Here is a 1150207-nt window from a genome sequence, read left to right on the forward strand (position 1 = left end):
AAGACGTATCGGCATGTTTAGGGTTGCAGCCCTTTAGGTATCATAGAAGCATAGGATAGTGGGTTGGAAGGGGCCTACAAGGCCATCGAGTCCAGCCCCTCTCAGTGCAGGAATCCAAGCCAGAGCATCCCTGACAGGTGGCTGTCCAGCCTCGTCTTGGATGCCTCCAGTGGGGGAGAGCCCACCACCTCCCTGGGTCATCAGATCCATTGTATTGCTCTAACAGTCAGGAAGTTTCTCCTGATGTTCAGCCGGAATCTGGCTTCCTGTCACTTGAGCCCATTCTTCCGTGTCCTGCACTCTGGGATGATGGAGAAGAGATCCTGGCCCTCCTCTCTGTGACAACCTTGCAAGGAGTTGAAGAGCGCTATCCTATCTCCTCTCCGTCTTCTCTTCTCAAGGCGAAACATGCCCAGTTCTTTCAGTCTCTCCTCATAGGGCTTTGTTTCCAGTCCCCTGATCATCTTCGTTGCCCACCTCTGAACCCTCTCCAGCTTGTCTGTGTCCTTAAAATGTGGTGCCCAGAACTGGACATAGTACTCCAGATGAGGCCTAACCCATGCTGAGTAGAGGGGGACCAGTACTTCCCAGGATTTGGAAGCTATGCTTCTATTAATGCAGCCCAAATTAGCATTTGCGTTTTTTGCAGCCACATCACATTGTTGGCTCATCTTCAGCTTGTGATCGACAACCATTCCAAGATCTTTCTCGCTTGTAGTGTTTCTGAGCCATGTATCCCCCATCTTGTAACTGTGCATCTGGTTTCTTTTTCCTAGGTGCAGAGCTTGGCATTTATCCCTATTAAATGTCATTCTGTTGTTTTCTGCCCAGGGCTCCAGTCTATCCAGATCACTTTGAATTCTGTTTCTGTCTTCCAGAGTATTAGCTATCCTGCCCAATTTTGTGTCATCTGCAAATTTGATCAGCATTCCCTGCACCTCCTCCTCCAAGTCCTTAATACAAATGTTGAAGAGCACTGGGCCCAGGACTGAGCCCTGCGGTACCCCACTCGTTACCTCTCCCTAGTTTGAGAAGATCCCATTGATAAGCACTCTTTGAGTCCGATTCTGTAGCCAACTGTGGATCCACCAGATTGTTGTTTCATCTAGCCCACTTTGAGCTAGTTTGCTAGCCCAGGATATCATGGGGCACTTTGTCGAAAGCTTTGGTGAAGTCGAGGTATATGATGTCTACAGCATTCCCACGGTCCAAAAGGGAGGTGACTTGATCCAAAAATGAGATCAGATTTGTCTGGCAGGACTTGTTTTTGACAAGTCCTTGTTGGCTTCAAGTAATCACGGCATTGTTTTCAAGGTGCTTCCAGATGGATTGCTTTATGATCTGCTCCAAAATTTTCCCAGGGATTGATGTCAGACTGACGGGTCTGTAGTTCCCAGGTTCCTCCTTTTTACCCTTTTTGAAGATAGGGACAACGTTAGCCCTCCTCCTGTCATCTGGTACTTCCCCCGTCCTCCATGATTTCTCAAAGAGAATAGACAGCGGTTCTGAGAGTTCTTCTGCCAGTTCCTAGGATGCAGTTCATCTGGCCCTGGAGATTTGAACTCATTCAAAGTAATTAGGTGTTCCTTGACCATATGCCTGTCGATCTCAAGCTGCAAACCTGCCCCTTCAGCCTGTACTTCGCCTTTGCCAAGGGGGTCATAGACCCTCTTTTGGGAGAAGACTGAGCCAAAGAAGGAATTGAGCACCTCTGCCTTTTCTTTGTCATCTGGTATCGTTTTCCATCCTTATTTAATAGCTGAACAACCATTTCTTTCCTCTGCCTTTTACTATGCACGTAGCTAAAGAAAGCCTTTTTGTTGTTTTTAGCATCCCTCACTAACCTCAGCTCATTCTCAGCTTTAGCCTTCCTGACGCCATCCCTGCCATTCTGTGCTACCTGCCTGTACTCTTCCTTTGTTGCTTGGCCTTCCTTCCACTTCCTGTATGTGTCCTTTTTTGTTTTCAGGTCATCCCTAAGCTTTTTGTGAAGCCACATTGGCTTCTTCTGTTGTCTTCCACCTTTTCTTCTTGTTGGAAGTGTTTGTAATTGTGCCTTGAGAATTTCCTTTTTTAAAAGCTCCCACCCATCTTGGACCCCTTTTCTCGTTAGAGTTGCTCGCCATGGGACCTCACTTATCATTGTTCTGAGTTTATTAAAATCAGCTTTCCTAAAATCCAGGGTACGCGTTTGGCTACACTCAGCTTTTGCTTGTGTAACATGGTCACTTTCCCCCAGAGTTCCTGTAACTGCTACTTTATGCACAAAGTCATCTCTGTTGGTAGGATCAAGTCAAGAATAGCCAATCCCCTTGCTCCACTTTCTGTAGGAGGAAGTTATCCGCCACACAAGTCAGGAATTTCCTGGAGGGGCCCTGTTTTGCAGAATTTGTCTCCCAACAAATATCGGGGAAATGGAAGTCCCCCATTACTACTACATCATGCTTCCTTGAAACATTGGCTATTTGCTTTTCAAAAGTTTCATCCTCGTCTTCTCCTGGATTGAGTGGCTGGTAGTTAGGGATGGCGAAGAATTCCGCCACAGACTGCAATGAGGCCGGATTCTAAGAAGTCCATTCTCCTGGAGTCCGTGGCAGAACGGACCACCCACCCCACGAAGTCCAGCCCAGCTGGAACCTACCTGGCAGGCTGGCACTTCCGGCTCTGGCCGGGTCATCCGCTGCCCCGTACGGATGCAAAATGGTGTCCGGCATAGCGGACACCATTTGCGTGCCTCCCTTTGGCCGTGATACGTTACGTAAAGATTTATGTAGCCTGTCACGGCCAAAGGGAGGCACGCAAATGGCGTCCGCTATGCCGGATACCATGTGTCTGTAGACCAGCCGTGGCTGGAAGTCCAGCAGTGGCCGGCCCTGGCCGGCGTCTCCGTGGACTTGCTGTGGAGCAGAGCTGGCTGGGGAGGATTCTGGGGGGGAGGACCGGATCACCTCCCCCCCACGAACCCAGGTAGGTGGGATCTGTACACCCCTACCGGTAGTAGACTCAGACCACCAGGTTCCTTTTATTCTTTGCTCCATTTATTTTTATCCAGCTGCTCTCAGTGGGGCTACAAACCCATCCTCCGTATTTCTGTGCAGGGATATGTATTTTTCACATACAGTGCAACCCCACCTCCCTTTCTGTTCCTCCTGTTCTTTCTGAACAAGTTATATCCTTCAATTGCTGTATTCCAGTCATGAGAGTCATCCCACCAAGTCTCAGTTACACCTATCAAGTCATAATTTCCCTCCTGTATTAAGAGTTCAAGTTCGTTCAGTTTGTTTCCCATACTCTGGGCATTAGTATATAGACACCGAAGACCGTGTGATTCATAGTCTGGCTTTCTTCCTACATGTTTCTGAAGACTATTATTGGGCGCTATTAGAGCTGTTCTCTTCGTTGTGGTGTATGAGCCTTCGTCCATTGTTACCCCCCAACTTTATATCTCCCTTCCCTGTAGGATTCAGTTTAAAGCCCTCCTGATGAAGTTCTTCATGCTGTGGCCAAACACATTCTTCCCAGCCTTTGTGAGGTGCAACCCGTCCCTTGCCAACAGCCCATCTTCCAGGAAGTATAGCCCGTGGTCCCAGAATCCAAATCTCTCGTGCTGGCACCACCTTCATAGCCAGTCATTCACCTGGAGTATTTTTCTTTCCCTTTCTGTCCCTCTTCTAACTACTGGAAGGATGGATGAGAAAACTATCTGGGCCCCAAAGTTCTGGAGTTTCCTTCCCAGAACTTCAAAGTCTGACGTGATTTCTTCGTAGCTCCGCTTTGCAGTATGGAAAGAAGGAAAATATTTTTAAAATAATCATGGGGTGAGGTAAACCCTGCTTGTTTTGTCATTTATTATCATTATTTAGTAGTAGTTATCATTTAGTGCCTTTAGTACACAGGGCAAGTTGTAATCACCTAAAAAGCAAACAGATTTTCCCCAAGGAACTCACAATATCAACAGTGGAGAAGATGGCTGAAGGAGGGGAAGAGCTGGACATGCACAGCTGGTTACCTGTACTTAGGTTTGAGGGTGGGCTCCTAACATGCAACTATGTTATAAGAAATGTCTAGTAAATGTTACAGTAGATAATATTGTGCATATGAGCCAAGAGCCTGCAGCACAAACTGCCAAGACCATTTTGTATTGTATTAACTAACAGGAGCAGTTTTTAATTAATACAATTTGAAATAAAAGTGTTGTGACCCTGTGGTAAGAAGTGCTGTGTTCACTTCTATCACAGTTCAAAAAAGGGAGTGGGAGAGAGCATTGCCCCCAATTTCATTTTTAGGAACATCAGTGTGGAGGATGGTGGCATGCCCTCCAACATTGCATGAATGTAGACAACCTTGTAACAGCCCAAACCTAATGCCAAGGATCACTGTCCGAGCCCCACTCACAGTATGAGACATTGCTGAAGATTCTACTCCCAAGGGCCAAATTCAGTTTCAGAGAAGCTCTGGGGTGGAGGCACAGTCCAAAAATGCCCGCATGTTTTAGCTTAAAGCTCTTACTGCCAGAATTCAGCCTTAGGAGAGGCATTTCAACCTTTTAGAAGGGGCAGGGGCTCACATGGAAGCTGAGAAACCACCAAAGGGGGAAAGAGGTGTGGCCAGGAAAGGGGGGTGCGGCCATCTGGGGAACCCTTGAGGGCTAGATTGGGTCCCCAGGAGGGCTGGATTTGGCCTGCAGTTTGATACACACTTCCCTGGGGCTTCTTCAGGTAAGTCCATGGGGCTGACCTCTTAGGCAGATGGACTGGTCTGCACTACAAATGAGTTTTGAGAACAGCAGTTGCACATCTGTAGATGACCAGCTCTCAAAAGAGAGTTAAGAAAATTAATAAAAGCTCTAGAAGGAGAAGCCATTGCAGGAAACTTTGAAAGAGTCCAACAAAAAAAGTACTTGGGAGGCACAGGTAATGCTAACAGAGTTCTCTGCTTTTAATCCCCCCCCCCCACACACAGACACACTAATTTTAATGTGAAAACAAACCATGTCAAAGATTTAAGACTACAAGAGAGATGGAGAATTAGTTTAAACCTTAGGAAAACCTTCCCAACAAGAAGAACAGTTTGCCAGTGCTTAGGAAGATTGTGCAATAATTGGCCATTGAGCATCTGAGAAAGTGCTGGAAAAGTATCTGCAGACGGTCTTGCCTTTGTGTGCCAACGAAGGGTCCCTGAGGATGGGGTGCAGCAGGCAGGAGCAGAAGGCTTCCAGCATTCAGACCAAGCTACCGTGCCAGCTCCAGGTTTCGGAGGATCCTTGGGCGAGGGACCCTTAATGGCTTCCTTCCATCATTGGCTGGGGCTGGTGGGAGGTAAAGTCCAAACCATCTGAAGAGCACCAGGTGGGGGAAGACTGGCTCACTGCAGAGTAGAGTGGGGAGTGGGGCAGTTCTGGTGCACCCAGCTGGAAGGTGTTTTGAGACCGGGAACAGCAGGGATGCAAAGAGCGGAAGCCGCTCATGGGGAAGGAATCAGGTAGATGGCTGTGCTACGGGAAGGAGGGATGAGGCGTGGGGTGTAAAGCCTCATCGTTCAGCCACATGATCATATTCAGTGCACAGTTCGCAAGGCAAAGCACTCCGCCTCAAGCCTAAATATACGAATTAGTGCAAACCAGCCTGGAATCCATTTTGATCAGGGGCAGCATAAAAATAATTTAAAGAAAGATGCTTTTGGGCCTGAGCTGGAAAGTTCCAACCGCAGCTCCCTCATCCTAACTAGTTAACCTGGGACTGGGACACAATCCACCGGAATGCCCTCCTCTGCAACTGAAAGCTCCATTGGCTTGAAGAGTCACAACTTGAACTCTGGAGGCTGCGTCCACCCCCTTTTTGCCACCCTTAATCCTGCCCCAAACCTGCCACCTCGTGGTGGAGATCCCTGTGCTGCACGCGCAGGAGCTCCTTCACACCGGGCCTTTATCCTGCGATTGAGATGGCTCCTTCATGGAAGTTGGCGGGCTCTTTACATAAAGCTGTAAAGCTGACCCTCCAGGGCATCTCGTAACACACACTTTCACACCAGTGGGACTCTGCTTTTAACCTCTACTGAGTAGCGGAGCAGGCACAGGCTAGTCGCGAACAATCACAAAGCTAGACACAAAAAGGGAAAAGAGGCTATGGAAGGACAAGACTCTCCAGTGGTGGTGACCTGCAAGGTGTGTGCAATGTTTGTTTTCTTGCCTGACAACAACATGGCCCACACCTGCAACAAGTGCAAGTTGATCATGCTGCTGGAGGAAAAAGTAAGTGGACTGGAGTGGCGACTGTCGACCCTCCGGGGAATAAGAGAACATGAAGAGTTCTTGGACAGAATGGGGGAACTACAGCAGCAAAGGGAAGAACAGAAGCTTGAAGAGCAACAGCAAGATGAGGCAGTGGGAAATGCTGAGGTGAAGAAAAATGGAGTGGAGGATACTCCTTGGAAAAGGGTGACAGGAGAAGAACTAGATGCCACTCTGCACCAGTGGAAGCAGTGGAGCTGTGGAACCAATTCCAGGTACTTGCGGATGAGACTGGAGGACAGCCTGCAGAGGAAGAATCACAGGGGAACCTGCATGAGAGTGAGCAAGAGGCTGAAGGTCAGTCAAACAGAGGCGATGAAACCCAGGCCTACAAGAAGAAGAAGAGAAGAGTGGTAGTAGTGGGAGACTCCTTGCTGCGTGGGATCGAGACCCAAGTATGTCACGAAGACCCGTGGACTCGCCAGGTAAGTTGTCTCCCAGGAGGACGGATTAGAGATGTGACTGAAAGGTTGCCTGCACTCATAAAGCCCACTGACAGGTATCCCTTTCTTCTCATCCATGTGGGAACAAATGATACCGCCAAGCGGAGCTATGAAGAGATCACGTCAGACTTTGAAGCTTTGGGAAGGAAACTCCAGAACTTTGGGGCCCAGATAGTTTTCTCATCCATCCTTCCAGTAGTTAGAAGAGGGATAGAAAGGGAACGAAAAATACTCCGGGTGAATGACTGGCTACGAAGGTGGTGCCGACGAGAGAGATTTGGATTCTGGGACCACGGGCTATACTTCCTGGAAGATGGGCTGTTGGCTAGGGACGGGTTGCACCTCACAAAGGCTGGGAAGAATGTGTTTGGCCACAGCATGAAGAACTTCATCAGGAGGACTTTAAATTGAATCCTACGGGGAAGGGAGATGTAATGTTGGGGGGTAACAATGGACGTAGGCGCATGCACTGCAACAGAGAGAACAGCTCTGATAGCGCCCAATAACAGTCTTCAGACACATGTAGGAAGAAAGCCAGACTATGAATCACATGGTCTTCGATGTCTATATACTAATGCCCAGAGTATGGGAAACAAACAGAACGAACTTGAACTCTTAATACAAGAGGGAAATTATGACCTGATAGGTATAACTGAGACTTGGTGGGATGACTCTCATGACTGGAATACAGCAATTGAAGGATATAACTTGTTCAAAAAGAACAGGAGGAACAGAAAGGGAGGTGGGGTTGCACTGTATGTGAAAAATACATATCTCTGCACAGAAATACAGGAGGAGGAGCTTGGTAGCCCCATCGAGAGCATCTGGGTTGAAATAAATGGAGCAAAGAATAAAAGGAACCTGGTGGTCGGAGTCTACTACCGGCCACCCAATCAAGGAGAAGACAAGGATGAAACTTTTGAAAAGCAAATAGCCAATGTTTTAAGGAAGCATGATGTAGTAGTAATGGGGGACTTCAATTTCTCCGATATTTGTTGGGAGACAAATTCTGCAAAACATGGCCCCTCCAGGAAATTCCTGACTTGGGTGGTGGATAGCTTCCTCCTACAGAAAGTAGAGGAAGGAACTAGAGGATCGGCTATCCTTGACTTGATCCTAACCAACAGAGATGACTTAGTGGATAAAGTAGCAGTTACAGGAACTCTAACTTAAAGAGTTGGAGTTAAAGCGACCAAGTTATACTTGAGTTCTTGGTTCTAAGGGAAGCAAAAGCTGAGTGTAGTCAAATGCGTACCCTGGATTTTAGGAAAGCTGATTTTAATAAACTCAGAACAATGATCAGTAAGGTCCCATGGCAAGCGACACTAAAGAGAAAAGGAGTCCAAGATGGGTGGGAGCTTTTAAAAAAGGAAATTCTCAAGGCAAAATCACAAACAATTCCAACAAGAAGAAAAGGTGGAAGACAACAGAAGAAGCCAATGTGGCTTCACAAAAAGCGTAGGGATGACCTGAAAACAAAAAAGGACACATATAGGAAGTGGAAAGAAGGCCAAGTAACAAAGGAAGAGTACAGGCAGATAGCACAGAATTGCAGGGATGGCGTCAGGAAGGCTAAAGCTGAGAATGAGCTGAGGTTAGCAAGGGATGCTAAAAACAACAAAAAGGCTTTCTTCAGCTACGTGCATAGTAAAAGGCAGAGGAAAGAAATGGTTGTTCAGCTATTAAATAAGGATGGCAAAACGATACCAGATGACAAAGAAAAGGCAGAGGTGCTCAATTCCTACTTTGGCTCAGTCTTCTCCCAAAAGAGGGTCTATGACCCCCCTGGCAAAGGCGAAGTACAGGCTGAAGGGGCAGGATTGCAGCTTGAGATCGACAGGCATATGGTCAAGGAACACCTCATTACTTTGAATGAGTTCAAATCTCCAGGGCCAGATGAGCTGCATCCTAGAGTAATAAAGGAACTGGCAGAAGAACTCTCAGAACTGCTGTCTATTCTCTTTGAGAAATCATGGAGGACGGGGGAAGTGCCAGATGATTGGAGGGGGGCTAATGTTGTCCCTATCTTCAAAAAGGGTAAAAAGGAGGAACCTGGGAACCACAGACCAGTCAGTCTGACATCAGTCCCTGGGAAAATTCTGGAGCAGATGATAAAGGAATCCATCTGGAAGCACCTTGACAACAATTCCGTGATTACTTGAAACCAACATGGATTTGTCAAAAACAAGTCCTGCCAGACAAATCTGATCTCATTTTTTGATCAAGTCACCTCCCTTGTAGACCGTGGGAATGCTGTCGACATCATATACCTCGACTTCAGCAAAGCTTTCAACAAAGTGCCCCATGATATCCTGATGAGCAAACTAGCTCAAAGTGGGCTAGATGAAACAACGATCTGGTGGATCCACAGTTGGCTACAGAATCGGACTCAAAGAGTGCTTATCAATGGGACCTTCTCAAGCTGGGGAGAGGTAATGAGTGGGGTACTGCAGGGCTCAGTCTTGGGCCCAGTGCTCTCCCATATTTGTATTAATGACTTGGAGGAGGAGGTGCAGGGAATGCTGATCAAATTTGCAGATGACACAAAATTGGGCGGGATAGCTAATACTTTGGAAGACAGAAACAAAATTCAAAGTGATCTGGATAGACTGGAGCACTGGGCAGAAAACAACAGAATGACATTTAATAGGGATAAATGCCAAGTTCTGCACCTAGGAAAAAGAAACCAGATGCACAGTTACAAGATGGGGGATACATGACTCAACAACACTACAAGCAAGAAGGATCTTGGAATTGTTGTCAATCACAAGCTGAAGATGAGCCAACAATGTGATGTGGCTGCAAAAAAGGCAATTGCTCTTTTGGGCTGCATTAATAGAAGCGTAGCTTCCAAATCCCGGGAAGTACTAGTTCCCCTCTACTCAGCACTGGTTAGGCCTCATCTGGAGTACTGTGTCCAGTTCTGGGCACCACACTTTAAGAAGGATGCAGACAAAGTGGAGAGGGTTCAGAGGGGGGCAACAAAGTTGATCAGGGGACTGGAAACAAAGCCCTATGAAGGGAGACTGAGAGAACTGGGCATGTTTCGCCTTGAGAAGAGAAGACTGAGGGAAGATATGATAGCACTCTTCAAGTACTTGAAAGGTTGTCACAGAGAGGAAGGCCCGGATCTCTTCTTGACCATCCCAGAGTGCAGGATACGGAAGAATGGGCTCAAGTGACAGGAAGCCAGATTCGGCTGAACATCAGGAAAAATTTCCTGACTGTAAGAGCAATACAACAATGGAACCAATTACCTGGGGAGGTGGTGGGCTCTCCCACACTGGAGGCCTTCAAGACAAGGCTGGACAGCCATTTGTCAGGGATGCTCTGACTTGGATTCCTGCATTGAGCAGGGGGTTGGACTCAATGGCCTTGTAGGCCCCTTCCAACCCTACTATTCTATGATTCTATGATTCTAAATGCCCTTTGTTCTGTTTTTAAATAGATTGCAGATAATGAGCTATCAAGTCACCCTGTTGTGTTCCTTTTGAGTTTCCTTGGTGAAAAGAGGAAAAGCGCCAAGAATAGGAGCAAGATCAATGAAAGATATGGAAGACTCGGATATGGGGAGAAGAAGGGGGAAAGGGGAGGGGGGAAAGGAAGTGGGTGAAAAAGGGAGTCAGTTGTGATCCTGCATTTCAAACGGAAGCAGAAAGCCCCATTTTAAATGTAGGATTTTAGGCTGGTGTAGAGATGCCCCTGACCATGGCTGGGACAGAGTGCTGGCTTCTTAGACAAGGCCAGCCATCCCAAAGGGAATGGAGGTGCAAGGTTGCATCGGACCCCCCCGCCCCACAGATTTGCCACTCTGGGAAATACAGCCACCTTTCAAAAGAGGCAGGATGGAATACACCTGGCCAGCTGACAGCAGGACTTTGGATTTGGAAGGACATATGCAATGCCCTTGTGAGCTACAGCAGTTTGCCATAATGTGTGTGAGTGTCTGGGGGCAGGGAGGGAGAGAAAGAAAACAGACCTGGAAGGTAAGCAGGGTCAGACCTGGTTAGTACTTGGATGGGAGACTGCCTGGGAATCAGGCTTCCTGCATTGAGCTGGGGGTTGGACTTGATGGCCTTGTAGGTCCCTTCCAGCCCTATGATTCTCTGTTGATCATTTGCTACTTTGCCAGGCCCTAGGGAAGGTCTACACAGGTGATTTAGTGTGGAGTGAGAGCTCATCAAGATCATTTATGGCACATGACGTTGTCACCACCCCACAGCAACCATGCAGCTTCCCTCTCAAAAAGGTGCATTTTCACAAAGTCCTCTTGCTGTGTCTTTTCTCCTTAAACATGGTTCCCACACGGTTCTGCTGCAATGTGCCCTGTTGCCCCCAAATTAAATCCTGTATACTGGGCAGGCCTAGGGGTGTGTCTGTGATCTAGTCAAGGGGTGGGCCATCCTTCCCCCCCCATTCCTCCCTCCCCCTTTTGGCAGTAGCCACTTTGAACACAGGCTTCTCTTCCCACTTAGCACAATTACACAGTAGCGCTATTTAGCTGCTGGCCTTTCCTGTCTATCTTTACTTTGCAGTACAGTATTGCTACTTCACTCACTGGAAAAGACCCTGATGCTGGGAAAATTGAAGGCAAAAGGAGAAGGGGATGGCAGAGGATGAGATGGCTAGATAGCATCACCGATGCAATGAATATGAACTTGAGCACACTCCGGGAGAGAGCGGAGGACAGGAGGGCCTGTTGTGCTATGGTCCATGGGGTCACGAAGAGTCGGACAACAACTGAACAACTGAACAACAACAACAAATTGCTACTTCACAGTCCTGCAATCATGCAATTGTGGAACTGTATAATGCTGCATCAGTGCACTAATTGCACAATTGTGCAATGTCGCATTAGTGCACTATAGTAACTAATGCAGGGAGCAGGGCTTCAATATTGCTGCTTCACAGTCCTGGTGGATGTGAGGGGAGAGGTGAGAGATAAACAAAGGGATGTAATCCATCTCTTCCATTAAACTTCCCTGAGCAGGTGAGCATTGAAACTGGTGGGGAGCAAGCCTCTCTCATTCGCTGAGCAACACCTATGCAGCTGATGAGGTATACCTCTGCTTGCTGGACTCCTCCCACCCTACTCCAAAGTATGGCGGCTTCAAGTGCTGTTTGACCTGTGAAAGTGGGTTTTTAGGTAGTGTATACGCCACTTTTCTTGCTCTGTGTGCTGCTGACAAACCAAAGCAATTTCATGAAAATCCACATATAACCAGAAGATGCTTCTGAATCTGTTTCCATGTAGATTGGGCCTGATTATTGATGGGAGCTGGGTATCGGGGCCATTGATTTCCTTGCTGAAACAACTCTATTGGCTTTCAGTTCAATTCTGGGCCCAATTTAGAATGTTGACTTGGGACTGGGATAGCTGAAGGATGCCTTGCCTTCTCGCACATAAGACTACCCATTAATTAAGATTATGAATGGAGGCTCTGTTGTGTTGCCCACTGCTGTTTGAAGCATGCCTGGCTGGGACCAGGTGGACAGCCTTGCCTGCGGTGGCACCCAAGCTTTGGAACAGGGATGGACAAGTTGTGGTCCTCCAGATTTTTGGCCTACAACTCACATGATCCCACATCATGGGCTATGCTGGCTAGGGCTGATGGGATTTGTAGGCCAAAACATCTGGACAGCCACAAGCTGCCAACCCCTGCTTTAGAACTCTCTGCCTAAGGAGGCCTTGTCTTGCTCCCTCTCTGATGGCCTTCTGCTGCAGGGTTCAGGCCATGGATAGGGAACATGTGGCCCTCCAGATGTTGCTCCACTACAGCTCCCATCATCCCTGACCGTTGGCTAGGTTGGCTAGGGCTGCTGGGAACTGCAGTCCAACAACATCTGGAGAGCCTCACACTCCCCATCCCCGATTTAGACCTACCTTTTTAGGAAGGCATTTGGTCTACAGGTAGTGTTTTATTGGCCGATATGTCTGACTGACTTCCCTCATTCTGCCTGTGCTGCCCCGGCCGTGGGCACTGAACTCTTAGGTTAGAGGTGCCAAGATAGTGATGAATCAGACCCAAAGGTCTGCTTACAAGGAGTACTTTACTGGGCAACTTACAACACACAGGCGTGCCCAAGGGTTGGATCAGACAGCTTCTCTGAACCCCGAGCCACTGGGCACAATGGGTCTTATACGCGACAGGTGAGCAATAAGCAGCGTTTCAGCAGCACGTGCCCCCAGCGCTCATTACCTGCATTGGCTAGAAGTGTTTGGTTCTCAGGCACGGCCTCCTGTAAACAGACTTCGCTTCCCAGGCACATCAGAGATAAGGACCCTCCTCATCAGTAAGGAATGCGCTGAGAAGGCTGTTATTGGCCCTTGACTCATCTGCACATGCTCAGAGGCTTACTAGCATGGGAACTGCACCAATAATGAACTTAGGCTAGCATTATGGATCTCTAAGCCACTTTAACAGTATAAATGACTTTGCTGCCCTCCTGGGACCAATACACTGCCCCAGTACTATTAATTCGTAGCCGCTGCAGAGGTTGTTGTTTAAATATTATTTTTAGTCTTCAAGCTGCTGGTCATGTGGATTGTCTCTGTTGTTCTTTGATAGTGTTCTCAGATAGAATTGTTAATACTTTTTTAAAAACTGGTTTTAATTAATGTTAGCCACCTTTATGGGGAAGGGGGTGGGGGGTAGAAACGTTTTAAATAAAATTAAAGACAATGACTAAAAGTAGATCTCCTGAGGGCCAGCCAGTAAACCTCCCTGAGGCAGGATTGCAACTCATAAGTAGGGCTCCCAGCTTACAAGCTAGTTCAAAGAGAAGGCTGGACCCTGCCCCCCTCCCTGCCGTAGCTCTTTTCGTAAGTAGGGACTTCTCCCACCCCCAGTTTGCCAGTTCAGGGTGTAGGACGTGGTCAGCTGATCTGCAAATGGAGTGACATTTCCTACCTGCACCTTGGAACAGCACCTGCAGTCTTCCTCTGAAGGAAATGGTCAATATTCCATGTGGTTTCATTTGCAGACCTTGCACGGAGCACTTGCATGCTCTTTATTGAGAGAATCACTTCCAACAACAAACCAGAAAATGGAGCACTAAGCATCTGGGATTCAGTGTGAACTACAGCAGCTTTTCCTGGGACATATCCCAGGAGAACAGACGACAGTCACTGACCATTTGTAGCTGTAAGAGTGCCACGTGTTATTTTAGGTTATCTCTTAATTGAAGCTTCATCAGAACACCCTCTTCAGGCCCAGGCGCAGCCATGGGAGTTTACACTACATTAAGAGTGTAAGCTTGTAGCAATTTCTGTGAAGCACTTTCCTGCCCAAAACAAATTTTGGTCCAGAGATTAAATTGTACACATGCCAAACAAGAATAGTTCATGTGATAGCTTTATATCTTTTAAACAGAACAAGTGCAAACATAAGAAGAAACAGAAAGCCCCATTAGACAAGCGGACTCAAAGTACTCAGTCTTGAAGAGACATTCCTGCATCCATCCATGACAGGGGCTCTGAAAGACAACACAGACGTTATTATGTTTATTAAATTCATATGGCCTCACATCAGCAAGTTTTCTCTGGGCAGCTTACAGGGGAAAATCAAAACAAGGTACAATGTTAAAAAATACAATATACAGTAAGAAAACAAAAATATGGCATAAAAGTTATTCTAGTGGAGACAAAATAAATCAATTAGCAGCTCTGGCCAGCTGAAAGGGAAAGAAAATGCTCCTTGGACTGTTGGTTCAAGTACCTTAAATGGGGGTGGGGGTGTCCCCTTAACACCACCCTCTCAGGTTAGTTTTTAAATATTTCCATCAGAAAGATTCCTGAAGAAAGTTGATCCTCCTCTACCAGAAGTTAGAATATAAAGGGACAGCTTGATTTTTTTTATTTTTTGCCAACCTAGCAGGAGTGAGAGAACAACCAACATTTTGCAAAGGATTCTAGGGTACACTCTCAGTATACCAGGAATGCCAGCCACACTGGAAGCAGCATGACTGCCCATGCATGACTTCTGGCACAACAGACACTTTGTGAAGCGTGCCAAGCCATCTCCAAGACCAGAGAGTAGAATTCCTCATTTAAAACAATTAGAACCAAGTTACTAGCCCTCACTGTCATATATTTAACAGCTTCTGAGGCAGTATGCCAGTCGATAGGGAAGGTACATCAGCCATGGGGTAAAATGTGAAGTGTATGCAAAGACTGGAGAAAACCTTACCAGTTATCCACTTTTGTGAAGTTCTACGATCCCCATGTAGGTAGGTAGAATAGTTTCCCCACACGTACATGCAGGGGTCTCCACCATCTGATTTGTCCAAACCATCTCCACGCCATGCTCCGTCTTAATGTAACAGCTAGATCTTTGGGATGTGGTGTTTCCTGGTAAGCACTTCTCTAGGGGTCCTGGTGCTGAAACAGACCCAGAAGGATTGCCTTCTGAGTCCTCCACCTTGTAGAAGCAGAAAAGAAAACTGGCCATTTATAAATAGTTTAGATGGCCACACTCAGCCCCAAAATAACAAAGACAGGGGAACTTATGAAAAGGAGCTGGCATGACAACATGGGCATTTTTCTCCTCACGGTAGGGCTTGATTTACACATGGGAGCTCTCAGTACAACCACCACCTCTCCTACAGTCTGAAGCTGCGTATTCAACCACCTCGTTCCCACCTCTTTTTCCTGCATTCCCAAGTTATGCAGAATGAGGTGGCAGAATTCCGGATGGTACCACTTCTGATTGTGAGTAGAACGTGTATGTGTCATGTTTTCAAGGGCTCCACCATGCAAAAATCTCCTTGTATGCAGTCAATTTGCCTAGCCCAGTCCCTGATGCACTCAACCTTTTTTCCTGATGTGCTACATGCAAGGATATTTTTTTCAAAAAGCCTATCTCACCTGTAGTCTGGCACACTCCAGAATTCCACCACTTCATTTTGCCTAACTCTTATAATTTGGTATTGTCCTGGAACACCCGAGTCCAAAGACTTGTTTAATCCTGAACAGCCAGTTCACACACATACAGGCCTGTCCCCCGGCCTTCAGTTCTTCAGCACACCAGATCCCTCCCATGAGCAAGACTGCATGGAGAAACCTCGGTGTGAATCAGGTTGTGGACAACCATTTCTGCACTGCCTGTAGGCTGTGTCTCTGTGCAGACTGGTTCACACACTGAAGTTCGCTTTCTCCTGTAATTCTGTATTCAGGATTGGTCACAAGCAGGAAAAACAAATGAACACGCACATTTCTTTTTGCTCATCTCTGTGTCTTAAAAGAACCAGAACCAGCAATGAAGTTCTTGCTGGACACTTGCAAATATGAAGTGATTGAAGTGATAGGCAATTATTTTGCATCCCAGAATTGTCACACACTGCATAGAGTATAAAAATATTCTAAAGCAGTCGTTTTCAAACTGCATTCCAGGGCATCCTGGAAGCTTATCAGAAACTCCTCAGTGAGAAGATCAGGGATGGTGGACAAGTTCTGCTGAAGGATGGCTCTTCTGCCATTACTGATGTTCCCCTGCAATACATAGGCGCCTTTGTTGTGCTGGTCAGATGAAGTGTGCTTCCACACTAGACATTTAGTGTGGAATTGCTACGCTTAATTTGTTCACTTTTTATGAGGCATCTATGAAATGCCACCCTCAAATCTTTGTCCTCGTGTTTCCCCTGTACATCTTCCATCTTTTTTCAGACTGCAGTAAATCCATACTTGTGAAATGAAAGGCGCAATAGCGCAATCTTCGCAGGTGTAGTTTGCCTTAGTGCTACTCTCCCTTAAAAAAAAAAAAAAGCATGGTCGTGCTGTGTGCATCACATATCAAGCAGGTGACCCTATTGCCACTTTGGCACACTTCCACGATTATCTTTCCGTTTGACACCATGTTGTTAGCATGTTTATTTCAGGTTTTTAATTAGTGCTAAAATGCTCTTTGGGCTATATTTTTAAAAGTTAAAAGACTGATTTGCACAGAAGTGCTTAAATGAAAAAATGACAATGCTAATTTAAAAAATGATTAACTCCCCCATGCTGTTTTTCTGATCACTTCCATTTAAGCCATATTCACTTATTTAATCTGATCTGCAGATTTGTCCTAAAACACTTTCAGGACTTATTAAAAATGTTTTTAAAAGGACAATTGTCCTTAAGTAATAAGTGGTTTAGTGAAAATTAAATTTTTAAATTTTTAAAAGACCGATCAGAAAAAAGTTACCTTCCCCATCGGCAAGTATAGATGGAGCATGGTGGGGCGTACGCACCGAGAAGCATTATGCCCCCACAAGGTTGCTATTCTGTTTGTCGCTGGCATTGCAAGAACAAGGATTGGGTACCTGCCCACCTGAAGGCAGCCTTGGTTCAAGTGAAGCAATGGTCCTAACAGGCCACCTGGCCAGCATTCCATCTGAACTATCTGTGCATCCTTGAAGATGCCCCAGAATCTACAAAACCTGGGCAAGCACATGGGCAGCCCTCAGCAAACCACTTAGCGCAGAAAGGGCTCCTTGATGGAAGAAAGTTTTAGTTCTTTAGGGGGAAATGTATGGAGACAAGCCAAGCTGAAATATCAGTTTTGTTCCTACCTTAATCCCTCCAGTTTCATCCAAAATCAAGCGCAACAGGCGAATGTATTCAGCTGCTGCTTTAAGCATATCAACCTTACTAGGCTTACGATCCTTTGGAAGCAGTGGCACAATAGATTTGAGCTTGGAAAAGCCAGTGTTCAAGTTCTTTATCTGTTTAGGAAAGAAAGAGGGTTATTACTGCCCAGGAACTCCGCTTTCAGGAGAGCTTCAGGATGCTTCCAGGTGATGCTCTTATTGTGCAATCGCCTCGCCCACAGAATTTTACCAGTGGTCCAGATAACGTTTTTATTTGTAACCCTCCTGTGTTTTCCCATTGCTTTTTCCATCTTTCCCTTACCAGAAAAGATCCATTAGGAAGGAAGAGACAGAAGAGCTGCACAAGGGCTTTGGACTGGTGGCGTTAGGAGCCGGGCCCACAGCCAGCCCCCTAAATATTTTTTACAAACATAATTAAAAAACAGTTTACAATTTTGTCTTTAAAAGGCCTGCAAACCAAATGAACCGCCCCCTACCTCCCCCTGCCCCAAACTTTTAGGCTGGCTACGGGCCGGCTAGGAGCCCTCAGAAGCACGCTCAGTCTGGCAGAACCTTCCCCTCCTGCTCACTCTTCCCTGTGTGCAGAAGTTGGGAAGAGCTTCCCCTTCTTAATCCAGGACCACCTGTTGCATTGTTCTTATTAACCTATTACTGAAACTGATGGCTTCTCCACATCAGTGGGAAATCCCGCTGCCTTACAAGGGCTTTCTGCTTCCGGATCCTTTGCCGGATTACAGTCAGCTCTGTGACATGGGCGACCACATGGTTTGAATTGAAACCTTCCATTTTGGCACTTTCCCTATATTTTCCTTTAGACAGCACCATCTAATGGCTGAAATATAGCTCTACAGTGGCATTACACACTACCGATTCTGCACGTTTTAAAAAAAATACCTGATTTAGTCCAGTCTTTTTTACAGCAGGATAAACCTGAAAAGGCGTGGGAGGGGCCCTGGATGATGATGGTGTCATGTAATGGACCCGCAAACTTCTGTGAGTGGCCAATCATGAGCGTGCAATAAATTGCTCCAAATTGCTCACCTTGTTCACTGCTGCTATCTGTTAATGGCACACTAATCTGGCAAAGGAGGGCTTACATGTAAGATTTTGCCTCAGGATAGAGGGCTGGAAGGCCAGATCTTCAGGGGTGCTTCTGCAGCTGTGAGTACTTTGAGGTGCAGACTTCATGTCAATAGGATGTATGTGACTGCCTTGGGAAAAGCTCCAAGGTCCTAGCACAGCCTGTTTATTTGAGGCTTGTGTAGGAGGAATCCCTGGTATACTGTGCCCCTCTGCAGTCTGTCTCTCACTCTGCCACACTTCAGGGCTGCCCAAACCTGCAGCCTGAGCTGGGGCCTCCCCTCCTTCAAGGGCTGCTCTCGGGCATAAGGCCTGTCGGGGGGCTGCACCTGCAGAAGCTGCCTCCTGCTTCCCCAAAGGAGGGGCGGCTCAAGGGAGCACCAGCTGGGGCGTTAAAGGTCCAACCCAGAAGTCTGGCAGAGGCCCCAAATCCTGTTTTGCAATAATCTTACTGACACTGAAGCACAGTGTTGATTTTGTGCCAGGAGAGTGTTTGGAAGTGCAGTGCCAAGGAAAGTCGGAGGCAGAGGAGTTTAAGAGAGCTTAAAATGGCCTGGGAGAAGGAGAAGGTCCCCAGCATCGCCAGGGAGGGCTAGGAAAGAATCCTGCCTGAAATCCGAGAGAGCAGCTGCCAGTCAGCACCAACAATCCTTGGCGAGCCAGCCTGACCTCTGCATTCCCAGCTTCCTGCGTTCCTGCGCTTGACTTGCGTGGTGCAGGTACACATATGCACAGCCGGAGCCTGATGCAGCTTCCAGCCAATCTCAGAATAGGCAGCTGACGCATTTTCAACATTTAACCATTTCAAAGTTGATCCAAGCTATCTAAAGTCAACATTTAATAAACTCAGTCCTCTGATAAGAACTCTGTTCAAGAGCAATAGAGCTGTATTATTGCTATATCCTGACATCTTTCCCGGGTGAATTGGCACAAGCAAACCTTCCACTGATTCCAGAAAAAGTGGCTGATGGCCAGTGGGATACACAAAGAGCCTCCAGAAACAGCCCTGGAGAGTAGGAAGAATTTTAGAAATGATTAACAAGTACCTTTGCTGATGTGCATCATTAGCCGGCATTTCTAGCATGACTGTCTTGAATGAGCCTTCCACTGTGGAGCGAGCCCCTCCCCTCCCCAGGCCAGCTCTCTGCCTGGTCAGTCCAGAAAGCCCCTGTGAAACTGGTAAATGTGTTTTATTTGTATGTAGGGGTCCAGAAACTCTCATGCGGCCTCACCCTATGCACATTTACTTGGAATGTGTTCAAGAAGGCGCACGCCCAGGTGAGTGTGCCGGGGGGGGGGGGGGCTGCAGCCTACGAGTCTTTGCCTGCTCACCCTCTCCCTCTCCTTGGCGTTAGCAGCACGTCTCCGGCCCAGGACCTGCTCTCGGTTCTCGGTGGGAAAGTAGTGGCCAGAGGGCTTCCTCTTCATTCGTGTGATGGGAGCCATGAGAGGCAGGGGGCCAAACTGCTCGCTCAGGATCTCGCCCAGAACCTCAGGCGGAGGGGACAGCAGCAGCAGGGGTGCCTGCGGCGCTTCCACATCAGGCGCTTGGTCAGCCATCCTGTCACAAAGCAGAACCACTGATAACACGGGAGAAGACCACGAGTGGCGGAGAAGTCAGCAGCTGCAGGCAGAATCTGTCCTGCAGCTTTTGTGGGGCGGGAGCCAGCTATACTGCAAACTCTAGAAAATGCATTTATCCTATGCATTTATCCTACCGTAGCATTTATCTCACAGCTCTACAGAGTGCAGACTTAAAGGCTGGCTCACCCACTCCAGCATTGATAATTTCATCACCGAGGCATCTAACCAATGCTGTTAACAATTAAGATGAGCTGTGGGAAATGAGGGACCTCAGTTCCCCCCTGCCTTCATTAAAATAAACTTTGCTCAACTGAAGCTGCTGAAGAACAGCAGGCTTCTTTGCCAGACATTAGCTTCTTTGCTAATGAGCTCAACAAGTGTTCAGCTGCAAGCCAATTAGAACGGACAAATGGTGCAGAGTGATGAAGATAAGCCTACGGTGTAACTTTGAAACACGTAGCCTTTTAATAGTGCCCCTCCCCATGTTTTGTAGATATTGAACACCCTCACCCCTGCCATATATACTTCTTTAATCTAAGAGGGACCAAAAAAAAAAAAAAAGGCAAGGCAGAGTCAAAAACACGCCTGTGAGGCTGTTAGCTGGGAATGGGCATTATGACCCTCTCACACAGGGGCTTTGCCAACTGCACCAGTTCCCATTTCATTTCCAGGCTCAATGCAAAGTGCTGCTTTCAACCTTTGAAGCCCTTCACGGTTTAGACCAGGGCGCCTGTCTCCTAATGCCCATTCACCAAGATCTCCCGTGAAGGGCATTCTTCAGGCACCCCCATCCTGAGGCATAGGGGGTGGCCCCCCAGCTGTGAAATGCTCCCCCAGGAAGCATTACCTGGCACCTATATATCATTCCAGTGCCAGGGGAAGCTCATTTGGTTTTCCCAGGCTTTAAAATCCAAGTTGTGTTCGCTCTGCTCTTTGGGTTTGTGTGGCTCTTTTATGTTGTGTTGCTTTTAGTGTTTTTGTTTCAAGTAGTTTTATGTTTATTTTGAGTCTTTGTAAGAACTCCTTGAAGGGCAGGATAGAAGTCCCCCAAATAAATACATCCCTGGGATAGATAGAGCACTTCTTCCACCTACGGAGCCGGTCTCTCCAAGCTCCCAGTGCTAGAGACAAACACCCACTGCCCTGCTTCTAGGAGACCTTCACCCGGCTGCTTTGGGGGGCTCTCTTGGCCTGGTGGGTGAGAGAGAGGGTGGGGCATCGTGAGCCCAGGGGGAGCAGCTTGCACACCACTCTCCTCAGGATTCTCCAAGCTGACAGGAATGCTGCCAGCTGCCGTGGGGGAGCTGGAACATGGGCTGCTGAGGAGGGACTTCCCCCTCAGCTGACAAAAGGAAAGGTTCAAGCAGCTCACCTGGGACGTGGGAAGCTTTCCGAGGAGCCCCTGACCTACACCCAGAGATGAAGAGGCCGGACTGGTGAGCGGCCTCTGGCCCGCGGCTGCAGAGTGGCCCAGCTGCCCCCGGTCTGCCCTGATGAGCCCCACCCAAGCACTGCAGGTGGTCCTGGGAAGAAGCACACCTGGGGTCTTGCAGGTTAAAGGCCCAGGAGCCTCCCGGGGGGGGGGGGGACCCGATTCCACCCCAGGCAACAGTCCTGCTCCTCTGTCCGGAGACATTCACCACAGAGCATGCCAGCCCGTGCTGTCCAGTGCTGGGCAGTCTCTGGATGACAAAGCACCAGAGCCCTGGCTGGACTGCAGAGATGCTGCTGACTGCCAGGGGAGGGACTCGCCACGCCAGCTCCAGCATGCCGCTTGCCTTCTTCCCACAGGGTGACTTGCTGCTTCTTTCTTTGGGCTGTGTGCCTGTAATGCCAGCCGGACGCAGAACAATGCAGTGGCAGAAGCATCTCCTAGCAGTCACCTCCTTGCCAGGAAAAAACAACAGTCCTGTTGCACCTTGAGGAATGCAGGGCGGCATAAGCTTTCATGCAGCAGAGCCCATCAGATCCACAAAGGTTATCTCATGGTATAGGGGAGCGGGGGCGGGGGAGATAAACTGTGGGGCCAAAACCTTCTATAATAGTGAGAATGTTGGCAGCTGCTACTTATCGACCTGGTTCTCAAGACACTCCGGCCCCCTGCGGGTTAGCTCACCCTCAAGGAGCCACAGTGTGTGCCAACCGCCAGTATGAATATGTAACCCTCGACTGGGCTTGTCCTGCCATGTGAACCCAGCTGGCAGGGGTTATTTGAGGGTTAAACAACCCTCACATAAGCCATGGCCTGTTTTAGGGTTATGCAAGGGTTGTCTAACCCTCAAATAAACCCCACTGGCCAGGTTTGCATGGCAGAACAAGCTACAGCAAACCCCCCTGTTGGGGGTTGCATATTCATAATGGCAGCCAGCATGGGCCATGGCTTCTCGAGGTAAATTAACCCACGATGGGCTGTCTTGTCATGTGAACTGGATGATTATGTCACAGTGTGGTCCTGGAATGATCAAAATGTGGCCATTAATGTGAGGCTAGACGTAGGCCCAGGTTCAACCCTCGCCCCCCTCAGTATGACGTTCACTGGGTAACCGTTGGCTACTCACTATCAGCCTATCCTACTTCACAGGGTTGTTGTGAGAATAAAGGTGAGAGACTTTATGTGCTGCTGTGAGCTCCGGGGAGACAGGGCAGGCTAGAACATAATTAATGTTTAATTAACTATGAATGAATTAAAGTCCCCTTCTCTCAACTGAGTTCATATTTAGCTATTTGGATCAGTTTTTTTTTTATATCTTGACACTTCTAGGTCCTGAAAAATGTTTTCTCTCTCTCTCTCTCTCTCTCTCTCTCTCTCTCTCTCTCACACTCACTCACTCACTCACACGCAGCTCCATCAGTTGGATTATTGTCTGGTTTGGGGTAGGGTCTCCCTTGACTATCCAAGGATGTACGCACTGTTGTATTGTATCAGACCAAAGTTGAATATTCTTTTTCCAAAATAGCCAGCCAGACCTGCTCACAGGCAGAGCAACAAGGGCATGGCCTTCTCTTGCTCTTTTTCCCTAACCTCCATGGAGGTTCTATTTAGGAATGCCTATATACCCTTTTTAAAGCCATCTAAGCTGTAAAACAGTTTAAGCTCACCATGTCTTGCATCCTGTTGCAACAAAATTAATTCGGAATTACTTAAACAAATTTGCAATGTAACCAAAATTAGTATTTGTTAATGATTTGTGGCATCGAATTGAAGATAATCTGTGAGATACTTTTGTGCTTAAAATTTCTAAGGAGCAGACTCATCGGCGCTCCGTGAGGTTGGATGCAGCCGGAATATGAGCCTTCCCAAAGAGCTCCCCACACACGAGCGCTCTCGCAGCCCGCTCCTTGCCACGCTTCCTCCAACGGCCACGCTTCCTCTGAATCAAATTCAGCAGGATGGGCTTCCAAGGCAAGTAGGCTGAGTGCAGCACTAGTCCCTTCCAGGATGCGCATGTGCCACTAGCAGATGTAGCAGGAGTGAACATGCAGCCCACATCATATTACTGCAGCAGCAGTAGCACAGAGGTTTAGATGGTTCAGGCAAGTCAGCATCAGGAGAACGGGGGAAAACTCACACCATGGCTGGATTCGCACATCACTATAAGCCATGATGGTTTATAAGCTACTCACAGTGGCTCATAAACTACTGTATCCCCAACATGATCGGGCTGAGTACGTAGTGCATCCCCCACACTGTATGTAGCTTATCTTCCTTGCCCTCCCACCATCTACGGTCCTCCCACTCAGCATCCCAGCTTCCTTTGTGTTGGAAACCAAATCCTGGGGTCCACTGAGCCACGACCGCTATGTCACCTGTGTCTCTCTGATTGTCCTTTCTTGCGCTGGGGGCATAGTCTCCTGTCTTGGCCGGATCCCTGCCATTATCAGCATGTTGCTGATGGTTAGCCGCCTTTCCGCTCCTCTGCCGCCCCACCCAACCAACAGCACCCTGATCCTTCCTGCTCCCTCCTCCCGCTGCTGCTGCCTGTTTCCCAGCTGGTTTTCAATGCCATTCCCTGATCCCCTCCTGTGTGCCCCAAAAGGGGGTGAGGGCTCTCACTCCTTGACAGTTTGATGGAATAGGGCAAAATTGTATATGTGGGATCTCCTCATGGGGAGCCTCCAAATGCTGTACTGGATAACTGCATGACTTTCCTTTTTCATGGAAAAGTGGCCAGAAACCAACCACTTGCTGCCCTTTCATCCCCCCCCCCCCTTCACCTTCCCTCAGAGACAGAGATCTGCTGGTTGGAGCAGAGTGGTGGCAGTGGTTTTGACTGCTCTTGCCAAGCAACTCTATAGGCAATCTTTACACCACTCTTTAAGCCACTGTGGTGTGCCAGATGACACAATAAGCCATGATAGTTTAAATAAACCTCTGGATGGCTTATCTAGATGGCATATTTTGACTTAATAAGCTACCGTGGTTGGGGAAAACCACTCACAGACACACGATAAACCACCATGGCTTAAAGTGATGTGCGAACCCAGCCCACATTTCCTGTGCTGTATCAGGAACTCTCTCCGTGGCATCATTAACATGGGCAGAGTGGAGCTGTGAGACTGGCCAGCAGCAAAGTCACACACTGCATGGCAGCTGTGAAACACTAGAGGTCACTTTATACCAGCAATTGCATTGCTGAGATCCTCCTCCTCCTCCTCCTTCTACATGTGCTGTTGCTGTTCAGTCGTTAAGTTGTGTCTGACTCTTCGTGACCCCATGGACCACAGCACGCCAGGCCTTCCTGCCCTCCACTCTCTCCCAGAGTGTGCTCAAGTCCATATTCATATTGCATCGGTGATGCTATCTAGCCATCTCATCCTCTGCCGTCCCCTTCTCCTTTTGCCTTCAGTCTGTCTTTCCCAGCATCAGGGTCTTTTCCAGGGAGTTTTCTCTTCGTATTTGGTGGCCAAAATATTTGAGCTTCAGCTTCAGGATCTGTCCTTCCAATGAGCAGTCAGGGTTGATTTCCTTGAGGATTGACTGATTTGACCTCCTTGCAGTCCAGGGGACTCGTAAGAGTCTTCTCCAGCACCACAGTTCGAAAGCATCGATTCTTCGGCGCTCAGCCTTCCTTATAGTCCAGCTCTCACAGCCATACGTTGCTACTGGGAAAACCATAGCTTTGATTAGATGGACCTTTGTCGGCAAGGTGATGTCTCTGCTTCTGACTATGCTGTCTAGGCTTGCCATAGCTTTCCTCCCAAGGAGCAAGCGTCTTTTAATTTCATGGCTACAGTCACCGTCTGCGGTGATCTTGGAGCCCAAGAAAATAAAATCTGTCACTGCTTCCATTTCTTCCCCTTCTCTATGCCAGGAAGTGATGCAGCCAGATGCCATGATCTTAGTTTTTTTAATGTTGCGATTCAAACCAGCTTTTGCACTCTCCACTTTCACCCTCAACAAGAGGCTCTTTAGATCCTCTTCGCTTTCTGCCATTAGGGTGGTATCATCTGCGTATCTCAGGTTGTTGATAATTCTCCTGGAAATCTTAATTCCAACCTGTGATTCATCCAACCCGGCGTTTCTCATGATGTACTCTGCATATAAATTAAATAAGCAGGGTGACAATATACAGCCTTGTCGTACTCCTTTCCCAATTTTGAACCAATCGGTTGTTCCATGTCCAGTTCTTACTGTTGCTTCTTGGCCCTCGTACAGGTTTCTCAGGAGACAGGTAAGGTGGTCTGGTACTCCCGTCTCTTTAAGAATTTGCCAGAGTTTGTTGTGATCCACACAATCAAAGGCTTTAGCGTAGTCAATGAAGCAGAAATAGACGTTTTTCTGGAATTCTCTTGCTTTCTCCATGATCCAGCAAATGTTGGCGATTTGATCTCTAGTTCCTCTGCCTCTTCGAAACCCAGCTTGTAGTTCCAGTAGTTCTCGGTTCACATACTGCTGAAGCCTAGCTTGTAGGATTTTGAGCATCACCTTGCTGGCATGTGAAATGAGCGCAATTGTACGGTAGTTTGAACATTCTTTGGCATTGCCCTTCTTTGGAACTGGAACGTAAACTGACTTTTTCCAGTCTTGTGGCCACTGTTGAGTGTTCCAAATTTGTTGGCGTCTTGAGTGCAGCACTTTAACAGCATCATCTTTTAGGATCTTAAATAGCTCAGCTGGAATACTGTCATCTCTGCTAGCTTTGTTGTTACTAATGCTTCCTAAGGCCCACTTGACTTCACCCTCTAGGATGTCTGGCTCAAGTTCAGTGACCACACTATCATGGCTATCAGGGACATTAAGATCTTTCCTGTATAGTTCTTCTGTGTATTCTTTCCACCTCTTCTTAACTTCATCTGCTTCTGTTAGGTCCCTGCCTTCTTTGTCCTTTATCATGCCCGTCTTTGCACAAAACGTTCCCATGATATCTCCTATTTTCATCATATCTTTTAGCCTTGTGATACGTTCCATAGGGTTTTCTTGGCAAGAATACTGGAGTGGGTTGCCATTTCCTTCTCCAGTGGACCACATTTTGTCAGAACTCTCCGCCATGACCTGTCTGTCTTGGGTGGCCCTGCACGGCATAGCTCATGGCTTCACTGAGTTACGCAAGCCCCTTCGCCACGACAAGGCAGAGATCCATGAAGGGGTCTCCTACTGTTTTACAGTAGAGTAAATGGCCACCTCTGCATGTGGTGTAGCTGGCCCAGTTTCCGTAGGGCTCTTCCGCTGCATTTTTGGTCTCCACAGATTATACCTTAGGGTAGCAGCAGTTCATTACAAAACGGACGGGTGGTGTTTCGCTATTCCTCATGCTTATGTAACTGCCTTTGTTTCGGCTGCTGCAGGATGCCCCTGGAGGAACGCGTCTCTTCCATACTCTCAGCTGGTTGCATTTTCCTGGCATGCAGGTCAGCACATGCTTCTTCCTCATGGGAGGGGCAGCTGATGCTGACGTGGCCCTCTCAGCATAGACTTTTACCTTTCAGGGTTGTGCATGTCCCTAACTGGGGTTTTCTTAAGTGTCTCCTGTAAGAAATGAGAAAGCTGTTTCGAGACAGTTCAGTTACATACATAACTGCTATGTGTGGCCAAGGATACAGATAAAAAGGACTGGCCTGCTCCTGTGCCTTTAACAGCAGAAAGCAGCAGGTGGGTTTTTCACAGGATGGAGAGAACACTATCCTAATGTAGGCATCCCATTCACATGATGACAATCATGTGGAGCAGGAAAGCAAGCCCCCCCCCCCCGGTCGTCCATGCATTGGGGGGACACATCTGTAGAGGGGAACCTGCTGTGCAGCTCCTCCCATCACAGTCCCCCTTACAATCATGTGAATTCTTATGAACATGTGAACTGAACACCCGAATAGGGCTACTCTCTCTTGCTAATGTCTGTGAATCAAGTTGCAGTTCTAGGCACAGGAGCAGGGCCTGTCTAATAAGCTAGCAACCTACTGTTTAGCTCATCCTTCCATGGCAGGCTGTCTCTTACTGCTCAGCAAGATGGTCATGCCTATGGAGGAGAATATTGACAGAGAAGTAGCCGCGCAGTTTCTGGCTCACCTCTTGTACGCCCACATTCCGTTCTGTGAGCCTTTGCTTCCAAGCATGGCAGCCTTGGCTTCTTTGTTGCTCAGCGTGCCAATGACTCTGGGAGGAGGTATAGGGAATTAGTGGGCTGCTGAGGTCTCAGGTGACTTCCTATGCAGGGGAAAGCAGGGTGGTGCACCTTCAAGGGGGAAGGTGCACTGTGGGGGCTGTAACCAACAGCAAAGAGTTGCAGCCTCAGGTAGTGATGAAAATAATGTGTCTCTAAAATCTCCCTCAAAGCACTCTTTGGTGTCAAGGGCTCCTTGGAGGTCTCTCTCAGTCTAATCCAGTAGCCAAGTCCAGACACAGACAAAGGGATTCTTTTCAAAGCTTTATTCCTCTTTTACAACTTAACAACTCTACTGTTAGCAACTAGATATGAGCAGCATAGTACCTATGCCCTAAGTTGGAACAGTTGGTCCCCGTTTGAAAGGGAATCACTGGCAGACCCCTGAACTTAAGGGCTAGGGAGAGTCCCTCCCCTTTTCCCTTGGATCCTCTGGGCGCAGCCGTTGTTTGCACGCCAACCGGGCACTACGCCTCCTTTCTGCGCCCTCCATTTGGTGCTGTTCTCTGCGTCGGCGTCGCGTGTCCATCAAGTCTGCTTCCCGCGCTCTGTCACTTGCAGGACTGCTATCTAAGCTAGGAATGCCGGTGGGGGGAATCTTCATCAGCTGTTGGCCCTGGGAAAGAGGAGCGCGCTCCTCTTCCTCAGAATCAGAACTACTCTGGGATTCTATGGGCTCAGTGTCCACCCTGACATCAGCCCCGCTCCCATGAGCCCCCCCCCTCGTGCTCCTCCCCTGGGGGCCCGGGTTTGTGGGGGTACAGCTGGTGGAAGCACCTCAGCAGCAACGGAGCATGCACATTTTCCACGGGTTCCCAGGATCGCTCATCAGGCCTGTACCCCTTCCAGTCCACCAGATATTGCAAGCGGCCACGAGAAAGGCAGGAGTCCAGAATCTCCGCAACCTCAAACTCCTCCTCCCCCTCCACCAGCACTGGCGGCGGGGGGGAGCCGACTAAGCGATGAGGGTCACCAGAAACCAGGGGGGACAGCAAGGACCAATGAAAAACAGGATGGATCTTCATGGAGGGGGGGAGAGCCAGGCGAAAAGGAACAGGGTTAATCTGGGCCATAATCTGGAAAGGCCCAGTGCAGCGAGGCACGACCTTCCTTGCGGGTGAGTGAGAGGGGAGGTATTGGGTGGACAACCAAACCCAGTCCCCCGGTTGCAGAGACGGACCCGGCTGGCGCTGCCTGTCGGCAGAGGCCTTGTAGGCTGTCTTGGCTTGCTCGAGGGAGTCCCGTAAGAGGTGGTGTACCGCTCGCAACTCCTCTAAAAAGTCATGGGCCGCAGGCACCGAAGAGGGAGCTAGGGTGGACGGGAAAGCCTTGGGGTGGTAACCAAAATTGGCAAAAAGTGGAGTTTGGCAGGTGGAAGCATGGCAGGCATTGTTATAAGCAAATTCTGTGAGAGGCAGCAAGAAAAACCAGTCATCCTGCTGGTAACTGACATAACAACGCAGATATTACTCCAGAGTCGCATTGGTGTGCTCGGTCTGACCGTCCGTCTGTGGGTGGTGGGTGGAGGAAAGATGGAATGTCACATGGAGCAACGTAAGTCGCTCCCTCCAGAAATGGGCAGTGAATTGGGCCCCCCTATCCAAAATGAGACCCTCAGGCCATCCGTGGAGGCAGAAAACATGCGCCACGAACAGCTCTGCCGTCTCCCTGGCTGTGGGCAACCCAGAGCAGGGGATGAAATGGGCCATCTTAGAAAACAAATCCTCCACCACCAGAATGGCGGTCTTACCGTGTGAGCGAGGCAAGTCAGTGATGAAGTCAAGGGAGAGCAGTTTCCAAGGACCTGAGGGGGTAGGCAGGGGGTGAAGCAAGCCTGTGAACTTGCCTGAGGGGGCCTTCGCCCGCTGGCAGGTTGGGCAGGAGGTGACATAGGACTTGACGTCCTGACACACACAAGGCCACCAAAAATCCCTCGTCACTCTATGCAGGGTCTTGGTGACGCCAAAATGCCCAGCTGTGGGGGAGTCGTGGCACTGATGGAGGACCTTCTTGTGGAGAGGTCTAGAAGGCACATAGACCCGGCCGGAATGGTAAAGCAGGCCACCTCGCAAAGAGAAGGGGGTAGAGTGGGGGGGGCAGAGGCTAGCCCCAATTCCTCCACCTTTGTGCAAACAAAAGCATCCTGAGCCTGTGCAGAGAGAAGGAGCTCCTCCCAAGAATGAGGCACTGCAGCTGCCGCCAGGCCTTGGTGGGGGGAAGAATCAGAGGGGGGGATTTTCCCCACTCCCTGGCTGGAGGTCAGGCTTATGAGAAAGAGTATCCCTTGTAGGTTGTCTGAGGCTTTCACATGGCAAATCTTAAGGTGGAACCGAGAAAAAAAAAGCGACCACCTAATCTGCCGCTGGTTTAAGGCACGGGCTGTCTGAAGATGTTCGAAGTTGTGATGGTTGGTTCTAACTTCGACTGGGTGCTGCGCCCCCTCCAGGAGATGACGCCAGATCTCCAAAGCGGACTTGATGGCCAACAGTTCCTTCTCCCAGATGGTATAATTCCTCTCAGACATGGTCAGCTTCCTGGAGTGGTAGGTGCAGGGTTGCAGCCCACCGCCCGCCCGATCTGGCTGAAAGAGCACCGCCCCCACCGCGAAGTCAGAGGCATCGGTCTGTACTACAAAAGGCTTCCTCGGGTCGGGATGTAACAGGATCGGCTCAGAACTGAAAAGCTTCTTAAGTTCCTTGAAAGCCTGTTGGGCAGATGCCGTCCAATGAAAAGGAGATTTCTTGCCCTTAAGGAGGTCCGTGAGAGGAGAAGTCAGCCGAGCAAAACTGGGCAGGAACGTTTTGTAAAAATTAGCAAAACCCAGAAAATGTTGCAAGTCCTTCTTGGTGGATGGAGCCTGCCAGGAGAGGACAGCCTGGACCTTGCAGGATCCATCCTGATACCATCAGGCGAAATAATGTAGCCAAGAAAGTCCAAAGAGGTTAGGTCAAACGCACATTTCTCCAGCTTGGCATAAAGATGGTTCTTGCAGAGGTGCTGGAGGATGGCGGAGAAATGATGCTGATGGGCGTGGGGATCCTCAGAAAATATAAGTAAATCATCGAGATATACAATGAGGAAAGTGTCCAAATAGTCCCAGAAGATGGCATTCATAAAACGCGAAAAAGTGTGTGGGGGGGTGCAGGCGAGCCCAAAAGGCATTACTAGGTATTCATACGCTCTGTACCTGGTCCTGAAAGAGGTCTTCCACTCATCCCCCTCCCGGATGCGAATGAGATTGTATGCGCTACGCAGGTCCAACTTTGTGAAAATCTTGGCTCGCCCCAGGCACTCCAGCATCTCAGGTATGAGGGGGAGGGGGTACTTGTCAGGGATGGAGACCGAATTTAGATTTCTGAAATGGTGCACCGGGTGGAGCTCTCCAGATCGTTTGGCCACAAAGAAAGTAGGAGCGCAGGCGGGGGAGGAAGACGGGCGAATGAAGCCGCCTTTGAGATTCTTGCTCCCGCAGAGCTCGAAGTTCTGGCTCCGACATCGAATACAGCTGGCCAGCGGGGATGGTCGCCCCCGGAATGAGGTTAATGGCACAGTCAAAAGGGCGGTGGGGGGGGAAGCCGGTCAGCCTCCTTCTTGTCAAACACATCCCGAAAAGCTGCATACTTATCTGGGAGGATGACGGTAGCTGAAGGACTGCCAGAAGCAGACAAGGAGGGGGAGGAAAGGGTTAAGGCCTGGGCTGGGACTGGCGCCTCCTCCGGGAGGCAATGCTCCCGGCAGTAGGGAGACGCAAACTCCACTTGCTGAAGCCCCCAAGAAATCTGAGGGTTGTGCTTAGAGAGCCAGGAAACACCCAGCACGATTGGGTTTAAGGGAACCTTGGCCAAGTGAAACTGAATCTGCTCAACGTGGGACTGGGTGTGCAGAGTGAGCGGAACTGTAATACAGGTCACCGCGCCCGAAGAGAGAGGACGCCCATCAATGGTCTCCACTGCCAAGGGGTTAGGAAGGGGCAGGGTAGGAATCTTGTGGAAGAGGGCAAAGGTCTCATCCATGAAACTGGTCGTAGCCCCCGAGTCCACTAAAGCTAGGTCCTCCACCCCACCCCACTGGGAGGAGCGGAGGTGAACATGCAACAGCAGATGGGAGGGTGGGGGGGTTGGGGAAGGCACCCACCCGGTGGGGAACTGACCCCCACACTGGAGGCCCCCAACAAGCTTGGGGGGCAGTCTAGTCAGGCCTGGGGATGAGGAGGAGGAGGAGGGGGAAGGAGAGGAGGAGGAGGCAGCGGAGCTGTGGATTTAACTCGGCAGGTCTTGGCGAAATGCCCCAGCTTTCCACATCGAAAACATCGGCACTCAGCACGCCGGCGCTCAAGCTCCTCTGGCGGCAGTGAGGCTCGGGTAGCTCCCAGCTGCATCGGGGTCTCCTCCACCCCCAGCGCCGGAGTGGGGGGTGGGGGAGGAGGCAGTAAACATGGGGGAATGGGAGGAGGGAAATCCCGGCCCCCAGTGCCCCGCTGGGTCTGCCGGCGCCCCTCCAGCCAACTATCTATCTGAAGGCAGGTCTGGATGACCTCCTCCAAAGTAGGCGGGCTGGGCATGTGTGCCAACTCATCTAAGATCTCGTCGTTCAAACCATCCAAAAACTGAGCCACTAGCGCAGCATCATTCCACTGTAAATCCTGCATCAGCAAGCAAAAGGTTGTCGCATAGCTGGAAACTGAGTCCTTGCCCTGCCGGAGGCGGCGAATCTCCCAAGAAGCCATCTGCATGTGCAGGGGGTCACCGAAAAAACGGGCCATGGCTGTCATGAAACCTTGATAGTCCCCGAGCAGGGGGTCATTAGCGAGCAGGAGCCCCGAAGCCCATCTAGCTGCCATGCCTGACAGTAGGTTAATGATGAAACCCACACGAACCTGTTCCGTCTGGAAATCCTCAGGCCTAAGACGCATGTACAGCTCTGATTGGGCCCTGAAAATCTGAAAAAGTCCTTTCTCACCAGAAAACTTATCTGGCAAGGCCACCGGGCACTTACGGCAGGGGGGATCAGAGGTGGATGGGGTTGAACTGCAGCCTGTAGATTCTGCATGGCAGCCGTCAGTTGAGCCATCTGATCACGGAGCATCTGGTTCTCTTGCGCCAGAGCTTGCACCACTGGGTTCCCGGCACCCTCCATAAGGCAATAGGAGAAGACAGAGAGAGAGGAGAGGGGAAAAAAAGAGGAATGGGGACCAAGCTGTCAAGGGCTCCTTGGAGGCCTCTCTCAGTCTAATCCAGTAGCCAAGTCCAGACACAGACAAAGGGATTCTTTTTAAAGCTTTATTCCTCTTTTACAACTTAACAACTCTACTGTTAGCAACTAGATATGAGCAGCATAGTACCTATGCCCTAAGTTGGAACAGTTGGTCCCCGTTTGAAAGGGAATCACTGGCAGACCCCTGAACTTATGGGCTAGGGAGAGTCCCTCCCCTTTTCCCTTGGATCCTCTGGGCGCAGCCGTTGTTTGCGCGCCAACCAGGCACTACGCCTCCTTTCCGCACCCTCCATTTGGCGCCGCTCTCTGCGTCGGCGTCGCGCGTCCATCAAGTCTGCTTCCTGAGCTCTGTCACTCGCAGGACTGCTATCTAAGCTAGGAATGCCGGTGGGAGGAATCTCCGTCAGCTGTTGGCCCTGGGAAAGAGGAGCGCGCTCCTCTCCCAGGAGCGACTCCTCTTCTTCAGAATCAGAACTACTCTGGGATTCTATGGGCTCAGTGTCCACCCTGACATTTGGTGAGTGTTTGATATCTCCATTTGACATTCTGTGATATTTGATTTCAGCATTTGATATTTGACAGTGTTGACACATAAGGGCATTTAGCACCTGGCTGTGTTTGGTGTTCAGCATCCATCAGCATTTGGCATTCCAAATGTAGGACAGCTCTATTTTGACATTCCAGATGTAGGACAGCTCCAGGCACTGTTGAATGAAACGAGTTATCTTGATCCATTTCAGTCGGGCTGCAGGCCTGGTGTTGGAACGGAAACTGCCTTGGTCGCACTGTGGGATGACCTCTGCTGGGAAAGGGACAAGGGGAGTGCGACCCTGTTGATTCTCCTGGACCTCTCAGCAGCTTTCGATACCGTCGACCATGGTATCCTTCTGGATAGGTTGTCTGGGTTGGGAGTTGGAGGCACTGCGCTGCAGTGGTTCCACTCCTACTTGGATGGCTGATTCCAGAAGGTGGTGCTGGGGGATTATTGCTCTGTGCCTTGGCAATTATGCCACAGGGTTCCACAGGGCTGCATTTTATCCCCCATGCTGTTTAACATCTGTATGAAACCACTGGAGGAGGTTATCCGGAGGTGTGGGCTGAGGTGCCATCAATATGCGGATGACACCCAGCTCTACCTCCCTTTCTCATCAAACCCAGGTGAGGCAGTGGCTGTTCTGAATCAGTGCCTGGGCACGGTAATGGACTGGATGATGGCCAATAAACTGTTAGTGGGTGGTTCATCTGCCCAGCTAGATGATATTCAACCTGTTCTGGAGGGGTTTCACTCCCCCTAAAGGATCACATTCATAGTTTGGGGGTGCTCTTGGATCCAGAACTGTCACTTGAGGCACAGGTAACCTCAGTGGCATGGAGCACTTTTTATCAGCTTAGGCTGGTATACCAACTATGCCCTTATCTGGACAGAGATAGCCTAGCCACAGTTATCCATGCTCTGATAACTTCTTGTCTGGATTACTGCAATGCGTTATACGTGGGGGTATGGTCCGGAAACTTCAGCTGGTCCAAAATAGGGCAGCAAGATTGTTAACAGGGACTGGCCAGCGAGCTCATATTATGCCAGTACTTTTTCAGCTGCACTGGCTGCCAGTCCATTTCTGGGCCTGATTCAAAGTGCTGGTATTAACATTTAATGGCTTGGGGCCAGGTTATCTGAAGGATTGCTTCCTTCCATATGTGCCTGCCCAGACCTTAAGATCATCCTCAGCAGCTCTTCTCCGTGAGCCCCTGCCAAAGGAAGTGAGGCAGGTGGTTACTAGGAAGAGGGCCTTTTCTGCTGTGGCACCCCGGCTGTGGAATGAGCTCCCTAGTGAGGTTCACCTGGCGCCTACATTGTACTCCTTCCGGCGCCAGGTGAAGACCTTTTTATTTTCCCAGGCATTTTAGCATTGTAGCTTTCTAGACTTTAGCTTTGCTGCTTTAAATCTGTATTTTAAATTACTGCACTGCTGCTAGGTTTGATTCTGGTTTTAGTCTGGTTGTATTGTTATACTGTGGTTTTAATGTTTTATATATTTTATATTGTTTTATTGTGTGCTCCTTGGTTTTAATTTTTGTGAACCGCCCAGAGAGCTTCGGCTATTGGGCGGTATAGAAATGAAATGAATAAATAAATTCCACAGTCTTTAACTCCTGCCAAGCAATTCCGCTTAGGATGGGATGCCTTACTTGATGCCTGCCAAAATAGTCCAGTCTAAAGCACTTGTGATTCAACCTTTGAGGTAAAATTGCATACTCTAAACCAGGGGTGGGCTTAGATGTGGTTGTACAGCGGCCCCCAGCAGCCCTTGTCAGCAGCGGTGTGGCATTCTGGGAGTTGCAGCTCAACACCCTTTGGGGGGCTGCAAGGACCTCCACCCCTCTCCTGAATGCAAATGCTGCTGTTGCCATTGGGACGGGGACTGCTGGTGAAGTTCAGATATTTGCAGGTATTTGCTTCAGCTTCTCCAGACACAGGCTAACACCTTCCTCACCCTCTCAGCTTTCTGTGACCCCTCTCTTGCTTGCGGGGACAGAGCAATTCAGGGGGAAAAGGTGGGCAGACTAACTCATCAATATGTAGGACATTGTGGTAGACAATTCAGCATCTCTGCTGGAGGCAAACCTCTGCTGTCTTTGAGCCTCCTCTTAAAAGAGGTTTTCAAGGTATATTTGTGGCAAGTGCCAGACATTGCAACACAACTTGAGTTTTCTCTATCTTTCTGATAAGAATAAAGCAAAGGGCAAAGATTACGAGATATTCAGCTTCCTCTGCTGGTAGCAAAAGTGGTTATATAAGCCAACAACATGATCCAAGGGCTTTTACTTTCGGTTCAGAAGGTCATAGAGTTTCCTCCTTACCTGTCGTTTTAACAAAAGGAAAAAAATAAAAAAGTGGGGGAGGAATCATGTGTGCGCCAATGAGAAGAGGTTCGGCTCTGAGTAGCTAAGGTTGCCAACTGGCCAGGAAGAAACCCCAGGCGGGCCTGCTCCTGTGCCTTTAACAGCGACTTCATCTATGCAGAACTCAGCTGAAGCTTTTCATGGTGGCATCACCTGTTCATGGCAGCAAATCAAGCCCCTTTAAAGATACAGGGAAAATGTGTGTAAAAAGTGTGGCAATCTAATTTTAGACCTGCTCTCCATTTCCATCTCAGCCTTACACTCACCAAGTGGCAAATTCCACAGGACCCCCACCACACACACACACACACACACACACACACATCACTACCCAGTAATATTTGGGATAGGGTGGCCAGAGGCAACAGAGGATAGACAGCAGGATTCCTGCACCTTTAATCGTTGTGTAGGAGGAGGAATTTCACAAGCTACACTATTCCTCTGTGGGAAGCAGACCTATCCCAGACCTATCCGCCTCTTGTTTTGCAGGCTTAGTTAGTGGTTCTTCTCAAGGGACCTCTTCCTGGAAATAGTTTCTTGGTTACTGCCGTTAATTAAGGGAGGGAGATAATGAGGCTTGGGGGCTCAGTTCACAACATGCTGGTTTACTACTACAAACATACAGTGGGGCCGTTTCGACGCAAGGCATTTATTGTGCACTCATGATTCCTTTCTCGTGGTTGTTTATGGGTTCTTTAGACAACATTGTGATCCTCCAGTTTCACTTCCGTTTTTTAAGAGCAGGGTACCGCAGGGCTCAGTTCCCGGCCCAGTGCTCTTCAACATTTTTATTAATTTTATTTATTTATTTATTTCATTTCTATACCGCCCAATAGCCGAAGCTCTCTTGTGGCAAGTGCCTTAGAATCATAGAACAGCAGGGTTGGAAGGGGCCTACAAGGCCATCGAGTCCAGCCCCCTGCTCAGTGCAGGAATCCAAGTCAGAGCATCCCTGACAGATGGCTGTCCAGCCTTGTCTTGAAGGCCTCCAGTGTGGGAGAGCCCACCACCTCCCCAGGTAATTGGTTCCATTGCCGTATTGCTCTGACACTCAGGAAGTTTTTCCTGATGTTCAGCCAGAATCTGGCTTCCTGTAACATGAGCCCATTATTCTGTGTCCTGCACTCTGGGATGATCAAGAAGAGATCCTGGCCTTCTTCTCTGTGACAACATTTCAAGTACTTGAAGAGTGCTATCCTATCTCCCCTCAGTCTTCTCTTCTCAAGGCTCAACATGCCCAGTTCTTTCAGTCTCTCTTCATAGGGCTTTGTTTCCAGTCCCCTGATCATCTTTGTTGCCCTCCTCTGAACCCTCTCCAATTTGTCTGCATCCTTCTTAAAGTGTGGTGCCCAGAACTGGACACAGAACTCCAGATGAGGCCTAACCAGTGCTGAGTAGAGGGGAACTAGTACTTCCCGGGATTTGGAAGCGATGCTTCTATGAATGCAGCCCAAAATAGCATTTGCCTTTTTTGCAGCCATATCACATTGTTGGCTCATATTCAGCTTGTGATCGACAACAATTCCAAGATCCTTCTCGCTTGTAGTGTGGTTGAGCCACGTATCCCCCATCTTGTCACTGTGCATTTGGTTTCTTTTTCCTAGGTGCAGAACTTGGCATTTGTCCCTTTTAAATGCCATTCTGTTGTTTTCTGCCCAGCGCTCCAGTCTATCCAGATCACTTTGAATTTTGTTTCTGTCTGCCAAAGTATTAGCTATCCCTCCCAATTTTGTGTCATCTGCAAATTTGATCAGCATTCCCTGCACCTCCTCCTCCAAGTCATTAATAAAAATGTTGAAGAGCACTGGGCCCAGGACTGAGCCCTGCGGTACCCCACTCGTTACCTCTCCCCAGCTTGAGAAGGTCCCATTGATAAGCACTCTTTGAGTCCGATTCTGTAGCCAACTGTGGATCCACCAGATCGTTGTTTCCTCTAGCCCACTTTGAGCTAGTTTGCTCATCAGGATATCATGGGGCACTTTGTCGAAAGCTTTGCTGAAGGCGAGGTATATGATGTCGACAGCATTCCCACGGTCTACAAGGGAGGTGACTTGATCAAAAAATGAGATCAGATTTGCCTGGCAGGACTTGTTTTTGACAAATCCATGTTGGCTTCGAGTAATCACGGCATTGTTGTCAAGGTGCTTCCAGATGGATTGCTTTATGACCTGCTCCAGAATTTCCCCAGGGATTGATTTCAGACTGACTGGTCTGTAGTTTCCAGGTTCCTCCTTTTTACCCTTTTTGAAGATAGGGACAACGTTAGCCCTCCTCCAGTCATCTGGCACTTCCCCGGTCCTCCATGATTTCTCAAAGAGAATAGACAGCGGTTCTGAGAGTTCTTCTGCCAGTTCCTTTATGACTCTAGGATGCAGTTAATCTGGCCCTGGAGATTTGAACTCATTCAAAGTAATTAGGTGTTCCTTGACCATATGCCTGTCGATCTCAAGCTGCAATCCTGCCCCTTCAGCCTGTACTTCGCCTTTGCCAGGGGGGTCATAGACCCTCTTTTGGGAGAAGACTGAGCCAAAGTAGGAATTGAGCACCTCTGCCTTTTCTTTGTCATCTGTTATCATTTTTCCATCCTTATTTAATAGCTGAACAACCATTTCTTTCCTCTGCCTTTTACTATGCACGTAGCTGAAGAAAGCCTTTTTGTTGTTTTTAACATCCCTTGCTAACCTCAGCTCATTCTCAGCTTTAGCCTTCCTGACGCCATCCCTGCAATTCTGTGCTATCTGCCTGTACTCTTCCTTTGTTACTTGGCCTTCTTTCCACTTCCTATATGTGTCCTTTTTTGTTTTCAGGTCATCCCTACGCTTTTTGTGAAGCCACATTGGCTTCTTCTGTTGTCTTCCACCTTTTCTTCTTGTTGGAATTGTTTGTGATTGTGCCTTGAGAATTTCCTTTTTTAAAAGCTCCCACCCATCTTGGACTCCTTTTCTCGCTAGCATCGCTTGCCATGGGACCTTACTGATCATTGTTCTGAGTTTATTAAAATCAGCTTTCCTAAAATCCAGGGTACGCATTTGACTACACTCGGCTTTTGCTTCCCTTAGAACCAAGAACTCAAGTGCAACATGGTCGCTTTCCCCCAGAGTTCCTGTAACTGCTACTTTATCCACTAAGTCATCTCTGTTGGTTAGGATCAAGTCAAGGATAGCCGATCCTCTAGTTCCTTCCTCTACTTTCTGTAGGAGGAAGTTATCCGCCACACAAGTCAGGAATTTCCTGGAGGGGCCATGTTTTGCAGAATTTGTCTCCCAACAAATATCGGGGAAATTGAAGTCCCCCATTACTACTACATCATGCTTCCTTAAAACATTGGCTATTTGCTTTTCAAAAGTTTCATCCTTGTCTTCTCTTTGATTGGGTGGCCGGTAGTAGACTCCGACCACCAGGTTCCTTTTATTCTTTGCTCCATTTATTTCAACCCAGATGCTCTCGATGGGGCTACCAAGCTCCTCCTCCTGTATTTCTGTGCAGAGATATGTATTTTTTACATACAGTGCAACCCCACCTCCCTTTCTGTTCCTCCTGTTCTTTTTGAACAAGTTATATCCTTCAATTGCTGTATTCCAGTCATGAGAGTCATCCCACCAAGTCTCAGTTACACCTATCAGGTCATAATTTCCCTCTTGTATTAAGAGTTCAAGTTCGTTCTGTTTGTTTCCCGTACTCTGGGCATTAGTATATAGACATCGAAGACCATGTGCTTCATAGTCTGGCTTTCTTCCTACATGTGTCTGAAGACTATTATTGGGCGCTATCAGAGCTGTTCTCTCCATTGCAGTGCATGCACCTATGTCCATTGTTACCCCCAACATTACATCTCCCTTCCCCGTAGGATTCAGTTTAAAGCCCTCCTGATGAAGTTCTTCATGCTGTGGCCAAACACATTCTTCCCAGCCTTTGTGAGGTGCAACCCATCCCTAGCCAACAGCCCATCTTCCAGGAAGTATAGCCCGTGGTCCCAGAATCCAAATCTCTCTCGTCGGCACCACCTTCGTAGCCAGTCATTCACCCGGAGTATTTTTCGTTCCCTTTCTATTCCTCTTCTAACTACTGGAAGGATGGATGAGAAAACTATCTGGGCCCCAAAGTTCTGGAGTTTCCTTCCCAAAGCTTCAAAGTCTGACGTGATCTCTTCGTAGCTCCGCTTGGCGGTATCATTTGTTCCCACATGGATGAGAAGAAAGGGATACCTGTCAGTGGGCTTTATGAGTGCAGGCAACCTTTCAGTCACGTCTCTAATCTGTCCTCCCGGGAGACAACATACCTGGCGAGTCCATGGGTCTTCGCGACATACTTGGGTCTCGATCCCATGCAGCAAGGAGTCTCCCACTACTACCACTCTTCTCTTCTTCTTCTTGTAGGCCTGGGTTTCATCGCCTCTGTTTGACTGACCTTTAGCCTCTTGCTCACTCTCATGCAGGTTCCCCTGTGATTCTTCCTCTGCAGGCTGTCCTCCAGTCTCATCTGCAAGTACCTGGAATCGGTTCCACAGCTCCACTGCTTTCACTGGTGCAGAGTGGCGTCTAGTTCTTCTTCTCCTAACTGTCACCGTTTTCCAAGGAGTATCCTGTATTCCATTTTTCTTCATCTCAGCATTTCCCACTGCCTCATCTTGCTGTTGCTCTTCAAGCTTCTGGTCTGCCCTTTGCTGCTGTAGTTCCCCCATTCTGTCCAAGATTAAAAAGCTAAGCAACGAATAAAGTGTCCCTGATTAATTGGCAACAATTTTTTCCAGAAGAATATTTCTAATGCCAGCCTTATACAAACTGTGGGTGGCTAGAGCATCATCCTAAAAGACACATTCTCTCTTCTGTCACACATCGGAAGAACGTCTCTTCTCCAGGGACAGCCGGGTTAGTCTGTTGCAGCAAAACCAACAAAAAGTCTTGTGTCAGCTTAAAGATGAACACATCCACCAAAACTTATGCCATAATAAATGTGTTAGTCTTTAAGGCACCGCAAGACACGTTGTTGTTTTTTCTACCATGATGCCTCTTCTCTAACAAATGTGCGCATCAGCTAAACACAAATAAAGTCTGCTTCTTCCTTCAGAAATATTGTGTTTATACACATGCAACTTTATCCAAATTTAATCGATAGATTCCTCAACTCTCATATTATTGACTAGCAAACTGACCCAGCTTTGCATGGGTTGGGAAGAGCCCTTAGTTTGATACAACAAACCCTTACCCACCTGTCAGGGTTGCAGGCATTGTGCCTGCCCCGTCTGAGTGGAGCACACCTACTGGAACCCCTCAGCGTGGCCTCTGCCGTGAAGCTACCCGTGTGTTGTATTTATATTACTTTCCAGCCAGTTTCAGTTTTTGTTAACTAATTGTTATTAATTTTACAGTGCTTTTTGTATGGTTAAAATTTGCTCACTGCAGTGCTGAATCACCATGCCAAGTTTGGTTGAAATCAATCAAATGGTACTGAAGCAGTAAATCTGAAAAAGAATTTGATTGAAAGCCATCTTGTTTCAAGATGGTGGATAAAACTTTAACTATGCCTAAAACCTTCCCAAATAGAGGTAGAACAAATCCTAAAGGTTTCATAACAATTGGATGTATGGGTTTTGGGTCCATCGAGGACATACCAGCAAACACTTCCTATATAGATATAGAGATATAGATACGAAGATTAGCATTCCTTTAACTGGATTGCAGCACTAATTATAAGAGTATTTCTTGTAGTTATTTCATAATAACTTGATATTAAAGAATCTGGTCTGACAACACTTCCCTAAATGGCGAAACTGCTAGTTTCCAGGAAAAACAAGGTTTCTGTTTGCTAATGCAAGAACACCAGACCAAGGCAGGTCCCTCAAGTCCAGCATCCTGTTTCCACCAGTGGCTGGCCAGATGTTTCTAGGAAGCCCTCCAATCAGAGCTTGAAGACAGTTGCTCTCTTCTGCCATTAGGCCCTGGCAGCGGAATTCAGAGGTAGACTTCCTCTGTACATAGTGGATCCACTTAGCTGGCATGGCTAATAGCCTTGAGCTAGTCAGCTTCTTCATGAATGTGCCCACTCCTTTTCAAGACTCCAAAATGGGTGGACTTTGCCATCCCTGGATCTTTCTCCAGCAGGTTCATTGAATGGATACCTTCAACTGGTTTCTGCAGGCAGCTCCAGTTGTTGTTCCCCTCTGCAACTGGACTCATGTTTCGCAGGGGGCTGCTGTGTTTCCCTTTGAACTCTGGAGGAAGCTGGAAATGTGGCTGTTGGTTTAATAGAGCAGGAAAGAGCAGGCAGCTCTTGGCTTCTTGGGACTGGTTGCTCTGGAAGTGTGAACAGAGGGAGTAAATCACATCCTATTGGAGGTGCCCCAAGGAACGTTTCTGGGGAGTGCCTGAAAAGGGAGCTGGGGGCTCCCAGATGAGTAGAGGGAATTTAGGCACACTTTCCTGAGAGTAAACCCCTTTGAACACAATGAGACTTACATCTGAGTAGATAAGCATAGGATCATACTGTCAATTGGTCGCTCCAGGACACACAGATGTTTTCAGGTTGTTGTTTGCAAAATGGGGCACTAAAAGTAGCCGTGGCTTGTTTCAGTCTAAGGCAGGAAGAGGAGAGAGAAAGAAAAACACCTGTTCAAAAATGTAGAAATAATGTCTGTAGCTGCCTTGGACACTAACTGTAGGAGGCAGGATAGAAATGCTGATTTAAACTCACTCACTCACTCACTCAGCGGTTCTGTCCAGTTTCCCAAAGTGAAGACCAGTTAGATTTTTGGTGTGATGAAATGATTGTGTTCTGCAACCCAGAACAGACTGCCACAAACCTGACAGTACTCTGTGTGGTGTTGCACCAGCAGGAAGAGGAAATTACCCTTAGTTTAAGGGGTGGAGGAAATCGTTATCACATGTGCTTTTGACACCAAACTGGGAGGGAGGGATAGCACACACCACAGAAGACACAAAAAACATTCAAAATGACCTTGATAGAATGGAAATCTGGGCTGAAACTAACAAAATGAAAATCAACAGAGACAACTGCAGAGTTCTGCGTTTAGGCCAGCTGCCCCCCGCCCCCAAACCCAAATACATAGGTACAGGATGGGGGGAAGTGTAGCTTGGCAGGAGTCCCAATGAAAAGGATCCTGGGACTGTAATGGATAAGAAGCGGAACGCGGTCAGCAGTGCAGTGCATCTGCCAAAAAACTAATGCAGTTTTAGGCTGCGTGGATAGAACTATAGTTTCGAAGCCTCTGGAAGTAATGGTTCAGTTCTATTCTGCACTACTGTGACCTCGCCTGGAGCAGTCTGTCCAGTTCTGGGTAATGCCATTTAGGAAGGATGTAGACCAGGGGTCGGCAGCACGTGGCCCATGGGTGCATGCAGCCCCTGCCCCCCCTGCCCCCTGAAATTGTGGCAGTGGCAGCAGCAAAAAAGCATGAGGGTTTTCTGCCAAAGTTCAGTGGCAAACTGCTACAGATGAGTAAAAAGGACACATTTAGCTTGGCAAGTTTAATCTGTCTTTTTACCCCTCTATAGTGGATTGCTGTCAAAATTAGGTGGCACTGGCAAATCGGCCATGTTTTAATTCTGTTTTTGCCACTGCTGAATTTGGGGGTGAGGCAGTGGCAGGGGTCAGACCCCAGTTGCCCGCCCCCGATGTCGACAAGGAGGAACACCCTCAGCGGAGGCTGCTGAAGACGTTCAGCAGTATAGAAAACATGTCCTAGGAGAAAAGAGTGAAGGAACTGGGTATGTTTCTCCCGGAGAAGAGAAGACTGAGGTGAGCATGAGAGTGCTCTTCAGATACCTGGAGGCCTGTCGCATAGGAGAGCACATACACTTGTTTTCTGCTGCTGTAGAGGGCAGGGCTACATTTAATGGCAGAATGTGACTGAACATTTCGAGAGACTGCTCAGTGGTAAAGGCGGTTTGTGAATGGGACCAATTACCAAGGAGCGGGTGGGCTCTCCCTCTCTGGAGGTCCTGAAGCTGACGCTGGATGGTGAGGTGCTGGGGTGCTCCAGCTCTGGATATCCGGCATGGAGCAGGGGGTTGGACTAGATGCCTCCAAGCCCCCTCCAGCTCTATGATTCCCTCCCCAGTTCACACTTCACACGGGCATGGATCTCATGGATTTCTTATATGTGATGGCTGAAGATTGGGACTGGCCCGTGTGAGAATGGGCCACCACAGACATGTTTTCAAATCAAATGCAATGCTTTTCTGTGGAGCTCATTCAGATGTTCAGCTGAAGGGCACAGTAACCAAGCAGGCTGTGTGGATGTGTGAGCTGGGCCAAGACGACGTTCAGCGGAATGTGTGAACAGACCTCGCCGGGTGGCGTTGCGCTTGATGCGGAGTGAAGTGGTAGGAACGTTCCTTCCGCGATGGCTCCTTCACCCATGCAAGTCTTCTGTGGTGCTGTATGCCACGTGTGTGTCCCAGCACATCTGTGGGAAAGCGAGGTCTGCTTGTGTGCAGTGGCATTCCGAACATGGGGTAGCAACTGCCTGCAGCCGTCAGCTGAGCCCAGGCAGGGAAGGGGCCACGTGTAGGAATTCCAGACAGCCGGTCTGGGCTGCATGTTTGTGCCCAGTGGCTCTTGCACGGCCAGACTGTCCTTTCCTGGCTTGTGGTGTCCCAGCATATTGGGCAGTTGGGGATCATCCGCATCACACGGCGATGGGAAAATATCACACCATCAGTCAGGCTGGAGCGGTGAGGGGCTGTCATTTCTGTGTGGAGCCTACTTCCTTTTGCTCTTCCTCCTTGCATAGTGGCCTATTAATTTTCCGTTCCTTTCTCAACTCTGCCAGATGCTGGGCTTGTCCGTCTTGTCCTTGTGTGTGTAAACAGACGCTCCTACTGGTGGCGGAGGAAAGTGGCAGCCATGACGTGTGAGCATGAAATGGAGCATCTCGGGCCCGGGTTTCGGCTGTGCCATTCCTTGTGCCAGCCTGGAACATCCTGCAGTCGTCAGCTGAGGCACGTGTCCTGGCATCCCCCATGAGGCAGCGGGCTGATGTGTCTGGCTTGCAATGCGGCGTTTGCAAGGGTTGCATTAGACTCATTTGCACAAGGCTGCATTTGTTTTTCTGTACCTTGAAGTTTCCATGACGCTGGATTGTCCAAATGTGCCTGCTTCAGGATGAGTGACCTTAAGTGTGTGGTGGCACTGAAGGCGTGAAGGTTATCAGAATGCTCCACCCTCAGTGTGGGAGAGTGTGGGTCACTGGGCCAATGGCTGGATCTGCAGGTTGTCCCCCTGCCTCATTTGCGGAATTTTACAGGTCTAGACGGCATGGTCTTCCGCGCGCACCCTCTCGTGTGCTTTTCTACCACTTCTTCCATCATTTTTCTTACACCAGAACATCTGTTAAGGAAGAAAAGAGAGGACAATGCCTTCTGATTAGTAGTGCTAGGAGCTCTCCGTCTGGAAGCAACCTCGGCTAAGCCACTCCTTCAGTTCCTCAGGGGTAAAATGGGAACATCAGAGCTCAGAATGGGAGATCTGTAATCCCCTGATGTCATTTCCTTTTGCTAAATGCTGCTGTCGGGGGAGGGGATTTGGATCAGGGCCATGGCACTGAGGGGGGGGGAGCTAATCCCAACCTAATTTCCCCAGTTTAACCCCCACACACACCAGCTACTATTAGCCAGAGAGAGAGAGAGAGAGAAAGAGAGAGAGTCCTATTGTACCTAATAGTAGCCAGAGAGGGAGGAGGAATTCAAGCTGAGAAATGTCATGGGGCGTTTTCCTCACAATGCCAGGCCCAAGAATACAACACGTTTGTCTTATAATCCGTCATGAAGTGAGAATACGCAGCCATCTGTACCTTACTGGTTGTGAAATATCACACCACTAACACAGTGTAGTGGTTAGAGTTTTGGACTGGGACTGGGGAGACCCAGGTTCAAATCTCCGCTCAGACATGAAGCTCATGGGGTGACCTTGGACTCCTCACTATCTCTCAGCCTAACCTACTTCACAGGACTGTTGTGAAGATAAAATGAGGGACCCCCTTGGAGCCTGTTCCGCTGCTTGGTGCTTGTGTGTGTGTGTGGCGGAGGGGGGGGGAATCATGTCCCTTTTCCTTTCTTTTGTTAAAACAAAGAAAAAGAGACCCATTTGTCTTTCTCCCCCCTGCACCTCTGCTTACCAGGTGGCAGGAAGAAACCAAGGCAGCACCGGGGGGTGGGGGGGGTACAGGGGCAGAGCATGAAGGAATCTGGCAAGCCTGAGGGGCCTGGAGGGATTTGGTGCGCCAGGGACAGAGATGGGGCAGAATCAGGTAGAACTAGATCCAGCAGGCCAGGTGCTCCTGCGATCTGGCTAGGAGTGGCTGTCCAGGAATTGGCACTGGTTATCTAGAACGCGGCTTCCCTGGCCAGCACGCGTGGGGTGAAATGGCCAGGGCGGCCCGGCAGAGCTGCTTCTGACACGAGGCCTGTAAGCCTTGGCGCTCACTGCAGCACCCCAGCCGTGGGGGGGGGGGAACTGTAGCATGCTCAGAACTGGGTGCTGTTTCTCCACTGTCCAGTGGGCATTAGTTAAAGCTGAGATGCAGCGGGGGGGGGGGGGCAGCGGTTGGTGTTCAGACGTTTGAGACAGCTGTGCTGCTTCCGAGCTGTTATCACTGTGCAGATGCACTTGAAAATGTCAAAACACGTATTAGCATGATAGCTTTGTTAGGTCAACCAAAAGATCATGAATTGTGCAGATTTTTGAGACCTCCAGATCTCTTCATCAGGGAAGAAGTTACAAAAAGCAGGATAACAAGAGTATAGGTTGTGGGGGGAAGGGGAACAGGGGAAGAAGAAAATCTCTTGAAAGCTTGCACCACTTTTGTGATCATTTGACTGACCTAATAAAGGTATTACACTAATACAGTTTTTGGATTTTTTTCTTACGGGTAGCACAGCTACCTTTGTTTTGTTTTTGCTTGAAAATGTGTAAGAGCTGGAGCAGGGTTCAGCGGCAGTGGAGGCTGGTGGTTCTGAAGTCAGTGGGGTGGTGAATTTGCTCTGGGTTTCAGTCAGAACTCTAAAGGAGCTGTCCAATAGCTCCTTTAAAGTTCTGACTGGTTCAGACTCTACCAGCCTCCGCTGTTCAGCAGCTAGGAATTGTGTGCAGCTCCTATTCATTTCAGTGAGGCCTGTTCAAGAGAACTCTCTCCTGGATACTGTCAACAGCCTTTTATGTGGTTAAGCAACTTATTCAAGAATTTGGAATTTATTCACTGATGTAAAGCAGCTTCTCTTGAAATAGGAACAGAAACCTTAAAAAAAGTTCAGTCCACTGTCACAAGTGTAGCAAACCTGAACCCAAAACCAACAACATACTTCCCTGTCCATGGCATTCCTTGTGCTTTTTCTTCTTCATTTCTATATAATGTTTCCCACATTTTGAAATGTGCACCCATCAAGTATTGTAGGTGCATTATTGACCTGCTTAACCTCATTATCTCAATAAAACCACAGGCAATTAACATCCTGGCAGTATCTCTTACAAGGCTTTACTTTTGTGTCAACATTTCTCAAGGCTGTTCCAGGGGAGTTACCATGCTTTGTTTATGCACTGTTTTATGGGCGGTCTGAAAGAGATCAGTCTTTGCAATGGCAATAAGCAATAAACATTTTGTGCTGCAAGAGAGCAGTTATTAATTTGTTTTCCTGTGTTTTCACTGTACTCTTTCTGTCTTTTTTCAAGCAATAGAAAATTCAAAGCAAAGACCTCATAAGGTCTCAATTAATTTTATTGGAATATAGCAATTGAAGAGTAAAAAAAGGTAAAGGTAAAGGTGTCCCCAACCAGTCGTGTCCGACTCTAGGGTGTGGTGCTCATCTCCATTTCTAAGCCGAAGAGCCAGCGCTGTCCAAAGACGCTTCCGTGGTCATGTGGCCGGCATGACTGAACGCCGAGGTGCACGGAACGCTGTTACCTTTCCCGCCGAGGCGGTACCTATTTATCTACTTGCAATTTCTTGCTTTCGAACTGCTAGGTTGGCAGGAGCTGGGACTGAAGACAGGAGCTCACTCCGTCACGCAGCACTCGGGTCTCGAACTGCTGACCTGCCGACCTTCCAGTCTGCAGTTCAGTGTCTTAACCACTAACCCACCGCGGCCTCACAACAGAAAGGAAAGGGAAGCAGTATTATATGTAAAGTATGTATACACCTGCACAGAAATTCATGAATCTGAGGAAGTATCTGGGTAAAAACAGAGGGATTGTGAAATAAATGTGACATTGCTATGTTGTGGTGGTAGGATTCAACAGCCCACCAAGCCATCTGCCAAGACATGGCTGGTGCTTTCATGAAACATTCATTTATTATATTTCTGTACCGTCCCATAGCCAAAGCTGTCTGGGCAGTTCACAAGCAGATGATAAGACTTTCACAGAGATGAGCTATAGCAGTAATGGGGGATATTGACCATGCTGACATCTCCTGGAAGTCTAACTCTGCTAAAATTGGAACATCCAATAAAGTCTTTCTTGCCTTGTGGATCACTTCATCTCTCAAAAGGTGGAGGAAAGAACAAGGGAATCTGCTATCTTGAATGTATGAGTTGGTGGGTGTGGGGGATGCTAAAAATAACATAAAGGCCTTCTTTGGCTATGGTGGGAACAAGAAGAACAAGGAAGAGATAAGTCCACTGCTTGGAGAAGATGGTGTTAACAGGTGATAGACAGAAGGCAGAACTACTCCGCTCCTATTTTGCCTCAGGTCCAAAGAAGACATTAGGTTAAATAAGTAGCCAGCAGCTATGTCTTTTGTTCTTTTTTATTCTAGTGTAAGTGCAGGGAGTCCAATCTGGATCAGGACCCTAGCATGGAGGGGGTAGGAAGTTTTGACCTTTTCTTCTCAGCTGCAGTCCTGATCCGGATCACCCCTGTGCTGCGATTTATAGTGCCAAGGAGTGGTCCATTAAAGTAAATGGATCTGGATTGTGTCCAGATCCATTTTTACACTACTGTACTTACACTAGTGTAAAAATGCACAAAGACATAGCTGCTCACTATGTCTTTGAAGTAATGTCTACTTTGGCCCTCAGTCTTCTCTCACAAGGGGAGCTGGTTTGGCCTGGAAAAGTAGAACAAGTAATACGAGGCGCTTGCAAGCCAGGAGAGGCCAGGACACAGCCACAGAGCACCCCGCTACTTTAAATAAATTCATGTCTCCAGAGCCAAATTAATGGCACCCCAGAGTGCTGAAGGCACCTGTGAATGTAATTTCAGAGTCACTACTGTGTGTAATCTTTGAGAATTCTTGGAGAACAGCTGAAGTGACAGAAGACTGATGATGGGCAAATGTTGTCCCTATCTTGAAGGAGGAAAAAAAACTGATCAAGGTAACTACAAACTGGCCACCCTGATGTCAATACTGGGCAAAATTCTAGAACTGATTATTAAGATTCTATGATTCTAAGAGGTCAGTTTGTAAGCATCTAGAAAAAATGCATTGATTGCTAGGAGTCAGCATGGGTTTATCAAGAATAAATCATGCCAGACCAACTGTCTCCCTGCCCCCACAAGAGTGTTATTAGTTTTGTAGATCATGGGGATGCTGAGGACATAATATATCTTGATGTCAGCAACATAGCTGACAAAGTCTCCCACGATACCCTTGTAGACAGGATGGTAAAATGTGGGCTAGATGACACTACTCTTAGGGAGATCAACAGCTGGTTGAACAACCATACCCATTAATAGCTCTGTATCGACCTGGAGGGAGGCTTTGAGTGGAGTGTTGCAGGGCTCTGTCCTAAGCCCTGTGCTGCTCAACATTGTAATAAATGACACGAAGCTGGGAGGGATGGCTAATACTACCGAAGGCAAAATCAAGATTCAAAACAATCTTGGCAGGCTGGAATTCTGTGCCGAAATCAAGAATATGAAATTCCAAAAAGATAAATGAAAAGTCTTGCATTTAGGTACAACATATTCAAAGTCATGAGCACAGAATGGGAGACACCTGGCTTGGCAGCACATGCGCAAAGGATCTATTTGTCTTAGTAGTTCACAAGCTGAACATGAGCCAGTAGTGCAGTGTGGCAGCTAAAACAGCTAATGCAATCGTACGCTGCATTAACAGAAGGATAGTGTCCAGATCATGAGAAGAAATAGTTCTGCTCCATTCCACACTGGTCAGTCTGTGTCTGGAATACTGTGTCCAGTTCTAGGCACCAGAGTTTAAGACAGACATGGACAAGAAGGAGCGCATCCAGAGAAGAGCAACCAGGATGGTGAGGGGTCTGGAAACCCAAGTCCTATGAGGACCAGTCAGACGAGCTGGATATGTTTCGCCTGGAGAAGAGAAAATTAAGGGGAGATGTGAGGCTGGTGTTGAACTGTCTGAAGGGCTGCCCCACAGAAGACAGGGCAGCTGTTGCTCCAGAAGGCAGGACTAGAACCAATGCTCAGAAGCTGCAGGGAAGCAGATAGCAGCTAAGCATTAGGAGAAACATCCTGGTGGTAAGAGCGGTTTGACAGAGACTGCCAGCCCGACGGGATCTCCTTCGCTGGAGGTATTGAAGCAGAGGCTGGACAGTCTTTGATTCCATGATTTGGAAACTGAAGGATGATTACAGTTGGAGAAAAAGAACACCAGGCTTTTGCAGCACTGCTGCGGGACTGCACTCCTCCAGCTCACTCTCTTCAGGCCCCCAAATAAGGAGTTGTGTCTTAAAGCTACAGCGGCACTATTTTATAGGACTAGTAATACACCATGGACAATAATTGGCCTATTTCAGGAAGAACCTAGATGGGTAGGAAGGCAAAACCCGGTGGCAGAGTCCAACTTTCTTGGCTAGCTTGACTGACTTGTGATAGCAAATGCTCAATGATAGCAAATTGCTCAAGGGTCTTGATCAGATGTGGGGGAAGAAAACAGGAAAGGCTCTTATTACATCACCCCAAAATGCCCAATTTCCCCAGTTCAAGGCTAAGCAGAAGAGGGGAAGAGAAAGCTATTTAATATGGCAAGAACTGGTCCTTTCCTTCATTTCATTACCCAGTGATTGACACTCATTTGGCAAGAGAACAGATGTGGCTGTGTTACTGGTGTGGCAAGGGCAGGCTGGCTCTTGAATTGCTTTATCATGGCAATCATTTCCATTGGGTTTGTAGCCACCTTTATGGAGATGTTGTGATTTGTGTGAGTAGGTTGGAAAGACTGAATGGAAATAACTGGTGTGGCATCTTTCACGCACAAGGTTGTCACATGCCAGTTCTCAAAAACCGGGCAGCCTAATTTGCAGATTGTGCAAACTGTTTAATTATGCAAATCGTACTATACCTGTGTGTGTAAATGCACTTTGGTGAAGTTTTCAAACATTAAAAAATTCAGCGCATCTGAGGATTCTGCATGCAACCGAGCCCTGGACTGGGGCCGGGAGGGGGTAATATAAATGGATTGATCTGTGCTGCAAGCTGAGGGGTGTTAGGCTTTTGGGCTAGAAATGGAAATCCAAAGCAGCCATTGACAGGTGAGGTGGCAATGACAGTAACAACATCTACTGCAGTATATTAAAAACAAAACAAAACACCTTGACCTGAGGCTCAAACTACACATGTATTTTTGGGAACTGGGGAAATGCAGTTGTGGGGCTGTGAAACTGACTGTAGCAGTGGCAGTGCGGAAGGTGGGCCCTTTGGCTGGTCTTCCAATTGTGATCAAAATTCTCCCTACCCACCCACAAGACTTGCCCTATTCCCCCCCCATAGCTTTCCAGTAATTAATCCCCTCCTTCTCCCCAACACTGCTTCTGTGATCAGCATCACCATTGCCCTCAAAGCATTTCCCTTAAAACAAAACAGTGAACCGCACTGCAGGGTTGCCACGCACCACTCTGTCCAAGCCCCATGCGATGTATTTATGGCATGCAATAACTATTACAAACATGATTAAAAAGAGCCAGCATGGGTTTCTCAAGAAAATGTCATGTCCGACTAGCCTCACCTCCTTGTTTGATGGTGTTACTAGCTTGGAAGAGCAAGGCAATGCTGTGAATGACTGGCCCATCTCTACTGTCACATGTAAGATGAGACCCAGCCTGCTCCGCTCTGTGCTTTGGGCTCTCACCATCCTGACCTGGATCCTTACAACTCTCTCTCCTTCACCACAGAAAGGCTTGCATGCCATGCTAGATACAAGTTGTAGTGGCTCGCCATAATCTCCTGTCCCTGGTCCTGCGTTTCCCAAGAAGGATAAGCACTGCTTCACTGCCTGTCATTTAGCTTGAGAATCCAAACCTTCCCTAATATAAAGATTAATCTATTCTTATCTTGGTTTTAGCAAGGCTTTCAGCAAGGTGCCTTGATAACATGTGGGCTAGACGATGCTACTCTTAGGTGGGGTTATGGTTGTTGATGGACTGCACCCAAAGGAGGCTCATCAGTGGCTCCCGGTCCACCCGGAGAGAAGTGAACGAGTGGGGTGATGCAGGGTCCTTGGGCCCACGGTGTTCAATGTCTTCAGAAATTACTTGGACACAGCAGCAGAGTGAGTAGAGATTTGGCAACTGAAAATTATAGGAGGAGGAGACAGCGCGGTCCTTTTTGCATGCCCTGGTCTGCTACAGTGTATTCTCCACCTCCTGGTGCTTTCTTAATGCAAGTGGGAGAACATGAGAACGCTGTGCTGGATCAGCCCAAGCTTCCGTCTCATCCAGCATTCCAGCTGCCCAGTGGCCAACCAGCTGCCCGCGGGAAACCCACAAGTAGGACATGAGTGCAATAGCACCCTCCTGCTCATGTTCCCTAGCACATTGCCTCTGATACTGTACATAGCCATCAGAACTAGTAGCCACTGATAGCCTTATTCCCACATGAATATGTCCAATCTCCTTTTAAAGCCATCAGGTTGGTGGCCATCATGACATCTTGTGGTGTATAAACTGTGACTTTTTTGGTGTGACTTTGGTGTTACATACTGGCCACAGATTTCATGTTACCACATTTCTTGACTGTTTTCCTAACTCTCCAGACTGCTCCCCCTTTCCTTACCCTATGACTTGGTTCTTAATTTCTGAACAGACAGGTGCTGAGGCTCACAACTCCCTGGAATCTATTGTCTTACCTGCAAGCAATGACCCTTAAACCCAGATGTTTCCAGAGCTGCTGTGGTTACTTACTGACTAGAGAAACAGACTCTGCATATGTTCAGGTGTACTCTCCTATTATCTGCACGTTCCAGGATTAAACAAGGCAATTCAACACATTCCGGTGTAATGTTCTGCCTCAAATCAAGCCCTATCAGAGCTACCCTAACATGATTACATTTGCAAACAGTGCTTTGTGGACTGAGCCCATACCCTTTTTCTCTCCATCCCCACAAATACCGGTATATCACCTCCAAGATCACAGTTTGTACCAGAGGACTGAAACATTGCAGAATGAATATGGTGATCTGATCTATCTTATTGTTAACCATTTTTATTGTAAGCCACTGATAGCCTTATTTCCCCAAGAATATGGCCAATCCCCTTTTAAAATACACTTTGAAAATACACAAAACCCCCTTTGAAGTCTACCTGTTTTCTATAAGAGTTCTGTGACGATGAAAAGATTGTGTACATTTAGAAGCAGATCCACTGAAAAAAGATCATTCTTCCCCCATTTAATAGGGGTGGGGGAAAGGTATGAGAAAGGAGGGGGAGGCAGAAGGAGAGAGACAGGATTTCCTATTCTGTGGCTGATCATACTCCATTTTTAGAGCGTCTTGACACAGTGCGGTTTGAAATTTGCTTTATCAATGAAAGTGCCACCAACGTTTTGCGAGCCCCCAGTCTCCTCTAGCAGTTGTCGGCTGTGCTATTGGGGCGTGACTGCGTTTAGGACCACTCCAGTGCTTCTCTCCCTCCCTTTTTCCCTGGGGTCAACCTTGTCCTGAAATGACGGCTTTATCTTAGGATCAAGGGATGTGCTGCAGAGGAATGGATGCTTCTGCCTTGGAGCTGCAGGGTAAAATCTAGCATAAGTCCTACTTAGGGTAGACACATTGAAATGAATGGGTCTTAAGTTAGTCAATGGGTTTGCTCTAAGTAGGACTTAGGTTGGATTTTACCTGTAATTCCCAAACTGACTTTGGCTCAACATTTATTTTACTGTAAGTTTAACTTTTTGTAATCTACTCTGGGAACCCCTTAAAGGGTGAATATAGATCTTTTAAAGGTGCAATCATATGCATGTTTAAACAGAAAAAAGCCATACGGCTCCCAGCATTCCCCAGCCACCCATGCTGAATAGTAAATATTCAGCAGCTACTGTATTCAAAACATGTTGCACATGTCCCAAGGCATGGTCTGAAGGCACATGAGGCAGCTACCGTGCTGCAGCTAAGCAGGTCTGGGTCTGGCCAGTGCTTGGAGGGGAGAACACCTGGGAACCACATATAGCCACCTTGGTTCCATGATGGAAGAAAGGTGGGACAGAAATTAAATAAATGAATAAAGTAAATACATTGCACTTCATTTTATATCCATGAAGGGATATTGGACCTCTTTTAGGAGGACCACATGTACTCTATGAGTACAGGATGCTGGTGTTGAGCTATGCCTTCCCCACTTAAATTGCCATGCCATGCCCACTTCTTATAGAGCACCAGAGGACACAGTTTTCAGCTATTTGCAGTGGAGTATGTTCTGTATCGCCCTCCCATGTTTTTTCAGACCTATTTACTATGATTATTTGGGTCCATAAAATGCTATTGCAACACAAACCTGTCTAGTCTGGACAGGTAAAGGGCTAATGAGTCTTTTCGAGGCTCGTGCACTTTTAATTAAAAATGTCTTGCCTGTTTTATTTGTCGTTCAGTCGTTAAGTCGTGTCTGACTCTTCGTGACCCCACGGACCACAGCATGCCAGGCCCTCCTGTCCTCCGCTGTCTCCCGGAGCGTGCTCAAGTCCATATTCATTGCATCGGTGATGCTATCTAGCCATCTCATCCTCTGCCGTCCCCTTCTCCTTTTGCCTTCGATCTTTCCCAGCATCAGGGTCTTTTCCAGGGAGTTTTCTCTTCGCATTAGGTGGCCAAAATATTTGTGCTTCAGCTTCAGTATCTGTCCTTCCAATGAGCAGTCAGGGTTGATTTCCTTTAGGATGGACTGATTTGACCTCCTTGCAGTCCAGGGGACTCGTAAGAGTCTTCTCCAGCACCACAGTTCAAAGGCATCAATTCTTCGGCACTCAGCCTTCCTTATAGTCCAGTTCTCACTAGGGATGGGGGAGAATTTCTCCCCGAAACTTCGGGGGGCCGAGTGCCAACGTATTCGGCCCCCCGAAGTAGTTTCGGGGAGAAATTATCCGCCCCCCCGCCCCCCCCCCCGGGATGGGACTTACCTTTCCTGAATGTCCCTCCTGGCGGCGGGTCCCGGCGGCGGTTCGGCAGGTCTTCGTCAACGCTATTTGCGTTGCCCTTATTTTCACCGTAGTCTACGTAAAGATTTACGTAGACTACAGTGACCAAATAAGGAACGCTAATGGCGGCTCCCTATGGGGGCCGCCATTTGCATACGCGCTTTTTTTTTTTAAAGTCACCCGTAATAGGCTACGTGACGATTAACGTAGCCTATCACGGCTGACTTTGCAGATCTAGCCATGATAGGCTACGTAAATCGTCACGTAGCCTATCATGGGGGCGTTTTTTTTTTTTTAACTTTTTATTTCACGGCCGGGCGAGGTGAGGCGCCTCCTCCCCGGCCTGAATTTCGGCCAGGCGAGGTGGGAAGCCTCCCCCCTGGCCTGAATTTCGGCCGGGTGAGGAGGGAAGCCTCCCCCCCCAGCCTGAACTTCGGGGGGAACAGCGAAGCGCCTCCCCCCCACCGCGAAGCAAGCTGCGAGACCAGGTAAGTGGCTTTCGTGCACCCCTAGTTCTCACAGCCATACGTTGCTACTGGGAAAACCATAGCTTTGATTATACGAACCCTTGTCGGCAAGGTGATGTCTCTGCTTCTTACTGCGCTGTCTAGGTTTGCCATATCTTTCCTCCCAAGGAGCAAGCGTCTTACAATTTCATGGCTACAGTCACCGTCTGCGGTGATCTTGGAGCCCAAGAAAATAAAATCTGTCACTGCTTCCATTTCTTCCCCTTCTCTATGCCAGGAAGTGATGCAGCCAGATGCCATGATCTTAGTTTTTTTAATGTTGAGTTTCAAACCAGCTTTTGCACTCTCCACTTTCACCCTCAACAAGAGGCTCTTTAGGTCCTCTTCGCTTTTTGCCATTAGGGTGGTATCGTCTGCATATCTGAGGTTGTTGATAATTCTCCCGGCATTCTTAATTCCGACCTGTGATTCATCCAACCCAGCATTTCTCATGATGTACTCTGCAAATAAGTTAAATAAGCAGGGCGGCAATATGCAGCCTTGTCGTACCCCTTTCCCAATTTTGAACCACTCGGTTGTTCCATGTCTGGTTCTTACTGTTGCTTCTTGACCCTTGTACAGGTTTCTCAGGAGACAGGTAAGGTGGTCTGGTACTCCCATCTCTTTAAGAATTTGCCACAGTTTGTTGTGATCCACACAGTCAAAGGCTTTAGAGTAGTCAATGAAGCAGAAATAGACGTTTTTCTGGAATTCTCTTGCTTTCTCCATGATCTAGCAAATGTTGGCGATTTGACCTCTAGTTCCTCTGCCTCTTCGAAACCCAGCTTGTACTTTCGGTAGTTCTCGGTTAACATACTGCTGAAGCCTAGCTTGTAAGATTTTGAGCATCACCTTGCTGGCATGTGAAATGAGCGCAATTGTACAGTAGTTTGAACACTCTTTGGCGTTGCCCTTCTTTGGAATTGGAATGTAAACTGATATTTTTCCAGTCTTGTGGCCATTGTTGAATGTTCCAAATTTGTTGGCATATTGAGTGCAGCACTTTAACAGCATCATCTTTTAGGATCTTAAATAGCTCAGCTGGAATACTGTCATCTCTGCTAGCTTTGTTGTTAGTAATGCTTCCTAAGGCCCACTTGACTTCACTCTCTAGGATGTCTGGCTCAAGTTCAGTGACCACACTATCATGGCTATCAGGGACATTCAGATCTTTCCTGTATAGTTCTTCTGTGTATTCTTTCCACCTCTTCTTATTCTCATCTGCTTCTGTTAGGTCCCTGCCTTTTCTGTCCTTTATCATGCCCATCTTTGCACAAAATGTTCCCTTGGTATCTCTGATTTTCTTGAAAAGATCTCTAGTCTTTCCCATTCTGTTGTTTTCCTCAATTTCTTTACATTGTTCATTTAAGAAGGCCTTCTTGTCTCTCCTTGCTATTCTCTGGAACTCTGCATTCAGTTGGATATATCTTCCCCTTTCTCCCTTGCTTTTCACTTCCCTTCTTTCCTCAGCTACTTGTAAAGCCTCATCAGACAGCCACTTTGCTTTCTTGCATTTCCTTTTCTTTGGGATGGATTTAGTTGCTGCCTCCTGAACCATGTTACGGACCTCTGTCCATAGTTCCTCAGGCACTCTGTCTATCAGGTCTAATCTCTTAAGTCTATTCCTCACCTCCACTGTATATTCATAAGGGATATGATTTAGGTCATACCTGAATGGTTTAGTGGTTTTCCCTATGTTCTTCAATTTAAGCCGAAATTTTGCAACAAGAAGCTCATGATCTGAGCCACAGTCAGCTCCACATCTTGTTTTGACTGACTGTATAGAGCTTCTCCATCTTTGGCTGCGAAGTACATAATCAATCTGATTTCGATATTGACCATCTGGTGATGTCCATGTGTAGAGTCGCCTCTTGTGCTGTTGGAAAAGACTGTTTGCTATGATCAGCGTGTTCTCTTGGCAAAACTCTATTAGCCTTTGTCCTGCTTCATTTTGTACACCAAGGCCATGCTTGCCTGTTATCCCGGTGATTTCTTGACTTCCTACTTTAGCATTCCAATCCCCTATGATGAAGAAGACATCTTTTTTGGGTGTTAGTTCTAGAAGGTGTTGTAGGTCTTCACAGAACTGATCAACCTCAGCTTCTTCGGCCTCAGGGGTTGGGGCATAGACTTGAAGTACTGTGATGTGGAATGTTTTGGCTTGGATTCATACTGAGATCATTCTATCATTTTTGAGATTGTACCCCAGTACTGCTTTTCCCATAGGGGCCGCGGTGGCTTAGTGGTTAAGACGCTGAACTGCAGACCAGAAGGTCGGCAGGACAGCAGTTCGAGACCCGAGTGCTGCGTGACGGAGTGCGCTCCCGTCTTCAGTCCCAGCTTCTGCCAACCTAGCAGTTCGAAAGCAAGAAATTGGAAGTAGATAAATAGGTACCGCTTCAGCGGGAAAGGTAATAGCGTTCCGTGCACCTCGGTGTTCAGTCATGCCGGCCACATGACCATGGAAGCATCTTCGGACAGCACTGGCTCTTCGGCTTAGAAATGGAGATGAGCACCACACCCTAGAGTCAGACACGACTGGTTGGAGACACCTTTACCTTTTTACTGCTTTTCCCACCCTTTTGTTGACTATGAGTGCTACTCCATTTCTTCTAAAGGATTCTTGCCTTTATTTCTAGTAGATATAACGGTCACCTGAATTAAATTCACCCATGCTTGTCCATTTTAGTTTGCTGATTCCCAGGATGTTGATGTTCAATCTTGCCATCTCATGTTTGGCCACCTCCAGCTTGCCTTGATTCATTGATCTTACATTCCAGGTTCCTAAACAATATTGTTCTTTATAGCATAGGATTTTCTTTTCACCACCAGACACATCCACAGCTGAGTGTCCTTTCAGCTTTGGCCCAGCCGCTTCACTCTTTCTGGCGCTACTTGGAAATACCCTCTGCTCTTCCCCAGTAGCATATTGGACACCTTCCGACCTGAGGGGCTCATCTTCCGGCGTCATATCTTTTAGCCTTGTGATACGTTCCATGGGGTTTTCTTGGCAAGAATACTGGAGTGGGTTGCCATTTCCTTCTCCAGTGGACCACATTTTGTCAGAACTCTCTGCCATGACCTGTCCGTCTTGGGTGGCCCTGCACAGCATAGCTTATGGCTTCACTGAGTTACACATGCCCCTTCGCCACAACAAGGCACTGCTGATTAGATTAGAACTATGGCTTTCCAGTAATTATGAGATTATGATAAAGCTGGCTATTACAGAGCACACATAATGATTAATTACAATAAAAGGTTTAGTTAAGAGTTTGCCATGTCCAAATGTTCTTTTCAAAATGTTCTTAACTATTATGTAGTTTTAGAAGTGTGATACTAAAACTGTCCAAGGCTGGTGTTTAGGGAGGATGTGGGGAGGTGCGTGTGGGGGGAGAACTGCAGCCCCCAGTGTTTCAAATGGGGCGATTCCTCAGGAACATAGACATAGAATCATAGGGTTGGAAGGGGCCTACAAGACCATCGAGTCCAACCCCCTGCTCAGTGCAGGAAGCCTGATTCCCAGGCGGTCTCCCATCCAAGTACTAACCAGGGCTGACCCTGCTTAGCTTCCGAGACCAGACGAGATCAGGTGCACATCTCTCCCTTGGGCCAGCTCACTGGTTCTGCACATCTCCAGTGGGCTCCAATTTCAGGTCTAGGAGAGGTGGAGGCTGGCAGAGGGAGGCTTGGCCCTTTCCCCTTGAGCTGTCCTTCCTTTCAAAATTGCCCCCTTCCCACACTGCTTTTCTCCTATGGCTTAAGTACCCCCTCCCCCACCCCTTCTCCACAGAAAATTGTAGCCTCCCAAGGCTGCATTTCATTAAAAATGCAAAAAGCAGGGAGGTTTCTGCCTACAATGTGTGCGCTATTGCTATAAACAAATGAGCCGGGGACTTTACAGACACACCAAAGACGAGCACCTTTTGCCTTGTTTTTTTTTAAGGGGTAACCAACCTGCAACCAGTAAGCAGAGTACATCATGAGAAATGCCGGGTTGGATGAATCAGAGGTCAGAATTAAGATTGCTGGGAGAATTATCAACAACCTCCGATATGCAGACGATACCACCCTCATGGCAGAAAGTGAAGAGGATCTAAAGAGCCTCTTGTTGAGGGTGAAAGAGGAGAGTGCAAAAGCTGGTTTGAAACTCAACATTAAAAAAAACGAAGATCATGGCATCTGGCCCTATCACCTCCTGGCATATAGAAGGGGAAGAAATGGAAGCAGTGACAGACTTTACTTTCTTGGGCTCCAAGATCACCGCAGATGGTGACTGTAGCCATGAAATTCAAAGACGCTTGCTCCTTGGGAGGAAAGCTATGGCAAACCTAGACAGCATAGTCAGAAGCAGAGACATCACCTTGCCGACAAAGGTCCGTCTAATCAAAGCTATGGTTTTCCCAGTAGTAACGTATGGCTGTGAGAGCTGGACTATAAGGAAGGCTGAGCGCCGAAGAATTGATGCTTTCGAACTGTGGTGCTGGAGAAGACTCTTACGAGTCCCCTGGACTGCAAGGAGGTCAAATCAGTCAATCCTCAAGGAAATCAACCCTGAGTGCTCATTGGAAGGACAGATCCTGAAGCTGAAGCTCAAATATTTTGGCCACCTAATGCGAAGAGAAAACTCTCTGGAAAAGACCCTGATGCTGGGAAAGACAGACTGAAGGCAAAAGGAGAAGGGGACAGCAGAGGATGAAATGGCTAGATAGCATCACCGATGCAATGAATATGAACTTGAGCACGCTTCGGGAGAGAGCACAGGACAGGAAGGCCTGGCATGCTATGGTCCATGGGGTCACGAAGAGTCGAACACGACTGAACGACTGAACAACAACCAACCTGCGTTGATAACACTTTACTTATCGCAGGACTCTGCAGAGGTTACATGTGTGGCAGGGGAGCAGGATCGTGCCTGTGTGTATTTAAAACAACTTCTGAAAGGGCTGGTCCCGCTTCTCCCCTCACAGACATTCAGTCTACGTAGGAGTAATGTCTTTACAGCACTTTTGAGGAATATGAAAGAAAACAAACTTGGCTTCCTTTCCTCTCTGTGTGTCTGTGTCTCCTGCCTCTGCTCCCTTCTGTCTGTTGTCTTCTAAATGCCTTAAAATATGCTTCAGTTGGCACATATGTGTGTGGTACAAATGTGGCTGGACTGGTAGTCTGTTATTTGGATCTTTCTTGACTCATCTAATCTGCTGCATGTGTATTGCGTTCTCTGCTATGGATTTGGTGATTGTCCTTGGGGCTAGTTTCAGGCTCAGTGTAAAATGAGTAAATGTGCTACATACAGTACATGTCTGCTATATGTGCGTAATCGTGGCTGGGCTCGCTTGCTTGAGTAATCTGCTCTACATGCACTTTCAGTTCTTGCTTGGTGCTTATGACACAGTTGCAGTCTGGATTATGTTAGGCTGATTTGTGGTTGCCTGATATTTATTTTTTTATATGATCCCCGCTCCGCCTTTCTACTAAAAAATGGCACTCAAGGCAGCTATCATAAGTGGGTGCTATTTGTTGCTGGTAGGGGCTCGTAAGCACATTCGGTAGTTGCCTGCTAAATGAACAGAACATTTTCTGTCGGCTCTGCTTCATAACTCGCCACACTTGGACCCACAACCCTCCTTAGCAGGCAGGAATCCAGAGTGTACACACCCTGCAGCAACTGAGCCCGGTGCGCGGAAAAGCTCCCGCCACCTCTTCGCTGTCTGTAGGTGTCCAGAGGCCACACAGCTGCTCCAGCCGCTGCTCCTCTACGGGGTCGTTTCAGGGCAAGGGCATCTTTTCCGTGTAGCTGCTGCCGCTGGCAGTTGTGGCCATCTACAGAATATCAACTTGCTAGAATTAATGGTGCACCATCATCACTCCGCTTTAAACCTCTTTTCGTATCACTGCTCATTCCATCACACACAGAAAGGAAATCGCCTGGCGGGCGCCTGGCGGCTGTGCCTCCCATCACGTACTCAGCAGAGTGAATGAGCGGGAGAGGGGCTCGGCGCGGGTGTTGCCAGGGGACCAAGGCAGCCGCCGCCGCCCCGCCGCCTCTTCTCTCGCGGGCGCTGCCTCTCCCCCTCCCCCATCGCTCCCCCCATCTCGCTTCTGCTGCTGGGCCGGGCAGTTGCAGCAGAGAACTAAGCGGATGCCCTGCCTCGCACATGAGATCCAGACCGGGTTATCTGCTTTAGAGGAACCATGCACATGCACGCGCGCCCAGCGCGCACACGCGCGCTCCCCCCCCCCCCCCCCGGCCGCATGTCCGTGAGAAGATGTATGGACAGATCAAGGCTTGGTGAAGCGTGCGAGTGTGAATTGTGCAAGTGGGTGCATGTCGGCCAGAGCTGGAAGGAACGTGCAGCAAGCCAAAAAGTGTGAGAATGATATTCTGGTATTCCTTCCCCTAACTGGGGAGAAGGTAGATTGGGATGTACCGGGAAGTTGTTGGGTGATTTGCAGTAGATACCAAGGACTCCCAAATGTTCTAGCAATACTGATGTTTAGGTCTAAGCTAGACTGTTAGAAACCCTAATCTGTAGCAGGGCAGTTGTTGATCTGTATTTGTGCACGCAGGTCACCTCAGTGTCTGGTTCAAGGGGGTTCAGTAAGCAATTGGCTCTCCCCCACCCCAGTCCTGAGCCATCATTTTGCATCTGGCTCCAGATGGTGAACCTCAGGGTTCTAGGAAAAAACAGGAGTTTTAGTAAAAAGGAAAGAAAAACGGAGTCCTTGCAGGTCTGAAGTCTGCCCTCCCCTGCTCTAATTGGATCTCATTCTCAAAGGAAAAAAATGAACTACAAAATTACACAAGCAGATATAGGGGCAAAGTTGAAAAAGTAAGTTTCTAGCTTTCATTGTTGCAGAAATGTCTGATACATCTTCCCAAGAGCAAAGTTCATGGTCTTGTTTATGGTCTTGGTTTGGGATGTTTTCGACCCAATGGACTGGCCCAGCCATTAAAAAGTACGTTTTTCTTAAAAAAAAAAAAAAAAAAAGGAAAAAGAAGAAAAGTGCATTCTTTCCAGGTTGATCCTGACTTACCATAAGCAAACCTTAATGAGCATATATACCAGCCTTCCCCAATGTGGTGCCCTCCAGATGTGTTGGACTGGAACTCCCATCATTCAGCTGGGAATGATGGGAGTTGTAGCCCCTCATATCTGGAGGGCACCAGGTTGGGGAAGGCTGGTCTATATGGTGATGCTGAGTCAGATCATCCATCCCTCTAGCCTGGCTCTGTCCACCACTTGGGTTGCAGTGGCTCCCTGGGCTACCAGCCCGGTTACCTGAAAGCCAGAGGCTGAACCTGGGACTTTCTGCATGCATGGCTTCTCCAGTGAAAAGGCAGCCAGGCTGGGAATGGTGTCTCCCTGCCGGAGATGCTGCAGAGTCATGGCCAGGCGAGAGGGACGAATGGGCTGGTTCAAGAGAAGTGCTCTGCGCATGTTCTCTACCACTGAGTGATGGGAACAAAGGTACCCACTCCCAATGGCAATATGGAGATAGTGGTATTGGTCTTCCTGACACACTTGTGATAAGAATGACTGAGCTGAGGTTTGTGAAGCACTGTGCGGTGTTATATAGATATTAAATAGTTATTACTAACTTTGGGCCATCTTTGGTGATAAATAGCATGCACGCTTTAGCATTACACAGGGTCATTCATTAGGTTTCCATTTTCTTATGCCAACAGAAGCTGACACAGTAAAAGTGTTCTCCTTACTCTTATGTTATTTCTCTGGCCGTGGTCATGATTATAGAACTGAATTCATGGGAAATGAACACTAACAGCATCAATGCCACATAATGGACTTTGTGTTAATGGGCCATACGCACATAAAGACGGGCCTTGTAGGACCCGGTCAAAAGTCCATCTAGTTCAGTATCCTGTTTGCACTCCTGGGGAGTGCACAAGCAGTGCATGGAGGTGACAGGTGTCCCATGGGACGTGTTCCCAGCATCTACTGCTTGCTCAGAGGCAGAGTGCCTGCAGACAGGGAGGCTCCATTTAGCTGCTATGGCTAAATACCATAAGTAAATGCCACGAATCTGTCTAATTTGCATTATAACGGCATTAGCATCTGATTGCATTTATTAGCTGACCTGCAATGGTCTTTCACGTTTCAGAGTGTTTTACAGTAAGAACAGAGTCCTTGTCAAGGCAATCAATCCTTCAGATTTTCTGGCTAAATGCCTGCTTTGGTTTCAGGAGTAACTGAAGTTGTTCCGCTCAGTTCCGGTTCATATCAATAAAGGGAGTGGGAAATGTAAATACTAGTCATGTTGTGATGCTTACTTACCCAGAGAATTTCAGCTACTGGATGGTATAGAAATTAAGGCTGTGCATTGCTCTGGTGCTGAATCTGAATCCTGAAGCGAATCGGGCTGCTTTGGGGGTACCTCGGTGAGATCTGAAGCAGATCAGACCAGCACCAAGGCAGTCTGAAGCAAAGCGGGTCACTGCTGAAGTGCCTCGGTGATTCGGACCTATTCTGATGCCTTCTGAAGCCCAGACAGCCTGTCTCTAAATGTATCAACTTGTGAAAGATCAGGGAAGAGGCGAGGAGGAGGAAGGAGGCGGGGAGGACGACAAGGGGGTGAGCTTTGGCAAATGGCAACCCTAGTTGCCAAATTACAGCTGAACTTAACCCAGCAGTCTCCAATCAGTGATGGGGGGGGGGGAGGATACTGCATATATTGGAGATCAGGCTACGTTTGTTTCATTGTGCAAGACAGAGCTGGTTAGAGCTGGTTAGAGCTGGTTAGCTGGCTCAAAAATTAAGAAGTACTTCAGTTTCCTGCCTTTCCTTCTTTTTTGCCCCACCCCGCCCTTCTCAATTCAACTTTCTTTCTTTCTTTCTTTCTTTCTTTCTTTCTTTCTTTCTTGATCCTTTATTTTAAAAACTATATAAATAAATATATATAAAAACCCCAAGTGCTTTCCTTTCCTTGTTCTTGGCTCCCCACCCCTTCTCAATTCCTGCATTCTTTCCCTTGAACTCTATATCTTTTCCCTAAAAAAATAATAATTAAACACCCTTTTCTTTGCTTGTAGGTAGTTCTGTATTTGCTTTTCTTTTGCTCGTGTGTGTGTGCGTGCGCACACACGCTTGTGTTGTGGTCAAGCAAGCAGTGTGTGGTAAAGCACTACACAGAAGTCCACATTTCAAAATACAATGGGGAAAGCACTACACACATTAACAGATATTATTTAAATTTAATACTACACTGTGTGGCAAAGAAAGCCCAGTATGAGCACCTTCGGGTCTTGGCAGGGGCAGAGGTGGGTGAGGTGGTGCTGGGAGTCTTCTGTGCGACCAGTGAAAAGTTATACCTCTTTGCTTTAAGAGTTTTTGTTGAAAAATCAAATTTTACCTGCACCTATCACAAAAAGTACTGGGCCAAACTGTCTGAAATTTGGCAAGTGGAACCACCTCCACTGGGACTGCCAGGTCCCCAAATTTCATGTATTTAGCATAAAACTGAAAAAGTCATGGCAGTTTCTGCTTTCCAATGCAAGTCAATGGGGAAATGCCAAATCTGAATAATTTGGATATCCAAATCTTGCTTTGGATCCAAATCTGAAGCGAAGCGGATTGGGTCTGAATCAGTCCAAAGCAAAGCAGGGGTGCTTTGGAAGGTCTGAATCAGCACCTGAAGTGAAGTGGGGGTCCATGCACAGCCCTAAAAGAAATGCAATAAAAACATGTATAAATGAAGTATGTCAGCGATGAGGGGCATTTTTCGGCCTGAGGGCAGAATAGGTTCTGGGCAAACACACTGTGGGCCAGACCCCAAAGTGGACAGGTTCACTCCCCTGCTGGCCTGTAGCTCCAATGTGATTGCCCAGACCCCATGCATGCATACATACATGCATGCATGCTCTCTCTCTCTCTCGCACACACACACACTCATATTCTGTATGTTGATGTCCTGCATTGTTCTTGTTTCTCTGTTTCCCTGGTTGGCTCTTGCGCAATACATTGAACCGGACCGAACACTCACGTAACCACTCCTGCACCTACACATTCGCATCCCCCCTCACTCAGACTCACACATCACCCGTCCTGCACTGCAGTCAGACCTTTAAAAACCTTTGGTGGCAATGGAGGTTTTTAAAAACCCCGATTGCAGTGAGGGAGGGACAATGGGGAGGGTGGGTTAGCTGTCCCCTCCCCAGCAGTGCCTCCCTCACAAAAATGTTCCCCGCCCCATGCTGCAATGAGACTTTTTACAAGCCTCCATTGGCGGCAGCCTACATGCAGAGGGGGAGCGATTTGGGGGGGGCATGTTAGCCCTTCCCTCCCCACCCCAGCAGTGGCTGAATGGTTGAAGATAAAAAGTTGCCTTCTCCAGAGCCAGGCCCCCGGTCCATCCAATCCGGTGCGGTCTCCTCTGACAGGCAGCAGCTGGGCTGGGTCTCAAGTGCAGAGAGACCTTTTCCAACCCTTTTTAAAACTGGAGATGCCAGAGGCTAAACCTTCTAGAGTCAAAGCACGTGTGCCACAGCTGAGCTGTGGCACAGCCCCTCCCATATTTACAGCCCTGCAGCTGAACTACCCTTAAGCAACTTCACAAAGTCATAGTAGTAATTTTAGAAGTTGCAATGAAACTCACATGTCACTCTTGCATGCCAAAGACCATGTTCACAGTGGGGCAGGCCAGGAAGGACAGTCCTCTGTTTGGGACGCAGCCTCTGTTTGAACCACCATAGAATCATAGAATAGTAGGGTTGGAAGGGGCCTACAAGGCCTTTGAGTCCAACCCCCTGCTCAATGCAGGAATCCAAGTCTGAGCATCCCTGATAGGGATGTACGAAAGTCACTTACCTTTCGCGGATTATGTTGATGGTGGGGGGGGAGGCGTTCCATTCCTCCCCCCGGAATCCTTGATGGGGGGGAGGCGCTCCGTTCCTCCCCCCCAGAATCCTCCGCGGCCGGCTGTGCTCCGCAGCAGCTCTGCGGAGCAGCCGGCCAGGCCCAGACAGGCCAGAGCCATCCACAGCCGAATTTCCGGCTGCAGAGGGCTCTGGGGGAAAAAAAAACCGCGTACGCAAATGGCGGCGGCTACGGCCGCTGCAATTTGCGTTCCTTATTTTGCCATCTTAATCTACGTAAATATTTACGTAGACTAAGATGGTACAAAATAAGGAACGCAAATGGCGGTGGTTGTAGCCGCCGCCATTTGCGTATGCCTTTTTTTTTTTTTTTTACCCAGACGTTTTAGGCTACATAAAAACTTACGTAGCCTATTACGTCTCTGTAAAAAACAACAACAACCAACAACCTGCAAATGGCAGCGGCGGTAGCCGGTCAGAAGACCAGCCGCCGCAGCTGCCGCCGCCACCGCCACCACTACCGCCGCCGCCCGGAAGATCCACCCAAGGTAAGTCTCGTCCCGGGGGGGATCCGTGGGGGGGGCAAGCTGTTCCGCCACAGATTTCGGGGGGCCAAATGCACTGGCATTCAGCCTCACCGAGATCCGTGGCGGAATTCTCTGCCATCCCTAATCCCTGACAGATGGCTGTCCAGCCTCGTCTTGAACCCCTCCAGTGTGGGAGAGCCCACTACCTCCCCAGGTAATTGGTTCCATTGCCGTATTGCTCTAACAGTCAGGAAGTTTTTCCTAATGTTCAGCCGGAATCTGGCTTCCTGTCACGTGAGCCCATTCTTCTGTGTCCTGCACTCTGGGATGATCGAGAAGAGATCCTGGCCTTCCTCTCTGTGACAACCTTTCTTGAAGAGCACTATCCTGTCTTCCCTCAGTCTTCTCTTCTCAAGGCTAAACATGCCCAGTTCTTTCAGTCTCTCTTCATAGGGCTTTGTTTCCAGTCCCCTGATCATCTCTGTTGCCCACCTCTGAACTCTCTCCAGCTTGTCTGCATCCTTCTTAAATGTGGTGCCCAGAACTAGACACAGTACTCCAGATGAGGCCTAACCAGTGCTGAGTAGAGGGGAACTAGTACTTCCCGGGATTTGGAAGCTATGCTTCTATGAATGCAGCCCAAAGGAGCATTTGCCTTTTTTGCAGCCACATCACATTGTTGGCTCATCTTCAGCTTGTGATTGACACCAATTCCAAGATCCTTCTCGCTTCTGGTGTTGTTGAGCCACATATCCCCCATCTTGTCACTGTGCATTTGGTTTCTTTTTCCTAGGTGCAGAACTTGGCATTTATCCCTATTAAATGTCATTCTGTTGTTTTCTGCCCAGCGCTCCAGTCTATCCAGATCACTTTGAATTCTGTTTCTGTCTTCCAAAGTATTAGCTATCCCGCCCAATTTTGTGTCATCTGCAAATGTGATCAGCATTCCCTGCACCTCCTCCTCCAAGTCCTTAATACAAATGTTGAAGAGCACTGGGCCCAGGACTGAGTCCTGCGGTACCCCACTCGTTACCTCTCCCCAGTTTGAGAAGGTCCCATTGATAAGCACTCTTTGAGTCCGATTCTGTAGCCAACTGTGGATCCATCAGATCATTGTTTCATCTAGCCCACTTTGAGCTAATTTGCTCATCAGGATATCATGGGGCACTTTGTCAAAAGCTTTGGTGAAGTCGAGATATATGATGTCTACAGCATTTCCATGGTCCACAAGGGACGATCAAAAAATGAGATCAGATTTGCCTGGCAGGACTTGTTTTTGACAAATCCATGTTGGCTTTGAGTAATCATAGCATTGTTGTCAAGGTGCTTCCAGATGGATTGCTTTATGATCTGCTCCAGAATTTCCCCAGGGATTGATGTCAGACTGACTGGTCTGTAGTTCCCAGGTTCCTCCTTTTTACCCTTTTTGAAGATAGGGACAACATTAGCCCTCCTCCAGTCATCTGGCACTTCCCCCGTCCTCCATGATTTCTCAAAGAGAATAGACAGCGGTTCTGAGAGTTCTTCTGCCAGTTCCTTTATTACTCTAGGATGCAGCTCATCTGGCCCAGGAGATCTGAACTCATTCAAAGTAATTAGGTGTTCCTTGACCATATGCCTATCGATCTCAAGCTGCAATCCTGCCCCTTCAGCTTGTACTTTGCCTTCGCCAGGGGGGTCATAGAACCTCTTTTGGGAGAAGACTGGGCCAAAGTAAGAATTGAGCACCTCTGCCTTTTCTTTGTCATCAGTTATCATTTTGCCTTCCTTATTTAATAGCTGAACAACCATTTCTTTCCTCTGCCTTTTACTATGCACGTAGCTGAAGAAAGCCTTTTTGTTGCTTTTAGCATCCCTTGCTAACCTCAGCTCATTCTCAGCTTTAGCCTTCCTGACGCCATCCCTGCAATTCTGTGCTACCTGCCTGTACTCTTCCTTTGTTGCTTGGCCTTCTTTCCACTTCCTCTATGTGTCCCTTTTTGTTTTCAGGTCATCCCTACGCTTTTTGTGAAGCCACATTGGCTTCTTCTGTTGTCTTCCACCTTTTCTTCTTGTTGGAATTGTTTGTGATTGTGTCTTGAGAATTTCCTTTTTGAAAAGCTCCCACCCATCTTGGACTCCTTTTCTCGTTAGCGTCGCTTGCCATGGGACCTTACTGATCATTGTTCTGAGTTTATTAAAATCAGCTTTCCTAAAATCCAGGGTACACGTTTGACTACACTCGGCTTTTGCTTCCCTTAGAACGAAGAACTCAAGTACAACATGGTCGCTTTCCCCCAGAGTTCCTGTAACTGCTACTTTATCCACTAAATCATCTCTGTTGGTTAGGATCAAGTCAAGGATAGCCAGTCCTCTAGTTCCTTCCTCTACTTTCTGTAGGAGGAAGTTATCTGCCACACAAGTCAGGAATTTCCTGGAGGGGCCATGTTTTGCTGCATTTGTCTCCCAACAGATATCGGATAAATTGAAGTCCCCCATTACTACTACATCATGCTTCCTTAAAGCATTGGCTATTTGCTTTTCAAAAGTTTCATCCTTGTCTTCTCCTTGATTGGGTGGCCGGTAGTAGACTCCGACCACCAGGTCCCTTTTATTCTTTGCTCCATTTATTTTGATACAGATACTCTCGATGGGGCTACCAATTTCATCTTCCTGTATTTCTGTGCAGAGATATGTCTTTTGCACATACAGTGCAACCCCACCTCCCTTTCTGTTCCTCCTGTTCTTTTTGAACAAGTTATATCCTTCAATTGCTGTATTCCAGTCAAGAGAGTCATCCCACCAAGTCTCAGTTATACCATTCAAGTCATAATTTCCCTCTGGGCATTAGTATATAGACATCGAAGACCATGTGCTTCATAGTCTCGCTTTCTTCCTACATAGAATCATAGAATCATAGAATCATAGAATAGTAGGGTTGGAAGGGGCCTACAAGGCCATCGAGTCCAACCCCCTGCTCAATGCAGGAATCCAAGTCAGAGCATCCCTGACAAATGGCTGTCCAGCCTTGTCTTGAAGGCCTCCAGTGTGGGAGAGCCCACCACCTCCCCAGGTAATTGGTTCCATTGCCGTATTGCTCTGACACTCAGGAAGTTTTTCCTGATGTTCAGTCGGAATCTGGCTTCCTGTAACTTGAGCCCATTATTCCGTGTCCTGCACTCTGGGATGATCAAGAAGAGATCCTGGCCTTCTTCTCTGTGACAACCTTTCAAGTACTTGAAGAGCGCTATCATATCTCCCCTCAGTCTTCTCTTCTCAAGGCTAAACATGCCCAGTTCTTTCAGTCTCTCTTCATAGGGCTTTGTTTCCAGTCCCCTGATCATCTTTGTTGCCCTCCTTTGAACCCTCTCCAGCTTGTCTGCATCCTTCTTAAAGTGTGGTGCCCAGAACTGGACACAGTACTCCAGATGAGGCCTAACCAGTGCTGAGTAGAGGGGAACTAGTACTTCCCGGGATTTGGAAGCGATGCTTCTATGAATGCAGCCCAAAATAGCATTGGCCTTTTTTGCAGCCACATCACATTGTTGGCTCATATTCAGCTTGTGATCGACGACAATTCCAAGATCCTTCTCGCTCGTAGTGTGGTTGAGCCACGTATCCCCCATCTTGTAACTGTGCATTTGGTTTCTTTTTCCTAGGTGCAGAACTTGGCATTTGTCCCTATTAAATGCCATTCTGTTGTTTTCTGCCCAGCACTCCAGTCTATCCAGATCACTTTGAATTTTGTTTCTGTCTTCCAAAGTATTAGCTATCCCTCCCAATTTTGTGTCATCTGCAAATTTGATCAGCATTCCCTGCACCTCCTCCTCCAAGTCATTAATAAAAATGTTGAAGAGCACTGGGCCCAGGACTGAGCCCTGCGGTACCCCACTCGTTACCTCTCCCCAGCTTGAGAAGGTCCCATTGATAAGCACTCTTTGAGTCCGATTCTGTAGCCAACTGTGGATCCACTGGATCGTTGTTTCATCTAGCCCACTTCGAGCTAGTTTGCTCATCAGGATATCATGGGGCACTTTGTCGAAAGCTTTGCTGAAGTCGAGGTATATGATGTCTACAGCATTCCCACGGTCTACAAGGGAGGTGACTTGATCAAAAAATGAGATCAGATTTGTCTGGCAGGACTTGTTTTTGACAAATCCATGTTGGCTTCGAGTAATCACTGCATTGTTGTCAAGGTGCTTCCAGATGGATTGCTTTATGATCTGCTCCAGAATTTTCCCAGGGATTGATGTCAGACTGACTGGTCTGTAGTTCCCAGGTTCCTCCTTTTTACCCTTTTTGAAGATAGGGACAACGTTAGCCTTCCTCCAGTCATCTGGCACTTCCCCGGTCCTCCATGATTTCTCAAAGAGAATAGACAGCGGTTCTGAGAGCTCTTCTGCCAGTTCCTTTATGACTCTAGGATGCAGTTCATCTGGCCCTGGAGATTTGAACTCATTCAAAGTAATGAGGTGTTCCTTGACCATATGCCTGTCGATCTCAAGCTGCAATCCTGCCCCTTCAGCCTGTACTTCGCCTTTGCCAGGGGGGTCATAGACCCTCTTTTGGGAGAAGACTGAGCCAAAGTAGGAATTGAGCACCTCTGCCTTTTCTTTGTCATCTGTTATCATTTTGCCATCCTTATTTAATAGCTGAACAACCATTTCTTTCCTCTGCCTTTTACTATGCACGTAGCTGAAGAAAGCCTTTTTGTTGTTTTTAGCATCCCTCGCTAACCTCACCTCGTTCTCCGCTTTAGCCTTCCTGACGCCATCCCTGCAATTCTGTGCTACCTGCCTGTACTCTTCCTTTGTTACTTGGCCTTCTTTCCACTTCCTATATGTGTCCTTTTTTGTTTTCAGGTCATCCCTAAGCTTTTTGTGAAGCCACATTGGCTTCTTCTGTTGTCTTCCACCTTTTCTTCTTGTTGGAATTGTTTGTGATTGTGCCTTGAGAATTTCCTTTTTTAAAAGTTCCCACCCATCTTGGACTCCTTTTCTCGCTAGCATTGCTTGCCATGGGACCTTACTGATCATTGTTCTGAGTTTGTTAAAATCAGCTTTCCTAAAATCCAGGGTACGCGTTTGAGTACACTCGGCTTTTGCTTCCCTTAGAACCAAGAACTCAAGTACAACATGGTCGCTTTCCCCCAGAGTTCCTGTAACTGCTACTTTATCCACTAAGTCATCTCTGTTGGTTAGGATCAAGTCAAGGATAGCCGATCCTCTAGTTCCTTCCTCTACTTTCTGTAGGAGGAAGTTATCCGCCACACAAGTCAGGAATTTCCTGGAGGGGCCATGTTTTGCAGAATTTGTCTCCCAACAAATATCGGGGAAATTGAAGTCCCCCATTACTACTACATCATGCTTCCTTAAAACATTGGCTATTTGCTTTTCAAAAGTTTCATCCTTGGCTTCTCCTTGATTGGGTGGCCGGTAGTAGACTCCGACCACCAGGTTCCTTTTATTCTTTGCTCCATTTATTTCAACCCAGATGCTCTCGATGGGGCTACCAAGCTCCTCCTCCTGTATTTCTGTGCAGAGATATGTATTTTTCACATACAGTGCAACCCCGCCTCCCTTTCTGTTCCTCCTGTTCTTTTTGAACAAGTTATATCCTTCAACTGCTGTATTCCAGTCATGAGAGTCATCCCACCAAGTCTCAGTTATACCTATCAAGTCATAATTTCCCTCCTGTATTAAGAGTTCAAGTTCGTTCTGTTTGTTTCCCATACTCTGGGCATTAGTATATAGACATCGAAGACCATGTGCTTCATAGTCTGGCTTTCTTCCTACATGTGTCTGAAGACTATTATTGGGCGCTATCAGCGCTGTTCTCTCCATTGCAGTGCATGCGCCTACGTCCATTGTTACCCCCAACATTACATCTCCCTTCCCCGTAGGATTCAGTTTAAAGCCCTCCTGATGGTTGTTCATGCTGTGGCCAAACACATTCTTCCCATCCTTTGTGAGGTGCAACCCGTCCCTAGCCAACAGCCCATCTTCCAGGAAGTATAGCCCGTGGTCCCAGAATCCAAATCTCTCTCGTCGGCACCACCTTCGTAGCCAGTCATTCACCTGGAGTATTTTTCGTTCCCTTTCTATCCCTCTTCTAACTACTGGAAGGATGGATGAGAAAACTATCTGGGCCCCAAACTTCTTGAGTTTCCTTCCCAAAGCTTCAAAGTCTGACGTGATTTCTTCGTAGCTCTGCTTGGCAGTATCATTTGTTCCCACATGGATGAGAAGAAAGGGATACCTGTCAGTGAGCTTTATGAGTTCAGGCAACCTTTCAGTTACATCTCTAATCCGTCCTCTCGGGAGACAACATACCTGGCGAGTCCACGGGTCTTTGCAACATACTTGGGTCTCGATCCCATGCAGCAAGGAGTCTCCCACTACTACCACTCTTCTCTTCTTGTTGTTGTAGGCCTGGGTTTCTTCGCCTCTGTTTGACTGACCTTCAGCCTCTTGCTCACTCTCATGTAGGTTCCCCTGTGATTCTTCCTCTGCAGGCTGTCCTCCAGTCTCATCCACAAGTACCTGGAATCGGTTCCACAGCTCCACTGCTTCCACTGGTGCAGAGTGGCGTCTAGTTCTTCTTCTCCTAACTGTCGCCCTTATCCAAGGAGTATCCTCTACTCCATTTTTCTTCACCTCAGCATTTCCCACTGCCTCATCTTGCTGTTGCTCTTCAAGCTTCTGTTCTTCCCTTTGCTGCTGTAGTTCCCCCATTCTGACCAAGAACTCTTCATGTTCTCTTATTCCCCGGAGGGTCGACAGTCGCCGCTCCAGTCCACTTACTTTTTCTTCCAGCAGCGTGATCAACTTGCACTTGTTGCAGGTGTGGGCCATGTTGTTGTCAGGCAAGAAAACAAACATTGCACACACCTTGCAGGTCACCAGCACTGGAGAGTCTTGTCCTTCCATAGCCTCTTTTCCCTTTTTGTGTCTAGCTTTGTGATTGTTCTAGACTAGCCTGTGCCTGCTCCTCTACTCAGTAGAGGCTAAAAGCAGAATCCCACTGGTGTGGAAGTGTGTGTTACAAGACAAATAAATGAAAAAAGGTAGTTAAAAAATAAAATGAAAAAATGAAAAAAAAATGCTAGGGGCCTCCCCCTTGACCTCCCCTGGCCAACTCCTGTTTGCTCCCTCTGTCTGCTCGCTCTGGTCGCTCTCTCTCTGGGAGCTTGCTTGCTTCTGTAGACCCTGGACCAGCTGGAGCAGCTTGCTCTGCTCTGCTCAGCTTGGAGTTGGGAAACAGAAGGAAAAGCTGGAGGGCCTCAAAGTTGTTGCCCATCCACAGCACCGGGGCAGCGGACTGAGCAAGGCACACAGCTCACCTGATCGCAGCCATCCACAGTAGGTGAGATTTACTTTACTTCTGTTAAAATTGTAATAAGAATTTCTAAATGTGCATCTATGCATATAAATAGCATATGCAAATAGGTGCCCTCTTTTCTGGCAATTCACAAGTGCCCCCCCATTCTTGCTTGGGGTTTATTTTAAAATTCCAACCCTCCTTTTCTTAGCAGAGGAGTGCATTAACCACTGCTGCCATAATCCCACATTTCTCTCCCTCCCACACCCGCAGTGACCTCAGCCTTGAGGGCGCTGGTCCTCCCTCAGTGAGACTCCTAGATGCTGCTAGAGCTCTTTCAACACTCCCTCGCTTCTTCCTGAGCAGGCCTTTAAAGAGGAAACTCCAGAGCAGCCAGCACAGTGTTCTGAGTCGCTGCCCACAGGCTGGAAGTAATGGCTGAAAGGTGCATGGAAGCCAAGGACTGGGAAATCTTTAATCAGGTGAGGACCGCTTCTTTTCATTTCTGATAATTCTTCCACCTTTTCCAATAGGAGAGAAAAATCAGCCAGGCTCCAATTTGTACATCCGATTTGCAACGTAAGGTATCTGCAAAAGGAATGCACCTTGTTAAGGCATGCAATTTTCAATATCCTGGAGCAAACAGGTAGTTCACCTCTCAGCTGAACTGGGATATTTATATCCTTTTTCACAGCTTTGGGGAAATTCTTGCTATGGTATCGTTATTATTTTTTCAAAGAAACAAACAGCTGGCCATTGATGTAAAATGCTATATCATTCTAATCAGTGTTCTAGTCACTTGTTGCAATGTTTATAATTCTGAAAAGCTATGGAAAGCATAGTTAAGTTTTCTTTCATGGTGAATTCTCAGTTGATGTATTTATTTTACTTTCATGCCTCCTCAGCCTTGTAGAAAAACACTGGAAGAGAAATATAGAGATCAATGAAGGGAAATCATTGTACTTCCTGGCTTCCAAACCCCGGGAAGTACTAGTTCCCCTCTACTCAGCACTGGTTAGGCCTCATTCGGAGTACTGTGTCCAGTTCTGGGCACCACACTTTAAGAAGGAAGCAGACAAACTGGAGAGGGTTCAGAGGAAGGCAACAAAGATGATCAGGGGACTGGAAACAAAGCCCTATGAGGAGGGACTGAAAGAACTGGGTATGTTTAGCCTTGAGAATGAGGAGAGATAGGATAGGGCTCTTCAAGTACTTGAAAGGTTGTCACAGAGAGGACAGCCAGGATCAATTCTCGATCATCCCGGAGTGCAGGACACGGAACAATGGGCTCAAGTGACAGGAAGCCAGATTCTGGCTGAACATCAGGAAAACCTTCCTGACTGTTAGAGCAATACGACAATGGAACCCATGACCTAGGGAGGTGGTGGGCTCTCCCAAACTGGAGGCGTTCAAGACAAGACTGGATAGCCACCTGTCAGGGATGCTGTGACTTGGATTCCTGCATTGAGCAGGGGGTTGGACTCGATGGCCTTGTAGGCCCCTTCCATCCCTACTATTCTGATTCTATGAAATGTTTTGGTTTAACAACAGGAAAAAGAAAACCCAGATATACAATTCAAACTTATTTTTCTGCATTGCCTGGGTTGCATCAAGGTATATCAGCCTTCTCCAACGTGGTGCCCTCCAGACTGCAACTCCCAACATTTCTGACCATTGGCCATGCTGGCTGAGGTTGATGGGAACTGACATCCAAAACATCTGGAGGGCACTACATTGGGGAAGGCTGAGATACACTGTGTTGAAAAGGATGTCTAGTTATGTAGGATTCCATTGACTTGATAGACTAATATGAAATGATAAATGAGGACTGTATAGATAACCAGCTGAAAGCAGAGAGTAGTTTTTAACAGAACTTTTTTGAGAGAGGCATCGCTTCCCCCTGGGGTACACCATGCCTACAGTAACCTCTGCTCAGATGCTGCGGGCTTTTGAAACATACACACACACACCCTGTCAAAATTTAACCTGACATGAAAGTGTGGTCACGGACCACAACATAAGCAGAACTCCCCCTTTCAAACCACCTTCAGCTCTCTGAAAAGAACACCTGAATATGCTGAATATATTCCACCTGAGAAGTTTCTGCTCTGTGAGAACCTGCCCCCCCCCTCATACCAGTGGATCCAGGGCAGCCTCTGCCAGCCTTGTGCCTCCAGATGTGGTGGCTGCAATGCCTACCATTCCCAGCCACTATGGCCAATGGCCACACAGTCCAGCACATCTGGATGGTGCTAGGCTGGTAACGGCTGATCTAGGGATAAAGGAAGAAGGCGGAGTAAAGGCATCAGGTAGATGTGGAGCCTCTGGGAAGGGGGCACGGAGAGGCAGAAACTGGGTGTCAAATCCATTCTATTTTCTGGCTGGATTTTGGTTCAGGGGTAAATTAAGTTGTTGTGGCTTGGTTCTGGTTGAGGTTAGTTTGCTGTTAGTTTGGTTCTACAGACAGGCATCACTCTGGAAATCCTACCATTGCAGCTGAGCAGTCTGATGTTTCTGGCTTTAAAAAAAAAACCTCTCTGTGTGGTAGTAAGTTACGTAAGATTCAGAATTACAGTTTTGCCATAAGAACGGGTATTAAAAAAACGTAGTTGTGACAGTGGGAATGGGCACTCCTCTTTGTTATGCAACAGATGGAATTTTTATTAAATCTGACCCAAGTATACATTTGTCAGTTGCTGGGGATGTTTAAAAAAATGCTTGCCAAAAATAAGTTTGGAAGTACATGCAGAAAGGTGTTTTCATGGATCAGTGGCTTTAACTGAAAATTGAATTGATTCATGGAAGGACCAATCCTATGACCCCTAGACAGCATCTGGGGGGCTGTTGGATATTTTGGATTCCTGGATCTGAGGTCAGAGACAGTGCTCTGACCCTGAGCCCAGGAATCCAAGCTCCCCGCCCCTCCGCAGCTGGTGTGGAGAGAACCATGCCGGCTGCCTCTCTGAGCTCACAAAAGTGACCTCGGAGAGGAGGGAAAGGGGGCATGCTGGTGGGAGGGGAAGGAGTAGGGGTCTGGGCAGGCTAGTTTATGATGTATCTTCAGGCTTCTCCAGCCATCTTCTCTCCTGCTCCAATGTGCAAAGAAGCCCATCTAGCCAAAATTGCTGCTCCTCCCGCTCTGCATTGGATAGCTGTAAGCCTCCGAGTTTGGAGGCTTACAGCCATCCTGATAGGATTGTGCCCTAAATATGTATTTAAAAGGTGGCCTTTTTAATTGGAACTGTTTCCATGAAAGAGGGAACAAGGCTGATTGCATTATTGCAAATAATTCTTTCTGCTAAATGAGGTTTTCCGTGTGGGTGTGTTCTGATTACAAAGTTGGGATTGTTTCCATTTTTGCCACTTCCTCATCATGGGAATTTACTTCAGCTGCCTGCATCCTTATTACCTCATTATCAGCCCCACCTCCCCTGCCCCAAGGAAGGTAGCAAAGAGGATGACTTACCCGCACAGTGTTGCAGTATGTTCTAGAAAACTGATTGCAAAATGTTTTCTGCCCTATGATGAAACTGGTTGCATAAGAGGACGTCCTTTGATTATGAGGAGCCTCGTGTGGCGCAGAGTTGTAAGCCGCAGTATTGCAACCGAAACTCTCCCCACGACCTGAGTTCGATCCCAGTGGAAGCCAGGTCTTGGGTAGCTGGCTCAGGTCGACTCAGCCTTCCATCCTTCCGAGGATGGTAAAATGAGTACCCAGCTTGTGCCATGAAAACGCCAGCGCAAGCGGCGTCCCTCTAGGGGTCAGTAATGACCAGGTGCTTGCACAGGAAGAACCTTTCCTTTGATTATGAAGAACTTTCATCCAGAGCCATTTTACTCCTCTAGGCTGTATCAGGGTTTCGACCCTATGAATGTCAGTCATCATGTATCACAACGGATAAAAAAGATGCCGTCCTTGGGAGGAGTAGGAGGAGGAGGAGGAGAAAGCAATTCCTAGCAACATTTAAACAGAGTAATTATTCTGAATGGGATACTTGTCAGGCACAGTTGGGCTCAAAGCTTCTGGCACCATCAGGGCTCCTTGCAGGAGGAGGGAATGACAGAGACATTCACACCACAGCCCAATCTTCTCCTGAACTGGGAAGTCAGGTAACACCACAGGCCCAATCAGGTATCACTGGCTGGTATAAAGACCCCAGAATGGCAGCTTTCTCTCAATTTGGGCAGTTTGTTGCTGAAGGAGACCACCAGGCCCTTCGTCTGAGCCACCAGACTACCAGTCTTTGGCCTTCCTGCCTTCCTCTTTGCCTCCAGTTTAGGTTCCCACCTGCCTTCAAGTCTGTACACCTGACAATACTGTTAGAACTTCCAGAAACCAGGCTAGATGCAGTATATGCAGTAGAACAAAACGGTAAAGTGTTGTATTGAAATAGTTGTATTACAGCTATTACATTTAAGCTGAGTCAAAACAGCACCTGGTCCATACTCACAAGCAACTGTAGTGATTATCGTTTTCTTCTTGGAGTCAAAAGGATTTAGTGCTGGGCTAGTGGAAATAGAATGTTTAATTCCATGAAACCTCTTTTGCAATTATCCAAATCTAGTCCAACTGTAGTTCAGTTCCACATTGGTGTCCAAGGTGTTACACAAGCTGAAACTTCTTGTGTTATGCAAATATTGCAAACAATATGCAAATGTAACTGCAGTTGACAATAATTCTTACACACATGAACTCCCATGAATTTGAAGACCTCATACCAGGACTGTGGTCCATGTTTCTCCGTCTCACAGGGTGGAGACAGACAACAGTTTTTCAGAGCGCTGAAGGGGGCACGAAGGGGGCATCATTGCCTGTGGGATGTACACATATTTCCTTGGGCCTTTTCTTGTTTCTGAACAACCAGTTTTGCCGAGTTTCATAGCGCGTCAAAAAGCTGTGAGCTCTGAAAGCCGGAGACAGTAGCAGGATGAATGTGCCTGCCACAGGCATTAATGCATCTATTAAACCATCCTCGATGCTCGTAAAAACAGTAGGCTGCCTCTCAGCCTCTGCTGGCTACATGTTATGAATAATTTTCATACTCTTTAAGGCGCAATCCTAAGGGGATAGTTGGCTGCCTCCGAATTTGGAGGCGACCGACTATCCAATGCAGGGCAGGCAGAGCACGGAGAGGATCTTCTCCTCCATGCTCTGGCCACCCTGCATTCGCGGCTAGCTGGAGTGGCTTGGAGGTGGTGTGGGGGGGGGGGAGGCCGGACGGCACATAGGAAGTGTCGTACCAGCATTTCTGCTGTCCCTGCCCCTACCCCAGGAAAACCCCTTTTCCCCTGCTCCATGCTGCTCTTATAAGTGCAGAGCCGGGGATGAGCAGCACTGCCTACGAGGTGGCAGGGAGGTGGCTTTCTGGGAACTGACCTCAGAGCACTGGCTCTGAGGCTGGTTCCCTGGGAAAGAAAAATCCATTGGCTGTCTAGCTGCTGTCTAGCGGCCACAGGATTACACCCTTCATTATTTAAAACATTTTTATCCTCTTGGTTTGACCATAAGATCTCCTAGCAAAACATTAAAACCAACAGTAAAAAATAGTAGAAATCTACAGTTAAACAGAAACTGTTAAGCTACAATAACTTACGTACTTGTGTGCGTGTGCATGGGGGAGCAACGTTTTAACCTGGTGCCTAAATGCCAGTTGCATTGGTGCCTTCTGAATTGTTCTGGGGATGAAGTCACACAGCTGGGATACCACCACCAAAAAGGCCCCCCTTTGATCACCACCCCCAGCACAGGGCCTCCATAGACAATTGAGCAGGTTTCCAGGGAAGGAGGACCATCCTTCAGGTCCCCTGGAAGGTCTTGGAGTGTTACAGGAAAAGTTAGCACTTGGATTGTGCCTGGAAACAAACTGGTAGCCCAGCCTTCCCCAACCTGGTGCCCTCCAGGTATTTTTGGCTTCAATTCCCATCATCCCCAGCTAACATGGCCAATGGCCAGGAGTGCTTGGAGTTGTCATCTGGAGAGCACCAGGCTGGGAACGCCTGTGGTGGCCTGCACAGATCTTTCAGCACTGCTGAAATATACAGTGGAGGCTGGTGGCTCCTATTTCAGTGGGGCTGTGAATCCATTCTGGGTTTTAGTCAGAACTCTAAAGGACCTATCCAAGGTGCTGAACCTACTTTGGGGATAGGGTTCAGCACTTTAGATAGCTCCTTTAGAGTTCTGACTAAAACTCAGAATGGATTTACTGCCCCACCAAAATTGGGGCCACCAGCCACTACTGAAATATGTTTGGTTCTATTTGTCCAGATAAAAGTCAAGCTCAGGGGTCCTCAAACTTTTTGTGCTGGCAGGCACATTTGGAATTTTGAGGGAGTGTTGTGGGCACTCTCACACAATGGCTGCCATGGGGGCTTGCCCATCACAAAATGGCTGTCACGGTAGGCACGGCCAGCCACAAAACACTCACTTCCCAGAAGGCAAACTGGTGAGACTAACAGAAAATTGATTTGCTCAAGAACTTAAGGACAAGGCAGAAGTGGGGTCTGAGCTCCAAATCCCCAGACCACTCTTTTGAACCCAAATAAAGGTAGTGCTGAAGGGCAGCCCGTTGCTTTGCAACATGTCAGCCTTCTAGTTGAACATAGTTTTAAAATCATAAGAAATAAGATAAAAATCCAGAGGGGCAGGGAGCCTGGCGGATGCCAAGGGAGGAGCCTGTGGGCACACTGGTGCCCATGGGCACCACGGTGGAGACCCCAGGTCCAGCTGCTGCATCCGTTGAAGTACCCAAACAGTCTCCGTAAATACTCCTGGGTGTAAGCATTACAACAGTCCAGATTCCCAGTCTATCTGGGGTACTGTGTCCAGTTCTGGGCACTGCACTTTAAGAAGGATACAGACAAGCTGGAGACGGTACAGAGGAGGGCAACAGAGATGATCAGGGGACTGGAAACAAAGCCCTATGAAGAGAGACTGAAAGAACTGAGCATGTTTAGTCTTGAGAAGAGAAGACTGAGGGGAGACAGGATAGCGCTCCTCCAGACCTTGAAAGGCTGTCACAGAGAGGAAGGCCCGGATCTCTTCGCAATCATCCCAGAGTGCAGGACACGAATCATGGGCTCAAGTGACAGGAAGCCAGATTCCGGCTGAACTTCAGGAAAAACCTCCTGACTGTTAGAGCAATATGACAATGGAACCCATTGCCTGGGGAGGTGGGGGGCTCTCCCACTCTGGAGGCGTTCAAGACGAGGCTGGACAGCCACCTGTCAGGGATGCTCTGACTTGGATTCCTGCATTGAGCAGGGGGTTGGACTCGAAGGTCTTGTAGGCCCCTTCCAACCCTACTATTCTATGATTCTATGATTCCCCAAACTTGTGCCCTCCATCACATCTGGAAAGCACCCGGTTGGAGAAGGCTGCAATAGTCTCACCTGGGTGTTATTAGGGTCTGGATAACTGTGGCAAGATCCTGATTTTCCAGGATGAAGGGAAGCAGCTGGTCCGACAACTGAAGTTGGTGGGAGATGCTGTGAACCATGCACAGTGCGGGGTCTCCGTCTGCAAGCCTGGATCTACAAGCACTCCTAAGCTGTAGGCCTGGCTGTTTGGGTGGGAGGGCACACTGCAGCCCACCCAGAGTCCTTCTTCGGCATATGTTCATTCTCTCTGAGCAGCTTTGTTCATAGTTTGTCACCGATGCTGACATCACACCCTGAGATACTGTGTGACGATAGATGCGCAGACACTCACAATGCCCTAAAGTGAAAATGCGTGTCCTGGCTTGAAGGAAAATATAAATGCTGAAGTTTAATTATTCAACATTTCCTCCGCGGGGTGGCGGGTGCGCGTGTTGGGGATGTCGGAGAAATCTGCAGTGGATCCAAATGAGTTCGGATTTCTATGAATCTGACCTGCAGAGTCTGCAGTGGACCAGCGGATTCCGAGTTGCATGGATTCCACAGACCTGCAAACCATTCTTTTACTTTTTCAGGAGCATTTGTGCAATCTTGCGTTTGTGCAAATTTGCTCTTGTGCTAATATGCACTTGTGCAAGTGGAACGAAATTCTCGCACATCGCTAAAAAAATCCAATTTGGTCAATGAGCGGAGGATGGAACAAAAGATGCGAAACTGGAGGAGGGGGGAGTAGTAATGCTGCTGGTGAGAGGAGAGGGGGCTCCTTCTGTGCTGCAGTAGACAAAGACAGGGAAGAGCATGAGCCCAGCTGCAGCAGGTCTCCGAGGTGGCGGCGTCACCTTGTCCCTCGCCACACACCTTACCCTGACATGCCTCCTTGCAAGTTGCTGTGCCCCCCCCTTTGACAGGGACTGCCTGGCACCAGTTGCCCTCTCCCCACCAGAGCGCCTTACCTCCTTGTCCCAGTTTTGCTCTGGGAGGGGCAGCGGCCCTTCTGAAAGAGCCCCTGCCTCCCCCCCCCTCTGGCAATGCACTGTTGGTGCTGGTGGCAGACGGCCTTGGCTGGGCTTGGATGTTTTGGAATGAGCGGCACCTCCCCCCCCCCCACCTGATATTCTATCTTTGACATGTTATGCTGCCGCCATGGGTAACTTCAGCCGGATGTGCTGCTATTTCCCAGTGGAATATGTATTTGGCCTGGGGAATTTCCAAAAGGGCAACAGCAGGTTTGTGTGCTTAAACCTTCCCCAGCTGTGTTTCCCCCTGAAATTCCTCACCAAGCTGCTTTTCTGGAACCCCCAGCCGTGGTGGCGGCAGTGTGGGGCAGAACCGTTGGGGTGTGTGTAAGTTTCAGTGGGGAGGTGGCACATTAAGCCCTCCTCCTTCCTGCCTGCTGTTTCTCCCTTGCCCCTCCCGAGGATGTTTCACAGCCGCCACTGGGCTAAAGTTGTGCCTAGCTGTGTTGTAATGGGTCCTTCGGCTCCTGCGGCCTGCAGGGACAGGCTGGGCCACATCCTAGGCCAGCCTATAGATGCTGGAAATAAGTCTTGGCCTTGGTCTGGCCTTGCATGAAGGTGATGCAATGATCCCAACTGAATTAAAAGCAATGGGAGGGGGCCGGGGAGTTGCAGGAATTTTTGCACGCTGGGGCACGCTGGGGAGTTGCAGGAATTTTTCCTGTCTAAACATGCATAGGATTGCACCTAACTGTCCTGGCTTCTCTGAAGGAATTCTGGGTATTGTGGTTACGACCTTTTACTAAAAGACATCTCAATTTTTGGAACAACATTCCCACAGATCATCAGGTGGAAGCCATGATGGTGTAACTGCTTTAAATCACTGGTCCAGATTCAGGTGCTAACATCAGAAAGTTGAAGTCCTGTATCAAGAATTACTGTCGTTGCAAGCATCCCTCTAGCTTTGAAGGAAGCATCTTAAGCATTCAATCTAGCAATTTGGTCAAGCAGGTTTTGCTGGTCCAGTTAACAGTAACTCATAAATATCTGGGGAGAAAGGAGGAAACACCTGCTAGCTTCTCTCCCTGGAGAAGGCTAGATGTTCTTGGGACTTTTGGCCTGAGGTAGATGCCTCAGATGAACCAGAGGCAGTTGGCCCAGCCGAGAGGCAAGGAGAGGCAGCTTTCTTGGGGGGGGGGGGCAAATTTTGGCCGCCATTAAGGGAAACCCCATTCAGGACTTGAAGCACGGAGCACCGTCTACCAGAAAGTTCTCCTGTGCACGGCAACCCCCTTGAAATGAACTGGAGCTGTGCAAGCGTTGGGTTGAGCTAGAGAATCCTTGGATGGATTGCATCTCATCTGGAGGGGGCAGTGGGGGGCGGGGGGGAGGCCATTCCAGCTTTAATTACACAAACTTTGAGTACCAAGATCCCAGAGCAGAGTGGTTCAGTGTCTGCTATCCCTGGCATGTTTCCTATGTGAAATGAGACTTTAAAAAATAATTTACAAGCAAAGGACAGATGCTCTCTGTTCTATTTAGGCCGAGTCATGCATTCAGTTTGCCAGGGGTCTAGTATTTAGCTGGAACTTGAAGGAGGGAGGGAATGATGTGGTGTCACACTGAAAAGATTAAGCAGCATGATGCCAGCATCAACAGGGCGCTCTATGCTTAAGGGACCCCTCTCTAAATACTGAGAAGTAAAATAACTACACATGATACAGAAGAGTGGATCTCCTGAGGTCTTTTTAAATTTGGAGGTCAAATCTCCCCTCATGCCCTTTCCCCATGAAATCACACACACCTGGGCACATGCCCCAGAGCTGCCACTTAGACCCACTGGAGGAAAAGGGGTTGCTTGCTTTTTTTGCCGGGGGGGCGGCTCTGATTAGCTAGGTGTGTGTGATTTCATCACAGGGAAGGTGCTCCCCACCACTGGTCATGTTGGTTCTGCATTGCCAAGGGAAGATTGGGGATATGGGGGTGTGGAGAGCTGCCTGTCAGGAAAGTGGCAGGGGATGGGGAAGACGACAGAGGTGAATACAGATATCAACCCTGGACAGAAAGCATCCCTCTTTTTCTCTCATTCATCTAGTCAAGTTGGTTTGGGTGGCAGGAGGGTCAAATCAGAGCAAAGGAAATACCTCTTCACACCAGGCAAAGTACCTTACGGAACTCACCACCACAAGGAATGGGGAATGTGTTGATCACTAGTGTAGCTGGCTAGGGATTTGATCAAATTCTAATAATAGACAGTGATAAATACTAAGTGTCAAAAATGTACAGATTACCGTTGGGATATTACTGACAAACTGAACAAGTAAAAAAAAAAAAATCATTTGTTGAGCACAAGAACTCAGCCAATCTGTACATTGAGATTTGAGGAATTACATGCCTATACAGTGGTACTTTCTCACTTTGCCCTGCGAGGAGAACAGGGGTGGGGAATTTATAGCCTTCTAGATGTTAACTGCAGCTCCTATCATCCCTGACTATCGCTGTGTTGGCTAGGGCTGATGGGGCCTTGAGTCAAACATCTGGAGGACCACAGGTTCCCCATCTCTGCGTTAGAAGATAATGACCAGGTGCTGCATTATATCTAAAAATGATTCCAAATTACCAGCTGGACTGATCTCATATGCTGAAAGTGTAAGAACTAGACAGGAATATATTGCCATCTATGGTGGACTTGTCCAATTCCAAAGAAATATTGGTCCAATATATATCTAATATTAGAAATGCAATTTACAGAGTCACTGGGATGTATAATGGCACCTTAAAATCTATGGCATAAGCTTTTGTGGGTTAGAGTCAACTTTCTCAGTTGCGTGAAGGGTGGAGAGAGAAAAAAGTGGAAGCAGTCAGGCAGAAGGAAATGAAATGCAAAAAATACAGATTGCGACAAATGTGTTCTTTTACTAGTTACTGATCCGTAAGAGGACCTCTCCTGCAAACCACTAAGTTTGCTCAGGAGTCTTTGGTGAGGGACTTTATCAAAAGCCTTTTGGAAGTCCAAGTAGACAATGTCTACTGTCTGAATCACCCCTGTATACTTGTCTGTTGACACTCTCAAAAAAATCCAAAAGGTTAGTGAGACAGACAGGACTTACTTTGTGGAAGCCCTGTTGATTCTTTTTCAGCAGGGCTTTTCCTTCTATATGCTTACTAATTTTATCTTTAATAAGGCTTTCAATCAATTTACTTGGAACAGACGTTAAGCTAACCGGTCGGTAATTTCTCAGATCCCCCCTGGATCCCTTTTAAAAATTGGTGTTACATTGGCCATCTTCCAGTCCTCTGGTACAGAGGATGATCTTAGGGACATGTTGCATATTTTGGTTAGAAAATCAGCAATTTCATATTTGAGTTCTTTACAGACTCTAGGCCCATGATTTTTATTTACTTTCAATTTGTCAATAAGGTTGAGAACTTCATCTTTTGTCACCACTATTTGCCTCAGTTCCTCAAACTCCCTTCCTGAAAAGATCAGTTCAGGCACAGGTATCGGTCCTATTATCTTCTGCAGTGAAAACCGATGAGAAGAATTCATTCGGCTTCTCACCAATCTCCTTGTCCTCCTTTAACTCCATTGTCATCCAACGGTCCAACTGCCTCTCTAGCTGGTTTCCTGCTTCTGATATACTTAAAGAATTATTTATTGTTGGCCTTGATGTTGTTAGAGATGTGCTCTTTAAAATGCCTTTTTGCATCTCTTATTGTCTGCTTGCATCACCTTTGAACAAGCTTGTGCTCCATTTCATTTTCCTCATTTGGGCAAGACCTCTGTTTTCTGAAGGGAGCTCTCTTTCCCCTAATAGCTTCCTTGACACACTGCACTAACCATGCTGGTAACCTCTTGGACTTGGTGCCGCCTTTCTTAATCTGTGGTATACATTTTAGCTGAGCTTCTATTATTGTGATTTTGAGTAATCTTCAAACATTCTTGCAAGGCAAGATGGCTGTCTGCTGAGACACTGGAAGCAGCCCAAGAAAGAAGGAAAGCAAAAGGCAACAGTGATAGGGGGAGATATGCCCAATTAAATGCAAAAGTCCAGAGGTTAGCCAGAAGAGATAAGGAATTATTTTTAAACAAGCAATGCACAGAAGCGGAAGAAGATAATAGAATAGGAAGGACAAGAGACCTCTTCCAGAAAATTAGAAACATCGGAGGTAAATTCCAGGCAAAAATGGGTATGATCAAAAACAAAGATGGCAAGGACCTAACAGAAGCAGAAGAGATCAAGAAAAGGTGGCAAGAATATACGGAAGATCTGTATAGGAAGGATAATATCGGGGATAGATTTGATGGTGTGGTCAGTGAGCTACAGCCAGACATCCTGAAGAGTGAGGTTGAATGGGCCTTAAGAAGCATTGCTAATAACAAGGCAGCAGGAGACGACGGTATCCCAGCTGAACTGTTTAAAATCTTGCAAGATGATGTTGTCAAGGTGATGCATGCCATATGCCAGCAAATTTGGAAAACACAAGAATGGCCAACAGATTGGAAAAGATCAACCTATATCCCCATACCAAAAAAGGGAAGCACCAAAGAATGTTCAAACTATCGAACAGTGGCACTTATTTCACATGCCAGTAAGGTAATGCTCAAGATCTTGCAAGGTAGACTCCAGCAATTCATGGAACGAGAATTGCCAGATGTACAAGCTGGGTTTCGAAAAGGCAGAGGAACTAGAGACCAAATTGCCAATATCTGCTGGATAATGGAGAAATTCAGGGAGTTTCAGAAAAACATCCATTTCTGTTTTATTGACTATTCTAAAGCCTTTGACTGTGTGGATCATCACAAACTGTGGCAAGTTCTTGGTGGTATGGGGATACCAGGTCATCTTGTCTGCCTCCTGAGGAATCTGTATAACGACCAAGTAGCAACGGTAAGAACAGACCACGGAACAACGGACTGGTTTAAGATTGGGAAAGGAGTACGGCAAGGTTGTATACTCTCACCCTACCTATTCAACCTGTACGCAGAACACATCATGCGTCGTGGTGGGCTTGATGAAGCCAAGGCTGGAGTTAAAATCGCTGGAAGAAACATTAACATTAATGTTAAAGAAACATTAACAATCTCAGATATGCAGATGATACCACTTTGATGGCTGAAAGTGAGGAGGAGCTGAGGAACCTCATGACGAAGGTGAAAGAAGAAAGTGCAAAAGCTGGGTTGCAGTTCAACCTCAAAAAAACCAAGATTATGGCAACCAGCTTGATTGATAACTGGCAAATAGAGGGAGAAAACGTGGAGGCAGTGACAGACTTTGTCTTTCTAGGCGCAAAGATTACTGCAGACGCTGACTGCAGCCAGGAAATCAGAAGACGTTTACTTCTTGGGAGGACAGCAATGACAAATCTTGATAAGATAATGAAGAGGAGAGACATCACACTGACAACAAAGGTCCGCATAGTTCAAGCAATGGTATTCTCCATAGTAACCTATGGCTGTGAGAGCTGGACCATAAGGAAGGCTGAGCGAAGGAAGACAGATGCTTTTGAACTGTGGTGCTGGAGGAAAATTCTGAGAGTGCCTTGAACTGCAAGAAGATCAAACCAGTCCATCCTCCAGGAAATCAAGCCAGACTGCTCACTTGAGGGAATGATATTAAAGGCAAAACTGAAGTACTCTGGCCACATAATGAGAAGACGGGACACCCTGGAGAAGATGCTGATGCTAGGGAAAGTGGAAGGCAAAAGGAAGAGGGGCCGACCAAGGGCAAGATGGATGGATGATATTCTGGAGGCGACGGACTCGGCCTTGGGGGAGCTGGGGGTGGCGACGGCCGACAGGAAGCTCTGGCGTGGGCTGGTCCATGAAGCCACGAAGAGTTGGAAGCGACTGACCAAATAAACAACAACCAAGCATTCTGAAGGGATTTAACCCTCTTGACTCCCCCTTTCAACTTCCTTTTCACCAGCTCCCTTAGTTTAGAGTGGTTTCCTCTTCTGAAGTCAAATGTGACTGTGTTGGACTTCCTGGGCATATAGTAAATCTGATAGCACTGTGGTCACTGTTTCCAATTGGTTCAAGGAAGGAGGGTTGGCAGCAGTACAGTCAGTTTACAGTAAGTTGGCAGTTGTGCATTAAGAGTAAGGCACATCTCTCCTCAAATGTTTATCATGTATTTTTATGATAATTCTCACTATTATTTTAGGCACCTTGATTACCATGATAGAAATATTTCGTTTATTGCAATCAATAAAAGAAAAAAAAAGGATACGCTCGGGGGGGTGGTGGAAAGGAGCGTCATGTGAGGCTAAAGGGGGGGAAGGTGAGGAGGGAAGTTTTGCCTATACCTTTTTTTTTGGTGTTTGTGTGTTTTGCCTGGGTGTGTTTGTATTTCTGAGCCTCACCAGTTTGCCTTCTGAGAATGGGCATTGGAGCAGAACTCTATGGGTTCAGAAGAGCAGCTTTGTGCTTTGGTGCTCAGAGCCCACCTCTGCCTTGTGCTTAGTCTTAATTAATTGTCTTGGGCAAATTAATTTTCTGTTAGGCTCACCAGTTTGCCTTCTGGGAAATGGGTGTTTTCTGACTGCTCATGCCCACCAATGGTGGCCATTTTGTGAGAGTGGCCACAACACCCCCCCAAATTCCAAATGTGCCCACCAACCCAAAAGGGTTGGGGGGCCCCGCTCAGGAAAAAATCTCTTCCACTTCCTGCCATTAGCTCTCAGCGCCGCACATCCCCTTCGGCTGCTAGCCTGACAAAGGAAAACCCAGCCAGCAGCTCGGGTGTTGGATGTTCCTCCGACGGGGATCCTCCTGACAAGGATCACAGCCTTAACACGCAGCGCGAATCTTCCGTGGATTGCTGGTCCACCAAGGAGTCCACAGAATAACGGCGGCGGCCACACAAGGGCCGCAAAGCTCCTCTGCTCCCCCCATGCCGGTCATCTTGGCCGGAGGCCCCCCGCGCCTCTCAGCGCGCCGCTTGGCCTCCGCAGGGCTCCGCCCGGTTCGCTGGGCGGCGGAGCGGTCTGCCAGCTCTCGGGCAGAGGCGGCCTCACGTCCGGGCTCAGCCCCGCGTTGCGCCGCGCCCTCCTCTCTGCCCCGCGGCCAGCCAGGAGACGGAAAGGCCCGCGGGGCAGAGCCCTGCCGGTGGGGTCCCCGCTCCTGTGCAAGGCACCGAGGGCGCTACACAAATCACGCCGACGAAGCCCCGGCCCCCTTCGGCAGAGGAGCAGCAGCCACGCCACCGCCGGCACGCCGGCTGAACGACCCGGTCGCGCCGCAGGCAGCGCCTCGTCGGCGAGCACCGCCCGCTCCTGCCTCCCCTCGGCCAGCCCCGGAGCGCCGCGCCTGGCGAGCGGAAGGCACTCTGCACGCGCTCCGAGGCGCGGAGCTGCCCCTCTTCCGGCGGGCTGCGGGAGGCACCCCCCCCCCCCCGGGCGGCAAGACGAGGCTGCGCCGCCGCCGCCGGCCGAGGCGGGCTCGGGGGACGGGCAAGGCGGCGCGCCGGGCCCTCGGCTCAGCCCGCGCGGAGCGCCACGCGCGCCGCCCCTTCTCCCGGCGGCGGCCGCCTGGGGCCGGCCTCGGGCAGGCAGCCCGGGAGGCGCGCCCCAGCTGCGCCGTCCGAACATGGCCGGCGGGGCTGGGATGGATGCGCCCCGAGCGGCGGGGGGCAGCCCGGGAAACTGGCGCGAGGAGCGCCGCTTTCCGGCTCCTCCGTCCGTCGCGCTCGCGCAGCGCACCGCCGCCGGCCAGTCGGCCCCCGGGGGCGCCCCCCGCCCCGGGGGCCCGCGCGAGGCGCCCGCCCCAGGGAGCTTCCCCTGCGCGCCTCCCGCGCCAAGGGGCCGTTGGAAGGGCCTCTGGCCCCGAGGCTGGAGACCACCCCCCGCGCTGCGCTCCGCCGCAAGGAGCACAGCCGGCCCGCGGGGCGCCGTCCCCGGAGCTTCGCCAGGGCGCGGCGCCGCAGCCGAGGCGCGCGGTGCCCGTCGCTCCGCACGCGGCCAGAAGCCGCACGCCGCAGCCGCCGCCTTCGCGGGTCGCCGGCCGGCCCGGAGAAGCCGCCCCCCTCCGCCCCTCCCCCGGCGCACACACCCTCCGGCCGGGGCCAATGGGAGGCGCGGGCTGGGCGCGTCACGCGGGAGCCGGCCCGGGCGAGTGGCATCGGCGCCCCGGCCGGGGGAGGCGCTTTGTTCAGCTGCGTCGGCTCCCGCTCCGTCCCCTCGCCCCGCAGCGGGCTGCCCGCGGCCCCTCCGCCATCGCGCCATGATCGCCTCCCACTTGCTGGCGTACTTCTTCGCCGAGCTCAGGCACGACCAAGCCCAGCGGGTGAGTGTCGCGCCGGGGACGGGCGCGCCGGACTCCCGGCGGAGGGCCGCGGCGGAGCACGTGGCGCGGACCAGCCCGGAGGAACGAGCGGGCTCCGGGCGAGAAAGGCGCTCGCTTGCGGCGGGGGGACGCGCTCGGCGGGGCGTGATCTGGCCGGGGCGCGGGGGGCGGCGGCGGCGGCGGCAGGAGGAAGTGGGGGCTTTGCCTCGCGTTTGCCACGGCGCTGCTGATGCCGGGGGGGCGGCGTGGGACGCGGCGAGGCGAGGCGAGGCGCGCGCCCTGCGGGGGAGCCGGCACGGAGCGTCTCGGCTCTCGTCCTCCGCGCGCGCTGCGCTCGGGGCTTTTCCCCTTCCTCGTCCGGAGGAGAGGCGGAGAGCGCTCCCCGCCCGCTTTTCTCTCGCCCAGCCCCGTTTACGCGCGTGGCCCGGCCAGAGGGGGGAGCAGCACTCCGCCCGCCCGCCCCGCCTCGCCTCGCCTCGGGGAGTTTCGGCTTCTCCTGGTGGCGGAAGAAGGAAACAGTCCTGACGTGACATGACTGGTGGGATTCCCCCCGCGCCCTCCCCAGCTTGGGGCTTATTAGCTGGCGGCTTCCCTCGTCTTCTCTTCCCGGCCATTTCATGTCAGGAGGGGCGCGATGGAGCTGGAACAAAGAGTCCTGTGGCATCGCCAAGACGGACCATTTTGTCGTGCCGTATATGCGCTCGTGGGCCGGAGCCTCAGGGCAATAGCTTGGTCTTTCCCTTCCAGTGCAGATGAATCCTGCAATGCTTCTGCCGTTGGATCTGCTGCTTAAGAGCTTGCTTGCCGTTTAAAACTCTGCAGCTGTGAAAAAGCATCAGCTTTTTGTAAATGTAAAGACCTGGCAACTCTGTCGGCGCGAAGCTGAGAGCAAATACTACTTATTTCTAAAAATGTTTTGTACTTTGCTGAAGTCTGCAGTAACTTAAAAGAAAAGCACAACATGAAAACAGATGCAGACATGTGGGCCCCCGTGCAGCCTAAGCCGATCCGTGTTTTTGTGTCTAGTGGGACATCTCTTCCATGTTTTATTCTTTAATGATGTTGTAAGCTTTAATGATGTATTGCATTTATATTGGCATGATTACTTTCCTTAATGCCTTTAATGGCATTAAGTACACTGACTTGGAATCCATCTGGATGAAGGCTGGCCTGAAAATATTTTAAAGCGCTGTGTACAGGACCGTGTTCTGTGTTGAGCTGCAGTTTCCATTGCCTAGAGTCAGTCTTTGGATGGTTGTAAGTCATAAAAGAGCATGTGCAGAGTGAAGTTTAGTCATCACTTAGTAACTGCAGCCAGTTTACAACAGTTGGGGATTCCAGGCAAGGCTCTCCCAGGGTAGAGGGGATAAAGCTCTCAAACAGGGGTGGGTGCATGGGCAGGGGGAGGCAGATTTGACTTGGTGGCATGCGGGTGTGAGCCAAGGCCTCCTTCAGCCTGATCATGACCTTCTGGTCATGCAGACAGCTTTCTGACCGTGAGCACCAGGCTGTCTGCAGAAGGCAGCCTCCTTCTCCACAGCATGCTGCTGGCTGAGATGTGCTGAGCGCCGTTCCCAGGGGTGCTGCCTCAGTGTTCAGAGTGGTGCTCAGAGCCCTGGCACAGATGAAGCCTTTTGACATGGTTACGCAGTGCAGGCAGAACTGGCCTGTCTCGCTAACTGAAATGGGGTGCACACCACTGAGAGGCTTTCCTCCAGAAACTCCACTGCAACAACCGGGACTTGTGCGGAGAACTCCCCTGTGGGTTGTTCATCCTGGCTCAGCTGTGTCTGCCTCCCCTCAGGAACTCGGTTGCATAGCTGAGGAGGGCAGTGTGTGCAGGCCCCTCCCTGATGTAGACCGCTGTGTGTTGAATGCGAGCATCTGTAGAGAGGCCTCAGCGGAACATCTGTATTGGGGACATGGAGGGGCCTCTTCATGCAGTCCCGCTGCTGCCCTCTTCAGGCCTTCAGGCGGAACGCCCAAAGAGGGCTCCACTCCGACCTCCCAAATATGCCGCCTGAGGAAGCCGCCTTCCTCACCTTGTCTCCTGGAGAGGCCACATCTGGCTTGTGTGTAAAAGCCAGCGAGGCAGGCTGGGAGGGAGCGGCTGTGGCCTCCAGCAGAGGCTGACGCAAGCACAGCTGCTCTTGCTTTCTGGCTGGGCTGCCCTCCAGACGACTCCCAAGAGAGACAAACGCGCACACACACGCCACGTTCTCCTACTTTAGGGAGGCAGCAGATGAATAGAAAGCACCTCGCCCAAGGTCACCCAGGCGTCTTCTCAAGTTTTGCTCGTGGCCCAGGATGGCCTGGGTTAAGTTAGGAGAGGTGGGTGGGGTTGTCAGGGTTTATGGGGGGAAACTAGTGGTTTTTCCTTTCACGTGAAGAAGGGCTCACATGTCATTTGATACCAGCCTTAAGCGGGCATAGAGAAAGAATCTTGAATTTCAATTGGTTTTTAGCTTTGCTAACTGATTCTGTTTTTTCTGCCCTCATTTTTTTCATTGTTCGGCATAGTTCTAGTGGATGTGTGCGTGCGTGCGTGTGTATTCTGCCAAACACAAGTGTTACCCTGGTTTTAATTTCTGTCCAGGCAGGAATTTAATGGCAAATATGCCAGCTCTGCATTCTTAGTGTACACTTCATGCAAGCATATCTCAGTTTCTGTCCTTGGATGAAAAGTAGAAAATAACGCAAAGGGATCAGATGATCTTGGTCCATTCCTAAGAAAGTCACTGTAATCGTGGCAAACCACATGGATAGCCTCAAAGTTTGATAAGGGAGAGACTTAACATTTTTACAAGCCTGCAGGTCATGATAGGAGAGCCAGTGTGGAGTAATGGTTAGCATGTTGGACTGGGATTTGGGAGATCCAGGTTCTAGTCTAGTCCCTACTCAGCCACAAAGCTCGCTAGATGACTTTGGGCCAGTCACTGACACTCAGCCTAACTTACCTCACAGGGTTGTTGTGAGGATGAAATAGAGAGGAGGACAGCCGTGTAAGCTGCCTTGAGTTCTTTGCAAGAAGAAAAAAGCCAGAATATAAATGTAATAATAATACTTAAAATAGTCAAGTCTGAATTCTGCTTGGTCCCTTAACTCTTTTTCTGAAAGAACGCCCGGGGACAGGCACTGAGTCTTCCCCTGCAGCGGCACAGTTCAAGGGGGCTTGAAGTCCCACAAAGACTGGGATGGTAATGAAGTCTGAATTTTTCTTCTTATCAGTTCGGCTGGACAGACAGGCGGACTGCCTGTGCATCCGTCCATGCTGAGCGAGCGTCGTGTGCAGTGGCCCCACCCTTCCAGCCTCCACGCATTCGTCCCAGCCTGTGAACAGAGGCGCCGTGTGCCGAGGCTCTGATGAATGCCTGGAGGAGGCGGTGGGGCCGGGGCAGTGGGCACAGTCCTGGTCTCCTGCTCAGGATGTTCATTCTGCTCAGATGAGCCTGGAGTGGGGAAGGTGGCATCACGGCCATTCTTCCCTTTGGGGCCCGTCCTTGTCATAATCTCGGAACAGCCTGTGCACCACGGACTGGCCGTCCGTTTGATCTGTTAATTGCTCCTCCCTAGCAAGAGTGAAGCAGTCAACAGCATTTATCGCTGGCTTGTGGGGGATGGAAGGGTCGGAACCTTTTTAACCACTTTCTGTCAAAAAAAAAAAGTTGCTTTCAATGTGGCTCTTCCGTTTAAAGTGTACCATGTGTGCAACTGGACTTCACTTAGATGGGTGCTGTTTTGGGCCCATAAAAACGGGAGGTGGGGATGGTTGTTGGGGGAGGTGCCTCTTCTTTTTGTACTGGAAACTCCCCAACAAACCTGACTGCTTGAACCTCAGTAGCTTTGCATGGGGGTGGGGGGGTGGGGAATAACATTAGCAAAACATTGCATATGATTTGTACAGCCCATGGTATAATAAGGGGGCTGAAACTCCTAAGCCAGCATTCCCCAGCTTGGTGCCTTCCAGGTGTTTTGGACATTGACACCCATCACCTCCAGCCAGCATGGCCAATGGTCAGGAAACAATGGAATTGTATTCCAAAACATCTAGCGGGAACCAGGTTGGAGAATGCTGCCCTAGATAGCTTCCTTTTCTGAAAGCACCTGCATCCTCATTGGTGCATGAGAAAGGGTGGAGGTGGTCACCCATCACTTGATGGTTTAGGGAGAGTCAGTGCCTTCTGTGATCTGGGAAGGACAATCTATACTGCTATGAGGACGAGTTTCCCAAAAGACTGTATAAACCAGTGATCTTCACAATTTTTCGAGCAGGAGCTGCTTTGGGGCCTTTCCTGGAACATGGTGGGGGGCTCCTCTTGCCCCCTGCCCACTGGTCAAGTGCCAGTGCTGTGCAGGGGACTTGGCCGGAGGCCTCTTCAGGGCTCTCCTCCTGGTCCCCCTCTGTGTTGCCCAAGAGAGGCCTCCTCAGTGGGTCACCAAGTCACCAGGCAGGCAAATTCCGACAGGCTCACCTGGCCTTCGGACTGGGATGGAACTTTTTCTCGTCACCGAGAGCGTGCTCTGCTCCGTGCTGCAAGGCCTCCCAGGGCAGGCCCACCTTGCGCGCACACGCTCTTTCTCTCCTGTGTGTGCAGTTTCCCCTCTGCGGCTGTGCAGTGCACCACTGCTGCTAGGCGGTCATAATGCACTTTGCCACTTGGGCTCCTCTCCCATCACAGCTGATTGCTCCTGCATTCTCCCTCGCCCCCCCCCCGCACCTTATAGCTGATGAGTGGCAGATCTCCTAACTCCCCACCCCCAAAGCTTTTTTCCGGTAGCCCAGATCATAGCAGCCAGCCCACCGCCAAAGCAAATAAGGCAAAGCTAGTGAGCACCTTGCTGAGAGCGCACAGCTACTGTGGAGAGAGGAGAGAGAGGCCAAGAGCCACCCTTGGGGTGTGCCAGCGGCCCTCCGGCCTTGTAGTGAAGAACACTGGTATAAACTACAAGCATATGAATTGTTAAAGTTGACCATGTTGCACTGGGTCTTGTAATGGTTGTCTTGAAATGTAGGAAAATGTTTATCTGTTGGACGAATCTGTCAATGTCATCTCAGAAAGTGTCTGATTTGGGACCCCCCCCCCCGCAGATTTGGGCATTTTACTTCTTTGTTTCAAATCCTTGGCATTTTTTTTGCTAGCATGTTTTGCAACTTCTTTCAGTGCTCATGTGGACTAGCAACTTAACGCTTTAAAAAAATCTGGACTCTTAAGATTTTAATGTTGCATGTTTTTCAGACCTGACCTAGAAGCATCTTAGAACTGTTAGAAATAGGCAGGTTCTGAAAAGAACTGATCTCTGTTGTGGTCTTACTGTAGTTAATGGAAAGAGAGTAGAGATGTCAAATTTCCAGAAATCCCGAGGCTGTAGGAAAACCAAAAATCTTCCCCATCCTTGTGTTTTCTGTTTCTCCCCAGGGCATTCAGACCTCTAGTTTGGATAGAATCCGAGCTGCTCCTGAGCTGTCACCTTGGGATGCTGCTGTTGAGACCTGTTCCTCTGTTATATAGGCCCTTTGACCTTCCTGTCCTCTCTTGTTGAGCTATAAACTGGGTTTGTCTATAATCAAGGGACCACATAAGTTTTTTTTTAAAAAAAAAAACCTTCCCAGATTTTAGGAAAGGGAGCTCTGAGACTTTTCAGTTGACATGTGATCATGAGTCACAGGCATTTCTGCTGTCTCTGACGTTGGTAGGTGAGCTGAACACCATAAACAGATGTAATCTGAGGTGGAGGAGATACAAAGGAAAATCATTGGGAGAGCGGTTTCAGCTTATAAATCTAGCAATTGAGGGTATGAGCTTCGATTTACATTGCTGGGCTGTTCCCAGCCCAGGCGCTGCCTCGGCATAGGTGGGGAGAGTATTGTGAAGATGACTGAATTGACATTTCCCCTTTTGATGTCTGAGTTTTGATGCGTCTCCAGCCTTCCTTCTATGAGTCAACGTAGCGGTCATTGAGCAGTGGCTGAAGGTGGAATGGATTTTCCATCTGCAGGATAGTTTCCCGTGATGGCATGAATAGTCTCCTTAAAATAATAAGGCTGCAGTCTTAAGCACTTACTTGGTCACCCTTCCCCAACCATGTATTGAATGGCAACTTCCATCCTTCCCATCAATGATGGGGGTTGCAGCCCAGCCCATCTGGAGGGCACCAGGTTGGGGAAGGCTGAATGAGGGAGCACATCCTCTTAAACACGGTGAGACTTACTTGAGGGTAAACATGCATAGGCTTGTGCCGTAAAGCTGCAGTCTTGTGAACACTTACTTGGGAGTAAGCCCAGTAGCACTCAGAGAAGCTTACTTCAGAGGAAACATCCCTTGGGGCTAGATTGCCATAACTCTTGTGCTTGAACTCCTACCCAGTTCTCTCTGAAACCAGTGACATTCATGCAGTAGCGATTTTTCTGAGGAAACTGAGCAAGCCAGAGAGCTGAGCCAAGAATCGAGGCCTTCCAAATCTCAAATACTCTCTGGTGGAACCCAGCCCAAACCTACCAAGATCCTGAATCCTAAAATGAGGTGGTGTGTGATGCTTTTAGGCCTGCAATCTTCAACAGGTAGGTTAATTTGCTAGGGTAGATCTTAATTGTGGGGCCGTGAATGAAAGGTGCACATTATTTGAGGCTGTTTTAGTTCTGATGGGTTACTGCAAGATGGCATGAAAAGGGAACCCCTAGATTTTTGAGCCAGGAAATTTTGTTCATTAACTCCAGCTTGTAGATAGTCATTCTCCTGGTCAGTTAGGGTGGCATCTAGGTGAGCAAGCGGGCAGGAAAGAACTTAGAAAGTTGAAGCAAATTTGTCCTCTCTTTCTCGGTTTGAGGCAACTGATGTGCCACCGTTAATGAAGGAAGGGGCTGTAGCTTAGTGGTGGAGCACTGATTTGCATGCAGAAGTCCCAGGTTCGATCCCCAGCATCTTCTGCCGGAAGCCCTGGAGAGCTGCTGCCAGTCGGTGTCAACTGTACTGGCCTGACTTGGGATAAGGCAGTTTTCTGTTTTTATACAGGTGTATGGGCTAGTGTATATTTTTATGCACCGTAACCTTTGTGGCCTTATTTTCAAAACTGCATTGATTTGTAAGCTGTCTTTAAGGTGCCACAGGACTCCTTGCTCTTTAAGCTATATCAAAAAGGCATTATTATTATTATTATTACCCGCCTTTTCCCCAATACTGGGACTCAAGGCGGCTTTACAACATAAAACACTTATACAGTTAAAACGTATAAATAGAAATATACACAAGTTAAAATATAATTAAATCAGTCATATTAAAATTGTATAAAATATCAGAATTTAAAAAACAACAACAATATAAACCATAGTACCGCTCCATCCTATTCTCCCAGGTCTAGACTATCTGCACAGGCCTGCCGGAACAAAACAGTTTTTGCCTGCCTGCGGAAACATGCCAAGGAGGGCGCCACCCCCGCCTCCTGGGAAGGGAATTCCAGAGCCTTGGGGTACCTGTGTTGAGGTTTCAGTTAAGTGCAGATTTATGCAGATTCCCTTGACTGAGCCTTTGCAGTCAATCCATCAGCGAAGCACCCTTTACTAGGCTGAAAGTCTGAGATGCGGCAGGCATCAAGGCCCAGATGCTGCTGTTTGGAAAATGTTTGGATGGTTGTTTGGTGCACGGGTAAGATGGGCTGCAGAGAGCAGACCCTCGCATGTGTCTCCTCTCTGTGCTGGTCCTTTTGTGACCTGTGGCAGCCCTGGGGGCTGGTGGAGGCCAAATGCCCCTGGGCTGCATGTAGCGTGTGGGCACTGCCTGCGGTAGCATGGGATTTGTTTTGCAGGCTCTCCTCGTTGGCTGCCCCTCTGCGTTTCACTGAGATTTGTTCCATGGCCACCTTCCCTGTGAGAGGCCTGGAGGGATGTCGGCAGGCTCAAGCAGGCAGTACAGAGGCTTCTGCTTAGCAGTGAGTTCCTCACTCTCTCCGGTCTCAGGCTGCGTGGAGAATGAGGGCGTGTGTGAGCAATGGGCCCGAGGAACCAGCCAAACAGGAACATGACTCACCCTCTGCTACAGAAGGAGCTTGAGCCGAGCGTCAAGCTTCATTCTTGTGTTTGCAAGCAGCATAGCCCTACACGATACATAGCTTCTTCAGCACTTTGTGGAGAACGATGTGGTGTGAAGGCCCTTAATCCCTTCCTCAAGGCCCTCCGCAGTTCCCAGAATTAACCTACGTATTTGCTTGCACGCCTAAAACACAATGTATTGTCCACTTGTGACAGCTGTGGCGTGGCCTGCTGCAGCGAGGTAACTGGTATTGCTCCTATGTGTTTTAAGGACGGGGAGCTCTGGGTCAGGTGCTGAGTGTCGGCCTACCAGGCACTCAGGAGCTTTGGGGGTGACTTACCTTTTTGATCAGGTGTGGGTTTTTAAAATGGGGCTCTGAAGAGCTCAAGTTAGCCCAAAGTGGAGGACCTTTGTGGCTTTCCAAGAAATGCTCAGTTTTTACGAGTGAAGACAATACAACAGCAGTTCTCAAACTGGTCTTTAGATGACAGGTGCGCTAACCACACACTCACGGGGCCACCACTTTGAAGGTCAATTTATTTTTGGTATGGCCATAGCCAGGGAAACCAGTGCAGAAGATCCTAGGAAACCGCCCATTGGTCCATCTAACCCAGTACTGTCAACGCTGCTGGCAGCAAGGGCTGGGGCCCTTGTGTCCTGGGGGTGGGGTGGGGTGAACATAAGAAGACCCAGGGTCTGTCTAGTCCAGCATTCTGTTCACACAGTGGCCAACCAGCTGTCTGTGGAAACCCACAAGCAGGACATGATTGCAACAGTACCCTCCTGTCCAAGTTTCCTGCAACTGGTGCACATGGACATATTGCCTCTGATCCTGGGGGTGGCATAGAGCCATCGAGACAAGTAGCCATTGATAGCCTTCTCTAGGAATTTGTCTAACCCCCTTTTAAAGTCATCCAAAGCGGTGACCATTACTACATCTTGTGGAAGTGAATTCCATAGTGAATTAACTATGTGCTGTGTGAAGGAGGGCTTCCTTTGATTTGTCCTGAATCTCCCAGCTTTCAGCTTCTTGGGATGACCCCATTGGGATCTGGTATTCTGAGAGAGGGAGAAAAATGTCTTCCTCTCCACTTTCCCCACACTGCATAATTTTGTGCACCTCTTATCATGTCTCCCCTTACTTGCCTTTTTTTCCAAGCTAAACAATCCCAGCCTTTGTAACCCTCCCTCATAGGGGAGTTGCTCCAACCCCTTAATCATTTTAGTTGCCCTCCTCTGCACTTTTTCCAGCTCTACAATGTCCTTTTTAGGCGCGGTGACCAGAAGTGTACACCATATTCTAAGTGTAGTCACACCGTAGATCTGTGTAAGGCGAGTATGATCTTGGCAGTTTTATTTTCAACTTCTTTCTAATTATGCCTAACATGGAGTTTGCCTTTTTCCCAGCAGCCGCACACTGCATTGACATCTTCGTCGAGCTGTCCACCACAACCCCAAGATCTCTTTCCTGGTTTGTCACCGCTAGCTCGGATCCCATCAGGCTATACTTGAAGTTGGGATTTTTTGCCTCAGCATGCATCACTTTAAACTTGTTTACATTGAACTGCATTTGCCATTTAGATGCCCATTCTCCCAGTTTGGAGAGTCCCTTTAGGAGCTCCCTGCAATCCCTTTTTGTTTTAACTGCCCTGAATAATTTGGTGTCATCTGCAAACATGGCCACTTCACTGCTCACTCCTAGTTCCAGATTGTTTATGAACAAGTTGCAAAGCACACTCGTCCTGAGATCCTGTTGTGCCCAGGGTGCGTGGTTGCAAAGTGTGATTTTTCCCATTGTAGTGCCTCCTAGTACCCCATACAAGCCAGTGGAGTTGATGTACTCCACTGATTTCTCTGGGACCAGGGCTGTCTGGTCCTTCCAACGTCTCCTTTGAGAAATGACAGCAATGTTGTATGGGTTATTTTGTCATTTTCCTCCTTGCCTTTCCCACAAGCAGTTCCACTGCTTTCCAAACAGCTCTTCTCACATGAGGGTTTTTGGAGATTGCTCCACATTTCTTGAGATGCGTGTGAGGGGCAGTGGCACAAAAGTAACAACAAAGCTATTGTTCATCTTTGCAGTTTTGCAGCAGAGCAAAGCCCCTGAGCGTCACATGCCATTCCTGTGCATTTAACTTGGGCTAAATTTCCTAGATCTGCAGTGCCAGCAAAGGACTGTATGAGCCTAAGAAGAAGATACGCTGCGCTCCTTCTTCTTAATGGGGGGATTAGTGCCGCGGAAAATGATCCAGCTGGCAGGCAGTTTCACATTTACAGGAGATGGGCAATTCCCCATTCGTAGTATATTTGTCATGAAGAGGGAGGAGCGGAGCGCTTACAGGAAATTCTCTGACTTCCCCCAAGCATCCACTTCCCCTTTGAGTTCAGATTGCCACATGATTGTAAGAGCAAGCAGTGCTGAGCTGTCCAGTATAGCTGATCTTTCCATTTTGTGTTACCTTCCTTGCTCCTGTGCCTGAGGAGAAGCACAGGTTTGTTCTGTAAACATTTCCAGAACTGTGCAAGGGCCCGTTTGAGCACATAAGTTCCCACTTGATGTGACTGGTGGCCTCCAGGGAGCAGTTGGAGGGGGCCTTCCCGCTTGTTTGCATCAGCGCTGAGGCATGGAGCGCGGCAGGGGCGTAAGCGTGGCAGTGCTGCTGGAATACTTGTCCGTGGAGGAGATGGGGCACTCTTCTTTTTAACTTTTTGGAGGTAGGAAGAGGCCAGTGAGACAGGCTGCTCAGCTGGGCCTGCTGAAAGGGCCAGCCTTCTTGGAGGCTCTCGGGAGGTTTGTGGCATTACCTGGGCAGGGGCAGGAGGGCCTTTGGTTTTGAGCCAGACCTCCACTCCAGTCCCTGCTATGCTCTCTGTGCTTAGCCTACAGCCTGCTCAATGGCTCAGCAGACTAGAGGCAACGACAGCCCAAGACACGGGTGGTGTGGGAGGCTGCAGGCGTCCTTTTTATTAGGGGCCCATGGCTCAGCGGTGGGGCATCTAGGTCCCAGGTTCAATTCCTGGCATCTCCAGTTAAAAGGATTAGAAAACAAAGTGGAAAGAGTTTTGGCTGCAGGCGAAGTCAGATATTAGACTGTGTAGCTATAAAGCAGGGTGGGCTTTTTTTTCTGGGGAGGAAAACAACACTGGCCATCTCCCCATGGTCCACTGCGTTAAGCCATTTCCCTCCAATACTGGAAGGAACTGGCAGCAAAAAAGAGTCCTGAAACAGCAGAGTGCAGTGAGGTGAGGTGAGGTAAGGTGGCTGGGTTGGAAGGTTTTGCTCCCTTCCCTTGATTTCTCCATTGAGTTCAAGACTGTTCTTTGAGGCAAGGGCCACATTCCCTTTTCAACTTTCCAGGGGCTGCATGCCAGGGGAAGGTGGTCTGCAGCCCTTGGAAATAAGTCATGCACGCACACCCTTCCCTTGAAAATACCCCCCGTATCAGGCTTTTTCAAACGCTTCCTTTGGCACCAATGGAGGCATTTTAGAAGCCTACTTTCAGCACAGGGGACGGTGATTTGAGGGGAGGTTCACAGCACTTGGGGCGGCAAGGATTAGCCTTGCAGCAACCCCATGCCTTGCAGCAACCCCATGGCAGATGCCACACACACACATGGCAATTAGAGCTTTTTAAAGCTTCCATTGGCAGTAATGGAAGCTTTTAAAAAGACCAGTTGTGTGTGTGTGTGGGGCAGGGAGGCAGGTAGAGGGGAAGTCATAGTCCAAATGGGCCTCATGGGCCTGAGGTTCCCCACCTCTGATTTAATATAAAAAATTAACTTCCCACCCCTGCTTTCTAGCCAAATGGGCAAGTGTGCATTTAATGAACATCCACATGTCTCACCTGGTCCAGCAGTCTGCATCCAGCAGCTTCAAGCACCACTGTAGCGCACGCCGGTGTGGCACTGCCGCATGCTCTGTCCTTGATGCTTTTGACCTTCCCTTCTGGTGAACTTTCCAAGGGCTGCATGCCCACAGTCCTTGGGAATGCGTAACACGCCCATTCACCTAACACGCCTGTGCACACAGGCACACGCCGGCCAAAGGGCTTGGCTCCCGCTGCCTGGTATTGGGGGTGGTAATTACATGGACTGCGCCTACGGGAATTCCCTTCCAGTGCTGGGGAAGGGTGTGATGCCCTGGCCCTGGGCACATGTCGCCCTTCACGGGGCGCTCGGTCTTGCGGCTGGTCCTGGGCCTGCCTTGCGTTTGTGTCAGCTGGCAGACCCGGGGTGTGCCTGTGCTCAATCATTTCCCTGCAGGACGAGGAACTGGAAAGTTGCCCAGACACAGCCACAGCAACCTGAGAGCCTGGCTCCCTTTTTTCTGAAATTGTGGCTCTGGGGGGTTGCCACACACAGTGTTTGGAGTCTGGAGTGCTTCGAACTCCACTTTTACTCTTGGGGCCGTGTTTTCCTTTTCCTTTTTTAAAAAACGAAACATTGCTACCTGCCACGACTGGGAAATGGAAATGAAGCCGCAGAGGGAGTTTCTCCGCTACAAGCTTTTAGTGAGCTAATCGCCGCTGTTCCTGTGAAGGATTTGGAGCATAGCAAGCTGCCTTGTACAGAGACAAACGAGGTCCCTGCCACCTTTGTCAGTCTGGCAACCTCCCATTTTGATGCTGGCTCTTAGCTTTAGGGGATGTATTTTCCCCGCCTCCTGCAGTAAATCACCAAAGGTTTCTGACTCCCAGTTGTTTTAACAGCAGCAGCAAATAAAAGGATTTCCTCCCCTTCTGAGTTTGGCTGCTGAGATGGAAGAAAGTTTGTGGTGGGGGGAACCTGGAGTGGATTTTTGTGTGGCAGAACTATGAACTCAGTTCTAGTATTGAAAGCAAACTTCAGAGGCACTCTTCTTCCCTCATTCTAAGAGCCCTTCCCCACCCCCCTGCCCCCGGTCACTGTTTTGCACCTGGCTCCAGCTGGTGAGTCCTGGATTTTAGTAAAGAAACAAAGTAGACCCTGCAGGCGTGAAGCCTGCCGCCGCTGATCTTGAGACTGCAGGGCCATATAGACGGGGGGGGGGGGGGAGTTGGGGCCCTCTAGAGGTTTTGGCCCAGAACTCCCATCAGCCCCAGGCAGCACAGCCAACGGTGAGAAATCATGGGAGTCGTGGGTCAAAACAGTTGCAGGGCCACGAGTTGCCCGGCCCTGATATAGCCCCTTGGTCTGGTCTGCGTCGTGCTGCTTATGTTCTTGAGGACCTTGATCTGCCTCCCCCAGCTCCTGCTTGCTGGCCTCCCCTCCGCCCCTCAGCCCGGCCACCTCTCCCCGATCCTCCCCTTCTACTCGCTGAGTTGGCCCAGATTGCTTTGTTCTTGGAAAAGCAGGATCTGCAAAGCAGAATGAACCCTGCAAAAGTACGTAAATATTTGCCAGGTTGATTAATAAGCACGATTCTGACAATGAAATCAAGCACCCTGGCAAGCAGAAGCCGTTCCTATGCAAAGTGGGCGGGGGTGGCAGGGGGGACCACTGGCAGCTCGAAGCAGAGCTGGTCATTCGAGCAGACAGGCACGGGTGGCCCTGCTCTTGCCAGTTGCCCAGCTCTTTGGCAGCCTTTCATTTTTCTCAGTTGCATTTTAATTTAGCTGCAGATGCGTAATGAAACGAACGCCTCCTGCCGGCTGTGTGCTGGCGGGCTCGCTCCTTTGCAGTCAATGGGGTGGTCTCGGCTGCAGCAGACATTGGCTAAAATTCAGGAAGAGGTGATGAAAGGGAGGCTCTTCTTTACTGCCGCCTGCTCAGGAAGCAGCCCTGGGGGTCCTCTTCCCGACCCCTTGGCCCCATTGGAACATCTCCCTCGGGGGGCAGTTTTCTAACTGGTTCTCTTTCCCTCCATGCAGTCTGTGTGGCACTAAAGTCCACTGCGGTGATACTGTGTGATCTTCTAGAGTAGCGTCCTGGCTGGGGAGGAGAAGTCTTGTAGTCAACATATCTCAAAGGCACCAGGCTGGACAACGCTGTTCTAGACTAATGCCTGGGCGTGGGTTTGTCCTATCTCTCCCACAAGCTTGCATGGCCTTGGGCAACTCACTAGCTCTTAATCTCAGTTTCCTATTGACCTGGTTCAGACGATCACCGTGGCTTAAATAAGCCACAGTGGGTTGCGGTGTGTGCCAGCCAGCTTTTCAATATTGCAGCTATTTTATTTAGGGTTATGCAAGGGTGGCATAACCGTCACACACACACACACACCCCGGCCGGGTTTGGACAACACAACAAGCCACGATTGTGGCTTGAATATTCAAAATGACCTCCAGCCATGAACTGGCCTATTGTCTTTTTTGTTTGTTTGTTTGTTTAAGTTTCTGCTGTTCAATTTTGTAATTTGTGTGTGTTCTACATTGTAAGACTTTATAGTTCTTTGGGAAATCGACAGTCTGACTCATGCATGTAACACTAAACCAGAGTTAGTGTTGCTTCCAAACTCGGTTACTTCTAATATACATAGCAGAGGTGGGAACGTGTGGCCTTTCAGAAGTTGTCCCTGACGATGGGCAATGCTGGCTGTGGCTGATGGGAGCTGGAATCTGACAATATCTGAGGGGGGCACAAGTTCTACACCCTTGATAGATACAGCCTGTAACAGGATCCTAGGAAGCTGCCTTATGCAGAGTTAGATCGTTGACCTGTTGCCAGCACTGGCTGGCAGTGGCTGTCCAGGGCTTCTGACAGGGGTCTCTCCCAGTTGGACCTGGAGCCGTCAAGGGTCGAACCTTGGACCTTTTGCATGCCCACCTCCCTCTTCTGCATCTGAGGTTGTGGGTGGTCATTTGACCAGTCAAACAAGATTTGGCAAATTTGATGGGTCATCCATTGTCAGATAATGGCTAAATGCCGATAGGCTTGCTCCTGAGCAGGGGGCCGGCAGCCCTCTCGCCTGCTCCCGCCGGTGCAGGGTGCTGCAGGGAGATTAAGCAAAGGAAGCCGCCCCCCGCTCAAGTGGCGCTCTTGGTTCATGGCCTGTCTGGCGGTGGCGACCTGCATTCAGGTAATAGCTGGGCAACTGATTGGTCAGCTGACAACATTTGACCAGTCAGTGGATCAGTGTGCCAGTCCTGTCTGAGGACCTGCTGCTCTAGGGGTCCCACTGACTAAAGGGTGACACGGATCCATTAGGAGCATGCTCTCTCAGTAGTGGTGCCAGCTTTATGGAACCATTCCCAAGGGACCCCCCCCCCCGCCCCAATACAAAGTCCATCTGGATGCCAAGTAAAAACCTGGCTGTTAGGGAAGGCCTTTGGGATCCGTTGGCTTCCATCTTGGAGCCCTTCCTGATGCCAGAACAGAGATTATTTCCTCTCTTCTGCCGATTATTGGCGTCTTCCGTTCTTGCTGGGGTGGCAAGGTCCCACATACTTGGTTGTTTCTGTTCTGCTGCTGTGTAGTTTGGCTTATGGTCTCATACTTTGGTGTACTCTTTTTAATTATTTTGTTTTTAGCCACGCTGAATTTTTTGAAAGGTTAAAGGGATATACGTGTTTAACATGAAGTAGTTAAAAAGCGCAGGCAACCTAGTCTGGTATCTTTGGATGCATTTTACAGTGACTTATTCCTTAGTTTGGTTGTGTGCAATAAGAAAAATGTATTACAGTATGAGTTGGAAATTCACATCTTAAGTATAACTGTATAATTTTGGGGATATTCATTTTCTTCACATATAATTATCAGCATCGGCTTTACATGTTTTGCTGGTTCTCTACCATATTTGAAAAAAGATGGCTCCTTACATACACAGTTGTTGCTACAGCCCTGATTTTTTCTTTTAAGCGCTGCCACGGATGTAGGAAACTTCCGAAAGTGGTCCAGCTCCGATTCAGAATTCTCTTGGGCTTTCTTGGGTTTGATTATTCAATTCAGTTGAATTGTCTTATTCTTTTCTCCCTTTCCCCAGATTGACAAGTACCTCTATCACATGCGGCTTTCAGATGACACCCTCCAGGAGATCTCAAATCGGTTCCGGAAAGACATGGAAAAGGGCCTTGCGGCAGACACCAACCCTACAGCTGCTGTCAAGATGCTGCCGACGTTTGTGCGGTCCACCCCTGATGGAACAGGTACAGTGCTATGAAGAGAGAAGAAAAGGGCTCAGTCTGAGCTCCAGAACCAGCCTTCATTGCCAAAGCTCAGCTTGAGTTGATAGAAAATGAATGTGTGTCCAAGCATATGCCCAGTGTTTCTCCTCCACATAACTCAGACTGGTGGCCAAAATACTTCTCTTTCTAGGGAGAGGTGTCAGACCTTTGGACTTTGAAGCCTCCTCACCACAAGATAGGTATTTGAAGGTGGGGTAACTTCTTCCAAATCCTGTTTCTCTCCAGTCTCCATTGATGTCCACGTGAGGAATAGCTGCAAGTTGGAGACAGAAAATAGCTTTCAAGGGGTTAAAGTAATATAGGAGGTTTTTCTCCTAATGGTGTACACACGCATGCGCGTGCACATATTTCTACTTTTATTTTGTCAGTTGTTGCCTCTGGTCTAATAGGTTTTACAGGTTTTTCAAATGATAGAAAAACCTGCAAACCTACTGGCCGTGAAAGAGGGGCAGGAGTCCTCTTTCACATTCCCTTCAGTAATATGTGGGGGGGGGGGGGGGAATCCAGCTATCATCTACAGCCTTCTGTGCCCTGGAATAATAGCCCCTTTGTTTCTGTGGTGCTGAATCTGAACAATGCTGAGGCAACAAGAGGTCTAAATGCCTCGGTAAGCACCAAAGTGGGCTGATCATCATGGCTTTAATGAGAAAGTGTAAAGCGTTTGATCGTTAGCAGACAAAGTGACCCCCTGAGATGCAGGAAGTCATGGCTTGGAACCTCAGATTTCTCAGTCAATACTTTCCCTTGCTCTAAACTTCCTTTTTCTGCTGGTAGATAACGCAGTCTTATCTTCCCTGTGGCTTAGAGAGAGTTGACTGAAGTAACGCATACGTAGGAACACAGGAAGTGCCTTCTATTGAGTCAGACTCAACTTTTACTGCTGACTGACAGTGGCTCTCCAGGGTTTCAAGCAGGAGTTTTTCCAGCCCTAGCTGGAGATGCTGCCACGGATCGAGCCCAGGACCGTCTGCAGGCAAAGCAGGGCTCCACCACTGACCTCCTTCACTAAAGAGATAATTAGTGCTGTGTTGTTTCCTATCTCACAAGGATATTGTGAGGATAAATGAGATAAAGGCAAGCGCTCTGAATAATGAAATTGCTACATTAAAATAGAATAAAATATAAAAAGGGAGACAGCTGAATCCTTAGACCTATCTTTCTGGGTCTCAAAAGAATGGTTCCCAAGCCTGTGAGCAGGGTATAATTTTGATGTAGGACTCATCAGGCTGAGCCCTGGAATATATGAAGCTGTAATGAAAAGGATTGCCTCTGAGCGTGTGCAGAGTGCCTTTAAAACCAACAGCTGACCTGTTACAGTATAGCCACATTCCAACCCATATTTGGGATTTGGAGACAGAAACCAGGACTCCCAGACAAAACTTCATTTCCAGGACTGAGCACCTCAGTAGCTCCTTTGAATTCTACCGGCTGTTGAAACTTTTGGAGAAGTGTGCATGCATGTGTTTATGGTGATATGAGGGCTGTGCTTTTAAAGCCGTCTGTCTGGAAAGAAAAAATGGGGTAGAGGCACTTTTTGAAGCAGAACAGGTGATGTGGAGAGCATCCTGAAGGAGGAGGGAAGCTAGAAGGACTTGGCTAGATGAGCAGGGCAGGCTGGGTGCTCCTGCCTTGCAGAGTGGGCATTCGGTTCTCGTCTTCCTGAAAGAGGCTGGTGGCTGGTCAGAAGTGCACTGTGCGTTCCAGTGTTTGGAGCCGGCCGCTTCATCAGCACCACTGGGGTCCTGGCTGGCTGAGGCCCCGGGTTAAGACAGCTGTTTCCAATGGGAGGAGTGGCCACCTGGCAGGCCCTTTCAACATCTGGCTCTCTGCTTCCATGTGCTACTGCAGTATTGGAGTGTGGGCCTCCTTGAGTTGGCAGGAAATCAGGCCCCAGAAACAGAGAAGAGTCACTGTGAGAACGAACCGAGAAGAGCTGGGAGGCCTTGCCAAGGAATGCACAACTGGAAGGAGTGGAGGAGACCTTGTAGGATACAGTCATAGGATTGTTATGCTGGCTTGGAAATGGCAGAACCTCCCTGTGCCCGCCCCGAGGCCATTTTTAACATTCTGGGTCACATCAGAGAGAGAGAGAGATGTGGACAGATGGGCTTCTGTGTGCATATTTATTTTTTTATCATTACATTTATATTCTGCCTATATTCCCCTGGCAGGGAACCCACAGAGGCTTACATGGCCCTCCTCCTCTCCATTTTATTCTCACAACAACCCTGTGAGGTAGGTTAGGCTGAGTGTCAGTGACTGGCCCAAAGTCCCCCAGTGAGCTTCATGGCCGTGTGGGGACTCGAACCAGTCCCAGCCCAACACGCCAACCACTACGCCACACTGGCTCTTGTATTTGAAAGGTTGTTACTGTTCATCCTTCTGTGTGTTTTTCAAATATTTTATTATGACATTTATAAATGGGAAAGCAGTACACAAGATGTATAAACGATCATATTAATGTTGATACGTATTTGCCATATTCACTGATATTCACATAGCACCGAAAGCAGCATACCAAAAAGCGCGTCGCTTTCATGGCTCTGAAGAGTGGGGAGGAGCAGGATGCCCCAGTGGGTCTCTTAAATCAAGGGTTGCTGAAAACACGGGCTGAAGGGTCACGTTTTCGATTCAGTCAATATGCATTTAAGCGTAACGGAGTTACCAAGGGTGCGAGCCACTGGGAAGAGCGCCTGGGCAAGCCCCGTTTCAAGTGAGCGGAAGCTGTGCAGAGCTTGCAGACATACAGTGCTTGCATGTAAGCGAGGAATTGGGATTGTGGCAGCAGGCCCCGCCTCTGTCCCGTGCGTGCGCAGTTGACCGTCTGCAGGGAGCCCATGTGAGTGAAGCTGCCTGCGTGATCTGGAACCCTGGAAGAGCAGGGTTCGTGTGCAGAGCAATCACCTTCTCTACATGGGGAATTATATGCTGAGAGAGGGTAGTCAGTGGCCCCGTTTGCATGTAATGGTGGTAAATCATAGGGTAATCCATGATTTGTCGCAGCGCATGCCCAACACGTCGCCACCATTCCGAGTATGGTGTTGTCCCAATCAGAAGTTATCCTGTGACTATTGTCTCGATCAGAAGTTATTCCATGATGTGCGAACCCGGACACTGTGGGTTAATCATGGATTAAACAACCCACAGTTAACGTATAATTAGTTCTTAAGTTAACTGTGGGTTATTTAAACTACAGTTAACCGATAATGTCCAGGTTCGCATTAACCCATAACGTCCACAGTTAACGTATAATTAGTTCTTAGGTTAACTGTGGGTTATTTAAACCACACTTAACCCATAATGTCCAGGTTCTCACATCATGGAATAACCTCTGATTGGGCTGATCAGAGGTTGCATATTTGAAATGCTGGTGGCACACAATCCTAGCATATTGTGGGTTAATTAACCCATGATTTGCTGCTGTTACATGCAAACTGGGTCAGTGCATCTCTCTGCAGATGGTCAACCAAATGTAGTTCACTGTACTGTAGAGTGCTTTTCTCTTTTGTACTTTGAGTGTTACCTTTATGGATGAATGAAATGGGTCACTTTTGTTGTTGTTGTTCCCTTGCAGAGGAAGGAGACTTCTTGGCTTTGGATCTTGGTGGCACAAATTTCCGGGTGCTGAGAGTCAAGGTCGCCGATAATGGCAGCAAGAAAGTTGAAATGGAGAACCAGATCTACACTATTCCAGAGGATCTTATGAGGGGCAGTGGCGTGCAGGTGGGTTGAACAGTCTCTCTTCAACCCCCCCCATATTAATCTATATCCCATGAGTCTCAACATCACCTCCCTTGCTTGTTCAAGAAGGAAGCTAATAAAATTTAGTGCCTGTCATGCCAGAGGGCTTGTAAATTCCAAGTAGAGACTTCTGGAGGGATTAGCAATTGTTTGTATGCTTAACTTGCTGTGCTACTAAAGTAGACGTGTGAAGTATCTTGGCCTGATTACCCTTGGTAAGTGAGAGTTACCACAGGCGACCAGGCAGACAAGCTTGACAAAAGGTGGTTCTTGTTTTCTTTTAGGCCACAAAAAACTAACCTGTCTGGGCAGTGTGCCCAGGTTGGGGATTAATTTTGGAACAAAAAGGGTAGACTTTGACATGCTGAGTAGCCTCTCTTTGAAAACCAGACTCCATATTTAAAATGTCTCAGTTGGATTGGATTCAGTTGGATTTGTCTTCCAGTAAACTGACTGGAAGACAAAAACAGGGGTTGTGGAAACTGTTCCAGATTCTTCAGTTTAGGGTGGATTATTCAAACAACGACGGAAGCGGGGATGTACACGTGCGCACACTGCGGACTGCCCAGTTCCCCTTTCAATAGCTGTGGGACGTGATGTCTGTGCCGAAAGGGAGGCCAGGCCATCTGAGGGGGGCCTGCTGAGCGTCAGTGGTCTGGAGGAGGATCGAGGTGTTCCTGATTCCCCCGCCCTGCCCATGGGGAGCCTCCCTCACCGTGCCACTGCCTCTCCTCCTTCAGCTCTTCGACCACATTGCGGAATGCCTGGCCAACTTCATGGACCAGCTGCAGATGAAGGACAAGAAGCTGCCGCTGGGCTTCACCTTCTCCTTCCCTTGCTACCAGACCAAACTGGACGAGGTGAGTGAAATTCTTCCTCCTCTCGACTTGAGTTAGACGGCTCTTGCTGAGGGAGCCAGTGCAGCAGCATAAGAGCTGAAGGCTCTGGGGACTCTGGGGATTTCCCTGTTTTGAATCATGCCCCGTCAATAGCTGGCTTTGGACAGGCGGTGCTTCTCAGCTCCTGATGTGCAGCACATAGAGAATAACATTGCTGGCCCACCTCACAGGGGCATGGTGAGGACTCCTGTGATGATGTGCGCGAGTGCTCTGAGCCTCCCTGGCATTCAGAGTTGCTCCTGAAGCGCAGGGCCGGCCCCGTTGGAGCTCAGCTCAGTGAAGGAGACTGGCCAATTCTGGCGGTGCCGGAGTGCTCTGGATAAATGGTCAGGTCTTGCAATAGGTAGAAAGTGCTGTCAGCTCACGCTGAAACGCAGTGTTGGAACCTTCGAGGCCTTGGGGAATGAAGCCTCCACGCCGTGGTCTTGCGAGGACGTAATTCCTTACTGCTTTGCCTTCTCTTTCTCAAACAGAGCACCCTTCTTATGTGGACCAAAGGATTCAAGTCCAGTGGTGTGGAGGGGAGAGACGTGGTTTCGCTGTTACGGAAAGCCATTAAAAAACGAGGGGTAATGAAGCATGATTTTCCCCACCGCCACCAATTGGTTTCTGTGCCATTCTAGCTAGAGACGGGCGATCAGGCCCCTTTTCCCCAGAGTGTTGGAGGTGGGATGGCAGATGCCCATGGTGTCCCGCCTCTGCTAAGTAGGTTTGCATGGTTTCTTATTGTCTGAAAAACTTGCAAGGCCTGTTCAAACAGAGAGGCAAGCCAGACAAAAGTAGTTTCTGTGCACACCACAGAGAAAAAATGCATCCGTTGTATCACGTTCAAATGTGTTAGTGATTTCCGTCTCCTGGTTGAGTTTGAGACGGGAGCTCGGGCCTTCAGTGGGGGGCCTGAGTGGGACTGTCCCTGCCATGCAGCAAGGTGAAGCGGCAGTTTCAGGCAGTGGGATTCAGCGGGAGAGATGACGGCAGGAATCGGGGTCCGAGTGGCACAGTGAGGCGTTGTGTAATGCGCCGGCCCTTTCTGGGATAGGGGTGTAAAGGACATTTGGTGTTTTGCTGTCTTGGGCCAGCCCTGGGTCTGAGGGAAGCATATGAATGGCTCCTCCATATCCATCCCAAATGCAGCGAGTTGCAACCTTCGAAGCAGAGGCTACAGCAGGTCCTGCAGAGCCATGTGGACAGGCCGGGAGTGCCGCTGTCTCAGTCCCAAATGCTGGCTCCCCCAAGAAGGCTACCAGCTCGATAGCACTGTCATGCCACTGAACAGGGCTGTGAGGAAGGTTCCGTTGCCCTTCTCACATCACATGTGGCCACGCTGTTTGGGGAGGAGAACCTTGCTAGATGTTCACAGTGTCCGTGACTCCCTGGGACAAAAGTGCTGTGGGGATCAGGCGGGGCAGTGGGGTTGTGACGGCCAGTCCAGCCAGTCTGCGTTGTCCCCCGCTGGCTTGGGGTGCCGGTTCCCTGGGGCTGGACCCTGGAAAGGGCGAATTAAGGGGCAAGTGCTGCCAGGAACACTTTGTGGAGCCAGCGGGGCTCTTTCCCCACTTCCTGTGTCGTAGGACTTTGACATCGACGTCGTTGCCGTGGTGAATGACACTGTTGGGACAATGATGACCTGTGGCTACGATGATCACAACTGTGAAGTTGGACTCATTGTTGGTAAGATGTCTGGGGATGAGGAGGGCAAGGAGGGTTCCCCCCTTGGAACTTGCAGAGGCCTCTGAATTCTGTGCAGGCCAAAGATGGGTTCGGGCTTGTTTCGGGTGTGCTTGCAGATGGGCAGATTGCTCTCTTCCTCTCGCATGGGGTCTTAGCTGCCATAAATATGGTTTATGGTGTGACGGTGGCTTTTATTTGGTCTCTCCTGGTGCTGTTGTTCTTGCCCAGCACCTTGAGCGTCTCTGGGCAGAAAGGCCACGAATAAAGGATAGCACGGCCCAGAACAGTAAAGCATAGGAAAAGAGAGGGGAGCCCTGGAGCACCGACAGCTGCTCTCCTGAACTTCCCTGCTCTTCCCTCCCTCCCTCCCTGCTCCCAATCAGGCACTGGTTCCAACGCTTGTTACATGGAGGAGATGCGCCATATTGACTTAGTGGAGGGCGACGAGGGGCGCATGTGCATCAACATGGAGTGGGGAGCCTTTGGAGATGATGGGACCCTGAACGACATCCGGACGGAGTTTGACCGGGACATTGACATGGGCTCGCTGAACCCGGGCAAGCAACTGTAAGCAGAGCGCCTCAGCCTGGCTGGAGCTGTGGCTTTAAGATGACCTCTGGGTGTGGTGCCCGTCTTCTCTCTGGCATGGTGGGTGGGCTGCGTGGCTTAGAAAGGCCCCTTTCAGTGGAAGTGAGTGGCTCCGAGGTCAGTGGGGCGGTGAATCTGCTCCGGGTTTCAGTCAGAACTAGTCCTTTAGCTCCTTTAGAGTTCTGTCTGGTTCTGACTGAAACCCGGAGCGCATTCACCGCCCCACTGACCTCAGAGCCACCCGGCTCCACTGGCACCTTTAACACCTCCTGGAAGCGTCAAACTGTGCTTGAGAATTTGGGCTGAGCTCAGCCCCTCTCCTCGCTCATGGGACAACTATAGCAGCAGGTTTCTCTGTTAAATTTCCTCCAAGGCAGGAATCGTTCAGACCCTTTGCACCCAACTTTCTGTAGCACAAGACCTCAACTGTGCATTAGCAATTTATCTGTCATCCTGACCAACATGGGGCAGATGAGGGAAACAAATTCTGCAGGAACGCACCATCTGAATTTGGCCCATGTGTTCTGCTGGCGGACTACGCTTCGCCTTTCCACAGTCAGCCTTCATCTAAAGGCAGACTGTGTCACCTGCTGCCTGTACTGCAGGTGCAACTTGTAGAAAATGTGCTCCCTGGGTTAAAGCATGCCAGTTGGCAGGTGCAAAATAAGCCGTTAAGGATAAGTACATCTCTGTAGTGGGCTATGGAAGCTGGGGGGGGGGGGCAGGGGAGCGCTCTCCATCAAGCCCACTGCCCCATTTTTCTTGGGGCCTAGGAAGGAAGGAGGGAGGGAGTTCCTTGCCCAGGGTCTGCTTTCCCTGTTGCTTCAAATGGATAGTTTTATGGTTTGTGCATCTTACGAAAGAACATGGAAGGCAGAAGCCTTGCACATTCTTCCATAAAGTGCCCGGCCATCAAACTATCCACCCAGCAAGAGGCGTTTGGTGTGCTGGAGCTCCAGGTTACACCATGGGCCAAGTCCACCCTCGTTCTCTCTCGCACTGCAGATTTGAGAAGATGATTAGTGGCATGTATATGGGCGAGCTCGTCAGGCTCATCCTGGTGAAGATGGCCAAGGAGCAGCTCCTCTTCAAGGGGAGGCTCACCCTGGACCTGCTGGCAACGGGGCGCTTTGAGACCAGAGACGTGTCTGCTATTGAAAAGTGAGTGAGGGGGAGGGGGGCTGGGGGGCCACCGTGGCTCTGAAAGGAGCTGCTTCACACATGCGTGCACATCACTGGATGCCCCTTCACCTGGTGACTCCCAGCTTGTGTGAATGGGCTCCATCGCAAAGAGCGGGGAATGAGATGTGATGCAGCGACACGTGCCTAGCAGGACGAGGTGGCAGAGTGGACTTTGCATTGCAAGAAAGTAATCCCAATTTTGAATGTCCCCATTCAAACAAGGGAATCCGTGCATGTAGAAAGCTGGTCCAGCTCTTTCTCTGCTGCACGAGCTTTTTTTTTTCCTTGCAGGGAGTTTTCACATTTAAAAAATGTGTGTCCCCTGCCTGCAGCCTGGAGAGGTACAGTCTGCTCTGCCTCCTCATTCTGCTGCACATGTTGACTAGGCTGTGGAAGTTCCATCTGTGGCGTGAGATATGTGGTGGCCTGTTCACTTGGGCCCTTGGCGCTGCAGTCCTCGTCAAAGGACCGCGCCAGTGGGAACTGACCCTGGGCGTAGCGCTCGAGTTCTCCACGCGGAAGGCCGTCCGTAGGGAGGCGGCGACGCTGACGAGGGAGGTGCTGGCACGCCTCAGCCCTCTCCCAGTGTGCGTGGGGATCAGGTTGGGGGTGGGAATGGAAGGGCGAACCCCTGCAGCCCCTCCCAGTCCAGGCCAGTCTGACCACACAGGCAACGGACGTGCCCCGTAAAAACACGGGAGCAAAAGGGCATCCGCGGAGCAGCCTGCAGCCCGAGGGCTGTGCTGCAGGGTTCCCCAGCAGCGCCCCAGAGGATGCGTGGCTCAGAAGAGCATCAGAAGAGCCCTGCTGGATCAGACCCAGGGTCCGTCTAGTCCAGCATCCTGTTCACACAATGGCCAAGCAGCTGTTGTCCAGGAGCCCACAGGCAAGGCGTGAGCGCGGCAGCACCCTCCAGCCCACGTTCCCCAGCCACTGGTGCACAAATGCATCCTGCCTCTGGTACTGGAGGGAGCACACAGCCATCGAGACTAGTAGCCGTGGATGGCCCCCTCCAGGAATTTGTCCAGCCCCCTCCCTTTTAAACCCTCCAAATGGGTGGCCATCGCTATTTCTTGTGGTAGCGAATTCCACAGTTTAACTCTGTGCTGTGTGAAGAACTGCTGTCCTGAAGCTCCCCCCAGTCAGCTTCGTGGCATGGCCCCTGTGGGCGCTGGTGTTATGAGAGGGGGGGAAGAAGTCTCCCTGCCCACATTCTCCACGCCGTCCCTGATGGTGTCCTCCTGTAGCTCCCGAGGGCATGGTTGGCCGCGCAGCCTGGGCCGGTCTGCTTGCTGCCCTTGAAATGAGACCCGTGCTGCTGGGCAGGGAGTGCAGCCCCTCACGCCCCCTGCCTGCCCCCTCTGCCCCTGCAGGGAGAAGGGAGGCGTGCTGAAAGCCAGGGAGGTCCTGGCGAGGCTGGGGCTAGAGCCGTCCCACGAGGACTGCGTCGCCACCCAGCGCGTCTGCGAGATCATCTCCACCCGCTCGGCCAGCCTGTGTGGGGCCGCCCTGGCCGCTGTGCTGCGCCGCATCAAAGAGAACAAGAGCGTTGACCGGTTGCGCTCCACCGTCGGGGTGGACGGCACGGTGTACAAGAAGCACCCTCAGTGAGTGATGCAGGCGGGGCGGGGCGCGCGGGCCTTGCTGTGGGCGGTCCAGCATTCCCGGCGCTCTGGGACAGGCGAGGGTGGTCGGGAGAGGGGCACCCTGCGAGGGGATGTTGACAGCCTGGCGCCAGGGCTCAGAGGAGGGGGACGCCCTGTCCGGAGGGGCTTCCCCTGGGAAAGGCCGATGGGTGTGGGGGAGGTGCGCCCCGGGGGCTTTGCGGAAAAGCACTGAATGCTCCCCTCCAGCTGCTCTTTCCCAAGGGGTGGAGGAGCGGGGCCCTGTTGGGCGCTGCTTCCCAAACACTGTGGAGCCCCTTCTGGAGCTCCCTTGGGGGGGCGGGCGGGGCGGGGCAGGCGCACGTGTGCCTGGGCCTCTGCTTTGGGGAGGGGCACCGGCGCGTCGCCTGCTCCAGCGCAGGGAGGGGCAGCGCGTGGCAGGTGTGGTGTGGTGGCGAGATCATTGGGCTGGACTTGGGAGGTCCCGGTTCTGGTCCCCACTCAGGCCATGAAGCTCATCCGAGGACTTTGGCCCAGTCACTGTCTCTCGGCCTAACCAGCCTCACAGGGTTGCTGTGAGGATAAAATGGAGAGGAGGATCACATAAGCGGCCTTGCACTGCTTGCAAGAGGAAAAAGGCCGGGGTAGGAAATAAAGGCGGAACTGTGGGGAGGTGAGCCGCTCAGCTTGCTCACCAGGGGTGTGGGCACGAGGAGTAGCACGTGTGGCTGAGGCCGGCTGGGGACATAAGTGGGTCTGCGGACTCCGAGCGCCTGCAGCCTGGAGTGCTGAAGAACCTTCCCACCTGATTGCCCAGACTGGCCCCGGGGTCCCCGTGCCTGTCCGTGGGCGGGTGCTTGCAACATTCTCCTGTGACGCCCCGCAGCTTCGCCCGCCGCCTTCACAAGACGGTGCGCCGCCTCCTGCCCGACTGCGACATCCGGTTCGTCGGGTCAGAGGACGGGAGCGGCAAGGGCGCGGCCATGGTCACGGCGGTGGCCTACCGGCTGGCGGCCCAACAGGAGGCCCAGCGGAAGATCCTGGCCCCCCTGAGGCTCAGCCAGGAGCAGCTGCTGGAGGTCAAGAGGAGGATAAGGCAGACGATGGAGAGGGGGCTGTCCCGAGAGGCCCACGGCAAGGTCTCGCTGAAGATGCTGCCCACGTACGTGTGCGCCACCCCGGATGGAACAGGTACCGTGAGCGCCAGGAACGCCCGTGCGGCTGACGCTGTAGGCACGTCTGTGCGCGCCAGACGCCCGCAGCTGCAGTTCTGCACCAAGGGGGGGCTTGTTCTGCACAGTGTTGTTCGTGGAGGGCACCGGACGCCCTGGCCTCAGCAACTCTGGCTCCTGCGGTGATGCTCGTTGCCCTGATGCTTGCAACCATAAGGTCTAGAAACAGGCTCACCCACACACATGAAAGAAAGCTGATCGACGGAGGAAGCTGAATTGGGAGCCCTGCCCTGCCCTGCCCTGCCCTGCCCTGCCCTGCCCTGCCCTGCCCTGCCCTGCCACACAGAGTTGCAGCCAGCGTGTAGGTGTGCTCTGCTGGTGCCGGCGATTGCTCGCGGCGTAACGTGCTCTGGCCTCCGCAAATTATTGTTTAACGATGATATGAGAAATGTGGAGAGCTGTAAGAGTTTGGGTAGTCTCCAGGGTACAGCTGTGGGAGCAGAAGTACGATTATGGCTGGTATTTCCTGCGCCTTGCTGTGCTGAGCTCAGGAAGGTTTCTGTTCTGCTAGCCCCTCCCCACCAGTCCCTTTTCTGTGCAACTGTTGAAACTCGAGAGAGTTGTGCGTGTGGGGTGGCGTGGCGTGGCGTGAGGGGTGGGAGTCAAGCTGAACCCCAGCGCAGGTTCCTTTGGGGAGCTTCTTTTTGCTTCACGCTCCAGGTCTGCCGGCTCACCACACAGGGGCTCATGAAGGAATTGTCCCCCATATCGGCCTGAACGGAACATCGGATAGGGACCCTGTGTCTGGGCGGGGAGAGGGGAGCGGGGCCGACCCAAGATATCGGGTGCCAGTGGCAGAACAGCCAGATCTCTCAGCTCTCCTGTGAGCCTGTTGCTTTCGTCGAGGAGGCTTTCCTAGTGGAATGGGCCCTTGGGTGAGATCTGCCTTGCCCCCCTTGGTGGCTCTCAGCACCCCCCGTGGGGCTCACCTTGCCGTGCCTCCCACCAAGCCTCCCGCTGGGCTTCCCCCTCCTGCTGCTTGAACCCCTGGCCGTGAGGTCTGTGCCCCGCCTCGGTGGCTCCTGCTCTGCCTGCCTGTGGCTGCCTCCCGCCTGAAACGCACGGTTTGGCTTGCAGGATTTGAGGAGTGGGCGGCCTCGTCTTGGGAGGGTTCGGGGGGGCTTTGAATCTGCCCCCCGGGGGGGTGGAGAGTTCAGCTTCCGAGGCAGAGGGCGGTGCTGAGCCGCCCCCGGTCCCCAAGGGGCCACGCTGGGCTGGCGGCCAGGCAAAGGAGCGCTCGCGTCCGGAAGAGGACTCCTCGTGAGTCGGGCCCTCCCCCTGAGGAGGACATCTGACAAGCCTCCGGCAGGAAGCAGCACAGCACTGGGTGGGGCGCTAGGCGCTTTGGCCCTGTCAGCTCTCGCCGGTGCCTGGGGAGCGGCTGGGAGCGATGCCCCGCTAGCCCCAGCCTCTGCTGCCTTGTCCCCCACGCCTTGCGATGGGCACTCCGGGCTACTGACCCCGGACTGTCTCTTGACCCTCCTCTGTGCTGAGTAGCGTGCCTGAGTGATTTTGTCTGACCTCTTGCCTGTTCCCTTGACCGCTCCTGCTGTTGCCTGATCCTGCCTGCCTGCCTGGATTTTGACCCCTGCTGCCTCCTTGGACTGAAACCTGGATGCTTGACTACTGGCTTGGCAGCTTGACTATTCTGCTGCGTTGCTCCCTGTATTTGCTTGCAGGAGCCAGGCCTCAGTCTAGAGCAGGACACTGAGATAGATCCCCCTGGCATCCGCAGAAGTGGGCTGTGAAGCAGTGTGGGTGTTCGGGGGTCATCTGGGATGTGGCGGTGGGCAGGGGTTCTAAAGGCCATTGCGCTTTGGTTTCAGAGAAAGGGGATTTCCTGGCCTTGGATCTCGGGGGCACCAACTTCCGCGTGCTGCTCGTGCGCATACGTAACGGGATGCGGCGCGCCGTGGAGATGCACAACAAGATCTACTCAATCCCCCAGGACATCATGCAGGGGACGGGGGACGACGTGAGTGAGCCTCAAGAGAGATGGGGAGGGCGTGAGGCGCTGCCAGGGAAGCTGGCGCCCAGCAGCACAGCCCTCCCTTGGCGTGCAGAAGACTCCCAGCACCTCCGGCCTGGGAAGGGCCCTGGCGGACAGGCAGAAGGGAGGGTGCCCACAGTCTGCCTCAGTGGGCGGCTGCTTCTTGCGAGGAAGGCCAGGGGCCAGGGCGCCTCCTGCATGCAGAAGGTCCCGGCATCCATCCCTGGCACCTCCTGTTGAAGGGGGATCTCCGCTGGCAGCACTGGGGAAGAGCAGACAGACCAAAGTCTGGCTCTGACTAGAGTAACTTCCTGTGCATGTTTCTTTATGTGTTCCTTAGCAGCCTTTAAAGACTTGCCATCTTCCCAAGGCAGCTTAAAGTATAAAACATAAAATTCCAAGGGGATGGAACTCAGGCCTGCATGGAACATCCACTCCTAATTCTAGATGCCAGTGGGCCTGCATCAGAGAGCACTGTTTGCTCAATGAGGACTTAGAATCATAGCGTTTGAAGGGACCTCGGAGATCATGTAGTCTGACCCCCATTCTGCAATGCAGGATGCAGCTACAGCTACAGCATCCCATCAAGTCATCTGCTTGAACACCTCCACCAAAGAAGAGCCCACCACCTCCCACGACAGTCTCTGCCACTGTCATACAGCTGGTCCCTTTAGGAGCATTCTCCTGATGTTTCTCCGAAATCTGTTTCCCTGTATTTTAATCATTCACACCTGAGAGCTGAACCCTGCTGGCCACATATTCCTTTGCTGTGCCCATCTGGAATTTCAGCACAGTGAGCAGAAGGTCCCAGCAAAGGCTTACCATTCCAAGTGGCATCCAAAGAATTCGCTAATATCCTGCTCACTTTACTTTCAAAATAGAAGCTGTGTTAGCTCAGGATAACTTGAAACTTGACCTAATGCAAAAAGCAACAATCTTTGCACCTCTGTACAAGTACGATATTCAAAGTATAGATCTGTCGCTGTTTATTTATGCTTCCACCCCCACCCCCCTGGCCATCCTGAGAGTGCAGGAGGGGAAACAACAATGAAATTAGTAGTGTTTTAGTCTGATTAAAGTTACCCCCCACTTCCAGCTTGAACCATGCCAGAAAAGGACATCTTCTAGCACTTCAGCAAATCCTCCTGTGTCAGGTTTGGTGATGTCCTGCAGGGCTGACCCCGAGACCTTTTGCCACTCGAAGCAACTGCACCGTGTGACCTGAGAGCTGAATTTGGCCCTTGGGCTGAAAGATTCTGCAGCTTTGCTGCAGTCCAACATGTCTGGGGGGCACTAGGCCAGGGGAGGCTGGATCCAGGGAGGCTCCCCTTGGGCTGTGTGCGGTTTCACTGGTACTCCCCCCCCCCCCCCCGGTAAAGAAAAACAGTTCTGCCCAAAATGACAGCATGGCTGCCTTGAGCAGGGAGCCTGGTCCGGGGGCCCTGATGAAAAGGCCTTGCATGGGCCAGCGTAGCAGTTGCGTAAAATGCTGCCTGTGTTGTGGGGGGCCCCATGGCCACCTGCTGTACTGTAATGATGTGCATGCTCTTCAGTGTGGAGACTGGACGTGTCTTGCTCCCTCTGTCTCCTCCCTCAGAAGCGACACACACACACACACACACGGTTCAGAATGTGGTCCTTCTCACATGAGGAGGTTGCTGAGTCAGTTCCTAGTTGCAGGATAAGGGTGAAGGATGTTGGTAGTTTTGCTCCACTGGCTTTGTAATGCCGGCAAGCACCGAAGCATCAATTTGGCTGGCTCTTAGTCACGTTCAGCACATTCCATCAGGTGTTTCTGCCTTCCAGCTCTTCGATCACATTGTCCACTGCATTTCTGACTTCTTGGAGTACATGGGGATGAAAGGGGTGTCCCTTCCTCTTGGATTCACCTTCTCTTTCCCTTGTCAGCAGAACAGCCTGGATGAGGTAAGCTTTGGTCAGCTTCTCTCTCATATGTATCCAGTCATTCCAGCTGTCGCAAGGTGCCGAGTCCAAAATGTTTGCAGTTCTTTGAGGTGAAATCAGCCCCGACGCCGGGAACATCTGACGCCACTGCACAGCTTCCCATTCAGCAGTGTTTGCCATGCGTGATCCTGGATTGATACCATCTTGCCACATTAATTCTATGCCAAGGAATGGCTTAAAGGGTTCTGCAAACGGGTTGATGAAAAGTAGATGGTGGGGGCAGCGGCAGACTGGCTCTGAGTGTTTGTTTTCAGAGATAAAACGTCTCAGTTAACCTGGTTGTCAACAAGAGCTTGCTAAAACGTGAGTTGAGCATGTGCAGGAGACGCAAGATGGGCTTCTCAGCTGGGCACTTCCCCATAACCCAGAGCCAGTGTCCAGGAAGAGGCACAATTAGCTGAGCAGGAAGACCCCTCCAGGAGCGGGGTGCAGCCCCATGTTGTGTAGGGCAAAGCAGTGATGTGTGTGGCGAAGGTCTTCCTGCCGGGGCCTCCATTCCTCCTCTGGAGAATGCCAGCTCTGTAACAACATCCTCCCCCCGCCATGTCCTTCAGAGCTGTGCACCTGTATTTGCAGGCTGTGTTGGTGTTTTGCCTTCAGATGTTTATGCCTCTAAAGTTGTGCTTTATGACTGAGGAATGCCTTCTCTTGATCCCTTTTGGTTCTGAAATCCTGGGCCAAAATCTGCGGCTGAGCAGTAACAAAAGTCCCGTCAGAAATATGTCCCGGCTTAAAGAAGAGTAGCAACTGGTTGACGCATTTTATTTCCATGGACTGCACATAATCTTCCAGATGATTTTGCTGAACACGGTGGGAAGTGGCTGGGCGTAATCTAAATGCTTACTTTAAAATACCTAATCCATGAATTTGTCTTTACATTTTGTAAACCACTTTGGTTATCTTTGAATAGAAAAAACAGGATAAAAATGCCTAGGAAGAAGTGGCTTTGCTGAATTTGAGGTGTGTGTGTATTAAACTAGTTACCTGCGAATGGCTGGCACAGGTGTTTTGAGAAGAGTTGACCAAATAGGCCCAAGAGGTTTTGCTGGCTCAAAAAGGTTCCACGTAATCCCAGAGTTGTGTCCCTGGATCCTTTGTGACATTGCAGAGTTCCTGAGACGCGACTCGTGGATCACACTGCACTGTTTCCCTGGTGCCTCTGGAAATACCGACCCCACAAGTGACTGCGTGGGACTCAAATCTTCAGTGGGTTTTTTTTCATCTTGTGTTTGCATCATCTCTCTTTGTGTCTTCTTAAGGGTATTCTCCTGAGATGGACCAAAGGTTTCAGTGCTACTGGTTGTGAAGGAGAAGATGTGGTGAGCCTGCTGAAAGATGCCATACACAGGAGAGGGGTGAGTCCCTGCCAGACACTCGAGGTTATTAGTTCACAAAAATTATGTGATGAAAAGAAATACCTTACCGACAATTCCAGTAGATGCAAAACCCAAAACATAATTGTTAGGAGATGGCGGAACCAAAGATCTGATGTTAAAATTATGTTGTGATTGGAGGATTGATAAAGGTGTTCGCGGGGGGCAGGAGGGAATCGCCTGATTAACAAACCCAGGCTCTGCAATTGGAATTACTTTTGCAGAATGGCATACATTGGATTAATTCTGTAGACTTGATCCAGGTTTCCAAAATTGTTTTCATCTTGGTGGGTCATCCGCCCGCCCTGAATTTGGGAAAGACACTGGGATTGCTTAAGTATCGGAGGCCAACACTTTTTTCCTCCTTCCCAGGAGTTTGACCTGGATGTGGTGGCTTTAGTGAATGACACTGTAGGTACCATGATGACCTGTGGGTATGAAGATCCTTTTTGTGAAGTTGGGCTCATTGTTGGTAAGTTCTAAAACTCAGTTCTTAAAATATGTATTATTCAGCTTTGTGCATTCGACAGGAAACCCCCAAGCAAATTTGGTGAACTCAAATTGTGCATAGTGAATAAAGCCAAACTGCATGGTTCTGCTTATTTTTCTCAGTGTATCCACAACTGATTTTGGGGGTGTGTGCTGGGGGGCGGGGTGCTGGGCAGACTGCTAAGGCCTGATTCTGTCACCACTGGAAGTCCTGCTCAGCCCCACTTTGGCCTTTGGGACCACACCAGACATTGTCCACATGTTTTTGAGCTCATTTTCACAATCATTAAGGTACTTGCTTTATAGTTTTTAAATTATTTTTTTAAAGATGAAAGTCTAATGACCCAGAATTCTCTGCTTTGTTTGCATGGTAGGAAACTTGAGTTCCACTGTGCCGTGGTATTAATGACATCTCTTAGCAAAGTCTTTCCTCAAACACTGTAGTCCTGCCACCCTATGCTTCTGTGGGCTCTCTCTGACCTTGTTTTCACATTCCTGTCCGTCCACAACTTGTATGTTCTCTGGCAAGAGGATGGGGTATTTCTGTGTTTTGAGAGCACAGGGTGGTAACCAGAAATTGTACAAGCGTGTCTGTGCGTGGCACGTACATCAATGTAAAACAGCAAAAAACTAAACACAAATAGTGTTAAAGTTTTGAAACTTTATTAACTTTTAATGAAATATAACATGTAATGCAAACAAAAATTAAGTGGTCTTGTCCTTGGCAAACATTCCAGTAGCTTTGCATTCACTGGAGGGTGGGAGCAGCTTTGCTTCTTACTGACCTGCTTCACATGATCTCCGTGGCTCTACTAAGTGGGCTGCGGTGTCTGCCAGGCAGCCATTCTGAATATTTGAGCCACAACCGCAGCTTGTCATGTTGTCTGAACCTGGTGGGGATGGGTTGTGCAAGGGTTATTTAATCTTTGTATAACCAAAACAAGTCATAGGTTATGCAGAGGTTATTTAACCCTTGCACGACCCACCTCTGCTGGGTTTGGATTGACACGACAAGCCGCAGTCGTGGCTTGAATATTCAGAATGGCCACCTGCACCTGCTGAAGCCCGCTGGCCTTAAATAAGCCACGGGGGTCTGTCGTCTGTGTGATCATGCCAGCTGGCCCACGAAGACTTTTGTTTTTAAGGGAACGGTGCCTTTCGCTCACTCCTCCATTTTCATGCACGGCACTAAATGATGGTTCAGTAGCGGTGGTCCATTTTTCTTCCCGGGCCCCTCAAAGAACAGTGCTCTCCCTTCAGAGTTTTTGGCTAATTTCCTTTGTGAATCCCCAGGAACAGGCAGCAATGCCTGCTACATGGAGGAGATGAAGAATGTGGAGCTGGTGGAAGGGAACGAGGGCAGAATGTGCATCAACATGGAGTGGGGAGCCTTTGGCGACGAGGGCTGCTTGGACGATTTCTGGACTGAGTTTGATGCTGTGGTGGATGAGAACTCTCTCAACCCTGGGAAGCAAAAGTAGGTGCTAGTGCTGGAGAAGGTTTCATGTCCCTCCTCCTCCTCCTCCACGTTTCACACATGCGCCTGCATCAAGGACGCTCTCCAGGGCATGCTGAATGTCCACGACTGAGCATGTGGCCCCGAGCCCGTGGTCGGAGTTGTAGGCCTCAGCCCTGGCAATGGGATCCAGTCAGGGGCATCATGTGTACAGTTCCTGGCCCCTGTCAACACCTCCTGGGTGTGGATCACCCTTCCTGCAGTGGGGCAGTCATCTGTCCACTGGACTGTGCTCACAACACGCATGCCCCCCTCCACATCTGTGTCTCAGGTTCGAGAAAATGATCAGCGGAATGTATTTGGGTGAGATTGTCCGGAATATCCTGATCGATTTCACCAAGCGAGGGCTGCTCTTCCGCGGGCGGATCTCCGAACGGCTGAAGACAAGGGGGATCTTTGAGACAAAGTTCCTTTCCCAGATTGAGAGGTGAGGGTGGAACCGGAAAAGTAGGCTGGGGGAAGACGCCCTCCGTGGAGTCTTGCAGGAACCTCCCCGCGAAAGACCCAAAGGGTGTTCCTGGGCGACTCCTCATCTCTGGGCACAGCAGACCCTGACTGGCCACAGTGCATGTGGGGATGGCCACACCCTCATTCTAGAGCTCCCTGGTTGGTCCTGTTGTGGTGGCTGAAGGTGTTGGCCCGCCTCCTGGGGCGAGAGCTAAAACGGTGCAGGGGACGGGGCTGTGCATGATGACCCCCCTCCGTCCGCATGAAGGCACTCCCCCCACCCCCAGTCCCTGACCTTGCCGTGTTGAGTGGCAGGGTCTGAAGGGGTGGTCTACTCACAGTCGCTTGACCACGAGTAGCGCTCTTCATGTGATCAAGGACCCTGAGAGTGCAGCAGGCTGGGGAGCGGTGCGTCTGCGGACCGCGGGGGTGGGGGCCGGCGTGCACGGCTGGGCCTCCCTCGGCAGATTGCTTTCAGTTTAATCTCTGCTGACGTTCACCTTGCTTTCCACGACTAGTTGCTGCCACCTGGTGTCTCCTCAGTCTGCTGTAGAATGTTCCCCTTGCTGGCCGGTGAATCCCTGGGTGCCTCCAGGGGGGCGCTCCCTGCATTTCGGGGGTGGCTTGGTCTGGAAAGGGCAGGGGAGACCCACGAGCTTTGCAAGAGACCTGCTCCTGGCAGAGAGGAAAATCCCTTGAACTGGTTTGCTCGTGTGGATCGACCCAGCTGCCTGCGATTTTGGACTCTCCTTGGGGGTGTGGCTATGGGGACCATCATGATGAGAGCCTGCAACTCATTTACTGTTGCACCACTGGTGGTTTCGATTGCTGTTATATCCTTCTTCTTCTTTAAGCCAATTGGTCCACACTTGGGGAAAACATGGGGTAATTGCTGGGAAAACACAGGCTGATCACGCAAGGATGGTGAGGTCATTTGGACCCCCATAAAATGTGCAGGAATGAGGCACGACCATTCCAGAATAAACACCTTGCCTGGAAAAGCCCCTGGTGATATCAGATCTCGTTTGGGCAGAACAAGATGCAGCTCTGACCGCAGAGCTGCTGCTCCTCCCGTTCAGAAATCTCGTAACCCAGAGCTGAACGTCTTTCGCTGGGCCGGGCTCGCGTAGTCCTGGGAGCGTGCAACTTCAGATTTTTCAGATAGTGAAGCCCAGGTGCTTCCACACTCCAGTACTAGCCCAGGCTGCTCTAGGGAAAGGTCCCTCTTGCATGGTTTGCATCTTCTGTCCTTTGTTATTTCTGCACAGCACTTCCTGGTTTCTGGTGCCCAGAACAGGGAGTAGCGCTTGACCCTCCAGGCAAGTCGCGTGTTGGAGGTTCAGGCCATCTTACGTCCATTCATTTAGCGCACACGCGCGCGCTCCCTGTGCCGCCCCCCGGCCACCTTTCCTCAGGCCGTGTGCTTCCTCCCGCTCTTGCAGCGACCGCCTGGCCCTGCTTCAGGTCCGGTCCATCCTGCAGCACCTCGGCCTGGACAGCACGTGTGACGACAGCATCATCGTGAAGGAGGTGTGCACAGTGATTGCCAGGCGTGCTGCCCAGCTTTGCGGGGCAGGGGTGGCAGCCGTGGTGGATAAGATCCGAGAGAACCGTGGGCTGGACTCCCTCAAGGTCACCGTCGGTGTGGATGGCACCCTCTACAAACTCCACCCGCAGTAAGTCTCTCTGCCTGGGCCAGACTGTGTGCAGTGTTGCTCTGCCTTGCAGGGAGGGGGGTTGAGGACCCCACTGCTCCTCCTGCCCAGGACCGGAGAGAGGCGGGAAACAGGTCCGCTCTGTTTGGGGTATTGAGGTTTTATGTCTCCTGTATTGCCACAGAACTTTCTCCTATTTGGCCAGGGTTGTGTGTCTAAACTTTGCATTTTTGCAAAACAATTCCTGCACCAGAATGGCCTAAATGATGCCACAAGGGTATAGGAGCACCAGTCTGGATCGGTCCAAAAGCCCCTCTAGTGCAGTGTTCTGTTCCCACAGGGACAAGCCAGCTGCCCACAGGAAGCCCCCCGGCAGGACATGAGCGCAAGAGCAGCCCCTGGTCGTGTTCCCCAGCAACTGCTGCACATGGCGTGCTGCCTTTGATGCATCAGCCAGCAGGGCTACAGCCCTGGAGAGGCTTCTCCTCCATGAGTTTCTCTAATCCCCCTTTAAAGCCCTCCAATTTGGTGGCCATCACTACGACTTGTGGTAGCAAATTCCATAGTTTAACTGCGCTGTGTGAAGAAGTCTTCCCTTTTATCTGTAATGAATCTCCCACAATCAGCTTCATGGGATGACCCCACTGGGTTCTAGTACTATGCAAAATGCAGAAAGTCCTCTAGCTATCCACTTTCTCCGCACCATGCATAATTTTGCATGCACCCTTTTATATGTCCCCCCTAACGTTTGTTCCAACGAAACACCTCCAAATGTTGTAACCTTTCTTTATAGGGGAGTTGTTCCAGCCCCCCAATAATCCTGGTTGCCCTTTTCTGCACCTTTTCCAGCTCTGCTATATCCCCTCTGAGGTGTGGCAACCAGAACTGTACTCATTACACAAGCTCATATCCTGTGACCTAATTGCATGTAAATTTGCTCAGTTTCTGCTAGCCACAAGGACTGAAGCCCTGGCACTCCTTGATCCTGGGAAGGCCTTCTTGTTTTGTTTTCAAGCAAGTTTCTAGCCCTTATGGCTAGAATGATATAATTGAAAATGTATGGGGACTAAAGCTTTTGAGGCTTCACCCAGCATCATTCCCCACAATTTTTCCCCACATCGTTCCCCAACCATAGCACTAGAAACTCACTTCAGAACTAAATAGCTCTCCCTCTCAATATTCTCAAGATCTGGAATTTGTGCACCAGTCGGAGCAATTTCTCTGCTTGCAGCAGGTGATTGTGGAACACATGGTATTGCATGAAACAAAGTGCAAGTGTTGTTTTTTTTTAAAGCAGTAATTTTGGGGGTAGTAAAATGCAAACATCAGCAAAACTTCTTTATATCCCATCCTCAATCCCTGCTCACAAATACTTAAGATTAGAATTGTTTGCATTTTTATATTATTGTCAAGGCAAGAAATAGAAAAATTTTTAAAGCTATAAGCAGTTTAAAAAACAAAAGAATAAAAGGGAGGTGAAGAGGGGAACGAGGCAGTGAACTGGAAGCCCTGAGGCAGGCAGCGCCTCCGGTGGGACTGCTCTCACCTCTCTCCCTTGGTCTGCAGCTTCTCTACCGTCATGAGCGAAACAGTGAAGCAGCTTTCGCCGAAGTGCGAGGTGACCTTCCTCCAGTCCGAAGATGGCAGCGGCAAGGGCGCGGCCCTCATCACCGCCGTGGCTTGCCGGATCCGGGAGGCTGGCCAGCACTGAAGGCCTGGCCCCAAGACGCCCCACCCCGCTTGGGCCCTGGGGTCACCACTGGCGGACCTCGCGCTTTCCTTTTTCCCAGAGATGCCACTGCCAGACCCATAGTGCAGTGTCTCCGGTATCAACAGTATTCCTTTAACTCTTCCGCATGCCGTACACATACATGTCGAGGCAGTAGCATGAAAGTGCTTTCAGTGCTGCCTCTCCTTCCAGTTCAAAGCCAATCTCTCCTAGGCAGCATTGATGTCGGATGTAGCCCACCACCCTCCCAGCCTGGGTCTTCTGCAGAAATGGTGGACAATCCAGACACTACACTGTTGCTTTGCATCCAGTGGGATCTGCCTTTGTCTATGTCCAAACCATAGTATTAGCACAAGCAGAAAAATACAAATAAACCAAACCTCTTTGATGTCTGGGCTGAAAGATAATGGTGGCGTTCCTGGCGTGAAAAGCCATGGCCTCTCTTTTCAAAAAGCAGAGGGGAGGCTCATTTCAGGATTGGCATGTTCACAAGAAATACCTGGTTAAGGTGTTTTGTTAATTTGAGCGTGTACCTGGGAATATTTGGGGCTCGGGATGGTCCTGTCTTCCAGCTTGTCCTTCTCCTGTAGATTTAGATGTGTCTTACAGCTTTGTTTATGTAAGGTTGGCTGTCTGTCTGGCAGTAATAGTGCATTGCCCCTGGTTTTCACGGCTTCTGTAAACAGAACAGACCCCAAAGATTTCCTGTTCCCCTTTCCACAAAAGTTTGCAACACACTGTCTTTGTCATGTTTGAGGGATAACTTATTTTTTGTCTGAAATTGCACCTTTACCTCACCTCATCTCACCGCTGGCCTGACCTTTTATTTTTTCCAAATTGTGTGTCTATTTTCTTATATAGTCTTGGAAAGAAAAGCAGGGATTCTGTGTATATAATTCTGTTACTATTTGTGTGTGGGTGAAGAGCGGTTCAGAAAATAACACTTTTGCAACATGAAAATCTTTCTGAGGGTGGGGAGCAGAGATTGAAAATAGGACAAAAGTTTCCAAGGAGAAATAATCGGTATCAGTCATTATTATAGACTGCTGAGAGGAATGTGAAAATGTGAAAGCCGAGGATTATCAGAAGGCTAAACCTGGCTAATGGATGCCACTAAGTTCTCACCACCACGACTGGAATTTGCCACACACACACTGCCCCCAGGTGCAGTCCACAAACACGGCTCCTCCCCCAGTCCCCCCCCCCCCGCTGCATGCGCAAAGACTATTGCAATGGATGGCGCAGCTCTGGGACTTGGTCTGTCCCCTAACCCTAATTAACAATGAAAGCCCTCCTAACATCAGTGGAACAGGATAAGTCCCTAATATGTATTACACAAACATGTCCTGGAAGGGTGACTTTCTGGATTTTGTTTCCACTGCAAAATAAACCAGTTTCTGTATGGATATTCCTTCACCACCTCTAAATCTGTTTCACGCTTGGCCACATTTGTTTCTTGTTAAGTCAATTTTAGTTTCATTTTCTAGTTTCTGCTGGATCAAAGTTTGAGCCTAGTTGTTCTCTTCCCAGCCTCCAGCCCTACAAAAATTCATCGATAAACATAATCTCTAAGCCTGCCAAGGGTTCACAACAAAATGGGAAGCGAATCATATTGGTTGGCTGTAGATCATTTTAAACGTCTTCTTTTGAATCTTTCTTAAATGGCATCTTTAAAGACCATTGTTACACTATTCAGTTTGGCTTCTAATTGCTCACAAATCTGTGTGGTCATTACCATGAAGAGAAAACGGATGATGATTTTTCATCATGATTTTTCCTAATGGAAAATCGCTGCTATGGGGAGAAACTGTTGCTGCCAACTAGCAAGTTTGTATTAAAACAAAGAACAAATATTTTTGGTAACTATTTAACTCAAGGCAGTGCCTGCCTGTGACATATGCAATAAATCTTTGGCTGGGCAGTCAATTTAAAGAGAGAATTTCCCCTCTATTTTTTTATCTGTATATCTATATATTTATATGGCTTGAAATAACTGAAGAACCAAAAAAGTGTCTCCAGTAGTGAGATAGAGATTCAAATTTAAAGCATGTTACCTTTTCTCTTCTTTTAACATTTTCAGTGTTTGCATATTTTATAAAAGCTTCCAGGCTGCAATAAGGATGAATATTCTGAAAATAATGTGTATAGAAATAGCAAAACGGGAATCTGATCTTGTGACAAACATTAAGATGAATTCAAATATTTTTTAATAAAGGGAAAAAATGGCTAATCCAATACCATACAGTTCTGTGTATCTGTTTTACTGGAAATAAGAATACCTGCCAGTTGAAATCAGTGAAACACAGTCTTTGATTTACTGTACAATGACGAAAGCAAAACCATGAATTATAAGAGGTTGCCAAGATTGTACTTCCTCTGGAAATCATTGTATTACTAGTAGCAAACTTTAGCAAATAGCTAATTTTTATTTTACAGTGACTGTTTATTACAAGGGAAAAGAGCAGTAATAAAATATGTTTTTTGTGTGCCAGTTTGGATCCAGATTCATTGCCACAATTCATGAGATTAAACACAGGGTTCCTAAACCATTTGGCTGGACTTGGGAACATGGAAGAAGAGACGAGTCCTGCTGGATCATGATAAGGTGGATGCATCGAGTCTTGTGACTTGCTTCCAACAGAGGTCAGCTTCTGTGAAGCCCACAGCCAGGTCATCACGTGGCCCCCTTTGTCTCTATTACCTGGTATTCTAAGATTCCATTTAGCTCTTAGGACTAATAAGCGCCAGGAAGGATGCTCCTTTGGGAATTTGGCTAATCCTTTTTTTCTTTTTTTCCCCCAAGTTTTTTCAGCTTGAAGCTACAACTGCATCTTGTGTTAGTTAGTGCCCTAGTTTAAGGAGCCTTTGCAGGGTGCTTTTCCTTCCTTAGCTGTGCAAAGCGTCTTCTGTGTACATCATTTTTACACAAAGGCAATTGAACAAGTCGCACCAGCCGCGAAGGGCGGTCAGGCTGGGCTAGGCACGTGTGAGCAGGCTGCAGTGGCTCCTTCGATACACGGCAGCCCTTGGGTAGTTTTTCCATGGGAGTTTGGCAAGGAGGATGCCAAGCTGGGCATCAAGGAAATGCATTTTAGAGCCACTAAAATCTCAGTTTCTAAAAACGGGGGTGGAGGGTGGGTGGAAATGGATGTTGTCAGCCCATGTCTCTGGGCATATGCTTGGATGGCCCAAGTCCAAAGTGCTGGGCCATGTGAGCAGGTGACCAGCACGCTAATGTGCTAATAGTCCTGGGGTCATCCAGAGACTGCTCCTGTAGGGGCTGCAAGAGCCTTTCCTTCCTCAGTACCACCCAGAACAGAGGTGTGAAGACCCAGGCAAGTTAAAAGCGGGAAAACAGTACGGATTGGTATGGGAAAAACTGGAAATGGGGCAGGGAAAGAACAAGCACACAAATACTTTTAGAGTGATCATAGAATCATAGGGTTGGAAGGGGCCAGTGAAATCATGCTGATTACGTTGTCGGTATGATTGTTTCTGAGCTTGAACTCCCGTTTCTGCAGGAGGAGGAGGAGGAGGAGCTCGATACGCTGCTTTTAAGCTAAATAATTTAGCCTTCTTTGTTTACTCCAATATTGATGGCATCTGGATTTTAACATTTTCCCTGCTTGTCAACTGGCAAAGAGGAAGGAAATGTGCTTGGGTAGGTTAGGATGGAGCTGCTTGGCAGTTTAATCTTGAGCATTAGATAAATTTGTGTCCATTAGTTGAATAAAAACGGCTGTGTTGCACATTTGTTTTTCTTAAAGCAGTAGACGTGTATGTGTGTGTGTGTGTGTATTCACACACACACCTCTTCCCCCACCCCCAAAAGACCCTTTCTGGAGCTGCAGAATGTCTTGAGCTGTTCACGGTCTCATTTGGCCTTCCCTCACCTGGCCAGGCTGGCTGGAAATGGATCAGCGTTGCAGTCCAGCACACATGGAGGGCGCTGAGTCGATGAAGGCTGGTCTAGCCTATGTTTCAGCTCCAGGCAGCCGGAGCCATTGCAGCTTGGGAGGGAGCCATTACGCTGACCTGATGCTGACTGAAGCCCCCCTCCCTAACGTCTCAGGTCCCCCTGGCAGTTGCCATCCGAGTGGTGCACATGCGTTTGTGCAGCTACGTTCTCGTTTCCGGGGGAAGTATCGGCACTGAAAAAATTACACTCAAATTCTTCCGTCGCTCCCCTGGGACTGTGCCTCCCTGTGCATCCTCCAAGGAGGAGATGTGCTCCCTTGTTGTTGCAGGGCTCAACAATTCATGCTAAAGCAAGGTTTGGAGAGGCGTTATGACACATGCACACCTCCTCAGAGTGCCTACTGTGGGCGACACCAGGTAAACTCTGGAGAGGGTGCTGCAGAACAAATGGGATGCACCTGTCACCTGTGTCTACACTGCCCCCCAAGGAGCGGCACTAGTCTGCTAGAGATGACCCTTCAGAGGGAGGCAGGGGTCCTACAGGAGGTCTGCTACCTTTGGATCAGGCACCTCCTCCCCTAAAAGGGCCTGCAACAGGGAGAAAGACACTGGGGCTGTGCTGCAGGTGATGGTGCACAGGATGGCAGCAGCAGCCTGAGAGCGATGATCCCTTTCCTGTGAAAGATGAGTGACGAGTCTGGTGAAATCTAGAATCCCAGTGGCCTTGATCTCCCTGTGGGAGACCTATCCCAGAGATAACAAATTGATCAAAGCAAGAAACCTGAACTGCTATTGATTTTGTTTTCTTTTAAAAGCCAAAGATTGTTAAGCTGATGACAGGATTGGCTGTAATTTTCAGACATTTGTGTTTTTATTTTTGTGTCTTGCAATATTTTGTTTGTAATTTTACTGCTACCTGTGTGTGTGTGTGCACAGGATTCCTTATTTTTGTACCACTTTTTCTTAGCGTGTTGTTTGTACTTTTCTGCTTCCCTTTGGCACAATAATGACCGTCTCTAGGAAATATTCAAATAAAGATTTCCTAAAGCACAAACATGGGCTTCTGTTGTTTGCTTTTTTAATCATAGCACTTCATTGAAATTGTAGGCCCTAAAGAATGAGAGTGGGGAGGATATCCCTCAAAGCTGCTAGAAAACCACAAAAATGAGCAACCCAATGACAATACACTGTGAAGAAGTCAAAAGTCCACTGCTGGACAATACCTTTAATAGGACTAACAAAAATGCAACAAATATGTGAAAGCTCTGGCTTTTCCAGAACTCTATCAGGCTGCATGGTACAAAAAGCAGGGTATGAGGGACAAAACAGAAAAATCCAAAACTGTGGCCTGATGTTGTGGCCATGAAGTCTGCAGTTTGGATAGTTGTTGTTCAGTCGTTCAGTCGTGTCCGACTCTTCGTGACCCCATGGACCATAGCACGCCAGGCCTTCCTGTCCTGCGCTCTCTCCCGGAGTGTGCTCAAGTTCATATTCATTGCATAGTTTGGATAGACCCAGTCTTAAAACAGAGATTTGCAATCTAAATGAATCAGTCAGTGGCAGTACTGCAGGTATGTATCAGATTATACCCAGCATTCTCAGAAAAAAGATTTTTGTGGTGGGAAGCAACACACATTATTTGTATTTTTGCATGTCTTATTCTCAGGGAGCCACCTAATCATAACTGATCTTAAAAGGAATTAAAAGCAAGTCATGCAAAATTAATGTATACTTATGTAGAAGGTTTAAATCCCAACACATCACATGACCCCTCAAGGCAGTGTACAATAGATTGTAATACCCAGAGAAAGAGTGTGAAGGGGGGAAGGATTTACAGCCCTGGCCTCCTTGCCCTATTACTTAACTCACATGGGTGCTTAACTCGCACAGGTGCTGAACTTATTTCCTTGATGTTTTGTCCGCTGGGGCTCCCCTTGGTGCTTGTAAAGCTGGCTCTGTCACAAGCCTGTCCTACTTTTGTAGCCCTGGCTAGCTTCCCCAATTAATTGCTGTAGCCAATTAAATTAGAGGTGCCTCATTTAAAGGGCGTGTGTACTGTCCCAGATGCCGGTGACTTGGAAATCTAGGTCAGTTGAGCCCGCGGGAATGGGGATTATTGTCAGTGACTGGGGACCCTTCCGCTCATTCTGCTGTGTGGGGACCACTGCCCTGACAGCACACTGGTTCTCAGTCCCCTGGCAGATGGATGGGGCTAGAGGGTGCTTCCCTTCACCTCTGTGGGCACCTGAGAGTTGCAGCTGAGCATTCTTTCTGGCTGGGAGCGGGGAAGTGGCCCTGGGTGGAACAATTCAGCACAACAAACCGGAACATAAGTCCAGGTCCCTGGCCTGATGAGAACGGAAAAGGAGCCCTGCTGGGTCAGGCTAAATGTCCACCTGGGGCAGGGCCAGGTGACTTCCAGCCCTCCAGATGTTTTGGACAACAACTCCCATCATCCCTCACCATTGGCTAATGCTGACTAGGGCTGATGGCTGTAGCTGAGGGTCACCCCCCCTCCAGATCATGATCCTGTTTCCCATTTCCCTCCTACAGCAGCTCTCCAGGTGCAGGTAGGAGCTTACAACCTTCATTTGGAGAGGAAGGAGGAATATGGCATGAAGAGCAGTTACACCTGTCCTGAGGGCTTTTCCCAGTCTGTAATAAGGAGTAAAAGTGTGTGTGTGGGGGGGATCAGTAGGGCAGTCTACCAAGAGGCTGGTGGGCTGAGCTTCATTTTGATCTAGGGCTCGGCAAGGAGCCCCTTGCTCCAGATGGGTGACAAGTACCCAAAGGGATTGTCTTTCCAGAGGGGTGTGTGTGTGTGCACGGTGTTCCTGCCCCTTCCCTGTGAGAATTCCCCTTCTCTAAGGCTTTCTCACCCCAAGCAGGAAACACCTTCCCCACACACAATCATGCTGCCATCAGAACCTTTAAGGCTCAGGTCCGACCCACACTCAGTCTGCCATTTGCCAGGACACACTTGTTTATAACATCACCTATGTTGTTTCCTTTATTACCTTCCCCTTACGTAGCCAAGAGCAGAAGGTGCAGGATTTGGTTAAATAAATAAACTTTACTCGTTAAGCAAATAAGCTGTTGAACAGTAAATACACAATTCATCATGGTTCCTCATACATTAACTCATATTAATGTATGTTCTCTCATACCTTATGCACCAGCTCACACTGCACAATCACCGCAGACCTCTCGCTCTCGATTCTAAAATCATAGCACATCAATTCCTTATCTCTGATCCCTATCAAATCATATCCGTCTGACTCACACAGCACAGCACAGTTTATATAGCACACACACTTCATGCCCCATCATCCACCATTCTTCCTGTCCCTCATCCCATTCTCTAGAGACACTCACCATAAACACAGAGATATAACAGGAATACACATATACAGTCACAGGTTCACTATTTACATAACATGTGATGTCACAAGGTGTTGGTCTGTTGCAGCAAAAACAATAGCAAAACCCACCGGGCCAGAGGAAATTGAAATGCAAAAAGTTCAGGCAGTCAAGATTTATTTTAACAGTCAGTTGCCATTCGCAATTGTTGGGTAATAACACAGACATCATTGCAAAGGTGAGCCGATTGGCATATGTAGTGTGATTAAACACCTTTGTCTTTATTCAGCCCACAGGAAATAGAGTTGAATCTCTTCGTGAATTGTGCTCCAGCAATTTCACATTGATATTTGTCTATGAAATTCCTTTGTTCAAGAATGGCAGACCTTTGAGGTGATGCCTGTACTTTTGCATTTCAGTTCCCTCTGACAACACAGTTTACATTCCTGTTGCCCCCAGCATGTGTATCTTCTCAATTTGAGGTTAACACATCATACATCTGATGAAGTGGACAGCATCAGATGTCATGAACCTGATGAAGGGCCGATCTACATTGCGCCCGCCATCGCAATGAATTCGGTGTCCCATCAGGTTAAACGCTCTCACACTAAAACGTGATTATTCACACTCACCCATTTTCTCCATTGCAGTGCTTCATCGAATGCACGAGCTCGGTTCACACTCAAGCGCTGTGCTGTTTTCCTGATGTTTTCCTGCGCGTGCTTGGCTGATCTCGGATGCTAAGCAGGGTCGGCCCCGGTCAGTAGTTGGATGGGCGACCGCCTGGGAATCAGGCTTCCTGCACTGAGCAGGGGGTTGTTCTATCCTTTCAAATGACACTAAGTTTTACCCCCTCCTATCCCCCGCTCAGGATGTGTTTTTTTTAAATTAAGGCGTTACCCTTGCAGAATTGGGGCTTCTCCGCGATGTTTTTTTTTTTCTAATTCAGACATGATCTCTGAAGATTCGAAGCTTCACAGCTTCGAATCTTCAAATATGGAAGACACTGGAAGCAGCCCAAGAAAGAAGGAAAGCAAAAGGCAACAGTGATAGGGGGAGATATGCCCAATTAAATGCAAAATTCCAGAGGTTAGTCAGAAGAGATAAGGAATTATTTTTACACAAGCAATGCGCGGAAGCGGAAGAAGATAACAGAATAGGAAGGACCAGAGACCTCTTCCAGAAAATTATAAACATTGGAGGTAAATTCCAGGCAAAAATGGGTATGATCAAAAACAAAGATGGCAAGGACCTAACAGAACCAGAAGAGATCAAGAAAAGGTGGCAAGAATATATGGAAGATCTGTATAGGAAGGATAATAATATCAGGGATAGATTTGACGGTGTGGTCAGTGAGCTAGAGCCAGACATCCTGAAGAGTGAGGTTGAATGGGCCTTAAGAAGCATTGCTAATAACAAGGCAGCAGGAGATGACAGTATCCCAGCTGAACTGTTTAAAATCTTGCAAGATGATGCTGTCAAGGTGATGCATGCCATATGCCAGCAAATTTGGAAAACACAAGAATGGCCAACAGATTGGAAAAGATCAACCTATATCCCCATACCAAAAAAGGGAAGCACCAAAGAATGTTCAAACTACCCAACAGTGGCACTTCTTTCACATGTCAGTAAGGTAATGCTCAAGATCTTGCAAGGTAGACTCCAGCAATTCATGGAATGAGAATTGCCAGATGTACAAGCTGGGTTTCGAAAAGGCAGAGGAACTAGAGACCAAATTGCCAATATCTGCTGGATAATGGAGAAAGCCAGGGAGTTTCAGAAAAACATCCATTTCTGTTTTATTGACTATTCTAAAGCCTTTGACTGTGTGGATCATCACAAACTGTGGCAAGTTCTTGGTGGTATGGGGATACCAAGTCATCTTGTCTGCCTCCTGAGGAATCTGTATAACGACCAAGTAGCAACAGTAAGAACAGACCACGGAACAACGGACTGGTTTAAGATTGGGAAAGTAGTACGGCAAGGTTGTATACTCTCACCCTACCTATTCAACCTGTACGCAGAACACATCATGCGTCGTGGTGGGCTTGATGAAGCCAAGGCTGGAGTTAAAATCGCTGGAAGAAACATTAACATTAATGTTAAAGAAACATTAACAATCTCAGATATGCAGATGATACCACTTTGATGGCTGAAAGTGAGGAGGAGCTGAGGAACCTCATGACGAAGGTGAAAGAAGAAAGTGCAAAAGCTGGGTTGCAGTTCAACCTCAAAAAAACCAAGATTATGGCAACCAGCTTGATTGATAACTGGCAAATAGAGGGAGAAAACGTGGAGGCAGTGACAGACTTTGTCTATCTAGGCGCAAAGATTACTGCAGACTAGGAGTGTACGAAAGTCACTTACCTGGTCTCGCAGCTTGCTTCGCGGTGGGGGGGAGGCGCTTCGCTGCTCCCCCCAAAGTTCAGGCCGGGGGAGAGGCTTCCCGCCTCGCCCGGCCGAAATTCAGACCGGGGGGAGGCTTCCCGCCTTTGTTGTTGTTCAGTCGTTCAGTCGTGCCCGGCCGAAATTTTGGCTGGGGAGAAGCGCCCCGTCTCCCCAGCCGCGAACTTCAAAAGAAAAAAAAAACAACGCCCCTGTGATAGGCTACGTAACGATTAACGTAGCCTAGTACGGCTAGATCTGCAAAGTCAGCCGTGATAGGCTATGTTAATCGTCACGTAGTCTATCACGGGTGACTTTGAGAAAAAAAAAAAAGTGCATACGCAAATGGCGGCCCCCATAGGGAGCCGCCATTCGCGTTCCTTATTTGGTCCCTGTAGTCTACATAAAGATTTACGTAGACTACGGCGAAAATAAGGGCAACGCTATTTGCGTTGCCCTTATTTTCACCGTAGTCTATGTAAATCTTTACGTAGACTACAGGGACCAAATAAGGAACGCGAATGGCGGCTCCCTATGGGGGCCGCCATTAGCCGTATGCGCTTTTTTTTTTTAAGTCACCCGTGATAGGCTACGTGACGATTAACCTAGCCTATCACGGCTGACTTTGCAAATCTAGCCGTGATAGGCTACATTAATCGTTACGTAGCCTATCACAGGGGCGTTGTTTTTTTTTTTTACTTTTCTTGTAATGGTGGCGGCGGCAGCCGGTTGAAAGACCGGCTGCCGCCCCCGCCCCTGACAAAAACCTGCCGAACCGCCGCCGGGACCTGCCGCCGGGAGGGACATTCGTGAAAGGTAAGTCCCATCCCGGGGGGGGGGGGGGGCGGGGGGGCAGAGAATTTCTCCCCGAACAACCTTCGGAGGACCAAATGCGTTGGCACTCGGCCCCCCAAAGTTTCGGGGAGAAATTCTCCCCCATCCTTACTGTAGACGCTGACTGCAGCCAGGAAATCAGAAGACGTTTACTTCTTGGGAGGAGAGCGATGGCAAATCTTGATAAAATAGTGAAGAGCAGAGACATCACACTGACAACAAAGGTCCGCATAGTTCAAGCAATGGTATTCCCCGTAGTAACCTATGGCTGCGAGAGCTGGACCATAAGGAAGGCTGAGCGAAGAAAGATAGATGCTTTGGAACTGTGGTGCTGGAGGAAAATTCTGAGAGCGCTTTGGACTGCAAGAAGATCAAACCAGTCCATCCTCCAGGAAATCAAGTCAGACTGCTCACTTGAGGGAAGGATATTAAAGGCAAAACTGAAGTACTTTGGCCACATAATGAGAAGACAGGACACCCTGGAGAAGATGCTAATGCTAGGGAAAGGGGAAGGCAAAAGGAAGAGGGGCCGACCAAGGACAAGGCGGATGGATGATATTCTGGAGGTGACGGGCTTGACCTTGGGGGAGCTGGGGGTGGCGACGGCCAACAGGAAGCTCTGGCGTGGGCTGGTCCATGAAGTCACAAGGAGTCGGAAGCGACTGACCGAATAAACAACAACAAGAAGTATGAGGCCGCTTCAAAGCGAAAAAATTGAATCCCAAGTAGCCTCTTTAAGAGACTCTAACAAAAAGCTAAAAATTAAATTGAAAAAAAATCCGAAGTAAAATAACACCAAGCGTGCCTTTAATGACGTCCATGTATCCCTGTTTGACCTTTCAGTCCAGGAACCACCTCCTTACCCAATACAAAGGACAGGAGAGATAAGTGAAGGTGATAGTTCATAGGAGGAGGAAGCATTGCTTATAATGAGGGGGAAAAGAAAGAAATCAGAAGAGTCCGCTCAAGCGCCAGCAAGGGGCAGCAAAGACCAAAAGACGACATAACTGTCTCTATCTGTTGCTGTGTCTCCAACTCCGGTAGGAAAAGCAAAGCAAAGCAAAGCTTGCCCTCCCAAGGTAGATTGAGTGGCAATATAGACTTGTAAACAAAACTTAGGTGAAAAATGTGGGAGATTACAGAGCACGACTAACCCTAGTGTTTAAACAACACTCAGCTATGGAAGACCCAGACAATAATAGCCAAAGAATGCTGGCAGCCACTTTTGTCAACGGTCTCCTTCCACCCATTTCTAATTAGCAAAAAGGGATTGAAGTGGGATGGGAAACTGAAACTTTAACCAAGCTGCAGTCAGTTGCTGAACACTGTCAAAGAGCTCTTAAATCGAATACCGAAAAGCAGCAGACCAAGCTTTCAGCCCTGCAAATCCAACATTATGAAAATCCTCAGCCCCACAGAGGCCCAAGGAGAGAGCGGCGCGAGAGGAGGGCGTGGCGCACTCGCCCCTCCTGGTGCCCTGCGCCCTACGTGGACCTACTGCAGACAGCCTGGACGCTGGATGGATGCATGCCCCAACAGGCCGCAAAATACTCAAACCCAGCCAGGCCCACAACAGTTACCCCAGTCTCCACTTACTCAACAATAACAGGGCGAAGGAGAACTTGTGGTTCAGGCTCCACTTTTGATTCCGCCTAATAAATCAAGAGAATTAACTTTATCACTTACAAACCAAGAAGCCCTTTTTAGTTGATGCTGCTGCATCAATGTCTGTCCTACAGCCTTTTGTTTTTAACAGCCTGATTTCAATAACTAATAAAACTGTTCAAGCTGTAAGCTTTTTTAATCAGCCTATTTGATCGGCCTATTTAATCAGCCTATTTGAGCCGTTATGTGTTGAGCATTCTTTTCTGTTGTGCTCTACCGCTCCAAGGAATGCTGAAAATGTCTTTTTTTAAACTCTTAAGCAAGCGCTAGCAGCCGCCCCTGCTCTCAGGCTGCCCATTATCCCAAACCTTTCATTTTGTTTTGTCATGGACCAGACAGATATGCCCTTGGTGTTTTCACCCAAGAGCATGAGTCTAAGCAACATTCTATTGTTTATTTCAGTGTCTCTTTTCTCTCTCCCCGTTTTTGCATAATTAAAACTGCAGCTCAATTGGTTTGAGCAGTTTAAAAATGTTGTTCTTTATTCACCTTTAAAGCTCATGGTCCCTCACACTGTAGAATCTCTCCTTTTACAGTCTAAAACTCAGTATCTTTCTAGTGCCAAGTTGATGTGTTATGAAATCTTACTGCTTTTGTGCCTCATCTTTCTGTTTATCATTGTAGCTTTCTAAACCCCATTACTCTTCTCCCTCTTCAAGATGACGGTGAACCTCATGACTGTGTTGCCTTAATGTTTTTGTTCACATAATCTACACTGGATATTTTTGTCACTCCAATGTAAAATCCTAATCTGATTCTCTTTGTAGATGGCTCAAGTCAGTGAGCCACTGATGAGACTTTGGTTTCTGACTATACTGTTGTAACTCCCCCTGAGTGCCTTGAATCAGCTTCTTTCCCATATGTTTGCTCTGCTCAAGTAGCTGAGCTCATGGTTTTGCTCATGCCTGCTACATAACTGATGTCAAAACTGTCAATATCTGTGCTGACTTCCGTTATGTTTTTGGTGTTGTTCATAATTTTGTTTAACTGTGAGAACAATGTAGGTTTTTGAATTTTCCTAGTTCAGTTATAAAACAAAAACTAGTAGTTAGCTCTTTTGTATGCTTTGTTTTGTTGCCTGTTTGCCTTGCTATCAAAAAATGTGAAAGGTGTTCCAAAGCCTCCACCTTTAAAGCTAAAAGTAACTCGCTTGCTGACCTCCAGGCTCCATGCTAAACTTGTTGCCCTATCCGTTCCACAGCCTGAAGCGTTTTACATGCTTTAATTGTTGACGTGTCTTTTGATTTTTCTCAGTTAGCTATCCTTCAAGATTTGGCTCCAAAACATGAAAAGAAGAAATAGATCTCTACAGGTTGTATTTTGCACTTTGATTTGCCTTGGCGCTCCCGAGATGGCCGCTTGGTTGCTCCCAAAGCCCTCTCTCCCTCCCTTGCCACCATGCTCCGCCAGGTGGCACATGTTGGCAAAGAGGGGATGGGTAGGACAATTCGGAAGCATTGGTATGCTCAAAAATAAATACATACATAAATACATAAAATTGGCCGCAGCAGCCCACATCCGTACATGTTGCTCAACCTGTCAAACCTACAACATAGGGAAAGTTGTAAAGGTTGAACGAGGTTACAGAGGCCTCTCAGAAGGACCCTTCCTGCATTTGCAAATAGACTTTGTTCAGATGCCAAAGTAGGCATTTTAGTAATTGTTTGTTTGTTTTCTGGTTAAATAAAGTTTAAGAAATGTTACAAGAGTAAGTACAGTATTGAAAAACAGAAAAACAAAACTAGGTTCAGATGCGAGCCGAGGATAGATCAATATTCTTCCAGTAGCTTTAATGGCCACGAGAGCCACCCCAAGCAGAGAACATGGACTACGTCCTTATGACATCATTACAAGAAACCTAATAAGAACACTCACTGCACCACCCACTGTGCCTGGTTTAAAAACTAGCCCAAAGTGAAACAGTTCAAATATTGTCAGGTATTAACGTATGCTGTCAGTAATTTTCATTCGCAGGTTAAGAACGCACCCCCATCGGAACCAGGCAGCAAACAGCGTTACCCGTTTCAAGTCAGAGGCTGAGTCTACATAAAGAAGCACCAAAGAAAATCCGCTTTAGAACCATGGTGAGAAAGACCATCCCAGATGCTGCTGGTCTGCCACACTGCAGTCAAGCTAGCAAGAAGTGACTCCTGATACACGCTTCCCCGTGTAAACGTGCGCCTACGCCAACAGCCCCCGAAGAGATGACCGCAAGGGACAGAGACAGCGCTCTCAAGTGGAGCGACGCAAGGCTGTCCAGCCCAGAAGCAGACAAAATTGCTGACCCAACAAGAGATTTCGGAATCCAGATCCACAGGGCAGCTATTGGCAAACCTACCCCTGAAGCAGACGAAAGCAAGCCGCAGACAGCTAATCCCAGGACCATCAGATCCAGTAGAGACTCAGAAGACTTAGAAGATTTTATGCTTTTATGTGAACTGATGACTGAAGGTTAGACAACTGAAGAAATTTGCAATAACGTACTAACTGAACAAGCTAACAGTGGTCCAGATAACGTCTTCCCTCATCCTGCAATACCACAAGACTTTGTATGATGTACTCCCAAAAGGAGGGAGACAGTTTTGGTTGTTTTTTGTTTTGTCATCATGTCCCAGTATATGCTAGAAGAAGTTTGGGCTTCTCCTTGTTTGCACCCTAGTAGCTACTTTGTAGTTCACTAATGCCATCAATTAATGGCAGAAAGCGAAGAGGATCTGAAGAGCCTCTTGTTGAGGGTGAAAGAGGAGAGTGCAAACGCTGGTTTGAAACTCAGCATTAAAAAAACGAAGATCCTGGCATCTGGCCCCATTACTTCCTGGCATATGGAAGGGGAAGAAATGGAAGCAGTGACAGATTTTATTTTCTTGGGCTCCAAGGTCACTGCAGACGGTGACTGTAGCCATGAAATTAAAAGACGCTTCCTCCTTGGGAGGAAAGCTATGGCAAACCTAGACAGCATAGTCAGAAGCAGAGACATCACCTTGCCGACAAAGGTCCATCTAATCAAAGCTATGGTTTTCCCAGTAGTAATGTATGGCTGTGAGAGCTGGACTATAAGGAAGGCTGAGTGCCGAAGAATTGATGCCTTCGAACTGTGGGGCTGGAGAAGACTCTTACGAGTCCCCTGGACTGCAGGGACGTCAAATCAGTCCATCCTAAAGGAAAGCAACCCTGACGGCTCCTTGGAAGGACAGATACTGAAGCTGAAGCTCAAATACTTTGGCCACCTAATGCGAAGAGAAAACTCCCTGGAAAAGACCCTGATGCTGGGAAAGACTGAAGGCAAAAGGAGAAGGGGACGGCAGAGGATGAGACGGCTAGATAGCATTACCGATGCAATGAATATGGACTTGAGCACGCTCCGGGAGAGAGCGCAGGACAGGAAGGCCTGGCGTGCTGTGGTCCATGGGGTCACGAAGAGTCGGACACGACTGAACGACTGAACAACAACAATGCCATCAATAATAATGCCCTGCCACTCCAAAGAGACCAGCAAGGTTCCACCCTGCTGGCAAAGTAGGCAAAGTCCAGCAGCAAGCCTAGCACCAGCCAGCAGAAGACAAAGAAAAGTCGAAGATGTGGACCTAGTGGACCTAGTTAATTGTTATGGGCCACATAACAACCAGCCTAGTAGCATAAAAAATCTAATACCTATATATAAAAGACTCAAGCTATGGCAAATGCTTTGAAGATTCCTCATTTTTTAAAGAAAAGATTAATTAGTGTAAAATAATTTGAAGCCTTTTGTGACCAGCGAGAGACATTCAGAGGGTATGTGATCATTGTCTGATCAGTTCTGAACCTGGCCTGTTTAATAACGCTGGAAGACAAGACATGTGTACCTAAAAAAAGCTTTGAAAAACCAAACTCCAAAGGAAATTAAAAACAGAAGTCATTGCCTGTATGTAACCATTACACAAAAGGTCAGCTGGCAAGTTTTGATGTATAAAGAAACCCTCCCACCTTCATGCAAACATGTAGGGATGGGGGAGAATTTCTCCCTGAAACTTCGGGGGGCCGAGTGCCAACGCATTCGGTCCTCTGAAGGTTGTTCGAGGAGAACTTCAGCCAGAAGTCCAGGGGCGATCAACTCGGAGCCAGACAGTGCTCCTTCTCCCTTGCATCCTCTGCTTTCCAAACAGTAGGGCAATGCAGCGTCTGGGTTACATTCCCCACCGTGTCTCCCTGCTTCTTTCTTTTATTATGTCAGTGTCTTCAGGTCATGTTCTTCACAAGGGCTTTCCATCAGGAGGGCTTCCATTCTAGTCCCATATAATTAAAGGCAGCTTGAGAAGTGGGTCACCCCCCCCCCCACACACACACATCCATCAATTCTGTAACTGTGCGGCACACAACTGCAGAAACAGAGACTGCGTGCAGAATCCAGCATCCTGAGAAATGCTGGTTCCTCTCTGTCTCTGTCTCTGGCTTGCTTTTTCAAAGAGGTAATGTCTTGCCTTTCAGGCTGAAGAGGCCAGTTCAAATGTGTGCATGCAATGATTGGTGAAATCTCGACAGAACAGTCCTGCTGGACGATACCAGAGTGGTCCACCACCGCTTTCCCCAACAACCAGCCACGGTAGCAAAGCAACAAACTTGCCTTGTTTATCTGTTTGTTTGTTTGTGGAATGTATAGCACTCTCTTCAGCACTCCCATGGAGGCCACCAAAACTAAAACAGAATTTAACAATCGTAAAATCAGAATTAAAAAGCATAAGAACAGTGATAATGCAAGATATTCTAAAAAACAGGAGCAGGGTAAAATGCACAAAGCCAGCTAGAGATGAAAAGAAAGCCAAAGGGTCTTTGCCTGGGGCTGTAAAGACATCAAAAGCCTCCTTGGGAAGAGCATTCCTCAAGTTGCGACTCAGCCACCCAGGCCCTTTCCCTGCTCGCTGCCTGCCTCAGCTCCGGACGGCCACTTGGAGAAGGTCTTGGAGCAGAGATTTTAGCGTACAGGCCGCATAATGTGAGAGGGAACACACCACTTCAGGGGCCCAGAACCCACGCCGTCTAGGCTCCACCCCTTCTGCCTTCGGCCACATGGCCCCTGACAGCTTCTCCGAAATTGAATTTGGCCCTCAGGCTGGATCCCTTGCCCAGCCTTCGACTGGGCTCAGAAATGGACCAGCAACCAGATAAGCTGCTGCAAAACTGGTGTGCAGTGTCCCCGGCTAGCTATATTCTGGACTAAGTGAACTTTCTGAACAGTCTTCCAAGGCCTGCGGTAGTCCAATCCAGAGGTTTGAAGACAGGGACAACATTAGCCCTCCTCCAGGCATCTGGCACTTCCCCCGTCCTCCATGATTTCTCAAAGAGAATAGACAGCGGTTCTGAGAGTTCTTCTGCCAGTTCCTTTATTACTCTAGGATGAAGTTCATCTGGCCCTGAAGATTTGAACTCATTCAAAGTAATTAGGTGTTCCTTGATCATATGCCTATCGATCTCAAGCTGCAATCCTGCCCCTTCAGCCTGTACTTCGCCTTTGCCAGAGGGGTCATAGACCCTCTTTTGGGAGAAGACTGAGCCAAAGTAGGAATTGAGCACCTCTGCCTTTTCTTTGCCATCTGTTATCGTTTTGCCATCCTTATTTAATAGCTGAACCACCATTTCTTTCCTCTGCCTTTTACTATGCACGTAGCTGAAGAAAGCCTTTTTGTAGTTTTTAGCATCCCTTGCTAAGCTCAGCTCGTTCTCAGCTTTAGCCTTCCTGACACCATCCCTACAATTCTGTGCTACCTGCCTGTACTCTTCCTTTGTTACTTGGCCTTCTTTCCACTTCCTATATGTGTCCTTTTTTGTTTTCAGGTCATCTCTAAGCTTTTTGTGAGGCCACATTGGCTTCTTCTGTTGTCTTCCATCTTTTCTTCTTGTTGGAATTCTTTGTAATTGTGCCTTGAGAATTTCCTTTTTTAAAAGCTCCCACCCATCTTGGACTCCTTTTCTCGTTAGCATCGCTTGCCATGGGACCTTACTGATCATTGTTCTGAGTTTATTAAAATCAGCTTTCCTAAAATCCAGGGTACGCATTTGACTACACTCGGCTTTTGCTTCCCTTAGAACCAAGAACTCAAATGCAACATGGTCGCTTTCCCCCAGAGTTCCTATAACTGCTACTTTATCCACTAAATCATCTCTGTTGGTTAGGATCAAGTCAAGGACAGCTGATCCTCTAGTTCCTTCCTCTACTTTCTGTAGGAGGAAGTTATATCTGCCACACAAGTCAGGAATTTCCTGGAGGGGCCATGTTTTGCAGAATATGCCTCCCAACAAATATTGGGGAAATTGAGGTCCCCCATTACTACTACATCATGCTTCCTTTAAACATTGGCTGTTCGCTTTTGAAAAGTTTCATCCTCGTCTTCTCTTTGGTTGGGTGGCCGGTAGTAGACTCCGACCACCAGGTTCCTTTTATTCTTTGCTCCATTTAATTTGATCCAGATGCTCTCGATGGGACTACCAAGCTCATCCTCCTGTATTTCTGTGCAGAGATATGTATTTTTCACATACAGTGCAACCTCACCTCCCTTTCTGTTCCTCCTGTTCTTTTTGAACAAGTTATATCCTTCAATTGCTGTATTCCAGTCAAGAGAGTCATCCCACTAAGTCTCAGTTATACCTATCAAGTCATAATTTCCCTCCTGTATTAAGAGTTCAAGTTTGTTCTGTTTGTTTCCCATACTCTGGGCATTAGTATATAGACATCGAAGACCATGTGCTTCATAGTCTGGCTTTCTTCCTACATGTGTCTGAAGACTATTATTGGGCGCTATCAGAGCTGTTCTCTCCGTTGCAGTGCATGCGCCTACATCCATTGTTACCCCCAACATTACATCTCCCTTCCCCGTAGGATTCAGTTTAAAGCCCTCCTGATGAAGTTCTTCATGCTGTGGCCAAACACATTCTTCCCAGCCTTTGTGAGGTGCAACCCGTCTCTTGCCAACAGCCCATCTTCCAGGAAGTATAGCCCATGGTCCCAGAATCCAAATCTCTCTTGTCGGCACCACCTTCGTAGCCAGTCATTCACCCGGAGTATTTTTCGTTCCCTTTCTATCCCTCTTCTAACTACTGGAAGGATGGATGAGAAAACTATCTGGGCCCCAAAGTTCTTGAGTTTCCTTCCCAGAGCTTCAAAGTCTGACATGCTTTCTTCATAGCTCTGCTTGGCGGTATCATTTGTTCCCACATGGATGAGAAGAAAGGGATACCTGTCAGTGGGCTTTATGAGTGCAGGCAACCTTTCAGTCACGTCTCTAATCCGTCCTCCCGGGAGACAACATACCTGGCGAGTCCATGGGTCTTTGCAACATACTTGGGTCTCAATCCCACGCAGCAAGGAGTCTCTTACTACTACCACTCTTCTCTTCTTGTTGTTGTAGGCCTGGGTTTCATCGCCTCTGTTTGACTGACCTTCAGCCTCTTGCTCACTCTCATGTAGGTTCCCCTGTGATTCTTCCTCTGCAGGCTGTCCTCCAGTCTCATCCGCAAGTACCTGGAATTGGTTCCACAGCTCCACTGCTTCCACTGGTGCAGAGCGGCGTCTAGTTCTTCTTCTCCTAACTGTCACCCTTTTCCAAGGAGTATCCTCTGCTCCATTTTTCTTCACCTCAGCATTTCCCACTGCCTCATCTTGCTGTTGCTCTTCAAGCTTCTGGTCTGCCCTTTGCTGCTGTAGTTCCCCCATTCTGACCAAGAACTCTTCATGTTCTCTTATTCCCCGGAGGGTCGACAGTCGCCGCTCCAGTCCACTTACTTTTTCTTCCAGCAGCGTGATCAACTTGCACTTGTTGCAGGTGTGGGCCATGTTGTTGTCAGGCAAGAAAACAAACATTGCACACACCTTGCAGGTCACCAGCACTGGAGAGTCTTGTCCTTCCATAGCCTCTTTTCCCTTTTTGTGTCTAGCTTTGTGATTGTTCTAGACTAGCCTGTGCCTGCTCCTCTACTCAGTAGAGGTTAAAAGCAGAGTCCCACTGGTGTGAAAGTGTGTGTTACAAGACAAATAAATGGAAAAAGTTAGTTAAAAATAAAATAAAATCAAAAATGAAAAAAAAAAGTTAGGGGCCTCCCCCTTGACCTCCCCTGCCGAACTCCCCTGGCCAACTCCTGTTTGCTCCCCCTGTTTGCCCCCCCTGTTCGCTCTCTCTCTGGGAGCTTGCTTGCTTCTGTAGTCCCTGGACCAGCTGGAGCAGCTTGCTCTGCTCTGCTCTGCTGGGAGGCGGGAAACAGAATGAAGCTTCCTGCCCACTCAGCTGCTGGGAGTACTCAGGCCAGAATAATCCAGAATATTTACATCAGAATTACAAGTAGTTTGGAAGAGATACAGAAGAAGCCAGAGGGTTATTTTCAGCTGTCCACTATGAGAAACTTTTCATAACAACCTGAGAATCACAACAATGGATCCTGAGTCTGGGCTTTTAACTCATGTAAAAGCCATTGGGGCTGAGCTTCTCTGTAGCAGTTGATATTTCAGTGGGTATTTTAGACTTGCTCCTCTGCATTTACATACATATATTTGCACTTGACATACAGGCGCTCTTGAATAAAATAGATTATCTAGCTCCTTTCCAGTATGGGTTCAGGCCCGATTCTGGGATGGAATCAGCCTTGGTCGCCCTGATGGATGACCTTCTTCGGGAGAGGGACGGGGGAGCGTGACCCTGTTACTTCTTCTCAGTCTCTCGCTAGCTTTCAACACCATTGATCACGGTATCTTTCTGGACCGCCTCTGTCAGTTGGGATTTGAAGGAATTGTTTTACAGTCATTTGGCACTTACTTGCGGGGTTGGTTCCAGAGAAAAACACTGGGTGACTGTGCCTCGGCCCCCTGGCAATTGAACTGTGGGGTGCAACACAGCAAAACGTTGTCCTCAACATTATTTAATATCTATATGAAGCCACTGGTAAATTTGGGACAAGTTAATAAAAATAAAAGGTGTCACCAGCTATATTTCTCTGTAACATCTGAATCAGGAGAGGCCATGCACACTCTGAATTGGTGCCTGGATGCAGTTATGGGCTGGATGAGGGCTAATAAACTGAAGCTGAATCCTGATAAGTCAGAGACTGTATGGGTATGTGGTTCCCAGGTCTGGGAATTGGGGTGCTTGCCTGTTCTGGGTGGGATTGAACTCCCTCTGAAGGGGCAGGTATGTTGTCTGGGGGATGCTTCTGGGTCCATCCTTGTCCCCGAAGGCCCAGGTTACCTCAGTGGCCCGGAGCACCTCTTTACTCAGGCTTTCCCTGATGAGCAATTGCACTGCTCTGTTTTACTGTTTCTGTAATGTTTTTAATATATTTATTATGTCATATTGTTTTAATATTGGCTTTTATATTGTATTTTATGTATTTCTTATGTTCTTATGTAAACCACTTAGAGATCTTATTATATCAAGTAGTATGTAAGCAGTTTAAATAATAAACAAATAAATAATGAAATAATGCATTTTTAATTCAGAATATTGGTGTTCTAAATGCTGCTGACTTATTGCTTTTAGGCTTATTAAATTGGAAATGTTTATATTACGTATTCATTTTGTGATAATAATTTTAATTGTTATATTTCTGTATTCAAGAGAATTTGAATTGCGTGTTACTTTTGCATTAAATGATATTGTACTTTTGATATTATGGTGACATGGATATAGTGATAGAAACGTTATTTATGCAGTTGATGCTTTGTGGTTGTCCTGATCTGCTTTCAGCTCAGCTTTGTTGATGGAAAAGCACAAAGTAGCTTAAAATATTACACTGAAAATCTAGTCTAGCTGTGATCAGTAATCTCCTGTCAAGCTCTTCTGCCTTGTTGCAAAAGGAAGAAAGATAGAGAGTTATGAAAATCATTGGCATTCCACAGCTGTATTTTGAGACATGATGAGAGATAATGCAGCACTTCTATGAATCATCCGATAACATTTCAAATGTTTGCAACAAGGCAGACTTCCATGGAAGCCAGTCGAAACTAGATCGTGAGAGAGGCAACAGAGAAGGCGACCTGGTTGTTTAGTTCTAGCTACCAACTGTAAAAAAGAATTCTGCAGTCAGTTCTGGAAATACCTATATTATTAAGGCAAGTTCAAAGGTGATCCCAAGCTGTCTGCCTCCTAGATGGCCTCCCTTGATGGTTGGGCAGCAACCTCCCCAGCTCTGAACAGTCCTCAGCTTCAGCTGCCCCAAACAAAAGCTCCCCCATAGGAAGTGGCCGCCTGTTTTATGACTCCTGAACATTCTTCTGCTCTGGGAGGGAGGCAGGCAGGCTCAGGCATCCTCTAGTCCAAGTCTCAGTGTAATCGAGTGCAGCTCCAAGAGTAAAACATCACACATGCAAGCTACTGTCAGGCACTGAAGCATTGCCTTAATTTTCGGTTATATGGCAAGCATTAATATTTTACTCTTTTTCAACAATGTTTAATAGTTGGGGGAAACAAGGGTAGAATAGAAGGCATTGCAGTTTCCAGGGCAGGACAGATTCATTAGGTGTCGATATCGAGCAACGTTCTAGACGCTGTAATCTTTGCACTCTTGGGAGCGATTTGTCTGCAGCAGCCTTTGAATCTCCAGATTGCAACTTGGGCCACCTCTCCGAGGTTTTTTAAAAGAGGAGGTTGGGTTGCGGGGAGGGGGAGAGAGGACCCTCCATGGTCTTTTGGTCCGGTAGCTCAGCAGATCCTCCATGTAGAGAGAGGCAGCTTCTGTTCTCTGCTCACCTTTTCTGTTCTTATGTATAAGCTGCAGTGTCATAGTTGGTCTAACGAAGGAAGTCAAAGTACCATCTCTTGCCTTGCCTTGCCTTGCCTTGCCTTGCCTTGCCTTGCCTTGCCTTGCCTTGCCATTCCAATTCCATTCCATTCTGGTCCAGTTTTCACAAAACTGGACCCAAACAGCAAGGTTGCCACCTTTTTTCTGGCCCTGCTTCTGGGTCTTCAAATAGCAAGGGGAGCCTTCTCCCACCACTCACCTCCATGGGGTGGGGGTGGCATGTGTCCTACTTTACAGAGAAGAGTCCAGTCTTAGGAGGGTTGTCAGAGGGCAGTCCTCTCTTCAAAGAGGTGTCCACCAGTCCAATGACCAGGGACTGGTCCCTGGGAGAGCAGAACAGGGGCCTTGCAGTGGCCATGGATAGGTGTTAGCACCAGACTGAGTAGACACACTGGCCACCTGCTCACAGGCTTCCCCACAATCGTGAGTTGTATTATTTCTTATGTGCCTTTGCTTCTGCGCCTATACATTAGCATGTGCAGACGAGGACAACCTTTTGTCCTCTTGTTTGGCCTTGGCAATGTACGTGGTAAAGAAAGGAGCCGATAACAAGGTGGTACATACAAAACTGGAGGCCTCATGTGTTGGTTGCTGGATGCCAGAACTCAAATCCCCTGTCCCTGAGAGGTTCCACCTGTCTCCCCTCAGGTTCAAACTTAAGAGATGTGGCAACAGAATTTGCCTACGGGCAGACTTAGGAGAGGTGGGGGTTGAAGTGCCAACCCCCCATCTCCACATCTTTGTTCCAGGAAAACTAGTGACTATTTTTCGGAGGCTATGAGGAAGGGGCACGACTAAAATGGGAGGAGGGAGGGAGGTGGGGCTTATAGTTTTCATCACATGCCCCCCAGCTTTCGCCCCATAACATCGGGGCAGGGCAGTTGGAGAAGAGCCCAAAGAGCAACATGTAATAATAGGGTATGGGTGGGGGTGGGGGGTAGGCAGGAGACTTCGGCAGTCCTGCTTGGTGTAAGAATAGGGGTGTTGTCACAAGTACAAAAGCACATGCATTTGGATCTGTGAAGCGTAGGAAGGTATGCAACACCAGAGTAACAAACATATTCACTCCTACTATTGTGTGGCTGAAAGGCCTGCTTGAAAAGGCCTGTCAGGTATGGAGCTTCACCCTGAGAAGGTGGGAGGAGGTGCCCATCCTTGAGGCCAGCAGCACAGTCTCCAAGAGACCGGGCTGGCCAGGCCAGGCGGGGTGGGGCGGGGCGAGGCAGGGCAGGGCGGGCTTGCCCTTGCCCAGTGCCAAGGGCACTCTCACTTCCTCCGCCATGACCTGAAAAGCATTCTGCACTTTGACCGTGGCTCATCTCCTTTGGCTTGCATGGGACAGGCACATGCTACAGCAAGCATCACCCTTTAAGGTCAAGAGGATCTTTCAAGATCCAGCCACAAGTTACTAAGCCCAGAAGGAACTTTGCAGCCCAAATGACCAGTAAGAAACTGCTCGGATTCAGTTGCCTCAAAATAATTGCTCAGAACCAGATGTCTATTGCTAAGGATCCGCTGCTGCCTAGAACAATGCTCAGCATCCGTCCGTCCCCCGCCCCGCCATAGACCATGACCAGGGACATGAATGGAGCCACAGTAGAGCCACAAAACCTGCGTAGTCAGGTCACCATCAGAGGCCCCCCATCAGCAGGTGAGTATGGTTTGTTTTGTCATTTTGCTGCTGTGATTGTGATAGTTCTTTTGTTTCATTTCTTAGATTTTTTTCAAAGACATATTTTATGGTTTTGTGCTGCTTTGATTGCAGGTGTTAACCAAAATGGAGCGCTCTTCAGCAGCGATCCGTTAGCCACAACTCAGTCACTCTGCACTTACTCTCCAAAGTAACTGTGTGTGTTGGTGCTGTGCTGGAAATTTCTCCCACATGTTTTTCAACCATTCTCACTCAATTTGATAGAAAAGAAATTGCTTTGGAGAAGAAATTCAAAGGAGAAGAAATTTTGGAGAAATTCTCATGGGTTGCATTTGGGGTTCTTGTCCTTACTTTACTTATGAGGAGGCCGTGGAGGGTGTGTGATTGTCCTGTCTTTCATTGTACAATAATCTCTGTGGCAGCCCGTGGCCACCACAGCTTCCCACGCTTCAATTAAAGCTCTCATGAGGAAGACAGTAATTCCTCCCGTGGGGCTTTTCCAGTTCGAGAATGGCAGGTGGCCTGGGAGGCTGCAGAGCAATGGAAAGATGTGCATGAGGGAGAGAAAACACACACGGCACCCTCAGCCACCTCGCAGTGATTAGGGAAGCTCAAAAACACCACAGAAGAAGTTCAAGATTCTGCCTCAGAAAAGTGGAAGCCTCAACATAGTTGACGCTGTTGCCACTTGCAGGAGCAGAGCAATAAACCAAAAACCCTTAGGAAGAAAGAAGGCACCCGCGCTGCAACCCTGCCCATAGCGAGCCCTACCTGTGAGCAACTGCTGGAGAATTTCTCCTCCCCTAGGAGAAGTTTGGTGGAATTGCCCCGCAATTTCTCTGCCTGCAAATGGGCTGGAGAATTTTGAGAGGCCCTTTGCACACAGCTCTAGTGTGTGTGTGTGTGGGGGGGCTCCCAGGGAACTCCAGCAGGGTAGGGGGTGGCCACAACTAGCAGACCTAGGAGCGGTGGGTGGTGCTGATTCTCTGAACAGAGCAATGCAGGAAGGGGCACCCGCCCACCCTTCCCACCAGGGCACCTTTGAAAATGGTGCCCCCATGTCAGCTGCTTCACAGGGCACCCAGGTGCAGCTGGGTAGAAAGCTGCAGCATTGCAGACCACAGTCTCCTCGGAGCCACCCAGCTTTGGCACACTGGGCGACACATGATTTTGCTCTTTGGAAAGAGGCAGGGTGGCCACGTGTCCTCCTGTACAGGGGACAGTCCTCTGTTTTGAACATGTCCTCTCTTTGAAGTCCAAGTTCAGCCCAAGCCCATCAACATCCAGCCCCTGGAGAGCAGGCTGAGAAGCAGGCACGCAACTCAGCTGGCCACAGCCTTCCCCACTATGCTGCGAGATGCATTGTATTCCTATTTAAAGCATTGCCAGTTTTCCTAAATTTGCATCTTTCTAAATAAATTAGCACATGCAAATTTTATGCAGGTCTGTGTCCTCTTTTGTCTTCCTTTTTGGCGATGCATCAGTAGCCACCTGAGAAAGAGGGGGTGACAGCAGCTGCTCCCAGCACTACTCCCAGCTGCCCCCAAGCTGCAGATGCCTGGCAAAATGTGCCCCCAAGTGTGGGGAATTTTGCTTCTCCAGATTCCACTAGGAGCTGCCAGCCATACAGAAAGCCTTGAGGGGAGCGTGTGTGTCCTTGGCCCGAGAGTCTCCCCGCTCCCACCTTAGTCCTTTGACTGTCCTGGAGCGCTCTGTATCTCACTGACCTGGGCAGTGTCTCCACCAGTGATTTACTGTGAACTGGCTGTGCATGGAGGTCGTTCGGGATACATGACATTGTGGCCATCCCGCAGCCACCCTGGTGCTTCGCAGGGAACACCGGATTTCCTGAGACTGCTCAAAGTCCGATTCTTTTCCTCAAGTCGGGTTCTCCCTGGTATAGTTGCTGTGTGGCCCAGCCCCTGCATTGACCTCGGGGATGCTGGCCCTGCCCAGGGGTGCGCCTTTCACCGGGACCCCCATCAAGGGCTGTTTCCTCCCACTGTGCTGAATGAGGCTTGCCCTCTCAAGGACCACAGAACTTACAGAGAAGCCCCCAACTGACACGGCACAGCGCGATCTGGCGGCTCCAATTCTCCTTCTTTGGGTTATTGCCTTAGGAAGTAACTACTTCCACCCTTCATTACAGAGATCCTGCAGGTTAAAATGGGGGCTGGTTTCCATCTTTATGTTTACTGCTCTCCTTCCCACAGCAAACCCATTAGTGTCTCCTCAGAAGTAACTCCCATTGTGATCAATGAGATCCTGTGGGTTAAAATGGGGGCTGGTTCCCATCTTTATGTTCTCCCTCCCCTCTATTTCCCAGCACAAGCATATGTGTGTCTACTCGGAAGTAACTCCCATTGTGCTCAATGAGGCTTGCTCCTGAAATGCAGGTGCACCTGGAGTTTCAGGGGAAAGGAGAAACGGGGGGGGGGGAGCCTCTCTTATTGGTTGAACAGTCCCTGCCAGTCAGATGACGCTCACTCCATCCCCCAGCCTCACCAGGAAGTATGTTCTGTGAAGTGATTCTTACTGCTGCTGGAGCCCTGCTCGTGGCAAAGCCGTTTCCTTTTAAAGAATCCGGTACTCCTCCATTCGCTTCTCCTTCCGTTGTCATGGAAACATGGCCCTGGAGAGCTGGGGGCTGTGGGAGGTCCAGGGTTCAGATGCTGCCTTGGCTGCAAGCTCAGAAGGATGCCTTAGGCCGCTCTTTGCTGCTCTCAGCCCACCATCTGCTATATGGAAGGAATACTATGGTCTACTGTACAGGGTCATTGTGGGGATTACTGACAGAATGTACGTGAAGTGTTTTGAACAATAAAAAACGGTATATCAATGCAAAGTACTGTTATTCACAGAACAAGTTTATGAACATATTAACAGCCTTGTGGTTCGGACAATTCTGCTTCCAGAAGTGCTTGGTGCTTCAGGGAAGCCCCACAAGCAGGGCTGCACCCCCCAGCAACTGGTTTCAAAGCTAGACTGCCTCTCAGCCTGGAGGTTCAATTTAGCAGCCATCAGGTGAATTTCATTTGACAGCATCTGATCGGGTTTTTAATCAGGTTCTGGGATTTCTTATTGTTGACTGTTAAAATTGTAGTGTGTGTTGTCTATTTATAAGTTTGTATGTAAAAAAAGAAGTTTGTATTTTGTGCAATATTGTATTTTTAAGGTTTTTAGTCTTTGTAAACCTGAGAGCTTTGGCTATTGGGCAGTATAGAAACGGAATAAATGAAATGCAATGAAATCGCATTGACTGACCTCTCCCAATTAATTTGTGTCATCCTTTCAAACCACTGCCTCAGCCATCACGGCATCTTAGGGCAGTGGGGTTCACAAGTTAATTACGGAATACAGTCACCTTATTTTTGGAAGCTGGCTATCAATGTCAGGTGCTTTCAATCACTGGCCAGTATGTTCCCTGCCCCCCTGAAACATCTGCAATCCTTTATTTCCCTCACCCAAGGGAGTTCCGGTGATACATTCTCTGGCAGCTCACACAATCTGAGTCTTTTTATTGCTTTATTAGCATTATTGAACTTTTCAATCAATCAAAAGGACAACAGAGCTTATACCAGTGAAGTGATCTCCCAAAGTAACATTTGCAGAGTAATTTATTAGGTAGTCTGGCATGCTGTGCAAAAGGCACAATGGGGAGATGTAAATACACAAAAGATACCCAAGGAAGTGTTTATTTAAGAAGGACTGTTCCAAATATGCTGGATAATTTATCTTGAGCATTGCACAGAACATGACTCAAATGGCAAGAGCTGATTTAGCAAGGGAGGCTCATTATAAAGAACAATGAGAGTTTCACTGTAGTCACAGGTGCCAGCAACAACTCTGCATTAAGGAGCCAAGCAAGGGAGGGGCATGCAATCTATAATTCAACACAAGAGAGATAAAAGAGAAAGGGGGAAACAAGGCAAGAATAGGCATTCATTTCCATTACATGCACTTCGACTTAGTTACAGTAGGGCATGAGGACTAGGGGCTTGAGCCAAAGGTTTCATGGAAATGGTGGGGTTTGAGGAAGAAAGAAGTTGGCCATTCTGAGACCCCAGCACATTGTGCCCCGTAGGTCAAATTTGTCTCCTCCTCAGCCACCCTTAATGGCACCCAATCCTCGCCTGAGGTAACCACTTCACTTTGTGTCGTGGTTAAACGTTTGCTAGGTTCAAGCTGGTACTCTGGATTGGCTGATACCATGTGGTGTAGTGGTTAAAGCGCCAGATTAGGACTGCAGAGACCCAGGTTCAAATCCCCACTCAACCATAAAGCTCACTGTGTGACTTTGAGCCAGGCAATATCTCTCACTCTACGTTGCAGGGTTGCTGTGAGGATAAAATGCTCAGGAGAGGGGAGGGAAGAGAAACATGCACGCATCTTGAGCTCAATGAAGGAAAGGTGGAATAAAAATGTAATGCGTAAATAATACTAGCTGGAACTTGGGGCTGAAACATACTTAGCCACATAGCGGTGTGGGAGCTGCTTCCCCATGGTGACCTGTTCAGCCCCAAAGATCTGGGAAGCCTGGAAATTAGCATTATCCTCTTCCCATGTCCCTACAATGTGTAACCCACAGTCACAGCCGTTTCATACCAACTAATGGCAGTGAGTCCATGTTTGGGTCTGTGTTTTGGGTCTCCTCATAGGAGCTTTTCCTTCTGCTAGTGCAGCACTGGTGTAAACGCTTCAAAAGACACTGTAAGTGTAGCGCAGACTCTAGACATGGGTAGCCTTTGTGCTGAGCAAAAGTGATAACCTAGCCAGTCTTGATTGTACAGAACTCTAGACTCCGGGCTTCTCCACATGTGGCAAAAAAAAATCCCACAGATTTATCAGGGCTTTGTTTTCCAGAGTCTTTGCAGGTTTAACAATCAGCACAATCCACGCACTGCCCCCCACCCCGCCCATTTTTGCTGGTTTCCTTCCCATATGTTTCATTTATCCTGCCAGCAAATGGTGCTGTTTTATTGCGTGATTTCAATTTATCACAGCATTCGTAGGGTTTTATAACATGGCAGATTCCCACCCGTAAATAGTGGGAGAGGCATCAGAGGCTGACAACGTCATGAAAATGACCTGCGAACTTCCATGAGTGAACAATCACGAGCGCATGATAAATGCCTTGTGTAGAGACACTCTATTTTAGGCAATAATTCCATTGTAGAAACAAAGGTCACTGGAAAATGTCCCTCTGTTTTGCAGACAGCACCACCAAGTTCTGCATCATACGTTTAGAAACCTCTGCCACCTGCTTTTCGCCACCCCCCTCAGGGGGCAGCAAGAAGAGGCGCATGAAGGGCGCTGGCACCGAGAGGAGCAGTCACGCTTCCCAGCGCCAGCTGACTCTCTTGCCTCCCACAGCCCCACTGTTATCTCTGATCTCAGACTGGAGATAGCAGTGAGGATTTCCTCCAAGGGGGCCCCTGGAGGAACCCCAGGAGGCTCCATGTAGGACGCAGGAGAATTTTGCTTATGTTCACAAATCATGCAGACATGTCCCATTCACAATCCCAGATGCGGGCAGGAGTGCCTTTTGGGGGAAAACCTCACATTTTCCTGAAATTGTGTTTGTGTTTTGAAAACGCACACTTCAAAAAATGTGATTTTTTTTAAAATGGGCATTTTCATGTTTTACTCTGTGGGGGAAAAGTGCACGTTTGGGTGCCCTCTTTTAAAAATGCACATTTTCCCCATTTGAAATGTGCACTTTTCTGTTCAAACGAAATGAAAACAGAGCTCACTCGTAAACGGGAAGCGAGGCAAGCCGAGCTTCAAGGTGGTGTTTGGAGACTCACGAAAATGGCTTGTTCACTCTTCCCTAGCTCTGTGAACCAGATGGGGGAGCCCAGCAGGTGGGTTTAGGCCCAAATACTAGGGGTTCTGCATGCCCCTGCTGTACACACAGACCACACTATCTCTGTGTGCATGTGCCCAAGTGGATTCAGCGCCCCCCCCCCCCCCGGGGCCCCTGCTACTCTCCCAGGCTGAGGTGCTATGAGATTTTTTCTTCTTTGTTCTGCAATAGATGTCTGGCCAAGGTAGATGATTTAAGAAGTTCCTGTGCTTCATGCATCCTATTTTGGAAATAAAAGAAATAGCAGGGGAGACTCAGGATGGGGACAACAGCACATGGGAAGGGGGGTGTAAACCTTCTCCTGCCCCACATGCTGTGGGCCTGAGAAAACTCTCTCCCCATCCCCAGAAGCTGCTATTTGTCCTGGGAGAGACGCTGCCACAGCACTACCAGCAGCTTCCCTTGTGGGCAAATCCCGGCGTGGAAGGGCTCATGGTCCTAATCCTGGCAGGAACCAGGAACTTCCCACAAGGGATGGCTGAGTGCTGTCCTAATGACTACAATATCTCCCAGCAGCAGGTCAGCCACCAATTGTGGACATCAGGGAACCTCCAGCAGGGCTGTGGGGTCGAGATGTGGCAACAGGATGAGCACCTAGCTGGGACCCATTTCTCTTAATCCCCACCTTGACTGATCAGAGGCAGAGGCAGTCTTTGGTGCAGCTGCTCACCATGACCCATTATTGTCTGTCTCTCTGTCAGCAATGTAGCAGCCCTTCAACAGGTGCAGAAGCATGTAAGTTCCTCACTCCCAGGGCAAAGCAAAGTGCAAGAGCAGCATGACAGCGAACACTGTGAATTCTCTGGAGGTGGCCGCTCTTGCTCTTTCCAAGACACCTTTGCCACTCCAGATGGAATGACAGCCAGGTGCAAGCGCTGTCTGGCATGGGGGGGGGGGTGAGGGAGAGCACCAGGTGTTGCTCTCTTGTCTGCTCTGCAGCTCTCAGACTCACAGGGCTCTTGAACAGGAGGGCTGGCAAAGGGTGGGTCCCCATGCCGCTGCGGAACTGCCTTCACTGCAGATGTTCTTCAACAAAGCCTTACAGCTGTGCATCTGATGCCATGATAATCAGCAGGCGCAGCCCCTTGCTACTGATGCCAGCTGGCTTTAGGGTGGGGCAGGCACACTAGGAGAAAGGCAGGGTGTCACTTCACTCTCTGTTTTGCTGCTGGAATTGCATAAGATTGCCAATACATTATGCTGATGCTCTGTTACTGTTAGCAGCACAATCCATAGGATTGTGCTGCCCACCTTGGTTTTTTCTTCGTGTGGTTTTTTCTTCGTTTTTTATTATTCCTATATAAACTAGGCACTGTACATCAAGCAAAAGGCACAATTGGATCCTTTGGTACTTATCTTTTGATTGTATTACAGAACACACATGCATCTTCTCTAGTTTGATTCCTAGTAACTAAGGCATGTACTCAAAAATGCATCAGAAGGGAGACAAAGGGCTTCTCCACATGCGGCTTTTACCCTGCAAATGAGATTGGTTACTCACAGAAGTTTATGGGTCCTTTAGATGATATCATCAACCTCCAGTGCCTTTCTGACCATTTCCACAGCTGTATTTGAAATGGAAATAATGAGCTAATAAAAAGAAGCGGTTTGAATTTGCCCATGTAAAGAGGAAGTGGCACTATAACAGCACCATCCAGTGGTTGTATAATGAAACATATAGAACTTGCAGATAAAGGCCATTCTCTGCAGGGGGCGGGGGGACAGGAAGTGTTTGTGAAGGAGCCCATCTTAATCCCACAAAGAATCCAGAAGCAGAAGACCCGATACAGATGCAGAATAGAAAATCTGATGTGGAGAAGGCTGAGGACTCCTGTTTGGGAGCAGTTAGTGTTCACTGCTGAGCCCTTAGGTAGCCTGCTTTTAATCTTGAACATATCCCCCTCTCCTTCTGTGCATGTTTACTCAGAAGTAAGAAATAAATCTCGCTCCCCTGCAGTGAAAGGGTTAAAGGCTAACTTTAGTGACTTGCCCTAAAGTGCTCTTTCGCTTCTCCCTTGCTCTCTGAAATCACTGGATTGCCACCCAGGCAGAGCAATCTCATGAATCAAGGCAGGTAACTTTTTCCAGCCATCTTTCACATCTAGAGCAGTTCATTGTTTACCACTACAGCTGTAAAAAAAACAACAACTAAACCCACAGGAGAAATTTTTATCCTTCCTTAGGTGTGGCCTAAGGAGACATGAAAATCAATCATAGAATCACAGAATAGTAGGGTAGGAAGGAGCCTATAAGACCATCAAGTCCAACCTCCCGCTCAGTGCTGGAATCCAACTCAGAGCATCCCTGACAGATGGCTGCCAGCCTCGTCTTGAACGCCTCCAGTGTGGGAGAGCCCCCCGCCTCCCTAGGTAAGGGGTCCCATTGTCGTATTGCTCTAACAGTCAGAAAGTTTTTCCTGATGTCCAGCCGGAATCTGGCTTCCTGTAACTTGAGCCCATGATTCCGTGTCCTGCACTCTGGGATGATGGAGAAGAGATCCTGGCCTTCCTCTCTGTGACAACCTTTCAAGGACTTGAAGAGCACTATTATGTCTCCCCTCAGTCTTCTCTTCTCAAGGCTAAACGTGCCCAGTTCTTTCAGTCTCTCTTCATAGGGCTTTGTTTCCAGTCCTCTGATCATCTTTGTTGCCCTCCTCTGAGCCCTCTCCACTTTGTCTGCATCCTTCTTAAAGGGCGGTACCCAGAACTGGACACAGTACTCCAGATGAGGCATAACCAGTGCTGAGTGGAGGAGAACTAGTACTTCCCGGGATTTGGAAGCTATACTTCTATTAATGCAGCCCAAAACAGGATTTGCCTTTTTTGCAGCCACATCACATTGTTGGCTCATCTTCAGCTTGTGATTGACAACAATTCCAAGATCCTTCTCTCTTGTAGTGTTGCTGAGCCACGTATCCCCCGTCTTGTAACTGTGCATTTGGTTTCCTTTTCCTAGGTGCAGAACCTGGCATTTATCCCTATTAAATGTCATTCTGTTGTTTTCTGCCCAGCGCTCCAGCCTATCCAGATCACTTTGAATTTTGTTTCTGTCTTCCAAAGTATTAGCTATCCTGCCCAATTTTGTGTCATCTGCAAATTTGATCAGCATTCCCTGCACCTCCTCCTCCAAGTCATTAATACAAATGTTGAAGAGCACTGGGCCCAGGACTGAGCCCTGCGGTACCCCACTCGTTACCTCTCCCCAGTTTGAGAAGGTCCCATTGATAAGCACTCTTTGACTCTCATTCTGTAGCCAACTGTGGATCCACCTGATAGTTGTTTCATCTTTCTAATAATAAGAACTGCAAACAGAAGAGCCAGCAATAAAACATAGTAACAGCAATTTGCCCTCATGGTTTCTGATCACAGCAAGGGCATCAATGGCTTTTGCCTCATTAACTCCCAAGTCATAAAAGCAGTCTATCATGGGTAACTGTAGCATGTATTAATTTGAGGGAGGGGTGTTGAGGGCTAGAAGGGAAACTGTCACCTTGACCATCGCAACCCTAAAAGATGATCAAAAAGTGGCAACTGAGAGTCCACAAAGCCAGAAGCAGGAGATGTGGTCCAAAAAAGGAAGATGGTTGGCCAGGGAAGGGGAGAAGAGACTTTCCCCTGGCCCATTCTAGGGGCATCTCTACACCAGCCTAAAATCCTGCATTTAATACAGGGCTTTCTGCTTCTGTTTTAAAAGCAGGATCACAACTGACTCCCTTTACAGGCGCTTCCTTTCCCCCCTCCTTCTCCCTGTATCGGAGTCTCCCATTATCTTTCACTGGTCTCACTCTTCTTGCCACTTTTCTTCTTTTCATGGAGGGACTCAAGCGGGAAAAACAGGGTAATTTCATAGCTCATTATCTGGACTCTGGTTTTAAGGACTTAGCAATAAATAAAGAATGGTGCAAAGTATAAAATTGTTTTCTGTGAATGTTGTGGGCTCAATAATCCAGTTAAACGTGGGGAATAATGTTAAAATTATGCAAAGAGGGAGCTAATATTTTCTTACAAGAAACTCACATGAGACTGAAATATGAATATTTATTGCTCTTTAATAAATTAGGTGAGGGATATTTTGCATCCAACTCTTTCTCTAAAACTAAAGGGATCACAATATATATAAAATATTTAAATTTAGAGGTTGAAAGGATAGAACATAAGTTAGGGATACACTAAGGGTCTATGTATGTTTCTCAAAGTCACCATTGTCTTATTTGATCCACAATTTAATAAAAATTGGGTAATTGGTAATTATATAAAATAGCAGCAACATAGGGTTGTTAAATGTGTTGATTGGATTGATGGTCATCAGGTTAAGCCTTTAGACCAACTGGAGAAAAAAATGCTTAATACAAGACCAGTACTGTTTGCATACATTCAAATTACAGATTATTTAAATAGCTGGTTAAGAAATCAGGAGGGAGGATTAAGATCATTAAATACATTTGAGAAAAAAAACATGGGACAAACCAAAACAAGATGCTAACCAATCTACCAAATTATAATGTACTGAGGAAAATAGAAGAGCAGATTACATTCAAAGATGGGAGAAAATACTTGTGGAAAGAACATCAAATTAAATGTGGAAATACGTTTGGAATAACCTAGACATACAGCCTCTATGTCTTAAACAGAAAATTCAATTAAGTTTCCAACTCAGTTGTACATGCCCCTTTTACGGTTACCTAAGAAAATTATATGGATATTTGTTGGAAGAATGGAAAGGGAAGTGCAGACTTAATGCGTTGTTGGTGGAATTGCTCTGAGGCCAGGAGATTCTGGAAATAATTTTTTTAATATTTGTAATATTCTGCAATATACTATATCTTTTGATCGTAGAATTTGCTTATTCTGAAAGATGCAGTACCAAAGAACAATGGAAAACTACTCTAAAGAAAATACCTCAACTAAGGGTGCAATCCTATGGCTGCTAGACAGTGGCTAGGATTTTTCTTTTCCTGGGAACTTCCTATGCACTGTCTAGCCTCCACCCCTGCTCTGAGGCATTCTGGCTAGACAGCCAAAACGGGCCGTCTAGCCGCAAATGCAGGGCAGCTGGAGCACGGCGAAGATCCCCTTCGCGCTCCGCCCACCCTGCATTGTATAGTCGGTCCCCTCCGGGTTGGGGGGCAGCCGACTATCCCCATAGGATTGCACCCTAAAAGAACTGAATATTAAAGTGTGGGATCTGGCAACCCTAGCCAAAATTACATGGGTTCTTTGGGTTAAACAGGGAAGATACAGGATAAATCCATTTGAACAGGAATGGGAGCCATTTAGGAGGCTTTGGAATGATAAGCAAGGTGTGATCTGTGGCAAACCATTTCCTTTATTGCCGTGTCTCACTGTTCACAGGTTCTATATGTCTAGATGTTTTATTGTTATAAGGTATTTGATAGGTCTCACTGTTTTTTAGTGTTTGTAATAGATTCCAATGTTTTAAATGTCTAAGGAATAGCAATGTCTTAGTGTTCATAGTTATTTGTTTTGTAAAGTAATCTGTTAAAAATATAAATAAATAATTCAAACATAATAATTTTGTATTTATTTATATATTACAATTAACATGCCACCCCCAGAAAAGCCCAGCATAAACTCCCTATCCCCCGCCCCCTGTACTCTAGCCCCAAAGCCCTAATGATGAAAAAGCAGCTTGTGCGTTCTCATTTCTTTCCAGAACCTTCCCCTTTCTTGAAAAGGCTGCTATGTAATCTCATCCAGTAAAGCAATGAAATCCAGGGATTTGCACATGGATGATCTCCATGAGTCTGCTAGCTTTCCTACACCTGTGTACATCAAATTGTTCTTTGACTGCGGGCCCATTTCCATCCAAATATTTCCTTCTTCACTTAGGGGTAAAACGTTTCTCAAAAGAATGATCAACCTCTCTGTGTCATTGTGGTGTATGACAGTGGTACTTGGTGAGGTACAAGACATTGCAAGGTGGTCAAACAATTGCCTTTATTATGTGCGTTGCCCTGAGAGCTTGGCCTACGGGCAACTCATAAATGGAGTACATGAAATAAATTAATGGGTGTTGCAAGGGCTCCTGGGACTCACCTCTGCAAAAAATGTCTTGCCTGGAGTCAGGTGCCAATGTCCAACACAGGCAGCTGCATGCTTTGGCAAAGCCTTTGCTGTGGTATGCTCCTGCTCTTTTCTTTGGGTCAGTGGCAGGAGTGGAAATGTTATGTAGAGAAGCCAGGCGTTTGATTGTCCAGCCTAAGGGAACATTTCAATTGTTTGTAAATGCGTCTTTAAGCAACATACAATGACACAGATACCCCCCCCACACACACACACCAGTAATATCCTATTCATAACAGGAGAAGAACGTCAGTTATATGTTTGTATTGTATTGTATGTTTCTTTATTCCAGGAGTCAGCAGCCCTAGTGGCAGTCTGGGCACCAGCCCTGTTCAGGTGTTCATAAGGGCACTCAACTCAGGGTGTGAGAAGAAGGCGTGCTCCAACCTTGTCACCGTTGTTGCCCTCATGGAGAGTGACCGTCCAAAGAAAAGAGGCTGTCCATGTGAGCCAGAAGGCTGAGAAATCTGCATTCTGGCTGACCTGGAGAGCCTCCGTGGTTACAGGGTTCAGACTGTCACCATCTTCCGACTGTCACCATCTGCCTGTGCAGGTTGACAAGATGTGATGACGGAGGGGCTGGCGCTGGAGCACTCCTCTCCTTATGTGTCCATGCAACGTACACTTGCTCAGGCCCAGTCTACATGGAAACAGTTTTAGAAGCATTTTCAGATTTTCAGGAAATCCCTTTGGTCCATCAGGGCACATGAAGCAAGAAGAGTAGAGCATACCCTACCTAAACCCTCACTTTCACGGGACAAGCAGCACTTGAAGCCATCATACTTCAGGGTTGGGTAGGAGGAGTCCAGAGAGCAGAACTGTACCTCATCAGCTGCATAGGTGCTGCTCAGCGAATGAGAGAGCCTTGCTCCCCACCCCTTTCAATGCTGCTCTGCTCAGGCATGTTTAATGGAAGAGATGGATTATGTCCCGTAATGTACCCCACACCTCTCCCCTCGCATCCACCAGGACTGTGAAGCAGAAATATTGAAGCCCTGCTCCTGTGTGAGCTACTACAGTGCACTAATTCAGCATTGCATGATTGCAGAACTGTGAAGTAGCAATACCGTAGTGCAAAGTAAAAATAAACAGGAAAGGCCAGCAGCTAAATAGCACTACTGTGTAATGGTGCTAAGTGGGAAGAGAAGCCTGTGTCCAAAGTGGCTACTGCCAGGGGGGGGGGGAGAAATGGGGGGGAGGGACGGCCCCACCCCTTGACCAGGTCATAGCCAGGTCACAGACACATCCCTAGGCACACCCAGTATGCAGGGTTTAGTTTGGGGGAATGTGGCACATGGCAGCAGAACTGCATGGGAGCTGCATTTAAGGGGGAAAATCGTACCTTTTTGAGAGGGAAGCGATGTCATGTGTTGTGAATGACCCTGATGTGCTCTTGCTCTGCACAGAGCACATCAGGCAGTGGCAGTGAGAAGGAGAGACTTCCTTGCGCACAGGCAGGCAGTGGCCCGTGGGCAATTGCAGTGGTGGCAGGGAGGGAAGGAGCTGTGGTGCTGCCCTCCCTGCCACCACCCCACCACAGCTGTGCCCAAGCAGCCCAAGTTCTCCCACTTTTCCTGCTGGACACTGGCAAGGACAGCGGGAGAGCTGCCATGGTGGCAGCGATCTGCGAGGGTTGGCAGGGAGCCTGCGGCTTGGCTTGTAAGCACAAGGCAAGCCAGGGGCTCCGGCGAAGGCCTTCGAGCCCCAAGAAGGCCAGATCTCCCTGTGCCAGGCATCCCTACCTCTGACTGAGCTGCGAGAAACTCTTCTCACCTGGACCTTAGTCTGCTTCACCTGAAATCTCCAAGGAACCTGGGCCTCTGTCTATTTGAACGTTAAAGAACCTGCCATGGAAGGTATTGCTGCACTTTCATAGACCCTGGATTCTTGTTTGCTATGGATTGTGTATCTTTGTGTTTGATAGCCCAGAGCGCCTGCTGGCCTGGACTACTTGTGACTCTTGGATTTTTCTGTGCTTTGACACATGTAATATGGAGACACCAAAGAAGAACCTATGATCAAACTAAATCTCTGTGTGCATGGTTTTATCTTGGATGTTCTCTTGAACCCTCATTTTGACTCTTGGATTGTGTAGGCTTTGACACATTTGATATGGAGATGCCAATGAAAAATTTAAGGTTGAACTGAATCTCTGCATGTGTGGATATATCTAGGTTGTTCTCTAGAACTCTTGTCTTTGATTGCCTGGGATGGTATATGCCAGGAATCATTTGAGACCCTTGCCCTATATTCAGAACCATAGAGACTGCAATGGTGAAACCAATGTTGTATTGATTTCTGACACCATTATAGTTATTAGCCTTTGACAGTTCTTTGAACTAAGTAATGAGCCTATAGCTAATTTTTGTTGTTCAGTCGTTCAGTCGTGTCCGACTCTTCGTGACCCCATGGACCATAGCACGCCAGGCCTTCCTGTCCTGCGCTCTCTCCCGGAGCGTGCTCAGTCCATATTCATTGCATCGGTGATGCTATCTAGCCATCTCAGCCTCTGCTGTCCCCTTCTCCTTTTGCCTTCAATCCTTCCCAGCATCAGGGTCTTTTCCAGTGACTTTTCTGTTCGCATTTGGTGGCCAAAATATGACTTCTGGAGAGTTAAACTTTTGCCGTTAAGCTTTTGCCATGACAGCTAAGAAGCTCATCTGTGAAACCTGATTTTGCTACCAATAAAAGTGCTCACTGCTCCCAGTGTTTTGTGTTAGCTTGCCAGAATAATATGTTTGTGCCAAAAGATGGGCTCATGACAGCAGCTTTTTTTCCTCTGCACCCCCACCTCCTCTCTCCCCAGCCAATTTTGTTTAACATCTTTTAGAGCCACTTTCACACATGTAGGAATCAACATGTACCCATGGCTGAAAGGGAACTACTTACTGTTTTCACAAACACTTTGGGCGTATTTTGCAAAACCGTCTGTTTATATCAGGGGTGGGCAGACTTCAGGATTATGGGATTTGCTTTGTTTTTCACTTGATCTCCAAGGTCCATCAACCAGAGCCATGTGGAACAGCGTGGCTCAGGGAGACAGATGTAGAATTGCAGAAGTGCCCCTGAGCATGAGCTGTACCCATGAATTTGTTTTCAGCACCAGAACTGGGATGTGCACACAAATCCATTCGCACACAAATCTACTCCTGTTTCCCCCATGCTTTCTTGATTTCAGCAGCCTAGTTTAGGAGGGAAAAAAGGATATTGGTTGCTGCTATTTTTTATTTATTTATTTATTCATTCATTCATTCATTCCGTTTCTATACTGCCCAATAGCTGAAGCTCTCTAGGCAGGTCATATCAGTTAAAACCATAAAATACAACACAATAAAACATAATAGAGGAGAGCAATCCTATGGCTGCTAGACAGTGTCTAGATGGCCATAGTATTTTTCGGTTCCCAGAAATCTCACTCCCTGCCCTCTCACAGAATCTCTCTCTCACACACTCCAGGTTTCAGAGCGTGTCCTCAGAGAACTTATTTATCTGGCCAATTCATTGGTTCCATGCAGAGGTTTGAAAAAGCTGGAGTATTTTCCAGACAGCCACCATATGTGGGCTGGAAGGGATTGATGCAGAGCTGGTGCAGCCAGGAAGAGGTTGCCTTAGGGCTTGTGGCATGTGAGGGAGTCCATGACTATGAGGAAAGTAATGCATGTGCCTTTGAGATATTTGACACATTTTTCAAAAAGTTATGCTATGGAAACAAAATGAAGCATTTATCTCTAGCAAAAAAATGAAGCATTTCACACTGCAGGGCCGATTAAAATTCCCTGCACCTGAATTAGCCCCTGGCAATCACCTAGAGATGCACAAATGATCCACAGCAAGCACAACAAGTGACTAACTAGGGCACACAGACTACTTCACCCTCAAAAGGGAAAGCAAGGAGAAAGTTCTCTCCAGATGAGTTAATAAAGACAGCATCATCTGAGAGGCAGAGATGAAAATTACAAGCTTTGAGCTGCTCTGAAATTTGGGGAATAAGAAGTCACAAGAAGCACATAAATGGCTATTGATGATTCCAAAGCCCAAAAGCAAGGAGCTGACTTTAAAGATGCTGGAACTGGAATTTGATGTGTTAAGACTGATGAACAGGGACTCACAGTCAGGGGCATCCAAATGAGCAGACTGGGGACCTTGGCTGGATCTACACTTACTGCCTTTTTTCGCTTCCCATGAGGTTTCACTGCCCACCTTTCATACTACGCAGTAGCCGCCTCGAATTGGAACCGGAATTTCCCACTTCTGTGCCCCCGCTTTCAATACCCTAATATCCCGGTATTTCCCCTTAATGTGCTCTGATTTTCTGCCTTCGTTGCCATATCCAGTCGTAGTCCCCTCCCCCACCTGTCCATATGTGGCAGTGTTTGTATTTCCCTCCTGTCCAGTCACAGCTCTCGACGGCCCCATGTCTTCTTCCAGCTACGGATCACATAGCTTCCTCAGCAGCCCCCATTTCCTCAGCAACAAGCAAAGGGCTGGATGTGCGCGCTTGTCTGATCTCGGAAGCTAAGCGGGGTCGGTCCTGGTCAGTGCTTGGATGGGAGACCGCCTGGGAATCAGGCTTCCTGCACTGAGCAGGAGGTCGTTGTACCCCTTCAAATGAGATTAAGTTTTACCCCCTCCTATCCCCCACTCCGGTTGTTGTTGTTTTTAAAAAAAATTCAGGCGTTATCCTCACAGAATCAGGGCTTCTCCGTGATGTTTTTTTTTTCTAATTGAGGCATGATCTTCGAAGATTCAAAGCTGTGAAGCAAAATGAAACCTTAGAATCAGAGAATCAGAGAACAGTAGGGTTGGAAGGGGCCTACAAGGCCATCGAATCCAACCCCCTACTCAGAGCAGGAATCCAAGTCAGAGCATCCCTGACAGGTGGCTGTCCAGCCTCATCTTGAACGCCTCCAGTGTGGGAGAGCCCCCCACCTCCCTAGGGAATGGGTTCCATGGTCGTATTGCTCGAACAGTCATGACGTTTTTCCTGATGTTCAGCCGGAATCTGGCTTCCTGTAACTTGAGCCCATTATTCCGTGTCCTGCACTCTGGGATGATGGAGAAGAGATCTTGGCCTTCCTCTCTGTGACAACCTTGCAAGGAATTGAAGAGCGCTATCCTATCTCCCCTCAGTCTTCTCAAGGCTAAACATGCCCAGTTCTTTTAGTCTCTCCTCATAGGGCTTTGTTTCCAGTCCCCTGATCATCTTTGTTGCCCTCCTCTGAACCCTCTCCAGTTTGTCTGCATCCTTCTTAAAGGGCGGTGCCCAGAACTGGACACAGTACTCCAGATGAGGCCTAACCAAAGCTGAGTAGAGGGGAACTAGTACTTCCCAGGATTTGGAAGCTATGCTTCTATTAATGCAGCCCAAAAGAGCATTTGCCTTTTTTGCAGTCACATCACATTGTTGGCTCATATTCAGCTTGTGATCGACAACAATCCAAGATCCTTCTCACTTGTAGTGTTGTTGAGCCACGTATCCCCCATCTTGTAACTGCGCATTTGGTTTCTTTTTCCTAGGTGCAGAACTTGGCATTTATCCCTATTAAATGTCATTCTGTTGTTTTCTGCCCAGTGCTCCAGTCTCTCAAGATCACTTTGCATTTTTGGTATTAGAATCTTGGTATTAGAATCAAGACTCTGGCATTGGGAGTGGGGGTTTAACCCTCCCCCACCACTACCACATTTGGGGGAAATAACATCCCCCCAGATTTGGTACTAGCTGTAGGGAGAGAAAGAGGGAGGAATATTACAAGGAGACTGTTGAAGGGCAGAGCTGGGCATGGAGGTTGGAGCAGTACTACTTCTGGGGGACACCAGTTGCTGCTGATTTTTTTTTTAACCAGAACATTCTTTGTTCTAAAACAAGCTTGCATTCTGTGACATCATAAATAAAAAATACTGCTGTTTTTAAATTCCGGGGGGGGGGGGGGAGAGACACACCAGGGCTCCAGGCAAGGTGGTCCATCCACCAGCAATCAGCATGCAATTGCTTTGAGGGAACTGGACCTCCTTAAAGACTCACCTGCCCACCCCCTGGCTCAACATGGAAGTTAGCTGTTATGAAAACACCTTGAGTCTCCCCAGGTGCTTCCCGCTCACAAGGAAACTGACCCAGTAAAGTTGGAATGTCCTACAGCTCAGGGACATGGAAGCATGAAACACCATGTGAAGAGGTTTCTGGGACTCCTTGTGCATGCATGGGGGGGGGGGGGCTCGGCTGATTTCGCCCCTGCAGAAGTGCTGCTGGGATGGAGGCGGCTTATGTCTTTAACCTAGAGATGGGGGCGCGTTTAATGCAACCTACTTCAAACTTCCCGAACGAATACGCTAACTGAAACACAGTGATACTTCAGTAGTCACACTTTTCCAAATTTTGTCATGCATTTCTCCAGTAAAAAACGCACATGGGGAAGAGCACACAACAATATATGCGTGAAATAACTCACAAAAATGCATTTTATTAGAGAAAATTACTTGTAACATGGATATATTGGGAGAAATGTGAATGAATTGCATACAAATATTCATGTGGGCTTTTAAAAAAAATCACAAACTAATATGGAAACCAGATGAAACAAAGATTGGAAAAATGAGAAACTGAGTGAAACCAACATTGACAGATTCCTCTACCCCAACTTTCATCTCTCAGAGAGGGGCACTGCAACCTCACCACTGCCCCAGTGAGCTGTCTGCATCAGTGGTCAGTCTGCAACCAGAGGTAAGGACTGACATGCACGGCACTGAACTAGTCTTGGCTTGGCCAGGGTCTGGCGGGAGGAACCCAGACAGGCGGCTCTCCATTTCCCAAAGGAAGGAAGAGGGTAGTGTATTATATGATGGATGTCCATTGTAAATCTGGCGCTGGAAAGGGTTAAATAATGTTGCTCACAAGAGACTGAAGAGGCCATTTCAAACTGCAGGTGGCAGTTTTCTTGTCTTGGTGGCTCCCCACCCACCCCGTTTGTAGCTGTTGATTATTGTTATATTTGCAAATAATTTCTTTGTTAAAGATAGGTCTGCAGAGAGCCCCCAGGCAGACAGCCCTCAGGAAAGCTGGCACGGGAGTGACTGTGCCTGCACTTCGGATCTCCTTCAGATGATGTCTTCTTGCTTTTGATTTCCACCTCCTGTGTATAAAACATGCCACCTCAAATGCCAGGATAATTTGCTTTTGTTTTCCATTATCCTTTCAATCACCCTTTCCAGTTTCTTGAAATGCCTTTCATCTTCTTTTTGGCAATACATTACTCACAAACAAATTAAAACACGATCCCCTTTTGCATTCACTTGTTGTAAGGAATGTTGCTCAAAAATTTTAAAAGAGAAACTTTCTCGGTGTCAGAGAAGAAGCCCACCGTGCTCTCAACAATCTGACCCAAGAAATGTACCTTTATCAGTGTCTTTGTAGCCAGCCACATTTGCTCCAGGTCACTCAAAGAGCACAGCCAAAGCCAGGGAATAATTACGCCTGCCACTGGAAGCTTTGAAGTGGTGGTAATGGAAGGCACTGATGTCTTCACTGGCAAGCATTTCATTCAGGAAGGACCCTTTTCATTCAGGAGGACATCTGGGGATGTCAAATCCTGGTTGGGTCCTGAGGCTGTGTCCATCACCCCTTCCTACCTGCCGCAGCTCAAAGTCGCCCTGAACCCCTCACCCCCATGCCTTGTCCAAAGGCCGAGGCCAGGATCTAGCTGTTGTTCAGGCATCAGGAAGCATTTAGGGCCAGGCTGGCAAGAACCAAAGGTCCCCCAGGGGTGGCTCCAGGTTTGAGGGGGCCATAGCCATAGCAAAGTACCTTCTGGTGGGCTCTGTCCTACATCAGTAGGGTCCTTAGGGGAGTTACCTGGCAGAAAGAACAGCACTCCGACGGAGCCACCTTTTAACTGTTCTCACAGTGTACCTTTACTTATATACCTGAATATTTGTTTAATTCTCACATTGCTCCAAAAGGGCACTAGTTGAATTTCACAACATGCCCCAATATATGTTCTCTGTCATCCAGGGACACAAAATAACTGGCTTAAGTTACAGGAAGGCAGAGTTTGGTTGAACATCAGGAAAAATGTCCTCATGGTTAGAGCAGTCAGACAGTGGCACCAACTGCCTGGGGAGGTGGTGGGCTCTCCATTGGTGGAGGTCTTCAAGCAGAGGCTGGGCAGCCATCTGTCAGGGATGCTTTAACTGGATTCTTGCATGGAGCAGGGGGTTGGACGTCATGGCCTCAATGGCCCCTTCCAATTCTAGGGTTCCATGACAGAAGCTCTGCCAAAATCCATTAAATTCTACTGTTTGGCCCTCTTGCCTGGTCCTTGTCCGTCCATCCCTCCCTCTTTTGTTAGCAGAGATTCTTCCTGCTGATGTTGCACCAGGTCCCTGGGCGCCCCACTCTCCATGCACTGTGCCGCTTTCATTTGCCATCGCCAGCTGTAGTGGGTGTCAAGTGAGGCAGAGGTCAGAGCTCTGAGGCGGACTGGAAACCAACGGAGGAGGTTGCGGGAAGCTGGATTAATCCATTGAAGAAGGCCCCTCTCTCCTCCGCAGGCTTGACATGGCCCTCAGCCGGAAGACACCGCCATGAATTTGCTTAGTTATGTCCAGAACAAGAGGTGAGCTTCGAACTGTACCTGATGACTCCCATTAAAAACCCCCAGAAGGACGTGTAGAACAGCCATACGTAGGCTGGACTACTTTTCTTGAGGGGCAGCCCCTGGTTTTCCTTATATGTCCCTTTTACCGAATGCAGATGAGGTGCTTACTCTAACATATGGAGGCCATGCCAGCAACGCTGAGGACTATTTGCTCTCAGTTCCCAGGAGCATCAGCCTGGCATCTATCTTGGGAAAACGGCTCTCAGTTCCCAGGAGCACCTTCAGCCTCTCTTCAAAAATAAACTAATCTCTCTTCAGGCCCCAATCAGACCAGGGCTTATATTATATCCTTATGAAGATATAAAGACCTTCAGAGCCACTGAGCTGCTCTTCTGATGTGCAGTTATCTTTTTATCTTGTCTGTTCCCACACCATCCCTTTGAAGAAGGCTTTTATATATTATTTACCCTATTTAGCTAACAAAAGAACTGAGGCAGAGAGGCAGTGACTTCCTTGAATAAGACCATTCAGCAAAGCCCTGGCTGTAGGTTCCTCACAGAGTTTACAACAGCTACTCTTGGCTACACTTTGCACTCCTGCCCTGAGTGTTGGACAGTCTCTTAAGCCTGTGGTGGAGCAGAGCAGGAGGTGAAGTGTTTTACCTGAGCCGGGCTGCTAATCGTAGTCAGAACCAAGGAGTCTGCGCTGCAGCAGGAACCCATTACACTGAAAGGGCAAACTAAAACATGCACGTTAACTTCAAGATCGTGAGTTCAAATGAAAGGGTTGGGAAGGAGCAGTTGGTGGTATGTCTCTGACCCACACAGCAACAAAGAAGCACTCCTCTTAGCTCACAGTTGTCTGCTCTACCAGCAACCCACTGCACAGAAAGTAGGGATGGCGGAGAATTTCTCCCCGAAACTTCGGGGGGGCGAGCGCCAACGTGTTCGGCCCCCCAAACAAGTTTCGGGGAGAAATTCTCCGCCCCCCGCACCCCCCCCGGCACGGGACTTACCTTCGCTGAATGTCCCTCCCGGCGGCGGGTCCGGCCGGCGGTTCGGCGGGTGTTCATGCGGGGCGGGAGCGGCAGCCGGTCTTTCGACCGGCTGCCGCCGCCGCCATTCCAATCAAAGAAAAAGAAAAAAAAACGCCCCCGTGATAGGCTACGTGATGATTAACGTAGCCTATCACGGCTAGATTTGCAAAGTCAGCCGTGATAGGCTACGTCAATCGTCACGTAGCCTATCACGGGTGACTTAAAAAAAAAAAAAAAAAAGTGTGTACGGATAATGGCAGCCCCCATAGGGAGCCGCCATTCGCGTTCCTTATTTGGTCGCTGTAGTCTACGTAAATCTTTACGTAGACTATGGTGAAAATAAGGGCAACGCAAATAGCGTTGCCCTTATTTTCGCCATAGTCTACGTAATCTTTACGTAGACTACAGCAACCAAATAAGGAACGCAAATGGCGGCTCCCTATGGGGGCCGCCATTAGCGTACGTGCTTCCCCCCCCCCCAAAGTCACCCGTGATAGGCTACGTGACGATTAACGTAGCCTATCATGGCTGACTTTGCAGATCTAGCCGTGATAGGCTACGTTAATCGTCACGTAGCCTATCACGGGGGCATTTTTTTAAAAAAAAAAAACTTTTGAGTTCGCGGCCGGGCGAGGCGGGAAGCCTCCCCCCCACCAGCCTGAACTTCGCGGGGGGAGCAGCGAAGCGCCTCCCCCCCACCGCGAACAAGATTCGAGGACAGGTAAGGGACTTTCATCCACCCCTAACAGCAAGACAAATGGAGACCAAAAAAAAAACTTCAAAAGCACGAGTGCAAAGGGGTGGGGGAATAGGAAAAAGAGGAAAAAAGCAAGATTTGGAAGCTCTTATGACACAGACACACACACTCCACAATTGCTCCCACACCCCAGGATGCCATTTTTAAGAAAAAAGAAAATAAAGGGGGAGGGAAGACAATTTGAAAAAATGGCAAGGGGAATAGCAAGGGACTGAATACACTAGGGTAACCTCCAGACACTTTCATGATAATTTACATGCCCCCAGGCCTCCATTTCAAAAAGAGATGCAAAAAATATTTTTTAAGAATAAAACATAGCTAGAGAAACCAAGTCCCCAGTTCTTATACATGTCAGACTTCCCAGTCCCCCCACTGCACACACTCAGGCAATCTGACACTGGACTCTGGACTCACTGAAATCAGTGAGATTTCTTTATTGCAGGAAATCCCATGGCAAAAGCTTAATGGTTACACTCTTCAGAAATCATATAGCTGATGGTCAGCAGCTATAGACTCTATGTAATTCCATCAACATGGTTTCCCCGTTGTCATTCTCCATGGTTCTGAACGCAAGGGAAGGGATTGGATTCCTAGGTACCTAACCCAGGCAATCCTTTCCCGGAGTTCCAACCCTGGACATGGAAAGGGAATGATTCCTGGAATGAACCCATCAGGCAATCAAGGGATAACTTCTTGAGGGGCCTAAACAAACCACACCCATAAAGAGTCCAACTTTGAATCTTTTGTCGATAACTCCAGGCTACATGGTCAAGGCCCCTCTAGATCAAGGGAAGGGCACACCCACGCACGCAAGGAGTTCCAGGCCACCGGTTTCGCATTGGCAACTCCACGCTGCATGAGTTCTGGCAGAGGGAAGTCCAAAAGGCGTAGATCAAACCCAGCCTGCCGTACACTGAGCTGCCTACAAACACAGACACACAATCCACAGCAACGAGAGTTCAAGTCTATGGAAAGCCTCACAGTACTTTTCATGGCAAGTCCGTAACAATCCAAAGTTCCAGTCCATGTGCAGAGTGCCTCCAAAAGCCCAGACAGTGGTGGCTCCAAACAGAGAAGGCTTGGAGCAATGAAGACGAGATGGTCCTAGCAAAGGCTCTTCCCCTTTGCATCAGTTTAAAAGGGGACGGCATGACAGCAAGACACCTCCTCCGGATCCCTTGGCAGACGAGGGCTTTTGGCCTTTCAGCACGGCCCCTGCTTGAACCGGGTGTCAGTGATCAGCCCTCCAGCAGCGACGCTTCACCCTGGGCGACCCTTCTGCAAATCCCACCCCACCTCTGTCAGGTGCTCACAGTCACGGACCCCTTCCAGCCTCCTTGCTGCCAAGGCCAGACCAGCAGGCAGACAGGGAGTGGGGTGACTCCCCTGGCTCTGCTCTGAGGACACTGACAGAAATAAGCTCACACAGACTCTGACATTCCAGAGGCTGAACAGGCCCAGGCCCTTCCCGGCTACTTCTATCAAATCCTGGCTATAACCTACAAGGCCCTGACAATACACACAACTGAAATGCAGAAAGGATGTAATAAGAAATCTCCTCTGATTATGTGTGTGTACTATTTCTATTTCCCTATAGCCAAGAATGAGATACCCTGAGTTTGGAAACTTGCTTTTTGGGGTGGAGTTCTCTCCCCAACACACAGGCACTTTTTGCCTTCCATCTTTGAAGGAGATGCTTCCCCACCTTTCTTCCATCCCCTTTGTAGGGATTTGGGAGCACAAAGACTCACAGGTCAGTTGCCACCATCATGTTGGAGACCCTGAGCATGCTACGTATTTTACACGTTGCAAATAGTTTATGTATTTTAAATGGTATAGTGTGTGCATGTGCACTAAATGTTTCATGTGCTTTGCTATTTAAATGTTGTATGTGTCTTTTTATAACTTTTGATGGTTTGAATGCTTTGCAGTATAACCGTTGTATGCATATTAGACACTTCTGGTATGCATATTAACACTTCTGGTGTTAATATGTACACATGACTTCTTTAGTGAGGTGGGAAGCTCCAGGGTAGCCTTTAACAGAGTCGCCTTCCATTTCAGTGAGGGCACCCGGGAATACATGTGCAATTCACAACATCATGTTTGGTTTGGCCTGTAGCAATAATGAACGGTACATGCATAGGGTGAGCAGGCAGCAAACAAGCAGGCACAAAGACAGGCTGTGCGGTCCCCAAAGCAGCATCACAGTTTCCTCAAGACACCAAAAAGCTGCTGCCGCCACCTGCCAGAAGCCCCTTCACAAGTTTTTCGAGGCTTCTCCCAGCACAAATGCAGCCTCAAATTCAAACTGCACGAACTGTTCCTGGAATTGCTAGGAGGTTGTGGTATATATGCCAGGAGCTTGGACTGTCCAAGTATCTCCAGGGCCCATTCCTCTGGTTCCCAGTGTATTCCATCAAGAGCAGGATACAGAAAAGACTAGAGGGGCGGGGATTTGTCGGGAGTGTGCATCATAAAATGCCTATAACAATATGCTACATTAGGGAAATGCACTTTCTGCTCCTGGCTGCCCACACCAAGCCACGGATGTTGCTGTTGTCACGCAATCGGCTCCCGTTTCATTTTGGTATGTCAGGAAAGATGCCAAGCAGCACTCCAGATGAGCGCCAAGTGTCTTCAGTTTCTGTTTGGTTGATGATGACGAAGCTTCCCTGTAGTCATAGAATCATAGAACTATGGAATAGTAGGGCTAGAAGAGGCCTATGAGACCGTCGAGTCACCCCCTGCTCAATGCAGGAATCCAAGTCAGGGCATCCCTGACAGGCAGCTGTCCAGCTCGTCTTGTGAAGCAAAGCTGCTTGTCTCATCTTGGAACGTAGGAAGCTGCTCCCTTCGACTGAGCCAGACCCTGGACCCTTTTGTCCATCTCTTCTAGTATTGTTGACTGGCAGCTGCTGCCCAGGGTTTCGGACGGGATTCCTTTCTGAGCCCTACCTGAGGATGCCAAGGATTGAACCAGGGAACGTCTGCATGCAAAGCAGGGGCTCGACCCCTTGTACTTTATTTATTGATTGCTTTGCAGTATATACTGCAGTATATATACATTTATATCCCACCTTTCCTACAAGGAGCCCAGGGTGGCCTACATGGTTCTCGTCCTCCTCTCCATTTTTTCCTCACAACCCTGTGAGGTAGGTTAGGTTGAAAGTCAGCATCTAACCCAAAGTCCTCCAGTACGTCTCATGGCCAAATAAGGACTAGAACCCAGGTCTCCCCAACCCAACACCCAACAGGCCCCTCCTCTTGCATTCAGGCAAAGAAACAGAAGCTATTCAGATTTCATTTTTCTTATATTTGATCTTAAATGAATTTAGGACTGACTTCTTTTGACCCAAACATAATTTCAGTATTTGTATTAAAAGAGCTCTCCAAATGGGAAGAGTTGAGAGTCTGTTGTTATCAGGAAAGGACTTTCCCTTCAAAATTCTTGGTGTTTCCCCCGTTTAGCACCAGAGATTTGTAAAACTAAAGATCACTTTACACAACGCATAATTTGCTTACGGGACTCACTGACACAAGGTGTCTAGAAAAAGGTGAGACCAATTAACAGAGGACAGGTTTATCAATGGCTGGGAGCTGCACTGGGTAACTGGAACTAGGGGCATATATTCATTTCAGGATGACTTGCAAATGAAAACAAGCCCCTTTTGTTCCAGCTGTCATTGGTCATGAGCCAAACCGAAAGCTACAAAGGATTCCTGAAGTAGAAGCTGAACATTCGGTTTTGTGCCTCCTTTGTCCCCAGAACAGCCAAGTAACTATGGGTGCTTCCAGACAAGGCTTTTATTCTGCAATCGCCTGGCCTAATTCACGGAATTCTACTTTGTCTTCCATCCATAAACCTCCTATCTTTTCCCTTCTCTTCTGTTTCTTTTTCTTACCACAAGAAATCCATTAACAAGGGCAAGATGGAATAGCTGCACATGGCCTTTTGATTGGTAGCGCTTGGAGCTGCCATCTGGAAGCACCTCGGTCTGGTGGAGAGGGAGACAGAGAGCTTTTCTACACAAGGCTGTTAATCGGCTCTTAATTTGCGGTATCTACTTTCGGTTTTGTCACAGAATTGAGGTCGGAGCACTACACAAGAAATGTTTCCTTTCCTGATTTTCCACTACATAACCTCTAGGGGACACTGTGATATAGTGAAATAGCGCAAACATATAAGTCGAAACAGTGCTTTCTTTTGCTTTCACAATTAAATGTCCCATTTTCCATGTTCTAAAAAAACTCACCAAAAGTGCTGGTTAGACACAGAAGTGAAACTGAAGGGTCATAACTCGTCTAAAGAACCCAGAAACAACTGTGACTCAGGAATGATGAGCAGAGGATAAATGCCCAGAGAGCAGGGGAAACCGCTGGAGATACTGAACTCTTCCACCGTCAACTCAGACACAGTCTGCAGCTCAGTAAAGGATAGTCTGACCACCTGAGGATGAAGAATTTGTTCTAATCCTTAGAATTTTTGAAAAATCTCTGTTTAATTCCATATGCAGATGTTTTTAATCTTCCTTCTCACTTGTGATTTCTTCCACAATTAAATCTATTCCACTGTGAAGATGGCTTATTCTGATAATTGGCTACAACATGCAGAAAATGATATTCCAACCTTGGAGGGGAGTGGGAAAGAAAATCTTAAATTCTGAAGCATTAAATTAATTCTATTTTTTTCCTGAATGTTAACTTGGTCTCTGCAGAGCACACGAAGTCTATTCATGATTATGATGTTTAGCTGAAATGCACATTTCATTTTCTGACTACAAAGGACTGCCATGACCCACATTCTAATTAGCTTATTGATTTAGCTTTTATGATCTTTGGTTGCTATTATTTGTGCATACCATATTCCAGTAATCCCATTCTTTTTGTGGAAATATACTTTACAGGGAGATGTAGCATTGTGAAGCTCAGATAGAATTAAAGACAGACAAACAATGAACTTGCAGTTCTTTTGTGAGCAGGAGGGTGAGGCTATGTGTATCCTGGATGAATTTGATGATTGTCCCAGGCCAGTAGGAGACACTCACCAACCATCTGTTGGACACAACTCTAAAATGTTTCTAATTAACACTCAGTATTTATACAGCAGCATAGCTAAAATATGCAAAGCCCTCGTGTCCATTATCTCTGCATTTCATACAACAACCCTGTAAAGGTGAGGGTATCGAACCTCTTTCAGCCTGAGTTCAATTTTGAAGGAGATCTCAGGGGCTGCGTTCCAGTGCTGGGCAGGGCCGAAGGCAAAAAGGGCAAAGCCAAAACACAAAAAACCCAGCATGTTTTAGCTTAAAGCCTTTACTGCCAGCATCTACGCCTTACGAGAGGCTTTCAGCCTTATAGAGTGGGGGGGAGGGAAGTGTGAAAAACCAGTAAGCCACCAAATGATGGGCAGTCAGGGGAAAGGGGCTGGGGAAGGGGCGTGGCTGTCTGGGGATGCCAGGAGGGCCAGATCGTCACCAGATCACCAGATCTGGTGACGATCTGACCAGATGACCAGATCGTCATTTGTAATCTTGTTCTGTGGCGGTGATGGCAGTGACGAAGTCTTAGTTCTCCGCCACCACTTCATCTGCTCAGTGTTGTCCAGTGGAGCGATAAAGTCCTCTGGGGATGCAAGAACTCAAACCCTCAAAGGCCCACCGTGAGCAGTTTGACAGACATTTTGCAGATAAAGTTGCTCGCATTTGTTGACTCACTGGGTGACTTTGGGCGACTCTAACCACTAGATCATACTTCTGTTATATGAAGCTCATGAAGAAAAAGAGACAGTATAATGAAAAGTTCTTTCTGAAGCAGTCACACTTGTACAAATGCAGCATGAAGGGAAAGATCAGCAACCTTCTCTTTGTTTGAATAAAAAGCACACTCTGCACATGCTCAGGGAATGGACAAAATGAGGAGTAAACATACCAGGGAATATGAAGAACTATATTCTTCGTGTGTGTGTGTGTGTGTGTGTGTGTGTGTAATCTCCTTCCATCCAGCTGTTCCTTGGGAACCCCCCCCCCCATTCACCCAAGGGTCTTCTGAGATAACTAACAGGAGGTTTGCTAATGAGCTGGATGTGGAAATACAAAGCTGAGCTGGGGGCAAGTGGGGTGCTGACATGTGTAGGAGTAAGTTGCATTGAACTCACTAAGGCTTACTTCTGAGTAGACATGCACAGAGTTGGTTCTCCTCTCCGCTCAGCTTTGTATTTCCACATCCAGTTCATTATCAGACCTCCTGTTAGTTATCTCAGAAGACCCTTGGGTGAATGGGGGGGGGGGTTCCAGGGAACAGCTGGATTGAGGGAGATTCCCCCCCACATACACACACATAATGGAAGGATATAGTTCTTCATATTCCCTGGTATGTTTATTCCTCATTTTGTCCATTCCCTGAGCATGTGCAGAGTGTGCTTTCTATTCAAAGAGAAGGTTGCTGATCTTCCCCTTCACGCTGCATTTGTACAAGTGAAGTGTGATTGCTTCAGAAATAACTTTCCATTATACTGTCTCTTTTTCTTCATGAGTTTCATAACAGAAGTGTGGTGTAGTGGTGAGAGTCCAGCCCAAAGTCACCCAGTGAGATAATGAACAGGAGGTTTGCTAATGAGCTGGATGTGGAAATACAAAGCTGAGCTGGGACCAAGTGGGGTGCTGCTGACATGTGTAGGAGTAAGTCGCATTGAACTCAATAAGACTTCTGAGTAGACATGCACAGAGTTGGTTCTTCTCTCCATTTTAGCCTCAGAACGTCACCAACAAGGCTGGATGTGGAAATTGAAAGCCTAGCAGGGGGAATAATACTCGTGCAGGGCTCCAGACTGGCATGGTCATTTTAAAAGGTTCTTTCTTTCTTTCTTTCTTTCTTTCTTTAACAGCGTTACTTTAAACCAAGAGTGCATCGCTCAGGCACACCTAGGGCAGCCTTGTTTTGGGGAGCCCCGAGGAGGAGGAAGTCTTTTGGCTGAAAGTAAACGGACAGGAAGATTTCAATTGAAAAAGAACACCCAGAAACAAGGCAGTGAGCACAATTCATTTTTTTTAAAAAACAAACAAACAGGTATTTGTTATCGAAATATACTACCTTGTGTTTTTATTTACGAAAATTTCGCGACTCTGTGCGGGTGACAAAAAAAAAGCTGTGTGACTGCTGGCTCCGCAGGACCTTGTGGTGCCGTTCCGCAGAGCATTCCGTGTAGGGGTGGACGAAAGTCACTTACCTTTCGTCGAAGCTTGTTCGCGGTGGGGGGGAGGCACTTCGCTGCTCCCCCCGTGAAGTTCAGGCCGGGGGGGGGAGGCTTCCTGCCTCACCCCGGCTGAAATTCAGGCCGGGGGGGAGGCTTCCCGCCTCGCCCCGGCCGAAATTCAGGCTGGGGAGGAGGCTTCCCGCCTCGCCCGGCCGCGAACTCGAAAGTTTAAAAACAAAACAAAACAAAACAAAACAACGCCCCCGTGATAGGCTACATGACGATTAACGTAGCCTATCACGGCTAGATCTGCAAAGTCAGCCGTGATAGGCTACGTCAATCGTCACGTAGCCTATCACGGGTGACTTAAAAAAAAAAAAGCGCGTACGCTAATGGCGGCCCCCATAGGGAGCCGCCATTTGCATTCCTTATTTGGTCGCTGTAGTCTACGTAAAGCGGTAAATCTGCCGCTCCCGCCCCGCACGAACACCCGCCGAACCGCCGGCCAGACCCGCCGCCGGGAGGGACATTCGGCAAAGGTAAGTCCCGTCCCGAGGGGGGTGCGGGGTGCGGGGGGGGTGCGGAGGATTTCTCCCCGAAACTTGTTCGGGGGGCCGAACACGTTGGCGCTCAGCCCCCCGAAGTTTTGGGGAGACATTCTCTGCCATCCCTAATTCCGTGGCACAGACTGAAGGGAATTCGATCCCATTTCAGTCCGTGGCGGAATTCTCTGACATCCCTATTTCGAATAACTACCACTCTGTGTCGAATTTGCCCTCCTCGGGCAATGCACTGGGGTGTGTGGTGGCCTCTCAGCTCCAAGCAGTGTTAGCTGATATTGATTAACGGGATCCATGCCAAACATCTTTCAGGCCTGGTTATGGGTAGGGATGTTGTGAATGCCAGGTGGGTCCAGAAGCCCCGCAGACTGCCCTCCATCCACACTGACCAACTCGGGTGCCTGGGGCCCGGCAAGAGTCCGGGAGCAGCCCGCCCTCCTTGCTAGCTGCTGCCGCCTGCCCCAAGCCCTCACAAGCTCCTTGCGAGGAAGGAACCTGCAAAGGCTTGAGCAGAGATGCCTGCCCTGCCTCGGCTCAAGCCTTCATGGGTTCCTTTCTTGCAAGGAGCCCGTGAAGGCTTGGGGCAGGCGGCGGGGGCAGGGGTTGTCCACCGACTGCGCTCCTGCCCCTCCTTGCAAGGAGAGCGCAGTTCTATGACTGCTGCCCTTGCAGCCTGTCCAACCTGCATGGTCTCTTTCCGTGCAAGGAAGGAGGCTGTGCAGGCCTGCGAGGCGGCCGGCACCTCCTGCAATTGCCCGTTCTGCCCTCCTTGCAAGGAGGGCAGAGCGGGCAGCTGGCGGGTGGCAATGGGGATTCCAGCTGGCTCACAATAAAGGCGGCCGGCCTCACAGCTTTGTGGGGGGCTCGCTGTGTCACCTAGAAGCTCGCATGGCACCATGAGCAGGGCTGGGCAGTGGTTCAGCGAGCACCCGAGGAAGCCGAGCATGGGGGAGTTCATCCCTAGTTATGGGATGGAAACAGCCTTGGTCGCTCTGGCTGATGACCTATGCCAAGGAATGGATAGGGGGAGTGCAACCCTGTTAGTTCTTCTGGGCCTCTCAGTGGTTTTTGATACCATCGCCAATAGCATCTTTCTGGATTGTTTATCTGGACTGGGCTTGGGAGGCACAGTTTTGAAGTGGTTCCGGTCCTTCCTCGGATGTGTGGATGGAAACGAGAGGCAGAGCTGAGTATCATCCACATGGAGATGACACTTCAGCCCAAACCTCCTGATGACTTCCCCCCAGTGGTTTCATGTAGGTGTTAAAAAGCGGGGTGGGGGGAGGATGGAACCTTGTGGTACCCCACAGGCTAACGGCCATGGGGTGGAATGAAAATCCCACAGCACCACCTTCTGAGATTGCTCCACCAGGAAGGACTGGAACCACTTTAAAACTGTGTTAACTACTCTGGATGGAGGTTTACAGCTGGTCTTAGATGGGGTTGCCCTCCTCCTAAAAGACCAAGTGTGCAGTCTGGGAGTCCTCCTGGACTCTGCGCTAACTGGGGAAGCCCAGGTGGCTGTGGTGTCCAGGAGTGCGTTTTAGCAGCTTAGGCTGGTGTGCCAGCTGTGGCCCTATCTGTAGAGGACGGACCTTGCCTCAGTTATCCAGGCACTAGTCACATCCAGGCTGGACTACTGTAATGCACTGTACATAGGGCTGCCTTTGAAGATGGTGCACAAACTTCAGCTGGTGCAGAATGCGGCTGCCCAAGTACTGGTGGGGGCGAGGCAATTAGATCATACAATGCCGATACTGTACCACCTTCACTGGTTTCCAGGCCCAATTTAAAGTGCTGGTTTGGACCTTAGAGCCAGGGCCTGCAGGAGAGGCCACCACCACCACCGGGGAAGAGGTGGGCCTGCTGTTGCTGGGCCTGCTGCTGCTGCTGCTGCCGCCGCCGTCGTCGCTGCCGCTGCCACCACCACCAGGCCTTCCCTGGAGACTTCTGCCTGGCAGACCGCCAGTCCCTGCAGGACCAGGCCTCCAGGTACCGAGCCAGCTGTGCTGCTCCACCTGCCCTCCCTGGAGGGGCTACATAAGCTGGCTGGCTGAGGTGGCCTGGGAGAGCCAGGGCCTGCAGGAGAGGCTACCACCATCACTGGGGAAGAGGAACGCCTGCTGCTGCTGGGCCTGCGGCGGCAGCTGCTGCTGCCGCCGCCGCCACCACCACCTGGCCTTCCCTGTGGACTCCGGCCTGGCATTATTTTTAAGAGGATTTTTAATTGTTTTGTGTGTGTGTGTGTGTGTTTTCCTTTTCCTGGGGGATTTTGTTGTGGTTTTAGGGGTGGGTAGCCTGCCTGATAGGCGGGAGCGAGGGGGCATGTGTCCACCTGATGGAGGCAGTGGGGGGAGTGTTGGGGGCCAGAAGATACCGAGGCTGGGTGGCAGGCGCTACCAGAGCGCTAGGGGCAGGCCATGCCAGGTAAGGGGAACAAGGGAGAGATGTGTAGTATCTGTTCCCTGCTCCGGGCCTGTCCAGAGCCAAAGGATGGCTGGGGGAGGCGTGACCCCATCTTCTGGCCTTCGTTTGCTGCTCTGCAATGCCAGGTCTGTTACCCAGAAAACCTCCCTCATCCATGACATGATCCTGGATGAGGGTGCAGACCTGGCATGTATTACGGAGACCTGGCTGGCCGAGGCTGCTGCTCCAACCCTTGCAGCCATGTGTCCAGCTGGATTTTCGTATGCACAGCAGCCGAGGGCTGGGGATCGGGGAGGGGGAGTGGCTGTTATCTACCGAGAGTCCTTGGTCTTCACCAGACCCCCTCTCCGGGAGACCAAGGTTGCTGAGTGCATGTACTGGAGGTTGGGCCCGAAGGGCAGTCTGGGGATTCTGCTTGTGTACCGTCCACCCCGCTGCACGATTGACTCCCTGGCCGAGGTGCTTGAGGTGGTCTCTGATGTGCGTGTGCAGTCCCCTAACTTACTGGTGTTGGGGGTCTTCAACGTACATTCGGAGGCCATCCTCACAGGAGCACCTCGGGACTTCATGGAGACCATGGCCTCCTGGGAGCTGCACCATATTCTAACTGGGCCCACCCATATAGCCGGTCATGCACTAGACCTTGTGTTTGTTTCTGGAGAAGCGGGGAGTGATCTGGAAGTCGGGGGTATATCCACCACCCCCTTGTCATGGTCAGATCACTATCTGGTGATGTTGGACTTCTCGGTTCCACAACCCCTCCGCAGGGGTGGAGGACCCATTAAAATGGTCCGCCCCAGGTGTCTTATGGATCCAAATGGATTCCTGAACGCGCTCTGGGGCATGCCAACGGCCACTCGGTCGAGACCCTGGTGGGTGGCTGGAATGCCGCAATCACTGGGGCATTAGATCAGGTGGCTCCAAAACGCCCTCTCCCCCTGAACAGGGCTCGGACTGCACCATGGTTCAATCCGCGGTTATGAGCTCTGAAACAGGAGGTGAGACGGCTAGAGTGCCGGTGGTGGAAGTCTCGCTCCAAAGACGGTCAGACACGGGCTAGAGCTGTATCTTCAGCCTATCACGTGGCGGTGAAGGCAGTAGGGGTCTCAGAGAATTTCTCACCGAAACTTCGGGGGGCCGAGTGCCAATGTATTCGGCCCCCCTAAGTAGTTTCGGGGAGAAATTCTCCGCCCCCCGCACCCCCCCCCCCGGGATGGGACTTACCTTTCCCGAATGTCGCTCCCGGTGGCGGGTCGCAGCGGCGGTTTGGCAGGGCTTTGACAGGGGCGGGGGCGGCAGCCGGTCTTTCGACCGGCTGCTGCCGCCGCCGCCATTCCAAGAAAAGTAAAAAAACAAACAAACGCCCTCGTGATAGGCTACGTGACGATTAACGTAGCCTATCACGGCCAGATTTGCAAAGTCAGCCATGATAGGCTACGTAAATCGTCACGTAGCCTATCACGGGTGACTTAAAGAAACAAAAAAACAAAACGCGTACAGCTAATGGCGGCCCCCATAGGGAGCCGCCATTCGCGTTCCTTATTTGGTCGCTGTAGTCTACGTAAAGATTAGTCTACGTACAGCGACAAATAAGGTCCCTATGGGGGCCGCCATTTGTGTACGCGCTTTTTTTTTTCCTCAAAGTCACCCGTGATAGGCTACGTGACGATTAACATAGCCTATCACGGCTGACTTTGCAGATCTATCCATGATAGGCTACGTAAATCGTCACGTAGCCTATCACGGGGCGTTTTTTTTTTTTAACTTTTTATTTCGCAGCCGGACGAGGCGAGGCGCCTCCTCCCCGGCCTGAATTTCGGCCGGGCGAGGCGAGGCGCCTCCCCCCCAGCCTGAATTTCGGCCGGGTGAGGCTTGGCGCCTCCCCCCCCCCGGCCTGAATTTCGGGGGGAGAAGCGAAGCGCCTCCCCCCCACCGCGAAGCAAGTGCGAGACGAGGTAAGTGACTTTCGAGCACTCCTACAAGGCAGCAAAAAAGGAATATTATGCTGCCTCCATCGTGTCTGCAGAGTGCTGTCCCAGGAGGCTGTTCCAAGTGGTCCGGAGCCTGGTCGGTCCTGTGGCTCCGGAACCACTGGAGCATTCTAAGGCCTCCTGTGAGGCCTTGGCAAGGCACTTTGCAGATAAAATTGATCAGATTAGGTGTGTTACTCTGCACGCTGTGGATACAGTTAGTGAGCAAGAGGCGGCCTGTGGCAAACCGGTTTTGTGGGATCGGTTCCAGCTTCTTCCTCCTGATGAAGTGGACAAGGTGCTTTCATCGGTACGGCCGACCACCTGCTTACTTGATCCTTGCCCATCTTGGCTCATTATGAGCTGCAGAGAGAGGCTGGGTAAGGGGATCAAGGCGGTGGTGAACGCCTCCCTTGAGGAGGGAGTGATGCCATCAGCCCTCAAGGAGGCAGTGATAAGACCGCTCTTAAAGAAGCCCTCCTTGGATCCTCAAGTTTTGAACAACTTTCGCCCAGTCTCAAATCTGCCATTTTTGGGCAAGGTGATTGAGCGGGTGGTGGCGATGCAGTTGAAGGCACACTTGGAAGAAACTGATTATCTAGACCCATTTCAGTCGGGCTTCAGGCCTGGGCATGGGACAGAAACGGCCTTGGTTGCCTTGGTAGATGATATAAGGAGGGCTCTGGATAGGGGTGAATGCTCCTTCCTTGTTCTCCTTGACCTCTCAGCGGCTTTTGATACCGTTGACCACGGTATCCTCCTGGACCGCCTGGAGGGGTTGGGCATTGGGGACACCGTATTGCGGTGGTTCCGGTCCTTCCTCTCTGGCAGGTACCAGAGGGTAGCACTGGGAGAGGAGGTTTTGGACCCGTGGCCACTTACTTGTGGGGTGCCACAGGGTTCCATCCTCTCCCCGATGCTATTTAACATCTATGTGAAGCCGCTGGGGGCTATCATCAGGAGGTTTGGGGTGCAGTGTCATCAATATGCGGATGACACGCAGCTCTACCTCTCGTTTAAATCTTCACCAAGGTTGGCCGTAGAATCCCTGTCCAAATGTCTGGAGACGGTGAGTGGCTGGATGGGGAGGAATAGGCTGAAGCTGAACCCTGACAAGACCGAGATACTTTTGGTGGGAGACAAGAGGAGGCTGGGGGATGTTGACCTGGTGTTGAATGGGGTACGGCTACCCTTGAAAGACCAGGTCTGCAGCCTGGGGGTCATTTTGGACTCCCAGCTGTCCATGGAGGCTCAGGTGTCAGCTGTGAGCCGGACAGCGCTATATCAACTCCATCTAATACGGCGGCTGCGCCCCTTCCTTCCCGACCATCTGCTCTCATTGGTAGTACATGCCCTGGTCTCCTCTCGTTTAGACTACTGTAATGCGCTCTACGTGGGGTTACCCTTGAAGACGGTTCGGAAACTGCAGCTGGTACAGAACGCGGCGGCTCGCCTGATTAAAGGCAGCCGCCGGCGAGATCACATCACTCCAGTGCTGAAGGAGTTGCACTGGTTACCAGTTGTTTTCCGGGCCAAATTCAAGGTGTTGGTTTTGACCTTTAAAACCCTATATGGTTCCGGCCCAGCCTATCTTAAGGAGCGCCTCCAGCAGCACCAGACAGGCCGCTTAACAAGATCAGCCTCGGATGGCCTTCTCTCTGTCCCATCAGCCAGGACAGCTAGACTGGTGGGGACGAGGGAGAGGGCCTTTTCTGTGGTGGCCCCCACTCTGTGGAACTCCCTCCCTAGGGAACTCCGTCATGCCCCCTCTTTAATGAGCTTCCGTCGTGCATTAAAAACGTTATTGTTCAGGCAGGCATTTGGGGTGGGTTAGAGTATTTTAGAAAATGTTTTTATTGTAGAATTTTATTGTTTTAAACTGTTTTATTGTATGTTGTACATCACCCAGAGTGGCTTGGTGACCAATAAATTTAATAATAAATAAATAAATAAATACATAAATAAATAAATAAAAGCCTTCAATGGCCTGGGACCAAATTACTTGAATAATGGCCTTCACCCATATCAGCCTGCCGACACTGTAAGATCAGCAATGAGGGCCCTTCTCATTTGCCCACCTGTAAGAGCAGTTGGGTGGGCAACCACATGTGAGAGGGCCTTTTCTGCAATGGTCCCACATCTCTGGAATAAGTTGCCATCTGGGGTCCAGCAGGCTCCATCACTGAAGCCTTTTAAGAAGGCCCTGAAAATGTACTACTTTACCCTGATTGTGTTTTATCGGACTGGGTTGTGGCTGCGGTGGTCTGTTGTAAGTTTTATTTTAAGCTGGTGTATGTTGGTTTTCAGAGTGTTTGCTGCTGTTGCTGTTTTCATTGTGTTTTTTCCTGTTTATATTATCACATTGGTTTTTATTATGTGTTTTACTCTTGTATGCCATCTTGGGAGGGCTCCTGCCCTGAAAGGTGAACAAGAAATGTTTGGAAAGAAAGAAAGAAAGAAAGAAAGAAAGAAAGAAAGAAAGAAAGAAAGAAAAGAAAAGAAATTGCAGAGGGAAGTTGTGGGGCTGAGGGACACTGGCTTCCCCAGTGATGTGCAGGTGGCGCTAGCATTGAAGGAAGGACTTTTTTCACCACTGCCCGTTGTTCCACCTTCCTTCAGCCTCAGCAGCGATTTAGCCAGGGATGTCTGCAAAGCTCAGCAGCCAAGAAACAAGCTGCTCCAACTGATGAGCGAGGCCAGAGCCAGCAACTTTACAGGGCCAGAAGGTACCTGACTGGCAGCTTGCGCTACTCTTATGGGTAAGTAGAAATTGGGGGCGAATCCAGACCCTACTGCTGGAGCAGTAACTGGTCCTCTGGACCAAGCATAGAAAAACTGGACCGCTGGCGTTTTCAAACTTCATATGGCCGCATCCCCTGTCCATAGGCCACATATCATTTAGTTCTCCTCATTTGGGAAAAAATGAGCTGCTTGTGTCATTGGGTTTGAAGAAACTACAGAAGGTCTGGTCTTTGTGCGGAGAGAGGGCTTCATCACATCCCACTCTTCTTCCCCCCTGATGCACATACACAATTCATTTCAGTTTCACTCTAATTGGCACATGCAAATATCAGCAGCCCTTCGTCTGAGAGAGATCACACAGTGGCACTGATCTCCATGGGAGGGACGTCACATCAGAAGCATAAAGGCAACAAAGGCAGTTGCTGCATTATGCTGGTGAGGCCACTGGCTGTTAGCGCACATGGCAGAAAATGGCCATTACTGCGATCTATCCAGTTTTTGATATACAGATAATTTTACCACCTCCTGTCTGTCCCCTAAATTATATAAACAAAATTAGCAGTAGCACCAATAAGCCCATCCATACCAGTGAGATGTGTTAGTGGGTGAGAAGTGCTACTGCAAAACAAGAATGGAACCAAGGACAAATGTGGGGTTTAGAAAGGCCTGGGAAATATTTATTAGATTTAGATTAATGGTTTAGCAAAAATCACTGAGATGCTATCAATTTGTGATGGTGTTTTCCTCTCAATATATGAATTTGTTAGAATAAGCATTGAGTTTTCTTTGACCAATATTTTTATTTGTTTGAAGGCTTACTATTAATAGTACAACTATCTTAAGAAAATGGATGTGAGATAACCTTTTGCATAGCACTTCTCTGGCTTTCCCTCCTCCCAGCCCAGATCAAGGGTCCTTGTCCAATAGACAGCTGTGCAAAATTCAGAACAGTTCCTCCTGCAACTAGCGATGGCAAAGGATCACACCAAGGAAAAGGCGCACCGAAGGGTTAAATGGCTCGTAAGAGTTTTGAAGATATAATCGCTGGGGCCACCCAGGGTGCAGAGCTAGTTAACTGCCCTGGACACATGCAGAGCTCTGGGGGCAAACAGGAGCCCCAGGGGTGGGGAATGTTGCCCAACAGCCGGGCAGAGCCAAAGGAGTTTTTTGCTACTTTAGCCTGCATGGGTTTCTTCTTGTATATAAAAGTTCAGTTCTATTCAGCATGTTGTGTGCCCTTTAATGTTTGCTTTGCCAAACTTTTTTTTATTTGTTTATTTTTATTTCATTTCTATGCCTCCCAATAGCCGAACTTTTACTTTGTAGACTCCGTTATTCAGCCACAAACTTCAGCTGTGAATCCATTGCGTCTTCACAGATGTATTGTCTGCTAGGGATTTTTAAGCTGTTAATAAATGGCACATTGCCACCCACAGAGGACTCATAAGAGAAACGGCTCCCTGAAGGTTAATTTTCAAATCAGACCTACGAACTCTGTCCCCAGTAGAAGGTGATCCATATCCACTAAAATAATAATAGCAACTCTGCACAGGGTTCTGAAAGCAAAATGTGTTTCTAAGTGTGGGCATCTATCCAAAGGGTAATTAACAAGTTTGGGTAGATCAAAGCAGGTAGGACTTTTCTGGATGCAAAATTAATGAAGCAGCAGGTGGAGTCAGCTTCCCGGTCTGTGGTGAGCAATTGGCAATGGAGTTTCCTTCTGCGGGAATGAAAGAGAAGCTTGTGCTTGATAACAGGTGCTGGCCGCAGTCCTGGCATGGGGATGGATAGGGGTCTTTGCTTTCTGGTTGCGAGGTGTGCACAAAATTTCAAACACGTTCCTAAACTGGCCTTGTCAAGCTCTAGCTGAAGTTGGAGCTACTAATCCTAGACTCACTTACCTCAGAGTAAGTGCCTTGGGTTCAGTGTGACTTTCTTCTGAGTAGACATGTATAGGGTTGCACTAGTCTGTTAGTTTTGAAATTAATCTGGTAGGTTTGGGGGGGGGGCTGCTGCTCCTGGGACTCACTGTATCAACATCCTGATCACCACCTCTGAAGCACCTGCAAGCACCTCATCATCACTTTTTAACCATCTATTTTACACTCCTCTGCTGCTTTTGCAATGCTGAGCTCACCCGTTCTTATTCTTCTGCAAACATTTCCTTCTAAGGTCAAAGGCTCACCTGGTGTTCTTGGGCAAAGGATCCATTTAAAACAGTAGGGTTACTCCCCGCTTGCATCAGCAGAGGATCTCTCGCTGCTCTTTTGAGAGACTGATTTTTTATTACTTAGATATGAACTACCCAAGGCCTCTCAAGATACAACATCACTAAGGTTGTCATCCATCAAATATGATACAATTTGCACTTGAGTTGATCAGGTTGGAATCCCTTATTTAGGCTTGTCAACACTTTTTGAACAGTAACAGCACAGAGATATACTTCTAAAGTAACAGCGAAGTCACTTTTTTGTTTCACAGCAAGAGCTACAACTTTTGTCTATGACTACCTTGCTGCAAATTTAAATAACACCTAGGCACGAACAAAGTGGCCCAAATATTTGTACAATATGCACAAGAAGCTACACAGAGTGTCCGAAAAAAATCTTCTGGCCCCAAAAGACATCTTAGTTCTTAGGATTGGTTCATGCATGCAATTACATTACTCAATGACTCCACACAGCAGGTGTTTCACAGCAGAATAAAAAGCACTGGTGGAGGCAATATGAAGATTCTCAGTAGTGACTGATCTGCAATGGCCCATTCACACAAGCAGGCATCAGGTAGGCTTCCCGGAGGCATCTGATTAACCGCTGTGGGAAGCAGGATGCTGGAGTAGATGGACCTTTGGGTTTTCTTATGTTCACCCCTAAAGCAGTTTGAGCATCCCGAGGCCCACAGTTGGGCTACGGGCTCTCACACCATGCTCCTTTTTGCTCCACTGCCAGGGAGGTCCTTGGTCCTGATGTCACGGATAGTGTGGTGCATGGCACTGCCACTGCCATGCTTTGCAGCGTTTTGCCACCTGATGTGCTCTGCTTTTTGCCTTGGGCAGAACTGGGTTGTAATATTTTTCTGTACCAACAAACAATAATTCTTTCATTGCTGTGTTGGTGCAAAACATCATGCTACACAGGTGTCCCTTATGATGGCTGTGCACGTAGATCAGCTCACACAAATTTTAGGGTTAGGTGGCTCATCACTTTTTGTTTCTCGCTTCTTTAGAGGAGCTTTGCCATATTACCTAAGGAGATGGTCCAACCCACCTGTGGAGAGTTCGGTGTTGTAGAGCCCTGCTGCCCTCCCCACTTTCGCATCCGTGCACCACAGCACCTAGGCCAGCCCAGCATGAGAACTGGAGATCAGTGTGCACCTCGCGAATCCTTGCTCAGCATCCCCCTGGCACCTGGAGAGACTGCTTGCTCAGGAAGCTGGATCTGCGGTGACCAGCACTGCGCCAAGTTTTTCAGTCTATTTAGTTTCAACCATTCATTGGGGGAGGGGTGAAAAGAAATTGCAGCCAAAAGTTGTGGGAAGGGGTGAGAATTTTGGAGACATTTCTCAGTGTGCAGGGCTTCGGTGTTTTCCGTTCTGTGAGGAGGTGGCAGCAGTGTGTGCACTCTTCTCCCCTGTTCTTTCCGTTCTGTCCTTGCAGCCTCCTGGGCTGATTGAGAAAAGCCCCCTCAGTGACTTAGCCAGGACTTCCTCCCCTGGGGCTCTCCAGTGCTGCTGCCTGTTGAATGCCTGAAAGCTGAGTTGTTGTTGTTGTTGTTGTTAAAAGGACTTTCAACAACAAAACCAAACCAAAAATGCCCCACTCAGCCTTCAGGCACTCATCAGGGAGCAGCACTGGAGAGCCCCAAGGGAGGAAGTCCTGGCTAAGTCACTGAGGGGCTTTTCAAACAGCTCAAGCAGCCACAGTGGCTGCAAGGATAGAAGGGGATAAACATGGTAAAAAAGAGAGTGCGCAAAGCACCACCGCCCCTCAGCCTCCTCCTTTCAGTCAGGTAAGCACTGAAATTCTGCACACCGAGAAACATTGCTGAAATCCTGCAAATCCCCACGAAAGAGGCAGAAGAACGACTGCCCCTTTCATAGGGAAATGAATAGGTTGCAAAGGGGCAGGTGGGGTTTCGTCACAGTGCTGTTACTTCTTTGGGGATGTGTTATTCTTGCTGATACATGTGCACGCACATGTGTGCGTGCACACACACACACTTGTCCCTCCTACATTCCCAGCCATGTTGTTTGGGTTAGAGACACAATATATTCCATCCTGTTAAATTATCTTATTCCATTTTTATTTACAAGACTGCTTTCCTGAGACCTTCCTTGGTTTAATCTTATTAGAGGCAGCATCCTTCATCTCTGCCTTGTGCTGGTACTGGCAACTGCACATTCATTCTGGGGCCTTTGCCAATCGTGGCTCAACACAAGCAGGATTCGCTGCAAAAAGGACCATTAATGATGTCTATACAGCTGAAAGGAGATGTGTTCTTCTCCCACTTCCACAGTCTCTGTACATGGGAAAACTCCAAGGAAGACACAGACATGTCATGGCCAGTTTAGACAATCTGCAGGAGCAAGAGGTAAAGCTTTTCCTGGAAGGTCCCAGCTGATGCTTCTTGCAGGTTGCGTGTACATGTTTTAATGTTTCCCCATTGGGCTGCAGGAAGATGCTTCCTGCACATGGAAAAGACAAGGCAGCATTGAGAAGGCTGAACGTTTCTCCCCATCATGCTACTTTCCAACATGATGTCATTTCCAAATGAATCACTCAAGGGCCTGAGCAACAGAACAGTAATTTGTTCACGGCCAACGTGCTGCCCCCTGCTCTACGGCACATCTGCAGTCCTTGCCTGTTGAGGGCTTGGGATGTGGGAGGGCTGCAGAATAGCGAGAGACGGGACGGGAGTGGAAGGAAAGTCTGAAATGACACTTGGTTCTGGGGGAGAAGAAGGAAAGAGAGGGAGGAACGGTTGGGGAGGAAGCGGAGGAGGCAGCAGCAGAGTGAAGGGGTGCAGCTGAGAAGGAAGTTCAGGGGAGGGAGAGCAGACCTCCCCAGCGGACCCTGGTGGCACTGGCAACAGACCGAAGGAACTGGAGCAAACAACACTTGCTGGTCTCACAACAGTGACGCTGTGCTCTGTAGGGAACTGTGGTTCAGAGTTCGAGTTGTTCATATTTGTTATTTCACTAATATTGTTATTTACCCCAAATCCTAAAGTTTAGTAAGTATTGTTAGATAGGTAGTGGTTTGCCTCTGGATTGATTGTACCCTGCGCCTCCTAATTATAGAAACCTGAGCCATTATACATGCCCACACACGCGCACGCACACAGAACATGGTAAGCCATAGCTGGGTTCCAGTACACCATTTGGGATCTTCAAAAGAATTGGGTTCACCTCAATAAGAGGATATAGAGACATACACTGAGATGAGCAGCTGAGAGTTTTTCAGCTCTCAACAAACCCAATGTAAGTAAAGCTGATGTATAAAAGAGACACAATCTTGGAAGTACATCAGATACCCAAGAACAGAATTAGCCAGTTTGGAACACAGTGGTATCAGAACAGAAACTGTAAATTCAAATAGTTAGATCTGTATATGAAAATTCCTAATTTAGATTTTGAAGTTCAGATTTTCAGCTTTCAGACAAAAATTGATTTTTGAAACATGAACTTTTCCAAAATGTGATATATATTATACACATTTCATTTTCACCCCTCATCCATAGTTCAGAAACATTTTCATCCCATCTGCTCCTTCCACAATAACAGCGATACGCAGAGCAGCTGGAACAGAGGGACGATAACAAAACCTGCCCATGCAGGGGAAAGAAGGGGGCATGGTTTGGGGCCTGAGAACGAGGAAGAAGCCTGCACAAATGCACCTGTCACGGTGTGCAACTCAGGATCCAACACTGAAAATCCACTTGCAAATGATGATCAGCTTAATGGCCAAAGTCTGACAGGACATCATGGCAGATACCACAAAGGAAGGAGAGCTCTGTTCACATTCAAAGTCAGAAGGGATATGTGAGTCTGTCCACTGCTACAAAGAAAGAACAGTGTCTTTGTTTGGGAGATGGAAACTGAGTTGCATTTATGACTGAGACACGTTGCCTGGATGGACGGGTTGCTCAGGAAATTGTATTAGAATAGAAGCTCAAACTCTCCGACACTGTTTTAGAGTCACTGCGGGAGGAGCCGTCGGAGGTCAGATCCACAGAGAGACGCTTTGCTTTGCTGCTGTCATCCAGACCCTCCTCTGGGTTGCCAACAACGGAAGAGACCGTAGTCTCCATCCGGCTGACCTTGTACATGCTGCTCTGGGTCTGGAAGTACCTAGTGGACTTCATTTCCAGCCCTTCGTATTCACCAGCATTGATGAAAGGGCACCACCGGAAAGCGTGCTTGAAGCCAATCCGGAACCTGAGAAGACAGATGAGAGCAGCTGTGTGAAAACCAGGCCTGTGCCAAGCACAATCCCAGGGGCTGTAACTGCATCCGTTTAACTGGGGCAACCTCACAGATCTAGACCTCAGATTTCCAGTTTGCCATTTCAGTCCCATTTCCCCCCTCTTTATAATCTTTGCACTGAAATAGTTAAAATTCTTGGCCCAGGCAAACCAGATACTGTACCAAGAAATGCTGAAATCCCTGAACAGTACATCTGAATTTTCATGATTTTTTCCTGCAATTTCTGCTCTTTTGCATACTTTGTCCTGGTTCTGATAGCCATGGGGAGGGGCAAGGAATGATGAAATCCTGCCCTAGACTAAATCCTGCCCCAGTCCTACCTCTGGCTTCAAAGATTTTAGCAGATAAACCCTATACATTTATGGCCGCAGCTAGAAGGGCTGGGGGCTTATGATGATGGCAGCATTCCCATGAAATCTGAGGCTCTCAGGAAGCTGAATCCTGTGCTGCTGTGGAATTGCTTCCTACATGCAATCCTGCATAGGCCCGTTAAGGCTGTTCATGCTACTTTTATAGCTTTCTCCAGTTAGCAAACACCAGCTATTCTCTGTGCTGTCAACATTCTGTTATCTGCTTCCTCCTGTCTTGTGCCAAGCTTCTTTTTAATAGGGAGGCCCGCACAACTTGAGAACTGTCCTGAGCCCTTCAGCACCATTGTCTTCAGCGTCCTAGCAGCGCCCTCGATGGCACCCTCCAGATGGAGAGAGATGATCTGCACTGCTCACAGCCAGAGGCCAGTGTCTAAAAGATTCTGCAGAAATCTTAACTGAACACCAGAATTTAGAAACTGCAAGTTCAAATTTCAAATTTTGGAGGTTAAAGTTACTAAATTTGCAGGAGTGAACATGCTTGGTCACATCTGACATGAAGAAATCCGATTTAGCTTTTGTAACTTGCTGAACAACAATGGAACCCATTACCTAGGGAGGTGGTGGGCTCTCCCGCACTGGAGGCATTCAAGACGAGGCTGGACAGCCACCTGTCAGGGACACTTTAACTTGGATTCCTGCATTGAGCAGGGGGTTGGACTCGATGGCCTTGTAGGCCCCTTCCAACCCTACTATTCTATGAACCTGTCATGATATTCCGCAGGGAAGTAGCATCTTACCTGTCATTGAGACAGCAGTAAATAATTGGGTTGTACATGGTGGAGCTCATGGCCAGCCACAAGATGGCTAAGTAGACCTGCTGGATGTACTTTTCCCCATACCACTCCGCGTTAAAATGATGCAGGAGGAAATAGACATGGAAAGGCAGCCAACAGATCGCAAAGGTGCACACCACAATGATCATCATCTTGACGACCTGTCAGAGAAGGAGAGTCTCTTATGGTAACAACCACCAACTTGCACCTAGAAGCACGCAAGACAAAGAGGCAAAACCCTTGTTCATGTCGGCTAGCACTGCAGGGGCCTTGGCTGAGCATTATAGGGCCATGAAATACCCAAAATACCTGTGATTGTTCTGGGGCGTTAACCCTTTGCTCTCCTGCCCCCACCCACGTCTGCTATTTGCATTAGGAGGAAAGCTTCCAGTGGCACTAGCAGGAACTTTGCTCCCAATGCAAAGAGCATGTGCAAGGGGAAATGTGTTGAGGGTTAAACCCCATCCCCACCCAGTTTAGACAAAAAATATCCTGACGCCCAGTTGCCTTTTTTTTTTCAATATTTACAATTATGAAGTTATATTCAGGATATGACAAGAGGGATAAATATGAATAGGACGCTAGTCTGATTTTAAAATTTTGTGGTTAACAGGAAGGATTGGGGAGCACCTTCTTTAATATATAAGGCCGTATTAGAATCTATAGGTAGGAATGATCGTATAAAGCAAAATTGGGAGAGAGAACTTAATGTCACATTACATTAGTGGAATGGGCATTCTGATGTGGGCAGTCATGGCCATCTTTGGGAGACATTGCACCTAGGGAGAATCTTTATGAAATGCTGCATCCGTGGTATTATACCCCTGTACAGATCGCTAAAATGTGTCCAAATAGCAGCTGAGCTATGCTGGAGGTGTGGCAGAGGTACATTTGTTCATATTTAATGGGAACGTGTGAAAAAATACTGGCTGGACAGTATTCAAGGTATTACAGATATACAAGGTTATGAAATACAGTCAAACACTAAAAAATACTGTTGGGATCTGTTGGGTCAGGTCAGGAAGGAGCATGCTGTGATGGCAGAGTGAATGTTAATGGCAGCTCACACGCCGTTGGCAAAAACATAGAAATCACCGATGACACAAACTTTGGGTCAAACGAGAGGGAAGATCTGGAACATGATGCTGATGAATAAGGTCACAGCTTACAAACAACAATGGGAAGGAAGAAACATCTCAACGGAAACTTTCTAGAGTAATTGGACTCCATTTATCTAATTTAGAAATAAATATTTGTCAAATAATTAGTGCCTCTATGACATTGAACAATAGAACAATTTGACCACCATGAGAAAATTCTGTCCATGGTATGTATGATCACTTTCCACCTGGTCTTCTGACACACTGGCATCTTATTTGCAAAACTTAATGGTTCTAAAATACAGACGAGCTTTTACCTACGCAAGAATGAATATACTGCCATCAGCTGTACTTCAGGGCCGACTTAAAAGAATACTTACAATCCTGTGTGCCCATGTGGAGATGGCAGTATTGAAATGGTGGCTCATGTGTTGTTATTTTGTTCTTTTTCGAAAGATTTGAGGAGAGAGGTGATTACTCCAGTACTATTATCTATTCCAGGGCGGTCAGTTAATGCTTCTGTGTATTTTCTTCTCGCAGATTAAGATAAACTGGTGACAGCAAAGACTGAGAAATTTTTAGCAGGTGCTATGGAGAAAGCAAGAGAATTCCAGAAAAACGTCTATTTCTGCTTCATTGACTACGCTAAAGCCTTTGATTGTGTGGATCACAACAAAATGTGGCAGATTCTTAAAGTGATGGGAGTACCAGACCACCTTACCTGTCTCCTGAGAAACCTGTACGAGGGTCAAGAAGCAACCGTAAGAACCAGACATGGAACAACCGAGTGGTTCAAAATTGGGAAAGGAGTACGACAAGGCTACATATTGTCACCCTGCTTAGTTAACTTACATGCAGAGTATATCATGAGAAACGCCGGGTTGGATGAATCACAGGTCGGAATTAAGATTGCCGGGAGAATTATCAACAACCTCCAATATGCAGATGATACCACCCTAATGGCAGAAAGCAAAGAGGATCTAAAGAGCCTCTTGTTGAGGGTGAAAGTGGAGAATGCAAAAGCTGGTTTGAAACTCAACATTAAAAAAACGAAGATCATGGCATCTGGCCCCATCACTTCCTGGCATATAGAAGGGGAAGAAATGGAAGCAGTGACAGATTTTACATTCTTGGGCTCCAAGATCACCGCAGACAGTGACTGTAGCCATGAAATTAAAAGACGCTTGCTCCTTGGGAGGAAAGCTATGGCAAACCTAGACAGCATAGTAAGAAGCAGAGACATCACCTTGTCGACAAAGGTCCGTCTAATAAAAGCTATGGTTTTCCCAGTAGTAATGTATGGCTGTGAGAGCTGGACTATAAGGAAGGCTGAGCGCCGAAGAATTGATGCTTCGAACTGTGGTGCTGGAGAAGACTCTTACGAGTCCCCTGGACTGCAAGGAGGTCAAATCAGTCAATCCTAAAGGAAATCAACCCTGACTGCTCATTGGAAGGACAGATCCTGAAGCTGAAGCTCAAATATTTTGGCCACCTAATGCGAAGAGAAAACTCTCTGGAAAAGACCCTGATGCTGGGAAAGACTGAAGGCAAAAGGAGAAGGGGACGACAGAGGATGAGATGGCTAGATAGCATCACCGATGCAATGAATATGAACTTGAGCACACTCCGGGAGAGAGCGCAGGACAGGAAGGCCTGGCGTGCTATGGTCCATGGGGTCACGAAGAGTCGGACACGACTGAACGAGTGAACAACAACAAATTATTTCATCTGAGACTTAATTTCACACAGTCCTTTTGATTGATTGGGAGTTAATCTGTTTAATTCTTTTATGAGAAAAGGATTGTGTATTAATTTTGGTGCCTGTGTTTGATGTAAATTTTTAGAACCTAACCTGGGTAATTTTAGTCAGTTGTAATCTTGCTTTTATTCCTTGTACAATATATTTTAAATGCGAAGGCCTGTGGCTGTTGCAAATAAAGGAATCTTGTTCAAGTGATTTGGCATATTCACATAGTCAGACATTCTGACTATGTGAAAAGATGAATGCTGATGTGAAGGTAGCCTAAGCAATTTTATTTTACTGCACTGAACATAAAACAAATAAAAATTTGTACACAAACGAAAGGATTAAGCCACACCCCCCACCAGATCAGGCCACTTGCTAATAGCATGGATGGCATCATATTTAGTTTGGCCCTTAGTGGGAAAGGGTGGGTACTCCCTGCCATGAGACGGTGCGACGGCCACCAACTTCAGTGGCTTTAAAAGGTGATTAGACAAATCCGTGGAGGAGGAGGCGGCTACCAATGGCTACTAGTCACGATGGCTATAAATTACCTCCATATTGAGGGGCAGTCTACCTCTGAACAATGGTGCAGCTAGGTAATTTTAGAAACAGGACTTACGGGAGCCCTTTAGATGGCCATGAGTATGACTTCAGTGGAAGCACACAGCCCACATTTCTATTCTACTCGCCCCCCGCTGCCCCCGGCACTGCCATTCCATGCTTTTCAGCTGCTTCTACATTCCCGATATGTTAGAGCAAGAAACAAGCAAACAAAAAACAATCCTGCTTACCAACCCTAATGTAAAAATAAGATATAATCTGAGCATGTGCAGTTTCACATTTTAAACTCACTTAAATCATAGCACCACGATGACCATAAATGGAGTTTGCTTCTGTTGCCCTAATGCTGAACATGTTTACTTGGGAACAAACACCATTTTGTTGTAGAAAAGGATAGCCTACTGTATTGTTAAAGTGAAAACAATAAAATGAGCATCTGTATCCATGGACACATCCAGGCTGGCCGCCTCCTGACCTTTCAGATGCAAGGAAGGGTGCTGCAGCAACTGCTGTCGCCCAGGCCTGCTTGCTGCTGCCCCATCACTTGCTGCACTCTGGGTGGTCCTTCAGGGCCCCCAATGTCTGCCCTGAGGCCCCACCGTCCCTGCACCACTGCCTCTGGGCGCCAGCTGCTGGGAAACATGGGTGGGAGGCTGCTCTTGTGGGCTTCCCCTGGCCATCTGGTTGGCCACTGTGGGAACAGAGCGCTGGCCTTTGGTCAGATCCAGCACAATTCTCTTCTTCTGGGTTGCAAGGCTGGTTGGCTCCAGGATCCAAAAATTTGGGCAGTAGTGTTGATTCATATCAACAAATCCGTTTTCATCACCTCCAGGAGCAAGTATTTTGTAAACCTAATGGGTCTTAATTCCCAATTCAAGACCAAGCCACCCTAAAATACTTCACATTACAACAGTATAGTGTTGCTGGGAAAATTCACTTCCTCCAGCTACTCTGAAGCTAAGCTCAGAGAGAACAGACTTGGAAGGGACCTCAGAGATCATCTAGTCCAATCCCCTGCTCAATCCAGGGTACTGTTACGGCATCCCTGACAAATGGCCATCCAACCTCTGCTTAGATTTCTCCAGCAAAGGAGAACTCACCACCTCCCAAGGCAGTTTATTCTACTGCTGAACAGTTCTCACTGTCACGAAGTTTCTCCTAATGTTTAACTGAAATCTGCTTCCCTGCAATTTCTACCCATCAGTTCTAATCCTGCCCTCTGGAGCAACAGAGAAGAAGTCTGCTCCATCTTCTGCATCACAGCCTTTCAGACGTTTGAAGATTGCCATCATGTCTCCCCTTAATGTTCTCTTCTGCAGGCTAAACAGATCCTCGTGGGATGGTTTCCAGATCATGCTGGTTCCTCTTCTCTGGATGTGCACCACCTTGTCAATGCCCTTCAGGGGATGATGTCATCATCCCTGCTAATAAAGCAGCATCAGCGCTGGGTCCGCTACAGCGCTGCCAGTTTGGAACCTGATCTAGAGAGAGGAAGCTTTTGGTTGGGTCAGCTGGCCTTTTTCTTCCAGTTTTCTCTTCAGGCTCCTACTTAATTATTCAAAGCCACTTACCTTGCGCTTGGCAGACACCTGTTCATGGTAGCGGTCTGAAGAGTCCCCAGGTATCTCACTAGCCCACAGCGTGATTCCCACCACAGTATAGGCATAGCCAATCACCAGCAGTGGCAAGACGTAGCTTAGCATCATCACAGACAAGTGGTACCTGGAAGAAGTTGAAAAGGGGCAAGAATCTTACTACAAAACATGGGACTTTCTGGGGGGGCTGAGCATCCCTGGCCACCTTCTCTGTGGCCACAAGTGCATCCCGGCGTCTGCAAATCACGGCATTTCCATGGCACATCATGTCCAACCAGGCTTTGCACTTGCCTGCTGTGAGCCATCGTACTATATCCTTAGAGCACCAGCTTTAGACCCCTCTAGCATAGCAACCAAGAAAACACAGCACAGCTATTTTAACATTCGCATGTTTTCCAGTTATTTTATTTGCCTGTTTATTAAATTGATTCAACACACCATAAAGTTCTCTAGGTTTCTACAATAATGAAAAAATACAAATACAATCAACAACATAAAACTAATAAATGTGCCAACACAGCATTAAATACAATATCACATTGCAGGGACTAGGATAATAAAAAACACAAAACACTAAAATATCTTAAAAGAGTTTGAAATATGTCAGAAGCCTGGGAGAACGGGAAAGTCTCATTCTGGCTCCGCGCTGGAAAGAGAGCAGGGTGGGCACCACGTGATCTTCCCTTGGGAGAGCCTTGCAGAACTCATCTTAAAATGTGCGTGGGAAGCATCGGGTGCTTTTTAGGGCCAAGCTGGGATGCAGCGTTCCTCGCAGCAAGACCGGAGGGCCCCTGGCCGCTCCCAGCCGCCTCCACTGTAGCTCTCTGCTTCTCTTCCTCTCGTTCACTCTCTCTCACACTGTCTTTTCGCAGTAGCTGCCCATGCTTGGCAGGCCCCCCCCAGCAGTGCCTTCAGCCCTGGGGCCCCATCTGCATAGCGCTGCTCTCACCCCCCACCCCTGTCGCAACTGCACAGCACTGCAGCTTCGAAGGAGCTTCCGGTGGCATAAGCTTGTGGTTCACTGCGCACTTCCCTAACAGACTCCAGCGCACCTTCCCCCCCCCCATTATACGTAAATGCACAGCTGTGCAATTCCGTGAGCCTGGGGCGTGACACTGCAGTGGCTGTTTTGTATCTGAGGGGCTCTGCTGTGTCTTTCCATCCCTCGGTAGGTAAAAAGTGAGCGTACTGTGTGCCTTCATTTCTGCAGCATCAGTTTGTCAGTTCCCCAGCCTGAGACTCTCACTCACAAGCGTGAGCCTGCCCATCGCTCCGAAAGGGTGGCCGGAGCACTGTTGGTCTCCCCCAAAACCCCCTCCCCCAGGCCCTTCGGCGCTGAGTCCAAAAGCAAACGTTGCGAAGATACAAAGCTGCAAAAATGTGCAAAAGTGTGGTGAAATAAACGGAAACGCCCCTCTGTGCCTGTGTAACTTCGCAGCTGCGAAGGGATGGGGGGAGCAAAGGGGCATCACAGAGCGACGCAGGTACTACGCACGCCTACAACATGCCCACCGCAAATGCGAAGTCAGTTTGGGGAAGGGACAGATGGCTCACAAGCACGGGGAAACCTGCAGCAAACCAAAGACACTGCAGCAAAACGCCTCCTTGGAAATCTGCGTTTTCTGGGATAAAAGCACAGATGGCTGCGAAGTGGCGACTGTGTTGTCTAATCCAGAGGACCTCGACTCGCACCTGCCCCGGACTAACAGGCTCGTGCTGATGGCCCCTGGGTCAGCTCCTCTGATCTGGGCCACTGAAGGAGGCTTTGAGGCTCCTCTGCTGTAAGGTGGCAGGCGAGGGGGGGGGGAAATGCAGGAACTGTTTGCCTATGAGCTGTCGTGGGGGAGAGGCCCCCAAGGCAAAGCGCAGCATGACTGCCTAGCTGCAGTGGTGCACCACGCAAGTGCTGGAGAGGGAACGGAACGTGTGGGAGAGGAAGAGTGCAACGTGGATCAGCACTGCAAGATTTAGCTGCCCTGAGATGAGTAAAGACCCACCCCGATCCAAGGACCAAGTGAGCCTTTTGGAATTTGCCTTGGTGGCCAACTGAGGAGGGCTTGCTTGGACAACGTGGAGGGGAATGGGGGAGGAGAAGCCCCAAACATGACTTTGGTGCACAGTGTCACCACTTGACTGGGGTGAGGTAGAGAGGAAAGCCACTCCCACAGCCTGGAAAAGGCCCCCAAGTGCTGGAAGCAAAGTGGCTTCTAGCTGAAAAATAGTGAAGATCACTACTCAAAAACAACCCCTGGAGCTACTGAGCAGCTCAGGTTTAACAAAGTGTATCCTAATTCATTTGCAGAGATGCTGAAGTCATCCAAGAAACTGTTTTGACCTAGCTACTAAAGTTTTGAGGGGCATAGCTGAAATAGCTTGCAGAACTACTCTGCAAGATGCTTTGCTGTGGTTAGCACAGTGAGCTTTTTATAAAATTCCTCCAGAACCAAACACCACGCTCTCTCACACAATCTCTTTCACAGCACAAATTCATTCTCAAATCATAAATCCCAAATCTGTACACAGCCGTAATTCCTGGCTGCTGAAGACAAGCTTGATAAAGCTTGTTTTTCTTTTCATCCCAGGAAAGCCATTTGCTACATCAGCCTCTCCCCAAATCCTAGCGTCAGGCTTCTGATCTATGGTAACAATATGAAGCTACTTTAAATGCAGTCATCAGACCAAGTTCCAGCCAGCCAGCCCGCCCAGTGCCGTGTCTCTGGATCTTTCCCAGTCCTGCCAGCCGTGATCCTTCTAGTTAGAGATGGAACCTGGCCCGTGGGAGTGCGCGGAACGTGCCGTGCTGCTGCGAGGGGGCCTTTCCTTGGCTGGCCAGCCTACATAGGGATGGAAGAACCGTATAAGAGACAAAGGGCCTCACTGGAGGAAACCAATTTCTGTAGCCATCAATTCACTTTTAAACACCGGCAGAAGAGAACAGTGTCTTTAGGGCAAACTTGAGTCAATGGACCAAAGGTTCTGCTGCAACTATGATACACTATTAGGCAGTTATTGAAACTTTAGTTTTCAGGGTCTGAGCCCCAGAACATGTTCCTGCCTGTGCCAGCGCTCAGATGTGGGAAATGTGAATTAATACTAAGGGCTGGATCTAGGATCTGCCTTCCACGAGAAGAAGGGCTCCACTTGCACAAGGTCTCGCTACCTGATTTTTGGGGGTCCTACGCTCACCCCCTTCAGCAGGATCTCCTGATTCTCTGTGTGGCATTTTCAGGGGGCTGGAGGGGCTGCTGTGGGAAGAAAGTCCACTTCTGGCAGCCCAGTTGATCTAGCATAAATCTGGATCCAACTGTAAAAAGGAGAGTACCTCTGAGCATGGACTGAGTAACCAAAGCTAATCCCAAGGCTTCTAAACCAGAGGAGAAGACTTCTAGGAGGGCTTGTCCTTGTTGAGCCCACCAGTGCATGGCCCTACAAGGAACAGATGGGCCCCTCATGTTCACCTCCATGTAGGGATGTCAGAGAATTTCGCCACGAATCTCAGGGAGGCCGAATGCCAGCGCATTCGGCCCCCCGAAATCGGTGGCAGAACGGTCTGCCCCCCTGCCCCCCCGGGATGGGACTTACCTTGGGCGAATCTTCCTGGCGGTGGCGGCTCCGGCAGCGGTGTGGTGGCGGCGGCGGCTGGTCTTCCGACCGGCTGCCGCCACTGCCATTTCCAGTAAAAAAAACAAAAACAAAATGTGATAGGCTACGTAAAGATTTATGTAGACTAAGACGGCGAAAATAAGGGGAACGCAAATAGCATAGATGCTACGCTATTTGCGTTCCCCTTATTTTTGCCATCTTAGTCTATGTAAATGTTTACGTAGACTAAGACGTGTCAAAATAAGAAATGCAAATGGCGGCGCCCATGGGCGCCACCATCTGCATACGCGCGGGGTTTTTCCCCCCTTTAAATCACCTGTGATAGGCTACGTAAACATTTATGTAGCCTATCACGGCTGACTGCAGGGACGCAAACGGAGGCAGCTACGGCCGCCGCCATTTGCAAACCCAGCCGGCCAGGATTCGGGGGGGAGGGACGGAGCGCCTCCCCCCCCGGCCAGAATTTCGGGGGGAGGGATGGAGTGCCTCCCCCCCACCGCGAAGCAATTTGGTTAAAAGGCGAGTTACTTTCGTACATCCCTACCTCCATGCTAGCTATACCAGACATGTTCCCAGCCAGCTCCTTAAGGGCACAATCCTATCAAGATAGATGCCAGCCTCTGGACGCGGAGGCTGATGCCCATCCAATGCAGGGCAGACGGAGTACGGCGGGAATCCACTCCTCCATGATCCAGCCGCCCTGCACTTGTGGCTAGACACACGTCTAGGCGCAGCTTCGGGGACGGGGAGGGAAGGGGCCCAGAGACCAAATAGGAAGCTGTCTAAAGCAGTTGCCATGGTCTCCTCCCCTCCCTGCCCCCAGGACCACCCACTTTTCACCTCTCTGCGCTCTGTATGAGTGCAGAGACAGTGGTGGTTACATGGGGGCAGGGGAGGTCGGGCAACCTTGGTTTCCAGAAACCGAAAAATCCTATGGCTGTCTAGACAGTGTCTAGTGGCCATAGGATTGCTCTCCCCAGCTCTGTCGGATCACATTTATTTGGCAAGAGTATGTTCCAAATGGAGCAAAATGTTCCAACTTACAGTTTGGGAGGAGGGAAACATGGAAAGAATCATAGAATAGTAGGGTTGGAAGGGGCCGAAAAGGCCATCGAGTCCAACCCCCTGCTCAGAGCAGCAGGTAGGGAATCCGCCCATCCCTACCCACCCCACTCCCAGCCCCTAACCTCGCCATTTCTCGCCCCTCAACCCCTTTGCCTTGTGATTTCTCCCTCGCTCCCACCCAGCTTCTAGCCTTGCTATTTCTCTGCCCACAACCTCTTTACCTCACTGTTTCTCCCCCCGCCTAGCCTCAAGCTTTGCTCTTCCTCCCCCTCTCCCCCCTTTATCTCACTCGTTCCTCCTCCCCGCAGCCCTTTGCCCTTTTCCTCCCTTCCCAGGCCCTTCTCTCATTCTTCGCACACACAGAGCAGCTTCCCAGGCAGGGCTCTGATGGCAGCAGAGGAGATAGTGGGGAACGTGGGCTGAGCCTGGGGTCAAGGAAGGGAATTTTTTTTTTTTCTGGGGGGCATTTCCTTTGGAGCTGGGGCAAGCGATGTGTGTGTGAATAGGATGAACAGAGCACTCCTATGCAGGCCTGCCCAGAAGTAATTCCCACTGAGTTCCATGTGAGCATGCACAGGTTTGCAACCTTAAATGGGTATTTTGTTGTGCTTCTGTGGGGTCAAATGTATGGACTGGGTTTGGAGTTCAGATCCTTCTTCTTGGGTGAATTATTTGTCCTTTGAGTACCAGGCCCCCATGACAGCTGTTATGTGACCAGCCACATCCTCCGTGGGAGCCATTTTGTGGTGGTTCCCACAGCAGTTTCTCAAATGTGCCCATGGTGCAAAAAGGGTGGGGATCCCCTGCACTCTTTGTTGTTTTGGCTGCAAAATACTAACTTGGTTGCTCTTCTGGGAATTGTTTAGATCTTGTGATTGTACATGTGGCAAGAGCAATGGAAAAATGCTTGACTCTTTGTGTTACAGGAGGAAAATCCACCTTTGTCTGCAGGTGCTCAGAGAAGATGGAAACATGAACAATGCTAATTGTTGGATGTTGTGCAAATTAAGACTTGAGTGGGAATACTTTTGACTGATTGCTGTGGGTGAAGGGAAATGTAACTTTGTGCTGTGACTCGTTTTTAATTATGTATGTTTCCCAGTGCCTTGATTGTCCCGTTCATTTGTTTCTTACAGGAGAAGCAGTTATTTTGATGTGCTGGTTTGTTTCTTAGTGGTCTGGAGTCCAGACCTCTTCAGAATGGGGAGGGTGTAATGAGATTGGAGGTTAATTTGGATGATCTCCTGGAGGCTCCTTCCAGCCCTGTGATTCTGACAAATAAAAGGCTAACTGACAAAAGTCTATCAAACCTGCTGGACACGTCTGGCCTGGGCCACCCCAACTGTCAGGGAGATATTGGACCGAGAGTTGTGAGGCCTCTCAAGATGGTTTGCTCAGGCCCTGGGGAGGGGGGAAGAAGTGACACTCGATTGTGATGAGGTTTGAAGCTTGTTTCTATTCCCAGTTATGAGCTTCTTGTTGCTGTTCTTGAAAGGGGAAAGTGCACATTTGGGTGCACATATTTTCAAAGTGTGCAGCACTTTCCCCCATCAACTAAAGCATGAAAGTGCACATTATTCCCAACATGTACATTTTAGTATACATTTTTCTAAGGTACACATTTTCCAAATGTGAACGCAAGCTTGGGTATATGCAAGCATTTCCCGAAAACTGTACCTGTGTTCAGGAGTTGTGAAGGGAGCAAATTCTGGTCCAAAATGAATCAAAATGAAATTCTTGTAGATCCCTGGTGTTAAAGGCAGGAGGATAACTCAGCCCCTCCCTAAGGAGATGCGTGTTGGAGAAAAGCTTTCCCAGCTGCCATTTTATGCAACTTTATGCATTTTATGGACTTTGGCTGAGGACCAAATTAAAATTAAATTACCTATGATGCAATGTTGTGCAATTCTAAGAAATTTATTTTCTCCCCAAGGATGATCTTCCTTCCATGATATGAGTCTTTCCATGAGCAAAGCATAATGTAAAAACCCTGAGATAGGTAGCTAAGGACATAATTCTTTATATAAGATAAAGCTGAGTGGGGCGGCGGGGGGGGCAGGCTTTAGGATACATATGGCTGAAGCCCCACCATGTTAGTGAAACCCCAGATATGCCTCTGCCAGTGGAAATCCGCAGGTGTGCCAGTGCTACCATATGCCCGTGTATCTGCTGCTGCTGAGGAGATGTGGGGAGGATGTGGTTGGGACAAGGAAGAAGTGGACATCCATCACATCCTCTCCCCGCCCAGTCCCAGCCCCCAACACCAGTGCAAAGTTCTGTTAACTACAGAGGTGGTACACATTAAGGCATGACAGAGCAGAGCATCCAGACTAACTCTATGCCCCATCAAAGCACATCACCACCATTTCATGAATGTAGGCTGATCCAAATGTCTTCATATTTGGGGGAGTCATGGGTGGGGGGGGGGAGAAAACCCTCCTGAAAACTAGGAGGGACAGATGTTTGAGTGGGTGCCTTTTAGTACTTGCAATTGCATTATGATCCTAGGGCACCTCCCTTTGTCATTTTTTGTACTCTATCAAAGTGAGGCCATGGCTCAGCTAGGCCGTGGCTCCGCTAAGGGCCCGCCAGCATTGCAGCAACCCCACACTTTGGGGCTTTAGAAATGGCTGGACCAGGAATGCCCTTGGGAAGTTGCTACATGATGCTGTAACATCTTCCCAGGGGGTTGATGGCAGCCCCATTATGTAGTCTCTGCCCCATCAGACAGTGGTTGTGTTCCGTTGTCCACAACAAGGGAAAGAGAAGCAAATGGAAGAGTGCCAGATTTTTAAAAAGGAATCAGTTTTGCTGCACTTTGGTCCGTGCAGGGCTCCATGAAGGAGTGCACCGGACCAGTAAAAATCGCTTCACAGAACATACTTCCTGGTGGGGGTCGGAGTGAACGTCATCTGACTGGCAGGGGCTGCTCAACCAATAAGAGAGGCTTCCCCCCCCATCTTTCTCCTTTCCCCTGAAAGTCCAGATGCACCTGCATTTCAGGAGCAAGCCTCACTGAGCACAACAGGAGTTACTTCCGAGTAGACACAGTATGCTTGTGCTGTGGGAAGGAGAGCAGTAAACACAAAGATGGAAACCAGCCCCCATTTTAGCCCGCAGGATCTCTATAACGAAGGGTGGAAGTAGTTTTGTCCTAATGCAATAAACCAAACAAAGGAGAATCAGAGCCTTGAGATTGTGCTTCACTGCACTTAGGGCTTTAAACTGTGCCATGTCCATTGAGAGGGATCTCTGTAAGTTCTGATGTGGGCATTCAGAGGGCAAGTCTCATTGAGCACAATGGGAGTTCTGAGTAGACACTAATTGGTTTGTGCAGGGATGGGAAACACACAGGAAACAGCCCTTGACGGGGGTCCCAGTGAAAGGCGCACCTCTGGGCAGGGCCAGCATCCCCTAGGTCAATGCGGGGGTTGGGGCACGCAGCAACTATACTGGGGAGAACCTGACTTGAGGAAAAGAATCGGACTTTGAGCAGTCTCAGAAATTCCGGTTTTTCCGTGATAAGCTTTGGGGTGGCTGCCGGATGGCCACGACGTCATATATCCTGAACAACCTCCGCACGCAGCCAGTTTGCAGTAAATCACTGGTGGAAACAGGCCCAGTGTCTTCCTATACCCAGACATTTTCAAAGCACAAAGTGTATTTACAATTTCTAAGTGCTATTCTTCTCACCCCAGAGTCTAGAGAATGTTTCCCCCCACAACTAAAGTCTTCGAATTCTAGGGATGCACGAAAGTCACTTACCTGGTCTCGCAGCTTGCTTCGCGGTGGGGGGGAGGCGCTTCGCTGCTCCCCCCGAAGTTCAGGCCGGGGGGGGAGGCTTCCCTCCTCGCCCGGCTGAAATTCAGGCCGGGGGGGAGGCTTCCTGCCTCGCCCGGCCGAAATTCAGGCCGGGGAGAAGCGCCCCGTCTCCCCGGCCGCGAACTTCAAAAGAAAAGGAAAAAAAAAACACGCCCCTGTGATAGGCTACGTAACGATTAACGTAGCCTATCACGGCTAGATCTGCAAAGTCAGCCGTGATAGGCTACGTTAATCGTCACGTAGCCTATCACGGGTGACTTTGAAAAAAAAAAAAAAGCGCGTACGCAAATGGCGGCCCCCATAGGGAGCCGCCATTCGCGTTCCTTATTTGGTCCCTGTAGTCTACGTAAAGATTTACGTAGACTATGGCGAAAATTGTCCTTATTTTCGCCATAGTCTACGTAAATCTTTACGTAGACTACAGGGACCAAATAAGGAATGCGAATGGCAGCTCCCTATGGGGGCCGCCATTAGCTGTACGCGTTTTTTTTTTTTAAAGTCACCCGTGATAGGCTACGTGACGATTAACGTAGCCTATCACGGCTGACTTTGCAAATCTAGCTGTGATAGGCTACGTTAATCGTTACGTAGCCTATCACAGGGGCGTTTTTTTTTTTTTTACTTTTCTTGTAATGGCGGCGGCGGCAGCCGGTCGAAAGACCGGCTGCCGCACCCGCCCCTGACAAAGACCTGCCGAACCGCCGCCGGGACCTGCCGCCGGGAGGGACATTCGTGAAAGGTAAGTCCTATCCCGGGGGGGGGGGCGCGGGGGGGCGGAGAATTTCTCCCCGAACAACCTTCGGAGGACCGAATGCGTTGGCACTCGGCCCCCCAAAGTTTCGGGGAGAAATTCTCCCCCATCCCTATTGAATTCCCCCTTCATTTTGGAAGAAAGGTCCAGGGATGGTGGACCCACAAACAGCTCTACTCTAAGCCCCCTGACAGGGAGACCGTAGCTTGGATGACCAGACGTGCAGCATGAGGCGCTGCCCCTCCGGCCTCAAGTCTTTCACACTGCAAGCCCAAGGGGGGAATTCTGGAGATGGCAGCGATGGTCAAAGAGCACTTTGCTCACAAAGTGTGGCCACAGAACACATCTAAGAAGAGCATGTTGCTGTCATGTGTCTTCCTAGAGCCCATACAGGAACCGTGCCTCAGGACTTCAGACACAAACCTCCACGCCACTCCTACTTCTGTGGATACGAGGACACGGCACCTGACACAGCTAAGCAAGCGATGGGGGGCACCAGCTGGACTGCAAAACAGAACTGCTACAAATGCCTCCCATCTCGACCAGGCTCTATGAGAAAAATGTGTATTGCTAAATATTGCTAAAAAAAAAATTGTGAATCGCCCAGAGAGCTTCAGCTATTGGGCTGTATAGAAATGAAATCAATCAATCAATAAATAAAATAGATTAGGGCTGAGCAGACCCCCCCCACACACACACACACCACTTTGCTGGACCATTTGTTCCCTTAAAGGTGGGGAGTGGGAAAATATCAGGGACTTACAGGGGGGCAAGTGACAGTTGGAGGGCTTTCGAGTGGGGGAGGGGTGTACCTTTGATGAGGTGGCCCGTTTTTGTTCTTTCTTGAGCAAAACTCTGGCTGTAGCTTCATGCAGTGGTGCAGCTGCCCTGGCTGCCTTCCTGGCCAGAATGCCCCTGGGGGCAACCCCGGGCATTCTGGCCAGGAAGGTAGAGGGACCGGACAGGGCAAGGCTTCCTTTTAAAGAAAAATGAGGTGGTGGTGGTGGAGAAGAATATGTAACCTGAGTTATTGTCTCAAAAGTAAGTACTCCCCCCCACACACAAAAGTTTTGCCACTTCCACAGGCCTGGGGAGAATCCCCCCACTCCAGTCCTTCAGAAAAGTGCCACAGCAAGTCCAAATGTTTCAACTCAACACTGGAATGGCTCTGTAGCTCTGCCCCCTTGGCCCGCCAGGCCTGTAGAGACGCATGAGGCCTAGCCTGATCATACGTTGCAGTATTCATGGCTTTCCACAGGAGCAGCCTTGTTTGCCCATTGCAACAAAAACGACGAGGGGTCTTGTGGCACCCCAAGGACTTGCACATTCACTGTGGCGTGCGCTTTCATGGACAAGAGTTCGCTTGATCAGATGCATGAAGTGTTGTTCTCAGCTGGCAGGGTGCAGAGGAAAAGATGGTAAATAGTAGGATTAGAAGGGCAATGGAGTACAAAAAGTACCATCTGGGGACAGTTAAATTAAAGCTTAAATTAATGCAAAATTAGCAGAGCAACCATTCCTAACATTATTAATGAAACAATCCCTCCTCCACAACAGCGAGACAGGCAGCATTCTACATGCCGGAAAGTTCTGTGCAGATGAGGACCAGGCACTCCAAATATTGCTACTGCTGACCAAACACTCCTGAGGCCTTTTGCCTTAGAATAACATGGAGTTGGAAGGGGCCATTGAGACATCAAGCCCAACCCCCTGCTCAGTGCAGGACTCCAGTTTAAAGTATCCCTGATAGATTTGCTCTGTCGGAGATGCTCTACCTTGGATTCCTGCACTGAGCAGGGGGTTGGACTCGATGGTCTCATAGGCCCCTTCCAACTCTACGATTTAATGGTTCTATGGTTCTGTGATTAATTGATTCATTTCATTTCTATACTAAGAACCTAGTACTAGGTGCCATCCAGTCCACACTTAACTAGCTTGCTAGTCAGTATCACGGGACACTGTTCCAATGCCTTGCTGAAGTCACGATATATTATGGCCACAGCATCTCCATGATATGCTAGGGAAGTTACCTTATCCAAAATGAAATAAGATTAATCTGGCAGGATTTGTTCTTGACAGATCCATGCTGGTTTCTAGTGATCACTGCATTAGTGTCAAGGTGCCTACAGATCAAGCGCTTTATAATCTGCTCCAGAAACTTCCCAGATATTGATGTTTGACTGATTGGTGTGTAATTCCCCTCATATTCCTTTTGCCCTTTTTGAAGATATAGACATTTCCAGTCCTCCGGTACTTCACCTGTTCTCCAGGATTTTTCAAAGATAATAGATAGAGGTTCCAAGAGTCCATCTGCTAGGCCCTTCAACATCCTAGGGTGCAATTCATCTGGGCCTGGGGACTTGAACTCATGTAAGGTGCTTAGATATTCCCATACCAACCCTCTGTCAACCTCAAGCTGCACTCCTGCCCCTTCAATCTTGCAGGACCACAGCCTGTAGACATGGGACAGAACAGTGAGTCACTAGGGGAGAGGGGGGATGGTTCCACTCCTACCTCCAGATTGGGGGGGGGGGTGCTCAGCCCCATGACAATTGTGTTATGGGGTCCCATAGAGTTCTTAACTCCCATGATCTTTTTTTAAAAAATCTGTATGGTGGCATCTGCCCTGGTTCAGAGGTTCTTTCAAAATATGTCACCAGTATGTAGGCAACCCTGGGCTACCTGTTTAAACCCACATATTTAAATTCCCCACACAACTAGATGCCATCTTAGCATAAGATTAAATTCTTCATTCTAGATATAGGATATACAGAGTTTTCTCTATCCAGAAATCAGTCTCTCAAACAAGATCTGTATTTTGTTTACTATAAAAATATCAGCATATTAATACTAAATACAAAGCTTATATATGCATAGATTCAAACACATGATAATTCAGCATCTTAATGCAAAGCTTCTAAACGAGCAACAACAGTTGTTAGTTTCAATCTTACCAAGATGGTTTACAGACAACACTTTGGGGGTAGCTGATCCAAAAGGACAGCTTCCAATGTTCTGTGATCAAAATCTTAAATATGTCTAGCTTGTTTTCATTGCATTTATTTATGTCACATTCCTCATGATACATTTATATTCATAAACCACTTATGTCTAAACAATTTTGTTGAAATTTAACTTCTTAACAAGATCAATGGTGAGTAGGAATGGGGGGGGGATGGGCTGAGCTGCAGAAAGCTCGGAGGATTTCTCCCCCTGGACAGAAACCTCTGACATCCCTATTTGCCAGCTGTGGCTGTTTTGGGACAGGGTGTCAAGGGCTCCTTGGAGGCCTCTCTCAGTCTAATCCAGTAGCCAAGTCCAGACACAAACAAAGGGATTCTTTTCAAAGCTTTATTCCTCTTTTACAACTTAACAACTTTACCGTTAGCAACTAGATATGAGCAGCACAGTACCTACGCCCTGAGTTGGAACAGTTGGTCCCCGTTTGAAAGGGAATTACTGGCAGACCCCTTAACTTAAGGACTAGGGAGAGTCCCTCCCCTTTTCCCTTGGATCCTCTGGGTGCAGCCATTGTTTGCGCGCCAACCGGGCACTATGCCTCCTTTCTGCGCCCTCCATTTGGCGCCGCTCTCTGCGTCGGCGTCGCGTGTCTACCAAGTCTGCTACCCGCGCTCTGTCACTCCCTGGACTGCTATCTAAGCTAGGAATGCTGGTGGGAGGAATCTCCGTCAGCTGTTGGCCCTGGGAAAGAGGAGCGCGCTCCTCTCCCAGGAGTGACTGCTCTTCCTCAGAATCAGAACTACTCTGGGATTCTATGGGCTCAGTGTCCACCCTGACACAGGGATGGTCTGCCTGTGGCAATCCATGCTCTGGTAACTTCCCAGCTGGATTACTTTGTTTATTCATTCAGTCGCTTCCGACTCTTCGTGACTTCATGGACCAGCCCACGCCAGAGCTTCCTGTCGGCCGTCGCCACCCCCAGCTCCCACAAGGTCGAGTCCGTCACCTCCAGAATATCATCCATCCATCTTGCCCTTGGTCGGCCCCTCTTCCTTTTGCCTTCCACTTGCCCTAGCATCAGTATCTTCTCCAGGATGTCCTGTCTTCTCATTATGTGGCCAAAGTACTTCAGTTTTGCCTTTCATATCATTGCCTCAAGTGAGCAGTCTGGCTTGATTTCCTGGAGTATGGACTGATCTTCTTGCAGTCCAAGGCACTCTCAGAATTTTCCTCCAACACCACAGTTCCAAAGCATCTATCTTCCTTCGCTCAGGCTTCCTTCGCTCAGCTCTTGCAGCCATAGGTTACTACGGGGAATACCACTGCTTGAACTATGCAGACCTTTGTTGTCAGTGTGATGTCTCTGCTCTTCACTATTTTATCAAGATTTGTCATTACTGTCCTCCCAAGAAGTAAACGCCTTCTGATTTCCTGGCTGCAGTCAGCGTCTGCAGTAAACTTTGCGCCTAGAAAGACAAAGTCTGTCACTGCCTCCACGTTTTCTCCCTCTGTTTGCCAGTTATCAATCAAGCTGGTTGCCATAATCTTGGTTTTTTTGAGTTGAACTGCAACCCAGCTTTTGCACTTTCTTCTTTCTAGGGATGGCGGAGAATTTCTCCACGAATCTCAGACAGGCCGAATGCCAACGCATTCGGCCCCCCGAAATTGGCGGTGAAATTCTCCGCCCCCCCCGGGATGGGACTTACCTCCCTCGAATGTCCCTCTCGGTGGCAGGTCCCGGCGGCGGTTCGGCGGGGGCGGCGGCCGGTCTTCCGACTGGCTGCCGCCGCCGGCATTACAAAATAAAGTAAAAAAACCCCAACAACACGTGATAGGCTACGTAACGATTTACATAGCCTATCACGGCTAGATTTCCAAAGTCAGCTGTGATAGGCTATGTAAATCGTTACGTAGCCTATCACGGGTAACTCTGGAAAAAAAAAAGCGCGTACGCAAATGGCGGTGCCCATGGGCGCCGCCATTTGCGTTCCTTATTTGGGCCCAGGTAGTCTACGTAAAGATTTACATAGACTACGGCGAAAATAAGGGCAACGCTATTTGCGTTGCCCTTATTTTCGCTGTAGTCTACGTAAATCTTTACGTAGACTACCCAGGCCCAAATAAGGAACACAAATGGTGGCGCCCATGGTGCCGCCATTTGTGTACGCGCTTTTTTTTTTTCAAAGTCACCCGTGATAGGCTACGTAACGATTTACGTAGCCTATCATGGCTGACTTTGGAAATCTAGCCGTGATAGTCTACATAAATCGTTACGTAGCTTATCACGGGTGTGTGTGTGTGTGTGTTTTTTTACATTTTCTTTTTTATTTCGCGGCCGGGGAGATGGGCCGCTTCTCCCCGGCCTGAATTTCGTCCAGGCGAGGCAGGGCGCCTCCCCCCCCGGCCTGAATTTCGGCCGGGCAAGGCGGGGCGCCTCCCCGCCCGGCCTGAACTTCGGGGGGAGAACCGAAGCGATTCCCCCCCACTGCGAAGCAAGCTGCGGGACCAGGTAAATGACTTTCTTACATCCCTACTTCTTTCACCTTCGTCATGAGGTTCCTCAGCTCCTCCTCGCTTTCAGCCATTGAAGTAGTATCATCTGCATATCGGAGATTGTTAATGTTTCTTCCAGCGATTTTAACTCCAGCCTTGGCTTCATCAAGCCCACCACGTCGCATGATGTGTTCTGTGTACAGGTTGAATAGGTAGGGTAAGAGTATACAACCCTGCCATACTCCTTTCCCAATCTTAAACCAGTCCGTTGTTCCATGGTCTGTTCTTACTGTTGCTACTTGGTCGTTATACAGATTCCTCAGGAGGCAGACAAGATGACTTGGTATCCCCATACCACCAAGAACTTGCCACAATTTGTGATGATCCACACAGTCAAAGGCTTTAGAATAGTCAATAAAACAGAAATAGATGTTTTTCTGAAACTCCCTGGCTTTCTCTATTATCCAGCACATATTGGCAATTTGGTCTCTAGTTCCTCTGCCTTTTCGAAACCCAGCTTGTACAGCTGGCAATTCTCGTTCCATGAATTGCTGGAGTCTACCTTGCAAGATCTTGAGCATTACCTTACTGGCATGTGAAATAAGTGCCACTATTCGATAGTCTGAACATTCTTTAGTGTTTCCCTTTTTTGGTATGGGGATATAAGTTGATTTTTTTCCAATTTGGTGGCCATTCTTGTGCTTTCCAAATTTTCTGGCATATGGCATGCATCACCATGACAGCATCATCTTGCAAGATTTTAAACAGTTCAGCTGGGATACCGTCGTCTCCTGCTGCCTTGTTATTAGCAATGCTTCTTAAGGCCCATTCAACCTCACTCTTCAGGATGTTTGGCTCTAACTCACTGACCACAACGTCAAATCTATCCCCGATATTATTATCCTTCCTATACAGATCTTCCATATATTCTTGCCACCTTTTCTTGATCTCTTCTGCTTCTGTTAGGTCCTTGCCATCTTTGTTTTTGATCATACCCATTTTTGCCTGGAATTTACGTCCAATGTTACTAATTTTCTGGAAGAGGTCTCTTGTCCTTCCTATTCTATTATCTTCTTCCACTTCCGTGCATTGCTTGTTTAAAAATAATTCCTTATCTCTTCTGGCTAACCTCTGGAATTCTGCATTTAATTTGGCTTATCTCCCCCTTTCACTATTGCCTTTTGCTTTCCTTCTTCCTTGGGCTACTTCCAGTGTCTCAGCAGACAGCCATCTTGCCTTCTTGGTTTTCTTTTTCTTTGGGACGTTTTTTGTTGCCGCCTCCTGAACAATGTTGCGAACTTCTGTCCATAGTTCTTCCGGGTCCCTATCTACTAAATCTAGTCCCTTAAATCTATTCTTCACCTCCACTGCATATTCATTAGGAGTATTAGTGAGCTCATATCTAACTGATCTGTGGGTCTTCCCTATTCTCTTTAGTCTGATTCTAAATTGTGCAATAAGAAGTTCGTGATCTGAACTACAGTCAGCTCCAGGTCTTGTTTTTACCGACTGTATAGATGTCCGCCACCTTTGGCTACAAAGGATGTAGTCAATCTGATTTCAGTGTCGACTGTCTGGTGAAGTCCATGTATAAAGTCATCTTTTAGGTTGTTGGAAGAGAGTGTTTGTTATGCACAGTGAGTTGTCCTGACAAAATTCTACCAGCCTACGTCCACTTCATTTTGTTCTCTCAGACCATGCTTGCCTGTAATTCCAGGTGTCGTTTGACTACCCACCTTAGCATTCCAGTCTCCTGTAATGGAAATAACATCTCTTTTTGGCATATTATCCAGTAGGTGCTGCAGATCCCCATAGAACTGATCTACTTCTGCTTCTTCAGCATCTGTTGTTGGGGCGTATATTATTTATTTATTTATTTATTAAATTTATTAATCGCCCATCTGGCTGGTCACCCATTTGGATCACTGTGACGTTAAATGGCTTACCCTGAATCTGAATTGAGATCATTCTATCGTTTTTTGGATTGTATCCAAGCACTGCTTTTGCCACTTTATTATTAATTATGAAGGCTATTCCATTTCTTCTGTGGTCCTCTTGTCCACAGCAGTAGATCTGGTGGTCATCTGATGTGAAGTGGCCCATTCCAGTCCATTTCAGTTCACTGACACCCAAAATGTCTATATTTAATCTTGACATCTCCCCAGTAACCACACCCAATTTGCCCTGGCTCATAGATCTTACATTCCAGGTTCCTATGGTGTGTTGATCTTTAGAACATCGGATTCGTTGTTCACCACCAGCACCGTCGGCCGCTAGCCATCCTTTCGGCTTTGAGCTAGCTGCGTCATCACATCTGGGGCTAGTTGAACTTATCCTCTGTTCCTCCCCAGTAGCATTTTGACCATCTTCTGACCTGGGAGTCCCATGTTCCGATGGTATACCGACATATCTCTGGTTGTACTGATCCATTTAGTTTTCACGGCAAGAATACTGGGGTGGGTTGCTGTTTCCTTCCCCAGGGATCGTATTTAGTCTGACCACTCTTCCATGACCTTCCCGTCTTGGGTGTCCCTTCACGGTTTAGCTCATGGTGTCATTGAGGTGCTCAAGCTCCAGCACCACGACAAGGTAACGATCTCCTTTGCTGGAGAGCTAGATTACTAGAATGCATTATATTTTGGCCTGCCCTTGAAAATGATCTTCAACTGGTGCAGAATATGGCCACCAGAATTTTAATACGTACAGCCATGTTTATGCATGTTATCCCAATCTTAAAAGAACTGGACTGTTTACTGGTTTGCTTCCACGCCCAATTAAATACCTTTTAAAGTCCATAGGACCCAAATACCTAAGGAAGCCCCTCTTCCCATATCAACCTGCCATGTCCATTCAGGTCTTCAGCTGCTCCAGGTCCTCCCCTTATTAGAGGTATGCTACTTTGCATAAAACGGAAGGGCCTTCTTGGAATGGTGCTTCAGCTGTAGAATGCTCTCCCCAAAGGGGCCCACCTTGCAGCTGTATTCCACACAAGACAAAACCTTTTCGTTTACCCAGGCATCTTTACATGGTTGTGAACTTGCATTTCTAAAGATTTTATCTGTGTGTTTTTATTTATTATATTATGACTTAATTGGTTGAACACCACCTTGGCATAGAGATGTTTTAAATAAATAAAAATATTTTTAAAAGCAGGTTATAATAATTGCCCCCCCCCAAACACAGAACACTAACCCCCCCATAAAGCAGGACTTTTAAAATACTCTCAGCAGTGAATAAAGGCATTACCTGAACATTACCCTATTTTATGCAAAAACCAAAACATAAAACAACCCACCCACCCCCGCACCCTGCAACCCTGATAGTATAAGGACACCTTTGTTATTTTCCTGAAAGCCAGAAAGGTCACAAATATGATAGCTGAAAGCTTGTATTCTCCTTCAGATTGCTAACCTCAACTGGACATATACCATTTTACCTGCTTTGTAGTTGCTTCTGCACTAGAGACTTTTAGGGCTGCTGAGGCATCGGTTTTCTGCAATCAGCTGGCTGCAGAATTAAAGTGGTGCTGCCTCCAGAAAGCAATAGTGAGAAAGCACTGTCTATCTTCAGTGTTTATATCCCATCTTTCTATGATAAATCATACTCAAGGTAGCTTACAAAATAAAAATATAAATCACAACAAATTAAAACATATTTCGAAACATAAAAATAGACCAACAGCAGCAACAGAACTGCAAAATAAAAACATCAGCAAACAGCAAGATGAAACCTCTCATCAAAGAGTCTGATAAAAAAATCCCTGCTGAAACCAAACAGCCTTGTGATCTCTTTTAAAAGCAGGCAAAGAGGGCCCGTTGCACCTCTCTTGGGAGGCTATTCCATAGTTCAGGCACCATAATAACTGGAAAGGCACCCTCTCTCATCTCCCCCAGCCACACAGCTATTGGCAGAGAGACAGTGAGGAAGGCTGAACAACCAAGCAAAGTTCTCAGTCAGATTCATGTGGAGGGAGGCAATGACTGGATTCGGACAACACGAAAACCCACGATGGGTTAAAGAAGCCACCATGGCTTATCTAACCCATCATTGGTTATCGTGTAGTCTGTCGGAAATGTTTTAATCCATCATGGCTTCTTCGGCCAAAATAATCCACTCTGATAACCCATGGTCTGCAGCAAAGGTTATTTAACCCACCGTGGGATACTGTGTCACGTGGCCCTCAGTGTGGTTTATTTTAATTACCGACAGAGCTGCCTGGCAAGAGCAGCGAAAACTGTTGTGGCCACTCTGCTCCAGCCTGTGGAGCTCTTTTTCTGAGACCTGACAAGCAGCCCGGGGACAACCGCAGCCAAACAAGCACAGCCTCCCCTGATACTGCGCTACAGTTACAAAATGACAGCTTTCCCCAAGTACAATGACAGCCTCACTATCAATGACTGCTCACTTTTCCACGAGGAAGCGCAGTTTTGTAATAATCCACTACAGCATCTGGAGGCTCCCCATGAGGGCACCCCAGCTGTGCAATTTTGCCCCATTCCAGCTAACTGTGAGGGAGCAAAATGTCGGGGGGGAGATGCACAATTTCATTTTTGCACAATTTCGCTGTAGCGCTAAAGCACTAAACCTTTTGGGTGCATCTGGGATTTTCCCTCCTCTGGGGTAATTGTGCAGGGTTTTGATGGTGCATCCAGTCCCTCCTCACTAGGAGAGGTTGTGTGTGAAGTTTGGTCCCAATCCTGCAAAGCTCCAAGGTGTTGTAGCCAGTACCCCCTTTTTGGTACACCTGGGATTTTCTCTCCTCTGGGATAATTGTTCAAGGTTTTGATGGAGCGTCAGGTGCCTCCTGACTAGAAGAGGCTGTGTGTGAAATCTGGGCCCAATCCTTCAAACCTCCAAGGTTTTATAGCCACCACTCCCTTTTTGGTGCATACAAGATTTCTGCTCCTTTGTGAGTAATTGTGGTTTTTGATGTTGCATCGGGTGCCTCCCAACTAGGGGAGGCTGTGTATTATGTTTGGTCCCAATCCTACAAACTCCCAGTGCTTAGAGCTGCTACCCCCTTGCTGGGGTGATCCTGCACACGCTGAATTAAGCACCTGTATCTCACTCCACACCTGTCTCCTCTCATTGGGATATTGTGGAAGGCTAAAACAGGCTGCTGTGATGTTGTCGATGGGTGACACAGCGCCACTGCTCAGGAGGACGGACTGCAGCGGGACAGGGGGCCGAGGCATGAGTCAGATCACGCACAGCAGCTTATTAGCCCACTCATGTGGCAGGACATCATTGAATATTTCAAAAATAAGCTACTGTGAGTCGTTTATTAAGCCACCATGGCTTAAAATGACATCTGAACGTGGCCAATGTGTGAGATACCTTGCTGCTCACAGGCAGGGTTGATTTGATTTAAATCAAATTGATTTAAATCATGATTTAAATCGCTTCTCTGAAGAACTCAGTTTTAATGATTTAAATCACAGTTTAAATCACTAGTGAAGAAGATTCTATTTAATCATAATTTTTGTGTAGAAGTACATTATTGTTTAATATAACCTGAATACATATTCAGAAATGTGGGCTTCATTAGAAGGTAGGTACACAGTGGAGAATACAGGCAGCAGAATACAGCACCAGTTTCCTCCAGAGTCAGGACTGCATGACTATATTCATATGCAGAAGCATGTGATTATTGTGATAAATAAGCTGAAAGGGAGCCTGAGGCTCCACTATAGATAACCAGTGCTTGAGGAAGGCAATTGTTTATCGCCTCCTTGACCCAGTCTTTGCCTTTCCTCCTGGCAGATCCAAACAGTCATGAAGGGCAAGGGTCTTAAGCCACACAGGGTAGGCCTCAGCCAACCAAGAATCTTGTCCACATCCACAGTATCCATAGAAAACGGATGAGAAAGAGCTCCAATGACCACTGGAACAGATTCTGTTTAAACTATGTCAAAGTGGATGCATGCAGTTTTATCTGCAACGTGCTTAGCAAACTGGCCATAGCATACTTCTGAGGGTCTCAACCACCTTCACCCTGGCCAGATTGTATATGGCCTTGAGCCACCTGGAAATGCTCTGTGGATGGCACTGAACAGATGTGACAGTGGCTGAGAAGTGAGTTTTCAACTTGATCTTTGCTACATAGTAGTCCACTCTTTCATGGATCACTGCCTTGTTGTGGCGAAGGGGCTTGCGTAACTCAGTGAAGCCATAAGCTATGCCGTGCAGGGCCACCCAAGACGGACAGGTCATGGTGGAGAGTTCTGACAAAATGTGGTCCACTGGAGAAGGAAATGGCAACCCACTCCAGGATTCTTGCCAAGAAAACCCCATGGAACGTATCACAAGGCTAAAAGAGATGACGCCGGAAGATGAGCCCCTCAGGTCGGGAGGTGTCCAATATACTACTGGGGAAGAGCAGAGGGTATTTCCAAGTAGCAGCAGAAAGAGTGAAGCAGCTGGGCCAAAGCCAAAAGGACACTCAGCTGTGGATGTGTCTGGTGGTGAAAAGAAAATCCGATGCTGTAAAGAACAATATTGTTTAGGAACCTGGAATGTAAGATCAATGAATCAAGGTAAACTGGAGGTGGTCAGACATGAGATGGCAAGATTGAACATCGACATCTTGGGAATCAGCGAACTAAAATGGACAGGCATGGGCAAATTTAATTCAGGTGACCATCATATCTACTACTGTGAGCAAGAATCCCTTAGAAGAAATGGAGTAGCACTCATAGTCAACAAAAGGGTGGGAAAAACAGTACTGGGGTACAATCTCAAAAACGATAGAATGATCTCAGTATGAATCCAAGGCAAACCATTCAACATCACAGTAATTCAAGTCTATGCCCCAACCACTGAGGCCGAAGAAGCTGAGGTTGATCGGTTCTATGAAGACCTACACCACCTTCTAGAACTAACACCCAAAAAAGATGTCCTCTTCATCATAGGGGATTGAAATGCTAAAGTAGGAAGTCAAGAAATCACCGGGATAACAGGCAAGCATGGCCTTGGTGTACAAAATGAAGCAGGACAAAGGCTAATAGAGTTTTGCCAAGAGAACACGCTGATCATAGCAAACACTCTTTTCCAACAGCACAAGAGTCGACTCTATACATGGACATCACCAGATGGTCAATATCGAAACCAGATTGATTATGTCCTTTGCAGCCAAAGATGGAGACGCTCTATACATTCAGTAAAAACAAGACCTGGAGCTGACTGTGGCTCAGATCATGAGCTGCTTCTTGCAAAATTTCAGCTGAAATTGAAGAATGTAGGGAAAACCACTAAACCATTCAGGTATGACCTAAATCATATCCCTTATGAATATATAGTGGAGGTGAGGAATAGATTTAAGGGATTAGACCTGATAGACAGAGTGCCTGAGGAACTATGGACGGAGGTCCGTAACACTGTTCAGGAGGCAGCAACTCAATCCATCCCAAAGAAAAAGAAATGCAAGAAAGCAAAGTGGCTGACTGATGAGGCTTTACAAGTAGCTGATGAAAGAAGGGAAGCAAAAAGCAAGGGAGAAAGGGGAAGATATATCCAACTGAATGCAGAGTTCCAGAGAATAGCAAGGAGAGACAAGAAGGCCTTCTTAAATGAACAATGCAAAGAAATCGAGGAAAACAACAGAATGGGAAAGACTTGAGATCTCTTCAAGAAAATCGGAGATCTCAAGGGAACGTTTTGTGCAAAGACGGGCATGATAAAGGACAAAGAAGGCAGGGGCCTAACAGAAGCAGATGAGATTAAGAAGAGGTGGAAAGAATACACAGAAGAACTATACAGGAAAGATCTTAATGTCCCTGATAGCCATGATAGTGCGGTCACTGAACTTGAGCTGGACATCCTCGAGAGCGAAGTCAAGTGGGCCTTAAGAAGCATTACTAACAACAAAACTAGTGGAGATGACAGTATTCCAGCTGAGCTATTTAAAATTCTAAAAGATGATGCTGTTAAAGTGCTGCACTCAATATGCCAACAAATTTGGAACACTCAACAGTGGCCACAAGACTGGAAAAGGTCAGTTTACATTCCAATTCCAAAGAAGGGCAACGCCAAAGAGTGTTCAAACTACTGTACAATTGCGCTCATTTCACATGCCAGCAAGGTGATGCTCAAAATCCTACAAGTTAGGCTTCAGCAGCATGTGAACCGAGAACTACCAGAAGTACAAGCTGGGTTTCGAAGAGGCAGAGGAACTAGAGATCAAATCGCCAACATTCACTGGATCATGGAGAAAGCAAGAGAATTCCAGACAAACGTCTATTTCTACTTCATTGACTATGCTAAAGCCTTTGATTTGTCACAACAAACTGGCAAATTCTTAAAGAGATGGGAGTACCAGACCACCTTACCTGTCTCCTGAGAAACCTGTACGAGGGCCAAGAAGCAACAGTAAAAACCAGACATGGAACAACCGAGTGGTTCAAAATTGGGAAAGGAGTACGACAAGGCTGCATATTGCCACCCTGCTTATTTAACTTATATGCAGAGTACATCATGAGAAACGCCGGGTTGGATGAATCACAGGTTGGAATTAAGATTGCCGGGAGAATTATCAACAACCTCAGATATGCAGACGATACCACCCTAATGGCAGAAAGCGAAGAGGATCTCAAGAGCCTCTTGTTGAGGGTGAAAGAGGAGAGTGCAAAAGCTGGTTTGAAACTCAACATTAAAAAAACGAAGATCGTGGCATCTGGCCGCATCACTTCCTGGCATAGAGAAGGGGAAGAAATGGAAGCAGTGACAGATTTTCTTGGGCTCCAAGATCACCGCAGATGGTGACTGTAGCCATGAAATTAAGAGACACTTGCTCCTTGGGAGGAAAGCTATGGCAAACCTAGAGAGCATAGTAAGAAGCAGAGACATCACCTTGCTGACAAAGGTTCATATAATCAAAGCTATGGTTTTCCCAGTAGCAATGTACGGCTGTGAGAACTGGACTATAAGGAAGGCTGAGCGCCGAAGAATCGATGCTTTCAAACTATGGTGCTGGAGAAGACTCTTATGAGTCCCCTCTGGACTGCAAGGAAGTCAAATCAGTCAATCCTAAAGGAAATCAACCCCGACTGCTCATTGGAAGGACAGATACTGAAGCTGAAGCTCAAATATTTTGGCCACCTAATGCGAAGAGAAAACTCCCTGGAAAAGACCCTGATGCTGGGAAAGACAGACTGAAGGCAAAAGGAGAAGGGGACGGCAGAGGATGAGATGGCTAGATAGCATCACTGATGCAATGAATATGGACTTGAGCACGCTCCGGGAGAGAGCGCAGGACAGGAAGCCCTGGCGTGCTGTGGTCCATGGGGTCACGAAGAGTCGGACACGACTGAACGACTGAACAGCAACAACATAGTAGTCCATAAGATGCGCTCTTACTTCCGTTCTATTGGATTTGGCCAGATGTTTCTGACATTTGCACTGTAGTTGTCCTCAAGTACACTGCATTGAAACCATCTCCCTAGAAATCCAAGGAGATGGCCCTCCTCACCTCTACAAGATGAAAGAGGGCTTTTAGGTGTGATCATATCAATTGCCCACAGAACCTCCAATTTCAGAAGGCAACCTGGGTGATCACTGATCACATCAGCAGAAAAATCCCCTGGCAATATCAGGAAACCATCTGGAGCCATAGGTCTAGGGTGGCTGGATGTCCTTTTCCCTACAGGACAGCCCAGTATTTGAAGGACTGCCCATGAAAACATCTGGATTCAACATGCTTGGGGTGTGGATGGAGAGTATGGTGGCTGCTCATATTTTTAAAAATATAATTGGCAGCCAAAGGCAAGTCACCGCCTCTGCAGCAATTGAGCTGAGTTGCCTTGCTTACTGTGCAGTGCAAATGGAAACTCCAGATGTAAGGAGAGAAGGGAAATGGCAGTTTGCTTTTCCTTTACAGGGACAGCTGCATGGAAAAGGAAATGGCTGCTGCCCTATGGACAGGCTGTAGAGGCAGCCATTTCTTTTCTGGACAATTGCCCTGTGAAGGAAACACAAGCAATGTCATTTCCCTTCCTCCCCTATCCAGAGGCAGCTGATGGTCCCATTCTATTTATTTATTTATTTATTAAATTTCTTAATCACCCATCTGGCTGGTCACCCAGCCACTCTGGGTGATGTACAAAGTATATAATAAAACAGTTTAAAACAATAAAATTCTATAGTAAAAACATTTTTTAAAATACCCACCCCAAATGCCTGCCTGAACAACCACGTTTTTAATGCACAGCGGAAGCTCATTAAAGAGGGAGCATGGTGGAGTTCCCTAGGGAGGGAGTTCCACAGAGTGGGGGCCACCACAGAAAAGGCCCTCTCCCTCGTCCTCACCAGTCTAACTGTCCTGGCTGATGGGACAGAGAGAAGGCCATCCGAGGCTGATCTTGTTAAGCGGCCTGTCTGGTGCTGCTGGAGGCGCTCCTTGAGATTTGCACTTGGCTTTGGCTGCCTTAATTGTCTACATTTTTAACAGGCTGGTTGGCCACCCACTCAACCACTTCATGTCCGCATTTTATTTATTTATTTATTTATTTCATTTCTATATCGCCCAATAGCCGAAGCTCTCTGGGCGGTTCACAAAAATTAAAACCAAACAACACACAATAAAACAATTTAAAATATATAGAAATATATTTTATAGTAAGGATCCGAGAACCACCGCTAGAAGGGAATTGCAATGCAGACCCTATTTATCAGGAATGTAATGGGGGGGGGGGGATATTATGTGAATGACTGAACTGTATGGGGATTCTTTATTGAAGGGAAATTCAATCATTTTGGAGCAGGATCTGGGGATAATGAATTGCATAAGAGAACAGATTTGGGTGGGCTGCAAATTAATTAAAGAATCTGGGGAAGTGATGGTTGGAAAATTAGTTGGTTTGTCTTCTGTGAAATGTTATGTAATTAATTAATAATTTTAATAATTAATTACATAATTACTTTATGTAATTTAAATTAATTTAGTAATGAAGTCATTACTAACTCTAGTAATTATTTCCCAATGTGCATATATACACATAAATTAGCATATGCAAATTAGTGCCCTCTTTTTTCTTTTCTGTGGTGCAGCCCTTCTTTTTTGGCAGTGCATAATTAGCCACCCTACATAGACCTCTGAGGTCAAATCATTCTAACAGGTCTTCCAACCCTGTTGGTGTCCACCTAACCAGGTAGTGGTCTGTCCATGCCAACTGAATCACTTCTGGCATACCAACCCTTAGACCACTCAGAACAGGCAAACAAATGATGTGTGTGATTGGCTACATGAATTGGGCCAGATATGATCTGAGATAGGCCCATGGCTGCCATGAAATCCTGAGCTGCAGCTGACACAGTGGCCTTGGCACCGAGATCAAGGGCGGGGAACCTCAGGCCTGGGGACCAAATCCGGCCCTCCTCGGGTCCCCAGATGACCATGCTCCCTCCTCTGGCCCCAACCCATTTTCCCTGCTACTGATCATTCAGTGGTTTCCTGGCTTTTGTGCAGTTTTCCCCCCCACTCTAAAAGGTTGAAATGCCTCTCCAAAGGGCCAGTGACTGGCAGGAAGAGCTTTCCGCTGCAACAGGCTGCCATTTCTTTGAATTTTGGGCCCACCCCCTTTTGACTTTGGCCCTGCTCCTTTTGCCTTCAGTCCTGCCCACCCCTGGAATGAGGGCTCCCAAACTGAATCTGGCCCTTGGTGCAGAATTCACCCTGGCACAGATGTTGAAGGCCCTAAAGACTTACATAGCACTACCCTGTCCATCAGTGCTGGCTAAGATCCTTCTATAGCGCTTGGTTGGAAGTAAGTGCAATTCACCAAAGCTCCCCTACAGTTTTAATTAGAAAGTTCATCCTTGTAGCTTCTACCTGTAATTCCTTCCTGTTCAGTGCAGCCAGGGCATTTCTAATGAACTGTCTCTTAATCACCCATTGATTAATGCATGCCTATTTGCAGCAGGGAGGGCTTTAACTTCGGGTTTTCTCTCGCAAAAAAGAGGAAACTAGGAATGAAAGGCCCACTCCTCACCCACATGGAAGAGGAACTGACTAATGAAGATATAATTGCTGAACAAGAAGCAGTTAGAGGCAGAAGCTGCAAGAAGGAACTTTCTAAGTAACGCCACAGTAGACCTGAAATGTCCTTAAAGCACTTTGCTAGTCCACGCTGGACAATCCTAATCCCCAAACAGATCTGAAAAAAGATGGGAGGACAACAGAGAACACTCTGAAATGCAATGGGTTGGCAACTATATCATCTGTATTCTCCATTTAAAAAATCAGTGAACAAAGGATGGCAATCTAAGACTAAATAGCTAGTATGGGAGTGACCTGTCTATGTGTTCTGGGGCCAATTTGGCAACCCTTCCAATGTCATTGTTACTGATGGCAGCTTGTGCCAGGATGTGAGGATTGGCACTCTGGCTTATCACAGGGGGAGGACTAGGTGGTGTTTCAGTGACTTCCAACCACACAATTTGGTCACTCTGCAGGAGCTGGCACTGGTAATGATGCTGACGAGCAGGGCACCCAGTCTGCTTGCCCTGGGTGGTGTCATGCTTGCATGTGAAAAAGGCTCACGCACTTCCCGCAGCAGGGACTTGGGAACAGATCTTGTGAGAGATGCTGTACTCTTTATTAGGGATGTCAGAGAATTTTGCCACGGATCTCAGTGAGGCCGAATGCCAGTGCATTCGGCCCCCCAAAATCCGTGGTGGAACGAAGCCCCCCCGCCCCCCCACCCTGTGAAAGGCATGCGAAACGGAGCACTTACCTGGTGCCGTTCGCGCTGCTTTGCGAATGGCGGCCGCATCTGCAGCCACCATTCGCTTCCCCATTTAAGCTGTGATAGGCTACGTAAATATTTACGTAGCCTATCACGGCAAAAAAAGGGAACGCAAATGGCGGCCGCTGTAGCCGCCACCATTTGCATTCCTGTTTTTTTGCCGTTTGGGCCATTTGTGCAAAAAAACAGGGGCACAAATGGCATAGCAGCCACCATTTGCACCCGTCTTTCGTCGTGATAGGCTACGTAAATATTTATGTAGCCTATCACGGCCAAAAACATGAACGCAAATGGCGGCCACCGTAGCCACCACCATTTGCGTCCGCAGGCTCCACACGCCTGTGAATGCACCTGGCCGGCGGCTCTGTGGAGTTGCCGCGGAGTGGAGCTGGCCGGGTTAGGATTTCAGGGGGAGGTGTGGAGCGCCTCCCCCCCACCGTGAATCACCCCTGTGAAAAGGTAAGTGACTTTCGTACATCCCTACTCTTTATACAGATCACTGTCAAACTGGTCCAGATTCCTCTTGATGGGGGAATTCTGTAATTCCCCATCTTCCATAACTCTGCTAATTGTTCTCAAGGACAAATGATGTCCTGTATGTTTCTGTGATGGATAAGGGCATAATTGAACAAGTGATGGGGCAGAGGAAGAAATGAATAGCATTTCCAATAGTAGCATAAGTTTTGTATGCTGGATATAGTCCAACAATGTATCCTGTGCAACAGGCACTGAAATGAATGAGAGGGATGCAAGACCACTTTCATGCCAGCGCATACTTTCATTCATTTAAATATGGCTTGCCAAGAAGATGCTCCTGGTAGATAGTCACTCCTACACAGCTTCTTGATCAATGGGGCCAGCTGAAACATTGGGAATCAAGTACTGCTGGGAAGTGGAAAGCATGGCCAGCTAGGGACATTTGGCTAACGTGGAAATCCAAAACGGCAACCCCTGCCACTAATTGACATGGGCGTGTGTGCGTGCGCGCTACATCCCTGCTGGAAGTTGCCCCGCCTCCTTGAAAGGAATGGAAGCTCCACCATGACTAGTGCAGCCTTCTCCTCTCTGGCTTTCTGGTGTCACATCTGAAGCTAAGTCTAAGTAGGCGTAAACTGAAACACTGTTTACCACAACTTCCATTTCCCTCCGTTGTCTCCCCTTTGTCAAATTTGGAGTCCAAACTAGATGCTGGTCTCTTGGGTTTGGTACTATTTTTATTCTTTTATTGTTGTATTTTTTTAATTGTGTTTCTAAGATATTTGTTTTAATCCAACAAAAGGAGTTTACTGTAAATTCACGATAGAAAAAAACCCTTTTCCTCTCCGGCACAATTGAACTGTCATAGAAAAATTCCTTTTATTGGATTAACAATCTACAAGGCTTTGTACGACAATGCATATATCTTTGCTGAGTTACCAATGTTTTTGTTTTATGTTTATGTTTATTTTTAACTAAGTTTTTTATTTTGTTTTTAATTTTTGGCTTTTATCATTAACTGCCTTGAGCACCATTTCCTTGATGGAAAGGTGGGGTACAAATAAAATAAAATAAAAGTGTTCTTCCCGAGTCTGGCAAGTTCACATGTAAAGCAAGGAGAGTGGGGGGTCTAACTTTTACATCTAAAGATACGTGGGGCTAGGGTGGGCTGGAATCCTCCCCTACATCACTTCCGGCATTTCCTTCAAGCAGGGGGTGATCATGCAGGCAGGAGGGCTCATGTTCACATTTGGGCCCCCACCCTCCCTCTTAATACTTGAATGGGGCAGGTGGGGCCGCCCTGACCCATCCCATCTGGCCCTTAGACTGTGAGCTCCTCAGCGATGGCATCCAACTTTTTGTTTGTTAGTCTGTAAAGCAGTGTGCACATCGATGGCACTATATAAATGAATAGGTCCACGCATAAACAAATACATACGTTTTAAGTCGGAGAGCTATTAATAGCAGTAAACCAGCTTTTGCGAGAACTGACAGGAGAGAAGAGGTAGGTAATTTATCTTGCTCTATTCAAGAGACAGTTACATATTATTAGGCATGGATGAATCAGATCTGGGACAGTTTTGCGCACATTCAGTACTAAGCCCATTCCATCCAATTTCTGCATCAATTTCATTTTATTTTTTTTAAACCACATGAAAATAAACCCCAGGGATGAGCCAGGTTAGCATGGTGGACAGGATGTGCAGCCAGAACTGTTCCACTGAAGCTAGAGTGAGCAACTGATGTCGACACAAGAGGCAGAATCCAGTGTAAGTCCTACTTGACCTGACCCACTAAAATGAATGGGACTTCAGTTTGTCATGGGGAAAGACCGGGCTGGCTCTGGGGGTGCCTCAGTTGCTGCAGGATGCCCCCTCCCCCATGTCAGCGACACACTCCCTCCAGGCCTCGCTGTTATCTCTTCTGCACCAGTGAAGCCTTTTTAACTCTCCCAGGTTTTTTCTTGATTTGTTTTTATGCCCTTTTTAATGTGGTATTCCTGTCGTTTTATGATTGCATTTCATTTTATATGATTATGATTTATTATTTTATCTGTAAATTGCCTTGGAAACAGATGTTGAAGAGAAACATAGGCATTTATAAATAAATAAATATCAGCTCTTCAAAGACATCATTATTTATTTAGTGTATTTGCCTCCCTGCCTTCCTCTGAGGGGCTCTTGGAACACACAGGGATTCTCCCACTGTCTGTATCCATAAAACAAAATTAAGTCTCAAAAGAATCAAAGTGTGGGCCAAGAAGTATATTCAATATCCATTTGGCTAGAACTGATCCACCTGCTATGGGGCAATTCCTGAACACTACAGGGTTTTTCCCACAGCTAGGCATGTTTTACTCATTGTCTGGGATCTGCAGTTCCTTTAATAAGGCAAATACTGAAATGTGAGACTGACTGGCATCACATCATAAATAAATAAGTGGTGACATAGCACACAGCTCATGCTCTAACTCTCTGTGGTGATAAATGTGCCAAAAGCTACTTCAGGGGCAGCTTACAGTCACTCGCAGTGCCTCTTATTCTGGTCTTGGGAGCTCCCAGAGGCACGTGGCCAAGAATGGCCTCAGCTGAGCAGCAAGCAACAACGGCACGGCCCCACCAAACATCCAGCCCTGCCAGGGTTCAACCTGAGCTGCAGTTCCACATAGGGATGGCGGAGAATTTCTCCCCGAAACTTCGGGGGGCCGAGCGCCAACGTTTTCGGCCGCCCGAACAAGTTTCGGGGAGAAATCCTCCTAACCCCCCCGCCCCCCGCACCTGCCCCGGGACGGGACTTACCTTCGCCGAATGTCCCTCCCGGCGGCGGGTCCGGCCGGCGGTTCGGCGGGTGTTCGAGTGGGGCGGGAGCGGCAGCCGGTCTTTCTGGAATGGAATTTCCGGTGGAATGGGGGCCGCCATTCCAATCAAAGAAAAAAAAAAACACCCCCTGATAGGCTACGTGACGATTAACGTAGCCTATCACGGCTAGATCTGCAAAGTCAGCCGTGATAGGCTACGTAAATCGTCATGTAGCCTATCACGGGTGACTTAAAAAAAAAAAAAAGCACGTATGGCTAATGGCGGCCCCCATAGGGAGCCGCCATTCCCGTTCCTTATTTGGTCGCTGTAGTCTACGTAAATCTTTACGTAGACTACAGCGACCAAATAAGGAACGTGAATGGCGGCTCCCTATGGGGGCCGCCATTAGCCGTACGCGTTTTTTTAAAGTCACCCGTGATAGGCTACATGACGATTGACGTAGCCTATCACGGCTGACATTGCAGATCTAGCCGTGATAGGCTACGTTAATCGTCACGTAGCCTATCACGGGGGCGTTTTTGTTTTTTTAAAAAACTTTTTATTTCGCGGCCGGGCGAGGCGAGGCGCCTCCTCCCCGGCCTGAATTTCGGCCGGGCGAGGCAGGAAGCCTCCCCCCCGGCCTGAATTTCAGCCGGGCGAGGCGGGAAGCCTCCCCCCCCCGGCCTGAACTTCGGGGGGAGAGCAGCGAAGCGCCTCCCCCCCACCACGAAAAGCTGCGAGACCAGGTAAGTGGCTTTCGTGCACTCCTACTCTGTGCTACCTCCAGTACCAGAAGCAGTGAGCCTATGTACACCAGTTGCTGGGGGACACGGGCAGGAGGATGCTGTTGCACTCCTGTCCTGCTTGCGGGTTTCCTGTGGGCAGCTGGTCAGCCACTGTGGGAACAGAAAGCTGGACTAGATGGACCCTTGGTCTGATCGAGCACGGCTCTTCTTACGATTCCAGTACCAAGAGAGAGACCGTCCATGAGTATGTACCAAGTGCCACTTATTCCACTACTGAGAACGTCCTGTCTGGCTGGCACCTCACCTGTTTTGACCTTGAATGAAAATGACCATCCAACATACATGTCATATAGGGACAGAAAGGCCCCTATCTGGGCACACTTAATTGTGCAACGAAGCCCCACTGAGACTAATGGAAGAAACACGTCAGCTCATATTGAGCTGAAATGGACCCCTCAATTTCACCCTCCCATTCGCAAGTGGTGAAGTTGGGGAGGGTCATCTTTGCAAATTTCAAGGGTGGGAGGATGAATTTTTCAGAGGCAGGAGGCAAATTTACCTGTGCCAGCAGCCCACCCCTTGGCAATGGGCGGCTGCCCAAAGTCTCACAGGAGAACTTTTGGCTCAGCCCTATTCACCAATAAGTAAGCTACTTTCAGTGGGATTTAGTTGCAACTTCGTCACAACATCTGCTGGATCAGGGCCAAAGTGCTTTGCCCGCATGAGCCCCAGAACTGCTCACGGCTTGCCTTTTTGTTTGTTTTTTCCTTTGCGTTTTCCCATCACCTTTCCCTAAAAATGCACAAGGTGATTTCCATCCCCAAATTATAACAATGAAATTAACATATAATTGTTAAAAACAAATAAAATCAATACAAAGTAGTGATAAAACACCATTATTAAAATCCACAGTAATTTAAGAAACACTGATCAACTCAAACCATAACTGCTTTTGTGCTGAAGTGACAGAGCTTGGAGACCCCCCGCCCCGCCCCCTTCCACCGGCTGCTCCATAATGGGGAAGCTGCTAGCTGCACCATGCGCTGCTAGATTGCATATCTCTGAATATGCACACGAAGTCAGCTGGCCAGATGCCAAGAGGGCAGTAGGGCTCCTGCCCTGGCAGCAGTTGTGTAGCCAAGGGAATTTCCGCAGGTGTAGTTTGCATGGCAAACTACAGCCTTCAGCAATACATCCTAGTGGGGAGAGGGCTTCAGGCGGTGATCCTTTGTGCGATGATTTGTGTTACAAACAAGCACGCTCTGATTTTCATCTGTGGCAGCCACTGCTGTGAGCCTACACACGTTCTTTATAACTCGAGGTGCCCGCACAGCTCGCCAGTCTCAGGCCCAGATTCAAGTTCTGGAGACTCATAATGCTTGCCTCAAAAAGGACGTGAGCATCAGAAGCCGAGACGCTCTCCAGCCGGGATTAAAACCTGAGCCAAAGAAGAACTCCCAGTTTACCAAGTCCCTTATCCCCCAAACTCTTCCCTTTTAGCCCAGCCTAGCAGGCAGCTGCATGGATAGGGCTGAAGAGGCGGCCTCCCTGCAAACACTGGGTGCACGGGTGGGGAACCCCCAGGAGAGCGATCTGGGCGGGGCGGGGTTGCTTTCCCCCACACCAGCTCAAGGCTGTATTCAGCTTAACAGCAAACACCCACGCTTGCTATGGGTCTTAGAAGCTCCACAGGGCTGCATCCCCATCAGCTGATGTGAGTGGGCTAGAGAACACTTTTGATTGTCACTGGGAAGAAAATGCAGTGAGCACTTCCTTCTGTGCTGGGGATCGATGTTTATACCGGCATCATAGCAGACCTGGTGCTATTGGGAATCTCTCTCGCACCCCCACCCCAGCTTTCCTTCTCAGTCACAACGACTAACTTCCAATTAACTGCCTTTCTGTCAAGCTGCCTTTGGAGGTCTCCAGGATCAAAAGAAGTATTGGGGTTGCGTGAGGCATGACCACCGGGCACAGCTGCTGCAACGGCAATGGCAATCTCTTCTGAATGGTGTCAGAAGGCCATCAGGCACGTGTAGGAAGGAAGCTGCTGGCATTCAACAGTGAAATGTCACCAAAAAAAAGTACTCCCATAGGTAGCAAACTATTTGAGACATCTACTATGGATGAGATACCACTTCCATCAAAGGTGTCAGCTCCCTCTGCCTCTCGAACAAATCAGGCATTGGTCTGGACAAGTTTATTATTTGCACATAGTTAAAACTATGGAATGCACTACCACAGGATGTAGTGATGGCCACAAATTTGGATGGCTTTAAAAGGGGGTTTGACAAATTCCTGAAGGAGAAGGCTATCAATGGCTACTAGTCCTGATGGCTATGTGCTACATCCAGTACCAGAGGCAGTGAGCCTAGGAACACCACTTGCTGGGGAACATGGGCAGGAGGGTGCTGTTGCACTCATGCTCTGCTTGCGGGTTCCTGGTTGACAACTGGTGGGCCACTGTGTGAACAGAATGCTGGACTAGATGGACCCTTGGTCCACTCCAGTAGGGCTCTTCTTATGTTCTTCTTCTTAGGGATATGCTGAATATTCTCCAGTTTTGATTGGAGGATGGGGCAGAACACCACAAATATTCACCATATCTAAGTCTGTTCAGTGCCTTTGTTTCCTGGCAGCTGCTACTTCTCTCTCTTTCCTGGATTAGTCATTTCAGCTCAGTCCTATTTATTATCAACCGCATGCGTATCTTTGTGGGTGTCCTTTAGCAACTGGGTTGCCAACTGGCTGGAAATCACAGGTCCAGACACTTTGGGGGCTCCTTGTCCCTTCCCATGCTGGGTGGGAAAGGCAAAAGCTGCACAGTTTTAAAGTCCATTTTAAAATGCCACGCATGGATGCTGGCACAGGGGAGATACCGAAACAGCTCTAGCAGAAATTCAAATATCCGCCTGGCCCTCGTTTCCTCTTGAGTTGGCCTGGGTCTCCCTCTTCACTGCAAGCACAGCAAGGAGACTTGGATTATCACAGCATTGTGGGTGGCCAAGGAAGAGAATGGAGTGTGGGTGGGTGGTGGGGGGCCACGCTGGCCTGGGTGGTTCCCTCCCCTTGCCCAAGCCACTTGCCACTGCCATCGGCCCAGCTAGCAGCCCTGCCCAGGCCTCGAGCGACCAGATGGGGCCAGGCCTTGGCACAGTTTTCTAACTCAAACGAACGATGTAACAACGTCAAAACAGGAGCGGATCTTGATGTTAGGGTCTTGAAGCAGGTGGTGTCAAGTCAGCTCCCGGCAGTTTTGGATGACACTGATCATTTAGCTCCATTCCAGTCTGGCTTCTGGCCTGGGTTCAAGGCAGAAACTGCCTTGGTGACCCTGGTGAATGAGTTATGTCAAGGAATGGATGGGAGGTGGTGTGTGGACCCTATTGGTTCTCCTGGACCTCTCAGTGGTCCAGAGATCTCCTGGACCTCTCAGTGGTATCCTTCTGGACCATTTCTCTGGGATGGGACTTGGGGAGATGGTGTTGCAGTGGCTCCAGTTCTTCTTGAGGGACGAACCCAGAAGGTGGTGCAGCAGGACTTCTGTTTCCACCCTTGGCCACTGACATTTGGGGTGCCTCAAGGTTCCATTTTGTCCCCCATGCTTTTCAATATCTACATAAAACCACTGGAAGAACTCATCCAGGGGTTTGGGCTGAAGTGTCATCCATATGCAGGTGACCCACAGCTTTACCAGCTGCTTCAGCTGGTCCAGGGACTACAGAAGCAAGCAAGCTCCCAGAGAGAGAGTGACCAGAGTGAGCGGACAGGGGGAGCAAACAGGAGTTGGGCAGGGGAGTTGGGCAGGGGAAGTCAAGGGGGAGGCCCCTAGCATTTTTTTTAATTATTTGTCTTGTAACACACACTGCCACACCAGAGGGACTCTGCTTTTAACCTCTACTGAGTAGAGGAGCAGGCACAGGTTAGTCTAGAACAATCACAAAGCTAGACACAAAAAGGGAAAAGAGGCTATGGAAGGGCAAGACTCTCCAGTGGTGGTGACCTGCAAGGTGTGTGCAATGTTTGTTTTCTTGCCTAAGGACAACATGGCCTACACCTGCAACAAGTGCAAGTTGATCACGCTGCTGGAAGAAAAAGTAAGTGGACTGGAACGGCGACTGTCGACCCTCCGGGGAATAAGAGAACACGAAAAGTTCTTGGACAGAATGGGGGAACTACAGCAGCAAAGGGAAGACCAGAAGCTTGAAGAGCAACAGCAAGATGAGGCAGTGGGAAATGCTGAGGTGAAGAAAAATGGAGTAGAGGATACTCCTTGGAAAAGGGTGACAGTTAGGAGAAGAAGAACTAGACACCACTCTGCACAAGTGGAAGCAGTGGAACTGTGGAACTGATTCCAGGTACTTGCAGATGAGACTGGAGGACAGCCTGCAGAGGAAGAATCACAGGGGAACCTACATGAGAGTGAGCAAGAGGCTGAAGGTCAGTCAAACAGAGGCAATGAAACCACGGCCTACAACAACAAGAAGAGAAGAGTGGTAGTAGTGGGAGACTCCTTGCTGCATGGGATCGAGACCCAAGTATGTCGCGAAGACCCGTGGACTCGCCAGGTATGTTGTCTCCCAGGAGGACGGATTAGAGACGTGACTGAAAGGTTGCCTGCACTCATAAAGCCCACTGACAGGTATCCCTTTCTTCTCATCCATGTGGGAACAAATGATACCAAGTGGAGCTACGAAGAAATCACGTCAGACTTTGAAACTTTGGGAAGGAAACTCAAGAACTTTGGGGCCCAAATAGTTTTCTCATCCATCCTTCCAGTAGTTAGAAGAGGGATAAAAAGGGAAAGGAAAATACTCCAGATGAATGACTGGCTACGAAGGTGGTGCCGGCGCAAGAGATTTGGATTCTGGGACTACGGGCTATACTTCCTGGAAGATGGGCTGTTGGCAAGGGACGGGTTGTACCTCACAAGGGCTGGGAAGAATGTGTTTGGCCACAGCATGAAGAACTTCATCAGGAGGGCTTTAAACTGAATCCTACGGGGAAGGGAGATGTAAAGTTGGGGGTAACAATGGACGTAGGTGCATGCACTGCAACAGAGAGAACAGCTCTGATAGCGCCCAATAATAGTCTTCAGACACATGTAGGAAGCCAGACTATGAAGCACATGGTCTTCGATGTCTATATACTAATGCCCAGAGTATGGGAAACAAACAGAACGAACTTGAACTCTGAATACAGGAGGGAAATTATGACTTGATAGGTGTAACTGAGACTTGGTGGGATGACTCTCATGACTGGAATACAGCAATTGAAGGATATCACCTGTTCAAAAAGAACAGGAGGAACAGAAAGGGAGGTGGAGTTGCACTGTATGTGAAAAACATGTATCTCTGCACAGAAATACAGGAGGATGAGCTTGGTAGCCCCATTGAGAGCATCTGGATCAAAATAAATGGAGCAAAGAATAAAAGGAACCTGGTGGTCGGTGTCTACTACCAGCCACCCAATCAAGGAGAAGTCGAAGATGAAGCTTTTGAAAAGCAAACAGCCAATGTTTTAAGGAAGCATGATGTAGTAGTAATGGGGGACCTCAATTTCCCCAATATTTGTTGGGAGACAAATTCTGCAAAACATGGCCCCTCCAGGAAACTCCTGACTTGTGTGGTGGATAACTTCCTCCTACAGAAAGTAGAGGAAGGAGCTAGAGGACTGGCTATCCTTGACTTGATCCTAACCAACAGAGATGACTTAGTGGATGAAGTAGCAGTTACAGGAACTCTGGGGGAAAGTGACCATGTTGTACTTGAGTTCTTGATTCTAAGGGAAGCAAAAGCCGAGTGTGGTCAAACGCGTAACCTGAATTTTAGGAAAGCTGATTTTAATAAACTCAGAACAATGATCAGTAAGGTCCCATGGCAAGCGACTCTAACAAGAAAAGGAGTCCAAGATTGGTGGGGGCTTTTAAAAAAGGAAATTCTCAAGGCACAATAACAAACCATTCCAACAAGAAGAAAAGGCGAAAGACAACAGAAGAAGCCAATGTGGCTTCACAAAAAGCTTAGAGATGACCTGAAAACAAAAAAGGACACATATTGGAAAGAAGACCAAGCAACAAAGGAAGAGTACAGGCAGGTAGCACAGAATTGCAGGGATGGCGTCAGGAAGGCTAAAGCTGAGAAGGAGCTGAGGTTAGCGAGGGATGATAAAAGGAAAAAAAAAGGCTTTCTTCAGCTACGTGCATAGTAAAAGACAGAGGAAAGAAATGGTGGTTCATCTATTAAATAAGGATGGCAAAATGATAACAGATGACAAAGAAAAGGCAGAAGTACTCAATTCCTATTTTGGCTTAGTCTTCTCCAGAAAGAGGGTCTGTGAGCCCCCTGGCACAGGCGAAGTACAAGCTGAAGGGGCAGGATTGCAGCTTGAGATCGATAGGCATATGGTCAAGGAACACCTAATTACTTTGAATGAGTTCAAATCTCCAGGGCTAGATGAACTGCACCCTAGAGTAATAAAGGAACTGGCAGAAGAACTCTCAGAACCGCTGTCTATTCTCTTTCAGCAATCACGGAGGACGGGGGAAGTGCCAGATGACTGGAGGAGGACTAATGTTGTCTTCAAAGAGGGTAAAAAGGAGGAACCTGGGAACTACAGACCAGTCAGTCTGACATCAATCCCTGGGAAAATTCTGGAGCAGATGATAAAGCAATCCATCTGTAAGCACCTTGAAAACAATGCCGTGATTACTCGAAGCCAACATGGATTTGTCAAGAACAAATCCTGCCAGATGAATCTAGGGGTGTACGAAACCCCGCTTACCTGGCTCTGCTGGGTTCCGCAGGTGGGGGGAAGCGCTCCATCCCTCCCCCCGGAATCCTTGCCGGCCGCCCACAGCCAGACATCCGGCTGCTGGATAGCCCTGCAGGGACGCAAATGGTGGCTGTCGTAGCCGCTGTCATTTGCGTCCCTGTAGTGAGCCGTGATTACGTGATACGTAACTATTTATGTAGCCTATCACGGCAGGGGGAAAACCCCAGCGTACGCAAATGGTGGTAGCTGCTGCCATTTGCGTAGGCTGGGTTTTTTTTCCCCTTGCCGTGATAGGCTACGTAAATATTTACGTAGCCTATCACGGCAGGGGGGGAAAGTCCCCAGCGTATGCAAATGGCAGCGGCTACCGCCATTTGCATACGCTGGGGTTCCCCCTTCCCGCCTATCACGGCTGAAGGAGGAAGCGAATGGCAGCTGCAGGATGGCTGCCATTCGCACAGCAGCGCTGACGGGAGCAGGTAAGTGCCCCGTTTCATACGCCTTTTGTGGGGTGGGGGTGGCGGGCACTTCGTCCTGCGTGCCTTTCGTGGGTTGGAGGGGCAGGGGCTTCATTCTGCCATGGATTTCGTGGGGCCGAATGCACTGGCATTCGGCCTCACCGAGATCCGTCGCAGAATTCTCTGACATCCCTAGATGAATGAATCATGAATCTGAACTCATTTTTGGATCAAGTAACCTCCCTTGTGGACTGTGGGGATGCTGTAGACATCATATACCTCGACTTTAGCAAAGCTTTCGACAAAGTGCCCCATGATATCCTGATGAGCAAACTAGCTCAAAGTGGGCTAGATGAAACAATGATCCTGTGGATCCACAGGTGGCTACAGAATCGGACTCAAAGAGTGCTTATCAATGGGATATTCTCAAACTGGGGAGAGGTAACGAGTGGGTACCGCCGGGCTCAGTCCTGGGCCCAGTGCTCTTCAACATTTGTACTAATGACTTGGAGGAGGAGGAGGTGCAGGGAATGCTGATCAAATTTGCAGATGACACAAAATCAGGTGGGATAGCTAATACCTTGGAAGACAGAAACAAAATTCAAAGGGAGAGCCAGTGTGGTGTAGTGGCAAGAGTGTTGGACTGGGAGCTGGGAGATCTGGGTTCTAGTCCCCACTTGGCCATGGAAGCTCACTGGGTGACTTTGGGCCAGTCACAGACTCTCAGCCCAACCCACCTCACAGGGTTGTTGTTGTGAGGATAAAATGGAGAGGAGGAGGATAATGTAAGCCGCCTTGGGTTCCTTGCAAGAGGAAAAAAGGCGGGATAGAAGTGCAATAATAATAATAAAAAAATCTGGATAGACTGGAGCACTGGGCAGAAAACCACAGAATGACATTTAATAGGGATAAATGCCAAGTTCTTCACCTAGGAAAAAGAAACCAGATGCACAGTTACAAGATGGGGGATACGTGGCTCAACAACACTACAAGTGAGAAGGATCTTGGAACTGTTGTCAATCACAAGCGGAATATGAGCCAATAATGTGATGTGGCTGCAAAAAAGGCAAATGCTATTTGGGGCTGCATTAATAGAAGCATAGCTTCCAAATCCCGGGAAGTACTAGTTCCCCTCTACTCAGCACTGGTTAGACCTCACCTGGAGTACTGTGTCCAGTCTGGGCACAACATTTTAAGAAGGATGCTGACAAACTGGAGAAGGTTCAGAGGAGGGCAACAAAGATGATCAGGGGACTGGAAACAAAGCCCTGTGAAGAAAGACTGAAAGAACTGGGCATGTTTAGCCTTGAGAATAGAAGACTGAGGGGGGACATGATAGCGCTCTTCAAGTCCTTGAAAGGTTGTCACAGAGAAGAAGGCCAGGATCTCTTCTCGATCATCCCAGAGTGCAGGACACGGAATAACTGTTAGAGCAGGACGACAATGGAACCAATGACCTAGGGAGGTGGTGGGCTCTCCCCCACTGGAGGCATTCAAGACGAGGCTGGACAGCCATTTGTCAGGGATGCTCTGACTTGGATTCCTGCATTGAGCAGGGGGTTGGATTTGATGGCCTTATAGGCCCCTTACAACCCTACTATTCTATGATTCTACCTTTCTTTTCCACCATCTAATTTCAGGGATGCAGGTGAAACCGTGGACAGGTGTTTGGCAGCAGTATTGGAATGCATGAGGGCCAATAAGCTGACCAGGTAAGAAAGTACTGTGGGATGAGAAAACTGCCTATAGGGATGTTGGAGAAATTCACAGAAGAACCAAATGAGTTCAGATTTTTATGAATACAACCCACGGATTCTGTAGCGGCTTTTCCTGTTTGGTGGATTCTACGCACTTGCGGACCATTTTTCTAACCTTTGCAAATTTTCCACAAATTTTGTCGTAGAAAAATATGGAGAAATTTTAAAAAAACCCAGCTGAAAATCTGCATCTCCCCCATAGGTTAAAGCATGAAAATGCACATTTTGGGGAGATTTACACATTTTTACATGTGCAAATTCTCATTTGCACAAATCTGAATTTGCACAAATTCAGAAACTAAAAAAAAAATCCAATTCCATAGATGGGCGGACAATAGAATAAAAGCTGCCTGACAACCCACGAAACACAGATGGACTGGATGTTACACAATCCATACATCCCTACTCTGGATGGGGGTTTAGATCTGACTCTAGGTGTGGGCACATTCCCCCTGAAAGGCCAGGCAAGCAGCCTGGGAGTGCTCCTGGGCTCAGTGCTTTCTACAGAGGTGCAGGTGGTGCCAGCTATTTACCAGCTTAGTTTGGTTCAGCAGCTGTAGCCCTTACTAGAGAAAGCTGACTGAGCCACAGTGACACATACCTCGGCGGTGTCCAGAAAGGGATGGGTGAGCCTCCTGACGTCCAGTCCAGCCTGGGGCAGGGGGTCTGCTGTGCGGAAATCCAGGCCGCTTAAAACTTACTGGATTTCCCTGGAGCCTTGCTGCGTCTGCCGGATTTTGCGGGACAGTCTTCTGGGTTCAAAGAAGGGGATGATATGCTAATGGCACCTGCCATTAGCCTATTGTGGGAAAATGATGGTGATAATTTGCATATTTTATGGCATCTGTGGCCGTGAAGCACTTACTTCTACATAAATTGTGGCCATAAAGCGCTTATGTCCACAATTTATGCAGAAGTGCTTCGCAGCTGCAAATGTTGTAAAATATGCAAGTTATGGCCGTAATTTTCCCATAACGGCAGCCATCATTAGTGTATCATGCCTTTTTAAACCACAAAGACCGCCCTGTGCAAAATCCAGACACTGTGCGGGGGGGGGGGGGGGGGCGGTCCGCTGCAGACTCCGCAGGTCGGATTCTTGGGAATCTAATCTCATTGGAGTCCACAGCAGATTTCTCCAGCATCTCGATATTCAAAATAGATTACTGTAATGTGCTCTATGTGGGGCTGCCTTTGAAGATGATGATTCGAAAACTGCAGCTGGTACAGAGTGCCACTGCTTGAATGCATGTGGGAGCTAAGTGCTCAGATCATGCTACTTCTATTTTGTATCATTTACGGTTAGTTTCTGGGCACAATGCAAGGTTCTGGCTTTAGCTTTTAAAGCCCTAAAAGATTTGGGACCACATTATCTGAAGGATACACCTGTCTGAGCCTGCCCAAGCATTAATATCAGTGTCAGAGGCCCTACTTTTTGGCCCACCTGCAAGAGTCATCAGGCTGATGGATACTATGCATAGGACTTTCTCAGTGGTGGCTCCACACCTTTGGAATTCCCTCCCCTGGGCGATAGATCACCACTGCCTTTTAAAAAAAACCCAAAGAGAGATTTATTCCAGATGCAGTTGGTGCCTAAAAATCATTAGCTGCTGCTCCTGCGTGTTTGTGTGCGTGCAGGTACATGTGAAATTTATTTGTATGTTCATGTTTTTGTAATTGTAAGGACAGAGAGCCCATTAAAGGTGGGTTAAAAATCTCTTTAACAACAAGAACATTGGGGGCAATGATTTACAAGGGGCTAGCACCAGAAATTCTGGACTTCTCCTGGAAAGTGGGAACCACTGAAACAAAACTGGTGTGATGATGATGCCTATCCTGGGTGAGTTTCACTCCATTTATTGGCAGAACATCACAAAAAGTCTACTATAGAGAAAGCTGAAACGTGCTTGAAATTTCAAGCAACCTGTCATGTAATCACCCCATCCATTCCATGAAAACCTGGTTGTGCTTGAATCTACTTTAATATAAAACTCCATGAACTGCCCTGGTAATAAGCCAGGTTCTCCTCACTGAAACAGACCTAAATGAGGAGTCATCACGAACAGAAATCCATGGAATTACACTCTTGTAACTCAGTATACCAAGGAGATGTAGTTCAATGCTTTAGCATTACTAATTTTAAAGGATATATATTAAGCTTGCAAAGGCACAGAGAGAAAAATACCAAAGCATCATTTAATCATGTTGTTTGGCATTCACAAAATGGCAGACTAAAGATCAGTCTAGATGTGTTCTCTCAGTCTGCAAATGAAAAGGGAGGAATACAGCTTAATTGGAGCAAGATGCAAACCATGGAACTTGCTTTGCCCACTGAAACATCTGATCAGCTAATGAAATTGGAACAGATTAGACTTCAGTTTGAAAAGCAGGGACATAATCTTTAGAAGGCAGCAGTACTAAATAACAGAAAGCATCAGGGGTGCTGGAAGGGAGTTAATTTGTAGTGTCAGCCATAGGCATTTCACTGCAGGTGTGGATGGAATGAGTTTTGTCCTTTAAAGAGATTGAGAACACAACTCTGACAGTCAATCTAGCAGGGTGCGGGGGTGGGGTGTCCATCCAAGACGTTTTGGCCCCTGACCAGCATAGGAGAGGCTTTTATCAAACGCCCTGGCCTTTTGGATATACAAGCAGCGGCTGGTTTTTCTTTGCCTGTTTACTTAGTGAGAGCGCTCTCATCAAATGTCAAGGGGAATGTTAAATATCACACAGTCAAAGGCCATCACCAGAAAGACTGGTGCACCAAGCCATAGCTGCTGTTCTCAAATGTCTGTGCTTGAAAATTCTCACACTTTGAAATCTACACAATTCTTCCCTGTTGTACAATCCACATTAGCATGTCAGAGGTTGCAAGAGCACAGACACGAGGCAGCAGCTCCTTGTAGTGCCAGCCTAAGTCACCCCTCTCTTTGGGCGGAGAGAGGTGCTCCTCTGAACTTCATCCAAAGCCCCGAACCACTCCTCTGGCTGAGCCAGCACCCACCCCAAAGGAGCCCCAATACTTTGAGACCAGTCAGCCAAGCCATGCCTAAGGTCTACCCTATTTATTCATTTGCTTGCTTACTTTTTCACAGCATTTATACCCCATCTTTAACACCACCCCCAGCTCCTAGAATGGCTTTCAGAGACAGGAAGCATTACAGTCCCTGCCCTCAAGCTGACAGTCTAAATTTAAGACCTGACACACAAGGAATAGTGGATTGGCAGGGAGGAGATATAAAATTAAAAGTGGTTTGGAAAGCCAATTTGAAGAGATGGTGACAGTTTACTGCGTCTTCCTCTCCAGCTCACAGGGCAGTTGTATGGAACAGACCCTGGGAGGGGAGAAGGGTCCCGGTCCCTGCTTCACGATGCAGCCACAGCAGCTGGGGAAGGTGATCATGACTGCTCACCTGGCTGGCTGAATTAAGTATGGATGAAATATTCACCCAGTCATCAAACACGAATGATTGCCCAACCAAATCCCCAACGTCACCCATCTGGTAAAGCCAGACGCCCATTCTGAACCCCATAGCTCGGGATTCCCCCAGTCCACCCATCTGATTTTGCTGCCCTGACATGAGACATGCAGACAGTTGTCCAGATGAAAGGGTGTGACTTACGGCCGCTCTCAACCATCAGTCTGGCTCTCACTACCCACATCTATTTCTACTACTTCAGGGAAAGAAAACAGCGGGCCAGGTAAGCCTCTTTGGACAAGCCAGAGTGCCCAGGCAATAACATGGCCATGCGCAGATGAACAACATGCAACACAGCATTGAGCAGGGGGTTGGACTCGATGGCCTTGTAGGCCCCTTCCAACCCTATGATTCTATGTGTTAGAGCCTACGATCCCATGCACACTTGTTTGGGAGTAAGCACCAGTGAGCATAAGAGGACTTACTTTGGGGTAAATACACATAGGATTGGGCTGCATATGATACAGTGGCAGGTCTTGTGAAGGCAGAGGCAGCACCTTCTGAAATGGAGAGAAGGAAGAAGTGCTGCCAAGGAAAGAAAGATGAGCAGAGCAAAGTGGGAAGAGAAGGGAGTCCGGCTGCCTGGCTGTACACAGCCGCACCATTTGTGGATGGCAAATATATTGTTGTTGTGTTGCAGATTTCATGTGTTGTAATTTTCAAAAAGGGAATTTGATTGCTTGGATTTTGTGTATGCTACATTTTTAAAAATAATAATTATAATTTCATCATGATTTACAAAATATGTAGTGATAACATAATGCCCAATATGTAATAACACCAAATACTGCTCACAGGGGTCACATTTTAACATAAAAGATAAAAGCAGCATTAAGAAGTTAAACTAGCACTGTGCCAAATTTTTTGTTTGCTGGGGGGAGGGGCAAAAAGAAATTGCACCTGAAAATGTGTGGGAAGGGCTGAGAATTTCGGCAATGTTTCTCAGGGTGCAGGGCTCAAGTGCTTCCCTTACTGCAAGGGGAGTGGGGGTGCTCTTTTTTTTAACATGCTCCCCTCCCCGCTCTGTCCTTGCAGCCACTCTGGCTGCCTCAGCTTCTGGGAAGGCCCCTGCAGGACTTAGCCAGGACTCCCTCCTGGGGGGCTTCCCTGTGCTGCTGCCAGCAGAGTGCCTGAAAGCTGAGCAAGGCATTTTTGGGTTTGCTTTGTTGTTACTAAAAGTCATTTCAACAACAGCAAGAAGAAAAATAGTGAGAAAAATAGCAATAACTCCTCGCTCAGCTTTCAGGCACTCGACAGGCAGCTGCACCGGAAAGCCCACCGGGAGAGCTCGAGCAGCCGGAGAGGCTGCAAGGGCAGAACGGGGTGGGGGGTGGGGATGGTGAAAGACCGCACACATGCACACTGCCCTCGGCCACCTCCTCACAGTAAGGGAAGCACCCAAGCCCTGCATGCTGAGAAATGTCTCCGAAATTCTCAGCAACCCAACGAAAGAGGCAGAAAAATGACTGCCTCTTTTGCAGGGAAACACAGAGGCTGTGAGAGGACAGGTGAGATTTCGGCACAGCACTCATTTAAACACAACAAATTTTTATACCCAAACTGACATTAAATCACCCCCAGTAAAGAAAAGTGTCCTAATGATTTCTGAATGGTGGATACACCATTCCATTCCCCCTCCGGCTGGTTTCTTCCATTTGCTCTCCCAACTGACACTCCTCATTCTGTGGTTACGTGCTCGGTCATTGCTGGGCTGTTTTTTGCCCCTTAGAGCTTCAGAGACTTCACCACCACAATACAGATGGTCTGCACAGCCAGAAATAAAGAGGGACTCAAGAGATACAGAGAATCATTTTTTTTACATTTTAAAATCTCCGTCATTTATTTTTTGCACTTGATCCCACCTCTGCTCCCGATTGCAACGCACTCCCCTAGGGGAGAAAAGCGAGAGCCAAAAGGAAGCATTTGCTTTCAGAGACATGTTGCCGGCGACTTGCCGCATTCTAAAGCAGCAAGCTGCACGCTTTCATCAACCACCCTACTGGCATACTTGGCTCCCAGCTTTTTGCGTTATTCATGAGTGCATCCGGTAGCTTAATTAAGCCAATGGGTTTTCCAGAATTCAGCATGTTATTAGCCTAAGACTTCAGCCTCTGCTCAGAGGCAGAGTGCAATTTAACACTTGTTATCAAACTAGGGGCCTTAATCATCACATCAGCGAACGGATTATGGTTTGCATTCATAAATATGCAGCAAAAGGAACCTGTGATGACCTGAGCGGCCTCTGTGTTCCAGAGATGCTCTTAACCTCATCCTCTGATCAAACTAGGGACGTAATGAATGTCTACAGCCTGCAGCTGGGGTCATGCCCTGAAATCTTTTCCAGATTATCCTCTTCTTTGCCTTTTTAAAGGGCTCACAGATTGCACTGGCTCAACCCTTGTGACCTGCACCACAGACAGAACGCTCATACCACCTCACACCCCTTTCAAAGACAGCACTTTAACCGGAGTCCGTTCACACATTCAGCTTGGAGTCATCAAGTGATGAGAGATCAAATGAGTGTTGTACCTAGCAAGAGTAACATACCAGCTCTGTGTGTGTCACAACAGAATCTTGTTCTGGTTGTGAAAGGAGCTGTGCTGGTTAGCATCCATGGAAGGCTTCCTTGGAATGGATTATGAGCCTGGGGGGTCATAAACATTTAAATACTTGAAGGGCTTGAAGGGCACACTGAGGTATGGGTTCTCTATCACTAATATGGGAGAAGCTACACTGACTGAACTTCTGCCTGCCCTGTAAGACCACAAATTTCAGATGCGGGGAACTCTGCTGTCACCGTGTGTCCTTGCCCGCACGTATCATGTTCATGTATACAGGAGGGGCATGTGTCAATAGGGTCTTTGTGCAGTGGCAGGAATTGGGATACCCAGCTGAGGAAAAGCAATGGACCTTAAAACTGGGCCCTCTAAAGCAGGAAACTAGCAGTGAGACCAGAGCGCAATCAAGTATATTGTTCCTTACAAAAATAAAAAATGGATGTACATGAGTAGCATTCAAATAGAACTGGCAGCTCTCCTGACTGTCTGGAACAGTTTGGGGAGGTGTGTGTGTGGCTGCATGGGGTGGGGGGGGGGAAAGTGTCCCTAACATGTGATGCCAGTAAGTGGGAAGATATGCACTTCCCACACCCATCTGACAGGTTCACAGTGGGGATAGAGTTGTGGCCAGGCTGGGAAAGAGGGGGAAGCGGCATCTCTTCATGTGCATATGCATGTCGTCATGTTGATGCTGGCCAGGGCAGCGTCTAGGAGCTATAATGAAACCCACTCCACACTCGATCAGCCTTCTGTTGTTCCAGAAAGCAAAGCGGAACATCTGGTGTCAGACAGAGTTAGAGAAAGTAGCTCACTAGCTCTCCTAGATGCTGCCACATCCTCACTGCTGTGGGCTCCTGCTTTGGACCAGAACATGACAGCCTGCAAGTCATGCAGGAGCTGAGGGAGGACATACAGGTGTGGCAGGAATTCCTCAAGCATTACCACAGCATGTTATTTTGGCTTGAGGAGCTTAGGGGGCACATTCTGGTGCTCCAGGCGCTGTCTGTTCTCGAGTCTTGTTCTGCAACTGGTGCTGTGCAGAGCCATGGCCTGCGTCATGGCTGGAGGAGGGAATAACGAAGGATCTTATTTTCCTGGAGTTCTTCACCATGCCATGGCCATTGCCAATCTTGCCACCATCCACATCATCAACTCCCTTAACTCCAAATTGAGTTGGGTCATGCAGTTAGTTTGGGATTTCACCTTACAATGCCTACACTGCAGTATCTTCTTGCACTCCACGTATCCAGTCTGGACAGGCTCAGGGGACAGGCTCTGCGCTGGGATGTCAGCCACCTAAATGCCCCAGCATTTTAGTAGGAATGTGTACACTATGGCATGAAGTTTGTACCTCTCACTTTGAAGCAGTTCTATTTCATGCAGAGCTACTGACTACCTTCTTTGGGGCATTTGGAGTGAGGGGTTCATTGGGCTGGGTACTGGAGCTCAGGGGTGTGTAGTTTTTGCACCAGCATCTAGCTTTGTCTAAAACCAATCAGTTTGAGTTGCAGAGCAGTGGGTGTTCATACAAGGCTGGGCCTTGGCCACATTGCTGGACTCAGTTGTCTGGGCCACTGAGGCACTGGCTGAAGCTTCCTGCAGGTCTTGGTGATCCACCTAGGGGGGAAACTGTCTTGGACTTAAAAAAAAAAATTATTGTGCAGGTCTTGGCTAATTTTGCATCCCATGACACAATTAACCTGGGGTCCAGATTTGGTGGTCTGAGTTGCTACCCAAAAGGATTTGGAGGGGAGAAGGTGAACAGTGCTGCCTCCATAGGTTGCTCAGAAATTAGGTCATGCAGCTGGCTAGGGATTTCATCATGCAGCTGGCTAGGGATATCTGCACATCTTCTTGCACTCCATGTATGCTCAGAAAGGTAAACTGGAAAACCTGTAATGCATTAGTAGGAAACCAGGTAGCTATTTGTCCAATCCTCCTGAGATGAAATATTCATTGAGCGAGTTCTACAGGATTAATGGAATACTTATTTCCAATGCTGGGAATGGCATATTCCCCCAAGTACTGCAATGTGGCTGTGCAATTTCACTCTAAGCAAGTGAGGCAGAGGGCTGGCCCTTGATGTGTGTGGGAAAAAGGAGCAAAAGCGTAGGTGAGCACACAGAGGCACCTTTAAGGTGACTGGAGGTTCCGGAGACTATGGGACCTGATGGTGGAGTGCAGACCTCCTTTGGGACCAATCTGGATCAACCATGCAGAGTCATGGGAACTGGGGGGAGAAACTCAGGAAGGCCTCCCTCAACACCTGGACAGGTGTGGCCAAGGGGCAGGTGGTAGGAATCCAGCTACCACCAAGCCCAGGGCTGGGTTTGGCTTGCCCTAAATTAGCAGTCATAGTTGCCAGGTGGCTTCTGTATTTAAGCCAATTCCCACACAGTGTTAGGTTGTTGCAGATCTTGTTTGTAAGCTTATATTTAATCCCAGTTCACTCAGTGCACCATGTCTCATCTCTTTAAGAACGTAAGAGCATCAGAAGAGCCCGGCTGGATCAGACCAAGGGTCCATCTAGTCCAGCATTCTGCTCACACAGTGGTCAACCACCTGTCAACCAGGAACCCACAAGCAGGACACGAGCACAGCAGCATCCTCCCACTCATGTGCCCCAGCAACAGGTGCCGATAGGCTCACTGCCTCTGGTACTGGAGGTAGCACATAGCCATCAAGACCAGTAGCCATTGATAGCCTTTTCCTCCAGGAATTTGTCTAACCACCCTTTAAAGCCATCCAAATTGGTGGCCACCACTGCATATTGTGGAAGCAAATTCCATAGTTTAACTATGCGCTGTGTATAGAAGTACTTCCTTTGATCTGTCCTGAATCTCTCACAAATCAGCTTCATGGATGACCCCACTGGGTTCTAGTATTTTGAGAGAGGGAGAAAAATGTCTCCCTATCCACATTCTCCACACCATGCATAATTTTGTACACCTCTATCAGGTTTCCCCTTACCCTCCTTTTTTCCAAACACCCCCTTTTTTACCCTGCTTTCCCCCCTCCATTTTTCCTCCTTTCTTTCCTGTGTTTGGTCACAAGAAACTAGTCATGAACATAAAGAGACAGCAGCAAGCCCACCTGCTTTTTAAGACTCTCCCTGGTCAAAGATAATATGACTATATCATCTGCATACAAAAGAAAACCGACCTTCCTATTTCCTTTGACAGATGGACATGCACCCAGTTCCCCCAAGCTGTTGAACCAAATCACTAACATAAAGAAAGACTAAAGAGAAGGGATGCCAGAACATACCCCTGTTTAACTTCCTTCATAGTTGGAGTTTAGGTCTGACAGAAGACCACTCCTGCCTACCCCAGTTTTCGCAGCATATCTTGATACAGACTTCGGAGAAGCAGTAGCAACTTAGAATCTATATCAAAGGAAATAAAGAGGCCGGTTTTGCACATCCCTCAGCTGGGGAAGGCAATGGCAAACCACCCCGCTACAGTCTGCCATGAAAACGCCAGCGCAAGCGGCGTCCCTCTAGGGGTCAGTAATGACCCGGTGCTTGCACAGGAGGAACCTTTCCTTTCTTTTTTGCACATCCCTACTAAAGTTCTAATTATAAATCTTAGCATGGAAAATATAGTACCTGGCCTCAGTCTCTGAGTCCTCTGTGTGCTCTCTGAAGCACGCATGGAGCTCCTGTCCAAGTGGCTGTCAGGGGAGGAGAGCAGCACCAGGCACGCTCCTTTGCATGCACAGAGCCAAAAGAAGTAATGAGACGACTGCAGAACAAATGTGCCCAGAACTGGTCACTGAATCAGAGCAACAGACATCATTTAGCAATTCTCTCTTAGCATTCCCCTGTCCCCATTGGTTGGCTCATTTATATACATCAACTTTCACTACTGTATTCAGAAAAGAGAGCATTAGGAAGTATGCAATACACACAGTGACATCCAAAATCCAGTTGTAAACACCGCATCTAAAATGCCAGCCATGGACTCACTAAAATGCTTAAACTAACGCCGATAATCAGATTGGTTATGAGACCAATGTTTGCCAAGCACAGCAAGACGGATCATGAGCAAAATGAACTGGCTGCCCAGGAAAGGAGCCAATTTCTCTGAGATGAATTAAGATGTGATGTTTTAGAAGGAGGAGGGGGGGGGAAATCTGTTACTTTGGATGTCAAAGAAAACTGTCCTCTGGTAACAAAGACCAGAAGCTGGCTATGGATCCATGTCTAAACCACCACAGCCAGATCTCTTGGTCATGGGGGGCTCAGGGGACTCCCCTCCCAAGGGCCAGCCCAGAATGTTCTGCCACCCAACAGCTGCACCACGATGACTGGGAGGTGCAGCGTCCTTCCTCTGAGCCATTGCCAAGGGCCCCAAGCAGGCCTCTGGGATTCTCATTTCTTTCGCTGTTGTTCCCACAGTGCAGCGTTCCTTTTTCCAGTTTTATCTGCACAGTAACACAGTGAGGTGGGTCAGGCTGAGAGCCAGTGCCAGCCTGCCAGCCTGAGGTGGACTGGGGATTTGATGTCAGGTTTCTCCAGTCCTAGACCAAGGGCAGAGCCAGCCAACTCCCCCCTGCTTTTGTTGCTCCACTCACAAGTTTGAAGATGGGGAGGCATCTTGGTGGTCTTTCAGGAGCCTCCTCCCTCCTCCAGTGTCCCCAGAGCTGCTGGGATCACTGTTTTCCTGCCGCTGATGTCTGGTTGCCAGTAAAGGTGTGTGTGTACAGAGACAGGAGCCCTCCCCACACCCAGCCAACACGAGATGCAGCCCTCAGGGCCAAAAGGGTTATGCATCCCACGCTCAGGTGTACCATCTGAAAAAAGAAGAAAGAAATTGGAGGTATACAGTGATTTCCCTGTACAAGACCCCCTTGATGGATGCAGGAAAGACACATGGGCAAATAAGGCTGCAAAATACTCAACTTACTTCAAGCAAACTAACTACAACAGGAACTAGAAGACAGTAATCTAAACAGCCACATCACCTCTCAGCAAGGACATCAGAAGGTCTGCGGAACTGCATTATAGAACAGTGAGCTACAGATCGTGACAGCTCTCATTTTAGCAGGGTTTCTGGTCACCCAGCAGGAAGGCCTAGCATCCGCCTGAGCATGCTGGAATTACTGTGTTGAATAATGATGGCATCCAAGATGGCATCCTATCTGAAGGGTAGAAACTTTTCTGGTCCAGTTCAAAGTAGCTGTTCCTGTGGGCTGCAACGCTCCACTCTTCTGGTCAGCTGGAGTTTACAACACTGTTTTGGCCCTCGTGGTCAGTTTATGAAGATGTGCTTTTACCACCAGAAGGGTTGGAGAGGTGCAGCCTAGCAGCAACTACTTTGGAGTGGACCAGAAAAGATTTTCTCCCAAGGACTTAAAATCTACAGATATGAACTTGATAAAGGCAATTTGCTGAAACAGATTCTATGGTTATACTACATACACATTCATACGTATATTGTTTGACAGTATAGTTGTGAACTGTTGTAGTGGGTTACACCGGAAGATATGGCAAGGAACATGGCGAGTTTCCACAGTCACATCCTACACAGTTTGTTAAGTGTATAGAGACCTGTGTTAACATAGTATAAGAAGGCGGCTTCTCAGTGAGAGGCAGTCTCACACGGGAGTGCTGGTGCCAGACAAGGCCAATTCTGTATGTCAACAAACGTGAAGCTGTTTGATTCTTGCCAGGTCACTCTAATCCCTCCAGGATAAGAGTGCAGTGTAATGTCTCTGCGAAAAGCTGAGAAGCTGTTTCCCAGATTGCTGTGTTGGGGCATCTTTCTTTTTGGGGAAGGTAATTTATTGCTATGACTGTGATGCTTTATGCATCCACTAGGGCATGTAAGAAAAAAGTATATAAGCATTGTTTAGAGCATGCCAAGTTGGCCTTGCTGCAAGGGGAATTTGTGTGCGTACCAATTTGGAGAATTGATTATTGGTCCATGGAGAGATATCTTGTGTATCTTGATTGGGACCCAGTTACATGCGTGGCTGTGGGGGAAGTTGCCATCTTCAGTCAGCAGAAGGGATGTGTGAGGTTCTTTGCTTTGCTTTATTTCTGCATCCATTTACCATCACATGTATAATCAATAAACTGTTAAACTGATCCATTTGTGACTTTGTCTCACTTTGGCTTACCCTGAATCTATTTTGGTAAGGATCCTGACAAGGTCAGGACCCCAGATTAACACAACTGTATTATTGGGGGGTTTGGTGTTTGATCATATTTAATTTAAAGGGCATGTAAGAAAATGTGATGTATCTACAAATCCGCAATTGAGTCCGATATTACAACAGCAACCATAAAGAGCCAGAGTAATGTGACACAATTCACACAATTAGCAACTGTGCGAATGGTTTCAAAAAATAAACAGAAGGTGAAAGGACCCTGACCTAAAGTGGAAACTGGCAGGGGGCCAAGGGAGGTTTTAATACTTTACATCCCACTGTAGTCCCATTCTGGATTGGTCCCACCCCCTACATCTGCTATTTGCATAGGGAGTAGGGATGGACGAAAGTCACTTACCTGATCCCGAAGCTTGCTTCGCGGTGCGGGGGAGGCGCTCCGTTTCTCCCCCCGAAATTCTGGCCGGGGGGGAGGCGCCCCATCCCTCCCTGCCGAAATTCTGGCCGGGGGGGAGGCACCCCATCGCTCCCCGCCGAAATTCTGGCTGGGGGGGAGCACCCCGTCTCTCCGGCCGCGAATCCTGTTTTCCTGCTGGGACGCAAATGGCAGTGGCCGTAGCCGCCACCGTTTGCGTCCCTGGCCTGCAGTCAGCCGTGATAGGCTACGTAAATCCTTACGTAGCCTATCACGGCTGACTTTGGGGGGAAAAAAAAAAGCGCGTATGCAAATGGCGGCGCCCATGGGCTATTTGCGTTGCCCTTATTTTTGCCGTAGTCTACGTAAATATTTACGTATACTACCCGTGCCAAAATAAGGAACGCAAATGGCGGCGCCAATGGGCACCGCCATTTGTGTACGAGCTTTTTTTTTTTTTTTCCAAAGTCAGCCGTGATAAGCTACGTAAATCTTTACGTAGCCTATCAAGTTTGTTGTTGTTGTTTTTTTACAGTTGGAAGTGGCGGCGGGAGCAGCCAGTCGGAAGACTGGCCGCCGCTGCACCGCCGCCAGGAGCCACCGCCGTGAGGGACATTCGCCAAAGGTAAGTCCCATCCCGGGGGGTGGTGGACCGTTTCTCCACCAATTTCAGGGGGCCGAATGCGTTGGCATTCGGCCTCCTGGAGATTCGTGGAGAAATTCTCTGACATCCCTAATAGGGAGGAAAGCTCCAATTTCTGCCAATGCAAGCTTCCGAACTGTGGTGCTGGAGAAGACTCTTATGAGTCCCCTGGACTGCAAGGAGGTCAAATCAGTCAATCCTAAAGGAAATCAACCCTGACTGCTCAAAGGACAGATACTGAAGCTGAAGCTCAAATATTTTGGCCACCTAATGCAAAGAGAAAAGTCACTGGAAAAGACCCTGACGCTGGGAAAGATTGAAGGCAAAAGGAGAAGGGGACAGCAGAGGATGAGATGGCTAGATAGCATCACCGATGCAATGAATATGGACTTGAGCACACTTCGGGAGAGAGCGCAGGACAGGAAGGCCTGGCATGCTATGGTCCATGGGGTCACGAAGAGTCGGACACGACTGAACGACTGAACAACAACAAAAGCTTTCTGTCCAATGTGAACAGTACACACATGATCCCCCAATCTGGATTGGGACCACAGCAGAGCAAAGGATTAAAACCCCTCTACATCTTTCTCCCATGGTCCTGATCCAGTTCTGGTGGTGGGTGGGAAATGCCTACTATTTCCTTAAAAAAAAAAATTAACACATTTGCGGACTGTGCAATAGGCAACGTGTCTCCTTGGCTCCCAAGTCGGGTCACTTCAGCAGCCCTGGCATTGCTGGTGGTGTGGTTTCAAATGCTGGGCCACAGCTCGCCCGTTTGCCCAATCTGCCCTAGTCTGGGAGTTTCACCATATCACAATCTTTCACTACAAAGTCAAGCCCACGGCACAGCTGAATCGTCAAAACAGAAAAGAATAACAATGGCAAAAATTAAAGAAAATATATGGCAAGCCATTCTAGCATGGAGAAATACCACTCATTGCAGGCCTGAACATCAGCCTACCGCAGCAATGTGTCCAAAAGCACATTTTCCCTGGGGCCTCCTGGCCTTGCTTTATTGAAACCTGGAGTTGCAGAAAAAAATCACAGATCGCTGGAACAACTGCTACAAAGCTTAAGCCTACACTTTAGTTTTATAGGCACACTAAGTAATTACCAGAGCTGCGCCCTGGAGAAGCAGTACGTTTCCGATTACATGCCAGAGGATAAAGGGAACTTGCACAGGGTACATACCCGGTCCCTCACCCACACACGAGATTAATGGGCGCAATATGATCAGAACTGCAAATTCATCAAGCGACCCTAGGCTACCTAGAGTTGGCTGAAGATGGGATTGTTGCACCGCCAGCCACTCTGATGGAAATCCACAGTCTACCTCACATCCAGAAGGGGAAGATTCAACAGCGCAAGCAACCCGCACAGCCAACAAAGAACCACAGAAGGAAAGAGGCTGCTGAGCAAAACACAGAGGCCTGCCGTGACCCAGCGAAGGGGCCTGCGTGGTTCACGGGTGTTGCCCTGAAGCAGGCTGCTTTTATCAGCACTCCATGACCGCCACTTCACTAGTTCATAATCAGAAATATGAATTCTTCACCATTCTGTGTTTTGTTGTTTGAGCTTAATTTTTGTATTCAGTTTCATAATTCATAATCAGAAATATGAATTCTTCACCATTCTGTGTTTTGTTGTTTGAGCTTAATTTTTGTATTCAGTTTCTTCATGATTTTCATTACAAACAAAGAAAAAGAAATTTGCAGAAGCCCTGTACCGTCAAATACCCATTCTTTTGTTTTGTAGAAGTACACCAATCACGTAATTCTTTATTTTGTTCTTTGGGGTCATTTGATTGCATTCCCTACGGTGCATATGACACTGGGGATGTTACGACAGATCCTCCTCCCCCCATTCAACAACGGGAGCTGCAGCAAAGACCTCATTCGAGTGGTACAAGAAGGCGCTGGATGTGCAGCTCCTGGTTATAGACAGGCCAGAGAAGGGCAGTGAAAGAGAGGACAGAAACGACGAAAAGCAAAGGAGCAGCTCAGCAAACTGTGGCCTGCTCACCGAAATCCAAGTCACTGTAACAAGCGGTGCTTCCAGACAAGGTTTTTGTTATACAACTGTCTTCCTCCTTCACGGAATTTTACATGGAGTTGAGACGTTGCTGTCTTCAGTTTATAACCCTCCTGTATTTTCCCACAGGGAAAACTGAAAAGAAATCTGCTAAGGAGGAAGAGTGGGGAAGTTTGGATTGGTAGTACTAGGAGCCCTCCATCTGGAAGCACCCCAGCCCTCTGAATCAGGCCCTACTGGACTGGGATAACAGAATGAATGCTCTTCCCCCGCCCCTCTACCCCTGGTTTATTTTATTGTAAAGAAAGCCGAAACTCACGTTATTTCATAGGGCTGGGTTGTATTTTCTGGCCATTCCACTAGACAGACCACACGGCCAGGCAGATTTGCTGTCGTTGCATAGTAGCCTTGTGGGAATGATAGCAATAAAGCCAGTAACCATATGACACAGATGACAACTTTGGTGGCTGTAGCTGATAGCCTTGGTTGCAGTGGACGGATAATGGCCATGTATCTGTGTGCAAGAGAGAGAGAGAGAGAGAGAGAGAGAGAGAGAGAGAGATTTAAAATGTACCAGTAGAAAAAAACAAAGAGATGGAGTCTCCCCCCCCCCCCCGCAATATGTCCTGCTCCCCCATCTTTTGAGGTATGGTGATGGGGCTTCCTCCATCTCCCTCTGTTTACCGAGGGAGCATGGGAACATGGAGTGGAGCCTTTTCTGTGATGGCATCCACTATATTCATTAAATAAATGTATATGTAGCCTTTCCACTAGCAAGCTCGAGTAAGCTAGCTAACAAAACAAAAACAAAACTGAATAAAGCAACTGTACTACATGAAGAATAAGAACTGAAGACTCCTGCAATGAAGTTGCAACTGTGTCATCACAGTGCAACAGAAAATGGAGGTCCGGCATGTCCCATCCGCTGCTGTTCACCGACGCCAAGTGGCTGCAGCAGGGAGGGCGCGGGGAGAGCAATCCTGCCCCCTCCGCTCTGCTTCACTCCACGCACTGACACTGCTCATGTCCAGGCAGATCCCTCAAGCGACACTGTTGGCTTCTTTCCATAGGAAGGCGAATGGATCTTGTGTCTGGGTTTTGTGATTTATTAATCTCTGTGCTGCTTTTAAGGTTTTAGATTTTGGCCACAGTCTGACACAGAGTCAGGCATGCCAAAACCTGTTGTGTTCGGAGGGCTTCAAATCTTTAACTCTGTGCTGGATTCTGGTCTGTTGGTTTTAACTTCACCCATGCATTTTTCTTATCTTCTTGTGTCTCTGCAAGTCGCTTTAAGTATAGATGTCTTATAGAAGGGCAGGGCAGCCAAAGTAACCATCCACATTCAGTAAGCTGGTTGGAAGTTGGAGACCTCAATGGTTTTGTGTCTTGATCCAACCAGTAGGTCTGTGCTGTTGGGATGGAAAGGTTCCCTATTAGGTTGGTCACTTACAGATCACCCTAAAAGATGCAAATTATGCATATTTGCATAAAATTGCATATGCTAATATTTATGCATAGATACAAATTTAGACATAATGACTATAATGTAAATAGAAATACAGTACATCTCACCTGTGACCAGGTGAGCTGTGTGCCTGCTACTCCACCTGCTCTCCAGGTGCTGCTAACTGGATGGGCAACTTCAAGGCCCTGGCTGCGCTCCCTTCTTGGGATTCTTTCGCTTTAAAGATAAAGTCCGGACTTGGACTAGTGGACAACCCTTCAAATAAAGGACTGTCCTCTGTAAAAAGGGGCATGCGGCCACTCTGTTGCCTATATGGGAAGGTAATCTATATAGCTGAGTCTTCCAGTGTGGTGCAGTGGTTAGAGTGATGGACCAGGACTGGAGAGATTCAGGTTCAAATCCCTACTCAGCCACAAAGCTCCCTGGGCGACCTTGGGCCAGTCACGCTCCCTCAGCCAAATCTGCCTCATGGGGTATAAATGGGGTAGTGGGTAAGAACCATGTAGCTCCTTGGAGGAAAGATGGGGTGTAAGTGAAACGAATGGGTGGATCTTATGAAGAGACTTCTCCAAATGGGACTCTGCTCGACATCCCTCTAATAGGGACATCACCAGCCACCTCTCATACTTCCTTGACAAGAAAGCAAAGGGCACACACGAATTTCTTTTCACGAATAGCACGTGGTTCCTCCTGTACTTAGAACCCACGTGCAGTGGGTTCCCCCGTGACCATTCTGTGAGGTCTTAGCAACTCAGCCTTTGTCAGGGGGAGTGGAAGCTGTGCTGCCAATAGGCAGATTTCCAGCTACCTCCACTCCACCCCCTGCTCTTCTGGCCCAGTTCCCCCGGTCCAACCCCTGCCTTTTCCATCCCTCACCGGAGACCCTGAACCACGCCTATTTCCTCTTTTGCCAGTGGCTGTGGGGCAAGAAAAACCACACAGCCCTATGGCTAACTTGGATTATGTCCGTTGTTGGGATTCATGTAACCTGGGGGGGGGGGTAGGATTAAAAAAAAAAGTCAATCCCCCACCCCCAATGTGCATTGCTGGGAAATAATAAGGGCAGAAAAAATTAAGTGAGTTAGCCTGTGGAGAGATTGAATGGTAAAGACTTATACAACGCCATATACAGCAATGGTGCTACATAAATCACCAGCACCACCGTGATTCTGCTTCCCTCGACACAGAAAGAGATGGGAAGCCAGGCTGGGGGTTCAGAATGGGCATCACATGGTCTGAGCAACAAGAGATCATGTCTCTGATGATAAAATTGAAAGGACTGAGGTGTGACAAGGTCAAGGCAGGAGACTGGAAAGAACCACAAAGACTCTTGGGTTAAATTTCTCTAGTATGTTTATGGGAAGGTACAGGCATCCTGCTTCTCCCTCCTCTCTCTCTCTCTCTCTGTTATATTGTCAAAACATATCAGCATGCCAGCCGTAAGGAAGCACAATGGAAGCAGCTGGTTGCTAAGCCCAGCTAAAAACCTGGCCTCTGAAGGTATAATTATGTAGAGAAATATTTCACCTGAAGGCCTTTATTTCTTTCCCAGTGAAAACAGCAGTTTAATGTGTATTAAGTTAAAGCTTGGCGTATGCTTCTAGAATTGCCACCTTCTAAGAAGAGTGTCCTATATTATTCTGTCCTATTCCTGGGACATCCGTCTTGCAGAAAGTGGATGCTCAGCTTCCCACGTGGGTGCAGATGTGACGTGCAATTCTGTAAACTGCCAGCAGAAGCATCAGGGGCTCCAGTGTCTAGAATGCTCTTTCCAGAAAAGAAAGCACTTAGGGAAGAGTGGTTTCTGTCTATCCAGAGCCACCCAGGGGGTTTAGGGGCCTGGGGCAGGTGTGATGTTGGAGGCCTTGTTACAGCCTCCTTCAAGGACCCGTGCATGTGTGAGACTCTGGCGAATATGTGCCGCAAGCCAATGGTATGCATAAGAGCTGGGGGCAGGGGGGGCTGAGCAGCCCTGGATACAAGTAGGAGCTCAGTGAATCCACAGCCCCAGCAGGAGCTTAGTGCTTCCGCAAGCCTGCAACAGTTGCCTTGTAGCGTTATTCAGGGGTTGGAGAGGAGGAGAGAGAAGGACACTGTTTTTTCTTTCCCACCGTCCTGAAGCCTTCAAGCCCTGAAGCTGAGCACTTCATCGCTACCATACTGCAGGCTGCTCCAACACTTTGTACCACTCAAAAAAGTGTGTGGGGGGTGATTTAGATACATATATTACACACACAGAATGATGTGCTAGACATCTCAATCTCAGTGTTGCTGCAAGAAGAAGCCACTGGACAAGAGCTGAATACGCAAGCCGAACATGTGCTGCCAACCAGATTGTCCTTATCTACATGCCAACGCTCAGAATGCTCCAGACGTTTCAAGAGGCAAAACTTCCCTCTGCAGAAGCTATGCTGGTTCTTTTTCAGCAAGGCTTATTCTCTTTTCTATGTTTGACAATTCTAGCATCCCCTCTTTCAAAACTACAGCAACCAATTCTGGGCCACAATTAAGGCCTTCTGCCCTTCTATTAATAAATATAAAAGCATAAGAATAATTCTGATGCATCCATGTTGCAATGAGGGTGAAATAATTTTTCTTTTCTTTACTTTCCCCCAGAAAGAACGAAAGCGGTTTTTCTCATATCATGATAGACAGACACAACTCTTCTTCATTCCCATTAAGCTACCCAGGAGATACAGGGAAATTTAGCCCATTCTGTTCCAGGCTTCAGCAGCCATCCAGCACAGCTGCTCTTCTGGGTCACTCTAGGAGCCTTTGAGCTGCGTGTTTATTCCTTCGTATTGCTTTCCTTTGTTTTTTCTCAGGGAAAAGAAACCCAACCCTCCAGTAGCTTAAGGCTCAAGGTTTCTTCTTTTGCACTTCTGCATTTTCATCCCAGCTTCATCCGGCCTCTGCTACTAGTGGGTTACTTTTGCGGAAGATTGAACTCCCTTACCCTGCCTGCACATAGCTTCTGCACTCTCTCGCTCTCTTTGCACCTCTGCATTTTCATCCCAGTTTCATTCTGTGTGTGTGAGTGTGAGAGAGATTGAGATTGAGATTGAGAGAGAGAGAGAGAGAGAGAGAGAGAATGAACTATAACCCGCAGGGGCTTGGGACTGACTGAGAATGTTTAGCCATCATCCCTCCAAAGGATCAAGGAAAAGGGCTTTGATCTGACTTTAAAAGTTATCAGGGATGGAAAGGGCGGCAGCTTAAACACTTGATCATTTCCCTCATGGCAGCTTTTTGCAGTTTCTCCAAGGGACTGGCCATGTTGGAAGATTTAGGAGGGCCACAAAGGTCTGCCGCTAGGGACGGCTCAGAGATTGTGGCTTCAAGCGGGAGCAGGGCAGAGATGGGGCGGGGGGGCAACGCGCTTCTGCTTCCTAGCTGTGGTAAGTGGAAAACCTGTGCAGTGGAATCCAGGGGAGATGTGCTGAAAGGGACCCAGTCCCTACATCGTTCCGCCATAGTAAATGTGTTAGTCCTTTAAGGCGCAATGCGTCACCATCCTTTTGTATTGCGGCACTGGACTCACATGCACTTTGTCATCTACTGTAATCCTGAGAATCCTTCTTGGCAACGCGACAGCTTAGCCAATTATTCCTCTCCTCCCTCGCCGTGTCCTGATCACTGGTGGGGTGTGCAGCAACGAGCAAGGATCCTGTTCCCGTCAGCAAGACTGCTTTGTGTTGGAGCGCAAAAGCTAAAACTGTGACTGCTGCATCACAGCCATTAGGCGGCCTTCACTACAACACAGCAATTTGTAATTACAGCACAGCAATTGCCTGCAGCAATTCCAAAAGCTGGAGATGGGAAACATTTCTGAGGAAAATTGGCCAGCTTCATCGAAATGCTTGTTTCACATATGCTAAGAGAGCACATCATGACCCTTAATGTCTGATGGGCAGGAGCTGATGCTTTTCTCACAAAATTAAGGTATACAATGCATCAGGACTTTGCTTGTATGCCAAGTCAGCTTGTGACGCTGGAAGTAGTAGCTGAATGGCGAAACACACACACCAGTGCAAGAGGCATGATGTGCTTCTACCCCTTATCGGTGGCTCACAGCTAATCCGTCTGTTAATTATCCACTGCTTTCAGCATCTTGAACAAGTGGGCTTTGAAGTTATCCCAAGGACAACATTTGACAGTCTGATTGTGAAGGATGGCTGGGCCTGGACCCAACAACCGTGCAAGGTAGGACAGGCGAAACCTGGCCACAAATCCCCACAATAACCTAGTAGCCCTCCACCATGGCCAGTGAAATTAGCACTGAAGTTAGGCAGAACATACACACCAACTAAAAGTTGGGAAATGTTTATTAAGGGAAAGAACAATGGGGAAGGGAAGGGAAGAGGCGGTAGGTTGCACAGGAAATTACAAGCAAGGTTACAAGTGCAAAAATACTCAAGAATGCCGAGAGCCTTTCTACGCACCCCCAAGAACAAAACAATAAAGCTAGCTAGTCTGTCCTATACATACCAAAGCGTGGGCCTTCCAGGTTAGTCTCCAGGCTGCGACGCACCCCCAAAACCATCAGGGCAAAAGATCTCAGAGATCCTTCTGTATATTAGAAATGATCACAGATCACCATTTAATCTTCGTAATGAACTGTTGCAAACCCACTCCCTAACTGAAGGGACTCTGGGCAACCTGCCCCCCCTTCCATCAGACCTTAATGGAAGGTCATGGGGCATGTTGGGAGATGGTCTGCAATAGACAGCTGTAGCTCAGCAGCTCAGTGAGAACAGGGCCGGCCCAAGACGTGAGCACAGGACCCACGGCTGGCCAAGTTATCTTGGCACCTGAGGCAGAACATCTCAAAAGCGCATCTTTCTGGAAGTAAGCATACAATAACAATAAATTAAATAACTCACAATTTACTGCCCTCCTATGACACCCCACATCAGGTGCCTAAAGCAGCTTTTCTCTGTACTAAGGCCAGCCAGGGCCACACTTGATGAAAAATGGTAGTCCTTGATCAGCAAGTAGACTGAGCTATATTTATCTGCAGCTCCAAGATGAATGGGCCCGACACCAGGCACAAAGACCTACGATGCCAGATATTTCTCCCTAAAGGAAAAGGAATCACACAATACTCACACCACTTTTTCTCATTTAAATATTTTATCGTGGTTTTGCAAATTTCCATGACAACGAAGTATCCCTCAAGTGCGACGTACGTACAGCTGGCTCCTCATTCAATACAAAAGAAAACAACTGGAATCAATAAAGCGGTTTGTTCATTCCTTGCATCTAGAAGTCGATAGCGTGGCTGGATAGATGAAAGAAGACAGCTCCTCCCAACCCCTACAGAGGCAAGACGAATGCCTTACACATTTATGAGGCACCATCCATCCCAGAGGGCCCCGATATGTTTCTCAAACAAAAGGTAACATGTGGATAAAGAATAACAAAGATGGCCACCCCTTTTCACATTAGAATTCCCAGATCTTTGCTAGTCATGTAAAGAAATGACTGTTTCTCTTGTTGTCATTGCGCCATCAGTGTCTACTGCGCTTTAACAAAAATGGCAGCTTCCTGTCTTGAAGAGCTTAAAATCTAATTTCAACAGCTGAGAGGGACACGGAAGGAAGAGCTGGGATTGCTTGTGGAAATCGGTATTTAAGAATCTGAATATGAGCTGGCCAGCTCTGATTTGGAATGACATAGAAGGACAGCAAAATGTTAGTGATTTAATTTATTTTTATGGTACCTCCTGGACTCATCTGTGGATCAGAACTGATTTATTTCCTGGCTTTTACACACCCCAAATGTTCCGACGCAGCTAAAACCATATCAAAATATGCTTTTAAAATGTGCATAAAATATGCTTAGAAATCTTTTTTATCTGCACTTCAATGCTAATTTTTAGGGGATATTTTAAAAAATTATAGATTAATGCAGAAACAGAGTGGGATGGACTTAGGGGTGAATGCAAGCAAAAGTGATATGGACCAGAAATAAGACATTCACCCATCCCTAGCAAGATGCACAGATAGCGAGGAATAAATGAGGAACACATTCACTTGCAGTCCTGGTGCAGCCAAGATTGGAAGGGCTGCCTCAGCTGAAATCCCCTCTTCTGTAGAACGGTGTAAGCTGCAGCAATCGGAATGCTGGATTCCTGCCCATTTCACTGTCTCAAAGAATAGGCTATACTGATGCTAAGTAAATGATAAAGATGCGATATGCTGATAATGGAACAGTAACTGGTTAAAGAACAGAAAGCAGAGAGTAGTAATAAATAGGGATGTACAAATCCCTTACCTTGCCTTCCTTATCCTTTTCTCTCAATTTTCCTCCCTGTACCGTTTTCCCTTTCATATTTATATACTGAAAAATGAACAAATGAAACTTTCATCAACTTGCCAAGCTTCACAAATCACATCTTTCTCAAGCCCTGATGGAACTACATTTAAGCGCTAAAACACGTTACTTTAAAGACATAGGTGCTAGCTTCTTTTTTACTCTAGGGTAAGTGTAGGAGTTCAGATCTGGATTGGGGGTTGGACTTGATGGTCTTGTAGGCACCTTCCAACCCTACTATTCTATGATTCTATGATTGGGAACCTAGCATGGGGGGTAATGGGCTTTAATCACCCCCCCATGATCTCAATCTGGATTGGGACCCTGTGCCTGCCATATATATTGCCAAATACCAATCTCTTGGCTTTAATGGATCAGTATTTGGCAATATAAATTGCAGACATGCCCCCACTTTGCCAATCCATATTGGGGCTGCAGTGGAAGGCGAAGGGTTAAAGCTGCTTTATTCCCCCCCCCCACCCAAAATGCAGGATTGGGACCTGATCTGAATCAGGACCCCTGCACTTATTCTAGAGTAATGATGATGATGATGATGATGATGTAGCTGCTTGCTATGTTTTTAAAGTAGAGTGGGCTTTGCGTCTAAGCATGTGCAACTGAAATAACTGCGTATTACATTCTTATTTATCCCTGTATCCACTCCCCCCGCTCAATTTAGACTGTAAGCTCCTTGGGGCTCTGTAAATCTGAACCATCAGCAGCTCCTGTCTGCCCTTGCCAGCAGCACTGAGCATCCCAACCCTCTTGGATCTTCGTATCTTTAAAAATACTTATCACATTTAAACTAAACTGTGATAAAATTATAACAGCAGCCAGCATATAGGGCAAGGATTCTTGGATACTTGGTTTAAGGGCTGTCTCTAAGCGGAAAAAACTCAAGCTCCACCCAGGGCCTCTGGTGGACACCGGGGGGGGGGGGGACTCCAGTCAGTGCCTGCACAAGAAGACGTTTCCCTTTCTTGGAAATGTTTCCAATATCCATGCTGAGGGGCATGTCCGGATACGTTAGGCTGCTAATTGGGATGCTATTCCACCTGTCTTTAAAGACCTGTACTGGCTGCCAATTGTTTTGGGGGCTCAGTTCAAGGTGCTGGACATAACCTTTAAAGCCCTGAATGGCTTAGGACCTGGCCATCCAAGGGACTGCCTGTCTTGCCATGAACCTGCCCAGGTACGAAGATCTGCTGGAGAGGCCCTTTTCAGGGCACCATGACCCACAGAGGCCTGTTTGTTGGGCACACGTGAAAGGGCTTCCTCCTGTGCTGCCCCCAAACTATGGCATGCGCTCCCTCAAGAACTACCACTGCCCCCCCCCAGCCTTTAGAGAGGGCATGAAGCCTTTTAAAACATGTAGTTTTATTGTTTTTAATGTTCTTGTTTTTATTGTTTTAAATTGTTGCATGTTGCCTTGATGGCTTTTTAGCAGATGAAGTGGTATACAAATGTTAATAATAAATAGATAAATAATAGCTGTCAAAATGGCCATAATAATCATGACTAGCAGTGTGTGTCTGTGTGTGTGTTGCAAGGATCTGCAGTTGGGGAATGGAATGAATCTCAAAGCACTGTGCACATGGAGACAAGTTCCACTCCCCCAGGTCCTTGTTGGGGAGAATTGAGCCAAAATTGCCACCACATGCAGTGCATAAGTTCCCCCCCCCATAGAAGCAAATGGTAGCCATTCACTTCTATGGGAGCAAGTAAAAGGATTCCCCTGAGAACACCACACTAGGCTGGGGGCAAAATCAGCTTTGTGCCCCCTTTGAACACCATTTTTTGGCCATGCAAGAGTATGAAAGAAGTGGGGTTGTCAACCAACCAGAAAAAAACAATAGGCCGGACACAGGTAAATCACACCCTCCCCCCAGACACACACACTTAACTGTCTGAATTAGAGGCTACAACTACAAGTGCAGCACACCTGGGATGAGGGATGTAGCAACCAGGGTTAGTATCCCTAGACAGAACGGTACATGAACAAAGTCAGCTATTTGTCCAGTGGCAACTGACTATGGTGCACACGTAGCCCCTTGGTAAGTTGGCTGTCTGTATTGTCCTACTGTAGAAGCAGAAAAAAATAAGGTCTTTGACTCTTGGCCTAGACCGGATAATAAAACTTTGTACACAATATAAGAAAGAGTTCAGTTAGGTGTCAAAAAAATGTACGTTAAAGTAACACTGAATGGATTGGGGGTTGGACTCGATGGTCTTAAAGGCCCCTTCCAACCCTACTATTCCATGATTCTATGACTGTTTCAGTGCATTCCAAGAAAGAAAATAAGATAATGGCTGATTGTGCACATTTGATATCAAGAGTCAATATGTAACTTCCTCTTCAGCAAACGTTTGAGGCTTAATGAACATTATCTTTCTTAATGTAACTGTGTTGTTTGTAAGGTTTTTGTAAACAAGTAGAATTGTGACTGCAGCTTGTACTATAAATATATCTGCTTGAGGTTAGTTCAGAGAGGACGTCTGAACTGATGGGGAATCTCTGTCGGTCTGCACTCCTCCCAGCATGCTGAATAAAAGACTTTCCTACTTACTAAGCAAAGCTGAAAGTGAAGACTGGTTTTCTTCTGAGTGAGGAGAGCCTTACCACTTGCTTGCTGGTTCCTTGGATTTCTGATCAAGACCAGAAGTGTGGTTGGAATGTTTCTCCTTACTGTTTGGCACTGCAGTACAGACAGCTGGCTCACCAAGGAATACATGCAGACCATGGGAATTTACTACTTGGCAGATGATAGTCTGCGTTCCCAAAGGGCTCCCTTCCCCCATGTGGAGCTGCCTAGATGTTAAGCTCAACTCTGAGCCCCTGCTCTTAGCACCCCCCCCCCACCTAAAGGCAGGCAGATGGTGACCGAAGAGGGGTCCTGCTTGGCTGCAGCACCCTGCTGCAGAATGCCACCTCTGGGGGGCTTGCTGGTGCCGTAAACTCTTTTATATGCCCAGGTGGTTTAGCTTGGTGAGTTTTTTATTAGCCTGGGAAGTTATTGCTGCTCTTTTAAAAAAATGTGTTTTATTGTTAGGTATTTTATTGTATTTTACTGTCTAATTCTTGTAATTTAAGAGAACGATTTAAGAGAAGCGAATACATATTTTAAACAAACAGATCTACATTCACCCCCGGAGAACTGATTTCATACAGGCAGATGTCTGAGGGATGAGTCCTGAGGTTGCTGAGCTGGGCCCTGGGACAAACTAAGGCCGATGAGCCGCTGAAGTGCCCTGCGCCTTACAGCCACACACTGTTGACATTAAGAGACCAAACAGATGAGGCCCCAAGTCCTTAAAACAATAGGTGAGGGGGGCAGCCGCAGGGGAGCCTTGGGTTGTATCCAATATTAGTCTTACTTAGAGTACACTGGACAGCCATCTGTCAGGGATGCTCTGACTTGGATTCCTGCATTGAGCAGGGGGTTGGACTAGGGATGTCAGAGAATTTCTCCATGAATCTTGGGGAGGCCGAATGCCAACTTTGAAAATCTAGCCGTGATAGGCTACGTAAATTGTTACGTAGCCTATCACGTTTTGTTTTTTTCATAACTTTTTTCTTTCGTGGCCGGGGAGAAGGGGCGCTCCCCCCCCAGCCAGAATTTCAGTGGGGAGGGATGGGGTGCCTCCCCCCCGGCCTGAATTTCGGCCGGGAGGGGCAGGGCGCCTCCCCACCTGCCAAGAATTTCGGGGGGAGAAACGGAGCACCTCCCCCCCCCCCGAAAACAGCTGCGGGACCAGGTAAGGGACTTTCGTCCATCCTTAGACTTGATGGCCTTGTAGGCCCCTTCCAACCCTACTATTCTATGATTCTATGATTGGATACAACCCCTTGGCTTGATAATTCCAGGGGTATCATTGTGTCCTTACTGTTTCTCTTCCCGTAAGAATGCCCAGCATGACTTGCGTCCTTCCTTCTGCTTGATTCCTGTGGAAATATGCCAGGCATGTTGCCATGTTCTTCTCTGCTTCCATTGAATAGCACAGAGGAACAGTTCCAAATAAGTCTATTCCCTAATCCAGGATGAGCCAAACACCAAGGATGCCAGCCAGCTGGTCCATTCACTTTTGCAGCTGCCATGGCAAGACCAAACAGAACCAAGCCGGTTGGCACGTAGGATGTTTCCTATGTGGAAGACAGCTCTAAATGCCAAGACTTTTCCTCGCCTTTGTCTGCCTATTTCCCTGGAAAAGTGCAGTGATGATATATGGCATTTACAGAGCGCTTTAGACAGCTCATGAAGGTAGGTCAGTATTTCTGCCACTGAATGTCAGACAAGGGGGCTGAGGGAAGCTGCTTGCCTCAGTCCATCTACTGGTAGGGATGTTGGAGATTTTCGCCACGGATTCCAGGGAGGCTGAATGCCAGCGCATTCAGCCCCCCAGAATCCATGGCGGAACGAAGCCACCCACCCCACCACCCCGCGAAATGGGCCCAGAACAGAGTCTACCTCTGCTGGCCATTCCAGTGCTCTTTGAATGGCAGCCATGTCTGTGGCTGCCATTCACCTCCTTTTCAAATGGCCGTGGTAGGCTACGTAAATATATACGTAGCCTAACATGGCAATAGGCAGGAACGCAAATGGCGGCAGCTACAGCGGCCGTTTGCGTTCCTGCCTACTGCTGTGATAGGCTACGTATATATTTACGTAGCCTATCACGGCAAAAGACAGGGATGCATATGGCGGCAGCTACAGCGGCTGCCATTTCTGTTCCTATTGCCAAGATAGGCTACATATATATTTGTAGCCTATCACGGCAAAAGACAGGAATGCATATGGCGGCAGCTACGGCCGCCGCCATTTGCGTTCCTGCCTATTGCTGAAATAGGCTATGTATATATTTACGTAGCCTATCACGGCAAAAGACAGGGACGCAAATGGCGGCAGCTACAGCGGCCACCATTTGCGTTCCTGCCTATTGCTGTGATAGGCTACGTCTATATTTACGTAGCCTATCACGGCAAAAGACAGGGATGCAAATGGCAGCGGCTACGGCAGCCGCCATTTGCGTTCCTGCCTATTGCCGAGATAGGCTATGTATATATTTACGTAGCCTATCACGGCAAAAGACAGGGATGCATATGGTGGCAGCTATGGCGGCTGCCATTTGCGTTCCTGCCTATTGCCGAGATAGGCTATGTATATATTTACGTAGCCTATCACGGCAAAAGACAGGGATGCATATGGTGGCAGCTATGAAATCTGATCTCATTTTTTGATCAAGTAACCTCCCTTGTATACCGTGGGAATGCTGTAGACATCATATACCTCGACTTCAGCAAAGCTTTCGACAAAGTGCCCCATGATCTCCTGATGAGCAAACTAGCTCAAAGTGGGCTACAGGAAACAACGATCCGGTGGATCCACAGTTGGCTACAGACTCGGACTCAAAGAGTGCTTATCAATGGGACCTTCTCCAACTGGGGAGAGGTAATGAGTGGGGTACCGCAGGGCTCAGTCCTGGGCCCAGTGCTCTTCAACATTTTTATTAATGACTTGGAGGAGGAGGTGCAGGGAATGCTGATCAAATTTGCAGATGAAACAAAATTGGGCGGGATAGCTAATACTTTGGAAGACAGAAACAAAATTCTAAGTGATCTGGATAGACTGGAGCGCTGGGCAGAAAACAACAGAATGACATTTAATAGGGACAAATGCCAAGTTCTGCACCTAGGAAAAAGAAACCAAATGCACAGTTACAAGATGGGGGATACGTGGCTCAACCACACTACAAGCGAGAAGGATCTTGGAATTGTTGTCGATCACAAGCTGAAGATGAGTCAACAATGTGATGTGGCTGCAAAAAAGGCAATTGCTCTTTTGGGCTGCATTCATAGAAGCATCGCTTCCAAATCCCAGGAAGTACTAGTTCCCCTCTACTCAGCACTGGTTAGGCCTCATCTGGAGTACTGTGTCCAGTTCTGGGCACCACACTTTCAGAAGGATGCAGACAAACTGGAGAGGGTTCAGAGGAGGGCGACAAAGATGATCAGGGGACTGGAAACAAAGCCCTATGAAGAGAGACTGAAAGAACTGGGCATGTTTAGCCTTGAGAAGAGAAGACTGAGGGGAGATATGATAGCACTCTTCAAGTACTTGAAAGGTTGTCACAGAGAAGAAGGCCAGGATCTCTTCTTGATCATCCCAGAGTGCAGGACACGGAATAATGGGCTCAAGTTACAGGAAGCCAGATTCCGGCTGGACATCAGGAAAAACTTCCTGACTGTAAGAGCAATACGACAATGGAACCAATTACCTGGGGAGGTGGTGGGCTCTCCCACACTGGAGGCCTTCAAGATGAGGCTGGACAGCCATTTGTCAGGGATGTTCTGACTTGGATTCCTGCATTGAGCAGGGGGTTGGACTCGATGGCCTTGTAGGCCCCTTCCAACCCTATTATTCTATGATTCTATGTCTCCGATTTCGATAATAATTTTTTTTCACATTTTTGTGAACATTTTTTTTTTAGAGAGCTTCAGCTATTGGGCAGTATGGAAATGAAATAAATAAATAAATAATCAGTCAGCTGAGCTCTTGTAATGCATGGCGATTAGAAATTAATTAGCCAGCTGTTCAGTAATATTTGGGACCTTCTTTGATAGACAATGCATTACCAATCTTTCATCTGGATGCCCTGGAAAATTAGTCAGAAGAAGATGAATCATATGACATCTCAAATCAGTAGAAATTACAATATAAATTTAGATAGATGCATTAGCGTTTCAGGGACTCTGAACTTACACGGACACAATGTAATTTTGAAATGTAAGTCTCAAAAACCTGCCCCGGGTACTTCTGCTGGTAGAACATCTTGAAAGCATGACTGTTCTATGAGCTCATATATTCTTAAGAGAAATCAAATAAGAAAGCAAAGTACCATAACTGGGAAGAAATCACATGGGCTTTAGGGAACACATTCTGTTAAACAGAAAGTATAGATTTTGTCTTTCAATATCTTATAATCTTTGAGTAAGAACTTTGAAAGCGTGTTGCTGCTCAAGCAACAGAAGAGATTTGAATAAAATGCAGATTGAACTAATTTTAGGTAAAACTGTATGGTTCAATTTACTAGATATGACTCTGCTAACATGAGATGTACAAGGGTAGATTAAAAAAAAACACACACCCAGATTTTTAGTGTCTGGGCCACAGTCTGGTTTCTACCAATCCTACAGTAGTTTCCAAATTCTTTAACTTGTTCCAATATGTTCCACCTTAATGTCAAGTGAAAGCTTTTCCATGACTTAGAGAGAGACCCCCGCCACATAATTCTAGATTTTACATAGTTTATGATCACAATACTCTGGAAAGGCCCATCAAAGTTGCTTTAAATCCAGTTAAAAATATTATCATGGCATCATCTACATATAACAACAATGAGATTGTCTTAAACCATGTTTTGGTGGGTACACTTCCACCACCAGCAATGATGGAACCAAATAATTAAGAAATAAATTAAATGAAAAGCAGGGCAAAATACAACCATGTTTTACACCCCTATTTGTCATGATCTGATTTGACAATTGGCCTATCGACCGCAGCAGACTTGAAGACGTGTTTGAGTATACAAATTACAAATAAGAAACAACACATCTCTATCCATTTTTTTTTCTAATTTACCCAACAGTAATTTTCTTTAAATAGCATCAAAAGTTCAAATCAATTAGCACTGTAAACAATTTCCCTCAGCTTGGTTTAATGTGTTTCTCTGTTAAATGGGCCAACTAGGGATGGACGAAAGTCACTTACCTGGTCCCGCAGCTTGCTTCGTGGTGGGGGGGAGGCGCTCCGTTCCTCCCCGCCAAAATTCTGGCTGGGGGGGAGGCACCCCGTCCCTCCGGCCAAAATTCTGGCTGGGGGGGAGGCGCCCCGTCCCTCCGGCCGCAAATCCTCCTGGCCGGCTGGGACGCAAATGGCAGTGGCCATAGCCGCCGCCATTTGCGTCCCTGCAGTCAGCCGCGTGATAGGCTATGTAAATCCTTACGTAGCCTATCACGGCTGACTTTGGGGGGGGGAAGCGCGTACACAAATGGCGGTGCCCATGGGCGCCATTTGCGTTCCTTATTTGGGCACGTATAGTCTACGTAAATATTTCTGTAGACTACGGCGAAAATAAGGGCAATGCTATTATTTGCGTACGCACTTCCCCCCCTCCAAAGTCAGCCGTGATAGGCTACGTAAGGATTTACGTAGCCTATCATGGTGTTTTTTGAAAATTTAGCCATGATAGGCTACGTAAATCTTTACATAGCCTATCACGTTGGTTTGTTGTTTTTTTTTACTGGGAAATGGCGGTGGCGGCAGCCCGTCAGAAGACCGGCCGCCGCCGCACCGCCGCCAGGGACATTCGACAAAGGTAAGTCCCAATCCGGGGAGGGGCGGACCGTTTCTCCACCAATTTCGGGGGGCCGAATGCGTTGGCATTCGGCCTCCCGGAGATTCGTGGAGAAATTCTCTGCCATCCCTAGGGCCAACACAATACAATGATCCAATGTGGATTTATTATCATTCAATTTATTCTTGTCCCCAAGTGTCATAATCTGCCATCCAAGTTAACAATTTTTTAGACAAGTACCTTGTATATAGTTTCCCCATGATGGGAAAAAAAACCCTTATTGGACAGTAATTAACCAGAACCTGTGGATCTCCCTTTTTAAAAATAGGAATTATAATTGCCTGGCTGTTTAGGCCGGCATTTGGGGTGGGCTGGGGTTTTTTAGAGCAGTGTTGTTTTGTTATATTTTTGTTGTTGTTGTTCAGTTGATTATGTAAATTTGTTATTAGTATTGTATGCCGCCTAGAGTGGCTGGGTAGCCGGCCAGATGGGTGGCTAATAAATCTAATAAATAAACAATAAATAAGGAACTACCCAGTCTGATTAATAATTGTAAAAAGAGTCGCAAGATGAGATGTGCTTTCAGCATTTCAGGTGGTATAGAATCTGGGCCTGGAGATTTCCTCACTTGAAGGGCGCAGTCCTACTGACATAATCAGCAGCCTCCATCAGGGCAGATGGAGAACGGAGGAGATCTTCTCCTCCACGCCTCATCTGCCCTGCATTTGTAGCTAGACATTGATTTTCATGCATCTACCTGCGGCTTCAGGTGGCCTGGAGCCTGGATAGAAAGCTGTCTAAAACAGCTGCTGCGGTCACCTCCCTGGCCCTGGGAATGCCCTGTTTTCGCCCTCTCCACGCTTCATTTAAAAGTGCGGAGACGGCAGCATGGAAAGAACTACACTGGCTATGAGGGGGAGGGGCAGAGGGACACAGTTCTGGGAATTGAAGTTGGAACACCTCGGTTCTCAGAAACTGAAAAATCCTTTGGCCATCTAGACACTGTCTAGTGGCATATGATTGCTTTCTCTGTTGTTTAATAAGATTTTTAATCAGTTGGGGACAGTCAGGAGAATCCAAAGATAAATAGTTCTTACTTCATAAGACTAAATGAGGAAATGGAGGTATCATAAAAAATTCTAGAAAAATAGGTTTCCCACACTTTACCTGAACTCAAACCATCAACTTTTTTAAGCACCTGTAACTAAAACACCAAATGATGTATTATTATTTGTTAGTACAGCATTTAGCAATAGTTCCCATTTCTCTGTTTGTGACACACTTCTACTTTTAGCTATAACACTTCTATATTTCTTTTTATTTTATAATATTCTGTCAGAAGACTATTTCATTTATTTTTATGATGAAAATAATACAAAGAACAAATCTGATTTTTCAGATGTTGACAATCTCTTGTCATACCAAGGTTTTAATCTTTCATGCTTAACTGTACTAGTTTGTTTTTCCAGGGCTATTTGAATTATCCAAATAAGATTAGCATAAGATTGCAAAGTGTTGTCAATATGTTGAGCTTTGGTTATCTGTTCTTTTAACATATTAGAGATAGGAGAGTTAAGAATCTCTATTATCATTTCATCTACAACTTTTGTCCATCTAACTTATTTATAATAAGGAAAATTATCCAAATCCAAAATAGGATGAGAATGAAGGGAGCAGGATTTTAAAAATAATAATTCTGGTAATTAATGGGAAGTTATCATTATCTGTGCAATCTATGAAAACAATCACGAATTTGGAATTTCAGCTGGGAGAAAATAAAAACATAGTCAACAACACTGCTGCCTCTTATAGAAGCGAATGTATATTCACCAGAAATATCATGAGGTAAAGATCCATTGAGAATGATTTTATCAAAACAAATAGAAAATTTAATTAAACAAACCCCAGCCAGGTTTATCTGTAAAACTTTAGAGGACACTAGCTGATATACCCGGCGTTGCCCGGGCTGTAATTTTGTCATAGGCCCTATTTGTTAGAAACACATTAAGGTAGAAACACATTTGTTAGAAACACATTAAGGTTTTTCAGAAGACTTTCTTCCCTCACATTTTTTCCCTTTCTCCTTTAATTTTTATTTACATACCTTTATACACTTTTATATAATTTCTAGATTTACTCTATATAGGTTACTAGCTGATATACCCGGCATTGCCCGAGATGTAATTTTGTCATAGGCACTATTTGTTAGAAACACATTAAGGTAGGTTTACGCTTCTTGGAAAGGCCCCATAAGAAAGGTGACAAGTTGAATCCACCAGACTTGATTAAAAAAGCAAAACAATTATAATGAGCAGATTGAATTAAAAACACTACTAAAAATGCAAGAGACTGAATCTGTAAGCACTTCTACAATATAATCCACACTGAATCTCATACCACTATTAAAATGTTCAGCAGGGGCTTCCTTGCTGGATATATTGCAGGAAGAGGGGAGAGAAACTAAATGCTCCCCACAGTCAGAAAAGAAACCTTGAGTAAAGGGGAGGGAACAAACGGCAGCCAGCCAATCCAAGGTGAAGGAAGTCAGAGTGAATGGGAGAGAGACCAATAGAATGAAAGATGACCAATAGGATGACTGGTAGCTGAAATCAGAAACCTGGCCTGTGCCATGATTGAGAGGGTGCACTTGTTAGTAAGGGAAAGTATAAACAAAGTAATAATGTAACCCAGTGACTCCTGTCATACACTCCGGCAAGTGAGAATGTGAACTAAAAGCGGCAGCAACTCTAGGGCCCAAATGGCAGGCTCAGTGGCCCCTGCAATGTGATTAGGCCCAGGGCAGCTCCCCCTTATGCCCTGTCTTACAGACAGTCCTGCAGCCAGCCACAAACACACAAACCCACACACAATTTTTGACTTTTATATATATAGAAAATTGTATACGGAAGAAAACCTTCAACGGAATCATTAAAATTACATAGTTTGGATTGTGTCAGAGAAGAGTCACCCCTTCAATTTTTGCATTAAAATCTCAGCAACCCTACAGGGAAGATTTCTTTGCACTGTTCATTTAAGAAGGCCTTCTTGTCTCTCCTTGCTATTCCCTGGAACTCTGCATTCAGTTGGATATATCTTCCCCTTTCTCCCTTGCTTTTCGCTTCCCTTCTTTCCTCATCTACTTGTAAAGCCTCATCAGACAGCCACTTGGCTTTCTTGCATTTCTTTTTCTTTGGGATGGATTGAGTTGCTGCCTCCTGAACAATGTTACGGACCTCTGTCCATAGTTCCTCAGGCACTCTATCAGGTCTAATCCCTTAAATCTATTCGTCACCTCCACTGTATATTCAGTGAAGAAAGACCTGTCTCCTTTTTTGTTTTGTTTTGCTACATTGCTCTATAAGATGCAGTATGAATGACAATACTTCTGAGGTTTGTACATGGTGCCCCATTCTACACATCTAACCCTACTGGGCTTTCAAAACCTAGCTAAAATAAAAACAGGGTGAGACCCACAGGTTTGCACAAACAGGTTTGCACAAATTCGAGGAGGAGTCGGAGGAGTCTAGAAGTGCTGTATTTTTAGAAAATAACTGATTTAGTTTTATTGGAATTGCTGGGAAGACCACGGAGAACTTGTGAACTCGCCTCTCTCCAAATAATGTAGGATGCTTTGTTATGAAATTCGAGGTGAAGAGTAACTGAAAATACTTAATGATAAATAATTAACAGTTTGAAAATGTAAATAAGTAAAATGTAGGAATTGCATTAAAGGGAAGACACACAAAGACACAAGCAAGTTCACAATGAATTCTGGGTAACTTCTGAAAACAAACAGAATGCTGAGCTAAAGCCCATTGCTCAGGGCCAGGGAGTTATTTGAGGGATGAAGAATGGTAAGATTTGATAGCCAGGGCCACAGGTTAGCTAAGGTGAAGTGCAAAATCTTGTTGCTGTATTATCCAAGGATGAAAATATGTTTGAAGTTTTTGCTTATCAATTAATGAGTGAAATATATTGCATAAGACACAGACATAAAGAAACACCCTTTATATATAGATGTCTAGAGATATTTGTGTACTCAGGTTTAATTAGTAAATTCTGGGTAAGGAGTTGTTTCCTTAAAGATATCATTTAAAATTAATTTCATCTAGCCTGAAATATACATACTAAGCATTTTTTGTATGTTTTAATCTTGTAGGATTTTTTAAATTAATACAGAGAGCCTAAAAATATATGGGACAGTAGATTATATTAATAATGAAATAATATAGATGTGGTGGGCAGATTGGCTTCTTATCATCTAGAAGCTCACAGGGCCTAGGTATCCATTAGCTGAACAGATTATTCAGAGCTGAATAGGAATCTTCATTGTTATACAAGAGCTCTCCTTTTACACTATTAGAACTAGACATCTCTGATAACAAGAAATGTTTAGGAAATATTATTTCCTGTTAAGCTATTAAGATCTTAAAATCTTTATCAATGCTCTCCTTTGTAAGAAGGATAATTTTTTAAAATCTTATGCAATGTATTTTGATGCGATAATATATATGTAAATAAAAATTAATCCCATTTTTTCCACTTGCTAATTGTTGGTATAAAACCAAAAGTTGTACTTATCTAAAACAATTTTTGGTGTATGCTTTTTTTTTTTTTTTAAGTGTATTAATCAGCTATAGATAGTTAACTGGCAGCCAAAGGCTTCCTGAACATTGGAGCTGTAGTTTGATAATACTCAGCAAAGGCCAAACTCGTAACATATCCACGCCTCTTGGCCATGGTGGCTCTGCAGAAGGCCCGTGCTCAAGCAGCACATCCCTGAGTACCAGCTGCAGGGGAGGGCTATTGCCTCCACGCCCTGCTTGTGGGCATCTGAGTGGTGGAAGCAGGAGCCTGGACCAGACGGGCCTTTGGTCTGACTCAGCAGGGCTCTTCTTGTTCATCCCCCCGTGCACACTTGTGTTCCAGATATAAAGCCATTCTCTTCTCCTCAGACATAACTGAGGAAGACCTGGGTTTAAACAGATGGGTTTGCTGCCACCACATCATGTAGTTTGAGCCATTGGTACTGGATACATGTGAAATAATTACAACCAAGCCGTGTCCGGGCACGGGGTGAAAGTGTGGAAGGGGGGTCATGTGTATCCAACCTCCACACACTCGTGATAAGTCTGAGGGACAAACCAGATGTGACGTTAAATGTATATCCCCATTTAAAGTGCACATTTTTAACAATGCAAATAGCAGCCATGGGGAAGGCTGTGTTTGTGACCGTTATTGGGATCACAGCAGGCAGGGAGGGGCAGTTTAACTCTTTCCTCCTCTGGCAAAAATTGCCACTTCAAAGTTTCTGCGTGCATTGGGAGGACAGCTCCCATTGGCACCAGTGGGCTACAATGAAGGCATGGTGGTCAGCCACCCATGATCCCCCTCTCCAGTAGCATCGGAGGAAGGCTCCAGAGTTCCACAGAAGCAGAGTTTCCCCAGGCGCGTGCTGCACGGTTGGTAAGCCCACCCCAAAGAAATGCCTCCAGAGCAAAGGGAAATGCCCCTGGGTGCAAGGCAAGCAAAACAAGGGGAAGCAGGCACACCACTACCAAATGCATCATGCCCAGGGCCAAGCTACAGGAGGTGACTGTACTGCCACTATACAAAGACATTGCTGTCTTTGATGGGAAATCATCACTCTCTGCTTGACATTCAGGGGAGGTCTGTGATATATCTGGGTGATACATTGCAGCGGTTCACGGCAGACCAAATACCGTGTTGTGAGGTGATCCAGAAACTCCTTGGAATAGACAAGTGTAAACCCATGAAACATCATGAGGGAAAGGGGGATGGTGCACCACTTTCTGTCCTCCTCACCCCTTTCTCGCACACATCACGAACTGGTGGGTGCTGCCACTTCCGAGGGAGGGTGGTTTGAGGAACGTCCGTGCTCTGACTTGTTGCTGAGGAGCTGAGATTTGTCCCTGTGGCTCTTTGCTCTGCCAGTCCCAGGAATAGTCTTTTTCCCTTCCTTTCTCGGGAGTTGGGAAATACACCCCTGACTTATGCAGAGCAGGGAACCACCACAAGGACTGGGTGTTTGGAGCCTAGCCAGCCATCAGCATCTCTTTCCTCTGGGTATCTGTGTGCAAACACAAGAGCCTTCTGGGGTCTTTGTTCAATAGTTTCCACTTAGGGTTAACCCCCATGAACACCACATCTAGTAAAATGAGTCCCATGCATCCAGTTCTACCCAATATCAGAATAGGACAGGGGGAAATCCTCCTCACTGACATTTCAGAATGTCTGAGGTTTCCCTCGCTATGAACCCCTTCATCACTTTTTCTCACTAGGGACCCATTTTATCACAGGTAGATGTTACCATTAAGATCAGGGATTAAGCTTTAGTTTTGTTAATAAGGAATCGATTTGACTGTTGTTGGGTATTTTCTATAACAACACCAAACATGCCTATGAGTCTGTCTGTCAGTCGCCCTTTCTGTTCATATCCTCCTTCTGACCTGCATTGCCAGCATGGATGTGAAAAGGTACTGTTGGAAAGATGGAAGGGAGAGAACGGTAATACTAGTCTGCACTATTTATTGAGTGCCAGCACATGGCATCCTCAGGTAAATGCCAGGGCACTCTGGCCACTGGTGCTAGCCCTGGTCTCCCCCCCCCATTATTAGACATTATTATTAGAGGGAGCAATCCTATGGCCCCTAGACAGCATCTGGGGGACACTGGACATTTCAGATTCCTGGATCTGAGGCCAGAGACAGCGCTCCCACCTCGGACCCAGGAGTCTGAGCCTTCCCCCAGCTAGCACAGAGAGAACCATGCTGGCTGCCTCCACAAGTTCACTCCACAAGAGTGTGAAGAGGGGTGAGAGGGGGCGTGCCAGTGGGCAGGGACGGAAGGAGACTGGGGATGTAGGGCTATGAGCTCTCCCCAGTCGTCCCCAGCCTCTTTCCCTCCGCCTCCCTGAAGCCCCTGCTAGACTGGTGAAAACACCTGTCTAGCTAAAATACAGAGTGGGAGGCGTGTCGCGTCACGCCTCCCACTCTGCGTTGGATACTCGTAAGCCTCCAAGTTCAGAGGCTTACAAGAACCCAGGATTGCGCTTAAGACTCAGTCTTGCCATCTTTGTAATGGGACTGCAAAAACAAGCACCTGGAGGAGCCACAAAGAGGGAGATGGCACCCAAATATTCACAATCCCAACACATTCTGGGCTATACCGCCCCTTCTTCAAGGGAGTATTACTTACCCAGCGTGATGGTGAGAAAACATTCTACTGGCATCACTGCTTAGCTATTAAAAATAAGGATGGACGAAAGTCCCTTACCTGGTCCCGCAGCTGTTTTCAGTGGGGGGGAAGGTGCTCCGCTTCTCCCCCCGAAATTCTTGGTGGGTGGGGAGGCGCCCCACCTCTCCCGGCTGAAATTCAGGCCGGGAGGGAGGCGCCCCGCCCCTCCCCGCCAAAATTCTGGCCGGGGGGGAGTGCCCCGTCTCCCCGGCTGCGAAAGAAAAAAGTTATGGGAGGGGGAAAGTGATACGCTACGTAACGATTTACGTAGCCTATCACGGCCGACTTTGAAAATCTAGCCGTGATAGGCTACGTAAATCGTTAAGTGGCCTATCACTTTTTTTGTTTTTGTTTTAAACTTTACTGGGAAATGGCAGCGGCGGCAGCCGGTCGGAAGACTGGCCGCCGCCGCTGAAACGCCGCCGGGACCCACCGCCGAGAGGGACATTCGACAGAGGTAAGTCCCATCCCGGGGGGGGGGGCGGGGGTGTCAGAGAATTTCCCCACCAATTTCAGGGGGCTGAATGCGTTGGCATTTGGCCTCCCCGAGATTCGTGGAGAAATTCTCTGACATCCCTAAGTCCTGCTAAGGCAGTGTATCTCTGATCACCAGAGACTGGGGGCAAAGGACAGGAGTAGGGGTGGACGAAAGTCCCTTACCTGTCCTCGAAGGACGTTCGCGGTGGGGGGGAGGCGCTTCGCTGGTCCCCCCACAAAGTTCAGGCCGGGGGGGGAGGCTTCCCGCCTCGCCCCGGCCGAAATTCAGGCCGGGGGGGAGGCTTCCCACCTCGCCCCGGCCGAACTTCAGGCCGGGGAGGAGGCTTCCCGCCTCGCCCGGCCGCGAACGCGAAAGTTTTTTTTTTTTTAAAAACGCCCCCTGATAGGCTACGTGACGATTCACGTAGCCTATCACGGCTAGATCTGCAAAGTCAGCCATGATAGGCTACGTCAATCGTCACGTAGCCTATCACGGGTGACTTAAAAAAAAAAGCGCATACGCTAATGGCGGCCCCCATAGGGAGCCGCCATTCGCGTTCCTTATTTAGTCGCTGTAGTCTACGTAAATGTTTACGTAGACTACGGCGAAAATAAGGGCAACGCAAATAGCGTTGCCCTTATTTTCGCCGTAGTCTACGTAAATCTTTACGTAGACTACAGCGACCAAATAAGGAACGGGAATGGCGGCTCCCTATGGGGGCCGCCATTATCCGTACACACTTTTTTTTTTTTTTTAAGTCACCCGTGATAGGCTACGTGACGATTGACGTAGCCTATCACGGCTGACTTTGCAAATCTAGCCGTGATAGGCTACGTGAATCGTGACGTAGCCTATCAGGGGGCGTTTTTTTTTCTTCTTTGATTGCAATGGCGGCGGCGGCAGCCGGTCGAAAGACCGGCTGCCGCTCCCGCCCCGTTCGAACACCCGCCGAACCGCCAGCCGGACCCGTCGCCGGGAGGGACATTCGGCGAAGGTAAGTCCCGTCCCGGGGGGGTGCGGGGTGGTTCGGAGGATTTCTCCCCGAAACTTGTTCGGGGGGCCAAACACGTTGGCGCTCGGCCCCCCAAAGTTTCGGGGAGAAATTCTCCGCCAACCCTAGACAGCAGTGGAGTACTGCCTTCATCCCCTGCGTGTCACTCAAGAGACCCAGGACGGGCTGGGAATGCATGGCAATTCCTACATCCGAACATGGAAATGGGTTGGGAGTTCTCATGTAGCCAGCAAGCAGAAATAAGGTCACAGGGAACTAGGGCTCTTTCAAAGACCAGCTCTGCCTGCTCAATCTGTTCATTTTAAAACAACGATATTATCCCGCCCCCCCACCCCAGGGAGTCTCTCCTCACAGAGAGAACTGTTCCGCCCCTGTAACCTGTGTTGCAAGGAACAATTATGACTCCCTTGCTCTTCTCGTTGTAGGCTTAGAAGAGAATTTGGAAGCACACTAGGAGTGTTGCCCCCTGCAGCTGCTACACACTCGGCGCCTCACTGATCCAGAAATCCCCACTTGGCCATGAAGCTCACTGGGTGACTTTGAGCCAGTCACTGATTCTCTGATTGATGGATGGATTGATTGATTGCATTTATACCCCGCCTTTTTTCCTCTTGCAAGGAACCCAAGGCAGCTTACATTATTCTCCTCCTCTGCATTTTATCCTCACAACAACAACCCTGTGAGGTGGGTTGGGCTGAGAGCCTGTGACTGGCCCAAAGTCACCCAGTGAGCTTCCATGGCCGAGTGGGGACTAGAACCCGGATCTCCCAGCTCCTAGTCCAACACTCTCGCCACTACACCACACTGGCTCTCTGCCTAACCTACCGCCTCATAGCGTTGTTGTGAGGATAAAATGGAGAGGAGGATTGTGACTGCTGCAGGAGGCTCCTTGGAGGCATGTTAAATGTAACGTATACAGAAATAAATGTCCTAATGCAGTTACCCTTCTTGGGTATGCATCTGAGAGCATTGGTTGGAGAGATATTTCGAAAATGTTTGCTTATCAAAATGTTGGACTTCTCCTTTGAAAATGTTCGGACTTGTTCACTTCATCACTGTAATTATTTGGGACATAGAATCATAGAATAGTAGGGCTGGAAGGGGCCTACAAGGCCATCGAGTCCCACCCCCTGCTCAATGCAGGAATCCAAGTCAGAGCATCCCTGACAGATGGCTGTCCAGCCTCGTCTTGAACGACTCCAGTGTGGGAGAGCCCACCGCCGCCCTAGGGAATGGGTTCCATTGTTGTACTCTTCTAACAGTCAGCAATCTTTTCCTGATGTGCAGCCGGAATCTGGCTTCCTGTCACTTGAGCCCATTATTCCGTGTCCTGCACTCTGGGATGATCGAGAAGAGATCCTGGCCTTCCTCTCTGTGACAGCCTCTCAAGGACTTGAAGAGCACTATCCTATCTTCCCTCAGTCTTCTCTTCTCAAGGATAAACATGCCCAGTTCTTTCAGTCTCTCTGAATAAACTATGAATACATAAACTATAAGGAACCATCGAGAGAGGGCACATTTTCAAAGGAGAGAATTGTCCAGCTCCCTGCAATAGAATATTATTCTGGATTGTGGCTAAAACTCCAAGCAGCCTTCGGAATACAAATACAGACAGTATTGACAGAGACGAAGCACTTATACTAGGAGAGCATCAGCAATGTGATAGTCTGTGTTTTGCCATTTTCCCTGCTGAGGATGAGTCGCAAATGCAGTCGTCCTTGATGTTAGGTAGAGTTTTGATAGCAGCTTTTATGCAGCTGTTGTATGTCTGCCCATCGGAGGCACTGTGAGAGGTGTTAATCTTCTAGAAATTCAGGAACAGGCTTCTCCCTTTGATGCAAGAGCTAATTTCAGATTTGCAGTCTCGATTTCTCTATTTCAGTTTTCTGGAATGTGTCATCTGTGTTGTGAACTTTTGTGTTTGTTGTGCAGTACACTAAACGCTGCATATTGTGTGACTGTGGGAAAAGAAAGCTCCTAATTGGAGCAGTTAAATATTTCCTATGACCAGTGACTGAACCTGTAAGCATGACGCTAGAGCTTCTCCTGTTTAGGGCTGATAAAAATAAGAGACGCACAGGCTGGTCTGCAAGGGGCAGTCCTGCAGGCCGGCTGGCTACGAGAAGGGTCACAAAGTCTTCCTCTGCTCCAATCTTGCCTCCAACATGACGCAGGTCTCTGTTCTGTCAGCCTGCCCCTCCCTTCTTCAACATGGGGGTAATAATGGCCTAACGTATGGCGCTTTTGTAAAGATTATTAAGCTAATAAACACTGTAAAGCTCTATATACATGCTATGGCATCCAAAAACCATTTCTGGGATGCTTCGAGGGACTGGGCATTCCTAGTTTGTTTACAGTTTTAACAGTAGACACACACAAACTCCAATTCGAAATTGCAAGCTGATTGTGAAACTCCCCTCACAGCACAATCCTATGCATGTCAACCCAGAAGTAAGTCCCGCTGAGTTCAACGGAGTATATTCCCAGGGAAATGCAGCCTTAGTTTCAAAACGGTGTTCGTATCCAGCATAGAGAGCTGTTGCTTGAGAAACGCAGAGCTCATGTAGGCATGCGGAACTAGTTGCACATCAATTTAGCATTGGGCAGAGTTCCACCTTAAGCTCATTTGATCTTTTCCGATCCTGTGATTCTTCTATAAAAATTTGTCTCCTCCTATGGCATGAGAGGGCTGTGATTGTGACTTTTGCTTTCACTTTAAAGCAGCTACAAGGTGGAGTAGGCTCTGATTTTGATCACAGCAGTGGCTTTGGCAAAGGGGATGTTTAACCCTTCTCCGCTGTGCAATTTTCTTGATCTAAATCCCCCCCCCTGCACACACACCTGTTTTTAGCTTCAGTGGGGAAAAATACATGTACTTGTACCATGCCTTTATTTTTTTTCTGCAAGGCTAAAAGCAGCTTTGAGGCTGGGGGAGTGATTTAGATTGGGAAAATGGCAAGGGGAGGGAATGGGTTAACAGCCCCACCTCACACCACTACTCTGATCAGAACTGGAACCTTTCCTAAAGTGAGGACAAAAGCTGGGAGACCCCATCATGAATCTCCCCCGTTGTGTCTACCTAAGCCTTCAGCTACTACCACAGTTGTTTCGTGCCTTTCTTCCAGGGCAGTGTCTCCACAGTTGATTTGCTGCAAGCTGGCTCCATGTCATGATCATCTGGGGCACATGATGTCGTGACCTTTCCACAGCCACCCTGGAGATTTCCGCAGAAAACCGGATTTCCTGAGACTAGTTGTATAGTTGTTGTGTGTCCCAATCTCTGCATTTACCTCGGGTATGCTAGCCCTGCCTAGGGGTGTGCCTTTCACCGTGACCCTGGTCAACGGGTGTTTCCTGTCCCCGTGTTTCCCAGCACAAACCAATTAGTGTCTACTCAGAAGTAACTCCCATTGTGCTCAGTGAGGCTTGTCCCCTGAATGCACACTTCAGAATTTACAGAGATCCCCCTCAATTGAAATAGCACACTTTAAAGCACTAATTCCCTAAAGGCTGTAAAGCTCTCTCTCGAAGCTGCAATTCTCCATTGCTTGCTTTATTGCCGCTGAAAAGTAACTAATTTGCACCTTTGACCCTGTGCTGCATTGGGTTGGAAAGGGGGCTGGTTTCCCATCCCTGTCTTTCCTGTCCCTATCTTTCCCAGCACAAACATATGTGTGTCTATTCAGAAGTAACTCCCATTGTGCTCAATGAGGCTTGTTCCGGAAATGCGCACTCCAGAAGAGATTCCCATGCATCAAAATAATGATCAAAGCCGAGCGTCTTTGATGTTTGCTTCCTTGCTTTTCAGAAGTAATTAATTTGCAGCTTCGATCGTTTGCAGCATCAGGAGCTTCAGTGGAAAGGAGAAAGGGGATTAGAAAGGAGGCTGGTTGGAGCCACGGTGCTTCAAGTATTCAGAGGGTTAACTTTCCTGAAGGCTGTGAAGCGCTATGTTGAAGCTGCTTTCTCAGCTGTAAGGGAATAATTAATGCAAAGCTTCGATCGTTCACAGCATCAGGAGCTTCAGGGGAGAAAGAAGGCTGCACATGTGTTTCTTCAATGCTTGCTTTGGAGAAATTAATGTGAAGCATCGAAGCTTTGATCGTTCGCAGCTTTGTCAGCTGTAAAGAAGGACAGGGGAAGCCTCTCGCATGGTGGGGGGGGAGCCTCTCACACTGGTTGATCAGCCCCTGCCAGTCTGATGTTCACTCCAATCCCCCCACCCCACCCGGGAGTAAGTTCCTGTGAAGTGACTCAGAACGGTGCGCTGCACTCATTCGTGGAGCCCCGTGCAAACCAAAGCTGGCTCCTTGAAAAATCCAGGTAAGCCACCATTGGCTTTTCCTTCTGTTGTCATGGAGACACCCCCCAGGTCTACAAAGAAAGCCTTTGCCAACTGATGCTGCGAAATGCATTCGCTTCCCCAACAACACCTTCTGCTTGAATATGTATCCCCTACACATTGTTGCAGCATAAGCTCCTTTGCATCATTACCAGTTTTCCTTGAATTCTGCTTTCATATCTCCACAAATTCTTCATTTTATCAGCTCAGGTTTTTATGATTTTATGATTTCCTATGAAAATTCACAGGAAGGGAAACCTCCCATTTCCTTTCTTCTGCTCCCCCTTTCTCCCAGCACCTCCACACCCCAGTCCCCTCCACCCAGCACCCCTGCTTCTGCAAATGGCTCCTTGCTTTCCGTTCCATTGGTATTCTTGGAGTGTGGCAGTTCAGTGTGTGACAAAGACCAGGTTTGCACTTGCATGTTCATCACTTGATGACTTGATGTACAAATGGAGCATTACAAATATGATGTCACAAATAGGACTTCCATATCCTCCAAGGTCACCTCAAGTGCCAGGCTTTTCAATGGTGTCTGTGCACACATTCAGCTGCTAGGCGCCAATTGTAGAAAGAACAAAGGATGTACATGCATGTGTAATCCAGCCCATGGAGAAAGCATGTTTGGAACAACCTATTCTTCTTACGAAGAGAAATTTGATGGGTTATTTATAACCTGAGACCTGAAAATTATCTATTGTAAATATATCTTGCTGGGTGCAAATTAAAAATCTTTAGCTTCATGATTTCCCTTCACTCAGTTTACTTTGCAAATAACTCATTTTGCTCTGAAAGATAGCTAAGACAGAATTAAAACTAGGGACTAACCTGCTGTGCTGGAATGAAATGCTTTACAAAGCAATTCTAAACTTATTTACTCAGGAGTAAGTCCCACTGTGTTCACTGGGATTTACTCCCTTGTAGGTTGCCTTTGATTGCAGCCTTAATGACAGTTCCTACCACAATCCACATGGAAACAGGACTTCATAGATCATAGATCCAACTCCGCAGATGCTGTGAATGATTGTTTCCCTTTGTCTTTCTGACATTCTTTTAAGTATTTGAAAACTGTCAACACATCCCGCCTATCTTCTTTTCCTGGAGTTAGATGTATTTGGTTTTAATCTTTCCTCAAAAGGGGCACAATCTACCAAGAAGTCACCCCCCCAGGGGTCTTGTACAGGAGTTCCCAATGGACCGTGTGCATGATTTTGTCCTCTAAACCCAACACACAGGGGGCTTCCAGATGAGGCTTCTATCGCCCCATTGCCCTGCCTTATTCACAGAATTCTATGGAGGTCCAGACATCATCACTTTCCACTTGTAAGTCCTGTATTTCCCCACAACTTTTCTCATCTTTTTTTCTCACCACAGAAAATCCGTTGAGGAAAAAAATATGGAATGGTTGCACAATGCCTTCTCATTGGTGGTGCTAGGAACCCTCTGTCTGGAAGCACCCATAGTCTGGAAGCAGCTCCCGCACACCAATCCATTACCAGCTGCTTGCACTGTGATGTCCAGAAACTGACAAATCAAAGCCCTTAGGGCCTCTTCAGATATTCTGATTTTAGTTGAATGTCAGAATACAACTTAACATGTAATATGTGAATCTGTCAAACATGTTTTTGCAAACACGCGTTATCGAACAGGCACTCTATTCAGAGAAGCTGAGATTGGTTATTGGTTCTCCGTGGAGTGTATTCTCTCGAACAAACTCAGGTTTCTTGCTGTGTATTATGTGAAACAGCCTTTATGTTGATCCTGAAGTAGTTACATTATCACCGAACCTCAGCCACGTTTGGCAATCAGCACAAGAGATGGGGGTTAGGCAGGGGGGTGACATAAAAAAATTAAATTAAGGATGACATTTAATGTTTACTTTCTCCACCTCGACTCAACCCCACCTAATGCTCAAGAAGGCTTACTCTGGCGCAACCAGTATGGAACCTGTGGCTTATTATCTTCAACAGAATTTGAGCTGAAATAGTCAAGTCTTATTACATTGATGTAGTCCTCCCTTACAGCTTCTGGCTTTCAATTTGCTGAGTACAGTATTTTTCCTCCTTGGAGTACAACTGCCCTGCAGTCGATGGCTAGAAATGCTGATACTTTAATCAGATCTTTGCACGTATCTATCTGTTTTCGTGTGCATAGGATATCTTCTGCACCAAGGTAATCTGACTTCGGCAACAAGAAAAGCTGGATTCCATTATCTGTATCCTCAATGACACACATTCAGGATGCTTGCATGATTTCTCTTATTTTGCACGTTTTATGTTGCCATTCTTACTCTTGGGGTTCATCTGTCCTGCTAGACTAATGCTACTCAGGGAGAGAGGTTAGGCCCTGGCCACTGAAAATCAGCTGCTACCCTGCTCCTGAAAGGCTCCAGGCACAAATGGGAGATCCTTAGGAAGCAGGTTTCTGTAGCCAGTCTCCACATTCAGCATCTCTTCCGAGCCCCACAGATTTCTGGCACATACAGAATCCTTCTAAATACTTGTAGTTAGTGGCACACACTGATGACAGGCATACCACTTCTGCTTCCCATAAGCTCTACATATCAGGGCTAATTTTTGTTTGTTATTTGTTTCTGATGTCAGTACAGATAAGCTCATTTCAAAAATCATGCATACTTTTCAGTTAACTACAAGTGAAAACATTAACTTCCAGAGTGGAACAAGCAGCAATCTCGAAATGTATCTTTTTGGGTGATAAGGAGAATTCCTCACTTTTTACCTTGGGGATGTTTTAGGTTAGTCAAGGGGGAAGCACAACACTTTCCAGTTTAGCTTTGATGACTGTAAAGGGCAGAATGTGCTGTATGTGGAATGGTTTTCATTACATGAAATGATGGTGTGTTCAAAAACACACACACAGGCACACGCACAAGAAAGCATGACTCTCTTACATGAGAAGTGTCGAAAATAGCGCACTGAATCACTCTAACGCCACAAAGAGTCTCTCCATTTGGTAGAACACAATTCCAAAAGAGAAATGAACACGGATGCTTCGTGGAAAAGAGCGGGGTGGCAGGAGCTCCCTGGCCATCAGTGCTTTCATGACGGGAAAAAGAGGAGCTGGAGCTTCCCGGCGCCTGTCAACTCGGAAGCAAGCCCCGCTGGCCAGCGGGCTCAGTCCCGGCGGACAGGACGGCCGCCTGCGCGCGCGCCGCGCCCTGGCGGTCTCAGCCCTAAGCCCCGGGGCGGGATCGCGCGCGGGGCGACGAGAGCGGGCGCGAGGGGCTCCTGGCAGCGGCGAGAGGAATGCGCCCCGCGCCCGCCCGCGCAGCCGGGCCCCTGCTTGCCGCTCCGCTGCCGTCGGCGACGCGCTCCGAGCGGCCGGCCCGAAGCCCGCCGCCCCGCGCCCTCCTCGGCAGCCGCCGCCCGGCGCCCGCTCACCTGTCCACGGCGATGGCCGTCATGGAGTAGATGCTGGCGAAGAGCGAGGCCACCGGGAAGAAGTTCTGGAAGCGGCAGTAGAAGAGGCCGTAGTACCAGACGTTGTGCACGGCGTAGGTGAAGTTGACCAGCGTGTTGAAGGCGGCCATGGAGGCCTCGGAGAAGGCCAGGTTGACCAGGAAATAGTTGGTGACGGTGCGCATCCGCCGGTGCGCCAGGATGATCCACATCACCACCGCGTTGCCCGCCACCGCCACCGCCACCACCAGCGCGTACGCCGCGGCCCACAGCGCGACCTGCCACGCCGGCTGCACGAACGGGTTGCCGCCGCCGCCGCCGCCGCGCGAGCCGTTGGGCGCCGCCGCGGTCGCCTCCATCGCCTCCGCCGGCAGCCCAAGCCCAGCCGGCGCGGGGCGCGGGGCGCGGCGCGGCCGGGCTGGCTGGCCCCGCGGGGGCCGGTCGGGGGCGCGCCCGTCGGGGTCGGCCGGCACCGGCGTGTCCCCGGCACTCGCCGGAGCGCCTGCGGAGCGCGCCGCGCCTGGCCGACTTCGCCGCGCAGCCCTCTCCCCGGCTGCCCGCCGGGCACCGAAAAGCCCCTGCCGCCGCCGCCGCTCGCCTCGCCGCCGCCCGCCCCAGCGAAGCGCCCGGCGCGGCTGCGGCAGCGGAGCGGCTTTTTATAGTCCGGCGGCGGCGCGTCAGGGAAGGTGGGCGGCGGCGGGGCAGAGGCGGCGCGCAGGCAGCGCCCACGCAGGATGCCGGCGCCGGCCGCGGTGAGGCGCGTGCCCGCCGCGCACCTGGGCGAGGGCAGCCGGGGCCCTGGACCGCCCGCTCCGTCCGGCGGCGTCCTGCGTGCTCGCGGCGAGCGGGTCCTGGCACCCCCGGGGCCGGGCCGGCCGGGAGCCCGGCCAGCCCGGCCCCGCCCGGAGCCCCGCGCTCGCCGCGCGTGCCTTGGACCGGCTATCCCGAGGCAGCGGGAGGCGGACTCGGGCTTGGCGACGCCGCGAGCTCTGGCGGCCCGCAGCCACGGAGGCCGCCTCCCCATGAGCCCACCTCGGGGCCTCCTCGTCCCTCTGCAAAGCCGCCGAAGTGCTGCAGCCGGGGCCGGGGCCGGGGGGGCAACTCCAGTCCATGCCCGTAGTCAGGGTGGAGCTCTGATGTCAGCGAGCTTGCGGTGCGAAACTGCACATGCTCAGAGTTCTGTGCTTCAAATAAACAAATAAACAAGCCAGGGTCGACAAACGGTGCTGCTGCTGTTCGAACAGGCTGGGAATGTGGAAGCGGCGTTAAAGCGCGGGACGGCCGCTGAAGGGAGCAGCCGTGCTCTTCCCCGCCGGAGCGGGGCGTTGCGCGCGTCACCCCGACACAATCTGCCCGGAGCCCCGCGCGCCTCCGCAGCCACCGGCCTGAGCCGGGGGCCTGAGTCGCATCTCGGCGCCGCAGCGGCGCCCCTGCGCGAGCGAGACGCTGCGTGACGAGGCCCCCGCTCCGCCGAGAAGCCCCGCTGCACCGGCCTCCCCCTGCGCGCCCGCCGGGCCCCGGCCCCGGGGCGAATAGCCGTGCAGGCCCCCCGCCCGGGCACACGGGGGCCTGCCTCGGTCGCTCGCCTCCGGAGCCGCGCCCGGCGCTTCCGGGGCTCTGGACGGCGCGGCCGCGTGGCAGCTGCTGCTCCGCCGCCGGCGCTGCCGATGGGACCGGGCCAGCCTTGCGCCGGAGAAGCCCGACCCGGCTTCTGGGAGGCGTCCGACTCCGACCAGCCTCAGCTGGAAGGAAAGCCCAGCACTGGGGGCAGCCCCGGAGAAGGGCCCGCCAGGCCGGCTGCACTTGCCGCACGGAGGCCAGGCTGATGGGCAGTTGGCCAGTGTTGCGGGTGGCAAGGGGACTGGGCGAAGGGGGCGGGCGTCTGGGTGGACAGACCCGTAGGTACACGGGGCAGCGCCAGCTGCGGAGAAGGAGCGAGTGAGGTGGGGTTTAGGGGAGGAAACAGAGTTGTGAAATTTAGGGTGCTTCCAGGCAAAGGGTTCCCAGCGCTACCAGTCAAAAAGCGCTCTGCAGCTGTTCCATCTTTTCCGCCTTAGCAGATTGTGTTTTTTTTTTCTGTTAAGAAAAAAGATAGAACTGTGGGGGTGGGGGGGCTTGGATGATTGTCCCCAAAGCAGGGCCAGCTCAAGGCACGTTGATGCTCTCCTTGGGAAATCTAAAAGGCATGCTCTTGTTTTAGCTGTTCTGCATTTTGTACATCCTTAATAATTTTGTTGTAAGGTGCCTATGGACATTTTAAAGAGAAAGGCAAATAATAAATTCAATAAACAGCAACAACAGCATGTCTGGGGGACGAGTTACTGCTTTTCCCATTCATTCCAATGGGGTTTGTGGTACAAAAGAATTTCCTCACTGTGAGAGTCTCTGCGTCCCACTCAGATTCTAAATGGTACCCTCTTCCAACACTGAGGGCCAAAATCCTAGCCTGGATGCACTTTTCATTGCAGAATTTACACGGAGGTAGTTCTACAGATGATACCACTTCGATGGCTGAAAGCGAGGAGGAGCTGAGGAACCTCATGACGAAGGTGAAAGAAGAAAGTGCAAAAGCTGGGTTGCAGTTCAACCTCAAAAAAACCAAGATTATGGCAACCAGCTTGATTGATAACTGGCAGATAGAGGGAGAAAACGTGGCAGTGACAGACTTTGTCTTTCTAGGTGCAAAGATTACTGCAGACGCTGACTGCAGCCAGGAAATCAGAAGACGTTTACTCCTTGGGAGGAGAGCAATGTCAAATCTTGATAAAATAGTTAAGAGCAGAGACATCACACTGACAACAAAGGTCCGCATAGTTAAAGCTATGGTATTCCCCGTAGTAACCTATGGCTGCAAGAGCTGGACCATAAGGAAGGCTGAGCGAAGGAAGATAGATGCTTTGGAACTGTGGTGCTGGAGGGAAATTCTGAGAGTGCCTTGGACTGCAAGAAGATCAAACCAGTCCATACTCCAGGAAATAAAGCCAGACTGCTCACTTGAGGGAAGGATATGAAAGGCAAAACTGAAGTACTTTGGCCACATAATGAGAAGACGGGATACCCTGGAGAAGATGCTGATGCTAGGGAAAGGGGAAGGCAAAAGGAAGAGGGGCCGACCAAGGACAAGGTGGATGGATGATATTCTGGAGGTGACGGTCTCAACCTTGGGGGAGCTGGGGGTGGCGACGGCCGACAGGGAACTCTGGCGTGGGCTGGTCCATGAAGTCATGAAGAGTCGGAAGCGACTGACCGAATAAACAACAAGTCCTACAGTGTTGTCCTTCTAGAACACTGTTACCTGCACAATAGTAAGCATCCCCCCAAATTTTAGCCACTTCGAGTTTTGTTTCTGTAAACAAAAAAGTACCAGACATAAATAAAATATCCTAAGAACTGTGTTGCTTTTTGGCCAGTGGGGTGCTTTTTTAAAGCCAGTGCTTTAAAAAATGAACCTTGGTGGTTTTCAAGCAAAAACTGATTCTGCTGGCGCCGCACATGTGGATTTTGTGGGGACATTTTGTTACCCTGAGATACATTGGAATTTGGTTTGGGGCAGTAAGAGGTCCCCAAACCATTTGAGTATGGGTGTTTTCCAGTGCTGGATTACCAGTGGCCAAAACCTGCTGCTTGAAACAGCCACACTACGTTGCCTCATGATCAGGATGCCTGGGCCCCCAAATCATTTCCTTCTTAGTGCCCTCACATCCAGACACAGGCAAAGAGAGGTGTGATCTTTAAAAAGACATGGCAGCTTCTGTGGTCTGAGCCCACTTTCCTCTTGGCGCCAGAATGTACCTGACAGGTGGACATTCCTTCAAATCAAGCACTGATCACACTCCCCTTCTCTGTGTTTCTGTCAGATCTTCACCTTTTGTGGTCTCCACTGAGTCAGATATTTTGTGAATTAAAAACATAAGAAGAGCTATGTGACCAGAAGCCTGTCTAGTCCAGCATTCTGTTCACGCAGTGGCCAACCGGATGCCCACTGTTCATGTGTGTCCTCTCTAGATACCTGTTTAAGCCTGCACAGAATCCAAGATAAATGGGTCAAATGGGTCTTTTCAGCTTGGCAGTAGCAGCTCCTAACAGATTGTCCCCGTGACACACAGACACACAAGTTCTGTTTCTAAGGGGGCTGGTTTATTGGTTATACAAGAATCAAAATGCACACAATGTTCACTGTGGGAATTAGCAGCTTGTTTGCAATGCACATTTAGTCACTAATGTTACTATATGAACTCCATTAGGGAATTAGCTCATTCGCAACTGGCAATCCTATGCACACTGGACATGAGACACAAGAAAACTAGAGACGGTGCAGCTGCATCCATAGAATCATAGAATAGTAGGGTTGGAAGGGGCCTACAAGGCCATCAAGTCCAACCCCTTGCTCAATGCAGGAATCCAAGTCAGAGCATCTCTACCAGGTGGCTGTCCGGCCCCATCTTGAATGCCTCCAGCGTGGGGGAGCCCACCACCTCCCTAGATCATGGGTTCCATTGTATTGCTCTAACAGTCAGGAGGTTTTTCCTGATGTGCAGCCGGAATCTGGCTTCCTGTCACTTGAGTCCATTATTCCGTGTCCTGCACTCTGGGATAATTGAGAATAGATCCTGGCCTTCCTCTCTGTGACAATCTTTCAAGGACTTGAAGAGCGCTATCCTGTCTCTCCTCTGTCTTCTCAAGGCTAAACAGGCCCAGTTCTTTCAGTCTCTCCTCATAGGGCTTTTGTTTCCAGTCCCCTGATCATCTCCGTTGCCCTCCTCTGAACCCTCTCCAGCTTGTCTGCATCCTTAAAGTGTGGTGCCCAGAACTGGACACAGTAAAGTTGGCTTAAGAGCAGGCTTGATGTCTAAATCAAGAGTGGTTGTGATTAGAAAACTAGGCCACAGCCACAGCCATGTTTCTGTCCTGGGTGGGCTGGACTTTGGTTTCTGGAGTGCTGCCAGGGTTGGAGCGAAGCAGATCATCCAGGATTTGTACATGCTGAATTAGCTTTCCATACCACTCTTCCCACCCCTTTGTGACCTGGCATATGAGCTGTGCATGTGTCTTAAAGGGCTGCAGAACTCTCTTTTTTTCTCTTAATTATGTGATTATCTTCCTTACCCCAATCTGTCTGTCTGTCCCTCCCTCCCCCAGAAGTCCTAGGACACTGATTTGCTTAGCCTCTGAGAAGACAAACCAGAAGGACAAACCAAAAGGGAGCCTGGCCCAATTGGCACTCCAGGGAAGGGCTGAACTGATGTGGCCAGGCTTCCAACCAAACATTGGGCCCAAAGATAGAACAACTTATCTCCAAGCACAATCACACAAGAGGAAGGCAGGTAAGAAAGGCAGAGGCTACACCTCGTAGACAAAGGACCTCCAGACTACAGGACAGAATGCAAAGAATATCCAGGGATTCTGATGGATCATCCTGAAGATGAAGTTGTGGTGTGGAGATGTTCCTGTGGCTACCATGAGGAATGGACAGCTCAGGAGTCAGGAGGCAATCCCTTGCTGGCCCCAGCGATCACCCGTTTCAAGGAGAGCTGCAAGGCTCCCTGCTTGGCCTTCCAGGTGGGGCCAGGAGGAGCCTCTTTAAGCACCTTTACACAATACCAAGTAATGCTGGGGTGAAGGGTCTCCCTGGCTCTTCTGCCCAGCAGCCTGCCAGCACTATAGGAAGCCCACGAGCAGGACATAAATGCAAGAGTATCCTCCCGCTCCTGTTCCCTCAGTAACTGGCATACAGAGGCAGATTGCCTCTGATACTACTGGCAATATATAGCCATCATGACTAGTAGCCACTGATAGCTATACCCTCCATGAATTTGCCCTTTTAAAGCCATCCATGTTGGTGGCCATCACTACATCTTGTGGTAGCAAATTCCATAGCTTAGCTATGCACTGTGTGAAGAAGTCGTGCCTTTGATTTGTCCTGAATCTCCCACCATGACAGATGGAGAAAAACTTATCCTTACCCACTCTGTCCACACCATGAATAATTTTATACACCTCTATCATGAACCCACTTTACTTACCTTTTTGTAAGCTAAAAATCCCCAGACGTTGTCACCTTTCCTCACAGGGCAGGTGTGAGGACCTGAGGCCTTCTCGACCACCTCATGATCCTACTTCTAGTCACCAGGTCAGGCCTCTCCTCACACTGCCACCTTTAGGGTCTCACCCACAACCCTCTGTTGGTGTCTAGTGATGCTTCACCACTCCCTCAATTGCTGCCACCAATAACCCTTTTAGAGCTGCTTTCTTTCTTTTTGGTAGCACAGATCAAGCAGCCAGCACATGGGGGTTATTCCACAAAACCCTTCCTAATAACTAAAAAGGAAACTGTCTTTTAAATTTGAAAACGAAGAAGGTTTATTTGGTGCAGCATGGCTGGAAATAGGGACTGGGTTGGGATGAGGAAAGGATATCAGGGATGATGATTAAAATAAGGCAAAACTATAAACTGCACCATATAACCCTTGCTTTTAGTTCTATGTTCAAAGCCTCTCACACCATCTCTCACACTATCGGACACACTCTCTAGGCCACAGACTATCTCACCAGATGTTCTCGCTCTTATCTCCCAATCGCATCTCAGACTTCTCTGGCCGTACCCAAGCTACCTTCCTCCCAGACTTGCCTGACTGACGGACGCACTCCCCCCACCCTTTTCTGCACAAGCTCTCCTCCAGTCACACTGCGTCCCATTCTCACTCAGCCACGCCCCCTTTCGTCGGCTGGCCAGGCTGCCATTCTTGCCCACACGCTGCCAAACCCCGCCTCACACTCACTGGTCGATCATTCCAGATACATACCAGCCACCATGCTACAGGCCAACCTTTATGGTTTATGTGGTGTGCCTGTGGGATCGCTGCGGGAGGTGCTCCAGCCCCTTGCTGATTTTGGCTGCTGCACACCGCGTTCCAAGCGCAGTCCCACCCTCCATGTCCACAAAGACGCTATGATATGGGCCGTTTTATTTTCAGTCCCTTTCTACATGATTCCCAACATGGAATTTGCCTTTTTCACATCAACCCCGCATCTCCAAAACCCCTTTCCTTCAGACTGATCACTGAGCTTTGGATTTCATTTGCATTTGGTATGTTGTTGCTATTTATGTAATTGTTGTCCTTCTGCTGAAAACCTCTGTAAGTAGCGAGTGGGCTTTTCAGCTGAAGTCCTCAAAGGGGCTCATCAAATTAATGAAATGCAATGAACACATTAAAAGCAGTAAACCAAAGCAAAAAACATTCAAAGTGATACACTTAAAATAAAGGAAAAGGAGACAACCAAACCGGTGCAACTGGATCGGAGCTGGTGCCTAGCGCTGCCTTTGCTTGCTCCCTTCTCTCTCCTGCTGCTTTCCACGGGGCAGCTAGTGGAAGATGGCCCTCTGAGGGGGGAAGGCAGGCAGAGCCCGGCTGCAGCAGGTCACCGGCATCTGGCCGTCTTCAGCCACCACGCAAGGTAAGTTAGAGATGATGATGATGATGATGGCATAATCTTCATACATGGCGTTATACAAAGTGCAGGTGTGACGAGTCCCTCCCCCAAGGGCCTAACAATCTAAAACAGACAGGACAGCAAGAGTGGGGGGGGGGGCAAATGAAGGCCTGAGCAAGCATGTGAGATGATGGCAGTGATGACACATACTCTGGCTTAACTACGAGAGCTATGGGGGATGATCCAAAGGATTCCAGAAAAATGTGAACTTTGAGGAAGGGCTTCAAGGAAGCAGGGAAAGTCGTTGTACGAAAGCAGACTGGGAGGCGCTTCCAGGCAGGGCCAGTGTCACCAGTAGGCATGTTCGGGCCCACGCCCTCGGTAGGCCCCTCGCCTTCCCCAGGGCAACCTGCGGGTTCCCCTGACTCTCACGCTGGCCCAGATGACAGTGGTGGGAGTGAGGAGGGGCAGCAGCAGAGGCCCCTGCCTCCTCGCTCCCCGGCGCTCTGCCTGACCCGCCAGCCAGTGGCAGCCACGGTGAGGAAGAGCAGCTGGCAGCCATGGCAGTGAGAAGGCCGGCTTGCTGCGGGAGCAGTCCCATGGGGGTCTTGCCCAAGCGCCCTCAGAAATCCGGCTGGCTCTGCCACCTAAGCTGAGCTGGAGCTGGCGCTGACTGCAGGCATAAGGGTCAGCAGGGAGAATGGGTGGTGTCGCCTCAGCGAGATGGAGACCGTCCAGATGTGGAATATATACTGGCTGGGGCATGCTGCCCATCCCCCCCCCTGCTGGGGGCGACCATTTGGGGAGGGCTGGAGGGGGACAAACGCATGTGCTCATCCATCCTTCGGGACTCTCCAGCCAGGCTGCGATGGGCCCTCGCAGTTTGTGCAGCCTGAGGCCATGAAAACCCGCTTGGTGAACGGAGGCCACCCCTGGCTCTCAAGGCCCATCGGAGCCAGGCAGGGCTGGGCTCTCGGCCTAGACAGCAGAGAAGGCCTCTGGACAGGAGACAAGACCCGCCCCTCATGCCACACACACGGCGGTGCAACCCCTTCTCAAGGAGGCGAACTTGGGTCCCGCTGATCTCGGTGACTCTCGCTCAGGCTCAGTTCTCGCATTCTTGGGCCAGGGGCTGCAATGAGAGTTGGTGTCTCAGCTCGAAGCAGTTTGGGCTGATGCTGATTATCTGGATCCATTCCAGTTTGGTTTTCAACCTGGTTAGAGGGCAGAAACCATCTTGGTCACCCTAGTGCAGGGGTGGGCAACTTGCGACCCGTGGACTGCTTGTGGCCTCCCAGTGCCCCACTGCTGCTGTGTGGCACTGAAGCGTGGCTGTGCAAGGGCGATGCCTCCTTTCAAGAGCAAAAAGACGTGTTCTGGTGGTGCAGTGGCAGCAAAAGGAGCCATTTTAAGGCAAGAAAGGCCCCTTGTGCAGCCACCACACCACCAAAATTCCCTGGCAAATGGTGGCTCTTTACTTTTAAAGGGAGCCCTTTTTCCTGTTGCTGGCACTGCACCACCAAATTTTGGTGGAAAATTTGCGGCATGATGATGAGAATAGGGGTGCAGCCCCTGGTGGAGTCCAGGGGCAGTGTGCCCCCCAACCCATGGAAGTTGCCCTCCCTGCCCTAGTGGATTATCTACACCCGGAGATAGAAGGGGGAGTGCAGTACGGCCTGCTCTGTTGAACTCCTGTATGACAAGGCAGCTTGGTCATTTTGACACCAGCGTAGAGAGTTGCGCACACCCCTGCAGCAGTGCGCTGTTGTGCATTTCTAGCACCCCAGAAGGATAAAGGTCAAAATGGCAGACAGGACTCACCCAAATCCTTTCCAAAAGTCCCTTTGAAAAGCCAGACCCTGGAATAATAAGTTATGCTGAAAATTGGCTCTGTTTGCCTGATTTAATTATGGGGATGCAACCTGGGACATGTGACCTGCCAGTAGGCAATTGAGCCTGTAAATACATCTCTCCTTCAACAGGGTCATATGTGATTGCAGGTTGCAGTATCAGATGTTAACTTGACTTTCTGGTACAAACTGTTTCCCAGTCTTAAATATTATCTCAGCATGAGTCTGGTTTCACAGATATTATATATATAATATTAATTGGAAAGCTTTGTCCTCAGCTTCCTTGTCTCTCTCCACCACCTCACTGGCACACCTATTTATTTATTTGACATACTTACAAATCACACTCTACCCACTGGGTGCTCAAGGCAATATACAAAATTCAGATAAAAACAGCGATATCAGCAGAATACAATAATACTTCATAATACAATAACAAGCCAGAACATTCATCACAGTATCAAAAACTGTTAAAAGCTCGACTGAACAGTGTAGTCTTCACTACCCATCTAAAACATAACAAAGGAACAATTTATCCAGTATGGAAGTTCAAAGCTTTATTTGCTTCTACAGCAAACAGACAATAAACCATCACATACATACTTGAATAATGAAGCCTAATTTCTGTTTAACTTTCCTATTGAGCACTAGACAGATAGACAATATCTCACCAAATCTCCATTCCTTACTGGGGGACTGATCAAGTCTCCACAGTAAGTTGATAGTCTGAGAAGGGACAGACAGACAGGGTCTTGGCTCCCCTCTGGCTCAGGGCATTATCCAACGGGACTGCTGCACCCACACAATTGACATAGCACAAGCATAAGTGACCTCTAGCACAATGCCAGTAGCATACGCTGGAGCAACAGGTTTCCCCGTAAAACCCATAGCACCCGTTTATGCTGGTAATGCTGCACCGGAGGTCGCTCACACTAGTGCTAAGGCAATTGCGTCAGCGCAGCAGCCCCCTAGGATACCATCCTTGGTCTTCATCTGACTCTTCTTATGCCCAGAACCGAGGAAAGCATATGTCTTTAGTCCAGCTGTTGACCAGCCCACTCTAATTCTAACAATACCGGATGTTCCTGTCCAGGTACAATGAGGCTGCAGATGCAAGGTCACATTCTAACAGTCCAAATGCCATCTCCACATGTCTGGATGTTCCTCCACCCCTGAGAGGGTGAGACCATATCTGAGTCTGATGGTTCTGCCCAACTGTCCAGTGCAACTGTTAAGCTCATGTAATGTCTGTATATGCTTCTATCTGTATCTGCAACACACAGGGTTAATTAGGCTCACACTGGAATGTGCAGGCTTCGTTACAGATCCGCACGCCCAGAGAAACTGCACCAGCGCTCCGCCCCACCCCGCCCCGCCTGAATGAGTCCTTGTTTGTCCCATGTTCAATTGTGTATGAAGCTACCGACAGGCTATTCAGTTGTGCATGGCACACACAGAACAAACCAGCCCAGGAAGTCCAGTCCCTATTGCAAGGATCTCCCTATTCATCACAGTCCAAGGAGGGGCACAGGTTAAAGAAGGAATCTCCAAAGGCCACATTCTGGGAAGCAAGAATGGCCAGAGCTCTGCTGCTGCTGCTGCACCACTGAAGCTGCCAGCAATTTTGTGAACAAAAATTGTTCAAAAGAAAGAAAAAAGGGTAGGTTTAAAACAAAGGAAGAAAAATGGGGGAAGGTAATACCTTTCCTGCAACTGTTAGCCTCTCCTCCTGAAACGGTTTCAGGAAACTCCCCAAATGGAATTGCAACAGTCACCCCCAGTTCACCACCCCTGAAACTTTTCTCACACACCCTGCACCTCTCCCATCATTTCAAGGGTTCTCCTCAAATGCCTCCCGGTTTGGATGAACCCCTGAAATGAAAGGAGACCAGCTCTACTTGGAGAATGTCTCCCTGCTTCTTCACATCCTGTAGTATTACTCAGTTATGTTTCCAGACGATAGCCCAGCATCTCGTATCAGCAACATTTGCCTGGGATGTCACTCTGGTTCATTGGTTTGGATCCAGATAACCTCAGATAAAAGAACAGCAGTTAACTGACTGGATGACCTCAGACAATTTGCTGTCTCTCAGCCTCTGTTTCCTAGCCATAAAAGGAAAGTATTAGTGAGTTATTGCCCATGACTGGTGTTGTGAAGAATGAACAACTAAGTTCCAAGGCAGCAATCCTTAGCATATTTACTTGGAATTAGGATATGCTGAAATCAATGGAACATACTTCTACTTCCTCCTGTTTGTATATTCTTATCCATCCACTAGGAAACCCTACCCGCACAGCACTTTTGTAGGCCATGGGATTGCATCCCAAGTTTCAATGCATGCATTCTTGTAGGGACTTGGGGGAAGTCCTAATCAGCTGTGGGTCAGTGATGAGGCCAGGAAGGGGTCTTTTCTTTCCTTTGTTTCCTTGAACATCAGGAAGGGTGGTCTTCTAGCACTCAGCACATATCCAGTTCCAGTTTCCCAATTTGGAGAGGGCTCAACGGAAGGGGTTATATGTCATGCTCAGAGTCTAAGTGATCCTCATAATTCTGTCCAGGAGAGTTCTTCCAGGGGGTTACATTCTGCCTGTAGTGTGTGACTTGATTAATCTGCTGGAGTCTGGTTGAACTATTTGGCACTTCTGGTCTGGATCAGGTGGATAAGGTTCATCTCTCTGTAAGCTGCTGATGTCCACAGGAAATGGATTTGGTGATCTTCTATTCTAGCTCTCCCATCTTTCAGAGTCCTTTTCAGGGTCTCTACCAAGACACCCCCATTGCGCATTATTTAAACATTATTTAAATGAAGAAGGGAGGCGAACACTGTGAGAATTATAATGGATAAGGATGGCATATTATAGTATAATAAATGACACTTATTATGGCATATGCTTCCATGGACTAGAATGTAATTGAATGCAAGAACAACATATAATCACATTTAGGATGTAGTGTGCATGTGTGTAAAAATATGTGTGTAAATTGGCCAGGTTAATTAAAAAAGAAACAACTCACTCCAAATATCAGATCCACACACAAAATCAAGATGGCATGTACCTGTTGGCAGGCATGTACTGGAGGGTAAGATCTTAAATCGTGTAACTAGTTTTTATTTCTCTGGGCATCCAGCCCATTCAGTATTCTTCCAGTCCTCTCTTCACTACGAGCTTACTGGTGTCTAGTGGTGTTTTTCTTCTATGATAAACCTGCCATCCAGGGACTCCTTAGGTCAAATAATACTGCATCAAAGGAAGAAGAGAGCCAAACAGCTTGTGCAACCATTCCCAAGCAGAATGCATTCTGTGACTGAAAGGCATGTCAGCATAAGGCTGCAATCCCAGACACACTTCCCTGGAAGTAATTCCCAGTGAAATGTGTGTGTGTGTGTGTGTGCGCGCGCGCGCACGCACACGTGTGAAAGCATGCTTTGGTTCATGCTGTAGGCAAACAATAGGACAGGTCAAGTGAAAGGACATTTTGGGTGTTCACTGAAAGCATCTGTCTTAGATGCATGAAGACCATTATGGCTTGACATATTTTAGGCGGGCATTCCTGTCCTACACACACATCTGTCAAGCTTGTTGCTGTTTTGAAACTGTAGCATATCTCTGCCAGCTGGTGGCAGCACTGCAAGAAACAGAGAGGGAGGCCACAAGAGGTTGGAAGCACTGGGGAGAAGCCGTTGAGGCAATGAGTAAAAAGGGAACATGTGCTCTGAACAGCCTGTTCTTGGAAGGCTTGATTTCTGTTAGAGTTGTAGGTTCAAAACATGGGTGCACTCCTGCAAGTTGCACTAGTCCAGAGTCAAGATCCTGTGAAGTGTCCAGTTCACGAAGCTTCCCTGTAATTCTAGGATATTTTCCACACTTCCTGAGAGTTGTTTTGGAGATGATAATACAATGAGCATATTCACACCTGTTTGGGGTTTGTTTGTTTTTTACATTTCTTTCTTTCTTTTTAGTGATGGCTGCAGGAGTCCTCCATCAGAAGGTTGCCTGGCCCTTAGAAAAGATGTGTCTCACAGACTGAAGCCACCCCATCCCCATAAAGAAAACTTTGTTCCCACCAGCCCTAATCATAGGTGTGTTGCTTTCACACACGGGGGGCCTGTTCAGATGCACATGGGGGGAGGGTGGTTAGGGTAACTATGGGGGGGGGAATACTGTAACCACGATGCATGTATTACATGACCAGGAACCATGCAGCGGCATGTGGTTCCCATAACCACTACCCCTCCGTAGTTACCATAACCATACTCCAACCACTGCTGATGGTGACCCCAGCAGCCCTCATGCTGCAAAAACACGTGAGCCAGCCACTCCATCCATCACAGTGCGCCAGCAACCATAGAGAAAGTCAGTGTCGGCTAGAGCATTGCCAGAAGTGTGGGATGGTCTTGGCCTCCATCTCTGTGGTTACAGCCTGTACACCACCCAGAGCCTGTCTTAACCACCAGGGATCACGACACATGTAACAGTAAGCCACCCCAGGTCCCCTAAACCCTGCTGCAAGGGGGTGGTTAGCCAGGGTGGTTAGCCATGGTTAGTGGGGTTTTCTCCCCCCACATGACACACTAAGCCACCATGGTTTGTGCAAATTCCCTAACCGTCATGGCTTAGCGTGATGTCTGAACAGGCCCAGAGAATTAACTGTGCACTGTCCTGTTCAATACAGATCAGCACCCTCCTTCTCATCCCTTGGACTTGGAGAAATCCTGCTGCAGGCCTGTGTCAGGAACCCTGCCAAAGAGCTGCATATAACCCTGATAAATTAATCTGTTAGCTATCAACACCCATGCGGCTGTGGCACCTGAATACATTAAAGGTTCAACAGACCAGAGAACAGACAAAATACATTTGGTGAGGCTCATCCTTTATCTGTAATACTGAATTGTTTGAAGTTCTCAGATGTATAACAGACTGATGAGTCTATAGAGAAGATAGCTTCATACTCATTGGTGAATTATTTAATTCCTTAGCAACATAGGAAGCTGCCATATATCAGGTCACACCATTGGTCCATTAACTCAGCATTGTCTGCACAGATCAGCAGCCATTCTCCAGGGCTTTGGACAGGCGTCTTTCTCAGCCCTAACTGGAGATACTGGGGGTTGAACCTAGGACCTTTTGTATCCAAATGATGTGCCCTAGGGCTGAGTTGCAGCCCCTTTCGTTCATTTAGGGTGCAATCCTATTGCAATTGTAAGCCTCTGAACAAAGAGCCAATGGGTTGCTCAGTAGCTTTTGTGGCATTCAGCACCTTCTTGGAGGGGGCAGTCAAAGTCAAGGTTAGTCGCTGTCATGTCACACACTATTTGGATAACTTCCTATTCACGGGGTATGCAAACACAGGGGAGTACCTGTCAGGAGTGCCCTAGCTGCCTCTTGCAGTCCCCACCAGTAGCCAACTCAGGACACAGACGACGAGGATTCTTTCCAAGGCTTTATTCCTTTATTACTTTATGACTCGTACAGATACTAATCAGTAACGATAAAGCAAGGAACAGCACTGGGGAAAGATAGCAGAGTAGTCTAAGCTCCAGGTAAGGCAGTTGGTCCCCGTTTGAAGGAGAACCACGGGAAGACCCTGAACTTATGGGCTAGGAAGAGATCCTCCCTCTTTCCCTTGGGTCCTCGAGACGCGACCTTTGTTTGCGCGCCAAACGAGTGCTACGCCTCCTTTCTGCGCCCTCCATCTGTTATCGCTCCCTGCGTCTGTGCCGAGCATCCAGCAAGCCCCCCTCCAGCGCTCTCTCACTGCCAGGGTCACTATTTATCCCAGGAATGCTGGCAGGAGGAATCTCTGCCAGCTGCTGTGCTTCTGAGAGATAAGCAAGCTCCTCTCCCACGGATTGCTGTTCCTCCTCAGAATCAGAACTGCTCTGGGGCTCTATTGGCTCAGTTTCAACCCTGACATTATCCCCGCTCCCATGAGGCCCTCCCTCATTCTCCTCCCCTGGGGCCCCGGGTTTGTGGGGGTACAGCTGGTGGAAGCGCCTCAGCAGCAACGGAGCATGCACATTTTCTGCAGGTTCCCAGGATCACTCATCTGGCCCGTACCCCTTCCAGTCCACCAGATATTGCAGGTGGCCACGAGAAAGGCGGGAGTCCAGAATCTTCGTGACCTCAAACTCCTCGTCCCCCTCCACCAGCACTGCTGGCAGGGGGGGAGCCGGCCGAGTGATGAGGGTCGCCAGAAACCACAGGGGACAGCAAAGACCAATGAAAAACAAGATGAATCTTCATGGAGGGGGGGAGAGCCAGACGAAAAGCATAGGTATGTACAAAAGTCACTTACCTTTTCGTGGAATCGTTCGCGGTGGGGGGGGAGGCGCTCCGTCCCTCACCCCGGAATCCTTGACATGGGGGAAGGTGATCTGGTCCTTCCCCCCGGAATCCTTGACGGCCGGCTCCGGGTCGTCCACAGCCAGATTTCCAGCCACGGACGGGCTGCTGCGGATGCAAATGGCGGCCGCCGTAGCAGCCGCCATTTGCATCCAGCCAGGCAGCCGTGATAGGCTATGTAAGAATTTACGTAGCCTATCACGGCTAACCCCACCCCAAAACCGAGCGTACGCAAATGGTGGCAGCAATGGCGGCCACCATTTGCGTTCCCTATTTTTCACCGATTTATCTTACGTAAATATTTAAGTAAGATAAAACGGCGGAAAAAAGGGGAACGCAAATAGCATAGTGGGCGCCATTTGCGTTCCTTTATTTTTCGCTGTTCTAGCCTATGTAAATATCGCGCAGAGGTCTTGTAGGCTGTCTTGGCTTGCTCGAGGGAGTCCCGTAAGAGGTGGTGTACCGCTCGCAACTCCTTGAAGAAGTCATGGGCCGCCGGCACCGAAGAGGGAGCTAGGGTAGACAGGAAAGCCTTGGGGTGGTAACCAAAATTGGCAAAAAATGGAGTTTGGTGGGTGGAAGTATGGCAGGCATTGTTATAAGCAAATTCTGCGAGAGGCAGCAAGGAAAACCAGTCATCCTGCTGGTAATTGACATAACAATGCAAATATTGCCGCCAAAGAGCCGCCATTTGCATACGCACGTTTTTGTTTTTTGTTTTAAGTCAGACATGATTGGCTATGTAAAGATTTACGTAGCCTATCATGTCGTTCGTTGTTTTGTTTTTTTAAAACCTAGCCATGATAGGCTACGTAAATCTTTATGTAGCCTATCACATCTTTCCCCACCCCCCCAAGACTGGAAATGGCGGCGGCGGCAGCTGGTCGGAAGATCCGCCCCAGGTAAGTCTCATCCCGGGGGGAGGGATCCGGGGGGCGGGGGGGCAGGCCATTCCGCCACGGAGTTCGGGGGGCTGAATGCACTGGCATTCGGCCTCACCAAGATCCGTGGCAGAATTCTCTGCCATCCCTAGGAACTTTCTGTAGAAATTAGCAAACGCCAGAAAACGTTGCAAGTGGATGGATCCTGCCAGGAAAGGACAGCCTGGACCTTTGCAGGATCCATCCTGATACCATCAGCTGAGATAATGTAGCCAAGATAGTCCAAAGAGGTTAGGTCATATGCACATTTCTCCAGCTTGGCATAAAGATGGTGCTCGCGGAGGCGCTGGAGGACGGCGGAGACATGGTGCTGATGGGCATGGGGGTCCTCAGAAAATATAAGTAAATCATCGAGATACACAATGAGGAAAGTGTCCAAATAGTCCCGGAAGATGGCATTCATAAAATGCAAAAACATATGTGTGGGGGGTGCAGGCGAGCCCAAACGGCATCACTAGGTATTCATACAGCCGAAATAGGTCTTCCACTCATCCCCCTACCGGATGCAAATCAGATTGTAGTAGGGATGTCAGAGAATTTCTCCACGAATCTCGGGGAGGCTGAATGCCAACGTATTCGGCCCCCCGAAATTGGTGGAGAAACGGTCTGCCCCCCCGCCCCCCCAGGGACGGGACTTACTTTGCTCGAATGTCCGTGGCGGTGGCGGCTCCAGCAGCGGTTTGGCGGTGGGGTGGCGGCGGCAGTGGCGGCCGGTCTTCCGACCGGCTGCCGCCACCGCCATTTCCAAGTAAAAACAAAAACAAGCAAAAGTGATAGGCTACGTAAAGATTTACGTAGCCTATCACGGCTAGATTTTTAAAAAACACCGTGATAGGCTATGTAAATGTTTACGTAGCCTATCACGGCTGACTTAAAAAAAAAAAAAAGCGTGTACACAAATGGCAGCGCCCATGGGCGCCGCCATTTGCATTCCTTATTTTGGCACGTGTAGTCTACGTAAACATTTACGTAGACTACGGCGAAAATATGGGCAATGCAAATAGCGTTGCCCTTATTCTCGCCGTAGTCTACGTAAATGTTTACGTAGACTACACGTGCCAAAAAAAGGAACGCAAATGGCGGTGCCCATGGGTGCCGCCATTTGCGTACACGCTTTTTTTTTTTTAAGTCAGCCATGATAGGCTACGTAAACATTTACGTAGCCTATCATGGCTGACTGCAGGGACGCAAACGGCGGCGGCCATTTGCATCCCGGCAGGAGACAATGTTTCGTGGCCGGAGGGACAGGGCGCCTCCCCCCCGGCCAGAATTTCGCGGGGAGGGATGGAGCGCCTCCCCCCCACCCTGAAGCAAGCTTCGGGATCAGGTAAGTGACTTTCGTCCATCCCTAGATTGTAGGCGCCACGCAGGTCAAACTTTGTGAAAATCTTGGCTCGCCCCAGGCACTCCAGCATCTCCGGTATGAGGGGGAGGGGGTACTTGTCGGGGATCGAGACTGAATTCAATGCTCTGAAGTCATGCACCAGGTGGAATTCTCCCAATTTTTTGCACACAAACATGGTAGGGGCGCACGCAGGGGAGGAGGAGGGGCGAATGAAGCCACGTCTGAGGTTTGTGTCCAAAAACTCCTGCAGAGCTCGAAGTTCCAGCTCTGACATTGAATACAGCTGGCCAGCGGGGATGGTCGCCCCAGGAATGAGGTTAATGGCACAGTCAAATGGGCGGTGGGGGGAGAGCTGGTTGGCCTCCTTCTTGTTGAAAACATCCCGAAAAGCTGCATACTTCTCTGGGAGGATCACGGTAGCTGAAGAACTGCCAGAAACAGACAAGGAGGGGGAGGAAAGGGTTAAGGCGTGGACAGGGACTGGCACCTCAGTCGGGAGGCAATGCTCCCGGCAGTAGGGAGACACAAACTCCACTTGCTGAAGCCCCCAAGAAATCTGAGGATTATGCTTAGAGAGCCAGGAAACATCCAGCACAATTGGGTATTGGGGAACCTTGGCCAAGTGAAACTGAATCTGCTCAACGTGGGACTGGGCGCACAGAGTGAGCGGAGCTGTAATCCGGGTCACCGTGCCCGAAGAAAGAGGATGCCCATCGATGGTCTCCACTGCCAAGGGGGCAGGAAGAGGCAGGGTAGGAATCTTGTGGAAGAGAGTGAACGTTTCATCCATGAAACTGGTCGTAGCCCCAGAGTCCACTAAAGCTAGGGCCTCCACCCCACCCCACTGGGAGGAGCGGAGGTGAACCTGCAATAGCAGATGGGAGGGTGGGGGGGTTGCGGAAGGCACCCACCTGGTGGGGAACCAACCCCCACACTGGAGACCCCCGACAGGCTTGGGGGGCAGCCTAGTCAGGCCTGGGGACAAGGAGGAGGAGGAGGAGGAAGGAGAGGAGGGGGAGGCATTGGGGTGTGGGTCTAACGTGGCAGGCTTTGGCGAAATGTCCCAGCTTTCTACACCGAAAGCATCGCCACTCCGCGCGCTGCTGCTCTAGTTCCTCTGGTGGCAGCGGGGCTCGGGTAGCTCCCAGCTGCATCGGGGTCTCCTCTGCCCCCACCACAGAGGTGGGGGTGGGGGAGGGGGCAGGAAATGTGGGGGAATGGGAGGAGGGAAATCTCAGCCCCTGGCGCCCCGCCGGGTCTGCCGATGCCCCTCTAGCCGACTATCTATCTGGAGGCAGGTCTGGATGAGGTCCTCCAAAGTAGGCGGGCTAGGCATGCATGCCAACTCATCCAAGATCTCGTCGTTCAAACCATCCAAAAACTGAGCCACCAGCGCGGCATCATTCCACTGTAAATCCTGCATCAGCAAGTGAAAAGTTGTCGCGTAGCTGGAAACTGAGTCCTTGCCCTGCCTGAGGCGGCAAATCTCCTGAGAAGCTGTCTGCGTGCGCAGGCAGTCACCAAAAAAACTGGCCATCGCTGTCATGAAACCTTGATAGCCCCTGAGCAGGGGGTCACCGAAAAAACTGGCCATCGCTGTCATGAAACCTTGATAGTCCCCGAGCAGCGGGTCACCGAAAGAACTGGCCATCGCTGTCATGAAACCTTGATAGTCCCTGAGCAGGGGGTCATTAGTGAGAAGAAGTCCCGAAGCCCATTTAGCTGCCACACCTGAAAGTAGGTTAATGATGAAGCCCACATGAATCTGTTCTGTCAGGAAATCCTCAGGTCATAAGTGCATGTACAGCTCCAATTTGGCCCGGAAAATCTGAAAAAGTCCTTTCTCACCAGAAAACTTCTCTGGCAGAGCCACCGGGCACTTGCGGCGGGGGGGAATTGGAGGTGGTGGGGGTTGAAGCGCAGCTTGCAGACTCTGTACGGCAGTCATCAGTTGAGCCACTTGATCACGAAGAGCCTGGTTCTCTTGTGTGAGAGCTTGCACCACCGAGTCCATGGCAGCCTCCAGAGGCAGTAGGAGCAGAGAGAGAAAAAAAAAGAGGAACCAAGCTGTCAGGAGCGCCGTAGCTGCCTCTTGCAGTCCCCACCAATAGCCAACTCAGGACACAGACGACGAGGATTCTTTCCGAGACTTTATTCCTTTATTACTTTATGACTCTTTCAGATGCTAATCACTAGCAACAAAGCAAGGAACAGCACTGGGGAAAGATAGCAGAGTAGCCTAAGCTCCAGGTCCCTGTGTGAAGGAGAACCACGGGAAGACCCTGAACTTATAGGCTAGGAAAAGATCCTCCCTCTTTCCATTGGGTCCTCAGGATGCGACCCTTGTTTGCGTGCCAAACGAGCGCTACGCCTCCTTTCCGCGCCCTCCAGCTGTCATCGCTCCCTGCATCAGCGCCGAGCGTCCAGCAAGCCCCCCTCCAGTGCTCTCTCACTGCCAGGGTCACTATCTCTCCCAGGAATGCTGGCAGGAGGAATCTCTGCCAGCTGCTGTGCTTGTGAGAGATGAGCGAGCTCCTCTCCCACGGATTGCTGTTCCTCCTCAGAATCAGAACTGCTCTGGGGCTCTATTGGCTCAGTTTCAACCCTGACAGTACCAGGTTTTCTTAGAGAGCCTGGTATGCGAGCTAGGGGTTCCACTGCCGCAAGACAAGATGGAAGGACCACTACAAATCTGGTCTGCTTCAGTACAGCTAGACTCAAGATGTGGCACCTCATGCCTGCCACCAGACAAGAACCATCTCGGGGCACGTAAGGGCCCTGAGGTGAACAGCGCAGCCCAGGGAGACACCCAGGTGATGCAGCAGCATCTTCTTGTTGTCACAGTCATATGGCCCGAGCTACTAGGGAGACGGGTTTCCAGATGGGCCAAATACCCGGCCAAAGTGGATGTGGCCAGAAGGGAGACGAACGAGGCCCCGTGGCGTTCCTGCTGGGCCAGGGCAGGCAAGTTATTAGGCACCCCAACGTTGCATTTAGATGCGAAGAACTGACGGCATCAACCTGTCTGACAAAGGCAACAATATTTGGTTAGGGGACATACGAAAGAGTATCACAAATTGGTTACGGCCGGAATAGGTTTGGCGGGGAGGGCAAAGCACACACACACACGCCTCTTGTGCTGGGATTGGCATCAGGCCAGATCCATTTGTGAGGCGGGGAACAGGACTGAGCTGCCCCACGGTAGGGATCCCCATGAGCGATCTGAGGTGTGTGGCACCAAGACCAACTCAGCGGGGCTGGCGAGCTGGACACATCCTGACTGGTGGGAAAGCGGTTCACATTAGTGGTCTGCGCTGTAGTGAGCGCCTGACCCTGCCATCCACCACCAGGAAGGGGAATCAGGTGGCAGATGGGCTGTCCAGTGACAGGAGCTGCACCTCTGCCTCTGCCAATCCTATTCAGGCAGAAGACAAGAAAGTTGTGGCCAGTTTGTTATCCCATCGAAGCCTGTGTGTCTAAGTTGTTCCCTTCTCTTCACCGTCTGGACCCAGCTAGGTGCTGCGCAACACAAGTGAGATGCCTTGACGTTGACCTCTTGAGTAAATGAATGCCGGCTCAAGGCACCAAACTGTGGAGCCTATGCAGGAGAACAACCCTGTGGGGCCAGAACTGTCTGTCCGTCTCTTTCCCCTCTGCCACCCAACAGCACTCAGCATCCGTCACTTGAGGCAGCCACCTCGCCTTACTACATGGCTTGGTGCTTCTGCGGGTCAAGCTAGATGGAAGGCTGGTGTGCAAGCTGCTTAGAGATTTTGTTACATCAAGGGGTATACAAGTATTATTAATACAATCAATCAATACATACATCTGTGATCAGGAACTCCTGTGTTGGTTCATTGTTATTTAATTAAAAGTCAGATCAGATCCAGCTGAGGCCTTTCTGTAGCTGCTTTTAAGTAACATTTTAAAAATCAGGTGATCCTGATCATGCATCTTCTGCATCTCATCTAGCTGTGCCCTGGACCGGAGACGACCCCTTACAAAACACTCAAGGCCAAAGCCTTTGATGCGCGTTCGTTTTTTGAAGTCAGCAAATGAAATTTTCCCACATGCGTGTGAAGCTTTGAATGTTTACCATTCTTGTGGGCATTCTCCTTCAGTCTTTACCTAGAATGCCCAGCAATGACTCCAATCTTATTCCTGTGTCCTCATATTTTGGAAAAACACTAACATTACAATATGTAATATTTTCAATAACAGCAAATCAAAAACAATGTCAAGTTGGAAGTGTCTGAAGACAGGTTTCCTGAGATGTCCCTTGAGACGGGCATATTTATTTAATTCTATGGAGCATAAATCTAGGAGAGGAAGTTATCCAACAGGCAAATATTTGTGCAGTGGCAAAAGCACTGGGATCTGGTTCTAGGCTATATTTGGAGACCTCAGCAAGGTCAGATTTCCCAACAGGCAGACAAGGCTTACGTATATGGAGAGCCTCAAATATTCCAGGCTCAACATCTCTGAAGGGGAAAAATATTGTCCCTGTGCAACAAACAACCCTCCCCAAACTGCCAAGGCACCCACTGCCCCCATAATGCTAAATAATAATTCATAATAATAAAGTATAAGCTGATAGATGGGTTTTTTAAAGATTGCTGCCCTGGCGACTGCCAAATTGTAAACATTCAAATGTTGGATCTACACATGATTTTGGTCTGCTCGACACTATGCCTGGGCACGCTGGTAGGGCATGGTCAAGGGGGTAGGGAGGTCTACTTGCAAATCATCTAGGAGGGCCCCCGCAAGCCTAAATCTGAACCTGAATCTAGGGACGTGTGAAATCCTCCCAAGAAATGTCACAAATTGTAACTAAACATTTTTGGTTTCTCTCAAGATCATGCAGACACCTGGCTTGAGGAGAACTTGCAAAATCCGTGTTGAGCTTTGCTGCTTCAGTAAAATGTGAGAGGCAGCCAACATCCATCTGGGGGCAGAACTTTGCCTGGTTAATTCAAAAGCTACGGGTCTCCCCCTCCTTTGCCCCATCTTCTGAGGGCCCCAAACAGGAAGCCCGTCTTCTGCAGGCAGACTGCTTACAGCAGTGGAAGATCCATACCCTGCCATATCTCGAGCCAAGGCTCTTCCCCAGAACAGTCAAAACAAAGATGTCACAGTTAGATGCTAAGTTATCATTATCAGGCCTTTGTTGATTTAAGGAAGGAAGCAAAGGCAGTTCGCTGACTGTTTTCCCAATTCCCATCCATGTTTGGACCCTGGAGAGAGAAAGGGACATCTACTAAGGTTAGGCTGAAGTTTGAGGGAGGAAAAGCAGAGTTTCGTCAAGTACAGCAGCATTTGGAGAGGGGAGTACATATTGCTAGCTGGAATCCACAGACAGCACTCACACAGGTTTGTTAGTCAAGCTGTGCTGTGGGGTTGTTGTCTGCCTCTCATAGTTCTGAATGTCCAGTTGTGAGTCTGGGATTGGTGTAGAAATTCTCCAAGCCCTGGGTGATTCAATAGTATTCTCTGGCTTCCACTAAGTAGAGAGACAGTGTTGTAGGAATGAATGCACACTATTTATTTGAATAGAAAACAGGTAGAGGCCTAGGGAGCTTCCAGACATGAGCTTTCTTGTGGGTGCCTCTCATCCCCCCTCCCCCATTTTTGTTAACAACAGTTTTGGAACATATGATCCACACAGGGAAGAAATGTCCATAGTCCTTTTAAACGTTTTTTTCTTGTCGTCATTCCATTTTACCCCATCCACACCAGTGGGAGGTTATGATGGTTACCGCTATCAAATTTGGTTTCCTTGCCCCTTATCCCTCCCTCTTCCCACACACTTTTTTCAGTTTAAAAACACACACAAAGAAACAGGAAGTGTAATATCCAGAAAGACCTTCACATTGTGCTGCTAGGAACTGAGCATGCATTATCAGCCCTTCCTTTCTTAATAAAGTTGTGTTTTACCTTACACTATTTCATTCACATATGGACATGAGCATATATTTCCACAGAACAAGACACAAGAACTCATGAGAGCTAAAGAGAGCTGCAACAAGAGCCCTAGGCAGGCATTTGCCTGCATCACGCATAGGGCTAAAGTGGGGACGGGATGTGGGTGAGCATGGATGCCCCACCCCCAAACATCCCCATGCACCTGGCTACCTCAGAAACCTTTGCACATTGAGCGTGAAGGTCAACATAGGGGCTTATAAGTGCATTTGGCCAAATGTGCTTACACAGTTCCTGCAGTTGGGAACCCTGATAAGGCAGGTGAGGTGAGCCTGTGCCTTGGGCGATCCCCCAGAACACTCCTACGATGCCTGGCTCTGAGGAAGGACCCCCTCAGAGTCAGGCATTTGGTCCTGGCCAGCTCTTTGAAGAGCTGTGCAATGGCAGCCACTTTCTCCAGCCAGCATGGCTCTCCAGAGAGCCCATCCACCATCTGGCTCACTCTGAGGGGTCCTCAGAACAATTGAGGGGGCAGGCGGTAGTGGCAGTGATTGGGGGGTGGGGACAGCACATGTTCTCCCAGCTCAGATGGCAGGAGAGCTTGCGCCACCACCGAGTAGCATGGTTGGGCCAAAGAAATAAAATGGTAAAGGTGGAAGTGGGGTGGTGGTGAAAGACCGCTCCCCAGCAACACCACTGAACAGCCCCCATACCCCCCCTAAAAGTATGGAATGTTGCACCATGAAGTGTCCACACACCTGGACTTGGCATTATTCTTTCAGGCTGTCCCCTCACTTAGGTCACAATGCCCAGAAGCCTCTGAACTCAGAGGCAGTTATGGGCGTCCTATGCAGAGTGGGAGGAGCAGCAGAGGCGATCTTTGCCTCCGCGCTTCTGCTCTCCATTTTGGCTAGATGGGCTTTTTTGCCCATTTAGCTGGGGCACGTTGGAGTGGGAGGGAAGGTGGCTGGGGAAGTCTGGGGGTATGTCATTCCCCACTCTCCAAGGTCACCTTCGCAACCTCAGAGGGGCAGCCAGTGCGGTTCTCTTGGTGCCGCATGGATTCCTAGTCTGCAGCCAGAGCCCTGTCTCCAACCTCGGATCCAGGAATCCAGATTATCCTATGGCCGCCCAGACTCTGTCTAGGGGCCATGAGATCATTCCCTTAATGGATTTTCTGCATTAAGAGATAAAGCACAGAAAACAAAAATAAAGTGTGGTCTGAGACCAAAAGGGTGATAATGTCAGCGGGACAACCCATAAGACATGAGTGAATGACTCGTGTTGATCCTGCAAGAAACCCTTGTCTGGAAGTGCCCTGGAGCCTCTAACTACAGCCAGCCATCTTAACAGCTGCACCAAACAGCCAGGGGTTCCTTTTCCCACAGGGCCCCTGGAAGCAGAGAGCCCCGCTTACAAATATTAACTCTTCTATCATCACACTCTGTTCCATGCACATTAGCACAGGGAGAGACACCGTAGCGCTTGTGGGCACCGTGCCGTGGGCACCTTTCTTGGTGCCCAGCAAGTTGCCCCTCCCACTATTTTTTTAATCATCACATTTTCTTACCAGCAGTGGGGATGTCCCTGGAATAGGTTTCTGTTGGTGCTGAAAACTGTGAGTTCAAATGAGTCGTTTAGGGCGCAATCCTATGACTACTAGTCAGCGGCTAGATAACCAGAGGATTGGTCAGTTCCCAGGAACCGATCTCAGAGCTCCGCTCCAAGGCCAGCTCCTGGAGAACCAACCTCCACCCCTTCCTGCGCCACCTCATAGGCAGCACGGATCAGCCTCGCACTCAGAAGAGCAGCGCGGAGCAGGGGAAATGGGGCATTCCCGGGGGTGGGGCGGGGCAGACAGGTCGGAAGTGCCAGTACAACACTTCCTATGTGTCGTCCAGCCACCCCTTCCCATGCTCCGAGGTCCTGAGGCTAGACAGCTGAAATCGGCTGTTTAGCCACAAAAGCAGGACAGTGGGAGCTCAGAGGACATCCGCTCCTCACCACTCCCCCCCCTGCACTGGATAGGTGGTCGCCCCCAGGCTCGGAGGTGACTGTCAATCCAGATAGGATTGCTCCCTTAGTGTGATGGGGCTCAGACCTCTGCCTTATACTCAGTCTTTGGAGCAGGTTTCTTGTCCTTTACCATGATTCCCATGGCAGCCATTTTGTGGTGGTGCCCAGGACAGTTTCTCAAGCTGCCAAATGTGCCCATTGCCCAATGGCCCACGGTCTACTTCTGATATACCATATAGATAAAGATGATAAGAGAGAAACACAACTGCAACCAAATTTCACCTAAATTGAAAATTGAAAGTGAATCTGCAGACATTCCTGCTCAGGAGAAATATCTGAGAAATTTCAAGTAAAACAACCTTAGTTTTTCACTAAAAAATATAGTTTTGGGGGAAGTGTGGTATTTTGGAATTCCTTAATTTAAAAATATGGAGTGCTCAGCTCTCCTATGTCTGCTAATTTCCTGCTTGGTTTCCAAACAAACATGGCTGCTAGAAAGTGGGCCTACTGGCAGGGAGCTGAGCCTGAGAGCAGGCGGAGTAGATTCCCTCTCCCTGCTTTGTAAAACGCTAAAGCCTCAGTGCCCCAGCCCTCCCCCACCCCCATCACAAAGCTGTCTCACATTATCATCATCATCATCATCATCATCTTCATCATCATTACTTCTGAAGTACCACTAACATACATTTAAAAATGAAGACGCACCGAAGCAAACTACGAAGCCAAGCAGGGAATTTCAGTACTGGTGCTAAACACACTGTGTTCCAGAAGTAAAGTGGCAAAAGGAACTGCTAACGCTGCTTTGCAGAGCTCGAAGGCGCTGCAGGACAAGGCTCTACAAAGGAAGCACACAGGAAAGGGGGGGCATTTCCAGCTCGTCACCCACCTTCCCCAGGGACCACGTCTCCCACCCTGCTTCCATTTCGCATTTTTCTGTCCACACCATCAAAGAAAACGTGCAGCTGTTCTGATCTTGCCATCCTTAATGGAGTTTCTACATTAAACAAAAAGTTGGGAGGATTGCTGGGAAAACAGGCAGATTACACAAGGATGACAACATCATCTGGATCACCCTTGAAATGTGAGTGAATGGGCCATGGTGATTCTCAATAAATCCCTGTCTGGAAAAAAACCAAACCAAACCAATTCCTTGGTTTGATAAGACTAGTGAAATTTTACAGGCCCAGTCCTGATAATCAGAGAGACAACATCACTCACATTTCCAGTCACTTAGGGCACAATCCTATGGCCGTTAGACAGTGGCTAGACAGCCATGTGATTTTTCATTTGGGGGGGTCCAACCCCAGAGCCAGCGCTCCCAAGTTGGTTCCCAGAAAACCGCCTCCCTGTCCCCTTCCCTGCCACCTCATAGGTGGTACTGTTTGTTCCCGGTTCCATGCTCGGAGGACCAGAGCAGAGTGAGGGGAAAGGGGGTATTCCTGGGGACAGGGAGGGGAGGGGGTGGCAGACATGCCGGTGCAATGCTTCCTATGCACCATCCAGCCTCCCCCACACCCCGCTCCAAGCCACCCCAGCTAGGCAGCCAAAATCGGCAATCTAGCTGCAAATGCAGGGCGGCCAGAGAGCGGAGGAGAAGATCCCCTCTGTGCTCCGCCTGCCCTGCATTGGATAGTTGGTCACCTCCGAGTTCAGAGGTGGCCAACTATCCCCGTAGGATTGCACCCTCCAGGGGTTCAAGATACTGCTGTATTGTTCTTGGGTTAATGAAATGTTGCCTCTTTTATTACTTGCATGTTAGATGAGTTTTTAAAGGCATTAGACTGAGTGAGATTACTATGATGGGTGTTGTCACAGGAGCTTTGTTTGAATTACTATGTCTGAAATTTCTCTAACCACTTACTGTCTCATGGGACAGGAAAGTGCCATTTCACAACTTTGTCAAAGCCTGTCCCTTTGCAGCCTTAATTATGGAGTTTGTTGCTTTCTGTGAATTTAATTAAAGGCTGGTAGTCAGAGATGATGGGTGACATTTTAGGTACACAAGTGTTGTTGAAAAAAAATCCTGTTTTAAATATTGTTACATTATAAAGCCAGCTCAAATTACTAATGGAAAGAATTCCTTAAAGTAAGCAACACATTGCCACTAATGCTAGAATTGAACAGTTGGCATGCCACAAACGAATCTGATCTCATTTTTTGATCAAGTAACCTCCCTTGTGGACTGTGGGAATGCTGTAGACATCATATATCTCGACTTCAGCAAAGCTTTTGACAAAGTGCCCCATGATATCCTGATGAGCAAACTAGCTCAAAGTGGGCTAGAGGAAACAACGATCTGGTGGATCCACAGTTGGCTACAGAATCGGACTCAAAGAGTGCCTATCAATGGGACTTTCTCAAACTGGGGAGAGGTAACGAGTGGGGTACCGCAGGGCTCAGTCCTGGAGTGCTTGAAGTGCTCAGTCCTCAGTCCTCAGTCCTTGAAGTGCTCTTCAACACTTTTATTAAGGACTTGAAGGAGGTGGTGCAGGGAATGCTGATCAAACTTGCAGATGACACAAAATTGGGTGGGATAGCTAATACTTTGGAAGACAGTCAGAAACAAAATTCAAAGTGATTGGGATAGACTGGAGCGTGGCAGAAAACAACAGAATGACATTTAATAGGGATAAATGCCAAGTTCTGCACCTAGGAAAAAGAAACCAAATGCACAGTTACAAGATGGGGAATATGTGGCTCAACAACACTACAAGCGAGAAGGATCTTGGAATTGTTGTTGATCACAAGCTGAAGATGAGCCAACAACATGACGTGGCTGCAAAAAAGGCAAATGCTATTTTGGGCTGCATTAATAGAAGCATCGCTTCCAAATCCCGGGAAGTACTAGTTCCCCTCTACTCAGCACTGGTTAGAACAGGGTTACCCCCTCCCAACAGAAAACTCCAGGCCTCTAAGCCTGACCTTTCCCCCCTTTGCCTCTGTAGGTCTCGAACCTTCACATCCCCAATACTGAAGTCACACATGACATTTACACACACACACACACACACACACATGGTCAACAATGTACAAAAATAACACTATGAAGCACATGGTCTTCGATGTCTATATACTAATGCCCAGAGTATGGGAAACAAACAGAACGAACTGGAACTCTTAATACAGGAGGGAAATTATGACTTGATAGGTGTAACTGAGACTTGGTGGGATGACTCTCATGACTGGAATACAGCAATTGAAGGATATCATTTGTTCAAAAAGAACAGGAAGAACAGAAAGGGAGGTGGGGTTGCACTGCATGTGACAAATACATATCTCTGCACAGAAATACAGGAGGATGAGCTTGCTAGCCCCATCGAGAGCATCTGGATCAAAATAAATGGAGCAAAGAATAAAAGGAACCTGGTGGTCGGAGTCTACTACCGGCCACCCAACCAAGGAGAAGACGAGGATGAACTTTTCAAAAGCAAATAGCCAATGTTTTAAGGAAGCATGATGTAGTAGTAATGGGGGACTTCCATTTCCCCGATATTTGTTGGGAGATAAATTCTGCAAAACATGGCCCCTCCAGGAAATTCCTGACTTGTGTGGCGGATAACTTCCTCCTACAGAATGTAGAGGAAGGAACTAGAGGATCGGCTATCCTTGACTTGATCCTAACCAACAAAGATGACTTAGTGGATAAAGTAGCAGTTACAGGAACTCTGGGGGAAAGCGACCATGTTGTACTTGAGTTCTTGGTTCTAAGGGAAGCAAAAGCAGAGTGTAGTCAAACGCGTACCCTGGATTTTAGGAAAGCTGATTTTAATAAACTCAGAACAATGATCAGTAAGGTCCCATGGCAAGTGACGCTAACGAGAAAAGGAGTCCAAGATGGGTGGGAGCTTTTAAAAAGGGAAATTCTCATGGCACAATCACAAACAATTCCAACAAAAAGAAAAGGTGGAAGGCAACAGAAGAAGCCAATGTGGCTTCACAAAACGCTTAGGGATGACCTGAAAACAAAAAAGGACACATATAGGAAGTGGAAAGAAGGCCAAGTAACAAAGGAAGAGTACAGGCAGGTAGCACAGAATTGCAGGGATGGCGTCAGGAAGGCTAAAGCTGAGAACGAGCTGAGGTTAGCGAGGGATGCTAAAAACAACAAAACGGCTTTCTTCAGCTACTTGCATAGTAAAAGGCAGAGGAAAGAAATGGTGGTTCAGCTATTAAATAAGGATGGCAAAACTATAACAGATGACAAAGAAAAGGCAGAGGTGCTCAATTCCTACTCTGGCTCAGTCTTCTCCCAAAAGAGGGTCTATGACCCCACTGGCAAAGGCCAAGTACAGGAGGAAGGGGCAGGATTGCAGCTTGAGATCGACAGGCATATGGTCAAGGAACACCTAATGACTTTGAATGAGTTCAAATCTCCAGGGCCAGATGAACTGCATCCTAGAGTAATAAAGGAACTGGCAGAAGAACTCTCAGAACCGCTGTCTATTCTCTTTGAGCAATCATGGAGGACGGGGGAAGTGCCAGATGACTGGAGGAGGGCTAATGTTGTCCCTATCTTCAAAAAGGGTAAAAAGGAGGAACCTGGGAACTACAGACCAGTCAGTCTGACATCAATCCCTGGGAAAATTCTGGAGCAGATGATAAAGCAATCCATCTGGAAGCACCTTGAAAACAATGCCGTGATTACTCGAAGCCAACATGGATTTGTCAAAAACAAGTCCTGCCAGACAAATCTGATCTCATTTTTTGATCAAGTCACCTCCCTTGCAGACCGTGGGAATGCTGTAGACATCATATACCTCGACTTCACCAAAGCTTTCGACAAAGTGCCCCATGATATCCTGATGAGCAAACTAGCTCAAAGTGGGCTACAGGAAACAATGATCCGGTGGATCCACAGTTGGCTACAGAATCGGACTGAAAGAGTGCTTATCAATGGGACCTTCTCAAACTGGGAAGAGGTAACGAGTGGGGTACCGCAGGGCTCAGTCCTGGGCCCAGTGCTCTTCAACATTTTTATTAATGGCTTGGAGGAGGAGGTGCAGGGAATGCTGATCAAATTTACAGATGACACAAAATTGGGTGGGATAGCTAATACTTTGGAAGACAGAAACAGAATTCAAAGTGATCTGGATAGACTGGAGCGCTGGGCAGAAAACAACAGAATGACATTTAATAGGGATAAATGCCAAGTTCTGCACCTAGGAAAAAGAAACCAAATGCACAGTTACAAGATGGGGGATATGTGGCTCAACAACACTACAAGCGAGAAAGATCTTGGAATTGTTGTCGATCACAAGCTGAAGATGAGCCAACAATGTGATGTGGCCGCAAAAAAGCCAAATGCTCTTTTGTGCTGCATTAATAGAAGCATAGCTTCCAACTCCTGGGAAGCACTAGTTCCCCTCTACTCAGCACTGGTTAGGCCTCATCTGGAGTACTGTGTCCAGTTCTGGGCACCACACTTTAAGAAGGATGCAGACAAACTGGAGGGGGTTCAGAGGAGAGCAACAAAGATGATCAGGGGACTGGAAACAAAGCCCTGTGAAGAGAGACTGAAAGAACTGGGCATGTTTAGCCTTGAGAAGAGAAGACTGAGGGGAGATATGATAGCACTCTTCAAGTCCTTGCAAGGTTGTCAGAGAGAGGAAGGCCAGGATCTCTTCTTGATCATCCCAGAGTGCAGGACATGGAATAATGGGCTCAAGTTACAGGAAGCCAGATTCTGGCTGAACATCAGGAAAAACGTCCTGACTGTTAGAACAATACGACAATGGAACCCATTACCCAGGGAGGTGGTGGGCTCTCCCACACCGGAAGCATTCAAGACAAAGCTGGACAGCCATCTGTCAGGGATGCTCTGACTTGGATTCCTGCATTGAGCAGGGGGTTGGACTCGATGGCCTTATAGGCCCCTTCCAACCCTACTATTCTATGATTCTATGAACACAAACATATTTTTCACTACATGTTTTAGTGTGAATCAATCATCTTCCATACTTCCCTGGATGCAAAAGTCTAATATCTCTTCCATGATAAAGAACCCAAATACAAACACAAGCTTCCCCCGTTATAGCATACAGCACATAGACAGAAAATATAAACACACATCAAAGCCCCCCCACACACACACACTTAAAGAGATTCATAGACTGACTCATTCAGATACAACAGCCAGACAGGACACACACGCATGCATAATTCAGTAAGGTATGATGGATTGCCTGGTTAGCCACACACCTAAACATTTGGTTTCTCTCTGGACAGTCTACGTATTTATTTGCTTAATGCTTTCTCTCTCTCTCCCAGGCCATTTTGCTGCCTGAGGAGGACCAGCAAATGCCTCCCATTTCTCACTGGATGATCTGGGCCAGTCACTACCTCTCAGCCCACCCCACCCCACAGGATTGTTGTGATGGTAAAAATGGGGAGCTCTTTACTTCCTGGAGGAAAGGCAAAACACAAATATAATAAAATAAAGTAAAAAATTCTATACTAGAAAAACATAATTGTCTTATGTTTTTCTATACTAGAAAAACATAATATGTTCATCATAAGCCTCCCTAGCATGTAAAGTGGCCACCTGTGCCCTGCAGGACTGTGCGCTCGGTTACATGCATGTGCAGGAGAGACAAGATGCATCCAGAACCACACTTGGAAATGTATCTCCTAGAGGCCCTGGGGAGGGAGCCTGGAGCCTGGCGCCAACTCTTTTAACTCATATTAAACGTTCAAGATTTGAAAAACATCCTCTTGCTTCTCGTATGCCCCACCCTTGTGCCTCCATCTGCTTCCTGAAAATCAACTCAAAGAAACAACAAAGAGTCTTGTGCCACCTTGAAAACTAATACATTTATCCTGGCATCAGTCTCCATGGCCCACTTCATCAGAAGTATGTAGTCTTATGTGTTTTTTTTATACGCAGTACATATGTTAGAAGTGGGGGTTGTAAGAAGGATGGTCAGAAGAAAATTAAATGCAGACAGTATCGAAGGAAGGACATGAAGGAAAGTATCCTTCTCGTCATTAAATACTCCACAGCCCCCACCCCCACCAGTTACTCTTACACCAGGCTAAGAGCCAAAACAGACCTTACTTTAAATCTTTGTCTAGCAGCTACATTTCTTTTTTTCTTTTTTTACTCTAGAGTAGGTGCAGTTGGATCAGGACCCTGGCATGGGGGATAAGGGTTTTTTTTAGTCAGACTGGGCTCCCTGCACCTACTCTAGAGTAAAACTGGACAAAAGGTGTAGCTGCTAGACACAGCATGGGGATGCAGCCCCATCCCATTCTCCATCCCCTGACCCACCAACCCCACTCCCTTCTGCACCGCCCACGTGCCGCCACGGCCCTGCAGAGGCAGGCCCTGCATTGCATCGCTGGGTGTTTGTGCTGCCCAAAGCAACCTGAGTAGCCAGCTCCTGAAACACTAGATCCTGGGGCCAGAGCTCTGTGGAGACACATCAGCAGTGCTGGGGTGGGATTCAGTGTCTCCCCAGACAAGTCATTCTCGCACATACACGCAGTACTGGACTACAGCAACAGGCACTTTTTGCATGCAAATTATAACTGAATGATAAACTGGAAATTAAAATAAGGCTGCAAACTTAAACATGCTCACTTCAATGTTAACTTCATTGAAATGACTGAGATGTAATTCAGAGAAAATATATTTAGGATGGGACTATTAATTTGAAATGTACTGTTATTTCTTTTTCTGAAATCCAGCATGTGGGACAAGCATTGCTTCCCTCCTTTTCTCCTGCCTGCACTTTGTTCCTCTGCCTTTCCTTTTTTTTCTTGTCCTGCCATGTTGGAGATGGGGGATAAAGCCCACAGGTGTCAAGAAATCATTTTTTCCTTCTGTGTTTTAGCAGCCTGTATGGTTCCATTCTGTAAGGCCTGCACATTCTCGTCAGGCCACCTGAGTGTGTTATCTCGTGCAAGGCCAAAGGAAAACTTTCGCTAATTGGGATGAACAAATTCCGCTGAGGGTTGGTGAGAACTTTCTGCCCCCTTAGAAAGCCTGGGCAGATTGTTTCCAGCTAGCTCACGACTGGCTAATAGGGATTACCTCAGATTTGCTAAAGGCTTTTGGGTCTAACGCTGGGAGCGAGGGGAAAAGGTGCCTTGGTCTTTGCTTGCTTTTGTTTTGTCACGTCCAACGTTCGCTTTGGATAGCTCGCTTTCCGAGGCCCTGTTCTATCGAAGGCCCGTGCCGCTGGTGCATATAGGCAGGTTCAGTTTCGTTATGTTGCCCTGAAAGTATTGTTTCCAAACCTCGCTCTGGTTCTTTTGTATGTTAGTCCCTTTCCTCTCTCTCTTTCTCTCGTAACTGAATGTGTGTGCCTCGTTCCAACTGGTGTTGATACGAAGTCCGGAGCCTTCCTCTTGGGTATTGCTACTGTTAAAGGTTTCAGACCTGGGGCTCTGAGACAGAGGGTGCCAGCTTAGTTCCTTGGGGTGCCCCATAAGGTCTGAGAGTCCCCTGGCTCAGGCTGAGTAGAACACAAATGATGGTGGCAGCCTGCCTTGCTGGGCTAGTGTTCAATCCAAGCAACCATTCGTCCTGCCTAGACTGCTGGGAGTTAGGGTACCCACCCTTCCTCCCTTCATGACAGATTTTCAGCAGGTCCATAGGTGGATTTTCAGCAGGTCCATAGCACAAAAGCTCTCTATTCACCTAAGCTGTCCAGCTATAAAAACAAAAGCAGCGGGGGGGGAGCAATTCCCCCTTCCTCCCTTTTGGCTACTAGCCTGAAGCAAAAGCCCTGGCCAGGCTTTTCTTTTTGGTCAGTTGACACCCTGCTGAGTTGGGGCTAGCTGGGGCCAACTCCGCATCATAGGGCTCCAGGCTCCCCTCCCCTCTGCCTCACAGATACAGCAGCACCAGGCTTAAAATGCAACCATCTACATTTATTTATTAATTTAAAGTATTTTCACCCTGCTCCTCAGCCAGAAAGGCTACTGGAAAGGCTTACATGCAGTCCGTGAAGCAAGGCGGTCGGTGCCTGCAGGCTTACAGTCTGAGAAGACGTGACGTGCAAGGTGAAACAGAGGGGGAAGGAGGGGGAGCATGTGGGCATTCAGCAGGGCTGGTGGGGTGGTCCTGCTTCCCGCCCCACCTCCCTCTGCTGCAGCCTGCTGGAATGGCTGCTGGTAGTGACAACTGAGGGAGGACTCTAGACACATTCGTTGGCTTAGGTGTCAGGCGCCACAGCACTGGCTTCCACGGTTCAGTTCTCCTGGGGCCCTTGGGTCTCCTCCACTTCAGGGTTGATCCTTCCCACAGCCCATTCCCCCCCAGAGGGGGTGTCCCACTGGGATCTTCTTCCCAGCTCATCCAGCTCCTGGCCTGAGCCCACCATGCAGTCAGTTGCCTCTGCCGTCGTCCTCACAGCCCCACTCCCCAGCCTAAGAGCTGCCCCCTCACTCTCTCACTCGGTCACTCCTGCCCTTGTGCTACTTCTCTGCCGGGGATCATTTCCACACCAGGCTAAAATCCTGCAACTTCACTGGGGCTTTCTGCTTCTGTTTAACATGCAGGATCATGACGGGCCCCCTTTACCCATGCTTCCCTTCCCCCTCCCCTTTACCACCTTATCTGTGTTGTTCGATCTGTTTCATTATCTGTGTTGTTCTATCTGGAAACAAAGCCCTATGAAGAGAGACTGAAAGAACTGGGCATGTTTAGCCTTGAAAAGGGACGACTGAGGGGAGACATGATAGCGGTCTTCGAATATTTGAAAGGCTGTCACAGAGAGGAAGGCCAGGATCTCTTCTCGATCATCCCAGAGTGCAGGACACGGAATAATGGGCTCAAGTTACAGGAAGCCAGATTTCAGCTGAACATCAGGAAAAACTTCCTGTTAGAGCAATACGACAATGGAACCCATTACCTGGGGAGGCGGTGGGCTCTCCCACACTGGAGGCGTTCAAGACGAGGCTGGACAGCCATCTGTCAGGGATGCTCTGACTTGGATTCCTGCATTGAGCAGGGGGTTGGACTCGATGGCCTTGTAGGCCCCTTCCAACCCTACTATTCTATGATTCTATGATTCTAGAAGGCGCTGTGATCTAGTACCTCTTATTGCGGGATGTCCTCTTTTCCCAGGGAAACTCAACATGCTGTAATTTGACAGTTCATTCTCTCTGATCTTTCAAAAAATGGGATAAGGGTCATTTAGGCAGGAGACACCCTGGAAGTTGACAACGTCATCTAAAGGATCCAAAAACGTCCTTGAGTAACCAGTCTCAGTCGCAGGATAAAAGCCCCATGTGGGGAAGCCCTGGCTCTCCCTCTCCCAGCCAGCCAGCCATTTCCCCCTTGTGTCCTGAAGCCACAGACCTCACCCCTTCCATTACCCCCCCCCATTAATCCTTTTGTGGCCTGGCTGTTCTGGGCCCCCCAAAGGGTTTTGCCTCTTGCCAGAGGCTCCCTTGGCCCTAATTCAGACTCACCCTGACCGATGCGAGATCATCTCCTTGGGCCTCCTAATTAGGGCTGTAGATGTCCCCCCCCGCTTCACTTCAGATGTCACTTTGGACCTTCCAAAGCAGCCTCACTTCACTTTGGACCGATTCAGACCCCGTCCCCTTCACTTCAGATTCTGATCTGAAGCGAGATTTGGATAGCCAAATTATTTGGATTTGACGTTTTCCCATTGACTTGTACTGGGAAACAGAAACAGCTATAACCTTTTCAGTTTTCATGATAAATACATGAAATTTGGGGGTCTGGTATCCCCCATGGAGGGGATTCCACCTGCCAAATTTCAGTCAGTTTGGCCCAGTTGTTTATGTGCTAGGCACAGATAAAATGTGGTGTTCTCAGAAACTCAAACTAAAGGTCATAAAGGGATAGAGAAGTTAGGTGTTGAAGTGGTGATTAGGAGGAGGTCACTATCCCCAATTTCTGCTGTAGGTTTCTTTGAAGTGCAAAACAACCCCTTTCCCCTAGTACCACTTTCCTATTCAGAATCACAGCCAATAACCTCAGGCTCTCTTTGGCTGAATTGCCTGGGAAAACACTGGCTGGTAGGCAGGGAGCAAACACAGCAACCTTGCCAGGCGGGCACATGGACTTGAATGAAGAACAACATTGGTCTGCTGGGCTGACAGAGGCAGGAAGCAAACACCGAACAACAATGGCCGGGAGGGCACGTCCACACAGCAGACCCACGCCATGTGGGAATAAGTCTGTGGCATTGGAGGAAGACATAGAGATGCTACAGCATCCCCTTACATTCAGAGCTACTGTCTGTCCTGCACTGAGAGCACAGCCTGACATAGCTAAGGCTGCTGCTGCTGCTGATATATGCTCTGACTGGAGGACACACAGAGATACAGAGATGCTCGGAGCATCCCCTTGGGTTCAATCAGAATTGAGTTACTGTACGGAAAGCACAGCGAAATAATAATAGTCATCATCGTTGCTGTAATAACAACAACAATAAAATTAAATAATAATAATAAAATTTGCCTGACTCAAATAAAGACAAAAAAAAAGCCAGCCCAAAGCAGGAGAAACAGCAGAGTGAGTGACTGTGCCACTCTCTCGCCCAAGAGCTTGAGGGCGGGGCATCCCAGCAGCAGCAGGTTGACTTTGAGGAAGACCAGCTGCTCCACGAGCTCAGCATCCAAGCAGGAGTGGGGGGGGTGTCACCACGTTGCCCGCCATTGAGAACACCCTCTTGCTTAGGACGCTGGTTGGTGGGCAGCTGAGTCTTTCCCTGGCCACCCAAGCCAGGTCAGGCCAAACGTGGCTGCAGGATGACCAGTGGGCCATGGGGTCCATGGAGCAGTCCTCCATGGGCTCCACCAAGTAATGCTGCACAGACGTTGCAGCATCATCCCGGTGGGCAGCTTGGGTGCCTCTCCCCCAGCCACTGCCTGGACTGCCTTGGCCCAGAACCCCTAGCCTGTGGTCCTCCTGGGAGTGCTGCTGCTAGGAGGGATGGTATCCTGTCTCCCTCCTTCTCCTCCTCTGGCACCTGCCCTAGCCTTTTTGCCCATACCCCCCTCACTTGCCCCACCAATATTTCCAAGTCCGCTTGCTTCTCCCACAGCAGCCGACAGCCCTTGACGCTGTGGCGGAAGTGCCCAGCCACCTTCCTGCAGCTCTCCAACAGGTTACGGATGCCAGGCAGGGCGGGTGGGATACACCTTGGTGCTTCCCATTCCAAGGGCATCCCTCACAGTCAGGCTGAAGATGTGCGCAACGCAGCAGATGCCCTCAAATCCGCCCCTCACCATGTTGGCTCTAGGGGTGTCAGAGAATTTCTCGCCGAAACTTCGGGGGGCCGAGTGCCAACGTATTCGGCCCCCCGAAGTAGTTTTGGGGAGAAATTCTCCGCACCCCCCCGCAACCCGCACCCCCCCCCCCGGGGAAGGGACTTACCTTTCCTGAATGTCGCTCCCGGTGGCGGGTCGCAGCGGCGGTTCGGCAGGGCTTCGACAGGGGCGGGGGCGGCAGCCGGTCTTTCGACCAGCTGCCGCCGCCGCCATTCCAAGAAAAGTAAAAAAAAAACAACGCCCCTGTGATAGGCTACGTGACAATTAACGTAGCCTATCACGGCTAGATTTACAAAGTCAGCCGTGATAGGCTACGTAAATCGTCACGTAGCCTATCATGGGTGACTTAAAAAAAAAAAAGCACGTACGACTAATGGCGGCCCCCATAGGGAGCCGCCATTCGCGTTCCTTATTTGGTCACTGTAGTCTATGTAAAGATTACGTAGACTACGGCGAAAATAAGGGCAACGCTATTTGCGTTGCCCTTATTTTCGCCGTAGTCTACGTAAAGATTTACGTAGACTACAGCGACTAAATAAGGAACGCGAATGGCGGCTCCCTATGGGGGCCGCCATTTGCGTACGCACTTTTTTTTTTTTTAAGTCACCCGTGATAGGCTACGTGACGATTAACGTAGCCTATCACGGCTGACTTTGCAGATCTAGCCGTGATAGGCTACGTAAATCGTCACGTAGCATATCACGGGGACTTTTTAAAAAAAAACTTTTTACTTCGCGGCCGGGCGAGGCGAGGTGCCTCCTCCCCGGCCTGAATTTCGGCCAGGCGAGGCGAGGCGCCTCCCCCCCGGCCTGAATTTCGGCCGGGCGAGGTGAGGCGCCCCCCCCCGGCCTGAATTTCGGGGGGAGAAGCGAAGCGCCTCCCCCCCACCGCGAAACAAGCTGCAAGACGAGGTAAGTGACTTTCGAGCACTCCTAGTTGGCTCCCCCATCCATGACTGTGCAACCGCGGGTAAGCTGGTGCCCCGCCGGCCACCCCTCCACCATGCAGTTCGTGGCCTTCGTAATCTCTGCTGCCGTGTGGGACTGGTCCATGACTTGCGCGTGAAGGAGGGCCCAGCAATACCCATGCTTCCCACTAGTCCCAGAAGTGCTGGCTGCTACCATCCCTGTGGCTGCCCACCAATGAACCATCAGGGACAAGTGAGCGTGTGCTCCGCCCTCGCTGGACCAAACGTCTGAGGTGGAGTGCACCATCTGCGATTCTGCCTGGCACAGATAGTCCAGCACTTTCTCCCTGCATGCCTGGTACAGGGAGGGCAACCCTGCCTGCTAAGGGTGGCGCTACACAGCAGCTTGTCGTAGGGCACCACAATGGCCATCAACCTCTTGAGCCCCACATTTTCGACGAGGCTGAATGGCTGGTCATCCAACGCCACCATCTCACTGATGCAGTTGGTGATCTGGTCAGGTGTTGGAACCCTCCACCTGGTGGACCCGCACTTCCCCCACCCCATCTCCTCCATGGTGGCCTGCCTAAGCCTCTTGGGGGCGAGAGACAGAGAGCTTGCAGGAGTTCCGGCACTGCCAGCCTTCTGCTTGCCCCCGCTGCCAGCCTGCTGGGACGTGGGGACCTCCTCCCTGAGCAAGACCGATTGGTGCTGCCTCCTTAAGGGCAAGAGCCGGCTGCTGGTGGTGTCGTGCTCTGGCTGTTTCCCCCGGCTTGCAGTGATGGCAGGCAGCAGTGCTGAGATCCACCCCTACCTCAAAGTGGTCCCCCATGATGCTGCCCTGCCATTTCTGTGGAGACAGAGATGGCCTTCCTTGAGTCTCGGGGGTCACCACGTGAGCAGGGCAAACAATGGAAGAGGAGTTGGGTGCTGGAGCCTCTGCCTGCTGCTCATCCTCCCCCACACCCTGGTGGATCTCCTCCTCTTGATCCTCCACCACACTGAGGACATCGGACACCTCTGACGGGACGTCCATCAGCAGGCTCCCCTCTTCCACTGCAGAAGGAGATGCTGCTCCTTTGGCAAGAGTGCTGCTGCTGCTGCCTGCACCAGCCTCCTCGAACAGGGACCTCCAGGCACTGCCACTGGCCTCCGCACTCTGCTGCCCTGCTACACCAGGACGCGCTACCTGGACTGGGGGAGAGCCAGCTTGCCTACCAGTGCTGCTACTCCCAGCAGCACCTCACCCACCTCTGCACCTGCCAACAACACCCCGAAGAGGCCTCATATTGGGCTTGCTTGTTTTGCCACACAATGTAGTATAAAATTTAAATAATATATGTTGTGTAGTGCTTTGCCCGCTGTTTTTGGAAACGTGGCGTTTGTAGTGCTTTGCCACATACTGTTTGCTTGTCCACAACAGAAGCACATGCACGCGCGCGCACACACACACACACACACACACACAAGCAAAAGAAAAGCAAACACTGAACTACCTACAAGCAAAGGAGGAGGCGGGAGGACTATCTATAATCCTAATAGAAGATAAAGGGGTTTTTAATTTATTTTTTTTGGCTGGGGAAGAGATAAAAAATGGGGAGGGAAGGAATACAGGAATTGAGAAAGGCAGGGTGGTGGTGGAGGGGAACCAAGACAGAAAGTAAGGGAAAACTAATGATTGAGAACTGAGAAGAGGGGAAGCTAAAGAACAAGGCAAGGCAAGGCAAGCCCTAAAATGGCTTGGGGCCAGGTTATCTGAAGGATCACCTCCTCCCATATGTGCCTGCCCAGACCCTAAGATCATCCTTAGGGGTCCTTGTCTGGGAGCCCCCGTCAAAGGAAGTGAGGCGGGTGACTACCAGGAAGAGGGCCTTTTCTGCTGTGGCCCCCAGCTGTGGAATGGGCTCCCTAGAGAGGTTCACCTGGCGCCTACATTGTTCTCCTTCTGGTGCCAGGTGAAGACCTTTTTCTTTTCCCAGTATTATAGCATTTTAGCTTCCTAGTCTTTTAGCTCTGGTGTTTTAAATCTGTATTTCAAATCTCTGCATTGCTACTAGGTTTTATTATGGTTGTACTGTTATACTGTAGTTTTAAGCGTTCATATTTTATATTGTTTTATGCAGCACTCTGTGGTTTAAATTTTTGTGAACCACCCAGGGAGCTTTGGTTGTTGGGTGGTATCGAAATCATAGAATCATAGAATAGGAGGGTTGGAAGGGGCCTACAAGGCCATTGAGTCCAACCCCCTTCTCAATGCAGGAATCCAAGTCAGAGAATCAATCAATCAATGAAATCAATCAATAAAACTAAAGTACTTTTAAAAAAATTGTTTTTTTAAATAAACAAGAAAAGAGTGAAAGGTAAAACCTGTTAGACAATGGGAGGGGCGGAGACAAATAACCAGGCAAGGAAAGGAGGAAACTCAAACTAAGTACTTTTTCAATGCTTGGTTTTTTAAATAAAGAATCTACAAAAGAAAGAAAGGGAATAGCTGAATTTGGAAGGAAGAAGAAAAACAAAGCTGCAGTACAAACACACACACCACGGATCTAGCTGACTCTCTGTAACAACATGTAAACCACCACCTCCAACTCTAACCTCCGTGCTCTCTCACTCAATGCAACGAAAACAGGCTGATCTCTCCAATATATCTAGTACCCCCCCTTCCTCCACCACTGTCACTGATTGTGGACTGCTGGGTTAAGTTCAGCCCTAATTTGACAACTAGAGTTGCCATTCACCAAGGTTCACCATTTTCCCCTCCCTCCTCCCCTCCTCTCCCCTCCCCTGTTCTCCTCCTTGCCCCCTCCCTGATCTTTTGCAAGTTGATATGCTGAGAGACAGGCTGTCTGGGAACGGCTTCAGTACCTCTGAAGCCCTGAGGTGGATGAGGCGCCTTGGTGACAAGCTGCTTCGTTTTGGGGTGCCTCGTGTTAATCTGGTACTAAAAGGGTTAACAAAGAGTAAAGATGGCTGATTTGATCTGGGGGAGGCCTACAAGAAGAGCCCCTAGAAGATCCCAGATTCATAACCAGCTTTATATTCCAGACTCTTGACCCCTGGGCGAGAAGACTGTGAAGTTTGATTCTATGCTAAATGATGTTATTTCACTAACTGAGACTCTAACTGAGATTTTGCAGGACTGTCTTTAGAGAAGGGGGGGAAATGCACCTGTCTTTTAGGGGTGCACGAAAGCCACTTACCTGGTCTCGCAGCTTGCTTCGCGGTGTGGGGGAGGCGCTTCGCTGCTCCCCCCGAAGTTCAGGCCAGGGGGGGAGGCTTCCCTCCTCGCCCGGCCGAAATTCAGGCCGGGGAGGAAGCGCCTCGCCTCGCCCGACCGCGAAATAAAAAGTTAAAAAAAAAAAAACGCCCCCGTGATAGGCTACGTGACGATTTACATAGCCTATCACGGCTAGATCTGCAAAGTCAGCCGTGATAGGCTACGTTAATTGTCACGTAGCCTATCATGGGGGCGTGTTTTTTTTTTTACTTTTCTTGGAATGGCGGCGGCGGCAGCCGGTCGAAAGACTGGCTGCCGCCCCCGCCCCTGATGAAGACCTGCCGAACCGCCGCCGGGAGGGACATTCGGGAAAGTTAAGTCCCATCCCGGGGGGGGGGGCAGAGAATTTCTCCCCAAAACTACTTCGGGGGGCCAAATACGTTGGCACTCGGCCACCCGAAGTTTCGGGGAGAAATTCTCCCCCATCCCTACTGTCTTTACAAGCGGCTTCACAGAGCTTGCTCAAGGCCACGACGTGCTGGCAGAGTGTCTAAGTGAGATGAATAGCAGAATTGAGCATGCTCAGATGCCTACTGAGAGGAGGGAAAGTGCTTTTTTTGTCATCTCGTGGTGTGCACCTGCTGATAACAGAATGCCCTTTCTTGGGCGGGGAAGTATAGCCCTGAACACGAGTGACAGCTAGGAGGACGTGCTTCATAGACTCATAGAATCATAGAATAGTAGGGTTGGAAGGGGCCTACAAGGCCATTGAGTCCAACTCCCTGCTCAGTGCAGGAATCCAAGCCAGAGCATCCCTGACAGATGGCTGTCCAGCCTCGTCTTGAACGCCTCCAGGGTGGGAGAGCCCACCACCTCCCTAGGTCATGGGTTCCATTGTCGTATTGCTCTAACAGTCAGGATGTTTTTCCTGATGTTCAGCCGGAATCTGGCTTCCTGCAACTTGAGCCCATTATTCCGTGTCCTGCACTCTGGGATGATCAAGAAGAGATCCGGGCCTTCCTCTCTGTGACAACCTTGCAAGGAGTTGAAGAGCGCTATCATCTCTCCCCTCAGCCTTCTCTTCTCAAGGCTAAACATGCCCAGTTCTTTCAGTCTCTCCTCAGAGGGCTTTGTTTCCAGTCCCCTGATCATCTTCGTTGCCCTCCTCTGAACCCTCTCCAGTTTGTCTGCATCCTTCTTAAAGTGTGGTGCCCAGAAATGGACACAGCACTCCAGGTGAGGCCTAACCAGTGCTGAGTAGAGGGGAACTAGTATTTTATCTGCTTATAAACCTAAATTATATATATTATGTGCATATCTTCTCTATATTTAAAAGTCAAAAATTGTGTGTGGGTTTGTATGTTTGTGGCTGGCTGCAAGGCTGTCTGTAACACAGGGAATAAGGGGGAGCTGCCCTGGGTGTAATCACACTGCAGGGGCCACTGAGCCCGCCATTTGGGCCCTGCAATTGCTGCCCCTTTTACTTCACATTCTCACTTGCCGGAGTGTATGACAGGAGTCACTGGGCTACATTATTACTTCGTTTATACTTTCCCTTACTAACAAGTGCACCCTCTCAATCATGGCGCAGGCCAGGTTTCTGATTTCAGCTACCAGTCACCCTATTGGCCACCTTTCATTCTATTGGTCTCTCTCCCAATCACTCTGACTTCCTTCACCTTGGATTGGCTGGTCGCGTTTGTTCCCTCCCCTTTACTCATGGTTTCTTTTCTGACTGTGCAGAACATTTAGTTTCTCTCCCCTCTTCCTGCAATATCCAGCGAGCAAGCAAGCGTTAAATATCTTTACCCCTTTCAATGCCAGATGTATCTGTTAGTAGTGTGTGATTAACACTAATGTGAGATGTGGTGCGGCATGTGCTCGCCTGTCTGAGGGGCTGGGATGACACAGTGGAGTGGAGACTTAGGGCTTTATTCATAAAAGAGTGAACTGCGGGGAATTGAGAAGGCAATTGCGAAATGAAGGGCAAAATAGCGGAGTTTTACATGTAGCTGGATTGAAGATTTTGGCATTTGTGTGTGAAGTGGTGCACAGACCACCTCCTAACCCTCCTCCTCCAAAGCAGCCCCTGAGGATCTGACCCCCAGCCTGTCATCCACAGGCCCTTTCCAGATTCTCTGTTATTTTGTCTTTCTGAATGGCAGCTGTGGGGCTGAGAGAGACAAACCTCAGAGAAGGGGGCACGTGTCACTCCTTCCATTCTCACTGTTCTGGTTTGGAACTCAACCATCCATGGGTCGTGTTTGTGTTCACCTGCTAAGGGGGTGGGTCCATTTTACCAGATGGACTCTCCCCTTATTTATTATGATTATTATTTATTTGATTTATTAGCCACCCATCTGGCTGGCTACCTGGCCACTCTAGGCGGCGTACAATACTAGTAACAAATTTACATAATCAACTGAACAAAAAAACAAAAACAACAAAACAAAACAACACCTCTCTAAAAAAACCCTAACCCACCTCAAATGCCTGCCTGAACAGCCAGGGTTTTAAAGCCCTTCACTTGCTTTCATTCGTTTTTTTAAAAAATCTTACTTGGTACCCTGAAAAGATTACCTCATCCCCATCATGTTTAGACTGTTGACGAGCTCTTGGAGGTTCAGCAAAGCTGGGACTTCAGAACTGCTTTAAAAGGAACTGGAGGGCTTCTGCCCATTGAAATCCACCCCACCCCACCCCAACTCATGCTTAAGGAAGCCCACAAGCCCCACCCCCTGCCTGATGATGATCCCACCCCTTTTATCCCCTCCCACTGGTCCACATAAGCCACAACTCCAGCTCTGTTCCTATAGGGCAGCCTTCCCCAACCTGGTGCCCTCAAGATATGTTGGACTACACGCATGCTACAGCATGCTGGGGGATGTAGTCCAACACGTCTGAAGAGCACCAGGTTGGGGAAGGCTGCCTATAGGGCAGGGACAGGCAATGTGGTGCCCGCAGACACCTTCCTTAGTGCTTCATTAGTGCCCTACCCTTCCATGTTTGCGGGTTCTTAAAAATAACACATTTTACTGCCACCAGGGATAATTTCTCAGCAAACCAAGGGACTCCAGTGCCTTCTGCATTGCCCATGAGCGCCTCTGGGTCACACACGTGGGGCCCAGAGACATTCTTAGGAAATGAAGGTGGCAGGTGGCTGCAGACTAAGTTTTCCCTCCTCAGGGCACCCTAGGGATGGGGAACCAGGGCCGTTCAAGCATGCCAAAACTCTCTGAAGCTCACTCTGATGCTCAGTTCCCATTTTCATTTGTGGCCTGTTTTTTGGTTTATTCGAATTAGGGATGTACAAAACACCCACCTTCCATTCTGGGGGGGGGGGTCCGCGGGGGGGAGGTGATCCGTTCCTCCCCCCCGGAATCCATCCAGGCCGGCTCTGCTCCGCCTCAATCCTGTGGAGCCAGCCGCCAGCTCCACATCCCTGACGAATGTCAATACGGCCGGCAGCTGTAAGTGCTGTATCGCTGTAAGTCAGTCTCCGGACGCAAATGGCATAGTGGGCGCCATTTGCATCTGTAAAGCTGGTAGATTAGCCTAAATGCAGCCATTTGTGGCTGCATTTAGGTTAATCTACCAGCTTTATGGCCGCAAACAGCTTTACCAGCTTTACGGCCGCAAACAGCATCCACTACATCATTTGTGTCCCTGTTTTTTGACATGATACGCAAATATTTGCGTAGCCTATCACGTCAAAAAATTGGGACACAGGATTGAGGCGGATCGGAGCCAGCCTGGACGGATTCTGTGGGGAGGGGGAGGGGAGTGCTCCATTCCACCACAGGCCCCAATTCTTGGAATCCGGCCTAATTGGGGTCCGTGGCGGAATTCTCCCCCATCCCTAGTTCGAATGGGAAAAGTGCACATTTCTGTGCACATTTTCAAAAGTGTGCACTTTCCCTTATTTACTAAAGTGTGTAAATGCATATTTTTTGAAACATTTGCGTTTCAAAGTGCGCATTTTAAAAAATACACATTTCTGAATGTAATTGCAAGTTTGGGAATGCATGAGCATTTTTTGAAAAATGCGCTTCCATTCACATTTGCGTTTGCACATGGGGCACGTTTGGGTGATTTGCAAACTACAATGAAATTCTTGTACATGCTTAGCATGCCCATCTACCAAGGTGGCGGGGTGAGAACTGAGAAAAGGGGACTCCTATCACTTCTATCTGGTGAGCTGGGGTGGGGCTAGGGGGAGCAGAGCTGGAGGTAAAGGAAGCCAGCAGGGGCTGGGGGAGCCAGCTGGGAGGAAGGGGGCTTGGGGAGGGTTGTGTGCCTGGACATCTGAGTGGATGTCTGTGGGAGGGAGGGAGAGAGAGAGAGAAAGGATGGGGGAGGGGATTTTGGAGGGATCCTGGAAAAGAGTGAGTGCGGTTTTCCATGTGCCTGCAGTGAGGAGGAGAAGGGAGGGATGTGATGCAGGGCCCGCGATGTGGATCCTAGCATGGGCGGGGGGGTGGGTCTTGCTCTCTCGGGTCCCAGCTGTTGGAATAAGCAACAACCATTCATTCAAAGCCCCTGAATGGAGGGGGTTGCAAAGCCACTGCATGGGGAATGCTCGTAGGGCCCTGGGGTGCTGGCTTTGGTTTCACTTTTGCCTACTTACATTGCATGCCTTAGTTTTATGAAGATGCCTGTCGGTATTAAATGAAGGTCCTTTTTAAATCTTGCAGCTGAGACAGAAGACAAGTGTCGTCAGATAAAAGTTACACACGGCCTGGCTCCCCCCCGCCAGCTCACTGCTTCCTCCCGACCTGAGAAAAGATGCTTCCAGGGCAGGCACAGCGTATGCGGCATTCCCTGGCCTGGCCTGGCCTGGCCTGTGTGAGGCCTCAGCCTTGCTCCAGGTCTCTCTGCCCATCAGTCTGTCTGTTCTTCCGCTGCCTCCCCGCCCTGGCTGCCTGAGTGCCTGCTTCCTCCCTTGTTTTAACCCCTCTCCGCTCAGACCCCTAGCTTCCAGCTGATTCTGCTTCTGAGTCCATGGTGACCCTCCTGGGGATCTGCCCCAATGTTCCGTCCATCAGCAGTCTCAAACCCACATTGTCGTATTTTAAGATGTGATGTTGCCAGAATTCAGAATTGCTGGGTTCACGGTATGAATGTGCCCAGCTTATAATGCTCACGTGTATTCCGAATGAACACCATCTCCCTGAGTAGTCCTTCTCCAACAGACCAGAATGTAAAACAATATTCTGCAGTCTTCAGCCTCTTTTCTCTTTTTTTTTGGTACAAGTTCTATTCAAAACTGAGCTAAGCAAACACTCTGAAAGGGTGATTTTTAAGGCTTCATTAGATTAATTTACATGTAACACGAAGATGCTTCTGAGAGCAAAATCTCATTATAAACTAATAACACCAAGCAAATAGAGACAGGGAATGGGTGGAGGGAGCGACCAGCTTTTGCAGATGCTATAGGGCAGCTGTGTGGGTTTGGAAGCTTCCCCAAAGTTCGTCAGACAAGCTTAAGGACTGCGGAGATCTTGCATTCGCTCCCTAGTCTCAGGAGCCTTAAAAATCACACTTTGGGGGCTGTTTATTAAGCTCTCCTTGTGACGGGAGTATGTCCAAGACTCGGACAAAAATAGATGCCACTTTAATGTAATAAAGTCCATCCAACATTATGAGTCAATTTAGGGCTGTAGGGGAAAGTGAGTAATTCTCTTCTCTCCCAAGAGTTCTCCAAGGATACTTGGAATTGCTGACCCAATTCTGAACTAAGCTAAGCAGAGTTCGTCCATCACTACTTTTAATTCTAACTTAGAAGAACTCAAATTGAACAACTATTTTAAGTGGAAAAAATATGCCTTTGGGAGTGTATGCAAAGCCCAGGTATCTTTCTTCACATAAAGCCAAACTGATTAACAAACAAATTTGCTGAATCTCCAGCTAGCTTATGCATAGCAACTGGTGAAATTAATTTTAAAATTTGCATCCGGCCCCCAAGGCTCCTTCCTGAAATAAATTCTACTCATATTTTTAGAAACCTGTTCACATGAGCGCTCTGACTGTAATGGAGAGAACTCCAACCACAGCTTGCCTCAAACAACAACTGATGAAGAGAGAGGCGAGAAACAAAATAACCTTTGAATTTACCGTACGAAAGCTGAGGTGCAACTGCAGGGCAAAACAATAATGTTACATTTTTTCCTCTCTTTGAGAAAGAAAGAAAGAAAACTACATCAAGTGGAATTTTCCTTCTGCAGATGAAAATGAGCACTTGGAAAACGATTTCCTGGGGAGGCAAGAGCAGAAAACTGAGGTCGTGTTCATCAAAGAGGAGAGGAGGAGAAGATCTGAAGCAGTAAGTGGAGTATTAGGTAGATGACACACAGCTGACATGAAGGCTCCCGTGGCTTCGTTGTCAGAACTTGCATTTGGCTGCACTACTTAAAGAAGCAGGACAGCGCCCTCTTGATGCCGAATGGTTTGGCTGCCCCTTGTGGGGCTCACTGCAGCACCACGGCAGCTGCAAGAGGCGGGAGCTGCTGGGGTGGGGGGCTGCTGCTCTTCAGCACCACCACTGCAAACGGCCGAAGGGGTATTGCAGCTACTAGCTTAGCGGGCTCAGGTGACAGAAGACGCTCCCGCTTGGCCCTGCAAAGCTGCTGACTCTGCCCTGGCTTCTCAGCAGCCCATTGCGCAGCACAGCCCTCCCAGCTGCTTTCTGACTTGCTCCCAGACTGCCGGTCAGGAGTATATTTCGAGCAAGTTGTTTTTGGTGTCCCAGAATGAGGTCCACGAAGACCCGCTGCACCTGAGGAAGACCTAGGATCAAAATACATTGGGGATGCCTCATAGAATAAATTATTCCTTCCCCACACCCCCGAGACCTGCCTTTTCTTTTGCTGTCCCTGGTCTTTTGGTGCTTCCCCCTGCTCTCTCTTGGCTCCGGACAGGACACTTACATATCACTCTCCAAAAGTTGCACTGGGAGCGATGAGGAAGGGCTCAGGAAAGTAAGCAGTTGCTTATGGTGGCAATATTTCTAGGGCCACCAATTAAGCCTTTAGGGGCCTGATCCAAGAGCTGCTCATTATTGTGACATTGACATCATGTCTTGCACTGGCAGCCTTCTGCTTTGCATGTGGCGGCCCCATGTGAAGAGCCACTGAACTGCATGCTGCAGCATCCATCTTGGCCAGCTTTCCCCAGCCTGGTGCCCTCAAGATAGGGATGTACGAAATTCCCCTTAACTGGCTCCGCCAGGTTCCGCTGGGGGGGAGGCGCTCTGTCTCTTCCCCCCCGGGAATCCTCGCCGGGGGGAGAGGCGCTCCGCGCCTCCCACCCGGAATCCTGGTCAGCCAGCTCCGCTCCGCGAGGATTCTGCAGAGCCGCCGGCTGGCTCCACCAGCAGCCGGACATCCAGCCGCTGGCTAGCAGGGACGCAAATGGCAGACATTCGGCCTCACCGAGATCCGTGGCGGAATTCTCTGCCATCCCTACCTCATGATGTTCTGTACTTCAGCTCCAGTCAGCCCCAGCTGACATGGCCAATGGCCAGGACATCTGGAGGGCACCAGGTTGGGGAAGGTGGGTCTAGGCAGTTCAGTATTATCAGGCCCTGGACTGACCCTGCCCACCCAGGCTGACAGTTGGACCCTCCTGGACTGGAAGGATGAGAAGAGGGCTTCCTGTCCCAGCTGAGCCTTGCTCATGCAACAGGGGCTTCTGGAGCTCCGGCATGTCTCTGTATTCTTTGGTTGTCATTGGGTCCCAACTTCTGGCTTCGTCCTCAGGCCTGCCTCCTGGTTTGTCCTTCAGTCCAGTCTTGCTCTTTGGTCCTCTCTGGCAGTTTTGTCCATGGCTCCTGGTTCCTGGCTCACCACAGACTGCCACCCACAGCCTAGCTCTGGCACAGTGAAAGGGACCTTGTGGTCAGCTGCGTGGCCAAGCAGCGCTCTAAGGCCATTGCAATTGCTGGCTGGGATTGACTTGTCCTGTTAGAGCTAAACTGTGAGCCCTCTCACCACTAAGCAAGATCTGGAGCAAACTGACCTTCAGTATGGGGGGGGGGGGCTCAGTGAGCAGCAGAATCACTTAGTAGGCTCTGCATTGCATGTACTCACTATCAGTTTTCAGGCAGCAAGTTAAAGCCAAGTTCTTCAGGATGTGAGAGAGTTCCCAGGGAAGGCAGACATTGCTCTGTGTCCAAAAGACTATCAGTGCTCCCCATGATGACTGCCCATTCCTCAAGCAAAGTTGCAGACCATTTGGAGGCAATGCTTCAGCTTGCAGCCATGCCCTCTGGTGTTGTTGAATGACCTTGGATTATGCCTGATAGCTTTCCTAACAAGGAATCCCTAGGAAGGCCAGTAACAGGAAACAAACAAAACAAAAACAGCTATCGAGGACTTGATCCTGAATGAATGTGCTGACCTGGCCTGTATCATGGAGACCTGGTTGGATGAGACTGGTTGAGGAGTAAATCTCTCCAAGCTTTGCCCACCTGGGTTCTTTGTGCTGCAGCAGGCAAGACCTGGGGGGTGGAGATGCACAGTCACATTGGTCTATTGTGATTCTGTCCCCCTGTTCAGGTGCCCCATCTTGCAGTCTTCCAGTTTCAAGTGTGTGAATCTGAAGGTGGGTGCTTGGGACAGAATAAGGATTCTGGTGGTGTATCACACACCACACTGCTCAACAGTCTCCCTTTCTGAGCTAGCCAAGGTGGTCTCATGCTGGAGTCTCCTCGGCTTGTTGAGCTGGGGGACTTCATCGTACATCCTGAGGCCACCTTGTCAGGTGTGGCTCAGGACTTCATGGCCTCCATTGCAACCATTCAGCAGGACACACACTGGGATCTGGTTTTCTTTGTAGCATTGGGTAATGGTGATCTGGAGGTGGAGGGGCTGTCTATAGTTCTTCTGTCATGAACAGATCACTACCTGGTGGGGTTTAGACTTGCTGAGCCTCTTCAGGAGCATGGGACCAATTAAGATGGTCTGCCCCAGGAGACTGATGAATCCAGATGGTTGGGAATTTTCCTTAGGGATGGATGAACTCACCTGCACCTGGCTTCCCCGGGTGCTTGCTGAGCTGCTGCTGCATCCCCGGATGTATTCAATGAGCCTCTGCACTTGCCAGGACCTGCTCGCTGAGCAGCCCTGCACCCTGCAAGTGGGCCTGTGCTGCTCTTGAGAGCTGTCAAAAAACTGACAGCTGTCAAAAGCAAAGGAGAGAAGGGATCCCTGTCAGGAGCTGGGAAAGTGCCCCATTTCTTCTGAGGAAGCGAAGGTGCCAGGCAGGGGAGGGGTGGGAGGGGGCACCCCCTCCCCATGCCTGGCACTTTTGCTTCCTCAGAAGAAACGGGGTGCAGCAGTTTTTTTTAAATGTCTTCCTTCTGTTCTTGCACAAGAACAGAATGAAGACATTAAAAAAAAGGGTGCAGAGTGGAGTGGGATTGGGGGATACCCAAAGGGGTCCCTACTACTCAGGCATCCTCTCTTCCCCCCACCACACACGGACTGCTCCCCCAAAAGGCATTTCCCCCCAGCCAGGTGGGGGATCCTTCTTGCTGGTTGCCTTTTAAAAGGCAAGTGGAGAGAGGGAACTTTCAGCCTGACGGGGAAAATACCTTTTGCGGGTGGGGGCGGCAAAGTCCACCACTCCCCAGCCAAGGACTGGCTTGCCCCCACAGTCCTTAGTGGTGGTGGTGTGGATCCCCCCACACACATTTTCCCGAGAAGCACCTTGAAAATGTAATGTAAGTGAATTGCTCCTTCTACTTGCATTTTCAAAGTGCTCCTCTGAAAATCAGGGGTGGGGCTAAGGAATCCCACCACTGGGCCCTGGATCCTGTTGCCCCAGGGACCCATGGTGGGAGGTGGGATTCCCCCCCGCCATTTTTCACAAGGAGCACTTTGGCCTTTGCTGCTCTATGTGTGCAATGTTACATTTATGGAATTTCCCGAGGCGCCATTTTTTCCTACAAAATGGTGACCCCAGGAACGTTGGGTGCTCGATGATGGCTTGTGGAGATGACTCAGTGAGGATGGGGTAGCACGAGAGGGGGCAGTGGCTCGGTGGGCGCAGCCCAGAGATGCGAGGGGAGTCCACACCATCCCTCATTTTTCTGTCCTCTCAACAGGTGATTCTGTCAAAGCCCTGGCTGATCTCTGGAATGGAGAAATGGCCCAGGTGGCTGATTGCTCCTGAGTGTCCTCTCCCATGGAAGGAAGCCCAGTGAGCCTGCTGATTTCCCAGGGTGCTGTGGGCAACTACACAAGTGGGACATTGGCTAGAGGGACATTGGCGGAAAAAAAACTCGGAATGAGGTGGATTGAGCTAGAGCTCATTTTGAAGCCGCCTCTGTGGCAGCAAGGGTGGTGAAGTGACGGTACTTCTCCACCACCATTGTGTCTGCACAGAGTTGCTCAGCAGAGCTTTTTTGGATGTCCAAGACCTATTACACCCTGGCCTGCAAGAAGAAAAGGTGGACCATTCAGTGGCCTGTTGTGACCAACTGGTGTGACACTTCTCAAATAAAATTCATTGTGTCCGTGCCAGCTTGGATGCCATAGTTGATAGAGGTCTTTGGCCTTCCTTATCCAGTTACAATGGATACTTTTCAGTTTGTACAGCCCAAGGCTGTGGCCAGGATCCTTGGAGAGGTGTGGCCGATCACTTCTGTGCTGGACCCTTGCCCTTCCTGGATTATAAAAGCAGCTAGGGGAGACTGGCTGAGTGGGTAAGGGCAGTGGTGAACACCTTTTATGGCAAGGAAGGTCTGATTCTGTCTTGCCTAAATGAGGCTGTGGTAAGACTTTGGTTAAGAAAACAAACCAACCCTCCCCGAACCCCACAGAACTGGATAATCCCCATCCGGTCTCCAGCGTTCCATTCTTGGCTGTGGTGTGGGAGTGTGTGGTGGCTCCTCAGTGCCAGGGGTTTCTGGGTGCGATGGATTTTCTCGCTCCATCTCAATCTAGAATCAGGCCTGGTCATGGGAGAGAGACTGCTTTGGTCGCCTTGGTGGACAATCGATGCCAGGAACTGGACAGGGCAAGTGTGTCCCTGTTGGTTCTGCTGGACCTCACAGAGGCTTTCAGTCTCATCGACCATGTCATCCTTCTGGGGCATCTGTCTGAGGTGGGAGCAGGAGCCACTGTTATGCAGTGGCTTTGGTCCTTCTCTGAGGGGCCATTTCAGAAGGTGGTGCTGGGGGAATCCTGTTTGATGCCATGGCTGTTGGCCTGTGGTGTCCCTCAGGGTCCCATCTTATCCCCCATGTTGTTTGACATATATATGAAACCACTGGGAGATTGTCTGGAGTTTGGGGGCTCAGTGCTACCATTATGCTAATAACATCCCACTCTCTCTCTCTCTCCTTTCTATCCAAGTCCAAGGAAGTTGTTTTAGTTCTAATTCAGTGTCTTATGTTGGTAATGGACTGGATGAGGGAGAACAAATTGAAGCTTAATCCAGACAAAACAGAAGTGCTCCTGGTCACTGTTGTATGAGTGGAACACTCCCTTTGTTCATTGTCTAGCCAGACAATGGATTACACTAGACACGGGTAAGACTCCTGGATCAAAAAGCGCCTTATTGCATGGCCGGCAAGGCTCTCTGTCAGCAAAGGGGCAGAGAGCCCTGACTATTCAGTGGGGTACACATAACACATTAGGGGTGAGGTTAAAGGATTCTTTCCACAGTCACTTGAAAAGCAGATCAGGGAATAGGGATTCAACCTGTGTTGGACAGGGTTATGCTTCCCGTGAAGACTTAGCTTCACCATCGGGGTGCACTCCTGGATTTGGCCCTGAACCTGGATGCCCAGATATCAGCAGTGGTGTTGGAACAGCTGAGGCTAGTGTGCCAACTACATCCATTCCCACAGATGTCTGATTTGGCCACAGTCACCCAGCTCTTACTGACTTCCCATTTGGACTACTGTGACACATTCTGCATGAGGCTGCCTTTGAAAACTGTTCAGAATCTTCAGCTAGTCCGGAATGCTGCAGCCAGACCGTTGACCAGGACTGCTGCAGGGATCACGTGACTCCCTTGACACAACAGCTTCACTGGCTGCCCGTCTGTTTCCAGGCACAATTCAAAGTGCTGGCTGTGACCTATGAACAGCAGTGGGCAAAGGAGCCATGTCCGAGGCTGCCTGGGGTCTCTATTCTTCAACTTGCCGCTCTTCTCGTGCCCAATTCCCATTCGCAATCCATGCTTTGCGCAAATGGGGCACGGCACTTGCACAAATTGAGCAGTGGTTGAATGGGAGATTTGTGCAAATCCCCCCAAATTTGCATAAATTTTCTGCATAGACTAAAGCGGTGCTGATTCAGTCTACCAAGGAAATGAGAAACTGCATGAAAGACTGCCTTCTCCCATGCCAGCCTGCCCAGGTCTTGAGCCCTTTGCAGAGGTCCTTCTTTCCATACTGCTGTCTTCAGAGCTGCGCTTGGTGGTGGCCTTCCCAGTGGCTCCTCCCAGGCTGCGGAACTCCCTGCGGAGGGAGGGAGTTCGTTCCCTCTCTGCTGTCCTTCCTCCAGTACGCAAACGCTACACAAGCAGGCATTTCGCATGTAAGCAGGTCTGTGGGCTGCATGCTATTTGTGTTCTGTTATTGCTGTGTTTTTATTGTGTTTAACACATTGTTTTATTGTTTTAATCAAATTATATTTATGATTGTTAGTCACCTTGAGAGATACTTTTTGGTAGAAAGGCAGTGTACAAAGCAAATAAATGAATAATGCGAACAGCCTTGGCTGGAGGATGGGCTGTTCCAGGCATTTCCCAAGAGCTGCCGCTACTCCCAAGGCAGGGGTGAGATTGCCTTTCTCAGTCGGGCTAAGCAAAGGTCCTTCTCCCACTTCATTGGACCTTTTCTTCTCAATGAAGGTAGGGATAGGCAACCGGGACACCTTCAGAGGGCGGGGCAAAGATCAGCTAGCTTTTGGGACAGGAGGCAGTAGGACTTGCGCTTTTGATTAAAAGGTGGCCTGAGGGCTTCTTTCCCCCTTTTTTAATCCGGCCCCCCTTAAAAGTTGGTCAGCCAAAGCTTAATTGCTTATGGCCAAAGACTTTTGCAAGCCTTTAAAAGCAAAGCTGTGCCTCAGCAGAGCATCTTGTGACGTGGCTGCCAGGTGCTTTCCATTTGGAGTCACTCGTGACCCATCCTTTTTCTGTCCAGGGATCCTTGTAATGATGCCACACCATCACGTTGCATAGTTTCCAAGAGGCCTTTGGGGGCCCTGTTCAGAGGGCCTGGCAGCCGCACCGCTGCGCGCTCCGCCAAAGTGTGGCTTAACTTTTAAAGTGGGAAAGTGGTGGTTGCTTCTTTTTAAGAAAGAAGGAAAGAGAGCCTCAGAGAAAACTGGAAGTCATAACAAGCCCTCATAATGAAAAGTGCAAGTACTACTGCCCCCCAGGCCAACGACCCCCCCCCCCATGCACGCACCATGATCTTCAAGAAGATTTTCATACTCCTTATGATTCAGCCAAATGTGGGGAAATCCAGCTCAGCCCAGCCACTTCCATTTTGTTTTCTGGACTGTGTGTTCCATTCCCACCTCCTTTTTTTCTTTTTTTGCTGCAAACTGCTGTCCACCCTGTTGCCATAACTGGCTTGCGACACAGCCTACGTGAGTGCTGTCTAAGCAGCAAAAGGTATGTTTGGTCTAGGGAAGATAGAAAGGCATCCTTCTCTAACAAATCTCTTTGGTGTTTCTAGCAGAAAAAGCTCCATGGCAAGGTGCCACACCCCACCAGCTCCTGGTTAGGACCAGCCCAGAGCTGGAGGAGACCTCAGAGGAGGAGGACCCCATTGCTTGGATTTTCCAGCCCTAGCACCTTCAGCTGGAGCTTTCAAGGGGGGTTGGTGTATACAAACACCTTTCCTGGGGAAGATCTGCCATCTGAGATCTCCAAGATCACCATGAGGAGCAGAGGCCCAGCACCAATGCTGCAGTGCCCAACTTGGCAGCAGCACAAGGCGTCCTGTTCCTGAGCCATACTTATGAGGAGGAAGCCAGGCTCCTCATGTGCTGTGCTGACACTCCAGGAACAGATGGGGCAGCCAGGGGCACACTCTAAAGCTGCCCAGTTGGTGCCCAGCCTTTGCTGATGCGGTGCCCTCTCGTCTCCGCGGCTCCTTTGCTGGACAGCTCCCCTGCTTTGTAAGCTCCCCTTATGCTCCCCAGCTCCCTGGTCTCTCCCTTGGTAAGGCGGAAAATGAGCAGTGGCTGGAATGGGGGCGCTACAAACTGCTTCAATCATGAGTCTCATATTTTACTCTATTGGGAAACACAACTCAGTGGTTGAGCAGATAACAGAGCATTCTGCATGCGGAAGGTCCCAGGCTCAGTCAGTCCCAAGAATCTCCCATTTGAGAAAGGCGTCTTCTCCTGCTGGAGGTCTTGGAGAGCTGGTCCCAGTCAGAGGAGGCCTCACTGAGCCACTGGGCCAGTGCTTTGATGCAGCATCAGGCAGCTTCTGATGTTTCAGTTACTGAGGTAAAGGAACAGAGGCCATGTTCTCTGTGTGTAGGGAAAGTTTGGGATGTCCAATGCAGAAACCAATGTTGGGTAGAACTGCCAGGCAGTTAAATCACAGACTGGACTCCTCTGCACTGCAGACTACTTATCATAGAATCATAGAATAGTAGGGTTGGAAGTGGCCTGCAAGACCATCGAGTCCAACCCCCTGCTCAATGCAGGAATCCAAGTCAGAGCATCCCTGACAGATGGCTGCCCAGCCTCGTCTTGAACGCCTCCAGCGTGGGAGAGCCCACCACCTCCCTAGGCAATTGGTTCCATTGTCGTCTTGCTCTAACAGTCTTCATTGCCCTCCTCTGAACCCTCCCCAGTTTGTCTGCATCCCTCTTAAAGTGTTGTGCCCAGAACTGGACACAGTACTCCAGATGAGGCCTAACCAGTGCTGAGTAGAGGGGAACTAGTACTTCCCGGGATTTGGAAGCCATACTTCTATTAATGCAGCCCAAAATAGCATTTGCCTTTTTTTGCAGCCAGATCCCATTGTTGGCTCATATTCAGCTTGTGATTGACAACAATTCCAAGATCCTGTAGTGTTGTTGAGCCAAGTGTTCCCCATCTTGTAACTGTGCATTTGGTTTCTTTTTCCTAGGTCCAGAACTTGGCATTTATCCCTATTACACTTCATTCTGTTGTTTTCTGCCCAGTGCTCCAACCTATCAAGATCACTTTGAATTTGTTTCTGTCTTCCAAGGTATTAGCTATCCCGCCCAATTTTGTTTCATCTGCAAATTTGATCAGCATTCCCTGCACCTCCTCCTCCAAGTCATTAATAAAAATGTTGAAGAGCACTGGACCCAGGACTGAGCCCTGCAGTACCCCGCTCATTATCTCTCCCCAGTTTGAGAAATAAGCACTCTTTGAGTCTGATTCGGTGTGGATCCACCTGATTTTGTGTTTCATCTAGCCCACTTTGAGCTAGTTTGTTAATCAGGATATTGTGGGGCACTTTGTCAAAAGCTTTGCTGTAGTCAAGATATATTATGTCCACAGCATTCCCACAGTCCACAAGGGAGGTGACCTGATCCAAAAATGAGATCAGATTAGTCTGGCAGGATTTGTTCTTGACAAATCCATGTCGGCTTCGAGTAATCACTACATTGTTTTCAAGGTGCTTACAGATGGATTGCTTTATAACCTGCTCCAGAATTTTCCCAGGGATTGTTGTCAGACTGTAGTTGTTGGTCTGTAGTTCCCAAGTTCCTCCGTTTTGCCCTTTTTGAAGATAGGAACAATATTAGCCCTCCTCCAGTCATCTGGCACTTCCCCCGTCCTCCATATTTTCTCAAAAAGAATAGACAGTGGTTCTGAGAGTTCTTCTGCCAGTTCCTTTATTACTTTAGGATGCAGTTCACCTGGCCCTGGAGATTTGAACTCATTCAAATTAATGAGGTGTTCCTTGACCATATGCCTATCAATCTCAAGCTGCAATCCTGCCCCTTCAGCCTGTACTTCACCTGTGCCAGGGGGCTCATAGACCCTCTTTTGGGAGAAGACTGAGTCAAAGTAGGAATTGAGCACGTCTGCCTTTTCTTTGTCATCTGCTATCATTTTGCCATCCTTACTTAATAGCTAAACAACCATTTATTTCCTGTCTTTTACTATGCACGTAGCTGTATAAAACCTTTTTGTTGCTTTTAGCATCCCTCGCTAACCTCAGCTCGTTCTCAGCTTTAGCCTTCCTGACACCATCCCTGCAATTCTGGGCTACCTACCTGTACTCTTCCGTTGTTGCTTGGCCTTCCTTCCACTTCCTATATGTATGCTTTTTTGTTTTCAAGTCATCTCTAAGCTTTTTGTGAAGCCACCTTGGCTTCTTCTGTTGTCTTCCACCTTTTTTTCTTGTTGGAATTGTTGGTAATTGTGCCTTTCCTTTTCTCATTAGAGTCACTTGCCATGGGACCTTACTTATAATTGTTCTGAGTTCATTAAAATTGGCTTTCCTAAAATCCAGCGTACGCATTTGGCTACACTCAGCTTTTGCTTCCTTTAGAACCAAGAACTCAAGTATAACATGGTCACTTTCCCCCAGAGTTTCTGTAACTGCTACTTTATCCACTAAGTCATCTCTGTTGGTTAGGATCAACACAAGGATAGCCAATCCTCTAATTCCTTCCTCCACTTTCTGTTGGAGGAAGTTATTAGCAACACAAGTCAAGAATTTCTTGGAGGGGCCCTGTTTTGCAGAATTTGTATCTCAACATATATTGGGGAAATTGAAGTCCTCCATTACTACTACTGAAGGCAAAAGGAGAAGGGGACGGCAGAGGATGAGATGGCTAGATAGCATCACGGATGCAATGAATATGAACTTGAGCATGCTCCGGGAGAGAGCGCAGGACAGGAAGGCCTGGCGTGCTATGGTCCATGGGGTCACAAAGAGTCGGACACGACTGAACTCCTGATGAAGTTCTTCATGTTGTGGCCAAACACATTCTTCCCAGCCCTTGTGAGGTGCAACCCGTCCCTTGCCAACAGCCCATCTTCCAGGAAGTATAGCCCATGGTCCCAGAATCCAAATCTCTCACACCAACACCACCTTCATAGCCTGTCATTCACCCAGAGTATTTTTCTTTCCCTTTCTTTCTGCATTGAGCAGGGGGTTGGACTCGATGGCCTTGTAGGCCCCTTCCAACCCTACTATTCTATGATTCTATGATTCTACTGGAAGGATGGATGAGAAAACTATCTGGGCCCCAAAGTTTTTGAGTTTCCTTCCCAAAGCTTCAATGTGTGACGTGATTTTTTCATAGCTCCACTTGGAGGTATCATTTGTTCCCACATGAATGAGTAGAAAGGGATACCTGTCAGTGGGCTTTATGAGTGCAGGCAGCCTTTCAGTCACATCTCTAATCCATCCTCCCAGGAGACAACATACCTGGAAAGTCCACAGGTCTTTGTGACATACTTGGGTTTCAATCCCATGCAGCATGGAGTCTCCCACAACTACTACTCTTCTTGTTGTTGTAGGCTGTGGTTTCATTGCCTCTGCTTGACTAACCTTCAGCATCTTGCTCAGTCTCATGTGGGGTCCCCTGTAATGCTTCCTCTCAAGCTGTCCTCCAGTCTCATCCTCAAGTACCTGAAAATGGTTCCATAGTTCCACTGCTTCCACTGGTGCAGAGTGGCTTCTAGTTCTTCTGCTCCTGTCACCCTTTTCCAAGGAGTATTCTCTACTTCATTTTTCCTCACCACAGCATTTTCCTTTTCTGCCTCATCTTGCTGTTACTGTTCTAGCTTCTGCACTTCACTTTTCTGCTGTAGTTCCACCGTTCTGTCCAAGAACTCTTGGTGTTCTCTTATTCCCTGGAGGGTCGACACTTGCCGCTCCAGTCCTCTTACCTTTTCTTCCAACAGTGTAATCAACTTGCACTTGTTGCACATGTAGGCCATGTTGATCTCAGGCAAGAAAACAAGCACTGCACACACTTTGCAGGTTACCACCACTGGAGAGCCTTTTCCTTCCATATTCTCTATTCCCTTTATGTTTCTAGCTTTCTGATGATACAAGGTAGCCTTGTCCTCTATTCACTGGAGGTTAACAACAAAGTCCCACTAGTATGGAAGTGTGTGTTACAAGAAAAAAAACTGAAAACAAAAATTTGTTAGAGACCTCCCCCTTGACCTCCCCTGCCTGCCAAACTCCTGTTTGCTCTCCCTGTTTGCTCTCTCTGATCGCTCACTCTTTGGGAGCTTGCTTGCTTGTATAGCCCCTAAACCAGCTGGAGCAGCTTCCTCTGCTCTGCTCAGCTAGGAGGCGGGAAACAGACTGAAACTCCCCACCCACACAGCTGCTGGGAGTCCTCAGGCCACACCCCTTCAATTCAATTGGAGCTCTCAGGAGCACATGGTGAGCACACGGTGACTCAGAATGGAAAGGACAGTCCCTGGGGCTTACTCCAGCCCACTCACCACTTTACCTTTGTCTCCTCTTCCACAGCAACTCCTCTGCCAAACTCCTGTTTGCTCTCTCTGTTCGCTCATTCTGATCGCTCGCTCTCTGGGAGCTTGCTGCAGAACTTATGACCCACCGAGCCAAATGTTTTTGTTGTTCCATTTCTCCCGAGAAGCTCAAGATGGTGTGCATGCCCCCCCCCCACTTGTCCTCACAGCAAGCCTGAGAGACAGTGACAGGCCCAAGGTCACCCTGTTAGCATCATGGCTGGGTGGGGACTTGAGCCTGGGCCCCCCCAGTCCTCGGCCAGCAAGCTGACCACTGCATCATGCCGGTTCATGCAGCTTCCCGTCAGGATCTTGAGAAAGCTCCAGGTTTCACTCCCTTCCCACTGCTGTAAAAAAAGATGTGGGCAAACCCCAGCCTGCCGCAATACATCCTGGGCGGAATGCCATCCTCACGCTGGTTCATGTTGTCTGCAGCCCTGATTGCTCCAGCCCTGTCAGTTAGCTGGAACCTCTGACCTTGATATAAATGTAAGGCCTGAGCCAAGTCACTGATAGTCAGAAGATAAATGACTGCCAATGAAGAGACTGCAGAAATAGGCAGGAACGCTGGCTCAGGAGAACAAATGTTCATGAAATATGACACAGGCTAAAGTTCCTTGGCTGATGGGGTCCTTGGCTGGTGCTGACCTGCAAGATAATGAATACCCGAGGGGGTCCAGTTAGCAGCGCCATGTTGAACAGAGCCCCCGGGGCATGCGGGCATTTTGGCAAAAGATATCTTCTTGGAACATTCAAAGTTGCCCACTTGATCTGCTGCTGTTGTTGAAACTGTTCCACTCCATTACTGTGTTTCTATATAAACACAAATGTTGTGCATGTGTAAAGTATCCAGTACTGAGTGATGGAAAACCGGTAAAATCCAGACTCTGCCAAGCTCTATCCCTGGCTATGCCCCAGCTCCACCTGGAACCTGCCCAATTCTGCTCTGGCTCCACCCCCCAGTTGGGCTTGTATTTTTTAATTAAAAGGATGGCACCCCCAAGCATGACATCATTCCATTTTTCCTTATGGACAGTCTGTCTGGGAACTTTCTGTAAGCTCCAGTGAAACATATTTCCCCTTTTCACTGTGTTTACTCTCCCTGTACTGTTTGCCTCTAAATTTGGCCTCCATGTAGGCTTTGCTCTTTGATTTGTCACCTAATCTACTGGAGCTTTGGAAGTCTAATGGCCCCTTTTTTGTAATCAAATACCTTTTTCCAGGTTATGAACTGTTTTCACCTTGTATACCCGAAAACGGCACTGTTGGACAGCTACCTATTTGAGCTGGGGAAGAACAGGAAAAGCTGCATCATGCTTTAAATGCTCCGCTTTAGATTGGCAAACACTGCTAGTCTGCGGGATTCTTTCCCCCCATAGTTTTTTTTTTCTGAAATGCAGGGGTAGGCAACCTTTTTGTGTTGGAAAGTCTGGTGTGACCTACAGCAGAGTTGCCTTATATAAAGAAAGTGTGGTAATATAGCATTTAATATTAGAGGGAATAAAAGCAGGCTAGAGCCAGTTTAGAACTTCAAATCAACTTACTTTATTAGTGCTTTTATACACATCATTGAAGATGGCTATCTAACACTTTTCACGTACAAGCACCTCCTAAAGCTGGGTGCATCAGTGCAGGCAAGCAAAGGCGTGAGATGTTGCTACTTGTTTCCCTCAGGGAGAGAGCATGTGTTGCCTGTTGCAGAGGCAGAGAGGAAGACCAAGGGGAGGGAGCAGGAGAAAGGAACTGATCAAGTTACAGGACAATAAGGGGGATTAACAAGACAAGCAGCTGTTGATACAACATGTTCTCTATCGCCTGCCAGGGTCTGCGGAATTGTTCCTATTATCCAACGTTCCCCTTCTCAATTCTGAATGCTCCAGAGTCCACGAGACCTAGTTTTTCTCACAGGTGCTATCTTTGGTGAATGGCTTGATGAGTATATGCACAGTCATGTTTCCCATGGAACAACAGCATAACTCAACAAGTCCCTGTTGCAGTAGATCTTTTACTATATGATGACTAATGTCAATGTGTTTGGTGGGTGCACCGTTTTTCTCTGATACAGAGATTCTTATGCAACTTTGGTTGTCCTCATAAATCTGTACAAGGGTGGGTTCATCAACTCCCAAGTCTTCAAGTAGTAGCCTAAGCCATAAGACCTCTCTGCACACTTCTGTAGCTGATATTCAGCTTCAGTAGATGAGTGGCCATCCGTGGCCTGTTTGTGGCTTGCCCAAATCACAGCTCTGCCCCGATAGAAAAATATGTGTCCACTAGTGCATTTGCGGTCTGAAATGACTTCAGCCCAATCTGAATCTGTGTATCCCACTAGTTTAGGGGTACTGGTGGCTGGCAGTCTTAGGTTTAGGGGGGGCTTTCAGGTATCTTGCTACCTTTCTGACTGCAGTCCAATCTCTTTGGCCGGGTGAGCTGGTTTTCCTGCATCACATGCCTACCGCAGTGGCCATGACAGGCCTCGCAATTATGGCTGAGCACAGAAGCTTCCCTATAGCCTCTCTCAGCTGTTGTTTTCTGGTGGTGGCTTGCTAGGTTCCTTCTCTTTATGGAAACCTGTTTCCATCAGTGTAGGCATTGAATTAGCATATTGGAGTCCTAGGCTGTCTAGCAACTCTAGAATCTTGTAGTTTTGACCAAGAAGATAATGGCCATCTCCTTCCCCATCAATTTGTGTGCCTCGGTGGTAAGTGGCACCTCCTAGGTGTTTGACTTCTGCTTCTGTGATTAGATGGAGTGCAATTTCCACACTGTCCTTTTGATTTTCATAACATGGAATCAGGTCCTCAGTGTAAATCAGTATAAATGTCCGTCTGCCTTCCTATAACCCAGGGAGAGGTCTGCTTTTCCTTCCATAAAGCGTGGGCTGGCCAGCATTTTGTGCAATTTTGTGTTCCATGCTCTCGCTGCTTATTTTAAGGCATAGATTCCATTCTGCAGCTTGCACACAAGATATTTGTTTGTGTTACTTGTAAGTCCCAGGGGTTGTTCCATGTATAATTCTTCTATTTCTCCATGCAAAAATGCAGTCTTTACGTCAAGGTGTTCTATGTGCCTGTTTCTTGAAGCTGCTAGGCCCAAGAGCACTCTTATTGTTGTATGTTCCACAACCAGTGAAAAAGACTTGTCATAGTCTTCGCCATACTTTTGGGAATAGCCTTTGGCAATGAGCCTGGCCTTGGATCACTGCATCCCCCCTTCTGCACCCTGCTTGGCTTTAAAACTCCACTTGCAGCCTACGGCCTTTTTGCCAAACTGGCAGTTTTGTAAGAGTCTCTAATTCTTCTTGGGCTGCCCTTTTCCATTTGCTTGCTTCTGTTGTGGATATCTCCTCTACTTCTTTCCGTGATGTTTGTTCTTTTAGCAAGGATGACCTTGCAAAGTAGGTGAGTAGTTTGGCTGAAACCCCTTTGTTGGACTGCGATGAGCATCTGGGATTTGGTTCAGGGGTATTGTCTGCTTCCACAGCAACCTCTGGTTCTTCTGTTTCATCAGCTGGCTCTCTGGGAGCCTCCGCTTGCATTTCCTCATCTGGTTGTGTTTGGGTGATGGCTGCATCTCTGGGTGTCAGGCAATACTCCTCTAGGAGTATTGTAAAGTTTGCTGTCACTGTCCCCTTCGACCCCTTTGCAGTTGTCACCAGCATGGCTCTAGCCACTCCTTTCTCATTCATTGAAGTCCACCATCCTGCATACAGTTGTGTTGTCTGCCTTTGGGTCTAGGATCCTGTATCCCTTGCTTCCTGGACCATAGCCAACCATGATGCCTTCTTCCGCTCCGCAGTGCAGTTTGGATCTCCTTTCCTTTGGGATGTGCATTTAGCCCAGCTTCCAAATACTCTCAGGTGCTCTATGCTTGGCTTCCACTCATGTCGTAACTCATAGGGAGTTTTGTCAGTGGCCTTGGTTAGCCATCTATTTTGTATGTGGCCGTCAGTACCGCTTCTCCCCGATGTCTGTCTGTCGGGAAGTTCTGCGTCTAGCAGCATAAACCTCACCATGTTCATTATGGAGTGAGTCTTTCTTTCTGCAACTCCATTTTGTTCTGGGGTGCATGCAACTGTGAATCTAGGCTCTGTTCTCTGCTCTCCCAAATATGCTTGTGTGTTGCGACACGTACTCACCACCATTGTTGCTTTGGATAGCTTATGGCTTCCTGTTGAATTTGTTGGTTGAACTTCCAGCATGTGTGCAGTTTGGGACTTCTCTATCAGCATGTAGGCCACACAGGGCCTGAAAAAATCATCTATAAAAGAGAGTAAGTATCTGTTCCCTCCAGCTGAGGCTGGATGCATGGGACCACACAGATCAGTGTGAACCAGCTCAAGAGGCTTGCTTGAGCATCTCTGACTTTGCTTGGGGATTGGTGGCCTGGTGGCTTTCCCTTTCATGCCTGCCACGCATTTGTGATCTTAATGAATGCACTGCTTTATAGCAATGTTTCTTAACAAGTCTATCCTCTTCAGCTCCAGAGTGGCACTCAGGTCACAATGTGTAAACTGCCTGTGCCACAATGTAAAGCAATCCTCTGTTGCACATTGTTTGGCAGTGTTAGCCTCTTCTTCTTGGCAGTCTCCGTTCTTCTTGAGGCTCTGGCATATAGCTGACCTTCAAAAGAAACTGGACAGCCTTTTTTTGTTAAAGTGTACATCAAACCCGTGTCTTGTCAGTGAGAAAACATTCAGCAGATTTGTCTTTAGTTCAGGAATGAACTGTATTTCCTCTGCTCTGATATTATTGCACACATTCTTGGTCTTACAAGTTATTTGGCACCTCTTTCTTGCTTGATGGTGTTAGGATCTAGGTATATTAAAAAGAAAGGAATGGCTCCACTAACAATTTTAGCAGTGAGAGAGACTTGGCCTGTGTCTCCATGACAATAGATGGAGAAGCGAATGGAGGAGTCCCAGATTTTTAAAAGGGAATCAGCTTTGCTGCGCTTTGGTCCATGCAGGGCTCCACGAGCGAGTGCTCTGCACCAGTAAAATTTGCTTCACAGAATATACTTCCAGGTGGGGGTGGGGGTGAATGTCATCTGACTGGCAGGGGCTGCTCAGCCAATAAGAGAGGCTTCCTCCCTCTCCCCCCCCCTTTCTCCTTGCTCCTGAAACTCCAGATGCACCTGCATTTCAGGAGCAAGCTTCATTGAGCACAACAGGAGTTACTTCTGAGTAGGCACACATGTATGCTTGCATTGGGAAAGGGGGGATACAGGGATGGGAAACCAGCCCTCTTTCTAATCTCAGGACCTCTATAACGAAGGTGTGAAGTAGTTACTTCTTAAGGCAATAAACCAAGCAGGTTTGGTAAAGTGCTTTACAGGCTTCAGGGAATCAGTGCTTTAAACTCTGTAGTCAATTCAGGGGGATCTCTGTAAATTCTGATGTGGGCATTCAGAGGGCAAGCCTCATTCAGCATAATGGGAGTTACTTGTGAGGAGACACTAATGGTATTGTTGTGGGAAAGAGAGCAGTAAACACAAAGACAGGAAATCAGCCCCCATGATGCTGCGCAGGATCTCTATAACAAAGGTTCGAAGTAGTTACTTCCTAAGGCAATAAACCAAACAAGGGAGAATCGGAGCCTTGAAATTGTGCTTTACAGCACTTAGGGAACTGGGCTTTAAACTGTGCCATTTCAGTTAAGGGGGATCTCTGTATGTCTCTGTATTCAGGGGTTCTCTGTAAAGTCTCATTGACCACAATGGGAGTTACTTCTGAGTAGACACTAATTGGTTTGTGCAGGGATGGGAAACACACAGGAAACACCCCTTGACCTGGGTCACAGTGAAAGGCGCACCCCTGGGCAGGGCCAGCATCCCCGAGGTCAATGCGGGGGTTGGGGCACACAGTAACTATACTGAGGAGAACCCGACATAAGGAAAAGAATCGGATTTTAGCCAGTCTCAGGAAATCTGGTATTTCCTTGATAAGCTCCGGGGTGGCTGCTGGATGGCCACGACGTCGTGTATCCCTAACAACCTCCAAACTCAGCCAGCTCAGAGTAAATCGCTCATGGAGACATCCCCCTGGAGCAATGTCTCATTATCTGCAGTTTGATCCATATTCTCATGCTAAATTAACTTTAGGGGAAAATCCAGTTATGAAAATAGGCCTTTTATATGGAGGAGTTGGGATTAGTGGAATTTATACTTTAGATCAGTTAATAGGATTGGACAATGATTTTTTTTACCATTTTCAGTATTGTGGATTAGATATCACTTACTGTCTAGTGCTAGTTGGCAGTATATTGAGCTACAGCATTTGTTGGGGGTCTATATACAGGCCATCAGCAATGGGTGCTTCAGGGCTTCCTACACTGTTGGAGGAATTAATTGGTTATTTACAGAAAGCTAAGCCTACAATAGCTGTTTATAAAAATCTTGTGAAATGCAGTAAATTAGATGTTCAAAATGTCAGAGGAACGGAATAAGGAGTTGGACTGCTCTGTACAATCTAATCAATTGAAAGTTGTCTTAGTTTTTGTATGCACTGTTTCTGTAGATTTAAAACTGAGGCTGATTCAACAAAAAATGATGTTTCACACATATTGGACACCATGGAGGCTTGTTAAGAAGAAGCTGGCCAGCTTTGCCAGATGCTGGCAATGTAATGAGGATGAGGATGATGATGATGAACATTTCTATACCACCCCATAGCTGAAGCTCTCTGGGCAGTTTACAAAGTACTTTGCTATTGTGAATGCTTGGAACAGCACTACTGCGCTCTTATAAATGAGAAATACAGGCTACATACTGTGAATGGGGAAAGCAGCTACTGCGCTATTGTGAATGCTTGAAACAATATTCTTGCAATACTTCTATACTGTGAATGGGAAAAAGAGGCTGGATATTGTTAATGGGAAAGCAGCCAGTTCTTCTTTCTGAATGCCTATTGGAGAGCGAGAGGTCACATGGTCTCCTGGGAGTTCAGAAAGAACTGCTGGGCTAGACAAAAGTCCTGGGCTCCTACAAGTGCAGGGGGTGTTTTTTTAAAAAAGAAAGAAAGAAAGAAGACCCCTCAAGAATTGCCTATACTTAAAAAGGTATGTGAAAACCCTGTCCCCAAAGATAAAATTCTCAGAAATTCTCACCTCTCCAAGCCTCTTTCACCAGAGTTTTCATCCCCCCCCCCCACAAATGCCGAAAATGGAAGAATTGAAATTTTCAGCACAGCACTAATTATTGGTACTGTTGATATTATGTTTGTTGTTAGGCTTGTCGATATTTATAATGGGAAATGTTATATCAATGATGGAATTGCTTGATATATTGTTATCTTGGTAGAATGGGATTGTTGATACGTTTGGCATGTGCTTCAATGAATTTTTGTCTAGCTATTTTGTGTGGGAGTTTGCCTTGTGAGCTGCTTTCCCACAAAAATAGCTAATCTGCTCCTCCAGCAGTCTGCTTGCTCCACAGAAAGCCACAGTGCTACCTGCTTCTCCAACGTGAGGCCCTTGATGCTGTGTTGTTTTCCATCATCCCTTGTCCTGTAACCAAGTTGATGAGCTTTGTCAGTGATGAGTTCTGCTGTAACCATTTTACAAACGAGGGAGACAATGTCAAGTTTGTATTGAACAGACTATGGAAAAGAAAAGGGGAATCAATCAATGTGATGGACAGCCATCTGTCAGGGATGCTGTGACTTGGATTCCTGCATTGAGCAGGGGCTTGGACTCGATGGCCTTGTAGGCCCCTTCCAACCCTGCTATTCTATGATTCTATGATGTTTTTAAAAATCCAGCACAAGTGGCTGAGACAGGCTCCATATAATTATAACTGTATCCCCATCCATTCATCCTTGGCAGCTTCCAATCCATACCAAGCATTCCCTAAGGACCAACTGTGTGATTTAAGACAAAAGGATAAGGGTCTTAGGTACGTAGCTCACAAAGCATTTCTGCAAATTCCAAGACAAAAGTGGGTTTTGTACCTGGCTCTCAAAAAGACACAGTTTGAAAACCATATAATTTTGTTCCAAACATTCTTTTTTTCTGCTTTCTTCTGGCCTAGCACCAAGCAAAACCTGAGGAGCTTGTTTTAATATTACCTAAAACCTAAAGCTTAATCCAGCTTTTCCAGCTGCTTTGCTCTGGAACATGTTGAATGCTACCCATTCCCCTGCTTCCTATATACATGTAGCTAATTGCAAGTACTAATCAGAATATTACAGTGTAGTGTGTGGCTGAAGCCTTCCCTGGGGGAGCAAAAATGAACCATGAATTGGGGTGGGGTCCCTCTCTCTTGCTCAGAACTCTTTGACACAAGATCCAGTACTGATAGAGCTGAAAGGAAAGGAAAGAAAATTAAGTAATTTTGAACCAAATCATTGGCATTTTGTTGTTGTTCAGTCGTTAAGTCGTGTCCAACTCTTCGTGACCCCATGGACCCTAGCATGCCAGGCCTTCTTGTCCTCCGCTCTCTCCTGGCATTGGCATTTTATTCTACCTTTAATTAGAAAGAAGGAAATAACAACATTAGGAATGAAGCCCAGAGAGTTAAGAGAAGCCAACTACTCCAGTAAATTCACCTCTTTGTAAATTATCAGAAAATCAGGCAAAGCAAATCTTGGATAGAGTACTTTTTCCATAGAGCAAAAAAGACTGTATCCCTGCTTTCTCATTGAAACCTCACCTCTGTCTGGTGCATGCATGCGGGTTAACTTTGCTCACTGTAATAATGTAGTTTTTAGTCATTAGCAACGAGCTGGTACATGGTTGAGATGATTGCACCTTCCTGGCAGCCCAGGCCTACCCCAAGGAGATCCTACCACCACAGAGGAATGTGGCTGGGCAAGGACACGCTATGCATAGACCTCTGTGCTAAGCAAGACCGGATGGGATGTTCTGAAGCACTAAGCAGACTGGTTTGGAGCTGAGAAGCAAGAGGACAGGGTTTGGACTGCTGAGCCTGTTGCAGAACTCAGAGTCAGAGAGACCACGGAGTGAAGGAAAAAGAGTTTCTTTATTTAACGCGCGGGCTTAAGGCTGGAATAATTTCCAAAGAGCCAGAAGCCCCGATTTACATCAGCAAATTGTTTTTATAGATATTGTGACACATAGGAAACGGCTCCTCCTCTCCCTCCTGTGTGGGGTTGCAGTCCCAACATTTCTTCTCCTAGCACCATTGTTTATATCCCAGGAACTGGGTTATAGGCCATCCACTATTCTGACCTTAGCCTTGCTAACTAGATAAGACATTCTTGCGTCTTGTCAGCTTACAAACATATATTTTAGAGAGCAAGAGCTCAGCAAGAACATGAAGCATGAGACTGCATGAGGCTACTTAGTCTGACCCCCGATATGGCTGCTACAAGCCAACAGACAGCTGCCCAGCAAGAGGTCAGGGATAGGGCTCAGGAGAGCTGGGCTGGAGCAACAAGCAACCAGATCTAGGAAGAGGGATGCGTGAGGAGGCAAAACTCACACTTGTCAAGGTTCTCTGATTTCCACCTTGCAGCTCGTCTGACTCGTGACTGTCTCAGATTGTGAGCTTTGGTTTTTTGCATGGAAATTTGTTGTATTTTTGTGCACATGTTTGAAACGTTCACATTTTCTCCCATTGATTAAAATGTGTTTGTATGCACTTTTAAACTGTACACATTTTTACATGCAATTTTTTTCAACTGCATTTTTTGTCACATGAATCACAATCTCAGAAATGCACAGGCTTTGACTGCAGATTGCATTTGGGCTGCGTTCAGTTTTCAGAGTTGCAACTTGGCTGAATTCTGGCCCAAAATGAACAGAAACACATTTCTCATGCACCCCTAGCTCAGAGGCCTTGAGATGCTGCCCTAGCAATGAGCTCTTGCTGGCAGCTCAACAGTTGTCAGGTGACCCCTGAGAACCAATAGATTCCATCTGCCCTTTCAAGCCTCAGAATCTGGCCTAATTCCTTGGTCTGAGCAATTTGTCCCTGGCATGGAGCTGCCCTCATGCTGTCCAGGCCTTTTCACTTTGCCTCCAGACCAGACTGCCAATCTTGAGAAACACTGGGGCAACCGGAGCACTGAAACATGCACTGGAACAAATGAGAACAACAAGTCACCCAGGTGTGCTGTTAGCCAGTGACATCCCCCCATCCCCACGGCCACTGAAGTGCCTGGCCAGGGACAGGTTTCCCAAAGCCATGATGCAAAATCTGTTCGTCTCTGTGAAGTCACTCGGCAACCATTTCATCCTGATGGCTACATAATTAAGCATGAACCAGGGCCTCCAAGATGATGGCTTAAAAACGACAGGGAACAGAGGGCACGTGACTCTGGGCCTGCCTGCTCTTGCCAAAGCATCTGCCCAGCGCCATCCTGCAGAAATGTAACGACAGAGGAATGGCTAGATAAGTCCCAGCTGACTCTGCCCAAAATTCTGCACTGTGATTGTTATTTGGCATGACAAGCTTGGCACTGATTTGGAGGGAAAATAGTATGTTCTCCACATGTCACGCAGACCACTGCTCTGTTTGGAGGGTTGGCGCTTGCATTTTGGAAGGTGCAGAGGACAACTGGCTGGACCCCTTCCCAAGTAGCCAGATGATCTGGCTCATGCACCAGAGAATAGAAATCTGAATGTTTATAAGCACATTTGAATTCAAAGAATTAGCTTGAAAGACTCTTCTGGCTCAAACTTGTTTCAGCTGTACCAGCCCCAAGACGGGATGGTGAATATGCAGAGATGAGAGGAAGCCCTGTCCTCAAGAGTCACAAGTTATAGCTGGCCAGCACTTCTCCATACACTGATTCATGAACCAGAACAATCCAGCCACCTCTCGGATATTCAGGACCTAGAACAAAGCAATCTCCTGGTGGTAAGGCCTTCACACGGGTGGAGCACATGATGTGTTCAGATGGTACATGAGCATCACTTGGTGGACTGAAGAACAAATGTGCTTCCTGAAAGATCCCCTTCAGAGGCAGAGTGGCACAGAGCAGCCCTTTGCCTTTCTTGATCATGCAGGGGAGAGCAGTTTGTGAAAACATTTGGTCATGCCATGATTTCAACTGAGAAAGTCACTTCAGAGGTCTGATCATCTGACCAATATAGGCCAGCAGTCTGCTATCTCTCTTCTAAGCAAGAAGGTTAGGACCAAGGAGAAGGTGGGATACAGTTATTGAATTGTGACACTTGTGCCCTGTTTTGGCCCTTTTTTCAGTCACTCTCTTAAATTTTCATCAGTGTTGGTTTTAAAACTGGAGTGTGCAACTTGGCAGTGATTCATGTGACCTAAGTTAGTACCTGTGTGATCACATGGTGCCTCTGTGTTTCCTAATTTTGTGTCTCAGCCCTTGTGACTTGTTAACCACATATCAGTGACATAACTACACTATGCTTCAGCCGATTTACCACATGGAACTTCACTGGTGCATAATGCCATGAAGGACATTATTGAAGGACATTATTGCCAGGCTTGGAGAGCCCAGTGGTAACAGCTAGTCCAACAGCTCCTTGATGCTGAGTGTACACTCAATGTGTCATGCCACTTTATAGCATGCACTCAATGGCACTGAAGTGGGACACAATATACCTGTGCACCTTATGAGAGAGCACATTCTCAGCACTGTCAGGAGAACGTGCCACCATCCTGGTGCAGGACCTGGAGTGCTCTGCAAACTGCTCTGAGAACACCAAAACCAAGAGATGCGGCCATTTTGACAAGCACAAAACGCGTTTCGTTTTGGGTTTCAATTTTGATTTGTTTTGATTGCACCCCCCCAAATCCAACCCCTTCAAAAGACTTTAACATTTTTAAAAATCCAAACATTACATTCAGCGCACCACATAATGTCAAAAGTACACAGAACCAGACAGCTCCACAATATAAAGACAAGTGGAGACCAACAAAAATGTGTCCATTTTTTCCTAAGCCATATTTTTACTTATTCTCCCTCTCTTTATATTCCCAATTCCCCCCACTTATGCACACATGCACATGCATGCACACTCACAAAAGCATGCACGCACATCATCCCTCACCTGCTCAACAGTCTCCCTGGTATATCTGACTGGCTACTGCTGGAGATAAAAAGTGGGACGAGAGAGACCTCCTTGGTCTGATCCAAGACAGCCATAGCAGCACACACTCTTTTGCACACAGAGATACACAGAGGTAGGGAGGGAGCACAGAAATAGGGTAGGAATCAGAAATGATGCTCGCGTAGACCATCAACTAAGCTGGAAAGTGCTGCTCCAATAAGACTGTAAATGTCTCTAGGGTTGTAACTACAAATTGTTCCATCAATATCTTCCCAGGTATTTTCAGCTTGGTGCTAAAGATTTGTGCTGCTGCTGCTGTTTTTATCATCATCTAGCAGCGGGTGCAAACATATTTTCTCCAAAGTATTTCTAATGAATGTAGATGTTATCCAAGTCATGAAAACCCCCCACATAGATTCATTTTTTCATTGTGATTTATGTCGCACTAGGGAAATGCCTGCCAAAGTTGGCATGTGGGAACGAGAAATGGCAGCAAGTCCCAGATCCTTTCCCCCATGGAGCATTCCTGCTCCTCCACACTTCCAGTTCATCTCCTGGGGCTGATTTCCTATTGCATGCAGCCTGGGAAACCTGACATGCCCACTTGAGCCTAATCCTGCTGCTGAAGACCCTTCCCCCCTCCCTGCACAGCTACGCCCTCTTGCTTTCTTCCTCCCCTCTGCCTTATCCTTCTGCTCACGTCCTTCCTCTCTTTCTTTCCTCCTTCTCATCCTTGCTCTAGCCTCCCCCCCCCCGCTTGACACAGCCGTGCAGCCTCAGCTTGCTGCAACACGCCCACTTTTCTTCCCCCCTTGCTAGAATAGCCTTCCAGAACCTGACTGTTGTTGCCTTTTAATAAAAACACCCGTCTCTGGGTTGTCCTGAAGCCTTGGCTCCGTTTTCCCCCCTGGGAGCTTTGTGGGAATGCTCCACTGTCCAGACCCAAAGACCCCATGCTGTGCCCCTGTTGATTCAGCAAAGATGCTCTCCGAAAGCCCATCGCACCTTCTCCTCTCTTTCTCCTCTACTTTATTCCCCACCCAACCCAACACACACACACACACGTACTGGGCTATGTGATGTTCTTACTGAGGGGTTGCTGTTGTTGTTGTTCCCCGGGAAGTGTGCCACTCCAGAAGATCAGAGGCTCACTGCTGCAGCTCCTTTCACACTTCTTGGTTTACAGTTCATCTAGCCGAGGTTTGTCTTTTACTCCCACACTCACCTCATGCTTGCCCCTTGATTTGCTCCCGTAAATAAGGAGGGTTTGAAACAGGGCCGCAGTTGTTTAGAACAGCTGGGTCACGTGGTCGCTTTTGAAGAAGGGGTTCCACCACACCCGCATTCAGAAATCTCACCTTCCCCCAAGGAGGCATTCTTGTTTCCGTGACGCAGCTTCCCAACCCTGATCCAGATTAGACGAGCGAGGATCGAGAGCACATGTGGTGGATCTCACCTTTCTCAGAATCTTCTCCACACCCTCAAGTTAAACAAACTGAATAACTAATAAAAAATGATGAGATGGAGCCCCACAAGCATCCAGAACCAACGCTGGCCTGGCTATATGTCCAAGTCACAGTAGTCCTGAACTATTTTATTTACAAAGTGAACACAAATTGGTCAGAGTGTATTTCTAGGATACTTTATTTTATGTTTATTACTTATAATCTGTTTTTCTGTTAAAATAGTAACAAAAGTGACTTACAATAAAAAAGGAAATGCTATATGATAAACAGCAACAATAAAACAAGGCATAAGAAGATACAAAGAGCCCTGCTGGAGCAGACCAAGGTCCATCTAGTCCAGCATTCTGTTCACACAATGGCCAACCAGCTGCCTTTGAGAAACGCACGAGTAGGACATGAGTGCAAGAGCATCCTTCTGTTCATGTTCCCATGTACAGAGGCATTCTGACTCTGATATTGGAGGTAGTATATAGCCATCAGGACTGGTAGCCATCGATAGCCTTTTGCTCCATGGATTTGTCCAATCCCCCTTTAAAGCCAACCAAACTGGTGGCCATCACCACATCTTGCGTTAGTAAATTCCATAGTTTAACTCTGGGCTGTGTGAAGAAGTCCTTCCCTTTATCTGTCCTGAATCTCCCACCAATCAGCTTCATGGGATGACCCCATTGGGTTCTAGTATTATGAGAGAAGGAGAAAAAGGTCTCCCTATCCACATTCTCCACATTATGCATAATTTTGTATACTTGTATCATGTCTCCCCTTTACTCGCCTTTTTTCTAAACTAAACAGTCCAGATACTATAATCTTTCCTCAGAAGGGATTTGCTCCAACCCCTTGATCATTTTAAGCTGCAATCATGTAACTATTTACCTGGGAGTAAGTCCCATTGAACTCAGTGTAGCTTACTCCTGAGTAGACATGCATAGGATTGCACAGTTGCTCTTTTCTGCACTTTTTTTCCAACTCTTGAATATCCATCATCAAAATACATCATCAAAAAAGCCATAATAGTAAGACATGAACAATAAAACACCAGTACTAAACTATCAAGAGGCAGCAGTACTAAAATGTCAGTGAGGGCATTATAAAATTGGTTAAAACCTAAACTAAAAAATCAAAAGCCAGGGTCAGAGGAAATCTGGTGAATCTCCACCAAGCAGGGGTTTCACAGTCATGGTGCTACCACCAAGAAGGCCCCAGCTCTTGTCCCCATTCGGGAGGAATAGAATGCAGGGCCTCCTAGGCTAATCTCTACAGCCAGGCAGTTTCATAAAGGAGCAGACAGTTTCTGGGGTAACCATGAACCTGAGCCATTTAGGGCTTTAAGTGCCAATACAAGCACTTATTGCTGAGCCCAGAAACAAATAGGCAGCCAATGAAGATGAAATAAAATCAGAGAGAGATGCCCTGATCCCCCGACTTTCCTAAAAACAATCCAATGTAACTCACAATAATTAAAAAAACAATGAAATGCAAGTTAACAATTCAAAATCAATTGAAATAGCATATAGAAGGGTGATAAAAGTATACTGGATCACATAAAAACGGTAGAAAGGAACAATGATATAACAATGATATAACAGCCAGGCTGTAATTAACCTTCAGCTTAAAACCAGGCCAAGCACGTGGCCTATGATTCGAAAGCCTTTTTCAAAAGGACAATTTCTACCAGATGGCGGAAGGTCAGTGGAAGAGCAGGTGAGATCCAAGAGGATCTGGCCTATCAGGATAGATGGAACACTTAAGAGGGTCTCCCATGATGGCCCTGCCCAGCAGGCAGGTTACCCTGCACACCAGATTGTAAGAGGCTTCACAGCACTCGGTAAAGCTCGATGAGATGACACCAAGCAGATGCAATGAGGGCAGAGCATTAAGAGTGCTTTTCCACCATCACTACCACAGACTAAGCTCGAAGAGGAGCTCTTACTGATATGTGTCTGGATTCATCCTGAGTCTTCCATCATTTGACCTCCAGCCGCCAACCCACTTGCTTAATGACCCCCTGCTCCCCCCACCCACCCACCCACCCACTGGCCTGCCGGAAAAAACAAGGAGCCAACTTGGGCCCGTAAAATAGCAGAAAGCATCTATATGTGATCATGTCAAAGGACCAGATCATCTCTGAATCCCAAAGGTCAGGAAGGGCACTGACAGCATCACCAACCAGAGCTGCAGGAAAATCACCTAAAGATGACAGAAAACCATTTGCAGCTATATGCCTCTTAATAGGCATACAGAGCTTGAAGGCTGCCCCTAGTCTACACCTAACCAGGCCGTGATCTGTCCCTGACAAGGGAACCATGTCAGACTTTCAGACCTGAAGACCAAATCGAGGACAAAGCTCTGAGAAGGGTTTGTGAGCACATTTGGCTGAATATGCTTGCAAAGCTCCCATTGATCAGAAACTCTGATGAGGCCCAAGTCCCCCTCCCCAGTTTAATCTGTCGTGTGTTGGAGATGCATTCCTGCATAGGGGTTCTGCAGCCGGAGTGACCGAATAATCCAGTTACTCCTCTCCTGCTGCAGAGACATTGCCCACCCGCAGCAGAGGCAGATTGGCAGGAGGGGAGGCCTGAAAATTGCATCATGCAGCGATTCAGGCAGTCTCCTCCCCGAATATGTGCTTTGAGGTCACAGGACCCTTTAATTACTTGATTGATTGATTTATCATGGTGCACAATTTGGGAGCTACTCTTCTGTCTGCTTCCCTTCCTGCAGTTCTGGGTAGGGCTGAGCTGAAAGTTCTCTTTTGGACCAAGTGCTTTGGCCTCTTTTTTGCCACCAGAAGTTTCATGGTGGCAATAGCAGCAACAGCAGCCACCTTCTCAGTGGTTGCTCCCCCTCACCTCCGAATATCCCAGAACAACGCTAAACCATCACACTGTACTTACATAGTATCATTTCATGGCCTTTTCGGGGTGGGAAGGTAAGGGGAGATAGCCTCTGGGAGAAGCTCCATCACCAGTAACAACCCCCCCTTCTCCCCGCTGGAAAGTTGTCAAAAAATCACAAAATGGGATGGGCCGTTTTGGCACTGGGATAGAAGAGCTTTCTGTTTACTCAGGCCTTTCAAATGACCCGTGTAGTCAGGAGCCTCTCTGTTCTAAAAAATGTGTTTTAATTCTGCAGTTGCTGCAAGTTTTGTTTCTTGATGCTTTTTATTGTATGCTTATTTTGTATTTACATTGTTTTATGTTTCTTTATTTAAGCCACCCAGAGAACTTTATGTTATGGGGAGGCCTACAAATGTCACAAATGAAGGAATGGTTAATTCTGATTGAAAGGAGAGTGTAACGTGGTGAACGTAACATGAATTAATAAGTGTCAAGAACACTTGATGCATCTTTTGCATCAAGCTGGAGCTTGAGGGACTTTCAAGCTGTTACCAAGAATGGTTGAACTGGTAGTTTGCTGTCTATTAAATAAAAAACCCTAATGCTCCGAGACCTTTGCTACAGCATCTCAGCTGTAACGAGCAGCCTACAGCAGAGAAGGAGGCGGACCCAGCAAGAAAGGCTGCTGAAAGGGCATTCTGATGTCAAGCAGATTACATCCATGCCCTACTTTAAAAGGCTTTCTATGCCATGTGCACAAAACTAAAGCAAGTTCTTGTGGGCAGCCAATCCACAAGGGCAAAAGAACCACCTCTGTCTTGAATGACATCAGGCTGAGTCAAGGATAGTGGTGAGACATGCCTCCATTGTCTCATCCTAAGTGCTTGTGATACAAAACGGATTAATGAAGTTGGTAGACAGGTAATTCCTGACGGGCCTAAAGTGGAAGTAAAGTGCTGTGGAGAAATAGCTTGATACACCTCACTGAATTCAACTGTGCTATAATAATAACAATCCAAATGACTGTTGATCCAAGTGATCCAAATATACGCCCCAACCACAGATGCTGAAGAAGCAGAAGTAGATCAGTTCTATGAGGATCTGCAGCACCTACTGGATAGTACGCCAAAAAAAGATGTTATTTTCATTACAGGAGACTGGAATGCTAAGGTGGGTAGTCAAACGACACCTGGAATTACAGGCAAGCATGGTTTGGGAGAACAAAATGAAACGGAACATAGGCTGATAGAATTTTGCCAAGACAACTCACTGTGCATAACAAACACTCTCTTCCAACAACCTAAGAGACGACTTTATACATGGACTTCACCAGACGGTCAACACCAAAATCAGATTGACGACATCCTTTGTAGCCAAAGGTGGCGGACATCTATGCAGTCGGTAAAAACAAGACCTGGAGCTGATTGTAGTTCAGATTGCACAATTTAGAATCAGACTAAAGAGAATAGGGAAGACCCACAGATCAGCTAGATATGAGCTCACTAATATTCCTCATGAATATGCAGTGGAGGTGAAGAATAGATTTAAGGGACTAGATTTAGTAGATAGGGTCCCGGAAGAACTATGGACAGAAGTTCGCAACATTGTTCAGGAGGTGGCAACAAAAAACGTCCCAAAGAAAAAGAAAACCAAGAAGGCAAGATGGCTGTCTGCTGAGACACTGGAAGCAGCCCAAGAAGAAGGAAAGCAAAAGGCAACAGTGACAGGGGGAGATATGCCCAATTAAATGCAGAATTCCAGACGTTAGCCAGAAGAGATAAGGAATTATTTTTAGGGATGTACGAAAGTCACTTACCTTTCCATGGATTCTGTTAATGGGGGGGGGCAGGCGTTCCGTCCCTCCCCCCGGAATCCTTGATGGGGGTGAGGCGATCCGGTCCTCCCCCCCGGAATCCTCGACGGCTGGCTGTGCTCTGCGGTGGCTCCGCGTAGCAGCTGGCCAGGCCCAGGCAAAGGCCGTCCGCAGCCGGATTTCCAGCTGCGGAGGGCTCTAGGTAAAAACAAACAAATAAACGCGTAAGCAATTGGTGGCGGCTATGGCCGCCGCCATTTGCATTCCTTATTTTTTGCCATCTTAGTCTATGTAAATATTTACGTAGACTATGACGGCGAAAATAAAGGGGAATGCAAATAGCGTAGTGGGCGCTATTTGCGTCCCTTTTTGATTCGCCGTTTTAGCCTACGTAAATAAATATTTACATAGACTAAGATGGCGAAAAATAAGGTATGCAAATGGTGGTGGCCGTAGCCGCTGCCATTTGCGTACTTTTTTTTTTTTAACGGGGATGTGATAGGCTACGTAAGTCTTTACGTAGCCTATCACGTCTCTGTAAAAAAAACCCAAAACGACAAGACTGCAAATGGCGGTGGCGGCAGCCAGTCAGAAGACCCGCCAGAGCCGGAGCCGCCGCCTGGAACATCTGCCCCAGGTAAGTCTCATCCTGGGGGGGATCCGCAGGGGGACTGGGGGGCAGGCCGTTCCGCCACAGATTTCGGGGGGCCGAATGCACTGGCATTTGGCCTCACCGAGATCCGTGGTGGAATTCTCTGACATCCCTAATTATTTTTAAACAAGCAATGCGCGGAAGCGGAAGAAGATAATAGAATAGGAAGGACAAGAGACCTCTTCCAGAAAATTAGAAACATGGGAGGTAAATTCCAGGCAAAAAGAGCCAGTGTGGTGTAGTGGCAAGAGTGTTGGACTAGGAGCTGGGAGATCCGGGTTCTAGTCCCCACTCGGCCATGGAAGCTCACTGGGTGACTTTGGGCCAGTCACAGACTCTCAGCCCAACCCACCTCACAGGGTTGTTGTTGTGAGGATAAAATGGAGAGGAGGTAGATAATGTAAGCCGCCTTGGGTACCTTCCAAGAGGAAAAAAGGCGGGGTATAAATGCAATAAATAAATAAATAAATAAATGATCAAAAACAAAGATGGCAAGGACCTAACAGAAGCAGAAGAGATCAAGAAAAGGTGGCAAGAATATACGGATGTTCTGTATAGGAAGGATAATAATATCACGGATAGATTTGACGGTGTGGTCAGTGAGCTAGAGCCAGACATCCTGAAGAGTGAAGCTGAATGGGCCTTAAGAAGCATTGCTAATAACAAGGCAGCAGGAGATGACGGTATCCCAGCTGAACTGTTTAAAATCTTGCAAGATGATGCTGTCAAGGTGATGCATGCCATATGCCAGCAAATTTGGAAAACACAAGAATGGCCAACAGATTGGAAAAGATCAACCTATATCCCCATACCAAAAAAGGGAAGCACCGAGAGCCAGTGTAGTGTAGTGGTGAGAGTGACGGACTGGGACCCGGGAGATCCGGGTTCTAGTCCCCACTTGGCCATGGAAGCTCAATGGGTGACTTTGGGCCAGTCACAGACTCTCAGCCCAACCTACCTCACAGGGTTGTTGTTGTGAGGATACAACGGTGAGGAGGAGGATAATGTAAGCCGCCTTGAGTTCCTTGCGAGAGGGAGAAAGGCGGGGTATAAATGCAATAAATAAATAAAATAAATAAACTATTGAACAGTGGCACTTATTTCACATGCCAGTAAGGTAATGCTCAAGATCTTGCAAGGTAGACTCCAGCAATTCATGGAACGAGAATTGCCAGATGTACAAGCTGGGTTTCGAAAAGGCAGGGGAACTAGAGACCAAATTGCCAATATCCGCTGGATAATGGACAAAGCCAGGGAGTTTCAGAAAAACATCTATTTCTGTTTTATTGACTATTCTAAAGCCTTTGACTGTGTGGATCATAACAAATTGTGGCAAGTTCTTGGTGGAATGGGGATACCTAGTCATCTTGTCTGCCTCCTGAGGAATCTGTATAATGACCAAGTAGCAACGGTAAGAACAGACCACGGAACAACAGACTGGTTTAAGATTGGGAAAGGAGTACGGCAGGGTTGTATACTCTCACCCTACCTATTCAACCTGTACACAGAACACATCATGCGACGTGCTGGACTTGATGAATCCAAGGCTGGAGTTAAAATCCCTGGAGAAGATGCTGATGCTAGGGAAAGTGGAAGGCAAAAGGAAGAGGGGCTGACCAAGGGCAAGGTGGATGGATGATATTCTGGAGGTGACGGACTCGACCTTGGGGGAGCTGGGGGTGGCGATGGCTGACAGGAAGCTCTGGCGTGGGCTGGTCCATGAAGTCACGAAGAGTTGGAAACGACTGACCAAATAAACAGCAACAACAATAATAACATGATTCCAGACTATGTATGTAGCAATACATTTAGCCAATGGCACTAAAAGATGTAAAGTTACATTGGTAAGGTGTGTAAATGGGAACACAGCGGAAGCCAAGTGGAAAGAGGGTAGGGTACGAGAGGGCCTCTATGGATGGTAGAGAATCCCTTCCTTACTGGAAAGTATTGGGGGTCAAAAGGATTCCTTGCCTGCTCCCAAACCCTAAAACCAGCTCCAGTTCTGGGTGGTACAAACACCCTTCCTTCTCATGCATGGAATTTCTCTGGCAGCAAATAAAGGCTAGTGGGAGTTAATTGTGTTGGAGTGGTCAATCCTTCCTCCCAACAATTGTCTCCAGTGCAGGGGGCTAAGTGAGTCCTCCTCCCTTCCCCTCCAAAGCAACCATGTTGTGGGCGGGGGGAGGGCTACACCATTTGGTGTGTTGTCAATAAGTGCATATCCCCCTGCCCCACCCCAAAACCACTACGTGGGGAAGAGAAGCAGAGCCTTCCTCTCTCAAGTGAGCTCCAGGAGGAGGGCAAACACCAATCGTTCCCTCCCTGCCACACACACATACACTGGGATTTTCCCTCATGAAACATGCCACATGGTGCAGCTTTTCCCGAACTGTATCACATCAGACTGCATGTGGGAGATCTCAGGTTTGAATGTTCCCTCATAAAAGAAAAGCTCTCTACACATAGGAAATATAGCATCACAGCCACAGAGGTTCTCGGCTAGTCTTCTCCCTGACCTGCTAATTTTATACGTGCAGGATGGGCTATTTTTCTTTTCAAAGGAAGCATCCACACAAGGTACACATACACACACACACACTGAAGTGAAACAGTTCAGGAGAGGACCGTTGCTGCATGTATAGACTGACTCTGAGCCCTGACTCCAATAAGTCTACATCTATTCCAGTCTGGGTTTCAACCTGGTTACAGGACTGAATCAGCCTTGGTTACCCTGATGGATGACCTTTACTGGGAGAGGGACTGGTGTGTGTGTGTGTGCGCGCGCGCGCGCGCGCAATCCTGTTAATTCTGCTCAGTCTCTATTGGCTTTTGATACCAGCAACCATAGTAAGCTCCTGGATCCACTCCGTGGGCTCGACATTGGAGGCACTGCACTACAGTGGTTCTGGTCCTACCTGTAGGGTCATTTTCAGAGAGTAACATTGGGTGACCCTTCCTCAACCCCTTGGCAATTGAGCTATGGGGTTCTGCCAAGTACCATCTTGTCCCCAGTGTTGTTCAACATCTACATGAAGCTGCTGGGAGCGGTTATAAGGGGATTTGGAGCCAAGTGCCATCAGTATGCTGATGACACACAGCTCTATCTCCCTGTGACATCTGAATCAGGAGAGGCTGTGCAAGTCCTGAATCAGTGCCTAGACTCAGTGATGGGCTGGATGAGGGCCAATAAACTGAAGTTGAATCCTGGCAAGAGGGAAGCCCTGTGGTTCCTGAGTCCAGGAGATGGGCTCATTGCCTGTTCTGGATGGGGTTGCACTCCCTCTGAAAGATCAGGTGCGTAGTCTGGGGAAACTCCTAGATCTATCACTGTCGCTAGAGGCCCAAGTGGCTCAGAGTGCCTTTTACCATCTTCGGCTGGTTCGCCAGCTACGGCCTCTCCTGGACAGGGATAGCTTGGCCACGGTGGTGCAGGTGTTAGTAACCTCAAGACTGGTTTACTGCAATGTGCTCTATGTGGGGCTGCCCTTGAGGCTGGTCCAGAAGCTGGAATGAGTGCAGAACGCAGCAGCTCAGCTGTTGTCAGGAGCTGCCCCTTTCCAGCATGCAACTCCTTTGCTGAGGGAACTGCACCAGCTGCCTATTGGCTACTGGGCCTGGTTTAAGGTTCCAGTACTAGTGAACAAAGCCCTAAACAAGTTGGGACCAGGATACCTGAGATAGCGCCTTCTCCCTTACCAACCTGTCTGGTCACTGAGGTCATCAGTGGGCATGCTCCCAGTGGTTCCATGTGGACCTATGGCCTGATTTTCCACAATAGAATTCCTTTCTATGGAACTCCCTGCCACTGGAGGTCAGGCAGCTGCCAACATTGTGTTGTTTTCAGTGCCTCCTGAAAGCATCTTTATTTCAAGAAGCCTTCCTTGATTGACTAGGCACAGTTTTTATTGGTACTCTGTTTTTAAAAACAAAAATGTTAATATGGTTTTTATTATTTTTCTCTTTGATTGTTCACCACTCCGGAATCTGTTTAGATGTGGAGCGACCTATAAATGTTGTAAAAATAAATAAATAAATAAATAAAGGCTGTCACACCATTGGACTTGGAAGATCTGTCTCCAATTCAGGCTCAGCCCTGGTCTCCCTGTGTAGCTTCACTCAAGCTGGTATGTCCCTCACACCTCCATCTGTAAAATGGACATAACAGTGATCTGCCTCACAAAATAAATAAAAACTAAATCCTTTTTTTATGAAATCCATACCTTGTATATTTCTTTGTGCTCTAGCTGGTTTAGTCTTAACCTCTGATCCCCTCCTTCAATGTGTAAGCAAATCAGAAGTTTTCATCCCAGGATATGTGGTTGTGTGAATAGAAATTATGACACATGAAGCTTAGGGGAAAGGAAAGTCTACACTGACAACCTGGGTTGCCCAGGTGGGAAGCCCACCAAATACCTCAGCAACAACAAATATATTAGTTGAGTGTCAGAAGAAATTAGCACGATGTCATAGATCAGTAGATAATTTGGAACATCTGTTTCTGGGCCAAGATTAGAACAATGTTTAATACACCAAAAGGAAGAAACGAAGCTACAAAATCACACTGCAGTTAAGCATAATGAACCACTTTTGGTGAGATGCAGTATAGTGGTAATCAGGTCTCCTTGACTGCAAATGAGCAAACCACTTCAGATGAAGAACTGGCCTGAGCAGTCCCTAAATAAGTTCATGTGTATCTTGTTAATTGAATCGTGAGGATCTGTCTGCTCTGCACACTTCAGTTACATTAAGCCAGTCTGCACCATCCACATAATGCCCTGCAGCAAATTGGCATTGCCCCGAGGGGCCTCCTATGGGCTGAAAGGCCCTCCAAAATGACTCTCCCCCACCCTTGCCAGCAGTCAGGCACATCAGGAAGCCATGCAGAAAGCCCCTTGTCAGTCAAGGCAGGAAAAGGACAACTCAGCCCCTGGACCTTTCTGATGGCAGTCCCAAGCCTGAGAAACCCCAGAGCCCGAGCCCACCTGAAACAGCAGGCTCTCGGGAGGACCCCCCTGAAGAAGACTGAAGAAAGAGACAGGTTGTCTGCCCAGGTCCTGCAGGTCCTGCAGGCATGGGGCACGGAAGCCCAATGAGATCAGCCCACCACCAGCCACCACGGTTGCCGCTCCTGGAGGAGGCGCACCAGGAATCTTCCCAGCAACACCACTAAGTGCTGCTGCACACACCGGCACTGACACTCGCACACTCCGCATCCTCCGCAACAGGGCTCTAGATGTCATCAGTCCTGCTCCGAGCAGATGAGGCAGCCTTTCCCGACCTGAAGCCTTCCAGATGTGTCGGGCCACAACTCCCATCATTCCTAGCCAGCACAGTCCGTGGACGGGGCCATGTTGGAGAAGGCTGCCCTATGGGCGCATTTGTGCTGCGACACGTGGAGGTGCTGCCCAGGTGCTGGGTCCCTGCCTGTGCCCACATTCCTGTGGAACTTGGGTCCCTTTCCACTGTGTTATGCCCCTCCAGGGCGGCAGCGCCTTCTCTGTGCCTCCCGGCTCTGCCACCACAGCGCGCAATGTGAGGCCCTCTGTCCTGGAGCGACTGGTGTGTGACTAGAGAAAAGCAGTCCCTCCTCACAGCTCTTGTGTGGGAGGGGCACGGAGCGAGGGGTACGGTGAACCGGCAGCCTCCATGGGCTGGGGGAGTGATTCTTCTGGGATGCCAAGGCACGAGGAGAGCCTCTTTGCCCAATCCGATGTCTACCCTCCAGCCTCTGTAGAGGACCACATCTGCCGGCATCCTGTGAGGGATGCCTCTTTGCTCTCCTCCTCTGGTTGAGCCGTCATGCCCTCATCCCTTGTCCGGCCATATTTTCCTCTCCTCTAAGTGAGAAATGAATAAGGGAGGAACTATAACTAGGAGAAGAGCCATGAGTGCCCTTTCTGAAAATGAAAACCCATTGTGATAACAGCAGCCTGGAGAATGATACCTCTGATAAAAGACATAGTGAAAACTTAATGCAGCAAAATGCATCTGGAAAAAACAGCCCCCCAAACATAAAAGAACCGTCCTTAGCAGCCAAGGAAGAAAACACTTCCAGCTCGAAGGATGTGCTCACCCCAGAGACCCTGATGAAAGCGAAAGCGAACTCGCTTCTCGAAGCTTTAATAAAGACCACGGAGATGGGGAGGATGCACCTGCTTGCTCTGTCTCCATAACGATCTTGCACCCTCCACGCCCACGACATCTTGGAGCCATGCCGAGGCTGCTGCCGGGTGTCACTGGGGTGTACAACACACTGCCTGTGGGCTGCATGCCCCCCCATGTCCCCATTCCACCCCTCACCGACTGCCCCCTGTGCCACCAAATTTGTTCCTCTGGCAGTAGAAGCAACAACAAGGACAACAAGAACAACAACCAGTTTGCTGCCAAAATTGGCAGTTTGCTGCTGAATTTTGGTGGCTCAGTGGCTGCTGCTGCAAAAAAAGGGCCTGTTTAGCTTTGGTTTAAAGCCCAATATGCCTATTTTGTTGTTGTTGTTGCTGCTGCCAGGATTTGACATCACTGCCGGTTTTTCCCTGCTCCTGCTGCCGCAGAGCCAAACTTTGGTGGCAAATTCAGTTGCAGGGGGTGGGGGTAGCCCCTGGTGGACTCCAGGCAGGGGGCAAAACTGGACCCTGGACCCCTGGAGGTTGCCCACCCCTGAACTAGAGGGTGAAATAAGGCTGCAGAACTAAACAGGGGGACACCCACCATTCATAGCACCTTCCTCAGCTCCAAAATGGGGAAGCTCCCTTTCATAGAGCCAACAGTAGCCCAGACCAATGAGTTAGTGAGAATAGAGATGTTACAAGCACACAAGAGAAACTTTGTTTTCATCTCTGAAATGTTGGAGGGTAAGGGATCTCTCATCAGGATCTTGCCTGGCCTTTCCTTCCTTCCTTCCTTCCTTCCTTCCTTCCTTCCTTCCTTCCTTCCTTCCTTTCTTTCTTTCTTTCTTTCTTCCACACTTTTAGACTGCCCAGTAACCAAAGTGCTAAGCTAGCATTCTGTATTTCAGAAACACTAACTGGAATTCATTCTAGATCAACAGGCAACCATCACAGTATAATTCACATATTTTAGGTAGGGATGTCAGAGAATTTCACCAGAAATCTCGGGGAGGCCGAATGCCAGCGCATTCGGCCCCCCAAAATTGGTGGCGAAACGGTCTGCCCCCCCCGTCCCCCCCGGGACAGGACTTACCTTGGGCGGATCCTCCTGGCGGTGGCGGCTCCGGCGGCAGTTCGGCAGCGGCCGGTCTTCTGACCGGCTGCCGCCACCGCCATTTCCAGTAAAAAAAAACATAACAAAATCATGTGATAGGCTACGTAAAGATTTACGTAGCCTATCACAGCTAGATTTTTAAAAAATACCGTGATAGGCTACATAAATGTTTACTTAGCCTATCACGGCTGAGTAAAAAAAAAAGAAGAAAAGCAGCACGTACGCAAATGGCGGCGCCCATGGGCGCCGCCATTTGCGTTCCTTATTTTGGCACATCTAGTCTACGTAAACATTTATGTAGACTACGGCGAAAATAAGGGGAACGCAAATAGCGTGGCGTCTACGCTATTTGCGTTCCCCTTATTTTCGCCATAGTCTACGTAAATGTTTACGTAGACTAGACGTGCCAAAATAAGGAACGCAAATGGTGGCGCCCATGGGCGCTGCCATTTGCGTACGCGCGGTTTGTTTGTTTTTTACTCAGCCGTGATAGGCTACATAAACATTTACGTAGCCCATCACAGCTGACTGCAGGGACGCAAATGGCGGCGGCTACAGCCGCCACCATTTGCGGCCCGGCTGGCCAGGATTCGGGGGTGGAGGGACGGAGCGCCTCCCCCCCCCGGCCAGAATTTTTGGGGGGAGGGACGGAGCGCCTCCCCCCCCAGCCAGAATTTCGGGGGGAAGGGACGGAGCACCTCCCCCCCACCGCGAATCAAATTTCGTTAAAGATAAGTGACTTTCGTACATCCCTAATTTTAGATCACAGCAAATATTTGCTGGCATTTTTTTCTTAAGCAGATGATTAAAGCAACCTTCTACTGCCATCAAAGCAAAACCTACCTCACAGACACACTCACTCACCCTCTCTCTCTCACACACACACACACACATCCCTTTTGAGCTAATTGCATTGGAGCTAATTAAATTATGGTGATGACGCAGCAGACTGCAGACTCAGTGACTTAATTGTGGTGGAATCAAGAGTTTGGGATGAGCAACTGTGTATTAGGTGTTTCAAGACACTGCACCTGTGAGATTGTTCATGTCAGCAATTAGAAATCAGCTTTAAAGTTCTCTATAGGCCAAGGATAAGACGTAGGGCTGTGACCACCTTGGTAAGAAGCACGAATAACGAGTCGAAGCGGGCTGCTTCGGAGGAGCCTCTGTGTGATACAAGGCAGAGCAGAATAGCAATGAGGCACCCTGGAGCGAAGCAGCTTGTATACAAAGCACCTCGTCTGACTTGGTGATTCATTCTGAGCAACCCAGATAGCCCGTTGCCAAAAGCATCAACTTGAGAAAATTCAGCAAGGGGTTGAGGAAGAGGAGGAGGAGGAGGAGGGAGGGAGGGAGCTTTGGCAAATGGAAACTCTAGTTGCCAAATCAGGGCTGAACATAACCCAGCAATCTCCAATCAGTGACAGTGGTGGAGGAGGGGGGAAGACTGAATAACTGGAGAAAAGCAGGACTGTACCACCCATCGTGCTGCCCAGCAATCTCCCTTCCCAAGCTGATGAAGGTGGTCTTGGAGTTGCTCGTGGATCCTGAGCCTGATGGTCTTGACAACTTTAACATTCATGCTGAAGCTACCTTCTCTGGGGGCGGCTTGGGATTTCATGGCCACCATGACAACGATGGGCATGTCTCAAGATATTCTGGGATGGACATGGTCTTCTGTAACTTGGAACATGGTCTTCTGTGATGGAATAGGGGAGAAGGATCTGTGGGGGGGAGCAAGTTATGCCTCCATTGTTATGGATAAATCATAGGTTTGGCTGCCTGCAACATCTGCAATGGTGGGGGACCCCCAAGATGGGTGAATTCAAATGGTTTTCTGACCTCTCTGGGGAGGTTTCATGCAGTTCTAGCTGGTGGTCCTGCTGAGGGCATAGTCACTGCTCGGAATGAGGGGATAGCCTGGGCCACTGATATGAGCGCTCCCAAGTGCTCTTGGCCAAATTGTAGAGCCCAGTCAGCATCACGGTATTCTGAGGAGATGAAGGCAATGAAGTCATTGGGTGAATGAGTACAGCATAACCAGCCCCTTTCAGGCCTACACTGTGGTGGTGATGATGGCAGCAAAGAAATCTTTTTCTGCCACCATTTTCATCCAGCAGAGTGGTGAGAGGCCTACTAAATATAGATCCTGGGCCCCACGTTGCAGAACCCTCAAAGGCTCATTGTGACCCATTTTCACTGCACTTTGCAGATAAAATGGTTTGCAGCCGCAGCAACTTGGGACGCCACACTTTTTCTCAGCGTCAGATATAGACGCAGCTCTGACGCTGCCTGGGCCTCATGTTCTGGATACTTCCCAGCTTTGTAGCCTGAGGACATGGACAGGTGTCTTGGAAGATTGAGGCCTGCCCCTGGCTTCTACATCCTTGCTCATCTTGGCTTTTAAAATCTGCCTGGGAAGGACTGGAATTTGGACTTCAGAAACAATAAATGCTTCTTTGATGGAGAGAATGGTGCCCACCACTGTCAATGAGGTGATGGTTAGTCCCCTCCTGAAAGAAGCCAAACTTAGGTTCTGCAGTCTGTGATCATTACTACCCTGTGTCTACTCTTCCCTTTTCGAGCGAGTGGTGGCTTCACAAATCGAGGGAGACTTGGAGAATACTGACTATTTGGATCCATCCCAGTCTAGGTTCAGGCCTGGTTGGGGGCAGAAACAGCCCTGGTGCCCTTGGTACCCTACTTACACCAGGGGATGGACAGGGGAACTAAGGCCCCATTAGTTCTCCTGGACCTCTCAGCCGTTTTCGATACCATTGACTATGGTATCCTTCTGGATTGCTTGGCTAGGTTGAGTTTAGGGGGCATGGTGTTGCAGTGGCTCTACTCATACCTGGCAGATGGGTTTCAGAAGGTGGTGCTGGGGAGTTCTGTTCTGCCCTCATGGAATTTGGCCTGTCAGGTACCACAAAGTTCCATTCTATCCCATATGCTATTTAACACTTACATGTTCTGCTGGAAAGTTATCTAGAGGTTTGGGCAGCAGTATTTTTATTTTATTTATTTATAAATGTATGAGTTACCTTTCAGCACAAATAGGGCCCCAAAGTGACTTACAATAAAACTGAAAATAATTCAAAAACAATTAAAAACAATGTATTCTATCATAAATATGTAGATGACACACAGCTCTGCCTGTGTTCTCCACCTACAAATCCCAGGAGGCTGAGCAACTCCTGAATAGGTTCTTGGGGGCAGTTTTTGGATGTATGAGGATGAGAAAACTGAAGCTTAATCTGGAAAAGACAGAAATACTGTGGGTGGGGAAATCTCCCAATCTGAGTTGCACTTTCCCTGAAGTTTGTAGCTTGAAGGTGCTTCTGGGTTCGGTGCTGTTTGTGGGGGCACAGGTAGCAGCAGTAGTCAGAAGATAATAGCAGATGAAGCGTGTGGAGCTTCCCCATCCCTGGCTTGAACTAACTAGCGTTTCGCTAGTTCATATGAATGGGAAGCTCTGAATAACTTAAAAGTGGATGCAGACGTTTCCTATTTCTTCCATGCAACCATGCCATAGGAAGAGAAAGGAAAGGGAGGAGCACAAGCCAGCTCATTCACATATTGCTAAATTATGGCTTGGCACAGGGATGGGCAAGTTGTGGCCTTCCAGAAGCTGTTGGGCTGCGACTCCCATCAGCTCCAGCTGGCCTAGCTGATGGAGAGTGTTGATGGGAGCTGCAGTGCAACAGCATCTGGAGGGCCACAACCTGCCCTCCCCATTGGGCCATGATTATCACTGTGGGAAGAGCCCTCTGGATTTTTCTGTTCCAGGCACCTTGACCTGGGCCAACTCTGCCCTGCCATGGCCTCTGCAGGCACTAAAAAGTATCTCGGCCTTTTGTGTACTTGACAGTTTCATTACCTAGCAACAACAACGCAAGCTATTTGAAAATTCTAAGCTGCAGTCCTAAAAAGTAAGCTGCCTTCTTCTGTGTGCCACGTTGTTCTGTAGCTTTAGTTTCATTATCAGAGGAAACATGTTTGTGTTTTTGTTAACTATTTTGTAATTGGCAGATACTTTCCCTCTTTTGTGGAAGGGCAAAAGAGAATATAGAGGTCCCAGTTCTTGCTATCGAAGATCTCTTGGCAAGAGAGTTACTTAAACAGGATTTGGCTTTCTGGATCTTGCTACATACATCAGGCTTATCTGCTGACTTGCACTAAATGTTGGTCTTTCCCACTCAGATCTGATTTTCCACCTTGGTCAGTTTTGGAATCTTCCTGTCTGGAGCCTCTCTCCAAATGGAGGGCATTAGGTCCTCGCCATATTAAGGCAGACAGAGCTCCTCCCTCAAGATTGGCAGTTAGAGATGTGAGGTATATTTCATGTCAATTACAATTTGACCCATTTTCCATGCCAAATTGACTTTATGGGGAAATCCCGATCTAAGAATAGGAAAGAAAATATTTCTGTGGCAGACCTGGGCCATGTTTCCACGACAACGGAAGGAGAAGCTAATGGAGGAGGACCGGATTTTTTTAAAAGAATCAGCTTTGCTGCGAGCAGAGCTCCACGAGCAGGTTCTCCACAGCAGGAAAAATCGCTTCACGGAACATACTTCCTGGTGGGGGTGGGGGTTGGAGTGACTGTCATCTGAGTGGCAGGGGCTGCTCAACCAATAAGAGGCTCCCCCCCTTTGTCCTTGCCCCTGAAAGCCCAGATGCACCTGTATTGCAGAAGCAAGCCTCATTGAGCACAATGGGAGTTACTTCCGAGTAGACACACATATGCCTGTGCTGGGAAAGGGCGGGGAGAACACAAAGATGGAAACAAGCCCCCATTTTAACCCACGGGACCTCATTGACCACAATGGGAGTTACTGCTGAGGAGACACTAATGGGTCCGTTGTGGGAAAGAGAGGGAAACCAGCCCCCATTTTAACATGCAGGATCTCTATATGGGAGCTGTGACGTAGTTACTCCCTAAAGCAATGAATCGGAGCCTCAAGATCGCGCTTAATCGCACTTAGGGAACTGGGCTTTAACATGCGCCCTGTCAGTTGAGGGCTTCTCTGTTATTTCTGTGGTCCTTGACAGGGCAAGCCTCATTCAGCACAGTGGGAGGAAACAGCCCTTGATGGAGGTCCCGGTGAAAGGCGCACCCCTGGGCAGGGCCAGCATCCCCGAGGTCAATGCGAGGGTTGGGGCCCACAGCAACTATACCAGGGAGAACCCGACTTGAGGAAAAGAATCGGACTTTGAGCAGTCTCAGGAAATCCGGTGTTCCCTGATGAGCCCCGGGGTGGCTGTTGGATGGCCACGAGGTCATGTATCCCTAACTACCTCAACACGCAGCCGGTGCAGAGTAAATCGCTGGTGGAAACACCCCCCGGGACAGAGAAAATTAACTTTACCCTGTAGCAGTTATTGGGTGGTGATGATGAGTTTTTGCCATTTTCAACTTTGGAAGATAAATTTGATTTGCCTGTTACAGCTGAATGGCAGTATTTGCAACTGAAACATTTGTTAGAATTTAGATTCAGTCCTTCTGCTTTTACTGCCTCAGAGTCCCCTTTGCTATTGGAAACACTTATTGAAGCTGACCAGGTATATCGACCTACAATTCATGTTTATAAATATTTATCATCAGTGAATAAATATGGTACACAGGGCCTGCAGCAGGAATGGTACAGGGAACTGGAATGTCCTATTTTGTCTAATCAATGGACTGCCGTTTTGGCATCTGTATCTGATATGTCTAGGGACCTCTGGTTACATCTTTTTCAGCAAAAACTTTTGTTTTGGGTCTATTGGACACCACAACATCTCTTTAACAAAGGTTTGACAAACTCAGCTAATTGTTGGAGGTGTAATGCAGTTAATGCTTCTTTTATTTGTATGTTTTGGAAATGCCCAATAGTTGCCTCCTTTGGGGAGAAAGTTATCATACAGATGAACTTTGTATTGGAAAACTCTTTAATATTTACTGATGTACATGTTTTCTTAAACTATTTACCCACTTTTTGGAATGTAAAACACGGTCAGACTGATAACACAATACTGGAAGGATAAAAGCTCACAGCCTATAATGCAATGGACTGAAGACTTTAAAAAGCTAGCAACATTTGAAAGAGTGGTATATAGGTGTTACTTGCGAATGGACTTATATTTCGATATTTGGTCTGCTTTTACTGAAGTTTATGTGTAATCTGTTTTCCTTTTTTCCCCTAGAATGTTGTAATATTTGAAATGGAGGACTTTAGAGTATGTTGTTATACTTTCAATTTTTTGTTTTGATTTGTTTCTGTTTGTTTTGTTTTGTTGAAACTCACAATAAAATTGATTTTAAAAAAGACATTTACTTGTACAGTCCACGTATTTTCATCTTCTGTCCATGTGTAGTTTGAAGAGCACTGTTATACATCTCAGAGCAGGAACTATTGCCTAATTACGTTCCCTATCATGTTTTCTACAGTCTGCCAATATATCACTGCCTACTTTCTGAATCAGCTGTGTATTCATCGAACTCTGAAATATTTAATCTTCCTCATCTGAAAAACAGGATTTCTTTCCTGCAGAGAAATAAAGATCTTCTGGATTTTAGGGCTTGACTGAATTGTCATTCATTAACTTCTGGGGTGCAAGAGGAAGGTTGGGTGAGTTTCCCTTTGCATAGCTTTTGATGTGCTTCTTTGCAGCTGCCACTTCCCCTGATTTGCAGCTTTGGTGCCATATTTATTTATTTATTATGAACAGCAGCAGCAGCAGCCCGGCAATGCCAATTCACAAGGCAATCCAGCCAATCAGGGATCTTGAGGTCAGCTTGATGATGATATGTTGACATGAATTGCGTTGGAAGCACCTCTAGGTAGTGCAGTGATTAAAATTTCTCCCACATTTTTTCAACCATTCTCATTCAATTTGATAGAAAGGAAACTGGTTTTGAAAAGAAATTGAATGGTGAAGAACATTTGGAGAAATCCTCGTGGGTTGGGTTTGGGTTTCTTGTGCTTACTTGACTTAGGAGGTTGCTGAGGAGTGGGTGCAAGTGTCCTGTTTTTCATTATACAATCATCTCTATGGCAGCCTGTAGCCTCCTTGGCTTCCCACACTTCAGTTAAAGCCCAGAGGAAGACATTATGAGGTCATTCCTCCCAGAGGGCTTTTTTGAGATCAGGGAAGTGTAGGCAGCCTGGGAGGCTGCAGAGCAATGGAGAGATGTGTGATAGAAAGAAAAGACACACAGCACCCTCGGTCACCTCACAGTTATTAGGTATGCTCAAAAACACCACAAAAATTATAAAACCCTCTGAGAATGAGGCAGAACTATGGAATCCTGTTTCATGGGGGAAGAAAACTTTCAGGAAATTGGAGGCCAGATTTTGCCACAGCACTAGCTCCACTTCCTTCCTGGAGCTAGTCACAACACTGTCCCCCTCGCACCTGCATAGTGGTGGATGCAAAATAGGACCAGCCCACCAAAACAGTGGATGCCATTGCCAGTTGCAGCGGCAGTACGACCCCCCTGCCCTTAAGAATAAAGGAATAAAGACAAAAACGTTGTGCTACAACCCTTGCCAGTGGTGAGCCCCACCTGTGAAGAATTGTTGAGAATTTTGGTGAAATTGTCCCCCCAATTTCTCTGCCCATAAATAGGGTGGAAAATTTTGAGAGGCCATTTGCACACAGCTCTATCTCTTTGCCACAGTAGGCCATAAAATGGTCATCCTGATGAAGATTTTGTTGGAACACATTGAGTGACTCAATAAAAATAAAAGTTTAGTTATTGTACCTGCTTGAAGATCACCTCCTCTTTTCACTTCCTGATATTTTAGGATCACCCCATTTTTTTCTTTTGATATGTAGTAATCCGATTTAGCTAGGTGGTGATGTCATGAAGCCAAGTAAGTGTAAGGGAATTCTTCCTGAATTCACCTTGAATGAGCAAACGTTTCCGTCCTGTAACCTTTTGTTGGTTTGTTTGTTGCATTACCATAAAGCATTTGTATTCCATCTTCCTTCCTTTAAGAACTGCTTTACATGTTTTTTCTGCTGAAGGATCTCTGAACAATGGTTGCCAACTGACCAGAAAAACTGCCTTGCTTTGTTCTTGTGCCTTTAACCGCTTGTTATGTAGAAATCAACAGACAAAGCTTTTCACAGCATGGAAATTTGGATGGACAAACTCCCCCCAGCCCAATTCATAACGGGCTCAGGAGTAAAATAATATAATTATATGAATTTTTTATCAAAATTAAATAATTTTACTTGTGAATCTATTCTGAGACAGTGTCCATCATGCCCCTGATTCCAAATTCTCATTCCAGATCCACAGGACCTGGTTGAAGAGTTGGCAGCCCCCGTGGAACATCTGCCGTGCAGACTCGGTGCATGAGGACTCTGGAATAGGGTGCACAGTCAGCTGGTGTTGTATTGTGTGCTGGTTGCTGGCCTGTTGAGCCTTAGATTGCCTTCTCTGAACTGAACGTGCACCCAAGAAAACCCACTCTGGGTGCACGTTGTAGGGGGCAGACTGGTAGTGGGGGCCAAAGTGCTGGTCAGCAAAGCTCGCCTGCCTTTACTGACTGTTTCCTTGAAGAATACCTCCCAATGTGTTTCCATGTGTGCCCTGCTTTAAGTGGGCCTGCAAGAGTGACGTTCACTTTCTTCCTCAACAGCTGGGCAGGGCCTCTCTCTTTTAGTGCCGGCTTAGGCGCTGGGGCAGTGTGCAATGTCATTCTGTGGTGAGGTTTCTTATATTTGGAAGCCATGGAGAATCCACTTGCTCAAATTGCCAGAGTCTCTGGTGCGTGGCCTGCAGACCTGAGCTGAGGGGTGGACTGCAAGCTGGGCAGGTGAGCTCACCTCTAAGCTGTCGAGCATAGTTTAAGAAGAATATAAGAACATAGGAAGAGCCAAGCTGGATCAGACCAAGGGTCCATCTAGTCCAGCATTCTGTTCACACAGTAGTCAACTAGGTGTTGACCAGGAACCCACAAGCAGGACAGGAGTGCAACAGCACCCTCCCCGCCATGTTCCCCAGCAACTGGTATTTGAAAATCATGGCTTTGCTCTCAAGGGAACTTGTGCTACTCCAAGATCTTTCCAAAGGAGAAGGGCCAGCCAGGAAGAAGCTATCAAAAATGGTGGAAGAGGCAGGCTATATTTTCCTATCATGACTTTGTAAGTGGCAGAGAAACAGTAAGACAAATGCGTCCACAGCTCATTACTCTTCAACAATGAGCAGGATGATTAAACTGGAAATTTATTCTGCTGTCAGCAACAATTCCCAGATACAATTAATTTGTTAAAAGGAAACGTCGAGGTTCGTGTCCCACATTTCTGCCATAAAGCTCATTTGTGTCCCAAGCTACTGCAGTGATGTAATTAATGCATTAGAGTGAACAGGGTTTTATTAAGCAGAGCTGGCTTGGGCACAGGGCTGCCCAGGAGCAAGTGCGCCTGCGGGACGTGCTGGAGCAGGAGAGGGCAAGTCTGGGGCAGATGGAGCTGCTGCAAAGGACTGCGGAGTGGACTCAGAACACCCTGTCACTGGGAGGCCGCCCTCTCATCCCCTCTTCCGCCATAGGCAGCTTGTAAGTCGCACCAACGTACACAGAATATCAGTGGGTCGATACACATGACAACTATCACCTGCATAAAAGGGGGGGGTTACTGCTCTGTAATAAACCACAATGACATGATAGAAGTGTACAAAACTATGCATGGTGTGGAGAAAGTGGGCAGGGAGAGATTTCTCTCCCTCTGTCATAATGCTAGAACCCAGTGGGGTCATCCCATGAAGCTGATGGGTGGGATATTCAGGACAGACAAAAGGAAGTCCTTCTTCACATAGTGCAGAGTTAAACTATGGAATTCACTTCCGCAAGATGTTGTGATGGCCACCAGTTTGGATATGGCTTTAAAAGGAGATTGGACAAATTCATGACGGGTAAGGTACTGATGGCTACTAGTCCTGATGGCTGTGTGCTACCTCCACTATCAGAGGCAGTGTGTCTATGTACAGCAGCTGCTGGGGAACATGGGCAGGAGGGTGCTCTTGCACTCCTGTCCTCCTTGTGGGCATTCCATTGGGGCAGCTGGTTGGCCACTTTTTTATAATTAATTGTTATTGTAAATTTTCAACAATACAAAACTAAACTAAACTAAAAAAGGAGGAAAAGAAAAAATTGTAGCTGCATAAATTTAAATATATCAATTTCAATACATGCATATGAAATGTGTGTGTGTGTGTGTGAGAGAGAGAGAGAGAGAGAGAGAGAGGGAGAGAGAGAGAATATAGCTTTCTAAGAATTATACATAAACTTCAACAAAAGTGCACCAAATATCCAAATAATAATAAGTATCCATTTGCAGGTGGTGTCTGTACCAAATCACTTTCAACAAATGTTGAAAGTGTTATAAGGTCTTCAATCCTTTACATTAAAGGATGTCAGTGTTTATCCTTCCAATGTCATAATATCAGTCTAATTATCAAGTAGATAATTAAAAGGACATGTACATCAGTAAATATTAAAGAGAGTCCCAATACAAAGCTTATCCATATAATAACCTCCTCCCAGAAAGAGGCAACTATTGGGCATTGCCAAAACATATGCTTAAAAGAACCTGTATTACTGTTCCAGCAGTTAGTTGATTTAGGCAAACCCTTATTAAAGAGACATTGTGGCATCCAACAGACATGAAACAAGAGTTTTTGCTGAATAAGGTGTAACCTGAGATCCATGGATGCTTCAGATACAGACGCTCAGGCCGCAATCCTATGGAGATGTCAGCCTCCAGACTCGGAGGCTGATGCCTATCTAATGCAGCGCAGCCAGAACACGGAGGGGATCCTCTCCTCTGTGCTCTGGCCACCCTGCATTTTCGGCTAGATGCATGATTTCCGCTGTCTAGCTGGGGAGCTTCAGAGAGGGGGGGGGGCGTGCAGTGCATAGAAAGCCTCATAAAGAGACTTCTGTGGTCTGCTCCCCTCCCCACCCCAGGACCGCCCCTTTTCACCCTTTCCAATGCTCCGCCTCCAAGAGCAGAGACTGGCTAGAACCGTACCGCCGATGAGGCTGCAGGCGAGGGGGCGGGGAGCATGGTTTCTGGAAACTGAAATGGAAAAATCCTATGACCCCCTAGACAGTGTGTAGTGGCCATAGGATTGCTCTCTAAAGCAACAATCCATTGATTAGTCAAAACAGGACAATCCAGTTCTCTATTCCATTCCTGCTTAAGACTCTGTGTATCATACTTATTCACTGACCTGCCCTCCATGAGGTGGTCTGATCCAGCCTTCCCCAACCTGGTGCTCTCCAGGTTTTATTTGTTTGTTTGATTCATTTCTATACCGCCCAAGAGCCAAAGCTCTCAGATGACTTGGACTGCAACTCCCATCATTCCCAGCCAGCAGGGAATCCCCTTTTGTAAAGGTGCATAGAATGTTATGCACACACCCTGGTGGGGAGGAGGTGTCGGTTGCATTTATGTCCACCTTTGGGGCAGACGTGCCTCTGCCTCTTATTGCGCCGGGTATTTCTTGCACGGTGTTGCTGAGGGCAGCCCTCTTTGTGAGACACCAGAGGTGGCAAAAAGGTGGCTGGCCCTGATGGGAAATGGCTGGTACAAAAATCAAAGCACTTCGCCCTTTTTCTTGCCCTTTGCCATCCAAGGCTGCATTAAATCCATCCGAAAATCTTGCAAGTCAAGGCTGTCAGCTTATTGCACTATGTCAGCTTGGCTGGAGGCCGTCCCTGCGTGCCTGAAATATCAATTGGAAGCCCTGAGGTATTTCAAAAGCCATTTCAGCACTCCAATAATTCTAATAGGAAATGAGCAACGCCAAGCTCTTCATGTATTTAACACTTTTTATCTGCTTTCTTTAAAGATTTTAAATGTATTTTTTAGATCAGTTTCAGTTCCCAGCCCCTGTCAAGCCTGCTGAGGAGGGCAGCAAAACTGTTTATCTCTGTGTCGTGGCCTGGAGATGTATCCAGTGTGGTTTAGGTATCAAATCTTCAATATCCATCAGAAAGTGTCTCTGGCGTTTTCCACCCATGGCGACGTTCAGGCTTAGCTAGTCTGACAAGATAGGAGAAGACACACAAAAGCGGCAGAAATCTAAGGATAAACAGTATGCCCTTGGAGCTACAAATCCATGAAAAAGTCTTTGGAGAAAGTCTTTATTTATAAAGTGGCCTCCCCTCTGTTTTCTCCATCTCTCCTTCATCCAAACTACAGTGCAGTCCAATATATGTCTACTAAAAAAATAGGGACTTACTCCCAAGAAAGTGTATAGGGGATTGCAGCACTAGCATGGTTAATGCTTAAAATGCAACTTTGTGAAGGGCAACTTCACATGGGAAATTAACTATTGCTTTTATTTTAAACTGCTAATGTCACCAGCCAAAAAGCCTATGTGGTGGCCATCACAACATGAAAATTAAATAAAATATAACTTTAATTTAGATTTAAATGTCTGTGTCCCCACCACCACCTCACCCCAGATAACGGTGGGACCCAGAGCAGAGCTTTCCCTGCAGATCTCACCACCCAGGAAAAAAAATATGTCTTACGCTGAGCCAAAGATTCTCTCCACAGTACATTGCAACTGACCTATTTGGAATGCCTTTTCTATGGAGATATTTATATCAAGTTACTTGGTGGATAATTGTGCTCAAAGATGTGTGTACTAAATTAAGGAATGCCCATTTCATTGTCTGTCTTGATAACAGATGGGCAGTGTTAGTGATATTTGTCTGTGAATTCTGTTGAATGTGAATGAACACATGAATGAATCTGAGAATGAATTTATAAGAAGGTTATTTAAATGAATGATTTTAGTTGACTATAGAGTGGCGTATTAAAGATCGGGATTCTATTAAAAATTAATTCATTTAACCAACTGACAGGGCTTCTTGTTCCTGTGTCACTTTCATTTTATGCTCACTATTGTTAATCCTCAGTTACGGTGCAGCCCTATCCTTGAGTTTCGCCTGCTAGACAAGAATAAGATTGCCACTAAGTCACCTTAGGTTGGCAGAGCCCAACGCTGTTCATCTTACATGGCACATCACTGCCCTGTACATTTTACAACCAGCCCCAACATAAATGCAGACTCTGCCACAACATCCCCCAAATCTGACATTTTTCTGTATGCAAGTTTAATGAATGAATGAGAGCATTAAGTGCACAGCTGAATGAAAGAGCCTTTGGAGAGGCAATCATCCTGGTGTTATGAGATGGCTGCCTGCAGTTTTAGAGGCAAGCATTGATTAAAGTTCCAAATGTTCGCCTGCAATTGTGCAAATGATGGCACAGCTGGAGCCAACCAGTTTGCAAATACAGCGGCCATAAAGGGCAAGCGAGTGTGGGCGGGTGGAACAGGGCATTGCAGAAGGAGGTTGGCAATGAGTAGGGAGGTTCTGGAAAGCGGTAAGCAGGGATTAAAAGGGCTGGTGAGTAAAGGGAGCAAGTTTCAGATTTGAGGGCCACTCGGATTGCGCCCACAGGAGTCTTACATTCCAAAAACGGAATGTGGATTAATAGATGTGAGTCATCATGGCCACACTGAATTTCTTCTTTATTAATACATTGCAGGACACTGTTGCACAGGCTCAATTATGGGCTGAATACGTGGTGGACTACGTGCATGCTAGGCTGGGCTGGACATGGTCTCTATGGATGCTGCAGTCCCACAGAACTGCGAAATAATGCAGAATGAGACAGTGTGCGTAGGATCCGACTTCCTGAGAATCTCAGCTACCTTTCCTCCCTTTCTTTAAAATGAAGCCGCCCATATGGTGCAGCGATGTGCTTGACAGCATGTGGGCAAGTTGGAGCACACCCCAGGCAGGATTTTTGTTTTACTGGTGCAGAGATACAAGCAAACAAGAAAGAACAGTAACGGTTCATACATCAAAGTATCTCTTAACTAGTTCATTGTATTCCAGCTAAATGAAGGATGCCAGATAGGAATGCAAGCTGTGCACCACTATCCAGCTCTGGCCAAAGTGGTGGGAAAGCAGCCATGGAGGACAGACCTAGGGATGGGGGGGCAGTGTCATTCAGGTTGCATTTTAATGCAGATTCACCTAATTTTAAAGTTTTGAATCTATACGTGAGCCAAATTCACTTATCTTTTCAAATTTGCACTTCTCCAAATTTCACAACAGTTGTCCAGTCAAAAAATGCATACAGAATGCATATATTAGGGGAAAGTTGAGTACAAAAATGTGTATATTTTTGAAAATAACTTTTTAAAGCATTATATAAGGGAAATTGCTTGCAAAATGCATTTACTAGGCAAAAGTGCATTTACTAGGAGAAATGCACACAAAAATGCATATGAAGTTTGATGCAAACTTCTATATTAAAAAATTTCAAACTGATGTGGAAATGGGATGGACCAAATTTAAGGCTGGAAAAATGTGAAACTGAGAGAAACTGACAGATTCATCCATCCCTAGCCAGGAATGATCAGGTGACGCTCCCTGAGCCTCGGAAACCACCCAGAACTGGCTGACGTGCTGGCCTTGAGCTGGGCTCCCAGCAGTCAGCCCCCATGCCTTGCTTCCTGTCCCACCATCACCCTGTTTCTATGGAAGAGTACGTTCTGTGCTTGGGAGGTGCCATCTAGGTAGGGATGTACGAAAGTTCCGCCACGGATCTCGGGGAGGCCAAATGCCAGCGCATTCGGCCCCCCAAAATCGGTGGCGGAACGGCCCCCCCACGCCCCCCCCGGGACGGGACTTACCTTGGGCGGATCTTCCTGGCGGCGGCTCCGGCGGCAGCTCCGGCGGTGGGTGTGGCGGCGGCAGCGGCTGCAGTGGCTGGTCTTCCGACTGGCTGCCGCCACCGCCATTTCCAGTTAAAACAAACAAACAAAAAAAAAAAGTGATAGGCTACGTAAAGATTTACGTAGACTATCGCAGCTAGATTTAAAAAAAACACCGTGATAGGCTACGTAAATGTTTACGTAGCCTATCACGGCTGACTTAAAAAACAAAAACAAAAAAATGCACGTACGCAAATGGCGGCGGCCATGGCCACCGCCATTTGCATTCCTTATTTTGGCACATCTTAGTCTATGTAAACATTTATGTAGACTAAGACGGCGAAAATAAGGGGAACGCAAATAGCATAGACGGCCATGGCTGCTGCCATTTGCGTACGTGCGTTGTTGTTTTTAAATCAGCCGTGATAGGCTACGTAAACATTTATGTAGCCTATCACGGCTGACTGCAGGGACGCAAACGGCGGCGGCTATGGCCACCGCCATTTGCATCCCTGCTAGCCAGCAGCCGGATGTCCGGCTGCTGGCGGAGCCGGCCGGCGGCTCCGCAGAATCACTGCAGAGCACAGCCGGCTGGCCAGGATTCCAGGGGGGAGGAACGGCGCGCCTCCCCCCCCGGCCAGGATTCCGGGGGGAGGGACGGAACGCCTCCCCCCCACCATCAACATAATCCGCGGAAAGGTAAGTCACTTTCCTACATCCCTACATCTAGGCTGCAATGCCAGCCTGCCAGAGCATTCCAGCAGCAGACAGCCTGCCCTCCACCCCAGCACAGCAGTCCCCTGGAACCCTGGCCCCAAGGCTTGCTCCTCGGCCTGAACCAGCTTGCCCGTAGTGAGAGGACACTGCCTACGAACATCCGCTGCCTGTTCTTTGCTGGCTGCCCTGCGACTTGCCCCCTGCCTCTCTTGGACCACACTGCTGTTTCTAGCCCGGCCGAGAGCTGGTGAGGTCCGACGAGGTCTGCTTGTCGTGACTCCAGCTTCAGCTGTTGCTCTGACTGAGCTTCACTGAACCCACCACTTCACATGAGAAGAGGTCAGACAGGACAGCACAAGACTAGAGCATTTGGGGCTGCATTCATTTTCACGGCCACAGGAGCCCATAAAACCATCTGGGCCTCACGCAGAGTGGCAAATTTCCCACAGCGTATTGTTAAGCCTTTGCATGTAATCACCCACTTGCTTGGAAGCTTCTGTTATCTTAAAAAGCAATAATATCCCAAGATGGCCATTGATTTCTGGCAATTCAGCTACCATTCTTCAATCATATGGCATTGTAGTATATAAAATGCCTCTTGAAAACACACCTGGGCCATCTGTTACTTGCTCAAAAGGCACAAAATGAAGATATCACCCAAAGCTCCTGTCGTTTTCGAGGAATTGTTCATCTTTTGATGGAACATGATGTGCCTCATTGCATTAGAAGTTTAAAGGCAGACAGAAGCCACCAATCTGGTATTCTGTTATGAAAAAACTGGTTCGGCTTGTCTCCTGCACACAGTTTATCCTCCTTCTGTACTGTGCAGGAATGCAAGTGACCCCGCATCAAAGTAGATGGGACACAGGAGGGCCAGAAGCAGCCCCCTGGCCACTGTTTTTCTTTTGACCCGGAATCCTAATTTAGGATCCTCATTTGATGAGAGGGCAGCAGCAGTGGGGAGAAGAGGTGTGACCCTGATCCTCCAGCTTTTTTTCCTGATCAAATTCACTCCCCCAGTGGCTTTCCCACCCATGGCGGGGGGGGGGGGGGAAGAGGTGAGATCTTAATATCTTTAACTCTGCAGGGAGAAAGCAACTGGATGGTTGATCAGAAAAACTGCCTGTGTGGTAAGGGCTAAGCAACGCTCTCTTGTCACTTCTTCTCCTATCAAATATTCATCTCTCTGTGTCTGCATTTCAGTTTTTTAAAATCAGGAAACTGCGCATCTCCTGCAACTTGTCCTCACTGGGCTCTTTTGAGGTGTCCCCCTCCCTGCTTTAGGGATATTTTCTAAAGTTTCTTGTGCTTCTGCAAAAATTGGAGTTTCTCCAACCCTGCTAATACCTCCCCTTGTGCATGGATGGTGCCACTGAAGGACCCACACTCAGAGAATGAGTTTGCTGCTAATGTGTATGATATAGCACTGCTCAGAGGGCTTAGTGACAACACCCTAAAATGACTAAAGCTGCAGTCAGGGTTATCAGCTCCTGAAAGAGAAAATTCTGGTCCCTGGACTGGGCTACAAATGTCTGTCAGCAGGAAATCCAGCCCTTTGGGGGCTCACCAGGTTTCCTCAGTGCCCCCACTGTATTTGCAACCTGGGCTGTGGGTTTTTCCTAAAGTTCAGGAACCTTTTCTATTTTTAAATTTTATTTGTGTAAATAGAAATTTGTGCAAATTGTGACCAGAATTTGCATAATTTGTACAAAATGCAGCCACAATTTGTGCAAATTATGGCTGAAATTTGCACAAATTATGCAAATTGGAGCTGCAATTTGTGCACATGTCTATTTACACAGTTTTTTGAAAAAACAGGAAATCCATGAACTGGCCCAACTTGATGCAGATCAAGTCAGGCTAGCTCACAGGGAAATGATCTGAAGTCCAGGGGGCTGAGCTGAGGAAAGTTCAATGAACTCCACTCCTGGATGGATTCCTTCGACCTCCCTAGGCCAGGCCCTGGAGATGAACCCAAGTACTACAGCTCAGAACCCAATGATAAAAGGGCTGAGCTCACAGAAGATGTTCTCCTTAGCTAAGGTGCACAGTTATTCCATGAGCTTGTAAGTCCCCTGCCACTGAGCAATACATTCATACATGATGTCAGGCCTAGAGTTTACCCATTTTTCAGATAAGAAATACAGAAGCTGACTGTTTATAGGCCAAAGGATAATCAGCAAACCCATAGCAAAGAACTCTAAACCCATGCAAAAAGGACCACTCAAGAAGGCTTCACCAGCGTCTATACAGCATCTAGAAATAATTTGCTCCTTGCTGTGCAGGAACAGAGTCAGCCAGACTGCCCAGCGTGGAGTGGCTTCCCCTCAGTGTGGGCACCTTCACTGCCCATTGTGCTGTTTGTCACCACCCTCCTTCACCACCACCACCACCACCACTGCCACAGTCTAGAGACACTAAGTGAATGGGCATGTGAGCAAGGTAGCCAACCAACTAGGCTATCACTGCTGGGCTACATGATGACACACAACATGTAGTTTGCCCCTCTTAGTTGCCAATTTTCTTCCTTCATGCTCCAGCCCGGACATTGGCTGTGGTGGGTCTCTCTCTCTCTCTCTCTCTCTCAGTTGTATGGTTTTTCTGATTCTAGATGGCATGGTCCTGGTCTCCTTAGCTGGGCATGCAGCAGTAAAGAAGGCGAGATTACACATTCATTTATCTGTTTATGTTCGTAATAATTTACCTCCTGTCCTTCCCACAGCTAAGAGAACATTGTGAAACAACTGAAACAAGCAGAATAGTACAAATTATTTCAAATGCAGTTTGACCCAATTAAGTATAGCAAAGAATAAAATTCAATAAGTCTCAGTAATAAAATCATCCATTATAAAACATTGGCAGTGGTGGTATATTAGCCTCCCTCTAAAAGCAAGCTGGATTGCTTCGGCAAAGCCAGTAGAAAAGGCACGGATCCATCCCTCCAAAGCTTCTCCCCATTCCAGTGGGGGGAAAGACTCTCATCTCAAGTTGCTATCAAAATTTTACATTAAGTGGAATTCGAAGTGGATTTGGAATCCCATTTTCCTCAGGTGGACTGTCTGAGGAATTTCAACAGAAGCCAACCAAGTTCCAATAAAAATAACAGTATTTCTCGGGGAGGGGTTCAGCACACCCCTAATCTCATCCCACTCCTCTTCCTGATGGGATTTTCAAGAAGGCTTCTTCTCTAGTTGTAACATTCTTGCAGTGGTAATGCTTGCTGTGGGGAGAGGCTACATAAGGGAATAGATACTCAGAAATTCCTATCTGCCTGTTCAGTGGCAAAACAGTAACTGTCCTCAGTCTGAAACCTGCAACCAAGCCAAAGTTCTTGGCTTCACTTGGAGCAAACAGACAGCAGAAATTCATAGCCTCCTCCTTCCGATGGGGGCATCCAACCTTCTTACTCAACCCTATGATCGCTGAGTATTCTAAGGCTGGAACTAGATGTCACAAGAGACGTGGGACTCCACTGCCCTGACGTCGCCTCCCAAGTCTGCGTGCATGTAGCCAGCATCCTTCCTTGTTTTTGTTTGTTTGTGATGGTTTTCTACACCATCACAAGCAAACCTGTAGCTGCAACTTCAGATTGGCACTGTATCCCCATAGAGATGTCCCTACGTTACACTTCAGCAGAAGTCTTAAGTATTCACACACATGCTAAGCCTCAGAGAGAAAACTGAGCCCTGGTTCCCAGTCTGACATGCAAAAGCTGGTGGAGGTCCTAGATCTCTTCCATATTTATTTATTTATTTATTTATTGCATTTATACCCCGCCTTTCTCCCTCTCGCAAGGAACTCAAGGCGGCTTACATTATCCTCCTCCTCACCGTTGTATCCTCACAACAACAACCCTGTGAGGTAGGTTGGGCTGAGAGTCTGTGACTGGCCCAAAGTCACCCAGTGAGCTTCCATGGCCAAGTGGGGACTAGAACCCGGATCTCCCGGCTCCCAGTCCGTCACTCTCACCACTACACTACACTGGCTCTCAGACCATGCAGACCTCGGTGAGGAGATGGGAGTGCATTTTTCCTTACGGTACACAGCCACTGCTCAAGGCCCTGCAGAGTCCTGGGCAAGTCCTCCTGGCCCACAGGCAGCCTGGAAGGCTGGCAGGGTGAGCAGGAGCTGACGGACGTCCCTGGGGTCACCCAGTGGACAGAGGAACAAGAGCCAGGAAGAGCAGCAAGGAAGGCAGGGGCAGGGCTGGTGGGGGTCTAGGCAAAGCCCAAACTGAACGGGATGCTTTGGGGTCAGTGAGCTGTCTGGAGGGTCCGAGTTCCCCCAGAGCCTGGGAGCCTTCCAAGCTGCAGCCCTGCATGGCTCAGCCCAAGGGGCAGCAGAATGCAGACCCCAAAGTTCCCAGTTCTAGCCACAGACGTTCCTGACAGCAGGCCCTGGAGGGGACTGAGCCTGGCAGGAGTCGTCCAGCAACAGAAGCAGGCTCCAGAGGCAGCAGCCACAGAGCACAAGTCCCAGGAAGCAAAGTTAGTGGCAGTGGCAGGCATAGTTCAGCAGAACCCCCACCCACCCACCCAAGGAAGGCAGATGTTGCACCAACAAATCCATGGTGCAACTGAACTAAATTGCAGCAGCTTTAATGGGGGGGGGCACTGTGGCTTGGAGGCACGCAGAGTGGCTCCACGGGAAGACTGCAGCCCGTGCCCTCGACCTCCTCTCATGGCCACTTCTTCGGGCCACATGCAGCCTGGAGTGGGCTCTGCATCTGGCAGGGCGTGGGCTCTGCATCTGGGCTGCCACCCAGGGCCAGGGACTTGCCATCATTGTTCTACCCTTCAGAGAGAACTTTGGGGGTTCTTCCTCTCAAATTCGGGGGGGGGGGTGAACCTCCTGGACAAGATGGTCCTTATCGGAGGGGGCTGCGGCAGAGTCACAACAGATAGGCCAGCCAGGGGGGCTCATCCCTAGCGATGGTGTACCTTGGAGCAAGAGTAAGGCCAAATCAGGCTTGGTCATACATTCTGAAGCCATTCCAGAGAGAGATCTAATGCTGCCCTGGGCCTCAGTCATGGAAACTGCCCACTTTTCTGACAGTGTTGTTGTACTGTGGAAACCACTGTCCTGTCAATGTAGCACATCCCTGATCTAAAAAAATAGCTATTTTATACATCCTCCCTGTCCTTTGTCCTTTCCTTTTGTCGTTAATTTGCCCATGTTAATTACTTGTAGGTCATCAACTCTATCCAGTAATGAGATTGTTGGCTAACCTTACTTAATTGTTTTAGCTTAGAGATAGAGATACAAAGTTTTTCGTTTATCAAATCTATTTAGAAGGAAGCAATCAAGAATACTAACAACTATGCAGAGGAAGTGGAGAACGAACTAAAGGACAGAATGGATGAGGATGTTCTTTCACCCATACTTCCACTAGTTCATAAAAACACAGAGATCTTTATGTAAGTTCACCTCTGGAAGGTTTGGGAGGGTGTAGTGTCAGAGTAGGATGAACCTCAGAAGAAAAGAAATATAAATATTTCCAGATTTTGATTTCACTCTCCAGTTGTTCATGGGGCTTCTAGATGAGGTTCATCTGGCACCATCATGCCTCCCTGACTGGCTCGGTGGGTGTCTAGGTTGGCTCTGACTTCTTAGAGGGACAAGTGGTGTTCAGCCACCCAAGACTGAGCAATAACCATCCTGCCTCATTCATGGAAGTGCATGTGTGTGGGGGGGGGAGGGTGTCCACACAATGTCTTCTCTTCTGGTGACCCTGTTTTCTTTCTGCTTCTTCTGTCTTTTTCCTTAACACAGAATATCCATTAGGGAGAAAGGGAGAACCAGTTGCACAAAGCCTTCTGACTGCTAGCACTAGGCAGGAACGGCCCTCTTATGAGGTGGGGTGAATCCCCTGCCTCAGGCAGCAGAGCAGCGAATTGCGTGCTCCATCCCATCATTGCCACCACCTGCCTACTCTCTCTCCCTTTACGACCACCGTGTCTCCTTCTGTAATGGCCCCAGGCCTATAACCAAGTCACCTGTAGTTTTAGAGGGGCCTAGAGATCCATAATGCTTGGCTTAGGTTCATTATAAGTGCAATTTCCTTGCTAGAAGGGCTCTGAGCATGTCAGATGAGTCAAAGGTCGATAGCGCAGCCTCAGCACATTCCATGCTAATGAAGGCTAGTATCTCATCAGGGCCTAGGATGTGCCTGAGAACTGAGGCTATGTTTATGCTGAGGTACAGGTGGCTGTGCTGGGAAAGTTCTGATTGTTTTCCCTCTGAACAAGCACTGGTATCCTATGCTGAGAAAGTTGCAGATGAACACTAATTAATGCTTGCTGCTGTCATGCTGCCTCACTGCTAGCATGTATGGTATAAGACCCATTGTACCCCTTGGCTCTGGGTTTGGAGAAGCTGTCTGATCCAACCATTGGGTACGCCTGTGTGCTGTAAGTACTCAATAAATCCTCCTTGTAAGCAAACCTAGATCTGGCTTATCGTTATCTCAGCACCCCCAAACCTTAGCAGCCCATGGCCGGGGCATGCACCCTCCCTCCCTCCCTGCTACTGCTCGCCTCGCGCATCCTCTCAGGGTGAGCAGCAGCCAGCTGGCGTGGCTTTCCGGAGAGCTGGCCAGGCCCAGATGCCCAGCTCAAGGGGCCCTTCCTTGGAATCAGGCATTGAGGCAGCCCACGGGACAGGCTGGATGAGCAGGGAGAGAGGCAGCTGTGGCAGAGCGAGGGAGACAGATGCAGGGGAGTGGCGGGGGGATAAGGCAGAAAGTGTTTTGCTCGTGTACTCGTAGAGATGGAACAGTCTGGAAATGTGGAAGCCAGGGGCAGGGAGACACCTTTCTTAGTGGAAGGTATGGGAGAGAGATGTGGGACAAGGAGAGAGCAGAGGGTGGGTGTTTAGGGGAAAACTGGGATATATGTGCTACTCGTTGCAGAGGGAGAGCTGTGGTTCTCTGTTGCAGCAAAAGCAGGAAAGGACCTTGTGGCACCTTAACAATGAACACGGTCACTCTGATGTGCTGACCCGGAAGTCACCAGTATCAATCAGTGTGAGATGGATGATTTAGAATTTACCAGCAAAACTGATTGAATTTTATTTTGCTTAATTGTGACTGTCTTTCCCAGCAGTTAAATTGCCATAATATAACTAAATAGATTATCAGCTTTATTATCATCGTCTCTGACAGCTGTTGCAAATAAGTCACTCTGTCCTCATCTTGCACACATTTTGGCTTGTATAGTCTCGTGCTTACTGTACCCAGGGCTGGCCTTGGCCTGAGGCAGAGTGAGGTGGTTATCTCAGGTGGCAGCACCCCCCCACACTCCATCTGAACCCCATAAGTTAGCATAGTCTGCACTCTCTAGCCCACCTTGGCTGCCCTCAGGTACAGTGGAGGATATTGTCCCACTACCTGTGTATGATTCAACTGAAAATCCAGTCAGATTGGGTGTGGATTGTGGAATGGGGGTAGGTGGCAACTTGTCCTTCACCTTAGATGTCTTGGTTTGTTTCATGACATTTTCATGACATAATGTTTCATGACATTTGCCCTTGCTGTTGACAATTTCTCTCTCTATGTACCATGTCTGTCTGTCTGTCTATTACACACACACACACAGAGGAAAACACTTTTGCACCTTACAAGATGAGTTCTAATCCACCAAAGTTTATGCAATGATGAATAGGAGTCTTTGAAGTGCCACAGTACTGATTTTAACGCAATGCTCCCTTTATCACCTCTGCTTGGCGGATTCTCAGAATGCAATTCTGGAACAAATACCTAAGAAGCTACATATTCTAAAACATGTGAAAGTACTTTTCAAACACCAGGTCCTAAGAAAGTTCCTTGTATAGTAATGCAGACAAATGCAGTTGCAGGGCTAGCCATGACTTAACATGACTACTTTTGAATTTTGGACCTAAAAGATTTTCACTGGCAGCAACAACACCATTTTACAATACTGCTTTTAAAAGTATGTCATTAGGAGAGAACATCTTAAAGGATGATTTTTAATACTCCCCCCCCTCCCAATGTTTACAGTTCAGGCTTCAAAAACAACTCCAGGGTATCCTCCCCGCTCCCCCTGCATGCATGCACACATACACACACACTTCCTGCCCACTCACATCTCTGCAGTCACCTTTTCCCGGATTAGCAATGTGAAAATTCTCTTTCTGACCATTCTTTTCTCAGGGAATAAGACAGGGCTTTTAACTTGGGAGTTGGGGGACAAGATTTAATTTACTCTTGCTACACTTCCTGCAGTTTTGAATCTTTTTCTTAAATACATCAGAAAATTAATATTGATCGTATTAGGGGAGGGAAACGATGTTGGAAAGGACATCATGTTACGGCAAAATGGTTGTATTTGCTTATACAGTATCTAAGCTATATTGATTTATTTTACAAGAAGTAATAAGGGATTTTCAAGAAATCTCATACATATGTGTGCGTTTTGTTGCGGCGGGAGGGGGCATGGAAGTATACCATTTACCAGCAATGGGTATTTTTTATTGCAGTCAAGATGTTCCAAACATGACCTAATGATCCATTTTTACAGAACTGGCTGGATGTTTTGCATGGCTTATTTGTTTTAAAAGGGATGGGGCAAAGGGGGAGGTGTGTGGCTGGCCCCAAAGGGAGCCTATTCCTCATCTGCTGCCCATGGCCCACAGAACACCGGAGCTGGACTCTGAAGGCAAGTTCCTAAGACCTGGGTTTTCTTGATTTCCTAAGATTTCTTGTGGGGAGGGGGGCAGTCCACACATCCCTCGTTTTTTCCATGCAACTGGAACGCTGCCTGTGGTTGGATTCCCGATAACTAAGGGGAGGGGGCGGCGGGTCAGTGGCAACTGGATGCCATCTGGTGCTGGGAGGAGCCACAGCTCTGCCAGAGGAGTCACAGCGCGGTCTCAAGGGGGAGTGAGCGGAATGAGGCACACAGCCCCAGAGCCCAGGGGGGTGGGCGGGGTGGGTAAGAAGGTATGGAAGAGTGTCTAAGTCAACATCCAGGAATGGGATTCTGGTAGGGAGCAGAAGCGGCAAAAGGAGCCAGATGAGCAATGCTGCAGCACATCTTAAGGTTTCAGGAGTTAGGAAGTGCCAGAAGAAGGAGACAGGCTAGAAGGACGCGTCTGCCACCTCCCACACTGTGCTGCTTACTTTCAGCTCAGTCTCTGGGCACCGCGCCTGCTTCCCCGTGGTCTCTCAGCCCCGGTCCTCAGCCCCGGTATGTTGAGGGGCTCTCTGGACCCTCTGAGGGCGTAGCTGCATACTGACCCTCTGATCTCACAGGGCTTAGAGAGAAGTGCGTACAGGAGGAGTAAATGGGGGCAGGGAACAAGATTGAGAGATGGACGATCCAGAGAGGGCCACAAAATGCGGGGCGGGTGGGCCTTGAGACAGTTGCTTAGCGCCCTTCAGGCATTACCTGTGTGAAGGGCTCCAGGTGATTAACGGAGCCTTCCCCAAGCTTGTGCTCTCCAGATGTGTTGGACTACATTCCCCATCATTCCTGACCATTGGCCATGCTGGCTAGAGCTCGTGGGAGTTGCAGTCCAAAACATCTGGAGGACACCAGCTTGGGCAAAGTGAGGTTAAAGGGGACCACTCCGTGTGTTGCTGGCCCCGCCCTGGGGGTCCTGCCCCTCCTTCTGGCTCCGCCCTTCCAACCTTTGTGAATTGAGCAAAGGCTTGGAGGGACAATAGCCACACTCGGGGGGGGGGGAGCCTTCCCTGTGATTGGCCGGCTTCCCTTCTAGGTGTGGCGGTCGGAGAGGCAGAGCCAGGAGGACAGGTGTGATATCTTCTGTTAATCTCTCCTCCGCTAATCTCCTGGGGGGGCTTTGTCTGTGCCATTTCTGTGCCACCCAATAGCTGACGCTTTCTACCTTTACTCAGGTAATGTGTGGAGTGGCTCCTGTTTCAGCATGAGGGGACACACAAGCCCCATTCAGCTGTTTTGCTGTCTGTGCAGCGACCGCGGCGCAAGGTGGAGAGCAAGCCTGAGCCCGACGAGGCTACCTCCACCCACACACCCTGTGGCTGTTCCCGCAGCCTCCCCTGCGTTAGGGGTAGAGTGCCTGCAGCAGGAAGCCTCCTCCACTGGAGAAAGTTCCCCATCTGATTAAAATCTGTGGGACATCAGAGCTCTAGCTCACCTACTTGAGTCGAAAACGCTCACTGCTGCAGGTGTTCAGCCCGGCCCCTCAACATGTAGGGAGCTGCTGGGATGGTGATGGGGGAGGGAGGGACCACCAGAGCCTTGCCTTCTCTCCCCCTGTGCAATGGCAGTCATCCAGGGGCCTGAGTGACCCAATAGAACTACAGCCTGAAAAGGGGCGGAAAAGGAGTAAACATACATAGCTTGCCACACATCTGTGTTGAAAATGATTTAATTACATCTTTACAACTTTATAAACAGAGCAAATCTGCGAGTCTGATGTACTGATCATGCCTGAATGGCCTTTTACATTTGGCTATACAATAGCATAGAATTGTTCTCTGCAGCTCTGTCAGGGTGGACACTGAGCCTATAGAATCCCAGAGTAGTTCTGATTCTGAGGAAGAGCAGTCGCTCCTGGGAGGGGAGCGCGCTCCTCTTTCCCAGGGCCAACAGCTGACGGAGATTCCTCCCACCAACATTCCTAGCTTAGATAGCAGTCCAGGGAGTAACGGAGCGCGGATAGCAGACTTGGTGGACGCGCAACGCAGATGCAGAGAGCGGCGCCAGATGGAGGGCGCGGAAAGGGGGCGTAGTGCCCGGTTGGCGTGCAAACAACGGCTGCGCCCAGAGGATCCAAGGGAAAAGGGGAGGGACTCTCCCTAGCCCTTAAGTTCAGGGGTCTGCCAGTGATTCCCTTTCAAACGGGGACCAACTGTTCCAACTTAAGGCTTAGGTACTCTGCTGCTCAGATCTAGTTGCAAACGGTAGAGTTGTTAAGTTGTAAAAGAAGAATAAAGCTTTGAAAGGAATCCCTTTGTCTGTGTCTGGACTTGGCTACTGGATTAGACTGAGAGAGGCCTCCAAGGAGCCCTTGACAAGCTCAGGGCTTCTTGCTTCACACGGAGCTTTTATCCTGCTATTGAGAATGCTCACTCACGGAAGTTTGCGGGCACTTTAGGCGATGTCGTGAATCTCCAGATCATCTCCTGTGCTAAATGAGCTTTATTCAATTTCTAAATAGAGCGGAGATAATGGCTGCCTTTACATTAAAGAAAAAACCCGCAGTTCTCCTGTTCTGGCTTTCCGCATTTACAGCGGGCTCCCATACTGTGACCACATGACTGCTGTTTTTAACTTTCAAGGAAAGTTTTTAACTTTCAAGGTTCCATAGAACTCAATGAAACAATGCCATCTAGTGGCTCTTTTAATAGTGCAACAACCCGACGTATTTTAATTCTTCATTATTTCTGGATCTATTTAACATGGAATAAGCAGGAAGTGCCTCTGTATGTGCTCTGGAGGTTGATGATGGCATGAAAAGGACCCGCAAACTTCCATGAGTGAGCAATCTCAATAGCAGGATAAACCTCCATGTGAAAAAGCTCAATGGCATATCAAATTACCACACTTGTGTTCTGCTTGAGTTCCCTCAGTGAAAAAGGAAAAGCTGCAAGAAGAGGAGCAAGGTCAGTGATCGAGCCCAAGCTGAATATGAGCCAACAATGTGATATGGCTGCAAAAAGGGAAATGCTCTTTTGGGCGGCATTAATAGAAGCATAGCTTCCAAATCCCGGGGAGCACTAGTTCCCCTCCACTCAGCACTGGTTAAGCCTCATCTGGAGGACTGTGTCCAGTTCTGGGCACCACACTTTAAGAAGGGTGCAGACAAGCTGGGGAGGGTTCAGAGGAGGGCAACAAAGATGATCAGAGGACTAGGAACAAAGCCTTATGAAGAGAGACTGAAAGAACTGGGCTTGTTTAGCCTTGAGAAGAGAAGACTGAGGGGAGATATGATAGCACTCTTCAAGTACTTGAAAGGTTGTCACAGAGAAGAAGTCCAGGCTCTCTTCTCGATCATCCCAGAGTGCAGGACACGGAATAATGGGCTCAAGTGACAGGAAGCAAGATTCCGGCTGAACATCAGGAAAAACTTCCTGACTGTAAGAGCAATACGACAATGGAACCAATTACCTGGGGAGGTGGTGGGCTCTCCCACACTGGAGGCCTTCAAGACGAGGCTGGACAGCCAACTGTCAGGGGTGCTCTGACTTGGATTCCTGCATTGAGCAGGGAGTTGGACTCAACGGTCTTGTAGGCCCCTTCCAGCCCTACTATTCTATGATTCTATGACTCTAAGGAAGCTCCTTCCAGGCCTTCTTTCTCACCCCATTGCTTCCTTCATCTACCAATATGAACTAACAATATAATTTCACTCAACATTAATTGACCCCAAATCGATCACTCTCTCTCTCTCTCTCTCTCTCACATGCGTGTGCACACGCGTGCACACACACACACACACAGAGTTGCCCCCTGGCTTTCATTGCTGTTCAGACTGGTAGGAGCCATTATAATTCTGTGAAGAGATTCCAGTCAAAGAAGCCTCACTTTGCTAAACAGATACATGTTCTTAACTTACTCTTAATGAAATGATTGGTTAAAATGGGAGGCTTGAAACCTTTAATTTTAGGAATACACAACAGATTTTCACCAAACCAGTGAAGGACACATTCCTGCAATATCCTTGATTTTTTTTAATGGAAACTACACTGGCAAACTGGAAGTCTTTACTGGGGGCTGGGGGAATGCTCACAAACAGTAGGAGGCCTGCAACACAAAGCAAAATGTGAAACCGCTATAGCCCAACCATTCTTTATTAGATTTTCCTGAAACTTGGTCAGACTATACCACTCACCAAGTAGAGTCTCTGTGCCAGATTTCATTGTGATACGTCAACATGTTGATTTTATGATTAATAGAATCTCTAGGCATTATAATGGTAGAATGCTGAACAGGCAAGCTGTCTTAACTAAGCAGTTGTTCTTGTGGCTATATCATAAGGAGAATCTAAAGACTAATTAGACTAATTCCTTCTCTAGCCTAGATTTATCCATAGCTGCTTGCAGGTCCTTCTCTTTGGAAGGCTGACAACCCCCTGACAATTGGACACAAGGGTGTTATTTTAAGGCAGAATGATGTTGGTGCTCCCTTCACAATCATCTTGGCCAATGAAGCTGCTATATACAAAGTCAGGCCCAGTGGTGTCTACTCCAAGTGGCAACAACATCCCAGGGTCTTTCTTGGCCCTCCTCCCTAGGATCCTTTAACTGGAGGTGTCAGGATTGAACCTGGGACCCTCTGCATGTGTAACCCATGCACAACATGTGTTCTGCCCTTGAACTATGCCCCCCCTGCCCTCTAAAACTGATCATCTTACTTGTCAGTACTAGTAAATGATTAACAAGAACAGAGCACACAGAGATTCTGGCACATAAACTTTCTGTATCTAGGCCAAAATCTGACAAACTGGGCTCATGGTTAAATGACAAACCAATTTTGACAGGAACTACTGCTGAAAATGGCAACCCTGTTTTGGATTCCCCCTCCTGTCCCTTTAATGTGTAATGATGGGCACATGTGACATGACAACACCACATTGTGCATTCCTTCCTTCCCTCCCTCCTGTCCACACAGCAGCACTCTAGTATAATATGGAGCGGAGCCAAGCAAAGGCATGCTATGATGTCATGGGATACCTCACATATTTCCATAACTACACACTGTGGGAGAGGAGGGGGACCTAAACGCGGGCTTGCCATTTTCATCAGCAGCCCTTTGTGCATCACCACATGTTTCACCCGAGGAGCATTTCCTGAGCAGTTTGCACAATGGCGAGACACCACTTCGCTGTTCCAAGGAAAGCCCTGGATCCCTCCCAGCCCTTGTCTCGGCAGGAAGTGGGGTGGGGGGCTTCTTTGGCACGGACAGAATATGTCTCTGAGCAGCTGAGGTCTCCATTTCTGCTGCATTCTATTTGAAACTGGGCATAAATCAGCCTCCGGCACTTGCTAGAAATGACAAATGGCTAGTACAATGGGAGACATTTTTATATACCAAACGGCCAGTTCTATGGCTGCTTCCCTTATCACAATACCCTGACACAGCACTGTGGATTGGCAGGGCAGAAAGCCTTCGAAGGTGGATTTAGCGCCTCATGAAAACGGCAGCAAGTCACTTTAATGTGTTATTAAACCCTCTTAGTAAAATGAGCCATTTAATCCCATATGCTAACTTCAAAGTCCCAGTGCTGTCCTTCACGCGCAGCTAATGAAATGATCCAATAAATCAGACAGTGTTTTAAAACAGTTGAATTGAACGTTCCACCCCACCCCTCTGCTGCGGGTTCTGTTTTAATTTTATGAAGATGTCCAGAGCAGGTGTACAGTTATTGGTGGGTGAGACGTAAAAGCTTCACGTAGCCTGCTCCGCCAAGGAAATTTCCCAGGCCTCAGCAGATGCTGCTGTGCCTCCCTTGACTTTCTCTCGTGGACTCTGGGCATTCCCTCCAACTAGCCCACCACTGAGCTGCATGGGACTGTCTGTGCTCTTGCTGCAGAGCCCTCGTCGAGGCACAGGAGGACCTAATAAAGTCTGTGGCTGGCCAGCCCTGGGACAAATACTGGGGGCCAGTTTTGTTTGTTTGTTATTTCAAGCATTTTTACCCTGCTCTCTAGCCAAAAAGGATCCCGGAGCGGATTGCAAATATCAGCAGTAAGACCATTCCAGCCCGCAGGCTTGCAATCTAAGAGACACAAGACAGAAGGATCCCCAGAAATCCCGAGAAATACACATGGTCAGGACAAGGGAAAGGGCATTTTTGGTGGACATGCCTAGACTTTGGACCTCTCTTTCAAGGAAAGCCAGCTGCCCTCTCTTTAATGGCCTTCTGCAATGTGGTAAAAACTTTCCTTTTTAGGACAACATTTAAGTTGTGAATTTGGTTTTTAACTGACTCTAGTTTTAAAGTAATTTTACTGCTGTATTCTGTTACTTCCTGCTGCTCTTTTAATGTTTTAGGGCATAATCCTAGGCATGTTTAGACAGAAAACAGTCCTACAACTCCCAGCATCCCCCAGCTGGCATAGAAATACAAGATGGGATTCTTTCAGCATGGTTTGCACATCCATTCTTTGGGATGTTGAGCATGAAACAGGCTATGTTCAAGATACTGGAGATAAATATGCTTATAATGCAGGGGTGCACAACCTTTTTGGTCCTGAGGGCAGCAAATGATGTTGGCTTAGGGGTCGGGAACCACATATGCAGGCACCCAGCAATCCTGATCCAGATCTCTCTTTCTCAGATCTGCCTGAGGGTCAGGGGGTGGGGGTGAGAAAGCCTTCTCTCCTGCCCTTCCCCCAGCAATCCTGGTACAGACCACTGTCCACTCCCTCCCACAGAGATCCTTACAGAGCCGAGAGCCCACTTGTTCCTCTCTGGATCTGGATCGCTGGTAGCAACAGTACAGTTGGCGGGGGAATGGTTGTGGTGGGGAATTCAGCAGTGCACAATTAAGGGCCCCCTGGGCTGCAGGTTGTGCAGCCCTGATATAGCTCAACGGTGTACTCAGAAGTACATCCCAATGCATGCAATGGGGCTTCCTTACAGGTTAGTACATATAGGATTGCAGCCTTAGTTCACATTCTATTTCCTGTTCTTCAGGTTCAGTCCTGATATAGCCTAATCTGAAATTGCTTCATTGACTGAATTTGTGTTTGGCTGACATGTATCAGTGCAGTCCTGGGGTGTGCGGTGCTTCCAAATGGAGGGCTAAAAGTGCAACGAATCAAATGGCTATTCTGTCTTTGCCTCCTCAAGGGATTGTTTGTGGTAAAAAGGATGGAAGGAGCGGGAAAACATGGGAGGGCCTCAAGTGGAAGACACCACCATGAGGCGGTTGCCCTTGCCCTGCTGCTTCCTGAACCCTTCCTTGGGAAGAACCAGGGTGTGACATTTACACAATCAGTCCCCCATTTTTCATCTGTCTATGGGTTGGGCACACTGTGCAGTCTCTTCCAAGCCCCTGAATTACTGATATTAGGGCTTCCCTGAGCACAGTGTGAGGGGAAGCTCTCTTGAAGTGACTCATTCCAAATGTAACACATTCACTCAGAAATAAATCCAAGGAAAAATCTGTCCAATTCAGCTGGGGAACCATTTGGCCCAAGGGCTCTCCTCGTTTCTTCCTTCTTCCTAACCACTTCATTTAACTCAGCCACTGTCAGCAGATAGCAATGTGGCCTCATGCTGGGCCAAATCGATCTGTGGAAAAGAGAAACAAGGACTCTGAGGCTTGTTGGAAGGGTTTGTGTCTAGCGTTCAGAGCTTCTTATACAAGCTAGAGGATGGATGTAATTAGGCTGGCAGCATTTTTCACAGGGGACTGGCACTTTCTTCATCGATGCCTCTTCTTTTAGGAGAGGGCATAAGAACATAAGGAGAGCCCTGCTGGATCAGACCAAGGGTCCATCTAGTCCAGCATTCCATTCACACAGTGGCCACCAGCTGTCGACCAGGAACCCACAAGAAGGACACAAGTGCATCTGCATGCTCCCACCCATGTTCACCAGCAACTGGTATACACAGGCAGACTGCCTCTGGTACTGGAGGTACCACATAGCCATCAGGACTAGTAGCCACTGGTAGCCTTCTCCTCCAGGAATTTGTCTAACCGTCTTTTAAAGCCATCCAAATGGGTGGCCCTCACTACATCCTGTGGTAGCGAATTCCATAGTTCAGCTCTGCGCTGTGTGAAGAAGTCCTTCCTTTTATCTGTCCTGAATCTCCCACCAATCATCTTCATGGAATGACCCCACTGGGTTCTAGGGATGTACGAATCCCTTACCTTGTTTCATTCCAGGGATCCGCAGTGGGGGGGAGGTGATCCATCCCTCCCCCTGGAATCCTCCCCAGCCAGCTCTGCTCCACGGCAAGGCCGCAGAGCCGCCAGCCAGGGCCAGCTGCAGCTGGACTTCCGGCCGCTGCCGGGCTGCTGCGGCTGCAAATGGTGGCTGTCATAGCGGCCGCCATTTGTGTCCTTGCATTAGACCATGATAGGCTACGTAAGTATTTACGTAGCCTATCACAGCCTAATGCAGGCACACAAATGGCGGTGGCTACAACGGCCGCCATTTGTGGCCACAGCAGCCCGGCAGCGGCCGGAAGACGAGCCAGAGCCACCGCCGCTGCCGCATCCACCGCCGCAGCATCTGCTTCCGCCACTGCATCCACTGCCTCTGCCACCAGATAGGTCCATCCTGGGGGGGGATTTTGGGGGGTGGCAGGGCGGGGAGGCCGTTCTGCCACAGACTCCAGGGGGCCAGATTCTTTGGAATCTGGCCTCACTGGAGTCCGTGGCAGATTTCTCCAACGTCCTTACTGGGTTCTAGTATTATGAGACAGGGAAAAAAAAGTCTGTTTTCCAAGCTATACAAGCCCAGCTGCTGTAACCATAGGGGAGTTGCTCCAACACCTTGATCATTTTCATTGCCCTCCTCTGCACTTTTTCCAGCTCTACATTATCTTTTTTTAGGTGTGGTGACCAAATGTGGTTGCACCATATATTTGAATAAGGGCAGTATGGTGTTAGGGCTGCGGTGGATTAGTGGTTAAGACGCTGAACTGCAGACCGAAGGCCAGCAGGACAGCAGTTCGAGACCCGAGTGCCGCGTGACGGAGTGAGCTCCGGTCTTCAGTCCCAGCTCCTGCCAACCTAGCAGTTCGAAAGCAAGAAATTGCAAGTAGATAAATAGGTACCGCCTCGGCGGGAAAGGTAACAGCATTCCGTGCACCTCAGTGTTCAGTCATGCCGGCCACATGACCACGGAAGCATCTTCAGGCAGCGCTGGCTCTTCGGCTTAGAAACAGGGATGAGCACCGCACCCTAGAGTCGGACACGACTGGTTGGGGACACCTTTAGTATGGTGTTGGCAGTTTTATTCTCGATTCCTTTCCTAATTATGCATAACATGGAGTTTGCCTTTTTCACAACAGCCATGCACTGGCTCGACATCTTCATCGAGCTGTCCACCACAACCCCAAGATCTCTTTCTTGGTCGGTCACCGCTAGCTCGTATCCCATCAGCTTACACTTGAGGTTGGGATTGTTTTGCCCCCACATGCAGTGCTTTACACTTGTGCATCCTGAACCATGAATGGATATGCAGCAAGCTCTTGTGCCTCCCGCCTGCCAGGGTGGCTCAGCACGGCTGGAAGAGATCTCCCATACTTTGTTACAGAGGCCTCCTCTCTCTCCCCAGGAACAGCACCCACACAGACCTCTTGTGCCTCACATGCACCAGCCTGCTGCTCTCTGGCCCCTAGCCAGGGCCAGCATCTGTTCTGTCCAGCTTGGTTCAAGGAACCCAGAGGTGCCAAAACCAGCGATTCAGGGCTACGCGCATGAAAGCAGAGTCAAGGCAAATCTGTCAGGTCAGGTCACATCAAGTCGAATCTGGTCATGTCAAATCAGGTTAGGTCTTGTCTGGTCAAGCTGGGTCCAGTCGGATCAGGTCCAGTCAGGTTTGGTTTGCCGAGCAGCGAGGCAAATTTAGACCAGGCAGGGTTTTTCAGGACCTTGGACAGCCCCACATTAGCAGAGACTCCATCAAAGAAAGCTGTTGACTCAGCAACTGTCAATGGCTTTCTGACCCATTACAAAGACCAGGCTATGGTTAACTGCATAGACCAGGCTATGGTTAACTGCACCCCCTCAGATAAGTGGTTTGTTTCTTAAAAGGGCATTGTCCAATTTTGTAGCCACTGGCTCCTACAGGGTGGGGATATTGAATGCTGTAATGGGGGAGTGTCTGCTTCATCCAAGGAGTCATATAGAGCCACATCTTCTGGCCTGGAAGGCCCTGGCAGAGCAGGGGTTGGATTAATGGAGGAAGTCTCCTCTGCCTCTGAGTTCTCTTCAGAGCCAGAGGGGGAATTGAGGCTGGGGAACATGACAGTGTCATGAGTTGGCACCACTGGGCAGTTTCCAAAGCCCCAGAGCCTTGGGAGGGCCCACCAATACCAGCACCTGACCTTGCCACCAGTAGCAGTGAAAATCAGGCTGCCTGGCAGGCTTCAGAACTCTTCAGTGGATGGTCACCCTCTGCATGCCACACTGCCAGGTTATCCAGAGGGAAAGTGCCGAGGAGTGACTGGATTCTGTGTCTTGCCACGGTCATTCACCTGCTCCATAAAGGGGGAATATAGAGGAAGGAGATAAGGGTGGGCTTGGACTCTCAGGAGGAGATGGCCCCACCAAGGGCCTGGAAATGGCCTTCTCCCGGGTCCCGGCAAAGAAGCAGCTCAGATGTGTGTAGGAGGTGAGGGCCTCCGCTGGTTCCCTCATGCCTGAGAGTTGCTGGAGCATTCTTTCCTGAACTGAAATGGGGGTTGGGAGGGGAGCAGATGCCCCTCTTGCTGTTCCAAAGGTTTTCCTCTTTGTGTGAGTGATGCCTGTAAGATGAGATAATAATCTAATTTCCATTAGATTCCTGCACTTAGCAGGGGGTTGGACTCGATGGTCTAATAGGCCCCTTCCAACCCTACTATTCTATGATTCTATGAGCCATCCTCCTGTATCTCTGCATGATGAACCACTACTTTGGCTGTGTTCCCTGACTGGAAGGAGAGAACAGGTATCTCTGACAGTGGGCAATTCTGCTGCTGCATCTGGTGCTGTAATGGTAAATTTTGAAGTGCAGGAGCTCATCATGACAGCCCCCACAGCCACACACACACATCCATGGTCCTGCTCTTCTGCTCTTTATACTCAAAGGAGCTATCATTCTGGTTAAAGACTCCATCATAAAACACAGACATCCAAAACAAACAAACAACAAAAACCACTAATAAAATCATGGGCCATGATTGCAATCCTATGCTTTGTAACCTGGGAGTAATTTCCATTGATTCCAGTTCAACAGGAATTAAACACAGTCATGGTGTTTACTTCCGGCTGCTTGCAAAACACATGGAGCTTTAATAAAACTCTTCAACTAGATGAAATCCAACCTTTAGCTCTTAATTAGAAATGCAAGCAATCTTGCAAAGAAGCATTACCATTTAAATGGCTAGCCTGAAGCAGGATGTCACGGCTTTCTGACACTCTCTGGCAAATTGACACAGATCTCAGATAACAATGGAACTCTTTATTTCAGTAGATCAGGTTACACAGATCTGCTTTCCAGAGCTTATGGCAGAGCTCACAGTGTTTATAATCCTCAATAAATAGCCCATACAGAGGCGATTGGCACATTGCTTTGTTCAAGAGACAGTGCTGAGGCTAGAATTCATACCGAGCCAGAGTCCTAGCAAAATATTGCAAGTCCGTCTTAATGATACAAGTTTCAAGGCAGACAAGATTTCAAGATTCACAATAAGTCCAGGCAAGAAAGTTTTCAGAACAATTAAGATGATGTCCTAAGCAAAGGCTTTCCAGACTCTGCACTGGCTTAAATACAGAGAAGGAGCTGCTAAAGCTTCCCTTCTGATGATCTCTCCTGGCAGGGGAATCTGGCCCATAAATGATCACTGTGTCTGAAGGGGCATCTCTACTCCACCCTTTTCTATTGGTGTGTTAACCTGGGTGACACCCCTGAACCCCCCTCCCAACCTCCTGCACAGTTCTCACATTCCCAGGCCGTAAATCAGAGGCCTTATTGAAGCTGTGGCTGATAGGGAGCATTACCCTCTTTTGGCCTGCAGACAGATGGAAGCCAGGCAGAGCTGGGCTCCCAGGCCCCGAGCTTCCCATGATTGGGCTGGGTTCCCGGGCGTCCTGCTCTAAGTCTGAATCAGATGCTGGCTCTAAAGCTACAGCAGCACTGCGGTAAGACCTGACACAGGCACGCCATCAGAGGGAAGAGAAGATGTCTCCAGCCTCTGTTTGATCATTTCCTTCATTCTCTGGCATCTGCTCTGCTCATCTGTCCTCCCTGCGCACATCATGAAAGAGTATTACCACAATACAGTTTAGGCAAGATATGGCAAGGGGTGGGGGTGATGGAGTCATAGGAGACATTTGCAGCAGTTATGCTTTGTAGCATGGTTCCCTCCTTCCCTTGTTTACCTGTCTGTAGTGCCCTATACTCCCAGTTGTTAGATTGGAACCAGGGTTGCTGTTATGGGTTTGTGTCTGAAGTTGCAGGGTGAGGTAAGGGTTCTAGGAAGAGAAGTGTTAGCAATGTGCTCACGCCTCTGTGTGTGTTCTGGAGGCAGGCTGTTTCGTGCAAAGTGCCCTTTCTCCATAGTTCCCATCACCAGCATTCTTCCTGTGTGCATGATATCAGGCCATTGGGTAAAGCCCATGCCATGCATGCTGTCAGCTGAGTTATGGTCTCTCTGTGTGGGGTTTATATACCAGTGGTAGCATGCTGTGATTGGGCACTGATTTGCATCAGATCCTACTGTGGCATATGCCCTGGTTGAGAGGTTCTCTCAAACTGTATTGTCAGTACGTCGTGAGCATCAATAGGCTGTCTACTATTTATACAATCAGATTCCTCTTGCAACCAGATACCATCTAGAGCCAGTTCAATACTTTACTCAGATATAGATAATACAGAATTCTAGTTCTTAAGAAACACTCTCTCAGACAAGATTTTGTCTTTTTGTCTTTTACTCCAAAGTAGTAGCATAACAGTACTAAATACCAGAGCTTATGCATGCATAAATTCAAACACATAAATACACCTGACATCATTCTTAAACAAGGCTTGTAAGCAGAGTCAAGTACATTTGCTAATTCTCAACGATAATCAATATCATGCTTACCTGGTTGATTCTACAGACAACATGTTGGGGAAAGCTGATCCCAAAGGATAGCTTCCACTGTTGCGTGTTCTGAGTCTCTTTTACATACCTTTTGGATGCTATAAAGTATGTCTAAACTATTTTTACTACAGCTTATGTTTCTTACCCAAGAATTCTAAAGATAGCCTTTCTACTCTAATTTTTCATATGTCTAAATAAGAGTATTGAATTTTAAAGTTTCTTATCTAGATTAATATGCATACCAACATACTTATCTAAACATCTTAACTTTCCCTGACATACTATAGGTATGTTGCTGACACAAATCTATTCGCTTGATATCATCCTGTCTTGTGGACCTGTTTTCCTTACAGATTTACTGTCTCCAGTGAGGCGTCACTTATCTGATGGCCCATCTGACCTAATGACTTTATGAGACTCTGCTAATTGAAAGTTGTAAACCTAAATCTAACATTGACACCTCCTTATCTGGATTCCTTTTTAAGCAAGAAAGGGATCTATTTCTAATTGCCTGGTACATCTGGCAAACCTCAGAGCTAAGACATTTTTATTACTCTTGCGTCAGAAACCCATACTGGGTGATATTAGGCACTGGGATCCCATTTTTAATCCCAGAATTCTATTGGAGGCATTTAATTATAGAATTTCCTAATTGAGCAGCAGGGGGAAGATCATGCAGATGTGGACGATTTGCTTGATCTGCCACACTACACACTGCTGTGGTGAAGTGCGTGGGGCTGTCATTGTCAGGTGGGCTTTTACAAAATCTGTTTGCTCTTCTTCATTGAGTTCAGGATGGGGGAATTCCTTGCGTCTGCTCTGCGATTGGTGTGCAGTTGCACCATCAACCGAGGTGTGGTCCAACTGTGTCCTGTTCTGGCTGTGCTGCCAGCCCATATTTGCCGGCGTAGCAGATACACCAGTGTGAGTTGCGGCAGCGTATATTTCATGGTGGTCGTGTATCTGGCATTGTGTGCTGATGTAGTGGCACTTCTGCCATATTCTATAAATCTCCGTTGCATATCTTGAGTATAGAATTGCATCCTATGTGAATGAATACATGACATGTGTTTCTCAAGTCTCATTTTCATTGCAGGCTGTTCTGCTACAGTGGCACCGGGACAGAGCTCCAGGGATTTAGTCAGGTTCCAAAGGCAAGGTCAGTAGGCGCCCCCAGCTCTAAACACAGGGAGGTCCAGAGAAGAGCAAAGTTAGCAGGAGAAAGACAAGGCAGGCATCTAGGATGTATTTACACAGACATTGTTCCAGCACTCTGTACGTATATCTGAAAGTTTTTACACCTGAGCCTCACACAGCAGCAGCCCATCAGTGCCACCTGAGGAATGGTCTACTCGTGAGTAGAGCCTTGCTTACAAGTATACGTTGACTCATGAGAAGGCCTCCTTCCTCAGGCAGGCATCTCTTGTAGCCATCCAAGCCTGCACCTTTAGGTGTCTATACTCCCTGGGGCTAGGTGGCCACTCAGTGTCTACCTCCGAGTCCAAGAGAGGGCTAAGTGGGTGGTGAGAGGACAGGACAATGGCCCTCTCCCTTGAGGGCCCAGGACGCCCCTGATCTGCCTCGAGGTCCCTTGGCACAGGCAGCTCCTCCATTACATTTGGCTTGTGGGCTCCAGTTCATCCTCCGAAAAGAGTCCTCCAGAGGGGCCTCAGATAGAGTCACTTTTGGGGGCTGACATTCAAGCCTACGCAATTCCTGGTGATCCCAGCATTTAACAATGCTCTGCTCATACTGGTCTGCACTGCAGAAAGTAGAAAGACTTATAGCTTCAGATATATGTCAAAATGTTCATAGTCATCCCTGTTTATTGCCTTTAAACCTCAGGCGGCAGGAACAGCACCACTTTTGTGCTGAGTTTAGTAAAGTAATCTCCAGTCCAATGGTCTTTGTTTGATTTTTAAAAGAAAAATATATAGAGATAATAGGCATATTATTTAAATATTGCTGAAGTTTTAGCTTTATTGGCTGGCATGTTTTTGTTGGAGTAATATGAAGTTTTGATATAAAAATTTGAATATAATACTTCTGATCCATTTAAATGCAGTTTATTGTATTAAATTGTGAGACAGAGTAACCGTTGTCTGATTTGAATGGCGCATATTGAGTTTTCATGAGCTCTCTGGTGGAATACAAATGCAAACATTTAGAGAGGTGTAATTCTGTATGAGCCTCCTATTGCATTCATGCAGTAAATGCTGTTTCTTCCAGGCATCTTCTTTCAATATGCAAAAGGACCTCAAGGCTTTTGTATAGTGGGCTTGCTGAAGGTGTTGCTTAGTAAGTCGCATTGGATGGCTAATGGCTATTATATGTTTGTGTTTTGTTTTATTTGTTAAACCATTTTTACCCTGCCTTTCCTCAGGGTCTAAGGAGGAAATCAACAATGGAAAATGAAAATCAATATTATAATAAAAGATAAAAAATACAGAAACAACAAGAAAGCTAAAACCAGTAGAATAAAAATAAAAGCTTCCATGAAAAGCAATTTCCAGCAGTTAAAACATTTTCCCAGCTTGGCTTAAAAGAGAAAGGCCCAAACATCTTCCAGGTCTTTATTGCATGGTGAAAAGCCATTCATGAGGGAAGGGGCAAGGTGGGCCTCCCTTGGGAGTGCGATTTGGAGCCCAGGCACCGTCAGTGAGAACCACCTATCCAGGAAGGACTGGGCCCACCATGGCAGCCCCCCCCCCCCCCGATACTGCAATATGATGTGATTTGGTATTTAAAAAACCACAGAGCGATCCACAAGGAGACATTCCCCTGCCTAGTTCCAGGTGTAGAAGATCTGTCAGAGTAACCAAGGCTGTCTCCGTCCCATAACTGGACCTGAATCCAGACAAACCGATGTCAAATGTCCTTCTGCTAGCCCTGCTCTGACTGTGCCATCTAAGCAAATTGGCTACTGCGGGCCATGAAGCAGCCATCCTCTCCTCCTGAGGGCCAAGATGTAAAAGCCCTCTGATTACTTGGAACAGCTCTGCTGGACAACTCTGAGCAGATGCAGTGGGGCTGGAAAGGTAAGGCTTCTTTGTCAGTATTATTGCCACTGATTAGGTTCTAAGATGAGCCCAGCCTGTGTTCGACCGGACACCTACTTGAGTTCAGGCCGATGGGAACTGGAAGCAAAGTAGCCGGTGAAGGAGACAGAAGCCCGAGTGTTGCACCTGGCTGGTAAGAAGCTGATGGGGGGTGGGGGAGAGGGTTTTCTCAGGCACGGGTTTGCTTTGAAGTAAGTGGTGCAGCTTTGCATGGAAACCAGCAGTGTCTGGGTGCTTGTCTGGCCCCCCCACCAGCATATACCTTCTGTAGTGTAGGAGGGCACATGACACTTTCTGTGGGCCTACCTGGCCCAGCTGGCATATGCCCTCAGAGTCAGACCCGATCAATAGCCAGCCAGTGTTTATTGGAGGGAAGCAGAAAGAGATGCAGTGAGAGCAGAAATACATCCCGGATTTCCCAGGCAAGTTCTCTTTCCCTGTAGTCACCTTTCTGTTCCCCCATAATGTATCATGCTTTTTCTTTCGAATGTAAGCATGACAGCAGGGAGTGTGTAATTTCTAATTTTTGAACACCGTCTAGCAAATTTAGGTGTGTTATTTATTATAAGCGTCATTATTCGTGACAACGATAAAAACGTAGATATTGAATTCAAATGGGGCAGCTGCGTTAGTCTGCGGCATGAAGACAAAAAGAGTCCATGGTGCCTTAAGCTCATGCCTTAGTAATAAAACAGGGTCAGCCTAGATATCATCACCCCCACACCCCTGGAGGTTGCCAGTACTTTCTCCTCACAGCAGAAAATAAGGCCCTGAAGAAGCTGAGCCCGAGACGTTTCCGGAGGCGCGTGAAACATGGCATTCATACTGGTTAGAATTCCTTCCCTTAAGAGTAGCAGTGAAGGCAGGCGTTTTGTATGCAAATGGCCTCTTGAAATTTTCCATCCTGTCTGTGGGCAGAGAAATTGGGGGATCATTTCACTGAATTTCTCCAGGAGGGCAGCATTTATTTATTTTTACTCCCAATTAACTGTGGCAGTAGCACAACTTCTTTCTTTTTTCCTAAGATTCCTCCCCCCCCGGTGCTATGTTGGTTTCCTGGCCCCCATTTTGCATCAGTGCCTTAGACCTGGTGTTGTTCTGGTTTGTGGGGGGGGGATGGGGATGGTGGCTGCCATGAAAAATGTGGTGGAGAATATTCGGAGAAAATTCTGAGAACTAAGGAATGACAAAAATCCATTTCTTCTGAGAAATTTGGGCTCAACTCTACTAGGCTCCTGGAGTTAAGCAAAGAGGTATTTTGGATCTAGCCAGGAGCAGGCAGGTTTGACACTCTAATTAGCAAGCGTGCTGAGCTAAAAGCAGCGAATGCTGCCAGCTGTCATCAGGAAGTACTTATGAGTGGGAAATTGCAGATCCCTTTTTCGGAAAATGCGACCTAATGAGACCTAATGGCTCCTGCAACATGGAGTGTTGGTAACTAACCAGATGACACCCCCCCCCGCCGCAACCCAGTGTCAACATGGATCATGGCAGGGACTGGATTGTTACATGCACCCCAAGGTGACTGTCCTATTGGATTTCTTTGAACGGGACTCTCTCTGTGGGCCAGGGCAGTTTGGGAGGGGGACCGAGGGAGCCCTGCAAGCTCCGGGAAAGAGCTTTCGTGAGGTGCTGCCTCTCCCTGAAGCTCTGATACAGGAGGAGCAGTGGACTTTGGCAGTCTTTTGGAGTGTCTCAGCCAGCCTTCTCCAGCCGGGGACCCTTGAGAGATGTGTTGGACTGCAACTCCCAGCATCCCCCAGCCAGCACAGCTGGAGGGCACCAGGCTGGGGAAGGCGGTTGAAGCTGTCTGCCTCACCGCTCTTCAAACGGCATATTTGTTACTAAACAGTGGTAGGCGTTAGCCCCAGGGTGGTGATGGCCACCACATGCCTCCACGGTGGCTAGACGGGGTGTGACCAGCTGGGTGGTGGCAGGTATGCCCTGATGACATCATTCCCTGAGACAGCCCTGGAACGTGCCTGGCCCTGGCCGCAGCAGGAGGCCACTGCCTGCTCCATTCCAGAGGCCGCTGGGGTCCTCATCAGGGCTGCAGCCTGTGCCCCTGGCCCTGGTGGGGAGCCCACCTCCCCCAGTGCAGAGAGCTGAGCAGGGGTCTGGGCCAGGAGAGCCTTGCTTCTGGTAGAAGGTCGCAGGGCAGGGGCACTGCGAGCGCTGCACGGTGCCCAGCCATGAGCTGCCCACCCCTGCAATGCCATGCTCTGGGTCTGGAAAGAGGCAGGGAGGCGGGCAGGCGGGCAGGCATGGGTGGGTGAAGCAGCATGGGCCCCAGCTGTGCCATGGCTGAGCACCACTCATGGTCTTTCTCAACATTCTCCTCACAGCTGCAATTATATCTGCAGTTGCACAGCTCACAACTGTTGCACTGGGCAGGCACCGCTACTCAGCACACCGCCGCTGCCCGAAGAAAACTGCCCTCTCCTCACCCCACGCCCAGCACCCTCGACACTGGCGACTGGCAGCACCACTGAAGCAATGGCAAGCCAGGCCCCATCCCTGGCAGCAACACCTGCATGGGAAGGAGGCAGCCAGAAGGGAGAGCAGCCTGAGAAAGGGGCGCAGCTGCAGCAGCCCGCTGCCACCAGCCCCGGCACTGCTGACCCTCCCTGCCGCATGCCAGCCCCACCACCACGGATGCCTCCACCACTGCAGCAGCCACAGCTCCCTGCACTGAGGGGGCGCCGGGACCCCTTCCTGGGGCAGAGCGGGGGCCCAGTGCTCTGGGGCTGCTGAAAAATTGCGTCTTTGAGAGGGTGGTGCCATGGATTGCGGGGACACTGGAGTCAGCATAAGCACACCCCTCTCCTGTGCCACCCACATCCTGCCCTCAACTTCGTCCCATTTTGGACAATTTGCCAGCAAATATTTGCCAGCAGACCAGCGCTGCTGACAGAGTGCTGCACGGGCCCATCTGGGATGTTCTGCCGATGCATCCGCAGTGGCAGAGGAGCATCTGACATTCTGCTGGTGTAGCAAATCTCCCTCCAGTTCCTGTAGCCCAGCCTACCCCAGCCTGGGTGCCTCCCAGTGGTTTGGCCTGTAACTTCCATCAGCCCCAGCCAGCATGGCCAGTAGACAGGGATCATGGGAGCTATAGGCCAAAGCCTCTGGAGAGCCCCTGGCTGGGGATGGCTGATGTAGCCCCTCCACCGGCAGCTCTTCAGTCTAGGATCGTGCCCTAAATCACCGCAAATGGACCAGACCAGCTGCCTCCCTTGATCGGCCCCCTCACTGCAGCGCTGCTGGGTATGCGCCTGCACTGGGTGGCTCAGCCCATGCTGTGGAGAGCCCAAGGCCCTCCCGGCACCCACTCATGCACACTGCTGCCGGCCACAGCAATGGGCATTCCGCAAGAAATGGAACACTCAGCAGACAATGGACATCAAAAATAAAATCACAGAGGGGGATTTTAAGAAGGAGGATTTAAAGGAGGGCAGTTGCATGCCAGCTCCAGTTGAAAGCAGAAGCCTTGCGGTGAAACATCTCCAATTCTTTTTTGATGTGCACCACAGCACACTGCTTGGAAAGCTGAAGTCCTTTGTGAAACAGCAACTCTAGGCACTCGTGCTTGGCACATTTTGCGCCCATCAGTGCTGCATCTTTTGGCCGTCTTGGCCTGACTTTTCCTCGACCTGGAAGAGGCTCCAAGGGGCATCTGAAGCTTAAGCCAAAACCTGCCTAAAAATGGGATGGAGGGAGCCTGCTGGATCTCCACAGGGAGGGAGTTCCACAGCAGTGGCATCACTGCCAAGCAGGCCCTGTCCCTGTCCCTGGTCTGGGTAACGGCTAATCAAACATCCAGTAAAAACGTGCCAGAGAGCAGCAGGACCTCCAAAGCTGATCTGAAAGCCTGGGCAGGTTCATCTGAATGGAGATGGTTCTTCAGGTAACTTGGGCCCAGGCCATTAAAGGCTTGAGAGGCTAATACCAGCACTTGCCAGTGGTTCCCTCCTCCAGTCAGCAGAAATACAAACAAACTGGGCTGACCTGCAGGGCTCCTGGTCTGAGTCCTGTCTATGAGCCTGACAGGCAGCATATTAAAATGCTTGGCACTCAGCAGAAGGAGAGCAATGCCTGATGCCTACCAAGAGCTGCACACCCCATTGTGTCAAGACACCGTTTGATCAACAGCCATCTGCTACTGCCAGAATCAGAGTTGGCTGATCTGTGCTCCCTTTACCACAAAGGTAGCACTTGACCTCCCATCCGCTCCCGGTGTTCAGCGTAGTCTCTCCCTCATGCCGTTTCCAAGCAGCCTCACTGTGCAACAATGAGCTGTTGGCCCTGAATGTCCCCAGCAGCAGCCGCATCCCTGCAGCATATTCCTTCCCCGTGACCCAATGTTGTTTGCCCACGTGGTGAGTGGCCATCAAGAGCCCTCAGCCAAGGCTCCCAAGCATTCTCATTTAATTGCCCAAATCAGGACAGAGTAACAATACGACTGGAAAGCCATCAGCTACTGAAACAGGGTGCAATGGAGGGCTGTTTTTGTGGTTGCTGCCGCCGCCGGCCCCCTTTGTGTGGATTTTGATTCCACAGAGTTCACTGAACTTCTATTACAATTCTGGCACTTGATTGCTCTGTGGGAAGAGGTGGCGCTTGTTAGCACATGCCACAGAAACAGACAGTTTGCTGGTCATTTCAGCAGCGTGAGCAGCCTCCCAGATCTACCCCTCCCCTCTCCTTGGAGCTCACACCACGCAGCTGTCTTGATGCCCTAAATGATTGTGCCCTAGAACAGTTGGTCATGGAACCAATCAGAGGGGAGGGGACCCTGGATTTAATCCTAAATGGTGTTGCCCAGGACCTAGCTTGAGACAATTGGAAACAGTGATCACAGTGCTATCAGATTTTATATTTAAGTGGAAAATTGCCCAGGAAGTCCAACACAGTCACATTTGACTTCAAAAGAGGAAACTTGTCTAAAATGAGGGAACTGGTAAAAAGGAAGTTGAAAGGGGGAATCAAGTGGGTTAAACCCTTCAAAATGCTTGGAGGTCACTCAAAACCACAATAATAGAAGCTCAGCTAAAATGTATACCACAGATTAGGAAAGGTGGCACCAAGTCCAAGAGGTCACTGGCATGGTTAATGAGGTATGTCAAGGAAACTATTAGAAAAAAGAGGGCTTCCTTCAGAAAATGGAAGTCTTGCCCAAGTGAGGAAAACAAAAAGGAGCACAGGCTTGCACAACGGAGATGCAAGCAGACAAAATGCAAAAAAGCATTTTGAAGAGCATATCACTAACAACACCAAGGCCAACAATAAAGAATTCTTTAAATATATTAGAAGCAGGAAACCAGATAGGGAGGCAGTTGGACCGCTGGATGACAATGGAGTTAAAGGAGGACAAGGAGATTGCAGAGAAGCTGAACAAGCTCTTTGCATCGATTTTCACTGCAGAAGATATAGGACAGTTACCTGTGCCTGAACTGCTGTTTTCAGGAAGGCAGTCTGAGGAACTGACGCAAGTGGTAACAAAAGATGACGTTCTCAACCTTATTGACAAATTGAAAGTTAATAAAGCACCGGGACCAGATGGTATCCATCCTAGAGTTCCTAAAGAACTCAAATATGAAATTGCTGATCTTCTAACCAAAATATGCAACATGTCCCTAAGATCAGCCTCTGTACCAGAGGACTGGAAGATGGCCAATGTAACACCAATTTTTAAAAAGGGATCCGGGGGACCTGGGAAATTATAAGCCTTTTAGCTTAATATTTGTTCTGGGTAAATTGGTTGAAAGCATTATTCAAGATAAAATTAGTAAGCATATTGAAGGACAAGCCCTGATGAAAAAGAATCAGCATGGCTTTCACAAAGGTAAGTCCTGTCTTACTAATCTTTTAGAGTTCTTTGAGAATGTCAGTAAACATGTAGACAGGGGTGATCTGGTAGACATTGTTTACTTGGACTTCCAAAAGGCTTTTGAAAAAGTCCCTCACCAAAGACTCCTGAGCAAACTTAGCAGTCATGGGATAAGAGGAGAGGTCCTCTCAGGGATCAGTGAGTGGTTAAAGAAGAGAAAGCAGAGAATAGGGCTAAATGGTAAATTCTCCTAAAAAGAGAAGTAAATAGTGGGGTCCCACAGAGATCTGTACTAGTAGGGACCAATGCTTTTCAACTTGTTCATAAATGATCTGGAATAAGGAGTGAGCAGTGAAGTGGCCAATTTTGCCGATGACACCAAATTATTTAGAGTGGTTAAAATAAAAAGGGATTGTGAGGGGTTCCAAAAGGATCTCTCCAAGCCGAGAGAATGGGCATCCAAATGGCAAATGTGATTCAATGTAAGCAAGTGTAAAAGGATGCACGTTGGGGCAAAAAATCCCAACTTCAAGTATAACCTAGGTATGGACAGACTCACCTGTGCCCAGCTTTGTTGGGCACTCAACGAGCTGCCGCCACTGCCCAGCCCTGATCACAGCACCGCACGAGTGTTGTCACAGCCTGGAGACAGCGCCTGCCCATTCACACCTGTAATATTGCATAAATGGGCCCTTTGCAGATGCCAATTGTGCAACGGTGCCTACCCGGAAGTGCCCAAGCCACCACTGCTGTGCACAAGGGTGGCTCACTAAGGTGGAACACTGCTGGGCACCTGCCGAGCAGGTCCATGGGTACCCCCCGATTCAGTGAGCGGGATCCGGGAGGGCAGGGGAGGGGGGTCTGTCACATTCCACTCCCCCGTGGACACTTGAGACATCCCTAGTATAACCTGATGGGATCTGAGCTCCTGGTGACCAACCAATAGATCTTGGGGTTATGGTGGACAGCTTGATGAAAATGTTGACTCAGCATCTACAGCTGCTACGAAAAGGCAAAAGATGTAGTGCAGGCCACCAACTTGGATGGCTTTAGAAGGGAGTTGGACAAATTCCTGGAGAAGAACTCCTGGAGTATCAATGGCTGCTAGGCTTGGGGGCTATGTGTAGGGATGTCGTGAGCGCAATTCGGGGTTTGGGAATTCGTCGAGCAACCCCCGCCCACGACCCCCAAACTGCATCCGCTGAGACGCTGTCCTTGTTCACCCCCACTCGTGCCTGCTTGTGCTCCAAAGTACTCACTGCAAACCTGTTCGGTGAGCGCCGCCATTTTTGCGCCTTTTTTTTCCTAGGAAAAACAGGAAGTTTAAAAAATGTGCATATTCAAATATGCGCAGTTTGGAGCTGGGAAAGCTAAATAAGCACAATATTAGAGGTATAATCCCTCTAATATTGTGCTTATTTAGCTTCCCCAACTCCAAACTGCGCATATTTGAATATGCACATTTTTTAAAACTTCCTGTTTTTCCGAGAAAGCAAAGGCGTGAAAATGGCGGCACTCACTGAACAGGTTCACGGTGAGTGCTGGGGAATTCACCGAGCTTGTGGGTGGCTCGAGCGCAGGTTCAGGGGGGAAGCAAGCAGGGATGCTGCTTCAGTGAGTGCGCGGAGAACCGAACTAGGGTGAGTTTTTACATCCCTAACTATGTGCTACCTCCAGTACCTGAAGCAGTATACCTATGTGCACCAGTTGCTGGGGAACATGGGTGGGAGGGTGCTCACTCGTGTCCTGCTCGTGAGTTCCTGGTCGACAGCTGGCTGGCCACTGCGTGAGCAGAATGCTGAACTGGATGGACCCTTGGCCTGATCCAGCAGGGCTCTTCTGATGTTCGTATGATGCCTGCCGACTGCCCATTCCAGGCGTTGCCTTTGCCATGACTCAACATACATCTGGCTCCGTGAACACCAAGCCCACATCCATCATTCAGCCTGCACTCGCCATTGCTGCACTTCCACATGGGGCACAATTAGTCCTGTTGTGTTCCTCTTGTGTGGACCTAAAAAGCCAGGCACAGATTGCGAACCGCCAGTTTAAAGTTTCTGTTCAAAAGATCAGACTTGATGGTATTTAATGATCAAGTGTCTGAGATTTTGTCTGTGAATAGAAGTAACACAGTCTTGATTGAAAGCCACAATTACATTTGATTAAAGAAGAGCTACTTGGGCTCCCTCTCTCCACCCCCTCTCTATAAAAAGACACCATTTTAGTAAAAGAAATGTGCCCTAAATCAGCCTCACATTATTGCAATGATATGGACTTCTTCTGGTAGCAAGAGAAATAACTTATTACTTCCAGGGAATTATTCTACAGGGCTAACATTTCTTTCATATGCTCATCTAAGACAAATTAATGTTGATGGCAATTGCTTTTCCCCCTCAGGTGATGCCTCCTGGGCTCTGTGAAGAGGCAAACTCAGATAAAGAGCTAATGCTGACACCAGCCATTCTGCCTCTTGGAGAAGAGCTACATATCCGTTCCAGCATCTGTCTACAGGAAGGGTGGGAACCACCATGATTTTCAGGAGCAGAATTAGGGATGTCAGAGAATTTCGCCACGAATCTCGGGGAGGCCGAATGCCAGTGCATTCGGCCCCCTGAAATTGGTGGCAAAACGGACTGCCCCCCCACCCCCACCCCCGGGACGGGACTTACCTTGGGTGAATCCTCCTGGCGGCGGCGGCTCCAGCGGCGGTGGCTGCAGTGGCCGGTCTTCCGACCGGCTGCCGCCACCACCATTTCCAGTAAAACAACAACAACAACAACAACAAAAATGATAGGCTACGTAAAGATTTACGTAGCCTATCACGGCTAAATTTTTAAAAAATACCGTGATAGGCTACGTAAATGTTTACATAGCCTATCAAGACTGAGTAAAAAAAACACCAAAAAACCGTGCGTATGCAAATGGCGGCACCCATGGACGCCGCCATTTGCGTTCCTTATTTTGGCACGTCTAGTCTACGTAAACATTTACTTAGACTATGGCGAAAATAAGGGGAACGCAAATAGCGTAGACGCTACGCTATTTGCGTTCCCCTTATTTTCACCATAGTCTATGTAAATGTTTACGTAGACTAGACGTGCCAAAATAAGGAATGCAAATGGCGGCGCCCATGGGCGCCGCCATTTGCGTACGTGCGGTTTTTTTGTTTTGTTTTTACTCAGCCGTGATAGGCTATGTAAACATTTACGTAGCCTATCACTTTTTTTTTTAATTGGAAATGGTGGCAGCGGCAGCCAGTCGGAAGACCGGCCACCGCAGCTGCCGCCGAACCGCCGCCGCCGCCAGGAAGATTCGCCGAAGGTAAGTCCCGTCCCGGGGGGGGGGCAGACCGTTTCGCCACCGATTTCGGGGGGCTGAATGTGCTGGCATTTGGCCTCCCCAAGATTCGTGGCAAAATTCTCTGACATCCCTATAGCACATAGCCATCAAGTCTAGCAGCCATTGATAGCCTTTTCCTCCAGGAATTTGTCCAACCCTCTTTTAAAGCCATGCAAATTGGTGGCCACCTTTACATCCTGTGGTAGCAAATTCCATAGTTTAACTCTGTGCTGTGTGAAGAAGTCCTCCCTTTTATCTGTCCTGAATCTCCCACCAATCGGCTCCATGGGATGACCCCATTGTGTTCTAGTGTTATGAGAGAGGGAGAGAAGTGTCTCCCTATCCACATTCTCCACACCATGCATAATATTGTAGATTTCTGTCATGTCTCCCCTTACCCTCCTTTTTTCCAAGCTCAACTAGGGATGGTGGAGAATTCCGCCACGGAATTCAGTGAGGTTGAATGCACTGGCATTCGGCCCCCCGAAACCCGTGGTGGAACGGCCTCCCACCCCCCGCCACCTCACGGAATCCCCCCAGAATGAAACTTACCTGGGGCTCCGGCGGCGGCAGCAGCTGGTCTTTCAGCCGGCTGCTGCGGCCGCCATTTGTGTCCTGCCAAGCTGCCGTGATAGGCTACATAAGTATTTACGTAGCCTATCACGGCAAAGAGCAGGCATGCAAACAGCGGCCGCTACGCTGTTTGCGCCGCTGCTCTTTCCGTGATAGGCTACGTATTTACGTAGCCTATCACAGTAAAGGCAACCACGCAAATGGCGTAGCGGCCGCCGTTTGCGTTCCTGCTCTTTGCCATGATAGGCTACGTAAATACTTACGTAGCCTATCATGACAGCCTGGCAGGATGCAAATGGCAGCCACTATGGCGGCCGCCATTTGCGTCCGCAGCAGCCCGGCCGCAGCCGGAACTCCGGCTGTGGATGGCCTCTGCGGAGCCAGCCAGGGAGGATTCTGAGGGGAGGGACGGAGCACCTCCCCCCCCACCGCGAATCACATCTGCAAAAAGGTAAGTGACTTTTGTACATCCCTAAGCTCAACAAACCCAGCTTGTAACCCTCCCTCATAGAGGAGATGCTCCAGCCCCTCTTCTTGCCCCTCTTCTTCTGGCTTTTCCTTTTTCACGGAGGGAACTCAAGCGGGGTAATTTGATAGCTCATTATCTACGATCTATTTAAAAATGGAGCAAAAGTCATTTCGTGCAGGAGGCGCCCTGGAAGTTCACGGCATCATCTAAAGGGCCTGCAAACCTCCGTGAGCGAGCCGTCTCAGCAGCAGGATAAAAGCTCCGGTGAAGAAGCCCCTAGCCATGTTATTTGACAGGAGTACTTCTATGTCCTCTTTTTAATTATCCACTAGGTGGCAGTTGACACAGTCACTCCAGCTATTCATCTATTATTATACCAAGTACTGCAAAAGATGATGCTGTTTCCTCCTGGTAAGATCACTCCTTGAGGTTTAAAGGGAGAACCTCGAGGTGCAGGGCAGAAACCAGGCTAGGTGAGCTAATGTGGCCTCAGGGTCCTCTTCAGGCATGAAAGGAACAGGGGCAGCCCACACAACTGGCAGGCAGGCGCCTTTGGGTTGACCAGACCTGGCATGAAGTCTGGGAGTTTGCCTTGCTCCCTTTCCTGGTCAACAGAGCAGAGTAGTAACTTCTGTTGCTTGGGAAAGTTGAAATGCAGCTGACTTCAGGTACTCTTAAGATGGAGAGTGCACCATTCGGGTCTGAATTTTGGGCACAGGGCTCCTGCCCTCCCCCAGTGGAGCTCTGACACCGTGTTTCTTCCAGGAGAGGATCATACCTCAGTGGCAGAGCCCTGCATGGCGCGCAGAGGATTCCAGTCTCACAGTCCCTGGCATCTCCAGGTGGGACTGAGGAAGACCCTTCTGTGCCTGAGACCTGGAGAGCAGTCAGTGTGGACAATAGCGAGGTGGAGGGACCAAAGGTCTGACTGGGCATCAAGCAGCTTCCTGTGTAAGTATGACCTCAGAAAATATGCACTCACCTCCCAAACAGATTGAGAGAGACAAGAAAAAAAGCTACAGGAATGGAAATAAATGAAACACATCAGATTCAATTTATCAGAACAGCTAACTCTCATTTCAGAGCTAATGTCGCTGTGGGCTTAGCATCAAAGACGAATTTACGAACACGAAGACAGCACTGATCTCCGCATCTTAGCAGCCACCTTTAAATTCTGCACTATGCACTATATTCACATGCAATATGAAAATGTTTCTAAGGCCTTCTGGTGGCAAGACAGCCATTAAGAAAGGACACAGGCAGCACCATCCCTGGCAGCTTCTGACATGGCTCCCTGTTTCCCTGGAGAGGCATGAATATTCAGATGTTTTTCCCTGCTCATCCTTCATTGCTGGGTAATGAAGACAAAACGTCATAGTTCTCCACCTTCTAAAGCAACCTATGTAAAGATGTAACTGAAACAAATTATCTGAATAAATCTGGTTTTATATCTTAATTAAGTGTAGTGCTTGCTTTTTCCTGATATTTGCCTCCAGGTAAAATATATTGAATCCCCTCCTTCCTCCCACACACTGCCAGACGCACGTGCACGCACACACTGTTAAACATAAGAAACCCCTTGGTCTAGGGCTTCAGTCCGTCTTTGGGGTCCCAGGTTAAAAAAAATCTCACACAGGCCCAGGCACTGGAGAAGTGGGGAAGGGGGCAGTTAAAAGGGGCTGTTCAGGTAGCAGAGCTGGAAAAGGCTTGCTCCTGCTGGGTCTGCCTCCTCCAAGATATCCCAGGCCCCTTCCCCACATCAGCTTTCACTGGAAAGGGACTGGGAATAACAGACAGGCAATAAGCATGTTGCATTGCAACCCCTCCCAGGTTTTCCTTCTCTCATTTTGCACTGCATGCAGCCGCAGGAAGCAGTCCTCCTTGCAGGGTTTCCCAGCGTGCTGAAAGGAAGCGGCCCCGCCCCTTCAGCCCCCTTGCCACCCTCGCAATGCCACATGTCCTCCTGGGTTACAGAATGGCCTCTTATGAAAAAGCTCTCCGTCCCTGAGCCAAGCTCGTGTTCCTTGAGCACTGAGAGCCGCGCTCCCTGGGAGGACCCTCCAAGGCAAGTGTGTGTTGGAGCGAGGCCTAGTCCGAGCCTCCTAGGAGGTCGCAGAAGGCATCACAAGTGGCGGGAAAGGCTGAGAATGCTGGGAAGGAGGAAGGGGCGGGACGGGTGAGCTGGAGCGCTGTGGTGGTGTCTTGCCCTCCCTACGGCTGCGTGTGGCATCCGGCTGCATCCCATCACCATTCCTGCCACCGCTGCTGCGTGTGGTCTCCTCTTGCAACCACAGCCACTCCCGTTGATGGACCCCATCACGCTCCCTGTTGCTGTGGGTCGCCCATGGGCTTGTTGGAATCTGGCATTCCCTTGCATGTTTGTGTGTCTTGGGATGTGACGTGCTGCTGTATATATTGGTACGTAAGGCGCTGCTACATTTGCAGGTGTGCCTGAGTGGAGAGCGGCCATCATATCCTCGTTGAGACCTAAGTTAGCTCCAAAAGCAAGAGGTAAGTAGCTCTCAATCCGAACTGCTCTGAAGCGTCAAGGCTTTCTCTTGAGGGGCGTCTGACTGCTGGTGAGGGCTCGTGGGATCGAATCCTCCTCCATTCCCTTGAAAGGTCTTCTGCCCACACCTTGGGTGCTTCCGGATGGCAGCTCCTAGAGCTGCCAATCCAAAGGCCTTGTGCGGCCGTCCTGTCTTTTTCTCCTTAATGGATTTTGGGAGTTAAGAAAAAAGATGGAAGAAGTGGCGTGAAAACATGAGAGGCTTACAAGTGGAAAACGACAACACCGAAGTGCACACACACACACCCCTGGTGAAATTTTGTGAGTGGGGCAGAGCAATGGCATGATAAAAGCCTTGTCTGGAAGCACCTCTGGTTTTCTAGGTGCTAGCAGCGATCTTCTCTTTACAGAGGGTATGTCCTATAGCTGGGCCTATGGGCACCACTCTGCCCAAATGGACATGCTAAGGTGCCTACCGGGCTATTTTTTCTCTATGCAACTGAGTGGCGTGATTTCTCCATTCAACTGCATAGCAGAAAACAGCAAAACAAAAAACAAAAAACTGCTGGGAGTACGTATCCCATGAGAATCCCATCCCTGCCAAGGACCCCTTGGGACAACTTCCACTCCAACAGGTTTTCATTTCTTTTTTTTGGCAGGGTAGCTCTCTCCGCCCCCCCCCCCTCACAAGAATTGATCAGTTTCTCCATTCACTTGAATGAGGGTGGGGTGGAAGCTGCTCTGCCCCTATCTTTTTCTCTTCCCCATCTTCGTTTCTTCCTCCTTTTTCTCTTCCCGATCTCACTTCTTTTCTTCCCCCCTTTTTCTTCCCCTCTTTTAATTTCCTCCTCTCTTCCCCTCCCCCTTTTTCCTCTTTCCTGCTCTTTTTCTTCCCCCCTCTTTTTCTTTCTCCCCTTCTCTTTCTCTTCCCCTCTCTTTTTCTTTCTCCCCTTCTCTTTCTCTTCCCCTCTCTTTTTCTTTCTCCCCTTCTCTTTCTCTTCCCCTCTCTTTTTCTTTCTCCCCTTCTCTTTCTCTTCCCCTCTCTCTCTTCTTTCCCTCTTCTCTTTTCCCCTTCCCTGTTCTCTTTTTCTTTCCCCCTTCTCTGTTTCTTTCTCCCCCTATCTTTTTCTGTCCCTCTCTTTTTCCCTTTCCCTCCTCTTTGTCTCTCCCCCTCCTTTTCTCTTTCCCCACTTTTTCTCTTTCTCCCCTCTCTTTTTCTTTCTCCACCTCTGTTTCTCTTTCTCCTCTATCTTCTTTTCTTCACCTTTTCCTTGTTTTCCTCCACGTGTTTTACCTCTCTCTGTTTCCCTCCCTCTCACACACACAGTGTGTGTGTGTGTGTGTGTGTGTGTGTTGGGGGAGTACGTGTTCCCAACATTTTGTGACTAGCTATGCCCTCCCCCTACAGCAGTCCTATTGTGGTTGAGCCCAAGGCTAGGCATTTTTTAAAAATGCCAAATATACCCATAGGCCCAAAAATGTTGGGAGCCTCTCTCATGCTATGTTTCCTGCACTCTGTCAGGACCAGCTCCTTTGCCACTTTACAACTAGACACATTGTTAAAGAATCAGCACACTCTTTTATTACAGCAGAACATAAGCACAAGCACTTCACCAGAGCCCATAGATCAAAGTCTTTAGTGGGCCCAGGTTCAATAAATCCAGGTAATCTCAACAGAAGCCAGAGGCAGGTTCTGAAAGTCCAACGTTATAATCCAAAGCAGAGTCCCAAACACAGGATTCAAGCCATGGTATAGTCCAGGGGTCCATGCAAAGGAATGCCTGGGACCAGCAGTGTTGTACTCCCAAATCAGTTTTGCCGCTGCGCTAGTTTTTATGAAGCGGCAGAGCGAATAGAGATCCTCGCTTGTCAGTCTAGGTCTACTGGGAAACTTTGGCCTGAGACACACATTTTGTCAATTTGGATGCTTTTCCTCTTGCTTGTTCAACTGACACTGTTCCCTAGGAGATAACCTTGGGCATCTTAGCATTATATTTGTTTGGTAAGTTATAGCTCTGTAGTTTCAGTGTGTAACTGGTGCAAGGCAAGTGCTATAGAAACACACACGCTGCTACTTCAGAAGCAAACAGCATTGTATTGGGAGTTCATAGCTCCTGGGAAAACAACAGTTTCTGAAACAAACACTGAGTGCAGCCATTATGGTTGCATTGTTCAGACAAAGGAACACTTCCTACCAATGAAGGAGGAGGAAGGCAGTAAGAAAAGCCTGAGAGAGAGTTGCAATCTACATCAAGGAGTAGTTACAAGAAGAAACTAGTGGAGGAAGAAAACAAGTGCCCTTTTGTCTATCACCCTCACCCCCAGCTGTTTCGGACAACATATGACAAGCATTGTTACTTTACCCCCAACAGGACATGCCCCTTCATCAGCTGGATCTGTCTTCTGCCCGTTTATCAAGGAATGCTCCTCTGCCTGGGGCCCTTCAACTAGCTAGGCCTGGTGCTACTTGAGATGGAACAGGTTCCTCCTCATGCCTGTAACCTACTGCAACACCAGGCCAAGCCCCCCCTGCCAATCCGTACTCTGACTGGGCCTTAAAGCATCTCCTTCTATCTCTGAATCAGACTTTTCTTCTGAGACTGCCTGTGGCATTAGGGCAGGCATGACACGCTCATCTGTGGAGTTCCATGTCTAACTTTCCCTTCACGGTTCAGTTTCAAGGCCGGCAGAGTGGACAGTGGCAATGACAGTCATCCTGTCTCAACAGTAGGCCTGCTGATAAGTATTACTCCATTCAACTTGGGTTTGGACTGTACCATTTCAGACAGAGGTTCATTGCATGATTGTCTGGCTCGGCATACATAAGCCAAGGCTAGCGCTCTTATAATAAAATTAGTATAACTCAGAAACAGATCGACTAATTCAATGAGTTGTAGGCCTCAGCAGGTAGACCTGATAAGGTGATCTCCCTTTTCACTGGATCCTTGTCAGGCTTAGCTGAAGGAATCCCCCCAACCACCCACACCCACCCCATCCTCGACCTGAGAGTGTAGGATTATCTGGTTGTCTGAAGTGGAGCCAAGAAGGAATTTCCCCGTTGACCACAAATTGGCCCTGGAGTGGACGTCCGGGGACAAGTTTTTGCCGTCTCTGCACTGCCTTCTTCTTGGGCTGCTGCAGCCAGGTTGGCTTTTAACAACCCAAGACAAGTTCGAATGTGGGTTTTAGGGGCTATCCTTCTGAAGGGTCAAGCCTAAGGTCAATCAGGTGTTTGATGAACAGATCTGATCATCCTAGTTTAATAAAGTTGTGATGGTCTAAATGTATATGTTGCCTTTCTTCCTGGTTTTGTGGTCTTATCTGTATTCCTGGATTTGGGGGCAAGTTTCTTTCATGGTCCATGTTTAGGATTCCAGATTTAGTTGGGATGAAGTTTCATTGAAATGAATGGGACTAGGCTGCAATTTTAAAGCTGCAATTGCAAGTATATTTGCTTGGAATATGGAGGTAAGTTCAGTTGACTGGAGTGGGCCTTCTAAGTAAACATACATGGAAAGTGTTTACATGTCTCACTGAAATCTAATGGAACATACAGTGTGATCTTATATATGCTTACTCAGAAGTAAATCCCAGAAGTAAAAGGTTTCTATGGATTTTTATTTTTTATATAAAATAATAGAATTCAGTGGGACTTATTCCCAAGTAAGTGTGTTTAGAATTGTACCTTCATAGCTGTCATTGGTCAAATGTACATGGAGATGGGTTCTGAGGCAATTCCATTTAAATATGGATTTTCATGAAATCGAGTTAGCTCCTCCTACAGCAAATGGTGGCCAGTAATGCGGTGTATACTAGGGCTGTGCACTGCTACAGGCTGAGGCCCGAAGCCCGAGTCAAAGTGGGCTGCTTCAGGCCACTTTGGGCCCCTTCTGAGGCGAAACGGAGGGGGCACAAAGCGACCCAGAGTGGGTCGGGGGCTCTCCGAAGTGCTTCGGTACACTTTGCAGCTTCGGCACCCCCAGCCCAGCCACGCCGGCACCTCCAGGCCCTTACCTGAGCCACCCATCACTGCCACCGCCACCGCTGTCTCTGCCGCCACTATCGCTGCCACCGTCATCACCGCCGCCAGCTACTGACTCCTGGATGCGCACCGGCTCTTATTGCAGGGAGTCGCCATTTTAAAATTTGCTGGAAGTTGCCATTTTAAAAATGGTGACTCCCTGCAATAAGAGCTGGCACACGTCCAGGGGTCAGGAGGTGGCAGTGGCGGTGGCAGCCGAAGAGGAGGAAGCTGCGGCAGCAGTGGAAGCAGCGGTGATGGAGGCAGAGGCGGCAGAGACAGAGAAGGAGGAGGCAGAGGAGAAGGTGATAGAGGAGGAGGAGGCAGCCCAGGTAAGGAGCTGGGGGTTTGCACAGGAGTGTCAGGGGCCCCCCAAAGCGGGATTTGGCCATCCAAATCCTGCTTCAGGTTCAGGGCTGAGTCGGGTAGGGGGCCCTCCAAATCCACCTGAGCTGAATTGGGCCCGCTCCAAGTCAGAACGGGAGGCCCCTGCACAGCCCTAGTGTATACTTTTTTAAAAATCTGTTTGCGTGGGGCAAATAGCACCTGAAACCGTATTAGTCTGGGATTGGGTGGATGGAGTCCCGCAAGCAGAGCTGAACATTATCGCCTGCGTAGGTGTGGGGCAGCAAATGAGCGGAGGCTTGCTCCCCATACCTCTCCCCACCACACTCAGTGAGGTTCAATGGAGAACGAGTTACTTCCAAATAAGCATGTAGCAGAGACAGCTCTCCTCCGTGTCCAGCCCTTCACAGTGGAATTAGGGGTCATTTGGGGGCCATCAGCTCTTAAAATCAATAAAGCTCTGTGTACCTGCGCATCTCCACAAGGACATACCTTCGCACTTCCAGCGTAGTTTTAAAACAAAAGGCATGAAGCTTGCTGTCCACCACTCTCCCCCGCCCCGTGGTTGGTGGAGTACACTTGGAGAGCATTACTCCTGAGTAAGCATGTTTCTCCGGTGCACATTCACAACAGCACAGTTTCAAAGGAACTGGGCCGGCTGCCTGCCCCCTCCACACTCTCGAGGTCAGTGAATATTTAATACAGCAGGCAAAAGAATTCTCCCAACTCCTCCACTGTTCTCGGTAAAGTACAACTGAAGTTACTTCCAGGTAGATATATTTAGCCCTCTGCTCTCCCCACGCCCGCCCCCCACACACACCACACAACTTTCCCTTCCACTGTTCAGTGCTGCTCCCAGCAACCTGCACCAATGGCAGTTCATGTCACACAGACTCCTAAAGCACGCTGAAACTGCTGCGACAGGAAAATCTGTCAGAAAAGCAGTTTCAAAAACACCGGATTTTACAGAAACCACGTGCTGGCTATGGAGAAGGGCATACATCATCTGACACAATCAACTTGGGGATGAAGGAAAACCAGTGTAAAAGCCCTACGTAGATACCCCCATTGAGATCAAATACTGAATCATCTCACTTTGTCCACAAGCAAGAAGTTGGCTACCTTTAATGAGACTGGCAGCACCATCCTAAACACACGAAGTTGAGAGTGAACCCCGCAGAACATAGTGGGGTTTACTTTACGGAATGATTGATTTTAATCCATTAACCACCTTTCAAGACTGTAGACTTCTGAAGGTGGCTTCTAGCATAAAACATTGCAGCAATCATATTAATAAAAAATAAAATCATATTAAATACAAACCATTTTAAATAAAACCAGTTACAGTTAAAACAATTTCAAAATATCTATCTTCAGAGAATACCATAAACATTATCAGTTTTCACTTCTGAGTGCATTGGGGTATTAGTCACAATTACGCTCTAATTGACAAATTCTCTCAACAACAAAAATTCTCTCAACACTTCATTTACAGTAATAATATGTTAAGGGTATTTTCTTGTTGAAGAGAAGAAAGACTTTAGCCAGGTTCAGCTTCATATTTGATGGAGAAGGCATTGACAGTGACAACCAACGTGACTCAACAATAGGCTTGAAGTAAGTCTTGAAAAGTAGTGGCACAGCTTCTTTCTTTTTTCTAAAGGGCTTTTGGTTTTAGCATTACTAAAAAATAAGCAAGTGGTAAGAGCGGCAACTGTGTTGGCAGCCTGGTCCCCATTTTGCATCCTCCACAATGCCAAATACCTGTTTGGTGCTCTTTAGCTTCAGAACCTGCATCAATTGGGTTTGAAACACCCGTGTAGGTGACCAAATCAAATCCAAACAGGTAAATATCACCACAGATTCAAAAGTAAATTGGAACACATTGAAAGCTTTATTTAAGAAAATTACCACAAAAAAAGAAAAAGAAAAAACCAGAAAACTAGTGTGATTACATGAGCATAATTTCAAAGCTTCTTTGTGATTACATTATCAGCAGCAAAAGAGAATGTAACATAACTTTCAGATTAACTAAAGGCGCAATCCTATGTATGTTTAGACAGAAAAAGGTCCTACAACTACCAGCATGCCCCAGCCAGCATGAGGAATGCTTGGGAATTCTGGAAGTTGTAGGACTTTTTTCTGTGTGAACATGCATAGGACTGAATCCTCAAAGAATTGCAGTTGGCAAAGCTGGCACCACAAATGCAGCGAGCAAGATAGCAAATGAAGCTCATGGAATTGTTTATTCAGGTAATATGACTCCTTTGCAACTCCTGCACTCTACTCACGTTTCAAAGCTAAACTAATACATGCTAAAGTTTTGAATGTCCCCTGGATTTCTTCTTGCACACTACTTGAATATAAAAAGCTAAGTTAAAGTGTTACTAAGTTCCTTTAGGCATTTGAAAAATTAAACTACTGCAAAACAAAATGGTGGCAAATCTTTGGAGAAAATTCACCAAGTGGTCTTCTATTTCAGGGTGGGGGTGTGGGTTAAAAATAAGAAGAAACTTCTCAGAAATCTTCACAGAAATTGTGTCTGATGCAGATGCTAATAATGCCCTACCTTCCCTGAAAGCCTTGTAGCAGCTGGGGCGGTGGGAGCCTCTTCCCTCATGAAAGAACCTTCCGTTTCTCTGCCCCATTCTTAGGGCACTTCAGACTTCCTGTTGAATTCCTGTTGGTGGAATTTTTGTGCTTACCTTGTCATTATGAAGTGGCCAGGAGTGCTGTGTGCCTTTTGCCGTTGCGCTGCATCTCTCTCCATCACTCTGCCGCCCCTTCCCGTCCCCTGCTTCCTGCTCTGAAAAAGCCCCATGGGGGAGGGTTACCTCGTGATGTCTTTCCTTCCCCGGGACGGTAATTGAATTGCTGGAAGCTGGGGAGGCTACAGGCTGCCAGTGAGATAACTGTGCAGTAAAAGACATGGCATTCACAATCCTCTCAGTTTCTTCAGAAGTAAGAACCCCGGACACCATCCATGAGAATTTTTCTGAATTTTTCTTTTCCTTTCAATTTATTTTCAAAAGCAATTTCCTTTCTATCAAATTGAATAAGATTGGTCAAGAAATTGTGGAATAATTTTTTGGCACAGACCTAAAAATAGTAATAACTTTTTTCCCGCTCCCTAAAGGCTTTCCCCCCTCCTTTTCATTGTCCCCAGACACACACACCCCTCAAAGTATTCATGCCAGCTCTAGGAGCTCCACTGTCAGAGGGAGAAAAGGAGGAAGCTTGGGAGTATTGCATAGGCAGCCAGGGAAGCTTTGCATTCAAAGGACCCAGATCCTGCCCAGTCCCTCACCATGCCTCCAACATTGGGTAGCACTTCGACCAGCTCTGGGGCTGTCCTCAATTACTTCCCTCCCAATTTTATTATTTGTTATTTATTTGATTTGTACCCCCAACATACCAAGAAAATGAAGCTCAAGGTAGGTAACAATCATAAGAAGTAAAATAAAATTAAAATTACCGTAAAAACTTGGCTAAAACAATTATAAAACATTTAACAAACGCAGTTAAAAAACACAGCAGTAACAGAATAAAACAGCATCCAACCCAACAGAGCAGCTTACATGCCCAAGGCCTGCCTCAATAAAAACATATTTGCCTGCCAGGAGGAAGCCAGGGGGAAGGCTGGGGGTTCCATAGCCCAGGAGCACCCACCAAGAAAGCCCTCTTGCATTGCTACTAAATGTGCTTCTGATGCTGGTGGGACTGAGAGAAAGGCCTTCCCAGAACGCAAGAAGAGCCCTGCTGGATCAGACCAAGGGTCCATCTAGTCCAGCATTCCGTTCACACAGTGGCCAACCAGCTGTTGACCAGAAACCCACAAGCAGCACACGAGTGCAACAGTACCCTCCCGCTCACTTTCCCCAGCAACTGGAGTACATTGGCTCACTGCCTCTGATTTGTGGAGGTGGCACATAGCCATCAGGACTAGTAGCCATTGATAGCCTTCTCTTCCAGGAATTAGTCCAACCCCCTTTTAAAGCCATCCAAATGGGTGGCCATCACTACATCCTGTGGTAGTGAATTCCATTGTTTAACTATGAGCTTAAGAAGATCTTAAAACCCAGGCAGGCTGATATGGGAACAGGTGGTCTCTCAGATAGCCTGGTCCTAAGCCATATAGGGCTTTATAGGTCATGACCAGCACTTTGAATTGTCCCCATAAACAGACCAGTAGCCAGTGAATCTGTTGTAACAAGGGAGTCATGTGCTCCCGGAAACCAGCCCCAGTCAACAGTCTGGCCACTGCATTCTGGACCAGCTGAAGTTTCCAAACAGTTTTCAAAGGCAGCCCCATATAAAGCATCTTACAGTTGCTTTATAACACAATGTAACTAAGGCATGCGTGACCATGGCCAGAACAGACATCTCAAGTAACAGAGATGTCTGTTTTCAACAACCCCGTTGTCATGGTCAGATAATTTCCTTGTGAAGTTTGGTTTGGCAGTAGCAGATCCTCCCTACAGGGGCGGGGGACCGATTAAGATGGTCCACTCCCAGAGACTTATAGATTCCTGAATGCTCTGGGGGATTTTCCGGCTGATAGGGCTGGCAATTGGGTCGAGGCCTTGGTCTCACTATGGAATGGTGAGATGGGAAAGGCTATCGATACAGTCGCTCCCAAGCACCCACTCTGGTGCTGTGGAGCCCGTAATTCACCCTGATTTACAGAAGATCTAAGGGCAATGAAACAGGCCGGACGACGGCTAGAGTGCAGGTGGCACAGGTCTCCGAGCAAGTACAACTGAAGACTAGCAAAGAGTCTCCATTGTGCCTATTATGCAGCAGTGAGGATGGCAAAAACATCTTATTATACCTCTATTATCTCATCCTCGAAATGCAGAACTGTTCCGAGTGGAGAAGAGCCTGTTGGGATCTGGCTCAGGCTCAGAGAAATTGGGATTGGAACCGTCGGTCATTTGCTGTAATAAATTTGTTAGGCACTTTTGAGGAGAAAGTTACTCGTATTTACTCAGAACTTGACGCCACAGTTATCGCAGAGTTGTATGGGGGGGGTGTCCAGTGTTCCATCTGGTTGTGTTTCTTGGGATGAGTTTCACTTGTTGCAGCCTGATGATGTGGACAAGATGCTTGAATCAGTCCATCCCACCACATATACAAGCTTGACCCTTGCCCATCTTGGCTAATATGGCTTGAAGCCAGGTTATCTGAAGGATCGCCTCCTCGCATATATGGCTGCCCAGACCCTAAGATCATCCACAGCGGTCCTTCTCCATGAGCCCCTGCCAAAGGAAGTGAGGCGGGTGGCTACCAGGAAGAAAGCCTTTTCTGCTGTGGCACCCCGGCTGTGGAATGAGCTCCCTAGAGAGGTTCACCTGGCACCTACATAGTATTCCTTCTGGCACCAGGTGAAGACCTTTTTATTCTCCCAGGAATGTTAGCATTTTAGCTTCCTAGTCTTTTAGCTTTGGTGTTTTAAATCTGTATTTTAAATCTCTGCATTGCTGCTAGGTTTTATTATTTATTTATTTATTTCATTTCTATACCGCCCAATAGCCGAAGCTCTCTGGGCAGTTCACAAAAATTAAAACCAAACAACACACAATAAAACAATTTAAAATATATAGAACATTAAAACCACAATATAACAATACAACCACAATAAAACCTAGCAGCAGTGCAGGAGTTTAAAATACAGATTTAAAACAGCAAAGATAAAAATTTAGAAAGCTAAAATGCTAAAATGCCTGGGAAAATAAAAAGGTCTTCACCTGGCGCCGAAAGGAATACAATGTAGGCGCCAGGCGAACCTCACTAGGGAGCTCATTCCAGAGCCGGGGTGCCACAGCAGAAAAAGCCCTCCTCCTAGTAGCCACCCGCCTCACTTCCTTTGGCAGGGGCTCACGGAGAAGGGCCGCTGATGATGATCTTAAGGTCCGGGCAGGCACATATGGGAGGAGGCGATCCTTCAGGTAACCTGGCCCCAAGCCGTAAGGGCTTTGAATGTTAACACCAGCACTTTGAATCGGGCCTGAAAATGGACAGGCAGCCAGTGCAGCTGGAAAAGTACTGGCGTAATATGAGCTCACAGGCCAGTCCCTGTTAACAAACTTGCTGCCCTATTTTGGACCAGCTGAAGTTTCCGGACCGTTTTCAAAGGCAGCCCCACGTATAACGCATTGCAGTAATCCAGACGAGAAGTTATCAGAGCATGGATAACTGTAGCTAGGCTATCTCTGTCCAGATAAGGGCGTAGTTGGTATACCAGCCTAAGCTGATAAAAAGTGCTCCGTGCCACTGAGTTCACCTGTGCCTCAAGTGACAGTTCTGGATCAAAGAGCACCCCCAAACTACGAACCTGATCCTTTAGGGGGAGTGCAACCCCCTCCAGAACAGGTTGAATATCACCTAGCCAGGCAGACGAACCACCCACTAACAATGGGTGACGAACAACCCAATCCGTCTTATCTGGATTGAGTTTCAGTTTATTGGCCCTCATCCAGTCCATTACCGTGCCCAGGCACTGATTCAGAACAGCCACTGCCTCACCTGGTTTTGATGAGAAAGAGAAGTAGAGCTGGGTGTCATCTGCATATTGATGGCACCTCAGCCCACACCTCCGGATAACCTCCCCCAGCGGTTTCATGTAGATGTTATTCTGGTTGTATTGTTAAATTGTGGTTTTAATGCTTTTGTATTCTATATTGTTTTATTCTGCGCTTTTTGGTTTTAATTTTTGTGAACCGCCCAGACAGCTTCGGCTATTGGGTGGTACAGTAATGAAATAAATAAATAAAATGATCTAGCTGGGGTGGATTGATTGGGTGGGTCCTGGGGGTGGTGCCTGCCGCCTTAAAAGAGGCTGTAGTGTGCCCTCTCCTGAAGAGGACCTCCCTGGACCCAGAGGTGAGTGAGAGTTATCGCCCCATTGCTATTACTCCCTTTTCGGGCAAGGTGGTTGAGCATGTGGTTGAGCACCTTCAGACGTTCTTGGAGGAAACTGATTATCTGGACCCATTTCAGTCTGGTTTCAGGCCAGGGTATGGCACAGAAACGGCATTGATTGCTCTGACTGATGACCTACTCCGGGTGAAAGACAGGGGGAGTGCGACCCTGTTGATCTTCCTGGATCTCTCAGCAGCTTTTGATACCACTGATTACAGTATCTTACAGGATCGGCTCTGCAGGATGGGAGTTGGGGGCCCTGTGTTACAGTGGTTCCGCTCCTACCTGCAGGGCCGATTCCAGAGTGGTACTGGGGGATCCCTGTTCCACCCCATGGCTCTTAAGCTGTGGGGTGCCACAGGGTCCTATTCTATCCTCCCTGCTGTTCAATATTTATATGAAGCTGTTGGGTGAGGTCATTAGGAGTTTGGGGGTGGGGTGTCACCAGTACACTGATGATACTCAGCTCTATTTGTCCTTGTCGTTGGAGTCGGCTGAGGCGGTGAAGGAGCTGGACCAGGGCCTGGAGGCTAATGGGCTGGATGAGGACCAATAAACTGAAGCTAAATCCTGGCAAGACAGAAGCTCCGTGGACTGGTGGCTCCCAAGTCTGGGAACTGGGCAAGTGACCTGGCCTGGATGGGGTTATACTCCCCCTGAAGGAGCAGGTGCGTAGCTTGGGAGTATTCCTAGATCCATTCCTGTCATCCATTCCTGTCACATTCCTGTCACTACAGGTGGACTCCATGTCCCGGAGTACTTGCGACCAGCTTCAGTTGATCCGCTAGCTACGGCCTTTCCTGGACAAGGATAACCTAGCCACAGTAGTGCATGTGCTGGTAACTTCCCCACTGCAATGCACTTCACGTGGGGCTGCCCTTGAAGACGACTCGGAAGTTGCAGCTAGCTAGGGGTGTACGAAACCCCGCTTGCCTGGCACCGCCGGGTTCCGCAGGTAGGGGGAGGCGATCCATTCCTCCCCCCGGAATCCTCGACGGGAGGGGAGGCGATCCGTTCCTCCCGCCTGGAATCCTGCCCAGCGGGCTCCGCTCCGCTGCCAGGCCGCAGAGCCACCAGCTGGGTCAACCCGCAGCGGGGCCTCCAGCCGCTGCCAGGCTGCTGCGGACACAAATGGCGCCCTGTGTAGGGGACACCTTTTGCGTCCCTACGCCGGCCCATGATAGGCTATGTAAATATTTACGTAGCCTATCACAGTAAAAAAAAAAAAAAAAGGGAATGCAAATGGTGGCGGCTAGGGCAGCCGCCATTTGCATCCCCTTTTTTTGCCGTGATAGGCTACGTAAATATTTACGTAGCCTATCACAGCCTCCGCAGGGATGCAAATGGCGTCCCTGCATTAGCCATGATAGGCTACGTAAGTATTTACGTAGCCTATCACGGCCATTCGAAAGATGCGAATGGCGGCTGCAGACACGGCCGCCATTCGAGGAGCACTGGAACGGCCGACAAAGGTAGGCTCTGTTTCGGGCCCATTTAGCAGGGGGGGCGGGGGGCTTCGTTCCGCCACGTATTTCGGGGGGCCGAATGCGCTGGCATTCGGCCTCACCAAGATCCGTGGCGGAATTCTCCGCCATGCCTACAGCTAGCGCAAAATGCAGCAGCTAGACTGCCAACCAGAACTTCTAATAAAGATCACACAGCGCCAGTTTTAAAGGAATTGCTACCAATACTGGCTACCAATACGCTTCCAGTTGGAATGCAAGGTTCTGGTCATGACATTTAAAGCCCTAAGCGGCTTGCGACCTCAATATTTGAGGGAGCGCCTCTCCCTATATATGCCTGCCTGAGGACTGAGATCTGTTGGAGAGGCCCTCCTCTGCATTCCACCAGTGTGAGACATACACTATGGTAGGACATGGGAGAGGGCCTTCTCTGCTGTGGCACCCCGGTTGTCCTCCCCTTGGAGACCCGATTGGCATGTACATTGGTTTTATTTTTGCACCAAGTAAAAACATGGCTTTTTACCAAAGCCTTTGAGGGCTAAATGCATTCCCTAAAGTAACACACTGTTTTAACTGTTTTAGATTTTAATTGATATTAGCTTGTTTAATGGTTTAATATGCTTTTAGTTGTTTAAATTATTTATTGTTTTATACTGCTTAAATTGATTTTATCTGTATGCCGCCTTGAGAATGTAATGATATAGGGCATGATAAAATAAATAAATAAATAAATAAATAAATAAATAACAGGCATTGTTGTTGTTCAGTCGTTCAGTCGTGTCCGACTCTTCGTGACCCCATGGACCATAGCACGCCAGGCCTTCCTGTCCTGCGCTCTCTCCCGGAGCGTGCTCAAGTTCATATTCATTGCATCCGTGATGCTATCTAGCCATCTCATCCTCTGCCGTCCCCTTCTCCTTTTGCCTTCAGTCTTTCCCAGCATCAGGGTCTTTTCCAGGGAGTTTTCTCTTCGCATTAGGTGGCCAAAATATTGGAGCTTCAGCTTCATTATCTGTCCTTCCAATGAGCACTCAGGGTTGATTTCCTTTAGGATGGACTGATTTGACCTCCTTGCAGTCCAGGGGACTCGTAAGAGTCTTCTCCAGCACCACAGTTCGAAAGCATCAATTCTTCGGCGCTCAGCCTTCCTTATAGTCCAGCTCTCACAGCCATACATTACTACTGGGAAAACCATAGCTTTGATTAGACGGACCTTTGTCGGCAAGGTGATGTCTCTGCTTCTTACTATGCTGTCTAGGTTGGCCATAGTTTTCCTCCCAAGGAGCAAGCGTCTTTTAATTTCATGGCTACAGTCACCGTAACAGGCATAGTTGGCGCACTAATTTGAGTTGTACAAATACACTCCTGGCCACCGCCAAAACCTGGGCATCCAGGTTCAGGGTCAAGTCCAGGAGTACATCCAAATGCAAGCCTGAGTCTTCAGGGGAGTGTAACTCCATCTAGTACAGGCTCAGTCCCTATCCTCTTATCTCATTCATTAGGAAAGACAACAATGCTGCTCCTCCCTCACTTGGTAAACGCTAGAGTGCTCTACTAAGGAGCACCCCAACCAAAGAATAAGATTGCCCTTTTCTGGTATTTAAAAGATGTTTAATTGTTAATACAGTATCATCTGTATATATCTTTTTTCCCCTACCATACTATTTGTCTTTTCCCTAATTGCCAAAGGTTCTGAAGCAATTCTGAAACATAAAGGTGCAAAGATATCTTTACTTTATACCTTTTGATACATTTATTCATGCTCTTAGTTCTTAGCTTTAGGATGTAATCAATTGCATGTTCTAAAAATTGTGCCCAAATTAAAAGCATTTAAAACTTCAGATTTTAAAAAAGCCATTCAACTTGATGGTCTTGTAGGCTCCTTCCAACTCTACTATTCTATGAGATCATCAAAAGCTTTTTCAGCATCAAAAAGCATTAACATCCCTTCATTTCAACTGACTGCATAATCTAAAATATCTCGGACTTTATGCATTTTGTCCCACATTGTTCTCGGTGATTAAAAAAAACAGGTCATGATGAATAGACTTGTGTAAAATCCTGTTTAAATACTTTACTAACACACTGGTGAAAGTCTTATAATCAACATATAAAAGGGATGTAGGCGTATATGAAGACATTAGAGTTTGATCTTTTCCTTCTTTTGGGATTTCAGTAATGATTGCATCAGCCACAAACCCTGGTAGTTCATTATTAATCAAGAACTCATTAATTGTATCTCTTAAAGGAATTGCTATTTCAGATGCAAATATTTTATAATAACTTAATATTAGGCCATCTGGTCCTGGAGCTTTATTTGCCTCTAAAGGTTGTATAGTTTTTCATCAGTTCATATGTTGTAACAGATTCCTCTGAGGCATACTGATCTTTGGCAACTTAGGGATTTCGATTTCTAATAAGTACTGGGCAGAGCAATCCTATGGTCCCTGGGAGAGAGTCTCAAGGACCATAGGATACAGTGGCTTTGATTTTCCCTCCTGAGGCCAGACACTGCTACGACCTCAGGAGGAGAAATCAAAACAGAGATTTTCCCCACCCCCTGCTCCTCAACTCTCCCGCTCGATACCGTGAGTGAACTCCTCAAAACAATACATGCCAACATTAAAGAAAGACTAGTTCAGCCTGCCCCAACTTGATGCCCTCCAGATGTTTGAGATTTCTCATCCCACAAACCCCTGCCAGCATGGCCAATGGTCAGGAATCCTGGGAGTTGTGGTCCAAAACGTCTGGAGTGCACCAAATTGGGGATGTCTGGACTAAATGACAGGGATCCACCCTAGATTTAATACTTCCAAATTCGATCCGTTTGACTGAATAAGGCAAACCAATATTTAAGAGATCTAATTTAAGAGATTTTGATGTAGTAGTAATGGGGGACTTCAATTTCCCCGATATTTGTTGGGAGACAAATTCTGCAAAACATGGCCCCTCCAGGAAATTCCTGACTTGTGTGGCGGATAACTTCCTCCTACAGAAAGTAGAGGAAGGAACTAGAGGATCGGCTATCCTTGACTTGATCCTAACCAACAGAGATGACTTAGTGGATAAAGTAGCAGTTACAGGAACTCTGGGGGAAAGCGACCATGTTGTACTTGAGTTCTTGGTTCTAAGGGAAGCAAAAGCCGAGTGTACTCAAACGCGTACCCTGGATTTTAGGAAAGCTGATTTTAATAAACTCAGAACAATGATCAGTAAGGTCCCATGGCAAACAATGCTAGCGAGAAAAGGAGTCCAAGATGGGTGGGAACTTTTAAAAAAGGAAATTCTCAAGGCACAATCACAAACAATTCCAACAAGAAGAAAAGGTGGAAGACAACAGAAGAAGCCAATGTGGCTTCACAAAAAGCTTAGGGATGACCTGAAAACAAAAAAGGACACATATAAGAAGTGGAAAGAAGGCCAAGTAACAAAGGAAGAGTACAGGCAGGTAGCACAGAATTGCAGGGATGGCGTCAGGAAGGCTAAAGCGGAGAACGAGGTGAGGTTAGCGAGGGATGCTAAAAACAACAAAAAGGCTTTCTTCAGCTACGTGCATAGTAAAAGGCAGAGGAAAGAAATGGTTGTTCAGCTATTAAATAAGGATGGCAAAATGATAACAGATGACAAAGAAAAGGCAGAGGTGCTCAATTCCTACTTTGGCTCAGTCTTCTCCCAAAAGAGGGTCTATGACCCCCCTGGCAAAGGCGAAGTACAGGCTGAAGGGGCAGGATTGCAGCTTGAGATCGACAGGCATATGGTCAAGGAACACCTCATTACTTTGAATGAGTTCAAATCTCCAGGGCCAGATGAACTGCATCCTAGAGTAATAAAGGAACTGGCAGAAGAACTCTCAGAACCGCTGTCTATTCTCTTTGAGAAATCATGGAGGACCGGGGAAGTGCCAGATGACTGGAGGAGGGCTAACGTTGTCCCTATCTTCAAAAAGGGTAAAAAGGAGGAACCTGGGAACTACAGACCAGTCAGTCTGACATCAATCCCTGGGAAAATTCTGGAGCAGATCATAAAGCAATCCATCTGGAAGCACCTTGACAACAATGCCGTGATTACTCGAAGCCAACATGGATTTGTCAAAAACAAGTCCTGCCAGACAAATCTGATCTCATTTTTTGATCAAGTCACCTCCCTTGTAGACCGTGGGAATGCTGTAGACATCATATACCTCGACTTCAGCAAAGCTTTCGACAAAGTGCCCCATGATATCCTGATGAGCAAACTTGCTCGAAGTGGGCTAGATGAAACAACGATCATGTGGATCCACAGTTGGCTACAGAATCGGACTCAAAGAGTGCTTATCAATGGGACCTTCTCAAGCTGGGGAGAGGTAACGAGCGGGGTACCGCAGGGCTCAGTCCTGGGCCCAGTGCTCTTCAACATTTTTATTAATGACTTGGAGGAGGAGGTGCAGGGAATGCTGATCAAATTTGCAGATGACACAAAATTGGGAGGGATAGCTAATACTTTGGAAGACAGAAACAAAATTCAAAGTGATCTGGATAGACTGGAGTGCTGGGCAGAAAACAACAGAATGGCATTTAATAGGGACAAATGCCAAGTTCTGCACCTAGGAAAAAGAAACCAAATGCACAGTTACAAGATGGGGGATACGTGGCTCAACCACACTACGAGCGAGAAGGATCTTGGAATTGTCGTCGATCACAAGCTGAATATGAGCCAACAATGTGATGTGGCTGCAAAAAAGGCAAATGCTATTTTGGGCTGCATTCATAGAAGCATCGCTTCCAAATCCCGGGAAGTACTAGTTCCCCTCTACTCAGCACTGGTTAGGCCTCATCTGGAGTACTGTGTCCAGTTCTGGGCACCACACTTTAAGAAGGATGCAGACAAGCTGGAGAGGGTTCAAAGGAGGGCAACAAAGATGATCAGGGGACTGGAAACAAAGCCCTATGAAGAGAGACTGAAAGAACTGGGCATGTTTAGCCTTGAGAAGAGAAGACTGAGGGGAGATATGATAGCACTCTTCAAGTACTTGAAAGGTTGTCACAGAGAAGAAGGCCAGGATCTCTTCTTGATCATCCCAGAGTGCAGGACACGGAATAATGGGCTCAAGTTACAGGAAGCCAGATTCCGGCTGAACATCAGGAAAAACTTCCTGAGTGTCAGAGCAATACGGCAATGGAACCAATTACCTGGGGAGGTGGTGGGCTCTCCCACACTGGAGGCCTTTAAGACGAGGCTGGACAGCCATTTGTCAGGGATGCTCTGACTTGGATTCCTGCATTGAGCAGGGGGTTGGACTCGATGGCCTTGTAGGCCCCTTCCAACCCTACTATTCTATGATTCTATGATTCTAACAGAATATGAAAAAATATTTATGAAAGATGCTTTGCTATCAAAACCTTATAAATGATTTCTAAAAGTATGATACTGAGCATGAGCAGGTAAAAGATTACATGATCAACTGGGCACAGAATAAAGGCAAAAATATCCCGATGGAACTCTGAGGAAGTATTTGGAGGAAAAGTAGTAACTTCTCTTTGAACATGATACTGAAAGAAAGATATGACATGATGGGATTGAACATGAGACTGTTATAAAATTATGACATGATGGTATTTAACATCAGCTTTTATGAACAATATAAATACAATTGGTTCCCCTATTTGTTGGAAGTATAAAGACAAAATAAGAGATGACTTTCATTTTGGAGGAAATCTTCCTGAACTTGGGATCCTTGTAATTTTTCATTTGAACTTTATTGAGGGGCTCGTTCAAGAGCACAAGGAATTAGTGTATTTTATGTTTGTTGCTGCTACAATATTGTATGCGAAGAACTGGAGATCTCAAAAGCTTCCTTCTGTGAAAGACTGGAACAATAAAATGTGGGACGTGGCAGTGATAGCTAAATTAACTCATTATATTAGAACAAACGAGAACAGACAGAGATGGGATAGTTTTAAAGAAAAGTGGACACCCCTTTTTATTACTGTTAAAAGAATTGTAATCTGTCCTAATGTAAACTATTTTACTTTAAATTCCTGTTATAAGGTCTATGTTAACAAGATATTGTGTGTATGCATTGGCGTGAATTGGGATCTGTTATCCCACCCCCCTTCGTATCCCATTAAAGCGTATTCTTATATGAAGATTTATTTTGAGGATTGATTGCTAGAATAAGATGTGTCTTGTCTCCATAGTGAATAATACAACGACCCGACACTATTTTAGTGGGGGAGGGGGGAAGCAGGTGCCCGAGCACTGAGCTGCAGTGTGGGGCCCTTTCTAAACCCCCAGGCCTGTTGTTTCTCCTCTGCTCCACTGGTTAACTGAGATGAAGAGAATATTGTTCCCTGCTTAAACTTTGGCAAATAAATTATAGTCGTTATATATCCAAACTCCTGCTTCCTGCACCACTTTGGACCCACCCATCCCTCTGTGCATGACCCATGCTAATGGTAGATGGTTATGCCAGGAATGAACATGCCACGTTTATGCAAATACCAGAGAGCAATCAGCATAGTGGAGAGACAGAAAGAGAGAGATGCAGGAGACGGTCAATCTGACACCAAGAATATTCCCCATGTGCTTGGCTGGCACCAAGACATTTTTCTTCCTAGGTAGAGCAGCAAATGCACCCCCCCACACACACACACTCACTCACTCCTCCAAGCCAAGGTGCAAAGTGTTCAAAGATGCTCAAGATATTTTGGCACATGATGCTGAAAATCCCATAAGGGCATCTCCCCCTAGCAGTAAAAACACATTAAAAATGAATTAAATAACTTTTAATTTCAATTTGCTGTCCCTTCATGATTCCCAAAATCAGCCATCTCATTCTGCCTCCATGTGACACATTTCCACAAAGAGATCAGCAGACTTTGAAATATACAAAATGAAGCAACTGGAACTGTTCCAGCACAGTAAAAGAAAGAATCTGACTCTCTGAAAACTACTGGTGGGGGAACTTACCTAAGTTCACACTTTGGACCAACATGCAAACCAAAACTCAGTTATCCTTCAAAATTCACACATCTCCAAATTCTGCAATGGAATTCCCTAATCAAAAGTGCATACAAAAATGTATATATTAGGGGAAGTGCACACAAAACTGGGTATATTCGTGGAAATAACATTCAAAAATTCATCCTATCAGCAAAACGCCTTGCATTTTCCTAATGTGTATACTAGGAAATGTGTATATTAGGCAAAATCGTATACAAAAATGCAAGATTTGGGGAAAATGTGCTCAAAAATCCATACAAACTTTCACGCAAAACGTTTACTAAAAAAACCAAAAACAAACCTCAATTCGGGATGAACTAAATTTGGGATTGGGGAGACTGCGAAAATGAGAAACTAAAAGAAACCCAGCCCGCCAGACTCGCGCTTCTTGAGTGCGAACACAGGCCGGGGCAGGAGCCTTGGCGCATCATTTTGCGCCTGTGCTGCGGAGTGGCAAGACCTGCTACAGCAGCTCTGGCCGAGCTCCGCTACAGGTGAGGTTGGCAGCCAGCCCTGACGAGCCCCCCCCCCCCCCCGGCGCGCCTGCTGTGCCGCGAGGCTGCCCGGGGAATGACCCCGCTTGCCGCCGCCGCGAGCACGGCCGCTCCGCTGGATCGGGCCGGCGATTCGCTGTGGCCAGCCAGGTGCTCCTGGGAAGCCCGGGCGCAGGCCCCGAGGCCAGTCCTCTCCTCTGCAGCAGCTGGTCCGCGGAAGCGCGCTGCCTCTGCGGAGACTCGGCTCGGCTGTCGTGGCGCAGAGCCGATCGTTCGAAACGCTTCGCCTGTCATCGATTAATCCGTTCTGAAAGCCTCCCAGGCCGGCGGCCATCGCAAGTTCTGCGTGCGCATTACGCCGTGCTTACTCGCAGTTCACGGCGAGCCTGGCAGGCCTCCTGCCCACGTCGCTAGCCCCCTGGCCAAGGGAAGGGCTCCTACCAAGTCCTCCGGGGCTGGCAGAGCCCACGGGGCAACGGCGGACAAGATCCACCGCAGCACGCCCGCCGCCGCCGCCGGAACCCTGAAGCGACCGGGCACTGCGGAGGCCGCACAGGGCCTGGCGAGGAGGGGCGCGGGGCTCGATCGGAGTCCACGGGGGAGGTCAGAGTTTGGCGCAAACCCCCCCGTGGCACCCAGGTCTCCCCGCCCCGCTCTCGTTCTCCTCCCCCGGCCGCTTTCCCCTCGTACGTTGAAGTCGAGGCTCCCGGGCAGGAAGCAGGCGCGCGGAGGCGCCCGCAGGGCCACGGGGCCCTCCTCTGCGCCGCTTCCCGAGGGGACCCGTCGGGGGCTGTCAGTCACGGGGTGGGCACGGGGAGCCGCTGTCACCAGGCAGCGGCGGCAACGTGAAGGTGGCGAAGGATGGTGGCTTTGCCGGGTGCTGCAGGGTCCCCCGCCGCCTCCTTCCCTGGTGCGGAGGGATGCCCGGCGCTTTGGTGGGCTGGACGGCGGCTGAGACGGGCCTTCCTGAGGCGGGCGGGAAGACCCCCGGGCCCAGTCCGCTGCCAAGGGAGAAGCGGGCAGAGGCGGGCGCAGCTCCGGCGACCCTGGCAGGGAGGCCCCCGGGTCTTCGCATTTCACCGCGCAGCTGGGGACGGGGGCGCACGCGGCGGGAGGGGCGCTCCAGCGCCCTCCCACCTTGCGAACAGGGGCTTGCGGGCGCCCACCGAGCTCCACAGGCGCGGCAGCAACCAGCAGCCAAAACTACCCGGAGGGGAGCGCGGGCCCCTCTTTTCCCCTTCGTCTCCCGCCCCCGCGCCGCCCCCGGGAGGCCGGCGAGGCGAAGCGCGCGCCTGGCCCACGGCCTCCCGGCGCGGCCCGCTCTCCGGCCCAGCGCGCCAGCTCCGGCGGCGGGCGAGAGGCCCCGAGGCCGCCCGGGGCTGCTCCGCGCGCGCCCCCTCCGGCTGCCCTGGGCGCTTTCGCTTTCTGCGGGGCGGAAGTGGGACGCCGGACTCGGGGCGAGGGCGGCGGCCAGTAGGAGCCGGCGCCCTGCACTCGCCCGCCTCGGGGCCGCAGCCGAGCCGGAGCCATGAGCGGCGCGGGCGGGCCGGCCTGGAGAGACTCGCTCCTCTGCTACTACTGCCTCAAGTTCGCGCTCTCGGCGTACGCCACGCTCTTCTCGGTAGGTGCCGCCGCCGCCCCGGGCCGGGAGCCAGCCGAGCGCCGCCGCCGCCGCCTTTGTCCGCCCGCCCTCGCTGCAGGAGCGGCGGCGCCCGCGCGGGCTCGGCCTGGCCCGGGAGCGCCGCCGCTCGCGAAGAGCCGCCCGGCCGCTGCGCCGCCTTCCTCCTCCTCCTCGGGTCTCCTGGATGGGGGGGCCCAGGAACGCGCCCCATCGCAGCAGCCGCCCCGCGTCGGCTCGCCTCCCTCAGCGCTTCTCCGGAGCGGGGCTCGCCTGGCCGCGCGGGCGGCGGGGCCGACGGGCCGGACCGCGTCTGGCTCGTCCCGCTTGTGGGTGTCCGGCTAGGTCCGCTTGTGTTACGCACCCCTTCTCTCCCGCACCGTGACGCTTGAATGAGCCCCATCGGAAGAACGGGGCATGTGGGCCGCAGCCTTCCCGCTCCGAGGAGCCCTCCGCGCCCAGGCGGGTTTTCAGGCCGATGGGGCAGGAGACGGGGTGGGGGGGGGGCGAGGCCCTGCCATCAGGGAACAGGTTTGTTCTCTGGAAGCCAAGGCTGCAGACCTGGAGAAACAAAGGGGATCTCATTATCTGCCCACCCTGAAGCGGGGCAAGCCGTCAGAGCCGCGGACTGAGAGGCAGGCAGCCCGGGCATCCTGCAGCCTCAGGCGGGGCCCGCTTACCGTCGTTCTGGCCCTGCCTGGCAGCGTGCTGCTGCCTGCGAGAGATGCCACCTCCCGGGCTCGAACTCGGTGCCTGGCTGCCACAATGGGCTGGGTGAGGGCGAATGAACTGCAACGCAATCCAGACAAGACTGGGATGCTGTTCTCCTGACCAGGTGGAGGGTGCTCGACCTGTCCCAGATGGGTTGCACTCAGGGGCATTGCTAGGGTCTTAAAAGATCCCCGGCACAGTCCCATAACAAAAATGTGCATATATACACAAACACACATGTCCAAGCGCACATCTAATATGTGTGTGTGTGGTGCGTGCATGCAGTGTGCTTGCATGTGTGTATAGATTGTAGAGTTGTAGGCCTTTTCTCTGTCTAAACACACATAGGATTGCACCCTAGGTGGCCATCAAGCAAATCAAACATCTCGGCCTCAGTTCTTCATCCGTAACAAGGGGATAATAATACTGGCCTAACTTGCAGAATTGTTGTATGGATAACCATCTGAATTACACAAAGCACTTAGGAAAACCATTGTTGTAAGTACCTATAACACAAGTGTGATTCTGTCAGATATTTATGGAACTTGCATCTTTACGTTCCGCTTCCTTTCTCCCCTTTTCCTGATGTATGTAGCTGATCCACTTGTAGGCAGTTCGCCTGAATGGTGCAGGGAGCCAGATTATATTCCACCCAATATATGGGACACCTGTGCTTTGCTAATGGATTAAACACAGTTCTAAAATTGTAGTTGATATTTTGCTGCCTCTTGGCAGTGCTTAGTGTATTTTATTTTATTTCATTTCTTATATTTCTATACTGCCCCATAGCCAAAGCTCTCTGGGTGGTTCACAAAAATTTGAAAGGCACTTAGTGCATGCTCAGAGTTTCTCCATTACTGAGCCCTAGTTTTGAAAACAGACTCATTGGCTGAATCCTGGTGAAGTCTTGGCACAAATGAAGTTATGGGGAGGAAGATACAATGAAGGCTTGTGCATAGAGAGGAGTTGCACAAAACAAGACATCTGTTTTTATGAAGAGTTGCTGGAGGATGGTAGGATGAAGAGAGATGGTTGCATGGAGGGGAACAGAATTGGTGGGAGAATGTAAGTGCTCAGTGGTGAAAGAAAAACATTCTGCACATGCTCAGAGACACTCTCTATTTAAGAACATAAGAGCCATGCTTCATCAGACCAAGGGCCATCTAGTCCAGCATTCTGTTCACACAGTGGCCAACCAGATGCCCATTGGAAACCCACAAGCAGGACATGAGTGCAATAGCACCTTCCCACCCATGTTCCCCTACTGCTAACATTGGTGAAATATAAATAAATTATAGTCATTCTAAATTAGAATGCATGTATACCCTTCAGAAACTTTGCAGATTTCTTGCCTGGGGGACACCTCTAATGTCTTGTGCATTTTCACAGAAAATTTACCCAAAAAACTATTGGGGAAGGGGTGAATGGAAAGGAAAGCAAATCACTCCCTCCTCCAAACTGGAGAACTCCCCTTCCACATGAACTGCTGCACCTATCCTTCTAAAACTTTGCTGGTTTCTTACTTAGGGACACCTCTAGGCTGTCTGTAATTTTCAGAACAATGTTCCACAAGGAACATAGGGAGATAACTATGTCCTCTTTTGGAGACCTCAAAATGTCAACGCCACCCTTGCAAAAAAAAAACCCTTGTGGCTAGCATTCTGAAATTTGGCAGATAAGAGTTTTATTCAATTCTTCCAAGGAATTAAAACGTTATTGGCAGTTCCCTTTAAAAGAAAATCAAAATATAAACCCTGCACCTATTTTTCTGACATCGGGTAGGTGTAATCCCCTTCTAGGGGGCTACTATGCCTGAAGTTACTATCCAGTTCTGACTAAGAGAAAACAGTTACAGTTTTTTTTTCTAATGTCCCATGGTGGTCAACAGGAAGCATAAAGACTCATTTTTCCAAACCTTGACTCAGGTTTGATGCTGAGCTAAAGCGGTCCGACTACAAAATGGCCAGAGTGGAAGTGGGATGTTTTCCAAAATGCTGAATCGGGGTATGAGGTGAAGTGGGGTGGCAGGTCAGTGCACACTTCTTATGTATGTATGTATGTAATCTATACACATGCCGGGGCATGCTGGGAGTTGTAGGCCTTTTCTCTGTCTAAACATGCATAGGATTGCGCCGTTAGTGAGTTTATGGCTTCAACTGAATGGGCAAATGTACAGGCTCGTTCAAGAGACTTCCTGTCTAATATGGAGTTCATTGTATGACCTTAGAACTTTTCCCCACTTTGAACAAATGGGAGCCGATATTGTGTACCTACTCAGAATGTGAGCAGGATGTTCTTGCTTCAAATCTTGTGACTTCACCTACAAATTTACTAGGTAGTAAGTTACTATTTCTCGCACATACTCTGCCCAAGAAGACATAAAATTCTATAGTGATTTTGAGTGTTCTAGGAGTTGTTTCTACAGTGGTATCAAAGAACATGGCACTTAAGAGAATTCCATCAGCAAAGAGGCAGTTCCCTGCTGCAAGGTGATTACAAAGGAGATGTCAAGAACGGGGGGAGCTGTTACCGGTACTTTATTTCAATTGGGGATGGGAGGACCTCCCCTTTTTCCATTTTTTTGTAGTTCCTCTGTGTTCCATGCCTGCTGAATTCCAGATTAGCTAGAAGAATCTTAGTAACTAATTTTGAGTTTGGGGCACCTGCTCAGCTTCGAGTCTTTTATTCCCCTCTGTTACCAAAGCATTGACAAAACAGTGAAAAAAAGTGATTGTAATGTACGTATATGTGCATATATGTGCACTGTACATGTATGTATATGGTTGTATCAAGATACTGCTTGTGTAGTGATTTACCAAAGCGCAAGGGCGCATGTGCACATTGTATCATATAAAGAAAAAAAATGCATTGTTTTATCAATACTGATGTAATCCTGAATTCATCTTGTGTATTGTTTTTACGGATGCGCACTTGAGCTCCTGCGCACTGGCAAAACAGTTCACAAAGAGGCTCTGGGGATGGGATGCTTAATCTCATTGCTTCAGTCACTATTGCCTGCTGGGAGGCATCAGAACCATAGATTACCCAGTAGCCCCAAACATGATGCAACCCCACCCCGGACATATGGTGCTACGTGGCCTTGGTTGCTTGGTAGCTCACTTCCAGTGTGTGTTTGTGTGGCTATTTTGTGCGCCCCTTGCAGAACCTTTGAAGAGCAGCAGCTGGAGCACAGGACTTTTTTCAGTCACCTCTGTTTTACTATTTAGTTTTGTTGTTGTTCTTGTATGTTAATTTTCTTCTGTTCTAAACTGCCTAGGAGCCCTGCTGTCAGGCAGAAGGCAGGATATCAATATTTTAAATAATGTGCAGTTACATCTAGTCTTCTCGCAGCATTTTATCAATGTACACTGATCATGTAGAGAGAAGAGAAAGACACAAATGAACTGAAGGCCATGGCAGACTGTGTGAGAGCACAATGCTGTGTACACAATTCAGGCGAGGTGCGAGAGGAGAAGCAACAAAGAGAACAGTGGCAAATTCCTAATACATTGGTTTCCCTTGGAAACAAGACCAGGTAATTCAGAGTTTCACAATGTAGATTAGGAGAATTTCAGAGGCATCCTGACTTTCAGCTGGCAATGAGGATTAAGGGGTTATACCACAGGCTTCATGGAAAGGTTAGTGGAAGCCTTTGAAGAAAGAGAGATGTGGCATCATTCAGGTGTCCTGTGAGGAAATTCCCTTGCTCCCTTCCTCATGCTGTGGTGGTTATTATTTGTTGATGTTGCTTCCTTGGGTAAGACCACAGAGGAGAAAGATTTGCCTTTGTACAGATCTGTAGCATGAAGAGGAGGTGTTTCTGGCGAGGAAGTAGTGGAAAACACTCTTACTGGCAGCTTTATCTAACAGCATCTCCAGGGTGTGGAGACTGCTTACTCTCTGGTGAACCCTTAATTGCTGCTTCCTGAAGCAAGGGGAGGAACTGAAGAGTCTGTGAGTGGATAAAAGGAAGGGAAAGACCTCTAAACCCTTGAGATTGCCTGAGTGGAATGCTGAAGGGTGTGTTGGCTGGTATGTGTGCGTGTGCCTGCTCGCTTATACAAAAAGAAATACATCAGTTTGGAAAGCAAAGAATGAAGACAGCTTTCTCCTTGCTCCTTTATTGGCATAGAGCTCTGTGATCTTGGCTCGCATTGCCTTCATTCAGGCAGCAAAGCCGCTGTAGTGGCTGCATAGATGTACCTGCTGGCCTACAAACTGAACTATGAACCAGGGAATTACCTGGAATGGAAGAAAATGTGGAGGCTCAGATAAGCACTGAAGAATGTCGAGGTTCTGGTGAGGAGAGCATTGCACCTCTTTCTTCTCTTTGGCCCAGTAAGCTGCTTACGTTGTATCTCAGCAGCAATGGATGAGTTGCCGTAGCTGGACCCTCTGGGATTCTAGGATGCCTTTGCTGCAGGGGTGGGGGACCTTTCCCAACCCGAGGGCCTCATTGCCACCCTTAGGATTGCTCTTTAAGTTATGAAGCCAAAACATAGTTGGAAAAGCATTTGCCTTTGACCTGAATCCTGAAGGGCTTCCCTTCATTTTAAATTGTGTTTGTGGATGCTCTTGTGGTATTTAACTGGATTTTATTGTGTGTACGTCAGCCTGAGAATTTTGGCAACAGAGCAACTCATTCACAAGATGAATAGAATGAATGAATAGAAACCATGCCATTGGCCATGCTGGCTGGGGATCATGGAAATTGCAGTCAGCACATCTGGAGGGCACTGGGTTGGGGAGGGCTGGTCGAAGTTGTTTTCAGGCCCATCTTTGCCATTGGAGGGACTGTCAAGTTTGGATGGCTTCATGTTTGGTGGTTTTAACAGTGTTTTAAAAATGTTCAGATATTGCCAGGTATCCTGGGCTTTTAGACAGCTCTAGTGTGACAGGACTGAGAAATGGCTTTCCACACCATCTAGAATCTGGCTGGCAATCTTGATGAAACTAAACCTGTGGTAATTGCTGCTTCGCTGCAGGCCTGCATATTCTTACCAATGTGGCATGTTTGGTCTGTAGGAAAGTGGCCGCAGTTTCTGTTTGCAATATATAAAGGAGATCTTTATGCAGTTGCTGTGCAATTATGGAGGCTTTACTGGCAAACTCTATTATGTGTGGTATGGCATAATGGAGTGTGTGTGGGGAGGATGGGTGTCTTCAAACTTGTTCATCTGAGAGGTGGGCACTAATTAAATTCGCACAGCAAAGCTCCACCGACAGAAATCGAAGGCAGGGAGAAGGTTTGCAGGAGCAAAGCAAACAAGTCCTAGCCAACCTTTGCATTTCAGAACTACTTTATTGCTTTTTGCATTTTTTTATTCTGCCCTCTGAGACATTCTGAGTGGCTTACATGGCTTCTTAGATCTTTCATTTTATCCTCACAACAATCCTGGGAGGTGGGTTAGGCTGAGGGATAGTGGGACAGTTTGCACAACAAGACAGCCCTTGGTGGGCTATTTAACCCATGGTGAGGCTGCAGGGCATGTGGCTGCCATTTTGCATATCCAGCCCCCACTAAGGGGTTGTCATGTTATATGAGCTTGGCAAGGGGGGACTATGTGAGGGTTAAACGACCCTCACACAACCCTAGGACAGACCACGGGTTATGTGAGGATTGTTTAACCTCGCATAAGCTGTGCTCACTGGGTTCGCACAACATGACAAAACAACCCCCAGGCGGGGATCAGCTATGCGAAGTGGCATCCATGGGCACCGCAGCTCATCATGGGTTAAATGACCTACAACGACCCGCGCCATGTCATGTGAACCAGGTTCGGGACTGGCCTAAGACCACCCAGAGGTTTCATGGCTGGCTGGTTTACAGTGGCTTTCTGTTACGGTGCCTTTCTAAAAATAGCGCAGGTGGCTTACAAACATAAAATCACTTTGAAAAACTGGAAATAATAATCTAAAAGCAAAAAATTGGCAACATCAATAATTGTAAAAGCCACAACAGCAGATATATCCTTTTAAATGAATATTCTGGAAAAACTGGCTTTGTTGCTTGCCTAAAAGGGGGCACTATTGGGGTCAGAACTCTCTTGGGAGACTCTTCCAGATCTGGTGCACCTTGACTGGAAGGTGCCCACACACCACACGTGAGATGGCAGAGAGTCCCATGGAAGGTTCTCGGGCAGGCTCCTGTGGCATGGGTGGGCAACCTTTGGGAGTCGGGGGGCACTGCCCCTCCAGAACCCACTAGGGGCCACGGCCCACCTCTGCAGCCACTGAACATGCTGCCACCAGAGCCACCAAATTTTGGCAAAAATCAATGCGATTGGGCAGGGAGCGTGTGCTGTGTTTTCAAGCAGAATCACACTCCTGAAAGATTTCCAGGAGCACAGTTCCGTTTGCAGACAAGGGGCATGCTCTCCATCAGTGTGGTTTTTGCTTCTGCCACAATGGCAAATTCAGTGGCAAGGGAACATGGGGAAGGGTGCAAAGATGGCAATGGGGGCTGCATAGCGCCTGTCCACTCCTGTCCTATTGAGAGATGATTCCTCAGATAACTCCAGTCCCTGGTCGCGTAGGCCTTGAAAGGGCAAAAACAGCACCTTCGGGGATGGATTGGCATCATGTGATCTGCTCTGCTGGTTGCATGCAAGGCCCTGGCAACAGCACTCTGACTGGAAGCCTCCAGTCCCTCTTTAGGGGCAGCCCCACATAGAGTACATGTGAGTAATCCGATCTGGAAGTGAGGAGAGGATGAATGATGAAGCCAGGCGGGATATTCAAGAAAAGAGCACCGCTGCCATATAATACAAAGCTGCCAGAAGCCACTTCTGGCTGCCCCTGCCTGGAAACCCCAAAGCAGTGCCCGATCCAGGAGGAGCCTCAAGCTGTGTGCAGATCAAGTCTATCATTATTGTACCCCTATTGCTGGAGGTGGGGCTGTGGCTGCAAGACTGGGTTATACCCTCATTGCAAAATAGCCTGATGTTGTTATACTGACTTTGCTCAGTGGAAGGGGGTGTTGGTGGTGTACAGCAAACCTGGAGTGAAGTCCAGTGCTGTCATCGAGTCTCCTGGTGAGTTGGGCTTCTTGAAGGGAAGTTGATTATAGCAACAGTGCCATTTGCTAAGGCCTAGAGGGGATTAGGGATGTACGAATCCCTTACCTTGCTCCGCTGAGGGGCATCCGCGGTGGGGGGGAGGTGCTCCGTCCCTCCCCCCGGAATCCTGCCCAGCCGGCTCTGGCCGCCCGCAGCCGGACATCCGGCCGCCCGCAGCCAGACATCCAACTCCTGGGCAGCCCTGCAGCGACGCAAATGGCTCTGTCGCAGCTGCCGCCATTTGCGTCCCTGTATTGAGCCATGATAGGCTACGTAAATATTTACGTAGCCTATCACGGCAGGGGGGAAAACCCCAGCGTACGCAAATGGCGGCGGCTACCGCCATTTGCGTACGCTGGGGATCCCCCCCCCCCGCCGTGATAGGCTACGTAAATACGTAGCCTATCACGGCCTCCGCAGGGACGCAAATGGTGTTCCTGCGTTAGCCGTGATAGGCTATATAAGTATTTACGTAGCCTGTCACGGCTTGAAGAGGAGGAAGCGAATGGCGGCCGCAGGACGGCTGCCATTCGCAAAGCGGCACGGACGGGAGCAGGTAAGTGCTCCGTTTCACGCGCCTTTCGTAGGGTGGGGGCGGCGGGGACTTTGTCCCGCACGCCTTTCGTGGGTTGGGGGGGTAGGGGCTTTGTCCCGCGACGGATTTCGGGGGGCTGAATGCACTGGCATTCGGCCTCACCGAGATCCGTCGCGGAATTCTCTGACATCCCTAGAGGGGATTCCTCTTTCCTCCAGGAGGCCTCTCCCTCTGTCCTGGTGCAGGCCTTGGAGACGAAGCAGTGTGCCACACAGGTCCTCAGCCCTGAGTGCTTTCTCATTTCGTAAGAGAGAATCCTGTCAGGAGGAGAGCTCATTCCCTTGTGTGTGGTCTGGACTGGAGAGCAGAGCCCAGGGGTGGACTGCAAGCCGAGCAGGCAAGCTTTACCCAGCCCCCATGCGCACACATTCATCACAGCCAGGGGTGGAGGGAGCCAGGGTTTCAGCCACCAGTGGAAAGAGATTGTCCAGGCACCAGAGGCAGTATCCAGCGCAACACTCGCGGTAGCATAAACCTTACTGCACTAGCGTAAGCTACCTCCTGAAAACCCATCATGCTACACACGGTTGCTGCTGTGCTAGAAATAGCTCATGCTAACACAACATGATTTACGTTGGTGCTCCTGCCAAAGAGAATACTGCTGCAGATCAGCAGAGGGGTAGACCTGCTGTGCAACATTCTTGAGGATCAGACCTACCTGGTGCCCACGGCTTGTTGCTGGTAAGTCACTAGATCTACCAGAAATGGTGCGGCTGCTCTCTGACTCTGTTGGGGCATCTTCTTTTTGGAACCGCAACATAAAATGTTCCCAAAAGAACATTTGTGCAGCTCAACATTCAAGTAATGCAAAGTTGTATTATGTTAGCTGCTGTAAAAAGCAAGGTGGAAATTAAAGTGAGTGGTCCAGGTTCCTCTATAATCCTAAACTCTGATTAAGCGAATCCTCCCCCTGCCAAAGATACCCCTTGCAGACTCCACTGCTACTCTGTACAGAGTGTTCACCAGTATTTCTAAGCTGAAGGAAATCATTCTAGAATCTAAAATACAGCGACCCTTTTCCTGACAAATCCTGTGAAGTTGTGCATGTTATAAGAGTTGTGATGCTAGAAAATATCCAATACTTCTTAAGAGTGCTGTACTGTGTGTATCTGCCCCCCCCAGTTTTTTTTTTTTTTTAATATTCCTCGCTCCAAATAAAATTCTGTTGGAGTTCATGATGCCACTTGTATGAAGCTTGAATATGGCACTCTCCTGGGCTCCATCTACATGGAAACGGAATCACTTTCTGGTTATATCTGGATTTTCATGAAATCGCTTTGGTCCATCAGGAGTACACGAAGCAAGAAAAGTGGAGTATACACCACCTAAAACCCCACTTTCACGGGTCACACAGCACTTGAAACGCCCATACTTTGGGGTTGGGTGGGCGGAGTAGAACTGAATGCCATTGACCCCGTCGGTGCTGTTCAGCGAATGAGAGAGGCTTATTCCCTGCCCCTCTCCACACTCCCCTACTCAGGGAAGTTTACTGGAAGCACTGAATTAAGCCCCTGTAGTTTACCCCAAACCTCTTCCCTCTCATCCACCATTGGAATATTGTGGAAGATTAAAAGATACTGCGCTATTGTGAATGGGAAAAACAGGATACATAATTTGAATGGGTGAAGCAGCTACACCGCTATTGTGAATGCCTGAAACAGTGTAAATGTGATACTGTGAATGCGGGGAAAGAGGCTAGATATTGTGAATGGGAAAGCAGCTCTACTGCGAATGGGGAAAAAGAGAGAATTGAGGGGGGGCGGCCCCACCCCTTGACCAGGTTGCTGTCAGGTCACAGAATGCCCAGGATTCAACGTCGGGGGGGGGGGCACACTGCAGTGGAACCACGTGGGAGCCGTGTTTAAGGGGAAAAGTCACACTAAAAAGACTCCGAAAATGGGCCTTTTCCAGAGGGAAGCTGTGGAGTGGCTGCGGATTGGTGACAGTGTCATTTGTCGCGAACAACCCTGATGTCCTATTGCTCCGCACTAAATCAGCCGTGTAGATTGGGCCTTGCATTACTGCTGTCAAATTCCCAGGCTTTTCTGCAACTCGGTATATGTTATGGAATGTGACACTAAGCAGCAAAACACAATCACAGAAGGAAAATGCACAGGTGTGTTCTATGCAAAGTATGTGCCGCTGTGAATTAACAATCACATACCACCACCATGCAGCTTTGCCCTCTCCCCTGGGAAAGGTCCTGCAGAGATCCATACCCTCACTCACCCACCACACTGGACATCTGCTCTCTGCTCAGGATCAAAGGATGGAAGTGAAGGAGAAAAGGAACGCACAAATTCTATTTTGGTATACTTAGAAGTTTCAACTGACTTCATGGTATCAGCCAAAGCAGGCTGATAGTTTAACGCAAAGGAGCGCATACCGTGTAGAGCATGCAGGTGCCTGAGGCGCCAAATATTAGCAGCAGAAGATGTCCCTGGTCCTGCTACCTGAAATCCTTTGAACTGGAGACTGAACCTTGCAAAGCAGGCCCGGGGCTGAGTCCCATCCTTGAGATGTGGTTTGTGCCTCCCTTTTCTTCTCCTGTTTTGCGGTGACTTTTGGTTTTAAGCAAATTGAACTGAATTAGATAAAAAATGTTTTATGAACTAGGGATCTCCCTGTTACAGTTCTGTGAGCAGCTCAAGATTGGTTGACACATGCAGCAAAATGGGGTAGTAGGATCTACCAGTTCAGATCGAGAGGGAGGATCACATTTTTGAACATTCCTGTATGTATTTTTGAAACAATGCAAGTAGGAAACTAGGTTCTAATCCATCCTGTTCCATGCTGTGCTAGATTTCTACTTGCAGGTGGTTTATATCCAGTCCTTCCTATCTACCTATAGCAGGAGTATTCAAAAATGTGATATCCCTCCCCCACTCCACCCCCTGTGGTGTCTTTAAGCATGGCAGAGAATTCCGCCACGGATCTCGGTGAGGCCAAATGCCAGTGCATTCGGCCCCCCGAAATCCGTGGCGGAACGAAGCCCCCCACCCCCCCCCTGCGAAATGGGCCCGGAACGGAGCCTACCTTGCTTGGCCGTTCTGGTGCTCCTCGAATGGCAGCCGCATCTGCAGCCGCCATTTGCGCATCTTTCGAATGGCCGTGATAGGCTGCGTAAATACTTACGTAGCCTATCATGGCTAACGCAGGGACACCATTTGCGTCCCTGCGGAGGCTGTGATAAGCTACGTAAATATTTACGTAGCCTATCACGGCAAAAAACGGGAACGCAAATGGTGGCACCTATGGTGCCGCCATTTGCATTCCCTTTTTTACCATGATAGGCTACATAAATATTTATGTAGCCTATCACAGCTAAAAAAGGGAACGCAAATGGTGGCCACCATAGCCGCCGCCATTTGCGTTCCCTTTTTTTTTTTTTGCCATGATAGGCTATGTAAATATTTACGTAGCCTATCACGGACTGGTGTAGGGACGCAAATAGCATCCCCTACACAGGATGCCATTTGCGTCCACACCAGCCCAGCAGCGGCTGGAGGCCCCGCTGCGGGTTGGCCTGGCCGGCAGCTCCGCAGCCTGGCTGCAGAGCGGAGCCAGCCAGGCAGGATTCCGGGGGGAGGAATGGATCACCTCCCCCCACCTGCAGAACCCGGCGGAGCCAGGTAAATGGGGTTTCGTACACCCCTAGGTGTCTTTGAGGTGTGGTGAAAGGAGGGGATGCACACTCCAAGCCGCTCTAGAGCAAGCATTGTGAGAAATGCACAGCATCTAAGAGCTGTCTAGTAGCCAAAACTAAACTCAGTGTGTGCACTGCCCTTTTTAATAAGGCAGCTTCAGTTGTTTGCTGCTGCTTCGCTGAAATAACTGACCTTTAAAAATGGAATTAAACAAGCATCTGCTGGGCAAAGAAGTGTTTCATCCTTTCCTGTGATATATCATGCCAATAATGACATGACAGTAATAATATGATTGCTTTGCTGGTTTGCTGTATTTGTACTAAAAGGTGGCTGAGATGTGGAGTGTGGCAGAATAGTGCAAACCTCTCTTTAAATTGGGCCTCCCAAGGAGTGCTCTTGTGCTTCTGAGCCACCAAGATTAACCTTTGCATGGCTGACTGCATTCATTCTCATGATTGTGTTGCAATTTGGTTTTCAACACTTATATCCCTTAGATCCTTCTGGAGAACCCATGTGCTCACCATGTGCTCCTGCGAGCTCCAGTTGAAGGGGCATGTCCTGAGAGCTGTGACTGAAGGGATGTGGCCTGATTACTCTCAGCACCTGTGTGGGCGGGGAGTTTCATTCTGTTTCCTGACTCCGAACTGAGTAGAGCAGAGGAAGCTGCCCTAGGTGGTCTAGGGGCTATACAAGCAAGCAAGCTCCCAGAGAGCAAGGGATGAGAACGAGCGAACTGGGAGAGCAAATAGGAGTTCAGCAGGGGGTCTAGGGGGAGGTCCCTAACAATTTTTTTTAATGACTTTTTCTTGTAACACACACTTCTATACCAGTGTGACTCTGTTGTTAATCTCCACTGAATAGAGGACAAAGCACAGGCTATCCCAGTACAATCAGAAAGCTAGAAACAAAAAGGGAATAGAGACTATGGAAAGAAAAAAACTCTCCAGTGGTGGTGACGTGCAAGGTGTGTGCAATGCTTGTTTTCTTGCCTGAGATCAACATGCCCTACACATGCAACAAGTGCAAGTTAATTGCACTGTTAGAAGGAAAAGTAAGAGGACTGGAGCGGCGACTGTCGACCCTCAAGGGAATAAGAAGATGAAGAGTTAGACAGAATGGTGGAACTACAGCAGCAAGAGGCTGAAGGTTGGTCAAGCAGAGGCAATGAAACCAAGGCCTACAACAACAAGAAGAGAAGAGGAGTAGTAGTGGGAGACTCCTTGCTGCATGGGATTGGAACCCAAGTATGTCGAGAAGACCCATGGACTCGCCAGGTACTCTGTCTCCCAGGAGGACGGATTAGAGACGTGACTAAAGGGTTGCCTACACTCATAAAGACCACTGACAGGTATCCCTTCTCATCCGTGTGGGAACAAAAGATACCGCCAAGTGGAGCTACGAAGACAGTCATTAATAAAAACGTTGAAGAGCACTGGGCCCAGGACTGAGTCCTACAGTACCGTGCTCATTACCTCTCCCCAGTTTGAGAAGATCCTATTGATAAGCACTCTTTGAGTCCGATTCTGTAGCCAACTGTGAATCCACCTGGTAGTTGTTTCATCTAGCCCACTTTGAGCTAGTTTGCTCATCAGGATATCATGGGGTACTTTGTCGAAAGCTTTGCTGAAGTCGAGGTATATGATGTCCACAGCATTCCCACAGTCCACAAGGGAGGTGACCTGATCAAAAAATGAGATCAGATTAGTCTGGCAGGATTTGTTCTTGACAAATCCATGTTGGCTTCAAGTAATCACGGCATTGTTTTCAAGGTGCTTCCAGATGGATTGCTTTATCATCTGCTCCAGAATTTTCCCAGGGATTGATGTCAGACTGACTGGTCTGTAGTTCCCAGGTTCCTCCTTTTTACCCTTTTTGAAGACAGGGACCACATTAGCCCTCCTCCAGTCATCTGGCACTTCACCCGTCCTCCATGATTTCTCAAAGAGAATAGACAGTGGTTCTGAGAGTTCTTCTGCCAGTTCCTTTATGACTCTAGGATGCAGTTCATCTGGCCCTGGAGATTTGAACTCATTCAAAGTCATTAGGTGTTCCTTGACCATATGTCCATTGATCTCAAGCTGCTATCCTGCCCCTTCAGCATGTACTTCGTCTTTGCCTGGGGGTCATAAACCCTCATTTGGGAGAAGACTGAGCCAAAGTAGGAACTGAGCACCTCTGCCTTTTCTTTGTCATCTGTTATCATTTTGCCATCCTCACTGAGTAGCTGAACCACCATTTCTTTCCTTTGTCTTTTACTATGCACGTATCTGAAGAAAGCCTTTTGTTGCTTTTAGCCTCCCTCACTAACCTCAGCTCAACTTTAGCCTTCCTGACGCCATCCCTGCAAGTCCATAAAAGTTTTTTATGGACTTGGAGGAGGAGGTGCAGGGAATGCTGATCAGATTTGCAGATGACACAAAATTGTGTGGGGTAGCTAATACCCTGGAAGACAGAAACAAAATTCAAAGTGATCTTGATAGGCTGGAGTGCTGGGCTGAAAACAACAGAATGACATTTAATAGGGAAAAATGCCAAGTTCTGCACCTAGGAAAAAGAAACCAAATGCACAGTTACAAGATGGGAGATACTTGGCTCAACAACACCAGAAGTGAGAAGGATCTTGGAATTGTTGTCGATCACAAGCTGAATATGTGCCACCAGTGTGATGTGGCTGCAAAAAAAGGCCAATGGTGTTTTGGGCTGCATTAGTAGAAGCATAGCTTCCAAATCCCAGGAAGTACTGGTTCCCCTCTACTCAGCACTGGTTAGGCCTCATCTGGAGTACTGTGTCCAGTTCTGGGCACCGCATTTTAAGGAGGATGCAGACAAGCTAGAGAGGGTTCAGAGGAGGGCAACAAAGATGATCAGGGGACTGGAAACAAAGCCCTCTGAGGAGAGACTGAAAGAATTGGGTATGTTTAGCTTCGAGAAGAGGGGAGATAGGATAGCGCTCTTCAAGTCCTTGAAAGGTTGTCACAGAGAAGAAGGCCAGGATCTCTTCTCGATCATCCCAGAGTGCAGGACACGGAACAATGGCCTCAAGTGACAGGAAGCCAGATTCTGGCTGCAAATCAGGAAAAGATTCCTGACTGTTAGAGCAATATGTCAATGGAACCAATTCCCTAGGGAGGTGGTGGGCTCTCCCACACTGGAGGCATCAAGACGAGACTGGACAGCCATCTGTCAGGGATGCTCGGACTCCTGCATTGAGCAGGAAGTTGGACTCGGTGGTCTTATAGGCCCCTTCCAACCCTACTATTCTATGATTTTATGATTCTGTGGACCCCTGTTCCTTTTGTTGGTGGCTGGTTTTTTTAAGGCCATTTCTAACACAGATAAGGAAGGGATAAAGCAATGTGTTTGCATTATGTGCTCAGTGCTCCTGGCTGGAGGTTGGGATGTGTGGAAAGACTTGCAGTGGTCAGTAGGAGAGAGATTTTTTACTCCTCTTGGGAGCGAGGAGTGAGTCAAATCATATCCCATTTTCTCTTTCATACCGCATTATTCTGTCTGTCTGTCTGTCTGTCTGTCTGTCTCTCTCCCTCTCTTTTTCAGATGTCAGAACACTTAACCTGGGATGAGTGGCATTTGCTGCTGCAACATCCTCCATTCAGCAACATCTCTTCAGCTAATCCAGGATGTCCCTACTAGGGATGTCAGAGAAATCTGCAACCAATTCAAATGCATTCAGATTTCTATGAATCTGACCTGTGGATTCTGCAGCAGACCTGTGGGCTGGGTTTTTTTTTTTTACTTTTGAGGGGGATTTGCAAAAGTTTGCATCTGCCCAGGCCCACACTTCCAAATGCAAATGCAATTTTGGGAAGTTGCAGAAATTTCCTGAGACTTGCATTCCTACTCGTGTTCACGTACAGGGTTGGAACAGAACATGTTCGCATTATTTGTAAATGGAAATGAAATTCTCACACATTCCTAAAAAAAATCCGATTCCATCACTGAGCACATGATGGAATGAAACGCACCTGATGGAACAGATTTGTAAAATCCATACATCCCTAGTCCCCACTAATCCCTATGATCCTGTCACTCTTCTCCTCCCCTCTAAACATTTATTTTCACTCTCCATGCAAGTTCATCTGCTGTTGGGTCCTCTTTTTAAGGACATAAGAAGATTCCTGCTGAGTCAGACCAAGAGTCCAGGGGTCCATTCCGCTCACACTGTGGCCAGCCCAATGCGCTGGGAAGCCCACAAGCAGGACATGAGTGCAAACACCCACCCTCGCCTGTGTTCCCCAACAGCTGGCACACAGAGGCACGCTGTCTCTAATACTTTAGGCAAACCATAGCCATCATGTTTAGTAGCCATTGATAGCCTTATCTTCCATGCCTAATACCCCTTTTAAAGCGATTCCAATTGGTGGCCCTCATCACATATTATGGTAGCAAATTCCATGCAGTTTTATTTGTCATGAATCTCCCACCATTCAGGTTCATGGGATGACCCCAGGTTCGAGTATTATGAGAGGCCTATCCTCTTTCTCCAGACTAGGCATAATTTTATTCACTTCTATCATGTAGACTTCTTACTTGCCTTTTTTCTAAGCTAATCAGTCCCAGATATTGTAAGCTTTCCTTGTAGGAGAGTTGTTCCAGCCTTTTGATAGAAGTGCAGTGACAAGGAGGGTTTCTCTATGACAACGGAAGGAGACAGAAGGAGAAGCTGATTGTGGCTTACCCAAATTTTTCAAGGAGCCGACTTTGCTCTGCACAGGGCTCCACGAGGGAATGTATTGCACCAGTAAAAGTCACTTGACAGAACATACTTCCGGGGGGGGGGGGGGTAAGAGTGAACATCACCTGATGGACAGGGGCTGCTCAACCAATAAGTGAGGCTCCCCCCCTCCAGGCTCTCCCCCCTTTCACCTTCGATAAAATCCCACAAGTTTTCCTCCTGTGTCACTACATAAATCACTCTCCTTCTCTATCTTTCTGTCTCTCCCCCCTCCCATTATTTACTCCATTAAAGAACAATCACTAAAGGAACACAATGTGCTCCTTCCCCTGAAACTGACAATGCTGGGAACAATCTCCTTCTCTCCCCCCACCTCCACCCCTCAGCATTATTTGCTCCCTTAAAGAACAATCTCTAAAAGAACACAATGTTCTTTTTGCTTTGATCAGCCAATGATGTGATCAATTGACGCGTCAAAGCTTTGACAGTAAGGCTCCTAAATGCATTATTTCGATTCATGGGAATCTAGTAATTCCGGGAGTGCACATTTCAGGGACAAGCCTCAGTGACCACAATGGGAGTTACTTCTGAGTAGACACATGTATGTTTGTGCTGGAAAAGACAGAGGGGAAATAAAGGGATGGGAAACCAGCCCCCTTTCTAACCCGATGCTGCACAGGATCCAGTGATCACAGGTGGAAGTAGTTGCTTCCAAATGGCAATAAACCAAACAGAATTGCAGCTTCAGCAAAGCGCTTTACAGCCTTTAGGGAATTAGTGCTTTAAAATCTGCTATTTCAGTTGAGGGGGATCTCTGTAAATGCTGGTGTGCACATTCAGGAGACAAACCTCATTGAGCACAATGGGAGCTACTTCTGATTAAATACTAATTGGTTTGTGCAGGGATGGGAAACACACAGGAAACTCCCCTTGACTGGGGTCATGGTGAAAGGCACACCCCTGGGCAGGGCCAGCATACCTGTGGTCAATGTGGGGGTTGGGGCACACAGTAACTATATCACTGAGAACTGGACTTGAGAAAAAGAATCGGATTTTAAGCAGTCTCAGGAAATCCAGTTTTTCCCTGATGAGCTCCAGGGTGGCTGCTGGATGGCCACGACGTCGTCTATCCCCTATCACCTCTAAACGCAGCCAGCTCAGAGTAAATCGCTCATGGAGACACTCCCCAGAACTGTACACAGTATCCCAAGTGTTATCACACAATATATTTGTATATGGGCAGTATGATATTGGCAGTTCTGTTTTCTATTCCTTTCCTAATTGTGCCCAACATGGAATTTGCCTTTTTCACAGCATCCTCACACGGAGTCAACATTTTCTTTCTTGGTCAGTCACTGCCAGCTTCTATCCCATCAGTGTATATGTGATCTGCACTAACTTTGAAGTTAGATAAGTTTACACGTGGAATTCCCCTGTTGCTTTTGTAGTCTTAGTGACAGAGGAACATCTTTTCTGAGGAACAGATTTCTTTTTCTGCTAGCTGCAAAAATTACATGAGTATAACAGTCTTCGGTCTGCTGCCAAGTCCATTACTTATGTACCATTGATATTCCAGGGTTCATTGTTGTTCACCTTGTAATTAAAATGAAAGATTGTCTGATCAGTATCAGGCACGCATGCATGAGATACAGAGCATGTCTCACGTTCTCTCAGCTGGGTTTTTTTTTTCTCAGACTCCTCTTTTCAGGCATTTTCAATGAAGCCTCAAATAACATTTCTGCTATAGTGCCCGGTCTTCAACATTAGTTTCTTGAAATGGATTTTATTCTTAAACTTCTGGATGAATGTATAAAAAGACGTTTGGAGCCTATTGATTGCACTCCTCTTCATGGGGCATCAAATTGTTAAGGGACTTTCCCACAAGCTAGACATCTGGAATTTAGTTCATTGTTGCTGTTGTTCAGTCGTTAAGTTGTGTCCGACTCTTCATGACCCCATGGACCATAGCACACCTTCCTGTCCTATGCTCTCTCCTGGAGTGTGCTCAAGTCCATATTCATTGCATTGGTGATGCTACCTAGCCATCTCATCCTCTGCCGTCCCCTTCTCCTTTTGCCTGCAATCTTTCCCAGCATCAGGGTCTTTTCCAGGGAGTTTTCTCTTCGCATTAGGTGGCCAAAATATTTGAGCTTCAGCTTCAGGATCTGTCCTTCCAATGAGCACTCAGGGTTGATTTCCTTTAGGGTGGACTGATTTGACCTCCTTGCAGTCCAGGGGACTCATAAGAGTCTTCTCCAGCACCACAGTTCGAAAGCATCGATTCTTCGGCACTCAGCCTTCCTTATAGTCCAGCTCTCACAGTCATACGTTGCTACTGGGAAAACCATAGCTTTGATTATACAAACCTTTGTAGGCAAGGTGATGTCTCTGCTTCTTACTATGCTGTCTAGGTTGGCCATAGCTTTCCTCCCAAGGAGCAAGCGTCTTTTAATTTCATGGCTACAGTCACCATCTGCGGTGACCTTGGAGCCCAAGAAAATAGAATCTGTCACTGCTTCCATTTCTTCCCGTTCCATATGCCAGGAAGTGATGGGGCTAGATGCCATAATCTTTGTTTTTTTAATGTTGAGTTTCAAACCAGCTTCTGCACTCTCCACTTTCACCCTCAACAAGAGGTTCTTTAGATCCTCTTCGCTTTCTGCCATTAGGGTGGTATCGTCTGCGTCTCTGAGGTTGTTGATAATTCTCCCAACAATCTTAATTCCGATCTGTGATTCATCCAACCCAGCGTTTCTCATGATGTATTCTGCATATAAATTAAATAAGCAGGGCGACAATATGCAGCCTTGTCGTACTCCTTTCCCAATTTTGAACCAATCGGTTGTTCCATGTCCGGTTCTTACTGTTGCTTCTTGAGCCTTGTACAGGTTTCTCAGGAGACAGGTAAGGTGGTCTGGTACTCCCATCTCTTTAAGAATTTGCCACAGTTTGTTGTGATCCACACAATCAAAGGCTTTAGCGTAGTCAATGAAGCAGAAATAGACGTTTTTAGTATTTCTGAGGTGTTAGTTGTGTCTGTGCAGGGACATGCTTACATTTCAGGGTGTGTTTCCTATAAGTGAGAAGGAGAAAAGGTGGGTTGCCAGGTTCATTTTGGATTGCAACAGAAAGTACTGGAGACTTGAATAGGCACTTAAGAAGCAGGTCTGGTCTTTAAATCAGCAGCAGTTCCCCATGCTATTTTGAAGCATAGCTTCCAAATCCCGGGAAGTACTAGTTCCCCTCTACTTAGCACTGGTTAGGCCTCATCTGGAGTACTGTGTCCAGTTCTGGGCACCACACTTTAAGAAGGATGCAGACAAGCTGGAGAAGGTTCAGAGGAGGGCAACGGAGATGATCAGGGGACTGGAAACAAAGCCCTATGAGGAGAGACTGAAAGAACTGGGCATGTTTAGCCTTGAGAAGAGAAGACTGAGGGGAGATAGGATAGTGCTCTTCAAGTCCTTGAAAGGTTGTCCCAGAGAGGAAGGCCAGGCTGTCTTCTCGATCCTCCCAGAGTGCAGGACACGGAAGAGTGGGCTCAAGTGACAGGAAGCCAGATTCCGGCTGAACATCAGGAAAAACTTCCTGACTGTTAGAGCAATATGACAATGGAACCAATTACCTGGGGGGGCGGTGGGCTCTCCCACCCTGGAGGCGTTTAGGAGGAGGCTGGACAGCCATCTGTCGGGGATGCTCTGACCTGGATTCCTGCATCGAGCAGGGGGTTGGACTCGATGGTCTTATAGGCTCCTTCCAACCCTACTATGCTATGATTCATTCCCGTCCCCCCGCCACTGCCAAAAGACCAGCATGTTCTTGGAGCACACCACTCTGGCTGTTCCTTAGCAGCTTGCAAAAAGCCTCCTACTTTTTCTCTGGCTAAATCCCCATTGCCAAACTGTTTCTTCAAGTTGGATTTTGAGAGGCTGAACTGATACCTATGTGGACCCTATATTATCTGTTCAATCTGTCCATGTGTGCATAAACAGATTTTTACAAAGACAGCACTGGGTATGGTAGTGGTACTGTTCTTTTGCTTTAAACCAGGTGGCAATGATAACAGTACAATGTGCTGAAAAATTGCTGAATTTACTTTTGAAACTATTGCTCACAGTTCTTGTGGAACTGATAATGGCTGGTTCTCGAAGGCTGCATTGGTGTGTTTGCCTTTTGAACCATCTTGAACTGGCAGAGAAACAATCCGTTTGCTCTCCTTCCCTCTCAACCTCTGCATTACCATGATGGACGTAAAGTACATGGGCTTTTGACAGTATGTGGTACTTCAGAGCAAATTGCCAGTTTCAGTCAGATGTACGCAAGAGGGGAAATTTTCTGCAAAACATGGCCCCTCCAGGAAATTCCTGACTTGTGTGGCGGATAACTTCCTCCTACAGAAAGTAGAGGAAGGAACTAGAGGATCGGCTATCCTTGACTTGATCCTAACCAACAGAGATGACTTAGTGGATAAAGTAGCAGTTACAGGAACTCTGGGGGAAAGTGACCATGTTGTACTTGAGTTCTTGGTTCTAAGGGAAGCAAAAGCCGAGTGTACTCAAACGCGTACCCTGGATTTTAGGAAAGCTGATTTTAATAAACTCAGAACAATGATCAGTAAGGTCCCATGGCAAACAATGCTAGCGAGAAAAGGAGTCCAAGATGGGTGGGAACTTTTAAAAAAGGAAATTCTCAAGGCACAATCACAAACAATTCCAACAAGAAGAAAAGGTGGAAGACAACAGAAGAAGCCAATGTGGCTTCACAAAAAGCTTAGGGATGACCTGAAAACAAAAAAGGACACATATAGGAAGTGGAAAGAAGGCCAAGTAACAAAGGAAGAGTACAGGCAGGTAGCACAGAATTGCAGGGATGGCGTCAGGAAGGCTAAAGCGGAGAACGAGGTGAGGTTAGCGAGGGATGCTAAAAACAACAAAAAGGCTTTCTTCAGCTACGTGCATAGTAAAAGGCAGAGGAAAGAAATGGTTGTTCAGCTATTAAATAAGGATGGCAAAATGATAACAGATGACAAAGAAAAGGCAGAGGTGCTCAATTCCTACTTTGGCTCAGTCTTCTCCCAAAAGAGGGTCTATGACCCCCCTGGCAAAGGCGAAGTACAGGCTGAAGGGGCAGGATTGCAGCTTGAGATCGACAGGCATATGGTCAAGGAACACCTCATTACTTTGAATGAGTTCAAATCTCCAGGGCCAGATGAACTGCATCCTAGAGTCATAAAGGAACTGGCAGAAGAACTCTCAGAACCGCTGTCTATTCTCTTTGAGAAATCATGGAGGACCGGGGAAGTGCCAGATGACTGGAGGAGGGCTAACGTTGTCCCTATCTTCAAAAAGGGTAAAAAGGAGGAACCTGGGAACTACAGACCAGTCAGTCTGACATCAATCCCTGGGAAAATTCTGGAGCAGATCATAAAGCAATCCATCTGGAAGCACCTTGACAACAATGCCGTGATTACTCGAAGCCAACATGGATTTGTCAAAAACAAGTCCTGCCAGACAAATCTGATCTCATTTTTTGATCAAGTCACCTCCCTTGTAGACCGTGGGAATGCTGTAGACATCATATACCTCGACTTCAGCAAAGCTTTCGACAAAGTGCCCCATGATATCCTGATGCGCAAACTTGCTCGAAGTGGGCTAGATGAAACAACGATCATGTGGATCCACAGTTGGCTACAGAATCGGACTCAAAGAGTGCTTATCAATGGGACCTTCTCAAGCTGGGGAGAGGTAATGAGTGGGGTACCGCAGGGCTCAGTCCTGGGCCCAGTGCTCTTCAACATTTTTATTAATGACTTGGAGGAGGAGGTGCAGGGAATGCTGATCAAATTTGCAGATGACACAAAATTGGGAGGGATAGCTAATACTTTGGAAGACAGAAACAAAATTCAAAGTGATCTGGATAGACTGGAGTGCTGGGCAGAAAACAACAGAATGGCATTTAATAGGGACAAATGCCAAGTTCTGCACCTAGGAAAAAGAAACCAAATGCACAGTTACAAGATGGGGGATGCGTGGCTCAACCACACTACGAGCAAGAAGGATCTTGGAATTGTCGTCGATCACAAGCTGAATATGAGCCAACAATGTGATGTGGCTGCAAAAAAGGCAAATGCTATTTTGGGCTGCATTAATAGAAGCATCGCTTCCAAATCCCGGGAAGTACTAGTTCCCCTCTACTCAGCACTGGTTAGGCCTCATCTGGAGTACTGTGTCCAGTTCTGGGCACCACACTTTAAGAAGGATGCAGACAAGCTGGAGAGGGTTCAAAGGAGGGCAACAAAGATGATCAGGGGACTGGAAACAAAGCCCTATGAAGAGAGACTGAAAGAACTGGGCATGTTTAGCCTTGAGAAGAGAAGACTGAGGGGAGATATGATAGCACTCTTCAAGTACTTGAAAGGTTGTCACAGAGAAGAAGGCCAGGATCTCTTCTTGATCATCCCAGAGTGCAGGACACGGAATAATGGGCTCAAGTTACAGGAAGCCAGATTCCGGCTGAACATCAGGAAAAACTTCCTGACTGTAAGAGCAATACGACAATGGAACCAATTACCTGGGGAGGTGGTGGGCTCTCCCACACTGGAGGCCTTTAAGACGAGGCTGGACAGCCATTTGTCAGGGATGCTCTGACTTGGATTCCTGCATTGAGCAGGGGGTTGGACTCGATGGCCTTGTAGGCCCCTTCCAACCCTACTATTCTATGATTCTATGATTCTATGAAAGCCAATTGTCGTCCATCAACTTAATCACTATCAGGATAAGAGTCAAGAGCAACTGCTGTAGACCCGAAAATTGAAGAAGTCTTCTCTCGATGTGAAACTTGTGTGCTCTTTAAGAAATGTGAGGAAATGGGATGCTCTTCATCTTGTTGTTAATAATAATAATACTATTATTAATAGTAATAATACATGTATTTATAGGCACACAAAGGAAAGAGTGATACGACACATTAGACACATCCAAATGGTATTTGTTACTATGAGACAGCACATAAGCATTATAGATCTAATGTAGATTCTAAGGATTCCAGTAGATGAACAGCTCAGTCACCGAAAGCCTGCTACACAAACACACACTTGTGGAAAGCAGCCTGGAGGAGCTCTGTTAGGCCCTGTCTGAAAGCCTGTACTGTAGGGGCCAAGTGTAATTCATTCAAAAGGGAGCTCCATAACCACAGGGTCCCCACTGAGAAGGCCAGTGTCTTATGCCTGCCCATCTAACTGATCTTAGCAGTGACCTCTGAAGCTCATCTTAAAGTATGGGCAGGATCATACAGGTGAAGAATAACCTGGTTCCAAGCTGATTAGAGGTTAACTTGAATTGGGCCAATAAACACACAGGTGACCAGCACAACTGTATGCCAGTGAACTGAACCCCGCAACATCCAGGTAGTTGCATTTTCCACTGTTGAAGTTTCTGGACTCTTCAAGGAAACCCAATGTAAAGTGCACTACAGTAGTCCAGCTCGGAGGTAATTAGTGTAAGGGTAACCAAAGCCAAGTCGAACTGTTCTAGACAGGGTTGCAGCTGGTGTGCCAGCTTTAGCTGGTAAAGGGCTCTCCTGCCCACTGATCTTAGTTGTTCTTCCTCGGATGGTGATGACCCTGGGACCTGGCCCTTCAAGAGGAGTGCAATCCCTTTTAGGACCATTTCTCACCTCCATCTAGATCGCCTAATTTCCATACTAAGAGAACCTCCATTGTATCTGGATTAATATCTCAAAGAATAGCCACACCTTGGAAGCACTACCCTCCCATGGTTAGTGAGGCAGGAATTGGCCTGCCAACTGAGACATGGACATAGGTGTTGGCGGGGGCAGGGGGAGAGAGTACACACTGAGCAAGTCACCTACAAATGGAGTGCACATCTGTTTGGCTGCTGTTGAAAATAAAACATGAGACCACATGGATTCTTGATAGTGGCAGTGCCAGGCTTTAGAGCATCTTTAGGGTCATTCAGGTGAGGGTAAATGAGGAAGGCACAGAAGGGAGATGCTGATTTCTTCCACTGAAATGTCCTCAACATTGCTGGAGTTGGATACATCCAACTGGCACCTGCATACAGGGCCTGGGGTGGTGGTATATTAAGCAGACTTAACAGAAATGAAACCAAGATGTACAACTTTAACAGGTAGCTTCAACATGTGTCTTACTTGAATCAAGAGATCTGTTATTCTTGAAATGGGGACTATAGTAGTATAATTCCTGTAAAGAGCTGTTTCTCAAAGAATGGCTTGATGTACAGTATATGATCCCAGAAGATTTGAACCCAGACATTCCAAACTCTCACTGATCCTGCTTCTGTATTCTTATTTATAAACCCTTATAACACAGTGTATTTCATCTAAATGTGATAAGCGTTAGAGAGCACCTAATTCTGACCTCATAAGCAAACTCTCTCCAAGATGAGCCCAGACTGAGCTAGGTCTATCCACATTCTTTTTTTTTCCCCATGCTGCATGGACAAGTTAGAACACTACCTCAGGTTGTTAGCTCTCCACTAATGGTTCCCAAACAGAATTTAATTCAAGGGGGTTGTGCAAACCTCTCTCTTTGATATTAGATATCATCATGAGTGTTCCAAGACTACTTCTGAAACTATCATTATAGGCTCCAAACATCCCAAAAAAAATAGGATTTTCTACATGGTGGGCAGAATAAGCCAGAGACTGCTGGATGTGTTGAATCTACCTGAGGGAAATGGTTAAATAAAAATGTGCCACACATTGCTGACAAAGTTGTTGATGATGCCAAGAGCCAGTTGAAGAAGGAGACATTTTGCCATCTCTTCAAAGTGGGCTATTTGCTTTCCTTTTGAGAGCAAGTGGGGGGTGGGGGCCAAAGAGAACGCTATCAGCATGCCAGGGATGTGTGTAGCTGCTGTAGCCTTTCAAAAACTAATTAACTGTTCTTTGTTCTTCCCATTTTTAAAAATTTCACACCATTAACCTTCTGTTTCATCGTTCTGTATATTTTGTTTCCAACCTTGCTGGAACAATAAAAATCCTTTCTTGAGTTCAACGATTCCTCCTACTTCAATAAATCATTGAACAAAATCATGTAAACCATTGAACAATAGGCTAGAACTGATGCGGATCAAGGCAACTGGTTTATCTCCTCTCCCCCAGTCATTCAGGCAACTGGAGTGAGTGATGGACCTTATCAGGAGGGGTTCCAACTGTACCACCCAGTGGACTGAGCCCTGCAAACCAGATTGGGGGGGCTCCTACTCTGCTGCCCCCCATCCCTGCCACTATCAGACTGAGAGGGCCTAGAGACCTGCTTCTGGGCTAATGCCTTTGGAGAGGGATTTTCATCAGGACTGTGGTCAAGAGAGGGGTTAACATCCCCTTCCCTGACACACCATGGTCTCAGTCCTGATTGGGAACCCTGAAGCTGTTTAGAAGGGGGTCCGGACTAGACACAGTAAATGCAGCCATGACGTCTAGTTTGCCCTCATGATGGTTCCGTAGCTTGCCTCTCGCTAGATGTGCCCTTTGCCTCATCTGTGCCCAACCCAATATTTTTCTGTGGCCCCTGCTACAGAAATGGTGGACAGGAAAGCCAAGCGGGCCATATCTACATTCAGCATCTTAGGGGTGGGCAGACTTTACGCTCACAGGAATCGCCTTGTTTTTCACTAGAATGCTGAGGTCCGCCAGTCAGAGCCAGGCGCAAAACAGTGGTGCAGGAAGGTAGACACAGGAGCGTCAAACGAGGTCCCTCCACAAGCATATCTACACCGTCCTGTTTTCCCCGAGCTTCCTTGATTTGAGCAGCCTTACTTAGGAGGAGGGAAATCTTTTTGTTAGTGCTGTTGTTAAACTATTGGTAGTCAGAAACCCCTGCTGATCCAGTGCAAATCATCCTGAGAGCAACCAGTGGTTCTCAATCTACCTGCTTTCTGGCCTAGTCCTTCATGATCTTTGTTTGTTTGTTTATTTCTTATATTTATATCCCCCCTTTCCTCAAAAGAGCCCGGGATGGCATACATGTTCCTCTTCCTCTCCGTTTTTATCCTCACAGCAACCCTGTGAGGTAGGTTAGGCTGAAAGTCAGTGACTGGCTCAAAGTCACCCAGTGAGTTTCATGGCGGAGTGGGAACTAGAACCCGGGTCTCCTGGGTCCCAGTCCAACACTCTAACCTCTACACCACACTGGCTCTCTTTCTTAACCCCTCCTCATATCTCCGCTACCTTTTTCTGCTCTATTTGGTAGAGAGAAGGGTTGTGTATGATGGGCAAAATAACTGTTTTAAAGTGTTTAACAATGGTTATAAAATGCTTGCTTATCCATCACTTTTTAAATAGTATATTCCAGAGGTACAGCATTCTTTCCCAAAGTCCTGCACTTATTTGTGTGATGCACAATCCTGTAACGGATGTTTTCCTTCTTCCCCTTTGCAGATCATAGGCCTTGTGATACTGTGCATTGGCATTTATGCCAAAGTTGAAAGACAGACGCACCGGACCTTGGAGGGGCTGTTCCTCGCTCCAGCTGTGATTCTTCTTCTCCTGGGTATAACCATGTTCGTGGTTTCCTTTATTGGAATGGTTGGCTCCCTCCGAGACAACCGGATGCTGCTGAAAACGGTGAGGCTGGTTGCCGCTATCGTGTGCCCATCCTCCACACCTTGGTCCCTTCCAGCTCTATGACTTCACCATAAACATATCTCTGATTAGTGGCGGTTTAACTGTCATGGCTCCCCCACCCCACAGAATCTTGGGAACTATAGTTTTGAGATGCTGAGAATATGCTAGTGCTCCCTTCTACCAGAGAACTAGTGCTCCCCAGGCCTAGGGAGTGAATGGTTAACCAGTTTAACTCTGCAGTATAGATGCACCTTTAACAGTGCAACCCAAGAAGAGGCATCAGACTTGCAGCTATGCATTGGGATCACAATGAATTTCAGAATTGGTCCTGGAACAAAAACAGTTGTTTGGAAAACAACTCAGTTTTGCCAAATCCAGTTCCAGCTTGAGTGGAATGGAGTTCACCCATTACTAGCAAAATGTGGTGTTGAGAGGAGATCTCCACTTTCAGTGAAAGAAAAATGCTTCTTCCCCCTTTGTCCCAATGTCTGTAAAGATACACTTGAAAGGGGGTGAACAGCTCCAGGTGAAATCTGAGAAGCACAAGATTTCCTGTGTTTGTGGGATGGGCCTTCAGTGTTCTACAGAGCTTCTCAACCTGCCTAACCTTCACATCATTTATAGGGGTTGCAGTGTTCAGCTTCCCTTGGTGCAGAACATAGATTGCCTGGGTGCAGAACTTTATTCATATGCCAGTTTTCAACGAAAGGTTCTTAAAGTGCTTTATATAGTGAAGATGTCGCTTGCAAACATGTTTCCAGAAAGTTGTTGGCCCTCTCCGCAGGGGGAGGCCTCAGTGTGTAGATCATCCAACTTGCAACAAGGGAACCGCCTCCCCATATGCCTGATGTCTACCTAAATTCTGACTGTCTGGATGTTGGTTGACAGTGGGCAAAAAACAAGCCCTCCCTCCACCCCAGACCTGACCCCAGACCTGGTCCTGGAGTACAGCAGGTCTGGGTAAAGTAGTCAACGCTGCGTCTGCTACACGGCTCTTTCCACAGTTGCCTGGCTTCGTGGCACTTAGAATCCTCCTAGGAGGGGACTTGGTGAGAATGTCCTCCCTCCCTTGCCAGTGGCCATTCTGGCTGCCTTGGCTTTGGCAGTGGGGTCAAGTGCCCAGGGCTACTTCTGTCCCACCATTTAAACCGGGGATGGGAACATGTGGCCCTCCAAATTTTGTGGGACCAACTCCCATCAGCCCCAGCCAGCATGGCTAATGGTCAGGGATTATGCGAGTTGTAGTCAAACATCTAGAGGGCCACAGGTTCCCCACCCATGACTTAAATCCTAAGGATTTATATGTCTGCCTTTGGGAACAATCACAAACGATAGGGCTTTTTTGGTGGTGGCACCAGTTGCTTATAGAACTCCTTACCAGCTGGGGTGCATCAGGCCACATCTTTGCAGTCCTTCAGAAGAGCCCTAAAGATGCATTTGTTCTCAGTGGCCTCCTCATAAGTGTTTGACAGGGCTGCTTGATATATATATCATTTTGGTTCAGGGTTTATTTCAATGTTTGCACTTGGTTAGATTTAGTCTTATTGTTTGGCTTTTATCAGTTATTAAGAAGTTATTTGGATTGTAATTGCGTATTATTGCTGTCTTATAAATTTTCTAAGCCACCTTGGGAGGGCTTACTCTTGTCCTGTAGATGCTTATGAGCATCCATAAATAAAAAAATAAAATACATATTTTATTAGCATAATAGCATAAGTATGCACATCCCTGCTTATGATGGAGAAATCTAGGAATCTCATTTCTGCCTACAGTGTGATTTGGCTTGACTTGCTTTCAGCCGCCATCTGGAGTGATGAACTCTATATAAGCATTCCTTGAAGTACACCTGCTCCCTGTCCATTTCTGTTAATGCCGAGTGACTAGAGGGTACCTGGACCTGGACAAAGCTTCCAGAAACTGGAAATAGTCTTGGTGCCCCGCTGTCAGAAGCGACTCCCTTGTTTTCCCTCCAGCTTGTATTCATGTAAAGCATGCCCATCTGCCACGCCTGGTCTTCTAGTAATTTCCTTTCTGTAAACGGTTGCTTCAGAGACACAATGCCCAGACTCCTCGAGTCTGGTTCTCCAAGGGTCTTGTTCACGATGAAATCGGTATAAGGGCAAAGCGTTATATCTAACATCTGGTGAATCCCTAAGATCTTTCGAGCGCTGTGGAATATGTACGTTGTCATGTTCTGTTTGCTTTAAGAAAGTGTGTGTGTGTGTGTGTGTGTGTACATTGATATGAAACGGTTATTTGACAGCCCAAGATGCGCTGCTAAATTGCCTTGCAACAGAAGCACCTCTAAAAGATGGGAAGCTTCTTAAATGGCATGCTTCAGTGAACACACAGACATCATTTGATGTGCATCTTAGTTTATTTCCAATCCTCCAACTGCTTTTTTCTACAATTTTGATTTTTAGATAAACCTCTGTGGAGCTTCTTAAATGGCTTTTACTTCTGAAGTGCGGAGAAAATCTTCTTAATTTTAACAAGAATTTGACAGAATAATAACCACAGGATTTGGCCTTCCTTATAGACTACACAGCTATAAGTCAGAGGGCAGCTGAGAAGAAATTGTATATAAATAATTTTATCCTCTATTTCCCATCTTCTCTCGTTCCATCCTTCTGAATCATTTTCTGGCTCAGGAAGATGAGAACAGACTGAACTGGAGGAGAGGGAGATAAGAAGGGCCCGGTCCTCTCTGTCTCATCACTGTGCTGCGCTCTCCGTCTCTCTCCCTCCTTGTAATTCCTCAGCAGTTTCAAGAACCAAGACTGACAAAAATCCCTCTTTCAAAGTTGCTCTTTGCATTGGGAGCAATTCCCCCCTCGCCCCAGTGGAGAAGAGCCCCTCTCCTTGTGTTCTCCACTGAACATCTTTTAGCCACTCACATTTTTGTCTGGCTGCCATGACGTCTCTTAGAGTTAGCAAGTTGTGAATTAAAGTCGCTGCAAGTAGTTCCTGCATTCCCTTTGGCCCTATGCAGGTGTTCAATAATAGCCTTATGTATTCACGTGGGTGGGGATCAGGGCCACGGCATGTAGCCCCACCTCCCGAAGTTGCGTGCATTACGCAGCCCTTCCCTGCAATATAGGCCTCCCTTCTACAGTTGTTCATCATACGTGCGAATATTGCAGGGTGGGGGAGTATGTAATAAACATGATGTCAGAGGGGGAGACTGTACAGCACGACCCCACTCTTATAATTTGGTACAGCTATTCTTGAATGCCCAGATAGGGCTTTTATTTTCTGTAGAATCAAAGAGGTCATGGAATTTGTATGGTGTTGTTTCACTGGCAAAACCCAAAGAAAATCCCTGTCTTTGCCACAGACTGGTGAAGAGCTCATATTTCTACAAAGCTACCTCATGCCGTGCACACTGGGTTGTTCTTTTTTTAAGTATAGATTTTCCTGGGATTGCTTGAGGTGGCTGGCTACTTCAGAATGGGCCAACTATGGGAATTGGGAAATAATACATGGAAGTGTTGGCAGGGAGCCACCAGCCTAGAAGTGTGCGTTGCTGGGGGTTAGCTGTGGATGGCTGAGGTGCCAAGTCGGAGGTTTCGTGGGATGCTGTAAGGAGAGGCCTTGAAACATGCAGCCTTCCTGTGCATGCTGGCTTGGGAGTGGGCCCCACTAAACGTCAGTATTATTAGATAAGTAGATCCAGTTTATGACTTCATGCATCCTTAAAAAATCAGATTTTAAAATGTGGAACATTTCGGTATAAAATGCCAGCTTCGGTCGCGAATGAGAGTATTGTGCAGTACCACTTATAAAGTGAGCCTCAGCCAATCAGGAAAAGGCCAGACCTCAATGGGCTAACCATCAGCAACTGTGTTAAACAACCAGTCAAACAGGAACGGCCCCTGCTCTCCCCTGAGTGGTTACATTTAAAGCGGCAAGGTGGGGTGGGCAGGGAATAAAAGGTACATCATGGGGCAAAAAGGGCTATTTGTTGTTGTAGGAAAACAGACAATCACAAAGAATAAACTGTGATCTCAGCCGTTTCTTAACAGAACTGTCTGAAATTTGTCATGATTATGGGGCTCATCACCCAGGCACACCATGCTTAATTTCATACTGTTTGGACAAATTGTCTGGATTTTGTAAGGACAATTTAAGACAATTACAGTGGTAGAACTTTACGTGGAACTCCATTGTTAATTGCTTAGGTAAAGTGAAATTGAGATTCAGCACGTAAAATCGAAATATGTAGACTCCAATATTCAAAATTATTTCTACTTGAATGGCCTACAAACAAGAGAAATATACCTGTCTACATTGACTTCTCTGTAAACGTACAAAATATTTTGGTGTCATTAACCATTTTGGACTAGCAAAATCAAATGAGAGTCCAGAAAAAGCTTTATGTCGCTTCAGGCTATAGTTTGTGGGTGCCAGGGTCGGGGGGATTTGATCATTCTCCCATGCACAAAACTCCCCGAATTCAGAAACATAGCATGTAAGGGAGAAGGCTAATCTAAGCTATTGAAACTTTCTCCCTGATAGACTATTTTTCTGTATTTACAACTCTGTTAACTCCTGGCTTTCTGAGGACTTGCCCACATGGAGGGAGGAACCACACCTTCCCTTGGTAAATCTTCTTTTGCCAAAATAATGAACTACAGGACAGAAGGGTGAAATATGTAGGGGGGGATTGGTAGGTGAGCGGGAATTCAACCACTCCTGATTCTGCCCTTCAAAAATGTGGCAGGACCCACCTCTTAACATCAGTGACCTTACATCCAGTTTCAGAACCTACCTAGGGGGCAAAAAGCCCAGTAACGTGGGTGGGTGGGGACATCCGCAGCAGAGAATGAGCTGGTGGGGGAACAGTGAAATGCCTACTACCCCCACACTGCCTTTGTCAGGGCCTGGCTTCAGCACTGCAGTGGGCCTTGTAGGTTATAGCTAAGAATTGATTAGAAGTAGCCAGGAAGGGCCTGGGCCTATTCAGCCTCTGTGATGTCAGAGTCTGTGTGAGTTTATCTCTGTTGGTGTCTTCAGAGCAGAGCCAGGGGGAATCACCCCACTCCCTGTCTGCCTGCTGGTCTGGCCTTGGCAGCAGGGAGGCTGGAATGTGTCCACGAGAACCTGATGGAGGTGGGGAGGGGTTTGCAGAAGGGTCGCCCAGGGCGAGGCGTTGCTGCTGGAGGGCTGATCAGTGACGCCCGGTTCAGACAGGGGCCGTGCTGAAAGGCCAAAAGCCCTCGTCTGTCAAGGGATCCGGAGGAGGAGTCTTGCTGTCACGCCGTCCCCTTTTAAGCTGATGCAAAGGCGAAGAGCCTTTGCTAGGACCATCTCGTCTTCATTGCCCAAAGCCTTCTCTGTTTGGAACCATCATTGTCTGGGCTTCTGGAGGCACTTTAGCTTTTGACTCTCCCTTTATTGGACCTTTGGATCGCTAAAGACTTGCCATGAAAAGTACTGCCAGGCTTTTTGTAGGCTCGAACTCTCGTTTGCTGTGGACTGTGTGTCCTTGTTGTCAGCTCAGTGTACCAGCAGGCTGAGTTTGATCTATGATTTTTGGACCTTCCTCTGCCTGGACTCATGCAGCACAGAGCTACCAATGCGAAAGCAGTGGCACGGAGCTCCTTGTGTGTGTGGGTTTATCCTTCTCTTGGTCTTGATAGGCCTCGACCATGTAGCCTCTAGTTATCAACAAAAGATTCAAAGTTGGACTAACTCTGTGAGAGTGGTTTTGTTTAGGCCTTTCAAGAATTTACCACTTTGCTTGCCTGAGGGATCATTCTGGGAATCATTCCCAGTCCTTGTCTGGGGTTTGGAACCCCGTGTATGGATTGCCTGGGTTAGATACGCCAGGAATCCCGAGTCCCTTCCCTTGCGTTCAGAGCCGTAGAGATGGCAACAGGGAAACCACATTGATGAGGATCTCAGTCACTGTGGTAGTGTTTAGCTTTTGACTGTTCTGGAATTGCACGCGCCTATAGCTACTGACTGTCAGCTATATGATTTCTGAAGAATTTTTAAGCTTTTGCCGTGGGATTTTCTGCAATAAAGAAGTCTCACTGATTTGGGTGTCTGGTGTCAGATTGCCTGGGCATGTGTGCAGGGGGGATCACCTTACACAGAAAACATTGAGTTAACCTAGGTTTATCATTCGGTACTTTTCCCACGCAGAAACAAATGCTTTCCTATACTCACAGAAGGCCTGTAAATGGCCTTCTAATCTGTTCTGTATATGGAGAATTTGAAGGGGTATCTGGTGCTCCCAGGTTATTTATAAGGCCATTAAACTGTTCCAGCAAACAATCAGGATCTGGGAGTGGTTTTCTTATAGCCGTGGAGAGGGTGGTTAGCTAAGGCTGTTGAGTTATTGGTTTGTCAAATATTATTTGCAAAGTGACAGATAGTGGCACAGTACAAGGAATAAAAAAGCCTGGCTCCTCTTTTATTTTGAAATCCCTTTCACCGTTACGTTGGCAGTTCCATCTGAGCCTAGCGGGTGGCAGTCCCGTCCCTTTTACGCTGCAGAGCGCACAGCAGATGACCGTTGTGGTCAAACCCAGCAAGGAGTTGAGACACACCTAGCAAGTTAGGCTTCCTACCTGTCATTGTAAAGTGGGGGGGGAGATGTACACAAATCAGATCACCTTTTGGGATGATGTTGTTCATAATTTTGGGCTGTTTGTGTTTGCTTCCTCAAATAAATGCTTTGATAAGGGGTAGTTGACTCTCATTTGACAAAACTAGAGCTGGATGAGACGGTAGACTGATTTGACTTGCAACGAAAAGGCTTGGCTGGCTCCTGCCAGACGGTTTTAGGGTCATCCTGTGCTCAGGAAACCATGTTGCTTAAGCAAGGCTCACTTGGAGCGGGAAGCCCCTTTATACTCCTTCCTGTCTAGGAGGATCCGGTGGCCAGCCTGCATGGGCAGAGTCAGCCTAGGGTCCGAAGGTATTCCACTGAGAAGTTGCCACCTGCAGTTCAGTGGTTCACCACATGGGGCAGCCCCACATAGATCCAGCAGCTCCTGGGCTGGCACAGGATGAGCTCTGGACTGTTGGGCAACAGGGTGGACAGCAGACCAACACAATCCCTCTTCGGCCCCACCTTCAAGGGCACATACTCAAAATTATACCTCTGTAATCAGCAGTCAGGCAGGCTGCCATGTTTTCCCCACGATGGTTCACCTGACCAAAGACCAAAGAAGTCAGGGTAGACCATTGTGACGCCTTTATCAATAACCAAATGACCAGCAGGACCTGAAGAAATTAATGAAAGTATGCAACTTCCTTTAATTTGCATAATTCATACAGGACGCAGAACTAGCTTTTCACGATGCAGAATTTTAATTACTTTATTAACCAGGACTATAAGGAAGGCTGAGCGCCGAAGAACTGATGCTTTCGAACTGTGGTGCTGGAGAAGACTCTTACGAGTCCCCTGGACTGCAAGGAGGTCAAATCAGTCAATCCTAAAGGAAATCAACCCTGAGTGCTCATTGGAAGGACAGATGCTGAAGCTCAAATATTCTGGCCACCTAATGTGAAGAGAAAACTCCCTGGAAAAGACCCTGATGCTGGGAAAGATTGAAGGCAAAAGGAGAAGGGGACAGCATAGGGTGAGATGGCTAGATAGCATCACTGATGTGATGAATATGAAATTGATTATGCTCCGGGAGAGAGCGCAGGACAGGAAGGCCTGGCGTGCCATGGTCCATGGGATCACGAAGAGTCAGACACGACTGAACAACAAAATTCCCAGCCCTGAGAATATATGTACCCAAGTACAGAAAGTGTCAGCCAGTTCCACTCGCTGCATGGCCCCTACAGCTGCTGCATGGGAGAAATAACGCTGATCTGAAGATTTCTCTGGAAACTTTTCTGCCAAATTGTGCAAGGAATGGCAAAAGGAGAAAAGGAAAGGAATTTGTTTTTGAGAGGTGAAGTGGTATTTCCACCTCTTCTTTCTTTTAAAACAAAATTTTCCTGCCAATTCAAGCAGCTGCCATGTCCGTCCGTCCCCCCCCCCCCCCGGGGCTGTTCCTGAGCACACCCTGCCCCCAGCATTCCCTTCTGCTGGAGGACAGAAGTGTGCGCACCACACAACCTCTCTTGCACGCCCTAAGTGATCCTGCTGCCCACAGGTATGGTGGAGGACTCTGTCCTGCTGCCAGTGTGAAGTAAAATTCATTTCAGTATGGCGGTGGGGCACCATCTTTGCCATTTGCTCCAGGCAGCAAACTGTCTTGGGCTGGCCCTGCTCCCAGTTCTGCAGTCTTCAGATGGGGTTGCCAAGTGGGAGACCATGTTTTCTCAGCCCTAGAAATAAAGATCACCACACAATGGATCGTTCTCCCCTGCCTTTCTGTAGGAATAAGAAGCAGGACATGAGAAGACTGCAGCTGAAGGAAAGATGTGCCTTTCCCCCATGATGGATTCTTTGTTCAGCATTCGACATTTTTGAACACCTGGTAATCCCGCTTTGGTTTGGCTCCTGTCTGCTTTGCATAATAGGATGATGAACGATATAGAAGAACAGGTGAAAGAGCTGGCAGGTGGGCCTAGTTAAACAAAGGGGACAGCACCTTAGTCGGAAGAGTATGGGAAAAGAGGCAGCGCCAGGCATCACAAGCAGTGCTCCAGTGCTTGTGACATTACTCGGGGCTCTCATTACGGGAAGTGGCAGCAGAAAACACACAAGCAACTCATGCGCCCTCTTTTTGTGCTTTTTGCAGCAATATCCACAGAAGCTATTTGTGCATTTGTCTGAGATGCAAATGCAACATACTCCTTAATGGGACAGATGCAGACGTCTCCCCCACCCCAACCTCCACATATTACAGTAGATGGTGAAAAAAGGAGGTGCTTCCTTTTTGGTGATTTCCCATGTGATTAAACCAGCCATGTATATCTACATGGCTGGTTTAATCATGCGGGCCAGTCCTCCCGTGACATAGGGTGAATTCCCCACCTCAGGTGGCAGATTATGTCCCACCCCCCACTGGGAGAGCCCTTGCCCCCTGCTGCTACCTGCCGCAGGTGCTCTGGAGAGCCCTGCCAGCCGCTCTCCTGCTGCGGTGTTGCTCCTCAGGACTCCTCAGAGCAACACTTAGCCTGGCTGGTGCTCCAGAGAGCCATGCTGGCTGCTCTCCAGCTGCAGCCAGAGAGCTCCAGAGAGCCCACCAGACCCAAGTGGCAGCACAGGTGTCTCCATGGACACCATGCCTGCCGTGTTTCACTCTGAGGAAGAACCCTGCAGAGTGAGGCAGTGAGGGGGCAGAGGAGGAGGTGGCGACGGAGGGAGGGAGCATAGGAGGTGGGGTGGTGCGTGTCCTTCCACATCAGGCAGTGGGGCATTTTGCACCACCTGTGATAACGATTCTCTCTCCCCAGGGAACCGTGGGAACTGCCATTCTGTAATCTCTAACAGAATTCTCAGGATGCTTGGCAAACTACATTTCCCAGGATGCTTTGGGGAAAACCGGGATATTCATACTACTAGATAGGCTGTGTGTCTTCAGAAGAGAAATCTGATGAGGCAACAGTGCACAATACTCAACACTTGATGCATTTTCCTTGGCTTTGAACAAGTTTCTTGCCCTTTCTTCCGTTCTCAAGCCATGGCCCCCATTACGCAAGTCTGATTATTGCTCCCCTGAGCAGGATCCTTTTGCCCCCTGTGGAGACTCCCAAGTCTTGCCCCCAGTATGGTCCATCTGTGCCTCCTAATCGGAAGGCAGCAAGCCCAGAGCAGTGACTCATGCAGAGACGCAATAAAAAAAGGTAAAGGTGTCCCCAACCAGTCGTGTCCGACTCTAGGGACTCTTGGCCCCTCCAAGGACGCAATAGGCAGGCATAATTCTGCTGCTTCTCTATATTGGAGTGATTGACTAATTTCTTCACAGCCAATGCAGAGAGGAAGCTTGCTGGAAGGATGCAAGGCCCAGAACAGAACTCATGTAGGGATGCATCAAGGGACCTCCATTTCTTTCTGCTACACAGTAGTTTGGAGGAGGGCTTCCCCTTTGGAAGTTGCTATCCCCAATTGTTTGCTTTGGCTTCTCTGGTGAGTGGACTCAGCCAGTTATAAGAGCAGTGAATTCAGTGGTCTAACCTGAGTTTGAATTTGCACCTTTGCAAGCCAGTGACTGGGTTCACATGACATGAGGGTGGTTAAAAACCACAGTGGCTTGTTAACCACCCCCATGCGTGCTGCCCAGTTTACCTAATTACCCTCGCCAGGTGTGGCTAGTCATGACATCTGAACCCAGCGAGGGTTGGTGGCTGGGGTGGATAATAAGCCACCCAGAAGCCATGGCCTGTTCTAGGGTTACTGGGTGATTTGTTAACCACCTCAGCCACCCACCTTTGCCAGGTTCAGATGGGGGTAATTAGGTAAACCAGGCAGCACCCAAAATGGGGGAGGTAACAAGCCTCTGTAGCTTATTAACCACCCTCATGCTGTGCAAACTGGCCCAGTGAGCCAGTTCACACCATCAGCGTGCAGTTAACAAGCCACGGTGGCTTGCTAACTACACTGTGTGTGCTGGTCACATTTCCATAATCACCCTTGGCAGCATGGCTTGTTGTATCATGGGAACCTGGCCAGGGCAGCTTGTTGCCATGGGTAGCGAATCCTCCTCTCCGCCAGATTTTCACTCTGCCTGTTACCTACAATTTTCTCTCTGCCTTCTTCTAGTCATTTACGTTTCCCTCCTCTCTGGCTCATCTCTGGGAGGAAATGCAAATGAAACACAGGCAGATATGGGGGGCGGGGGTTTACATCTTGAGTGCTGCAATTTCGAGGGGAGGCGCGCAGGGTGTTTTTCAGCCATTCCCTGCCGGCTGTTTTTCGAACTCAAATCCCTGCTTGTATGCATCTAAAAATTTACAGAAGGCAAGCCGTGGAGGCAGGGGAGGGGGCTGAGCAGGGGAATAGGATAAGTATTGCCAGGCTTCCACCACCACTCCTCAGAATTGTAGCCTTCTGAGGCTGGTTTTCCTTTTTAAAAAATGGCCTTGGTCATGCACATTTTGCATGGAAAGCATAGCTGGCCCGTGCATCTTGCTTCTAGCTGGTAAATGGATGGTAATAAATCAGCAGAGTGTTACTCAGCGACGAGCAGAATGCAGGAGAGGGGAGCAGTGGCTGATAAGGCTGCTAGCTAAGTGTGAAGCTCCCCTTGTCTTTGTGGATCCTTTCTGCCTCCTCCCCACTACCACAGTGCTCCTCTTGCTGAGCTGAGTATGAATGATGCTGTCACAGCGATTGAAGGGAGCCCAAAGAAGACCCTGACATCACTAGCCACGCAATAGCTTGAAATGAGTAAGCTCTTGCTTGCTGACCTACCATTTTGTGTTTGGCTAAAATACAGGATGTGAAAGTGTTGAGTGGATGGGGTGACTTCCATGATAGAAGCGTGCATGAGTGGTAAGCAGAAGACTTGCTGGAAAAGTTTCAAACTTCTGCAAAACTGTGCTTGTAGAATGAATGCTGTCTCAGGGCAAGGTATACCTCTTTTTCTCTTGAGAAAGCCAGACACATTTGTGTGACCCTCTGCCGGTTCAAGCCAGCTGTCCTTTCCTGTTTCTGGGAATGTGTGTGTTCTCGTCCATCTGGAACTAGTTCTGAATGCTATTGATCTGGCATCTTTACTAATAGATTTTCAACAAATGTACCATCTTGCTTGTTAACTCTCTGTCCCAGTCCTTTCAAGGGCCTCACTAGGTGGGTGTCCCAGAATGCTACATGGCTGACCTACATGGCCTTCTTCTGTTTTCCAAATATAAGTCCCTTTAAAATGTCTCAAGCCACAGTTCTTGCTTTGCAGAAACAACCCCCCTCCCCAGCCTTGGCCAACGAGGGCGTATCAAACCAGCTTTTATGAGGGAGAATCGTAGAATCATAGAATAGTAGGGTCGGAAGGGGCCTACAAGGCCATCGAGTCCAACCCCCTGCTCAATGCAGGAATCCAAGTCAGAGCATCCCTGACAGATAGCTGTCCAGCCTCATCTTGAACACCTCCAGTGTGGGAGAGCCCACCACCTCCCTAGGTCATTGGTTCCACTGTTGTATTGCTCAAACAGTCAAGACGTTTTTCCTGATGTTCAGCCGGAATCTGGCTTCCTGTCACTTGAGGCCATTCTTCCGTGTCCTGCACTCTGGGATGATCGAGAAGAGATGTTGGCTTTCCTCTCTGCGACAACCTTTCAAGGACTTGAAGAGCACTATCATATCTCCCCTCAGTCTTCTCTTGTCAAGGCTAAACATGCCCAGTTCTTTCAGTTTCTCCTCACAGGGCTTTGTTTCCAGTCCCCTGATCATCTTTGTTGCCCTCCTCTGAACCCTCTCCAGTTTGTCTGCATCCTTCTTAAAAGTGCGGTGCCCAAAACTGGACACAGTACTCCAGATGAGGCCTAACCAGTGCTGAGTAGAGGGGAACTAGTACTTCCCGGGATTTGGAAGCTATGCTTCTATTAATGCAAATTGTGCTGCTTACTTGTGTACACATGGTGACAACTGCACATCAAGATGTGCATGTGTGTAGGGGCCTGGGGGTCCTTGATGCATGTTCTTATGAGTAGGTGTAGGTCGAGGGTGGGGGAGCCTGCTACCACAACGCTGCTCTTTCCCACCACCCCAGAAGTTCATTTAGCCTGGTATTAACGCCTGAAAAGGGCCACTGCTGATGCACATTGTACGTTCTGATATTTCTGACACAGCGAATGCTTAGGGTCTTCTCCCAAAGGATGGTGGCACAAGAGAGGGAAACCCCGCCGTGGCTGTGGACGTCTGAGGAGGAGACAGGACTGAAATAACCCTGCCTCCAGAAAGGCTGGGCCCTAATTCTTCTGAAATGGCCACTGGAGCAAACCTGTTTCTGGGTCGTACCACCTTCGGACCTGGAGGGAAGGGGATTGCAGAATGCATCTTCCCCAAGGCAGCTTGTGCTCTGTAAGACCATGCTGGGAGTTGGAGTTCAACACATCCAGGGGGAACCAAGCTGGAGGAGGCTGCTATGACCAATGCAGTTTTAAAAAATCCCTGCCCATAAAAAACAGGCATGTCAGGGAGAAGGCGAGGCCAGAACTCTTCTCCCTGTCATCCTATTCCTTTATATGGATCATGTGATCCCCCCCCCCCATCTGCACTCTGAAGTTGTCCAGTTGAGAAACTGGGTCATTTCTGACCTGCTGTTTCCAAGAACTGGGCCCAAGTCATTCATGGATGATCAGTGGTGTCCTCACTATTCAAATCAGGACCTGCACTTACATTCATGAGATGATTCTGTGCTGGTTCAGCATCCTTTGGGCTTCCCCAGCAGCCAATACGCATGCCAGTCACATTTCCTCATATAGAAAAAGAGCATTTATATATGACATCTTCCTGGTTTTCTCCCACCCCATTTTGAAACATGGCCACACAATAGAGGTGAGCAATCTGTTAGAAGTGGCTGAAGTGACAGCTGACATCCCCCAAGTGTTTGGTGGAGGCTAAATACACTCTCAGTTCAAGGCCTCATAAATGAAATGCTGGAATGTGGTTTTGCTGGAGACGCTTTCAGTTCCATTCAGTGTTTTCACAAGATCTCTCCTGACATTATTATATAAAATTGAACTTCCACACTGAATTTACTATAGCATCGCTGTTTCCCTTTTTGTCATTATTGGAACAGTTTGAGCAATGCTGTGGATGGCAGAAAGAAATTTGTCATGTTCCCTTTAATAATATATTCTTCACCCAACCAGGAGGCCCTAAATGCCTCATTTAGTATTTCAATTTATAGAACATTCTACTTTGGCTTTCCTTAGACCAGTATTATATAAAATGTACCTTATGTGTAAGATGAAGAAGAGAATGCCAATTTTTGCATGAATCGTTGTGCAATATGAATGGCAATTTATTGTAAGAATCCAGAGAAGAATCCAGTTCAGCCAGGAAGCCTTCTGTTTAGGAGTTCCTTTTGATTTTGTTCCGCCTAAAAGCCAAACAGATTTTGAATAAATACAGCTGCTTCGCAGGACTTCCTGGAAGTGTCATCCCAGTTGCAGTCATGTTCCCCAAAAGCAGGGGAAACCAATGTGATTGCCCTCTGCCATGCCTAGGGCAAAGGGGCTGTGCTGTTCAATGGTGGAGAGTGCGGGAACGGGAAGGTGATATTATAGAAGGTGGCCCAGTGAGGCTGGCATAAATTTCTTTTCTTTGATTACATGTTCCAGGTCTTCACTTAAATCAACAGAATATATGACAGGAGCCTTTCTTGCCTGCCATAAAAGCCAGTGTCTGAGGTTGCAGATGTCAACCTGTGTCAGAGAGAGAATTCATGGAGGGGTTTTCATTGCCTGTTGTTAAAGAGGCTGAATTGGCCCGTGCTGAGCACTCTGTCATATTCGCTCTACTCGTTTTTTCCAGGCTAGGTTTGGAAGAGCGCTTGCCACATAAATAAATCACACTGACTTATCTAAATAAAATATTGTTCTGGGAAACAACAGAAGACAGACAAGCCAATTAGCAGGCTGATGATAAAACAGGCAGCCCTCTGCAAAGGCACCAAGCCCCGCTCAGAACTGGCTATTTCATCCATGCGAAGGAGAGGTTCCTGTCAGGCAGTATTCTTCAAAGTACCTTTGAAGGCCCTTTGCTGGGTAAGAGTAAATATATTTTTCAAAGGAAGTGCTTGGTAAGATTATCTTTCAAGAATGAATCCTCCTGTATATAACTGCATCTCTGAAACAGAAATGAAATTTATAATCGTCTAAGGAGAAGTGATTATCCGGGGGCGGGGCAGGGGGGTTCTGAAAGTATTGTTTGTGAAACCTGACACCTGTCAGACAAGATGCTGCTCTTCCGTATTGGGCGGGGGGTGGGCGGTCTTCAGCTGACCTGTCATAGTGATGCATCCGAGCAATTCAGCCAAGTCAAGGCTGAATAGCTGATGAGGGGCTGTGGCACTGGGCGTAATACGGTGGGCCTTTCTCCTTGCCCCTGTGTTTTGCCTGGTTTTGCTAAGGGGTAGATGGGGGGCCTCTCTTCTGTTCTTTGATGGGTGGAAGGGGGAAACACACCAATATGCACTAGAAACATATTACTGCACATCCTTGTTCTCACATGTACATAAACTCGCATGTGTACACATGTCATGATGTGCATGGCAATGAAAGGATCTTTCCCAGAAGTGTGCCATGTGGACAGTAGATTATGTGCTTTGCTTCAACAAAATGGGGGAATAACTGCATCAGGCAGGGAAAATTAGCTCAAGAACAACTGTGAAGAGTTCACAAACTTTATTTTTTATCACATATATTTTGTAGATGAGAAGCATGCTTATTTAGAATAACAGCCTCCTAGCACATGGACCAGTACATTAGTTCTAATCATCCAAACAGAGATAGAGGCAGAGGGAAGTGGGGAATTAGCCCTTGCCAGATAAGGACTGGAGAGGGCACCATGGAAATGGCACAGCCGGGCTTGGGAGGCTACGCCTGGGGGAACTTGGGTTCTGGTGACATGGAGCAGAATACACAAGGGGCAGAATGGATAGATCAGAGGAATATCACAACAAACAGAAGGACCTGTTGTTGAAGGGGTTGTTTTTACCTTGTTTCAGAGTAAGGAAAATACAAAGAACCTCAATTTCTGGTTGGTCTGAAATATTTGGAAATTCACAGGGGCACAAGCTACCCTCTGGTCTCCCGGGTCTTGGCTTGCAAAAATAAAATTTGGAATGGGGAGCCTGAAAACAAGACCTCTCCTTAGACATGGACTACTCCAAGGAAAATAATAAACATGGATAGAGGCAAGGAAACGGGGGGAGACAAGAGAGGGAAACTGTCAAAGAAACATGTGGCTGAGCTTGACTCAAGACCCTCATAACACTCTCAGCACAACGCCCCAGGCTCCTCGCTTGTCCACTGCACTGCGTGGCTCTGAGTCAGCAGCTCATACTGAGGTAGGGATGTCAGAGAATTTCTCCACGAATCTCGGGGAGGCCGAATGCCAGCGCATTCGGCCCCCCGAAATTGGTGGAGAAATGGTGTGCCCCCCCCCCCCCCAGGACGGGACTTACCTTGTGCGAATGTCCCTGGCGGCGGGGCGGCGGCAGCGGTTCTGCGGTGGCAGCAGCTCCGGCTGCCACCGCCGCCATATCCAAGTTAAAACAAACAAACAAACATGATAGGCTACGTAAGGATTTACGTAGCCTATCACGGCTAGATTTTTAAAAAAACACCGTGATAGGCTACGTAAATGTTTACGTAGCCTATCACGGCTGAGTGGAAAAACAAAACTGTGCGTACGCAAATGGCAGCGCCCATGGGCGCCGCCATTTGCGTTCCTTATTTTGGCACATGCAGTCTACGTAAACATTTACGTAGACTATAGCAAAAATAAGGGGAACGCAAATAGCGTAGACGCTATGCTATTTGCGTTCCCCTTATTTTCGCTGTGGTCTACGTAAATGTTTACTTAGACTAGACGTGCCAAAATAAGGAACGCAAATGGCGGCGCCCATGGGCGCCGCCATTTGCGTACGTGCAGTTTGTTTGTTTTTCACTCAGCCATGATAAGCTACATAAACATTCACGTAGCCTATCATGGCTGACTGCAGGGACGCAAACGGCGGCGGCTACGGCCGCCACCATTTGCGTCCCAGCAGGACAGGAGGATTCGCAGCCGGAGGGACGGGGTGCCTCCCCGCCGGCCAGAATTTCGGGGGGAGGGACGGAGCACCTCCCCCCCACCGCGAATCAAGCTTCGGGATCAGGTAAGGGACTTTCGTACATCCCTGTTAACTGAGGGCACAGCTCCTGAGGCACAGAACAACTGAAGGGCAAAGTACTATGCTCCTGGGGTGGGCTGTGCGAAGTGTAGGAGCTGGCCAGAGAGATTCAGTGGTGCATCACCAGGGGGTAAAGCTCTAACTGGGCATCTAAGACTGAAAAGATCTAGGGGGTGTTTCCACCAGTGATTTACTCCGAGCTGCCTGCGGGTTGAGATAGTTAGGGATACACGACCTCGTGGCCATCCAGCAGCCACCCTGGGGCTCATCAGGGAACTAGGAGTGCACGAAAGTCACTTACCTGGTCTCGCAGCGTGTTCGCGGTGGGGGGGAGGCGCTTCGCTGCTCTCCCCCCGAAGTTCAGGCCGGGGGGGGAGGCTTCCCGCCTAGCCCGGCCGAAATTCAGGCCGGGGGGGAGGCTTCCTGCCTCGCCCGGCCGAAATTCAGGCCGGGGAGGAGGCGCCTCGCCCGGCCGCGAAATAAAAAGTTAAAAAAAAAAACGCCCCCGTGATAGGCTACATGACAATTAACGTAGCCTATCACGGCTAGATCTGCAAAGTCAGCCGTGATAGGCTACGTAAATCGTCACGTAGCCTATCACGGGGGCGTGTTGTTTTTTTACTTTTATTGGAATGGCGGCTGCCATTCCAATAAAAGACCGGCTTTAAAAGACTGCCATTCCAATAAAAGACATAAAGACCGGCTGCCGCCCCTGACGAAGACCTGCTGAACCTCCGCCGGGACCCGCCGCCGGGAGGGACATTCGGGAAAGGTAAGTCCTGTCCCGGGGGGGGTGCGGGGGCGGGGGGGCGGAGAATTTCTCCCCGAAACTTCTTCGGGGGGCTGAACACGTTGGCGCTCGGCCCCCCGAAGTTTCGGAGAGAAATTCTCCGCCATCCCTACAGGGAACAACCGGATTTCCTGAGACTGCTCAAAGTCCGATTCTTTTCCTCAAGTCGGGTTCTCCCCGGTATAGTTGCTGTGGGCCCCAACCCTCGCATTGACCTCGGGGATGCTGGCCCTGCCTAGGGGTGCGCCTTTCACCGGGACCTCCGTCAAGGGCTGTTTCCTTCCACTGTGCTGAATGAGGCTTGCCCTGTCAAGGACCACAGAAATAACAGAGAAGCCCTCAACTGACAGGGCGCATGTTAAAGCCCAGTTCCCTAAGTGCGATTAAGCGCGATCTTGAGGCTCCGATTCATTGCCTTAGGGAGTAACTACGTCACAGCTCCCATATAGAGATCCTGCATGTTAAAATGGGGGCTGGTTTCCCTCTCTTTCCCACAATGGACCCATTAGTGTCTCCTCAGCAGTAACTCCCATTGTGGTCAATGAGGTCCCGTGAGTTAAAATGGGGGCTGGTTTCCATCTTTGTGTTCTCCCCGCCCTTTCCCAGCACAGGCATATGTGTGTCTACTCGGAAGTAACTCCCATTGTGCTCAATGAGGCTTGCTTCTGAAATACAGGTGCATCTGGGGGAAGTAACTCCCATTGTGCTCAATGAGGCTTGCTTCTGAAATACAGGTGCATCTGGGCTTTCAGGGGCAAGGACAAAGGGGGGGAGCCTCTTATTGGTTGAGCAGCCCCTGCCACTCAGATGACAGTCACTCCAACCCCCACCCCCACCAGGAAGTATGTTCCGTGAAGCGATTTTTCCTGCTGCGGAGAACCTGCTCGTGGAGCTCTGCTCACAGCAAAGCTGATTCTTTTAAAAAAATCCGGTCCTCCTCCATTAGCTTCTCCTTCTGTTGTGGAAACACGGCCCTAGGCGACTGAAAGGAGAGAAGGACTCTGGCTCTGGAGATGTGGGCTAGGCACTATAGTAGGGTGGGGAGAGTGCTAGGAAAGGATCACAAGGAACCGGCTTGAGAGCCAAATGAACCCCCAGCTGGTCTTGGAGCTGTGCGACAGAGAGTCTGTCCATACTGAATCTTCTGACAGAGGAGCACAAAGAACCACCGGGTGAGAGAGACAGGCAGAGGCAAAGAGTAGGATTTTTTCTGTCTAAACATGCATAGGGTTGCACCCTTAGGGAGCAATTGTATGGCCTCTAGACATCGTCTGGGGGACATAGGGTATTTCAGTTTCCTGGATCCAACCTCCAAGACAGGAAACAACGCTCCCCGCCCCCTTGCAGCTAGCGTGGACGGAACCGTGCTGTCTGCTGCTACAAGCTTGCAAACACGAGTTCGTAAGGGGTGAAAGGGGGCGTTCCTGGGGGAAGGGAAGAGACTGGGGCGGCAGCCATATGACAAATCCTAGGGCCACCCCAGCCTCCTTCCCTCTCCCTCCCGTTAGCCTCCACTGGAAGGGCGAAAATGCCTGCCTCCGCCCACTCTGCACAGGATATTCGTCAGCCTCTGAGTTGGGAGGCTTACGAGTAGCCAGGGCACATCCCATAGGATGGTGCCCTTACAGACTTAAAAGCAAAGGCTACAAAAAGATCAATGGGTCCTGGATGTGGCAGAATAAAGGGATCAATCACTTGACTCTGGGGAATGAAGGAGAACCACAAGGAGGTTCCTGGCGACTTGACGGAGTCCCAGCTAGCTGAGTGAACATTGCAGAAGCCGGGCAACTGGGAGACGGTTAGGGAGAGGCAAAAAGAGTATCAGGGGAGCCCAGGTGATGCTTTAGCCAGCTGATCTATGGGGATGCTTCAGGACTGGCCCACGGTTCCCAAACAAGGCTTTGGATTGGCCAACCCAAAGGAAACCTCATGGGCTGTCTGGCTGGCGTGGTGACTTGATCGTCTTGTACCCAGAGTTCCCTGGGGGCAGTTCCTCTTAATTTAATCAGGAGAGGACAGACAGAGAGTTAGGTACTCGCCCTGCTGTTAGCGTCTGAGGCATGCTCATTCCTGGCAGCTTTCAAGCCTCTTGCTGCCTTTCTTAGAACTAAAGCAATCCATCAAAGTTTATTAAACAGTCACAGACCCATTCAGCAAACAAAACTGATTCTTTAGCCAAGGTGCCAGGGTCAGCATCAGAAGCGACTGTAGGGGAGGGGTCATTGCATGGGACTTCCCCAACCAGCCATTGCCTGGTCTGAAGGGAGGTGGGAAGAACCCAGAGGATGTGCCCTGCTGCCAGCGTAGTTCCTTCATTGAAGCACCCCATTGTCCAGCTGGCACTGCCCCACAGGGAATGGCTCTCATCCCATTGTGAGTGCATGCAAAGGGGGCCGTGGTTTCCCTGGGTCTGCTGATTTATGGTAGGGGTGCACAGCTTGTGCCCCCTGAGCCCTGCTGTGCTGCCCCCAACCCTCCCCAGCTGCCACCATGGAAACCTCCACTGCCCCAAACCCTGTGATGGCACAGTGCTAATGGCAATGGCAAAGCGGGTTTGGGATCGCAGGGCAGCAGCTGCCTTGTTCCTCCCCAGGACCCAGAAGCGGCCAGACTGCTGATGGCTCATAGTGGGGGCCAAGCAGTGATGGGGCCAGGGTGGCTGGGCAGGGGTTTGGCCTCCTCCCTCCTTCAGTGACCCCAGTGCAGCTGGATCGCAGTGATGGGGCCAGGGTGGCTGGGGCAGGTGTGAACATGTGTGTGTGTGCATATGTGACACCCAACTCAGCCCTCAGGGCCAAAAAGGTTATGCACCCCCAACTTATGGTGTAGAAACATAGAAGTTGGCTTATATCAGGTCAGACGTATTAGTCTGTCTAGCTTAGTATTATCTGTTCTGACTGACAGCAGGTTTCTCCCATCACCTGCTACCCCATCCTTTTCACTGGAGACTCTGGGGATTGAACCCCGGACCTTCTGCCTGCAAAGCAGGTGCTTAGCCACTGAGTGATGGTCCCTTACCTTTTATGGGAAAATGGCTGGGAAGGAAGCAACAGCCGGTATTGATCCCCAAGGCAGAATCAAGCCAAGCTCCAGAATCCGAGGGATTCACCGAAGACAGTTTGAAGGCTACCTTTCAGAGGCACCCACACCTGTGTTTATCGTGCATTCAGCCTGCCTTATTCATGGCATTTCACGCTGGGTCCGGAAGAGATTGCCTTCCACTTGTAGTCTTCCCACCATTTCTTCTGTCTTTTTTCTCCATCTTTCTCACACACACTGACAGTGAAAGGAAAAGATGGAATAGCTGCCCAGGCCACCTTCACACGTTGCCTTTGTAGTCCAATCGTTCTTCTTTACTCACAGGTTTTCCCGCGTGCGCGACACCGCTGCTCTCCTGCTGCTGCCTCACATCTTCCCCTCTGTCTTCCCATGGTATCCGAGAATGGGGAAAACCCGGCATTTTCTGTGCTTGCACTTGAAACCGCCATTTCCTCCCCGTGTATTTACGCCTTAGTGCTTTGTCCCACTTTGTGTGGGCAAGTCCTGGGGGGTGTTTCTGGGCAGTGTTGCATAGCATTGTCATGACAACACATTGGCGGGAGGGGGGGGCAGGTCACTGACCGCGAGTGACCATTTCTATTGAAAACTGTGTGGCTTGCTTCTGAGTAGACATGCATAGGAGTGCACAGTAACTCTACTTAGTTACAGTTAGAGTAACTAACTGTAAGTAACTGTAGTTATTACTTAGTTAGAGTAGCAGTCTTAAGGTCTCCCATCCTCTTCAGTGCATATACTTGGAACCTCCCCCTCCCACTGACTTCACGGGACTTTTTACCTATGAGAGGGAGACCATCCTCTGGAGCCCCCGACTGCTTCCTCTTCCTTTTGCTCGCCAGTGCAATGGGCTTTCCCCCACCCCGGGGTGCATGGGGGAGTCTCCCTTCTCAGCCACGCAGGAGCCAGGCTTGACAGTTAGGATTTCAATGGGTATTAAAGGTGCCTTTTCTCCTCCCCTGAATAAATTCATCATGCAGACCTTGGAATGGTCATTTTTAAGGGTTCCTTTTTTTTTACGGAGTTGTTTTAGACAAGGCAGTAATGCTGAGGTGGGAAAGGTGGTCTCTACCGCCTCCACTTCAGAAAGAAACCTCAAAGTCAATTTGCTTCCTAGAGCCCTCCCCTCCCTCCTTGAAAAGACGCAGGCACAGGCAAAGTAGAGCTCCTGGCTTTCCGAATGGAAATGTGGACTGGATTAAACGCAATCCAAATACCTCTGCAGACCACAGAACCAAAGATGCCAGACAAGGCACAGAAAAGAGAAGGACAAGAGAAGGGGCTTGGGTGGCTAATGCCTTGCCACTGTAAAGGGGTTGGCTGTAGCATCACAAGTACACTACCCTGAAGGCCCAGCATGGCCTGACTTTGTGGCAGTGGGATGGGATCACAAGATGGACTCCCGGGTGGCCAAACGGGCCTGCACATCTGCCTACCTTGCAGGGTTGTTGGGAAGCCAGAATAAGGGGGAAGAGCAACAGCAGCGCAGGGGCGGAGGAAGGCAGGCAAGAGGGATGAAGGAGCGGAGGGATGGGGCAGAGCCATCAATCATAGAATCATAGAATAGTAGGGTTGGAAGGGGCCTACAAGGCCATCGAGTCCAACCCCCTGCTCAGTGCAGGAATCCAAGTCAGAGCATCCCTGACAGGTGGCTGTCCAGCCTCGTCTTGAACGCCTCCAGTGTGGGAGAGCCCACCACCTCCCCAGGCAATGGGTTCCATTCTCATCTTGCTCTAACAGTCAGGAAGTTTCTCCTATGTTCAGTCGGAATCTGGCTTCCTGTAACTTGAGCCCATGATTCCATGTCCTGCACTCTGGGAGGATCGAGAAGAGATCCTGGCCTTCCTCTCTGTGATAACCTTCCAGGTACCTGAAGAGCGCTATCCTGTCTCCCCTCAGTCTGCTCTTCTCAAGGCTAAACATGCCCAGTTCTTTCAGTCTCTCCTCAGAGGGCTTTGTTTCCAGTCCCCTGATCATCCTTGTTGCCCTCCTCTGAACCCTCTCCAGCTTGTCTGCATCCTTCTTAAAGTGTGATGTCAGACCATTCATCCATCTCCTCCAGACCATTCATCCATCTCACTCAGCATTGTTTACACTGACTGGCAGGGTCTGTGCAGAGTTCTTGACGAGAGTCTTTCCAAGCCATACCTGGAGATGCCGGGGATTGAAGCTGGGACCGTTTTCTTGCAAAGCAGGTGCCTCAAACACGGAGCTCTGATGGGACCAGTGTGTCCTTCAGGTTAAATTAAACCTTCAGGTTAATCTCACAGTTATTAATAATTTATGAATATTCTCCAACACCACTTGCAGACGAAGTATACTGAACAATGTACAAAATTCCTTTCTCAAGTTGCTGATTTCTACATGTTCTCTAAGTTCCTTAGAGACCATACTTATATGGGCAAATTACAAAATTATGATCAGATGTACAAAAGTATGTGCATTCTCCAGTGTTCCTTGGAGACTATGCATATTGCCCAGAGAATGTGCAAAATGCAGTTGGAGATATGCTCACTTCCCAAGGTGTGTTGGGGATTATGCACAATGCCCAGGGAGTATGCAAAATGCACTCAAGATATGCACATTCCCCAAGGCCTGTTGGAGATTATGCATAATGGCCAGAGAATGTGCACAATTCCCTCTTCATGAAGAGATTATATGCACGTTCTCCATGAGGCATTGTGAATGTGCACAAAGCCGGTTGCTGTGCACATTAACTATTCACCTCAGATTAACCCCAACATATACAAAACAAGAAGTTGGAATAATGGAGAATGTACATCCAAGAATGGACAGGAATTCAGAACCTGATGAGCAAATTTCTGTTGTCCTTACTTAAGAGTCCCTCCATCCAGGCTACCCCTCCTGAGCTGCATGAAGAGGGTGAATCCTTAAAGGACCAGCTCCTGCTTGAAGGTGAGCGCTTCTCTTCCTTTCTGTAGCCCCCTGCCTGGCATGGCCTCTGTGCTATTGGGCAAGCCTGGTGGGCAGGTGAGCTTAACTATTCAGGTGAATTGGGCACAGGGTATCAAGAGGGTCCTGGCTCGCATTCCACAGCCTGAGCACCAGCCTGTGGCTCAGCATCAGGAACCAAGTCCGATCCCTCAGTAGGGCCATCCCCTTCTAATTCTGAACTCGAAGACGATTCTACATCACAGTCAGATTTTTATTTTTAAACCGCCCATTGAAACTTTTGTTGTCCTTAAGGAAGCTCATTTCCATGACCATTTTGGCCAAGCAGGAACTTCCAAATTCACCTCTGAACTTTGGGTTGAGTAACATTCTGTGGCAACTCTATATGCCTGCAAGTTTCTCCCTCATCTTGCAACAGCTTTTTTCACAATGGCAAGCCTGCACAGATTAAATGGAACTAAAGGCAGGTGGTTAAAGACTCTCTCTGGGTTACTGCGAAGTGATTAATTTTGGCCTTGGACTCAGAGCTTGAATGGTATCTAATTTATTGTTGAAGTTGGAACTGATGAACTTCTTAAGGATGGCTGATGGGGGTGAGTGTTTAAATGAATAAGGAATGAAGAATTTGTTCCTACTGTCCTGGTCCCAATGAGAATGCAATAAATTGGTAACTGAGCCCTTTATTACTATCTTGTCTATTTTGAACTTGAGGCAACTTTATTTTCCTTTCCTATAAAGTGATGTAATTGAGCTAAATTAATCTTCTGAGAAGCTCTGCTGAATCCTCTCTCCACCCCCCCCGCCCCAGCGGAAGATGATATCTGTTGTCTGAAGATAATGGGGGGTCCTGGGAGCGTGGCGCAGTGCAGAGGTCGTGCTACCTCTCTGCCACCCATGGCTGGCTAATGAAGCTCCGGCCTCATGAATGTTCACTTCCCTTCCTTCCCAGCATTAACCATTTTAGCCTGGTGTTGCATTGGTGGACATGCCCAGTTCCCTCATAACCTTGCTTTGCAGGGAGCCCCCAAGTCTGTGAGGCAGCTGGAGCCCAGATTGCGGGTCAGGCCTTCCCTGGACAGGAATGATTTCAGCTCTCCCTGGTTTAAACATGATAGCGCTTAGCCCTCAATTTCAACTGGTGATAAAGTAAAACCTTTTCTCAGATGGGGCCCTGAGCAAAGGCAGTGCTGTGTAAAATGGCCTTTAGTGCTTCAGTACCGCATTTCACAGTTTTATGTTACAAAAGTCTCTCTTCTTTTATTCCACAGCGAGTTAAATATGCAGTAGTGGGAGGGTCTAACCTGAAACCCCAAGATTAAACGTAGGCAACTTGGGAGTGCTGCCCTAAATGATGTGACTTGGCTTGTGTAGATGGTTGCATTGTCTTAGGAATGTCAGTGTGGTTGTCTCAAGACTGAGATGCAAACAGAAGAAAGATCTCTTACCGATTTCCATTTGTCTTGGTCTTTGGGCCTCACGCTTGCCCCTTTTCAGCCATGCCTGTTTAGAATCCCCCCTCCCATCATTGGCTGTGCACCTTTAAAGAATCAGAAAGCTTCACAGAATATAGCCTGCTGATACCAGAGATCCCATTCTTTGCCCAAACTACAGAGAAAGCAAGACCCATTGTGCCATGCAAGAATATCAGAAACTGGGGAGGCAGCAGTAGCAGCAGCAGCATATCTGGGATGGGATCCAAGGGAAGGAGTACAAATGACCAGTCCCTGACGTGGGAGTCCTACAGTGGTGGCACCAAGATCCTTCACCATTTCGCAGGTGAAAATGGGACACATTCAACATTTAACCCCAGTTGTCATACCAGGCATCATTGTCTGAGGCCAGCTCCCCACTGTTCCAGATAGATGTCGATGCCTTACTGTATACCTAGCTCCTATGCATACAAGCTATCCTGGGTGTGCACTTGTGCTTGGTCACTCGTAGCCCTGCCAAGAAGAACCATGCCAGTGTCTCTCCTGGTAAAGCAGTCAGCAATCATTAGCATTAGCAGGTCAGGGACCTCCACCTGAGGCAGGTCAGGGAATAGGAACTTGACTTGTGCCGGATGGGGTCACACTCATCCTGAAGACTCTGGGCTGCAGTTTGAGTGACCTCCTGGACTTGGCAGTTCTCCATCATTGCTGTTGTTTTGCCTTTGGTGTAGTTAGGTACCCACAGGAACCCACCCCTGCACATCCCTCTCCAGTCCTATACCCAAGGAAGCCTTGTAGTAGAGAATGCTCTGGGAATCTGCAGGTCTCCACTTGCCCCACGTTCTTCACTGCAGACCACTAAAGCAACCTCAGTGGCCTGGCACCACGGAAAGCTTTTCTTCATTTTCCTGGCATGCCAGCTAGATGCCAGCTTACTCTGCATGCAGTGCCCCAAGCCGCTGGCCACCATATCTTGAGTGTGCCTCCCGTGTGTCTGTCTAATTCCCTTGTATTCAGCATGCAGTGCCTCATCTCCTGCACCCCTCTTTGCTACTCTGTTTCATTTGGCGTCTCTGTCTCTGTCTCTGTCTCTCTCTCTCTCTCTCTCTCTCCTTCCTTTATACTGCTCATTGAATCTGTTGCTGATCCAAGCTGAGCTCTGCTTGTATAATCAACATCTCTAGTTTGTGCCAAAGTTGCATGTTTATCAGTCTTTCAATCTTGTATCATAAAATACATATTCTTTCAATCTGAGAATGTCTGGAGCTTTTTAGAAAATAATATGAGTAAGGGGACACAGAGGTGTATAAAATAACGCATGGTCTGGAGAAAACGGATAGGGAGATGTTTTTCTCCCTCTCTCATAACATTGGAACCCAGTTGGGTCATCCCATGAAGCTGGAAGGTGGGAGATTCAGGACAGATAAAAGGAAGTATAGGTTCATAGCTTGGGGGTTATCCATTGTCCCTTGAGGCTCAGTGGCACAGAGTGCCTTCTACCAGCTTTGACTGATGGCCCAGCTATGCCCGAATCTGGAGAGGGATAACCTGGCTTCTAGTAGTCTATGCTCTGGTAACCTCAGGATAGATTACTGCAATGTGCTGTATGTGGGCCTGCCCTTGAAGACTGTTCGAAAGCCGCAGCTTGTGCACAATGAGGTAGCCAGATTGATAGCAGAGACCAGAAGGTCTGAGCATATAACACAGATTCTGGCCCACTTGCACTGGCTGCCTGTATGTTTCTGAGCTCAATTCAAGATGCTAGTCTTAACCTACAAAGCCTTAGATGGCTTAGGACCACAATACCTGATGGAGGGCCTCTCATGATAGAACCTACCCATACACTGTGACCAACTTCTGAGACCATCCTCCAAATGCCTCCTTCAAGTGAGGTTCAGAGGACAGCAACAAGGGAGAGGGCTTTCTCAGTGGTAGCCCCCAACTGTGGAATGCTCTCCCAGTGAGGTCCACCTGGTGCCAGCATTGTCATATTTTTGGCACCAGGTTAAGACTTTACTGTCCTTCCAGTCATTTGACAGCATATGATGGGGTGTTTTCGTTTTTTTATCAGGTCATGGTAGTTTTACTGTCAATTGTTTTTAGCTTATTTTTAAGCTGTTTTACATTCTTGAATGTTAAAGGTAACATAATATGTGTTACAGCCTAGTTAAACTATGTACTTCACTACCAAAAGATATGGTGATGGCCACTAACTTGGATGGCTTTACAAGGGTATTAGGCAAATTCATGGAGGATAAAACTACCAATGGCTACTAGTCATGATGGCTATACCTCCAGTACTGGAGACAGTTTACCTCATATACCAGTTGCTGGGGAACATGAGCAGGAGGGTGCTGTTGCCCTCATGTCCTGCTTGTGGACTTCCCACTGGGGCATCTGGTGTTGACCACTGTGGGAACCATGGGAAAGACTAGATAGGCCTTTAGTTTGATCTAGCATGGCTCTTCTTGTGGTCTCAAGTCTTGGTTGGTGTTCTGTCATTAATCTTCCTGTTGTAAGTGTAAAGCATAGTCTCCCCATGGTGCAGTATGACTGTAGCTCCAAAATCTGAAAAACATTTGTCAGTCAGATACATGTGTTCACATGTGACTGAGGACACATATTAAGAGATGTCCTTGATGTGGGCTAGCAAACTGAGGGTTAATCCAGACTTTTCTGCACCTTTTCCAGCTCTACAGTATCTTCTCTGAGTGCAGTTCAGGTCTGGCCACTGCACCTCAAAAAGGATATTGTAGAGCTGGAAAAGGTGCAGAAAAGGGCAACTAAAGTTATCAAGGGGCTAGATCAAGTTCCCTATGAGGAAAGGATACATATCTGGGGCTGGTTGGCATACAAAAAAGGCACGCCAGGGGAGACGTGATGCAGGTGTATAGAATTATGCATGGTGTGAAGGGGGTGGATGGTGAGCTTTTTCTCCTTCCCTCATAAATACTAGAGCCCTGGGAGCCTCTGCGGGAGAGGACAACAGAAGCACTCCTGGAGACAGAGAATCAGCAGTTCTGAGAATAAGAGACAAATCACGTGGAGCTGCAAACTAAAGGTGGAAGTGTGGTGTGGGTGCCAGGCTGCTTCTCTCCTGAGATCTGTCGTAGGGCAGTAGATCTGCTGTCTTAAAAGTGCTTCAGCTGTTTCCCTGCACCTGTGTTCTTCTTGTATATTTGTAAACTAGTGAATGGACCAGCTCTGCGTGAGCTGGAATAGCCCTTGCTACAGTGACGCCTTCTAGCAAACGTACACAGCTGTCAGAGATGGCACGTCCACGGGCACGCCTCGGCTCAACTTGGTGCACTCCTGGTAGACTTCCATAGCCCCTTGAGGGAGGAGTCTGCCTGTCAGGGTGGAAACTGAGCCCATAGAGCCCCAGAGCAGTTCTGATTCTGAGGAGGAACAGCAATCCACGGGGGAGGAGCTCACTCATCTCTCACAGGCACAGCAGCTGGCAGAGATTCCTCCTGCCAGCATTCCTGGGAGAGATGGTGACCCTGGCAGCGAGAGAGCGCTGGAGGGGGGCTTGCTGGACGCTCGGCACAGATGCAGGGAGCGGCGCCAGATGGAGGGCGCCGAAAGGAGGTGCTCCGCTCGTTTGGCGCTAAAACAACGGTCGCGTCCCAAGGACCCAAGGGTAAGAGGGAGGATCTCTCCATAGTCCCTAAGTTCAGAGTCTTCCTGTGCTTCCCCTTCAAACAGGGACCAACTGCCTTACCTGGAGCTTAGGCTACTCTGCTGTCTACCCCAGTGCAGTTCCTTGCTTAGTCACTACTGATTAGCATCTGAAAGAGTCATAAAGGAATAAAGCCTTGGAAAGAATCCTCGTTGTCTGTGTCTTGAGTTGGGTATTGGAGGGGACTGTAAGAGGCAGCTAGGGCGCTCCTGACACTGCCCACTCCATTTGCCTGAGGAGGGGCTGCCCCACAGCCGGGGGGGGGAGGCAGGCGTGGAACTGTATCCCTCAGCCCACAGATCCCCCTGCTTCGAGCTGTGTGGACGGCAAGATATGTGCTGACTAGGGAAGTCTTCCCGTGGTGGCTGGAGATGTTACTGCAGGTTACTACATGAGCATTAAGGGTGCAATCCTAGGGATGTCAGAGAATTTCGCCACAAATCTCAGGGAGGCCGAATGCCAGCACATTTGGCCCCCCGAAATCAGTGGTGAAACGGTCTGCCCCCCCCCTCCCGGACAGGACTTACCTTGGGCGAATCTCCCTGGCGGCGGCTCCGGCAGCAGTTCGGCACCCATGGGCGCCGCCATTTGCATACGTGCGGGTTTTGTTTTTTTTTTACTCAGCCGTGATAGGCTACTTAAACATTTACGTAGCCTATCACGGCTGACTGCAGGGACGCAAACGGCGGCGGCTACGGCCGCCGCCATTTGCAGTCCCGGCAGGACAAGATTCACGGCGGGAGGGATGGGGCACCTCCCCCCCGGCCAAAATTTCGGGGGGGGAGGGACGGGGCACCTCCCCCCCGGCCAGAATTTCGGGGGGGAGGGACGGGATGCCTCCTCCCCGGCCAGAATTTCGGGGGGAGGGACGGAGCACCTCCCCCCCACCGCGAATCAACCTTCGTAAAAGGTAAGGGACTTTCGTACATCCCTATGCAATCCTATCTGGATAGGCGGCTGCCTCCGAACTCGGAGGCGACTGCCTATCCAATGCAGGGCAGGAGAAGCACGGAGGGCTCATCCCCTTTGTGCTTCAGCCGCCCTGCATTCGTGGCTAGACAGCCAGTTTCCGCTGTCTAGCTGTGGGAAGTCAGACGCTGGACACCGCATAGGAAGTGTCGGAATAGCACTTCCGCCCACCCCAGCCCGCCCCCAGGAACACCCCATTTTCTCCGCTCCGCACTCTTCATCCAAGCACGGAGTGTGGAGCCGTTCCACGCTGCCCACAAGGCAGTGTGGGATGGGGTGGAGGTCGATTCTCAGGGAACCAACCTATCCTGTGGCCATCTAGCCACTGACTAGCCGCCATAGGATTGTGCCCTAAATTAATTAAAATAAGTTATTGTGCTTTAAAAACAAAATAACCTTGAGGTGCACACCCCTAGGGTCCCTTTAGTATGCAAGCCAAGTTTCAGGTGTCTAGGTTTCATGCTCTTGGTGTAATAGTGCCGATGGATGGACAGACATCCTCATTTATTACTGTAGATAAAGTCAGATATTGCAAAACACCATCAGTCTCAGATGATATCTCCACCAAAGCCCAGGTAAGTGGAAGCCCCTGAAACTTCCCAGTCTAGGGATGGACGAAAGTCCCTTACCTGATCCCGACGCTTGCTTCGCGGTGGGGGGGAGGCACTCCGTCCCTCATCCCAAAATTCTGGCCGGGGGGGAGGCGCCCCGTCCCTCCGGCCGTGAAACCGCGTCTCCTGCCGGGACGCAAATGGCGGTGGCAATAGCCGCCGCCGTTTGCGTCCCTGTAGTCAGCCGTGATAGACTACGTAAATGTTTACGTAGCCTATCACAGCTGAGTAAAAAAAAAACAACGCTATTTGCATTGCCCTTATTTTCGCCGTAGTCTACGTAAATGTTTACGTAGACTACACGTGCCAAAATAAGGAATGCAAATGGCGGCGCCCATGGGCGCCACCATTTGTGTACATGCTTTTTTTTTTTTAAGTCAGCCATGATAGGCTACGTAAACATTTACGTAGCCTATCAAGGTGTTTTTTAGAAATCTAGCTGTGATAGGCTACGTAAATCTGTACGTAGCCTATCACGTTTGGTTTTTTTTTTTTTACTTGGAAATGGCGGCGGCGGCAGCTAGTCAGAAGACTGGCCGCCGCTGGAGCCGCCGCCGCCAGGAGGATTCGCCCAAGGTAAGTCCCATCCCGGGGGCGGGGGGGCAGACCGTTTCTCCACCAATTTCGGGGAGCTGAATGCACTGGCATTCGGCCTCCCCGAGATTCGTGGAGAAATTCTCTGACATCCCTACTTCCCACCGCTCAGGGAAGTGGGGAACACGTAACAGTATAGAGGAGGAGGGGGAGGAATGGCCAGGATCCAAAGCAGTAGTTCCACATGCCTTGGGAGGGGGGACTTCGGCTTGTGTTTCTCCAATAATAGCCCCATCCCAGAAAAGCTTCAGAAGCAGTTTGTCTAATGGCAAGTGGAGTACTGTTCAGAGAGGGAAAAGATCTTACCGGGCAGGTGCCCACGCGCTCTTGAGCTTGCCGAAATTAGTGCTTCGATCCTTGCCAGCAATAGTAGCAAAACTAGACGCAGCTTCCTGTCGGGGAATTTGGTCCCGTCCTACTTCTGTTGCGTCTCTTCCAGGTGGTATGATGGGAGAGAAAACGGTGGAGGCTGAGCTATCAGGGAAACAAAAAACCATTCTGCATCTCATTTGTATTTCAGGGAGATAATGTAAACATTGGTATAACATCTGAACAAAGCTAGAGAATAAGTAATGAGCGGCAAACTTATTTGTCCATATTTTATATCCTCTTGATGAAACACAGTGTCACCTCTCCCCCTCCCCCCCGCCCCCAATCTCTCTTTCTCCTGCGCAGTTCTTCTGGGTCCTGTTGGTGATCTTCGTTACTGAACTGCTGCTGCTGCTTATTGAAATAATCTTTGAAAAGCAGGTGAGCCCCACGCTGCTGATTACTGTGGTGCATTTTGGCCCCTTCCAGGGAGACCGGAGGTCGTCTTGTTCAGTGAACCGTGAATTTGAAAAGACTGGCAGGTTTGTTTTTGCCCAAATAATTTTTGATGTCATGCGTGACTTAAGACCTGGGCCAGCGCAATTTGGTGGATGACTGAATGTTGAACTGCGTTCTCCCCATATCCTCTTCTTTGAGCCTGAAATTGATCTCTGACCTATGAACTTGAGAAAGATAGGAGGAATCATTTCAGCTTCATTTGTAAAGCTCTGAAATGCTCAGGTTGGCCTCTGGATATAGGCAAGAACAACCATGGTTACCTGACCAGAAATATACTGAGATTCACAGTGCATGCCCTGTACTGGGGGTGGGCAACTTGTAGCCTTCCAGATGTTGGGCTGCAACTCCCATCACCCTCAGCCAGCGTAGCCAATGGTGAGGGAAGATGGGAGTTGCAGTCCAACATCTGGAGAGCCACAAGTTGCCCGCCCCTTTCATATAGCATGGTGTTTTACACACCTCGATAATTCCATCTTTGTTTTTGTTTTTTTAAAGAACAAGCTTCTAGACCTCATGGAAGCAGAGATGTGTCACAAAGACCACAAAATGCCTTTTTTCCTCTCTCTGGAAGCACTTAATGATTGACAAGTTACATTTATTGTTTCCCGTGTATTTGCTTAGGGACTAGGGATGTAAATTCATTTAATCTGGAAGAAAAAAGCAAAAATATATAAAAGACCCCATTTGTATTTAAATTGGAATAAATACAAATTGACATTAATCCAAATTAATTTATTCTGATTTAAAATGTTATTTCTTTGGGGGGGTTCCAGATTGTTTTTGTTTTCGCTTTGTTTTGCATTCAGAACTATTCTGCTTGAATTCTGTACTCACTGTCTCCATTGACATTCGGGGTGGGGAAGAAAGACCACATCCCCCAAATGGCTGGGATGGAGGGGAGGAAGCCTCCTCCTTCCTGCCCCACCACCAAGGACACTTGGGACTATGTAGCTGAAATCCAACAATGGATGAACTGAGTAACAATTAACAAAATATGAATATGAAATAAAGACATTACAAAAATAATGTTAAACCTGAAAAACAAAAGTGTTTTTTTCCCCCAGTGCACATTCACCATGAGTGCAGAGTAGCTGTTGCCCCAGGTTAGGATTACAATAAGGCCTCTTCCTCCAGGGTTTGTCCAGATTCTGGACATGCCACCTGGTGCCTGCTTTCCCCATTCATTCTGCTTTTATTTAAAGGACACGAGTAAATATGTAGCCTTTGCAGAACCAGAGGCACATGGTAGCATGTGCAAGGCAGTATCCTGTCCAGTTGTTCAGTGAGAAACGACTTGCTCCCACATGAACCCCATTATCTATGACCCTGATTTTAATCCTAATGATCAGTTGTAAGTTTCGGTAATGGCAAGAATGTGATCTATATAGATGAGACTGGCTCTGTACTGAAAATCAGCAAAATGGACATTTCAGCAATTTGGGGGAGGAGACCATTTCAGGGGTGGAATTATTTCAATCGTTTCAGTGGTGGGGCACGCTTACTTTGGCAGTGAAGTGAGCAGCAGTACCTCCCTCCCCACCCCTTGTCCATAGGGGAAAGCTTCTCTTGCTCCTACTGCTGCTGCCGCCACCACAGGCAGCTGCAAAATTGCTTTAGACAGACAACGGGCTGGTTTCTAAAACTGCAGTCCTGGGACCAAAACAGATACTCTGACAGAGAGTAGCAGCTGTGGGAGTGGTAGCGGAGGTCTGGGCTGGGCCACAACGGGCAACTCTAACCTTTTGCTCCCACCACAGTTCCAGTTCAGATCACACACACACTGCCGCTAAGGGGGAACTAATCCAGACTGGGACCATGATGAGGGCAAAAAAATTAAATCCCCCCCCCCCCAGTACAGACCCAATCAGATTGGGGGATTCCCGCTGCTGCTATATTTAAAAATAATAATCATCAGGTCTGTGTTACAAAACAGAATGCTGTCTCCCCATAGTATGTCTGATTTATTTCTGAATTACAACTTTCAGGAGCCGTATTTCCTTCATTTTTTAGGCATGCTAGTCAGGAGTTTCCACTTCAAAGAACATGTCAAAGCAAAACGGAGCAACACATTTCTGAAGAGTTTAATGCTCTCCACAAGTTCAGAACTGATAGCGTTCATTTGGAGGGGCAGCTTTCCCCTTTTAACTGAGGGAATTTGGATCTCCAGTAATTTAACCTCAAGACCCCAGCTCTGTGACTGGATTAAAAAATTCAAATCAGAGCAGCATTGCTTTTTAAAACTTAATGTGTAGTCGTGATTGCCAGATGAAGAGAAAAATGTATACGAGCAGCACTAATGTGTGTGTATTTTTTTCCTGGGGGTTTACAATAGTGCGGGTGAAAGAGGAATAAGATGTCCTAGTGTCCACCATTAATGGGGTTATAAATGGACTGGAATCTTTACAGACAGAGATGTGAGCAGGGACAGAGATGCGTGCAGAGAGGCTGTCCTGCAGTTTGGTCAAATAGAAACCTCAAGCGGTTGCTCCCAGCCCTGTAAGCCAAAGGTTTTGGGATCACAGAGCAGGGAAAGCCAAACAGACAAAGCCAGATTTGGAGAGCATCGAGGCAAATGAAGCAGATGAACAAGGTAGCGAATCTGATGCACAGCCAGTGAGCTTTAAGCAGGAGCTGTGGAGCAGCCTGCAACCTCTTTCGGCTCCCCTCTGTAGAGGCTGCTGGGAGGCTGGAACCAAAGCAAGGAGGCCAGGGAGTGATTCTTGGCAGTCACAGAAAGGGGCAGCAGCAGCAGGAGCACACCCCTCAGTCGCTCAGGGCCTTCTAAATGTCTTGTGGCTGGGAACCCCTTTGCCGCCCCTCTGCTGCAAGACAGCAGGGGGTGGAAAGCTTTGCCGGGAGGAGCAATGGCCGGGCAGTCCCAGTCTTTCCTCTGCACCCCCCCCCCCAGCTACTCTTCCCATGTCTGAAAACCACCATATATGGGAATACACATCTGGAAAAGCAGCTGGGTGGGTTATAGACAGGGGTGGGAGAAGGGCTAAGCACACACACACACACACACACACATTTCTCCCCTGCAAATCTCATCCCCCAAATTCCCAGCCACACACTTGCCATGGAGCCTCTTTTTTTGGCCCCCCGGCCACTGACCAGCAAGCGACTAGGTGATGGTCCTGCTCTACAAATGGGCCAATAAACCGTCATGAGGGAGAGAACCTCTTATGCAGGACACTCCTCTTTTCAAACAGGGGCCAGGCCGCCGGCTCTCAAAGGATTGCACCCGTTAGTGTAGGGTTTTCCTTTTACATTAGTGCTGGTGATTCAAGGGGAAAGTACTTGGCAGCCTGTTCTTCTGTATGGAGGATTCAGAACTGACATTTTAATCAACTTCTGCATCAGATAATTCTTGGTGTTCAGGATTTTTAATACCATCTACATCTTTTCTAGCTTGACATACCTTCACTTTTCTCTGAGTCTGTCTTCTCTGCTCTTTAAGATTTTGCTTTTTTATTCATTCTTCAGCTTACCCAACCGCTGTAATTTTCATGTCAGAATTAATTAGGCAAAACAGGTTTGTGAGTGTGTGTGTGCACGTGTGTGCTCAGACCAAAAATCTGAAACAGTTCCCTTCGTTAATATTTCTCTGTGTTTGTGCCTGATGGGACTTTGTCAGGAGTCAAAACTGCAAATGTTCTTTGGGAAGCCCTCTCAATCTGGCATTAGAGCCTCAGCTTTGAGGGTGCAGGACGCTTCTAAAGCATCTGTAAAATAAAATTTCGTTTCAATTTCTGCTTAACTTGAAGTCCCTGACATGTCAAAGTAACGCTGAGGGTATATGCTCTAGGAATTATGGGAAGAGTCTTTGATTGGACCCATCTTCCCCCCCCCATCTTTCTCACTAAATGTAACTATGTGCGTAATTGAATTAAATTATCAAAAGCAACTGCTTAAAAATTGAAAAGCAATGTTAATACCCCATACAGAGCGGCCTTTCTCTCCTGTAGCTCTGCTTCTTCATTTGTATATCTTTTTTTTATGCTGATCAGCTCTATGTTTGGCTTCAACACCCAGCATTGAACATGACATCTGCTGTGTGCCTGGGTGGGTGTTCATGCTTGTTTTGGAGGGGATGGAAAGCCCAGGATGGCTAGTTCCAAGAATGTGTTCAGGGTCTTCATTGTTTCGATACTTCTAAAAGCCATTACAAAAACAAAAGATTGGTGCTCCTCACATAGGAACTTTACATGTGCTCAGAGACACTCTGGTCTCTTATTTTATTTTAGTTATGTCCAAGAAATACACAAAAAATACAAATAGGTCCCCTTCAGGAAAGAAAGAGACTCGGCTCACCCTTGGGAAAAAACAGGTCCCTTCCATTTTTGAAAGAAAAAAAAGAGGAGAAGGAGAAACACCCTACACAACCTCAGGGATTCAGCCAAAGGTGCCAGAATATTTTAAAACAAAACATGTTAACCCAAGGAGCTCTGTTTGAGGGAGGATTTCTGGCCTGGGCAATAAATTCAGATGGCCACACTTTGACGGCCATACTCTGTTGTCCTTGCACCACTGACCTCTCATACACATGTCAATTTGACCTGGGTGTAAGTGAGCCCCTCACCATCCCCCAGGCTCTCAGCCTGGCTGGAACACAATAGGGCTACCTGAGACCTGCTCCTTGCAGCCACACTGAGCTCCTTGTTGTTGGTTGCCCTGTACGCCGGGCTGGATTTCCCTCAGACCTTGCTCAGCACTGCCAGCCCTCAGCCTGGCCAGAGCAGGACCTTTCATGGGGCTTACAACTCTAACACTGGCCCAGTGTGCCAACAGTTCCCCCCACTCCCGCCCACGCTCTCCGTGGCTTCAGAGCACCAAATGGCCACCTCAACTAGACTTCCAAGTCTCTCGCCTGTGTTTGATAATTTTGACAATATAGGTCTAAGAGAAATGGACCATGTTTATTTCAAAACATCATCTTTCCAAAGCAAGTACTGTCTTCCAAGGGTGGGAGTTGTTTAGCATCTGATGTTTCGACAGCACAAGATTTGTGGTGGTTGCAATAGTAAAGTCCCCTAACTAAGCCTGCCAAGTGGCACAAAAGCCTTGTTGAAGAGCCCTTTTTTCACATATTGGACTCTGTTCCTTTCCAGATGAATGCAGTATTTCATTCCAGCATTCAGGATGGAATAAAACACTATTATGATGACTTGGACTTCAAAAATATTATGGACTTCGTCCAACAGAAGGTAAGTTCTTATTTTTGAAAGTAGTATCTTCTCCAAATTGTGTCCCATTCTGTGGTCCCTTGAGGCTCTCAGGGGAAGCTGGGAGCAAGATCGAGGCAGGAAGAAAGCAGGACCCTGGATAGCTCCAAGTGCATCATGCTGGCTGAGACTCCTACTAGGACAACAGGAGGATGTTGTCTTAGAGGGTAGCTAAAGCCAACTGAAATCTTATGTAGGCTGACAACACCTGTAGTATGATCAGCTCCACTCCTCCTGAAGGAGCTGACTGGATTGTTAAAGTGCCCTTGCCTGAGGATGATGGCAGGGCTGTGTCCTCTGGCTGGGAGGGCCTGAATAAGGCACTGACTGTCCTACCCCTGAGGAAGTAGCCTGTGCCTCATCCTCATCAGAATCCTCATTTAAGAACATAAGAAGAGCCATACTGGATCAACCAAGGGTCCATCCAGTCCAGCATTCTGTTCACAGAGTGGCCAACCAGCTGTCGACCATGAACCCACAAGGAGGACACGAGTGGAACAGCACCTTCCTGCTCATGTTCCCCAGAAACTGGTATACCATAGGAATACTGCCTCTGATATTAGAGGTAGCACATAGCCATCAGGACTAGTAGCTATTGATAGCCTTTTCCTCCAGGAATTTATCTAACCCCCTTTTAAAGCCATCCAAATTGGAGGCCATCGCTACATCTTGTGGTAGCAAATTCCATAGTTTATGCACTGTGTGAAGAAGTCCTAAATCTCCCACCAATCAGCTTTGTGGGATAACCCCGGTTTCTAGTATTATATGAGAGGGAGAAAAAAATCTCCCTATCCACATTCTCCATACCACGCATAATTTTATACACCTCTATCATGTCTCCCCTTATCCTCCTTTTTTTCTGGAGGTAAACAATCCCAGCTGTTATAACCTTCCCTCATAGGGGAGTTGCTCCAGCCCCTCAATCATTTCAGTTGCTCTTTTCTGCACTTTTTCCAGCTCACACACTGGAAGGCTTAAAGGCTAGGGGTCATGACATATGGGCAGGGAACGTTGCTAGGGATAGGTTGGATGCTAGGCTGTGCTCCAAAACGTTTTGACTGATTCCACAACAAAAGGGTTTTGATCTGTCAAAGGCTCTGAAGTGGACTGTGCAATCTGGAATTGATTCTGCAATTCATTTTGGACTCTGAATGGCCTTCTGCACAAACACGAAGACTCCAGCACAGCAGGAGACAGATGATCTCATACTCCCCATAACAAAATAGAGTCCTTGGAGAAAGTCTGTTGGGGCCAGAGATGTCCCCAGGACTTGCAAGTTTCTCCAGAGGCCTTTGGCACAGGGCAGGATCAATGCAGTCAACAAAATATGCACCAGGGGCTTCAGAGCACGTTAGGTGAAGCCTAGCAAGGCCCAAGGACCTCTCTAGGCCCATGCTAGGCTTCATCCTGCATGCTACGTCCAAACTCGGCACCCCCAGGGAATTGGCAGGTCCTGGGCCCCATCTGAAAATTGGTCTGCTCCAACTAGTACTTGGGAATCTGGGAAGTTTAGCACCATCCCTAAAAGTTACCAAATCATGGACTCCTACAGAATTTCTTAAGGATGGGGCAATTAAGGCATCACCCAAAAAGAGGACAAGAGGATACAAGTCTGTATAAAATTTGCATGTGCTGATTTTATATGTATTGGTGCAGATTCGGACATAATTATGAAATGTTAAATACAAATAGAATTCCTCTCATGGGGCGGCGGGGGGGAGAGACTGTGACCAGGTGACCTGCGTGGCTCTTCAGTCTGCTTTCCAAGTGCTTACTCTTGATGGGCAATTTCAAGGTCCCTGTTTTCCTTCTTATGGTTATTGAAATGCCACAGTGGCCTTGTAAGGCAGGCCAGTTGTGCACACTTCTGTCTGACTGTCAGGATGCCATCACCACCCCTGTTTCCTCTAATCCTGGGTAGGGGGACCCCAGAGCTCCAAGCTAGTTATCTGCCAGAGATGAGGTAATAATGAGCTGAAACCTCCCAGCCGCAGGCAGACCACCGGTTTTCCCCTCACTTGCCCATAGGCATAAGTCATTAAACACTGGTAGGCAAACCAACTTGCTAGGGAGGTGAGGGGGAGAGAAGCCTCTCTTGAATCACCAGAAATTCACAGTCAGAACTCAGATCCAAATTGAAAGAAGCTACTTATTTAGAAAGTATAACAACAGACAAAAGGTGGGTACTTGAAGAGTGGGTACTTGAAAATAAAGTAAAAAAAACTTGCTAACCTACACAAACCTCTTTGAGTTAAAACTCTCACAATGCAGAGGTCACCTGGAGAGTTGCAACACATGCAGAATCTTTGAGTGATCACAGGAAGAGATTACCAGAGACCGGTGTAACAACCCAAGGAATAAAGAACCATATCCCTGTTTTATTAGGCTTTATATTGGGGTGGGGGGTAAGGAGGGGAGATTATGTTGGGGTGGGGGGCAAGGGTGACTGCCCAACAAGTTTCACCAATCAGAGGAGTGGCACGTAGGGGATGGGCTATCAAAGTATTAATTAAAAAGGAGATGGCTTTAACTATCTCTGGCAGCCTGGATATATGAAAAGGCTTCCTGTTTTGTGGCTCTGGAAACCCTGGAAAATATGTGTGGCGTTCCAAGTGGGCTATTGTTGCCAGCATCCTGCTCAATGATGGTTGCAGCTTTAGAGAAATAGACACTGAAGGGCAGCTCAGCATCACAGTTATCTTTAAACCAGACATGGACTGGACACCCGTTCAGATAAAGAAACCTCCTCTGTAAAGCAGGATGCAGGTCTGTCATAGATCTGCCTCAAAAGGCTGGTGATCTAGTCCTTAATGTGCTCAAAATGATTGCTGAAGAAAGTGACTATCTCCCCCTGCCCTGCCCCGCCCCTCAAAAGCAAAAATTGTCATGGAGCTGCAAGCCCCAGGCAGTTTAAGCATGCTGCATAAACAGTAATTAGCAATCCAGATAATTAAATAAATAACAGGGTAACTGGTACCAATAGGGGAAATGCAAAGTGAGTTCACAATGAATTTTAGGTAACTGTTATCAAAATGTAATTGGCAAAGCAGTTTGTATGATATCCAAAGAGAAAATGCTGAATTAAAGCTCATCACTAAAGGTGAAAGTGGTTATGTGACAGATGGAAACATCAAACTGTATTATTTAAGGTCAAAGTGTACTTAAATTTTCACTTACCATTTAATGAGCAAAAATATTGTGTAAAGTATAAATGTTAAAAAGCTTGATATATAGATGTCTAGAAAATTTGTGCACTTCGATTTAATTAGTAAACCTTGAGTAAGAAATCACTTTGTCAAAGGCATATATCAAAATTAATTGTATCTAACTTGAAACTTGCATGTTTAAGCTTTTCTGTTTGTGTTCTAATCATGTAGGATTCTTTTAGAAGTCTTTGTGAGGCCAGATTTATGAAATAGCAATTAATATTAATAGTGACGCAATATTTTAGAAACTGTATAAATATAGCCTGATTGGAGGGTCAGAGAGCTTCTTTGATATCAAAGCTCCTTGCCTGTGATAATGCCAGACAATTCCATAGTAATTGAAGGGTAAGCAAAATAGGCTTGGTAATGCTTCCTTTTGTAACAACAAGAAATGCTGAGAAAACTTTGGTTGTTTTTAAACACTTTAGCAGTTGAAAATGTCTATTTGTGTCAATAAAATAAAGAAATGGATTCAAGAATTCCTATACTGTAATTACTTTTAGTACAAAACCTGGGTTGCAACCCGCCAAGTGTAGGTGTACACTTTGTTTAGGAGCACTGTTACCTGCTGTGCGGAGTTAACAGCCAGCGAAAGACTTCCAGAGTATGGAACTATAAGTAGTTACCTCAAACGAAGTAAAACCATAACATGGCCACCCTACAAGCAACTCCATCTTATACTTTCCAGGCCACAAGAGATGCACATATATAAGCTGATCCATACATACACATGCTCAGGATATCTCCACACACTCCCATATGTGCATTGTTCACGTTCCATTTAAACAAAGGGGGAAGTCTGTACCCTGAAAACACCCAAGCGTACACCTCGTTAGCACTTGCGTCTCTCTGAATTGGAGCCTATGAATGGGCAGCAGCATTTCAATGGGGACGTATCCTGATAAACCACCTGGGCTTCATCAAAAAGAGGCCAAACCAGTACTCTGTTCTCTCTAGTTTGGGCCACTTCCATCACAGGGGCACATTTTGCCATTTTTTCTGGTGCAAGTCATGGGGAAGCCACTGAAGACAGTGCAGAAGCTTCAGCTGGCCTAGAATGCACCACCATGGCTTTCATCCAGGGTTAGCTGCATGGCACGTATCACACCCGAATTTCCTAGAGCTCTAACTGGTTAGCAGTAGCTCTCAGGCAAAGGTCAATCTGCTGGTGTTAACCCTTTATGGACCATTTAGGGTGGATCCAGAATATTTGATTTGTGAATCTTGTCCAATATGTGCCTTACCTTGATCTGCAACAGAGGCCCTTTTGTACATGTCAGCACCCGCTCACCTGAGATTAGTCACCACTGGTGTAATCAGGCTTTTATAGTGGCCGCATGGCTATGGAACTGCTCCCCCCCCCCCCAGATCTGCTGTGCTGGCCCATTTGGGTCGGCTGTGATAAGCTTCCTTTTCCAGTAGGCTTTTGAACTATAGGGTGTTAGAAGCTATGTTGCCTCTTCGTTTACAATGGTTCTATTCTTGATTGGTTTATTGTTTTTAAATTTTAGTATTTTAATATAGTTGTTGTATTCTATGTTGTGAGCCATTAGGGGAGTTTAGTTAAAAAGCAGGTTATAAACCTCCAAAATAAATTATAGTATGTTTAAACCAACAGTAATATAAGACATAATCAGTTATGGGGGGGGGGGGAGTGAATCCTCTCTCCAATATATGCTCCTTCCCTCTTTCATAAAGACTTCAGCCAATCAAGCTTTTTCTTTTCTTTTCTTTTTTGAAATCTTCCAAATTACCCTTTTTGCAGCTGCAAACTGCTGTTGTGTTCAAAACCAGCCTCTGAAGTTAAGTAAAGATTTTGCTTAGTCATGTTCATGAGTGTATCATTAAGTACCACTTGAGTACATTATAAGGTTTGTCTGGGGGTTTTCAGCAAATGTTCTAGAGAAGAAACTGTCTTGGATGCCAATACTAGATATTTTGTAATTTGGGGATCAGTTTGGATTAATATGAATAGGGTGACAGGATGCAAAGAGGGGCACAACCGGGGCTGCTGGACCTTTTTAAGGGCTGTTTAGAAGAGGTAAGGCCACCCAGCCCTCATTTCTCACCCCTGTCTCTCAGGCTGCCCCAAATGGAACTCCCTCTTCTATACAGCCATTGGGGGGGGGGGATGGCTTAGTGGTAGAGAACCTGCTTTGCATGCAGAAGGCCCCGGGCTCGCTGGGCTTGTGACTCACAGGGAAGTGGGAACAGTCACACAGTCTTCTAGGCAAGCTGAGCTAGGCAGAGTCAGGCCATGGCAGGTCAGGAACTCTCCTTAAGCAGAGGTCAGGACCATGAACACACCCCAGTGGGCACTGCTGGCTGAGCCATGGGGAGATGTTATTTCAGTAGAGAGCTGAGGCCATCTGAGGTCTCATGCGGGTCGGCAAAGCCGGTACTATAGTAGGCCCCATGACCTCGGAGGAGCTGGCTATGCAGTTCTGAAGGGCCCCTTGTCCAATTCCACAAGCACTGGCCGCTGCAGTGCAGAAGGGATGTGGGTGTTCCTGGGGGCTCAACCTTTGCACCTGAGGCAGGTGGAAGGGCCACATTCTCTGACAAAAGAGCCGGGAGATGGTGCTGGCAGTTCGGCCTCCCCTGAACGGAGCCGTCTGTATTTTCCCTCCTCTTCTGTATGTTCCTCAGGGTAGTGTGAGGAGCTGGGTCATGGCAGTGTTCTACCTAGTTGGTTATCTGGAACATTTTCTTACATTTTTGATATTGTGAGACCATCTCTTTATGGCAGCTCTTTTTATGTGAGAGTTACTTATGGCTAGAAAATGCTGTGGTTTGGATTTGTTTGGTATGCTTTTAAAAAGAATACCTCCTGTTGTTTAGCAGTGCTTATCTAGCACATCGAACTGGAACTGCAGAGATGCAGAGAACATTGGGAATGAATAACAGGGCACCAGATTGGCTTTGCTACCAGATGTGAGGGGATAAAAGGAACACTGTAGAAGTCCAAAAGCGGGTTGCTAACTGAAGTTTAGAAAATGAACTGTTGGGAGAATTAGAGATTTGTTGGAAATGTTTAACTGATCTCAAACGGTACCAGTTTGTGTTAAGTTGATATGGAACAGCTGAAGCTTTTAGCCTAATAGCCTAAGCCATTAGCTTTTTGTAAGAAGGCCAAAACCTTTACAATTCACAGTTCATGGTATTCAACTTGAATAGATCCTTTTGTTTATTGAACAGAGATCACTTTACAAGCAGACTTGTCAGACAAATCAAGGTGATTCTTCTTTTGTCAAAGAGAAAATGTGTACCCCGGTTCTACACACAAAACACTGGAATTAAGTCTCAGAATCACGCAATCATTGTTTACAGGAATGTGTACAAATAATAAGCCAAGATGATATTTTGCTGTAACAACCTTCTTGAAAAAATCTGAATTGATTGATCATATGTGCTCTTTAGTCAAGTAATTGCACAGGGATAAAACTAATTTGCATAGGTAGGCAGAGGTTGCAATTCACAAACCGATTAAATAAATACATACAAACAACGAGCTGGAGCAAAATGGGCGGGCTGGTCCTATACTCACAATTTGGCCTTGACTGGGTTCCGACATCAACCCATCCTCAGCACCAAAGCATTTGAACGGCTCCCCAGTGAGGGTGGGAAGATGAGAAACCCGAGGCAGCCGGGGGAAAGGAGCAGCACCATCCCAAGCAGCCCAGGACCTATGGCATCATTAACCCGTCCACACAGGCAGCCCAGGCAATGCCATAGCCCCCCCGCAGAAAGCGGCAGCCCACCAGTGCCCAGGAACCTGCACCCACACAAGCACGCGTGCTCTGTCATGCAGCCAGGCATATGGCCTCCCTCTTGCAAAGATACAGCCATTGCCATGGCCTCACAGCAGCCATACCCCTGGGCACAGACGAGGCGCCCCCAAGACCCATCCACAGCAGTGCACCACAGCCATGTGTCTCAGAGGGCCCGGCCCAGCCACACAGCCCCCGAAGCAGGCCTAGCCCATGAGCAGGCACGCCCACCGAGGCGCCACACAGCAGTACAAGAATGACGGGCATTTCTTGCTTGTGAGGCAGGTGGATGCCTGGGGGTGCCTCCCGACCATCGGGCAAGGCGGGGCACTCCCACACCGCCTCCCGCAGTGCCCGGGAACGCACACGGGGAAAGGCCGGCGGCAGCCTTGCCTTGCAGAGACAGGGTCATGGGGATCTCCCGATGAGGCAGGGCTGCCTGTTAAGCCTCTTGTGAGCTGAGGGCCGAATTCACTGCGAGAGCCGCTCTTGGGGGCCCCTTCCCAGCGCTGGGCAGGGCTGAAGGCCAAAGGAGCGAGGCCAAAGATGGCAGCACATTTTGGCTCACAGCTTCTACTGCCAGTAACTCAGCCAGTAACTCAGCCTCACAAGAGGCATTTCAGCCTTTGGGGGGAGGTACACAAAAGCTGGGGAATCACCAAGTGCTGGAGAGGGAGGGGCGGATTGTGCCCCCCCCCCCACGCCACATCTTGGCTGGTTTCTGGTGTCGCAGACCAGGGAGGAACACTGTCCTCAGCAGCAGCATGGCCAGCCCGCTCCACCTTTTGTGGCTGACGGGCAGTTTGGGAAGGGCCATGACTCCTACTGTGGCCGTGGCTCCCTGGGAAATCTCCCGCCTCACCTGTCAACTGCACTGGGGTGCAACTGGTCTCGCCAGTCTGCTCCTGCGTGGCCATCAGGAGCACCACGGAGCTCCTGCATTGTGGTTGAAAGGCCTGGCCAAGCCCTGCGACGCCGCTGTGGGCGGCAGCGAGGCTTTGCTCAGCTGTTGCACGGCTTCCCTCCACGCCCAAGCAAGCACATCCCGCCTTTGCCCACCCAGAAGCAGTGGTCGTGGGGAGAGGCCAAGCAGGCGGGGGTGGGCTTGCGTGGGGGCTAAAGTCAGCCTCACATGGCTGATCTGGGACCCCAGGCTGATCTCTCCGTGCCCCACAGACCTCCCCTCGAGCTCCTCCAAGCCTCAGCTGCAGGCACAAGTTGCCACCAGAGCTCCCTGGGGGGTTGCTGCAGGAGGAACACCGGACGCTGCCTTTTACCAGGTCCGCCCCTGGGTCCCTCTGGCCCAGTACTGTCGACAGCAGTGGCTCTCCGGGGATTCAGGGAGGTGTCTTTCCAGCCCCAAATGGAGATGCCGGGGATCGAACCTGGGCCTTCTGCATGCCAAGTAGCTGATCTAGCACAGAGCTACGGCACCTCCCACCCTCGGCGGGCTGCCTCTGCTGGCCCCTGGGCACATCTCCCCTCAGAGGGGCTGTCGGGGTTTCCACCAGCACCATCACAAGCTGAAGCCTCCAGCTCTAAGGCATATTCCTCCGCCGGAAAAGCAGGGGGTGGGCAGATACAGGGAGACTTGGCGAAGCAGCCCAGACCGGATGCCCCAGAACAGGCTGCCGCCTGCGGCCGTGTGCCAGGCCTTAGCTTTCCATCCTTGCAAGCGAGCCGCTTCTTCTGTTCTCTGGGGGCAGGTGGAGCGTCAGCCATCCAGCAGCTTTTGCTCCCTGGCCAGACAGCCCTGGGCAACCCCACCAGGGCCATGCTCACAGCACATCTGCATGCAACGGCCTGCATCTCCCCCGCACACACAGACACACACCCTCCCATCTACTCCGCTGCACGCACACATATAGACACACAACCGTCCCGCCTACTCACACTAAGACACAGGCACATAAATATGAAGCCCGATTTAAAAAGCAATGAATAGAACAAATCATAATGCAATGAGAGAGCGTTTGTCCGAGTCCATACATTGTCTTGGTTTCTGCTTATTTTATCCAGACAGCCTAATGGCTACAGGTCTGGGAGACTGGTCTCTTAATGATGGGCTTCTCATCTGCATATCGAACAGCCCTCACTGTGCATGCCAGCAGCAGGCCAGATGCGGTGTGGCCTGCCTCCTCAAGGTGCAGGCCACGTGGGCGTGCCGGGCGTGCCCCTCTATCTCTCCTGCGGCCCTTTGCGGATGCAGTAGCACCTCTTAAAAGCACTTTTGAAATGACTGCTAAGCCGCCCGGTGAGAGACGGGGGGGGGAGCGTGTTGCTGATCAGAATCCCCCCACTTCTATTTAAGAAGAGATCCCCAATGGCCAACTGGACCATTAATTAGCTAATGAATTAAAAACTATTAGCCAGTTTTCCAACACTCAGAGTGGTTTACAATCTTTAATAGTAAAAGGAGGTATCTGTCAGCGCCATAGTGACAAGATTGTGAAACTTGGCATGCACAGTAAGGGGACCCTAGGGGTGTGCTCCTTAGGGCTATTTGGTTTTTAAAACACATTAATTAATTTAAATTAATTTAAATGTGTCCATGCGTTTGGAGCCTGCAGTACCACCTTCAGTTACTGGGGGCAGGTTCCCTGGCCAGCGCACAGCTCTGCAGTCAATACAGTTTGACGTCGGGGAGGGGGGGAGTCTGAGGGACGAGCTGTACGCCGCCCCCCCGCTGTGAGGCAGCCCCTCCCTCAGGAGAATGGAGTGGACAGACCTCAGGGGCTACAGGGGAGCACCCTGGCAGCGGCACCCCGGACGATAGCCCCCCGAGGAATGGGTCTGGCCACTCCAGCAGGGCTGCCAAGAGATGCCAGCAGGTGTGGCTTCACTCCGATGTCCAGACGTCCCAGGCACAATGTGTCCCATTCTGACTGCCATGTAAGTTTCCTTGAAGTCTTCATTGTACCAAACTGATCCATGCAGTCAGGGCCACACCAGCACCTTGAACTGAACCGGGAGATGCGGGGTGGGCTGAAATGGTTGTCCTCCATTCACCACCCCAACCGCAGGGAGCAAATTGGGGACGCCCATTTTGGTCCTGTTCCAGCGGTTGCAATTTGACCCCTGGAACCATTTCAGAGAAGATGGGAGAAGCTGCCTAATGCATGGCAGTGTGGGCAGCAAAGAAGGTTTATTTTGCTGCCTCCATTGCATCCTCAAGTAGCCATCCAGTGGTGCTCTTCCAGGTGGTCTGGCAGTTGTTAACATCTTCCCAGTAAATGGGGCCCTGGCCCTGTCGAGGACCCGCTGTGACCTTTTTGCATCACCCTTTGAGGACAAAATCACTTGTCTCTGCAGCGAACATGATGCTGTTGTTAGTGCAGTACCAGTCGAGGTGGCTTGATGCCACCATCTATTGTTACGGCCTGATGATGTCGACAAGATGCTTGCAATAATGCAACCAACCACATGCCCTCTTGATCCTTGTCCCTCCTGGCTAATAAAAGCTAGCCGAGGGGGTATGATTGGGTGGGTCCAGGGAGTGATAAATGCTTCCCTACGGGAAGGGGTGGTCCCTGCTGTCCTTAAGGAGGCAGTAGTGCGGCCACTCCTGAAGAAGCCCACTCTGGACCCAACGGTATTAGACAACTACCACCCAGTCACAAATACCCCTTTTCTAGGGAAGGTACTTGACAGGGTCATGGCAGACCAACTGCAGGCACTCTTGGAGGATACTGATTATCTAGACCCATTTCAATATGGGTTTCATCCTGGTTATGGGACTGAATCAGCCCTGGTTGCCCTGATGGATGACCTTTTATCGAGAGGGACGGGGGAGTGCAACCCTGTTACTTCTGCTCGATCTCTCATCGGCTTTTGATACCATCGATCATGGTATCCTCCTGGATCGACTCCGTGGGATGGGTATTGGAGGCACTGTGTTACAGTGGTTCCGGTCCTACCTACGGGGCCGATTTCAGAGAGTAACATTGGGTGACTATTCCTCAGCCCCTTGGCAGTTGAGCTATGGGGTGCCGCAGGGCACCATCTTGTCCCCAGTGTTGTTCAACATCTATATGAAGCTGCTGGGAGCAGTCACTAGGGGATTTGGAGCTAAATGCCATCAGTATTCTGATGACATGCAGCTCTGTCTCCATGTGACATCTGAATCAGGAGAGGCTGTGCAAGTCCTGAATCAGTGCTTAGACTCGGTAATGGGCTGGATGAGGGCCAATAAACTGAAGCTGAATCCTGGCAAGACGGGAGCTCTGTGGGTGAGTGGTTCCCGGGTCCGGGAGATAGGCTCATTGCCTGTTCTGGATGGGATTGCACTCCCTCTGAAAGATCAAGTCCGTGGTCTGGGGGTACTCCTAGATCCATCATTGTCACTGGAGGCCCAAGTGGTCACGGTGGCTCGGAGTGCCTTTTACCAGCTTCGGCTGGCTCGCCAGCTATGGCCTCTCCTGGACAGGGATAGCTTGACCATGGTGGTGCAGGCATTAGTAACCTCAAGACTGGATTACTACAATGTGCTTTGTGGGGCTGCCCTTAAGGCTGGTCCAGAAGCTGGAGCTAGTGAAGAATGCAGCAGCTTGGCTGTTGTCGGGAGCTGCCCCTTTTCAGCATATAACTCCTCTGCTGAGGGAACTGCACTGGCTGCCTATTTGCCACCGGGTGTCAGGGTGGACACTGAGCCCATAGAATCCCAGAGTAGTTCTGATTCTGAGGAAGAGCAGTTGCTCCTGGGAGAGGAGCGCGCTCCTTTTTCCCAGGGCCAACAGCTGACGGAGATTCCTCCCACCAGCATTCCTAGCTTAGATAGCAGTCCTGGGAGTGACAGAGCGTGGAAAGCAGACTTGATGGACGCGCGACGCCGACGCAGAGAGCGGCGCCAAATGGAAGGCGCAGAAAGGAGGCGTAGTGCCCGGTTGGCGCGCAAACAACGGCTGCGCTCAGAGGATCCAAGGGAAAAGGGGAGGGACTCTCCCTAGTCCTTAAGTTCAGGGTCTGCCAGTAATTCCCTTTCAAACGGGGACCAACTGTTCCAACTTAGGGCTTAGGTACTCTGCTGGTCATATCTAGTTGCTAATGGTAGAGTTGTTAAGTTGTAAAAGAGGAATAAAGCTTTGAAAAGAATCCCTTTGTCTGTGTCTGGACTTGGCTACTGGATTAGACTGAGAGAGGCCTCCAAAGAGCCCTTGACAGCTTGGTCCCCGTTCCTCTTTTTTTTTTCTCTCCTCTCTCTCTTCTCCTTTTGCCTTATGGAGGGTGCCGGGAACCCAGCGGTGCAAGCTCTGGCACAAGAGAACCAGATGCTCCGTGATCAGATGTCTCAACTGACGGCTGCCGTGCAGAATCTACAGGCTGCGGTTCAACACCATCCACCTCCGATTCCCCCCCATCGTAAGTGCCCGGTAGCCTTGCCAGAGAAGTTTTCTGATGAGAAAGGACTTTTTCAGATTTTCAGGGCCCAATCAGAGCTGTACATGCGTCTTAGGCCTGAGGATTTCCAGACGGAACAGGTTCATGTGGGTTTGATCATTAACCTACTGTCAGGCATGGCAGCTAGATGGGCTTCGGGGCTCCTGCTCGCTAATGACCCCCTGCTCGGGGACTATCAAGGTTTCATGACAGCCATGGCCCGTTTTTTCGGCGACCCCCTGCGCACGCAGACGACTTCTCGGGAGATTCGCCGCCTCCGGCAGGGCAAGGACTCAGTTTCCAGCTACGCGACAACCTTTCACTTGCTGATGCAGGATTTACAGTGGAATGATGCCGCGCTAGTGGCTCAGTTTTTGGATGGTTTGAACGACGAGATCTTAGATGAGTTGGCGCGCACGCCCAGCCCGCCTACTTTGGAGGAGCTCATCCAGACCTGTCTTCAGATAGATAGTTGGCTGGAGGGACGCCGGCAGACCCGGCGGGGCGCCAGGGGACGGGATTTCCCTCCCATTCCCCATTTCCTGCCTCCTCCCCCACCCCCCCGCTCCGGCGCTGGGGGTGGAGGAGACCCCGATGCAGCTGGGAGCTACCCAAGCCTCACTGCCGCCAGAGGAACTTGAGCGCCGGCGTGCTGAGCGCCGATGTTTTCGATGTGGAAAGCTGGGGCATTTCACCAAGACCTGCCAAGTTAAATCCACAGCTCCACTGCCTCCTCCTCCTCTCCTTCCCCCTCCTCCTCCTCCTCGTCCCCAGGCCTGACTAGACTGCCCCCCAAGCTTGTTGGGGGCCTCCGGTGTGGGGGTCAGTTCCCCACCAGGTGGGTGCCTTTCCCAACCCCCCCACCCTCCCATCTGCTGTTGCATGTTCACCTCCACTCCTCCCAGTGGGGTGGGGTGGAGGCCCTAGCTTTATTGGACTCGGGGGCTACGACTAGTTTCATGGATAAGACCTTCACCCTCTTCCACAAGATTCCTACCCTGCCCCTTCCTAACCCCTTGGCAGTGGAGACCATTGATGGGCGTCCTCTCTCTTCGGGCGCGGTGACCCGTATTACAGTTCCACTCACTCTGCACACCCAGTCCAACGTTGAGCAGATTCAATTTCACTTGGCCAAGGTTCCCCAATACCCAGTCGTGCTGGGTGTTTCCTGGCTCTCTAAGCACAACTAGGGATGGCGGAGAATTTCTCCCCAAATCTTCGGGGGGCCGAGCGCCAACGCATTCGGCTGCCCGAAATCGGCGGTGAAATTCTCCGCCCCCCACCCCCCCCAGGACGGGACTTAGCTTTGGCGAATGTTCCTCCTGGCGGCAGGTCCCAGCGGTGGTTCAGTGGCGGTTCGTCGCGGGCGGGGGCGGCGGCCGGTCTCCCGACCCGCTGCCGCCGCCGCCATTGCAAAAAAAAAAACCTAAAGTAAAAAAAAACAACACACCCGTGCATAGGCTACGTAATGATTTACGTAGCCTATCACAGCTAGATTTCCAAAGTCAGCCGTGATAGGCTACGTAAATTGTCACATGGCCTATCACGGAGTCTTTTTTTTTTTTTACTTTTTGTTTCGTGGCCGGGGAGACGGGGCGCTTCTCCCCGGCCTGAATTTCGGCCGGGCAAGGCTGGAAGCCTCCCCCCCTTAGCATGAACTTCGGGGGGGAAAGCGAAGCGCCTCCCCCCCACCACGAAGGCAAGCTGCGAAAAGGTAAGTGACTTTCGTACATCCCTAAGCACAACCCTCAGATTTCTTGGGGGCTTCAGCAAGTGGGGTTTGCATCTCCCTACTGCCGGGAGCATTGCCTCCCTGAGGAGGCGCCACTCCCGGCCCAGGCCTTAACCCTTTCCTCCCCCTCCTTGTCTGCTTCTGGCAGTCCTTCAGCTACCGTCATCCTCCCAGAGAAGTATGCAGCTTTTTGGGATGTGTTTGACAAGAAGGAGGCTGACCGGCTTCCCCCCCACCGCCCTTTTGACTGTGCCATTAACCTCATTCCAGGGGCGACCATCCCCGCTGGCTGGCTGTATTCGATGTCGGAGCCGGAACTTCGAGCTCTGCGGGAGTTTTTGGACACAAATCTCAAACGTGGCTTCATTCCTCCCTCCTCCTCCCCCGCCTGTGCTCCTACCTTCTTTGTGGCCAAACGATCTGGAGAGCTCCGCCCGGTGCACGATTTCAGAAATCTAAATTCGGTCTCCATCCCTGACAAGTTCCCCCTCCCCCTCATACCTGAGAAGCTGGAGCGCCTGGGGCGAGCCAAGATTTTCACAAAGTTGAACCTGCGTAGCGCATACAATCTCATTCGCATCCGGGAGGGGGATGAGTGGAAGACCTGTTTCGGGACCCGGTACGGAGCGTATGAATACCTAGTAATGCCTTTTGGGCTCGCCTGCACCCCTCCCACTTTTTCGCATTTTATGAATGCCATCTTCTGGGACTATTTGGACACTTTCCTCATTGTTTATCTCGATGATTTACTTATATTTTCTGAGGACACCCACGCCCATCAGCTTCATGTCTCCACCGTCCTCCAGTGCCTCTGCGAGAACCATCTTTATGCCAAGCTGGAGAAACGTGCGTTTAACCTAACCTCTTTGGACTTTCTTGGCTACATTATTTCACCTGACGGTATCAGGATGGATCCTGCAAAGGTCCTCTCCTGGCAGGCTCCATCCACCAAGAAGGACTTGCAACGTTTTCTGGGCTTTGCTAATTTTTACAGAAAGTTCCTGCCCAGTTTTGCTCGGCTGACTTCTTCTATCACAGACCTCCTTAAGGGCAAGAAATCTCCTTTTCATTGGACGGCATCTGCCCAACAGGCTTTCGAGGAACTTAAGAGGCTTTTCAGTTCTGAGCCGATCCTGTTACATCCCGACCCGAGGAAGCCTTTTGTAGTACAGACCAATGCCTCTGACTTCGCGGTGGGGGCGGTGCTCTTTCAGCCAGATCAGGCGGGCGGCGGGCTGCAACCCTGCGCCTACCACTCCAGGAAGCTGACCACGTCTGAGAGGAATTATACCTTCTGGGAGAAGGAACTGTTGGCCATCAAGTCCACTTTGGAGACCTGGTGTCATCTCCTGGAGGGGGCGCAGCACCCAGTCGAAGTTAGAACCGACCATCGCAACCTCGAACATCTTCAGACAGCCCGTGCCTTAAACCAGCGGCAGATTAGGTGGTCGCTTTTTTTTTCTCGGTTCCACCTTAAGATTTGCCATGTGAAAGCCTCAGACAACCTACAAGCGGATGCTCTTTCTCGTAAGCCTGACCTCCAGCCAGGGAGTGAGGAAAATTCCCCCCCTCTGATTCTTCCCCCACAAGCCCTGGCGGCAGCTGCAGTGCCTCATTCTTGGGAAGAGCTCCTTCTCTCTGCACAGGCTCAGGATGCTTTTGTTTGCACAAAGGTGGAGGAATTGGGGCTAGCCTCTGCCCCCCCCACTCTACCCCCTTCTCTTTGCGAGGTGGCCTGCTTTACCATTCCGGCCGGGTCTATGTGCCTTCTAGACCCCTCCGCGAGAAGGTCCTCCATCAGTGCCACGACTCCCCCACAGCTGGGCATTTTGGCCTCGCCAAGACCCTGCATGGAGTGACGAGGGATTTTTGGTGGCCTCGTGTGTGTCAGGACGTCAAGTCCTATGTCGCCTCCTGCCCAACCTGCCAGCGGGCGAAGGCCCCCTCAGGCAAGCCCACAGGCTTGCTTCACCCCCTGTCTACCCCCTCAGGTCCTTGGAAACTGCTCTCCCTTGACTTCATCACTGACTTGCCTCACTCACACGGTAAGACTGCTGTTCTGGTGGTGGTGGATTTGTTTTCTAAGATGGCCCATTTCATCCCCTGCTCTGGGTTGCCCACAGCCAGGGAGATGGCAGAGCTGTTCGTGGCACATGTTTTCTGCCTCCATGGATGGCCTGAGGGTCTCATTTCGGATAGGGGGGCCCAATTCACTGCCCATTTCTGGAGGGAGCGACTTGTGTTGCTCCATGTGACGCTCCGTCTTTCCTCCGCCCACCATCCACAGACGGACGGTCAGACCGAGCGCACCAATGCGACTCTGGAGCAATATCTGCGCTGTTATGTCAATTACCAGCAGGATGACTGGTTTTCCTTGCTGCCTCTCGCAGAATTTGCTTATAACAATGCCTGCCATGCTTCCACCCGCCAAACTCCATTTTTTGCCAATTTTGGTTACCACCCCAAGGCCTTCCCATCCACCCTAGCTCCCTCTTTGGTGCCAGCAGCCCAGGACTTTTTAGAGGAGTTGCGAGCGGTACACCACCTCTTACGGGACTCCCTCGAGCAAGCCAAGACAGCCTACAAGGCCTCTGCAGACCAGCAGTGCCAGCCAGGTCCGTCTCTGCAACCGGGGGACTGGGTTTGGTTGTCCACCCAATACCTCCCCTCTCACTTGCCCGCAAGGAAGCTCACGCCTCGCCGCATGGGGCCTTTCCAGATTACGGCCCAGATTAACCCTGTTCCTTTTTGCCTGGCTGTCCCCCCCTCCATGAAGATCCATCCTGTTTTTCATCGGTCCTTGCTGTCCCCCCTGGTTTCTAGTGACCCTCATCGCTCAGTCGGCTCCCCCCCGCTGCCAGTGCTGGTGGAGGGGGAGGAGGAGTTTGAGGTCGCAGAGATTCTGGACTCCCGCCTTTCTCACGGCTGCTTGCAATATCTGGTGGACTGGAAGGGGTACGGGCCTGATGAGCGATCCTGGGAACCCGCGGAAAATGTGCATGCTCTGTTGCTGCTCAGGCGCTTCCACCAGCTGTACCCCCACAAACCTGGGGCCCCAGGGGAGGAGCACAAGGGGGGGCCTCATGGGAGCGGGGATGATGTCAGGGTGGACACTGAGCCCATAGAATCCCAGAGTAGTTCTGATTCTGAGGAAGAGGAGCACGCTCCTCTTTCCCAGGGCCAACAGCTGACGGAGATTCCTCCCACCGGCATTCCTAGTTTAGATAGCAGTCTTGGGAGTGACAGAGCGCGGGAAGCAGACTTGATGGACGCGTGACACCGACGCAGAGAGCGGCGCCAAATGGAGGGCGCAGAGAGGAGGCGTAGTGCCCGGTTGGCGCGCAAACAACGGCTGCGCCCAGAGGATCCAAGGGAAAAGGGGAGGGACTCTCCCTAGCCCTTAAGTTCAGGGTCTGCCAGTGATTCCCTTTCAAACGGGGACCAACTGTTCCAACTTAGGGCATAGGTCCTCTGCTGCTCATATCTAGTTGCTAATGGTAGAGTTGTTAAGTTGTAAAAGAGGAATAAAGCTTTGAAAAGAACCCCTTTGTCTGTGTCTGGACTTGGCTACTGGATTAGACTGAGAGAGGCCTCCAAGGAGCCCTTGACACCGGGCCAGGTTTAAGGTATTAGTACTAGTGAACAAAGCCCTAAACAACTTGGGACCGGGATACCTGAGAGAGCGCCTCCTTCCTTACCAACCTGCCCGCTCACTGAGGTCATCAGAGGGCACGTTCCTGGTGGTTCCACATGGATCCATGGCCTGGCTGGAGTCCACCAGGAAAAGAGCCTTCAGTGTGGTGGCCCCCTTCCTGTGGAATTCCCTGCCTTTAGAGGTCAGGCAGGCACCAACATTGTGTTCCTTCTGGCGCCTCCTGAAGATGTCATTCCAAGAGGCCTTCCTTGCATGACCAGCTGTGGTTTGTTAAATTCCACTTTGCTGGGGTTTGTCTTTTTAACAAATGTTTTAACTCTTTTAACCTGCTGTTTTATTCTTTTATCATGTTGTTCACTGCTCCGAAATCTTCTGATGTGGAGCGGTATATAAATATTGTAAGTAAGTAAGTAAGTAAATATACTAGAAAAATATAATTGTTGTACGCAACGTTCATAATAAAGTGGCCACCTGTGCCCTGCAGGACTGTGCGCTCGGTTACATGCATGTGCAGGAGAGACAAGATGCATCCAGAACCACACGTGGAAATGTATCTCATAGAGGCCCTGGGGAGGGAGCCTGGAGCCTGGCGCCAACTCTTTTAACTCATATTAAACATTGAAGATTTGAAAAACATCCCCTTGCTTTTCATTTGCCCCACCCTTGTGCCTCCATCTTCTGCCTGAAAATCAACTCAAAGAAACTGTTAACAGCAAAAACAACAAAGGGTGTTGTAGCTCTTGGGAAATCTTGATCTTCTGTGGTCATCACTATTCATGAAGGTAGACAAAAAGGTGGGTGGGTGGGGGCTCTAAATGAACCAGGAGATCCTTCTGCAGACAGGTCTTCACTCTGTACTTATCTCTATGGCCAAATACTGGTCATAGCTGTGACTTCACTCATTGGCTAAACATACTGAAAGGTGGTAGCAGGCTCATTTCTCACAAAATGATTGGACAAAACAGTTTTCCATTTTCCACAAAATAATTAGGATGTGCCTGAATGTTCTGCCTCATATCTCGGGTTCTACAACTGCTAGAGACGCTCTTTTTTATTTGCAAGCTGGGACTCTGGACTAGCTAGTGGGACCCCTGAGATCTTGGGCTGAGGGCTACAAACCCCTTAGCCCTATCGTTAATCCAGGTATGTTGCTCCCTGAAACATTTGAGGGGTCAAATCACATCCCCGAAAGGGAACTCGTGATGCGGTACTGCATCGGGTGCAACAGTTTCAGTTCATCCCTACATAAGTGCATGGATGTCCGCTGGCTTTTGTGAGTTTTTGTGAATTGAGCACGTGGTAGGATATACCTAAACCAGAAGGGTGTCTTGCGGGAGGGGGGAAAGTTAGATCATAATATGTGCTTTATTCATTTATTGTGATAGCTGATTTCCGTTGCATTCCCTTGTTAACTCTAGGTCAACAAATAGGCCCGATGGCATAAAGCAAGGTCCAGAAAGCCAATCCCACCTTTTAAAATTGGAAGTTGCATCCATTTCAGTGATATTTGTGGTGGAGAGGACCCTCCCCCCCCCCCAATTTACAAAACAAAGCATTGAGTATTTAGAAATATTTGTTAGGTATAGGTAGAGGAATCCCACGTATAACATAAACAATCTGAGGTATGATATTTATCTTTAATGTGTTAACTTTACCCCACAAACTCAGCTTTAACAATGCTCATCTATCTATATCTCATGCAGTCTCATGAATCAACTTATTCAAATTCAGTTTAATCAACTGGGATATATCTCTGGGAATAAGTATTCCCAAATAGGTAATAAAATCTGGGCACCATCGAAATTGCCCACTAGCCAACACACTAGAAGATGTATTATCTCCAATCGGCATCAATTCAGACTTTGACCAATTAACTGAATAACAAGACAGATCACCAAAAGTATTAATCGGTTTCATCAAAGCTGGAATAGATGACTGGAGTTTTGACATAAACCACAAAAAGGTTATCAGCATAAATAATAATTGTGCCTTGTAGTTGTGATAACCTCATCAAGATGGCCATCATTCCAAGAAGAAGAAACCTCATTATCTTGGTGGGAACTTCCAGCTGAGGCTATTATTTTGTAGTCACCCTGTCTCACCCATGGAATTTTACGAACATTGTCCAGACGTTGTCATTTTCCATTTGTAACCCTCCCATGTTTTCCCAGTGCTTCTTCCATCCTTTTTTCTTGCCACATAAAATGCATTAAGGAGGGAAAGATGAAATACCTGCTCAATTTCCTTTGATTGGTAGTGCTAGGAGCTGTTACTCTGGAAGTACCCAGTATCTATAACAGCACTTTTATTGTGTAAGCTCTCATCGGAAAGGTATTTAAGTTAAGTTGCAAAACATGCTCTTATGATTCATGATTTAAATTATTTTTTGCCTGAGAAAAGGAGGAAAACCCTGAAGAATTTGGTCACAACCATTTTTTTTCTGACATTATTATAAGATTTACTAGTTACTTATGACCCCTGTGGAAGTAATATATAGAATGTCTGTCACAGCTTTCTTTTTCCAGCAAGTCAAGAATCAATAAATTGGGCAAATAGTTTGGGAAGTATTTTGTGTGAAAGTATGTGGGAGGGAACAGGTGTAATTCTGCGGGTGCTCACAAAAAGGCAATGCATTAAAAACCTTCTGGAAATACAGCACAAGACAGCAATGTGAAACTGTGTTTTGTAAAAGCAGTAACTTAGTATAATAATGCTCCATTTACTTGCTGTATTTGTCATATATTCTGTTGTGTTTATCTACCTTGGGAGAGGAGCTACCTTGGGAGAGGAGGGGGTATATACCTAACTGATACACAGTGAAGAAATGTGCTTAATAAAATAAACAATGTGTATAGAAAAGTATGTCCTCCTAGCTAACGCAAACAATCTTTAGTTGTAAATCAGTATGTGTTAGTTAAATCATGCTGTAGGTATGAACTTCTTCTTTAGGACATATGTCTCAGTACAAATAGGAAACTGAGTCTTAAATCATTTAAATTGGCTTATTTTTTCTTGGTGATTTTAAATAAATTTTGATTATAAAAAGATTCATACTTGTCTCACTAACAGTTGTTTTATACTATATGTATCTCAGAGCTGGAACTTCTACTGATGTTTTCCAGTTCTCTAATCATGAATTAAATATCAAGGTTTGGATCCAAAGAACTGTGTGTAATATTCCACCCATACAGGACTTTTCTACACGAGGCATTTATCGTGCACTCATCGTTCCCTACTCATGGTTGTTTACAGGTTCTTTAGACAAAGTTGTGATCCTCCCATTTTTCTTCTGGTCTTAAACAGGACGTTCTGTGAGTTTTTTTAGAACAAGAAAGTGTGGTATTTAACTGTAGAAGTGAAACTCCTCCCCCCAATTTTTGTACTGGTGTATTTGCGCTATTCCACTACACCACAGTGCCACCTAGAGGATATATAGCGGAAAAGCAGGAAAGAAGTCACTCTTCGTGTAGTGCTTGGATCTCAGTTCTGCGACGAAACCAAAAGTAGATAGAGTGGATTAACAGCTGATTACAGCCTCGTGTAAAAAAGCTCACCATGAGGCTTTCCCACTTCCTTCTCACTGCAAACAGCCACTTCAGATGGTTGGGGGCCACCAACCAGCTGAAGAGTATGTGGTACAGTGAGGGGTAATAATGGTAGGTCATTGGCAAGGGGCTATTTGGACCCAAGCTTTTTAGAACTACTACTACTACTACTCCCAAACCTGAAGGTTCATTTAAAAAAAAAAAGGTTCTTGCTAGTCCTTTAAAAAAATATTAAGATTTTCTATTTAAAAAATGTTACAAGAACAAAACAAAACAGAGTAGATAATGAAGAATTTATTAGTCATGTAATAATTCATAAATGTCCTTATTAAGTATATCATGGAACAACCGAGTGGTTCAAAATTGGGAAAGGAGTACGACAAGGCTGCATATTGTCACACTGCTTATTCAACTTATATGCAGAGTACATCATGAGAAATGCCGGGTTGGATGAATCAGAGGTCAGAATTAAGATTGCTGGGAGAATGATCAACAACCTCCGATATGCAGATGATACCACCCTAATGGCAGAAAACAAAGAGGATCGAAAGAGCCTCTTGTTGAGGGTGAAAGAGGAGAGTGCAAAAGCTGGTTTGAAACTCAACATTAAAAAAACGAAGATCATGGCATCTTGCCCCATCACTTCCTGGCATATGGAAGGGGAAGAAATGGAAGCAGTGACAGATTTTACTTTCTTGGGCTCCAAGATCACTGCAGACGGTGACTGTAGCCATGAAATTAAAAGACGCTTGCTCCTTGGGAGGAAAGCTATGGCAAACCTAGACAGCATAGTCAGAAGCAGAGACGTCACCTTGCCGACAAAGGTCCGCATAATCAAAGCTATGGTTTTCCCAGTAGTAATGTATGGCTGTGAGAGCTGCACTATAAGGAAGGCTGAGCGCTGAAGAATTGATGCTTTTGAACTGTGGTGCGGAGAAGACTCTCACGAGTCCCCTGGACTGCAAGGAGGTCAAATCAGTCAATCCTAAAGGAAATCAACCCTGAGTGCTCATTGGAAGGACAGATATTGAAGCTGAAGCTCAAATATTTTGGCCACCTAATGCGAAGAGAAAACTCTCTGGAAAAGACCCTGATGCTGGGAAAGACTGAAGGAAAAAGGAGAAGGGGACGGCAGAGGATGAGATGGCTAGATAGCATCACCAATGCAATGAATATGGACTTAAGCACGCTCCGGGAGAGAGCGGAGGACAGGAAGGCCTGGCGTGCTATGGTCCATGGGTTCACGAAGAGTCGGACATGACTGAACGACTGAACAACAACAACAACAACAACAATGCCCTGAATGCTCCTTGCCAAAGTGATCCTTGTATAGTTGGAGGTTGCCTCTCAGTGCCTTTGTTTTGGATAAAATCAAAAAAGCATATCCATGTGCCAGTGAAGGAATCCAAATCCTGTTGACTTCTGATCATTCTTATTCGATTCGTAAATTTCTTGGCTAAAACTATAGCCGAGAGAGATTGATGCCATTGCTCAATTGATAGAGCTTTATTATTTTACAGTTCTGCTTTGCTGACACCATCATGAACCAAAATGGTCTCCTGGTACTGGCTGTGAGAATATTGGAAATGTGACTTTTTGTGAAAGCAAGCCTGTTTTCGCTTTGCAAGGTTGTTGGCTAAAACACACTCCTGTAGCACTCTGCCAGCTCACTTCTGTTCCATCTCTTTAACATTTTAAAATTGTATTACCATTTCCCTTTATTTCTGATATTCCAGTAAACGATCCTCTGCATGAAATTGTTGTGCTAGAGTCTGCGAAGCACAAAGCAGACCACTGCTAGTTCAGCAGTATTGCATGAAAATGGTGCGTGTGGTGGCGGTGGAGGTGGTGATTACTGGTTGGGCTTATTCTCTCTCCTGAAATGAGGCCGTGCATCTGGATACAGTAAAATCAGTAAGTGGGAAATACAATGTTTCTGTCTGTGCCAGTTGGATATAATTAATATTCAGCTCTTCGTCAGGTGTTCTTCATGTCTGGGGGAAGGGTGAGACATTAGAAATGTCTGCTCTTGTAGTTGCCAGTATAGAATAAACAAGCAGTGAAACATTTTTATTTGGCATCGTTTTAAAAATGAGCCCATAAGAGTACTCTTTGTATCTGCAGGTGTGTGTTAAGTGATAGACCTTTCTAATTTCAGGTGCATGGTAGAAACAGTAAGAGTAAGAGGTTTTTTATTTTTGCGTTCCACCTTTGCAAAAAGAGGGAGGGGGAAATTTAAATGACTTCGGGCTTTACTTCACTTTTGTTTTGAGACCAGTGGTTGTGTGTTCATGTAGGCTTTGAAAATAGCAAGCATTAGCATGTATACACCTTAATCTACCTGTTTCAGTTTTATAAGTTCATCATTTGAATGTAGTGACCCAGGGTGTGAAATCTCTGGACTTATGCTGAGTTTTGTCAGCCTGTTAAGGTGAGGAAAAGTACATTTCAAGGCCCACGGCAGACATGAATACAAAGTGCTGTGAATATGCATTGAGAATGGGCGGATTCCCTACCTCCTGGTCCGTGGGGGAATCCACCCGGGGGGGGGGAGGCAAGCCGTCCTGTCCCCCTCAGAATCCTCCGGAGCAGCTCCGCATCAGGAGGATTCTGCGGAGCCGCACACCGGCTCCATATCGCTGGTGATACGGTAATGGCGGCTGCCATTATCGTATCGCTAGCGGTCTGGAGCCGGCGTGCCATTCCGGAGGGAATCCTCGGGAGGCGGAGGTAAGTGATCTGTTCCGCCGCAGATTCCGGAGGCTGGATTCAAAAGAATCCGGCCTCATTTGGGTTCGCAGCAGAATTCTCCGCCATCTCAACTTGAGATCACTTTTTAATATATGTGGGACCGTGGCATAGCAGTGAACACCACCAACAGAGGAGTTGGGCTGGCTCCTCTGTTCCTGAGGCCCCTGGCTCCTTTCAGATAATGGAGCACCTTGAGGCTGCATCCCCGAGATGGGTGGCGCTCCTCCATTTGCTGCAGATCGGATAGCCTGGGCAGAGTACATGAGGGACTCTGTGAGGAGGCAGCTGGCTGGCCAGCCTGTCCTCTTCGGAGGCTGCCTCTTGCAAAGCAAACTGCCCTCTTTCCGTCTCAGGCAAATGCTACAATCACACGGACAATTAAAAACTTAGCTCCATGCACGTTCACAGCACTTTGAGCCTCTCTTTGATATCTCTGTATCTAACGTTATTTCTAGGCCACCTTAAGGGTGGAACCCTTTCGAAGCAACATACACAAGACAAAAGCGACACACAGTAGGTGCAATAAAAATCCATAAAAAAATATTCAATAAGAATCCATAAAAACAGAGGGAATCAATTAAGGTCAATAAAAACAAAGCAATAAAACCCAGCAACCCGGGCTTGCAGGAAGCCCAGTGAAGGAAGGTGGGTCTTTGGAGCTTTCCTGAGCACCTTCAAAGAAGGGGCTGAACAAACCCCCATCATTAAGAAGGCTGTCTCCCTTGGGCTCACCAGCTTAACCACCCTTGGCAGCGGCCATGTGAGAAGGGCCTCTGTTGATGACCTCTGCATGTGGGCAGGCTGACACGGGTACGATATAAGTCTATGTTGGCCCTAAAGCAAGCATTGTGATTGCAGAGTGGCTGCCTTCCATTGATGGATACTTTTGTGTGGATGGAAATTAGGGGAAAGCTGTTGTTGGGACAGGCCAGCACCATTCCCTACATTTTTTTTAAAGATCCTTCATGTCTGAGTATCTTCCTGTCTGGCACCCCGTGCTCCCTCGCGAGTCTGTTTTCACCAGCTGCTGTTGCTCCTCATCCTCTTGCTCATCACGGCTACCACTGGCTTGCTTGACAGGCAGGGAGCCAGGAGGCCACGGCATTTGCTGCTGCTGCTTCCCACCACTACCATTGTCTGGGCCAAAATAAGAGGCAGGAGAATGAGCAGGCTGCAGTGTTGAAGAGGATGAGCAGGTCCAAGGGGCTGTTGTCAGTGCGCCCATGCTGGGATGTGGGTTGTTGCCAGGTGCCCAACTATGCTTGCCAGCCCCGTTGCCAGCCCCGTTGGCACCCCTCACATTTATTAAGGTGGGAACACAATTGAATTGAAGTGGTTACCTTGCATTAGTTAACTAGAGCAGGACCTTCTAACTGAGTTAATTCAGAAATACTCTCCCAGAATCGCACAGTTGGGCAAAGGTCTATGAAGCTGCATTTGAAAGTTGTGGATTCCAGTTCATGTCCAGCTTCAAACAACGGTGAGTAGTCTTGGACCAGCCAACATCCCTGAGCCTTAGTCTCCTCATTTGTCTAATGTGTATCCTACCGTAACCTCTTTGATTTAATGAGGGATATGATAAAAGACTTACATTAAAAGTGGTATAGGACTCCCATGAAGTTGGACTCCCATGAAGCTGAAATTCAGAGTGATCTTGATAGGCTGGAGCACTGGGCAGAAAACAACAGAATGACATTTAATAGGTATAAATGCCAAGTTCTGCACCTAGGAAAAAGAAACCAAATGTACACTTACAAGATGGGGGATACGTGGCTCAACAACACTACAAGCGAGAAGGATCTTGGAATTGTTGTCGATCACAAGCTGAATATGAGCCAACAATGTGATGTGGCTGCAAAAAAGGCAAATGCTATTTGGGGCTGCATTAATAGAAGCATCGCTTCCAAATCCCAGGAAGTACTAGTTCCCCTCTACTCTGCATGGGTTAGGCCTCATCTGGAGTACTGTGTCCAGTTCTGGGCACCGCACTTTAAGAAGGATGCAGACAAACTGGAGAGGGTTCAGAGGAGGGCAAGAAAAATGATCAGGGGACTGGAAACAAAGCCCTATGAGGAGAGACTGAAAGAACTGGGCATGTTTAGCCTTGAGAAGAGAAGACTGAGGGGAGATAGGTTAGTGCTCTTCAAGGACTTGAAAGGTTGTCATAGAGAGGACGGCTAGGATCTCTTCTCGATCCTCCCAGAGTGCAGGACACGGAATAATGGGCTCAAGTTACAGGAAGCCAGATTCCAGCTGAACATCAGGAAAAACTTCCTGACTGTTAGAGCAATAAGACAATGGAACCAATTACCTAGGGAGGCAGTGGGCTCCCCCAAGCTGGAGGCATTCAAGACGAGGCTGGACAGCCATCTGTCAGGGATGCTCTGACTTGGATTCCTGCATTGAGCAGGGGTTGGACTTGACGGCCTTGTAGGCCCCTTCCAACCCTACTATTCTATGATTCTAACTCAGTTGCTGATATCTGCAGCCTGGTAGGTGAGCCACGAGGAAGAGGGCATATCCAAATGCTGGACAGGAGGACAAGCCTCGGTAACTGGTACTGAAATCTCTTGATTGCCTACAGAAATAATATATTCTTAAAGCAAATGAAGCAGAATGAATTACAGCCCTGTAAACTGGAAAATAAATGTAGTATGTATAATTATTTTGCATGTCATTAGCCTGCCTGGATTCATTCCCAGGCTGTTGAGTGAGACGGGAAAGGAGAAGGCAAACATTTTCCTTTCTGCAGCTGGCAAGGATCTAGTGATGGGTGTTGAGAGCAGGTTACAGTACAAATTGTAACCCCGTGCAGCACCCCTTCTTCCTCACTGCAAAGTTCTTGGATAGTGCAACGAAAGAAGGAGGCCAATTCAAGAGGCACGTCATACAAACATTGGGGGAGGAGAGACCCTCAACAGGGCCGGCATCAACGGTACGCATGGTTGGGCACCTGCAGATGGCCCACCCCCCTGCAGGGGCCCAGGGACAAGAGCCCCCTGGAGCGGCTCCTCTCCTCACCCATTGCCACCTGCTTGTTCCCCTGCCAGCTGTCGCTGTGGCCCGGACAAGGGTGGTGGGAGGGGGAGGAGCAGCAAACGCGTGGCCTCCGGGCTCCCTCCTGCCAAGCAAGCAAATGGGAACCATGGGCGGGGGGAGAGCAGCTGGTGACGGTGGTGGTGAGGAGGGAGGCTCGCTGAGGGGCAGCACAGAGGGTGCCTTGCTCAAGGCCCCCCAAATCCTGGAGCAAGCACCGACTGCCGGCATACTGTCCTGTAATCCACAAAAACCCAGCACACCGTGGACTGAACACTTCAGGAGAGCCGAGGCAAGGCGGGCTTCTTCTGGCTCCCGCCTGGCAGAACTAGTAACTGCCAACTGGCAGGAATAGGCCAGTGTTGTGGCCCTGTCCCTTGGCCTCCAGCCCCTTTGCCCACCCCTGGGATGCAGCTCCCAAGGGCTTCTCCAGAAGGGAATGTGGCTCGTGGGCTGAAAGAGGCTCCCCCCCCCCTTAACGCGGGGCTGTCCTTGAAGAGCGTCCAGGAGCTCCCATCAGCGCAAAATGTGGCTGCCTGGCTGCTAACTGGTAAATCACAGCGCCCCAGGATCGAAAGTTCCGCAGTAGTGACTAGCTGTTACTCAGCTCAATTGGAGCGTTAAGGTGTTGGTTTTAACCTTTAAGCAGCTTAGAGCCTGGCTGTCTGAGGGCTACTAAGATCTGCAGGAGAGGCCCTTTGGGGATGCCACCACTTGTGGAAGCCTTGTCCGGAATACGTGAGTGGCTTTCTCCTGCATCGCTCTGGCAATCCCCGCTCTCTCTGCTTTTAGAACAGGTGTCAAGACACATCTCTTTAGCTTGGCCTTTTAAATTGTTTCATTAGTAGTGCTGGGTTTTGTTTATAATGATGGCTTACTGTTTTTAATGTTTTTATGGTGTTGCTTTTATGGTGTTTTTTTTTTATTGTTGTACACTGCTTGGTAGCTCTGGCAGAAGGAGATGGAAAAATAATATAATTACAATTAACCACAACAAGGAGGAGGTTCTGTTGGTGACTGAGCACGGGGCTTATATGGCTCGGCACCCAGCTCCGTCTTGGAATGCCTGCTGCTGTATCAGTCTGCCTGGATCTGCTAAGCACTAGCAGGGCTCTTTTCCAGGTGTTGTGCCATGAGAGGTGAAGTGGCAACCCAACAGAGGCACGTTCAGCTGCAGCCCTGCTTAGGCAGTCAAGAGAACACGTTCAGGCTTAAAGTGTGTGCTGGGATGAGCCATGCACACTGTCCCACCTCGCTTATGTCTCCAGGTGCACCAGCGCTCCCCCCTCCCTCAATTCAGACTTGCCGTGTTAAACAGGAGTTGCACCCTGCTTTATTGTGACTATTAATTACAAATAGATTGTAATTAGATCAACAAGCATGGCATTTTATTCTTTGTTTCATTACATACATGACCGTAGAATGCAGATCCAGCTACATAACACAGCCACTGAGATTTACATCCTTTTTTAGGGATCAGTAGTTACCTGGTAGCAAATGGCTGGTGAACTACAAGCCCCATTGAATGCACAGGAGCTGTGCAAGAGCTTTCTTGCATGCCTCCTGCACATTTCGTTGAAGCTTGCTTCAAATAATTTCCCAGGTCATCCAGGTGCCATGTTAGTGGGAAAGGGGGTGACTTGGGGCTTTGTGCCTAAGGCACCAACATTCCTTACTCTGGCCCTAGAAGGGGCCTATCCAAAAACATTCTGATCTCTCTCTTGGTATCTCTGTTTCAAATTGACTTCCATTTCTGTCACTTTGTGTTTGAGCAGGAAATAATTTCAGCTCTTGTAACATCCTGTTTCATTAGTCCTTGATACCTGAGGAGCACCCAAGGGAGCCATGTGATTAGATGGAGTAAGTGCAGGTTGGTTGGAAGTGTTCTGTTCGGAAACAGAAAGGTCACTCACTTCCGTGTTCTGCTTTGCCACACAAGGCATGACCAGCCCACCGGAGTTGCCTGGGATTTTGCCGTCTGCCACCAACACTCCTTGGACTCTAATACTGAAATCTGCTTTTGGTTTGCAAGCCTGGGTTTTTGCAGAGTACATTGCAATCTGTTGTCTTATCATCCTTCTCAAACTCATGCTAAGAGACAGAAAACCTGCTTCATTCCCAGACTGTCTGCGTGGTCATAAAATGGGCAATGGCAGAATTAGCTCATCCTGGAGGCTTGAGGAAGTAGCTAGGAGAGAGTCCTGCTAATCCCCAGGGCATTCATTTGCTGCTCTCCACACTAGAAGAGGCAGCTCCAGAACTAGAGCAGGAGATGCTGCCCACCTCCATGGACAGGGTGCTGCTGGCTTTGAGGGATGAGCCACCACAGACATAAGAACAGATTAAGGGCCCTGAGCCTGGATCAGACCCAAGGGGGCCCATCTAGTCCAGCATCCTGTTGGCCAGCCAGTGGCCAACCAGATGCCCCTGCAGAGCCCACAAGAAAGACATGGGGGCAAAAACCCCCCGCTCTTGTTCCCCAGCAACTGGTATGCAGGGTGTGCTGTTTCTGGTCCTAGAGGAGCAGCCCTCCCTTCACTCCAAGCTTCTTGTTGGAGCCTCTTGCCTTTGAGATGCCAAACAAACCTGCATCTTCTGAATCAAGTGTTTCTCTTTGCTTTACACAGTTCTCCTGCTGTGGAGGTGATGAATTCAGAGACTGGCATGTCAACCCCTACCACTCATGCAACAGCAGTGGTCCTCTGGCCTGTGGAGTGCCCTACACTTGCTGTATCAAGAAGGTGAGATGGTGGAAGAAGCCTCTAAAAGAAAGAGAAGGTTGTTATGCGGGCATCCCTCAGAAACCACGGCTCTCTGCATTGGTGTAACTTTGGGCCAAATGTTGACAGGGAGCAAGCACTCCTTCTCCTGATGTGTCTCAGCGACCTGGTTCGCGCAACACCGTGCAGATCGTCCACAACGAGCAACAGCGTCTGCGGGCGCCACTTTACAAACCAACCCCCACTCGGGGGCTATGTCGTGCAAACCCAGTGAATGTAGGTTGTGAGGGTTGAACGATGGCCTTGTAGGCCCCTTCCAACCCTACTATTCTATGAACTCTTGGCCTGTTCTAGGATTGTTTAACCCTTGCATAACCCCACAACACGACAACCCCTGAGCAGGGGTTGGATATGCAAAATGGCAGCCGCATGCGCCCCGCATGCACCACAGCCTCACCGTGGGTTAAATAATCCACAGTGGGCTGTCGTTGCTTCACTTCAGGCTGAAATCTTGGGTTCAAATGCAGCATTCTCCCTAGCTGACAGCCAGTAGGGACCTGTACCTTTAAACTGCACCTATCTGCCACTGTGGGCTCAGTGGTTTGGTGAAGTGGCAGACCACAGTCTCATGAAGGCAACCTCTGCCCCAGCAGTAAGCGTGAACCATTACTACGTATCAATGAAGTCAGACGGGAGAGGCCACCATAGCAGCCACCAGCAACCTCTCTGACGAGCAACTTTAGTGTGTTTGGTGAATGTGGATTCCTGCCCATCCCCCTCAAATTAGCATGTAAGCATGAAGATAATTGGGCCGAAATTCTTGGCCTTTGGGGACAAAAATAATGCACATTAAGCCAATATATATATGAACTTTATGTGATCCACATATGCGTTTGATGGCATTTCATTGTTTTTTATGGTTTTGGTCTTTTCTCCTGAATTAATTTTGATCCTTGGCTATTTTTATTTGTTGTTTTAGTCATTTTTAGACTGCTTTACACACACACACACACACACACACTATTGTTAGACGACAAGGCAGGATATACATTCAGAAAGCAAATACTCACTGCAGAGTTTCTACCAAAGGAAGAAAGCTAAGAGTTAGTAGAGTCCCAAGCATCTTATCAAACATTTATTGGTATTTTTACCTTCCATGGTTGAGTTGTTGTTTGTTTTTTAAACTTCACTCTTACTACTTCTGGCCACAGAGAGTTCAGAGGTGTGCTTTTGTGTCAAGAGATATTTTCTGTTGCTTGTTTCTAGCCAGCTGAATATTAATCTTAATTGGTGCCCTCTAGCCTAGATATTACTTGCAAAGGTAAGCAATGGTTCCCCAGTGACTTTCTGCAATGCACTCATTATTTTATACACTTCTGGCACACATTGGTATAAATGGGACTGATTTATATATGATGTTGTTTGATTTTAGTGGAAGCATAAACTACCAGACTATGGGTGGTGCAGGATCCAGCCCACTGTTTTTACAGTCTTGATCATTGTCCTTCTCACATAGTTCAAGAATTAAATATTGGAAAGCTGCGATCCTAAGCATACTTACTAAATGCCATTGAACATGAGAGCAGACATCTTTAGAAATGCACTGCTAGTTGGTTCCTTAATTAGGATTTGCTTAACCACAATGAGCATCTTCAGCCAAAAATCAATACAGGGAGGAATGTGGTTTTCAGGGTGGAAGGTCATGCAGCATAGAACTGCAGAAATGTTAAGGTCAAAATTTTTAGTTACAAGTTGTTTCCGCTGATGTTACTATGCATAAACGAAGTAAGACTTCCCTGTTCACAATCTCAGAAGGGTGACAATTCACTGTGGAAAAATACTACTTTTAACTACGTATAAGGTTGTTTTCACTATAAGATTGAAATAATTTCTTAGGGTTGGTTGACTCATTCGTGCATGAAGATTTATAGCTCACCTCTTGGCCAAAGTTTCTGAGTCAATTAACAATAATAAAGCATAAAATACAATAATCAAAAGAAAATATCTGAAAATACAGTACAAACAGAGCAAGATTGGAGCATCAGTTGATACCTTGCCTGTGTTGTCAATCACAGTAAAAACCCTTTGATATGAACACAACCAAGCGACTTTTCAGTCAAGTCAATTGAATGGAAACAGCAATTCAGCTACCCATCATTTCAGTGTAAAGAAATCAAGTGATGTACATGGCTGGGTTTATATGGACAATAGAAGCTGTTTATGAGAATATAAGGTACACTCAAGGGCAAGCCTACACAGTTAGCTCCTTACCACTGCACACAGGTGGGGCAGATCCAACAAGGAAATAGGGGAGCACACAAACGGCCCCCCAAATACCATGGCCCCATTCACAGGCTGCAAATTTGGCCATTACTCTGATTTGCAGGGGTGGGATGTGCCGAGATCTCTCTCTCTCTCCCCTTTGAGCAACTTCTGTTTCTCTCCTGTTTTTAATTTTATTCTGCTGCTACCACAGGCAGCAGCAGCAGAGCTCTTTCCTTAGCAACCGTGATGCTGCATTGTTCAGGGATATTTGAGGGAGGGGAGGGGGAGCATGGCAGCTGCCAGCAGGGGTGACCAGATTTTGTGGTGACCATAATGTCCCTCCACAAGAAATACCCTGGAATGATGCCACCTACAAGGAATGTACAACTCTCTGTTGAAAGGGAAGATAAAATATTTTAAATAAATAAATGAATAATAAAAGATACCACATTTTTGCATAATCCACGGAAAGCAGGAGACCTCAATGTTCTATTGTCTGTTTATTAGCAGATACTTAGGAATAAAACCAGACATATAATTATGAATGCAATACATGAATACTATGGAGAAGCCACACCATTTATCTGAAAGTTATTGCAAAATCTCTTTGGCCGCAACAAGTCACGGGCTCTAGTCTGGTAAGAGACAATTTCTCAAATGTTGAGAAACATCCAGTCAAAACTGGAGATTCTTCCTACTGTTTGTAGTATGACTACAAGTAATTTGAAATCAAACTTTTGGGGAAATCTAGATTATATATCTTAATTCTGACTTCACCTGGAGGCACACTGCAAAATGCTCAGGCACATTCCTAACATTGGGCCTTTTGCTTCTCAGTTACTCATAAAGACTTGAAATGTTTCTTCTTTGTTTCATTCCCTCCCTGCAAGTTTTGAGACTTGGATCGTGCATTTACAGTGTGTGTTGTCAGTGCTAGTGCTAGGCAGACTTTTCTGGTAGCTTGATGTTGGCATAACAAGGATAAAATGAGGGAGAGAACCCCTTTGCGAGGAGCGTCTTGGTCCAGAAAAATAAGGGAAACCTTATTTATTTATTTTTATGTATTTATTTATTTCATTTCTATACTGCCCAATAGCCGAAGCTCTCTGGGCGGTTCACAAAAATTAAAACCAATTATGCACTTGCAGATGCTGCTGGAAAATTAATCCATCCAAGGCAAGATGCAAGAGAGTTTTAGCCATATTGGGTTGGATCCAAACTGTCAATTCCCATTGAAACCATGACTAACTTGTCCAGTGGTGGAGTGGTAAATGTTGAACTGCAGGCACTCATCATAACAGCCCCCATAGCCACACCCCCAAGGAGAGCCCCAAAATGCAAGCAGCTGTGTTGATCTCAGTATCAACACACCTACCAGTTTATTTCCACCAGGAAGAGGGTTTTTTTGTAAAGCTAATGGGTCTTACTTGCCCATGTCAGATCAAGCCACCCAAAGTTGTATTACAACAGGGAACAATATATTTTTCCTGGGGAAATGCATTCCCTCCCTCCACCACCACCACCCTGCCAGCTACTGTGAGGTTTGCAGCTGAGCTCAGAGGGAACAGCGAATTCGGGGTGGGGGGGAGATGTTGTCAACGTCCCTGCTAATCAAAAAGTGCCTATATTCCTGTGTGCCCTGGCTCCACTGCACCACTGAATGAGACCTGAGTTCAACTAATTTTGTTACTTTAAAATTTTTTACAGTGGGTCTTCAATTTGTATGTCATCGTCTTCAACTTGTAACCATCCTATGTTTTCCCACCACTTTTGTCTTTTCTCTTAATCTCAAAAAATCTGTGAAGGGGGAAAAGATGGAACAGCTGCGCACGATCAGTAGTGCTCAGAGCCCTCCATCTGGAAGCTCCCTGGATTGAACCCACTGTGTCTGTATATTTTCCCTCCACAGCTAATGGCAGCTTCAGGGGTGATTTGGATTGGGACAGACCTGTGGGCTCAATCCAAGTTCTGCCCCGCTCCCCTCCAGTATTGCAGATTTTAGCAAAGGAAAATGATTTGGACAGGTGTGTCGGGGAGAAGTGGCAAAGCTCTCCATTGAGGCAAGATTTAGAATGGGTGAGACCCTCTTTCCATTTATAAATCCATCTAATCCAAAAGTGGCATCAGAAATTTAAGATATTTACCTCCAAAAGCAGGTCTGCATTTTTTGCAAGGGTTGGATTTTTCCAGATGGTTAGTTTGCATGTTAGTCCACATCCTAGCTCACATGTGCATCATAATCCTGTTCTTGAAGCGCTAACCAGCTTTCTGTTGCTTCTTATCCAAGCGCTGAGCATCAGGAACATATGGGGCTGGATTGTTCCTCAGAACACAGGGCCATTGTACTTCATTCTGTGCGGTTGGCTTTTTCCTTTTGTAGACCCAGGATACCTGTTGGGAATCCTGCTTGTTTATTTGGGGCACTTGTACATGGCTGCAAATATCAATGTTTTTCTCCCAAATATGTAAACCTTCCTTACATCACAATTTAAAATCGATGTGGTGCTGCATATATCTGAGATTCAGTGCAACCTAGCTGAAGTGATCAGTGAACTGCTGTGACTCCAGGAGCCTCTATTATGGTGTTTTCAGTGTAGACTAAAACTCCACGGGCTTGTACTTAAGAACAAGTTCCAATGTGGAGGTTAGCAACAGCAACAACTTTGACAATACAGCATTTCAAAAGGTGCTGTTTGTCACCTCTCTGTGGGAGCCAGCATAACTCTGCCATTGCTTCTGAATTTCCTCGGGTTTTACTCTAAGGTTCAAAGTGCTGTGGGATGCCAAGCTGATGCGTGAAAGGCTTGCAAGGGGAGATATTTCTGAGGTTTTGAATCTCATTGTCAGTGCCCACCATGTCAGTGGCATAGTTGTTCTGCAGAGTTCAGTGAGACCCTTTTGTCCAAGGATCCAAGTGCATTATAAACACAGCGTAGTAGAGTGTGTGGCAGAGGTGTAATGGAAGGGGATGGGATGGGGCTAAGCCTCCATCTTCAAAGTTCGGGTGGGGGAGTTCTCCTTCCAAGTGGGCCCACGCCACTGCTGCTGGACCGGGCCACCCTCGTGGCCGGTGAACTGCACTCTTGCTGCTGCTGGTGCTGCTGCTGGTCTCTCATTCCACTCAGATCTCAGATTCCACGAAGAGACAGTGGGGAAAACATTTTGCAATATCCTTGTAGTTTGAAGAGAGGCTCCCCAATCACCTTGGGACTGATGACCAGGCATCTTGAGATTTACAGAAAGAATGGAATTATCAGAATAACTTTGGCAGGTTCATGAACGAAAATCTGCAAAGGTGCTGGACTCTGCCTATCTCAACAGAACTTTCTTGAAATGGAAGCAATTAAGGCTGCATTTAAGCCTGCTACCTGTCATGTTTGCAGTCAAACAAAGAATTCAATTTCTTAGTAAATAGCCTTTATTATGCGAATCAGACCAACACTGTTTCAGGTTACAGACTTCCTCAGCCTCCAGGAGCCTAGAGCTAAGATCTCTAACTAGCTTTGCACAATACTACACTACCCAAAGAACCCTTTGATGGATGCACTATTGCTATGAAAGTTGCAACAAAACTGGCACCAGCCCGCAATACCAAATTGAGTGGCTTTTCTTGTCCCACCCTTGGGGAGGGTCTTTCCCTCAGGACCTCTTTAGATGGGCCAACCTTGTAGAACACCTTACTTCCCAAAGTTGCTCCTCCCTCTTGACTGGACGTCTGATTCTGGCATTCATCACTCCCAGCTCCTCCCTTCCTGTAAGATCTTGTATTCTCACAGATCTCCCCATAAGATCTTGTATTCCCATGTATTGTCCTCCATGAATTTGTCCAATTCAAACTCAGCAAACACAAAGGGGAAGTTTACATAGGGACAGGGCAGTGACTAATCACAGTGGGATGGTCTGCAGGAAATCCAAGACCGGGTTACATTACTTGCAAGTGACTTGTGGTGTCTGAGAGAAGTGCAATGAGAGGAAGGCACCAGCCCCATTCCTGAAAGGCTGCTACTGTAACTGCTGGCTCTGCCCTGACTTAGGTGCCACCCCAGAAGCTCCAGAGTGTGCACATGTACCAGGGTTGCCCCATTCTCCCCTATGCACTGAGAATGTTCTGCACATACACGTGCAACTTGGAGAAACAAATGGGTCAGTTCCTGCAGGTTGGGCAATGTGAATGCTGCAGAGCCCTGCAGCACTTTGGAATATGCAGACTGACATTTATTAAGCTTAGAACTCACTCCTGAGAAATCCAACACAAAACTCTCCTGTGCTCTACAGGTTCCTAAGCCCCTCAGGAACACACAATCTTTGAAATTGGATCTGGTGCAGAAATGCCTCTTCCCAGCCTTGCTTCAAATCAGGACTAAGTGCACCACTCTTGTGAACTGGATGGGAAATCCTGCTGATTTCTTTGGAGAACTTGTTTACTGCTTCCTAAGCAGCAGGTGGCTGCTCTGAATCAGGCCGAGAGCTGAAAATGATGTGGTCGTAAAGAGTGTTTGTGCCTTCAAACTGTGCTTGATGGTTTATCCAAGAGAGAGAGAGAGAGTCATTTTAGCAAAGTTTTTAAAAAGATAACTTGTAGGTGTCCATACAGCTTCTGTCCTGTGCTGGGCTAGTTGCTGCACAAAGAGGCAACAAATCCTAACCCCAGCACTCGCAGTGATGGAACCTGAAGAAGCAGTGACCATCCAGGAGCGGGATCTCAGGGTGACCGTGGGTGGCTCGGTCTAAGTGTCAGCCCAGGACACTGCAGCAGTAAAGAGGCCAAATTCCATATTGGGAATTATTGCGGGAGGGACAGAAATTAAACCAGCCAGCATATGAATACCATTGTATAAACACATTGTGCGGCCACATCTAAGATATTCTGTGCATGTCTGGTCACCCCATCTCCAAAGGACATTATAAACTTAGAAAAGTGCAGGAAAAAGGCAAGTGATGGAGGACTTGGAAAATAAATAATTATTTATGAATGTTGCTCAACCAGCCAGGCTGACATACGCATCAAGTGAGTGATCACAACAATCTCCTTATCAACCATCGTCTGAAATGTTCTTGCTTGGTGATTATTTTTCTGTGTGTTGATAGTAGGGCGGTGCACGGAGCCCGGGCTTCACTTCAGATGCTGCTTCAGACCTTCCGAAGCAGCCCTGCTTCGCTTCGGATTGATTTAGACCCCATCCGCTTCCACTCGGATCTGAATCCAAAGCGAGATTTTTTGACATTTTCCCATTGACTTGCATAGGAAAAAACAAACAGCTTTAGGTTTCTTTGAAGTGCAAACAACCCTTTTCCCCTAGTACTTTCCTATTCAAAATCACAGTCACGACCTCAGGCTCTCAGTTGTCTTGTCTGACAGAGGCAGCAAAACTAGGGATGTCGGAGAATTTCTCCATGAATCTCCAGGAGGCCGAATGCCAACGCACTCGGTCCCCCGAAATTGGTGGAGAAACGGTCTGCCCCCCCCGGATGGGACTTACCTTCGGTGAATGTCCCTGGAGGCGGCAGCGGCTCCCGGCAGCGGTGTGGCGGTGACCGGCTGCCGCCACTGCCATTTCCAAGTGTAAAAAAACAACAACAACAACAAACGTGATAGACTACGTAAAGATTTATGTAGCCTATCACGGCTAGATTTTCAAAAAACACCGGGATAGGCTACGTAAATGTTTACGTAGCCTATCACGGCTGACTTTGGGGGGGGGAAGCGCGTATGCAAATAGACAAATCTCTGTCAGACACGTTTTTGGAAACGTGGACTGTGTAGTACTTTAACACACACTGTTTGCTTGTCCACACAGCACAAGCACACACAAACACAGACACACAAGAACAAAAGAAAAGCAAACTCTAAACTACAAGTGGGGGGCAGGGGGCAGGATGACTAACTATAATCCTAACATAAGAGAAAAGGGTGTTTTGTTTTGTTTTTAGGGGAAAGAGATCAAAAATGAGAAGGGAAGGAATCCAGGACTTGAGCGGGGGGGGGGGGGGAGGCAAAACAAGGACAAGGAAGTTTTTATTTATATTACACACACATATAGAGGGGGGAATCAAAGTAAGGGCAAACTAATGGTTGAGAGAGAATTGAAAAGTGGGGGAGGCTAAGCAACAAAAATATTCTGGTTTTAAAAATGAACAAACAAGAAGAATGAAAGGTAAAACCTATTACAGAAAGGTGGGGTGGGGTGAAACAAAGAACAGGGAGGAAACCCAAACTCAGAACTTAATGTTTGGGTTTTTAAATGAAGAATCTACACAAGAAAGAAAGAGAATAATTGAATTGAGATTGGGGGGGAAAGACACACAGAGCTGTGCACACAGGATCTCTCTAGTCTCCACAACAAAACCGCCACGTAACCAGCACGCACCCTTCGCACGGTGAAACGAAAGCAAGCAAGCAGGCTGATCTCTCCACGCCAGTGTTCCCTCTCCCCCTACACCACTGTCACTGATGGGAGACTGCTGAGTTACGTTCCACCCTAATTTGGCAACTAGAGTTGCCATGTGCCAAAGCTCCCTCCTCCTCTCCCCTCCCCGCCTCTGCCTCCCTGATCTCTCACAAGTTGATACATTTGGCACCAGACTGTCTGGGTTGCTCAGAACGCATTATAAGAGCTCCAAATCACTGAGGTGGATTGAGGTGCCTCGTATGGGAACCGCTTTGCTTCGGAGTGCCTCGGTGCTGTTCTGATCTGCCTCGTATCATGCCGAGGCACCTCCAAATCAGCCCACTTCGCCTCATTATTCGGGCTTTGGACCAAAGCAGTGCACAGCCCTAGATGATAGCACTTGTTGATATCTTTAATTCCCCACAGGGTGTTTTGAGGAGGGGTGCTTCTGCTGCCACTACATGACAGATTCATCCAATTGTCCAGAATTAACTTATGGAATTCATCTGCCTGTCTTTTCAAAAAGACTAAAAGGGGGGGGGTCCCCTCCCTGTTCAAGTGAATGGAGCAATTCCCTCATTCACTTGAATAAGGTGGCGGGAGCCTGCCCTGCCAAAAAAACAGCTGGAGGGAGATAGAAGCGCACCCCCACCAAGGACCCTTGGAACTACAGAGTCCTTGCCTGGGAATGGACTTCTCCTCCCTCCATGCAAATTACATGCAAGCCAAAAATCTGTGGAAGTTCAATTGACAGTCTTTATTAAACTCCTTTGTGACTTGGTTTGTCAACAGTCTGCTTTTGTAGTGTGGTGAAAAGTCTAAGGCCAAAATAGACATTACTTTATTCACAACTAGCAACTACATCTTTTTACTGTAAAATAGGTGCAGGGGCCCTAGTTTTGATTGGGACCCCAACATGGGGAGGGGGGTTTTTAAGATCTAGATTGGGAGTTCTGCACCTACTCTAGAGTAAAAATGAAAAAAGATGTAGCTGCTAGATGCTGATGGTTGTGAACCGCCCAGAGAGCTTCAGCTATTGGGCAGTATAGAAATGTAAGTAAGAAAGAAAGACATATGAAGTAATGGCCGGGTTTGTACAATCATGATGTGTAAATTCAGAACCTCTGGGCAGTTTAGGGGCTAAACAGCCAGAGTAAATAACCCAGAGTGGAAGCGTCCAATTCCTGCATTAAACAACCCAGAAATTGGCCACGACATGTGAATTGGATATGTGTCTGTTTGGGCTCTAAGAAATGAGCTAGAGAGTGCTATTCTTTTTTCTATCTTGTTGCTTAAAAAAACACCCAAACTCCTGCCCGCCTCCACCCCTGTACAAGTTTGAAACCATTCTTCTTCTTTTTTCTCTTAACAGGCCCCAGGAGAAGTCATGAACACACTGTGTGGATACCGGACTCTAAATAGAGAGGTAACAAACTTAAGTACGTTAGGGCTGAACTAGACATTAAGGGATTTCTACACAAGGCATTTATCGTGCACTTATCATTCCCTACGCACGGTTGTTTACGGGTTCTGTAGACAATATCATGACCCTCCAGGTTTGCTTCTGTGCCTAAACACTTTCAGTGATTTTTTTTAGAACAGGAAAAATGCGGCATTTAATTGTGAAAGTAAGTGCAATTTCTTCTTGTGTATTTGCACTATTCTGCTATATCACAGGGCCACTGAGAGGTTATGTAGCAGAAAAGGATATGCTCTTCGTGTTGTGCTCAGACCTCAGTTCTGCAATGAAACTGAGAACAGATACAGCGGATGAACAGCCAATTAACAGCTTCGTGTAGAAAAGCTGTAGGTGGCAAACGGATGAGAGGAGGGGATGCTTTGCCAGGCTGGTGAGGGAGGGCTGCTGAGGTATGTTGTGCGGGCTGCATTGCAATGAACAAGAACTGTACAGGGTTACTGCCATGGGACTTCTATAAGAAAACGTCCCAGTGAACTGTGCCCTGCAAGTCAGAACTGCCTTTTTTGCTCTCTGCTGCCCCAGTTGGAATCCAAAATGGCACCCTTAATGGCCTGGCAGCCACCTCAGTTTACTCATGTCCAAAGGATGGATTAGCCAGAACTTGTAGAGAAAACCACACCAATTAATTGTAGGGGGAAATTGTTCTATGTTTTTTTAAAGATGAGAATACAAGTTGGAAGTTTAAAGCAAAATGATACTGTAAATTCAAATTTTATTACCATAAAATACTTCTTGGCAGCTATTTTGATTAAGGAATCTGTTTTCTTTTGCTTTGGCTTGTTTTTCACCCACACCTCATTCATTTGGAGATAATTACGTTTAAAAGCTGCTGGGCAAGCTAAAAGCCAGAATCTTACTTGTCCCCTACTTTATAGGCGCCATATTTAATATATCAAATGTGAGCAATGTGTTATGCAGACCCTTTGAATGTAGAAACCAATGCCCTGCCCCATGCCGCGCATGAATGACAGTGTGGATATTCAGCGTTACACCATATTAAACCTGTGGCTGCTTGTTGTCCTTTGCTGATGTTCAGTGGAAGACGGGAAAGGGTGTCTGTTGAAAGAGCAAGCAGTGGCTACAGAGAAGTTGTTAATTATTATTATTAATTTGGATTTCTAGCTTGTCTCATCATAGAATCGTAGAATAGTAGGGTTGGAAGGGGCCTACAAGGCCATTGAGTACAACCCCCTGCTCAATGCAGGAATCTAAGTCAGAGCATCCCTGACAGATGGCTGTCCAGCCTCGTCTTGAACGCCTCCAGTGTGGGAGAGCCCACCGCCTCCCCAGATAATTGGTTCCATTGTCGTATTGCTCTTACAGTCAGGAAGTTTTTCCTGATGTTCAGCCGGAATCTGGCTTCCTGTAACTTGAGCCCATTATTCCGTGTCCTGCACTCTGGGATGATCGAGAAGAGATCCTGGCCTTCCTCTCTGTGACAACCTTTCAAGTACTTGAAGAGCACTATCATATCTCCCCTCAGTCTTCTCTTCTCAAGGCTAAACATGCCCAATTCTTTCAGTCTCTCTTCATAGGGCTTTGTTTCCAGTCCCCTGATCATCTTTGTTGCCCTCTTCTGAACCCTCTGCAGTTTGTCTGCATCTTTCTTAAAGTATGGTGCCCAGAACTGGGCACAGTACTCCAGATGAGGCCTAACCAGTGCTGAGTAGAGGGGAACTAGTACTTCCTGGGATTTGGAAGCGATGCTTCTATTAATGCAGCCCAAAATAGCATTTGCCTTTTTTGCAGCCACGTCACGTTGTTGGCTCATCTTCAGCTTGTGATCAGCAACAGTTCCAAGATCCTTCTCGCTTGTAGTGTTGTTGAGCCACGTATCCCCTATCTTGTAAGTGTGCATTTGGTTTCTTTTTCCTAGGTGCGGAACTTGGCATTGATCCCTATTAAATGTCATTCTGTTGTTTTCTGCCCAGCGCTCCAGCCTATCAAGATCACTTTGAATTTTGTTTCTGTCTTCCAAAGTATTAGCTATCCCGCCCAATTTTGTGTCATCTGCAAATCTGATCAGTATTCCCCGCACCTCCTCCTACAAGTCATTAATACAAATGTGGAAGAGCACTGGGCCCAGGACTGAGCCCTGTGGTACCCCACTCATTACCTCTCCCCAGTTTGAGAAGGTCCCATTGAGAAGCACTCTTTGACTCCGATTCTGTAACCAACTGTGGATCCACCGGATCGTTGTTTCATCTAGCCCACTTTGAGCTAGTTTGCTCATCAGGCTATTATGGGGCACTTTGTCGAAAGTTTTGCTGAAGTCGAGGTATATGATGTCTACAGCATTGCCACGGTCCACAAGGGAGGTGACTTGATCCAAAAATGAGATCAGATTCGTCTGGCAGGACTTGTTTTTGACAAATCCATGTTGGCTTCGAGTAATCACTGCATTGTTTTCAAGGTGCTTACAGATGGATTGCTTTATAATCTGCTCCAGAATTTCCCAGGGATTGATGTCAGACTGACTGATCTGTAGTTCCCAGGTTCCCCCTTTTTACCCTTTTTGAAGATAGGGACAACGTTAGCCCTCCTCCAGTCATCTGGCACTTCCCCCATCCTCCGTGATTTCTCAAAGAGAATAGACAGCGGTTCTGAGAGTTCTTCTGCCAGTTCCTTTATGACTCTAGGATGCAGTTCATCTGGCCCTGGAGATTTGAACTCATTCAAAGTAATTAGGTGTTCCTTGACCATACACCTATCGATCTCAAGCTGCAATCCTGCCCCTTCAGCCTGTACTTCGCCTTTGCCAGGGGGGTCATAGACCCTCTTTTGGGAGAAGACTGAGCCAAAGTAGGAATTGAGCACCTCTGCCTTTTCTTTGTCATCTGTTATCAATTTGCCATCCTTATTTAATAGCTGAACAACCATTTCTTTCTTCTGCCTTTTACTATGCACGTAGCTGAAGAAAGCCTTTTTGTAGTTTTTAGCATCCCTCTCTAACCTCTGCTCGTTCTCAGCTTTAGCCTTCCTGACGCCATCCCTGCAATTCTGTGCTACCTGCCTGTACTCTTCCTTTGTTACTTGGCCTTCTTTCCACTTCCTATATGTGTCCTTTTTTTGTTTTCAGGTCATCTCTAAGCTTTTTGTGAAGCCACCTTGGCTTCTTCTGTTGTCTTCCACCTTTTCTTCTTGTTGGAATTGTGCCTTGAGAATTTCCCTTTTTAAAAGCTCCCACCCATCTTGGACTCCTTTTCTCGTTAGAGTCGCTTGCCATGGGACCTTACTGATCATTGTTCTGAGTTTATTAAAATCAGCTTTCCTAAAATCCAGGGTACACGTTTGACTACACTTGGCTTTTGCTTCTCTTAGAACCAAGAACTCAAGTACAACATGGTCGCTTTCCCCCAGAGTTCCTGTAACTGCTACTTTATCCACTAAGTCATCTCTGTTGGTTAGGATCAAGTCAAGGATAGCCGATCCTCTAGTTCCTTCCTCTACTTTCTGTAGGAGGAAGTTATCCGCCACACAAGTCAGGAATTTCCTGGAGGGGCCATGTTTTGCAGAATTTGTCTCCCAACAAATATTGAGGAAATTGAAGTCCTTCCTTGAAACATTGGCTATTTGCTTTTCAAAAGTTTCATCGTCATCTTCTCCTGGATTGGGTGGCCGGTAGTAGACTCCGACCATCAGGTTCCTTTTATTCTTTGCTCCATTTATTTTGATCCAGATGCTCTTGATGGGGCTACCAAGCTCATCCTCCTGTGTTTCTGTGCAGAGATATGTATTTTTCACATACAGTGCAACCCCACCGCCCTTTCTGTTCCTCCTGTTCTATATTGAAGCCCATATAGATGGCTTTTTGAAAGGATTAGACACATGCATAGTTCTGCACATTGAGGATTGTTAGGAATGGGGGCAAAAATTAATTGCAGTCAGAGCAATTCCACAATTTGAATTGTGGTTTTAAATTGTTGTGAGCCGCTCTGAGTGGTGCATTGGAACTAGAAGGGTAGGATATGATGTCTTTTTCTTTCTATTTTTTAAATTAAGAGAATTGCACTTTGGCAACAATGGAATTAGGATATTGGTGGGTTTGTTTGTTTGTTTGTTTGTTTTAAAGACAAAACTCTGGTTAACAGGGATGGGATCATGTAGTAATTCCAGTGTGTGGAGGATTGGGTTCAAGGTAGCGAACTACAACTCCCCAACATATATTTTTTTAAAGAAACCCTTTACTTATAGCTGCCACAGTCTCGGTCATTTGAACAGGCCTCTGAGAGTGCTTGTATATGCCTAATAAAAGAACCAAATTCCAACCAAATTGTAAACTGCCCAGAGAGCTCTGGCTGTTAGGTGGTACAGAAATGTAATTCATCATCATCATCATCATGGGGTATCCCAAACTGCAGTCAAGCAGGCATGGGAGGAGGAATGTGAATGACTCTCAAGCACAGAATTAAAGCAATAAGCAATATTGTATTTAAGGAATTCAGAATCCATGCTTAACAAGCTGAAAAGAGGAAAGGGTAGGAAAGGTTTCTCACTGCTTGGTTCATGATGTTACCTCTATCAGTAGTTCTATAATTTTAGCCAGCATCCAAGAAAGAACTCTCAGCTCCCTTTTAAAACTCCCAACAACACCACTCCTCTTTGCTCCCCAGGCCGAGCTTAGGTACAAGGAAGTGGTTTAGCCCATTGTTTGAAACAAAGATTAGTCTTGCAGGCATCTTTCTGCGCCATAATCCAATTCCTGTAGCTCTTTTATAATCCGTCTCCCAATAGGCAAACAGAACCTACCTGAGGCTGGATTGCATCCAATAACTGTACTTTATCCTCTAAGTGGCTACTACCCAAGACAGTTTCTTCCCCCAAAAGCTTACACACGTCTTTAAAAAGATGGGAGGGAACAGGGAAAATCCTGGAATGGGGAAGTTTGGCAGTGACTTCATCTGCCTTCTCTGTAATAACTGGGTGAGTAATATCAATTCTGGAGATAGCAAGTATTATGGAAGCAATCTGTGTGGAATTTGGAAATGGACCCCTTTACCTGTGCAGCTGGGGTGCCATTTAGGAAAGTGTTTCAGATCCAATGTGATTATTCTTTGGGAGAGCCTATATACCTGGCCAGCATGAAAAATCACAAGACATACTCTTACTGGATTTTATTTTTATTTTTGCAGGTAACTGCTCCATTTTCTCCCTTGTTTGGTTTAACTGTTGCCTGTTCGTTAAACTTCTGCTTTTCCATGATAACTGGGCGCCAAGTCATAGTCGGAGAGCAACCGGTGGGGGTGGGGCAGGATGCTGTAGGCCTTTTTCTTGCACACTTGTTAGAGATCCTGGATCAGAGAAGGCTTTGCTGGGGTCCCCGTGGCACTAAAGGCCAAGCTGGCAGAGGCTGGAAAGAAGCTGGCTTGCTGTTTGGAGCAGAACGCCAGCAGGTTGTGGGGAGGCAAGAGGGAACCCAGGTGTGCTACTCTGGGTAGCAGCAGAGCTGGCTTGGACCTGGATATGGTAACAGGTGACTCCACGGGGGGGTGGGGGTGGAATCTTCACGACAACAGAATGAGAAGCGTGTTGGAGTATTACCCAGATTTTCATAGAATCGGCTTTGGTCCGTCAGGGACACACAAAGCAAGACAAGCCGAGTGTAGCATACCTTAAAAATCCACTTTTTTACAGTTCACACAGCACTTGAAAGGAACATACTTCTGGGTTTGGGGCGGGGAGTAGAACTGAATGTGATCAACCTAGCAGGGGCTGCTCAACCAATGAGAGAGGCTTGTTTCCCATCCCTGTCCAGGCTCCCCCCGGCTACTACATTATTATGAATGGAGAGTAACTAATTCACAATTCTGAAGGCTAGAAACAGCACTTAAAAGGCAGGCTAGATACTCGCTCCCCATGAGAGCCCCCCACCAGTGCAAAAAAGCCCCATTCCAGCAAACAGTCAGAAAGTTCTAGCTCCAGTCCCCCTTTCTCCTTCTCTGGCCACTTCTCCCTGCTCGCAATGACAGGTTTCTCTGCTCCCGTGATCCCAACACTGCAGTAGAACACTATTGCGACAAAGCCCTTATGCACATTGGTTTAATGCCAAAGGGACAGGGGTGAAAATACTCACTTTCCTGTGAAGAAGCCAAAATCCCCAATTATCCACTGAAGTGTCTGAATGCTCCCCATGAGAGCTCCCAACCACCCCAGTTTCACCCCATTCCAGCACAGAGTTGTTGCTCCCACCCCCTTTTCCCCAATGTGTTCAGTTTTCCATGAAGAAGCCAAAATCCCTAATTATCCAGGGCAGCATTTGAAGGCTCCTCATGAGAGCACCCCACCACCCCAATTTCACTCAATTCCAGCAAATTGTCACAGAGTTATAGCTTCCAAGCCTCCTTTCTCCTTCTCTGGCCACTTCTTCCTGCTCACAGTGACCGGTTTCTCTGCACCCGTGATCCCAAGACCACTGTAGATCGCTACTGAAATAAAGCCCTTATGCACATAAGGGCTTATGCCCTTAAGCCCTTACTACAAGCATCACAGAGAAGCAAAATTATGCGACATCAGAGAAGCAACTTAACACAACATCAGAGAAGCTAAGTAATGTATACATGAGAGAAATGCATAATCATGGAGGCTAGTTACTCCCACTGGCGAAAAGGAAGTGCAGCGCGATTCTGAAGGCTTGAAAGAGTTCTCTAGAGCTCTGATGTGTTGGAAAGGTAGCTAATTACTCTACATACCTAGGTCATGGTCATGGCCAGGTGAAGGACAGACTCCTAGGAATGCCCCGATCATACTGAATTTAAAGCAGAGGGATGGGCACACAGCAGCTGAACTGTGGAGGAGCTGAATTAAAGAAAAACAACAGAGTAAAAGTATTCTGCAAAAATGCTATTTCCCCACAGGTAAACTCTGGGGTGGCTGCAGACTGGCCACAGACCAGCGACAACATCATGTTCTGCAAAGGACCTCCAAATGGTCCCAGTCCCCAGCAAATCACCCCTGAAGACAGACCCCAGGACAAAAACTCCTGTTGTTTGTGTGCCCCACTAAACTTATCAATTGAATTGTTGAGAACCACCCAGAGAACCTCAGCTATTGACCGATATAGAAATTAAAGGAAGGAGAGAAGGAAGGTGATTTGGTAGATTTCCCCACTGCTTTTGTGATTTTCTGCGGTAAAATTACTACTTGGAAGTATACATCCATTTGTAAGGGTGTTTCTGCTTCTTTCCACGAGGATCCAGTTCCAGTGAAGTCATGAACGTGTTTGTCTTCTCCAGTTCTCTGCTTCCAACTGTGTTGACAGAACCGGATTTCTTGCCTTGGCTTCCGCTGGCATGCCTCCAAGACGGTGCGAGTGCATCTGAGCTGCTCAGGCCGAGCTGTCTGTGACAGGTTCTGCCGCTGTGTTCTTCCTTGGAGCTCATGCGAGGGGGTGCTCCAGCAGTTTAGCAACTGGCAGGTTGTAGGTCCTGCAGTGTTTGCCTTATTAGGCTTTAGATAATCTTGCTCTGGTGCACTTTGTAATCTTTTTTTTTTCATTTAAAAATATCTGGCGATCAATCATGTGCTTCAAAATGGAACCCTGTTGTCAAAATCCCTCCCACGCACATGCACATGCACACGTTCTTACGTTCTTAGTTGGTCGCCCTTTCCATGCCTTCACAGTGGGCTGCGAGGTGCTTCCTTGTAGTGCAGGAGGGGGCACCTTCTGGCCCTCCAGATGTCTTGAGCTACAACTCCCATCAGCCCTGGCTAGCTTAGCCAGTCTTGAGGGATGATGGGAGTTGTCGGCTGAAGCATCCGGATGGCCAGTTTCAGATCAAATGTGGTTATTTGGGAGGTTCTATATATCTGGCTAGCATGAAAAGTCTTAAAGTAGACTGGATTTTACTTTTATTTTTGCAGTTTAATCTTGGATGCAGTTTAATCCAAGAACAGGCGTTTGAACTTTGTTGTGAATTTTGCCCACACGAGGCAGGCTGTTTGCCCCAGCCCACTGCAATGTGAAATGGCACCCAGCAAGAAAGGGGAGGGGAGGGCTGATGAAATGGGTGTTTCAGAAGCTGCTGCCCCCCTATTCCCCATTAAGCTCTAGAGAGGGGAGGACACATTCTCCCCCGTTTTTTCAGCAAAATGGTAATTAGACTGATGGATGGACAGACAGACGGATGGACGGACAGATGGATGTTTTACATGAACAAATGTTGTCAAATTCATGGAATACAGGCAGGTTTATTGATGGCAATTAGCCATTAGAGCCTAAATGGAGCCTCCATGCTCACACAGGTTCTAGAAACAAATATAGGATGGCTTTAATGGATACCATTAAAACATGGATGATGATATTTATTTCTACAGTGCTTTTTGCAGTATTCTAAGTGCTTTGCTTACATTATCTCAGGAATTTATGAGCACGTTATATTGGAAACAGTCCCCTCATGCTTCAGTTCCTGTTGGATGTCTGTAGACTTATGAGGCCTCTGTCAATCTAATGTAATCTGCGAGAAGAGTTGGTAGAGTTCTAAACTCCAGTTATTTGTGCAGGATAATCTGATCCAAAATATTTTAACTAATGTTATTTCTTCTGTTTGTAGCGCCTGGAGCTGGTGGACACTATCCACGTACGTGGCTGTATCCATGCAGTTGGCTTCTGGCTTAAAGACAATTTTGAAGCCACTTTTGCGATTGTTTGCTCTTTGCTACTTCCTCAGGTAAGTAAACAGTTTTGCTCTCTGATGGTTATTCAGATGTATATGTTTTTTTCCTAAGACAATGGTGAGGAGGATGCTTCTTTTCTTTAAACAGCAAGCTTAGGTTGCTATAAAACTGCATTACAAATTTCTCAAAAAGATTGACATCCATTAATCAAATATTGACAACAAATAATTAGGATCCACAAGATTCCAACACCCCTTCCCGCATACAAGATACCCATTTCTGACCAAAATGTTTATATTTAGGTCTTCACTCTTGAACCTTTGCCAAATTATTCAGTATAACAATTTTCATTACCTGTCAGACACTGGTTGATTCTATACTAGTCCTTTCCTCTGAAATTACCAACCTTTCTACACTTTTCCTGAGAATCCAGATGTCAATATTGACGAAGTCTTGCAATCCAGAGTGTTCTGTGTTGTCCTGACATGTTTTTCAGACCTGATTTCTGGCAGGAGATATGAGTTGCAATCAAGCACAATTGCACACCAGCCTATTTGGTGTGGACAGGAAAAGCACTTTTGAAGTTTCTCAGGTCTCCTGTGTCTTTAATCAAAAACTTTCTGTTGCAGGTTCAACCTGTTTTATTGTTTCCTGTTGAGCATGGTTGGGGGGTTAATGATGAATAGTCTGTTAATTACCTCTTTAATAGTCTCTCACTACTGGTTCTTGTTCCCATTGGGGCAGCCTTTAATTACTTGACTTCTTCTACTTTTATTTTCATTTTTATATACTGAAATAGCACTGTTTTGCTGTATAACAATAAAAAAACCCTAGGGAACATAAGTTACTAAAGCTAGGGCTGTGCATGGACCCTCCAACCCAATTTGGAGACTGATTCGGAGCCTTGGATTGGGCCCTGATCTGCCTCAGGCTGATTCGAATCTTACCCGATTTGGACCCCAGATCTGAATCAAGATTTGGAAATCCAAATTATTGAAAATTTTACCATTGTTTTGCATTGGAAAACAGAAATGGCCATAACTTTTTTAGTTTTTATGATAAATGCATGATATTTGGAGGCCTGGCAGCACTTGTGGAGATGATTGAACCTGTCAAGTGTCATACAGATAGGTCCAGTAGTTTCTGTGGTAGCCACAGGTAAAATTTGCTTTTTTCAAGAAAACCTTTCAAAACAAAGCGCTATATATATTTTTTTTGTGCTTCCACATAAGTTTATAGAATCTGGGGACCTGGCAGCTCCTATGGAGATGACTAAACCTGCCAAATTTCAGACAGTTAGGTCCAGTGGCTTTTGTACTAGCCATGCATAAAGTTTCCTTTTCTCAAAAACTAAAACAAAAGGTAAAAAAAAAAAAACCTGTCAAGCCACACAGGGGATTAGAGATCCTAATCAGAAGGTGTTTAAGGTGACAGTTAGGAGGTCCCTGTAGGTTTTCTGGCATAGGTTTTTTTGAAGTGCAAAGTAACTCCTCTCCACTAGTACCTTCCTTTTGTCTGCCCTGAATCTGCCACTATTCAGCTTCACTGGATGACCTGAGGCTCTTCTCATTAAGGGAAGAAAAATGTTACATCTCTCTTTGGCTGCAATACACATTACCTGGGAGTAAGTCACACTGAACTTAGTGGAGCTTATTTATTGCACTGCTCCACTTTCTCTACTCTGTATAATTTTATAAACCTCCCCCCTTATTTGCCTTTCTTCTAAATTTAATGGCTGAAACACTGAAGCCTTTCATTGTAGAGGAGGAAGCCCCCTGATCATTTTGGCAGCTCTTTTCCCCATGTGTAAAAGGAAGGGTAAGGTGAAGCAATTTTTTTTTTTTTAATGCATATAGCCTACCCTGATCATATTCTTCTTATGGTCATTTGATGTCCCCAAAGGAAAGCAAGCAGCAGGCAAAGTGCCTTGGAAAAAGTGACTGGCAAAAGTGAGTAGGTGGAACTTCTTTATTTTTTAATATAAGGACATGAACTTCGGGAACGTGGCAGTAGCCCTTTCAGAGGTAGTTGGAGGCCCTGCCACGTTTCACAGGCAGGTCCAGCGGCTTTTGCCACAGTTCAAAGTTTCCCTGCGTTTTTTAAAAAAGAAGTGCCATCTTACAGGGAGCTCAGTCATGGCCACCAGCAGCACCAACCAGCCACCACTCAGGCGGGCACGTTCAAGGCTGGCACAGCTCCCTGGCAGTGGAGGAGCTGTGCAGCGCAGCAGGGGTGGCAAAAGCTGGCGCAGAAGGAGGGCAGCAGCAACAGCAAGGAGGGCACTGCGTGGGCATGGGGCGGGCAGAGGCAGAGAGAGAGGCACACACGCACCTGTTCAAGGCTGGCACAGCCCCCTGGCAGTGGAGGAACCGTGCAGGACAGGCTAAGAAGTGCGTCTCACCCATTCAGGGCTGATTTGCAGCACCGAGGGTGGTGTGCTCGGCAGGCATGGGTGACAGAGGCTGGCGGAGGAGAAGGAGAGCAGCAGCAGCAGTAAGGAGGGCCCCGGGCAGGGACCGGGCGGGCAGAGAGGAGGAGAGGCAGCTGTGGGCATGGGTGCAGCAGGGTGCAAGCGTGCCATAGTTCCCTAGGAGTGAAATCACCAAGACCAGCTACATCACCCTGGCACCAGGCGGGCAGGCAGGCAGGCAGAGCTGAGCAGCAGGCCCATGCCATGTGGGCATAAGTCTGTGGCAGTGGAGGAAGACTACAGCACCCTCTTATTCATTTCATTCAGAGCTACAGTCCTGCACTACGTAGGTTTGTATAAATGAGCAGTACTTATCTCCCCTCCACTTAACAAACCCCAAAGTCCTATTTTTATTACAGCTTTCTGTTCAGAGGAGCATAGGAAGCTGCCTTAGATTGAGTCAGACCCTGGGTCCATCTAGCCCAGTACTGGCGATGCTGACTGGCAGCAGCGGCTCTCCAGGGTTTCAGGCAGGATTCTTTCCTAGCCCTACCTGGAGATGCTGGGGATGGAACCTGCGACCTTCTGCATGCAAGGCAGGGGCTCTGCCACTGAGCCGCAGCCCTTCCTATTGCTGGATAATGGCGACTGACAAACAGAACAGCCCCCGATTTGTTTCTCTGCAACCACATGAACCCACTTTTCTCAAAGGCTTGAGTGAGAAGGAGAAAACCCAACCCTCTTGTCGTATAAAGTCAAATACAGTTCAGAACTTCTCTTGCCCGCCAAAGAGAATTCTCTTTAAGAATTCCCCAAGATAGGCTCTGGGTGGAAGAAAGAAGAGAAAGAAAGAACAGGATAGGGGAGGGAAGAAGAAAAGAATGGTGATTGGAAATGCGGGGGGGGGGGTGAGGCGAGAGAATTCCCTAAGCCACGTGGCTCCTTTGAGAGAGGTAGTACTTCAGAGGAATTTAGGAGGCTGTGGAGGGTTTGTAAAGATTGCACATACTTAAAGTAACATTATGAGGTGAGGTGGCTGAAGGCTTTTTCTAGCTTTTTTAAAACTGTAGGACCTATTTAAAAGCCCCAGCAGTTCCTCAATCATGATGGCACATAGTCCTAACCCTCCTTTTGGAATAATTTAGTCCTACACCTATTTAGGAGAAATTAAAGTGGCGGGGGAGAAAGAAGTTTGTGGAGGCTGATTGGATCCTTTGCTGCACTGAAGCTACTAAACTAATGCAGCAGCCAAAGGTTCCAGTTTGGGGTAGTAAAATCAGATGCTGTGTGAAATACCAGTATTTGGAGCTCTTTCTTCTCCCTCTTCAAAATTTCATTGAAAACGAGCTCCCAACAGTGGGCACGTAAGAGCAGAAAAGCAGGGGGAGAGGGAAAAAACAATGAGCAGACCGTGGAAGGAGAGGCGGCGGTCCCCCCTCTAGTTTAAAAGGCTGGTGCATTCACACTAGCATCCCTGTTGGTCTGCCAAAGGAGTGAGTCCAAAGCCTCCTAGTAACAGCAGGGCTACTGAGCTCAGAGGGAAGAAGCAGGTTTGTTTTAAGTTGGGCTGTGTGCTGCTTAGGATCCGAATTCCGAACCGAGGCAGGGTGATTCAGACCAAAGTGGTCCAGATCCGAAGCAGGCCCAGATTGGTCCGGATCACTTCAGACGATTCTGAAGCCCAGACAGCCTGTCTGGGAAAGGTAACCATTTCCTTATGACCAGGGCGGGGGAAGGGGGAGCTGGGAGGGGGGAACGGAGCGGTGGCAAGGGACCTCTAGCTGCCAGTAGGGCTGAACTTTTAACCCAGCAGTCTCCGATCACAGTGGGGTGACTGTGAGTGGGGTGCAATCACTCCTCTCTAAGGGAAGGTGTCCATGTTTGGGCTATTTAATTTAGAAGAGAGGCAAATAAGGGGGAGGTTTATAAAATGGTACAGAGTAGAGAAAGTGGAGCAGTGCTTTTGCTAGGAGTTGCTCTTCCGGAAGCCGCTTTGGCTGCAGGGCAGGCAGTTGCTGGATAATAAAGCACAATATTAAGTGTCATGTGGAACCTGGTTCTAGTTATTGCAGAAAAGCAACACCTCAGAACTCTTAAAGGGCCTGATAATCCAGTCATGCTCAGGAAGTACTTCTGGCAGCTTCCATTTTGAAGCAGGCTCCATTTCTGCAATTGCTGGGAGACAGATTGCCAATCCCAGAGCAGTGAGAGGCATATCATCCATTGAAAAGATGAATAATACTTTTAAGGGATTACAGGTATATGTCCAGCTATTTTATAGATACTTTGAAGCAGGGAAGCTGTTTTCTTTGGTGATAAAATGCCTCACATACTACAAAATCGTTATGGTCGTGTTCTCAAGGCAATCTTATACATCTGTTGTCCAAAATAATTTAGGGTTAATGTTGTTTAATGGGCATGACCGATGTGCTGAGGATTCAGCCCTGAGGGAGGAGAGAGGTATTCCTTTTGCCACCTCCACTATTTTTGCATAAGAGGAAACCTGAGCACCCAGGAACAAGAGGAAGGAGGAACCTCCTTCCCTTGCCATGAGGAGGCCCACGAGGAGGCCCTGAAGACTTCTTGGCTGCCATCCTGAAATATGCAGCTCTTTTATTCTATAAATGCCGGTTAATATTAATCCCCATGTAGTAGTATGTATTTGCAGGACAAATTGGTAGCAAAAATTCATGGGAGCTTACAGTTCAGAAGAAACATGGGGCAGGGGGCAATATTTCCATCTGGATGTCTGCAAAAGCTTTTCACAGCAGCTTTGGGGCAAAGAAGCCAATTTGTCTTCTACATGAGAAAATGAGCATAGATTTTCCCAGATTCAACGCTTCATATCTAGTAAAATGTATTGTAGAGGCATTTTCATTTACATAGATAATTGATCAACTAGTCATACCAGTGGTGCATATATAATAACATTATTCAATCATGTACCAAAGAACTTTTCTTATTACTATTCAATAGCCATTTACAATTAATTCTCCATTAGTAATAGTCATGTCATATTTCATAACATTCCAGTCCTGTCATCATTCATATTTCCAAATTGTTTCACATCTCAGAAACTGCTCTGCCCTTTTTCTCTCTGGGGAACCAGGATAAGTAAGGCATGCCAAGTGGATATAAATATCTTTCAATGAATTTACTTCTTCCACCAGTCTCTCCTTGGTCTTGAATTCACAAGGTTTTCACATTTTCAGAGTGCTGCCAAGTAACCTTTACAGACACAACTCTTGGGAGGCCTTACAGCACAAACTTATACATGTCTAATCAGAAGTATTTGCTACTGGGCCAGCTTTAAAGTTCTAATACTAGTGTACAAAGCCCTAAACAACTTGGGACCAGGATACCTCAGAGGGCTCCTTCTCCCTTACCCACCTGCCTGGTCACTGAGGTCATCAGAGGTCATGCTCCGGGTGGTTCCACATGGACCTATGGCCTGATTAGAGTCCACCAGGAGAAGGGCCTTCAGTGTGGTGGCCCCCTTCCTATGGAACTCCCTGCCTTTGGAGGGCAGGCAGGTGTCAACATTGTGTTGCTTCCGGCACCTCCTAAAAACACTGTTATTTCGGGAAGCCTTCCTTGAGTAACCAGCCATGGTTTTCTCAGAACTCAGTTCATCAGAACTCTGTTGCTTTTTAAAAATAGTAATTATTTTTACATTTTTTTTTCTTTTATTCTATCTGCTGTTCACTGCTCCGAAATCTGTGGATGTGGAGCGTTATACAAATATTGCAAATAGATAAATAAATGTCAGCTCCTTTGAGTTCACTGGGGCTTACTTCCAGGTAAGTGAGTTTAGGATTGCAGCCTAAATGTACTAGATAATTTCCCAAACACCCCCTGTACTTCATGCGTATGTCCCATGCATTATCACACAGTTGCTACATTCCAATCAAGGAGTGGCTTGTTCCAAAGCTGGTAACCATAATTTCCTGGTTCAGGTGCAATGGGAAATTAAGGATAATTAGAGATTTCCTGGGTCAGTCATGTCTTGCATGAAGGGAGGAGTGCAGGGGCTTCATGTACAGTGGAAAGACTCATGCATATCTCTGCTTAATAAACCAAGATATGAATGTCCAAACCAGGCCAATCACGTTGGTTAGTCAAAAAGCAAAGAGCACATTTCTCCGTTTACTTAGGATCTCCAGTTTTTAATCATGCCTCTTGTATTCCAATTAGAAGTCCCCTTTACTTCCAGCAGAGTATTCAGTGGAATTCCACTACTGTAGGAATTGCCAAGCGCCATCCATCCAAATTTGCCTCACTCTAGAGCTACAGTTAGCAGCTGTAGGATCTGCAGCCCAATGCCTTGTGAAAGTCCCATAAATTGCATTCGTCATGGATGTGCCAAGATGAAAGAGATAACCTTTCTAACTTAGACCACTGAAGTCGCTTCAGAGTTGTAAGTCAGATACATGGAGAGCCTTTGGGGCAGCAGCAACATGGTGCCTGTTCACACTGTTGTTTCCCACGTGGAAGTTAGATGGCAGCTGAGCTTAATGGCTGCCTCTACACTGCCAGTTTTATATGGCCTGAATTGCCATCTATCATTCACTCACTTTTTACAGAGGATCTAGATGATAATGTTGCTAACTCTTTGTATCCCGGTGTTTTCTGTGTTGTCTTCCCATCTTTTTTCAGACCTGGCTTGTGGCAATCCCCCACCCCAGCTTAAAATGCAGTCTAAGCACTAGTCTGTCCCGTGTGGACTAGCAAAATGCCGTTGAGCTTTTTTTAAATGAAAAGATAGCACTATCTCACAATAAAAAAGCAAAGAAAAAAAATAAGAGGTCAACTTCAAATAGAAAGCCTTTGCATTTTATTTGGTATACATTTGATTACCTGGAAGGGTACTATAATTTAGACTTTCTCAAACTTTATGAAATTGCATTTCCTTCTAACAAGCTGCCCCTACTATGCATGTGTGCTTGGAAGTAAAGACCGCTGAGTTCAGTGGGACCTACTTCCAAATAAGTGTGCATAGGATTGTAGTCTTAAAAACTCAACACCTCTCAAGCTAGAAACCTCATTAAATATAGCTGTTCAGCTCCCGCATGGGCACTTTCACACAGCAGGGCACAAACATGTCTCCCTTTGCTGCCTGCATATCCCCACATCCTACTTCACTGATCCTGAAGAAACTGGTCCTGATTTCAGCAATTATATAGTGTAATACTTTTGCTTCTGTGCAGCGCAACCCTTGCCTTGTTTACTCAGTACAGAGTCCTACAGTATTTGGGGGAAGGGGGTTACTCCCTCCTATGTTTGCTTACAATTACAGCTTGGACTAGTATCATACTGGATAAAGTGAAATGCTGCACTACTAATCAACAATGTGGGTCAGGCAGCCATTTTCCTTCTCTTCTCTTCTGTTTTCTCTTTTCTTTCTTTCTTTCTTTCTTTCTTTCTTTCTTTCTTTCTTTCTTTCAAGTTTCTTTCCCCCTTTGTCACTGATTCTCAAAGAAGAAAAGGGTTGCAGAGAAAATGAGCCAGTGCAAGGGGAAAAGAGAAATCTAAAATGGTTGCCCTTGGACAATTGTACATCAGCAGTTAGGGATGGTGCAGGCGTCCAGGAAGAGGTTGGAGGCCAAAAGACTCCCCATCCCCACCTCTCCAGACCCCGCTCAAAAGCCACCTCCTCTGCCCGCCCCTGCTCACTGCGATGTGTGAGCTGCTGGAGGGCTCAGCAAGCAGCCAACTAGCGTTGAAGGGCCGCTCGTCCCCATAGAGAGCCGCAATTATGAGTAAAATGGAGGCTGTTCCCCATTCTGCGCAAGACTTCTCAACTTCCCTGCTTCTCTGATGCTGTGACTTCACTGTATCAGTGCCATGCGATCAGGGAATCACAATCCTCTTCTGGTGCACATGTTCCTTTGGAGCTTCTCTGATGCATGTGTAACTTCACCGCTTCTCTGAAGCTTCTGTTACTTTGCAGTAACTGAAAAGTGGCTGGGAGCAATAACTCCCAAAGGAGCAGAAATCCTGCGTGCACCAAAAAGGGGATGGCAGCTATAAAAGCGTGGAGGTTTGTAGGATTGGGACCAAACTTCACACACAGCCTCTCCTAGGCAGGAGGCACCTAATCCACCATCAAAACCCTGTGCACTTACCCCAGAGGAGGGAAAATCCCAGGTGCAACAAAAAAAGGGGGTGCTACAAATAAACCCTTGGGGGCTTGCAAGATCAGGACAAAGCCTCAGTTGTGCATTTCCCCCCATAGCCACTGCTGGTATAAAGCCTATAGTGCTTTAACGCTATAGTAAATTTGTGCAAAAGCAGAACTGTGCTAAAGCAGAATTGCACAAAAGCAGAAGTTTACATTCCTGCCCTCTCCCCGTCGCCATTTTCCTTCTTGGAAAAGTGACCAGAGAAGAAAAAGGAGATGGGAGCTATAACTCCCTGACAGTTTGCTGGAATGGGGTAAAATTGCACTGATGGGTGCCCTCATGGGGAGCCTTCAGTTGCTGAAGTGGATAATTGTGCAATTTTGCTAATCCATGGAAAAGTTTGCAGAAAAGGAAAAAGGGGGCGGGAACGATTACTCCCTGACTGGTGGAATGTGGTGAAATTGCACTGGTGGGGTGCTCTCATAGGGAGCCTTCAGATGCTGTACCGGATAATTGCTGATTGTAGCGTCTTCTTTCAAAATGGAGCAGCTGTTCTCCTATTCCCCCACTTTCCCCTATTCCCTGCCATTTTACACACAATTGCAGCTCAGCTTGCTGTGGGGACAGGCACCCCTGTAGCACTTGTCGGCCGCTCACTTAGCCCTCCAGCAGCTCACATAGCACGACGAGCAGGGGAGGGTAGCGGAGGCGGCTTGGTGAGCAACGGCGAGCACGAACAGAGGTGAGCCCGTCCGTCCCTGTCAGCAGTTGGTGTGAAAGTCCTGGCTAGGCCACATGAGGAAGAAAAGAGTAGAAAGTCAGAGAAAGGAGAAAAAAAGGAAAGAGAGAGGTCAATCACATTTTTTAAAAAAGATCAAACGTTGAAGACTGAGGTTAAATTAAAAGTGTATCTTCTTCTGATCTAGCAATTAAAATGGGGCAGCCATGTCCATGGACTCTACCTGCTTTCAGAGAGCAAGCAAAAACGTTTCTGTCTTCTCAGGCTTTAAATGGCTTTTAACATTGTTTAAGGGCGCCATGTGTTTTATCAGCTTTAAGCTGCATCTGATTGCTGAAGCGTTTTAGTTTGTTTGTTTGTTGGTTTGTTTGTTTGTTTGTTTGTTTTAATGCTTCGCTCTATTTTTGTCCATCTGGCTCCACTGGTCAGGAAGCCTGTTACTTACAACTATCTTTATCATGGGGTAAAGGTGATGTTTTAAACTGTTTTTATTTTAGATGTGCTGCTGCTTATTATCTGCCATGTGCTGTTTCTGTCATATTTTAGATCATTATTATTTTTATCGCTGTAAACAGCCTTGGGTGCTAAGTGGAATGGTGGCCTAGAAATGTTAGACATAAACATGTTGTGAAGGCAGCCACCAGCGAAGATGGCCTTTGGAAGTGTGCACACGGAAGGTGCCATGTACCTGTCTTGGCTAATACCCATTGATAGACCCACCCGCTATGAATTCGTCTCAGAGGCAGTGTAGCTCTGGAAGACAGGTGCTGGGGAGAAGCAGCAACAAAGGAAGGCCCTGCTTGTGAGCCCCCAGAGGCATCTGACTGCACTGTTGGAATCACAATGCTCAACTTGATGGACCTAGTTTGGCCTGAACTTGCAGGGCTCTTGGGGCCACTCACTCATTCCCCTCCCAACATGTTCAGTTAAAGCATGACACGGAAGTGGGACTGTGCCCACAGGCCACCCCCCATACCCTGAATGTTGGCACACTGCTGGCCACACAGCAGATAGAGCTCCACACTCACTTACTTACTTACTTACTTACTTACTTACTTACAATATTTATATACCACTCCACATCAGAAGATTTTGGAGCAGTGAACAACATGATAAAAGAATAAAACAACAGGTTAAAAGAGTTAAAACATTTTTTTTAAAAGACAAACCCCAACAAGGTGGAATTTAACAAACCACAGCTGGTCATGCAAGGAAGGCCTCTTGAAATAACAACGTCTTCAGGAAGCGCCGGAGGTACACAATGTTGGTGCCTGCCTGACCTCTAAAGGCAGGGAATTCCACAGGAAGGGGGCCACCACACTGAAGGCTCTTTTCCTGGTAAACTCCAGCCGGGCCATGGATCCATGTGGAACCACCAGGAACATGCCCTCTGATGACCTCAGTCAGCGGGCAGGTTGGTAAGGAAGGAGGCGTTCTCTCAGGTATCCTGGTCCCAAGTTGTTTAGGGCTTTGTACACTAGTACTAATACCTTAAACCTGGCCCGGTGGCAGATAGGCAGCCAGTGCAGTTCCCTCAGCAGAGGAGTTACACGCTGAAAAGGGGCAGCTCCCGACAACAGCCTATCTCCCAGATCCGGGAACCACTTCCACAGGGCTCCCATCTTGCCAGGATTCAGCTTCAGTTTATTGGCCCTCATCCAGCCCATTACCGAGTCTAGGCACTGATTCAGGACTTGCACAGCCTCTCCTGATTCAGATGTCACAGGGAGACAGAGCTGCATGTCATCAGCATACTGATGGCATTTAGCTCCAAATCCCCTAGTGACTGCTCCCAGCAGCTTCATATAGATGTTGAACAACACTGGGGACAAGATGGTGCCCTGCGGCACCCCATAGCTCAACTGCCAAGGGGCCAAGGAATAGTCACCCAATGTTACTCTCTGAAATCGGCCCCGTAGGTAGGACCGGAACCACTGTAGCACAGTGCCTCCAATACCCATCCCACGGAGTCGATCCAGGAGGGTACCATGGTCGATGGTATCAAAAGCTGATGAGAGATCGAGCAGAAGTAACAGGGTTGCACTCCCCCGTCCCTCTCGATAAAAGGTCATCCATCAGGGCGACCAGGGCTGATTCAGTCCCATAACCAGGACAAAACCCAGATTGAAATGGGTCTAGATAATCAGTATCCTCCAAGAGTGCCTGCAGTTGGTCTGCCACAACCCTGTCAAGTACCTTCCCTAGAAAAGGGGTATTTGCGACTGGGCGGTAGCTGTCTAATACCGTTGGGTCCAGAGTGGGCTTCTTCAGGAGTGGCTGCACTACTGCCTCCTTAAGGACAGCAGGGACCACCCCTTCCCGTAGGGAAGCATTTATCACTCCCTGGACCCACCCAATCATACCCCCTCAGCTAACTTTTATTAGCCAGGAGGGACAGGGATCAAGAGGGCATGTGGTTGGTCGCATTATTGCAAGCATCTTGTCCACATCATCAGGTTGTAACAACTGGAACTGATCCCACAAAATCGGGCAAATGGTGGTATCAGACACCCCAACTGTACTGCACTAACAATAGCATCAAGGTCGCTGTGGAGACAAGCAATTTTGTCCTCAAAGGGCAATGCAAAAAGGTCACAGCAGGTCCTCGACGGGGCCAGGACCCCATTTACTGGGGAAGATGTTAACAACCAGTGGACCACCTGGAAGAGCTCTGCTGGATGGCTAATGCTAATTGCAGGGACATCTGGGGGCATGACAAGCAGGCCCAGGCCCTTCCCCCTCACACGTTCATTAAATGCATTGGGAGGAACAAGGGGAAGGGTCTCTTCTTACATTCCAAATAAACAAGCGAACAAAGTATGACTTTAAGGGGATGGGCCCCCACCATGAGCTTTTCTACAAGAGGCTCTTAATCGCTGTATCTACTTTCAGTTTTCTTGCAGATCCGAGTTCCGCAAAAAGAGCTTTTCTTTTCCTGCTTTTCTGCTACATAACCTCTAGGTAGCACTGTGCTATAGTGGAATAGTGCAAATACACAAGTAGAAAAAATTATTTTGCTTTTGGAAATAATATCCCAAGGAGAGAAAATGCTCTTAAAAATCAGAAGAAAAACTGGTAGGGATGTACGAAAATTCTGCCACGGATCTCGGGGAGGCCGAATGCCAGTGCATTTGGCCCCCCAAAATCGGTGGCGGAACTGCCTGCCCCCCCCCCCCCCCCGGGACGAGACTTACCTTGGACGGATCTTCCTGGCGGCGGCGGTGGCTCCGGCGGCCGGTCTTCTGACCGGCTGCCACCGCCACCATTTCTAGTTAAAAAACAAAACAAAACGTGAAAGGCTATGTAAAGATTTACGTAGCCTATCACTGCTAGGTTTAAAAAAAAAACCGTGATAGGCTATGTAAATGTTTACGTAGCCTATCATGGCTGACTTTTTTTAAAAAAACAAAACACGCGCATACGCAAATGGCGGCGGCCATGGCCGCCGCCATTTGCGTTCCTTATTTTGGCACGTTTTAGTCTACGTAAACATTTACGTAGACTAAGACAGCAAAAATAAGGGGAATGCAAATAGCGTAGACGCTATTTACGTAGCCTATCACGGCTAAGTAAACATTTACGTAGCCTATCACGGCTGCTAGCCAGCGGCTGGATGTCCGTGTGGAGCACAGCCAGCCGGCCAGGATTCCAGGGGGGGAGGAATGGAGTGCCTCCCCCCCTCGGCGAGGATTCCGGGGGGAGGGACGGAACGCCTCCCCCCCAACCATAAACATAATCCGTGAAAGGTAAGTGCCTTTCGTACATCTCTAAAAACTGGAGGATCGCGACATCACGAAATAACCATGAGTGTGGAATCAGAAGCACACAATAAATGCCTTGTGTAGAAAAGCTCTGCGATTGGGATTAGCAAAATCTTCTTAGCTTTCCTGTCATAATAGTAATAATAAAGTGGTAAAATCAAAACTCTCCCTTTGAAAGATGTCTACTCACAGCTTCATTTCCAGTCCATCCTTCTGTTGTAATTATGGTTTCCATCTCTTTATCTTGGCAGGGAAGGAGTCTGAGGCATTTTTTTAAAGACATTTCCTGGCAGTCTGCAAAATTGAGACTTTACTATCATGCATGTGACCCAGGCAGTCCACTGCCTCTTGAGATTAGTGATCTCCACTGTTTAATGTTCTACCTATTCCCTCCTTCTGACAAGTTCCAGACTTTCTTGCCTCTAGACTTTATGCAAGAGTTTCCCATGACTCCATGTCTGTCTTGATCCCTTGTGGGCCACATGCACCCCCTGCTGCCCCAACAGTACAGCCCCCTCCATCCTCTGCTGCCCCCCAACATTAAAAAAGGCATCTGTAGTGGCTATGGAGTACCAACACAGCCAAATTTAACTTGATTGCAAGCTGAAGTTGGCACTTTTAGCATTCCATAGCCGCTACAGAACACCAAAAGCTTTGGGAAGGAAACTCAAGAACTTTGGGGCCCAGATAGTTTTCACATCCATCCTTCCAGTAGTTACAAGAGGAATAGAAAGGGAAAGAAAAATACTCCAGGTGAATGACTGGCTACGAAGGTGGTGCTGACGAGAGAGATTTGGATTCTGGGACCACGGGCTATACTTCCTGGAAGATGGGCTGTTGGCAAGGGATGGGTTGCACCTCACAAAGGCTGGGAAGAATGTGTTTGGCCACAGCATGAAGAACATCAGGAGGGCTTTAAACTGAATCCTACGGGGAAGGGAGAGGTAAAGTTGGGGGTAGCAATAGACGTAGGCTCATGCACCGCAACGGAGAGAACAGCTCTAATAGCTCCCAATAATAGTCTTCAGACACAAGTAGGAAGAAAGCCAGACCATGAAGCACATGATCTTCGATGTCTATATACTAATGCCCAGAGTATGGGAAACAAACAGAACGAACTTGAACTCTTAATACAGGAGGGAAATTATGACTTGATAGGTGTAACTGAGACTTGGTGGGATGACTCTCATGACTGGAATACAGCAGTTGAAGGATGTAACTTGTTCAAAAAAAACAGGAAGAACAGAAAGGGAGGTGGGGTTGCACTGTATGTGAAAAATACACATCTCTGCACAGAAATACAGGAGGATGAGCTTGGTAGCCCCATCGAGAGCATCTGGATCAAAATAAATGGAGCAAAGAATAAAAGGAACCTGGTGGTCGGAGTCTACTACCGGCCACCCAATCCAGGAGAAGACGAGGATGAAACTTTTGAAAAGCAAATAGCCAGTGTTTCAAGGCAGCATGATGTAATAGAAATGGGGAGCTTCAATTTCCCCAATATTTGTTGGGAGACAAATTCTGCAAAACATGGCCCCTCCAGGAAATTCCTGACTTGTGTGGCGGATAACTTCCTCCTACAGGAAGTAGAGGAAGGAACTAGAGGATCGGCTATCCTTGACTTGATCCTAACCAACAGAGATGACTTAGCGGGTAAAGTAGCAGTTACAGGAACTCTGGGAGAAAGCGACCAAGTTATACTTGAGTTCTTGGTTCTAAGGGAAGCAAAAGCTGAGTGTAGCCAAATGTGTACCCTGAATTTTAGGAAAGCTGATTTTAATAAACTCAGAACAATGATCAGTAAGGTCCCATGGCAAGCGACTCTAACGAGAAAAGGAGTCCAAGATGGGTGGGAGCTTTTAAAAAGGGAAATTCTCAAGGCACAATTCCAACAAGAAGAAAAGGTGGAAGACAACAGAAGAAGCCAAGGTGGCTTCACAAAAAGCTTAGAGATGACCTGAAAACAAAAAAGGACACATATAGGAAGTGGAAGGAAGACCAAGCAACAAAGGAAGAGTACAGGCAGGTAGCACAGAATTGCAGGGATGGTGTCAGGGAGGCTAAAGCTGAGAACAAGCTGAGGTTAGCGAGGGATGCTAAAAACAACAAAAAGGCTTTCTTCAGCTACGTGCATAGTAAAAGGCAGAGGAAAGAAATGGTGGTTCAGCTATTAAATAAGGATGGCAAAATGATAACAGATGACAAAGAAAAGGCAGAGGTGCTCAATTCCTACTTAGACTCAGTCTTCTCCCAAAAGAGGGTCTATGACCCCCCTGGCAAAGGCAAAGTACAGGCTGAAGGGGCAGGATTGCAGCTTGAGATCGATAGGTGTATGGTCAAGGAACACCTAATTACTTTGAATGAGTTCAAATCTCCAGGGCCGGAGGAACTGCATCCTAGAGTCATAAAGGAACTGGCAGAAGAACTCTCAGAACTGCTGTCTATTCTCTTTGAGAAATCATGGAGGACGGGGGAAGTGCCAGATGACTGGAGGAGGGCTAATGGTCTTCCTGTCTTCAAAAAAGGTAAAAAGGAGGAACCTGGGAACTACAGATCAGTCAGTCTGATATCAATCCCTGGGAAATTCTGGAGCAGATTATAAAGCAATCCATCTGTAAGCACCTTGAAAACAATGCAGTGATTATTTGAAGCCAACATGGATTTGTCAAGAACAAATCCTGCCAGACGAATCTGATCTCATTTTTTGAGCAAGTAACCTCCCTTGTGGACCGTGGGAATGCTGTAGACATCATATACCTCGACTTCAGCAAAGTTTTCGACAAAGTGCCCCATGATATCCTGATGAGCAAACTAGCTCAAAGTGGGCTAGATGAAACAACGATCCAGTGGATCCACAGTTGGCTTCAGAATCAGACTCAAAGAGTGCTTCTCAATGGACCTTCTCAAACTGGGGAGAGGTAATATTAATACAATATTAATGTATTAATAATTTTGTAATTTATACAAAATAAATTTGTATTAATGACTTGTAGGAGGAGGTGCGGGGAATACTGATCAAATTTGCAGATGACACAAAATTGGGCGGGATAGCTAATACTTTGGAAGACAGAAACAAAATTCAGAGTGATCTTGATAGACTGGAGCGCTGGGCAGAAAACTACAGAATGACATTTAATAGGGATCATTAATACAAATAGGGATCTATGCCAAGTTCTGCACCTAGGAAAAATAAACCAAATGCACAGTTACAAGATGGGCGATACGTGGCTCAACAACACTACATGTGAGAAGGATCTTGTAACTGTTGTATATTCACAAGCTGAATATGAGCCAACAATGTGATGTGGCTGCAAAAAAGGCAAATGCTCTTTTGGGCTGCATTAATAGAAGCATAGCTTCCAAATCCCAGGAAATGCTCTTCAAGTACTTGCAAGGTTGTCACAGAGAGGAAGGCCAGGATCTCTTCTCGATCATCCTGGAGTGCAGGACACGGAATAATGGGCTCAAGTTACAGGAAGCCAGATTCCTGCTGAACATCAGGAAAAAATTCCTGACTGCTAGAGCAGTACGACCATGGACCCAATGACCCAGGGAGGTGGTGGGCTCTCCCATACTGGAGGCATTCAAGATGAGGCTGGACAGCCATCTGTCGGGGATGCTCTGACTTGGATTCCTGCATTGAGCAGGGGGTTGGACTTGATGACCTTGTCGGCCCCTTCCAACCCTACTATTCTATGATTCTATGAACAGGGTTAAATTCACCTTGAAAATAAGCTAAATGTAACAGCTGCAGTGCTCTCTAGTAATTCCCCCCCTTCTGTTCTCTTCATTGGGGGGGCACCCCACTGACTGTGCAACACCCCACGGAGTGTGGTCCGTGGAGGGGGGGGTCTGAGGTGTGAAAATGTCCTCCCGAAGTTGCCTGCCCCTGATTTAAAACATACCAAAGATGTACATGCACATAAGGTATACCAGTAGGTCAGCTAACAACATCCAATACCAATCATAAATATTATATCAGCAGGAGCCCCTACTTGGCCCTCAGAAGGTCCCAGGTTCAGTCCCCGGCATTTCCAAGTAGGGCAGGAAAACCTCCTACCTGAACCCCTGGAGAGCCATTGCTGCCCATCAGTGTGACGGTACTGGGCTAGAGGGACCCAGGGTCTGACTTGGTATAAGGCCGCTTCCTAGTTTGCGAGTTCGTAATAAGAGAGCTAACAATAAGATACTTTGCCCACATCAAATGCACAACACAAAAGGGAAAAGCAAAAGCAAAATAACACTTAGGAAGAAATCCAGTGGCCCCTGGACAGCGTCTGAGCAGCCATAGGAGTGTTCAGAGTCTCCCCTCTGAGGTCAGAGACAGTGCTCCGACCTCGGAAGGGGCAGTCAGAGATCTCCCCCTATTGCAGTTCTGAAAACTTTTTCATCCAAGGATTTCTTTGGGTGAGCCAGAAATGGGGTAGTCCTGAGCAGCACTTTAGGAAGGTTTAGAAGCAAGTGAAGTATTTCCCTTGATAAAGAGGCACATCTCAAAACACATCGGGTACAATGGTTCCCTTTAAAGCCATCACAGTTGGTGGCCATCACATTTGCAACTAAATACATCTGGATTTTACTTGGTCTCACCCCATCATTAATCAAAAGACCCATCATGTCCTGGAAGGAGCATTGAAATGGCATCTCCTGCCTGTTTTGCCTGAACGTCATGCATCACACCCCATAATCTAGCAGGATCACAGTATGCACGTAACTCCTTTTTAGTTAGCATAATGACAGGATTCATATTCCTGCATTAGGGCAACACCAACCAAAATATCACATCATAGTGAGAAAGCTGTTTGAGTGCTTCGAAATGCTTCATCAGGCTTGAAGCTAAGCAAAAAGGAGAGGAGCGGGGAGAAGACTGCCGCCATCACGTTAAAGCCACCAAGTCTGCAGCTCTAATTGTCTATGATGAAGTACTGGAAGAGACATGCAAACTTAATGGGATTAGCTTAGCTACTTACAAGTTTCAGGCTACACCAAGGTGTTGGGACAAAGAAACAGTTGTGGTAGACCCCTCATTTCCATTTTTGAAAATATAAAACCTAGCCATTCCTTGTTGGAGGAAAATTCAGAGAGTGCCTTGGACTGCAAGAAGATCCAACCAGTCCATACTCCAGGAAATAAAGCCAGACTGCTCACTTGAGGGAAGGATACGAAAGGCAAACTGAAGTACTTTGGCCACATAATGAGAAGACGGGGTACCCTGGAGAAGATGCTGATGCTAGGGAAAGGGGAAGGCAAAAGGAAGAGGGGCCGGCCAAGGACAAGGTGGATGGATGACATTCTGGAGGTGACGGGCTCGACCTTGGGGGAGCTGGGGGTGGCGACGGCCGACGGGAAGCTCTGGCGTGGGCTGTAGGGGTGCACGAAAGTCACTTACCTGGTCTCACAGCTTGCTTCGCGGTGGGGGGGAGGCACTTCGCTGCTCCCCCCGAAGTTCAGGCCGGGGGGGGAGGCTTCCCTCCTCGCCCGGCCGAAATTCAGGCCGGGGGGGAGGCTTCCCGCCTCGCCCGGCCGAAATTCAGGCCGGGGAGAAGTGCCCCGTCTCCCCGGCCGCGAACTTCAAAAGAAAAAGAAAAAAACGCCCCTGTGATAGGCTACGTAACGATTAACGTAGCCTATCACGGCTAGATCTGCAAAGTCAGCCGTGATAGGCTACGTTAATCGTCACGTAGCCTATCACGGGTGACTTTGGAAAAAGAAAAAGCGCGTACGCAAATGGCGGCCCCCATAGGGAGCCGCCATTCGCGTTCCTTATTTGGTCCCTGTAGTCTACGTAAAGATTTACGTAGACTACGGCGAAAATAAGGGCACGCTATTTGCGTTGCCCTTATTTTCGCCGTAGTCTACGTAAATCTTTACGTAGACTAGACGTGCCAAAATAAGGAACGCAAATGGCGGCGCCCCATGGGCGCCGCCATTTGCGTACGCGCTTTTTTTTTTCTAAAGTCACCCATGATAGGCTACGTGACGATTTACGTAGCCTATCACAGCTGACTTTGGAAATCTAGCCGTGATAGGCTATGTAAATCGTCATGTAGCCTATCACGGGGTCTTTATTTTTTTTTTTACTTTTTGTTTCGCGGCCGGGGAGATGGGGCGCTTCTCCTCAGCCTGAATTTCGGCCGGGCGAGGCGGGACGCCTCCCTCGCTCGCCTGAACTTCGGGGGGAAAAGCGAAGCGCCTCCCCCCCACCGCGAAGCCAAGCTGCAAAAAGGTAAGTGATTTTCGTACATCCCTATGGATAATAGACTGTTCCACTCCTTATTGACCCAGGAAAAGCCTATGGTAACAATGACCCCAGAAATAATAGCAATTTCAAACCTACTATTGTATAGCAGAATGGCTAAACCTGATATTGGAAATTCATCTGAGCTATGTATGCCACAGACTGCCATAATGGATGACGGGGAAGTGGAACTACAGATGGAGGCACTGATGGGGACAAGGGAGTTGACGCCAATAAGGCCACTCCCTGCAATGGAAAGGAAGAACTACAACTCCTATGTTATGTGTGAAATATCTTCAATAGACCTAGAAAGGACACTGGATGAGATCCAGACCCGGAGGCCTCAGACTTCTACTGAGAAACTTATAGAAGGATTACAAAATTCAACAAGCACTCAGCTTAGTACAGAGCCAGATGCTGCTACAGAAGCAGACTGCCAGGCCCCTCCGATACTCCAAGTCAGTGCTCCAGCCCTCAAGGGATGACTGGACACCATTTAAAATCAGGTGTGATATATCCCTAAGTTGATTCCCCATTGGGAGAGAATTGGATGGATTCACCTGTCCCCTCAGTTGGACTGGCCTCAGAGTTAACAACTGAGCTGTGTGAAGAAAAAAAGGGTGCCCAGGAGTTGGAAAGTACCACTCCTGAGTCCCAATGACATGCAAACAACCAGCATATCAATAAAATTGGCCTTACAACATGGAACATAAACGGCTGGGCTGGAATCCTGCAGGACCCTGAATCAAAAGACTATCTTTCTTCCAAGGATATTGTACTGCTACAAGAAACATGGGTTCAGGGGACTTTGCTGTTTAATGGTTTTCAATCATATTCTACTGGAGCAGTCCCTGGGGAGGGACACAGAAGATGTAAAGGAGGTTTAGGAATCTTAATTGCTACGTCTTTGTGCGTAAGCACAAGGATGCTGCCATCCTATAAACATGCAGTGGCTGTCCTTGCTCATTTTGATCGATGGGATCTGTTGATAATAAATGTTTATCTTCCCCCTCAAAAGAAGAAATTACAGACTGGGGAAATTTGGGCAGAATTTGAAACATAACGTAGCAGATCTGCTCCAATCCTATCCCAATACATATGCAGTTTTGGGAGGGGACTTTAACGCCAGGATGGGTCCAAGTGATCACGCCCTATATTCCCAGCAAAAAGCTTATCCCCCTACACCTAGTATAAATGGCCTTCCATTCACTCAACAATCTAAAGATATAAAATCTAACTATTCTGGGCTCTTACTACATCAATTCACTACAAAGCTCAACCTGCACACTCTTAATGGTGCATTCGGGAAAGACCATCCAGCGGAATTTACCTATCTGGCGGGAACCAGAATGAGTCAAATAGACTATCTTATTGTATCAACAAACTTGATTCCCTTTTTGAAGAACATGGAGGTCGTCCCAAAACTTCACAGTGATCGTCTCCTGGTCTTATTGACTTGGAAAGCCCCACACCCCTATCTACGAAGTGCCAATCGCTATATGCCTATGATGCTCCCTGAGTGTCAAGGGCTCCTTGGAGGCCTCTCTCAGTCTAATCCTGTAGCCAAGTCCAGACACAGACAAAGGGATTCCTTTCAAAGCTTTATTCTTCTTTTACAACTTAACACTCTACCGGTAGCAACTAGATCTGAGCAGCAGAGTACCTATGCCCTAAGTTGGAACAGTTGGTCACCGTTTGAAAGGGAATTACTGGCAGACCCCTGAACTTAAGGACTAGGGAGAGTCCCTCCCCTTTTCCCTTGGATCCTCTGGGCGCAGCCATTGTTTGCGCGCCAACCGGGCACTATGCCTCCTTTCTGCGCCCTCCATTTGGCGCCGCTCTCTGCGTCGGTGTCGCGCGTCCATCAAGTCTGCTTCCTGCGCTCTGTCACTCCCTGGACTGCTATCTAAGCTAGGAATGCTGGTGGGAGGAATCTCCGTCAGCTGTTGGCCCTGGGAAAGAGGAGCGCGCTCCTCTCCCAGGAGTGACTGCTCTTCCTCAGAATCAGAACTACTCTGGGATTCTATGGGCTCAGTGTCCACCCTGACACTGAGGGTGAAGCTTACTGTCGTGTCAAATGGACCCCAAGGATGGAAATGGAATTATGGGCCGTACTTGCATCAGACAACATGCAGAACATTAGGACATCTCTAATACTTAACACCCAAATAATGAGCCCGGTGGAATTATATCTGGAGTTAGCCCGAGAATTGAAACAAGCTTTCATTCAGAGAGCAAGGGTGCCTCAACAACGGCACCATCCACCCTCGAAGCCCTGGTTCGATAGGGAATGTGTTCAAGCAAAAAAAGAAGATAGGCCTTACAGAAGGCCTATCAAAAGTATAAATTTAGTTCTGATCTGAAGGCGGCTCAAGAACTTCTTGAACAGAAAAAATCCTACAAACAGCTACTGACACAAAAGAAAAAAAAGGCTTGGAAGGAGAACTCTGTGAAACTGATTCAAGCAGCCAAATCTAAGGATCCGACCATGTTCTGGCGGTTGATGAAGATCTCGCCAATTTGTGGACCAACATTGCCAGACTGTTATATTCATCCAAAGGCTTGGGAGAAGCATTTCCATCAATTATACAAGGATTCTGATGCTGCCCATGTGGCCTGGAATATTGCGCTTGAAGATGCTCCGCCTTGGCCCCCGGTCTTGGCTTCAGAAATTTATGATCTAGCTACGCAGATGAAAACGGGCAAAGCACCGGGTGAAGATCTGATCCCTCCAGAGGTGGTCAAAAATAACTTAGAATAGTGGGCCCCGGCTCTAGCGCCGCTATTCTCCTACATTGACATGACTGGGCAAATACCAGAAGATTGGGGCTCTGCCATTATTGTTCCTATATTCAAGAAGGGAAAGAGAGATGATCCTGCAAATTACAGGCCCATCAGTTTATTAAGTACTATTGGTAAATTATACGCTAGGCACTTATATAGGAAGCTTAAAGACTGGCTGGAACAGGATATGATATTGGCGGAGGAGCAGGCAGGCTTCAGGGAGGGTCGCTCTACCATAGATCTATGCTTGGTGCTACAGCATCTCATCAAGAAATACATCTCAGACAAGGTCACCTCGCTCTATGTAGCCTTTATAGACCTTAAGGCAGCTTTCGACTCTTATCTCGAGGGTCAAACTATGGAAGAAATTAGAGGCCTCTAACATTGATAGGTGCCTGCTCCTACTCATTCAGACTCTATATAGGGACATCTCCCTTAAGGTCAGATGAAGTGCTCATGGCCACCTTACAAAGGCTGTTCCAACACAAAAAGGGGTCAAGTAAGGCTGCATTCTCGCCCCACTTTTGTTCAACTTCTAAATCAATTCAATGGTAGACCAGCTAAACCATACCGATTTTCATCCCCCCAAAATTGCAGGGGGGCATATAACTACTTTACTATATGCAGATGATGCAGCTATTATCTCAAGGACTCCAATTGGGCTTACAAGAGCATTGTGGAAGTTGACTGAATACTGTGAGGAAGAAGATCTGATGATCAATTATCAAAAAACAAAAATCATGACTTTTGCAAAAAGACCAAAAATCAGATCATGGATGATAAACCAGCATAAGATTGAGCAGGTCTCCCAATTCAAATATTTAGGGGTAGTCCTTCAAGCAAACAGTTCCAGGAAGGCTCACGGTGAATATGTGGCGTTAAACGCAAAGAGAAGCTCATCAGCAATAGCACAATTTATGAGAACGAAAGGCGACCACTATATCCCTTTAGCCCTCCAATTATGCCGAGCAAAAGTACTAGCACAATTATTGTACGGCTTTCAATTGGGGCCTTTCTCGAATACCCAAATATTAGAACGTGTACAATCAAAATTTTTGAGGGCAATATTGGGTGTTCCTAGGGATGTCTCCAATGCAAAGATAAGATTAGAGACTGGCCAGATAAAAATTGAAGCTAGGGTTTGGGTGGCTATGTACCGGCTTAGACTGTCATATTTTCCTACTGGCCTTGCCCCACTAATTTTGCAAGACAATTTTAAATCCAATTGGATTCAGTCAACTGAACAGAAAATAGCTTTCTTGGGGCTTCCCTTGCGGACTTTATTAAATATGGGTTTTGAACAGGCAATGGAGACTATCAAGCAGCGCATTGCAGATATTGAGAGATAAAGTGACCTCAATAGTGCCCCAGAATTCTATCTCAGGGAGGACTACAGATACATCGTAACAGCTGCACCCTATCTTGAACACCTGGAACTGCATAAACCTAGAAGGGCATTTACCTTGGCCCATCTAAATGGACTCCCCTCGGCAGTTTTGGAGGGACGGTACAAAAACATCCCCTGGTCAGACCGCCTTTGCCCCTGTGGCATGGAACAGATAGAAACTACAGAGCACGTTTTGCTGTGGTGTATATTTTATAGAGATATTTGTGCCGCACTCATCTCCCCACTGATTAATTGCTTTCCAGGACGTACAGGACAACAATATGCCTACATATTGTTGTCTGACACTAATTCGACATTTACATATAGTGTCGCCAAATTTTTTGCGGCCGCGATAGGTGTTCGAAGAAGGATGCTGAAGGAGCTCGGACTTGCCTAGCTGGATGAAAGACAAAGTCTGGAGAGTAATGCCATCCGCCCAGTATGGCTGATATGCATTACATTAGTACTACACTGTGTTGAAGTGTCTATTAATTTGACTGGGGATATATGGCAGATAATTCTAGGGATGTCAGACAATTTCACCACGAATCTCGAGGAGGCCGAATGCCAGCGCATTTGGCCCCCCAAAATCGGTGGCGAAACGGTCTGCCATCCCCCGCCACCCCCCGGGACAGGACTTACCTTGGGCAAATCCTCCTGGCAGCAGCGGCGGCGGCTCCAGCGGCGGTTCGGCGGTTGCGGCTGGTCTTCCAACCGGCGGCTGCTGCCGCCATTTCCAATTTTTAAAAAACGTGATAATCTCTACGTAATCTCTACGTAAAGATTTACGTAGCCTATCATGGCTAAATTTTAAAAAACACCGTGATAGGCTACGTAAATGTTTACGTAGCCTATCACGGCTGAGTAAAAAACGAAACACCGCGCGTACGCAAATGGTGGCGCCCATGGGCGCCGCCATTTGCGTTCCTTATTTTGGCACGTGTAGTCTACGTAAACATTTACGTAGACTACGGCGAAAATAAGGGGAACGCAAATAGCGTAGCGTCTACACTATTTGCGTTCCCCTTATTTTCGCCGTAGGCTACGTAAATGTTTACGTAGACTACACATGCCAAAATAAGGAACGCAAATGGCGGCACCCATGGGTGCTGCCATTTGCGTACGTGCGGTTTTTTGTTTGTTTTTACTCAGCCGTGATAGGCTACGTAAACATTTACGTAGCCTATCACGGCTGAATGCAGGGACGCAAACGGCGGTGGCTACGGCCGCCGCCATTTGTGCACCCGTTCAGCAAGGATTCGGGGGGGGAGGGACAGAACGCCTCCCCCCCCGGCCAGAATTTCGGGGGGGAGGGATAGAGCGCCCCCCCGGCCAGAATTTCGGGGGGAGGGATGGAGCGCCTCCCCCCCACTGCAAATCAATTTCGTGAGAAGGTAAGTCACTTTCGTACATCCCTAGCATAATTTTAATGTAGTTCTTTTTTTGAGCTGGTCTTTGACCGTAATAAAGTTTTATTCTATTCTATGCACCAACCATCTTTTTATAATCTACTGCACCATTAATTGGAGGCACCTATTTAATCAGAATATTTTAAATCAATGTAGCCAATTAACTGAATAAATGTTGTGGAACTAGTATTCATACAACCCCCAGAACCCTGGTTGTGGAAGAATCTATAGCCCTTTCATGTAACAATAGTGTACACGATGACTGTGTACAGGGGATGGGATCACACCGGATCACGCCCTGGCCCCCATCCCTATGCATTCAGATCCGGGATCCTTCCTGTATGCATTGAGAAAGCCTGTCCAACTTGTACCCACTTGCACGAGCTCTATTCACGCCTTCAGCTGCACACTTGGAGGTCATGAGCTGAGACCATGGGCACAATTTATTTATATAGAGCATTTTTACCCCACTCTTCAGCCAAAAAAGGCTCCCAGAGTGGCTTACAAAGGCTAATATTAAGACAGTCCCTGCCCTCAGGCGCACAACCTAAAAGACACGACACAAAAGGAAAAGGGATTGGGAGGGAGGAGGGGAAAGAAAGCAAATGCATCACTGACTGATGTATGACATCCCAGTTCCCTCCCCCCTCTACCACATCCATGGAATGTGCGGAAAGGGTTTGTGTGTCAACATGTCAGTCAGACTAACTTCAGCCTTTTGTGCATTAGCGCATAATCCAGAGGCAAAGATTTCAAATAAAATTAGATCTCTAAACAAGGCTACAGAACTAAATCCAGTGAACTGAATCCATGTGCTGTAAACTCTACAGAAAAAGTAAGATGACGGGCAATTTTCCAGTCTGGAAAGCAGACTTGAAGCAAACCTTCTCTCCGTTTCATTGGTTTCAAAGGGCTCAGCCCCTCCAGCCCAGGCGACACATTGTGAAGAGACGATGGGTAGGTGCCCTGACCTAGCTCTCCCCAGTAACGTGTCCCCAGGAACCTTTTTGTTTTCCCAAGCCTTTTAAAATCACTTGACAATTATTTGCAGTAGCATCTCAATCTCTGCCATTCCCCGTGGGCTTCTGCTGTGCCTTCAGCTCCGCAGCATGCGTGGGCAGGTCTCAGCCAGCCCCCCGGTGCCCTGCAGCCCCCTGCCCAGCTCATTCCCCTGCTCCCCGCCCAGCTGACTGGCACTGGGGACAGCAGCTGGCGGCCCTGCTGGCACGCTCCTCTGCTGTGCCCAGAGCTGTGCCCTGACACGAAGTCGTGCTGCGATCCCACTGCGCGCCTCCCCCACCGCCCAGCCGACTGGCGCTTGCTGGTGAGCGGGAGTGCGGGGAAGGCGGGTCTGCGTGTGGGGGAGGCCCTGTGTCTCTATGTGCGCGAGAGTGAGTGTGGAGGAGGCGCACAAGGGGGGGCCATGAGGAGCCCAGGCCCCTCCCACCACTCCCCCGGTCCTGCGCATTGCCAGCGTGGGCCCCCGCCCGCCCGCCACCCCATGCCCACCACCCCACGCCCACCCCTTCTCCAGCAGGCTGGCTTTATTGCTCTTTGGCGGCGGCAGTGTTCGCTGATACAGATGTGGTTGCAATTATTTTAAACTCTGCTCTGATTTGTTTTTAGGGGGGAAAATTGTGCTGTTATTTGATTGGTTGTTTTATTGGATCTGCAAGTCTAATTTGTTTAATTGTTCATTGTCCAGAGAACTCTGCCTATGGGGTGACTAATAAATGTAATAAAGAAATTGTTGTTGTCATTGTTGTTGTGCAGCTAAATGAGTGTGATGTGGTGAACTCGTATGAGCATTGACCTGCCAAGCCACCCTCCCCAGGCATCCAGTGAAGGAGGGCAGTGGGAGAGGGACATGCTAATCCCATGATGTGACATGACATCTTTAACTACATCCTTGGGGAAACTGAGGCCTTCCAGCCACGTCCCCCTCCAGTAACACGGCACACACCAGAGCATGTTGCTCAGCATCTCCAATGAAGACCCACTTCCAATACTTCCTGAGGCCTGCAAGGGCCTTTTGCTGAAACGCTGTTCCTCAGACTTCTTTCTTGCCTTTCCTGGCTCAGGCCCTGGGTTTTGATGGGCCCATCACATGTGCCATGCTTTTACCAAGTGGACTATTAGCATGCAGCAGTTAACACACTCGGAGGACCAAATGTTTCCACTGGAGCATTTCCACAATCCCCACCCAGGATCGCAGGGAGCTCTATCAGAGAAGGAGTTTCCTCTTGTTGAGCTTCTATAATTGAGCAGCTTGGTCAGAGTTCTCCTGCCTCGGGGCAGTTGCAAACCTCAGCTAATGCTGTTTCCCAGGCCTCTTGTTAGCTGGCAATTGCAAAGTATGATTTAATCAGAACTGTGCTTTCCTTCCTCTAAAACGTTTCTGTGGTTAAAATAATTAGGTCCTACAGCAGCTAGACGCTCACGCCCCCCTCCTAGATAGGGTTCTGCTGCAAGGGGCAGAGGAGCAAGAGGCAGACAACCTGCCCAGAGGAGCAAGAGCCACTGGGAGCCCCTCCGGCCTCCCTCCCCAGATGTTTGAGTTCCAAATAAACTAGTACTGCTGACATATTAGAAATTCTCTGTTTGCCATCTTTTCTTTCTGAATTTTAGCAGAGCACTGTGCATATGCAGTTTGCCACAGCTCCCAGTTGCTCCAGTTAATTTGTACTGGAGATGTGGACTGATAAAACACTGTGAAGAAGCAATTTTGCTCTGACTATACGTATGGCTGCATTACAATCCCTTTTGCAAGGAGTTGTGCCAAAGTGCCTTAGCATAAAATGCCACACAGAGAGAATCTCTTGTGCTGTCTGTCGTGTGCACAAACGCATCCAAGTCTAGGTTGCTTCTCCGCAACGTTTCATCAACACACAGCAAATGGGCATCAGTAACACAGAAGCGTGGCGGCGCGGAGATGGTGGCAAAATGCAAGTGAACTGAAGAACAGAAAGCACAGGCAAACAGTTCCTGCAATAAGTTTAGAAATGCTCTGTTGAATCAGAATTCAGGAGGAGCGGGACACAGGCAGAGCAAGCCAGAGGAATAATAGAGGGATGGAGTAGGGCATATCTTCTCACCCCTACTCCAACCAGAGATGCTGGAGAAATTCAAGATGGATTAAAACGAGCTCAGATTTCTAAGAATTTGACCTGCAGAATCTGCTGAGGAGCACCCCACACAGGCCGCATGGAGTCTGTGGACTTTCAGATGATTTTTTGACTTTCCCAAAATTTACGCATATAAATCCGTAGAAAAATACGTAAGTTTCTGCTGAGGAAACATTGAATGGAATGGGGGAGCAATACACTAAATGTTACGTACTGAGGTAACTTATGTAAATACATAAATATTTATATAATTATTTCCGTATTTTTCTGCATGATGGAAAAAAAATTCACATCTGTCTGTGGGCAGATGATGAAATGAAAGGCACCTGACAATACGCAAAACACAGACAGAGTGGATTTTACACAGTCTGTACATCCCAAAGTCTCCAGCGCAGGCCATGCATAACCGCTCTTTGAGGCTGGAGATAAGTGGAAGTTTTCACAGGGGGCTTGAAGTCGTATGATGGGAGTATTGTTGCTCATGGTGTGTGTACATATTTTCTGCCCCGCTATTACCTCTAGCCAAACAGGTTTTACAGGTTTGTACAGGTTTTACAGGTTTCTGCATTATTTGAAAAACCTGCAAAAACTGTTTGACTAGAGTCAATAGTGGGACAAAAGAAATGAGGTTATACACCATGGGCACTCATGCCTCTGTCTTACTCTTTCACCTCTGTTAAAACTACGGTCGGTCTTCAGCATTCGCCATGGTCATGGTGCAGCAGGTATTTTGGTGATGCTCATGAAATATTTAAGAAAATACCATTTATTTGGAATTCTTACTTTTTTTGTAAAAATAAATAAGCCACGTTTTATCACTCTGTGCCTTAGAAATAGAACGGCGTATAAATCTAGTCAATAAATCCTTGAGCGTGTCCATCTTCTGCAGCAAGGGAGACAGACAACAGAAATGGCAAGGCAGCTGTAGTCAGTTTTAGGTTTGCGGAAAATAATTTCTGAAGAAGGGGGTGGTGATGGTGATGAAATTGATGGGTTTTGCACATGCAACCTCCAGCTGTTGCATTTCAGCCCTAAAGCAGTCGAGCGGAGGAACATGCCTCTTTCAAATATTTTTTAATTCCACAGCATGATGAACTGCCGGTGCCAAAACCCCTGAGATGTTGTTGAGCATCTGCAGCTGTGAATCGGCTAGATGCCAGGGCTTGGCCAGGTCCAGGCTTTGGCTCTGGCTTTGGGACATGGGTATGGGGAGGAATCTACCTGGCAGTAGTCCAGGCGGACGAGAAGCACTGAACACCATCCACCAGGCTCGTGCTGGGTGCAGAACAGTGATAGCACCAGCTTCAGTGTGAGATTGACACCTTGCACTGGATGGCATTTTGGGGGAACCCGAACAGCAAGGTCACTCTTGGCACACTGGGTAGTGTTGCCCAGTTGATGCCCCAGAGGCAAAGTCCCATCATTAAGCTGCAGGAGGTCACCTTCCTCCAGTTCTCTGCTCCTACACCTTTAGCAGCAGCCTGACGGTCATCAATTAAGTAGGTGACGCTTTCAGTTGCATGCAGAGACAATGGGGGGCATAGCTCCCAGGGCTGTGAAATGGTGTCCGTAAGCCAGGGGTGAGGAGCCTCAGGCCCATGGGCCACACCTGGCTTGCCTGAGGCCCCTGTCTGGCCCTCTGGGCTTCTCCAGGTGGTCCTGCCCCCTGGCCACCAATTGTATGGGGGCTTCCCGCCTTTTGCACACTTTCACCCCCCTCCTAAAAGGCTGGAATGCCCCTCCAGAGGCTTAGTGAGCGGCAGGGACAGCTCTGCTTCAAAAGATGCGGTGTTTGGGGCATTTTTGCCCCAGCCCCTTTGCCATCAGCCCCGCCTGTAGCTGGACGGCAGCCCCCAGGAGCTGCTTCAGGACAGAATCCAGCCCTCAGGCTGAAGGAGGTTCAGCAGCCCTGCCCTGAGCAATCCCAAGCCCTGGCCAGCTCACAGCCCTCCACCTTATTAAAATCCATTTCTAATCCTGAAAGATAACTTTCTGGCATCCAGTGAAAGATGCTAAGTGACAGTGAGGCACTTAGCCAGCGTATCCTTCTCAGGAATGAAGTGTTTTGCAAGAAGGAAATGAATGCTTTAAGGACCTCATAAATCTGAAAACTGCCCATTCAATAAACATAAGCACATCATTCACACTGAGTAAAAATGATAGTGATGCTTTTCCAGGATACACAAATCTGAACTTTCCTCCTTGAAATGTTAACATATTTGTGCTAAGTACAGCTTTGGAGCAAAGTATTTCCTTGTTGTTGTTCAGTCGTTAAGTCATGTCTGACTCTTCGTGACCCCATGGACCATAGCACGCCAGGCCTTCCTGTCCTCCGCTCTCTCCCGGAGTGTGCTCAAGTCCATATTCATTGCATCGGTGATGCTATCTAGCCATCTCATCCTCCGCTGTCCCCTTCTCCTTTTGCCTTCAATCTTTCCCAGCATCAGGGTCTTTTCCAGTGTGTTTTCTCTCTGCATTAAGTGGCCAAAATATTTGAGCTTCAGCTTCAGGATCTGTCCTTCCAATGAGCAGTCAGGGTTGATTTCCTTTAGGATTGACTGATTTGACCTCCTTGCAGTCCAGGGGACTCGTAAGAGTCTTCTCCAGCACCACAGTTCAAAGGCATCAATTCTTCGGCGCTCAGCCTTCCTTATAGTCCAGCTCTCACAGCCATACATTACTACTGGGAAAACCATAGCTTTGATTAGACGGACCTTTGTCGGCAAGGTGATGTCTCTGCTTCTTACTATGCTGTTTAGGTTTGCCATAGCTTTCCTCCCAAGGAGCAAGCGTCTTTTAATTTCATGGCTACAGTCACCGTCTGCGGTGATCCTGGAGCCCAAGAAAGTAAAGTCTGTCACTGCTTCCATTTCTTCCCCTTCTATATGCCAGGAAGTGATGGGGCCAGATGCCATGATCTTAGTTTTTTTTAATGTTGAGTTTCAAACCAGCTTTTGCACTCTCCTCTTTCATCCTCAACAAGAGGCTCTTTAGATCCTCTTCGCTTTCTGCCATTAGGGTGGTATCGAGGTTGTTGATAATTCTCCCGGCAATCTTAATTCTGACCTGTGATTCATCCAACCCAGCGTTTCTCATGATGTACTCTGCGTATAAGTTAAATAAGCAGGATGACAATATGCAGCCTTGTCGTACTCCTTTCCCAATTTTGTACCAATCGGTTGTTCCATGTCCGGTTCTTACTGTTGCTTCTTGACCCTCGTACAGGTTTCTCAGGAGACAGGTAAGGTGGTCTGGTACCCCCATTTCTTTAAGAATTTGCCACAGTTTGATGTGATCCACACAATCAAAGGCTTTAGTCTAGTCAATGAAACAGAAATAGATGTTTTTCCTAGGTGGTTTCTAAACATTAAATGATGATAAAAACAAATTCCAGCCTTTTGATCTTTACACATCACTGATATAGTTACAGGACATGGTGCACCTTGACTGTATAATGTTAACTAAACAGGGAAATCAGCAAAATATTTTAAAAGAAAGCTTTTCTCTATGTTTTTGCATGTCATAAAAATCAATCTCATATTGGCCTAAAAAGGGGGAAGGCGGGAGGAGAGACAACTGATTTTGCTGGGGAAAGTTCATACAGATCTAGGCATTCTCTATTGTCTACCAGCCATTCAGATAACCTCGCTGAGTAACTAACAGTGTAATCCTATTCAAGTTTCCTCAGAAGTAATTTCCATTGTTCCTAATGGGGCTTACTCCCTGCTAACTATGTTTAGGGTTGCAGCCTAAATCAATCTGCTGGGAAGTATTTCTTACATATGAAAAGATGTAATCATACAAATATTATTTCAATGAAATTGCAGTACAATCTTATTCATAAGTTATGCCTGTAAATAAGTTATACCTGTGGGGTGGGATAGGGTTGTTCCTAACCCCCTGTTGTGCACAACACTCTTCCGGTGGGGGGAAATTATGCCAGGGTGGGGGCACCCTTGTGCCAGCAGGAGAACACTGCCAGTGTGCCCCACCATCGCAAGGGGGGAAACTGGGCAGAGATGGGCATGGTGGGAGTGAGAGGAGCAGGCAACGTATGCTTGCTCATGAGTCGGCCCCACCTGAAACACTCCCACTGGAGCCAGTAGGGTCCCAGACGACTGCCTGCCACCATGGAGAACGGGATTCCCACTGCCTCTGCAGCCAGACACAGCACAGCACCAAGAGGACAAGGGCTTTCAAAAGCCACAGCAGGCAAGCAGTCGCCTCTTGTGGTCTTTCACGGGCAGGGGGGATGCCGCTTCCAAAGTGGCACCTGCTGCGTTGCATCACCTGCAAGCACAGAGCATTATGCCTTCTCCTCAGAGCCAGCGCTTTTATCCGTATGCAAATCTATGTAGATTTAAGCCGTTCATTAGGAGCCCCACCCCCGTCTTTATAGGACTTCACCGTCCATGGTCCTCCTTGTGGAGAAAGCATGTGGAAAGTGCCCCTGAGCATGATGAGTTTCTCGGTCGTACAGAAGCCAGGCACATCGCCCAACTGTCCGAAGGAGCCCCGGGCTTTCAATCCCTGGGAAAAATCTGGAGCAGATGATAAAGCAATCCATCTGGAAGCACCTTGACAACAATACCGTGATTACTCGAAGCCAACATGGATTTGTCAAGAACAAATAATGCCACACTAATCTGATCTCCCTTGTGGACCGTGGGAATGCTGTAGACATCATATACCTCAACTTCAGCAAAGCTTTCGACAAAGTGCCCCATGATCTCCTGATGAGCAAACTAGCTCAAAGTGGGCTAGATGAAACAATGATCCGGTGGATCCACAGTTGGCTACAGAATCGGACTCAAAGAGTGCTTCTCAATGGACCTTCTCAAACTGGGGAGAGGTAATGAGTGGGGTACCGCAGGGCTCAGTCCTGGGCCCGGTGCTCTTCAACATTTGTATTAAGGACTTGGAGGAGGAGGTGCAGGGAAGGCTGATCATGTTTGGAGATGACACAAATTGGGCGGGATAGCTAATACTTTGGAAGACAGAAACAAAATTCAAAGTGATCTGGACAGACTGGAGCACTGGGCAGAAAACAAGAGAATGACATTTAATTGGGATAAATGCCAAGTTCTGGACCTAGGAAAAAGAAACCAGATGCACAGTTACAAGATGGGGGATACATGGCTCAACAACACTACAAGCGAGAAGGATCTTGGAATTGTTGTCGATCACAAGCTGAATATGAGCCAACAATGTGATATGGCTGCAAAAAAAGGCAAATGCTCTTTTGGGCTGCATTAATAGAAGCGTAGCTTCCAAATCCCAGGAAGTACTAGTTCCCCTCTACTCAGCACTGGTTAGGCCTCATCTGGAGTACGGTGTCCAATTCTGGGCACCACACTTTAAGAAGGATGCAGACAAACTGGAGAGGGTTCAGAGGAGGGCAACAAAGATGATCAGGGGACTGGAAACAAAGCCCTATAAGGAGAGACTGAAAGAAAAGGGCATGTTTAGCCTTGAGAAGAGAAGACTGAGGGGACACATGATAGCGCTCTTCAAGTCCTTGAAAGATTGTCACAGAGAGGAAGGCCAGGATCTCTTCTCCATCATCCCAGAGTGCAGGACACGGAAGAGTGGGCTCAAGTGACAGGAAGCCAGATTCCGGCTGAACATCAGGAAAAACTTCCTGACTGTTAGAGCAATACGACAATGGAACCAATTCCATAGGGAGGCGGTGGACTCTCCCACACTGGAGGCGTTCAAGACGAGGCTGGACAGCCATCTGTCAGGGATGCTCTGACTTGGATTCCTGCATTGAGCAGGGGGTTGGACTCAATGGCCTTGTAGGCCCCTTCCAACCCTGCTATTCAATGATTCTATGATTATGATTCATGGATCCAGCCTCCTCAGAGAACCTCAGCCAGCATTACCAAGCACGCTCACTCGGAAGGGGCACGCTAAGGGATGGGACGGTTATTTCCAGCTCAGTGCTTAGAGGACCAGAGTGTTTCACCCAGCCGACAGAGGTTTCAGTGGAGAGAAAGCTGTGTGCCCTTCCCTCCGTTAGCGCTGGGAGCCGCTCCGTGTGCTTTATACTGCCTTCTCAGCCAATGGAATACTGTGGTGTGATCTCAGTTTTGGTTAAATGACACACAGACTTCCCAATGCAATAATAATTTCTCCTACAACTAGTATGTTTACCCACCTCAGTTCATATGTATTAAACTCACTCGGCCAAACCAAAGATATAAAGCTAGTCGCTCACTAATGGGCTAACGGAAAAATATCACATTCTTTGAGATGGCACAGATCAAAAGCAGGGAGTTTATCTTGTGCCTAGAGGAAAGAAAAGAGGCATTCTGTTTCAGCTTAGCAGGACAGTTTGAACTGCGTTATACCAAAATGGGCAAGGCTAGTTGGGGGCCGGGGCAGGACAGAGGAGGAAGAGTACCCCGAACAAATAAAAACTAGTCTAAGTGTCTTGCAATCCTGGATCAGAAAGCCCCGCTTCAGCTTCTAAGCCCACCGTGCTGAATATTCTGGCTAGCTAGCAGAAGTCATTTTATCCTGACTTTCTTTCAAATAAAATGGTTGAGATTGCTTTATCACACCAGTTCGTGGAGTGGGGTACACATTTTCTAATTCAGGAAATAAGAAAAGGGAAAGAGCTGAATCTTGTATAATGCAAGTTGTAAGAGAGTAGAACCTGAGATGAAAGGATTAGAGCATCTTGAGTCGTAAATGAGCAATTTCCACCTAGTTCTCAAATCTGTACACTGGTTCTTGCTGTACTTGGTAACTGGAAGAGGAAGGATAGTCCATTTATGAGCCATTCTACATTTCTTGCCACTTGTAAGAAATGTTCTTTTGTGCAATAGAAAATGTTCCTTCATACCGAGATGTAATAAAAGTGGAATTCATGTTAGGAGTCTTTTGCCCTAGAAATGCAATGCTCTTGGTCACTGGATTATTGAATTCATCTATATCTCTGACAGATTGTTATAGTTTTATTAAGGTATACATGGGAGGTGGCATGCAGAGGAGGACTGCCTGGATATGAAATTCTACAGACTGTTGGACTCAAAATCCACATGCCAAAATTCGCCTTTTATGTTAGAATTCAAATTGCAGAGGCACTGGACTGAAACCAGGTATTGCTAAAATTTAAACCATGGTTCTCATATCCAGCAACTAGAACCTAGAATTTGTGAATGAATTCCTGTATCACCCTAATGTTTGAATACCATCCCTATAACATTTACATACCTTGAAATGTTGAATTATAATTCAGTTGTACCAAGCAGCACAAGTGAAACACTTCAAAAACCTGTTTGGTAGCAGTAGGATGCGTGCTGATATCACTTCTGATTCTCCGACTGCGCAGGCACTGGCACCATTCTCAGCACCGATGCAGCAGCATCATAACTTGTGGCCTCGCATGTGCGGAGCAGCATTAGCATTCGCCTTCTGCACAGTTTCTACTGCGAGAGATGTGTAGTGTATAATGTCACCTCAATTACACTTTGATCCATTTTCTCATGCTAAATTGACTTTATGGGGCAATCCAGATCTAGAAATTAGTAAGGAAATGTTTTTGTGACGGACATCGACAGATAAGTTGATTTTTACTTTGAATCAACTTATGGGTGCCGATGATGAGTTCTTGCTGTTTTCTGTCCTGTGTGCCAAATACGATTGCCAGCTACGATTGGCAACACTTGCAACTTCAGCACTTGTTAGTGTCTAGGCTCAGCCCCGCTGCTTTTACAGTGTCAGAGTGTCCGTTGTTATTGGAAGTACTTATTGAAGCTGGTCAGGCAGAGTGACCTACAATCCAGTTACTGGTGAATTAATACAATATACAGGGTACTAAGCAGGAATGGAAGAGGGAACTGGATTGTCAAATTTTGCCTAATCAAAAGATCACCACTTTGGTGTCTATACCTGTCGTGTCTATGGATCTTAGGTTGTGTCTTATTCAGCAGAAACTTTTGTTTCATGTCTCTTGGATGCCACAGTGTCTCTTTAATAAGGGACTGTCTAACTCTGCTAATTGCTGGCAGTGCAACGCAGCTAATGCTTCTTTTAAACATACGTTTTGACAATGTCCAGTAGTTGCTTCTCTTTGGGAGGAGGTTATTACACAGAAAAATCTTGTACTGGAACAGTCTTTAATATTTGCTGATGTACATGCTCTTTTAAATTATCTATCTGCATCTTGGAAACTAGCAAATGGTCAGAATAAATGGATTTTCCACACTCTTTGACAGCTAAAAGATTGATATTACAACATTGGAAGGTAAATACTCACCTTCTATAATGCAGTGGATTGAAGACCTTACAATGCTTTCAATATTTGAACAGGTGGCATATAGACACCACCTTTGAATGGATATTTATTTGGATATCTGGTTGGCTTTTGTTGAAGCTTATGTATAATTACTAGAAATTTGGATTTTCATATATATACAGTATATATATATATATATATATACACACACACACACACACACACACACTTCATAGGTATTCATTGATATGGATATATACAAATCTATGTATGTATATAATTCTTTTTTCTTTTTTTCTTACCTATTTATATTTGGGGGGAGTTGAAATTTCACAATAAAAAACAAATTAAAAACAAACAAAAATCGACATTTGCCTTGCACAATGGGAACAGAGAACTGGGGCATAAGTTTAAGAACCCTTCTGTTGACACATCTCATCCTTTATTGTTTATTTTTCACTGGGCATTGTAAAATCAAATGCATTTTTGTCCACTAATAGCATCCAGTAATTGGATGAATATTTTTTTCAGCATTTATATAAATGTGACATTATGACAATGTATCCCAACTGTTCCCAAGTGTAAGTTGACTGAGACAGTGTAGATACTCCTCTGCTACTAGTTCATTGCTTGCCCATTTTCTGATTTCTCCCTCTCCGAAGTGTGCTCATTGCCAGCCCTGTTATCTGCTCATCATTCAGCCCAACTCTTGACTGCACTAAGCTCCTTTCCATGTAATAGAGGAAGTGCTGTCTAATTGACAGGGCATTCGAAAACATCCACATGAGCCCATACTTGTCTCTCCTCACATTCGCAGTTTACAAGGCTGCTTACTAGATTGATTAGCATCCTTTCTTCACAGCAAAGCCAACGTGAAACAGAAGTTGTTTAACTTTGCCTCAGTAAATATTGCTCCCACAACTTTAGTTATTTTCATTCGACACTAATCTCCATTTCACTCAATCTAATTTTCAAAAAAGTGTCAGTTCAGTAGTCCTCACAGAACAGCAGCAAGAGCTCTTTAGAAATCAAACGTGGCCAAATGAAGCCATAGGACTCCACAAAATGGCTCTGTCAGCAGGCTGTTGCTTGGAGAAGACATCCCGTGGGACTCTATCCTGATCTCGAGGCTAATGGCCCAGTGATAACTTAGGAGAACAGCAGGCATGCAAATGGCTGTGCGAGTATTGCCATGTCACAATCCAGGACACCACAGTGAAGATGTTGCAGGCAGATGTTTTCATGCAGATGACTGTTTATCAATTGATATCCCACCTTTCAGAATAACAATCCTGCCAAGCCAGCATACAGCAGAGTAAAAACAAATCCATACTAAAACCATACTGAGGATGAGTGGCAGTGCATCCCATGGAAGATTCATGTGTCCCCCATTAATGCAGCGTCTTGTTTTTATATTATCTTTATTCTGATTTTATTTTATTCTTACTGCCAGCTGCCTTGGGCACTTTGACTGAGAGGCAGATTATAAATCTGACAAATAATAATTTGAATTCTTGACTCTACCCTGGGCCTCCAGCTCACCTAGTTAAGAAGGACATGTCTGGTGGTTCAAAGCCATGCAGCCTCAACCTGTTCATGTTAACTGAGAAGTAAGTGCAAGTGAATACAGTGGGACTAACCCCCAAGTAATATACCCCCAAACCAGCAGCCTCACCATGCTTTCCCCAAATTTCCCCAGTGCTCACAGCGCTGAGGGGTGTAGGCCTCAGGCTCATGGCCTAGATGCTGCCACACATGTTTATAGCAGCATTGTGGGTTAATTAACCCAGAATTTGCCACAGTGCATACCGGGAGCATTCCGCAGCCTTCTTGAATATTCAGTTCCAGATCGGGCCAATCAGTGGTTGCTACATGACACCCTGACCCAGATACTATACATTAATTGTGGGTTAAACAACCCATAGTTAGCCTAGCTATTAACTGTATGTTAAGTAACTGTGTGTTTAACCCCCAATTAACCCACAGTGTCCGGGTTCGGACATCATATAGCAACCCCTGATGGGCCCGATCAGGGGTCAAATATTCAAAATGGCCATGGAACACACCCAGCATGTGCCACAGCAAAGCATTGGTTAATTAACCCATGACTTGCCGCCGTTACATGTCAACCAAGTCATAGTTTCATAGCTACCATTGAATTTGCTCGAAATGGTTTCCCTGGAAAGAAATCACCATTGGCATGATCAAGGAGTTAATGCAAAATAAGCAGCTTCCCTGATTTTGCCAGAATGCCTTCTGTTCCTAGTGAACACAGGATGGTGCTGATTAATACTGTTACAATTAGTATTTATCAGCAGCATCTGTTCTCTAGCTAACAACCTGTATCTGATTATTTTCAAAGAACAGAATGCATTCGCTGTTGCAGTATATTGCTCACAATTGCTGCATTGGGACCATTATCAAAGAAAATGTCAGGTGAAATCAGATGTTATAAATAAGCCCACTTTGCAAATGAAGAATTAGCAGTTGTGTGTGTGTGTGTGGGGGGGGTAGTTCTATATTCATTGGTGACAACATACAATATTCAGCTCTCTCTTGTTCTGGGATATTGTAGGCCCAATGTAGTTGGCAGTGTGGCTGTGGCTGTCATCCCAGACAGGATTGGTGCTTCTCTAGCCAGCTACCTACTTATCTCAATACTGGAAATCTGACCCCCTGGGAAACTGAAGCAGGATCTGCCTCTTTTGAAGTTTGCTTGTTTCCACTATGCTGTATTCACACTGGTTTCTTTAAAAAGCAAATATTACAAAGACACCATAAATCTCCAGTGCTCCTTCATCCAAAGGAAATGGAGGTTGCAGCCCTATGCCCAATTAAGACCCAACAAACAGAGTAGGACTTGTTTCTGAGTAAACATATGCAGGCATATGCTGTTACCCATCCTTCAATACTGGCCTGGACATCTCACCACTCAGAGAAATGAAGAGAGTGTACCATTATTTAAGAGACTGAATCATAAGCTAGGCTATTCTCGCTGGAGGCTTTAACAGGATTTTTCTTCTGAATCTAATTATATATTGTAAATTGAGCTTCTTTGTAATTTATGGGATGAAAATTATTAAATGAAATGAGCAAATCTTTTAAAAATGAGCTTCCCCTGCAACTAGAATTCTTAAACTGTGCAGAATCATTATTTGACTGAAATAAATTTGAAGTTGTTGCTGGGACTTCGCAGAAGTGGGGCGGCAGCGGGGGCAGGGGGTGCTGACTACAGGAGAAGAGTAATGGGGATGAATTGGTGTGTCCAGAACAAGCTCATTAAGGGAATGGAAAACAATAACATGGGAAGGGAATGAAAACAGCCTTTCTAGCACCAACGATGCAATGGATGTGGTAAACCCTAGAAGTCCCACCGGCGAGTGGAAGGAGAGTTCAATAGGGAGAGAGTCTTGGACTCTCGGGGCCACAGCCCAGATTCAGGGCCCCATTTAACCATGAAGCTCACTGGGCTCTCTCAGCCTACTCTCCCTCCCTAAATCATTCTGGTTGTATTCTCCCTCTCTGACACATAACCACTACCACTGTTCTTCTCTGCCCCCACCACCCTACCGCGCCATCATGTTTCTTCATGTAATTCATAGAATCATAGAACAGTAGGGTTGGAAGGGGCCTACAAGGCCATCGAGTCCAACCCCCTGCTCAGTGCAGGAATCCAAGTCAGAGCATCCCTGACAGGTGGCTGTCTGACTCCAGCCTCGTCTTGAACGCCTCCAGTGTGGGAGAGCCCACCACCTCCCTAGGCCATTGGTTCCATTATCGTATTGCTCTAACAGTCAGGAAGTTTTTCCTGATGTTCAGCCGGAATCTGGCTTCCTGTCACTTGAGCCCATTATTCTGTGTCCTGCACTCTGGGATGATCGAGAAGAGATCCTGGCCTTCCTCTCTGTGACAACCTTTCAAGGACTTGAAGAGCACTATCATGTCTCCCCTCAGTCTTCTCTTCTCAAGGCTAAACATGGCCAGTTCTTTCAGTCTCTTTTCATAGGGCTTTGTTTCCAGTCCCCTGATCATCTTCATTGCCCTCCTCTGAACCCTCTCCAGCTTGTCTGCATCCTTCTTAAAGTGTGGTGCCCAGAACTGGACACAGTACTCCAGATGAGGCCTAACCAGTGCTGAGTAGAGAGTAACTAGTACTTCCCAGGATTTGGAAGCTATGATTCTATTAATGAGCCCAAAATAGCATTTGCCTTTTTTGCAGCCACATCACATTGTTGGCTCTTATTCAGCTTGTGATCTACAACAATTCCAAGATCCTTCTCACTTGTAGTGTGGTTGAGCCATATATCCCCCATCTTGTAACTGTGCATTTGGTTTCTTTTTCCTAGGTGCAGAACTTGGCATTTATCCCTACGCATAAGCCTTCGTCCATTGTTACCCCCAACTTTACATCTCCCTCCCGTGGTAGGATTCAGTTTAAAGCCCTCCTCATGAAGTTCTTCATGCTATGGCCAAACGCATTCTTCCCAGCCTTTGTGAGTTGCAACCCATCCCTTGCCAACAGCCCATCTTCCAGGAAGTATAGCCCGTGGTCCCAGAATCCAGATCTCTCTTGTTGGCACCACCTTCGTAGCCAGTCATTCACCCGGAGTATTTTTCTTTCCTTTTCTTTCCCTCTTCTAACTACTGGAGGGATGGATAAGAAAATTATCTAGGCCCCAAAGTTCTTGAGTTTCCAAAGCTTCAAAATAATTGCACATGTGGAGTATTTAAAATGGCCACAGTAGGGAAACAAGTATGTCTGTATACATAATTGTATTAAAAATTAACAGCCAAAGCTAGAGATCCAAGCTGGCATGCATGCCACTGTGAGTGAGGAGGGACCCCACAGCAACAGAGCATGAAGTGCTATTGGCCTGATTACTGGGGGGTGGGGGGGTGATTCTGTGTAAAGTATTTCTTAGATATTGGCAGGTGTATCTCCATATTTCTTGCCACAGCTCTCATGGTACAATTATGGCTTTTCAGAATATACTTTAAGAGTTATTTGTCAAGCAGAAACTATTAGAATGTTACGGTAGGCCCGGTAAAACTAGCAAAAGAGGTATTTAATGGGTATTGGTGATAAGAAACTGAGCTTTGAAGGTTACTCAGAAATGGACCCACTGACTGCATATTTGTCCTCTGATGTGCTAGACCATTACGGATAGACTCAAAATGAAGAAGATATTTTTAATTGCTCTAGACTTTCTCTGCAGGTTCTTATTCCATCCTGATCGGGCTCAAAGGTGCTTTGCACAAAAATGATTGTCATCATTGTCATTTAAACATCCTCTTGAACAAGTTCATATATCTCTATGTTTTTCTTGCAGGTGATGGGCTTGGCAATGGCCTGGCTATACTGGCAGAAGCTCAACGAGATTCATTCCAGGCTGGACACTGTGGATTTCAAGCAACTGGGCATAAGCGATTTCAACCCTGCCTCTCTGGACCTCACGGGTGCTGGCTGGTGCTGGTGCTTGCCCCGAGAAGGTGGCTACGTTCCAGTTGGTAGCAAAGACGATGATGTGGGAGATGATGCCATCTACCAAAGTAAAGTGTAACATTCTGAACAATCAACGTCAGAGGGACTGCTCAAGGCCTTGGTGCAGCCACCGATGCAGGACAGCAAGGTGTGGAGTGGCGTTGTTTTTTACTTAGCAAAGCGATATGCATAACGGCTGCTTTATCTGCAACAGTTTTCAGAAGCACACGTGTGTGTGTGTGTGTGTGTGTGTGTGCACGTGTGTGCAATCGTGTGTCTGTACTGATGTTAAAAATTCAGGTAGCGTTTTTCTGATTTGAACTTCCACTGTTTTTTGTATTTTCTGAAATAAAATAAGGTTGTGTCTGTCTCATGTTTCAGTGAATGCATCCTAGAACTGTAGGAGCAGAAAGAACATGAATGTTGCAGCTTTTCTCAAACCACATAAAATGTAAAATGTCTCTTCTCTCACCCACATGCATCTAGTACTGTGCCAATTTTTTGTGCTCATTTTAAATTTATTCATCCCTTAGACTTCCAGTACAAAAGTCCCCCCAAATTCCTGCCCTGTGTGTCTTTTATGGGGTTTTCAGTCCCGATCACACTGTGCTTCAACACCATTTTAAAAATGGTTCTTCATTACATAGACCCAGTCAGCCAACCATCATGTAGTGACCGTGGTGATGCCAGAGCACCAAGCAGCAAATCAGATTCAGCTACACAACATCACTGAAGGCAAGCAAAGCCAATGCTCTGCCTCAGTTTAAGTCAGCGTGGGGAAGGGGAGGCACATGCTCATTGCCAAAGCAGCCACACTGCCTGAGCCACAAGGACATTTGCTGTCTGCAGCACTGTGGCAGTTTCACTTCACCGCGGCAAGACAGAGAGCATCAGAAGCAAGGCCGCCTTCCTGGCGGAAGGACCTTTGCTCATCCTTTTGAGCCAAAAAGCAGGCCTGCTTTGCGGAGGACGTACAAAATGGATGTAAAACTTAGCCCCCCGTTTCAGCTCAGCTCCACACCCACACTGCATAGCCTGCACCGCAAGCCAAACCTTCATCCAGCAATTGTCTGTTATAGATCCTATCTTGGCTTCATGTAAATATTGCCTAATAACACTGGAAGCAGTGCCAGGCCCAAAAGCGTTCCCAATCTGATCCTTCCAGGCAAGTGGGGCTTTGGCCAGGCCAGCCACTGCCATAGCTAACAGGTCCTCCGAGGAGTTCCCTACCATCAGCAACTGACTTGTCTGGATAGAACTTAAAATACCTTGCCGAGTCGCCAGCAACAATGTGAACAGCTTTGCTGTCCACGTTCAGCAGCGGGGTGGGTGCAGGTGGGTCCTGGCTGCGGGGCACACTTCCCCAAACTGGCCCACATACAGCCAGTGTGTTGGACTGCAGCTCTCATAACACCCCTGCCGGCCCCGGCTAGAGTTGCAGCCCAGCACAGCTGGAGGATGAGAGGCTGGGGAAGGCCGGTGTAGGGTCTACTTCAGGCTTGGCCAGGAATGAACCTGCCCACGTCGCAGGCGTCCGGTGCTTCCCCGTTCAGCAACATATGGCCAAAGAGGCCCATTCCTGGCCCTGCTGCTTCCTTGACATATTGGGTTGGATCCAGATGCATGTCATACTTCGGGTAGGGCCATTTAGCTCAATCGGACCCAAGTACATCATGACTAACTAAAGTCCCGTTGAGTATGACTTAATGTGGAACCAACCCTTTGTTTATAAAATTCTACAATAAAGCCGTCAGTGCCTATTGAAAGAAAAGGGTTTGAAGCACCTGGGAATAATGAGCAGCTTCTACAATTTGAGGCTGAAACATAATGTTGAAGGAGGAGAGGGGACAAAAGAGACAGGGTGCTTGCAGATGAGTCTGGAAGGCGCCCTCCCTCATTCATGGAATTTTATGCAAGGTGCGTGGGTCTGGAGGATACCTTCCATGTGTGACCTGTGTTTTTCCCACAGCTACTTCTGTCTTTTTACTTACCCCAGAAAATCCATTAAGGGAGGAAAGACCAAATAGCTGCACAAGGCCTTTTGATCGGGAGTGCTAGGAGCCCTCCATCTGGGAGCACAATGAGAGGGAGAAACCTTTCTTAGAAGGCAAATGAAATATTAACATTCAAACACCTGTCAAGGGAGCCCATATAATCCGGTGCTGAAATTCTAAGCCCGTCTTTCCCAGAGTAGTTGTTGCATACCATCTCTTTCAGAGCCAAGCCCAGAAGGCTCTGGCACAGGCAGGCCAGTTCAGGGAAGGAGCGGGTGCCCCTTTTGCAGCGGAACTCCGTATAAGCGGTGGGGTCTGCATGCTTTCCTCCAGGCCTAGGACAGGGGTGGGTAACCCTTTCCACCCTGAAGGGCTACATACGAGGCTGGGTGGGGGGTTCAGGGCTGCATGCATGCATCCACATAGACGTGCACATACAGAGGGGAGGGGAGAGCTGGGGGAGGGGGAGCAAAGTCCCACTGCTAACTGTGATCCTGGGTCCATTGGAATTGTGGGGGGTGTTAAAGCCCTTCCCCCTGCTCCAGCGTCCCTGATCAGAAGTGCTGTTTGCCCACCACCATTAGCAGACAGGAAACTGCAGTCCTGGCTGCACTGGGATCACTGCAAGAGGGGGAAGCTAAAACGTCTTGCGCCCCCGCCCCACCAGCCCTGATTGGGATGGCTGTGTGATGAGCAGTGCTGGAAAGCAGTTTTCCCTCCACAGATTAGCTGCTCAACTGGGCACATGCAGACAGTAATAGGGGAATGTGGGTGGGGCTCCCCAGAGCTCATGGGGTCCACGGAGAGGGGGAGGATGGGTTGCCCACCTCTGGCCTAGATGGACCTGGGGCAGTGCTCGGTTCAGTAGCACTTGGCTCCCCCCACTCACAATCTAAATTGTTTTCATACAATCATAGAATAGTAGGGTTGGAAGGGGCCTACAAGGCCAGCGAGTACAACCACCTGCTCAATGCAGGAATCCAAGTCAAAGCATCCCTGACAGGTGGCTGTCCAGCCTCGTCTTGAACGACTCCAGTGTGGGAGAGCCCACCGCCTCCTTGGGTAATGGGTTCCATTGTTGTCTTGCTCTAATGGTCAGGAAGTTTCTCCTGATGTTCAGCCGGAATCTGGCTTCCTGTCACTTGAGCCCATGATTCCGTGTCCTGCACTCTGGGATGATCGAGAAGAGATCCTGGCCGTCCTCTCTGTGACAACCTTTCAAGTACTTGAAGAGCGCTATCCTATCTCCCCTCAGTCTTCTCTTCTCAAGGCTAAACATGCCCAGTTCTTTCAGTCTCTCCTCATAGGGCTTTGTTTCTAGTCCCCTGATCATCTTCGTTGCTCTCCTCCGAACCCTCCCCAGCTTGTCTGCAACCTTCTTAAAGTGCGGTGCCCAGAACTGGACACAGTACTCCAGCTGAGGCCTAACCAGTGCTGAGTAGAGGGGAACTAGTACTTCCCAGGATTTGGAAGCTCTACTTCTATTAATGCAGCCCAAAAGAGCATTTGCCTTTTTTGCAGCCACATCACATTGTTGGCTCATATTCAGCTTGTAATCAACAACAATTCAAAGATCCTTCTCGCTTGTGGTGTTGTTGAGCCAGGTATCCCCCATCTTGTAACTGTGCATCTGGTTTCTTTTCCCTAGGTGCAGAACTTGGCATTTATCCCTATTAAATTTCATTCTCTTGTTTTCTGCCCAGCACTCCAGCCTATCCAGATCACTTTCAACTTTGTTTCTGTCTGTATTAGCTATCCCACCCAATTTTGTGTCATCTGCAAATTTGATCAGCATTCCCTGCACCTCCTCCTCCAAGTCCTTAATACAAATGTTGAAGAGCGCTGGGCCCAGGACTGAGCCCTGCGGTACCCCACTCGTTACCTCTCCCCAGTTTGAGAAGATCCCATTGATAAGCACCCTTTGACTCCGATTCTGTAGCCAACTGCGGATCCACCTGATAGCTGTTTCATCTAGCCCACTTTGAGCTAGTTTGCTCATCAGGATATCATGGGGCACTTTGTCGAAAGCTTTGCTGAAGTCGAGGTATATGATGTCCACAGCATTCCCACAGTGCACAAGGGAGGTGACCTGATCCAAAAATGAGATCAGATTCGTCTGGTAGGATTTGTTCTTGACAAATCCATGTTGGCTTCGAGTAATCACTGCATTGTTTTCAAGGTGCTTACAGATGGATTGCTTTATAATCTGCTCCAGAATTTTCCCAGGGATTGATGTCAAAGTGATTGGTCTGTAGTTCCCAGGTTCCTCCTTTTTATCCTTTTTGAAGACAGGGACAACATTAGCCCTCCTCCAGTCATCTGGCACTTCCCCTGTCCTCCATGATTTCTCAAAGAGAATAGACAGTGGTTCTGAGAGTTCTTCTGCCAGTTCCTTTATGACTCTAGGATGCAGTTCATCTGGCCCTGGAGATTTGAACTCATTCAAAGTCATTAGGTGTTCCTTGACCATATGTCTTGCCATGGGTCCTTACTGATCATTGTTCTGAATTTATTAAAATTGGCTTTCCTAAAATCCAGGGTACACATTTGGCTACACTCAGCTTTTGCTTCCCTTAGAACCAAGAACTCAAGTTTAACATGGTCACTTTCCCCCAGAGTTCCTGTAACTTTATCCACTAAGTCATCTCTGTTGGTTAGGATCAAGTCAAGGATAGCCGATCCTCTAGTTCCTTGCTCCACTTTCTGTAGGAGGAAGTTATCTACAACACAAGTCAGGAATTTCTTGGAGGGGCCATGTTTTGCAGAATTTATCTCCCAACAAATATTGGGGAAATTGAAGGCCCCCATTACTACTACCTCATGCTTCCTTGAAACATTGGCTATTTGCTTTTCAAAAGTTTCATCCTCGTCTTCTCCTGGATTGGGTGGCCGGTAGGGATGTCAGAGAATTCCGCCACGGATTCCAGTGAGGCTGGATTCTTTAGAATCTTTAGATGCTTTAGAATCCGCCCTCCCCCGGAATCCGTGGCGAAACAGCCTCCTGCCCCCTGCCCCCCCGCAAAATCCCCCTGCAGCGGAACTTACCTGGGGCGGATGTGGTGGCGGCGGCTCCGGCAGCAGCTCCGGCAGCAGCTGGTCTCCCGGCCGGACGCAGCCAGGCCGCTGCAGCCACCATTTGCGGCCTTGCAGCCATGACAGGCTACATAAGTATTTACGTAGCCTATCACGGCAAAGAGCAGGGACGCAAATGGCGCAGCAGCCGCCATTTGCGTCCCTGCTCTTTGCCGTGATAGGCTACACAAATACTTACGTAGCCTATCACAGCTGCTTGCAAGAACGCAAATGGTGGCCGCTACGACGGAACTCCAGCTGTGGACGGCCCTGGCCGGCGGCTCTGCGGAGCCACTGTGGAGCGCAGCCAGCCAGAGAGGATTCCGGGGGGAGGGACGGAGTGCCTCCCCCCCACCGCGGATGCCCCTGCGCAGAGCCAGGTAAGGGATTCGTACATCCCTAGTGGCTGGTAGTAGACTCCGACCACCATGTTCCTTTTATTTCTTGCTCCATTTATTTTAACCCAGATGCTCTCGATGGGGCTGCCAAGCTCATCCTCCTGTATTTCTGTGCAGAGATACGTATTTTTCATAGAATCATAGAATTTTTAACATATAGTGGAACCCCACCTCCTTTTCTGTTCCTCCTGTTCTTTTTGAACAAGTTATATCCTTCTGTTGCTGTATTCCAGTCATGGGAGTCATCTCACCAAGTTTCAGTTACACCTATCAAGTCATAATTTCCCTCCCATATTAAGAGTTCAAGTTCGTTCTGTTTGTTTCCCATACTCCGGGCATTAGTGTATAGACATTGAAGACCATGTGCTTCATAGTCTGGCTTTCTTCCTACATGTTTCTGAAGACAATTATTGGGTGCTGTTCTCTCCGTTGCAGTGCATGAGGCTTTGTCCACTGTTACCCCCAGCTTTACTTCTCCCTTCCCTGTAGGATTCAGTTTGAAGCCCTCCTGATGAAGTTCTCCATGCTGTGGCCGTCTGGCTGAACACATTCTTCCCAGCCTTTGAGAGGTGCAACTTCTCAACTTCCCTTGCCAGCAGCCCATCTTCCAGGAAGTATAGCCCGTGGTCCCAGAATCCAAATCTCTCACACCGGCACCACCTTCGTAGCCAGTCATTCACCCGGAGTATTTTTCGTTCCCTTTCCATCCCTCTTCTAACTACTGGAAGGATGGATGAGAAAACTATCTGGGCCCCAAAGTTCTTGGGTTTCCTGCCCAAAGCTTCAAAGTCTGACATGATTTCTTCGTGGCTCTGCTTGGCAGTATCATTTGTTCCTACATGGATGAGAAGAAAGGGATACCTGTCAGTGGGTTTTATGAGTGCAAGCAACCCTTCAGTCACATCTCTAATCTGTCTTCCCAGGAGACAGCATACCTGGTGAGTCCACAGGTCTTCGCAACATACTTGGGTTTTGATCCCACGCAGCAAGAAGTCTCCCACTACCACTCTTTTGCCCTGGGCTTTCCCAGTTAATTGTAATAATCAGTTGTGGTTTTGGAAGTACTCTGGGGTGTGCTGCTGTTCCCATATATACAATAGTATTAAGCAAAAGTCCCTGCTGACTTCAGGAAGAGTCACTGCATGATCAACACCAATGCTCATCCAACGACTAAGCAGCTGAACATGGACAAGAGCTCTGGGTTCATCCCAACTCTGTGGTGGCTTTCTTAACTGAGTTTTGGGGCCAATAGGACTAACAATTCCCATTATTACAGTAACGTATATCACAGGGCTGTTGTGAGGTCAAACACAAGACCATAAAGCACATGGCATACACACGCACACGCACACACATGTACAAAGAGAGAGAGAAATAGTTGTTAAAGGAATTTTAGATAGCAATCTTGATGTTCTATTATCTTCCATCTACCAGACTTGATTTAAATAAGCAAATAAAGGCTCTTTGAAAATATCTCCATTTTTATTTATATCTCCATTTGATTTTTCTGGAGGCTCTTTCTCTTTGGAACTTTCCACCTTGTTCTGTTGGACGGTTCTTCAGCAACGGTGGCTGTGTCGTGTCAAGACTGAAACAGCAGCATTCACAAAGCTTTGATGCCATTTGTTTTCATGCCGATGCCCCTTGATGTATGATGCATGGTTGCAGCGCAGCATGAATCACTTAGTCTGTGTTTCATACCTTGCCGGATGTGACTCTGTATAAGAGTGATTTCAAGGTGAAGCTTTTCAGAGAAGGCTGTAATATCCCCCAAATAGCACATTGAACAGAGAGCTGGTCTTAGACCCTGGGCCTGCATCCAACTCTTACAGCGGAGTAGAGGAGACAAGATTTTTGAGCAAATCACTTTGTACTTTGGGTTGAGAGCATCAAACTTGGCATGGACATGCAGTGATGATGCCTCAACATTGCCTGATATGGATCCACCTTCATATCTACTTCTGTTTTGAAATAAATAAGTTGTACTTTTGTACACTGTTCCTTATAAAGAACATTCCCAGTGGTGATTGCAAGGTCCCAATAGGATTAGATGACAAATATAATATGGGTGTACGTACACAATACTCACAAAACAAGAAATTTGCATGTACACAATGTAAGGTGAAGTCCTATAATGTATATTTAAATAATTATACATGCTAGAAAATGTATAATTGTCTAGAAAATGTTGCTAAATAATACAAGATGTTGTCTCTAAAACATAATTTTATATCCATCACTGACCTGATGTTAATACCAAATATGAAAAGCCCCAAATTAACTTGCAACTTTCCTGGTTAGTATGCAAATTGATACTGACATACACTGATTTATGGGACATAAATATGATCCAAACTATGTACCTATATTAGCATAAACGTCAGGTATGGACCTGACCTAGGTACTTGTTCTGTTGATAAGTTCACTTTGTGATGTCAGTACTGTTATTCAACTTAAATTATTCCTGAAAACAGTTTCCTTCACAATGGCCTCTGCATGCCTTCTCCAAACTATGCTATATGTGTCTGTAGCACTTTTCTGACTTGCCCAAGTGTTGTCTACTTTGTTTGCCGCTGAGAGCCACATTCTCTCCCAAGCCAGCCTGCAGGACTTGGTTACTTTGGATCTCTTTGAAATACCTTGAAAGGAACTTGGATTCCTGCATTGAGCAGGGGGTTGGACTCGATGGCCTTGTAGGCCCCTTCCAGCCCTACTATTCTATGATTCTATTCTATTCTATTCTATTCTATTCTACCTTTCCCAGGTATGCCCTCCCTGATGTGTTGCATGCATTGAATGTTTTCCAGAGCTACCTGTTGTGGGGGAATATTCTCTAGGGATTGTGATCGTCTCAAAACATGATGCTGCTTTGCCTCGTTGAATTTGCCCAATCCGCTGGTTTTATCCTGCAGATGTACTACAAACCTTTCAAGTGGCGCCATGGTATTGTCAGGAATAGGGGTTAATGGTCAGTATGACAATGGAGGGGAGGCTGGTGTATCTGATCCGAAAACAATAATACAAAATCACTATATGAATAATCAGTAAAAAGGAACTGTAGCAACAGAGAGAGCACAAGCTCACATAAAGCAGCAGTAAACTCAAGCACCAAATGCTTTGCCTGAATAAAACACTTCGGCCGCCTGCCTAAAACAGGGAGTGAGCCTGTCAGGTCTCACCAGGCAGGATGTTCTACAACTGCAGCACCACCGAGAAGCCCCCGTCCCTGGTGCCGACCAGCCAGATATGCTACGGAGACCTTTAGAGGGCAGGGCCTAAGCCCATCTTAGAGTTCAGGAAGGGCTGCATGAGCAAAGGCGGCCTGAAGATAAACTGGTCCCAGGACAACAGAGTGGTGATGGTGAACCTGGTGGGCCTCCACCACTGAAGGAGACCTGCTCACGAGCACATGGAACCATCAGCAGCGCCTCTCCAGCTCATCTGGGAGAAGGTGGAATGCTGGACCCTCATGCTTATTTCCTATGAAAAGAGGGGCTGGTGCTCAATTCTGCCTGGAAGCACACCTCTCTGATCTGGAACCCCTTCCCCCTGGCCTCTGTAGTTACTCAGTGGTGAGGGAGATGTACCCTGCACTTGTTCTAGATCACTTTATCCCCCCCCCCCGTGTGTGTGTGTATACACACATACAAGTTGGTTCCTCATGAACACAGTTCATAGAGAAAAATCAAATCTAACAAAAGGTTTAACAACTAAGGGTGTACAGAGACTTAAAAAAAAAAAAAAATTTAACAGCTGGAGACTTCCTTTCTGAGCAATAACTAAACTTTGACTGAGCTACTTTTAACTGTAGATTTCTCTTATTCCCTTCATGTTTTGTTTACAGGCCATATGTTACTGGCATATCATTGTATTTTGGCCTGCACCTGTGTTTATACAGGTGTACACAGACTTTTTTTCTGTTCATATTTAATTTGGCCCAATTTGCAATTAATTGTGTTTGTTTAATTATACTTGACATTTTTTGATATTAAAAATAAAACTTTATAGTACATTTTATAGAAGATAGCCTAATTCTTAAAAAAAAAAAAAAAGCTTTATGGACATAAATAAACTCCCGACTTTGAATTATAGTGAAAACCTTTGTTATTTGTAGAATCTGAGTGTAAACAGCTTTCCAATGAAGTATGTTTCATGAGAATTGGTCAAGGGGAAGGCAGTCCAGAAAGGATGACCAGCTGACTCCCGACTTTGAATTACAGTCAGGGCCAGAAATATTGGAACAAGGATAACTGTTTTGGCAGTTGGCCTCTGTACACCACCACATTGAAGTTGAAAGGAAACACACCCACATGGGAGCGAAGTCAGGACTTTCAGCAGTAATTCAAGGGGTCTGACAAAAGTGGGGCACTAACCATTCAGGAAGGACAGCCAGTGGCCTACACACACACCCATCGTTGGTGGCTCATAAGTAATGGAACAAATGGCTGACAAGCAGCGGCATGGCCAGGTGTGGCCTGTTTCCTAGGTGCCCCATGACCAATCAAGCAGATAAAAGGCCTGGAGGCGGTTCTGAGTGTTACGTTTGCATTTGGTAGCTGTTCACTGGAACTCCCAACGTGAGGTCCAAAGAGGTGTCCGTGCAAGCGAAGGAGGCCATCATTAGGCTGAGGAAACAACATAAACCCATCAGAGAGATAGCAAAAACAGTGGGAGTGGCCAATACAGCAATTTGGAACATCCTGAAAAAGAAGGAATTAACTGGCAAGCTCAGCAACAGCAAAAGGCCTGGCAGACCACGGAAGACAACTAAAGTGGATGGCCGCAGAATGCTGCTCAGGGTGAAGAGGAACCCTTTCACAACATCTAGCCAGGTCAAGAACACTCTTGGGGAGATAGGCATGTCATTGTCAACATCTACAGTCAAGAGACAGCTTTATGAATGTAAATACAGAGGCTTCACAACAAGGCGCAAACCACTGGTAACGCTCAAGAACTGAAAGGCCAGATTAGCCTTTGCCAGCAAACACCTAAAAAAAGCCTGCCCAGTTCTGGAATAAGATTCTTTGGACTGAAGAAACCAAGATTAACTTGTACCAGAATGATGGGAAGAGAAAAGTATGGAGAAGCAAAGGAACAGCTCATGATCCAAAGCATACCACATCATCTGCCAAACATGGTGGAGGCAGTGTTACGGCATGGGCATGTATGGCCGCCAATGGAACTGGGTCACTGGTGTTTCTTGATGATCTGACTGCTGATCAAAGCAGCAGGATGAATTTTGAAGTGTACAGGGCTATACTTTCTGCTCAGATTCAGCCGAATGCTGCCAAACTGATAGGACACCGCTTCATATTGCAGATGGATAATGACCCAAAACATACAGCAAAAGCTACCCAAGAGTTTCTCAAGGCAAAGAAGTGGGATGTTCTGCAATGGCCAAGTCAGTCACCTGATCTCAACCCAACAGAGCATGCTTTTCACTTACTGAAGACAAGACTGAAGGCAGAAAGTAGGGATGTATGAAAGTGACTTACCTTTCACGGATTATGTTGATGGGGGGAGGCATTCCGTTCCTCCCCCCCGGAATCCTCGATGGCAGGCTGTGCTCTGCGGCAGCTCTGCGTAGCAGCCGGCCAGGCCCAGCCCAGCCCAGAGCCGTCTGCAGCTGGATTTCCGGCCACGGAGGGCTCGGGGGGGGGGAACTGCGTATGCAAATGGCGGCGGCTACAGCCGCCACCATTTGCGTTCCTTATTTTTGGCTGTCTGAATCTACGTAAATATTTACGTAGACTATGACGGCGAAAATAAAGGGGAACGCAAATAGCGTAGTGGGCGCTATTTGCGTCCCTTTTTGATTCACTGTTTTAGCCTACATAAATCTTTACGTAGGCTAAAATGGCGAATCAAAAAGAGATGCAAATAGCGCCCACTACGCTATTTGTGTTCCCCTTTATTTTCACCGTCATAGTCTACGTAAATATTTACGTAGACTAAGACGGCCAAAAATAAGGAACGCAAATGGCGGCAGCCGTAGCCGCCACCATTTGCGTACGCGTTTGTTTGGGTTTTTTAACCCACCCAGCCATGATAGGCTACATAAAGATTTACGTAGCCTATCACGTCGTGTGTGTTTTTTTTAAACCCAGCTATGATAGGCTACGTAAATCTTTACGTAGCCTATCACGTCTTTTTTTTTTTTTTTAACAAGACTGCAAATGTCTTGTTAAAAAACCGAAGCCGCTGCCGGAGCCACCGCCACCTGGAAGATCCGCCCCAGGTAAGTCTCATCCCGGGGGGGATCCGTGGGGGGGCAGGGGGGGCAGGCCGTTCCACCACGGAGTTCGGTGGGCCAAATGCACTGGCATTCGGCCTCACCAAGATCCGTGGTGGAATTCTCTGACATCCCTAGCAGAAAGACCCACAAACAAGCAGCAGCTGAAGGCAGCTGCAGTAAAGGCCCGGCAAAGCATCTTGAGGGAGGAAACTCAGCATTTGGTCATGTCCATGGGTTCCAGACTTCAGGCAGTCATTGACTGCAAAGGATTTTCATCCAGGTAATAACGGCAATCCTTAAATTTGAAATGATGTTGGTTTGTTCCATTACTTATGAGCCACCAACAATGGGTGTGTGTGTAGGCCACTGGCTGTCCTTCCTGAGTGGTTAGTGCCCCACTTTTGTCAAGCCCCTTGAATTACAGCTGAAAGTCCTGACTTTGCTCCCAACTGGGTGTGTTTCGTTTCAACTTCAATGTGGTGGTGTACAGAGGCCAACTGCCAAATCAGTTATCCTTGCTCCAATACTTCTGGCCCTGGCTGTATATATTTAAGATAAGACCTCTCTCACTCTCGCTCTCTCTCTCTCTCTCTCTCTCTCACACACACACACACACACACACTTTGGAGTGGGGCCTTGATATAGAAAGCCAGAGCTGACCCCCAGTGACCCCAGAACAAATTAGGGTTTGCAGCTCCATGCAACTCACCTCCGCATCAAGCTGCACATTCCACATTCTCTGCTTTCACAGAGAGCCCCGTGTACTTCTGGCCATCCAGGCCAGAAGTAACCAATGCATGTATGTATGACGGTGGCCGGCCTGCCCCAACCATCAGCACCTCTGTCTTGCCTGGATTTCACGTCACCTTGTTTGCCCAGCCCATTCAGATCACATTTGGGAAGGAAGCTGGATGCATAAGTTTGTTGAGGAACAGTGCTGGTTCTTGGCTTAACACAGCAGCTTCCCCTCCATATAGGGGTGTACGAAACCCTGCTTACCTGGCTCCGCCGGGTTCCCCTGGGGGGGGAGGCGCTCCGTCCCTCCCTCCGGAATCCTCGCCGGGGGGGAGGTGCTCTGTGCCTCCCCCCGGAATCCTGGCCGGCCGGCTCCGCTCCGCGGCCAAGCTGTGGAGCCGCCGGCCAGCTCCAGCCACCCACAGCCAGACATCCGGCCGCTGGGCAGCTCTGCAGGGACACAAATGGCGGCTGTCCCTGTGTTAGCCGTGATAGGCTATGTAAGTATTTATGTAGCCTATCACGGCTGAAGAGGAAGACGCGAATGGCAGCTGCAGGACAGCCGCTATTCGCACATCAGCGTGGACGGGAGCAGGTAGGCGCTCTGTTTCGCGCGCCTTTCGTGGGGTGGGGGCAGCGGGCACTTCGTCCCGCACGCCTTTCGTGGGTTGGGGGGGCGGGGGCTTCGTTCCGCAACGGGTTTCGGGGGGCCGAATGCACTGGCATTTGGCCTCACCAAGATCCGTCGTGGAATTCTCTGACATCCCTACCTCCATATCAGGCAATTGATGGAAATCAAATGCCCAAACATTTAAAAGAAAGAAATGGGGCTTCGGGTGTCCCTGCACGAGCACTTTATTGCATGCTCGTGATTGGTCACTCAGAGAATTTTGCGGGTCCTTTACATGACATCGTCAACCTCCAAGATGCCTCGCGCACATTTTCCCCGTTATCGCACCTTTCAAAAAGATTGGAGATAAACTAGTAATAAAAGTTTATGGTGCCATATCAGCAGTGTGTAATACCAGCTTAACGCCTTGAACTTCCTGAGGAAGGACTTTCCTCAATTCAAACCACATGTCTCTCGATCGCAGATTGGAGGGAGAAGAGTAAAATGCCTCCCTGCAATGAAGGGAGACAGATCTGATCCCCCCACCCCACCAAGCTCAGACTCAACGTCCTCTGTTGATTCAGAGCGCCCCATTAAGTTCAGCAGGGCTTCCTCCCACGTAAGTGTGCCTAGGGCCGCAGGGAAACAGTACAGCACAAGTTAAGCAACAAAAGCAAAATACCCACACACCCCTGTGCTCCTTTGCACACATGCCAGGGAGGGAGGGGAGGGGGGCGCTTCCTCCTTATGTGCCCATCCTAATCCCACAAAGAAAGTGGAAGCACAAAACCCCAGCAAGGATGCGGTGGCGGGGGGGGGGGGTTTGGTTTGCTTAATGTAGAGACATCCATGGATTATTTTTCTCACTTCCCTGGTACAGAGAAAATTGTGTGGTTGTAGCACCATCTTGTGGTCCAAAAGAGGGTACTCGGGGGGGGGGGGAGGTGAGCTTTCTTGCTTGGAATGTTTGTTGTTTTGCAACATCACAGGGGACTGAGGCTGCTGGAGCATCACTTTCTTAAGAGATGATTTATCCTCCCACGCCAGTTGACATGAGCTGGTTGTGACTCCCAAGTCCAGCTGGCTCACACATTTTTCCCAGGACTTGATAAAAGTTTCAGGTTTTTGGAATCATACTAAGGTGGTTGGCAACTCTACCAGGATCATAAGATGGACTCAAACAATGAATGGCAGGAATTGGTGCCTGACTGAAGCGCCTGCCACTACAGCAGTGTTCCCCAACCTGGTGCCCACCAAACGTTTTGGACTATAACTCCCACCATTCCTTGCCATTGGCCATGTTGGCTGGGGCTGATGAGAGTTGTAGTCCAAAACATCTGGAGGGCACTGGGTTGGGAAAGGCTTCCCGGGTTGGGGAGGGAGAAATTAATCTTTTTCCCTCATTGCAGCGCCATTATGGGAAAAGTTGCACTAGTGGTTGTGGATTGGATTTCCATGACTTAGGGCAGGTGCGTCTTGCAAAAATACTTCACTTCCAGCTACCAGCTGCACATTGCAGGAAGAAGCTGTATGCAGTGGAAGCTTGCAGGTCAGCCAGAGGAAACGCCATCAGCCCATGCAGCTCCGGTGCAGCAGGGAAGTCCCCTTGAGCCAGTGTGGAGTAATGGCTAGAGTGTTGGACTGGGAGCCCAGAGATCCGGGTTCTTGTCCCAACTCAGCCATGGAAGCTCACTGGGTGACTTTGGGCCAGTCACAGACTCTCAGCCCAACCTACCTCACAGGGTTGTTGTTGTGAGGATAAAAGGGAGAGGAGGAGAATCATGTAAGCCGCCTTGGGTTCCTTGCAAGAGGAAAAAAGGCGGGATATAAATGCAATAAATAAATAAATAAATAAATAAATAAATAAAAAAAATTGATTAGATTCAGAGGATCCCAAAGCTTGAGGTTCTCATGAGCAGTGGATCGGGGCAGCGGGCACCTCTTGCTAAAGCTCCTCATCCAAAATCTGGTACTGTATTGACTCAGAAACAGCCTGCAGAGTGTGGTCCTGCCCTCTTCTCCCATTTGATATAACCCAGGCAGCTGAGTGCCTCCCCACGTATGCAAAATGGTGGTGGGAATCAATGGACCAATATCAACGCACGTTTTGCAGGACTGCTCGAGTCCCTGGAACTCCTGGGGATCGTAAAGCCTGCAGGGAAGCCAGGCTCCTTCCTTTTTCCCACGGTTACTTCCTCAACATGTATCTGAACCTGCCTTATACTGAGCCAGACCTCTGGTCCCTCCAGCCAGTACGGTGTACTCTGTGCAAAGACTGCTCATCTTCACTTGAAAAGCTGACAAGACTGGCTTGTACGGCCAGCACTGCAGCAAAGTTTTGTTTTCTGAAATGTATGGGAAAACTTACATCATCTAATATGACAAGGATTAATTATGCATGCAAATTGTGCACTAAAGTTGTGAAATGAGCTACAAACGCAATTTAAACCTGATTTATTGAAAAGTGGAAGAAATGGAAGGGGCTGCAAATGGAGCACCAGCGACCTCCATTGCTGCTGGTGTGCTAACACAGCCAAACAGGAAAGGCAGTGAATGCTGGACATTGACCAGTGAGCGCTGGCAATCAGCCCAAGGTGCTTCCAGCTGGAGAGGCCCTAGCACCAGCAGCCAGAAGGCCTCGTGCTGCTATTCCGGCTTTCTTTCCTTAACAGATGGAAGAAGCAGTGGGAAAACACAGGAGGGTCATGAGTGGAAGACAGCTTCTTCAGGCCCCCTTTAGAATTCCATGAAGAAAGCAGAACGACGGTGCAGTCAAAGGTTCATCTGGAAGGTGCTCAAATGAACAAGGAGGAGGCCTGGCTGGGCAGGGTGAATGGGGCTGAGCAAAGGAACAGGCATGTAAGAGTCAGCTGGTTACCTACACTTTGTCCTATATGAACCCACCCAGATTTTAAGATCTTTGCTTCTCTGCATCCCGCCAACTGGTGTGTTTGGCAAGGACACAAAACAGGGCCTTCTCGGTGGCTCTGCCAAGGCTTTGGAACCCCCTTTCCAGCGAGGCCCATTTCACTGCTTCTCTTATCAGCAGCTGAAAGGCTGACTTTCCTCCCGCTGAGGTGGTTTCTTCAGCTGCTGCTGTTTTTAATTTGCTTTGCTGTTAACTAGTTTTATTCATTTTATTTACTTTTAGTGTATTAATTAATTACGGTTTACTGTTAGCCACCTGGAGCATGTGGTTATGGATAGGACGGGCATAAATGTAAATAAGCATATAAATGCATGGACTGTGTCCCCCTCCCTTGCAAAATGCTTGTTGCCTCTCGCAGGCACAGACAACTGTAAAGTGTGCCCGAGTCCGCACAGGACGTGAGCCTGGCTCCTGGGACAGCCAGGGCTCTCACTCTGCATGGCTCCAACCTGCTGACCCATGAGCTCGCTGCCCATCGAGTGCCATTCTTCTGGGAAGAAAGTTGGGGTTCAAATCCAGTCGATCCTTCAGCAAACCCAATTGCAAAGGAGCGCCTGCCCCTGGCTGTCTGGCGGTGTCCGTGTGCCCGTCGAAAGGGCGGTTGCTTGCCGGCTGTTGCTGCTGCCCCTGTGCAGGCTGTCCGGGATTTAAACCCCTCTCCAAAGGGACACCTGGAGCTCGTGGGCGCAAGTGCTGCCTCCTGCTGCTGCCGCGGCCGCCGCCACCCTCGTCTCCACACTCCGTGAGGCCTGGTGCGCATGTGCGCATGTGTGGAGGGGATGTCTTCATGGCCCCCAGGATGTGCATCATCCGTGTGGAGGGTGCTGGCAAACGGGGCCTGCAGCTTGATGTGCAGATATCACTAGGGGGAAAGGTTTGTCTTCTCCTCTGAAAAACACCACCCACTGATTTCTGCGCATCAGGGGGCTGTTGTAGGCCCAGGCCCAGGCCAGAGCAGCAACTCAGTTCGATGCCAGTGGATGTGGGCCAGCGGATGTGCTCAGGATGAGGCCGTTCTCCCTCCCAAGGAAGTGCTGGAGGAGCCCCCTCACATTACTAGAGCTGCAATGCAGCCCCCCCCTGCTGCTCCTGATGTCTTCACCAATGTCCGGCAGAGAAGCAGTAGTGCTGTCGGCAGCTGCGATGGTGGGTTTTAAAAGGGCTCCTCAAGCAGAAGACTCCGCCAGAACACCAAAAAGGACAGAGGAGGGCCAACATGGCAGAGCGGCCGGCTGGGGTGCTGGGATTCTAGTCCAGAGGGCACTCAGGTGGGCAAGGCTGAGCTAGAGAGCCTGGCTGGGATGCAGATACGATAGCGCTGAAGTACCTGAAACGTTGTCCCAGAGAGGAAGGCCGGGATCTCTTCTCAATCACCCCAGGGTGCAGGACACGGAACCATGGGCTCAAGTGACAGGAAGCCAGATTCCAGCTGAACATCTGGAAAAACTTCCTGACTGTTAGAGCAATATGACAATGGAACCCATTACCTAGGGAGGTGGTGGGCTCTCCCACACTGGAGGCGTTCAAGGCAAGGCTGGACAGCCATCTGTCAGGGATGCTCTGACCTGGATTCCTGCATTGAGCAGGGGGAGAACTCCCCTTCCACATGAACTGCTGTACCTATCCTTCTGAAACTTTGCTGGTTTCTTACTTAGGGACAACTCTAAGCTGTCTGTAATTTTCAGAACAATGGTCCACATGGAAAATAAGGAGAGAAGAATGTCCCCTTTTGGAGACCTCAAAATGTCAAGGCCACCCTTGCACAAAACCCCTTGTGGCTATCTGAAATTTGGAGACATGATCTCCTCTGATGGGGCACTGAATCCTGAAACGTTTATCCAGTTCTTCCAAGGAATTAAAATGTTATTGGCAGTTCCCTTTAAAAGAAAATCAAAATATAAACCCTGCAACTATTTTTCTGACATTGGGTGGGTGTAATCCCCTTCTAGTTCTGACCAAGACAAAAAAGTTACAGGTGTTTTTTAAAAAAATTCCAAAGGTAGTCAACAGGAAGCATAAAGACTCATTTTTCCAAACCTTGACTCGGGTTTGGCACTGAGCTGAAGTGGTCCGACTACAAATTGGCCCGAGCAGAAGTGGGATGTTTTCCAAAATGTTGAATCAGGGTATGAGTTGCAGTGCACGCTTCTTATGTATGTATGTAATCTATACACACACGCAAGCACACCACATGCACACCACACAAACACACACACACACATATTAGAGGTGTGCTTAGACTCAGAGAGAGAGAGAGATGCAAATTTGTGTTATGGGCCTGTGCCCCAGATCTTTTAAGAACCTAGCAACACCCCTGCTGAATGGTATTTTTAATACACTGTTCAAAACTTTGCAACTTTAAAGAAGGAAAAAATAAAACAAACTTAAATATTTGCAAGCGTGCTGCTTTGAATGCTGGAGACAGACAACAGTTTTGGGTCAAACCAGTTTTGAAGGTTTTTAAAGCACTAGAAACCCTGCAAAACCTGGGAAACAGGAAAGGAGTGGCTAGAGACAGGGTGCTCCCAGACAGAAGGCTGCTAGTGCTACCAGTCAAAAGGCATTGTGCAGCTATTCTGTCTTTTCCTCCTTAATGGATTTTTTTAATGGAAAGAAAGAAAAGAAGGAACAAGTGGTGGGAAAACACAGGAGGGTTACAAGCAGAAAACAACATCATCTGGACCCCCTGTAAAACTCTGTGAAATGAGGCAGGACAATCGCATTAAAGCCTCATCTGGAAGTACCCAGGGCAGATCTACATTGCGCCCGCCATTGCAATGCATTCGGTGTCCTGTCGGGTTAAATGCTCTCGCATTAAAATGTGATTATCCACATTCACCCATTTTCCCCGTTGCGGTGCTTCATCAAATGTGTGAGCTTGGTTCACACTAGGGATGGGGGAGAATTTCTCCCCGAAACTTCGGGGGGCCGAGTGCCAACGTGTTCGGCCCCCCGAAGTAGTTTCGGGGAGAAATTCTCCGCACCCCCCCCGGGACGGGACTTACCTTTCCCGAATATCCCTCCTGGCGGCGGGTCCCGGCGGCGGTTTGTCAGGTCTTCGACAGGGGCAGAGGCAGCAGCCGGTCTTTCGACCGGCTGCCGCCACCGCCATTCCAACAAAAGTTAAAAAAAAAAAAACCATGCCCCCGTGATAGGCTACATGACGATTAACGTAGCCTATCACGGCTAGATCTGCAAAGTCAGCCGTGATAGGCTACGTTGATCGTCACGTAGCCTATCACGGGTGACTTAAAAAAAAAAAAAAGCGTGTACGGCTAATGGCGGCCCCCATAGGGAGCCGCCATTCACGTTCCTTATTTGGTCGCTGTAGTCTACGTAAAGATTACGTAGACTACGGCGAAAATAAGGGCAATGCTATTTGCGCAAATTGCTATTTGCGTTGCCCTTATTTTCGCCGTAGTCTACGTAAAGATTTACATAGACTACAGCGACCAAATAAGGAACGCGAATGGCGGCTCCCTATGGGGGCCGCCATTTGTGTACGCGCTTTTTTTTTTTTTAAGTCACCCGTGATAGGCTACGTGACGATCAACGTAGCCTATCACGGCTGACTTTGCAGATCTAGCCGTGATAGGCTACGTTAATCGTCACGTAGCCTATCACGGGGGCGTTTTTTTTTTTTTAACTTTTTATTTCGTGGCCGGGCGAGGCGAGGCGCCTCCCCCCCAGCCTGAATTTCAGCCGGGCAAGGCGGGAAGCCTCCCCCCCCGGCCTGAACTTCGGGGGGAGCAGCAAAGCGCCTCCCCCCCACTGCGAAGCAAGCTGCGAGACCAGGTAAGTGGCTTTCTTGCACTCCTAGTTCACACTTGATCGCTGTGCTGATTTCCTGCTCTTAAAGATGGAAGCTCTCATTGGAGGATCAGAAACTCTTCCTGTTTCTGCTGATTCCACACCTACCACGCTCACAGCTCTAGACGGCCCCATGTCATCTTCCAGCTACTGATTGCATAGCTTCCTCAGCACTCAATGTTTCCTCAGCAACAAGCAAAGGGCTGGATGTATGCACGCTTGTCTGATCTCAAAAGCTAAGCAGGGTCGGCCCCAGTCAGTAGTTGGATGGGCAACTGCCTGGGAATCAGGCTTCCTGCATTGAGCAGGAGGTTGTTCTATCCCTTCAAATGAAACTAAGTTTTACCCCCTCCTATTCCCCGCTTTGGATCTTTTTTTTTTTAATTAAAGCGTTATCTTCGAAGAATCGTGGCTTCTCTGCAATTTTTTTTTTTTCTAATTCAGGCATGATCTTCGAAGGTTTGAAAATTCGAAGATTTGAAGCTTCAAATGTACTCACATTTTTATATTTACTTAAAAGCAACTGTGAGAAAATGCTATGAATTTGATTGGAGCAGCAGCACTGAGGGTAGCCACACTTAACTGTTTCCCCCTTGGCATTTCCTGTAAGATAACACCACCACCCCTGCTGTTCCATGAAGCTCCTGTTAGTTTCACAACAGAACGATAGATGATTGATAGATAGATAGATAGATAGATAGATAGATAGATAGCTTGTATTATGATTTTTACCCACAGGCTCTATCAAACTTAGGTGGTCCAGTCCTGGGTCTCCTGCACAGCACACAGTTTGGCTTGCAGGCGACCATGGGCCAGGCCGGGGGTGGGCTGGAGGCAAGTCATGCAGCATATCTGCCCTATTTTTTCCCCATCCAAGAAAATAGGTGGAGCGAAGCAGGGCTGGGCCAGGTGACTGGGAGAGCACTTTGGAAGTTCATCATCCTGAACTTCCTGGGAGGAAGGTAGGATAGGGTTGTAAAAAAAGAAAGAAAATGAAGAACCAGTAAACAACCATAGATAGCAGTAGCCACAATGATCGGAGCATTTCTTTTTCAGCAGTCTGAAAAGTGCAGTTGCTTATTAGGAGACTTGCTCTTGACATCCTGAGGGTCTGTTCACTTTAAGGTGTCTTCTAGTCCTTATGGCTGTGGCGAGAAGCTTTACAAGTGCATGGGTTCTTTTGGATGCCTTCTTGTGGCTGAGCAAGGCTTCCAGTGGTCAACACTTCCTCACGTTGGCCTTCTATTCATGTCTTCTTGCCATCCCTTCCTTCAGTTCCCCCTGACCAGCTTCATTTAACCTGTGTGAGGGTCAGGCATGACGGCAAGGCTCAGTAGAGGTGGGATGAGGTGGCACTTTGGCCAGGAGGGGAGGGGCAGTGGGGAGAGGGGCCACGTAATGCCACTGCTGGTGCCTGCTTCCTAAACCCGAGTTTCAGCTGCAAGTCTGTGGGGCTTTAGGCATTGTCCTCACCAACAGGCTTGTCATGTTCCATTTTATTTGAGGGTTGGTGTCGTTCTAGTGCTAAGAGGCTGAGCTGTGAAGCAAGCAGCCCCTGGTTCAAAGCTCGTCTCTGCCATGAACTCGTGCGATGGTCTTAGGCAAACCCCTCTCTCTCAGCCTCAGTACCCCCAGCTGCAATATAATACTGACTTACCTACCTTAAAGGGTTGTTTTAAGGATAACAACTAGATAATGCACATGAAGCACTTTGAAAGCACAATACAAATGTTAAGTATTATTATTTCAATCAATACCCAAGCTAGAGAAAACTGTCATATCCTGATTCAGTCCAAAATGGGTCCACCTAGCCCAGCTTTCTGTTTCCAGTGGTGGTCAGCCAGATGCCCCAATGGGAAAGCTCACAAGCAGGGCATGAAGGTGGTGGCCATCCCCTGTTGCCTGAACTTGGCATCTAGTCCTGAGAGGTAGATTGCCTCTGTTCACGTCATTTTTACCCATCAAACTAATTCACCCGGAGCTGAAACTGGTCCATTGCGGCCTTTCTATCCCTTCACTCAAGAGTCCTAACTGGTCAGAGAACTAGAAGAAAATTCTGCTTGGCAATGGTATCCTGAAGACTGGTTGCATTTTATCTACATGCAATGGTCTTTGCTAGCACGTCCTCTTTTGAGAGCTATCTGTATCCTGTGACATGATATCTCTCTGTGCTCAGAAAAGGATCGATCCGCATGTCCCCAAGCACATTTCAGCTGGGAGGTTGCAGGGTTGGGACTTGGGAGTCAATACTGCCCTGGCATCAACAGTCCAGAACGCCTGCTTCCTCACTCTAAACCACCTGGGATTTGACAGGTCCCCTGAACTTAATCTTGAGGATCTGCTTGGAAGTTTCAAACGTAAGTACAATACTGATTAAACTTACAATTCTTTGTTATAGATCAGAGCTGCTCAAAAAGGGGAGGGGGTAGACAGTTTGTGTTAACAATAAGCAATGTAGGTTAAGTATGTTATGGATTTATCTAGCTTGGGTGTTTCTTTTGAAAAAGGAAAGTGGGGTATCTAAATAGCAGAGATGCAACAAGCTCTCCTCCTTCATCCATTAATCAACCCACAGCTCAGTCCTGTGCATGTTTAATCAAAAACAACCCCGGCCTCCTGAGTTCAGTGGGACTTACTTGTTAGCAAGCCTATGTGGAATACTGGATTCTGAAGCTTCAGTGGGGGGACCCTTTTAATTCAGGTGGGCTGGGAATTATGGGCCACATTCTCAGTTTAGGTCCTGGTGCATAACTGCAATAGCCCGATGGATTAAAAGGTAGGTGGTTAGTCAGCTAAAATTATGTTCATTGCTTGGCACCCCTAATAAATATTTAAACAGATATCTACACTCTTTAGCCAGCTAAACCAACAGAACAGCATTTTCTCTTAGATTTTGGTCAGAGTGTAATCAGCACAGTGATCAAAGGAGCAAGCAGCGCCTGCTGTTATTTGGGGGGGGGGGGGAGTGCCCAGCACTGGTGTTGGCTGTTGGTCCAGTCTCAAAGTGACTTTGGGGGGATTGATTTTCCTGCCATTAACAGTGACCGTATCTTCCTCAGTCGCCCACAAAGGGCAATCACTGCACAATAAATGGGAAACAAATATGCATTCATTATTTAAAAAAAAAAAAAAACACATAATAAAAATAGAGAAAAGTGCTCTATAATAAAAAGACCACTTTACAGCTCTCAGCTTAAACTGAGTGTCTGTGAAATAAACACCCCCTGCTTTGTGAGTAACATACTGCTACTCAGTCATTCTGCCGTAACAAATGGACTCTGGCTTAGATTTCAGAACCAGCTGCTCACACGCATGTACACAATTTTATCAATCAACAATAAGAAATCCTAGGATCTATTAAAAACCCTCTCATACACTGTCAAAAGCGATGATAAACTTGGGGGGAGGGCTGCTCCTTTAGACTGCAGGCAGAGGCTCAAGTAACATACTTCCGCTATGAACCCCCCCCCCTTCCACATGCAAAACTAGATGTCAGGAGGAAGGATTCTCCTGCTCTGCTAGTTTTCTGTGTGTCTGGCATTTTTTGTATGAAGGAGCATTCTACACCCTTGAGCCCCCATGGGCCTTCTGAAGTGGTACAGTCCAAGCCCAGGTTTACCTTCTCATTGGATGCTTGTGCTTGAATTTGATATATTTCATTTACCACTGTTTGGCATAATACAGTCTCTTTCCAGCGCAATCTTATACATGTCTGCTCAGATGTAAGCCCCATTGAGTTCAATGACACTCCCAGTTACACACTTACCTGGGAGTAGGCCCCATTGAACTCAATGAGACTTACTTCTGAGCAGACATGTAGAGGAGTGTGCTGTGGTAGTAACCAAAGAGTAGCGAGTGGCAATACTTTGCATTATATAGGTTTATAAAACCGATATATTTTATCCTTTTTATTAATTTTTAGAAGAAATACAACCATGTTGCACATGTTTTATGGATCTGCAATTACCAATCACCTTTGCATGCAATGAGTACGTTTGAAGATGCGTATAGATGAAATGCTCATGTTTTCAATGTGGGAGATGCTTTTTGTATTTGGTCTTTAGCTTTTTGCTATCTGGTTGTGTTGTTATTTTCCCTGATGAAGAGCCCTGAAAAAACTTGCTGGGGTTTCTGAGTTTTGTGAATAAATAATTAACAGCCCAACACTATGCACATTTACTCAGAAGTAAGCCCGTGAGTGCAGTGGAGCTTACTCCCAAGGAGTTGCACATGAGACAGCCATGTCAATCAGCAGCCGAAAGTGGATTTTACTCGGCAGGTTGGACTCGCACCGCTGGCGCTGCAGAACCCTTTTCCGCACCTTGACTGACATTTGCTGCAGCTGCAGGGCTGGGGCACCCACAGGACTGTTTCACAGGGCGCACTCAGCACTGAGTTGCCCATCCCTGGCCAACAAGCAGAAGGACCATGAAGCGTTTGGCACTGTCAGTCTGTGCATATTTTTTTAAAATGTCAGAAGGACAAACGACAACAGTTGCCTAGCAGAGGCTGCCGCCATGGGATCTCCATCGGTAAAAGTTTGGCGTGGGTTTCCCAGGGGTGTTTGGTTTTCCTCAGTTCAGGGGGCCTTAGAACTGGATTGGACAAGATCACCTCCATGGGGCCCTCCAGCAGTGTGCTTACAGATGACGTTCTTTGTGCCTTAGAACAAAACCTCTGAGCCACACTGAAAGCTATTCATTCCCCTGCAACACCTATGCATGAACTAGGCAGCGGGGTGCCTGTGTTGCTGTAGGGATGGCTGGAAAAGGAGGGGAGTTGGGCAGAGAAGTTAAGGGTCTCTACCAGCCACTGAAATGGACCCCCTGTTCCTCCACCCTCACCCCACAGTTCTCATCATCTCCCACCTGTGCAGTGTGGTGGGAAACAGGATGCTGGACTCAACAGGCCTTTGGTCGGACCCAGCAGCCAGGGTCTCCTTCCACGGTTTTGGTGGAGGAAGTTAGGATTTGCTATGTTAGGCTGACGGGAAGCTGGTGGTCTGCTGCCCATCTCCCCTCCTTGGTCCATGTGCCCAACTCCTCTAGGGAGTGGGGAGCCTGCCCGCCCCCATCTTTCCACTGCTGTTCATCCCCATGGAGATGGTTAACAGAGGGAGCCGTGCCACTTTTGCCGGAAGACCACACAACCCCCATCTGCATTGGAAATCCAGCAATGCTGGAACTTCTCAGTCAACTTTTACCATCTTCCTGTTAGGAAAGCAAAGTAGCACCACGTGAGTTAAGGAGATGGTGCAGCATTGAAGCAATTAAGTGCACTCAGCATCTTGTAAGTCATAAAGAGGGGAAACGTATACACACATTTGTTTTTCTCCTTCCTTCCTTCCTTCCTTCCTTCCTTCCTTGGTGTGAGGTAGGTATACTGAGGTTTATGGCACAGTAGCAGCTATACCATGTTGTGACACACTCTAGTCTTATTGTAAATACAAACCTTAGTCTGCAAGTCATACCAGCTTATTCAGAGGTACACAGCTATGATGGAGATGAATCTACATTGGTTGTGAGTGATTATTAACTAGTGCTGTGGCAAAAATGTTTCTCACATCATTTTTACCATTCTCATTCAATTTAATGGTCAAGAAATTGCTTTTGAAACGAAATTCAATGGAGAAGAACATTTCAGAGAAATTGTCATGGGTTGGGTTTGGGTTTCTTGTGCTTACCTGACTGAGAAGCATGTGCGAGCATCCTGTCTTTCATGCACAATCATCGCTCCAGCAGCCTGTAGCCTCCTCAGCTTCCTGCACTTCAGTTAAGGTCCAGGGGAAGACAGCATGAGGTAATTCCTCCCGTAGAGCTTTTTTGGATCAGGAAGCACAGGCAGCTTGGGAGGCTGCAAAGCAATGGAGAGATGTGTAACAGAAAGAAAACGCACACACTGCACCCTCAGCCACCTTGCAGTGATTAGGTCAAAATCAATTAGGTCAAAAAGCTCAAAAACATCACAAAAATACATTATATAACACCTTGAGAACAAGGCAGAAAAATGGAAGCCTCTTTCATGGGCGAAGAAAACAGAGGACAGATTTAGGCACAGCACTCGCTCGACCGCTTTCCTGGAGCGTGACACAACACTGCCCCCCTCACACCTGCATTGTGGTGGATGCAGAATGGGGGCCCAGCTGCCAAAACAGCTGGTGCCATTGCCACTTGCACCAGCAGCACAGAAAACCCCAAAACCCTTGCAAAAAAAGAAGCTGTGCTACCTTCCTGGAGAAATTTGGTGAAATTCCTCTGCCCACAAATAGGGTAGAGAATTTCAAAAGACACAGTACGTAGCTCTGTTATTAATATCCAGCTTGTTTGACCTGACTGATGCCATTTTAAAAAGCGCAAAACTCTACCATGGTGTCTGAGCTTCCACACCACTCACTCGATTCCCCTCAATTGAAATGGTGATGGCCGTATGGAGGAGGAGGTGTGGTTACCCACCTCTGGTGCTAGATGATGTTGACGAAGTACAGGACACTAATTGGCCAACTACACTGTGGCTATCAGAATCTGATCCAGATATACCTGGGTGGGCGGGTCACGGTTTTAAAGATATCACTTTCTTAGCCCAGGCTCAGCAGTCTGTTAATGACTCCCACCTCTATTTTCTTGGATGAGGAAAAACTAGGGCAGATATGCTCTTTCTTAAAAACTACAGACAACTTCAATGGTTCCTCCTCTTTGTACTCTTTAAGTGCCCCTTGCTTGGCCGTGATGGATGATGATGATGCAATGAGCGAGAGAGGCCTCAGCACCTCCCGAATGAGATATGATGAGGATGAAGGTAAGATGGCTTTCGGGTGCTTCTCCCTGGCTCCGACTGCACAGCTGTCATTAGCAAAGCTCTGCCAGTTCTTGCATGCCTTTGATGTGGTGCATCCTGTGTGCACAGAACACACTTTCTCAGTCTCACATGTGAATATTTGCCCCAAATCATGCACCTTATCCTGGCAAAAAGAAGGCTTGGTAAGATCTGTGCTATTTTTTTAATATCTAGGATGTCAAAAGGGTTGCCCAAATGTGTGTGTTTTTGCAAAAGATGTGGCCAGAGAATCCTTTGGTCAGGCACAGCTGGGCCCATATGAACTCTTCCTTGGAAAATTTGCCCCCTCACAGCCTGTGCAACCCAGGTATTTTTTTCCAAAGCAGTTGGCATCTCAAGGCCATGTCAAAGCCAAAGAATGGGGTCACCACAGCCATCCCTCAAACACACTAATTTTGTGTGAAGCAGCCTCCCACGTGGTTGCAGACACCTTGTTCGTGATGGTGCAATGCTGCCTTTTCTTTCAGAGAGGCTGACCTGCCATGGTTGAAATCACTTCAACTCCATGAGGAGTTGAAGCTTCCCATGTGGACTGGGGGCACAGCACACCTCTGTTTCGAGCACCTACTGTGTGCCTGTTGCAACACATGAGTCAGACCAAGCTGTACTTCATTACCTATGGCTTTGGTTCTATGCTCACCCCCACTGAGGTTTCACTGAATTCAGCATAACATAGCTCTAAGTGTGCATGATCAGGAGGAGGACAGCCGTGCCACAGAGAGTCCAGAAGAGTTTTCTTTTAATGAATTTGCCTTCACTATCTGTCTGTCTCTCTGTTGATTCGCTTTCTTTCCCTAGCAGACTACCATTCCGTCTACATTGGGGTGCCAGTGCCACATGGCTACAGGAGGAAGCGGCGCAAGAGGAGATCCTCATCCAGTTGGGACAAAAATGGCGAAAATGAGACACACTCTGAGCAACAGGATCGGTCGGACACAGATGAAGGAGGAAGGATTAGCTATGAGAATGGAACTGACAATGCCAGCAGGACTAGTGAGTAAGAGAGGAAGGAAGGGCTAAGAATTCATTAGGGCCACCGTCGTTATTTATATGTCACCATCAGTACACGCTGCACTCATTATAGTGCCATAAGCAAAACACAAGTCGCTGCCATAGGGAGCTTAGAGTCTAAGGGCTGAGTCTTGTGTGAGCAGGGAAAGTTCTTGCATCACGAGTGAAGGCGGAGCAGCAAATACATTTAACATTAGCAGTACAGAATGAGACGGGGGGAGTTTACTAAACAATAGGAGACTGTCTAAAAGAGACAGAAATGGAATTTCTCTCTCTTTTAGAAATTTATATCAGATGGACAATCCAAGCTGAAGATGTACATTATTTTTTAGAGAGGATATGGATCCCTCAGGTAACAGAGGAAGATAACTTGGAGTTCAATTCCTGTATATCTTATCAAGACGTTGTAGCTAAGAAATGTAAAACAACATAAGGCACTGGTGGGGTGGTCTCCACATGGAAACAGAACGAGAAGTGCTTCCGGTATTATCCAGGTTATCATGAAATCGTTTTTGGTCTGTCCCAGGCACAGAAGGAAAACAATGTGGAGTACCTTAAACCCCACTTTTCACAGGTCAAGCAGCACTTTAATCCGCCTGACTGCGGTTGGATGGGCGGAGCCGCCTCTTCCCCCCCATTCCATCTTTTCCCCAATTCGCAGTAGGGCTGCTTTCACAATAAGGAGCCTCCTTTTCCCACTCATAACAGCAGTAGCACTGTTTCATTCACTATAGTGGTGCAGCCCACTTATATGTAGCACACAATGAAGAATACACAGAGCTGAAGGAGAAAGGGTAGCCAGTAGCAGGAGCCTGCAGCAGCCGTGGTATTTCGCAGTCGCGTTACTGTGATATACCTGCAACTTCGTAGTTGTGAGATACACCTGCAGCTAAGGAATACCCAGAAGGGAAGGAGGAAGGGCAGGTAGCCTTGGTATTTTGCAGTAACGCTATACCTACAACTTTGCAGTCACATGATACCCCTCCAGCTAAGGAATACCCAGAAGGGGAGGAGGAAGGGCGGCCGCTACAGCAAGGGGGCATGGACAGGGCTGGGAACAAGCCTCCCCAATTGCAGGATCGCGCTGGGTCGCCCCTTCAGAGTAACGCAGCAGTTTGCTTTTTCCATTCAAAGGTAGCAGCCGCTGATTCATTCATGTCCTCCCTTCAAATAGGCCCCTCTGTGTGTGATTTTCCCGTGTGTTTGTGGGGAGGAGGAGGAGGAGGTTTAGTGCAGGTCGAGGAAGCGGAGGTACCAGCAGCAGAAGCTGCCACTGACCCCAGAGCACTAGCAGAGGAGGCAAATCCAGCCCTTTCCCTCCGCGCAGGGAAGCGGAGGTACCTTGGCTCCTCCTGTCTGCCCACCCGTCGCTCTGTCCCTGGGCTTCAAAGGGGCGGTTCACAGTAGGTGGAAGCGAGGAGGAGCGGTGTAGGGGGAGCTATCTGACATTACTCATCTCTTCCATTAAACCTCCCTGAGCGGTGGAGCGTGGAGAGGGGCGGGAGCAGGCCTCCCTCGCTGGCTGAGCAGCATCCATGGGGTGGATGACTTTCCCTTCTACTCGTGGGGCTCTGGCTCCGCCCATCCAACCGCAAAGTCAGGCGGATTAAAGTGCCGCTTGACCTGTGAAAAAAAGCAGGTTTTAAGGTACTCCACATTGTTTTGTTTCTATGCCTGGGACAGACCAAAAACGATTTCATGATAACCTGGATAATACCGGAAGCGCTTCTTGTTCCATTTCCGTATAGACTCCCCCCAGGACTTCTGAAAATGCTCATTTTCAGGATGGATGCTAAGGGATGGTGGTAGATTGGTAACAGTGTCATCTGTTGCAAACCACCCCAATGCACTCCACCACCACGTGAAATTGGTCATGTAGATTGGCCCCAGGACTTGATGGGTTGATGGCAGAATTCTGTAAGTATTATATGGATATTTTGGCTTTGAAACTTACCAATATATTATAAACCTATTCCTTGCAGCAACACATAACAGCACAGCACTGGAAGAAACCTATGGTCCCTACTGTAGACAAATGGGTGATGAAGGTTTTGGAAATTGCCAGATATAGTACATGGTTGATCTGATTATAGAAATTGAACTGGTGTTCCTGAAAAATGGCATCCATTCATTATATTTTGTAAAAATCAATATAAGATGGGAATGCTGGATACAGATGTATTTGGAAGATAATTGAAATGAATTGTGATTTAGTTTGTTGATTATTTTGCTTTTCTCTGAAATATATATATATATATATATATATATCCCCCAATCCCATAGTTGCTATTTGCCCCAATAGGAAAAGCATATTGGGGCAAATTTGCCCCAATAGGAAAAGCATAAGAACAAGAAGATCCATGCTGGATCAGGCCAAGGGTCCATCTAGTCCAGCATTTTGTTTACACGGTTGACCAGCTGTTGACCAGGAACCCACAAGCAGGACACGAGTGCAACAGCACCCTCCCGCTCATGTTCCCCAGCAAGTGGTGTTCCTAGGCTCACTGTCTCTGATATTGGAAGTAGCATAGAGCCATCAGGACTGGTAGCCATTGGTGGCCTTCTCCCCTATGAATGTGTCTAATCCCCTTTTAAAGCCGTCCATGTCGGTGGCCGTTACTACATTTTGTGGTAGTGAATTCCATAGTTCAAGGTCAAAAGCGCTCTTCAGCTGTTTTCTTACCAATCAGCTGAGGAGCATGGTGGGGGCAGAGATAACGGGGTGTGCGTGCAATCTTCTCCTACCACCTCCACCCCCACCATGGTCCCCAGCTGATCCCCCCCAAAGGGGACTCTCTTTCCCACTTTTTTGCTGCTCTTTGCCACTCCGCTGGAGGAGGGGGGCAGCCGCCCAGTGAAAAAAGCAGAGCTTCTCTCAACCCTCTGCTCCTCCATGCTCCCCAGACAAAGGCAAGAGAAGCCTTCAGGGACCATGAGCTCCAGACACTCTGAACTGGTGATTTCTGGTGGCTTGCTTCTCTCACCACCCCCTGATTCTCATTCTCCTGATGCACCAGAAGTGAGGGGGGGAGAGAACCAGGAGCCACCAGCTTCTCCCCCACCCCTTCTCTCTCCTGATGAACCAGGAAGGGTGAAGGGGCAGAGAACAAGGCCACTGGGAACCCCCAGCTCAAGGCCAGCCAGCTCCAGCTGGCAGCCAGCCAGCCCCTGCTTGCTAGGCACACAGCACAACAGCAGCTTCCTTCCGAAAGCCGAGGCCCCTCCCTCCAGCCCCCTCTTCTGCTCTGCGCAGATGCGCTACACCCTCTTCCAGCCCCGTCCAGTGTGGCTGCCCTGCCGTGGAGTAAAAGGCCAGGGCCAGGGCCAGAGCGGGAGAGTTGGATCCAGCCATCAAGAGGAATGTTCCTCACAGAATCATAGAATAGTAGGGTTGGAAGGGGCCTCTAAGACCATCGAGACCAACCCCCTGCTCAATGCAGGAATCCAAGTCAGAGCATCCCTGACAGATGGCCGTCCAGTCTCGTCTTGAATGCCTCCAGTGTGGGAGAGCCCACCACCTCCCTAGGTCATGGGTTCCATGGTCGTACTGCTCTAACAGTTAGGAGGTTTTTCCTGATGTTCAGCCGGAATCTGGCTTCCTGTCACTTGAGCCCATTTTTCTGTGTCCTGCACTCTGGGATGATGGAGAAGAGATCCTGGCCTTCCTCTCTGTGAAAGCCATTCACGTACTTGAAGAGCGCTATCCTATCTCCCCTCAGTCTTCTTTTCTCAAGGCCAAACATGCCCAGTTCTTTCAGTCTCTCTTTGTAGGGCTTTGTTTCCACTCCCCTGATCATCTTTGTTGCCCTCCTCTGAACCCTCCAGCTTGTCTGCATCCTTCTTAAAGTGCGGTGCCCAGAACTGGACACAGTACTCCAGAGTGCCCTTCCTGGCACACGTACCCAGTATGAGCCCAGGAAGCCACAGGGCTTCCAGGGCTGCCCAGCAACTCTGCCAATAGCCCAGGCAAGCCGGGGGTGGGGGGCAGGCGGGCTGTGCTTGCCAACACTGGGAGAGGCAGGGCGGTCATCGCCCCTTGCACATATTATAGACCTGCTAGTGTCACTCTTTCACTACAAAAAATAATAATGAGGAGGTCAAAAGCCTCATCCCTCCAGCTGGGCACAAGAACGGAATAATTATGGAAAGAAGTTTCTCAGAGCATCTCTACACCAGCCTAAAACCCCACATTTAAAAGGGGGCTTCCTGCTTCCGTTTTAAATGCAGGATCATGACAGACTCCCCTGATGCGCGCTTCATCCCCCCTCCCCTTTCCGCCTCCTTCTCCCCCTTATCTGAGTCCTCCATATGTCCCATTGGTCATGCTCCTCTTCTTGAGGCTTTGCCTTTTTCACTGAGGGAACTCAAGTGGAACACAAGCAGGGTAATTTGATCGCTCATTATCTCCGATCTATTTAAAAAAGGAATAGAGGTCATTTCGTGCAGGAGGCGTCGTCTAAGGGGCCCGCAAACCACCATGAGCAAAAGCAATCTCAACAGCAGGACAAAGGCTCCGTGTGCAGAAGCCCTCAGTAGAGGCACTGTAGCCTTGAAATGCCCCATTAGCACTTTGCCAGAAAATCTTTACAAACCAACTCTGAAAAAAGGCAGAGGGACAAGAAGAGAGAAAACACTGGAACGCAATGGATTGGCACCAGGGCCACTTGGGCTCTCTGCAAAAGTGAGTCAGCAAAGCGCGGCAATTCCAGAATGAACCGCTAGTGCGAAAGCAACCTCACGCAGCCATCTTCAGTCTGTGGGGATGCTATCTCTCCCCTTGGGGAGTTGTGGGTCACATGGAAGGGGGCATGCAGTTCCAGGGTGAAAGGAGTCTTGCACAGCCAAAATCTGGGTGGATTAAATGCCAGATGTATGGCAGGGAACCCTCACTGATCCACACTGGATCTATGGAGGGTAACAGCTCCTTTCCTGCCCTTTCAACCCCACGTGATTTAGGAAGGGCGGGGCTGCTGCTTTCTTCTTCCAATGTTTCCCTGTGTGTGTCTTTAGGAAAGAGTCAGAGGGATGGCCGGTCCTGCAGCAGGGGGTGACGTGGGGGATATATGTTTTGTGATGGGGGGGCTCCTGAAACATCTTTAGAAACACTGTAGAAAGGGACTTCTCAGTAAGGTGGAGATGTGCTTGGAAATCCAGACCGTGTTGTGCAACCAAAGACAGACAGACAGACAGACAAACGCAAGCAGCCTGCTCTCCTTGACTGAAAAGCCAGATCTCTATCACTGCTTGAAAAGTAAAATGTAGACATTACAGACCAAACATCCATTTCAGAAGGAAACAGAGAGGTGAAAAGAACAATCTCTGTAACAAAAATATATATTAAAAAATCTGGGTTACCATTTTCATACCACGCAGAAGTTCACACCACCAGCATTGGGAGTGACTGGGGAATGGCTGGGCTCACCTGCTCTGTTTTTGGGGCCAAAGCAAAACTGTTCCCTACAACCCCTTCCCTGCAGCCTGGTCCTTAAGCTCCTTAGTAAAGCTTAGCATTTTTCATACCAAAGCACTGATCTGCTTTCCATGGTTCTCTCAGTAAGGAAGTTTGCTTGGGTTTTACAGACTCGTTAGCACAGTGCCCGTCATCGGGACAGGTGGGGGCAGGCAGAGGCTGACTTTTGCAAGGACCCCTGGCGGGGGCAGCAGGTCTCTTTGTTCCTCACACAGAAACGCCGCCTATCCTTCTCTCCTTTGGGGTCCTTCTCAGTGCTAGTTGAGCCACCCAGTGTTATGGGCAAAGGGGACTTCAGTTCCCCCCCCCCAACAGGAGTGGATTGTAGCCATTCACTTGCACAGGAGAGAGTAATGGTGTGTGTTTAGGGACACTATTGGGTGAAGGCTAAATCTGCCACCTGCCCCTGGTGTCCTCCTACTGGATGGGGGGGGGGGTGGCTGTCGTGTACTTCCCCCAGTAGTCTGAGATAGAGATAGAAATATGTCATGATAAAGTCCTAGAATAAAAAGATAATCCACAAGTCATCCTTGGCAGATGTTGGTCCAAGCTCTTCTTGAAAGTCTCCAAGAAAGCCAATTGTACAACCCACAGCCAGATCCTACAGATTCCTGCACCACCAGCATATGACTTCCCTTGTCTCATATGGGCTGTCCCCTCTTTGCCTGGCACTGAAGATCAGAGGTCCAATATATTACTGTCAAAGTTTCTACTAATGACTGAGATCCAGACCTTACGTTTCTAAAATCTCAGGTCTTCACGGATACTCAGTGGCTAAAGCAAAACTAGCACTTCCTATTTTCTCTTCTTCTTTGCAAAGTCTGAAGTGGCACACAGGGACAGCTTGCACATCTCACTGCAAGGGGAGATGGGGAAGTTCCACTTTGGATGTTGCAGAGGAGAACAGAGCTTGAGATGCACAAGCTCTGTAAAATCTCCACCACCTAGTTAGATAATGTCCAAGCCACTCTGAGAGGATCTATTTCCTTACATATATGAAACAAACATGTAAGTCTTCATCTGAGCAGCCCCAGGTATATATGGGGCTGGTCCCTGCATCAATTTGGGTTGATTCAGCCAATGTTAACATTCCCTGAATTAAGAGGCATATCTGGATGAAATTCTTTGGGTTCCTTTGTCAGTTCATCTGTCTTCTGTGGTGTTGTCAAAGGCCCTTCATAAGCATGCTTTCAGTGTGTGTTGACATGTTTAACCTTTCTGGTTGTGGAGGGATTATATATACTTTTTATTTTGAAAAGGTTCTATTGTTTCTGTCTTCTCTGCCTATCTTTCTCCCCTCCTCCCCTCTCACTCTCTTTCTCACACACTCACAATCTCTCCCACATACACGCACAGAGTCACCAACGGGCCCACCTCTTACAGAGGAATCGTGTTGATTTGGTAACTTCATGTCATGAGAGCTGAGGGCAAAGGAAAGGGCTTCCTATGCCCTATAATCTGCTTATTAAGCTGTGGAGTTTAACCAGACAGGGTTTCATAAAATAAATGAGAGAGTATTCTTTTTTGTTGCTGTTGTTGTTTTGGTCGGGGTCTTTTGAGTGGAGGAAGAGGGTTGTGTTTGGTACCGTGAACATTTCTTCGGCCAGAAAAAAATGGGGGAAAAGCTCCAAACATTTCCAGGTAGGAAAACATTCCACATATTTTCAATGTCTCTGGGTTTGAAAAGGCCTTTATGGTTTCATCTGAGAGTTTCTTTCGTATACCTGGATTTAGCTGAAGGTTTTGTGAAGGTTAACATGCTGTGGAATCTGACTTGCCTTCATAACAAGGTACTTTTACAGTCTGTCTAAGGGAGGACCAGACTGATGTAGCTGACACTCCCAAATTAGTAAAAGTTAGACTGAAGTAACTGTGATGAAACCCATCTCTTCCCCCTTCTCCGATATTTAGACCCTGCCTAAAGGGCACAGGGAAATGATATGGGTGGATGGACCTAAAATGAAAGAACAAAGAGCATTCTGGAAACGTCTGAAAGGGCCATGCCCCAATCCAGAGACATTGCCCTTTCGGAAGAGGGGCAGCCAGCAGAAAACTAGCCGCTGCAGAGCCCCAAAGTGACCCTTCTAAGCCATTGTCACAAAGTGACAGGTCTTTGGAGGGTTAAGAAAGAAGCAGGGGACTTGACTGGAGAACATGACTGAAAACTACTTAATGCAGAGACATATTGAAGCACGACCGTCCACGTTTCGAATTGCATGGTGACCCAGTGTAGAACAGCATAGCGTTTCGGATCAATATTGAATCATTTTGCTATTTCAGAGGCGCACGCCTTACATTGTGCATTTGAATTTGAAGTTTGCTTTTCTCCCCCTCATCAGGTCCCCATAAATTCTCCTCTAAAACAGCCTAGAAATTATTATTTTCATTTTTAAAAAACTATATGTCTAGTTTGATTTGAAGCAAAGGAAAAAAGAGGAGTGTCTTCATGAATGAAGGACGTACTGCTGGTAGAACATGTGGTCAACTTTTACAGATGAGTGGAAAGAGACATGGAGAGATTTCTTTCCTATATACTGTCTTGCTGATTGTGTTGAGAAATGTAGATACATTGACTTAATCCACCAAACACTGCTACTGAGCGACCACCATCTTTGTTAAAATGCTGTTCATATCTCTTTATTTCTATGCAAAATAATGCAAAGATTTATGTGACAGATGAACCATTACAACTGAAAACCCTGTGGCACTATAAAGGGCTATCTAGTTCATTGGGCTCTAAGGCTTCATAGGCTGAAGCCCATTTTATCAAATGCATGAAGTAGGCAGAAGGGAACTCCGGTGCAGTGGTGGGAAAAACTAGTCAAGAGAACATGACCTGATAGCAGAGATATGAGACAAGGAGACAAGCTCCACATGTACTGGAGCTTCAAAGCACTTAAGAAGCCATTGTGATAACACCAAATGGAGGGCAATGACTTTAAGAACTATGCATAACCCACATTTGCATGGTGAGATTTAGGGTGCTTCCAGATGAGACTTTTATCATGCAATTACCCTGCCCCATTCACTGAATTTTACCGGGGGTCCAGATGACATCTTCCATTTGTAACCACCCTGCGTTTTGCCACTACTTCTTCCATCTTCTTGCTTACCATAGAAAATCCATTAAGGAGGAAAAGACAGAATATTTATTTATTTATTTATTTATTTATTACATTTTTATACCACCCAATAGCCAAAGCTCAATAGCCAAATAGCTACACAGTGACTTTCTATTGGTAGTGCTAGGAGCCATCTGTCTGGAAGCACCTTTACAGTACAATCCTATGAATATGTACTCAGACATAAGCCCCACTGAATTCACTGGACTTACTCCCAAGTATGGCTTTAGTGTCCAATATGTTACAGGATTTCTGTTCTGAAGCATCTAATTCCAACAGTTCCTTAAATCTATTTTGCTGAAGCATTAGAACGGCCTAGTCTAATAGTCATTAGTCCTCCTAGAGGATAAAATGCTGTTTCACTGGTTTCTTTGTGTTTCCATCACTTAAAAATTTAACTTCTTTTATGAATGAATGAACACAAGACACTAAACATGGAAACCTACCTGGAAAGTAGGTTTAAAAGCCTATTTCAAAAGCCTAGCTAAAGACAGCTGCTTTTATTATAGGATGGTAGTGAGTTTAACTGAATTGATCCATGGGGCTACCTTCCACTTCCAAGAACTAATTCACATGCTCTTCCATTAAAAGATCTCCCCATTTGCACAAGCAATGGTAACGCAATGGTAATGACTGGATCTCAGCTTCAGTAAGTCATCAAAGTGTACACCACAGATTGCCGAAGATTCTGCAATTGACAAAGAAGCACCTCTAGCTCACACTGGTGAGAAATTCTCCCAGTGTGTGGCTGGCCCCTAAGATACTCTGATTTTATGCTCCAGCAATACCCTTCTTGGCAGGGGTAGTAGTTCTGAAGTGTGAATGTCTGAGGCAGTTCATGCAACCCTTGCAGATCAGAGGCAGCCCTGTATGTAAGTACATATGTGTTTCATGATTGTTATTAAGCGCTTATATTAAATAAATTTCTAAGCGATACACAGAGGACAAGATTACTTTCCTGGCAACGCCTATTGGCAAAGGTATGTTTTCAGTAGGTGCTGATAACCCAGGAGGGTTGGTGAAAACATTTTGTATCCCCCCGCCCCCAGTAAATAATCTAGCCCTTACAGTTTGCTTTATTGGACCAAGGCTCCCAAAGACTTAACTTGTCCCTTCCTGAATCCTCCATTTAAGATGGGAGAGGGTTCCCATGGCTTGATTTCGGTAACCAAAAATTGACTTTCCCAGACCTTCTAGTTCCTTCAGTGATTGAATTTAAGTGATTCCGCTCCCCTCCAGGTGTGCCTTGAACCTGGCAAACAGCTTAGCTTCAGCTGCCTCGTTTCTTTGGCTGGAAGAAAGACGGTCCCATAGGTGAATAAATACCAAGGATTTGTTTCCTGCCCTCCACGACTCTGTGAAGCCCCGTCACGGCTGCTTCAGCAAATGCCTCTTTGTTTGCATTGGTGACCCCAGTCAGAGACCCAATACGGACAGGTTTCCAGAGAGGAAAGACCTGTAAAATGACCCTCAGATCATCCATTCACACAATATTGAATGATGAAGCTTCCTGTAGATAGAATGAAGACGGTGCCTCAAGGATCCCAGCAAAGCTGCCGGCAGCCAAGATTACATGTTGCGTGTAGACAGATCGGCTTAGGCCTTAAGCTGTGGAAAAGACAGGGAAAGAAAAACCCTTCTTTTCCTTTTAAATGTCTTCCTTTGTTTTTTGTTTGCTTCCATGGCCAGCAGTTTTGTTGGGTGTTTTTGTTTTTGCAAATACACAATCAGAATATAAGCAGGCAGCTAATATGCTAGTTAACAAGTTCAGCTTCTGGACCTGATGGCAAGTGAGGGGGCAGAGAAGTCCTTGCTGCTTATTTACTTTTATAAATAATTGCAGATCTAATAAACATGATCCCCATCTTCCTTTACTCCAAAGTCACACACCTTGATGTGAACTTGGGGATATTTTATCTGTTCTACTAACATGTTTGACACAGGGAGAGTAGTTCCCGTTAATGGAACAATAGGTGATTTGACAGTAACGTAAACTGACTGAAAGGCCTTTGGGACAATGGGAGGAATCTTTGTTGGCCCACAAGCGAATCCTGCACACGATCGGCTGCCACCCCCTCTGATTCTGACCAGTTGGGATCTCTTGAAGTCAGGGCCACCTCGGAGTGTGAGGATCTCCTCCTTCTGAGGATCAGGAAGAGGAACTCAGAAGCAGCATGGGTGCTTCACCCTGCCTCTCTCCGGCCCTTGCTGGATGAGGTCCCTTAGCAGAATCCCTGCTCTCCTTCCCTCAGTAGCATGAAAGAGTCAGGAAGGCACCATGAGGGAGTCCTGGGCTTCGGCTTTCCCAGTCCCCACGTCACAAGCCAGGGGGTCCAAATTCAAGGAAGTCGAGGTTGTGTTTACCAAGATATTTTGGTCAAGCAAAGAAGTGGCATAACAAATCAAACAAAAAGATAGTTTCCAACTAATCTAAGATTTAGGCTGCGATCCTGTGTTCCTGGGAGGGCATCTAGGATTTGTCAGACCTTCCTGGTGCTCCTTTGACGTCAGAGCTCCAGTGTCAGAGATAGCAAAAAGGATGCATGCTGGGGAGACTGTGGGTCTGCAGGATCCAAAGCCCTCCCATTCCCCTGGAATGGGGTGCGGGGACTATGCCAGCCCTGGAGCTGGTGCAGCTTATTTCCTTCCCACTGAGATCAGTGGGAGGGAGGAAAATGGTTAAAGAAAAAAAAACTTGCAACAGGAAGGAAACAAGGCACGACCATCCTTATCTTCTGCCCTGCAGGCACAAGCCCAGCAGGGCATAGGAACGAACAGGAGGTTCCTCTGCCAGGGAGCCCCCTCTCCCACACCATGATATTCTGAGCACCCCCTTGAGTGTCATCATATGGCAGGGATGGGAGGGTCAAGCTGGATGTCCAGAAAAAAGACACTTTTTCATTAGGAAAAAAAACCCATTTTGGACCCTCTGGAACCAGGGCAGGGGATTGATGGCGGGGGGGGGGGGAGAGTTAGGCCCACCTCCAAGGGCAGAGTTTTGACACATGGGACATGGCATGCCCAAAACACACCCAGAGAGAGAAAGAGCGAAAGCGCTGGGCCACTGGCACCTTTCAATAATCCAGGAAGGTGGAAATAAAATGTGAGAACTGGAGATTTTTTCCAGTCTAATCAGAGCCATCAGGGGAGAGTTGCAGCCTGTGGTGCATGGCGGCTGCTTGAAACATGACAGGGAGAGATTGCTAGGGAGCGGGAAAGCTGTGCTGGACTGATAAAGAGAGGGGCATTTTTTCCTCAGGCCTTTCTCTACTGGCATGTTCACAGGTGAGGCACAAATATGCTTCTGCTGCCCCTTGTTACCGCATGTGCTCTCTAGACACGTGTGCAAACTTGCACACATTCCAAGACATGCATCTGTTAAGGGATCTTTTAACTTTGGCAATGGCACATCTTGGCAGGAGGGGACCCAGCGATACACACAGAGAGAGGTTTCTTCAAAAATGGGGAATTTATTAAGCACAAAAGAATTTAAAATGTGCAGTCACTACTTGGGGAAAGGATCAGGTAGAGCATACATTACAGAAATCCCAAAATATCAGTGACTAATTCATAGCCTACAAGCAAAACAGGAGGAGCAAACTGCTACATACAATCAAGAGATGGCTGTTGTGATGCTCCATTCATTGTGTTAGAATGATGGGGACATTCACTTAAGAATCCTTTTGGCAGCTAAACTGAGGGTTGTGGTACATCAGGCCATGAATCATCCAGGTTGGACTGGGTCGTTCTTATGGTTCTAAGAGGAGCAGCAGAAGTATACTACCCCTCTTAGAATCATAGAATCTATGATTCTATGTTCCTATGAAGTTGGGGCTAGGCAAACTGTGGACCTAAAGCTACTGGGAAGTGAAAGATACAGGTTTAGGGAAGATTTTTCGAGAGTGGAGGGAGCGAAAGATTCTGCAGGGATTTGGCTGGGAAAGCAGGCTGTGCGTCAGGACTAATCCTGGCATGCAGTCCCTGTGACAAAGAGGGAGATCAGGATGGGGGTAACTTACAGCTAAAATACACACTCTCACTCCAGTTTCCAGTGCCTTCTGCCCAGTTCCTCTTGCTTCTTTTTCCGAATCTGTATTGTTAATGTGCTGACTCACTATTACATTGTGCATCAAGACAATTTGAAACAAGAGGTGCTCAAATTAGGGGGCTGCAATTCCTCCCACTTGATGACCAGGGGAAGGCTGTATGAGGTGGCTGGGCTTCCGACCAAATCATGTTTAAAGGACAGACTGAATTATATCACATTCACACAACATACGATAGAAACGAAGGTATAGAGTAGAAGGCTACACTTTGTATATGGAAGTCCTCTAGAAGATAGGATAGGGCTTCAAAGATACCTTTCTTTAGATTTCAATAAACCCTTTCCTGAAGCCGAAGACTGGGGTGTGCTGAAACTCCTATGGTCTCCATGAGGAAAAATAGGTCCATTTAAAAGAGAAGTTGCCATAGATTTTGCCGTGGCAAGGCAAAGGCCTAAGCAACCAGACACTGGGAAGCACGGGCAGAAAAGTGGTGGAGTGAGGTGGCAGAACAACAGTGTCCCGTGGCTTATGGATTTCTGTCTGGACTAATGAGGGCCAATGGAGGCAGCCAGGGCTAACTGGGCTTGTCCACAGCAAATGGAAGGAGATACCTGGCCCTGGTGGCCACAGAACTCTAAAGTTTGCCATGCTCCAAGGAACAAGTCTTTGGTATCCTGCCAAGAGTGGGGAGGCCAGGAGACCAAGTGATTTCAGTGACAGGTGCCTGCCTCGAAGGTCAGGACCTTCATGATTTCAGCAGAGTTGGGCCAGCTGGACTGGAACCAATTGTAACACACCCAAGTGGAACCGACTGGGAGAATCAGAACACTAGGGGCTTGAAGGTCAGGTTTCTTATGCCATCTAACAAAGGGTTCAAAGGGATGACGAGTGCTAGGTCCGACATAAGAACGACACAAAGGGGCCAAAGGAAAACACTCAGGTAGCCTCAACAGCCATTCTGGCTGAAAACAAGAAATTAGGGACAGCGCTCCGCAAGAGCCATCACCAGTGTCAAAGGGGTGACTTTGGATGGGGAAAGCCAATCAAGGGAGTGCTAAAGCTAATCAAAATCATGACCTTTTTCAAAAGTGGGGGAAATTCCAGGTCTTGCAACTGGACTGGTGATTAGATCATACCTGGGCTGGGGTATGCTTGCATCTTTCGAGGCTGGAATATGCATATTTGGTAACTCAATTATCGTTTGCCCAACTCGGGGCTCCTGACAACATGTCATTCCGATTTGATTGATACTGCTACATTTAGCCTTCCACAGGTGACTTTTAAAAGTGCTGGGCTTTGGGCAAGATTGTTGCGATGTCAGTTTTCCTGCTTTGCCTTGAGCTGCTCTGGCTGGGGTTTTTAAAGTGACTGTCCCCATGGTGGCCAAATATCACAGGTGCCCGCCCTGCGACCAAGCAGCCCGCTCACCACTTCTGTCTCAGCAATATTTGTGCTTAGGATTTGTGTTTAGGGTGTGAAAGAAATCAAATGTGTATTCTGCCCAGTGCAGGTTTTACAAGTTGCGTTGTGGACGCTCAAGCCAAAATTGTAGTTACCCGCATCCACATGGCTTTTAACCATGTCTGGAAAACCCGTCATTTTCTAGGGTTTTCCCAGGCGTTGTTCTAATGAGCCCAAACCATGTGGACAACTTCTTTGTGGAAGTGGCTGTGAGGAGAGGGGTGGCAGACACACTACCAGCCCGAGGCATGGGATCCAAAGATCCTGCGGGACAAATGGAAGGTGGCTCCGGGCATGTGGGATGGGTCAGATATTTCCCACCTGTCTCCAGCCCCAGTGCTCTGACCTTCCTGGCCCTCTGGAGCCTGTCCTTGGGGGGAATGGGGGACTGCAGATGGGGAGGGAAATCCCCCCATGTGGGCAGACGTATACAGAGGAATCTTTGAACTGAAGCCATAATAAGTATGGCTGCATTATAGAGAATGCCAAGTTCCTTGCCGTTTTGCATTTTGCCAGTTACTTGCAACATTGCTCATTAAGGTTTGGCCTAGCAGCTGTCTCCGGCTCCTGCCCAAGGGACCTAAGCTCCCTACGTGGAGAGAATCGTGCATGTGACCACTGACCCTTGGGACTGTAGGAGTCATTTCTTCATCCACATGTTTCACTGTACTGAGGTTGTCATGGCTATGGAAGGTATGGAAGTTGGCAGTTATTGGCTGGGTCCACATGCTCAGCAGGGAAAAAGAAGCCACTGTGGCTTCTTTCCCCGCCACTGCAAGTGCCATTTGCACACCTGCCTTTTGCGTAATTACCCACAGCGTGGGTTATCATGTCATCCCTGGCACCGTGCACACCTGGGCTGGCTTCTAAACCACCCCACAACCCATGGCTTGTTGTAGGGGTTATAGGGAGGTTTAAAAGCCACCCCCACCACGCAGCTCACTGGGTTTGGACAACACGATAACCCACACTGTGTCGTGGATAATAAGGCAAATGGCGGGAGCACGAGCAGCACGTGCAGCGGCAGGGGAAGAAGCTACAATGGCTTCTTTTCCCGCGCTGATCGTGCAAACCTGGCCATTATTTGGTGAGGGTTCTGATTTCTGGGCTTGCATTTTCAGGGCCAAATTAGATGTGGTGTGAATTGTGTGAGTGCAATTAGTATACACGGTTTTTGTTATGTAAATTGTAGCTGCAGACTCGGGGTGGGGGGAGCCTGAACAGCCTCCAGACCATGGAGAGGGAAGTTTCTTTCTTTCTCTCTCTCTCTCTCTCTCTCTCTCTCTCTCTCTGTTTCTCTGTCTCACTCTCTCCTTGCTGCCCTCCTGACAAAAATGCTCTTTGCATTCTAAGGGAAGCTCCCATTCTAACCCTATCCCTAACCCATTCTAAGGGAAGCTCCCATTGGCGTCACCAGGAAGATTCCTTAACATGCAAATGTTTAGCCAGAAGCCAGATTCCGGCTGAACATCAGGAAAAACTTCCTGAATGTTAGAGCAGTACGACAATGGAACCAATGACCTAGGGAGGTGGTGGGCTCTCCCACACTGGAGGCATTCAAGACGAGGCTGGACAGCCATCTGTCGGGGATGCTCTGACTTGGATTCCTGCATTGATCATGGGGTTGGACTCAATGGTCCTATAGGCCCCTTCCAACCCTATGATTCTATGAAATAGGCAGCTTCAAAGTGGCCATTTGGCAGGATGATGGCAGTGAGAGAAAGAGCTGAACCTCCCTTATTTTCATATTAACATGTGCATTCACACAATTAATGTCACCTCCAGCTTGTCCCTCAGTGAAGTACCCTGTGGATTAGATATTGTGTCAAGTCACTTTCTGTCTGGAGCAGAGTCCCTTCGGCTCAGAGCAGGCCTGGCGCCAGGAGTCAACATGGGCAGGCAGCTGCCAAGGGCCCAGAGGCTCAGCAGGGCCCGGCCCGGCCGCAGGTAGCTGCCATGGCTGCTGGCTGCAGCAGCTCTTCCTCCTCGCCCAGTCCCAGCAGGAAGCATCGCAGCAGCCAGCTGAGCAAGCCTGCAGGGCCCGGGCCGCTCCATTTGGAAGTTAAACTTTCTTGTAAAGTGATGTTTGAGTAGCAGTGATCTGAACCAATCAGATGCTGCCTTTGGAGGGGAAAAGGCCAATGAGGGCACAGGCGTGACCAAGTTAAAAAAAAGGGAGGGACAGAGGGCTGGTGGTGGCGGCGGCAGTGGCTGCCTGAAGGGGAGGGACGTTTTAACCTGGTGCCGTTCTTGTTATCTTATGTGGCTTACAGTGTTCTTATTGCTTTTACCAGTGTTTGTTTGTTTTTTTGTTTATTTGCCGCCCATCTGGCCAGCTACCTGGCCACTCTAGGTGGCGTATAATACAAACCTGAACAGCCAGGTTTTCAAAGCCCAGTGGAAGCTCATCAAAGAGGGGGCATGGCGGAGGTAAGTAGGGAGGATATCCCACAGAGTGGGGGCCACCACAGAAAAGGCCCTCTCCCTAGTCCTCACCAGCCTAGCTGTCCTGGCTGAAGGGACAGACAGAAGGCCTACCGAGGTCAATCTCGTGGAGCGGCATTCCTGGGGTTGTTGGAGGTGCTCTGTAAGATAGACTGGGCCAGAACCATATATGGGTTTTAAAGGTCAATGCCAACACCTTGAATTGGGCGTGAAAGCAACCGGTAACAAGTGCAACTCCTTCAGCACTTCAGTGATGTGATCTCGCTGATGGCTGCCTTTAATTAGGCGGGTTGCCGTGTTTTGCACCAGCTGCAACTTCCAAACCGTCTTCAAGGGTAGCTCCACGTAGAGCACATTACAGTAGTCTAGGCGAGAGGAGACCAGGGCATGAACTACTGATGGGAACAGATGGTTAGGGAGGTAGGGGCGCAGCCACCATATCAGATGGAGTTGGTACAGTGCCGCCCCACTCATGGCTGACACCTGAGCCTCCATGGACAGCTGGGAGTGTAAAATGATCCCCAGGCTGCGGACCTGATCCTTCAGGGGCAGCCGCACCCCATTCAACACCAGGTCAACACCCCCCAACCTCCCCTTCTCTCCCACCAAAAGTACTTCCGTTTTGTTGGGGTTCCGTTCCAGCTTATTCCTTCCCATCCAGCTACTCACAGACTCCAGACACTTGGACAGAGTTTCTACAGCCAACTTTGGCAAGGCTTTAAATGAGAGGTAGAATTGCATGTCATCCACATATTGGTGACTCTGCACCCCAAACTTCCTGATGATAGCCCCCAGCAGCTTCACATAGATGTTAAATAATATCAGGGAGAGAATAGAACCCTGTGGCACCTTGCAAGTGAGCAGCCAAGGGTCTGAAGTCTCCTCCCCCAGAGCTACCCTCTGGTACCTGCCAGAGAGGAAGGAACAGAACCACCGTAATACAGTGTCCCCTATGCCCAACCCCTCCAGGCAGTCCAAGAGGATACTATGGACGACGGTATCAAAAGCCGCTGAGAGATTGAGGAGAACAAGGAAGGAGCATTTGCCCCTATCCAGAGTAGGGATGTACGAAAGTCACTTACCTGTTCGCGGATTATGTTGATGGTGTGGGGGGGAGGCGCTCTGTCCCTCCCCCCGGAATCCTCGCGGGGGGGAGGCGCTCCATTCCTCCCCCCCAGAATCCTCCGCGACCGGCTGTGCTCTGCAGCAGCTCCGCGGAGCAGCTGGCCAGGCCCGGCCAGGCCAGAGCTGTCCGCAGCCGGATTTCCGGCCGTGGAGGGCTCTGGGTAAAAAAAAAAAAAAAACGCGTACGCAAATGGCGGCAGCTACAGCCACCGCCATTTGCGTTCCTTATTTTTGCCCTCTTAATCTACGTAAATATTTACGTAGACTATGATGGCGAAAATCATGGGGAACGCAAATAGCATAGTGGGCGCTATTTGCGTCCCTTTTTGATTCCCCGTTTTAGCCTACGTAAATATTTGTGTAGGCTAAAATGGGGAATCAAAAAGGGACGCAAATAGCGCCCGCTATGCTATTTGCGTTCCCCTTGATTTTCGCCGTCATAGTCTACGTAAATCTTTACGTAGATTAAGAGGGCAAAAATAAGGAACGCAAATGGCGGTGGCTGTAGCCGCTGCCATTTGCGTACGCGGTTTTTGTTGTTTTTTTTAACCCAGTCATGATAGGCTACGTAAAGATTTACATAGCCTATCACATAATTTTTTTAAAAAAACCTAGTCATGATAGGCTACGTAAATCTTTACGTAGCCTATCACGTCTTTCTTTTTCTTTCTTTTCTTTTCTTTTTACAAGAGTGGAAATGGCGGCAGTGGCAGCTGGTCGGAAGACCGGCTGCCGCAGCCGCCGCCACTGAAGCCGCCGCTGTAGCCGCCGCCGCCCAGAAGATCCACCCCAGGTCTCCTGGGATCTCCTGGGAGGGATCCGCGGGGGGGCAGGCCGTTCCACCACTGAGTTCGGGGGGCCGAATGCACTGGCATTCGGCCTCATGATGATCCGTGGCGGAATTCGCTGCCATCCCTAATCCAGAGCTCTCCCCATATCATCCACCAAGGCGACCAAGGCTGTTTCTCTCCCATGCCCAGGCCTGAAGCCCAACTGAAATGGATCCACATAATCGGCTTCTTCCAAGTATGCCTGCAACTGCAACGCCACCACCCGCTCAATCACCTTGCCCCAAAATGGCAGATTCGAGACTGGGTGAAAGTTGTTCAAGTCTTGGGGATCCAAGGAGGGCTTCTTTAACAGTGGTCTTATCACCGCCTCCTTGAGGGCTGATGGGATCACTCCCTCCTCAACGGAGGCATTCACCACCACGTGAGTCGTTGTGATTCTTGTGGCAGAAAACATCAGCATTTCCTAGGTGGGAAAGTAATTTGCATTGACAATGCATACAAGCTTAATATGGCTTCAGAGCTCTATTCCACTGTCAATATTTGGAGCTCGTACATTTTTGTTTGTTCAGAATTCATTTGTATGGCCATTTGTTGTTTATTCAGACAGTCGCTTCCGGCTCTTCGTGACTTAATGACCAGCCCACGCCAGAGCTTCCTGTCGGCCGTCGCCACCCCCAGCTCCCCCAAGGTCGAGTCCATCACCTCCAGAATGTCATCCATCCATCTTGCCCTTGATCAGCCCCTCTTCCTTTTGCCTTCCCCTTTCCCTAGCATCAGCATCTTCTCCAGGGTATCCCGTCTTCTCATTATGTGGCCAAAGTACTTCAGTTTTGCCTTCCATATCACTCCCTCAAGTGAGCAGTCTGGCTTTATTTCCTGGAGGATGGACTGGTTTGATCTTCTTGCAGTCCAAGGCACTCTCAGAATTTTCCTCCAGCACCACAGTTCAAAAGCATCTATCTTCCTTCGCTCAGCCTTCCTTATGGTCCAGCTCTCGCAGCCATAGGTTACTACGGGGAATACCATTGCTTGAACTATGCGGGCCTTTGTTGTCAGTCAGACTCCCATTTCATGGCCAGTTTTGAGGAAGAAGTCAGAGGGTTCTGAAAGACATGTTTATAAATAGATTTCTAACTTGCTAATGCCCAGTTCCATGAAAAACAGACAGTAGCAGGAAGCACAAACTGTGACTGTTTAAGCTGGAGGGGGGAACCTGTCGTCTGCAGGCCGCCTGCAGGCCGCCTGCAGCCCTCAGACTAATTTCATGTGGGGGTAGCGCAGCACAGCATGGCACAGAAAGAGAAAGAGGAGCGAGAGCTCAGTGATGCTGTAAGGGCCACCCACTTTGGCTCAGGTGATGCCCACTTTTGGCTCCTACTCTGACCACCATCACCTGTGCTCCCTCTTGACTTTTTCCATGGGTCAATGGCCCTTCATAGGAAAAAGGTTCCCCACCCTGGCTTCAGCTTTTGTTTTACTCTACTTGAAGGGTCTGTGTTGGAAGTCAGCCCATGTCTAGTGTCCAATCGGGTTTCCCTCACCTCAGATCCCACAAACAGTCCTACCTAGACTGAGAAGATTATGGTATTTATGCAACACCCCTGAAATGGCCTCAGCAGCAGCAACCACAATGTGTTGCAGAGGGAGAACTGGGACAAAGCTGTCCATCCTAAGGCTGCCAACGAACCAGGAAAGAAACCCACAGTCTGACCAAGATTTTTTGTTGCCAGAAAATCAAGGGGCCAGGACTGTTCCCTGCACTCCGCTCTGCCCCCCGCCCCCCTTTGTGTGAGTATACCAGAATTTTGTAGCTGTATACCTTAGTGAATAGACAGCTTTTGTGCTGTACTCCATCCTGGACTCCCCAAATACCATTGGACTTGCTCTGATCACACCCTCCACCCAAACCAGACCCAGAAGGCTCTGTCCAAGCCCCAGAATTGTTGTTTTCAAGAGCTGGCAACCCCACTCAAGCTTCTGACCCCTCCTTCTGTGGTACTCATGCACAACAGTAAGCACAGTAACAATGGGGGTCAAGCAACACAGTGAAGGACAATGCGCTGCTGACAAGTGTCCATCTGGATGCCTCCTTGCAAGTAGATTTGTATATATTTCATATGGACGCATAACACAGGAGGCTGGTGTGGCTACTCACAAGTAAATCGACCTAAGGGCAACAGATGCACTAGGCCTCCACTTTAAACAGTGATGACGTAAGAACTCATTCCTGTCTGCCCGACATCCATGTTCGGAGCGTCTTTGTTTCCTTCTCTTCGTTTTCAGAATCCATTCTTGTGCCCATGCACCTGTGCAAACTGTAAGCAGAGACAGACACAGACCCACGACTGGGATGCCTCTGCCTCATCTGCTGCCTGGCGTGCCGCCAAAGATCTAACCACCACCTGACTATGGAGAGTCAGAAGAGAGCCCTACGAGCTCTAAGCAAACGTGAGGGCAGCGGAACAGACAAGCACCGTCCTCCCTTTCCAGTTCTTCCATGGGGCTCCAGGAAGTGCATTTGAGCCACTCAAACTGAACTTGTGTGAAGGGGGGAATGAGCTTCGTCAGGCCCTGGAGAGCAGAATGCCCATAACTAGCCTATGAGCCACAAATCACAGGCAAAGGCAGCTCTCTTGGTCCAATGTGCAGACGGTCACACGTACTTCAACATCGGCTGCTGCCTGACAAAGAGGAAGAGCCCTCACGCCAGTCTCTGCAGCGCAGCTTCATAGGGCCCCCTGGTCTGCACTGGGCCGATTGGGTCCACATAGCTACCAGGCAGGGAGACAGGTGTGGAAAGTAAGGTGACATGGGCTGTGCATTGCACGCACCGCTGGCCTTGTCCACAGAAGAGGACAGGTGCCCTGGAGTGTGCAACTGGCTCTAAAAGCCAGCCCAACCACAGTCCTTACTCCTGCGTGAGTTGCTTGCACTCTCAGGCAGGCCCTGACCTCATCAAACAAATCTAGCATCCCCCCACCCCCAAAAAACAGTCTCCCACTAGCCAATACTATTGAAACAGTGACTATGTTTTTGCCAAATGTCTCATACTTCAAGCACTCTTTGTGAGAGGCGTTTGGCATCAATTGCTAATAGCCTTTGTTCCGATGGGTCCTGAATGGGCATATTGTTTTTCAGTGTGTTGCTACCTCCACCAGCTTATTTTTCTCCCAACTGTATTTGTATTTGAGATGCTGGAACAAGGGGTTCCTCTTTGCCACCTTCTGAAATTGTGAATGTGGAGGACACCTTATAAGTCAGATGTGTCCATCTTTTAGAGATCTTGATGTGTCAATGTGATTTCTGAGTTCTAAGAGAAATGCAGATTTTGAAATCACTATTCCCAACATTATATAGCAGGGAACTTGGATAAGCGCAAATGGTTTGGTGGACAGCCTCTGCACCCCCTCAGCATCTGACAGATTTCCAGAGTAGGGGCTGGGCTCGGGAAGGAATTTTCTCACAAATCAGATTGGCCGCAACTTTGGGGTGTGTTTCCAGGCTCTTATTTTCTGCCATATGATTTACAGGGTATGACTTGGCTCACTGACGTGGGTCACCCCAACCTATAGAGCTGGCATCAGGGTAGGCATGGCTGGGCACTCGCTGAGGGCCCACACCCCAGCAGGGCCCCACCGACAAGAATGCCCTGGACTTGCTCCTCCTCCTGACCACTGTGGTCTACTTGCTTATCTGCCCCTTGCTCTGGCCCAGGCAACGGTGGTGGTGAGGAGGAGGAGGAGGAGCAGGAGATGCCATGGGCCACGGGCACCCCGGCTCTCTGCCTGCCAAGACAGCCAGTGGTGGCAATGCGGAGAAAGCGGAGGAGAAGCAGCTGGTGACAACAGTGGCAGAAGGTAGCCTCGGGGAGGGGGGCATGAAGGGTCCCTTGCCAGAAGGCCCCCCAGAACCTGGAGCTGGCACTGCTATGCTCTTTGCTCTCTGCTCTCCATGTGTGGCACACTCTGGCCTGGACTGCAGAGACTGATCTGCACGGGCTGGAGACAGTGGGCTGTCTGGCCTTTGGGGCACCTCCAGTTTCACGGCCGAGTCTCTCTCTTTGCTGACTGGGCTTCATGCCCAAATTCCAGAAACCTCTCAGAGGCCCCTTCCCCTTTTTCAAATGCTAGATGAAAATGTTAGTGGGTGAGGCAGGTGAGCAAGGAGGAGGGCTGTAAGAAAGATGTGGCGGGGGGGACGAAGGGCATGTCTCCATGAAAAACTTAAAAGCATGATTTCAACCCAGTTAACTACCATGGATTCCTCACCAGGAAATCTGGGAACTGTAGTTTATTTCATGAGGGTACTGAGAACTTCACGAGGGTACCGTCTACTTTTAGCAATCACAAGCCCCATCCTACAATTGCATTTCCCAGTGTACCGGGGGAAAAGGTTTGACTGTTAATCCAATTTTAAAATTATTACGCAGACTTCAGGGTGTAAAAGTCCAGGGAAGCATGCAGCTACTTGGAATGCCAAGGCACCTCCTACAGGGCTCAAGGCCAGTCTATTCTGATACCCATATGCTCCTGGCTTCTGTAGTCCAAGGAACTTTTCTACACGAGGCATGTATTGTGCACTCGTGATTCCTTACAGTTGTTTATGGGTTCTTTAGATGGCAGCATGATCCTCCAGTTTCACTTCTGTTATTTAAGAGTAGTTTCCCAGAAGAAAAGGTATTTTCCTCATTGTGTATTTGTGCTATTCCACTCTAGCACAGCGCCATGTAGAGGTTATGTAATGGAAAAGCAGGAAAGGAAAAGCCCTTTGGGTAGAGCTTGGATCTCAATTCTGCGACAAAACCGAAAGTAGATACAGTGATTAACAGCCTCTTGCAGAAAGGCTCCAGGAGATGCTCTCCCACATCCCTTGGGACATTGCAAGAGATCCTGAGATGTGGCTGTTAGGGTGCTTCCAGATGAGGCTTTTACTGCACCATCACCCTGCCTCCTTCATGAAATTTTACAGGGGGTCCAGAAGAAATTATCTTCCACCTGTGACCCTCCTGTGTTTTCCCACCACTTCTTCTATCTTTTTTTCTTACCATGGAAAATCCATTAAGAGAAAAAGAGGCACAATGCCTTAGCGCTGGAACCCCTCCATTGAGAAGCACCCTTCAATTGCACATTGCGCTTCATTGGGACCCTAAAAATATTGCCACCAAAGGTAACCCTTTGGATTCCCTCAGCCCCAACAAAGTTCAGGGTGGGGTCTCCAAAGAAGAGAGCCTTAAGTAGATATGCCTTTCCCAATAACTGCACCCCTTGCTAGAAACCTTGAGCTTTTACAGGGTCTCTAAATGGTTTTCTAGAGCAAGTGAGCAGGACTGAAAAGGGAAACAATGAGTAGTACCTGCTGGTCCTTAACTCTCTTCCCATCTTGGTTCAGTGTCTCCAGCCGCTGAGCGTCTCCGGTACATCCTGGGTGAAGATGATGACCCCCCCAACCCCACACTGTTCACTGAGATGGACACTCTCCAGCATGATGGAGAAGAAATGGAGTGGAAGGAATCAGCCAGGTAGGAAAAAGGGGGAAGGTGGCAAGCAGCTAGTTCTCTTTGGTGATTTGCACATTTTCCCTTCAAAAGCCATGACCACTTAAAGGGGAAAGGCCCTTTTGATTCGACCCATCCAAGGCTGGATCTGCACAATAGTTTGTGAGAGAGCAGAAAGTGGTTTGAGAGAGGCATTGATTCACACACTCTTCTTTTGCCTCTCTGCCACCTCTGCTGAAGCAGTGAGCATCTCATGCAGTGATGATCCCTCTTCCAAACACTTCAGTTTTCAGGAGGGGGTGGGGAAGCAACTGAAACTCTCCACCCCATCCTGATTCATATGCTCATTGGTTTCTGTTTTGCACCTAGAATAGAATGTGCCAAAGGCTGGTTCAGACATACAGGCAAACCCTAGTTTTTCATTACGCGAATGAGCCTTCACCTTGCAAATTCTCCTCCCTCTCCCCTTGTGCAGCCACAAGGAGGAGATCCGAAGCTCTTGCTTCTGCTTTTAAAGAATCCATAGCTTCCCGTTGCATCTCAATGCAGGGAACTGTCCTGCTAAGACTGGGCCAAGACCAGCCTTAGCAGGACAGAGGGGCCAGAGTTCAGTGGCAGAGGCCCTACTCTGCACACAGAAGGACCCAGGTTCCACCCCCAGCATCTCCAGGCTGTCAGGGTGGACACTGAGCCCATAGAATCCCAGAGTAGTTCTGATTCTGAGGAAGAGGAGTCGCTCCTGGGAGAGGAGCACGCTCCTCTTTCCCAGGGCCAACAGCTGACAGAGATTCCTCCCACTGGCATTCCTAGCTTAGATAGCAGTCCTGGGAGTGACAGAGCACAGGAAGCAGACTTGATGGATGTGCATCGCCGACGCAGAGAGCAGCGCCAAATGGAGGGCGCGGAAAGGAGGCGTAGTGCCCGGTTGGCGCGCAAACAACGGTTGCGCCCAGGGGATCCAAGGGAAAAGGGGAGGGACTCTCCCTAGCCCTTAAGTTCAGGGTCTGCCAGTGATTCCCTTTCAAACGGGGACCAACTGTTCCAACTTAGGGCATAGGTACTCTGCTGCTTATATCTAGTTGCTAACAGTAGAGTTGTTAAGTTGTAAAAGAGGAATAAAGCTTTGAAAAGAATCCCTTTGTCTGTATCTGGACTTGGCTACTGGATTAGACTGAGAGAGACCTCCAAGGAGCCCTTGACACAGGCAGAGTGAGGAAAGGATCCTGTCTGAAACCCTGGGGAGCCGCTGCCAGTCATGGGCTGGATCTACACTTACCGCCTTTTTTCGCTTCCAATGAGGTTTCACCGCCGGCCTTTCACACTACGCAGTAGCCGCCTCGAATTGGAACCGGAATTTCCCACTTCCGTGCTCCCGCTTTCAATACTCTAATATCCCGGTATTTCCCCTAAATGTGCTCTAATTTTCCGCCTTCGCTGCCATATCCAGTCATAGTCCCCTCCCCCGCCTGTCCATATGTGGTGGTGTTTGTATTTCCCTCCTGTCCAGTCACAGCTCTCGACGGCCCCATGTCTTCTTCCAGCTACCGATCGCATAGCTTCCTCAGCAGCCCCCGTTTCCTCAACAACAAGCAAAGGGCTGCATGTGCGCGCGCTTGTCTGATCTCGGAAGCTAAGTGGGGTCGGCCCCAGTCAGTAGTAGGATGGGCGACCGCCTGGGAATCAGGCTTCCTGCACTGAGCAGGGGGTTGTTCTATCCCTTCAAATGAGACTAAGTTTACCCCCTCCTATGCCCCGCTCTGGATGTTTTTTTTTTAAATTAAGGCGTTATCCTCGCAGAATCGGGGCTTCTCTGCAATGTTTTTTTTCTAATTCAGGCATGATCTTCGAAGATTCGAAGCTGTGAAGCTTGTTCTGGGCTTGTTCTGAAACCACAATTCAAGCAAACCAGAGTTCCCTGACTTTGGACATAATGGGGAACTGTGTTTTGCTTAAAAGCAGAAGTGAAAGTTTCTGATCTTCTCCTTGCAGCCATGTAAAGGAAGAGGCAATGCACAAGCCCAAGGTACATGTGGGCTCATTCACATAATGGGAAACTATGGTTTCTCCCCAAATCTGGACTCGCTCTAAAACAATAAGTTGGTCATTAAATGGGAAAGAGCAAACCAAATTGCCAGTTTGGGAATAAGGAAGTAGGCCGAGACATTGCTGGCACAGTTCTTCAAGCACAGCATTGAGAGGTTCTGGGCTATTTGGAACCAAGGAATTGTAATTTAGTAGATAGCTTCTTTTTCACCTTAACTCAATGTAATATTATTGTTCCCTTGCTGGAGACTTTGCATTAATGCATAAAACAAAGATCTGGCTTTAGGTAGCCCATCAGTCATCTCTCATGAAATTATTAATGTTTATTATTTGTTTTATTTACACTATTTGTATATTGCTCCATGGTGGGGCCGTGGTGGCTTAGTGGTTAAGACGCTGAACTGCAGACCGGAAGGTCGGCAGGACAGCAGTTCGAGACCCGAGTGCCGCGTGACGGAGTGAGTCCCAGCTCCTGCCAACCTAGCAGTTCGAAAGCAAGAAATTGCAAGTAGATAAATAGGCACGGCTTCGGCGGGAAAGGTATCAGCGTTCCGTGCACCTCGGTGTTCAGTCATGCCGGCCACATGACCACGGAAGCGTCTTCGGACAGCACTGGCTCTTCGGCTAAGAAATGGAGATGAGCACCACCCCCTAGAGTTGGACACGACTGGTTGGGGACACCTTTACCTTTTTTATATTGCTCCATATCTAAAACAGATTTCAGAGCAGTGAACACAAAAGATACAACAGTAAAAGAATAAAGGGATTAAAACACCACCTTCATATCATGCTTTTTAAAAAAAACAGAATGCTAATAGATCCCATGACTGGTCAGTCAAGGAATGCCTCCTGGAATAGTGCTGTTTTCAAGAGGCGCCAGAAACAACACAGTGTTGCTGCTTGCTTTGACCTCCAGGGGCCGGGAGTTCCAAAGAAAGGGGGCCACCACACTGAAGGTTCTTCCCCCGGGGGGTGTCTCCACGAGTGCTTTACTGCAAGTTTGCTGCATTCAGAGGTCATTCGGGGCACATTTATTTATTTATTTATTCATTTCATTTCTATACCGCCCAATAGCCGAAGCTCTCTGGGCGGTTCACAAAAATTAAATCCAAGCAGCACACAATAAAACAATTTAAAATATACAGAACATTAAAACCACAATATAACAATACAACCACAATAAAACCTAGCAGCAGTGCAGGAGTTTAAAATACAGATTTAAAACAGCAAAGATAAAAATTTAGAAAGCTAAAATGCTAAAATGCCTGGGAAAATAAAAAGGTCTTCACCTGGCACCGAAAGGAATACAATGCAGGCGCCAGGCGAACCTCACTAGGGAGCTCATTCCAGAGCTGGGGTGCCACAGCAGAAAAAGCCCTCCTCCTAGTAGCCACCCGCCTCACTTCCTTTGGCAGGGGCTCATGGAGAAGGGCCGCTGATGATGATCTTAAGGTCCGGGCAGGCACATATGGGAGGAGGTGATCCTTCAGGTAACCTGGCCCCAAGCCGTTAAGGGCTTTGAATGTTAACACCAGCACTTTGAATCGGGCCCGGAAATGGACTGGCAGCCAGTGCAGCTGGAAAAGTACTGGCGTAATATGAGCTTGCAGGCCAGTCCCTGTTAACAATCTTGCTGCCCTATTTTGGACCAGCTGAAGTTTCCGGACCGTTTTCAAAGGCAGCCCCACGTATAACGCATTGCAGTAATCCAGACGAGAAGTTATCAGAGCATGGATAACTGTAGCAAGGCTATCTCTGTCCAGATAAGGGCGTAGTTGGTATACCAGCCTAAGCTGATAAAAAGTGCTCCGTGCCACTGAGTTCACCTGTGCCTCAAGTGACAGTTCTGGATCCAAGAGCACCCCCAAACTACGAACCTGATCCTTTAGGGGGAGTGCAACCCCCTCCAGAACAGGTTGAATATCACCTAGCCGGGCAGACGAACCACCCACTAACAGTACCTCCGTCTTGTCTGGATTGAGTTTCAGTTTATTAGCCCTCATCCAGTCCATTACCGTGCCCAGGCACTGATTCAGAACAGTCACTGCCTCACCTGGTTTTGATGTAAAAGAGAGGTAGAGCTGGGTGTCATCTGCATATTGATGGCACCTCAGCCCACACCTCCGGATAACCTCCCCCAGCGGTTTCATGTAGATGTTAAACAGCATGGGGGATAAAATAGAGCCCTGTGGAACCCCATGGCACAATTGCCATGGCACAGAGCAGTAATCCCCCAGCACCACCTTCTGGAATCGGCCATCCAAGTAGGAGCGGAACCACTGTAGTGCAGTTCCTCCTACTCCCAACCCAGACAACCTATCCAGAAGGATACCATGGTCGATGGTATTGAAAGCCGCTGAGAGGTCCAGGAGAATCAACAGGGTCGCACTCCCCCTGTCCCTCTCCCGGCAGAGGTCATCCCACAGGGCGACCAAGGCAGTTTCCGCTCCAAAACCAGGCCTGAAGCCCAATTGAAATGGATCTAGATAATCCATTTAATTCAACAGTGCCTGGAGCTGCCCTACAACCACCCGCTCAAGCACCTTGCCCAGGAAGGGGATGTTGGTCACTGGCCTATAATTGCTAACATCCTCTGGATCCAGGTTAACATCCTTTGGGTCCAGGTTATTAACATGACGTTGTGGCCATCTTGCAGCCACCCTGGAGTTTCACACTGAAAAAACAGTTCTTCTGAGACTACTTTTAGTCCAATTGTTTTCTTTAATTTCGCTTGTCCGCACTTCTGTTGTGGTGTGCACCACCCTCTGCATTTAGTCAGGCATGGTTTCCCTGCCCAGGGGTGTGTCTTTCACCTGGCCGTGACCTCACTGACCCAGTCAAAGGGTATTTCCCCAATATTTTCCCTGCCTGTGTTTTCCTGATGTTTCTGCCATTTCAGGGCTGGCCATCAGAGTTCTGAGCTGCTACCTCATGGCATTGACTTCACCTTGCCTACCACTACACTCTGGTAGCCATCCCTGCAAAGTATAGGTGTGCTCCAGGCAGCCTCTAACTTTTTTTTTTAAGTAATGCATTAAAATGATATAGCACTTTTGTCTGGCAATACCTACACCCCCATCTCACTATCTCACTATTGCGCATTTGCCAGCAAGTCCTATAGCCCCTATCTCACTATCTCACTATCATACAATTGTGCAATAGTGAGATAGGGGCTATAGGATTTGCTGGCAAATGTGCGATAGTGAGATAGGGGAGAGAAAGAAATAAAAACAAAATTGGAAGAATCGGGCATAGGTTGGGGAAGCAGGTGTCTCCTCAGAAGTAACTCCCATTGTGGTCAATGAGGTTTGTTCCCTAAATATTGATGCTGCATTTTTTTACTTAGTTGTTTTGTTTCTGTAAGGAAGTAATTAATGTGAAGCTTCGAACCTTCACATTACAGGAGCTTCAGGGGAAGGAGATGGGGGGGGCCTGGAGGGGGAGAGCCTCTCTAATTGGTTGATCAGCCCCTGCCAGTCTGATGACGTTCACTCCAACTCCCCACCCCCACCCCACCTGGAAGTATGTTCCTGTGAAGCAACCTAGAATGGTGCGGTGCGCTCCTTCATGGAGCCCTGTGCGGACCAAAGCCAGTTTCTTGAAAAATCCAGGTAAGCCACCATTTGCTTCTCCTTCCATTGTCTTGGAGACACCCCCCTGGTGGACTCCAATCAGGCCATAGGTCCATGTGGAACCACCAGGAGCAAGCCCTCCGCTGACCTCAGTGACCGAGCAGGTTGGCAAGGGAGAAGGCGCTCTCTCGGGTATCCTGGTCCTAAGTAGTTTAGGGCTTTGTACATTAGCGGCAAAACCTTAAACCTGGCCCAGTAGTGAATAGGCGACCAGTGCAGTTCCCTCAGCAGAGGAGTTGCATGCTGGAGGAACGGGGCAGCTGCCGACAATAGCCAAGCTGCTGCGTTCAGCGCTCGCTCCAGCTTCCGGAGCATCCTCAAGGGCAGCCCCACGTACAGAACATTGCAGTAATCCAGTCTTGAGGGTTGTGGCTGCTGTTTTAAGTTAGGGTGGTTACATTCTACTTCCCAAACCTTCTCCTTGAAGGAGATTTCTTGATTTGCCTTCATATAGGGAGGTTCACTTATGGTTTACAAGCAGCATGCCAGAGACCGTGGGTTATTTCTCTGCCTAGTTAGGGGGGAAGACTAGTCAGAGGTCCAGGTTCACACATCGCCAGTGGTGTAGTGGTAAATTCTGAAGTGCAGGCACTTGTCATGACGATCCTTCGGGGGTAGTCCAAGAATGCAGGCCGCTGTGTTGATGTGTGTGTGTGTGAGAGAGAGAGAGAGAATATGTCTTTTGTAGGTCTTTTGCAACACTAAAGGGTCTTAACTGCCCATTCAAGACCGAGCCAGCCCCAGATACTTTGCATTACAACAGGGATAGCTCCCAACAAATACTGTTGTTGGGAAAATCCATTTCCCCCAAGCCACTGTGAGGACTGCAGCTCAGCTCCAAGGGCACAGGGAGGCCTGAGGGGGGCTGGGGTGGCAGACAATGTCATTGTTCCTGCGAATCAGGATGTTCCACTGCTTGGACTCTGTGAGCCCTGGTTCCACCACACCGCCACACATCATGCTAACCAAACATGTACCTTTGTTCACACACACACCCCACTTGGAGCAGGAGTGATCAGGCAGCATGTGCAAGCACATTACTCATACAAAATAAGCCAGGGGCCCAGAAGAGCCTTGGCTTGTCATGACATGGGGACTGCATCATAGGCATGTGAACCGAGTTGTAGAATGTGTCCACATGATTTCAGAATATGTCCTGAAATAAAATTACAGAACAGTGCACAGAGTAAGATGAAGAAGGGGAGTAAGAGAGCCAACTAGCTCCATGGTGCTTCTTGTAATGAACACTCCACAGACTTCCTTCCAGAAATGAGAACAACATGCAGAGCTATTAATCCACTGTATCTACTTTCAGTCTCATCAAAGAATTGAGTTCTGAGCACTACATGAAAAGTGCTTCCTTCCTGCTTTTCTGCTACATAACCTCTAGGTGGCACTATGGTATAGTGGCATAGCACAAATGCACAAGTGAAAAAAGCATTTTCTTTCACTTTTATAAATAAATACTGCATTTTCCTAGCTCTAAAAATCGGTTGCTACAAGTGCTATTTAGACACAGAAGTGAAACTGGAGGGTCACGACATTGTCTAAAGAACCCATAAGCAACTGTGAGCGGGGAATGATGCACACACAATAAATGCCTCATGTAGAAAACCTCACAGTATGTTGCGAAAGGCACAAAGCAAGTGTAATATAAAGACAGCCCAACTACTTCCTAAGTGGTGAGAAGGGGTGCAGCGTTTATTTATTTATTACACTTCTGTACCGCCCAACAGCTGAAGCTCTCTGGGTGATTCACAACCATTAAAACCATACAATACAACATGATAAAATGCAATATAAAAGTTTAAAAGTCCAGTATAAAATAAAAGCAAAAGACAAAATAAAGCCTATCAGCAGTGAAAAGATGTAAAATACAGTAACAGATTTAAAACAACAGAAATTGTAACTTATCCAGATTTGGTTCTGTTTGGAAGGAAGTCACTGAAGGTGTGTTGGCATTTTGTAGTATTTGGTTTATTTAGAAATATATCAGTTGTGCCTAAGTGGAGACACATCTTAATCACTCAGCAGATAGTCCAAAATCCACTGCTCCTACATCAGATCCCCAGGGAGACAGCCAGCACCCTAAGAGTGCAATCCTGGCATGCTTAGACAGAAAAAAGGCCCTACAACTCCCAGCATTCCCTGGGAATGCTGGGAGTTGTAGGGCTTTTTTCTGCCTAAACGTGCATAGGATTGTGCCCTAAGATGCTTACAGGTCCCAAATTCAGCTCTCTGTGTCTGAGTCAAAACGTCAGGTCTATTGTTCTTTTCACATAGAGATGCCTAGATTACCTCGGCTGAGAGAATACAGAACATTCCAAAAATGATCCTGTATTAAGAAGCAACTATTTGTTCTAATCATAACATATCACCTGTTGTTTACCTGGCCAAGGATGGGCCCAGCCAGACCTGGCCCTGCTTGGCTACATCATATGCTCTCAGACAACCCTCTCTTCTTTTGTCCAACGCCCCAGGCAAATCACAACAATAGTAACCAACAAGCCATCCATCTCCCTCCCCCCCCCCCCAGGTTTTAAATGGCCATGTGTAGTTTATCTGCTCCGAAATTCTGGAGAGAGAGTTCTTGGTAACATCATGGGCACCAGCCTATCACCACCATCCAGAGAGCCCACTTCTTTCTCAACCCCGGAGAGGAAAAATACCATTAGCCTGAACACCGTGGGGGCACTTCTGGTTTGGTCCCATTGCTCTGAACAAGTTGCACCTGCCTTCCCCTTTTATCCGTTTATTGAACCTTCAGAGTTCATCATTTGAGCAGTAGCTGGCGAAGAAGAAGCCCCACCAGTGCTTGACTGCCCTTAGGCACCCCAACCCTGGAAAGCAAGGGAAGGGGGAATGTGGCTGACAGCAGGCTGAAGCCCACCCTGTGGCTGGCCGTGGGCCAAGGTAGCGCTTTAGGACTGGCAGGAGGCGTGGAGGAGGCACCTGCGATTCTGAGACAAGCATTCCTTGCACGTGAACTCCGGTGGTTTTCACACCTACCCTGGAAGGAGATTTGATGCAGATTTGAGTAGGGCTCAAAAGTGGAGGAGGTGGGAAGAAGATAGCGAGGACCACTGGAACTTGCTGTTTCTTCCCCAGTGTCAAAATTCTCCTCCAGGCCAACTGCTGCTGGGGAGGGATGAGACGTTGGGCCAGGAAATCCACTGGGTCAGGACGGCTTGGAGCCTTCACAGGTCAGATTTAAAGCAGGGGTGGGGAACATGTGGCCCTCCAGATGTTGCTGAACTGTAACTGCCATCATCCCTCACCATTGGCTATGCTGGCTGGGGCTGATGGGATTTGCAGTCCAACAACATCTAGAGGGCCGCCCGTTGCCCACCCCCGTTTTTAGGTTTCTTCTCTGCCTCCTGCTCTTTCATGGAAGTTGGAGCCAGCTTCAGTCCCAATCCCTGCCCTGCCCTGCCCCTGCTTCTTTCCAGTTTTCCCAGTTGGCCTTCTCCCCTCCTTAGAACTCGTAGGCAGCAGTCCCAAACACACTTGCCAGGGACTGAACACAGGGGGACGTCCTTCCAAGCAAACATGCCTAGGTTAGATACGAATCAAACATGATCTTGGCAGTGGGGAAGTCACTTTCCGTGGCCACCCCAACACTGCTTCCAGAACATAAACCAGAACTGTGTGGGTGGGCAGGGGGAAAAGGCCATGGAATATGCCCACCTGGATTCTGCCAGGAGATAAGTGGGCATTGGACCCGCATTTGCAGCCCACAGTTAAAGAGTTAATTCTGCTCTTTTAAAGCAAACCTATAAAAGAAATTCCTTAGAAACCCCAAAACTTTAATCAAAGTATTAGAGAAAATGTAGGACATCTTCACTCTATTGAATTATGAGCTTACATTTTTTTAAAAAACAATCAAATCCACATGGAATGTTCTCTTTCTGCCTGAGGCTCTGTAAGCATTAACCAGTAATGTTGTTGTTGTTGTTGTCATCCTCGTTGTTATATGCAGTGAATCGCACACTCTGACTTTGAGGGGGAGTTGGGAGGGGACGGGTCAGGGACTCAAATAGCATTTTTGACCCCAGCTGAGCTTCTCGGCTGCGAAGAACAGAGGGGTTTGTGGGTGTTCTGTACAATTGCGCTCATTTCACATGCCAGCAAGGTGATGCTCAAAATCCTACAAGCTAGACTTCAGCAGTATGTGAACTGAGAACTACCGGAAGTACAAGCGGGGTTTCAAAGAGGCAGAGGAACTAGAGATCAAATCGCCAACATTCGCTGGATCATGGAGAAAGCAAGAGAATTCCAGAAAAACGTCTATTTCTGCTTCATTGACTACGCTAAAGCCTTTGATTGTGTGGATCACAACAAACTCTGGCAAATTCTTAAAGAGATGGGGGTACCAGACCACCTTACCTGTCCCCTGAGAAACCTGTACGAGGGTCAAGAAGCAACAGTAAGAACCGGACATGGAACAACCGATTGGTTCAAAATTGGGAAAGGAGTACGACAAGGCTGCATATTGTCATCCTGCTTATTTAACTTATACGCAGAGTACATCATGAGAAACGCCGGGTTGGATGAATTACAGGTCAGAACTAGGGATGGATGAAAGTCACTTACCTGATCCCGAAACTTGCTTCGCGGTGGGGGGGAGGCGCTCCGTCCCTCCCCCTGAAATTCTGGCGGAGGGGGGAGGCGCCCCGTCCCTCCCAGCCGAAATTCTGGCCGGGGGGGAGGCGCCCCGTCCCTCCAGCCATGAATCTTCTAGTCCTGCCGGGACGCAAATGGCGGCGGCCGTAGCCGCCGCCGTTTGCGTCCCTGCAGTCAGCCGTGATAGGCTACGTAAATGTTTACGTAGCCTATCACGGCTGACTTTGGAAAATAAATAAATAAAAGCGCGTACGCAAATGGCGGCGCCCATTTGCGTTCCTTATTTTGGCACGTGTAGTCTACGTAAACATTTTCGCCGTAGTCTACGTAAATGTTTACGTAGACTACACGTGCCAAAATAAGGAACGCAAATGGCAGCGCCCATGTGCACCGCCATTTGCGTACGTGCTTTTTTTTTTTTTCAAAGTCAGCCGTGATAGGCTACGTAAAGATTTACATAGCCTATCACGGTGTTTTTTTAAAATCTAGCCGTGATAGGCTATGTAAATCTTTACGTAACCTATCACGTTTGCTTGTTGTTGTTGTTGTTTTTACTTGGAAATGGCGGCGGCGTCAGCCGGTTGGAAGAACCGCTGCCGCTGCCGCCGAACCGCCGCTGGAGCCGCCGCCGCCAGGGACATTCAACCAAGGTAAGTCCCGTCCCGGGGGGGCGGGGGGGGGCAGGCCGTTTCTCCACCAATTTCGGGGGGCCGAATGCGCTGGCATTCGGCCTCCCCAAGATTTGTGGAGAAATTCTCTGACATCCCTAGACTCAGAACTAAGATTGCCGGGAGAATTATCAACAACCTCAGATACGCAGACGATACCACCCTAGTGGCAGAAAGCGAAGAGGATCTAAAGAGCCTCTTGTTGAAGGTGAAAGTGGAGAGTGCAAAAGCTGGTTTGAAACTCAACATTAAAAAAACGAAGATCATGGCATCTGGCCCCATCACTTCCTGGCATATAGAAGGGGAAGAAATGGAAGCAGTGACAGATTTTATTTTCTTGGGCTCCAAGATCACCACAGACGGTGACTGTAGCCATGAAATTAAAAGACGCTTGCTCCTTGGGAGGAAAGCTATGGCAAACCTAGACAGCGTAGTAAGAAGCAGAGACATCACCTTGCCGACAAAGGTCCACATAATCAAAGCTATGGTTTTCCCAGTAGTAATGTATGGCTGTGAGAGCTGGACTATAAGGAAGGCTGAGCGCCGAAGAATTGATGCTTTCGAACTGTGGTGCTGGAGAAGACTCTCACGAGTCCCCTGGACTGCAAGGAGGTCAAATCAGTCCATCCTAAAGGAAATCAACCCTGACGGCTCATTGGAAGGACAGATACTGAAGCTGAAGCTCAAATATTTTGGCCACCAAATGTGAAGAGAAAAGTCACTGGAAAAGTCACTGATGCTGGGAAAGATTGAAGGCAAAAGGAGAAGGGGATGGCAGAGGATGAGATGGCTAGATAGCATCACCGATGCAATGAATATGGACTTGAGCACGCTCCGGGAGAGAGCGGAGGACAGGAAGGCCTGGCGTGCTATGGTCCAGGGGGTCATGAAGAGTCAGACACGACTTAACGACTGAACAACAACAACAATGCCATAAGGAGATCAATGTCATGAGGTCAGGCAGTTAATAAGATAGACCTTTCATTAACTCGTGTGTCTCTCTTTCCCATGTGCATCAGTGGTTTTCAGCTTGTGCCACACATCATGACCTTGTCTAATGTGCTCTCGCTGCTGGGAGGGAGGGGGAATGGCCCTCATTAAAGGAAGAATGGTTGTTCTTTGCATCTGTATTCACAATAGCCAATGCAGGTCTCCAGAAGCTGCACTGGGGGCAGAATGTGGGGATGCATTCTAGAACGCCCCCCCCCCCCCCGTAGCTTTACAACCATTGCTGATTCAGGGATGGGAGGGAGGCAAATGTAACACTTCTTTCTGGGCGTGCCTTGGAGAAAACCCTGCAATGCCAAGCTTCGTTTTAGGGTTAGCATTCTTTGTATAGTTGCTACATTCGGGGCTGGGCCAGTGCGAGGGGCAGGCGCAGCCGGGCTCTGGCCCAGGGTCCGCAGGGGCCCGCTGACAAGGCCCCCCTGGACTTGCTCCTCCTCTTTGCCGTGACAACCTGCTTGGTCCCCTGGCCTCTTCTCTGGCCCAGGCAACGCTGTGGTGAGAAGGGGAGCGGCAGATGGCCTGGCCCCGGGCCCCCACCTGCCGAGCCCACCCGCAGGAGAGGGCGAGGTACCAGAGCCGCGGGTGGCAATAGCGGGGGGAGGGTGCCTCACTGGGGGGGGGCAGGAGGGTGTCTTGCCCACAGGCCCTCAGAAACCTGGAGGTGGCCCCGATTCAGTGACATCTAGGCAGTGGATAGACTGAGCCTGTTTATAGCCAGACAGGTGGCTCAAGACCAGGGAGGGCAGCTGAAAGCACGGTGCGTGTGCACGTGCGTGTGTGCGCGCGCATGTGTGTGTGTGAAATAGTATGTGCTGCTCTTTAGCTGAAGCTCTCAGAGTGGGTCAAATGCCAAAATCGAAACAATAAAATATACTTGTAATCATAAATAGATTGCAACAGAACACAGAACAGCAAAAACCATGTTTAAATCAAGCAGGGGGTTGGACTCGATGGTCTTGTAGGCCCCTTCCAGCCCTACTATTCTGTGATTCTATGAAATGATAGATTAAAAGCAGGCAGCTGATATGCTGAAAGGTTCAGATGTAGCACCAAAAAAGGTATCGGGCCCTCTGGGTGCTTCTTCCACATGGCAGGGCGGCTCCTCGCCCCCCCAGTCAAAAGGCATTTGCACTTGTTCCATCTTTTCCTCCTTAACGGGTCTTTCTTGATAAGAAAAAAGGTGGAAGAAATGGTGGGAAAACACGAGAGGGGAACAAGCAGAAGGCTACGGCATATGGACCGCCTGTAAAATTCTGTGCTTGGGGCATGTGCATGAAAAGCCTCATCTGGGAAGCACCCCCACTGAGCCTCCCTGGGAGAAGTGTTCCAGGTTTCATATCACTTCTGGTGGCCCTACCAAGCTTAAGCTGACGTAAAATGCTTGTTCATACTTTCACTTACAAGAAAAAGCTGAGAAATGAGAGAGGCAATGGGGGAGTCCACACTTTCCTGTTCTATCTCCAGTTTGGAAATCCTGTACAACATCTCAGCTGTGCTAATAAGCTCATATGCTTCACAACTATGCAGTCTTTGCAGGTAGGTAGTGCTAACTTTGTTGTACAGCCTGATCAACTGGTGGAGGAGGACACTTCGTGTGGCAAAATGCTCTTCCAGCTCCTGGACTAGGAGAGACCAGAGGGGTCCAGATGGCACAAAACGTGTGGGTGAGCTAGGACATAATGACTGGATACGAGGGATCTCTGCTATGGCTATCAAGCAGCAGGAGCAAATTTAGGGAAAGGGTTAGTGTTTTCTCCATGATAACACCGTCAAGCACATGGGTGAACAATGGAGGTGCTGTATTGAGCAATACTGGGAAGCCATGGGAAAGGGGGTGTCCCTGCTGCTCCACAATGTGTGGAGCTCTGGGAGCTCTGCATTCCCTAGTTGCTAAGACACACCCTGTAGCTTACTTGACTCTTGCTACCAGGTCACTGTCGCTGCTGAAACAACCATTTCTATTTATTTTTATTTATTATTAAATTTATTAATCGCCCATCTGGCTCGTCACCCAGCCACTCTGGGCAATGTACAGCATACAATAAAACAGTTTAAAACAATTAAATTCTACAATAAAAACATTTTCTAAAATACCCTAACCCACCCCAAATGCCTGCCTGAACAACCACGTTTTTAATGCATGACGGAAGCTCATTAAAGAGGGGGCATGGCGGAGTTCCCTAGGGAGGGAGTTCCACAGAGTGGGGGCCACCACAGAAAAGGCCCTCTCCCTCGTCTCCACCAGTCTAGCTGTCCTGGCTGATGGGACAGACAGAAGGCCATCCGAGGCTGATCTTGTTAAGCGGCCTGTCTAGTGCTGCTGGAGGCGCTCCTTGAGATAGGCTGGGCCGGAACCATATAGGGTTTTAAAGGTCAAAACCAACACCTTGAATTTGGCCCGGAAAACAACTGGTAACCAGTGCAACTCCTTCAGCACTGGAGTGATATGAACTTGCCGGCGGCTGCCTTTAATCAGGCGAGCCGCCGCGTTCTGTACCAGCTGCAGCTTCCGAACCGTCTTCAAGGGTAACCCCACGTAGAGCGCATTACAGTAGTCTTAACGAGAGCAGACCAGGGCATGTACTACCGATGGGAGCAGATGGTCGGGAAGGAAGGGGCGCAGCCGCCTTATCAGATGGAGTTGATACAGCGCTGTCCGGCTCACAGCTGACACCTGAGCCTCCATGGACAGCTGGGAGTCCAAAATGACCCCCAGGCTGCAGACCTGGTCTTTCAAGGGTAGCCGTACCCCATTCAACACCAGGTCAACATCCCCCAGCCTCCTCTTGTCTCCCACCAAAAGTACCTCGGTCTTGTCAGGGTTCAGCTTCAGCTTATTCCTCCCCATCCAGCCACTCACCGGCTCCATACGTTTGGACAGGGATTCTACGGCCAACCTTGGTGAAGATTTGAACGAGAGGTAGAGCTGCGTGTCATCCGCATATTGATGACACCGCACCCCAAACCTCCTGATGATAGCCCCCAGCGGCTTCACATAGATATTAAATAGCATCGGGGAGAGGATGGAACCCTGTGGCACCCCACAAGTGAGTGGCCACGGGTCCAAAACCTCCTCTCCCTCTGGTACCTGCCGGAGAGGAAGGACCGGAACCACCACAATACGGTGTCTCCAATGCCCAACTTCTCCAGGCGGTCCAGGAGGATACCGTGGTCAATGGTATCACAAGCCGCTGAGAGGTCGAGGAGAACAAGGAAGGAGCATTCACCCCTATCCAGAGCCCTCCTCATATCATCTACCAAGGCGACCAAGGCCGTTTCTGTCCCATGCCCAAGCCTGAAGCCCGACTGAAATGGGTCTAGATAATCAGTTTCTTCCAAGTGTGCCTTCAACTGCATCGCCACCACCCGCTCAATCACCTTGCCCAAAAATGGCAGATTTGAGACTGGGCAAAAGTTGTTCAGAACTTGAGGATCCAAGGAGGGCTTCTTTAAGAGCGGTCTTATCACTGCCTCCTTGAGGGCTGATGGCATCACTCCCTCCTCAAGGGAGGCGTTCACCACCGCCTTGATCCCCTCACCCAGTCTCTCTCTGCAGCCCATAATGAGCCAAGATGGGCAAGGATCAAGTAAGCAGGTGGTCAGCCTTACAGATGAAAGCACCTTGTCCACTTCATCAGGAGGAAGAAGCTGGAACCAATCCCACAAAACCGGTTTGCCACAGGCCGCCTCTTGCTCACTAACTGTATCCACAGCGTGCAGAGTAACACACCTAATCTGATCAATTTTATCTGCAAAGTGCCTTGCCAAGGCCTCACAGAAGGCCTTAGAATGCTCCAGTGGTTCTGGAGCCACAGGACCGACCAGGCTCCGGACCACTTGGAACAGCCTCCTGGGACAGCACTCTGCAGACGCGATAGAGGCAGCATAATATTCCTTTTTTGCTGCCTTCACTGCCACGTGATAGGCTGAAGATATAGCTCTAGCCCGTGTCTGATCGTCTTTGGAGCGAGACTTCCGCCACCGGCGCTCTAGCCGTCTCACCTCCTGTTTCAGAGCTCATAACTGCGGATTGAACCATGGTGCAGTCCGAGCCCTGTTCAGGGGGAGAAGGCGTTTCGGAGCCACCTGATCTAATTCCCCAGTGATTGCGGCATTCCAGCCACCCACCAGGGTCTTGACCGAGTGGCCGTTGGCGTGCCCCAGAGAATCCCCAAGCGCATTCAGGAATCCATTTGGATCCATAAGACATCTGGGGCGGACCATTTTAATGGGTCCTCCACCCCTGAGGAGGAGTTGTGGAACCGAGAAGTCCAACGTCACCAGATAGTGATCTGACCATGACAAGGGGGTGGTGGATATACCCCCGACTTCCAGATCACTCCCCGCTTCTCCAGAAACAAACACAAGGTCTAGTGCATGACCGGCTACATGGGTGGGCCCAGTTAGAATATGGTGCAGCTCTCAGGAGGCCATGGTCTCCATGAAGTCCCGAGGTGCTCCTGTGAGGATGGCCTCCGAATGTACGTTGAAGTCCCCCAACACCAATAAGTTAGGGGACTGTACACGCACATCAGAGACCACCTCAAGCACCTCGGCCAGGGAGTCAGTCGTGCAGAGGGGTGGACGGTACACGAGCAGAATCCCCAGACTGCCCTTCGGGCCCAGCCTCCAGTACATGCACTCAGCAACCTTGGTCTCCCGGAGATGGGGTCTGGTGAAGACCAAGGACTCTCTAGTGCTTAATTTCAGCTGGAACTCAACAGTGTGGGCCACAGGAGCTTGGGCTAGGCCTAAGAACCTCAATTTCCCCATCACGGAATATCTGTCTTTTTCTTTGTATGTGTGGACTAACTAGAGAGGATGGTGCCCCTGAACTTGTGCAAAGTGCTGTTCCTTCACCAGTCAACCTAGCAAACATCCCCATATGCTAAAGCAGGGGTGAGCAGAAGCGAGATCTCCAGATGTTTTGGGCTTCATGACCTATCAGCCCCAGCCATCATGGCCCATGATCAGGAACTCTGAGAGTTGCAGTCCAAAACATCTGGAGATCTACTCTCTGCCCACCCTGTGCTATGGACTACAGGGCAGGGGCACCAGGACTTCCTCTTCTACACGGAAAATGACCATTCCTGCCATAGCTTCAGCTGCTGCATCTCTGCTGTAGCCCAAAGGACGATTCATTTGCCTCCTTTTGTCAGCATTTTCATAGCAGATTTCAAACTAGCTGAATTTGAAAGCATGGATTTCCCCATCCCTGAGCTGGCATTCAGGGCACGTTGAGCTGCTGGTTGTCAGCTCCTTTGCTCCCGGATTGGCACCTGCCAATGAACCCTTGGCAAGTTGAAGAATTAAGTGCCAGTCAAAAGGGCATGGAAATGGTTGGCTTTGGGATCCAAACAGAAAACCCCCACCCTCGACATCCTCATTGAGCTTATTTTTAATTAATTAATTAATTAATTAATTAATATAGTTATGTATAGCCCTTCGTCCAATTTGTTCCCAGGACGAATGGTAATAAAAACAATACAAATTCGGAGTGCAAACAAACCCTATTCATTTGTTCTAAAAAGTGATGAAAATCACTACATGAGCAGGAATGGGGCTGCACCAAGGAGCTCCGCCACTGACAGCCCATCAAACTGCAGCCCCGCCCATAGTGTCCACGCATACAGCGTGAACACCTGCGGCAGGAAGGCCTTTGCGCATGCAGCTGCTCGCAGGGAGGCTCCACACAAGTTGGAACCCTAAACGTGCAGAGTGTGCAGCTGCACGTGCAAAGGCCTTCCCACTGCAGGCGTTCACGCTGTGTGCACGGCTGCCCATGGGCAGGTCTATGATGCAATGTGACATCAGGGGCAGGGCTACTCAGCATGGCGAGTTTCACCACTTTTTATAATGTCTGAATAGGGCTCCGGATGATGAAAAAACAGTTAAACCAGCAACAAAAGAAACAAGCTCCACTTTATATTTGTAGTCATGATGATGCTATGATTTAAGTGAATTTAAAATGCAAAACAGCACATGCTCAGAGTATATTTTTTAAAACCAGGTGAGGAAACGGTGTTGTCATCATTCTAACATATCAGGAATCTAGAAGTAGCTGGGGAGGGGAGAAGAGAAAAGTTAGTGGTGTGTTTCACAAGTGAAGTAATACACATGGCTGAGTAAAGGGCACCCCCATAAGATTGTTCAGTCCAGGGTCTAAAATTACCTAGTGGCACCACTGACTTCACAGCATAGCAAGAGAAACATCCCCCACCCAAGCTTTGCCTGCCTCATTACCTCTAGTGTGAGAGTGAGTCAGTGCCACATAAATCCCAGCCCCAGTTTTACTGATGTATTTGTTTTTACTGTAATGGTTTATATTTGGTGTTTTAAGTTGTTGTACACTGCTGCGATATCTTTTGGCACGGAGTGGCTTATAAATCCTGTAATAAAATACGTACACATATATCAGCCACACAAGACATAGAAAACACGTGTACACATGGCTATTAGTATGTATCTGTTTACATTTAATGCTTTCACACTTTTGTGCTGGGATACATCTGTTCAAACAAAACTAACAATTAAAAGTAGGCTGTGTGGATATAAGAGTGTTGTTTTTTGTTCTTTCCTCACTATTTTGGCATATAACCAAGAAAGTTCCATGACTGGGCTGTAATGTTTACTGTTCGCAGAGATGCCATTTAGATAAAGCAGAGTGGGGGAGTCACTCTGTGTCCCCCACCCCACCCCCATGTTCCAGAGGACCCATACTTCATATGCAGCCAGCTCGCTGGCTCTACACACCGAATGACCGATGGGCCACAATACTAGATATGACCTATCTTGAGAATATTACTAATATTTATACTTCATAATGACTATAGCGAACAAAGTAACTGTCACAAATGCTCATAAAATATACGGCTGTTTTGCAATTTACTCCTGAACATATCAGAGTGCAGGTCCAACTAGGACCACGGGGACCCAGGCTTGGCCACGTCATTCACTTGGTCAAGTCACTCACCCTCTGCTTAATGTAGCTCATGGAGCTGTGACCATAAGTGGGAGTGGGGGGTGACACACCACGCATGCCGCCCTTCTTGGAATAAAGATGTAATAATAAAGCAAGGAGGTGATTTTGGCAACTGGCAACTGCAACTTGGCATGCTGGAACAAGAAAAGCTCTACTTGCTGAAATCTCCTATGCTACAGGCCTATTAAAAGGTCTGTTAGAAGGAGCTTCCTCAGGAAGCCGGTTGCTCTTCCCATGCCATTCCTCCATGCTGGACATGGAACTACCATTGAAGACTGCGCAGTTAGTTCAGAATAGAGCTGTCAGGCCACTAACTGGGATTGGGTGTTGGGATCGTATTGCACCAATGCTCACTCGTTGCTGGTCCATTTCCACACAGAATTCAAGGTGTCTGGTGCTGACTTTTAAACCCTTGCACCACGTGAGGTGTGGGCATCTGTTCCCACATCAACCTGCCTGTGTGTGTTGAGGCTGCCTTCTGGGCGCACCATCGCAGCTGAGGTGGGTGGGAACCAGGTAGAGATGATGCTGAAGTTGGTTCCAAGTTCCAAGTTCTTCATTAGTGCGAAGGTTTGAAAGAGCTGAAACATTAAAGTGATGTTGATGTGCATCCTGCACCCCAAAATAAGCTTAGGATTAACCCATACCCTATACCTCTATGATCAGAGGATGGTCCCCTTCAAGATAAACAGTAATTATCTCCAATCAAAACTGTCATTTTTGCACAACACACATTAATGTGTGATGAGCTCAGACAAAAATTACAAATGAGAAGGTGATATGACCCCACAGTAAGTTTTAGGCCACCCCAAATGATGCACCCACACAACCAGGAGAGTGTCCTCTACCACAGGGCATAGAATTGCATCCAGCACAAAGCTTTCTTTCCATGCAGAGTGCTATCAAGCATGATACCCCATGCAAATAATGGTCAAAATACATAGAAGAGAATAACTGGGCCATGCACCCTGCAATAAACTTTGGGCCACCCTAAATCATACAGCCACTCCTTCAGGAGAGTCTCCGCTATGCGGCAGCATCAAATCACATCCAGCATGATGTTTTATTTGGCACAGTCTCAGCTTCATATTCTTCTCTACATATTTCAGCTGTTATGGGCATGGGGGCCATGCTTGATTGTTCCCTGTATGTGAAGAAAGCTTACGGCCAGGTGCAGTTCAGTGCCATTTAGCAGAGGACACTCTCACAGATCAAGTCTCAAAGCTTCATACACGTCACCATGCCCTGCATCCAAATGAAGATTTGGGCTGAATGCTGTTCAATGTCAGCTAGTAGTGATGCTCTCCTGGATGTATGGGCATATTACGTGGGGTGGCCCACAGAGAACTGTGAGGTTCACAACCCCAGTTCCTTAGTCTTTTCTACATGTCTTGGCTATGGCTGACAGTTGGCAGTGCCCTGCGCCCAAAGACAGCTTTGGGCTGGATGCAATTCAGTGCTGTCACATCAAGGACTCTCCTGGATGAGTGAGTGTATAATTTGGGGTGCTTGAAAGCTTAATTTAGTGGATATAAGTGACAAGGGGGTGGTGGATATACCCCCGACTTCCAGATCATTCCCCGCTTCTCCAGAAACAAACACAAGGTCTAGTGCATGACCGGTTACATGGGTGGGCCCAGTTAGAATATGGTGCAGCTCCCAGGAGGCCATGGTCTCCATGAAGTTCCGAGGTGCTCCTGTGAGGATGGCCTCCGAATGTATGTTGAAGTCCCCCAACACCAGTAAGTTAGGGGACTGTACACGCACATCAGAGACCACCTCAAGCACCTCGGCCAGGGAGTCAGTCGTGCAGCGGGGTGGACAGTACATGAGCAGAATCCCCAGACTGCCCTTCGGGCCCAACCTCCAGTACATGCACTCAACAACCTTGGTCTCCCGGAGAGGGGGTCTGGTGAAGACCAAGGACTCTCGGTAGATAACAGCCACTCCCCCTCCCCCATCCCCAGCCCTCGGCTGCTGTGCATACGAAAATCCAGCTGGACACGGCTGCAAGGGTTGGAGCAGCAGCCTCGGCCAGCCAGGTCTCCGTAATACATGGCCTCCTGGGAGCTGCACCATATTCTAACTGGGCCCACCCATGTAGCCGGTCATGCACTAGACCTTGTGTTTGTTTCTGGAGAAGCGGGGAGTGATCTGGAAGTCGGGGGTATATCCACCACCCCCTTGTCATGGTCAGATCACTATCTGGTGATGTTGGACTTCTCGGTTCCACAACCCCTCCGCAGGGGTGGAGGACCCATTAAAATGGTCCGCCCCAGGCGTCTTATGGATCCAAATGGATTCCTGAACGCGCTTGGGGATTCTCTGAGGCATGCCAACGGCCACTCGGTCGAGACCCTGGTGGGTGGCTGGAATGCCGCAATTACTGGGGCATTAGATCGGGTGGCTCCGAAACGCCCTCTCCCCCTGAACAGGGCTCGGACTGCACCATGGTTCAATCCGCAGTTACGAGCTCTGAAACAGGAGGTGAGACGGCTAGAGCGCCGGTGGCGGAAGTCTCGCTCCAAAGACGATCAGACACGGGCTAGAGCTATATCTTCAGCCTATCACGTGGCGGTGAAGGCAGCAAAAAAGGAATATTATGCTGCCTCCATCGCGTCTGCAGAGTGCTGTCCCAGGAGGCTGTTCCAAGTGGTCCGGAGCCTGGTCGGTCCTGTGGCTCCGAAACCACTGGAGCATTCTAAGGCCTCCTGTGAGGCTCTGGCAAGGCACTTTGCAGATAAAATTGATCAGATTAGGTGTGTTACTCTGCACACTGTGGATACAGTTAGTGAGCAAGAGGCGGCCTGTGGCAAACCGGTTTTGTGGGATCGGTTCCAGCTTCTTCCTCCTGATGAAGTGGACAAGGTGCTTTCATCTGTAAGGCTGACCACATGCTTACTTGATCTTTGCCCATCTTGGCTCATTATGAGCTGCAGAGAGAGACTGGGTGAGGGGATCAAGGCGGTGGTGAACGCCTCCCTTGAGGAGGGAGTGATGCCATCAGCCCTCAAGGAGGCAGTGATAAGACTGCTCTTAAAGAAGCCCTCCTTGGATCCTCAAGTTCTGAACAACTTTTGCCCAGTCTCAAATCTGCCATTTTTGGGCAAGGTGATTGAGCGGGTGGTGGCGGTGCAGTTGAAGGCACACTTGGAAGAAACTGATTATCTAGACCCATTTCAGTCGGGCTTCAGGCCTGGGCATGGGACAGAAACGGCCTTGGTGGATGATATGAGGAGGGCTCTGGATAGGGGTGAATGCTCCTTCCTTGTTCTCCTCGACCTCTCAGCGGCTTCTGATACCGTTGACCACGGTATCCTCCTGGACCGCCTGGAGGGGTTGGGCATTGGAGACACTGTATTGCGGTGGTTCCGGTCCTTCCTCTCCGGCAGGTACCAGGGGGTAGCACTGGGAGAGGAGGTTTCAGACCCGTGGCCACTTACTTGTGGGGTGCCACAGGGTTCCATCCTCTCCCTGATGCTATTTAACATCTATGTGAAGCCGCTGGGGGCTATCATCAGGAGGTTTGGGGTGCAGTGTCATCAATATGCGGATGATACGCAGCTCTACCTCTCATTCAAATCTTCACCAAGGTTGGCCGTAGAATCCCTGTCCAAATGTCTGGAGACGGTGAGTGGCTGGATGGGGAGGAATAAGCTGAAGCTGAACCCTGACAAGACCGAGGTACTTTTGGTGGGAGACAAGAGGAGGCTGGGGGATGTTGACCTGGTGTTGAATGGGGTACGGCTACCCTTGAAAGACCAGGTCCGCAGCCTGGGGGTCATTTTGGACTCCCAGCTGTCCATGGAGGCTCAGGTGTCAGCTGTGAGCCGGACAGCGCTGTATCAACTCCATCTGATACGGCGGCTGCGCCCCTTCCTTCCCGACCATCTGCTCCCATCGGTATTACATGCCCTGGTCTCCTCTCGTTTAGACTACTGTAATGCGCTCTACGTGGGGTTACCCTTGAAGACGGTTCGGAAACTGCAGCTGGTACAGAACGCGGCGGCTCGCCTGATTAAAGGCAGCCGCCGGCGAGATCACATCACTCTAGTGCTAAAGGAGTTGCACTGGTTACCAGTTGTTTTCCGGGCCAAATTCAAGGTGTTGGTTTTGACCTTTAAAACCCTATATGGTTCCGGCCCAGCCTATCTTAAGGAGCGCCTCCAGCAGCACCAGACAGGCCGCTTAACAAGATCAGCCTCGGATGGCCTTCTCTCTGTCCCATCAGCCAGGACAGCTAGACTGGTGGGGACGAGGGAGAGGGCCTTCTCTGTGGTGGCCCCCACTCTGTGGAACTCCCTCCCTAGGGAACTCCATCATGCCCCCTCTTTAATGAGCTTCCGTCGTGCATTAAAAACGTGGTTGTTCAGGCAGGCATTTGGGGTGGGTTAGGGTATTTAAAAAAAAAAAATTATGGTAAAATTTTATTGTTTTAAATTGTTTTATGGTGGGTTGTACATCGCCCAGAGTGGCTGGGTGACCAGTCAGATGGGCGATTAATAAATTTAATAAATAAATAAATAAATAAATAAATAAAGCTTAATTTAGGCTGCACACCCTAGGTTCCTTATTTTTTGTGGCTATTCCTGGTATGGGGGCACCCTGCTTGACAGTGCCCTGCACCCAAAGAAAGCTTTGGGCCAGACACCATTTAATGTCATCTGGTAGAGGACACTCTCCTGAATGTGTGGCTGTGCCATTTGGGATGGCCCAAAACTTATTGTGGGGTGCACAGCCCCAGCTCTTTATTCTTGTCTACCTATTTGGATGCCAATAAAAATCCTCTATTTGGCATGGCACACCAAAGAAAGCACTGGGCCAAACATGACTCAATGCCAGTCATGTGGAGGACACTCTTGTGGAGGTCTGTTGGAGTCGTTGCAGCAGTCTATGATTTGGGGAGGTCCAAAGCTTATTGGGGAAGACTGAGCTAGTGTACGGAGCAGGGCCTCCTTTAATGTGGCACCCCATTTCATGGAATTATCTCCCCTGTAATGGCCACCTTGAGTCATCTGTACATGCCTTTTGTCAACCAGTAGAATCCCTTCTCTGGCTCCAAGTGTGTTCTAATTCCTCAACTCTGGAATTCCCTCCACAGGGAGGTTCATCTGGGTCTTACTCTAATGCCCTTCTGGTGCCAGCTGATCAATGGGGTTATAATAACTCGGTTGGCTGCTTGCAACGCCTCCATTATATGCCCTGCAACGCGGCCCTTCCTCCATGACTTTTCAATAGCCAGTGCTTGCCTTTTTCACAATGTTAAAAAAAGCGTTTACTCTTTCCACCAAAACCCGGTTTGAACCCTAGCTAACACAGGGCAGAGTCAGGCGTGGGATGCAGGTGGCACCAGGGGCAGGGGGCCACACTTACACCTTCAGTCCACAGCAATGCCCCGCAGCAATCGGCAGTGCACCTTTACCGGTCCTGGTGCAAGGAACTTCCCTGCCATTGACTTCAGCGGGCGGGTGGAGGGACGAAATAGCCACTGATGACCATCCTGCTCATGCCAGGGGTGCACAGCGGTGAGCATTCTCTTTTTTCTCTTGAGGGCTGCACTCCTTCAGGGGCAGTCCATCATGCTTGGCAATCACGTGGTCCCAGCCGGCACTGCGTGGGGCCGGAGCCCAAAGGGGGGAGGGCTCCCCTTTTCTCTCTCTTTCTGACACCCTCTGCCTGGCTAGTCAGCAGGCTTGAGTGGTGGGTGTCGGGGGGCACAGGAACAGGTGCACAGCCAGTGGTGCTATTAGGTAATTTTAGATCCTGGGGTTAATGGATTTATGCCCCCCCCCCCCCAGCCATGTGTATTAGAATCGTAGAATCAAAGAATAGTAGGGCTGGAAGGAAAGGAAAGGACGTCCTGTGCAAGCACCGGGTCATTGCTGACCCCTAGAGGGACGCCGCTTGCGCTGGCATTTTCATGGCAGACTGTAGCGGGGTGGTTTGCCATTGCCTTCCCCAGTCGTGACTACCTTTCCCCCAGCAAGCTGGGTACTCATTTTACCGACCTCGGAAGGATGGAAGGCTGAGTCGACCTGAGCCGGCTACCTGAGACCCGGCTTCCGCTGGGATCAAACTCAGGTCGTGGGGAGAGTTTTGGGTGCAATACTGCCACCTACCACTCTGCACCACATGAGGCTCTTGTAGGGTCGGAAGGGGCCTACAAGGCCATCGAGTCCAACCCCCTGCTCAATGCAGGTATCCAAGTCAGAGCATCCCTGACAGGTGGCTGTCCAGCCTCGTCTCGAATGCCTCCAGTGTGGGAGAGCCCACCACCTCCCCAGGTAATTGGTTCCATTGTCGTACTGCTCTAACAGTCAGAAAGTTTCTCCTGATGTTCCGCCGGAATCTGGCTTCCTGTAACTTGAGCCCAGGATTTGGAAGCTATACTTCTATTAATGCAGCCTAAAATAGCATTGGCCTTTTTTGCAGCCACATCACATTGTTGGCTCATATTCAGCTTGTGATCCACAACAGTTCCAAGAACCTTCTCACTTGTAGTGTTGTTGAGCCACGTATCCCCCATCTTGTAACTGTGCATATGGTTTCTTTTTCCTAGGTCCAGAACTTGGCATTTATCCCAATTAAATGTCATTTGTTTTCTGCCCAGCACTCCAGCCTATCCAGATCACTTTGAATTCTGTTTCTGTCTTCCAAAGTATTAGCTGTCCCACCCGATTTTGTGTCATCTGCAAATTTGATCAGCATTCCCTGCACCTCCTCCCCCAAGTCATTAATACAAATGTTGACGAGCACTGGGCCCAGGACTGAGCCCTGTCGTACCCCTCTTGTTACCTCTCCCCAGTTTGAGAAGATCCCATTGATAAGTCCGATAAGTCTTTGAGCTCGATTCCATAGCCAACTGTGGATCCACCTGATCGTTGCTTCATATAGCCCACATTGAGCTAGTTTGCTCATCAGGCTATCATGGGGCACTTTGTCGAAAGCTTTGCTGAAGTCGAGGTATATGATGTCCATAGCATTCCCATGGTCCACAAGGGAGGTTACTTCATCAAAAAATGAGATCAGATTAGTTGGGTGGCATTTGTGCTTGAAAAATCCATGTTGGCTTCAAGTAATCACTGCATTGTTTTCAAGGTGCTTACAGGTGGATTGCTTTATGATCTGCTCCAGAATTTTCCCAGGGATTGATGTCAGACTGACTGGTCTGTAGTTCCCAGGTTCCTCCTTTTTACCCTTTTTGAAGACAGGGGCAAAATTAGCCCTCCTCCAGTCATCTGGCACTTCCCCCGTCCTCCATGATTGCTCAAAGAGAATAGACAGCGGTTCTGAGAGTTCTTCTGCCAGTTCCTTTATTATTTTAGGATGCAGTTCATCTGGCCCTGGAGATTTGAACTCATTCAAAGTAATTAGGTTTCCTTGACCATATGCCTATCAATCTCAAGCTGCAATCCTGCCCCTTCAGCCTGTACTTCACCTTTGCCAGGGGGCTCATAGACCCTCTTTTGGCCGAAGACTGAGCCAAAGTAGGAATTGAGCACCTCTGCCTTTTCTTTGTCATCTGTTATCATTTTGCCATCCTTATTTAATAGCTGAACCACCATTTCTTTCCTCTGTCTTTTACTATGCACGTAGCTGAAGAAAGCCTTTTTGTTGCTTTTAGCCTCCCTCGCTAACCTCAGCTCGTTCTCAGCTTTAGCCTTCCTGACGCCATCCCTGCAATTCTGTGCTACCTGCCTGTGCTCTTCCTTTGTTGCTTGGCCTTCTTTCCAGTATGTGTCCTTTTTTTGTTTTCAGTCATCTCTAAGCTTTTTGTGAAGCCACATTGGCTTCTTCTGTTGTCTTCCACCTTTTGTTCTTGTTGGAATTGTTTGTAATTGTGCCTTGAGAATTTTCTTTTTTAAAAGCTCCCACCCATCTTGGACTCCTTTTCTCGTTAGCGTCACTTGCCATGGGACCTTACTGATCATTGTTCAGAGTTTATTAAAATCAGCTTTCCTAAAATCCAGGGTACACATTTGACTACACTTGACTTTTGCTTCCCTCAGAATCAAGAACTCAAGTATAACATGGTCGCTTTCCCCCAGAGTTCCTGTAACTGGCTGCTACTTTATCCACTAAGTCATCTCTGTTGGTTAGGATCAAGTCAAGGATAGCCAATCCTCTAGTTCCTTCCTCCCCAGTATGCGCCATGACTTGTTTTGATCATGCAAACCAGCCCAATGTGTATGGAGGCAGAATGCTCCCAACATTTTGTGGCTTCCCATGCCCCCAAACGTGACCATTTTGTGGTCGGGCCCACAACACTTTTTAAAAATTCCAAATATGTCCACAGGCTTAAATGTTTGGGACCCCTTAATTAGTCAGTGTGTTTCCCACCCTTCAATGTCAAAACATTCCCAGGGCATCTTACAGCATAAATCTAAAACAAAAAAACTGTGAAACTACAATAATAATATAACAATAAAATGAGACAGAACAGCAGCAATTAAAACACTTCCATCCCAGATTAAAAGATCTTCAAAAAGACAGCAAGGTAGGTGCCAGTCAAGCTTTCCTGGGGAAAGCAAGCCACAAACAGTGTGCTACAACCAAGAAGGTCCTCTCCCCAGTCACCCCCTGCCTCACCCCAGCTAATGGGGGCACCTGGAGATGTTGCCAAATGGGAAAATCTCCCTACCACCTACCCTACCTCTGAGCAGAACTTAAGCATCCTGTTCTGTCAGGTGGCATAGGCTGCAATCTTATACTCACTTACCTGGGAGTAAGTCCCATTGAATTCAGTAGAGCTTACTTCTGAGTAGACATGTATAGATTACACTGTGTGTGATTGTGCCATCTTTTCTACAGAGCACTGTTCATGGCTTCTTCTTTCTCTGTTTCAGATGGATTAAGTTTGAAGAGAAGGTGGAAGAAGGAGGGGAGAGATGGAGCAAACCTCACGTGTCAACATTATCTTTGCATAGCCTTTTCGAGCTACGCAGTTGCCTGCAGACAGGAACTGTGCTGCTGGACCTGGATGGCTACTCCTTGCCACAAATCATAGGTATGAACCTAAAAAACAACAGTAGATATCTGTTCCTATGGGCACAACCTACCACACAAATTAATGGGGCACACAAAAGTGATTTCAACAAGAAAAGAGATGTGATGGCAATAACCACCTTGTGGCAAGAGCATAGGAACCTGTCAGACTCTTGGTCCACCTAGTCCAGTATTGTCAACACTGACTGTCCTGCTTTGACTGAGTAAAGCTCAGTCTGGGGAAAATCTGTAAGTCTAGATCAAATCTGTAAGGCCAGGTCAAATTTGTAAGGCCAGGTCAAAAGGCAGGCAGAGATCAGAAGCACAGAGTTACCAGCTGCCATGACTCCCCTGGGGGATTCCTCATCAGAGGAAGAGCTTGAACCTTCGGAGCCAAGTGTCCCCAAGAAACAGGTTGCCTCAGAGAACCCCGGCACTACTCAAGACAGTCCTGAGCCATCAGGGGTGATGCCTCCTTGAGAGGCAGAGGGGGATGCTGAACCATCACCTAGTGCCCAAGTATGAGAATAAAAATGTAAAGGTGTCCCCATCCAGTTGTGTCCAACTCTAGGGTGTGGTGCTCATCTCCATTTCTAAGCCGAAGAGGCAGCGCTGTCCAAAGACGCTTCCGTCGTCATGTGGCCGGCATGACTGAACACTGAGGTGCACGGAACGCTGTTACCTTTCCCACCGAAGCGGTACCTATTTATCTACTTGCAATTTCTTGCTTTCGAACTGCTAGGTTGGCAGGAGCTGCGACTGAAGACGGGAGCTCACTCCGTCATGCGGCACTTGGGTCTCGAACTGCTGTCCTGCCGACCTTCCGGTCTGCAGTTCAGCGTCTTAACCACTAAGCCACCATGGCCCCCCAGTATGAGAATGCCAGCATGTTAAGATTCAGGCTAGGACAGTGGGCAGGTGAAGAACTGCCAGCGTGCTGAAGAGGGCTCCTCAAGAGTAAAGTCCTCCTTGTGAGCAAGGCCCTGCTCATGAGTAGGTTTCTGACAAAGAGCCTCTAATGTGCTGCAGCTGAGCCCTGGGTAGGGCTCCAGAAGCTCCAGTTTATAAGCTCTCAATTGAGACCTGTTAGCTACTAGAACATTTTACTTCAGTTCCTAGTACTGTGAAACCTGCCCCCAGGGGTCTTTCTGGAGAACAGGGTCCTAGGGAAGTTGGAAGCCTTTCTGCAGCTGAGTCTTCTCCCTGAACCATTAACTCTGGAGCTGCCTCTTCAGAGTACAAGGAGTTGGAATCCTCTGCGGATGAGGGTTCAGGGTCCTGGTCCATGACAGTCTGTGGTGGAGCCAAAAGTCAAGTGTGGGCAAGCGGTCAAATACAAGCACAATCCAAGGAGCGAGGCTTCAGCAGGTGTCCAGGGCTCAGCAGCACAGGAGATCTATCCAGAGAAGAAGCAAGGTCAGGAAAGCTAGGTTGCAAGGTACTAGGAGCTGAAAGAAAGGTGTTATTCCAGCAAGCAGCAGGTCTCAACTGAGAGCTTATATGGTCAGGACGGCTACCCACACCCAGGTACAGCTGCAAACAGTTCTGGCAGGAGGGTGGTTGGGGACTCTTTTACAGGTCTGTCCAGGTCCTCCTCTGTGGATGGGCCCAGTGTGGTCTCTTCAGCGTTGCTGGGGTTGGCTGGAGTAGTGCTGGAATCGGGGGGAAGGGGGCTCAGGCCTGCACCAGGGGGATGTCTGAGTCATCACTGGGGGAGGTCTCCCGCATCAGGACTGTGTCTTGTCAGACATGACTCTGACTGGCAGCAGGTCTCCAGTGCTTCTTTCCTAGGCCTGTCTGGAGATGCTGCCAGAGATCATGCTTGGGCCCTGCTGCGTGCAAAGCAGGTGTTCTGCCGCCGAGCTACAGCCCCTCCCAGACTGAAAGGTGTATTTCAGTAAATACATAGAATGTGAGTTAGAGAAAGAAGGACTGATGGAAACAAACTTAAAATCTAATGATGTGGTGTGGGAAGCATGTTAGGGGTTTCAGAATTTCAGACAGCTAAATGGCAGATACAGGTGGAGAAAAGCATTCACCGTAGCCATTGGGTGGTACCATCAATTTAAGCTGTACAAAGGTAAATTTTGTGCAAGGAAAGAAATTATGAGAGCACTTCACGGATCATCTGTAATCACAGAATAATAGAATAGTAGGGCTGGATGGGGCCTACAAGACCATTGAGTCCATCCCCCTGCTCAATGCAGGAATCCAAGTCAGAGCATCCTGTCCAGCCTCGTCTTGAATGCCTCCAGTGTGGGAGAGCCCACTACCTCCCTAGGGAATGGGTTCCATTGTCATATTGCTCTAACAGTCAGGATGTTTTTCCTGATATTCAGCCGGAATCTGGCTTCTTGTACCTTGAACCCATTATTCCGTGTCCTGCACTCTGGGCTGATCAAGAAGAGATGCTGGCCTTCCTCTCTGTGACAACCTTTCAAGGACTTGAACAGCGCTATCCTGTCTCCCCTCCCTCAGTCTTCTCTTCTCAAGGTTCAATATGCCCAGTTCTTTCAGTTTCTCCTCATAGGACTTTGTTACCAGTCCCCTGATCATCTTTGTTGCCCTCCTCTGAACCCTCCCAAGTTTGTCTGCATCCCTCTTAAAGTGTGGTGCCCAGAATTGGACACAGTATTCAAGATGAGGCCTAACCAGTGCTGAGTAGAGGGGGAACTAGTACTTCCCAGGATTTGGAAGCTATGCTTCTATTAATGCAGCCCAAAATAGCATTTGCCTTTTTTGCAGTCACATCACATTGTTGGCTCATATTCAGCTTGTGATCCACAACAGTTCCAAGATCCTTCTCGCATGTAGTGTTGTTGAGCCACATATCCCCCATCTTGTCACTGTGCATTTGGTTTCTTTTTCCTAGGTGCAGAACTTGGCATTTATCCCTATTAAATTTCATTCTATTATATTCTGCCCAACGCTCCAGCCTATCAAGATCCCTTTGAATTTTGTTTCTGTCTTCCAAGGTATTAGCTATCCTGCCCAATTTTGTGTTATCTGCAGATTTGATCAGCATTCCTTGCACCTCCTCCTCCAAGTCATTAATACAAATGTTGAAGAGCACTGGGCCCAGGACTGAGCCCTGCGGTACCCTGCTTGTTGAAGTCCAAATCAGCCCCCTGTCAGTAGCCACGGATGTAGACAAAACACACTCGAGTGGTGGGTTAAGGACAGACTTTACACTACTGCCTGCTTCTTACTAGCCCAACCGATAGCCCCGCCATTGTATGTGAACAGGTTTCCTGATGTGGACTTGCGGTCCGACTCATCGCCCACCCAGTCTGCATCCACAAACCCTATCAGCCCTGCGTGTGTGCTGCTGGGCAGTTTGAGCTTTGTGTGTGTGGTACCGTTCAAGTAGCGTTTCATTCTGTTGTAGTGGCGTTGAGATGGCTGGGCCACTTTCCTGCTCGGGATGCCCATGGCTGCAGCTGTCTGGCCTGGTAATTGTCGCGATGAATAGCAGCTTACCAAGGGCCCTCTGATACTGCTAGTTATCCGGCAGTGAGACGTCATCATCTCGCCCCTTCAGGTGATCTGTGGTCATGGGAGTCTTGGCCCCCTTCGCCTCCGCCATTCCGAACTCCAGCACCATCTCCTCGATCTTCTGTCTCTGACTACGGAGGAAGCTCCTGTCATCGCCCTTCTGGACCTGTATACTCAAATAGTGTACTATTGGGCCCAGGTCCTTGATTTCAAAGTTCTGCTTCAGTCTGAGCATAATTCCAATGCCATCGCTTTCCTGCTCATAGCACAGGACCAAATCGTCCACATGCACAAGTATGTATGCCTCCCTGCCCCCCTTCTGCCTGGTATAGAGGCAGGTGTCTGCTTTCCCTTTGGGGGAATTTACTAGGGAATTTACTACCCAGATTTACTAGGACTTCATTAATTTCTCGCTCCAGGCCCTGGCGGCCTGCTTGAGTCCGTAAATGCTTTTGTGCCCTGTCTGGATCTACAAACCCTGGCAGTTGCATCATGTACAGGTCTTCCTCCATTTCACCGTACAGGAATGCTGTTTTAACATCTAGATGCCTAACTTGCATCTCCCTGCTGGCTGCCACGCTCAGCATTGCTCTAATCGTGGTGTGCTTTAGCACCAGGGCAAATGTTTCATCGTAGTCCTCCCCACACTTTTGAGAGCACCCCTTTGCTACTCACCTGGCTGGCGGCACACCTTTGGTGGCCCTCTCCGACCTCCTGGGGTCCTGCTGCTCCGCTGCATTCAGCTTGGGCTCCCCGGTGTCGCTGGCCTCGCTGGTGGGATTGGGTGTGTCAGCTGCCCTCTCATCTTCCTCGGGTGCCGTGGGCTCCCCTTCTCTGCTCTCAGATGTGCTCAGGCTCACCTCTATCAGCTCCATAGTCCCAGGCAATGCAGGCTCATCAAACTGCACACTTTGGCTGACTATGATGCTGCAGTCTTGGGCAATAAGGATTCTGTAGCCTTTACCGTGGGGTTGTATCCTGCCAGGTCCCCTTCGATGGCTCTGTCAGCCAGCTTGGGCCTTTTCTGTTCTGGGATGTGAGCACAGGCCTTACACCCAAACTCTCAGATGGGCCACCTTCGGCTCGGCTCCATGCCACAATTCGAAAGGTGTTTTGCTAGTGGCCCTGGCTGGCAGCCTGTTCTGTATGTAGGCCACCGTAGACACCGCCTCTCCCCAGAGTTTGAGTGGTAGATTTGCATCTGACAGCATGCTTCTTACCATGTCTAGGAGTGATCTGTTTGCCTCTCAGCCACGCCATTCTGCTCCAGCAAGTAGCTGACCATCATTTAGTGCACGATGCCTTGGGCCTGAAGGTACACTTCCATCTCCTTTCTGAAGTACCCTCCTCCATTGTTGGTATGAATGGTGCCCAGTGTTTTGCAGAATTTGTTCTTGGTTGCTGCAGCAAACTCCTTCAGCTTGCTCAGTACTTGGTCCTTACGCTTGAGTATGTACACTGTTGTGAACCTGGAATAATCACCAATGAAGGTGGGGAAGTACTGACCCCCTCCAGGGGTTATCGCCTCCGTCAGTCCACAGAGGTCGGAGTGGAGGCGCTCCAGTGGTTCTTTAGCTCTGCTCCCGCTTGCCTTGGGCAGTGGGGCTCGCGTGGACTTGGTCTTGATGCAGCGCACACACCTCATCCTTGACCTGCATGCTGCGATCTGTAAGTCTGCAGTGAGTTCCTTGGTCACCAGCTCCTTCGCTGCCTCCATGCTTCTGTGCCCCATGTGTCTGTGCCAGAGGTGGATGCAACTGCTGTGGGGTGTGTGGTCTGCCCTCTTGGCCTCTTCTCTGCTGCCAGCAATCTCATACATAGAGTTCCTCACCCTGGCATTGCCCCACAACCTAACTTCTCTGGAGATTTGGCATTCATCGCCTTCGAAAAGTAGGACAAATCTGCCTGCAGTAAGCTTTCTTACTGACAGCAAGTTCCTTTCCAGGGCTGGTGCAATCAAGACATCTTTTAGCTTTGTTTTCCCACCATGTGGTGGTGCTATACAGTCTGTGGTGCCTTCTCCTAGGGGTGGGCAGATCACTTACCTGGTTCCGTTCCGGAGCATCCGCTGGGGGGGGAAGGCAATCCCTCCCTCCCCCCCCCTGGAATCCTCCCCGGCCAGCTCCGCTCCGCTGGGAGTCCATGGAGCCACCAGCCGGCTCCGGCCACTGCCGGATTTCTGGCTGCAGCCGGTCTGCGGACGCAACTGGTGTCCGGTGTAGGGGATGCCATTTGTGTCCCTGCCATTGGCTGTGATCTGCTATGTAAATATTTACGTAGCCAATCATGGCCAACGGCACGGACACAAATGGCATCCACTACGCCGGCCGCCATTTTGTTCCACAGCCCGGCAGCAGATGAAGACGGCGACCCGGACCAGCCACCACCAGGTAGGTTCTGTCCTGGGGGGGGGGGGTTGGGGGGGGGTTAGTCTGTTCCGCCACGGATTCCAGGGGGCCGGATTCCAAAGAATAAACATAACCCTGCTTTGGTGATCCAGTTCCTCAAAGAACTCCCTCTGGCTAGTGATGTGAGTGCGGCTCCCGAGTCCAGCACCCAAACTAGGTTGTGCCTCTGAGCTCCAGTTACTCTGAGGTAAACAGAACGGCAGGCATGGGCCCGTTGTGGCTCGCAGCTTACTCCGCCTTGCCCTTTGCTGCTCTTGCGGCCGTTTTCAGGACAGTCTCTCTTGAAATGTGTCCTGGCCCCACACCTGGAGCATTCCTTTGCCTTTGCCTTAAGGGCTTGTTCTGATTCCCTCGTGGCCTTTGTTTCTGGCCTCGCCTTTGTCCTCTTACATGAGGCGTTGGCCATGCTTCTGTCCTATGATTCCACTCCCTAATCAGCCTGGCCCAATCTTAGCTCTGCTTCAGGGTGCGTTTCGAAGGCTGTTACGGGGGGTTCATAGGAGTCAACTAGGCTGCACAAGATGATGGCCAGACATCCTCCTCTGGGGTCTCTGAGCCAATGGCCCGCAGCTCCTCACCAACTTGCAAGACTGCATTTACCTGGTCTGGCAAGCTGGCTCCTTTCTCAAGCCTCATTTTAGACAGCTTCCTCTTCAAAAAGAGCTTTGCATTTATGCTGGTAGGCTGGTGCACCATCCGCAGAGCCTCCCACATTTGCTTAGCTGTTTGCTCCTTTCTGATGTGGAGCAACTGGTCATTTTGGGCTGATAGAGCAATTGTTGCCCTTGCTTTTCTGTCCCTTTTGTCCCAGTCCTGGGGGTTTTCTGCAGGGTGAGCCGATTCCAGACCCTCCCGCAAGTCCACTTTCACCAGCACCACTTCCATCTTGGGTTTCCATATCTGGTAGTTTCCGGTGCCTAGTTTCTCCATGGCCGCATGTACATTTCCTTCAGCCATCATTCCACCCTCCAAGATTTTTCTCTCTTGTCTATCCGATGGGCAGTACTCACAGGTTTCTGGGTAATTCCTTGCAAAAGCCTTTTCCCCCTCCCATCTGACTCAGGTACATATTAACCCTTCAAGTTCAGGTTAAGTGGCCCAAGTCCCTCCAACATTGTATTGCCCCAGCCGTAGGTTTCGAACTCTTAATTTAGAGGTGCCAAGATAGAGTGATAAATCAGATCCCGATTTACTTACAAGGAGACTTTATTGAGTAACTTACAGCACATAGGCGTACCCAATGGTTGGATCAGACAGTTTCTCTGGGGTACAATGGGTTTTATGCCATATTTAGCAATGGGGCAGCATGACAGCAGCAAGTGCCACCTAGCGTTCATTCCCAGCATAGACTAAAAGTGTTTGGTTATCAGCACAGCCACCTGCAGCTTTAAGACAAACAAACTTCACTTCCCAGGCACATCTTGATATCAGCTTTTGTCTCATCTCAACATGTTCAGAGGCTTACTAGCAAGGGAACTGCACCAATAATGAACTTAAGCAAGCATTATGGATCTCTAGGCCCCTTTAACACTACAGATGACTTGTTACGCTCCTGGGGCCAATACATTCCACCCTCAGATGATCAAAGGATGATAGCCAGAGGGCTGGATCTTCTTTGCCTTGCTGTTTGATCACCAGGGGGTTGACATCTACTTGCATATATAATTTAAAATGCAACAGCCATATGAGCAAGCATACAAAGCTATAAAGCTGCCAATAACAGTCAGAATTATTGCAACCACTCACTTCCACCCCACCCCACTCCCAGTCCCTTGAAACTATTCTAAAATCGGGTTGAAGAGGGACTCCCCTTCTAGGTGACGTATTTTCTCAGTTTGCGCATACAGAGTCCTGACGCTGTGGTTTATCACACTCTGCTTGTCAGGGATGTATACGCAGCAGCATTCCTGCTGCAGCATGGCACAAATGCCACCCTGAGGTGCTGTAATCATGTCTGAGGTCAGGCGGTTCTGCAAAACAGCAGTTCTCATGCTCATCATCTCTATCCCTATGGCTTCTAGTGCCTCAGCAGTGTTGTTCAATACCATTTTCATGGCCCTTCCAAAGATATTCACTTTGTACATTATTGTGGCTACAGGTAATAGTAGGTGCCAGGTATTACCTGGTGTGGGTGCCAGGTAATAGGCTCCAGGCATAATCAGCTGCTTCTAGTTCACCCTGGGGGCAACCATGGCCACACTTTTTCTCCACAGATAGCTACCATTAGGGGTAGCCCAGTTAATGCTAGGGCACTCTTTATTTGTGCATACCCATCTTCACTGGGGCATGCATGTATGGTCTGGCACCCTCTCTTTTTCTTTCTCTTTATCCTCTTCTTTTCCCTTCACTTGTTCCTTCTCCTTGCCTTTTTCCTCCTCCCTTCTCCTCTCTTTGCCTTTCCCCCCTTCTTTCCTCTACCTTGTCTGCCACTTACTCTTTCTCTCTGTCTCTTTCATTGTCCCTGTCCTGATCTTTCTCTTTTCTCTATGGATTTATTTGCTTTCTGCGTGTTAACTTTGAAGGCTCCGTCCCAGGTGGCACTAACCTCAAACCATTGGGAACCACACTCAGTATCATTCAGAACTGCAACTGACAGTGAAGACGTTTGCAAATATCACATAATATTTAACAAATCATAAAACAGACACAACAAACTTTCATTAAAATCTAACATCATAAGTGGAAAACCTTCTGCATGGTGAGGCATGATGGAGCAGATGCAGCAATCACACTGCTCCTCCAGGATGCATGGTCAGGGCCCATAAAGATCAAGGGAGGGGCACACCCACACATGCAAAGAGTTTTAGGCCACTTTCACATCGACAACTCTACGCTGCATGAGTTCTGGCAGAGGGAAGTCCAAAAGACATAGATCAAACCCAGCCTGCTGTACACTGAGCTGACTACAAACACAGACACATAATCTACAGCAACGAGAGTTCAAGTCTATGGAAAGCCTCACAGTACTTTCCATAGCAAGTATTTAACAATCCAAAGTTCCAGTCCATATGCAGAGTGCCTCTCAAAAGCCCAGATGATGATGGATCCAAACAGAGAAGGCTTTGGGCAATGAAGACAAGATGTTCTCCAGCAAAGGCTCCCTGTCTCTGCATCAGCTCAAAAGGGGAAGGTGTGACCCCTTCTAAATCTCTCGACAGACAAGGGCCTTTAGCCTTTTTAGCAAGGCTTCTGTCTAAACAGAACGGCACTTCTCAGCTCTCCAGCAGTGACGCTTTAACCTGGGCAACCTTTCTGCAAATCCCACTCTGAAAGTCTCTCATAGACATCTTCCATCCTCCCTGCCCACCAAGGCTAAACCAGTGGAAGACAGGGAGTTGGGTGACTCCCACTGGCTCCGCTCTGAGAACACTGACAGAGATAAACTTACACAGACTCTGACATTCTAAAAACTGAATAGGCCTAAGCCCTTTCAGGCTACTTCTAACTGAATCTTGGCTATCACTTACAAGGCCTCACTGCATGACTGAAGCTCAGCCTTGTCATAGACATTATCTTTGCTCTCATGACGCTTCTTCACTCTAAAAATTTACTTCTCTCCCCTCACACTTTCTTGGCTTGGTTGCTCAGAGATTGCTGTGGGGAAGCGACTGTCTAACTAGGGAGCTTGTAAACACATTGTCAGAAATCTCAATCTAAGCTATTTCAAACACATTAAAAACAACAAAACCATCTCTTTTGCAAGGAGAAAAGGAGAGCTAATTGGCTATGATCCCCTCCTCTTCCCAAAAGTAACCTTTTAGTTATGGGGCAGTTTTGAACTGCACGGCTCTTAACAACAGAACAACAATTATACTTTTAAACGTTTTTCAAGAAAGGATTAAGGACACTGAGGCTTGACTGAGGAGAAAAACTTTTAGGGGTATCTATCACTAGGTAGGCTAGCTAGGGATTTAATACCATACGACAACGCCCTCTCTTCTCGTCTTCCGTAACCTGGCACACAAACAACGTGCTGAAACTTAGGACACTGTGGGGAGATGGGGGTCACCATATACTTGCATTCTTTATGCAGCCATCAATCTTCTTCGGGAGGTGGCGGGGTGATTTGCAGGACTTGAAAGTAGAGCTTCACAGTTTGTTTACATTTGTAAATCCCAAGTTCAACATAAGACATGATGAGGTAAATGGCAGCTAAATCTTTGCCTCGTCAGGGGCGACAAAATACTCAGGTTGGATTTTTCCGCTGGGGTCTCAAACAGGAAAACAGTCTTGGTTTGCAATTGTAACATCACTTACAGCGTCAGCCAGCCAGCTATGCAGGCCTCACTGTTTTTGAAGACAGTTACTATGACATCTTTTTCTTCTCCATCAGGTTGGGTCTCCCAGCTTACACAATTTGTTGCAGCTTGCAGGAACTTGGTAGTAACGGTTTGGCTTGGCCAGGAACATGCTGTCTGGTTTCTCGATCTCTTCAGCGCACATGCTCAGGCAGTCCAACACTGGACACCCAAATTAGTGAGATTTCTTTATCGCAAGGAATTTCACGGCAAAAGCTTAATGGTTACACTGTTCAGAAATCATATAGCTGATGGTCAGTAACTACAGGCTCAATGAAATTCTAACACAGTTCACAGTTAAACACCGTTACCTTGACAGAGATCTTCAACGTGGTCTCTCTGCTTCATTCTGCCTTGGGACCATCCTCTGGCTCATCTTCCGCTCTAGGAGGGGTCTAGCTCGTGCCCTGGGGGCACTGGGGGCACCTTATGCCAAACTAGACGTGATGGCAGCAGTTCCATGAGCGTGAACTTTCCCCTGATCTTTTCTCCCAGCTGAGGTTTCTTTGGCCCCAGGAGCATAACCAAGTCACCTGTAGTGTTAGAGGGGCCTAAAGATACATAATGCTTGCTTAACTTCATTATTGGTGCAATTCCCTTGCTATTAGGCCTCTGAGCATGTTGAGATGAGTCAAAAGGCCAATTACAGCCTTCTCAGTGCATTCCTTACTGATGAGTAGAAAGCCTTATCAAGCACTCTGCCTGGGAAGCAAAGTTTGTTTACAGGTGGCTGTGCTGAGCACCAAACACTTCTGGGAATGGGTGCCACGGCGCTTGCCAGCGTCGTGCTGCCTCATTGCTGACCTGTTGCATATAAGACCCATTGTGCCCAGTGGCTCAGGGTTCAGAGAAGCTGTCTGATCCAACCCTTGGGCACGCCTGTGTGCTGTAAGTTGCCCAGTAAAGTACTCCTTGTAAGCAAACCTTTGAGTCTGATTCATCACTGTCTTGGCACCTCTAACCTAAGAGTTCAGCGCCCAGTGCATGGGCGATAACTCATCTCAACATGCTCTGAGGCCTACTAGCAAGGGAATTGCACCAATAATGAAATTAAGCAAGCATTATGTATTTCTAGGTCCCTTTAACACTACAGGTGACTTGGTTACGCTCCTGGGGCCAATACAGACATTTGTTACCTCTCCCCAGTTTGAGAAGATCCCACTGATAAGCACTCTTTGAGTACGATTCTGTAGCCAACTGTGGATCCATCTGATAGCTGTTTCATCTAGCCCGCTTTGAGCTAGATTGCTAATCAGGCTATCATGGGGCACTTTGTCGAAAGCTTTGCTGAAGTCGAGGTATAATATGTCCACAGCATTCCCACAGTCCACAAGGGAGGTGGCCTGATCCAAAAATGAGATCAGATTTGTCTGGCAGGATTTGTTCTTGACAAATCTATGTTGGCTTCGAGTAATCACTGCATTGTTTTCAAGGTGCTTACAGATTGATTGCTTGGATTCCTGCATTGAGCAGGGGGTTGGACTTGATGGCCTTGTAGGCCCCTTCCAACCCTACTATTCTATGATTCTGTGATCATCTGCTCCAGACGTTTCCCAGGGATTGATGTCAGACTGACTGGTCTGTAGTTCCCAGGTTCCTCCTTTTTGCCCTTTTTGAAGACAGGGGCAACATTAGCCCTCCTCCAGCCATCTGGCACTTCCCCCGTCCTCCATGATTGCTCAAAGAGAATAGACAGCGGTTCTGAGAGTTCTTCTGCCAGTTCCTTTATTACTCTACGGTGCAGTTCATCTGGCCCTGGAGATTTGAACTCATTCAAAGTAATGAGGTGTTCCTTGACCATATGCCTATCGATCTCAAGCTGCAATCCTGCCCCTTCAGCCTGTACTTCGCCTTTGCCAGGGGGATCATAGACCCTCTTTTGGCCGAAGACTGAGCCAAAGTAGGAATTGAGCACCTCTGCCTTTTCTTTGTCATCTGTTATCGTTTTGCCATCCTTATTTAATAGCTGAACAACCATTTCTTTCCTCTGTCTTTTACTATGCACGTAGCTGAAGAAAGCCTGTTTGTTGCTTTTCGCATCCCTCGCTAACTTCAGCTCGTTCTCAGCTTTAGCCTTCCTGACGCCATCCCTGCAATTCTGTGCTACCTGCCTGTACTCTTCCTTTGTAGCTTGGCCTTCCTTCCACTTCCTATACGTGTGCTTTTTTGTTTTCAGGTCATTTCTAAGGTTTTTGTGAAGCCACATTGGCTTCTTCTGTTGTCTTCCACCTTTTGTTCTTGTTGGAATTGTTTGTAACTGTGCCTTGAGAATTTTCTTTTTTAAAAGCTCCCACCCATCTTGGGCTCCTTTTCTCGTTAGCATTGCTTGCCATGGGACCTTACTGATCATTGTTCTGAGTTTATTAAAATCAGCTTTCCTAAAATCCAGGGTACGCGCTTGACTACACTCAGCTTTTGCTTCCTTTAGAACCAAGAACGAACATGGTCACTTTCCCCCAGAGTTCCTGTAACTGCTACTTTATCCACTAAGTCATCTCTGTTGGTAAAGATCAAGTCAAGGACAGCCAATCTTCTAGTTCCTTCCTCCACTTTCTGTAGGAGGAAGTTTATCTGCAACACAAGTCAGGCATTTCTTGGAGGGGCCATTTTTTGCAGAATTTGTCTCCCAACAAATATCAGGGAAATTGAAGTCCCCCAATGCTTCCTTGAAACATTGGCTATTTGCTTTTCAAAAGTTTCATCTTCGTCTTCTCCTTGATTGGGTGGCCGGTAGTAGACTCCAACCACCAGGTTCCTTTTAGTCTTTGCTCCATTTGTTTTAACCCAGATGCTCTCAATGGGGCTACAAAGCTCATCCTCCTGTATTTCTGTGCAGATATATGTATTTTAACATATAGTGCAACTCCACCTCCCTTTCTGTTCCTTCTGTTCTTTCTGAACAAGTGATATCCTTCAATTGCTGTATTCTGGTCATGGGAGTCATCCCACCAAGTTTCAGTTACACCTATCAAGTCCTAATTTCCCTCCTGTATTAAGAGTTCCAGTTTGTTCTGTTTGTTTCCCATACTCTGGGCATTAGTATATAGACATCGAAGTCCATGTGCTTTATAGTCTGGCTTTCTTCCTACTTGTTTCTGAAGATTATTATTGGGCGCTATTAGAGCTGTTCTCTCTGTTGCAGTGCATGAGCCTTCGTCCATTGTTACCCCCAACTTTACGTCTCCCTTCCCCAGAGCATTCAGTTTAAAGCCCTCCTGATGAAGTTCTTCATGCTGTGGCCAAACACATTCTTCCCAGCCTTTGTGAGGTGCAACCCATTCCTTGCCAACAGTCCATTTTCCAGGAAGTATAGCCCGTGGTCCCAGAATCCAAATCTCTCACATCGGCACCACCTTTATAGCCTGTCATTCAGCCGGAGTATTTTTCTTTCCCTTTCGATCCCTCTTCTAACTACTGGAAGGATGGATGAGAAAACTCTCTGGGCCCCAAAGTTCTTGAGTTTCCTTCCCAAAGCTTCAAAGTCTGATGTGATTTCTTTGTCGCTCCACTTAGCGGTATCATTTGTTCCCACATGGATGAGAAGAAAGGGATACCTGTTATTGGGCTTTATGACTGTAGGCAACCCTTCAGTCACGTCTCTAATCCGTCCTGGGAGACAGCATACCTGGTGAGTCCATGGGTCTTTGCGACATACTTGGGTTTCAATTCCATGCAGCAAGGAGTCTCCCACTACTACCACTCTTCTATTCTTTTGTGGTAGGCCGTGGTTTCATTGCTTGACTGACCTTCCACCTCTTGCTTGCTTTCAGGCGGGGTCCCCTGTAAATCTTCTTCTGCAAGCTGCTCTCCGGTCTCATTCTCAAGTACCTGAAAATGGTTCCATAATTCCATGGGTGCGGAGTGGCTTCTAGTTCTTCTGCTCCTGTCACCCTTTTCCAAGGAGTATCCTCTACTTCATTTTGCCTTGCCTCTAGGGATGTACAAATCACTTACCTGTTCTGGTCGGGGCATCCGCTGGGGGGGGGAGGCGCTCCATCCCTCCCCCCGGAATCCTTGATGGGGGGGAGGCGCTCCGTCCCTCCCCCCAGGAATCCTCGACGGCCAGCTCTGCTCCACGGGGATTCCGCGGAGCCACCGGCCGGCTCTGCCAGCAGCCAGACATCCGGCCACTGGCTAGCAGGGATGCAAATGGCAGCTGCCATAGCCGCCACCGTTTGTGTCCCTGTATTCAGCCATGATAGGCTACGTAAAGACTTACGTAGCCTATCACATCTGGGTTTAAAAAAAAAACAAAAACCGCGTACACAAATGGTGGCGGCTACAGCCGCCGCCATTTGGGTTCCTTATTTTTGGCTGTCTTAGTCTACGTAAATATTTACGTAGACTAAGACAGCGAAAATAAGGGGGAACGCAAATAGCGTAGCGGGCGCTATTTGCGTTCCCCTTTATTTTCACCATCTTAGTCTACGTAAATATTTACGTAGACTAAGACGGCCCAAAATAAGGAACGCAAATGGCGGCGGCCATAGCCGCCGCCATTTGCGTACACGTTTTTTTTTTTAACCCAGACGTGATAGGCTATGTAAGTCTTTACATAGCCTATCACATCTATGTAAAAAAAACAACAACCCAGAAGCGACCAGACTGCAAATGGCAGCGGTGGCAGCCAGTTGGAAGACCAGCTGCCGCTGCCGAAGCCGCCGCTGGAACCGCCACCGTCTGGAACATCCGCCCCAGGTAAGTCTCATCCCGGGGGGATCCGCAGGGGGGGATGTGGCAGGCCATTCCGCCATGGATTTCAGGGGGCCAAATGCACTGGCATTCGGCCTCACCAAGATCCATGGCGGAATTCTCTGACATCCCTACTTGCCTCAGCATTTTCCTCTTCTGCCTCAACTTGCTGTTGCTCTTCTAGCTCCTGTACTTCACTTTGCTGCTGTAGTTTCACTGTTCTGTCTAAGAACTCTTTATCTTCTCTTATTCCCTGGAGGGTCAACACTTGCCACTGCAGTCCTCTTACTTTTTCTTCCAAAAGTGTAATCGACTTGCACTTGTTGCACGTGTAGGCCATGTTGATCTCAGGCAAGAAAACAAGCATTGCACACATCACATCTTTCCCTTCCATACTATCTATTCCCTTTATGTTTCAAACACCCCTTGACCGGGGTTGGTGAGATTATGGCCAGCTGAAAGACATACCCCTGTGCAGACAAATCATGCCAGAGTAAATGTGGGGGGTTGGTGCACACCACAACAGAAGTGCAGACAAGCCGAATTATGGAAAACAATCAGACTAAAAGTAGTCTCAGAAAAAACAGTTTTTCGGCACAAAACTCTGCGGTGGCTGCGGGATTGACATGTGCCCCGAACAACCTCTAAATGCAGCACGGCCTACAACAACAACAAGAGAAGAGTAGTCGTAGTGGGAGACTCTTTGCTGCATGGGATCGAAACCCAAGAATGTTGCGAAGACCCATGGGCTCGCCAGGTATGTTGTCTCCCGGGGGGACGGATTAGAGACGTGACTGAAAGGTTGCCTGCACTCATAAAGCCCACTGACAGGTATCCCTTTCTTCTCATCCATGTGGGAACAAATGATACCGCCAAGTGGAGCTACAAAGAAATCACATCAGACTTTGAAGCTTTGGGAAGGAAACTCAAGAACTTTTGGGCCCAGATAGTTTTCTCATCCATCCTTCCAGTAGTTAGAAGAGGGATAGAAAGGGAAAGAAAAATACTCCAGGTGAATGACAGGCTACGAAGGTGGTGCTGACGAGAGAGATTTGGATTCTGGGACCACAGGCTATACTTCCTGGAAGATGGACTTTTGGCAAGGGACGGGTTGCACCTCACAAAGGATGGGTAGAATGTGTTTGGCCACAGCATGAAGAACTTCATCAGGAGGGCTTTAAACTGAATCCTACGGGGAAGGGAGACGTAAAATTGGGGGTAACAACGGACGTAGGCTCATGCACTGCAACGGAGAGAACAGCTCTAATAGCGCCCAATAATAGTCTTCAGACACATGTAGGAAGAAAGCCAGTATGGCTCCGTGTCAGTACTGTGTATGGCTTCTCCATGCGGTGAGCCATCTGAAGTGCAGGTTGGATCCTCTTCCTGCCAGTGAAGAATGTTCAGGCTCTGAACTGGCCCCACCCTCTGTGGTTGGCCATGGGGCCAGCTGGACAGGAAAGGCTGCCTTCCTAACTTGCCTGAGCAGCAAGGTCTTCTGGGCTCTGGTATGTTCCTGTGCATCCTTATTCCTGAACTCTGACTCCCTTGGTTCACAGTTCCCAGCTCCTGCCTCACCTTGGAGAGCTGTGCAGTTCAGCTCTGACACTCCATCACTTCTGTTAAGTGCTGGGACATGGCTTTTCCAGAAGGCTGAGGTGGGGGGTTGGGGAGAGAATCTAAATGGATCCATGTAAGACTCTGGCATTATTTTCTGCTGCTGGGGTTTACTTGTTGCAACGTTTAATTTTGTATTTTTATTTGTGTTTTGTTTTATTGTGTCTTGTTAACTATTGTTAGCTGCCTTCGATCTCTCTTATAATAGAAAGGCAGGGTGCAAATATTTAAATAAATGTGCCAGAGGGAATGTGACATAATTATTTTTTTATTTTATTTTTTACAAAGGGGTATTAAAAATGGCTGGTTGCATTCATGAGAGATCTTGTATTTTTGTGCCTTATTTAATACTTGTAAGGTGAGGGAGGTAATTTCCCCCATCTTCTGGGGCATCAAGGATTATCCAGTAACAGGCAGGATGTCAGATGGGGTGGCCTTGTACACCAGTAACATGCATCATATCTCCCCCTCAGATGATGTCATAGAAAAACAGATAGAAGATGGCCTGCTCAAACCAGAGCTGCGGGAGAAAATAAGCTACATACTCCTGAGAAAGCACCGTCACCAGACCAAGAAACCCATCCACCGATCACTGGCAGATATTGGCAAATCTGTCTCAAATACAAGTGAGTGCAGATCACCATTTTGCAAAAAGCTGGGAGAAGGGGTGGCAGTGCCTTCAGTCACTCTGAGACTTCTAGCAAATATCTCATATAGAAGAAAACGAAGAGTAACACTTTCAAGTTGCCAAGGCCATTCCATCATAGATGTGTTCTGATCCATCCATAACCAGTACAAATTGTTAAGGAAGTACCCAAGTCAGGTTAGGTTGAACAGTCAGAAATTTATTAAAGCACATCACAGCTGAGGGAGAGACAGTCAACACTGTGTCTCACCAAAAAGAAAAGAAACAGGATGCATTTATGCAGACTGAAAGTTGGAGAACAAAGAAAACACACTACGCATGCTCAAGTGCTACTATAGCTCAGCAACAATTTTATCAGCACAGCTGCCTTCTTTTCTTTAGGGAAGAGTTACTTTAGTAGACAGGAATTTCCTGCTTATAATGAGCAAGTTACAATTACTTGCTGTCAGACACATGCACATTCTCAATCCCAGCAGGCACTTCACCTGAACCAAATTACTTACAAGGCCTCGTCAGGCCTACCTTCACAATCCCCCCTTTGAACCTATCAGGCTCACTATCTATACTTGTACTGTTATCAGTTGTTCAGTCTCTTCTTTTCACATTTATCTTTGCATTTTCCTGACCATCTGGTGCAGTTCAGCTTTATGTATAGTTTTAGTAAGGAATTTGATACATTTAATCAAAGCAATGATCACATGGAACAAACAACAATTATGCTTATTACATTGCACACTTTGCTAGGTGGCTGTTTCTGGTAGATCTAGGTAATGGGGTTTAATCATTTTAGTCTGATTTAGTGGGATTTGGATCATTGGTGTGCCTCTATGGGCATGGACTGGCAGTTGAATACATTCAAGTCCACTTGAATCTGATCCTCTACTTTCAGGAAAGTGTTCTTTTCTTTCATGCAACTGAAGATGTCGAGCAGGAGCAGGATGCAGGTGGGCCACATCTTGAGAGTGTGCCTCTGGTGGCGGCTGAGACAACTCTTTCTTCACGAACAGGAGCTGGGCTCACTGCTAGGCTTATGCTCACCTCGCTAGCAAGTGCTTGACTCACTACTGGTCCTTTAGAGGTGGCTCTTTTGTAATCCAGAGGAGGCCAAAGTGCCAAAAGTCTAAGAAGATCTCACACGATAGCAGGAAAAAGGGCAGCAAGCCAGTACCGCAATGGCAACTAGAGATGTCCTTCTCTTTGGGGTCCAAAATGACCCAAAAGGCTAATGAACTCTATGTCAGGGCACATCCAACAGGGGGCAACACTTTTTTGCAGTGGGATGCAGGGATCTGGGTAGGCTGTTTTTGCAGCTTCACAGCAGTGTGGATGGTCAACAGCACCTGGTGGGGTCTTTTCCAGTGAGGCTCAAGGGAAGACTTCTTCTGATGGACTGATGTAGACTCAGTCTCTAGGCTACAGGTTGTGCACTGTATCATAGGAACGTCTGGAAGTGCTTTTTAACCTGTGAATGGAAAGCCTTGACACACTTCATTAATGCCTGGCAATAGTTCAACACAGTCTCATCCCTTAAATGGAAGTTAATAAAATGTTCTTTAATAGGTGCTGAAGATGGGAGTCTCATGCGTCTTTTTATAAGGATCTCATGGGGACTGAGTCCGGCCTGTCGGTGTGAAGTGGCATGCATGCTCAGCAGGGCCAAAGTTAGAGCATCAGACCATTTAAGTCCAGTTTCAGCGCAGATTTTTGCTAATTTGTTCTTTAAGACTCCATTCTTTCTTTCTACCAGCCCTGCTGGCTGGGGATGGTAGGGGCCCAAGCAATGCTGTTGAATTTGCGGAGCTTTGTACACACAACTTCTAATACATATTTAAAAGAACATTTCGTCATCTGAATGAAATCTATTTGTATGTTAAAAGAAAGCTTACAGGTCTCTTAACTCTCGGTTCAGTCACTCTGGTTTCCAGGGGAGTGCCGGCCGCCGTACTTTGGGGCTGGTTATCTGAGCAGGTGGTGCACGTTCTCCCTTTTTCAGACGAGAACAGGTAACAGGCCAATTTACTCAGGATTTTATACAGCAAGTCTCACTAAGTTAGAAAACTGTCAGAACGTACACACAGCGCTGCCCCCTGCCCCCCTTTACAGCGCTGCCTTTCTCTTTGGGCAGCAAAGTAAGTTTCTCACAGCACAAAAAGAAGCATTCCTTATCAGTTAGAAGGTTCACAGTGTGAAGAGTGATTACTGTGCACTGTTTTAGCTTCTGTTAGTAGCAAAAAGCGTGGCTTTCACTGTATGTGAATACAGCTATGAAAACAAACTCTAAAATCATGAAAATTGTCAACTTTCTAGCATATCGGCGTACTTGTGCTATTTATTACTGCATATGATTCTGGGCAAATTCACATCTGACTGCTTGTCATTCTTCTGAAACTAAATCTAATACACTCTACTTCTTGAATTTTCACAGATTCTATATGCAGTTTTTCATTAAACAATTAAAACACATCATATATCATTAAGCTTGCTAGGCCACATACAAAGCAAAAAGACAAAGCAAGAAAATAACAGTAACTAAAATAACAATGGGATAAAGCACAACACACAGGATTTCAAATCCACTGTAACTTCAGTGTACAAATATATCTCATCAGTGACTTACAATAAAAGTTTACACTTGCTTAGACCACTTTAAAAACTCATTCTCATCTCAACAGTATCATTCCAGCACATGCAGCATCTCTCAGCAAAGATTCAGTTTAGCTTGCATTTTCTTCTTTGTGAAGTAACACTTATTGGTACACACAGAAGGTTGAGCCTAAGCTACAATGCATGTTCAAAAACAATAGCTAATACATGACCATGCAGATGGTCTTCAGCCAACACTCACTCTCTGTTGCCAGTCACACACAGTCATTAGTTTTCGGGTAGCATATAGGACAATCTGTCCAGCAGACCCAAAGGGCAGACATTTGGGGAGGAGTAAAAAAGCTCATACTCCCACATGGCAGGAACAATAGGCACAAATACAGATATAAAGACATTTTCTCTAAAAGCAAAAGTAAAAACGAAGTTACTGAGTACATTAAATACATTGTTCACATTTATGCAACTTCCTTGATCTAAATCATTGTGGCACATTCACCTCTTAGGGGAATGACTCAATCGATTCTACCCTTCTTATCTGCTGCTACTACTACTACTACAAGGTGAGGAAAGACCATGGGCACTACCAGGTGGCCATCCGGGGAGCACCACAAATGGTCAGTGTACTGAGAACAACTAGCCAGTCTCCACTTTTCTTTTTAACATTTGGGCCTGACTTTGGAGTTGTGCAACATCTAACATCTTCAGAAGTTACCATGGGAGACTGATTTATTGCTGAAAGGAATAAGGCAGTAGTCCTAGAGAGGGCAAAGAGTTCTTCTACTTGCACAGAAGTACAGTTAGGCAAAATATTTTGTTCTATTACAGTATGGGAAATGCAGACAACAAATATCTTTAGCATTTCTTTGACAAGACCCATCCCCAAAATATGCACAGTCCACATTAGTCCGTGGCTCATCTGACAAGTTTGGATGTGGCTTTGCTAGGTGCTCAACCACTTCTAAACAATTATAAGGGATACTTTCAGAAGGATCAGGTACCAAAGAAGCAGGGTTTAGAGTGGAACAACACTGCGCTGTAATATGACTGCTAGAGAGCAGCAAAACTTCATACCTGAAGAGGGGTGATTGAGATAGGTGATGAGCCTTTGCTTTAAGTAGAAGAGCTGCTACTGAGTGAGGTACACAAAGAGTTAAAGGAGAACGTAACAGTATTTTTGGAGGTTCTTATTTCCATGCTTTTAGGTAATCATGCTAAGAGCACAATAATTTTTTTTTCATAACAGAAGAGAGTGAACAGAATTAGGAAGCCCGAGTTGTTTTAGAGCAGTGCTTGTTTTGGAGCAGTGGAAGCAGATTCAGCTTCAGAAGACCAGGGAAGTGGCTCAGGAATATCTGAATATACTCTGTCAGGGAACAGAGATAGAGCAACCAAGTTTACACAAAAAGTCTCCTCTGGTCAATAGAAAGAAATGAGCATTGATGAAGTTATAAACCTTTCAGCTGTCTTAGAAGTTTTGAGGAAGAGGGAAAGGAGCTGGGATGTGTGAAGGGTTTCCATCAGCTGGCCAGGCCAGTGGAGACACTTATTTTAAAAAATGCTCAACTTGGCTACAAAAGTGGCAGCAATGCTAGAATGTTTCTCAAAAAAAAATGTCTTCAGATGATCTAAATAGTCTGCTGTAGCCTCACTTTTGTTTTGTTTACAGTTGATGATTTTTTAGCCTAATCAGTTTTCTGCAGACAAATTTCAGGGATTTTTCCTAGGAGTCTGATGCATGCTTGGTATCAAGATCAGCTAGTTTTTGATTTGGCCAGTTTGCTTGTTCCTTTAATCTAGTTTGCACTTCTTGGGACAAAATAACTCGCATGAGTTGGTTCATGCTAGCACAATTAGGATTTTAACAAGTGATCACTGTTTGCAATTCTTGTCTAAATTTCTGTGGCTTTTCTCTGAAGTTTCAAAATTTGACCTGGTCTTTCAGTTTTTCTTGGGAATTCTTAAGACTCTGCTCCCCGGGACTTAGGTGACCTCTCTGACGTCTCAGCATACCAATCAAAGAATGCATTCCCATTTACCCTGTGCCACCTTGGAACCCCAAAATTCCAAGGCTCCCTTTAAATGCACAGTTCTGTCCAAATCAAAGGTCCCAACCAAGGGAAATCATTTGGATGGGTCAAGTTCCATTTGTCCAAAACTTGCAAGTCTTAGGTCCGTAATTACTGTACATGTACATTGAAGGCATCCCTTTTGGAGCTGCAGAATTTCTTTGGAAGAATCCGACCCCATCCTCAATTCACACAGGAGCACACAGGAAAACAATCAGGAGGTCTCCATAGGTTGTGAGAAATGAAAGGCAGTGCCAAATTCCAAGGTACAGTCCAAGACTGACTCTCACTGAATTGGAGGCACAATCAGTCACTCGCGGTCAAGGGAGCTCATACCATGGCAGGGAGTGATGGAAAGGTTGGGTCACTCACTGCAATCTCCATTCATTCAAGAATGATTTATTCAGGAGATCTGTGCCCTGCCAGCCGGCTCATATCATGGAGAGAAGGAGGAAAACTCACTCACACAAGGTTCCAGCAACTATAATTTCCCCCAGTCCTTTTAACCTCAGTTCATGCCAGGCAACTCTCATTCAGTTCTTTTCCTCAGTTCACACATGGCAACTCTCATTCACCTGACACTATATCCCACAGACCTCTGTAACCCAAAAACAAACAATCCAAAAACTTACCAAGTGCTTAAATTACTGACTGTCTCCTTAAAGGCAGTATCCGGTCAGCCAAGGCAGAATCGTCCCACGGGCAGCCCCACACTGAGTCTCAGATGTAGAGATTTCAAAAGGTCTCTTACCTTGGTACACGCTTCTGGGATGTTCAGTGAATGGTGGTCCAAATTGGTTCCATTCTCCTCAGCATTTGGGATCCGAGTCATGGCACCAAATTGTTAGGGAAATATCCAAGGCAGGTTAGGTCAACAGTCGATGCTGTGTCTCACCAAAAAAAGGAAACAGGATGCATTTATACAGACTGAAAGTTGGAGAACAAAGCCACTACGCATGCTCAAGAGTTCATTTAGCTTAGCAACAGTCTTACCAGCACAGCTGTCTTCTTACCTTTAGGGATGAGCTTACCTTAGTGGATCGGAATGTCCTGCTTATAATGAGCAAGTTACGGTTACCTTCTCATGGCCAGTCACGCACACACTCTCCCAGTCCCATCAGGCACCTCACCTGAACCAAACTACTTACAAGGCCCAGGCAGGCCGACCTTCACAGCACGGGGAGCTCCGCATGAGCAATTTGCTCCAACAAGGGCTGGAGGTGAACTGAGGCCTCATGAGCTTCCATCTCCAGTCCACCTTTCTTAAGACCTGCCTTCTTGCTCAAAGGACGGTGACTCTTAAAGGGCCAGACTCTTGGCCTGGAGGCAGGTGCTCCTTCTCTGCTTGGCGGACTCCTGCCTGATGCACGCCTTGTGCCGTTGGGCATATGTGATGGTGGAAGAGGCACTTGCCTCCTCAGGAGCTTTTTCAAGAGAAGGGGCTGGTGGTGATCTGAGCTCCAGCTCTTGAGCCAGCTCATCCTCCTCCTTCAAGCCTGAGGTCTGGGGCCAGGACACCTTCACTTCAAATCTTTTCTTCCTCTTCACAGATCGTAGCCCCGTCCAGAGTCCAGCAGCAGGGCCCAGCTTTCATCGTTCTTCTGAAGATCTCAGAATGAGACAGAGTGCAAATTATGGACGATTACGTGAGTGTCATACCAGTCCTGCCATCACAGACCAAACAGCACAGGCAGGATTCACATGGCACCTCATACACTCTCTGACAAAGCTGGCTCAAACATTCAGCTGTTAGTAGATCATTTAATAATTGAGTGACAGGCATGTGTGTGAACCACCCTGCCACTGACAGCCAAGCTGCATGTTACTCTTAATGTGTAGCACGTAGCTACGTTTCCTTTACTTCTTTTATTAATTAAAGGCATGCTAATGAATGTTTGGATGCCTGCAAGATGCTATTCTCCCCAAAGCAGTGGTCCATCCCCATTTTACAGCTAGCATGTCAAGATGGGTAACTTCCACTCAAGAGGATCCAGGGCATCCTGTTTCCACTTGGCTCTGCTCCCAGCAAGGAAACCTCTCTCCAAAAGACTGAATCACTGCACATGATGCTCTTCGCTGAGGCCTCCTTTTCCCATGCTGCCTCTTTTTCTACAAGTCAGTCATCTGGAGCTGCTGGGAGCCAGGCTTTTTCCTGTGGTCTTGTGGGCTATTCCAGGAGTGGCGCCCACTTTCTGGAGCACTTTTCCTAGAGAAATCTGCTCAATCCCTTTCTTTGCCCAATTTTGTCACAATGGTAAGACATGCTTATTTAGGATGATATTTTCAGCAGGTAATTGTCTTAACAGCTGCGTTAAGTTTTTTGAAGATGGGTTTTTATGATGATCTCCTACTGATTAATGCTGTCTTATCTGTGCTTGCTATGACCTGTTAAACCTTGCTATAATGCATTTTACAGCTGGTTGTTTTACTGTAGTTTTATATTTATGTGATTTCTTGTAAGTCACTTTAAATCGTTCATTTTAAAATTGTATTCATTATAAACTTCCTAAAATTTTGATCTTTGTTCAGTACCTAGGAAAACAACAAAGTCTTTGCCTGCAGGCTTACAGTCTGTAAACATAATACAAAAGGGAAACAGGGTGAGGAAGGAACAGGAACACAAGCAAATCTGGGCACTAATTCTTCATCAAGGTCCATAAATGTATCATGACCAGGTGAATTGGCCACTGACGGAGGCAGTTCTGGGAGAGGCAGTGTCCAATGGCAGTTGCTCCCAGCTGAACCAGTGCAGTGGGTCCTGCTGTCTTGCCAAATGAAATGGCTGCTAATTGAAGACAGTTCTATTAATTAAATGATAACAAATAATAAATATGATTTCAGATTGCTGCAGTGCTGACTGGCCCCAAAGCTCATTTGACTGAGTAACCCAACCAGGAAGGGCTGCAATTGTCTCTCCAGGGAAGCCACCCTGAACTAAGTTGACCTCACCCATAGACTGGGGCTAAAGCCAGACCAAAATAGGGCTTAGCCAAATGGATAGGGACCCCAAAGGTGTTGCAGGAGCAGGTTAAATGGAACAGTAGAGGGAAGTCTTGATTTTTTCCCCCCTGTGAATCTTAAAGTTTCCCTACCTGTGAAGTAAACAAAAAAGCTTCTCACATTAGAAATATATACTTGTTTTTATATCTTTAGGCCATGCACAAAGCAGGAGCATGAATGACATCACGGATACACCAAGCACAGATCAGGTATGAAGTCCTTGAGAGTCAGTTCTTTTTGACAACCAAGTGTTGCTACAAAGTGTAATTGACTTCTCAACATTAGAGCATTTGAACTAGTTGTGAAATTGCCACATGTATGCTCTTTGTTACAACAGAACCAACTTTAAACTGTTTTCAAAATGTCTGTTAGACTCCAAGCGTCCTGCTGTGCATGCAATGTTTATTATGGCCTGTCAGGGCCTCCTGTGCATCTTAAGACATGTGCGTCCATTTGTCTCTTTCCAAAGTCAAGATGTGTCAACACTCCTCTCCCATCCCCAGGGGCAGCCCGCCACACAGTGGGGAGGAGCAACCTGCTTCAGGCAACACCAATTCCAGGTGGGAATTGAGGTCTGAGTAGTGCAGCAAGACATGTCGCAGTGTTGGCCCTCACAGAAGGAGGACTTTGCTTCAGGCAATGAAATGTCAGCACTCAGAGAATGAGTTTGCTATAAATATATACAAGTGGGACCATGCAACACAATGCTGCAGTGTGGAGTCCTTTCCATTTGCGGGGAGGGGACGACGGGGTGGGGAGGTAGACAGATACACTTGTGCCAAATCCTAGTTACATTCAAATCCTGGATTACTGTGGGCAGCTCTCGCCTCTGTCTCTGGGAACACTTAACGATAGCATCTCAGGATAAATCAGGAAATGACCCAGCCAGACAATGAGAGGGCTCTTCATATACTCCTTTTTTGTATCTATGTGTCTCTTCCTCCCTTCTCCCTTTCTAGCCCCTCCATTCCATCCCCCCGCCCCCTGCCTACTTGTTAGGGTTTTTTTTCACCTCTCTGTTGTTCAACATTCTGCACCACTGAGTCCTCATTGGGCAGTTTTGAGGAGTCCCCCCCTTAGGGTTTTTTCTTAGCATTGTTGCACCCCTGCAAATCTCAGGGTTACCCAAGTCTGCTGGTGCTCTATTCCATGGGTGGTGTAGTTTTAGCTACATCCATGTGAGCATGGGGAGACTTCAATCTGCAGTGATGATGAATGCACCTTCATCAGTGATGATGAATAGCACCTGAAAGAGCCAGACCTGTCTCAACTCTGCTAACACACTTGCAACTATGTGCATGGGATTTTATAGAGCCCCTGCTCCATGGAACTTAGTTCCAATCTACATTTAGATTGTGAAGGAGAAGGGGATGGCAGAGGATGAGACGGCTAGATAGCATCACCGATGCAATGAATATGAACTTGAGGCACACTCCGGGAGAGAGTGGAGGACAGGAAGGCCTGGCGTGCTGTGGTCCATGGGGCCACGAAGAGTCGGACACGACTTAACGACTGAACAACAAAAACAACAGAGAGACAATAGGGAGAGGGGAAGGAGGGGGTAGGGTGAGGAAGGGATGAATGCAAGCAATTGCACCTATGCTGGACTTTGGATTTGCTAAAAAAAAAAAATGCAAAAAAGAGAAAACAGTTCTCAGAGGTGCCAACAATGACAATGTATTGCAGCACATCATGTCTTGGACCAGTGAGATCCTTCAGTAGGGGCAATCTACAAAGTATCACAAAATTAAAAACAACTGTTTCTAAAAAGAGCTAGATAAACTTATTTAAATGACTAAGATTCATAAAATGTATAACTACTTTTAAAATATTATTGCCACGGGGTGTTCTCTGGCCTCAGAGGCAGCAAACCTTTGTGTGGAAAATTTTGAGGATGAATATATATTCAGTTCTGACAATCCTTACTCCTCTGAAATGGTGGTGTGGTGGAGATATAAAATGACATTTTTTTTCTTTGGGGAGGATCTGAGGCTTTATTGCAATCGATTTTTGAGTGGGGCAATTCCTGTAATACCCATATCCAATTTTAAATTCATTTTGGAGGCACAAAAGTAATTTTTTTGGATATCCAAGGCATGTACTCATCTTTGCACCTCTCTATTTGACAGATAAGAATTCCTATGTATTATTTGAAAGCCTTTCCCCTCAATATATCAGACACAATTTACCATACTGACAGTTCCTTCATATAGGTATTAGTTTATTTGTCACCTTCTGATTTTGAGCAAGAAGCTTCTGCTCTTTAGACCCAAGAGGGTCTAAGATGGCAACAGAGAGTAGCCATCAGCAGGTCCTTGAGATGGCAAAGAATTGGGCCTCTCTGAAGAGAAGACAAGATCTTCTGGTTCCCTGTGATCACCCTCAGGATGATAGGTTAGTCTGCAGTCTTACTTTTGACTATGTCAACAAAGTGTTTGTGTAAGAGTATCAGTAAATATTAGCACCTAACAGAAGATATTCTGGAGTATACACATAAACCTCTAATTACATTAACACACAAAGAATTTAAAAGATTGGGTTGTTCACAGTAATGCATGTTCCAGATCATCATTCCAATAGTCTTTCTGATGGGTGCAACAGTACTTGAGGGCATTACCCTTGTGGTCCCTGCATGTTTTGTAAATGCACTTGTAAATATGAGGCTTTTATTAACCCTGTAGATGAAAGGGTTTATTTTGTTTGCCACTTCTCAGCCTGCACTAGCTCTAATGTTGTGTATGCTACAGAATGCTCTTGTAAGAAACTTTATGCTGGCAAAATGAAAAGAACTCTCACAAAAGTATTTATTTATATTTTTAATCCACCCAATAACAAATGTTCTCTGGGCAAATTGCAAACAGTTAAAAGATGAAAATGCAATTCAATTGGGCAAAATACAAACAGTTAAAAGTTGATGTATTTTTAAAAAATGCATCAGCGAACACTTTATTCGTAATAATAGAGCAGATGCCCCTTTAGTGAGCCACTTTCAGGAATGTGCGCACAGAGCTAAGGATTTTGCTTTGGGGGCTATACAAAAGCTGAACACAATAAATAACAGGCTTCTGCTCCAGAGGGAGATGTTTGGGATATTTCAACTCAAAATGTTTGTCACCACTTGGGCTGAATGAGGATTTATGTTATTTACATCTGCTGCAACTAGTGTTTGATTGTACAGATAAAGTTTATAACACGTTTATTCAAATTTGTTGTCATATGTACAAATATATTTATTACTCATGAATAAATTATTCCTTGTGAGAGAATTTTCCAACAAACCAATGCATAGGCGATCCAATGTGCAAATCACAATAAACGACCAGCAATCTTTCAAAAGAAAAATTGTATAAACAGATTTTAAAATGTGAAATGTTTTGGCATAAAATGCCAGCTTCAGTCGCAAATGAGAGTATGCTGCAATATTACTTATAAACTGAGCCCAAACCAACCACTTTCCTAACATAACAGACATTGGGGTAGAGAGGGCTGGTAACTCTGGAGGGGTGTTACCTCAGGAATATTTATGGCTGCCTCATTTTTTCTTGACAGAGCCTTTAAGTTGTACTTATGTTTTGTTTTATGCCACTGAGTGCTCCAGACAGGTAGAAGAACAGGAATTGAGCTTTGAATTAAACCATTTAGACAGAAACTCAAGGGGCTTGGCCTGAGAAAGCTTTGCCAGAGAATTTCTGCCTGTCTGTCAAAAGCACTGGGGAGAAGCAAGGGGGGATGGAATTGTGGCAAGTATTGCCTTGGGGCAACTTCAGCAGTTCTCTGCAGTTAAGATTTGATTTGACACACTTCTTAATGCAAGTTTATGTCATATTTGAATCCAAATGTAACACTTTGAAAAATGGGTGTGGGGAGGGTTAACCCAATGGCATGCAAAGTATTTAGTTCCCAAAGAACACTAGGCTTTAATCAGCCTAGGAGGGCAACTACAAAGGGACTTTTACATGAAGTTTTACATGAAGCTTAGAGGTTGCTTTTAACTCTCTGCTTAGTCCAAACGCTTTATTGGCTTTTTCCAGTATGGATTTAAAAGATTAGGAGAAAGGGGGTGGCTTGTAGGAGGGGAGCTTTCTCCCTTCCTCACATGCCTGTCCTCATGCCAGCATATAGATTATAATAAACCTTAGCCTGGAGTTTATTGAACCCGTTTAGGCAAATAATAATGAAACAGCCACAGGGGACAGAAGACCCAACTGAAGCATGAATGTATTAAATGAGGCTTCCAGCCTCCATTCTATGTTGCTTCTGCTATAAAGAAGGTGGCCAGTTGCAAAAGAGGATTTCAGTGGCTGCACAAAAGAAGGCATTCCAGGAAGGGATTTTGTCCAAAGCAGCACCCACCCAAATTCCCTTTTCTACACAATTGATAAGATCAAAAGAGTCCAATCCTCATTTGCATCTCGCTACCCTAAATCTTATGTTTGTTTATAATACTTATTAGTCACATTTCCAGTGTGGTCAAGACAACAAACATATGAATAGATAGCATAGCATCGTGTTAAAAGCATGTTCTACAACCTGGTAGTTCCTGGTGCAAAGATCTGCTCAGCTGTGAACTCACTTGGTAGCTCTACGCAAACAATCATCTTTCAAACTCTCTTCACCCATCTCTGATGATGAGAGTAGAAAGGAACATCAGAAGCTGCCTTATACCAAGTCTGACCCTTGGTCCATCTAGCCCAGTATTGACTGGCAGCAGTGGCTCTCCAGGGTTTCAGGCAGGATTTTTTCTTAGCCTTACAAGGAGTTGCCAGAGATTCAACCTGGCACCTTCTGCATGCAGTGCATGTGCTCTACTACTGAGCTACAGGTGCTCAACAATAACACGGGCCTACCTTACAGAGTTGTTGTAAGGGTTTCTGAGACAAAGTATCTGAATCACTTAGGGGGAGTGCTTTATAAACATTCTACTGTAATGTTTTGCACTAGACATATGGGGAGGCTTCATCAAGGGAAGTGGTGAGTGCTTATACAATCAAATGCTGGTATTCTGTATTAATTTCATACTTTCCAGGCACAGCGCACTGGGTCTGGGATAATCTCATCCACAAGCCACCTTCAGTTGAATGACAGCTTCATAAAAGCACAGGAGAACTTCCCAGTGGATTGTACCCTCAACCACAAGAATCGATGTAGGGGCATCATTTCAAACGTTGGTTCATTTCAGTGCTGCTTTGTTACTTGCAATGACGCTATACAGAGCACACTCTTTAAAGCGACTAGGCTTCAGAAACAACAACAAAAGCCCAAACTTTCAATAACATTAAACAAGTATAAACCTAGGCTTATGAGTAGTAAGGCTACTAAGAAGATTAAAATGAAGTATATGGGTGTAATTAATAATAGACTCCCAGTAAGGGTCTACTGACCACATCACTTGGGATATGCACGCTTTTGGGGAGAATGCAGAATGCAAGCAACGAAAAGGCTTCATTGTCTGAAGAGGGCATTGGTTGTTGCCTCAGAATTTGGAGTGAAAAATTTGGAACAGGGCAGGGGGAGAATCTGTGAAGCAATATTTGTGGTGTAAAATCTGAGGATATGACATCTGCAGAGGTTGGCCCAACATGGGATTTGTAAGTGAAGTTTGCTAGAGGCAAATCTGATTTAAAAAAGGAATTGATTGCAGATCTAGCTAGCTAGAGCCTAGATCTCTAGATCTCTCAAGAGTTCCACCCGTTACTTTCAGGGGCTCCACGGATGGCATGGGAGCTGCTGCTGAGCCATAACAGTCCCCCAAATTGTGTCAACAAGAAGTGTGTTGTTGAGACAACTCAAAAAAGGAGAGGAATCTCTGAAGTGTTGAGAAATGCTTTATTTCCCCCCAGCTCAAAAATAAATTCATTAAGAAGATCCCCAAAGATGCTGAGGCCTCTAATGTGCTGGTGGGAGAAGTGGATTTCCTGGACAAGCCATTTGTGGCCTTCATCCGGCTCATTCAGTCAACCATGCTGGGCGGAGTGACGGAAGTGCCTGTCCCAACAAGGTAGGTGGATGATAAAAGAAAGGGTGTGTGTGTGTGTCTCCCCCACCCCAATTAACAGCAGAGGAAACAGGTGGGCTAAGTACAAGGCCCTCTTGCCCATCATATGTTTTCCATTTGGACATGATCCCATGGAAGTGCATGCATGGCGATGATACTTGGAAAGTGTATCTGTCCCCTGATGGCTCTATAGGCCTCATTTTGGCACTATGATAAATGATTACATGTTACACACAACAAATTCGCCCACGTAAACACATTAATGTTTTGTTAGAATTCACTTCAACAGCATTCTTAATGCTGTTTGATATCTTTGACTGTGAGCCCCCCAAATATCCCAAATCTGTGCTGAGCCAAGGGCAAGACCTACACTACTGCTTTAGAGTGGTATTGAAGTGCACTGAAAACTGCTGGGGCACATTAAACATTCGATATACCGTTTTTGTAGTGTTCTCTCCTGCTTTTATTCCACATTATCCAATATACCACAAGCAATGTCATTGTGTGTCCTATGAGGTATAAATGCACAAGAGGGATATAGCATTAATGTGGGTCATAATGATAAGATACAAGGTGTAGATCTGGCCAGGATGTTTAATTCCATGACTAATTGAAAGCCCACCAAATATGTACATTTAGCAGAGAAACTACCCATCAGGAATTGTTGCTTTTTCAGAACCACAGGAACTAGAAACTTTCTGTCTGTTGTAAAATTAAATCTCAGTCAGTTGGTGTATTGATTGAGGAGATCCTATATTACACACAATAGTCATTTCTGCATGGTAAGATCATTATACAGGCTGGCTTATTGTACTTATAAAACACTGAGATTATGATTCTAAGTACACTTACACAGCAGTATTGCATTGAATTTGGCAGAATTTAGATATATATAACGGTCACAATCTGACAAGTCAGATCATGAGATTTTCTACAAGAAGCTATTAATTGGCTTTTAATCTGCTGTATCTACTTTCGGTTTCATCACAAAAATTGAGATCCCAGCATTACATAAGGAGCGTTTCCTTTCCTGATTTTATAGTACATAACCTCTATGTGGCACTGTGGTATAGCAGAATAGCACAAATACACAAGTAGAAACAGTGGTTTCTCTTGCTTTCACAATTAAATGCTACATTTTCCCTGCCCTAAAAAAACTCACAAAAAGTGCTGATTAGACACAGAAGCAAAACTGGAAGGTCATGACATCGTCTAAAGAACCCATAAACAACTGTGAGTAGGGAATGGTGAGTGCACGATAAATGCCTCGGGTAGAAAAGTCCTGTGGCTATCTGCACAATATGATGTTGATGTTAGCTATGGAAACAGAAATTACCCCGAGGAGTTCATAGATTTTTCCTCCCCTAGGATTTCTAAGACAGAAACCTCAGAAAGAAGGAATACTCAGAAACACTTTTGATCTGGGAGAGCACAGTGAGACAGCTTCTAAATCACCTTCGATACTTTATGAGGTTGCTTTCTTTTACCAGGTTCCTCTTTATCCTCCTGGGTCCCACTGGAAAAGCAAAATCCTACAATGAAATTGGTAGATCCATCGCCACGCTCATGGTAGATGATGTAAGTGGATGTCACATGTCTGCCTAAATGCCTCCTTTAGTATTTTCTGGAGATGCCTCCGCAGGGCCAAAATTGTCCTTGCAATAACATAACCCAGCATAGAAAGGCATATTCTGTACCATATGCAGAAATGTTGAACCAAATGTTGCTTAAAATATTCTTTTGTATCCATTGGTATGATTGTATCCCCCTTCCCAAATACTTGCACCAGCTTCCTGTCACTCAGAGCTTCAGCATCAGCATTTCCTAGTCCCTTTTTTAAAGCCCTTGCTTTTAATGTGACAGTTATGTATTTGGAGTGGAGAGCCAGTTTAAATGAAAGAAATTGGCAACAAACTGGGCTAGAGTGTGGGAGACTGTTGTTTCCCAGCTAATGATTTGTCTGAATAATCCCTCTGTCTTTTTGTCTTTTTTACTTTCAGCTCTTCAGTGATGTTGCCTACAAAGCCAGAGACAGAGATGATCTGATAGCAGGAATAGATGAGTTTTTGGATGAAGTCATCGTTCTTCCACCTGGAGAGTGGGATCCAAACATTAGGATAGAGCCACCCAAGAAAGTGCCGTCTGCAGAGAAGAGGTACAGGCAAGCGCTTGGCCCTCTTTGGTCACCAAGTGGTTCAATGAAGGGCATACCTTTTTATGTTATTCTTGATGTTTTATGTTTTGTGTTTGTTTGTGTGTTTGTTTGTTTTTATATAAGCCATTCTGAAAGTTCTAAGACCGAAGAAAGAGTTAACAGATGTATGCATGTCGACATTATATATATATATATATATATATATATATAATAAAAATTAATAGATGAATTAGATAAATTACATTTTAATTCAGTCAACTTTACTAGATTTTTATCAAAAACAAATTCAAACAAAATTTGCTCAACAAATTGGTAAAAATACAAACAGACAATTCAAAAAATACAAACACCTACAAAACATATAGGCTGCAATCGTACGCACTTACTTCTGAGTAAACATGCATAGGACCATGCTAATAGAAACATTAAATTCAACAACAAACATAATGTGACCATTACAATCAATATATCTTTAGGTTGATAATTTATTATATACCAACAAAGGCTGTATCTGTTTTCAAACTATTTTCTCTTACATACATTGTCAATATTTCCAGTTTGTCTACATTCCATATTTTATTTAATCATTCCATCTTAGAATATAATTAATTAGTCTTCCATTAGTAAGTTATTAATCATTAGCATATGTTATGTATACATGTAAATCACCTAATAAACTCAGACTCCAGGTTCAATGATAAACAAGATCAAATAATTTCATTAATTTATCCAAAAAGCTTCAGTCATAATTACTTAACCAAGAAGCTTTATTAATTCAGCAATTTCAAGAAATACACTGAAAGTTATCAACCGCTCTCCCACATAACCATCATTAGAGGAATTCAAAGAATTGGGTCCAGATTTGTGCTGGATCAACTGCACTAAGAGAAGTGGACTTCTCTGCCCCCTTTTTCCCACGAAAGCCCCTCCAGCCCCCCCAAAATACTACACAAATAGGGTAGTTAGAATAACCATTGGAGTATAATGTCATTGGCCATCTTATACCTTTATTATTTATCATGTAATGTACCTTAATTGAAAATAACCGAAACCAAGGGCACCTCCTAACCACATATATCTCACAAAATATTATGATGTCTGTATTGCATATCATCCACTGGAGAAGGAAATGGCAACACACTCCAGTATTCTTGCCAAGAAAACCCCATGGAACGTCCCCTTCATGGATCACTGCCTTGTTGTGGCGAAGGGGCTTGCATAACTCAGTGAAGCCATAAGCTATGCCATGCAGGGCCACCCAAGACGGACAGGTCATGGCAGAGAGTTCTGACAAAATGTGGTCCACTGGAGAAGGAAATGGCAACCCACTCCAGGATTCTTGCCAAGAAAACCCCATGGAACGTAACACAAGGCTAAAAGAGATTACACCGGAAGATGAGCCCCTCAGGTCGGAAGGTGTCCAATATACTACTGGGGAAGAGCAGAGGGTATTTCCAAGTAGCGCCAGAAAGAGTGAAGCGGCTGGGCCAAAGCCGAAAGGACACTCAGCTGTGGATGTGTGTGGTGGTGAAAAGAAAATCCGATGCTGTAAAGAACAATTTTGTTTAGGAACCTGGAATGTCAGATCAATGAATCAAGGTAAGTTGGAGGTGGTCAAACATGAGATGGCAAGATTGAACATCGACATCTTGGGAATCAGCGAACTAAAATGGACAGGCATGGGCGAATTTAATTCAGGTGACCATCATATCTACTATTGTGGGCAAGAATCCCTTAGAAGAAATGGAGTAGCACTCATAGTCAACAAAAGGGTGGGAAAGCAGTACTGGGGTACAATCTCAAAAATGATAGAATGATCTCAGTACGAATCCAAGGCAAACCATTCAACATCACAGTAATTCAAGTCTATGCCCCAAACACTGAGGCTGAAGAAGCTGAGGTTGATCGGTTCTATGAAGACCTACAACACCTTCTAGAACTAACACCAAAAAAAGATGTCCTCTTCATCATAGGGGATTGGAATGCTAAAGTAGGAAGTCAAGAAATCACCGGGATAACAGGCAAGCATGGCCTTGGTGTACAAAATGAAGCAGGACAAAGTCTAATAGAGTTTTGCCAAGAGAACATGCTGATCATAGCAAACACTCTTTTCCAACAGCACTAGAGGCGACTCTACACATGGACATCACCAGGTGGTCAATATCGAAATCAGATTGATTATGTCCTTTGCAGCCAAAGATGGAGAAGCTCTATACAGTCAGTCAAAACAAGACCTGGAGCTAACTGTGGCTCAGATCATGAGCTTCTTGTTGCAAAATTTCGGCTTAAATTGAAGAATGTAGGGAAAACCACTAAACCATTCAGGTATGACCTAAATCATATCCCTTATGAATACACAGTGGAGGTGAGGAATAGATTTCAGGGATTAGACCTGATAGACAGAGTGCCTGAGGAACTATGGACGGAGGTCCGTAACATGGTTCAGGAGGCAGCAACGAAATCCATCCCAAAGAAAAAGAAATGCAAGAAAGCCAAGTGGCTGTCTGATGAGGCTTTACAAGTAGCTGAGGAAAGAAGGGAAGCGAAAAGCAAGGGAGAAAGGGGAAGATATATCCAACTGAATGCAGAGTTCCAGAGAATAGCAAGGAGAGACAAGAAGGCCTTCTTAAATGAACAATGCAAAGAAATCGAGGAAAACAACAGAATGGGAAAGACTAGAGATCTCTTCAAGAAAATCGGAGATCTCAAGGGAACGTTTTGTGCAAAGACGGGCATGATCAAGGACAAAGAATGCAGGGACCTAAAAGAACAGATGAGATTAAGAAGAGGTGGAAAGAATACACAGAAGAACTATACAGGAAAGATCTGAATGTCCCTGATAGCCATGATAGTGCGTTCACTGAACTTGAGCCGGACATCCTAGAAAGTGAAGTCAAGTGGGCCTTAGGAAGCATTACTAACAACAAAGCTAGCGGAGATGACAGTATTCCAGCTGAGCTATTTAAAATCCTAAAAGATGATGCTGTTAAAGTGCTGCATTCAATAAGCCAACAAATTTGGAACACTCAACAATGGCCGCAAGACTGGAAAAGGTCAGTTTACATTCCAATTCCAAAGAAGGGCAACGCCAAAGAGTGTTCAAACTACCGCACAATTGCGCTCATTTCACATGCCAGCAAGGTGATGCTCAAAATCCTACAAGCTAGGCTTCAGCAGTATGCGAACCGAGAACTACCGGAAGTACAACCTGGGTTTCGAAGAGGCAGAGGAGCTAGAGATCAAATCGCCAACATTCGCTGCATCATGGAGAAAGCAAGAGAATTCCAGAAAAACGTCTATTTCTGCTTCATTGACTATGCTAAAGCCTTTGATTGTGTGGATCACAACAAACTGTGGCAAATTCTTAAAGTGATGGGAGTACCAGACCACCTTACCTGTCTCCTGAGAAACCTGTACGAGGGTCAAGAAGCAACAATAAGAACCAGACATGGAACAACCGATTGGTTCAAAATTGGGAAAGGAGTACGACAAGGCTGCATATTGTCACCCTGCTTATTTAACTTATATGCAGAGTACATCATGAGAAATGCTGGGTTGGATGAATCAGAGGTCGGAATTAAGATTGCTGGGAGAATTATCAACAACCTCCGATATGCAGACGATACCACTCTAATGGCAGAAAGCGAAGAGGATCTCAAGAGCCTCTTGCTGTGAGGGTGAAAGAGGAGAGTGCAAAAGCTGGTTTGAAACTCAACATTAAAAAAACGAAGATCATGGCATCTGGCCCCATCACTTCCTGGCATAGAGAAGGGGAAGAAATGGAAGCAGTGACAGATTTTACTTTCTTGGGCTCCAAGATCACTGCAGACGGTGACTGTAGCCATGAAATTAAAAGACGCTTGCTCCTTGGGAGGAAAGCTATGGCCAACCTAGACAGCATAGTAAGAAGCAGAGACATCACCTTGCCGACAAAGGTCCACATAATCAAAGCTATGGTTTTCCCAGTAGTAATGTATGGCTGTAAGAGCTGGACTATAAGGAAGGCTGAGTGCAGAAGAATTGATGCTTTCGAACTGTGGTGCTGGAGAAGACTCTTACGAGTCCCCTGGACTGCAAGGAGGTCAAATCAGTCCATCCTAAAGGAAATCAACCCTGAGTGCTCAAGCTCAAATATTTTGGCCACCTAATGCGAAGAGAAAACTCTCTGGAAAAGACCCTGATGCTGGGAAAGACTGAAGGCAAAAGGAGAAGGGGACGGCAGAGGATGAGATGGTTAGATAGCATCTGAATATGAACTTGAGCACACTCCGGGAGAGAGCGCAGGACAGGAAGGCCTGGCGTGCTATGGTCCATGGGGTCACGAAGAGTCGGACACGACTGAACGACTGAACAACAACAACAATTGCATATCAACTGATTGTGCGAGCTACAATCATACTATTTCCATAATTACAGTAACCCTACTTAGAAACATTCTTCATTATATACAAATGCAAAGACAAACCTGAAATTCTCTGAGATAATTTCCTACATAATATATTCCATACTTTTATTACTGATTTAATACATGGATTTTTAATCTATGATTTAATTTTACCTCTATACTACCGTGTTCTTGTTGTTCAGTCGTTAAGTCGTGTCCAACTCTTCGTGACCCCATGGACCATAGCACTATACTACTGTGGGAGATATTAAAAGGGGAATCAAGATTCTACTTGTAAATAACTAAGATTTTCCATCATTTTCTGAAATCCACAATATACAACAAAGAATAACAATAAGTTGCACAATTTGTAAAAGATAATCCACCATCTTCACAGGGTTTGGGTGGGGGGGTAAAGTTTTCATTGAACACCAGATGCTTTTGTGTTTCATAAAACTCACTCAACATCCTTTGCCGTGTTAATGTTTTGGTCGATTATCTAAATGGGTACATACGTTGCATATGAAGGCTACAATCCTAAACGCACTTACTAGGGAGTAACACTCATTGAACAGAGTGGAACCTACTGCGATTGTATGGCGTGTGTGCAATGTGGATGGTTCATGTGGAATTCAGTTCATGATTAAGTTTTCTTGAGCCAATTCTTTTGGATGATTTGAATTATATGCTATCTTCTTTGTATAACGTGAATCTGATTCTCTGTTCATGTATAATATAATATATTAATTGCACTTTGGTATATTTATAATAAGCAAAGTTTATCTGAGAATGTCGCTTGTTTGAATTGCATTTATCTTTGCCCATGAGTAAGAGTGCATGGCTAAATTATCTTGGGATGCTCTGAAAATCCTCAGGCATCTATGATCATGTAAACAAAGGCCTGCAGAGTGGGCTATGCAATATTGCACTCAAAACACTAGGTTTACTAACCATCCCTGCCATTTGTTCCCTAGAAAATGTGGGTTTTCACTGAGTGAAGCAGGACAGATGAATGGCACAGCTGGTGGTGCAGGAGGAGGCAGTGGCAGCGGGGGAGGTGGGGGTGGCAGTGAAGATAAAGAGATGCCAGCTGTACATGAAATTGGGGAGGAGCTTGTCTGGACTGGAAGGTAAGCAAAATCTCTGTATACAGCAAGCAATATGGAAGAAAGGGAACCTGCTGTTGGGGTGGAGGGGAAGCATTAAATACAGTTATGCAACTGAAGTTTAAGAATGTCCATTCCTGGGAAATCCATTTCCTTTTTGGCTCAATGGAATTCCACGGCATGTACAACTTGCTTTGCATTTACGAACCAAGCTGTGGGCTGTTCCCTGAACTCTGGGAATTTTTTTGCAATTTGGGGTGTGGGGGGGAGATTCCTCAATTTGCACAACTTACGGCTGCATTTGTGCAAACTATGCAAATGTGGCTGTAATTTGTGCAAATGTGGCTGTGATTTGTACAAATTGCTCAGAAATTTGCACAAATTCCAGAACTTTAAAAAAATGCACAAAATTCCCAGAAAAAACACAAACTGGCCCAATGCATTGCAGATTAAGTTGGTCCTCACAGCAGGAACTGAAACAAAGTCTGGGGGCTGAGCTTAGGAAAACTCATCTAACTCTACCACCCCCCAAATGGACATCCATACTGAAGACAGATTCCCAAAATAAAAATGAATCTATGTTTTGGGGGCGGGGAATGTGGCACTATACTTCTAAGACTGTTGGCCAAACTAGATGTACGGCCACAGATCTGTGTGTTTAAGACCTGCTCCAATGTAAAAAGAAAAAGTAAATCTGATTTTAAAGAGCAACATGGCCATAGAGGAGGAGATGCTAAACCTTCCCCTGTCTGGTCTTACCCTTCTGCAATCTGTCATCTAAGCTAGGCTCCCAACTATTATTTTCTAGCCATGTTCTTTTCCAGAATAGGAGCCAGGCAAGAGGGGGGGAAATCACCTGACGGAATAGACTGTAGGGAAGCAATCCACACTCCTCACCCTTTTTGACCTCTGCCCTGTGCTTTCTACGTGACTGAGGCATCATGTCTAGTTTGGCCCTGTATTGCTTTAGACCTGGGGAACATATCTATGAAAGCTACCCAAATAAAATTAAAATAAAAAACGCCTAAGCCCAGGGAGAGTTAGCATGTCAGACCTTCTATCTGACGTGTTCTTTTCTATCTGCCTGTACTTGTTGACACGGGGGAAATTTCAAAAAGGCAGTCCCTCGCCTGGTGGTACAAGACCCAGGACGGCAAGATACGTTTGCAAATAAAGATGTGTGCAATGTCTGGGGAAATCGGAGAAGGCAGAAGGGGAGCAAAGTATGAATAGCTCTTTGTGCCACCCCATGGCCAGCAGAAGCAGAATACATGAAGGGAAACAGGAAATCTGTACAAAGTAATTTGTGTTGCATAATATGTTCACACCACAGAATTTGACCGTTCTGGACAGATAATGTGTATTCCTTTTTGCGCCAAGTGTTCACAGCGCTGCCTGTTACCTTTTCCAGGTTTTGCGGCGGCCTGTATTTGGACATCAAGCGGAAGCTGCCCTGGTTCCCCAGTGATTTCTATGAGGGATTTCATATCCAGTCAATCTCTGCCATCCTCTTCATCTACCTTGGCTGCATCACAAATGCCATCACATTTGGCGGGTTGCTGGGTGACGCTACAGAAAACTACCAGGCAAGTGTGAGCTAGAATGGAGGCGTGAGGAACAGACGGGGCTGCGGCATGGCAGGAGGCGGGCTCTGCCTGGAAGCTTTGGGCTCCCAAGATGTGTGGGAGGTGGGTTTTGATGGGCCTGCACACGGTTAGCAGCTACGCTGAGTTCCAAGCTGGGCGTCTGCTGCAGTTTGTCTGTAATTTTCCAGTCCAAAAAACCCACCCATCACCCATCCTACCTCGGTCTTTAGTGAAGGTGGAGACCAATATGATATAAATGGAGGGTTCCCTTCAGCCATGCTCCTCCCAGCTTCACAATCTGAATGATAGATGTACATACCTACAAATCAAATGGTACGTCAGCTGCCAGCCTCGTTTCTTTCTCCCTGCTTCCAGCAAGCTCTCTGCCTTTCTAAGATGATTCTTAAGGTGCCACATGTACATTTGGCTCCACGTGGACACACATAATTTCAGAAGCAAGCCTGCTTTGAAAGCACCCTCGCGACACCTCTGAGGCACCGCTCTCTGCTAACCTGGACGAGGCTCAGAGGGAATGCATCTTTCCTGTCTAAGCAGCAGCCAAACTTGTGCAATCATAAAGCATATTCTCTTTTGTCTCGGAGCAAGGCTGTGTACACCACTGATTGGCTGGCCTTTGTGTCAGCCACGAAGCCTCCCTCCCACCCCAAGGAGTTGTCAAAGTGTAAAATCACTGTGGGAAAAAGTTGGTGGAAATAACGATACAGCACTGAAGAAACATTTGAGCAGCTAGATATGCAGGTGCTTTCAGAAAAACAACAACCACCTGAAGCGTTGCAGGGTAGGGCTAAGGATAACCAGCTTTCATTCTGGAGCCAAGTGGAGGAGACCCTGCAGGGAGAAGCAGAATTTGCACCATAGCAAAACAATGGCAATAAAACCCCAATGCCTCTGTACCCTCTCCTGTTCTATGTATCTCTATGCAACTTTTATCCATTAAACTTACATTTGTCACCTTATCCTTGGTCGCCTTGGTGGATGATATGAGGAGGGCTCTGGATAGGGGTGAATGCTCCTTCCTTGTTCTCCTCGACCTCTCAGCGGCTTTTGATACCATTGACCACGGTATCCTCCTGGACCGCCTGGAGGGGTTGGGCATTGGAGACACTGTATTGCGGTGGTTCCGGTCCTTCCTCTCCGGCAGGTACCAGAGGGTAGCACTGGGAGAGGAGGTTTCGGACCCGTGGCCACTTACTTGTGGGGTGCCACAGGGTTCCATCCTCTCCCTGATGCTATTTAACATCTATGTGAAGCCACTGGGGGCTATCATCAGGAGGTTTGGGGTGCAGTGTCATCAATATGTGGATGACACGCAGCTCTACCTCTCGTTCAAATCTTCACCAAGGTTGGCCATAGAATCCCTGTCCAAATGTCTGGAGACGGTGAGTGGCTGGATGGGGAGGAATAAGCTGAAGCTGAACCCTGACAAGACCGAGGTACTTTTGGTGGGAGACAAGAGGAGGCTGGGGGATGTTGACCTGGTGTTGAATGGGGTACGGCTACCCTTGAAAGACCAGGTCCGCAGCCTGGGGGTCATTTTGGACTCCCAGCTGTCCATGGAGGCTCAGGTGTCAGCTGTGAGCCGGACAGCGCTGTATCAACTCCATCTGATACGGCGGCTGCGCCCCTTCCTTCCCGACCATCTGCTCCCATCGGTAGGACATGCCCAGGTCTCCTCTCGTTTAGACTACTGTAATGCGCTCTACGTGGGGTTACCCTTTAAGACGGTTCGGAAGCTGCAGCTGGTAAAGAACGCGGCAGCTCGCCTGATTAAAGGCAGCCACCGGCGAGATCACATCACTCCAGTGCTGAAGGAGTTGCACTGGTTACCAGTTGTTTTCCGGGCCAAATTCAAGGTGTTGGTTTTGACCTTTAAAACCCTATATGGTTCCGGCCCAGCCAATCTTAAGGAGCGCCTCCAGCAACACCAGACAGGCCGCTTAACAAGATCAGCCTCGGATGGCCTTCTCTCTGTCCCATCAGCCAGGACAGCTAGACTGGTGGGGACGAGGGAGAGGGCCTTCTCTGTGGTGGCCCCCACTCTGTGGAACTCCCTCCCTAGGGAACTCCGTCATGCCCCCTCTTTAATGAGCTTCCGTCGTGCATTAAAAACGTGGTTGTTCAGGCAGGCATTTGGGGTGGGTTAGGGTATTTTAAAAAAAATGTTTATGGTAAAATTTTATTGTTTTAAATTGTTTTATGGTGGGTTGTACATCGCCCAGAGTGGCTGGGTGACCAGTCAGATGGGCGATTAATAAATTTAATAAATAAATAAATAAATAATCAATTTTTAATAGGTAACATTTTTTAAAGGTAACAGTAAGTCTAGGGATGAGGGGGAGGGGTTTCTTTGTGACAACCAAGTGCTCCCCCCGCAACCAACACTACACAGACAGTTTCTGCAGAACATTTTTGGAACATTTTTTACAGAGTTCAAACCTAGAGAGGAAAATAACATTTGGACCAAACACCGTTGAAGGCATTTCCAGATCAGACTTTCGCTTTCAGCCATGGAACTGAGATCCGAGAACTATATGAAGAGCATTCCCTTTCCTGCTTTTGTGCTTCATAACCTCTAGGTGGCACTGTGGTATAGAGGACTAGCACAAAGTGAAAAAAGTGGTTTCTTTAGCTTTCACAATTAAATTCTGCATTTTCCCTGCTCTAAAAACACTCCCTGTAATTGCTGGTTAGATAAAGAAGCAAAATTGGAGCATCAGGACATCGTCAAAAGAACCCATAAACAACCGTGAGTAGGGAATGACGAGCACACGATAAATGCCTTATGTAGAAAAAGCCTAACACATTTATTCTGGCAGAAGCTTTCATGGACAATAGCCCACTTCATCAGAGAGAGAGAAATCCCCTTTAAGAATAAGGCAGGATAAGTTTTGCAGGCCTGAAAGCCTCTGTGTGTGTGCGTGACCACATGTGTGGGTATGGATGCATCTGTCTGTGCTCAGCTTGAGTGTCCAAATGTAGCAAATGGAACAAGGCAATGTGTGCAGATGAGGGCCCCCCAGGACAGACTGAGGCAATTGTGCTGCCCAAGTGGTCCCAGAGTTGTACCGTGGTATCTCCAGCAATACCCTGGCAGTCGTGATTGGGTGGTCTGTCTTGTGTTCTTTATCTGCATCTAAGTGGTGCCTTTTTGGACAGTGATTATAACATGAGGCCTAATGGCGTTTAGTAATGTGGGTTTTTCTCCCACCAGGGCGTCATGGAGAGCTTCCTTGGTACAGCAATGGCCGGCTCCATATTCTGTTTCTTTGCTGGGCAGCCCCTCATTATCCTGAGCAGTACAGGGCCCATCCTGGTCTTTGAAAAGCTGCTCTACGATTTCAGCAGGTAAGTGAGATAATTACTGCATGATTAACCACAGAAGCCAGGCGGGCAAGCTGACCTTTTATTGGTTGCTCGAACAGAAAATGTCACTGCGCTACTTCCATCCACCCTCTACCCCACCGCACCAAACACCTATCCAGGCATTAAATGGTGCTGAATATGTTATCACTGTTCTATATAAATACAACATTGTGAGTTTAAGCATTCCATTCAACTTTTCCATGTCATTTTTAAAGGAAACCCTTACGGTCAGAACATTAATAATGCACCACCTCAGAAGCCAGCATAGGATTAGGCAATTGTAGTCGAAATTAATACAGCAGGTACAGAAGAAGCTTCAGCCCATGTGTCACAATGCGGAAGTGGGTGGCTTCATCTGTGGTTTTGGGCGTGAGAGTAGAGATGGTACAAATGCACAGGTGTGCCTCTGGAGGGTTTGCACAACTACTATTTGACATCAACTATTATTTGATAGCTTAATGTTTTTAATTAAGAAAGTAGAAGAATATAAAGAAAAGAGGGAAACAATAAATCAGTAAAGGTGCAGCAAGAAAAACTTGTTTTTCTATAAGCTTATTCTGCAGTTCAGAGTGAGCCCTTTAATAATACAGTAAGTACAGCACAATTTATCTGTTTACTTTGAAGTAAGACCCACTGTGTTCAGTGGGGATTACTCCCAGCTAAGTGTGTCTAGGATTGCAGCCTTAGACATGGTAGCAATAATCCATATCTGGAGATACCACTGATATCAGTGGGGCAACAGTCTTTTCCCCATTGGCTGTGATACATATTTTTGCAGCTGTGAGCAAATTTGACACCATTTCCAGATCAGTTTCTTCCACTACAATACTATCCTAGAATCTTTTGAAATCACATAAGCTGTCATTTCATTAATCAAAATCAGAATTGTTCTTGTAAACTTTCGTAATAAAAGACACACCCCCAAAATGTTGAAAATCAGTTACAGTGCCAATAAACATCCTGTCCTTAGGCTGCGTTTATAATCAATCCATGAAGAGTCAAACATCACTGGATTTAAAAAATAAAAAATTAGATCCACAGATGTAAATCTGGGAACCATAGTCTCCCTATCCACAACCATTCTGGATGGCAACCTTTAGAGCTGTGGTTTTTCCCAGCACAGAGTTAGTATATGTAAAATTTGCTATAATTTGCTGTAGAATTTGATGTAAGAGCTAAAGAAAGCCCCTGTTTCTTGTATTTATTATGCAGTAAGTCATTTACTACATGCTAGCAAGCAGCACAATTATTTATTGCTCTAAGCAGAATATAAACTCAAGCATATTTATTATAACATTATTTTAAAAATTATACCGCCCTTCATCCTCATGGATGTTAGGGCAGTAGACAATAAACATGAATAAAACTAATCCTAACAGTGTAGTATAATAAAACAAGCTTCATAAAACAATTCAGAGACTAAAAAGAAGCAAAGCAGACTAAACAATATACCAGCATTGAACTGCCTGGGCAAATAAATAAGTTTTGACCTGATGCCAAAAAGATTATAACATCAGCACCAGTCATATGCCTATGGGGAGAGCATGCCAAAATCAAGGTACCACCACAGAAAATAGCCTTCAGACTGGTTCCCAGCTAAGCCTGAACAAGAAAAACCTCGTGGAAATGTTGTGATCATCAGGGGTAACCCTTTGACTAGCTGACCCTGGGGCAGTGGGTGGAGGGCAGCTTATCCATTCTATTAGATATCAGTTGTGACAGCATAATTCCCTCATATAAGGATGAAATGCATTTAAAAAAAAAATCACAACTTTTTTCTGTTCCCAACTTCAGAGGTAACAGCATAGACTATATGGAGTTCCGCCTCTGGATTGGCTTGCACTCTGCTCTCCAGTGCCTTATTCTGGTGGCTACAGATGCCAGCTTCATTATAAAATACATCACACGCTTCACTGAGGAGGGGTTCTCCACTCTTATTAGCTTCATCTTCATCTATGATGCCATCAAGAAGATGATCGGAGCCTTTAAGTATTACCCCATCAATGCAGACTTCAAACCAGACTACGTGACCATGTATAAGTGCGAATGCATTGCTCCAGACCCAGGTGAGTACAAGTCCTGTGTCCTGATGCAAATATGTTGTGTTGCCATCCATCTATTGCTCCAGCCACAGCACGGTGTTGCTGATGCTCTGCGCCTAAACGAAATTATTCTTGCAAAGATTTCTGATGGGTCTTTGCTAAGAGAGGCTCATTTGTGATAGAAGAGACTTCTCTTGCTGTATGTCTTCCTATGGGGCCTATTCACTGCATACCCGCTAGTGATAATTTATACTCCATCTGATGAGTTGGGGTATCAGGACCCCTTTTATGGAGAAAGCTCCAATGAGAGCCCACAAATACGTATCAAGCATCCACAGACACTTAAAGAGGAACCTCATTTAAAAGAAGGTTGGTAAAAAAAATCTCTTGGTAATGTAACGTTGTGGTAGCCTGGATAGAGTTTGAATGCAGAATGAATATGGATACAGCGATACAAGTAAAAATTAGTTTTATTTAAGGCAATCAGAGTTTGCCAGCTTTTAAAAGATGGGGGAAAGATCCAAACAAAAACATTTCTGTTTTGGGGGCCAGTCCTGCCATTCAGCAGGGTGAGAGAGAAATAGAGGTTGGCAGGAACTGGAATTTGAAGGCCATTTAAAGTGTTGGCCTTAGCAGGGGCAGGGAGAACACCATGTGGACTGCTTTTCATGCAGCAAAATCTCTTGGGCCAGCACTACACAGCACAAGTCTGAATGCACTTCTGAATTGAAATGAGACTTTGGGCCTTTCAAAATGGAGTTGTTTGACCAAATGTTTCAAGAAGCCCCAAGACCATTTAAGCCTCATGTGTAAAAAGGACCAAGGTTATTGCTGTGTCTGTGAAGGTCTTTTCTTTATGTGCCCCCTCCCCATGAGATACCAAGGCAGATGAGTCATAAAGTATCCTACATGTATCCTGAAATCTCATCACATGTACATGGTGTGCACAATTCAGCATCTTGAGCGTCTCAGCTGGGGGGGGGGGGCAATTAAAGCAAGTTTCTAGTCCTTATGGCTGTGAAATAATCTTGAAAACATGTGGGGCAATGCCTGGTGAAATTCCAGAAGCCTGAAAGGGAAAGAGCAGTGATATTTTACATAGCTACTTGTGCCTTCACCCCAAATAGAAAAATATAAGCTAATTTGCACAATTGATCAAACATCTGTTTTTCTTTGGTGCTGCCTTTGAAATATTTTCTCACCTAGTCTGGATTTATTAACACAGCTGTATCTGAAATACTTCCAAAGTTTGTTGTTGTTCAGTCGTTAAGTCGTGTCCGACTCTTCGTGACCCCCTGGACCATAGTACGCCAGGCCTTCCTGTCCTCCGCTCTCTCCCGGAGCGTGCTCAAGTCCATATTCATTGCATCGATGATACTATCTAGCCATCTCATCCCCTGCCGTCCCCTTCTCCTTTTGCCTTCAATCTTTCCCAGCATCAGGGTCTTTTCCAGGGAGTTTTCTCTTCGCATTAGGTGGCCAAAATATTCGAGCTTCAGCTTCAGTATCTGTCCTTCCAATGAGCACTCAGGGTTGATTTCCTTTAGGATTGGCTGATTTGACCTCCTTGTAGTCCAGGGGACTCGTAAGAGTCTTCTCCAGCACCACAGTTCGAAAGCATCAATTCTTCGGCGCTCAGCCTTCCTTATAGCCCAGCTCTCACAGCCATATGTTGCTACTGGGAAAACCATAGCTTTGATTATACGGACCTTTGTCGGCAAGGGGATGTCTCTGCTTCTTACTGCGCTGTCTAGGTTTGCCATAGCTTTTCTCCCAAGGAGCAAGCGTCTTTTAATTTCATGGCTACAGTCACCGTCTGCAGTGATCTGGGAACCCAAGAAAATAGAATCTGTCACTGCTTCCATTTCTTCCCCTTCTCTATGCCAGGAAGTGATGGGGCCAGATGCCATGATCTTCGTTTTTTTAATGTTGAGTTTCAAACCAGCTTTTGCACTCTCCACTTTCACCCTCAGCAAGAGGCTCTTTAGATCTTCTTCACTTTCTGCCATTAGAGTGGTATCGTCTGCATATCGGAGGTTGTTGATAATTCTCCCGGCAATCTTAATTCTGACCTGTGATTCATCCAACCCGGCGTTTCTCATGAGGTACTCTGCATATAAGTTAAATAAGCTGGGCGACAATATGCAGCCTTGTCGTACTCCTTTCCCAATTTTGAACCAATCGGTTGTTCCATGTCCCGTTCTTACTGTTGCTTCTTGGCCCTCGTACAGGTTTCTCAGGAGACAGGTAAGGTGGCCTGGTACTCTCATCTCTTTAAGAATTTGCCAGAGTTTGTTGTGATCCACACAATCAAAGGCTTTAGCGTAGTCAATGAAGCAGAAATAGACGTTTTTCTGGAATTCTCTTGCTTTCTCCATGATCCAGCGAATGTTGGTGATTTGATCTCTAGTTCCTCTGCCTCTTCGAACTTCCAAAGTTAAGAGCTCTTAATTTGCCATGGAACATTCAGCAAGGAAGACAAATGTATGAATTCATGTGACCCGACTCTTTTTCTCTGGTTTATGTGGGAAGTGAGTTTGTAGGAATTCAGAACTGTGGAGATTCGTCCTTTGGATCTTCTCAGATCCACGTAGCATAAGTTGAAGATACTCTGGAATTATCTTGCTCCAGGTACCACATTCTCCAGATTACAACCCAGAGTTCAGAAAGTTCATGCTCTTGAACAACTCCCATTCATTTTAACAGAGATTGTGCAGGAGAATTGTCTCTCAGGGATTTGATACCAGAATGGAGTTTTCAAATAATCACACCAAGTAGGGGTGGTGATGTCATTGGACAAAGGTGGCAGCCTAAGACATTACCTTACTTCTAACCAGCATCAAAACCAGTTTAAACCTCCAGAAACATAACCTGTTAGTAAACCACACTTGGTACATGCAGTAAGGTCCCCCAGAATTATAAGAGCAGGATCTAAGATCTTATTTCAGGGCCTGGGGCCAATCAGTCAATTTTGTTTGCCAGTTGATGATGAAGGCATTGCACATGAAATACAGTGCAATATAGAATCTTCGCAACGTAGAATCTCTCTGAAAACACTGGGACTGCTGGCAGCATTCTAGTTGCAAAATGAAACAAAGCATGCGTGACATAACTTTGCCAGCAGTTGTTGCCAGTAGGGATGTACGAAAATCACTTACCTGTTAGCGGATTATGTTTATGGGGGGGGGGGAGGCCCCATTCCTCCCCCCCCCCGGAATCCTCCGCGGCCGGCTGTGCTCTGTGGCAGCTCTGCGGAGCAGCCGGCCAGGCCCAGCCAGGCCAGAGCCGTCTGCAGCCGGATTTCCGGCCGCGGAGGGCTTTGGGGGAAAAAAAGAAAAAAAAAACCGCGTACGCAAATGGCGGTGGCTATGGCCGCCGCCATTTGTGTTCCTTATTTTTGACGTCTTAATCTACGTAAATATTTATGTAGACTAAGACGGCAAAAATAAGGGGAACGCAAATAGCGTAGTGGACGCTATTTGCGTTCCCCTTATTTTCGCTGTCTTAGTCTACGTAATTATTTACGTAGACTAAGACGGCCCAAAATAAGGAACGCAAATGGTGGCGGCCATAGCTGCTGCCATTTGCATACGCCTTTTTTTTTTTTTTTTTTTACCCAGACGTTTTAGGCTACGTAAAAACTTACGTAGCCTATTACGTGTGTGTTAAAAAAAAAAACACCTGCAAATGGCGGCGGCAGCAGCCGGTTGGAAGACCAGCCGCCACAGCCACCGCCGCTCAGAAGATCCGCCCCAGGTAAGTCTCGTCCCGGGGGGATCCGCGGGGGGTGGGGGGGTAGGCCGTTCCGCCACAGATTTCGGGGGGCCGAATGCACTGGCATTTGGCCTCCCCGAGATCCGTAGCGGAATTCTCTGCCATCCCTAGTTGCCAGAGGCTTTAATGTGGCAGGAAAACTTTTTGAACTGTTGCTCAGAATGTCACCAATTCCTACAACAGCCCATGGGTTCTGGGTGGCTTGTTAATCATGGCAACATGCCACCCTGTCCAGGTTCACACGACACGGCAAGCCACACTGGCAAGGACAATTGTGCAAATCGCCTTCCATGCAACCAGCATGCGTTGGGAGTGTGCAAACCCAGTTGCTGTGTTGGCAGAGAAGTTAACACAACTAGTGAAACAAGCCAGAGAGTAAATAGATTCAGATGCACTTAGCTCAACCTGGTACCACTATATTCTTTCCACAAAAAATAACCATGACATCAGAAAGCAGCCATTTGGATAAATGCCAAGGAGCACCTTGCAAGCTAAGAGCCAAAGTCCTCCTGAGTAGGACATTCCCATAATTCATAGAAAATGACCACATCTTTTGTTTAAGTATTTCTTGTTTATATTGGATTTCCACTTTGAAGAACATGAACAACAATGTGCAATGACAAATTGTAATTGATAAAACTTCATTAAAAAATTACATCAAGAAATGATGACAATTGAAAATGGGGATGTTGGAGAATTTTCCTCCTGTTTATTGGACTCTACAAGAGCTTTGTCCATTTTTCTGATCCTCAGCCAAAGCTCCAAGTTCTACAATCTAGATATGTTCCCAGTTACTATACTGGCATTTGGAAGAAGTTTTCTTTCAGCACCGTAAGCTATTTGGTAGTATTCCAAAGAGAGACCATATTAGTTGTAAGTCAATCAGACAATCAGTGTGTTATTAGGAATATGAAAACAAATTCTTTTTTCCAGAGCCATAATATACTCTTCTTTGACAATGGCTGTATTGTAATAGAAAGCTATTTATTTATATAGTCTGTTTGTTAGCTGCCCTTCAGCATAAACTTCCAAGGTGGCATGCAATTAAAACAATACAATACAATACCAAAATCAAAGCAATAAAAACACAATGGAACAATAAACAAGTCATTAACAGCCAGCCAAACTGAAAAACAACAATTAAAGCCAACTATACAGTAAGGTGTGTGTATATGTGTATATATATATATATATATATATATATATATATATATATAGTGTTCACTTAGTGCCAGAATGACAGAAGAGTTGGTTCTAGGGGTCTTTCCTGAGAAGGGCACTCCTGGGAAACAGCCCTCTCCCCACACGTGCCTATTATCCACATTTGTTGCCCAGTCCCACCTGGCAATTTATTTTATTTATGTATTAGGTATTATTTGTTACATTTATATCCTGACTTTCCTCCAAGGAGCCCAAGGCAGCTCACATCCTCCTCCTCCTCTCCATTTTATCCTCACAACAGCAATCCTGTGAGGAAGGTGAGGCTCTGTGGCTGGCCCAAAGTCCCCCAATGAGCTTCATGGCCAAGGGGGGAGTAGGACCCGGTCTCCTGTGTCCCAGTCCAACACTCTCACCACCAAAGGCTCTCAATTTACTGAACAAATGTGTACATTCCAGATTTCCCCAAACCTATCTACCTGCCTACATCATGTTGAAGGGCACCAGAGTTCTCTGCATACTGATGTATAAGCAGAGAATGATGACCCTCAGAAGATGTGGCATTTAGAAGCAAATGCATGGAAACTCAGCAATTAAAACTTATGAAGAGCTTGCTGGAAAGGAAGCTCACAAGGAAATGGAAGACAGAAACACTTGTTCCAGAGCTTGCTTTCCCCCAGATACAGGATATCATAGTTCCAATCTGGAAATATTTGTTGCTTGCTCCCAGCTTGAGCCTCTGAAATAAGCAGGAATAGGAGGGAAAGGAGAGCAGTTTGCAGGCTACACTATCCCTCTGCATGGTCAGAGGTCTTTAATACAATAAGGGCGCAATCCTGTGCATGTTTAGACAGAAAAAAAGTCCTGCAGCTCCCAGAATTCCCAAGCATTCCCCATGCTGGCTGGGGAATGCTGAGAGTTGTAGGACTTCTTTCTGTGTAAACATGCACAGGATTGTGCCCTACACTTGCTGTTATTACTCATGTACTGTAGGGATGCTGAGATCACCTCTCGAGGTAGCTCTTCTATCATGGGTGGATCTTATTTTCCCAGCATACAGACCACATTCTACACACACACTTGGGGAAATGGGATGGTTTCCCCTAAATAGTGCATTCAGTGATATTTTGAGTGCTGTGTGGAATGTAGCTCTGAGTCTTATTGCACCTGTGCCTCTGACATCACTGGAGACAGGCCACACAACTGTCCCCACCACCTGTGCTGTTTTATGAACTCCTCAGTTTATAATTTTGTCTGAAGTGCGTTATGGCTGTTACAGTGGCTATTAAATTTATAGTTGGCACTCCAGTGATCAGTAGTCGAAAGTTTACCCTAAGTGGTATTCTTTCCTAGAAAACTGTTATTAGTAATGATTGGGTGCATTTGTACCATTCAGACACTGAGCGCGTTTTTTCACCTCTCCTGCTTTCATTGTACATACACATGAGTGTTTTTAATGCAGGGGGCAGCTGTTTTTATTGTTTATCTAAAACACTCCTATCCTACCTTTCCTCAAAAAGACTTCAAAGTGGCTAACAACAGTCAGTTAAAGCAGTAAAGCAACGATACCAGAAAATGGAAAAGTTTAGAGAAGCAGAGGTGAAAACAGTAATCCCGAGGGTGTGCAGCCTGGATGTAGCCAGTGCGTGCATCACTAAGCCAAGGTCCATTTTCTCTAGTCAGAGTCACAGCTGGCAAATCAGCTGAAGTTGATCAGCTGGCCCCCAACATCACTGAAGCACTTAAGGTAAATGTACCTTATGCAGAATATACGTTCTCCTCAGTATTGGTCTTACTGATTCCAAGCATCACATATGAAATCAACCTGAGCTGTTTCTAATCTGTAGATTAAGTAGCACTTTATTATTCTTTCATACCACATTTTTTCTTTACCACATCCCCATGAAGTAGAGCAGTGAGTTGCCCATACTCACCCAGACAGCTTCATGGCTGAGAATGGCTAAGATTGGAATCTGCCTCTTCCAGAACTCTGTTCACAGCACCATGTTGACCAGTCTTCTTCCTGTGCATGACAGAAGGTGCCAGTTCCCCGTGAGATTGACAGTTTCCCATTTCAACTGCAGCCAAGTATTTATGTTCATTTATTTCTTATGTGTGTGAGGCTTCTGACGAATGCACGGATCTGCCCAACCTTTCAGTGGAGGAAGCAGATCTGAATGGATATTCTTCTGTAAGCATGGCTCTGATTTTCCCATTGAAATGAGTGTGACAATCCACACACCCAAGGGCTCTATGTGCACACTGGAGCTCGTGCAAGGCTCGGGATCAGAGCAAAGGTTTTCCACAGGTGCCTTGTCTGACCCAAAGCAAGCTGACGTGGACTACAGTACCACATACCAAACACTGGGATCATGTTTGTAGATAACTCCCATGAGCCAGCATTCTGCCCGCAAGGGCTAGGACAAACCCAGGTCCATTTCCAGATACCCCCAAAACATGGGTGGAATTTGGCTCTTGAGAGCGCAGTTAATTTGGCCTAAACAGTACAGTCAAGATCATGTTATCTACTGGATAACCAGAACTGGAACTTGAATCATGCTGAGATCTTTGCTGGCCATTCACTTTGACTTGCCTGCACAACAGGAGAATTTGGTACAATCTCTCTCTAGTATTATGAATGTTGATTATTATGATTATGTTTCCCCACTTCTCCTTGTCCTGGATTGAACCAGGCTGTCTGGGGAAGGACACCTTAATTTTGCTATTTTATGTTTCTACTCCAGGTGTCCAAAAATGGTATCAGATTTACTCTTATCTCTCCTCTTTATATTGAGAGTATATGTTATAATCTCCTTTTGGTCCTCTTAATTATTTTGTGTATGTGCTAGTTATGATTTTTTATTACTGTAACTGATTTGTACCATATTTGTCTTTGCTGCACACATCTATTTGGCTGCTTTCAATCTCAAGTGAGTATCACTTTATAAATATTAAAACTATTTAATATTTGATACTCATACCTTTTTTGCTTTTAGTTATTACTTGTATCTCTACTTCAGTATACACAGCTTACATAAAGCATTTACTGGGCCTTCTCATTCAAAACGCCTTTCAAACAAACAAACAAACATAAGAATACAGCCAATGCTACAGAATTCTGTAAGTTGGGTAATGAAATTATCACAAAATATGCCTGGTCCTGGAAAAACTGATGGGTGTGGAGAGAAACACAGCCAAAGAAGTCTGGAATTTGTAACAGCAAATGTCTTCGTTTGCTCAGTTCTGCTTTGTTTTCCTCAGCGGTGCAACGCTGATTCTGTAGCACCAAAAACAAACCAAAAAACACTGATTCTAACCCAGCAATAACTTCTCCTTCATTAATTCTTTTAATGTTGTCCACCGGAAAGATTCTTGAAGAAGTTTGTCCTCTTCAGAATAACTGACATGATAATGCAACAGCAGAGCTTGGCTCAGTGATGCCAGAATCAAATAGAAATTTCTGTATAAAATTCCTGTCATATTGGATCAGAATCAAACTGGTAAAAGTTATTTTCAGCCATAAATTTTCCTTTTGCCATCACTACTATTCTGTAATCCTGAGCACAGCTGGAGCAGACACAGAATCTATTGCAAATTAATCTGTTGTAGTCACTTAAAACTACCTCTGACCTCAAGCATTCTCTTGACCAAGCTGAAGCAGTCAGACGCCATCTGTGAAGTAAGGATAATGCTGACTTATTCAGGATCTTTGACTTAACTATGTGCAGAAGCACATTTTTTGAGATCCTCTGGAGTAACATTCTGGAGCAGAATTGTAAATACTGGATTTTTTAGCGATTATATTCAGTGCTGAAGTTTGGACTTTCTGTTCCTGTTTTCCCCTGAAAGGTAGCCTCCTTGCTTTCTCCAGCTATTTTCTTCTGGAAAAGGTGGGTTGGAAGGGAGAGACAGAACCCTCTTTCTTGCAGTGAGAATCCAAGATGGCAGATGAAGGACTACTTCTAAAGTGGATGCCATCCACTGAGCACAGATTTTGGAGGGTGTGTCTATGTCCTTTTTCCCACCCTGTAGTGTTTGGTCACTAACTCCCAAACCCAAAATACTCTTACCAAAGAAGGCAACCAAGTAAAACACACATGTTCATTTAAAAACCTGTATTGTGAGGGAGCATTGGGCCATTTCTTCTTCACTGGAAGGCAAATGTGGTGCTATCACCTCCTGCTGTCCCTTAAAAGCTCCTCTCACCAGGTGGGTGTCTTGCGTGTTTTGAACTGTGATCTTCCCAGCCTGAAATGTGATAGTTTTGAGGCGGGGTAAGTAAGCACAGAATAATCTTGCTACCAACAGAACCCCCACCTGCCATTGACCATAATGGAGGTATGAAGAATGTGTGTGTTGGGGGAGGGGGCTCTAAGGAACTTGGCAGCATTCATCCTTCTACTTTGTCCCCACAACAATCCTCTGAGGTAGGTTACTGAGATATCCTGACTGGCCCAAGATCATCTCGTGAGCTTCATAGTTGAATGGGGATTTCATTGTGGGTCTCCCTCGGCCTACTCCCACATTGTAAGCACTACATCACACTCGCTCTTAGCTGGAAGTGTCTTTATAACTTTGTATAGTCGCATGTTAATAGCTAAGCTTGGTTAGCAGCCAGGAAGTCTGGGTGGAAAGAAGAATGAGGAGATCTATGAAGGATCCATCACTGCCTCTCCCAAGATGAAAGGTCGTCTGCTACACAGGCTTAGATCTTATTCTGCACTGCGTTCTCTGAAAGCAGAATGGGAGTGTTGCCTGTCCAGCACCCTGATGCTCTCTACCTACAGGAGAAGGCACTGTTCTGTAATACTCCAGGCATACCTTGGGCTTCTGGCAAAGATCTAATGCAGCTTCTGGAAGCCCCCCGCCACCCCCTTGAAGGCCCAGCTGGAGGGCCACGCATGATTTTAATGAGGGAGACGTTTCTGCCGGAGTTAGAAACGGCATTGTACTCCAGCTTTCCAAACCTCATTTATGTGGGCAGATCTTGCTAACCTGCCACAGGGGGTTGTGATTCTCATATTATATTCCCAAATTTATTCAGAGTTTTTAAAATGTTCCAAGCTGCGAGCTTCATGATGATGAGAATGTGCTGTAAACTGAATGGGGATTCTGGCTCCCCTCTGGAATTTGTAACTAAATGTGGATCTGGGTTCCCCTTTGCTAATAAAATGGCAGTTTTTCAAAATGGTTCAAGCCAGGGGGTTAAGAAAGATTCCATGTCTGGAGAAAGACTTTTTCTTAATATATTTTGATATATTTTTAAAATCTTAACAAACTCCTTTCTGCAGTGAATACAACATTGTTCAATGCTTCAGTTCCACTGGCACCAAACAACACTAACATTTCTGTGGTAAGTAGCCAGGATTCTTTCTTTTCTTTCACCCGCTCGCCCCTCCCTGCCCAATAAATAAACAAACAAATGCCTTTATAGTAGATGTTTTACATAACCCATCCCAAGAGTACTTTAGGCAACATTAAACAGAGTCAGTGGATTGGGGCTGCTTCTGATGTTACAACACCTTGCTTGCATTATATTGTCTTTCTAACAAGACCGTGATGAGAGTTTTTTTCAGCCATGTCTTGACAAGTGTTTCTAAAGTGCAAGCAAGAAATTTAACATTGGGTACAGCCCTGACTTGCCAAATAAAACAGGAAGTTCTATATCTAAGTAAGTGCACCATCTTTATTTGTTTATCAATTGTATTGAATCCCCCACTTCTTCCAAGAGTATCAGCGTGACCTACAAGGAGTGTGTGTGTGCAGGTTAGGCTGAGAAATAGTGACTTGTGTAAGGCCAGCATCGTGGCTCAGAATGTGAGCTGTGAGTCAGGAACGAGCCCTTTCAAATTTCACACCATCCATAAACACACCTGGTAGCCTTAGACAAGTACTTACCCCAGGGAAACATGCAATATATATTTTTCTGGGAGTAAGCTCCATTGAACATAGCAGGACAGTTCCAGGTAAATATGCATAGGATTGTGCTGTGAAAGAATATAAATCTCAGATTTCCTAATTGAATGTTGACAACTCTTGCCACCTAGTGGGTGTTTTTGCATTGACTGTACAGATGCTTTGTTTTTGTCTGGCCTAGAATCCTGAAACTATTTTAATGATGGGAGTTAATTACAAATTGCAAATGGGTAGAATATGAAAACGCATTGTTAAATTACTCAGATAGATCACATTCTCTGAAATAATTCCAAATGGATCAAACTTGTTGAGGAGGATGTGAATATTAATTCTGATAAACTTCAAAGAAATGTGCACAAATTTGCAAAGCTGTATTAACATTTACTTCTGTTAATAATATCATTTTTAAATGTATAATGTACCCTTAGAATCATAGAATAGTAGGGTTGGAAGGGGCCTACAAGGCCATCGAGTCCAACCCCCTGCTCAATGCAGGAATCCAAGTCAGAGCATCCCTGACAGATGGCTGTCCAGCCTCGTCTTGAATGCCTCCAGGGTGGGAGAGCCCACTACCTCCCTTCTCCACTTGAAAACTTTTAAGAGTGGCCATTGATTAGCAAGCTTCTATTTGTTACATTTTAGAGTTTAGTGGCTTTTCAGTGTTATTCCTCAGTATCCTAATAATACTATGGTTTATTTTCTTCTACCCTTCAAGTACAATCCTATTAATGTAACAGCCTTGGACTGGACTCAGCTGAGCAAAAAGGAGTGTCTGAAGTATGGAGGAAGCTTGGTGGGGAAATCCTGTAAATTTGTTCCTGATTTGGCCCTCATGTCTTTCATTCTGTTCTTTGGGACTTATTCCATGACACTGACTCTGAAAAAGTTCAAATTCAGTCGCTACTTTCCAACAAAGGTAAGAAACCACAGATGCTCCAGATGTAGCAGTGCATTACTTAAACTAGCTCTCAAAAGTTGTAAAATTCTTCATAGAAGGACTCCCTTCCTGAGTGATCCCACATCCCAGAAAATGATGCTATTGATCCTGCTATATCACTCTACTGAACATGCTTTTTCCTTCCAACCTCGTGTAGGTCAGGGCCCTGATTGCTGATTTTTCCATTGTCTTCTCCATCCTATTCTTCTGTGGAATAGATGCCTGTTTTGGACTGGATACTCCCAAGTTGCATGTGCCCAGTATAATTAAGGTTTGGATGCCCTTGTGGGTTTTGACTTGCTCTTACCTTCTAATGTTCCTCTGCTCCATTCCTTTGCCTGCTTTTTCCAGTAGCTTACATCTTCTACAGCCTCAAGGGTTTATTACTACTATTTATTTTTTAATTACATTTATTACATTTCTATACCAACCAATAGCAGAAACTCTCTGGGCAGTTCACAAAACAAAACATACTACTTTGGAATCAGCACTGGCTGGCCCAATTATGAGAATAACAACCAACAGTCCAAATGGACTGGGGATAGATAGAAATAGATAGATGTTTGTGAACGGCCTTGGCAGTTCCCAGAAAAGCGGTATAGAAATTAAAAAAAAACAAATAACATGTACAAAAATGGGTTACAAATGGATCCATGCACAATTGCAGATGCGTGCCCACCTCAGGATTTCAGTGTGTAGAGGTTGCTGTAGTGCATGCTCTTTGGATCATGCAAAACGGATTGTGCTTGAAGAGTGTGTGTGTGGGGGGGGGGGAGACAGGACTGGCCCCAGGTTTAGTGGAGACATCAGTAGCAGCAAATCCTCTGGGATGGCAAGGGCAATGGCGCAGCCGGTGACGCCCCCTCCGTGGATGTCAGCAGCTCCACACAAGTCACCTTGCCTCCTCTCCACTCCCTTTTCCTAACATCATCACCATCACCATATACATTTTTATACCGCCCCATAGCCAAAGCTCTCTGGGCAGTTTACGGAAGTTAGGGTTCCTCACCTGTTACGGAACTTTGGGGGGGGCATGTCCGCTGCCATCATCTCCCCCACCCATTTTGCCTTTGTCCGTGCTGAGAGAGGCGGGGAGCTCTGTGCCCCACTCCGCACGGAGAACGAGGCTGAGCTGTTGCTGCGAGGCCCGGCCACTCCTCCCAGGGCTGCTTGAATCCCCAGCTTTGTGCAGTTTGCACCGTCCCCGTGGGGAAGGCGTCTGCCCTGCAAACAGGCTCGGCTGGCGCTGGGAAGAGCGGACAGCTGCATCCCTACTGTGATCACCAATCAGTGTTGGAGGAGAACAGTGGGATTCCTCCAAGGTTGGCCCCAAGCCCCGCCCCCTGGAGGGATACAAGGAGGCTCCGTGGGCCGGGTGGCCAACCTCTGTGGGCCTGGTGAGTCCTGTGGGCCGCCCCGTGCCTTTCTGTGAGGCAGGCGTGCCCCAGCCACAGGACAAAGGCCAGTGTCACACTGCTGCCGCTATCTGCCATTTTAATCCCCTGCGATGCCTCTGCAGATGGAAGAAGAAATGTGGCATTGGCCGCCAGCGGCTCATGCCGCCAATGAACCCCCAGCAGTGCTGGCCCCTGACCCTGGGCTCATGTGGATGGAGGACCGTCCTGCTTCTCTCCCAGTGGGATTAGATACTTCTCGTGTTTAAACCATGTTCTTAAGTGAACTGTTCTCTAGTTCGTGTTCTAACATGGCCACTTTCTGCTTTCTTTCTCTTTTGTGTGTGTTCTCTCTCCTTTCTAGCTCCGTAAACTTATTAGTGACTTCTCTATCTTCATGTCCATACTAATGTTTGTTGGTCTTGATGTTTTGTTTGGACTGAATACTCCAAAACTGCAAGTGCCTACAGATTTTAAGGTAAAATAAATGAATGATAGTATCGCAGAGCTCAATGGGTCCAAAGCACTGACTTGCTCAACACCTCTCATATACACACCATCAGGGGCATTGCTAGGGTCTTAAAAGATCTGGGGCACAGGCCCATAACACAAATTTGCATGCATATACACACACATACACACACACACAAGTCTAAGCGCACGTCTAATATGTGTGTGTGTGTGTGTGTGGTGCGTACATGCAGTGTGCTTGCATGTGTATAGATGGTTGTTGTTCAGTCGTTCAGTCGTGTCCGACTCTTTGTGACCCCATGGACCACAGCACGCCAGGCCTTCCTGTCCTGCGCTCTCTCCCGGAGTGTGCTCAAGTCCATATTCATTGCATCGGTGATGCTTTCTAGCCATCTCATCCTCTGCCGTCCCCTTCTCCTTTTGCCTTCATTCTTTCCCAGCATCAGGGTCTTTTCCAGGGAGTTTTCTCTTCGCATTAGGTGGCCAAAATATTTGAGCTTCAGCTTCAGTGTCTGTCCTTCCAATGAGCAGTCAGGGTTGATTCCCTTTAGGATTGGCTGATTTGACCACCTTGCAGTCCAGGGGACTCGTAAGAGTCTTCTCCAGCACCACAGTTCGAAAGCATCAATTCTTTGGCGCTCAGCCTTCCTTATAGCCCAGCTCTCACAGCCATATGTTGCTACTGGGAAAACCATAGCTTTGATTATACGAACCCTTGTCAGAACTCTCCACCATGACCTGTCCGTCTTGGGTGGCCCTGCACAGCATAGCTTATGGCTTCACTGAGTTACGCAAGCCCCTTTGCCACAACAAGGCAGTGATCCATGAAGGAGGTGTATAGATTACATACATACATACATACATACATACATACATAAGAAGTGTGCACTGACCCCCCACCCCACTTCAACTCAGACCCTGATTCAGCATTTTAGAAAACATCCCACTTTTGCTTTGGCCAATTTGTAGTTATAGAATCATAGAATCATAGAATAGTAGGGTTGGAAGGGGCCTACAAGGCCATCGAGTCCAACCCCCTGCTCAATGCAGGAATCCAAGTCAGAGCATCCCTGACAGATGGCTGTCCAACCTCGTCTTGAAGGCCTCCAGTGTGGAGGAGCCCACCACCTCCCCAGGTAATTGGTTCCATTGTCGTATTGCTCTGACACTCAGGAAGTTTTTCCTGATGTTCAGCCGGAATCTGGCTTCCTGTAACTTGAGCCCATTATTCCATGTCCTGCACTCTGGGATGATCAAGAAGAGATCCTGGCCTTCTTCTCTGTGACAACCTTTCAAGTATTTGAAGAGTGCTATCATATCTCCCCTCAGTCTTCTCTTCTCAAGGCTAAACATGCCCAGTTCTTTCAGTCTCTCTTCATAGGGCTTTGTTTCCAGTCCCCTGATCATCTTTGTTGCCCTCCTTTGAACCCTCTCCAGTTTGTCTGCATCCTTCTTAAAGTGTGGTGCCCAGAACTGGACACAGTACTCCAGATGAGGCCTAACCAGACCACTAGTTGGACCACTTCAGATGAGGCCTAACCAGACCACTAGTTGGACCACTTCAGCTCAGCACCAAACCTGAGTCAAGGTTTGGAAAAATGAGTCTTTATGCTTCCTGTTGACCACCATGGGAAATTAGAAAAAAAAACCTGTAACTGTTTTCTCTTGGTCAGAACTGGATAATTTCAGGCATAGTAGCCCCCTAGAAGGGGATTACACCTTCCCAATGTCTGAAAAATAGGTGTAGAGTTTATATTCTTATTTTCTTTTAAAGGGAACTGCCAATAACATTTTAATTCCTTGGAAGAATTGAATAAAAATTTCAGGATTCATTGCCCTGTCAGAGGAGATCATGTCTGTCAAATTTCAGAATGCTAGCCACAAGGGTTTTTGTGCACAGGTCGTCTTGACATTTTGAGGTCTCCAAAAGAGGACATACTTATCTCCCTATGTTCCTTGTGGAACATTGTTCTGAAAATTACAGGTAGCCTAAAGGTGTCCCTAAGTAAGAAACCAGCAAAGTTTTAGAAGGATAGGTGCAGCAGTTCATGTGGAAGGGGAGCTTTCCATTTTGGGGGGGGAGTGATTTGCTTTCCCTTCCATTCACCCCTTCCCCAATAGTTTTTGGGTAAATTTGTATGAAAATGCACAGGTCATTAGAGGTGTCCCCCAGGCAAGAAACCTGTAAAGTTTCTGAAGGATATACATGCATTCTAATTTAGAATGACTAGAACTTATTACATTTCACTAGGGGTGTACGAAACCCCGCTTACCTGGCTCCGCCGGGTTCCGCTGGGGGGGGAGGCACTCTGTCCCTCCCCCCGGAATCCTCGCCGGCTGGCTCCGCTCCGCGGGGATTCTGTGGAGCCGCCAGCCGGCTCCGCCAGCAGCCGGACATCCGGCCGCTGGCTAGCAGGGACGCAAATGGCAACGGCTGTAGCTGCCGCCGTTTGCATCCCTGAATTCAGCCGTGACAGGCTACGTAAACAGACTTACGTAGCCTATCATGTCTGGGCTACGGCCGCTGCCATTTGCGTTCCTTATTTTTGTCCGTCTTAGTCTACGTAAATATTTATGTAGACTAAAGGGGAACGCAAATAGTGTAGCAGATGCTATTTGTGTTCCCCTTTATTTTCACCGTCTTAGTCTATGTAAATATTTACGTAGACTAAGACGGCCAAAAATAAGGAACGCAAATGGCGGCGACCATAGCCGCCGCCATTTGCTTACGCGTTTTTTTTTTTACCCAGACATGATAGGCTACATAAGTCTTTACGTAGCCTGTCACGAATGGGGGGGGGAACAGACTGCAAATGGCAGTGGTGGCCGGTCGGAAGACCAGCCGCTGAAGCCGCCACTGGAGCTGCCGCCGTCTGGAACATCCGCCCCAGGTAAGTCTCGTCCCGGGGGGGGATCTGCAGGGGGGCGGGGGGGCAGGCCGTTCCGCCACGGAGTTCAGGGGGCCAAATGCACTGGCATTTGGCCTCACCGAGATCCGTGGCAGAATTCTCTGACATCCTTACATTTCACCAATGTTAGCAGCAGGGGAACATGGGTGGGAAGGTGCTATTGCACTCATGTCCTGCTTGTGGGTTTCCAATGGGCATCTGCTTGGCCACTGTGTGAACAGAATGCTGGACTAGATGGAGTTTGGTCTGATGCAGCACGGCTCTTCTTATGTTCTTAAATAGAGAGTGCCTCTGAGCATGTGCAGAACGTTTTTCTTTCACCACTGAGCACTTACATTTTCTCCCTACCTATTCTATTCCCCTCTATGCAACCATCCCTCCTCGTCCTACCATCCTCCAGCAACTCTTCATAAAAACAGTTGTCTTGTTTTGTGCAACTCCTCTCTATGCACAAGCTCTCATTGTATCTTCCTCCCCATAACTTCATTTGTGCCAAGACTTCACCAGGATTCAGCCAATGAGTCTGTTTTCAGAACTAGGGATCAGTTATGGAGAAACTCTGAGCATGCACTAAGTACCTTTTCCTCACCACTGAAGCTAGAGTTCATGCAAAAAAAAACCCAAACCCACAAATGACAAAACATGTATAGGACTGAGCTAAAAGGGTAGTCAATTCATTAGAAAAAATTGGGTAGGCACTGTATTAAGCCTGCAGTACCACGCTCACAACTCAGGACTTATTTCTGAATGAACATGCAAAACATCAGGGTGCAAACCTCCCTGCAAAAGTAACTTGTGCTGGAATCCTATGCACACTTTCCTGAGGGTAAGCCTCATTAAACGTAATGGCATACATAGGATTGCATAAATTAGCAATATTTATCTCCCTTCCACTTAAAAAACAAACCCCAAACTCCTATTTTTATTAAAGCTTTCTGATCAGAGGAACAAATACAGTTCAGAACTTCTCTTGCCCACTGAAGAGAATTCTCTTTAAGAATTCCCCAAGATAGGCTCTGGGTGGAATAAAGAGGAGAAAGAAAGAAAGAACAGGATAGGGGAGGGAAGAAGAAAAGAAGAATGGTGATTGGAAACGAGTGTGGGGATGGGAGGTAGAGAGAATTCCCTAAGCCAAGTGGCTCCTTTCAGAGAGGTAGTACGTCAGAGGAATTTTGGAAGCTGTGGAGGGTTTATAAGGATTGCATGTATTTAAATTAACTTTATGAGATGAGGTGGCTGAGGGCTTTTTCTAGCTTTTTTAAAACTGTAGAACCTATTTAAAAGCCCCAGCAGTTTCTCGATTACATAGTCCTAACCCTCCCTTTGGGATTATTTGAGTCCTACAGCTATTTAGGAGAAATTAAAATGGTGGGGGAGAAAGACATTTGTGGAGGCTGATTGGATCCTTTGCTGTACTGAAGCTACTAAACTTCTGCAGAAGCCAAAGGTTCCAGTTTGGGGCAGTAAAATCAGATGCAGTGTGAAATACCAGTATTTCACATGGAACTCTTTCTTCCCTTCCATCTCCATCTTCAAAATTTCATTTCAGGCAAGCTCCCAACAGTGGGCATGTAAGAGTAGAAAAGAAAACTAGGGGGAGAGAGGGTTTTTGCACCTCAAAAAACCCTACACCAGAGATTGGGGATAGTGACCTCCTAATGGTCACCTTAAACACCTTCTGATTAGGATCTCTAATCCCCTGGGTGACTTGACAGTTTTTCCTTTTTGTTTTAGACTTCGAGAAAAGGAAACTTTACACATGGCTAGTGCAAAAGCCACTGGACCAAACTGTCTGAAATTTGGTAGGTTCAGTCAGTTCCATAGGGGCTTCCAGTTCCTCAAATTCCATGCTCATATGTGGAAGCACAAAAAATATATAGTTCTTTGTTTTCTTGAAAATAGCAAACTTTACCTGTGGCTAGCACAAAAGCCACTAGGCTTAACTGTCTGAAATTTGGCAGGCTCAGACAGCTCTATGGGGGCTGGCAGGTCATAGAATCATAGAATAGTAGGGTTGGAAGGGGCCTACAAGTCCATCGAGTCCAGCCCCCTGCTCAATGCAGGAATCCAAGTCAGAGCATCCCTGACAAATAGCTGTCCAGCCTCGTCTTGAAGGCCTCCAGTGTGGGAGAGCCCACCACCTCCCCAGATAATTGGTTCCATTGTCGTATTGCTCTTACAGTCAGGAAATTTTTCCTGATGTTCAGCTGGAATCTGGCTTCCTGTAACTTGAGCCCATTATTCCATGTCCTGCACTCTGGGATGATCAAGAAGAGATCCTGGCCTTCTTCTATGTGACAACCTTTCAAGTACTTGAAGAGTGCTATCATATCTTCCCTCAGTCTTCTCAAGGCTAAACATGCCCAGTTCTTTCAGTCTCTCTTCATGGGGCTTTGTTTCCAGTCCCCTGATCATCTTTGTTGCCCTCCTCTGAACCCTCTCCAGTTTGTGCGCATCCTTCTTAAAGTGTGGTGCCCAGAACTGGACACAGTACTCCAGATGAGGCCTTAAATTCCATGTCCCCAAATTCCATGCATGTATGTGGAAGCACAAAAAAAATATAGCTCTTTGCTTTGACAGATTTTCTTGAAAATAGCAAATGTTTCCTGTGACTAGCACAAAAGCCACTGGACCTAACTGCCTGAAATTTAGCAGGTTCAATCAGTTCCATGGGGGCTACTGAGCCTCCAAATTTTATGTATTTATCATGCAAACTAAAAAAGTTATGGCTGTTTTTGTTTTCCAATGCAAGTCAATGGGAAAATGTTAAAAAAAATGGCAATTAGGACAGCTCAAATGATCCAGGGCACAGCTCAAAAAAGATCCGGGGCCCATGCCCAGGTGGACCTTCTATTAACAACAGCCCTGCACACGATCACCACTTATCAACTTCCACAACATAGGAATAGCTGAACAGTGTACTGATTGAAGTAATAGGCTCATTTCAGGTTTTCTCACTTATTTTATTTTAATACATCTTAGGATACACATCTGCCTGGGCCAGCTAGCCTCCATCCACTTGCACTACTAGCGCACTCAGGTGGCACGATCCCCTCTGCACCTGCACTCTGGCAGGGCTGCTTCTGGGTCCGGTACAGCCTGCGCCTCAGGAGAAGCACCACTAGCATGGGGAACCCGTCCATCCTTTTGAATGGCCTCCTTGTCCTACATTGGACTTTAGCACTCTTGCTGTCAACACTGGAAGCGAGAAATGACCTTGGAGTACAGGACAGGCACATGCTCTGAGCCAACACAGAAGGAATGTAGATCTCACTCTCCCTGAGCTTTGGGGGCTGTACTCATAACATGCCCATGGGTAATCTGTCCTTGAACTGTGTTTCCAGCCCACTCGCTTAGACCGAGGATGGTTTGTGTTCCCGTTTGGCAAGAATCCCTGGTGGATCTACTTGGCCAGCGCACTCCCAGCTCTCTTGGTCACCATCTTGATCTTCATGGACCAGCAAATTACAGCAGTCATAGTGAACAGAAAGGAACACAAGCTGAGGGTATGCATGGCTTCTTCTTTCTTCCAGTTTTGTATCCACTAATACTGAATCTATTGAGAGAGAAAGAACTGCCTGAAGATGCGGATGAAGGAGACCTAAGTGCAAAGCCCTCCTCAGCCATGGCTAGCCCGCTTTGGTGGAATCTGTATCTGAGGCACAGCACTTGTGTCCACATGCATATAGTGTACGTGCACATTGTGTGTTCATGAGCTATGGTTCCAACGTGGTCATCTTTTCTCCACCAAGTTTAAGACTTTCCTCAATTCCCAGGCATTTGACGGCATATGATGCGGTTACTTAATTGAGTTGCTTTATCAGGTTTTGCTATTTTTAATTGTTTTAGCTGTTTTAAATGGTTTTAAATGTTTGCATGTTTTTAATCCCTTTTGTAAGACACCTTGGGTCCTTCTTTTGAGAAAAGTGTCTAATGAATGGAATTACTATTGATAATAATAATGATAGCAAAAAACCTGATCACACTCCCCATATGTTAATTTTTGTCTTCTCCAGCTTTGCAATCAAATAAGGTGGCTTAGAGGCTTAGAATTACAGCTCCAGGGCTCTTTGCAAACACTATTTTTAATGTCCCTGGTACATTTTCACCTACTTTAGCCAAAAGGGCAGGATGCAGTTCCATCTAACAAAAGTGTGGCTTTTGTTTCAGAAAGCTGCAGGCTACCATCTGGACCTGTTTTGGGTGGGCATCCTCATGGCCGTGTGCTCATTCATGGGGCTGCCATGGTATGTAGCAGCCACTGTCATTTCCATCGCACACATTGACAGTTTGAAGATGGAGACTGAGACCAGCGCACCAGGAGAACAGCCCCAGTTTCTGGGAGTGAGGTGAGCGTTCCCTTTTACTCTACCTAGAGGGTTTCTCTTGTCCTGGTCTAGGATGCAACAATGCCAAGATGGTAGGGAAAGATCAGAGTGTGGGGTGGGCGTTTCTATCGAGGAAAAGGCAGGGCTGCTCTACATGAAGCTAAAATCCTGCAACTTTACTGGGGCCTCTGCTTCTGGATTCCTTGCAGGATTACAATCGGCTCCTTTCCACGAGGTATTTTTCCTTTTTTTTCTTCTTTCTGGGCAAATTCTATATGTTTCATTATAAAGCCACTAGATGATGCTGTGGTATTGCTGTGCTAAACTGCCATTTCATCAGTACACCATAGATTTACCATGGTTCATAGTGGGAAGAGGGAAAATACCTGACTTTTGTTGTCATTAAAAAGCTGCAATAAAGGTTGCAAAGAGCAAGAGGTACCCTGGAGGATGACAGTGTCATGTATAGGACCTGCGAACTTCTGTGAGTGTCCAACCACAAGTACATGACAAATGCCCCATGTACAAACAGCCACAGTTGCTAAAGGAAGCACAAATTCCTCCTTGACACCCCCCCACCACCATTTTTTCCCATTTCATGGTCTACACTATTTGCAAACCCACCAAGCCATGTATGGGCACAAGAGTTTTGCTGAACCTCCTCCTGTTTATCTTTGCTGACAACCAGTTCAGTCATACCATCATAAAAGCAATCAGTAGAGTTGGCATAACACCAGCATAATGTAATAAGGCTCCTGATGGCACTTCTACCATCAAAATCAGTAGCAAAAATATTCACTTAGGGCGCAATCCTATGGCCACTAGACAGCATCTAGATGGCCATAGGATTTTTCATTTTCTAGGAACCGAGCTCCGAGCCAGCACTCCAAGTTTGGTTCCCAGAAAACTGACTTCCCGCCGCCTCATTGATGGCGCAGTTCGTCCCCAGTTCCTCGCATGTAAGAGCAGCACGGAGTGGCCGAAAAGGGGGTATTCCTGGGGGCGGGGAGGGGACAGCAGAAGTGCCATTACGAGTCTCCCTATGCAACATCTGGCCTCTCCCCTCCCCCCGCCCCCGCTCTGAAGCTCCTTGGCTAGACAGCTGAAATCGGCCGTCTAGCCACAAATGCGGGGCAGTCGGAGTGTGGAGGAGAAGATCCCCTCTGTGCTTTGCCCATCCTGCATTGAATAGTTGGTTGTCCCCGAGTTCAGAGGCGGCCTACTATCCCCATAGGATTGCACCCTTAGTTGTTTCCTTTATTTATAGGCCTCTTTTCCACATGTACCAATCATAGTGCAGTGTACTGATTATGCCCATTCAGAAGGAGCCAATCCATGCTCAGTGATGGCAGAACATCTCTGTGATGTCCCCCCTGCCCTGCTCACATTCACAACCTGGCAGACATAAAGGCATCACAGAGTGTCACCATGTGCACCACTGTGGAACAGACAGCACAAGCCCAGCAACTGGAACATTCCAGTGGTCTCTATGGATGGAGCTCCAGTCCCTTAATACCACACATAAAAAAAGGTAAAGGTAAAGGTGTCCCCAACCAGTCGTGTCCGACTCTAAGGTGTGGTGCTCATCTCCATTTCTAAGCCGAAGAGCCAGCGCTGTCCGGAGACGCTTCCGTGTCATGTGGCTGGCATGACTGAACACCGAGGTGCACAGAACGCTGTTACCTTTCCCGCCGAAGCGGCACCTATTTATCTACTTGCAATGTCTTGCTTTCGAACTGCTAGGTTGGCAGGAGCTGGGACTGAAGACAGTCGGGAGGTCACTCCATCACGCAGCACTCGGGTCTCGAACTGCTGTCCTGCCGACCTTCCGGTCTGCAGTTCAGTGTCTTAACCACTAAGCCACCATGACCCCAATACCACACATACAAGCACACAAAACTTGGAAATGGCCATCTTTCTGACAGACGGATGGACAGACAGGGAAGAAAAAAATTGACATGCTAAGTTAACACCCTGCTCAGCAAGAAAAAAACATGCATAGGTATCTCAGCGAATCATAGAATCATAAAGTCGGAAGGGATCATTTAGGCCATCAGGTCCAACCCCCTACTCAGTGCAGGAATGCTCAGTACAGTATCCCTGACAGACGGCTGCCCAGTCTCCACTTGAACACCTCCAGTGACGGAGAGCCTGCCACCTCCCTAGGAAGTCAGTGCCATTGTCTGACTGCCCTGACCATTACGAAGTTTTTCCTGATGTTCAACTGAAATCTGAACCCATTATTTTGTGTACTACATTCTTGGATAGCAGAAAACAGGTTGCAGCCCTCTTCTGTGTGACTATCCTTTAGGGACTTGAACAGTGCTAACATATCCCCACTAATCTTCTGTTCTCAAGACTAAACATACCTGTTTCCTTTCATCTTTCCTTGCAGTTTCTAGTCCACTGATCATCTTTGTTGCCCTTCTCTGAACTCGTTCCAAATTCCAATTTATCTGAATCCTTCTTAACGTGTGCTGTCCAGAACTGGGCACAGTATTCAAGGTGAAGTCTGACCAGTGCAGAGTAGAGTGGAACTATTACTTCCTGTGATTAGAAACTATACCTCTAGTAATGCAGCCTAAAATTGTATTTGCCTTTTTTGCAGCCACATGACAGTGCTGACTCATATTCAGCTTGTGAACCACCACAGCTCCAGGATCCTTTTCACACATTCTGTTGTCAAACTAGATATCCACCATCTTATACTGGTGCATTTGATTTCTCTTTGAATTTTTGCACCTATATCTATTGAATTATGTTCTGCCCATTTTTCTAACCTATCAAGATTTCATTTCTGTCTTCTAAGGTATTAGCTATCCACCCAATTTTGTGTCCTCTACAAATGTGATAAACATTCCCCCTACTCCACCAGTTCCTCCAAGACATTAATAAAATTTTTGAAGAGTACAGGGCCCAGGACCAAGCCCTATAACACCCTTCTCAGTACCTCCCTCCAGTTTGATGAGGAACCAAGAAGAAAACAAAAGATGTTCCCTAACTTATTAGCAAATTGAAAACTAATAAATCACCAGGGTCAAACGGTATCCATCCTAGAATTCTTAAAGAACTGAAATGTGATATTGCTGATCTTCGAGCAAAAATATGGAACATGTCTCTAAGTTCAGCCTCTGTACCAGAGGACTGGAAAATGGGCAATGTAATGCCAATTTTTAAAAAGGGATCCAGAGGGATTCAGGAAATTACAGGCTGGTTAGCTTACTGCCTCTTCTGGGTAAATTAGTTGAAAGCATTATTAAAGATAAAATTAGTAAGCATGTAGAAGGACAAGCCCTGCTGAAAAAGCATCATCATAGCTTCAGCAAAGTAAAGTCGTATCTCACTAACCTTTTGGAGTTCTTTGAGAGTATCAATAAATATATGGACAGGGGTGATCTGGCATGCACTGTTTACTTGGACTTCCAAAAGGCTTTTGGCAAAGTCCCTCACCAAACCTAGCAGTCATCGAATAAGAGGATGAATAGATCGGTAACTGGTTAAAGAACAGAAAGCAGAGAATAGGAATAAATGGTACATTCAATGAGGTGGCCAAGGGAAATTATTTAGGGTGGCTAAAACAAAAAGGGATTGCGAAGAGCTCCGAAAGGACCTCTCCAAGCTAGGAGAATGGGCATCAAAAGGCAAATGCAGTTCAATGTAAGCAAATGTGATGCTTGTTGGGGCAAAAAAAAATCCCAGCTTCACATATAAGCTGATGGGATCTGAGCTAGCGGTTACTGACGAAGAAGGAGATCTTGGGGTTGTAGTGGACAGCATGATGAAAATTTCGACCCAGTGTGCAGCTGCTGTGAAAAAGGCAAATTCCATGTTGGTAGGAAAGGAATCGATAATAAAACTGCCAATATCATACTGCCCTTATACAAATCTATGGTGCATTTGGAATACCATGTAGAGTTCTGGTCACCCACGTAAAAAAGGATATTGTAGAGCTTGAAAAAGGCAACTAAAATTATCAAGGGGCTGAAGCAACACCTCTATGAAGAAAGCTTACATCTGGGACTGTTTAGCTTAGAGAAAAACTGAATCAGCAGAGACATGATAGAGGTGTACAAAATTATGCATGGTGTGGAGAAAGTGTATAGGGAGACATTTTTCTCCTTCTCTCATAATACTACAACCCAATGGGTTTCATCCCATGAAGCTGCTTGGAGATTCAGGGGGATTCAGGGCAGAATAAAAGGAAGGACATCTTCACACAGCGCATAGTTAAACTATGGAATTTGCTTCCACAATATGCAGTGGCGGCCACCAATTTGGATGGCTTTAAAAAGGGATCAGATAAATTCATGGAGGATAAGGTTATCAATGGCTACTAGTCCTGATGGCTATACTTTCAGTATCAGAGGCAGTATGCCAATATACACCAGTTGCTGGGGAACATGAGTGGGAGGGTGCTGTTGTACCCATATCCTACATGTGGATTTCCCAGAGGCAGTTGGTTTGTCCCTGTGTGAACAGAATTGTGGGAGGTGTCTCCATGAACGAATCACTCTGAGATGGCAGTGTTTGGAGGTCGTTAGGGATAAATGATGTTGTGGCCATCCCGTAGCCACCGCGAGGCTTATCATGGAAAAACTGGATTTCATGAGACTGCTTGAAGTCCAGTTCTTCTCCTCAAGTTGGGTTCTTGGTGGCATAGTTTTTGTGTGCCTCAACCCCCACATTGACCTCAGGGATGCTGGCCCTGCCCAGAGGCGTGCCTTTCACTGTGACCCCTGTCAAGGGTGTTTCCTGTCCCTGTGTTTCCCAGCACAAACCAATCAGTGTCTACTCAGAAGTAACTTCCATTGTGGTCAATGAGGCTTGTTTCTGAAATGCACAGTCCTGAAGTCCCATGAATCGAAATAACACATGTAGGAGCCTTAATGTCGAAGCTTCGATTGATCGCAACACAGCAGGGAGAACGCTGTGCTCTTTGTTGCATCAAGGAAGGAAGTAATGCAGGTGTGGGGCAGCGGGAGAGCAGGAGATTGTTCGAGCTTCGGCAGGTGCAAGGCAGAGAGCACACTCTAGTCTTGTGATGATTGTTGCTTTAAGGGAGTAAGTAATGCGGACGGGGGGAGAAAGAGAGTGATTTTATCGAAGGAGAAAGGGGGGGAGAGCCTGGATGGCAGGGAGCCTCTCTTATTGGGTGAGCAGCCCCTGCCAGTCAAATGATGTTCACTCCTTCCCCCACCCCACCCAGAAGTATGTTCTGTGAAGTGACTTATACTGATGCAGTGCACTCACTCATGGAGCTCTGCTGGGACCAAAGCACACCAAAGCTGATCCCTTGAAAAAATCCAGGTAATCCTCCATTCACTTCTTCCATTGCCATGGAGAAACCCCCCTGGGCTAGGTAGACCTTTGGTCTGATCCAGCATGGCTAATCTTATGTCCACTGATGACCACTCTTTGAGTATGCTTCTCCAGATAGCTGTGGATCCACCTAGTAGTATTGCCTTCCAGCCCACACTTAACTTAGCTGGCTAATTGGAATATCATGGGGCACTCTGTCAAGTGCCTGGCTGAAATTAAGATATATTATGTCCACAGCATTTCCATGATCTACTAGGGGTGTTACCTGATTGAAAAAAGAAATAAGATTAGTCTGGCAGGACTTGTTTTTGACAAATCCATGCTGGCTTCCAGTGATCACTGCATTTGTGTCAAGGTGCCTACAAATCAAGCACTTCCTAATCTGCCCTAGAATCTTCCAAAATATTGATGTCAGACTGTCTGATATATAATTCCCTGGATCTTCCTTTTTGCCCTTTTTGAAAATAGGGACATCATTTGCCCTCCTCCAGCCCTCAGTACTTCACTAGTTCTCCAGGATTTCTCAAAGAGAATAGATAGAGGTTCTGAGGGTCCATCTACTAGCTCCTTCAACACCTTGAGATGCAGTCCATCTGGACCTGGGGACTTAAACTCATTTAAGGTGCTTAGATATTCCCTGACCATCTCTCTGTCAACCTCAAACTGCATTGCTATCCCTTCAGGCTGTTTGTCACATATGCCAGATGGGGCACAGATCCTCTTTTGGAGAAGACTGAACCAAAACAGGAGTTGAGCAGTTCTGCCTTTTCTTTGTCACCTGTCAGCAATTTGCCATCTTCGCTGAGCAGCTAGTCTACCATTAATTTTGTTCTTCTTTTACTTTGAACATATCTGAAGAAGCCCTTTTTGTTATTCTTAGCATCCCTCACTAACCACAGCTCATTTTGAGCTTTATGGCTTCTCTACACCAGGCTTTGTATCCCACAGCTTTACTGGGACTTCTGCATCTGGATCCTTTGTGGGATCCTTTGTGCACCACCTTTGTAGCCAGTCGTTCACCCAGAGTGTGTTTCCTTCCCTTTCTATCCCTCTTGTAACTACTGGAAGGATGGATGAGAAAACTATCTGGGCCCCAAAGTTCTTGAGTTTCCTTCCCAAAGCTTCAAAGTCCGATGTGATTTCTTCGTAGCTCCGCTTGGTGGTATCATTTGTTCCCAAATGGTTGAGAAGAAAGGGATACCTGTCAGTGGGCTTTATGAGTGCAGGCAACCTTTCAGTCATGTCTCTAATCCGTCCGCCCAGGAGACAACATACCTGGAGAGTCCACGGGTCTTCGCAACATACTTGGGTCTCGATCCCACGCATCAAAGAGTCTCCCACAACTACTACTCTTCTCTTCTTGTTGTTGTAGGCCTGGGTTTCATCGCCTCTGCTTGACTGACCTTCAGCCCCTTGCTCACTCTCATGCAGGTTCCCCTGTGATTCTTCCTCTGCAGGCTGCCCTCCAGTCTCATCCGCAAGTACCTGGAATCGGTTCCATAGCTCCACTGCTTCCACTGGTGCAGGGTGGCGTCTAGTTCTTCTTCTCCTAACTGTCACCCTTTTCCACGGAGTATCCTCTACTCCATTTTTCTTCACCTCAGCATTTCCCACTGCCTCATCTTGCTGTTGCTCTTCAAGCTTCTGGTCTTCCCTTTGCTGCTGTAGTTCCCCCATTCTGTCCAAGAACTCTTTGTGTTCTCTTATTCCCTGGAGGGTCGACAGTCGCCGCTCCAGTCCACTTACTTTTTCTTCCAGCAGCGTGATCAACTTGCACTTGTTGCAGGTGTAGGCCATGTTGTCCTCAAGCAAGAAAACCAACATTGCACACACCTCGCAGGTCACCACCACTGGAGAGCCTCTTTTCTTCCATAGCCTCTTTTCCCTTTTTGTGTCTAGCTTTGTGATTGTTCTAGACTAGCCTGTGCCTGCTCCTCTACTCAGTAGAGGTTGAAAGCAGAGTCCCACTGGTGTGGAAGTGTGTGTCACAAGAAAAATATTTTTTTAAAGAAGTTAGGGGCCTCCCCCTTGACCTCCCCTGCCGAATTCCCCTGGCCAACGCCTGTTTGCTCCCTCTGATTGCTCGCTCTGGTCGCTCGCTCTCTGGGAGCTTGCTTGCTTCTGTAGTCCCTGGACCAGCTGGAGCAGCTTCCTCCACTCTGCTATGCTCAGCTGAGAGGCGGGAAACAGACTGAAGCTTCCTGCCCATTCAGCTGCTGGGAGTACTCAGGCCACACACCCTCAATTCAGTTGGAGCTCTCAGGAGCACCTGGTGAGTTCACAGCCACTCAGAAGGATAAAGGACAGTCCCCTGAGCTTCCTGCAGCCCACTTATCTCTTTGCCTCTGTCTCCTTTGTCTCCTTTGTCTCTTCTACCACCTGGTGAGCTCACAGCCACTCAGAAGGAAAAAGGACAGCCGGCTTCCTGCAAACTTACTTACCTAGGGAGGTGATGGGCTTTCCCACAATGGAGGTGCTCAAGATGAGGCTGGGCAGCCATCTGTTAGGGATGCTCTGACTTAGATTCCTGCATTGAGCAGGGGATTGGACTCGATGGCCTTGTAGGCCCCTTCCAACCCTACTATTCTATGATTCTATAATCCTTCCACAGCTCCTGGCCGAGTGGTGGGCTCTCTCACCCCTTTGCTTCCCTGAAGACACAGAGCAGGAGGTGAGGGCCTTGCACACATCCTGATTTTGCTAGGAGGCAGCCCAGCACGAAGGCTGGCTGAGCAACCTGGCAGCAGCCTCTCTCCCGTGCCTTAAATGGCTGTCTGAAGATGTTCCAGGTTGCGATGGTTGGTTCTAACTTCTACTGGGTGCTAGCCAGGGAGACGGCAGAGCGCTCCTGACAGCTTGATCCCCGTTTGAAAGAGAGTCACTTGAAGACCCAGAACTTATGGGCTAGGGAGAGATCCTCCCTCTTTCCCTTGGGTCCATGGGAGGTGGCCATTGCTTGCACGCCAAACGGGCGCTACGCCTCCTTTCCACGCCCTCCATCGCTCATCGCTCTCTGCGTCAAGCGTCTAAGAAACCCCCCTCCCGCATTCCCTCACTACCCAGGTCACTATCTATCTCTGGAATGCTGGCAGGAGGAATCTCTGCCAGGTGCTGAGCCTGTGAGGGATGAGCTGGCCCCTCTCCCACGGATAGCTGTTCCTCTTCAGAATCCAAACTGCTCTGAGGCTCTCTGGGCTCAGTTTCCACCCTGACACTTTGTTGCCCTCCACTGAACCTTCTCCAGTTTGTCTGCATCCTTCTTAAAATGCGGTGCCCAGAACTGGACACAGTACTCCAGATGAGGCCTAACCAGTGCTAAGTAGAGGGGAACTTGTACTTCCCGGGATTTGGAAGCCATGCTTCTATTAATGCACCCCAAAATAGCATTTGTCTTTTTTGCAGCCACATCTCATTGTTGGCTCATATTCAGCTTGTGATCGACAACAATTCCAAGATCCTTCTCACTTGTAGTGTTGTTGAGCCACGTATCCCCCATCTTGTAACTGTGCATTTGGTTTCTTTTTCCAAGGTGCAGAACTTGGCATTGATCCCTGTTAAATGTCATTCTGTTGTTTTCTGCCCAACGCTCCAGTCTATCAAGATCACTTTGAATTTTGTTTCTGTCTTCCAGGGTATTAGCTATCCCACCCAATTTTGTGTCATCTGCAAATTTTCTCAGCATTCCCTGCACCTCCTCCTCTGAGTCCTTAATACAAATGTTGAAGAGCACTGGTCCCAGGACTGAGCCCGGCGGTACCCACTCGTTACCTCTCCCCAGTTTGAGAAGATCCCATTGATAATCACTCTTTCAGTCTGATTCTGTAGCCAACTGTGGATCCACTGGATCGTTGTTTCATCTAGCCCACTTTGAGCTAGTTTGCTCTTCTTCCCCCCTCCATCCCAACCACGATCACATGCCATTCAATGCCAGTCCGTTGTTTTGATCCGTGGCATTAGTGTGCGGTGGCCCTTGCTGAAAACTGTAAAGCATCCCTGAGGAGTCCCTGGGGGTGTGCTCTCCCAGAATAAACTCTGCCCACCTATTTTGGCTTGGTTTTGTCTCAGGCTGGAGAGGAGCAATGGTCATGATGATGTACTACAAGCATTGCTGCCCACACTGTACCAATTAGTTTATTTTGCTCTACCAACATCGCTGATGAAGCAGGTCTTGCACTCTTTTGATGCAATGTAAAAAATGCTATGAAATCTATACAGCTCAGTTGTGACAGATCCTTCCGCAGAGAAAAGAACATCACTATACACAGAGCTTTGTAAGAATAGTATAAAATAGATGTTATTACAAATTGCTGGGATCATGGGATGAGATACAGATTGAGACTCAAAACCAAGATGCAAGTTCTGGAACACCTTTATTTAGATGAAATGCCGTTACATTTAATGCATTCACATTTTCGACATTGAGTCAAATAGTTACCAATGTTGGAGCAACAGAACCTGGTGACCAACCCAGGTTGTAAACTCAGGAGCGGGAGATATGCCAGCACTCTAGCTGCTTCTCTTTGGTGTTATGTTTTCCCTCAGAGCTCCATTGGTTTTGATGCATTTTATATACTTTTCCCAGTCCCTTTGCTCGATGTTGAAAGACACCACCTTTCCCTCAGAAGCCTGGACTATACAACTATCACTTTACCTGTAAGCAACATTTCTGAATTATATGACCATTGCCTCAGGTTGGGGGCTTATCTTATGTTCTTAAAATTTTCTCTGTTCAGTGTTTTTCCAGGATTCAGTTAATTAACTGCATTTCGTTGTTCATGTTCCAGAGTCAGCTTTGCATGTAAGCACACCTGTTTTTCCAATTCTTCAGCCTTTTTTTCCTTGGCAACTTTTTCCCGTTCAAACCCCAGGAACGCAACCCCAATGAAGGGCCATTATATGATTTTTCATAACAGTGGTAATTTAAACTTGCCTCCTGTACTTTTAAGCTGGATCCTATGGATCGTCTAACAAATTGCTGGGCCCTGGCAGTGTGCATCCTAGAGTTCTTAAAGAAGTCAAATGTGAAATAGCTGATCTTCTAGCAAAAATATCTAACTCCCTAAGATCAGCCTCTTTACCAGAGAACTGAAGAATGGCCAATGTAATGCCAGTTTTTAAAAAGGGATCCAAGGGAACCCAGGATATTACACACCACTTAGCTTAATGTCTGTTCAGGGTAAATTGGTTGAAAGCATTATTAAAGATAAAATTAGTAAGCATATAGAAGGACAAGCCCTGCTGAAAAAGGATCAACATGACTTCCACAAAGTAAAGTTCTATCTCACTAAGCTATTGCAATTCTTTGAGAGGGTCAATAAACATGTGGACAGAAATAATCTGATAGACATTGTTTTCTTGGAGTTCCAAAAGGCTTTTGACAAAGTCCCTCACCAAAGCCTCCTGAGCAAACTTAGCAGTCATGGAGTAAGAGGAGAGGTCGTTTTATAGATTGGTAACTGGTTAAAGAACAGAGAGCAGAGAGTAGGAATAAATGGTACATTCAGTGAGGTGGCCAAGTTTGCTGATGACACCAAATTATTTAGGGTGGCTAGAACAAAAAGCGATTACAAAGAGCTCCGAGAGGACCTCTCCAAACTAGGAGAATGGGCATCAAAATGGCAAATGCAGTTCAATGTAAGCAAGTGTGAGTGATGCATGTTGGGGCAAAAAAATCTCAACTTCATGTATAAGCTGATGGGATCTAAGCTAACAGTGACTGACCAAGGAAGAAATCTTGGGGTAGTGGTGGACAACTCAGTGAAAATATCAACCCAGTGTGTGGCTGCTATGAAAAAGGCAAATCCCATGTTGGTCATGATTAGGAAAGAATCAAAAATAAAACTGTCAATATCATATTGCCCTTATACAAATGTTGTGTGACCACGCTTGGAATACTGTCTACAGTTTAGGTGACTGCACCTAAAAAAAGGCTATTGTAGAATTGGAAAAGATTCTGAAAAGGGCAACCCGAAATATCAAAGAGCTGGTCCCAGATTCTGTTTACTTGGCTGGTCTGTCTGGCACTGTTTACTTTAGAAAAAAGGTAAATGAGGGGAGGCATGATTGTTGTTGTTCAGTCGTTAAGTCGTGTCCGACTCTTCGTGACCCCATGGACCATAGCACGCCAGGCCTTCCTGTCCTGCGCTCTCTCCCGGAATGTGCTCAAGTCCATATTCATTGCATCAATGATGCTATCTAGACATCTCATCCTCTGCCGTCCCCTTCTCCTTTTGCCTTCAATCTTTCCCAGCATCAGGGTCTTTTCCAGGGAGTTTTCTCTTCGCATTAGGTGGCCAAAATATTTGAGCTTCAGCTTCAGGATCTGTCCTTCCAATGAGCAGTCAGGGTTGATTTCCTTTAGGACTGACTGATTTGACCTCCTTGCAGTCCAGGGGACTCGTGAGAGTCTTCTCCGCACCACAGTTCGAAGGCATCGATTCTTCAGTGCTCAGCCTTCCTTATAGTCCAGCTCTCACAGCCATACGTTGCTACTGGGAAAACCATAGCTTTGATTATACGAACCTTTGTCGGCAAGGTGATGTCTCTGCTTCTTACTATGCTGTCTAGGTTTGCCATAGCTTTCCTCCCAAGGAGCAAGCGTCTTTTAATTTCATGGCTACAGTCACCGTCTGCGGTGACCTTGGAGCCCAAGAAAATAGAATCTGTCACTGCTTCCATTTCTTCCCCTTCTATACGCCAGGAAGTGATGGGGCCAGATGCCATGATCTTAGTTTTTTTAATGTTGAGTTTCAAACCAGCTTTTGCACTCTCCACTTTCACCCTCAACAAGAGGCCCTTTAGATCCTCTTCGCTTTCTGCAATTGTGTATGGTGTGGAGAAATTTGATAGGGAGATATTTTCCCTGCATGTGAAGAAAGTAGTCAGGGAGACATTTTTCTCCCTCTCTCCTAATACTAGAATCCAATGGGGTCATCCCATGGATCTGATTGGTGGGAGCTTCAGGAAAGATAAAAGGAAGTTCTTCTTCATACAGCACATAGGTATAACTATGGAATTCACTAACACAGGATGTGGTGATGGACACTAACTTGGAAGGGAATTAGACAAATTCATGGAGGATAAGGCTATCAATGGCTACTAGTCATGGTAGCTATATATTACAGTATTCCTTTGTACACCAGCTGCTGGGGAACATGGGTTGGAGGCTGCTACTTCATTCATGTCCTACTTGTGGGCTTCCCACAGGCAGCTGGTTGGCCATTGTGTGACCAGAATGCTGAACTGGATCAGGGCATCTTCAGGAGAGCTGGGTATGTCCCCACATTCCTCCTCCACAGGCTGCACTCCTGCCTCCGACGCTTTGCAGAAATCATCAGGGCAGTGACAGTAAAACAGTGGTTGATTTGCCACCAGTTTTGCAGGGGAAACCACTACAGAATGCCAAATTTAGCTTGAAAACAATTTTCAGTAGCAAACCAGACATTTTTTTGCTGACACTGCTTCGCATTGTGGTGGTGCGTTCGTGGTGGTGTTGGGTGGGCCGAGGACAGCCCCGGCACAAACTGTCCCCCTGCCTAAGGCGGGAAAGCCCACCTACCGCCATCGCTGCTTCTCCCTCCTCCCTCCCCATGCCTGCCTCCCTTCCCCCGTAGGCTGGGTCCATCTCTCTCCTCTCCTCCGCCCCACCACCCTACCTCCCTGCCACGTTGCCACTGCCACTGCCCGCTCTGCACGGCGGGCGAGTCCCCCAAGAGCCGTGTTGGCTGGAAAAGCAGCCAACCAGCTCTTCAAAGAGATAGCCATTCCCCAACGCCTTTCTCTGAGGGGTCCTTCTTTAGAGCCAGGCATTGTGGGAGGGGCTGCTGCTGGAGATCCCCTGTGCCACCGTCCTCCTGGTGGGGTGGGGGGAGCGCACGATGCATGGCTCCTCCTGCTCCTCCTCATGAGAGGGCAGCCCTGGCTGTGGAGGCCACACCAGCAGGCAGTGAGGCACCATGCAGCCCATGGGACCACCCCGGGTGAGCTGTGCCCTTGGTCGGATGCAGCATAGCTCTTCTTATGTTCTTATAAAGATGTTTGATTGGTACAGTGGGATTTACGGCTACATAAACATGCGCAGGATTTCAGTGTAAATCATGGGTGTCTTCAAAAAACAGAATGTGCTTTCAGGTGAAGGCTCCATTTCACTGCGTTTGTTCTTTGACAGGGAGCAGAGAATCACAGGAATTATTGTCTTTGTTCTGACTGGGATATCTGTCTTCCTGGCTCCTGTTCTCAAGGTAAAACACCCTGTTTCCAGAGGCCCTTATCACTCGTGTTAGTCAATGAAGGCTTTGCAAATGTTTCCCAGTTTTGATCCAGAAAGTCAAGTCACCATCTGGATATCTACACCAGATCAGTTCCAGTGCAATCCTGTGGCTGTTTACTTGGAAACAAAACCTACTGTGTTCAATGGGTCTTATTCCCAGTAAGCATGCCTAGGATTGCCACATTAATCGATTAATCCGTTCACCAACTAAAGATGCCTGAACTGGCTAGTAGCCCCACCAGAAAAAGAACGGTAGAAATGTTCTTCCCATCTGGTCAAGAGGAGCTGCTCACCTCCTTTCTCTCTCCACAGTATATCCCAATGCCAGTGTTGTACGGAGTCTTCCTCTACATGGGGGTGGCCTCACTCAATGGCATCCAGGTAGGAACATGACTTGCCATGGCAACTGTGCACTGATATTGTCAATCACTGTCTTTATGGCCAGGTTTCCATTTTTATTTGTTTGCCAGTTTAATCAGGCCCAGTAGAACTGTGTGAACAAGAACTGGAGTTCCCAGATCAAAGTGTAAAAAGACACTTTGGAGCCGTGGTACCTACTGGGGTGGGCGGGACAGATGTTTTTTAAGGAGGCAGACATATGTCCACAGCTGAGGTGGGTGGGTAGCTATTAAGAAGAGGGCCTTTTCTGTTGTGATACCGCAGTTGTGGAATGAATGAGGGTCCCAGAAAGGTTTGCCTGGTGCCTACACTGTGCTCTTTCCAGCACCAGGTGAAGAGCTTTTTATTTTCTCAGGCATTGTAGTTTTTCAGTTTCTGTTTTATATCTGGTATTGTATTTTAAATCTTTGCACTGCTGTTAGCTTCTATTTGGTTATTATTTTTATTTTTATAGTGTAGTTTTAAATTTTTAAACGTTTATATTGTATTTTATTGCCTTGTATTTTGTGATTTTCATCGTTGTGAACGGCCCAGAGAGCTTTGGCTATTGTGCGGTATAAAAATGTAATAAATAAATAAAAATACGGCCAGCTTTTTCATGTTAGGTATTTTCCCTGGTAAAAATACAAAATTTGGCTCACTGAAAGCTAATCCTTCACTCAGGTTGCATTGCAATGGAGCACTATCTAGCAAAACTCTAGATCAATTATGGGGACAAAGTTCAAACTGGGGGAGTTTAGAATGCGAATGTTTGAAAACCCTCACCCCAGTACATGGCATCTGGGTTTGATTGGCGCTGGTGACAGCCGCCATTGCGGCCAGCCAGTCCTTCCTTTCCCACTGCCCTGTCCCCTCTCCCAAATGTACCTGGCAGGAGGTAGGGGCAGCAGCAGCAGCAGCATGTCCCCATCTCTCCCTAGGGCTCTCTGTCTGTGTCTGTCTGTTCCTCTTTCCCCCCATCCCTCCATCTACAATGCCGCTGAATTGCTGGGAGGCTCTAGTAAAGGGGGGAGAAGGGCACCGTTTGGGCCTTCAGTCTCCAGAGCAAGAATGCCTGGTGTTTCTGAAAGGTATGCCCATGGGTTTCTGGCAGCACATGGGGGGAGAACTGCACTGCTCTGCTCCAGGCGCCGAAGTAAGACTGCAGCATTAACAGCAGGAGGGCGCCCCTCACCAGATCTGTGCTGCATCCATTAAAGCAGACAACTAGTTGTAAGCTGCCCAAATGCAAGCCCACTGGGAAAGGACTTGAACAGCTGTGTGGTTAACGGAGCCCCTCTGCACACTGTTGGCAGGAACAATGTCTTTAGGGACGGTTTCCACCTCTTTCCTGCGCCCTTCCCATGGAATTAGCATGAATGCCTTGCTTATTTCCCCCAATAGTTCTGGGATCGCTGCAAGCTGTTCTTGATGCCAGCCAAGCACCAGCCTGATCGCGTCTACCTCCGGCATGTGCCCCTGCGGCGGATCCACTTGTTCACTGTGGTTCAAATTGTCTGCCTGGCTGTACTCTGGATCCTGAAATCCACCGTGGCAGCAATCATCTTTCCCGTGATGGTAGGCAGCCAAGTACACCATCTGTTATCTCCTGTTCTGAGAGAAGACTCTGGCGTGTAAAGTTCCACCCACACACCCAGTGGCCAAACTTCAGAGTTGTTTTACTACTAAAGGTGTCTCTACATTAAGCACAACCCCACATACTTGCTGTGGCTTTCTGCTTTCGGTTTCTTTGTGCGGTTATGATGGGCTCCTTTACGTGGTAGACATGTGGTTTGAATCGAGGGAGTGCCTCCCTCCCTCCCTCCTTGGCATGGGGCTGGGGGAGAGTCTTGTTTTCATCGCTTAACTTGTGCTGTATTGTTTCCTCACAGCCCCCAGAAAAGCTATGACTTACTTCTGAGTAGACATAAGATTGTGCTGCAAGTCTGCACTCCCAGGCACACTTACTTGGGAGGAAGCCCCATTGTGCTTAATGGGGTGCTCTGAATCAACAGAGAACATTGATTCCGCGCTTGTGAGGGGGATCAGATCTGTCTCCCTTCATTGCAGGGAAGCATTTTACCCTCTTCTCCCTCTGATTGGCCTGCAAGCAAGACATGTGCGCAAGCATTTACATGGCAGACACCTGGTTTGAATTGAGGAAAGTCCTTCCTCAGCAAGTTCATAGCATTGCACCAGATTACACACTGCCGATATGGTGCCATTAGTTTTTATTACTAGCTTATCTCCAATCTTTTTGAAGGCAGGATAAAGGGGGAAATGTGCGGGAGATGTCCTGGAGGTGGACGACATTGTGTAAAGGACCCACAAAGGTCCGTGAGTGACCAATCACGAGCGTGCAATAAATCGCTCCTGTAGAGACACCCCCAATAACAAAAACCACCTTCTGGCCAGAGAGAGAGAACATGTTTCTGTAGGCACTATAAGACAGGAAGCCAAACGTCTGTAGAATATCTTCCAGTCCCAGAGCTCATAAGGAAAATGATTCCACCTAAGGGTTGGTAACTGCCAACCCCAAGTTCAGTCTTTCTGAGTGACTTCTACTTGTGAAGTTTCGAGCAAGGACTGAAGAGCCAATCTCCTTCCCCCTTCTATCCCAGCTTCTATCCCAGCTGCACTGCATATGGGAGTTGGGGTGGGGAGGGGGGTTGATCTATGTCCTCCCAGCAGAGTTCAGTCTTCCAACTCTCTTCCACTGCTGCTTCCACATCAGACCAGCCTCTGAGCATGTGGCTGTCCTATACAGCCAAAACAACCTCTCACTAGCTGCAAGTTGGCCCTCCTTCGTGGCAGCTTGGAGCTTTGTTCTAGACTAAACAGGCATTTTTTTTGAACACTTCTTCCAAAACTGAAGCTCAAAGTTTGCAGACTCTGGCCCAGTCTACTATGCTGCACAGCTAGTGGGGTGGGGCTGGGGGTGGGAAATGTTAGATGACATCTTGTTTTTTTTCCCTTTCAGATTCTAGCTTTGATTTTAGTCCGGAAGACGCTGGACTTTGTCTTTTCCCAACATGATCTAGCATGGATTGATAACATAATTCCTGAAAAGGATAAAAAGAAGGAGGATGACAAGAAGAGGAAGAGGAAGAAAGGCAGCAAAGGCGAGGGCAGCAGCAGCGGCAGCGACGAGGTGTGTCCGTGCTGCTTGGGGGGAACATCCAGCCCTATGACAGGGTTCGCAAGCTCACTAGCTTCAGCACTAATGACACCAGTGGACCCGGGGCCTCTCTCAGTCAGGGAGCTGTTGCTTTCTGAAAAGCACCCTTGGGACGTTCCTGTCTGTGGACTCCTTGGGATCCATTTCCACATAAGCAAATTTGGAACTAATGCAAATTCAAAGGTGTACAGCCAGTTATGCCGCAGTGCTGTTCTGGCTCCGTAAATGGCGGCAGGTGGGGGGTACTTTTAAAAAACAGTCACCCAATTACTGATGGGGTGGCTGTCTATTTTGTTTCTTAGTCAAACGTCAGAACAGGGGCCAGGGTCAAGCAGCACCTTATCCCTTTCCACACTTGTGCTGCAGAACTGAGGCTGCAATCCTTAGCACACTTGCAAGAAAGTAAACACCATTGAACCTGTCACTTTGAAGAAAGTTGCATAGAATTGCACTCCTAGACTGTAAGAACAATCCACAGGAAACCTCTTCCCTGCAGCCCAATGAAAGGCAAGACCAGATCACATTAGCAGCTCTGTCGAGAGTTGGATTTCCTATGTGGTGCTACTCCTCCTTATGACTTTTAAAACTAGGAATCTTCTCACATTGTTTTTTTTAGGTGTTATACACCTCAGATATTTTACAGTGTGCACTTAAAAACATAATGTGCCAATGAACTAAGCACCTATTTGGAAACTTGCGTCTCCAGCGCTCTGAGAAGTAGAATCCTCTCTCTGGCAATAGCTCCCTTTATGGGACTTTTTGGCCAGCTGATGAAAACATACTTGTGTTGCAAGATGCCACCGTTTCTTATTGGGCACTTCCTTACCTTTTTGAACTTTACACTAAAGAAATGGCCAATTTGTGAACCACAGTGCTAATTCCTAGTAACTGTGCACCACAGAAAAGCTAATTGCTAGTAACTGAAGAATGTATCTACCAAACCCATTGCTCTTGTGTGGAAAGCATGTTTGGACACTTGGTATCCTACAGGCTGAGAAGTCCACAGGATGTGCTGAACATGGTCAAGGTAGTGGACCGAAAGAAAGGACAGTGGGCTGGATGCAGAATGTTATGCAGAGATGGGATGTTTGCCATGAATTAATGTAATACCACCAATTATAATAAATCACCAACGCCTCTTGCTTCTTGGCCCAACCTGATTGACACCCTATTCCATGTTCCCATGTTTGCATCCTGCAATATATGTGACATTGTGCTGTGAGGAAATCCTATTTATTTGGTGGCCAAGCATTGCAGTTCGTATGTGTGTGCAGACACGCATGTTGAACTATTGGTAATCATTGCTTCTTTGGTTTTGTGCAATTTGAATTAGAATAATTTTCACTCAACCCAAGTTAAGTATTTCTTTTCTCTGTTAAACGTACTCCAATAAATTGTATATATGCATGAACATGGAGTACAGACACTGAACATACACAACAGGGATATACAATACATTATTGCGTACAATATGCAAATGCCCTCTAAAAGTAGTGGTTTGTTTATTTAAATAAACCAGTTGTTCATCAAGTGTAATGGCAATTCTGTACTCCAGCAATGAATTGCTTGCTAAGTGAATGCTTTAGCACTTTGGCCCAGTTTCTAATTTAATATGAGGTGTTTATTTTTAAGAGCCCCAAATATTCAAGATGAAAGTTCAGAAGTGCTTTAATTAATTATGGAGAGTGCTTTAGAGAGAGAGAAAAGTAACTGTAACCTGTCTTACTTTCAATCCAACATATTTATTATTTATTTATTAATATTTATATACCACTTCTCAATTAAATCAAATCCAGAAGCAGTTGACAAAAGAACAAAACAAACAAAAAATACCCCACACATGCGCACGCACACATACATGCACACACAATTGTAGTATCATGAGGCTGGTACACAGATAGCTCATGGCTGGGGGGACACCAGACAAATAGATATGAATAATATGAATCTGAAGCTACGTTTCCTGATGAGGTAGATTCATATTCCATACTGAGTTCTTATGTGTTTTCTGCCAGCCTGAGTGTTGCATCCACCATATTATGGTAAACTTGAATATATCTGTCCAAATGGAGTTGTTCACTGTCTCTTTTTCCACTTCTTTCCCCAGCCCAAGTTCCCAGCTCCCTCTGTTATAACAATCCCATTGGAACCTGTCCCACCAGAACCCCAAAACAGTACCCATTGTGTTTCCAGTAAGTAGCACACTCAGGTTCTATCAGAAGTTAAATTAACAGCTAACTTGACAATTTAAAGACTTTTGGGCATGATTGACGCAACACAAGAACCATTTTACTGAATTGGAACTGTGCAATTGTTCTTGTACCTATTTCCTGTTCCTTTCAGTTGGGCTTGCCTACATTTGTTTGCTACTAATCAAACTAACCATGGCTGATGCATAATCTGACTTCAAGTTGCAGCTTACAGTACATCATGTCTGATGAGGCAGGGTGGGTGGGATAAAGCCTTTGGGCACTTTTAGGATATTCCCCACCCGCAATACCAACCTTCAAAGAAAACCTTTTTTTCTCATTTTTCCATTTTGCCTTGTAATTCATAAGTTGTAGGTTCCTTTAGGCCACATTTGCACCTTGCTGTCCAACAGACACAGGCGTTACAAGCCCGTGCATGCCTCCTGATGGTATGGTGTGATATGACTTAGCAGTAGCACTGCTTTAAGCCCCCACACAGGCTCTATCTCTCCGAACACACCAGATGATGCTTCAGGTTGACATTTAGAGCTTGCAATTTGGAGCTATATCAGCATTTAGCTGACTCTTCCAAACAGGGATTTTCATTGTTAAAAAACAACCTGAGGCCCCTTTTGTTTTGCTGACATTGGACAAAATCTTGACATACAACCATCCTAACCCAGATTATAATGCAAGTGTGTTTCAGAGCCTTGACTGAGAGATTCACAGCAGTGGATACAGTTTGTACCACATTCTGGGCAATGGATGGTACTGATTAGCACTTGACTTCCAGTTGCAGGAAAGCAAGTTCTTCATTAGAAGAGGAAGACACTTCTCAGTGGCATTCCTCCTCCTCATTTTCCCAGGAGTTAATCCATTGGCTGGGCAGAGCTGTGTTTCCACTGAGGGGGCAAACATGGGTTTAGAAACCAGTGGGAGGAGGGGAATTTCAAAAGAGAAAGGGTTAATTGCCCCTGCCCACCACCATTTCCCCACTCCATCTCCTCATCTTGAGTGGCTTGTTCCCCACTTTTGCATGGAATATATAGTTAGGCTCCACATCCTTAGGAGAATTTGGGGGAGGTTTTTGAGAATTTGTCTGTAATCTCCCGCCGACACAACCTGTGAGCCTTTTGGAGAGGGTGTGACCAAAAAGATGTGCTGCCTCTGTGAGATGAGCTGAAGAGCACTCACATGAGCAAAGTCAACCGGGTAGGGGTTATCCAGGCATAAATGCCCGTCTCCCACATGCTGCCTATGTCTGACATGCACACTTCACCTTCTTCTGGCAAGAAGGCTCCAGTTCAGTGGCGTCAACAGAGGCGGCCCTGCCCTGAGCAAGCTGAGAGGCAGCAGATTGTGGACACTGTTACAGGTGGCAGCAGAGTGGGAGACAAATGGATCCGATCTTTGCAGCAAGCTCCACCAGGCAGTTCTCCTGGCACAAGCTCCACTGAGATGGAGAGGGACTGAGGAGGAGCATCATTCCCATTCATCTCAATGAGGCCTCCATGGCGAACTCGCTGGGGGATTGTGCCCAATGTGAATGACTGGAAGGGGGGAATGCCTGCTGGATTTTCCGTCTTGAGCACCAAAAGGTCTTGGGCTGGAGCCTGGAGATCATGCAGTGAGCTTCTAGAGATCTCATGTGTGTCAGTCCCCGCTGACCACACACTCTGCCCCAAAGATGTCGGAGTGCTCAAATTACCAGGGAGTGCGGGGGGGAGTCACCTTTTACGATGGCCTTCTAGACACTGTTTTTAGAGGGCTGTAGGGGCAGGGGCATGAGTGGGCTAAAATTGATGGAGGACTTGTGGATTTCACATCCTTTTCATTAAACAACTCCTTCCCAGAAAGAAAGTGATGGACAGAGGCACCTTGGCAAAGAGTGACGGCACTTTTACAAACAAGTGATTCCCTTTTGCAATCCTCTCTCTCTCTCTCTTTCTCTCTCTCTCCTTCCTTTGTTATTTTGTTCTTTCTTTATCTTGAATCAGTTTCATATACCTCTGTGTTTCCCTCCAGGAAAGAGGTCTTCCAGTTGGAGCTTTGCATTCTGATTCCTCTCCAAATGGTTCAGACCTGGATCACAGGTAAATGGCACATTTAATAGGACAATAATTCTACTTATCAGTTTTTAGACTTGGGCAGCTACATATACTTAAAATGACAGGGAGAGAAATTCCTTAAAACAGAAGGAGATGGTCTGAGTCTGAGTATACTGAGTCCCAGTATTGGGAAAAAGGCGGGATATAAATAATAATAATAATAATAATAATAATAATAATAATAATAATGATGTGGTATTAAGAACAGGAATGTTGCTAATACTATTATAATTGTTAATAATTAAAATAATAATTGCTAATCATTTGCAAAACACTTTGCAATCTCCATCTTGTTTGCCGTCACAATATTGTGGGCAGTCATGTCATTTCTGCCAGCATAGGACTTGATAGATAATATTGGAAGGGACCTTCATGACCAGAATAGGAGCATCCTTCCCCATCAGAAACTTGCATGAACACCAAAGGTTTGAACAATAAGAACATACGAAGAGCCATTGTCCTGCTGTAGCTGGGTCAGGCTCTCTGCTAGGCAAATACAAGGACGACTCCAATAGGCAAGTCAAGTGTGCTGGCAAAAGGTTAACCACAGACATTTCAGTCCAGTATGGGATCAGTCTACAAGAGGAGGAGTCAAGATACAGACAATGGTCAAAGCACAGTATTACCAGGCAAGTATTTTTATTTTATTATTAAATTTATTAATCGCCCATCTGGCTGGTCACCCAGCCACTCTGGGCGATGTACAACATACAATAAAACAGTTTAAAACAATTAAATTCTACAATAAAAACATTTTCTAAAATATCCTAACCCACCCCAAATGCCTGCCTGAACAACCACGTTTTTAATGCACGACGGAAGCTCATTAAAGAGGGGGCATGACGGAGTTCCCTAGGGAGGGAGTTCCACAGAGTGGGGGCCACCACAGAAAAGGCCCTCTCCCTCGTCCCCACCAGTCTAGCTGTCCTGGCTGATGGGACAGAGAGAAGGCCATCCGAGGCTGATCTTGTTAAGCGGCCTGTCTGGTGCTGCTGGAGGCGCTCCTTAAAATAGGCTGGGCCAGAACCATATAGGGTTTTAAAGGTCAAAACCAACACCTTGAATTTGGCCCGGAAAACAACTGGTAACCAGTGCAACTCCTTCAGCACTGGAGTGATGTGATCTCACCGGCGGCTGCCTTTAATCAGGCGAGCCGCCGCATTCTGTACCAGCTGCAGCTTCCGAACCGTCTTCAAGGGTAACCCCACGTAGAGCACATTACAGACATCTAAACGAGAGGAGACCAGGGCATGTACTACCGATGGGAGCAGATGGTCGGGAAGGAAGGGGCGCAGCCGCCGTATCAGATGGAGTTGATACAGCGCTGTCCGGCTCACAGCTGACACCAGATTATGTAGCCTGTTTCTCCCATTCACAATAGCACAGTATAATCTTTCACAGTATCCCAGTGGTGGATGAGAGGGGAGAGGTTAATCTAAATTTAGGTTAATCTAACAGCTTTATGGCTGCAAATGGCATCCACTACGCCATTTGCGTCTGGAGTTAGCCCTCACTCAATCAGCCAGTGATATGGCATGGCAATGGTGGGCGGCCATATCGCCAGTGATGCAGAGCCGGCAGTCGGCTGTGTGGGATCTTTGCGGAGCAGAGCCAGCTTACACCAGAGAAGTAGCTGGTTTCCAGAAGAGAGGCACTTAATAACAACCCACAATTCAACAAACCATGGTTAATTAAACCATGGTTTGTCATTACATCCAAACAAGGCCAACTAAAATTTAGTGTCTCTCCTTCAAGTTCCCCTATAAATACATGGTCAGCATTTAAGTTCAAGATAAGCAACAGGAAGGAAACTTTCCTTTGATCTCTTTGTGCTGAGTCCATTCTTTTTGTTGTTGCTGCTGCTTCTGCTGCTGCTGTTGTTCAGTAATGGTAGCAATTTTTATGCCACTTTTCAGCTCAAAGACCTCCAAAGTGGCACACAATAGATTAAAACAAAGAAATGGTAGGTCTGCTGCATGGGGGAGATGGAGAAAAATAAGTGGGTGGTAGAAGGCAAAACTGCTCAACCCCTACTTTACCTCAGTCTTCTCCCAGTAGGGAAACTGCTCAACCTGACAAAAACAGACCAAATGTTGGAGTTACAGCCCAGGAAGAGTGTTAAGGGAACACCTAAGAACATAAGAAGAGCCATGCTGGATCAGACAAAGGGTTCATCCAGTACAGCATTCTGTTCACACAATGGCCAACCACACAGCTGCCCACAGGAAGCCCCACTTACAGGACATGAGTGCAAGAGCAGCCTCCTGCTCATGTTCTCCAGCAACTGGAGAACACTGGCATACTGCCTCTGATAAGGGAGAGAATATATAGCCATGATGACCAGTAGCCATTGATAGCCTTCTCCTCCATGAATTTGTCCAATCTCCTTTTAAAGTCATCCAAGTTGGCAGTCATCGCTGCATCTAATGGTGGCGAGTTCCATAGTTTAATTCTGTGTTGTGTGAAGAAGTCCTTCCTTTGATCTGTCCTGAATCTCCCACCATTCAGCTTCATGGGATGACCCCTTTGGGTTCTAGTATTTGAGGAACATTTACTCTTACCCACTTCCTCTATACCATGCATAATTTTTTATATGTCTCCCCCAACTCACCCTTCTTCAAAGCTAAACGGTCCCAGATGTTGCAACCTTTCCTTGTAAGGGAGTTGCTCCGGCCCCTTGATTGTTTTGGTTGCACTTTTTTGAAACCTTTGCAACTCTACAATAGCCATTTTAAGGTGCAGTAACCAGAATGGTATTCCAAGTTGTGGTTGGACCATAGATTAGTGTAAGGGAAATATGATACTGGCAGTTTTATTTTCAGTGCCCAACTTGGAATGTGTCTTTTTCACTAGGTTGACATTTTCATTGAGCTGTCCACTCAACTCCCAGATCTCTTTCTTGGGCCCAATCTACATGTCCGATTTAGTGCAGAGCAACAGCACATCGGGGTCGTTCACAACAGATGATGCTGTTGCCAATCTGCAACAACCCCACTGCTTCCCTCTGGAAGAGGCTCATTTTCAGAAAGTCCTTTTAATGCATCTTTTTTCCTTAAATGCAACTCCTGCGTGGTTCCACTGCAGTGTGCCCGCCCCTGTGTTGAATCCTGGGTGTGCCTGTTTCTGTGACCTGGCAGTGACGTGGTCAAGGGATGAGGCCACCCCTTCCCCCCATTCCCTCTTTTTCCCCATTCGCTGTAGGGCACTTTTGGACACAGGCTTTATTTCCCACTTAGCACTACTTTGTGCTGTTTCATCCTTTCACTATATCGCAGTAGTGCTGTTTTCCCATTCACAATACGTAGCCTAGCGCAGTAGCTGCTTTACCCATTCACCTGTAGCTTGTTTTCCCCATTCACAATAGCACAGTAGCGCTGTTTCAAGCATTCACAATAGCCTAGTAGCTGCTTTACGCATTCAGATTATGTAGCCTGTTTCTCCCATTCACAATAGCACAGTATAATCTTTCACAGTATCCCAGTGGTGGATGAGAGGGGAGAGGTTAATCTAAATTTAGGTTAATCTAACAGCTTTACGGCTGCAAATGGCGTCCACTACGCCATTTGCATCCGGAGTTAGCCCTCACTCAATCAGCCAGTGATACGGCATGGCAATGGTGGCCGGCCATATCGCCAGCGATGCAGAGCTGGCAGCCGGCTGTGCGGGATCGTTGCGGAGCAGAGCTGGCTCCTTAGGATTCCAGGGGGAGGAAAGGTGGGATACAAATGTAACAAACAAACAAGAAGTATTCTGGGCACCACACTTTAAGAAGGATGCAGACAAAATGGCGAGGGTTCAGAGGAGGGCAACAAACATGATCAGGGGACTGGAAACAAAGCCCTATGAGGAGAGACTGAAGGAACTGGGCATGTTTAGCCTTGAGAAGAGAAGACTGAGGGGAGATAGGATAGCACTCTTCAAGTCCTTGAAAGGTTGTCACAGAGAGGAAGGCCAGGCTCTCTTCTCCATCATCCCAGAGTGCAGGACACGGAATCGTGGGCTCAAGTGACAGGAAGCCAGATTCCGGCTGAACATCAGGAAAAACTTCCTGACTGTTAGAGCAATATGACAATGGAACCAATGACCCAGGGAGGCGGTGGGCTCTCCCACACTGGAGGCATTCAAGATGAGGCTGGACAGCCATCTGTCAGGGATGCTCTGACTTGGATTCCTGCATTGAGCAGCGGGTGGGACTCGATGGCCTTGTAGGCCCCTTCCAACCCTACTATTCTATGATTCTAAGTGTGCATTGGTGGTATCAGGAGGAAAGGTCTGAGTTGTTAAGTACTGGGAAACATTTCTGGGCCTTGGAGAGATGGGCTTCACTTGCATTAAGGTAGATCCGAATAGTGAAGTAGTCAAGTCTACAGATGAACGGCACCAATCAGGATGAGGAAACCCCAGGCAGGGTTGGCTGTGTTTTGAACAACCAACGTTTCTGGGGGAACTGCCAGCTCAAGGGGCGGCTGTTTTGCAACATCAGCCAAACTTGGGCAACCCAGCCTCCCCAGAGCTTGCCACCCTTGGCAGAGCCAGCCCCAGGTTTGGGAGGGTCCTGGGGCAAGGCATTGGAGGGACTCAGGCCCTTGACCTGGACTTGAAGGGTGAATGTGTTCCTGAGTCAGGTGGGAGGGGTCTCTGGGAGATCGTATGGCCTTCTTCCTTGTCTCCTCCCCCTGCTCTCCTATTCCCCTCCCTACTTCCTCCTGCGAGGGATGCGACCGTGGGGCTGACCCCAGCCAGCTCACCCCGAGATGTAAGCCTGTTATATCTCAAGTAAAGTCTGTCCGCTCAAGTGTATTTTGTCTGCATCCATGGCTACTGACAGAGGGCTGGTTTGGACTTCCACAAGGGACCCTCCACGAGCTCTGCCTCCCTCTGTGAGTCTGCCTTCCCACCGCCATTGTCACTAGCTGCCATTGCTCCTTGTCGTCTTCCTTCTCCTCATGGCTCCTGCTCGCTCGCTTGCCAGGCAGAGAGCCAGGGAGTCAACAGGCTGCGGCATTTGCTGCCCCTCCTCTCCACCACCATTGTGGGCTGGAGTGAGAGGCAGAGGAAGAAGCAGGTTGCAGTGGGGAAGAGAGGGAGCGGGTCCAGAGGGCTCTGGCAGGGGGCCCCTGTGGGGGGGTGCGCTCTCAGCAGGGGCCCAACCAGGCCTGTCCTTGGTCCCGGGCCCCAGTATGGCACTGGGAATGCACTTCTGTGATTCCCATCATCTTCACCAAGACGAGAGGCAAAATGTGTGGTCTTCTGACTCTGCTCGGGCCTTTTTGTGGACTGGCAGCTCTGGTCATCATGAAGTGTTGGTGACACTACAAGGCGGGGCAACTTGAGTCCAGGGAATCCCAGCGGGCTTTAGTGGTTGTCTGCTTATTATCTCCCAGGGCCCTTCACAGAGGAGCCTCAGACATTTCTGTCTTCCCGTCTCAGTGCATAGTCAGAGTCCGGCCATGGTGGAGGATGAGTTAGACAAGACAGATGTTACAGTGGTTGGCAGGCTTTGAGATTTAGGGGTTGAGATTTTGGTGACTGGAATCTCATAGTGGATGGAGGCCAGCTTTGGGGGGGGGCGTGTAGGTTCACAGTGTCCTGGATTGAAGTGCAGGCTGTAGCAGTGGTCAAGGACAGTTTTAGTTAATTCCATTTGGTAACAAGACTAAACCCTGTTTTGCCAGAAGCAAATATAGACTGTATACATGGCTTTGTATCCTTAAAGCTAGATTACTGTAATGCAGTCTTGATGGAGCTTTAATTGATATTGGATATTTAATTGGTATTGGATATTCCAAGGGCGCTCAGCACTTGAAAGGTGTGCTTTAGATTCAAAAGGCCATGAGTCAGAATGAATCTATGAACCCAAGGCAGTTTTGCTTATTTGAATGTTCTTCTACATTTGACATCAGTGGAATATTTGAAGACAAGGAATATTTCGTCAGGGTTGTACAATGGGACCAAGCTATTCTCTTGGATTTATAAGAATGTTGCAAACCTTTTAATATTTGTATTGATTTTAAAACACAATTTAATTTTCACTCTTTTACATGCTTTCACTGAGGATGCATATAAACATGCAGTGTTTGAGCAACTGAGCTGCCATAGAAGCACACTCACTGTGCAGTCTGCAAACAACTTTTTGTCCTGGAAAATGGTTCAGTTTGCAGCAGAAGCTGACTGCACACAGCAGTGACTGGCTGGTGGCTGTGATGTCGCAAACATACCTTGCTGGAGCAGTTTTGACAATTTCTGGAAACTGGGTTTTTTAAAGCCACAAATGAATGTTTAAATGACAAAATGTTTTGTGCAGCACTTTAAAAACATAAAAAGATGGGCAGGACCAAGTGACTGGACCAAGACCTCCAGCCAGCTTCCTGGCTAGTCCCACACTCTGACCCTGGGGTCTCCAGGTTTTGCCAGTTTTGCCTGTTTGGGGGTGGGGGGTGGGGTTAGGTTTGTGGTGTGGTTGGGTTAGCCTCTGTTTTGCCTGCATGTGTGTATTGCTTGGAGCATCATCAGTTTGCCTTTGGTGAAAAGGTTATTTTTATGTGTTTTGTGGCGGCAAATGCATGGTCTGGCTTTGGGGGCTCAGGACCCACCTCTGCCTTGAACGTAGTTTCTCAGTCATCCTACTTCTCTCTGAGCCTCATCAGTTTGCCTTCTGAGAAATGGGTGTTGGAGCAGAAAGCTGTGGGTTCAGAAGTGCAGCTTTGTGTTTTGGAGCTCAGAGCCCGTCTCTGCCTTGTGCTTAGGTTCTTGGGCAAGTGACTTTGCCGTTTAGCCTTCTGGGAAATGAGTGTTTTGTGACTGGCCATACCCACCATGGCAGCCATTTTGTGAATGGGCAAGCCCTCCCCACCACTATGGCAGTCATTTTGAGAGAGAACCCATGGCACATTCGGAAAATCCTAAACGTGCCTTGTCCCAAAAGGCTGGGGACCCCTGCCTAACTGATGTGGCACACTAGTGTGTGGCACAGACTGGCTGACATAGTTTGATGGCACACATTATTCTTTGTGAGCATTTCCAAAAATGAAGGACATTTTCAGGACAATTTCAGCAAGGAAATGGAAAGGACACAAGTAGCTCTACTAGGTAGGCTGAGAACTGGAAAGCCGTCTTAGGAGGGAACAAGGGAGGGGCATCTCATGGACAAGAAGCCCATAGACAAGTTGGCTGAAGGAAAGGTGCAATGAACTGAGTAACAGGAACCTGAGGGAAGGAGAGGAGGAGACATGAGGAAAAGGGCAAAGGAGACAGGACATGAGGCACGGAAGACCCCCGCTACGCCGCTGCCATCACGGCCAGAACGGGCTCTATGCTGGAGCTGGGAGGTGTGGACCAGCCAAGTCACAGCATCACTAAATGCAGCGCAGAAGAGTGAGCAGCACCCAAGGAAATGCTTGAGAGCAGGGGCAAGGGGACAGCAGGGCTGGGCAAAACCTCACAGGCAGGGAAGGAGAGGAAATGGCAAGGGAGGCTTGGGAGCCAGCGGGGCATTGGCTCGCTGCCTCTAGACTGGGCTGGGAGAGGCCTTGGGCCTTCTAAGAGTTGTGGGGGTTTGGCCAGGTGCACTTTCCCAGTCACTGCAGCATTATGACCTGGCAAGCTGGAGGTCCCACAAGGCCCAGGAAGCGAGAGAAGGGGCAGCACTTCATATAGTGATCTGACTTCCTTGGCTGAAAGCGCCTGGGTCTCATATGAACTTCTAACCCCCTCTGACCTGCTTTTCTTCCAGTATTACCCTTCACTTGAAGATTTCCTGTCCATCTTCTCCTGCATTTAATTACTCTCGAAACCACAACTGTGTTGTGCCCCAGGTGAAGATCGAGATGGAGTCGGATGATGATGATACCGACACAGAAAAGCACCCTCGGGACATGGGCAGCGAGACCACACTGTAGTCCCAGTGGTGCTTCCTTCGCTATTATGTTTGCTCATACATACATACATACATACATATACATATACATATACATATATCTCATAACTGGGCTTTTTTCCCCAATGTGACAGACCAATGTGACAGACTGAGCCCTCTTCCTCTAGTAGAGAATTTAGCATGTGAAAACTAGATTTGTGAAATTCCATCCTGTTTCATCAGGAGCAATAATTAAACCCTAAATCTCCAGCCTAAGAGCTACCCAAACAACATGGAAATAGTACTTCAGGGCTTCAAAATCTGTGGGAACAAAGGAACATCAGACTGCAGGCAGCTTTAGCCCTTCGGCTGCAAGAACCGCCTCCTCTGTGGACCTGGGCTTCTTCAGGTGTGACTGGCGAAATGGTTCCCGCACTCTGTGCCAGTTCTTTCGAAGCTGGACCTTGTGGCTTTTGTGTGTGTGCAGAATTCCTGTGGATTTCAGTGGGATCTCTCTCAGTGTCTTTTTCCTTCAGTCAATAGCTAGGAATTTAAACCATTCCCATTCTGTAGAAAAGCTGCCCGTCATGCATAGAATTACAAAGCCAGAAGATGCGAGAAAACTCCTATTGCCATCTTCCAGTGGCAACAGGTATCCCTACACTGAATTGCTGCAAGCACTTCTTGACTAAAGCCGAGCAGCAACAGGATCCAGCTACAACAAAGCAGATTTAGTCTTCTGACGGGAAGGATGCCAGTTGAGGAAAATAGGAGCGATTGCCCCGGATTTCTTCATGAGAAATACTGGCTATGCAATGTCCCCCAACTTGGATCCCAGAGAAGGGCCAGTCTCCTTCTTTATATTTGAAGACTGATTACATTCCTCAATTCTTCTCTAAGCTAAACATACTCAGTTCTTCCACCTTTTGCTGCCATTGTCATCTTTCTTTACTCAGAATCCATGCTAGTTGTGTTGTGTGGACACTGAAAAGTGATCCTTTAGAACTGCAAGGTATTGCATTGGGCAGGAGGGGGTCAACGTATCATCCCTGCATGCCAAGCTGCATCTGCCAAAATTCCCTGTATGCCATTAGTAAAGGTGCTGGGGCCCTATTTGCTTTTGGACCCACTTAGTCTAGAATGTTGCTTGTACATTCAGACCTAGTGAATTCACCATGCCCCAGTTACAGTAATGCCCAAAGATCATTGTCATTACTTCAATCATCTATTGTTCCCTAAAAGGTTGGCAGTACAAGATGTCTTAATGTTTTTATTTGACGAATATAATCCCTTGCTATATTATGTAGGCCTCAACAGGGATCGCCTTCATCTCCCTCTGTTGGGTCTTTAAAGGTTGGCTTCTATAAAGTAGGGCTGGATGGATCTCTCCATCCTGGTCTCACCAAAATTGTCAGTTTTTGGAAGTCAAGCTCATTCGGTCCTATTTCTGCGTGAACTTGCAACTTAAAAAAAATCCATATGGAAATTCATATGCATATTTTGTGATGTATGCATTATTGTATGCATTTTTGTGCAGTTTTAAACATGCATTTTTGAACAAAAGCACCCATTCACTAAAACATGGTTGTGCACATTTTGGAAATGCACTTATTTTTCTTTGCGTATTTTTCAAATGTGCACATATTGTTGACTACATTTTTTTGTTTTGCAGACTGCATTGCAAGCTCAGAAAAATATGGATTTCCAACCACAAATTGCGTTCAGGTCCATGAGGTGCAAATTGGGTAAATCAGTAAATAAACAAGACATGTTTTCTTGCACATCCCTAAGTTAAAGTATTCAGTTTTGAATCAGGTGGTTTAAATTTCACTTAATCATTTAGCAGAAAAATTTTACCTTAACCCTTCTCTCTCATTACTGTGCTTGACGTCCACAAAAAATAGGCAAATGGCTTAATAATCACAGGCTTGTAGTTCTGGATGCTTTGGCCTGGCTTAAATGAAAATTATATTTGACAAGTACTATAAGAATAGTTCAGAACCCTTGGTTGTCTGCACGAGTACCCCGCTGCCCCAGAATCACCAAATGGTTGCATTTCAGTGTTTGTCTTGTCCCAAGATTTTTCAGATGTAATTTATGGTACTTTATAAAAGTTATCTCCTTGCAAGGTCTGCCAGTTTTATTGCTTCCTGTTCAAAGGATCTGAACAGTGATGAACTGCCCCCTTAATCAGCTTCTGTTCCAGTGTAGAGGGGGGACTTTATTTACTGGTTTCTTTGCATCATCATTTTCTTACATTTAGAGTCAAATCGTGCATTTTTACTGCAGAATAAAATACAAGCAAACCAGTACTTAAAGCCCTGCCTGAATAGAACAGTAATTCATCACTAATCTCCAGCCACTCTGAAGAGGAAGCCAGGAAATCCACAGAGCTTGCAAGGAGGAAACTTCATCATGCCCTGGCAGTTTCTGGACAGAAATGTCTTCATTCAGGCCCTTCATATGTCCAGTTTATTTTGTGCTTGGTGACTGCGCAGCTCATTTGTGGGGAAAGTGATTCTTGGGGCGCAATCTTATGGAGAGAGTCAGGGGCCTCTGAGGTCGGAGGCTGCCGAGTACCCAGTGCAGGGCCTCTGTTCTTGGGCTGCCCTGCATTTCCGCTAGATGGGTGATTTCACTAGACGGGTTTCAAGATCTCTGTAAAGTTCTGCTGGAGGATTGACTGAGATCTAGCTTTCTGTTTTTAGATTAAGTTGCTTCATCCATATTTTTGGAAAGTCCCGTATGAAACTCAGCTTACATTAAAATAAGAGGTGCATGGAAGGTGAAAACAAAATAATTGGTGAAGAACCCAGTGATATTTTTCTTCTGCTGGGTTGTGCAGCAGGATACATTTTAGATCTTCTCTGTGCTTTTAGGTACCCTTCTCCACCAACATGCTTGTAGACCCACCTGCCACCTGAGCCAGTCTTTTCTCACCCTCCTCAGTTCTTCACGTTCTCCATTCAAGTTCACAAAATTGGAGAAGCAGCTGAAGGCAGCACAGACACAGTAACCACTTCCTATATATAAAAGCTCTCTTGCTACTGTAGTATGGAAGATAGTACATTTGCTTAGTTCCTCAACAGGCACTGCTAGTAGGCATAGCAGGTGCCAACCTGGTCACAGATGGCCAACAATGAAGAGCCAGAAAAACTAGCTGGGCCTCCACATCCATTCTCTGGAGTCGAGGAGGAAATTGTGATGAAGGTAACAGGCAGAGTGACTGAGGCAGAGGCTTCCTAAGATGAGGTAGACCTACCCAGCTATGACCCATCACTAATCTGTTTCTAGTCATTGCACATAACTGACTCAGTCTGAACTGGCCTCGTACGATACGCTGAAACCCAATATGAAAGGTAGCATTTAAACAAATACTAGCCCATTTTGCTTAAGTCATGTTAAACCCCTAACTCACTCTGCTGCTTTTGGATGACCTGATCCTAGTTTACTTTGGCCCTAAAAGTCTCAGGTTTCCCACTACCTAGAAAATACTGTGGTTATTAGGATCATACCCCCTACCCTTTCAAAATTGCTTTGATTGTTCCCTAAACTGTAGAAGCTCACCATGGGTGACAGGATTGTTGCTTTAGGGTATGACTTGCACTGATAGGATTGTTGCTTAGGTGTATGTCATACACCTCTAGAGCATCCATTTGCTTGGATCTCTATATGAAGAAGTGAATCAGGAGCTATCACAGCTAACAGTGGAGGCTCCCCCTCCGCCCCCCTTAAGAATCAGTTTAGCTCTGGCATCATCAGCACTGGAGACTTGCAAACAGCAATGGATGGACACTATCAGCTTCCCTATGGCACCCAACTGACTGCTGTTGGAAAGAGAATGCTGGACAAATTGGACTTAGGTAGGGTAGAAACGGAAGAAGCCAACCCATGCGAACAAAATACTATTGGCCTTATTGGCTTAGGGGGGCATAGGATATTCTGGATTCCTGACTCTGACCTCAGAGCTCCAAACGCCCTCCCAGCCAGCACAAAATAACCGTGCTGGCTGCCTCTCTGGGGGTGGGAACACAACCTCAGAGGGGGCGGGGAGACTGGAGAAGCAGGATACCAGTTACCCTGGGGCCTCTCCAGCCTCCTGCCCTCCTCCTCCAAAACCCTTTCACTAAGCAGGCAAAACTCCAGTCTAGCAAAAATGCAGAGCAGGAAGATGGAGAGACAAAGATTGCTTCCGCTGCTCCTCCTCCTCCTCCTCTGCATTGGACCCTCGTAAGCCTCTGCATTTGGGGGCTCATGTGTCGAGGGCGGATGCCGTAGGATTACGCGCATAAAGCATTTTTCCTTCAAAAGAAAATATAGTTTCACAATACGTTAACTTCATTTGCAGTTTCTTTCTTGTCTGCAGTGTTAAAGAACACTTGAGTCTTGTTAAAATGCTCTAGCAAAACATATTTTACTTCTAAGCAGGGCTGTTATCTACAGAGGCTTCAGGCCTGCTAAATATTGCACCTGGTTTAAGTTTTAGTGTGAAACAGATACTGGTCCCTCTTAACTTTGTAAATATTCAAATGAAGTTAAACAAAAGAAAAACTTTTTCTGCTATTGGTCATGATTTTATTTGGGTCAAGTACTGATTAGCTGTTGAATGCAAAGAAATTAAATCCACCAGTGAGTGTTATGCCTGGGCAACAGCCACTTTTTGTTGTAATAACCATTTGAACATGGCCTTTGTATATTTTCCTCACTCGTTTTGTACCACTACCATCTGCAGCAGTAGCCCAGGCCTGCTATGGTTATAATGTTTCGTAACTGTTTTTACAATATTGTATGAGTAGGAAGCGCAACTCAAAAGGGTGTTTGTAGAAGTCAGGCCTTTCACATACCTGTACTTGTGCAATCTACAAATCCTAGTATCGTGCTACTTGGCACTACCATTCTCAATGCCATTTTTATATATAGATAATTGCAAAAATTCACACTACTGATTTCCACAGCACGAAATTTGCAGCCCTAGAGTGCTACTGGTTTGCTACTATAGTAACAATGTATATTCTAATAAATGGATGAAACTCTTCTGCTTGTGGCGTGCTCATTCACCTTCCAGCATTTTGCTGAAGGTACAAGAGACTCCAATTTACCCAACTTGGTATTACCCCAGTACTGTTAATAGCATAGCATTCTTTGATGTAGTCTTCTACTGGGACTGTCTGTCAAAATAAACATGGAACCCTACCAGACTGCAAGCTGAAGGCTTCAGGTTTCATACTTGCAGTTCACCCTTTTGTGCTTTGGTCTTCAAACTTGTAAGTCGTTTTGCAGTTTAAAGGGGGGGGGGGTTCCCCACCAAAACAAAATGTGTTTTCCCATTCTTCTACTAAAACAAACAAGAGTAGGTGAAACTGTAACATCTGCACCTCGGCAGCATGTTACCTACCACTAAAACATAGGAAGTTGCCTTATATCACCTGCTTGAAAATCTGCTTTGTCAGAGGACATGAGAGAACTCAAAGGCTTACAAGTGACATATGAATTGTTTTTATTCCAATACATCCTGCAGTATTCACTAACTGCCAACATAAAAACCAAGCAAGCTTCAATAGGCATGGAGAACCTCACCCAAGGTTTGTAACGTTATGTCTAAGTATTGTCCAGCTTTAAGACCATTCCATACTTTAGAACTGCACAGGATTTAAGTACTGAAACAAGCTATAAACTACTTTGTTAGAAGAGCTATTAAAATGTCCTATAAATAAGGCTTCGTAGAAAATAGTAACATCTGACTCCAGAATAGCTGCAGTATAATCCTAGCAGACAACATAGTATCTCTTGGGTTCAGCTGAGGTTGGTTAGTTGACATCGCATCAAATACGCACTAAAACGTTTTGTACTACGCACACACATTCTTGGCCCTTCGTTACACCTCCCTGCTGGGTTTTCAAGTTAGTATCCATCCTCTGTTCTACTCACATGCTGGGCTCCTGCACTTCAATAGAGCAGCTTAAATGGTAGGAAACATGCATAACGTGCTGCATTAGATACTCTGCCTTGGAACACAACTACTTTAAATAAATATTCCAGCCTGACTCTTCGATGAACTTTCCATCCAATAAATAAATATTGCATAGCTTTTGGCCTGTGTCTGGGAGGCGATTTGGAATGTTGCTGGTTGCCACTACAAGTCCAACATTAAATACTCAGTGCTTCGAGCTCCTGGGGCCTCAACATCTTCTTTGCAGCAATGATGGTGTTTTTCATGAGCATAGCAACTGTCATGGGGCCAACCCCGCCAGGAACTGGAGTGATGTAGCTGGCTTTCCGCTTTACTCCTAAAAAAAGGAAAGGAGAAATTGTAACACTGAGAGAAAAGGGTCAAAGGAATCAAAATGCCTAGTGCTTGCTGAGAATGGGCTGCCTGCAGCATACAAGGCTAGGTGACTTCTAGAATGAAACAGTGAGGAAGACCTGCCCAAAGGAAGTCACAGTTCCAAGTCTAAGTCATAAGTTACAGTTGCACATATTTAATGTTTCTCAGAATTTGCTTAGCCTCCACATTTCTGGTTTCCAGAAAAGTCTGGGACTTTTGTGGGAGCAGCTGTGGTAATATTACAGAATTAAGAAAATGACAAAATGAAATTTCACAGAGCTAGATGGGCAGGAGTGCAAAATAACTGCCAGGAAAGGTTATAAAGCTGTCCAGGGCACAATTCCCACTCTCCTGATCACTGGAAATCCAACCTACATTTTTTTTCTGGACTATGGTGGTAATATGCATGTTTCCGAGCTATTTACCAAAACTACAAAAGCTAGAATTTTTTTTAAATGAAAACTCATTGGTAAAGCCCTTGATACAGACATTCCAGACCCACCATCTGCATTATCATCCTGTAGATGTTCAAAATCCTAATTAACCTCTACGAATTCCAGAACTCAAACTGCTGCAATGGAGCACTGCAGTGCCACCAGTTTTGGCAAGGGTGCAAGCCAAGCCCTATGGCAGTCCCCAAGACAAGAAAAGGCAAACCCTCTAACAGGTTCTGTTTCCTGCCACACAAGCTTTGTCCCTAGAGCATCCTAGAAAGGGGGCTTCTATCGCAGGAATCATAGAGCTATTCTTTCCCCCTTTTTTCTGAAAAAGTTCCGGTCGCAGAGTGTATGGTGTCAGGATCTTTCAGCAAAAGAATGGATTAAAGGGAGATGGGCTAGGAGCCAGGATTCCTGGGTGGTTTGAGAACAGGTTTCTGGGAAGAGCGTTGGTTTTATCTGATCAAAGCAGGTGCTGGTCCTCTGAAATGCTCTTGGGCAGGAGTTGAATTTGAGTGGTGTAGGGACCTGGGCGTGAGTGGTATGTGAATGTGCATGCACATGCAAGCAGCCTCCTGCCACCCCAGCAGACATCCAGTGGGCCCCTTGAGACATCAGAAGGGTTGTGCACCCCTGTGCTACAGTTCGGGGGGGGGGGGAAGTAGTCCATCTGTAGGGCATCAGCAAAAGAGCCGGAAGCCAAATTACTGAGCAGTTTATGCTTTCTCTGGTAGCTCTGACATAGTGACCTACAACAGGGATTCTGGGCAGGTGCCCATCCCTAGGCTTCCCATCACAATGGCCAAACCTAAGTGCTGCTCACTCATGCAATATGCAACCTAGTTAAAGCTGGTTGAGCTGGGGTTTAGGTAACTCAATAGCAAGCTGTATGCAGCAGACCTTTGTGCTATAGCTTTTAATAATTTGAACTCTTGCCATAAATTACTGAAACAAGGTCATATCCAGGACTCCACTCTGTACTGACAACGGTACCCTGAAATCAAAATCCATAGCCCACCAGCTGCTTCATCCAACACAGAAGTCGCAGGATGAAGTTACAAGGAAGAATTACAATCCTTTTTTGGCAACATATTAAGTGACTAGATATATTCTGCATCAAGCTCTTTTACTGCCCTCTGGAAAAAGCTATGCAGCTTGTTCAAAGCTACAACCTTCCCAAGTACGGCTGAGGTACCATATTTGCCTAACTCAAGAAAACTGCAATCTATGTAGGGCATGGGGAGTCTGATTCTTCAGACCGTGCAAACACCAATCTCCTCCCATACCTTCAAAATCCACATCTCCGACAAGTTTTGGTTTTGCAGTAACAGGGTCTTGAACTCTGTTTATGCCAACATCAATAACTGCAGCTCCCTCTTTGATCATATCGGCTGTAATCAAGTTAGGAATACCTGCAATTTAATGAGACAGGAGTCAATATGAGGGACTGAAATTCACCGGTTGCAGCTACAAAACTCAAGGCCATTTCCAGTTCCTAGGTTTGAAACCTTACCCACTGCAAGACTATCCCTGCAAGCCTGTGGGGCAGCTGCTTGAAGCAGCATGTGGAAGTCCACAGGCAGAGGCTCTGGCATCAGAATCCCACCAGAACCCCTGCCAGAGTAATTCTTAGTATCACCACTTGCGGAATGGCAGGTATGTCCTTCCAGCACTTCTACTTTCAGCCTCCTTTTCTTGAACGAGCCATTCAGGATCTTACCTGCAGCTGCAACCACAATGTCAGCAAGAATTGTGTGCTGCTTGAGCTTTTCTTTTGGAGTGTACCGGTGAGATATTGTTACTGTTGCATCCCCTGAAAAGAACAGTTAACTGTGAGAATTATACTCTGGGGAGACGCAAGGTCTGAATCTACCGCTAGATCTCTGGGTGATTTGCAGCAGATTGACGAGGATTCCTGATGCACAACTGCTTAATAACGTGAAGTGGATGTGTGTATGAAAGGACTGTGAGCTCTGTTCAAAAAAATTCCTGAGCTCAGAATTCTTTAATTCCAGCATATCTTTTGTGCACTAGGTAATCTTGTGGGTTCTAGAAAAAAACAACCTAGACCCAAGTCTGCACATCCCTAACCTAAAGTAGTGTCCATGGGAAAGGTCATCAACACAACACCAAGTAGGGAGGTGGACTTATGGTTTATGGCTCAGTTACAAGGGGAGGCACCTGAACTGATGCTAAATGAAGCAGCATTCAGTCTGCAAATTTTCCACCTCCCCTTGTCACCACAGGTTTTCACTTCCCTAGTGGAACAGTTTGGTTTTCATTACTCTCCATATTATCGCCAAGAAGAGATAACCAACAGTTTAATGACTGAGTTAACTGCTTTTGCTGCCTGAAGGACAGAAGTGGGTCACATGCCATTTCCAAAAGTACCCATCAGTTTTTTCAAGGCCAAGCATGCACTCTGAGAGCAAATCAGAGTATCGAGGTGGACTTAGGTTTGTAGATACTGAAGAACACAATCACCCAATCCTCAGGAGCAGAATCACGGGACAAGGCACACATGTGCGATTTATCCTCAGCGCTTTCTGCAGCACGTGTCATACTATCAAATCAGGGAACACGTATCTTGGCTTTCTCAAGTTCCTACCCTTAGTGCAACTTATGACAGTTAGGCATGTCAGACATTGGCCAGCTAGATGAGTCTGGAGATAAAGTCTGATCTTACCTCCAGGACGTTCGTGCCTGCCATCGGTATGCAGAAGCATTGCAATGGGCATCCCAACATTCTTCGATCGACCAGCCACAACAACATTCTTGCCCAGGGTTGGGATTCCTGCAACACAGCACACACACCTACCAAGTGAGGCTCTGTACTCTTTCAAACGACCTTAGAAATCCGCAGTATTTGCATGCAACTCCTACCAGTTCTCTTGATGATCTCCCACACACCCCAAGGAGTTGCTGGCAGCATGGAATACTGGTCCAGGCACATCCGACCCACATTCACAACATGGAAGCCATCCACATCTTTTTCAGGGTTCACAGCATTGCAGACCTTTCGCTCATCAATATGCTCTGGGGGGGAAAGGAGATTTAGTGCTATGGATTCCATGACAGTGGAAGGGGAAATAAGATATTGGCATATGTGGATGTCAAGAGAGGTTAATCTCAAAGAATTCCACTAGATGACCCTGGCTGTTGGATATCTGCTATACAAACAAGACGCCTGGACATGTGGATATGGATTAATCAGCTGGTGGATTATTGTGTGCTGTGAAATACCCAGAAAGGCTAGAGATGGCCTACAAAAATAGAGAAGCACATGCCTGCCTCCTCTTTTCCAACCCTATAACTCAAGTCACACATCTCAAAGGCTCATAGGTCCTAGGGATACCTTGTGAAAAGCTCCTCCTAAAGTTACACGCTTACCAGGCAAAGGCAGCTGCACTAGCAGGCCATCGACACTGGCATCATGATTTAGTTTGATGATTAGGTCAAGCAACTCCTCTTCAGTGACAGAGGCTGGCTTCAGGATTGTTTCACTGCTGATTCCTACAAGAAACAAACATTAAAGAAGAGGCTCAAAAAGAGATTGAAGTTGGCAGCACAAGCTACCAGGAACGGCTCCTGTATACGCTCCAAGAAAGAGAGCTAATACAGGCCCCTGCCCCAAATCACTTGCAATTAAAAGGATAATGCATTCTTGAGAAAAGAGGGAGAAGAAACAACAGCAGCACACACAGACTTGAGATGGTAATCATTTCGAGTTGCAAATTATTTTTAGATAATTAAACTTAAAAAGCAGATTAGAAGAAAAGTCTTGAAACTTTTCTTGGAAGACTAGTCAGGCTTAGATGGAAGCTATAAAAATAGATGTAATGGCCAGTATCCCATATTGGTTTTTCAGGTGATCATTGTGGGATTTTGTATACCAAACTGAATTTTCCCCACCCATCTTTTGGGTTTGGTACTCTTTATTCTGATACTCTCCAGTCAGTGAAGTCAGAATATCTTTCTGAATATCTAGACACAGGACCTATCTATTGTATTTCTAATTAGCACTTTCCATCCTAGAGTCTGCAAGCTATGCAAGGGACTTGTTAGCATTGGCTAAATGAACCCATGAATGCTGGAGTTGCTGAACAGAGCAAGATTTTTGTGCATGTACTTTAGAATACATGAGGCCCACTGTCCACAAGTCAAGCTGCAGAAAGAGCTGATGGAGGTAGTGAAGATTCAGCAACTGCAGTCTGATCACTGACAGGAAAGCCTCATGCGCCTGCTAAGCATGCTGCCCCCTAGGGTCCTTCTAGCTTTAGATTTTCAACTCTGATGTTCCTGATTGCTGGCAAAGAGAACACTGAAAAACTGTTGCCTAGGTCAGAAGTGGCATCTTTTGGCAGCCCAACAGGTTTTGGTAGCAGTCCAGCAACCCGAGATTTCACTGTGAAACTTCACCCCTCTGCCGCTACTGTCGTAGCAGGATTTACTGGAGAGGCAAAATTTGTTGCATTTTTCAGCTTAGGATGTCAGGTCTTGCTTCAGCCTCCCATCTCACAGGCTGTGCAATAATTACTGAAGTAAAAGTGAAATGTATGGAATGGTCATAAAAAGCACTATACTACTACAAGCATTACTGTGAAAACGACAATGTATAAAACAGCAGCCACCAGCCGGTTAGTGAGAAACCTAAACAGGCAGGCAGGCAGGCTGGGGGAACAGGCTACAGCCGTTGCTCAGTCACCTTGGGCAAAGCCCTAGTGCAGCCTGTCATGTGGCTGAAGGGCGCTCAGCTCCTCTCTTTTTCCTAGGATTAAGGCATCATCCCCCTTCAAGGATCACTGCCTTGTCGTGGCAAAGGGGCTTGCGTAACTCAGTGAAGCCATAAGCTATGCCGTGCAGGGCCACCCAAGACAGACAGATCATGGTGGAGAGTTCTGACAAAATGTGGTCCACTGGAGAAGGAAATGGCAACCCACTCCAGTATTCTTGCCAAGAAAACCCCATGGAACGTATCACAAGGCTAAAAGAGATGAGGCAGGAAGATGAGCCCCTCAGGTCAGAAGGTGTCCAATATACTACTGGGGAAGAGCAGAGGGTATTTCAAAGTAGCAGCAGAAAGAGTGAAGCGGCTGGGCCAAAGCCAAAAGGACACTCAGTTGTGGATGTGTCTGGTGGTGAAAAGAAAGTCCGATGCTGTAAAGAACAATATTGTTTAGGAACCTGGAATGTCAGATCAATTAATCAAGGTAAGCTGGAGGTGGTCAAACATGAGATGGCAAGATTGAAAATCGACACCTGGGGAATCAGCGAACTAAAATGGACAAGCATGGGCGAATTTAATTCAGGTGACCATTATATCTACTACTGTGGGCAAGAATCCCTTAGAAGAAATGGAGTAGCACTCATAGTCAATAAAAGGGTGGAGAAAGCAGTACTGGGGTACAATCTCAAAAATGATAGAATGATCTCAGTACAAATCCCAGGCAAACCATCACAGTAATTCAAGTCTATGCCCCAACCACTGAGGCCGAAGAAGCTGAGGTTGATCGGTTCTATGAAGACCTACAACACCTTCTAGAACTAACACCAAAAAAAGATGCCCTCTTCATCATAGGGGATTGGAATGCTAAAGTAGGAAGTCAAGAAATCACCGGGATAGCAGGCAAGCATGGCCTTGGTGTACAAAATGAAGCAGGACAAAGGCTAATAGAGTTTTGCCAAGAGAACAAGCTGATCATAGCAAACACTCTTTTCCAGCACCACAAGAGGCGACTCTACACATGGACGTCACCAGATGGTCAATATCGAAATCAGATTGATTATGTCCTTTGCAGCCAAAGATGGAGAAGCTCCATACAGTCAGTCAAAACAAGACCTGGAGCTGACTGTGGCTCAGATCATGAGCTTCTTGTTGCAAAATTTCGGCTTAAATTGAAGAACGTAGGGAAAACCACTAAACCATTCAGGTATGACCTAAATCATATCCCTTATGAATATACAGTGGAGGTGAGGAATAGATTTCAGGGATTAGACCTGATAGACAGAGTGCCTGAGGAACTGTGGACGGAGGTCCATAACATGGTTCAGGAGGCAGCAACAAAATCCATCCCAAAGAAAAAGAAATGCAAGAAGAAAGCCAAGTGGCTGTCTGATGAGGCTTTACAGGTAGCTGAGGAAAGAAGGGAAGCGAAAAGCAAGGGAGAAAGGGGAAGATATATCCAACTGAATGCAGAGTTCCAGAGAATAGCAAGGAGAAGCAAGAAGGCCTTCTTAAATGAACAATGCAAAGAAATCGAGGAAAACAACAGAATGGGAAAGACTAGAGATCTCTTCAAGAAAATGGGAGATATCAAGGGAACGTTTTGTGCAAATACGGGCATGATAAAGGACAAAGAAGGCAGGGACCTAACAGAAGCAGATGAGATTAAGAAGAGGTGGAAAGAATACACAGAAGAACTATACAGGAAAGATCTGAATGTCCCTGACAGCCATGATAGTGCGGTCACTGAACTTGAGCCGGACATCTTAGAGAGAGAAGTCAAGTGGGCCTTAGGAAGCATTACTAACAACAAAGCTAGCGGAGATGACAGTATTCCAGCTGACCTATTTAAGATCCTAAAAGATGATGCTGTTAAAGTGCTGCACTCAATATGCCAACAAATTTGGAACACTCAACAGTGGCCACAAGACTGGAAAAGGTCAGTTTACATTCCAATTCCAAAGAAGAGCAACGCCAAAGAGTGTTCAAACTACCGCACAATTGCGCTCATTTCACATGCCAGCAAGGTGATGCTCAAAATCCTACAAGCTAGGCTTCAGCAGTATGCGAACCGAGAACTACCGGAAGTACAAGCTGGGTTTCGAAGAGGCAGAGGAACTAGAGATCAAATCGCCAACATTCGCTGCATCATGGAGAAAGCAAGAGAATTCCAGAAAAACGTCTATTTCTGCTTCATTGACTACGCTAAAGCCTTTGATTGTGTGGATCACAACAAACTGTGGCAAATTCTTAAAGAGATGGGAGTACCAGACCACCTTACCTGTCTCCTGAGAAACCTGTACGAGGGTCAAGAAGCAACGGTAAGAACCAGACATGGAACAACCGAGTGGTTCAAAATTGAGAAAGGAGTATGACAAGGCTGTATATTGTTGACCTGCTTATTTAATTTATATGCAGAGTACCTCATGAGAAACGCCGGGTTGGATGAATCACAGGTTGGAATTAAGATTGCTGGGAGAATTATCAACAACCTCAGAGGCAGAGACGATACCACCCTAATGGCAGAAAACGAAGAGGATCTAAAGAGCCTCTTGTTGAGGGTGAAAGTGGAGAGTGCAAAAGCTGGTTTGAAACTCAACATTAAAAAAACGAAGATCATGGCATCTGGCCCCATCACTTCCTGGCATATAGAAGGGGAAGAAATGGAAGCAGTGACAGATTCTACTTTCTTGGGCTCCAAGATCACCGCAGACGGTGACTGTAGCCATGAAATTAAAAGACGCTTGTTCCTTGGGAGGAAAGCTATGGCAAACCTAGACAGAATAGTAAGAAGCAGAGACATCACCTTGCCGACAAAGGTCCGTGGAATCAAAGCTATGGTTTTCCCAGTAGCGACGTATGGCTGTGAGAGCTGGACTATAAGGAAGGCTGAGTGCCAAAGAATCAATGCTTTCGAACATTGCCTCATCTGGAGTACTGTGTCCAGTTCTGGGCACCACACTTTAAGAAGGATGCAGACAAACTGGAGAGGGTTCAGAGGAGGGCAACAAAGATGATCAGGGGACTGGAAACAAAGCCCTATGAAGAGAGACTGAAAGAACTGGGCATGTTTAGCCTTGAGAAGAGAAGACTGAGGGGAGATAGGATAGCACTCTTCAAGTCCTTGAAAGGTTGCCACAGAGAAGAAGGCCAGGATCTCTTCTCGATCATCCCAGAGTGCAGGACACGGAATAATGGGCTCAAATTATAGGAAGCCAGATTCCGGCTGAACATCAGGAAAAACTTCCTGACTGTAAGAGCAATACGACAATGGAACCAATTACCTGGGGAGGTGGTGGGCTCTCCCACACTGGAGGCCTTCAAGACGAGGCTGGACAGCCATTTGTCAGGGATGCTCTGACTTGGATTCCTGCACTGAGCAGGGGGTTGGACTCGATGGTCTTGTAGGCCCCTTCCAACCCTACTATTCTATGATTCTATGAACTGTAGTGCTGGACTGAAGGAGGTCAAATCAGTCAATCCTAAAGGAAATCAACCCTGACTGCTCATTGGAAGGACAGATACTGAAGCTGAAGCTCAAATATTTTGGCCACCTAACGCAAAGAGAAAACTCCCTGGAAAAGACCCTGATGCTGGGAAAGATTGAAGGCAAAAGGAGAAGGGGACGGCAGAGGATGAGATGGCTAGATAGCATCACTGATGCAATGAATATGGACTTGAGCATGCTCCGGGAGAGAGCGGAGGACAGGAAGGCCTGGCGTGCTATGGTCCATGGGGTCACGAAGTCAGACACGACTGAACGACTAAACAACAAGGCATCATCACAATGTGCAAAGCAAAGAGCAGATGAGGAAGCAGCAGCCCGAACAGGCTTCAGCACCACTTTCCTGGAGTTGGTCAGGAGATAAAAGGCAGACCAAGCCACAGCTCCTTTAGACACCCAGGTACCAGATGCTCACCTGAGCCCCTTTTTCTTGCAGCAATACCACCAAAACTTCACCAGATAAAGCAGTGTAAGAACTTACCTACATCAGCAGCTGCTTTGGTTTTGTTCAGTACATAGGAGTGACTTGCAGGATTTTCACCAACTAGAACCACACTGAGGTGGGGCCTTTTGTTACCAGTGGCGACCCACTGCTCCACTTCATGACGGGCTTCTTGTCTAATCTGCCGTGCCAGCTTTCTCCCAGAAATGACAACAGCTTCATTCCTGCAAATAAGGTTTTATTTTATTTATTTATTTATTTATTTCATTTCTATACCGCCCAATAGCCGAAGCTCTCTTGTTTAAAGCTTCCTGCCCCGCTCCCAAATTCAAGTGATGACACATTGAAGCACTTCACATATTGTTCAGTCTTCCCAAGCATCAGTGACTCTTCAGTCATATTGCCAGGCCAGCCTGCCCAGGGATTAAGCCACGTGGGTAAGTTCCATAGCTCTCATAGGAAGCAAAGTCCCATCAAAAGGTGTGGACTTGACAGAGCAGTTCAAAGCATGTTCTTTGCTCAGTAGCCAAATAGTCAGAACAAGAATCTCAAGGATGCTAAAACAGTTTAGTCACCAAGATAATTGACTGCTATGTAGCATTATGTAACTGCTTGACAAGGCCACATGCCAGGCACTCTCTAAACAAAGGACAAGAAAATGAAGAGACATACCAGACTTTCTCTTGTGCTCAGAATGCAGCCACCACATCAGTGAGATTTCACACAGCATAAACACGACCAAAGTATTTACACCTACAAATGCATTTGGGCTTTCTTTGTACAAAATAAACACTGTATTCTTTCCTTTGAAATATATATACATTTAAATTAGCGTTAACTTCTTGCAAAATCTGGAGGATTTTTTGTGCAGAATTCAAACAGCTCCAGAAGTAAGCCATATGTTTCTACTGTGGCTCAACCAGGCTGGGGTTTGGGCCAACGTGTGAAGCGTATTCATGGGTCTAGAAACATGCAACCCAGAGCCCTAGGCAATCATGTTTCCAAAGTCCAGATTACTGTTTTCAGATGCAGCAATGCCCTTTAAACATTACAGAGGAGGCAGTGCCTGCCTGTGGCAGAAACATGTTGCACGTGAAGCAGCTCTATGAGCGCAACTCTTGTGGGCTAATAGATTATGTTTCACATGCTTCTTTTGTGAGCTCACCAGACCAAGAAGTTTAAGAAAGCATCACTCAGTGAAACACACACCAGTAAAATGACATGCAACTGAACTGGTACCATCAAAAAAACTGCTGCTGCTGCTAACACCTAGCAAGTCCTTTCCAACATCTCCAAAAGGCCTGGGAAACTGCTTTTGCCATTTTCTGCACAGTATGACCAAGGTTTTCAAGGCATTTCCTGGAAGGGGAGAATTGCAACTACGTTTCAAAATTGCAGAACGTTATCTACCATACCAGGTTTCCACAAGAGATAAGACCACCAGGGCAAAAAAAATATACGGGAGGGCCCTCTGCTTGGCCTGTGGGAGGCAAAGCTACGCAACATCAGAAGGTTCCTGTCAATACTGCTGCTTTATTCTTAACTAACGATCTTGAAAGTCTCGGACACCCAAATTCTTCTTCCAGAAGGGAAGTGTGTTCGTCTACTACTGCACAAACAACGAAGAGTCTTGCGGCACCTTCAAGGCTACCAATTTTTTTCTGGCATACACTGCTATGATGAAGTAGGCTGCAGTCCACGAAATAACTGTTCGTGTTTAAGGTGCCACAGGAGTCTTGGCTGGTCCGTTTCTACTCGCTTATGACCTCTTAAACCAGCTCTCCCCAGCCTGCGTTGGAGCACAACACCCATCATCCCCAGCCAGAATGCTTAAAGCCATTCGTTCTCCGCAGTTCCTCGGGCCGGGGCGAGCCGCTTCCTGCCCGGCTCGAGAGCCGCCCCGGGCGGGTCTTGCGCCGCCCCACGCAAGCGGCGCGGCAGATTTCATCAGCCTGCTGCCCTCCGAGCCGCCGCTGGGGGGAGCCGAGCCGAGCCGCCACCGAGGCACTTCGGCACCCGCGGAGAGGGCACGGCGCGGGCGGGCCTCCGCGGGCCCGTCCGGGCGGCTTTGTCCACCGCCCCCAGAGGCCGGCAGGCAGGCCGCCCCTCCCCGGTTGGGAGCCCAAGGGCGAGCCGAAGCCGCCGCCGCTTCCGCGCGCCCCAGGCCGCGGGGGGAGAGCCGCCGCCGCAGCAGGGGACGCCGGCGGGGCTCCGAGGGGCGAGCTGCCGCCGCGCGCCGGCCCGGGGGCCCCGCTCGCGGCGCCGCCGCTGCCAGGCCGGCTGCGCCCGGCGACGGAGGCGCCGCCACCCGAGCGCCGGACGCGCCCAGTCCCCTCGCGCCCTTCGCCATACCTGGGAGCGGTAAGATGGAGCCGCCGGGCGTCCCGCGGGAGCGGGAGGCGGCAGCCGCAGCAGCCGCGGGCGGCCCGGCCGACGGCGCGGAGCAGCGAGAGCGGCGCGCCGGAGGTTGCCATGGCGACGAGCGCAAGCGGCGCGGCGCTAGCGGAGGAGTGGCCAGGCAGCGGCTGAACGCGCCTTATAAAGCCTTCGCCGGGCCCCTCACGCCGGGCGCGGCGCTATTGGCTAGAGAGCACGCGCCGGGAATGACGCCAGCACGGCGCTAGGCCGCTTGCGATAGGCGGGCGGGAAGACGGGCGCGCGCGCGCGCAGAGGGGAGCGGGAAGTAAACGGCCCCCCGGCGCCTTGATTGGTACAGCAGGCAAGGAGGGGGCGCTGATTGGGCCGCGGGTTTTGACGTAGGCGGCGCTTTGCCTCGGGGGCTAGCCGCAGACCGGAGGGGGGAACCCGCGGAGGGGCCCGAGGCAGAGAACGGGGGGCCGCAAGGGGCCCACGAGGCCCTCGAGTCCAACCCCTGCTCAGTGCAGGAGTCCAGGTCAGAGCATCCCCGGCAGGTGGCTGTCCTGCCTCGTATGGATGCCTCCAGGGCGGGAGAACCCACCGCCTCCCTGGGGAATGGGTTCCATGGTCGTCTTGCTCTCACAGTCAGGAAGTTTCTCCTTATGTTCAGCCGGAATCTGGCTTCCTGTCACTTGAGCCCATTATTCCGTGTCCTGCACTCTGGGATGATCAAGAAGAGATCCTGGCCTTCTTCTCTGGGACAACCTTGCAAGGACTTGAAGAGCGCTATCATGTCTCCCCTCAGTCTTCTCTTCTCAAGGCTAAACATGCCCAGTTCTTTCAGTCTCTCCTCAGAGGGCTTTGTTTCCAGTCCCCTGATCATCTTTGTTGCCCTCCTCTGAACGCTCTCCAGTTTGTCTGCATCCTTCTTAAAGTGTGGTGCCCAGAACTGGACACAGTACTCCAGCTTAGGCCTAACCAGTGCTGAGTGGAGGGGAACTAGTACTTCCTGGGATTTGGAAGCCATGCTTCTATTAATGCAGCCCGAAAGAGCATTTGCCTTTTTTGCAGCCACATCCCATTGTTGGCTCATATTCAGCTTGTGATCAACAACAATTCCAAGATCTTTCTCGCTTGTAGTGTTGTTGAGCCACATATCCCCCATCTTGTCACTGTGCATTTGGTTTCTTTTTCCTAGGTGCAGAACTTGGCATTTACCCCTATTAAATTTCATTGTATTATATTCTGCCCAACGTTCCAGCCTATACAGATCACTTTGAATTTTGTTTCTGTTTTCCAGGGTATTAGCTATCCCACCCAATTTTGTGTCATCTGCAGAATTGATCAGCCTTCCCTGCTACTCCTCCTCCAAGTCATTAATACAAATGTTGACGAGCACTGGGCCCAGGACTGAGTCCTCTGGTACCCCGCTCGTTACCACTCCCCAGTTTGAGAAGGTCCCATTGATAAGCACTCTTTGGGTCCTATTCTGTAGCCAACTGTGGATCCACCGGATCGTTGTTTCATCTAGCCCACTTTGAGCTAGTTTGACCATCAGGCTAACATGGGGCATTTTGTTGAAAGCTTTCCTGAAGTCGAGGTCTATTACGTTCACAGCATTCCCGCAGTCCACAAGGGAGGTGACTTGATCAAAAAATGAGATCAGATTCGTGTGGCACGATTTGTTCTTGACAAATCCATGTTGGCTTTGAGTAATCACTGCATTGTTTTCAAGGTGCTTACAGACGGATTGCTTTATCATCTGCTCCAGAATTTTCCCAGGGATCGATGTCAGACTGATGGGTCTGTAGTTCCCAGGTTTCCCCTTTTTACCCTTTTTGAAGATAGGGACAACATTAGCCCTCCTCCAGTCATCTGGCCCTTCACCCGTCCTCCATGATTGCTCAAAGATAAGAGACAGCGGTTCTGAGAGTTCTTCTGCCAGTTTCTTTATTACTCTAAGGAGCAGTTCATCTGGCCCCTGAGATTTGAACTCATTCAGAGTCATTAGGTGTTCCTTTACCATATGCCTATTGATCCCAAGCTGCAATCCTGCCCCTTCAGCCTGTACTTCACATTTGCCAGGGGGTTCATAGACCCTCTTTTGGGAGAAGACTGAGCCAAAGTAGGAATTGAGTACTTCTGCCTTTTCTTTGCCATCTGTTATCATTTTGCCATCCTTATTTAATAGCTGAACCACCATTTCTTTCCTCTGTCTTTTACTATGCATGTAGCTGAAGAAAGCTTTTTTGTTGCTTTTAGCATCCCTCGCTAATCTCAGCTCGTTCTCAGCTTTAGCCTTCCTGACGCCATCCCTGCAATTCTGTGCTACCTGCCTGTACTCTTCCTTTGTTGCTTATCCTTCCTTCCTTCCTTCCTTCCTTCCTTCCTTCCTTCCTATATGTGTCCTTTTATGTTTTCAGGCCATCTCTTAAGGTTTTTGTAAAGCCACATTGCCGTCTTCTGTTGCTTTCCGCCTTTTTTCTTTTTGGAATTGTTTGTAGTTGTGCCTTGAGAATTTCCTTTTTTAAAAGCTCCCACCCATCTTGGACTCCTTTTCTTGTTAGAGTCGCTTGCCATGGGACCTTACTTATCATTGTTCTGAGTTCATTAAAATTGGCTTCCCTAAAATCCAGGGTACGCATTTGGCTACACTCGGCTTTTGCTTCCTTTAGAATGAACAACTCAAGTATAACATGGTTGCTTTCCCCCAGAGTTCCTGTAACTGCTACTTTATCCACTAAGTCATCTCTGTTGGTTAGGATCAAGTCAAGGATAGCCAATCCTCTAGTTCCTTCCTCTACTTTCTGTACGAGGAAGTTATCCGCGACACAAGTCAGGAATTTCCTGGAGGGGCCCCGTTTTGCAGAATTTATCTCCCAACGAATATCAGGGAAATTGAAGTCCCCCATTACTACTACATCATGCTTCCTTGAAACATTGGCTATTTGCTTTTCAAAAGTTTCATCCTCGTCTTCTCCTTGATTGGGTGGCTGGTAGTAGACTTCGACCACCATGTTCTTTTTATTCTTTGCTCCATTTATTTAACCCAAATGCTCTCGATGGGGCTACCAAGCTCATCCTCCTGTATTTCTGTGCAGAGATATGTATTTTTCACATACAGTGCAACCCCACCTCCCTTTCTGTTCCTCCTGTTCTTTTTGAACAAGTGATATCCTTCAATTGCTGTATTCCAGTCATGAGAGTCATCCCACCAAGTCTCAGTTACACCTATCAAGTCCTAATTTCCCTCTTGTATTAAGAGTTCCAGTTCGTTCTGTTTGTTTCCCATACTCTGGGCATTAGTATATAGACATCGAAGTCGATGTGCTTCATAGTCTGGCTTTCTTCTTACATGTTTGTGAATACTATTATTGGGCGCTATTAGAGCTGTTTTCTCCGTTGCAGTGCATGAGCGTTTGTTCATTGTAACCCCCAACTTTACATCTCCCTTCCCCGTAGGATTCAGTTTAAAGCCCTCCTGAAGTTGCTTTCAGCCACCATGCACATCTGATCCTTGCCTGCTTTTCACTTCATCCAGAATCCAGCTCACTTCCCATTCAGAACCCACAGCCTCAGCTAACGGTGCTAACATCTCCATCTCCCCCATTCAGGGAGTGTTGGTTGATTTTCTCTCCCCCACTTTTTTTTTAGGTGAGGGGAGAATTTCTTGCAAGGAAGCTTATTCTGATAGCTCCCCAAGTCCCTCAGGGCCAGGCTTGGTGCTGATGTAGAGGAGGAGGTGAAGCCCCCAACCTCTCTTGAAAGGATTGAGGTGCTGCCCTTTGCCTCAGTGGCCGTGTTTGCATGACATGACAACCCACCCTGCAAATAAGCTACACAAGGTGGGTTGTTTTCCCTCTCCTTCCCCCTTGGTCGTACAGTCAATGTCCTTCATGGCAGAACTGTCTTGAATGACCATCCTGTCCACCTCCCCGCTCCATGCAACCTTTCCATTCCCCGGCACTTTTTTTTCGGCCCAGAAATTTGTGTAAATGGGGCCATAATTATTATTTTGTTTGGGGCACAGAAATTTGTACAAATTCGGCTGTAATATTATTATTATTGTATCGGTCATACAGCTGTCCAATATGTATAGCCTTGCCTTGTCAATGCCCTTGTATGCTTCAGCTGTCAAAGGGAAGGCAGTGCAGTAGGAAACGTACAAAGACATTGACAAGGCAAGGTTGCTTATAGACTAATCTGCGCACTGTTGACAGTGACGGGTCAGAAAAAGCTGGAAAGATTGGGAGAAGTGCACCAAAATGGGAGGAGGGAATATTGCCTACTTACTAAGGTGATCCTCTGGGTTTTAAGTGTTGAACTGACACTTGTCAGTGTCCTGCTTCCACTCAGCACTTCCCGGAGCCTCCAGCACATCCAGAATGGGAAGATCTAGCTCACACACACACACACACACACACACACACACACACACACACACATTTTGCGGCTCCCATTCACAGTAACTGCTCCAAATAGGAGCTGCAAAAAGGGAGGGAGGGGGAAGCCCAGACCTTCCCTTCCGTGAGGAGCTGGAAAAAGCGCTCTGGGTTCGGATGACATGACAACCCACTGGGATTTGTTACCCATGATGGGTTGTCATGTTGTGCGAACCCAGTCACTGCCCTCCCAGTGTGAAGAAAGGGACAGCCCTGGAACTTATTTTGAGCAGTGGGGCTGTGGCTTGGGCACACCTCTGAACACATGTACCATTTCTAATGGCAGTCAGTCTCAGCAATGGAGAGATTGCAAGAATTGCAGATGAAAAAGATTTGCATTTTGAACCAACTCTGTAATTCTAGGGCTTCATTCTCAGAAATGGCAGACATGGAAGTAAACCTGTCTGTACTGTGCTTCTCCAGACTCTGTGTGTGCCCCCGCCAGCAGTCTGAAGTGATTCAGGTACAGAAACTAGCTTACCTCCTCTGCTCTTTGTGAGAACTGGGTTTGCAGGGGTACCTTAGGATTGTTCCATGTTATGGATTCAAAGCACATACATGTATGCTGGCACACGTGAAGCAGCTGCACACATCTGTTCTATGCCATATAAGCAACAGACCACCATCAAATACACTAAGTGGATTAAGCTTTATGTAGATGTTAAAAAAAAACACCCTATTTCTGGTGTACTGACTCTACAACTCCCACGTTCAACCAAGCCTGACTGTTGTGTTCAGGGTCTTCATAGACAATATTCAAGTGTTCTTAAATGAAGGAGAACCTATAAAGGCCTGCTAGGCAGTTGCACTTTAAGGGAATAGGGATATCTGGCCTCAGATGACCTTTTTTGATGAGAGCTGGAGCTGCTTCTAGTCTCCCAAGCCAGCAAGGCAGAGCTCTCAGGAGGACTTGGCAGAGAACCCAATTAAAACACAAGCATGCTTACACCATATATAATATGTAACATGATTCATCACAGCCACCACAAGGAAGCTGGGGTTAAATAAAGTCAGAGTTTGTGAGAGAGATATTTGTGCAGGGTTCTTCTTTCTTCAGTATGGTCCTTCATGCTTAATTGGAGAGCAAAGTTACTTTCAGCATAGTAAGAAGCAGAGACATCACCTTCATGACAAAGGTCCGTCTAATCAAAGCTATGGTTTTCCCAGTAGTAATGTATGGCTGTGAGAGCTGGACTATAAGGAAGGCTGAGCGCCGAAGAATTGATGCTTTCGAACTGTGGTGCTGGAGAAGACTCTTACGAGTCCCCTGGACTGCAAGGAGGTCAAATCAGTCCATCCTAAAGGAAATCAACCCTGAGTGCTCATTGGAAGGACAGATAATGAAGCTGAAGCTCCAATATTTTGGCCACCTAATGCGAAGAGAAAACTCCCTGGAAAAGACCCTGATGCTGGGAAAGACTGAAGGCAAAAGGAGAAGGGGACGGCAGAGGATGAGATGGCTAGACAGCATCACCGATGCAATGAATATGAACTTGAGCACGCTCCGGGAGAGAGCGCAGGACAGGAAGGCCTGGCGTGCTATGGTCCATGGGGTCATGAAGAGTCAGACACAACAACAACAACAAAGTTACTTTATTGATTTGACAAGACACACAACTGTTAACAAAATATAAAGAAAGATCATGTTCTTAAAGCAGTAACATTAGTTAAGCTCTGATATTTCTGAACTCTATCAATTCTTCTCCCTGCAAAACACCTAAAATGTTTTCTCGCAGGGCCTTAATTACAGAAAATTTACGTCTCTAGTTGTGAATCAAATACTGCCTGCTAAACCTGATCAGCATGTCTAACAGCAAGAATTTCACTCAAGTATTTTGCCAGAGGACCACTCGGAGGCAGAAGGGATCAGCTGGCCAATCTCGTTTGCCTCCTTCAGTAAGAGTCCTGCAGATTTCAAACTAGCCTAGAGGAGAAAAAGCCAGAAACGAAATACACGTAAGAGGCAGAGAGGAGACAAAATAAGCAGGTGGGCTATTCTTGCCCTCTCCTTTCTGGGCACAGTTCATACATCAACTTTTTCCTGCGCTCTCATTGCAAAGTACAGTAAAGATTTGAGTGCTGAATAAACCAGCTGCTCTGTTTGCAGCCCAGTCCTTTGAGTGCCCATAGTTCCATTGCTGGGGAAGTGATTAGGGCCCATCAGAATTGAACACTTTCAAGATTGGAGCTTGATTAGTCTAATAAAGGTATTGCTCCAATATAGACTTTGGAATATTTCTCATGATCAGCACAACTATCATTGTTTTTGTGTGGCCTGGAGAATACTAAATTTAGCCATTCAACAGTGGGATCCTACACTGTAGGAAGAGGATTTTATACCATGAGAAGATGGGACTTTATGCTCTATGGCAGCCTTCCCCAACCTGGTGCCCTCCAGATGTGTTGGGCTACAACTCCCATAATTTCCAGCCAGCATGGGAATTATGAGAGTTGTAGTCCAACATATATGAGGGGCACCAGGTTGGGGAAGGCTGCTCTAGGGTATATGTTCTCCAGCTACTAAGTAAAGCTACCAAATCTGGCTTCCATTGACAAAATTATCTCCAGTTTTGTTAATATACGAACTGTTTGGTTTCAATCTACTTTTGCTTTCCACCTACCAAGGAACCTGCATGTTTCACCTAAGGATGGAGGCAGATCCTAGTAACAGCTGGATTTTATATTTTTAGAAGCGGGAGCAACTATTGTTTGTTTCTTCCAAGAGCCTTAGAGACAGTCCCAGGTGCATCCTGAAACCCTCACAGCACCTAGTAGAGCCTAGGGATGTACATTTTGCAAAAACCCCTTCCGCCAGCATTTTGTGGATAGTCAGGTGCCTTTTGTTCTGTTGTCTGCTCATTGCTGGGATCAGATTTTTCCCAATTTCCCAAATTTGTACAACCCCCCGAAAATTTCATGCTTTAGCCTATGGGAGAAATGCACATTCTCAGCCAGTGTTTATTTTGCATATTTTTCTACAACTACATTTGTGTAAAGTTCCAGAAAGTAAAGAAAATGGTCCACAAATCCACAGAATCCATGCAACTCCTCAGGAAAAGCCGGTCCACTGCGGAATCCATGGGTTGGAGTCATAGAAATCCAAACTCATTTGATTTGGTGGAGGATTTCTCAGACATCCCTAGTAGAGCCTAACTGGAATGACTGCCGCCTTGTCGAATATTCCACCTTAAGACTGTCACTAAAGGCAGACTCCATAACTTCAGCACCAGCTACCTTCCTGCCCCCACTGCTTTCTTTACCATCTAGTCCAGGGTTGGCAACCTGTGGCCCTCCAGATGTTTTGGCCTACAACTCAGTCCTACCCAGCACAGCCAATGCTGAGGGCTAATGGTAGTTGTAGGCCAAAACCTTGGGAGGGCCACAAGTTGCTCACCACTTATCTAGCCTGATGATGACTGCTGGTGAAATCGAAAGCTTGCATGCTATTTTGTGACAGTTGGCTTAACAAAGGTACTGCCCTAAGATAGATGTAGCCATATGATAAATTCCAACATTTGCTTTTTCTGATCAAGCAGGGTATTCTTTACAAGTCTTTATACTTGGCAAGAAAGCAATGTTGTGTTTTAGTTGGAGGGGGTGCTCTTATTTTTCTCTGATAAAGGTTGCAACACAAGCTGTGCTTTAAGACCATACTCAAGGCTTTTATAGCATTAATACACAAGGTGGCAGCATTTGTTCCGTTAACATGATTGAAACTCCAGAAAACAGTTTTGCACAATTTCCTAAGCCCTATTATTGCATCTCACCTATTACCCTCAACAGCCATTCAGTAACACTGATCACTTAGCAGGTGGCAACCAGCATTGCTAACCTGTCCTTTGTCCTGCCCAGTTCAGTGTTCAGAACTGTTGAGAGTATTAGCGGGCAACTGGCCACAATCCCAGGCTGCCCCTAGGGGCTTCAACATTTTCACACTTTGGCTCTGCTTAATTATGGGAAACTATACTTGGGGAGCAATCCTATGGCCACTAGACAGTGGCTAGATGGCCATAGGATATCCTGTTTTCTGGGAACTGACCTGGGAGCCCATGCGCCGAGGTCGGTCCCTGGAGAACTGACCTCCCTGCAATTCCGCGCCGCCTCAGAGGCAGCGCGGAAGAGCCCTGTCCTCTGCGCTCGCAAGAGGAGCACAGAGCAGCTGAAAAGGGGCATGTCTGGGGGCGTTCCGGGGCGGGCGGACATACCTGTACAACACATCCAGTGTGTCATACAGTGGCCTCCTCCCCCGCTCAGCCCCCTGCAGTTGGCTGTCTAGTTGAAAATGCAGGGCAGGAGGAGTGCGGAGGGAACAATCCCCTCCACACTTCTCCTGCCCTGCTTTGGATAGGCGGTCGCCTCCAAGTTCGGAGGCGGCCGCCTATCTGGATAGGATTGTGCCCTTGATGAAGGAGAAAAATAAGTTTACATTACTGCATTTTATATGCTCAATATTAAAATGAGCATTACTCTTAAGAAAATATACAATGGACTTAGTATTCGTACCTTCCATTTCATAGAAATGTACAATAGTGACCCTCCTCCCAGGAGAACTAGAGAGAGTTGCAGTACACAGTGGTTTGCAATTAGACTGGAAGAAAGCTTTTAAGTTGCATTTTTATTTCTCACAGAGTTCAACACTTTGCTCATGCTACAATGACAACTCTTTACCGAAAGGTAAAATACCTTATTTGAAATTTCAGGAAACAAATTGTCATTTAAAAATAGATGACATATCACCTTCTCTACACAAGGAAAAGGCAGCCCTGCTCATCATAGCTAATAATTGCACTGATGGAACTGATTAACCTTAGAAAGCTAGAGTGTATATAATAAATAATTTAAAACAATCTTATTACAAGGAAGGGACTCTTGTGTGCTCTTAGGTACAATACATCTATATTCTCTTTCTGTACTTGTGGGCCTGCAAGTATCCCCAGTAATCATAAACTTCTAGCAACAAATCCAGCAGAAACATGCATTGCATTTCATCCATGATTTTCACCTGCCCTGTGATCTTTACATAAAAAGAGAAACAGGATAGCCCCATGAGTAGTTCTTCCTTTCTACAACATACTCCATTTTCTTCTTGCGTCTAGTGCTATTGGTATGGTTGATACCAGTGTTATTGGGGAAAAAAGGAGTTAACCAATGCAATTAAGACAGCAAACTTTTACATCTGAAAAAAATACTGCTGTTGAAGCCAGTCTTCGGTATCCTTGTTTTACTGTACACCAGCACAGTGATTTTATTTGTGGTATGACTGGGGAAGTGGGGGAAGCATGAGGTGTGTGTGGAAATACAAACTTCTCACTTCATCATGTGCCAAGAGGCATCTTCCTGAAAGTCACAAACCCTATGGGCTATTAGCCAGTCCTAGCTTCTGTGCTTGGGAACAGAAGTGAATATCCGTAGTCCGTGCATTGCTTTAATTTCTTCACTTAGGGCCTGGAAGAAGAAAGCACTGTAAACTACACAACAGAAAAAGCAGCCTGAAAGACCAGAAGGCCGATGCCCCAAGAAACCCCTTCCACACCATTAAAAAATTTTCTCAGAACATGCTAAAATAGGCTTCTCTTTCATTTTTGGTAACAATATTAATAGGCAGACTTTTAGGAGGGTGGGTGACACTCCTTACAAGGCGGGTGACATAACAATAGAATATCTGGTCTAATATATTTGGTTTCACATTGAGGAAGGGTGTTTTGGGCTATTGTGTGAGTTTGTAAAAACCAATCAATTTCAAGCCTGATGAAGTGGTTCAAAGCTAAAATAATATAAGATGAAGTTATTTATTTCTAGGCATGAATATTGTTTGCCCTGAGCAGGAGGCAAACTGTTAGTGAACAACATTACAGGGTATGGCATCTCCTTTATATTCGGAGCATCCAGGGAACTACTCATGAAGTCTGGGTATAGAGGAATTGATTTTAATTTTTACATTCTTCTCAGCTAAAGTTAGGAATTTTTGAATACATTTATTCCAAGAAAATGAAAGAGAGGGCTGGGGTAGCTTGGCCACCAAAGTGCAGATTACCCTAAAAAAATGCTTGAAATTCAGGGTGCTTCCAGATATGGCTTATTGTTCAATCACACTCTCATTCACAGAAATTAGGGTGTGTATGTGTTTCCATATGACATCCTCTTCTATGTGTTGCCCTCCTATGTTTTCCCATGCTTCTGCACCCCATAATGTGTCAGTCTGCTTACCTGATTGACCATTTGGTGCTGCTGTACTGTTCTCTTTTCCTTAAACTCTTCAGATTCTATATGGATTTCATACATTGCTCCACAGCCACCTTGACAAAATGGATTTGATTTTACCGCTGACTCATACATTTAGATATTAATTTGTTACAAGTGTGACACATTTTCAGTTTAACAAACCATTCATGCTAAGAGTCTTACAGTGCAATCCTATTCACATCTATTCGGGAGTAAGTCCCATAGAGTTCATTGGGACTTACCCTCATGTACGTGTGTATAGGACTACAGCCTTAATCAAAAGATGGGGCGGGATGTTCACATCAGGGCAGGGAATATATTTAATATTTGGACTTGGTAATCACAAGATTTGGAGAACAGACCTGGGCTTCTCATTGGGCTTTTTGTTATGCTTCTTTACTAGTACTGTCACTGCATATTTTTTTCAGAATCCCATTGCTAAAAGCGTTTTTAAAAAGAGGAAAGGAAGGAGATGATGCTCAGGAGTCTAATAAACACATTTAAGGCACACAAAAGGCCTCCAGGGGTACAACTGCCCTGTGGGGAAGAAGGAGGAGCGAGGGAGACAGGAGCAGGCCAAAGGAACACCAGGGCCTTGCTCCCTTTGGACTCCCCACCCACAGGGCTAACGGATATCAACTGCCCTGTGGGGAAGAAGAAGCAAGGGAGAGAGGAGCAGGCTGAGAGAACATCAGAGCCTGCTCAGTTGGACTGCCCACACCAGGAGATGAGAGGCAATGCAGGGCCATTCCACCAGCTCTGCTGAAAATCTTTTTTTTCCCCTTTTCCCTCCCATCCCCATTTCCTTGCGTGCCAAGTCTTTTTAGATAAGCCTGTGGTTAAGACGCTGAATTGCAGACCGGAAGGTCAGCAGGACAGCAGTTCGAGACCCAAGTGCTGCGTGACGGAGTGAGCTCCCGACCGTCTTCAGTCCCAGCTCCTGCCAACCTAGCAGTTCGAAAGCAAGAAACTGCAAGTAAATAAATAGGTACCGCTTCGGCGGGAAAGGTGACAGTGTTCTGTGCACCTCGGTGTTCAGTCACGCCGGCCACATGACCACGGAAGCATCTTCGGACAGCGCTGGCTCTTCGGCTTAGAAATGGAGATGAGCACCACACCCTAGACTTGGACACGACTGGTTGGGGACACCTTTACCTTTACCTTTGTGGGGAGGGACTATCTTTTTCCGACTGATTGTAAGCTGCTCTGGAAGTCTTTGGGGGGCTGAGGAGCGGCATAAAAATACTTTAAATAACATAATGTCAATCCTTAATCTTAACATAAAGTTAAGATTGCAATTGACCACTAACCAATGCCTTTCTCCAAATCTTATCTACTAAAGCTATAACTACTCCAAAGGGAAGAGAAGGTTTTAGAGTGAATCTTGCAGACCAAAATAAATTGAACTCCAAATGTATGTTCAAGTCTGTATCCATGGACTTCATCTATGGATTAACAGCAAGACTAAAAACAACACGGGAAAGCACCCGGGGTGAGAAGTGTTCCAGCAGAACTTTGGACCAAGCCCGATGCATCGCTAATTACCTGATATGTCTACTACTTTGATAGCAGCAGCCTGAGGGAACTTCTCTTTAAGGGCTTGCATCACCCTGACTTCCCCGTCTGTCTGTGAAGCGTAGGTTCGCACTGTATTGCGCAGGAGAAGAAGGATCTAATGGGAGATGGAAACCGCTCCCGTTAGCGTGGAATATCATCGGAATAAAGCCAGGAGTCATCACTATGACGCCTGCAGCTGCCCCTACGTGAAGCTGCCCGAGGCCGCGTCCGCCCTCCGGGCCGCCATCTCGCTCCGCAGCGTCCGCTCACGGGCCGGAGGCGGCTCTCCGGGGCTTCAGGCCGAGGCTTCCCCGTCCTGGGGAGCGACGCCAGGGGCTGAGCCGGGGCCGTCTGCGTGCAACGCGCGCCCGCCGCCGCGCCGTGGCTCGCGCGGAAGCGCCCGGCGGCCGTGCGGACGGCCGAGCAGCGCGAGGCGTCTCCCGGCGGCGGCGGACGCTGGGCCGCGCCGCATGCGACGAGCCCGCGGCGGGCGCCGCCGCCTCCGCGGGGCCGCGCGGCGCCCGGCCCGCCGCCCGCGGAGGAGGGCTCCCGCTGCCCCTTCCGGGCTTCGCGCCACCGCCCGCGGCAGCCGAGCCGAGCCCGCCCCGCCCGCGCGCGCCACCGACCTTCCCGCCGCCCGCGGGGGCCCTGGCGACGGCGGCGGCCATCGCGCCGCTCCGACAGAGGGGAGCGCCGCGGCGGCGCCGGGAGATGACGCCGCCCGGCCTGCGCCCCCTCCCCGAAGCAGCGCGGGGCGGGGTCGCGCCGGCCCTCGCCGGAAGGGGCCCGGGCGGCCTTCCCGCCGGGAAGCGAAGCGAGCCGGGCGGCCGGGCAGGGAGGCGCCGCGGCTCCAGCGCTGGCCCCGGCAGTTTTCCCTGAGTGGAGTGCGGGTTACTTGCATTTACCTTTGACTCTGTACGCACATCACGATCATACGTGTTGTCGCTGCTCGATACGTGACCCGAATCAAATTTCTTGCAGCGCGACGCTGGACAGGGCGACTCCGTGAGGGTGCGCCCAGGGTAGCCTGCCTTAGCCTGGGGCCGTCTGCGGGGCCCCGCTTTCGGCCTCCACTCCGTGCTTCTGCTGCGGAACACGCGGTTCACCGCGCCCCAATCCCGCGGAAGAACCCGCTGTGCCCTCGCACGTGGCCAGCGAAGCGAAGCAAACCGCGGCAGTCGCGCTGCCCCCTTTTTTGCCATCCCGTTTAAGTGCGCGGCACGTGAGGGCGGGGTTTGACACCTTGGGTTCTAGTGGCTTCTTTGTATTTTAGGGGCCTTTGGGGTCTGTCTGTTCCTCGTTAGGTGGAACGTGGGTGGCCTGCTCCTTCGTTACCATGCCAGCAGTTTGGCAGTTCTCCAGCCTGAGACTCTCGCGATGGTTCGCATACGCCAAGGCGCGTGCCCGTGAGGGGGGGTGTCTACCCGGCATTCCAAAATGGTGGCTGGAGCCCCCCGCCCGCCCTTGGCCACTGTCTCCAAAGCAGCCATCATGCAGATACGAAGCTGTGAAGGTGTGGTGGAAGAAATGAGCATGCTTCTCCATGACTCTGGAACTGTGCAGCCGCAAAGGAACGGGGAGGGGTGAAGGGGCATCACAGAGTGACACAAGCACTAGGCATGCCTACCACAAAATGTGAAGTTAGTTTGGGGAAGGGCCAGACAGCTCGCAACTGCAGGAAACCCACAGCAAACCAAAAACATGAACACCTCCTTGGAAATCCGCATTTTCTGGGTGAAAGGCATGGTTTGGCTGCGGAGCGGCAACTGCATTATATGTCCCCAAGGTCCTTGAATGACAGCAGCCCTAGAGTAAATGGCTCATGTAGATGGGGCCCTGGCACCTGCCAAACGTTTTGGACAACTCCCATAATCCCTTACCATTGCCCATGATGACTGGGGCTATAGTCTAAAACATGGAGGGCGCCTGGTTGGGGAAGACTGGTATATAGGAATAATCTTATGTACTATACAGTCAAAAAGACAAGTCACGCACATACACACCCGTGTCCTCAAAACTTGGAACATATCTTTCTACCTGTAATAGTCTCCATTCCTATTCTGACCAAAACTATCATAACCTAAATATTTCTGAACTTCATTGTTCCAGTATGTGACTGTGCTTAACATCAAAAAGATGGTAGAGCAGCTTTTAACCTGACCCCTGGGGAAAAGCCAACAGGAGTTGGGGAGCTTCCAGTCTGGGATGAATCCTCCTTAGGGGATGAGGAGGGTGAACATGTTTTCAATCGCCCAAAGGAGGATGGGGTAGAAATAGACCATGAACATACAGTAAAACATCATAGCCAGTCAAAGAGGACAAAGGACCACTGGAGAAAATGCACACGCCAGAGACCTTTTAAGAGGGACCCCATGTTCAGGTGTTTTTACTATGCTAGAAGCCTGAGTCAAGATGGGGGAGTTGGAGTACTTGGTTTGAAAGTAGGACATAGGCACAGTAGGCATAATGGGAACCTGACGGAATGGAGCAAATGGGTGGGATCAGGTCATTTCTCCTTACAATCTCTATAGGAAGGACATACTGGGAACAGTGTCATTCTGCACAGTAAAGAGGACATTGTGTCAAACAAACTAGAAACCTCAAAAGGGGGAAGCTCCTCCACAGGATGGAGGAACCCTAAAAGAAATTTAGTACTGGGGACATGCTATCACCTCCCTGACCAAAACTCTCAGGGTGAGTGACCTTGAGCTAATGTAATGAACCATGTTTGGTGCCTGTGTTTGGATGCGTGGACAAGATTGCGTGGGAGTATGGAATGCTAAGGCAAACCAGAGCAGGTTATTGGAGGGAACATGGGATGACAATTGCTGTGGTGGTGGTTATAAATTCAGTGGACAGCTGGAAGACAGGCAGGGTGGAGAATAGAGGGGCTAGGTGGGGAAAGCCCATCAGGGAGCCACAGCCAATGGTGGGTGGAGCTCAAAGGGGCAGTGTTTGCAGCGTTGCAGGGTGGCATCACTTTCTCACTGTCTTTGTGGCACCCACATGAAATCAGGCCAAGGGCTACATGCAGTTAGGCTGAGGGTTGCATGCAGCCCACGGGTCACAAGTTCCCCACCCCAGATTTAGGAGACGACTAATTCTAATAGCTGTCATTCCAGCCTTCAGTTTATTGTGAATTTGTTTCCACTGTACTTCAAATAAACACTGACCTGGTTCACAAGAATCAATATAAGCCACCGTGGCTTATTTAAATCGTGGCGCGTGATTCCCATAATCACCGTCCAGGCACAGCTTGTTGTGTCATCTGTATCTGGGCGGCAGAGCTGTTGGGGGGGGGGACTCTCCAGTACCCCATGGGCTGCTGTTGGGTTGTTTGAGGGTTGTTTCTCCCTCCAAGCTGCCCGAGTTTGCATGATGTGACGCGCTGCACCCAGGTAGTGAAATGGAAATCACGCCTCACACAGGCTGAGATTTAAATAAGCTACAGTAGCTGAAGCCATGGTGGCTTATTCTGATGGTGCAAACTGGCCTACTCTGTTGTTAACCCTGGGTAATCATCGGTGACATCCACACTTGAAAGGTTTGAGCAAGTCTCCTGATACCTACACAATGCTGTTAGCATAGCAAGACTGTGATACAATTTGTAACATAAAATTAGGAAGAGCAGCCTCTGCTGCTGATATTTATTGTGGGGAGAGAACAAACTGGTGCCCAGTCACAATGCCTGAATTTGCCCACTGTTCCCTACAGGCAACTCTCACTTTTACCCTGGCAGGGGAAGGGGGAGACTTAAAAAGCATATTGTCTGAAGGAACCTGAAAGCTGGGAAACCTGTGTGAATCAAATCTGTACAAACACAAGTAGTCTTGCGACACCTTAAAGAGTAACAGTGTTTTATTATGGCAGAAGCTTTTATTCAGTAAGGTGTGAACACACACACACACACACACGGGGAAATTTACACAGGTCAGATGGAAATGAAATGCAAAAAAATATAGTCTGTGACAATTACATAAAAGCTTAAATATATGCAAAATAACCACCATGACCATTCACAACAGCAGTAATGAATGACATAAACATCCTAGCATTGCTGACTTAAAATAATCAATTACTGTTGTGAATGGTCAGTGTTTATTTTGCATGTTTAACCTTTAATTGTCACAAAGTGTACATTCAACACACTTGAAAATGTGCCAATGAAAGTATGACTGGGGTTCTGGTAACCATAACTTTGGTACTAATTGACATATGAAGATGTTCTGGGACTTGTTAGAAAGGAGGTGTTATTACAAAAACTTTTATATCCAGCTCGTCCAAGCAGCAGAAAACTGCAGAGCTGAAAAAGCCCGAAATGGTAGCTGTAGTGGCAGCCGTATTTGAATTGGCAGCCGTTTAGGATTTCTGGGCCAAAACTGAAGTGGCTCCACATTTGATCAGTATGATAGTACCTGTGTGCATGCACATGCTTGCTCCGCTGAGTGCAGTTGCCTGCCTTACTGGCTTACGAGCCTAGAGCTACTTCTCCTCTCAAACAATTCCCCACAGCTCCAGGCTCATTGCCTGCACTGATGGACCAACATGGGAATGCAAATCCTGGGCACTGAGGGAGTTGGTTCCTCAGTGGGGAGTGCAGGCTCTGAGGGAAGCCTCTGCAGGTCCCTGGCTCAAGGACCCCCAATATGATGGGCTCCGGCTGAGGCCCACACCTCGATGCTAGAGCCTGGGTTGGTTTCCAGCACCTCCGCCTACGGTGCTCCTGGTCTGACAGATCTGGCTGACACCTCCTCACGTGAGTCAGAGTAAGTTTTTCAATGATTCCCCCCCCCCCAATCCGTAATGCTATTTTTAAAAACACACACGTTTTTTAAAGGCCTTTCTGGTCACTAAAATGGGAATGACTGGAAAGGTTTCTTCATATTTTAAAATGTATATATTGCATTATAGGTATATATACTATAACACTCTCATTGAAGTGGTAATTCACTTTTTAAAATAGCTGGAAAAATACCTCAGCATTACTTAATAGCAAAATGTCATTTTTTTAAAATGGGTGAAAAAATTGCACCCCATCACAAAGGTGAACTGAGCTATAATAGAGTCACTGTCCATGTCAAAACCATACCTCTTATAAACCAGAAACGTAGTGCTGATGACATCTACATGTGTGGAGATCGCATTACTCTTCTGTCATTCTCAAAAAAGTTGGACTTTTTCTGGTGAGAAAAAAGAGAGAAAAGGAAATGACAGAAGCAGCACTGGGAAAACTCAGTCCTGGGCTCAGTGCTCTTCAACATTTTTATTAATGACTTGGAGGAGGAGGTGCAGGGAATGCTGATCACGTTTTCAGATGACACAAAATTGGGTGGGATAGCTAATACCTTGGAAGACAGAAACAAAATTCAAAGTGATCTTAATAGACTGGAGTGCTGGGCAGAAAATAACAGAATGACATTTAATAGGGATAAATGCCAAGTTCTGCACCTAGGAAAAAGAACCCAAATGTAACAAGATGGGGGATACGTGGCTCAACAACACTACAAGTGACAAGGATCTTGGAATTGTTGTAGGTCACAAGCTGAATATGAGCCAACAATGGGATGTGGCTGCAAAAAAGGCCAATGCTCTTTTGGGCTGCATTAATAGAAGCATAGCTTCCAAATCGCATGAAGTACTAGTTCCCCTCTACTCAGCACTGGTTAGGCCTCATGTGGAGTAATGTGTCCAGTTCTGGGTACCACACTTTAAGAAGGATGCAGACAAGCTGGGGAGGGTTCAGAGGAGGGCAACAGAGATGATCAGGGAACTGGAAACAAAGCCCTATGAGGAGAGACTGGAGGAACTGGGCATGTTTAGCTTTGAGAAGACTGAGGGGAGATATGATAGTGCTCTTCAAGTCCTTGAAAGGCTGTCACAGAGAGGAAGGCCAGGCTCTCTTCTCCATCATCCCAGAGTGCAGGACACAGAATAATGGGCTCAAGTTCCAGGAAGCCAGATTCCAGCGGAACATCAGGAAAAAATTCCTGTTAGAGCAATACAATAGAACCCATGACCTAGGGAGGTGGTGGGCTCTCCCACACTGGAGGCATTCAAGACGAGGCTGGACAGCCATCTGTCAGGGATGCTCTGACTTGGATTTCTGCACTGAGCAGGGGATTGGACTTGATGGTCTTGTAGGCCCCTTCCAATCCTACTATTCTATGATTCTATTTGTGTAGAATTCCCATAAAATGTGAGTAAATGAGACATGGCGATTCTACAATAAATCTTTATCTGGAAGCAGTCTGGATGGCGAGGAAAAACCACACTGAATTTGAGTGCAAAAAATAAATATAAAATTTATTAAAACACCCACAATAGTTTAAAGATATCAGGAATAATACATTTCACAAACCATTTCAGTTGGTTGTGTAACATAATAAAATACAAATTAAAAAAGAAGGATCCATACACTTAGGCATCCTAAAAATAAATTTGCCAAGACACTGAAGGGGAAAAAATGTGAAAGAAAAAAGTACAGGGGGAAATTATACAAAATAAAATTATCAGCATAAATTTACTGTACTAAGGATATCTACAGTTTAATACACAAGTCCTATTGCCTTGAGACATTGTAAATCTACCATTTGTCAACCAACCCCAGAGAAAACTTCATTTCAAGTAGCCACAGTCACAAATCAACAAAGGAATCTTCAAGTGTGGTCCACAAGGTATCCTCCCCTGGAGGTCTCGTTTTCCAAATGTGAATTCAAGGAGACAAGAAATCAAATACACTGAGAAGTTATAGCCTTCGGTTAACTAAACTGAATTAGTCTGCCAAATCCAACCTGTTTTTTTCCTCATTTCTCTTAAATTAAAAAAGCATTTAAAAGACAGCTTTATACCTATAATTTGTTTTACACACAAAAATGCATAAAAATGCCAAAAGCCAGCTAGACGATACACATTTTCCAAAGATTGAACATCAGTGAGTAAAACCCAAATAATGGGTGCTTAAAAAATGAGAAAAAGGATGGCAAACAAAAAACACTTGTAAAAAAAAAAAAAAAGATCCCTGATATTGGAGCAGAAGAAGAATTTGGCCCATTTGCTTTACTATTCTTGGGGGGGGGGGAGAGGGGGGGGAGAGAGAGAGAGAGAGAAACAAAAATACAGGCCTTGACCATGCAATATTCTTTATGCAGGCAAAACTCTCATTGCATTCCAGAGGGTAATTACCTTCATAAGGGAACACAGGGATGTGTGCCCTTTGCTAATCACCACAACATTTATAATCTGCCATCTGGAAAACAAAATCCCAGATATGAAAAAGTATGAAGTGGTATAGCTGAAGGAACATATATGCTTGAGGATCTGACCCAATCAAGCACCAAATGTCATCTTTGCCCCTGGCAACTGGTTGTGCCCTAAGAAGCAGTTCAAGCCCACCCAGCACTGTTCTTGCCTGGGTTGTGGTAACTAGAAAGCATCTTTGAAAAGAAATGCACTTTTTGCTTGGGGTTTGATTACTAAAGCCTGGGTCCTCTCATTCCCAGATCAAAGCTCCCTGGGAAACATTTACAAGATTTGTAGTAAAAAGAATTTGAGAAACTTCCTGCTCAAATGCATCCGTTGTGGTAGATTTTTAATAAAACATGCCAAAACAATGATTGATTACTGATAATATAGCTGGTTAAAGGCTTATTTCTAAAACTGTTTTCTCATGTTCTACTCTGAGGTACTTCAGGAAGCCACTGCTTATTGAAATACACACAGCACTCCCAGCTCACCTCTTTAGAGATTCTGTATATTTATTCCTCAAAATGTTTCAGTATTTTGAAAGTGAGTTGTTGCCCAAGAATAGAATTAAAAAGGCCATACAGTTTCTAAGATGTTAAGTACAGTGTTATTTCTATTATTTGTATCCATTCCATTAGCTATAACTGAATCACAGGTTGCCACAATACTCTGTTTTTTGAGGTATTTTTTGTATGTATTGTGATAACAGCAAGCTTATTATATGATGAAACCCTGGCTTCTATACATATTTATAACAGGTCTTGTGAATCAGAGAAAGGGAGGGAAGGAGGGAGGGAGGGAGAGAGAGAGAGAGAGAGAGAAAATAAATAGCACCAAAGGAATATTTTGTAAAACTTTCAGACACATCTACTCACAAATAGCAATATACCAAAAAAAAAAGAAAAAGAAAAAAAAGCCATCATAAGTAGCAGGATGAAGCTGGCATATTAGATTAAAGGTTAGCAGATCCTTGTGTGGTCAGATCCTGGTTCCCCCTAAATCCCAACCTTCTGGCAGACTGGCCCATGTTCAGTATTGACATCTACAGAATAAATCTGTTCACACTGAGATGTAAATATGATTCAATAAGGACTTCTCCCTGCATAAGAAAAGCAGGACTCTGGTCTACAGGAATAAGTCATACGTTTTTTGCTGTTAATAATAAAAGCAAGCAAGAAAGCTGGAGATGACAACTACACTGCTTTTACAAATAGCTGCTCTGTCATGGAGTGACCTCAAAGCTTCATATTCAGCACCCATCATTTTTGCATAATAATTACCAATACACAGGGTTATGGGTTGTTGCACCATGCACACTTGCTAAACTGACACAAGTGTTAACTCTGAGTACAGTTCGTAGTACCTTATTTTCCACCTGCTTGAAGAAAGCATTTTCATTTTACTCATTCATATCAACATTTTCGTGGCTTGATTCAAAATGCTTTCCACGGATTATATATTTCCATTTACAAGCCTTACCCTTACCTCTAGGGAAGGGCTGGCAGGACTACTTGAATGAGTAAAAAGATAAATCTCAATGTCAAATCCTGAGCTATGGAGCTCTATTTATATAAGCTGAGGATATAAGCCCTAGGATGTGGACAGCTGTCACTGACACTAGAGTAACCTTAGCTGGATCTATACACATGTAAATGAGCTCAAAATTATGTAGTTGTACATTTTAGACCTAGAGCAGTCTTTAGAAACTACAAATATTTAAAATATTGAAACTTTCTATGTTCAGTTAATTGTACAGTTTTCTGGTTTTACATATACAGTAGCACCTTAGCAAGATGGAATCTGGCAAAAAAAATCCATTTTTGAAAAATACACCAAGATAGCACCATTTCATTAGAAGATTTCGGCTGATAAAAAAAGTATGTCATCTGGCCCACAATGCACACATTGGTATTATACATCATCAGTTGAAGCACCTCTGGGCTTCTTTGTTCCTTTCCGCGCTTTGCCTTTGCATGGGACACAGTCATGACGTGTGATAAAAAGGAGGAGGCTCTCTGAACCTACTGATATACTGTGATGACACTGTGTCCTGATTTTGAAGCTCCCTAACCATCTACTAATCACAGCAGAGCAGCGAAGAAGGCAACATGACACTTAAATGCAACAACAAAAAATGGCAGTGAGCCTTTTTTTGCTCTTGTGACTGATAAACTGTAATTGTTCCAAGAGCCTTTAGTTTCTTCACCCCCTACATTATTTGGCCCTTGAGCATTTCCTTCATAAATAATTATCCATCTTCTTCTTTTTCATTGACGCAAAAAACTGAAGTTCCAAAAGCAAAGACTTCTAAGCATATATTACTGTGTCCCATAGCCAAGCAAATACGGGCGAGGAGATTAACTATTTAAAGAGGTGACCTCAACTGACTCAAATCTTCTTCCACAGAAGTTAATGGGAGTTTGCAATTGCAGCACAATTGGACCATTTTGTCAAGACTTTTCCAAGGATTACAGATCTGTTTCTCATTTTAGCACCATGGGTTGTGTTTGATTGCTGTTGTTAACTTGCTTCAAATCACTGACTTCCCAAAGTAAATACATTTTAAGAAACTTATCACTACGGATTTACGAAAGTTTTATTTTTCTCTGATGTATCAGCTCAAAAGGCAAGGGCTGGAGCAGGGAATTCTTGCTTTCTGCAGAGCACAACATGATGCTCATGGCCCCAATTGCCTTTATCTCCTGCACCTCATTATAGGATGTTCAGTGGGCATTTAAACACCAGTCACAAGTGCAAAGTGGCAGCATCTCACCAGCCTTATTTTAGGAAACTCATAGCATCATCAAGCATACTGATGTTGCTCCAGGTTGAAGGAGACTGCAAAAGTAGTGTATTCAAATTCCCATGACTAAGAAGTGTAATTATTTTGGTGCACACTAGCACCACCCATTGGCTGGGACAACTTTGAGCCCATAGGATACCATTTACAAATACATTTGTAAATACATACACTTCTGCTTCATACAGGTTTCTGAATACCTTAACCACAACACAGTAACCATAATTGTCCAGGTATAAGCAGAAAAATGACAGTGCCAGTGAAGAACTTAAAACAGACTTCCAGCAACAAAGGTGGAGTCAATAACCTGTGCATAGTTCTATATTTCTTAAAGAAGTCTGAAGCATGCTATTTTTTCACAACTGAGATTTGAGGTAGGTTATATATGTAGTGCGAAACAACCTCAGACCACATCCTACTTGTTGTTATACACTAAAGAAATCAAATTACCAGGGATCAATCAGGACTCTTGTCTTTATTTTTAACAGCCTGATTTTAACTCAGGCATACATGTGTGCGTGCGTGCGTGCATGCGAGCGAGCGAGAGAGTGTATAATCCATGTGTTATGGAAACTGTGTGTCAAATTCTGATGGCATTCACATATTGTTGCTATAGATTTAATACTGACATTGCCAGGATCAGACAGTATGTGGATTGCTTCATACCTGCTACAAGGCAAATCAATTGTATTGGCAAATACCTGGCACAATCAAATGGAGAACCAGATTTTAAAATATGTATTCTTAGACCAGTTGCTCCAAGAGTTTTGGCCTAAGCTGAAATAAATGAGAACTTTGCGTTAGACACTCAGTTTCAATATGGACTAGCGATTCCAGTTTAAGTTACTTCGGACTCGCACCAGTATGAAGGGAGACTACAGTTTGGTCCTAAATGAAACAAAGCATTTGGCCTTTTGGTTAGTTTCTCTCCTCTTCTCTATTCCTCTTGTGGAGAGCAGTGTAAACACACAGAGGCCAAATATGGAAATATTCAAGGGTCCAATGGGGCTACCACCTCTTGATCCAAAGCTCCTGGTTCTTTAAGGGTCCTAAAACAGGAAATTTAAACTTGTCTCTACACTAAAACGGCTCTCTTCCCCAGAGTTCTTGAGGGCCCCATCTTCAGGTCAGAGAGTTATTACCCCAAGGCCATAATATGCCACAATCTACATAATTCCCTAAACAGAAGCTTAACACCCAACAGGATTTCAACAGGTCAGATAGATGTGCTGTCACGTTCCCCAAAATGCAGCCCCTCCCTTCCCACATATATAACAATTTCTTGCTTTCTAAAGTAATCTAAATGAAGTTTCCAAGGCACCCCTGCAACATCTATCAAATGAGTCACTAACAAAGAAATTACAAAAGCAAAAAAACCAAACTAAAATATTTTTGGGAACGGATTTGGGTCCAATGTTTTCCCATAAAACAGCTGGCTTTTGTACAGCTGGCTAAGGGATCTATTCCAGGTCTGTCAATCACAAGTAGGCATTACCTTGACCTAAAAAGGCCAAGAGGCTGGATCTTGTGGTGATTTAACTGAGGGCTGATCTATGCGTTCAGGTAGAGACCACCTAGGACTGTATCACTTCAGATTGCAACTGGGGAATCACTTCTCCAACTCTGAAAACCAGTCCCCAGCACTTTTTTTTTTTTTTTTTAACCCTTCCTCGGATGTAGAAAACTAGCCCAAGAGGGAGAGGGCTAAGCTATTACCTTCTTCCCTCATGCTGTACATTTCTACATTCAGGAACCTTTTAATTAAAAAAAGGAAAAGCTTAAGACGTTCTTACAAATGGCATTCCCACACCTCTGTTGTCTGAAGTGATACAGTTTAAGCAGGACCGTAACACATGATTTTGCTAAACATGTAACTTGGCCTTCAGTGCAACCCCACTTAAGTCAATAGCTGATTTACATCAGTAGAGGATTAGGCCCTGAGTGGCTGACACCAGCCTCTGACACTCAGAACATTTCTTATAAATCTGACTCGCAATCATTCTTAACAATGATATGCTCATGGGTATGTATACAATACGAAACCAATTATGATTCATTGCTTTTCCTTGCAAAATATAAGCAACTTTATACAGTAAACAAAACAAAAAATTTTAAGGACGGAAAAGCATGTTAAATATTTTGTCTCTATTTACATTTCTCCCACAATAATCTGTTTTAAAACATACTGCTCTTCAAGTTATTGGGTAATTTTTTTCTTTTAAATCTTGGTAAAAGTGCTTTTTTAAAAAAAATCTTTCTCTATTTACAGTTTAAAATCAGAACCACATAAAACACTCAGGATGCTGTATAGAGATCCTGTTTTCCTGTGCCAGTGCGCAAGGACTGAGAAGTTTCCCTAGTAAACAAATGCTATGTACAGGTTTTAATTTGCAAGCCGTCTTTTCTCAAAAGGCACCTGTTAAGTGCAGAAGGTGACCAAGGAATTGTAATCCATTCAGATCTCTAACAGGTTTGATCTTCTGGCCTTCTGCACCACTGAGAAATCACTCACACAGGCTTATTAAAGCCAGTGGGGATCTACTCTGCTGAAGAAGTCAGACCTCCATTTTTCTACAGAAAGACCCGTAGTAAAAGATGACAAAAGACTCTTACTATTGTCACAAGAGTTGCCACCAACCAATCTGAAGATGGCACCCATTTCAAAGTGTGGAGATGTTTCGAAGGTGCTGCCTCCAGGTTGGAAGATTCCATCCCTAAGGAAGTCGAGGGAGATTTTCCCAACAGTTTCAATGGGAGCATGTAAAGTCCAGCAGGAACTTAATTATTTAGGTCAGCATTTTCCCAGTAAAAGATGAAATTCATACAATGTAGAGAAGAACCATACACCCAAACTTCCTCTTGCCCATGCCAGGCAATAGAACACCTTACACTTCTGACATTCAGTCATGTTCCATTGATACAAGGCAAATGATATGCTAAAACTGGTTTTCATGTGGTTTAGGCAGCATGAGGATTCTCAGCTGAATTCCATCCTAATTTGGGAAGGACTTCCCCATGATCATTTAGCTTTCTAACACTTCGGTCAAAGGGAGATCTGTCTTCAGAGACATGTAGCCACTTACATGAATCAAGTGTTTTTGAGACAATTTGCATGATTGATTGGGAAAGGTAGGTTGTTTTTAAATGCTGTGATTCAAAGTTTTAAAAGCACTAGCTGTGCCATAGTAATTAGTCATCACATAATTTTGATTTCCCCCCTAAAAATTGGCAAGAGAAAAGTAAAATAAACTTACAATAAACTGATTTCATTTAAATGTCCATTTGTAAGGGATGGGAGTAGGCATTTCAGTTTGGTAAGTATGCACCAGTGGAAAGTGCAGTACAAAAGAGAACTACCAAGCCCTTCCTTTTTGTTGAACTATGCACCAGAGATGATAAAGAGAGGTCAGTAACTTGTAGACAAGAGGCTTAGTGTGGTGGTTTCTTAAAGATATAGTAGCTCAGTCTGGGATTCTTAATTTTAGCATTGGTTGTCTTTCATTGTTACAGAATAGAAGGGTACAACAGTGATGGGAATAGTTGTCCAAAATGTTCAGGCTGGACTTGTCTCTTCTCTACGTTAATTAGTGTGATTGGTTACATTGTATTGCAAGCTTATGGGAGCATAAACATAGTTAATGGCTAATCAAACTCAACACCTTTTAAACGTTTTTTATAGGGTTGCTTCTACCTGGATTTCTCCCCACCTCCAGTTCCACCTGTCTTCTTTTTTCTCCTTCTCTTTGAGGCCTTCTTTTTCTCAGTTCTTTCCCTACCTTCTTTATCTGCATGAATTTAACCAGATTCATTGAATACATTATTTAACATAAATACTGAAACTGGTGGTGGAGAAAGTTTAATTTTAAATGCACTGTGCATCTTTCCTTTTTCTCTTGCCTGGAGTTTGGCTCAAAAGCTTGCCTTTAAATAAAAATGTAACCACTTATGGTCTCATAAACAATACCATCTCTGTTCCTTCCTTTACTTTCCATCTACTTTGAAACTGCTTAAAGGTAGGCTATAGGCTCACAGCAAACCTGACTTTCAACAGTTTACAAGAGATAAAAACTGATGCTAACATTCAAAAGTTGGTGGAGGACTGGCACTGCTCTGAGGTGCCCTACTGAGGCTGGAGTTGTATTGTGAATTGAAATAGGCAGGCAAACGTCACCCTTTTAACTGCTTTTACCCTGAGTGGATCCATCTATTCTGCTGGGGGTTCCCCCAGATTTAAGAGGCACAAGAGTTAAGAACAGCATCAGATGCCATTTTAAACTCTATTCAAATCCACTGAGCAGGAAGCTGATGCTTACCTGCGGTCACTTGATTCTAGTACATACACATCTACCAACCTTCCTCTTTCCATAGAGATCTACAGAACCTGTGAGAAATCGGCAGGCAGAAAATTATGCACCCCATTTCATTCAAACAGTATCATTGCTTGAAAGTACATGTTTCTGGGAGGTCTCCAAGGTGAGATTCCTACCAGCCCTACCATGGTGTATGGTGCAGAATTTTAACTGGATTACAGTGGGGTGGGGTCGGTTTTTTTGTTTTGTTTTTGGTCATATCATCTGCTTCAGAGTTGTAATAATTTTTGTTAAAAATCCAATATACATATGTATTTGAAATGGAATTAAAAAGCCCTCGTTTGTGAAAGGACACTATAAATTTCTCTTGTCATTACTGTGATGTACAGATTAAAAATGCAGAGTTATAAATATTAGATTACTGCAAAATGTTAACAGCAATAAGTTTCTTTAGCTCAATTCCCCAGTGCAGATATTGAAATGTCACACTCAGCTTGGTTTTGTATTTCTCTTTGACACCCACTAGGAAAAAGCACCACAAACCAGCACTGCATTCCAGTGCTGCAGACTTTGAGGTAAGATGGCCACAGGTGAGCTGTTTTCTTCTCATATCCAGCGACTGTATGGTCCAGTTACCTTGGTATAGGCATAAGAGGACACAGTGATAGCAGAGTTTGTTGGAATGGCCAGGGCTTGCCGCGTCGGGACAGAATCCTTCTTCTCCTTGTGCTGGGGCTCCATGGCCAAGCTGCCTCCCCATTTCCGCTTCTTGCCGAAGGTTTTGATGTCCTGCTGAAGGCCAAGTCTGGCAGCCTCCTCCTGCCTTGCCCTTGCTCTCTCTGCCAGCTGCTTCATCTTGGCTTCCCAAAGGGCAAGTCCGTGATTGGGCTGGTTCAAATTCTTATGCTGGTAGAATACCAGAGAGATGCGTGTGGGGTGACACCGGTTGGGCTTCTTCAGTGGGGTGGTCGCATGCAACTCCCGCCTTGCACACTCTATGAGGATGGAGCCATGGGCTGGAGCCACTGCCACCCCACCAATATTTTCATCCAGAAAGTTGTGTTCACTGTCTGACCATACCTCCTCCTCCTCCTCCTCTTCCTCCTCCTCCTTGATGTTCTTCTCGGGTGTGTCTTCCATGCTATCATCCAGACTGAAGGAGTCCCATGGTCTCTCTTGGTGGCCAGCACCCAGCAGCATTGCACCACCCTCTTCTTTCAAGGAAGTGAATGGCTTCTCCCCACACACACCTGAGGCCATAGTGGGCAATGAGCCAAAGGAAGTCCATGGTCTGCTGTGTAATCCTGTGCCTGGCGTTGGAGTCCTCCTGTCATCCACTTTGACAGAACCCCAAAGCTCATCTTGAAGCCTGGGGCTTCCCTTGATGGAACTGAAGTTCAGCTGCCCAAAGCTCCAGGGGTTCTCCTGAATATCTGAACTGGCTGGAAAGGCTGAAGAGCTTTCGTTGACTTTGCAAGGGCTCCACGATTTCCCCAGCACATCAGGGCCAGGTGGCAGCGGCTGCCCTTCTCCAGGAAATACATTCCACTGTTTCTCCAGTAGGTAGGACTGTGGTAACCTGGTAGCATTGGAGTGGGAACCAAACAAACTAGGTTTCTTCTGTGTGTTTGCACTGAGCACACTGACACTGTCATTGGGTGTAAACATGTTCCATGGGCCCTCTGCATTACTAGTCCTGTCAGAAGGGGATTCATTTCTGTTGACTTTATGAGGGCTCCATTGCTGCTCTGGGCCTCTATTCTGAGACGACCTGGACAGATCAGTGGAGTTCAGGTTTGGATTTTGGCCATTGACAGCAGCTGCCCTCTGAATAGGCTCCATGTGCAACAAGCCAGAGTCCACTGGCTCTTGCTTGATTGTTCGGTGGTTGACACAGTTTGTGTTTTGTGAAAACGTCAGGGCTTCTGCAGGGACTGAGTTACACCTCTGGGACACAGCTGTGGTCTTACCTGCATGTCTATTGGCTCTCTCATAGGTGCGCCCGTGGTGATTTTTGTTTCGTACAGTGGGTGGGATTTCATCCACCAGTTCAGAATTCCTGTAAGCATGGTTTAAGTTATCTTGCAACATTTGAACATCGGGCTTCTTCTCATAGCTGTTGCTTATCCAGGGTGCACTCCTTGCATCACCGTAATTCAAAAATTGGGAGTGGAACATGTGATTGCTGGAAAATCCATAATACCCAAAGGATGGAAGAGAGAACTTTGAATGCAACCCATTAATGGAAGGCAGATTAGGCTGTGCATAGTAGGAATGGTAAGAGTAAACACTGTTCATGCTGTATGGGTCTGAGGGTCTGCAATTTCCAAGCACTGAATAGCTTTCCACCACAGCATTGCCACTGTATTTGAATGTGTTGTAATGATTCTGAGGTTCCACTTTGATGGAAGGCTTGACTGACTGCTGTGAGAGTCCACTTCTCAGGGCTGGGTCTGTGAGTGCAGAACAAGAACCAATGTTAGTTTACAGAAACAGTCTTGCTTCTTCAGTACAACCTCTGGAGATCAGGGCCGCTCCTTCCATCTGGGGTGAAGTGTACCATAGCAGGCTATCTCTCCTTTGCCCGAGTGCCAGGGTGAAAGGCCTCCATACATGAGGAAGCCACTGCCCATTGTGGCAGGCTTGTCATCTGTACTGTCCTCCTGAGAGGCAAACAGAATTTTGCCACCCTTCTGGACCTCATCAGAACTCTGAGGAGCCCTGGCCCCTCCCATGCATCTGACTTGTGCAAGATTTTGCATAGGGAGGCTTTACTAACTTGGGTTGCTCCACAGCATTACATCCTGGTTACATCTCTGGCCCCACAGACTTTGGGGGCAGCGTGTGTGTGTGTGTGTGTGTGTACGTACCACATGATCCTGCAAAGCACATTTCAATCACACTATTTTCCTTTACAGGAGACTCCTGACTAGTCCTGTAACAATGGCAGCAGTGCTACTATCCAGTTGCCTCAACATATACTGGGGGGCGGGGGGGGGGGACTGAAGTGGGGAGGAATAAGTTGTGATGCTCTGCAACTGTTTTTTTAAAAGGGCTAAATGGATATTCTGGTACTGGGGTGCCATTCAGTCCTTGCCCTGGGATCACAGTGCAGAGAACTAGCATCCTCCATTTGATTTGTGCTATGACAGCCAGGAAGTGAAATGGACAATGGTAATTCATAACACTGTTAATGATCTGTGCCAGTGGTTCTGCGGGGCACAAGAGAATCAGCAGGGGCATAAGCACCCTGTTGGATTCTGTCCCCTATCTTTCAGCCTGGCCTACCTCACATGGTTTTTATGATGATAAAATGGGTGAGGAAAGAACCATGTATTCTGCCCTGAATTTCCTGGAAGAACAGTGGGATAGAAATGGAATGAATGAATGAAGATCAGTCATGGATGAGAAGCTTCCATGTATTACTTGTATTACTTGGCTCACCATCACCAATCTACAACGTGGAGAGGGTGCGTTAGGTATGCTCCTGAGTAGTGCTTTTCAACCGATTGTACTTCAGAGTATGTCAGGTGGTATGAGTACTGCCACTTGAAAAGCTTTGCTTTAGAGCATGTGCTGATGGTCATGCAGGGCAATGATGAGGCCCCAAAGGTTTGCCTAGTGATCTGTCTGCCACCTGAGAAGATGACCCAGAATCCCTTGCAACGTGCAAGGTTTCCATGGCATGTGCACGGAGGTGCTCTCAGCAGACAGCAAGATGTAAAAAGCATTGAAGCAGGAAGTTTAAAAACCACTGATGAGCAGCTCCACCCAAGAAAGAATCCCTCCACATATTAACTGAGCTAGTTCAATATATTAGATATAAAGTGATAAATAAACCATGAAAAGAAACCAACAAATGAATCAATAGCATGGGACAGCCAGCCCTCAGCTTCTGAACTCCACAGTGCCCTCACCTGCGTTCTGCATTGGGAGTGCTGGGATCTCAAGAACTTCCTGCTTGATTTTCTCAGGTGTAATCAGCTTCTCCTTCTGCATTTTCTTTTTTTCAGCAGCTGCCTTCCTGGCTTCCAGTTGCCTCTGCCTGCAAGACTTAGCTGGTTCAGGAAGCTTCCTCACCTCCCTGGGAAAGGAGGTGAGCACCTGGATTGCGCCACTGCCCACCTTTGCAGCTTGATTCTCCTCACTGCCAAATTCGTCCGTGGTGGACATTTTATACAGTGGAAGGACATGCAGTTGTTCATCCTCAGGGATCTTCCCAGTGGTACGATTGTCTTCTTTTGTCAAGGTACACACCTGAAGAAGTGGGCAGACAAGTCATGGGGGTACCAGTTAGCTCATGCAATGCCTTCACAGGAGAGCAAGGCCAGAATCTTAACAGCTACTTCTGGGGATGGCCAAAGGCTCTGAGCACATTCCAGAGGGGTTTTGCCAACAATGCCCTTGCTGCCTCCTCTCAATTTCAAAGGTGATTTGGAATTCCAGCAGGGCAGGGGCTCCAAAAGGCCCCTTGAGAGTATGAACAGCCCACAAATGCTCCAGTTCAAGATGGAGTCGCTTGTTATAGAGACTAGTGGAACAAATGCTTTCATTTAACTTAAGCCGATGAAGTTCAATCATTGGTTATATTTAGGGCCAAACTGTTATGATGTGAGAGATCTGTGAATAGGATCTCCTGCATTTTAAAGTAATAATTTTACCTATGGGTGGGTGGATGATTTGGAATGGGACCCCAGTGCTGGCCAATGAGGGGCTTAAACCATTCTCCATGTTATTTTCCCAGTAAAACCCACCACCATTCCTGAAGCACTGGGGTTGGGGAAGGAGGTACTGGGAAAACCAACAAGGGGAAACATTCTGTTCCTCCCACCCAGTACCATAGCTCAATTTCTCACACACACACACACGGCTGCTATTAACACTTTAAAAAAACTTCTGGAGATCTTATTCATGTCTAGGATGCTTGAGGAACTTGATCTTTCATGGACTAGTGTCCACTTCATTAGATGCTTCAAGCATCATCAATAATTGGCATCTGATGAAGTGGACTGAAAGCTTCTGTCATTGTCTGTGTGTATATATCTCTATATCTCTATATCTGTAAGGTACTACAAGACTCTTGGTTGCTTTTGCTAAAACGGACTAAAATGGCTCCTTCTCTGGAACTTTTCACAGCAAGATTTCAAAAAGAAACAAAGCGAAACCACTCCTTACCACGGTGCACCCATTATAAAGGTTATGCTGATCCTTGTGAGCATGAGCACAGAAGTCCATACAGGCCGTCACCCCAGAGAAGGGCCTCCCCTCTTTCAGCCCAAGCCGACAGTCTATTGCTATATCCTCATTTGTAACCTTATTAAAAAGAACAGAAGCAGTTCAAGTTACAGCTGTACCTTGGGAACAACAAACTGTTTTGAGTTGTAACAAAAGAAAGAGCAATCTGAGAGCCTGGGACGGCCAAGACAAAAACTGACAGGCTCCCTCCTCATGCTCATAGACTGCTGCCAGCCAAGATTTCTGACTCCCAACAAAATCCCCCCCCACCCAGCCACAATTATGGAGTTTTGTGGAAGGACTGAAAACCAATTCCTGGACTCAAGGTTTTTTTCATTCAGAGTGTGTGTGTTTTGTACATGGTGGATCTTTGGTATAACACACTTAGGGCACAATCCTATGGAGGTAATCATCAACTTCTGAACTTGGAGTGTGATGACTATCTAATGCAGGGTGGCCAGAGCACGGAGGCTCTGCATTTTTGGCTAGACAGGTGATTTCACCTGTGTAGGCAGGGCAGGGGGGATGGGGTCGTGGAGCATAGGAAGCTGCATAATGCAGTTTCTGCTGTCTCCTCCCCTCCCCAGGATGGCCTGCTTTTCCCCATCTCTGTGTTCCGTTTCAGAGCGCGGAGACAGAGCCAGCATGGGGAGAACTGCACTGGCTACAAGGGGAGAGGGATGAGGGGAGAGGGAGGGCAGCACACTGTCTAGGGGACATAAGATTGCTCCCTCCTGATTCTTTCTGGTAGGGGCCAGTGAGTATGCCACTACATATCAGGGTGAGTTGTTGTTTTTAAAATCAAACCCTTGTTTTAAATTCATAGAATCATAGAACAGTAGGGTTGGAAGGGGCCTACAAGACCATTGAGTCCAACCCCCTGGTCAATGCAGGAATCCATGTCAGAGCATCCCTGACAGATGGCTGTCCAGCCTCGTCTTGAACGCCTCCAGTGTGGGAGAGCCCACCACCTCCCCAGGTAATTGGTTCCATTGTCGTATTGCTCTAACAGTCAGGACGTTTTTCCTGATGTTCAGCCGGAATCTGGCTTCCTGTCACTTGAGCCCATGATTCCGTGTCCTGCACTCTGGGATGATCGAGAAGAGATCCTGGCCTTCCTCTCTGTGACACCCTTTCAAGGACTTGAAGAGCGCTATCATATCTCCCCTCAGTCTTCTCTTCTCAAGGCTAAACATGCCCAGTTCTTTCAGTCCCTCTTCACAGGGCTTTGTTTCCAGTCCCCTAATCATCTTTGTTGTCCAACTCTGACCCCTCTCCAGTTTGTCTGCATCCTTCTTAAAGTGTGGTGCCCAGAACTGGACACAGTACTCCAGATGAGGCCTAACCAGTGCTGAGTAGAGGGGAACTAGTACTTCCTGGGATTGGAAGCTATGCTTCTATTGATGCAGCCCAAAAGAGCATTTGCCTTTTTTGCAGCCACATCACATTGTTGGCTCATATTCAGCTTGTGATGGACAACAATTCCAAGATCCTTCTCACGTGTAGTGTTGTTGAGCCACATATCCCCCAAATTGGTAATTTGAATTTGTTTTAGGGGTCTGTTCTGGTTCTGTTGTGGCAGAGACTTTCAAATAATTGTATCATTATTATTATTGTTGTTGTTATTACTTCTTAAATGTATACATTGCTTCCCACTGCAAAAAGCAGTCTCAAAGTGACTTACACACACAATACAGAAAACCATAATTAATATAATAGGGGTGGGGTGGAATCATAATCAGCACAATAATACAAATATAAATAAATACCACAAAAACTTAATCTAAAAACAATACAGTATGAAAAGTCTTCATCCACAAATACACAATCTCTACCCCTGCTCACAACGTAGAACGAATACCACAAATGCAGCCCACAACAACTGGGTCATAGCTAATGCACAGACGCTTGGGAAAATAAGTATGTCTTTGCCTGGTGCTGAAAAGATGACAGTGCTGCTGCCACATGAGCTTCCTTGGGGAGAGCGTACCATAAACACAGGGCTATCACAGAAAAGGCCCATTCCCGAACTGGCACACACACAAGGGCCTCAGGGACCTCAGGGACCAGGTAGTTTCATATGGGGAGAGGCAGTCCTTGAGGTCTTGGGATCCAGAGCCACATAGGGCTTTATAGGTTAAAATCAGCATTTTGAATTCGGCCCAGAAACAAACTGGCAACCAGTGCAGGAGAGCCAGAACTGGGCATGCATGTTCATATCACCTAGTCCCAGTCAACAACCTGGCTGCTGAATTCTGCACTAGCTGTAGTTTCCAGACCGTCTTCAAAGGTAGCCCAAAACCATAGACCACGGATGCTAGGCTATCCCCATTCAGATAGGGTTGCAACTGGGCTACCAAATGAAGCAGGCAGAATGTACTCTCCGCCACGGAGGCCACCTGGGGCTCCAGTGACAATGAAAGACCCAGGATTAAGGGTCCGTTTCTGTCCAGCTGAGGGGAAAATAAAGGGATGGTTCAGTTTCAGGCTGATTTTGACTCCCTGGCCTGGGTGGGGAGCCAATGCAACTGAATAAGCTTAGAACTGGTTTAAATGAGGAGTGTAAATGTATTCTTAGGGATGAGAGAGACATAGAGTGCTTCCAGATTAGTATTTTATTATGCAATCATCCTGCTTCATTCATGAAATTTTAAAGGAGGTTCAAATGATGTTGTCTTCCTCTTGCAACACTCCTGTGTTTTTCCACTGCTTCCTCCATTGTTTTTCTTTCCACAAAAAAATCAGCTGAAGAGGGAAAGGTGGAATAGCTGCACAATGCCTTTGGACTGGTAGCACTAGAAGCCCTCCATCTGGAAGTACCCATACATAAAAAAGAGGCTCCGTGCTGTGAACACATGTAGAGGCTGCTTTTAAATGTACATGTACCTGTGGCCAAGCAGCACCCTGAACACTGTTCTAGCAGCTGCCTGCTTCTGCCTCTCCCCTTTATTCCCACAGCTGTAGGGTTCTGCGGGAATAAAGCACCCCGCCGCTGCTTTCCCCAAGACAGGAGGAGGTTGTGGCAGCAGGGCACTCTCTTTCCCAGGAGGAGGGGGAGACAAGAAATCGTTGCCGCTCTTGGCAGCAGTACTGAAGAGGCAGGTGAGTGAGCCGCCTCCTTATGCAATCCCTGCTCCCGCCCAAGCCCCCCTGCAACAAGGCAGTTGTGGCTGCTCTGGGAGGAAGTGGTGGTAGCAAAACAGCAGCTGGCCAAGTGGTGGCAGCACAGCAGCTTTCAATCAGCTCTTCTGATCTACGATTTAATCTTCTAGATTAAAAGGTGATCACAGAGCAGGTTCACAGCACTTGGAGCCTCTTTTGGACACATACTTCTCTTGGCCCGAACAGGAACATGGTTGTGCAACTTAACATGGACATTAAATTCCTGGGGCTCTTTGCACGGAAAATTGGCTTTATAATGTACAAAATAAATCAAGAAATGACCAATCACACAAAGAAGAGAGTATGGGAGCAAAATATTGCCTCTGTCCCTCATTGAAAAGTTGGTATTTCTCAAATGAGGTCCCAGGATACAACCACTTACTGGCAATTAGGAATCCAGTCCCTAGAGTCACTGTGCTGGAGTCACCCCACCCAGTCCCTGGTTCAAAATTGCCCAAGCAGAGCACTGACTCTGCTTCTAGCAGCCCCATAATCTGACCTGAGGGCAGGACACGCAGACGGAGAGCTCAGACAGACAACGTAGGTGGGTGGGTGAGGTCCAAACCCCACCCTTGTTATCTAACAAGCGAGAGCTCAGCCATTTTGGCAGAAATGCCTGCAGTTCTTGTTCTGTTGCTGGGCCCCTGAAGGATGCTCTCCCAGGCACTCAGATTGTTTTTAAAGAAACCTCTCTCCCAGCTTGTCACAGACAACAAACACTTGTCCCTTTGCTGAACCCTATGAGAGGGTTCAGCAAAGTCCCATGCAGGGATGGGGTGGGAGGATGAACCACCTATTGGAAGCCCCCCCACACCTGCCACCACCGTGTCTTCACATGCTGCCAGAGGAGGGCCAATGCTGACCACACTGCAACAGTGCAGGGCTTTGCTTTCCCCATCAGAGCAAAAGCATTGCTCACTTCTATGGCGGAAAGTGAAAGGGGCAGCCCTGCAATGGAGCTGCTCTCTGCCCTAGAGGCACCCAGCACCTCTCTCCTGATTGCAGCCTGCACCACGCCTGGCTCTTGAACTGCAAAGCCCCTCCAGGGTTCCAGTTCCTCCTTGTGAAAGAGGGTCACAGATGCTTGGCATCTGTCCAGGGAGATATAGCTAATCATTATTACAGCAACAGCAAAATAACAGGAAGGTCATTCCTGGCACCTGATTCTGGTAGGCCTGGGGTGCCAGTCTCTTATAAAGTGGGCCGACCTCTGTGGCCAGGTCCTGGAAGCTTCTTCTGAGAACTTCTTCCTGTAACAAGAGAGAGTCAAAGTTTGCTCATTACTGAAGTAGACCATCCATCCCTCTAGCTAGCCCAATGCTGTTTACTGTGCCCAGCCGCAGCTCTCTCAGGACTCAGAGGAATTTCCTGCCCGGCCACCCAAGATCCCTTTGAACTGGAGATGCTGCCTAGGAATCCAGCTGGGACCTTCTGCTGTCACTTTGCCACAGAGTAACAGCCTTGTGCCTTCACAGAAAGCAGGCCAAGGCCAGCTCAGCCAAAGAGGAGCTGGGATCAGAACCCAGAGCTCTCCGGTCTGAGACCTGAATTATGTGCTGTACAGCTGCAACCCAAGGGCGGCCAGTCACTTTCACCTAGTAACTACCCAGCTCCTGCCCTGCTCAAACACCACCACAGGAAGGTTGAGCTCTGAACTAAGTCTTTGCTTTATATGCATAGCAGGCTTAATGAGTTGTTGCATTTTGCCTGCAGGAATAAAGATCTCTCCTTCATGACCAAGGCCACAGTCCTATGCACACTGATTGGAAGTAAGCTCCACTGAACACAGCGGGACTTACTTCCACGTAAACATACATTAGACTGTGCTGCAAATGTCTCATCTCTCCCTGGTTATGCAGATCCTGACCTCTTTCAAAAGTGAAATACCAATCCATGCTAGTCTGGCCGACCTATCTGAGAGAAAAGCTCCGCCAAAGCCTGCAGGAATGTCACTGTTACTTCTTTGCCTCTGAAATCAGGAGAAACTGATCAACGCAACAGCCCTAAATCTTCCTGGAAAATGGACAGGCAGCACCAAGGGACACGTATGTCTCACTAACCTCCTTGGGATTATCTCCCTGAAGTCTGAATTTCCTGGGCGTTTTGCTTCGTGCATATTTGCACCCATTGAAGTACATGCTCCAAGAGCAGCCAAAAGAGAAAGAGGCACCGCAGGTGTTGGGGTCCTTTCCTTGGCACGCACAGGTCCGGCTGCACGGAATACAGAGGAGGGATGTTTCAGTCACTGGCCACAGCCGTCTAACAGAACCACGGGCCTGTGTGAGAAGGAGCCCCAATACCCTCTAATTTAAGGGTGTCAACAGCAAATGAGTTGGGGGGCCAATGCCCCAGTCAGCAGATGCCCAGGGAGCACAGCCTTAGGTCAGCGATCGTGACCCACAAAAAGCAAAGTATAGTTTCCTTTTCTTATAATTTGTGATGGATGGGTAGCACTCATATGAATGTGATATAAAGTTTATCCCAGAAGCTGTTGCACCTGTGGAAACTTTTAGCTTCATTAATGAAAATTGGTTTTAATATGTTTGAAATGCGATTATAGTGCTTTAATGTGCTAATGCCAGTTGTTATGTATTCATGTCTTATCAGTGGTTATTACGTTTCAGTATTTTAATGTTCCTGATTCATGTTTTATGGCCCTAGACAATGGGCTTTTCCCTAAGTAAGTATTTGTAATAGTGAGAGCTTTCTAACATATATTGGTAAGATTTATTGTGAATTCCTATTGTCTAAGGGTCAGATCCAGACTTAGTCATGCTTATGGTAGACCCATGGAAATCAATGTGATGGTTTAGTCATGACTGACTTAAGTCCCATTGATTTCAGTAGGTATACTCTAAGCATGACTAAGTCTAGATCCAACCTTTTGTTTTTTTGGAATCCTTATAATTCAGATCAATCAAAATAAATTAATATATTAACAAACCAAATGCTTTGACTACCTAAGACCCTAGGGCTTCTGTTTTGACATCCACTGGTCTTCAGCTCATGAGTTGCACCTCATCCTTATGTGGATTACACACACAGCACTCTCTATTTTCTTTTAAGAGGAGAATGGAAGTCAAGGGGAGAGAGAGTAGGAGAAAGAAAGGGAAGGAAGGAATTATATGGTTAAAAATTAGGAGACTGCCCCCATGTTGCAGGTTGGGGTTAGAGGGGAGCGGGGAGCCTCCAGTCTGAAAAGGCTTGAGCCTACAGTCCAGCTGCCTCACCCAATGCAGGATCCCACATGCACCAACCCAAATCCACACCACCCACCAGGACCCTTGCAGATTAATGCATATCACCCAGATGTTAGACTGAAAAAGGCAGAAAGTAGCAAAGACAACAAAGACTAACCTTAAAGACTAACAGATGCATTGTGGCACAAGTAAAAGCTCTCGTCTCAATAAAACTGTTACTTTCTAAGGTGCCACAACTCTTCGTTATTTGTGCAGCAACAGACATAACACAAGTGTCCCTCTGGAGCGGAAAGCAGGAGTCGATAAGGAGCCTTCCCCGACTCCTGCCAATGGTGCCTCCCCAATCCTAGGAACACTTTAGTAAAACAATCCCACTGGCTCAGGAAAATGAGGCAAGCCTCATGCTACAGTGAAACGTATGCATAAATAAGGCCCCCACAAAAGCAAAGTAGGGTTGCTAGCTAATCGGAGTCAGATTACAGAAGGCAGGAACTGTAAGAAAATGCCTTGTCCCTCCAGCACAGCTCTTTTCCCACCAGCAACTCATCTCCAGCTGCCAGGGAAGGGCCAAAGGAACTTACTCATCGTTCAGCCCGCATCGCCGGGTGGTGGGGTTTCCATATCTCGTGAGCGTGTCAGTGAGCTCCTGGTACAAGGTGTCCCCCAGGGCTCGAGGGACCCCCTCCCAGGCCAGAATCAAGATGATGATGACAGCATTCTGGCAATGGTGGCCAGCACGATGCCGCACTAGGCACAACAGCTTCTCCTCTACGTTGTGCCTCCTGATGACCTGGAAGGTAGCCGAGGATGTGGGTTGGTTAAGGAAATGAAAGCTGCCCCCTCCCCCGAAGAGGCCGGAGTGGCCATTCTCCAGCATGGGCCAGCCTCCGACTTGGGGCTGCTTTAAGAAAACTCAACACTGATGAAGCAAAGCAATGCAACGAAGGCTCATTTTCCAAAAGGAGATAAGCAGAAGAGCCCTGCTGGATGATGAAACCTGCTCTGGCATGGCATTGCTCCACTCCTGAAAACTGCATATCATTAGGTTGGGCCGTGTGGAGAGTCTCCACACCAGTGCCAGAACATCAGCAGAGCCCTGCTGGATCAGACCCTAAAGGCCCATCTAGTTCAGCATCCCGTTTCCAACCAGATGCCTCCAAGAAGCCCACAAGCAAGGGCATGAAGGTCACAGCCATCTTCTGTGGTTGCTCCCCTGCAAATGGTCATCAGAGGTAGACAGCCTCTGAACATGGAGGTTCCACAGAGCCATCATGACTGACAGACACCCCCCCACACACACCTTGTTGCCCTCCACGATTTTGTATCTTCCAGAAACTCCCTCAAGCTGTTCCTGCAGAGAGTTTCTGGGCAGAATTTGAGAAGTTTCTGGTGTGATGGCAAAATGAGAAGTGCAGGAAGTGACTGTTAGAAAAAGGCTGTTAAGCCATGCTAAATGCCAGCAGAGAGGACAGCCACTTACCCACTTGGCAATGGGGCAGCCACGAGAGCTCTTTCCCTCCTTCCCTGTGTAGATCACCTTTTCAATTCTGATGGCTTTCCCCTTCTCACCATACCTGGTTGGAAAAGGCACAGTATCAGCATACGAAGGAAGACAACAGGAAGACAACTCTGTATATAATGCGGAGCTCCACTCTGGAGGGCCTATTCAAGTGAACAGGATTAAAATAACTTCCTGAAAGACTGGAGCAATGTTACAAGTGTTGGGTTTCCACTTGCCGCATTCATCTCCATCCTCCTAGACTTGCTTCCATCTCTTTACACAGCAGTGCTGACTTCTCTGAGCGATCTTTAACACATCAGTCTCTGGGTAGGCACACTGGGATGAATCCCTTTCTGTAAATAACAACAACTATGGCATTCTGCAAGACCTTTACCCATGGAAGCCAGCTCTTGTTCATCTCTTGTCTAGACTCACAGCTGAACATTTGGAAGGACTCTGTTGAACCCTGGGCCAGTCCCATTCTCTCAGCCTAACTCTAGCCACAAGGTTGCTTAGAAGATACAGTGGTGTAAGCCCATCTGGGTGTCCCACCCAGAGCTCCTTGCAGAAAGGGCAGTATACACAGTGACAGATAAATAATATAAATATAATCATAAGTCAATAAAGCACCATTAACACCAAGAGCAATAACAATTCCTATAATTTATGCAGTCCTTCCTGAGTGTCATCTCAGCCATCTTGACAACAGCAGTATTATGAGCTCACATGCAAATGGGGTGTGTTCAGCCGAGAGGGCCACCACATGAGTCCATGGCTGAGCAAAGCTCACACTCACACCAGCTCTCAAATAAACCCATGCAACAAGTTTCTCAGCACTGTAACACACATGGACCTTGGCCCTGCCTTGATAGTCCAAAGAGGCACACAACTTCCAGAAGCTACCTTAAGGGTGGATGTTGCACAGTGGCTAAGAAACCAAGGCCTGCACCAGGAAGTCCATGTTTTACATCTCCTCTCTGCCGTGAACTCAGTAAGTAGCTTTAGGCAAATCACTATCTCAGCTTAGCGCATGCGCGTGCACACACACACACACACACACACACACCTACAATAATACTGACCTACCATTAAGCGTTCTTGTAAACCTTACTGAGATAATGTATGTGAAATGCACTGAACACTCTAAAGACACTATATAAATGCTCAATATTATTATTGTTTTGCAGTCTCAATACTTTGGGACAACTATAAGTAACAGACTGACGAAGAAAAGCTAATTGTAGCTCATCCTTCCTAACCAGCAACAGGATGTTGGAGATCACACACCAGGGCTGCACCGTTCACTGGGAAAGGTGCAAACCAGAGACAGTTGCATTTCTTTGCATTAACTTCTCAAAAGGATCTGCTTTGTGTAGGAGCAGTTCTTAGCATTAATAATTGATGCCTGGAGGCTCTTTTTCAACCTCCATCTTGCCTGCATCTTGAGGATCTTCTCTGCTAACTTCCCAACCCTGACCTTGATGCATGCAAAGGTGATTCAGCAGCATTGTGTTCAAAGATGGCTCAGTGTGCTCAGGGGTATGAGTCAGCTGCAGGGGTATAACCCAATCAGTCTGAACATGTGCTTCCTACATGCTTACAATGTTAACCTGCATTGCCACCCAGGTAAAGTTCCCGCTTGGAAATACAAAAGCAGGTGCCTTTTTATATAACATATCTAACATTATATTGATCTTCTGGACAAGCTACGAAGACAACACTTGGAATATCAATCTACTGGTAGCAAAGAGAAAGATGATCTGAACCTCCTAATTCTGAGAGGAGGTAAGTCTCAGCCCAACTTTCCAATTTTGAAACTGTGGCACAATTCAGTCAATTCTTCTAACTACTGTTTGGAGAATGGAAAACGGGTTTCATGCGCCCCTCTTGTGCAGCTTCTGGAAACTCATGTGGGTTTTTGATTCTGGTTTAGTGAGCAAGAATTAACCATAATTCGCCAATTCTGATACCATGGTAAACTATGGTTAGTGCTAAAAAAGAAAGTGAGAGTGAAGCTTTCAGAGAGGGGGGAGGGGGTGCCCATGACCCTGCTGCTCACTCAGGATCCAGTTTGGAAGAGTGTCTGAACTGAGGTTATATTGTCTTTCCATGGATTTTCACCACATTTCACCTAACAATATTTAGCTGTTTATTTATTATTACAATCCCCAATGTAAACTGCTATTATTACTACCATGACAGCTAAATAATGCATTATTATTATTTCTAAAACGCTTCAAAAGCTAGGCATAATGGTTATTTTTCAACATTTTTTTTAAAAAAACTCCTACCAGAGGAAACCAAGATTGCTAGTATAATTAAAGATGGTTGACAAAGTTCAGGCAGAAAGACAAAGGCATCAATATCATAGCACATGAGATCAGTTTAACCAGGGTGGCTGGTTTCAGGCGATGTGCATGTTGTCAGAGAAGGACGATGTGTGGGCCTGTTGAGGGCCACAATATGGATCTCCACTTCCGAGACCTTTGTTCTTTGCTAGATGCCTGATTCAGCAAAGCTGTGCCTGGCTGGTCGGAACAGAAGACCATATGCACAGCACTGAGAGCCAGGGAAAGAGGATAGAGACACAGGGACTTCAGACTTCAGAGACACAGGGATTTCAACTAACTGGCTAGGGCTGAAGAAGCCAGGGCCAGATTAATCAAAGCAAGTACCTGGGCAATTGCAAAAGGACACACACACATGCACACCGGATTCCTTTAACCAGAGCTGCACTCATAAAGCCCACTGACAGGTATCCCTTTCTTCTCATCCGTGTGGGAACAAATGAAACCGCCAAGCGGAGCTACGAAGAAATCACGTCAGACTTTGAAGCTTTGGGAAGGAAACTCAAGAACTTTGGGGCCCAGAGAGTTTTCTCATCCATCCTTCCAGTAGTTACAAGAGGGACAGAAAGGGAACGAAAAATACTCCGGGTGAATGACTGGCTACGAAGGTGGTGCCGACAAGGGAGATTTGGATTCTGGGACCACAGGCTATACTTCCTGGAAGATGGACTGTTGGCAAGGGATGGGTTGCACCTCACAAAGGCTGCGAAGAAGGTGTTTGGCCATAGCATGTAGAACTTTATCAGGAGGGCTTTAAACTGAATCCTACAGGGAAGGGAGACGTAAAGTTGGGGGCAACAATGAACAAAGGCTCATGCACCGCAACAGAGAGAACAGCTATAATAGCGCCCAAAAATAGTCTTCAGAAACATGTAGGAAGAAAGCCAGACTATGAAGCACATGGTCTTCGATGTCTATATACTAATGCCCAGAGTATGGGAAACAAACAGAATAAACTGGAACTCTTAATACAGGAGGGAAATTATGACTTGGGAGGTGTAACTGAGACTTGGTGGGATGATTCTCATGACTGGAATACAGCAATTGAAGGATATCACTTGTTCAAAAAGAACAGGAGGAACAGAAAGGGAGGTGGGGTTGCACTGTATGTGAAAAATACATATCTCTGCACAGAAATACAGGAGGAGGAGCTTGGTAGCCCCATCGAGAGCATCTGGGTTAAAATAAATGGAGCAAAGAATAAAAGCAACATGGTGGTCGGAGTCTACTAACGGCCACCCAGTCAATGAGGATTAAACTTTTGAAAAGCAAATAGCCCATTTTTCAAGGAAGCATGATGTAGTAGTAATGGGGGACTTCAATTTCCCCGATATTTGTTGGGAGACAAATTCTGCAAAACATGGCCCGTCCAGGAAATTCCTGACTTGTGTCGCGGATAACTTCCTCCTACAGAAAGTAGAGGAAGGAACTAGAGGATCGGCTATCCTTGACTTGATCCTAACCAACAGAGATGACTTAGTGGGTAAAGTAGCAGTTACAGGAACTCTGGGGAAAGCGACTATGTTATACTTGACTTCTTGGTTCTAAAGGAAGCAAAAGCCAAGTGTAGCCAAATGCATACCCTGGATTTTAGGAAAGCCGATTTTAATAAACTCAGAACAATGATAACTAAGGTCCCATGGCAAGCGACTCTAACAAGAAAAGGAGTCCAAGATGGGTGGGAGTTTTTCAAAAAGGAAATTCTCAAGGCACAATTACAAACAATTGTAACAAGAAAAAAAGGTGCAAGACAACAGAAGAAGCCAATGTGGCTTCACAAAAAGCTTACAGATGACCTGAAAACAAAAAAGGACAAATATAGGAAGTGGAAGGAAGGCCAAGCAACAAAGGAAGAGTACAGGCAGGTAGCACAGAATTGCAGGGATGGCGTCAGGAAGGCTAAAGCTGAGAACGAGCTGAGGTTAGCGAGGGATGCTAAAAGCAACAAAAAGGCTTTCTTCAGCTACGTGCATAGTAAAAGGCAGAGGAAAGAAATGGTGGTTCAGCTATTAAATAAGGATGGCAAAACGATAACAGATGACAAAGAAAAAGCGGAGGTGCTCAATTCCTACTTTGGCTCAGTCTTCTCCCAAAAGAGGGTCTATGAAGTACAGGTGAAGTACAGGCTGAAGGGGCAGGATTGCAGCTTGAGATCAATAGGCATATGGTCAAGGAACACCTCATTACTTTGAATGAGTTCAAATCTCCAGGGCCAGATGAACTGCACCACAGAGTAGTAAAGGAACTGGCAGAAGAACTCTCAGAACCACTGTCTATTCTCTTTGAGCAATCATGGAGGACGGGTGAAGTGCCAGTTGATTGGAGGAGGGCTAATGTTGCCCCTGTCTTCAAAAAGGGTAAAAAGGGGGAACCTGGGAACTACAGATCAGTCAGTCTAACATCAATCCCTGGGAAAAGTCTGGAGCAGATGACAAAGCAATCCATCTGTAAGCACCTTGAAAACAATGCAGTGATTACTCGAAGCCAATATGGATTTGTCAAGAACAAATCCTGCCAGACAAATCTGATCTCATTTTTGGACCAGGTAACCTCCCTTGTGGACTGTGGGAATGCTGTGGACATCATATACCTCCACTTCAGCAAAGCTTCCGACATAGTGCCCCATGATAGCCTGATGAGCAAACTAGCTCAAAGTGGGCTAGATGAAACAACGATCAGGTGCACAGTTGGCTATAGAATTGGACTCAAAGAGTGCTTATCAATTTTTATTTATGTATTTATTTATTAAATTTATTAATCGCCCATCTGGCTCGTTACCCAGCCACTGTATATGATGTACAGCATATAATAAAACAGTTTAAAACAATAAAATTCTACAATAAAAATGTTTTCTAAAATACCCTAACCCATCCCAAATGCCTGCCTGAACAACCACGTTTTTAATGCACGGCGGAAACTCATTAAAGAGGGGGCATGGCGGAGTTCCCTAGGGAGGGAGTTCCACAGAGTGGAGGCCACCACAGAAAACGCCTTCTCCCTCATCCCCACCAGTCTAGCTGTCCTGGCTCATGGGACAGAGAGAAGGCCATCCGCGGCTGATCTTGTTAAGTGGCCTGTCTGGTGTTGCTGGAGGCGCTCCTTAAGATAGGCTGGGCTGGAACCATATAGGGTTTTAAAGGTCAAAACCAACACCTTGAATTTGGCCCGGAAAACAACTGGTAACCAGTGCAACTCCTTCAGCACTAGAGTGATGTGATCTCGCCGGTGGCTGCCTTTAATCAGGCGAGCTGCCACGTTCTGTACCAGCTGCAGCTTCCAAACCGTCTTCAAGGGTAACCCCACGTAGAGCACATTACAGTAGTCTAAATGAGAGGCGACCAGGGCATGTACTACCGATGGGAGCAGATGGTCGGGAAGGAAGGGGAGCAGCCGCCGTATCAGATGGAGTTGATACAGCGCTGTCTGGCTCACAGCTGACACCTGAGCCTCCATGGACAGCTGGGAGTCCAAAATGACCCCCAGGCTGTGGACCCGGTCTTAGCTGTACGCCATTCAATACCAGGTCAATATCCCCCAGCCTCCTCTTGCCTCCCACCAAAAGTACCTCAATCTTGTCAGGGTTCAGCTTCAGCTTATTCCTCCCCATCCAGCCACTCACCGGCTCCAGACATTTGGACAGGGATTCTACGGCCAACCTTGGTGAAGATTTGAACGAGAGGTAGAGCTGCGTGTCATCCACATATTGATGACACCGCACGCCAAACCTCCTGATGATAGCCCCCAGCGGCTTCACATAGATGTTAAATAGCATCGGGGAGAGGATGGAACCCTGTGGCACCCCACAAGTGAGTGGCCACGGGTCCGAAACCTCCTCTCCCAGTGCTACCCTATGGTACCTGCCGGAGAGGAAGGACCAGAACCACCGCAATAGGGTGTCTCCAATGCCCAACCCCTCCAGGCGGTTCAGGAGGATACCGTGGTCAACGGTATCAAAAGCTGCTGCAAGGTCGAGGAGAACAAGGAAGGAGCATTCACCCCTATCCAGAGCCCTCCTCATATCATCCACCAAGGCGACCATGGCTGTTTCTGTCCCATTCCCAAGCCTGAAGCCTGACTCAATGGGATCTTCTCAAACTGGGGAGAGGTAACGAGTGGGGTACCGCAGGGCTCAGTCCTGGGCCCAGTGCTCTTCAACATTTGTATTAATGACTTGGAAGAGGTGCAGGGAATGCTGATCAAATTTGCAGATGACACAAAATTGGGCAGGATAGGTAACGCTTTGGAAGTCAGAAACAAAATTCAAAGTGATCTTGATAGACTGGAGTGCTGGGCAGAAACTAATGGAATTAAATTTAATAGAGATAAATGCCAAGTTCTGCACCTAGGAAAAAGAAACCAAATGCACAGTGACAAGATGGAGGATACGTGGCTCAACAACACTACAAGTGAGAAGGATCTTGGAATTGTTGTCGATCACAAGCTGAATATGAGCCAACAATGTGATGTGGCTGCAAAAAAGGCAAATGCTCTTTTGGGCTGCATCAATAGAAGCATAGCTTCCAAATCCCGGGAAGTACTAGTTCCCCTCTACTCAGCACTGGTTAGGCCTCATCTGGAGTACTGTGTCCAGTTCTGGGCACCACACTTTAAGAAGGATGCAGACAAACTGGAGAGGGTTCAGAGGAGGGCAACAAAGATGATCAGGGGACTGGAAACAAAGCCCTACGAAGAGAGACTGAAAGAACTGGGCATGTTTAGCCTTGAGAAGAGAAGACTGAGGGGAGATAGGATAGCACTCTTCAATTCCTTGCAAGGTTGTCACAGAGAGGAAGGCCAGGATCTCTTCTCGATCATCCCAAAGTCCAGGACACGGAATCATGGGCTCAAGTGACAGGAAGCCAGATTCCGGCTGAACTTCAGGAAAAACGTCCTGACTGTTAGAGCAAGACGAGAATGGAACCCATTGCCTGGGGATGTGGTGGGCTCTCCCACACTGGAGACGTTCAAGACGAGGCTGGACAGCCACCTGTCAGGGATGCTCTGACTTGGATTCCCGCATTGAGCAGGGGGTTGGATTCGATGGTCTTGTAGGCCCCTTCCAACCCTACTATTCTAAGAAGAAATAGCCGAACATGGCACTTCAGTGGGCTTTAGTGCTATACAATGAACTATAGCACACTTTGAACAGGGTTATAGGGAACTGCCAGATGATGTATTAACATTTCTAAAGGAAGTATAAATAGCTGTCAATGGCTGTTACAGAAGAGTTTTCGTGTGGAAAGGATAGGGATGTACGAAAGTCACTTACCTTTTCGCGGGTTGTGTTTGTGGGGGGGGGACGCTCCGTCCCTCCTGCCGGAATCCTCGATGGTGGGGGAGGCGATCCGGTCCTCCCCGCCGGAATCCTGCCCGGCCGGCTCTGCTTCGCGGCGGCTCCGCGGAGCAGCCAGCCAGGGCCATCCACAGACGGATTTCCAGCCGCGGACTGGCTGGTGCGGACGCAAATGGTGGCTGCCATAGCAGCCGCCATTTGTGTCCAGCCAGGCAGCCACGATAGGCTACGTAAGTCTTTACGTAGCCTATCACGGCTGGGCAAAACAAAAAACAAACAAAAAAAGGCGTACGCAAATGGCGGTGGCTACGGTGGCCGCCATTTGCGTTCCCTATTTTTCGCCGTTCTAGCCTATGTAAATATTTACGTAGGATAAAATGGCAGGAAAAAAAAGAACACAAATAGCGCCCACTACACTATTTGCGGTTCCCTTTTTTTTTTTTGCCTTAATTGCCTACGTAAATATTTACGTAGGCTAGAACAACAAAAAATAGGGAACGCAAATGGCGTCCGCCGTAGCCGCTATTTGCATACGCCGTTTTGGGGGGGGGGGTTTACACAGCTGTGATAGGCTACGTAAAGACTTACATAGCCTATCACGGCTCGAAGGATGCCAATGGCGGCCACAGCAGCCCGGCCGCAGCTGGCCAGGAGACCAGCCGCCGCTGCAACCGCCGCCGCTGGACCCGCCACCGCATCCGCCGCATCCGCCCCAGGTAAGTTCCATCCCAAGGGATTCCGGGGGGGGGGGCAGGAGGCCGTTCTGCCACAGATTCCGGAGGGCCAGATTCTAAAGAATCCATGGCGGAATTCTCTGTCACCCTAGGAAAGGAAGCAAGAGGAGCCAAAATAGGATTCCTTCAAGCAGACTGAGTTGAGGCTGGCTCCCACAGACCTGAATGTGACTTGAGTTGAAAAACATGCTGATTCCATATAAGACCTCACCCAGAAGATGCATATTCTGACAAGGCCTTCCATAGGAAGCAGAGGTAGTGGTGGTGAGTGTTACCTTCTCCCTTTTTAAACTGCACGTGGCCTGTGACTTACCGCTCCTCCATGAGTTCCCTGATGGATGCCACAGTTGGTCCAGACCCCAGGTGGGTATAATACGGCCCCTCATCTTTCTCGACTATTTGTTCTGTTTAAAAAACAAAACCAGGCAGTTACTTCACTCAGCGTCTTTGCTTTTTATAGCTAAGTCCCTCTAACACACTTATGAACGAACTGCTGCAGGTGCCCAAGCTGCCAGATGTCCGTCCCCCCATCCCCACCCCATGCTGGCAACCACAAGAGGGCGTTGCGGGATGGCTCTCCTCACGTACCGTCTTCCCTGGCACATCACGCTCCCAGGCTGTCGAGAGCACAATTTAAATCATGCACGTCCCCCGCACAGCTGATTAGCACGCAGGAGGGGGGTGGAATCTCAATTTGCAGGGAAGGGAGTAGGAGTGTGGAATGTGGAGTGTGTGTTCATGTCTGCATGTGGCCCCAATCCACCGCTCACTGCCCTATGTGGCTCTCAGAGGCTAATAGGTTACCTACCTCTGCTCTAACACCAGACTCCACTAACTCAAGACTACCAACCAATCCACAGTATTTATTTACTGCATTTCTATACTGCCCAACAGCTGAAACTCTCTGGGTGGTTCACAAAATAAACATAAAAACCATAAAATACATAAATATAATCAAACAATGTAAAATGTAAAAAATATGAAAAGAGCCACAGAATAAAACCGAAGTAAAACCAACGTTAGAGGACAGAAGCTGTTCAAGGATTTAAAAAGCACCAATGGATTTTTTAAATGGGAAGAGTAAAAATTATGCAGGTTCTAATAAAATTGTTATTATGTCTTATATGAATGTTTTTGTACTTATTATGATGCATTATAACGTATTTTAATATTTCTTCGCAAACAGCTTAGACATATATTTTAGGTAAGGTAAGCGGTATATAACTTTATTTATTTGTTTAATAAAAACTGCTACAAGGAGCGAGGAGGAGCAAACATGAGGTCTACCCAGTGCCCTCTGCTCCCATTCACTTCATGTTCATGCAGAAGAACTTCCAGGTGGATTGTGTCCCATGGGCCACATCCATCTCCCAGTCTGCTGCCTATAACAGTGTCCCAAATGTGCCATCTGAGACAGCGTCTTTATGGTAGGACTACCTGTGAGGGATACGCTCAACAAGAGGGTTCATTAGACGAATCAAATCCACATGACTCAAGCAAGTGAGCCAAGCCCCATGCTAAATTGGAAGGAGCACACACACACACGCTTAGTCTTATGACGAGGCAGTTTGACCTGGGGAACTTCCTTCCTGGTCCGAATAAGACCATCAGGCCCTGGCTATGAACGAAGACCATCCACCAAGCTAAAGTGAAGTACACAGTGCTTTGGGTGAGGGATTTTGCTTTTATCCTTCATAATACATATTGCACATGGATATGAACAAAACAACTTCAAGAGTCTTAACCCCCAGTGACCAGGAGTGTAAGCAATGGCTGGACAGTCAAGCTGCTGAACATTTGCCAGGCACAGCTTGGAAACTGCATTTGGCAAGACTCACCACAGTGTGAGAAATACGTGATGGCCTCCAAAAGTTCTTTTCTGGCTTGGATGCTCACCTGAGCCACAGAGAAACTCAAGCCCTCCCTCCCTCCCTCCCTCCCTCCCTCCCTCCCTCCCTCCCTCATCCATTCACGCATACACACCATGCCTCCAAGCCCCCTCCCCACTCCCTCTCACCTTCCTTGCTGCTTCAGTGGTCCTGAAGTAACAGAGGAATGTGTCTCTCTTGCCTCCCTTCTCTGATGCTAGGCATACTGCTATGGCTGTGTGCCAGACCCACTAGGAATTATATCACTACTGACTCAGTACTGTGGGGAAAACTACCATTTGCAGTGCTCCTTGCACCTGGCTGGCATGCACACATAGCAGTGTGCCAAACATCAGAAAGGGGTGAGGGAAGATAAACCTTACTCTGTTCCCTCACTTGCACCAGAGCAGCAAGAAAGGTAAGTATGGAAGGGGGGGGCTTGGAGGGAAGCAGGCAGGTGGGCAAGGGGTACTGGACTTTCACATAAGGGTTTCAGGAGACACTGGACCTGTTGCGTGCCAATAACTTCACCAGGGTTTGATAGGGTCCAAAACAGGCCTGGGACTGGGGGGCAGGGGTACAGGGAAGAGCTATTTTTTTTAGTTGAAGGGGAATCATTTGGTTTTTTTGCAAGCCTGGTTCTGAGCATGAATGCGGGGGAGTTGCCCGCCTCAATCCCCCAGGAGGACAGGTGAGTCTGTATATGGCAGCTGCACAGGCTCATCTAAGGCCTGTCAGAAGGATCGGTCCTACAAGCTCAGCACAGGACATGCCCAAGTCACTGCCCAGAGTGAACATAGTTTTTGCACCCTCTGTGACACTGCACCTCTCAGAGATTCATCCAAACACCACCAGCAGTGTGTCAAGGGATCGGGGGGGGGGGGGGCTCTCAGCCACTTGGTGCAGTAAAAAGGGCTTGGGCTGAACCTGAGCCAAAAATGCAATTACATCTAGAGGCTCTAAGCAAGATCATGGCTTCAGTTTTATTAGAGTCCTCTTGGTCAAGATTTCAGATCTGCTGACCTGGAGATTATGCATGTTACAAGGCACAACTCTTCACTACTCAAATGGCTATCCTGTTGAGTTCAAAACTTGACTTTGTTCTCACTTTCCCAGCTGTAAAAACCAAGTGCCATTTTCTGTTTCTGCAGCGAACACCAAAAGTTTTGAGAATCTTCCATTCTCTTTTAGAAAGGCTCTAGCATGGCCCACATTCCCATTTGAATCTGCCCTTAAACCAATTAAACAATGACACTTAAATTTGCATATTAACAAAACCTCAATACAGCTGCCTTTTCAGACAGTGAAGGTCTCAAAGTATAAGGTAACTTAAAATTTAATAAAGAAAAACTACCATTCATTGTTGGGAAAGAAGGCTGTCAGATCGTATCTTCTCTTTCCTATTTACATAACATGCCAGAACCAAAATAGCAACAAACAAAATAGCAACAAACAAACAAAACAAACAAAATAGCAACAAACTGCTTTAATTCTCTCTGCTCTCAACTGAAATTTGTTCTCACCAGTTAATCAACTAGGGGTGCAATCCTACACAAGTTTAGACAGAAAAAATGTCCTACAACTCCCATCATGTCCCACCCAGCATGGGAACTGTAGGACTTTTTTCTGTCTAAACATGCATAGGATTGCGCCCCAAACTGTTAAGTGATTAATCTACCCATTAGGGACCACAGCCTTCACAGTTTGCTAAAACAGTCCATGAGCTGCCAGACAGATTACATCCATGCTTTTCACAAGACAACTGAAGAGCCAGTCTGCAGATCTCATATTCATTCAAGGGATTGTCCTGCACATCCCTTGCCAGAAGCTGAAAGGTAGCAACCCCCAGGCAGGGGAGGTGCTCTGTCTGACTGGCAAGTCACCTCTCCTACCTTGTGACCTCGTTGTGCCCATCAACTGTCTCTGGCTATCCCACACACAAGTCCTGCTCACGTCTGGGGTGAGAACAGAGTCACAGAGTGGTGTGGACAACGAGACAGCCAGGCCATGAACTCCTGAAGCCCACCCCAAGCTGGTTCTCAAAGACTGTGCTGGCAGGAAGGACTCGCAAGCGGCTGTTAAGGAATGAAAGATGCAGCTTTCACCAGCCCAGGGGGAATCCAGGCCTGCTTTACGCATGGCCCAGAATGAGGCTGAGGCTGTAGGATTTAGACTGAGTCACCTCAAGACTGCAGATGTGTGTGTGTGGGGGGGGGGGGATAAGGGGACTCCTGCAGGTGGGGACAGAGTTTTGATCACAAAAACTGCTGAGTGGGAAAGCGTTCATCACCCCCCTCACTGCAGCAACACACAGACCCTCCTCCATGCATCTGTAGCCCATCCCAAAACACACACAACGAACCCAAACCACCATGCTTTGAAATGCTGCAACAGAAGTTACCACCACCACCCTGCCCCTTCTGATCACTTTGTTTATTGGCAGTTTGGATACCACCAAAGCACACCTCAGGTCACAGCAAATGTCAGTCTAATTCAATTAACTGCTCAGAGCAAATCCAGCATTCAGTTGCATGCAAAAGCCTTGTACTCTTTGTTGCAGATGCGTTGTGCTTTAAATGTTTAAAAAGCAAAGTAGTACATTTTCTGCATAAAGCAACATGAGCCAACGATGTGCATAATACGCAAATTAAGCTGCCTGGATTTGGGCAACTAAAATATGACAGAACTAACCAAACTGGAAGGACGTTTGACAAAGTCAGAGGACAGAGTTCCCTCCAAGGCTGGCACCAGGCTGAAATGGACCCTGGGAGTGCTGCTACCGATCCGCCCCCGTTGCCACCAATCCTCTACCCCATCACTGCTACCCGGAGTGCTTCAGGGTATGGTGCTGTGGGCAATTTAAATGGCAGCTGTCCACAGCTGGGTGAGCCTGACTGGCGATACCTGCCATGATTCTCCCAGGTGGGGGAGGGGGGCATTGATGCCGGGGGCCCTACTGTGGCATGTGAGCCCCAGCAGTTGTCTGAGGATTGTAGTCCAGCACATCTGGAGAGCACCTAATTGCAGAAGGCTGATTTGGGCAGAGCTCAATAAGGCTGCCATGGTCAATCAACAGCAATCAGCCATGTTGGTTAAAAAGCGCCTCCATGTACAAAAGCACTCACCCCACCTTGCCAGTACAGATAACCATCAGGGGAAAGGCATCCCTTCCATGGCCTACTTCTGGGCTTCCCAGCGCCCCTGACAGGCCATTGCTGGAAAGGGAATGCTGAGCTAGACAGACACACTTTGCTCTGATCCAGCAAGGCATTTCTTATGCTCATGATGCAGCCTTTGCTAGGAAATGCCCCAGCCTTTCTCTCCCACACTGTCTTTGCATTTTCACCCACTGCTGAGAAGGAGGGAGGTCTTTTGAAGGCTTGATTAACTTATTTATTTATTACATTTATATACCACCCAATAGCCAAAGCTCTCTGGGAGGTTCACAAAAATTAAAACCACAAACTACAGAATAAAAACAGTTTAAAATATAAAAGCTTAAAGCTACAGTGGAAAAATACAACCAGAATAAAACCTAGCAGCAATGCAGAGATTTAATACAGTAACAGATTTAAAACAGCAAAGTTAAAAGACTATAACGCTAAAATACTAGGAAATAAAAAGGTCTTCACCTGGCGCCTGAAAGTGTACAACATAGGTGTCAGGTGAGCCTCTCTAGGGAGCTCATTCCACAACTGGGGTGCCACAGCAGAAAAGGCCCTCTTCCTGGTAGCCACCTGCCTCACTTCCTTTGGCAGAGACTCCTGGAGCAGGACCCCTGAAGTTGATCTTAGGGTCTGGGGAGATACATATGGGAGAAGACAATCCTTCAGATAACCTGGCTCCAAGCTGTTTAGGGCTCTGAATATTAATACCAGCAGTTTGAATCAGGCCCGGACATGGATTGGCAGCCAGCGCAGCTGGAAAAGTACTGGCATAATATGATCACATTGGCTAGTCCCATGTTTCAGATCAGCTGAAGTTTATGGACGATTTTCAAACACAGCCCCATATATAACACATTGCAGTAATCCAGACAAGAGGTTATTAGAGCATGGATAGCTGCAGCTAGGCTATCTCTGTCCAGATAAGGGCATAGTTGGTATATCGGCCTAAGCTGATAAAAGCTGCTCCATGCCACCAAGTCCACCTGTGCCTCAAGTGACAGTTCTGGGTCCAAAAGCACCCCCAAACTACGAACGTGATCCTTTAGGGGGAGTGCAACCCCCTCCAGAACAGGTTGAACATCACCTAGCCGGGCAGACAAACCACCTGCTAACAGGGCTTCCATCTTGTCTGGATTGAGTCTCAATTTATTGGCCCTTATCCAGTCCATTACTGTACCCAGGCACTGATTCAGAACAGCCATTGCCTCACCAAAGAGAGGTAGAGCTGGGTGTCATCTGCGTACTGATGACACCTCCGCCCACACCTCCAGCTAACCTCCACCAGCAGTTTCATGTAGATGTTGAACAACATGGGGGATAAAAATAGAGCACTGTGAAACCCCATAGCAGAGTTGCCAAAGCACAGAGCAATAATCCCCAGCACCACCTTCTGGAATCGGCCATCCAAGCAGGACTGGAACCACTGCAGTGCAGTTCCTCCAACTCGCAGCCCAGACAACCTATGCAGAAGGATACCATGGTCGATGGTATCGAAAGCCACTGAGGGGTCCAAGAGAATCAACAGGGTCACAGTCCCCCTGTCCCTCGCCTGGCAAAGGTCATCCCACAGGGCGACTAAGGCAGTTTCTATTCCATTACCAGGCCTGAAGCTCGATTAAAATGGATCTAGATAATCCGTTTCATTCAAGAGTGCCTGGGGTTGTCCTGCAACCACCTGCTTAAGCACCTTGCCTAGGAAAGGGAAGTTAGTACCCCAGCCTATAGTTGTTAATATCCTCTGGGTCCAGGTTAGGCTTTTCAAGAGAGGCCAAATTACCACCTCCTTAACATACTGCACAAGGATGCTTTCTGAAAGTAATGGTAATAATACAGCATGGATTTCCCATTTGGCTGGAATTTTCAAGAATGCCCTCATACAATGAACACACAATATCACTTAGAGATATTTTAAAATATGGTCAGCAGTATATAAATCTATCAAATAAATAATAAATAAAATAATAAGGGGGAGATAATTACTTAATTATTAATTGCTGCAGTAAAAGTAACCAGGAATGGGGGCCTTTAAAGATGTACAGAAAACACTGTTCAACCCCTCATGAAAAATGGGACTACGGGCTGAAAGCTCTTTGTGATCTAGATGCACAAAAGGGACAGCAGAGGAGCTGCCTTTCTTTGACTTACCCAGAGGGCAAATCCACACTGCTAATTTATAATGGCTTAATTCCAGTGTAAGTATCACAGCTTCCCCAAATGAGTCCTGGGTGGTGTCATGCCCTTGCTGGAGGAATGCTCTGGAAGCGCTGCAGTTTCTGACAGCAGCCCCAGATAATGCATTGCAGTAATCCAACCTAGATGTTACCAGGGCATGGAGAACTGTGGCCAGACGATCTCTTTCCAAGAGGGCTCACAGTCAGTATCTTAGGCTCAAGCAATAGAAGGCCCTTCAAGTGCCACTGAAGCTACTTGAGTGCTAAAGGTGAATCTAGTAGCTCTCCCAAACAGAGTCCCTCCAGAACTGGTCGAACAGTACCACCCTGGGCAGGAAAAACACCCAGCAGCATGCCTCTTCTTTGTCAGGTCTGAGTTTCATTGTACTGACCACTCCCAAACACTAGCTCTGCAGCTCAGTCTATGGATGGCTCCAGTGTACCACCTTGTCTTATTTAACTGGATGAGCTTTGGTTGTTGCTGCCTGAGGGTGTGAACAAGGCAACTGGTGGAGTGCGGTCAACTGCTGGTCTTCTTGATCCTTGCCCTTCTTGACTTATAATACCTAGAAGGCAGGGATTGACCAGGTGACTGAAGGTCAATCCAGATAAGACCAGAGGTGGTACTGGAGGGTCAAGTTCGTCCTGATTTGTATGGGATTACACTCTCCTTGAAGGACCAGGTTCTCAGTTTGGGGGTGCAGTTGGATCCAGCATCGTCACTAGAGGCCCTTGCGTTTCATGGCAGGCAGTGCCAGCAGCTTAGGATGGTGTGCCAGGTGCAGCCCCACCTGGACAAAGAAAACCTGGCCACAGTTATCCATGCCTTGGTAATTTCCAGATTAGACCACTGAAATGCACTGTACATGTGCCTACCTTTGAAGACAGTGCTGAAACTCAGTTAGTACAAATGCAAGTGCTAGGCTATCAACTGGAACAGGTTATAGGGTATCTCACCAAGTGTCAAACTGCACTAGCTGTCAGTTCATTTTGGGGCACAATTTGAACTGCTGCTGATTACTTCTAAAGCCCTAAACATCTTGGGATGCAGGGACATTCTGCCACATGAGTCTGCATAAATTCTGAGGTCTTCCTCCATGTCCCCCTGCCATGTGAAGTTAGGCGAGTGGTGACTGGGGAGAGACTGTGCTGCCCAGTGCTTTTCAGTTGTGCTGCCCAATGCCCTCCCCAGAGAGGCTCACCTGGCACTTCATTTCAGCACCAGGCACTGAAGGTGCTTTTTATTTGCCTGGGCATTTCAGGAGGTAACGTAAGTTAGCCTTGATTGTAGTCTGATGCATTCTGCTGAATTTTATAGGTTTGATTTTAATAGCTGCTTCTGCTGTTTTATTCTTGTCATATATTAGATAATTACTGTTTTATATTTTTTATTTCATGCTGCCCTTTAACTGAAGAGCAGCACACACATTTTCTAAAGGAAGAAAGGAAGGAGCCATCACGGTCCTCCTCCTGCTGGCAGGCAGGCAGGGAGAACCAACAGTGGGTGCTGGACGGGAGGGCTGATTGTTCAGGAACTAATCTCTCACTTGTAGCCTGCAGTCCAAAGTGAGGGCAGTGAGAAAGAATGAAAGAGTGAGGAAGCCCCATTCCAGAACCCAACCCTGGAGCTGCCTAGAGAGAGAAAGAGAAAAGATGCAGACAGACAGACTTGCGTTCCCCAAGGCAAGGAGAAACCCACACTGGAGTGTGAAGAAACTTCAAGGCACTCCCCAGCTTTTGGAGGCATTTCTCTTTTGTGTAGAGACTTTCTGATTCCTGAAATCCAGATAGGGCTCAGCATGAGTTAGCCACCGCTGAGTTATATAGAGGCTCATTCTGAGGCTCTTTTTGCACTCTATGGCCTGAGCCATGGCTGCCCTGTAACAGAGTGTGCAGTGCGCAGGTAACAAGTAAACAATTCAAGATGCACTGAGCAGACATTCATGAGCATCTGCTAGAATTCCTCTTGCCATTTCTAGGGGCAACTCCATGCAAAAATGCTAGCCACCACAAGGGAAGCCTCACCACACTCGCCTCCCTGTTGTGGCTCTGCCCACAGTTGTGTCTGGATACCTTGCATCAGGACCACCACCACCCCGGGCAGAATTTCACCCAAAATGCACGACACCATTCTGTTGGCAAAGCTGCATGGGTGAGCCTTGGGGCTACCATTTGCTGCCCTCTACACCCGCCACTTTGAGTGCGAAAGAAAGGACAGTTGACACAGAAGAACCTGGGTGAGTCACAACCACTTTTGGCTAATTATCACCAAAGGCTCCTGCAGCCCAGACTGACTTAATTAAGCAGCCGCTTCAGTTTTGCTGAAACCAATTCAGCGGAGCATGTCCTTCCAAGAAAGTTTTGCCAGGGCAGTGAAAGCAATTAACCTAGATGCAGCATGCTTTTCAGTTGGTGACCTCTATGGCCACTGTTGGATGCTCTGCCTGTGATGATGTCCTTCCAGAGAGGAGGTCAGAGCAGTGGATCATGAAGCATCTCTCTCTTACCAGATTTATGTTTGCAACAAAAAAGCAATCAAACCCCCAAGCAGGGCCAGAATTGCTGCCTGTTTCGCTTTCTTTCTAAGCTGCTGCTAATGTGATTTGCTCTTTTCATTTCTCTGTTTGAGTGCAAATGCAGCTGGCCCTTTCTTCAGAGCCTGATGGGCATTTCCTCTGGCCAGGCTATGCTCAGCTCAGATGCCAGGTTATTTAAATGACAAAAGAATATCCACACAGACCTTCAAAACACATTTAAATCTTGGCCAGTTCCATTTCTAGTGTGGAATGCAAAGGCATTGGCATGGTCTACTGGCCAGATGCCTGATCTCAGCTATCAATTAGGGATCAATTAATCAGTTGATATAACACCATGAAAGATGACCTTAGAAAACTTATAACTTATTAGCTTTGCAAATAAGTCCACAAAAGCTACTAGCCAGCCTGCCCGCCCAGACATTCCTATATTAGTAACTTGTGGCCTAAAAGAAGACAAATATCAACGTTGGTCAAGCCCCTCTGCCTGGTCACTTGCAAGAAATTTTTACTCGCCATAGGTAACTAGGCAAGTGGCTACTTACAAGTACAGTTCAACCTGTGTAGATCCTAATATCTAGTCACCAAGTGTCTAAGCCCTTCCCTGAGCAACTTTTACCTTGGAAAAGCATATCATGAGCATTCATTACTGTGCCAAATCCCAAATCCTGCACCAAGTCAAGTGGATTCAGAAAGATTTGGGAGGTGTCCAAATTGAAGCAAGACTTCTCCAAAGTAGACCAGATCTGAATCTAATCCCTTCTCAAGCTTCATCAGTGATTTCGAGATTCAGAAGGACACAAAGACCCAGACCCCCAGTATGTCTCCAGAAGCTGAGACATTTCTTTTCAAGCTCTCCCTATAAGGAAGATGCCTGGGTGAGGAGAAAGCGGAGGGAGAGGAAGGGGTGCAGCATTGTGACTGGCAGCTCTAGCTCCTGGTCATGATAAATGGCTTTAGCAGGGCTTTTCAACCTCAGCACTTTTGGGAAGGGACGGTGAAGTAGCATATCACAGGACTGATCTAGCATTCAGTGTTTGTTGCTAGTTCTCCCTTCCAAAAGCAGGGATGTTAAAAGAGCTTTGCTGGTGTCTGTGGGACCTCAGAGGTGTTGTATTGGGTGCTTGTTTGGAAAATGCTGGATGTTCAGGTCCTGCCTCTGATCAACATCCATCATCCACCCCTGACCTATTGCTCTTTCTGTGACTTTGGTGTCACTTGAGCAGGAAACAAAAAAGCTTTCAGCTGTTTTTCATTCTGCACCTATCCTTCTGACATTTTGCAGGTTTGTTGACAAGAGACACCTCTACAATGTATACCATTCTCATACAAATTGCCCCCCACACAAAAAAACCTCCGGGAAGGGGGGAAGAGAAACAAATCACCCCTACTCGAATGTGAAAATGCACCTTCCACAAAAATCTCTGCACCCATCCTTCTGATATTTTGCAGGTTTCTTAGCTAGGACCACCTCTGTATTATATAATATACAGCACAGAGGTGGTTCTAGCTAAGAAACCTGCAAAATAAACCGTGTATTTCCTTTTCATAACTTGCCCACAAAAAAGTAAGGGAATAAGCTTTTTGGAAGCCCCCCAAATTGTAAAGGCTGCTCTTGCCTGAAAACCCCTGCATCTATTCATCTGAGAATATAGTCCACAAAAGCTTATGCCAGAATAAATTTGTTAGTCTTTAAGGTGCCACAAGACTCTTAGTTGTTTTTTAGACTAATATGACTATTCCTCTGGAAATTCTAATTCTGAAAGCTTAAAAAGTTATTGCCAGTTCCCTTTTTTTAAAAAAATCAAAATTTAAAGGTACTTAGCACAAAAATCCCCACACCCATTTGTCTGAAATTTGGCAGGCTTCATCCCTTCATACAGGGCTACTATGCCTACAAATGTCATTCAATTTTGTCAAACAGCAAGAATGTTACAGTTGCCTGCTAATTTCCAAAGACAGTCAATGTGAGGCAAAACGCTTCAAATTTCTAAATCTGCATTCAGATCCGCCCCCCAAGTTGAATTGGGTAGTCTCCAAATTGGTCCAGGACTAATCAGGCTTTTTTCTGTATTGGGATCCAAACTGAATCTTGTTGTCAGTGCGTATTCCTACTCACTTCCTTCAAAAACACTGGGGTTTGGGAAAGAAAAGAGAACTATGCCTATTATTCAGATGGAAAAACTGAACCCTCTGCCTTGAAAAGCTAAGAACAGTCTTACAGTGGTACATAGAGCCTATGGTTGCAGGTCTAACCCCAAACATTTTGTTCTTTTAGGCAGCTTCGCCATCCAGTCTAAGGGTTGGATGCCATACAGATGATCATTTTCCCACATGTCAGCACCTGCTGTGTGGTAAAATCCCCCAAGAGACTTTGCAGGATGATACAGGTGATCTAGATGGGCTTCCTATAACCAGGCAGGGGTGTTTCATTAGCACTCCTGAAAATATTACTGCCTGAAAAGGCTGCTAAGGTTGCTTGCTAGAGAGAGCCCCCAGAGCCAGTAAGAAGACACACACCAGTGTATATTTATATTTATGAATATAAATAAGGGATCTTCACAGGAGGAGGAGGAGGCAGCAGCATGGGGGGTAGTAAGTCTGGAGACCTGTGTAGGCTGTAGGCGAAGCAAAAGTGAGCCTGGCTTCTTGTTGCATTTTGCTAAGAGGCTGTGGTTTTTAAATTTGAGAAAGACTAAAGGGATGACTGAAGGGAGGGGGTTGAGATGATAGAAGCTGGACAGAGACAGAGAGAGAGAGATTATGACAGCCGGGGCGGACTGAAGGAAAATGATGAGCCAAGGATAAAAATATAGGGCTGGCTGATGGGGTTTTAGTGTTGAGGGGATTTGCAGGATCTAGTGCTAAGGGAGGGATGGCTATGTTCATATTTTGCCTACACAGTACCAAGACCATTCCCCAAATCTGCACATTGTTAATGCTTTTGACCTGCAACTGGTGAAAATGGTCTTTAAAAAAGCTAATTTATTTCATTAAAAACTAAAAAGAAGTCTAAACAATGAAATCAGAGGTTCTCAAAAAACAGGAAGACTTCGGGCACTCACAACAGCAGGTGGCGGCGGCGGCAGCAACAGCCAGCTTCCTGCCTCTGCTGCCAGATCTCTGGGTGATGGAGTGTTATCACCCCGCACACATCCCTGTCCCTCGCTCATGGCTGCTGTCCCCTTTCCGGCCAGCTAACCAGCATCAGTGCACCACCCTCCAGGCTCTCTACCCCACCCCCACCCCATCCCAGCAGAACTTGGAAACAGACTGCTGAAGAATGCAGAGGAAGTGATGCCTATGCTCATTACCTGATTTGCATTACTTACTCTAAATGAAACATTTTGAAATGTTTGGTGCACTTGCATGTGTTTTATGTTTGCAGGTAGCCAACATAAAAGCTTTGGATTTGGGGTGGTATAGAAATGAAATGAACGAAAGAATGAAATGAAATGAAGTCTCGGTTTCCCATACACTTGGAAAGGGGAGGTTTATAGTGTCCTGCAGCACTTGAACTAATTGCAAAGCATGGAGGAGGCATCTCAAAATCGCACACACAAAATCCTTTTCATCGCAACAATATGTGCTGACGGTATGCTGTCACTGTAAAGAGCCCATTCAAGAAAAACCTCTTCACATATGCGCTCACCTCCATCCCCCTCTTTCCTCCGTTGCTGTGCTAATTTCCACAAGTCTCCTCGGCCACATCCTTACCAGTAAAGGCCTGCTGTGTTTGCAAGGGCTGGGTATTACCAAGGGAGAAATCAGGCTTACCGTGTGACTGAGCTGCTTCTGCTTCTCATCACCAAGCCTGAGGTTCATGGCAAAAACAACAAAGGCAATTTTGCTTCCCCATTGGCCACTGTATGCCACAGGTTTCACACACACAAGTGCCAATTCCCACTACTTTTTCAAAGTGCAAGAAGTGCCCTAATTTAAACTGCAAATTACACTTGCATGGCCGTCAAGTGTGTAGTACATGTGCACTTAAATAGCCAGACTTTGCTGCAATAAAACCAGAGGCCGCCGCTGAGAAATAAGTGGACCCAGTTTCTGTGTTTATTACAGGAAAAAACGGCCCCTTTTATTCATTTATTTTATTTTATTTTATTTACAGAATTTATAAACCAGTCTAAAAAGGTCTCTGCAGCAGTAAACAGGAAAGGAAAAACAATCAAAATACAAAAGAATAAAAATATTTAAAACCAAGTTATACCAATAAAGCCATGGCTGGTCATTTAGGAAAAACTCGTTTAAATAAAAATGTCTTTAGCAGATGCCAAAAACAAAGTTGGCACTTGCTTGACATCAACTGGCAGGGAATTTCACAGAATTCCACAGGGAACCAGTACAATACAAGATCTACTCCAAGTGGACTCCAAACGGACCAAACGGTCCATGTGGAAGTGCCAGGAGTGCCTTATCCGATGACCTCAGTGACCAGGCAGGCTGATAAGGGAAAAGGCACCGTCACAAATATCCTGGTCCCAAGCTGGTTAGGGCCTGATACACTAATAACAAACCTTAAATGCGGCCGGGAGCAAAGAGGCAACTGGTGAAGTTCCCTCCTCATAGGAGTTGCGTGCGTAAAAGGGGGAGTCCCCGGCAATAGTCGAGCTACTGCATTCTGCTCTAGCTTCCAGACCAACCTTAAGGGCGGCTGCACATTGCAGTGATCCAGTCCTGAGGTTACTAGCACCTGTACCACTGTGCCCAAGCAATCCCTGTCCAGGAGACTGTAGCTGGTGCACCAGCTGAAGCTCATAGAAGGCACTTTAAATGCACATGTGCATTTCACAGCTTATTCTTATGGTGCATTTGGCATTCATAGAATTGCTTTTTAAAATAGCCCCACCACTCTGCACAAAATGGAAACTTTACATGAGATTTATCACATACATTTTCTGGCATGGGTTTGCAAGCAGGTTCCTTGATTCCTGCTTGCAATTTCAACTTTGGAAAAACACAGTGTATTATCAGTTGCAGAATAACATTTCCATATGACATGATCAAGAGAGTTCTTCCAAAATATCCCCGCACTTTGGCCTTTTTATGTCTTTCAGGCCACAGTCCTCAATTCACTTACTCCAGGCTCCTGGAATTGACCCACTGATTACAGTAAGGTTGCTCCAAGTGTTCTGGTAACCCTTAGCCTAGATGAAGTTCCCAAACATACAGTGCAGCCATGGTTTAGTTTGGTAAGCAAAGCCTCAAACTCTAGGACCTAGGTAGACACTTCGCAAGCCAAGAGCCTGGAGAGGTGACCACAGTCTGCCTGGAGCAGATAAGCAGATATCATGCTTAACAATGATTAACACAAACTACATCTTACCTGTAAGACAGGGGAAGGAAGTGGGGGTTGAACCTGGGACTCTGGCAGCAGTAGCCAGGCCCCTCATTCCCTGTACTACCGGGGTAGCTCTCAGATGAGGGAGTTTCAGCCCAATCTCTGTGGTGATGCAGCGACGCCACCCCTGCAATGGTAAGAGATGGTGCTGCTGCCCTTCAGCCCAGCCAGACCAGGGAACCTGAGGAACAACAGGAGTCTGGCTGGCTCCATGTAGCTGTTGCTCAGTATAACCGACTCCTCCCACCAAGTACCTACACAGACTGCCTCGCCCTGCCTGGAACTTGGCAACTGTCCCTTCTGAGGCCATATCATTGCTTCTGACCTCACTGTGCCCCCGACAACTGCGAGGTTTCACCCTCTTGGTTTCCAGCCAATGTTTAGCCACATTTTATAGGCAACCAGACAAAACACTCAGCCATAGTTATGGAAAACGAATTATGGTTCAGAGTTATATCTAAATCGGGACAGTAAGCCGACTCAGGTCACTTTCAGAATTAGCCGTTACATGGACCTCAGGAGTTCACGGTGAACACGCCAACTCCGACTGGGACTGTCAGGCCTGTCCACCTCCCTCACACTTGTGGCTGCTGCAGCAGTGAGTTTGGAGAAATCAGAGAACATGGCCCCATACAGCACCTGGCACAAAGCTGGTGCTACAGAAACTTTACACAGTGGTTGCAGTGTCCTCAAACTTGGAAGTGGCTGACACTAAAGAAACTGGGAGGTTCTCTGCCCTGACAAAAGGGATTGCACTTATGCTTTCTCCCAGTTTCTCACCCAACCTTAAGTTTTATTCCAGACACATCATCGTGGCACAGTGCCAAGAGCAGCAGAAAACAGATATCAGCTGGACAGCAGCCACCCAGACAAAGATCAGTAACGACCATGTAGCGCCATCTGATTCTATTATGGCAACTGACGGCAGAATTGCCGAATACTCCTCACTGGTTGCCTTCTCTCTTCATACATTTTTCCTATGCAGAGGAAGCACGTGCACGATGGAAAAGGGAGGTGTTGCTTCCCTCCACCTCCACCATGGCCTGGAACCAGACTGTAAAGATGCATCAATGGATGATGTAGGAGAGGGCACAGCTGCCAACCATTAACCCAACAGGATCACCTGTGGGTTTTAAGGGCTGCTTGATAGGGAGAAATTCATATAAGTATGGGTTCCCGTTCTTTCCCCTCCCCAAGAGGGAGATAAGGAAAAGCCATAGCCATTAAAACTTCTCTCTCTTTTGTGCAACTCAAGAGCAGTGGAGCACTTTTCAAGGCTGGGCACTGTCAACCCTCTTCTGGGGCACAAAGAAGAATTGGCAGCTGCAGCCTGCCACAGGGACCTGGGAGCCTGAACTGGGCATCCCATGGCTTAAGGCTGGTGAGCTGCCTCAGGTGGTGTCTACTGAGACCTCAGAGCCCTTCTCATGAGCAGGGTAACATTGGCCCCTGCAGCTGCCAGGCATGATCAAGCCTCTGGATTGGCTGGCCCTGGTATACATATTTAGGAGCCTGGCCTCCTGGCCTGGACTTGTCAGCAGAGTAGGACCTTCTGCCCACTACATGATGGGCTCCAGTTCCAGCAACTGACAGCAGGGACCGCAGCTTGCAAAGCCCCTGTCCCAGTTCCAGATTCAAGTACAGCTGACCCCAGCCCCACAGCTGACACACACACAGGAGCTTATTTACAAGCAGGCAGGAGACACTGGTGAAAGCTCCTGCTTGGCAACCCTGGATTCTAAATGTGTTCCTTTACCAAGAAGTTACATTTCTCAGGTGTTGTTCTATCTACAGTTAGAATCCTGCCATTAGACACGTGCATCTCCATGGCAGGGTTCACTGCGTAGCAGACAAAGGGCAGGAAACCATGTTGGGAGGATCCACAGATCTAATTTCTCCTGCCCCCACCCCCAACAACACAGACCCTCTTTCACCTGTACTCTGAGGCAGACTCTCTTTCTCTCACACCTACAACCAGATGCAGTGTTGAGAAAATGGTCTTACATCATTCCTCATACCATGCAAACTGCTAGAATTCTACAATTTCCTCAAAGCTGCAGCCCGGAAGTTGGACAAGGGAAGAAGCAGCATGCTTGTGGAAAAGGCTAAAGGAAATTGTTCTTCACTCCACACATACATTACTTATGGAACTCTCTGCTACAAAATGTGGCAATGGCCACTGGCCAAGACAGCTTTTGAAAAGAGTGGATATATTTATGGAAGAGAGATCTCTTACTGGCTAATAACCACCGTACCTAAATGGGATCTCTGTATGGAAGAGCTCAAAATCCTGATGCAGAAAGAGTGAATTTCATGCAGCTGCACCTCCTACATACACACCTCCCCACCAAAGACAAAATTCCTTTATCTTTTAAAAAATAGAAGGTGGATCATGACTCACCCACGCAATCACAAGTTGGGAACTCTGCTTGAGCTCGTTTGGCAGGTGTGTCCAGTAAACTTTTGGTTGGGGTGTCCAGGTATTTCAAGGGAGATTCCAAAAATCCACTGAGAGTAGGCATGAGCGGCACTTTATCCTTGGTTGGGGTTCCTTCCATGGAAGCAGTGTCTGTGTTTTGGTTTTCATCAGAGTAAAAGCATGTGGTGGACACCACGGTAATAGCACCAGAAGATTCTATTTTTATCTGTTTCGGGGACCGAGCTGCAAAAGGGTTTTCAAAAGGCTGCCCGGCCCCTGGCAAGAGGGAAAATGTTTTGTGACCCGCATTGGGAGTGCCTGCCAGAGGCAATGTGCAATCCTTGCTCGCTGACGGCTGAAGAGCTGCATCCAAGCTCCCTGGAGGCTCAGGAGAGTGGCTCAGAGAAGACAAAGGCTGCAGAGAAGGTGGCTGGACTGACAGCGGCCCATCAGTGAGGAGCAGTGGAGCTGGAAGCTCGGAATTCTGAAAGCTGAAATTTTCTCCAAACTCTGCCTCAAACTGTTTGATCAGCTCCTCCAACTTGTCATCCACCGCGATGCGATTATGGGCAAACAGGGGGTGGTCTGCCGAATTTGTTGACTTGTGAAAGGCTTCCTCATGCCCATTGCTGCAAGCAACAGATGGGCATGGGGCAAAGCCAGACACAGGGGTGCTAAAGGAAGCAGAGTCACATGCAGAATTCTCTGGGTAGTAGCAATGGCTCTCCTCCTGGCTGGGGTGGCATGTTTCCTGAGTGTTGGGAGCCGGGCTTCTGTTTTCAAGTAGCTTCTGCAATGGAGACTGCTCTGCAGGGCTGGATGTGGATGGAGCAGGAGGCAAAAGCCTGGCCGGGGTGCTGGAGAGGAGCTGCTCAGGTTGCATCTCTCTGCTTGGGTGCTCAGGAGCGGCAGCTGAGCGAAGCCCTTCCAAGCTGATCTGCTTCACAGGCAGGAAGAGGGACTGAGTGTCCTTCTGCTTAGATTTTTTTATCTGGACCTGCTTGCGGAGTGGCTTGACTGGGCCATTTTTGTCAGGCTGGATCTTCTTCTTCCGTTCCTTGATGGGCTTCTCTGATGGTTTGGGAGGCTGCTGGGACTGTGCAGTGGGAACCCACCAGCTGGGCAGCTGCTCCTGGGGGCCTCCTCGAGGCATGTTCTGGTCAAGGAAGAGGCTGCGCTTGTGATGGAGGTGGTGCTGCAGAGCCTTCTGGGTCTTCTTGTGGAAGCTCGTCTCTTGCAGGAGTTGGGATAACTGTGGGCTGGAGGAGGCTGGTTTGCGGTAGCCAGCATTCTCATCCTTTTGGCCAAGCTGCTCCTGCTTTGGTTTCACGACTCTTCCTTTGCTAGGTATCACTCCAGGCCGTTTAAACACAGACTTGATGCCCAGCAGCTGCTCCAGCTCAGCCATGGGATCGCTGACCAAGGACGATGGTGGGCTGCTGGAATTCAGCCCCCACAGGTTGTTTTTCAGCTTACTTTCTTCACTCCACTGCTCAGGGAAATCAGCCTTTTGTGGGGTGGAGGTGGAGTTGGGAAAAAGGCCTGAAGGTTCCAGGTGCCCATTGCTGTGGTCAAGGCAACAGGGGGCCATATCCTGCTGCCAGGAGGACGGTGACGACGACACGGGAGACTGGAGCAGGTTGTGACTTGCATACAGTTTCGAGGCCTGGCTCTGGTACAGCTCTGCACTAGACACAGTTAGCACCGGATTGGGGTTGTGTGCTGGGAAGAGAGAAGGCTGGGGCAGCTGTTCCTTGGAGGTGAATGCCACGGCTTGCAAGGGGCTCCGGGAAGGGGGCGGAGCCTCTGGGACTGGCTCAGGAAGCACCGACGACAACTGAGTGAGGGCTTCAATAGCGATGGCTGTCTGGAGACTGATGTTCTTCTCCTTTGCAATATTCAGTGCACTTTGAGAAAAGGGGAGGGCCTCCAGTGGGCACAGAGGAGGCTTCTCATCTCCAGCAGGCACCTGTAGAGGATTAGCACCATTCTCTAAGGTGGGCTGGTGAGCTTGGCTGAGAGGCTGGGAGGTGCAACTCTGATCCTCACCAGTGGCCGATTTGATCTTCTTCTCCAGCCATTCCAGGTAGTCTGGGCACTCAGGTCCATCACAGTTGCAGTTTGGCGGCTTCATGCCGTGCTTGGCCCTAGTAAGAGCACTCTTGAGAGCATTCAGGTCCTCAGCAGAAGGAGGCACTGGCATGTCATCGCTCACCCCACCACGATTCATCTCGGCATTAAATTTCTCGTACAACTGCATGCTCAACAAGGAAGGGGATGCCAGAGGCACCATCCCATGTGAAGACATGGCTGCCTCTGCTGCTGCTGAGAAGGCCACCAAGTTTTGAGCATCCTCCAAGTTGGCATTGCTGGAGGAGTCTCCCTGGCTTGGGGCAGCTGGCGTGTTCTCCCAGTTGGACTTCCGCTCGGCGCGCGGGCTGCCGAGCCACATGCTCGTTTCCATTAGCATGGCCCCTCCTCCAGCAGCATGCTCCCCTCCCCCGTTGGCCAGGCCAGACGCATGGTCCTCATTCAGCCTTCTTTCTTCAACATGGCTAAATGGCCCTTCTTCCATTTGGCCTGTTTTGGGTCCATCAACTGAACTGCACTCCAAACCAGTCTGAAAACAGAGAAGAAAAACAGAAAGAATGAGTTCCAAAATGACAGCCACACTAGTCTCTTCTAGCAAATAAATAAAAAATAAAAAAGAGCCCAGCACCATTTTAAATACGGACACATTTTGTGGCATGAGCTTCAGGGGGCTGAGCATAAATGTACATTGGTACTAAGGTGCTCTCAGGAAGGGTGGCGTTGCTTGGAGGGGGACACCTTAGGAAGGAATGCTCATCATGTTGAAAATGGTGAAAGAGTTTCAGATGGACCAGCAATGCCAAAATTCCACTGCCTGAAACCATAAGCACAGGGATCTAAACCTGGATCTCTCAAAGGTTATCCAAAACAATTTAAAGGGCCTCCTCTTCCCTCCCCTTTTCCTTCCTTTACTTTTTCGTCCTCACCTCATGATCTTAGCCTTAGAGAACTATTAGCTGTACTTGTTGCCTTTTCCTTTTTCCTTTTCATGGCTCTGTCCATTTAGCTCTTCCTGTCTGTGTAACCCAGCTCTGGAAAATCTGATCAGCATATCACAAACGCTGATGACAGGGCAGCAACTTCATTTTACAGTGGTCACTGCAGGAGTATTAACACATGCAACAAGAGCTTGTCAACCAGGATGAATTGAAGGTGGTGCTGTAAACAAACAGCCAAAACATTAGAATTAGGTGGTCTATTCTGCGTGAGTCCATTGCTGTACATATGGCACCTCTTTTTATTTATGTATTTATTTGTTGTTTGTTTGTCTATTTTCTATACCACCCAATAGCCGAAGCTCTTTGGGTGGTTCACAAAAATTAAAAAATAATGCATTCATTTCCTTATATATTCTTGCTTTATGAAAATTATACCACATTAACTAATAGGACAGGGCCCTGTTAGTAATACTATTAAAATGTTCTGGACCAAAGGACATTTCAGGAACAATGGAAGCCAAACCCCGAAGTGGCCCCCTTAAACAGAGATACTTAGTCTCTGTATCATACATCGTCATGACCAGGACACTCCCCTTTGAGTTTCTGTCAAAAGTGTTGGCCCACAGCTTATTTTGGGGTAAAACATCCCTAGTTCCTTATTCATAAATGTGGCCCGGCATTACAGGCAATGTGCTTCATGCAAAAGCAACACTTTCGACCAGAGAGGATGCTTGTCCATCTCTAAGGGGAGAGGCTTCCAGTCAAGGAGATGTAATGATATGGTACCGTCTAATGTAGACTTTGGGCTGGGGGAGCATATGAACTTATTTGTTCTTTTCATTCCGCCCTCTGTCATATAAGAAATCTGGAACTAACTTCAGCCTCATCATCACATAGTGCATTTTTTGGTGTGGTGAAATTATCTCATACTATATGTAAGAATGTATAAAGCACTTTGCATACAGAGTTCCCAGTCACTTGTGCCTGGGAAGTTCCCAGTCACTTGTTCCCAGTCACCCATGAAGGCACATCAGTACTATCCCAAAAAGGGGCTGAGGCAGAGCGTGGCTTGGCTAAGGGCCTCTGGCAAGTTCAAGGCAGAGAGGGAATTTGAACTGGAGATTGTAGCTCAGGTGGTTCAAGGATGATTCTACCCTGAAGCAGAACAAGGGAGGGGGCCTCAGAGGACAGGCTGCAGAGTGCCATTAAAGGGCAACTAATGGTCAGTAATTTCCCTGTGTTTTATATTGTTACCGCTATCCCGCCACCACTGCCACAATTTGTATTGTCTTTCTCAGGCACCAACTTCAAGTGTCTTCAGGTGCTTCCAGAAGAACTACCAATCAGAAGACACTTTGCAGTGATACTATCTTTCCTCCTTAACAGATTTTTTGTGGAAATAAAGAAGACAGAAGCAGCAATGGGAAAAAATTGGAAGGTTACAAGTGGAAGGTAACAACATCTGGATGTCCGTCCCATCCCATCCCCCCCCCCCCGCCATTCTGTGAATGACACAGGGCAATGGCATGAAAAAAGCCTTTTTGGAAGCACCCCAGCTAGACTAGCTCACCCATAAGTGAGAACACTGAAAACCCAGAGAAGCCTATGACATCTATCAGGCTGGAGACATCTGTGGGGTTTGCAGGACAGACACAATTACTGTGGTCCACTAGAACTAGCCACACTTCTCATGTTTCTGCCTACGGACAAGCTGCACCAGTAGCAGAGACAGCCCTGCTTGTGCCAGGAATGCAGAGCAGCTTTTGGGAGGAGGCCCAGACAGCTGCTGTATCCATGGCCGACTTCAATGAGACATCAGCAGCTGCCAGACCTGCTTTAGCAGCACCCCCCGCCCCACCCCTCAGCAGGGCTCCACCTCGCCTTGGCAGGAGCTCACGTAGACAGAGGGATATGCATACACACCTGTGGGTGGGTATTTGTGCAGAGGAGTGAATAACTGCTTAACAAGCTGTGGAAAGGCAATGAAAAAGACAGCTCCTCCCAGGAGATACTGGTTGGGGCTTGTCCATTCAGCTAGCCTGTCAGCGCAAAGTGCAAGCCGCTTTAACAGACTACCAACTGCGAGGAAGAGAGAAAAGAGTAGGGAATCTCCCCTGGCACTCTTCTGAGGGCTCTCCCAGACTGAGGATTTCTCAGGCACACGGATTTGGCACACCGCAAGCCACGATACAGGGATCTTGTCAATGGCTACTACTCCAAACACGGCAGCGAGTGGGGAGAGAAAGTAAAGTCAGCTCAGGTGTCACAAGTCAAACAAGTGATGGGGGAGGGATTGCTAGACACAACTTTGTCTCCCAGAACCACCTTCTGGAATCACATTGTGAGGAAGGAGCAGTACCTCAGCAAAGCAGAGCCTGCTCCCAACCCACTCGAGCCCAATGTCATGGAGAGATCAACAGTGTTACCTTTCCCTTTTCAGGGCTGTCTCACACATGTCCAGATGAACACTAAATCACCAGTTGGCAATACAAGGCCACTACCAACCGGGTTGCTCCAAATTGCACGGAAGCAGATTTCAGCTAAACATTAGGAGAAATGTCCTAACAGCAATGGCTGTTCAGCAGTAGAATCAACTGCCCTGGGAGGTGGTGGATTCTCCTCCTTTGGAGGTATTTCAGCAGAGACTGGATGGCCATTGTCAGGGATGATGTAGCTCAGGGGTGCAGAACTTCAGGCTGGGGGGCCAAATCTGGCTCTCCACAGTTGCCCTGATGGCCCCTTCTCCTGGCCACCAATCCTTACATGGTTTCCCAGCATTTGGGCAGTGTTTCCCCATTCTAAAAGGTCAAAATGCCTCTCCTAAGACTTAGTTACTGGCAGTCAGAGCTTTAAGCTCAAAATATGCTGGGTTGGTTTTTTTTTGCATTTTCCCCCAGTCCTTTTTAATTCAGCCCTGTGCACTACTGGAATGTGACGTCCTATAATTTCTCTGAAATGGATTTTGGCGGCTGCTGTAGCTGCATCTGCAATGCAGAGCCTGAACTGAGCTGGGGGCTGGACTAGATGATCTCCAAGATCCTTTCAACTCTATGATTCTATGAAAACAAAATGTTATTTTGTCTGAGCACTGAGCTCCATTCCTTATCCATATGCTTCTCATCCCCAGTGCAGAAAAAATGCTTCTTTTATGTCTCACAGCCTGCCTCTTTGCAAAACTTTAAAACATCTTTTCATAAGGATCAAATGGAAATATTTTCATGAACCTACTGTCTTCCCAAGGAAACAAGGCTGGGCCAAGACATTTTGCTGTCCCCGAGGCAGCTGCTCTGGAAGAACTGAGCAGCTCACCCTGGGATCTCTGGTAAATGCAGGATTCTTGGCTGGTGCATGGTTGCATGTGATCTGATGTATATACGCCCTCTGTACTTGGGGGCACACAGCTCTGCTGTTTGTTGCTGCCTCAACTGCCACAGGAAGACTGCTACCAACTGTCCACAGAGGTGGTGGGCTCTCCGTAACTGGGGGTATTCAAGAAAAGACAGGACAGCCATCTGTCAGTGATGCTCTGCACTATGGATTCCTGCACTGAGCAGGGGGTGGACTTGATGGCCTAAATGGCCCCTTCCAATTCTATGATACCAAATGACTGCTTGAGCAACATATGTGGATAGGCCACCAACAAGGGGAAACTCCTGAGCAAATCCTAACACACAGCTTTGATCATGGAATTGCTTTTTCTTTTGCCTGGAAAAACTTGCTAGAGAAAAGATGCACTGCATGAGTGCCTACAGGGTAGAGAAGGGCACTGCTTCTCCCTTTGAATGTCATGCTATACACCAGTGCCAGACATACAAGTAGACTATTATGAGGAGACATCTGAAAGCAATCACATCAGAAAGGGGGTTGTTTGTCAGTAGAACGCAGAGGAGACTTTCCACTGCTGCCATAGCTTCGAAGGGCATGAGATACAGCACCTTTTCCCCAAAGGGCAGGGAAACCACCACCACCACCACCACCACCACCACCACAATTAAAACCATTGTGTTTTTCCAAGTTGTAGGGAAACCATCAAGGGCTGGAAAACTCTTTAGGATTCCAAGAAACTAACAGAAACATTTTATGAGTAGAATTCCTGCACCACCATGACAGCTTCTCTCTTTGTTTCACAAATCTAATCAAGTTTATCATGCCTTTCAACAGACTATGGCTGTGTCGCTGATAACACAAGTTTGGACTTTTGACAAGATCTCTCACCAAAACCTATTAATGAATCGAAATAGTCTACTAAAGCAGCAAGATGAGGGTTCTTTTGTGTGCAAGCAACCACGGAAGAGAAAGAAAGGGTTCATCTCCCCAGTTCAAAGGAACATACTTTTGAGGCGACATCAGAAGACAGAATTGCTCCCTTTGATTTGTCCCTTTAGTAGTTTAATTCTCAGTTAAAAAATTAAGGTTGTAAGGGAACTGATGTAGCATAGTGCCTGAGACTGAGTAGACAGGGGCCAGTGGAAAAGGCAGGATTATGACAACCACAACTTTTGGCTTCGCTACCAAGGCCAGTCAAAATATGTGGACCCCAGTCCATTTGCAATACGGGGTTAGTAATACAGACCTACCTCACAGACCTGAGGTAGATCTGTATTACTAACCCCATATTGCAGATGTTATCAGGATTGCACTGTTATCAGGATTGTATTATATTGTATGTTCAGTGCTTTGAACACTCAAATATGATACATAAATGCTGAATATTATTAATTCTGATAAATTCTACCTGAGCACAAACAGTCCATGGATCTTAGAGTGCTTTGAAATAGAAGAGATGTTTCCATGCACGACTGGCCCACTCTTTGGACATGCGGAGCAGCTAAGCAGATCTATGGGGAGGGCTGAGCCGTCAGCTTTGGGAAGCAAGAGAGATTGCACTGTGGTGGACAGAAGGTAGGCTGGGATCTACAGGTAGATCTCTGGGTGATTTGCAGTAGATCTGCAAAGAGTTTATGACTCCCAACAAAAAAGCTTTCTCCTCCCACATCTTCTACCTGCTGTGGCCCATCCCCCAAGCACGGGGTCCCCCACCAACTGAAGCCCCTGCTGCTGCCTGGCCCAGAGGTGGGGTGAGACTGAAAGCAGGCAGTGACAGCAAGGAGGACAAACCACTCTGTCACTCAGCCACTGACTCCCTCTGGCCCAATCCTTTCTGCCATGCACTGGGAGAGCAAGCAGCAACAGCTGATAATGCTGTGGTTTGTATTGGATGATACCAGAAAGAGAAAGTGAGAGGGTGGCAGCTCCACCTCTCTTACCATGTGTAGCTTGGCCCTACAGCCACCTCATGAGCTGAGGCAGAGTTCCCAGCTCACACTTGCAGCCATGCCAGCCCTCAGTATTGCTAGATCTTCCTTTTCCTGCATAACAGAGAGTGAGTAAGAATACTCTTGTAGGTGGAAGGGAAGAGAAAGAAAGCACACTGGAAAATGGGGTAGAAAGCCTCCACAAAGCTTTTCTGAAAAAAGGAAACAAACAGCAAAAGGTTCAGTTTATGCAGCATCAATGCATGTGAGCACACGGCTTGCACCGTGGAGCCAAAGGGAATCTGCATTAAAAATAGAACCAACCGTTTTTGTTTTCCTGAACTAAAACAAAACCTGAACCATTATTGGAACGTCTGTGTTAAACCTGAACTAGAACAGAACCCTCAACAAAAGATTTTGGTTACAGTTTAAAATAAAGGCTCAGCTGTCAAAAGCACTGGGTCAATGATTGTACACACCTTGGCCCCAACACACTGAACTGTGAGCATGGAACACAAACACCCAGGAAGGCTTTCAGTCATTTTAGGACGGTCCTGCTTCTGGGCAAGACAAAGAGATTCTGCTGCTTTAAGGGCTAAGAGGAATAATCCACTGTAATTAAACAGCAGAAATTAAAGAGGTGTTACACATGTAATACTGAATAGCCTACTTATTTTAACTTCACGTCAGTTCCATAACTTTTCTGGAAAATTAGTTTGAAAAGGTATACATTTCCCACACAGAAAACTAGCAGGACAGGCACAAGGCCTGACTTTACTCCCTTTTTCATTGATCTGCTAGATTTCTATGTGGAGGGGGGGGCAGGGAAATGGTATGAAGAAGCTTTCCATCAAGTGAGCTCCCTGGCCCCATCTCTGAAGTCATCCAACCCAGATGCAGGTTCACCACCTCAGGCAAATGAGGCCTTAGTTGCATCACATTAGACCCATTTACTTTCTCCAACCTACTTTGCAAATGAGCACTATCTGGAACGTGAATCATATTTAAGATTTCTCATCTCAACTGGAACTGAACTGGTTCTAGAGATGTGGTGAATCTGTTACCAGACCACTACAACCTTGGTCACCGATGACCCTAAATTGGAATAGAAGGGAAATGCTTAATGGTTTGACACCTTGCTGATTTTCACCATTGTTCATTGCCCCTCTGCTTAGGCGCAGCCACTAAAAGGATTTTAAAACTTCATCCTTTCCAAAAAAACACAAAATGATGCAGCCATTTGTGGGGGAGAGTTGTGGCACTTTCCAATAGGAATGTCAGAGGCACAAGTCGCTAGCGCTGGCTCATTACAAAGTAATCACACAGCTGAGAGGAGGCAGGGGGGTAGAATGCAGAGAGATGCATTTTCCCAGTGTCGAAGTACTATGGCTGAAAAGCTGGGGAAATGCAACAGCATCCCTGCAACAACATCCTTGAAACGGCATCTCTGAAACAGCTCTCTAGCCAGGGATAGAAGGTGCTGCTTGCTTGCTTGCTTGCTTGCTTATTTATTTATTTATTTATTGCTTTTATATCCCGCCTTTTTTCCTCTTGCAAGGAACCCAAGGCAGCTTACATGATCCTCCTTCTCTCCATTTTAGCCTAACAACAACAACCCTGTGAGGTAGGTTGGGCTGAGAGCCTGTGACTGGCCCAAAGTCACCCAGTGAGCTTCCATGGCCGAGTGGGGACTAGAACCCAGATCTCCCGGCTCCCAGTCCAACACTCTCACCATTACTAGCAAAATGTGAATTCAGATCCTTGCTAAATTCACTTGGTTGCCCTGGAACAAGCCAAAATTTCTCAACAATATGAGGAAGTATATGAAGAAGTGGGATGCCATGAACCAAAGCTTATGCTGTATTACAATTATTTAAGTTTGAAAAGACTTGATCCACACTTTAAGTAACTGCAGCCCTACCTACTCTCAATTACACTAGTATATTCCATTCTTGCATGACTTCTCACCTCAAGCCACCTACTACTTGTCCAAAATGGGAGGAGGGGGGAAGAGATTGGGATTGTTCATCATTTTCCAAAGAAGACTGGTCTGCCAACCTAGATACCGTGCCTATCATTATGGGGTGAGTTGGTGTAAGTAGGGCTTATACTTTTGCAAGGGCCTTTGCAGGAGAGACATCACCCCCCCCAATCTGTCAGCCAACCTGGCCAGCCAGTATCGGGGGGGTGGGGGTCTGTCTGAAACATGCTAAAAGTGTTTAGGAGAGGGGTTCAGCTCAGTGCTTTACATGCAAAATATCCCAAGTTCAATCCCTGGCATATCCAGGTAGGGCTGAGAAAGACCCCTGTCTAAAACCCTGGTAAGCTCCTGCCAATTAGTTTGATAAACAATATAGAACTAGATGGACCAATGGCCTGACTCTGTACAGGGCAGCTTCCTATGTCCCTCAGTGCTGCTTATATCAATAGGGGAGAGTTAACTTTTTTCCCATGGGAGTAAATGGAAGCCATTCACATATGTGGGAGAAACAAAAGGGATGCATTCTGGGACACCATCCTGGGATGAGTGGCTAATTCTGCTCCATATCACTGGTGACCCCAGCGTCCGGGTCAAGGGCAGCTGTGGCCTCTCCTCTCAACTGTGTCCCAGTCTGCATATCTTAGCAACACTGCAGCGTGCCAGAATGACGGAAACTAATGACAGGAAGTATGAGAGAATGTGTTCTCTTGAACAAGATTCTAGCCTGAGAGCTAGTGCTCTCTGGTGGATAGCAGCCTTGACTCTGAGTTAACCTGGGAGGCCTGAGTTCAAATCCCTGCTCAGACAAACTCAGTGAAGCAGCATTGGTCAAGGCACCATGACTTCTTAGGCTTCCATGTCCCAAATAAAAAATGGGAGCAGAACTATCATAGACCAGCAGACTTTGGAGGGGGGGTAATATCCACACTTTTGCTCGCCGAGCTCATCATGGTGGGCGCCCCTCTGGTAAGCCTGTGTGAACCTCAGCACTCCACATGCCTCCTGCCAAGCTTGGAATTTGGGGGAGGGGAGAGCTTGAGCTGGCCTTTGGAGGGAATCCAAGTGCCTCCAACTCTTGGCGTGAGGTCCTCTGTTTTGTTTCTGACCACAAATGTTACTTTCTATCAAGACCAGGCAACATTTGTGGGCCACTGCACAATTTGTGGGCCTCTACTCAATCCAAATTCTGTCTGTCTCTCTCTCTCTGTCTCCCTTTCTCTCATTTGTGTCCATGTCAGATATATCTGGTAGGCTACAGAGAGGGCAATGCCATCTTGAGAAAGAGCATAACGTGCTCTCAAATCTGAGAAAAGAAGCACCTTCCAAATCTGTTGTAAGGAGGCATGGCTGTGGGGGGTACGCAAAAGGATTTCAGTGTGAATGTGAATTTCCGTGTGCTCAGGGGATTCCATGGTGAGGAATCCGGTGTATACAAAACAGGGATGTCCCCACTAATCAAACAAAACATTCTTCCCCAGTGCACGTAGAAGACAGGGCAACTTCTGGGCAGAGAAAGCTCCACACGCGCATGAAAGCCTGGCAGAGTTTTGAACCACGCTCCTCCACGAGTTTAGGATTTTACTCTAAGGCCCTGTGCCTCAAAAGGGTGCAACTGCATCTGCAAAAATCCCAGGGCAGGAAAATGAAATTCTTCTTCAAGGAACAGGAGGGGAGGGGGAGGAAGAGGAAGGAGGAGAAGAATAAAGTGCTTTTAAAAAACAACAAGCATTGATGCATTCAGCCCGTAACAAAATTCCACTCCTGGCAACAAAGTAGGGTGATATATATTTTTTGTCCTAGAATTACAATCTAATTTGGGTTGGTGGCCAATTTCCAAAAAGTTAATTATAAATATAGCATTGTTTATGGGTCACTGCTGATTTTTGAAAAAGAATTTCCACAGAAAGCTTATCAAATTCGCCCATTTGCTTAACAAGTCCTGGACATTCATGTTTTTTTTTATCAGCTCCTTTGTTCCTTCCCAGCGCAGCGGTAGCAGCAGGGTCTACCAGAGTCTTTTGTGCATTCATCTCCCTCCCACCCCTACCCCTAGCCCCGCAAAAACTCCATGATCAGCACAAACCCTTTGGTTTCCTCTCCTCCTCTGCAGACAAAGATCTGGGGGGGGGGGGGATCCCAGAGCAAGGATCAATTATGCTGCCTGTTCTCTGTTGCCTCAATGATTCCAAAATATTCAATAACCCAAAGACAAAGTCCTCCTCCTGTTTTAAGATAAAAAAACTCCCTCCCCCACCATTGCTTCCTTCTGAAAAAGAATATAAGGGGAAAATAAGAATATAAGGAAAATAATATAAGGGGAAAATTAAAATGAAAAAAGCCACATATTTCACCTCCAACATTAAAACTTTGCATTCCTTAAAAAAAAAGGAAAGAAAAAAAGCTGTCAACATTAAAAGGAAAAAACCCTAGAGGATCTTGGCAAAGATTCCAAATTCAGCTAAGCTACTTCAAAAAGTTAGCAGCCATTTGTGGTTTAATGTAATTATGGGAAAGCTCCATTGCATAGCTGCAAGATTTAAAACACACACACACACACACACAGATGACAGGGTAACACTAACGAAATGCCTCCATCTTCCTTCTCTCCCCCTTTACTTAGTTTCAGCACAATCCACTCTCCGGGCTTAGAAATACTATCTGAAGACTTTCTTGCCTCAGCACCTCTTGCAGTGATACGGTGCCATATTTCAGAAACTGCAAGCAAAATGTTGACAGAAACATTAGAAGTTTCGCATTTCGCAGCACTTCCAAAGTGCACACAGCCTCCTCTAGCAGTGCCCCAATTTTCTCCTCCAGTTCAGACACAGTACTTCAAATCCTGCTTGTTAAAGATGGCATGTGTGGCTGCTGCTTTACACACCAGATTGTGAATTCGACTTACAGGAGAGCAACTTGTCCTGGGTGCACAAGAAAGCTGTGTTTGGCTAACCGCTCTGCTCTATGTAAAGAACAACCCAGTCAATAGCTTCTCCGGTAACACAAAGACAGAGACAGACGGACATCTTGGAAAACTGCAGGCAAGTGGGGGGTGGGGGGAAATGCTGCAAGGAAGCACTTACATTTGCAGAATTCGCCAAGAAAAAACCAAATACGGCGAAGCAGAAGGAAAGGGAAGCATGGAGGAATCCAGAGGAAAACGTGATACACCACAAACAACGAACCGGTCACAGAGGAGGCAACTCTGATCTAGTTATTCAACCCACACAGACCTCCCCCTCCCCTCTCCGAACAGCTGTGGGGGCCATTATCCCTCCTGCACATTGCACGTACATCGCCAGGATGGCTGCAGTACTGCATAGAGTCAGAGAGGACTGGATTGCTGCAGGAGACAGGAAGACAATTTCCCCCCTTGGAAAGGGGTGGGGGTGGGCAAGGCCACACCCCAGCAGGCTCAGTGGACAAGGGCCTTCGCCTTTTTAAATGTCTTCGAAAACAACAAATATAATCTACCTCCACACACACACACAAGAAACAACCCACCACCTAAAGCACTATGTTTTGCAAATACTGCGGGGGGGGGGGCCAAGGGGGGTTGTTCTGCTGCAGACATCTACAGAACTACCTCAGATAACCCCCCTGACTGTTCTGTTAAAGGAACCAGTTGCACTCAGTGCAACAGAAGCACGTTAACATGGCAGTGGCCAACGGTACCCTTCTTTCTCTCTCTCTTTTTCTCTAAGTACTGCCATTTTTGGCATCAGGACATCATCTCATAACGAAGCCCCCTTCCAAGATGAGCATAGCGCTGGACAAAGAGGCAACACAGAAATGTGAACAATCTGCCACCGATTCCCTCCCGCTCTGTCATTCTCCCTCTGATGCAACTTGGAAGCCCTCTTGTTGTGGAATCACAACACTCATATGTCTACACGGTCACACCTCCAATCACATTTCATGGGGCACACAGTCCTATCTCACGTGACTCCAGTCTCAGTTGCTGATGCTGCTGGCGGGAGAGTCAAAATAAGTTTAACTACAGCAAGGGGGAAGCATTAGTTGTCAGGGTGGAGGAACAACCCATTTCCCTACTGTATCCAATTAGAAGCCAATTAAAGTTTCCACTGTATTGAACAGCCAAGTTGTTACCCATCCAAAGACGTGTGTGTCATTATCCTTCAATGTCAAAGGCTATTTATGTTAGATACGTACTAGTAAATAAAGCTTGCAAGCACAGATGCACAGTCCTAACAGCTACTAGAAGTGCCCCCTCCCTTGAATTCAGACCTGGGGACCCCTACACCTCAGCCCATGCATGGCTTGCCTTGCTCTACATTAGAATGCTGGCCTCTGTTAGGAAGAAAATGTCATGCCCCAAGTTTCAACTGTTAGGTGCAAAAATGTAGCTGTCTTGAACTATGTATAAGTCACATTTCAGCTTATTGCCCAGTGTAGAAGCATCTCCTTAGCCATTTCAGGATATGCTTCCAGCCCCCATTTTGAAGGAGAGGAAAACACATGTCCCACTTTCAGATGGCTCTTTTGGTTGGGGTGGTGTTGGACAACAGAATGTACTGAGTTTTCACTTATCAGGAAGTACCCCGGCCACTGACCATTGGCCATAAGTCGAGAACTTATCCAGAGGCCATGTCCTTCAAAAGTTAACAGATGAAAACTGGAACCTGCTTATAACACCCCAGTTCTCGAACCAAGGATTACTGCTCGCTCTCGTGCTCTCTCTCTCTCTCTCTCTCTCTCTCACACACACACACACACACACACTAACTACTAAAGGCTTTGTTCTGCCCACTGTATTAATCTTTTTTTTTAAAGCAACAACATTTATATAACATCTGCTAAAAAGCCATCAAGGCAGCATATAACAATTCAAAACAATAAAACCCTGCAACAATAAAAACAGTAAAAACATTAAAATGTTAAAAACTAACATTTTAAAAGGCTTAGTTATAAAGGTGTCTTCACACCCTTTCTAAAGGCCAAGAATCACAGAACACTCATAGAATAGTAGGGTTGGAAGGGGCCTGTAAGACCATCGAGTCTACAAGAGTGGGGACCAGTAGTAGTGCTTGAGGGAGCGCATGCCATAGTTTGGGGGCAGCACAGGAGGAAGCCCTTTCACATGTGCCCAACAAACAGGCCTCTGTGGGTCATGGTGCCCTGAAAAGGGCCTCTCCTGAAGATCTTCGTACCTGGGCAGGTTCATGGCAAGACAGGCAGTCCCTTGGATGGCCGGGTCCTAAGCCGTTCAGGGCTTTAAAGGTTAAGTCCAGCACCTTGAACTGAGCCCCCAAAACAATTGGCAACCAGTACAGGTCCTTCGGAACAGATGTAACATGATCCATGCATTGGTTAGTAGCCTAGCTGCTGCATTTTGCACCAATGGAAACTTCCGGACACTCTTCAAGAGTACATGGTATACAGAGCACACAGCAATAATCAAAACATGATATAACCAAGGCATGGGGAACTGTTGCCAAATCAGACTGATTCAGGCCGCAGTGGTGCACCAGGCATAACTGTGCAAACACACTCCTTGCTACCATTGCCCCCTGAAGATCCAAGGACAGCAGAGGATCAAGGAGCACTCCCACGCTATGGACCTGATCCTTTGGGGGAGTGCCACCCTTTCCAGAAGAGGTTGAATTCCAGTCCCTGAGTCAGGCTTTCTACTGACTAAAAACACCTCTATCTTGTCTGGGTTTAATTTCAGCTTAATTTCACCCTCATCTAGCCTGTTGTGGAACCCAAGCAACATTCAAGGGTTTCAACTGCTCCTTTGGTGTTTGGTGACCAAGAGCAATACAGTTGGGTATCACCATCATATTGGTGGCACCTTACTCCAAAGTTCCAAATGACCTCTCCCAGCAGTTTCATATAAATATTAAACAACATGGGGGACAAGATAGAACCCTGTAGGAACCTGCAGGCCAATAGCCACTGAGTCAAAAAGTAAACTCCCAGCACCACATTCTGGACATAGCCTGACAGAAAGGACCAGAGCCACTGCAAAACAGCACTTCCACGGCCTAGCCCCACCAGGTAATCCAGAAGTTTGGCGTGGAATTAACAGGGTCACACTCCTCACAGCCAGCCCTTGGCATAAGTCATCCACCAAGACAACCAAAGGACGAGGATGAAACTTTCGAAAAGCAAATAGCCCATTTTTCAAGGAAGCATGATGTAGTAGTAATGGGGGACTTGAATTTCCCCGATATTTGTTGGGAGACAAATTCTGCAAAATGTGGCCCCTCCAGGAAATTCCTGACTTGTGTGGTGGATAACTTCCTCCTACAGAAAGTAGAGGAAGGAACTAGAGGATCGGCTATCCTTGACTTGATCCTAACCAACAGAGATGACTTAGAGGGTAAAGTAGCAGTTACAGGAACTCTGGGGGAAAGCGACTATGTTATACTTGCATTCTTGGTTCTAAAGGAAGCAAAAGCCAAGTGTAGCCAAATGTGTACCCTGGATTTTAGGAAAGCTTATTCTGATAAATTCAGAACAATGATAACTAAGGTCCCATGGCAAGCGACTCTAACGGGAAAAGGAGTCCAAGATGGGTGGGAGTTTTAAAAAAAGGAAATTCTCAAGGCACAATTACAAACAATTGCAACAAGAAAAAATGGTGCAAGACAACAGAAGAAGCCAATGTGGCTTCACAAAAAGCTTAGAGATGACCTGAAAACAAAAAAGGACACATACAGGAAGTGGAAGGAAGGCCAAGCAACAAAGGAAGAGTACAGGCAGGTAGCACAGAATTGCAGGGATGGCATCAGAAGGCTCAAGCTGAGAACAAGCTGAGGTTAGCGAGGTATGCTAAAAGCAACAAAAAGGCTTTCTTCAGCTTAGTAAAAGACAGAGGAAAGAAATGGTGGTTCAGCTATTAAATAAGGATGGCAAAATGATAACAGATGACAAGGAAAAGGCAGAAGTGCCCAATTCCTACTTTGGCTCAGTCTTCTCCCGAAAGAAGGTCTATGAAGTACAGGTGAAGTACAGGCTGAAGGGGCAGGATTGCAGCTTGAGATCGATAGGCATATGGTCAAGGAACACCTCATTACTTTGAATGAGTTCAAATCTCCAGGGCCAGATGAACTGCATCCTAGAGTCATAAAGGAACTGGCAGAAGAACTCTCAGAACCACTGTCTATTCTCTTTGAGCAATCATGGAGGACGGGTGAAGTGCCAGATGACTGGAGGAGGGCTAATGTTGCCCCTGTCTTCAAAAAGGGTAAAAAGGGGGAACCTGGGAACTACAGATCAGTCCGTCTAACATCAATCCCTGGGAAAAGTCTGGAGCAGATGACAAAGCAATCCATCTGTAAGCACCTTGAAAACAATGCAGTGATTACTCGAAGCCAACATGGATTTGTCAAGAACAAATGCCACCAAACGAATCTGATCTCATTTTTTGATCAAGTAACCTCCCTTGTGGACCATGGGAATGCTGTAGACATCATATACCTCAACTTCAGCAAAGCTTTCAACAAACTGCCCCATAATAACCTGATGAGCAAACTAGCTCAAAGTGGGCTAGATGAAACAACGATCCGGTGGATCCACAGTTGGCTACAGAATCGGACTCAAAGAGTGCTTCTCAATGGGACCTTCTCAAACTGGGGAGAGGTAACGAGTGGGGTACCGCAGGGCTCAGTCCTGGGCCCAGTGCTCTTCAACATTTGTATTAATGACTTGGAGGAAGAGGTGCAGGGAATGCTGATCATGTTTGGAGATGACACAAATTGGGCGGGGCAGCTAATACTTTGGAAGACAGAAACAAAATTCAAAGTGATCTTGATAGACTGGAGTGCTGGGCAGAAAACAACAGAATGACATTTAATTGGGATAAATGCCAAGTTCTGCACCTAGGAAAAAGAATCCAAATGCACAGTGACAAGATGGAGGATACGTGGCTCAACAACACTACAAGTGAGAAGCACCTTGGAATTGTTATCAGTCACAAGCTGAATATGACCCAACAATGGGATGTAGCTGCAAAAAGGGCAAATGCTCTTTGGGGCTGCATCAATAGAAGCATAGCTTCCAAATCCCAGGGAGCACTAGTTCCCCTCTACTCAGCACTGGTTAGGCCTCATCTGGAGTACTGTGTCCAGTTCTGGGAACCACACTTTAAGAAGGATGCAGACAAACTGGAAAGGGTTCAGAGGAGGGCAACAAAGATGATCAGGGGACTGAAAACAAAGTCCTATGAAGAGAGACTGAAAGAACTGGGCATGTTTAGCCTTCAGAAGAGAAGACTGAGGTTAGATAGGATAGCACTGTTCAAGTACCTGAAAGGTTGTCACAGAGAGGAAGGCCGGGATCTCTTCTCGATCATCCCAGAATGAAGGACACGGAATCATGGGCTCAAGTGACAGGAAGCCAGATTCCAGCTGAACATCAGGAAAAACATCCTGACTGTTAGAGCAGTACAAAAATGGAACCAATGACCCAGGGAGGCGGTGGGCTCTCCCACACTGGAGGCATTCAAGATGAGGCTGGACAGCCATCTGTCAGGGATGCTCTGACATGGATTCCTGCATTGAGCAGGGGGTTGGACTCAATGGTCTTATAGGCCCCTTCCAACACTACTATTCTATGATTCTATGAGTCTCAGTCCCATATCCTGGCCAAAAGCCTGATTGAAATGGGTCCAGATAATCAGTTTTATCCAGATGCATCTGGAGTTGGAGATTGAGTTCTTGATCACCTTAGCCAAGGAGATTTGAGATTGGCCTATAGTTAAACAGATCTCCTGGGTCAAGGGAAAGTTTTTTTTTTAATAAAGGCCTTATTACTGCCTCTTTTAAGCAAGAGGGAATGACTCCCTCCCACAAAGGGGCATTAATCACTTCCTTTATCCATGGTATCAGTCCCACTTTTGCTGATTTAATCAGCCAAGAAGGACAAGAGTCGCGTACACAGGTGGTGGCCCTCACCGCACCAGACACCTTGTCCACATCATTAAGATTCACAGGCTGAAAAGAATCCAAAACAAGTGGACAAGCAATTGCCGAGGTTACATTACTCTGACCTGCCCCAATATTGGAGTCCAAGTCAAGGCAAATCTGAGCAACTTTATCTGCAAAGAACGAAACCAATTGTTCACAGCAAGTCACCAACTTGTTACAGCATTAATTTATTCTGCAATTTATTGTCCTTCACTGTTTTAAAAGCCAAGAGGAATGTTTGCTCTTTAGGTTAGAGATACACTAAAAAAACAATTGTCCTGCAATCTGTTATAAATAGAGATGGGTAGATCTGTCAAATTTGATCTCCTTGAGGTTTTCAGTTTTCCACTATGAAGATTATTCCATATGAAGATTTCTTCCCTCCACACAGAAATCTGTATGCATTTTTGTGTACCTTTTAGAATTGTATGCAGTTTTCTTTCTGCAGTTTTCAAACTGTGCACATGTTGGTGAAAAAAATTCTTCTTTCATGAAACACAGCCCAAGCTGATAAATATGCATGATTTCCAACCACAAATTGTGGTTGGTTCCATGAGATGCAGAATGGGTAAATCTGTAAAACAAACAAACACCCCACCTCAACAAAGTGAATTTCTCACCCATCCCTAGTTATCGACAATTCATCATGAGCCTCCTTGACATGTGAAATGGCAAGATGCATGCTACATAGTATCTTAAAGTGCATGCCTGTGCATTTAGGAGGGATGACAACTTGTATTAATTAAATTTTAACGGGGCATCCCCAAATGCCAAAAAGAAAGACAGTGATTTACAGGGACCAGAAGAAAGGCACTGTCCTTGGTAAACTGGGAGAGTTGTGAGTGTATGCAAAGGTATACTGCCTTCGGATATGGAAGCTATGTTTAGCAATTATGGCTACTAGCTGCCAATGATCATGTAAGAAAAGTCAGTATTATTATCCCTCATATTGCAGATGGAGGCACTGAGGCTGAGAGAGAGCGGTTTGGCTAAGGGCACCTACTGTGTACATAGCAAAGGCAAGATTTGAACTGAAGACTTTCCAATTTGCAGCTCAGTCTCAACGCCACCATGCTACATATGATGGCACAGAAAAATTGAAAGAAAAGTCAGCAAGCTGCCCATATGACTTTATTTATTTAATATATACCCCTTACCCATCCCTCTTGCAGGCTAGATATGAGATATTCAAAGGTGCATTTTGCAAAATGAGCTTATATTCTCAGTATCCAAGAATTCAGGATAGAAAACAGAATACAGCCAACTGAAATGGTTCATTTATTAGCAAGTTCAGTGAAATGCACATGGATTCCAGGCGGCTCTGGAAACTGAGTGGGTTCTCTGGCCTGTGACTGACACATGAGCAAAGAAGGACAGAGAGTTGTGCTTTAGATATTCTGTTGTGGGAGGAAGTAAAAAGCTTCATGCCCAACTTTCAATCTAAAAATTTTCTGGGCTTGTTTCTATGGCCAAGGATATTTGAAGCTCTCAAAAGAATGCAACTGAAGCTACCACCCTTGCTTTATAGGAGTAGGGAATCCCATCACAGGTAGAGTTCCAGACAGCCTATCCCGGTACTGCCCAAGTTTTAGGCATGCCACCATTTAAGGCATTAGTTGGCATGGATTCTTAAACTTCCATTAAAACATACACACAAACTAATACACCAAACCAAAACTAACTCTCTAACCCTTATATTTCTAGAGATATTAGGGGAAACGTGCTGGCAGTATCCTGCCCAATTGTTTGGCAAGAACCAAGCCTGCTTCCACCTTCCTTCCAGAATTCTAGCTGATGACTGGAAGTAATTCTTTTGACTGGTGTGTAACTCACCAATGAGAAAGAAAAAAGTGATCCTTCAGCTAACAGGTTAGAGTCTGGTGGAAGGAAACTAGACTTCAGTACATGTCGTGGGAAAAGATTTCTTTCAACTGGCAATGTCTTCTCAGCTATGGTACTTTCTGGAGTCATCTGAAATATTTCCTCTGCAGGCATCTTGTTGCAGCACGCTTAGTGTTCACTTATAGCACATGCCATGATCTGGATGGCATGCCTTCATCTCAGGGAGGTGCTTTGTGGAATGCTGTACCTTGCAGCTGGAGAATGGAGTGGGTGGCCTTTTGTCCTTTCTAGTTTAAAAACTGGAACTGACTATATGATGTATGTCCCACCTGAGGAGATCCCAAACCTCAGGTCAGCAGAATTGTTGGACAGGGTTGAGCCAACCAGCCACTTCCACTCCCAGGATCAGCCTCTACGGCTCTGTTGGCTGGACTGGATGCTACACCAAACTGAGCTGGAAAGTCTCCCCACACCTGCACACTCCCTGGGTGGCCTTAGACAAGCCACCACGCCTTTCAGCCCCAGATCCCTCTCCCTTGTGCGATATGGGGGCAATAATAACACTGACGTACTTTACAGGCTTATTTGTAAGGATTCATGACAGTGTGTGTGTGTGTGTGTGTGTGTGAGAGAGAGAGAGAGAGAGAGAGAGAGAGAGAGAGAGAGAGATATTCGCTGAACACTTAAATTCCACTCTATTAATGCTATGGCCGTTACTATTCAAGTTTTTTTATGATAATGTTTATTATTATTATTATTCATGTTCAGTTTGTCATTCGCATATAACCATCTACATTCTTTTCCTATTGTGAAACCCATCATTGTAGTGATAGCCTTTCATATGCCACTAATTTTTCAACCTCACTCGCAATATGGGGAACATAAAACTCACCTACCTTTTGGGACATTAGAAAGATGACTGAGAGGATACATGTAGTTTGGACTCTTCAGATGTGCTGCATCATTAACAACAATGAACAGCAGCAGCTATTAATATTATTATTAATAATAATAGCACCATTCCCCAGTGAATATATCGCAAGATGGTGAAAAGCAGTTTTGGCCAGTCATTGGTATAAGGCTGGAGGCAGAGCACAGTTTTTAGGAAAATCAACAGTAGTGTGAGAAAAAGGCTTCACTTCCTATGGTATATACACACACACTGCTTTTGTCCCACTACTGCCTCTATATCACACACATGCAAAAACTGTTTAATAGAGGCAAAAGTGGGACTGATCCAAGATTCCTCTCTAAAATCTCCTGCAATTCTCTGGAAAAAAAATCTTGTTTCCAGCTCAAGTGTTAGTGTTGCAAAAAGATATTTTAAGGGATGGCCCATACATTTTCACACAAATCTCATCATGAGAACTTTAGAGGAACTTGGCTCGTGTAGTAAGCAAAAGGGCTTGGATTTGTAGCCTTGAAACAGTTCCTCCTTCTCCACATGGTTATAATCAGGCACAACCTTGGAACTGCAGCTCTGAGGCTGAACCAAGTCTGTTAATAGCTCACTTATTTATTTATTTTTTCATGGCAAATGCAAATACTGGATCATGAAGTACAGTCAGTGAGTGAGAGCTTGGAGCTGCTTCAGCAGGTTCTGAGTCTTTAAAGAGCCAAAGAGCATTCCTGCCACTCCCCAAAAGAAAACAAAGGGAAATTACACATTATAATGGGCCTGGACTGCACCAGCCAGTTCTGATATTACACTCCGACAAGCAGCAAGCAAGAGCCTGGGGAGGGAAGTGGAAAGAAGCCAGTGAGAGGATTGCAGACAGGACGCACGCTCAGTACTGTCATTCGGTTAACCATTTCGGGCACAATCCACGGGGAACTTCTCCTGTGCACAGCCCACTGAAATGAATAGCAGCTATGCAAAAGACGAGCCAAACACAACTGCAGGAAGACAATGGCAGGCTTTTGCATCTGTCTACACACAAGCCAGTCCTAATACTCCACACAGTTTGCATGAGCTATAACCAAAGATCACTCTTTTCAGCCACTTGTCCACCCAGAAAGATCCCCCTGTAGTCCAAAGCCAATACGATTCTTAAACAGAAGGAAACCCCCTACCCCTGGCTTATTCACACATGTGCGGACATCACCGGATTACTCTTCACCTGATGACACACAGCTGAACAGGGGAACTGACTCTATTGAAAAGCTTGGGGGGAGGGGGCACAAATCTTTACTATTTGCGATGACCAGTACACATGAAAATCATCAAATGATGGACCTACAGGCACTGGTCAGCCCCAGAGCAACACTAAACCTGGAATTCTGCCAACATCATCTTTGGGGGAGGGGGTTGTGGAAAAGAACTGCATTAATTTGCTCTGCCTTGTTTAACTAATTCTGTTATTGTTTTTGGAATGTAAACAGGTGATATTTTCACTTCTCCTGTGTTATGGTCAATACAAATACATGTTTATATCTGACAGGAGAGAAGCTAAACCCAGGAGGAAAAGTGTGCACATCACTTCCTGATGGCACTGGCTGACCAGCCACAGAGAACAAAGCAAAGTCCTGTTATGCACTACAACCCTGGCATGGGGGCATGGGGGGAGGCAGACAGGGAGGAAACTGTGTAACCACAAGAGGATACTCCGGAGGTCAGTGAAGGCCAAGGAACACACAAACCACACAAGCCACCAGGCACCTCAGCCTTCCAAAAAGAACAAGACCTTTTGAATCCATGCCTAGAGCTTCTGCACAAAAAATGGAGCCATTTCAAGCCAGGCCCCATGCTTGTGGTTTTTCTGGACTGGTACCCGGAGCATCATTTCATCCAAGTGCTGGCTATACAACTCCCACTCTGACAGAGTAGAAAAAGCTGTTAATGCTGCTGACAAGAAAAGCGAGGGCCAGTTTACCTAATGTATAAAGCCAAGTGGTAAAGCACTACTGTGCGGCTGAAGGTGGGAGGTTGTTCTTCATATGCTCCCGCCTTGCTTCCAAAATATCCCCTGCACACAGAACATGGACACGTCACAGAGAAAGGCTAGGCTCATCCATTCCCTCTAACGTCATGTGCACAGATCATTCAGATATTTCGCCTTCATGAAATGCTACATTCCAGGAAAACCTTCCCCGTTTAATTCTGCTGAATATATAAAAGGCCCTAAGCTAAATTTCCTTTAACACAGAACTGCAGCTGTTAGTAGTTAATCTCACAAACTGACACCCCCCCACACACAGAAATTTACCTCCAGAGGGGACAAACGAAGATACCTTATATATAGCCCCTGTATATGCTTCATTTACACATCTAGTATGATCTAGTAACTAGTATTAGTAATGATCTAGTAGCAACTTAGCACAAATGGCTCTACCATTTGGATGAGAGACAGAGGGCCCTATGACTACCCAGCATAGGGCCCAAGCTTCTGAGTGGCAAACCTGGATGTCAATCTCCCCCCGTCTCTCATCTAAACTCAGTCATTTGAGCCAACCACTATCTGACCACTACCATCACCCCCAATCTACAACTGGAGGATAATACTTCCTCCTTACCTTACAGGACTGATATAAGGCTTGGTCCGAAAGGTGGAAAATATAGCAGACCGTATGGATCCACCAACCCTGATAGCACAAGAAAGCTCCTTATGTAGGAGACAAAATCATGCTGAGAAGTTTAATATGATCTGGTTACGCTTTCTCGGGATTTATGAGTCATCCATTATTACAGTATGTGCCATACAGACAATAATGTTGCTGTGATGTGGGTATTACGATACTTCCAGATGAGGCTTGTCTCATGCAATGGCTTGCCTTATTCACAGAATTTCATGGGGGTGGGGGGTCCAGACTTGTAATTCTCCCATGTCTTCCCACCACTTCTTCCATCTTTTTTTGCCACAAAAAATCCAGTAAGGACATAATGGAGGAATAATCAAACAATGGCTCTTGATGGGTAGCATTTGGAGCCACCTGTCTGGAAGCATCCTTAGTTTATATGGAAGGGATAGGCCGTGTGTTCTGAGATGGGCATCTGTTTCTGTATTTGTAAAGAAATGTCAATGTATTATAAACAAGAAAAAAAAGACACACCCATTGGTAGAGTTTTGCCAGTTGCTTCGTGCACAGTCTTATAAATATCCACTTGCCTGGTTACTTGTGATGACTGAGAAGCACCTCAGGCAATCAGGCAGACAACTTTATTAGTTTTTATTACATTTTTGCCTCACCCGTCCTCCAAGGCAGCATATATGATTCTTCTCCCCTGCCCTGCATTTTATCTTCACAACAGCCCTGTGAAGTCGGTTGAACCGACAGACAGAGACTGGCCTGTGTTCATCCAGTAAATTTCATAGCTAGTGGGGATTCAAACCCTGATCTTTATGCAATTTTCTACATTTAGGCCACTGATGACTAGCACAGGTATGTGGCATATTATTTTGTCAGCTATTACATTTGTGGATTTATCTTGCTAAACAATTTGTATGCAGCACAAAACATAGATGATGCTGATGAAATTTATCAATGCCATGACCATCAGCCTGAGCCGTGCAGCGTCCCTGGACCCTCATCCTTCATCGCTTCCTTTTGCTTTCGTTTTTTGTTCCTAGCTTCTTCACTTTGTTCACAGAAGGCAGAAAGATGCCTGCACATGGCAAGCCTTTTTCTAAGCCTGATAAATGTCCCTAACTGTCCATTTCGCTTTGCAGGCCTTGTTGTGCAACTGTGTAATCTCAGCTACTGAAAAATCCCCCTTAAAACTTGGGCAAGGATGCAATCTAAGAACGCCACAAGCAACAAAAAGATAAAGTTCTGAGGATACCCAAAGAGACAGAGCACAATTGCTGGGAGTGCAGAGCCTTGATGGACTGTTCCCTTTGCCACCACCAAAGCATGGGGAGGATTTTTTTTAGAGCATCTGTTGCTAATCTTTTCTGAATGCTTTTCAAAGAAAGCTTGGAAAATTCAGAACACCATAAGCAACTGGCAAGTGCTTGAAGCAGCACAAACTGCAACAGTTGCTACTCTCAGTTCACACATGGTACCTTCTTTTGGCTGCATTTTCTGGAAGAGGGCTGCAGGTGAGCCCAGAGGAGGCCAGACAATATTGGAGGTTTCATGATGTCAATATGAAATAGGGTGAGAATCAAGGAGAACAACTGTTTAAGGGCTGTCTGCATCAGCAGGAAACACAGCTAAACTCAATGTTTCCTCCTTGTCCCAGGGCAGGGCACTAAACAAACTAAGATTCAGCACTCCCACAGCTCAAATTCTGCTCCAAGAAAAGTGAAATCCTGTAAAACTTGCGTGTTTTGTTTTTTACTTTGTATAATTTGTTTGGCATTTTTGCTAGTGGGCATAAAGGAGGAAATGCTTTTTAGAAAGAAAGAAAGAAAGAAAGAAAGAAAGAAAGAAAGAAAGACAGAAAACGACGGTGGCTCCTATGTACCATAGCAACCAGGAAACTATCTGTAAAAAGTGTTGCAGGAACAGCAGTGCCAGAACCCTGCATGTTTAATGTCACAGGTTCAGAGTCAAATTAGACAGTACATAGCAGATGTTTATGTCAGTTTAAAATAAAAGAAAATAGAAATTTATTTTTTAATGAAACAGCAGCCTCAACTGGGAGTGGAAAAGCAACCAAAAGGAGGGACTGCTTAGCCAGCCCCTTCCAGCTGTTTGTCCATTCAAAACCTTTTCCGGTCCTCAGCAGCTTTTACACTCATGGGGGGAGATATAAGCCCCTCGGCTGCTCTTCTTATCCCAAGTGTAACATTCCAAGGGTACCTTTCATTTATGTATTTGAAAAGCATAGCAGAGGGAAGGAGGCAAGCAACTGCACGTCACATCTAGCTTGGTCCCCAACATCTCCAGGTTTCAGCAACACAGGCTGAGTTACAGCCCCCCCAGAAACTGGAGGCCGTTGAAAAACACCCCCACATGGTGATGCTCCACCAAAGAACCATAACATTTGTAAGCTACCCACCATGTGCATCCAGCCAATTGCATGAAGTCTCTCCCTGTCAGCACCAACACGCTCCAGGCAACTAAATAAGACTCACATATTGCCCAGAGAAAGTGGACAGGGGAGTTTCTCTCTCTCTCAGAATAGCAGAACTCAAGGTTATCGAATGAAGATGACTGGCAAGTGATTCACAATAGCCAAAGAAAGCCCTTCTTCACGCAATGCATTATCAGCTTATGGAATTTTGTTATTACAAGATGTTATGATGGCCACTAGTTTAGATAACTTTAAAGGGGGATTAGGCAAATTCAGGGAGCAGAAGGAAGTTTATCAATGGCAGCTAGTCATGATGGCTATATATTATCTCCAGGACCAGATGCAGCATGCCTCTGAATGCCAGTTCCTGGGAAACAACAGTGTTCGAGAGCTATCGTCCTCATGTCCTGCTCATGGGCCTCCCGCAGGCATCTGGTTGGCCACTGAGAAGCAGTGGCCAACCAGCCCTTCATTGACGTTTGGTGTGATCCAGCAGTGCTCCAACACTGATGTGGAGCCTGTCCACAAAGTCAGCCCAACTGCATGAAAAGAGTAATGTCAAGGAGCAATGTCATGCCGAGTGAGATTTCGGTGGCCTCCAAGTAAAGCGCCTAATGCCCAAGAAAGCTCTCTGCTAAGAATTTGGAGAGCAGGCGGTGCTCAGATGCTACTAGGCTGAGGAAGCTGCTGATATATCTTACTGCAAATTGCCATCCAGAGGCCTGTGTGCACAATCCAAAGTAAAACCACAATGTCAAGAAAATCCAGAGCTGCTGGGGAACAGAGGGATCTTCTCAAAAACGCAGTCATTCATGCTGGTGCCCAAACTGTAACTCGAACCCCCCATCATAGTATCCACATAGTGCATAGTAGAAGCAAGTGTGTCCAGGAGAAAGCCAACTGGCAGGCAAGCCTCTGAGCCTTCCAAACTCCTTCCAGCAGCTGTTTGAGTCAGAACTTGATGGAGCAGGTTCCAAGGGAATAAAAAGACTTGGAAACAGTCCTCTTGCTCACATCTAACCCAGCTGTCTCCCACAGCAGAAGAACCGCCGGCTCCTGAACTAGCTTTTCAACACTACTTTGGGTTTTCTTTGTGTGGGGAGAGGAATGGCTAATAATAGATCATCAAGAAAAGGGCTTTCCGTGACTGTATCAACATTTGGAAGGGTGGCAATGCCAAGTTACCAGTTGCTTTTTAAAAATATCTTAAATGAAAAGGTATATGCTCTTGAACAACACAATCTTGATTTCCGACATCCCCAAAAGAACAGAAATGCCTCCATGTTTGATCAACTGGTTATTTCCTTATCTGATATCCTTACTCTTTATTAACATGCTGATCCAGCAGACATCTACACAGGCCCACTTCACATGCTCTGAGCAGCATAGGTGCAACACCTTGCAGAAGAGACTCCCCTGCTGTTGTAAGTCCATGCAAAGGTGACAATCATGCCCCAAACTTTCATTGGTCATTCCAACTCTCCTAGCAGCTGTGCAGTTTCCTATTTCATAGCCAACAACACTCCAGCAGCTGTTAAAAGATTCCATACAAGCCTGTGTTGCTCTAATACCTGGAATGACTAAAAGAAGAACCACTTTGTGGTATGTTTGTTGTTGGTCCTAATAACGGTATTGCTTAACTATGAATTTTGGATTTCTCCCCCTGCCCTTGGATTTTGGATGTTTTACCCATGGACCAGTGTGACTGTTCTTTATGTGTGTTGGAAAAATTCTGCAATTAGCCATTCGGGGCAGAATCTACCACCAAAGGGATATGATTTTGTACCACCTGAAGAAGGACGTTACATTCTGAGGGTTCCATACCTTCCATCCACTAGGTAATATTACTCAATTTGGTTTCAACTGACTTTTTTAACTAGCACACCACCTAAAATTATTCTCCAGCTTTGCCAATATAAAGACTGTCATGTTTCTCTTTATGTCTGCTCTCTGCTGGCTCAGGGACCTATGTGTCTCAGCCAGGGACTGAGACTGATCTGAGTTGCAGCCGGCCTTTCTGTTTTCAGAAAAGGAAGTCAGCCATTGCTTCTTTGTCCCAGAATGCCAGGTGTTATCTGGTACCTACCAGGGATTTATTCTGTCTGCAATAACCATTTTATCACCACTTTGGAACGGAGGCTATGCTGGAGACCCCGTGGCTGCAAGATCTGGCCTAACGTTGGAACCTTTCTGTTCCTTCTTTCACCCCCTGCCTCTTGTACCATGCAGCCTGATGAAGAATTCTGGAGAACTCGAAACCTTGCTCAACCTTTTGTGGGATTTTGGTTGGTCCTAATGAAAGTATTGCCTCACTGTGGATTTTGCATGTTTTATCCATGGCCCAGTGTGGCTATTATGTAAGCCACTTTGAGCAACTCCATTTTTGGAGGAGGGAAATAGATTTAAAATTCTTAAATAAAATAAAACAAACAATACCAAAATCTAAAGACAGCAACAAAAATACATAATATAAAAAAGGCAGAAGAGCAGCCAAAACCCAGTGCAAAACAACTTATAGAAGAAGATCCAACCTCAGGTAAAATATACATACTATCAAAAATTCCAGTGCGTCCAGGATATATTAAGGGGCATTTCCCTATCTCAAGCTTCTGGAATACAAAAGTCTTTATTATCTTCCATAAAGAACAGGTTTGACAACCTCCCTGGGGTGGAGTTCCACAGGATGGGGTGCCACTCCTGAGAACGCCCTGCCCCCTCTGTCTTCTAGTTGACAAGGCTGGAGCACACTGGAGCTCGTATTGGGGAGGTGAGAACACCCCTGTGATATTTTAGACCCAGGCCTGCTTTAAAAGGTCATCACCAGTACTTTGAATTGTGCTCAGAAACCTGCAGAAAGCTAATGCTGTATACATGTCCTACCTTTGGCTCATACCCATCAAAGGCAGGGTGAAACATTTTGAACTAAATTGGTAGTAATAGATTCCTATTGTAAAATCCAACCTAAGTCCTACTTAGAGTAGGTCCATTGAAATGAATGGGCCTACTAACTTAAGTCCCATTCGTTTCCATGGATCTACTCTACGTAGGACTTATGTTGGATTTTACCCCTAGGGTAAAATGTAGGACTTCCCTACAAGAGCCAGCATGTTGTTTTTCAGCTGTGGGATGAGCTTTGTTCCTCCTTCCCTGCATACCACACACACATTTCTGCTCCTGTAAGGGCACATACCTGGCTCCAAATCCAAGTAGGCTTTTGGAATATTTTTTGTCCATCCCGTCCCATCCCGTCCCGTCCCCACACACACACACACACACACACACACAATCAGTCTTCTTGGATTTTCATCCAGTTAAGCATATACTTGGCACATCCTCACCTGCACGTTTTGTTTATAATCAAACCATTTTTCCCTTCTTGAAAGACTGCTCCAGGAAGAGAAGAAGAGGGTAGAATTGTGACCAACACAAGGGCCAGCTCATCAGGATTTTACATACCCAGCTTCTGCTGGAAAAAGGAACATCAATTCTCAGAGGAAGGTTTTGCATAAGGGGAGAATGCTTGTGACCCACAGCAGGCTCCCCACTCAAGCAGTGTACACCTGTGCATGCCCCTAGCCATAAATGTTACCTCAGCCTCCAGAAGCAGAGCCCTAAAAGGTTTTTCAATCTTCTATAGGTGAGGAAGATGGGTTTTAAAAAAAGGATTGCTAGGACCTCCCAGCTCATGTACAAGTTTCAGAATTTGGTGCTGAGAGTTTTTGTAGTTTTTTCCTAGGCAAAGGAGTGGGAAGGCGCCAATTCTAGTGCAATATTAGGTTCCCTTTTAGTTTGATCAAAGTTGGTGTAGGCATGTGAAAAATACCTTTTAAATGGGCCACTGACACACAGCTTGCTTACAGTGTTCCTGCTTTCCAGGACTCCAGCTGTGGCTGCAGGGCCGGCCCTTCAATGAGGCAGGGTGAGACTGTCACCTCATCACATGGCCCACTGAGAGCGCCCGTGCTGCCATCTGCTGGCTTGGCCCAGTGCCTTGCTCTGAGGAAGGACTCCATGCTCCAGAGAGCCCCGCAGGCCACTCTCCTGCTGTGGCAAATGCTGCAGCAGGAAAGCACCCAGCACGGCTCTGCAAAGAGCCTGTCACGCCAAGACGCCTTGCTTGGAGTGGGTCCTTCCCCAGAGCGAAGCATAGTGGGCCCTGGAGCCTGTCTGTGTATGGGGATAGCTTGCACCGCTGCTGTGTGGATGACAGAACAAGATGTTTTTCTTGTGCAGCCACACTCCAGGGGCCACCCCGACCAACGGAAAGTGCCTTGGGGAGGTAAAAACACAAACAAGTGAGCGAGCTGTCGAGGGAAGTTGCTGTGATGTCAAGCACACTCCTTTGGTCAAATTCATGACCAGACTTTCCTCTCATGATGTCTTCAGGGAATCCACACGCAGGACCTGCATGAACTATTTTCTACCTTGCTACCACTTCTGCAACGCCCTTGGCTACTCACATTTCACCACAATCGTATCAGCCATCAGAAGCCTTGCCAGCAGGAGCTGCTCTTGCTCCTCCTGTGTCCCATTTAAGGAGAGAAAATGGGCCCTTTCTAGCCAAACATTTTAGGCACTGTCTAGGGCAGCACTTCATAGTGGTGGCATTTCTGCTGCAGCACCGAAAAGGAGGGACTGCTTAGAGCAAAGGACATGGGGCAAAGGGCCTATCATCCTCCCCTTCCTAAAATGGGGAAACTGGTGGCAACAAAGCCCTTGAGCAGCAGATAAACCAACTAAATGCAAGGCAGGATGCAGCCTCTGTACCTTTGACAGTTATGCAGAAGAGGGAGTTGGGAAGGTACAATGTGAGAAGCAGCACCTGCCAAAATCTAATTTGCCACATCAGTGACTATGAAGAAGGCAAAAGGAGCCTTGTCCTCTCTTGCCACCTTGGACTGGTTCACGGATGCATGAACATCCCTTCATTACTGTACCAAATCCTGCCAGACGAATCTGATCTCATTTTTTTATCAGGTAACCTCCCTTGTGGACTGTGGGAATGCTGTGGACATAATATACCTTGACCTCAGCAAAGCTTTTGACAAAGTGCCCCATGATAGCCTGATGAGCAAACTAGTTCAAAGTGGGCTAGATGAAACAACGATCAGGTGCATCCACAGTTGGTTACAGAATCGGACTCAAAGAGTGCTTATCAATGGGATCTTCTCAAACTGGGGAGAGGTAATGAGTGGGGTACCACAGGGCTCAATCCTGGGCCCAGTGCTCGTCAACATTTGTATTAATGACTTGGAGGAGGAGGTGCAGGGAAGGCTGATCAAATTTGCACAAAATTGGGCGGGAGAGCTAATACTTTGGAAGACAGAAACAAAATTCAAAGTGATCTGGATAGACTGGAGCGCTGGGCAGAAAACAACAGAATGACATTTAATAGGGATCAATGCCAAGTTCTGCACCTAGGAAAAAGAAACCAAATGCACAGCGACAAGATGGGGGATACATGGCTCAACAACACTACAAGTGAGAAGGATCTTGGAATTGTTGTCGATCACAAGCTGAATATGAGCCAACAATGGGATGTGGCTGCAAAAAAGGCAAGAGCTATTTGGGGCTGCATTAATGGAAGTATAGCTTCCAAATCTCGTAAAGTACTAGTTCCTCTCTACTCAGCACTGGTTAGGCCTCATCTGGAGTACTCTGTCCAGTTCTGGTCACCGCACTTTAAGAAGGATGCAGACATACTGCAGAGGGTTCAGAGGAGGACAACGAAGATGATCAGGGGATTGAAACAAAGCCCTATGAGGAGAGACTGAAAGAACTGGACATGTTTAGCCTTGAGAAGAGAAGACTGAGGGGAGATAGGACAGCGCTCTTCACGTCCTTGAAAGGTTGTCACAGAGAGGAAGGCCAGGATCTCTTCTTGATCAGCCCAGAGTGCAGGACACGGAATGGGCTCAAGTTACAGGAAGCCAGGTTCCAGCTGAACATCAGGAAAACCTTCCTGACCGTTAGAGCAATACGACAATGGAACCAGTGACCTAGGGAGGTGGTGGGCTCTCCCACACTGGAGGCATTCAAGATGAAGCTGGACAGCCATTTGTCAGGGATTTAGATTCATGCACTGAGCAGGGGGTTGGGCTCGACGGTCTTATAGGCCCCTTCCAACCCTACTATTCTATGATTCTATGACTAGCAGTTGAACGTGTGCACAGAAAAGCACTGTGACTGGGGTGATACAGATATTTAGCAGGGGCAGTAGATGTCCAAGGACCCATTGACACATGCAAGTCACCACTTGATACAGCAGCCACCAAGTGATGAACATACACCTGTGAACCAGTGCCCCAATCAACACACTGGTTGATTGGGGCACTGTTCAAGTCCCAGTTCCATAACCTAGTTCAAGTCCTGAGATAGTGGGTTATGAAGCAATTTGAACATTTGAAATGTGGTAGATAGAAGCTACATCTGACACCGTAATTAAACAAGCCAATTAAATTAGTCTCAAATTCTAGTCTTCTATGAAAGTCTTCATGCCTTGCAAGACGTTCCTGGGCCTCTGCAGATGCCTATTCCACATTTTAGTCGACAAGTGTTCAAAACACTTTGAATCTCTAATAAAGGGCAGGATCAGCCTAAAACATTTTGGCACACAAGCTGGGCGATCCAAATGGCATCTCCCCCCCACTCCCACTAATCAGCACAAGACACAACCCACCAGGGAGATCTCTTGTGCAATTGAGGTTACCACTGAAATTATCACTATCATGATCTTGCGCAGTTAATGCCAATTTCAACATAGCTAGATTGTGTCCCAAGAAGCAAATCGGCCCACCACACAGGAGCACCACTCACTATTGCCGCATGATAGAGCTGCTACCACCACCACAAAAGAGCACCACGAAGACCACCCCGAAGTATAAAAATGGCTATAAAATCGTGCGACCTGTACTCCGCTTGTTTTAAGGTTTAGTGTGGGTGAAGGGGCTCAAACAAATGTATGCAGGAGGAATTTCTATGCCTCTCTCAATTGTCATGCTGTTTCCATTGAAGTAGAAATATATTCTTCCAGCAAATCAGGGGTTTAACAGGCTAGAGCCACAAGGAAAACTGGTGAATTCTTGAAATGAGAAAAACAACTTCCAACTACACCCTGAATCTTGTTTTCCCAAGCCTCCTCCCGTCCCACCCCCACCCCACATGCCACAACAACAAATGTGAGCTGCAAGGGGAATCTTGCTCACGCACAAGACAGATGCCGTCACTCTTTTCGCCATTAGTGCCTGGAGATGGGAGGCTAAAAATAGCTCTTATGGAAAAGGCCCTCTTAGAATGCAGCCACTGCAGGGGAGGGGGGCCTGCTTGTTCTTGACGTGAATACAGCTTGGGGGAGGGGACTGTAAGTAAAATACAGCTTATAAGGCAACTGTCCCAACACTCAGGCCCCATCTTCTTTCAGGCAACACCCTCCATGTTAATTGTAGTGTCTAAATGGCCTGGCTCTAGGGTCACTTTCCCCAACATGGCAGTCATGGACAACACTGCATCCACAGACACCTCCTACAGACAAGTATCCCACCCCAACCCCTTCCAATTGTGTGTGTGTGTGTGGGGGGGTTAACATTTTATTTACTGCAAAGTGAGCAACTGGCCTCCAGTCACCTGTCCACTTAATTTCCCTACATGAGCCCAGGGGCATTCTAATGACATCAAGATGGTGGGTGGCTGAAGGCTGGGACCCCGCTTTACAAGTGCACACAGACCCCCCCCCAAACGTTGTTGTTTTAGTGTAAAAGAAAAAGGGATGCTAAATGCCTGATAAGTTTGGCACATGGGGAGGGCAGTGAAGTAATCAGAGTGGGGAGGAAGAGAAGGAAGGGACGTGAATACAGTGGATGAATCACTTAATGGCTGTGTGTAGAAGGAAATAGAGGGTTTGGGGGTGATTCTGAGAGAGAAAAGGTTTGTGGGGGTGATCTTGAGAGAGAATGACAGAGATGGTTTTGGGTGGATGATCCTAAGAAAGAGAAAGAGAGAGGGTGCAGCAGCCATTCTGTGAATGCCCATGCTCTACCCATACCAGTCAAATTCCAAATGTGTCCAAGGGCCTAAAAGAGCCAGTCAAATTCCAAACATGTTCTAGGGCAGCGGTCCCCAACCTTTTTGGCACCAGGGACCAGTCCAATTTTTCCACGGACCGGGGTGGGTGGGTTCCGCTGGCGGACTTGTGTCCCTATTCTTTGCAGTAATTGGCTACATAAAGATTTATGTAGCCTATTACTTGTAGAACAGGGACGCAAATGGCGTCCGCATAGCGGACGCCATTTGCATCCCAGCAGCCGGAGGTCCACCAGTGGCCAGAGCCGGCCGGCAGCTCCGTGGACTCGCCGTGGAGCAGAGCCAGCCGGGGCTGGCGAGGATTCTGGGGCAGGGAGGGACAGATCGCCTCCCCCCTCCACGGGCCCCCGTAGACACAAGGTGAGGGGGGTTCGAATACCTCTGTGGCCCGGTTGCTGACAGGCCACGGACCGGTACAGGCCTGCGGCCCAGGGGTTGGGGACCCCTGCTCTAGGGGACACAATTTATTACGTAGTTCTGCTCACACAACTGGCCAGGCTTTTTTCTGTATAAAACATTTCTCTTCCATCCGCCAACCTGTCATACTCCTTTTCCAGCAAAAACATTTTTTTAAGTAAATATACAAAGGAGTGGTGCTTAAGTAGTTTCCCCCTGCACGTGGCAGGGAGAACGGGCAGCTTCCACTGATCACCACTACTGAGCAAGAGAGTCACATTCATCACCCCACAAGAGAATCACTTGCACTGATGCCTTCCATCATCTCCAGAGAAACCAAGCTAATCAGGTAAAGAAGGCTACTGTGACCAAGGCAAGCTTTGGTAATATCATCATCCCAGGAAGTGGACCCAAGAAAAGGGAAAATGCCACTTCCCTTGCTTTAAAAGAGGAAAATGCTTCTCACCCACAATCTGCAAGCCCTAGGACTGTGGCAGGGCTCGCTGATTCACAGGAGGTGTACGCACAGCCTGCAATGTTTGTAAACCTAAAAAGCCATGTGCAGGCAGGCAGCAGGAACCAGTTGCAAGTCCTGGCTGCCAACCACATCAGAAGGCCCCATCTCCAGGCTAGCGGGAAGAGGAGGAGTGCTCCTCTAATGGCCCCAGCACTCTGAAATTGGGCACAGTCCTCTCCAGTGTGCTTCTGCAGATTTGACCAGATCTGTGAGCTTGGGAAGCCAGAATGAGAGGCAGTGCCAAGACAGGAGTGGAGAACTGTTCCTGACAGACCCAACACGGTCTTCTGTGGAGAAAGCATTTAAAGTGAACATTCTCCCCCTCTCTTTGCTTTTAAACTTCCAAAACTCCACTGGGTATTGCCCATTGGGTATTGCCCTTTGATAGCGCAACTATCAAAGTACATACATGAATCCATGTAACAAGCTGTGTGGATGTATCTTTTACACACACACACACAACACACACACACACACACCCCTTCTATTTGTCCTTGATGAAGAAATCTCATAGCTGGCTCTTCCTGTCCACAGATTACTACTTGTTTGCTGTAATGCACATGGCTTGCTTTGAGCTGAATTGCAAGATGGGAAGCTCCCTGAAGTGAAAAATTAATGGCTTTTTTGCAACTTAGGCAAGCCTTTGATCTTGAAGCACACACCCCCTCCTTCCGCTCCCCACGACATTACCTGGGCATACAAGAACCTTTTAGTTTTGCTTCCAATATTGTGGTTTCATCCTGCACTGGTTCCCTGTCTGTGTATAACAGAGGCCTATAGGTTCATACAGGAGCACCTGGTTTGTGTGCATAAGGTCCCAGGTCCAATTCCTGGCATCTCATCCAGTTAAAGGGGTCTCAAGGAGCAAAGACTAGGGAAGGCCCCTACAACTCCCACCTTCCCTCACCATTGGCTATACTGGTGAGGGCTGATGGGACTTAATAGGCCAAAACACCTGGAGGGCCACAAGTTGCCCATGCCTGGAGTAGACGATCTGGCCCAGATGGATTGATAGTCTGATTATATAAGGCAGCTTCATATATGGCCACTCCACTAAATCAATCTGAGCGTGTGTGTGTGTGTGTGTGTGTGTGTGAGAGAGAGAGACAGACAGACAGACAGAGAAAAGGGTGGGAAGGAAAGGCTACCTGTTTGATTCATAAGTGCCAAAATGAATGAGTAGGAAGACACTATTGTTGCTACTTCTCACATCCACATGGTAATCAAAGTCAATATGCCATTTCTCTGTTTCCCCCTCATTAAATTAACTTCCATGCCTCCCATGGGGGACTAGACATCCATGAATGGGAGAACCAAGCTCCCACCCCCACACCTTTTGAAATCCAGACTAGCTAGTTACAAACTTGCAACTTTTTCATCACAGCTGGTATAAAAAGCGTCGCAATCATGCCTTCTGTACATCTGTGCTTCCAGAGATGGAGCGGTATAGAGGGGCTGCAGGAGCCACCCTGACATTAGTTTATAAGTTGTTGTATACCAGCTGGAGCCACACAGATCCTGGAAGCAATTAGAACTAGTTTAACATCACACACACACACACACACACACTAACTAGAAAAGATGTACACATTTATTTTTATGCTGCTGTTATTTCACAGATATACCATCTCTCAGTTTGGTGATCTGGGAAAGAAGCTTAATTTAGCAACAATGAAGTCGCTGACACCTAAGAGGAGAACAGGACTGCTCTTGATGTAACAAAGAGGTATCTTCTAAGGATCCATTTTAAATACTTTAAAGAAAGGTGCCTGTTATCAACCAAAAGGAGGCAACAGGGCATCCAGTCTTCTTCCACACAAAATTTTAATCTATTGGACTCCCCACCCCACACCCCTCTATCAGACAAGAGAAGGATCTACTCCAGTTTGGAAAGATCCCTTCCCAAGAGAAGGATTCCCTGTGCATATAGTAGAGTTGTAGCAAAATGAGTTTATCTTGGAGGAGCAGCCTTAGAAAGTGCAAAAAGACATAGTAGGTACAATAAAGCACTTGTGGGCCATTTGTTGGTAAGAGCTGGTAGTATGTTACATACATATTGGAAAACATAATCTGTTACCTAGGCTGTGTGAAGTTCAACAAACTATGTTAGTAAATGAGTTGGCCTTTTACAAATGTCACTGGGAAGGAATAAATCAGACAGGACTGCTATTATTTGACCAAAGGAGACTGTTCAATGTATACTGGAATCATAACAAACCAACAGAAAAAGCGTGGCAAGTGATGGCATAATATGTATGTTAATTAATTTTGTTTTTAATCCAATTCTTAATATTTTCTAATATTTTTAAATACTTTTCAATTTGTATTTTTCTAAAAAATAGTTCCTAGTGCAGTGTGCCAGAATAATTTCCAGAATTAAAACCAGATTTTGAGGGATTCAGTACCACCCTTTGCGGACCCAATAGAACCAAATCTTCCCCATCTCCTTTGATCAGACAATTCAGTGGATTATCAATTCTCACAATACATTTTCCCCATGACTGCAGAAAGTTAAAATTTTAATCAGCCCCCAAGTTGAATATAAAATTAACACAAATTAACCTCGACACAAAATCACCTGCAATTCCTGACCATTGCACACCTGCTTCATTGCCCCCCCCCTTGACAACTCCTCTTTTCACTCATTCCTCTGGACAACTGCCCTATTTCAACCTTCCTTTCCTAGACACCACCACCACCACCACCCCTGCTTCTCTCCTAGGCTGCCCCCTTCTCAGGCACCTGCTTTTCCCACACATCCTTCCCATGAACTTCTTGAACATTTTCAGCCCCTCCTGCTGCAAAAAGGGGGGGGGGTGCTAAGATACAAGTCTCAGAATCCACTCCAGGGCCAGTAGGGACCTCTAGCACAGCACTAATAGTGTTAACTGGCATGACAGGATTCCCTGGAAAACCAGTTGCACCAGTTAATGCTGTTGGCATTGCACTAGGGTCCCTTAGCCCAACGCAAAATAATTTACAATAGTGCTCACATCACATTGGACGCTGTCCCAGGAAACAGTTGCATGAACAGAACAACACAAAAGCTGGTATAGCAAAAGGGGCACCAGTGGGAGCCGGGACCAACCTGTAATGTGGAGATAACAATCTATGTATGTGAAGCATGTTGGACTTTTGAAATGTACTATGTAAATGTTAAGTGTTGTTACTGTTAATAGGTTTCACCTAACCTTGAAAAACTACAGTCAGTCTTTTTGGACAAAAAGACAAGCTAAAAAAAGGAAAGCTCAGAAGAGGAAGTATATATAAAACTTGAGCCTTCCCCCCACATGTTCACTAATTTTACAAGGCCAGTGTCAGAATGCCCAAATGGGGTGTTCTGAGGTCCAGCCACATGCATTATACATAGGGGGATTTCCCCAATGCACCAAACAGGTACAGATCTGATTGCCAGCAAGAGATTTTTTAATATTCAAGATCTGCAGTAGGATAATACCTTTATTTGGACCAACTGGAATGTCCCAAAATGATGAGAAAGCTTTTGAATTCATAATTCTTCATAAGGCAGGATGTTTAAAAAGGAGGATGGGGCAGAGATCTGGGAATGGTATCATTGAGTCAGCCTTCCCTGCCCCGGTGCCCTCCAGGTGTTTTGGACTACATCTTCCAGCATTCCTGACCAGCCGTCAAGCTGGCTGGGATTGATGGGAGTTGAAACATCTGGAGGGCACCAGGTTGGGAAAGGCTGAGTTAAGCCATCCAGCAAAGGGATCCTGAAACCGAAATAAGATTATTTTCTGCCACCTGAAGGTGGGACGTTATTTTGGGTGGCTAGCTGTCCTCCTACCACTGGGTAATGGTCCCTAATTTCGCTCCTATTGACTTTTTAACTAGTGTACCACCTAACCATTATGCTAAGATAAAGACTGCCATGTTGCACGTCAGGTTTTGTTCCTCGCCTCCCAAGAGATCTTTGTGTTCCATGTAGGACTTGAGACAGAACCGAGTAAACACTACATATTATATACTCAAAAATGGGTGGGTGGGAAGCATCAACTTAGGTTTTTTGTCCCAATAGCCCTGGGTGCATCTTACAACCTGTCTTGCACCTCAACAGGCTGATCAGGTTATGTCTGCACAACTCCACCTGCATTCCACCTCAAGGTTTCTATAAAGCACAGACTTGGGGAGAAACCACCACTTCCAGCTTTTTCTCCTTGCCCCTATTTTGTTCAACAGCCTGCCTGATGAAGAGTTCTGAAGAACTTAAAAGAACTGAACCTTGCTCAGTGTTTTATTTGTTGAAATGCCTTACCATGTGTTTGGGGGGGGGGGTTCCCTGGCTAGTGGACCAACATGGCCGCCTATGCCTAAAGGAACGTTCAATTATTCCATGAATACCAATTTTCAACACCAAATGATTTGACCCTATGTCAAGCATAGGGAAGCATAACGACAGCCTGGCTCAAAGCCCTGGAAAACAGGCATAATTGGCCAGAGGACTCTCCCCATATGCCTTGTGCTGTTTGCAGGACTGCAGGTCTTGCCATCCTCAGTTTAAATTTCTGCATGGCATTCTTTCAAACTGACCACAGAAGTCAGCCTCTCCAGCCTGACTTCCCCTCCCCTCTCATCTATTAGCAAGAACACCCAACCGCCACAAGCTGCTATGCTGAGTCTGATATTTCATCATCGTCGTAACTGCCGACTCCTAGGGATTTTCCCACGGAGCTGCTCTCAGAACTCAAACAGCCCCTGAGACTGGACTCTGTTGGGTGCGCATGAAAAATAAGCCATTCTGTTGTCACATTACTCTCTGCACAGATCTATGTAACAAACTGGCAAATGGCCAGAGTGTGCAACCCTTTTGACATATCCCCAAAATTAGGGAACCCAAAGCTGCTGCTTTGTGCCACTACTAGCAAGCAGCCCTCCAGCCACATCATAGGAAGGTTAAGACAGTCACCATGGTTACGTCAGGATGATGTCACACCTGGTTCACAGAGCCTTGTCTCCTTTGCTAATTTTACGCACTGTACAGGGATCTGGGCAGAGGGGAGAAAGAGAGTGCAGATCACAGCTTGCCTGTCACGGGCCCAAGGTAAAGATCAACGTTTTGGATGTGCCTCAGAAGCAAAGAAACAGACTAACAAAACATACATGCAATTGCAGAGGACACAAAAGCCTCAGAAATTGGACAACCATGTTTTTTAAGACATTAAAAATGGGCACTAAATCTTCACTGTTCATACTGCCCCCTCCCAATTCTCTTCAGTGCATTTGTCTTTGAAAGGTATGACAAGGAAAAGTACCTCTACGGCTGACACTCGCCCCTGGGCACCGCTGCCTTTATTGTCCCTTATTTCCACCTGCAAAGAGGGAAATAAAACAAACAAACAAACAAACACTATCAAAACTAATCTTTAAAAGCAGCTGAAACCAAAAACCTATCCGGCATGATGCAAGTAGGAGCTTTGCTTAGCAAGGCCTGTGGTGGGTTATTTAAATGACCATCCCCCATTTAGAATAACCCCCTTGAAAGGAGGAGGAGGAGGAAGGGGGGCCTTGCATTTAAGAAAGGTCTCTGGGCATAAACACGAGGGAGGAATCAATCGGTTACCTTGCTGAGCCTGTCTTCCACACCGTCCCACTCTGCTGGCCGGCTGCCCTGGCTCCCCCCGGCCTGTTCCCCTCCCGCCTCAGGAAAGCTTCGCCCCAGCTCTCCTCAGCCCCAGCACGCCTGCCTGCATTGCTACCAAGCAGCCATCTTGCCTCATTCTCCTTGAAGCTGTGTCACAGACACCCTGGTGCAGTCGGGGGCTTTTCTCCTGCCAGACGCTCGAGTCATTATCATACTGCCGAGCTCCCGGCCCTCTTCCCCCTCCCCAAGAAACAAACAGGGTGGACGTGACATGCATGCCCAGCCTTCCGCCTGCCTGCCTGCCTGCCTGACGGAGGCGGAGGAGGAGGGAAAGCCAGCCCTCGCAGCTTGGAGGGAGGAGGAGGAGGAGGAGGAGGGCTGGGCTGGGCTTGGCAGCTGCCTCTCTCTCTCTCTCTCTCTCTTTCTCTCTCTCTGGAGCTCTCACCTGCCAGAGGCGGCAGCCAAAGATGGGGCAGAGCCGTCCTTGCTCTACTGACCCAGCACCGCCTCACTGGCAAAGGTCTTCACTGGGGCCGAGGATGGCACCTCGGAGCTTCTCCCGCATGCCAGCTTCAGGGAAGCCACTCTCCAAGGAGGTGGGATTTCAGGGGAAAGAGAAAATGCACGCAGCAGTGAGAGGGAACTTGTGTGGGCAGCAACTGCGTTGGCCAGGGCTGTGCTGGCGTAAAGTGAGAAAAGTGAGACACGCACCTTGAAGCATGGAGTGAGCACATGCCACAGTCAGCCCTGGCACCCCGATGCGTGTCCACCAAGTAAGACTTGGCATTTTTGAGTGTCTGGAGCAATTCAGCTTCCATGTGAGGTAGGTCGACATTATTCTCCCCATTAACTTTTTTCCATTTATTTGTCTTGTAACACACACTTCCATACCTGGGACTCTGTTTTTAACCTCCAGACCAGGCACAAGCTACTCTAGAATAATCAGAAAGCTAGACACAAAAAGGGAAAAGATGCTATGGAAGGGCAAGACTCTCCAGTGGTGGTGACCTGCAAGGTGTGTGAAATGTTGGTTTTCTTGCCTGACAACAACATGGCCCACACCTGCAACAAGTGCAAGTTGATCACGCTGCTGGAGGAAAAAGTAAGTGGACTGGAACGGCGACTGTCGACCCTCTGGGGAATAAGAGAACACGAAGAGTTCTTGGACAGAATGGGGGAACTACAGCAGCAAAGGGAAGACCAGAAGCTTGAAGAGCAACAGCAAGATGAGGCAGTGGGAAATGCTGAGGTGAAGAAAAATGGAGTAGAGGATACTCCTTGGAAAAGGGTGACAGTTAGGAGAAGAAGAACTAGACGCCACTCTGACCAGTGGAAGCAGTGGAGCTGTGAAACCGATTCCAGGTACTTGCGGATGAGACTGGAGAACAGCCTGCAGAGGAAGAATCACAGGGGAACCTACATGAGAGTGAGCAAGAGGCTGAAGGTCAGTCAAACAGAGGCGATGAAACCCAGGCCTACAACAACAAGAAGAGAAGAGTGGTAGTAGTAAAAGACTCCTTGCTGCGTGGGATTGAGACCCAAGTATGTCACGAAGACCCGTGGACTCGCCAGGTATACTGTCTCCCGGGAGGACGAATTAGAGACGTGACTGAAAGGTTGCCTGCACTCATAAAGCCCACTGACAGGTATCCCTTTCTTCTCATCCATGTGGGAACAAATGATACCACCAAGCGGAGCTATGAAGAAATCACGTCAGACTTTGAAGCTTTGGGAAGGAAACTCAAGAACTTTGGGGCCCAGAGAGTTTTCTCATCCATCCTTCCAGTAGTTACAAGAGCGATAGAAAGGGAACGAAAAATACTCCGGGTGAATGACTGGCTACCAAGGTGGTGCCGATGAGAGAGATTTGGATTCTGGGACCACGGGCTATACTTCCTGGAAGATGGGCTGTTGGCAAGGGACGGGTTGCACCTCACAAAGGATGGGAAGAATGTGTTTGGCCACAGCATGAAGAACTTCATCAGGAGGGCTTTAAACTGAATCCTAAGGGGAAGGGATATGTAATGTTGGGGGTAACAATGGATGTAGGCGCATGCACGGAGAGAACAGCTCTGATAGCGCCCAATAATAGTCTTCAGACACATGTAGGAAGAAAGCCAGTCTATGAAGCACATGGTCTTCGATGTCTATATACTAATGCCCAGAGTATGGGAAACAAACAGAACAAACTTGAACTCTTAATACAAGAGGGAAATTATGACTTGATAGGTATAACTGAGACTTGGTGGGATGACTCTCATGACTGGAATACAGCAATTGAAGGATATAACTTGTTCAAAAAGAACAGGAGGAACAGAAAGGGAGGTGGGATTGCACCGTATGTGAAAAATACATATCTCTGCACAGAAATACAGGAGGATGAGCTTGGTAGCCCCATCGAGAGCATCTCGGTTAAAATAAATGGAGCAAAGAATAAAAGGAACATGGTGGCTGGAGTCTACTACCGGCCACCCAACCAAGGAGAAGACGAGGATGAAACTTTTGAAAAGCAAATAGCCAATGTTTTAAGGAAGCATGATGTAGTAGTAATGGGGGACTTCAATTTCCCCGATATTTGTTGGGAGACAAATGCTGCAAAACATGGCCCCTCCAGGAAATTCAAGATTTGTAAATTCAAGATGGGGGATACGTGGCTCAACAACACTACAAGCGAGAAAAATCTTGGAATTGTTGTTGATCGCAAGCTGAATATGAGCCAACAATGGGATGTGGCTGCAAAAAAGGCAAATGCTATTTTGGGCTGCATTAATAGAAGCATAGCTTCCAAATCCTGGGAAGTACTAGTTCCCCTCTACTCAGCACTGGTTAGGCCTCATCTGGAGTACTGTGTCCAGTTCTGGGCACCACACTTTCAGAAGGATGCAGACAAACTGGAGAGGGTTCAGAGGAGGGAAACAAAGATGATCAGGGGACTGGAAACAAAGCCCTATGAAGAGAGACTGAAAGAACTGGGCATGTTTAGCCTTGAGAAGAGAAGACTGAGGGGAGATATGATAGCACTCTTCAAGTACTTGAAAGGTTGTCACAGAGAAGAAGGCCAGGATCTCTTCTTGATCATCCCAGGGTGCAGGATACGGAAGAATGGGCTCAAGTGACAGGAAGCCAGATTCCGGCTGAACATCAGGAAAAATTTCTTGACTGTTAGAGCAATATGACAGTGGAGCCAATTCCCTGGGGAGGTGGTGGGCTCTCCCACACTGGAGGCATTCAAGACGAGGCTGGACAGCCATCTGTCAGGGATGCTCTGACTTGGATTCCTGCATTGAGCATGGGGTTGGACTCGATGGCCTTGTAGGCCCCTTCCAACCCTACTGTTCTATGATTCTATGAATTCTCTCTCCACCACTGGGTGTGGGGGAGGTCCTTACACACAGAAAATGTCATGGGTGGGTTTGCACGATCGCAGAGGGAAAAGAAGCCACAGTGGCTTCTTTTCCTTCCCTGTGCAGGCTGGTCGGGAGCCACCTAATTAGCATAATGATCCTCACTGGGTGCGGGTTGTCATGACGTCCAGACCCAGCGAGGGTGGTGGCTGGGGTGGTTTGCAAATTACCCAGCAACCCTAGAACATCATTTTCAGGGTGGCTTATTTTCCCCCCACAATCCGCCCCATGTCAAGCAGAAGGCAAGACTGAACTCTTTTTCCTAACACTCTTTTTTCTTATCAGTAGGTTCAAAACAAACAGAGGTACTTCATACAATGGTAATTAAGTTAAGTTAGGGTGTCCACTACCATAAAATTATGGTTGTTGGGTTCTTTTGTGTATTATGCTTTTAACTGTTCTTGAGGTGTCCCCTAGGCAAGAAACCTGCAAAGTTTCAGAAGGATAAGAGTTGGGGCTAGGGAGTTATGATGCTTGAAATCCAGTTTCAGCCGTTTTCATAATGAAGTGTGCTGGCACTGGAAGAATGGCCATCTCATGGTCCCATCCTTGATGGGAGCCCATAGTAAAAATGGGCCCTAGGATTAGAAGGTGGACCTGTATGTCATTGAACCATACTCCCTCCCTCCTCCTGCAGCATTTAGTGAAACTAAACCAAAATATGTTATTTTGAGACAAAAAGACTGCCTGATTCTGCTTGGGCATCAAACTTGGTCTGAATTCAATGCACATGCATGCAAATTAGAATTATTGGAATTTATTTACATGGCACCAATGTTAGCAGTGGGGAACACAGGTGGGAGGGCACTTTTGCACACATGTCCTGCTTGTGGGTTTCCCATGGGCAGCTGGTTGGCCACTGTGTGAACAGAATGCTGGACTAGATGGACCTTGGTCTGATGCAGCATGGCTCTTATATTCTTAAATACAGAGTGCCTCAGAGCATATGCAGAATGCTTTTCTTTTACCACTGAGCATTTTTCTTTTACCTCCTACGCATTCTGTTCCCCTCCATGCAACCATCCCTCCTCAATCTTCCATGCTCTAGCACTCTTCATGAAAACAAATGTTTTGTTTTGTGCTTCTCTCCTCTACCTCCTCCTTGTTATGCACAAGCTCTCATTGTATCTTTCTCCCCATAACTTCATTTGTGCCAAGACTTCACCAGGATTCAACCAAGGAGCTTGTTTTAAAAACTAGGGCTAAGTTATGGAGAAACTCTGAGCATGTACTAAGTGCCTTTCCCTCACCACGGAAGCTAGAGTCCCCATAAAACGAACAACACAAAACACAAACATGCATAGGGCTGGGCTGAAAGAGTAGTCAGTTCATTGGACTGGAATCAGGTGGGCAGTGTACAACAAACTGTGGCAAATTCTTAAAGTGATGAGAGTAGCAGACCACCTTACCTGTCTCCTGAGAAACCTGTACGAGGGTCAAGAAGCAACAGTAAGAACCAGACATGGAACAACCGAGTGGTTCAAAATTGGGAAAGGAGTACGACAAGGCTGCATATTGTCACCCTGCTTATTTAACTTATATGCAGAGTACATCATGAGAAACGCCGGGTTGGGTGAATCACAGGTCGGAATTAACATTGCTGGGAGAATTATCAACAACCTCCGATATGCAGACGATACCACCCTAATGGCAGAAAGCGAAGAGGATCTCAAGAGCCTCTTGTTGAGGGTGAAAGAGGAGAGTGCAAAAGCTGGTTTGAAACTCAACATAAAAAAACTAAGATCATGGCATCTGGCCCCATCACTTCCTGGCATAGAGAAGGGGAAGAAATGGAAGCAGTGACAGATTGTTCTTGGACTCCAAGATCACCGCAGATGGTGACTGTAGCCATGAAATTAAAAGATGCTTGCTCCTTGGGAGGAAAGCTATGGCAAACCTAGACAGCATAGTAAGAAGCAGGGACATCACCTTGCCGACAAAGGTCCGTCTAATCAAAGCTATGGTTTTCCCAGTAGTAACATATGGCTGTGAGAGCTGGACTATAAGGAAGGCTGAGCGCCGAAGAATTGATGCTTTCGAACTGTGGTGCTGGAGAAGACTCTTACGAGTCCCCTGGACTGCAAGGAGGTCAAATCAGTCAGTCTTAAAGGAAATCAACCCTGAGTGCTCATTGGAAGGACAGATACTGAAGCTCAAACTCAAATATTTTGGCCACCTAATGTGAAGAGAAAACTCTCTGGAAAAGACCCTGATGCTGGGAAAGACTGAAGGCAAAAGGAGAAGGGGACGGCAGAGGATGAGATGGCTAGATAGCATCACCGATGCAATGAATATGAACTTGAGCATGCTCTGGGAGAGAGTGCAGGACAGGAAGGCCTGGCGTGCTATGGTCCATGGGGTCACGAAGAGTTGGACACAACTGAACGACTGAACAACAACAACAACCATGCTCACAGCTCAGGACTAATTTCTGAGTAAACATGCAGAAGATCAGACTGCAACACCGCCGCCCCTGAAAAGTCACTTGTGTTGGAATCCTATGTACACTTCCCTACTTACGTCTGAGTAGGCATACACAGGATTGTATAAGTGAGCAGTATTTATCTCCCCCCCCACTTCAAAAAAATCAATAATTAACCCCTGTTTTTATTGAAGTTTTCTGTTCATAGGAATATAGGAAGCTGCCTTATACCGAGTCAGATCTTTGGTCCATCTAGCTCACTATTGTTGACACTGACTGGCAGTGGCTCTCCAGGGTTGGAAGCAGGATTCTTTCCTGTCTCTACCTGGAGATACCAGGGATTGACCTTGGGACCTTCTGCATGCCAAGCAGGTGCCCTGCAACTAAGCTGCAGCCCTTCCTATTGCAGGATAATGGCAACTGACAAAACAGCCCCAGATTTGTTCCTCTGCAAGCACATGAACCCACTTTTCTCAAAGACCTGGGTGAGGAGGAGAATGAGAAAAACAAACCCTGTTGTCCATCAAATACATTTCAGAACTTCTCTTGCCCACCAAAGAGAATTCTCTTTAAAAATTCCCCAAGATATGCTCTGGGTGGAATAAAGAAAAGACCAGGATAGGGAAGGGGAAAAGAAGAAAGGTGATTGGAAATGGAGAGGCGGGGAGAGAATTCCCCAAGCCAAGTGGCTCTTTTCAGAAAGGTAGTACTTCAGAGGAATTTAGGAGGCTGTGGAGAGTTTGTAAGGACTGCACATACTTAAATGAACTTTATGATGTGAGGTGGCTGAGGGCTTTTCCTTGCTTTTTTAAAACTGCAAAACCTGTTGAAAAGCCCCAGCACTTCTTGAGCCATGATGCCACATAGTCCTAATCCTCCCTTTAGTCCTAATCCTCCCTTTGGTATAATATGAGGCCTGTAGCTATCTGGGAGAAATTAAAGTGCAGGGAGAGAAAGAAGTTTGTGGAAGCAAATTGAATCCTTTGCTCTGCTGAAGCTACTGAATTTCTGCAGAAGCCAAAGTTTCCAGTTTGGGGCAGCAATATCAGACAGTATGTGAAATACCACTATTTCACATGGAATTCTTCCTGCCCCTTCCTCTCCCTCTTCAAAATTTCATTGCAAGCAAGCTCCCAGCAGTTGGCATATAAGAGCAGAAAAGTAGGGGGAGAAAAAAACAACAGTGAGCAATCTGTGGAAGGAAAGGTGGTGGTCTCCCCTCTAGTTTAAAAGGCTGGCGGAATCATGCTGCACTCCCTATTGGTCTACTAAGGGAGCAAGTCCTAAGGTCTCCTAATAACTGCAAGGTTACTGAGCTCAGAGGGAAGAAGCAGGTTTGTATTAAGGCAGATGATAGCAAGGACAGCTCTAAAGAATTGGAGCACCGCTATGAAGATTGAGGGCCCATGCCCATGTGGGCTACTATCTAATAATGCCTCTGCCACAGAGGAAGTCCACCATCTCTGTGCCCTGCCTCTGAGCTTCAAGAGGTGTCTGGCTAGCCATTTTGGGGCTAGATGGACCTGTGGTCTGGTTAAGCAGCAGTGCTCTTCTTGGGTTACATATATACCATGAGTATTTTAAGATGGGGAAGCATCGTAATACACAGTGCCCCATCTACAGCCCAGAACTGAACAGTTTAAGAAAGTTTTGCCGCCAATTCAGGAAAAGTATATATAAACTGGCCCCAAATAACAGAGGTGAAAACTGCGCTGGGAAGGATTTGGCTCTTCCTCAGCAAGCGACCGCATTTCCTTAAAGACCCCTCATATGCAAACTGGCAGAGCACATTTTTAAGGCAGTGCCTGCAAGAGCAATGCCGTTCCTCCCAGAACTGGACCATTGCCTCGTTCAAAAGAGAAAAGGGCATGTCCCTCATTGCAACTGAGAGCCCTAGAGGAACACAGCAGACATGGGGGGTGGCACCTGTCTCCGAAACTCATTTGCACAGCCAACCTTCACAGGACAGCATATTCCGCACCCACAGGAACCTATCAGTCTGCCGAGCACACTCACGTAGACATGCAAAAAGGCATGGAAATTAGCTCGTAAAGAGAAAGCTCTGCACCTAGTCATATTCTTCCCTACAAGGTTTGCTTGGAGTTGTCCCATGTAGAAATCCCTCCCAAAGTGAAATCAGCTGCATGTACTGAAATAATTCACTGTCTTCCAACCTGGCACATTTCTGGGATCAGCAGGCACATGTCAGCTGGTTGCAGAACCCATTCGTGCATGCCAGAGTGTGAATGTGGCTAAGGCTACAGGTGACAAAGTGCTGCAGAAAACTCTAGAGCAGCCTTCCCCAAACTGCTGCCCTCTCAATATGTTGGACTACAACTCCAATCAGCACCAGCCAGCCCAACACATCTGGAGAACATCTGGCTGGAGAAGGCTGCTCTAGAGCAATGACCAATGACGAGGCTGGACAGCCACCTGTCAGGGATGCTCTGACTTGGATTCCTGCATTGAGCAGGGGGTTGGACTCGATGGCCTTGTAGGCCCCTTCCAGCCCTACTATTCTATGATTCTATGACCACCATTGCATAAGGCTGTCCAATGAAGTATCACATGCTTCCATATAACAACAAAAAATTCTAATGAAAGATATTATTCTACCTACTGGGGAGATCCCAAAAGAGCAGTTTAACTGCAATGTCTTTATCTCTGGGTCTGTGTGTATTCCAAAATTCTATGCAAGTGCTGTTGTACCAGATAATGCTATGCTGATGACCACTGAATTCAGCTTCTTGAGAATCTCAGCTTTCGATGAAGAGGTTCCTAGGCACAGTAGGATTTCCAGCTCTCAGGAGGTGAGTCAGTGTTTGATGCCCTGCACCTGTTGCCGCCCCCTGTCCTGCATGACCAGCAATATGCCAACTAAGAGCACGTGGGCAAACCTTTTTAATTTGCATGATGTGTATAGGTTGCAAAGTTGCACTTCTTTTTCTCCTTTATTTATTTAAGCACAAAACACTCCCACAGCCCTCAATATCCCCCTTATCTAATTAGAGCTGCCATACAACTATTGCAGATGCAGCCTTAGGGAGGACCACAGTCAGTAAAAAATTAAGAGTGGGCTCCACTTTGCAGGTGGTGGTTAAAGATGGGATCTGGGTCTGAGCAGTTGCAGATTACTGCTTTAGGGAAGCCACTAGCCTACTTTTTAAAACATTAACTATTTGATTATTATTGTATCACACCTTTATCCCACCCTTCCTCCAAGCAGCTCAGAACAGGGTCAGGGGTCTACAAATCTTGCCAGACTTGGCAGCCAAGCCAAAATGTTTGGCCTCCAGGCTCCTGCTCCTTCCTTTCAATGCAATCCTACATGTGTGTACTCAGAAGTAAGTCCCGCTGTGTTCAATTAAATTTACTCCCAGGAAACTGCAATACTTACTTCGGTCTTGCTTCCAAGCAGATATACACAAGATTGGACTGTGGTTCCCTGACTTCACTCTGCACCTCTGCATGAGGCCAGGGACAACCTCTCACTCCCTTCCCCAGTTCCATATTTGACCTGGAAAGCGAGTCAGGCAGGCAAGGTCCCCACAGCTGCACTAGGCAACAGAGGGACTTGGAAGCCCACTGCAACTGTGGGGACCTTGCCTCTTCCCCTTTCCTGCTCCAACTGGGAAGCTGGGAGAGGAAGGAGCTTGTCTTGCTGCTAGGGGGTCAAGGCACAGAGCACCTCCACCCAAACTGGCAAGCTCGACCCTTTCCCCCTGGAGCCGCACAGAAAGGTGAAGGCTCAGATGGAAGGAGGCAACAGCGGCCCACCTTGCAGGCTTTGCCACCCACCACTCAAACAGCCAGCTCCAGAGGTGGGCAAGGATCTTCCCTCTAGTTGGGCTGAACTTTGGAACCCTCTGAAGCCCAAGGCAACTGTGGGGGATGTCTCTGTCCACTCCTTCCCCACCTCTAAGCTGAAGAGGAAGGTGGGACTCCACTATGGTGGGTGGTGGGAGGGATTGAGGAAGGCTGGGCGGTGTGGTTCCCTCCATTTTATCCTGCAACTCCCCGGTGAGGAAGGCCTATGAGTACAGGCACGGGGTCACCCAGTGAGCTTCGTGGATGAATGGGGATGTGAACCCGGGTCTCCCCAGCCCTAGTCCGACACTTTCACCACCACACCATCGTGGATCTTTGCTAGTCATGTGTGACCTGAAAGGGGGAAAACAACGTATCTCCTCAGCCGACTTGCATGCAGTGAACAAGAACAGCCTCCAGGCACTCAGGTACGTGGCGCCAGAGCAATTATCCCCCAGTGAAACGTCCACACTCTTCCTCTGCCCTTAGCTAGCCTGATCAAAGTTTGCTCCCACTTACCGGCCATGCGGTCATGCAACCGGCATTTCCCTAATTACCCGTGCCACAGGTTGCCATGTTGTCTGAATGCGGAACGTGGCTCAGCGGGGGTGGCTTCTCACCCACCCCACAACACCTACTGCAAGCCATGGGTTGTAGGTTCAGTAAGAAGCCCAACCCGCTGCGCTGCGCGCCAGGTTCGGATGACAAAGCAACCCACAATGCAGCACAAGTACTTAGGGAATGGTGGTCACATGGCCACCATGCCCAGGGGCAAGGGAAATAATGTTGTTTCTCCCACGGAGTGTCTCAACCCCATCAATGAGTTAATGACCCAGCTCACATGGCACAGCAGCCCACAGTGGCTTAATTTACCTGGGGGGGGGCCACTGCATCGTGCCGGGCGCCATTTTTGCATGGCATTCAGCTTGCCGTGGCTTGTTGTGTCATGCTACAGAAGGTGGCAGGGGCTGTTTGAGGGTAAATTAAGCCATGGTGGGCTGTCATGACATGCAAACAGGCTCAATGTGAAGCATTTTGAACACTCCATGATGTGGTAAGTGTTAAGATGACTCTTATTCCAATAAAAACATTGACGTCACCAGTGGAAGTCGCCGATGCAGCAACAGCCCTGCCGTCTGATGGCAGCGCTGCTCCCGGCACGTCGGACTGGGGAAGTGCAGCCAGGCAGCGAACTCATCATGTAAAAACAGACGTAATTTTGTTGTGTATGAATCTAAGCGAAGAACGTTTTCCCCACAAGGCAGGTTCCCCCCACAACCCAAAACTGTGGTTACCTCATTCAGTAATTGGCTCCTAGCAGAACTGGTTACATCTTTTAAAAGAACACACACAGCCACACACTGGAGCAGCTGGGGCTGCCAAGGAACAATACAGATCCTCCATCGACCCCTATTCCAAAAGCCACCTTCCCCACTGACCCCACTGTGATCACCCAATAAATAATGAAGGCTCCTTCAGGCTGAGCAACCGATTTGCCATTAACCAGCTCCTCGATGTTGAGGGGCAGCTGACATTTACATGAGAAAGTCTCATGGCAATAGGAGTGAAAGGGGTGGGGTGGGGGAGACTGGTGTCCATGGGTCAGCAAGTTCTTGTGTCCCAGGTTGAAGATCCCCATGCCCTGGCCCTTTGGGGAAAATAAAGCAGTCTCATTCACCTTTTCCCCTCTCATCAATAGTGACCTCTAGAACAAAAAAACAAAACCACCCCCCTTTTCTATTGCAAAGGTTCCTGGCCTCTGCCTGCCTTCAAACACACCCACAGCTGAAAAACCCTTCCATTTGCCCCAGAAACACTTTGCATTTAACCATCTCCCCTCCCCTTGTATTTAAACAACAACCGTGGCAACCCCATTGAAAGAGCCATGTGATACAAAAATCAGTGCTGAAATCCCCCAGCCTTTATAGTCCTGTTGTCCAGCAGAACAAAAAGATACAGAGCAAGTGAAGTTCTAATGTTAAAATGTTAGAAGTGAGCTTTTGAGTTACACAGAACTCTTCTGCAGTCATCAGTGATTAAAGCGCGCACACACATGCATGCACACAAAATCACAGTATGTCACAAGGTTGACATTAACCCGGTAGAGTTAGAACCATAAGGATACACAATCATCCTGAAAAAACAGCAACAATATTTGAACAAAGTAGCCACAAAGTACAAAAGCTTCTTCTCTGTTACTATTTTGTTTTTATTACATTTTCATACTGCCCCCTTCCTCTAAGACAGGGTACATGGTTAACAAAAAGACCCTGCTGGATCACACCAAAGACCTATCAAGTCCAGCATCAACAGGACATGAGCGCAATAGCCCTCGCTCCTTCCCTGCTGTTTCCCTCCAGCAACTGACATTTAGAGGATTGCTGCCTCTGATACAAGCACATAGCCATCATGACTAGTAGCTGTTGAAAGCCTGATGCTCCCAGTATTTTGTCTAATCCTCTTTTCAGGCCATCTGAGTGGATGTCCATCACCATATCTTGAGGAAGTTAATTCCATAGTTTAACCACAGTGTTAACAATTGCTTCCTTTCTGAAACTCCCACCACCACTCATCTTCCCTGGATTGAGTTCCGCCTCCCCACACATTGCACCCTCACGACCACCATGTGATTAGCCAGAGAGATGGTACCTGGCCCATAGTAACTGGCCCTATGAGCTTCACAGGTGAGTGGGGATATGATCCAGGTCTCCCCAGCCCTAGTCCAGCACCACATTGGCTCTTTCATTGATGTGCAGTCTGGATCTCTTCAGCCCCTTCTAAGGCAGAGAACAGACCACACTTGAGAATTGTCACGATATTAGCAAAGCCAGGGATAAGTGAATTCTGGTCAATCCAAGCCACACAGTAGTCAGAGGGCCCACTCAGAGCAACAGTGAACAAGGGCTTATGGATGGGGTGGGAGCAAGATCAGCTGTGTTCATGCACATGTTATTACTATTTTTTAAAACCACACCCTAAACTTTATCATGTTTGCCAAATATTTCAGAGGTTTACAAAGCTATATACTGTATGTGACCCAGCCAGGGAGGTAGACTCTGTAGCAGCCTTCCCCACCCTGGTGCCCTCCAGATGTTTTGGACTTCAACTCCCATCAGTCCCAGCCAGCATGGCCCATGGCCAGGAATGCTGGAAGTTGTTGTCCAACACAAATGGAGGGCACCAGGGTGGGGAAGGCTGCTCCATAGCCCCATGCCAGGGAAAGAGCCCCAGCAGCAAGGGCTGCAAAGGGCACCAGCATTTTAAAGCAGAGCTAGAGCTTGCAAGATTGCACATACCGCCTGGGTAATCGGGGCTGCCCCTCCTAGATTTAAGGGACAGGACAGGCACGGGCTTGGGGAGGGGGAAAGAAGAAGAGCAGCTCTGGGCAGGCATACCTCACCTGGAGACAGGACTCATCTCATGCAATCATCTAATTGCTAAACTGAGAAGCCATGCTGAATGGAGAGCTACCAAAAGAAAGCCATTAGCCATCTAAATAAAGACAACATGCTAAATATCAGAATGAGATGTGCTTCACTTCCTTAATTGAAGACATGGTTTTAAAAGCCATTAATGTATCTTTCTTGATGAGAAAGTAGCAAACTGCAATCATATGCTGGACAATACTTCTGGCATAATTGCTTCACCTCCATAAACCTCACACAAACACAAAGAATAGCTCCAGAGAATAGCTTCAGAGAAGCAACATTTATTTGGCCAATCCAAAAATAATACTTTCACATCCATGGACAGATGCATAAATTGCCTTACATCAGGACACTACAGATGTTCCCCAAGATTAGACACAGAGATTGAAGACACATACACACAAACTGGAAGCCGCCACCACACCTCTCACATCTACTTTACTCTGATATTCCTTATGTGCCTCTTCACTCCTTACAGAAACTAAGCCAAAGTACATGTACACGAAATATGCATTTCTTCACATTCTTCCCTATTCCCCTTGCCTTGATTTTTCTTTCCTCCTTTCCCCTCCATTCTCTTCCCATATCAAAATTTAAATTGTGAGCTCCTTGGGAGATTACAAAGCGCATAAGGAATATGAGAACTTCCTTTACAAAAGTGTGAGGGGTGGCTACTGCAGTTCTGTGTGTGGTGCGTGTGTGTTCAATTTCTGTGTTTAATTGTCCCATTTTAACTCCCTGCTATGAAGTGACATAAGCAGGTGAAGCATAATTTGGATATGAACAGGGTGAAGGCAAAGTTTCATGGATCTTGAACAGACTTTCCATGCTCATGTTAATTCATAAGCCGGCAGGTACATGGATGGACCCCTTCATGGATTACTGCCTTGTTGTGGCGAAGGGGCTTGCGTAACTCAGTGAAGCCATAAGCTATGCCGTGCAGGGCCACCCAAGACGGACAGGTCATGGCAGAGAGTTCTGACAAAATGTGGTCCACTGGAGAAGGAAATGGCAACCCACTCCAGTATTCTTGCCAAGAAAACCCCATGGAACGTATCACAAGGCTAAGATCTGAATGTCCCTGATAGCCATGAGAGTGCGGTCACTGAACTTGAGCCGGACATCCTCGAGAGTGAAGTCAAGTGGGCCTTAGGAAGCATTAGTAACAACAAAGCTAGCGGAGATGACAGTATTCCAGCCGAGCTATTTAAAATCCTAAAAGATGATGCTGTTAAAGTGCTGCATTCAATATGCCAACAAATCTGGAACACTCAACAGTGGCCACAAGACTGGAAAAGGTCAGTTTACATTCCAATTCCAAAGAAGGGCAATACCAAAGAGTGTTCAAACTACCGCACAATTGCGCTCATTTCACATGCCAGCAAGGTGATGCTCAAAATCCTACAAGCTAGGCTTCAGCAATATGCGAACCGAGAACTACCGGAAGTACAAGCTGGGTTTCGAAGAGGCAGAGGAACTAGAGATCAAATCGCCAACATTCGCTGCATCATGGAGAAAGCAAGAGAATTCCAGAAAAATGTCTATTTCTGCTTCATTGACTACGCTAAAGCCTTTGATTGTGTGGATCACAACAAACTGTGGCAAATTCTTAAAGTGATGGGAGTACCAGACCACCTTACCTGTCTCCTGAGAAACCTGTACGAGGGTCAAGAAGCAACAGTCAGAACCAGACATGGAACAACCGATTGGTTCAAAATTGGGAAAGGAGTACGACAAGGCTGCACATTGTCACCCTGCTTATTTAACTTATATGCAGAGTACATCATGAGAAATGCCGGGTTGGATGAATCAGAGGTCGGAATTAAGATTGCTGGGAGAATTATCAACAACCTCCGATATGCAGACGATACCACCCTAATGGCAGAAAGCGAAGAGGATCTCAAGAGCCTCTTGCTGTGAGGGTGAAAGAGGAGAGTGCAAAAGCTGGTTTGAAACTCAACATTAAAAAAACGAAGATCATGGCATCTGGCCCTATCACTTCCTGGCATATAGAAGGGGAAGAAATGGAAGCAATGACAGATTTTACTTTCTTGGGCTCCAAGATCACCGCAGATGGTGACTGTAGCCATGAAATTAAAAGACGCTTGCTCCTTGGGAGGAAAGCTATGGCAAACCTAGACAGCATAGTAAGAAGCAGAGACATCACCTTGCCGACAAAGGTCCGTCTAATCAAAGCTATGGTTTTCCCAGTAGTAATGTATGGCTGTGAGAGCTGGACTATAAGGAAGGCTGAGCGCCGAAGAATTGATGCTTTCAAACTGTGGTGCTGGAGAAGACTCTTACGAGTCCCCTGGACTGCAAGGAGGTCAAATCGGTCCATCCTAAAGGAAATCAACCCTGAGTGCTCATTGGAAGGACAGATAATGAAGCTGAAGCTCCAATATTTTGGCCACCTAATGCGAAGAGAAAACTCCCTGGAAAAGACCCTGATGCTGGGAAAGACTGAAGGCAAAAGGAGAAAGGGACGACAGAGGATGAGATGGCTAGATAGCATCACGGATGCAATGAATATGAACTTGAGCACGCTCCGGGAGACAGCGCAGGACAGGAAGGCCTGGCGTGCTATGGTCCATGGGGTCACGAAGAGTCGGACACGACTGAACGACTGAACAACAACAACAACATGGATGGAACAATAAACAGTGAAATTTAAATCCTGCAAATTTTAATGAAAACACACCCACAGTGTCTTGTTGTCTCTCACTCCTGGTCCCTGTAAAATGACTGGGATGACTGATTTCACGGCACCACCCAACCTCCACACTAATGTGAATTTGCCAGAAAGCAATTTTAGTCTGCATCACTGTCGACATGGTAACAGTGCTCTCACTTTCCCAAGTGCAGCATCATTCTCCAATGGCCAGAGATGTCAGCCATACATCCGGAAGAGAAGTGGGTGGTGGGTCTCTGCAGGAATCTATTGGCTACAGGAAGAGATACAGGAAGCGTTCGGCAATCCATGACAACAAAGCTGCTGCAGATCAGCCGCAGCAGAGATGCTCTTTGAAATGAGGGTTTCTATGGATTGTTGAAGAAGTGCAAACAGCAACACTTTGACAAAGATGCTCAACGCTCTCCCCCAAAGGAGCAGAACATTTGTCTGCTGCAGAGAGCCACTGAATGCTCGAATTTGTAGTCTCAGAACCTCAGCGTTGTATGGACATACACTGTGCACGTTATAAAATTGTAATAACTACCTTTCTTGGTTTACCTGGTCCAGCATTCTGTTTCCATCAGTGACCAACCAGAAGCATGATGGAAAGCAGGACATGAAAGGCATACCCATCTTCCATTTTTTGTCCCCAGCACTGGATAAGAAATGGGTTTTGCAGGGCCCGGCTTGCCCTTTATACAAGAGCCCAAGAGATTCATACCACAGACCCAGGGGCATATTGTTACTTTTAAAGATGTAAACCATGAAATTTAATGTTAAATTTAAATTAACCCCTCTTTCCTCCCATGAAGCCAGCTTATATTTGGTCCCTGGACTTGTACATCCTAAATTTGCATACGTCTTTCCATTTTAATCTCCTTTTACTCTGAAATCCCAGCTTTAGAATACCAGATTGCTCAAGTAGCTCAACCCTCTGTGGAAAACTAAAGAACTAACCCCTGACTACTCAGTTTTTTTGGCATTTGGAATTTTACTTACCTGCTTTAAAATACCTCTGTTTGTTTGTTTGTTTTAGCCTGGGGGGGGGGGCTTTCCTCTTTCAGTGGAAGCACAAACTGTTCTGTGTACATTATTTTCATCCTCCTTTTCAGCCAAAAATTGATCCAACACAAAGGAATTAAAAATACAATTAAAAAAACTATATTAAAACCTTACAAGCCAATATAAAACCAGGCAGATACCCCACAGCAGACAGTTCCAAGAACTATTCACTACGGTCTGCATTAAGAAGGCTTTTAATATCTAGGCTAGCACTAAAAACACTTTAAACACTTCTTCCAGGAGCAAGATGGTCATACTCACCTCTCCCGGGAGGTCCACGGGGTGGGAGCACTACTACAGAAAATAACTTGGCTCTGCTACCCAATGGCCCAATTCCAGACAGGGAGGGAATCTCAGAAAGCTGCTCTACATGACCTCCAGGCACAAGGGGACGTTTCTAAGCATTTATATGGTGCATGGAAGTGCGCAAAGAGTTTTGTATCGGCAGAGGGCATCATCTCAATAGTTCTTGGAACAGCTCTGTAAGGTCGACTAAGGCTGACAAAATGGTGGCTTGCCCAACCCCCTCTGGTAAGTTCATGGCAGAGGTGAGATTTGAATTAAGGGTGTCTGTGTTCAGCACTCGGTCTCAAAGCCACTGGGATGTGCTAGTTTTCAAAGAGCTAAAACACAGGAGAGAGGGACCACAGGAAAGCACATGACAAGACCAAGGTACTTTTGGTGGGAAACAAGAGGCGGTTGGGGGAGGTTGACCTGGTGTTGAATGGGGTACGGCTACCCTTGAAAGACCAGGTCCGCAGCCTGGGGGTCATTTTGGACTCCCAGCTGTCCATGGAGGCTCAGGTGTCAGCTGTGAGCCAGACAGCGCTGTATCAACTCCATCTGATATGGCGGCTGCGCCCCTTCCTTCCCGACCATCTGCTCCCATCGGTAGTACATGCCCTGGTCTCCTCTCGTTTAGACTACTGTAATGCGCTCTACGTGGGCTTACCCTTGAAGACGGTTCGGAAACTGCAGCTGGTACAGAACGCAGCGGCTCGCCTGATTAAAGGCAGCCACCGGAGAGATCACATCACTCCAGTGCTGAAGGAGTTGCACTGGTTACCAGTTCTTTTCCGGGCCAAATTCAAGGTGTTGGTTTTGACCTTTAAAACCCTATATGGTTCCGGCCCAGCCAATCTTAAGGAGCGCCTCCAGCAGCACCAGACAGGCCGCTTAACAAGATCAGCCTCGGATGGCCTTCTCTCTGTCCCATCAGCCAGGACAGCTAGACTGGTGGGGACGAGGGAGAGGGCCTTTTCTGTGGTGGCCCCCACTCTGTGGAACTCCCTCCCTAGGGAACTCCGTCATGCCCCCTCTTTAATGAGCTTCCGTCATGCATTAAAAACGTGGTTGTTCAGGCAGGCATTTGGGGTGGGTTAGGGTATTTTAGAAAATGTTTTTATTGTAGAATTTTATTGTTTTAAACTGTTTTATTGTATGTTGTACATCGCCCAGAGTGGCTGGGTGACCAGCCAGATGGGCGATTAATAAATTTAATAATAATAATGATAATAATAATAATAATAACAACAACATACTTTGCATGCAGAAGGACCCAGGTTCAATCCCCAGCATCGCAATTTTAAAGGATTTGAAGTAGCAGGTGACAGGAAAGGCCACCTCCCTGCCTGAGACCCTGAAGAACTGCCTTCAGTCAGAGTACAGTGGTCAAAATCAGCAAAGGTGACTTGAGATTTCAGATGCATCATCATGTCCTGAAGCAGGGTTCACGCTTGAATTTTACAGCTGTAATGGCATATGGTTGGAGTACTTAAGACCTGATCATATCTACTAGTTTGTGCATATCAAAATGGTTAGAACAGTATCTGCAGTGTTTACACAAGCAAATAAACCAGGGGGTACTCAGTTACACTGCTACCAGAAGCAGAGATAAATTGGTCTTTTGGAACAACAATAAAAGGAAAAAATTTCAACAAGGAACCCTAATGCCTCTTCTCCTACACATCCTCCTAACCATTTCATGGGGGCTTTGCATGTAGCAGAACTTCCCAGATTATTCTGTCCTTAAAGACTAACAAATTTATCCTTGCATGAGCTAGGCAGGAGCCTTCGTGTAGGCAGGAGCCTACGTCACCCAGGAAGTTCTGCTATGCAAAGCACATGAAGTAGGGACCGTGGAGATGCTGGGAACTCTGGAGATGCATCACTTCCCCCCTGATACACACACACCATTTACATGCTACGAGTTATACAATACAAGAGATAAAAAAATAAAATTAAAGGATCTTATCATGAAAGCAGAGATCCCACATATGAATCAAAGTTAACAAGCACCAAACACCAGGCCTCAATAGGCACTGATAAGCTCAAACACACCCAATCTTTATAATTTGATCATGTCTACAAAATGTATGCATTTTGGGCAGGAACTATGTCACTTCTTTTTTTTGTCCAACAGTATGTGACCCACAACCAAGGTGCTTTCTTCAGTGATAATATACAGCCTCCTTGCAAGCTGAAGAAGCAGCTCATTACAAAAGCTTACTAAATAAAAAAATCCATTTGTAAATTCAAGGGCATCCCCCCCTGATCATATCTGCACAGATAAGGAAAAAAAAGTGGGAGTGGAAGTGCTGCCAAAGTAAGGATCATACCCACAGAATCACATTCTGGGAGGGAAAGGTGGGACGGACATCCTGCCAGGCATTGGCTGGTCAAAGAAACAGGGGAAGTCCCAACTTCCAGGGGAGCTGAGAAGAACAGGAGCAGCAGTCAACATTTGTTCAGGAAAGAGGCTTCTTTCCACCAACACTGACTGCCATAGAAGAACTATGGGGAAAGAGCAAACTGTTTAGAACATGGCATGCTGCCAAAGATGCTGCCTTTCAAAAGCAAGAAATCACCATTGCTGGCGTCCATTAGAAATCTCACTGGAGCTATTTTCAGTATGCACTTAGGGAAGTTTATGTATGGTAGAATAAACAGAAATGGAAATGGCAGATTGGCAGGAGTATTGTTAAGAGAAAGATAACACTGAAGATTCACCTACCAGAAGTATAAGGGGGGGAAAGGCCTCAGATGTGTGGGTGCTAAACACTTCCCTCCCAAGATAACAGACTCTTGGAAGTCAGTCCCATTGATTGTAGCACCACTTACATGCAAGGACAAGGGTGAGGGACTAAGCCAAACTCCTTTTAATGACGCAGACAACTTGGAGTGTCTATTCAAAAGTGCCTGTATCATTTGACTCTAACCTCACACATGTGTTTCAATTCTTGTCCAGTGATTGTTATTTAAATATAGCTACAATATATTATTAGACTGTAAGAGGTAAGACACACCATGAATAGGACCCCATAAGCATTAAGCTCCCTGGTCTTCTCAAACCACTTCTTTAAAAAATATGGGTTACCAGTGCTTCCAGATGAGAAGTGGTGAGGATCCTGAGCAAAAGAGTCTTGGGAGGCCTTGCTCAAGGTCTGGGATTTGTGAGACTTACAAATGTCAAGGTTCAAGTCCTCTTAGAGTAGATAGTGACACATAGGGCAAATCCCCATCTCCCATCCCTCAGTTCACCAGTTCAAGACCCACTGAAGGACGAAATCCTGACAAACGTATAAAACCCAAAGCCTTTGCAAAGCCAGATATCAGAGAAGGCCTCCAACTCCCTCTACCTGCTAGCCACTGTACTCCGCACCTGTGAGTTGCTGGGACAGCTCCTCCATCACCCTCAACACCTGAACTTTGACCCCAAGGCGCCAGGTGCTTGGGGAGAAAGTATACATGTCAGTCCAGAGCATGTGCCAGGATTGGGAACAGGGCCAACCACACCACCGTACAAGACAGGCTGAAGTGGCCTGCCTGAGGGGCTGATTTTGGAGGTACTATTAAGAGCAGCAAATGGACAACAATGGAGCTAGACACCTAGGAAGCCGCCTTCTTCAGAGTAAATCCCCTGGCTCACTGAGGTCAGTATTGCCCACAACTGACTGGCAGTGGCTCTCCAGAGTTTTTCCCAGCCTGACCTGGAGACGCCAGGGATGGCAAAGCACATGCTGTCCCACTGAGCTACAGCCTTTCCCAAATAATTAGTTTGTTTTGTGTTTTATCAGTGTGTGTGTGGTGGGGGGTGCCATTAGGGTGTTCTGCCTCAGGCACCAAATGTCTTTGGCTGCCTCTGGCTGGGGAGAAAGAAAAAAAGAAGTCAAAAGGAAAGTGAAAAGGGGGAAAAAAGAAAGGGAAATAGAGGCTTCTGGTGCCTTGTGTCGCAAGTGAGCTTTAAAGGCAAGTGCTGACCTGCTCAGAGCTGCTGCTGCTGTGTGGGTGGATTTGGTAACTGACAGTGTAGGTGGTGATCTAAGCGTATTTCTGGTGAGGGAACTGGTATGCTTAGTAAGTATGGGATGATGTGTTGGCAGCGCTCCGAAATCATGTGCATCATTTCACATACCCTGCTGAACAAACTGTGTTGACTCTTTCTCCTCCTCACTTCAAATCTAGAGTTGCTAAAAACAGAGCTGGAGGGTGAACGTGCTCCTGGGTGCCAGCAGAGTGATACTGACTCATGCTGAAACATGTGGGGGTGGGGGGAGATCCTCCAAGAGTGGGGGGCTCTTACCCTCTTGCGTGCTGAAAGCAACACTGCCCTGGGGTAAGAGCACAGCATGTCTCCAGCTTTGAGGCAGGGGAAATGTGCAATTCAGCTATCAGCTTTCTGCAGAATCACTGGCAAATCTGCTTCACAACATTACAACTTTACCGTGTACACCAGGAGCGGCCAACCTGCAAGCTGAGCGCCATGCAGCCCTGGCAGCAGGCGGGGCTGGGGGCCAGCAGGCCAGGCAATGGGCCCTGCCTCGCTTCTCCAAGCCACAGGCCTCAGGACAAAGCCACCCAGAGGGCTGCACATATGCTTTGGGGCACATCAGAGGGGCATTTGCCCAGAAAGGCAATGCAGCCCTCCAGCATGTGCCAGGTACAAGCGTAATGTGTGAAGCAGTCCTAAGAAATGATGCTCCCTCCTCCTACTCACTCAGGGGGTGAATGGTGTGATTCAAAGATTCCTGCTTGCAACTGCTTTACTTTGGCTACACAAGTGCAACATGCAGAAACTGGAAAATTAGTCACTAGCTGACAGGAAGGCCAGCAGCAGTGGCTCACAAGACAGAAACAACTAACAAGGGAGTTTCCTCTGTGAGAAGCTGGACTGCAAAATGCTGAACTGTGATGATGGGGTTTTTATTTGGTTCTAAGCCTTCTTTTCCCTGACATGTTTTCCCTCCCCACCGCCATTATAATTTCAGACCCTAACATTATACAGCCATCAAAATATATTACATTAAGTTGAGGCAGCATGTAAGATTCTCTGTCTAACCAAAGGATCTAGTACTTTTAGCATGAAAGGTTTATATTTCCACATTTCATAAGCTGTGCATTCATTCACTCACTCACTCACACTCACACACACACACACCCCTGCATGCCAAAAAGCCTTACTGGGTCCCAAAATAATCCCCAAAATAAACACACTGTTCTATACCTTTGCTCAACAATTAGTTTTCCTGGAGCGCCACTTTGAAAAGGGAATTGGGGCCAGTGCAACAGTGTCTGAACCCCCATCCCGATGTAGCCATCTGGGTCAGCACTTCCTCCACATCTCTTGTGTATCTAGCTTGGCAACTGGAGTTCAGACAGGATCCCTCACAGGGCTTCTAGTTGCTGACCCTGGACCAGGGGCAAAGACAGTCTACCAGGCCTTTACCATGTTCATAATGGGTGGTAATGGGACTCCACATTCCAGGAAATTCCTTTATCCTCTCTTGGCTTGAACCATTGGTTCTTGACCTGCCAGGTTTACATCTCCAGGCAAGCAAGCAGCCCCGTGCAGTATCCTAAGACTTGGAAAAGGGGCCAAATTATTCACAAATCTAGACCACTTAAGGGGCATTAGGACTGGTCACCCACCAGCCCCTAACTGACCAAACAGCCCCTGCCCACCCAGCAGGAGCAGCAGCAAAACTACAATACAAGAGGAGTCCTGATCCCAAATACAGCGATTGACAGGATGACCCCAAGATTGAGCAAGAATCCAACCAGATTCACCCACAGAACATGCACTGGCTCCGGGTCCATGCCACCAGGCAGCCTGTCTCTGACCTGACCAGTTCCAAAGTCCCAGAACAGTCGCCCTCAACCCGTGTGCCATGGCCTAGCAACAAACCACGAGGAACACATCAAATAATCAAAGGCAGCCCACTACTGGCTCTCTGTGCAATCCCCTGCTTCAGCCTTCCCTTCCTCCAATCAGCGTCTTTTACGTCTCTCCAACACGTGCTCGATCTGCAACTTATCTCAAGACTGCTACAGCCTGCAGACTTTGAGGCTTCACTATCAGGCCTAGCTTTTTCTCTCCCCTCCCCCACTCCCAGTCATTTGACTTAGCATCCAGCCTGAAGAAGAGCTCTGGAGAACTCAAAAGCTTGCTCACTTCTTTGTAATATTTAGTTGCTCCTAATAAATGGTGGCTCTGGGGCATCTCCTAGAGGGAGGGGTAATACTGTGCTGGATATGACTGGATCATTCGACCACTCCTGCTGCAATGACACAGCAGGCCTACCTGCCATCAGAGGCAGCTGCCTGCTGCTTGCCTCTCCCAAGTTCCCTGCTCTGCTTCCAATCAGGAGGCATTCCTCTGGGGGTTGGGTAGCAGCTCTTTGTGCTCACACGCCATGGAAGAGCACCTCCAGCTAGAGCACAGAAGGGAATACAACAACTGCCATGGTCTCAGCTTCCATCAGTCTGAGAAATGCTGCCCCCAGAAGGTGACCTCACAGAGGTCAACAGAAAACCTCGCAGAGTGTATGTAGGCAGAGGACCATCCTTCCTGACCCCTAATTCCCACAGGAGAAGCAATTATTGGCTGCAGGGAACAGCCATAACCTGCAGGCACTCTCTTGAAGAACAAGCAAAACAAAACACCTCACCACTTCCACACACTCAGCCCAAATCCTTGCCTTGGGTTTCCTGACCTCAGGGTTGGCATGCTGCCACCATGTCTGTAACTCCAGACATCCCCTCCAACTCCCTGCCATCCTGGCCTTCACAGATATGATGGGACCAGAAACATGTCGAGCTCCCCCGCCCTCAGTTCCCCCGAAGAGGCACAACCAGCAACCAATCAACAGTTTTTGTCATTAAGATGACCATTCAGTGACAGTATGAAACAATTTCACTGTGAAGTTGCTAAGAGATTGGATGCCTCGAGTTAAGGCACACATGTAAAGCAAGGAAGCATTCACACTGGCACAAGGTGACAAAGTTACCCAGATGGTTTAGCATAGCTTTGCCCAGACTGCAGCAGCTCCTGCACTTGACTCAATGAATCATTCTTTCTTTAATTCATACCCTGCTTTTTAACAAATAGTGATATACAACAAAGTAAACAATAACACTTACACAAATGATTAAAACAAGGTAACAGTAAAAACACAAATGCTACAACTAAAACTAGAATTTGCAGCGCTAACCAGCAGAGCATGGAACATTAAAAGCCTATCTAAAAAGGTTGTTTTTCCATGCCCGTCTGAAAGGAGGAAGAGAGGGAGCCCAACTGATCTCCCAGGAAGGCCATTCCAAAGTTTAGGCATCACCTCAGGAAAAGGCCATGCCTCACCACCCTGCCTTGCTATCACACTTCCAGCAGTGACAAAACAGAAAGTAGGAACTCACGGCTTGGATAACTTTTACATGGGAGGCAGTTGTCCCTAAGGTAACCTGGTCCCAGGTCATTATGGGCTTTAAAGATTAAAACTAGCACTTTAAATTGAGTCCACAAACAAAGAGGTAACCAATGTTGTAGATATAAGTTTGGCATTATATGGTCCAATTGATGGGCTCCAATTGACATTCTGACTCTGCCTTTTGGACCAACAGCCATTTCCAAACCGTCTTGAAAGGCAATCCATGGTGCCGCCTTTTCTTTGTGCAGGCACAAGCATCCTTCAATATTCACCACTCCTCTGTAAACTGCAACCACAGTACATTCTTCTTTTCCTCTACAGGATCAAAGAACTTGCCTTTCAGGCCATGAAAGAAACTAACTTGAGAAGTTGCCTTTCAGGCCATGAAAGACATTTGTTCACTCTCACTCCACCACGTCTGGGGGCCTCCAGCCCATCTACTGAGAATTCTCAATTCTGTTGCCGGTTCCTAAAAGATCTGAAGATACACTAAGCCTAAGACTTGCCCACATGAGCGTTTCTTCAGTACCAAAGGCAGTGGGAGAAGTCTAGATCAATGTGCAGTGTCAAGCAGGAGTCAGATGCTGCACCGGTGGAAGTGGCATTACTTTTTCACCTTCCACAAAGTGAAATGGTCAAGGAGGACACCTCTCTCCTCTTTTTGTGGTAAAGAACTTGAGAATGGAAAGAGGCTTATGCACTTAGTGGCACTGCCACCTCCTGTGCAGAGATGGAGCCTGTCTCTTTTTGAAGAAGCTTCTGGACAAAGAGACATCCCACAGCCACATCTCAGCACTGATTCACATGCAAACAGTCATGGAGCTATTAATACGATCAAGAGTTACCACACGGTTCAGTTAAATTAACCCTGAAGGTCCATTATCTTCAGCCAGGTCCAGTCTTCAGACGTGCAGCTTAGCAGTGGTTACTGCTGGTGTGGTGTGGTTACTGCTGGTCCTGCAGTTGCTCATATGCTGGTAATTGAAAACCGTCGACAGGCTTCCACCCACATGGGCTGCTCGCTATTATGTCATGGTTAGCAATCACGCACATGACACACCTCCCCATGGGATGGATGTTGCTTGTCTGATTGCTAACCATGATGCAACCCTCGTGGGCAGAATACTTTTACTGGCATGGCAGCAACCGTGGGACTAAAAGCTGCCGTGCTGGGGCAGTGCGAGGGGCGCTTATGACGACCTGACCCCTTAAGTGCACTCTGAGCAGTAATTTACACCAATGCACAAAGAAGTACAGTCAACTGCACACAACCCATAGGATACTGAATAGTCAGGCCTGGCAGTTGCAACCCAAAGGACTTTTGTTCATAACTGCCAAACTGCCTGCTGAGACGATGTTGGTAGTTTTGGCAATTACAAACAAAATTCCAGCTCTGGCTGCATATCACCCCGCATCACCTCAAACATAATGCTTTTCAACAGGATAAGTCCAGACATTCAGGGCTGATGTGTTCAGGAAAGACCCCCCCACACACACTTCTGAACGCTTGGAAACATCAACAACTCCTTGTCCATGGAAAAGCCAGGAGGAGCCATGGAGAAGGGTCAGCATAGCAGTCCCCATGAGATGCTAGTTCTCCAGGTGGAGGGGCCTTTCTTTCACAGAGGAACATACAATCCTGCGAGCCCCCAGCTGCAGTCTGAAGAGGTCAAGCCCCAGGAAGACGGCACTGCCTGACGCTTTGGAATAGGCAGATATTGTTTGGGAAACAACAAATTGTACTGGGAAACCTCAGGCCCAGGGGCCAAAGCTGGCCCTCCTAGGGCTCCAATCTGGCCCCCTGGGATTCTCCAGGTGGCCACGACCCATTTCCCCTGACTACTGAGTGTTTGGCGGTTTCCTGGCTGTTGTGCAGTATTTTTCCCATTCTAAAAGGTTGAGAAGCCTCTCCTAGTTCCTGGCAGGAAGCGCTTGAACCTACAATATGCCAGTATCTGTTGTATTTTAGGTCCCACCCCTTTTGCCCTCAGCCCCCCACCACCACTGGAATGTGGCCCCCAAGCTCTGAAAAGGAATCTGGCCCTCAGGCTGAAAGAGGTTCCCCACCCCTGATACCACAGAAACTCTTAAGAAACCTCTGGCTCGTCCGCGTTGTCCCCCACCTTCTTTATCATAGTCTCACAGACCATGTGAAAGTGCGCCAAAAGCCACAGGTGGTCCCTGAACCACAGATCTGCCTCTGTCACAGAGGAAGCTGGGCAACAACTCACGGGTCACGTGCAGCTGTGAACACTCCAGGAGCTGTGCCGGGTGTATCCTCTCTAACACTGCAGAGGGTCCTGGGCTCATCCCCCAGATTAAGCAATGCAACAAGAGAAAAACAACAGAAGGAGGCCATGTGCGTTCAGTAGCGGCAGTCAGGTTTAAGTTAACGGGGATTTCTACATACCACCATCTCGCGAAGCGAGGAACACTCACCTCCCTCCTACACCCCGATTTCCTTTTCTTCAGAGCTTCGCACTTCCTCATCTTGCAGACCTGGTGGCTGGTCCGTCGGTTCAGGCAGTGCCTGCAAGTCCCACAATTTTCCTTCCTCAGGCACGGGGCGCAGCGCCCGCAGCGCCTGCGCTTCTTCCGGGGTCGGGAGGCGGCATCGGCACCGCTGCCGCCGTCCCCCGGCACCGCTGCCGGGAAGCCGCCCGGGGCTCTGCTCAGCATCTCAAGGCAGTCGGCGCGGCGGCCGGCATCCCTCCGCACGGGGCTGAGCGAGGCCGGCAACTGGATCTTCTCCATGGCTTTGCGCCAGCAGCGGAGGATGCCCGGCCTGGCTCAGCAGGAGGCTTCGCTGCCTCTGTAGGCTGAAGAACTTCAGAAAGTCTGGGAAAGCAACTTTGGGCCGCCGAACGAGTCAACCTTGCTCCAAGGCACGGCGATGTCGTGCGCGGCGAGGCGAGCCCTGCCGCGCCTCATCTGCTTCTCGTCCCCAACGTTCTCTCTCTGCTCAGGCCGCTGGTCGCCGCCGTCGCGGGGCCTTTGGGGCCACAGAGCTCAGAGGGGTCCTGAGAGGGAAGCATCCTGGAGGCAAGCCGCTTCGGGCGGAATCAGTCCGGAGTAACCGCTGCCGCCCAGGTCTCCGCGCCAGGTGCTCCACGGTCACCCTCGCCCAGGCGCGGAGGGGCGTCTGGAGAGCGACGGGGCCCCGCCCGTCCCCTCCCGTCCCGGCTCCGGTTCCTGCGGCACGCGCCTGACCCGGCTGCTTCCACGCCGCGCGCGCCGCGGGCGACCGGCACGCTCGCAGAACAGCCCCGCCGCGGACGCGCCTGCCGAGCCCTGGCGTGAGCACGGCGCCTTCGCTGGCCTGCAGGCCCGGCTCGCTCCGAGCGCGGGCCCCTCGCGGGGGCGCCGGAGCAGGACCCCGCCCCGCCCCGCCCGCCGCGCCGCGTGCGAAGCTCGGGACCCGCGGACCGCCTGCCTTCCTCTTCCGCGCTCGCCTTTGTGCCGAGGAGGAGTCGCGCCCGGCGCCGGAGGAGGCGGCCCCACGGGCAGGGCGGGGGTCGGAGCAAGGCCGCGCGATCTGCCTGCCGGCCGAGCCCCGAGGGAGCGCCTCGGCGCCGCCCCCGCCCCCGGCACACAAAGAGCCCTTCACCAGCACCAGCGCGAGCCGTCCCCGGCGGCTCGGATCCCCCGGGCCGGGCCGCGGGGCCGGGGAGCCCGCGCCCGCCCCTTGCTCGGCCAGGGGCGGCGGCGGGAAGGGTCGCGGCGGCGGCGGCGCACGTTGCTGCTGCCGCTGCTTCTTTGTTCCGCAGGCGCCTCCTGGCCAGAGGCGCTCGCGCGCTCCCGGCCGGGCCGGGCCGGGCCGGGGGGCGCCCGCCCAAGCGCGGGGCTGGCCCGGCGCGCCCGGGATCCCGGCGGGAAGCGCCCGGGCCGCTGCAGTCCGGCCGGGCGCGCAGAGCGGGTGGCCGGGCAGGCGGCGCTGCTGCGGCCGCCAGCCGGGGTCCGCTGCACTTGCGCGCCGCTGCGCCTCGGCCTCTCGGCGCGCCTGCGAAGTTGGAGCTGATCGGGCCGCCGCCGCCCGGGCTGCCCCGGCCTCAACGAGGGCCCGAGATCGGGGCCCTGGCCGGCCCCCGCAGCCGCCGAGGCCCGCCTGCCTTGCGTCCAGGGCCGGCCCGATCCTCCGCGCGGAGGGGGGCGAGAGCGGGAAGCCCGCGCTGCCCCTCTCCGGGGGCGGGTGGTGGGCCGCCTCGCGGGCTCGGGCATGTCCCGCTGTTGGAGCGAGGCGGCGGGCTCGGACGAGAGGCGCCCGGAGAAGTCGCCCGCGCGGAGTTCCGGGGGGATCGCCGCCTGCGACGCGCGTGTCACAGGAGGATCCTCCCGTTGCACAGTTTGGCCCGCGTAGCTTTTGCACGCGCGCTCCAGGAATTGGCGCCCTGAGAAGCGCTTCGGCCTCTTGCGGGGAAACGGCCCTTCCTCTTCCATGCCCGCTTCCTCGCCTCCGGTCACGAGGCGCCCTTCGGGGAGCAGGGCACCCTTTGGCCCCACGGATGCGGTGGGCTTTGCTCTACCCTAAGCCGGCCTGCAAAGGGGGCAGCTCTGAGCTCTCAAGCGCCTCTTACGCAGGCAGGCTGGCAAGCTGGGCCAGGGAGGGGCTCTGGGTCGGTGGCAGAGCCCCTGTGTGGCCTGCGGAAGGTTCCAGGTTTGGTCCCATTCAGCTTCTCCTGGTAGGGCAGGAAAATTCCTGCCTAAAATCCTAGACAGCCGCTGCTGCCGGTCAGCGTCGACAGCATAGCAGCATGGTAGGGAACACCATTTTGGCCCGGCCTCCCAGGCATTCTGGTTTTTTATGGGCAGGGGAGGTTTCTGTATGTGGTTTTTTTGTCAGTGCAGCCCCCTCCAACCTGCAGTCTGAAGTGGCACAGCCCAGGTACAGGTTCACCGCCTCAGCGACAAGAGGGATTGGTGTCTGTCCACTGTGCAAACACTTGGGCTGCTACAGAAAGCAAGAGGAAGAACACTGAAGTGCCTTACGCCAGCGGCCTTATAGCATCTCTCTGTGATCCTTACATAATCTTTTGCATCCTAATTGTAAGTCAAAGGCGAAGCCTCTGCCATTCCTAGCATGGTCCTCAGATTGGGTTTTAGATTTCCAGCATCTGCAGTTCAAGGATTGGCCTTTTCAGGCAAGGTGACAGTGCACCTGCCACAATAAATGTGTGAATCATTAAGGCACCCTGGACTCTTGTGTTTCTCCCATGATCAGGCACAAGTTTTCCAAAACTCAAGCCACTAGCCTGTATTTCTGGGATTTGGGGATTGTGCCCCTAACAAATATACCCATTATATCTGTATCTTTTCACACATTATGTCTCTAAGGGAATGTAAAGCACAAATGTGATGTGTGTGTATCTTACCAGTACGGTTTTCAAGGATCTGGTGTTGACTGGCTCCCTATTGTGTTCACACATGACATGGTGGCAAAACTGTGTGCTTTGTGTAGTGTGTGAAACAGAAATAGTGACGGTGCCAAGCGTCTTTCTGTAAGCCTCACAAGCACCTGCTGGCTACTGCCTATACTGTCTGTAGGGACACAGTGGTCCCCTCTTCAGCCCATATGCCTGTGTTCTGAAAACATTTAACTCAAATGTTTATTTTTTATATTTTTAGTACCTTTTTTAGGCCACAACCTGTTCTCCAAGACTGTAGGACACAGAATAGCTGGCTTAAATTACAGGAAGGCAGATTTTGGTTGAACATCAAGAAAAGCTTCCTAGCGGCCAGAGCGGTCAGACAATGGCACCAACTGCCTGGGGAAGTGGTGGGCTGTCCCTTGCTGGAGGTAGAAGCAGAGACTGGACAGCTGTCTGTCAGGGATGCTTTAAACTGGATGCTCTCTGCACTGGGCCTAAATGGCCCCTTCCAACTGTATGATTCTACAAAAGGTTTGGGCCTCCCTGATGCACTTATAACGTGGAAAGGCTTTAGAAGAAACCTGGTAAACATCAGCAAGTCTATCTCGGGTTACTGCAATAGTTGCTAAACATCAGAGTCAAAATGGAAAGTCTGGTTAGCATGTTACTGTGGCAGCAGGCAAAAGCACAATCACATCAGCAACAATGGTGGAGGAAGGCATGAGTGGGTACCCGTACATCAGCCGAGATGCAAGGAGACATCTTGGCTGACAAGTGCTATCATGTTCTCTCTCCCCCTCAAATAACGAACTGGGGGGGGGGCTGCTTACTGGATTGGGATCTCTGAGGAACGAGCCTGATCAGAGGAACCCTGAGGTTTCCAAATGTACAATCTTTTTTGTCAAAAAAGCTACATGGGCAAAAAAGCCCCACACAGCCCAATGAGCATGATGGTGTCAACTTGAAAAGGGAAAACCAGGGAGGGGGCAGAATAGCCTGCTTGAACCTATAGGACACCTATTAAGGGGAGATGAGACACCAACGTTTTGTAGGTCCCATGGGTGTTCTATCCAACCAGGGCAATGTTGTCACACACATTGCACTAAGTCTTGCATTTGATTTATTAGTCCACCCTCCAAATAGCCCAGTGAAGGGATGTTTGCTGGCCCTTTATCTACAGGTACCAAGAACCTTCTACCTGCACTGCACAGCAGGACCAAAGGAGGCCTCTGTCCTTTCTTCTCATTACATAACTTAAGGCGGCCACCAGGCTACAGGAAACCGCAGCAGTTGTGAGAAGAGGATCAGGCTGGGAGTTTATACACCCAGGACTGCAAAGCCTCTCCTCTAAAGCAGTTGCATGGATCAGACTTTGATCAATAGATAGGGAGAGGGCATCCCTGTTAATTCCTTTGGATCTCTCGGCATTTGATACCATCAGCCATGGTATCCTTCTGGACTGCCATTGGGGGCACTGCTCTGCAGTGGTTCCTCTCCTTTCTCTCAGGACGATTCCAGAGGGTGTTGCTTGGGAATGGTTGTTCCTTGAAAAAGGAACTATTCTGTGGAGTCCCTCAGGGCTCCATCCTATCCCTGATGCTGTTTAATATCTACATGAAACCACTGGGAGAGATCATCAGGAGGTTTGGGGCTGAGTGTTATCTCTGCACTGGGCTGATAACACCCAAATCTATTTCTCCTTAACATCTTTATCCACAGAAAGCAGGACTCCTCTGAAGGACTGCCTGAAGTCAGTAATGGGCTGGATGAGGGAGAACAAGCTGAAGTTGAATCCAGGCAAGACTGAGGTGCACATCGCTAATTCAGGTGTTGAGGTATGTCAACCAGTTCTAGATGGGGTTGCACTCCCCCTGAAGGAGCAAGTTCGTAGCTGGGGGCGGTGCTTCTTGATCCAACCCTGCTCCTGGCACCCCAGGTGGAGGCAGTGGTGCGAAGTGCCTGTTATCAGCTTCGGCTGATACGCCAGCTACGCCCATTGCTGGAACATGTGGACCTGATAACGGTGGTGCATGCGCTGGTCACCTCTAGGCTTGATTTCTGTATTGCGCTGCACTTGGGGCTGCCTTTATATTTAGTTCAGAAACTTCACCTGGTACAAAATAGGGCAGCCAGGTTGGGCTCTGGGACATCCTGTGGAGACCACTTTGTTTATTTGGTCAGTTGCTTCCGACTCTTCGTGACTTCATGGACCAGCCCACGCCAGAGCTTCCTGTCGGCCGTCGCCACCCCCAGCTCCCACAAGGTCGAGTCCGTCACCTCCAGAATATCATCCATCCATCTTGCCCTTGGTCGGCCCCTCTTCCTTTTGCCTTCCACTTTCCCTAGCATCAACATCTTCTCCAGGGTACCTGTCTTCTCATGATGTGGCCAAAGTACTTCAGTTTTGCCTTTCATATTCCCTCAAGTGAGCAGTCTGGCTTTATTTCCTGGAGTATGGACTGGTTTGATCTTCTTGCGGTCCAAGGCACTCTCAGAATTTTCCTCCAGCACCACAGTTCAAACGCATCTCTCTTCCTTCGCTCAGCCTTCCTTATGGTCCAGCTCTCGCAGCCATAGGTTACTACGGGGAATACCATTGCTTTCATAGAATCATAGAATAGAATCATAGAATAGTAGGGTTGGAAGGGGCCTACAAGGCCATCGAGTCCAACCCCCTGCTCAATGCAGGAATCCAAGTCAGAGCATCCCTGACAAATGGCTGTCCAGCCTCGTCTTAAAGGCCTCCAGTGTGGGAGAGCCCACCACCTCCCCAGGTAATTGGTTCCATTGCCGTATTGCTCTGACACTCAGGAAGTTTTTCCTGATGTTCAGCCGGAATCTGGCTTCCTGTAACTTGAGCCCATTATTCCGTGTCCTGCACTCTGGGATGATCAAGAAGAGATCCTGGCCTTCGTCTCTGTGACAACCTTTCAAGTACTTGAAGAGTGCTATCATATCTCCCCTCAGTCTTCTCTTCTCCAGGCTAAACATGCCCAGTTCTTTCAGTCTCTCTTCATAGGGCTTTGTTTCCAGTCCCCTGATCATCTTTGTTGCCCTCCTTTGAACCCTCTCCAGCTTGTCTGCATCCTTCTTAAAGTGTGGTGCCCAGAACTGGACACAGTACTCCAGATGAGGCCTAACCAGTGCTGAGTAGAGGGGAACTAGTACTTCCCAGGAGTTGGAAGCGATGCTTCTATTAATGCAGCCCAAAATAGCATTTGCCTTTTTTGCAGCCACATCACATTGTTGGCTCATATTCAGCTTGTGATCGACGACAATTCCAAGATCCTTCTCGCTCGTAGTGTGGTTGAGCCACGTATCCCCCATCTTGTAACTGTGCATTTGGTTTCTTTTTCCTAGGTGCAGAACTTGGCATTTGTCCCTATTAAATGCCATTCTGTTGTTTTCTGCCCAGCACTCCAGTCTATCCAGATCACTTTGAATTTTGTTTCTGTCTTCCAAAGTATTAGCTATCCCACCCAATTTTGTGTCATCTGCAAATTTGATCAGCATTCCCTGCACCTCCTCCTCCAAGTCATTAATAAAAATGTTGAAGAGCACTGGGCCCAGGACTGAGCCCTGCGGTACCCCACTCGTTACCTCTCCCCAGCTTGAGAAGGTCCCATTGATAAGCACTCTTTGAGTCCGATTCTGTAGCCAACTGTGGATCCACATGATCGTTGTTTCATCTAGCCCACTTCGAGCAAGTTTGCTCATCAGGATATCATGGGGCACTTTGTCGAAAGCTTTGCTGAAGTCGAGGTATATGATGTCTACAGCATTCCCACGGTCTACAAGGGAGGTGACTTGATCAAAAAATGAGATCAGATTTGTCTGGCAGGACTTGTTTTTGACAAATCCATGTTGGCTTCGAGTAATCACGGCATTGTTGTCAAGGTGCTTCCAGATGGATTGCTTTATGATCTGCTCCAGAATTTTCCCAGGGATTGATGTCAGACTGACTGGTCTGTAGTTCCCAGGTTCCTCCTTTTTACCCTTTTTGAAGATAGGGACAACGTTAGCCCTCCTCCAGTCATCTGGCACTTCCCCGGTCCTCCATGATTTCTCAAAGAGAATAGACAGCGGTTCTGAGAGTTCTTCTGCCAGTTCCTTTATTACTCTAGGATGCAGTTCATCTGGCCCTGGAGATTTGAACTCATTCAAAGTAATGAGGTGTTCCTTGACCATATGCCTGTCGATCTCAAGCTGCAATCCTGCCCCTTCAGCCTGTACTTCGCCTTTGCCAGGGGGGTCATAGACCCTCTTTTGGGAGAAGACTGAGCCAAAGTAGGAATTGAGCACTTCTGCCTTTTCTTTGTCATCTGTTATCATTTTGCCATCCTTATTTAATAGCTGAACAACCATTTCTTTCCTCTGCCTTTTACTATGCACGTAGCTGAAGAAAGCCTTTTTGTTGTTTTTAGCATCCCTCGCTAACCTCACCTCGTTCTCCGCTTTAGCCTTCCTGACGCCATCCCTGCAATTCTGTGCTACCTGCCTGTACTCTTCCTTTGTTACTTGGCCTTCTTTCCACTTCTTATATGTGTCCTTTTTTGTTTTCAGGTCATCCCTAAGCTTTTTGTGAAGCCACATTGGCTTCTTCTGTTGCCTTCCACCTTTTCTTCTTGTTGGAATTGTTTGTGATTGTGCCTTGAGAATTTCCTTTTTTAAAAGTTCCCACCCATCTTGGACTCCTTTTCTCGCTAGCATTGTTTGCCATGGGACCTTACTGATCATTGTTCTGAGTTTATTAAAATCAGCTTTCCTAAAATCCAGGGTACGCGTTTGAGTACACTCGGCTTTTGCTTCCCTTAGAACCAAGAACTCAAGTACAACATGGTCGCTTTCCCCCAGAGTTCCTGTAACTGCTACTTTATCCACTAAGTCATCTCTGTTGGTTAGGATCAAGTCAAGGATAGCCGATCCTCTAGTTCCTTCCTCTACTTTCTGTAGGAGGAAGTTATCCGCCACACAAGTCAGGAATTTCCTGGAGGGGCCATGTTTTGCAGAATTTGTCTCCCAACAAATATCGGGGAAATTGAAGTCCCCCATTACTACTACATCATGCTTCCTTAAAACATTGGCTATTTGCTTTTCAAAAGTTTCATCCTTGGCTTCTCCTTGATTGGGTGGCCGGTAGTAGACTCCGACCACCAGGTTCCTTTTATTCTTTGCTCCATTTATTTCAACCCAGATGCTCTCGATGGGGCTACCAAGCTCCTCCTCCTGTATTTCTGTGCAGAGATATGTATTTTTCACATACAGTGCAACCCCGCCTCCCTTTCTGTTCCTCCTGTTCTTTTTGAACAAGTTATATCCTTCAACTGCTGTATTCCAGTCATGAGAGTCATCCCACCAAGTCTCAGTTATACCTATCAAGTCATAATTTCCCTCCTGTATTAAGAGTTCAAGTTCATTCTGTTTGTTTCCCATACTCTGGGCATTAGTATATAGACATCGAAGACCATGTGCTTCATAGTCTGGCTTTCTTCCTACATGTGTCTGAAGACTATTATTGGGCACTATCAGCGCTGTTCTCTCCATTGCAGTGCATGCGCCTACGTCCATTGTTACCCCCAACATTACATCTCCCTTCCCCGTAGGATTCTGTTTAAAGCCCTCCTGATGAAGTTCTTCATGCTGTGGCCAAACACATTCTTCCCAGCCTTTGTGAGGTGCAACCCATCCCTAGCCAACAGCCCATCTTCCAGGAAGTATAGCCCGTGGTCCCAGAATCCAAATCTCTCTCGTCGGCACCACCTTCGTAGCCAGTCATTCACCCGGAGTATTTTTCGTTCCCTTTCTATCCCTCTTCTAACTACTGGAAGGATGGATGAGAAAACTATCTGGGCCCCAAAGTTCTTGAGTTTCCTTCCCAAAGCTTCAAAGTCTGACGTGATCTCTTCGTAGCTCCGCTTGGCGGTATCATTTGTTCCCACATGGATGAGAAGAAAGGGATACCTGTCAGTGGGCTTTATGAGTGCAGGCAACCTTTCAGTCACGTCTCTAATCTGTCCTCCCGGGAGACAACATACCTGGCGAGTCCACGGGTCTTCGCGACATACTTGGGTCTCGATCCCACGCAGCAAGGAGTCTCCCACTACTACCACTCTTCTCTTCTTCTTCTTGTAGGCCTGGGTTTCATCGCCTCTGTTTGACTGACCTTTAGCCTCTTGCTCACTCTCATGCAGGTTCCCCTGTGATTCTTCCTCTGCAGGCTGTCCTCCAGTCTCATCTGCAAGTACCTGGAATCGGTTCCACAGCTCCACCGCTTCCACTGGTGCAGAGTGGCGTCTAGTTCTTCTTCTCCTAACTGTCACCGTTTTCCAAGGAGTATCCTCTACTCCATTTTTCTTCTCCTCAGCATTTCCCACTTCTGCCTCATCTTGCTGTTGCTCTTCAAGCTTCTGGTCTGCCCTTTGCTGCTGTAGTTCCCCCATTCTGTCCAAGAACTCTTCGTGTTCTCTTATTCCCCGGAGGGTTGACAGTCGCCGCTCCAGTCCACTTACTTTTTCCTCCAGCAGCGTGATCAACTTGCACTTGTTGCAGGTGTAGGCCATGTTGTTCTCAGGCAAGAAAACAAACATTGCACACACCTTGCAGGTCACCACCACTGGAGAGTCTTGTCCTTCCATAGCCCCTTTTCCCTTTTTGTGTCTAGCTTTGTGATTGTTCTAGACTAGCCTGTGCCTGCTCCTCTACTCAGTAGAGGTTAAAAGCAGAGTCCCACTGGTGTGGAAGTGTGTGTTACAAGACAAATAAATGGGAAAAAGTTAGTTAAAAAAAAAAAAATGTTAGGGGCCTCCCCCTTGACCTCCCCTGCCGAACTCCCCTGGCCAACTCCTGTTTGCTCCCCCTGTTTGCTCCCCCTGTTTGCTCGCTCTGTTCGCTCGCTCTCTGGGAGCTTGCCTGCTTCTGTAGTCCCTGGACCAGCTGGAGCAGCTTGCTCTGCTCTGCTCTGCTCAGCTGGGAGGCGGGAAACAGACTGAAGCTTCCCGCCCAGTCAGCTGCTGGGAGTACTCAGGCCACACCCCTCCAATTCAGTTGGAGCTCTCAGAAGCTCCTGGTGAGCTCACAGCCAGTCAGAAGGATAAAGGGCAGCGCCCTGGGCTTCCTGCAACCCACTTACCTCTTAGCCTCTGTCTCCTTTGTCTCCTTTGTCTCTTCAACCACTGCAACTCCCCTGGCCAACTCCTGTTTGCTCCCCCTGTTCGCTCGCTCTGTTCGCTCGCTCTCTGGGAGCTTGCCTGCTTCTGTAGTCCCTGGACCTTTGCGGACCTTTGTTGTCAGTGTGATGTCTCTGCTTTTAACTATTTTATCAAGATTTGTCATTGCTGTCCTCCCAAGAAGTAAATGTCTTCTGATTTCCTGGCTGCAGTCAGCGTCTGCAGTAATCTTTGCGCCTAGAAAGACAAAGTCTGTCACTGCCTCCACGTTTTCTCCCTCTATTTGCCAGTTATCAATCAAGCTGGTTGCCATAATCTTAGTTTTTTTGAGGTTTAACTGCAACCCAACTTTTGCACTTTCTTCTTTCACCTTCGTCATGAGGTTCCTCAGCTCCTCCTCGCTTTCAGCCATCCAAGTGGTATCATCTGCATATCTGAGATTGTTAATGTTTCTTCCAGCGATTTTAACTCCAGCCTTGGCTTCATCAAGCCCAGCGCGTTGCATGATGTGTTCTGCGTACAGGTTGAATAGGTAGGGTGAGAGTATACAACCCTGCCGTACTCCTTTCCCGGTCTTAAACCAGTCCGTTGTTCCGTGGTCTGTTCTTACTGTTGCTACTTGGTCGTTATACAGATTCCTCAGGAGACAGACAAGATGACTTGGTATCCCCATACCACCAAGAACTTGCCACAGTTTGTTATGATCCACACAGTCAAAGGCTTTAGAATAGTCAATAAAACAGAAATGGATGTTTTTCTGAAACTCCCTGGCTTTCTCCATTATCCAGCGGATATTGGTAATTTGGTCTGGCAATTCTCGTTCCATGAATTGCTGGAGTCTACCTTGCAAGATCTTGAGCATTACCTTACTGGCATGTGAAATAAGTGCCACTGTTCAATAGTTTGAACATTCTTTGGTGCTTCCCTTTTTTGGTATGGGGATATAAGCTGATCTTTTCCAATCTGTTGGCCATTCTTGTGTTTTCCAAATTTGCTGGCATATGACATGCATCACCTTGACAGCATCATCTTGCAAGATTTTAAACAGTTCAGCTGGGATACCATCATCTCCTGCTGCCTTGTTATTAGCAATGCTTCTTAAGGCCCATTCAGCTTCACTCTTCAGGATGTCTGGCTCTAGCTCACTGACCACACCACCAAATCTATCCGCGATATTATCATCCTTCCTATACAGATCTTCCGTATATTCTTGCCACCTTTTCTTGATCTCTTCTGCTTCTTTTAGGTCCTTGCCATCTTTGTTTTTGATCATACCCATTTTTGCCTGGAATTTACCTCTGATGTTTCTAATTTTCTGGAAGAGGTCTCTTGTCCTTCCTATTCTATTATCTTCTTCCGCTTCCGCGCATTGCTGGTTTAAAAATAATTCCTTATCTCTTCTGGCTAACCTCTGGAATTTTGCGTTTAATTGGGCATATCTCCCCCTATCACTGTTGCCTTTTGCTTTCCTTCTTTCTTGGGCTGCTTCCAGTGTCTCAGCAGACAGCCATCTTGCCTTCTTGGTTTTCTTTTTCTTTGAGATGGTTTTTGTTGCTGCCTCCTGAACAATGTAGCAAACTTCTGTCCATAGTTCTTCCGGGACCCTATCTACTAAATCTAGTCCCTTAAATCTATTCTTCACCTCCACTGCATATTCATGAGGAATATTAGTGAGCTCATATCTAGCTGATCTGTGGGTCTTCCCTATTCTCTTTAGTCTGATTCTAAATTGTGCAATAAGTTCGTGATCTGAACTACAATCAGCTTCACTGACACCCAAAATGTCTATATTTAATCTTGACATCTCCCCAATAACCACATCCAATTTGCCCTGGCTCATAGATCTTACATTCCAGGTTCCTATGGTGTGTTTAGAACATTGAATTCATCGTTCACCACCAGCACCATCGGCTGCTAGCCATCCTTTCGGCTTTGAGCTAGCTGCGTCATCACATCTGGGGCTAGTTGAACATTGTTTAGAACATTGGATTCATCGTTCACCACCAGCACCATCGGCTGCTAGCCATCCTTTCGGCTTTGAGCTAGCTGCGTCATCACATCTGGGGCTAGTTGAACTTATCCTCTGTTCCTCCCCAGTAGCATTTTGACCACCTTCCGACCTGGGAGTCCCATCTTCAGATGGTATACCGACATATCTCTGGTTGTACTGATCCATTTAGTTTTCATTGCAAGAATACTGGGGTGGGTTGCCATTTCCTTCTCCAGGGATCGTATTTAGTCTGACCTCTCTGCCATGACCTTCCCATCTTGGGTGTCCCTTCACGGTTTAGCTCATGAAGTCATTGGGGTGCTCAAGCTCCAGCACCACGACAAGGTAACGATCTCCTTTGCTGAAGGGAGACCACATTACACTGGTTTTAAAATCTTTACAGTGGCTGCCAGTTTGTTTCCGAGTAAACAAACTGGCACCCAGCACCCATATAAAGTGCTGGGTCTTACCTTTAAAGCCTTACATGGTCTAGGTCCAAGGTACCTTAGGGAGCACCTCCTGCCCTATGTCCCAGTCCGCCACCTAAGGTCCTCTGAGGGCTCTGTGCTGTGGCTGCGTAACATGAGACTGGCAGCCACACGGAAGAGGACCTTTTCCTTTGCTGTCCCTCCGTTGTGGAATGACCTGCCTGTTGAAGTGCGCCTGCTGACCTCATTGAAGGTTTTTCAGCAGGCATTAAAGTCTCCCTTATTCCCTTTTGAGAACTCTTGTTCCTTTCGCTGATTTTTGTATACTATTTGTAAGCAGTGTTGTTTTAAGCTGTGCTTTACTGCTGGATTATTTTAAAAAACTGTTTTTAGTTCAAAGTTGTTTTTAGTTATATGTTGTTTGTCCATATGTTTTTATGTAAATGGTTTTTAAACTTTGTATATTGTATTTTAATGTTTCAACTTTTGTAAATCACCCAGACAGCTTTGGCTATGGGGCGGTATAGAAATATTAATAATAATAACAGTAATAGCAATAATAATATAATAACTGGATGGGAAAGATGCGATAGACCTCCCCTCTTATAAAGGGATGTCTGAATCAGCAAAACTAGAGCTCGTCAGTGTTTTCTGATTTCCACCTTGAAGCTCATTCCAACTCATGTCAGTATCAGATTGAGAGGTGTGTGTGTGTGTGTGTGTTATTTGCACGAACAGTTGTGTGTATTTTTGTGTGCGCTTTTTGAGATGTATACATCCATTGTGGGCATTTTTGAAATGTATCCATTTTCCTCCTACATTTCAAATGCCCACATTTTTTCATGCACAATTTAGTCTCAAATGTATAGACTTTGACCAAAGATTGTGCTGAGGGCTGTACTCAGTTCCAGGAGGCATAAATGGGGTAAATTCTGGTCAAAAATGAACTGAAACTAATTCTTCCTACGTGCCTGTTCATATATACAGGGGCTTTCTTTGAGAGAGGGCACACAGAACCAGCCCAGGATCTGCCTTGCATTAACTCACAAAGCTAAATTGTTGCTGTGTGCTTTTCGGCTTTTCCTCCCATCCCTGAGTTCAAACACTAGCTGGAGTTTGAGAAAAGGCTTCATGGGCAAATGGCAGGATGAGCCCCAGAGCCTGCTGTTTTAGAAACAGCCCTGCTGCCTCTCGCTGGCCATCAGGGAGTAGCTGCAGCCTGTTCTTGCCCTACTCCTGGTCATTTCAAGGAGTTTTGAGCAGAATTGTGCTTTAGGCTAATTAATGGGAGGGAGGTGGTCAAAGTGCCAGTTAGATTACCAGGAAGTAATCTAACCAGGGTACGAGGAAGAGGGCCTTTTCTGCTGTGGCACCTGGGCATCAATGCAGAGATTTAAAATACAGATTTAACACACCAAAGCTGAAAGACTAGGAAGCTAAAATCCTGGGAGAATAAAAAGGCCTTCACCTGGCGCCAGAAGGAGAACAACGTAGGTGCCAGGTGAACCTCTGTAGGGAGCTCATTCTCATTCTAGAATGAGCTCCCTACAGAGGTTCGCCTGGCACCTACGTTTCACTCACTCCCAGAAGGCAACCCGGTGGGTCTGCTAGAAAAGTCACTAGCCCAAGAAGCCAAATATAAGGTGGAGCTGGTGTCTGAGCTCCAGGAAGAAAGACCCTCTTTTGAACGCAGACATGAGAGGTGCTGGAGAGCAGCCCTTTGCCTGGCAGCATGGCAGCCTCCCAGTTGGAAAAATAATTGACTGTAGTAATATCAAAATCCAGGGAGCCTGGCGGAGGCCAAGAGAGGTGTCCATGGACACGCTGAGGCCCATGGGCACCGGGCTGGGAACCCAGCGTTAGAGCCTCTGGATCAGCACATCCTTGCCGAAGAGGAGGCCGAGTCGTGACACTTCCAGAGCCACGGTCTGCACATAATCTGAGGAACGCTGAACCATGGAGCTCCCTGCTACAAGGAAATAGCTGTGGCAAAGGATTTAGCCATTTTCAAAGAGAGATTAGATACCAATAGAAAACGGTACGAGCCATTGCCAGCTGATTATGCCAAACTCCACCTCCCATCTGTCACCATCTTGTGACGGGTGGGCCTCAGCCATTCGCAGCTCTCTCAAGCGGCCCTTGGGGGGTGCAAACTGCTGGGAACCCCAACAGTTAAAAACCCTCGCTGTTCAAGAGCTGCTAGCAGCACCAGGCCTGGCGCCTTCCTTTTCCAGCTCATCACGTGGCGCCCACTCAAGCCCAGCGTGTTACTCATCCCCTCCATCCCAGCCTCCCCCGCACGAAGGAGCAGCGCAGGAGAGATGAGACGTTGCCCACCCCAGCAGCGCTTCACTCTGGTCCTGTCCTCTCAGAACGCTGGTCAGGCGCTGCCTGGAAGCATCTCCTCACAACAGTGTTGGGAAAGCCTTTGAAATGGAGCGCCATCTCGTGCAGCCATTGCTGCACGCTAAGTGTTCACCAGCCTGTACTGAAATACTTACTTCCCAAGAAAAAAGCATACTGCATGGCCAAAGCAAGAGGCAGAGCTAAACAACTATTTCCCACTCGCAAGCATGTCATTCCAGGGGGGCGTGACCCCGTTTTGCACTCTATAGAGTGTTTCACAGGGTCCTGCTGTCCGGCATCACCGGCAGCACATGTGACTAGATAGGGAGGGGACTGCAAATACTTTAGAACAGGGTAAGGCAACACGCCCCCCCCCCCCCCGAACTTGGTGCTGTGGCGGTTTGCGGCCAGATTTCCACAACAAACTAAGACAATGGCCTAAAAAGACCAAATGTAGCTTTAAACTAAGGATTTAAAAGCTAAAACTGGCTTTTGGGGCCACTGTTGGTGTTTCCCATGGAAACTGTTTTGATGCCACCACCAAGATTTGACAGGGGTGCAGCCCCCAGGGTGGTCGAATTTGCCCACCCCCCCGGCCGCTTTAAAGGAAAGGCTAAAAGAATTGCTGCGTCAGAAAGCAGCAAAATACAATTCAGCAAGAACCAGCATGTTATATTTATAGGAAAGAGCTGCTCGAGACACAAAATGCCGCTGGGGGTGGGGGAGGCAAAGGAGATAATTGGCTTCTTACCAGCCCTTCAGAGAAACACATGGAGGGCAAACAAACAATACAATAACCTAACCGTAAGGATACGATGGAGCGGCAGAAGTCAGTGCTGTGGTAGGCTGCCAAATGAGATGCCGCCTAGCTGCAAGAGCTAGGAAGTGATAGCGAAGTACCTCGGAGCGATGTGCGCCGTTGCCTCCAGCAAAGCTACGACTTGAGCCTGCCTCGGTCTTGCACGCCCCTACCCAGAAGTGCAAGGGGAGCACTCTGAACAGGGTTCGCTTCGGCACATATTCAGGATAAGATGCCGTTTGAGAGCATTCATTGGTACTCCTTTTCTGTACCTCCTCGTAACTGCAGCAATGGTGTCAACGCAGATCAGTCGCTGCCCATTTTTTATGAAGCGAAGGGGGTTGTGCCGGGCCATGCAGGGCCAGTCTGTGGGCTCATTTAGCCATCAATGCTATACCCACTCAACTGGGAGCAAGACCCAGCTTAGGGACACGTATGGTACTGTTGATTCTACAATTGTAGTACTATATAGAACCAGAGAGGGCCCAGAAATACAGGCAATCATGAGATAAAATCACTTGTGCTTTCTGAACAGCAGCACTGCCCAGAGCTCACCAAAAATAAATCAGCACCAAAGATACATGGTGCTTTTCAGTCCTACCCTCTTCCACCACCAATAAAACATGAATGAGATATTTTCAAGTGATTCGTTTTATTAATTTAAACACATCATTCTATAACTTAGGGGGATTTCACTACAAAAAAGAGTTTACCAGTGCAGTGAATCTTTAAAATACACACTAAAGTACAAAACCTGAAGCCGTCGACAGGAACACAAGTCGCTTTAGGACTGGATTACCATGACATTGTGCCTGCACGGCTGGCGCACTTCTGTGGTTGCTCTCGCAAGTGCTTTTGCCCACGTGCATGTTTATGTAAGAGCAGCCACACCATCCAGAGCAACACGTAAGGCCAATAAAATTAGCCTGGCATAATGACGGAAAATGCCACTTGCATGTAACACAACATTAAGTGGGAGAACCCCCTAGAAGTAGTTCCCTACAATTCCATCTGCAGCAGCAGTAGATACTAATGTCACCACTGAAACCAAGCTTAAGAAGCTTAGGGTACAGTCTAATGCATGTTTAGACAGGAAAAAGTCATATAATGCCCAGCATTCCTCAGCCAGCACGCACAGGACTGTGCCCTAAGAAACGCAACCAGATCAATCTGAAGCTCTCCCCCTCTGGCATTTTCTCAGCTATTTACCCCCTTTCCCAAACTGCAGGTTCCATTAATCTTATTGTATTTGCTTTTTGAAGGGGTAAATCCCTATATGGGCATGTTTTAACAAAGCCCTTGAAGTGCTGATCTAGCATGAAAACAAAGCAGAAGGAAGAAGCTATCAGAGCTATCCCACTTGTTACACATCCAGACTTGAGTTTTGCGAAGATCCCTATGAATGAGTCAGGAGCGCTGCTATCGACCCACAAAGTACACAGTCTTGCTTCTTCACCCCAACCCTAAAACATTTACCTAGTAGTAAGCTCCAGGCTTCCCATGTGCTCCTCATAGAGCCAGCCTAAAAGGGCAACACAACAGGAATGCCGATCAGGTGTTGCTGGGGGGTGGGAACGTGTGGTCCCCAGATGCCGTTGGACTGTAGCTCCCACCAGCCCCAGCCAGCAGAGCCAATGGCAAGAGGATGATGGGAACTGCAGCGCAGCAACATCTGGAGGGCCACGCATTCGCCGCCCCTGGTGTAGCCGAACAGCAGAAATGGGCTTGTGCAAAAGTTTCTAAGGATGCTACAGAGGTAAAAGAACAAGCAGCTCTATAAACAGATCCCAGGAGTCTCGACTGCTCCAAATGCTAGTTTGTGCTGCAAACTGTCAGGCACAGGTCAGACTGCATCCGCCTTCCCCAACCTGGTGCCTTCCAGATTTTTGGACTATGACCTCCAGCATTCCTGATCATTGCTCATGCTGGCTGGGGCTGATGGGAGCCAAAATCCAAAACATCTGGAGGGAACCAGGTTGGGGAAGGGTGATCTCCAGAATTCTGGCATGCACCTGGCTCATCAGACCCAACACGCACTGAGTGTCATCATGAAAGATGCTGTAGCCCAGGAGACCTCAATTATGTACAAAGAGCCGTGTCTTGGGGGAAGAGCAGCAGGAGGGAGAGCGGCTCCTTGAAGTGCCAGCTTGCATGTGTGTGAGCTTCTTCACAGCTTCTTTTTGCATTTCCCCTGGACATTTCCACTAGTGCAAAACAATGGCAAAGAGCGCTCACCAACTCTTCGACTTCTTACGCGCTGCGCGCATTCCAGATCCCTTGGTTGGTCCCAGAACTCTTTCAGTACGCGCATATCGTTATGTAAAGCGCATGAGATGCCTGTGCCACCACTCCATGCCACACTGGGCAGCAGGGATGGAGGGCACGTGGACTAAACCACGCAAGGCTCTTCCCCAGAGAAGATGGAGCAGCCAGAGTTGGTAGAGGACAGCGCAGGGCCAGTGCCAGGGCTCAGCGAAGTCGGGCAGATCTGCCAGGGCCCAGATCCAGGGAATGGGGGGGCACCCCTTCGGGACCCATGGGCTTCAGGCAGTGCTGGGACGGGGGCGAGGGGCAGGCACGGGGGGGCTGCCAGGCCCAGGGAGCCCAGCTGCTTCAGCACCACCACAGTAGCGCACAACAGGGACTCTGCTGCTTCAGAGCCACTTGGGGAGGGGGAGGCTAAAGCCTCCTCCCACCCACAGTGCCCCCAGCTAGGACTGCTGCTTCACTGGCACCATGAGCAGCTCAGAAGCAGCAGCTCCGAACGGGATCGCTGCTAACAGCAGTCTGTCCCCTGCTGTGCAGCAGATCAGCTGGGCTGTGGGGCACAGTGGGTGGGACATGCCGGATCACAGGCTGCTCACCCCTGCATTAAAGGAGCCACTAATCTCTCCCCTGGCACAGCACCCTGCCAGGTGGGAGCGAATGGAGGAACATGGGTGGACGTGGCGCCCTGGCCCAGCCCACGTGACGGCGCCCTCTGCCCTTCACCTGTGACATCTCCGCCTCCTACAGCTCCTGCTGGCACTGCAGACCGCTCTGGGATTGTGCTGGCGCAGAGGAGCTTTTCCTTGTGTCAGCACTGTGTAGAAAGGCCCTGAAGGGCGATGTCCTGGGAGTGTCTCTGACCTGCTTGAACTCTTAACTCCAGGTGGGTTTCACTTTCCAGGGCTGAAAGAGGCTGACTTGTTTCCACTGGGCCTCTTGGTGGCTGGCAGTGTCAGCTGCTCCTGGAACAAGATCCTCAGCTAGGAGGCAGAGGCGGAGGGCAAAGCCTCAGGGGAGAGGGTCTTTATAAAAGTTTTCACCTGTGAAAAGGGGAACAGTGCTTTTAAAAACATCCAGATAATTGTGTTTGATCAGCTGTTGCCATGGTAGATCCAACAAAAAAGAGATGCGAAATTAGGCAAATCAATAGCTTATTATGTCACCTTTAATCTGATGTAAGAATATTCAAGATTTCACATTATACTAAAGTTTTCCTATGTTACAGAATGCACAGTAGAAATACCTCACCTTGGGATAGTCTTACCTGGCTCATGAGCTTCCCTTGCTCATTTGGGTCATTCTCAAAATCCTTTGACACATCAAGCCATAAGACTGGAGCATCTCTTAACTTTTCAGAATGGACCCTGTGGGAGCAAAAGGTATTCTGTCTGTTTAGTTCATTGGCTATACAATCCACACTGGCTTCAGCTGTAGTATGCAGTTTGGCTCACTTGCTTGAGTGATCTCCTCTGCACATGTTTTCAGTGCTCTCGTAGATTTATTTCATTTCCATTCTATGATCACAGTGGACAACATTTGAGGTATCTTGTAAGCCACTCTCTCGGCTTTAGCCCCCCCACTCCACAACCCATATTATGGACATAACAATGGATTGCAATGCATGCTTAATACTCTTGAACTATTGGACAAATTGTGAAGAAATAAAAACCGTACAATAATAAAATGGCCTGCCTGGCAGCTTAATGTAAAGATTACTGAGATGATATATATGAACTGCTTTCAGTATCTTAAAGCATAGTACACAGGTTATTACACACCTATTGTGAAGTTATTTTTTGTTGCCTCGCCCCCATGACTCATATAATTCAGTCCTTTTCAAAAAACCAAGGACATTCTAGAGTTTTAAAAACCCTTGGTGTAAGTTGAGGTTCTTATCAATTCAATCATACATTAAAAACATAGGAATTGTAACTTAGGGAGCCCACCTTAATTTCTGCATCACATAAGCAGTAAACATGTTCTCCAGCACTTGCATGCAACGCAGCCTCCGTGCACCCACATGTTGCCTTGGGCCTTCAGCCCAGGCCTCTTCCTCCGCAGGGCAGGGTCAACGCTGAACTTGTGGTTAGTCTTATGTCAGTCTTTAATAAGATATATGCTTTTCATGTCTAAATCATTAGTTCTGAGAACCAATCTCTTTCAAAACTTAATGTAATTTGTAGAGTGCAACCAAAAGCAGCAAAGGAACTCTTCAACTTCAAGGATTATCAGAACATCAGATTTTCAGACGTCTTCTTCTCTGCTTGTAATTCTAATGATTTAATTCATTTAAAATTGAACCAAGGTAGTGTAGTGGTGAGAGTGATGGACTGGGAGCCGGGAGATCCGGGTTCTAGTCCCCACTCGGCCATGGAAGCTCACTGGGTGACTTTGGGCCAGTCACAGACTCTCAGCCCAACCCACCTCACAGGGTTGTTGTTGTGAGGATAAAACAGAGAGGAGGATAATGTAAGCCGCCTTGGGTTCCTTGCAAGAGGAAAAAAGGCGGGATATAAATGCAATCAATCAATCAATCCTATGTGTGTTTGCAGGACTTCCCTCCTCCTTTCTTTTCCTGCAGTGTCTCTTCTCATAGCAGTATGGACGCCTGCCCCAAACCTCATCTTCCTCAGGTGTCTCCCTCCCGCAGGCGAGTTGTTCCATCCTCCCTCTGCAGCCTGTCATTACTAAAATATGCTATTCTGTGGACCCACATGAAAGCATGCAAGGAGAGTAGGGGGTCAGTGTGCAGCTATGTGAGCATCATGAGCTTCAGCGTTACTCCCAACCTGCAGAGGAAAGTGAGGGTGCATGAAGGCTCAGTTGTAAGCAAGCGCACTAAGTGAGGCTGTAGAACTTGTGTACTGTTTACATGGCACGGAAGTTAAGGTAGTCACCTTAATTTATGATTTCCGTGCTTTTTAGTGCGTGAGTGAATTTTTATGAACCTTGACTGTTGACTTAAAAATAACTTTTATAAAATAGAGTAAGAGTTCTTTCCTGCCATCCAAATGGTTCAAAAACTCAAATACTGAGCTCAGAATAAAGCATGCAGAATGAGAACATACACTTGCTAGGTTTTGTTTCAGTGCAAGTATGACAATGGCTTAATCCCAGAGCAATGCCCATGAAAGGCAAGAGATAGCTTGTTAAGGATGCTGGTCTGACAGGGAGCAGAGGCATTCACACAGAGCAGGGATGAACAGCACACGACCCACATCCAGATGCTGCTTGCAAAGGCCATATTTTGAGGCCAAGTTTTGCATCGCACAGGGCCCACAACTGCTTGTGCACAGCAGCATTTCAAGCAGAAGCTACTTTGTAGTAAGCACCATCCACATCCTGCTGTCAGATTTCATGACAAACGTGGGCAGGACCTGTCATGTGAAGCGGACAGGACTAAGCCCGGGCCCACTATCAGCTCTGTAAGAGCAAGGGAAAGCTCTGCAAAGGTGTGCAAGACTTCCTTGCTTAGAGAATGAAGTAAGATTCTCTAAGCAAGAATCTTAGATTCACCAAGGACAGGACTGCCACAAGGCAAATTTTCACTGGCTTGGGATGACCATGTCAGTGGTTCCCAACCCCATCTGACCTGCACCGTCTCCTGGGGAAGGGAGCCCAGTAACAGATTCCTCCCCTGGCTGGCCAGCCTAGGGACAAAACCTTTTTGGCCCTTCAGAGCCATGCAGGCCTCTTCTAGGCCACCTCGCCTCTTCACGCCCTGCCCCCCGCTTTTTTCCCTTCTCCTCCTCTGTTCTCTCTCTCTCTCTCTGCTCCCTCCTCACAGTCTTGCTACTGCCTCTTTCCTCCCGCATCCCCTGGGATTTTGCTCCCAACCCTTCTGCCCGTCTTTTTTTCCCAGCGGGTTGCTGGCCCACCCCCCGCCTGCCCTGCCGCTTCTCCCGGGCACCTCTGGGACCTTGCAGCAGTACACCAGCACTGCTCAGGGACACCTTTTCCAGTTGACGGGGAGCACTGTGGCTGGGCCAGGTGTTCCTCCTCAGGGCAGGATTGAGCAGTGGCAGTGGCTCGCACCGGCCATGTGGCACCCCAAAAGCTGCCCGAGCCAGTCACCCTCCCCCGGTGGCTTCAGAATTGTGTTCAAAGCCCAGCAGCTCAGGTACAGGGAGCAGGCAACAGATGATGCCTGCAGGGCTGCGGCTGCAGTGCCCGCCCCAGCCACGCCTGGCCCATGTTCTTTTCTTCTGCTACTCACAGTGTGTTTTTCCTCACGAGCCAGTTTTCATGCTGAGCATGAAGCTGCTCCAGGTAGCACAGCTGGACCCCCTTCTCTTCAGGCCTTGCTCTTCGGCACAGCCTCTGCATGCAGACCTGAAAGGGGGGAAGGGCACTTCTTCACACGCTCGACGGGCACCGTAGCCCTGCGCTACCTGCATTTCCCACTTTGCCAGAGTTAAACTGGAGGCGTGCGGCACTCTCGTCTCAGCGAAGGTTTCCTGTCAGAGCGTATACAGGATAAAGCATCCTGTGCTCAAAGTAGCCTATGCTGCTGTTCCTACACATACATACACACACACACACACACACACACACATACACATACACACACAAATCACTGTCATGGACCTGCCTCCAGCTAAGTGGAAAGAGGTTCACCCAGAGCAGCAGCTTATGCAGAGACCTTACAGTTTGTCTCCTCCAAGGGAAGATACTGGAATGATCCAGTGATCACAGCTGACACAGTAAGACTGCAGAATGACTGGAAGAAAGGCCAGGCCGGAGCAACAACTCAGACAGACACAGCGGCCAGCCTCCTCCAGGAGTGGATCATTTGGGCTAACATGGAAATATTGATTTAATTATTTATTTCCCATGCAGTCCAGTTCTGGTACAAACTGAGCTTGATTGGCATCTCCAACAGCTCACTGAATGCAGCCATTTGACAAACAGGGCTTGCACCATTCAAACGTAGCTTTTCAGTTCAGGCACATATTCAGTGCTGTGCGCCACACTCTAGTCTAGGGAGAGGCAACCTTTTGGGACCACAGGCACATTTGGCACGTGGATAAACTCTCCTGGGCACCAGCACAAAATGGCTGCCATTGGAGGCTGGCCAAAGGAAAAGTAAACTGTCCAGCAGACTGAGCACAAAGCAGAGGTGGGGTCTGAGCCCCAACACACTGAACAACAGCACCAGCAGAAACCTATTTCACAGCAATCCAGGCTGCTGGTAAGAAAACATTTTGGGTTGTTTTTTTTTAAGTGAGAGGGTTTGGACACCTCGGCGGGCGTCAAGAAAGGTGTCCGGGGGCGCATTCGTGCCCATGGCCCCCATACTGCCTGCCATTCCTCTGGCCTTTTCCTTCACTTTATGGCCTCAACAGGAGCAGAACTGCAACCCGGTTGTCCCACAGGCCTCCCATTTCCATGTGGCTCTGAACCAGGGACATGGTAGCAGTACAAAGCACAATATTAGGAGGCAGGAGACTGGAAGAGGACAGGAAAAGGTTATGAGGCTCTGGGAGGGAAAGTGAATGTGAGAACAGCTTGAAGAGGAGACAGGCAAACTCTACCAGAAATAATTCAAGATTTTCCAAGGAATTGGAAGATCTGAACAGGCTAATCTAAGGCCTGGGAAAACGTCCCTTCTCTTCTTTACATTAAATAGATGAAGAATTAAACACTGCAGCAGCAAACCCTGGGGTGGGGAGAGCCCAACCCCCATGGGATTTCCACAAAGGGTGTGCTCCTGCAAAAATCAACGCTGCTTCGTTACATTTGATAGGGGAAAACTGAGAAGTTGGGGAAACCAGCATGTGTTCTCCAACTTAAATTTAAATTTGAGCAGGAGAAGAATCTGGGGGCTTGTAAGTTCACCTCCTTTGAGGCAGGTTTGACCAACCCCCCTCCCCGTTATTTTCCAAGCCCGCCCTTGGAGAACACTGCTGGCATCTCCAGCCTGCCAGCAGCTGGAATGGGGAAAAGAAAGCAAGGCGGGGACAGGGAACGGATGAAAGGAGACTGAAGATCAAACAGACATCCCTTAGGGGGAAAAAACAGCTTGGAATGCAGCAGATGCATGTACAGATCAATTACTAGCTGCATTTTCAGCTACCTCTGGAGGTGCCCGGAGATACAGGAAGCCATGGAGGTCAAGCTGGTCCCCAAATGCTTGCAGGAGGAAGGTGTGCCAGTCCTGGTAGATGACCCACTCAATCTCTGCCAGGTGGCCCATCTCAAAGAGATTTTTTGCAAAGACATACCTGGGGGAGGACAAGCCCATTAATCATCCCTGCAGCAACAGCCACTCCAGAAGAGCATTGGGCAAGTCACCAAACCGCGCACAGCCTTGAGTCCAGGGTGGGGAGAAGAACTGCAACCCCTCCCCCAATGGCAGGATTTTCTTGTGCACAATCAAGCCAGCATGGATTATATCCCCTTTCCTGGAGTGGTTGTATCCATTCAGTGCCTAAGAAAACAAACTCCTGAGTTCAGTATAGGCTAAGCTCTCCTTTGTTTCTGACTGCATACTGAGAAAACCCTTTTGAAAGCATGCGAGATTGTCTGCCGGCCCAAACTCATGGCAAACTGATCAGTTCCTTTAACAAGATACTAAAGCGAAGCTTTTCCTGTCTGGGAAACTGAACCTCCCACACCTTAGCTAGGTGAAGCTCTTGCCCCTGACAAATGCTGGCAACTTTCCACAGTAGGTCTGTGCAGGAGTTTGGGGGGCACCGAAACTCCCCCACAGCCAGGGACAAACTGCCCTTCAAGCAAATGTCTCCCCCATGACTTGATGGAAGCTTCCGAGGAGGACAGGGTGAAGGCTGTGGCCACAAGAACAGCCACCTGCATTGCAGAAGGAACCACGAGAGGAACGAGGAGCTTCATCTGCAGGGCTTGGGAACAATATCCCATTCCTCAGAACCAGGACTTAAGCTTTAGGTGCCAGTCCTGCACAGGATTGAGAGTTTTGCATTTCTTATGGCAAATTTCCTCCATAACCAGAGGCGTGGGACTTCTCGGTGGACTCCTCTTGCATAAGCACAAGGAGACCCAAAGGCCAGCATGCTGGTGAGGCCAACAGTAACAGAGGAGAGGGCACGGAACCGGAAACTTGGCCTTTGGCCTGCTGGCTGGGCTTGCCTCTGGCCCTTGCAAGAGGCTCCAAGGAGAGAAGCAGCACATGGCACCGTCACCCTCAGCTGCTCTGCTTAGAAGCTGAAAGCAACGGCAACAAAATGCTGATGTATGGCAATAAGCAAAGACTCCGCACATCGAGATGGGGCACCAAATACGTGAGAACAATTCCAGAGGGGCCATGTTATTTGTAAAGAGGGAAAATCCCCGCATTTCTCTTTACAGGTGGCCCTAATTCACTGCTGCCCCCACCAGGGCACAGTACAAAATTCTGGCTCTGTACCTATCACTGTAGACAGATCTCTCAAAAACCTGTACAGGCTCCAATGTCTTCAGGGGCTTCGCTGACAGAGGCTCCAGCTGGGCCTTGAGACGACTCAGGCACGAGTAGGTCTGGAAGGTATATGACCATCGGGAGGGCTCCTGATAGACCATTTGAAGCAAGTTCCCAAAGCTCTCAGGAGGATGGTCCTGCTGGGAAATGACAAAGGCACATCTTTAAAAGCAAAACGGAAGAGGGAAATGGGGGGGGCAGGGGGCTGTCTTGTTTATGGGTGGGTGTTTTGGAGGGAGTGGGAGGCAGCAGTAGCACGGCTTGTGTGCTCCTGGTCATCCAAGGATTCTGTGAGAGAAGTCCTATCCATGCCTCACTCTAGCTCATGATTTCAGACACGGCCCTCAATGCAGAACAAAACTTCCAGCCTCTCTTTGGCTTGGAGGGTTGCTATAACCCATGCAATGATATCTTATAAGCCATGCCAATGAGAAAGGACCAACGTTCTGCTCTAGGAGTGTCAAAGCCTGCAACCTGAGGTGCAGTGGTGGGGAGATAGCCAAAATGACTCCACCTATGTGCCTTTGCTGCCCCTTCCACCTGGGGTTTCCTGCCTGAACATCTGCATGACACCATCTCACTCGTTCCCTTCAAACCCCCAGCTTTCAAAACCAGCCTTATTCTTTTGGCTTAACAGCTTACAGTTGAGGCAATTCCTACCTGAACGGTAAGAAAACCCATGTAAGTGCAAACTGCTCTTGCTCACATCCCATCATGGTTACTCAGGCTCTTCTTGATCCTTCCCTCCCCCTGCCTTCATCCCCTCCACACCCTGCAATCCAGATTTCTACTGCAAATTTCTAGGGCACGGATCTGTCTTGTTTACTTACACTGTAAAGTGTTGTGCACAGGACACATGATGAAGTGCATTAACAGTGCTGTAAAAATAACAGCTTAGTTGTGACAAAATAGAGGACTAGGGACTAATAGAAATGCATTGCTGTCAACTGGGTACATGCTTTCAGGTCACTTTGTTGGCCCACAGCCCCACGCTAAAATCTTGGTAGCTCCATATTTAATTTTAACAAATGTCTTCATCTGTGGTTGCAATTATCACTTTGCAAATACAACCAGTACATGTATAAGTACCAGAAACAGGAGATGACAATGAAGCCAGATCCATTGCATCTTTAAACACTCCTCATTTCTAAGTCCCATGGGACTGAACAAAAGTTCTCTCACACATATGAGACTTAGTGCTTTGCAGAATGCATGCAGGTTGCTGCCAGGTGTGACTCAGGACCGGTGAATGCATGCAACTAGTAAGACCATTAGCTGCAGCCCTGTCACGATGGTCAATATGGAACAGATTACTTTTATTCAGCACAAGATTCATATAAGACCTCATGTTCCAAAATGGTTCTGCTCTGTTTTATTGGAACTATTGCGCTGGTAGGAGAACACTCAGAATTCTGGTACTGGTGGGACAGAAGAGTTCTGTTGAACTCACAAGCTAATTGACTGAATGCAAGCTACTGAACCACAATGGTTCAATTGTTTATAAGCTTTGAAAGTTTTACATCTGAACGCTTACCTGATGGGAGCAAGCAGCTTGAACCTTCTGCCATTTGGAGACTGGCTCCGAAGTCATGTGCCATTCTGGAAAGGATTTTTTGAGCAGCCTCACAAACGTGGACTTCCCCACAGCTGGAGGAGGAAGGAACACATATGCCCATTAGCCAACGTTCTTGGTTAGAGTTTTCAAAAGCCAGCAGATGAATCATGTCATAGCACTGCAATACATTATAGCAGTTTAAGAGAACGAGTTGTAAGGATGGGACACTAGTACTGGTTCAAATCTCACATCAGCCCAGCAAGCCCCTGTTCTCTCAGCCTCGCCCCCCCACATATGCTTCCACACGGGCCTAATAATGCTGGCCTACCTTAAAGAGTTGTTGTAACCATCACTGCAAATGTATTCGGTTCACTTTGAATACTCACGAAAGTGCGCAAGCAGCAGCAGCATCTCTTTCCCTGGAGACCGGCCAGAGCCCTAACCTGTGCATCTTCCTAAACTGGCTGTTAGTGGCCAGCGCTCAGGCGAAGGCAGAGTCAGTGACAAGCCGTTACCCACCCCGAGCCTTTGCAATGGGGCGGGCCATTGCTCCTAATAAAGAAAGCTTTGAACCGAAACAGCCGCAGTGCATCCAAAGCCATGAGTGTGCCCATAGGCACGTGCAGAGCGCCCTTTCCACAGCACGGTGGGAGCCCGCGCAGAAGGCTGCGGGCGAGAGGAGGAGCCCCGGAAGCGCTTCTTGACCCGCCCCGCCCCAGGCCCCATTACCGATGTTGCCCTCGACGGAGAGCCTCTTGCCGGCCGCCACGCACCGGCCCCGCGCGCCGGCCATGGAGCCCCGCGGCAGGCGGGCGAGCCACTGCCTGTGCGCCGCCTCCCGCCGAAGCCGCTCGCGTCCTTCCGGGCCTGCCGCGCCCGAAGGGCTCCAGTCCGCGAGCGCCGGCGCAGATACGGCGGCGCGCCCCTGTGCGGGGCAGGGGCAGGAGCGCGCGCGCGCGGGGGGCCGCGGCCGCGCAGCAGCACCCTGCGGCCGGGCGCGGAGCAGAGCAGAGCCCGTCGGGCCCTCGGCAGCCGCCTCTGCTGCGCCCGCCGGCGGACGGAGAGCCGCCGCCAGCGCCCGCTCCCTGGCCGGCTGGGCAGCCGCCTGGGGCCGAGTTCCTGCCCGCGCGGCAGGCCCTGGGCGAGCCGAGGCCGCCTCTGAGTAGCCCGCGCGGCAGGCCGGGCCGGGTCGGCTCCGCCTTCCTCCCCCGCGCGCAGAGTTCACGGCTGCGCCTCCTCGGGCGCCCCGCTCGCCGAGGCGTCGCAACGCCTGGGGGGCTCGCAGGCGTCCGTCTGTTTGTGCGCCGCCCGGAGACCGGCCCTCGGCGCGAGCCCTCCTGCGGTGGGCAGGAGCACGCAGGCCCCGCGGCGGGCGGGCGTGGAGTCCGCGTGCCAGCTTGCCCCCTGGCAAGTCGCCTGTGCCTTTTTCTGCAAGGGGCCGGAGGAAATTCAGCGCAGCGCCTGCATGCTGGGGAAAAACTTCACCAATCACCAGCTGAATTTAGCTGGAGGAAGCCGCTGGCGCAGTAAACGTTGAAGGGCAGGCGCTCATCATGACAGGCTCCATAGCCGCGACCCCAAGGAGAGTCCAAACATGCAGGAAGCTGTGTTGATGCATCAACAGACCGATTCTAGCAGGTTTCATCTCCTCTGGGTACAGTTTTTTGTGAAGCAAATGGGGTTAAATGGCCCATTCAAGGCCTAGACACTTCGAAATACTTTGCATTGCAGCAGGAAACAATATATTGTTGCTAGGCTAATTCGTCCCGCCGTGCTGCAGTCACCCCCGTGACTAAACTCGGAGGGAGCAGAGAATTCCAGGGAGCAGAGAATTCCGAGTGGGGTGGATGACAGATGGCGCCTGTGCCCCTGTTAACCAAAAAGTGCCGGTGCCGCATCCCTGCCAGCGTACTGCACCGCCGAGGGCAGGTGATTTATCCTTGACATTCTTGTGCAGCCCACTTGCAAACTGTGCATGCCAGCCATCGCACCTTGCAATGACACCCTTGGTGCTTGTGGTCCAGAGCCCCCTTCTCATCTGCTGGCAACGTTCCTGTGCAAAATGAGGGTATTCTTAGGGACTCCACACTTGAGAGTGTTTTCTCCCAAGTCAAAGCATCTCTCCGTGCTTGCCGCATGAATGGAGCAAGCCTGCCTGGAAGCTACACATGTGAGGGCCTGCTGTGCCTAGAACCACAAACCTTATTAATGCACAGTATGGGGAGCTTGTGTGCCCAGATCCAGCTGTTTGGTGCACACATGCATGGAGCCCCTTTTGCTGCAAGACCTCCCTGTTCATTCGAGAGAGGGAGTGTGCAGAGTCAGCCCCTCTGCTGCAGAGATGGACTGTGCCCACAATGAGCCAGATCTGCCTTGTCTTCCACTTCCTGTAATGGCACTGATATCTCTGCCAGGCCTTACTGGCTCCGCAGATGACAGCAGTAATGAATATGGAGCACTTTGAACACTAGCACCTAGGAAAGCCTTATCCAACTAAGTCTGCCATCTCTTCCAACACTCCCTCTTAAGACTGTGACCAATGCAAACTTTATGGTATTAACACCAAGCCAGCTTTCCTCCTGCCTTGGCACTTCTTTTTGCTTAACTTCTTGCTTGATGAAGAGTTCTGCAGAACTCAAAAGCTTGCTCAATACTTTGTGACATTTTGATTAGTTAAAATAAAGGTATTGCCCAACTGTGAATTTTTCTGATGGGCCAACATGGGTGTCTTTTGCTTTTTGAATTGCACTATATCAGTGTGAGTGAATCATAGAATAGTAGTAGGGTTGGAAGGGGTGTATAAGACCATCAAGTCCAATATTATTAAAATCAATAAAGAGTCCTTCTGGCACCTGAAATGCTAACATGTTTATTGTGGTATAAGCTTCTGTGGTAGAGCCTACAAGAGTTCATGTCACAATAAGGCTTTTAGTCTATAAGGTGCCACAAGGCTTCTTGTTGCTTTCCCTGAACAGCCTGGCACAGATCATCATCATCAATCAAAATAGTAAGTTTTCAGGAGATGGTATACCACCATTTGACGGATCTGCTCCCAGTTCTCGGAGCACTAATTTCACATTCCTCTCTGTGACACTTGGTAAAGGACAAAGAGATTCACCCAAAGCAGCCTGTCCTGGAGCTCAATAACATGAAAAGACAGGACAAAGTACCATAGACAGGGGCTGGCTTGAAAAAAAGTTTTAATGTTTATTAAAGGGTTAGAAAGAATTGCAAAAGAAGAAGAACAAGAAAGGAGTCTCCGTGCTCTGGAAGAATCTAGCCCTGGTCTTTAGAAGCACTTCCTGTGCACAATTGAGGGTCCAGCTTCGTCATATTCTGGTTTGCTGATCCACATCTGCTGGAAGGTGGAGAGGGAAGCCAGGATGGAGCCTCCAATCCAAACAGAATATTTGCGCTCAGGGGGAGCAATGATCTGTCAAGACATTTGCAAAGCAGGGTTAACAAGTGGAACAGAGATCATGCACGTCATTCATTCTACTTCTGGGCAGTTCACAAGAAAACTTCGCAAGGATGAGAAGCGCAGTGAAAACTTGGAGCCACAATCCAGTGTTGATCCAAAACAGCACAGCTGCCCTGGGAAATAGTGCCAGTGCTGTGATATCCTAAGTGATATGTGGCTCTCCGTGTGCGAGGCGGGCATTAACAGGGCAAAGCAAAAAGTTGCTAATGAAGAAGAGTTGCCAACTTTTGGACTGAGTCCTGCTCTTCTGTCTTTAACAGCAACTTGATTTGCAGACCTTTGCAGGACTAGAAAAGCGTCACCTGCTGATCTCTGTGCATCAAGCTACCATTAAAAGTACAAGAGCAGGTCAAGCCATTGTTTCCACTCAGCTCGCAACTCAATACGGAATACCCAGAATTAAGCAGGAAAAAAGTTCACTCTAACCTGAACAACTGTCAAGACCTACTGTTGTTTGATACATGCCAACTATTGAATATTTACCCATTTTGTGAGATTTTGGATTTTTTTAAATGTAGAATACCATTGTCGGCTATTTTAAGGGGAACAGTCCTACATACTCTTGGATAACCCCCTCCCATAGCTGGCATTGGGAGCCCCAGGTGTACATTGGGATCTTTACTCCCAAAGATTGTCGCCTTCCCAGGTTACAGGTTGGATTTGAGCAAATAGCAGTTAGGGAAAGATATGCTCAATCCCAAAAGAGAATTGGCCAGACTTGCCTTTATCTTCATTGTGCTGGGAGCCAAGGCTGTAATTTCCTTTTGCATTCTGTCTGCAATACCGGGGTACATGGTGGTGCCGCCTGAAAGAACGTTGTTGGCATAGAGGTCTTTGCGGATGTCAATGTCACACTTCATGATGGAATTGTATGTTGTCTCATGAATCCCAGCAGATTCCATGCCTGTGAGAAATGGTACTTGTTGAGTGGTGCATCTTTTCTGGTTCAGGTAGGAACTCGGTAAGACTGACTTACATCAGCATTCCCGAGGGAGTGTTTGCACAAGCAGTTTACTACTAGTTTACCACAAAGGCTGCACTGAATTATACTTTGGGAATAAGTTCCCTTTTGGGGGAACATCTTTGTGGCCTTTCTCTCCTTTCAGCGCTTCAGTGTCCAACTGGCAGTGAGGCGGGGGGGGGAGCAGCTGCCATTTGTCTTCAAGATCTGTTGCTGCTTAACGGAAGTTTCATTGCTAGCTTAATTTAAAATTTGCCCATATCATTTATTTTATGCTAATGCAGAATTATATGATGAACATGGAAAGAGTTTATTCTCTCCTCCATATTCCCATCAGAATTTACTGACATTTTCAGGTATAAATATCAAAATCAAAGACAACTGTATCAATTCACCTAATCAGAAAAGAAAGATCTAATCAGATGGAACGATCCTACTCAGGCACTTTGACCCCAGATCCCTGGACTCTGCCTTTCATACCAGACCTGGAGACTCACCAATAAAGGACGGCTGGAAGAGGGTTTCTGGGCAGCGGAATCGCTCGTTGCCAATGGTGATGACCTGCCCATCCGGCAGCTCATAGCTCTTTTCTAGCGAAGATGAGGACGCAGCTGTGGCCATTTCATTCTCAAAGTCGAGAGCAACATAGCACAGCTTCTCCTTGATGTCACGCACAATTTCCCGTTCAGCTGTGAAGGACAGAAGCAGTTTATACCGAAGGCAGCCTGACTATAGGTGGGACAAACTGAAGTGCCACCTCATATGGCAGAGTTGGGGTGGGGGAGAATTAAGGACAGCAGATTCAGACAGACAGACTCCTCTGCCTGGACGTTCTCCAGTATGAGCCCCTTTGACGTGAAGAGGGCCTACAGAAAAGCACTGTTCATTTCAATGAGGCCTGCATGGGAGAACTTCCCAGGAGATTGGACATCTCAGGCAGCAAACTATCTTGGGCCAACTGTACAGCTCAAGGGAGGAGAAACAGAGTGGTACTGGCTGAACCTCAAAGCTATTGCTGCTGCCTCATCACTTCCCCAGTCTTCCAGTTCCACTCCACCACCACCTTTTCCCTATCTCAGTTATTCATCAACATCACAAAAGCTATAGGAATCTCAACCAGCATTAGGACAACCTGCCTGATAGAACAAGCTCAGAGAAACTGCAGAGGCCTAGAGGCAGGGGGTGTCAGCTTGCATGGGACTGCTGCAGCCTGTGGCCATATGCACACTATCCTGCATCTTGACCCCTTGACTGTGACTTCATGCATACAAAGTCATACAAGGGGTTGCCCTCTCTCGTTCTTAGTTGCCCACAGGTTCCTTATGTACCTCTATGTTCCTTATGACATCTAGTGCTCTATAAAATTGACTGATCTCTGTAATAAAGATATGACCTAAGTTAGCGAGCTAATGACAGAAAGTAACACAAATACAAAATGATAGCCAAGATGCTTAACAATAAGCCCATCTATGCATATCCCTCAAAGAAAATGCCCCCAGCGCATGAAGCCTTCACATCTATATAGGAGATCAGTGCTTCCTCTGACCCCTCCTGTGATCTGGGAGTTGATCTCCACGGCAGAAAAGAATGCTGGAGCAGCCCTACATCAATCCATGAAAGTTGCTTGGGATCCTTTCCCTCCTTACCAGTGGTGACGAAAGAGTAACCCCTCTCTGTAAGAATCTTCATGAGGTAGTCCGTAAGGTCACGGCCAGCCAGGTCAAGACGCATGATTGCATGAGGCAGGGCATAACCTTCGTAAATGGGCACATTGTGAGTGACGCCATCACCGGAGTCCAGAACAATACCTAGAGACCAAAAAAGGGAAGAGTTTAAGAAGCCATGAATTCTGACCCTCCATATTTCTCTTTTTATGTCAAATGATTACTCTGGGACTATAATGAGTTGTTGGCACAGAGTTAGGTATAGTGATTCTTCTACACATGCAGGGGATAAGCATGGATTTGTGAACAGGGCCTAAAGCTGTCCTAGACAGTTCCCTGAAGAAAAGCCCCACTGACAATAGTAGAACATCTGAGAAAACATACATAGTTTCAGGCTTGCAAGACATGTAGGACTGACAAGACCAAATACCTTGATTTATTCTAGATTCAGCTTGAAACCTCCAGGGAGAGAGATTCTGCAGTTTTCTTCTGCAGCCTTCTAGAATTCCTGATTGTTCCTCTAGTTTGGAAACCCTAGTCATTAATATTTTTTCTACTCTACAGTTCTGACACTTCCAAGGACCTTCCCCCTCCATGGAAACACTATCCAGCAACTTTGCCCACCTGTGCATCAACAGGACAACTGCAGCCATATCAAGCATCTCCACCCTGAGAGAGACAACTCTGAATGGCTCATGCAATGCAGATACCATTGGCCAACAACCGGGGGCATGCCCCAAAAGTCATCCTTGCATTATATCCTCAGAAGAGCTGCAGTCTGATATCCACATCAACATCTCCCAAGAAATATGGCCTACTCCTAGTAGGGCTGCTGCCAAGGGCATATCTTCCTGACTTGGTGAGGCCATCTACACTGCTAACATGGATTACTCCTTTAACTGTCATGGCTTGTCCCAAAGAATGCCAGGAAGCACAATTTAGTGCAAATGTGAAGAGCCTGGCTACACGTGACATTCACCATGCTGAACCTGGCCACAAGCAAGCTGGACTGTGACTGAGAGGAGGGAATTCTGGAGCTTACTCAGAGACAGGCAGAGAAAGCTGAAGGGGATCAGAGGCCAATACACCGGGTAGGAGGATCTTTGCAGTTCAGCATCCCTCAGGGTTGAGGAGCAGGGAGAGAAGATCATGTAGAGATCTACAAGGGACAGAGGGCTCCACTCTGGGTCTGCCCCAAACCCCCGTCTGCATTCTCTGCCTGTCTTCATGGGAGGTTACATGGGTGAATATTGTGATGGGATTAATGTAATGTGTAGCCAGGCCCTTCAAGATCAGTTGCCCTCCCTCCTGCTCAGAGCCAGTTGCTAGGGAGCAATAATTAAGCTAGTTGCAGTGCAGACATGCCTGTGAACCAATCAATACAACTGCTTTTAGAAGGACAGGAATTGTCTCCCCAGGGAGGGTGGCAGTCTGCGCAGGGCGTGAATTTCTTCCCAATTTTGCTGTGGATTTCACTGACTTGCACAGAAATCATACTTCTAAATGCCAAACAATTGAAGCAAAGCACTCACCAGTGGTACGGCCAGATGCATAAAGGGACAACACAGCTTGGATTGCAACATACATGGCAGGGACGTTAAAGGTTTCAAACATAATCTAGGAGGGGAAAAGAGAATAAATGGTGGTGCAGGGACAGGATGGAAGAGTTTGTAGCCCTCTCCTGAACCATCTTCTGGGTCCGCATGGATCTCCTTTAGCAACACTCCTGCATGGGGCCAGCCCAATGAGGCAGAAAACTCAAACAGCACCCTTCTCCCAGGAATTGACATGGAGCACAATCCATGCGACGTTCTCCTGCACAAGCCTCATTGAAATGAGAAGGAGCTGCACAAGAGCACGGTGTCCTGGGCTCTTGCAGAAAACGTCCAAGCAGACAGCTTGCTCTGTCTCTGACTCTGCCTGCCACCTTAGCGGCCCCCAAAACCCACCACTGGCAGCTAGGGCGGCCTTCACAGGTCCCTTCTGCTCAAAACCCACGTCGGACGAATGCTGCAGGTGCATGGAGTGCAGGGCCGCCCTGGCTCCTTATGATGGGCCGGCAAAGTTCCCACTATGTTTTCTTCTGAGCTCACTCCAAGTGGAGTCAGGAGCTCATTGTGTGTGTCGCCCAGCACGCCCCGCAGCACTGCAAGAGCTCCTGGGGCACACCTCTCTGACTGCACATGGCTGCTGCGTCAGCGCCCCTCAAAGCATTGTTGCCCGAATGGAAACAGGTACTTGAGTTGATTGTACGGTTGGAAGGACACTCGGTAATACACAGGAGAACCCCCCTGCTCTAAAGGCAGATGGAAAAGACTCCCCCTTCCACGGCTTCTCACTCAGGAACGGCGGGACGGGAGGTTTTACCTGAGTCATCTTTTCCCGGTTTGCCTTGGGGTTCAGGGGAGCCTCTGTAAGAAGTGTGGGGTGTTCTTCGGGAGCCACTCGCAATTCGTTGTAAAAAGAATGGTGCCAGATCTAGACAAAGTGGACAAACAAGAGCTTCCTGTGGTGCTGCCAGGCTGTGTGACCTGCCGCCGTCCATTCCCCAAGGGTGGCAGGTTATCGCTGGTGGCGGCGGTCGGGCAGGTGGGCGGGCGTCTGCAGGGAAACACTCTGTGCGTGGATGTTGCATCTCCTTTGGGTTTTGCCTCTCAAGGGAAACTTTTAGGAAGTACATTCATTCCTCAGACTCCACCCTCCATTACCAGATGACACCGGAGCATGTGGGCTCCACAACTGTTACGCTCTGACAGCTGGATGGCCTCCATTTTATTATATTCACTAGCTAGGACGGTAACACAAGTCCCCAGCCTTGGACTGGTGTCTGGTGAATAATGTGGCCCTGAAAACTATAAAGGGCTCTAATTTAGCTGCTAAGATCAGATGGATTGCCCCATGGGGTACACAGAGGATCAGCGAATGCTGATTTTATACACATTTAATGGAAATGTATGAATACGTTGACTTTGGGGATGGATGCTTTTAAGTATTATAAAATGTATTAAATTTTATTGCATTTATTTATTACTTATTAAATTTTATTTGGCTATGTGATTGATTATCCACATCCCATTAAATATAAATTAGAAGCTACACTCCTTCTGGGATTTGCTCAAAAGAAAATGCAGTTAGAAAGTCACTGGGATCTAGTAAGTAATTTTTTAATTGCCACTCCTATTCTCATTGCAAAATATTGAAACATTGACAGCTGCCAGCAATGGAAAAAGGGAAAAGGAAGACTCGGCATACACAGCTGATGAACTAACACATTATAAAAGACTCTGGGAAATCCTTTAGCTTCCTACTGGGTTAGAATTAAATTTCAAGGAAATCTAAAGAGGTTTTGGCTATTATTGCATGCTTATTTACCTATGTGTTAATTTTTCTCTATTTTAATATAAAACCTCCAATAAAAAATTGAATAAAAGAACAAAAGAGGAGCGGAGTTCCTCACCACACCTTCTCCATATCGTCCCAGTTGGTGATGATGCCGTGCTCAATGGGGTATTTAAGGGTCAGGATTCCTCTCTTGCTTTGGGCCTCGTCCCCTACGTAGCTGTCTTTCTGGCCCATCCCCACCATCACGCCCTAGAAAACCAAAAGGGAAACAAACTCTGGTGTCCATCCCCAGGCAGAAGACTTTCAAGGAAAGAAAGCAACCTTTGCATAATCTGCTACACATCACCACCATCAACATTTTCTTCTTTGTTACTAGATGTAGCATTTTTTCCCTTATGCTTTGTAGTTCATCATCTTATGTTTCTTTGGATATGTTGTATTGTATGTTTCTACTTTGGATATTAATAAGTCCAGGATACAGCATGCATGGTTCCTATGCTTTGTTTTCTGGCAGGAGGGTGGCTAAGACGCCCCACCCATCAGTCCCACCAGATCTGGGCCCACACAAGGCCTTCTCTTGTGGCCTTCAGGGCTTTGGAGGGGGATACCAGTGGGCAGGCAGTATTTTGCACCAATCACCACTATGGAAAGCACCCAGAGGGGATTCCGTTCACAAACCTGGTGACGTGGGCGACCCACAATGGATGGGAATACAGCCCGAGGTGCGTCATCCCCAGCAAAGCCAGCCTTGCATAGCCCAGAGCCATTGTCGCACACCAAGGCGGTTGTCTCCTCTTCACACATGGCTGAGATAAGAGGTGGTGCTGGGACAGGGAGACCTGGAAGAAGAACATGATTGTTTGGCCATGCATGCAGAGCCCACAGCTGTGCAGACAAGTTCTTTGCTGGGGAATGACTGTCCAAAGCCAGTGTGGGCAGAAGGAGATTCAAAGCAAGCACCTGGCCAATGTTAGAAAGGAGCCAGTGAATATAACCCATTGCCCCTGACAGTTGGGACACTTCCGAAGGCATAGTTGCATTACAGACTTAAACTAGTTTAACAGTTATTCTTTCTCTGTAGGGAACTCTGCGAACTGTAGCTCTATGAGGACAGCTAGGGATCCCCAACTGCATTATTATCAGCACATTCACAAAACTTCAATTCCCAGGATTATTTGCTGGGAGCCATGGCAGTTTAACTGGTATAAAACTGTTACACGTTTGTGCTGTAGTTATTTTGCTTATATAGAATTTATCCTCTTGACTCTTTAGCATCTTTGTAACTGTCCTCTGACTCCTTTTCAACTTCTCAAGGTACAAACCAGGTGCACTGAGAGCTGCAAAACATTCATGGAGCCAAACCACAGGGGAACAAAATGCCACAAGGAGAGAAGGTTTAATGGTGCCAGTGAAAGCAGGAGGGCCGCAGCTAATACAGCTGTCCTTGCTTTGTGGTGACAAGCTAATGGGGGATGAGCTTTGACTTGGCTGGTCTTGAGCTATCCTGGACAGGTGGCTCTGATACAATGATGGCATGTCTTTTATTGTTTTACTTCATTAAGAAGTTGGGGGACCACTGCCATAGGACAAGCTGAAATACATGAACCAATCACTACTACAAGGTGGCTTCAAAAATGGAGTAGACCAATTCATGCAGGCCAGGGCTGTCAGTTACCATTAGCCGTGATACGTGTGGACCCTCCATGTTCATAGGCAATATACCTCTGGATGCCATATACTGGGGACAGACAAAAGGGGAAGGCCATCCCCTTCAGACCCTGCTTGTGCGCGTCCCAGAAGCACCTGGATGGCCTCTACTGGAAACAGAATGCTGGACTTGGTTGGCCAGACCGCTTTGGGCTGGTCCAGCAGGGCAGGTTTTATGTTCTTACTGCCTATCCAGTGAGATCTTCTTCTTAGAGCCAGTAGCTCCGAGTCCATCATCACATTTTCCACATTGGTTCCCTGGTCAAAAGTCATATTATGACCAGAGTGCAGTTTCCCCACTTTCTTTGGTGCCCCCATCGCTTGTTCCACTGGGTTACCTTGATTTGTGCCATTCATCTAGGCAAGCTCAGAATATGGACCAGATGAAGATGAACAGTTAACATCAGATTAAAACTTGGAACTTTAAATGTTTACGTTTATTTTTCATTGCCACTTCTAATAGGAAAGATTCAAGATTTAAATCTTAAGCTTTTACAGATGCCATAAACAAAAACATTTCCAAAGAGGCAGCAACAGCAAGATCGTCTCAGCATATTTGCAGACTCTAGGATGCTATGGGAAAGCTGTTGGCTTTAAGATACAGCTTCATTCGTCCCAGGGGTCACCAATGCTCAGTCCCAGCACCTTTCCCCAGTGCCAGGACTTAACCTTGAAATGAATAAAGCAGGATTAGATAAAGGTGCCCCAGACCAGCTGCACAGTGCATTTCCATTCATTAGGAGCCACTACAGAGAGTTTTCACACATCAGAAATTAAAGGAAGGACTTCCAGATGACATGGTGGTGTTTCCAGAAAAATAGATGCTGGGGCTCAAATCTCTAAAATTAAGTACTGTTTGAATGGAGTGGCACAGGTCTTGGAGGATCAGAATCCTGAAGTGTGGATCTTGAGATTATTCCCTGGTACCGCTTTAGTCCTGATTTTCTTCCCTGGAGGAGGCAACTTTATGGTGAACTTACATTTTCTTTCTATAACATGCAAGCACTGTGAACTGCCCTCTGGAAATTCCCTACATCTCCCTGCCAGTATGTGTGCAGCAGACTCTGATCTTCCTACTCCTCCAAAAAGCTACCCGCATGAATCAGAGAGTGAGTGTGACAGCAGACCTCACCAGGCTGGCTGAGAGTAAACAGAAACATGAGGCACCTCACAGGCTTTTCCCAAAAATGGAAATAATCTTTCCAGACCTTGGCTTCCAAAAAAGGGCCCTCCCCGCATTCTCCCTTCAGATATAGGCACAACAGATCTAGGCTTTTTCAATATTAAGAAAAGTGAAACTGTCAGATCTTAAGAACAGCTGATATTGAATTCAGCTGACACTGAAAACAACACAAATTAATGGAATCACAAACTTAGGAGGGGGGGGCTAAAAAAATAACGTGGCCAGTTCTATTCAAATTATGTGACGTCCACAGGAATGACAGCCCAAGAATGGCTTTCCCTAAACGTTTCCAAATGACCAAATTCCACATTTCATCTTGAAGTTGTACATTGGACCATAAACTGCAAGGCATGGTCTTTCCAATGTCTTCAAAATGCTCAATGCAGAGAAATGTGCACCCATGCCTTAGCAGTGGCATGACTGTGGGATTTCTCACACCTCTTGCAACTAACACACAAAGATACACACATGCACAAAACAAGAAGTAAGTTCTTCAATGAAATGACAGGGTGTAGGGTTCTATATCCCAAAGATTTCCTCTGGTGATCATTAGGTAAAACAAATCTAAAACAAATACAGATAATTAGCAATTCTTTCCTGATTAATTTCTCTAGCCCAGTTTCTCCAAAAGAGAGGGGCAGGGAGCAATTTTTAGGGGAAGTCCAAGTCTGGCTAAGCAGCAAAATGTTTCTAAACCTCTCAGTTGCTGAAATAGGACTCTTGACACCACCCTGAGATAGGACAGTTCCTTTCTCTCCCATAAGAGTGTTTGTGCTAGCAAAATTTCTCCCTGGTTACTCACCGAGTGCACTAGGAAGCTCCTTTCCTCGGGGACTCTTCTCTGACAAAGCCTTTGGTATAAATACTAGTGAGACTATAAAACCTCAGGGGCGGGTCCTCCCCAAACCAAGACCCTAAAAAGGCTAGCGGGTAGTATGTTAGCCATATAAGGTGTTTTATTTCATTATATTGACCTTGGGCTGATGGTAGAAGAGAGCCTGGTGAGTTATTATCATAAGAAAAATGTATGCAGGGAAGAAGTTGGAAAGCAACGCCTCATTTGTGAATCTGCTCCTTTTTTGCTACACTTCAATAAACAAGTGAGGGGCAAGTCCTTATAAGCCACGTTGGGAAAGGAAGTAGCAGCAGCTCCAGCCACAGAGGTGAGACAGTTACCAAGAATGGCCAGAGCCAGCCCAAGATGTGCTGGTACCGCAGGCAGGAAATCCAAACGGCTTCCCTCCTGGTGCTGATTAACACAGGGCCCAATCCACGGGGAGGCCCCTTTGCCCACATCTCAATGACATGACTGGGATATGTGCCAGAGCGACACAGTGCTCCTGTGCATCCCCCGTTGGCTTAGCGAGGCTGGTGCAGAGGAAGACCCCGCACAGTGTTTCTCAGGCTGTGGGTCAGGACCCCCAGTGGGTCTCAGCCAACCTTCAGGCAGGTCTCAGTGCTGCAGGCTGCCCACTGCCTCCTTGCTTGACTGCCCTTGCCATGGCTGCGCCGTGCACCCTGCACAGGCAGGCGCGGCAGCGGGAGTCGGTCAGAGAGCAAGGCAAGGATTGTTAACAACCATGTTAAAAAACGGAGTGAGGAGGAAGGGAGGGAAGCGGTCATGGAAGTGAAAGTAAAAGCAGCAGGAGGGAGGGATGAAAGAAACTGGCAGCTTGGGCACACAAGTTAGGGGAAGGGGAGAAGAAATGACAGGAGACGGGTAAGAAGACTTAGGGGCATGTGGGGGGTAGGGGAGAAAAACAGTACAAAATAGTTCTCTCCTTAGAGCAGGGGGTCCCTCACCTTTTTGGATCGGTGGGCACATTTGGAAGTTTGAGTGTGTCATGGACACTCTCACAAAATGGCTGCCACAGAGGGACTTCCCATTCATAAGATGGCGGCCCTGGCAGGTATGGCCAGGTACGATTCACTCACTCCCAGAAGGCAACCCGGTGGGTCTGCTAGAAAAGTCACTAGCCCAAGAAGCCAAGTATAAGGTAGAGCTGGTGCCTGAGCTCCAGGAAGAAAGACCCTCTTTTGACCGCAGACACGAGACGTGCTGGAGACCAGCCCTTTGCCTGGCAGCACGGCAGCCTCCTAGTCTGAAAAATAATTGACCGTAATAATATCAAAATCCAGACAGCCAGGGAGCCTGGTGGAGGCCAAGAGAGGTGTCCATGGACACGCTGAGGCCCATGGGCACCGGGCTGGGAACCCAGCGTTAGAGCCTCTGGATCAGCACATCCTTGCCGAAGAAGAGGCCGAGTTGTGACACTTCCAGAGCCACGGTCTGCACATAACCTGAGGAACGCTGAACCATGGAGCTCCCTGCTACAAGGAAATAGCTGTGGCAAAGGTTTTAGCCATTTTCAAAGAGAGATTAGATACCAATAGAAAACGGTATGAGCCATTGCCAGCTGATTATGCCAAACTCCACCTCCCATCTGTCACCATCTTGTGACGGGTGGGCCTCAGCCATTCGCAGCTCTCTCAAGCGGCCCTTGGGGGGTGCAAACTGCTGGGAACCCCTGACCTAGTGAATTTGGGCCCCATGGGTCATGTCTGTTTGTCTCCCACTCTATCTTGCCACCCATAATGGCACCCAAAACGGCTGCTTTGCCTTTAAAAAATGCCAACAATTGATCCACCATTAACCCAGTCCTTCTAACTGCCTGCCACTCTAGCCCACTCTACCCACAACATCCCAACTTATAAAAAGAGAAGGAAAGAGAAACCATTGGAAAGGGAGGCGGGCGAAGTTGGCAGAAGCTAGGCAAGTAGGGGGCACCTGCAGGGAGGGAGGCAAGTGCCACTCAGATAGGAAAAATACTGATTCAAGGTGCACTGAATTCAGTTCAATGAATTGTTGTCAAACAGAGTGTGTACAAGGTGTACAAGCTATGCTATCTTATCTTCGTTTCCGTACTGAACTATAATGTGTCTTCTACCCATAGTTTTGCTTTTGGGGCAAATATTAATTTCTGGTGTTGAAAACAATTCTTTAGGATCTAAGCAGCTCTTTGCACCCTGAAATCTTTGCGTGATCTAATGGTGCTAAAATATTTATTGATCAATAATCTAATTTAACCATTTCCAGGGTATCTTGCGTTACCAAAGCTGTGAAACATCAATAATGCAACACGATAACAACACAGCAGATGACTTGCAGCATTAAAACAACCTAAACGTGTTAGAGGTTTAAAAGACTGAGAAAACACAAAGGTCTTTGCCCGGCACCAAGGAACACGAGATTCTGCACCTGGAGAGAGTGAGTGTTGCACAAGTGGGCACCACCACCAAGGAGGCCCTCTCCGCAGTCCACCTCACCTCAGATGATGGGGTACCCGGAGGAGGACCTCCAAAGGGGACCTGGATGTATGGGCAGGCAGCCCCATGGTGGAGAAGGCAGCCTTCCCATTCTCATGGGCCCAAGCCCTGAAAGGCCTTCACGTAAGCAGCCCCACTTTGAGTTGTGCCTGGCAATAGACTGGGAGCCAGCGGAGCTGTTTCAGTACCAGCAAGATCTGTTCACATTATTCCAACATCAAGTTAAGAACATAAGATCATAAGAAGAGCCCTGCTGGATCAGACCAAGGGTCCATCTAGTCCAGCATTCTGTTCACGCAGTGGCCAACCAGCTGTCACAGGAAACCACAAGCAGGACATGAGTGCAACAGCACCCTCCTGCCCATGTTCCCCAGCAACTGGTGTACATAGGCTCACTGCCTCAGGTACTGGAGGTAGCACATAGCCCTCAAGCCTAGTAGCCATTGACAGACTTCTCCAGGAATTTGTCTAACCCACTTTTACAGCCATCCAAACTGGTGGCCACCAGTACATCTTGTGGTAGCAAATTCCATAGTTTAACTAAGCGCTGTGTGAAAAAGTCCTTTCTTTTATCTGTCCTGAATCTCCCACCAATCAGCTTCATGGGATGACCTCAGGTTCTAGTATTATGTGAGAAGGAGAAAAAATGTCTCCCTATTCACATCCTCCACACCTTGTATAATTTTGTACACCTCTATCATGTCTCCCCTTACCCACCCTTTTTCCCCAAAGTAAACAATCCCAGCTGTTGTAACCTTCCTCATAGGGGAGATGCTCCAGCCCCTTGATCATCTTAGTTGCCCTTTTCTGTACTTTTTACTGCTCTACAATATCCTTTTTTAGGTGTGGTGACCAGAACTGTACACAGTATTCCAGGTGTGGTCACACCATAGATTTGTATAAAGGCACTATGATATTGGCAGTTTTATACTCAATTCCTTTTCTAATTATGCCTAACAAGGAGTTTGCCTTTTTTACAGCGGCCACACACTGGGTTGACATTTTCATTGAGCTGTCCACCACACTCTCAAGATCTCTTTCTTGGTTGGTCACTGCTAGCTCAGATCCCATCAGATTATACTTGAAGTTGGGATTTTTTGCCCCAATGCGCATCACTTTACACTTGCTTACATTGAACCGCATTTGCCATTTGGATGCCCATTCTCCCAGTTTGGAGAGATCCTTTTGGAGCTCTTCACAATCCCTTTTTTGTTTTAACTACTCTAAATAATTTGGTGTCATCAGCAAAGTTGGCCACTTCACTGCTCACTCCTAATTCTAGATCATTTATGAACATGTTGAAAAGCATTGGTCCCAATACAGAAACCTGTGGGACCCCAATATTTACTTCCCTTTACTGGGAGAATTTACCATTTATTTCTACTCTCTGCTTTCTGTTTTTTAACCAGTTACTGATGCATAAGAGGACCTCTCCTCTTATCCCATGACTGCTAAGTTTGCTCAAAAGACTTTTGGAGGTCCAAGTAAACATTGTTTATCAGATCAACCCATACACATGTTTATTGACCCTCTCAAAGAACTGTAATACGTCAGTGAGATAGAACTTTACTTTGCGGAAGCCATGTTGATTCTTTTTCAGCCGGGCTTGTCCTTCTATATGCTTAGATGGGGTGGATGGGGTGGTGTAATCTCTCTTTAAGATCAACTGTTCCCCAGCACAGCTGTAGAAAATTTAACTAAGCAAGTGTTTTCCCTTAGCCTGTTCCTAGTGTAGAGGTTATGCTGGTGCTTGGTTTGTATTTGGATTGAAGAATAAATCTTTTGTCTGCTGTATGAGAGCCTTTGTTTATATGTGAGCCTATTCCACGGGACCCTTGAAGGACAAGTCATTACATGGTGTCAGAAGTTGGTGTGGATTTTGTTTTTTTCCTCTGCAATTGGGAGTTTGTTTTAATTGAAGATATGGACTTGTTCTGGCCTCCACCTTCACTTGCTTTGCAAGGTAATTTGGCTGAGAATTGGAAGTGCTGAGAACATGCTTTTAAATTATATTTTACTGCAGCAGGACTTACCATCTTTCCAAGAAATGGCAAGTGGCTATTCTGCTTCACTGTGTGGGAGAAGAACCGTATATAATGCTTTTGTTTTTCCTGAGGAAGGGCCAAAAGATCTAGCAGAAGTTCTTGAACAATTTAGAATATACTGCGCTCCTCATAAGACCTGGTGTTTGAACAATATTTCTTTTGGAGTTATTCACAGAGACAAGGAGAAACCATTGAACAATTTGTTACTGAACTTAAGCTTAAAGCTAGCAGCTCTGAATTTGGGAGTGCAGCTAATGATATGGTGAGAGATAAGATTGTGTTCAATGTGAAGGAGGAGAGATTAAAGGAAAAAAACTTTTTAAGGAAACTGATTTTACTCTCAAGAAAGCAGTTGAAATATGTCCAGTGGCTGAGATAACAAGAACTCAACTGCCGGCTATGGTGAACATCCAAGGAGCTGTATGATGTATATGGGACTGACGAGAATCATGAAGAGATTCCAGTTCTTGGAGCCAAAAAGTCACAATTTGAATGTAGATAAACCAAACTAGAGATAACAAGTTCCCCTATTGTGGTATAGTACACAAGCCTCAAAAGTGTCCAGCATTTGGAAAGACGTGTAATAAATGTGGCATGAAAAATCATGATGCCAGATTATGTAAAGCAACATCATTAACTCTTGATAAAGGACAACAAAGATATCAGACTCATGAGTTTGATATAAGCAGTTAGTTGACAGGGAAATTATCTCAAGAGACTAATGGTCTAGTTACAAACCAAAGTGTTGGATGGTATGTCGATATTATCATACAAGGATGTTCAGTAAAGTTTAAATTAGGTACAGAAACTGAGGCAAATGTTTTGCCATTCAATAAATTTTCTGGGTTACCAGGCAAGAAAGTACTAACCAAAAGTGATGTAACTCTTGTGGCTTATGGTAGGACACGCATGCAGCCCAACAGAACTTTTGTTCTTGAATGTCACACTCCAAAGGGAATAGCCAGATTTATTGTTCTACGGAACAGATTGCTCAGCAATTCAATCATTGGGCAGGTCAGCCTGTGAGATTTTGGATTTGGTCTGTAGGATTGATGTTGTACATACAGCTGAACCTTTGACACAGGAACAGCTGCTTGCTATGTACTCTGATGTTTTTGAAGGTTTGGATGAGTTTGAAGGTTCTTACCATATACATATTGATCCAACAGTTGTTCCTATTATTCATGGATGTCGTAAGGTGCCTTTTGCAATACTTGATAGTCTGAAGGATACTTTGTGCCAGATGGAGAGTGCAGGAGTGATATCTAAAGTTATAGGCCCCACAGATTGGGTGAGCAGCCTTGCTATCACAGAAAAAAAGAATGGGAAGCTGCATATATGTCTTGACCCTCATGATCTCAGGTTGAAGGCAGCATTATACTATCCCTACAGTTGAAGAAGTTTTGAGTCATCTAGCTGGAATGAAAATCTGTACTATTATAGATGAGAAAGATGGCTATTGGCAGGCCATGTTGGATAAATCTTCATCATCTGTATGTACATTTAATACACCCTGGAAAGGTATTGCTTTCATCATCTGCCATTTGGGCTTAAATCCTCTAGTGTTTCAGCAAAAAAAAACTAGGAGACTTTTGGCCACATAAAAGGGGTGTATATGACAGCTGATGAGATGATCATAGCAGCAGAGACAGTTGAGCAGCATGACCAGATTTTACATCAAGTTATGGAACAGCACGTGCTAAGAACATCACATTCAACAGAGAAAAGATTCAGTTTAAGGTTGACTCTGTGAAATATATGGGTCAGATAGCGACAGCTCAGGGGGTTCTCCCTGATGATGATAAAGTTAAGGCCATTTGAGAAATGACACCTCTGCAAGACAGACAAGGCGTGCTCAGATTTTTAGGGTCCATACAATATCTGTCAAAGTATATTCCAAGGGAGGCAGAATTGATGGCATCCTTAAGAAATTCGCTAAGAAACAATGCAGTGTTTCAGTGGATGTCAGAACATCAGAAATCTTTTGAAATTATTAAACAGCAGTTGTGTCAGGCACCTGTGCTCCAATATTTTGATATTACCAAATCAGTTGTTGTGCAAGCTGATGCATCAAAAGATGGCTTGGGAGCATGTTTGCTTCAGAAGAATAAACGTATGCGTCAAGGTCACTTAGCATCTCAGAGCAAAATTATGACTTGCTGTTTTGTATGCAGTAAGAAAATTCCATCAATATATGTTTGGCAAAGTTGTTTTAGTCCAGACTGATCACAAACATCTGGAAACAATTTTTTTAAGCCTGCAGGTGCTGCTCCCACTCGCTTGCAGCGGATGCTTTTACAGCCCCAGAAGTATCAACTTAATGTAGTATATACCCCAAGCGAGTGTATGTATCTTGCCGATACCTTGTCACAGGCTACCGTGGATCTTCCTGTAAGTGATGAAGGTTCTTTGAAAGGTGAGAGAGTAGTACGTGGACTGAATACATTAGCTATGCTTCCAGAGAGAGTGGTTACTATGCAAGAAGCGGCAAAGCAAGATCGTCAGCTTCAAGTGGTGGCAGCACTCATAGAGCAGGGGTGGCCAATGTTCTTGAGAGATGCATCCTTTGTCACAAAGTCTTTTTGGACAGTGACGGACCATTTACGGTGTCAGGATGGTGTTCTTTATATGGGAGGTAGGGTGGTTATTCCTGTGTCTCAAGGACAAAGTATGCTCTCCCATGAGAGTCTCTCATCAGGGTATTGAGAGAACTAAGGCTAGAGCAAGGGGATTAATGTCCTGGCCTGGTATGTCTAAAGAGATTGAAACAGTGATTGGAAATTGTTCTGTTTGTTCTAATTTTGCTCCATGTAATCAAAGGGAGCCACTTAAATCACATATCCCTGAAATGCCATGGGAAAAGTTGGGTGTAGATATTTTTGAATATGGATCTTCTCCTTTTCTTATTGTAGTTGATTGTTTTTCAAAATATCCAGAGGTACTGAATGTGCCTGATAAGACTGCAAGAACAGTGATTGCTAAGCTTAAAGTGGTATTTGCTCATCATGGAATTCTGAGAATAGTTGTGAGCAATAACACGCCCTTTGCTAGTCAAGAGTTTAAATTGTTCGCTGAGGAATGGGGGTTTGAACAACGTTTTAGCAACCCAAGGTATCCACAATCTAATGTAATGGTTGAAAGAGCAACCCAGTCCATAGAGCAGCTCCTAAAGAAGGTGGAAGAGGCACATGTGGATCTGTATCTGGCACTGCTGGAATATTGGAATACGCCAGTTACTGGAATGTTATAGTCGCCTGCACAAATGTTAGTGGGCAGAATGCTAAGGAGCAAACTTCCAGTAACAACTAATTTATTGTGCCCTAAGATTCTCATTGATGTACAGAAGAACCTTCAGAGAACCCAGAACAGACAAAAATATTTTTATGCCCCTTATGCCCCTGCAAGAAGGAGATTCAGTATGGATGGAGTCAAATGAAGGATGGCTCCCTAATGTTGTCACAGCAAAATGTGAGCAGCCTCGTTCACATCAAGTGAGGACTCCAGGAGGTTGTCTGTATTGTCGTAATAGACTCCACTTAAGGTTTCAAAGTTGGGCATCTGAAGGCCTTGGTCGTGCAGATTTAGAGCGGAGTGAATCTGTTCCCATAGAACAGGATGCTCACCTTGGTGAGCCTTTTGATGTTCCTATGGGTGATACAGAAGATGTTAATGAGGACAATAACATACTTTGTGAGACACATGTATTGCCAGCTGAAGAAAGGCATCCCATAGGTGTAACATCTTGTGGCAGACCTGGTTTTTTTTACCAGAAAGATATGTCCTTTGAGGAAGGATGGTGGTAAAGACCATCCTCAATGGTGGGTGGGCCAAGTACTGGTGACCTCTGGCCCCACTGAATAGCTGATTATAATGTCTTACTTTATAGTTGGTGGTATATTAGTTTTTATATGTATGTATGTGTGTTTTATTTTATCTATACTTCTTGTTTTAATATGAAAGGGAGATGTGGTGTAATCTCTCTCAACTGTTTCCCAGCACAGCTGTAGAGTATTTAACTAGCCAAGTGTTTTTGGTTAGCCTGTTCCTAGCATAGAGGTTATGCTGGTGCATGGTTCCTATTTGGATTAAAGAATAAACCTTTTGTCAGCTGTGTGGGAGCCTTTGTTTATATGTGAGCCTATTCCATGGGACCCTTGAAGGACAAGTAATTACAGATGGAAGGATCAGGGATGCTCAAGTATGTCAAAATTTCATTTCAAAGCTCCGCTTGCTCCCATTCTTGTGTCTGACCTATTATTTCCATTTGTTTGCTTGGGAAATGTGCACATTTTCCAAAAGTGTGCACTTTCCCCCCATCGGCTAAAGCATGAAAATGCTAATTTGTAAAAACTGTACATTTTTAAATTGTGCATTTAAAATAATGCACACTTTTTAAAATGCACACTTTAAATTGTGCATTTTTAAAATCATGTATTAAAAATGTGTATTTTTAAAGTGTGCATTTCTTAATGTGTGCATTTTTAAAAGTGCACGTCCCAAATTGACTAAAGCATGAAAATGTGAATTTTAAAAACTGTTTTTTTCAAAGTGTGCATTTTGTGAACGTGAATGCAAGTTCAAGAATTTGCAAACATTTTCAGAGAGTATGTGCTCCCATTCACATTTGGGATTACCAAGGGGACATTTCTGAGTGATTTGCAAACCGGAACAAAATTCTCTTACTTTCCTAGTCCCAGTTAGCAGCCTGATGGCATCATAACTAACTGCAGTTTCCAAGCAATCTTCAAAGGCAGCCCCACGTACAACACTTTAGAGCTGTCTAATCTGGAGGTCACCAAAGAATGGATAACTCTGGCTAGGGCAATATTGTGGCCAACCACTCATCATGCCAGGCTGCCACTGAGAACTGTCTTAGGTTCTGCACTGTCTTCTCTTTACTGCAGATGGAAGTGGGAGCTCAAGGCCACTTTATACAAGCAGAAGATTAAGTGCCGAAGTTGTTCCTTTCTGGACTGTAGCTTTTGAATGTTGCCCAATGGGCACCCCTTCTCTAGAACAAATGGGTCCAGAAAATCTCCCTTCTCTAGAGAGAAAAAGAATGGCACTAGGGCTAGGCTGAATCCTTCTCCCTGACACTGGTTTTCTGCCTGCAATGAATTTTTGTAATGAATAGCATTCAAGCGTGGTACAGTGCAAGAAAACTGTTACCAGTTCTGCTACATATATAAATTGAACCACAAAGAAAGATGTTTTAGATTTTTATTACTATCTAGGCTAGGTGTTTTATTGTTGGTGTTTGTGGATTTTACTGATTTTTGCTGTTTTAACTGTATGGAACTTTATTGTGTGAGCTGCCTTGGGAGGGTTTTTACCCTGAAAGGCCCCAGTTGGGGTTCAGGCTGGATTTTGGCATGGAAACAGCCTTGGTCACCCGGTATGATGACCTATGTCAAGAAGGAGACAGGGAGAGTGCGACCCTATTGATACTCCTGGATCTCTATACCATCAGCCATAGCACCTTTCTGTGGTGACTGTCTCAGCTGGAGTGGGGGGATACTGCATTGCAGTGGTTCCACTCCTGCTTGGATGGTCAGCTCCAGAAGATGGTTCTTCTGCCCCATGGATTCTCCAGCAGGGGCCCCTCAGGGGTCGTGTGTGTTCCCCACGCTATTTAACGTCTACATGAAACCACTGAGTGGGGCCATCCGGAGTGCTGGGGTGCGTTGCCATCAGTATATTGATGACACGCAGCTCTGCTACTCCTCTTCATCTTCATCAGGTGAGTCCGTGGACAGTGCCTGGCGGCAACAATGGACTGGATGAGGGTGAATAAACTGAAGCTCAATCCAGACAAGACTGAGGTGCTGCCAGAGGGGGGTTCTTCTGACTGGATGGAGCAGAGGCTACTCAACCTGTCCTGGATGAGGTTGCATTCCCCCTGAAGAAGCAGGTCCATAGCTTGGGGGTTCTCCTGGCGCCACCTCTGTCCCTTGAGGCTCAGGTGGCCTCAGTGGCATGGAGTGCCTTCTACCAGCTTTGCCTGGTGGCCCTGCTATGCCCCTATTTGGACAGGGATAACCTGGCTTCAGCAATCTATGCTCTGGTAACCTCCAGGTTAGATTACTGCAATGCACTCTTATGTGAGGCTGCCCTTGAAGGCAGTTCAGAAACTGCAGCTTGTGCAAAATCCAGCAGCCAAATTAATAACTGGGACCAGAAGGTCTGAGCATATAACACCAATTCTTGTCCACTTGCATTTGCTGCCTGTATGTTTCCAAGCCTGATTCAAGGTGCTGGTTTTAGCCTATAAAACTTTATGTGGCTCTGGACTGCAGTACATGGCAGAGTGCCTCCCCTGACAGGAACCTACCCAGACGCTACAGTCAACATCTGAGGCCTTCCTCTGAGTGCCTCCTCCAAGGGGCCTGAGAAGTTGGCAACATGGGAGAGGGCATTCTCAGTGGTGGCCTCCCGATTTTGAAATAATCTCCCCAGTGAGGTCCGCCTGGTGCCAACACTGTCATCTTTTTGGCGCCAGGTTAAGACTGTCCTGTACTCCCAGGCATCTGATGGGGTATTTATGTCAGCTGTCTTTATCAGGTCCAGTATTGTATTGAAATGGTTTTAGTTGTTTAATGGTGCAATCATATCTAATGCAGGGCAAGAGAAGCACAGAGGGTATCGTTCCCTCCCTCCGCGCTCTCCCTGCCCTGCATTTTCAGCTAGACAGCGGATGGCAGCTGTCTAGCTGCAGGAGGGCTGAGCGGGGAAGGAGGCTGCTGTATGACACTTTGGATGAGTTGTACAGGCATTTCCGCCCTCCCCACCCCAGAATGCCCCAGATACGCCCCTTTTCAGCCGCTCAGCATTCTTCTTGTGAATGTGGAGGATGGGGCTGTTCCGCACTGCCTCGAAGGCAGCGTGGAAGTGGGGAGAGGTCGGTTCTCCTCGGAGCACAGGCTCTGAGGTTGGTTCCCAGAAAATCAGATATCCTATGGCCTTCTAGCTGCTGTCTAGCGGCCATAGGATTGCTCCCTAAATGTTTTTAAATTTTGTATGTTAAAAATTTTATACTATGCTTTATTATCTTGTATTTGTGGTTTGTAATTTTTGTGAACTGCCCAGAAAGCTTCAGCTATTGGGCAGTATATAAATTATTATTATTATTAATAGAAATATTTTAAATACATAAAATAAGTAACTGAAAAGAAAAATGGCTATACTCTCTTTGCAGCTCTTGTGCCAAATGTATCCCATAGGTAGCTTCAGAAATTAGAACTTGTGGCGAATTGCACCACTAATCACTTTAAATCAGATGCAGGTCTTATTCTCAATCAACTTTAGGGCCAAAGAATACTTTGTGTTGCCAAAGTGTTTGCTATGCATATGCCATTGTCTGCAAGCAGTACACACCGAGGGTGAAATGTGTTTGTTTGCTATTGCAGATCCACTCGCTTTGGATCTGCACTCCCACTCGTGCACCATAGAATCATAGAATAGTAGGGTTGGAAGGGGCCTACAAGACCATCAAGTCCAACCCCCTGCTCAATGCAGGAATCCAAGTCAGAGCATCCCTGACAGATGGCTGTCCAGCCTAGTCTTGAAGGCCTCCAGTGTGGGAGAGCCCACCACCTCCCCAGGTAATTGGTTCCATTGTCGTATTGCTCTTACAGCCAGGAAGTTTTTCCTGATGTTCAGCCGGAATCTGGCTTCCTGTAACTTGAGCCCATTCCGTGTCCTGCACTCTGGGATGATCGAGAAGAGATCCTGGCCTTCTTCTCTGTGACAACCTTTCAAGTACTTGAAGAGTGCTATCATATCTCCCCTCAGTCTTCTCTTCTCAAGGCTAAACATGCCCAGTTCTTTCAGTCTCTCTTCATAGGGCTTTGTTTCCTGTCCCCTGATCATCTTGGTTGCCCTCCTCTGAACCCTCTCCAGTTTGTCTGCATCCTTCTTAAAGTGTGGTGCCCAGAACTGGACACAGTACTCCAGATGAGGCCTAACCAGTGCTGAGTAGAGGGGAACTAGTACTTCCCGGGATTTGGAAGCTATGCTTCTATTAATGCAGCCCAAAATAGCATTTGCCTTTTTTGCAGCCACATCACATTGTTGGCTCATATTCAGCTTGTGATCGACAACAATTCCAAGATCCTTCTCGCTTGTCGTGTTGTTGAGCCACATATCCCCCATCTTGTAACTGTGCATTTGGTTTCTTTTTCCTAGGTCCAGAACTTGGCATTTATCCCTATTAAATGTCATTCTGTTGTTTTCTGCCCAGTGCTCCAGTCTATTCAGATCACTTTGAATTTTGTTTCTGTCTTCCAAAGTATTAGCTCTCCCGCCCAATTTTGTGTCATCTGCAAATCTGATCAGCATTCCCTGCACCTCCTCCTCCAAGTCATTAATACAAATGTTGAAGAGCACTGGGCCCAGGACTGAGCCCTGCGGTACCCCACTCGTTACCTCTCCCCAGTTTGAGAAGGTCCCATTGATAAGCACTCTTTGAGTCCGATTCTGAAGCCAACTGTGGATCCACCGGATCGTTGTTTCATCTAGCCCACTTTGAGCTAGTTTGCTCATCAGGATATCATGGGGCACTTTGTCGAAATGCCTCTGTCACTTAATACTATTGCAAAGCCTGTGTTGCCATGAGTGCTAGTAGTCTGAGGATGAAACTGCTGCCAGCTGGAATTCTGGGTAGTGCTGGGAGATAAGAAAATCCCACCTGTTGGGAAGCCTGAGAGGGGTTGGACTGTTGAAGTCACTGCACCAGCAGATGATGCGGGTGATGCACTCCCGAATTGACAGAAGAAGCGTCTCGACTTAGTCCAGCCTGCTCCATGTGCCTTCCGAGTCCAGGCTGAAGCAGAGCCAAGAAGAGGTGGCACCTTCCCAGCCTGAGCACTTGCCTTCAGCAAGTTGTTGTTATCATTATTAAGATGATGATGATGAAGAAGAAGATTTAAAAAGTGTTCTAGGCTGGCTGGAAAGAAAGCACCATTGGAAATAGACACACTTGGGAAAGTGAGTTGAGGAAGCAGCAGCAATGGGTCGTGATGGGGGACCCAAGATCCCAACCCTAAAAGGGGCAAAGAGGGCTTCTCTTTTCTTGGGGTGTGGGGGCAGAAAAAGACCACTGGATGTGGGCACCAGGGTGCCATCTGGGAGAGAGTGGGGAAAGAGGAGGCCTCTTCTTGAGGGGACGGATCATTTAAAGATAAGAGGATGAGTTCAGGGAGATGGGGGGCCTTCCTATACATTCCAATGGGCATTGCCATTTCTTACTTGATCTGGGGAGGGGTGGGTGTTTGCTGGTGTTCTATTGATTAGTGAACCATATTCCCCCTCTCACATTCACTTGCAGGGGGGCAGAGGAGGGACTGGAGGGTTTGCAGGGCCTCTTTTCTCACCTTCACGAGGCCACATTCCCCCTTATCTGAGTAAGGTGATAGCCCCACTGTGTAATTCACTGACATTCACTTGCCGCTGCCTCCTCCTCCTCTTCTTCTTCCCCGTTTTATTTTTATATCAATAAAAATTTCCCTCATTAACTTCCAGTCCGGGGAAGCCTTTTCTACACACATCCAGGATTCAGAGTGCTTGAGAGGAGGATGGATAAATGTGGCAGCGGGTGCCATCTTTGTCTTTGGCAGGGAGGCTGTTCTTTTTGAAGGGGCGACAGCAGGTCACGCCATCTTTGCTTCTGGCCAGGATGGGCTTTTTGTTTTTAATGGGAGGGGGGAAGAGAAAATGACGCCAACTTTTTTTCCAGCACAGAGGCTTCACTTGTTAATGCAGCAACAGCAGGAAATGCCATTTTTGCTTCTGGCAGGGCGACTATTCTTGTTAACGTACTCTTCGCCTATTAAAGCTCAAGCTTTGAACTTCTTTGAAGTTTAAACATTTTCTGCATGTCTACACTGGCTAAGCTTCAGTTTAAAACAAATTTAGCAAAATCTGTCTGGTAGCTCTCTAGTAATCAGCCGTACACTACTGTATTCTTATATGATAGTTTCAAAGTAAGATGGCACATGCGGACATTCCAGGGCCCTGAATCGGGCAGGTGGGAGGAGGGCAGGAAGGAGAGGATCTTGATCAACAGTTAAGACTTGCTACATCATTCCAACCTCTACTATTTTTCTATTGATAAAGATCCCCTCCTATCTCCCCACACACACATATTTAGGCTCCACAAGACACCATCAGCTGCCATGGGTGAGGCCTAGTGCATGCACACTACACTCCTGCCACTTCACTCATGGAATATCCCTAGCAGGAGAGGGCAGTGAGCAGCCACTAGCCTCGAGTCCACAGGATAATTATTCTGGCTGAGAGAGACGCTCAAATCCTCCCTGTCCCCTAAAAATATATTTTTGGCAGGGAATAGAAACATGACCATGTCCCCTCCCCGCTTCGACCAAGTGGTTGGTGACCAGGAAGAGGCCTTCTTAGGTGCAGAGCCCCAGATATGCCATGACCTCCTTGAGAAGCTCATTCCACCCCTACCAGGGAACCATCTTTTACTTGCCTGGGCATTCCAGCATGTAATGCTTGCTTGTTTTATCTGCAACTTGTCTTGGCCGGTCTGACTGTTGTTTTGTAATTTTTAGGTTCTCATAGTGAGGTTTCTTATATTTGTTATTTTTACTGGGTTTTAGTATTTATGCTGCTATAGGACAGTATTGCTCTGAAGGCTAGTACAGAAATTATGAGGGGCGGGGGGAAACAGTGGGAAGTTCTCCCACACAAGCCTTTTAGAAATGTTTCCTGAAACAAACTACCGACCTGTTGCATAGCTCCTGTTCACTTCAGCGGGGTTTGTGGGGAACTGCCCAGTGGCACCTATCTGTCTCTCACTTTGTTGCCCTCAGTGGTGTCCAGTGTGTGCTGTCCAAGATGGCCCTCCCCTTGCCTCATGGCACAGCCAACGCCAAGGATGCTCATTTGCACAGCACAACTTCCCTTACTATGATGGCACTGCCTATTCCCGGTCAGCTTTGATTACAAGAATGCCTAGCAGAATAAGAATGAAGAGCCTTAAAAGATCCAACCAGCTGCTGAGAAACTCCCCGTTGCCTTTTTAAGGGAACTAAACATACACATTAACAAGGCAGACACTCCTATGAGGGAGCAAGGAAATTGGGAGGCTTGTGCTACAGACAGACTCTGATGAGCAAGAGTAGCAAAGCGAAATAGCCCACTGTGGTCTGGGAACAGGGTTTTAATGTGTTTAATTGCCCAGCTGCCCTGACTCTAGGACAGGGAATTGGGAGGGTGTTTGGTGCAGACAGAATTAACCCCCTGGACACAGTTCTGATCAAAATAGGCTCTTCCCTCCCAGCATCTAGACCACAACTCCAGTTCCCAGATTCTGCAAGCACCAGAATCAGAATGTCTGAATTCCAACTATCACCACCACATTAAACCCGCATCTGTTATAAAACTAGGCTTCGACAGAAAGGGGACAGTTCCCTCTCCTGTTCACCTTGACTTCCTTCCCACTGTGCGTACAAAGGTCCTTGTCTGACCTACAGTACTTGTGGACTTCCTTATTCTCACACAAAGTATTATTGACTACGGTTCTCTCCTCACCCACTCCAACTATTAGAATGGTCTGATTTTACTAATAAGACTAAGAAATATAATTGATTTATTAACTAATAAAACAAACACAATGTTACTAATTTTATTGTCTTTTTAAATTGTATGGCACTAGGAGAGTCCTGCTACTGAAGGGAGGCTAATAAATTGACAAAACAAAGCAATGGCCCAGTACTGAAGGAGCTTCTGCATCTCCTACTGTGTACTGTCATCCTTTGCTTTGCAATAGTCTATCATGCAGGGAGAGGGTGTTTGTCCTTTTGGTTCAAGATAAACTAGACAAGCATAATTGTTATAGAATATGTTAACAGCCCCAAATGTACCTCGCCAGCTGTAGCGCATGAAATGGCAACCCATGCATTGCATATTCATGCATTTACGTGCGTGTCCACTAGAAGCAAGAGGCCTGCGTGCATGCGTCCGTACACTCCATGCAAGAGCGCTCCCTTCTAGAGATGGAGAAGGAGGGGCCTAGAAACCCAAACAATGGTGGCTAACATTTCCCCCCACCCCAAAGGCAGCACCAAGCTCTCTCCAAAAAGCAGAACAGGGACAGTAATTGACAAGGGACAAGTATCAAAACCCCTTCATGGATCACTGCCTTGTTGTGGCGAAGGGGCTTGCGTAACTCAGTGAAGCCATAAGCTATGCTGTGCAGGGCCACCCAAGACGGACAGGTCATGGCAGAGAGTTCTGACAAAATGTGGTCCACTGGAGAAGGAAATGGCAACCCACTCCAGTATTCTTGCCAAGAAAACCCTATGGAACGTATCACAAGGCTAAAAGAGATGACGCCGGAAGATGAGCCCCTCAGGTCGGAAGGTGTCCAATACACTACTGGGGAAGAGCAGAGGGAATTTCCAAGTAGCGCCAGAAAGAGTGAAGCGGCTGGGCCAAACCCAAAAGGACACTCAGCTGTGGATGTGTCTGGTGGTGAAAAGAAAATCCGATGCTGTAAAGAACAATATTGTTTAGGAACCTGGAATGTCAGATCAATGAATCAAGGTAAGCTGGAGGTGGTCAAACATGAGATGGCAAGATTGAACATCGACATCTTGGGAATCAGCGAACTAAAATGGACAGGCATGGGCGAATTTAATTCAGGTGACCATCATATCTACTATTGTGGGCAAGAATCCCTTAGAAGAAATGGAGTAGCACTCATAGTCAACAAAAGGGTGGGAAAAGCAGTACTGGGGTACAATCTTAAAAATGATAGAATGATCTCAGTACGAATCCAAGGCAAACCATTCAACATCACAGTAATTCAAGTCTATGCCCCAATCACTGAGGCCGAAGAAGCTGAGGTTGATCGGTTCTATGAAGACCTACAACACCTTCTAGAACTAACACCAAAAAAAGATGTCCTCTTCATCATAGGGGATTGGAATGCTAAAGTAGGAAGTCAAGAAATCACCGGGATAACAGGCAGGCATGGCCTTGGTGTACAAAATGAAGCAGGACAAAAGCTAATAGAGTTTTGCCAAGAGAACATGCTGATCATAGCAAACACTCTTTTCCAACAGCACAAGAGGCGACTCTACACATGGACGTCACCAGATGGTCAATACTGAAATCAGATTGATTATGTCCTTTGCAGCCAAAGATGGAGAAGCTCCATACAGTCAGTCAAAACAAGCCCTGGAGCTGACTGTGGCTCAGATCATGAGCTGCTTCTTGCAAAATTTCGGCTGAAATTGAAGAACGTCGGGAAAACCACTAAACCGTTCAGGTATGACCTAAATCATATCCCTGATGAATATACAGTGGAGGTGAGGAATAGATTTCAGGGATTAGACCTGATAGACAGAGTGCCTGAGGAACTATGGACGGAGGTCCGTAACATTGTTCAGGAGGCAGCAACGAAATCCATCCCAAAGAAAAAGAAATGCAAGAAAGCTAAGTGGCTGTCTGATGAGGCTTTACAAGTAGCTCACGAAAGAAGGGAAGCGAAAAGCAAGGGAGAAAGGGGAAGATATACCCAACTGAATGCAGATTTCCAGAGAATAGCAAGGAGAGACAAGAAGGCCTTCTTAAATGAACAATGCAAAGAAATCGAAGAAAACAACAGAATGGGAAAGACTAGAGATCTCTTCAAGAAAATTGGAGATCTCAAGGGAACGTTTTGTGCAAAGACGGGCATGATAAAGGACAAAGAAGGCAGGGACCTAACAGAAGCAGATGAGATTAAGAAGAGGTGGCAAGAATACACAGAAGAACTATACAGGAAAGATCTGAATGTCCCTGATAGCCATGAGAGTGCGGTCACTGAACTTGAGCCGGACATCCTCGAGAGTGAAGTCAAGTGGGCCTTAGGAAGCATTAGTAACAACAAAGCTAGCGGAGATGACAGTATTCCAGCCGAGCTATTTAAAATCCTAAAAGATGATGCTGTTAAAGTGCTGCATTCAATATGCCAACAAATCTGGAACACTCAACAGTGGCCACAAGACTGGAAAAGGTCAGTTTACATTCCAATTCCAAAGAAGGGCAACGCCAAAGAGTGTTCAAACTACCGCACAATTGCGCTCATTTCACATGCCAGCAAGGTGATGCTCAAAATCCTACAAGCTAGGCTTCAGCAGTATGCGAACCGAGAACTACCGGAAGTACAAGCTGGGTTTCGAAGAGGCAGAGGAACTAGAGATCAAATCGCCAACATTCGCTGCATCATGGAGAAAGCAAGAGAATTCCAGAAAAACGTCCATTTCTGCTTCATTGACTACGCTAAAGCCTTTGATTGTGTGGATCACAACAAACTGTGGCAAATTCTTAAAGTGATGGGAGTACCAGACCACCTTACCTGTCTCCTGAGAAACCTGTACGAGGGTCAAGAAGCAACAGTCAGAACCAGACATGGAACAACCGATTGGTTCAAAATTGGGAAAGGAGTACGACAAGGCTGCATATTGTCACCCTGCTTAACTTATATGCAGAGTACATCATGAGAAATGCTGGGTTGGATGAATCAGAGGTCGGAATTAAGATTGCTGGGAGAATTATCAACAACCTCCGATATGCAGACGATACCACCCTAATGGCAGAAAGCGAAGAGGATCTCAAGAGCCTCTTGTTGAGGGTGAAAGAGGAGAGTGCAAAAGCTGGTTTGAAACTCAACATTAAAAAAACTAAGATCATGGCATCTGGCCCCATCACTTCCTGGCATAGAGAAGGGGAAGAAATGGAAGCAGTGACAGATTTTACTTTCTTGGGCTCCAAGATCACCGCAGACGGTGACTGTAGCCATGAAATTAAAAGACGCTTGCTCCTTGGGAGGAAAGCTATGGCAAACCTAGACAGCATAGTAAGAAGCAGAGACATCACCTTGCCGACAAAGGTCTGTCTAATCAAAGCTATCGTTTTCCCAGTAGTAATGTATGGCTGTGAGAGCTGGACTATAAGGAAGGCTGAGCGCCGAAGAATTGATGCTTTCGAACTGTGGTGCTGGAGAAGACTCTTACGAGTCCCCTGGACTGCAAGGAGGTCAAATCAGTCCATCCTAAAGGAAATCAACCCTGAGTGCTCATTGGAAGGACAGATCCTGAAGCTGAAGCTCAAATATTTTGGCCACCTAATGCGAAGAGAAAACTCTCTGGAAAAGACCCTGATGCTGGGAAAGACTGAAGGCAAAAGGAGAAGGGGACGGCAGAGGATGAGATGGCTAGATAGCATCACGGATGCAATGAATATGAACTTGAGCACGCTCCAGGAGAGAGCGCAGGACAGGAAGGCCTGGCGTGCTATGGTCCATGGGGTCACGAAGAGTCGGACACGACTGAACGACTGAACAACAACAACAAAGTATCAGAAAACAGGGGCTGTTCCAGGTAAATCAGGACCTGCAAAGCGCCTCCATACAGATACACCATTTAGCTTGCTTCCTTTTGCAAAGGATGACTCTGCCCCACTGATACATTCTATTCATGCATGCTAAAGAGAAAAACTATTCCCTCTGCCCATGGAGATGAGCCTGCAGGGATCACAGCAGTCCAACATTCTTCCCAAGTAGTGAAGACTTTCCCCTTGGCAGGAGCCAGAAAAAAATCCATCGTGAAGGGACAACCATGACCCAGCCTGCTGATGCCCAGATGAACTGCATCCAAGGATGAGGTCACCAAGGCAGAGAGTTGCCATATATGACAATGGAGGTGGAAGGAAGGAAGGGGCTTTAAACACAAGCTGTGTGGAAACAGAACACAGTTGGATCCTGCTTTCTACTGGAATATGAATAGATCTGAAAATGCAGCCTTTACAACAGAGCCGGTGGGTGGAGGAAGCATTCAGCTGTGGGGAGAGAAGTTGACTCCATGGGTCGGAGACAAAGGCAGTCACGAGGGCCACTAGGTGGTCCCCCCCCCCCTTGAGGAGCTTTCCGTGATATTTCAGGACAAGGAGTGGGAAGGGCCACTAGCCTAGATAGCTTTTACAAGGAGCTAAAACAAACCCGCAGCTACTTGGAGCCTCCATATGGAGAGGCAGTGTCCCTTGCGCTGCCAGATGCTGGGGGAGAATGAAGGCTCTTGCCTTTCAGCTCTGCTTGTGGGCTCCCTGTTGGGGCATCTGGTTGGCCACGCTGAGAAGCAAGATGCTGGATGAGAGGCCCCCTTTTCTGACCCAGCAGCCAGGCTCTTTCGAGGGTACTGAAATCCACGCTTGCTGTCACCAACAAGGCTTGTGGAAAACTAGGCCTGGGAGGCACAGGTCGCCGTTCTTGCAAAAAGGAAGGGTGTGTGGCAGGCCTGAGATTAAACCATTCTTAACATGTCTGCAGCAGTTCATAATCCTGTAAAACATCTTGGACTAGAAATGGATCAGGAGCTGGGGTGCTGCCGGGGATCTTTCATAAGAGTCTTGGCTGCTGGAGGCCTGCGATTTGAGAACTTTCGGTCACCTTGAGTTCAAGCCAGGAAGGAAGGGAGCACCCGCAGGGCTGAGCAAGGGAGACTGAAGAGAAGCTGGAGAGCCATCACACTCTTTCAGCTTAAAAGCCAGCTTTTGCACTTAAAGCCTCAAGCCCCGGGACAGCTTCTGAGGCCCATGCTGTGGTTGGACAGCCTAATAAGGAAGTATTTGGCCCAGGCAACCAATCGAGCTCCCAGGCCCACCAGCGCTCAGCATCCCTGTGCTGCCGCTGCCGGAGTGGAATGCAGCCCACTGACACAGAACAGGCTGTAGCACTGGATGGCGGGGGGGGGGAGGGGCGGCAGCGGGAGGAACAGCCTCTCAGGAATCCCAGGCATCTCACAGCACAGGGAGCCTTCCCTTCGGGGCTGGGCCTGCGGCTCTCCCAGCTCCGCAGCCTGCGGGACAAACAAGCAAACCACTTGGAGCAGGTATGCAGCTGTTGCAAGAAGCAGCCATGCCACCAGCTGATGCTTCCTGGCCCTCAGTGTCACCCTAGGCAGCCATTTTCCAAAAATCCCCCCCCCCCCCCCCGCGCACCAGCCCCATCATTAGCCTGCCCAAGAACTCTTGCTTTTCACTGTGGCATGAAGGATTCTGGGGCATGTTTAAGTTTCGTGGACCACACCAGAATTCCTATATGGCAGCGGCAGGCCTGCTGGACTGCACTTGAACAGAGCATGACCCAGAATGCACCCAGCACTTCCCTACAGCTGCACATTACAGGGGAAGCACAGTCGTGGCAGGACAGCCAGCCCGCTCCTGCTGCCCTTCTCATTCAGAACCCCCCGAGAAAGCTTCCCAGGGAATCCAGGCTTCCAGAGAAGGCCCTCTGAAAGCCACAGTCCTCCGTGAAATCATGCAAGCCCCCTCACCCCAAAGGGCCCATCCTAGAGCTCCCGGGCCTGGCAGCCTCCTTAGCCATTGCTCTCCTATGCCAGGTCTGCTGGACCACAGGCTCTCAGTGCCTGCTGCTGCCTTGGGTACACCCAGCTCCTACAATGAGACCATTTGTACATCGAGGAAAAAACACACCCGCCATCCTCTTGTCAAATCATCATGGGTATTTATTTGGACTTGCAGGGCTTTCCTGCATAAACTGTACTGCAACCTGGCCAGAAGTCTGGTGGTTCCTAGAATGATACATAATTATCTTCATTTAAAGGAGCAGGATATTAAAAAAATAGTCACTGGCCTCTAAAAAAAATAGTCCACTGGCTTGTGGTATCTTTTCATGTGACTCTTCACATTAAAATGTCTCACTTATACAAAATAGTGCAATGGTTAAAAGACCGTGAAAATCTAAGGCAGGCATCAGTGACCTGTATTCAACTGTATAACATTGGTTTTGCCAGCTATTATGTAGTGCGGGGAGGGACTTGCACCAAGGGTACACAGTCGCCTATCTGCAAGGACCAAAGCTACTTTACTCTCAGAGAAGAACTGAACTCGTAAGATCTCACATATATCTGAGAATACAAGTTTTAAATACAGTACCATACTTCTGAACCAGAGAATCAAAACCGATCACGTCCCAGAGACATACTCTAGAGTGTGTCGGAATTCCTGGCACACTGCTTTCCATCAGCAGTAATACACACAAATATGAGCAAACAAAGGGACCAGGCTAGGGAAAAAGGATGGGGACATTCGGCATCTGACAATATAAACAGCTACGTTTTATGTGCATGTCTTTTCAGGAGCTAGCTTTGGGGAGTGAACTCTCAAACAGGAGCGTTAGCTTCACTAGCAGGATTGTAAAACAGCCTGCATTCAAAACAAAAGGCTTGTCACAACCACTGAATTGCTCTGTGAGTCACAGTGCAGGATCAGCAGCAGAAGACAAAGGGGATCACAAAGAATGTGGCTTAGCAGCCATCTTCTGATGCCGTAAATCAACACGAGCATTTGTGTAAGTCCCGCCTGAACCTGACATGAATTTTTCATTTCAGATCTGGTGAATTTTTAATTTCAGATGTAATGCAACGCAGGGACAGGAAGCGCAAAGCACCAACATTGGTCACATTCAAAGCCCGATTTAAGGTAATGCAACATCTCAGCTTTTCCAAAATTCACAGAAAATCTGAGTCCAAGTTGTTGAACTATTCTTGATAGAGCAATGGCAAGCAGTAGCACACCCTCAGAACTACCTAATGTTATTCCCAGGTGCAGCTCTAGCATAATTCCCTACGCTGGCACGTGCAGAGTAATCCTTACAATGTTCCCTGGCAGGCCATCTTGCTGAAAAGGAAGGTATATTCTTAGATGATGCTTCTCATCCACTTCTTATTTCCAATTTACAGACTGGAAAAGGCACCTGCAATCAGAGAGGAACTAGGCAGATGGATGGAATCAACATACATCCCTTAGTGTCTGTTGACGTCACACCCCCCCCCCATTGTTTTTATACTATATTAGTTGACCCTTAGTGTACTTGTTGAAGTTGCTGGCCTAGACTTTTATTTAAAGCACAGCTTAAGGGAATGACCAACTTAGGATGCAATCCTATGCATGTTTAGATAGAATAACGCCCAGCGCTCCCCAGCCAGCATGGCATTGTAGGACTTTTTCTGTCTAAACATGCATAGAATTGCGCCCTTAAGTTTCTCAACTTGAGACAGATAATTCAGTGCACAGTCCATGGTAGCAGTTGGTAGGACTGAATATTTGTCGCACAAAGCATGAGCAACAGCATCCTGCAGTAGATCCCAGTAAGAATAGAATCAAGGAGCTATTTCACAAATCTCCGCTCTTTGGATTCTTTTCCAAAGCTCACACCTCCTCCTTAAAAAGAAAGCCTGAAGGACGGTCATTTTTGAAGGAATTTCTGATCGAATAAAATGACATAATCTTCTTCCAGCATACTCATTTCTTCCCAATGCAAACATTACTTTGAATTGTTGGCACAGCATTGTTGAGCCTGAAACTCCAAAACTCCAGGGCATTCACTGAAGACTCCCATCAATATTGAAGAAAATCCCAAGAGATAAGGTTTTATGAGCCTGGAGTCTTACAGACAGCCTTTTAAAGGTTGTTTTATTTGTTTGATCTTGCCTTCATGCTTGGGAGCATGGTTTGGTGGAGCAAAGCCTGAAGAGCAGCAAAACATGAGTTGAATCAAGTTTAGTGTTAATATCAGTTATATATGTAATTTCCCCTGAACTCAGTTGTCCTCACCCCCACCCCTACATTTAACAGCTACAGGAGATCAAAGAGAATGTAAAACTCTTGTGGTGTTCTAAGTAGAACCTTGGGAATCACTCCATAAAGGGGCCATAGTTTGCTACGCTAAATTAGCTTAAAGGAGGACAGTTAACAGCTGACATAGGCATGAAGGCATCTGCTTTATCGAAGGTCCAATACCACCACTTCTTGCTCCTTGATGGTCACGTGGTTGCAGGTCTGGAAGGAAGAGAAATGAGCTGAAGATCACAACAGTCAAGAGCGATGGATGCCGCTACACCCAGCCTCAGAAAGCAGGTTGCTTACCTGCAACAGTAGTTCTTTATGTGGCCATCTGTGCATTCACACATATGGGTTCAACAGCTGTGCAGAGCTTTGTTCAGAACATTCTAGCGCTGAGCAAAGCTCTGGTGGGGAGCCTGCCCCAAGTGCGCCTGTGCCTGCCTCGGTGCTCAGTTCCCACAGACCACACAGCACCAAGGGTGTGACACAAAAGAGGCTTTAGCAGAGCAAGCAGCACCTGCAGCGAGGTCAGAGGATGGGTTGTCGGAACACACACATGGCCACTCGAAGAACTCCAGTCACAGGTAAGCATCCCGTCTTTCTTTTCCAGGGTCTCTGTGCATCACACACGTGGCCGAGCAGCAGGCTCACTTGCCAGAGGCAGGGAGAGGTGCCTCGGGGTGCCAGTGAGGACAGCATCGTTCATCCAAAAGAACTGCCAGACCAGTCTGAAGTGATGAGCAACGGAAGAAAGGCTGTGACTGTGTGGGAGCTGTGTGGGCGCAGCTCAGGCAGTGGTACGCCACGGAGAAGCACCATAGAAGAGGCAACAGCCCTTGTGGAGTATGCAGGCATGGCATCAGAAACAGGGAGCTGGGCTAGTTCATAATATTACTCCAAAGAGACCCAGCAGGGCAGTCACCCTCCCTCCGGCACTCTGTAACACAGGAACAGTTTGGGGCTCTTACAGAATCTGTCTGGGAAGAAGGCAATGGCCCTTCAGACATCCAAGGTGTGAAGGAAAGATTCCCAGGGTGAGGATGGGTTCAGGAAGAATGCTGGAAGGATCTGGCCTTGGCTGAGGGGGAAAGGAGACTCAGCCTTGGGCAAGAGGACAACAGCCTTCTCTGTATGCCGTGCCAGGTAGAGAGGATCTGCATGAAGCAGGGTTCACTTGCACATCCTGCTGAGGTGGTGACCACAAAAGTGGAAGACTACAAGTGGCCAGGGGCTCAAAGGGCCTGGGCATCATCCACTCAGGGACAATTGACTCCAGCTGTAGAACTCGGGGGTGAAGGTTAGGAAGACCTTTCATCAACCACTGTGCTAAAGGATGGGAAAAGACAGGAGAGCTGTCAACTTGGCAATCCAGGTGGAAACTGCCACCAAGTAAACCTCAGCTGCAGCAGCAGGAAGGCCTCCAGCTTTTAAGGAAGGCAGGAACTGTAGAACCTCAGACGCTGGGCAAGTTCACAGATTGTCGGCATGTTGGGCTGCAAAGTTTGTGAAATGGGTCCACTTGAAGGACACCCAGGTAGATGTTTTCAATGCTGCTCCAAAGCACTGCTCAGCTCTAGAATGTTCTGAATGAAACTCTGTGGAGGCACAGAACCCATATACATGATGCACAGGGACCATGAACAAGAACATGATGCTAATTTTATGTGGTGCACTTCAGTGTTAGAGTAGCCAAAGTGTCTCCTCATCACTAATAGATTCCCCCTCACTGAGGCATGGGTTTAGCTTTTCAACGGTAAAGTCGTGGTAAGTGATGGCAAAGCCAGAGAAACCATCGTGCTCCCCACTTCCCACCCAGCTGATGTGGGCCGACATCACATGCAGTCGCTCTTCACACAGGGGGCTCGATTTCAGCTGCCGCTCTGCAACTGGCCTTGCCTCAAGGCTCCATCCCCGATTCAATGGATGGGAATGTGACCAGCTCAGGACGCGCCAAGCAAACCCAGTGGCTGCTTGTGGTGAGGCAGGGTGCTTGTCAATTGGTGGCTTGTGGTGAGGCAGGGAGTTGTGCTGCAAGTATCACCTGCAGACAGACCCCCAGCTGTGCTGTAAAAAGCTTTCTAAGGTCTGGCCTCTTGAGCTGGAGGCTCAAGGAAGGAGAGGGGAGCCTAAGATAAGGGGGGGGGGGAGAAGATTCCCTCTGACTTCAGCAGGCATTGGAACAGAAATTAGATCAAAACGATCTTCCAATTAACATTGCCTTTGTACTACAGGTAAGACTTGGGAGAATTAACAAGAACACCAGACCAGAGCAATTAATAGCACTCAAGGTTTCTTCTCTTTGGAAACTTACAGTAAAGAGAGGGGGGTCTTTGCAGTGCGGATGGAACCCTTTTTGCCTACAGGAAGAGATCTCTTCCATTCCATGGTCTGTCAGTTTAAAGAATCCTGTCCTGGAAAAAGTAATTGGAAACAAAATCAGTTGAACTCAGAACCTATAAATGGCTTCAGGTGGACAAGTTTCTTTTATTATTTTTGTACAGGGCCAGGAGTGATATTATACGAGTTTTAGAGAAAGAGAAGGCAACGTTGCACCTTGCATGCTGATCTAGTTTTTAGATCTAGTTTTTAAAAGATCACAAATTCTACAACAGTGCAACCCTAATTATCTACACCTCTGATTTGGATCATTATTTCAGGTATCTTTTGGCCTTCTCCTACTACATTCCTTCTATGCTGATATACCCTCTGGCCTTGGCCAAGTTTCACAGGATGAGTAGAACATGGTGCAGCACAGAGTGAATGTACACACACTTTTACTGTGCAGTGCAAACAGACCACCAAATACTTACTCTTGGTATTTTGGTGAACAAACAATAGCTATAGACTCTGGCATCATCATCTGATAGGAGCAATGTGTGTGTAGATCCACGCTAGAAAGGAACGCCGTTTGGGTAGGATGTGTCTGAGTAAGAGGGAGGGGAGGAAGTTAAAATCAAGCGCGAGGAAACCATGCCCAATTCCTCACAGAACCAACTGCGTAGGAAAGAGTCCCCCTCTCCCAAGGAGACACTGGCCATGTCTTCTCTAGATTTTTACCAGTGTGCTCCCCCTGCCCCCAGCAATCTCAGGGGTAGGGGGGATGCGATACAGCAAGCAGGTACCATGCTGACCCAGTAGTATCCCACCAAGAGACACATTTTGGTGTCCGAGAACACCAAAAGGGAGGTAGAGGGTGTGTGCTTGTGCAAACACATGTCTGTCTCTAACTAAAACACAGAGCACAATCCACAGGGATGTTTCCCTAGGCAAGCCCCATTGAGATGAATGGGTGCTACATGAGGGCACTGCCATGGAGAGCGGGGGAGTGTTATAAGCACGAGGGATGACTCCAGATAATTTGATGCCTCCAGCAGAAAAGCAGCTGGTAACACCGCTGCCCACCCCCACCCCACACAAACAAACCCGCTAATCTAGGCCCAACCTAATGGGAGGTTCTCCTGCACATGGCTTGTGGAAAGCAACAGGGGCCATGCTGAAGGAGCACATTGGGCTTTGCACTCGCCTTCATTTGTCTTTTGGCCCACTGCTGGCAGCAGCAAATTATTTGGGGAGCAAAAGCCAGAACTCGGTTCATAAAACACATCCCTGAAACAGGCTTTGCGTCATAGAATCATAGAATAGTAGGGTTGGAAGGGGCCTACAAGGCTATCGAGTCCAACCCCCTGCTCAATGCAGGAATCCAAGTCAAAGGATCCCTGTCAGATGGCTGTCCAGCCTCATCTTGAATGCCTCCAGTGTGGGAGAGCCCACCGCCTCCCTAGGTATGATAGGCCTTGAGCAAAGACTTACATGAATCCATCCTAAAGTGATAAGGCTGTACTGATCTTGGATCACAAAAAGCTCTTCTTCATTTTCAGTGTTGCAATAGTCAGGGCCTCCATACTGCTTGGGGATAATGACGTGGGTTATCGTGAATTCATTCCTCACCTGGGAGGGAGATAGGCCAAAGAGGAATCAGCACTTCTTACGCAGCAAGACAAACCACCCTTCTACGCAAAACCCAGGCAGCTCAAATGATGTAAGCCTAGTTGACCTACCAACATGCTCCAAAATAGCTCAGTTCATGCACGTTTCTCAGTTGTCCAACTCCACACTGCCCATTCCAGATGCACCAGAGACCTGGAGCAGTTTGGGCTTGTGAGTAAATCTCCTGTCTCCTTCCTGAGAGTACTTCTATTTCCTGATCTATCGCACCAGCAAACCCTGGCTACACCGCCCTTCCTAGCAGCATCCCAAGGCCCTTCCTACTCTTTGGGCCCTGCCTCCGCTACCAACTCTTTCTCTGAGGCCACTTCCTCCCCATATTTATAACAGCACCAGCTCCAGGTTTGAGGGGGCTTTTAGCACGGCCCGCTGGTAAGTCCCTTCCATCAGTGCCCTCCCGTCCCTGAACTTACCTGGTGGCAGGGGCAGCAGGAAGCAGCTGTACGCTAGAGCTGCCATTTAGGTTTCCCACAATGCTTCCACAATGTCACTCCAAGGCACTGTGGTGTTAAAATGGCTGTTCTCAGACCCCCACCACAGGAGGGGGGGTATTTAATTTCCCACAATACCCTAGAGGGGTGCTGTGTTAGGGGCATTATGAGCAATGGCAGCTCCCACAGCCAGCTGCAAAAATTTGTTTAAAGGGTGGCCAAGGGTTATCACTGGGGCTGAGGCCCTAGAAACTGCCCGAAAATGTCATATGTTGATGCCAGGCCTGGCTTACATCAGCATTTATACACTGCTTTTCCGCCACACAAAGGACCCGCAACAAATGGTCTAACACTGGGGTCCCCCATGCGGCAGCCCCAGACACCTCCCTTGGAGCCCGATGAGACCACCTGCCCCTCCAGTGCCTTTGTGTGTTTTTTTTAATGGTTTACCATATGTGCCCTGGAAAGTGAAGCATTGGCTTTAGCCACCCATCATCTTCCTTCCCCTTCCCCTGAATGCCTCTGGGCCGCTGACCAGAATGCCTGGACAGCAAGGAGGGGCCACAGAGGGGGGGCAGGGGGCGATCGGTCTGTGTGAGCATGCGTATGTGCACGCGCACGTTCTGCCAGTATGCGCTTGGCCGTTGCCAGTCATTGTTCTGTGAAAAGGGTATGTTGTTGTGTTTCATTAGTTCTTTTAGATCGGTGTTCAAACATTATTTTGTTTTGTCTGTTTGATTGCAAGCTCTTGAATTTATATCCTTCCGCTATTGTATTGATATATTGTGGTAAAATTTCATTGTATTACTATTTTTAAAGTGTACCTGCTTTGGGAATCAGACAGGCTAAAACCACCTAAAAGAATCAATAAATTCCCTACGTACAGGCCTGGAGCAGTTTAAGCGAGGCTGAAAGCAGGGAAAATTGGTACAATTCACTTTTTAGCTACAGTGCAAGATATAAAAGCTAGGATGAAAAAAATGCCTAAAGTGTTTGAATTGAAAATAATACAAAAGCTTAAAAGCTTATTCAAGTTATATGAGTGTTTTTAATAATAAAAAATAGAAACAAATAGTCCCAAAGCACTTCCGTCTAAAACAAAAATCTCAATAAATAAATATTTAAAAAATATATATTCACTAGGCATTTTACTAGAGTATAAATGAAGGTATAAAGCCTTCTGGCTGGAATACCCAAGCATCACTGTGGGGTGCTACTGCAGGCACAGCCATGAAGGGCTGGTTAAATATTTGGACATATGTCATCCTTTGTCTGTCCACTGCCTTTGGGTTCTGCACCCAATACCTCTTAGCTGTTCTGCCCACTCCACTTCCCAGCACTCCTGCAGCCAGCACATGCACCCTCTTGTCCCTAGGCTCTATGCAAAACTTTTCCAAAATACTCACTTCTCTTCCCACAACAAAGCTGTGTTCCTGCAACTTCTAACTGCTCAGGCTGAAAAAGTGTCAGTAAAACACTTTGTTCATCAATGTTCCATGACATCATAGCAACGCAACTAGTTTTATATATGCATAGCAACTTTGAGATATGGAACCAAGTTCTTTAAGTGATGAACAGTGAGCTGAACCCTAACATTAGAGACATTTTCAAGTGACCATTGCAGAAGTCTTGAAGCAGAGGGCCACCAGATATTGACATATGATTATCCAGGGAGTCACCTTACCAGCTTTCCACAAAGGATCCCACAGGTCTCCACACCCCTTGCAGTGTTTGCATCTGCGAGCTGGAGAAATTTATGACAGAGCTCCCTAGGGACAATAACATGGCGAAGTCCTTCTATGGTTGCATCTGCAGAGAGAGGAGGTTTTGATAAGCAAAAACACAGAAAGGCCTAGTTCTAGCCTAGCTATCCTGACTGGCTAGTCTTCCACGAGAAGGATTTTCTTTTTTTGGTAAGGGACATCCCCCCGCCCCCCGCAATCTGAAGTGGTACAGTCCAGACACAGGTTTACCATCTCATCTACTGATTGCAGGAATCGGCCACAGAAAAAGATTATCAGTCTCAAAAGCCTTTTCCAATATGATCTTATGCCATGTCTTCCATTCCACAGACAGGGACCTTTGTTTAAAGCACTCAGCAAATATCATCATTCATTACTCCATACAGAGGGCACTGCCAGCCCCACTGTGGCAGTGACCTCTGTATCACAGAACTGTTTTCTGAGAAAACCAGAAATATTTTTAGTGAACAGATGGATGATGGGGGCAAAAATGAACAGTGGGCTGATGCAAGGACCCACCACCAGGTTAGAACCCAGGCACTTCCAGTTAACAATGGAAGCCTGCAAACTTGCTGGGTCCTGGAGGAACAGCTTCCTCAAAGCCTGGGTGACATATCGCCCACCTACATTGGTCACTCCAAGAGCCTGGGTAACGGCAGGAAATAAGATGAGCTTCTCAGCTGATGACTCTGATAGGCCTTCCTGGTCCCTAAATGCTTCTGTGTTCAGACTGACCTGGCGCCTAGTCCCTAAATGTGCAGCCAACTTGCTCCTGAAACCTGGAAACTAGCCCTCATGAATCTGCTTTCAGAAGGTGCCCCTTGGCTTGACTCCACCTACAGACCTGCACCTGGCTCCAAGAGTTGTATATGATAGCTAGAAGGTGGATCTGGGTGTGGAGACAGAGAGAAAAGCAAACGGAACAAGAATTTTCTGGGCAACCTTTTGTGAGATGTATGTATTGGTGACAAATAATGGGCTTCAGATAGCAAAACAGCAGTAAGGGGATCTAGATCTTCCTAGAACCTCTAGGTTGACAAAACCATGATTTTAATAGCTTGAATACTGAGATTTTGTTTTAGAACATTTTCTAATGTTGCAGTGAGGGTTTTGGGAGGGGGGGAGGGAGGTTCTTCTGAGCTCAGATTCACAAAGTCTGATGACACTGTCACAAAATATCCAAATAAGGTGGATCAAGTTAATGTCAAGGCATACTAACTGTTTTCTGGGCTCCCCACAGCTCCAGGCTTCAGAGACCTGTCCACAACAGGGGGCTTTGGTAGCACAACTCCTCCACTGGGGCTCAAAGGCTGTGCAGGAGGGCCGAGAGTCCTTGGACCAGTGGGGGGCTTGACCACTCCAGGTATCAAGGGGCCCTCCACGGAGCCAGGCGTCAGCATCCCAAACTGATGCACAATTCTCAAGCGCTCCTTCTCCAGCTCTTGGCGTCTGATCATCTCTTCGAAGGCACTGAACTGCTCCTGCTCGGCCTGCTGCTGCTTCATCAGGGCCACCCGCTGCCTCTCCTCCTCCAGCTGCTGCTGCAGAGCCAAGCTGCGCGCAAACTCCTCCTCCTGCTCCTTCTGCAATGGGAACGTGAGGCGAGAACTCCGGTGAACACATGCAACACAGGCCTCTCAATCCAGCCCTTCACAGATCTCAAGACACCAGAGCAGACCCTCCAGAGCCTCTCTGGATGAAGACGGAAAGGAAAGCGCCCCCCGGGGACACTGCGCCCTAGATCCCCAATCTCCCCCAGCTGTTTTGCGCAGATGTTAATGGGGGGGACGGACGGACCTGTGGGACACAATAGGCCAAAGCCCAAGGAAACTCACAGGAGTCCGCCAGCACCACTTTCTGGAAATCGTGCTTCCAGGGAAGACTAGAGCCGCTGTAACATGGTGCTCCTAGACCCTGGAAGTATGCCACTGGCATTCTTTCTAAGCAGAAGAAGCCTCTTTATAAGCCTGTACTCTCTTGCCTCTCCTAACCACAGGGGAAAATAGCCAGGTGGTCCTGCAAACTCATTCTTCAGCTATTTTATTTCATATATTTATGTATTTCTTTTTCTGATTTACACATTCATTTGCTATAAAGAAAAAATAGCTAGGATAGTACATCCACTTTTAAAACTTTAGCCTGGCTTATATGTGTGCTCTAGTAATAGAGATTAAAAAACCATGTTGCTGCAAACCATTTTAAGACAAGCGGTTTTCACTGCGTTCCCAAGCAACCCCAAGAACTCAGGCATCACCACTGACCTACAGAGCTCACCAAGACTGGCCCAGGATCACAGCATTCTCCCACAGTGAATATAAAAGAAGGCAGAGATTGAATGGGAGCTGTGCATCTCCTAATGGGAGCACTAATCCCATCAGCACATACTTCTTCACGATCAAGGGGCTGCTTCTTCTGTAACAGGGTGAGCACTGTTTTAGCAAGATATGACAACACCAAGCCCAGATGCCTGCTGGGCAGCCCACTGCAATATTACTCTTCCCCTAGTTACCCAAGGTGCAAGCAAAAGGCTGCAAGCTATTTGCTTCCCCAGTTGCGCTCATGAAAGCTCAGAGGCCCAACACCTGCTGGTGTGCTGCTTTGGCACCACTCTGTGGAAGAGGCAAAGGAAGCAGCACCTCCTCTCTGCCTTTCTTTTTCTGCCTATGTCCTTCCTCCTCTCTTCCCACTGCAGCCCTCTCATCCCTTGCTCCCTACTACGCAAGCCTATGCAGCCATTTGTATGTTTTTTGCTGTCCTTGCAAATGTGTAAGGATTATACAAAAGCTACACTTCTGAAAAGGCAGGGGGAAGGGACACGGACTTCCTCCATTAGAAGTTTTGGGGAAGTCTGAGACTTGAAGGTAGAGCTGTTGAGTGGGCTTCCCCACTATTGCAACAGAATGTGATTTTCCAAAGGCCAGATAAGGAGAGCCAGTGTGCTGTAGCAGTTACAGTGTTTGACTGGGACTTGGGAGTTCCAGGTTCTAGTCCCCGCTTGGCCATGAAGCTCACTGGGTGACTTTGGGGCAGCCACTGATTTTCAGTCTAGCCTACTCTCAGGGTTGTTGTGAGGATAACATGGAGGAAAAGGATCATGTACGCCACCTTTGGCTCCTTGGAGGAAAGATGAGATAGAAATGTAACGAATAAACATATGAGGAGGAGTTACTTCTTGACCGGAGCTGTGCTCAGGGATAGCTGGGATGCAGCCCTGGGGCTTATCAGCCAACCGATACGGCTTCACTGTATGACTAGGGGAGGTGCCAAACACACCACTACCCCTGACAGTAATCATTTCCTGCAAACCAGGCCTTCAGCGGTGTGATTTTATTTTGGAGCTCAAGCACCTCCTGTTACTTACCTTCCGTACATGGTACTCCGCATATTCTTTGTTGTATTTTTCTAAAAGCTCCTTTTTTAGCTCCTCAGCTCTGGGGAATGCAATGTCTTTCAGTTTCTAGATTGAGAAAGGATAGAACAGAAGCTGGGATGAGCTGTAGTGCAGCAAAGCCCTGAGAAACGTTGCCAGAGGGCCACAGGACACAATCTGCAGGGCAAAAGGCAAAGAGGGCGAGGCCAAGAATTTCTGAAAAAAATACCAGCACATTGAGGCCAAGAATTTCTGAAAAAAATACCAGCACATTGCAGCTGAAAGCTCTTCCTGCCATTAACTGAGCCTTAGGGGAGGCATTTCAACCTTGCAGAATGCGAATGAAACTGCACAAAAGCTGGGAAATCACCATGCAATTGGGGGAAAGGGGGCGTGGCCATCTGGGGAACCCTGCTGGGCTGGATTTGGCCCCTGGGCCTGAAGGTGTCCCCCCACCCCAATATGCCAAGTTAAAATCCCCACTCAGTCCATCTCAAGAGAGGACTTAAGCATTAAGCATACTCATAACACAGTAACTGAATAACTCAACCTGCCTTTTCTCAGTGCCAACATCTGGGAGCAACAGCATTTTTTCTATAGGGGAAATCTTATGATAGAACATTTTCTCAGAGTTGACACTTACTTTCACTGTCTCTCTTTTCTCTGGAATGACTGCAGTTTTGTAATCACGATGCTTTGGGAGTTTCTCTATGAAGAGCCTGGGAACAGAGAACACAAAGAGAGCTGGCAGTGGAAATGTAGGAAGGAGAACAATGCTTGTGCTCAGGGTGCTGTGGTATTTGTGCGCCCAACACAAGAAACCCCCATGACTCAGATCAGACCTGCATATCCTGATCAGGTGGGGACTCTAGGAGCAGAATAAGAGTTAAGAAGCATATTTCTAGAGCCAGTCACGCTCTCCCCACAAACCAAACATCTTTTCTCTACGCCCAGAAATGCTGGGCATAAAAAGACTATTCTAGGAAATTGCATCTCAGACTGCAGCAACATTTCATATTTCAAGGGCAGAAGAGTCCTCGTGTCACAGGACCTTAGACTCCTCCTGGAAAATTGAATCTGTGCTGCTCATACAGTAACAGAAATTTGAATGTCTGCAACCACAGCAGTCCCGAGCTGGACTTTGCTGCCTGCCTGATGGCTTTCTGCAGCATCCCTCCACCAGGAAAATTGCCACCCTAGTCACAGGCACTGGTGCATTATGTTTCTCCATGCAAACAGAGTTCTGAAATTATTTGTGCAAAGAACACAGCCACTGTTGCTGCTCTACAGGTCAGTTCAGGTAAAGCATTGTCCGAGTTATTCCAGGCATGTCTTGTGTAAATGAAAAGTGTTCCACCCCCTGCAGATAATTGTGGATGCAGTCTGCAGCTGCAATGTTAAAACACCCATTTCAGCAAATTAAATGTACTTTCATTGTGACGTGGATTTAGGCCACGAACAACCAATCGCAAGCCCACAGGCCAGAGCCAAAGCCGTTTTATCCAGCCCTGCCAAATTTTAATCAAACCACTGTAAACAATGCTGCCCAGTTCTACATTTGCGCACGTTTCACTGTCCTGCTCAGCAGCTTGCATTCTGGAAAGGCAAAGGACCGCGCTGCCAATCTTCATTCAAAAGCCTGAGCATCCCTTATGGGATAAGATTGCCTACCCCCATACCAGTGACTGGAGAACAGAACAGAACAACCCACAAGAACACAGAATTTAGGCTAAACTACACCGAGTCCTCTAAGACTATTTCCCTCACAGTCTCACTCCTGCACCAATGTAATAAGCCAACAAGAGAGTTCTCCCTCCACTCCTGCATTTGTTACCATGATGGCAGGATCACGGTTAGAGCATTTGTTTAGTTAAAGGAGGCTTACATGGCTGCCAGCAGAGAACAGAGCTGGAAGGGTTCCACAATGTTTTATACTTAACAGGTCTCTTGGCCAGTTTTACCTCCCACTAATGCCCATAAAAGTTGAGGAAGCCCAGGGGTTAAGGGAGACTGAAGGCGATGCTAATCAGGAAAAAATGTACTGAATGTGATGGGGCTGGGGCAGGGAAATTGTGCATATAAGACATTCTGGGTGGCAGAAGTAGCTACCAGTGGGGGGGGGGGGGGACTGAGTGTATCAGGCCACCTTTTCTTGGACTACTAAGTCATTAGCTTAGAGGATTCTTGGGGGGAAAACCTTTCAATATGCTAATGGATTTCGAAAATACCTTAAACCCTAAGGGGGCAATCCCATGGACACTTATCTGGGAATAAGCCCTAATAAACTTGATGGGACCTACTTCTGAGTTGCCCATAGGATGCTAACTTGTACCCAAATAGTCCACAGCACTGAGGGGAGGAGGCACAATGGACTCTGAAGAAAGGCACCCAAAATGTCTCAATTCCAAGACAGAAAATGTATTTTCCTTGGGAACTGAATGAACATAAACGCTCTGAAAAGGACACATCCCACAGGATGCTCCCTAGGCATCTATGACTTCCTGCCCCATTAAGAGTGCCAATATCCCTTCAAGGCTACAAGGGAGACAGCTCTCTGGGGATTTAGGCCCTGAGGGACCGCTAGAGATGGCTGGAATAGTAAAGAAACTCTTAACAGGACTGGAAAAATCCCAAGGAATGAAAACAATTGATAATGTCTTCTAGGAGTGAGAAGGGTTCCCCTCCCCAGCACTTAGTACATCAAAGCAAAAAATGTATATACATATACGTGCATGCACACACACAAAATACATATAATTTCTATCCTGCCTTTCTGCCAAAAAAAAAAAAAAAAAAGGCACTCAAGGTGGCTAACAATGAAATCAAGATTAAAAACAAAATCTTAATTAATACATAGCATAAAAACAAACAAATTAAAAACACAACAATAAAAGAACCAGCACCAACCAAACACCACTTCTGCAACAGACCAGCTTATATGCCAAAGGTCTCCCTGAACACTGTCTTTGCCTGCCAGTGGGAGGACAATAGAAGGGATCCAACCCAGCCTCCCTCGGCAGGGAGTTCCAAAGCCTGAGAGCTACCACTGAGAAGGCCTTCTCTTCTCTCCCCACCAAAGGACAAAGAGAAAGGCATCCCTTGAAGATCTGAAAACCTGGGCAGGGTCATATGGGAAAGGATGGCCTTTCAGGTACCCTGGCCCCAAACCATATAGGAAATGCCAGCACTTTAAATTGTGCCTGGAAACAGATGGGTAGCCAGTAAAGCTGTTGTGACAAGGGAGTCCCATGCTCTCTGTAACCAGCCCTGGTCAACAATCTGGCCACAGCATTCTGGACCAGTTGAAATTTCTGAACAGTTTTCAAAGGCAGCCCAACATAGAGCACATTACAGTAGTCCAACTGTGACGTGACTAAGGCATGCATGGCCACGGCCACATCTCTAGGAACAGGTGTAGCTGGCACACTAGCCTCCGCTGTGCAAACACTACTGCTGAAACCTAGGCATCCAGGTTCAGGGCTGAATTCGGGAGTACATTGAAATTGCAAGCCTGAGTCCTCAGAGGGAGAGTAAACCCATCCAGTACAGGTTGAATCCCTGTTCCCTGATCTGCCTTTTGACTAACCAGGAGCACCTCTGTCTGGAGTAAGCTTCAACTTGTTTTCCATCATCCAGTCCATTACCAACATAAGACAATGAATTAGAACTAAAACAACTTCCTTGGACTAGATGGAAAGAAGAGGGGTCATTAGCATATTGGTGGCACTGAGCCCCCAAACTGCAGATAATTACTCCCGGTAGTTTCATGTATATATTAAACAGCATGTGAAATAAGATGGAACCCTGAGGGACACCACAGGCCAACAGCCATGGCATCAAACAGGAATCCCCCAGCACCACCTTCTGAAATCGCCCCTCCAAGAAGGACCAGAGCCATCATAAAACACTGCCTTCAGCCCCATCTCAGACAGAAACCTCAGATGGATACCATGGTCGATGATACTGAAAGCTATCAAAAGGCCTGGCAGAACCAACAGGGACACACTCCCCCTCTGACCAGTTCCCACTGTCGATTGTCCACCAAGGCGACCAAAGCAGTCTCTCTCCCATAACCAGGCCTGAAGCCAGATTGAAATGGATCCAGATAATTCATCTCATCCAGAAACCCCTGGAGCTGAGAAGCCAACACACACTCCAGCACCTTGCTCAAACATGGAATAGTGGAGTCTAGCTGGAAATTATCCAACACAGGGAGAGGTTTTTGTTTTTTTAATAGAGATTTTACCAATGTCTCCTTTAGGGAAGATAGAATCACACCTTGCCATAAAGAGATTTCACCACTACCTGTACCCATTCAGCCAGTTCCTCCCAGCCACTTTTATATGCCAGGAAGGACAAGGATCCAGCACAATGGGTAGGCCTCACCTCTCCAAGGTTCCTGTCCTCATTCTCAGGCTGTACAAACTGAAACGTATCCATTCTATTAGTCATTATAACTGGAGAAACAGGGATCAAAGTTATATTCACTGGATCATTACCAACTATGGCATGCAAGATCAATTTTATCTGCAAAGTGTCATGTAAATTGGTCACAAAGGGCTACTGAACTGTCAACATGTTTGTCTCGTGGGCCAGAGTGGAATACGCCTTTGATCACCAGAAAAAACTCCATTGGGCAACTCTGTGCAGATGCAATGGGCGTAGAGAAATACAATTTATTCGCCACCTTCACTGCCAGAATAGGCTCACAAATGATCTGTTGGACTCATTCCACGTTTTCTGCCAGCATCGCTCTAGTCACTGTCCTACTTGTTTCATCACCCTCAGCTCCCTGGAAAAAAAGGGAGCTCATTTAACTCCACTCAGCTGGAGAGGATGTTCAGGAGTGATCACCTCAAATCACCCACACCATTTCCCCACTCCAGAGGACAACCAGGACTTCAACAGAATGACCTGCTGAGGTGACAGGAAAATTCCCAAGAGCCACCAATAAACCATCTATATCTGTCAGTCTCTTGGGGTGGGCTATCTTAATCAGGCCCCCAGCACTGCAAAGGCTCTGAGTCCCAGTAAGTTGACTTGGATTTCTGCATTGAGCAGGGGGTTGGACTCGATGGTCTTATAGGCCCCTTCCAACCCTACTATTCTATGATTCAGTAAAGTAGTGGGACTAGATAGTGCCATTTGTCCATGACAAAGAATTATATAAAGTTCCTCCACCCCCAGATCACCACCCTCCCACCCAGAACAGAAAAACAGATCCAAAGTATGTGCTGCTAAATGAGTGGGGGCCAGAGATTAATTGGGGCAGACCCACAGCAGCCATGAAGTCCTGAGCCATTCCTGACAAGCTGGCCTCAACATGTACGTTGAAGTCCCCCAGCACAACAAGCCAGGCAGACTCCAGCACAACCCCAGAGACCACCTTGGCTAGCTCAGGGAGGGAGACTGTTGGGCAGTACGTCAACAGAATCCGTATTCTGCCTGAACCCCCACAGTCAGATACACACATTCAAAATTGGAAGACTGTGCCTGGGTTCGCATGATTGCGGGGCCAAAAGAACCCATCGTTGGTCCTTTCCCTGCCCCCACACATGCCAGTCGCACAAGTGCAATTCACGCAATTCCCCACGATGCAGCGCGGGTTGCAATGTCATCCCAATGTTGGTGCGGCTGGCTTCATACCCACCCTACAATCCACGCTTGCAGTAGGGATTGTAGGGTGGATATGAAGCCACCCCCGCCTTGCCATACACCAGGTTCGGACAACAAGGCAACCCGCACTGCATCGTGGGGAATTATGTAAATCGCAGTTGCACAACTGGCGTGCATGGGGCGGGGAAAGAACCAACAATAGGTTCTTTCGCCACAACAATTGTGTGAACCAGCCACTGGTCAGGGCACCTGGACAGGGGAGAGTCACAACAGACTATCACCGCTCTGCCTCCCTGCAACATGTTGCCTACTGCAACATGGAGAACCCAGGTGGACAAAGCTGGGAGCGGTTTACTCCCCCAATCTCATCCAACCAGGACTCCTTGATACAGGCCAGGCTGGCACACGCATCCAGGATGAAATCTTGGATGACAGCTGTTTTTCCATTCACAGATCTGGCAGTCAGCAGCAGTACCTTCAACCCTGAATAATAAAAAGCTGAATTAGGCTTTTGATCAAGTAACTTTAAACTGAGCTGGGATTAAGGCTTTTGAGCCAACTCCCAACTTTTCACTCAGATGCCAAAGGGGAGATGTGAACTTGGAGGTTCAATGCCAATTAATGCCAATAAGCATCAATGAAGGATATTCCCAGGGGAGGAAGGAGAGGGCACTCTCTCGAGCAAGAAAGAAATAAGAACTAGAAACAGACGCTACGTGCCAATATTTGGGAGATCCTTTTGCACTCATCAAGATCCCAGGCAGTAACTCTTCTCAATAGTTCGGCAATTAATGCTACAGCCTGGCAGGTCCAGAGAAACATCTTCTGAGCCCATTGGCAAATGATTCCAAAAATAACTTTTCTGGGTTGAAAGGAACACTTGCTGATGTTTTATTTTGCTTGCTCTTGCTATGAAGGAGTGAGGATCAATTATTCCAGTGCTCACGCTGCAAACATTTCTCCCACTACTATATTAAAGGCTATTGGGAGTGCTGTGAGAAGTGTGGCAGTACCCATCTTTTCATGCCTATCACTAGTGACACCCTCCTCCCTCCCCAATGCCTGTGCCATATTGTAAAGCAGGGGCATTGCTAGGTTCTTAAAAGATCTGAGGCACAGGCCCATAAGACAAATTTGTATGTGCATCTGAGGCTACGTGCACTTCTAATACATATACAGATATATATATAGATGTGTGTGTTTATGGGTATGCGTGTGGTGTGCCTGTGGTGTGCTTGCGTGTGTACTGATTACATACATACATAAGAAGTGTGCAGTGACCCCCACCTCACTTCAACTCAGACCCCAATTCAGCATTTTGGAAAACATCCCACTTCTGCTCAGCCCAATTTGTAGTTGGTCCACTTAAGCTCAGCACCAAACCTCAGTCAAGGTTTAGAAAAATGAGTCTTTATGCGTCCTGTTGACTACCATGGGACATTAGAAAAAAACTAACTTTTTTCTCTTGGTCAGAACTGGATGATAATTTCCAGCATACTAGCCCCCTAGAACAGGATTACATCTGCCCAATGTCAGAAAAATAGGTGCAGGGTTTATATTTTGATGTTCTTTTAAAGGGAATGGTCAATAACATTTTTATTCCTTGGAAGAATTGGATAAAAATTTCAGGATTCACTGCCCCTTCAGAGGAGATCATGTCTGCCAAATTTCAGAATGGTAGCCACAGGGGGTTTTGTGCAAGGGTAGCCTTGACATTTTGAGATCTCCAAAAGAGGACATACTTATCTATCTATGTTCCTTGTGGACCATTGTTCTGAAAATTACAGACCGCCTAGAGCTGTCCCTAAGTAAAAAAAAAACCAGCAAAATTTCAGAGGGATAGGTGCAGTAGTTCATGTGGAAGAGGAGTTCTCCAATTTGGGGGAGGGAGTGATTTGCTTTCCCTTCCCTACACCACCCCCAATAGTTTCGGGATAAATTTGTATGAAAATGCACAGGTCATTAGAGGTGTCCCACAGGCAAGAAACTGGCAAAGTTCCTGAAGGATATACATGCATGCAAATTTAGAATGACTAGAATTTCTTTACATTTCACCAGTGTTAGTAGCAGGGGAACATGGGTGGGAAGGTGCTATTGCACTCATGTCCCGCTTGTGGGTTTCATGTGGGCATCTGGTTGGCCACTGCATGAACGCAATGCTGGACTAGATGGACCTTGGTCTGATGCAGCACGGCTCTTCTTATGTTCTTAAACAGAGAGTGCCTTTGAGCATATGCAGAATGCTTTTCTTTCACCACTGAGCATTTACATTCTCCCCCTACCAATTCTATTCCCCTCCATGCAACCGTCCCTCCTCATCCTACCATTCTCCAGCAACTCTTCATAAAAACAGATATTTTGTTTTGTGCAACTCTCCTCTACCTCCTCCTTGTTATGCACAAGCTCCCATTGTATCTTCCTCCCTATAACTTCATTTGTGCCAAGACTTCACCAGGATTCAGCCAATGAGTCTGCTTTCAAAACAGCTAAGTTATGGAGAATGCATGGTACTGCAGGCTTAATACAGGGCCTACCCAATTCCAGTCTAATGAATTGACTACCCTTTCAGCTCAGGCCTATGCATGTTTTGTCATTTGTGTTTTTTTCGTTTTGCATGACCTCTTGCTCCTGCAGTGAGGGAAAGGCTCTTAGTATATGCTCAGAGTTTCTCACAGAATCAAACGACAAAACATGCACAGGCCTGAGCTGAAAGGGTAGTCAATTCATTAGACTGGAATCAGGACTCATTTCCAAGTAAACATGCAGAACATCAGGGTGCAAACCTCCCTGCAAAAGTAACTCGTGCTGGAATCCCATGCACACTTTCCTGAGAGTAAGCCTCGTTAAACATTATGGGGATTCTGAGTAGGCATACATAGGGCTGTATAAATGAACAGTATTTATCTCCCCTCTACTTAAAAAACAAACCAAAAACTCTTACCTTTATTACGGAGTCAGACCCTGGGTCCATCTAGCCCAGCATTGTTGACACTGACTGGCAGCAGCGGCTCTCCAGGGTTTCAGGCAGGATTCTTTCCTAGCCCTACCTGGAGATGCTGGGCTTTGAACCTGCGACCTTCTGCATGTGTTCTACCACTGAGCAACAGCCCTTCCTATTGCTGAATAATGGCAACCGACTGATTTGTTTCTCTGCCACCATGTGAACCCACTCTTCTCAAAGACTCGAGTGAGGAGGAGGAGAAAAACAAGCCCTCGTGTCTGTATAAAGTCAAATACAGTTCAGAACTTCTCTTGCCCACTGAAGAGAATTCTCTTTAAGAATTCCCCAAGATAGGCTCTGGGTGGAAGAAAGAAGAGAAAGAAAGAACAGGATAGGGGAGGGAAGAAGAAAAGAATGGTGATTGGAAATGAGGGGCGGGGCGGGGGGGTGAGGCGAGAGAATTCCCTAAGCCACGTGGCTCCTTTGAGAGAGGTAGTACTTCAGAGGAATTTAGGAGGCTGTGGAGGGTTTGTAAAGATTGCACATACTTAAAGTAACTTTATGAGGTGAGGTGGCTGAGGGCTTTTTCTAGCTTTTTTAAAACTGTAGGACCTATTTAAAAGCCCCAGCAGTTCCTCGATCATGATGGCACATAGTCCTAACCCTCCTTTTGGAATAATTTAGTCCTACACCTATTTAGGAGAAATTAAAGTGGCGGGGGACAAGGAAGTTTGTGGAGTCTGATTGCATCCTTTGCTGCACTGAAGCTACTAAACTTCTGCAGAATCCAAAGGTTCCAGTTTGGGGCAGTAAAATCAGATGCTGTGTGAAATACCAGTATTTGGAGCTCTTTCTTCTCCCTCTTCAAAATTTCATTGAAAACGAGCTCCCAACAGTGGGCACGTAAGAGCAGAAAAGCAGGGGGAGAGGGAAAAAACAATGAGCAGACCGTGGAAGGAGAGGTGGCAGTCCCCCCTCTAGTTTAAAAGACTGGTGCATTCACACTAGCATCCCTGTTGGTCTGCCAAAGGAGTGAGTCCAAAGCCTCCTAGTAACAGCAGGGCTACTGAGCTCAGAAGGAAGAAACAGGTTTGTATTAAGTTGGGCTGTGCACTGCTTTGGATCCGAATTCCGAACCGAGGCAGGGTGATTCAGACCAAATTGGTCCGGATCCAAAGCAGGTCCAGATCGGTCCAAAGTGGGTCCAGATTGGTCTGAATCGCTTCAGATGATTCTGAAGCCCAGACAGCCTGTCTGGGAAATGTAACCATTTCCTTAAGACTAGGGAGGGGGAGAGGAGGAGTTGGGAGGGGGGAATGGAGCCTTGGCAAGGGACCTCTAGCTGCCAGTAGGGCTGAACTTTTAACCCAGCAGTCTCTGATCACAGTGGGGTGACTGTGAGTGGGGTGCAATCACTCCTCTCTAAGGGAAGGTGTCCATGTTTGGGCTATTTAATTTAGAAGAGAGGCAAATAAGGGGGGAGGTTTATAAACTTAAAGAGAGTAGAGAAAGTAGAGCAGTACAGTAAACAAGGTGAATTCAGTGTGACTTTTTCCCAGGTAATGTGTATTGCAGCCAAAGAGATGTTTAACTTCTTTCTTCCTTTAATGAGGAACCTCAAGTCATACAGTGAATAGTGACAGATTCAGGACAGTCAAAAGGAAAGGACTATTTGCACTTCAAAAAAACCTACACTGGAATTTAGGGATAGTGACCTCCTAATGGTCACTTTAAACACCTTCTGATTAGGATATCTAATCCCCTGTGTGGCTTGACAGTTTTTACCTTTCAGTCTTTGAGAAAAGGAAACTTTATACATAGTTAGCACAAAAGCCACTGGACCTAACTGCTTGAAATTTGGCAGGTTCAATCACCTCCATGGGGCTTCCAGGTCTCCAAATGTCATATTTTTTATCATACAAATTAAAAAGTTATGGCCATTTCTGTTTTCAATGCAAGTCAATGGGAAAATGTAGAAAAAATGGCAATTAGAACAGCTCAAAAAGATCCCGGGCCCATGCCCAGGTGGACCCTTCTCTAACGACACCGCTGTTGTAAAGAATTGTTCATATATACACACATGATGAACTGTGCCACTCAAGCACACAAGTGTTTACATAGCCTTTTATGACAAACCAAAGCTAAACATGGGCAAGATTCTTTTAAAGCAGTAAATCGGGGGGGGGGGGTTGGTCATTTTTTGAATGGTTGTGCACATCTCCTCTGCAGCACTGAATCTCACGTCCTCCGAATCAAAAAAGAAAAAAATCCATGCACAACAAGGATACTCTATCTCCCATCCATTATGCACAGACTGGACACTTGTTATTGTCTTTGAACCAGGATTTATGAAACTATCCACAAAGGTAAAAATGTGACACACTGGATATAAATATAAACTCAAGACTCTGGTTTGGGATCCTATTTGCTTCAGCTGGATGAGGCAACATCCATCTTCCTCCTTGTTCAAAAACAGGGAGGAGACGAGAATCAGCGCACTTGAGCCACACCACAGCCGACTAAGCTGCCAAGCCAGGATCTAGTAAGAGCCCCAGGTGACCCCACTGGGGTGCAATATAAAGGTGCTTAAAGGGAACTGTCAGAGTAGACGCTCTTCTATTGTAGGCGAGCAACGCAAGTTTCTTACGTGATGTATTTGTTGTACAAGATAAAGGCACGTTCGATGTTGCCTTCCTCCGAATAGATAGTTGCCATCCGGATCATTTCCACCCCAGAACGGTAGTACCGCCGCGGTGGGACGTCTTCATTCACCTCCACGCTACTCCCCATCTGGATAAGGCCCCTGACCCGGTCCTCCGGGGGCAGGCTGACATCTGTGTGCTCAGGCATAGGGGACCGGCCTGCAGACGGATGGACGCGGCGGGACTGAACTCGCCCAGCCCAGGCAAGCGCTCGCCTGGGGGCGCAGGGCCTCCGCGGGAAACGGGCGCGCGGATCACGCCGGGGAAGCGCACAGGAAGAGCACGGCCGGGTGCCGGCGCGCTCCCGCTGCTCCGGGAGGGGGCTTCGGGAGGAGCCGCGCCGCGGAGAACGGCCTCCGCGCCGCGCGCCCGGGAAGGGCCTCCTCGCTCGCCCGCCCTCCGCGGATGCCTCCGGGCTCTGGGAATCCTGACCCCACAAGGGGCGTGCAGGGGCGGCCCCGACAGCCCCCGGCGCGGGCTGACCTGCGGGGCGGGGCTCAGCCTGGCGGCGGCGGCAACACCGACAACATCCTCAACGGCACCGAAGGGCGCGGGCCAGTTCCGGGGAGACGCCGGAAAGGAGCCACTTCCGGCTTCTCTAGCCCGGCCCTCGGAGACAGCGGCCGGGGGGGGGGGGCGCTGCGGCCGGGGCGGGCTCTCTCAGCCAGCCGCTCCGCGGATACCTCGCAAGCCGGCTGGGGAGGCCGCGGGCAGGCGGGCGGGGCTCGCGACAGCCCCGGGGCCGGGTCGGAGGCCGCCCAAAGCCTTCGCGCAGGGACTCGGCTGCAGAAGCGCCCGCCTTCGGGCCGCCTTCGGTTCCTGGGTGGGCCTCTGGCGGAGAGCGGGCGCGCGGCCTCAAGGAAGGAAGGCGCCCGCGGAGATCGCGTGGCTGGTCGTTCGCTTGCCAGCGAGACGAGGCGCCGGGCCTGCCGCAGCCGGCGGGTTTCCAGCTCGTGGACGCTACTGACTCGGTGTTGCCCTCATCGTCACGGCGATCACTCGTGACCGAGCGAGAGCGCCTTCCGCGGGTAGCGTCGTGGCGCTGGGGCTGTCGGTGGTGTGAAGGGCAGTTCTGGGCCCACGCGGCCTCCCACAGCGAGGACAGAGGCTTCCAGGCGGAAGGCGGTCACGGTGCGGGTTTGCTGACGTGCCTGCCGCTGCGCTCGTCTCTCCCTTTCGCCCTGTCCTCGTGCTTCTTCGGAGTCCATAGCGCCTCTAATATAGGCTGACCTCCAGCTGGAGCGCGCATGGGTTAGAGCTTCCCAGTCCCCAGAAAGAGCAGGCTTCCACAGAACGGCTGCTGGCGGCAATGTCCGGCTCCAAAACGAACTTAGTGCGCGGAGCATCCTGTCGCCTCCCCACACCAGAACGCTCGGGGAGCCCTCGGAAGGGACGACGAAATCAGGGAAGCCTGCAGACGAGGAACTGTTGTAATAATGGGTGGCTTCAACTGTCCCCACATGGGACAAAGGCATGTTCCAGGCATGACAAATTTCTCGATGGCCTAAACTGTGAACCGACCAGAAGGAAGGCAAGGCAATCCCGGATTTAATTTTAAGTGGTGTCGCCCAGGACCTAGTACGAGATGTGAATGTTGTTGAACCGATTGGAAACAGTGACCACAGTGCTATCAGATTTAATATATATTTAAGTGGGAAATTGCCCAGAGAGTCCAAGATGGTCACCTTTGACTTCAAAATAGGAAACTGCTCTAAAATGAGGGAACTGGTGAGAAGGAAGTTGAAAGGGGAGTCAAGGGGGTTAAATCCCTTCAGAATGCTTGGAGATTACTCAAAACCACAATAACAGCAGCTCAGCTAAAATGCATACCACAGGTTAGGAAAGGCAGCACCAAGTCCAAGAGATCAGCAGCATGGTTGAAGCGGCATCAGGGAAGCTATTAGGGGAAAGAGAGCTTCCTTCGGAAAATGGAAGTCTTGCCCAAATGAGGAAAACAAAACGGAGCACAAACTTGCACAAAGGCGATGCAAGCAGACAATAAGAGACACGAAAAAGCATTTTGAAGAGCATATCGCTAACAACATCAAGGCCAACAATATTCTTTAAATATATCAGAAGCAGAAAATCGGCTAGGGGGCAGTTGGCCCGCTGGATGACAATGGAGTTAAAGGAGTACTAAAGGAGGACAAGGAGATTGCAGGGAAGCTGAACAAATTCTTCTCATCTGTCTTCACTGCAGAAGATATAGGACAGATACCTGTGCCTGAACTGCTGTTTTCAGGAAGGGAGTCTGAGGAACGGAGGCAAATAGTGGTGATAAATAAATAATCTTTTATATATTTATATCCTGCCTCTTTCTTCCAAGGAGCCCAGGGCAGCGAACATAATCCTCTTCCTCCTCTCCATTTTTATGCGCACAACAACAACCCTATGAGGTAGGTTGGGCTGAGAGTCTGTGACTGGCCCAAAGTCACTCAGTGAGCTTCCATGGCCGAAGATATACTCCAGTAACCTGTACCTGAACCAATGTTTTCAGGAACTCCCAATTTAATACAATTATGAAATAAAGACCTTGTGTGAGTGCCGCTCTCAGCCTATTTGTCAAACCACTCTGTTTAGTCAATCCCCCTGCGTTCAGTGTGGTCTACTCCTGGGTAAGCCTGAGTGGGATTGCAGCCTTCCCTCCTTTCTTGGCTGTCCCAGCCTCTCCTGGGGGCTTTCCCTCCCTTGCAACCAACTGCTATTGTGAATGCTTGAAACAGTATGGTTGCAGTTTTCTGAGTGGGGAAAACAGGCTATATACTATGAATGAGGAAAACCGCAACTGTGCTACTCTGAATGCTTGTGAATAGGAAGTAGTGTTTGTGAATGGGAAGTAGTGCTAAGTGTGAAGAAGCCTATGTCCAAAAGTGTCTTACTGCGAATGGGGAAAACGAGGGCAAGGGCAGGGAGTGGCCTCACCCTTTGACCAAGTCCAGAAGTAGGCATGCCAGGATTTAATGCAGGGGGACGAGGCTCACCAGCAGAACCGCTCTGGAGCTGCATTCAAGAAAAACAACACACTAAGACGACTTTTGGAAAATGCACCTTTTCCAGAGGGAAGCTGAGGGGGTAGCTGCAGATTGACAACAGCATCATCTGTCGTTAACAGCCTTGATGTACTCCCCTCTGCATTAAATTGGCCATGTAGATTGTCTGTCTGGAGAGCCTACAGCCCAAAGACAGATCAGGTTAGAATACTGCAGCTTACTATAAAGTGTGTAATTTAGAATAGAAATTAATTAGTTTGCCTTTTAAAACATGTGAAGTATACTATTTTTTTATTTGCCTATGCAAATTAATTTGCCTATGCAAATTTGGGCAACTTCTGTGTCCTATGAGCCTGTGCCCCGGATCTTTTAAGTACATAGCACCACCTCTAGGGATGGGGAAAAGTGTTCCTTGAGGTTCTGGGGTCCCGAGCCATGCAAGGCTTTATAGGTTGAAACCAGCACTTTGAATTGGGCTCAGAAGCCAGTGCCAGCAGGTCAGAACTGGAGTTATAAGTTCAGAATGCCTAGTTCTGGTCAAAAGTCTGGATGCTGCACATGGCACTTGCTGCAGTTTCCCGACTGCCTTCAAAGAAAGCCCAGCATAAAGCACATTGCAGTAATCTAACCTAGAGGTTACCAGAATATAGACCACCAACACCAGGCTATCCCCATCCAGATGGGGTTACAGCATTGCCTTCTACCAGATGAGCCTCCTGCGCCTCCAATGGCAATGGTAGATCCAAGAGCACCTCCAAGCTTTGCAGCTGTTTCTTCAGGGGGAGTGTGATCAGTCTAGAACTGGTTGCACCTCACCCATCCAGACTGAATGGATTCACCCATGGATTTGTCAAAAACAAGTCCTGCCAGACAAATCTGATCTCATTTTTTGATCAAGTAACCTCCCTTGTAGACCGTGGGAATGCTGTAGACATCGTATACCTCGACTTCAGCAAAGCTTTCGATGAAGTGCCCCATGATATCCTGATGAGCAAACTAGCTCAAAGTGGGCTAGAGGAAACAATGATCTGGTGGATCCACAGTTGGCTGCAGAATCGGTCTCAAAGAGTGCTTATCAATGGGACCTTCTCAAACTGGGGAGAGGTAACGAGTGGGGTACCGCAGGGCTCAGTCCTGGGCCCAGTGCTCGTCAACATTTTTATGAATGCCTTGGAGGAGGAGGTGCAGGGAATGCTGATCAAATTTGCAGATGACACAAAATTGGGTGGGATAGCTAATACTTTGGAAGACAGAAACAAAATTCAAAGTGATCTGGATAGACTGGAGCGCTGGACAGAAAACAACAGAATGACATTTAACAGGGATAAACACCAAGTTCTGCACCTAGGAAAAAGAAACCAAATGCACAGTGACAAGATAGGGGATACGTGGCTCAACAACACTACAAGCGAGAAAGATCTTGGAATTGTTGTCGATCGCAAGCTGAATATGAGCCAACAATGTGATGTGGCTGCAAAAAAGGCAAATGCTATTTTGGGCTGCATTAATAGAAGCATCGCTTCCAAATCCCAGGAAGTACTAGTTCCCTTCTACTCTGCACTGGTTAGGCCTCTTCTGGAGTACTGTGTCCAGTTCTGGGCACCACACTTTAAGAAGGATGCAGACAAACTGGAGAGGGTTCAGAGGAAGGCAACAAAGATGATCAGAGGACTGGAAACAAGGCCCTATGAAGAGAGACTGAAAGAACTGGGCATGTTTAGCCTTGAGAAGAGAAGACTGAGGGGAGATCAGATACTGCTCTTCAAGTACTTGAAAGGTTGTCACAGAGAAGAAGGCCAGGATCTCTTCTCCATCATGCCAGAGTGCAGGACACGGAATCATGGGCTCAAGTGACAGGAAGCCAGATTCCGGCTGAACATCAGGGAAAACTTCCTGACTGTTAGAGCAATACAACAATGGAACCGATTCCCTAGGGAGGCAGTGGGCTCTCCCACACTGGAGGCGTTCAAGACGAGGCTGGACAGCCATCTGTCAGGGATGCTCTGACTTGGATTCCTGCATTGAGCAGGGGGTTGGACTCGATGGCCTTGTAGGCCCCTTCCGACCCTACTATTCTATGATTCTATGAAAGAGGACAATGTCCCTGTCTGACCTGGATCTGCTTCATCGCCCTCAGCTGTGGTTACACCATAGAGCTGCTTGGACTCTGCAAGGCAGAAGCTGCCTGGGCCATTTCTGCATTCCACAGATCAACCAGAGCTTCAACAGGAGTGCTGGTCCTGTTAGCTGGGTCCCCTGCTGCCATCGCCAGAGCCATCTGGAAATCAATTGAATCCATCAGCCTCTGAGGTTGGACCATACTAATAGGTCTTCCACCAGTGCAGAAGGGAAAAGATTCTGATAGTCTAAATCTCAACAGATGATCTTACCATGACAATGGAATGGTGGTAAGATCCCCCATCTTCAGTTTATTCTCTTCCTGTCCCATCAAGAAAACAGGTCCAAAGTGTGTTCAGCCATATGAATTGGGCAAATGTTTTGGGACAGCCCCATGGCTGTCATGAAGTCCTGATCTGGCAGCTTTGGCAAGGATATTGAAATCCTCCACGACAAGCAGCCTGGTGTGAGGAGGCAGTGGTCTCATCGCCACATCCAAGACCACCTTTGTCAGCTCAAGACAGGAAATGCCTGGGCAGCGAGGCAGGGGGTGCAACAGCAGAATCCCTAGTTTGTCCCACTCACCCTATGCCAGGTACAGACTCTCTACACCAGCACTCAGTTGAACCGGGAGCCTGGACATAGATGTTGGGTTCCTATCGACAACAGTGACTCCGCTCTCCAAGACCACTGGAACTGGAGCCCCCCACAGCTGGCTTGTCACTCCTCCTCCCAGGCTCATAACACTCCCCTCCTCTAGGCCCAGACCACAAACACAACCAAAAAATATCCCCAACAGTCCTATGTAGGAGTTCCCCAGAGAAACCCCATTCGCCAGACACAGAGGATGAACTTGGCCTTTCACCCCTTGAAGTAGCTCCCCCAAAGGGATACCCCTGCCCCCGGCTGCCTTTGGTGTCCCCAGCAGCAGCAGACAAGGGCCATCCCCGGAGGCAGGGCATAACTGGCTCAAGTCATTCATCAGCCAGGGGAAGCCCTCACTAGTGCCGACGATGTCAGTGCACCGAACAGCAGTAAGGCAGCAACACAGTGCAGGGGCCAAGACAGTAAAAACACAGCCCAGCTATCCCGCAGAATGTCCTGGCTACCTTATCCATTGCTTCAAGGGCTTATGGAGGATAAGGTTATCAATGCCTAGTAGTCATGATGGCTATATTCTACCTCCATCAGAGGCACTGTGCCTTTGTATACATTGCTGGGGAACAGGTGGAGGAGAGGGCTAATACTCTTGTGCGCTTGTAGGCTTCCCATAGGCGTCTGGTTGGCCACAGTGTGAATGAGGCTGGTTATCACCTTGGTGGACAATCTATACCAGGGACTGGACAGGGGAGTGTCCCTGTTGGTCTTGCTGGATCTCTTGGCGGCTTTCGATACCATTGAACATGGTATCTGTCTGAGGCATCTGAGATGGGACTGGGAGGCACTGTTAGACGGTGGCTCCAGTCCTTCTTGGAGGGGCGATCTCAGAAACCTGTGCTGGGAGATTCCTGTTTGATGCCATGGCTTGTGGCCTATAGGGTCCTTAGGGGTTCCATCTTATCCCCCATGCTATTTAGCATATACATGAAACCACTGGGAGAAATTATCTGGAGTTTTGGGGTTCAGTGCCACCAGTATTCTGATGACAGCCATATCTCACTTTCCATCTAAATCCAAGGAAGCTGTTTAAATCAGTGCCTGATGTCAGCAATGGACTGGAGGGCAAATAAATTGAAGCTTAATCCAGACAACACAGAGGTGCTTTTTGGTCAGGCAAAAGGCAGATCAGGGAACAGGGATTCAACCTGTGCTGGACACTACACTGCCCCTGAAGACTCAGGCTCGCAGTTTGGGTGTACTTTTGGACTTGGCCCTGAACCTGGATGCCCAGGTCTCAGCAGTGGCCAGGAGAGCGTTTGCACAGCTGAGGCTAGTGCACAACTGTGCCTGTTCCTAGAGATGTCTGATCTGGCCAGCAGTCAAAGACCGTTTCATTCAAGGTCTTTGGCCTGTAAGTGGGTCTCTTGGGTTGAGTGCTGTTTTTACTTTCTATTTTTTATTCTGTAACTGTTATATTTCTCTTCTTCTAATGTATTGTTTTAATTAGTTTTAACTGTGTCTGTAAGCTGCTTTGAATGCCAGTTTTTGGGGAGAAAGGCGGGGTACAAATCAAATAAAGAAAGAAACAACATCTTTAGTCTGATCCAGCAGAGCTCTTCTGTTCAATTTTTTAAATGTAATCAGTTTTAAAATTTTAAAATATTGTGTCAAATTTGAATCCATGATCCTCTATGAAGCCTGTTTTTTCAATGTAAAAAAAAAAAATAACTTTGAGTCAAGCACAAGACACAGTAGGTCACATACTCTTATTATTGTGGAAAAGCATTAATATATACGACTGTCAATCAAACGAACAATGTGGGACACTGACTTTCCATGCCATGAAGGATCAGTGGTCTGGCCAGCAATTACCATCTCTTGTACTTCTGGGCCCTTAACCAACAATCCAGCATGCCCAACTCTGTCTTCAAGTGACTGAACTTGTTTAGTGTCGTTGCATGTGTACAGAGAGTGCCAAATGGAAATCCATTAATGTAACCATTACCTACTTTGATATTCATGACCTGGTTCGCACGACAACTCATACTATGGGTTGTTGAATTGTGGGTTGTCGTTACGTGCGAACCTGGAATTATGGGTTAACTGTGGGTTGTTAACTATGAACAACCTATGAAGAGAACTCATAGTTTGTTGTTGGGTTGTGAACTCTGGGTTGTTTAACCCATTGGTTGTCATTACGTGCGAATCCAGAACTGAGGGTTGTTTCGCTAACCTACAAAGGTGGAAGGCAAGAGTGGTAAAAAAAAAACAAAATCAGCCACTGTACATGCCAGTGCTACAGTGTCGCAAAGGCATTTGGAATACAGGGAGGGAGCAGGCGAAGGGGGCAAGAACCAAACAACCCAAGAACTGACCAAACAACCAGCTGTTTGCTCAATTGTCTGGCAGCCAAACTGTGGTTAACTCTGGGTAAGGCAACAACCAATGGGTTAATTAAACCAAGGGTTGTCATTACATGTGAACCAAGCCATTTTGTAGTGCGATATTTTACAGGTACAATTTTGCTGTACAAAGGGCAAGTGAGTTGTATTATGCAATAATATTTGTTTTTCAGTAACCAATTATTACCTAGGCTTGTTTAAGAAATCAATCATACAATACAAATTTAATTCAAATCATCTTTCTTGACCATTTAAGCCAGTTTTCACTCACTGAATTAAATCTGTTCACCAGCTTTTCTTAGACTTATCACTGCCAGATATTTGTACTTGTTCATATGCATGCCACTCCCTCCCCACTCGCTGATGCACTAGCATACTTGTGTAGCAGCAAGCATAATGCAGCTGAGAGGCACAAGAAGATTCACATTTGTTTGAAGCTAAGCCGTGTAGGAACTAGTATTTAGGGATATGAAACAGGGGATCCTTAAGTGCTCTAGAGTGAACATCATCTACATAGTTCAAACTAGTTGTGCTCCTCACAGTTCCTGGCGCCAAAGATCTGCTGGCAACCAACCTTTAATTTTGGTCTTCAGTTTAAATAAATTATGATGAATAATTAGGGCTGTCACCCAATTTAAAAACCCTTAATCATTATTGTTTGTTTATTTTCTATACTGCCCAATAGCCGAAGCTCTCTGGGCGGTTCACAAAAATTAAAACCAAACAACACACAATAAAACAATTTAAAATATATAGAACATTAAAACCACAATATAACAATACAACCACAATAAAACCTAGCAGCAGTGCAGGAGTTTAAAATACAGATTTAAAACAGCAAAGCTAAAAATTTAGAAAGCTAAAATGCTAAAATGCCTGGGAAAATAAAAAGGTCTTCACCTGGCGCCGAAAGGAATACAATGTAGGCACCAGGTGAACCTCACTAGGGAGCTCATTCCAGAGCCGGAATGTATAAACATACATATGTGCAACTGACTTTGCTGATGAGAAAACCCGCCAGAGGTAATAACAAAAAAGTGTACTTTGGTGGTGCATGCGTCACAGCAGGCCTCTTAAGAGGTCTTCCCTCTTCTGTGTGAGAGAGGGGGAGGGGACCTCTAAGATGGCACAGCAGCTTTTAAAGGTAAAAACTTTTTCATTTATACATTTGAGTTGCCTGTCTTTTTCACAGATTAATGTAGGAACTCCACACACAAGCCATTCGGAAGTTCACCTAGACAAGCTTCATGGAAACAAGAACCTCCCCGTGGATTCAGCTTCATGAGTCAGCACTATTTGCCTTCTATGCACCTGCTCTTGATAGCACTCACATCTACCAACACACCTCATTTGGTAGGACCACTTCTGCAACTTTTTATCTCCTACACAAGCAGGGAGCAGGAATTAACACAGTGTCTGCAAAGTATAAGCTCCAACTGACCAAGGCAAATGAGGCATGCTCTATGTTACAGCAGAAGGCAAAACAATAAATATATAAATCCCCAAGATTAGTGAACTCTGTTCTTAAGGAAAATCTCAAACTTGACATGTTACCTTTGCAGGGTAGGAACTGCCCCCACATGGTGCAGGCCATACTGCTTCAGTAACATGTAGAAACAAATATTATTGGTGCAATGACATCATTGCTTCCTGTTCCAAAATAACTTACCCTATAAAGTGGGCTGCCTAGGAGCTCCAAAGCTATAAAACAGCTCCTGAAATTTGGTTGCAAACTTGAGTCCAACTGATTTATGACGCAGAAATCCATTTCAGAAGAATGAGCATGCCAGTTCCCTTATGAGGGTCATGGTAGTAGTCCATCTTCAACAGTAGCAGGGGAAGGTAATTTTTATTTAACACAAATGTTAAGCTCAATATGCAAACAATTGTAATGTGAATTCTTCTACTGGTAAGAGGGGCTACATCTTGTTTGTAAGCAGGCACTAAAAAGACAAACTTAAAAGATCAACTGAATGCTAAAGCAGCCATCTGTAGCATTGATTTGCAACCCAGGAAAGTATGGTGGCAACACAGCAACCATGTAAGGTAACCAACAGGTTTTCATCTGCTGAATAAATAGCAAGCCAAGAACAGATTTCTGTTTAATTAGTATGAGATCCTGTTCTCCTTGCCCATTACATTTCCGTCAATAATGGTGGAGTTGTCTATCTATTTTGTATCCTCCTTGTTGTAGTGGATAATGAAGATTTTGCATTCGAAAATATGGTCCTTCATATTCTTGCAACTGTTGCTGGTAAGGAGAGTTGAACAGGCCATGGTTGGGACTAACACTGTGGCCTGGTCGTTGCTGGATGACGCTTGGTGTAGGGGTATATTGAGGATTGTGAACAGGATGACCTTTGTCATAACACGTGATGAGATTTGGGTTCCTGGTATGATACAGTTTTCTGAAAGAGAAGCCACAAGATTTCAGAGAAGAGCCAAATGATTTTGAAGAGCCTGCACTATAACACTCCAACCCACATGGCAATCTGGACCTTCCAATGTGCTTCTTAAACTTCCATGATTAACAGCACAAATTCCAGCAGCTGAGCCTGCAGTGTAACTGGGTGAAAAGAGGTGACAGCACTAAAGCAGACGAGAGCACTGCTGGCAACTTTAAGTCTCAGCTTGGGTACAGGCAGGTGCTTTACCAAACAATGCTGAATGGAAAGATAACTCAGTTGCTTGTCTTTAAGGTGCCGGTCTATTGCTTTTGTTGCAAAGGACTAATATGGCTCCCTGCATCCTGCCCAGGAAAAAGATGCTAGCAGGGTCTACCAGCACATGTCAGATGTGTTTCCCCTATAGTGACACCATTCCTCAGCAAGGGGTTGGTTCACTACTTGAAGCCTACTTTATTCAGGAAAGAGGCAGCAGTAACACTGCAGCAAATGGAGATAACTGGCAGTACTTTGCATGTCTTTCCATCGGTATAGCAGAGATAGATAACAGTTGCACTTAGGCAGGTTACATGTATTTGGGGCATTCTGAGATTCTACCATACAAGCATAAGATCTGTAAAATTTTGCACCTTTCACTCTTTGTGTGTTTAAATTGTGTTCTCGACTCTCATCACTGCAGAAAAAAGCCTGGCAATGTCTGGAAAGGCTCAATGGCCAAAGGATGGAAGGGCAGCACTGATTACCTCAGGAGCCACCTCATTCCACGCCTTCTCTCTCCTCTGCCCCTGAGCTCTTTACAAAAAGGCACGCTCTTAGAAAGACGATTCTGCAAAATCAGGCTGACAGAGTCAGATGTAGTGTGCAGAACTGATTCGGAGGATGAAATTTGAATATTCTGTTGCTGCAGAACATGAACAGCCCTGGACTAGAGGTGCCTTCTCAATGACAGATGATATACAATGTGTTCAGAAGTTTCCAGGAATTCTTAACAGTTTACCTGTGCTGGTTATGTCCACCCCGTTCTCTCCTAGAAGAGAAGTGCCTGTAACAGAAAGAAGACACAGGCTACAAGAACTGCTGGTACTCAAGTGCCTACACTGTTGTTTTCAAGCAAACACTCTTTCAGCACTCCTTGAAGCCTGATGGAGAACCATCTCTTCATCAAGTGTGGTCTTGGGCCCATCCATGTAGTACAAGGTGGGGAACATTTCCCAGCCTGAGGGCCTCTTTATGTCATGGCTAAAATTCCAGGGGCTGAATACTGGGGCCACCATACACACACGCATGCATGAAAATGCCCCTCCCCCAACATGGCAAATAAGCATGAAAAAAAAACCTACTGATTTCTCTCTTCCTCCACGGGCAGCTTGCATAGCTTCCATGCTGAGCGCTGGGAAGGAGTCTTCTCTTTCTCAGTGCCCAGCGTGGAAATGTAGCAAGCTGCCCATAGAAAAAGAGAGCAATCTCTTCCCCCATGGGCAGCTCACTAATGGGACTCTGCAGCCATGCTGCTTCTTCTTAGCTGAGCAGCAGAGGCATTTGAAACCTAACGCCTTGCAACCCCCTGCCCCAAGCTGATCAGGAAACAGCTGAGCAATGGGGAAAAGGGGGCTGCAGAGTCAAAGAGACTGGGAAAGGCTTGGGAAGAGACAGCATGGGCCACATCCAGCCTGGATCCCCACCCCACAAGGACTAGATCCCTAAGGTCTAAACAGCAGTAAGAGTGCCTTACTCTATTCTGAGAGGGAGAAAGAACCAGAAAGATGGTCAAGGCACTGGATCATCAGAACAACCCACAAAAAGAACCCATGGTTTGTTGTTGGTTTGTGAACTGTGCCTTGTTTGAGGTTAACAAACCATGGTTTGTTAATGCAGCTGGGTTCACACAACACAACCCACGTTTCAACATCTTACACTCAACCCATACTCAACCTTGAGTATGGGTTGTCGTGTTGTTATGAACCCAGCCCGTGGGTGTGCTAACATTGCTATGACTTCATTCATTGGCTAAAACCACTAAAAAGTGGGAGCAAGCTAGTTTCTCACAAAATGAATGGGCAGAACAGCGGCTGCACATTTTGCCTCATGCCTCAGATTCTACCAGGGCTAGAGACTTAAAAAAATTAAAAAGTTGGGAAACTGGAGACTATGGCCCTTTGAAGGGGTGAACTGCCCTCCCTTACTTGCCCCTTCCTGCGGGCACCCATGCTGCTCTGACAGATTCTCATTTCTAGAAACATTATAAGGTTCCATTATTATTTGATCCTATTAGATGCCTAGAAGGGAAAAAATGAAACCTTGGTTCTTTCAGTGGGAACTGCTGGAAGCTTTGTGAACTATATTCAACTGCTTCAAAACCAGGATTTGGGGTGGGGCCAAAGTGTCCTTTAATCCAACTGCATCCTGAAACAGGCATACGACGATTCCTTTAAAGAGAAACATTGAGGGATTAGGGGATATACAAGAACAAGCAGCCATGGAATAGGAATTAATATGTTTCAGCCAGCCAGGCCATTTTTCAGGACATTCATTTCATTTCTGCTCCCCGCCCGCCGGATTCACCCTGCCAAACACTCAGCATACTGCAGCCACTGAGCATGCGGAGTCCTCATTGAGCTGCTTTGGGCCCTCTCACTTCTAGGGGATTTTGTAACAGCCATAGGAGAACAAAAATGTGTTAGTTTCAAACTGGATGACTCCATTTTCTATTTTGGATACTTAGTATGGCCTACTGGGATCAGGAAGATTTTCCATGGGTGTGTGCATGCATGAGCGGGGGCCTCCTTTCCTTTGGCAATTAGGGACAAAAGAGCTGGGGAGAGGATGTGTCCATTTTGTCTTCCTCTGCAGATCAAGGTAACATGCACAAGTGAGCTATAGCCACCTCTTCTGCTAAAACCTCTGGTGCCAAATATTAGTTCTTTCCTGGTCCGTGCTGCCCAAGGAAAGAAGGCATATGCCAGGGATGGAGAAACTCCAGCCCACGGAGGTTCCCCATCTGGGCTGCCGAGGTCCCACGGAGGTTGGAAGCTCTGCCCCTCTACCAGCAACAGAGAAAGGCAGGCTCTCTCTAGTGCAAGGAGAAGAAACTCCATTCTTATCTTTCATCCCTGGTTGGAGATAAAGTCTCTTTCTGCTGCTGAGGAACTGCCTTTTGCTCCATGCAGAGGGGGGCATGGAGTGATGATTCCTGCCTCTCTCTGCATGAAGAAACTCTGCTATGATGTCATGGGGCAGGGCTTCAGGGGGAGCGTTCACTCCTTATGTCATCTGGCACCTGGGGAGTGAGCTGGAGAGCAAACCATCCCCTGGGGGCTAAACAGTTCCCCACTCATGGCTTCTGCACACTGATCTGTCAAGTGGTTACTATGTGAAGGACCCAACCTCAGGGCCTGCAGGGGTTTGGACTTGTGGATCCTAGTACTTTCCTCAATAAGTACCATGTGCATTAAATTGATGAAAAATTAGTGGCAGATATTACAGCAGAATCCTTTTCTCCAGCTAATTCATGCATCATTGTTGAAGTAAAACAACAAAATAACTAATAATGTACAAAAAAAGTTACTTACTTTCTTCCAGGTCCTCTCTGAAGGTCTTCAATATAGTTCTTCCTCTCTATAGAATGCCCTCGGTGTCTATTGAACACTTAGAAAGAAAATTCTAGATTTGCTTAGAGTGATGGGGACACACAACAGACCTAGTCCATGCCCTATATAAAACATTTCAGCATTATGCCTATATTGTAGATTGGGAAAGGGTGTGTATGCACTGAGAAAATTGTGGCTTGCATAAGGCCACTTAGCAAGTTTATGGCTGAAATGAAATGATGACATACCAGCCTGCTCACTCAATTCTCGAGTCTTGTTTATAATGGTGCAAGCACAGGCTCTATTTGCATAAAGAAAATATGAGAAAAGACTTATGGCAAGCTTGGAAGGAGTGCACTAGTCTCTATCTAAATCAATCTGATACAAATTCCATGTGTCTCTCTAGTAATGTCTCAATTGCAAGAGGAGAGTTGTGGTTATCTTAGCTCTCATTTAAAACAGAATTAGGCTGAACAGTTTCCATCTTGAAGTTCATGGGAAGTTTTTGAAAAAAGCTATCAAATGCCCCAACTCTGCAAATAAGGGTACATCACTTACATTCTATTGCCATGTTTGGATCCATTCCTTCAACATCGATTAGGTACCTAAACACAACAGCAACATAGTTAAAGAAAGAACTAGCAAAAGGCAATGCTAGAATATTTTTAGAAAGCAGGCTGTATTATCTGTAAATACTCAGATAACTAATATCCCTGAGATTACTACTCTGCACTACGGAACAGAGAAACTGGGTGTATAGCAAAGCTTATGTTGTAACTGCTTAAACATTGTTCTTTTAACAGCCTGATTCTATACCTGTTTACTTGGAAGTAAGGAATTTAGTAAGCGTGCACAGGATTTCTACTGAAGGAAGGTAGGGACACATTACACGCTTGCTAGAAAACATGTAAGAAATGTGGAACTCATTCGCTTACTATTGTTTTAAAATGCCCACTGTACTCCCCCCTCTAGCACTGTTCCAGTCCAAGGAATCAACTGGATATCTGGGATAGCACTGATAACCCATAAGCAGCTAAGACGCTTGTTGTATGGCTCCAAATATCTCAGCTCAACCCTCACAGCAAAGGTCCATGGCTCTTCTAATATGACAGGGAACAGTTCTATCCTGTGCCCGTCAGCAGTTACAAGTGGACTGCATGGATAAGCTCCAGAAAGCCATATCTAAGAGATATTATTATTATTGTTATTATTATTAAATTTATTAAGATCAATGGTTCTGATGGACAAGTGAATTTTGGTCGCCTCCAACTTTTTCAAAATCAGAAGTCCGACCCTGAAATCCCAACCTGCAACTTAGGATCCACGTTTTGTATTTAACCAAATACGTTCACTTCCTTCTCTTTCCCTCTCCTTTCTTTTGTCCCTTAAAAAGATTAAAACCATAGGAAAGTGATGGATGACCCACTTTAGTTGAGCTACAATCCATTTTTAGGTCACAAGCCAGCAAGTGAAGATCAATGACCTAATGTCTGCAAGAAGCCCATTTTAAATAAATACATATACAAATGGAGACATTCATCCAGGAGAAAGGGTTATTGGCTTTACATTCAGCAGGGATACTTATGTGGCAGATATCCAGTTATTCATTTAATCCTATCAAGCCAAACTTCTGATCAGCATCCTAAGGGCAACTTACCTGCAAACAAGGTAACCAGTTCGATTCAAGCCATGTGTGCAGTGAACTCCAATAAGCTTGTCTAGGAAAATAAGTGTAAAATGTTTTTATAAAGGCTCAGTTGCACAGAAAATGTTGTCAAATTGCAAGTGCGAATACAGCTGACATTTCCTATAATTGTTTGGAGAGAAAGTACTATTTATGGCCAAGAACTGGCTTATTTAGAAAACATTCTGCTACGAAATGCACAAGCTTAGTAATCATGTACAGCCCTTCTGAAAAGCAAAATAATGCAGAGAAGCCTTGCTTGTGAAGGCAAAGAGCACCTCACTGCTTACATTAATTTAAGAGCAGCAGCTTAGCTTCCAGCCATGGATTGGCATGCTCTAAGAAGAGAGCAGTTATCCTTCTCTCTCATTCCTGCTCTCCCTCCCATCTTTCTCCAATACCCAACTTTAGATCAGGGGTGGGCAGAAAGTAGACCTCCAAAGAGCCAGCATGGTGTAGTGGCTAGAGTGCTGGGATCTCCCGACTGGGAGTCGGGAGATCCGGGTTCTAGTCCCCACTCGGCCATGGAAGCTCACTGGGTGACTTTGGGCCAGTCACATACTCTCAGCCCAACCTACCTCACAGGGTTGTTGTTGTGAGGATAAAATGGAGGAGGAGGAGGATTATGTACGCCACCTTGAGTTCCTTGGAGGAAAAAAGGCGGGATATAAATGTAATAAATAAATAAATGTTTTGGATTTCAATTCCCAGAATTCCTGACCATTGGCCATGACGGCAGGGACCTCTGGGAATTTAAATCCAAAACATCTGGAGATCCACCTGCTGCTCACCCCTGCTTTAGATGATAGGCTTGGGGTGGGAGCCTGTCTGCTTACATCATGTATATGGATGGCACTGTATACTGCCAACCAGTCAAGGCATTGTGGAAAAACACTATTAAACGCGAATCAATGAAGTATGGAATGTATCACTAATGACCACTGCTGTCTTAAAAAAGACCAGCTTCGAGTCATCAGATCATGCTTACCATTATGTTGGTTTTCCATAAGGAATTTCTTCACAGCACTTCTGAATTTAGATACCGTGTCATTATCTGGTACTTCATGTCCTACTGTTAAAATCTTACAGTATTGCACCGTGTCTGGTAGCTCCTGCAAAAATGTGCCCAACACAAATGGTTGCAATAAATATCAAACAAACCCACATGACTCTTCCCACATTTAGATGCAGAGGAAATCAAAAGCAAAGTGTGATATTTGCCCCACACATCCCCTTGCTTACATGCTTCACTTTCCTCCTAGGCAGCTGTGTAGCAAAGGGGCTCTGGACGGAAGCCCAGTTACCTCACTGGCATCTCTAACCTAGTCTGACTGAAGGCTTCAGCCCAGCAGCCAGCCACCAGCCCATAACATTTGCTACAGAGAAACTGTACCCTCTTTCTTCCCCTTGTCTAGCCCTGCCCACCACCCTATAGCCAACCACTTTCTTCTGTGGGCCAACAACTGGGCCATGCAATGCTCTTGCAGCTCTGCTGACCATCTGGCTCAGTCACACGATACTCCTCTGGTAGTGGCTACAGCTACTCACATAAATGCATCATACAAATATAACCAAGACTGATTTGCCCTTAAAAACCTCCTAGAAAATGGCTACGCTCGATGCTGTAATTCCCATCCCACCCCTCCTTTCAGGCCACAGGATGTTTCTAGTCATTCTACAAAGAGGAAGGATTGTACTGGAGATCCAGAGGAATGCAAATCAGTGGAACAGCTCTACCCATAATGGCCAGAGAAACCCCACTGGGTCACATCCACATACAACCTGAGCCCTCAAACACATGCCCTGCTTTAAACACTGCACATGGCATTGCTTACAGCTATTACATAAGGAAAGCTGAATCCATTTCTTCAAAGCTTCCTCTACAACCCTGAGCAGAAACCTTCTTCAGTGAATAAGGAGCAAGAGCCTAATTCTAACAAGTGCTTTCATATTAAGAACACTGCCAAATGATCGCATCAAGAACATCTACCCCTTTAAGGCAAGTCTGATAAACTGAACTTACCTCTGGCTCATAATAGCGGGTAGTGTATGTTAAATCAATGATCAAGCCAAGTTCTTCTTTCTGCTCTCTAACTTGATTAACAAGGTCTAATGGAGAAAAACGTTCATTTGGGGCAAGTCTCCATTCAAAACTCTGGAAAAGAATGAAAGCCATTCAACCAACTATTCTAGGTATCCAAAGAAGAGCACAACTGTATTTACATAATTCTGCATTACACGAGCATGCCACACAGTCTATTAGAGCTGTTTGTATGCCAAACACACACACAGTTCTACACTGGACAAAAATGACCTAGAAATAACGAGGGTCATAATGTCCAGTGCCCTGCTTTTTACAGTTGCGGGCTGACAATCCTTATAAGCCGAGGCATTCACTCTTGCAACAGGAAAAGGCCAGGCTAGGGAAATTAGCGTAGACTCACATGAATACAAGCTTACTCACAATTGCCCTACATATCAATTCAGCCTTCCCCAACCAGGTGCCCTCCAGATGTTTTGGACTTCAACTCCAACCAGCCCCTGCTGACCATTGGCCATGCTGGGAGCTACAGTCCAAAACATCTGGAGGGCTCCAGGTTGGGGAAGGCTGCACTAACCTCACACAGAAGCTATGAAATCTGGATTATAATGCAATGCAAGCAGGTCAGAAGTAAACAAGATACCTCATGCCAAAAGTGCCTACATAATACACAAAACTACCCAGAAAACTACACACCTCAGGGAAAGACACACACACACACACACACCCAGTACAGGATCGCTTGCTAGTCTGATCTAGAAAGCAGGATAGGAAGGCATCAGTTAGAGATCATAAGCATCAAGCAAAACTAATCTGCAAATTTTTTCCAAAACAAAGGTTCTTATGCTTTGGGGCTGGAGCTCAGCAGTAGGGCACATACATTGTATGCAGAAGGTCCCAGGTTCAATCCCAGCATTTCCAGGTAGGGTTGGAAAAATTCCTGCCTGAAACTTTGGAGAGCCGCTGCTAGTCAGTATCAACAACACTGGGCTAGATGGAGTAATGGTCTAACGCAGTAGAATGTGGCTTCCTATATTCCTAACCCAATGTTTTATGTCATGGCATGTTGTTGTTGTTGTTCAGTCGTTCAGTCGTGTCCGACTCTTCGTGACCCCATGGACCATAGCACGCCAGGCCTTCCTGTCCTGCGCTCTCTCCCGGAGCGTGCTCAAGTTCATATTCATTGCATCCGTGATGCTATCTAGCCATCTCATCCTCTGCCGTCCCCTTCTCCTTTTGCCTTCAGTCTTTCCCAGCATCAGGGTCTTTTCCAGGGAGTTTTCTCTTCGCATTAGGTGGCCAAAATATTGGAGCTTCAGCTTCATTATCTGTCCTTCCAATGAGCACTCAGGGTTGATTTCCTTTAGGATGGACTGATTTGACCTCCTTGCAGTCCAGGGGACTCGTAAGAGTCTTCTCCAGCACCACAGTTCGAAAGCATCAATTCTTCGGCGCTCAGCCTTCCTTATAGTCCAGCTCTCACAGCCATACATTACTACTGGGAAAACCATAGCTTTGATTAGACGGACCTTTGTCGGCAAGGTGATGTCTCTGCTTCTTACTATGCTGTCTAGATTGGCCATAGCTTTCCTCCCAAGGAGCAAGCGTCTTTTAATTTCATGGCTACAGTCACCATCTGCGGTGATCTTGGAGCCCAAGAAAGTAAAATCTGTCATTGCTTCCATTTCTTCCCCTTCTATATGCCAGGAAGTGATGGGGCCAGATGCCATGATCTTAGTTTTTTTAATGTTGAGTTTCAAACCAGCTTTTGCACTCTCCTCTTTCACCCTCAACAAGAGGCTCTTGAGATCCTCTTCGCTTTCTGCCATTAGGGTGGTATCGTCTGCATATCGGAGGTTGTTGATAATTCTCCCAGCAATCTTAATTCCGACCTCTGATTCATCCAACCCGGCATTTCTCATGATGTACTCTGCATATAAGTTAAATAAGCAGGGTGACAATATGCAGCCTTGTCGTACTCCTTTCCCAATTTTGAACCAATCGGTTGTTCCATGTCTGGTTCTGACTGTTGCTTCTTGACCCTCGTACAGGTTTCTCAGGAGACAGGTAAGGTGGTCTGGTACTCCCATCACTTTAAGAATTTGCCACAGTTTGTTGTGATCCACACAATCAAAGGCTTTAGCGTAGTCAATGAAGCAGAAATAGACATTTTTCTGGAATTCTCTTGCTTTCTCCATGATGCAGCGAATGTTGGCGATTTGATCTCTAGTTCCTCTGCCTCTTCGAAACCCAGCTTGTACTTCCGGTAGTTCTCGGTTCGCATACTGCTGAAGCCTAGCTTGTAGGATTTTGAGCATCACCTTGCTGGCATGTGAAATGAGCGCAATTGTGCGGTAGTTTGAACACTCTTTGGCGTTGCCCTTCTTTGGAATTGGAATGTAAACTGACCTTTTCCAGTCTTGTGGCCACTGTTGAGTGTTCCAGATTCGTTGGCATATTGAATGCAGCACTTTAACAGCATCATCTTTTAGGATTTTAAATAACTCAGCTGGAATACTGTCATCTCCGCTAGCTTTGTTGTTATTAATGCTTCCTAAGGCCCACTTGACTTCACTCTCTAGGATGTCCGGCTCAAGTTCAGTGAGCGCACTATCATGGCTATCAGGGACATTCAGATCTTTCCTGTATAGTTCTTCTGTGTATTCTTGCCACCTCTTCTTAATCTCATCTGCTTCTGTTAGGTCCCTGCCTTCTTTGTCCTTTATCATGCCCGTCTTTGCACAAAACGTTCCCTTGAGATCTCCAATTTTCTTGAAGAGATCTCTAGTCTTTCCCATTCTGTTGTTTTCCTCGATTTCTTTGCATTGTTCATTTAAGAAGGCCTTCTTGTCTCTCCTTGCTATTCTCTGGAAATCTGCATTCAGTTGGGTATATCTTCCCCTTTCTCCCTTGCTTTTCGCTTCCCTTCTTTCGTGAGCTACTTGTAAAGCCTCATCAGACAGCCACTTGGCTTTCTTGCATTTCTTTTTCTTTGGGATGGATTTCGTTGCTGCCTCCTGAACAATGTTACGGACCTCCGTCCATAGTTCCTCAGGCACTCTGTCTATCAGGTCTAATCCCTGAAATCTATTCCTCACCTCCACTGTATATTCATCAGGGATATGATTTAGGTCATACCTGAACGGTTTAGTGGTTTTCCCGACGTTCTTCAATTTCAGCCGAAATTTTGCAAGAAGCAGCTCATGATCTGAGCCACAGTCAGCTCCAGGGCTTGTTTTGACTGACTGTATGGAGCTTCTCCATCTTTGGCTGCAAAGGACATAATCAATCTGATTTCAATATTGACCATCTGGTGACGTCCATGTGTAGAGTCGCCTCTTGTGCTGTTGGAAAAGAGTGTTTGCTATGATCAGCATGTTCTCTTGGCAAAACTCTATTAGCTTTTGTCCTGCTTCATTTTGTACACCAAGGCCATGCCTGCCTGTTATCCCGGTGATTTCTTGACTTCCTACTTTAGCATTCCAATCCCCTATGATGAAGAGGACATCTTTTTTTGGTGTTAGTTCTAGAAGGTGTTGTAGGTCTTCATAGAACCGATCAACCTCAGCTTCTTCGGCCTCAGTGGTTGGGGCATAGACTTGAATTACTGTGATGTTGAATGGTTTGCCTTGGATTTGTACTGAGATCATTCTATCATTTTTGAGATTGTACCCCAGTACTGCTTTTCCCACCCTTTTGTTGACTATGAGTGCTACTCCATTTCTTCTAAGGGATTCTTGCCCACAATAGTAGATATGATGGTCACCTGAATTAAATTCGCCCATGCCTGTCCATTTTAGTTCGCTGATTCCCAAGATGTCGATGTTCAATCTTGCCATCTCATGTTTGACCACCTCCAGCTTACCTTGATTCATTGATCTGACATTCCAGGTTCCTAAACAATATTGTTCTTTACAGCATCGGATTTTCTTTTCACCACCAGACACATCCACAGCTGAGTGTCCTTTCGGGTTTGGCCCAGCCGCTTCACTCTTTCTGGCGCTACTTGGAAATACCCTCTGCTCTTCCCCAGTAGTATATTGGACACCTTCCGACCTGAGGGGCTCATCTTCCGGCGTCATATCTTTTAGCCTTGTGATAGGTTCCATGGGGTTTTCTTGGCAAGAATACTGGAGTATTCCATGACTATGTCATGGCATAGCTCTGGCTAAATGCCTGTAGCCTTGATCAACTTCCAGAGGCACTGCTCTCCCTCACACATATTCCTTCCCTTCATACATACATCACTCTCTCTTTCTCCCACCCACAGTCACACCCACATACCATACAGAACCAACATTACGTTTATTGGCTGACATTCATACTACGTCTAATACTAGTATGATATGGGCACAATTAGCACTGCTTCTAACAAAGCCAACTGATCATTTTACATTGCCAGCACCCAGCCTTCCCCCAAAGTGACATCAGTATAAGAAAACATGACTTTCACAATGAAAGTAATTGAACTACTACATCTATTGCAACTTATCTACCTTCTTAAGAGGGACTTTAAAAGCAATAAAGCGTGTTCCAGGTAGTCTTTTTCCAAGAGGTAGGTAATGGGTCCATCTAGAAAGAAATTTTACAATTTACTGCTTCTGTATAAACGTGACTAGGCTGGAACGGCAAAGAGGGAAGCACAATTAGAGGAGAGGGTCTCCATGAACCAGAGCCTCCGATAGCCTCATAGACTGAGGGACAGACCATGAACTAAGTTTTATGGATCCAATGATCTTATCATGCTCTAGATCTATTCTCTGCCAAGAAGGTGCTGGAAAACATGTAGCAATAGATTAGACACAGAAAATGGAAGACAGAAACACAGAAAGTTTGAAAATTTGGGGACAGACTTTTTTTCTGTATTTTTCTGGTGTGTGTGTCCCCCCCAATGTTTTCTGGCCCTTCAAATTTCTAGTTACTTGTTTATGTGCAACAAATGAGAATCTAAAAGCGGTACATTTATTGTTGGCTTAAGTAAGCCATCTTGAGCTTTTCTTTTAAATGAAAGGTCGGATAAAAATACTTTTAATAAATATAATAATATTTAGAGTACAAGCTCCTTAGGGCAGGGGCCTGTCTTTTTGCTCATGTTGCTCTGTAAAGTACCAGGTATACCAGCCTTCACCAAACTGGTGCCCTCCAGATGTTTTGGACTACAACTCCCATAATCTCTGACTATTAGCCATGCTTTCTGGGGCTGATGGGAGCTGTAGCCCAAAGCATCCAGAGAGCACCAGGCCGGGTTAGCATACTAATACCATTATCTAAATAACTGTAAATGTAATATGTAAAACTGTAATATGTAAAAACTAATTTCCACTCTATTCCACTCTAGCATGACCAAGAAATACAACGCAGGAAAAGGCATGGGGGATAGCAGGTTTGATTCTCAAAGGCGGGAGTTACCACAGTCAAAGGTAGGGGTTTAGCCTCTACCCCATGTTACATCTCTAGTGAGCAGTGAAGTAGCCAAGTTTGCTGATGACACCAAAATATTTAGACTGGGTCAAACAAAAAGGGACAGTTTAGCTCTCCAAAAGGATCTGTCCAAACAGGGGGAATGGGCATCAAAATGGCAAGTGTAGTTCAATGTAAGCAAGCGTAAAAGTGTTGCACGCTGGGGCAAAAGATCTCAAACTTCATATATATGCTGAGGGTATCTGAGATAGCAGCAACTGGCCAGGAAAGGGATCTTCAGGCCATGATGGACAGATTAATGAAAACATTAAAACACTGAGCAGTTGCTGTGAAAAAGGTGAATTCCATGTTGGGGGTCATTAGAAGGGGAAGAGAAAATAAGACTGCCATATAGTGCAGTCACATTGTGTACAGTTCTGGTTACTGCACCTCAAAAAGGGTATTGTAGAGCTGGAAAAGGTACAGAAGATGGCAACCAAAACGATCAAGGGGCTGGAGAAACTCCCCTATGAGGAAAGGTTACAACATTCGGGGGGGGGGGGGGATATAGCGAGACATGATAGATGTGTATAAAATTATGCATCGTGTGGAAAAAGTGACTAGTAGTCTCTCTCATAATACTAGAACCCTGGGCTGGACTCATCCCATGAAGCTGAATGGTAGGAGATCCAGGACAGATAGAAGGAAGGACTTCTTCATGCAGCACATAATTAAACTATGGAATTCACTAACAGAAGATGTAGTGATGATGGCCACCAACTTGGACTGTTTTAAAAGGGGATTAGACAAATCCATGGGGGAGAAAAGTGTCTCCCAGTCCACATTTTCCACACCATGCATAATTTTGTACACCTATATCATGTCTCCCCTTCCCTTGTTTTTTTCCAAGTTAAACCATCCTCGCAGGAGAAGGTTACAACAGCTGTAATCATTTTCATTGCCCTTTTCTGCTCTTTTTTCAGCTCTACAATATCTTTTTTCAGGTGTTTTGACCAAAACTGTACAGTATTCTAAGTGTGGCGGCACCATAGATTTATATAAGGGCAGTATGCTATTGGCAGTTTTATTCTCAATTTCTTTCCTAATTATGCCTAACATGGAGTTTGCCTTTTTCACAACAGTGCTGGGTTGACATTTTCATCGAGCTGTCCACCACAACCCCAAGATTTCTTTCTTGGTTGGTCTCCACTAGCTCAGATCCCATCAGGCTAATATTTATGATAACTATATGGTAGAACTGTGCATCGCTTTGGCTCTGGAGCTGAATTCCAAGCTGAAGTAGGGTGCTTCAGGATGCACCCGAAGCAGGTCAGGATCAGCCCAAAGCAGGTCAGGCCACTCTGAAGTGCTTTGGAACCATCCGTAAGCCCGGCCACTCCTATGCCCAGCTGCGCAACCCCTCGCCACATGGCCCTCTGCTTCGTACATGGACCCTCAGGACAAGCACTGGCAGCCTCTTTGAGGGAGTCGCCGTTGCGACTTCCTCTATTCCAGAAAACTGAATCCTGTGCAAATGGTGGCCTTACAGCTGTCACTTGCACAGGATTCAGTTTCTGGAAATGGCGACTCTCCTGAAGAGGCTGACGGTGTGTGTCCCAAGGGTCCGGGTAAACAGCAGGATCTCGCGTGTTGGGTGGGGGAGAGCCCACTTTGGCCTTCAGAATCCCACTTTGGCCTCGGGACCTGAAGTGAGCTGGGTTGGACCCGAAGTGGCCTGAAACGGGTCGGGCCCGCCTCAGAAGCCCTGAAGCAGCCTCTGCTATACAGCCCTACTATATCGTACCTCCAGTATCAGAGGCAGCATGTCTCTGTACACCAGTTGCTCGGGAACATGAGCGGGAGAGTGCTACCGAGCTTGTGGGCTTCCCAATGGGGTATCAGGATAAGACAAAACTGGAGAACGTCCGAGGCGATCCGGCGGAATAAAGAGATGACGCCTCAGGACGCTGAAAACACGCTCGAGGCCGATCCCACCGGGCTCCCCCGCGGGGCGCTCGGCTGGGCCCTGCCGGCACGGCTCTCCCGGCGCTCCTCCGCCCGCCCCCTGCGCGCTCGAGCCAGCGCGAGCCACGGGCTCCCGCGCTGCCGCCCGCAGCTGCCGCGCTAGTTCAACGCACGCGCAGCCCGCTGTTCTACGAGGCCCGCCCGACAGCCCGCGGCCCTCCGCCGGGGCGGCTCACCTGTCCGGGAGCGCGGTCCTCTGCTTCGCCATGGCTCCGCCAGCCAGCCCGCGCGCGCCCCCCAGACCCCCGACGCCGCAGGCCGGCCTCGCCCTGTCGCGGCGCTTCCGGCGCCCTCGGGAAGACGCGACCGCGGCGCTCCCGTGACGCAATCGCCGCGCGCAGCGCGGCGGGGCTCCGGAGCAGCGGCCCCCGCAGGCGGGCTGGGGCCGCGCCCGCTCTCCCCGCCTGCCGGCAAAGCGGGTGGGCGCTCTCCTGCCGCTTCGTCCGAACCATGGTTCGGGGAGGATCCCCCAGACCCGCGCGGGCGGTGCCGGCGGCCCGAGGGCCCCGCCGGCGTCTGGGGCTCCCCTTCCGGCGCCCGCCCATTCCGCGGTCCGGATTCCGCGTCTTGTGAGCGGCTACGGCGAAAGGGCCGCGCATGCGTAGGAGCGCCCGAGGCCTGTCCGGGCGGCGCGGAGGTTCCGGGGCGGCGCTGAGTCCCCTCGCTGCCGTCTTCTCTCTTCCTCCAGTCGGGGGCGAGGCGCTTGCGCTGGGCCCCCAGCTTCGAAGGGAACAAGCAACAGGCCCGGGACTCAAGCGCGCCCGCCTGGCGGGGGCCCCGCCTCGCGTTTTGGGGGCGGGGCGAACTCCGGGCACTCTTTACATGCTTAGGGGCGCTCTCCCTTGGAACCTGACGGCGGGGACGCTCTCTGCTTCCAGCCTCCCCTTTTCGCCGGGGTCCAGTCGCTTTGCTTCGCAGGCCGCCTCGAGCTCTGGAACAGGTGCGCGCGCCTCTTTTGTGGGCGCCTCAGGCAGGAGGGAAAGGGTCTCCGCCCCGAGGCCCACCAGGCGACGCGAGGGAGGGAAGCGCAGGCAGGCATGCATGCTGTTCCTATTGGGTCGATGCTTTCCCCACGTGGCTGGGTGGAGCCCAGGGCGTGGTGATGCTTGGGAGCGATGGTGGCGTTTGGGCCCAGGTGCTGTTTGGAGCCTGGGGCTGCTTCTTACGTTTGTATCTCACCATTCAGGGTGGTGTGTGTGTGGTTCTCCCTTCCCCATTTCAAAATCACAACAACCTTGTGAGGTGGTTCGGGCTGAGAGAGCGTGACTGGCCCGTATTCATCCAGTGAGCTTCAAGAACATGCAGGGATTTGAACCCGCATCTCCCTGCTCCTAGTCTGATGCTCTAACGCAGGGGTGCATGTAGCTCCTGTTGTGATCCCCTGCCACCGAATTTACTGCTGCTGTGGTGGCAGCAGCAAAAAGGGGTGTGATTTCTAGCAGAACAAGGCGGATGGGGAGCATGCAGCTTCTTTGCAAGCAGACTCACACTCCCAGAAATCTAACCGCTCCAACCACACCAGCTTGAATAATTGATATCTTCCTTTTCCCAAGCTCTGGATAGCTATTGATCAAAAACATGGAAAGCAATTGGAAATGTAAGAAAAGAAGAATAGAATAACTATTCTAAAACTATCTGGAATTTATTTGGCATAGAATGCATGCTAAGTGCTATACAGAACATAAAAGTGATGCATTCCTGTAGCCTGGAGGGTTTATGGTAATTAAGAATAGAAGCTGCCTTGCTGCATCAGACTAAGGTCTATCTAGCATTTTATTTTCTTGCAGTGGTCAGGAAACCCACAAGTAGGGCGTATCCATCAGTTTGTCCCCACTGTCTGCCATGCAAGAGGTGCATTGCTGTTGAACATGGAGGTTAGTTTTTAGCTTTCATGTCTAATATTGTTGTAACCAAGCCTGAGCATATTATGAGCCATTCACATAAATAAAATAATAGTCAGTTATAGATATTTGTCATCTTAATTTTTCAAAGCCTTTTGTGTTAGCGGCCAGCTTGACCCTCAAAGCCAGAAGTTACCAATGTATTGCTTGAAGCTGCGCTTTGGTTTGTGTTGCCAATCTGTCATTCTGTGAATGTCACATTAGAGAGATGGAATTGGGATCAAGGGCTGACAAACGTGTAGACAGTCAGGTTAAGGGGAGTAAAGTGGCAGCGGAGCCAGATAAATCTGTTACTTTGGTAGTTATTCTGGCTTTTGGATTGTCTGTGGAAAGGTCGTAAGTGTAGCAGAGTGGAAGTTGCGGTTTGGTTGTAACTGGGGCAAAATAAGGATAGGGAAGGTTGAACATTGGCCCTGTGCTGCCTGCAAGTTTGCCAATATGGCTTTTGTTCTGTTGTTTTCACTGATGGCTGAGCGTGCATATATGAGAGAGAGAGAACATGGTTAAGAAACGGGTCTTTCCATGCTGCTTACTTGTTTTTTCTGTTTCCTTCCCAAACAGCAAGAATGTGGGGCTGGAAGAGTAATTTGTGCCAACGCTAGCAGCAAAAGTGTATGACCAAGGCATGACTTATCGAGGCAACGAGCGGGACTTCCAAACCTCAGCACGGAAGATGGGGACCTCTCTGCTTTTCCAGCTGTCAGTCCATGAGAGAGAGCTCGACCTCGTCTTCCTGGACCACAGCTATGCCAAACCATGGAGTGCCCACCCTGATGCCAGCAATGCCCGACCCACTCGTCTGCTCTTTGTCACTCCGAGGAGACATCAAGATAACAGCACCATGTGAGTTTATCTCTTTCTTCTTCTATAGGAGAGTCATATTAGATCTCTTCATGCCATTTGCGGGGAGAAAGGCAGGGTACAAATCAAATATGTATAATTGCATTATCTGGTCCCCTCTTCTGAAACCCTCAAGTAGGGCATAATGACCAGGTTATTCAGATGTTCCAGAGCTTCCTTTTTGTTGCTTAATTTGATCTATAGTATTTTGAGTATGTACAATGTGTGTGGGGTTCCTTCCTGTTAAGAAGCCATTTAATGGGGGCATGGGGGGTGGAGACAGATGGTTCTGTTCCTTGAATTAAAATCTTTGTTTTCAGCGAGGCAGATGTTCCCATTGATGTGGAAACGGTGACACCCACACCTGTGCCACTCTATGATAACCAGAAAGCCCGCACTGTGATGAATGAGTGTGAGCGCCATGTGATCTTTGCCCGCACAGATACTGATACGCCTCCTCCACCTGACGACTGGGAAGAGCATATGAACAGGTAGTAAATGAGGTTGGGGTGGTGGAAAATCATCTTATGCACTGTTGTTGCCTGTACTTTGATGGTGCTGTTTCTTTTTCCTGCTTTTTGAGCCTGAATATAATTTGGGACCAGGCAGTGTTAGAGTTCTATAAAACAGTTTTGAATTCCAAAATATTCTGGTAGTAAACTCAGATTATATGCTAAAGCTGGGGTCTCCAGTGTAGCACCTGTGGGCACCTGTGTGTCCTTAGACACCTCTCTTGGGGCCTAGCAGGCCCCACCGGATTTTATACTATTTTTAAAGATTAATTGAGAGGCTTGTTGTTGTTGTTGTTCAGTCGTTCAGTCGTGTCCGACTCTTCGTGACCCCATGGACCATAGCACGCCAGGCCTTCCTGTCCTGCGCTCTCTCCCGGAGCATGCTCAAGTTCATATTCATTGCATCCGTGATGCTATCTAGCCATCTCATCCTCTGCCGTCCCCTTCTCCTTTTGCCTTCAGTCTTTCCCAGCATCAGGGTCTTTTCCAGGGAGTTTTCTCTTCGCATTAGGTGGCCAAGCATGGTGCAAAATGAAGTGCCGGCTTCAGGTGCCATCCTTATTCCCAAGGATGTCTCTGGGCCCCAGAGATGTCCATGGACAATAAAACCGGTGGGTAGCTGCAGCCCAAGCCTTCATTTTGAAGTGTGCCTTGCCCCCCAGAAGAAAGAAAAAGGTCAGCTGGGGATGTGAGGGGTGTCCTGGGGGCTAGAGGGGTGGGGTGAGAAGCGAGGAGTATTGTTCTTGTCTTTGTCTGTGTTTCAGAGAGAGGGAGTTAGTGTCTGCTGGTATGTTACTTTTGATGTGGTACGTTTGCCTCAGTTTTGTGTGTGTGTGCATTTTGCCTTAGTTTTTTTCTTTGGTTTGTAGCGTGTGTGTGCATGTGCGCATTTAGTGATCCTCAGAGAACCACAGTTTACTTTCTGTGAAATTGGTATTTTCTTGTGCTTTCTGAAGGCAAATATGTGATTTGGAGTTACCCCTCCATCTGTGCCTTGTACGCAGTTCCTCAGCCTAGTTACTTCTCTCTGAGCCCTCATCAGTTTGCCTTCTGCAAAATGGTTGTTGAGTAGAAAACTGTGGGTTCAGAAGACTGGTTTTGGAGGTTCTTGGGCAAGTTAGTTTTCTCTTCTTGCCAGTTTGCCTTCTAGGAAATGTTAGCAGTCACACCAACTCTGGCAGCCATTTTGTGAGAGTGCCCACTGCACTCTGCCAAAATTCCAGATGTGCCCACTGACTCAAAAGGTTGGGGATTCCTGCTCTAAAGTATGTGTGGTAATAGTTGACATGTCAACTTTATTTATTGATAGAATCCTAAGTAAATAATTTCCGGTGAGGTAGCTGTATTAGTCTGTTGCAGCAAAACAACAAAGAATCTTGTAGCACCTTAAAGACTAGTCCATGAAAAGAGTGGACTTCAATCCATAAACTTGTTAGTCTATAAGGTGCCACAAGACTCTTTGTTGTTTTTATTTTAAAGAGAGAAACTTTAATTGTCAGGGAACAAAAAAACGATCTGATAGAATCTAGGAGTCTAAAATGCTGGTACTTCGCAGTAGACTCTTAGCACTGCTTGCTGAGCTCTGGGGTTTGAAAATGAGTGTGACTGTGCTTGTGCTACAGAGCATAAAATCTGGTATCTAATGAGGAGGAACCCAGTTGCTTGTGGATTCAATTCTTTAACAGCACATTTCTGTCCGTTGTGGTTGTAGGCATACATTCTTTAAAAGATGCTGCAAATTCGAAGTCCCATTCGATACTAATGGTCCTTCAACAAAAAAGTATACAGAACCATCCAAATCCAGTAAATCCCATCCTCAAAGTTGTATAATACAAATACATTTATAATGATTTCCCCAATTTGTATAGCATAAATGTTTCCCATCACAAATTTAGGACTTCATGGTTCCTGTCTAATCTTGGCTCTCTGCTGACTTGCACCTGAGCTCACTTTTATTCAGCTTATGGTGTTAAATTGTAGGGAGCAAATTCCGGTAATTGAGTTTCTGCATTTAGCTCAAGGGTGGGCAGCCATGGCGGGGTGGGCCGGAGGAGCCCCCACCCAGCCCTCCAAGGGCCGAATGGCATCAAGGTGTATTGCTACACCCCCTGCCATCATTTGGTCCTAAGTGGGCATATCAGGAAGATGATCCTCCTGGGGACCAGCTTCTCTGGGCATGGGTCTTCTCCCATCGGTGGAGCCACTTTGCCTGCCCCTGTTGGCCTTCTCCCATTGGCAAGGGGATGCACGGCAGGCAGAGCTTCAGGTCCCCAGCAGCACATTGGGAGGACGATCCGCTCGGTGCATCTGCTGGGAACTGGCTTTGCTGCGCACAGGTTTCCTTTCATTGGGCAGGGGAGGGGCATGCAGAGGAGTCCCCTTGTTATATCCGATGACAGATCAGAAGGGGATTCCTCTCCCTATCTCCTCACATAGCCCCAGGAAGATAAACTAATCAAACCAGCAATGGGATTGATGCAGCTGAACTCTTATTTTAGGTGTAGAGAAATTTGATTTTTAGGAAACATGAGAAAATGTTGGGCTGCTAGTGAGTCGGGGGTGGGGTTTTTGGTGTACTTGTGTATGCAGAACATTTTTACAGTACCAGTGGTTAACTTGAATCTGCTTCATGCATGATGGTTTCCTGCCTGGATATTTCATTAGTGCAGGAAAACTGCATTTTCCCTGTCGGGTGATGAGTGCAGAATGCATCTGTTTTGTACATGTACATGCAGCAAAATAGGTAATACCTTGTTGATAGTGTGCAAGCAATTTGCACATAATTTTGCTACATGGCAAATGAGATCTGTGTGAAAATCATGGTATGTGGTCCTTATTCTCAAGATGTCTGATTTTTCCCACCATAATGCTGTTGTTACTAGGAACTGCTCATATCCTGAGATAGTCCTGGTTTAGACATAACGAGAAATTATGGTTTCCTACAATATGAACAAGTCCCAGCAAACCTGACACTCCCATACTCCCCGCTTCTCCTTTTCATGTGCTGGAGGAAGAGATCCGGAGCACCTGTTTTTAAAGTAACCACATTTCTCCGTGATATCTGAACTTGGGGAACTGTGGCTTGTTTAAACTGTGTTTTCAGAACAAGCCAGAATCTGAAAACATGGGTTGATCCTACCTTGTTCTCACTAACCATAGTTTAAATACATTCAAGTTCCCCAAGTTCGAGTGCCACAAGGAACTATGGCTAGTTTAAAAGCGAAAACTTCTGATCGCCTCCTCCTAGCATGTGAAAGAGGAGGAGAGGGGAAGCATGCAAGCCCAAAGACTACTGAGGCTCATTCATGTAGCAGGAAACCGTAGTTCCTGTTACATCTGTTCTGGGCCATAGTTAGGAGCCAATATTATCTGGGTTCCTCCAGCTGCAATTCTGTTTACCTGGGGACTGAACTGCTAACTTTATTTTTCCTTTGTAGGTCTGGCTGGACAGTGGCCCAAAACAAACTGTTCAATAAAATCCTCAAAGCCTTGCAGTCTGACAGACTGGCTCGCTTAGCTAATGAAGGGGTAAGAATTTCTCTGCTCCCACTCTCCTTTAGCCTACATTAGCTGACTTCTGGGCTTCTAGCCACTCAGACGGATTATGCCAAGATTTTTAATCGTGTATGCCTGTTGTACTTCTGTGTTTTGTCCAAGCAAAGCTCTGTCAATTCATTCTGGGGTTGGCACACTTTATTTTGCTGACATCACTTTGGGTCTGTCTCGTTTATTTTTCATCAGGCTTGCAATGAGCCAGTGCTCAGAAGGATAGCAGTGGATAAATGTGCTCGACGGGTCCGTCAGGCTTTGGCGAGCATCAGTTGGGATACCAAGCTGATCCAGTGGCTTCACTCAACTCTGGTGGAGACCCTCAGTTTGCCTATGCTGGCTGCTTACCTGGATGCTTTACAGACTCTTAAGGGAAAGGTGATGCGCATGATGGGTTCAAAAGTCAGTAGATTTGTCTGCCTTTTTCTTGGTCCTCCAATCGATGTTTCTTTTGTAAGGAAAAGCATCTCCTTTCTGATAGTATAGCAGAAAGTGCCACTTCTTTCCCCGTAGACTAATGTGGTGAGATGCTATTTTATGTTGAGTTGTGATTTGGGTTATGATTGAGTCATCACACATAGATACATCTCCCAAACAGAAGGCGAAAAATGCCCTCATCTGCCAAGTGTGTGTCAGTGGTGATGGGCTGATCTAGTCCATCCCAAAGGAGGCATCCATTTATTTATTTTTAGTTGGTGGAGCATAAAAATCATGTACAAATACAACCAGAAGGAAATGTTGGGTCATAAAATGGATTCCAAAGGCAGCACTGTGCAGAGCAAACGTATGTATTATGGAGTTCCATAGTATATTTGTCACTGGGTTTCAGATTCCCACCCTGATTGATCGGATGCTGTTGTCTTCTACTGCAAAGACAGGGGCAGCAGGCGCTGAGGCACTGTCCCTCTTGCTGAAGAGACCGTGGGATCCAGCTATAGGTGTTCTTTCGCATAACAAACCAGTAAGTGCATTGTGAGTCTTTGGAAAGGGGCAGATCTTGGGTTTATTTTCATGTCTGGTTTATGCCTTTTGCTTTACAAAAAAAAGCTGGTTCACACAGAATATATTGTCCATATAATTTTATTTATTAATTTTTCAAGAGCAAGTTGCCTGGTTCTCCCCTCATCCTGCTGGCATCTTCTGGACCCTCCACTTCGATGTTCCCCACTTCTCGCCGACATCGGTTCTGGCAGTCACAGCTCTCTTGCTTGGGAAAGGTTTGTGCAGTTTCACTGTCCTGTCTTCTTTTGGCACATGTGCATGTAGCTTTTCTCCTCAATCCCATTGCATGTGTTGGTTCTTCTCTCAGCAGAATCACTGAATCAGAGCCCTCTGTACAATTGTGTTCCCTTCTTGGATTTGGTTTGATTGAAACCAAGTGTAGAATAACCATTTGGAGGAAAGGGAGATCAGGGGCATGTGACAGTAGAGTTCTCAGGTGCTCTGAGCGGGTGGATGGGTCACATCTTTTGGAGTTCATGTACAAGGAGGTGTTTGGGGAGGGTGGCAGGGAATTAAGCCTGAGACCACAAAAAAGCTGGTGGCGGATTAGGTGATATAAGTGACACATATATAAGCTATGATCTTTACAGACTGCAGAGTCCCAACTCTTTGTGTTTATCCTCACAGATAAAATTCTCAAATGTAACTCTCAGTTTCAATATAAATTGGACAATGATAGAATAACTGTTGTTTAATCTGCTTGTCTTCTCTTCTGTTTGTCTCTCAGGTGATTCCAGTTGCTACCCATTTAATGAATAACGGCAGTGGCGTTGGAGTGTTGCAGTGCCTGGAGCATATGATTGGTGCAGTGAGAGGCAAAGTACTCGAGGTACAAACTGGATTACCTGCTGGAATACTCATGTCTGAGTGCTGCTGAACTTTCTTCTGGCCTATAAATCCAAATCCTTTCACCTTGGTTGTGTTTGTGTGGCTTATGCTAGTCCTGGACTTTGAAAAGATTGACTGATAATTCTTTCTTTCTCTCCCAGATCCACAACCATTTCTCCCACAAGCCAATAATCCTGATTGGCTGGAACACAGGAGCTTTGGTGGCCTGTCATGTATGTAATTCTGTCTTGCTCCTACCTTCATATTACTGGTTACTATAAAGTACAGCCATGTGGTATGTGCAGAATACAGAAGGGAAATCTTGCTTTTCATAGGACTTTAAAACTATCCTGCTACACCATGGGTTGCCAACTTTTTTGACCCTCAGGGTTGTATGTGGCAGTGGGCCATATGCCACCGTGGGTGTGGCCAAAGCCAGGATGAGTGGGGCTGCAGGTCCCTCTCTTCCCCCCCCCCCACAGCCTTCTCCCTCCCTCCCACACACACACACACACACTGTCCACTCCTTCCTCCTCACTTCTCCCCCACCCTCCCCACACAGAACCCTCACTACAGACTTCCCCTTACCTCCTTTTTGTGTGTTGGGGGGGGCGGCGGGGGGAGGGGCAGAGTCTTCATCAGGATCTTAAACCTCTCCTGGGTAGGGAACACTTTCCTCTCCCTGTTAGGAAAGGAGAGGTGCCTTCTGTAGCCTGCCAAACTCTGGTTTCTCTCTCAAAAATAGCATTTTTTGAGAGAGCATAAAACCAGAGTGTGGAGGGCTAGAGTGTCTTTTGCCACTCTTGCCAGCTGTTCTCCATGGTTTCTCAAAATTTCTTGAGAGAACAACTATGGAGTGCAGTGGGCTAGAGTAGCAAAAAACACTCTTATCCTCCATATTCTATGGTTTCCCACAATAACACTATTTTTGAGAGAGAAACCAGAGTTTGGCAGGCTAGAGCAACAAAATGTATACCTGTGGGAACTGATCCAATAGAAGACAATTTGAATTGTTCAGATGTTGCTGGGACATTGAGAAAGCAAAAAATAGGATGCAGCTGCAAAGAATATTATGCCTGGGCTTCAGAGGTCAATGGTGAAGTTCAAGTGCCTGTTTTGATGATTGTCATTTGTCACCCAGTTACTAGAGCAGGAAATGCTAAGGCTTAAAGGTGCTCCTGAGGAGCCCCACGGTCTCTTCAGCAAGAGGGACAGTCTCTGTACCTGCTCTGCATCTGCGTACCCGTGGACACTTGCAACAAAAAGGGAAAGTCTGATTTTGCTCTCTAGTATACTTAAATAAAAGATATAACTGTAATAGATTATCCACAGGAAACAGGACTACTGACTACTCTTGGGCAGTGTACCAGATCCATGCCCTAGAGCTATGCAGTCTTGCCATGGTTCTAGAAATAAGACCCATTTGTTTCCATGTCTAGGTTTCAGTGATGGAGGATGTCACTGCAGTTGTGTGTCTTGGATTTCCTCTCTTAACAGTGGATGGGCCCAGAGGGGTAAGGATGAAACGAAGGCAAACCAGACTAAAGGAGAGATGGTGATCTAATAATCTGGTTTTACGGTGGCATGTGGGGATGGAGTCACATTTCTTCTGCTTTTAATGACACAATTTTGTGTATTTATCATCTGCACGTAATAAAAGTACCAATCACAGAGTAGGAGTACTTTGCATGTTGGTTGTCTTTAAAAACATATATACAAGTATAAAGATTGTTCTTACATTCCCTACCACCTGCAGCAAAGGAAGTACACCCTCCTAGTATCTTCTAAAACTCTAAGAGAATAGTCACAGCCTGATGTGTTGTTTTGGTGGGCAGGATGTTGATGACCCACTTCTGGACATGAAGACTCCAGTTCTCTTTGTGATTGGTCAGAACTCCCTCCAGTGCAACAGTGAGGTGATGGAAGATTTTCGAGAGAAGCTTCGAGCTGAGAACAGCCTAGTAGTGGTTGGAGGAGCTGATGATAACCTCAGGTATATTCAGTAATGGCAAGGTGGAAGGGGCTTAATTCTGAAATGAACATATATGTTTACCTTGGTGCGATGCTGTGTGTTGGTCCTATTGATAATCTGTTCCCAGGAAGTTCAGTTTAAGCTTTGAAACACACATGAAGCTGCCTTTCACAGAGTCAGCCCACCAGTCTGTCTAGCCCTGTTCTTTCTCACCCAGGTGTCCTCTGTCTGACATGCTTTATGTGGAGATGCTAGCGATTGAACCAGGAACCTTCTCCATGCAAAGAACCAGCCCATAACTGACTGCCATAACAGTTCTGGAGAATAAGTTAGAATACACAGGAAGGTAGAGCACACAAGAAAATTGGGGGCACATAAGGCAGAAGTCAGTTTGAGCAATGGAATTTGACATTCATAGTGGACAGGATATTGTCATGCATAGCTTAATCTCCTGTCAGTTACCACTAACTTTAATAAGAGTTCTTGGTGTTTGGTTCCTGTGAAAAATAGCTGGCTTTTCTAGCCAGTTAATGAGATGTCTTGATTTCATGCACATCCAAAGCAGATTCATCCATCCAAATTTGGGGAAAGTATCAATAATATCAGGTTAACCTTCAGGGATTCATCTGCTACTATAACATTTCAGAGGGAGAATTGTCCCAGGAGGCAGGAAGGGATGGGGGTGAGGAGAAGGAAGCAAAAGAATGTGTTTCAACAGCCTGTCCTTTTTCATAGGATAAGCAAAGCCAAAAAGAAGTCGGAAGGCCTGACCCAGAGTATGGTGGACAGGTGCATACAGGTAAATAGTTATCCCCCTTGCCCATGCACAAATACACACGCCAGATGATTAGAGGATCCTTCACACGTCTCTCATTCTTGTTCTGCTCAATAAACTTTGGTGAAATTATTGTTGTGCCCCTCATAGTTTGTCCTGATGCACTTGTAGCAGCTGTTCTGTATTTGAAGTCCTGCCCAGTCAGCTGATGTGCGTTGATGGGCAGAGTGCTGAGGATCTCGGGCTCTTGGCATTGTGAGCTCCTTTTAATTTCAGAGAAAAACCCATGAACCTCTTAAGAGAATAGCCACCCTCTTAAGAGCCAAAAGCAACTGAGGTAACAGGAGTCCTCTGGTCCGAGAGTAAGAACCTGGGAGAGGAGTCGCCACTATTTCCCGGGAGAGAGCCAGGATACCTTGGCCTAGCTCTGTCCACAGAGAGCGGTGGGACTCTTGTGCTTGAGCCGAGTCATTCTAATATGCTGTGGTGTGACAGCCGGGTTGGTAGTTACTGTGCATAATCTTCTCTGTGTCAATTTTCAGCAGAACCCCTTTCTGCTGCAGTGGATCATAGTAGCTGTGCTGACATGCAAAGGAGAGCAAATTCCTAGATTGTCTCCTGCCTTGGGCTGGGCCAGAAGACTTCTGATCTGTCCGCTTTGCAGGGATCAGCACACACTTCTCTGTGTTCCTCTGGAGCTGCCCCTTATCATATTTCATAGCATTTAATGTAGCCTGTTTTCCATTGGCATAAAAAAAGGAAAATGTTAAGTGTAAGGGGGAAGGTTTGGGGAAGCACCAGGAATGTTGGCCTTTTTTATGTTGAAAAATAGTCTGAACTTGACTGTTTTTAGACAACTGCGTTGAAGTTAGTTAAAAGCTTAACTCTGTCTTGTTGCCTCTGCAGGATGAAATAGCGGACTTCCTGACTGGAGTGCTCGCCCGAGCAGACAGCCACTCAGGGTCTGATCCTCGGGATCTAGATGCTGAGAAGAAGAAGAAAACAACACGCGACTTGGCTGGGAAGGATGTGTCCTTCGACGTGCCAGAGAGAAGCAGCCGGCCTGCATCCCCTGCAGCCAAGGTCCCTGCTTCACCGTCAGGGTCAGAGGTGAGAACAGCATTAGGCGAGAAGAGTGTATTTGCAAGGTGTCCTTGTAAATGCTGGCTGCGTGGATAATAGGAAATCCCCCCCCCCCCCCAAGCACAGAGTACAAATCCTGAGTGGAAGACGGTGGGTGGATGGGAGATCCTGGCACCTCCACATTCTGCCCTTGGGTTTCAGTAGGCATTGCCCATGCATTTTTCTAGGCTACCTTTGCAGCTGCAAGCCAGAAGCACCTGGCTGGCCTCTGTTGGAAACATGGTGGATGAAACAGACAGTCTGATCCAGAAGGGCTCTTCTTTTTCAGCATTCACTTCTTGCCTTTGTAAGAACATATGCTGAGGCCGCTCAATTTTGCACTCATTGCAACACTGTACTTGTGTGATGTGAGCATCAAGTTGAGAAATACCATCAGTCCTATGTGTATAGTGAAACCCATGGCTGGGCAATCCCGGTTTTCCTTACACATCCTTCAGTGCATGGAAGAAAAAGCATTGCTCATGTTTTCTTATTGAAACTACGTAACCTTCAGACAGGCCATCAGGTAGTATGGAGAATGCTTGCTAAAGCTCAGTTGTCCTTTGGTATTGCCCTTCGGAGGATGAAAGGGGTCAGTAATGCGGCTAGGACTCAGATGGAGAGTGGTGAAATGTGGGGTCCAAGAGCATTGCCTGCCATCTCGTTCAGTTACCCAGACCGCAACCTGCACCCTTAAGAGGTACAAAGCATTGCAAACGTAATGGTATGGGGGTTTCCTTTCTCTTGGGCAGGATCTCTCCAGTGTATCCAGTAGCCCCACCTCCAGTCCCAAGGCTAAAATGGCCACTGTGTCATCTGCTCAGAAATCCAGTCAGATTGGTGCTTCCCAGCTGCTGAGGAGGCCTGTGCAGCGAACCGAAGCAGCACTGACCCACAGGCAGGCTCAAGGTAACTTGCCCTGTTTGTCTTCCTTTATGACACTGGTGAGGCTCATTGCATCCGAGGCATGCTGGGCTGGGAGCGATGCTATGAGCAAAGTTCCTGCTATGTCTCCAGGCTCCCTTCAGCATGGCAGCTTTCAGGAGGGGTCGCCTGCTCTGGAGTGGGATCCCAGTCTACTGCCGTTTCTAGCCGAGAGCATAGGGAGTCCAAGCACACCAGCATTGAAACTGAAGCCTCGGTGGGCTGTGGCATCCGCTTCTTGGCAGCTTTGCTTCCCCCCTTGCTTCTTCATTGATGGCTATGTCTTCCATAGGCTTATAACATGTACGTGCAGATACATGCGTTACCCCCTCTAGGTGATTGGATATGGGTTCTCGGAAGATACGAGAGTGACTTGTATGTGGAAAGACTTACTAGAATTGCGACCGTGAGGGACAGAGAGATGCCACAGATGCCTTTTCTCCTGTTTGAGCATGCTGTGCTTCATGGTTCGGTCTGCAAAATGAATTCAGCAAATGAACAGCATGATGGTTTTTCATCAGCTGATTGTGGGCAGCGATTTGCAACAAACATGAAATGTGGCTCTTTGGACCCACCTCAGAGGCACAGAGCAGATCTTTGGGGGAGAGGAGTCTGTTCAGACTTAGTGGCCATTGCAGCGGAACAGGCCTGCCAGCTCCCTGCAGCACCACGCCCTCCCCAATTTCTGCATCTTGGGAGTACAAATCCTTTCTCTCGTGTTCCTAGTCATGGTCCTCTGGCCCAGGTAATGTGCTGCTGTGACAGTCATCTTTGGCAGCCCATGATACTGCCAGGGCGGCCCTTTCTGGGCTTTGTGCCTGCTGGGGAGGGGCATGCTCTGCGGAGGAGCTGGCGTGCAGCAGAGCAACGCCATTGCCACAGCTGCAGTCTTCTCAACAGAAACGGGAGGAGGAATTTGATTAGAAGAGGAAGACGGAGGGTCAGAGCTCGGTGCAGAGAGCTGCATGTGGAAGGTCCCAGATCCAAGCTTCAGCACGTCCACTGGAGTAGTAGGGCTGGGAAACTCCTCTGGCTGGGACTTTGGGAAGCCGCTGCCCATTGGAGCAGGCAAGGTATCCTGCACTAGATGGAGCCATATTCTGGCTTGGTATAAGGCAGCTTCCTATGCGCTCAGCTGGGCTGCTTCGTGTTGCCTTGGTGGCAGCTTGAGCTGCAACTCTCCTGTGCTGATGTAAGATGAGACAGTTTCACTGGGAACTGCTGTTACCGATTGGCTGAGCTGCTGATTTTTGTCATAGCTCCACCTTCTTCTTCATTTGGCATCTGTTGCATGAGGTCATGGGAGACAAACGTTTTGAGGTGTTGCATTGCCCTGCACTATCAGCCTGCTAGCGTTAGGCCTTGCTACCCTGGCTTTTGGGGCCTCAGGATGGAAACTCATTGAGTGCTGGAGGCTGTCCTGACAACTGGGTGGAAATGTTGTGATCCAGTGTGAGATCTAGACAGAGTCACATACAAGGACATCAGTACACCTTCAAAAAAGCAGCTTTGTGTGCTAGCCTCCAAATTCAGCTTCACTCTTTCATTGTTCTAAAATGGTGGACGAAGCTCCTAGCAAGAGTGTAAAATAAGTGCAGAGTGCAGGGGGATCACTTCTTCCCTTTGTTAGGAGTCATACTCTCAAGGTAAACCACTTGTGTGATGCAGTTTCTAGCCAAAGCTAGCAGGCTTTATCCTGTATTCCTTAGTTTTAAGGGGGATAGTAGAGGTGATGCTGTGTTGATCCCAAATAATTACAGTCAGTAATAGCACTTTGTGGGCTAATACGTTGCATATGTTTGTTCCAAGTCCCTTGCGGTTAGGCCGCCATCTGTCTGACATGACAGATGGTGACTTTCTGTTAGTAAGCAACCCTGCTCAGGACACGAAGGTGTAGCAACCTCCCATGTCTGGCAGAAAGAAATAACTCGGAAGCCTGCATGTGCTTTCCCTAATGGAAGTTGTTTCCCAGTCTTGCTACCCCTTGGATATGATGCCGTGTTTCTGGCCAGGCCAAAGAGGTGGGGGCAGGCTCAGAGTCCCAGGGTGGTGATCTGCTGCAGTCAGGCCATTGAGAGATGCCTCTTGGATCTGCTTGTCAGCCAGCTACAGAGTTTCTCTTATCCTGGTGGGTAGGAGGGAGCCCCCCTTCAAACGTGAGCTGTGATACTGTAATTCTCTCTGATTCATTTCAGCTCAGTTTGCTGCATTTCTGAAACAAAACATGCTGGTGAGGAAATCTCTTCCTCCTGGCACCTCTTCATGCCTCTTTGGTGAGTATCTCCTCACTTTCTGCTCTGCCGCCTCTCTCCCTCCATCCCCCTAACCCTTCCCTCTCCGTCCTTGCACTGCTGCAGTGGTGACTGAGAGAAGTCTCCTATGCTTTTTACCCTTGTGTTGCTTTAGCAGGAACTGAAGCAAAGCGGCTAAACAGGCAAACTTAGAATATGAACCACAGTCCCTCCCCTCCCTACCCCCACTTTTTACATGGCAAGTAAAGGATCCTTAATGTGTTTCTTAGCAGGTTTTTTTTTTAATTTCGTGTCAGGGCAGAAACTTTTGTAGTGGGCCTGACCCTTTCCATCTGAACCCACCCGTGCTAGTCCTGCAGTTGCAAATTGATAACAAATGGTAGGGCTTAACTGTTGACTTAGGTAGTTCTGGGTGCTGCAGCATGACAGTTTGTCACCTGTTCTTCCAGTGGTAGCAATATCATGAGGCAGCAAGTGCTGCCTTGGTGGCAGATTTTGGACTCTGAAAGGATGGCAAAGTCAAAGCCGGACAGATCCGGCCCATCATGGGGCATAGTCTACCTGAAATCCATAACCCTGTGCAAGCACCGTGGCAATGCAGGGGAGTCTCTCAGATCTGGCAGTTCATTTCTGATTGTGCCTCATCTTAGGGGGAGGGGGCCGCCACACTTTGGCAGGGCTCTCTCTGATTGATATGGGCTGACATTTGGGGGGAGAAGGTTCCTTCCTCCCTATACAAGTTTGATCTGGTGGCTTTGGAAATAAGACATCCCTACAATTCTGTGTTTTATGAATTGAGTTCTGCAGTGAATTACAGTGGTGGGGAGATTCAGTTGGCCCCCTGTCACGGCAGGAAATGTGACTCCTACCTGGTGCGAGTGTGTGCAGCACCATTAAACAAAAGCGGTGCTAACTAAATCCAAACAAACTTCAAGAGCTAGGGTAGTATGTGAAAAGTATATATATTTAACACATTCACTATGAAAATTAAGTTAGCTGTGTTGCCAAGTATCTTATTGATGCATTATTATATTTATATCCTGCCGTTTTACCTGTTGCAGGGCACCCAAGGTGTGTTCCTTACATGGTTGCCCTCTTCTCCATTTTATCCTCACAACAATCCTGTGAGGTAGGCTAGGTTGAGAGTTGGTGACTGGCCCAAAGTCACCCTGTGAGCTTCATGGCCAAGGGGGTACGAGAACCCGGATCTCCTGAGACCCGGTCCAACACTCTAAGCGCTGCACCACACTGGCACTCATGATGTTTTTGAATGTGGCTTGTTCATCAAAGAAAACATCTGTGTGCTATACAGCCACATGGATTTACTCAGTGTGTTTTGACTCTGTTTTCTTTAGCCTGAATTCATAGAAATTTTTTCAGTAATTGCTTGTCAATCTTCCTTACTAAATCTAGGTAGCCAGCTCCCTTCCCAGTCTCCAGAAAAAACTTGATCCCATAATGACATCTTCATTCTCCACAGGGCAGCAGTTAAAAGACTGATTGAAATGGTTGTGGAGCTCCCATGATACGCTCAAGATGCCTCAAACTGGGGACAAGCTCAGCATCTGCATTCTGCTCAGTTAAACTCAGCGGCTACAGGCTGCCAATGAATGGAGTGGCGTGTGAATACTTTGGTTGCTGTGGGCTGCAGTAACTCCCAGCAGCTTTGACTGATGAGATTCTTCTCACTCTGAGCACTGCTTAATGCTTTAGAGTGAGCTTAGAAATTTGCCATTTCTCTGGCTTCAGGGAGTAGAGTATGTGGAGTGGAGCGGCAAAAAGATACCCAGCTATGAAATGGGCACAGCAGGAAAGTGCTTGCAGCTGTCCAGCTCAACAGAGACACCCTTGAAAATCAATTGGGTGTAAATCTCAAACTAGTCCTTCTCCTAGGTGAGCCTAGAGCAGAGCAGGGACCATGTTTCAGAGAGATGCTGTTCTTTGTTCAAGTAAATTGGAAGGGGCACCACTGGCTCCACTCCGAGGTCCTGATGAAAGTGGCTCCTTGGCATGACTGGTTTATGAGCTGTTGCCCCATTCACAACAAACAAATCTTGAGCTTACTGTCTGCCATTTTTGGATGCCCAGAGGTTAATATTTCATAGCAAAAACATACCTCATTCAATACTGTGGCTTCTCCGGGCATTATGTATTATCCATGCGATACAGAATCACTAAAGACTCTTGACAGGTTAGGAGGAATGCCTGAGCCTTGCATGCCCTTAAAAGATCTAGCGGCACAGTACTCAAAAGATTACGTGATTTTCCCTTAGGAAGCATGACAGGTTGAGTGTTGCAAAGAGCACAGGCAACACTGGAAACATACCAAGAAGAGGCAGATGAAAAGAGGAATATTGGACAGGCAGAGCTTCCTGAAGAAGTAAGGATGCTTGTTGCAGTTGTCACCAAGGAGCTTTTAGTGTTGAATCAGTTAAGCTGCATGGAAAGTAAGAGGCAGGCTTCCGCTCTCCATAGTCACACATGGACCACCTTCTCTCTTTCCATTTGAGTTGGTAAACTCAGAATAATGACTGAGTCATTGTCTGGGTTCGGACAATCGAATGGGGGAAGGGGAGAAGCCATTGTGGCTCCTCCCCACGCGTGCCACATAATGTCACCTGAACCCAGCGTGCGGCATGGCGGGGTGGCCTCGTATCCACCCTATAACCTGTGATTGTAGGGTGGGTATGAAACTGCCTCCACTGTGCCACTCGCTGGGTTCGGACGACACGCCAACTTGTGCTGCAGCGTGGGTGATTATGTAAATGATGGGCATGTGGGGAGGAGCCACGCTGGCTTTTCCCCCTGCGATCATCGGAACACCTTCTCTGTGTCTTGTGTCAGACCCAGTTGGGAGTGTTCACACGTGTTTCCCCATTGTTGGGAGGCATACTTAAGTTTCATGCATAAGTTTCCAGTCACATGTCCCTGCTTTGTCTGAAATCCATAAAAATTAAGCCCTTCCCTCATTTTCCTGTCCCTTTGCATGTTAGGATGCATGTCTGAGTACTCTAATTTCTTACTGGAAGATGGGTCTTCTGTTACGCCTTTTAAGTAGATGCACGCCACTCTTATTTTTTTCTCAATCACAAAACGAGTTCACCCTTTTTTCTTTAGTTTAAAAGCAAAAAGTGTCATCACTGCTCCCTGCCGCACCCCTGAATATCCATTTTGTTAGAAACAAAATGGCACTCCATAGAAGCTATGGAGTGCTAAAAGGGTCAAATCCAGCTTGCAAACATGCTAAATGTAACCCTTTTAGCACTACTGAGTGCTACAGAATGGTGTGCCACTGAAATTTGGTGGCAAATGGGCGATTTTTAAATTATATAATTTTTATTTTGTTTTTTAACAGTGCAGCCTATGCAGTGGGGGGAGGGGGAGGCATCTGACAGTTTCTCATCCCTGGTTTAAATGCTATTATACTATTTCCCATGGAAACTAATGAAGCTATCGGTGTCCAGTTTGCTGTTTGATCTGTCTGCAGAGGGAGCTCTGACTTTTGTTCAGGGTGTGGTTTTAGGAACTTGAAACACATCACTCCTTTATTTTTAAGCCTGAATGTGCCGTAAGAACAGAAGAGAATACCTAGCTAGCTTTTGCTGTGCTTTGAAGATTAAAAAGGTGATGAGTTTTAGAAAGAAACTGACTTAACAGCCCAACCCTGGCCATGTTTTCATGCACATAAGCCATTTGAAATCCTAAGACTTAATTCCAAGTAAAAATCATCAGGATCGGACTGCAAGTCTCAGTGATTTCAGCATGGGTTAGTTACAAGTACATACACTCAGGATTACAGCCACACTGTGGAATCTGGTACGTCCATTAGAAAAGAGCATTTGTGTTTTGAAATGAAATCTATAACCCTCGTCAACGCAGCTCATAATACCTCTTCAGTTACTATTTTCTGCATTTACCTATTGCGCTCTACTTCTGTGTCCTACAATGTCCCTCCTTCCTTTCTCATGTCCTATTATTCTGCTATTAGAACACTTACGAAGAATGTGCTTTTCATAGTAGTCACTGGCTGACTAGGTGACAATTGCAGGGGCTCTGACGGCAGAGAGGAGGTGCTCTTAGTACATGGAAATTAGAAAGCCACTTTTTTGCACAGGGCAGCATGAAGGAAGCTGCAGAGATACACATGGGTACATGTTCAGGTTTGTGCTGGCGCTTTCAGTGGGGAGTTGCATTGTGCTCTCAATTTCAAGAAAGCCATCTTTTATCATCTGGTTCCAGTCTCTTCAGAGCAGCAGCCGGATGCAGGGGAGAAAGAAGATCTGCGAATGCAGCTGAAGAGACACCAGGCCCCCAGCCCAACTCACTGCAGCAAATCTTCCAAGCGAGCCAAAATCAAGGTGACGATTGTCTCCCACGGGGAAGCTGCTGGCACAGGAAATGGAACTCCTCTGGATGTACCATCAGAAAGTGAGTCCTAGGAACTGGAGCTAGCTTGTAAATACCTAGAGGTAGCCAGGAAAGATGAGAAGGAAGAGGAGAGTATAAGGGTCACTGGTGTTGTGTATTGTGTTCTGACGGGATGAGTCATGGGTGGGGCTAGTGGATTAATAATTTGTTCTGATGGCTGGACAGTGCAAAGCAAGCACCTGAAATCCCATCGTGTCTGGCATGCAGAGTTTGGGCAGTTGTCTTAGTTCCAGAGAATTATGATATATTATGCTTCGTGAGCCATTTCTGGTTGCAATTTAATTCTGTAGATAGATAGATACGTTATTGCTTAAAGCCATAGGCCACCACAATGTACATTAAAAAAGAGGGAAAGAAAAAAACAGTAAAGTACAGTCACATATTTGTATATACATAAATTCACACATCCAACAGAATCATCCCTACTAGGCTGTTTGGGCTTCGGCACGTCTTTTCATAGAATCATAGAATAGTAGGGTTGGAAGGTGCCTAAAAGGCCATCGAGTCCAACCCCCTGCTCAATGCAGGAATCCAAGTCAGAGCATCCCTGACAGATGGCTGTCCAGCCTTGTCTTGAATGCCTCCGGTGTGGGAGAGCCCACCACCTCCCTACATCATTGGTTCCTTTGTTGTATTGCTCTAAAAGTCAGGAAGTTTTTCTTGATGTTCAGCTGGAATCTGGCTTCCTGTAACTTGAGCCCATTATTCCGTGTCCTGCACTCTGGGATGATCGAGAAGAGATCCTGGCCTTCCTCTCTGGGACAATCTTTCAAGTACTCGAAGAGCGCTATCCTATCTCCCCCTCAGCCTTCTCAAGGCTAAACATGCCCAGTTCCTTCAGTCTCTCCTCATAGGGCTTTGTTTCCAGTCCCCTGATCATCTTTGTTGCCCTCCTCTGAACCCTCTCCAGTTTGTCTGCATCCTTCTTAAAGTGTGGTGCCCAGAACTGGACACAGTACTCCAGATGAGGCCTAACCAGTGCTGAGTAGAGGGGAACTAGTACTTCCCGGGATTTGGAAGCTATGCTTCTATTAATGCAGCCCAAAAGAGCATTTGCCTTTTTTGCAGCCACATCCCATTGTTGGCTCATATTCAGCTTGCGATCGACAACAATTCCAAGATCTTCCTCGCGTGTAGTGTTGTTGAGCCATGTATCCCCCATCTTGTAACTGTGCATTTGGTTTCTTTTTCCTAGGTGCAGAACTTGGTGTTTATCCCTATTAAATGTCATTCTGTTGTTTTCTGCCCAGCGCTCCAGTCTATCCAGATCACTTTGAATTTTGTTTCTGTCTTCCAAAGTATTAGCTATCCCGCCCAGTTCTGTGTCATCTGCAAATCTGATCAGCATTCCCTGCACCACCTCCTCCTCCAAGTCATTAATAAAAATGTTGAAGAGCGCTGGGCCCAGGACTGAGCCCTGCGGTACCCCACTCATTACCTCTCCCCAGTTTGAGAAGGTCCCATAAGCATTCTTTGAGTCTGATTCTGTAGTCAACTGTGGATCCACCGGATCATTGTTTCATCTAGCCCACTTTGAGCTAGTTTGCTCATCAGGATATCATGGGGCACTTCATCGAAAGCTTTGCTGAAGTTGAGGTATATGATGTCTACAGCATTTCCATGGTCCACAAGGGAGGTGACCTGATCCAGAAATGAGATCAGATTCGTTTGGCAGAATTTGTTCTTGACAAATCCATGTTGGCTTTGAGTAATCACTGCATTGTTTTCAAGGTGCTTACAGATGGATTGCTTTATCATCTGCTCCAGAGTTTTCCAGGGATTGATGTCAGACTGACTGGTCTGTAGTTTCCAGGTTCCTCCTTTTTACCCTTTTTGAAAATAGGGACAACATTAGGCCTCCTTGATGCCAAGGCAAATTTTGCTACCTGGGCAGTGGTAAAAGCATCAGTGCCAGCAAGAAGAACACATATCTGTTCTAAGGGCGGTCTATTTGAGAGGCACTGGAGAATGATGGCAAGAAATTTATGCCTAGGATGGCCATAGAGAGGACATCTTGGTAAGTAATGAAAGACATCCTCAACCTCCCCAGATCTGCAAATACAGAGTCTCTGATGGACTGGGGTATTGTCAGATCTTCCCTCCAGGAAGGCAGAGGGCATGCATTGTAGACGCAATGCTGTAAATGATTTCTGTAAGTGGGGCACAGTCAGAGTTGTAAAGTACAACTCTCCAGTCCAAATGATGTCTTATATAATGGGTACCAGCAAGAATGAGGCATTTGTGAGATTGTAACCAAATCCATCCACTTAGAATAAAGATAATTTTTTTCTTTAAACATTTGCTTTACTCTATCAGACGCAAAAGAAGGAAAGGACTCGGTATCAATTCCATAAGCTTGCAATATAGGTCTGGTCAGGTTTACCCAAGACTTTTGGGATGGGGTCTGAAGTTACTCTTGAAAGCATTTTTTGGGAAGGTGGGAGTCACTCATATGAGTCAGCATGAGCCAATATAAAGCAAGAACAGCGTGAATAGATGTTTTAACTAAAATCAATCCCACTTCTACCCTTAGAAGGGCCCCGGGTGTAACCTGGGGGACATTTAAGAGGGATCTCATAAAAGAGTTCTGAACCACCTCGAAAACAGAGGCATGCGTGTATCCCCATACCTCTGCCCCGTACGTCAGTTGTGAAACTACTTTCTTCTGAAATATCTCAACTGCAGAGGCAAGTTTCCCCCTTGTGATCTAGAGAATTGGAGGAGGGATTGAGTAGACTGGGATGATTTCAGCTTAATTACATCTAGGTGTTGTCTCCATGAAAGTTGGGCATTGACGTTAAGGCCCAAATATCTAAAGTTGTTCATTTGTGCAATGGATTCATTGTCCAGCTTCCACGTATGAGTTTTCCCTTTCTTCCCAAATACTACAATTTTAGTCTTAGCATAATTAATAGACAAATGCTCTCTTGGGCAAAACATACTCAGCTTTCTCAAGAGCCTTCGCATTTCAATTAATATAATGGAAATCATTGCAATGTCATTTGCATAGGAGGACTGAGAGTTTAACTTCCTGAATAGAAGCTGGGAAGCATTCCAAATCACTCACTTCTTGTACAATGTCGTTAATATAAAAGTTAAAAAGAAAAGGGGCCAATAGACATCCCTGACGCACTCCTTTATCAGTTGGGATGCTTCTGATAATAGTCTGTTCGCCCCAAGCCTAACTCTTAAGAGTAGTGTCGGAGTGGAGCATTTGGATTAAAAGAAACAGCCTTCTATCAGTGTTTGTGGCAGATAGCTTTTGCCACAAATGATCTCTACCTACAAGGTCAAAGCCTGAACTAAAATCCACAAAAGTAACAATAACTCTTTTCTGTCATGCTGAGAATATTTCTGTATTAGCTGATGGAGAACAAAACACTGGTCTACTGTAGATTTCCCCTTTGCAAAACCGGCCTGTTCTTCAGCTAAAATCGAGTTTTCAGCTGCCCATGACTCTAATTTGCATAAAAGATATTTAGTATATAATTTTGAAACAACATTAAGCAGACTGATTGGTCTAAAGTTATTTGGGTCTGCTTTAGAGCCTCTCCTGTGAATAGGAACAATAGTGCTCACTTCCCAGCCCTGGGGAATTTTTCCATGCTGGTTTATATAAGTAAACATTTTAGCAAGAATTGGGCACCACCAAGTAGAATTAGATCTAAACAATTCACCAGGGAGCATATCCTCTTCAGGGGCCTTTTTAGGAGGCAGGGAGGCAATCAAATCACACACTGCATTCCAGGTTAATGGTTCCCAATCAGGGCAGGAAGAGAAAGACAAGGAATCCCTGCTGTAAAGGGGCTCAGAGGAGGTCCCAACAAAAAATTGTCTAAACAAGGCTGAAAAGTGAGCTTGCCACTGTGAGGAAGTAATTTGATTATCAATACCACCATGATGTCTCCTTGTCCCTTTTTGTCACTAACATCCAGAATCTGGTTGAATTTCTTTCTAGAATTGCCAACCCTAGCTCCATCCTGATCTGGTCAATTTTTAATGATATACTTCCTTGTTACGTCCATGGCCTTTGGCTTCCAAGTTAGCTTCCGTAAAGCTAAGAGGCTGGAGTCTTTGCCAAAAGAAGAAGCTTCTTTCTGGGGTGTTGTCCTCCTGAGAAGGCTCAGCACTCCTTGGGATTCCTGATGCTGGTGTGTGCTGGAAGACTGCATTGGGTTCTGCAAATGTTTCAGCACAATTCGTTTCCAGATGTGGTCATAAATTTGGGGTGTTCTTGTTGCTTAAAATACAAAGTTAATTACACATGGGCCTCTTACAAGCCAAGTGAAGCAAGCAAGGATTTTGATTGGTGTCTTTTGACACATTTTGGGGTGTAAGCATACAATGTTTGGATGCAACATCTGTGTTTGTAGATGTGTATCTTCTACATGGATGCTGGCCAGGAAGTTGGGATTCGTCACAGCTCTCTGAATAAGCACACACAATGGCTTGCCACCACATGGTGTGTTAAGCAGCCCTCAGATAAGAGGAAGGGGCTAAACGTGGGGTAGGGTGGTACTTGCTGTGAAAGGAAAGGCTGCAGATGAGAGCATACTGCGGCAGCACCCGATTGCCAGAAGTTAATTCCTGGGGGAGTTGTCCAGTGATTCATGTTAGTACCTAAGATAAATGTGAACTAGGTGAGTGGATAGCCATATCTAAGATATTGCTGGTGCTGAACTAGCTAGGACTCTGGAACAGAAGCCAGAATAGGCTGTTGCTGCCACTCGTCTACAAACAATGCTCCACATAGAACAGGGATGAGTGAATCTGTTTGAGCACAATGGGACATGGAGACTTCCAAAGCTGCAAAATGTTACACTTTTGTAAATCTTCCCTTGATTAATCCAACAGTAGGTTTTTACTGTCCAAATTAACTGAGCTGTGTTTAATCACTGTAGCGCAAATTTATCAGCTTTGAAAGTCTCCGTTTCCTTTTAATTTCTTTAATTATCCAAACTTTATTTCTCTTCACAGAAAATAATGAAATACAGAAGTAAACTTGAACCAAACAAGAATTCCCTCTTACCATATGTGGACAGAAGGAATATGCAAGACACATTTTCATTTGTATCCAAAACACTGCAATAAACACATAATTTTAACTCACTTCAGTTCCTGTGTATTTTATAAATGCTTTAGGAGAGTGCTGACAAAATCAGATTCATTAAGACAAGTCTTTCTATGAATGATTGGCTAGAGAAAAGAGGTAGTAAGGGGTCGAGAGGTAGAATGGAAAAAGGAAAGATAGAAATAGCATAAGTGAAATAAGCAAATAAGAATGTGGGCTGCTGCCCTCAAACCTGAAGGCCTGGGTTTCCAGTGCTTTGGAGGCAGTGGCTGATTTTAGCTAACCCTCTTACACATCCTGGATCTGTTGCACTTGTTAATCTTCTGTACTTGCTGAGTCTCACAGTGTCTTGGTATTTCCTGCATCTTTCGCAGCACTATCAGCTTACAGAGTGCTGGAGATCGACACCTGATCTTCTTACCAGTCCTTCAGATATACTGCTGCGGAGAGGGGCGTACTTAAGTGCGTCAGAGAAGAACCTGATGGATGCCTCTGACAACATTTTTCATTTTGCAGTAGCTGCAGCGAAGCCTCTTGCTGTGACCGTGGGACCAACTGTGGTGGGTGCAAAGGAGACAGCAGGATTGCTTGCCACCCCAAAGTGAGTATCTGCCAATCAGGGCTCTGTGAGTAGGCTGCCTCCTTTCCCTTGGTGCCCAACTTTAAATACCAGCTCCTGAAGGACTTTAGTGACTGAAGGCTAAACAGAAACTTCTGGTCCATTTAGGACAGGGGGGAGCAACTTGTAGGCCAAAACATCTGCAGGGCCACAAGTTGCCCATCCCTGATTTAGGGCTAGCTCATACAATCCTGTGCTGGCCTGCATACGTGAGTAAGCCATGGCAAACCAGACATTTCAAAGAGAACTTCCTTGTTGCCTGTCTAATCTCAGATCACTAATGCTTTTCCGTTAGGAATCAGTTCCCACCTCCCAATCTGAGAAATAATTCATTTATGGAATTTGCTGCCACAAGATGTAGCAATGCTCACTAACTTAGATGCCATTAAAACAGAATTACACAAATTCATGGAGGTGGATCTATCAGTGGTTATTAGTCATGAACATGGATACACAACACACGCTCCAGCTTCAAAAGCAACATGCCTCTGAGTACCAGTTGCTGGGGAACAACAGCCTTCATTCATTCCCTGCTTGTGGGCTTCCCAGAAGCATCCGGCTGGCTGCTGTGGGAAACAGAATGTTGGGCAAGATGAGGTGCTGGTCTGGTCCAGCAGCCAGGCTCCCCTGATATTCTGAAGTGATACTGAAGTGATATGCATGTGTGTGAACCGGCCTAGCATGGCACAGACGCAGTGGTGTTTTGCAGGCTACAGTGTGGCACAAGCAGTGGGCAAGCGAGCACCAGAAGGGGTGAATCTGAAGCCAGGGGCTCCAGGGGCTGAGGTGTTTCAGGGGGACGCAAAAATGTGAGCAAGGGCACTTGCGTATGGCCGTGTCGAGCCATCCTGGGCTGTGGCTTTGCTAACACACTGCATCTGCTCATTTTCCTAGGCCAGGTTCCATAGCAGAGAGCCCCTCTGTCAGCCCCACGCCCGCAGCCATCACGCCTAGCAGCACAGCCCCGAGTGCTTTCCATGCTCTGCAGAACAGACTGGCAGCCAGCAGCACACACTGCGGGCAGGCACAGCCCATCAATATGCTTCAGGGTAAGTATGTCCTTCTCTGAATGGGTTTGAGGTGGGTATAGAACACCATGGTTGTCAACCAGTGCTGTCTTTGGCCTGAATCTGAGAATTCTTCTAGTATTGAGCACTCTGCTGTTGAGGGGATTGACAAGAGGTCAGATTTGAGATATTTTTATAAAATTTGTATCCTACAAACCTTCACCTTGCAGTGCTCCCAGGATGGCTAACAGTGAAAAATAAAAAAAGAGAGCCAGTGTAGTGTAGTGGTGAGAGTGTTGGATTGGGACTCAGGAGATCCTGGTTCTGGTCCCCGTTTGGGCATGAAGCTCACTGGGTGACTTGGGGCCAGCCACTGACTCGTAGCCTCACCTACCTCACAGGGTTGTTGTGAGGATAAAATGGAGAGGACGACAACCATGTAAGCCACCTTGAGTTCCTTGCAAGAGGAAGAAAGGCAGGATAAAAACTTCCTGATGGTTAGAGCAATATGACAGTGGAACCCATTACCAGTGTGGGAGGTGGTGGGCTCTCCCACACTGGAGGCATTCAAGATGAGGCTGGCCAGCCACCTGTCAGGGATGCTGTCACTTGGATTCCTGCATTGAACAGGGGATTAGACTCGGTGGTCTTGTCGGACCCTTCCAACCCTACTATTCTGTGAGTCTATGATATAAATGTAATAATAAAAAAATAAAAATGATGCAAGTCATCCATTAAAATTCAGAACGAAGAGCAGCAGATAAGAAATGATCAGTAAGAGAATAAATAAAGGAGAGCTAATACGATCTTCACAGTGGTTTACAAAGCCAGGCACTGAAAAGAGAACAGTGTCTTCCAGAGGTACCGCACCCTAGCAGCAAGGAAGGCGTCGACTCCATTTCCCAGAACTTTGAGGTGGCTTCCAACTTGGTGGAGGGGGGCCTGCCCTGCACTTGGCTGGCTGTCCAGGCTTGTTGCCCAAAGCTGCTGACAAATTGCCTGTCAGGCTTATTGGTTCAGGCAGCAGTTGAACTGTTTCCTGGAGAAGGACAAAATGAAGGATCCTCTCCGCTCTCTCTGGTTTCTCTTTAGGGGCAGCTTCGGCCAGCAGCCTCCTGCAAGGCTTGAGCTTCAGTCTGCAGGACATCGGCACAAAGCCAGCCGCTCTTCCTGCAAGTGTTGCTACTGCCGGGCCTTTGGTGCAGGTAGGCAGTGTGGATGGCCCACAGTGTGGGTGGTCCCTTGAGGGGAGCCCAGCCTACAGTGGGAGGGAAATAGTTTCAGTAGAATATGGAGGCGTAGATTGACAGCAGACCTTCATGTATGTGCTGGGGTGGGGGTGTGGGGGGAGAGAGTGATTGATGCCATTGCGAGCCATGCCCTGTTTCCTTGCGTTCAGTTGCCTGCTTCCCCTTGCCTCCTCCTCCTCCTCAAACTGGGATCAGCTACAAGGAATGAATAGTCAAGAAGAAAAATACTAAAAAGGTCCATTTAGATGTTAGCCATGCAATTTTGGCCAGCTGGAAAGAGATCTGTGAAGTTACAGAGGAGGTGAGGTTGGGGAATTTTAAAATTGGACTGTATTCACCCCAAGGATGGACACTCACGAGGGCTCTTTTCTCCTCGTTCCATGGAATGACTCTATCTGCATTTTCTACATAGTGTCCATGCAGAGCATTGTTGTACAACAGTTGTTAGGTCAGAGTTGCCAGCACAGCAGATCAGGTAGACCTTTGTTTAAACCCTCAGATTTCAACAGGAAGGAGGAAAATGGGACAGTCTTTGTGCCAAGTGATGAATATCCCTGTCTTGCTGTTGCAATCTGTTCCTCTTTCACATCATGCAGACCACAGCCTTGAAGACCTCAGCCCCACTCCAGAACCTGAGCACCATCACCACCAGTGCAGGCACCATTGTCCGCACAATCCCAGTCGCCACATCCTTGTCCTCTCTTGGAGCCTCAGGTGGTGCGAAGCCCACCACTATTCACCAGCTGCTCACAAATGGGGGGCTGGCAAAACTGGCAAGCAGCCTTCCTGGCTTGGCTCACATCTCTGGTCAGGGGGCAGGTAAGAGTCCCGTTGCAATGGCAGGGCAGGGAATAGTTCTGTCCCAGAGAAACTTGTATCTCTTCTGCTTGGACAAGCCCAATGGGTGTGCTAAGGTTATCATGCCAGGATTAATGAATGAGGCAATTTGAGATGAGACCCCCACCCCCACTCCCACCTACATGCACAGAGCCTGTGTTCCACAATACATGTGAATGGAACGGGGTATTTCTCTGCTGAGAAGCTTGCATTGGTGGGAACCAGAATCCAGCAGTGAATGCTTGATGGAAATAGTCAGCTACAAAATTGGTTGAGCAAATGTTACAGCTGTTAGCTGATGAGACTGGCATATGCTTTCATACCTCCAGGGTACAAAAACTTTGATGAAGAGAATGTGTGATGGAATATTGGACTGGTGAGACTGGGTTCTCAGCCTGACCTGCCTTGCAGGTTTGTTAGGATAAAGTGGCCTAACCCTGTTTGTACCACCTTGAGCTCCTTGAAGATAGGTTGAAATAAATGAGAGTGCTAAAAACTGAGGCTGTGCCTTAGTATGGTGTCGCTACCTACAGTCGTCCCAGGAAGGGTAGTCGTAAACATCACTCTAATGTTGTCTGTTCTTTAATGAAACCCGTGTTCCAAGAGCAATTTGCACTTGTGGCTTTTCTCTCCTCTCTGCCAGGCTTAAAAGCTCCAACCACCATCACAGTGACCCTGCGGGGACAGGCCAGCCGAGTGACCACCCTCAGCCAGGCAGCCATGGGGGTCATCCATCCCCAGCTGGAAGAGCAGCAGCAGCTGCTGCTGACCCCACCTCAGCCACCCCAGGTAATTCTGGCTGCTGGAGCTATAGCTTGCTGGTGACAGGTGCAAGGAATAGTCACAACTGGCTTCAAGCCTTGAAATGGGCCCTCTACTACCTTCTACTCACCTGTACCAGGGGACAGTGAGGGGTGTTCTACCAAGCCATTGGCTGCCGCATGGGCTTGGCAGCAGGCTCTAAAGTAGGCTTGTGTGTGCCACAGAATCCATCTAGATGCTTTTGCCTCTTCTGCCAAGGCCTGTTCTTGGAGGGTGTGTTGTGTGTGTACAGGAACAATTTAGGATAATCTAAATTTAGCTTTTGTCATGAATCTAAAATCTGCCTTTGCTTGAGCACTAAAGAATAATAAGTCTGGTGATCGTCAGCACCATATTAAAGACTTGCTGCATTTGCTTGGACAGGTGGTCTTCTGTGCAGTACATTTGTTTCCATTCTGTGGTGATAGTTATACACTTCTAAGATATTTCAAGCAGAGGTATTTGGGGGCTTTCCGTTATCTGGCTATTTTTTGGCTGCTTGTGGTCAGAAATGTGGATTCAGTGTGCTCCATTCCTGTTCTTTTTGCATGTTAAATGTTTCAGATTCCAGACAGTGCAGTTGGGAGCTTGACCAGCCCAGCTTCCAGCCCCACTCCTCCCAATAAGCTGTTACCCCAGGTGGAACTCGGCAAAGCCCAGCCTGGAGCAGAGATGCCTCCTGCTGACCCTGCATGTCAACCAACCTCAGCAGTAGCACCATCTGTAGGTGAGAAATGGTTGGCAGTCCAGCAAGGCCTGGAAGGAAGGGTGACATTGCATCATGTGGAAGTGTCATTGCTTTTAGAAGTCATTATAACAATTCACTGTGCCATAACTGCCTTGTTAGGCAGGCCAGTTGTGCATGTTCCTGTCTGATTGGTAGCTTGCCGCCAACACCCCTTTTTTTCTTTAACCCTGGTTAAGGAGAGCTAGAGCAGGGGTCAGCAATTTGTGGCCCTCCAGATGTGTTGGCCTACAACTCCCATCAGCTCTAGGTAACATAGCCAATAGTGAGGGATGGTGATAGTTGTAGGTAAAAACATCTGGAGGGCCACAAGTTCCCTGCCCCTGTACTAGAGCTGCAACCTAGTTATCTGGCTCGAGGGTGGGGAGAATGGGAGACCTCCCATCCCTGTGGGCAGATGGAACTGAGTGGCTAAGCTGGTGGGGAGAAAGGCTTCTCTTAGGACAGTCAGAAACTCACACTCAAAGCTCAGGTCCAAATTAGAACAACATAATTATTAAAGGAATATAATAAAAGACAAAAGGAGAAAGCGCAGTGGGTACTTGAAAATGAACAAATGGTGCAAAAGCAACACACGGGTGATTGAGTGACAAAGGAATAAAGAACACTATTCCATGTTTATTATGTTTGGTGAAACCTATTAGACAGTCACCTCTCCTCACACTAACCAATCAGTAGGGTGGCACATAAGCAGAAAGAACCTTTTGGGTCTAGAAGGACTAGAGAAAACCCTCTTATGACCTTTTAGGCTAGAAAAGTGCTAAATTAAAAACGTTAGTGATCTCTGGCAAACCTAATTCATTCAAAGGCTTCCTGGGTTGTGGGACCTGGAAGCTCCAGGAAGGATGGGAGTTATTCCAAGTGGGCTATGGATGCCAGTATTCAGGTCAAGGCTGCTTGTGGCTTTGAAGAAATGCTCACGGAAGGACCACTTGATGTCACATTCATAATTTAACTGCTGTCCTTGAATGGGTGGGGGTCTGTCTTTTTACTCACGAATTTACTAATTTGTGTGAATTTGGGCTGCCTGGGAGCAGGAGGTGAGGTTCTCTTTAAGATTTCTCCAAAGGTTTATGTTACATATGCTGGATGAAGCACCAGGAGTGATCCTGGCAGCTTTTCCTTCCCATGTGCGTCTCTGGATACCCTCATTCCAGAGCCTATAGGAGCGAATGAAATTGTATGTGAATGCCAAGCAGTGCGTGCCTGCTTTTCATCCAAAGCACAGTAAACAGTGTCAGGAAACCCTGGGAAGAATTTTGTCCATTTCATGTCTACCTCCTGATCCACGGCAGTGCTTGGGGGTTCACTTAAATGTTGTTGAGAGAGGCTTTTATGAAAAATACTGTAGGCAAATGTGTTTTGCTGGAGGGTGGATTAGGGTGCTTGGATGATTTGAACATCCCCGCTGGCGGTCAGTCTTGAGAGCAAGAATAATATAGGGTGCAACAAGATGGGGGTGGGGGTGGATTTCTCTTGAAAGTCTGTGGATAAGATGCCTGTTCAGTGAAGCCTCAAGGCTTGATTATAGATACACTGAGATAACTCTCTTGTCCTTCTTCCTCTGTAGTAACTACCACAAGCCCCATGAAGACCCTCTATGTGATGTCAGATGCCAAACTGTCTGCACTCACAAAATCTGTCATGGCAGAGGCTACTTCTGTCCCACTCAAGCCCCCAGTAATTCAAACCGCTGCTTCCTCCACCACTTCCTCTGCCCCCATTGGAGCTGTGACCTTTGCCACCTCAACACCACCTGCCAGTGCATCCTGCAGCTTGGTGCATTCCAAAGTAGGACCTGTTTTGCAGACAACGTCCAAGACTGTGATACTGACTTCTACACTTACAGCTGTGAAGGGTGACCGAGCCCTAGGACACAGTGGGGAGAAGGTCAGTTTGACCAAAGGCCATGCCCTTGGGGCAGTGGAAACCTTAGGTAGGGTGCCTTCTGTCATGGATGACAGCAGCACCATCCTCCACACCAGGGAGAGTCTCACTAACAGACACTTGCTTCCACAAGGCATGCTGCCTGCTGCAGCTGGCACCACACTTATTACATTGGGCAGTAACCTGGCCAGCTCTTCCATCATAGCCACAGCTGGGCCTGCCCTTGGCCAGAAACCATAGCAACCCCCATACAGGTTTTCCATTTAACTGTTTTTTGCCTTTGCTATGGAAGATAAAACTTAGGTTTGAGGACAGGGGTATTGCTCTCTTATTCCTGTCCTTCATGGTGAGGACACTTCACCTGTTTTGTTTCTTTGTCACTTTTAGTAAACTTATCTTTTTTGTGTACATATTTCTTGTAATTATTGCTATAAGGGAGGGATATAAATTTTTCACCAGCATTCAGTGTAGTATAGTAGTTGCTCCTATTTGGGTTTCTTATAGCATCTTTTACTGGAAAGTTTTCACAAACAGGCAGAGGGAGGTAAGAAGAACTCCACTAACAGAATCTGTTCCAGGTCCTAATTTCATTGAGAATAATAGATCCAAGACTTCTGGTTTCTGAGTTAGTAGTTAGTAGGAGATATGGCATATTCCTAGAATCTAGATGTGGGCTGAACAACTTGTAGCCTCCCATATATTTGTTCCTAGAACTCCTGTCACAGTGAGGGATGATGGGAGTTGTAGCCAAAACATCTGGAGGGTTACAGGCTGCCCACCTGATAGAGATAAACATGCCCAAAGACTGTGCTGCCGAATGGTATATTCAGAGGTCATCGGGTGCCTAAAAGCAGTGTTATGTGGTATAGATATTTCCTCCAGGTTCATATTACATTTCACTCAGGTATAAAGAGCATTGTCAGTAGATTTCTTAATTCGGTCCCTTTCTCTTGCTGCATCGGTTTGGGCAAAAGTAAATATGTGAAAAAGACATCAATTTGAGGATCAGAGACTCACAGAAAACAGACGGCTCAGCGCCTCCTCAACATATGCTGAGCTTTAACTGGAGACAGGAGCCATACCAATTTAAGATAAACCTTTAGCTTTTGTCAGTCTGCTGCTGTTTTTAGTCACAACTGGGGGGGAAAAGAAACTAGCAGCAAAACGTTTGGGGCTGAGCCCATCGATGTGGGTGGGAACTAGCTGGGCACATAATAGCTCTGGAATTTCCACTGCTATGTCCCTCCCTCCTGCAGGTAAAAGTGAGTGGACCATAAGTTTGTAGGAAAAGGCCTGGCAACTTAGATCATATAAAGTATAATTTATTGCTCATCCAGCATAAGATGCGTTCCTTGGTAAAACACAGGCCACCTCAAAACTACACAATGTCATTCTGAACCACCACAAACCCATGATTTCTGTGGACCAATGTTGGCATATTCAAAGCATACAGATGCTACCTGCAACATTTTGTCCATCCAAAAGCAATCTTAAGCCTTCAAATGAATAAATGTTTTTGGAATGTAGTACAGAATTCCTGATAGAGCCATGAGTCCAAAAAGGTTTAACTGAAACATATGAAAGCTGCAATATTTGCCACAGCATATTTGATTAACATAATGTTGTTAATACTTTTCCTTACAAGCCAATATTTAAAACTATGGATGTTCTTAAACACATGATCAAATCTTCTAAACCAAATGGGCATATACAAATGCTTCGATGAGCAAAATTTGCTAGGGCTACGATGGACTCCTCCAGATGTTTTGAGAACTCCCAGCATCTCTCACCACCGGCCATGCTGGCTAGGGCTGATGGGAGTTGGAAGTCCAAAACATCTGGAGGGCACCAGGCTGGGGAAAGCTGCCCTGAGAGCACAGAGACCAATCACCTGAGTAGGCCTTCCTATTCACTTCAGTGGAGGAAGATGCTCAGCATACTAGGACAGGTGCCTGCTCCATCTAAGAATTACAGGGTCAGGGCAAATGCATTCATATATCCAGAGAAGGCTCCTGTTTAGAAGATGTTTTTTTCTTAAAAGGAAATTCAGTCTCTTTTTCTAGTAGGAATTGATTACTGACACACAGTGACTTCACGGGGAACTGCAAGATACTCTGCATTATAGTACAGGGGGCTAATACCTACATGAAAATGCTTACTGATCTATTTGTCTGCTATTTATATTATCTAGTCACAAGTGGACTCTGTACATATCAACTTCCCAACACGATCTCTGGGAATAAGCCGTAACTCTGAACCATGCTTCAAGAAAACGTTACCTAATGGGGGAAGAAGGAAAATTGATTATCTAAGTATACGAGTGATATAGAAAATTTAGTAAATAAGACAGGCAGAAAACATACATGAAACAATCATTCTCTATATTAAGGCACTACACACACAACTTTGTACATTCTCATGCCTAAGTAGACATGACAGAATGAAACTGAAAAGAAGCTGCAGATACTACTAAACCAGTGAAGCGGTAGCAACTGAGGATGCAGCAGCTAGAAGTTCAGGGGAGCACGTGAGGACTTATAAAAACATCACCTTGCTCCTGCTCAGCTGCCACACCACTGGTACAGAAAGGATTGAGGCCCTGGAAATGTTGGCTGGCAAGAGCCCACCTCCATGGAACACCTGGCTTGGAAAGCTGGCTTCCAGTCAGTGTGTGTGTGTGTTTCTGCCAGCTCAGATGTGGGGTGATCCCAAAGGGGGGTGGGAGTGTGAGGGCCACCTCATTCGGTGTTCAGAGAAGGCTACTTACCAGCGGTCTGTGCAGGGTTTATTCCTATTCCATCTGAGGTGGGGAAGTAAAAAAAGTTAATTTACATACAAATTAGCCAACCCCTCTAAAAAATGAACAGTAAGCCTGCTGTTGCATCACAGGAGCCTACTAAGGACGGGTACATATGAACTTCCCAGGCAGAATCCACTGAGAAGTTTCCATGCACAAACCCAAAGAAAATATATGGGGTCTTCACTGGAGCACCATCACACTCTTGCCCAACTCCACCAATGGCAACAAGGCACAGATAAGAAAGGTTTCTAGGTTGTGCCCCCTGCTGCAAAAGCCATTGCCGCTTTCACTTTTGTAGTAAAGCAGACAAACTTTGCTATTGAACCCCAACAATATTATATCAAGCTCTGGAACGCCTTTATTCTTCAACACTCTTGCATTCTGGGGAGGATACTAAAATGCTGCCAAAATTATACTTCATGTAGAAGATTTGGGGGCAAGACACCCAGGCTCCATTCAAATGCGAAGAGGGAGCCGAGGAAGAACCTGTCTTCTTCCAGAGCATGCCCAATCCTCCCACAGTAACTACTGCTCTTCCTCACATGCTCAAGACCAGCTATCCTCCCTGCCTCCCTCTAGACAGCATGGGGATGTTAAAGCCTGTAACATCATCCATCACACTTGGCCAAGCTACAAGACCCAACATGTGCAAACTGGCTTTAGATCCCAGAAATTCTTTGGCCAAGCCAAGCAATGAGAGAACTACCTTCTCAAGGGGCTGGCAGGCCACTTTTCATCCATGCTTGCCCTCTGGGCCACCTTCCTTTTTATCCCATGGAAGCAGTGGGAATGCTCCAGTGTGGAAGGCGGGCTCCATTCTGGGCCCCTTAGATCCCTGCAAGGAGGGGGTAGGGGAGGCAATGCCATGACCAGCCTGCTGCTGGATTCAAAGGAGCCAAAAATGCCAATGTTGCTTTTCTACTGCTGCTGCTTTAAGGCATCTGCAATTTTAGGGGCTCCAGTCAGCAATTGCCTGCCCATGCTGACCTTTGACACAGGGCCTGTTTCAGAAGTTACTAAGTTATAGCACGAAAAACTTACCATTTGTTATAATGGCACTTGTTCCTGCAGGGACTTTGAACTAAATAAAACAGAAGTATGACACATGAAAAACAGAACTACATCTAGCTCCTCCTCCTCAGGGCGTACTTCATGCAGAAAGTCTTGTCAATGCTATTCTGCTTTAGCAACACCACGAAGTTACACTACCATATTATTTTATTGCTTTTTTAATTATTCTCTGCTTGGAGAATTTCTAACTGAAAAGCAAACTATAAATCCTTTAAATTAAAAATACATTGGCAGGTACAATTTCAACATTTGGATGTTGCCAAAAACCCACTTACTTCTTCTGCAGCAAACTTCAAGACAGCAGTGAAAGGTGTACTTTCTGGCACGCTTAATCTACAGAAGATCATAAATAAGATTTCTAGATTAGATCAGAACATTAGTTCCCCAAAGTTAGTGAGGAAGTAATAACTAAATGCAGGGGGCGGGGGGAGAGCCATCGCTGCATTACTGGCGCGCGTTTTGGCTTGCAAAGAAGAGCAAGACGCAGCCTGAGGAGTCGTCACATCGGCCTGCCCTGAAGGGTACATGCCCACGGCCCGGCAGCGGCCAGTCCACTGGCGGGGGAGCCCAGCGGCGCGCGGGGCCCTCAGCCAGCAGCCCCACCCGGGGCGCCCCCTGGCGGCTCTGGCTGGGCCGGACACGGCGGGAGCCCTTCGTCCGCCCAGCCGAGCGTGACGTGTCGAACCGGCCGCGCATGCGCGCAAGCGGGCCGGGTTACCTGACGGACTCACACTTTGTACGGCAGGCGCGGGTCCGAGGTGAGCGTGACCTTGAAGGTGACCTTGGCCCTGCGGGGAAGACAGAGCGGGGTTAGCGGCCAGCCGGCTGGAGGGCAAGGGCCGACAGGGCCGAGGCAGCGGCCACCAAACTCACATCGTCCCGTCTCCGGCAGCTCCTGACGCTCCCACTTCTCGGGCGTGCGCTTGTGCGTCACTTCCGGATTTGCGATTTGTCCCCACAGAGATATGAAACCTGAGAGGGAAACATCTCATTGTCTGAATAGACGCCTTCTGAGTTCTCATCGGAGAAGTGAGGTCCGCCCATACAAATCAATAAAGACGCCAAGATTCCAGCAGGCTTTTAATGAATTGCTGTTTTTACTTGCTCTTAGCCTTTTATATTGCTGTGTTTCAAAACTGTTTGATACAGGGTAATTTATTTGATACAGTATATTTTAAAATTGTTTTGATGTTTCACTTTTTCTTTTTTTTAAGCTACCTTGGAAAAAAGTATTTTTTAAGGCAGGATAACAGTATTAAAAAACACACACACTATACCTCTGTTGCAGAGGCTGTGCTGACAAATGGCTTACAACACCTCTGCAATGTAGTCCACTGTTAATATTGCAGGCCATGGAAGCTCACTGGGTGACTCCAGGCCAGTCACCGACTCAGCCCAGCCTACCTCACAGGGTTGTTGTGAGAATAAAATGGAGAGGAGGAGCATGCTGCCTTGGGCTCCTTAGGAGGAATAAAGGTGGGATATAAATCTAATAAATAAATTAAAAAAAAACCTGCCCCAAACAAAATACTGCTCAGGTTGCATCAAAGGTCCATCTCCTTAAATTATGCCTTCCCAGGCCAAATCCAATGCTTCAGTTGCATGCAAAAGCCTCACACTCTACCCACTTACATGCAGATGCATATTTTAAAATGTTGAACATTTTATTTTTAAAACACACAAAATACGACTTGTTAGAAAGGGCAGGAGCTCCTGTCTTGGTTGCTACTTTTTTTCTTTTTTGAGTTGTTGAAAGGTCAGTAAAATCTTGGATTTCTCCTTTGGTGTCTATGGGCCTCACTTCCCATTAAAAAAATCTATTGAAACTGGAAAGTTAAGGTCTATGTGCCTATTGTGTGTTTCTTCCTCTCTAATTGCATAGTTACAATTCTACAGTTACAAAGACTTCCCAATTTCTTCGTTGCTTGCAGTGCGCGGGAGTGGGGTCTCCTTGGGGCGGAAGGAAGGCTAATTATTGCCCACAGGAAATAACTGAGAAAATCAGGATTTTAGTGCAGTGAGTAGGCAGCAGCTTGCCCTCACCTCAACAAGGAATTCCTGCTCTTCCTAGGAAGTTGTGTGAAAAATGAATCACGGACGGGGCCGTCAGCTCCAGCCCCCTGCTCGGCGCAGGAACCCACGTTATGCCAGCGACAGATGGCTGCCCAAGCTCTGCTTGGATCCCTCCAGCAACGGAGCGCCCGCCGCCCGCCCAGGCGGCTGCCGCCGTTGCCTGGTGCTCCGGCACTAGGAAGCTCCTCGTGACGTTCGCCCCAAGCCCGCCTGTTGTTTCGCGTCCCTCGCGCTTGGCCGACAGAGGCCAGGCCCTCCCCCGCGGCGCCTGAGGCACCCGAGAAGCACCACCGCGCCCCTCCTCCGCCTTCCCACGGCCAAGCGGCCAGCTTCCCCCGCGAGCCGCAGGCGCCCGGGCCGCGGCGGCGGGCTGGGCGGAAGCGGAAGCGGCCTGGGCCGGGCCGGCGCCGGGCCTGGGCGCGGGGCCATGAGCAAGCGCAAGGCGCCGCAGGAAAACCCCAACGGGGGCATCACCGACTTCCTGAGCGGTGCGTGCCGCGCGCGCCGGGCTGCTCGGGGGCCGCGGGCCTCCCGCCAGGGCAGCGGCCGGCCCGCGGAGGAACGCCGGGCGCGCCCCGGCGGTGGCGGGGCCCTGGGGGGAGGCGCGGCGCGGAGGCCACAGCGGCCTTCCCGCCCGGCGCCCTCCGGAGGGCCGGACTCCAGCTCCCGTCGTCCCCGGCCAGGGCCGGCGGAGTCGCCGGGGAAGCTGGCCCCGAGCGCCAGACGGAGGAGCGGGGCGGGAGACCCTCGCCGCCGCCCAGAGGCAGGCCGGCGGGCGCCCTCGCGCCTCTCTGGCCGCGCCGCGCCGGCGCCTCCCGGGAGGGGGCCGAAGGGTCCGCGGAAGCCCCCGTGGGCTGCGCAGGGAGGCGGGAGGCGCTTGCGAAGGACGAGCCTGCGGCGCCGGGCCCGGCGGGCGCGCGCCTCCTGCGCTCGGGCTGCGCCGGCCCTGAAGAGCCGCTTGGCTGGGCGTCGCGCCCGGCAGGGCACCTCCGCTGCTGCGGGGCGGTTGGGGAGGGTCCTGGCCACGCCCGGCGCCGGAAGAAGCCGCGAGGGAACGGCAGGCGCGGCCCTGGCCGCGCAGCTGGGACGGGGTCAGCGTCCCATGCCGGCCGCGCCCACCTGGCTGCGCCTCCGCGCCCGCCTTCTCTGCGGGCCCTGCGCGCCGCCCTTCCTGCGGCCTCTTCCGTTTGCCACAATAACTGGTCTGCTCTTTCCATTCTGGAGGTGGGCGTTGTGGCTTCTAAAAAATCATAAGAACGGCCCTGCTGGACCAGGCCATCTAGTCCAGCATCCTGTTTCCCACAGCGGCCAGCCAGATGCCCCCTGAGAAGCCCACAAGCAGGACATGAAGGTGCCTTCCTTCCAGTGTTGTTGGTTGCCAGCATCTGGTGCTTGTCAGCATCTGACTGCCTTTGAACGTGGAGGTTCCATTATTCTCCATTAAGTTGTCATCCCTTTTTGAAGCCACCTCAGTAATACCTCTCGCCTGTTGTTGTTGTTTATTCGGTCAGTCGCTTCCGACTCTTTGTGACTTCATGGACCAGCCCACGCCAGAGCTTCCTGTCGGCCATTGCCACCCCCAGCTCCCCCAAGGTCAAGCCCGTCACCTCCAGAATATCATCCATCCATCTTGCCCTTGGTCGGTCCCTCTTCCTTCTGCCTTCCCCTAGCATTAGGGGCCGTGGTGGCTTAGTGGTTAAGGCGCTGAACTGCAGACCGGAAGGTCGGCAGGTCAGCAGTTCCGAGACCCGAGTGCTGCGTGACGGAGTGAGCTCCCGTCTTCAGTCCCAGCTTCTGCCAACCTAGCAGTTCGAAAGCAAGAAATTGCAAGTAGATAAATAGGTACCGCCTCAGCGGGAAAGGTAACAGCGTTCCGTGCACCTCGGTGTTCAGTCATGCCAGCCACATGACCACGGAAGCGTCTTCGGACAGCGCTGGCTCTTCGGCTTAGAAACGGGGATGAGCACCGCACCCTAGAGTCGGACACGACTGGTTGGGGACACCTTTTTACCTTTTCCCTAGCATCAGCATCTTCTCCAGGGTATCCGTCTTCTCATGATGTGGCCAAAGTACTTCAGTTTTGCCTTTAATATCGTTCCCTCAAGTGAGCAGTCTGGCTTTATTTCCTGGAGTATGGACTGGTTTGATCTTCTCGCAGTCCAAGGCACTCTCAGAATTTTCCTCCAGCACCACAGTTCAAAAGCATCTATCTTCCTTCGCTCAGCTTTCCTTATGGTACCTCTCGCCAGACCGTCCATAAATTAAGCTAATTCCATAAATTAAGTATACAGTGAGTGAAGCCCTTTTGAGTTTTGTGAATCTCCTGCCAGTCAGTTTCATTGGTTCAATCAAAGCCAAATTGCAGCACACAAGGAGATGTGTCCTTTTTCTACACCACTGAATTTGCAGTCATGTGCTGAATTAAAAAGCAAATTAGGGATAGCTCTTTTGCATAGCAATCGACATAGGGAGCTATCAATCGGCTGTTTACTTGCACAAAAATGTATTTTCTCACAAAGCCTAACTAGGCTATTTTTCCTCCTGCCGTTTTACTTAATTTTGTGCTTGTACTTTTTATATTATGTCCTATTTTAATGTATGCTACTCTTCACACTGAAAAAGACTCCTCTTTTCAGAATTGGCCAACTATGAGAGGAATGTGAACAGAGCTATCCACAAGTACAATGCCTACAGGTAAGATCTGTGTTTTGGGCACTATGAATGGCTGGGATTTCAACAGTGCTCTGGCAAACAGCTGTACAAAGGGCTTCAGAATAAGGACAGTTCAAAGCATATGTACTTGTTGTTCTTTTGCAATGGCACTACATTGATGCACACCCTCAATTTTGAAGCTTCATCACAGGGAGTCTCCTTCAGTCCAAAATGGCTGGGTCTCCTTGGGAAGTGAGATACAGTGTACTAGTAGAGTATGATCTTATCTCTCGTATGTGACAAGACAGGTCAGGAGAAATGGAAAGGGAAAATTTTACTAATGCAAAATGCAAACCCTTCCCAATGCAAAGTGGGAAGATGGGATCTGTTGGCCAGTGGTTAAACCACTAAGGTGGCAGAGTAGAAGACAGAACTGATCCACCCTGGGAAGGACTGTAGGTGAAACAATGGCTACATGGGTCAGTTTGTGCCCTGCCTTTTGGCACAACTAAGATTTTTACAGACCTGCACTCAAGCAGTCTAGGGACAATTGCAGAGGGAGTAATGTGGGTATAAGTAGTTGAACTCTGCTACCTCTTTGAGGAGAGAGATCCTGCATTTGCTTATCTGTTGTTGACTATTTCTTTATAATTAACTATTTCTGGGAGAGCATTGCCCTCACTGGAACTGTAATGTGCATTTTGTGGAAGTCTCCTACTGTGTGCTGACTACTTTTGCCCCAAACTGGAATGGAGTCTTTTTTTATTGCTTCATGCAGGAAAGCAGCATCTGTAATATCAAAGTATCCAAGCAAGATAAAAAGTGGGGCTGAAGCAAAGAAGCTGGTAAGTCCTGTGACCCACTAAGTATAGATGGTTCACCTTCCTTTTGTGAATGTTCAGAATCTGCACTATTCCTCTTTGGATTTCTATGCATGTCCACAGTTTGACTGAACATTTCAAATATGACTTGTAATCTGGCAAAGTTAAACCAATAGAAAAAAGAGGGAGATATGAATGGTGGCATATGTCATTTAACAGTTGATAAATAATATCAGTTGAAATATTGTGTTAGTTTTAGTGGTTGATACTGTCTTCTAATGAATTAAAAATTTATTTAGTTTATTTGTGATAGCATACCGCTAAATATAATAAAATCCCTAAGCAGTTGTTGTTACAATGATGCCGTTGGTATTACAGAAATGAATTGCTGTAGAACTGAGTAATTTTTCTGGATTCCTATATCATGTTTTGAAACAACAAGTTGGTAGTAGTCCGTTGCTGTAATGACATTTTGCTGTTACGGTATTGCTGTTCTTGCCTTTGCAATTGCTTTTGGCACATCCATGTGGAAAAACTGTACAAATAAAAGTTGCGGTAGTATTTTCATATTGGGGCAGGGGTTGCTGTCCTTTATAGGGAATCTCTCTTCAGGAGACCTGTTTGATTGAGGGCTGATCTGCAGTGTTTTCCCCGGTGATGGCTTTGAGAGAGCAGCTGGGGATTCTCTTGGTGTGCTGACCACCCCCTGCCTACCAGTCTCCCTGCCTGAGCTGGTGGAGGTGTTCTTGGGTGCTAGCCTCCAGAAGCCCCCATTTCTCCAGCGGGCAGGGACTTGGGTAGGTTAGGCAGTAGGCAGATGGGGAACCGCCACAGAGTGGAGGTTCCCCATCCCTGCCCTAGATGTTATGATGATAAATGTTTGAGAGACAGCCAGCTCTTCTGTACAACATCAGTGAATGTGTATTTGCATATTGAACTCTCTTGCTTGTTGTTGCAAGTGGCCACATAATGTCTGAATTCAGTTTTCTAGATTAATGCTACAGGCACAAAATCCTGAAGTTTATCATAGAATAGTAGGGTTGGAAGGGGCTTACAAGGCCATCGAGTCCAACCCCCAAAGTAAGTTTAGTTTTGCTCATTTCATTGTATCTTTTTAGGATGGCGTAGGAGCTAAAATTGCTGAAAAGATAGATGAGTTTTTGTCTACTGGAAAATTACGTAAGCTGGAAAAGGTAAGTATTTCAGTTTTATAACTTTATTTTGTAGAGGTGATTAACTCTGGAAGTCGCATGCTAATATTCCAAGATCCATATTTGTGTCATACCTTTATAAGGCCAGTTCAATGGTCACAAAAACGTGCCAGCTTTTGAGAGCTCCAGATCTCTTCATCAGGCAAGAAGTTACAAAAAATGGCATTCCAGGTTTTTAGGCTGTGGTCTTCACAGATGCCAGGGGTTGAACCTTGGACCGGCTGCATGCGAAGCGTCTGCTCTACCGCCGACGTACAGCCCTTCCAAGGGTGGGTCAGCTCTGTCTCCCAGTTGGCCACCGTAGTGGTGCCTGGAGCAACCCACTTGCTTTGCCTGATGGGAGAGAGGGCTCTGCACGTAGTCCTGGGCCCTGAGAAGCATGCCACTGCTAGTGTTGCTGCCACCTCCTGTGCTCCCACATTCTATCATTTAGCAGGGAGAGGAGGGGTCGGAACGAGGGCAGGCCCCTCTTTGGCGCCTAATTCATGTGTGCACTAAGAAACCTGTCTCCTGAGCATCCCAGGAAGTTCTCCCCAGCCACAATCTCTGTTTTAGGTGCATTTGTGAACTTCTTTGTGCAGTATTGCAGCTAAGTGATTCTGTCCTTTTTCCCTCTAGATTCGGCAGGATGATACAAGCTCTTCTATCAATTTCCTGACCAGAGTTAGTGGCATAGGGTAAATTTGTATGCATTTTAACAACTCAGCGTAGAAAGGGTTTTGAAGGAATTAGTGGGATTCCTAAAATGATCAGTAGGTATGAAGGTGGTATTCAGGCCTCCTGAGAAAATCAGTCTGGTCTCTTAGGAGTAGTATCTACCATCCTTCGATGCAGAGTGGGCAGGTTACGGTTCTTGTCTAGAACTCTCTGTGGGGAGGTTGAAATATCCTTCTGATGTTGCTGTGACAATGTCCCAGTTTCATAACCTTTGCTGTGGATTGCCAAGGGGAGACCTGATGGCTGTCTTCAGACATCTGAGTGGCAGCCTGTCACTCAGGATGCAGCAGACATCCCCTGTGTTGCTCCAGAGGGCAGGGCTATAACAAACGCTTGCAAATTGCAGGGGAGCAGATCCCAGCTAAATGTTAGGAGAAACTTCCTAACTGTGAGGCCTGCTCCCCAGTGGAACAGACTGCCCTGAGAGGTGGGATGGGGGCGCTCTCCGTTGTCGGACATCCTTAAGCAGCAGCTGGACGGACGTCTGTCAGGGATGCAGTTGTGGCTCCCCAGTTGTACAATACCGTCCCCAAAGAGGCTTGCCTGGTACCCCCATTGTAGTCTTCAGTGCCAGCTGGACCTTCTTTTCAGTTTCCAAAACACATTTTAATCCTTTTTAGGGTTTGGGCACTACTATTTCTGATTTTATTCTGATCCTTTTCTAACTGGTTTTAATGTAATGTTTTGTATTTTTATATATGATTTTAAATGTCTTATATTGTATTATTTTATATTTTTTTCTTTACCTAGAGAACTTGTTGTTAATGGGTGATATTAAAATGCTGTTGTAAATATAGATGCATCCTGTATTGCTAAATGAACTCCCCATCCAACTCTTTGTCCTAGTTTGCACATAACACTAACCCATGTTTTATTTAAGCCATGGTTTTTTGCCCTACCCAGGATTTGTCTGGCACACTATCAGATAAACTGTGGTTTGTTTTCTCAATCCCTGGATTGTTTGTTTCTCTCCTCCTTCGCCTGCTCCTTTCCTGTATCCCAAATGCCTTGGTGGCATTGTAGTACTGGCATGTAGAGCAGCTGGTGTGCTTTTTTACTATTCTTGCCCACCGTCTCTGTAGCCTGGCAAAACAAACCTTGAACCACCTGTGGTTCTGGGTTTACACATAGCAGCAGCCAATGGTTTAAACAACCAAGAGTTCACAACCCAACAACAAACCATGTGCTCTCTTTCTGGGTTGTTTGTGGTTAACAAACCATGGTTCATTAGTGTGGCTGGGTTCACACATCATGACAACCCAGAATTTACCAAACCATGCGTTAAATAAACTGTGGGCTAGTCTTCTGTGCAAAACCAGTCAATGACTGCTGGCATTAGTGACCTGTCTGTCTCTCTGCTCTCCTTTAACATAGACAGAGCCCACCCAACACCCTTTCTATTGTTGTTGCCTCTTATTATGTACATTTCTCAGCCTTGGAAGTCTGATTTGTGGTCGCTATTTAATCACATTTCTGTCTGAATGGCTTCTTCCGTTTGCCTTGGGTGAGCAGTCTGCCAGTACCATGGCACACACATCATTGTCCAGTTAAAGCTGGTATGAAATGTTATGGTAAGAGATTCTGTCTGATCTGGTGATGAACTGCCTTGTTGCTTGTAGTCCCGCTGCTGCCAGGAAACTTGTGGATGAAGGAATTAAAACACTGGAAGGTGAGTCCACTGTGTGTTCTCTCTAGATGTGAGGGAGCAAACTGCTTATCCACTGGACAAATCTTCTTCCACATTTGGAAATGTCTAAGTAGAGCTAGGGCTACTCTTGAGTCTGCCCCCCCATCCAGTTGCCCAATATTGCCAGTGCTGGATATTTTGGAGAATCTGGAGCAGTTCTCCTGTTTGCTCCCCCTTTCTCTTTGCCTGTATTTTTTCAGTGTGTGTCAGTCAGAGACAGAGGGAGTGCACGCAATCCTGTTCTTCCTTCTTTTTTTGGCACCAAATTCTTCTATTAAATAACATTCACCAAGCAACGCTATTTGTTTGCTACAGCAGTGCTCCTCAGACTTTGTGACATTACCTGCCTTTCCCCATCTAAATGTCACTAAGTGTTCCCAAACCTGTGCCAGCATGCTGCTTTTCCTGTGCCTGCCTTGCTCCTGCCCCCGCTCCCCACCATGCCATTCCTTTTTCTTGGCCCCATCCCCCCCCCCCCCCCCCGCCACTTCACCTCCATTCTGAGACACCAGGAGGAGGCCCTTGCTCAGGCAGGTGGTGTGCTGAAGAACAGCAGAGAGGCCCTGCTTCGTCCGGGTGTCCTGGCCCTCGGAAGAGGCTGCTCCGATGAGGCCCTTCTCTCAAACAGGGCTCTTCTTTATGGCAGTCCCTACTAAGGAAGGCCAGTCTGGCTGATTCCATTCTACTCTTCAGGAACAAACAATCCTGACTTTCATGTTCAGAACGCCTTTGGGCTGTTCAGTTGAGGTTTGTTCTTTTTTCCCCCTTCTGGCTGGATTTATATAGATCAAATTATTGTTGTTGTTTATATGACAGGTGTTATTTTTGTGGCAATTCTTGGCTGTTTGTATTCTTTTTAAAGCCAGTACGAGAACGTACACTGTTAGTTGGTGAAGTATTTAAATTTGTCAGAGAAATCAAGTGGGAATTTGCAACCCACTCCTCCCTTTCAGCTATCTCCATGGGATCACAACCCACAGATCCCAGACAGTTCATAGACCAATTCCTGCTAAAGACACGCCAAATGGCTTCCTACCCACAGTAAGTTTAAGAAATACTTATCTGATTGCGTGACTCTCCTCCTTCTAGATCTAAGGAAAAATGAGCACAAATTGAACCATCATCAGCGAATTGGTTTAAAGTAAGATCTGTATTTGTTCATCTACTGGTCCAATTACAGGAATTTGTAATTACAAATATGAGTGAGTGCATGTTTGCCTAGAGATAGAAACGTCTTTAAGGAATACATTCAGGAACAACCCTAAGCCAGACTTTTGTCTGTTGCCAAAGGTGAATTCGCCAAGAGAGGTTTGGCTAGCTCTGTTCATCAGCTTGTGTTACTGGTAAAGATCTAACTTGTCCTCAAAGGCAGCTAACTGAAATGCGAGGGCATTGGATTACTTGAGAAAGTGGCTGTTAATAGTGAATATTCCTTGTTGCTTTGGCAACAGTGCTGGTGATCAATTTAATTACTGATAACAAAGTGATGGGTATTTGGAAGAATTACCCATGTATCAATGAGGTTTTAGCTACAATATATTCTTGTTTAGGATATATTGCTGTAAACTTGGTCCAATGTCTGAAGTGTTCAATTTAAACAATAGCTTTAGCATATTGCACCTATGGAAATGGTACCAGTTTTGTCTAGTATTTAGTCTAAAGTTGATTTAAGTGTTACTTTAATTGCAGGAGAGCCAATTTGCTGTGGTCAAGCATTTAAATGAAACCCAAGTATGCACAGCAGTATAAGTGGAGAGTGATTTATTGCCACAGTTCTTGAAAGAATGAATGTATTTGGTTTCAGCAGAACTTACTTGGAAAAAAGTTCTGAGGGTCACAGACGTTGCTGCTTCCTTATCCTTGTTTATTTCATATGCACAGGTACTTTGAAGACTTTGAGAAAAGAATCCCTAGGAAGGAGATGTTGGAGATGCAGGTGAAGGCACAAGAATCAATGGTCCAGTTCGCACGTAATGAGAGCCTAATGGGTTGTTTAAACTATGGGTTGTTGGGGCCAAGTGGAACTGAGCAAGTACGCTGCTTCCCATGCACTTGTCACTTCCGCTTTCAGTAAACAGCCCAGGAATGCCATGTTCCTGGATTATGATCGTGACATCTGAGCACAGAAACTCGTCACTTCCCCTTTCAATTAACTCAGGAACACTTCATTTCTGGGTTGTTATCATGACAATCTGGAAACTCTGGGTTGCTTAGGAGTTAAGCAACCCAAAGTTAACCCATGGTTTCTTGTTGGGTTAACTCTGGGTTATTTAACCCTTGAACCACCCAGGATTTTGTGATAACAACCCAGCAATGAGGTGTTCCTGAGTTGTTAATGGAAAGGGGAAGCAACGAGCTTGCAGGATGCAAGCTCGCTCACTGACTTCTGCTACATATTGGCAATACCTGGCTTAAACGAGCCCGGAATTTCTGTTATATGTGAACCAGGTCATTGAAAGAGAGATCAAATTAGTGTATCTGTTTTCTCCACAACAGGAAATCATAATGAATGAGGTAAAGGAAGTAGACCCCAAATACATCGCTACCGTGTGTGGCAGTTTCCGCAGAGGTTGGTGTTCCACGTTGCTTAGCATCCTGCCTGTTAGTTGTTACAGTGAATGGCTGGGTCTGTGGGTTGAACACATTCTTTTACTACAAGTGTAGGTTTCATTCTCCCGGGGTATTCCTGTGCTAGCCAGTGGGTCTCTGTGCCTCCAGTGTTTCGGGTTCATGTAGATCGGGGTTTCCCAAAGTTTAATGTCCAGTTGTGGTGAAGAGGGACGTGGTGGGCAGGCAGAGAGAAATAACTAAAGGCTCAATCCTATGCATGTTTAGACACAAAAAGGCCCTACAACTCCCAGTATCCCTCCAGCCAGCCATACTGGCATTCTGGGAATTGTAGGAATTTTTCTGTGCCCTTAATCTGTTCTACCGTCTATACTCTGCAGCAGATTGAGTGGGAATAACTGTTGCTGGATATCCAAGGTTAGCTAAGTCATTTAAGTGTGACATAACTACTACTTGTAAAACTCGCAGCACTAATTGAACCTTTAAAAACCTTGAGAGAGCTGAAGAGTAGATGCAAGAAAACACATAGGAGGCTTGTAACTTTGGATGGATTTTTCTTAACCTGTGAACAAGATTTCCAAAGCAGGATTTACTGTCTTCGTACACCCTGTTTTGATAGGTGCAGAATCAAGTGGAGATATGGATATCCTCTTGACCCATCCAAATTTCACTGCTGAATCCTCCAAACAGGTAAGGCTTCTTTCTGGAAAGTTATGTTTAAAATCACGGCATATATTCATGGGTCTCAGTTGCACACTTCATTGAAAGCCGCAAATTGTGAAGTCAAAGTAATAGTTTGTGCCTCTTATGCTCCCGTAGAGAAAAACCAAGTATCTGATAATACAGTAGATTAATTTTAAATGAAAGATTTAGGAAGAGCGATACTGTCATTTTGTTTTCTGCTTGATTTTAAAGATTACTGTCTGAAATGTTTTGGGAATTGGGAAAATATATCAAGGGGAATGGGGGGAGGGATGGAAGGACAGCTGTATTAAATAAAAAGTTCTCAGACTTTGCTGGCTTGCTAATTTAAACATGGTGAGGTAAGGAGGGTTCAGCAGCTGCCTCAGAAGGCGGACAAAGTGGGGCAGGGTAGAAGGCAGACAGATCTGATCCATCCCCTGGGGAATTCTCTGCATCCGCAAGCTGGACTTTGCACGGGGGAACCTGCTGGTAGACTGTACCACAAGGTAATTTGTAGGAAGGAGGGGTGCCCTGAATTTCCCTTCTTGGGCACCATGATGTCTCTGGCATGCCTCACTTCTGTAGTTATGACCGTTCCCTAATGTCCCAAGGGAGCATCCTCCCTGCATCCCAGCTATCCTGTGCAGGTGAAGCAACTGCTTCTTGACCCCTGTAGGATGTAGTTGAAGCACCTGAATAAAAATCTCAAGTGAGGTTTGTTACTTACTTGATTGTGACCGTATTATTTCTTCTCAAGCCAAAGCTTTTGCATCAAGTTGTGGAGCAACTGGAAAAGGTCCACTTCATTACAGATACACTGTCAAAAGGAGACACCAAATTCATGGTGAGTTATCTTTTAATTCTTCCAAGGCCAAATCCGTGGGAGGAAGAGACAGAAGATCCCAAGCTTCTCATCTCCCTGATGGCCGGTCCTTGGCCCTCTTCTGATTTGGAGGTGCTGTGCAAATGGATTTAGCCAAGCTCCGACTTGTCTCTGCTTTGAAAAGCTAGCAAGTCTGAAAGTTCACTTCTGTGTCAAAGTCAGGGAAAAGCCCCTTTCAAGTTCCACCTCCAGAGGAAGTGCATTCCTTTAAAACATTCCCACTGGATTCAGCAGTTGGGGAGTTGTGGGGAAGAAATCTTTGGCTACAGAAAAGCACCAGCTTTGTATGTCAGCAGAAGATTCTTAGGATGCGGATGCTTAGACATCCTCTGATGTGGGTTTTGCCACAAAGAACACACTGAAGTGGAGTAGAACCAACAAGTGTTCTCCAACCAGCAAGTGTTCTCCTACTCTGTGCATAGGCTAGCGTTTTGGTCACACTTTGGGTGTGTCTCTGCAGACTTCCGGTATCTTGTTCTCAGTGACTAATTGTGAGGGCTTCTAAAAGAGCTACATTTAGATTTAAGCCCCATCCTCTGTTCAGAGTCTTGCACCAAGAAAATGCACATTCTGTGATCTGTATAACATTAATACAAGTTAATTCCTTGTTGTGCAAAATCTTATGTAACTGGCATGCTGTTCCGAGCCCATGAGTTTTATGTTAGCACAGTGGATGGGTGGACGGTGGTGGCAATGGCTTGAGGGAAGAGAGATGCATGGCTGGCTCTCCAGGTGACAAAAGCAGTGAGCAATGCTGACCATGTCCAAATGGATCTCCTGAAGGCTGCTTTGTAAACTAGAGATCCTTCCTGCTTCAGAGGCCAGGCCAGGCCAGGCACTACCCTCTAGGTCGTGTCTCAGGAAATAGCCTTATGACTCTTTGAGGCCCAGGCTTGGCAGGACTGAAGATTGTAATTTGCCTGCAGACTAAAACCACCAAAGCCTGTTTTGCTGGACCTAACTCCCAAGGGGTAGCTGTTTAAATTTTACACTGAATCGCTGCCCCATCATGTCCAACTTGGAGCAGACTGAAAGCAGCCTGCTTGACTTAGGGTGTCGGGTCACAAGAGTGTCGTGTGCTCTGGGGCTTTTTTTCCTTCTCTGTTACTTTTCCCCCCCTATAGGGAGTGTGTCGACTCCCAAGCAAAGATGAGGGAACCGATTACCCTTACAGGAGAATTGATATCAGGTAACTTTCAAGCAGAACATGGTGATGGTGACAACCCCAGCAGTGTGTGACATGGAAGCCATACAGTCCATGCTGGGGTTACCAGGGTTAGGAGGCGAGCAAAGGGGGGAAAACAAGGTTGACAAATGACTGACTGGGATGAGTTTTCAAAAATTTACTTTATTTATCTGAAGTAGTTTTATGGTGCCCTTCAGACAAAAAGGCTTACATACAATGAAGAAAAGAAGGCAGTTCCTGGCTGCAGGCTTACACTCTAAAAAGACATGACACACATGGGAAAAGGGATGGCAGGGGGTTCGTTCAGCAGGGCTGATGGAATGGCCCTGCCGTCCCTCTCACCTCCTCCCATACAGCCTGCTGGGGTGGCTGCTGGTGGTGACAGTTGAGGAAGGAGGAGCCTTCATGAAAGAGGCATTTTGCAGGGTTGGGGGGGGGGGGGAGTGCCTGCTCTGCCTCCTGTTGAAAGCAGCAAACAATGAGGAACCAGGATGGTTCATTTCAGTAGAACTGAAGATGCAGCAGTTATGATGAGGAGAGCGAGAGGGAATGAGAGAGATCGGCGTTGGGCAGAGGTAGCCAAGAGCCCCTTCACTGTAGGGCTTAAGCTGCCTTTTGAGGAACAAGGTGCTGTGAACCACCATTCCCTCTGCCTAGTCTTTTCTGCCTGCAGAGGCTGCTTTCACTTGCAGTGAGGCTGCCACACATTTTTGGGAAGCGTGCATGAACAGTGTCATAATGTGGTTTAGACCGGGGGGGGGGGGGGGGGGGCTTTCTTGCACCTGGACAAAAGGCTGCTTCCCCCAAAGCGTGTCCCTCTCTTCATTGTGCTATAGGTTGATTCCCAAGGATCAGTATTACTGCGGGGTTCTGTACTTCACCGGAAGTGACATATTCAATAAGAACATGCGAGCCCATGCCTTGGAAATGGGTTTCACCCTGAACGAATACACCATCCGGCCCTTGGGGGTCACTGGTGAGTGCTCTCCCCTGCCCATCAGGGTGGATTCAAGAGGGGAAATGCTTTTCTACCTGACCGTAGTCATGCCACAGCTTTTGAAATCAGTCTCATCTCTTATACTCCTGGAACAAAACTGCACTGTCTTGTCCTCATGACTGCAGAGAGAATCTTAAGATGGTGGAGACAGTTGGAAAAGTGGAGTGGGGAGGGAAGGTTAATGCTCCTGGTGTCTGTAGGAAGAGGTGCCTTCGTTTCCCTGGCCTGCTGGTCCATCTAGCTCAGCACTGTCATCCCTGGCAGCAGCCAGGATGTCCCGTCTCCCTCAGCCCTCCCTGGAGATGCTGCTGGGGATTGAACCTGGGGCCTTCTGCAGACAAAGCAGGGTTCGACCCCCAAGCTGCAGATCCTCCACGTACCCTGTGTTTCCTGGCCCTCCTTCCCCTTTGCATTTTTTGGTAAGCAGGCCAAGGGTGGGCAGCGTAGGCCGAAACATCTGGAGGGCCAGACAACTCTGGCCAGTGTGGGCAGATAAGGGAGCTGTAAGCTAAAACATCTGGAGGGCCACAAGTTGCCCATCCCTAAACTAGGGCCTTGAGAGTGTCTTCCTCTGCTGCTCCATGTACTGCAAAACTTGCCAATTCTACCTGTGCCAAATGGCATTTGTGTCCACAGGAGAGATTATTCATGTTTATATCCGATGTAACTTGCATATTCAGGGAACAGTATATTCTGACTGTAGAACTGTGGGGTGTTGTCATAAACCTGCCAGCGGAATTAAACTGAGTGAGACCCTTTGGCATTACATTTGCAGGAGTCGCTGGGGAGCCCCTCCCTGTAGACAGCGAGGAGGACATCTTTGACTATATCCAGTGGAAGTATCGCGAGCCGAAGGAGCGGAGTGAATAACTGCTCTCTTAAGCCCAGATGTGTTGAAAGCCCTTTTCTTGGGCTGAGGACTTGGCAGCCTAGCATGGGACCATAATTTATTGCTTTCTCCCTTTGTGGAAGGTCTTTGTGTGTGGGGGGGTGTTTTTAAACTCCTTTGGAGCTTCAGGCTAGAGTGTGTGCAGTAACAATTAAAACACCAGCTGTTGTGTATTATTGTGTTTCTTTAAAATAAAACTTATCTCCTTCCCCTTTGCATTATGACTTATATGAATGATGTATCTTCATTTGAAGATACCATGTTACCAAGCATATGAAATAAATGGGTGGCGGAGAGGGATCCTAAACCTTGTACTGGCATCTTCCACTGAGCTGCCTTTGTACAAGCCCTCCTAATTTTGTGGGAGGTTAAGCAAGCTGTCTTCCACAGAGCTGCTTGGCAAGCCTACGGAACAGATGGGACCCAACCCCCCAACCCCGTCTGTGCAAAATGAAACTTAAATTATTTGAATTTAACCCTTTACTTAGTGTGTGATCTGGGTCCATGTACACCACATCAAGATCTTATGAGTACCCATAGAAAACTGTTATTACTATTTTAAAACCCAGTCCTTTATTTTAGCTAGAAGAGGAACTTTCTTTAATGAAACTGTGTTTTAGATATATATTTTTAAAGAATCGTTATTGAAATGTTAGTCTTTGAAAATATTCTTAAATATTTTAAAAATTAAGGGCTTGTAAAGAATTGCTTATATTCATGCTTCACCTAACTTGCATGTATAATGCGAGTGTGTAGTCAACAGGTGCCATCTGTTACCTATATAACACAGCAGTGCAATTGCATTAAGTGCCCCAGAGCTGTGCACTGTAGTTGGGGTGTGTTCATGAAATAGTTCTGGTAGATGACAAAAGGGAGCCATGATGATAAATAACTATTTGACATAAGAAGTTAAAAGTTGCCGTTTCAAAAGCAGTTTTACATGTACCGTGTTACTCACAGCAGTAGCATTAATTAGCAGTTCAGCCTCAAAATGTTTCATTAAAACAGAGGGGTTGGAATCCAGTGCTGCCTGCTTGCTGGAGAACAGTTCCAAGGGATGGGGGGAGGGGTTGCATCTAAAAGGGATTATATTGTGTGTCCTGGTACTAAAAAAAAACCTCCCAAACTATTTCAGGGGTGTTTTCACATGTGGCAAATGGGATGTGTTGAATTAACTGCATTGCTTACTTAAGCCATTCACCTTACATGCAAAAAATGTTGCTCTCTTAAGATCTCGCTCTCGCAAGGAGTGGGGGCTAGAAACCTTGGGCACAATCCAGCTGAAATTAATCAGTTCCACTGAGTTTAATGGGATGCATAAGCTGCATTCTGCCCTCATTTTTTAAAAAGGGATGGATTCTGTCCCATGTCCTGCTTGCTTGTACTTGGGAGGAGGCTTCCTTAGAACATCAGAAGAGCCCTGCTGGATCAGATCAAGGGTCCATCTAGTCCAGCTTTCTGTTCACACAGTAGCCAACCAGCTGCCCATGGGAAACCTACAAGCAGGACCGGAGTACAACAGCACCCTTTGGCCTATGTTCCATATTGCCACAGGTACTGGAGGTAGCAGATAGCTATCAGGACTAGTGGCCATTGCTAGCCTTCTCCAGGAATTTTCTAACCCCGTTAAAGCCATCCAAGTTGGTGGCCATCACTACACCCTGTGGTAGTGAGTTCCATAGTTTTAACTATGCGCTGTGTGAAGAAGTCCTTCATATCTGTCCTGAATCCCCCACCAATCAGCTTTATGGGATGAACCCTTTGGGTTCTAGTATTATGAGGGAGAAAAATGTCTCCCTATCCACTTTCTCCACACCATGCATAATTTTGTGCACCTCTCTGTTCACTCACCTCTTTTCTAAGCTAAACAGTCCCAGATGTTGTAACCTTTCCTCACAGGGGAGTTGCTCCAGCCCTTGAACATTTTAGTTGCCTTTTTCTGCACTTTTTCCAAGTCTACAATATTCGTCAAGTGCCAAGAGGAGTGGAAGTGCCTGGCTGGGTTGGGCATAGTTGCCTCAGGAGGAGGGAGAGAGCATAGCTCTGCTTTAGCCCTAATTCCTATTCCAAAGCAGTGAGGTCAGCACTGGAAGGCTTGGAAAGAATGACTTTAAATCATACCCACCAAAAAATATTAATCCCAACTGTGGAAGGCAATTTGCCTTTCTTCTGTAGGCCTTAAGGAGGTACACATGGAGTTCCCAGGTCCTCTCTAATCTAGGCACTAATCAGAGGAAGACCTGCTGAACTCTTTGGCAAGACTGCTGTCCTGTATGCCTTCAGATTACTCTGAGGTTGTGTATATGGTGTGGGCAACCTAATTTAGAGTGGTTGCTTGTTCACTGGTGTTCAAGTGTGGCATATAGCCATGCAAGCTGTTGTAAGGACCAGAACAGAAGAGTTGCCTGTTCCTGCAGCAGCAGGGGAACAACTATGGAGTTGCAGACATCAGTCTGCATGTCTGAGGCATCTACCTTCCCACTCTTGGAGGCAACCCCCCCCCCATTAAATGAACCTCCCAGCTCCAGCAAGGCTGCTTTCCTGTTTTTAACCCTACAGTCTGACACTGGTGATCAGCTGGATGGATGGCTAGCCTGTCATAAAACCCCTTTGACTTATGAAGATGCATCTCTAACCACATTTATTTCCGATAAAGCTTTTCAATGCAGTGCAGACACAAGGTACCTCACAAAATAAAACGAGCATAGTAAAGCACATAGAAGCAACTAAAGCAATAACTCTGAAAAAGTTTTAACGTAAAACTGGCAGATACAATGAAATTGTCTTAAATTTTGCTTTAAAAAGCAGGCAGTGAGGGGGCCAGATGCCCCTCTGCGCAGGATCATTCCATAATCCAGATAGCGCAACCCCGTCAACTGAGCCTCCTTCAGAGGTGGGACCATAAGAAAGGGCCTCGGAAGGGTCATATGGCAGGAAGCCGTTTTGGAGCTACCACACAAGACTTCCCAGGGCTGTCAAGGCCAGCCCCACCCCCCCTTGAATTGAGCCAGGAAAGAAGTAGGGCTGCAGCAGCGCCTCCATCTGAAAACAGAACGTTCACAGAAACCTCCAATGGGGCACGCACCTCAGGGCAAGCAAGACCGAATGTTGCCTATAAAGCGGCAGCGGCAGCAGGGTAAAGCATGCAGAGTTGCAGTGTGGGGAATGGATTTCTCATTGGGCTCAATGCCTCTTTGATTTGTATGATCTTCAGAGGATTAGGATATCATCCGTTAGTGTCTCCAGCATGCCCACAAGCGGGATTGCTGTGATGCTCCACCGAGTGGCCGTTGACAAGACAAACCTGGGCTGCAGTCACACCGCTGGAAGATTTCAGGCCCCTGAGTGCCATCCTTCTGTCCACGCCTGGAGCACACCTGACCCTCTGTAAGAACAGGCTTGCAGATTTTGGCCCAGAAATGGCGAGCGCAGCAAAGCCCCACAGCACAGTCGGCGGTGCGGAGACAACTCTCTCCTATTTTTTAAATTTTTATATTTAAATTTGCCTATTTGGATCCAAAAAATAGTGTTGCAACTTGGCTCAGAAGACAGAAAGTGCTGGGGGGAAGGTCGTCACAGTCACGGTGATATCCCTTCCCTCTGCCCTTTGGGTCTCCAAGCAAGAGTATTAGCTGAAGTGCTACACTGATCTAGATTCAAAGGTTTCGTCAGTATACCAGGTTTAAGTGGAAAACCTATATAGAATTCCACGTGTCAATTAAGGTATTTATTTGAAATGGAAACCTCTCTCTCTCTCTTATCTGAAACTTTGTCTGACTTCCCCTTTTTTGAACACCCTCTCGGCTAGGGAGCAATCTGTCACCCCTCTCTTCTCTTACCTCTGTCACGCGGCACTGGGAGATTTCCTTCCCTTAGGATGTGGCCTGCTGGAACTGGGCGTTGGAGCTGGTCTCTTGAACTCAAGCCAACCTGTTCGTCTTGCTTCTCCTCTTCAGCTAAGGTCACCTTTCCAATCTGGCTGCATATGTCTGGCACAGAAAAGGACAGTGACATGTTTCTGAAGTTGCTATACTGAAGGGAGCCCCTTGCCCATCTAGCCCAGTATGTGCTCCAACGAGCAACAGCTCTGTATGATCTCAGCCAGAAGCCCTTCCCAGCTCTGCTCCTGAATACCTGGGTTTGGCTGGAGAGGCTGGCAGCTGAACCTGGTCTGTAGGGGGGGGGGGGGGGAGGGAACAGCAGGAGGGCAAATGGGCTGAAGTGTCTTGTTTTCCTGTTCGTGTCCATTATCCACCTGCAAATATGTATATGTATCCTTCCAATGTATTTTATGGATAAAGTTTCAGGGTGGAATATGTGTGCATGATCTTGATGCTTTTGGAATCCTGCAGAGGGATTAACTGAAGTCAGAATTATTTATTTTTCCTCCCACACCCCCTTAATTAAGGCAATATACACATTTTCCAGCCATATAAAGCACAGGTTGCTAAATACTTTTAAACAGGATAATATGTAGGACATCTGCTCTTAATGGATCATTTCGACTACAGATAATCCCTTCCCTGCTTGACTCCCCCCGCCTTCCCACCCAGTTCTCAGAGTGGCCTGATCATGGGCACAGCTCTACCCCACTAGACTTTCTCAGTAAGGTAGCTGCACTCAGAGGGCATCACACATGTTATGTCTTGCACGGCAGGCATTTCTTCTGTGTAGCAAAGGCTTCATTCCGATGCTACGCAGATGGGTTACCCTTGAATCAGCCGGGTGGCTCGACGGGCAAGGATCAGCTAACGCGAGCCCCACTGTCCTCATGACTGCAGATTTTATCCCACAGCAGCACGCAATATGAAATCCACCCGCAACCCCCCGGGAGGAGGCTCTGCGGCATACCAAGGCAGCGGAGCAGCACCAGGGCGCAGCACGGCCGGGCCGCAGGAGGCCCGCCGCCACAGAGCCCCGGGCCGCGGCTGCACCCTCCGCCACGCGGGGGCAGGCCAGCCAGGATCGCGGAGGCGAGCGGCGGGTTCTGCCACCGGCGGCGTTCCGCTCGTGGCCCAGGAGGAGGGGATAAGCAAGGCGGACGGGCTGCGACGCTCTACGCGCCCGCGCGGCCTCCGTCCCTCGGCCTTCCAGCCTCGCTCGCGCGAACGGCCCCGCGCGCCCCGCCGCTTACCGTTGATGCAGCGCGCCCCCGGGCAGCACAGCGCGTGGCGCCGGCACGGGGCACAGAAGGGCGGCCCCTCCCGGGGCGGCCGGCAGACCTCCCCAGCCGGGCAGTCCTCGTCGGCCCAGCATGGCGCGCTGCGCGGGCAGGAGGGCGCCGAGCACGGCTCGGGCGCCGCGGAGAGGCCTGGACGTGGATCGGCGCTCGCCCTCTGCGGCGCTTCGTTAGGGGCTGCCTGGAAAACAGCGGGGCGCGGATGGCTACCGAGGGCCAGCGGGGATCCCGCGCGCCCCTGCGCCGCTTGAGCCGCACGCGGGATTGCGGGCGCGCTCCAGGCGCACGGGGAGCGCGACGAGGCCGCTCTCGAGGGCAGGCCGAGCAGCTCGCGCGGGACGCTTCGGGCGCCGGGTGCCCCTCAGGGGCTGGGGCTAAGGAGACGGCTTCCCGGGGGGCGGCGCTCGTCTGGCGAAGTCCCGGCCCTGGGCGAGAACCGCTCTGCGCTGGGGGGGTGCTGCTCCCCCCTCCAAGATCGCCCCGGTGGGAAACCTGGCCGCAGCAACGTGAGCATGCGCGCGCTCTCTCTCTCGCACGCGCGCGCACACACACTTTCACACCTGAGCCAATGTCACGTTGTCAGCCTCTCACTGAGCAGCAGCAGAAATAGAGCTGATGCCACTGAAATCCCCAATGTAAAGAAAGGAGAAGGCGCGGAGGGGGGGGGGGCAGAGGCTGTATAATAGCGAGCAACTTGCCCGAGCCACTTGAGTTTGGGTCTGAGCCCGAATGCGAGTCTGCCGCTGTATTGAAGGGGCCACGCTAGTTTCCACGTTTACTTAGAAATAAGCTCCATTAAACCCAATGAGACTTGTTCAGTCGTGTCCGACTCTTCGTGACCCCATGGACCATAGCACGCCAGGCCTTCCTGGCTGCAGTAATATTTCCTGCCCAGCTTAACCTCATCCTTCTGTATTTATCCTTGAAAAGCACGCGCACCCCCCCCCCCCCGCTCACCTTCTTGGAGCTGGATGCTTCCGCCGAGCCCCTGATGGTGTTGAAGTCCAGAACCAGAGCAGTCAATGGGGAGCACAGACAAGTGAGCCCCAGCAGGAAGTAGGCCTCAGGTCTCATCCCGAGCAGATCTTTCTCTGTTCCTGGAACAGGGCACCGCCGCCTGTAAATTCTGGCCCTCTGTTTCCTACGCTGAAACGTCACTGAGGGAGAGGTGTCATTCGCACACAGAGCATTTTGAACTTGTGGGTTGCTCCTTGCGAGAATAAGCTTCCGATTACCTTTCACACCTGTAGCTCAGGGAGTTAATGTGCATCTTGGACAATTCAGTCTTCCTAGCCTTATTTATAGCAGTATCTCCTCACTTTTTCTTCTTCTCCAGACCCCCCAGACTCTCCAAATCCCTTTGATCGCTACTTCAAAACAAATGCACCAAGTGAACTAGGAGAGGAGCACGGAGGCATCGCCCCCCTTCTCTTTCCAGCAATTCCTAATGACAACATATCAAAGTCAGTTCAAAGGGACAGAACAAGAGCAGGATATAGGTATCAAAGGCACCTGCTGGTAATCACCTGCATTTCCTGCTCTTTGTAATCCCTTTGCAAAAGTGGTTTTGTTCTGGGATCTGCTTTCACAGCTGGCAGATGCTACGGTGAGGATAAAGGAGAATACAGAGCATTCTGTGTTCGCTTGAAGCAGCTGCCGAGCAAACACCCTGCTGGAGCCACACAGGTCCTACTTTGAAGGAAGTTCTCCTTCCTACTGCTTCTAATGCAGCTATTGCCAGTGTGGTGAAGTGGCTAGCGTGTTGGACTGAGAGCTGGGAGATCCAGGTTGTTCAACCCCCACTCAGCCATGGAAGCTCACTGGGTGACTTTGGGCCAGTCATAGGGCATCTCTACACCTGCAATTTATCACATATTTATGATTGGCCATTCACAGAAATTTGCAGGTCTATTACATGAAATTACATGATGTCATATTATTATTATTATTATTAATATCCCACCTTTTCCCCAATATTGGGACTCAAGGCGGCTTTACAACATTAAAACTTGTAGAGTTAAAATCTATATATAGAAGTATACAAAAGTTAAAAATATAATTAAATCATCAATAATATTAAAATTGTACAAAATATCAAAATGTTGAAAGACAACAAGAAATATAACCATAGTATCCATCCATCATATTCTCACAGGTCCAGACTACCTATCCCGAAAGGCCTGCTGGAACAAAAAAGTTTTTACATGCCTGCAAAAGCATATCAAGGAGGGTGCCACTCTTACCTCCCTGGGAAGGGAGTTCCAAAGCCTTGGGGCAGCCACTGAGAAGACCCTCTCCCGCGTTCCCACCAAGCGTGCCTGTGATGGTGAAGATCTCAGGGCACGAATAGGCTTATAGGGGAGAATACGGTCTTTCAGATAATCTGGACCAGAGCCGTATAGGGCCTTATAGGACATGACCAGCACTTTGAATTGTGCCCAGAAAGACTGGGAGCCAGTGAAGCTGTTTTAGCAGGGGAGTTGTATGCTTTCTGTAGCCAGCCCCAGTCAACAGTCTGGCAGCTCTTTGAACCAGCTGAGGTTTCCAAGCACTCTTTAGCGGCAGCCCCACATAGAGCACGTTGTTCAGTCGTGTCCGACTCTTCATGACCCCATGGACCAGAGCACGCCAGGCCTTCCTGTCCTGCGCTCTCTCCCAGAGCGTGCTCAAGTCCATATTCATTGCATCCGTGATGCTATCTAGCCATCTCATCCTCTGCCGTCCCCTTCTCCTTTTGCCTTCAGTCTTTCCCAGCATCAGGGTCTTTTCCAGAGAGTTTTCTCTTCGCATTAGGTGGCCAAAATATTTGAGCTTCAGCTTCAGGATCTGTCCTTCCAATGAGCACTCAGGGTTGATTTCCTTTAGTATGGACTGATTTGACCTCCTTGCAGTCCAGGGGACTTGTAAGAGTCTTTTCCAGCACCACAGTTCGAAAGCATCAATTCTTCGGCGCTCAGCCTTCCTTATAGTCCAGCTCTCACAGCCATACATTACTACTGGGAAAACCATAGCTTTGATTAGATGGACCTTTGTCGACAAGGTGATGTCTCTGCTTCTTACTATGCTGTCTAGGTTTACCATAGCTTTGATTAGATGGACCTTTGTCGACAAGGTGATGTCTCTGCTTCTTACTATGCTGTCTAGGTTTGCCATAGCTTTCCTCCCCAGGAGCAAGTGTCTTTTAATTTCATGGCTACAGTCACCGTCTGTGGTGATCTTGGAGCCCAAGAAAATAGAATCTGTCACTGCTTCCATTTCTTCCCCTTCCATATGCCAGGAAGTGATGGGGCCAGATGCCATGATCTTCATTTTTTTAATGTAGAGTTTCAAACCAGCTTTTGCACTCTCCTCTTTCACCCTCAACAAGAGGCTGTTTAGATCCTCTTCGCTTTCTGCCATTAGGGTGGTATCGTCTGCATATCGGAGGTTGTTGATATTTCTCCCGGCAATTTTAATTCCGACCTGTGATTCATCCAACCTGGCGTTTCTCATTATTATGTACTCTGCATATAAGTTAAATAAGCAGGGTGACAATATGCAGCCTTGTCGTACTCCTTTCTCAATTTTGAACCAATCGGTTGTTCCATGTCTGGTTTTTACTGTTGCTTCTTGGCCCTCATACAGGTTTCTCAGGAGACAGGTAAGGTGGTCTGGTACTCCCATCACTTTAAGAATTTGCCACAGTTTGTTGTGATCCACACAATCAAAGGCTTTAGCATAGTCAATGAAGCAGAAATAGACGTTTTTCTGGAATTCTCTTGCTTTCTCCATGATGCAGCGAATGTTGGCGATTTGATCTCTAGTTCCTCTGCCTCTTCGAAACCCAGCTTGTACTTCCGGTAGTTCTCTGTTCGCATACTGCTGAAGCCTAGCTTGTAGGATTTTGAGCATCACCTTGCTGGCATGTGAAATGAGCGCAATTGTGCGGTAGTTTGAACAGTCTTTGGCGTTGCCCTTCTTTGGAATTGGAATGTAAACTGACCTTTTCCAGTCTTGCGGCCACTGTTGAGTGTTCCAAATTTGTTGGCATATTGAGTGCAGCACTTTAACAGCATCATCTTTTAGGATTTTAAATAGCTCGGCTGGAATACTGTCATCTCCGCTAGCTTTGTTGTTACTAATGCTTCCTAAGGCCCACTTGACTTCACTCTCGAGGATGTCCGGCTCAAGTTCAGTGAGCGCACTATCATGGCTATCAGGGACATTCAGATCTTTCCTGTATAGTTCTTCTGTGTATTCTTTCCACCTCTTCTTAATCTCATCTGCTTCTGTGAGGTCCCTGCCTTCTTTGTCCTTTATCATGCCCGTCTTTGCACAAAACGTTCCCTTGAGATCTCCAATTTTCTTGAAGAGATCTCTAGTCTTTCCCATTCTGTTGTTTTCCTCGATTTCTTTGCATTGTTCATTTAAGAAGGCCTTCTTGTCTCTCCTTGCTATTCTCTGGAAATCTGCATTCAGTTGGATATATCTTCCCTTTCTCCCTTGCTTTTCGCTTCCCTTCTTTCCTCAGCTACTTGTAAAGCCTCATCAGACAGCCACTTGTCTTTCTTGCATTTCTTTTTCTTTGGGATGGATTTCGTTGCTGCCTCCTGAACCATGTTACGGACCTCCGTCCATAGTTCCTCAGGCACTGTGTCTATCAGGTCTAATCCCTTAAATCTATTCCTCACCTCCACTGTATATTCATCAGGGATATGATTTAGGTCATACCTGAACGGTTTAGTGGTTTTCCCTACGTTCTTCAATTTAAGCCGAAATTTTGCAACAAGAAGCTCATGATCTGAGCCACAGTCAGCTCCAGGTCTTGTTTTTACTGACTGTATAGAGCTTCTCCATCTTTGGCTGCAAAGACATAATCCATCTGATTTCGATATTGACCATCTGGTGATGTCCATGTGTAGAGTCGCCTCTTGTGCTGTTGGAAAAGAGTATTTGCTATGATCAGCGTGTTATCTTGGCAAAACTCTATTAGCTTTTGTCCTGCTTCATTTTGTACACCAAGGCCATGCCTGCCTGTTATCCCAGTGATTTCTTGATTTCCTACTTTAGCTTTCCAATCCCCTATGATGAAGAGGACATCTTTTTTTGGTGTTAGTTCTAGAAGGTGTTGTAGGTCTTCATAGAACCGATCAACCTCAGCTTCTTCGGCCTCAGTGGTTGGGGCATAGACTTGAATTACTGTGATGTTGAATGGTTTGCCTTGGATTCGTACTGAGATCATTCTATCGTTTTTGAGATTGTACCCCAGTACTGCTTTTCCCACCCTTTTCTTGACTATGAGTGCTACTCCATTTCTTCTGAGGGATTCTTGCCCGCAGTAGTAGATATGATGGTCACCTGAATTAAATTCGCCCATGCCTGTCCATTTGAGTTTGCTGATTCCCAAGATGTCGATGTTCAGTCTTGCCATCTCATGTTTGACCACCTCCAGCTTACCTTGATTCATTGATCTTACATTCCAGGTTCCTAAACAATATTGTTCTTTACAGCATCGGACTTTCTTTTCACCACCAGACATATCCACAGCTGAGTGTCCTTTCGGCTTTGGCCCAGCCGCTTCACTCTTTCTGGCGCTACTTGGAAATACCCTCTGCTCTTTCCCAGTAGTATATTGGACACCTTCCGACCTGAGGGGCTCATCTTCCGGCGTCATCTCTTTTAGCCTTATGATACGTTCCATGGGGTTTTCTTGGCAAGAATACTGGAGTGGGTTGCCATTTCCTTCTCCAGTGGACCACATTTTGTCAGAACTCTCTGCCATGACCTGTCCGTCTTGGGTAGCCCTGCACAGCATAGCTTATGGCTTCACTGAGTTACGCAAGCCCTTTTGCCACAACAAGGCAGTGATCCATGAAGGGGAGCACAGTACAGTAATCCAAATGGGATGTAACTAAGGCATGTGTCACTGTGGCCAAGTCAGACATCTCAAGAAATGGGCACAAATGGCGCACTAGCCACTCCTGGCCACTGCTGAAACCTGGGCATCCCGGCTGAGGGCTGAATCCAGAAGTACACACAAGCTGCAAACCTGTGTCTTCAGCAGGAGTGTAACCCCATCCAGCACATGCTGAATCCCTATTCCCTGATCTACTTTTTGACTGACCAGGAGCACCTCTGTCTTGTCTGGAGTAAGCTTCAATTTGTTTGCCCTCATGCAGTCCATTACTGCTGACAGATACCAGTTTAGCACCCCAACAGCTTCCTTGGAATTAGATGGAAAAGAAGAGTTGGGTGTCATCAGCGTACTGGTGACACCAAACCCCAAAACTGTGGCCCCAAATCCTCAGGCTGTACAAATTGAAAAGTATCCAACAACACTGGACAAGCACAGTTACACCCACTGGCTCTGTATCAACTATAGTGTCCAAGTCAGAGCGGATTTGAGCGATTTTGTCTGCAAAGTGCTGAGCAAATTGTTCACAGTGGGCTGTCGAGAGTTTGAAATTATCCTCTTGTGGGCTAGTGTATAAAAGACCCCTGACCACTCGAAACAGCTCCACTGAACAGCTCTTTGCAGATGCAATAGTGGCAGAAAAAATTTTTTTTTTCTTTGCTGCCCATATTGCCACAGAATAGGCCTTGAAACAGGCTCTAGCCCATGTTAAATCGGATTCACTCCGAGTTTTCTTCCAGTGATTTTCCCATTTCCCCCTGCGTATCCTGTGTTATCCCCAAACGGAAAAAATGCAGTATTTTTTTCAGCCTGCGCAACAGGAGTGGCATGGCCTGCCCATATAGTTCTCCTGTAGTGCAAACAAGCGGCTTTGTCTGGGGTTGTTGGGGGTGTGGTCATGATGACGATGGCAATGATGTTGGGGTGGTGGGCATGTCGGTAAACTGGCCTGCCCGCTTACCGCCATGCCGCGACTAAATGCAATGCACCTACTGTTGCTCCTGACTTTGCCTGCTTACTCCACCACACAGCATGCCCGGCATGCCGGCAGTTTGCCAGGAAACCGGTGCCTGCGGGGGTGGGGTTCAGGCAGTTCTGTGGAGGTTGCTGTCCACCTGCATTGTGGGTCAATCACAACCAAACCACCAGTAATCTGCGAGGGGAGGGAAAGGGGCAGGAACCAGGGAGGAAATTTTGCAATGTCCCCAGTGCATGTAATGGCTTTTCACAGAAAAGCAGCTACCCCATGGAAAGGTAAGGAACGGAATATAACGAGATAGAAATAACTGTGTAAAGGAGCCCGATCGAATCCTGCGATGAAACAGGTTGGAGTAAACCACAGCATTGATGTGGATTTCTGCCCCTGTGTGATGAACCCCACAGACTCTCAGCCCAACCTACTTCACAGGGCTGTTGTTGTGAGGATAAAATGGAGAGGAGGATTATGTACGCTGCCTTGGGTTCCTTAAGGAGGAAAAAAGGCAGGATATAAATGTAGTAAATAAATAATATTGTTTTGAAATAATTGGAAAGCCACATCCTGCATCTTCCTGGCTTTAATGCCAGTCTAATTGGACACAACACAGAAAAGATTACTGGCCACTAATTGAAATGCAACCATTTGACGGGGTTGAGTTCCTGCAATGCAGCGGGCAGCTCCCTCTTCAAATTTCACCTGTGCAAGGTACTCAGTGGGTGGCATTAGTCCAGCGGCTTCTCCTTCAGCCTCAGTTCCCCTGGATTTACAGTTCAGGGAGAATGACACTGACCAAATAGTTCCACTCCCCTGGTCAAGCTGTATTTGGAATTCTGCATCTACTGAACGCACATTATAAGAAGGACATGAAAAAACTAGAGCATGTCCAGGAAGGGCGAGGGGTCTGGAAACATCGTCAAATGAGGAACAGGCGAAAGGGCTGGGTATGTTTAGCCTGCAGAGAAGATTAAAGGAAGACATGTTACTGGTCTTCAAAATATTTGAATAGCTGCCATGTAGATGATGGAGCAGAGTTGTTCCCTGTTGCTCTAAAGTGCAGGTTTCAGCAATGTTAGGAGAAACATCCAAGGTGCCTGTTAGGGTGGTTTGGCAGTGGGCCAGACCTGCTCTCCTTCGCTGGAGGTATTTAAGCAGAGGCTGGACAACCATCTGTCAGGGATGTTGTAACTGCATCCTGCATATAGCAGGGGACTGGACTAGATCAGGGGTGCACAACCTTTTTTGCCCCAAGGACCATATCCAGTGTTGGCTTGGTCAGGGGCCATACCTGTGCGCATTGGTAAGGATTTTTTGTCCCTTGGGGTTTTAAGATCCACTGTATTAGATGCTTGCTAGATGCCATATAGAAATCGATAAGTGTCTTGATAACCTTCCAACCGTCTCTTCCTGTCTTGATAACCTTCCAACTGGGTAACAGGTTAAGGGTCATAGAAAAGAACATCTTGTGGCTTGGGATCCCCATCTGTAAATAAAGTACAAAGGAGCTGCTGACCACATAAGAAGAGAACTAAGGCTCACAAGGCCGCGGTGGCTTAGTGGTTAAGATGCTGAACTGCAGACCGGAAGGTCGACAGCAGTTCGAGACCCGAGTGCCGCGTGACGGAGTGAGCTCCTGTCTTCAGTCCCAGCTCCTGCCAACCTAGCAGTTTGAAAGCAAGAAATTGCAAGTAGATAAATAGGTACCGCCTCAGCGGGAAAGGTAATAGTGTTCCTTGCACCTCGGTGACCACGGAAGCGTCTTCGGACGTTTCTAAGCCGAAGACTGGTTCTTCGGCTTAGAAACGGGGATGAGCACCGCACCCTAGAGTCGGACACGACTCATTGGGGACACCTTTACCTTTTTAAGGCTCAGAAAGTAAACACCTTACATCAAGGAGAGAAATGATTCTGGGGACAAAGGTAAGATTTTCTGGGAATAGGATGACCTATAATGTGATGTGAACCAATAAATGTAGAGATTTCAGAATATGTATTAGAAAGGTTACCAATTTGGGAGGGTATTTAAGTTGATTCACAGAAGAGATCCGAGTCCGTCTTTCTTCTTTCACCGTGAACCTGATACGTTACTCTAAGCCTATAATTTAGGCCTCAGTGGCTCTCCCGTCATGCTTGGAGAGTCCCTTTACCCTTGCTGGTAACGTACAGGTGAGAGTGGTAAGCATACAGTTGCAGGATGTGTGAGCAGGGCTTTGCTTTGCTTGGCTGAAGATTTGTGTGTTTGTTAAAACTTTTATCTTTCTCTAATAAATGCACTTAGTTTACATCTTTTAGTTCTTATTTGTAGAAGTAAATCTTAGCAAATGTGAACACTCTTAACTGGGTCCCCAAAGAAAACTCACCTACAACATCAGGGCCAAGCTGAGCATCAGGAGTGCCCTAGATGCCTCTTACAGTCCCCTCCAATAGCCAACTCGAGACACAGACGAAAGGGATTCTTTCCAAGGCTTTATTCCATTGCAACTTAATGACTCTTTCAGATGCTAATCACCAGCGACTAAGCCAGGAACTGCATTGGGGTAGTTAGCAGAGTAGTCCAAGCTCCAGGGAAGGCAGTTGGTCGGAGGAGGGCGGGAAGACTCTGAACTTATGGGCTACGGAGAGGTCCTCCCTCTTTCCCTTGGGTCGCGACCACCGTTTTAGCATCTCCTCTCGGCGCCCTCCATCTGGCGCCACTCCCTGCGTCTGCGCAGAGCATCTAGCAAGGCCCCCTCCCCCACTGCCAAGGCCACTCTCCCAGGAATGCAGGCAGGAGGAGTCTCTCCCTGCCGCTGTGCCTGTGAGCGATGAGCGAGCGCCTCTCCCACGGGTGGTTGCTCTTCCTCAGAATCAGAGCTGCTCTAGGGCTCCATGGGCTCAGTTTCCACCCTGACACTGAGGCTGTTTAAATTAAGTTGTGCCCAAGTATCCAATAGCAGGGACCCTGAAATTTTAGCTTCCAGTTTTTCCCTTACAGCATGCATGCACACACAGTGGGCAGTATCCAACTGTGTCATCCCATGACTTCCAGAAGTGAATTATGGTGTGACTGAAGGAACACCTTTTCCCTAAATCTACTGCCAGCCAATTTCATTGGATGGCCTTGAATTCTAGGGTTATGAGGGTGATGTTCTGTTTGTGTGACATGAAAACTGCCACTGCTGCCCCCCGCCCCCGGGAAGTACAAGCAGTGGCGTAGAGACAGAGAATACAAGGGGAAGGCAGCCGATGGAGAAACAACCCCTTGCTGATGTCACAAGGGCCCAAGGTGGCCGTTTCCCAAAAAGCCCTGTGAAATCACCACAGGACAATCAGTAACAAACTGAGTTGCAGAGAAGAGGACTGAGCACACTCACTCGTACACACACATGGTTTTGTACAATACTCTTTTTAATAAGGGATAGGACATGTTTTGGCTTAGTCACACTGGAGACAGCCAAGCTCTTTTCTTTTCTAGACTCAATAGATGCGTCTTCTAAGGCTCTCAAACTATCCAAAGATGGGAATTCCAGCTCTCACCAATCTCCAACAGGTACCTGGATGGCCGTTAAGAAGGCTGGCAGTTCTCTTCCAATAGGCAGGGTGGGAGGCATGACCCTTTGGGGGAAGGGGCCAGGGCTCACTTGCATGGTACACGTTTTGCCAGTTTAAAAGGCCCCAGGTCTCTGGCATCGCCACCTAAAAAGTAACTGAGAACTGAGAGCTTGTTCAGCTGGTCCTAATCAAGAAAGCGCCAGACTGTGGAGTTTGGCTTCTTTGCTACAGGCACTTGGCTCCCTTCCCTTTTAGGGCTGGGAAAAGATCTCTGCCAAACACCTCGGAGACTGTCTACTCAGAAGCAGACCCTACGAGGCTAGCCAGACCACTGCTTTGAGAGCACAAGGCACTCACCAGAGCCTGATACAAAGGGCAGCGGTTTCACACCAGCCCCTCCTCCCAGCTGCAGATTGGGACAAACAAAAGGAGCTGGGTCTGAATGCGAAGTGCAGCCAGGAGCGGGCGGCGTGCGTGTCGTGCGCAGCGGGAACTAGCTGGAACTGGAGGCAAAGGGACACTCCAGGAAAAGCTGTGGCCTTCCCCAATGCCACTGCCGTCTCTTTCTGTGCTTTGGCCCCACCACCGGTCAGCCTGTGGAGCTCTTCCTGCCTGCCTGCTCTTGTCAACAGAACCTCTCCCCCGGCCCAACCTTCCTGGCTTTTCCCAGCAGGGAGGCAGCAAGGCTAGTTGGCTCTGGAATAGGCAAATGGCCCAGCTTTTCACTGGCCGCAGAAAGGAGATGAGGCCTTCGGAACCCCATTGCAGCCGCTGCGTTCGCTGCCCCCAAAACCAACCTTCTGCTGTGTTGCAAGCACACCGTCAACCTAGGAGTTGTGGAGAGCGCTTGACAACGCCCAGTGGAATCACTGCTTTCCCCATGGATTGGCCCCACACTGCGTTCGGGTCCTCCCTGGCAGATGCCTGAACGTCCGCAGCCATAGTGTGCTGCATCGGCCTGTGCAGGAGGCCAAGGCTCAGCGGGCAGTTTCAGAGCCTGGAGGCTGCGCACTGAGGGGCGGGAATCTAGAAAGGGAGAGCCTTCTCCTCAGGGTGCCAGGCCAAGGTGGCGCCACGCAGTCCAGCCGCTGCAGCAAGGGGCTCCCTGCGACGCTCGCTGGCCCCATCTGGCCCAGCACTGAGGATCCCCCCGCTGCTGCTGGTGGCGTGGCTGAGGCAGCGAGGCCTGCTCAGAGTTCGGCGTGCTCTGGTTCTTGGGGCGCTGTGCCCAGCTTGCTAGCCACCGAGTCTTCCTCATATTGCATGTTGGCGTGGGCCACCTCCCGCGCCAGCTGCTCCAGGGACGGGCGGCCCCACGCCAGGTTCCGTAGAGAGATCCTGGTCATCAGAAGACTGTGGAGGTACAGGAGGAACATGTAAGGGGGCGGCCCACGTACAGAGAAACAAAACTGGTCTCGTTGTCAAAAGGTAGACGCGGCCAGCCCCATCCACTTACAAAACAGATAAAACCACGTGCAAAATCCAGCACTCTCAAAACTTAAAACAAATCAACACAGTCATAAAATAGAAGGCTAAAAGTGACAACAATATAGCTAGGTTAACAGGCCTGGCCTAGTTGAAAGCTCTTCCTCCAGAGTGCGCCTCCTCAAGAAGAGCAGATCAGAATGCCGCTGAACAGTCGGGCCAAAGAAGGCCTCCTCTGCACATGTGCAGCCTCTCTTGCAGGAGCCACTCGACTACGTGATGGGGCATCCACAGTCTGGCCTAAGCCACAGAATGCTCCCTATTGATTTTAGTACATTTATATCCCACCTGTCTTCCATCATGGAACTCAAAGTGGTGTACATGGGGCTCCTGGGGGCTCCCATCCAGGCACTGTCCAGGCCCAACCCTGCTTAGCTTCAGGGAGATTGGCTGCCTCACAGGCCCTCAGGCCACAAACCAGGATGCTGACTAACCTGAGCTGGCAACAAGGGGCTGCCACATACCAGAAGAGGACTGAAGTCTGGACCTGAAGGGCAACCGCTCGCTTGGCTTGGCTCCTGGGAAGGACAGGGCTGTGTGCAACGCCCCTGGTGCCCCACCAGGCCCCCACCCCTCTGGTTATTATGAGATGGGGATTTGCTCTGTCTGGGGGTCCCCTGTGCAGAGGCGCCCAGGGAAAGCCTTCTTCTCTCTCACCTCCTGCGGAAGATGAAGTACTTCTTGGCTGCAAAGCGGTGGAGGCGCTCGGCCGCCGTGGCATTGCGCCGCTTCTGCAGCTCCTCCATGCGCCGGCGGCGGTGGAGGAAGGCCTCGACAACAGGGTCTGTCTGGGTCACGTTTTCCAGGGAGCCGTCCAAGATGGGCTGCAGCTCTGGGGGGAGAGGCTCCGTTTCTGGGGGGGGCAAGGGCAAAGTCGGGGTTAGCCTCAGAAGACCCCCTGAAAATGAATGCATCCTATGGCAGCCTGAGCTCCCACCCGGGACTAAGCGCCCTCAGCCCGCCTTTGGTCTGCTTTGCAAGAGCCCCACCCACAGAGAGGACGGAGGGGGAAATGCTTCCGCACAGGCTGGTGTCCCGGAGCCCGAGGTGCCACCAAGACATCCCATTCCTTTGCCTCGGGCTGTCCAGCAGCCGTCCACAGACTCACCAGTCCCGTTCTGCACCTTCTCCCGCAGTTCCTGCAGGCGAGTGAAGTTCTGCTCCAGAGCTGCTTCAGTGGTGTTGACGTAGATATACATGTAGCAGGAGGGCTCCTGGGACACCGTGAAGACCTTATGGTATTCACCAGATGGCAGCTGTGGCCAAGAGAGCACAGAAACGGGCTGAGACAGGAGGCGGCAGTCACCTGGCTTGCATGGTCACGGCAGCCCACTGTGGTGTGTTCAAGATATTTATTTTTTCTTTCTTTCTTTCTTTCTTTCTTTCTTTCTTTCTTTCTCTTTCTTTCTTTCTCTCTCTCTCTCTCTCTTTCTTTTTCTTTCTTTCTCACCCATCTGCCCAGTCACCCAGCCACTCTGGGCGATGTACAGCAATATAAACAGTTTTAAAACAATACAATTCTACATTAAAACATCGTATTTCTAAAAATACCCTAATCCTAACCCAAATGCCTGCCTGCACAACGTTTTTAATGTGTGACGGAAGCTCATTAAAGTTACAAGTTACACCTGCGAGCACCAGGTGGCCTATTCAAGCTCCGGGCACAGCGTCATGTCATCCGAATCCAGGTGGCATGGATTGTTGCAAGGAGAAACCACCCTCCAACAAACCATGGCCTGTTGTAAGGTTACTGGAGGGCTGTTTCCTTGTTTCCCCCTCCAACCACCCATGTCACCTGGGTTCGGACAACACAGAAAACCACAGCAACCCCTCACTGGGGGCTGAATATTCAACGGGCCACTGGTACGCGCTGCAACCCACCGCGGCTTGAATAAGCCATGCTGGGCTGTAGTGATCGTGTGAACCAGCCCAGGACCACCACCCCAGACGAAGGCCTCACAATCCCCTCACTGTGGGCCCAGAAGAAAAGTTTAAAATGCTCTGGCAATTCCTATCAGGCAGGAATCAGAGAATGCCCCAAGTGGAATCTCTTCCCATGGAAAAGTGCCCAGTCTCTCCCTCACCTGCATAAAGTACGACACTGTCCCGTACCAAGCTTGGCCACTCTACCCTGAGCACAACAGCAGCTCCCAGGGTCTCAGGCAGGGACAGAACCTCTTGCATGCAAAGCAACTGCTCTGCCACTGAGCTCTGGCCCCTCCCCAACGGGCACGAATACTGTGGGTCGGTCCTCAGCTTCCATGAACAAGTGTGTGGTGGGTGAAAGGCCACTGAACTCCCCTCCCTCCCGCTTCGGTTTTGGGGCAGAGCATCAGGATTGCTGGTAATCACAAAGGCAGCCGGGAGAGCGTCCCTTCCATCCTCTCCAGTCCAAGTGCTCTGCCTGGCCCCCACCTGCATCCTGTCTCCTTCCCGCAGCGTGTAGTTCTTCTGTGCACTGACAATCTCCACAGCAACTTCTCCTTTCAGCAAATGGATGCTGGTGTTACCAAGGTCCTCACTGACAAAGTTCTCCAGGTGCAGTCCTGCCATGGGGGAAACAGGGGAGTGAGGAGCTGGAGTGCAACAGAACCCATAGGAGCGGGGCCTACAGCTTTTCTTACACCCCAGGAACACTCTCCAGCTAATATGTACTGAGGGCCAAGAACTTCTGGTGGCTGGCCTGCACAAGTAGTCAAAACGAGTTAAGCTGGCATGTCTAGCTGGAGGCACAACTTGCTACCAAAGCAACGACCCAAAGGCAAGATGCCGAGACGCACCATACCCATTTGGCCCAACCAAGCGTCGGCTGCCTAGAGAACGCAAACAGCAAGGGAGCACCTGGGAAGTCGGCAATGAAGACCACCTCAGTCTGGTTGTCCAGAGAATCTTCGATCTCCTGCAGCTTCGTCCGCCACGGTGACAGGTCAACCAGAAGAGGCTTCAGCCATGGCGTCTTTTGGAAAGGGGACCACTCCGCCTGCACAATGTCCACATGTGGGTCAAAGAGTCTGAGGAGGGGATGAACGTGGGCAAAGTGAAGATACAAAAAGCACAAGGATGCAGCCATGGTCCAGCAAGAAGGGTGGGCCTGTCTCTCTGCTCCCACATAGCTGCCATTATTCTGCACGCTCAAACCCCTGGACATATTTTGAGCTGGTTTCTAACTGAAAAGCCACAGGCCACAATGATTAAGCTGATCTCCAAGTCTGGCAGGCTGGGCTCAGCTTGCATGTTTTTTTAAAGGTCTACTTGCCCAAGAACAGACAGTCCATCATGGTCCTATCTTGGGGCATCTCACAAGCTCTTTGGCCCATGGGGCACTATCTTCCACTGATGCTTTGAAGCACCTGCAGGATGCAAAGCAACCTCCCAACTTCTACCCAGTCCCAACACTTCCCTTGCACGGGCCTCCTTCTCTTCTAGGCACTCCTGCCTATTGTTGGAAACACTGGATTTCTTCATGACTGCCATTTCATGCCATATCATCCCAGCTGCAGAGCATGGCTGAAAGCAGCATTTGCTAAAGGCTCTGCCACAAGATGGGGGTTGGCCAGACGTTTAAAAAGGATGGGGCGTTTTTGTTTGTGCAGTTGACTGTCATCAGCATTAGCAGTCTCTGGGGCATCGCAACTCCCAGGACACGGGAATAATGGGCTCAAGTTCCAGGAAGCCAGATTCCAGCTGAACATCAGGAAAAACTTCCTGACTGTTAGAGCGATACGACAATAGAACCAATTATCTGGGGAGGCGGTGGGCTCTCCCACACTGGAGGCATTCAAGACAAGGCTGGACAGCCATCTGCCAGGGATGTTCTGACTTGGATTCCTGCCCTGAGCAGGGGGTTGGACTCAACGGTCTTGTAGGTCCCTCCCAACCCCACTGTCCTGTGATTCTGTGACGCCCCCACTAACCTTTGCTGGAAACGATCATTGATGGAGACCCAAATGTCAAAGTAAATCTCTGGCTCCGAAATGTTGTAGTGATGCAATAAGTGACTCAGACAGGTGGCGTACTGCTTCAGCATGTCTGCATGGTCCTTCCAGCGCCGGCTCTGTGTGAAGACCTGCTCCAACACAAACTGTTTTCAGCTGGGATGCAGGAATGCAGGTGGAACGGGGAGGGAGAGAGGGGAAGGAAGACCAAACTCACTGTGATTGGGAGTGGGGACAAGCAGTAAGGATCCCAAATCCCAACAATTCTGCAGACGGAAAAGTGCAGATTCTAAAGCTGAAATCAATTCTATCAATCGTGCAAATTTGCTACTCAGTACTTAATGTGAGTGCTTTGTTCTGGGTGCTGAATCTGGGGATTTTACCACTAGAATTTCCTTTTTGATCCAAAGGAGCGTCTTGCAAACACCTCACAGATAGCTACTGTGGGTTCCGCCAAATCGCTCTCTTGGCCAAACTGCAAAAGGCCTTAAATGTTTTGGAAAAGCTCTGCTAGGCACTACAAGGCCCCCAGGATCACCACCCTGAAAGTCGCCTGGCAGGAAGGCTGCTGGGCAGGAGGGCGGGTGGCACACCGGCAGTGGCCAATCTGTCCTGGGAGCTCAGTGCCTGGCACAAGCACTGTGGACTGGTACGCCCTTGGGCAGCAGACTTGGAGAGGGAGATGGAACTCCTGTATACAACAGCAGTTCCCCTGGCTGTCCCTCCAGCCTATGCTGGTGCTACACTTAATACCTGGGGGACATCGCTGGGAGGGTAACTCTTCCCAGCTCCCCACTCTAGATTTCAGTGATACAAACCAGGTTAGTCCCCTCATCCATGATGGATGTTGTGGATGACAGATTTTGTTTTGAATTGACCTGCCACACAGCATCACCAGCAGGCAAGAGGGCAAGGTGGGAAGCAGTCAGAACCTTCCACTGAGGGAAAAGACCGAGGAAAGAAAAGGTGTCTGCTCAGAACCACAGCACCGTATCTCTCCTTCCCTACAATCACTCCTACAGGGGCACAGAGTCCTCCTGGCACATTCTGAGCACCACTGATTAGAGAAGCAAACACACCCCAAAGTCAAGTGCCCATTCAGCCATCCTCTCTGGGCCTCCTCCTAGAACCACCAAAGAAGGGTGGAGAAAGAAGAGAAGGGAAGCCTCGAGATGCCCAGCACAGGAGGAAGGAGTTGTTGACACCTGCAAATTGCCCGACCCATTTTGATAAAAGTATCTTTTTCAGAGGAAGAGAACCTTGGTCTAATAAAACAGCTCAGTTTATTTCTCCAAGATTCTTTGTCACACCATTCACAAGCATCAGTCAGCCATTATCTCCAAGCGATCTCTAGAGGACTACACATTGTTGATACTCGGACTGCAATGGCCACTGCTGCTGGGAGCCGTTCCAATACACTCTATAAAAGTATTGCTTCCCTGGGAAAGGTGCCCCCCTATCTGTCCTCTAGTGGCTCATATGAGTTGAGATGGCTTCTGACGAAATGCAGACTGAATTCTCTGCAGCTGATGGAGCTGAAAGTGCACTATAGGGTTTACCATGGTGCGAAAGGATACTGCCCAGTTGGCTGCCCCAAGAGAGGGAACACGGTACACTTTTTAACGGAACGTTCCCTGTATCCAGAGCTGAGGAAGCAATATCTTGAGCCCTTACAGTCGGGTCCAGTAACAAATGTTCTGTAAGTATAACCTTATGATTACTGGCTGGTACAGATTACGATATGCCCTACAGGGCTGCCAAGTTTGTCCAACGGGCTTGGGAGAAATGACAACTATTGACTGGTATAGAAGATTAAGCCTGCTAATGTATTGTAATAGGTTAATAAATATTCCTTAGACTTTGTGAAATGTTTTAATAGCTCCCTATGAAATGTTTTCATTAGCTTTGTCATAATAAACCTCCTTAATACTTATTTTGGTGTCACCTTCTGTTTAAGAAGGGCATTTTATTATGTTTCTGCATGCATATGGCCCGATCAGTAAATAAGCAATAAACCAAAGGAACCTTCTCTCGAAGTACCATTTGGAGACTCTGCCTCTCCTGGGGGCTTCCAGAAGCCGCCGAGGAGTGGCTGTACTGTGCAGTGACTCTGCAGAACCCTACGCAGCTATTGCTTCTGCGCAGGAAGTTACATTCACCCAGACCCACATGGCTCATGCTTATTTTACAAGCTATATAGAGAGCAGTCAGCTCTAGCTGATGGCAGACTCCTGCAGTGCACATGTGGGGCAAAACAGACACGCATGCGTTTGTTAAATGCAACAACATTCCCAGGATTGCATGGAATCAATACGCAGTTTGTCACGTGGGAAGCAGCCCCCCAGTCAGGCAGCCAAGAGCCCCCACTACCAAGGAAAGAGGAAGAAGGAGAGAGACTGACCCCAGGGTTCAGGTAGCCAAGTTCCCCAGTGAGACCATCACGGTAAGTAATCTTCACATGTTGGTGGGAGCGAGAATGGACCATCATGTCCCACGAGTAGCCATACAGCCCATTCGTCCAGTTGTTATAGCCCTGCATGGGGAGTGGAAAGGGGTGACTTTTCCAAGAGCTGAAGGACACTGCTGTTTCATTCTCCCCATCCCTGCCTTCTGACAGACACAGACAATGCACTGAGTTTCCACAACCCTCCTTGTGCTATTGCTTTATGCCTGAAAAGCTACCAGGAACTGGATGCTCATACTCACAATCCTGACACAGATTTGGCTCTTAGCATCCTCTGCACATGTCTAGAGCGAGCTCTGGACCAGGCTTTCCTGAACCAGAGACCTCCACAAGCATACCGGAATATGTTATCACAGAAAAGAGAGGATCCAATTCAGGCGGCTCAGATTCTTCAGTCCAAAGAGCTCCCCCATCACCTTCTGCTCGCTGGAGCCCCCATGCGAAAGAAAAGGGCGTCTATCCAAGGGTAACGTCTAGAGCCTTTTGCTATGCAGGCCTGCAAAGGGAAAATCCACACGCCTCTCTCACCTGGGTAACGAAGTGTGAGTAAGGCAGGAAGAACTGCTCCAAAATGTACAAGACCGTAAAGAGGGCCCCGAGCTTCTGCCGTAGCCCAGGCCTCTGAGTCGCTCTGCCCGATCTCTGCTGTCCTGCTTCTCCATACACACACTCCCGACTGGGCTGGGGCAGCTCCGAAGGGGGCAGGAGCCTTTGGAAACAGGTGGGGAACCTGGCAATCAGGCGGCGTGGCCAGTCCGGGTAGCAGAAGAGTGGGCTGGTGGCCAGCATGGTGTAGGAGAACATGCCTGTGGGCAAGACGTTGATCTCTGGGTTGAACTGAGGTGGGAGGAAGTGGACGTCTGCAAGAATGGGCTTATGTGAAACACCACTAGTGCCCACCCGCACCCCACAAAAGGCAGAAATTGTTACCAAGCCTCCCGCTTACTTGTGACACAGGCAAAGTACTTGCATGGCAGGAAACATTAACACAGACAAGTGGATGTCTGCAAATGCTATGAGCCCACAAGCAATTTCACTGACCTTCTTTCTGGCTCATACCAATGTTAGTCATTTGCAGCATGTTAATGCCCTGCGGTTGGTGGTGTGGGAAATAACCCACTTTCCTTCAATGGCAAAAGCTTCGCCTGGTTATCTTGAAGGGATTACTACTCACCACAGGTGATCAGGTGAGTGGCTTTTACAAGCCTGAGTTAACAGCTGCTCACAAAAAAGACTAGAGTTAGAGGACCCTGACCCTCAGTAGAGAAAGGTGGTAGTTTAGGCTTCTGGAGAACTTACCAATGCTGAAGAGCTGGGAATTCATGCAGTGGAAGTAAGAGACAAAGCAAAGGGCAACAGGGCGGGTGGAATCCAAAAAGAGCAGAAAGCCAGCAGTGAGGTCCAGCATGAGGCCCCCACCATGCACTACCAGTAAGCTGGTCATGTCCTCTGAAAGCACCAACCTGAGGCAGAAGACACAGCGTGGCTGAGAAGGAGTGGAGCACAAGACCTTTCTGCCCCCCCCCCCATTTAGTGGGAGCCAGACCCACTGGGATGATGGAGCCACATAATTCCGTGGCACCCACACAGATGCTGACTGTTTTCCTCCTTGCTTGCCTCCCTCTCCCCCAGCTCACCTGAAGGGGCTGAAGAGCCAGTGCCGTGCGAGGGAGCCCATGGAGTAGCCCTCCACCCAGTCTGCATCCAGCTTCTTGATGCCCGCAATGAAATAAACAATGAAGATCTGTTAGGAAACAAGCACAAGGCAAACTAGTCAGGAGGAGGCACAAAGCAGCACACCGACAAGGTGGTAACCCCCAGGAAGGAGCAGAAGGGGGAGCTCCAACTCCGAGCCACCTTCAGGATTAGGCAAGGACCCAAATTGCTTCTGGCCGCTCCCCCAAAGGCTCCCACCCATCCATGTGCTGCTCAGTTCTTTCCACAGCAAAAGAAAAGCGTGAAGGAAGCAAAGCTCCCGCCCGCCCTGGCCTCCTATTAACCCATCCTGCGCCCCCCAAGGGGACCGTCACCTGTTCGCTGTACCAGATGCTCATGGCAGCCACTGGTGGGCGCCCCAGTCCTGACCGCCACGCTCTCTGACGGTGCTGCCCATCGAGGAGCTGGGTGCCAACGGACAGAGCAGAGTGAGGGGGACCGTGTGTGGCTCATCCATCCCCACAGAGGCCCTTTTGCTTCTAGAAGGCACATCCGTGCGGAAACTGGCGGGATGCCCATGTCGGAGGGACACCCCACGGCCCACCGTACCTGGGTGCGCAACACTGTGTAGTTCCACAACGGAACATGAGCGTTTCTCTTCCGTGGACTCCAGAGACCATCCAGAGACCTAAAGAGAGAAGGCACACCACTAGGAGGACTCCTGGGGGCTGGGGAGGAGAGAGGGGCTGAGATGCTATGGAAGGTCCATTTTAAATCCAGACAAACATACAGGTCTCCACAGGACCAGAGGCACCCTAGCGGCTCCACCATCCGCCTGACTGACGGTGCTCAAGAAGTCTGAAATGATTTTTTCAGCCCACTGTAATGCCAATTCTGAAAAAGGTGATGACGCAACTAAGAACTAGAACTGTGATTTTTAGGCTGGAATCCTATTCACTCCCTGGCTCATCCAGAGAGCTGGCACCTAGAACCAGCCTCTGCTGTGGTCTGGAGATGGTCACAGGAGATACAGGTTTCACACACAAGGCTTTTGGGTAGCAGCTGGGAAGGCTTCTAGCTGCACAGTGCTGCGTACACGCACAGCCTTTTCAACTAATTTGGAAAGCAGGGGTGCCGGGTGTGTTGCGGGAAGGATGATGCCAGGTGTGGGTGAGGCAGCTTTGTGCTAAGGGAAAGGCGGGACGGCGGCTCTGATGATGCCTGAAGGAACAGCACCACCTCCAGGTCTGTCACAATGGCCTGTTGCAGGAGGCAGAACTACACCTGGTCACGGTGGGCCCAGTTTCAGTCCTCATATGCAGTGTCAAGCTCCCTGGCTGCTCTGGGCAAGCCCCGCTCTTAGCAGGGTGGTTGGTCGCAAGGCTGAAATCACACTCGAAGGCAATACATCCCTTGCAGCCTTTAAAAGACCTTGAAAATAGGGGAGAGGACAAAGGCAGGAAGCAGGAAGAACACCATGCACCAAAAGAGCCTCTCCCATGGACAGGGCACACCTCCCCTCCCTTCAAATGGAAGTTGTGCAACTGGAGTGACAGATTTGTTTACCTGGCAGAGACGTGTTCTGAACAAAGAGCAGCCACTGCAAAAACCAAAATCATGGCTGTGGGGAAAAGAAAGCAAAGAGCCTCTTACCAGTAGCGGTTTGCATTCATGAACATTAGCTGGAAACCAAGCAGGCCATATAAGTAGGAGTGATTGTTCCAGGCCGTTTTATCCAGGAAGAAGATGTACCAGTACGGCAGCACGAAGAGCAGGCAGCTGAGCCGATAGAAGCAGCCCAGCATGATCCCCAAAGCACCTAAAGCAGCAAGGGAGCAAAGGTTAGGGTGCTCCGCTCCATGCGCAGAGTGTCTTCAGAGGGACATGAGGACCTTAAAAAACCTGGGGAAACCTGAGAAAACACAGGAAAAAACACACATTCCCCCCTTTCCCCAAAAAATCAGTGGGGAAAAGCAGGTGCCCCCCCCCCCCCCCAATATGGATTCTCTCCTAGCTAGACACAGCCCAAAGAGACAGCAGGGAAGCCAGCCAGGGAAACACAGTGGAGCTCATTCCAGCCAGCCAGGACAGCTAAGCTGGGCCCTTCAGTGGCTCAGTCTCCTCCTGGCATCCTTACCCAGGAGCATGACTGTGTAGACAAGGTACATCCAGTCCAGTGGGAGTGGCTCCAGGAAGTTGAAGAGGGGGAAGCGACACACTTGCAACCCATCCAGGTATTTGTGGTCCAGATAGCTCAAGCCCCGCTCCTGTGGGATGTCCAAAGCCATCAACATCCCTGAGAAAGAAACAGAGCAAGAAGAGGTCAATGGCAGCAATGGAACAGACTCCCTCACCCTCTACTCTGTGCAAAAAATGCAAAGGAGGGGGGCAGCAATGCTCCCCTCCCCACCTCCACAGTCTTTTGGCATGCTTGGTGGAGGAACCCCTAGGACAAGCATTAGGGATGCTGTATTGTTCCTCACAATTGTTGGCCACTGACTGGAAAGATATTGCAGGAACTGCACACCACCTTAAATTGCTTTCATCACAGCTATATTTCCTAGATTAAAGTTGCAAACCTTCCTTCTCTTGCATTATTCCAACTAGCAACTGAATTTTTTCCTGGTCAGCTCTCATCCTGCTCAATATACAGGAGGAAAATAATATGGTTCAAGTTTGGTTCTGGTAGACATGTCATTCTGGTTCCTTGAACTTTTATTCCCTTGGACTCCAACATGCCACAGTGGAAGAATATGAAGGGGCAGCTGCTCTTAAAAGTAAAAAGTGGCTTTCACGTGGCTGAGGCACCAAGTGGGCAGAAATCCCAGGACTTCCATGCCAGCAGGCATTTCCTGCACAAGCCAGCATGGAAGTCCTGAGCCCCAGGGCCTCAGCACCTCCAGGCTGCAGTCTTCCCCAAAAGGGAGTGTTGACAGAGGAGGCGTCCACCTGGCAACACAGCTTTAAGGGCAACCTCACAGGAGCAGCAACGTGCAGCGAGAAGCAGGTTGGGGAAGGCCTGTCTGTGGAGAGTTGGGCTCCTCCTGGGCTGTGCAGAGGAAAGGCCTGTCCAACAAATGGCCCCAAACTGCCAGCATTTAGAGCTTCCGCACCACAGTTGTGCACTGTTGTAGAAAACTCCAGAAAATGATCAGACACAAACAACACCGTAATGTGGAATGGTCCGGTGCGTGTCTGAAGTGAATGAGAGCTGGAGGTGACCGAGAGAGTTTCAAAACACAGAGCAGAAAACTGCTGTGGAAGGAGCAACTTAATCACACAGCTGCAGGAAAGGAAGCGACACGAGGTCAGCCATTCCGTACACACGTGCACACGCAGACACACTGCTCTTGTGCCAAATCTCCATACTGAGGGAAATTTGGGTGGATGGCCCTTGTGCTGCATCAAAGCTTTGGGAAAAGGTAAACACACACACACACACACACACACACACCACAAACAAACCCCAGGCAAAACTTCCAAGTGTTGCCAGCCAATCTAACCTTGAAAGAAAGTCAAACCAGCCCACAAAATGTGGTGATCAGTTGGACCTTGAAAGCGTAAGAAAACTGTTCAGTGAACCCTTCCAAAGAAAAAACATTTTTAGGCTCATAGTGGAGGTCAACACCATCTGTGAGTACGCTGGGAGTAAGAATAAAGAATCCAAAACACGGAGACAGAGGAGAAAGGATCACTTTTAAGTTCCCTCCTGAGGCATCAGATCACAGCATTCTACAATCATCATTTTTACTGTTTCAGAGCTGACAAGTGGTCTCAAGAGCAGATGCCCTGCTGGGGCCCCAGATATTTGAGCTCCTGAAGTCTCCTACTTACCAAGAGCCTTGAAAGCTGCCCTACCCTACACGCCCCCCTCCCCACTTTGCCCAGTCTTGGCTTGTCTTTGGGCAAGAGAAGCTGCTAGGCAGACCAGCTGTCTCACTTTGTTTCTTCTCAGGTCATGTTTATACAGGAAGCGACTTGCGCTCCCATTTGAGCATTTTGGTGCCAATGATGAGCAGGTGAAACAGTTTCCAGAGACACAGAAGCCACATGCTAACAAACCATCCATCTTCTTCTCAAGCTAAATGTGGTCATTTTGAGTCTCCATAGCAGTTTGCTGATGAATGTCAATGGCAAACCAGTGGGGGGTTTTGTTGCCGTGGGTGGGGCGGTGGCAAGAGCGCACCACCCAGGGAAGGGGTGCATCCAGGGACTGGAACTCAAGCCCTGGGCTGCCTGAAGTTGCCCACCCCATCTTAAGGTATAGACAGGGCTGTGGGTTGAGTTCAGAGAATGAAGGCGTAGGGATGGATCTCAAGAGCCCGGTCGTGGTGGCGTTCTCTCTTCTGCCATGTTGCTTTTGCTGTGTGATTTGGGATATGTGGGGTCTGGAATGGCCTTTTTTTTTCCAGGCAGGTAGGCAGGCTGCACCCACCAAGCAAACCACACAACCACCCCACACGCGATGCAGGGGGGTGGGATGCCAGCATGAACTGGATATGCAGGCTACAGGAAGAGGATGGGCAGGTGACCCCCAGGTAAGAGCGGCCTGTGCTCACACATCCTCATGTATGCATCAGGGAGGCTCACAAGGGCAACGCCTGAGAGCTCTGGGGCCAATCCAGAATGCTGGACTCCCACTGCATGAAGAACGTGGTTAAAACCTCCCCAATTCCAGACAGATTCCTAGCAGATCCATCCTGCCAATGTGCCTGGAGGCCAAGATCCAGAGCAGAATCACAAGTGGCTCTTTCTTTGGTAGATCTGCAAGTGATCCTTGCAAGGCCGGTCCCCAAGAAATGCTCGGTCCCCGGCACTGACCCAGGCTCCAGCCCTGCCCATGACGAAGGAAGAGCCGGAGAGCTCCCCACCAAGTCCAAAGTCTCCCAGCTCTACTGATAAGGCAGAGGCCAGTGGCACTGACCCCAAATGCACAACCACAGGTTGCTTCCACCCCAGGATGTGGGATCTCCATTGCTGGCTCCGGTACAGCAGAGACACCACAGCTTGAAAGGACACTCATCCCTCCACATCCTGTTGCTGGATTAGGTTGCACATCCCACACATTCCATTTGTTTCCTTTTACAGCTGTCAGTAAAACCCAACTGTCTGTTTCCTGCAACAAGCATGTCCTGCAAATAGTTTACAAGAGAGCCATTGGGGGCTGGGGGAGACAGGCCTATGCTTGCTGGAAGAGAGGGAGGCTGCAGAGAGAAAAGGGGGGGCATCTGAGGCCTTTATAGATGTGCCAAGAGCAGCCATCGCATGTGGAGTCAATTGTGCTTGGAGAAAGGCCATTCCAGACCCCACATATCCCAAACCACACAGCAAAAGCAACATGGCAGAAGAGAGAACGCCACCACGACCGGGCTCTTGAGATCCATCCCTACGCCTTCATTCTCTGAACTCAACCCACAGCCCTGTCTATACCTTAAGATGGGGTGGGCAACTTCAGGCAGCCCAGGGCTTGAGTTCCAGTCCCTGGATGCACGCCTTCCCTGGGTGGTGCACTCTTGCCACCGTCCCACCCACGGCAACAAAACCCCCCACTGGTTTGCCATTGACATTCATCAGCAAACTGCTATGGAGACTCAAAATGACCACATTTAGCTTGAGAAGAAGATAAATTTGGCACTTTTGACTCTCCATAGTGAGGAGATGGGGAATTGCAGCCCTGGGGGCCAAGTATGGCCCCCCCGGGGTTCTCCAGGTGACCATGTCCCCTCCCCTGGCCCCACCCCCTCCCCCAACCACTGGTCATCTGGTGGTTTCCTGGCTTTTGAGCAGTTTTTTCCCCTCTCTAAAAGCTTGAAATGCCCCCCGCCCCCCCTGCTCAGTGGCTGGCAGCAAGTGCTTTCAGGAGCAATATTCTGGTGACTTTTGTGTCATCTTTGCATCTTTGGCTTCCCACCTTTTGCCTCTGGCCCCCTTGCCTTCAGCCAATGTGGCCCCCAGGAGCTTCTGTGAAATGGAATTCAGCCCTGCGACTGAGAGAGATCCCGCCCCTGATGCCATAGTGAGTTGCCACTGAATTTCGACAGCTAACCACGGGGTGTTTTTGCCACTGTGCTGCTGAATTTCAGCAGCGCAAGGGCGGCAGCAGGGTGGGGTGGGGGCTGCACTCCAGGCCACGGGGGCATGTGCTGCCCACCCCTGCCTCAACGCGATTACATGCCACTATGTGGCGCATCACGACCCTCAGAGTCCAGCATCAACGGAAGTTAAATCCTGACAAGGCGGAGGCACTTCGGGCGTTCTCCCATCTGGGAAACGGGCGTGCAACCTGCCCTAGACGGAGTTGTGCCCCCCTTAAAGAGCAGGCAGGTGGCGGGGGAGAGGGGGCTCCTGGATCCAGCCTCATCACTGGAGGTGCAGGAATCCTCGGTGCCGCCAAGCGGCTTGCCCGGGCTTAAGCGGGCTGGCCAGCAGCTCCAGCCGTCCCTGGCCAGGGCAGTCTCTGCTCCGGTAACCTCCCGACGGGATCGCTGTAACGCACGGCAAGAGGAGCTGCCCCCGCACGCTCGGGGGGAGGCCGCCACTCTCCGCCCGGCAGCTGCAGGCACGACTCACCGAAGAGGAAGCGGAAGACGCCCAGGGCGGCCGGGTCAGTGGGCCTGTTCAACAGGCAGACCACGCGAGGCCAGCTGGAGAGGTCGGCGCGCTCAAAGCCCAGCAGGCGCGCGGTCCCGCTGCGGGCGCCTGCGCCGGGCGCCGGCCCCGGGGCCTTCGTCCCCCTGCTGCGCCTCTCCGGCCGGGCGGGCGGGGGCCCGGAGAGCGGGACTCCTGCAAAAGCAAGGCGGGGGTGGCACCGGGCCTCCGGCAGAGGGCGGCTTCTGCGCGGGATCCCGGCGCGCCGCGGGCGAAGAGCCGCGGAGGCCGCGGCCGCGCGGGGTCCAGACTGACGCGGCCCCGCGGCAGGTCGGGAGCGTGGACGGGGTCCCCGAAGCCCCGCAGCCAGAAGCGGCCTGCTTCGCCTTGCTGCGCGGCGGGCCCCCCGCCGCCGCACTCCGGCGTGACCGAGGAACAAGCCGCGCGGGGGCGCTCGCCGCGGCATGTGCGGCTCCCACCCCACCGCCCCTTTACTTTTCCCCATGCGGACGAAGGGGTTTTCAGGGGCGCCCGCCTGCTTTGAGCAGCTTGAGGGGTGCTCTGTGAGCCGGCGCCCGTCCGCCTCCCCGCCGCGAAGCGCAGCGCGGGCCGCCCCGTTCCACGGGCTGCGTGTCTGCCCGGCGCGAGCGCGGCGGAGGCTCCTCGCCGCGGGGAAGCCCCGCACCCTGCCGGGAGGCCTGCGCGCCCCCGCGGTCTCCGGGCCAGACCTGCAGCGTGGGCGCGGCCCGGGTCCATCTCGACGCGGCGGCGGCCCGTCCCGAAGAGAGGCGGCGCAGGCAGGAAGGCGCCGCGCTTCCGGCCCCTCCTGCCCCGGTGCGCGGGCCGGGCGCTGCCGCGGCGTCGCCGGAGCAGCAGCAGCGCTCGGCGCGGACGCGTGGCCCTCCGCGGCGCGGCTGTCGGGGCGGGGGCGCCGCAGGCCGATGGCCGCCCTGCTGGCTGCGTCCGCGGGGCGGGACTCGGGGCGGGACAGGCAAAGCCGCCTCCCGCCCTCGGCGCCGGCGCCTCCCCTGGGCAGCCGGGCGGCCGACCCGCCACAGCCCCCTCCTCGCCCACGGGGGAAGCGGGCGCAACAGCCGGGAGGGGGGGGTTGACAGCAGAATCCAGTCTGCAAGAAGAGGGTCAATCGCCTGCCCTCCTGCTGCGATCACCCCACTTTCCAAAGCACCCCCTTCTCACCCCCTCTCAAAAGCGAACCCTGAATATTCGCACCCTGAATATTTCTATCCCATCCCACCTTTTCTCCAAGGGGCTCAAGGCAACATGCATTGTCCCGTCTCATCTCCCCCCCCCCCGCCTTTAATCTTATCCTCACAACAACAAACGTGAGGTAGGTTAGGGTGCGAGATAGTGACGGGGCCAAGGCCACCCAGTGAGTTTCATAGAGAAGTCGGAATTTAAATTCTGCTCTTCCCCAGCCCTAGTCCAACACTCCAGCCAGTACTCCATGCTGGCTGTCATAGCATATGCATAAAATGAGCATTCAACACAAGGTATGGCCAACATGCTGATGGGTACTATGGTTTCCCACTTGCTAATTTCTGAGACATCCAAGAAGCTCCGTAGACAAAGCTGAATTAATTGCAATCTTATATCAAGTGTTGTTTGCCTGTCATCAGTATTCTTTGCCTCCACTGACTGGGATGAATCACCTTATTCAGCTCCTTATTCCAAGCTTCTCTGTTCTCTAGAGGCTTCAACAAGCAACTACCTATCAGATACTGGAAGAGGAAGCTTTGAAATGACCTACAACAGAACCACTTTCAGTGAAGGCTCTGAAATTGCACAAACATCTGGACCAAAGATGGTTACCAGTAGTTCCCTGACCTGCGTGCAATGGCATTTTTCCTAGGGTGGTAAGAAATACTTACCCTGCAACGCTTCAAAGCTTGCCAGGATTTTGTCATCATCAGTAAACCCCCTCCCCCCACTCCCCGAGTTCCTATGTGAAGCCAAGCCCAGTTTTTCCAAATGAAGACCTTATCTCCACAATTTTAGTACAAGGTTGAACCATAATGGGGAACTCAAATTATGAGAGATGCTACCTTCTGTATGTTTCTTCAGGCCTCCACTGTTGGGTGTAATATGGCTTGGGCTTCTTTTCTAAATGCTGATGTCAAGGTGGACAGAATAGTAATTGTTGCTTAGGTAAACACAGTTTGACAGATTGGAATGTTCTGCTTCACCTACGGCACCCCAGTATAATTGCCTGTATCAACATAAATAATCTGTGATGCTCCTGCAAATTGTGCAATTGTCCCATTCTGTCTTCCTTATTATTGTCCTTTGTATGATTTGCAGTAAATTATGTCTGATGATGGCCCTGAAAGGGCCTCCAAACAATTCTATTTATTGCTTTTCTATACCGCCCAATAGCCAAAGCTCTCTCAATTTCTAAATATTTGATGTTATTTGGAATTCCACAAGTTACATTAATTAATTTTAGCAAAATATTCATTTAGTTGCCTGAACTGAAATACTAATCTAGCTACCCATAATGACAAGTTCAACACCTGCTGTTTAGATTTGCCACAATACTTTGTATGAAATTATCAAAATTTACCTTAGAATCATAGAATAATAGGGTTGAAAGGAGCCTCTGTCGAGTCCAACCCTGTGCTCAATGCAGGAATCTAAGTCAAAGCATCCCTGATGGATGGCTGCCCAGCTTCATCTTGAATGCCTCTAGTGTGGGAGAGCCCACCACCTCCCTAGGTAATGGGTTCCATTGTCGTACTGTAGCAGCCATATCAGGGGTCAGACTAAGTAGCCTCATGCAGTCTCATGCTTCATGTTCTTGCTGAGCTCTTTCTCCCTTGAATATATTGTTGTAAGCTGACGAGACACAGGAATTCCTTATCTTGTCAAAGGTCATACAGTTGTATATCTTGTTCTCTGCTGTTCTCTTCTGTTCTCTCCTTATCATGGCTACCCTATAACCCAGTTCTTGTATTATAAACAATAGTGCTAAGAGAAGAAATGTTGAGGATTGCAACCCCATGCGGGAGGGGGAGGAGGAGCCGTTTCATATGTGTCACAATGTCTATAAAACCAATGTGCTAATGTAAATCGGGGCTTCTGGCTCTTTGGAAATGATTCCAGCCTTAAGCCCGCGCGTTAAATAAAGAATCTCTTTTTCCTTCACTCCGTGGTCTCTCTGACTCTGGGTTCTGCAACATAAATGGTGCCGTGACTCGGATGTGGCAGGCTCTGAGCCAGACAGGTGGCAGTTGCCTGCTCTTGATCGCCGCACCGGGAGGACGAGCTCGGCACATGCCTCCCTTTCTTGGCGCCACCGACCTTTTTGTCGAGTGAATGGGAGAAAGCCTGCACCGGGATCGCCCAAACGGTAGTGAGCAGCAAGAGAACCTTGGGAAGCGGAGGAAGGAACTTGAGCCCTGCCTGTATCGCAGCTGCAATTGAGTTGAAACCCACATTGGAAGCCTTCAGGAGAAAGGCAAGTATATGGGAAAAAGAGGGCCCCGCCTTTAGGGAGAAAGGCCACTGGGCAGAAAAAAAGAGGGCCCCGCCTTATGAAGAAGGTCAGTGTTGGTGGTATACGTATACAAAAGAACCTACTCCTTGCGGGTAGAAGGGGGGCCTGATCACACCCCCGAGTGGGCGCCAGTACCTAGCACGCCAGTACTCAGTAGGAAGCTGAGGAAGCTGGGGAAGCCGTTTTCCGCTCTGGTAAAAAGTGGGAAAAGTGGGTGGCAGGGACATATGGATGTAGTGGAGAGATTGATGATTGTGTGAGTGGCTACTGCGGTTTCTGACGCATACCGTTGACCGTCCGGGTGCCCAGGCCAGTAGCAAAGTGCGTGGTGTGAAAAATCCTCTTGTGTCGGCCAGTGAGACCCCTTACTCACTGACCAATTCCCATTCCCTAATTGTGTCTGTCTTCAATTTAGGAGGGAGGCTATGGGTGGTGGGGGAAGCAAACCTTGCACCCCCTTGAGATGTATGTCAAACAAAGAAGGAAAAAGGTTTTTTTAAAAAGATTCAGAATAGAGAGAGAAAACAGCAAAAAGCTCAAGGTCGAGCTGAGAGGAAAAAAAACAAGATCTGAGGCTGTTAATTAGAAAAATGTTGCAGGACAGTCTGGCTTTTAACAAAGCGTGGGAGCGTGGGAGTGTAAGGCCGAAGACGTAGCTGTTAGCCTAGCGCGCCGAGAGGGGGGGGGGGCAGGAAAATTGCCCACAACGTTCTGAGTTGTGCAACATCATCACCTCGCCTAATTGAGATGAAATCCCTAAGAAATGGAAACTGAAAATGAAGACCCAGAAGATGAAGGCAAAATAGAAAATAAAGGTGAAGAATCAGCCCCCAGAGCACAGGCTAGACCCCTCTTCGAGTAAAAAGTGTGCCATAAGACTGTCCCAAAGCAGAATAAAGTGGAAAGACCACGTTGAAGATCTCTGTCAAGGTAACCGTGTTTAGCTTTGAACTGTGTTAAAATTGCATAGAGCCTGTAGCTACTGACCATCAGCTATATGATTTCTGAAGAGCGTAACCATTAAGCTTTTGCCGTGGGATTCCCTGCAATGAAGAAATCTCACTGATTTGAGTGTCCAGTGTTACACTGCCTAAGTGTGTGTGCTAAAGAGACCGAGAAACCAGACAGCATGTTCCTGGCCAAGCCAAAATCACGCTACTGCCATGCTCCTGGAAGCTGCAATAAACTGTGTAAGCTGGGAGACCCAACCTGATTGAGAAGAAAAGAAGATATTAGAGCAACTGTCTTGAAAAACAATGAGATCTGTGTAGCTGGTTGGCTGACGCTGTCAGTGATGTTACAACTTTAAATTAAGACTGTTTTCCTGTTTGAGACCCCAGCGAAGAAAGCTAACCCGAGTTATTTGTTGCCCGTGCCAAAGCAAGAATTTGGTGGCCCTGTACCTCATCGTGTCCTGTTTTGAGCTTGGGATTTACAAATACAAACAAACTGAGAAGCTTGCCTTTGAAGTCCTGCAAATCACCCCACCGCCTCCCCGAAGATTAATGGCTGCCTGAAAAATGCAAGTATAAAGCGATGCCCATCACCCCCCAGCGTCCTGAGTTTCGGCACTCAGTGTTTCAGTGCTTTCGTGTACCAGGTTAGAAGAAAAAAAAAAAGAGTAAGTTTTTAAAATGTCTGTGAGAGAACCTGACAGAAGTAAAATAAAATTTACAGAGGAGTTGCCCAGGTTAAAGCGTCACGGCTAGAGAGCTGAGCTGTGCCGCTCTGTTTAGACAGAGGCCTTGCTAAAAAGTTAAAGGCCCTTGTCTGTCAAAAGGGGTGTAGGGCCACACTTTCCCTTTTTAAACTCATGCAAAAGTAGAGAGCCTTTGCTGGAAACATCGCATCTTCATTGCCCAGAGCCTTCACTGTTTGCCTCCATCATCATCTGGGCTTTTTAGAGACACTCTGCACATGAACTAAAATTTTAAATTGTCAAAGACTTGCCATGGACAGTGCTGTGAAGCTTTTGATAAACTTGAACTCTCATCGCTGTGGACCATGTGTCTGTGTTTGTAGTCAGCTCAGTGTACAGCAGGCTAAGTTTGATCTGTGACTTTTAGATTTCCTTCTGCCAGAACTCATGCAGCATAGAGTTGCCGATGCAAAAATGGTGACCTAGAACTCTGCGTGTGTGGGTATGCCCGTCCCTTGATTTTAATGAGCCCTGAGCTTTCAGCCAGAAGAGCAGTATAATTGCTGGATCTGCTCCATCATGCCTTACCATGCAAGAAGTGTTTTCCATTCATTGTGTTAAATTGCAGAAAAAGTTTGTTGTGTATATTTTATGATTTCTTAAATATCATAAAATATATGTGATATTTGCAGATTAGTGTTAGTTGCAACTCCAAATAATACTAAGTGTGGTTCCCAATGGATGACAAGGAAAGAAAGACAAAAGCAAGTAGAAAAGAAGGAATAGAGAAAGTAGCAGACAGATAGAGAAGAGAGGAAAAAAAAAAAAGAAAGAAAAGGCAAGAGGCAAAGAAAAAACATTTATAAAAAAGAAGCGTGGCCATAGTTGCCCCCATGATAAATTAAAAGCAGCTGATTGTGCCTGGAGCTTATTACCTGGGGTAAAGTAGCCACAATAATGTAATAGTTCTTTAAAATAAAGAAAATGTAACTAGAAGGAGAAGAAGAGCCTATCCCAAATGTGTGTCATTGGGACTAGTGTAAGGCAGAAAGGTTTAAGTGAGTGAGTTTAACTTGAAAAAGACAAATAAAGAGACAAGGCTGGTGCATGGAGCAGAAAGTTTTATATAAAAAGTTTGAAACATGATCTGCAATACAGGCAGATCAGCAAAGAAAAAGAAAGCAAAAGAAAGAAAAAATTTGTCTTCCCATACTAATAAATAAAAGTGTTATCAAGCACTTTGGGAAGCGAAGTTGTTTACAGGAAGCTTTGCCTGAGAACCAAACACTTCTAGCCTATGCTAAAAATGCTTGCTAGTGTTGTGCTGCCTCATGGGTAACATGTATGGTATAAAAACCCATTTAGCCCAATAGCTCGTGGTTCAGAGAAGCTGTCTGATCCAGCCATTAAGTACGCCTGTGTGCTGTAAGTTACCCAATAAAGTCTCCTTGTAAATAAATCCCCCCCTCGCTGGAATCCCAAAACACAAGTTGGGCTAGAGCGCCTCACCCAGTATCAAACCCTGCTGTTAGAAGCCATGAAAGGCAGGTATAAAGAAGTCAATTAATATGACCAAAGTGTCTAAAGTGCTGCAAGGTGCCACCGAGGCCCCAGAGCGTACTTGGAGCATCTTTCAAATGCCTATCGCCAGTACACCCCCCTCGACCCAGAGGCCCAAGAAGACGTAAACGAAAAAAGAAAAGAAGAAGACCCAGCAGAGGCAGAAGATTCTTAAAAAAGAACCAGTGTGCCCAGTGTGGACAAGATGGACATTAGTGGCATGAATGCCCAAATAAAATAAATCAAATACACAAAGGAAAAAACCAAAGAGGCCAGAATGGGCGAAGAGGGAGACAGCTTGAGAGGGGCCGTGATATTGACTGTGAGGGGCCGTGACATTGACTTCATAATTGACACTGGAGCAGCATCAAAAGCAAGCAAACGTTAGCCTTAAACAAAAAGTTCAAACACTGAGCAAAGTTCTTCAAGCCCAGCGCCGCTTTGTCTTAAAAAAATAAGCCATTCCCATCACAGAAGCTCATCCTTTCCAACCAAGAGTTAAAGTATGAGTTAAAGAGGGAAAAATAACCCTTTGACTCCCAGATAGAGAGGACTGAAAACTGTCATACTTTCCACCCCCGCAGCTATGAAAGCAGCTAAAATTAAACCCTGGATACATTGGACACGAGTCAAGAGAGCGAGAGGGGGAAAGTAGACCATAAACAGAAATCCTGAAAATCCTTTAAAAATCATTCTGAAAAAGCAGTAAGAAGACTCAGGCTAGACCTTACTGTGGACACACCGGGAAACTGTCCCCCTGCGTACGGTCAGACCTGCAACTGGAGAATTGAAGAAGGGGACTAGACCCTACTGCAGCTTGCCAGGTGAATAGCTGCCCAGCGTACGGTCAGATCCCAAAGAAGATCAAACATGCGTGTTGTAGTGTTAGTAGTGTTGCATTGTGTTTCCTTAATAAGGTGCAAAAAGGGGGGTCTGCCCCTGGAAGGAGAAGTTTGTCCCAGTGATTTGCTGATAATTACTGGCTTCACCTGGCTAACATCATGAAAATAAAACATTTTTGTTTGCCAAGAGGTATACCTGCAAACAGGCTTATTAGCTCTTGCCTAATACCTGTCTGTAGACATCCTGAGAAAATTCAAAAAGATACCATGTTAAAAGTTTATGGTGTAAGTTTAACTTATTCCCAAAATGCTAATTGGGGCATGGTTGCAAAGATCCTACCCCCTACAGAGTTCACTCTACGCACCCCCATCATTGCTGAAACAAATGCTACGTGTGCACAAATGCTTAATTGTCAAATTTTTTTCCAGAAAATACAAAGCTATCCCTGGCCCCCTTCCACTGTAATAAAATTCAAAACATATCTTTTAATGATGCCCACATACTTTTGCCTCATGGATGGTTTTAGACATGTAATTCCCGCACTTGGTCATTCATTCCTGCCAACTTGTCTGATAACCACCCATGTTGCCTCAGCCGCCAATTAAACTGGTGCCAATTCTTCCCCTGTAGCCCGAGAAAATCCGTCAACGGCAGCCTCGAGCACTCCAACTAACTAAAAATTGTAATATGTCTCTGCGTTCCTTGTCTTATGCGCTGTTTAACCAATCTGGTTTATGTCTCAGCTAGTAAAACTGCTGCCCTCTACGCTCTAATAGCCCAACAAGAGGCTAAGTAATATGTATGTCACAAAAAGCTTTGTATGGTTATCAGAAATGCTATAATTGTAATAAAATTATGCATTTAAGGGGGGAATGTAGCAGCCATATCAGGGGTCAGACTAAGTAGCCTCATGCAGTCTCATGCTTCATGTTCTTGCTGAGCTCTTTCTCCCTTGAATATATTGTTGTAAGCTGACGAGACACAGGAATTCCTTATCTTGTCAAAGGTCATACAGTTGTATATCTTGTTCTCTGCTGTTCTCTTCTGTTCTCTCCTTATCATGGCTACCCTATAACCCAGTTCTTGTATTATAAACAATAGTGCTAAGAGAAGAAATGTTGAGGATTGCAACCCCATGCGGGAGGGGGAGGAGGAGCCGTTTCATATGTGTCACAATGTCTATAAAACCAATGTGCTAATGTAAATCGGGGCTTCTGGCTCTTTGGAAATGATTCCAGCCTTAAGCCCGCGCGTTAAATAAAGAATCTCTTTTTCCTTCACTCCGTGGTCTCTCTGACTCTGGGTTCTGCAACAGTACTGCTCTAACAGTCAGGAAGTTTTTCCTGATGTTCAGCTGGAATCTGGCTTCCTGTCACTTGAGCCCATTATCCCATGTCCTGCACTCTGGGATGATTGAGAAGAGATCCTGGCCTTCCTCTCTGTGAAAGCCTTTCAAGTACTTGAAGAGTGCTATCCTATCTCCCCTCAGTCTTCTCTTCTAAAGGCTAAACATGCCCAGTTCTTTCAGTCCCTCCTCAGAGGGCTTTGTTTCCAGGCCCCTCATCATCTTCACTGCCCTCCTCTGAACCCTCTCCAGTTTGTGTGCATCCTTCTTAAAGTGTGGTGCCTAGAATTGGACACAGTACTCCAGATGAGGCCTAACCAGTGCTGAGTAGAGGGGAACTAGTACTTCCCGGGATTTGGAGCTATGCTTCTATTAATGCAGCCCAAACTAGCATTTGCCTTTTTTGCAGCCACATCACATTGTTGGCTCATATTCAGCTTGTGATCTACCACAATTCCAATCCTCTCGCTTGTAGTATTGTTGATCCAAGTATCCCCCATCTTGTAACTGTGCATTTGGTTCCTTTTCCTAGGTGCAGAACTTGGCATTGATCCCTATTAAATGTCATTCTGTTGTTTTCTGCCCAGCACTCCAGTCTATCAAGATCACTTTGAATTTTGTTTCTGTCTTCCAAGGTATGAGCTATCCCACCTAATTTTGTGTCATCTGCAAATCTGATCAGCATTCCCTGCACCTCCTCCTCCTCCAAGTCATTAATACAAATGTGGAAGAGCACTGGGCCCAAGACTGAGCCCTGCGGTACCCCGCTCGTTACCTCTCCCCAGTTTGAGAAGGTCCCATTGATAAGCACTCTTTGAGTCTGACCCTGTAGCCAACCGTGGATCCACCTGAGAGTTGTTTCATTTAGCCCACTTTGAGCTAGTTTGCTCATCAGGATATCATGGGGCACTTTGTTGAAAGCTTTGCTGAAGTCAAGGTATATGATGTCCACAGCGTTCCCACAGTCCACAAGGGAGGTTACTTGATCAAAAAATGAGATCAGATTTGTCTGGCAGGACTTGTTTTTGACAAATCCATGTTGACTTTGAGTAATCACGGCATTGTTTTCAAGGTGCTTCCAGATGGATTGCTTTATCATCTGCTCCAGAATTTTCCCAGGGATTGATGTCAGACTGACTGGTATGTAGTTCCCAGGTTCCTCCTTTTTGCCCTTTTTGAAGGTAGGGACAACATGAGCCCTCCTCTAATCATCTGGCACTTCACCCGTCCTCCATGATTTCTCAAAGAGAATAGACAGCGGTTCTGAGAGTTATTTTGCCAGTTCCTTTATTACTCTAGGATGCAGTTCAACTGGCCCTGGAGATCTGAACTCATTCATAGTAATTAGGTGTTCCTTGACCATATGCCTATTGATCTCAAGCTGCAATTCTGCCCCTTCAGACTGTACTTCGCCTTTGCAACGGGGCTCATAGATCCTCTTTTGGAAGAAGACTGAGCAAAGTAGGAATTGGGCACTTCTGCCTTTTCCTTGTCATCTGTTATCATTTTGCCATCCTTATTTAATAGCTGAACCACCATTTCTTTCCTCTGTTTTTTACTATGCATGTAGCTGAAGAATGCCTTTTTGTTGCATTTAGCCTCCCTTGCTAACCTCAGCTCGTTCTCAGCTTTAGCCTTCCTGACGCCATCCCTGCAATTCTCTTCTACCTGCCTGTACTCTTCCTTGGTAGATTGGCCTTCCTTCCACTTCCTATATGTGTCGTTTTTTGTTTTCAGGTCATCTCTAAGGTTTTTGTGAAGCCACATTGGCTTCATCTGTTGTCGTCCACCTTTTTTTCTTGCTGGAATTGTTTGTAATTGTGCGTTTAGAATTTCCTTTCTTAAAAACTCTCACCCATCTTGGACCCCTTTTCTTGTTAGAGTCGCTTTTCATGGGACCTTACTGATCATTGTCCTGAGTTTATTAAAATTGGCTTTCCTAAAATCCAGGGTACGTGTTTGGCTACACTTGGCTTTTGCTTCCCTTAGGACCAAGAACTCAAGTACAACGTGGTCGCTTTCCCACAGAGTTCCTGTAACTGCTACTTTATCCACTAAGTTATCCCTCTTGTTTAGGATCAAGTCAAGGATAGCTGATCCTCTAGTTCCTTCCTCTACTTTCTGTCGGAGGAAGTTATCAGCAACACAAGTCAAAAATTTCCTGGAGGGGCCATGTTTTGCAGAATTTGTCTCCCAACAAATATCGGGGAAATTGAAGTCCCCCATTACTACCACATCATGCTTCCTTGAAACAATGGCTATTTGCTTTTCAAAAGTTTCATCCTCATCTTCTTGGTGATTGGGTGGCCGTTAGTAGACTCCAACCACCATGTTCCTTTTATTCTTTCCTCCATTTATTTTAACCCAGATGCTCTCGATGGGGCTACCAAGCTCATCCTCCTGTATTTCTGTGCAGAGATATGTATTTTTAACATATAGTTGAACTCCACCTCCCTTTCTGTTCCTCCTGTTCTTTTTGAACAAGTTCTATCCTTCAATTGCTGTATTCCAGTCATGAGAGTCATCCCACCAAGTCTCAGTTATACCTATCAAGTCATAATTTCCCTCCTGTATTAAGAGTTCCACTTGGTTCTGTTTATTTCCCATACTCTGGGCATTAGTATATAGACATCGAAGACCATGTGCTTCATGGTCTGGCTTTCTTCCTACATGTGTCTGAAGACTATTATTGGGCGCTATTAGAGCTGTTCTCTCCGTTGCGGTGCATGAGCCTTCATCCATTGTTGCCCCCAACTTTACGTCTCCCTTCATTGTAGGATTCAGTTTAAAGCCCTCCTGATGAAGTTCTTCATGCTGTGGCCAAACACATTCTTCCCATCCTTTGTGAGGTACAACCCATCCCTTGCCAACAGCCCATCTTCCAGGAAGTATAGCCCGTGGTCCCAGAATCCAAATCTCTTTTGTCGGCACCACCTTCGTAGCCAGTCATTCACCCAGAGTATTTTTCTTTCCCTTTCTATCCCTCTTGTAACTACTGGAAGGATGGATGAGAAAACTATCTGGGCCCCAAAGTTCTTGAGTTTCCTTCCCAAAGCTTCGAAGTCTGACGTGATTTCTTCATAGCTCCGCTTGGTGGTATCATTTGTTCCCACATATATGGGAAGAAAAGGATACCTGTCAGTGGGCTTTATGAGTGCAGGCAACCCTTCAGTCACGTCCTAATCTGTCCTCCCGGGAGACAGTGTACCTGGTGAGTCCACGGGTCTTCACGACATACTTCGGTTTCGATCCCATGCAGCAAGGAGTCTCCCACAACTACTCTTGTTGTTGTAGGCCTTGGTTTCATCGCCCCTGCTTGACTGACCTTCAGCCTCTTGCTCGCTCTCATGCAAGTTCCCCTGTAATTCTTCCTGTGCAGGCTGCCCTCCAGTCTCATCCTCAAATACCTGGAAGCGGTTCCATAGCTCCACTGGTGTAGAGTGTCTTCTAGTTCTTCTGCTCCTGTCACCCTTTCCTAAGGAATATCCTCTACTGCATTTTTCCTCACCTCAGCAATTCCCACTTCTGCCTCAGCTTGCTGCTGCTCTTCTAGCTTCTGGTCTTCACTTTGCTGCTGTAGTTCCACCGTTCTGTCCAAGAACTCTTCGTGTTCTCTTATTCCCTGGTGGGTCGACACTCGCCACTCCAGTCCTCTTTTTCTTCCAGCAGCATGATCAACTTGCACTTCTTGCAGGTGTGAGCCATGTTGTTTTCAGGCAAGAAAACAAACATTGCACACACCTTGCAGGTCACCACTGCTGGAGAGTCTTGTCCTTCCATAGCCTATATTCCCTCTATTTTTATGTGTAGCTTTCTGATTGTTCTAGAGTAGCCTGTGCCTGGTTCTCTACTCACTGGAGGTTAAAAACACCAGCCCACTGGTATGGAAGTGTGGGTCACAAGAAAAAGAAATTTGAAAAAATGAAAAAGAAATGAAAAAAACAACAACCTTAGGGGCCTCCCCTTTGACCTCCCCTGGCCAACTCTTGTTTGCTCCCCCTGTTCGCTCTCTCTCCTCTGGGAGCTTGCTTGCTACTATAGCCCCTAGACCAGCTGTAGCAGCTTCCTCTGATCATGTTACAATAATATTTTGTGAATAGAATTCTCAAATATTTAAGAATAGCTTCCATGTGAAGGAAGAGACACCATTTCCTTAACCTCCAACTTTGACTTGCTCCAAATAATTTTATAACCTGACAGGTCACTAAAGCTGCAACACCAGATACCCTGTCACAAAAGATGCCCCACCACTGCAGCCGCTCTGCCAGTGAGGATGCAGTGTCAGTATGGCTAAAGGGGTGCAGAGTTATGGGTGGGGTGTGGTCAGCACAGGGCAGGAGCACTGTCAAGTGTGTCCTATGCTCCTCCAGGCCTCAGCTACAGCCCTGTTGATGGTGCAACTTTACACAAGTGCCAGAACTGGCACAAGGAATTTCCCATCCATTGAAGTCGGAGGGGGGGGGGGTGTTAGAAAATGCTGAGAATTGCCCCACCCACATCACCAGGAAAAATGTAGGATATGGTTCAAACTCCCATCCAATCCCAATCCACCACCACCACCACATCATATGCCCTAAGCAGGGAGACCATGGCTCAGATGAGAGGGTGCACAGCAGCATGGGCTTTCTGGCCTCGGCTCACTCATACCTCTTGCTAAGAAGAGGAAGCTCTGGTGGAGGAACCAAGGGAAAAGGGCACTTTGTACAAACAGTGAGCTCTTTGCACAAAGCAGCCTGCCCCAACAACACACGTGCTAATACTTCTCTGCCTGGAACCCATTACGGAGTACCCCTAAATGTTATTGTGCGGGAAAGGTAGCCTACCTTTGGAAAGGGAGGCTCTATTCCAGTCTCAGAAATGGCACAGGAGCAGCCCTCAGGCTGAGCAGGTCCTGGGTAGAAGCATATACGTCAGCCTCTCCAACCGGGTCCCCTCCAGGGGTGCATGCAGCAGGGCAGGCTGTTCCAGGGCGGCATCCAATGGGTAGGACGGAGTAGGACCACGCTCTCCGCAGTGCCCCGGCCCCTTGGGGCGGGGAGGTGAAGGCACGCGCACTGGCTGAGCAGCAAGGTGGACCCCTCCCTCTGCACTCCCTCGTGTCACCAGGCTTGGCTTGGGGATCCCGGACCAGCAGCAGCAACCAAAACGCACCTGGCTGCTCCTCCCTGGGGCTGGCAATCTGTTTGTGCCAGGCAGGCGCCTGCACCCTGGCGAGCTCTTGGGCAGGCCGCTACGCAGCAGGGAAAGCTGCATAGAGCGGTTGCCATGAGGGACCCTCACTGCACCAGCTGCTGTCGAGGCCCTCTCCAAGGCACGGGAGCCCTGCTCAGCTGGCTGGCTGGTGGCTGCCTGCGCCCCACACGTCTTTCCCGCCTGAATCTGCTCCGTCCTGGCTGCTGCTCAAGACAGGCATCGGCGTCGTCACAGGGGCGGTTTCTTCACTGCTGGGGGCGGGGTCTGGCCCCTCTTCCTCCCCTGAGTATGAGCACCTTGTGGCCCTCCAGAGGCGGTGGCCCTCACCACGAGATGTGCTGGCCAGGGGCTGACGGGAGCTGTGGGAAAAAGCACCTGGAGGGCTACCTCCTGCCCACCTTTGCCCTAGTACAATCTGGCCTCAAGATGGGGCTCGAAGGAGGGGGCAGGCGGGGAGCTGGATGCTATGAGGGCTCTGGACCAGTCCTGCCCCCCCCCCCTGTTTGCTCATGCTCCTTGGACTGAGGGGGAAGAAGGCCTCCCAGGGGGCACAAGTGGGATGGGTGCTGATGCCAGGATGGAGGAGGCAGCCATTTTGGGGGTGGAAGGGCCACTGGGTGCTGCTGGGCAGCTGTCTGGGAGGGGTGGCCAAATGGCAAAATCCGGGGGGGATTGGCTGAATGGCACAAGGGCTACTTGGCCGATGCAGGAGCCAGGCTGCCAGTCTGTGCCCGTGTAGTGGGCGCATATCCCCCCCTGGCATAAATGGAGTATGTTTGCTGTGCTTAGTGAATTTGGCAATGAGGCCTAATAAAGTGTCTCCCTTTTCAGTGGTGGCCTGGTGGTTGTGGAGTTGTCGTCGTCGTCCCCCCCCCCCCCCCAGGCTTGCATGGTGCCTACACAGTGGTCTTTTGGGCACCAGGTGGCGACCTTATTTACCAGGCTTTCAGCCCTCCAATTTAAAAAATTGCTTAAACGTGTTTTTAGATCTTCGCACTGCTGCTGGCTTTTACCCTTGCTCTTATTTTGGTTTTATTCTGTTTTAAAGTCAAGGTTTTCATATTATGTTTTACCAACTAAAACGACTTTTATGTAACCCCTTCCGAGATCTTAAGACAGGGCTGGGCCTGCCGGCCACATGCCGCGCCCTGAAATAATTCCTCGAACGTAACACGGCGCTCCGCCGCGGCTGCGGCGCACGAAGGCAACAGAAGCCGCGAGGGGCCCCTGGGGCTGCCGGCCGCGCGCGCCCTCGCCCACGGCGCTCAGGGGAGCCAGCTCCGCCCCTGCCTGCAGCCTCCTATTCCCCGCGGCTCCCTCTGCCGGCGGCTAGCGCGCACGCCCGTATTCTGGGTCGAAGAGCTGCTTTGCTGCATCACCAGAGCAAAGCTCCAGCATCTCTTGAACAAAGTTCTGTTCCCTGCAGCAGCAACCCTAATCCAAGGGTAGCAAAATCGGAAGCAGTTTTGGACAGCCTGGCACTTAACTACTTTCCCCTGGAACAGAAGGTAGGTGCAACGTGTGTAAGGCAGACTTATTGCTGATAAGGGCTGCTTTCCAAAATCTTTCCCCTGAACTACAATGCGTTTCTCGTCTAGTGCAAGTGGTACCACTTCGGAACAGGCTGTCTGAAATTGCTGCTTCTCAGAATCTGCCATCTCTGGACCACAACCTTTTGCTGTGACAAAGAAGGTCCTTTACTTTGGGTTTCCCTAAATTTTGGGGTTCAATGGGTAACTTGAGAGCCAGTGTGGTGTAGTGGCAAGAGTGTTGGACTAGGAGCTGGGAGATCCGGGTTCTAGTCCCCACTCGGCCATGGAAGCTCACTGGGTGACTTTGGGCCAGTCACACACTCTCAGCCCAAGTTGCCCAACCCACCTCACAGGGTTGTTGTTGTGAGGATAAAATGGAGGAGGAGGTGGATAAAGTAAGTCGCCTTGGGTTCCTTGCAAGAGGAAAAAAGGCGGGGTATAAATGCAATAAATAAATAAATAAACTTCCCACACTCAAAGTTGCAGAATGGCTGCTGGGGTTCAGATTGTTGTCTTTCCTGCCCAAAGCCGTGGGGTGGTTTTGGATTGACAGCTCACCTGGCAAAGCTCTGGGGTGACTTTTAGTGGTCGATGTGGGCACTGGCCTAAGCCAAAGGCGATTTGGGGAATGTAATGAAAGTTTGGAAGCCTCTAAGAATGGCTACTTGTTAAAATTTTCACCTGGACCAGCATCTGCTTTCCTGGTTGAAGGCAAGCTCAAGTGGCTCATGCCTTTGGCAGGTGTCTCTCTGACAATGTAAACATGAGGATCCAGTCGTCTGGAAATGCAGCCTCTCCAGCTCTGCTGCCTGCGCCACTCGGGGAAGGCCCAATGGTAGCAAAGTCGGATGCATTTTGGGGATTGGTTGGCCAGTGGAAGTGGCAGACTAGAAGGAAAGCGCGTGTTGGCCTTTAGCACCAAAGGCCACTGGGAGGCTCCCCCTGCCCCCCCCCCCCAGAAAAACATTGGGGCAAGGGGGAGACCAGCCTGGTCCATCCATCAGCCAATGAAGGAGCAGCTGTGAAGAGCTTGCCTGCCCCTTCCCTACAAGAAGCACACTTGGCTCCCACTGCCAATTACCCCAGGACCGCAGAGCTGAGGAGGAGTGCGCTCTGGCCACACCTGGCAGCCAGATTAGCAGGGAGGACGACGACGCCACCTGCCCTGGTCCTTCTGAGCTGAGGGAGAAATGGTTTATCCCAGCAACCTTGTGCAGTTGTGAGCTACCCCTGTCATAATGCAAAATATTTGGGGGTGGCTTGGTTGTGAATGGGCAATAAAGGCCATTAGCTGCACAAAAGAGCTGCTCCTGATGGAGGCCAAAACTGCCAGAGCTGGTTTGTTGATATGGCTCCACACAGCTGCCTGCATTTTTGGGCGCTCCTTGCGGCTGTGGGGACTGTCAGGATGAGCCCGTCTTCAAAAATCACCACGACATTCAAGCACTGTTGGCGGAGCACTTTCAGGTGGCTGAATCTTGACAACTAGTGGCGATCTTTTTCCTCAGTAGCTTTCTGTGAACAATTTGCTTTGCTCTTTGCAGATAAAGTCACTTGGATTTGCCCTTATTTGGACACCAGTATCAGGGCAGGGCAGGCTGATGGAACTTGGCACCCACTTGCTGTCTAGCTGTGTTGGATTCTTCACAGCTTGTAGCCTGTAGGCCATATATTGGCCTATGTATGTCTACTCAGAAGTAACTCCCATTGAGTTCAGTGGGGCTTACTCCCAGGTAAATGCGTACAGCTTTGCAGCTGAGAGGGACTAGTTGGCTGGCTCCAGCTCACCCCGTGAGCTCCACAGGCATTTGGACCTGGGCCCCAGTCCAACACTCAACCACTCCCCCTGCCCCACCATTGGCAACCTGGGGAGCTAGGCCATGGCTACGAGAGGCCGGGCTCCTCCTGGAATGTTCAGCTTTCGCTTCAAAAAGCACGTCTCCAGCCCTGCTGCTACAGAAAAGCAGCTGGGCAGGCTTTGACCCAGCTGCCACTCTGAGCTAACTCAGTAGGAATCGACCAGTTAGGAGTGTCAGAACTGACCAGGAGGTTTGCGCTGAAATGGCTGGGAGCTGTGCAAGGGCTGGGGCCGAGGTGCAGGTCTGGAGAAGTGAGGAGAGCTCTGGAAAAAGGCGTTTTGCTGAAGAGTAATGGCTTTGAGTGAACAGCTGGGTTCTGTTTTCAAAAATGAGAGATCTGACATTGTGTGTGTGTCTCTTCTTCCCAGCAGTCCTTGGGAATGTGTAAGATGAAACCATCTCACTTCCTGGTAGAGCTTCATCTGAATGTCTGCCCCCCCCCCCATATGCAGACTCCCTGGCAGTGATTCCCCCTCCCTTTTGCTTTGTTTACCATCTTATCTGATAAAGAGTTCTGAAAAAATAACAGAAAAGTTTGCACAGAATGTTGAGACCTTTGAGTTGGCCCAATAAAAGTATTGCGCTAATATAATTTTTAGCATTTTTCGTTTGGCCAATACAGCTGCCGTCACTTTTTGCTAGAGTCTTGAAGTGGGCAGCGGGGGGGGGGGGGGGCAGTCTTCTCCAACTGGGCTGTTATCTGGGCATTTGGACATTCCTCCTCCAGCCTCTTCATATCTTGCAACATCCGGAATCTTTCCCTTCCTGTCCATCAGCAAGGCATGTCCCCAGCTCAGTCCTGACATCTCCAGCTAAAAGGCTCAGAGGTCGCAGGGCTGAGCAAGATTCCAAAATCCATATAGTACAATACCTCTATTAGGCCAAATCAAAGATCACAAAAAATGTGCAAGCTTTTGAGAACTCGGCATCTCTTCATCAGGAAAGATGTTACAAAAAGCAGATGTGTGGGGTGGGGGGAAGGCTGATTGGATATTGTAGTTAGGATGTCTGCATAGTCAGAGTCTTGAGAGGATGCAGACAGGAGGGTTTGCAGACATTCAAACTGGGCTCTGCCAGGCAATGACCACCGGGGTCAGAGAAGTAACAGACAATTGTTGATCCTCCGTTTTGAAAATATAAAATCCAGCTATTGTCTCAAAGCCTTCTCCATCCTAGGTGAGCCAGAGAGGCTCCTTGGTTGATGCCTGAACAAGGGCTCTCTTGCAGCACCTGCCAGCCAGCTCACAGGATGGGTGGAGGGCCTGACTGCAGCAGAAACAGCTTCTTACATGAGTGCAGACATACAGGTAGCTTAATATCTTGGAACTCATTTAATTTTGCAGTGGGGAAGTGACCATGGCTGCAGTCCATACCCTCGAAGACTTTGATGCAACTGGAAGTCTTTTGCACAGTTGACAGGAACTGGTCTGCGAAGAGCTGCTGGAATTACCCATTGGTAAGACTGTACCACCCCTTCATGGATCACTGCCTTGTTGTGGCGAAGGGGCTTGCGTAACTCAGTGAAGCCATAAGCTATGCCGTGCAGGACCACCCAAGACGGACAGGTCACGGCAGAGAGTTCTGACAAAATGTGATCCACTGGAGAAGGAAATGGCAACCCACTCCAGTATTCTTGCCAAGAAAACCCCATGGAACGTATCACAAGGCTAAAAGATATGATGCCGGAAGATGAGCCCCTCAGGTCGGAAGGTGTCCAATATGCTACTGGGGAAGAGCAGAGGGTATTTCCAAGTAGCGCCAGAAAGAGTGAAGCGGCTGGGCCAAACCCGAAAGGACACTCAGCTGTGGATATGTCTGGTGGTGAAAAGAAAATCCGATGCTGTAAAGAACAATATTGTTTAGGAACCTGGAATGTCAGATCAATGAATCAAGGTAAGCTGGAGGTGGTCAAACATGAGATGGCAAGATTGAACATCGACATCTTGGGAATCAGCGAACTAAAATGGACAGGCATGGGCGAATTTAATTCAGGTGACCATCATATCTACTATTGTGGGCAAGAATCCCTTAGAAGAAATGGAGTAGCACTCATAGTCAACAAAAGGGTGGGAAAAGCAGTATTGGGGTACAATCTTAAAAATGATAGAATGATCTCAGTACGAATCCAAGGCAAACCATTCAACATCACAGTAATTGAAGTCTATGCCCCAACCACTGATGCTGAAGAAGCTGAGGTTGATCGGTTCTATGAAGACCTACAACACCTTCTAGAACTAACACCAAAAAAAGATGTCCTCTTCATCATAGGGGATTGGAATGCTAAAGTAGGAAGTCAAGAAATCACCGGGATAACAGGCAGGCATGGCCTTGGTGTACAAAATGAAGCAGGACAAAAGCTAATAGAGTTTTGCCAAGAGAACACGCTGATCATAGCAAACACTCTTTTCCAACAGCACAAGAGGTGACTCTACACATGGACGTCACCAGATGGTCAATATAGAAATCAGATTGATTATGTCCTTTGCAGCCAAAGATGGAGAAGCTCCATACAGTCAGTAAAAACAAGACCTGGAGCTGACTGTGGCTCAGATCATGAGCTGCTTCTTGCAAAATTTAGGCTGAAATTGAAGAACGTCAGGAAAACCACTAAACCGTTCAGGTATGACCTAAATCATATCCCTGATGAATATACAGTGGAGGTGAGGAATAGATTTCAGGGATTAGACCTGATAGACAGAGTGCCTGAGGAACTATGGACGGAGGTCCGTAACATTGTTCAGGAGGCAGCAACTAAATCCATCCCAAAGAAAAAGAAATGCAAGAAAGCAAAGTGGCTGTCTGATGAGGCTTTACAAGTAGCTCACGAAAGAAGGGAAGCAAAAAGCAAGGGAGAAAGGGGAAGATATACCCAACTGAATGCAGAGTTCCAGAGAATAGCAAGGAGAGACAAGAAGGCCTTCTTAAATGAACAATGCAAAGAAATCGAGGAAAACAACAGAATGGGAAAGACTAGAGATCTCTTCAAGAAAATTGGAGATCTCAAGGGAACGTTTTGTGCAAAGACGGGCATGATAAAGGACAAAGAAGGCAGGGACCTCACAGAAGCAGATGAGATTAAGAAGAGGTGGAAAGAATACACAGAAGAACTATACAGGAAAGATCTGAATGTCCCTGATAGCCATGAGAGTGCGGTCACTGAACTTGAGCCGGACATCCTCGAGAGTGAAGTCAAGTGGGCCTTAGGAAGCATTAGTAACAACAAAGCTAGCGGAGATGACAGTATTCCAGCCGAGCTATTTAAAATCCTAAAAGATGATGCTGTTAAAGTGCTGCATTCAATATGCCAACAAATCTGGAACACTCAACAGTGGCCACAAGACTGGAAAAGGTCAGTTTACATTCCAATTCCAAAGAAGGGCAACGCCAAAGAGTGTTCAAACTACC

At 47.7% G+C, this 1150207-nt stretch overlaps 18 protein-coding genes and 3 long non-coding RNA genes across 38 annotated transcripts; 7 read left to right on the plus strand and 14 right to left on the minus strand.

Moving 5' to 3' along the window:
* Window positions 1-13701: 13701 nt before the first annotated feature.
* Window positions 13702-20185, minus strand: FIGLA (folliculogenesis specific bHLH transcription factor). Its single transcript, XM_084808216.1, has 4 exons — window positions 19735-20185; window positions 17284-17436; window positions 14922-15152; window positions 13702-14208 (listed from the first exon to the last, which is right to left on the minus strand). The coding sequence occupies exons 1-3, from the start codon at window positions 19960-19962 to the stop codon at window positions 14925-14927; spliced, it is 609 nt and encodes a 202-aa protein (XP_084664342.1). The 5' UTR covers window positions 19963-20185; the 3' UTR covers window positions 13702-14208; window positions 14922-14924.
* A 54357-nt stretch (window positions 20186-74542) lies between these two features.
* Window positions 74543-131512, plus strand: LOC146340797 (hexokinase-2). 4 transcript variants are annotated; one of them, XM_084804245.1, is made up of 18 exons: window positions 74543-74679; window positions 106739-106901; window positions 110515-110663; window positions 111422-111541; window positions 112054-112149; window positions 113152-113251; window positions 113635-113818; window positions 114845-115000; window positions 116395-116628; window positions 117512-117816; window positions 119684-119832; window positions 121654-121773; window positions 123072-123167; window positions 123558-123657; window positions 124968-125151; window positions 125462-125617; window positions 127080-127313; window positions 128859-131512. In XM_084804245.1, the coding sequence occupies exons 1-18, from the start codon at window positions 74632-74634 to the stop codon at window positions 129001-129003; spliced, it is 2739 nt and encodes a 912-aa protein (XP_084660371.1). In that variant the 5' UTR covers window positions 74543-74631; the 3' UTR covers window positions 129004-131512. The 4 variants fall into 4 exon arrangements, with proteins under 4 accessions (XP_084660371.1, XP_084660370.1, XP_084660373.1 ...); XM_084804244.1 differs by lacking the exon at window positions 74543-74679 and adding an exon at window positions 90149-90814; XM_084804247.1 differs by lacking the exon at window positions 74543-74679 and adding an exon at window positions 101240-101330.
* On the minus strand, window positions 129136-944422 carry LOC146340798 (uncharacterized). The gene is made up of 7 exons (XM_084807264.1): window positions 943679-944422; window positions 148326-148465; window positions 141115-141170; window positions 140871-141033; window positions 136107-136158; window positions 133495-133683; window positions 129136-129282 (listed from the first exon to the last, which is right to left on the minus strand). Exons 1-7 carry the CDS (start codon window positions 944276-944278, stop codon window positions 129136-129138), a joined length of 1347 nt encoding a protein of 448 aa, XP_084663390.1. The 5' UTR covers window positions 944279-944422.
* Window positions 196507-292198, minus strand: TACR1 (tachykinin receptor 1). Its single transcript, XM_084808217.1, has 5 exons — window positions 291751-292198; window positions 259448-259642; window positions 203426-203576; window positions 198411-198607; window positions 196507-197254 (listed from the first exon to the last, which is right to left on the minus strand). Exons 1-5 carry the CDS (start codon window positions 292125-292127, stop codon window positions 196963-196965), a joined length of 1212 nt encoding a protein of 403 aa, XP_084664343.1. The 5' UTR covers window positions 292128-292198; the 3' UTR covers window positions 196507-196962.
* LOC146340800 (tetraspanin-15-like) lies at window positions 453090-608136 on the plus strand. 2 transcript variants are annotated; one of them, XM_084807116.1, is made up of 8 exons: window positions 453090-453262; window positions 480386-480571; window positions 512044-512118; window positions 517305-517400; window positions 547117-547230; window positions 557236-557289; window positions 565893-566009; window positions 607507-608136. In XM_084807116.1, exons 1-8 carry the CDS (start codon window positions 453170-453172, stop codon window positions 607735-607737), a joined length of 966 nt encoding a protein of 321 aa, XP_084663242.1. In that variant the 5' UTR covers window positions 453090-453169; the 3' UTR covers window positions 607738-608136. The 2 variants fall into 2 exon arrangements, with proteins under 2 accessions (XP_084663242.1, XP_084663243.1); XM_084807117.1 differs by lacking the exon at window positions 512044-512118 and having other exon boundaries at window positions 607507-608126.
* On the plus strand, window positions 534207-535780 carry LOC146340801 (chromobox protein homolog 7-like). Its single transcript, XM_084807034.1, has one exon. The coding sequence runs from the start codon at window positions 534207-534209 to the stop codon at window positions 534777-534779; it is 573 nt and encodes a 190-aa protein (XP_084663160.1). The 3' UTR covers window positions 534780-535780.
* SLC4A5 (solute carrier family 4 member 5) lies at window positions 657504-782885 on the plus strand. Its single transcript, XM_084807035.1, has 25 exons — window positions 657504-657603; window positions 659135-659264; window positions 687043-687203; window positions 704165-704317; window positions 710558-710653; window positions 712161-712216; window positions 717848-718005; window positions 719493-719580; window positions 720003-720157; window positions 725516-725671; window positions 727059-727233; window positions 730466-730599; window positions 732412-732683; window positions 742883-742944; window positions 744223-744423; window positions 744602-744715; window positions 746203-746316; window positions 752563-752724; window positions 753389-753567; window positions 767033-767105; window positions 767447-767515; window positions 768917-769090; window positions 770493-770663; window positions 774905-774972; window positions 782720-782885. Exons 1-25 carry the CDS (start codon window positions 657504-657506, stop codon window positions 782883-782885), a joined length of 3387 nt encoding a protein of 1128 aa, XP_084663161.1.
* Window positions 788323-800787, minus strand: MTHFD2 (methylenetetrahydrofolate dehydrogenase (NADP+ dependent) 2, methenyltetrahydrofolate cyclohydrolase). The gene is made up of 8 exons (XM_084804248.1): window positions 800627-800787; window positions 798314-798498; window positions 792995-793117; window positions 792488-792640; window positions 792291-792398; window positions 791325-791417; window positions 790891-791016; window positions 788323-789129 (listed from the first exon to the last, which is right to left on the minus strand). The coding sequence occupies exons 1-8, from the start codon at window positions 800746-800748 to the stop codon at window positions 788990-788992; spliced, it is 1050 nt and encodes a 349-aa protein (XP_084660374.1). The 5' UTR covers window positions 800749-800787; the 3' UTR covers window positions 788323-788989.
* Window positions 806646-814068, minus strand: BOLA3 (bolA family member 3). 3 transcript variants are annotated; one of them, XM_084804250.1, is made up of 4 exons: window positions 813480-813559; window positions 812842-812968; window positions 811282-811370; window positions 806646-806998 (listed from the first exon to the last, which is right to left on the minus strand). In XM_084804250.1, the coding sequence occupies exons 1-4, from the start codon at window positions 813519-813521 to the stop codon at window positions 806897-806899; spliced, it is 360 nt and encodes a 119-aa protein (XP_084660376.1). In that variant the 5' UTR covers window positions 813522-813559; the 3' UTR covers window positions 806646-806896. The 3 variants fall into 3 exon arrangements, with proteins under 3 accessions (XP_084660376.1, XP_084660375.1, XP_084660378.1); XM_084804249.1 differs by lacking the exons at window positions 806646-806998; window positions 813480-813559 and adding exons at window positions 809671-810519; window positions 813759-814068; XM_084804252.1 differs by lacking the exon at window positions 806646-806998 and adding an exon at window positions 809671-810519.
* On the plus strand, window positions 806653-807995 carry LOC146340805 (uncharacterized). The gene is made up of 2 exons (XR_014783776.1): window positions 806653-807461; window positions 807798-807995. It is a non-coding gene; the product is annotated as an uncharacterized LOC146340805 (long non-coding RNA).
* On the minus strand, window positions 825122-935732 carry TET3 (tet methylcytosine dioxygenase 3). 5 transcript variants are annotated; one of them, XM_084807102.1, is made up of 11 exons: window positions 907909-908078; window positions 907449-907505; window positions 866170-868807; window positions 848992-849082; window positions 840283-840376; window positions 839384-839592; window positions 837663-837813; window positions 836763-836852; window positions 832381-832518; window positions 831123-831462; window positions 825122-829658 (listed from the first exon to the last, which is right to left on the minus strand). In XM_084807102.1, exons 3-11 carry the CDS (start codon window positions 868760-868762, stop codon window positions 827812-827814), a joined length of 5553 nt encoding a protein of 1850 aa, XP_084663228.1. In that variant the 5' UTR covers window positions 868763-868807; window positions 907449-907505; window positions 907909-908078; the 3' UTR covers window positions 825122-827811. The 5 variants fall into 5 exon arrangements, with proteins under 5 accessions (XP_084663228.1, XP_084663231.1, XP_084663227.1 ...); XM_084807105.1 differs by lacking the exon at window positions 907909-908078 and adding an exon at window positions 907757-907860; XM_084807101.1 differs by lacking the exons at window positions 907449-907505; window positions 907909-908078 and adding an exon at window positions 934717-935732.
* Window positions 944423-951011: 6589 nt separating the features above from the next.
* On the minus strand, window positions 951012-964341 carry DGUOK (deoxyguanosine kinase). 4 transcript variants are annotated; one of them, XM_084807120.1, is made up of 7 exons: window positions 962360-964341; window positions 961610-961722; window positions 960025-960215; window positions 958717-958864; window positions 956857-956972; window positions 953905-954004; window positions 951012-953680 (listed from the first exon to the last, which is right to left on the minus strand). In XM_084807120.1, exons 1-7 carry the CDS (start codon window positions 962421-962423, stop codon window positions 953621-953623), a joined length of 792 nt encoding a protein of 263 aa, XP_084663246.1. In that variant the 5' UTR covers window positions 962424-964341; the 3' UTR covers window positions 951012-953620. The 4 variants fall into 4 exon arrangements, with proteins under 4 accessions (XP_084663246.1, XP_084663245.1, XP_084663248.1 ...); XM_084807119.1 differs by having other exon boundaries at window positions 960025-960212; window positions 962360-963110; XM_084807122.1 differs by lacking the exon at window positions 962360-964341 and adding an exon at window positions 962017-962300 and having other exon boundaries at window positions 960025-960212.
* Window positions 964342-964477: 136 nt separating this feature from the next.
* On the minus strand, window positions 964478-974803 carry ACTG2 (actin gamma 2, smooth muscle). The gene is made up of 9 exons (XM_084807114.1): window positions 974771-974803; window positions 971757-971917; window positions 971199-971327; window positions 970104-970214; window positions 969269-969353; window positions 967719-967880; window positions 966570-966761; window positions 965834-966015; window positions 964478-965063 (listed from the first exon to the last, which is right to left on the minus strand). Exons 2-9 carry the CDS (start codon window positions 971880-971882, stop codon window positions 964920-964922), a joined length of 1131 nt encoding a protein of 376 aa, XP_084663240.1. The 5' UTR covers window positions 971883-971917; window positions 974771-974803; the 3' UTR covers window positions 964478-964919.
* Window positions 974804-998021: 23218 nt separating this feature from the next.
* Window positions 998022-1020349, minus strand: STAMBP (STAM binding protein). Its single transcript, XM_084807113.1, has 9 exons — window positions 1019743-1020349; window positions 1009182-1009257; window positions 1008530-1008625; window positions 1006388-1006751; window positions 1005111-1005235; window positions 1002801-1002938; window positions 1001801-1001913; window positions 1001302-1001401; window positions 998022-999206 (listed from the first exon to the last, which is right to left on the minus strand). The coding sequence occupies exons 1-9, from the start codon at window positions 1019943-1019945 to the stop codon at window positions 999150-999152; spliced, it is 1272 nt and encodes a 423-aa protein (XP_084663239.1). The 5' UTR covers window positions 1019946-1020349; the 3' UTR covers window positions 998022-999149.
* Window positions 1020350-1028540: 8191 nt separating this feature from the next.
* Window positions 1028541-1045663, minus strand: DUSP11 (dual specificity phosphatase 11). Of its 2 annotated transcripts, XM_084807112.1 has the most exons (10): window positions 1045226-1045341; window positions 1042121-1042196; window positions 1037607-1037738; window positions 1036572-1036695; window positions 1035557-1035617; window positions 1034458-1034504; window positions 1033882-1033957; window positions 1032610-1032738; window positions 1031310-1031354; window positions 1028541-1030315 (listed from the first exon to the last, which is right to left on the minus strand). In XM_084807112.1, the coding sequence occupies exons 1-10, from the start codon at window positions 1045255-1045257 to the stop codon at window positions 1030054-1030056; spliced, it is 984 nt and encodes a 327-aa protein (XP_084663238.1). In that variant the 5' UTR covers window positions 1045258-1045341; the 3' UTR covers window positions 1028541-1030053. The 2 variants fall into 2 exon arrangements, with proteins under 2 accessions (XP_084663238.1, XP_084663237.1); XM_084807111.1 differs by lacking the exon at window positions 1042121-1042196 and having other exon boundaries at window positions 1045226-1045663.
* On the plus strand, window positions 1045383-1078843 carry KANSL3 (KAT8 regulatory NSL complex subunit 3). Of its 4 annotated transcripts, XM_084807106.1 has the most exons (24): window positions 1045383-1045989; window positions 1046837-1046923; window positions 1047512-1047793; window positions 1048111-1048281; window positions 1051740-1051830; window positions 1052044-1052229; window positions 1052681-1052812; window positions 1052952-1053068; window positions 1053581-1053682; window positions 1053843-1053914; window positions 1055121-1055195; window positions 1055517-1055674; window positions 1056389-1056452; window positions 1057335-1057538; window positions 1058303-1058459; window positions 1060670-1060747; window positions 1064966-1065154; window positions 1070742-1070826; window positions 1071739-1071893; window positions 1072944-1073056; window positions 1073698-1073920; window positions 1074582-1074727; window positions 1075304-1075466; window positions 1077055-1078843. In XM_084807106.1, exons 3-24 carry the CDS (start codon window positions 1047576-1047578, stop codon window positions 1077609-1077611), a joined length of 3456 nt encoding a protein of 1151 aa, XP_084663232.1. In that variant the 5' UTR covers window positions 1045383-1045989; window positions 1046837-1046923; window positions 1047512-1047575; the 3' UTR covers window positions 1077612-1078843. The 4 variants fall into 4 exon arrangements, with proteins under 4 accessions (XP_084663232.1, XP_084663235.1, XP_084663234.1 ...); XM_084807109.1 differs by lacking the exon at window positions 1060670-1060747; XM_084807108.1 differs by lacking the exon at window positions 1046837-1046923.
* On the minus strand, window positions 1064372-1065438 carry LOC146340812 (uncharacterized). The gene is made up of 2 exons (XR_014784025.1): window positions 1065334-1065438; window positions 1064372-1065189 (listed from the first exon to the last, which is right to left on the minus strand). It is a non-coding gene; the product is annotated as an uncharacterized LOC146340812 (long non-coding RNA).
* UFM1 (ubiquitin fold modifier 1) lies at window positions 1075958-1104029 on the minus strand. The gene is made up of 9 exons (XM_084807118.1): window positions 1103747-1104029; window positions 1102745-1102970; window positions 1101450-1101599; window positions 1082116-1082214; window positions 1081961-1082030; window positions 1081518-1081575; window positions 1081213-1081252; window positions 1080139-1080171; window positions 1075958-1079650 (listed from the first exon to the last, which is right to left on the minus strand). The coding sequence occupies exons 1-9, from the start codon at window positions 1103861-1103863 to the stop codon at window positions 1079559-1079561; spliced, it is 885 nt and encodes a 294-aa protein (XP_084663244.1). The 5' UTR covers window positions 1103864-1104029; the 3' UTR covers window positions 1075958-1079558.
* Window positions 1083670-1097826, plus strand: POLB (DNA polymerase beta). Its single transcript, XM_084807115.1, has 14 exons — window positions 1083670-1083803; window positions 1085952-1086009; window positions 1086746-1086812; window positions 1087907-1087981; window positions 1088618-1088676; window positions 1090336-1090385; window positions 1091493-1091544; window positions 1092285-1092339; window positions 1092900-1092972; window positions 1093591-1093661; window positions 1094413-1094499; window positions 1095663-1095727; window positions 1096561-1096700; window positions 1097497-1097826. Exons 1-14 carry the CDS (start codon window positions 1083743-1083745, stop codon window positions 1097589-1097591), a joined length of 1008 nt encoding a protein of 335 aa, XP_084663241.1. The 5' UTR covers window positions 1083670-1083742; the 3' UTR covers window positions 1097592-1097826.
* On the minus strand, window positions 1089618-1092313 carry LOC146340815 (uncharacterized). Its single transcript, XR_014784024.1, has 2 exons — window positions 1092218-1092313; window positions 1089618-1091494 (listed from the first exon to the last, which is right to left on the minus strand). It is a non-coding gene; the product is annotated as an uncharacterized LOC146340815 (long non-coding RNA).
* Window positions 1104030-1113024: 8995 nt separating the features above from the next.
* GGCX (gamma-glutamyl carboxylase) lies at window positions 1113025-1130604 on the minus strand. The gene is made up of 15 exons (XM_084807265.1): window positions 1130548-1130604; window positions 1129300-1130443; window positions 1124867-1125025; window positions 1124383-1124548; window positions 1123339-1123417; window positions 1122711-1122817; window positions 1122373-1122536; window positions 1121602-1121879; window positions 1121011-1121142; window positions 1118589-1118740; window positions 1117516-1117685; window positions 1117090-1117220; window positions 1115783-1115930; window positions 1115332-1115527; window positions 1113025-1114542 (listed from the first exon to the last, which is right to left on the minus strand). The coding sequence occupies exons 1-15, from the start codon at window positions 1130602-1130604 to the stop codon at window positions 1114380-1114382; spliced, it is 3246 nt and encodes a 1081-aa protein (XP_084663391.1). The 3' UTR covers window positions 1113025-1114379.
* Between the last annotated feature and the right edge of the window lie 19603 nt (window positions 1130605-1150207).

The sequence above is a fragment of the Heloderma suspectum genome, chromosome 6 (genome assembly GCF_057233095.1).
Source record: "Heloderma suspectum isolate Gila_16-S chromosome 6, 16-S_ref, whole genome shotgun sequence".
Classification (NCBI taxonomy): domain Eukaryota; kingdom Metazoa; phylum Chordata; class Lepidosauria; order Squamata; family Helodermatidae; genus Heloderma; species Heloderma suspectum.

Coding starts and splice junctions, on each gene's coding strand:
- FIGLA (XM_084808216.1), bottom strand. CDS start 19,962: ATGGCTGACCAAGCGCCTGATGTGGAAGCGCCGCAGGCACCCCTGCTG. Junction 17,437..19,734: donor ACGCCAAGGAGAGGGAGAGG/GTGAGCAGGCAA, acceptor TTTCCTAAACAG/ATAAAGAACTTGAACACTGG. Junction 15,153..17,283: donor ATGAAACTGGAGGGATTAAG/GTAGGAACAAAA, acceptor TGCTTCTACAAG/GTGGAGGACTCAGAAGGCAA.
- LOC146340797 (XM_084804244.1), top strand. CDS start 90,752: ATGATCGCCTCCCACTTGCTGGCGTACTTCTTCGCCGAGCTCAGGCAC. Junction 90,815..106,738: donor GGCACGACCAAGCCCAGCGG/GTGAGTGTCGCG, acceptor CCCTTTCCCCAG/ATTGACAAGTACCTCTATCA. Junction 123,658..124,967: donor TGAAGTTGGGCTCATTGTTG/GTAAGTTCTAAA, acceptor GTGAATCCCCAG/GAACAGGCAGCAATGCCTGC.
- TACR1 (XM_084808217.1), bottom strand. CDS start 292,127: ATGGAGGCGACCGCGGCGGCGCCCAACGGCTCGCGCGGCGGCGGCGGC. Junction 203,577..259,447: donor ACCCAGCCCTATGAAATAAC/GTGAGTTTCGGC, acceptor AACTTCTTCCAG/GTACCACTTGTCTGTGATGA. Junction 197,255..198,410: donor TACTGCTGTCTCAATGACAG/GTAAGATGCTAC, acceptor CTGTCTTCTCAG/GTTCCGGATTGGCTTCAAGC.
- LOC146340800 (XM_084807116.1), top strand. CDS start 453,170: ATGAGCGGCGCGGGCGGGCCGGCCTGGAGAGACTCGCTCCTCTGCTAC. Junction 512,119..517,304: donor AAATAATCTTTGAAAAGCAG/GTGAGCCCCACG, acceptor GTTCCTTTCCAG/ATGAATGCAGTATTTCATTC. Junction 547,231..557,235: donor ACACTTGCTGTATCAAGAAG/GTGAGATGGTGG, acceptor TTCTCTTAACAG/GCCCCAGGAGAAGTCATGAA.
- LOC146340801 (XM_084807034.1), top strand. CDS start 534,207: ATGGGGCCTTTCCAGATTACGGCCCAGATTAACCCTGTTCCTTTTTGC.
- SLC4A5 (XM_084807035.1), top strand. CDS start 657,504: ATGGGCCACGGGCACCCCGGCTCTCTGCCTGCCAAGACAGCCAGTGGT. Junction 753,568..767,032: donor CCCCAGTTTCTGGGAGTGAG/GTGAGCGTTCCC, acceptor GTTCTTTGACAG/GGAGCAGAGAATCACAGGAA. Junction 770,664..774,904: donor GCAGCAGCGGCAGCGACGAG/GTGTGTCCGTGC, acceptor GTTTCCCTCCAG/GAAAGAGGTCTTCCAGTTGG.
- MTHFD2 (XM_084804248.1), bottom strand. CDS start 800,748: ATGGCAACCTCCGGCGCGCCGCTCTCGCTGCTCCGCGCCGTCGGCCGG. Junction 792,641..792,994: donor AGTGCAGCTGCCTTTGCCTG/GTAAGCGTGTAA, acceptor TTTCCCCCCCAG/AGCATATTGATGAGCGAAAG. Junction 791,418..792,290: donor CAGGCACGAACGTCCTGGAG/GTAAGATCAGAC, acceptor TGTTCTTTTCAG/GGGATGCAACAGTAACAATA.
- BOLA3 (XM_084804249.1), bottom strand. CDS start 814,055: ATGGCAAAAAAGGGGGCAGCGCGACTGCCGCGGTTTGCTTCGCTTCGC. Junction 812,969..813,758: donor ATGTGCGTACAGAGTCAAAG/GTAAATGCAAGT, acceptor ATCTCCCATTAG/ATCCTTCTTCTCCTGCGCAA. Junction 810,520..811,281: donor AGCACCAAATGGTCAATCAG/GTAAGCAGACTG, acceptor TTCTTCTTCCAG/GCCCTAAGTGAAGAAATTAA.
- TET3 (XM_084807101.1), bottom strand. CDS start 935,031: ATGGAGAAGATCCAGTTGCCGGCCTCGCTCAGCCCCGTGCGGAGGGAT. Junction 849,083..866,169: donor CCCAACTTGTGATTGCGTGG/GTGAGTCATGAT, acceptor TTTTTTAAACAG/AACAAATAGTCGAGAAAGAT. Junction 832,519..836,762: donor CCCAGGCCTACCAGAATCAG/GTGCCAGGAATG, acceptor CTTTTTAATAAG/GTTACAAATGAGGATATAGC.
- LOC146340798 (XM_084807264.1), bottom strand. CDS start 944,278: ATGGAAGGACAAGACTCTCCAGTGGTGGTGACCTGCAAGGTGTGTGCA. Junction 141,171..148,325: donor CAGAGCTATGAAGAAAGCAT/GTCAGACTTTGA, acceptor TTGATTTATTAG/GCGGAATCAAAAGTGGAGCC. Junction 136,159..140,870: donor GCTTGGTCTGCTGCTTTTCG/GTATTCGATTTA, acceptor CTATGATTTTAG/AATCGAGAGCGAGAGGTCTG.
- DGUOK (XM_084807120.1), bottom strand. CDS start 962,423: ATGGCCGGCGCGCGGGGCCGGTGCGTGGCGGCCGGCAAGAGGCTCTCC. Junction 961,723..962,359: donor CTCCGTCGAGGGCAACATCG/GTAATGGGGCCT, acceptor TTCCTCCTCCAG/CTGTGGGGAAGTCCACGTTT. Junction 954,005..956,856: donor CTCGTGAGGAAAAACACACT/GTGAGTAGCAGA, acceptor TTGCTCCCACAG/GGTCCATTCTGAAAAGTTAA.
- ACTG2 (XM_084807114.1), bottom strand. CDS start 971,882: ATGTGTGAAGAGGAGACAACCGCCTTGGTGTGCGACAATGGCTCTGGG. Junction 969,354..970,103: donor ACCGGGAAAAGATGACTCAG/GTAAAACCTCCC, acceptor TTCCCCTCCTAG/ATTATGTTTGAAACCTTTAA. Junction 966,016..966,569: donor CTTCCAGCCGTCCTTTATTG/GTGAGTCTCCAG, acceptor CATTTCTCACAG/GCATGGAATCTGCTGGGATT.
- STAMBP (XM_084807113.1), bottom strand. CDS start 1,019,945: ATGCCTGAGCACACAGATGTCAGCCTGCCCCCGGAGGACCGGGTCAGG. Junction 1,005,236..1,006,387: donor TGTGGGGAGCCCAGAAAACA/GTTAGTATGCCT, acceptor CTCTCTCTGCAG/ATGCAACCATAGAAGGACTT. Junction 999,207..1,001,301: donor AAGACCCCCCTCTCTTTACT/GTAAGTTTCCAA, acceptor TCTTCCTTCCAG/ACCTGCAACCACGTGACCAT.
- DUSP11 (XM_084807111.1), bottom strand. CDS start 1,045,648: ATGCGCGGCCCTTTCGCCGTAGCCGCTCACAAGACGCGGAATCCGGAC. Junction 1,032,739..1,033,881: donor CAGAGAGGACCTGGAAGAAA/GTAAGTAACTTT, acceptor TTCTCTTTAAAG/GAATCGTCGTATGCCTGTTT. Junction 1,030,316..1,031,309: donor GGTGGACATAACCAGCACAG/GTAAACTGTTAA, acceptor CTTCTCTTTCAG/AAAACTGTATCATACCAGGA.
- KANSL3 (XM_084807106.1), top strand. CDS start 1,047,576: ATGACTTATCGAGGCAACGAGCGGGACTTCCAAACCTCAGCACGGAAG. Junction 1,058,460..1,060,669: donor GACCCACAGGCAGGCTCAAG/GTAACTTGCCCT, acceptor GATTCATTTCAG/CTCAGTTTGCTGCATTTCTG. Junction 1,070,827..1,071,738: donor GGATTGCTTGCCACCCCAAA/GTGAGTATCTGC, acceptor TCATTTTCCTAG/GCCAGGTTCCATAGCAGAGA.
- POLB (XM_084807115.1), top strand. CDS start 1,083,743: ATGAGCAAGCGCAAGGCGCCGCAGGAAAACCCCAACGGGGGCATCACC. Junction 1,091,545..1,092,284: donor CATCAGCGAATTGGTTTAAA/GTAAGATCTGTA, acceptor TCATATGCACAG/GTACTTTGAAGACTTTGAGA. Junction 1,093,662..1,094,412: donor CTGCTGAATCCTCCAAACAG/GTAAGGCTTCTT, acceptor TTTCTTCTCAAG/CCAAAGCTTTTGCATCAAGT.
- UFM1 (XM_084807118.1), bottom strand. CDS start 1,103,863: ATGAGACCTGAGGCCTACTTCCTGCTGGGGCTCACTTGTCTGTGCTCC. Junction 1,102,971..1,103,746: donor AAGCATCCAGCTCCAAGAAG/GTGAGCGGGGGG, acceptor GCTGTTTTCCAG/GCAGCCCCTAACGAAGCGCC. Junction 1,101,600..1,102,744: donor GGGGGCGCGCTGCATCAACG/GTAAGCGGCGGG, acceptor TTTCTGTGCCAG/ACATATGCAGCCAGATTGGA.
- GGCX (XM_084807265.1), bottom strand. CDS start 1,130,604: ATGCATGTTGCCTTGAGCCCCTTGGAGAAAAGGTGGGATGGGATAGAA. Junction 1,125,026..1,129,299: donor CGTCTTCCGCTTCCTCTTCG/GTGAGTCGTGCC, acceptor TTTCTTTCTCAG/GGATGTTGATGGCTTTGGAC. Junction 1,121,880..1,122,372: donor TTCCCAGCTCTTCAGCATTG/GTAAGTTCTCCA, acceptor TCTTGCCCACAG/GCATGTTCTCCTACACCATG.